Raw genomic sequence first — 1,153,433 nt, 5'->3', positions numbered from 1 at the left:
TCACAGAGAATAGGAAAGTATTTCCTAAGAAAGTAACAGCTGAGTTGAAGAAAAATAGCAGTTAACTAAATGGCAGGACACATATGCCTACATTTTGGTAACTCTATTTTACTACTTCCTTGGAGAAACACCATTTCGGGGATGGCCATCCATAGAAAAAGGGAGATTTTTCTTCTGTATGAGGAAGATCTTTGCTAAGTTTGTCCTTCCTTGTCTTTTTCATATCTTGTTTTCCCTCATTCAAACATTGGGATAGGTAATTTGCGTAAAGAATATGGAAATAAATGTGAAACTCTTAGGAAATGATTGTAATTTAAATCTGCAGGTAATAATATTAAACTTCGAAATGCTTTCCTCAGAAGATTTAGCTTCACATTGTGCTGCTAAACTCTTAACCATGCAGGAATATAGAACAACACACAAAAAGAGTCAAACCTTTGCAAGGAATAAATGAAAGCAATTTTCTCTGACAGGAGATTATAATTAACTAAATCTTCAGAAAAAAAATTCTTTAGAACTTTCTTAACTGGTTTTTGCATTAAATTTTTGAATCTGGTAAGTTAAGAATATAATTTCAATAAATTTTATGAGTTTCTGTAGCTATTTACATTTGCTCCTAAATGTTAGTTTCATGCAGTCTAAAGATAGTGCAGGTTTATAATTAGACCCAATAAATCTAACAAAGCGAATTTATTTTGTTGTTGTTAAATAATGCTCATGAATTTAGACTTGTCATTTGGGAGAACATTAGGAATAATTTGTATCAATAAAGGCTTTTCATTTAAAAAAAATTATCTATTTCTATGTATATCAGTCACCAGAGATTTGCTTTGCATTAACAGGTTTGAGATTATGACACTTTCCAAGCTCTTTATGAACTTGTATGTGTTTACAGTAACTCTTTTCAAATAAAAATACAAGTTTGAAAAGTCCTCGTAAGGTTACTTGGCTACTGTTTTAAACCTTATAACTCGATCTAAAATTTATAATGCGATCCATTTTAAATAATTTCTCCATTCATTCTCTTTTAAATCAGTAGTTTGTAGTGTAACACATTCCATTTTAGTCTGTGTAACCCACATTTCTCTAACTCTTACTCACCCATCAATACTAATGGGCTTATAGAAAGTCAGTGTCAACTGGAATTTTGTGTATCATTTAAATGGCCTTCAAAGTTTGTCTGGAACTTAGCTGTGGGCATCTCACTCATGTCGTCAATAAGTTAATCACTACTGAGTATAGGTATTTCTCAATGTGGCAGAAATCTGGAGACACAGGCACATCAAGTAAGGAGAAGATGCATCCTTTCTTTTTGGCATGTTGTGTCAAATATTAGCCAAGTTGTGCTGTTTATGTTCCCACAACTTACAGTTTTGAGTGAAATAGCTCTTTTAAATCAAACTCACCATTTTTCTACATTCTGTAGGAATTATTTGTCAAAAACGGGCTAGCATACAAACCATGCCTGAGTAAAAGATCTAGTCTTATGTTCAGAAACCCTTGTCACTCTGGTGAATTCTTTTTCTGGGTAGTTTGTCTCATTGATTTCCGATTTCCTTAAGAAAGAAACCTTTGATCTTGCCAGTAAACGAGATATTTGATTATGCAGGTAAACCTGAGATTACCTCATCAGTGTACCAGACATGTTTGAATTCCAGTTTGGGCTCAACCTGTGACTTTCACTAAATGCCTACTATATCTTGGCCACTGTATCAAACCCTGACAGTTCAGAAATATGTGATGTAGCTACTTTCCATAAGTAGCTCATAATCCAGCTGTAGATATAGTCATGCATATAATTTCAATACAATGTGAAAATCACTATAACGATACTGTGTGCTGTGTAGGCACAGAGTATAACTATTATATAACCATAATAATAAACAAAAAAGATAAAGCCAAACCCCACAGTTTTAGTGGTAAGGACAGATTTTAATCAGTAATACCTTTGTAATTGGGAAAAGCCCAGTATGAACTGAACCTTGTACAGAGGTAATGGAGAATTTTAAAGGAAAATTGGGGTAATAGGGAGGCTGGGTGAGTGAGGGCTCTAGTCAGAAAAGTGAAATCCACCTGTTTGCTAACTGTCCCTTATTGAAATTAGGCATCTCCTCTCTCACAGAGGCTGGAAGACAGAGACTCTCTTCAAATGTTGACTGGAACAAGTGGCAAATTATTTTGGCAGCCCTGAGTTCCCTTTGGGAGGCACATTTTCAGGGAGGATAGGGTCACCCTAAGGATGTGGGCTTGAGCTGTTAGAGACTATGCTAGTGTTTTATTCAAGTCTTTAGAGGCCAATGTTGAGGCCTTGTCAAAAAGAAGGACTCAAAGGACACTGACTAGAGCTTGGTCAAGGAGAGAATCTTTGTCAATAGAACTAATGACTAACTTTCCCATAATCCTCTAATTTGCATGTTTAATGGCTTTTTTTGCACTGTTTTGCCTAACATGTGATTTTCTTCATTGAGGAGTCCCATAAAGACTTAAATAATATTGAAGGACCAATTTCTTTCAATTTATTTAAAAGGAGATATAATTAAACTAAATTATGCAACAACAGTAAATATGGGCATGTACACAGATATACAGTATGTAGTGGATTGAATAGTGCCCTGCCCCCCAAAGCCATGCCTATCTAGAACCCCAAAATATGACTTTAATTGGAAATAGCATCTTTGCAGATGTATTAAATTGAGATGAAGTCATAGTCAATCAGGGTGGGCCTTAGATCCAAAATGATGATGTCTTTATAAGAAGAGGAAACACAGACATACAAGGAAGCATGATATGTGGTTATAATAGCAGAAATTGAAGTGATGTATCTACAAGTCAAGGAGGTATCCAAGAGCAAACACCAGGAGCTAAGAGGGGAAAGGAAAAGATGCCTTCCGAGAGCCCTCTGAGGAAGCATGACTCTGCACACATCTAGATTTCAAACTTCCAGCCTCCAGAAACATGACAGTACAAATGTCTCTTGCTTTAAGCCCCCAATTAATTGCACTTTGTTACAGCAGCCCTAGGAAGCCAACACATAGTATTATGTGTATATGAGACCAAGAATGCCAGGATGAGAAGGATAGGAACTTCTGTACAAACAATGCATTCTGTTTGGTGAGGATCAGCAGGAAATGGCTGGGACTGGGGTAAAGGAGGGGAATTCACATTGTATATTTTCAACACTTCTCTGTGATGGGATTATGTTGGTAGTTCATCCTTTCAGCCTTGTGTTTTCAGCAATTTGCAAATGCGTCATTTACAGAAAAAAAGTACCAATGATGAATATTGACAAAGTTTAAAGCTTCCTCAGAGGAAGGCTGAGGAAATTGGCATATGTATTAGCAGAGTAAATATCATCATACTAGGTTAGGGTGCCTTGGCTTACTTTGTTATACTTGGGAAGAACAGACTAGGATGTATCATGATTATATGAAACTGATGGGAAGCTTTAACTTCTTTATTTTATGTTTTGAAATCTTGTTAATGTGGGTTTTATATTAAAGTGAGTCCTCTTATATAGGCACAAATCTGACTATATATATAATAAGAGGAAAAATGCCAGCATTTACTATCATTTCTGTAACTTTTGTTTGGTATCTCACCTACTGTCAAAAAGAAATAAGAAAATAAATATAGGTTTCTTTAGTAAATCTTAGAGTAAATTTCCGATTAAGATATATTTCCATGAGAATTCCACTTTGATGAGTACCATATCAATTAAATATGAAATTAAGTACATATGCCAACAAAACCATTTCTAGAATAATTGGAAATTTATATGTTGTGAAGAAAACCTGTATGTTTGAGCAAATAAAGTACTTTCCTGGAAATCAGGAATCCTATGTTAGGAGTTGCCTGTTAGTAAAGTTTCTTAGTCTCAATATTTCCATTTGTAATTCAATAGCTTTTTCTCCAAATACTTTTTCAGTTACTTTGAAGATACATGAATAAACATCTGAAGCATTTAAGTTCCAGAGGAAAAAAAACATAAGCAATAATATGCTCCATTAAGGCAGGAATTATCCATTTTGTTTTATCCCTACCACCTTGAAAAATATTTTGCATGGAGTATAACTCAAATTTCTGTTGATAAAAGAACGGATGGATCAATAATGCATGATTTAACTTCCTCTAGAAATAATTATCTTTTTTTCAAGGGTGCTAGGGAAATTGTGTAAATTTACAGTGACCCAGATATTCAAACATAAATGAAATTCTGCATAATACCATTCAGGTAAGATCATGTTTTAAGAAAATGGAATTTTAAACTGATTTACCTATATATTGCATTTTACAAGTGTTTCTTATTTAACCCATTAATTTATCTTCATAGATAAAATGAAGACCAATTATTATAGTTTGCAAATCTCCAATTGTCCCCATTAATTATTAAAAGTATGCTATTCTTCAGAGGCATAATTACACTGACATAATCTTTCAGGGTTCAAACTTGTACAGTGAGTTACAATTTTTCAGCCATTTAACTTACAACTTCTCAGGCTTTTAACATGCCTATTTCACTGAAAATTACTCTCTCTTTATTCTATTTTATTGCTCTTAGAGTTTGACTGTATTTTACTACAAATCATTAAGAATTCTGACATATTCATGAGACCTATGGTGGTGGTTTAAATAGTATTTTATAGATTCATAGATTCATGTAAGTGCATGTGGAGAAAACTCATTTTTAACCATTTTTCCTCATGTGCATTTATTATAAAGGTGTATGTTTATAATGAAGTCTCATTGATCACTGGCTTTTAAAAGAAAGCAAATATGACATTTTCACATAATTCCAAATTTTATGAGGAGTTGCATACTTTTTTGTGTTAAGTCCAAGGTAAAATTAGAAAATAAATTTTATCTTTAACATAATTATAATGTGTAATACAAAAACTGCAGAGCTTAGAATTTCTGCCACTGCAATAATGACAAGTTCAAAGATAATTAGATAACTTACTTTCTAATGGTTTCTAGTTAGAGCTGCAGTGAGCTGTTCATGAGAGATTAAATATCAAATACAAATAAGATTCTAATCCTGAATTTTGAAGAAAAATAATCATTCAAGAAATACCTGCTATATTTATAGCAAATGGACACCTCAAATCAAAGACAACTGTATTTTTTTTTATTATTTCCCTTTTGATTGAGGGGAAAAGTATTGGTGTATTCACAATATCTAGTAAGAAAGTATTGGAACTGTCAACAGGAAGACTAGGAATCAGGAATGCTTCTTGTTGCTATTGTCAGTTAACATTTATTAAGGCCTAAGTGCCATAGAGAACACATAATTAGGCTTGGTTTCTGACCAGGATATTAACAATGTATGTTAAAGAAAAAATGTCTAGGCACTAAAACAATTTATTCTCCTCATCTTTGGTAACCTTAAGGCACTAAATTAGATTCCTTATGAGAAACAAATCTTGTTGAAAGGTTTTAAAGAGACCTGAGGGCTTGAGAATCAGACTTCATAGAATGATCTTAGTCTTCCCTGTCAAGAGTCATTAAAACTAAATTATTGCATTGTCTAGATTAATGTTGATTCTATTTTAATTACAAGGTATATATGTATATGTGTACAGTGCATGCATACATATATACCTTGTAATTTATATGTATATATATCTTGTAATAAAAAATATATATCCTGTAAAAAATATATATAATATGCTCTATAAAGTGTATATATTATATAGTATATATATATATAAAGTGTATATATATGTTTATATATGTGTGTGTGTATATGTGATGTGTACATATATATACTTAATGGTTAGTCTTCTTAAAAAGTTTAAGCAATTCCTTGGATATTTGTCAGTCAATATATCTGCCTTTGCATTCAAATGTTGATAAATAACTAATATTTATTAGCTATTGACTGTGGACCGCCTTATATTTCTCCAGTATAGCCAAATGCAATAGAAAGTAGGGTTAACAATGGAGTTGGCAATGGTTTAAAAAGAAAGGGCATTTTCTTGCCATAGGAAGAGTAGCTATTTGGACATAGGGCAAGACAATAACTCAAAAAGATATTTTTAAAAATAAAAACTATATATTTGTATATGTAATATTCCATACTTATGTGCTATGGTCTGAATGTTTGTGTCCTTCTGAAATTCATATGTGGAATACCCAAGGTGATGGTATTATGAGTTTGGGGCCTTTGAAAAGTGGTTAGGTCATAAGGGTAGAGTCTTCTTGAATGGGATTAATGCCTTATAAGAGTCCTGAGGGATCTTGTTCATCCTTCCACCATGTAAGGATACAGCTAGAAGGTAACATCTATGAAGAAGTGGGCCCTGCCGTGACTAGTTACCACTGATGTTTTGATTTTGGATTTCCCAGTCTCCAGAACTGTGAAAAATACATTTCTATGTTTTATAAGTTACCAGTCTAAGTTGTTGTAGCAGCTTGAATGGACTAAAACACTATCTAATTTTGAAACTACAAGATTATGAAGTCAAAATTAATTCACAGGGGATTCTAATGGCACGTTTGTTTTTAACCTACTATGACTGTCAAGGTGTGTGTGTGTGTGTGTCTGTGTGTGTGTGCACGTGTGTGTATATATATATTTTCTAAATATGTATATATAATTCTATACTAAATGTATTACAATATTATTAATATTAAGATATTAATATAGTATATATTTATATTATATAACTTTATGGGATAATATTGTATTATAAATATATATCTAACTCTTAATTTTTCCTGGCTTGAAATTTTACCTAATATATTTGACATTCTTTATCACAGATGATAATGTATTGATGCTAGATAACAGTTTTAATTACTTTTTACTTTAGAATTAGTAGCATAAATCTCAATAGTAATAGAGTAACAGAAATACTTTAAAGTCAATTAAGTGAAACAAGTTTTGGACACTTCAATAATAATAGTTTCCTGTCTGTAATTAGACTTCATTTGTTTTTTCTACTAAATCAAAATTCACCTAAAAATTCTTGAAAAGAATTGATATTTTTTATTAAGCTCAATTTGGACAAACTGGAACAACTATCTGTAATGGGAATGATTGAGTGGGATTTTAGATACAAATGCTAATAACATGATCTATACTTCATTTAAAATGAAGGTTGGAGTGGAAATGCATTTAGAAAACCCATACTAGGAAGACCCATCTGTTATTAGAGAAAGTAAAAAAAAAACATGAGTGAAACAGTTAAATAGCCAAGTTAGTACAATAAGGAGAATTCTTAAAATAATTAAACATGCTATAAAAAGAAATTTCCCTCCAAAAAGGGGAAAATATCTTTTTTGCAGTGTTTTTTTAAATATCAATATGGATTAGAGAGGAAAATATTAGATACAACTTGAGAATATGTTGAAGACCAGATTATCAATATGACACACAACTTCAGTCCAGAATTGCATGGATTGTCTTACTTTCTAGAAATTAAGAGAATTAATGCTCATTGAGAACTTACTATTTTCCCGATGTGTGCCATACAAATGACTTTGAGGTTACTATGGTGGTCATCTTTTTAAACATGCATTTGTAACTGGTACTAATGTCATATCTAAATAATTATCAGATCTCCTTTGCTTTAGACAGAAGACTGGGGGCTTCCTAGGGAAGGAAATGAAGGAACAGAATAAAAACATAAAAGGCACACTTAGAAAAATTTTGAGTTGAAATGTCACAGGTTAACTGGCTATAAATCTAGTTTCTCTGTCAGTGAGGAAGATTTCATTTAAATATCTAAGTATTATTTTTAGTAGGTTACTAAAAGATGAGGGATGCCTTGTGAACAGTGTTAATTTCTTAATACAGCATTATACATATTTTATTCATTGTTTTATCATTGTTGAAATTATGTAAATTTTTTATTTTTACCATATTGGAAGGTATTGAAATGTACAAGAATTTTGTACTAGGTACCATAATATTTCCCCACAATATGGATTCTCATAGATGGAGTTCCAGAAATAAGAACATTGTAAAATAAAGTCCACCTGTTTTATAAATGGAGAGCAAAGGGAGAAGACAGGGAAGAATAAAGGGTAAAGGAGATTTGGAAACAAAAGAAACAACCTGATACTTTAATCTACATGAGTCCATTTATAGATACTACATAAATCAAAGCAAATAGTGTACGTTTGGGGCTTCCTAATGGGATAAGCAGATTCTGGGTTATTATCAGAATATGGGTTTGGGGTTCCCTTTTATGAGTCTATTAGCTTAGTTTGCTCTTTATATTGTTAAAAGCAGAGTCAAAAAGGCAGTTGACTTTGTGATGCTTTGAACTTTTAGAAATGCCCTCATGTTAAAATTTTTGTTCTGATACATAATAATGTTACCATTGGTAAATTATTTTCTCTATATAAAATATGTTATTAATCTGTAAAATGGGGACAGACTACTTAATGCTTTTAAGAGACTTATGAAAGTGCCTATAAAGTGTTTAGCATAGTGCCCAGAGAAAACTAATTAAATATTATTTATTGTGATTAAGTCACATAACCAACTGTTCCATTCCGTATAATTTATATCTGTAATCAGACTTAATTTGTATAACAACAATTTTTACAGGCCTCTTCATTTTAGATATGCCAAGGTCTATGCTAGCTTTATGAGCAATTTAAATAGAATTTGCTTCTCTGTCCAAATAACAGATTTGATTTTTCCTCTTCTTTTTCAAATAATGCATTTAAATGAATGTTTATATTAGCATTAATAAGCTTAACTTGATATACTAGAGAAAAGAAGATTGACAACAAAAAGTATTTTCCTGCAATATTAATAGCAAATGACTAAAGATTTTCCAAACATATAACCTGTTAGGATTTTATTTTAACTCAAATAAGAAGTTATGTTACTTGTGCCTTCCTGTTTCTTCTTAAAATGAAGCATCAGGGAATTTTTATTACAGTTCAATTTTACCAGAGCCATAGAAAAATGACACTTTAGAGGTTGGGTTATGTAGAGCTGTGGGTCCATACATGCTTAATCAAAACAAATGACTGGGCAAGGTGACTCACCCACTGTACTCCTAGCACTTTGGGAGGCCAGTGTGGGAGGATTGCTTCAGTACAGAAGTTTGAGGCTACAGTGAGCCTGTTAGCTACGATTGTGCCACTGCACTCCAGCCTGGTGACAGAGTGAGAGCCTGTCTCTAAATGATTGATTAATTAGTTAAAAATAAACATTTATAAGTTTCTATTAGGCACGTTCCCCACAAAAGAAAATTTGGATTAATATATAATTTGCTAGTTAGTTCCCGCCAAACCATAGTATTGAAAACCATTCTTGAGAGAGAGGAAAAAAAAAGAAAAAACTTTTATGATTCATTTCAGCACACAGATCAATAAAGAGATATAATCTTTATATGAAAGCTGGTGGTTAGCCAGAAAACAAAGCAAACATTCTGGCTAGTTATTATGGAAACTGCTTGAAAATTGCAGATGCTCTAAATTTATTGCTTCTGCTGTTTCTATATCATTTTGCAGTTCACAGCTCAAGAGAAAACACTATTGCTTAATGACAGAGAGTTGCTTTTGGGTTGCATTTCCTTTTGTGAAGCAGAATTAGCATTTTAGAAAATATAAATTATGTTTGTCTCAAACTGGTAACTTTAAAAACATGGGGAAAATATACAACATCAATGTGTAAAGAAAAAATAGTGTGGGAAAAATAATGGGTTTGTAAACAGGTAAATCTTTACAACATAAGATGTCTATTTAAAGACAAAACAATGTATTTTTGTCTGTAAAGTACTTTAGTTTATAAACTGCCTCCATAACCTCTTCATCTAGATGTCTGTTTCCTCAGGTTATTGAAAGTGAAAGCCATCAATGTATTTTAAAAACAAACTCAATTTTATAAGGAACTCATTTCTGAGTACACATTTTAATGTTCACTTGACCTGTGTGATACATGTTTATTCTAACATTTTTAATAGAAATTTCATTAGCAATGTCATGTGTACTTTTCCTCAAAAACATTTCTCCTTTTTTATTTTACTCAATTTTGGAATGTCAATTTTCTCCAAGAGAAATGTAAGTCAATTTTTTATTGCACAGTTTTTTAAAAATTCAAATTATAATGAAAATTAGAATTATCTGCAAGACTACCACAATAGTTAGTGCTTTGTCACCATAATTTCAGAGAATATTAATAATCTACAGAAGAGGTTGGCAAACTCTTACTGTACAGGTCAGATAATAAATATTTTAGACTTTTTGTGCCATATGGTCTGTCTCAACTACTCAATTCTGCTGCAGTAGAGCAAAAACATTCAGAGATAATAGGTAATGGCAGGTATAGTTCTGTTCCAATGAACTTTTATCTTTAAAAACAAGCCATAATTTTGTTTAATCTGTAAAATAAAGTTCTTGTCCTAGCTATCAGAACCTGCATTATTAATATTCTTAGTATCTACTTCAAATAACCTTTCTATGTATGGGTAGTCACAAGTATATAAAACAGATAAATGCCATTTATTTTTGTTGCCCTTGCTTTAAGATGTGCCTGCTTGGATTGTCCTCCGATTTATGAGAGCACTGGGAGATTCATGGCCTACTGTAGCAAAATGAGACCCTCACTTTCCTCACTTTCATGTTCTTTTGCAGCTAAAACACTGGTATTTTACGTTAGGTATATCTGTAAATGAAATTGAATATAAAATTTGAAAGCTAAAGACTTAGGGTTCAAAAAGAATCCGTTCTGGCTGAGAATGGCAGCAAAGGCCACAGGTAGAACACTGAGTTTCCTGGTACCCAAGTTATTGAAGTACAACAGTTGCTTGCAGAGACCAGGACTGTCACAGTCAGCAGTATAATCTGAGCTATGCATTGTTAAGTGATGTAAGAATCAATATGTTGATCAGACTGGTTGTATGGCACATCTTTGCTAGTTTCCATCTACTTTCCAAATCTCACATTATAATTTTCCTTGAAAATATTACATTGGTTAGCTAAAAACAAGGGTGGTAAAACACTAACCAACAGAAATTTGTCTCTGGAATCTCAGGGCTTTCAAAATTATAATTGGTTAAATTATGACTTATTGTGACCTAAAATGAAATGACCACCCAAGACAAATCTTAGCAAAAACTTGTGGCTGGGCCACAGAACAAAATGAACATATGAATAACTCAGCATCTGTGTGGTGGGGTGGTTACTGGTAACTGCACTGTACAATCTGAAAGAAAGAATGAAAACTTGTAAGTTTCTAATTTCAAATGTTCATTCCATGGCGTATACTTTTTCTTATTATAATAGATATTCTCTTTTAAACAAAGCCAGAGCACCACCATAGTCAAAACAAAAACAAAGTTTGATTCTGTAAGATTACAAGTTACAATATTAGTCAAATTCGCAATGTCATCCAGTATCTTATATGAAATTTATGGCATTAATGGAGAATGGATGGGACCCTGTATTATTCTGTTTTCATGCTACTGATAAAGACATACCTGAGACTGAGCAATTTACAAAAGAAGGAGGTTTAATTGGACTTACAGTTCCACATGGCTGGGGAAGCCTCACAATCATGGTGGAAGGCAAGGAGGAGCAAGTCACGTCTTGTGGATGGCGGCAGGCAAAAAATGAGAGAGAGAGAGTTTGTGCAGGATAACACCTCTTTTTAAAGCCATCAGATCTTATGAGACTTATTCACTATTACGAGAACAGCATGAGAAAGACTTGCCCCATGATTCAATTACCTCCCACCAGGTACCTCCCACAACACATGGGAATTCAAGATGAGATTTGAAAGGGGACAAAGCCAAAGCATATCATTCCGCCCCGGTCCCTTCCAAATCTCATGTTCCTTTCACATTTCAAAATCAATCATGCCTTCCCAATAGTCTCCCAAAGTCTTACTTTATTTCAGCATTAATTCCACAGTCCACAGTCTAAAGTCTAATCCAAGTCAGGGCAAGTCCCTTCTGCCTATGAGCCTGTAAAATTAAAAGCAAGGTAGTTACTTTTTTGATACAATGGGGCTACAGGCATTAGATAAATACAGCCATTCCAAATGGGAGAAATTGGCCAAAACAAAGGGGCTACAGGTCCCATGCAAGTCCAAAATCAAATCTTAAAGCTCCAATATGATCTCCTTTGATTCCGTGTCTCACATCCAGGCCACGCTGAATTAAACTGAAATAGTTACTAGAACGAGCACCACATATTTAATCAGTAATAGATGAAATTAACTTGTCTTAAATTATATAGTTTTAGAAATTATAATGGTGTGAATATTGATTGATTCATATTATTATATTGATTTAATGTCTTCTATGAAATTCATAAAGCAATAACATTTTTATTATCTTTAAGTTAATAGAAACCCGTTTAATCTAGAAAAACAATTTGTAAGATATATTTATCTGGCTATGTTTGACATTAATGAATTACTGCTTTAGGCATTTTCTTTAAGAACTACTGGAAGTGCCCTTTTTCTAGTGTCAAAAAATATCAATGTGCTCATTTGAATGTTATTAAATGTGTTTTAAGTATATACTTGATTAATGGTTTCAAATAGTAAGAAATGATTTTATAATGAATAGTCTTGCAAGAAATACATCAACAATCAAGTTAAGAATTTCCAAATTTAATTTTTTACAAATTGTTTTTTAAACATTTCTTGTTTGATTCTCCTTTCGCATTAACTTGTACAAAGCTCTTTGCTAAACTTGTAAGGAGACCATCGGTTTGATAGGAGCAGCATTGCATCATGGGCAAAAACATTAAATCTGGAGGCACACTGTCTAGTATTAAACCCCAGCTCCAAACTTACTCAACTCTCTACTATGTCTATATTTAACTTCCTCATAGTATTGCTGTCATAAATAAATAATGCATTACATGTGCTTACAAAAATACTCAGTGCATATCAAAGAATATGTATGTACTAGCTAAATCTTAATTTTGATAAGAAAGATGTTTGAAATACAGATATGCTTGAGAAATAAAGGCATTAAAGTTTACCTTCAGAAATACTAAAGGCTTGACTGATACCAAAATACTTGAATGATTCTTGTGATATATAGAAAGATCTAGATTAGAGTCAGAATACCTAAATTCTAATAACCCTATTATTTATATGTTATATGATTTTAATAAATCATATCTCTTCTTTACTCTAAAACAAACACAAGCATGTTGAGCCTAAATCATAGGATTGAAAAAATTTAATGGAATAATTTAAACAAGTTGTTTTATAAATTCATACTCATTCACCCACAAAGTGAGAGACCAGAGTTCAGTTTCTGCAAGGAGATTCTGGAACCTAGGGCTGGATATGAGAGTGAGTGGGCCTACATTATGGTTAGCCTTAGGACAAAAAGTCCAATCAGATGTCAGGATAAGCTGAAGCCACATATACAGGACAGGCAGGTGGAGAAAAAGGACATGATTACAAAAGATGGGTCTGCAAAGGGTAGGCAAGGTGAAACATACAGGTTTCAATAAGTAGGAGAGCCTGAAAAAGAGAAGACTTTTAAAAGTCCATGAATAGAGAGAGAATGCTTAATGTACTAAAAGAGTCAGCCAGCACACTCTAAAGCACCCTCTAAGTGTAAGTCTTAGGCATTAAATAGTGTCTCCCACCCAAAGATGTCCAAGGTAGACATTAATTGTTCTGTTTAGAGTTTTAGATGAAGTACCTACTGTTCCTTCACATTGATTCCCTCCTACAAAAGACAATATTTAGCAGTAAAAAGAGGATAAAATACTTTTCTGATAGGAAGATTTCTTTAACCGTAAGTTGTGATTCCATGTTCTTTTTTGCCAACTCCTCCTTTAGGCACTTACGTGTAGTAGAAGCAGAAGCAGCATTTGACGCTGGGGTTTTCAGCTGATCCTGGGTGATTTTTTTCACAATAGTGGCACTATCAAAATCTTACGAGATTCATCATACTTTCAGTCGGTGGCTTTCTTCAGTTACCTATTACTGATACTGATGTTCTGTTTTTCTCATTTAGGCTAGGTTGCATTTACATTATTTTTTCTAGCAGGATCTGTCTTTCCACATCAGAGCTTGAGGGAGATATTTTCCAAATATAATACATGTATGTACACATATGTGTGCACACACACATACACACCCAGACAGTTCCTGACTTACAGTAGTTCAACTTAGTAATTTTTTGACCTTACAATGGTGACAAAGTGATATTCATTCAGTACAGTGGGCTTATGTTGAAATAAAGCTGTCCTATTGTAAGTAATCCAGGTACAATATTTTCAATTTAGGATGGGTTTATCGAGATGATAACTCTATCATAAATCGAGGAACTTCTGTATATATAACCCTTCTTTTCATGAAATTTCATGTTGACCCTCTTCTGTTGAGAGGTAAAAAGCACTATTTTTAGTTCTTACAATGAGTAGACTTTGTAACTACCTTGACCAATATATTGTGGTGAAAGTGATGGTATGTGATTTCTGAAGCTTCTATCTGCCTCTTTCTTGGACAAGTGTTTGTGGAGTCCTGAATTGGCATGTAGGAAATCCGGCTCTACTGAAACCACCATGCTGGAGAGACCACAGGAAGAGGCAAGCAGATATAGAGAGAGCTGGCTGAGGAAATTCAGGTGTTCTATCCTCCAGGTGTTCTCACATAGTCTCAGCATGTCTTCAGAGTATTCCAGCCCTATTCTCCCAGCCACCTTAGGTGATTCTGAGTACAGCAGAGATGAATGACTACATGCAAAATAAATGTTGTTTGAAGTCACTAAGTTATTGGCTTTATTATACAGCCCTAGTAACTGAGTTGGTGCTCTTTAGAGATTGATTGGTAGTATTGCAAGAAGTCCTGTATGTGTGGCAAAATAATACCAAATTTTTCACTCCAGTTTAACCATCTATTATGAATCATTGAGGTAAGAGACCTTACTACTAAAGATTCTTCAGCTTAAGTTCATATTTACATGTGGCAATATTTATTTATCTTACATCTGAACATCTGCTTTCTCCTTTTTATGAATATTGTATGGAGAAGTATCAAACATGTGTGTTTAAATTCTTCATTTATGTTTTTTACAAACTAGTAGAAATTTTCAAATTTATTAGAATGTGTTTAACAGTAGCACTAATATATAAAATACTTTTGTTTAAATCATTTGAACCTGAGCATGAGGAAAGTTTATCCAGCTGTTATAGAAAACATTAACATAACTAAAATAATAGCATGTATCTCATGAGATAATGCATTTGTTTTGATATGCATTTTTTTCTGGATTAGGTCAGATTGGAATTTATCAATTTTCTTTTTCCTACCTTAGTATATAGTCCAACTATATGGTTTAAAAAAATTGCAAACTAAAACCCGAAATTAATATAACATAATTCAGTCAGCAATATAAATGTCACTTTTATTAAACAGTAAGCTGTTCAAATTGAGCTCCAACTTACATGCTAAATAGGACATTTTATTTTATGGGTACTTCCATGGTTATATTAAAACTTATTTATGTAAATCTCTAAGATATATTTGTAGATTTTATTAGATAAAATAATACACTACCTTTTAAATGATAAAATATCAACTTTTTATGCTTTGAATAATTGGCCAAATTGAATGGAGAGCTCAAGTTAGATGATTTATGGAAATATAATTTTATACAGTTTCCTCCAGAGTTAATTTTCCTTTGGTCAGTTATGCATTACTAACTGAAACTTGGTGAAGCAACTTCAGATATACTGTACCTCAATATCTGGACATAGGTACATTTCTTTGGAGGAATAATCCAGCAAAACTTGAACAGGATCATACTGCAAACAACAGAGAAAGTCAATTCTTACCCTTATTTAAAGTATGATGAATCTGGAATATTGTGTTGGTTCTTAAAGTTTGACTACAAGAAAAATGTAAAGTAAAATTAAACAGAACTTATTTTATGATTAAAATTAAAAAAAGAATTTTCAAAGATATATTATTTGGTTACAATGTCAGAAAAAATTATATGTGCTATGGTTTGTTGATGCAATGGTAGAAACACTATAGTATAGTATTTCTTATACTCATAAAATATAGCTGTGTCTATTTATTATGTACCAATCTAATCTATCATCTGTCTCTATTATTTAATCATCTATGTATGTATGTATGTATGCATGCATCAATCTTTCTATATTTAACATTCAAAAGAGAAATAACAATAAATACACTTGTATAGAATGCTTTTCAATTTCTGCACTATCTCGATTTCTCATTAAACTAAAGTCAAAATTGATGAAGTATGTATTGTAAGTATTAAACAGAGAAGATTAAAATTCAAAGGAATTTAATGGCTTTGTCAAAGCTATACGTTGGCTGAATGCAAAATCTTGTATTGAACAAATGACTTCATTCATTACTCATTAATTAATTAAACACATACTGAGTATGATCCTGGAAGAAAAATTTGAAATATACATGGTCAAAATAGATTAGTATTTAGAATACATTAAGAAATTATTTAAATCAATAAGAAAAGTTTAAATAGCTCAAGAAAAATGGCATAAATAGGTATCTAAAAAAGGAGGTAATGGTATAGGCAAGAATATATGAAGAAATGTTTGTCCTTATTAGTGTTGAAAGAAATAAAATTGTAGCCACAGTGGAATAATATTGTATACCCATTTTAATGAACAAAAAATGTATCATGAATAACAAATCTGACAATAAGAAATGTTTGGGAAGATGCCAATCTACCTGGATTCATTCTTTGTGAGAGTGAAAATTACATATTCAATTTGAAAAATTTTCGTAGTACAGTTTAGCATAATCATAATCATGAACTTATACATGTCCAACTTTTTAGCAATTTAACTTCTAGGTGTATACTCAAAGGATATGATTTACATGTGTTCCATGAGATATGTGCATGATGTTCATAGCTCAGTATTCTTAAAAGCAAATTCTGGGAAAAAAATCAAGCATTCAAAAACAAGATAATGATTTAAAATAATTTTTAAAAGGCGTGCATTCACATAATTAAATAATACATCCTTCAAAATGAATTAAAATATATGAAATTTTTAGCAAATAAATACTCCTTCAGCAAATATAACACTCCTTTTGTGCATTTTATTTATTTATTTTTTTTAATTTATTTATTTTTATTATTATTATACTTTAAGTTTTAGGGTACATGTGCACAATGTGCAGGTTAGTTACATATGTATACATGTGCCATGCTGGTGTGCTGCACCCATTAACTCGTCATTTAGCATTAGGTATATCTCTTAATGTTATCTCTCCCCGCTCCCCCCACCCCACAACAGTCCCCAGAGTGTGATGTTCCCCTTCCTGTGTCCATATGTTCTCATTGTTCAATTCCCATCTATGAGTGAGAACATGCGGTGTTTGGTTTTTTGTCCCTTTTGATAGTTTACTGAGAATGATGATTTCCAATTTCATCCATGTCCCTACAAGGGGCATGAACTCATAATTTTTTATGGCTGCATAGTATTCCATAGTGTATATGTGCCACATTGTCTTAATCCAGTCTATCATTGTTGGACATTTGGGTTGGTTCCAAGTCTTTGCTATTGTGAATAGTGCCGCAATAAACATACATGTGCATGTGTCTTTATAGCAGCATGATTTATAGTCCTTTGGGTATATACCCAGTAATGGGATGGCTGGGTCAAATGGTATTTCTTGTTCTAGATCCCTGAGGAATCGCCACACTGAATTCCACAATGCTTGAACTAGTTTACAGTCCCACCAACAGTGTAAAAGTGTTCCTATTTCTCCACATCCTCTCCAGCACCTGTTGTTTCCTGACTTTTTAATGATCACCATTCTAACTGGTGTGAGATGGTATCTCATTGTGGTTTTTATTTGCATTTCTCTGATGGCCAGAGATGATGAGCATTTTTTCACGTGTCTGTTGGCTGCATAAATGTCTTCTTTTGAGAAGTGTCCATATCCTTCACTCACTTTTTGATGGGGTTGTTTGTTTTTTTCTTGTAAATTTGTTTGAGTTCATTGTAGATTCTGGATATTAGCCCTTTGTCAGATGAGTAGGTTGCAAAAATTTTCTCCCATTTTGTAGGTTGCCTGTTCACTCTGATGGTAATTTCTTTTGCTGTGCAGAAGCTCTTTAGTTTAATTAGATCCCATTTGTCAATTTTGGCTTTTGTTGTCATTGCTTTTGGTGTTTTAAACATGAAGTCCTTGCCCATGCCTATGTCCTGAATGGTAATGCCTATGTTTTCTTCTAGGGTTTTTATGGTTTTAGGTCTAACGTTTAAGTCTTTAATCCATCTTGAATTGATTTTTCTATAAGGTGTAAGGAAGGGATCCAGTTTCAGCTTTCTACATATGGCTAGCCAGTTTTCCCAGCACCATTTATTAAATAGGGAATCCTTTCCCCATTGCTTGTTTTTCTCAGGTTTGTCAAAAATCAGAGAGTTGTAGATATGCGGCGTTATTTCTGAGGGCTCTGTTCTGTTCCATTAATCTATATCTCTGTTTTGGTACCAGTACCATGCTGTTTTGGTTACTGTAGCCTTGTAGTATAGTTTGAAGTCAGGTAGCATGATGCCTCCAGCTTTGTTCTTTTGGCTTAGGATTGACTTGGCGATGTGGGCTCTTTTTTGGTTCCATATGAACTTTAAAGTAGTTTTTTCCAATCCAGCAGCACATCAAAAAGCTTATCCACCATGATCAAGTGGGCTTCATCCCTGGGATGCAAGGCTGGTTCAATATATGCAAATCAGTAAATGTAATCCAGCATATAAACAGAACCAAAGACAAAAACCACATGATTATCTCAATAGATGCAGAAAAGGCCTTTGACAAAATTCAACAACCCTTCATGCTAAAAACTCTCAATAAATTAGGTATTGATTGGTCGTATCTCAAAATAATAAGAGCTATCCATGACAAACTCACAGCCAATATCATACTGAATGGGCAAAAACTGGAAGCATTCCCTTTGAAAACTGGCACAAGACAGGGATGCCCTCTCTCACCACTCCTATTCAACATAGTGTTGTAAATTCTTGCCAGGGCAATCAGGGAGTAGAAGGAAATAAAGGGTATTCAATTAGGAAAAGAGGAAGTCAAGTTGTCCCTGTTTGCAGACGATATGATTGTATATCTAGAAAACCCCATTGTCTCAGCCCAAAATCTCCTTAAGCTGATAAGCAACTTCAGCAACGTCTCAGGATACAAAATCATTGTACAAAAATCACAAGCATTTTATACACCAATAACAGACAAACAGAGAGCCAAATCATGAGTGAACTGCCATTCACAATTGCTTCAAAGAGAATAAAATACTTAGAAATCCAACTTACAAAGGACGTGAAGGACCTCTTCAAGGAGAACTACAAACCACTGCTCAATGAAATAAAAGAGGATACAAACAAATGGAAGAACATTCCATGCTCATGGGCAGGAAGAATCAATATCGTGAAAATGGCCCTACTGCCCAAGGTAATTTATAGATTCAATGCCATCCCCATCAAGCTACCAATGACTTTCTTCACAGAATTGGAAACACTACCTTTTGTTCTTTTTAATACTTTGTTTTTTATTTTTATTAATTGATATGCAGACATAGTATCTGTTTACTGTATCCTGAAAAATGATCCAGACCTAACTGGAGGAAGTAGAACTTGTTATCCAAACCATAAAAATACAGCTACTAGAAACTGACACCCTTGTTATTCGTTCTAATTCTTTTAAGTCTATCTCAAAGAAATTTCATGTATTCTAAAGAAAATTAATGGCTTCATGTTGGAGGCCAAAAGATTGAGGGTCATGATGAACTGAGTATACCACTGGAGGTTATATAAGTAAGCAGCAAGCTGTTTCTCATAAATGTATAATGTTGGCAGACTTGTAACAGGGTTTCTCGTTTGTCTGGTCGGTTTTAGTTTTTTCTGCTCCAGCAGACCTGCCTCGTTCAAGTTCCTATAGGACTCTATCTGTCCCTATCTTTTCTTGTCTGTCTTCTCTGCAAGTTTCTGCTAGTCTTTGCTAGTCTATGTTGACTTGTAATGGGGTTTCTTGTTCGTCTTGTTGGTTTCAGTTTTTTCTGGGCTTTAGTTTTTTCTGTTCCAGCAGAGCTTCATCGTTCAAATTCCTATAGGACCCTATCTGTCCCTATCTTTCCCTGTCTGTCCCTATGGTCCCTGTTAGTTCCTGCAAGTTCCTGCAAGTCCCTGTCTTTCTCTACCTATCTCTATTTGTCTCTGTTTATCTCTATTTATTTATATTTATCCATACTTATCTCTATTTGTCCCTGCAGGCCTCTTCAGGTCCATTCACGTCTCGTCAGGTCTGTGTTTCTCCCTGATTGTCCCTGTTTGGGTGCCACTTGTGACAGACTGCCATGGTTACTACTTGAGACCGTCATTACAGCAGTTACTACTGTTATTGCTTGAGACTGTCATTATAGCAGTTACTACTATTACTGCTTGAGACCATCATTACAAGACTGAACAAACAGATGAACATAGAAATGAAAACTTAAGACAAAAAAACTGTTTTAAAGGAAGGGGGGAAGGGGAAGAAGAGAGCTCCCTACTTCTAGTGAGCAAAGGCAGCTGCCAAGCTTCCACAAGCCTCGGTATTTATTGGGTAACAAGAGCAGGGAGGAGGAGGTAATGATTGGTCAGCTGGTTAATTGATCACAGGTTCATATTATTACCAACAGGCTTCACATGCACCTAATCACAAGAAACATTGCACTTGGGGTGTGACTGCCCTCAGCATTCCCTCTGGGTGGCAGGTGCAGTTTGTCAGTCTGCCAACATTCTGCATTTATAAGAAACAGTTTGCTGCTTATTCATATAGCCTCCAGTGGTATGCTGAGTTGATCATGACCCTCAATCTTTTGGCCTCCGACAGCTTCACATATATCTATTTCCCAAGATAACAACTCTTAAGAATTTCTCCCAGTTTTTTTTCTCTTTTCATATATTAGATTTTTTTAGAAGTAACTTAGAGAAAATTCCAGTTATCATGTTATTTCACCTTTTTATAGTCCATTTCACACATTCTTATATAATCACAATGCCTTATAATTATTTACAAAGCTAATAGTAATGCTTTGGTATAAATGAACATTTAATATATTTTTAAATTTTTATACTTGTCTGAAAATGTATTTTATACTTTTATTTTTTCCAGTCAGCATCCAAATTCTGCAGATTATATTTGGCTGTAATGTTATTTAAGAGACCTTCAATCTAGAAAAACCTCCTTTGTTTTTATGCAAAAGTATAGGTGTAACAGAAGGAAAAAAGTATAAGATCATTTCAATAGAGGCAGAACAACTTATGCAAGATAATTCAACAAAACTTCATAATAAAAACTGTAAGCAAATGACAGAAGAAAATTTATCAAAGCGATAAGGTATCTACGAGAAATCTACTGCAACATCAGAACAAATGTAGGGTTTATAAACATGAACAACAAAATAATTTTTACTCTACTTTTATTTAATATAATTCTGAAGAACTTAGCCTGTATAATAAACAATAAATTTTAAAAAAGAAAGAAATAATAAAACTTTGATAAGAAGTAGTAAAACACTATATTTATATGTAGTAAACTGGGGGAAATCTTAGACTTTGAAAATTTAAATAAACCTACAGAGGATTATTAGAGAACTACTAAGTAAATTTAGCAAGCTATGGAATGAGAAAATAATGTCTGTCTGTTAGAAATAAATAATTGGAAAAAATTAATTTAAAATAATTTAAACTGACAACTACAAAACACTGCTGAGAAATTAAAATATATCTAAAGAAATGGAGAGAAGTACCATGTTTATGAATCAGATGTTTCAGTACTATTAAGACATCAATTATTTTCAACCAGAACTACAGGTTCAGCACAATCATAATCAAAATACTTGCAAATGACTCTCCTGGTAATGACAAAGTAACTGGCACCCAACTTGCCTACTGTTGAAAACAATTATAACACTGGACAAAATATATGAGGTAGCAATTTTCAGGCATCAAACTGCAAATATCAGAGGACTTTCACCTTGAAAGAAGGGAAATACACAAGGTGAGCCCAACATAGCCTCTCAATCATTCTTTCTTCCTAGTGAAACTGTCACGCAATAGGACAGAGAGTGAGAAGCAAGGGGGTGGAGATTCCAAAAAGTCTCTCGTCTTTAATTGATCTTATTGAAATAGCTGGACCTCTTTAATTGATCTTATTGAAAGCAGCAAATGTGATAATGTTGCTTTTGTGATCAGGGTAAAAAGAATGGCTTGACCCAGCTAGGTGACTTTCTCTGTAGCCCTCTTGACTTGCACATTTTGATGAAGCAATCTGCCATGTTGGAAAGACCCATAGGCCAAGGATGTGATGGCAGCAGCCCTCTGGCAACAACCAGCAAAAACTGAGACTCTTAGTTCAATAGCCTGAGAGGAAGTGAATCCTGCCAACAACTACATGAGCTTGGACATGAATTTTTCTACAGTTGAGACTTTGGATGTCCTCAGCCAAATGACATCTTGATTGCAGTCTATGAGAGACTCTGAATCAGAGGATTCTGCTAAGCTTTTCCTAGGTACCAAACCCACAGAAGCAATAAGAAAATAAATATGTATTGTTTGAAGTTTCATGGTAATTTATATGCAGCAATATATGACTGATACAGCACTCAAGGGCACATGGGATAATCACCAAGATATATCATATTCTGGGCCATAAAAGTAACCTTAAAAAATTAAAATAATAGAAATCACATAAAGTATGTTGTCAGAAGTTAATAGAATTAAACTAGCAATTAATAACAGAAAGATATATAATACATCCCCAAATATTTTGACATTAAACAGTATATAAATCAAAGAGGAAATAGTCAAGGAAACTAAAACATTTTGAACTAAATGAAAATTAATATTTAGTGAATGAAATTTGTGGGATGCAGCTAAAGTCATACTAAAAGAGCTGCCAGCTTGTGAAACCAAACCTGCGTTATACCAAATCCAGAGAAAGGTATTTCAAGAAAGAAAAGTCTACAAAGCAATATCCCTCACTAGCACAGATGTAAAAGATCTTTAATAAAGCATTTTCAATATTATATATCGAATCCAATTATATGTAAAAAGAAAAACATGTTTTGTCAAATTATAATTTTCCTACAGCATGCTAGGAATTGAAAACTACAAAATGTTTCTTGAATAATTTAAATAATACATAAATAAATAATATACTGTATTGAAAGACACTATAAAAATAGTGTCTTTTTTTTGAGATGGATTGTTCTGCAGATTCAATCCAGTACTGGTTACATTTCTTAAAAGTTTTTTTACTTTAAACTGGAATGAAATGGCTATTAAATGGAATTTTATATGAAAAGGCAAAGGCTTTGAATGGCCAGGGTAATTGAGATAAAAAAGTTTAAAGTTGGATGATTTACTTATACTACTGTAGTAGAAAAGTACTATAAAAACATGGTAATGAAAAATTTTTAGCATTGTTGTAAATTAGAAATACAGCTTAATAAAGTATACTAGAGTCTAGAATTTTGCTTTCCAATGTAGTACCCATCAGCCACTTGTGGTTATTTAAGTTTATATTCAAATTTACCATCATTAAATTCAATTAAAAATTCATTTTCTTATTTGCACTGGCCATATTTCAAGTACTCAATTGCCACATGTGGCTAGTAGCTACATTACTAAACAGCAAAGATACAGATGAAGTCCACTCTCAGAGAAAATTCTGCTGGACAGAGTTTATTTACTAATACATTGACACATGATTATTTAATTTTTGACAAAGTTAATAAAGAAATTCAATAGAGGAAATGAACATCTTTCTAACAAATAAATGGTGCTCAAACAACTGGATATCCATTTGGGGAAAAAATGAATCGACTCCTAACTCACACTGTGAAACAAAAAAATTGAGATAAATCCTAGCCATGAAAGTAAAAGCTAAACGTGTTAACCACCTACCACAAAACCACAAGAAATGAAAAAAAAAAAAAAACCACATGCAAAAACACCACACACACAAACACAAACATATATGTATATGTATTCCAGGTTCCAGATCTAAATAAATAAATACATATAAATATATATATATGTGTGTGTGTGTGTGTGTGTGTTCCAGGTTCCAAGATAAAAGTCCACTGTGTGTGTGTGTGTGTGTGTGTATATATATATATATATACACATATGCATAAATATATACGTGTATATATATATCACACATATATACACACATACTTTTATATATATATTTTGATCTGGTACCTGGTACACACACACATATATGAATGGAAATATATATATATATATATATATATATATATATATATGCATTCCTAAAATATATGGTGTTCCATGTTCTAAGATAAAAGTCCACTCTGTGTGTGTGGGTATATATATATACACACATGTATATACATACATATACATATATTTTTTATATACATATGTGTATATATACACACATATATACCTATGCTTTTATATATATGTTTAGATCTGGTACCTGGAATACATACATATATGTGTGTGTGTGTGTTTATATATATATATACATTGTATGTGCATATATATAATATTTATAATTATAGATATATATAGACAGATACCTCATATGATCTATAGATATTTACATTGATATTGATTTTTATATATATGATACATATTGAGGACTAATAAGTAAAGTTGAATGCATAAGCAAGTACTATCTATTTGGTGGTTGGAGAGTCTTGTTAGATAGACTTTCCTAAATTGATCATGTTCTTAGGAAATGAAATTTAAGGAGAGACTTTTATCAAGTCAGGGAATTGCCATGCCAAGATCATGAGGAAAGAGCATTTCAGGAACGGGAATACTAAGTACCAAGGGCATGAAACAGAAAGGAGCTTAATATTCTAAAATATGTATACACACACAGTGGACTTTTATCTTGGAACCTAAACTGTTTCATTGAACACATTTTTAGGTTTATATTTATCTAGGAACCTAAAAACTTGTGGAATTCAACAATTTTTTAAAAAACGCAATAAATATGGGCCACAGACCTGAAATGATCTTTCACAAGGGAGACAAATCACCAACATACACTTTAAAAAATGTTCAACTTCATTAGAATAATCAAGGATAATTTCAATATAAACACACATCATGAGAGGCCACTAGACATCCACTAGAACGGTTAATAGAAAAGCGACAACATTGAATGATATTATCACTTTAGGAAAAGGTTATCAATTTCTTATAAAATTGTATATACTGTGGGCCGGGCGCGGTGGCTCACGCCTGTAATCCCAGCACTTTGGGAAGCAGAGGCGGGTGGATCACGAGGTCAGGAGATCGAGATCATCCTGGCTAACACGGTGAAACCCCGTCTCTACTAAAAGTACAAAAAATTAGCTGGGAGTGGTGGCAGACGCCTGTAGTCCCAGCTACTCGGGAGGCTGAGGCAGGAGAATGTCGTGAACCCGGGAGGCGGAGCTTTCAGTGAGCGGAGATTAGGACACTGTAATCCAGCCTGGGCGACAGAGCGAGAATCTGTCTCAAAAAAAAAAAAAAATTGTATATACTGCGAATAAGCAGGTCTACTTGTATTTTTATGACTGCAATGAAACATTCCTCCACTAAATGACTTATGCAAAAATAATTGTAACAACTTTACTTTTAATACTAAATAGCTGGAAACAATCCTAAAGACTGTCAATGGAATAAACTGTACACAATTGCACGTTATATTCATTCAGTGGATTATTACTCAGCAATACAATGGAACTAGCTACTGATATACTTACATCATGAATGTACCTCATAGATACTATCCTGAGTGAAGAAAAGCAAACGTAAAAGAGTGTAGCCGTGTTTATGTATGTGAAGTTCTGGCACAGAAAAAATAATTTGTGGTAAGAAACAAATAAAAAATATAGTGGTTATCTTTGGGGAGGTTTTACTGATTAGCAGCACCAGGGCACTTTCTGAGTGCTATGAATACTCTTTATCTCAATAAGACTGTGGGCTACATGCATGTATGTATTTTTCAAATATCAGCAGAGTGTTTATTTAAGAATTATACCTTTTCTTTATGTTATTTTTACCTAAACAACGAAGATAAACAACTTTTAAATTCCAACTAGTTACAATTTTTAAACCTCTAATATAGGTTGGAAATTCTAAGAATACTTTCTTAGTATTCTAGGTCTGATAGTGGCACCTAGGTTTATAATTTTTTGAGAGAGGAGTTATAAACACAGAAAGAAGAGTAGAATATACCCCAAATTATTATATTGATATCTGCATGAACTCAAGATATTTAACATGGATGATAGAGAGCTGTTAGACACTAGAGATAGAGAGAGAGAAGTAGATAAAGACATTGGATGGGTGTTCCCATACTTTTAGGAAGAAGATTCTGTATAGGGGTTGTGGGTATATTACTAGAAGGCTTTCTCTTATGTTGTTACCTCAAAAGTTTAAAATATGGTTAATCTGAAATAGCAGCCTTCATAGTTTTGTAATCTGCCTTCTCTGGAATCCTTGCTGACAAATAATTGAAATTTTACCTGCACCGAATCTACCCTATTGAATTTGTTTATATGTCACATTTTTCTTTAAAGTGTCTCTGTCCTATTGAACGCTTAGTGGGTCCCTCATTTTATTTCTCCCTCCTCCTTCTTCCCATCTCCCTCTCCTTCTCTTTCTGCCTCTTCTCCCTCTCGAATTTCATTGTTAAACTCTGTACAGCTTACCGGAGATCCTCTTGGTGTGAGTATTGGTGGTTGATTTCTCTCACCCTGTGCTTTTAGGATCATCCAAACATTTCTTTATGTTCCCTCCACCACCTTTGCACACCCATTAATCTTGTATGGATCCTGATTTTTAATGTGTTTTGCCTCAAGCACTCTTAATCTAACACTCTCAGGATAACTTGCCACCTAGTTTTGTTGAAGATGTTCTTTGTGATTTTTTCTTTGGCTACTTACAGTCTGTCTGTTTTTATGAGGAGTTTTGGTGTATATTGAGAATTTTACCACAGTTATAAAATGGTACTGACTCTAAATAGGATATTCTAAATTTAAGAAAATTAACCATAACACAGAAATACTCAAAATAGATAGTTACCTCAGGTAAAGGAAAATGGGTAATTAAATGAGGAACACTGTACAAATAGATGTTATTGTCAAATTTTTGGTTTTTATGTTGGCATCTGATGAGTTTTTACTTTCCTAATACATTATTAAAAATAAGAAAATGCAATTATTAATCATTGATGAAACTGTGCTTTAAAAGAAGATTTGCAAATAAGCTTATTTTGTGTATGCAAAGTTGTAAAAAATAATCCTTAAAATGACAACAATTATATTTATTTTTGTAGAGATATTTTACGGTCATTATCCTATATGATTTAGGCTTTGGGAATAGAGTAGTGGATTTACAAATGTTTCTGTCTTTATGGAATTTAAATTTTACTGGGAAAGAGACAGATAAATAATTCAATAAGCATATATGTAATATATATCATACATGGTATATATATTTATCTATGTTTATCAGCATGTTATGGATATCATATATAGATATACATACATAGATACCATATATGATATATAGATATTTACATTGATTTTGATTTATATATATATGATACATATTGAGGACTAGTAAGTAAAGTTGAATGTATAAGCAAGTACGATATACTTGGTGTGGAGAGTCATGTTAGATAGACTTTCATAAATTGGTCATGTTCTTAGGAAATGAAATTTAAGGAGAGACTTTTATCAAGTCAGGGAATTGCCATGCCAAGATCATGAGGAAAGAGCATTTCAGGAACAGGAATACTAAGTAGTAAGGGCATGAAACAGAAAGGAGCCTTAATATTCTAAAATATTAAGGCACAGAAGGAAATGCAAACTGGAGAATGGCTGGAGAAAAAGTTAGCAGAAGTAGGCTGTTTCCACATCATGTAAAGCCCTGTAATCCATTTGGATTTTATCTTTAAAGTAAATATTTGAGTTTTATTCTGAAGTAGAAACAAATTGTTTAGCAGGATAGTGATAGGTCTGATTTTCATTTGGAAGATATCACACTGGTTATCTTTTAGACTTATAACTGTAGAGTTAGAAGCAGAGAAAATGATTTGGAAATTACTGTATTTATTAGGCATAGAATAACTGAACTGAAGGTGTTAACAGGAAAGGCAGTGATGAGTAGTTGTATTTGGTAAGTCTTTTTAAGATAGCACTCATAGATCTTGCTTACTGAATATGGTAATGGAAGAATAAATGAAGAAAACAATGACTTAAGCTTTAGGCTTGAGCAAATTGGCTAATAGAATTACCATTTACTGACTTAGAAAACATAGGAAAAGAACAGGTGAAAGGCAATGACAAAAATCACTAATTTAGTTCAGAACATGTTAAATTTGAACCATTTACTAATCAATCAACTAACCCCCATATCAGCTAGGTAGTTGAGTATTAGATTCTATCCTTAAGTGAGAAATCATTGATAGAGATGTTAATTTAAAAGACATTAGTGTACAGATGACATTTTAAGCCACCACTCACTTAGGGAGCAAGCGAAAAGAGAAAAGATCTGATAAATTAGTCCTGGGACATGCCAACATTTGGAAGCTAGAAAGAGGAAAATAAGGCAGGAATGGAGAAGAAGAGGGAATAGCAATGAAAAAGAGGGAAAATGGGGAGAATTTGCCGTCCTTCTAGCCAGGGTAATTAAAGTATTTCATGAAGGAGTAAGCAACTATTTCAAAATTTAGATTCTCTATGTATGACTTTCAATTTTAGTCTTAAAAAATAAATGTATTTACACATATTCTGCAGCTGTTCCCTTTCATTTATTTATGTTTGTTTTTGTGTTTGTGTCTTATTGTCAGTGGACAACAATTTTCTTCTTTGCTTTGGCTATCATTTAATGAAATGATTATACTAACACTTTAGTTGCACTTCGTGCTGTGGAATAGCTAGAAAAAATGGCTTGCTTTGGAATCAAGGATTAAAAAATTATTGTTTATTGTGCATGGCTGGATTCCACAAATGCATTTGAATGTGGCAACAGTAGAGAGAGAATCATATAAATACATCATCTGAAATAATGTCATCTAGGAAAAGGCATCTGTAGGAACTCAGCTTAGAGTAAATGGGCAGATTGGGAGGGGTGAACATAACATTTGAAATGGGCAATAATTCATCTGCACTTAGTCTTTCTGTGCAGAAAAAGCAATCTATGTTTTGATGTATTTTCAGATACGATGATAGCATGTAAACAAGGAGATCAACAAGACTCAGAGTTCTATTTCTGGAATGGTTATAAATTTTATATTTGACACATAAGAAAATATTGGAGATGAAGCTTGGAGTACTTGGAGAGGAGCTTGTCATCATTATCACAACAAATTTTTATCTATTAATATGAATTTATTAGGTGCTTATTCAATGCTTAATGTTGAGTGAATCATTAATGAAGCATACTTAACGTAATACAGCTACTTCTAGACATAAGTGAGAGACACCATATGTGTACTAGCAGAATTACTAAAGAAGTTACAGATTACAATTGTCAAATATATTTAAAATATTTTATTTGGTTATCTGGCATAAACTAGAAAATCTGCACACAGCTTAATCAGCTATATACTGAAAACTAGGAAGACAAAAGAGGCACTTCGTAGCAACTTTTAGATTCAATAATGATATTAACACATTCAAATACAGACCTAAGGACCAGTTTTGAAAGGTACATAGGATATTAAAACATTCAAGATATTTACTGACACATTACTGTTTTTTATTTTCAGGCTCAGCACATTGGAGGTTTTATTTCTTCTCTAGTAGATTATCAATACTAATGTCTCACACTTTATATTTTATCAGACTTTAACAGAGACAAATAAAACAGGTAAGGTTATTGCCTAAATAATACAGTCCGGCTTAATGTCATGTGCATGTTTGGTTTGTATAATTAGCCCTGTTTTCCTAAAATGAAATATTATTTTTCACTTTGTTTTTAACCACTTTACAAGTCATATTGTAAGATTTAGGGTACAGACCAATATGCTATGAAAAAGATTATCCAATATATAGTGATTGAAACAAGCTGGACTGGCATTTGCTTTTATTAGACAGGATAGGGTGTGCAAATTGGTTATATTCTGCAATTTCTTGTGCAGAGTTTCCAAAAGTGGTTTTTGCCTTGTCTTTTTCCAGTTTTCAAGGGGAGTGCTTCCAGCTTTTACTCATTCAGTATGACATTGGCTGTGGGTTTGTCATAGATGACATTCATTATTGTGAAGTATGTTTCTTAAATCCCTAGTTTATTAAGAGTTTTTTTTAAAAAACATGAAGAGATGTTAAATTTTATCAAAAGCCTTTTCTGCATTTATTGAGATAATCTTGTTTTTGTTTTTAGTTTTATGTTATTAATCACATTTATTGATTTGCATATGTTAAGACAACCTTGCATCACAGGGATAAAGTTTACTTAATTGTGGTGGATTAGGTTTTTGATCTGCTGCTGGATTTGATTTACTAGTATTTTGTTGAGGATTTTTGCATCTATATTCATTATGGATATTTTCCTGAAGTTTTCTTTTTTTGTTATGTCTCTGTCAGGTTTTGGTATCAGGATGATACTGGAAATATTCCATGCTCTTGGATAGGAATCCAAAAGCATGTTAAAATGGCCATACTGCCCAAAGCAATTTACAGATTTAATACTATTTCTATCAAACTACCAATGACGTTTTTCACAGAATTAGAAAAAAAATTATTTTAAAAATCAAGTGGAAAGAGCATGAATAGCCAACACAATCCTAAGCAAAAAGAAGAAAGCTGAAGGCGTCATGTTATCAAACTTCAAACTCTACTGTAAGCCTACAGTAACCAAAACAGCACGGTACTGGTACAAAAACTGACATGTAGACACATAGACCAATGGGACAAAATAGAGAGCCCAGAAATAATGTGACACACCTAGAATCATCTGATCTGGGACAAAGTCTACAAAAACAAACAATAAGGAAAGTGGTCCCTATTCAATAAATGGTGCTGGGATAACTGACTAGTCATATGCAGAAGGTTGAAACTGAATCCCTTCCTTACACCATATACAAAAATCAAGTTAGGATGGATTAAAGACTTAAATGCAAAACCTAAAACTATACAAATACTGGAAGATAACCTCCTAGGAAATAGCATTTTGGACATAGGGCCTGTCAAAGATTTCATGATGCAGATGCCAAAAGCTATTGCAATAAAAATAAAAATTGGCAAATAAGATCTAATTAAATTAGAGAGATCCTGCACAGGAAAAAGTAAAACTATCAACAGAGTAAACAAAGAACCTACAGAATGGGAGAAAATATTTGCAAACTATGCATCAGACAAAGGTCTAATACCCAGAATCTATAAGGAACTTAAATGGATCAATGAGCAAAAAAACAAACAACTCCATTAAAAAGTGGGCAAAGGACGTGAACGGACACTTTTCAAAAGAAGACATACATGCAGCCCACAAGTACATGGAAAAATTCTCAACATCTTTAATTATTAGAGGAATGCAAATCAAAACCATTATGGGATACCATCTCACACCAATCAGAAAGGTTGTTATCAGAAAGTTAAAAAACAACAGTTTGTCAATTTCTCAAAGAGCTAAAAGCAGAATTGTCATTCCACCCAGTAATCCCATTATTGATTATATACCCCAAAGAATGTAAATTTGTTCTACCGTAAAGACACATGCAAGTGTTTGCTCATAGTGGCACTATTCACAATAGCAAACACATGGAGTAAACCTAAATGTCCATCAGTGGTAGATTGGATAAAGAAAATTCGGTACTCATATACCATGGAATACTACACAGCTATAAAAAAGATTGAGATCATTGTCTTTTGCAGCAACATGGATGGAGCTGGGGGCCATTATCCTAAGTGAACTAACACAGAAATAGAAAACCAAATATTGCATGTTCTCACATATAATTGCAAAATAAATATTGAGTACATATGAATGCAAAGAAGGGAATAACAGACAATGGGGACTACTTGAAGGTGGAGGGTGGGAGGAGAGTGAGGACAAAAAGTACCTATTAGGTGCCATCCGTATTACCTGGGTGGTGAAATAATCTCTATACAAAATCCTGGTGACACACAATTTATCTATGTAACATACCTGCAAATGTACCCCTGAGGCTAAAATAAAGGTTAAAAAAAAGACTCAGAAATTAAAAGAATAAAAATTTCATACTCAAATTGTTCAACATTTCTACTTTCACAGTATCTTCTCATCTTAGCATCTTACACCCTATGTTTTCCCATTCCCTAGTAATTGTGAGAAAAAGAATGCTGAAAAAGAACTCAACCTCTTATCTATGTGTAAAAATATATAAAAATATATAATTTGTTAGCATGGCATGTGAAGCTAGCAAAAATCCATTTATCCATATTTCCCTCTGACAAAAAAGTTTTTATCTTATCTTTATAAATCACATCTTATGTGAACTGAATATATGAGAAACCTTTCCATTTGTGATTTCTTGGTATGATTCTTTGAGTCATGTTGTATTCCTCTGTGATCTATATTTAACATTATAGTTGATTAACTCAGCTGTGTATGGACGTAATAATAAATATACCCTAATATGAGTGTGCTAAATCCTAAATATCACAATATGTCACTCAATTTAGAATCTTATTTTAGTTAACGTTATCTCAATATTACCTTGCAGCTACTTTAATTTTTTTGTCTTTTCTTTTATTTTTTTTCTCCTTTAGAAACATTACACCTCCCAATAAAATCCTCTAAGAATATCTATGGTGTGTAACTGGCTTCTGCCCATTTCTAGAATCATGTCACATAAGTAATAGTAGCATGGAATTTGGTGAAATTAGAAAATTTAGAGAAGGATTTAAATAAATCAAAAAATATTTACTTAATAGTAATCTGAAAGTAAAAATTTGCTACTGTACTTGTCAAATCACTTAATGGCATTATATTATCTTCAATATGTACCCACACATTCTGTGTATATACATGACAGATAGTCATGATAAGTATTGCTATTATTAATAATCATATTATGTAATCTGATGAGTTTTTTGTTAGATATAGGTCTATCTGTGTCAATGGTCTCTATCTAGATTTTTTTTCACAACTAAAGTTTCCATCTGCTGTAGGAATTACCAGTCTTTTGATGTGATAGCCTTTGTCGGCTTATTAGATAATATGTAATCCTTTTTAAATTTAATTACTCATATTTACTATTTGTTTGCATAAGAGATGCATTAGCCCTTGATTGTTTTCAATTTTGTGGGATCCATATGTTAGACTACATCAAAAGGTGAGAAATGACAATATCACAATTAATTCTTTCTTAAGAGAGGATCTGTTCTCTTATAACATCCATTATACATGAGGATAACCTCTTAACCCTACAAACATCTTCTCCCACCTCTGCCCTTTGAATATTACAATTTATATGAAAGTTAATTTTAAATCAGAATATTGTATTAGTTTGCTAAGACAGCTATAGCTAAGTACCACAAACTGAATTGCTTAAACAACAGAAATTTATTGTCATACTTCTGGAGGCTAGAAGTCCACAACAAAGGTGTCAGCAGGTCCATGCTCCCTCTGAAGGTGCTAGGGAAAGATCTATTCCTTGGCTTCTGGTAGCATAATTCTAATTTTCACAGTGTTCTTCCTGAGTGTATGTCCATCTCTGTCTCAAATTTCTCCTTTCTATAAGGACATCAGTCATATTAGGTTAGGACTCACCCTATTAACTTTATCATAACATAATTAATTACACCTGCAATTAACCTATTTCCAAATAAGGTCACATTCTGAGATTTTGGAAATTATGACTTCAACATACGAGTTTTGGGGGATGCAATTCAACTTGTAACAAATACTACTTTGCTTCATTTATTAACATTTTATAACTAATTTCTAATACATAAGTTCTGATACAAATTTTCCAATGAGGTCCAGTCTAATCTTTGGATTCAGAATAGGTAATCAATTTATTGCTATGATTTGAGTGTTTGTCTCTTTCAAAATTCATGTTGAAATTTAATTGTAATTGTAATTATTAAATAGTAAGAGGTGATTAGGCCATTATAGTTCTACCATCAAAGATGGGATTAATGCCATTATAAAAGAGCAAGTTCAGACACCTCTTGCTCTCTTGCCCTCTTGCCTTCCTTCCGCCATATAATGTAACACAGTAAGGAGACCCTTACCAGAAGCCAGCACTTTGATACTGGACTTAACAGTCTCCAGAACTGTGAGCCAATACATATCTGTTCATTATAAATTACCAAGTCTGTGGTATTCTGTGATCGCATCACAAAACAAAGTTTTTTGTGTGTAGATAGAATTGCCCTTTTTTTGTGTGTAGATAGAAATGAGGTTTTTTTTTTTCTTAACTTTTAAGTTCAAGGGTACATGTGCAGGTTTGTTACACAGGTAAACGTGTCAACTTTTTCAGGTGTGAAAGCTTGCTTCTATCATTGACTGTGGTGGATATTTTTATTTTAAAATTAATACATTATAAAATGCAAATGATCTTGGGAAGAAAATAATGCTCTAAAATTTCTTTATCTCAGTGGGAATTAAAATCTTGTTGTATTAATGATGTTAAGAGTTTGAGAATATTTAAAATATTAGACTTGCAGACAGCAAAGATGGCACTGACAAAATGGTGTCACCAAGGGGAAATGGTCTGGACATGGAGAAATTCAGCATCCTAAAAACAAGTTTCTTTTTACAGTATTTTTGAGGTCAGAATCTATGTACAATTTCACTGCCTGAAAGATTTATCCTTATCTGTTTTTACTGTTTATATCTTCCTTAATCTTAAGTAAAGTTTAACTAACCCAAAGCTTCATATATTTTGTTGCTCCTATGGAGGACTTTTTAATAAATCAGCATTTCTGGTCATTTAATAGGAAGTTGATGTGGCTACTTGTCAGTACTCTGTCCTTTTCAACTCAAATCAGGACCTTGCTATCTCTTAAAACTGTTTAAACTGCAGTACTAGTTTATAGTAGATGCTACATTTTAAATTGCTTATACCTAAGTATAATAAAGTTTTTAATAATTCATTGATTGTTCAGCACCTAGTGAATCAATTCTGTTTGAAATATCTTTATTATATTGTGTTGTCATATTTATGCCACCATTTACAAATTAGGTATTCTATACTTGGTGGTTTTGTTATACCTTATGTGCCATTTTAGGATTTCTTTTTTATGTTTCACTCAAATTATGTAGTGGCACATACTTAATTTTGACGTTTTGCCCTATTTTTCTGCCTTTTCCCTATATTTTTGGGTCTAAAATATTTATTTAAATGCAACTAGTTTTATATGGCTAATTTAAAAACATGAGAAACATAAACTGAATTCCTAGTATTATTTAAAAATTATGATAAATTTAATAAAAATCCATGCATGCTGCTTTGGCTTTATTATAAGACTTACTGTGTTCTCACTTAAAATGGTATATGAAAGTCTCCAAAATTTTAGCACATTGCTGAGATTGCATTTTGGTTATAGAATGAGAGTCCCTATAAGGGGCTAGAATTGAGACTAAGAAAAAATCCATTGCTTTGTATAAAAAAGGAACAAATATATATATATATATATGTATGTTATATATATTTGTTCCTATTTATATATAAATGTATATACCATGAATTATACAATAAACATATATATACCATTAAAAAATTAATTGCTTTGTATAAAAAACCTATATATAATATATATATTATATATAATATATTAATATATATATGCACCATAAATTATATGATTAATAATAGCAATTTAGGAATAGAGGAAAGCATTTCAAAGGATAAAAATTCTAGAGTAATAGTTACCTGATGGGAAGATGAAGTAAAAGACAAACCAAATAGAAATTCTTTAATGTTGTAATTGGATGAAAACCTTTAAAAAATAGAAAGGTTTAATATCATGTTTTAAGTTGTAACCATGTTATTTTGAAAATTAACTCTTAGTTATTGCTTCCCTACCTTCAAGAAAGTCCACTATACTGACATATTTGAGTCAGTGGTACGCTGGAAGAAAGAAAACAGTGCAGCATTTAGTATGTTACAATATACAGGAAAATTAAAATACGTTCTGAGTGGGCATGGAAAACTCAGCAAATATGGGAATTCACAAATGCTGGCTATATATAAGATGAGAATTCAAGCCAAATCTCATTAAATCTTAAAGGGCAAAATGAATCAAGCAAGCTGGAGTATTTGGGAAGTATCCAAAAAGCTGACATCAAAGCTCTGTGATGTTTTCCATGGATGTTCAATTAATTGCATGTATGTCAAAATTGTCTATTATCCTGTATTTTCAGGTTACCAAAATGATTGCAAGCTTCTTTAAGTTGTCAAGAAAATAAAATAAATTATATGGATCTGAGACTATATTTTATGTGTTCCAGGCACTGAATTAAGGGATGTATATGTTTTCTCATATACTCATTACAACAATTATTATATAATTTTAATAATGAGAAAAGTGAGTTTTATATTGGAGTCTATAAAGGATATTAAATCAGAATTGGGGTAACTTGTAATGTGAACTCAGTTAATTGAGAGAATTCTGAATTCAGCAGATATTTAAAAATCAGCAGATATTTAAATTATGCATCACTTTACAATAGATTCACATTCTGAGAAATGCTTTTTGTCATTGTGTAAACATCATAGAATGTACTTACACAAACCTAGATGGTACAGCCTAATACCTATATAGGCTATATAAAATAGCCTATTGTTCCTAGTCTACAAACCTGCACAGCATGATATGCTGAATACTGTAGGCAATTGTAACACAAAGGTAAGTAATTGTGCATCTAAACCTATCTAAACATAGAAAAGGTGCATTATACATACAGTATTGTAATCTTATGGGACCACCATCTTATGTGTGGTTTGTTTTTTATTGCTGACTTCCTGAAATGTCATTATGAAGTGCATGACAGTACTTTTGTTCTTTGTTTGCCCATGCCAGGTGACCAGAAAACTAAATCCATTTTGCAAATGTAGGTCATTGCGTCAGCTTTTTTTTCCAAGTGTAATATGGAAAAGAGAAGCTAGTATAGGTATATAATGCACTGTATATTTACAAAATTAACATTCTAAATCAAGAAACAGAACAATACAAGAAACACAGAAGTCCCTCTCATGTTCCCTTTCCAGTCACAACCGCTCCAAATATAACCACTATCCTGATTTGTAATAGCCTGGATTACTGATACATAAATGGATTCATATAGCATGAATTATTTTCTACCTGTCTTCCTACCTTAAATATTACATTTTTTTACATTTAGCCACATTGTTGTGTGCTAAATTGTAGATTGTTCTTTTCTGTGTTATGGTATTCTGTTGTGTGAACATGCTTTAAGTAATTTATCCATTCGATGGTGAGTAGGCATTTACTATTTAGATAGTTTGCATTTGGTGCCAATTATAAATAGCACTTTTTTGAAAATTCATATCTCTGGGTGAACACATGTATGCGTTTCTGTTATATATACATTGAAAATGGTAATTGCTAGGTGACAGGATGTATTTATATTCAGCTATAGTCAATAATGTTACAGTTTTCTAAATGGTTTTGCCAATATTGCACTCCCAACTTACAAGAGTTCCAGCTGTTCTTCATCTACACCAACACTCAGCATTTTTTTTTCCATTTTAATCATTGGATTTGGTGTCCACATATATTCATATTTTCATTGACCTATCAGATGTCCCCTTTTCTGGAATATTTTGTTTTAGTCTTTTGCCTGTATTTCTACTAACTTTTCTTCTATCATTTGTTTTTAAAAGGAACTTATTTATGTATTATAGATAGTAAGCACTTTCATACTCATGTAATATATTTTATTTATATATAATGTATTATTGGATTTAATTTATTAACTTTTAAAAAGATCTTTGCATCTATGTCTGTGAGAGATAGTGTTTCTAGTTTAATTTCCTTGTAAGATCATTTGCTGGTTTTGAAATCAAGTTTATGCTTTCCTCATAAAATGAGAACATCTTTCTTTTATTTCTGTGCACTGTAAGGGTTTGTGTAAGATTGATGTTATTTCTCCCGTAGATATTTGGAGACATTCTCTGGTGAAACTGAGTCTGGAAATTTCTCTGTGGGAAGAATTTGAATAACCGTTTCAATTTATTTTATTTTATTTTATTTTTGAGACAGAGTTTTGCTCTTGTTCCCCAGGCTGGATTGCAATGGTGAGATCTCAGCTCACTGCAACCTCCGCTTCCCGGGTTCAAGCGATTCTCCAGCCTTAGCCTCCCGAGTAGCCGGGATTACGGGCATGCGCCACTACACACGACTAATTTTGTATTTTTAGTAGAGACAGGGTTTCTCCATGTTGGTCAGGCTGGTGTCCAACTCCCTACCTCAGGTGATCCTCCCGCCTTGGCCTCCCAAAGTGCTGGGATTACAGGCATGAGCCACAGTGCCCAGCCTTCAATTTCTTTAATACATGTACAACTAGTAAGAATTCTAATAATTCTAATACTATTTCTCTTGCATTTTTGGGGGAATTTGTCCAAGTCATCCTAATTGTCAAATGTATTGGTATAAAGTTATTTATTAATATCCTCTTATTATATTTTTGATGTCTGTAGAGTCTATAGTGAGATCTTTTTTTATTACTGTTATTGACAATTTGTATATTTTCTTATTTTATTTTGATAAATCTTGCTGGAGTATTTGATTTTTTTTCTATTTTTTTAAAATTATGACCCTTTCTCTTATTTTATTTATTTTTACTCTTTTATTATTCATTTTATCTGTCTACACTTATTAGGTTTAAAATTCTGTTCCCAGAATGAAGCTTCACATGAATAACATTTAGTCTTCCTTATTTTTTTAAACATGAAACTAAGGCTATAAATTTTTCTCTAAACATATCTATCTCTGCATCTCACAAGTTTTAGAATGTTGATTTTTATTTTTATTTACTTAAAAGTTTCTAATTTGGGGCTTATTTTTTCTCATTTATAAATTATTTAGAAATTCTTTAATTTCAAAATAAATGTGAATATGCTGAATTCAATTGTGCTATGAAACACTGTGAATAATTAATATAATTTAAAATTATTGAGGACTTTTTATTAATAATTGTTTATGGTATAGTATATTTTGGTAAATAGTCAATACATGATTAAAATAATATCAATTATGTCTTCAAAATACACATTGTTTTACGTTATTCAGTTATATAAATTGAGTTGCTAATTAAAATATATATTCATTATTGCCATTGTTCATTATAAATCTATATTCTAATTATGTTTTGTCTTATTACTGTACATGCTATTATGATAGGTATATTAAGATCTTATTATTATGGATGTTTAGATTTCTCTCTTTAATTTTGTCAATTATTGCTTTTTATACTTTGAAATAATGTTATTGGGTATATACATATTTAGACTTATAATGCCTTTCTTCTGAATGTTTTCCTTTTTATTAAGATATATACTGTTTCTGTACTCATCTTTCTTAAAGTACTTTACTACCTTCAGTTGTTTTCTTTCAGAAAGTACTCCTTTTCACATTTTCTTTTTCAAAGAGGCATCTATTTTGTTTATTAATTTTAATTTCTAGTTTTGTCTCTACTCTAAATTATCTTTTTACCATTTTACATCTTCTTTTTTCCTCAGTTCTATATTGTTTTTGCTACTTTCTCTAATTAGAATTCAATGTTTTTCTTTCATATATTTTATTATTTCCTAATTAAATTTGTATTACTTTGAAATGTTAATTTATAGTTTTCATCTGCTTGTGGGTAGGTTTTTCAGGAATTTTAAAATATTTTTAAAGGATATTATTCAGCTTCTTATGGTCTTTTGGCTTATAAATACTTTGGAGGAAACTTGGCAGTGATTCCTTCCCTGCTCATTCTATATGAAATTAATTTGTCTGAATTATTAGGAGAAAGAAGCAGGTCAGAATAGTATTTAGTCTTCATTAAAGTTGAAAGATATGGCTATCTATTCTCTGAGATGACCTCTTTTTCCCACCCCTACCTCTAACTATTTTCTCTCTCTTCCATTTCTATTTTATTTATCTGAAATTTAAAATCAGTATCTCTTAGTTTTTCTCAGTATATGGCTTTGTTCTGGACGACAGCTTCAGCTTTTAAATTTTGTTTCAGCCCATCATGGACGAAGAGGGCATGAGGCCTGTCATAACCCCTAGCACAGGGTGATCATACATACTTTGGGAAATCCTCTCTCGTTAAGTGTGGACGTTAACATTGGCTTGTTTTTAACCAATAAACTATGACCAAAAAAAATAGTGTGATGTCATCCCTATGATTGTTACATTGTTCAGAACTCCTTCCTGGTAACAGGCTTGCTCTAGAGACTTTCTGCCCTACCTGGTATAAAATGAGAGGCCCTCATTAGGGGCCCACATGACAAGGAACTTGGAGTGACCTCCATGAGACCACCAGCAAAAAGTTAGGGTATGCAGTTATACACTTGCAAAGAAATGGGTTCTGCAACAACCAGAGTAAGCAGAGAAACAATTCTTCCCCAGTAGAGCCTCCAGATGAGAATGCAGATTCGTTGACATCTTGATAGCTGTCTTCTGAGGCTTTAAGTAGAGGACTTCAGTAAGCCATATCCAGAATCCTGACATACAGAAAATGTGAGATAATACATATGTGTCATTTTAAGTCACTAAGTTTCTAGTAATTTGTTATACCGCAGTAGAAAACAAATACAAGCTTCTTCAGAACTTGCTTTGGAACCCTGTCAATTACCTGTGGATGTGCAAAAACCTGTGCAGTTTCAGCTATTATTCAATAACTGCCCTTTTGCACTCTCTAGTTGAGTGTCTAACTGTTTTTCATATTGTTTTGTTCTCAGCTCTGGCAGCATCTTTCTTCTTTCCCTGCTCATATAATGTATTCCCTCAAGCTGTAGGTAATTTTTCTCTACCTATTGTATTTTGGAGTTTATGTGGGTACAATTGCAGTTGGCTTTGTTTGTTAAGTTATGCATAGATTTTTTGGTTATATTTTCCTTTTGCTCTGTCTGTTCTTTTAAGGGATTGGATGAGATTTTAAAAACTATGTCACATTGTCATCTTCTAAGAATTTCTTTATCACATTGTTAAAATTTACTGAATCTTGCCAAATTGTTCTCCAGACTGGTGTATTCTTTAAATCCATGGAAAACAGTTCCAATTACTCAACATTCTTGGCAGTGGCAGAAATTGTCAGCTCTTAATATTTTAGTCAGTTTGCTAGATTTGAGATAGTGTCTAACTGTGGTTACATTTGCATTTCCTTGGTTACTGTCTTTATGATCCTTTCTTTCTTAAATTTCATAAATTACTTTTTCATATTCTTTGCTCTCTTTTTTGGGAGACCATTTTACCTTTTATTAATCCTAGTGATTATCTGTTTTGGATACCAGTTTTCTGTTGTTTGTACTCATTTCAAAATATCTTTGATAGTCTTTAGCTTCTATATAGACAATATTTTATGCAAAAAGTTATGATATAATTATATTTATTATTATTTTTTCTTTTTTTTCACTTGTCCTGTTTTCACCCTCTTTAAGACACCTCCTGAGGTCTTTACTGATATACTTTCTTCCAAAATTTTAAAAGTTTGCTTTTCAAATTTAGGTAATCAAATCTAACTAGAATTGATCCAGGTCCATGGAGCAGATATTTATTTTTTATTTCTTTGTAGATATAGTTTTATTCATAGATTGTATGCACGTTGTTTGATTCAGCTTCTGACCCAATAGAGTTTGCTATCACTATTAGTAATTTTGAGACAAATTAATATTTTATATGAAGAAAATTATAATTGGCTTCTTTAATTTTTTCCTATTCTTATATATTTGAGTTATTTTGTTTCTGTGAAATTACTGGCTTGACCATATAATGTTGAATATGCATAGTAAGAGTAAAAAATAATGTTGCCTTTTGAGTTTAAGGAGAGTGTTATAAATATTTCAAAATTAAGTGTAAATTATAATATATGTATGTTATCATATCAAATGTAATATAAAGAATGTTCCCATCCGTTCCTGGTTTCTTCTGATTTTTAAATAATAAATGATAATTTATTTTTTTATTAATTTTCTGCATTTTCAAGATAATCATTTGATTTTCTTTTTTACTTTATAATTTCATAAATTAGTCTGGTGAGTTTTAAAGTAGAAATTAGTTCTTCAGAAGTGAATTTGTTGTTCAAGATGTGCTGTCATCATTGACATAGGATGACATATTGTATATTCTTTCTAATGGACTTTGTCTTTTAGATCAATTGTAGTTTCAAAGCAAAACTGAAGAAAGCACAAAGAATCCCCATATACTTCCTACCACCCCATTGCCCATATGCACCCTTCACTTTCAACATTCCCCATCAGAGAGCTACATCTGTTTTAAGTGATTAATTTACATTGACACATTATCATTCATAGTCCATAGTTTGTATTAGGGTTTATTCTTGATGTTATACATTCTATGGGTTTTGATAAATGTATTATGACAGGTATGCATCTTTAATAGCAACATCCAGAATAGTTTCATTGCCCTAAAAGATCTCTGTGTTCTGCCTATTAGTCCCTTCCTCTCTTTTCCCACCTTGGCAACCACTGATCTTTTAATTGTTTCCATAGTTTTGCTTTTCCAGAATGTCCTATAGTTTGTATAATACAGTGGATGACCTATTTTTTATTTTTCTGTTTACTTGTTCACTGTCTGTGGTATGCTTGTGTACTGGAATGTTGACAATATCTTACTTTTACCTATTTGATCTTTCTCTAGGCTGTCCTACTTCACTCTCATTCTTATGTCTTGGATATTTAATAGTATACTTTTAATATATTTTTTAAATAGTGGACTTTAAAAATAGTGTGACCACAGATATGGTTTGCTTAAATATTATATTGTTTACCTATTGTTTTTGATCTTTATTAAAAGAAATGTTTTATGCAATCTTTTTAGATTTGCTTATTTAATTCAAAATATTGTTATGCCAATGGCCTTTGGATTCTTTTCTTTTTATTTAACTATTATAAACAGTGCTATTATGAACCAATTTATGTCTACCTCATTTGCAGATATGTAGGAATTTCTCCTGTTACATACTTAAGAATAGAATTGTTGGTGTAGGCGCTATGTGAGTAGTTTTGCAGGATAATTCCAAATTGTTTCCTAAAGAGGATATTTTAATTCATAGACATGTAACCTGTAATATATAACAGAGGACTTTAAACACAGCCTCACTAACATCTAGCGTGGTTCAAATTTATAATTTTGCCGTTAAAAATTATTCAATAATGTGTTTAAAGTACTTGTTTACTATGGCCTTTGTTTACAGTATCCACACTAACTAAAATATTTTTAAACTCAATGATTTCCTATCATTCTCTTTTCATTAAGGATTATGTCCTTCAATAAGAATTATATCAAGGATTCATATATAGGACCGGTCTCACACATGGTAACTTTAATGTTTTTATATTAAAATGTATATCAAAATTTTCTCCCTTGAGCCCAGTTTGATATTTCACATTGTTTATTAAACGAGTCCAGTGGGCAGCATGGAATGAATTATTTCACTAAAATTTTATAAATCATATTAATTGCTATCTTTACTAGATTTCCCAGCACTTTGTTTGTCCAAGAGCAATAATGAGGGGCCAGATTGATCACAATATTTTAATAACTTGTCCAAGAACATAAAATTAGTTTGTTGCAGAAAAATCTGATCTCACATATGGCTAATGTGAAGCTTCTTTGGCACTTGACAATGTAATCCTTCCCTTGACCTTTGAAGCATTCCCAAATGATGTAAATTTCTCACTAAGAACTTGTTTTCACTGTTTGACTCACCAAAAGGAGTCTTTGGCTTGCAGGGCTGTTTTGTTTAAATAGTAGAGCTACTCAATAAGTATTCAGTAATGGCCAATCACAGGAAGTCACTTGTTAAGTAGGAATTTATTTTGTCTTACATAATATAAAATTTAAGAAATGCTTTCAAAATGTTTCAGTAAAACATGAAAGTATATACACTCACTAAACATTTCAAACAATCTTACAGGAAAAAACAATAATGGAGACTAGATATTATGAAAGACACATATACCTGCTTTTTATTTTAAATATTTTTTTAATCACAGAAATGTTAGGTCTAGCCTGAAGAAAATTTTATTTTTGTTCCACACAAATCTGCATTTGCATATTGGTATGAGAGTTTAAGGAGGTTTATTCTCTCTGCTTTTCAGTAATGGATAAATAGTTCCTTAGAGACATTGTGAAATGTATTGTCTTATAAAAAGCACATTAATTTGCTGCCCAGTTTAATTTTTTTTCTCATAGCCCTAGGCTAACTTACTATGAATTGAGAATACTTGATTTTCTTAATACTAAGGGTCTGTTATAATAAGAATAATTATAGAACATGAAGTCTTGTTCATGTATCATTTATTTCAGAAATCACAGACATGTTTCAAAAGTACAATAAAATAATTTCATAGAACATTAAAGTGGAAACAAACTATAAAATTAATTTAACAGTTTTATAAATAACATGTTGTCTTTGTTCAATATGGGACTACATAACGGTTTAAAAATGTTAGTCAATATTCATTACACATCTTCATTTTTAAAAACTCTTCCTTTTATAACTTGAAAATACATGTAATAATATGATATGCCAAGATATTTTGTATCTGAATTTTCATTTTATGTAATCATGTCCTTTTTCTCATGCACATAATTGCAGGAATTTTTGTTTGTTTATATTTTGCTGAATGTATTTGTGGATATATTACTTTTTAAAGAAATATCTAGGGTATATGCAAAAAAAACCAGATTTGCATAATCAAATATTTCTAGGGAGTGCCTGGATAAAATCCAGGCATGGTTGAACAATGCAGTTCTTTATTGGCACATTGATAAAAATCTTTATTAAGCGATTTAAATCTTTATCAGGTAGTTAATATATAGTGAAACTTCAAAAATAGAATATAGGATGTAGCAATTTAATTTCCACAAATTATTTAATCATGTGACATTACATGGGATTTGGATTTTTTTGGAACACCTTTGAGAAATCATGTGCTGTTTATGACAGTTATTCTAAATAATAAGTAATTTTATGCTAAATTGCATTGTTATCCATGATGTCAAGGATTTTAAACCTGACTTTTTGTATTATAATCTAATCTGCTTTGTGTTATTCTCCACTGGAGATATATATATATATATATATACACACACACACACACACACACATACACATACACACACACACACACACACATATACACACACACATATACACACACACACGTATATATGTGTATATATACATATATACACATATATACACACATATATATACACACACATATATGAATATATGTGTATATACACACACACACATATATATAGAGAGAGAGAGAGAGAGAGAGTTTGGTTTTATAAAAATGTCGTGAATTTCCCATCCTTAAGTTACTTTATAAACTTTTGTGTATCCTGAAATAGGCTATATGGATTGTTGAATATGTGTAAGGTTAGTTGCATGCTATTCTGAGAGCAAAGATGTTTATGAAAAGGGGCTATGGTTCAATTAGTTATTTTTCTAGATTATACATTGACTAAATTTAATATTTGTGTTTTGGAAATAAATCTTTTTATCTTAGAATAATGTTAGACTTCCATAAAAATTACGAAGATAATACAGAGAATTATCACATACTCCACACTCAGTTTCCCCCTATTATTAATATTTGACATGTATATGCTACTTTTGTTACAATTATGGAACCAATATTAATACATTATGACTAATTTAAGTCCATTCTTCACTCAGATATTCTTAGCTTTTAGCTATTGTTCTTTATTTCTTTCAGGATTTCATCCAGGATATCACATCCCATTTGTTTGTCATGTCTCTTTAGACATCACTTGTCTGTGACAATTTCTGAAATTTCTTATGTTTTTTTTATGAACTTGAGAGTTTTGAGGAATACTGGTCAGGTATTTTATATTTTTCTCATGATGAGAGTGGGATTAAAGTACCATTTTCATCATCTCATGTATTAAGGGTACATACTATCAAAATGACCTATCAATGTTGATGTTGACCTTGATGATTTGGCTGAGGTAGTGCTTGCTAGATTTCTCTATTATAAAGTTACTCTTCTTAAACCCATTTTCTACTATAATATTTGAGTGGAGGTCACCATTGCACAGCTCATACTTAATGATTGGGAAATTATGCTCTTCTCCCTTGAGGGCAGAATAGCTGCATAAATTATTTGGAATTCTTCTGCATGGGAGATTTATCTCTTCACCTCTACTTATTTTAATTAATTAATATCAATACAAACTAATAATTATTTAACATTTTCAGTTATAATCAATATTATGTTATTCATTTGTTTCTCAAACTGTTGGCCATTCTGAGATCTTTCTGTTGACTCCTATGTCTCTTTGACTATCCTACATCATTGTGGATTTTCTTCCTCTTCCTCCAGGTTAGAATCGGCCATTTCTCCAAGGATTCTTGTTCCTTTTATTTTAGAATAAATCTAGAAAGCAAGATCAGAGTGCTAGGTATGCTTATTGCCACTGCGGCCTCTTTGCTTTGAGGCCCTTTTAGCTGACAGAGCAAGGAAATATATGTGTATACTAATGAATATATCTACACATATTCTTAAATATTTCTATATGTAATCATCTGTATCTATATTAACTAAGCATGATTTAATACAATATCTTCCACTCGAATCCATTACCACATGGAACATTCTAGCCTCCTGCCCTTCCTTTTCTATAAATTCCCACCATCCATCATCCGTTTACTTAATTGTTTAGTATAGATGCATATTAGTATCAGGATTGTTAACCCCATACACCATGGGAAAAACTCTTATAGTGATTATGTACAGCCTTTGTGGCTTTTTTGTTTGTTTTGCTTTTATACTTACAAATTCTACACACTTCTAAAGAAACTCAGGCTAGTACTTATTTCCCCTAACCACTTCAGAAAAGTTATTTCATTCACATATAAGTCAGATTGACATGTTACATTCTTCATTCCATGTTGGAATCCTCCAGTCTCCAAAGGGATTTTTTAAAATTTGTGTTCATTAATGTTCATTCTTTATGCTGTAAAGTTCTATGACTATAAGAAAATACATACTGTCACATAACCACCAGTATAATATCATATGGAATAGTTTCACCAACCTAAAAAAGCCTTTTGCACTTCACCTATTCAAATCTTTCTTCTTTACCATAAACTCCTGCCAACTACCGTCTTTGTACCATCTATATACACTTTTTCCAGTGTCATATAGTTGCAATCACATGGTAGTAGCCTTTCCAGACTTACTTATTTCACTTAGCAATATGCATTTAAGATTTTTCCATGCCTTTTTGCATGATCTTGATAGGTCATTTTTTTAACTCTGAATTGTAATCCATTGTTTGAATGTAGTACAGTTTGTTTATCTATCCACCTATTGACAAACATCTTTCCTGCTTCCAGTTTTTGGCCATCACAAAGCTGCTAGGAGCATTCATGTGCAGTTTAATGTAGACATACATTTCAAATCAGTGGGATAAATATGTACACGTTCTATTTCTGGTTGTGTGGTAAGACTATGTTTAACTTGATAATAAACTGCCAAACTGTCTCTCAATGTGATTGCACCATTTTGCATCCCAGCTGGCAATACATTTTCTGTTCTTCATTTTTGGATTTTAGCTATTCTAATAGTTGTGTAGTAGTATGTCATTGTTGTTGTGATGTACAATTTCTAAATGATAATGATGTTGAACAATTTTAAATGTCTATGTGCCATCTGTATATCTTCTTTGATTAAATGTTTGTTCATATATTTGCCCATTTAAAAACAACTGAGTTGTTGCTTTTCTTATTGGTGAGTTTTAAAAGTTTTTTTGTATAGTTTGTTAAATGCTCTTTTGCTTTTTTAAAAAAAAATTTAGATTCAGGGGGTATATGTGCAGGTTTGTTACATGGATATATTGTGAGATGCTGAGGTTTGGGCTCCAATGAAACCCATCACCCAGATGGTGAATATGGTACCCAATAGATAGTTTTTCAACACTTATTTTCCCTCTCCTTCCCTCCTTTTGGAGTCTCAGTGTCTATTATTCCCATCTTTATATGCAAGTCCTTTATCATATATGTGTTTTGCAAATATTTTCTCTCAGTCTATGGCTTGATTTTTTATTTGCTTGCCAGTGTATGTCACAGAGAATACATTTTAATTTTAATAAGATCCAGCCTATCATTTTTTTCTTTCATAAATTGTGCTTTTGGTATTATATCTAAAACTCATCACTAAACAGAAGACTACCTCATTTTTCCCCTATGCTTAGTTTAAAACTTTTACAGTTTTTTTTTAACCTGTAGGCCTATGATCAATATCTATTAATTTTGTGGAAGGTATAAAGTTATATAGGATTTTTTCTATGTATACATAATAAGATTCCAACATCATTTGTTGAAGAGACTATTCTTTCTGTATTGAATTACCTCTGTTTTTCTGTCAACAATGAGTTGACTCTATTTGTGTAGGTCTTTATTCTGCTTCATTGTGTATTCTTTTGCCAATGCCACTCTATCTTGATTAGTGTAGCTGTGTAGTAAGTTTTGAAACCAGATTGTATGAGAACTCCCAACTCTGTTCTCAGTATTGTGATGGCTAGTTTAGTTGTTATAATTCCAGATAAACTTAAGAGTCAGTTTCTTGGTACCTTCATAATAACTTGCTAGAATTTTGATTGGAATTTCATTGAACATGTCAATAAAATTGGAAAGAACTGACATCCTAAAAATATTGATTCTTCCAAACTTCATTCATGGAATATCTTTCCATTTATTTAGAGCTTTAAAAATTTATTTCATAAGAGTTTTATAGTTTTTCATATACAGACAATGTTCTTGTTTTAGATTTATACCTAAGTATTTCAAATTTTGGTACTATTATAAATGGTATTAATTTTCTTAAAGTTTCAAATTATAATTATTTATGACTGGTATATAGAAAGCAATTGAATTTTGTTTAAAAACTTTACATGCTTTCAGGTCCAGAAGTTTTGTTTTTTTTTCTGTTTTCAGTATATTCCTTGAAATGATCTACCTAGATAACATGCAATAAAACTTGACTGTTTTGTTTCTTCCTTCCCAATTTGTGTACTTTTTATTGACTTCTGTCTTCTGATTGCAGCAGCTAAGATACCCAGAACAATGGAAAGAGAGGGCTTCCCTGACCTGTTTTAGATCTTTAGGGGTGAGGGTTCAGTTTTCCACCATTTCTGTAGGAGTTCTTTATTTTTAGTAAGTTCCTTTTCTATTTCTAGTTTCTGAGAGTTTTTGTCATAATTGGTGTTGGGTTTTGGCAAATGCCTTTTCTGATTAAATTGACACGATTATATGATTTTTTTCTTTCTTTATAGCCTACTGATATTGTGAATTTTATTAATTAAATGTGGAATTTTGAACAAATCTTGCATACTTGGATAAATCTCACTTGGCTGTGTTGTATACAGCCTTGAACTCCTGAGCTCAAGAAATCCTGCTGCCTCAGCCTCCTGAGTTACTCGAACTACAGGCACAGGCCATCAGGCCCAGTTTCTAGCTTTCTTTTGATTAATTACTGTTAGTATAGTGTAGTTTTTTCATCCTTTTACGTTTTACCTATCTGAGTAGGTTATATGAATATAATTACTTATATAAAATATATACTATCATTATATATAAATAACACATAATATTTAAAGTACATATTCTATAATATATATTATATATTGTTATTTAAAGTGGTTTCTTGTAGACAATATAGAGTTGAGTCTTTAGCAGGTCTGACCATTCCTGCTTTTGTTTTTAAGGTTATTCTAATTATCACTTGGCATGTTCTAATTATTATAGTTATTGAATTACACTAGGTTGGGGAAGTGTAAGAATCAGTGTTCCTTCAGGAAAACAAAATTCACTCTATGTATTCTAGGTACTAAATATTTTAATGTAAGAAAGCTGCTGTTTTTTTGGTCCTTGGAAGGACAGAGGAAGCAATCAGCCACTCAAATCAGCTTGTAGCACCAAACTTAGTGTTTTACTATATCTCATAAAATGCTTCTGAAAGTCTGAAGAATCTCCAAAATGCTCATTGTTAACTCTCACAAAGGGCAGCAGCAGAGTAGATGTTTCTTAAGTCCTAGCCAGAAAGCTCTTGTGAATCTTAATCCTGCCCAAAAGTAAGCTTGCTACTGCCACTGGGGGAAAATATGGATCCTTTTTTCTTAATCTTTCAAATCTCTGGAGATTTCCTCTTCTTGGAAAACTCCAATTCAGATACATATTGGAAGGCAGGTTAAGGGAATTGCAGATTCTCACTCTCTTCTGTACTGTAATAGATAATGTATCCTGATAGTTTGAAGAAGTAGACGAGTGTCATGATATACAATATGCATATAGTTTAAAATAATTACTCTTGAGGTTTAAAATCTGATTTAGAAAACAAGAAATAATTACATTTAATAATTATAAAACATCAGCAAATGCAGATGTAGCATATTTCTAATATAATTTAAATCCCACAGTAGACTGTAAGATTTAAGGGTATAATGATTACGTTTTGTTCATTTTTGTATTCTCAAACCAAACATATATCTCTGGCACCTTTATTTATGTACTTATTAGATGTTTGATCAATGAGTCAATTTTGTAGTGAATAAGACTTCTCTATTGGTAATTTAAATTTAACACAATCTTCAAACAACTCTTTTAGGGTTGAAGAGATTTTTTATATTACAGTATTTGGACCAAGGATTTTAATACTCCCTAAGATCTCCTATGGACTTTACAAGATAAACTGGGCAGTTTGAAATCAAGTCTAAATGATCAACAGGTTGCCATCTACTCTCTCATATAACCTTGCTCTGATGTGTTCAGTTAACTAGAATTGGTGAATTTTTTCTTTGCTTTGTATGTTTTATTTGAGCTATTATTTTAATGAGCATTTCTAATTTTTGTATTTGGTTTTAGGTATTTTTTTCTTCTTATATGCTCTTCCCTTGTTCATTAATTTTGAGGATGTATTCAAAGCCTGAATGAAGAAATGAAATAGTGCTCTAGCTTTCTTATAATGTAAGATATTTGGAAATATAGCCTAAGTTAATGAGCACAAAGTGTTGGAATTATGTGAAATAGACTGGTACCAAATGAAATTGGTATAGGGAGGAGTGAGAGCCACCCTGAGCCTTGGAAAGGAAGTGAAGCATGATGGAAGTTGATGGAAGGTAATGGAGAAAAGAAGGGCATTAGCCAAACATTACCAAGGTGATTACCACACTCTGGTGAAAATCATTCAGTGGAAACACTTTTCCCCATCTATTTCAATTTTCCATGCGATTGGTCATCTGACAGCTGCAGTATAGCTTCCCAAGTTCCTTACTAGGAGGGTTTTCTGAATGATTTCAAAACCATGTTAGCAAGGGTCAAGAAACAAGAAATTAAAGTTGCTCTGTTACTAATCTGTAAAAATGATGTTGTAGCATGCATGATCTCTATTTATAACAAGTTTAGAACTGTCTTTCCTTATTTTGGGGTCTATGTTCAGCATAGGAATGATATTTGGAGTCCTCTGCCTAAATAGTTTTAGATAAAGTCCCACAATTTATGGTGAAAATAGAAATATTTACATGATATTCTAAGTTTTGTAAAAATCAGTCGGAGAAATTAGGAAAGCTACCTCCAACCAAGAACAACTGATGGATTATTTTGCATAAGTGGGGCTGACTTTACCTGTTACATAATACTTTTGATAAAGTATGAAGTTATAGAGGGAGTTTTGTACATCAATACCATAGACCATAACTGTCGCTTTGCACCTAGAATTGGCCACATGCAATAAATAATTACTTAGGCTATTAATATTTCTATTGATCACTGATAGATGGCTGGATCAAATGGTACTTTAAAGTAAGTTTTCAGACTAATATTGATAATTTGAATTTTTATGTTCTGTATTTGGCAAGATCACATGTATGTAAACTTTGCGTGTTCTATCTAATTTACAAACATCTCTTTATGTAGAAATAACCCTCCAAAAGGGATATGGAGTCAAACTATAAAGAAATTTTGAAAAAGATTCCAAAGTGAGTGTTAAATTTTAGTCACAGAAGTGATGAAAGGTTTTTAAATTATTATAGTTCTTCCATTTTTGTAGTCTCCAGACCTATATGGACTCCACAAAACAAAACCACTTTTTTTGAGACAGAAAAAAAATAGTAGTCCGCATTGTTTCTGGAGAAATTTAGTATTCCTAAATATTTGTGGGTAATTGAAGTTGTCTATTAATTCTTTAATATATTTCCATTGACAGCGTGATGCTGAGGTATTCCCTGTATCTTCTTTGAACAATGGGATGGAATGGCATACAGCAGAAATAATGCTCTTAGTTTCTGCCTTGGACCAGAAGCTCTCTCTTCCTGTTACTTGGAGCCCTGTGTCTCCCTGTGAGTAGCCCAACTACCTTCCTGCAGAGATATCATGAATCTTGGGGAGCACACAGAGAGGAAGACAGCCCCCAGGTAAGTCCAGCTTTTCTGTCATCATCAGCAGAGAGCTAGGCATGTGAGAGAAGTCATATTAGACTCTCCAGACCACACCACGCATTGAATGTCACCGAGTGACACTGGTCAATGCTACATGAAGCAGAAAAATCATTCCAGTGAGAATTTCCAGAATGCTTGGCCTGCAAAATTATGAGCTATAATAAAATGATTGTTGTTTTCAGTCATTAGGTTTTAGGGAAAGTTCCATGTACAACGGTGAGTAACTAAAAATGCTTCTTTTATTTTTTTCTGCAGAAGTTGCTGAGGAAATACACAAAGCCTAAATTAGTAATCTATTGCTGCATAACATATTACCCCTCAACTTAGCAACTTAAAAAAACAGTATTGTCTCATAGTGTCTATGGATTAGGGGTCCAGATGAGGCTTCCATGGGTCCCAGGACTGGGTCTTCTGAAGACTACAGTCTAGGTGTTGGCTGGGGCTGAAATCAGTTTAAGACTTGACTACTTGACTAGTGGTAGATAAATTTTAAATTTCCTTAACATGTTGTTCACCAGAAATAGTTACCTGCTGATTGCTGAACTGAGGGTCTCCGTTCCTCCTGAACTTGTGGCACAATGTTTTCCTCGATTTTTCACCAAATGGACATCTTCCAAATCAGGCAGCTCACATTGGCTTCATTGGAGCAGCAAGTGAGTGGGCAAGAAAGAGTTCAAGAAAGATGGTTCCAAATATATGCAAGTCTTAGTCACCTGTAACCTAATATCAGTAGTGTCATCCCATCACCTTTACTGTGTTCTAGTCATTAGAACCAAACTACTAGTCCCAGCCCACACTCAAGGGTATGGAATTACACAAGGGAAGGAATACCAGGACGTAAAGATCATTCATGACAATTTTAGCAGTCTGTCTGCTACAAATCCTTAGCTTTCCAGAAGTATACAAAAGAATTTTAGCCCCTCTTAGGTCATGGAGTTATCTATCAAGATTGAGTTACTCAAATAACCTGGTATATTCTATGATTTCTCATATTAAACATTCAATTCAATGTCAATAATCAATCAAGGATGTATTTTGTCTCTTTTAGTAAGATTTTCCTTCTTTGGGTTTAAAAAAATCTATTAAAGTTTTAATAGAGTTTCTTGCATGTGATAAATGTTTAATAACTGAATGCATGGAGAAAACAAAATTACACACTACTCAGACATATATTGGTAGACATTGGATATGTTTAGACTTAAGTGATACTTTTCATTTAAATTAAAATAACTGAAAGAATTTTTTGTATGCATTAACTCTGATAGATATGTATGCTCATTATCTTCAGCTGCCCTCTTCGTGATGATGTCCTGTCTCTATTAGCATGATTTGGTTAGCTGGCCCAAAGCCAGGCTACCTGTGTTCCAGGTTGACTATGCATTTAACTGGATTCATAAATTTGAAAGTTCTTTTTCTATGCTATGCCTCTGTTTTCTCATCCCACATCCATATCCTCAATTAAATACATCAACAAACCTCACTATTATTAACTCAAAATATATTCTTAATCCAACCATGCCCATTGTTTCCATCACTATTTCCATGTTCTAAACCACCATACATTTTGGTTTAGGTTTTGTCAAAGGCCTTCAGACACTTCGCTTGACCTCCACCCCTACCTTGAGCAGCAAATACGCCTTAGAATATTTGTCAGCTAATGTCATTTCTTTGCTTGGAAACTTCCAGTAACTTCTTTTCTCATTTAGAATCACATTCAAATTCTTTAACATGCCCAGCTGCATTCTAGAAAGTCTGGGCCTTTTGTTACTCCCACATCTAATTTCATTTTCTTCTTCCTTCACTCACTTTCCATCCATGTTGCTTTTTTGCTCTTCATTGATCACCCTGTGTATTTTTCCAGTTTGCAGCATTTAATTGTCAATTCCTCTGCCTAAAGTGTAGTGTGATCCACTCACTTCCTTTTAAAAATTTCTGTCCAAATATCAATTTATCAGGGGTTTGTATCCTTGGATTTCTCCATCTGCCCTCCTTATTTCACTTATTTTAAATGAATCTCTCACGATTGGTCATTTCATATATCTTGTTTATTTACTTATTATTTGTTTATTTTCACCCAAATACAGGCTCTATAAATAAGGAACAGTATCTGTTTTGTTTATTGCTTGTGAAATAAACATTTTATGAATGAATAAATTTATATATGTAAATATAAAACAATAAAGATGCATAAAAGAAGAGATATCTAATTTGGCAAAACCATATACCATTTGTTCTGACTAAAAGAGCAAAAGTGATTTTATATTAAAATATTGGAAGTAATCTGGATCAAACTCTTAGTAGCTAACATATAATCATCGTAGTACCCTTTTATCATTTTATTAATAATTCTTATTGACCATAGAGAATATTGGGATTTATAATATTCAGAGTGACACACATTTGGAATATAAATTTGTATAAATTATTCTAATACAATAGTTAGGAAAGCCATGCCCTAATACATAATAATATGTTAGGACATTTGTAAAAATGCCTATAATTCTTAAATTAAGATAATATATTATACAGATGATATGGCTTTTTGCAATCTATTAAAGCTCACATATTAAACGTAGCATTTAAATTGTGCACATTCTAAATGGATGTTTAACTCTTGTTGCTCTTTTTTCTTTTTAAACTGTGTTCATATGTATTAGACAAGCTAGCCTACATCATATTTTTCTAGTGATATGAAAAGTCTTTAATTTTCCTTAGTAGTTTGGAAAGAGACAATTAAAACCACAGGAATCAAGTATCTTACTCTCCAAGGATAGTAAAGGAGAACTATAATTTGACAAGTAAGGAAAGCTAGTTAAAGGACATCCCACAGGTTTGATTAAAACTTTGAAGATTAAATCTGTTCTCATGTCTGTATGAAACTGGCATTAAAAGAAGAGCTGCCCTTTCTAGGGTGAGATTATACAAAGAGTTCTATAATTTTAGATGCTATTCAAATACTGTCATTCAATAATACATCTCTGATTTTTTAAAAAAACACACTTGCACTGTGAGCATGTGGGAAAAAATATTATCTGTATAATATAATTAATAGCCAGTCCAAAGATCAGGGATCAGGATGCATGCTGATATTTCAATCCCAAATACTCTGTATCAAAGATGGACTGCTCAATATATCTTTCATGTAAGAAGTTTATGAGGTGACTTAATAACTTAGCTGATAGTGCAAGACCTTATTGTGTGAAATATCTGGCAATGTGTCATTTCAGATATATGACTATGGCCCTGCAACACAGTGTGGCTAGAGAATGAGATATGGTATTTACGTTCATCCTCTCACTAGTGCTTGTGCAAGTGAAAATAATTACTTCTGTTACATTTTGACCTTTTTCCTGGTTAGTATTTGACTTTCCAGTAAATGAAATGGTATATATCTTGGAAGAAACTATAATAACTGGTATCATAATGCCTTCTTAATCTCAAGTTACATGGCCTTTGGTGTTCAGCAAGTCAAATTAATGGAATTTATCTAAAGGATTCAACTCAGATACATCATAATCCATCTTCCAAAGCAATCAACTTAAGACACTATTATAATTATGCAACTATACCATCAAATTACTGAAAACTTACAGTTTGTGAAACCAACCAAAACTTTATGTAAGAAGGCCTCCTTCATTTTATAATTTTGCTATCCTTCTGCTAAAAAGACGATAACATTGACCTTCTAACAGTAGAACATACGTATTTCCCCCCTTGAGATAGTGATCAATTTGCACTGCTTAGTTGTAATCTTTGGAATGACAGAGCTGAACATTTTCTCGAAGATAATAAGTCCCAGGTCAGATAGCCTTTTTAAAAAATATTCACTTTGCCATTATCCGTAACCCAAGCTATCCTAACAATTAGCAGGTATTCTGTCAAACAATGATATATTTCACACTGCCCTGGGACAAAAATGTGCATATTTTGTTTTCATCTGAATACCAGTTCTGGCCAAAGTAATACTGGGTTGTGATTTTTATTTAATTAAAATAAGGATTATGGTAAACAAATTTGAAAAGGTGATAAGAAATGAATCGTTTGCAAATAGAGTTAGACTTGGGAGAACAGAATTATGGTCAACTTGAAATGCATGTTGTAAAATATGTGGCTAAATGTGTGAAGTATTTTACAGGACTGTATGTTTCCTTTTGTTTGAAGAATTAAAAAAAACGAATTATTAGCTTATAATGCAACATGATATAACTGTTTCCCTTATATTCACCTGTTGTAAGTTCCATTTTTCTATACTTAGGTGAAAGTTATTATACATAACAAATAAGTAGTAAAAATAAAATTATCAAGTGCCATTTATACCTGAAATAATCAAAAGAAAGGGAACAAAAATTAGACCATGATCATCTAGGAAAGAACTGTCAAAAATGAAGTTTGCATAGTCATTTGAGGCAAAAAATTTAATATGAACACAAATAAGCCAAAACCTATGAAAAGACAAAATTTGGGGGAAAACATTGGCTATTTGCATGCTGGCTTTCTTGTGTTATTGTGGTTTAGAGATATACACAGTGAAAACTAAGTGATTCAGCTAAAGTGATTCTAGCTCAAACACCTGCCAAAGGAAGTATTACAACTAGCACCACTGTGAAGCAAGGTGCCACATACAGATTTATAAAACTTAAGATGAGGTGACAATGCTAAGAAGTAATCTGTCATTTACAGTAGCACATAGAAATGAAAACCATGGGGTTCCATGGTAAGTGAAGAAAAGTATAGAAAATTAAACTGTGTGAAATTAAATGGCAAAACAGATTTCTGTATTTTTGATATTCCATTGGATAAGAGAGACTGTCTCCTTTTTACATTTATGTGCTCATTTCACATCAATTGCTCACATTAGAAGAGAAGAGCTTTTAGCATTATAGGAAAAATAGTCTCAGTTCTCAGCTTTAGGAGATCACATAAAATTGCCCTCCACAAAATAATCCGTTCAACATTCCCTTCTGTTTCTAAACCTTTCTTTTATTATGTTTTCTTTTTGCCCAAATGCCGTTCTTTAGAAGTATTATTTGTTAAGACATTTAGGTAATAAACTCATTTACTTACTTTTTTTGCTTAAAACATCTGTATTTCATTTCCATTCATGAATGTTTAGCCACATACGTCATTCTAGATTAACATTTATTTCAATTAAGCATTTTAAAGGTATTATTAGATAGTCTTTGGCATATTGCTAATGAGAAGTCTATATAGATCTAATTGTCATTGCTTTGTACTTAATCGGATTTTTTTCTTGCGCTGTTTTAAAAATTTGATTTTATGATTGGCATTTTGTAATTCCACCATGATTGTAGTATTCTCAACAATTACCCCAGGAATGCAATATTCGCTTTTAGTTTACTATTTTGCTCTGCAGTGGCAGATCCAGTGGTTTCTACTTAGATCATCCTACCACATAGCCCTTATTTTGTATGTCTCAGGACCAGTTATCCATTTAACCAGTTGCTGAGTAAGGCTACTTTCAACTTTGTATTCAGGAACTGGGAGAAAATCAAAGGGTATATTTGTAAATCATCCATATCCATTATAAAATAGATTCATCCCATGACTTTATCAATCACTTGGCCTTCATACATTTCCTCTGTGACTGTAGATCAAAATGGCAGTTGAGGTATCCAGGGATTATTGTAAATTTTTAGCTGTGACCAGGAATCCTGTTTTGTCTGGGATTTTTTCCCAGCACAGTTGTCACCTTAAATGCTACAGAATACTTTAGGAAAGTTGAGGAGAAATAAAGTACATACTTGTTTCAGTGCATCAAGATCCTTCCTAAAAGTGATTCAGCTTTTATATCATTCAAGAGACTCCACATGTATGAGCAAGCTTAAGTCTGGAATTTCAATGTGGGACATTGATTCTCTATTACGATGACTTACGTTAAAACTCTTCCACCAGATCTAGATTTTTTTTTTTTAGTATACAGATTGAGCAATATTTTACTAGATAGTCCACTGATAATACTGTCAATAGAACATATCATTGAATACCATAATTTGCCCTGTTCCCTATTATTTTATAGGGTGCTGTCACTTGTACTCTATGATTCCAGGATCCCATCACCCTCAAACCCTAAAACCCAGAAAATTCACTTCAATGCTGACATCTCCACCAAAATGTTTGGCTTTCATAATATAGCAATTTTTTGTATTTTCTACAAATGCTGGAGCTCTCTTTATTTCTATATATTTATATATAGAAATATATATATGCTTGATAAGGCTATCTTACAAGTCATCAAATTTACATTGTTGGGCTACAGTTGAGCCTGTCACATGTGGCAAATGCTCAGATTTCTACCCACCTAAGATTCAGTAAATTCTTTTATATTTTGGCCTTGTATCTTCATTTAATTTAAGCCATCATTATAAATTCAGCCTGATCAAGTGTTGTGCAATTTCCTCCCTGTTCTAACACTTTTAGAATCCATTCTCATACATAATCCCCAGGATTTATCACCCTGCTCCAATGTAACCTTCACAAGTCAAGTCTTTTCAGGGTATTCAAGAACAGAGAGGCAAACCACCACAAACAGAGGAGGAAAGATTACCTTTGTTAAGAGTTTAAGTGTTAAATAATTATTAGAATCTTCCCAACTACATTCAATCCAATTTTAAGGCTCCCACTTTCTTGGAAAATAAGAGATTCTAATTTTCAATAAGAGACCTGGGGATGCTTTGAATTCATGGGCTGTAATTCTGCAAACTCTAAGATCAAACTTAGGTCTAGTTTTCTGATCACTGATCCTGTGGTTGCAATAGATAAGAAATCTTACCTAGGCAGTAAAGAAATTGTCTAATCTCTGACTTATGAATTTCACATCTTGAGTCTGTCATTTTCTTTTCATAAGCTCCCTAGTGCAGTAAGACTGGGCTATCCCAACTGTATTTATAATCATTATTTTCTTCATAATACACTAATACAAAAACCAGTTTGTCTCTAAAAATGTTTCTCGGAAAGATGATGAGTCAAATAATTGGTTTTATAACTGAAGCTACCTGTCATGAATTACCAGCATCTCATTGTCTATTGGCAGCTTTTTTATGTTTTTAATTTTAACCAAATTAAATAAATAATCACAGATTTCTATCAAGAGTCACATTTCTTAACCAAACATTGTATCAGTTATCAATTATTTAAGAAAACAAATACTGGTGTAAATATTTTAAATACAAGGATATTGAGTACAGCAAATGAGGTTTTCATACATATTGGACGGGCTAGAATCTGCTCCTACCAATCTAAAATGCTGATTCATAGGAGGGTACCCAGAAGGTTTAGAAAAACTTCACTTTCATATCTTCATGTCCAAAGACACTTCTTTTAATTATATGACACTGTCCAGAACCCTGCTGGAGAGGAAGTATGAGAAATGTAGTTTTCAGGTTTTTTGATCCTTTATGCTGTTAAAAAGTACTTCAAATGAGTGAGAAGGTACTGAGTATTAGCAAACAACATGTAACAAAAGTCTGTAGGATAGAGATCCTGATAATAGCCCACAGGGCAGCCATTACATTCATGTTTTTACCATCTTGTTTTCTGGTCCCTCTTTGATTGATCTTTGACAATTATTTTTCTTGAAAATTATATATGGATACATGCATACAATCTCTCTCTCTATCACCCTCCCGGGAATCCCTCTATTTCCTCTCTCAATCTATTAATATATAGTTAAGCAATTTTAAGTAGTTACAGCTATAGGTTTTCTTTATTACCTTCGTCTGGAAACTTTGACCAAAAATATTTCATTTATTTTCATAGCAGTGGTTCCCCTCTGGGATCTTGACTCTGCTCTCTGAGTGATCCTTCCTTTTTCATGAAAAGTTTGCAGCTGAGCAGTTTTATTAAGCTGAAGCAAATATCCCAAACTGCAGATGCTGTAGTATTCATGGAATCATTACAAGAACAGATTAATAAGGGATTATGTGCATGTTATTGAGTCATTGATATGGAAAGTGATTTATTTTCTATTTTGATTAGAAGAGAGGATAAGGAGTTTGCATTCATGTAGAATAGACAACAATTTTAATTTACAGCTTGACCTCAGAGCTAATTTCCTATACTCCTGTGTAATATAGTCCAACGGTATGTGCATTGCCTAGACATACCACAGAACATCATGCTGGCTCATCAAATCAGTGGTATCATGCTGATCAGACAGAACATAATGGCAGTAAGAAGGCGCTAGGACACTGGAGACTTGGTAAACAAGTACAATTCAGGGGGTGCAAGATACCCCATGAAGATTCAGAAACATTTCCCATAATTGAAGTTTATTTTAGGGTTTCTATGGTGAGGGTATGGTAGGATATTTGTATCAAAGAAAGACAAATGTTATTCCCTATGCTAGTATGATTTTTGTGGTTATATTACCAACATGTTTCCCACCTGTGAATATACCGATTTGCCCCATATACTGGGGAAACAAAAAGCTGCTTGTTTTGACTGGGGTCTAGAGCACGAAAGTGTTTTGCAGCAGGTTCAGGCTGTTGTGAAAGCAGTTCTGCCACCTGAACCACATAATCTGACTGATTCTATTGTATTGGAGGTGTAAGGGCTAGAAAGGATGAAGTGTGGAGTTTATGGCAAGCCATCGTTTGAGAATCAGAATAAAAGCCCTTGTAATTTTAAAACGTGGCCACACCGTGTGTGGTGGAGAATTCTATACTTTTTGAGAAACAGGTCCTAATGTGATACTGAAATGAAATGTTTGACCACTAGGCACTAAGCAACCATAACTGTGTGTCTTAGTCTGTTTTGTATTGCTGTAAAATAATACCTGAAACCGTGTCATTTTTATAAAGAAAAAGGTTTATTTAGCTCACTCTTTTGCAGGCTGAGACATTGAAGAGCAGAGCCCTGGCTTCTGGTGAAGGCTTTAGTAGTGTGTCTTGACATTGTGGAGAAGGTCAAAGTGGGAGCAGACACATGCAAATGGGGGCCAAATATGAGGAGGAAACTTGCCTTATAACAACCTGCTCTCTTGGGATCTAGTCTATTCTCAGAGAACTAATCTAATCTGTGAGAGTGACAACTCCCTTACTACCCAGCCATTCATGAGGGATCTACCTCCATGACCCAAACACCTCCCACTAGTCCCCACCTCCCAAAGTCATGATATTGAGGATAAAGTTTCAACATAAGTTTTGATGGGGACCAACAAACCATATCCAAACCATAGCATGGTAGAATTGTTCATTAGGAGCATGGCTTCTTGGGAACTTCCAAATCATAAAGTCAGATGGACCCAGCAGTACTCCATGATCAGATGAAAATGGTAGATTTAGAATTTGGTCCAAGAGGACCAGAGGGCATGAATAAGCTACATGAGCAGGTAGCCCAGAACTCTGTATCACTTACTAAGGTCTGTGTCAACATCTCTGTTCCAGATCCACCTCTGACCCTACAGGAGTCCCATGTGATCAGAAGGAGGAAAATGAAAGAACTTGATTTGGGGATGTGTCAGCTCAATATATAAGTGCAATCCTTAAACTTGATAGTGATTGTATTACACACACATCTAGGGTTAACAGGAAAAGCACATAAGAAGAGAAAATCTTCCCAGTGGGTGGAGCTGATCACTTACTTCATGTGGAAGGAAATGTGATTTTAGGTTAGAATATTTACATTCATGAGCAGTTAAAAATGGGTTTTTAGTTAGAATCCTGAAGTGGGAAATTTGAAGCCTGGGGACAAGGATATCTGAGGTACTGTTGAAAATCTAGGCATATCACGTTAACACCAACTAGAAAGATTCAACTGCAGAAGTGGCACAGAAAAACAGGAGTAAACAAAATTACTTGTGCATTCGATGGTGGCACATGAATGGAGTAGGCTGCATTTGGGCGCAGTTGTTATGCATGGGTCCATCAGCTTTGACTTCTACTTATCAAAGTAGTTCTATCTTTTTCTTAACCTCTGTATGTCCAACCTGCCATTAATAGAGAACAATCTTGAAACATTCATATGACACTATCCCTTGAGGACAAATACTGCTTGTTAGCAAGTTGACTAATTGAGCTTCTTTAATCCTAAAATAGTGGTTTATCTTCACTGAGATATATGCTTATTCTGGGTATGGGTTTACATTTTCTTCCTGCAGAGCTTCAGCCAACACTGTTATCTAGGGACTTATGGCATATCTGATTCACAGCCATGTGATACTGCACAGCATAGCATCTGGCCAGAGGGCCTGCCTGGTAGCAAAGAAGTTATGGGTATGAGACCCACGCCCATAAAATCCCTTCATTATATCACACACTGCACTATTCAGAAGCATCCTACATCACAGGTCACTGGAAAAGCCTATGGAAAGAAAAGCTGAAGCATCACTTTAGAGCAAATACTGTGAATGAGTGAGCTGACTTTTTTTGGATATGGTGTATACATTTAATCAAACATGTCTTCCTAATAAGAAAAAAGCATAGGTCCAAAAACCAACCGTTAAAATCAAATATTACCACAATTACTGTCACTTTCAATGGTCTATTGGAGGAAATTTTGCTACCTGTCCCCACAACTACTGCCCCTCATAAGAGGCACATTATTGTCAAAACATACAGCCTGACATGAAACTAAAACTATGGCTGCTGCCAAGGCAGTTTGACCTCCTTGTGCCTAGGGACCAACGGACTAAAAGGAGAATTACCATCTTTGCAAGAGAAATTAAGTGTGAACAGCAGAAAGGCATGCAGAAATATGTATAAAACCCAGGTAATCTATGTGGGTGCCTTTTGGTGTAATCCCTTGATTAACTGTAACTGTGAAATACATGTGCTGCAACCCCAGGCTGAAAAGAGCTCAGTTGCCTCAGAAATGAAGATTTGCATCACATCACTAGGTGCTGAGGTGATAGCAAAGGGTGAGGGCTATTTTAAAAGGATAGTGAAAGAGAGAAAAAGAGTATCAATTGGATACTCACACTCAAAAATGATACCGACCATTGAGTATACTCAGGACTGAAGTCCACCTGTAGCAATGTGGGGGTGTACTTTTTTCCACTAACCTCTCACTTCTACTTTTTCCCGTAACAAGTGAGTCCCACAGAAACCATGGAGTAGCTGCTCCTTGAATCTGCATAAAGAGCCTGCATAAAGAAGTGGATTTGCGTGGGGTAAACAGTGGACTTTGGCAGTATTGTAGATACTCAGATCTCATCAAGAGTTCTTTCTATGGGGAGTAGAAATGAATAATAGCCCCCGCTAATTCCCTTTTGGTTCTACTACCAATTTCTAGCCAAGGAAATGTTTCCCTGAATTGCTCCCTATCAACGATTTAACTTGGTAGATTACCTAGGCCAGTCTGTTCTTTGCTAAAACAGATTCCCATGCGAAAATTTTGCATGAGGATTCCCCATCTCTCTGGAAAAAACTTTGAACTATACTTTTTTCCTGAGGTGCTTCCAATCTGAGTTATTTCTTTATCTCCTTTCACAGACTGAAAGGTCTACTTGACTACTCCTGTTTTGTTGTTGTTTGTTTTTGTTTTTGTTTTTTCCTTTTTATTATTTACAGTCACTTCCACCCTACCTTCCCCAAATCATGTCCTGTTTTGGCATCTTGTTCTGTCTTTGTTTCTGCTTCTTGTAAGATCCAAACAGATGCAAGAGAAGTGCATTCCAAACAGGAATTTAGCCATTCGCAAAAGCTTAATGTTGAGATAAAGTTAAGCTAACCGTTCATTCTAGTTCACTATAACTATTTTAAGCTTGACATGGAAACAAAAAAAAAGTTTACACTCAACATACATAGTAAGACTTTTGAGAAATGGAGATTGATATGGTTTGGCTGTGTCTGCACCCAAATCTCATCTTGAATTATAACTCCCACAATTCCCAGGTGTTGTGGGAGGGACCTAGTGGGAGGTAATTAAATCATGAGTGCGGATCTTTCTCATGCTGTTCTCATGACAGTGCATAAGTCTTACGAGATCTGATGGTTTTAAAAACAGGAGTTTCCTTGCACAAGCTGTCTCTCTTTGCCTGCCATCATCCACGTAAGATGTGACTTGCTCTTCCTTGCTTTCTGCCATGATTGTGAGGCCTCTCCAGCCATGGGGAAGTGTAAGTCCATTAAACCTCTTTCTCTTGTAAATTGCCCAGTCTTGGGCGTGTCTTTATCAGCAATGTGAAAAGGGACTAATACAATATATTCATACCAGTAGAGTGGGGCGTTGCTGAAAAGATACCTGAAAATGTGGAAGTGACTTTGGAACTGGGTAACAGGCAGAGATTGGAACAGTTTGGAGGGCTCAGAAGAAGATACAAAGATGTGGAAAAGTTTGGAACTTCTTAGAGACTTGTTGAATGGCTTTGCACAAAATGCTTATAGGGACATGGACAATAAAGTCCAGGCTGAGGTGGTCTGTGGTGGAAATGAGGAACTTGTTGGAGCAAAGGTGACTTTTGTGATGTTTTAGCAAAGAGACTAGAGGCATTTTGGCCCTGCCCTAGAGATTTGTGGAACTTCAAACTTGAGAGAGATTATTTAGGGTATCTGGCAGAAGAAAATCCTAAGGAGCAAAACATACAAGATGTGACTCAGGTGCTGCTAATGGCATTCAGTTGTGTAAGGGATGCAGAACATAAAAGTGAAAAATTTGCAGCTTGACAGTACAATAGAAAAAAAAATCCCATTTTCTGAGGAGAAATTCAACCCAGCTGCAGAAATTTGCATAAGTAGCAAGGAGCCTAATGTTAATCCCCAAAGGCATGGGGAAAATATCTCCAGGCCATGTCAGAGGTCTTCCCAGCAGCCACTCTCATTATCGGCCAGGAGGCCTAGGAGGAAAATATCGTTTCATGGGCCTGGTCCAGGCCCCCCAGCTGTGTGCACCCTAGTGACTTTGTGCCCTGCATCCCATCCTTTCCAGCTGTGGCTCAGGTCATGGCTTCAGAGGGTGCAAGCCCCAAGCCTTGGCAGCTTCCATGTGGTGTTGAGCCTGCAAGTGCACAGCAGTCATGTATTTGGGTTTGGAAACTTCCTCCTAGATTTCAAAGGATGTATGGAAATGCCTGGATGCCCAGGCAGATGTTTGCTGCAGGGGTGAGGCCCTCATGGAGAACCTCTGCTAGGGCAGTGTAAAATGGAAATGTGGGGTTGGAGCCCCCACACAGAGTCCCTACAGGGGCACTGCCTAGTGGAGCTGTGAGAAGAGGACTGCTGTCATCCAGACCCCAGAATGGTAGATTTATGGGCAGCTTGCACCATGCACCTGGAAAAGCTGAGAACACTCAACATCAGCCCATGAAAGAAGCTTAGAGGGAGGCTGTACCCTGCAAAGCCACAGGGGTGGAGCTGCCCAAGACGATGGGAACCCATCTTTTACATTAATGTGACCTGGATGTGAAACATGGAGTCAAAGGAGATCATTTTTGGGTTTTAAGATTTGACTGCCACACTGGATTTTGGACTTGCATGGGCCCTGTAACCTCTTTGTTTTGGCCAATCTCTCCCATTTGGAATGGCTGTATTTACCCAATACTTGTACCCTCATTGTATCTAGGAAGTAACTAGCTTGCTTATGATTTTACAGGCTTATAGGTGGAAGGGACTTGCCTTGTCTCAGATAAGACTTTGGACAGTGGACTTTTGAGTTAATACTGAAATGAGTTAAGACTTTGGGGGACTGTTGGGAAGGCATGATTAGTTTTGAAATGTGAGGACACGAGATTTGGGATGGGCCAGGGATGGAATGATGTGGTTTGGCTGTGTCCCCACCAAAATCTCATCTTGAATTGGAACTCCCACAATTCCCACATGTCATGGAAGGGACCCAGTGTGGGGTAATTGAATTGAATCTTGCTGTTCTCGTGATAGGGGATAAATCTCATGAGATCTGATAGTTTTATTAAAAGGAGTTTCCTTGCATAAGATCTTTCTCTTTGCTTTCCGTCATACACATAAGTTGTGACTTGCTCCTCCTTGCCTTCCACCATAATTTTGAGGCCTCCCCAGCTATGTGGAGCCTCTTTAAAGAGGTTTAATGGACTTAAATTGCCCAGTCTTGGGTATGTCTTTATAAGCAGCATGAAAACAAACTAATACAGAAATGCAAAGAGAATCAGTTGAAATCTGATTTAGAGTCAATATTTCATTATGCTACCAGACCAATAAAATCAATACAAGCATTACCTTTTCTTCTATATCATTGAGAGCTTTGCTTTTAGGTCATATTACATGTAATAGACATGTATTACATGTATTACATGTAATAGACATGTATTACATGTATTACATGTAATAGACAACTTGTCTCTTAAAAATAAGTGAGTAAAATATGATTTTGTTTTTACATTGGCAGTTTGGTTTTATCAAGTGTACATGTTGTTCAAGGAGTTAAAACAATTTCACATCATGATGGATGATATTGGAAGCAATTGTGTTTTATTTTTGCACTCTATCACAGCTCCCAATCACTACTCACTGAGAAATCTTCCTAGCGAGAAATGCCTATATTTTGAACTTTTAATATAGAATTCCATAATGTTTTTACTTTTATTATTACTCTTGAAAGTTCGGTCCTAATTTCTATTGCATAAATCAATAAATTATAAGAATTAATAGAGAAGCAAAAGTGGTCATGCCATTCTGCTTTCTATAATGTTCATCAGAAGGAAATTTACTTAATTTTGTGGTGCTTTTTTAAAAAAAGGAAATTTTCAATTATGGTCCTTTTTTCTATGGATGTCTCCAGGCTCTTCATTCCAAATGGATCATAGATTCAAGCAATAAAAACTAAAATTTTCCACTTGCAATGAAAGTTGTCTCCCCTTGATATGGTTTGGCTGTGTCCCCACCCAAATCTCATCTCATCCTCCATGGGAGGGACCCAGTGGGAGGTAATTGAATCATGGGAGCAGGTTTTTCCTGTGCTGTTCTCCTGACAGAGAATAAGTCTCATGAGATCTGATGGTTTTAAAAAGGCAGTTCCCTGGACATGCACTCGTGCCTGCCATTATCTAAGACATGCCTCTGCTCCTCTTTTGTTTTCTGCCATGATTGTGCGGTCTCCCCAGTCATGTGGAGCTGTGAGTCCATTAAACCTCTTTCCCTTTATAAATTACTCAGTCTTGAGCATTTCCTCATAGCAGTATGATAACAGAGTACTACATCCCTTTTACAAAATGATGTTTGTCACATGCACAAATGCAATAGAAATCAGTCTCCCTTTTGTAAAAAAATTATATTTATCTACCTCATGTCTGATATATGCTGTTAAGGTTTTGCACTATTTTTTTCTGAAAACTTTTTTTCCTTAATTTAGGATTTCTATAACATTGCACTTTTATTTATTTTCATATTGTCATTCATTCATTCTGTAAACATTTACTATTCATATAAGTTGCTCAAACTTACACATGATATTTATAATTCATGTGGTGATCTTTGTTGACTACTTCTTTATCAAATGTCATTAGTGCCTTTTGACTGCCTAAGCAAACCCTCCTTGCTTCGACATTTAGGCATCCAATAATATGAATATACTGTATGATTCTAGATTTATTTTCAGTCTTCCATGTTTACTCTGAGTTACCAACAATTTGTTATTGTTTTACAGAAACATATCGTGGAAGTCTTTTCTAAATTTAAAAAATTTATAATCTTAATTGTACAATTTGGAAAATATCCGGAATTAATCATGCTCATGTAACACCACTTTGTTAAAGAAATAATACATTGCAAATATTACAAGCACATTACTATGAAAGAAATGAGACACAAATACTTTATGCTATATTATATGTTCATTAACTGAAACAGCCAAAACTATTTTATAGAGATAGTAGTTATTTTTAGGAGGAGATGGTAGTGACTGGATATGTACACACACACACACACACACACACACACACATGCATGCACGCACAATTTCCTTGCTTGTTCATTTATTTATTGATTGATTTGTTTGCTTAGTTTTAGAAATGACTTTGACATATTTATTTTACATCCATGAAAGATAAGTATTAAGAAGGCAACTACCATGGTCACAAAGCAAATTACACTTACCATATTGATGTATATTTATAAGTCAAATATTAGAGTATCTAAAAATTACTTGAAGGACCTTGCCAAAATATAGATTCTTAGGCCTTGTCCTCAGAGTTACTGATTTATTAGGTCTTTTCTGAGGGACAGGAATCTACTTTTTTGTGTTTTGGTTCTTCTTTTATTTATTTGAATAATTTCAACGTTTATGTTAGATTCAGGGGGTACAGGTGCACTTTTGTTAGATGAGTATCTTGCATTATGCTTAGGTTTGGGGTATAATTGATCTCATCACTCAAGTACTGAGCATAGTATCCAATAGTTTGTTTTCCAAGCCTTTCTTCTTTTAACTCCCTTCTAGTAGTCCCCAGTGGCTTTTTTTCCCCCTCTTTATTTCCACGTGTACCCAATGGTTAGCTCCCACTTAAATAAGCAAGAACTTGTGGTATTTGGTTTTCTGTTCCTGCATTTGTTCACTTCAGATAATGACCCCCAGATACATCTATGTTTCTGCAGAGAACACGATATCATTCTTTTTTATGGTTCCATTTGTTTTTTTGGATAGTGATGTGATGAACATATGAGTGCATGTGTCTTTTGGGTAGAATAATTTATATTTTTGAATATATGTTCAGTAATGGGATTGCTGGGTCAAATGTTATTTCTGTTTTAAGCTCTTTGGGAAATCTCCAGATTGCTTTCCACAGTGGCTGAACTAATTTAAATTCCCACCAAGAGTGCATAAGTGTTCCCTTTTCTCTACGGCCTCGCCAGTATCTGTTGTTTTTAGACATTTTACTAATAGCTATTCCTACTGTTGTGAGATGTTATCTCATTGTGGTTTCGATTTGCATTTCTCTGATGATTAGTGATGACAAGCATTTTTTCATATATTTGTTGAACGATTGTATGTCTTCTTTTGAGAAATGTTTGTTCATCTCTTTTGCCCATTTTTAATGGGGTTATTTTTTTCTTGTTCAATTGTTTAAGGTCCTTATACATTCTGGATATTAGACCTTTGTCAGATGCATAGTTTATGAATATTTTCTCTCACTCTGTAAGTTTTTTCTTTACTCTATTTATAGTTTCCTTTGTCATACAGTAGCTCTTTAGTTTAATTAGGTCTTATATGTCAGTTATTATTTTTGTTTCTCTTGCTTTTGAGGACTTTAGTCAGAAATTCCTTTCCAAGGCTGATGTCCAGAATGGTGCTTCCTAGCTTTTCTTCTATTATTCTTGTATTTTCAGGTTTTACATTTAAGTCTTTAATCCATCTTGAGTTAATTTTTGTATATGGTGAAAGGGAGAGGTCCAGTTTCATTCTTCTGCATATAGCTAGCCAGCTATCCCGGAACCACTTATTGAATAGAGAGTCCTTTCTCCATTGCTTATTTTTGTGAACTTTGTTTAAGATCAGACATCTGTAGATGTGTGGCTTTATTTTTAGGTTTTCTATTTTGCTCCAATGGTCTATTTGTCCGTTTTTGTTTCAGTACCATGCTGTTTTGGTTACTACAGCCTGATAGTATAATTTTCAGTTAGGTAATATGATGGTTTTGTTCCTTCTGCTTAGAATTGCTTTGGCTATTTGAGCTCCTTTTTAGTTCCATATAAATTTCAGAATAGTTTTTTCCAGTTATGTGAAAAATGATATGGGTAGCTTGCTAGGAATAGCATTGAATCCATAGATTGCTTTGGGCAGTATGGCCATTTTAGTAATATTGATTATTTTAATCCATAAACATGAAATATCTTCCCATTTATTTGTGTCATCTGTGATTTCTTTCAGCAGTGTTTTATAGTTCTTCTTGTAGAGATTTTCAACTCCTTGGTTATATGTTTTCTTAGGTATTTTATTTTGGTCTGGCTATTGTAAATAGTATTGCATTTTTTATTTGGCTTCCAGCTTGAATATTATTGATAAATAGAAATGCTACTGATTTTTGTACATTGATTTTCTACCCTAAAACCTTACTACCATTGTTAATCAGTTCCAGGAGCCTTTTGGTGGAGTCTTGAGTTTTCCAGGTACAGAATCATATTGTCAAAAAAAGAGAAACAGTTCGACTTTTTTTTTCCTATTTGGATGTCTTTTATTTCTTTGTCTTGCCTGATTACACTGGCAAGAACTTCCATTACTGTGTTGCATAGTAGTAGTGAAAGTAGCCATCTTTCTCTTATTTCAGTTCTCAAGGAGAATGCTTGGAAGTTTTCCTTTACCATGCATGAATGTTGGATTTTTTATCCAAAGCTTTTTCTGCATCTATTGGGATGATCATATGGTTTTTGTTTCTAATTATATTCATGTAGTAAATCACATTTATTGATTTGCATATGTTGAACAAACCTTGCATCCCAGGAACGAAGTCTAGTTGATCATGATGAATTAACTTTTTGAGGTGCTGCTAGATTCAGTTTGCTAGCATTTTGTTGAGGATTTTTACATCTATGTTTATCAGAAATATTGGCTTGAAATTTTCTTTGTTGGTGGTCGTGGTGTGTTTTTGCCAGGTTTGGGTATCACAGTGATATGGGATTTGTAGAGTGAGTTAGGGAGGATTCTCTCCTCCTCAATTTTTTGGAATAGTTTCATTAGAATCAGTACCAGCTTTTCTTGGTACATCTGTGAAAATTTGGATGTGAATTCATTTGGTCCAGGGCTTATTTTTTGGTTGATAGATTTTTTTTTAATTTCTGATTCAATTTCAGAACTTGATATTGGTCTGTTCAAGGTTTAAATTTCTTCATTACTCAATTTTGGGACATTATGTTACCAGGAATCCCAGCATTTCCTCTACATTTTCTAATTTTTGTGCATAGAGTTGTTTATAATGATCCATAAGTATCTTTTTTTTGTATCTGTGGGATCAGTTATAATGCTACCTTTGCCATTTCTGATTTTGCTTCTTTCAACCTTCTCTCTTTTTTCTTTGTTAGTCTATCTAGTGGTCTATCCTATTTACTCAAATAACAAATTTTGGTTTTGTTGATCCTTTGTATGGATTTGGGGGTCTCAGTTTCATTCAGTTCTGCTTTGGTTTAGTTATTTCTTTTTTTTTCTGCCAACTTTGGGGTTAGTATGTTCTTGTTTTTTCTAGCTCCTGTAGATGTAATGTTAGGTACTGAAATTGAGATCATTCCAACTTTTTGAAGTAGGCATTTAGGGGTATAAACTTTCCTCTTAACACTGCTTTTCCTGCATCCCAGAGATTTTGGTATGTTGTGTCTCCATTTTCATTTATTTCAAGTATTGTTTTGATTTTTGGCTTAATTTCATTATTTGTCCTAAAGTCATCCAGGAGCAAGTTGTTTAATTTCCTTGTATTTTTATAGTTTTGAGAGATCTTCTTTGTAGAAATTTCTATTTTTATTCTAATTTGGTACAAGAGATAACTGGTATGATTTTGATTTTTTAAAATTTATTGAGACTTGTATGGCCAAGCATATGGTCAATCTGGAAGTATGTTTCATGTGCAGATGAGAAGAATGTATATTCTGTGGTAAATGGGTATAATATTCTGTAGATGTCTATCAGGTCCAATTGGTCAAGTGCCAAATTTAAGTCAAAAATTTCCTTCTTAATTTTCTACCTAGGCAATCTGTCTAACACTATCAGTGGAGTGTTGAAGTTCCCCCACGGTTATTGTGTGACTGCCTATGTCTTTTTACAGATTTAGAAGTATTTGTTTTATGAACTGGAGTGCTCCAATGTTACGTGCATATATATCTAGGATAGTTAAGTCTTGTTAAACTGAACCCTCTATCATTATGCTATACCCTCCTTTGTCCTTTTAACTGCTGTTGGCTCAAAGTCTGTTTTATCTGATGTTAGAATAATAACTCATGCTCTTCTTCATTTTCCATTTGCATGGTAGATTTTTCTCCAACCCTTTATTTTGAGCCTATGGGTTTCATTACATGTAAGATGGGTCTCTTGAAGAAGGCAGACAGGTGGGCCTTGTTTTTTTTTAAATCCAAGTTGCCACTCTGTGACTTTTAAATGGGTGTTTAGACTATTTACATTCAAGGTTAATATTGATATGTGAGGTTTTGATCTTATCATGAAGCTGTCAGCTGATTGTTTTATAGTTTATATTTAGTGGTTACTTTGTAGGGCCTGTGATCCATGATTTTAAGTGTGTTTCTGTTGCAGCAGGTATTGGTCTTTCATTTCCATGTTTAGAAATCTCTTAAGTGTCTCTTGTAAAGTTGGTCTAGTGGTAAAAATTTCTCTTAGCACTTGCTTGCCTGAAAAACTTTTATTTCTCCTTTGCTTATGTAGTTCATCTTGACAGGATATGAAATTTCTAGCTGGAAATTATTTTCTTTAAGAATGCTGAGAATAGGTCACTAATATCTCTTGTCTTATAAGCATTCTGCTGAGAAATCTGTTAGTCTGATGGGGTTCATTTTGTAGGTAATCTGATCTTTTTTTCTAGCTGCATTTAAGATTTTTTCTTTAGCATTGACCTTGGGAAGTCTGGTGACTATATGCTGTTGTGATGTTCATTTTGTGTAGTATCTTACAGGTGTTCTCTGTGTTTCTTCCATCTGGGTGTCTACCTCTTTATCAAGATTAGGAAAATTTTCTTGAATTATTTCCTCAAGTATGTTTTCCAGGTTGTTTACATTTTTTGTCTCTCTTAGAAATGCCAACATTTTGTAGATTTGGTCTCTTTATATAATCCTACAGTTCTTGAAAAATGTTCATTTTTTACAATTATTTTTTCTTTATTTTTGTCATACTTGGTTAATTTGAGATACTGTTCTTCAGGATCTAAAATTCTTTTTTTTCTGATTCGGCCAATCTATTGATAAAGTTTTTAATTGGGCTTTCAAATTCTTAACTGAGTTCTTCAATTCCTTTAGCTCTAATGATTTTTTTTAAATGTTTATCTCTTTCTTCTTTCCTGGATTGCTTTAGAAGTTTCTTTGTGTTGATTTTTAACCTTGCATGCATCTCATTGAGCTTCCATGACTCCATGCTTTAAATTCCTTTTCTGTCATTTCTGAGTGTCTATTTTGGTTAGGGACTATTGCTGGAGAGCTGGTGTTCTCCTTTGGTGGTGTCATTAAATTCAGATTTTTCATAATGCCAGAACTCTTGCACTTATTCTTTCTTATCTGGAGATACTGGTGCTTCTAATCATTGTTAAGTATCTTTATCCAGGTAGAATTTTTTCTTTTACTTTCTTTCTCTATAATATTATTGGATTTTCTTCTCATTTCCCTTTCTTTTTTTCCACCCTCTCTAGAGACTGTGTCTGCAAAAAATTATAGATAGGGTCTTTTGGCTTTGCTTTTATAGCCCTATGCACTGCTGAGGCTAGTTTTGTAATAAACTATTCAGTTTGACCTATAAGCCAGTAGATGGCACTTATATGTAAGAGCCAGCTATGGCCAACACAGCTGAGTAAATGCTTGATACCTATTTAGTGGGAAAAAAAACTCTTTGTTGCTTCTGCCAATGGGTTGATGCATGGAATACACAGTCATCTGAGCTCCTTTCTCAGCCCCAGGATGGTGAGGGGGCAACGTGTGTAGGGCCAGACCAGGAAGACTCACCTACAGTTTCCATGATGGCAGGCACAGGCATCAATGCCAATGGAGAACCCATTGAGTTGCCACCAGGTGCACAGAGGTGTGCCTAGGCATGGAACTGGGAATACTTCTCAGCCCCAAGTTCTGTGCATGGGGATAGTGGGGGTGGCAGGTGGCCTAAATTCCTAACCCAGAAGAGCAGGTGCTCCAGATGCCTGAAGACTTGCCTGGGCGTGAAGTGAGGAGGGTTCCCTACATCAGAACCACTGCACAGGAATGATGAAAGACTCAGGCTGCTGGACCATACAGACAGGTCCTCTGAATGCCTGCAGATCTGCCTGAATGTGAAATGGGGAGGGGCCCTTGCACATGGATCTTTGTACAGAAAGAGTGGGGCAACTCAAGCCTGCCAATGCAGGCAAGCAGGTGTTTTGAATAGCTAGAGATCTGCCTGAGCATGGAGGTGAGAGGTCTTTGTGGCACTGAATCTCTGCACAGAAAGAGTGACGCAATTCAGGTTGCTGATCCAGTTGAGGGGGTGTTCTGAATACCTGGACATTTGCCTGGGTGTGGAGTAGAGAGACATTGCAAAATGATCTATGTTCATGAATGTGTGATGGCTCAGGCTGTTGGTTCAGGCAAGTGGGTGTTCCAAATGCCTAGATGGAGCAAAGAGGGCCCCGCTGCACCACAGTCTCAGGGAGAAGTCTGGGGCACCCAGGAATGACACATGTAGACTGATTGCATGTTTCCAAGCAGACCCTGGCTGTAAGTCTCATTGTCCAGGATAAACTGCAGCTGTAGCAGCTCTCCTCCTGCCCCAGGCCTGCAATGGGGAAGAGCACAATTCCAGTGCCTACTGCTGAAGCGCTTTCCATAGTTCTGGCTGTGGAGGCCCCTACCCAACTTTAGAGCAAGCGCTCCATTCTCTGGCCCAAGAGTGAAATGCCTGCATGGGCACACAATTGGGTTGCCAAAGAATGGTAAACTTTGTATGCGCTCGGATTAAAAATGGTGTTCCACTTCTGGGAAAATGCCTGCAGATTTTCCTGATGTCTTTTCCTCACAGTATCTCAAATCTCTCCCTAAGTTAGCTCCAGGGCTTGGGAGAAACAAAGTGCCCTCCCTTGGACTTGTTGCCTGGACCCCCAGGGGAAAGATGAGTCACAGAAGGAAGATCTGCCACTCTCACATATTCAGGGCTCACTCACTATTATCAGCTGTATGCTGTCAGGGGAGCTATTTGCCTGTGTTCTTCTTCCCAAGATCTGAGATGTCCTCCATGATTCTGGTTGATTCTCATTTACCTTCTTGAATTAAAGCTCACAGAGTTAATCTTATGGACTATGTTGCTCTTTCCAAGTGGCTGAGGTATGCTAAAAGCATCTCGGGAAAAAAAAAAAAAAAAAAAAAGAAGCTTGTTGTATACTTTATATTTCAAGTCTATCTTCAAAGCTCTATTTTTTTTATTTTTTTAAATAAAAATTATATATATTTAAGACACATAACATGTATATACACACAGACATTGTGAAAAGGTTACCTAAATCAAGCTAATTAGCATATTCATGACCTCACAGTCTTATCTTTTTTATATGCGTGGTGAGAACACTAAAAATGTACGCTATTAGCAAATTTCAGGTGTACAATACAGTATTGTTAACTATAATCACCATGCTATATTAGATCACTATAACTTATTCTTTCTACATAATTGAAACTTTGCACCTTTAACCAACACCTCTCCTTTTCCTTGTGCCGGTAACCATCACTTTATTACCTGTTTCAATTAATTTGAGATTTTTAGATGGCACATATAAGCAAGACCATAGAGTATTCATCTTCCTGTGTCTGACTTATTTCATTTAGCATATTATCCTCTAGGTTCATCCATGTTGTCATAAATGGAAAGATTTCCTTTCTCTTTAAGGATGAATCATATCCTATTATATGTATATATCTATATCTATAACATTTGTTCATTTATATCTGCTGGGAATTTGTAGGTTTTCTTTGGAAAAATGTCTATTCAGGTCATTTGCCCGTTTTATATTCAGGTTATTTGTCGTGTTTTTGCTTTTAAGTTGTTGTAGAAGTTCCCCACATATTTTAGATATTAGCCTCTAATAAAATATATAATTTTCAAATATTGTATCCCCAATTTTTTGTGGCCTTTTTATTTTGTTGACTGTTTCTTTTGTATTGCATTAGCATTTTAGTTTAATATAGTCTCATTTTTTATTTTTGCTTCTACTAGTTTTATAGTTTCATGGCTTACATTTTAGTCTTTAATGTATTTTGAGTTGATTTTTGTGTATTCTATGGGAGTCCAATTATTTTTTCTTTTTTCTTTTTTTTTTTTTTGCAGGTGGATATCCATTTTTCCCAACCATCCAATTTGTTGGCATATAATTAGTTATTAAAGTCCCTAATGATCCTTTTTTATTTCTGAGATGTTCACTGTAATGTCTCCTTTTTCATTTTTAATTTTGTTTACTTGAGTGTTCTCTTTTTTTCTTAGTTTAGATAAGGGCTTATTTATTTTATTTTTTTAAAAACTACATAACTATTCATTTCTTTTATTTTTTTCTGTTCTCTGTTTGCTTTATTTTACCTCTAATTTTTATTATTTTCTTCCTACTGATAACTTTTTGCTTATTTGTACTGTATGTTGTTCCTTGAGGTTTAAAGTTGGGTTCCTTATTTGATTTTTTAATGCAGGCATTTATTACTATAAACCTTTGTCTTAATGCTGCTTTTCATGCACAAAATACATTTCATTGTGTTGTATCTTCATTTTGTTTTGCCTAAATATATTTTTAAAATTACCTTTTGATTTTACTCATTGATCCAATGATTACCCAAAAATGTGTGCTTCAGTTTTTATGAAAATTAATTTTCCAATTTTCTCACTGTTACTAATTGCTAGTTTCATTTCACTGTGTTCTGAAAAGGTACTTGGAATGATTTGTATCTTCTTCAGTTTGTCAAGACTTTTTTTGTAGTTAACATATAATCTGTTCAGGTGAATTGTCTGTGTGCTCTTGAAAAGAATGTGTAATCTGCTGTTGGTTGGAAAGTTATAAATATGTCTGTCAGTTCCTTTTGGTCTGTAACAGTGTTCAAGTCAGCTGTATGGATATTCCATTCATTATTGAAAGTGGAATATTGTAGTATCCTACTATTAATATAGTGCTATCAGTTCCTCTCTTTATATCTGCCAATGTTTGTTTATATATTTAGGTGCTTTGATACTGGGTGCATATATGCTTATAATTATTATATCTTCTAGTTAAATTGACTGTCTCATTGGATAATGAACTTCATCCCTAGAGATAGTTTTTTATTTAAATCCATTTTGTGGAATTATAATCACTTGTGCTTTCTTTGGCTACCTTTTACATAGAATAACTTTTTATTTCTTCACTTTCAGACTTTATGTATTCCTCACATACATCTTTATATAATACATTATATGCATCTTTTTATAATTTGTATCCATTAACAAACTATTATAGCTATAGTTGAGGAATTGAACAATGAGAACACATGGACACAGGAAGGGGAACATCACACACCGGGGACTGTTGTGGGGTGGGGGGAGGTGGGAGGGATAGCATTAGGAGATATACCTAATGCTAAATGACGAGTTAATGGGTGCAGCACACCAACATGGCACATGTATACATATGTAACAAACCTGCACGTTGTGCACATGTACCCTAAAACTTAAAATATAATAATAATAAAATAAATAGTTTTGTCTTTTAAGGTTTTACTAGAGTTATAATTGATTTACATATTGATTTATAACATTAGACTGTTTTGAAAGGTAGGTCCCATGTTGATAAACTTCTTCCACTTTTGTTTGTCTGAGAAAGTCTTTATCTCCCATTTATATTTGGAAAACAGGATTGCTGACATCATATTTTTGTTGGCAGTTTTCTTCTTTCAGGATATTGAATACATCATCTCATTCCATTCTAATGTGCAAGGTTTCTGCTGAAAACTTTGCTGATAGTTTTATGGATTCTTCTTGTATGTGACAAGTAGCATTTCCCTTGCTGTTTTCAAAATTCTTTCTTTGTCTTTACTTTTGACAATTTAATTATATTGTGTCTCTATGGATATCTTTTCTGCTGTTCTGGGATTCCTGGTTCTAGATTTCTGTTCTCTTCCCCCGCCTTAGAAAGTTTTGTGCTTTTATTTGCATAAATATGTTTACACTTTCTTCCTGTCTTTCCTTTCTTCAATTCTGATAATGCGTATTGTTGTGCTTGTTAGTATTCTATAAACCCCTTAAACTACTTTTGTTCCTTTTTAATTTCATTTTCTCCTCAGATTCGATGGTTTCCAGTGACCTGTGTTTGAATTCACAGATTCTTTTTCTTCTTGATCTAGTTCACTGCTGAAACCTTCTATTGAATTTTAGTTCAGTTATAATATTCTTTAGCTCTATGATTTATGTTTGGTGCTTTTTTATACCTTCTATTTTTTTCGTTGAAATTTTCAATTTGCTCTTGCATTTCTCTCTTGATCTTGATAGGTATCCTTATGACCATTATTTTTAATCCTATGCTGGGTGAATCACATATCTTTATTTCACTAGGGTCAGTTTCTGATAATTTATCTTATTATTTTATTTCTAATATATTTCCCTGCTTCTTCATTTCTCCTGAATGTCTGTTGCTTCCTGCACATTATGGAAGACAATAGCTTCTCCCAGTCTTGTCAGACCTGCCTCATGTGGGAGAAGGATCTCACCAATTTGTCCAGTCAGATAGTTTGAGATACTCCTCAAATATTTGTGATTGTTTAAACCCCTGCTTCTGTTTTTGCTGGTCCTGGATTAGAATGTACTATATCGTGCTGGTTCCTCAAAATAGGTAAGGTAGAATACATATCCTTTAGATGTTGCTGGAAAGGTAGGTTGTCAGATATTTATTCCAGGTCTTTCTATACTCATGTTGAAGCTGCGAGTGGATGTTTAACTTTCACACTCTCTGCACTAAGACTAAGAGAAAACCTGAGACAAATGCCTGCACTTTCATTCATACTGCACCCTGTGATCATGAAGAGACAGCTGCTGGAAGTAGGCTTGTTGTATATCTACCTCTTTGCTTTATTTGGTCTAGGGAGACTCAAGAATGCAAATATATATGTGTAGATATGTATATATGCCTCTGTGTGTGTGTGTGTGTGTCTCCATCCTATTGGTTATGTTCCTCTGGAGAAAGCTAACTAATATTGGGAGGTTTTGAATTAATATACCAAATTTCATAATCAAGTTTGTACTCAAAGCAAAAAAAAATTTAATATGAGACAGACACTAGAGAAATAACTGCTTAGGGAATGAGGGAACGTAGGTTTTATAGCATACCACTCTTCCTGTGAGAATTATATAAGAAAATTATTTAATCTATAAAATTTGGGAATCTGATTAGTATAAAACACATATAAGGCAGTAGATACATAGTTGGATATATGGTATCTTGTACATTGTTTCTAAATGTACGATGCATCAAAACCTTTTATCATATTTAGGAGACCACATCTGAACTCATGATTTTTATGTACATAAGTTTGATGATACCTGGTATAGTAAACTCTCGGTTTGATTTCAGTTAGTGGAAAAAACATTTTCAACAATAAGAATGTGTACAGTTACTCGCAGACTCTCACCTTCATGATTAATTTACAGAAATCATTCTAGTATGTGATGGCTACAAACAATGCTTTCTAAGGCACCTATTCAGAAGTATGTAGAGTACCTAAAACATCATTTAATCATTTGTGCAATTACTCTGGCATCAAGAAAGTGAAGCATTTATGCACACTCAAGTGTGGCTGGACGTAGTGACGTCATTCTAAAGTGTAGATAGAGTAGGCATAGGGAGAAAAGGCTAACTTTCCAGCAGAGAAACCTGACAAACACAACCTAGCCAACTGCTAACATCAGCAATGTTAAGTTATGTTCATATATATGCCCATATATGTGATGAAATTGGTACTTTATTTTTATGGTCTTCTCCACCCACTCTGTAAATTACAAAACAAAGCAAAATATAAACCCAGTCTAATAATGTAAAATTCATCAAAGATATACTGACTTATAGACATTTTATAAGACACCTGACCAGAAAGTCCCCTAGACTTTCAAGATCATTTACATAAAGAAATTCAGGGCTACTCTTACTGCTTAAGAATCCTGAGACTAAAAAAAGTAATATGATTCCTTTAATGGGATCTGGGCACAGAAGAAGAATATTAGATAAAAATTAAGAAATTTGAATACACTATAGACTTTTTAGTTAATAATAATGTATCAATATCAGTTCATCAATTATACCAAATGTACCATGCTAATATTAGATGTTAGTAATAGAGGAAATTGGATGTAAATATATAGGTATTCTTTCTGTTCTATCTTCAAAAATTTTCTGTAAATCTAAAACTTAGATTTTAAAATAAAATTGATTTTAAAAATACTTTACTAAGTTCATTAAATATATTTCCCTATAACTCTAGCATTAATAAAACTGTGATATAGCTAGATACAAAATAGAAAGAAGGTATTATGATTAATTATATTAATTTTAAATTGAGCCTATATAGGAAACTATAGAATGCAAAGACCCTGACATTCAACAGATTTTCCCACCAAATCAGAAAACATAGAAACACCAAGCCACATTAATAGCAATTAGGAAAGGCTGTGTTTATCAAGTATACAATCATAAAATTATTCAAACATATCCTAGGCACCAGCATTTATATAATAATTTGAAAATATTTATAGAAAAAGTTTTTATTTTATTGATTGCACTTTAAAACAGAATATAAATTAGTGGTAGAAAATAGGTTTAGTCTTTTGCAAAACCAAAAGAAAATTTATACAGCATATTTTAGTTTATTGTACCTTTTAAAATTCATAATAGCTATAATATCAGGAAAAAGTTTCAATATTTAGGCCTCGACTTTCTAAGATTTCACTGGGAAATTAAGCTTTATAATAATCTCTTAAGATTTTAAGGGAAAAATTTTAAAAAACAGATTAGAAAATAAAAATTATTAAAATATTTAGCTCTCATTTTTGTTCTTTGACCGTAACAGCAAATATATCCACATTCCAATTGAAAATCTCTAAGAAAAGAGATAAAGTTAACTTAGATCCATAAATTTCCTCTGCAATAAAGTACATTTTTGAGACATTTGAATATTTCTTTAGTTTCTTGGACATGTTTATTACTTTGAGTAAATATTAGGTTGTCATATCGAGCTGCATCCAACTTCAGTTTTGTTCTGACACTTCCGTTGCTAAGCTTAGCTAATAAGTCATGTCCTGTAGTATGTAGTCAACACATAGTCCAATGTTAATAAAAAGTGGAGGGAAAGGCCATCCACTCATGCCATTTTAATTACATCAGCTTTTTATTCAGTAACTGATTGTTAATATCTACCAACCCCCTAATTTTGAAAATATTCTCAAATGATGATTCTTACATATATAATCAACTCTCAGAAAGGTTTATGAAAATATTTTCTCATATGTTATTGAATATTTTGATTTACTTCATATTCTTTGTAATAACTTGTCAAGGCTGTCAGTATTATTTGTAAGAAAAAAACAAAAACCATGCAGTATCCTATATTATGTTCTAATAAAATATGACCATTAAAATTTTAAGTATAAATGATGGGTAATGCAATTTTCCAGGCATGCTAAGTAATTATTGTTATTAATCTGTTATATAAATACCCTTCATGCAATATTAACTGATTTTCAGCACAGCAAAAGTATAATATTTATGTACGTCAAGATTGCCTTGCTTATGCTGCAATAGCCTAACACCTTAAAATTTTAATGGCTAAGACAATTAAAAGTTCACTTCTTACCATATAAATTCCATCTTGTCTCAGCCCAGTGCTTTGCTCCACGTCATTCTGACTGTTAGCCTCATCCTTATAAGTCTTCGTTCTCTCAAATTTAAATATATATATATATATATATATATATATTTACCATCTCAAAGAGAAAGAAACAATAAAAGGCCTCACACTCATAATTTAAGGCTCCAGCCCAGAATGAGGCATATCACTTCTACCAAAAACAGAATGTCTAGTAACTATATGGCCCTGCCCAATTGCAAGGGAGAATATGCTGATGTCTGTAAGACCACTTCTAGTAGTCCCTAAGAGGACTCATAGAACTCAGCATATCGCTCTACTCATGACTAAGATTTTTTATAGTAAAAAGATACAAAGCAAAATTAAGAAAATAAAAAAATATACATGGGGTGAAATCAATAAGAAACCAGGTATAAGTTTCTAAGATTTTTTTGTTTGTTTGTTTTGTTTTGTTTTTGTTTTCCCCAGTGGAGTCACATAGACATGCTTAATTCCATTAGCAATTAGCTGTGTTGGAATACATGTCAAGCATTGTCTGCCAGCGAAACTTATTAGAGATTCAGTGCCCAAGAGATTTTACTGGGTGTTGACCATGTGGGTACCCTCTGCCTAGAAAATACCAAATTTCAGATTCACAGAAGAATAGCAGGTGTTCAGTCTAAATTATAAGCAGCCTAGACACAGCAAACTGCGATTACTGGTCAACTATTGACTAGGAAAACTCAGAGAGCCAAGTTCCAAGATGCCAGCCAAGGTCCAACCTTGCAAGCAGGTCGTTCTAAAGTTAATAATCACAGGACTGCTATGTTAACTCTTTCTTTTTTTTTTTTTTTTTTTTTTTTAGATGGAGTCTGGTTCTGTCACCCAGGCTGGAGTGCAGTGGCGCAATCTCGGCTCACTGCAAGCTCCGCCTCCTGGGTTCCCACCATTCTCCTGCCTCAGCCTCCCAAGTAGCTGGGACTACAGGCGCGTGCCACCACGCCCGGCTAATTTTTTGTCTTTTTAGTAGAGACGGGGTTTCACCGTGTTAGCCAGGATGGTCTCGATCTCCTGACCTCGTGATCTACCCGCCTCAGCCTCCCAAAGTCCTGGGTTTACAGGTGTGAGCCACCATGCCCGGCCTCCTTTATGATCAGGTAGTGAGAGTTTAATTTCCACTGTACCCAAAATAATGAGAGAGCAGAATTCAGATAAGCATTAAAAGTATCTTCTTCACCATTACTAATTGTAAATCTAAGGAAAGTTCAATTATGTCTATATGAATTTATAGTGCTGAGATTTCTCTGATAGTGTTTTAGCAATATGTAGTAGAATTTTAAAAACCTAAATCTTTGGCAGAAAAATTTTTATAGCCAAATATTTAGCTATATTTACCAAAAGTATAAGTCAAAAAGGAAATTAATGTTAATATTTTATGCTGAACTAGTAAATAAGTGGGAAGAAGGTAGAAAAAATTACAATTGTTAAAAATATCTATATCAATATTTGTACATAAAGATACATATACATATAATTACAAACATATATATGCTTGCATATACATAAAATATTTAAGGAAGGACACATAAGTGAACAAAATCTCATCTCATCCTGTGAAGAGAAGAAAGGCCTGAGGTAGGTAAAGAAAGAGAATTACTTGTTAATATATAAACTTGTTAAATTTTTATATATTACATGTTAATATATAAAGGGAAATACTTGTTAATATATAAATTTCATTCAAAATTAAATTTTTTGTCTTCCTATGTTACTTTAAAAAATAGTGTTTAGGAAGTTCATTTGGAAGGATAAATATGTGAATATATCTTATAGATTAAAAAATATATAGAAAGCTATTTAATACCAGGTGATATTGCCTTAAGAATAGATTGATTTAAAAAACTAGCAAACCAATGAACAAACCATGTTGAACACATAACTCATATGAGATCATATATTTAAATTGTGGTGTTCCATGAAGATATACCACAAGTTTACATGTTCTTAAATGTCAGAAGCCTATTTTCCCATCAATTTACCATTCTTTATATCCTGGGCCTAAAAATAGTACTGCATTGCCCCCAAATTTCCAACTCTTCCAAAGAGTCATCAATTATATATATGCATTACCCCTTTAAGGATTCATTGTGTTATACCCTAAATCAATATTAGAGAATGGCATGCACTTTTCTTCTCATTGTATTTTTTTCTCAAGTTTCCTTTTTTCCTAAGAAGAACCTTCTGCATGCATGTTGCCCTGCAGATAGACTATTAAAGACTTGTCTCCCCAATCACTTCATCAAATGTATGTGTACATGTGTAAATATCATAGGTGAAAATTATGGAACTAAAGTTTGTAATCTGTATTAAAAGAAAGATATCATGGTTCCACATATCAGATCAGCAGAGGTTTTTAAAAAATTAATGCAAGCTACAGTAAGAGATATACCCTAATACATAAATGGTGGATATAATATTAGTAAATATTTCTAGAGAATAGTTTGAGAAATCACTTCCAATGGCATAATAATAAGACATTGATTTTCAAATACAAGAACCCATTTTTTAAACTATCTAACAAAAACTAGAAGAATGGGTAAGTAAATCAAGGTATAACAATACATATGATGTATCTTTTGTGGCAATTAAAATAGTATTTCAGACTCAAATACTTCAGTAAAATGATCAAATAAGATGTTAATATTAAAAAATTGTTATACAGTCAGATCCCATTGCATTGCAAAAGGTAAGTATATGGATATTTGTGTGGTAACAAATATTGGAAAGAGACAGTTATCATGTGGGTAGTAATTTCCTCAAGGCATTGGGATTATGAGTGCATTGTTTTTCATATGCACCACTCTATATTTTAAAAACTATTTATAATGATGATATATTACTTTCAAAATTTAAAAAGAGAAAATAGATTATATTTTAAGAGATATAGAAAATCTAAATAAATTAAAAATAGAAGGATAATTATTATACCAGAAAATAGTAGCTTTTAAAACTGACAGGAATAAAGTACAATTATTCATCACTTAACAATGAGAATACCTTCTGAAAATCTCATAGCCAATTCTGTTGTTGTGCAAATATTAATATAAGAATGTACATGAATATACCTAGATAGTATACCCAACTACACACATAGACTATGTGGTGTAGCCTATTGCTCTCCAAGGCTTCAAATCTGTACAACATGTTATTGCATTGAATACTATAGGCAATTGTACCACAGTGGTAAATATTTGTGTATCTAAATCTATGTAAACATAGAAAAGATAATGGATTGTGTTGCGCTACAATGACTAAGTCAATCAATAGCTATGAAGTCACTGGCAATATTAAATTTTTAGCTTCACTATAATCCTGTGGGACCACTGTCTTATATGCAGTCCATTGTAGACTGAAAGGGCATTGCGCAGTACATGACTGCATAGTAATAAATTCCATGAGGATAATGACATTTAGGGAAAATATTTAAGAAAATGTTTGTTCCATTGATAGTTACAAGTATCTATTCATCACAGTGTCTGTAAGTGCATCTTTTATATAACATCCTTCCTCTACTTATCTACTGTTTATTCATTTAGTCTTATCTAGTGACCATCAAAATATAAAGAATAACATTATTTTACATTTACAATATAACACTAGAAGGCTTTAAAACAATTAAGGAGCTAAAAAATTCAAACAATACTTTTGCAGGAACTATATATGTTTGAGCACTTTGCCTGCCAACTTCTAATCCCATGCAAATTAAGGTTGTTGAATTTCACTAGCACATCTTCCTCCTTACAAAGACTGGAAATATTTAGAAACTCATTACTGAGCTAATCATTTATTGGATCCTACTTTATAATCATTGTAAGAGGATGGGATGCAAACATGAAACGTTTCCCTCATCTATTAGTTAATTATTGAGACCTTTTATTTGCCTTTAGGGTCAAATTCTTCCTTATAAAGGTTAAAGTCATCCCTAAATTTCAGCATTTATTAGTCAGTGATGGATAAAAAGTGACTACATTAAAGTAAATTAAATCCACCATGACTAATTTACCTTATTCTCAAATATCTTAATATACTTGGAAGCCCCCATCTTTTTTCTCCTCCTCCAACTATCAGGATGTATTAATTTAAAATATAATATATGTTTTAAAACATGTATTGATGTGAAGTAGAGAGACATGGAAAGGAAAGAGAATCACTGTCCTTTCTCAATGTTTATGAGAGGGCAAGTATCAGCTATAGCAATAAATTTAGAAAGGAACAAAAATAGGTTTTATTGCAGAAGATAGCAGGGATACTCAATTTGATGGAAAGCTTCATAATACAGTGTTTAGGCTCTTTCATTAAAAAGAGAAAATGATGATACTGAACCCTGAACTGGGATCTGACATCCTCATCATTGATTTACAGTAGCATCTGTGGAGGGAAAGGTCACCATGCTGAATAAGCTACTAATGTGGCTCAGAGAGAAGGTCATTTGTGCATATTGTAACTCTCATCATTTTAGGAGCAAAGAGAATTTGCAAACAAGACAAGACTTTGACTTTTGCAGATAAGTATTGTATTGCTAAAGAGTTCAAAGTGTTTGTTCTTGATACCTGGTAAATAAAGTGCCTTTTGCTCTGAAGTTTTCAAACAAGATTGCTATACCAGTGTTCAATCGATATTCAGGCAAAAATACTCATCTGGGGGCTGAGGCTAGATAACAGAATTTTAAAAGACTCCCTTCTTTAGACTTCTAGTAACAAAGACAAATGAAAGTAGAATGTGAGGACAAGGAAAAGCTTAAATGTTTGCTTCTAAACTTTTTCTCTTTGGCACAGAGAAACATAAACATTTTTCCGTTCATTTTTTTCATACAAGTACCTTTATTATATTTGTGATAGACTTCTGACTTCTTGGGAGAATCTCAATCTATAGTTCTTTGACCCCCCCCACTGCCCCACAACACACACACACACACACATGCACACAGACATCACATCAAATTAAAGTTAAAACTAAATTTTCTTCCCAAAATATAAGCAGTCACTTTCAGTAGCTTTTCTGTCTACAGATTTCAGCATAGAAATTAAAAGGTGTGGAAATCAAAGATAAGATAATAAAGAAAAAAAGAAAAATCTTTCCTGTGTTTGTCCTGATATGCCCTTCAAACTCATGGGATTATTAGTAAGACTTTATAACTTTTTTCTATTATTTTAACAGAAAGTTCTATTTATTTTTTCTCTTTTTTGTCTGACACAAATTTGATGGCTTCTTGTTGGCCATGGCCACCAATATCCACCTACTATTAACTAGGTCTTGTTTCTCTAATATAACAAAACATCTTTTTAGGTTATGTGGTAGGTGGTGACATCTCAACACAACATTGTTTATTTGTTTTATCATTAAGCACACTTGCAAATGTATTTGAAAGAAAAATTCCTGGAAGTCAAAGAGCTGATTGAACAGGTGTAGACATTTAAAATTTTGATAGATGTGGCTAAATGGCATTCCAAATTGTACTAATTACATTTACACTAACAAAAGACAGGATGTTTTTAATCTCCATTTAACAACTACATGTTACTTTGTAATATTCCATGTATTATTTTAATCTTTTAGATATTTTAACCAGTAATTGTTTTACTAGTTTGTTCAAATAGCATATAACATTCTATTTATTCTGCTCCTTCCTATACGGCTTATTAAAAGTTTTGTTTCTTTTCTTATGTGTTTATATTTTACTTTTTATATTTACTTATTTATTTTACTTTTAATCATTGACTATACAAAATTTATTTTTATAGAAATTGTTCTCATCACCATTGACTAAATGTTTTCTTCAAAATGTATTATGCCATGTTTATTATATACTAAATTTTCATGTGTATTGAGTTCATTTCTAAAATATGTATTCTGGTTTTAAGACATGTGTACTCATTCATCAGTCTCACACTTAAAGATTATGTTAATTCTAACAGAAGAGACCAAGCTGAGGAAAGAATATTAGAGTTCAAAGGCTGGTTCTTTGAATCAACTCAGTCAGATAAAAAATAATTATGAAATGAACAAAACTTCTGAAAATATAGGATTATGTAAAGACATCGCACTTACATTTAATTGGTATTCCTGAGAGGAGACAAAATAAACAACTTGGAAATTATATATCATGATATACTCCATAAAATTTTCCTAATCTCTCTAGAGGTTGACAAGCAAATTTAAGAAATGCAGAGAACCCTGTCTAGATATGCTACAAGATGATAATCACCAAGGCGCAGAGTCATCAGATTCACCAAGGCCAATGTAAAAGAAAAAAATATTAAATTCAGCTAGAGAGAACCATCAGACCACATTCAAAGGGACCCTGCTCAGGCTGGACCCTCTCAGCAGAAATATTACAAGCTGGGAGAGATTGGAGGCCTATTTTCAGCATAATTAAAAGAAATTCCAATCAACAATTTCACTTCCTTTCAAACTAAGTGTATTAGCCCATTCTCACACTGCTAATAAGGGCATATCTGAGACTGAGTAATTTATAAAGAAAAGAGGTTTAATTGACCTATAGTTCAGCATGGCTGGGAAGGCCTCAGGAAACTTACAATCATGGCAGCAGGGGAAGCAAACACATCATTCTTGACATGGTGGCAGGAAGAGAAGTGCCCGGCAAAGAGATAAAAGCCCCTTATAACCCTTATAAAACCATCAGATCTCATAGGAACACAGTATCATGAGAACAGCAGTGTGGGGGTAACCACCTCCATGATTCAGTAACCTCCCACTGGGTCCCTTACACAACACATGGGGATTGTGGGAACTACAATTTGAGATGAGATTTGGGTGGGGACAAACCACATCACTAAGCTTCATAAGTGAAGGAGAAATAAAATCCTGTTCAGATAAGCAAATGCTGATGGTATTTGTTACAACTAGACAAGCTTTACAAGAGGTTCTTAAGGGAGTAGTAAACATGGAAAAGAATGAATGACACCTGCTACCAGAGAAATAAAATAAAGCAGATACCCCACCAACCCTATAAAGAAACTGCATGATCAAGTATACAAAACAACCAGCTAAGAACACAATGACAGCATCAAATTTTCATATATCAATACTAACACTGAATATAAATATTCTAAACACATCATTAAAAGGCACAGAGTGGCAAGTTGGAAAAAAAAAATCAAACTGTCTACTGTCTTCAAGAAACCCATCTCATATGTAATGACACCCACAGGCTCAGAGTAAAGGGATGGAGAAAGGTCTAACACATAAGCAGAAAAATAAAAGGAATCAGTAACTGTTTTTCTTATATCAGATAAAAGACTTTAAACCAATGAAAATCAAGAACTACAAAGATGGGCACTACATTATAATAAAGGGTTCAATTCAACAAGAAAATTTAGCTATCCTAAATATATACACACCCATCATTGGAGCACCCATATTTATAAACAAGTCCTTGTTGACCTTCAAAACACACTTAGCCACACAACAATAGCGGGAGTTTTGTTTTTGTTTTTGTTTTTTTTTAGATTGAATCTTGCTCTTTTGCCCAGGCTGGAGTGCAATGGCATGATCTCGGCTCACTGCAACGTCCATCTCCTGGGTTCAAATGATTCTCCTGTCTCAGCCTCCTGTGTAGCTGGGATTACAGGCACCCAATAGCGGGAGATTTTAACCCCCCCACTGAAAGCATTAGATAGAACACTGACATAGAAAACTAACAAAGAAATTTTGCACATAAACTTGACACTTGACAAATTGGGTTTAATAGACATCTACAGCATATTCAATCTACAGACATCTACAGAATATACAATCTTCTCATCTGCACGTGGAACATAATCTAAGATGCATTATAGGCTCAATAATAAGGTAAGTCTCAATAAATTAAAAAAAAATTAGAAATACTACCCACCACACTCTTGGACAACAGTGCATTAAAAATAGAAATCAACATCAAGAAGATCTCTCAAAACTACACAGATATATGAAACTACATAGCTTGCTCCTGAATAATTCCTGGGTAAACAACAAAATTAAGGCAGACATCAAAAAATTATTTGAGCTGGGCATGGTGGCTCATGCCTTTAATCCCAGCACTTTAGGAGGATGCAATAGACTGATCACTTGAGTTCAGGAGATTGAGAGCAGCCTGGCCAATATGACAAAACCTCATATCTAGTAAAAATACAAAAATTAGCTGGGCATAGTAACCTGTGCCTATAGTCCCAACTACTCAGGAAACTGAGGCACGAGAATCACTTGAGCTTAGGAGGTGGAGGTTGCAGTAAGCGAGATCACAACAGTGCATTGCAGTCTGGATGACAGAGTGAGACTCTGTCTCAAAAAAAAAAAAAAAGAAATTAATGAAAATAGAGACATAACCTACCAAAACTTTTGAGATGCAGCAAAAGTAGTTTATAGTGCTAAACTCCTTCATAAAGAAGTTAGAATGATTTCAATTAGCAATATAATGTTACACTTAGAGAAAATGAAAAAAGAGATAGAAGAGCAAAATAGTTGTAAAGCTAGCAGAAATAAAAGAAATAACTAATATTAGAAAAAAATGAATGAAATTAAGGTGTAAAATATCTATACAAAAGATCAATCAACCAATAGTTATTTCAGATAATAAGGTTAATAAACCACTAGTTAGATTAAAAACAAAAAAGAGAAGATCCAAAAAATACAATCAGAAATGACAAAGATGACATTACAACTAAGCCCACAAAAATAGACAAGTTCCTCAGAGACTATTATGAACAACTTTATGCACACAAATTAGAAAAACTGGAGGAAATGGATAATTTCGGGAAATACACAGCTCCCAAGAATGAACCAGGAAGAAAATGAAAACTGGAACAAACAAACAACAGGGTCTGAAATTGAGTCAGTAATAAAAAGCCTACCAACCAAAAAAATGTCCTGGATCAGATGGATTCACAGTAGAATTCTACTAGACATACAAAAAAGAATTGGTACCAATTTTACTGAAACTATTCCAAAAACTTGAGGGGGAGGAAATCCTCCCAAACTCATTCTACAAAGCCACCATCAGCATAATACCAAAATCTGGCAGAGACACATCAACAAAACAGGCACTGGAGGTCAATATCCTTGATGAGCAAGACAGAATAATCCTCAAGAAAATGCTAGCAAACTGAAACCAGCAGCACATCAAAAAATTAATACACCACGATCTCATAGGCTTTATTCTTTGGAGGCAAACTTTGTTCAACATATGCAAATCAATCAATGTGATTCACCACATAAACAGAATTAAAAGCAAAGTACAAAATTATATCAATAAACACTGAAAAAGCTTTGGGTAAGATCCAACATCCCTTTATGATAAAAACCCTCAACAGAGAAGGCGTTGAAGCAACGTACTGAAAATAATAAAATCCATGTAAGAGAAATATACACCCAATATCACACTGATACCGCAAAAACAGCAAATATGCTGCTTAAGAACTGGAACAAGACAAGAATGCCCATTCACCACTCCTATTTAACATAGTACTGAAAGTCCTAGCTGGAGCAATAATGCAAGAGAAAAAAATATAAAGCATCCAAATAGGAGATGTCAAATTATGTCTCTTCACTGATGATATCATTCTATACCTAGAAAACCCTAAAGATTCTACCAAATGGCTCCTAGAACTGATAAATGACTTTAGTAAATTTTCAGGATTCAAAATCAATGTAAAAAAAATCAAAAGCATTTCTGTACATCAATGATGTCCAAGCTAAGAGTCAAATTAAGAGCACACTATCATTTACATTAGTCACAAAAAAAGAGGAATATCTAGGAATACAGCTAAGGAAGTGAAAGATCTCTGCCATGAAACCATAAAACACTGCTGAAATAAAGTGGAAGTGATACAAATAAATGGAAAAACATTCCAAGCCCATAGATTGGATCAACCAATATCATTAAAATGGCTATACTGCACAAAGTAATTTGCTGATCCAATGTTTTTCCTATCATTCTATCATGATAACCATAAAACACTGCTGAAATAAAGTAGAAGTGTTACAAATAAATGGAAAAACATTCCAAGTTCATAAATTAGATCAACCAATATCATTAAAATGGCTATGCTGCAGAAAGTAATTTGCTGATTCAATGTTTTCCTATCCAACTACCAATATTATTTTTTCACAGAACTAGAAAAACTTTTTAAATTCATATAGAATCAAAAAAGATCCTGAGTAGCCAAAGCAATCCTAAGCAAAGGAAGCAAAACCAAAAGAGCCATGTTTACCTGACTTCAAACTATATTGCAGGTCTGCAGTAAACAAAACAGCATGGTAGCATGGAACAGGTACAAAAACAGAAACATAGACCAGTGGTACAGAAGAGATAACCCAGAAATAAAGCCACACACGTATACCCATCTGATCTTTGACAAAGCTGACAAAAACAAGCAGTGGAGAAAGGATGATTTATTCAATAATTGCTGCTAGGAAAACTGGAATATGCAAAAGAATGAAACTAGACTCCTATGTTTCATCATATACAAAAATTAGCTCAAGATGCATTAAAGATTTAAATGTAAAACCTTACAGTATAAACATCCTGAAAGAAAATTTACAAAAGGACACTTCTTCATATTGGCTTTGGCAGTGAATTTTTGTCCAGGACTCCAAAAGCAATTGCAGCAGAAACAAAAATTGATAAGTAGGACTTCATTAAACTAGAAACTATCAACAGAATAAACAGACAATCTACCCAATGGGAGAAAATACTTGTAAACTATGTATCCAAAAAAGTTCTAATATCCAGCATCTATGAGAAACTTAAACATTTGAAAAGAAAACTTTACCCCATTAAAAAGTGGGCAAAGGGCATGAACAGACACTTCTCAAAAGAAGACATACAATCAGCTAACAAAGATATAAAAACATTCTCATTATCACTAATTATAAGAGAAATGCAAATCAAAACCAAATGAGATTCCATCTCATGCCAGTCAGAGTGTTTGTTATAAAAAAATTAAATAATAACAGATGCTGGTGATGCTGCAGAGAAAAGGGAATGCTTATACATTGTTGGGTTGGTGGAAATGTAAATCATTTCACCCACTGTGAAAACTAGTTTGGAGATTTCTCAAAGAACTTAAAACAGAGCTGCAATTCAACCCAGCAAATCATATTACTAGGTATGTACCCAAAGGAAATAAATTGTTATACCAAAAAGACACATGCACTTGTATGTTCATTTTAGTGATATTCACAATAGCAAAGACATGGAATCAACCTAGGTGCTCATCAATGCTGGGTTGAATAAAGAAAATGCAGTACATACACAACATGGAATACTATGAAGCTATAAAAAATGTTGAAATTATGTCCTTTGCAGCAACATAGATGCAGCTGGAGGCCATAATCCTAAGTGAATTAATACAGAAACAGAAAATCCAATACTACATGTTCTCACTTATAAGTGGGAACTCAACATTGAGTACACATGAACATTAAGATGATGATAATAGACAATGTGGACTACTAGAGTGGCAAGGGAGGTGGAAAAGCTGTCAGTCTATATATATACACACATATATGTGTATATATATACACATGTATACATATACACACATATATGTGTATATATATACACATGTATACATATACACACATATATGTGTATATATATACACATGTATACATATACACACATATATGTGTATATATATACACATGTATATATATACACATACATGTGTATATATACACATGTATACATATATACACATACATGTGTATATATATACACATGTATACATATATACACACGTATATATACACATGTATACATATATACACATACATGTGTATATATACACATGTATACATATATACACATGTGTATATATATACATGTATACATATATACACATGTATACATATATACACATGTATACATATATACATGTATACATATATACACATGTATACATATATACATATATGTATATATACACATGTATACATATATACATATATGTATATATACACATGTATACATATATACATATATGTATATATACACATGTGTACATATATACACATATATGTATATATACACATGTATACATATATACACATATATGTATATATACACATGTATACATATATACACATATATGTATATATACACACATGTATACATATACATGTGTGTATATATACACATATATACATGTATACCTGTGTATACACACATATATACACATATATACATGTATACCTGTGTATACATACATATATATACACAGGTATACACGTATATATATATATTCCCTGTATTTAAAATGAAAGCTTAAAAGAAAAATGTTGTGTTAGCTTCTTACAAACTTTTTAAAAATTGTGTATTGGTATTCATTGCTACCTAATTAACCTTAATTTTGAGAATTTTATCAACTATTTTACATGTTCATATTCATGTTAAAATTATCTGCCTTTATTAAAAATATCTATATATCATTTGGGAAACCTATATGTATAGATAAATATATTAGAATGCTTTATGCTTTAACTGTAATTGATTCAATGTGTAAGATAAAATATTATAAGTAAAAGAGGGTATTTGTTACCCCATATTACAAGATATCCAAAGACATGATGCTATTGGGGCATACTAAATTAGTAGCTCAAAGCTGAATTCTCTTCTTTCTGTGCTACCATTCTGGCTCTTTTGACTATTGACCTGAAGCTTCCCTCTAATAATGATGTGGCATATGCTGTTCTTGCATTAGTGTGCCTTTGACATTAATGATTAATTTATAGAGAAACTGAAACTTTATCTCTCAGAATTGGCCCTTACAATCTCATATACACACCTCTCCCATGTTAGTACCTGGGCCTTGAGGAGTTGTATAGTTTTAATTTCTGGTCCTGTGTATGTCCCAAGAATGCAGTTTAGTTTGATTGACATCTTCTACCAGGCCTGAAGATGAGGCTTTAATTGCTGTCAGTGTTTAAGATTTAGCAGGACTTGGTGTCCTTCTTAAACCCAAGAGTCAGAGCCCTGTAACTCAATGTCACAATTACTTTAAGAGCACATGCAGAAAGATAAGTGGATGTAATAACCTTAATTTAATTTTTTTTTAATCACAGTATTTTTCCTAAGCAAACCAAAACTTACTGATAATGGTATAGGAATTGCTTCAATAAAATATAAAATCGTTAGGCCAGTTACTAAAAGGCAAAAGTAAAGATGCTTTGCACTGCACAGAATATTATGTTTGAATAAAATGTTTCCTTTAAACATTTAAAAAAACATTGTTAGCATCAAGCCACAACAAAGGAACTCGAGGAAGAAAAATTTATTTGACCTGAAAATGAGTTGAAGGAGAGCATTACTATTTCACACCCTTTTAATAGGAGAGGGAAAATTGAAAATGGCCAGATGCAATAAAAGTTGAATTTTTGGTTTAAAAAATTAAAATTTTATAATTTATTAATAATAAATCAATCCCTTAAAAATTTCATCATTTTAACCAAATATTTAATGTATAAGTGTTTTCATTTTTTTACATCAAGCCCAATCTCTAGAAAGACCATTATAATTTCTCTTTAATAGACAACTTGATCATATAAAAGTTTTTTTTTTAATAAATCCTTTTATTGTGACTTAGACCATTTATGACATGCTTGGACTCTCTGGTTCATCCTGAACATCCGTCTTTCTTAAACAATCAGTCATTTTATTCTGGGACTAAATCTACCATACAAGATTATTTCTCGTATAAAATTAGTTATCTTTAAGCTTTCTTACCAAATAAAGAAACCTCTTTATTTTTATAACTTTCTTTACATCTCTCTTATTTCCTGGTTCCTTTTACCTTGTTTTATACATAACCTTTAGATAAGCTTTAAATTAGACAAATTATTCACCTTTTTAAAAAGGACACAGGGTTTTTAATAGAAAAGACGTTTTCCTACAAATACCTTCTTATTGGAAAAAAACTAATAATGAAATATTTATTATTTAATATAACAATAGATTCTAAATTCTGATTTAGAATTTATTATTATTAACATGTATTAATCCCATTACATTTACCTAATTATTTAACTGTTTATATAGATGATTTATGAAAACTGCAAGAGTCATTGATATGGTTTGGCTGTGTCCCTATCCAAATCTCATCTTGAATTCCCACTTGTTGTGGGAGGGACCAAGTGGAAGGTAATTGAAACATGTGGATGGGTCTTTTCCATGTGGTTCTCATGATAGTGAGTAAATCTCATGAGATCTGATGGTTATTACAAGGGGGAGTTTTCCTGCACAAGCTGTCTTATTGCCTGCTGCCATCCATGTAAGATGTGACTTGCTTCTCGTTGCCTTCTGCCATGATTGTGATGCTTCCCCATCCATGTGGAACTGTAAGAACAATTAAACCTCATTCTTTTGTAAAGTGCCCAGTTTTGGGTACGTCTTTATCAGCATTATGAAAACAGATTAATACAGTTACTTGTTACCAGTGGAGTGGAAGGCTGCTAAAAAGATACCTGAAAATGTGGAAGCTACTTTGTAACTGGGTAACAGGCAAAGGTTGGAACAATTTTGAAGGCTCAGAGGAACCCCTCAAATGTGGGAGAGTCTGGAACTCCCTAGAGATTTACTGAATGGCTTTGACCAAAATTCTGATAATGATATGGACAATGAAATCCAATCAGAAGTGGTCTCAGATGGAAATGAAGAACTTGTTGGGAACTGGAGTAAGGTGACTCTTGTCATGTTTCAATGAAGAGACTGGCGGCATTTTGTCCCTGCCCTAGAGATTTGTGGAATTTTGAACTTGAGAGAGATAATTTAGGGTGTCTGGCAGAAGAAATTTCTAAGCAGCAAAGCATTCAAGAGGTAACTTGGGCACTGTTAAAGGCATTCCGTTTTAAAAGGGAAACAGAGCATAAACGTTTGGAAAATGTACAGCCTGACAATATGACAGAAAAGAAAATCCAATTTTTCTGAGGAGAAATTCAAGCCAGCTGCCTAAATTTGCATAAGTAATGAGGAGCCAAATGTTAATCCCCAAGACAATGGGGAAAATGTCTCCAGGGCATGTCAGACGTCTTCATTGCAGCCCCCCTCATCACAGACCCAGAGGCCTAGAAGAAAAAAGTGGTTTCCTGGGCTGGGTGCAAGGTCCCTGTGCTATGTACAGTCTAGGGACTTGGAACCTGCATTCCAGCCACCACAGCCCTGGTTGAAAGAGGCCAATGTAGATTTTGGTCTGTAGCTTGAGAGAGTGCAAGCTTCAAGCCTTGGCAGCCTCCATGTGTTGTTGAGCCTACGAGTGCACAGAAGTCTAGAACTGTGGTTTGGGAGCCTCTGCCAAGATTTCAGATGTATGGAAATGACTGGATGCCCAGACAGAAGTTTGCTGCAGTGTTGGGGCACTAATGGAAAACCTCTGCTAGGGCATGCAGAAGGGAAATGTGGGGTGAAAGCCCCCACACAGAGTCCCTACTGGGGTATTGCCTAGTGGAGATATGAGAAGAGGGCCACTGGTCTCCAGACCCCAGAATGATAGATCCACCAACAGCTTGCACCCTGTTCCTGGAAAAGCCACAGACACAAAAACCAGCCTGTGAAAGCAGCTGGGAAAGAGGCTGTACCCTGCAAAGCCACAGGGGCAGAGCTGCCCAAGACCATGGGAACCCACCTTTTGCATCAGAATGACCTGCATGTCAGACAAGGAGTCCAAGGAGATTATTTTGAAGCTTTAAGATTTGACTGACCTGCTGGAATTCAGACTTGCATGGGGCCTGTAGCTCCTTTGTTTTGTCCAATTTCTCCCATTTGGAATGGCTGTATTTACCCAATGCCTGTACCCCCATTGTATCTAGGAAGTAACTAATTTTTGCTTTTGATTTTACAGGCTCATAGGCAGAAGGGACTAGCCTTGTCTCAGATGAGATTGGGACTGTGGAATTTTGAGTTAATGCTGAAATAAGTTAAGACTTTGGGTGACTGATGGGAAGGCATGATTGGTTTTGAAATGTGAGGACATGAGATTTGGGAGGGGCTAGGGGTGGAATGATATGGTTTGGCTGTGTCCTCATCCATACCTCATCTTAAATTCTCATGTGTTGTGGGAGCGACCCAGTGGAAGGTAATTGAATCATGGGGGGTGGACCTTTCTGTGCTGTTCTTGTGATAGTAAGTCTCATGAGATCTGATGGTTATTATAAGGGGGGGTGGTTCTGCACAGGCTCTCTCTTTGCCTGATGCCATCCATGTAAGACGTGACTTGCTCCTCCTTGCCTTCCACCATGATTGTGAGGCTTCCCCAGCCACATGGAACTGTAAGTCCAATTAAACCTCCTTCTTTTGTAAATTGCCCAGTCTTGGGTATGTCTTTATCAGCAGCATGAAAACAGACTAATACAGTTGTCCTTTAAAGTTATAGAACCATCGTGGCAAAATTATAACAGACAGTGAAAAAGATCTGACCTAAATGATTTCATCTCTCTTCTAACCTCCAAGCCATCCTTGTTCATTCCTGGGCATATTCTGAGCTAATTGGGAGGAACTTAGTTTATAGTTTACCTTTAAATCAAAGATGATAAGAGTCCCTTTCCAAAACAAATCTTATAGCCTGTGGACTAGACTATCTAAAGCCACAAGGTTGGAAGTTATGGTAACCTTATTAAATTCAAGATGTAGCATTTTTATTAAGCCAATATCAATGTCTTATTTATTAAAGATTACATAAGCAAAGATCATTCTGTTTCGGGATGGGTTTATGGTTTTGTAACCCCTATGCCACATTTTGATACCTTATAGTATTTGGCAGGGACAAGTATGAAATTGCTTGATTAATAAATGGAAACTAAAATGAATGCTGGCAGTTTTAAGACATTTCTAATATTAGTTAACCAATAATTTTAAAGCTAGCTTATTTATTAAAGATTTTACTTAATTTACATAAACTTGAAAGAGCATTTGATTAGTCTTTTCTTTCTTCCTGATGAAGTATTTGATTCAAGTACTTTTATTTTCTTAAGCCAATTAGTTGGAGCTCTTTTATATATTTTCAGTAGTGAAACATTCTGTACACAACACATAGATACACAGACATATTAGGTATGATGATAAAAATATATCTTATAGATTCATAAAAACCTTTTTTTCCTACCTTACACTTTCAAATTTTTGATAACCTGTTTTACTACCCTACGCAATTGTCAGCTAAATAGACTTAAATTTGCATATTAAAGGAAACAACTTAGGTGAAAATCAAATAGCAAAATTTACATCATAAGGTACAGAGAAAAAATGTCTAGTGTGCTAGAAAGGAATTAAAATGGATTTAATTGCCAATTAAACATTAAATTATAGAATTATAAAGGCCTTTTAAATACGCACACACACACACACACACACACAAAGATCCTATAGCTTTTATTTCAGAACTTTAACCATGAGATATATACAAATTCACTGGCTTGTAAAAAGAACCTGTTGGATCCAAACAGCGGATTTAAAGCAGGCAGAAAAGAACAATAGAGAAAAAGAAAACTTAGAAACGCTATAGTTTGCAGGTCGACCTTAGGGCTCTTTTTCCTTAATGTAAATGTGCATAAAGACCACATTACTTCCATTTTACATAAACTCTGGTGAGTAGAGGTGTCGTAAAATCTAACAGGTCCTTGAAAAGGTAATTCTCCTTGTTTTCTCCTTATACCAATATTACTTGTTTCCCACTTTTTTTCTTAAAAGGAGAAACTGAGCTGTTGCCTAGGGTTTTTATGTGGTGGATTGATGCGTGCTGCTTGTGAGCAAGACTCCACAGTGTGTCACCACTGTGTTGTATTATCTGTCCTCTTACGTGTCTCAGTTTCTCTCTTCAAAGGTCTATGACCTCTGAGAGGGCCCAAAACGCTGGGTGATCAGCCCTTCTATGCATTTCCGGGATGAGCCTTTTTTAAAAAATAATTTTTGTTGGAAATTTCCCTGTGGGGCCACTGCTCATTGTGGGGGATCAACCTTGCAGACACTCCCATGAGGCCCCCAGTCACTCAGGGGCACCTTTCAGCTGGGAGGAGCAAATGTCCTTTCTCTCTGGAGCTGAGAAAACTCAGTCTTTTACCTATGAAAACAACAGTTCATTCAGTTCCTCATGCAAATGTTCACAGACAACCCAAATTGAGATTAATTTTGAGAGAAAAAGCAATACTGAATACCCCTTAGAATGCATCTCTGAATTAGAATTAGGATCCTTAAACAACTTCTTAGGAGAGGAATACTAATAATAATAATAAAACAGCCAAGACTACTTCTTGTAAACTGTGCTCAGTCACCCCTACTTTGTAGCTCTTGTATGCCATTACACATGCCAAGGTCAAATCCTCTCACAGTACAAGGTAATCTCTGGTACCTCCACAGCCAAAAACGTCAGGTAATGCAAAACAGGAAAACAGAGCTTTAGACCTAAGAAGAATTTGCCTATGACTCTTGAAACTCCACAAGAAAACAGAACACCTCAAAAGGGGTGAATGACACCTTTGTGCCATTAAAATTATTTAATGGGGTTCAAGTCAATAGAAGCTTTCTATAGACTTGTTTCTCGTTGTCTTCTGCCATGATTGTGAGGTCCCCCAGCCACATGGAACTATAAGTCCATTAAATCTCTTTCTTTTGTAAATTGCCCAGTCTCGATTAGGTCTTTATCAGCAGTGTGAAAATGGACGAATACACCATCTTGGAATTAGTGAACAGCCCTCACCAGACAACAAATGTGCAATAGCCTTTATTTTGAAACTCTAAGCTTCCAAAACTATGAGAGAATACATTTATGTTCTTTATGAATTTCCCACCTTTTGATATGTTGTTATAGCAGCATAAAATGGAATAAGGGAACACTGCTTTATATATATATATGTATATATATATCCGTACACACACATATATATATATATATACTTTTCAAAGGAGCTGTCACCTCATTATTTCAGCAGATTCTATTATTAGTATACAAAAAATAGGACAGAAAAACAAGGGAACCAAGACAGAGGCAAATGAATGTTATCCAAGCACTCATTATGTGATGATGGTGTCACTGCCGCTAGAGGTAAAGGAAAAAAAAATGCACCTAAAAGGGAAAAAATATTTGAACATTACTTATTCAAAAACCTCATAACTACAATAAGGTATATAGATTATTTACAAAGGGCCTTTCAATAATATACTACTAATGATGATGAAAAATTAAAGAACAGTATTATAGAATACAGTCAACTGTATTCATTATAGATTTATAATCTCCAAAAATGCATTGCCCTAAGTTTATCTTCCCCTTTGGATGCATTAATCTTGAATTATGCCAATTTTAAAACATGTAATGGGCATTCTAACTTTATTTTATTACATGTTATTTTTGGAAAACTAAAATGCTGTGTTTAAAGATACAGATGTTAAAAATGCTGTTACCTGTAAATATTAATTCCAATCAAGGTTCTTAAGTCAAACCATAGTGAATATATTTTTAAACAAAAATTCTGATAATTAGAAACTTTTAAATTGAAAACAGCTTTTATGTTTTCTCAAGCATTGAACATTTCACTCCAAAAGTTAGCTGGGAAAGAGACAATATCAAATTACACAAAGATAACACTGCTTGGTTCAATACCTTCAGGTGTGAAAAATGAATGCTGACATCCCACCTCTAATTTGTGGTTATCACAAGGGTCTAGTTATAAGAACATTGTCCATACATTGTCTTAAATTTTTGAGACCCTAGGGACTCTTCAGAACTAGTATGCAAGCAGTAATTGGATTCGGGACTCCTTGTGCAATACTGTTTAGCGAGACATAAAGATTCTTCAGTCAAAATGTTGAAAAATGTCTGTTTCAAGTGAAAGTTAAGGTCATGTACAAAGGATTAAAATTTTCTGCAAAAGAAATAATTTTTCTTATACAAGGATTATGATTTCTAAGAATCCTATGGTAAAAAACAGGCTTGCAAGAATAATCATAAGGGACTACAAGGAAACAGAAAGTACTAAGAACAGAGACTATACTTTAAGACAATGTTAAGGGTTGGTTTATTTTTGTAAGCTTTCTTTGTTTTACTAGTGCCTTCTTTATAAAGAATATTACATTTACATATTAGAATTCTATCTTTTCGCAATTTCAACACTATAGTTTTATATAGTATGCCAAAATTAACTACAATAGGATATACATACACATATATACACATACTTGCATACAAAAATAGAAAGTTGCATAGCATATATATGTGGTACATATGCATAGAGATACCTAATATATACATAAAGTATATATTCATGTGTGTTCATGTGTGTACATATATATTATACACAATGCTCATATGTATTCAATAATTCTCAACAATTCCTTTACAAACTTTCATAAAGTCCTGACTTAAAAGGCTCTCAATGTTTATTTTTATATAGAATTAGCAGAAAGTAGTTTCCTTTACAGGATTCTACTTTAACCAACTTTGTTCTGCCTAGGTGGGTTAGATATTAACATTCATAGTCACTCATCTGCATGGATGCAATAATTTATCTCACTGGGGCATAAACCATCTTTAGTATCTACATTTTTTCAAGTTATCTGCAACCTTTCTAACAGTAACCTTAAAGTTTTTTTAGAATCTTATGATAGATTTTAATTATAACTTAGATTGATTGTGGCATAAACAATGGTCTGAGAAAGGTGAATGTATGGAATAAAAATGGACTCTAAAATAAATGGGAAAAATCTGACCTAATGGGGGTAGATGATCATCTGCAAGAATACCACACATTCATTTTCTGGTGGAAGTCTGAATTAATAAGCCTGTATTACAAATACTGTAAAATACATACTAATATAAATCTCTTGTAATTAGACCAAGGATGGGGGAGTGCAGATTCAGAATTATCACCCCTCAGACACTATGCAACCTTAGGCAAGCCCCTTGGAAACCTTGAGATTGAAGTCCACATCACAAACAAAATAGTTAAAACAGTTGATCTCTGTATAACTGGATATTTTAGTTGACCTGTTCTAAAAATGTTTAATTACATTGGTTATGAAGCCTAATATTTGTTTTTTAGCATTTAAATTTTATTAATCTACTTTCTTTCTAAACTTAGTAGTTATCTGGCTTACTATTTTGACAAATTGTTGATCTTCATGTCCTTTTAAACATGCTTGTAATTTTCTCACCCTATGTCATAAAATTCCTTAGTCTTAGAAATTTTATCTAATTTCATGGCTATTTTCAAAGACTTAAAGTATACATTAAGAAAGATTAAAGTTCTGAAACTTTTAAAGATTCCACAATTTGTGACATATGTATTTATCACCATCATCATTATACCAAATGTATGTGTGAAAAGTTATAGTTTGTGTATAGATATGTACATATACATATACATACATATATAGTATGCAGAAATTCTTCTTATGTATTAAGCATGCATTAACTTTTTTAGTCCTCATAACAAACTATTGTGGTAGATAATATTGATATTCATTTTTTAGAGATGAGAACACCAAAGTCCCAAAGGTTGAAATATTTGTTCAAGATGATGCAGCTGTCAAATGGCAGCTATTCATTTTGAGTCTTTATTAATTTGTGGAAACATCATTCTAAGAAGGAAAAGCATCATTATTATCACGAAATTGAAAGCAATGCCATTGACCCACTGTGTCACTACTGGTAAATCACAAGTCTGTCTAGATTTCAGTTTTCTAAGCTATAAAATGCAAAAAAAAACCGAAAAAGCATTAAATCATTGTAAATAATCCCTTAGCTCTTAGGTCAATGATTTTAGATTTTGTTTATTATTTTAAATCCTGGTTAGTAAAACCTACTTACAACAACTTGTACTAGTTATCTTTTCTCCTTATGTAAGCCTTTAAGGGGTAGTCAAATTAATAAATATGCATTTAGTGCTCTCAATTTACCATACATTTATATGCTCACATATCAGTTCATTTAATTTTTAACCTTCACTTACTTATTAAATATTCACTCTGATTCAGTGTCTTTGCTCTTCACTGTGGTGTATGGAGATGGCACTATCTACTAGGAAATCACAATATATGGAGGCGGCAACAGTAATGAAATAATCACAGCAGTAATTTCACAATTGTAAGTTGATAAATGCTATGAGAACAAAGTTTAGAGTGTTAGGAGAACACTTTAAAGCTGGGGGAATAATTATGGCTATGTATGTGCAGGAATATGTGTATAAGCTGTGCAGTGCTGGTTCTAAGGAAAATCACTATAATACTTAGATATACTATACAATAATATACATTTTATGTATAGAGGCAACGTCTCTCTCATTTAACCACTCCATTTTGATACCAAAGGATTAATATTCAAATGTTTAAAACCATCAGCAGTCAGGATGGGCTGGACTATGCTATGGTAGCAAATAACTCAATATCTTATTGATACATGAGACTAAATATTTATTATTTCTTTACATTAAATGTCCATCAAGGAGCAGGTTGGAATCTGCTTATTGTCACTCAAGAATGCAGGCTCATAAAGGCTCATTCTCAATGTGAGTATTCGTGGTCACCATGACAGATGGAATAAAATGTGTCAAATAATACATCAGATCTTAAAGCATTTACCTAATATAGCAGACACTACTTCCACCCATATTGCATTGATCGAATAAAGTCACTTCTTCAGAACTACCATTAAATTAGGAGAGAAAGTACAATCCTACCATGTAACCAGAAGGAGAATCTGAGTGCTTAATACCTGAGAAGTACCATAAAACACAGCTGATAGGGGAGTTTTGAATAGTGATAAAATAAACCTGAATGAGGGTGTGAATATCTCACTAGTGACATTAGCATGGGTTCTGTTATGAAAAGTGGTTGAATTTTGTTTATAAAAGAATAATACATTCCTATTTTTCTTTGGATATCTAAGTTCCATTATTTAAAATGCCTTTTTATCCACCTGATAAATATTTTATTCATTCTTAAGTCCCAAATCACACATCACTTTCTTTGAGAAGTCTTCCCTGACTCCCTTAAGTTGTAATAATCACTCACTCTCTGTGCAATATCTGTATGCTTTTCCTGCTTTGCATTTATCATGCTTAACTGTCGGTGTTTATTTATGTCTCTGACTCTCTTACTGAATGACAAGTTCTCCTAGTACAGAGACTATGCCTTATTCCTCTCTAAGTCCCCAGTATGTGCCATGGTGCATAGAACATAAAACATTTCCAATTTAAGCTAAATTATTTATTATATCTTGTGAGCAATGTTTTTAATAGCAAAACATAGGTAATTGTTTGATAAGAAAAATATATTAAAAGCTGGAAAAAGGTTGTGACTCAAAACAGGGAGAAACTTGTTCAGAAAATTGTTACAGATGTATTCCAAAGGATACTATTGCATCAGATGTATTAAATTTATAATCAGAACTACAATATTTTTTATTTTGGGGGAGGTTGTTTTAGAGGTAGGAGCAACTATCAAGATTAAAATGTAGATAGCTAATTTGTATTTTGTTGTATAAGATTTACTGATTGAAAGTATTCACCAGTGGTGTACTTCAAACCCTTTCAAATCCATCATGAGTAAAGCACAACCATTCGTCATTACTGCAACAACTCCACTGCTCCTAAGAAGAGTACAATTATATGTAATTTTTCTGCATAAAGGCTTTTCTAGGCTCACCTCTTAGATGAATTTTTCATTTCTCTTAATTACTGTTACCTCAAAATTGAAAAATATGACAGTTTAGCCAACCACTGATTGTAATATGTAAATTGGAGTTTTAACTTAATCAGTGTTATATATGCAGAACTGAGAAGAATAAGGATGAACTAACTTACCATAATTGCTCGGTTTCATAAACAATCTTACTGAATAGTAAGTTAATTCAATTTGACGTTCTTGGCCTGGAGGTTAAAGTGGAGGGGAAAAGTAAATTTGCCTGCTTGGAGTTAAGATGGTACATGGATAAATGTTAAACCACAAAGAAATGTGCAATTTATTTAGTTTTTATGTCACCTCCTTTTTTCACTGTAAATAATATGTAGCATGTTTTTCGCCCTATTTTAAAAGACTTCTATGTAAAATTAGAACTGGTGTTGGAAAACTTTATTTTTAAAACATTTCAAAGATGAGTAGGTCCATTTGGAGTGCAGTTATGATGATGTAATTTTGAAATAGATGGCTCTGAAAGAAAGTTGTCTTCTCTGGACTTAGTTACATGATATCCTCACTGAAATGAGTATTACTTTAGAATATTGTTCAGGAAATAGCAATGATCAAAATGCACTCAGGGTAAAACCTTTGAGTTCAAATCTTTCATTTTAGTGTCCTGATAGAAAGAATCAAATAATTCAGTTGGCTTATTTTGAAATGAGCTAATTGCTTTATAAAAGCTCACTTTCATTTTAAGAAAAACCCTTGAATGTTAGCAACACTAAAATAACTATGCCACTCCTGTCGAAGAGTCATGAGTGAAACTGTTAGTAAAAGAGGGGAGAACCTTAGCTATTAGTTTTCATGAAAAACAAAGTATTGGCCAGAAATTAAACTATAGTTTAATGCAGATAAAATTATTTTGTTCAGCCATGTCTGCTAGAAGAATAATAATGGATATAAAATAAAATAAAACTCATCTGCTTCCAATAGGCACCCTTTTATGTCCCTGAGGAAGGCAGATGCATCTGCACCTGTCAAATGCATTAACTTTATCACAAGCTGAGCTTTGGCCCAAACTCCATTTAGTTGCCTGAAATGGTGACTGTATGTGAATCACAGAGACTAATTTGGATCTCCAATCCCTGGCAGAAAATAAAATCAAGTTGAGTGGCTTCTTTGACCCATTTCCTGTAGGTCTTCACCCCATTTTGGACCTCTAGATCTTACAATTTTAAAGACAAAGGAAGATGAAGAAAGAAGCCTCCCCACAAGGAAAAAGAACATTTTTTATCCCTAGGGTTTGGGGCAGAAGATTTAGTAGTTAAAAAAAAGCGTTCAGAGATAAAATCTATTTATTAAAAATTACCAAATGGGTATAGATTTATTCATTTCTCTGCATGATATCAAACTTCCCTTGGATTAAGATAGGCTACCTGAGAATCAGGTTTTTGAATCACTCCTTTTCATCTAATTATTTTTTTAAAATGTTCTTTGATGTGAGTACCTTAATCTCTGTTGAGGGATATAACAATCTATTTTTATTCTTAACATGTGGTTAAAGTATTGCTCAGAATATATTCTTTATGGGGGCAAAAGCAAATAACACTTGTCTATTTATATCATTTGTGCTTTTCTAGAACATCAGATTTATATTCACCTCATGCACAGTGTGAATTTTGTCTTTGCTACAAAGTTTGGAGGCAAGTTTTTGGCCTCTACATAAAAAACTAGAATTTAAGGATATACTAACCTTATTCCCTAAATCTTTATATTTTTGTTTAAATTTTCTTGTATAATTTAATGTACTTTATGTTGCTGTAATGAATCTTTTAACATAATAGTACATTATTTCTGAACAAAAGATGTATTTGTGTGTATAAAATATTTTATGCAATTAAGAATCATATTTTCAATTTCATATTCTTAAACTAATATTTTAGTTTTTGTGACTGCATAGAAATTACTTTTGACTAAATCTTAGTAACTGTATAATTTATAAATTAACCCATTTCTTTTTGATTGACAGACAAGAACTTTGTTCCTACACAAACAATTTGGAAAGAAATATAAATGTGAGAAAGAAATAAAGTTTTATAAAAGAAACATTAAAAGGAAAATAAATTATAGAAAAAATATAAATGTAAGGTCATTTACTTAATAAAAATGGGAGACTATCTTTAGATAATATATGTCTTGTGCAGTCTATTTTCTTGTCTTGGAGAAATAGAGTGTAATTTTTCATTTCCCAAAACAATAAAATCAGACTTATTGAGGTATAAACTGGATAAAATAACAGTATTTAAAACTGTATTGCTCAATGACTTATGGCAAGTGTATGAAGTCATACAACCATCATAAAAATGAAAATACAAAACAATTCTATTGTCATAATAAAGTCCCCTCATGCCCTTTATTATCACTTCCCTCATCCCAGGCAATAGCCTATGGCCATGACTGATTTGATACTTGACCCTATAGTTAAATCTTTTTCATAATATCATATAAATAGAATAATATCGTACCTAGCTTTTTGTGTCTGATTTTTCTAACATAATAAAATGCTTTTGAAATTTAACCATGAGTTTGCAGGTAGCAATAATTCTTTCTCTTACAGAGTAGATTATTCTATTTTACTCATCCATATATTCCCATGTATCCATTCAAACTTAAAGTTGATATTATTCCTATATTTGAAATATTATTAATAATGTTACTATGCACATTCACAGTCTTGTCAGTACATGTTTTCCTGTCTCTTAACTGATAACTAGCAATTCAAGTAGTGGGTTATATAGCAAAAAGCATGTTTAATTACATAAGGAAATGAAAAACTGGTTTTCAAAGTAGCATTCACAACAGTTTCAGTTATATTACATTATCACCAATAGTTAGTACTATACATTTTAAACTTGAACCATTGTGTTAAGAATCTGGTAGTATCTCACTATGATTCTAATTTAGGTTACCGTATTGACTATGATTAGAGCATATCTTAATGTGATCATTTGCCGTATTTTTCTGGTGAATGTCTGTTCAAATCTTTTGCCCAGGCATATTAACCATGTATCTTGCCACATTGCTAAACTCACTTATTTAGTGCTAGTAGCTTTTCTTGTTGTTGGTAATTTGGTATGTTCTATGCAGATTTTCATCCTTTCTGCAAATAAAGAGAGTTTTGTTTCTTTTCAATCTGAAGAACCTTTATTTCCTTTATTGTCGTGTTGTATTGGCTAGGACAATGTTTAATGGAAGTAGTGGGAGCAAATATCCCTCTCTTGTTCCAAGTTGTAGGGCAAAGGCACTCACTTTTTCATAATGAATTAAGATTTTGCTACATAATTATTAATTATAATTTTTTGGTAGTGAACTGTTACTACTTTAAGTTCTCCTCTGTGTTGAGTTTGCTGAACACTTTTGTCCCTGAATCGATATTGTACTACATCAAAGGCTTTTGCTCCATGCGTTGTGATAATCATGATTTTTCCTCTTTAGTCCTAATACATACAGGAAATTAAATTAACTGATTTCAAATGTCTACATACTCTTGCATTCCTAAGACAACATGTTTGGCGATAATATACTATCCTTCCTATATTACTAGATTTGATTAATTAATATCTGGTTAAGCTTTTCTTTAGTTTATATTCACAAATAATATTGGTCGGTAGATTTATTTTACATTATGTCTGTGTCCATTTATGGTTTCAGGTATTGCTGGCTACATAAATCGCATAGGAAATGTTCCCTCATTGTGCATTTCTGAAAGAGTTAATACAGAAATAGTGTTAAATATTTAACAAAATTCATGAATGAAACTAATTGGACCTGGATTTTTCAGGGCTTTTAAAGTTTTGCTTCTGTTTTCTATCTTTTTAGGGGTTAAAGAGATTCAGTTAAACTTAATGTAATAGATATACAGCTCTTCACATTATCTGTTCCTCCTTGAGTGAGTTTTGATAAATTATAACTTTAAAGGAGTGTGGATAATGTAAATATTACTGACATAATAAAGTCATTATATTTCCTTTTAATACTCTTACTGTCTCCATGATCTGTAGCAATCTTCCTTCTTTTTTCCTGACATTAACTTGTTCTTTTCTTTTCTTTTTTTTACACTAATCTGTCTAGTATTTTACTGGTTATATTGATTTATTCAAAGAACCAATATATTATTTTATTGACTTCCTTAAATCATTTTTGTTTTCTGTGTCATTAATTTTGCCCCTTATGTTTATTATTTCCCTTGTCTCCATTGTGCTTAGTTTGCTGTTTTCTTTCTAGTTTTTTTCAGGTGGATGTTTGAGTCATTAATATGAAAATTATCTTATTTTTCTTACTTAAATATTTGATTTAATAAATTTATCTCTAAGCATTAGTTTAGCTGCATCCCACGAATTTTGATGTTTTCATTTTTGTTTAGTTCAAAATACATTTAAATATGTTTTTGCAATTCCTTTTTTGATTGGTGGATTATTTAGAAGTGTTTTTAACCGACAAATAGAGCCAATTATCATCATTCATGTTCATCATGTTTTCTAAAGTCACAGTGAACACTGAATTAGTGAATACAGAATCATTACTCCTAGAGGAAATATTTGGAGTGTATGGGGTGTGTGTGTGTCACATATCTCACCTAGATTATAATCTTATACACTAAAAACAATTCATCTTGCTTCTGTATTATTTTTTTAAAAGAGTCAGTCAGGTTGAATCAGGTGTGAAAGCTGGGATTCAAACCTTGTCCAAATGCCCCCAGAGACAGATCTAGCCTTTCTTCAAAGAGCCCAAACCAGAAGACAGAGTATTACCTTATTCAATCTCAGCTAGGAATGTGTGCATCCTAGCAGTGCATGCAAATTTTCAGAGCTCTATGTTAACAGATGCCCGGTCAAATGCTGGCAGTATTGATTTGAGATTTCCAAATAAATTTTAGCAAGAAGGCAAATTTGCAAATACGAAATCTGCAAATAGCGAGGATCAATTTTTGGAGAGTTTACTATTGTGTTTAATTTACTTCCAGGTATTTCAAGTTGTTTCCTTTTTTAATATGTATGTATGTATTTATTTATTTTTGTAAATAAACAAGTTCTTAAGTGGTGATTTCTAAGAGTCTGGTGCACCTGTCACCTGAGCAGTGTACACTGTACTTTTATCCCTCACCCTCCTCCCACCCTTTCCCCCAAGTCCCCAAAGCCCATTGTATCATTCTTATGCCTTTGAGTCCTCATAGCTTAGCTCCCACTTGTGTGTGAGAACATACAATGTTTGGTTTTCCATTCCTGACTTACATCACTTAACAGAATAATATTCTCCAATTCCATCCAGGTTGTGGCAAATGCGATTATTTTGCTCCTTTTTATGGCTGAGTAGTATTCCATGGTGTGTGTGTGTGTGTGTGTGTGTGTATATACATACATATATATATATTTTTTTATTTATCCACTTGATCGATGGGCATTTAGGCTGATTTCATATTTTTGCAGTTGGGAATTGTGCTGCTATAAACATGAATGTGCAGAGAAAATACCTTGTAATATTTCCATTTCTTTAAATGAATCAACATTTTTTGTGGTCTGGTACATTATACATCTTCATAAATATTCCCCATGCATTTGAAAAGAAAGTTCAATTTTATCTTGTTTATTGGAGTGTTCTATATCGATTAAGGAAGTAGTTTGATAGTGCGTATCTGTTTCTTTTATTATATGTAAAGTTTTCTGGACTGTAGGTGAGTTTTTTCATTTTCTGAGATAGTGGTGTTGAAATATCTGATTCAGTTCTACCAGCTTTTGCTTTATGTACTTAGACTGTCTTTAAGTCCATATAAAATTAGGATGGCTATATCTTCTTGCTTAATTGCTCTCTTTTCTTATTTAAGGTTCCTTTTTATCCCTGAGGTACTTACTTGCTCTAAATTCTAAAGTGTCTAATATTAATACAGCCACTCCAGTTTCCAGGTATTTTTATACTTGATCATACATACATTTTTTCCATGTATGTCTTATATATAAACATATATGACCAATAATGTATATATAATGTGTTAAATATATATTTAAATATGTGTATATATTTAAAATGTACAATTGGTGATTTTGACATATGTATGAACTCATAAAAACATCACTAAAATCAAGACAATAAGCATCTATCACTCCCAAGAGTTTTCCCACACTGCTATTTAATCTCCTCTTCCTCCTCTGCACATTCGTATTCTCCCATTCCAAGCAACAACTTATCTGCTTTCTCTCACTGTAGATTAGTTAGTATTTTCTAGAATGTTATATAAGTGGATTCATGCACAATATTATCTTTTCTAGCTCTCTTTCACTCTGCAATTATTTTACTATTTATCTATGTGGCTGTCTATATTTAGTGCTACATATCATTCCATTATATAGATATACTGTAATTTGCTTAATTGTTAATTTGTTTCATTATTAATGTTGAAGGTCATTAGGGTTGTTTCAAATTTAGAGCTATTACTAATAAAGCTGCTATGAATATTTATATGCATGTCATTTTGTAGACATACATTTTAGGTTTCTTAGTTAAATCTCAAGGATTGGAATGCCTGGAATCTTATTCCTATCCAGGGTTGAACCTACCCCTGCTATGCCTGTTCCTGGTGATAGACAGAAGGACAGAAAGGCTGACTGACAGATAGGTGTAGATATGGAAACAGCTACAGATATTATTTCCTACTCAAGCTCGTTTTCCTAGACATAAATTTTGGCTTTTGGAAACAAAATCTAGGAAGAGTCACAAGTAGTTTCTGCTTTGTATCATATCATCTAAATTCTAGAATTGAGGGAAGAAAAATGCTAATATACTATAATGCAATATGATATGATATAGATAAAAATGAATAATTAATTAATATCTCAAAATATTGCTCCCACTAGATGAAGATACATGAATTAAAACATTCTATTGGATGTCTTATAAGTTGATCTCAATTTTTATAATTAATGAACTTTCAAGAACATTTAAGAAAGTAAATGCATCAAAGTCACAAAAGACATATTTAGTGGAGGCTTTTTATTTCTACAAAACTAAATGTATTCTAATGTTCATAATCAGGTTTTAACATTCAGGGTTTTTGAATTTGAGTTGTATGCTATACATGTGTCTTGTATTAAATGTAAGCATTGAATATAATCAAAAATAATTGTAAAAACCACATCTTAGAACTTTATTCTTTCAGTTGCTTGAAAATTAATAGATTTAAATAAGCATATTTTAATATTGGGAGAAAGTTTGTTTTTGTGATGTTGTAAAAGACTAATCAGAACAGCAAAAGATTTTTGCATGAAAATTGTGTCAATGATTTTGACAGGTTCTTAACATGTTTCCTTAAATAAATTGTCAAGATAATTTTAAAGGCCAGATTTCTGCTCTTTAAAAGGAGCTTGGTTTCAGCTCTCATAAACCTGTGCAAACTGCACATTAATTATTTTTCTTGAACCATCACAAAAACTGAGGTTACAGTGCAATTAAATAACCTGAATTAGAAAATACCTTCAAGAAATAAGACCCTCTTTTTTGCTTATTTCTGGAGTAGATAAGAAATATGGTCATTGCTCAAAACCAAGAATGGACTAGATGAGTGTGGGAAGCCCTTAGGTGCTGTAGACATGAGGGCATCACAACTTTCTGCAGACTTTCCCTGTTTAAACCCAATGAGATCACAGAAAAAAGTCTGAATTGTCCAAGAAAGCTCACTCCTGGTGCTGGCTGGGAAAATGGAATGGCATTCACTCCTGAAACTACCTAGATCACACCTCCTCTATCTTCCATTCAGTATAAAATATTTAAGCAGCCAAGAGAAAGCGAAATAAAAATTGCCTCTTTAAGGCACCGTTGGAAAGCCATTGCAGATGATGGAAGGAAAGAAATTATAACAATTATAAATGATATATTTTAAAAATAGAAGGGAAGTAAACACTTCTCACCTCATCATATAAAGATGATATTGCTTTAATTTAAAAAAAGTAATTAAACTAAGGAAACTAGAGGTCAATATACCTTGTTAAAGTAGATGAAGAGCTCCTCAACAAAACATTAGCATATTATATTCAGCAATATATATAAGAGGTAATAGCTCACCACTAAGTTTGGTTCATCCTAGGAATGCACAAATTGCTTCAAAAATAAAACAAATAAACAAACAAAAAACAATGTAAATCACCGGATTAATATACTAAAGGAAAAATACAATATGATTTTCTCAATTGACAAAGAAAGAGCATTTGACAAAATTCAACATCAATTCATGATAAATATTCTTAGCAAATAATGAATAGAAGATTATCACTGTATTACTCCACTTTTGTACTGCTATACAGATAGTACCCAACACTGGTTAATTTATTAAACCTCTTTTGTTTAATAGAGGTTTAATCAACTGACAGTTTTGCCTGCCTGGAGAGGCCTCGGAAAACTTACAATCATGGCAGAAGGTGAAGGGGAAGCAAAGCACATGTTACATGGCAGCAGGAAAGAGAGAGACAGAGTAAGCAAGGGGGAAGTGCCACACTTTTAAATGATCAGATCTCTTGAGAATTTACTGTCACAAGAACAGCATAGTGGAAACTGTCTCCATAATCTAACCACCTCTCACCAGGTCCTTCCCTTGACACAGGAGATTAGAATTTGAGATGAGATTTAGGTGCGGACACAGAGCCAAACTATATTAATGATCCTTCCTTAATAAAGTGCCTTCTTGCTCTCTAAGTTCAGGAAGAGACCAAGAATGTCCACTCTCATTAGTGCTGATCAACATCACAGTGGAATTTCCAGCCAATGCAATAAAAGAAAAAAAAAATAAAATGCATATGAAATTTAAAGGAGAAAAATAAAAAATGAATCTATTTACCCGAGACTTGTTTTTCTATATAGAAAATCTCAAAGACTTGACAAAGAGTCAATGTGTTTAAATATGTTAAGCAAGAATACAAAGTCAATATTCAAGTCAATAGTATAGCCATGTTGCTATGCAGACATTAATAGTATATTTTAATGTCTAGCTTGTCTGGTATCTCCTATGGCTCCCCTTTTCAAGAGATTTTTAAAAGTTCTTTCTTAATTTTAACTTTCCATAGGAACTTCATTATTAATATTTGTTGTTTCAGATAAAAATGAATAATAGCTTGTTAACAATTGTATTTGGATTGCATCGTGTATAAAAGGACATTAGTAAGGCAAGAGACTTGTGTATTGAGATTGTGTTGATTTTGATATGTTCTTATAGTTCCTTAAATATAGTGTATTTAATTTTATTAGGATGGATATATACACATACAAACACATACACATACATACATGTGTGTGTCTGTGTATCAGAAAAGCAGACTAGCTAGGCATCTTTACACCTTCATGTTGTTGTGTAAGTTATCCAGGAACAAAAAATGGCTTTCCATTTGTTCAAATATACTTGCAATCCTTTCAGTAGTTTTCTTTTCTTTCCATAGAGATGTTGCATTAAAAAAAATCAAATCCCCAGCATTTTATATTTTTCTTACTCTTTTAAATTGTTTTTCTCTTCCATTACATCTTGTATCTATTAGATTGGTGCAAAATTAATTGCAGTTTCCCCATTAAAAGTAATTGCAAAAACCGCAGCTACTTTTGCACCCACCTATATTTGTGTATGTGGAAGAAGTAGAACTAGACAGAAGAAACTGCTAAACTGTTACACAGGCCTAAGGAGGCTTCAGCCTACTTGGTACGGAATGCTGCAGCAAGGATTACCTATGATATAACATCAGGGGAGTTTGTTCTCTGCAGCTGATACAGACCCTGAAGCTACTGCGTGCTGAAAGCTAGCTTACAAGTTCCTTCCCCAACGGTGGGGCACAAGTCTGTCTGTGGAAAGAAATTTGTGTAGTGCATCTGTCTGCCATGAGCTGGGAATCATTACTTGAAGCTCAGGGAGATGGCTAAGGGTCTGAGGAGGCGAGAGTTAATAAAGTGGCCTGAAGAATATTTAATGGATAAACATAGGAAAGAGATTTTGAAAAGGAGATTGAGAAGAAGACCAGAAGGTGGAGAAAGTTCTGGTATTATGTCAAAAATCTCACTTTTATAGGATAAGGATTGAAAAATATTGATTTTTATTAACAGATGATTTATCATGTAGGTTTTGACTGTGTGTTTTAATACAAAAATGAATGTTAGTTAGTGTGCAATGTGAGGTAGAGTGAGAAAAAATTCTCAAGGAAATTGGGCATATTAAAATATTAGAGAAATGATCTAGAATAAAAGAATAAATTAAAGATATAGGAAGAGGGGGACTAATAATAATAAATATTCAAACACCCCAGACCATATTTGAAATAATAATTATTTATTTATTTATTTATTTTTGAGATGGAGTCTCTCTCTGTCACCCAGGCTAGAGTGCAGTGGCGCAATTTCAGCTCACTGCAACCTCCGCCTCCCAGGTTCAAGTGATTCTCTTGCCTCAGCCTCCTGAGTAGCTGGAACTACAGGCGTGTGCCACTATGCTCAGCTAATTTTTGTATTCTTAGTAGTGATGGGGTTTCACCATACTGGCCAGGCTAGTCTCAAACTCCTGACCTTGTGATCTGCCCACCTCGGCATCCCAAAGTGCTGGATTACAGGCGTGAGCCACCATGCCCGGCCGGAATAATTATTTTTTTTAGAAGATTAGTGACATTTTATTCATTGTGACTGGATGGTAACAGAAAATGATTGGTGTGTTTGCAGTAAGTTCACGGTGTTTGTGACAGTAGCTTAATGGAGTATTTTGTGTGTTAAAAAGTCAGTCATTTAATGAAAGTGAGAAAGAAGGTAGAGAATAAGATTAAAGAACTTGGAGAAGGCTGACTCATCTAAAATAGTAAAGATTGAGAGAGAAAGTTAAGAAGAAAATTACCAAGATTTCTGGACTTCATTGAAAGCCCAATTAAGGTTGGAACAGTATATATATAGTAACATCAGTCAAGATCTGTGCTGCCGAATACATAGCCAGTAACCACATCTGGCTATTATATTAAAATTTAAATGAATTCTAATTAAATAACATTTACAACTTAGCTCTCTAGATGTAATAGTCATATTTCTAGTGCTCAGTAGTGGCTAGTGGATATTGTATTGGACAGGACAAATATAGAACATTTCCATCAATACAGAAAATCCTGTTGAGTTAAACAAGTGAGATCAAGGTCCTAAAGCATTCCTTCAAAGAACTGTAACAGGAGATGAAATGGCTTTACCAGTATGGTCCTAAAGACAAATCACAATCATTGCCATGGCTTCCCAGAGGTGGAAGTTATCTCTTCAAACCAAAGTGGACTAGTGAAGAGGAAAGGCCATAATAATAGTTTTTTGGGATCTTGAGGTATTTTGCTTATTGACTTTCTAGAGGGCCAAAGAATAATAACATCTGCTTATTATGAGATTTGATAAAGTTAGCCAGAACTATAGCAGAAAAATGCCTGAGAAAGCTTCACCAGAGAGTCCCTCTCCACCATGACAATGCTCCTGTTCATTCCTTTCATCAAACAAGGGAAATTTTGCAAGAGTTTTGGTAGGAAGTCATTAGGCATCCACCTTTAACTCTTGATTCAGCTATGTTTGACTTCTTTATGTTTCCTAATCAAAAAAAAAAAAAATCTCAAAAGGGCACCCATTTTCCTTCAGTTAATCATGTAAAAAAGACTGCATTGACATGGTTAAATTTTCAGGACCCTCAGTTATTTAGGGATGCACTAAATGGCTGGTATCACTTACAAAAGTGTTTTGAATGTGATGGAGCTTATGTTGAGAAATAAAGTTTATATTTTTAATTTCCATCCGTTTATTGAACTTTTTTCTCAAACTTCTTGAGGTCCACTCATATAACTGATCATTACAAGTCCTTAACACAATGCATGGAACACTTACCCTTGTTTTCATGTATCTGCAGACTGCAGGCCTAGGTAGTTCTTTCCTAACTGCCGTATATAATATGGCTTTCACACTTACTCTCTTTCCCAGCAACAATGATTACTGCCTTTACATTGGAACTATGTTACTTATTTTGATTTATTTTATATCTTGTGTCTTATATTATTAGCCCAAAAAACAGAGACCATGCCACTTCACTTTACTGCTATATCCTATATGCTTCACACAGAACTTGGCACATAGTAGAAACTCAACAAACATTTACTGAATAAATAATGTCAGGAAAATAATAGGCATTCAAGTAACTATACTTTTCACTTTTCTCCACAAGGCAGCATTTGTTCTATGATTAATACATGAATTAAGAATTATTTTTATTTATTTTCTTTGTGTTACAAGATTGCATTCATAGATTGTCTGACATCTTAAGCCTCTCCACCCACCACACACACACAGACACACATACACATATATGAAAGTAGTTTACTTGAAAAATTAGTCTTGTTTTAATATCATATTATAAAATATGTTTCATATTTTTAATTTTAGACTACTTAAAATTGAAAATTTAAATTATATTTAATTCATTATATATGTGTTTTTAAACATCTTATAAATGTGGTTAGGTTACATAGTGTATAATGTTTGGTTTACTTTTTAAATTTTCCTCTTTTGCTCATCTTTCTCCCTTGAACTTTTTGCTTTTTCTCAACTGATATTACTACTCTGACCACTCCTGTTTACTGGTGGAATGTGTTTTCATATCTATGCTTGTGTAATTATAATCAAACATATATGGGATCATACTATACTATTTTGAGTCATGGCTTTTTACTCAATAAGACCTTGCAGATTCAATTGACTGGTATCCCTCCAATGTATTTTTAATATCCATATGAGAGTACATGACATGAATGTACCATCATCTTTGCATTTTTAAAATTATGAACACGCACAGTATTTCTTTATGTTAGTCCAGCATCCAATGCTGCAATACAAATGCTGGAAGCATTCACTTACTTTGATTTCCATGGGACATATCCAGGAGAATGACTTAGGTTCACAAGGTATTTTTCCAAACAAATTACATCAATTCACATTTCTATTGACTATGACCTCTAAAGTCTTGCCATAAATAGATCTTATAGTTCTTTTGCTCTTTGTGTGATCGATATAAATTAACATGTTATTCTATTTTATTTTGAACATTTGGATTTATTTTGAAATTTGGATTTTCTAAACAAATCCAAATGTTCTTTTCATATCATTTAATCAGTTGTTCAACTATAAATATGGGTAAGTCTAAAAGTTTTCCATGAAAAATATTCATTTTCAAGTCACATTTCTTTAATTTTTTAAAGAATTACGCATGTTCTTTTGGTTACTGGGTACATCTCAAGAAAGGCTGTGATACTCAAATTTGTCATGTTCCTTAAGGAGCAGCCTGAGTCCACATTTGGCCTATGTGCCAGAAAAGCTGGTGGATTTCATGCTCTTTCAAACTTATTTTATTCTATATTTCTGAAGACAAAATTAAAGTTATTTTACATGAAAATTAAACTGCTCTATATTATTTTATGTTATAAAACACACTGTATTGTGTCTAAAAATTGAGTCTTTTGAACTTGAAAATGAATTAAGGCAAAATAGTACATTCCTTACCCCTTATATAAATAACATAAATCTTTCCAAGATTAATAGAAGTCAATATGGAAAAAAAAATCTCAAAAAAACAACATAAGTTTTCTACTGATTTTATTTCTACTACTCTTGACAGAAGTATATCTGTTCCAAAAATTGAACTTTTAATATTAGTGAATATACACATATGTTGTAGGGAAAAAAATTACATGAATGCTTGCTTTGCTTAGGAAAACACATGTTCTGGAAAGTCTTTTATTTTTATTTATTTATTTATTTTTATTATACTTTTAAGTTTTAGGGTACATGTGCACAACGTGCAGGTTAGTTACATATGTATACATGTGCCATGTTGGTGTGATGCACCCATTAACTCGTCATTTAACATTAGGTATATCTCCTAATGCTATCCCTCCCTCCTCCCCCCACTCCACAACAGATCCCGGAGTGTGCTGTTCCCCTTCTGGTGTCCACGAGTTCTTATTGTTAAATTCCCACAAATGAGTGAGAACATGCGGTGTTTGGTTTTTTGTCTTTGCAATAGTTTGCTGAGAATGATGGTTTCCATCTTCATCCATGTCCCTACAAAGGACATGAACTCATCCTTTTTTATGGCTGCAGAGTATTCCATGGTATATATGTGCCACATTTCTTAATCCAGTCTATCATTGTTGGACATTTGGCTTGGTTCCAAGTTTTTGCTATTGTAAAGAGTGCCACAATAAACGTGTGCATGTGCCTTTATAGCAGCATGATTTATAATCCTTTGGCTATATACCCAGTAATAGGATGGCTGGGTCCAATGGTATTTCTAGTTCTAGATCCTTGAGGAATCGCCACACTGACTTCCACAATGTTTAAAATAGTTTACAGTCCCACCAACAGTGTAAAAGTGCTCCTATTTTTCCATATCCTCTCCAGCACCTGTTCTTTCCTGACTTTTTAATGATAGCCATTCTAACTGGGGTGAGATGGTATCTCATTGTGGTTTTGATTTGCATTTCTCTGATGGCCAGTGATGATGAGCATTTTTACATGTGTCTTTTGGCTGCATAAATGTCTTCTTTTGAGAAGTGTCTGTTCATATCCTTTGCCCACTTCTTGATGGGGTTGTTTGTTTTTTTCTTGTAAATTTGTTTGAGTTCATTGTAGATTCTGGATATTAGCCCTTTGTCAGATGAGTAGATTGCAAAAATTTTCTTCCATTCTGTAGGTTGCCTGTTCACTCTGATGGTAGTTTCTTTTGCTGTGCAGAAGCTCTTTAGTTTAATTAGATCCCATTTGTCAATTTTGGCTTGTGTTGCCATTGCTTTTGGTGTTTTAGACATGAAGTCCTTACCCATGCCTATGTCCTGCATGGTATTGCCTAGGTTTTCTTCTACGGTTTTTATGGTTTTAGGTTTAACATTTAAGTCTTTAATCCATCTTGAATTAATTTTTGTATAAGGTGTAAGGAAGGGATCCAGTTTCAGCTTTCTACATATGGCTAGCCAGTTTTCCCAGCACCATTTATTAAATAGGGAATCCTTTCCCCATTGCTTGTTTTTGGTAGGTTTGTCAAAGATCAGATGGTTGTAGATGTGTGGTGTTATTTCTAAGGGCTCTGTTCTGTTCCATTGGTCTATATCTGTGTTTTGGTACCAGTACCATGCTGTTGTGGTTACTGTAGGCTTGTAGTTTGAAGTCAGGTAGCGTGATGCCTCCAGCTTTGTTCTTTTGGCTTTTTTTTTGGTTCCAGATGAACTTTAAAGTAGTTTTTTTCCAATTCTGTGAAGAGAGTCATTGGTAGCTTGATGGGGATGGCATTGAATCTATAAATTACCTTGGTCAGTATGGCCATTTTCATGATATTGATTCTTCCTACCCATAAGCATGGAGTGTTCTACCATTTGTTTGTATCCTCTTTTATTTCATTGAGCAGTGGTTTGTAGTTCTCTTGAAGAGGTCCTTCATGTCTCTTGTAAGTTGGATTCCTAGGTATTTTATTCTCTTTGAAGCAATTGTGAATGGGAGTTCACTCGTGATTTGGCTCTCTGTTGGTCTGTTATTGGTGTATAAGAATGCTTGTGATTTTTGTACATTGATTTTGTATCCTGAGACTTTGCTGAAGTTGCCTATCAGATTAAGGAGATTTTGGGCTGAGACGATGGAGTTTTCTAGATGTACAATCATGTCATCTGCAAACAGGGACAATTTGACTTCCTCTTTTCCCAATTGAATACCCTTTATTTCCTTCTCCTGCCTAATTGCCCTGGCCAGAACTTCCAACACTATGTTGAATAGGAGTGGTGAGAGAGGGCATCCCTGTCTTGTGCCAGTTTTCAAAGGGAATGCTTCCAGTTTTTGCCCATTCAGTATGATATTGACTGTGGGTTTGTCATAGATAGTTCTTATTATTTTGAGATACGTCCAATAAATACCTAATTTATTGAGAGTTCTTAGCGTGAAGGGTTGTTGAATTTTGTCAAAGGCCTTTTCTGCATCTATTGAGATAATCATGTGGTTATTGTCATTGGTTCTGTTTATATACTGGATTACGTTTATTGATTTGTGTATGTTGAACCAGCCTTGCATCCCAGGGATGAAGCCCACTTGATCATGGTGGATAAGCTTTTTGATGTGCTGCTGGATTCAGTTTGCCAATATTTTATTGAGGATTTTTGCATCGATGTTCATCAGGGATATTGGTCTAAAATTCTCTTTATTTGTTGTGTCTTTGCCAGGCTTTGGTATCAGGATGATGCTGGCCTCATAAAATGAGTTAGGGAAGATTCCCTCTTTTTCTATTGATTGGAACAGTTTCAGAAGGAATGGTACCAGCTCCTCCTTGTACCTCTGGTAGAATTCGGCTCTGAATCCATTTGATCCTCGACTTTTTTGGTTCATAAGCTATTAATTATTTCCTCAATTTCAGATCCTGTTATTGGTCTATTCAGAGATTCAACTTCTTCATGGTTTAGTCTTGGGAGGGTGTATGTGTTGAGGAATTTATCCATTTCTTCTAGATTTTCTAGTTTATTTTCATACAGGTGTTTATAGTATTCTCTGATGGTAGTTTGTATTTCTGTGGGATCGGTGGTGATATCCCCTTTATCATTTTTTTGTTGCGTCTATTCGATTCTTCTCTCTTTTCTTCTTTATTAGTCTTGCTAGAGGTCTATCAATTTTGTTGATCTTTTCAAAAAACCAACTCCTGGATTCATTGATTTTTTGAAGGGTTTTTTGTGGCTCTATCTCCTTCAGTTCTGCTCTGATCTTAGTTATTTTTTGCCTTCTGCTAGCTTTTGAATGTGTTTGCTCTTGCTTTTCTAGTTCTTTTAATTGTGATGTTAGGTTGTCAATTTTAGATCTTTCCTGCTTTCTCTTGTGGGCATTTAGTGCTATAAATTTCCCTCTACACACTGCTTTGAATGTGTCCCAGAGATTCTGGTATGTTGTGTCTTTGTTCTCGTTGGTTTCAAAGAACACCTTTATTTCTGCCTTCATTTCGTTATGTACCCAGTAGTCATTCAGAAGCAGGTTGTTCAGTTTCCATGTAGTTGAGCAGTTTTGAGTGAGTTTCTTAATCCTGAGTTCTAGTTTGATTGCACTGTGGTCTGAGAGGCAGTTTGTTATAATTTCTTTTCTTTGACATTTGCTGAGGAGTGCTTTACTTCCAACTATGTGTTCAATTTTGGAATAAGTGTGGTGTGGCGCTGAAAAGAATGTATATTCTGTTGGATTGGGGTGGAAAGTTCTGTAGATGTCTATTAGGTCCACTTGGTGCAGAGCTGAGTTCAATTCCTGGATATCCTGGTTAACTTTCTGTCTCGTTGATCTGTCTTATGTTGACAGTGGGGTATTAAAGTCTCCCATTATTATTGTGTGGGAGTCTAAGTCTCTTTGTAGGTCTCCAAGGAGTTGCTTTATGAGTCTGGGTGCTCCTGTATTGGGTGCATATATATTTAGGATAGTTAGCTCTTCTTGTTGAATTGATGCCTTTACCATTATGTAACGGCCTTCTTTGTCTCTTTTGATGTTTGTTGGTTTAAAGTCTGTTTTATCAGAGAGTAGGATTGAAACCCCTGCCTTTTTTTGTTTTCCATTTGCTTGATAGATCTTCCTCCACTCCTTTATTTTGAGCCTATGTGTGTCTCTGCACGTGAGATGGGTTTCCTGAATACAGCACACTGATGGATCTTGAATCTTTATCCAATTTGCCAGTCTGTGTCTTTTAATTGGAGCATTTAGCCCAGTTACATTTAAGGTTAATATTGTTAAGTGTGAATTTGATCCTGTCATTATGATGTTAGCTGGTTATTTTGCTCGTTAGTTGATGCAGTTTCTTCCTAGCCTCGATGGTCTTTATAATTTGGCATGTTTTTGCAGTCACTGGGACCAGTTGTTCCTTTCCATGTTTAGTGCTTCCTTCAGGAGCTCTTGTAGGGCAGGCCTGGTGGTGACAAAATCTCTCAGCGTTTGCTTGTGTGTAAAGGATTTTATTCCTCCTTCACTTACTTATGAAGCTTAGTTTGGCTGGATATGAAATTCTAGGTTGAAAATTCTTTTCTTTAAGAATGTTGAATATTGGCCCCCACTCTTTTCTGGCTTGCAGAGTTTCTGCCTAGAGGTCAGCTGTTAGTCCGATGGGCTTCTCTTTGTGGGTAACCCGACCTTTCTCTCTGGCTGCGCTTAACATTTTTTCCTTCATTTCAACTTTGGTGAATCTGACAATTATGTGTCTTGGAGTTGCTCTTCTCAACGAGTATTTTTGTGGCGTTCTCTGTATTTCCTGAATATGAATGTTGGCCTGCCTTGCTAGATTGGGGAAGTTCTCCTGGATAATATCCTGCAGAGTGTTTTCCAACTTGGTTCCATTCTACCCGTCACTTTCAGGTACACCAATCAGACATAGATTTGGTCTTTTCACATAGTCCCATATTTCTTGGAGGCTTTGTTCATTTCTTTTTATTCTTTTTTCTCTAAACTTCTCTTCTCGCTTCATTTCATTCATTTCATCTTCCATCACTGATACCCTTTCTTCCATTTGATCAAATCGGCTACTGAGGCTTGTGCATTCGTCACGTAGTTCTCGTGCCTTGGTTTTCAGCTCCATCATGTCCTTTAAGGACTTCTCTGCATTGGTTATTCTACTTAGCCATTTGTCTGGGTTTTTTTCTTTTTTTTTTTTTCAAGGTTTTTAACTTCTTTGCCATGTGTTCGAACTTCCTCCTTTAGCTCGGAGTACTTTGATCGTCTGAAGCCTTCTTCTCTCAACTCATCAAAGTCATTCTCCGTCCAGCTTTGTTCCATTGCTGGTGAGGAGCTGCATTCCTTTTGGGGAGGAGAGGTGCTCTGACTTTTAGAGTTTCCAGTTTTTCTGCTCTGGTTTTTCCCCATCTTTGTGGTTTTATCTACCTTTGGTCTTTGATGATGGTGACATACAGATGGGGTGTTGGTGTGGATGTCCTTTCTGTTTGTTAGTCTTCTTTCTAACAGTCAGGACCCTCAGCTGCAGGTCTGTTGGAGTTTGCTGGAGGTCCACTCCAGACCCTGTTTGCCTGGGTATCAGCAGCGGAGGCTGCAGAACAGCGGATATTGGTGAACAGCAAATGTTGCTGCCTGATTGTTCCTCTAGAAGTTTTGTCTCAGAGGAGTACCCGGCCGTGTGAGGTGTCAGTCTGCCCCTACTTGGGGGTGCCTCCCAGTTAGGCTACTCGGGGGTCAGGGACCCACTTGAGGAGGCAGTCTGTCTGTTCTCAGATCTCTAGCTGCGTGCTGGGGAACCACTACTCTCTTCAAGAGTGTCAGACAGGGACAATTAAGTCTGCAGAGGATTCTGCTCCCTTTTGTTTGCCTGTGCCCTGCCCCCATAGGTGGAGTCTACAGAGGCAGGCAGGTTTCCTTGAGCTGCATTGGGCTCCACCCAGTTTGAGCTTCCCAGCGGCTTTGTTTACCTCCTCAAGCCTTGGCAATGGCAGGCGCCCCACCCCCAGCCTCACTGCCACCTTGCAGTTTGATCTCAGACTGCTGTGCTAGCAATGAGCGAGGCTCCATGGCCATAGGACCCTCCGAGCCAGGCATGGGATATAATCTCCTGGTTTGCCCTTTGCTAAGACCATTGGAAAAGCACAGTATTAGGGTGGGAGTGACCCGATTTTCCAGGTGCCGTCTGTCACCCCTTTCTTTGACTAGGAAAGGGAATTCCCTGACCCCTTGCACTTCCTGGGTGAGGCAATGCCTCTCCCTGCTTCGGCTGGTGCTCAGTGCACTGCACCCACTGTCCTGCACCCACTTTCCAACACTCCCCAGTGAGATGAACCCGGTACCTCAGTTAGAAATGCAGAAATCACCCGTATTCTGCATTGCTCACACTGGGAGCTGTAGACTGGAGCTGTTCCTATTCGGCCATCTTGGCTCCACCCTGGAAAGTCTTTTAAACAAAAGTCTATCAGTATGTCTCATTTACAAATGCAAAATTGTGTAGTCATGTTGCTGTGTTTGAGTATTCATTTATTTCCTACATTAAATGCTTTTATCTTTTGACTAAATTTTCAGAAACTATAACTAGCACAAACAACAACTCTAAAATGTCATAGCCAAGAAGTATTCATTGTTTAATGAGTTCTTGCACTTTATCTTACTTTAAAATATAAGATACATACAAAATGTAAATGGTCTCATAATGCTCCTTCATATCACATCTTGTAAAACCAGTTTTTTAATTTATTGCACATTGGATGAAGAACAACTGGAAAACCTCTGCCTAATTTACAATGTCTTGTATAACTTATAAATTTTGCAAAACTTTCAGCCACTTTACTCATGTTGACCATAGCTATAGTTGAGTTTTTAATTGTATTTAGAAAATGACCCAATGTAATCACATAACATGTTTGAAAGTCTATGTTTTATCTACCTCTCTTCCCAGGGGTTGCTAATTGGTAGGCAAATTCACCAGAAGTTGTGATGAACCCACATCAGCCAGTAGGGCATTGCAAATAATTCCATGGTGATGGAAGTGGATACAATGTTAGAGATAAAAATAAGGGTGATAGAAAGACAAAGTTCAATTAGTTTTAGTTTGGACCTCTCTAAATTCAATTTCTCGCAACTATAATATGATGTGGTGCCTAAAGCTGTCATGAAGGCCACACAAAACTCTAGGATGTTTCCTGCAGCTTAAAGCTTTATGTTATGCATTATCTTTTGTGGCAGAATTTGCTAATCACTGTTTTTGAGTAATGAATGTGAGATAATTATGATAGCTTGAGAAGTGTAGTAAGTGTAACTACAGAAATTTTACAAACTTACGGTGTTTTCTTAAAAATAAAGACTGGTAAACCATTTTATTGCAAAGTGTGGTAAATTTGGTCCAATAACAATTTGTCCAGTTTTAAGGATGAAAGGAATAAGGTATGACCCATGGCCTCAGTAAAAAAAAAAAAAAGTGTGAAAAGGCCATAAAAAAGACAAACATGCACACGTATGTTTATTGTAGCACTATTCACAATAGCAAAGACTTGGAACCAACCCAAATATCCATCAATGATAGACTGGATTAAGAAAATGTGGCACATATATACCATGGAATACTATGCAGCCATAAAAAAGGATGAGTTCATGTCCTTTGTAGGGACATGGATGAAGCTGGAAACCATCATTCTCAGCAAACTATCGCAAGGACAAAAAACCAAACACTGCATGTTCTCATGCATAAGTGGGAATTGAACAATGAGAATACTTGGACACAGGAAGGGGAGCATCACACACTGGGGCCTGTCATGGGGTTGGGGAAGGCGAGAGGGATAGCATTAGGAGATATACCTAATGTACATGACGAGTTAATGGGTGCAGCACACCAACGTGGCACTTGTATACATATGTAACAAACCTGCACGTTGTGCACATGTACCCTAGAACTTAAAGTATAATAATAATTAAAAAAATAAAGTGGGTCTCCTGTAAACAACAACAACAAAAGACAAACCCGTCCAAAGCGAAGAAGTGATGTTAAAAAGCAATCAATGCAGCCTTTTTATTTCACAATGTGTAAAATGTAAATAAAAATGACAAAATGTAAAACCAGTACCTGTATTTCAAAATACACATTTAGCTATATTTTCTATAATTCTAAAAATCTACATTAATTTTTTTCTTCTTATTGTGTGTTCTTCTCCTTACTAAATACCTATACTGTGTTTCAGGCATGGGGTCTTACCTAAATAGTTATGGCAGTAGCCCAAATTCGGGCCATTTTTCCAGACTCCTCATCCTTCTCATTCATCTATTCTTTTCATAAATTACACTGCCTTAATTTTTATATTCCAAAAAAATTGTTGATGTGAGTAATCAGTAGTTCTCATTGTATGTCCATGAGTAAATGTACTACATATATAATCCTTCATTGAGACATCTCTTCAAAACTAAACCTTATCCAAAAGTCAGGATTCAGCGTCTATAATAGGAAATAATCCTTAAAATAGGTATACCATTCAAACCCTTTTCATGTCACATTTTGCTTTTCTGGCAAGTTTTAAACAAAGAAATTGGAAATATAATGATTTAGAGACTCAAGCTTTGCCACATATATTGGTGGATTGTGGGGCAATTTCTATGTTTATTTATCTGATTCACAGTTCTTATTCTAGATATCTAATATACAAACTCGTAATGATCACATACAACATATTTTCTGTGAGGGTGAATTATGAAAGACGTAAAATAATGCATTTTGGGTGCTAAAGTGCTGCATCAGACACCTTAATTTGCTGCAAATAAGACCAAATTAGAGTTTAAAATGAGAACATTGCTACCTGGTGCTTCTGGTAGCAATGCAGCATCCTAACAGCATGTAAGCCATCACAAGATTTAGAGCTCAACTCAATCAGTGGCAACAAAATTAGAAATAAATAGAGAAGGATCAATATAAAGTGTTGTCTGGAATAATGAAACAACCATGGGCTGGAAAAATCTATTTTATTTTTCTTCTCTTAGTTAGGTGATCAGGAAATATCTGACTTAGCCCAGCAGAAACTGTTTACTTTGTTTATAAAGAGAAGGAAGAATCATTGTAAAATACTATATATTATATGTAAATGTAAACAGAAACGTATGTAATATATATGTACCTATCTTTTTAAAATCAATTGACAGAACAATAGGACACTTAAGTAACACAGGTTTGTCATTAAAATTATATTCAAATTAATTAAAATTGGTAAACCAGTTTTAAATAAATTTACAATTTGACATGTTATTGCCTAAACTCATTATTTTTCCTTGAATGTATTCCTTCAGGTTTAGGAGGTCATGATATTATTTTTGCAAACCTACCTACATAAGGAACTTCTAATGCATTTTAGTGTCCATATATGTGATATATCATGGAAAGAGAACAGTAACAATCAAGATTGCTCATCGTACTCGGAAGTTTTGAGTACAAGATCTGACCTGTGAGCTGGGGAGCTTTGAGCTGCCTTATTAATGTGATCAGGATATGACAGTAATGTGACTTGTTAAAATCTTCGCTACAGCTTCATCCTGATGGTTCAGCATTGATGGTTAGTGGAAGAACCAGCATTTTTATGGTATTATTACAGGGCTGGAGTTTAATCCTTGTGGTTGCAACTATGTGGCGGAGCAATCCAATGACAGACTTTACCACTCTAGCCTTTGTGTTTGGTGAAGCATCAGTCTTTCCCTTTAATGACAGAGCTAGAGGTAGAGTCTTAGTATCCAAGCACTGCAACTGAGGAAGTTGAGTTTTCTAAACCTAACCTAAGCCAGTTTCTGTAACATTTTGAGAAAGAGAAAATACTTTTCATATATACATATATATTAAATGTATATATTATATATATGTATATATAATATATACATGTGTGTATATATATATATATGAAAGGTCATATTATGTATATATATTGTGTGTGTGTGTGTGTATATATATATATATATATATATATAAAACAGGTCACTTGGCAGATGATCAGTCTTAGGCTATTACCTCTTACACTTCAATATCTTTGTTTGAAAATGACTTATAATACATTTGAGTATTGAATGTTCAGTAAACTGTGAGCTTAATTGAAATTTTACCTATAAATTTGATCTATGGATAGAGAGACTTTTCTCTTGAAAATTTTTTTTTTCAAGCTTGGGGTTACAGTATATCTACCAAATCAAACATAACATTTAAATTCTATTGAGCACGGCCGGGCGCCATGGCTCACTCCTGTAATCCTAACACTTTGGGAGGCCGAGGCAGGTGGATCATGAGGTCAGGAGTTCAAGACCAGCCTGACCAATATGGTGAAACCCCGTCTCTACTACAAATACAAAAATTAGCTGGGAGTGGTGGCAGGTGCCTGTAACCTCAGCTACTCGGGAGGCTGAGGCCGGAGAATTTCTTGAACCTGGGCGGCAGAGGTTGCAGTGAGCCGAGATCACGCCACTGCACTCAAGCCTGGGTGACAGAGTGAGACTCTGTCTTAAAAATAAATAAGTAAATAAATAAATAAATAAATTCTATTGAGCACAAAAAAACTATTAAGTGGAAATTTAAACACACACACACACACACACACACCAGAAAAATCTTTACAACTAAAGGAAGGGTACCATCACCAATTAATATACATTTCCTTTAACAGATTTATAAAGCAAGAGGTTATCTGCTCACTGGAAGTGATCCTTTAGAAAAACATTAGTTGTTTTGGTGCTCCATTTTTTTTAAATTCACATAAATCTATAGTGACAACGTTTTTATTAATCATCCAATAAGTACATTGTTTGTACATGTAATATATAAATATGTACAACTATTACGTATCTATAAAAATTAAAATTAAGTGTAATGCACATCAACACACACCCACAGGAGCACAACCAAAATACTCCCAAAAGTCATTCTATAGGTTCAAAATATTTGAGTATAATATTATCATATGTATAGGGAGATATTTAGAATTATTTTTCAATTTTTAAAAATGTTTGATTTTGTACTCTTTATATATATAAGTGATAAGATAAAAGAAATAGAATTCACTTTCTTAATCTTTAGCACACTATACAGAAAATTTTATAATACTTCACCTGTTGTTTCACTGCATTCTTACTGAAATTATATTAAAAATGTAAAACCTCAGATATTTTCATTTAAATATTATTACATTCAGAGTGATTGTACTGGAATGTCAACGATTCTAATGCCAGTTTGGGTTGGCATTCATTTAAAGTACGTGGTTTTATAAAACTGTTGTCATAGAAAAAAATTAACATAAAACATTTTAATGCTACAGTCGCATTTATCAATAGTTCCAGTTTATGCATGCAAATTCAAATGAGCTTATATTTTCTTTAATCTACTAAAGCCAGATGTGTAATAAGTCATTTCAGAAAATAAACAATTTGCTACCTTTGTAGCTAGAAGTAATGTAATCAACAAGGTTGAATTAATGCTTTTTGTAGGCTGCTATGTCTATCATAAAAGAAGAATGCAGACATAATTACCACCTTAGACCTTTGTAAAGGTGAAGAAATGTTGCTGCTGTACCTCGAAGGTGGGTGATAATGAGAAACAGCTGATTCATTTTCTGTGCCTTTGAGGTGGTCACCTGAGATATCACCTCTTTCTCAGGTATTCAGAATTAGGTCACAGTCTGTTATCAGATTTCTTAAACACTATTTGCAGAAAATTCATTTCAAGAAATAAAACCTAACACTACTCAAAAATTATTGTATGGATATTCTGAAAACATGTAAAATGAAATTCAAAACTAGATTTTTTTCTTAGCCAAAATATTATACTTCAGTTGTATCTTTAAATCCTTACTTAGTTGGTTGGATTCTAGGTATTGGGAGAGGTCAAGCACTAACAAAATTAAAGTGAAGGGAAAAGGATAGTTTCTTGCTGGTATCTATATTTTTCTTTTTCTTTTTTTTTAATTATTGTTTTTGCCTCCTTCTTTTGTACAAGAAGGAATAGATGTGTGTTCTATCCTAATTGAAGATGTGAGGGTGAATTTAGCAACAGTAATGTGACTCAATTTTTTCCTTTTAAAGTACACATTTTTTCCACCATAGATTAATTCTGCCTGTTTTGAATCGTATATAAATAAAATCATACTGCATGTACAGACGTACTCAGTTTCTGTTTTCTTTCAGATATCTGTGATATTTATTCATTTTGTCACACTTAGCAGTAGCTCAATGTTTTTTGTTGCTGTGTAGTACCCTTTTGTGATTTATCGTAATTTATTTAATGTTTACTGCTGATAAATACTTGTTTTTTTTAAGAATTGACAAATGAGACCTAATAAAACTAAAAAGCTTTAGACAGCAAAATAAACTGTCAATGGAGTAAATACACAACCTACTGAATGGGAGAAAAATTTTTGAGAACATCTGACAAAGGACTAATATCCAAAACCTATCAGGAGCTTAAACAAATTAACACACACAGAAGAAACAAACAGCCCCATTAAAAAGTGGGCAAACGACACGAGCAAACCCTTTTAAAAAGAAGACATAGATGCGGCCAATAAGCATATGAAAAAATACTCAACATCACTAATCATCAGAGAAATGCAAACCAAAACAATAATGAGATATCATCTCACATGAGTCAGAATGGTTATTATTAAAAAGTCAAAAAGTTACAGATGCTGGACAGGTTGCAGAGAAAAGGGAACATTTATACACTGATGGTGGGAATGTAAATTAGTTCAGCCATTGTGGAAAAAAGTTTGGCAATTTCTCAAAGAACTTAAATAATTACTATTCAACCCAGCAATCCCATTATTGGATATATACTTAAAAGAATACAAGTCATTCTACCATAAAGACACATGCAAGTGTATGTTCATTGCCGCACTAGTCACAATAGCAAAGATATTGAATCAACCTAAAACTTATCAACTGTAGACTGGATAAAGAAAATGGGGTACATATGAAATACTATGAAGCCATAAAGCAACAAGGTAATGTTCTTTGCAGGAACATTAATGGAGCTGGAGGACATTATCCTTAGTGAACTAATGCAAGAACCAAAAACCAAATACTGCATCTTCTCACTTATAAGTGGGAGCTAAACATCGAGTATACATGGACACAAATAAGGGAATAACAGACTCTGGGGCTTCCTTGAGGTGGAGGATGGTAGGAGAGCTAGATAAAAAAACAAACAAACAACCTATTGGGTACTATTCTTATGACTTGAGTGAAAAATAATCTGTACACCAAACTGCTGTGACATGCAATTCATCTATATAACAAACGTGCATTTGTATCCCTGAACCTAAAATAAAAGTTAAAAATAAAATAAAATACTTATTTTTTTTCTAGTTTATGCAATTATAAATAAAGCTGCAATTTATGTTTGGGGGCAGGACTTGTGGTGGATATATTCATTCATTTCTCTTGGGTATATACCTTGAAATGAAGTTACTCTGTTTAGCTTTAGTAGATACCACCAGACAATCTTCCAAGACTTATTTTTCATCATGACTTATTCCAGGAATAAATTTTCTCTTATTCTATTTAAGTAAATGTCTTCAATTTCATTAATTATATCTTCTGTTGTTTCCGGAATGCTGATAATTTTAATGAATTCTTAATTATAGGTATTGTATTATTTTCAATTCTTTACAATTATTTTAATACTTTTTCTATAGATTGAATATCTCTATTGAAAATCTTCACATTTTGAAATTTTATCCTTTTCTCCTATTTTCTTGACTGTATTCTCAGAATTTTAAAGTAACTTTGGCAACTCTTATGGGAATCGTCTGTAGGTCTGTTTTCATAGTCTGTTTTTATTCCTTTTTGATCATCTGGTCATATTTTATTTCAAGTTTCTGAATTTTCAGTAGAACCCATATTATTGTGGATGAAAACATTTTAGAAGGGCTAGGTGATATGACTTTTTATATACGATTTATTTTTCTCTTGGCAGGTAGATAGAGTACCAGTGGATCTCTTTGATACTATATTGGGTTGGTTTTAGATTATCACTGGATGATGAAATCAAAATTGATGTCTAAAATTTTTTAAAAATTGAAACTATCTCTTACTATATTAAGGGAAAATTGTTTCTATTGGACATATGATTTCCAAGTAGAGCTGAGAACTCATCTTCCATAGGGACTTTGATGAGGACAGAATTCATGTATTGGTAGACTTTCAGAAGCATGAGTGAGCTGACATCAACCACACAGGTTGTTATTTGAAAATAGGCTGTTTATCAGTTATCAAGCATATAGATGCATATTTATTGGAGTCATGTGTATGATTAGCTGACTACCATAAATGAGAGATTTACATTGATTTATTGGCTTGTAAAAATGCGTTCACTGAGTTGCCGCTGATCAATGAAACTCAGATTTTGATGGCTATTTACAACCATGGCTACAGAATAATCAGTTTTTGCTTAAATTTGTGGGAAATATTTTCATTCTCAAGGGTTGGCTGGGTCTGGTTTATTTTAGTTTTGCTTTCACTTACATGGTATAGCTATAACTTCTGTGGTGTGCCTCTTACTTTTTAGAAATGATCCTGCGTTCTACAAATCTGTTTAAACTATGTCAAGCTCCAACATCTGTTTCCTCAAGCCACTAATACTACTGCTTTCAGCTTGTACTCTATTTCTATAAAAAATTAAGAAAAAAATCCTCAGAGGAAACATAAGATGAATATATAGCTTATCTTATACGCTTAATGTTTCTCAGTGATTGTCTATGCTCATATCCTTCCTCTATTGGTTATTCTCCAAAATTTCATATATATATAGTCTCACATTTACAGTTATTTGCAGCAAAAAAGTCAGTCCAAAATAAGCTAATCTATCTTTGCTGAAACTGAAAGTCTTAGAAAAGAAAATTAATTTTAAAAATTAACTCAAGGGAGTCAGAGCAAGATGGCAGAATAGAAGCCTACACCATTTGTCTCTCCTGCCGTGAGAACATCAAATTTTAATATCTATCTGCACACAGAAAAGCACCATCACAAGAACCAAAAATCAGGTGAGCAATCACTGTACCTGTTTTTAACTTTATATCACTGAAAAGGCATTGAAGAAAGTAGAAGAGTTAGTTCTGAATTGCCAATCCCACCCCTCCTCCATCTTCAGCTGTGCAACAAAGAGAGCCTGTGCACTTGAGGGAGGGAGAACACAGCATTTGGGGGACTTTACATTGAACTCAGTGCTGTTCTGTCATAGCAGAGAGGAGAGAAAAGCCATGCTGGGCCCAGGCAGTGCCCATACATGGAGGGAGCATTTGGACCAGCCCTAGAAAGGGGAATTGCCTATCCCAGAGGTTAGAATTTGAGTTTCTCAGCAAACCTTACTACCATGAGCCAAAGTGTTCTGTGGTCCTAGGTACACTTCAAAGATATTCTAGGACACAAGGACTGCAAGTCTTAGGCAAGTCCTAGTGTTTGGCTGGGCTTAGAGCCAGTGGACTTCGGCTTGTCACCTAGGGAGACACCTCCAGGACGGCTAAGGGAGAACTTGTGTCACCCCTCTTCAGGCAGATCAGCTCAAGAAATGAAAGTGACTCCTTCATTTTGCTTAAGGAGAGGAGATCAAAGAGTAAAGAGGACTTGCATCCTGAGTACCAGCTCAGTGACAATAGGATACGCCACCTGGCAGAGTTGTGAGGCCACCATTCCATGCCCTAGCCTCCAGATGACATTTCTAGGCACAGTCTGGGCCAAAAGGGAACCACTGCCTTGAAGGGAAAGACCTAGTCTTGGCAGGATTTGTCTCCTGCTGATTAAAGAGCCTTTAGGCACTCAATAACTAGCAGTGATACCCAGGTAGTACACTGTCGGCCTTAAGTGAGACTGAGATGTGCTGGTTTCAGGTGTGACCTAGCACATTCCCAGTTGTGTTAGCTGTGGAGAAAGACTCTTGTTTGAGAAAAGCAGACGGAAAAGTCAAGGGGACTTTGTCTTGCACCTTAGGTACCAACTCAGTCGCAGTGGGGCAGAGCAAATAATAGGCACTTGGAGTCCTCAAGTCCAGGCCTAGGTTCTTGGGCAGCATTTCTAGACCTACCCTGGGCTAGAAAGGAGCCTACTGCCATGAAGGGTGAGTCCCTGGCCTGCCAGCGTTTACCACAACCTGACTCAAGAGCCCTTGGGCTCTTGAGTGCATATTGGCGGTGGCCTAGAACAAACCCCCATGGGCTGGCAGTGGTGGTAAGCACAAGGAGAGGCTCCTTTGCCTGTGGAAAGGAGAGGGAGAAGTGGGAAGGACTTTGTATTGTGGTTTGAGTGCCAACTTAGCTGTGGTAGAATAGAACATCAGATAATTTTGTATAGTGTTGGACTGTAATCCCTGGCTCTCAGACAGTATCTCTGGATCCGCCTGGGGCCCATGGGAACTCACCACCCCAAAGGGAAGGATACGAACCTTACTGGCTTCACCAACTACTGATCTTAGAACCCTACAGCCTTGGGTGAATATAGGTGTTAGGCGGTAATGGTTACTGAGAGCCTTGTGTGAGACCCAGTGCAGTACAGGCTTCAGATCTGTCTCAGCAGAGTCCCGTGGCAGTGGCCAAAGGGGTGCTTGGATCACCACACTCCCAGTTCTAGATGACTCAGCGCAGAGAGAGAGACTCCATTCGTTTGGGAGAAAGTAAGGGAAAAGAACAAGAATCTCTACCTCATAATCCAGATAATTTTTCTAGATTTTATCCAAGACCACCAAGGTGGTACCTCTACAAGTCTGCAAAATCCACAACATTATTGGGCTTAGGGCCCAAGTTCCTTCAAATACTTGTAAAGCTTTCCCAATAAGTACAGGCACAAACAAGCCTAGACTGAGAAGGCTGTAATAAATACCCAACTCTTCAATGCCCAGACACAGTCACACATCTGCAAGTATCAGCACTATCCAGGAAAATATGACATCACCAAGTGAACTAAATAAGGCACCAAAGACCAATCCTGGAGAAACAGAGATATGTATCCTTTCAGAAAGAGAATTTAAAATAGTCATTTTGAGGAAACTCAAAGAAATTCAAGATAACACAGAATAGTAATTCAGAATTTTATCAGATAAATTTAACAAAGACATTGAAATAAAAAAGATCAAGCACAAAGTCTAGACATGAAAAATGCAACTGACATACTGAGTAATGCATCAGAATCTCTTAATAGCAGAATTTATCAAGCAGAAGTAAGAATTAGTGAACTTGAAGACAGGCTGTTTGAAAATACACTGTGAGAGGAGACAAAAAAAAAAAAGCACACATATGAGATCTAGAAAATAGCCTTAGTAGAGCAAATATAAGAGTTATTGGCCTTAAACAGGAAGTAGAGAAGGAGACGGGTAGAAAATTTATTCAAAGGGATAATATCAGATAATTTCCCAAACCTAGATAAAGATAGCAACATTCAAACACAAGAAGGTTATAAAACACTAAGCAGATTTAACCAAAAGAAGACTATCTCAAGGCATTTAGTAATAAAACTCCCAATGGTCAAGGACAAAGGATTCTAAAAGCAGCAAGAGAAGTGAAATGACAACATACGATGGAGCTCCTATACATCTAGCTGCAGACTTTTAAGTGGAAACCTTACAGGCCAGAAGTAGCATAATATATTTAAAGTACTAAAGGAAAAAAAAAAAGGCTCTTACCCTAGAATAGTATATCCACCAAAAATAACCTTCACACATGAAGTAAAAATAAAGACCTTCTCACACAAACAAAGGTTGAGGGACTTCATTGACACCAGACCTGTCCTACAAGACATACTAAAAGGAATTCTTCAATCTGAAAGAAAATGATATTAATTAATAAGCATGAGGAAATCATCTGAAGGTACAAAACTCATTGCTAATAGTAAGCACGAAGAAAAACAGGTTATTATAACATGTAATTGTGTTGTGTAAGCTACTCATATCTTAAGTAGAAAGACTAAATGATCAATAAAAAATAATAATTAGGACAACTTTTCAAGGCATAGACAGTACAATAAGACACAAAGAGAAACAACAATAAGTTAAAAAGCAGGGACAGAAAGTTAAATTGTAGAGATTTTATTAGTTTTCTTTTTGCCTGTTTATTAGTTTTTTGTTTATACTATCAGTGTCAAGTTGTCATCAGTATAAAATAATGGGTTATAAGACATTATTCTGAAATTGAAAAAATACAATAGATATACAAAAAATAAAAAGGAAGAAATTATTAATGGCAATAAATCATACCACCAGAGAAAATCACCTCCACTAAAAGGAAGACAGGAAAAAATGAAAGAAGGAAACAAGGAAGAGAAGACCACAAAACAACCAGAAAACAAATAACAAAGTGGCAGGAGTAAGTCCTACTTATTAATAATGCCACTGAATGTAAGTGGAGTAAACTAACCAATAAAAAGATAGAGAATAGCTGAATGGATGAAAAAACAAGACCCAATGATCCATTACTTACAAGAAACACTTCATCTGTAAGAGTCATGAAGGCTGAAATTAAAGGATTGGAAAAAGATATACCATTCAAATGGAAACAAAAAAAGAGCAGAAGTAGTTATACTTATATCAGACAAAAGATGTTTCAAGACAAAAAAAGTAAGAAGAAACAAAAATGGTCATTATATAATGATAAAGCAGTCAATTCAGCAAGAGGATATAATGATTGTAAATATATATATGTAGATGTATATGTATATATATATATATATAAAACACTGGGGCATATAAAGCAAATATTATTAGAGATAAAGAGAGAGACTCACCTCAATACCTCAATACAATAATAGCTGAAGAATTCAACACCTCATTGTCATCACTGGACAGATCTCCTAGGTAGAAAATCAATAAAGAAAAAATGGGCTTAATCTGCATTATAGAACAAATGTACCTAATAGATATGTATATAACATTTCATCTAATGGCTGCACAATATTTTTTCTCCTCAGGCCATAAATCATTCTTAAGGATATACCATATGTTAGTTTACAAAATAAGTCCTAAAACATTAAAAAAAAAACTAAAATATCAAGTACATTCTCTGACCACAGTGAAAGAAAACTAGAAATCAATAACAAAAGGAATTTTGGAAACTATATGAACACATAGAATTTAACTAATATGCTCCTGAATGACCAGTGAGACAATGAAAAAATTAAGAAGAAAGTTGAAAAATGACTTAAGTATTAATGAACACACTACATAACAAAACATATGGGATATAGTGAAAGCAGTACTAACTGGAAGTTTATAGCTATAAGTGCCTACATCAAAAGAAGAAAATGTTCAAACAAATGATCTAATGATGCATCTTAAAGAACTGAAAAAACAAGCGCAAACTCAACCCACTATTAGTAGAAGAAAATAAATAATGAAGATCGGAGCAAAATAAATGAAATGAAATGAAGAACACATACAAATAAAATAAAAAGGTGCTTTTTAGAAAAGATAAACAGAACTGAAAAAACTCTATGCAGACTAACAATGAAAAAAAAGAGAAGACTCAAGTAATTAAAATCAGAGATGAAAAAGGAGACCTTACAACTGATACTTCAGTTGTACAACTGATACTTCAGATATTAAAATGATCATTAGTGACTACTCTGAGCAATTATATGCCAATAAATTGGTAAATCCAGATGAAATAGATAAATTCCTATAAACATACAACCTACCAAGATTAAACCAATAAGAAATCCAAAACATGAACAGACCAATAAAGAGTAACGAGATTGAAGCTGTAATGAAAACTCTCCCATTAAACAATTATCTTGGGACCCAATGGTTTCACTGCTGAATTCTACCAAACATTTAAAGAAGAATTAGTATCAATCCTACTCAAACTATTCCAAAAATAGAAGTTCGCAATACTTCCAGTCTCATTCTATGAGGTTAGTATTAGCCTGATATTAAAACCAAAAACACGTCAACAAAAGAAAACTACAGACCAATATCTCTGACGAATATTGATATAAAAATTCTCAACAAAATACTAGCTAATGAAATTCAATAATACGTCAAAGAGATTATTCATCTTGGCCAAATGGGGTTCAAATAAATAACCCTGTGGTTTATCCTAGGGACACAAAGATGGTTCAACATATACAAATCAATCAATATGATACATCATACCATCAGAGTAAAGGACAAAAACCATATGACCATTTCAATTGGTGCTAAAAAACATTTGATAAAATTCAATATCCCTTTGTGTAAAAAGCCTTCAAAAAACTGGGTATCAAAGGAACATACCTCACCATAATAAAAAGACCCGCAGCTGGTATCATACTAAATGGGAAAATTCTGAAAGCCATTACCCTAGATCTGGAACACAATAAGGATGCCCACTTTCAACACTGTTATTCAACATAGTACTGGAAGTTCTAGCTACAGCAATCAGACAAAATAAATTTTTAAAAAAGTCATCCAAATTGAAAAGGGAGGAGTCAAATTATATGTTTGCAGATGATATGATCTTCTATTTGGAAAAACCTGAAAGACTCCACCAAAAAAAAAAAAAAAAAAAAACTATTAGAAGTGATAACAAATTCAGTGGCAGGATACAAAATCAACATACAAAAATCAGTTGTGTTTCTATGTACCAACAGCAAAAATTCTGAAAATGAAATTGAAAAAGTAATAACATTATGGGGGAGAACTACACATACTGGGTCCTGCTGGTGGGGGTGATGTGGGGAAGGAGGGCATCAGGAAGAATAGCTAATGGATGCAAGGCTTAATACCTAGGTGATGGGATGATCTGTACAGCTAACCACCATGGCACATGTTTACCTATGTAACAAATCTGCACATCCTGCACATGTATGTACCACTGAACTTAAAAATAAAAGTTGAAGATTAAAACAGTAATCTCATTTTCAATAATCATAAAAAAATAAGTACCTAGGAATCAACTTAACCAAAGAAGTGAAGGCTCTCTACAATAAAAATTATAAAACACTGATGAAATAAATTGAAGAAGATACAAAAAAATGAAAATATTCCATGTTCACGAGTTGGAAGAATCAATATTGTTAAAATGTCCATACTAACCAAGGCAGTCTACAGATTTAATGTAATTCCTATCAAAATACCAATGACATTCTTGACAGACATAGAAAAAAAAAATCCTAAAATTTATATGGAACCATAAAAGACCCAGAATAGCCAAACTTCTCCTAAGCAAAATGTACAAAACTGGAGGAATCACATTACCTTACTTCAAATTATGCTACAAAGGTATAATAACCAAAAACAGCAAGGTACTGGCATAAAAACAGACCCATAGACCAAGGGAACAGAATAGAGAACCCAGAAACAAATTCACACACCTATAGTGAGCTCATTTTCAACAAGGTGCCAAGAACATACACTGGGGAAAATACAGTCTCATCAACAAATGGTACTGGGAAAACTGAATAGCCATATGCAGAAGAATGAAACTAGACCCCTATCTCTGGCCATATAAAAAATAAAGTCAGAATGAATTAAAGGCTAAATCAAATTATGAAACTACCACAGGAAAATATTGGGGGAAACTCTCCAGAACATTGGACTGGGCAGAGATTTCTTCAGTAATATGCCACAAGCACAGGCAACCAAAGCAAAAATGGACAAATGGAATCAGAACAAGTCAAAAGTTTCTGCACAGTAAAGGAAACAGTAAACGAAGTGAAGAGACAACCCACAGAATGAGAGAAAATATTTGCAAACTACTCATTTGACAAAGAATTAATAACCAGAATATATAAGGAGCTCTAACAATTCTACAGGAAAGAAATATCATAATCTGATTAAAAATGGGCAAAAGATCTGAGCAGAGATTTCTCAAAAAGAAAGACATACAAGTGAAAAACAGGTATATGAAAGGTGCTCTATATCACTGACCATCAGAGAAATGCAAATCAAAACTACCATGAGATACCATGTCACCCCAGTTAAAATAGTTTATATGCAAACAACAGGCAATAACAAATGCTGGAGAGGATATGGAGAAAAGAGAAACTTCCTACATTGTTGATGTGAATGTAAATTAGTATGACCACTATGAAGAGCAGCTTGGAGGTTCTCGTAAAACTAAAAATAGAGCTACCACTGCTGAGTATATAGAAAGGAAATCAGTATATCAAAGAGTTATCTGCACTCCTGTGTTTATTGCAGCACTCTTCACAATAGTGAAGACTTATAAGTAACCAAGCTAAGTGTCCATCAACAGATGAATGGATAAAGCAAATGAGGTACATATAAACAATGGAGTACTATTCAGCTATAAAAAGACAAGATCATTTCATTTGTAACAACATGGATGGAACTGGAGGTTATTATGTTAAGTAAAATAAGCCAAGCACAAAACAACAAACGTCACATGTTCTCACTTATTTGTGGGATCTAAAAATCAAAACAATTGAACTCATGGAGATAGAGAGTAGAAGGAAAGTTAGCGGAGGCTGGGAAGGGTGAGGGTGGGGAGTGGGAGGAGCTGAGGACAGTTACTGGGCACAAAAAATAGAAAGAGTAAATAAGATTTAGTATTTGACAGCACTACATGGTGAATACAGTCAATAATCATTTAATTGTAGCATTTAAAATAACTAGAAGAGTATAATTGGATTGTTTGTAACACAAAGGATAAATGCTTAAGGAGACAGACATCCCATTTTCCATGATGTAATTATGTATTGCATGTCTGCATCAAAATATCTCATGTACTTCATGAATATATGCAACTACTGTGTACCCACAAAAATAAAAAATGAAACATTTAAGAAGATGTAGAATTGATTTATATTACAGGGCAGCATGCTTTCTCTAGAGTTAACTGAGTTTGACTATGATATACAGAAATAGCAGCTACATATGAGTTAACAAACCCTTTGAGATACAAAGCCTACAACCATAAATAAATGGTAATTGAACATAATTCAAATTCTCAGAGTAATAATTTATTGATTTATGTTAAATCAACATTGATTGATTGCACTAATTACCCCATTTAAGTGTTCCCACTGTATATGTCCTTTCTTTTATAACTTTGTAGTCTACTTTCACTCTGACTTTTTGTTAAACTGTATAACCTGCTTTGCACAATGAGACTGTAGCAATTTTAATACAAGCAAAATCTTGAAAATTATTTGCACATTTCACTCTCTCTTTTCAGAACCTTCCACTACCCTGAGAGCCAGACAGGATAAACTGGAGGAGGACAATAAATTACATGGTGGAGCATCCTAATTGCAGCTGTCTTAGGGTAACAGGCCTCCAGCTAACCCACTTGCTCATTTCAAACACGTAAGTCTAGGAGAGATAAGCTGAGCTTCATCCACTTCAGTAGACCAACCTGGCTAACACACAGACTCGTGAAAATAATAAACACCTGATATTTTAAGCCATTTTATATTAGGGTAAATTGTTACTCAGAAATAGCTAACTGATGCACAAAATAAAAATGTCTATAACATTTTCTGTAGAAGATATAGGAGTAAGTTTTTGTAAACATTAATGCTTATATACACTAAAAGAGCCTTTTCATAAAAGAGTCATTTTTCCTTCCCCAAAATTTTTTCTAGTTTTTGCATGACTTGCTCTTTCACCTTTCACTTCCTCTCGTCTCTGCTTAAGGGTCACCTAATCAAAGACTTTTCTGACCATTCTATATAAAGTTGCACCCCCTACTGCCCACTGTAGTCTTTATCTCCTTAACCTGCTCTATTTTTTTCGTTACCATTTAGTAATTTAACATCCCCTTTCAAACATATCCCACACACACACACACACACACACGCACGATTTCTTTCATTTTAAAAAAACTTCCCACACAGAACTAAACTGCATAATGCAAAGGTTAGGACTTTTTTTCCAGTGAAATTCAGTAGCTTCAAGGTATAGAAAAGCCTAAAATGTAATGTATTGAAATATATTGTTGAATTAATATTTATAGATGACATTTGTTTATGTGGTGGACATCTCATCTTAAAAACGAAAATGGTTAAAACCAAAGATAAAGTGAGACAATTAGAATTCCTTGAAATATGTCTAACAATCATAGTAACAAAACTAAATAGAAGGGCTGAATAGCAGAATTAATACATTAGAAATAATGAGCCTACAAACCTGAATTTTGTTCTTTTTTTTTTTACTAAAATGTAGTAAATGCAAGACAATGAGAGAAAAATAAGAAAGGAAGGTTAAAATAGAAGATATAAAGATTAGCTGCAACAAGAACAGAAGAAAAAATGTTACCAAAGAAACAATAAAAAATCTTTTTCCAGAGTTGAAAACAGATATAAGTAAATAAGATATCTAGAGTGTACCATCCAGGTAATAAACAGGATGAATATAAAGACCTAGGCATACGACTCTAAACATTTCAATGCCAACAGCAACAAATAATAATAAAAATGAACAAATGAATAAGCAAATACATATATACATGCATATATGGTAAGTGGAGAATCTATGAAAGTATGGGAATAAAGTTATCTATGGCCAACTCATGCACAATACTGACTTATAAAAAGCAATGATGAAATAATTACTTTTTCATTCATCAAGAAATTTAATGGACCAACCATAATTTTTTAATCACGGTCCCAGCTGCTTGAAATGCATTCATAAAGAAAACAGAAAAAATAACCGCCACCTGCCTTCTTATTAATTTTGAACCCTAAATGTCAATGACTAAATGAACATTCAAGTGTCAGGGTAAAATGAATATATTTTTAACATACAATGCTTATCAAATTTATTGTGAATTCTAGTCATCTGCAATATAAGAATGCTACATACCTAAAAAGCACTACATCGCAAACTCACTAATGAATATAAAAGTCTTAAATAAAATATTACCAAACCAAAGGCAATGACATCATTAAAAATACTTTAAAATAGGGTTCATCTCGGAATTCATTGGAATGCATTATATCCATTAATAAATCTAGTGCATTTACTACAAAATGTATTGATTTATATTGCTGCATAACAAATTATCTCAAGCTTAGCATCTTGAAACAATTTACTTCATTATCTCACAGTTTTACAGCTCAGAAGTTCAAGCATACCTTAACCGATTCTTCTGGCAGGGTCTTCCAAGGCAGCAATCAAGGTGTCTCATCTGAAGTCCTGGGTGCCCTCCCAAGATCACAGGGTTGTTGGCATTTTTCACTTCCTTTAGTTGTAGAATCGAGGTTCCCAGTTCCAAGAAGTTGTCTCTGTCCATTGAGAGTTCAAACCAGGCTGTTAGCTTCTTCATGGCCAGAACATTTCTACTCTTCTAGTCTCAGATTTCTGTCTGATCTCTAGACCCTCTTTTAAATGGCTAACCTGATTATGTCAAACTCATCCAGTACAATTTCTTTTTTCATTAACCTGAAAGTAAACTGACTAGGAACCTTAAATGCATCTTTGGTATCTCTTTATTTTTGCCATATTATGATACTTAATGTAATCATTGGAATAATATTATCTTCCCTTTGCTATATTCTAAAACGAAGTTACAGGTCATTCCTACACTCAAGGATATTAAACATGGATACAGGTCATTGGGGATTATCTTAGAATTACTTCTCTAATTTATAATAATAGACATACATTAATAAATCTATTATTATCTTCATTTAGCCACTAATTTATCCATTATTATGCATTAATATAGGTAGATAAAATTAGCATATGATTATATCTGTAGGTTCTTAAAAGGCATTTGACAAAATATTACCCCCAATTCTGTTAAAAAGACAGTCAATAATTTGGTATCAGTTAATGTATCCTTAGCATGTTAGAATTAATATATCTCAGCACTAAAGCCAGACACTAACTTAATGCATACATGCTAAGAGCTTTTCCACCTGATCAGAAACAAACGAACAAAAAAGGATTTATCTTATCTTCATTATTACTTAACATTATGTTGGGAGAAAATTCTTCATGGTATCTCTAAAGGTCTGTATTAATTTTTTTCCAGAATATATTCTCAAGTGTGTTTCTATGATAAACAGTTTGGAAGCAGGAATAATGTCACCCTACAGAGCAGAGGGTAGACTTGTTCACTGACCAGGATAATAAAGATAATATATACATCTTATCCTGGAATAAAGGTTGGACAGGATTGTTTGTTTTCTCCCTGTAAGGTTGGGAATGTCCCAAGTTGAGAGTTCGTCATTTGTGACACAAAGCATCGTGGCTGCTCCAAATCACCCATGCGGAACATTGTAGGCTGCTCCAAATCACCCGTGTGGAACTTGGAGAACAAGAACCAATAGAAATATGAAGCCCCTTCTGTCTGCTTTGGTGTAAATAATAAAATCCTTTGTATTTGACCCAGGAGTCTCATGTTGTCTATTAGCAAAGTTGGAACTGTGGCATTCTAATTTGTTAGTTGGCAAGTAGTTAAAATATCAGACCCTTTGTCATTTTAGCCACATCAATTTGAAAATACTAGCCACATCAATTAGGTGAGACAAAATCATTGAAATTGGAAAGAAAAACATAACATAAACTTTATTTAAATATAACCTGAATATACATCTAGGAATCTTCCCCAAAATCACTTTCACAATCCAAATAAGAAAGTGGCTGATTTCACAATCAACACACTAAAATAACATTCACTGATACAAACAGAAAACTAAAAAGTGAAGAAGCAATACTAAAAGAGAAGTTTTATCCTGCCATATGCAACGAGTTAACTTCCAAATTTATCTTTTTTTGGATTAATTATGTAAATGTACCAAGTAAAACAAACAAAAAAAGCTATTAAAAGAAGCTGTGAGTGAATTTCTAACTAGGGAGGAAGGAAACTTCTCTATCAGGACTACAAGTCCAACAAAAATAGGAAATATGTTAAGTTCAACTTTATGTTAAAAAATACTTGTTAAAAACAACCACAGGAAAAAATGACATTAAAATTTTATTTTCCAGAATCTCAAATCAAATGGAAAGATTATTTCAAGATTTTAATGAAATGATAACACTTGAACGAAGTTAAGCTCTTAAGGGAGTGTTTGCTTACAAATCAAAGCTTAGTGACCTCCCAGGTTCTCTAGTCTCAGTATTCAACAATTATATTCGTTTTCATAGGTACCTCTTGCTTTCACAATCTAATATTGAATTGTTTTATTTGTATTTATATTTTATTGATTAATAGTCTTTAAGTTCAGCATTCGCACAACTTTCATGTATTCATCTTTCAACATTTATTTCTTCTAATATTTTTTAAATATTCCATTAAGCTCATCCCCCTTTCACCCCAAGTATTTTGGAAATATTTCTACAATTTCATTTATCTCACCCCATATCAAGAAAATATGTGTTTTATAGACTCCATCTTTTTCTCTTACTTTGAAATTTTTCCCATGATCTTTTTGATGTTTTAAAAAGATAGTAATCCAGGAACATATATTGAGTCATTATAGACAAGAAGGTTAAGATCACAGCTCTTTAGGGCCAAGCTCTGTGACATGATCAAGATACATATCAGTACATCTGCTATTGGAGAAATTATTTTTTCTTTCATTCAACTAACGTGTTTATATACTTTATGTTCCAAATGTTAAACAAGGCTGTCAGTATCCCAAACATGTAATTTGGCCTTAGTGTATAAACTCTTCACCAGGAAGCAATGTGTATTGCTATTATAGAATGGCATCTTTAACTGCAAGTTCTACATCAGTCATGTGTTTTTATGATAAAGTTTCAAATCATAGAGGTACCAAGACAAACTCCTGCTGTGGTGTACTGTGTATTGCACCATACTGTGGGCAAGTAGAAGGCTATTTTCTGGTATATGTTTATTTACACACACACACACACACACACACACACACACACAGACTTTTTGGAGAAGAACCAAATATTTAATGGCATATGTACTTGTTTTGTTTTCTTTCTTTTATAGCAACTTTTAAAAGTCATGTCATACCTTAGAGATTTTTCTTGAATTTTATTTTTCTTCGACTTTAGTGAAATGTATCTTATGTGTTTATCTTCCTGAGACTTTAATCATCACATTTTTATTTTTCTGGTCCTCAAGTTGTTCTGTGAGATTCATTCATTATTTTTTTACTAGTTTACTATTTTAAAATGGCAGTACCATAGACGCTTGTCATGATTTTCACCTCGAATGTGGCAAAAGCATTGTCAGAATAATCATTTTGTGGTAAGGTAACATTTCAGTCTTCTTAATTTTATTTTCAAGATGAACACCTATTGATGTTCTCTCAGAGCAAGTCCTGAGAGAAGTGAGAGAGAGAAAAAAAAAATAGAAAGAAAGTGAGGTAGCTCAAAGTTGTTTATCACCCAATTTCTGAAGTGACATTTCATCACATTTGTGGTATTCTGTTTATTAGAAGCAAGCCGGCAGATCTGGTGTACACAGAAGTGAAGCGGGTTACACAAAGGTCTGGTTATCATTGGGATCCATTTTAGAATCTGTGCACAATATCTGTATTCAAATGCCGGCAATATAATTAAGAGAAATACAGCCTTAAATGAGATGTTCTATCACTTTTCAGCTTCCAAAGAAAAACTGTTTCCTCATCTGTTACACGAGATCATGATACTGCCCTTGAACACCACACCATGTAAGAATCATGGCAAGATATATACACACATGAATGCATGTTAAAAGCATCAGGTCCTATGTAAGGAGAAGTCAGCATTGTTGTTGTTATTAATTGGTAATATAAATAAAAATTAGTTTGATAGTTGTATTACTGAAATATTTGTGAGATTGGGTTTCATTAAGGATCCTGCAAAGCAACATTGCAGAAGCTAAAGATAAAACCTTATTTTTTGAAAAATATGTAGGGTTTAAAGTAAAATATTCAGTAAAGTAAGGGAAACAGTCATTCATTTATTTCACAAGTATTTTTGCAGTGCCTTTGTAGTGCCAATCAAACTAAATGTGGTTTGACAATAGATCCAAAGTGAGTAGTTTAATTTTCCTGTAGTATGAGAAATGAATTTGGGGGGAGTAAATGCCTCAAAAGAATATTAGAATTAGCTTATTGCAAGCCTAATGTTTTATGAAAGTGAAGAGAAGCAGGATTAAAAGTTTACCTAAATCTTACAGCAAGTGAGCTGCAGAGTCATCCCTAGAATCCTGATCCTCTATCTAGGCCAATTTTTTTTTTTTTTTTTTTTTTTTTTAGAAAGACTGATTTTCTTTCCGTTGCATATTTTATTATTTCTAACAAAAATGAATAATTGTAAAGAGCAATGGGATGAAATAGTGGGAATGAATATTTCATTCTAACACACAGACTAAGAGAGTTTATATTTTAAATTTTATTTTTAATATGGTTCTATCCTGTAAAAATATTTTGGAGATTTAAAAATAAATTATACCAACATTTTCCCTGTGTGATTAAAAATGAGAACACATGGACACAGGAAGGGGAACATTACATACCGGGGCCTGTTGTGGGGTAGGGAGAGTGGGGAGAGATAGCTTTAGGAGATATACCTAATGTTAAATGACGAGTTAATGGGTGCAGCACACCAACATGGCACATGTATACATATGTAACTAACCTGCACGTTGTGGACATGTACCCTAAAACTTGAAATATAATAAAAAAATTATTTTACTGAAAAGTGTTGAAAACATTTGACATTAAAATGAAGCACAATTTGTCTTACATATATTACAAGGGAAATATTACTGTCCTTTTCACTTGCACAAATTCCTATATGAGAGCCAGAAAAAAATACTTAATATTTATACTTACTATTTATAGACAGTTTTGGAACATACATGGGCAAGTCCATGACAAGAGGCATACATCAGTGTGGGTACTTGAAGACTGAGTTAAAATTGGTTCTCACTAAGGATCATGGCCTGCAGTTCCAACCATGTTACTGCAAAAGGCACTATTTCATTTTTTATGGCTGTGTACCCCCAAACACCAGTATCACAAAATGTTCTTAAGTAACAGACCTACATATGTACCCATTGTATCTACAATAATAGTTGAAATTTAAACTAAATATTTAATCACTGGTTCTCATCAGAGGCTTCTAGGTAGAAAATGTTGAACTCATAGAAGAAGAGAGTAGAATGGTTTCCAGGGACTTAAAGGATGAGAGGTTGGGAAGATGTTGGTCAAAATATATAAAATTTCAGTTAGATGGGATAAATAAATTCTAGACATTTATGGTACAACATATTGACTATAGTTGGTAATAATGTATTTGAATCTGAAAATTGCTAAGAGAGATTTTTGTTTTCTAATGACAAACAATAAGTACGTGAGGTAATGTGTATATTAATTAGCTTGATTATGTCATTTCACAGTGTAGGTACATTTCAAAACATCATGTTGTACACTGTATATTATATATGGTATACAACTATATATATTTGTTTGGTGAGCTTTGGTGTCAAGGCATGTACTGATGTGCCTTGACACCATACCTCACCAAATAAATCAGGACCTCTGGGATTGGGATCAAGGTACCAATATTTTTAAAGTTCTTTAGGTGGTTCTAACACTGAGCTAGAATTGAGAACCTCTGAGTTATCACAGAGATGCTGATGAGAATTCGAGTGTCGAATGCATACACAGCATTCACAGAAACTACCTAGTCCAAATACTTTCCACAGAAGGAGGACTTTTCAGTCTTTGGTATTCAAAGACATTTACAGTTACTTTTCTCTCACAGAGCTCTTCTCGGCTAACATTTCTGATGCTTGTAAAGAGTTGGAACCATCAAGTTATCAAATTAATCATGTGTCACCTGCTAACATGAAATAAGTGCTATGTTTCTAACAGCAAATGCTAAATTAATGTCATTTTAGTCACAAGGAGTTCAAAATCAATTTCAATGCTAATCAGTGGTTGAAAGAATAGATTAGCAGTGCAGTGAATGCCATTACCCTTTCAAGCATCTCTTTTATGTGATGCTCCCTGCTGAGGTGAATAAGGTTGTGAGGCTGTGATATCAAGAAGCAAGGGTATCAGTTAAAAAAAAAGAAATAAGAAGTAAAGTATAAAGATCCTGGAGAGGAAAAAGTTAAGTTAAAATCCTATTAAATTAATTTATTTTTGCCTACAATAAACTATCATTTCAGCAATAGAGTGAACGCATTGCTATTTCAAATAAAAATGACCTCTAAATCAAAAAATGGAAATAACTTGTATGATTTTTGAAGAATTTTGTGTTAAATCATTTTAATTTTAACATAAAATTCTTAAATTCAAAGCCTTTATTTTTATCTCTACTGTATAATGTTATTTTACACTGATATGGCTAAATCTTCTCCACTATATTATTAAAGTAACCCAATATTATAACATAATAATAATAATAATAATAGTAATAATAATATAGGAGAGAAGGCACCATCTTGATAATACTCCTAACAGAAAATATGATCTTATTACTCTGCTTCAGTGATAATATGTAAAGGACTCAAAGCACATTTTCTTTTGCTACATATCTCTTATTCATTTACAGTGTAGGTTTGAATAATATATTGTAATTATACTTTGTATATACAAAAATCTTCTCTATGGAAAGAAATTTAGATGAATATTAAGTGGATTTTCTGTTTAAGAAAATTATTTTAAACCTTGACTGAGAATGAACTTTTTTGCATGATATTTCTGTACTATAGAAAGGTTCAGCAAAAAAAAGGTTCAGAAAAAAAAGGGAAAATATATATAGATATATATTTTAGAAATTTTTTTAAAAAATATTTTATCTTCTCTTTGCATTTATAACATAATTCACTTCAACAATCACAGAATCCTTTTTTTCCAATGCCACAAACTCTGTTTGCTTAGAATGCTGGTATAAATCCATGAATTTTATGTAATGAACTTAAACATAGATTAGAAATTGAACTGATGAGCAAAACAATTTGTGTTTCTCAAGACTAAAAAATTATATTAAGTAGATTAGCTGTGTAGATCTGTACAGCTTATTACCACATGTATTATGATAAATGAAATATAGCATATTCTCTCATATCTATCAGCAGTACATTTTTACTTCTTCTAAACCAGAGTTTATGTGTTGCTAGTTTCATGCACATCCGTGTGAAGAGACCACCAAACAGGCTTTGTGTGAGCAATAAAGCTGTTCATTTCACCTGGGTGCAGGTGGGCTGAGTCCGAAAAGAGAGTCAGGGAAGGGAGATAAGGGTGGGGCTGTTTTATAGGATTTGGATAGGTAAAGGAAAATTACAGTCAAAGGGGGTTTGTTCTCTGGCGGGCAGGAGTGGGGGTTGCAAGGTGCTCAGTGGGGGTGCTTTTTGAGCCAGGATGAGCTAGAAAAAGGACTTTCACAAGGTAATGTCATCACTTAAGGCAAGGACCGGCCATTTACACTTCTTTTGTGGTGGAATGTCATCAGTTAAGGTGGGGCAGGGCATATTCACTTCTTTTGTGATTCTTCAGTTATTTCAGGCCATGTGGGCCTGTCACAGGGGATGCGATGGCTTGGCTTGGGCTCAGAGGCCTGACATTCCTGCCTTCTTATATTAATAAGAAAAATAAAACAAAATAGTGTTGAAGTGTTGGGGTGGCGAAAATTTTTGGGGGGTGGTATGGAGAGAGAATGGGCTATGTTTCTCAGGGCTGCTTCAAGCGGGATTAGGGGCGGTGTGGGAACCTAGAGTGGGAGAGATTAAGCTGAAGGGAGGTCTTGTGGTAAGGGGTGATATTGTGGGGATGTTAGAAGAAACATTTGTCATATAGACTGATTGGTGATGGCCTGGATACGGTTTTGGATGAATTGAGAAACTAAATGGAATAACAGAAGGAGAAAAACAGGTATAAAAGTTCTAGGAATTGGGATGACTCAGGACATCTGATTAGAGAGTGCCTAAGGAGATTCAGGATAGTCCTGCCAGCAGAGATTATTTATTTACTTCAAGAGTTAAGAGTGGAAGTTTGGGGATAGCACTAGGAGATATCAGCTGTGATGGCCTGGAAAAACAGTATAAACCGGCAGTGTAAACAAGAGCAGGGCATATATGAGTAGTTGAGAACGGTGAATAGGAGTATGACTAGACAGAAGATAGTAGGGATGATAAGTTTTTTGGGGGCACAGTCTAAGTTGGTCTGGTGTCTGGAATGAGACTGGGGCCTAATAAAAAGGAGCGTCTATACAGGAGCTTAAATGGGCTGTACCCTGTAGCATTCCGAGGACAGGCCTGAATTCTGAGAAGGGAAAGTGGTAAAATTATTGTCCAGTCCTTTTTAAGTTGGTGGCTGAGCTTGGTGAGGTGTGTTTTTAAAAGACCTTTAGTCCATTCTACTTTTCTTGAAGGCGGAGGACTGTAAGGGATATAAAGGTTTCACTGAATACTAAGAGCCTGAAAAACTGCTTGGCTGATTTGACTAATAAAGGCTCGTCTGTTATCAGACTGTATTGAGGTGGGAAGGCTAAACTGAGGAATTATGTCTGACAGAAGGGAAGGAAATGACTGGGGTGGCCTTCTCAGACCCTGTAGGAAAGGCCTCTACCTATCCAGTGAAAGTATCTACCTAGACTAAGAGGTATTTTAGTTATCTGACTCAGGGCATGTTGAGTAAAGCTAATTTGCCAGTCCTGGGTGGGGCAAATCCTTGAGCTTGATGTGTAGGGAAGGGAGGGGGCCTGAATAATCCCTGAGGAGTAGTAGAATAGCAGATGGAACACTGAGAAGTTATTTCCTTGAGGATAGATTTCCACGATGGAAAGGAAATGAGAGGTTCTAAGAGGCGGGCTAGTGGCTTGTACTGTAGCATAACCTGCCTTTGCTGGTGTGTGGCAATTCGGCCTGGTGGAACTATCATCAATAAATCAAGCGTGATGAGGGTGAGGAACAGGAAAGAAGGAAATCTGGGGAAATGAGGTGAATGTCAGGTGGATCAGAGAGATACAGTCATGGGGGTCAGGTGTGGTATCAGGAATAATGTGGAAGGCCGGATTGAAGTCTGGGCCAGGAACAACGGTAATTGTGGGAGACTCAACAAAGAGTGAGTATAGCTGAAGGAACCGGGAAGCAGAAAGTATATGCATCAGGTATGAGGAAGAAAATAGATTTTGGAAGTTATGAGAACTGTAGAGAGTGAGTTGAGCATAGTTGGTGATTTTGAGGGCCTCTAAAAGTATTAGGGCAGCAGAAGCGGCTGCATGGAGACATGATGGCCAGCCTAAAACAGTAAGGTCAAGTTGTTTGGAGAAAAAGGCTACAGGACGCGATCCTGGTCCTTATGTAAGAATTCTGACTGCACAGCCCTGCACTTCAGCTGTGTGTAATGAAAATGGTTGGGATGAGTCAGGGAGAGCTAGAGTGGGGGCAGTTTCTAAAGCTGTCTTCAAGGAATGGAAAGAGGAGTGGGGAAAGGATTTAGGATCTATGGGGTCAGCTAGGTTTCCTTTTGTGAGTTTATGTAATGGTTTTGTTAGGGTGGCAAAACCAGGTATCCAAAGGCGAAAGTATCCAACCATGCCCAGGAAGGAAAGGAGTTGTTTTGTAGAAGGGGTTGGGGTTTGAGAGACCAGTCGGACACGATTGGCAGGGACAGCACGTGTGTTTTTATGAGAATTATGCCGAGATAGGTAACAGATGAGGAAGAAATTTGGGCTTGATTGAAGTAATGGGGGCTGTCTGTGAAGCTTTGCGGCAGTACAGCCTAGGTAATTTGCTGAGCTTGATGGGTGTCAGGGTCAGTCCAAGTGAAAGCGAAGAGAGGCTGGGATTAAGGATGCAAAGGAATAGTAAAGAAAGCATGTTTGAGATCTAGAACAGAATAATGGGTTGTAGAGGCAGGTATTTAGGATAGGAGAGTATATGGGTTTGGTGCCACGGGGTGCATAGGCAAAACAATTTGGTTGATAAGGTGCAGATCCTGAAATAACTTGTAAGGCTTGTCTGGTTTTAGGACAGGTAAAATGGGGGAATTGTAAGGAGAGTTTATAGGCTTTAAAAGGCCATGCTCTAGCAGGCGAGTGATAACAGGCTTTAATCTTTTTAAAGCGTGCTGCGGGATGGGATATTGGCGTTGAGTGGGGTAAGGGTGATTAGGTCTTAATGAGATGGTAAGGGGTGCATGATCGGTCGCCAAGGAGGGAGTAGAGGTATCTTATACTTGTGGGTTAAGGTGGGGGGATACAAGAGGAAGACACAAAGGAGGCTTTGGATTGGGAAGAAGGGCGGTAATGAGATACAGCTGTAGTCCAGGAATAGTCAGGGAAGCAGATAATTTAGTGAAAGTGTCTCAGCCTAATAAGGGAACTGGGCAGGTGGGGATAACTAAAAAGGAGTGCTTAAAAGAGTATTGTCTAAGTTGGCACCAGAGTTGGGGATTTTAAGAGGTTTAGAGGCCTGGCCGTCAATACCCACAACAGTTATGGAGGCAAAGGAAACAGGCCCTTGAAAAGAAGGTAATGTGGAGTGGGTAGCCTCCGTATTGATTAAGAAGGGGACGGGCTTACCTTCCACTGTGAGAGTTACCCGAAGCTCGGCGTCCGTGATGGTCTAGAGGGCTTCCGAGGCCATCGGGCAGTGTCAGTCTTCAGCAGCTAAGCCAAGAAGATCTGGGAAGGAGTCAGTCAGAGAGCCTTGGGCCAGAGTTCCAGGGGCTCTGGGAGTGGCTGCCAGGTGAGTTGAACAGTCTGATTTTCAGTGGGGTCCCACACAGATGGGACGCGGCTTAGGAGGAATCCCGGGCTGCAGGCATTCCTTGGCCCACTGGCCAGATTTCTGGCACGTGTAGCAAGCTCCTGTGGGAGGAGGTTCTGGAGGAACGCCTGGTCGCTGCGGTTCAGGTGTTTGGAAGTTCTTGTGTGCTGGAGATGTGGCTGGGGTTTGTTTCACAGTGGAGGCAAGGAATTGCAACTTTTTTCTATTATTGTACACCTTGAAGGCGAGGTTAATTAAATCCTGTTGTGGGGTTTGAGGGCCGGAATTTAATTTTTGGAGTTTTATTTAATGTCGGGAGCAGATTGGGTAATAAAATGTATTTTGAGAATAAGACAGCCTTTTGACCTTTTAGGGTCTAAGGCTCTAAAGTGTCTCAGGGTTGCTGCCAAATGAGCCATGAACTGGGCTGGATTTTTATATTTGATGAAAAAGAGCCTAAACGCTATCTGATTTGGGATAAAGAAAAAGGAACATTAACCTTGACTATGCCTTTGGCTCCAGCCACCTTTTTAAGAGTAAATTGCTGGGCAGGAGGGGGAGGGCTAGTCACGGAACGAAACTGTAAGCCAGACCAGGTGTGAGGAGGGGAGGTGATAAAAAGATTATAGGGTGGAGGAGCAGAGGCTGAGGAAGAATTGGGACCTAGCTCGGCCTGGTGAGTAGCAGCCTGGGGAGGAAGGGAGAAGTCAGATGGGTATGTAGAAAAGGAAGATTAGAACGACTCAGCGATGCTTGGGATTGGTACTGAGGGGACAGGCAAGAGGGAAAGAAGGAAGATTTGGGACGAGTTGCACTGGGCACAGAGACTAGGAAGGGACTGATGTGTAAAAGAATGCCTGGATGTCAGGCACCGCAGACCGTTTGCCTATTTTACGACAAGAATTATTTAGATCTTGCAGGATGGAAAAATTCAAAGTGCCATTTTCTGGCTATTTGGAACTACTGTCGAGTTTGTATTGGGGTCAAGCGGCATTGCAGAAGAAAATAAGGCATTTAGGTTTTAGGTCAGGTGTGAGTTGAAGAGGTTTTAAGTTTTTGAGAACACAGACCGAGGGAGTAGAAGGAGGAATGGAGGGTGGAAGGTTGCCCATAGTGAAGGAAGCAAGCCTAGAGAAAAGAGAGAGTAGAGAAATGGAGGGAAGGGGTTCAGGGGTTCTTACCTTCCAGAAAAGTGGGAAAAGGGGTTGGGGCACAGAGATAAGAGGTCAGGGCATGGAAATAAGGGATGGGGCACAGAAATAAGAGGTCGGGGCGCAGAAATAAGGGATTGGGGCACAGAGATATAAGAGGTTGGGGTGCAGAAATAAGGGATTGGGGTGTAGAGATATGAGGTTGGGGCTCAGAAATAAGGGATTGGGGCGCAGAGATGTGAGGTTGGGGCGTGGAAATAAGGGATTGGGGGTTCTTGCCCCATAGAAAAGCGGGACTTGCCGCTAAGGGTGAAGGAGAGGGGTTGAGGGGTACTTGCCCCTCCCCTAGAAAAGCAGAGAAGGGGTAGAGACAAGGAGAGAAGGGGTTGGGGTACTTGCCCCTTCCCCAGAAAAGCGGGACTTGCCGCTAAGGGTGAGAGACCAAGGCAGGTGTCCCTGGGTGGTTTGACATCTTTGAAACGTGGTTGAATAATCAGAGAGGCATCCCTGAAATGACTAAACACCAAGGGAAGGCTGCCTTCCCAGTCTGTGACCGGTGCCAGAGTTTTGGGTCCATGGATAAAACGTGTCTCCTTTGTCTCTACCAGAAAATGAAAGGAATTGAAATTAAGAGAAGGGAGCGATTGAAGTGTGGCGCCAAGATTGAAAGGAGAAACAGGTTGAGGGATAGTGAGGGAGGTTGGAGAAGAGTAAAAAGAGGCCGCTTACCGGATTTGAAATTGGTGAGATGTTTCTTGGGCTGGTCGGTCTGAGGACCTGAGGTGGTAGGTGGATCTTTCTCACGGAGCAAAGAACAGGAGGACAGGGGATTGATCTCCCAAGGAAGGTCCCCCATCTGAGTCACGGCACCAAATTTCATGCACGTCTGTATGAAGAGACCACCAAACAGGCTTGGTGTGAGCAATAAAGCTGTTTATTTCACCTGGGTGCAGGTGGGCTGAGTCCAAAAAGAGAGTCAGCGAAGGGAGATAAGGGTGGAGCTGTTTTATAGGATTTGGGTAGGTAAAGGAAAATTACAGTCAAAGGGGGTTTGTTCTCTGGCGGGCAGGAGTGGGGGTTGCAAGGTGCTCAGTGGGGGTGCTTTTTGAGCCAGGATGAGCTAGGAAAAGGACTTTCACAAGGTAATGTCATCACTTAAGGCAAGGACCGGCCATTTACACTTCTTTTGTGGTGGAATGTCATCAGTTAAGGTGGGGCAGGGCATATTCACTTCTTTTGTGATTGTTCAGTTACTTCAGGCCATCTGGGCTTATACGTGCAAGTCACAGGGGATGCGATGGCTTGGCTTGGGCTCAGAGGCCTGACAGCTAGTATTGGGTTTTTGAGTAATTTCCTATAATGTGTACTCATTTTTGAACAATGCTTTCTTAATATGATCTTTATGTAAGAACAGAGCCAAACAAGGGTATAATAAAGAGGAATTCTCAGGCACCACCTTAATTCATTTCTAGTTATGAACACTGGGTCTCGTGATGGCACTGTTTTAGTTCTTGTAGCAGGGTTAGTTGTATTTCATGGTCTTCTTTTCTAAAATACATTCATTCTTATCATTTAATATTGACCAACTATCAGTTTGTCTTTTCCATCCTGATGCCTAAATTTATTTACTCTTTTCTATTCCCTTTTATTCTTGCTTGCAAAATGGCTAATGCTTTGCTTAGCTATAAGTTTCTTATAATGCCTTGTCAAACACAGCAAAGAGCAAAAATTACGTGCTACCAACAAGCTATTTTAACCTCCTGTTACCCACCAATCCTGGGTAAATTAGCTGTATCATATGTTTTCCAGTTCTTTGCTGGTGTATTGCACTAAATATTTTCCACTACAAAATTTGGATACTGTCTCATACCTTGATGATATATATATTTTCTCACTACCTACTGCTGAACCCCTAAAACAATTCTACAAATATTTGATTTTAGTTTTTGAGGCAGTACCCCAGTCATAAGTACTAATTTCTATTACAGAATGGACTAAATTATGCTGCTTTAAGATATTGACCCTTATTTTCTAATACCTCACCAATATTTATTCTCATTTGTATTTTTTCTAATTTTAGTTGAATATTTACAATTTTCTTTTTTATGGAGTTAATTTTTATGTCAAAGTTTTAACTGTTTTTCTTTATAATTTCTTACATAACTCTTCTGCTTATAAACCCCTTGCATTTTTATTTTGGATTAATATTCATCTATATGTTGCTCTAGTTATTAGGCTATTTTATTACTTATAAAATAATTATTGGAAACAATGACTAAAAAAACTCATCTTATTTTTTAAATTAATATAATTCATTTTTTAGAGAAGTTTTAAGTTTACAGAAAAAAATTAACAAAAAGTACAAGGGTTCCCAAATGCCCCCCTCTGATTTTCCTGATTATTAACGTCTTCCATTACTGTGGTACATTCATTATAATTGATCAAGCAATATTGATACATTATTAATAACAAAAATGTATAGTTTATTTTGTGGTTTGCACCTTGTTTTGTAGAGTTCTGTGGGTTTTCCCCAATACATAAAGTCCTTTATCTGTCATTACACTGTCATACAAATAGTTTCACTGCCCCCAAAATCCTGTGTTCTGCCTGTTCATTCCATTCTCTGCTCAAGATCCTGGCAACTACTCATGTTTTTACTGTCTCTTTAGTTTTGCCTTTTCCAGAATGTCATATAGTTGGAATTATATAGTATGTAGCCTTTTCAAATAGGGCTCTTTCACACAGCAGCATGCATTTAAAGTTTCCTTAATTCATTTCATGAATAGATTTCTTTCTTTCGCTAAATAACATTCTGTCCTATGGATGCCCCACAATTTGCTTCTAAGTTTTAGCAATTAGGAATAAAGCTGCTTTAAACATTTGGGTGCAATTTTTTTGTGTGGACACAAGTTTTCAACTCGTTTGAGAAAATACCAAAGAATGTGATTACTGGAACATATGGTAAGACTCTTTAGCTTCATAAGAAACTGCTAGACTGTCTTTAAAAGTAGCTGTACCATTTTGTATTTGCACAAGCAATGAATGAGAGTTCCTGTTGCTCCACAACCTGGACAGCAATTCGTGTTGTCAGCATTTTGGATTTTAGCCATTCTAATAGGTGTGTAGTGATATCTTATTGTGGTTTTAATTTGCAATTCATTTCCCTTATCATATACTGATTTGCCATTTATAGATCTTCTTTGGTAAAATGTCTGGCCCTGTATTTTGCCCATTTTTTAATTAAAATGTTTTCCTTACTGTTCAGTTTTAAGAGTTATTTGTATATTTGGATAAAAGTTCTTTATTAGATATGTGTTTTGCAAATATTTTCTCCCAGCCTGTGGCTTAACTTTGCATTCTCTAAACACTGTCATTAGGAGAGTGGAAGATTTTATTTTGATAATGTCCAAATTACCTGATCTTTTTCCTGTATAGTGTTTTGGTGTTATATATAAAATATCACCTCTAAACTCAAGGTTACCTAGATTTTCCCTATGTTATCATGTAGAAATTTTATAATTTTGCATTTTAAATTTAGGCATATGGTCCATTTTGAGATAATTTGATATGTGTAAGGTCTGTTTCTAGATTCCTTTTTTTAAATCATGTGCATGTCTAGTTGTTCCAGCATTATTTTTCCTTTCAGCATCTTTTTTCCATTGGATTGTCTCACTTTATTCATCAAAAATCATTTGACAATGTATGTGAGGGTTGATTTGGGGGCATTTTATTCTGTTCCACTGATTGATTGATTTATTCTTTCACCAATAACACCATGTCTTTATTATCATAGCCTCATATGAGTCTTAAAGTTTGGTAGTGTCAGTCCTCTGGCTGTCCTTTGCTGTTGTGTTGGCTCTTCTGAATCATTTCCCTTTAATATAAACTGTAGAATCACATTGTCAATATCCATAAAATAAATCCATAAAATAATTTGTTAAGATCTTGCTTGATATTGCATTGTATCTTTAGGCTAAGTTGGGAAAACCTGACATATTAACAAGATTGAGTCTTTCTGTTCACGAACTTGAAACATCTTCATTTATTTAAATCTTCTTTTATTTCTTTCATCAGAGTTGTGTAGTTTTCCTTATATAGATTGTATACATATTTTGTCAGATTTATACCGCAGCGTTTGCATTTTTGGTGCTAAATTTTAATGATATGTTTTTAATTTCAAAGTTCATTTTTTTCTTACTGATAAACAGGAAGGCAATTGACTTGTGTGTATTAACTTTGTATATTGAAATTTTGCCAAAATTACTTATTAGTTTCAGTAGGTTTTTTAAAATTCTTTGACAATTCTTACATAAATAATTATATCATATGTGAACAAAGATGTTTATCCCTCCTTTCTCATTGATATATCTTGTATTTTCTTTTCATGATTTTCTGCATTGTCTGGGACTTCCAGTAGGATGTTGAATAGTAGTAATGAGAGAGGACATTCATGCTTTGTTCTTATCTCAGTGTGAAAGCACTTAGTTTCTCACCATTAAGGATGATGTTAGCTGTAAATTTTTTGGTATACGTTTTCATGCCAAAGAATCTCCACTCTGCTCTTTGTGTTTCTTAAGAGTTTATCATAAATGGCTATTGGATTTTGTCAAATCCTTTTTCTACATCTATTAATACAATAGCATGGGATTGCATGTTTTTTTCCTTTAGCCTGTTGATGTGGTGAATTACATAAATGGATTTTTGAAAAACTTAACCAGTCTTGCATACTGACATAAATCTCAATTGTTCATAGTGCATAATTCATAATGCTTACATTTTGTTGAGGATATTTATGCCTATGTGTATGAGAAATTTTGGTCTGTAATACACATTTCTTCTAAGGTTTTTGTCTGGTTTTGATATTAGGGTAACATTGGCTTCATAGTATGAGTTAGGAGGTATTTCACTTGCTTCTATTTTCTGCAAGATATTGTGGAGAATCAGTATTATTTCTTGCCTAAAATTTACCAGTGAATCCATTAAGACCTGGCTTTTTCTGATTTGGTTATTAAACATTGGCTTAACTTCTCCTATTATCTGTTTATTTTTGTGTGAGTTTTGACAGATTGTGTCTTTCGAGGAATCGTCAATTTCATCTAACTGTGGTCATAGAGTGTTTCTTAATATTCCTTTATTATTCTTGAAATGTCCATGAAATCATAGTGGTGATGGCCCCACTTTCATTTCTGCTAAAAATTTGTATATTCTCTCTTTTTTAGGGGGGGTGGGGGTAGCCTGACTAAAGGATTATCAATTTTATTATTTTTTCAAAGAAACAGGTTTAATCTGTTTCTATTGGTTATCTGTTTTTAATTTAATTGATTTCTAGTCTAATTTATAAATTATTTTCTTCTGCTTACTTTGGATTTAATTTTATTTCTTTCTAGTTTTATAAGATAAAAACAAGTTTTTAATCTTTCTTATTTTCAAATAAATGCATTCAATGCTATAAAATTCCCTCTAAGTACTGTTTTTACTGTATCCCACAAATATTGACATTTTGATTTTATTTTCATTTAGTTCAAACTATTTTAACCATACATTATTTAGAAGTGCAATTTTTAGGCTGGGCACAGTGGATGGTGCATGTAATTGCAGAAGTTTGGGAGGTCAAGGAGAGAGGATTGCTTGGGGCCAGGAATTCAAGACCAGCCTGGGGAACATAGTGAGACATCATCTTTCCAAAAAATAATTTTAAAAAATTAGTTGTGCATGGTGACATATGCCTGTAGTCCTGGCTACTGGAGAGCCTGAAGCAGGAAGATTGCCTCAGCCAAGGAGTTCCAGGTTATACTGAGCTATAATTGTGCCTCTGCACTCCAGCCTGGGTGACAAAGCAAGACTCCTCTGTCTCTACAAAATTAAAAACAAAGGCCGGTGCGGTGGCTCACGCCTGTAATCCCAGCAATTCGGGAGGCCGAGATGGGCGGATCACGAGGTCAGGAGATTGAGGCCATCCTGGCTAACACGGTGAAACCCCGTCTCTACTAAAAATACAAAAAAAATTAGCCGGGAGTGATGGCGGGCACCTGTAATCCCAGCTACTCCAGAGGCTGAGGCAGGAGAATGGCATGAACCCGGGAGGCGGAGCTTGCGGTGAGCCGAGATCGCGCCACTGCACTACAGCCTGCGACTGAGCGAGACTCTGTCTCAAAAAAAAAAATAATAATAAATAAAAAATAATAATAATAATAATAATTTTAAAAATGCAATTTTATCTTATACATAATTTTGGGTTTTTTTTTTCCAATCTAGTTTAATTTTGTTGTGATATGAGGTTAAACTTTGTATGATTTTAATTTTTAAACATTTGTTAGGTGTGTTTTATGGCCTAAAATTTAAACTATCTTTGTGAATGACTCATGTGATCTTGAGAAGAAAGTGTATCTTGCTGTTGTTGGATGAAGTGGTCAACAAATGGTAATTAGATCCAATTGATGATAGTGTTCCTCATTTCATTTACATCCCTCCTGATTTACTGACTGCTGAATTAGGTTTGTGTGGAAATTTCCCACTGTAATAGTGGATTTCTGATAGTAATAGTGGACTGCTGATAGGTTTGTGTTGAAATTTCCCACTGTAATAATGGATTTCTGATAGTAATAGTGGACTGCTGATAGGTTTGTGTTGAAATTTCCCACTGTAATAGTGGATTTCTCCTTAAACTTACATAATGTTTACCTCACATATTTTGATGCCCTATTCTTAGGTACACATACATTAAGGATCATTATGTCTTCTTCTAGATTTGACTTCTTTATCAATATCTAATGCTCCTTTCCATCTCTGATCATTTCTTTTGCTGTAGGCTAGCTTTTGTCTGAAATGAATATAACTAATCCAGTTTTCCACTGGCCAATCTTAGCATACTATATCTTTCTTTACTTTCAATCTATGTGTCCTTGTATTTAAAGTATGTTTCTTCAGCCAGGCATGGTAGCTCAAACCTGTAATCCCAGCACTTTGGCAGGCCGAGGCAGGTGGATTGCTTGAGTCCAGGAGTTTGACAGCGGGCTGGGCAACGTGGTGAAACCTCATCTCTACAAAAAGTGCAAAAATTGGCCTGTGTGGTGGAGCTTGTTGCATCCTGTGGTTTTAGCTGAGGAAGATCGCTTAAGCCTGAGAGATCCAGGGTGCAGTGAGCAGTGATTGGGCCACTGCACTCCAGCCTGGGTGACACTGTGAGACCCAAATTGAGACCCTGTCAAAAGAAAATAAAAAGAGAAGGACTAGTTGGGTGTTGATTTTTTATTTTTAATTAAGAAATAATAACTACATATATTATGCAGTATAATGTGCTATTTTGATATATGTATACATTGCATAATGATTAAATCAAGCTAATGAACATATTTTGGTAACCATCATTCTACTCTACTTCTATGAGTTCAACTTTTTTAGATTCCACAAGTAAGTGAGATCATGAGGTATTTGTATTTTTGTGCTTGACTTATTTCACTTAGCATAATGTCCTCTAGGTTCATACACATCGTCACAAATCACAGAATTTCCTTCTTTTTTGAGAATAAATAGTATTTCACTGTGTATATATACATACCATTTTGTTATTTTTAAAAATGCATTATTATAGTCTTTGTCTTTTATCTGGAGTACCTAAACCATTCACAGTTTATAAGATTACTAACAGACATAGTTGGTTTATCATACCTTATTTTTAACTATTTCTGATCATTCACTTTTTTCTTTTTTTCTTCTTCCACTTTCTTTCTTTCTACAGGATTCTATTTATCCTCCTTTCTTAGCATATCAGTATACTTATTTTAAAAACAGACATTCAATGCTTGCCCTAGAGCATAAAGATGGATTACAACTAATAAATCTAGGTTCAAATAACACTATAATATTTCACTGGTAGCACAGTTACTTATAGATGTATTTCCAGTTCCTCTCTTGCATCTTTTATAAAATTGATATCTTTCATTTTATTTATGCATAAGCTATAATCCCCAAATACTTTGCTATTACCATGTTGAACTAACATAATTATGAAGAAGTGAGAAGTATATTGGGTATAAACATCCCTTTGGAAGTCTCTAAGTTTTGAGTAGCTTAACAACTTGTCTCAGCAAGCAAATTGATGACTATGTACTAACATGATGATATACTTTTAAATGGTCTTATTCATCTCACCATTCTATCCAGCAACATCAAACATCTACAACCCACCTTATTTCTTAATACTATGGAATGTATATTTATGATTTAAGTTTTTTTAAATGAAGTTTTTTCTCTTGGTTTACTAGTAAGAGCATTCAATGCATCCAAGTTTCCTTGCCTTACCTCAAAGTATTGCTTTGATTATTTCTTTCCAAGAAGAAATATAATCTTTAATAAAGTAGGAAAATATTTCCAATAAGCTTATTTATATAATTTATTTTAGTGATGTGTAATGAAGTGATGAATTTAAAATTAGTTATCACCTTTAAAATTCAGCACTGAATGCATAAAATGTACTTGCAGTGAAATTAAGTTAGGTGTGATTCTTAGGCATTTCTGAGTTTTTCTAATTTTTTAAAAAATCAGAACATGAACATATTTCTCAAGATAACTGAGAAAAGGAAATGCAGAATATGGTCACAAGTTAGGAGCTATTCATAGCAATGAAAACTCCTTACTCTACAAAATAATCACTTTTGTGTTCATTTTCATTTTTTGTAGAATCTGATAGTTTGTTGTTTTTTTTTAAGCTACATTTTGCAGACAAATCATTGGAAAAATGTCCTGTTTTATCTATAAACCTAAGAACTACAGAAGTAGACTGAAAATTGTCAGATAATTTTTTTTTTCAAAAACATGTATGGTTTTTATATTCTGATACAACTTGAAATGCAATGTAATCTTTCCCATAAAATATCCAGAAAATTTGAAGTTTTTGGTAACCGAAAAATGAATATGGAAGAAAACTTTAACAAATAAGTATTCTATTTTACTTTTTATCTATTTTCAGTAGGTTGAAAGTGCATTTCAAAATTATTCAACTCCTTCTCTTTGAAATTCTAGCTTACATTTGGTTTTGGGAGATGATATTTCTACTTTGATGCTAGGAAATATAAAAATATGTATCATTCAGATAAGTATCTCATAAATCATTTTGTGTAAATACTCCCAATGATAGCAATACATAGTATGAGTGAACTTAGCAAGTTTTAGTGCCTTTTTGTTTCAAGATTTTATAAAATTAAAATGGTAAATGAAATAATAATGTCAAAAATATTGTCTTACTGTAGAATGTTGTATGGAAAATTAAACAATAGCAACGAAGCAAGACCCAGCTACCCTGAGCCAAGGAAACAATGTCATCAGGATCAGTGATAGCAAATTAACTACAGAGTAGAATATATGCTTATAATAAAAAATAATTATTATTTTATTTCTGTAGTCCATGACACAGAATCAACTCATACAGTGAGATATCATTAAGTTTAAATTAATCTTTTGGATTCTTTAATAATGAAAATCTATTTTAGTGTGAAATCTCATAAAAATTAAACAATACATAGGCAAACTGTTTAACACAGTGTCTGTAACCGATATTGTTTAGTGATAATTTGTTAGAACGCTACCATTTTATGACAAATATTTTTTCTCTAATTTTTCTCCACAGTAAGAGACAAATATATTTTTAATTTACAAATATGATTTGTTCATTGAAGAAAAATCGAACCAATTTAGTAAAAAAGAAAAAAGTATTCCGCCAATGCAAGTCACTTTATAGTAATAATGAATATTTAACACCATTTTTAAATGCAGAAGAAGCTCTCACAATCTACTCTTTGAGAATCTAATTTTGGTCTTCTGAAATTAGAAAAGTATAAATGAACAGTGCATTTGTGGTTTATCAATTACATTACTCTGTTGTTTTTGGCAACTTTACCCAGTATTTGTCACAGCTCTCCTGCCTTAGAAATCCCAGAAAAAAATTTAATGCATATTTTATGCATATGGTTTTGATCTCTCTTTTTCTTTTCTTTTTTCCTTTTTTTTTTTTTTTTTTGGCATTTATGAAAAAAGAAATAACAGATTTTTCCTAAATATATCTAGTTTTCTTGCCTAGGCACACAGAAAAATTATATTTTCCAGCATCTATTCTTTCTTTTCATGCAGTTAGGTGGAGACGTCTGACAAATTTCTGCTTAATAAAATATGAGAAGAATGGATATATAGTACAATCAAATTTGTTTTGTAATATCTTCCTCACACCATCCTTCATTTCCCTTTTTTTCCACATGGGCTATAACCTCTTGGGCCACATAAGAAGGAGATCAGCTACAGAAGATTAAAAGATGGACTGGGTATGATTTTCTAATGGCAACCATATTGGATTGTGATATAAGCAACTGATCAACCTCCAGTGTTAAAATCTTATTTATTTCTTGATGCAGTAGCTAGCCTTATACACCCAAAACCTATAATCTTGTTTAATTTACATAAATTATATGCAGTGTAATAGAATGTAATTCATTGAAATTGAACTTTAATAATTTAATATTTTAAGAAAAGTTAAGTGAGAGTAAAAACATTTAGTTTTTGTTAATATATTTTATATAATACTATAACCCCCAAAAACACATTAGCTTACAATCAGTGTTGTCGGTACTTGTTGTACAGACATGTCATGCAGAAATTTTACTTTGACCACTCTCCTTAAGTATGATAACTCATAGGTAAACACATATTGAGTTTGCTTTTCTGCTTATATCTTATCTAACAGAGAAGTCATTTTGAGGATTATGTAAAATAAAGAGTAAATATAAAACATTCTCTTACATAATTTTAAATAATTTAATTAAAATATAAGATATAGCCTAGGAAACACTTTTGGTGCATTTTTAAAGTTTAACATGTTCAGTAATAAGTAATTATAATTATTTTATACACTTGAATGTTATCTTTAGCCTACAAAAGTACTATAGATGAGTCTACAGTATTATAGATTTAGCCTCCACAAAGGGATTTGGCCTACAAAATTGCTATACATGCTATAGATGAGTCTCATTACCAAATCAAGTATCATTTATTCTTAAAATATCATTTACAGAGACTAAATTTAAGAAATTTTAAAATTTGTTATATAGAAAATAATATGGGTCTTTGCTGTGAAAAATAATAAGATTGTGATATATTGTATGTGTAGAAATTAATCATATATAGGTGAGGAAAGCACTAGTCATTTCAGTAGGGTTTTTCTTTTCCAGAAGGTTTATAAATGTAATTTTTAGTCATCATGATTCTGTAATTGTAATTGTCATATATGGAATACAAGATATTTCCAATTTTATAATGTTACTTTGCTCACAAATAAAATACCAATATAGATGTAAATCTACTCCAGGCCATTATGGTATAAATGTTCACTAAAGGCAGTATAATCTACTCAGTCATATTTGTTGTGTCTAACATAAAATATTGCTTTATATATGTTATAAATTATAAATATCATACATTGAAATTTATTTGTAAAGACATCAAAAGTACTTGTCAGATATATTTCACAGGCAATTTTGTGGCAATCAGGGCAAATGGGATTGTATCTTAATTAGAAAGGGAAACAGATAGTGTGGTCTAATTTAAAAACAACGCTCCATAGGAAAAAAAAACTGGATCTTGCACCATGCAATTAGGCATATTTCCATCAGTAGAATGGTTCTAAAAATTGATCTCAGGCACTGGTAAAATGATCATTCTTGAACATAAGCATCAGCCAAGAAAATCTTCTGCTACAAGTAATACAGAGAATAAAAACTATATAACATCCTTATTTACCTTCCAAAAAATAGGTTTTTCTTACAATTCAGAGATTTGTAAAAAAAAATCTTTTGCTTTCACACTTTACTATGAACATGAAGCCTAATTATAATATTGTCTCTTTTTCTATTTGAATGTGTCAGTTTTTATATTATGACTTTCACACCTTTACAAGCTAAGATTAAATAGCCATGTCATCTTAGACCACCTGGCAACTAAACTGTGAAAATTAATTTCAATTTCACCTAAGCTCAGCCCCATGCTGTTTTTCTATTACTCCCATACCAGGATATCTGTGACTTTTGCCTACCAAATGGCTTATTTATTTTTATAGAAAATACTCTAAAGAATTGTGGTGACAAACTCTCTTTTACTTCAGTATAACTTTAATAAACATATTTTATGTTTGATGGAAGGGTATTATGAAATGATTTTTCTAGTTTCTCACTACTATTTAATGAAAAACCTATTAATTATAAATATTAAACTTAAAAGTGTTTAGGTTAGCTTGCAATATATGTAGTAATATTGTATAATAAATTTATAAATGCCTTTTGTAACTATTTAGTATTTTTAGAAAAAAAAGTGTTTCAAAATAAGTAAGACAAAAACTGACAAAACTCAAAGAAGAAATAGAAAATAAAAATCACATTTGGGGATTTAATAGCACTGTCTTTATTAATTAAAATAACAAAACCAGATTATGATATTACAAGTAAACTACACTCTAATATGAGTTTGTTCATATGTGTGTATATTTATATGTATCTATATATGTACATACTGCATGTATAAACTTTATAAAATACAATTAGGATTCACCAATGCATAAAAATGATAGCACATCATGACCAAGTAGACTTTATCCCATAAATTCAATAACAGTTTCACTTTGAAAATCAATTCACTCCATCATATTAACCAAATAAGTGAGAAAAAGTTATCATTTCTCTAAATGCAAATAAATCACCTAATAAAATCCAACATTATCTAGATAAAAGTTTTCTTCAAACTAGGACAAGAAAAGAATTCCCTTAACCACATAAAAAGGAGCTTAAATAAAACAAGCAAAGAATCTAGAGCTAATATTATGTTTAACAATAAATATAAAATGCTTTTCTCTGAAAATCAAGAACAAGGCAAGGGTAAACATCTAAACTTCTTCTCATTTCTACCTAATGTTATACTATGATCCTAGACAATGCAATGAGAGAGACAGATAGAGAAAGAGAGAATGCAGATTGAAACAAAGCAATAAACCTCCTTTATTTGATTTGAGGATATGATCAAGTATGCAGAAAATCCTAAGGAACCTACTAAATACGAGATTTGCTAAGCTCAAATCTAGTATAATCTTAGCAAATTCTAAGATGATAGGTCAGTATACAAAAACCAATTATATGTAATATAAGCAATGGGAAATATATTTTTAAATCTAAATATGAAATTTTATAAATACATTTTACTATATATGTGCAAGATCTGTGAAATGAAAAACCACAAAATATTGCTGTGAGAAAGTAACAAATACCAAAATAAACAAAGAGATATACCTTGTTATTGAATTGGAAGAGTTGATGTGGTTAACACATTCTTTCTCCTCAAGTCAATCTGTAGATTACCTTCAATGCCAATCAAAATCCCAGCAAACTTCTTTAGAAATAGACAAGATTATTCCAAAATGCATATGGAAATACTGAGAACATAGTATAGTCTACTTTCCCCTCAAGTCCATCTATAGATTACCTTCAATACTGATCAAAATCCCAGCAAACTTCTATAGAAATAGACAGGATTATTCCAAAATATATATGGAAATTCTAAGAACATAGTATAGTCAAAGCAATTTTGAAAACAAAGAACAAATTTAGAGAACTAACACTGTCTATTTAATTGGAATACTATAAAACTACAGTAATCAAGACAATGTGGTATTGGTATAAATATAGACATATGAATCAATGGAGCAGAAAAGAGAAATGGACGCACACTTACAGTCAGTTGATACCAAACAAATGTGTCTAAGTAATTTAATGAGATAGACTACTCTTTTTAACCAATTGTGCTGGAAAAGCAGCACATTCAGTTCTATAAAATAAACTCTATCTGGAGAGAGCCAGGATGGAGTTATGTTCTGTCCAAGCTAAGAGGATTATCTTCAGGGAGTACATAGTATTTGTGTGGAGTGGACTGCTGCAAAGTCAAACTCTGGAAAAAAATAATTGTTGGCTGAAGGAGCATCAAAATAAACATCGTCAGGGGAGTTTTAGCTGATGGGCCCAAAATCGATCTGTGAGAGCGACAGTAAGCTTTAAATATTTTCAAAATCCAGAATCTGCTAAGCTCTTTTAAGAGTAACCATCAAGTAGGAAATTTTCTATACCCTTCATCTTTCTTCTTTACTTTTGCTCTGATCCTGGAGGGGTTGGAAACAGCAGCTAATGAGTGGTAAATGAGGAGAGCAAGAAAGAATAAAGACTCCAGTGATTTCTTCTTCTTTAACCTGCACAAGGTAAGGGGAGATAAACAAAAAAGGCTTACTGTTTTGAGTAATATATTAGAATGCATATAAGAATATTTATAACTCAAGGAAGCACTTCTTGATTTAAGTAATTTAGAATTCTCTATTACTTATGATTCTGGAAAAGAAATTTATTCAAGAGCAGAGGAAACACCTACAGAATATTTTTAAAGAAAGAAGATAGAAGAAATATAAAGTCTCTGCTCTGAATACTTCCCAGGGTGCTTAGTGTTTGTAAACAACTCTTAGGGACAGAGATTAAAATTTTGATGGAAGTCAGGGATTCTGTGTCTGATCATAACATCATGATGGGATATAATGTGAAAGCAATAGGCTAGATGGTGATTCTAAACTCCATCAGATAGTTTCCCTGGAGAAATTTAAATAAAAGAGGCAAATAAGAAAACTCAGTGAAATGATGCTAAGAACACTGGAGAAATTTAAATAAAAGAGGAAAATAGGAAAACTCAGTGAAATGACACATAGATAAGACACATAGATAAGACACATAGAAAGACACATAGATAAGACAATGCAGAAATCAAAACGTGGTTGTGATTATTAGTAAGTTAATCTGTGCAGTAGAGAGCTGGAGAAGAGAGCTATTAATAGCATTCAACATATCTGACAATGTTTGGAGTGGCTCTGTGTCTAGATAAACAACAATACATTTCTGTAAAATGTTTAATATTTGAATTTCTTTTGGGGCATAGGAGTTGTCACTGTATTCTGAATAAGAAAGAACTGCAGTCACTGTCAGGATAACTAGGAGAATAATTTTGCGTTTCTGCACAAGGCTTTGTGCTTTTTAAAATATTAGCTTTTATCTCCAGAGATAATCTCCAGAGATAGCCCAGTTTTCTTACATTCTACAAACAGAATTTGACAACTGATAACAAATATATATAATAGATACATTTATATAATTTTTCTATCTCTTTTTCTCTCTCTCCACACACACAAAAACGTATGCACATATTCATAATGATACCTAAACCACACATATCTTTAACAATGCTGATGGCTGTACAGCATCAGCATTTCAATATATCATCATTAATAATTTACCTTTTGACACATTTATTTTTAAAATAAATTTTATTGTGAATATTTAAGGTACACACATGTTTTATTATATATGTGTATATATAAATGATATATATATAATCATATATATACACACACACATATATATATAAATGATTACTATAGTGAAACAAGTCAACACATCATCTCATATAGTTACTCATTCCACCCCTCCCCTGCACTGTGGTAAGGGCACCTATAATCTACTCATTATGCAGAAATCCTAAATACAATGCATTATTGTTAACTGTAGTCTTCATGGTGTAAATTACATTTTTAGACCTTTTCCTCTGCTACTTTGAATCATTTGACTTAAATCTCCCTAATTCTTTCTTCCCCACTGTGCTGGTGGTAACCACTGTTTTATTCTCTATCTCTGTTCATTTAATTTCCACTTTTTTAGATTCCATGTGTAAGTGAGATCTACAATATATTTCTTTCTGTGTCTGGCTTATGTTACTTAACAAAATGTCCTCCAGATTCATCCTTGTTGTGACAAATGAAAGATATCCTTATTTTTAAAAGCAGAATAATCCATTGTGTGTGTGTGTGTGTCTCTGTGTGTGTGTGTGTGTATGTGTCTGTATACACATATACTATATGAAATGATTTTTAAAACTGTGATATATATATACACACACACACACACACACACACACACACACCACAATTTTTTTAATTCATTCACCCATTAGCAAACAGGTTGTTTCTCTATCTTGGCTATTGTGAATAGTATGGCCATGAATATGAGGATACGAATATCTTTACAAAGTGGTAATTTCATTTCCTTTGGGCATATACCTAGAGGAGAGATTGCTGCATCATATGAGAAGTCTATTTTTAATTTATTTAGAAATCTGCATACTATTTTCCATAATGCCGACGCCACTCTACAGTCGCACTAACAGTATACAAAGTTTTCCTTTTCACCCTTGTCAACACTTGTTATCTCTTTTTCGCTTATTTTTAACGGACATTTATATCATGTATAATTTCTTTTTTGTTTGTTTGTTTAGAGACAGGGTCTTTCTCTCCATTGCTCAGGCTGGAGTGCAGTGGTGTGATCATAGCTCACTGAAGTCTAGAACTCCTGGGCTCAAGTTAACCTCCCTCCTCAGCTTCCTGAGTAGATAGAATTATGAGCACTCACCACTACATCCCAATAATTTTTTTAAAAGTTTTTGTAGAGATCGGGTCTCACTACGTTGCCCAGGCTGGTCTCAATCCTCTAACTTCAAACGATCCTCTTAGCTTGGCCTCATAAAGAGCAGGGATTACAGGTAAGAGCCATTGCACCTGACCAATGTGACAGTGAAACAGTGAAAGAATGAATGTAATTCACTCCATTTTGGGTTAAGGGGCCTTTACCCATTCCCACCTGTAGAGTAGGATAATTTTAGAACACTTGGATAAAAAGCAAAACCAGCAATCTTCCAGTTTTTGAAACTAACTCTGGGATTTAAAGGCAAGTGTGTAAACGACTAATTATGTTTTGTTAAAGATTTATAGGAGCACTGTGGCCTGACCAAAGACAAATAAATTCCCTATGTCCTAGGACCCTCACTGGCACTCAGATGTTTGAGGTCATGGGTCACTCTTGATTGCAACCTTTCTTCCTCCTGCCCTTAACAAAAAAGTGCCTGATACCGGGCGCGGTGGTTCACGCCTGTAATCCCAGCACTTTGGGGGGCCGAGGCTGGTGGATAACGAGGTCAGGAGATCGAGACCATCCCGGCTAACACGGTGAAACCCCATCTCTACTAAAAATACAAAAAATTAGCCGGGCGTGGTGGCCGGCGCCTGTAGTCCCAGCTACTCGGGAGGCTGAGGCAGGAGAATGGCGTGAACCCGGGAGGCGGAGCTTGCAGTGAGCCGAGATAGCACCACTGCACTCCAGCCTGGGCGACAGAGGGAGACTCTGTCTCAAAAAAATAAACTAAAAGCGCCTGATATTTGTACTAACTTTGTACTAACTTAATATGGTACTTTCACCATCTTCTTGGTTAGTTCTCTGAATAAACCTGCTTTTCTTCCCACTAGCTCTTGTCTTTTGAGTTTGGTTTTTGATTGGTGAGAAGCCAAATCTGGGTTTGGTTATCTTTGTAAACCAAAAAAAAAAAAATTCGAAGGGCCCCCAACCATCTGAATGGACTTTCTCCTCATTCAGGGCTGGTTCAGGCCATAACGGGAAGTGAGTGTCTAACATGTCTCAGTATACCTCTCCAGTGTTAAAATCAACATAGATAGACCTTTAAGTCTGATCAAGAAGCATTTACAGCTATTTTCTCTGAAGCCTGCTACCTGGAGGCTTCATCTGCATGATTAAACTTTGGTCTCTACAACCTCTTATCTCAATCCAGACATTTTCTTTCTATTGATCCCAGGTCTTTAAAATCAACCAATTGTCAACAAGAAATTTTTAAATCTACCTATAATCTGAAAGCATCCCCCTCACCCCCTTCCAAGTTGTCTCAATTTTCTGGACCAAACCAATGTATTTCTTAAATGTATTTGATTGAAGTCTTCTGTCTCCCTAAAATGAATGAAACCAACCTGCGCCCTCGACCACCTTGGGCACATATTCTCAGGACCTCCGGAGGGCTGTGTCACAGGCCATGATCACTTGTATTTGGCTCAGAATAAATCTCTTTAAATATTTTACAAGTTTGACTCTTTTCATTGACATAGTCATAGATACTTACATATAAATAATTGTACCGATCACTGTTTTCTTTTGAAATGATGCATATTTAGAAATTGTTTTACCCCAATAAAGGCTTTCATAGCAATGCTGGATCATTTTACCAACACTCTGGGAGATTCTTATTTTCTGGGGACGTGGTGTTTGTTGGGCCTCGCCTGGGTAAGCATTCTTTATCCTTTATTTTGTAAAATACATTTGATAAATACTCAGTAAAGTAATACTTTTATCAATGTTGCTCTCTAAACAATGAGTTTAGAATACTTTTAAAAATAAAAACTTTTAATAATGGTTTCTAGTTTATACTTTGATTTATGTTATTTGTTTTAAATTAAGCAAGTGTATGTCAGAAATTAAAATTTTGTTTATGCCTAGAAGCAATTCAATTAAACTAATTTTTGACCGTACTAAAAAATAATTTCTAAACAAAAGTTCCACACAAATTGTAAAGAGCCATGCTGAAGCATAAACTTTATCTTTAGAGATGACCAAGACAGCCTTTAATTTGACTGTTCCCCTTCAATTTGACTGTACTCAAGAATTTTTTTTTTTTTTTTTTTTTTTTTTTTTTGAGAAGGAGTCTCACTTTGTTGCCCAGGCTGGAGTGCAGTGGCTCAAATCAGCTCACTGCAACCTCCACCTCCTGGATTCAAGCAATTCTTCTGCCTCAGCCTCCCAAGTAGCTGGGACTATAGGCACGTGTCACCATACCCAGCTAATTTTTTTGTATTTTTAGTAGAGATGGGGTTTCGACATGTGAGCCATGATGGTCTTGATCTCTTGACTGGTGATCTGTCTGCCTTGGCCTCCCAAAGTGCTGGGATTATAGGCGTGAACCATGGAGCCTGGCCTGGACTCAAGAAGTCTTTTTTTTTTTTTATATGTACTTTAAGTTTTAGGGTACATGTGTACAATGTGCAGGTTTGTTACATATGTATACATGTGCCATGTAGGTGTGCTGCACCCATTAACTCGTCATTTAACATTAGGTACATCTCCTAATGCTATCTTTCCTGCCTCCCCCCACCCCACAACAGGCCCCGGTGTATGATGTTCCCACTCCTGTGTCCTGTGTTCTTATTGTTCAATTCCCACCTATGAGTGAGAACATGCGGTGTTTGGTTTTTTGATCTTGCGATAGTTTGCTGAGAATGATGGTTTCCAGCTTCATCCATGTGCCTACAAACTACGTGAACTCATCATTTTTTATGGCTGCTTAGTATTCCATGGTGTATATGTGCCACATTTTCTTAATCCAGTCTATCATTGTTGGACATTTGGGTTGATTCCAAGTCTTTGCTATTGTGAATAGTGCTGCAATAATCATACATGTGCATTTGTCTTTATAGCGGCATGATTTATAATCCTTTGGGTATATACCCAGTAATGGGATGGCTGGGTCAAATGGTATTTCTAGTTCTAGATCCCTGAGGAATCGCCACACTGACTTCCACAATGGTTGAACTAGTTTACAGTCCCACCAACAGTGTAAAAGTGTTCCTATTTCTCCATGTCTTCTCCAGCACCTCTCGTTTCCTGACTTTTTAATGATAGCCATTCTAACTGGTGTGAGATGATATCTCATTGTAGTTTTGATTTGCATTTTTCTGATGGCCAGTGATGATGAGCATTTTTTCATGTGTCTTTTGGCTGCATAAATGTCTTCTTTTGAGAAGTGTCTGTTCATATCCTTCGCCCACTTGTTGATGGGGTTGTTTCATTTTTTCTTGTAAATTTGTTTGAGTTCTTTGTAGATTCTGGATATTAGCCCTTTGTCAGATGAGTAGATTGCAAAAATTTTCTCCCATTCTGTAGGTTGCCTGTTCACTCTGATAGTAGTTTCTTTTGCTGTGCAGAAGCTCTTTAGTTTAATTAGATCCCATTTGTCAATGTTGGCTTTTGTTGCCATTGCTTTTGGTGTTTTAGACATGAAGTCCTTGCCCATGCCTATGTCCTGAATGGTAATGCCTATGTTTTCTTCTAGGGTTTTTATGGTTTTAGGTCTAACATGTAAGTATTTAATCCATCTTGAATTAATTTTTGTATAAGGTGTAAGGAAGGGATCCAGTTTCAGCTTTCTACATATGGCTAACCAGTTTTCCCAGCACCGTTTATTAAATAGGGAATCCTTTCCCCATTTCTTGTTTTTCTCAGGTTTGTCAAAGATCAGATAGTTGTACATATGTGGCATTATTTCTGAGGGCTCTGTTCTGTTCCATTGTTCTATATCTCTGTTTTGGTACCAGTACCATGCTGTTGTGGTTGCTGTAGGCTTGTAGTATAGTTTGAAGTCAGGTAGCATGATGCCTCCAGCTTTGTTCTTTTGGCTTAGGATTGACTTGGCAATGTGGGCTCTTTTTTGGTTCCATATGAACTTTAAAGTAGTTTTTTCCAATTCTGTGAAGAAAGTCATTGGTAGCTTGATGGGGATGGCATTGAATCTATAAATTACCTTGGGCAGTATGGCCATTTTCACGATATTGATTTTTCCTACCCATGAGCATGGAATGTTCTTCCATTTGTTTGTATCCTCTTTTATTTCATTGAGCAGTGCTTTGTAGTTCTCCTTGAAGAGGTCCTTCACATCCCTTGTAAGTTGGATTCCTAGGTATTTTATTCTCTTTGAAGCAATTGTGAATGGGAGTTCACTCATGATTTGGCTCTCTGTTTGTCTGTTATTGATGTATAAGAATGCTTGTGATTTTTGCACATTGATTTTGTATCCTGAGACTTTGCTGAATTTGCTTATCAGCTTAAGGAGATTTGGGGCTAAGACGATGGGGTTTTCTAAATATACAACCATGTCATCTGCAAACAGGGACAATTTGAATTCCTCTTTTCCTAATTGAATACCCTTTATTTCCTTCTCCTGCCTAATTGCCCTGGCCAGAACTTCCAACACGATGTTGAATAGGAGTGGTGAGAGAGGGCATCCCTGTCTTGTGCCAGTTTTCAAACGGAATGCTTCCAGTTTTTGCCCATTCAGTATGGTATTGGCTGTGGGTTTGTCATAATTAGCTCTTATTATTTTGAGATACATTCCATCGATATCTAGTTTATTGAGAGTTTTTAGCATGAAGAGCTGTTGAATATTGCCAACGGCCTTTTCTGCATCTATTGAGATATCATGTGGTTTTGTCTTTGGTTCTGTTTATATGATGGATTACGTTTATTGATTTTCATATGTTGAACCAGCCTTGCATCCCAGGGATGAAGCCCACTTGATCATGGTGGATAAGCTTTTCGATGTGCTGCTGGATTCGGTTTGCCAGTATTTCATTGAGGATTTTTGCATCTATGTTCATCAGGGATATTGGTCTAAAATTCTCTTTGTTTGTTGTGTCTCTGCCAGGCTTTGGTATCAGGATGATGCTAGCCTCATAAAATGAGTTAGGGAGGATTCCCTCTTTTTCTATTGATTGGAATAGTTTCAGAAGGAATGGTACCAGTTCCTCCTTGTACCTCTGGTAGAATTCGGCTGTGAATCCATCTGGTCCTGGACTTTTTTTGGTTGGTAAGCTATTGATTATTGCCTCAATTTCAGAGCCTGTTATTGATCTATTCAGAGATTCAACTTCTTCCTGGTTTAGTCTTGGGAGGGTGTATGTGTCAAGGAATTTATCCATTTCTTCTACGTTTTTCTAGTTTATTTTCGTAGAGGTGTTTATAGTATTTTCTGATGGTAGTTTGTATTTCTGTGGGATCAAAGGTGATAACCCCTTTGTCATTTTTTATTGCGTCTGTTTGATTCTTCTCTCTTTTCTTCTTTATCAGTCTTGCTAGCGGTCTATCAATTTTGTTGATCTTTTCAAAAAACCAGCTCCTGGATTCATTGATTTTTTGAAGGATTTTTTTTGTGTCTCTATCTCCTTCAGTTCTGCTCTGATCTTAGTTATTTCTTACCTTCTACTAGCTTTTGAATGTGTTTGCTCTTGCTTCTCTAGTTCTTTTAATTGTGGTGTTAGGGTGTCAATTTTAGATCTTTCCTGCTTTATCCTGTGAGAATTTATTGCTAGAAATTTTCCTATAAACACTGCTGTAACTGTGTCCCAGAGATTCTGGTATGTTGTGTCTTTGTTCTCGTTAGTTTCAAACAACATCTTTATTTCTGCCTTCATTTCGTTATGTACCCAGTAGTCATTCAGGAGCAGGTTGTTCAGTTTTCATGTAGTTGAGCGGTTTTGAGTGAGTTTCTTAATCCTGAGTTCTAGTTTGATTGCACTATGGTCTGAGAGACAGTTTGTTACAATTTCTGTTCTTTTACATTTGCTGAGGAGTGAACTCAGCTCTGCACCAAGCAGACCTAATAGACACATCTACAGAGCTCTCCACCCCAAATCAACAGAATATACATTCTTTTCAGCACCACACCACCGTTATTCCAAAATTGACCACATAGTTGGAATTAAAGCACCCAAGAAGTCTTATTCCTGACCATAGGTACCTTTCTTTTTCTCAGTGAATTTACATTAGAAAATGTGTAATTGTAAGTACTTCCCATGCCCCTTTGAGGTGTAAATTCTTATAAAAGCCTCTTACCCCTGTGATAACCCAAGAATGTCTTTCTTAAGGACCTGGGAATCACCTCAGAAATGTAATCATCAAGGAAGAAAGCACCCCTATCTCTCAGTTTCTGTGGGAAAGTAGGAGCTTAACTTCACCAGGTGCCTTGTAAAACTATATCCTGTCAGGAAGATAGTGGAAAGTTGACTTTTGTTTTGGGTAAAGTTAATTGGCAAATATAAATTACCTGTGAGTTCCCACCCCAACTCTTACAAACTCTGTTCCCTTTGTGTAGCTGGAGAATATAGCAAGTATTTGTTACTAAGCTTTATGAACAATAAGGGATTAACACAATGTATAAAAATTTCGTGTTAACAAAATTACATACAGTCACGTCATCTAAAATTGTAGTCCTTCTAAATAAGGTAGCTATGAATAGTAAAAATTAAAAGTGATTATATTTCATATAAAATATTATAATAGAAAATTTAAAAAATGTAAATTGTAGCTACAGTATAAAGTTATATGAATGATATTCTGTCTTTTAATAATTGTATAAATAATAATCTATAATTAATGTGCTGACATTGTTTTTGGTCTGAGAATATTTCAGTTCAAGCACTTTTTTAAGAAAATAGGCCATATTTATGTAAAGTTCTAGGTAACTTTTATATTTCAGAGTAACATTTTAAAAACAAATGTAAATAATTTACTCAGATTTTAACATATGTTTGATTCAAATAACTAAAAAGTAATTATAAAGAGACAAAATTTTATATTCCTGGATAATTTGAATTCAACTTTCTTTAGTTTTTAGGTAGAGAGGCTAAAACCTAGAAACTTTTGATTTTGTATTATTTGGAAAGCTATCCTTAAAAGTTGTGGAAATTTTCTGGGGGGGGAGGAATGCTATATGTATACATACAAACTGTGCAAAAAATAGTTGCACAAACAAGAAAGTAATACACAGCTTCACATACACAAATTATTCCTTTAATTTTTCTCTCCAGGGACTAAGAAATATAAAATATCTGCACATGGGTATTTTAATTATTTCCTTAATGTTTGTCTTATAAACATTATTAGCTTTTATTTTAGAAAAAGCTTTTATTTTAAATGAGACAAAAATGACTTTAAGAGAAAGCAGATTTGATACACCTTAAAATTGTCTATTCATAGAAAAACATTTAAAAAAATGAATCATAAACACATACACAAGTGCACACAGACACATGTACATATGCACATGATAATCCTGAGTAGTCATTTTTCCATTGACAATGGCCATTTTTCTATCTTTTAAAACCTTTTGTAGGAGGATATGGGAGATATAACTTTGAAGAGTTTAAATGTTGAGTTATTTAGCTGCATTAAGTGTTTAATTGTATTTCAAGATGTTAGCTAAACAGAAACCCCTTGAAAACATTTTATTTAACATAAATGTATGACTCCCATAGTGGAAATTTTATTAGGACATTTGAAAGAACATCCTTAAAAGACTTTAAAATTATCTTAATAAAGGTGATCCAGATATTTTAAGAAACTATTACAGTGTACTCCTATTCTATTAAAACAGTTTTAAATTATCCATCTTAGAATGTGTAGGTGAGGGTAACTGAGGAGGTTAATTTAATCCTTCTAGCTTCCTGGCTTCTATGAGATGAGGGGTTTTGTTTTCCTTTCAGTAATATTTGTAGGCAGAGTTTGTTTCTTAAACCCTATCCAGTTACATGGCCTTCCTGAAGACAGGACTCTGATGCTGTGTCAGTCTGGATTTCTGTATGGTATTTTTTTCTAGTCTTTCTTTAATAGTCTACCATCTTCATTCCCAGTTATTAGACCTTCTTAATTATAAATTCGTATTTCTTTAAGACATAAAAACCTGCTTTGATGTCTCTTGATTATCTGTAAGTATACTGACTGTATGCTGGGCTCTATCTTACGTATAAACTTTCTCCTGAAATTTGGTCATATATTGTGTATAAGTACCTGCCTCACGCTTATTAACAGACCTAATTACTAGCTGACCCATCCTAATGTTTACTAAGCTGTAAGCTTCTGTTCTGACAGTCTCACTCCTTGAATTTTACAAGCAACCCATAAGCAGACTATTGCCAAAGTGTGAAGAAATGTACCCAGTTGAGGGACCATGCAGTAGGGGGTGCTATGTCATAGAGAGAGAGGAAGACAGTGGAAAAACAGCTCCAATGCTAAAAAAGAGAATCTAAGAAATTCACCTGTTAATTAGCTCAATTTAGCCATTCTACAATGTATACATATTTCACAATAACATGTTGTACATACTAAATATATACAATTTTTATTTGTTGATTAAAAATTTACAAATAATTTAAAAAAAACATAATCTGTGCTTCTAGGAAAGTAGGACATGTTACCAAGAAATAGAGATTTGTATACCTCATAAAGCTGAGCAAAATACTATCACCATACTCCACTCATGAACAAATAAAAGTTCAATCTCTACCAAAATTAAACATCAAAGTAGGGCCCTCATCTAAATAGAACACTAGAGGAATTCTAGCAATTGTGTCTCAGAATTGAAAAAGCCAGGGAAACGTTAATAGTGGAATTTTGACTCAAAGATTTCCATCATGACTAGACATGGACTGATAGACAAGTGTCCTGAGGATTTTCCTAAATTCAAAGCCAGTGTTTGAATGACCTGAGTTTAATGACCTAGAAGGCTGAAGGTACTTAGGAATGTAGAGGAGCTGGGTTTGAGAAACATCCCAGCCATTCTCACCTTGCTCTGAAATTCCACAACTAATTTTGTTGGATATGTAGTTCCTAATTTTATGAAAGTGAATTATGATCTAAAAAATGTAGAGAAATTAATTTTTGATTTGCTTGGTACCAAATTATACCCCAAACTGGTAGTCCTAGAAGCACTTGCTTCAAGTGGCTAATTTTATTTGTTCATTCAGTCTGTGTGTACTAAGGATTTCTTTCTTATGTATGTGTGTATGTATGTATGTATGTATGTATGTATGTATTTATTTATTTATTGAGATGGAGTCTCAGTCATCCAGGCTGGAATGCAGTGGCACTATCTCAGCTCACTGCAACCTCTGCCTCCCAGGTTCAAGTGATTCTACTGCCTCAGCCTCCCGAGTAGCTGGGACTACAGGCATGAGCCACCATGTCCAGCTAATTTTTGTATTTTTAGTAGAGATGGGGATTCACCATGTTGGCCAGGCTGGTCTTGAACTCCTGACCTCAAGTGATCCACCTGCCTGTGCCTCCCAAAGTGCCAGGATTACAGGTGTGAGCCACCACACCCAGCTTGAACTAAGAATTTCTAAGTGTCCTTCTTTTATTTATCTTAATTGGAATTAAATACAAAGAGGACTAGGTGGTGAAGCAAAATGGAAGGAATTCTATAGCTTTCTGATAAAAGTAGATTCAATTTATTTTTAATTGATTTCTCTCTTTTAGTATGGATTCTTTGCCCAAAAGATCCAGATACTTAGGAAATATGACTTAAGAAGGCCTCAATCATATTCAAACTAGTATTTATTTCTGTAATGTTAAAATAAAATTAATATTTAACAAATACTTTTTTCTTCCTTCTTGTATTAGTTTATTTTTGCACTGCCATAAAGAAATACCAGAGACTGGGTAATTTATAAAGGAAAGAGGTTTAATTGACTCACAGTTCTGCATGGCTGGGGAGGCCTGAGGAAACATACAATCATGGTGGAAGGTGAAAGGGAAGCAGGCACTCTCTTTACAAGGCAGCAGGATAAAGAGTGTGAGTGAAGGGGGAAGAAGAGCCACTTATAAAACCATCAGATATCCTGAGAACTCACTCACTATACTGAGAACAGCATGGGGGAAACTGCCCCCATAATCCAATCACCTTCCTCCCTTGACACACAAGGTTTACAGGTCCCTCCCTTGACACGTAGGTATTGCAATTCGAGATGAGATTTGGGTGGGGACACAGAGCCAAGCTATATCATTCCACCACTAACCCCTCCAAAATCTCATGTGTTTTCACATTTCAAAACCAATCATGCCTTCCCAACAGTCCCACAAAGTCTTAACTCATTTCAGTGCTCACTCAAAAGTCCACAGTCCAAAGTCTCATCTGAGACAAGGTAAGTCCCTTCTACCTATAAACCTGTAAAATCAAAAGCAAGTTAGTTACTTCCCAAATACAATGTGGGTACAGGCATTGGGTAAATGCTCCCATTCCAAATAGGAGAAATTGGCCAAAGCAAAGGTGCTACAGGCCTCTTGCAATTCTGAAATCCAGTGGGGCAGTCATTAAATCTTAAAGCCCCCAAATCATCTTTAACTGCAGGTTTCATACCTGGGGCACACTGATGCAAGGGATGGGCTTTCACAGCCTTGGGCAGTACCTTCATGGGCTGGCACTGAGTGCCTGCAGCTTTACCAGGAACACAGAGCAAACTGGTGGTAGATGTAAAATTTTGGGGTCTGGAGGATGATGGCCCTCTTCTCACAGCTCCACTAGGCAGTGTCTCAGTGGGGGCTCTGTGTGGGGGCTGCAACCCCATATTTCCCTCCCACACTGCCTTAACAGAGGTTCTACATGACGGCTCTGCTCCTGCAGCAGACTTCTGCCTGAACATCCAGGCATTTCCACAAATCCTCTGAAATCTAGGCAGAGGTTTCCAAACCTCAATTTTTGACTTCTGTGCACCCACAGTCCCAACACTACATGGAAGTCACAAAGACTTGGGGCGTGTACCCTCTGAAGCAACAGCCTGAGCTGTACCTTGGCCTCTTTTAGCCATGGCTGGAGCTAGAGTTGCTGGGACACAGAGCACCAAGTCCTGAGGCTGCACACAGCAGTAGCCAGGCCCTGGGCCTGGCCCATGAAACCATTTTTCCCTTCTATACCTCCAGGCATGTGATGGGATGGGCTGTTGTGAAGGTCTCTGACATGCCCTGGAGATATTTTGCCCATTGTCTTGGTGATTAACTTTGGACTCCTCATTACATATGCAAATTTCTGCAGCTGGCTTGAATTTAGCCCCGGAAAATAGATTTTTTTCTACCACATGGTTAGGCTGCAAATTTTCCAAACTTTTATGCTTTGTCACCTCTTGAATGCTTTGCTGCTTAGAAATTTCTTCCACCAGACACCCTAAATCATCTCTCTCAGGTTCAAAATTCCACAGATCTCTAGGGCAGCAGCATAATTCTGCCAATCTCTTTGTTAAAGCATAGAAAGAGTGATCTTTGCTCCAATTCCCAATAAGTTTCTCATCTCCATGTGAGACCAACTCAGCCTGGACTTCGTTGTTTACATCACTATCAGCATTTTGATCAAAACCCTTTGACAAGCCTCTAGGAAGTTCCAAACTTTCCCAAATCTTCCTATCTTCTTCTGAACCTATCTCCACCTATTCCAGCCTCTGCCTGTTACCCAGTTCAAAAGTAGCTTCCACATTTTCAGGTTATCTTTATAGCTGTACCCTATTGTCCACAGTATCAATTTAGTGTATTAGTCCATTTTCACACTGTTATAAATACCTGAGTCTGGGTAATTTATAATGAAAAGAGATTTAATTGACTCACAGTTCCACATGGCTGGGGAGGCCTGAAGAAACTTACTGTCAGGGTGGAAGGTGAAGGGGATGTAGGCACCTTCTTCACATGGCGGCAGGAGAGACAGAGTCTGAGCAAAGGGGGAAGAGCCCCTTCTAAAAACCATCAGCTCTCATGAGAACTCACTCAGTGTCACGAGAACAGCAGGTGGGAAACTGTCCCCATGATCCAATCACCTCTTTCCCTCAACACGTCCAGATTACAAGTCCCTCCCTCGACATGTGGGGATTACAATTCAAGATGAGATTTGAGTGGGAACACAGAGCCAAACCGTATCACTTTTTTTCTTCCTTCCTCCCCTTTTTCTTTTTTTAAAAAAGAAAGGAAAAGGTAATATTTTTAAAGGAGAATGTATATAGACATTGGTCTTAGACTTAAAGCAAAATGTAGTTTCTGTTTAAATATAATCACATTCTTTTTAGCAAAAAACAAAACAAAAACTCTTTGCACTTTTTTTAAAAAGCTACTCATTGAACTTTTAGAACACTTTATTTATTTTTAATTCTTTTAACTAAATATGGTAAGACTGAGGATCATCTCCATTGATTTCCTTGACTTTCATGTTATTTTTTAAGTTAAATTTTATTAACTCTTTTATTCTTTTAAGAAATTTTCTATATGATACATTTTTTACAATGACAGAAACATCTGGAGGTAAATGAGAGAACTATCAGAGTTTTCTAAACAAACTAATGACTCTTTCAAGCCAGTGATCTGCCATGTAGAGTCCTAGGTAGTCATGTATCAGTGAGTGTCAGCTTGAACAAGAGGTCTATATAACCTGTCAATACATAGCTATAGAGTGCATCAATGTTATCTGAATGAAAGGTGCTATAATAAACTTTGTAGAATGGGGGGTGAAAATAGTATATAGTATGATATGTTAGTAAAAATACGATAATTTTATTTTCATTTAACTTGTAAATTTTTTCAGAAGTACCTTCATTTTAATAAAGAGTAAAGATAACCCAAACTACAATAACTTTGAAAGTTGATTTCTTAATTTGTTTAACTTTCAGATATAAGCATTACATAAAATAAAATTCACTCTTCTAACGATACAATTTGGTGCTGATAATTGTATTCAATCATGTAATTTCCACTGCAAACATGTTATAGACATGACATCATTCTAAAAGGTTCTCTTGCTTCCCTGTAAAATTCATGACCCACTGTTATGGGCCGAACTGCGCTCCTCAAAACACATATGTTGAATTCCTATCCCTGAGTACCTTCCAATGTGACTGTATTGGAGATGTGGTCTTTAAAGAGGTAATTAAGATGGACTGTGGCCACACAGGATAAATATAACACATGTTTTATATCTATTTTCAACTGGATAAACATTTAGGTAGTCTTCCATATTATGGCTAATATAAATAATGCCACTATTGACATGCACATGCCTATTCATGTGTGAATGTGCTTCACTTAGAAAAACACCTAGAAGTGAGATTACTAGGTTCTGTAAAAACTAATTTTTAATCTTATACAATACTGCCATATCAAGTTTTCAGAAGTTGGTGTCCATATTGTTTTGAATTTCTACAGCGATACCTGCATGATATTTACAGCTGAACTTTATTCTTGCAAACACTTAGTCATATCAGGAATTTTATCTTTATTGTATTGGATGTATTGTTATTTGTAACTGTAATTTTAATTTGAATATCATTAATGACTAGTGATATTGACCATCATTTCATGTGCTTATTTGCCAGCCTTGTAACTTTTAAAGTGCTTATTTAAATAATTTATCCATTTAAAATTAGATTTTGTACTTATTACTGATTTTTGAGATATCTTTATGTATTCTTAATATAAGTCAGTTATCAGATTGGTGTTTTTCAAATATTTTTCAGTCTCTAGCTTGCCCCTTCATTTTCTTCAAAGAGTAAAAGTTTTTAAACTTCATTAAAATCATTAATTTTTTTTATTTGGGGGATTATTCTTTTTTATATAGTGTTTGAAAACCTTTGCCTAACCCAAATTCACAATGATTTTCTTCTATATTTTCTTCTTTAAGTGTCGTGATTTTAATTCATGCACTTACGTCAATGTCTACTTTGAATTTCTTGTGACATAAAATATGTATTGAGATTCATTTTTCCAGGTATATGAAGTTGTTAATAGAAAGTTATTATCTAACTGAATTATCATGGCAGTTTGTCAAACCAATTAACCAGTGAAGTATGGGTCTATATGTGTACTCTCTATTGTGTTCCTTGAATCTATCTTCTTTCTAATATCAGTGTACCTTTAAAGTAAGACTTGAAATTAGGTGGTGTTAGTATTCCAAAATTGCTTTTCTTTTAAAAATTATTTTTCTTCTTCAGGATCCTTTGCCTTCGCCTATAGATTTTAAAGTCAGCTTCCCAATTTACTCCAAAAATCTTGCTGGAATTTTGATTTGGAGTGCATAGAGTCTACAGAACAATCTGATAAAATTGTGATCCTAATAATAGTGAGTGTTTCAGTTGATGAACGTGGTATATTCTTCTATTGATTTTGGATTTATTAAAAATGTCTTTCTGAGGTTTTGTAGTTTTTTTTCTTTTTTGAAATTTTAGGTTAAATTTATTTCTTAGTATTTTGTTTTATACTATTATATGTGGATTTATTGTTTGCTTGCCTGCTGGCTTATTTTTTTTGCTAATGTTCACTGTTGTTATGTATAAAATTAACTCTTGTATATTGACCTTGTAACTGCAAACTTTCTAAATTTACTTATCAGTTTCTACAGCCATCTTTAAATAAAACAAAATTCTTAATTTCTAATAATTATCACCATTACCTCTTTTCCTTATGTTATTACATTAGATCTCTAACAAAATGTTCAATAAAAATGGTGAGAGCAGGCACCTTTGCCTTTTTTTTAAGAGGAAAACATTGTCTTTCATCATTAAGTATAATATTAAGTTTTCCATAGATGTTCTTTAAGTCGTTGCAGAATTTTCACAAGACAGATTTGCTATTGTATGCTATTATATGCCTTTGAAAATTTTACTTTGAAAGTCATTTATACTACAGTGATTAGGATGGCATGGCGGATGCACAAGTGGAAATGGAAATCCAATTAAGAAACAAATAGAGTGGTCAAGATAAGAAAAGTATCTCCTGCTAGTCTAAAATAAATAGTTGGGGAGGTGAAGAGACAGGAATTGGTTTGAAGAATTTAAATAGGTAAAATCAATAAAATTTGGTGACTGAGAATATGAGAAAGTGGGAGAAATAATTATTAAGAGTATTTTTAATGTAACAATTTGAATGGTTGCACCAGCAACTGAGCATAATGCTGGAGGATGATTATGGTTTTGGAGTGAATGATGGATAGCATAATTATGGTTTTGTATATATGAAGTAGATATTCTTAGTGGAAATGTAAAATGCACTATTGGCTATATATTTCTGGAGCTCAGGTGAGAAACGGATACAATATTTTAAGAATTATTGACATAATAATTGATAAGTAAAGCTTTGATTCAAAAATACATAACATCATTTATTTTAGGCTTTAGAATTTATTTTAGCCTCTTTAGAATCTCTCTTTTAGTGTGATAATATTTAAAACTCTTTTTGATTCTTTTCATCCATTCTATATAGGACACAATTTTGAAATAATTTAAAGTTGTCCTTAGCATCACTGGGACACTTTTACTGAATTTACTGTTTTCTTTCTTGCCGTTTTAATCTTTTAAATTTTCTCACTTATTCCTTTGGTGCCTTTACACTTACAGTAATGTTCGGTTGGTAAACTTTTTCTGTAAAGGTCAGAGAATAAATATTTTAGACATTATAGGCCACAGACACTGGAGGATGATTATGGTTTTGGAGTGAATGATGGATAGCATAATTATGGTTTTGTATATATCTGTTATTTAATTTTTTGACAGTGTTTAAAAATATAACAATTATTCTTAGTTGATGTGCCAATACAAAAACAGGTTACAAACTGAAATTGGACTATGGGCCATCATTTGCCCATATCACAATATGTGAGGCTGCCCTCTTGGCAGCATGTTATGCTCTAATAGATTCTTGCCTACCCTTTACTCATTTCTATCAATCAGTACTGAGTACTATTCCCTTCTGACCATAAGTATTTCCTATTTGAGCATAGTTTACTGTCCTTTATCTGAATTTTATTTACTTTCTAAAATTGAACTTTAAAGATTTTCTTGACCCCACCCTTAAGATAAGTGAATTACTCCCTTCTCTATGCATCCACTTTACTTATTGCATATTCCTTTTATTAAATTTTTAAATGTCTATGGTAAGCTTTGCTTTTATTTTTATCACTCCTATTAAACATTGTCCCACTGAAGGCCAGATTAATATCATTTCTTCTAGATGCCTAAAATGAAATCGCAGGTTAACAGAAGTTACTTAATATGCATCTGTAGATATGTACTGAATTGAACTGAATCTCTGTATTTGAATCTATTTGCAACTATTGCTAATACACGGTGCTTATTAATGTCATTAAATTGTGCAAGACAGCGTAACATATACATAGCCTACTTGTGTAGCATGTCCACATTGCATGAAGCTTAATTTCTTATGTGCCATATAAAATTTAGCATTAGTTTTCTAGTCTAAGTAAATAGTGATACTTGCACTAGCAAAGTGCTAGTATTGGACCAGTCAAAGGGTGTTGTTATTACTATTATTAAGTCTTTTATCCAAAAGACATTTGCATTTTAACTAGAAATGTCAATGGCTTAGCTTAAATGAATTATTATATAAGGTGCAATAATTTGTCATTAGGTACAATGATTTTGTCAAAGTAATATTTTCCTTCCTTATCTAAAATTTGAATTATTCTGGTTTTCTTAGCTATAAAACAACACTTACTATTACATAGATTGTAAACAAGTGACAGCTAAGCTTATTGTCAAACTTTGTAAAGAATTTATAATGGTGCAACAACATTGTAAAAATAAAATAAAATATTGTTTGATCCAAAAATACAACAATAATTTAATTCAGGGAATTCTAAAATTTCTAAGAACTGTTCAGTCTCTTCTGGCCTACTGTACACACATAACTATTCCTTGGGGGAGTGGTGTTGGTGACAAATTATAGAAGAACTAATATTTTTAAGTTTAGATTAGATTTGGAAAAGCTACAGGATTCTAAAGTGTTTAGATGATGCAATTATTCCAGAAACAAACTTGATTCTCTCTAATAACATAGTTATTTTCATATGATGTTTCCACCATTGGAAATATTGTATCACCAAAAAATTTTGTTAGACCTATCCAAATAAATTATATTAGAGAAAAATTTAGTAGTTGTTTAATTTATCTCATAAAAATAACCATAAATAAGTATCAGCTTACTTACTAAGGATAAAATGCCCACAACCTATAATAACATTTAATGCATTATGAAATGTAACCTCATGAAAAAAAAAAAACACTGTAATTACATTTGGTAACATGCCACATCTTAATTAGGGCTAATTAAATTGCACTATTAGCAATTTTGGCTTATTTGCCTTATAAAAAAACAACAACTACGATTTAGAGGATAATTGCAGTATTTATAAGATAAAATTGTTTCTTCAACTTTTTTTCTTAATTCAGATGGATAATATTGTTACTCTAAATAAACTTATGGATTATGTTTAAATATAATGCAATGAACATAACAGAAGAATGTAAAGACCTTAAAGAGTATAAATATAAAATTTTATTTTAAACTAGTGATTATGATGTTGATCATTTTTTATATAGATTATTCTTAACACCTAAGAAGGTGGTCTTCTATGTTTAAACAGCCTTCCTTTTCTTGAGCTTCTGTTGGCCTCACTAATCTTATGAGAGCAATTCAGTTGTACCTGCTTTTATTCAGCCCTGGTAAGCTCTTTAAATCATGGATTTCTAATTTTTAGATATCTCAACCAAAATCCCTCAACTTAATCAAGCTCATGTCTATTGCTTAATTGCTTTATAATTTTTTGGCTTCTGATGTGGGAGGCCTTATTCTTTATGAGTTTTCAGATCCACTGCTTACACCTATCACTAGCATTTTATCACCTCTGAGTAGCATGACCCAGCCCTTGTTAAATTATGTATTTCTCTAAAACTGCACTAAATAGCCAGCCACCCAACCACCAGTACGACATAGGGTAAAAATTGCCGGCTAGCTCAGGATATCTAAATTTCACTTGTAGCTCTACCGCTGTATGACATTGGGTGGTGTAATTAAAAGCTCAAATCCTCAGTTTCTTCAACTTTAAACTGTAAGTGGTAATAATTATATTTAAATATTAATAAAATAATGTAATTAGCCCATGTTCTACCTATTTTTATTATTTGCTTTGATCTTTTACATTTTGGTTCTCAGTCAAGTTTGTGTATTTATTATCATCATTGTTGTCAATCTGTCCATTCTCTATGCAGAGACAGAGATCAATCACAAACTATCACAGTTATGTGACACCCCAAAATCCACCCTAGGTAAACATGTTATAGCAGGAGGAGAAAGTGTCTCTTTGACCTGAAAGGCAAGTCAGATATTAATGAAATGGCTTGCAAGTTATAAAGATATATTTGCCTCTTTGCTTTCTCAATATCTTTTCCCTTATGTCTCGGCAACTTAATCCTATGCAGCTCTAGTTCAGGTAAATGATCAGTTGTAGATAAGAGGATACAGGTAAACAAGGTCATAGCAAGAACAGAAATCGAGTACATTTGGTACACAGACCACTAGATATTGAAGCAGAACTTTTCCTCAGCAAAGCCACAATGAAACTAAGTGATTCTCTTTGTAGAGACGCTGAGCAAACCATTTTAATATGAGCTGTTTCTGGCCAAATAGTAGTCTGAACAACTCTGAGGTTTAATCACATAGCTAAGAACTTTGGAAATAGGGAACCAAACTTCAATTATGATCAATTTTTGTTTAACACAAATCAGATTCTAGATGTTTATTATTTTGCTGTGAGGCAGTAAAAACATTACATGATCCAAGCTCATATTTTAGTTTTTTAGCCTGTAATCACGTGTCCCTGGGTAGAAAATTTAATACTGACAAACATGGAGCTAAAATTTACAATCAATTTTTCAATACTGGTAAAATAAAATCTAATATTCCATGTCCTGAGATTTTATTTTATGGTCCTTATAAATTAGAGTGTTTTGGAAATACATTGGAGAAACTTGTGCTGTGAAAAGATAATCGTTTCAATTCATATCATCTTTTCACGATGTACTAAATAAAATTTCTAGCATTATAATATGATTTGTTATAATTTATTTTAGTCACTATTCTTTCACTCTATGCTTATAGAAAAATATTATTGAAACAATCGTAAACACTTTTTTTTTTTTTTTTTTGTAGCCCAGAGGTCCTTTATTTATTTTTAACACCTATTATGCCATGAATTCATAGGGAATAGGTTCCAGCAGCTCAGGCTCCTTCCCACTGGTTCTCACAAAGTGTGCTTCTCTGGGTGGAGCAGGCTGGCGCTTTAGTTGAACCCAGGTACCTTTCTCTTTGGCTTCTTTCTTTTTCTGATCATTTTCCTTCACGCGTTTCAGGAAGCTATCTCGGCTCTTAGAGTGCTTAATGTGCTCAATACGCACATTAATTCTCTTGGCAAGAATCTTGCCCTTAACTTGTTCGTTTACAACAATGCCAACAGCATGCTGGGTAACATTGTAGACTCTTCCAGTTTTGCCATGGTAACACTTGTGGGGCATTCCTTTGTGAACAGTACCCATTCCCTTGATGTCTACAATATCACCTTTCTTATAGATTCGCATATATGTGGCCAAAGGAACAACTCCATGTTTTCTAAAAGGCCTAGAGAACATATATCGGGTGCCTCTCCTCTTTCCCTTTGTGTTCGTCAATTTTGGCGAATTACTGGAAGATGGCGGTTCCGGCCGAAAAGGAATCGTAAACACTTTAAAGATACTAAAAGGATTCTTTTTAAAATCACTTTCTTTACAACCTATTAAAGTTCTTGGAAATGTATTTCTTCTGATATAAGAACTTGAACCACAATGCTGAAATAAGTCATGTGCATCTAATATTATTACTATACTAATTATATTTTTTCTATGATATTTCATCAGAAAATACAAATAAACTTATTATTAAAAACAAATAATTGGCAATATGTACAATAGAATTACTTTCTTAGTAAAATCTAGTTAGATTTTTTCCAATGGCATATATGTCTAAATTATCTTGATATAATTATATTTTAAAATTGTGGATTTTAGAGTATGTCATAATTTTAACAACTGAAATATACACAAAATATTTACTTCATGGGTGCGTTTATGTGTATGTACTTAGACGAACTGATTTAGAATGACACAGGTATATAAAAACATGAAAATATTTTGCCACTCATGTGTTTTAAGTAATGCAAATGTAGAAAATTATGGCCTTGTTTCCTAGTGTACCACAGATATTTTAGTGCAGCTTCACAATTTTAAAATAGCATGAAGTGATTAAAAAGGAAGTGGGAAGAGAAGCATAATTTTATTCTCAATTAATAGAAAACATGGCATTGTCTATTTTTATTCTCCTGGCTATTTATCCATTCCCTATGAAAGTGAATGGTCTGCCACACTCCTCGTCTGCTTTCTTGCTGAAAGTGCTTGCTTGTGCTGCCAAGCTCACTACACACTTTCTATTTGGCATGGAAGCACTATCTTTTTCAGCCATGCAAGTCTGTGTTCTGTGATAAAGTTCAGTTATGGGCAGGCTTGCTGACTCTACTCTGCTATAGAAAGAACTCTCTCTTGCTCCAATATTCATTTGAAAACTGCCTTTCCTGGTGCTTGACATTCTTCTAAAATTGTACTTGCCATCCTAATGGTTGTCACTTCAATATTTTAACTATTGTACTTGTTTAATATGAACTAGATATTTAATTCTAATTTAAGCAGCAAAGGAAGTTGCTGATTGCTGCAGTTTTGTAAGGGATAAATTACTATTATATACTTGATTTAACTGAGCATATATCATTTAAATGTAGAGATTTTTAGTCCCTAAGTTATTGTGGAGGTAGTCTGACTTGTAATGTGTTGATCCATTTGTTTCAAATTCTGTAAGACTGACAACAATTATTTCAGTCTATGTGATGGCATGGTACTCTACATCTGCAAATATTTTTAGCATGATAAATGAATGGATTAGTTATTCTATCAACCATTTATTTAATGTGTGACTAGGTATTTTGTAGGCACCTGGATACTCTCCTGCTTCAAACACCTAAAGAATAAAATATCAAAATAAAATTTTAATGTATATCTCAACTTCAAGTATCAGAAAATAGAGAACCAAAAATAAATAGCCACTTAGTAAATTATTGAGCAGCAGTTAATGAAAGAAAAAAGAACATTGTTAAATAAAACAATTTTGCAGAAGTCCCAGGTTAGGTATATCTTGAGGGGTAGATGGGATTAAGATTTCTATGTTGTTGCTCATGTATAGATGAAAAGAAGTGTCTTGACAAAGAGCCTGTATATTAAAAAAAATTGGAGAGAGGACTCTCCATATAGTCAGGTTTCTATAAAGGCTATAACCTGAAGAATAGAATTTTTAAAAACATGAACTGGAAATAAAATTTAATCACCAATAAAAGAAGATGAGAGTCTGTCAGGAAAAGTTTAGAAATTTGCCTGTGCTTTGACAAAACAAAAAAAGAGTCCAGTTATTACAATGTTCCACTGTCAAGCAGGTTTAGCTACTTCAATTACATAACATATTGAGTGTTTAAAATTGAAAACTGAAATATTAGCATAATGTTCCCTAGTGAGTGATCTACTGGGTGTCCAGTAAAGGTGAAATTAAAATGTAGTTGGATATATGCATTTTAATCCAACATTAAACAGTATTTTCAGAGATTAAATAAAAACATCATTAGAATTATGCTCACAATCCAAATTTAAAAGCCACGTGATTGCAACTTCAACCATTAAAGATTAATCTCAGGAAAAAAAAAAGAAAAAAGTATCTGACCCACAAAAACTTCAAATGATAAAAATTATGAAATAGAGAGTATAACATAAGCATGTTAAAAATTGTAAAGGGAAGCTCATGAAAATAATATTCATTTAGTTGCAGAAGAGTCAGTAAAGATGATATAAATTTCAAAGGATATAGGATATGCAATCTAGAATTCTGATTTTCAAAGGAAGTAGAATTTGAGGGCCCAATATTTGGAAGAGAAGAAGAGTTCAGAGAAATGACCAGGACAATTGGCCACTACGTATTTATCAAGTGATTAAGTTGACCAGGGCAGTAGCCTCAAAAAACCACAAAGGGAGTCTCTTAAAAGCAGAGGCAAGTTTTTACAATTTTCATGGAGCTGAAAAGATAAAACTTTAGTTCAGCATTTTCAAAGGGAATAAAAGACTAGAAAATACCTCAGTTTCAAATTGCAAAGCATAATGTGGATAATAATAAAATATTAAAAGCTTCATTCCTGAGGTGGAGAAAAGATGGTGGCACCAGCCAAAAACTATAATATTAAAAAGTATACTGAAATTTCAAGCTAATAGACTAAGGTAAGAAAAAAATAAAGATTGGAACAGAGAAAGTTAAGCTGTTACTGTAAGACTGTCTAATTAGGTTCTTAGACAATCATAGAGTCTACATTTATATTATTAAATTAAAAAGTGAATTTAAAGATAACAGAAAACAAGATAAAATACATTTTTTTCTTATATCACCAATAAACAAATTGAAGTAAAATTGAACACTATTTCTAACAATGCAATGTCTTTTAGAATGTATCTAATAAATGATGTGCAAGACCACTAATCAGAAATCCACAAAACATTATTGAGAAAAAAATGAAGCAGATTTACATCCCAACAGATGTGTGTGTGTCTAAAATGACAAATGAAAAGCTGATATAGGACTATGATAATTAATATAGTTGGTATTATGCAAGTATATGCAAGTAGACCAATGAAACAGAATAGGACAGTGGTTCCCAAACTTTATTGTAGATCATAATCATCTGAAAAAAGATTCAGTAGAAATAGGGGAGGAGTTCCCATTTACACTAAATTTTTGGGTAAAGCTGTTGCTACTGGTCTGGGTATAACACTTTGAGAAGAACTGAAAGGGAACAAGTCCAGAAACAAGCTCACGTTTATATATTTACTGGACTTATGGCAAAGGCGAAGTGCAAGAATATCCATTTAAATAAATTTTACTGGGCTAATGAAAATTTAATTGGAAAAAAATAATGACAACCTATTTGCAAAATGGCAAAGAAATATGCACAAAATTTCACAAGAAAGGATAACCAAATAGCTTTTATAAACATATGAAAAGTTTCTGATTTTAATTATCAGGAAAATGCAAATACAAAACATAACAAGATATCGTTACCTATTCAAAAAATTCAGGAGAATGATAAAATCTGTCAGTGGCAAGTATTGGTGAGATTGTGTATAAATCCATATCTAGTTACAAGACTGGAAAATTGAATAAGACTGAAGAAAAATAATGTCAAATATGAAGTTTGTAAAAGCATTCAGGTAGAAGAGAAGAATAATTTATAACATACTTCTTAATAGCAACAGTGATGACACAATGTAATTTAAAAGGCTGAGAAAAAATAATGGTCAACCTAAAATGTATTCCCATCTAAACTGTCATTCAGAATTAATCTACAGGAACAAGATGTAGAAATGATCTACAGGAACAAGACAGAAAACTTAAGAGACCAAAACCTGCAGCCTGAAAAGGTCCAGAAGAGTTTTAAAACCTGTAAGCTTTTGAATTGTTCATGAGTATGGGGAAAAGCCTTAGTTTGTTTTGGATTTTATGTTAAGCATTTGTTTAGAAATACTAAAGATAATGATTAATGGTATTATTATTTTAGTATTTATTAGTATTTTAGAATAAATAAGCAAAGAAGAGAGGGAAATCGTAATATCTAGAAATCTCAATCAAGTGAATACATGGGGAAAAAGAAAAACAAAGAAGGAGTCAATCCCTGCAGATCGAGACTCCAGACCCACCCCAGTGCCAGATGAATAAGGCCATTACATAATAATAAAAGGATAAATTCAACAGGCATATATAACAATAATTGATACACATACACTCAACATCAGTGCACCCAAATATATGAAGCAAATATTGACAAGATGTGAAGGGAGAAGTAGACAGCAATGCAATGATTGTCAGATTCTTCATACTGCACTTATCAATAAGAAAATAGCACACTCGAACTACGCTATACACGAAATGAATCTGACAGATACATACACAAAATTCTGCACAACAGCAGCTGCATTCTCACATGCTTCTCAAATGTACATGGAACATTCTCCAGAATAGATCACACGGTAGGTCACAAAACAAGTCTTAACAAATTTAAGATTAAAGTCATGTCAAGTATCATTTTTAACCACAATGGAATAAACCAGGAAAGAATAAATAGAGTGAACTTAAAAAAATTTAAATATATGGAATTTAAACTACATACTCTTGAACAATTATTGGGTCAAAGAAGAAATCCAAAGCAAAAATTTATGTGTATATAATTTATACACACACATATTTTTATATATATATATATATATATATATCGAGAGAGAGAGACAAAAATAAAAACAATATTAAAACAATTTCTAGGATACACCAAAAGCAGTATGAAGAGAGGAATCTATAGAATTTAATTACTTTTCTTCTGGTTGAGATTAATTTAATTACCACACATATATTAAGTACTTAATTTTTATTGTCACTTTTCTAGACAATTGACAATTTATTGAACAAAACAAGTGACAATCCCTGGACCTCAGTTCTGCTTGGGGAGTCAGATACTCACAAGTCACATCATAATCAGGTCATGTCCACAGAATGTGAGATGTGACGCCCTCATGTCCTCCTCTAGGTATGGTGGCATCCTCCCAGATTTTTGACTAGGACGACAGACTCAAGGACCACTACAACATTTAAATAGATGCAAAAAAAGGACATGACAAAATTCAATATTCCTTCATGACACTCAACAAATTAGGTAGAACAAATGCACCTCAACCCAACAAAGGCCCTCTATGACAAATGTACAGCCAATATCACGTTAAACCAGAAAAACGATGTAAGATTTTTCTCTAAGAGCTGGAACAAAACAAAGATGCCCAGCCCCATAACTCCCACTCAACACAGCACTGAATAGTCAAACCAGAGCAATTAAAGAACAAAATCAAAGGCATCTAGATTGGAAAGGAGGAAGTCAAACTGTCTTTGTTTGCAGATGATGTAATCTTGTATATAGAAAGCCCTAAAAACTCCAACAAAATACTGCTAGAACTAATAAATTCAGCAAACTTGCAAGATACGAAATCAACATACAAAAGTCACCAGCATTTGGATACATCACTAACAAGATATAATGCTATTAGTGTATAGAAATATTACCAGTTGTTGTGCATTTATTCCACATCCTGAAACCCACTGAAGTAGTTTATCAGTTCTAGGAGCCTTTAAGCAGAATTTCCAAGGTTCTCTAGGTATATATTCATATTATCAGCAAACAGGGACAACTTGACTTCTTCTTTTCCTATATGGATGACTTTTTTTTCTTCTACTTGTGTGATTTTCTGGCAAGGACCCCCAGGACTGCATTAGACAGGAGTGGTAAGCATCCTGCTGTAGTTCTGAAGGGGAATGCTTCTAGCTTTTGGCCATTGAGTATGATGCTGGCTGTAGGTTTGTCGTAGATGGCTTCGGTTATTTTGAAGTATGTTCCTTTGATGCTTAATTTGTTGAGAGTTTCCATCACAAAGGGACACTGGATTGTATGAAAAGCTTCCTCTGCATCTATTGAGATGATCATATGATTTTTGTTTTTAATTCTGTTTTTGTGTGTGTGTATGGTGAATTGCATTTATTGATTTGCGTATGTTGAACCAGCCCCGCATCCCTGGAATAAAGACTACTTGATCATGGTAAGTTAACTTTTTGATGTGCTGTGAGATTCGATTTGCTAGTATTTTGCTGAGAATTTTTTGTGTCTATGCTCATCACAGATATTGGCCTGTAGTTTTCTTTTTCTGTTGTGTCTTTGACAGATTTTGGTATCAGAGTGACACTGACTTTGTAGTATGAGTTAGGGAGGAATCCCTCCTCCTCAATTTTTTGAAGCCATTTCCATAAGATCGTTACCAACTCTTCTTTGTATGTCTGGTAGAATTCAGCCGTGAATCCATCTGTTTCAGGGCTCTTTTTGGTTGGTAGATAATTTTTATTACTGATTCAATTTTGGAAATTGATATTTGTCTATTTGAAGTTTCTATTTCTTCCTTTGACTGACTCTATTCAGTCTTTGGAGTTTGTGTGTTTCCAGAAATGTATCCGTTGTCTGTAGATTTTCTAGTTTATGTGCATAGAGGTATTCACTGTGGGATCAGCTGTAATGTCACCCTTGTCATTTCTGATTGCACTTGCTTGCATCCTCTCTCTTTTTTTCTTCATTAATCTAGCTAATGATGTGTCCATCTTGTTTACCCTTTCAAAGAACATTTGGTTTTGTTCATCCTTTGTATGGATTTTTGGGTCTCAACTTTGTTCAGTTTACTCTGATTTTAGTTATTTTTTTTTCCTCTAATATTTTGGGGTTAATTTGTTCTTGTTTTTCAACTTCCTCCAGGTGTGATGTTAGATTTTTAGGTTCAGATGTTTCTAATTTCTTAATGTAGGCATTTAGTGCTATAAACTTTCCACTTAACATTACGTTCACTGCATACCAGAGATTTAGGTATGTTGTGTCTCTGCTTTCATTTACTTCTAAATTTTTTTTTAATTCTTGCCTAATTTCATAGTTTACCCAAGGGTCATTCAAGAGTAAGTTGTTTTATTTCCATGCAATTGTGTGGTTTTGAGAGATACTCTTGATATTGATTTATATTATTATTATAAAGTGACCTGAGAGTATGACTGGTATGATTTTAAGTTTTTAAATTTATTGAGACTTGCTTTGTGGGCAAGCACGTGATCAATCTTTGAGTATGCTGTGTGTGTAAATGAGAAGAATGTATATTCTGTAGTTGATGGGTGGAGTTCTCTGTAGACGTCTAGTAGGTCCAATTGGTCAAGGGTCAAATTTAAGTACAGAATTTCTTTGTTAGTTTTCTGCCTTGATCTCTCTACAACTGTCAGTGGTATGTTGAAGTCCCTCATTATTATTGTGTGGCTAAGTCTTTTTGTGGGTTCAAAAGTATTTGTCTTATGGATCTGACTGCTCCAATGTGAAGTGCATATATATTTAGGATAGTTAAGTCATCTCGTTGGATTGAAGCCTTTATCATTATGTAACGGCCTTCTTTGTCCTTTGTTACTGTAATTGGTTAAAGCTGATATGAAAACAGCTGCTATGAAATATAAAAATAGCAACCCTGTTCTTTTTTGTTTTCCGTTTGTATAATCTTTCTCCAACTCTTTACCTTGAGTCTATGGGTATTACGGTTGAGATGGGTCTCAGCAGATGAATGTGTATTTTATTGTTATTTTTTGAGACAAAGTCTTGCTCTGTCGCCCAGGGTGGAGTGCTGTGGCATGATCTTGGCTGACTGCAATTTCCGCCTCCCGGGTTGAAGCGATTCTCCTGTCTCACCCTCCCCAGTAGCTGAGATTATAGGCCTGCGCCACCACACCCGGCTAATTTTTTGTATTTTTAGTAGAGACGGAGTTTCACCATGTTGGTCAGGCTGGTCTCAAATTCCTGACCTCAAATGATCTGCCCGCCCCAGCCTCTCAAAGGGCTGGGATTACAGGCCTGAGCCATCTCACCCTGCTGGTCTTGTTTTGTTTTTGTTTTTTGAGATGGAATCTCACTCTGTCACCCAGGCTGAAGTGCAGTGGCACAATTTCGGCTCATTGCAATCTCAGCCTCCCGGGTTCAAGCGATTCTCCTGCCTCAGCCTCCCAAGTAGCTGGGATTACAGGCATGTGCCACCACGCCTGGCTAATTTTTGTATTTTTAGCAGAGATGGGGTTTCATCATGTTGGCCAGGCTGCCCTGGAACTCCCTAACCTCAAGTGATCCACCCGCCTTGGCCTCCCAAAGTGCTGGGATTACAGGCGTGAGCCACTGTGCCTGGCCCGGTCTTTTTTTGTTTGTTTGTTTCCAACATGCCACTTGGTGCCTTTTAAGTGGGGCATTAGGGCCAGGAGTGGTGGTGCACACCTGTAATCCCAGCACTTTGGGAGGGCAAGGCAGGCGGACCATCTGAGATCGGGAATTTGAGACCAGTCTGGCCAACATGGTGAAACTCTACCTCTACTAAAAATACAAAAAATCGCCAGGTTTGATGGTGGGTGCCAGTAATCTCAGCTACTTGGGAGGCTGAGGCATGAGAATCCTTTGAACCCGGGAGGCAGAGGTTGCAGTGAGTTGAGATCATGCCACTGCACTCCAGCCTGGGCGACAGAGTGAGACTCTGTCTCAAAAAAGAAAAAAAGGTCGGGGGCGGGGTTTGGGGGGGCATGAGAAGGATTTACATTCAGAGTTAATTTTGATATCTGAGGTTTTGATGTGATTGTGAAGTTGTTAGCTGTTTGATCGCTTCTACTGTGTAGCTCCTTTCAAGGGTCTGTGGGTTATGTACCTAGGTGTAGTTTGGTGGTAACAGGTATCATTCTTTTGTTTCTGTGATTAGAACTTCCTTTATAAACTTTTGTAAAGCTGGCCTAGTGGTAATGAATTTCCTTAGCACTTGCTTATCTGAAAAATGTTTTATTTCTCCTTCATTTATAAAGCTTGGTTTGGCAAGTTATGAAATTCTTGGCTGTAGTCCCCTTTCTTTGAGAATGCTGAAAATCGGTCCCCAGTCTCTTCTGGCTTACAGGAGTTCTACTGAGATATCTGCTGTTAACTTGACAGGTTTCCTTTGTGTGCAATCTGGCCTTTTTCTCTAGCTGCCTTTAAGATTTTTTCTTTAGTGTTCGCCTTAGACATTCTGGTGACCACATACCTTGGTAGTGTTCATTTTGTATAGCATCTGGCAGGTGTTCTCGGGAGTTTTTGTTTTGAATGTCTACTTCTCTAGCAAGGTTAGGAAAACGTTCTTGGATTATTTCCTCAAATACATTTTTCAGGTTGTTCACTTTGTCTCCTTCTCTCTCAGAAATGTCAACAATTCATAGTTTTGGTTGCTTTACATAATCTTATATTTCTCAGAGACTTTGTTCATTTAAAAAATTTTTTCTTTATTTTTATCTGACTGGATTAGTTCAAAAGACTGGTCTTTAAGCTCTACAATTCTTTCTCCTGTTCAGTCTAGACTATGGATAAATCTTTCAGTTGTGTTTTAAAATTCCTTAAGTGAGGTTTTCAGTTCTAGTAGCTCTGATTCATTTCTTTTTAAGATGTTTACCTCTTCCTTTATTTCCTGGATTGCTTTAGAGGTTCTTTTGCATTGATTTTCAGCTTTGACTTGGATCTTGTTTGAATTTTCTGTAATCCATGCTTTGAATTATCCATCAGTCATCTCTTTGCCTCCATTTCAGCTAGAGACCTAGATTGCTAGAGACCTGGAGTGAGCCTTTGGTGGTATCATGACATTCAGATTTTTTATGATGGCAGAATTATTATGCTGGTTCTTTCTCATCTGGAGGTTGTTTTGGGTAGTGTCTTTTGTCTTGGCTTCTATAGTCCTATGCACTTTTGATGGAAGGTTTTGTATTAGGCTGTGCAGTTTGACCTACAGGCCAGTGGATGGCGTTTGCTGGTGAGAGCCCGCTGTCACACAAGCAGGTGGGTTTGGACCTGATCTCTGTTACTGTGAGGCACTGTCCTGTTGCTTCCCGTGATAGGTGATGGGCTAGTGGGATGTCTAGCTCCCTGAGCTTCCTTCCTACGGGAAGGGAGGGATACAGTTCGGCGGAGCTAGAGCCCCTGGATTACTCACAAATATCCTGATGGCAAGTGCAAGCACCAGCCCTAAAGAGGATGGCTGGGAGGAGCTCCTGGTGTAGGTTTTTATTAGGCCGGTGGTTGGTAAGGGACCTGCGCCGGCTCCCTGTCCTAGACAGCCAGGAATGTGATTTTTTTTATTTTTACCTATCACACCCTGTTCAATGGCTCATGACTCCTAGTTCAGAGGCAGACTATAGTCTATCTCCAGACCACAATGGGGTTGAGAGCCACAGGGAACATCTGTTTTGCTACTCTCCATGGGAGTGGTTTCAAGGCATAACCTCGTCCTACAACCTGACACAGATAGCTTTAATACTTGCCTGTTCGCTGATGTGGCAGTGCTACTGTCTCTTGTAAAAGGTTTCCACATTTGATCCCATGCTCATGTGTGTTGGTTGTGGTGGTATCAGTTGATTGGGTCAGCCCAACATCTGGCCCTAGAGGAAGTGGTCAAGTGCCAACAGAGTTGGAGTGGGGCAGGTTGTTCTCCAGTTCCCAAGTCCCTAAATGGCCCACTAGACAGCTTGCATAAATCCTGGCAGGGCTGCATTTCAGTCGAGCTAGTCCAGGTGCTGGCTTTCAGTGGGATGAACAGGCTGGTCCCCAGGACACTGGCCAGATTCTCAGGCAGGGGCAGACAGTACATTTAGGTGATGGGAACCTGAGGGAATGTCACAGATCTTTTGGGGTTGGGTTTTCAGAGGAGCTCTGAACCACAAGTGGAATGATTTGGTGGAGGCAGGATAGCTGTGCTGTGGGCCTTTTACTGGGAAAAGCAGGTCTCCTCAGCTGGGCAATGGAGATTGGCAGCTGTGGAGCATGTGACACACTCACACTTCCCTTCCATCTAAGCAATGTTGAGGTTAACTGTTGGGAGCATGCAGAGGTGCCAAGCATTGTTACCTCTAGGAGTTTTGCTCCAGAGGAACACAGAGGCACAACCAACCATAGTGGTCAGGCCAGGGTAAGACTGTTGCACCGGAAGCCCAAGCCAGTGAGCCTTACCTAACTAGAAGCAGCAGGGGCAGGGGGTTTCACAGTCTTCATCCTGTGTGATTCCCAGGGAAATACAGAACTATGCCTGCCCACAGAGTTCAGGCAGGGACTGGATTGCTGCACTGGAAACCCAAGTTGCCAAGCCTTGTCTGGCTAGGAGCAGTGGGAGAAAAAGGTCACATGGTCTATCATCCAGAAGGTTCTTCAGGGAACATAGAGCTGTGCCTTCCCACAGAACCCAGGTCGGGGCAGGTTCACTGCACTGGATGCCAGAGTTGAGCCTCACCTGGTGAAGAAGAGTGGGGTAGTCTGGTCACTCTTCTTCATCATGACTGCTTCCTCTATCAGGGCTACAACAGCCGCCATCAGTCTACTCAGGGATCCAGGGCCTGCAGGGCTCCATGTGTGCTTGAGTAATGCCTCTGCAAAAACTCCAGGCAGCTCTCTGGAGGTCGGGGGGAGTTATGGGTGTTCTCCCCTGCCCAGGATAGCAAAGGTCTGTGTGGAAAATATGAATTCTCTGGGGACTCTCAATCACTCACCTTTTCCCCATGTTAGGGAACATCACTTGGCTCCACATTAGTCCCAGAGAGGTGGTTTCCTGGCTTCATACCTCTCTGTTCTCTGTGCGTCCCTTACTTCCTTAGTGAATCCTGACATGGTCTTTTAGAAGATCCAGTTGAAGAGCTAGTATTTACTTGCCACTTTGTTTCCTCTCCATGAGAATGGTGCACACTAGCTGCTTTTAGTCAGCCATCTTGAACCTATCTTCTTGATTCTAGAATTTAATTACTACGTTAAAAATGAAGAAGAATGTTAAATTAACAACCTAATATAACAATATGAAGAACTTGAACAAAAGAACAAACTAAACCAAGTTAACAGGAGAAAGGAAATGAAAGAGCAGAAATAAATGAAATAAAGAATAGAAAAATCAATAATATGAAATATGGTTTTTTGAAAAAAATAAAATTGACAGACCATTCGCTAAGAGAAAATACTAAAATAAATAAAATCAGAAATAGAAGAGAAAACATTAAAACCACTGGCACACAAATTAAAACACACACACACACACACAAATAACTATTATGAACAGCTCAAGTATACAGCAAAAAACTGGACAACATAGAAAAAATTCATAAATAGAAATGTACAACTTACCAAGAATCAATCAAGGAGAAATAGCCTGAAAATTCCGGTAACAAATAAGAAGATTAAATAGTTATCAAGACATCTGTACAATGGAAACCATAAAACACTGATGAAATAAATTGAAAAATAAACAAGAAAGATATTCTATGTTCATGAATTGGAGAAATTAATATTTTCAAAATGTCCATATTACCCAAACTGATTTATAAATTTAATATAATTCATCAAAATACAAATCACTTCTTTACAGAAATAAAAACACAATCATAAAATTTGTTTGGAACTACAAAAGACCCAAAATAGCCAAAGTAATCCTAAGGGCAAAAAAGGGACATAGCTAGAGCACATTGCATGACTTCAAAATACACTACAAAGTTATAGTAACCAAACAAACATTGTACTGACATAAAAACAGACAAATAGACCAATGGAACAGAATAAAGAACCCAGAAATAAATCCATGCATTTTCAACCAAATCATTTTTAACAAAGGCACCGAGAATATACATTGAGAAAAACACAGTCTCATTAATAAATTGTCCTGGAAAAACAGAATATCTATGTGAAGAATAAAACTCTATTCCTACCTCTTACCATACAAATCAAATAAAGATGGATTAGGAACTGAAATACCTGAAACTATAAAACTACTAGAAGAAAATATCAAGAAAATGCTTCAGACCTTGGTCTAGGCCAAGATTTCCTGAGTAAGAAAGCAAGGCACCCAAAACAAAAATTAATAAATGGCATTGCAGCCAGGTGTGGTGGCTCACACCTGTAATCCCAGCATTTTGGGAAGCCGAGGTGGGTGGATCACCTGAGGTCAGGAGTTTGAGACCAGCCTGTCCAGCATGGTGAAACCCCATCTCTACTAAAAATACAAAATTAGCTGGGCATGGTGGTGCGTGCCTGTAATCCCAGCTACTCAGGAGACTGAGGCAGGAAAATGGCTTGAACCCAGGAGATAGAGGTTGCAGTGAGCCGAGATCGCACCATTGCACTCCAGTCTGGGTGACGAGAAACTCTGTCTCAATAAATAAATAAATAAATAAATAAATAACTAGGCCTGCATCAAGCTAAAAACTTCTATACAACAAAGGAAACAATCAACAGAGTGAAGAGACAACCCACAGGATGGGAGAAAATATTTGCAAACTATTGATCTGATAAGAGATTACTAACTAAAGTATGTAAGGATCTCAAACAACTCTACAGGAAAAATCTAATAATCTAATCTTAAAAGTGGGCAAAGTATTTGAACAGACATTTCTCAAAAGATATACAAATGGAAAACAGGCATATGAAAAGGTGCTAAACACCATTAATCATAGGAGAAATGCAAATTAAATCTACAATGAGATATCATCTTATCCCAGTTAAGATTGCTTTTAGACAGGTAATAACACATGCTGATGAGAATGTGGAGAAAAGGGAATCCTTGTACACTGTTGGTGGGAATGCAAGTTAGTACAACCACCATGGAGAAGAGTAGAATGGTTCCTCAAAAAACTAAAAATAGAACTACTACATGATCCAGCAATCCCTCTGCTAGGGATATACCAAGAAGAAGGTAAACCAGTATATCAAAGAAATATCTATGCTCCCATGTTTATTGTAGCACTATTCACAATAGCCAAGATTTGGAAGCAACCTGAGTGTCCATCAACAGATGAATGGATAAAGAAAATGTACATTATGTATCACAGTTTTTTGTATATTCAGCTATAAGAAAAAGAACCCCTCATTTGCAAAAACATATATGAAACTGGAGGACATTATAATAAGTGAAATAAGCCAGACACAGAAAGATAAAAATTGCATGTTCTCTCTAATATTTAGGAGCTTAAAAATTGGTCTCATGGAGATAGTGAATAGAATAGTGTTTACCAGAGGCTAGGAAGGGTAATGGGGCAGCAGAGGAGATATGAAAAGATTAGAAAATGGTTACAAAATTACAGGTAGGTAAGAGAAATAAATTCTTGTCTTCTATAACATTGTTAGATAACTATAATAAACAATAATTTCTTGACTTTTTTCAAATAGTTAAAAGAGAGAATTGTGAATATTACCAACACAAAGGAATGATTAAGTTTGATGTGATGGATATGCTGATTACTCAGATTTGATCATTACACATTGTATGCTTTTATCAAATTATCACAGGTATGTCATAAATGTGTACAGCTATTTTGTTTCCATAAAGATTAAAGATAACAAATGTGGAGAAAAGGAAACACTGTACATTGTAGGTCAAGGTACAAAATTTGAAAAATTGGTATAGCCACTGTGGAAAGCAGAATGGAGATTCCTCAGAAAACTAAAAATAGGCCTACCATGTGATCTAGACTCCTCACTTATTGGTATATATCCGCGCTCCTGTGTTCATTGCAGCATTATTCACAATAGCCAAGATCTGGAAGTATCCTAAATGTCAATTGTTTAATAAGTGGATAAAGAAAAGTTGGCATATATACACAATGAGGTACTATTCAGCCTTGAAAAGATGGAAATCCTGCCATTTGCCATCAACATGGATAAACCTGGAGAACATAATCCTAAGTGAAAAAGAAAAAAAAAACAGACACAAAAGGACTAATACTACATAAGTGCACTTATATGTTAAGTTTAAAATCATCACATTCATAGAAGCAGAGAGTAAAATGGTAGTTAACAGGGACTAAGGGAGGGCAAAACTGGAGGTATTAATCACAGTATAATGTTTTGACTATTAGCAATAAATAAGTTCTAGAGATCTACTGTACAGTATAGTGCTTATAGCTAATAATAATGTATACTTAAAAATTTGCTAAGAAGGCAGATCTTATCGTAAGTGTTCTTATCACAAAAATAATAACAGTGGCTATATGAAAGCAGAGGAAAAGTTTTGGAGGTGATAGATACGTTTATGGCATAGATTGTAGTGATGGTTTCACTAATGTATACTTATCTCCAAGCTCATCAAGTTGCTTACAATATTTATGTACTGCTTTTTGTGTGCCAAAAAAAAATCTAAAAAATTGTAAATAAAGTGCAATGGAAAAATAACACCATAATATATTTCACTGATGGAACCATCAAAAAAAAAGAAAAATAGAAGAGGAAAACAGCATAAAAATTAATATAAATGAAAAACCAAAAATAAGTTAGTAAAATAAATTTATCAGTAATTAATAAATGTAAACTAAATAAATGTAATAGTTAAAAGAGATGGTCTAAAAGTTCGCATTAATTATCAGAAGGATTTTGAGGCACAAGATTACCACGAGTAGAGAGGGCCACCAATTACTTTATAAAAAGTCTCTGGAGAAGTATGCTAATGCAAAAATTATACACATCCAATAACACAGACATGGCTTTATATCTTCAAATATTTTATCAAAAAGGCATAAAATTTAATTCTGTGTATCAAAATTTTTATAAAATTACTTAATAGTATTTTAGTAACAACATGTTTTTAAAAATGTTTATGGGCAACTATAATAACTGTGTTTTAAATTTGTACACAGATCATTAATTTATAAATATAGTATTATTTAAATCTTTAAAGTAAACTTTTTAAGTTGACTTTACTATTTTTATATGTAGTAGATAACAAATATTTCTAGCAAGCCCTTTGAATAATATAAATTAAATCAAATTGGAGAAAAAATCCTAAAATAAGCACTCTGCATATAATTTTAATTAATAAAATTTTTAAAAATTGTTTTTCCTACATTTACAAATTAAATATATTTATTTTTTAGGCATTTCAGAAGCGTAACAGAAAATTCACCACTAAAAAAATCTCTCAAAACTTTTAAAAGAATTTTTATAAATATAAACAAATTCATAAAATAAATTTATATAGTCTAATACTGGTAACAGAAAAATCATGTTAGATATTTTAGCTCAGAATAAAGTATCACATATGCCACATTCTTCTAAATGTAGTAAGAATTCTCAATAAAAAAGGATACTGATTATTCTAAACTTATAATGAAGTATTCGTGATCTATACCTGACTCCTCTTATTATGTCTTAACCTCATTACCTCAACTGACTTTCTAAGGGGGATGCTGGGGTAATTTGGTAGAAAATCAAAAACTATTGTGCTGTTTGCTGTAGTAGTTTGCTGTAATTATTGGTGTTTGTTTATCATTCATAAATTTGAAACCACTTTACAGGAACTTGTTTTATGTCCTAGGGTCTGCCCAGGTACTTAATGGACAGCAGAACTATTTTTTAAAACCACCTGATTTGGTAAGTAGAATTCCCCACTTGTACTTACTGCCTAATTGAATTCTTCTTCATTCCCATAATCTTATTTGGCTACAGTTCTAAAGATATTTTAATGTCTTCTCCTCTGGCTTGGCCACAATTCTAAAGATGTTTTCATGTCATCCATTGGATTTTAAAATTCTTCACATGTTTACATATATTTGTCTTCAATAGCTGTAACTGTAATGTCAGGCTGATGACATTTTAGAAATAATAAAGGAAGGATATTTATGAGTAGCATAAAAAATAACTGGTATTTGTTTAATTTTGCTCAATTATAGACTGCTTCTTTCCAACCCAGTGAAGTTGGCTTTCGGGTCCTTTTCTTATTAAATAATAGCAAGTTAAACATGTTATTCATATAGGAAACTACAAATGTCAGTGATTCTTTGATTCTTCAGGCAATATCCATGCCAAATTTCAATGGAGACCCTGAGTTACAGTATAGAATACTGGGAGGAATTTGGGTTTTACTGTTAGTCCTAGTACCAGATTGATTACTAATCTGGCTCTATCAATACCACCTGTGTGACTTGGAACTTGTTACTTAATTTTTAGATATCTGTTTCCAAATATTTATATCTGGAATAACTAAACATACCACACTGACTTGCCGTGAAAATAAAATTGCCTCACATCTCTGAAGTATATTTTAAAGTTCCTGACCCGTAGATAATTGTTATTGATTGTAGTTGCAATTAGTTAATCTATCAAAATAATCTTCATGGAAGGGTGGAGTGGTTCATGACTAATAGTAAATGAAGCTTCTAAAAGAGATTTTACTTTTAAGCTCACTAGCGAAAAAAAAATTTATATCTGCCATCTTTCATACAGATGTCAAGAACTATGAAGGGTCTGAGAGTTTACACTACATGGAAGCAAAAAAGATAACCTGCCACAAATTTATGGATATTGGGAAAAGAAACCAGATTCCTGCTTAAGAGACAAAAGGCAGCTTATTACTCGCAGCAACAGGAGTAGTCAACATTAGATCATTTGCACCAGTTTCCCAAGTCCTAATTCCTACAGGGTGATATGATAAAGTCCGAGTGACGACAGTACACACAATGAGTTGTGTTACAGGAGAAAACTCCAAGCTTAGGAAATCCCCAATCTTTCATAAGAAGGCTGCTAGCAAACCTGTCCAACAGTTGGACTAGAGAGTGACACTGTCATTAGTAACATACACAGCAAACCAATATGCTCTCTGCTCTAGAAAAAGGCATTCTAATTTCCAAGGTTGTTTATAAGCATCTTTGAAAGATATTTTATATATATAATATCTGTATTATATAAATTATCTGTAGTATATATAATATAACTATATATACCTAATTATATATATATATCTGTATTATAAAAGTATATATATCTGTATTATATATATAATATAACTATATATATATATAGTTTGAACCCAGGAGGCGGAGACTACAGTGAGCCGAGATTGTGCCATTGCATTCCAGCCTGAGTGAAACTCCGTCTCAGAAAAAAAAATGCCTAAATCCTCATAGATAAGTGTTGATTTATAACTATATATATAGTAATAACAGTATATATATATGTATATACATATATACACACTGTTACAGAAGATATAGAAATAGGCAAAAAATTTATAGGGAATTGTCTTCCAAAAGTAGAATAATGAAAACTTTGGCCCTTCTAATATAATGTATAATTGATTATTGGATTTGTGGTCATTTTAAAGGATTCAGGGTACTGAATTTCACCAAAATAACGTATTCATTAGTCATGGTAAAAAATACCACTTTCTGAGAATGTCTTAATAGTGTTTCAGAGAGAAGAGGGGAAAGTTGGAATATTTATGAGGTGTTGGAGGTGTAATTTAAAGCATGTATTTCAATGTGAGGGCTCAATGAGGATTAGTTAATGAAATAATAGTTTAGAATTTGTGGGCAGGGCAAGGCTAAGGTTTTGAGGAAAAGATTCTAAGTGAGTGCTATTTATTGAAAGTGCAGCAGGGTGATGTTCATCTAAAAGAGGCTTTCAGTAGTTCCTGAAAGAACAAATAATGTTATTTGCATCTTTTATCTTTCTGAGAAAGGGTTTTCTGGAGCAGCAAGGATAAGTTTAAGATTAGTGAAGTCATGCTAATATGGACTTTTAGCTGTGTGGGCATAAATTGTGTTGGTTCTCAAAACAAATGACCTTTAGCCAATGCCTTCCATTACTTGTACATGAAACTAAACTCGTGATGAGAATGGGAGGGGTGCACTCATTTTTAGTAGACTAGATTTACATCTTGAATACAAAGATGAGAAGAAGAGTAAAATATACCTAATGAGGAAATAAAAAATTGACCATACTTTGCAAGGAAATGACTTATTTAAGATAAAAATATATGTAGAGAAAAATAAACTGAAAAATGTTGAACACTCAGGAAATATTGTTTGCAGAACACTAGGAATGAATATAAAGATAACATCATCTTAATATGAAAATGGAATCTCTCTCTCTTGAGTTTAGGACAATGGGGAAAACAGTTCCTAACATAAAACCTGTTCTTCTAAGTATATATAGATGTTTATTCTTCTTTAAAAAAATACTCGATTAGATAGTATTTTGAAGGCGACTACCATAATTCACAATTTGCAGCCAGCTGAAAATTCATTTGTGTCTTCAGATATTATTTTTATTTCCTTCCCTATTTTCTTTCTGTATATATCTAATTTTTTCAAAATCAAAAGTTGCATAAGGCTGGGCGTGGTGGCTCACGACTGTAATCCCAGCACTTTGGGAGGCCGAGGCGGGTTGATCACCTGAGGCCAGGAGTTCGAGACCTGGCCAACATGGCAAAATTCTGTCTCTACTAAAAATACAAAAAATTAGCCAGGCATGACAGCAGGTGCCGGTAATCCCAGCTATTCTAGAGGCTGAAGCAGGAGAATTGTTTGAACCCGGTAGCGGAGGCTGCAGTGAGCCAAGATCATACCATTGCGTTCCAGCCTGGGCCACAAGAGCAAAACTCCGTCTCAAAAAAAAAAAAAAAAAAAAAAAAAAAGCCTAAATCCTCACAGACAAGTGTTAATTTATAAGCAAAAAGGGTCATCAAGATTAGGATGAAGTTCAAGAGAAGGAATAAGAGAGAAACCACTTGAGAAAACAAAAGTCTTATTTTCCAATAAGATTTCCCAAAGCCTGTCACTCTCAAAGGTTTATCTGGAAAATAAAACTTCTTATTGAAATACACACTCAGATTTATAAGCCACTTTGTTTCATATGACAAAATTAGATCTCTATAAACAATGAACTTCCATTTCCTAGGAATAATTATTCAAAATGATAAAAAAGTGGCAATAATATGTATAAATTTAAAATATTTAATTTTCATTTTCCTCAAATAGAATTGATGTCTGTTCATACTGTTTGTTGAGCTGCTTTTTTCTTGCATTCTTGTTTATATCTGTTTTTCCATTGAGTATTTTCACTGGGTGCATTACTAGGAAACTCATTATTATAACACATCATCCCTCCATCCTCCAAACTCACCCATATGCATAATGAAGATAATATTTAATATTCATCATTCAGATTCTTTTGTCCATCAAAATTGTTTCCAATTTGGATATGGTAAATAGTGCAACAATATCTAACGGTGAGGACAAATGAGATCAGAAAGAAAAATGGAATAACTCCTTCGTAAGGAGCTAAGATCCAGTGGAAAATTAAGATGCGACATTTTTAAGCAGTAGATTGAGAGCTAGTAACAACAGCAATTGAGGACCAATCACTTAGGTACTGTGATCACTGAATTGAATTGTCACAGAAAATTTGGGCCGATTTTGAAGTGGAAAACTGGACAGATCAATGTAAAAACCTTAAAAACTATTGTGTGACTTTCAAGATGAACACTTACTCTAGGTAGAAACACAGGTATTTTCTGTTTTTTCATGAAATATGTCTGACAAAAATGCAATTTAACTTCTAAGGGAAGGCACTACCAAGATTACACATTAAATGTTCCTCAGCCCAGGGTCCACCTGAAAGTACAACCTGAGTCAAAGCTCCTGTGAGGCTAGTCTATTTCAGAATATGATCTCACGTAAGAGGTGGAATCCGGGTCAAAGAGAGTGAAACAGGGAAGGAGAAAATGTCGATGTAAGAATGTATTATTAAGCTGGATGCCCTCTAAGCAGCTGAGTTGTTTCCACTTGGACCTCCAGAGGAGCCTTATACAGTGTACGGTTGTCCAAGACAAAACAAGAATATTTCTCAAACATCCATCTGTCCTCATTGGCCCAGGGTTGCCCTGTTGACATAAATTTCTTGTACTTCCAGGTTTCCAAAGAAGTCCAATTGGCTAACATTCTTTATATGGGTCTCAGAGAAACTCCAGGGCAGGAATCACACTATAAGATCCTCAACCTGAGGCAAGGTGCTATAAGATTACATTTATAAAAACAGGTTGAGGTTTGCATGGATTGGGTTACTGTGACCAGGGGATTTTTAAGTAGTTTGCAGGGTGTGCTCAAGACAAAGGGTAGTTAGCATGAATAATCATAATATATTGAATCTAGGTAGGGCTTAGATGTTGTCTGATAGACAATTTTAGGGGGAGATTTAATTATTTTAATGTTTCAAAAAAAGTGGCATACTAGTATATTTGATTCGAAAAACCAATTGCTTTTAAAGACCCTTATCCTTTACATAATAAAATTATGTTTAAGAATAATAATGAAATTTAATTTATAATGATAATGGCCAAAAAAGAAAAGCAGATAGGGAATTTTTTTTATAGAATTTGGTATAATTTTGCCAGTAAAATTCTATAAAATAAATATTACAGTATAAAAAGGAAAAAAAACAAAGGCAATAATTAAAACACAAATACAAATTTATATTTTGATAAAAGGTAAACATAAAAATCTTATACCTAAATTCTGGTTTATTGCAGTAATGAATGATAACAGTAAAATTTGGTTTTGAATCTTAGTGTCTATAAACTTGTCAAAATTTTGTAATTTTTTTTTTACATATTAGTGTTCAATAAATGGTATAGCCTAATTGTTCAATTTATCTTCATAAGTGATTGGTAAAAATATTTTTTAAAAATTTCTAATTTCAAATTTTTTTTTTTACTTAACTGACACAAGTTATCTTAAAGGAAAGTTCTTAAATATAATAATTACTTTGAGAGAGAGTCATAAAAATAAATCTTGCAATAAAAATCTCATTTTGTTTATTATTTTATTTCTTCAGACTTTATTCTAACAGATTTTCAATATTTCTATAGTCCAAAAATATCTTCAACAAAGAATTCATTATGCATTTCTATCACATTTGATAAAAATATGTTTGATGTTTTCTTCAAAGAAAAATTACTAAATGTTTATATACATTGATTTCATTTGATCTATTGATTTAGAATGGTTGTTCAGCTGTTAGTCAAATCAGTTGAGACATTCAAACATTGTCTATTTGATTTCTTCTGACAATGGAGCATCACCATACTTTATAATTTTTTAAATTTTTTCTTCTAAATTTTGTTCTTTCTATACAATTTTTTGCAAAATTAATAACTTTCTTCATTATTTCTTTTTCTAATATTCATTGGATTAATTTAAGGCTTGATGTTTCACTATAACTTTTTCAAGTCTTATTCTGGCTGTTTGCAAATGTTTTTCTGTTTTATTAATATTTGCATTTTAAATTTTACCTTAAAAAAAAAGGTACCACAGAAAAGCAACAAGCAACAGAGAACAACATCTGAGCTGCTCCTCCTGTATCCACATTTTCCTTTGGATGACCCAGTACTTCATAGTTTGGAATTAACGTCCAAAAATTGTCTGTCCTTTGCCTAGAGCCTCATAATGAGTATTCTATCTATTTAGATAGCCTTTATATGGCTGTGCTTATTTTAGTAGCATTTTCCACTGATGAGGTAAGACAGTAAAAAATGATTTTATAAAAAACAATTTTCACAGTACATTACATTGAGGAAATTCTTCTAAAAGAGGCTTATATGACTTTTAGCCTCAACACCATCAGTCGTGGTGGTGGTGTATCCTTGACTATCGTGCAGTATGATAAAAGTCTTAAGAATGCTGTCAAGAATTTTAAACTGTTTCACATTTATAATATTTATAACTATCTGTTTTCAACATTATGCCCCAAAAGACGAATGTAATTATTTGTATCAATCTCTTTTCAGAAAAAAATAGCATACTAATTTTTACAAAATATTTTTTCAAATTTTGGCTATTATTTGAAAGTAATATCCTCAATTTTAATATGATGTCCTTTATTTGTTGATAATAAAATGTTTTTGAGACCAGGGAAAGGAAGGTTTTGTTTGGTTGAAAGCATAATTAAGTCCAAAGTATGACGTAACCATCATTTTTTTCTTTTTACATACATATATACATAAAATGAAAAATAAAATGCTGATTTTTCAGTTTAAAAGAAGAAATGATTTTTAGTTCTGTTGCCAAAATCTTCTATTTTATGAGAGCTATCATTTAGATATTCAAGTTCAGGGATTTTGGTGTTTTTTTTTTTCTAGGTCTACAGTCATTTGTAAAGTTGAATATTCTAGCTTTTGTCTAATTATCTGCAAATAGATAAAATAAATAATTCTTTTTAAAAAATGTAAATTTCCCACATTTTCCACTGTATGATAAATATAAAACTGTAAAGTTGAAAAAAGTTGCCTTTTTTTTGCATTTTTCTTATTCTCACTCAACTGCATAACAATGTTCATTACAAAGTAGTTCACCCTTTTTAACTAGATTAATTTGCAATTACCTAGAACCCTTATTGATCAATTAGTCGCATTAAAAATATTATAATTTCACTTGTTATGTCTTCGTTTACCTCTTGCTCTTGGCAGTTGCAATCATCACTTTCTTCTATTATTATTATTATTATTACTATTAATATTTGTTCTTGATAACACTTATTTTCTCTTCAACATTATCAGAAATTAGAGAAAATAATTTATTGTCATCTTTTAATTGTATCATTTAAGTATCATCCTATTTTTTTTTTGTATGGATACTTTGAATGTGCAAGGTTGAACATCCTTCCAATTTTTATGAACTATAAACATTATTTCATTTGGAAAATATTACACCTTCCAAAATAAACTCAGGTAATAATTCAAATACTCTCATTTTTACTTCTTTTTCCCTTTGTTGGAGTGCAATGGATTGATTTCGCTCTTCACTTGAAATAATAGCATTTTAAATTGATGTGGATATCTCACTGAAAATTCTTTATAAAACCTAGAATAAGGCCAGGCGCGGTGGCTCACGCCTGTAATCCCAGCACTTTGGGAGGCCGAGGCGGGCGGATCACGAGGTCAGGAGATCGAGACCATCCTGGCTAACACGGTGAAACCCCGTCTCTACTAAAAATACAAAAAATTAGCCGGGCGTGGTAGCGGGCGCCTGTAGTCCCAGCTACTCGGGAGGCTGAGGCAGGAGAATGGCGTGAACCCGGGAGGCGGAGCTTGCAGTGAGCCGAGATCGCGCCACTGCACTCCAGCCTGGGCGACAGAGCGAGACTCCGTCTCAAAAAAAAACAAAAACAAAAACAAAAAAAAAACAAATAAAACCTAGAATAATTATGAACCAGATACTAATCCAGGCTTCTTCAAATACCTGCAGAAAGAAAACAACAAAAGCACAAGTATATAATCAATAGTTTTATGTTTAGAGAATATTGTGAACTTTGATTCTTTGATTATAATGTGATATTAAAATATGTTATTTAAATTATTTTTGTAAGTTAAAACATAAAGTGTTCAATTTGGGTAACTACAGTACTGAATTGCTCCACTGATGTGACATTTAATTTTATAATTTTTTTAACTTTTATTTTATGTTTGGGGATACATTATATAGGTAAATTCGTATTGTGGGGGTTTGTTGTACAGATTATTTCATCAGGCAGGTAATATGCCTAGCACCTATTGGTTATTTTTCCTGGTCCTCTTTCTCCTCTCACTCTCCACCATCTGGTAGGCCTCAGTGTCTGTTCCTCCCCTCTATGTGTCCATGTGTTACCATCATACAGCTTCCATTATAAGTGAGAACATGTGCTATTTGGTTTTCTGTTCCTGCATTAGTTTTCTAAGGTTAATGGCCTCCAGCTTCATCCATGTTTCTGTGAAGGACATGATCTTGTTCTTTGTTATGACTGCATAGTATTCCATGGTGTATATGCACCACATTTTCTTTATCCAGCCTATCATTGATGGACATTTGGGTTGACTCTATGTCTTTGCTACTGGGAATAGTGCTGCAATGAACACACATGTTTATGTGTCTTTATGAGAGAACAATATATATATAATATATTTGGATATATACCTATTAATAATTACTGGGTCGAATGGTAGTTTTGTTTTTAGGTCTTTGAGGAATCACACTGCTTTCCACAATGGCTGAACTAATTTACACTCCCACCAACAGTGTAGAAGTGTTCCTTTTCCTCTGTAACATCGCCAGCATTGTTATATTTTTACTTTTTAGTAATAGGCATTCTGGCTAGTGTGAGACGGTATCTAATTGTGGTTTTGATTTAAATCTCTCTGATGATGAGTGTGGTTGAGCTTTTTATTTTTCCATAAGCTTCCTGACGGCATGTATGTCTTATTTAGAAAAGTGTCTGTTCGTGTCCTTTTCCCACTGTTAAGTAGTGTTGTTTTTTTCCTTGTAAATTTGTTTAATTTCCTTATAGATACTGGATATTAGATCTTTTTCTGATGCATAATTTGCAAAGATTTTCTCCCATTCTGTAGGTTTTTACTCTGTAGATAATTTCTTTTGCTGTACAGAAACTCTTTAGTTTAATTAGATCCCATTCGTCAATTTTTGCTTTTGTTGCAATTGCTTTTAGTGTCTTTGTCATGAAATCTTTGCCCATTCTTATGTCCAGAATGGTATTGACTAGGTTATCTTACAGAATTTTCGTTTTATGGTTTTGCATTTTACATTTAAGTCTTTAACCCATCTCGAGTTGATTTTTATATATGATGTAAGAAAGTGCTCCAGTTTTTATCTTCTGCATTATGGCTAGCCAGTTTTCCCAGCCCTGTTAGAAATGACAAAGCAAATATTTTCCGTTTTTAAACAGGAAAAGCAATAAAATGAAATAAAAAATTTAATTTTAAATGTAAGTTCAAATCAATAATAGGTTAATTATTTAATTTTAACTTATCAAACAGGAACTGTACACTTCAGAGTTCACATATTATTTTACTGTATTAAGTTTTAAAATACAAGCACAATTTTCAATGGTCACATAGGATGACATAATTGAAATAATTTAACTTCCATTTTTTTCACCTATACAATTATACTATCATTGTTTATTTTGTATTTACCATTGAAAAAAACTAATATGTCCAACCATATTGGCTAAGACAAACATTGTACCTGAAGGGAATTCAAATGATTACAACCCATTACAAACTTATTTTAGAAAACAATGACTACAACTGAGTCTGCTTGTTTCAGGGGCCTACCATGTAACTGGGAATTCTCCGAATTAACTTCCACGTGGTGTACAATATCTAATAAGGGACACATATCAAGAAAATATAAATTGAATGTGTATATACATATTTTTAAAATTTAACTCTAAAAACAATTTTTTTGAACTTTACGATAGCTAAACTTTTCTTAGGTAAGAGTATTTTTATTACTGACTGTTTAAATTTTTTGGATCATGAGATAATAAAAATATAGAACTTTTACATAATTTTATTATTTTTATACTTTATCTCCTGCCTTTGCATGTCCTTATCATCTGCTCTCAGGCAGACTGTTACTTCTTCACATCCCATCATATGCTAAAATAGAGGCTTACAATGAATAAAATTTTCTTTAATAGTCAATTCTTTGGACAAACCCAGTACTCATTGATGTAATATCTCTCACTACAGGGAGCTTGTAAGACTGAATTTAGAGAAAATCAGGAAATTCAAGTATTGGGGTCAAAAAGTAATGGGAAATGAAAAGGAATGATGGTACCAGATAATACTCTCAATTTAACAATCAATTTAAGTAGACTAATTTAAGAAGCATGTTTAGGTGTTGTGCAATCAGCTGATATTTTCTAATAGTATCAGGAGAATGCAAAGAAAGATAACACATGGGAATTGTTTCTTGATTGTAGTAAAAATATTTAGAACAAATACCTGCCATTTTACTCTTAAAATGTCAAATCTATGAAAAGCCAATGCTTGAGAGATCACATGGCAAAAATACTGATCACAATTATAGCTTCAGGTAAGATTTCTTATTCTAGGAAGCAGGATGCAAGCTTCTTAATTCTAAGCAATTTCATGTTAAGTTGCAATAGCGGAGGAAATGGAGCAAGATGGCCAAGTAGAAATCTCCAGCAATTGTCCTCCTGCAGGAACATCAAATTGAATAACTATCCAAACAAGAAAGCACATTCATAACAACAACAACAAAAAAAACAGATGAGGAATCACAGTACCTTGTTTTAATATCATATCAAAGAAAGAGGCATTGAAGAGGGTAGATATGATATTCTTGAATTGCCAACACCACCCCTAACCCATTCCCCAGGAGTAGTCATGTGGCACAGAGAGGTAAATCTGTGTGCTTGGAGGAGGGAAAGCGCAGTGACTGTGGGACTTTGCATTGGAACTCAGTGCAGTCTTGTCACAGTGGAAAGCAACATGGGGCACAATTCAGCTGGCACCCACAGGGGGAACATTTAGATGAGCCCTAGCCAGAACAAAATTATCTATCCTAGCAGTCAGAATCTGCATTCTGACTAGCCCCAACACTGTGTGCTAAAGCACTTGGGAATTCTCTAGATTAAACTTGAAATAATTCATGTTTAACTGAATTATTAATTGAGGCTTCAAATAAATTTGACAGGCAGTCTAAGTCACAAGGACTTCAATTCCTGCTCAAGTCTTGGTGTTGTGCTGGGCTCAGAGCCAGTGGACTTCACATGCATGTAATGTAGTGAGACACCAGCCTGGGTGGCCAAGGGAGTGATTGCATTACCTTGCCACCAAAAGACATAGAGTTGCAGAATGGTTAAAAACAAAACAAGTTTCAATAATGTGTTGCTTACAAGAAACACACCTCACCTATAAATATACACATAGACTGAAAATAAAGGAATGAAAAAGATATTCCCTGCTCATTGAAACCAAGAAAGTGCCAGTGTAGCTATACTTATATCAGACAAAATAGATTTAAGAAAAAAAACTATAAAAGGAGATAAATAAGTTTATTATATAATGATAAAGCAATCAATTCAGCAAGAGGATGTAACAATTGTAAATATATTTGTGCCCAACTCTGGGGCACTCAGATGCATAGAGCAAATATTGTTGGAGCTAAAGAGAGAGACCCCAAGACAGTAATAGCTGGAGACTTCAATACCCTACCTTCAGCATTGGACAGATCATCCAGACAGAAAATTAACAAAGAAATATTCGACTTAATCTGCACTATAGGCCAAATGGATTTAACAGATATTTACAGAACATTTTATCCAATGGCTGCAGAATACCCATTATTCTCCTAAGCACATGAATTATTCTTAAGTATAGAACATATTGTTAGGCAACAAAACAAGTCTTAAAACATTCAAAAATACTTAAATAATGTCAAGTATGTTGTCTGACCACAAGTAATAAAACAAGAAATCAATAACAAGCTGAACTTTGGAAACTGTCTAAACACATGGAAATTAAACAACATGCTCCTGAATGACCAGTCTGTCAATGGGGATTAAGAAGGAAACTGAAAAAATTTTGGAAACAAATGACAATGCAAACACAACATGACAAAATCTATGAAATATAGTGAAAGCAGTACTAAGAGGAAAGTTTATAGCAATAAGTGCCTATATCAAAAAAGTAGCAAAACTGCAAATAAACAATCTAATGATACATCTTAAAGAACTAGAAAAGCAAGAGCAAATCAAACCCAAAATTAGTAGAAGAAAAGAAATAATATAGGATAAATAAATTAAAATGAAAAAAGTAATATATAATCTAGAAAAGCCTACAAACTCCATCAAAAAAAAACTATGTGAACTGATAAAAAAATTCAATAAAGTTGCAGGATACAAAATGAACATATATGCCATTTCTATATGGCAACAGTGAAAACTTTTCAAAAGAAATCAATGAAGTAATCCCATTTACACGTAAGTTGCCTGGGAATAAACTTAACCAAAGAAGTGAAAGATCTCTACAGTGAAAACTATAAAACATTGATGCAAATCATTTTACAGAACACACACAAAAGATGGAAAGGCAATCCATGTTCATGAGTTGGAAGAATCAATATTGTTAAAATGTTCATATTACCCAAAGCAATTTACAGATTCAATGTAACCCCCATAAAAATATCAGTGATATTCTTCACAAAAATAGAAAAAATAATCCTAAAATTTATATGGAACCACAAAAGATCCAGAATAGCCAAAGCCATCCTAAGCCAAAAGTACAAAACTGGAAGGATCACATAACATGACTTCAAATTATACTACAAAGATATAGTTGCCCAAACAGCATGGTAGTGGTAAACACACACATAAAATAAGGAAACAGAATATATAATGCAGAAAGAAAGCTATACATCTACAGCGAACTTATTTTTGACAAAGTTGTCAAGAATATATATTGGGGACAGGACAGTCTCTTCAATAAATGGTGTTGGACTAAATATTCTTATGCAGAAGAATGAAGCTAGACCCCTACCTCTTGCCATATACAAAAATCTAGTCAAAATTTATTAAATACTTAAATCTAAAACTTCACACTATGAAGCTACTAATGGAAAACATTGGAGTAGGTCTCCAGGATGCTGTTCTGGACAAAGATTTCTTGAGTTATATCCACAAAGTATAGGCATCCAAAGCAGAAAATGGACAATAGGATCACATTAAGTTAAAATGCTTATGCACAGCAAATGATACAATCAACACAACTAAGAGACAATCCACAGAATGAGAAAAATATTTGCAAACCATCAATCTCACAAGAGATTAATAATCAGAATATATAAGGATCTCAAACAAGTCTATAGGAAAAAATCTAATAAGCCCTTAAAAATGAGCAAAGGTCTAAATAGACATTTCTCAAAAGATAGACAAATTGCAAACAGGCATATGAAAAGGTGCTTAGCATCATTAATCATCAGAGAAATGCAAATTAATGCTATAATGAGATATCATCTTACCCCAGTTAAAATGGCCTTTATGCAAAAGACAGGTAATAACAAATTTTGGCAAGGATGTGGAGTAAAGGGAGCCCTTTTACACTGTTGCTGGGGATGTAAATTTGTGCAATCATTATGGAGCGGAGTATGGAGATTCTCAGAAAACTGAAAATAGAACTACCATATGATTCTGCAATCCCACTGTTAGGTATATACCAAGAAGAACGTAAACCAGTATATTGAAGAGATATACACATTCCCATGTTTATTGCAGCACTGCTTACAATAGGGAAGATTCGGAAACAACAGAATGTCCATGAACAGATGAATGGAAACATGGTAAATAAACACAATGGACTACTATTCATCCATAAAAAAGAGTAAGACCCTGTCATAAAAACATTAGATGAAACTGGAGGACATTATGTTAAGTTAAATAAGCCAAGCACAGAAAAACAAACTTCGCAAATTTTTACTCATTTATGGGAGCTAAAAACTAAAACAATTGAATTCATGGAGACAGAGGGTAGAATGATGGTTATCAGAGGCTGTGATGAATAGTGGATGGGGGATGTGAGGATGGTTAATGGATACAAAAATATATTTATATAAAATGAATAATGAATAAGACCTAGTATTTGATAGCATAATAAAAATTTGTTATACATTTAAAAATAACTAAAAGAGCATATCAGGAATGTTTATAACACAAGGAAATAAATGCTTGATGGGATAGATATCCCATTTACCCTGATGTGATAATTATGCATTGTATGACCATTTCAAAATACATCATGTGCCCCATAAACGTACACTCCCATAAAAATTAAAAAAGGCAATAGTAGTTGTACCTGTTTCGGCTAAATTTGAGTAGGCAGTTTTGTTTTTTTCTCTTGTAACTAACATACTTCAAATACACTGACCATGTAGAATATCTGATGAGTGTTCTAATATGATAGCCATTAATGTAGTTACTATTGTTATTAATAGCTTTCAGCAACCTATACTTTATGCCAAGACATTCAGTTGATTTTATCAGCTTAAACACTTTGGTGCCATATAGATTACTATCCATTTTTACTAACAATTTATTTCTATCTGTTTATCTCACTTTCCACCATGTTGCTGGGCTGGAAATAAGTATTTAATCAGATCTTTTTCTATTTCTCTTCTTCATATATCCAGTCTTCACTGAAATTCAGTGAGATACATGCTAAATATTTTTTTCCAAATTGAGTCAGAATATTTCAGATGGTTTTCACTCTTCCTTGATCTTAAGTAGCTCTTCTTGAAATTCTGTATCTTTCTCTCTTTTTGTTTTGAATTGTTGGCTCTGTTCTTAACTATTAAAATGTTTTAAAGCCTCCTTACAATCTATGTGTCACTGTCATAGAAAATAGAAGTTAAGCTACAAATTTAGGAGTTTGCCACCCTTATGAGAAACAAAGAAACACTTCAAAGGTCCATTGCTGGGAAAGGATTTACTAACCTGCCATGAGATTATAGCTTCTAAATAGATAATCTTCAGGAAACAGAAAAAATTTAAGAATAAAAGAATGCCTACTCATTCACAATTTTTGGCAATTATATTTTTTTAATAAGCCAAGGAATTTTTTTCCATTTACTATTTGAGTACTCTACTATTCCATTCATTTTAGGACACATATCTTAATCCTAAAAACACAGAACATATTAAATTGTCCATATAAGCTTCTTCAACCAAAATGTAAAACACTATGCTTTCAAATTGTATGAACTTGGAAGACTATTTAAATGTATTTAGTAGACTAGGTGTAACAGAGTAAAAGTCAGATTTTTGGATAAGCTCATAGCGAGGGTTTCTACCTTGCAGAGCTAACAGCACTTATTTTAATTTCATGCATGGACCATGCTTCTATTAACTTGCAGAGTTCAACATTTGTTGTCTTATTATTTCCGTAGGCCCTTTATCCTTACTTTTTATCGAGTACTAACTTATTTTAAAATGTATTAGATATTACTTCTTCCTGAAAATTTTCCAGAACCCTTAGATCATTACTTTCCCCCATTTTGTCGTTTTATTTCGCACCGTTCTTTTATCTAGTTATAAAAATGATTTTTAAATTGTCTATTTTATTTCTCAGAATTTGTAAGCTCTATGAAGCCTTAAGTCATCTTGCCTCCTTATTATCCTTTTTCCTCCTTGGCAAGAACAGCATCTGATAAATAATTGGTACAAATAATTGTTGAATAAATATTTAAACAAAAGAGTGAGAAAGGAGTTGTTTTAAAGAAAATCTTTTGACAAATTTAACAGTTTGAGCAAAATGAAAAAAAAAAAATCAGTAGCCCCCAGAATTAGAAGAGGTTCAGAGAGCTACACTCAGCACCATGAGCAGTATTTATAGACAGAATATGGAAATAAACTACAGAAATAGCTTGATTGTTTACAGCTAGGTTGTTCTCATTTGAACATGGTCTGATCAGTTGACAGAGGGCGATTGGGTGAAGCTCATCTGCTTTTGATTGGCTGAGACTAGGCTAGGTATTACAAAAATTAGACTCCATATTAGTTTTCCTTTATGTACTAGGTTACACTGCAGTTTGTTACATGGGAACTACAAGTACAGAGACAGCCTCAAACCAGTGGCCTCCTGCTAATTTCATTCAACAGAGTGAACATAATGAATGTGATGACAAGGTTAGCATCATGGAGTTCAGGTCCCAATCTGTTTTTACCACAGTACACTGCCTTAATTAATCATGTTCTCTGATTATGTAAATTAGAGTAAACTGAGAACAAAAAACAAACTATTTCTTTAAAATCCACTTAGGGGTTAATATGTGTGTTCATTTTTACTGACTTTAGTAATTCAGGTGCATAAAACTTGCTCCAGAACTGTAACTCATTTGTTCTCATTTACATCTCTAAAGGGCAAGAATTCTACTATCAATGAATAATGAATCACAACAGCTGGACTTTTATCACTGAGCAGATATATATAGTGCTATAAATAAATCAATATTTTTATTTGTGTGTGATGGCCAAAGTGTTTTTTTCTCTCTTAAATTAAGCCTTAATGAATTTTGTAGGCTATCTTGGAATTCAATGAAAAGTTCATCAGCAAACTACAAAGGTATTCCTCTGTGAGGTATTAAAATAGACAAAAAAAAAAAAAAAAAAAAAAAAAAACAGTAATGCTGGATGGCCTACTTTAAAGAAAGAAAAGCACATAGATTTTAGAATCTCAATTTGACTTTACTCTGTGATTATGCTTCCAGAAATTTTCTGAGGCAATAAATACAATAACTCATTGACTGAGATGGGGTAGGAAGAGAGTGAAGAAAGAAGGTGATAGAGGGCTGGTAGAGGAAGAGGAAATAGAGACACACCGTAGCATCCCTCCAAACAGACACTGAAGCATCTTCTCTTAAATCACCTTTTGGTCACACTTACGATGGCTAATAAGTGCTCTGTTTAAAACTCCAATTTCTCTCATAAAGAGAAAATTAATACATAATATAGCCCAAGAGAAAAAGGTCAGAAAAGTAGTTCTTATTTTTCCTCTCCTGAGTTCTTCCTTGCAAAACAAATATGTAAAAGTATTGCGCACTATTTGAAGATATTCATTTCAGATAGAAGCACTAAGAGAGTCAAATGATTTTTTTTCTCACTACCCTGTAGATGGAATTTATTTTGTAGTTGACATATGTAAGTTTATATTGATAGAACATCAAAATATAAGTCACATTGTAGTACTTGATATGACGCAGCTGTGTCCCCTTCCAAATCTCATCTTGAATTGTAATAATCCCTACATGTCAAAGGTGGGGCCAGATGGAGATAACCAAATCATGGGGGTGCTCTCCCCCATACTGTTCTCATGGTAGTGAATAAATCTCACAAGATCTGATGGTTTTATAAATGGGAGTTCCCCTGCACAATCTTGCTTGCCTGCCGCTATGTAAGACATGCTTTTGCTCCTCCTTGCCTTCTGCCATGATCGTGAGGCCTTCCCAGCCATGTGGAACTGTGAATCCATTAAACCTCTTTTTCTTTATAAATTAACCTGTCTTGGGTATTTTTTCATATAAGTGTGAAATTGGCTAATAGAGTACTCTTCTGTATCACTTGCATTTTTTTACAATTCATTTGATTAACATAGCTAAGTTACAGTCATTAAATTATCATCCATCTAATATGTTTTATTTTGCAGACAAAAATTAATGAAAACAGGATTAATACCTAACACATAATTGTTTTTAAGTGTTTTATGTAGAAATTAGAGAAAATGTTATTAAGGGTATTTATGCAGAAAACATGTTTTACACAAAATATCTAATATTAGGCTAGTGTCAAGCTTTCCATCTGAAACTATTTTAGCTGAAGGCAGTGGCTCAATTTCCACAGAAGTTTGTGGAAAAATTCTCGTTCCTCAGTACCTATATATTTATTTTCATTCTTGCTTGAAAAATAGAATGGACTCAGACTGGTAACACAGACAGAAATGATTGAATTCTAATTGAATACTGTATATTTTTAAGTCATTATAAGAACAATTTAAATTCATTTTAATGGTGATTAGATTTTTATTGAATAGTTCAATTTTTTTAAAGAAGAAAAACAGTGGAACTTGGTTTTAAGAATGAAGGCAGCCTAACTATATTAAAATTATTAATTCCTTTTAAAGGTTATGCTTCTAGATGTCAATCTATCAGCCGTCTGGTTTTCAAATTGATTTTAACGATTATTGGAACAAATCCAGTGAAATGAATTGAGTTTGTTTTGAAGACCTGAATACCTTCCCACTAGAATATAGGGGACTCAAGCTTCCAGGCTGACAAACTATTATGTGCCTTGTGTATCTTAGCCATCCTCATTAACATAGCAAGGACTACTTTCCTAAATGCGTGTGGAGAAAATGTTTAGCTGTCTATGGGGTCCTGTCTTAGGTGAAGGCAAAGCAAAGATCTTCCCGGTTGCTTTGGTTCCTTTATTCACATTGTTCTAAAGCATCATGAGCTTCTGTCAGGGACTAGTCGTGTGGTAGACTTTGCTACCCTCCTAGATAATCTTTTACAGGTAAAGGGAAATATTAAACTGAATTTATTTATTCTTTCCAAATATGTATGGATATATGTTCCCTACATCAAGCATATTAAAGTATAAATGAGTACTACCTTGCTCTTTTCTACTTGGGGAAACATATTAAAATACATAATTGCATTTAGTGTATGAAAATTTTAATATGAGTTATTCTATAAAGGATACAAGAGAGGGATGGAATTGAAAATAGCAAGGTGGTAAGTAAGGTGACACAGAATTAGCGACACTTGTTAATTATGTAGTCATATAAAGGTTTAAATTGATATAGAACAGAAAAAAAAAACAGAAAAGTATCTCTCCCCTTGCTGTTAGCTAACAACAACAACAAAAAACTGGGAAAAGTTCTGTAAGTTCTACACTTTTATTGGATTATATTTTTCATTCAAAAGAAACTAGTGTCCAAATAAACATGGCTTTGCATTTAAAATTCTTTAAGCCTGACTTCATCCATACGCTAATATGGGATTTTTATTACCATATGAGGAGATTCTTCTTTTATACTAATGAAGGCATATCATTTTTGCTAAAATCCTTATAAACCTAAGCCACAGTTTAACATACCAAAAAACAGTGTGTATCATATATGTGTTGGATCTGGACCAAAATAGCGTCAGAAGACCTTTGCAAATTTGACAAATTAAGTCTGTTGAGAGTTAAATTGCTATATGGTATATGAATGTCTGGAATATTGTAATTTTTACGTTTTACAACATAAAAATGCACCTCTGCACTATATCTTAGAGGGTTTGATAGGTGAATATTTTTTCTAATTAACACAGACACACACAAAAAATACAATATGCTTGAATACAGTTAAAATTATGTTGACCATTATGTTGGATTGTTTAGAGAGTTGTTAGAGTCACCAATTTGGATTTTTGTATTAGTTTAAACATCATCATTATTATCTAAAAGTCACTATCTTCCAATGTTTTGAAGTTATGTTAGATTATGCTTTCCTTCTCTGTCCCCTTTTGATTTAAATGTTTCATGACTTGACTTTATTATGTTACTAATTTTACATTATCTTCTGTGAAATTTTCTCACTTTTTAAAAATCATTAACTTAGGTTTCTGGGCCTGAAAAGAGCCATAGACATGACGAATTTGCACACTTGAAAGAGTCGGTGTGGCTGAGTGGAAAGAGCATGGGATTTATTATAGGGTCTCACGTTTGGTCCTACTTTCTTCATTTATTAGCTTTATGACTTTGGGCAAGTCACAGTGGATATTGACCCCCACAATATAATGGTGAAGAGAATGTGATAATCAAGAATATGGGAAGTCATAGAGGGTGTTAAAGTTCAAGGATATAAAAATGGAAAAGTGATTTTTCTATTAAATATTCACTACAGAGTTCAAAAGGCATTTTTCTTCTCATCTAGAAATAGGCAGGCAGTGAATAATTATGATTGATGAGAGTTACTTATATTGCCATAAGGATGGCCCACCTTAATTATAAGTCATTCTGAACTGCATAAAAACATTATTATTTTTTAGTTCTTAGTTTATACTATGTCTGAGCTCCTATTTCAAAAGCTGAATGCCATGAATGCAAATGCATAGAATGCATTGGTCAATATAGAAGATTCTAGAATCAGGCTGCCTGAGTTTGAATGCTGCATTAGCACCAACAAGCTTTGTAACCTTGGATGAAATACTGCATGCCTTGGATTATAATCAGTAAAAGGGGAATGATGATATGTTAGATAATATATGTAGAGTTTATGAATGTCTCATAGAGCAGCAGTTGATCCATTTTTGCCATAACTATTACCGTTGGTTTTGCTGCTGCTATTATCATTAAGAATATTGTTAAAGGACAAAAATGTAGACTTAAACATGACCTTCTTTGGAACTTTAGGAATAGTACTACGACTTAGTAATTAATAAATACCTTTACAATTAACGAAATCCTTCCAAGTTACAACTGCTTATCATGTTGAATTCTACAGAGTAGCTTATAGTTTGGTAGTATATGACTAAATGTGAAACATTTTCCAAGTTTCGAGTGGATAATGGAGAACAAAAAGATATTTAGAGTCTTGGCATTTTATTTGAAGAAATAATTAATTCAATATTCATTTAGCTATGTCCAGAATTTAAAATACGTTGATCATTCTTGGGTTTAATGAGAGCTCATTTGTCTGCAATATATTGAACTATATTATGAAGTGAAATGTCTTTAAATTTCTAATTAGATAATAGTACAGATAATTAGCCTTTATAAGCTGATATAAATATAGAATATGAATACTTGATTTTAATTCTTAAGTATTCAAATCAAATTTTAGTATATGCGTAATAGTCATTTACAAATAGACATAGCATTTTTTCCATTTAAATCTTATATCTCCCCTAGTTTATGTTGTGTCTGTCCCAGTTATGTTTTACATGAGACTGCTTTCTTAAAATGTGACTATTTAAATTAATATCTAAAGGAACATGTTTTGTATGCCATTTTTGTCATTGTATAAACTTTTATACCTCTATTTCATATACTAGTGAAGATGATATTAGCTAAAGGGAGTTGGTAATTTTAAGCCTGTGTATAAATTGAAGCTCGATTCTTTAAGTATATTTTGAGATGTGATGTCTTGGTTTAAAAATAAGGGAAAATAATACAATTTTTAAAGTAATAAAATATTTTTGATGCATTTTAATTTATACTAACTTTATAACACTAATATTAATAGCTTCATGTTTGTTAGTGAGAAGTTGCTGAGTTTCTACTGTGAACAAACTACTAAAGATTAAAGGATTAAATTTAATACTATCATTTAAATCTGAATCATGTGCACTGAGTTCAGTAGTGGCAAATAAATTTGTAACATAAACAGCTGGCAACTGAAGCCTAAAAAAGGAAAAGATGAAAATCTCTACTTGAACCCTGGATGAAGACACCTATAGGGGGTTGAGGAAAATTTATTAATTAAGAAACAGGACAAATGGAAGACAAGCAAGAAAGTGTTGGTCTAGAAAAAAAAAGTTTTACATAGAATTGGTTAATAGTGTCAAAGAATATTAAAAGACAAATTAGAATCAAGATAGGACTTTTGGATGTTGTCAGGTACTGGCAATGATGAGACATATTTACAATCATTAAGTACTGGACACATAAATTGGGCTGCAGAAGATATTAGTAGAAGATCTTGTATTGCTAACACAATAATACATGACAGAAATAACAGGGATAAGATGCTTCAGGAATAAATACTGTAAAGCTTTCTCAGTAGTAGAGGTTAGCTAAATCTACAGTAATTCAAATATTTGTTTTTCTTTTGTTGGCTTGCATGTACACATGGGTTAACTTTTAAATTCCTTTAAGATTTTTATGAATTTAAATGGCCTCATATAAAAGACCCAGATATCTACAGTGTCAGGAGGCATGCTAATTGTGTGGGATCACTTACCCTGAAATATGACTTTCTAGAACACTATACAAGTGAGCTGTGTAGCCATTATATGGTGTCTTTCAAAGGAGTAAAACAGATAACATGGTGACTGAATCATGCTAAAAACCTACAAATAGAAAATTTAATGAAAACTTTATTTTGATTCAGTTTGATGATTTGTCAGTGATATACATGACATTAATTTTTGTTATGTTTCTTTTAAATTAAAACTGTTCTCTCTTTCTCACGCCTGTAATCCCAGCACTTTGGGAGGCCAAGGCGGGCAGATCACGAGGTCAGGAGATGGAGACCATCCTGGCTAAGACGGTGAAACCCCGTCTCTACTAAAAATACAAAAACAAAATTAGCTGGGCGTGGTGGCGGGTGCCTGTAATCCCAGCTACTCAGGAGTCTGAGGCGGGAGAATGGCGTGAACCTGGGAGGCGGAGCTTGCAGTGAGCCCAGATCTCACCACCGCACTCCAACTCCTGGGCGATGGAGCGAGACTCCGTCTCAACAACAACAAACTGCCCTCTCTTTCTATCCCTGCCTGCCATTTGCTCTTCTAAGGGTTCTTTACTTGAAGAAATGTTATCTTTTGTCTAGTAGAATGCCCTATACTCTGGTTTAATGTTTTTCCTTGTGGTGTCAGCATATTCACCTATCTCCTGGACTTACTGCAAATTGCAAGTTAAATCTAACGTCTCTATTAGATTTTGACTTAACTTACCCTCAAGAGTACTGCACAGGAAATACCTTGTGCTTTATACTGTATCACATCAGGAGGCTACATAGCATCTCAATCATGGCCAAGTTAGGAGTCAACCGTGGGCTCAAGCGATGACATGATAATACCATTTAAAAGTTTTCCATCATCTTCATAGTCATTGATTTTTATAGGCTGGATAGATCACTTTATTTGAGATGGCAAAATGATTATTCTATTCTATTATTTTCTACATTTATTCACTTAAGTTGCTCTGTAAGGAATCAGCTAGGTTTATAAAATAAGAGAACCAAAGCAAACACTTAAATAGGTTTTCCTTTACTTACTAATTTTATAAGTGAGAATTTAGTGGCCTAGCTCTCATTAAAAGAAACCATTGAATTTTCACATTTTCTCCAGTTTGAAGATGGTTTGAAACACACATGATCCTCAACTTATGATATGGTTAAATGTTTTGATAAACCTTTCACAAGGCAAAAATGTCTGAAGTTGAAAATGCATTTAATAACCAATAAACTCATCATAAAGTTGAAAAATCAGAAGTTTGAAATTGTCTGTAAATGGATATATATGTGTATATGTCTGTAAATGGATATATATGTGTATATATATTTATGTAATATAAATACACATAAATATGTGTATGTATATCCACATCTATATCCATTTATATCATTATGTGTGTGTGTATATATATAGTTTGTAAATGGATATATATGTGTATGTGTATATGTATTTATACACATATATATCTCCTTACAGACAATATATACATATACATACATGTTTGTTATATACATATACATATATACATATATATTTCATATTATTGTATGGTAATACAGTAATAAAAAAATTATGGTCCAGGTGCAGTGTCTCACACCTGTAATCCCAGCACTTTGGGGGGCCGAGGCAGGTGGATCACGAGTTCAGGAGTTCAAGACCAGCCTGACCAACGTAGTGAAACCCCATCTCTACTAAAAATACAAAATAAATTATCTGGGCATGGTGGTGGGCACCTGTTGTCCCAGCTACTTGGGAGGCTGGGGCAGAAAAATTACTTGAACCTGGAGGCGGAGATTGCAGTGAGCCGAGATCGCGCCACTGCACCCCAGCCTGGGTGACACAGCGAGACTCTGTCTCAAAATGAATAAATATATATATATATATATATAGCAGTACATATTTCTAGTGTGTGTGTGCACACATGCGTGTGTGGTGTGTGTGTGTGTACACAGTTATTTTGACCTGGCAGTTTTAAGCTTTCAGGAACAAATAGATATGTGCAATATGTTCATTCCATTCTCTACCCATAATGGTTCCAAGCCAAAAATCTACAAATGAAATGATGTATTGGGTAGAATTCTGATATTTACAATAGATGAAGCAAGTGGTTCTGATTAAGTGGAATCTGTGTCCATGTGGCCTTTTGATACCCACAAAGAGCCCCAAGAATCAGAAGAGCAGAGTTTGACATTTTACTCCCATGGCATTATTAAGAGTTTGGAAATCAGGCAGTCTCAATTGTAGACCTGGGTTTCATTTTTCTTCTCCTTCTCTTCCTCTTTCTCTTTCTTCTTTGTCATCCTTGTCATCTTTTTTTACTTATTTTACTTCTGTCAGCAGTTAGTCCTGTGATCTGCAAACTTTTCAACTTCTTTTCTGGGGAGGAGTTTTATTTGTTTTTGCCTCAGATTCTTCATATACTATATGGGAATCTAGCTTGTTCATCTCTGAAGTTGATTCTATGCCTCAAATTTTGTGACTCAAAGCTTCCTGCAGGGTTTTTCTGTTCCAGATTTTTCTGTTTGCTCAAAAGCATAGGTCTCTCTGCCAGTGTTGATAAGTATAAGGAGGAGTATAATGAAGAATTACTTAATCATTATAAAGTTTCATAATGTGATACTAAATATATAACATGCTAAATTTACTTTTTTGTTATTGGGATGCATATGATGAAAGTGTGTTTTTTCCCTCTTATTAATTTTAGGAAAGAATGGAATAGACTGGTTGTAGAAATGGATGGAGCCTGGGGAGACAGTATTACAGTGGTCGCCCTTATCTGCAATTTTGCTTTCCATGATTTCAGTTATCTTTGGTCAACCATAGCCTGAAAATATTAAAGAAATACCAGAAATAAACAATTTCTAAGTTTTAAGTTGTACCTTGTTCTGAGTATTGTTATAATTATTCTATTTTAGTATTATTCATTGTCAATCTCACAGTGTGCTTAATTTATAAATTAAGCTTTTTTGTAGTTATGTATGGATAGGGAAAAACATAGTAATAATAAATACAGGGTTCAGTACTACTCGAGGTTTTAGGCATCCACTGGGAGGTCTTACAACGTATATCCTGTGGATAGGAGAAGACTACTGTATTCAGATAATTATAGTATGTTATGACTGGATCAATAAATTTGTAATGAATTTATTTTAAGTCTTAATTAATATTTCTCAGTTAACCTGAAATGTATTATTTTAGCTATATACTTGGTAAGTTGTATTTCAGGGATGTTTTTGGAGTTAGTGTGAGATTTTATAAGTTAAGAAAAATACTATGATATCATATATTTTGGGAGTAATAAATCATTCAGTATGATTTACAGCTGTAAGGGGGAATAAAAATGCATCATAAAAATACCTATATAATTAGGATGCATTTGATTTGTCTATAGAAATTGATAATTCCAATTCTATTTCAGAAAACAACTTGATATTCTTATAACTTTTTAATGTACTTTTTTTCCCATCACACAACAAATAGGTTCTTCACTGGTAAATAGGGTGGTTCATATAAAAGAAAACATTTTAAATTTTAATTTTCATATCACTGAGAAAAATATATTTTGAGGTAATGGAGAGACACAAAGACCCTCACAAATGATTATTCTGTGTGTACATGTAGATAAAAACTTAAAGTACAGACTATTTTTAAGCAACTCAAAGTACAGTAATACAGTAATATAAAAATCATAGCAGCACACATTTCTAGTATTGCAATAAGCTGTAATTTCATTGCTGTGGATGCCAAGATAAATTATATTGTTATTTAATTTGTAGAAATTCTCAAATCTGTAGAGGTAGTATGTTTATAGTACTATCTTATAATTTTAAATCCCTTATGTAAATATTGTAGTCTCATTTTCTCTTTAAAAATTTTAATCATCTGTGCACTTTTTCTGAAGCATAATAGAAATACATTTTTTCAAAGATGCAAAAAAGACATTTTACATACTTACATATACATACTGTGGAATATTTGCATATAAATATATATTAGCACCGCATATGAATTTATATATCAATATGTAATTTCACATAAAGTGATATATACTTAAATAATATCAAATAAGTACTTATAAATAAAATTAATATAAATGTAAACATTCATATAAATACCATCTTTACCTCTATAGTTAACTTCTAGCTATTGCTTGCCTATGAGCACATAGAATATTGCCACATATTAATATATAGGCATATAACATGCAATGTAAGATACAATTGCAATTGCAAAATGTTTGCCTCAAAATTCAAAATTTTATATAATTAGATTCATTTAGTTTACAAGAGCATCTGAATAAAAGCACTTTTAACACTAATAATTATCATGTAATCATATTACTATTAAAGTGAGATTTATATCCATAATTTTCCTTTAGACATGGAAAGATATTTTAACTTCAAGAGATATTAGAGTTTCAATTATATACAATTACTCATTGTATTTTTGAAACGTGTGATTATTCTCATTCATATATGTTGGTTATAGATATCTAGTAGAAAATCTCCTAACATTCACTTTTTCATTTTTTAGTGAAGTAGCCTGAAAGATGTAAGCTTGGCTGAGATTGCTCTATAAAAAATGAATAGATTTGGGGCTAGAAGTCTGACGTGGGCTGTAAAGAGATTACCAGAAATGGAAACAGGATAAATCAGATGGACCAACACATTATTTGAGGAAGCTGCTATGTGAACTCCCACAAAAAATATGTCACGCTGACTTTCTCTAAAGAAGTAAGCTGGGCTTTGTGGATGACAGTTGTGGTGGGTGGAGAGAGGAAACAATTTTCAAAATATTACATATTCTAGCAATAAAATTGTTCTGCAAGTGTTAAGGAATCCTTCTGGGTATGTTAATGTGACTTGACTATAAAAAAATTATTGAGCATAGGAGCACATGCAAACACACTCACATAGTCCTTCCTTTAGTGTTATTTCCTTAGAAAGATGCACGAATTAGAATTTCTGAAAACATATATTCTCTATATCTGCAGTGCCATATGAGAAAACTTTCAAAACGTTAAAAATAAAGCTATATCACTCTATCCTGGCTCCCATCTGTGTGGCTGTTTCTTCACATGTCAATAGCAGAATTGTGCTTACAATAAGCATGTACAGTATAGTAATAGGATTTGGGTGACTAAATTTACCATTTTGCTGTCATTGCCAATGCTTTTGGTTGTGAAAATTTATAAAATTGCTATGTAAGCCACCTTTAATAAGTGAATATTTTCGGTGGGTGCAACTTGTTTAAAGAAACTTTTAACATCATGTAGAAGCATATTCTGTTACTCTGTGAATCCTAATTTAAAGTGCCACACTTTTCACCTCTTCCTCCTTAATGTGCCTCTAAGCCTTTAGTAGCCCTACTAGCGAAAAGTACTCATTGCACTCGGTATATACAGACCAAGTGGAGAAGTTGTCAAATCTTCCTTGGCTCATAAAAGGGAGGTGGAATAATGTCACCAAAACTCAGAATTAAGCACAAAAACATTTTAAAAAATATGGACCTTCCCCTACCCACCAGCATATACACTTTTTATATTTTATAATGGTCTTAATAAGAGTTGCTCTAAAGGAGAAAGCTTTATAATTTATAAAGTGTGGCAGTACAGGGTATACTAGATGCACCTATCTTTTAAACATTAATGAAATGGGTCATAAAAATGTATATAAGTTACACACACAAGTAGTTTAGCAACAGAGATATACTTGGTAAAATGCATACATACACATCAAAAACCACATGATTATCTCAATAGATGCAGAAAAGGACTTTGACAAAATTCAATAACCCTTCATGTTAAAAACTCTCAATAAATTAGGTATTGATGGGACGTATCTCAAAATAATAAGAGCTATCTATGACAAACCCACAGCCAATATCATACTGAATGGGGAAAAACTGGAAGCATTCCCTTTGAAAACTGGCACAAGACAGGGATGCCCTCTCTCACCACTCCTATTCAACATAGTGTTGGAAGTTCTGGCCAGGGCAATTAGGCAGGAGAAGGAAATAAAGGGTATTCAATTAGGAAAAGAGGAAATCAAATTGTCCCTGTTTGCAGATGACATGATTGTATATCTAGAAAACCCCATTGTCTCAGCCCAAAATCTCCTTAAGCTGATAAGCAACTTCAGCAAAGTCTCAGGATACAAAATCAATGTACAAAAATCACAAGCATTCTTATACACCAATAACAGACAAACAGAGAGCCAAATCATGAGTGAACTCCCATTCACAATTGCTTCAAGGAGAATAAAATACTTAGGAATCCAACTTACAAGGGACATGAAGGACCTCTTCAAGGAGAACTACAAACCACTGCTCAATGAAATAAAAGAGGATACAAACAAATGGAAGAACATTCCAGGCTCATGGATAGGAAGAATCAATATCGTGAAAATGGCCATACTGCCCAAGGTAATTTATAGATTCAATGCCAGCCCCATTAAGCTACCAATGACTTTCTTCACAGAATTGGAAAAAACTACTTTAAAGTTCATATGGAACCAAAAAAGAGCCCGCATCGCCAAGTCAATCCTAAGCCAAAAGAACAAAGCTGGAGGCATCACGCTACCTGATTTCAAACTATACTACAAGGCTACAGTAACCAAAACAGCATGTTACTGGCACCGAAACAGAGATATAGATGAATGGAACAGAACAGAGCCCTCAGAAATAATGCTGCATATCTACAGCTATCTGATCTTTGACAAACCTGAGAAAAACAAGCAATGGGGAAAGGATTCCCTATCTAATAAATGATGCTGGGAAAACTGGCTAGCCATATGTAGAAAGCTGAAACTGGATCCCTTCCTTACACCTTATACAAAAATCAATTCAAGATGGATTAAAGACTTAAACGTTAGACCTAAAACCATAAAAACCCTAGAAGAAAACCTAGGCATTACCATTCAGGACATAGGCATGGACAAGGACTTCATGTCTAAAACACCAAAAGCAATGGCAACAAAAGCCAAAATTGACAAATGGGATCTAATTAAACTAAAGAGCTACTGCACAGCAAAAGAAACTACCATCAGAGTGAACAGGCAACCTACAAAATGGGAGAAAATTTTAGCAACCTACTCATCTGACAAAGGGCTAATATCCAGAATCTACAATGAACTCAAACAAATTTACAAGAAAAAAACAAACAACCCCATCAAAAAGTGGGCAAAGGATATGAACAGACACTTCTCAAAAGAAGACATTTATGCAGCCAAAAGACACATGAAAAAATGCTCATCATCACTGGCCATCAGAGAAATGCAAATCAAAACCACAATGAGATACCATCTCACACCAGTTAGAATGGCGATCATTAAAAAGTCAGGAAACAACAGGTGCTGGAGAGGATGTGGAGAAATAGGAACACTTTTACACTGTTGGTGGGACTGTAAACTAGTTCAAGCATTGTGGAAGTCAGTGTGGCCATTCCTCAGGGATCTAGAACTAGAAATACCATTTGACCCAGCCATCCCATTACTGAGTATATACCCAAAGGACTATAAATCATGCTGCTATAAAGACACATGCACACGTATGTTTATTGCGGCATTATTCACAATAGCAAAGACTTGGAACCAACCCAAATGTCCAACAATGATAGACTGGATTAAGAAAATGTGGCACATATACACCATGGAATACTATGCAGCCATAAAAAATGATGAGTTCATGTCCTTCGTAGTGACATGGATGAAATTGGAAATCATCATTCTCAGTAAACTATCGCAAGGACAAAAAACCAAACACCTCATGTTCTCACTCTTAGATGGGAATTGAACAATGAGAACACATGGACACAGGAAGGGGAACATCACACTCTGGGGACTGTTGTGGGGTGGGGGGAGGGGGGAGGGATAGCATTAGGAGATATACCTAATGCTAAATGACGAGTTAATGGGTGCAGCACACCAGCATGGCACGTGTATACATATGTAACTAACCTGCACATTGTGCACATGTACCCTAAAACTTAAAGTATAATAACAATAATAATAATGAAAAAAAGAAAATGTTAGCAATCAAGTTTCTTAACATGTAATAAGCATTCTGTGAGTACTTACTGCTTCTAAGTTACAATGACTATAGAAATGAAAGAAACAGACTTAGAGAAGTAGTGTAATATGTTGGCTAAAAATATAGACTTCAAAGTTTAACAGAGCTCGTTCAGTTCTTAACACTGTGGATTATCAGCATGAGATCTCAGCCAAGTTACTTAATTTATTTAAACCTCATTTTTCTCATGCATAATGATGATTATAAATTAATCTGACATTTTTTTAGGAAACAGAAAAGATATTTAAAGGACTTAGTACCTGGCTACCATAATGTTAGCACCCAATAATTTAATAAATGACTCAGTATTATTATATTTCCCTCAAGGAGCTTTCAGTTTCTTTTCTAACACATTCAGAGTGATTTTGAATTTTTGTATGTTGATTGGTTGGTAGGTAATAAAAATACCTTACACTAGTTGATGCTGTTTTTATAAACGTTAGTCAAAGAAATTAGAAATCAATGCAAGAATTTAAGTAAGGTTAAATATTAACACTTTTTGAGTTGATATCACATGATGACCTGAAACTGGAAAATAATTTTTCAGGGTTTGGGAATTGTATCAGGTACAGCTGAAAATTGGATAGGTCCACAAGTTCAAACAAAGGAGTCTAGTGGAAAAATAATCAATAGAAAAAAAAAAGAGAAATTTAAATTCTGTAGTATCTAATATTGGAATTTCCTAAATCAAAAGGGCATTTTATGTACTGTTTACATGTAAACAGTTGCAAAATAAGCAAACATACCCCAAATTATTTGTGTAAAATATCCATATATGTTTCTACTAAAAAATTCCAAAGCAATTTGAAGTATTTTACCACTAATCAACTATATGAGCCAAATTTTGTTCTCTTCATAGAGTGATATTTTGGTTCTTTAGTTTAATTATGTATTTAATAAACCAATCTCAAATTATTAAAATAAACTCAACAATTAAACAAACAAACAAAAAGATTGGTTTGACATGAGTATAGTGATTAAAATACAGGTTCCAATTAATGATGAAAAAGTAACATAGTCTCTGAGGAAGGTTCCTTTAAGAAACCTGGAGTATGGAAGATAAAAATAATTTTTGGTATTAATCTGATGTTTATGAGAACACAAAAACACTTAAAAATATTTACCCACTTAAAAAACAGAACATTTACCCACTTAGAAAACAGAATTTCTTTAGAATTCATTAAAAACATAGTCAGGGATGAATACTGAAGTCAAAGGCTGATTTCAATTGATCACATAATTATGTATGTGTATATGTACATGTCTACACATATGTATATGTATGTGTATTTGATAGTCCCTACACATATGTATATGTATGTGTATTTGATATTTGATACACATGTGAGGGGTGTGTGCATACCCAACTGCATAGACATATTTATAGTTACTATCGTTCATGCAAGTAATATACAATTCTGTATAACACAAGCTTTTAATAACTAAAATATATTACTTAGTAAAATTATAATTATTATCTAGAATATAACCTTAAAACTTAAGAAATTTCATAATCCTGTGAGCTGTGAAAAATTTTCACATAAAGTTATAATCTTATAAAACTAAACTTGATATGCTCAAATATATTTTATCAAAAAAACTTTTTAAAATATACGTGTTTAAATGACACATAGTAATTGTACATATTTATGGAGTACAGTGTGATATTTTGAGGCATATATAAATGTGTAATGAAAGAACTTTGTTAAAAAGCATTCCTAAACACTTGATTACAGAGTTGACTATGGGTAAACATTTCACTTCACTGTAATAAAGCACCTCATAATACATCTCTGAAGGAACATGCTGAGATTTAGCTTTACAAAGTATATATGAAAACTCCTCACAAAAAGGCTATAAGCACAATTCTAAGAATCATCCTTTAAAATATGTCCTAAACACTTGCCTGGAAAATTCGCTGATTGGTAAACAGTTCAATTCACTGTAATAAAGCAACTCACAATGCATCGCTGAAGTAACACACTCAGAATTAGCTTTATTCACATGTGTAAGTAAACCCCTTCAATGTGGCTACAGGCATGATAGTAAAAAACATAATTAGAAATCATGTTCCAGTCAGAGTTACTAGCATACCCATCATCTCCAACTCTTGTGTTGGGTAACATTGAAAAGCCACTCTTCTAATTGTTTGAAAAATTAAAATAAATTATTGCTTACTATAGTTACCCCACAGCGCTATAGAACACCAGAGCTCATTCCTCCTATCTAGCTGTAATATTGCATACATTAACCAACCTCTCCCTGTCCCCCTACCCTTCCTAGCCTCTAGTAATCACTATTCTGCTCTCTACTTCTATGAGATCAAATTTTTAGCCTCCACATATGAATGAGAACATATAATATGCATCTTTCTGTGCCTGATTTATTTCACTTAACATTATTTCCCCATGACAGCATTTCATTCTTTGTTAAGGCTAAATGATATTCCATTATGCATATACAGCAAGTTTGCTTTATCCATTTGTCTGATGATGGACACATTGGTTGATTCCCTACCTTGGCTATTGTGAATAGTGCTGTGATAAACATGGGAGGGCAGATATACCTCCAAAATACTAATTTCCTTACCTTTGGATACATACTTAGTAGTGGGATTGCTGGATTATATGGTAGTTTTATTTTTACCTTGAACAAATGTCTTTTTTATGAGCATCACAGTGTCAAATTTTGAACAAGGATTCCAGTGAAAATATATTTTAAAAAACTTAATACACTTTTAAAAATAAAGACATGATATTTCTCAATGTAAGTGAGCATTATGCTTAATTAATTGTTATTAAAACTTTTGGCCTTCAGAGATGTGATTTTTAAAAGTGGTATGAGGTGTGAGATGAAAAACCTCTAATATTCAGTGATAAGTGGTGTGCTAATTAAACTGCGTAATCAAGTAATGTCAAGGATTTAAAGATTATTATGCAGCTGCTTCAGGATGAGTGTGGAAAAATGCGTGAGGATTAGTTTATGTTTACTCCTTTTCAACTACATTCAAGGTAGAGGTGGCAGGCAAGAGTATAAGAAGAAATTGCTGCAGGCTAGCATTTCTCTCCACTTGGAAACTCTTTACATCTTAATCCAGTCTTCTCATTTTGTTCTGTTGGAATTCTCTTTTTCTTTAGTGCAAATCTATTATTCCACTAAATGCTGTCATTGGCAATTACTTCTTAGTTTCATTCTCCAAAAATATGGCTATTTCAAGGCACTAGGCCCCACATTCCACTTAAGCCTCGGGAGGCCACCAGCAGACTATTCGCACAAAATTCCTTTAATGTGTAGAACGCAATAAGACAAAAACAAAACAACAAAACAAACAAACAAACAAACAAAAAAAACAGAACAGAATTGCTTTTGATGTTATAGTGAATTTTCTTTTTTATTTGGGGGCTAGGCAAGGGGAATCCTTATTAACTAGTACATTATCTTTTTAAGTGTGAAACAAAATTGCTTGGTTATTTATATCTATAACGACTTCTGTTACATTCTGCCTTGCCATTCAAGAATGAAGTATCTTGCTCCAAAGTCTTTATGCGCATTCACAGAAAGGTGGACTATACAGTCAGTGTTGATACATTTTCATCCTCATGTTTCTTCCCCAGAATGACTCAATTCCATAAATACATCAAAAAGAAAAAACTGCTGTAATTAGAACAGGGCAATATTTGATGAGAGCATTTGTGTACACTGAATGGTAAGCTTTGCACGAACAGGCACCATTTCTGTCTTATTTCATCTTGCAATCTCTGCATAACCCAATACATGGAATATAGTTGTTGTCACTCAAAATATATTTTAATATTTGTCATATGACATATTATAATCTATTACATTAAATGGAAATTATTGACATAAGAAATTTATTTTAGTGATATCTTATTTCTTGAGCGCCTTTGGTGTGCCCTTCTTACAGTTGGTAATAAGGGTGATAACTGAAATTAGGATCTTAGAGAACTGTACGTTAGGATACTATGTACTTACCATGTACAGTGTATTATGCTGGTGTTGCTGTCTCATACTGTATGTGCTTTTGCCTCCTAAGGTTTGATTAGAAGTTAAGTGTGGAGAACATGCATATCTAGAAGTTCTATCTGTATTTTTAAAAATAATCATGATTTTTTTGCATCTGATGTAATTTGTTTAGCAGATATTTATAGTATATATGTAGGATTACATATATAAATGAAGATTTTAATAAGATCGGTATAAAAATGAAGGAAATTCCCCAAAATCACTTAACAGACTCATGTTCATCTTTGTCTATAGGCTATTATTTATCTTAATATGAAGAAATAAAACAGCAGAAATAAGAGTTTATCATTAAGAAATCATAAGTACAATGCATAGAAAAATCATCACATATAAGTTTTTGTATACATTTAAACCACATTCTAAAATTTGTCTGTTATCTCTTATTTTTCATTATCATTTAGCCTTTTATGATCCACTTGTTTATATTCCATCATGCTCTTCAAAATCTTAGTAGAGCGATCTTATTCTGATGTTGCATTCTAGCAACCATTCTAAAATTTGAAATGTGAAATTTAATGACTTGTAGTTTACAGAAAATAGAAAGGACTTTTGGTTTCAGCTCTAATATATACAAAGAGCTTAATAATTGTCACTCCTGTCTTTACAACAAAAATAACAATAACTAAAAAAACCCTGAAAATAAAGAAATTTTATTTGACCCATTGGATAACTGAGTTTCAGACAAAATTGCCATCCTGAAACCTGGAAGGAAGGGAATGCCGAGAATCACAGCCAAGATCTGCTTACCATAATTTGCCATCTGCTTCAATAACATTATGTAAACAATTTGGTAGTTCTAATACCATTTTTTTTCTGTGTGTTTGAGATTAATTAAACAACATACATATGCTGTACATTTCTACAAGGTAGCTTTTGAATAAGTTTTTTTCTATAGGAGATATTTGTTTACAATTCTGACACCACTGTACCTGTGTAACAGATTTAAATGATTATGTAAATGGATAGTTGATGGTGGGAGACGGATTTATTGTAATTGGAGCTGGAGTTTTCAGAGAAGCAGTGTTCTGCTTACATGAAGGAGTTAATATTTTCTGTTTTCTTGTTATGAGTGTTGCTACATTTATTTATTTATTTAATCATGTTATTTATCCCTGAGATCATATTACTAAATAGAATCTTTTGGAAAATTTCAACTAATTCATAGGGTTTCTGTCTTTGCCAGCAAATTTTAATTTTAAATAATTGGAGTAATAGTTAAAACTTCCCATAAACATATTAAAACATTTAGATTCATGACTTGGTAGTAGTGTGTTCACAGTCAAAACGCATAGTCCTGAAGGACTGATGGTGTGTAAAGCCTGACCAAAGAGGATAAACTATGTGTATGATAATCACCCTGTTTTTCTCCATATCTTTTGAAATTGATTTGGTGATCTGAGATTTGACATATTTCATTAAACCAGCTATGTGCTTTAAAGCGAATAATTTGCAAACTCCACAAAGTTTTCTGGTATCATTGGTGTATTTATTTGTGTAATTTAGAAATTAGCATTTCACATTTGGGTAATTTTGGATGACTTTCTAAAGGCCTTATATTGTTCATAGCCTGCTGAATTTTGAAAATATGATGAAGTTGAAGCATTTTAATAGTTTCTGTTTCCCTTGTGTGTTTTACATGTCTATTTTCAAGGAATTGAATGAGACTTTCCCTAATACACAAAGCATATTTACTTCACTGATGATGAAGAATAGGTTTGACCTTCCTTGCTCTTTAAGTAGGATATGTATGACCAGCTATCTTTATGAAGTAATTTAATTTTCTTATCAAATTTTCTGCTCCACAATTTATTTAATGACTACCAAATACCTGCTTTGCATTCTCACTTGAACTTTGTTTATAACTCTCTATGTCATCTCATATTTTGCCTTATATTCAATTTCTTTCACATTTGACTGATTTTATGTTTTCCACTGAATTTTTGAAACATAGGAATAGTTACTATTTTTCTTCATTATTTTATTACCTGGCATGACTAATACAGTGATTTAATGTAATTATTAAAATTTGTGTGTGGTGAATAAGATTATGAAGACATTAATATTCCCAGGTTTTTCTGAAGATAAATGCATAATACACTATGATTAAGTTACTACTAAATTAAAAATATTGGTTCTAAATCTTCTGGCACTGACTTTGGGCAAGACAGCAAATCAGGCAATTAAAAAAATAGGGGTTGATGTATATAATCTTCAAGTTTCTTTCACAAATTTGAATGTATATGATTTTCAAACATCCCCTCAAAGATGTATGTTCTGTATTCTACTGAAGCCTAAAGATATGCAAGAAAAAAAGGAAAATACTTTGAAATTGTTTACTACAAGCTCTCCACTCAATAATTTAGCAGTAGGGAAGAATATATTGTTTGCTTTTAAATTAATTTCAGTTTTTATTGATATGTAAGAGATGTACATATTTTGAGGGTATATGTGATAATTTAATACTTTCCTATAATTTGTAAAGATCAGATCAGCATAATTGGGATATTCATTATCTTAAATATTTGTCTTTTCTTTAAGCTAGAAACATTCAAGTTACTCTCTTCTAGCTTTATGAAACATACAATAAATAAATGATACTAAACTATAGTAACCCTACTGTTCTATTGAACACTGGGTCTTATTTTTTCTGTCAAACAGTAGAATATATTGTTTTTGTGATTATCATATTTGTCTTTCTCACGAGTATAAGATTCAGTATTACTAGTGGTATATAATTTAAAGGATTTGTTCCCACTCTGTGTCATGAACAAAAACCTTTGTATATTCCTAAGACTTCCTGCCCTCTGTATAATTATGGGAAATTATTTCAAGTGTGTCTTTTGGCCTTGATCATGATCTTGGTATCTTTTTATTGTATTTTATTATATATACGTATATTATATATAATATATAAAATTATAAAATATATGGCATGTATGTGTGTGTGTATAATTTTTTTAAAGTGGTGCTTCCATAGCCTGTTTTACCTGCAAAAGGAATATCTTTTTAGCGATGCAGTTCAAGTGATCTATTAAATTGTGTTTACCTACCTCATAAATGACTTAACATTAATTAGAAAATACATTTAAGTGGTTTAATAATTTTTAAAAATAATACATGCTGGGATAATATTTTATTGTTTATAAATACCACTTTCTTGAATCAAAGATGTCAGTTCTAATAGGATTAGCATTACATTTTCCCGAGTCATTTATAAGTACTCTATTTTCATGGAAATATCATTCATGAATAGATAACTGCTCTGGAGCTCTAATCTTTTGGGTTTGACTATTAAGGATAAATAAGAAGTTTATTTACTTTAGAAGAGCCTAACATAGTTTGCTAATCATATTGCACTTTTTAAATGTCAGGGTTCACATCTTTAAAGAAACAAGATCCTCACATACTTTTATGCCATAAGCTGCTTGTGAGGTTTCTATAGTTGGATCTATTAATGGGATCTTTTAAGTATTAATAATTCAGCTTGCTTGAATTTGTGTTTATGCTCTTTAGTCTATGCTATGATGTGTAACATGAAATACTGCTAATTTATAATATTATTATCAAAAATTATCTTGAGTGAAACTAATGAAAAACTTTCATATAACTATTTTTGCTTGGTATAATTACATAGACTTTACAAATAATAAAATTTATCTTTAGGAAATAACTAATTTTTTAATTTCTATATTGAAATTTGTAATATTAATAGGAATTCCGAGATTTATCATTGATTTTTTATTTTGTAATATATTCACAAATACTTTTCTCAATAATTTTTGAAACTGATCTTCTGTTGACAGCATCTTTTAAAAATATTTATTATGTGCTTTTTGAAATTTTAAATTATGATAAAATATGTGTAATATAAAATTTACTATCTTAACAGTTGTTAAGTGTACCCTTCAGTAGTGTCAAATACATTCACATTGTTATGCAACCAATCACCAGAACTCTTTTTTTTTCTTTTTTTTTTTTTTTTGAGACGGAATTTCGCTCTTGTTGCCCAGGCTGGAGTGCAATGGCGCGATCTCGGCTCACAGCAACCTCCACCTCCCAGATTCAAGCAATTCTCCTGCCTCAGCCTCCTGAGTAGCTGGGATTACAGGCATGTGCCACCACGCCCAGCTAATTTTTTTTTTTTTTTTTTTTTTTTTTTTTGCTGTTTTTAGTAGAGATGTGGTTTCTCCATGTTGGTCACGCTGGTCTCGAACTACCGACCTCAGGTGATCCGCCCTCCTAGGCTTCCCAAAGTGCTGGGATTACAGGCATGAGCCACCATGCCCGGCATTTTTTTTTTTTTTTTTTTGAGAGGAAGTCTCACTCTATTGCCTGGACTGGAGTGCAGTGGCACAGTCTCTGCTCACTGCAGCCTCCGCCACCTGGGTTCAAGAGATTCTCCTGCCTCAGCCTCCCGAGGAGTGGGACTTCAGGCACACACCAGCACACCCGGCTAATTTTTTTTTTTTTTTTTTTTTTTTTTTTTTTTTTTTTTTTTGAGTAGAGAGAGACAGGGCTTCACTATGTTGGTCAGTCTGGACTCGAGCTCCTGACCTCAAGTGATCCATCTGCCTTGGCCTCCCAAAGTGCTGGAATTACAGATGGGAGCCACTGAGCCCAGCCAGAACTCTTTTCATCTTGCAATACTGATTTTTTTTTCTCTCTCTCTCTCTTTCTATATATATACGAAATTCTTTGTGTTTATACATATGTTATATATGTACAAATGTGAACATATATATTTTGTATTTTTTGTGGTTACATAAAAGGTGTATCTATGAGGTACATATAAACACATATATACAGACAGGAATAGACAGAGAGATGAGAAGGAGGGATATATTCTTTTTATTTTATTATATATATTTTATTATACTTTAAGTTCTAGGGTACATGTGCAAAATGTGCAGGTTTGTTACATATGTATACATGTGCCATGTTGGTTTGCTGCACCCATTAACTCATCATTTACGTTAGGTATTTTTCCTAATGCTATCCTTCCCCCCTCCCCCCTCCCCCCACCCCACGACAGACCCCGGTGTGTGATGTTCCCTGCCCTGTGTCCAAGTGTTCTCATTGTTCAATTCCCACCTATGAGTGAGAACATGCGGTGTTTGGTTTTTCTATCCTTGTGCTAGTTTGCTCAGAATGATGGTTTCCAGCTTCATCTATGTCCCTACAAAGGACATGAACTCAAGGGAGGGATGTATTCCTAACAGTGTTGATGCTGGTGAAATTTATGCCTTTTATTCTTCTCTTTAACCTTTGTTTTCGGATTACTCTGTAATAATATATAATCCTTTTTGTTAAAAGAAACAATAAACTTATTTTCTGTGTTTAGACATCTGCATTCGTAACCCAAAGAACTCACTTTTTAAGGTCATTATTTTTAGATGAAAGGATAATAAAAAATAACAGCAGGTATCTCGTAAAAAAAAAAACACATTTTACAGAGCATTTACTATGTCATACAGAATAACAGCATGTATGTTCAGTGCTTTGATTTTAACAATAATTTGCCTTACACTTAAGAAAATACTTAGAATTTTTTACCTCTTCATTTTCTTTCATCAAAGATTAGTAATGATTTAATATTTACTTTTGGACATAATTTTTTATTTTAGTAAAATATACATAACATAAAAATTATCATTTTAATCATTTTAAGTGCACACTTCAGTGGTATTAAGTATGATTGCCCAATATTGTTGGACAATCATCACCACCATTCATCTTTAGAACTGTTTTTCAGCTTCCCAACTGAAACTTCATACCCATTAAACAATAACACATTGTTTCCTCTGTAAATCCATGGAAACCACCACTCTACTTTCTATATAAATAAGATTATCTTAGGTCCCTCATTTAAGCATCATTATGCCATATATGTCCTTTTTTTAATTATTATTATACTTTTAAGTTTTAGGGTACATGTGCACAATGTGCAGGTTAGTTACATATGTATACATGTGACTTGCTGGTGCGCTGCACCCACTAACTCGACATCTAGTATTAGGTATATCTCCCAATGCTATCCCTCCCCCCTCCCCCAATCCCCACAACAGTCCCCAGAGTGTGATGTTCCCCTTCATGTGTCCATGTGTTCTAATTATTCAATTCCCACCTATGAGTGAGAATATGCGGTGTTTGGTTTTTTGTTCTTGTGATAGTTTACTGAGAATGATGATTTCCAATCTCATCCTTGTCCCTACAAAGGACATGAACTCATCATTTTTTATGGCTGCATAGTATTCCATGGTGTATATGTGCCACATTTTCTTAATCCAGTCTATCATTGTTGGACATTTGCATTGGTTCCAAGTCTTTGCTATTGTGAATAATGCCGCAATAAACATACATGTACATGTGTCTTTATAGCAGCATGATTTATAGTCCTTTGGGCATATACCTAATAATGGGATGGCTGGGTCAAATGGTATTTCTAGTTCTAGATCCCTGAGGAATGGCCACACTGACTTCCACAATGCTTGAACTAGTTTACAGTCCCACCAACAGTGTAAAAGTGTTCCTATTTCTCCACATCCTCTCCAGCACCTGTTGTTTCCTGACTTTTTAATGATTGCCATTCTACCTTGTGTGAGACGATATCTCATTGTGGTTTTGATTTGCATTTCTCTGATGGCCAGTGATGGTGAGCATTTTTTCATGTGTTTTTTGGCTGCATAAATGTCTTCTTTTGAGAAGTGTCTGTTCATGTCCTTCACCCACGTTTTCATGGGGTTGTTTTTTTCTTTTTTTCTTGTAAATTTGTTTGAGTTCATTGTAGATTCTGGATATTAGCCCTTTGTCAGATGAGCAGGTTGCAAAAATTTTCTCCCATTTTGTAGGTTGCCTGTTCACTCTGATGGTAGTTTCTTTTGCTGTGCAGAAGCTCTTTAGTTTAATTAGATCCCATTTGTCAATTTTGGCTTTTGTTGCCATTGCTTTTGGTGTTTTAGACATGAAGTCCTTGCCCATGCCTATGTCCTGAATGGTAATGCCTAGGTTTTCTTCTAGAGTTTTTATGGTTTTAGGTCTAACGTTTAAGTCTTTAATCCATCTTGAATTGATTTTTGTATAAGGTATAAGGAAGGGATCCAGTTTCAGCTTTCTACATATGGCTAGCCAGTTTTCCCAGCACCATTTATTAAATAGGGAATCCTTTCCCCATTGCTTGTTTTTCTCAGGTTTGTCAAAGATCAGACAGTTGTAGATACGCGGCGTTATTTCTGAGGGCTCTGTTCTGTTCCATTGATCTATATCTCTGTTTTGGTACCAGTACCGTGCTGTTTTGGTTACTGTAGCCTTGTAGTATAGTTTGAAATCAGGTAGCGTGATGCCTCTGGCTTTGTTCTTTTGGCTTAGGATTGACTTGGCGATGCGGGCTCTTTTTTGGTTCCATATGAACTTTAAAGTAGTTTTTTCCAATTCTGTGAAGAAAGTCATTGGTAGCTTAATGGGGCTGGCATTGAATCTATAAATTACCTTGGGCAGTATGGCCATTTTCACGATATTGATTCTTCCTACCCATGAGCATGGAATGTTCTTCCATTTGTTTGTATCCTCTTTTATTTCCTTGAGCAGTGGTTTGTAGTTCTCCTTGAAGAGTTCCTTCACATCCCTTCTAAGGTGGATTCCTAGGTATTTTATTGTCTTTGAAGCAATTGTGAATGGGAGTTCACTCATGATTTAGCTCTCTGTTTGTCTGTTATTGGTGTATAAGAATGCTTGTGATTTTTGTACATTGATTTTGTATCCTGAGACTTTACTGAAGTTGCTTATCAGCTTAAGGAGATTTTGGGCTGAGATAATGGGGTTTTCTAGATATACAATCACGTCATCTGCAGACAGGGACAATTTGATTTCCTCTTTTCCTAATTGAATACCCTTTATTTCCTTCTCCTGCCTAATTGCCCTGGCCAGAACTTCCAACACTATGTTGAATAGGAGTGGTGAGAGAGGGCATCCCTGTCTTGTGCCAGTTTTCAAAGGGAATGCTTCCAGTTTTTGCCCATTCAGTATGGTATTGGCTGTGGGTTTGTCATAATTAGCTCTTATTATTTTGAGATACATTCCATCGATATCTAGTTTATTGAGAGTTTTTAGCATGAAGAGCTGTTGAATATTGCCAACGGCCTTTTCTGCATCTATTGAGATATCATGTGGTTTTGTCTTTGGTTCTGTTTATATGATGGATTACGTTTATTGATTTTCATATGTTGAACCAGTCTTGCATCCCAGGGATGAAGCCCACTTGATCATGGTGGATAAGCTTTTTGCTGTGCTGCTGGATTCGGTTTGCCAGTATTTTATTGAGGATTTTTTGCATCAATGTTCATCAAGGATATTGGTCTAAAATTCTCTTTGTTTGTTGTGTCTCTGCCCAGCTTTGGTATCAGGATGATGCTGGCCTCATAAAATGAGTTAGGGAGGATTCCCTCTTTTTCTATTGATTGGAATAGTTTCAGAAGGAGTGGTACCAGTTCCTCCTTGTACCTCTGGTAGAATTTGGCTGTGAATCCATCTGGTCCCGGACTCTTTTTGGTTGGTAAGCTATTGATTATTGCCACAATTTCAGCTCCTGTTATTGGTCTATTCAGAGATTCAACTTCTTCCTGGTTTAGTCTTGGGACAGTGTATGTGTCGAGGAATTTATCCATTTCTTCTAGATTTTCTAGTTTATTTTCTTAGAGGTGTTTGTAGTATTCTCTGATGGTAGTTTGTATTTCTGTGGGATTGGTGGTGATATCCCCTTTATCATTTTTTATTGTGTCTATTTGATTCTTCTCTCTTTTTTTCTTTATTAGTCTTGCTAATGGTGTATCAATTTTGTTGATCCTTTCAAAAAACCAGCTCCTGGATTCATTAATTTTTTGAAGGGTTTTTGTGTCTCTATTTCCTTCGGTTCTACTCTGATTTTAGTTATTTCTTGCCTTCTACTAGCTTTTGAATGTGTTTGCTCTTGCTTTTCTAGTTCTTTTAATTGTGATGTTAGGGTGTCAATTTTGGATCTTTCCTGCTTTCTCTTGTGGGCATTTAGTGCTATAAATTTCCCTCTACACACTGCTTTTAATGTGTCCCAGAGATTCTGGTATGTTTGTCTTTGTTCTCATTGGTTTCAAAGAACATCTTTATTTCTGCCTTCATTTCGTTATGTACCCAGTAGTCATTCAGGAGCAGGTTGTTCAGTTTCTATGTAGTTGAGCAGTTTTGAGTGAATTTCTTAATCCTGAGTTATAGTTTGATTGCACTGTGGTCTGACAGATAGTTTGTTATAATTTCTGTTCTTTTACATTTGCTGAGGAGAGCTTTACTTCCAAGTATGTGGTCAGTTTTGGAATAGGTGTGGTGTGGTGCTGAAAAAAATGTATATTCTGTTGATTTGGGGTGGAGAGTTCTGTAGCTGTCTATTAGGTCCACTTGGCATATTTATCTTTTTGTGACTGGCCTATTTCACTTAGCATAATGGTCTTCAAGGACAATCTGTGTTGTAGGAAGTGTCAGGAATTTCTTTCTTTTTTAATGTTGAATAACATTCCATTGCACATATATGCCACCATTTGTTATTTGATGGGCATTTGTGTTGCTTGCACCTTTTGGCTATTGTGAATAATCCAGCTATGAAAATGGGTGCACAAATATCTGTTTGATTCTCATTCTTTTGCATTTCTTTCCTTGGGGTATATACCCAAAAGTGGAATTTCTGAATAATATGTTGACTTTATTTTTAATATTTTGAGGAACCGCTATAACATTTTTTCATAGCATGTGTAATATTTAGCATTCCCAGCAACACTGCACAAGGATTCAAAACTCTCCACATTTTTGCCAACACTTGCTATGTTTTGCTAATCTGATTGTACTCATCCTAATACATATGCAGTAACATCTCAATGTGGTTTTGATTTTCATTTCCCCAATAATTAGTAATAGAGAGTATATTTTAATGTGCTTATTAGCCATTTGTGTATCTGTCTGAAGAAATATCCAAAGACCTTTGCCCATTTCTTAATCTGGTTGTTTTGTTTCTGGCGTTGAATTCATATATTGTGAATATTAACCTCTTATCAGAGACATGATGGCATATGTTTTCTCCTATTCTGAGTTGCCTTTTTTACTGTGTTGATTGTGTCTTTAGATGCAAAGAAGTTTTTAATTTTGATGTAATTCAATATATCTTTTTTTCTTGAATATAATTTTGGTGTCATATCCAAGAAATCATTGTCAAATCAAATTTCAGGAAAAGTGTTTCCTGTTTTCCTCTAAGAGTTTTATAGTTGTAGCTGTTACATTGCGGTCTTTGATGCATTTTGAGTTAACTTTTATATATGATATGATGTCCAACTTTGTTCTTTCAGATGCAAATATCCAGTACTCCCAATACCATTTTTGAAAAGACTGTCCTTTTTTGGTTGAAGTCTTGGTATTCTTGTTGAAAATCATTTGACCATATACAAATTACCCCTGACTTACAATATTCAGACTTACAATTTTGTGACTCTGTGAAGGTACAAAATCAATATGCATTCAAAAGAAACTGTACTTTGAGTTCCCAACTACTGGTTTTTCAATTTCAGTATAGTGTTCAATAAATTACATGAGATACTAAACACTTTATTATAAAATAGGCTTTGAGTTAGATAATTTTGTTTAACTGTACGCTAATGTAAGTGTCCCGAGCATTGGGGTTTTGATAAGTGTTCTGAGCATGTTATGGTAGGCTAAGCTGCAATGTTCAATAAGGTAGGTATATTAAATGCATTTTTGACTTACAGTATTTTCAACTTAACAATAGATTTATTGAGATGTAACCCCATCATAAGTTGAGGAGTATCAGTATGCAAGTGTTTTGGGGCGGGGGGCTCTCTATTCTATCCTATTGTTTTACATGTCAGTATTTATGCCAGTATCACACAATTTTGATTGCTGTAGAATTGTATTAATGTTTTAGATGAGGAAGTGTGACATCTCCAACTTTGAATTTGTTTTCCAAGATTGTTTCAGCTATTTGAGATCCCTTAAGAATCTGTATGGATTTTTTTTTATATTTCTGCAGAAAACACCAGTGGTATTTTGATAGCGGTGCATTGAATCTGTGGATTGCTTTGTTTAGTACTAACATCTTAACAACATTAAGTTTTGGAATCCATGTACGTGGGTTATCTTTCCATGTACTGTGTCTTTTTAAAATTATTTCGGTAATGTTTTATAGCTTTCAGCATACAAGTCTTTCAACTCCTTGATTAAGTATATTCTTATATTTAATGTAAGTCTATACTCCTCTTCATGCAATGCTTTCAGTTTACAAAGATGTTCTACATAAACTACCTTTATTAAAACTGTCGTAAATATTTCGTATCTTCTAGACTTACATCAGTTTTATTTATGAGCAGGATGCCATGTCAATGTTTGTCTTATTATTTCTTAATTTGGCAACGTTGCAATTCCTCCTCATGTAGTCAAGTCAGTCTCCCCAATAATTTTTAAAGACAATGTTATTAAAAATAAAGAAATGTATACATGATGAAGTGATTTTGTTACAAAGCAAGCCAAATTTTTGTACTGCTACAGCTACTATAAAATCACCCCGAGTAAATAATTTTCTAAAATTATATATAATGAATAAATAAGTAAATTTTATTTATTATTGCTATTTAAATTGAGTGATAAAATTAATTGTGTTACACTATTAAGACTTTCAATATTTTAGTTGAAACTGCAATTTGAAAAAGTATTTTACAAAAGAACTTGCAGAAATCTGTGAGTTTAGTAATAACAGAACATAAATATATTGTAATATATATATGTATATTATATGTAGACCTATACCACAACTACACAATGAAAATGAAATGCAATCCCTTTTTACAACTTAGGTCTTGCATGAAGTTAATTGAAGATAATATGAAATGGGAATGTACATTAATTGACAAAATTTTTGAAGTGTTTTTCTAAAAGTTAGTAAGATAATTTTATGATCTTTTGGGGAAAAAATAGTACATAGTTGGAGTAAAGAAAGAAGGAAGCAGAATGAAAACAACGTTCTATAAATTTATGGTAAAATTTAATAATGTGGCTTACTAGTTTTCTTATGAAGTATCAATTTAAAAAGTTATACAGTCAGATCTTGCAGATCATTTTAAGGATTTGGAACATTAATTTCCAGGTGATAATGAGTAAATAAACTGTTGTGAGCAAGAGCATGATTATGCATATTTTAGAGAGAGAACTGGCAGCTATGTTAGAATTGATGGAGAAAATGACTCAAAATAAAAAGATGAAATAAAAGATTCTGGCCATCATATAAGTAAGAGATGATGAAAGCTAGAAATAATGAGAGAAATAGTATAACTACTAGGCATCTGGCTTGGCTAACTAGGTATGTGGTGATGCTTTTTAACTGGAGCATGGCATAAAAATTGATCTTTCTAAAATTCTCTATTTAAGAGCTCTCAGTGATTTCCAATTCAAAGATAAAGCCCAATCTCATTAAGAAGGTATAAAAGACTCATTTTCTCCCCAGACTCTTCTCTTTCCATGTCCTTCATACCTCACTCTGCAACCAAGCCATACTGAGCTGCTTTCACTTATGCAAATGTAATACATATATTTCCCTTGGGATTTTGTTCCCACTGCCTAGAAATATTTCTCATCCTTTTAACTAAGGCTTACTTGGTCTATTTTAAAAAGTTACTTCCTACAAAAACAATTTTTTATGCTCCAAGAATAGTTTACCTATCACTCTAATGTAATTGCATGTGGTCCTGAATTCACCAATGGGTAATCATCATTGCAATAGAGTGTTAGTAAAATTGGTAGATTCTAGGTGGAGATAGACATCTGAGATATCACAAAAAAAAAAAAACAACTCATTACTGCTGTAGTTACTTATTATGTTAATTGAGGTACTCAATGCACATTAGTGCAATGCAGTTAGATATTCAATCAACTGTCAATTATTAAATAGACTTTTATCTTTTTACATTTTTGTTTTTAATATCATAGGCGCTGAACACCATGGACATTTTAGAAATAGCATTTGAGGCCAATAAATAGTTTTGCTTGCTTGCTTCCTTTCTTTCTTTAATGGTCTTTTAAAATATGCTGGATAATTTTAGTTTCCAACTGAAATACTGAAGCTGCTTCTTTCCAATCTCCTTGTGTTTATTCAGAAATAGCTACAGTGATGCTACTTCTCAAGAGGTAGAAGGGTTGGAGGCATCTTGCTGTGGCGTTTCGTTTTGTTTCTCCATTTTCTTTTCCTCTGTACCTCCTTGAGTGAAGTGGTCAGCTACAGTTATAGGGTGGGTAGAGAAAAAAGGGAAATTCTTGTTTACTTTTTTGTTGACTGTCAGGTGATTATATTGTTTTTGTTTCTCTCACAGTGTGGAAACCCCATTTTTGTCATGGAAGCAACAATTTGCTTAAATGTCAAATAGACATAGAGCATTACAGATCATCATGTTGAAAGCTATGGCAAGCATGAGATTGTTTTTATAGCCGGCAGGGATTTTTTAATGTACATATTCTCATGGACTATGATGCTTTTAAGTGTGCTTTTTGATTATGTGAAAATCGTTTTGTGTAACAAATACAAGTGAAGAAGTAGAATAAAACATTTTGATAAACTTTCAGTGTTTGTGTATTGCCAATACATCTATTACAGTGTATTTGTGTTATATCTCAAATCCAGAATATTATGAAAATGCTAAAAGAATTTTCTAACTTAGAGAAAAAACTATCATATCACAACATGTCACTGAAATGAAATCAACAGAACTCAAAATGGCTCATTTTTATTTAGAAGAGAAATGATTTATCAACCTTAGTTTTATTTGGAACATCATATTTTCTTGAAGAGGATATTCAAAGAGTTAATATTCACTTCTGTGGTCACATATTATGATTAGAAATTCCTCTTTTCTATTTCTATATAACTTCTGCTTTTTGACTGACATCTAAAAATGATAACTCTTCTCTGTGAATCTGCATTAAAATAAGTGATTGGTAATAAAAATGCAAGAATTCATATTGAGGTACTGCAACTTAAAATCTTCTGCATAATATAAAATACAATAAACTGTCTTTTGGACCCAAAGAGAAAATTTCCTATACATAGATGATTAATAAACTGAAAAAAAGAGATATGATTTAATTTGTAAAGAGAAAACTTCAAATACTTCTGTCAGATAGAACTGTATATAGCCTGATAGTGTGGATTCTAGACTAGTTTGAAAGAAAGCAATAGTGAAAATGAATTTCATGCCAGCAGACACTTTAAAAACTAGATTTAGTAGCAGTCACATTAGCTTAAATAATGGGAGAATTTTTCTTCATTGAAAATGCTCTCTGTCGCTTAAGAAGAACTTACTGAGGCAGCCTGCCATCTAGCTTTTTCACAGAAAAACAGGCTTGCAGACTGCAGATGAGAGAGTCTGGAGCAGAGACAATTTTAACTTAGCCATTCCTAATTTATCTCAAGCGTTTTCAATTCATCTTCACTGCTCTATGCACACAGGAACACCAGATTGCCATCCCTGGGGAACAGAATGCAACCCGGGATCTAGAGAGCTGTCACATTCCAAGAAATATTTAAATTGTGCTGATTTTCTTCTGGAGAACTGAGCCCAGGGAATGAAACTCTCCATCAAGTCATGGCTTTGCGGGCAATAGATCAGAGGATATTGCCAGTTTTCTAATGGATTATTGTTATCGGGCAGGTTTTCTCTGAAGGTACGTAGTTATTTTCTCAATTCATTACCCTCTCTTCTTTATCAGGTAATAATCTAATGAGCTAGGGATCCAAACCTGTAAAAAGAGAAAGATGTTAAGTAGTCTGTATGGACTGAAGAATTACACTTTATTGCTGCATGTTTATAGGTGAAATAATCTGCTCCCTTTACTAAAGATTAGTAGAATATAGTTTGAATTGCATTGTCAGCAAAAACAGAAAAAATCACAACAAAACCGTGCTGCAGGCTGCATTATCCTAAGTTCATATTAATTCTCCTGAGGATTTTCCTTTTGTAGCTGCAATATATAATGAAGAAAAATACGTACTTTGGAAACTCACTTACCCATATGTATTTTTGAATCTTTTAAAACAATCATAGTATTTTATTTATATTTTCCAAAATACAAACTTTGTCTCAAATGCTTGTATTTATTTTGGTATCATGGATGCGTATGATACATAAATATTTGAATGATGAAAGTATTTAATTTAAAGAAACTTCAGTAGAAGTCTTTTTGATAATATTATGTAGATATAATTGTTTGCCTTACAGATATCTATTTTTGAGTTGGAAAGGATTTTACTAAAGTTGATTGCTACAGTTTCAGTTAATTATGCTACAAAATTATTATTTAACTTTGTTCTGTTAGTGAAAACCTCAATGCCTTTCATAGAAGTACAAGAACTGTTTAGCAAAGCAAAATGCTAAAAACTGAAAAACTTCTGAATATCAACAGAACCGATAAAATGGGAGAAAGCCTTATTTGAAACTGAAATTTATCCCATTATACTTATGATATCTTAGAACAGCAAAGGTGACTTCCGTGTCTGTTTCTGAAAAGTTAAAGGTGTGTGTGTGTATGTTCTGTATCAGAGAGAGAATGGGAGTGTAGAATAGAAAAGAAGCATATAGTAATCACAGTGATCTTATAAACATGTAGTATTAGGGCTCTTGAGCTTTTTTTAATGTTTTATTATTGTGTGAATAGGCTCAATGAAATCTATCATATTGTTGCTGTTTTTCTGTGTTAAAAATGACTATAAAAATGGTTAGAATAGCAGGTATATTTGACCTGGAGCATGGTGTATATTTGACCTGGAGCATGGTGTACCTGCTGCTGTATGGACTGGAACACAGAGTTTGTGTTCCCTTCAGTGGGTTAATAACAGGCTCAAGAGAGGAAGTGGTGGCTGAGCTTCACAAGAGCACTTGTTAAGTGTATTCTAATTTCTTTGGAGCATTTGAAAGACTATTAGAATAAAGGAAAGAGGGAAGGATTGAGTCACCCAAATCATAACTTTAAGTGCATTTTCTCTTTTCCTCACAGGGATTGTAAAAGGCAAAAAAATGGAAAAGAGAAAAGAGTATAAAGTCCTCAAAGAGACTTTTAAGTACTTTTTTCATGAACTTTACAGGAATTGAGGAACAGGGCCTTAAATTAAAATTTCCCTACGGATTCCTGCATTTGGCAAGCTTTCTCTCCTTTGTGGAACCTTTTCCCTCCACTCACTTTAAAGCATAAAAAAAGTGAGATTGCTCCCAGTCTGGTTTCCCCCCCAATAACTCACAGCTCTAATTTAAACCTACAGAAGTGCACTCTCTGAAACTACATACACTCCTGAATGTCTTAGAGTTTTACAATTCGATGGCTTATGACTTTCAGAGGATACAGTGATTTAACATCCTCTCTCTCTCTTTTCTATTTTTAAAAATTACAACTGACTCTTCCGAAAATCTCAAACAATGTGCTAAAGGAGGCATAAGTAGGAAAAAAAGAAAGCATTTCAGGGAACATATTTCATGTTCCTCCAAAATCATACCAATGATGATACCAATGGATAATGAAATAGAGTCACTTTATGTTTGGGTATGGAGGAGCTAGAATAGAAGTTTAGCAATATATTCTTTAATTTGCCTTTTGAATGTTAGATGAATATAACATATATGAAAATCAGGAGGGGCAGCTCCAATTGTCAAAGTGCAATAAAAATTTTATGTATCTGACCTCTTATTAACATTCTCTACCACAATCATGTTAGTGTCTCTTGCCTCCCCATAGGATTCATTCACCTACCCAGCCATTGAAATCTGCTCAACTTCCAGGTTTAGTACTAAAACTTACTTTGCCTCATCTTATGGTGAGTTTATTACAAAATATATTACCATAATTTCATTTTATTAGTTGCCGTTAAATAACATTTATTGAGTGCCCATGATATGTTTGTTGCTTCCAAGCAACATGTAGGACAAAAAAAATGTAATGGTATTCTCTCCTAAATCAGCCAGTTTATTAATATTTCAGGACCTCTAATTGGTACACACAGAGGGAGGAAATGAAGCCTGACTCTTTAGTTGCTGCTTATGTGCATTATAGGTATGAAACATCCTATATTCAGTCAATGACTTGAATTTATTTTTACAGAGGATTCCAGACTGATCATCAAGTTGTTTTCAAATTCTCCTTTAACTATATTTCACATGTCATAGTGTTATAGTAGACAGAAAATAGGATTGGTGATAAGACAAACTAAGTTTAAATCTGTTAAGCTAGTTTGTTTAATTGATCTCTATACACCTCTGTCTCATTATATGTATAATGGCACTAGTGGTATCTACATTTTAGATTCTTGTGGGGAGTGGGATCACATGAATTAAATAACAAATACGTAGTTTGTGCACCGCATATGCTCAATAAATGGTACATATTTTTGCATATATTTTTTCACATATTTTCCCATAAGGATGTTCTAGTTGAAATTAATTTGACTCTTTAATGATGTTTGTGTATGTGTTTGTGTGTGTTTGTGTGTGTGTGTGGAGGGGGATTTTGGCTGTGTACATGTATATTATCACATGTCTATTTAGCAGTTTCAGTAATAAAAATAATGCATTGAGCATGTGAGTACTGTTTGCAATTAAAGAACCTGTGGATACTTACGCATAGATAAAATTGAAAAGTGACTAGTTTGGGAAATCACTTGGCATATTCTATACGGTTATCTAATAGCTAAATTATCAACCATAATTTGCCAGAGAAAGCAGAGAGAACTATTCCTCATTTCCCACTTTCACATTTTCCCAAAGGATATGGAAATAGAAGACAAGACAATAAATCCTCTTGCTCATTATACCGTGCCCTTTGCCCTTTTCATTTGCATTTTATTTTGCTACGTGGCTTATCTAGTGATATGGCCTTAACTTCTAACTGCACAGAGTAGTTCAAGCATACCAATCCATCCCTCAAGGAACAAAGCAAATATATGAAGACCTTTATTAAAATAAAAGACAGCTTCTGCTTTGAAAAAATGCTAAACATTTTTTAATGAGAGTAAAACTGTCAAATGTGAATGTTAAATTCAGCCAGATGTTGACCTTAACTGTGAATTTAAATCTTTACAAAAATAGTACCTATGCTAGAAACTGTTTTTATTGGGTCTCAAGACTACTGAAAAATTCTACATCTGAATTCCTCAGATGCATCTCATATTAAGTTAAAAATATACAGAAAAACTCCTTAAGATTCTGAGTTATATGGGGAAATAAATTCAACATAACACATGTCTGTCTTTACTTTTTGTATTGATATTTGGAAACACATTGATATTTGGAAAATTTTGGAAACAAAATTTTGTACGTTTCCAAATATTAACACAAAAAGTAAAGGCAGACATGTGTTATATTGAATTTATCTCTGTACAAAAGGGAGCCACCAACTAATTGTTTTGAAGGTGCTTTACAGGAAAGTATCTAGCATATTCTAGCTAGGTCAAAATGTGGACACAAAAGAAAGTACCTGCTGATGAACCATTTGAGTTTGTTTTTGTTTTCTTTAGAGTCAGTGTCTGTTGACAGTGCCAACCCAGTCTTAAACCTACAACCTGCCTACACACCAATGAGGAGATATGTTAGGCATCTGACTTCATTTATAAAAAGATTATTGAAGTTCTTGTATTATTTTTTGATATTTTGACCCAATGCTTAAGGAGATTAAAGCCTATGTTATAATTTCAGCTGTGTTTCCTAATCTGTAAAGGTGTGTGTGTGTGTGTGTGTGTGTGTGTGTGTGTGTGTGTGGTGGTTGGGGGAAGTAGACAGTAGGTAATCATCATATTCATTTGGTGATATGGATCAAATGACAAAATGTCACAAAATACTATTATATGGCCTTGTAAAGCAGTAAAAAATATTAATGGTTATTGTTGTTTCTGTCATAACATCACCACATCCAGGTCCACCCCAATGTTGAGTTTGCTGTTATTTACTTTGATTTTCAGACTTCCTTTGTGGTCACAGACTTGTGCTCACCTACTTTCTTCTTCTGTCCATGGCTAACTCCAGGCAAATATTTCCATAATATTAAACCCTGCCCCTTTGACCCAAAGTTAGAATTAAATGGTTTGGCTTGGCCACTAATTCCCTGAGGCATTTTTCCCTCAGCAAATTATCTATCTACCTATCTATAGATGGACCTATATCTATATCTATATATCTATCTATCTATCTCTATCTATAGATAGATCTGTAAGTATATAGACAGATAGAGATAGATATATTTAAATTTTAAGATTTGGAAGCAACCTAGGTATCCATCGTTGAATGAATGGATAAAGAAAATCTGGTATATATACACAATGAAATACTATTCAGCATTAAAAAAGAAAGAAATTTGGTCATTTATGACAATATGGATGAACCTGGAGGACATTATGCTAAGTAAAATAAGCCAAACAAATTGGTAATGGGAAAGCAAATCTCTAAATTGAGTGATTCTCTCAATTTATATATAATGTCAGACAAATAGTAAAGGAGGCACTAGGAAACTACTGGTTCCCTTGTCAGGTGTACCCTTCTCAGGCTTCCAGAACACAGGCTGCTAACTACTTTTTGTAAAAACAAACAAAACAAACAAACAAAAAAACAGACAGAAAATGTGGTTTGAATTGCGTCTCCCTAAATTTCATATATTGAAGACTTAACCTCCAGTATCTCAGAATGTGACTATATTTGTAGATTGGTTCATTAATGAGGGAATTAAATTGAAGTCATTAGAGTAGGCCCTCATCCAATAGGACTGGTATCCTAAGAAGAGGGAATTTGGACACAGACTTACACAGAGGAAAGACTGTGTGAAGACAGAGGGAGAAGACGGACATCTACAAGCCAAGAAGCGAGGCCTCAGAAGCATACAACCCTGCTGACACCTTGATTTCAGACTTGCAACCTTTCGATTGTAAGAAAATAAACTTCTGTTATTTAAGTCACCCAGTCTGTAGTACATTGTTATGGCCGTCCTAGCAAAGTAATACAATAAATGTTTTGACTTTGTAGGCCACATAAGATTCTGTTGCATATTATTCTGTGTTCTCTTTCTCCTCCCTCTCTTTCACTGTTAAAAATTTAAAAATTATTCTTAGGCCAAATTTGGCCAAGGAACATAATTTATCCTCTCCTAGGATATCCAAGGACTTTCAGAGCCTTTCAAAGTTTGATCAAATTTCCTACTTTGGTAAGGTGTTTCCTAAATTTTCTAAACTTCCGTTTTATGGCACAAGATAGTCTAATATACAAATGTCAGCAGTTATTTTTAGCCTAAAAAATGTAACTAGACCAATTTCTTCTACCAATGTACGTCCGACAATCTCAATTTGATGTAAATGTCTACCTCAATATTTTAAGTTCACTGTTAATGGACACTTAAAAGCTTCAGTGTTAAAACGATATATGAAAAAAAATCATAACATATTTTTATGTTGAATACATTCTGTGGAGTAAAGACTATTACTAAACATGTGTTTTCTCATGTCCATTCTACTAGCAACCTTCCAGAGTACTTGCTATTATAATCATTTTACTAATGTGGAAATCAAGAAAGATGAAGCAACTGTCCATGATTACGTAGCATAAGTAGATTACGTGGTTAGCTAAGGTTTGGGTCAGAATCTTTGTCCCACAATATCACATTTAATCACCATACTATAATGGCTCTCAAACCATGGCACGGTTTTATATTTACTATGAGAAAAGCTATAAAAATGTAGAAAAATATGTATCACATAGCACTGTAAGTGAAAAAGAGGAGAGATAATATAGTGCTTATTTTAATCTTATTTACATGTTTAGGTAAATCGCAGGTATGATGCTACTCTAGTTAATTATGTGATTTCTGTTTGTCTTTTCTCATAGAGTATGTGACTTATCTTTTTAGGACTTTTTTTCTTCAAAATATTTTGGTGAATGAGTATGGATAAATACGTCAGACTTATCATAGAAAATCTAAAGAACAAAATGGTATAATTTGAAAGTTACAAAAATTTTGTGTTTAATTTTGCAAGTAAATAAGTCCATGCTTAGTTTAATAATTCATATTATGTAGAGAAATAATGAATAAGCCAAACTGACAAACAGTTATAAATATTCTAATATACAGGGAGTAGATTTGAATGGTTTTGTGGCGGGACATGCTTGAGGGAAATCTTTGCCAGGTGGTAATTCTGCTTTGTTTCGAAGAAGCATATGATGTTGTGTAAATTCCTGGGTTTTCCTTTTTAAGTTCAGTGATGCATCTGATGTGCCTACAGTATTTTTTGTAGAACTGAGTTATATTTTATTGCCAAATTTGAATTTGGTAGAACATCCTTGAAAAGTAGGCCAGCACCCCCATGCAATGTTAAGTACAGTTGATCTACTTCATAAATTATTCTTCTATCACCTCATTTTCACAACAGAATCTTTGTGATATTGTCAGATTCCCATATACAATACAAGAAATATAATCATCATAAAGAGAAAGATTGTCAATCACCTGCCCAAGTCAAGCAATGTAAATAAACAGGCTTAATAATTCCAGGTTTTAATTATAATATCTATCATGCAAGTAAAATATATGCTTGTGCCTATGTAGAACCTTAATACAACATTGTTATTATTTAGAAAATTGTTTTAATAGGCCCTATTATCTTAGTCTTTAGTAGACTCCTGGACACAGGAGAACAATACCAAAGCAAAATTTCTTTAGCTATTTTTATTTGGACACCTGGATAACTACGTACATTACATTGCATTGAAATTATTTTTATTTAATATGTCTTTATATTTACTATCTCTAGAATGATTTTATGTTCATATGAGTAGGGATGTAAATGTGTACATGTGAGAGTGTTTATATATACATTGGTGTCATGTGTGTGTATTTTTTCCAAGCCTTACTTGCAGGAGATTGAAAAGCAGATTTTTAGTCTACAGGAAGAATATTGAGAAGCATCTTCTTATCCCATCACAAACAGACCCTGAAGTGTATAGGATTTGTAACATTAAACACCCCTGTGGTTCATCTTGTAGCTCTCTGACACCCTCCCTCTACATAGTATTGTTCCTCCCACAATGATTCGAGCTTTAGAAAATGATCTACCAGAGATTTTTCTTTCTTCTTTTCAATTATCATTGTGGGTTCAAGGTTGGGAATATTCAAGGAAAATGGATATCTTTATGAGAATAGGTAGAATTTACATGTAGAATTGAAGATTAACATGGCAAATTATTGAAAAAAGGTATACTCTTCATGGGTTGCCAATGGGGGTCGGCAGGGGGTGGGCTGGATCTTGAAAATCAAGTTGGAAAAGGAGAAATGCCCATAAAATAACTTTCTGAGCATTTGAGTTATTATATGTTCTCCTTTGACCTTGAGATCAGTTGTATTTAGCATTTGTTTCATGTCTTGTTTTTATTTTAAAACTCCTTCTAGTTATCTTTAAACCTTTAGTAAATGCCCACATAGGCCATGAGGTAGAGGTTCTTTGGAAATGTAGAGTGGGGCTACAATTGCACATAAAACCTTCACAGCTCCTCTTTAGGAGGAGGGTAACTAGAAAACAGAGGCCTGAGGTGTAGATATCCACGTCTACCTGTGACAAGTTTGTTTGTTTGTTTCATTAGGAGCCATCTTGTAATATAGAGGCAGAATGCAATAGAGCATGGTCTTAAATAGGCTAAGAGAAGCTGACTTTTGAAAAACATGAGTAATCTCTAGGTCCTACCATTATGTAGATTGGACCTATAGAGTTGACAGTTGCTTGGGAGATAGATACACACACAAACAATACTATACACACTCATCTCTTAAGAAACAATAATGATTTTTAAAGATAGTATTCACTAAATCTACATTAAAGGAAAAATCTTCACATATGTACACATAGATAGAGTCATGGATAGACAGACACTTAAACAGATAAATACATACTTAGAGACCGATACATACAGCCTTACAGGTACCGAAACAGAGACAGGCTGATAAACACATGTGGTGACAGAATAACAGATAGAAATTAAAAATGGGATAGGAATAGTCAGACCCCATGACAGGGGCAGGCAAACTGAAAGACAGTGTGAAACATACCACAGAGAGAGATGGATGGATAGACAGGTAGAAAAGCACAAACGGGCATACAGGGGCAGAAAGAGATGGATGGACTGACAAGAGGGACAGTGAGACTCAGGCTCAAGCTCAAACATGGGCAGGCAGTTCCACTCATTAATAGGCAACCCAACATAGATATAGACATGGACATATGTGTATATACTTGCATTGTTCTTACACAGGAATTTTACCCTATATGTTCATGAGATAAAATTCAGTAACAAACCATTTTCTTTTGTTTATTAAGGATACTTCTAAAATATATCCAGCAATGCATTTTTTATTATATAAATGTAAAAAAAACATCGATATGTATGTAAACATGCCTTGTAATTTCCCTTCATTTTATCTAGTACTGCTGTCTTTGGGTAAGAAAAACAAATAAAATAGTCAAGTTATTGTGAGGTTGCTGTTGAAATGTTACCTTAAGGTCTTTTCAAGCTCTGTAATGTAAGAGACAAGTCAGAAAAGAAAATGATCAATTTTCTTTCTCCAGTATAAGTAATGACAATTATAAAAGAAACAAAAGAACAAAACACTTATGCCTCCAAAACATTATTAATGTCAAAACCATTATTGCAGTTCTTAGTCTTTCTGCTATAGGTCACTGAAATCATTTCTAAGTTATGAATACACTTGATTTTTTTTGTTTGAAATAAGATGAGGAAAACAAAAAATATAGAATACTCCTAAGATTGTATGAAATTTTAAAGCTTGAATGAATATATATTGGACCTTAAATTTTGTAGAAAGTTTTAACTATTGCATTATATTTAGCTTTAGATTTACTTGAAATAGTTACTCAGTCTTCCAAATGTTTTACAGTTATAAGAATATTTATAGGATGACAAAGCCTAATGGTTGTTTAGGAGCTACTTTTAGAGGCTTGGAAGGATGTATGGACTATATAATTAAATGCATATGTTAAATAATATCATTAGAAAATATGTTGCAGGTAGTAACTACATGGTATTTGTAACTATCCTTTCTTTTCAATGATATGTGAGCATAATCAGCCAGTATAAAACAATTTCTCATATTATTTTAAATCTACTATTGTGTATTATATATGATACTTGAAATTAAGGAAAACTAAGAATTGGGATTTGTGTTTTGCTATGAAATTACTCTTGGGTGAGGCAACAAACAAAATTTTCCATTTTTTATTAATATCTGAAAAGTATAAATGTGTATATAATGCACCTTCCTTTAAATAGCTGTGTTGAGGTATAATTTATATACCATAGAATTCTTTAAGCATATAAGTCAACAACTTTTGGCAAATTTATATTGTGTACAACTATCACCGCAGTCCAGGTTTAGAATATTTTCATCATCCCAGAAAGAATCCACGTGTCCACTTATAGTCCTCTCATTTGTCACCCAAGGCAACCACTAGTCTCCTTTTTTTCTCTCTATCTTTGCTTTTTTGGACGTTTCACATAAATAGAATCATGCAATATGTAGTCTTCTGTGTCTTGCTTCTTTTGCTTAGCATAATGTTTTTAGGATCATCATACTGTAGCATCATTTCTTTGCCCAATAGCATCCCATTCTTTGTACATACCAAATTTTCTTCATCCATTAACTAGTTCATGTACATATGGTTTGTTTTGGGGGTTACTTTTTATGATTGTGCACTCTCAAAGAGTGAAGATGGTATTCATTTTCCTAGAATCTCTATTCACATTATGAATGTGTGTTTGAAAACCAACTAATGTTCAAATTAATTTACTCTGTCGATATTTATAAAAGTCATTTTTAAAAGCTAAGAATACAGCACACAAAACAAATTTTTAAAAGTTTGTTATGAAAGTATATTAAGGTTATGCATAATGTTATACTCTAGCCTGATAAGATTAGATTACTTATTTTAGATATAAATTACCTTACTTGTTTAACATATCTTGGAGTAAAAATATAAATGATAAACATATAATCTAGTTAAAATTATTTATTATTTTCCTTGTTTCCTGTTTTAAATGAAAAAGTTATTTTCTCTTAAAAATATGATGTTTTCTGATTGAATAAACTATTATAGACAAATAAAAATCTACAAATAATTAGCTTTACAATATTTTATTCATAACAGATTTTACATTTTAAATGCATTTGATTCTATTTCTAAAAATTTTCTACATTTAATTTTTCCTACTACCATTAATTACTAAGTGAAAGCTCAAGTTAGTTTTCTAAGTTTTTATCTTTAGAGATTCCTAATCTAATGAAAAAAATGGGTATGTATTTCCAAATCATGTAGACATCTGAGGCTAATTATAAGTTAGACTACTTATTGATAGGGTTTCTATCATGTTTTAAGTTACTGATTTCCCAGAAAGCATACGAACTTTTTTCAAGTTTATACTTCATGGTAATTTTTCCACTTATTTATTTACTTATGATTAATTAACATGGTATGATGCCTTTATACATATTTGACTTTTAAATTGTCAAGTTGTATATAAAGCAAAACTTATTTGGCTTTTAAATGGCTTTTTTTCTGCCACATTTTTTGTCTGTATCAGACAATCAAACATATGATTTACTACAACACTTTCTTTCTATTTGTTTAAGTACGATAAATGCATGTTTTTCCAAGGCACTTTTCTTTTGTTGAACTCTTAAGTATACATTTCTCTAAGTGTCATTGTTTGCTTTTATTTTTCTATATTTGCTCTATCTGGACAGTTTCATTCATTGTCACATTTTCGACTCCATCTAAATCTACAACTATACTCATGACTTTTTCCTTTTGATTCTGACCTGGTAGTTATTGTTCAATATCCAACAGATATTTTGTTTACAGAAAAATACTATTGAGAAAAACTCAGTAGGAAATATTCAGGAAAGTGTAAAGAAAAAATAGTGTCTACTTTTTTTGTTGAGAGAATACTAATATTTTTCCATTTTATAAGGTTTTTGACCATGTACATTTTTGCACCAGGAGCAAAAGGATTTTGCATTCTAATTAAATGCTCCATCTCCTATCTTTGTTCTCATGGATGCCATAAAATCAACATGGTCTCTCCCTGCTGCTAATATGGCCAGCCTTTACTTGGTTCAATTAAAATGATTTTAGATGGGGGATCTCATACTAAAGCAGTTTTACAATAAATAGAAATAAATACCTTGTGGCTGAAATGTTTTTCTTGTGATCCTCTAAGTGATATCATTCAATTTTTCTGTGTGCCTATTAATATATGAATTGATTTTTCTAAAGAAAATTAAGTACCATGTTATTTCTGTTATGTTAGAAGTATAAGGGATTAGTAGCAGAGATGTCTAGAAAGCTTCTTTAATTGGCTTTACAATCATTCTTTTTGAACAAAAAAATTTTTGTTTTTCTTTGTATTTTAGACAAATATACATAGACTAAAATTATAAAAGCACAAGTATAACATTATACTTGAGAATATTTGGTGGAACCTCCCCCCATTTCTTTTTTGTTTCAGTTTAACTAGATCGCTAATTCCTAGGAGGAGTAGAAGACTGTTATAATATATTGGCCTAAGGAGAATCATATGCACTCAAGTACATGAACTCTCTCATTCCCAGTCATGCCTACCCCCAACGAACCATGATTTCTGTTGGATTTTTAAAATTATAACTGTTACATTCTTATGGATAAAAAATTCAATGAACTGTTTTGGGTAAAAAGACATTTGCTCTCAGCTTTTGTTTTGCAAGGTGCATTTAAACAAAAATATTGTGATGGCATCATTGAAACACGGACATATCAATAATACTTTGGGTATTATTGATAATTTTTAAATTAACTTTAATAATGATTTAAATTACCATATTTGTAAAATGGGGTCAACACCTACACTAGACTTTTGAGAGTCCTCAATTGCAGCCAGTTTTTATAACCTAATCCTGCCCTGTCTCCTACCAGATCAGCATGAAATAAATGTGACCTCATGACCTAAACTAAGCCCTGGAATCTGGAGTAGCATCATGAAAACTCTAATCAGTTTTATTTGGATGCCTATAATGGGGAGTCACGTAACACAGGAAGTCGATAGCGATGAATGGCTTATGTGCAAATTAGGCAGGGCAAAGCAGTTTAAAGAGAGCAATAGAGTAGAGGGAAGTTCAAGAAAGAGGTTGATGAGGTATCCCATAATTATGGAGCTGTAAGGTAGATGCAGTAATAATGTGAGGAGCTTGTTGGGTCCTGGATACACTCACTTTCTGCTGGATTCCGGGAGACATCTAGTACTCTGGTGTCACCCCAATTGATCTGAAGTAGGCTCTTAGCACTATTGCCAATCACAGTAACTGTCCTTATACTACAGTCTCTTTTGGAGAAAATTATTTTATTCTCTTTCCTTTTTAAATCTCCAAGACCCCTTGTTTCCATGTGTTTCTTGTTTTAGTCAGAGGAGATAATTTTTATTTTACCTCCAAATATATAAATTTATGTTCACTTGCATCAGCCAAGGGGCACTGTAGTATCACACTGTTGTATGCTGGTAAAAAGCTTAGTTTCCAGAGCTAGTGATGATAAGTTTAAATCTAGCTCCATCATTTACTAGAACTATATATTTTATGTCTTTAAATATTCTGTCAATGACCTAGATAAGTAAAATTAAATATTCTTCATTAATGTGTTTCCATTTTTCCTTGTATTTCCTACAAATGTATCTGTGTATATCGAAGCTCTTATGTGATATATAGCCATTACTATTTTGTCTTCAATGTTATTGGTACCCATTAATGTTATAAAGATCTCTGATTTGTCTCAGTTAATAGTTTTGGCCTAAATATATACTTGTTTGTTATTGATACAGTGAACTCTGCTTCTTTATGTTTAAATTGTCTATATCTCTGCACATTAAAAAATTATATGAATCACTTTGCATCAGGTTTATCTCGTATATAGCAAAGATTTAGGATGGTTTTGTAATATCTGAAAAGTTTTCTTTTTTAAAATTATCTTATTGACTCACATTTATGGATTTGAGAAATGTTCATGAGCTCCATCTTTTTTGGATATTGGTAATTATTAGAAAAGTCAGTATTCCACATACTTCCTGATTTCTTACCCTCTTTCCTCAAACCTTGGTGTTTATATCATTTCTATATTTAGGCATTAAGTACATACCTTCTATTTCTTCACCCAAAACCTCACATTAGTTTGAATCTTACATCTACAGATAAATGTATAAATTCCTTCCTACTCTAGCGGTTTTTCTAGTCATTTTTGATTGACTCGTGTTGACCTTTTCTACTTAGATCAGAAACAGTTCATGAAAATATTTCTTGTGTATTCAAAACCTTTTATTGCTTTTATTCTTAAAAGATTATTTAACTCAATATAAATTCTTTGGGTCATAATTCCTTCCCTTGAGAACTTTGAAGGTATTTTTCCATTTTAATCTAGCAGTAAAGGCTCTACAAAAGAATTCCAAGATTGGCTTTTTCCCCTCTTGTTAATTTCAATATAAAAAACTTGTATTTTTTCTTTTCTTCTCTCTCTCTCTTTTTTTTTTTTTTGGCCTGGCTGTCTAAAGCATTTTCTGAATAAGAATTCATGTTTGATATCAAGTAAACTTACTGAGATACCTTCAGTGTTGACAGTTTGGGACCATTTTTTTTCCCCTGGGACATGACACCATCTTTTCAAGATGCAGATTCAAGCCTTTTTTTGGATTACGGTAGTTCCATCTCATCTGCAGGGAATACTTTCCAAGACCCCCAGTAGATGCTTAAACTGCAGATAGCACTAAGCCCTATATACATGCCTTTTCCATCTTAACTATCATGTACTGTAGCCATAACTTTTGCAGTTTAAGAAAACTAGTACAAATTTATTTTTTCCTTATTCACCATCTCCAAATAGAAGATTCATTCTTAACATAAATCTTAGCAACCTAAACATACAATTGATTTTTTTCTTATAAAGTAGATAACATTGACATTTTCCCTTTAAAAATCACTTTACAGCTTCCTTTTGGCATAGCCAAATTACCAGCATCGCTACTCTTGTGCTTTGGGACTATTTTTAAACCAAGTGAGATTTACTTGAACACATGCACTGTAATATGCCAGGGTCAATCTGATAAGATTTGACTGCCACTGAGATGATCTGAGACAGCCACTCAGGGACTAATGGGCAGGTAGGCATGGGTACCTTGAACTAAGGGATGATTTATGCTCTGGGTAGGATGGTGCAGGACAGTGGAAGATTTCATCATGCTACTCAGAACAGTAGGTAATTTAAAACTTACACCTTGTTTATTTCTGGAACTTTCTATGTAATATGTTCAAACCGTGGTTGCAACTGAAAACCTGCATAAGGGAGGATTACTATATAAACTTTTTAAACCTATTAGTTTTGTTTTATTATTTCTATTTTATTCCATGGGAATATACTTATACAAATGTTAGCTCTCCTTATCTATGTTTCACTTCTACTGTTTTCTGCATATCACTTATTAGCCTTTTTTAAAAAATGGATAAAATGTTTTCTTTCTTTCACCTGTATTTTATTTTCTGTGTTTCTTTTGACTATTTTTTGCTTCTCTTTTTTTATGTCTCATTTTCTCCTTAATCCCTTTTAACTCTCTTTAAAAATTGTCTTTTTTATTTTTTGCCCATTTTCTATCCTGGATATCTTTTTTTGATAGTTTTATGATTGTATTTTACTCTTTCCCTGAGCTTTGCCAGACAATGTGACAACTATCCTCATCGTTTTCTTATGTGTTCCTAGAGATGGTGAAATTCTGATTTGTGTTTATGCCCTGTAGACGTAATTATCTGTTAATTTTTTTTCCGTAAAGTTAGATTTTTCTGTAAAAATTAACAGATAATTACATGAAATTCATGGAAATTATTTGGCAAATCTTTTTAAATCTAAGTATGTGCCAGTTTCCTTTATTTTTTCAAAAAGCCAAGACCCAATTTCATTAATTTTTTTCTACCTTTTGCGTTTCTATTTTACTTATTTCTGTTTGAATCTTTGTTATTTTCTTCCTTATGCTAACTTTGGACTTTGTTCTTTTTTGTTCTTGTTCCTTGAAGTGTGCAATTTGATTATCTAGTTGATCTATTTCTTTTTTTTAATGCAGGTATTTATCTCAATAAACTTTCTTGTAATACTTAGTTGGTGCATCTCATTAGTTTTACTGTGTTGTGTTTTTGTTTTTCTTGAAGCATTTTTCTAATTTCTTTTTTCTCTTACCCAGTGGTTGTTACAGTGTGTTGTTCAATTACTACCTATTTGGGAATTTCCAGTTTTCTTTCTAAAATTCTATTGTGATCAGAAAAGACTTGGTATAATTTCAGTCTTAATAAATTATTAAGACTTATTTTCTAACCTAACATAATTTGTCATGAAAAAAATTCTATGTGCACTTGTGAAGAATGTGTGTTCTGCTGCTCTTAGGTAGAATATTTAGTATATATCTGTTAGGTCCAGTTAGTTGATAGTGTTGTTCAAGTCATCTACTGATTTTTTGTGTGGTTACTACCCATTCCTGAGTGTGCGGTATTGAATTATTCCACTCTTATTGCATGACTCTGTTTATTGATGTTTGCTGAACATACTTAGGTGCTATGATGGTGGGTGCACATATATTTATAATTGTTATATTTTCCGGGCAACTCTTTTATCGTTATACACTGTCCTTTTTTGTATTTTGCTTCTGTTTTTGACTTAAAGAAGTCTATTTTGTCTGATATAAGTATAGCTGTCCCTGCTTTCTTTTTGTTCCCATTTGCATGGAGTATCTTTTTTTCATCCACTTACCTTCAGCCTGCATGTGTCTAAAGAGAGATTTTTGTAGACAGCATTTAGATAGGTCTATTTTAAATATTCATTTGGTCACTCTGTATGTTTTGATTAGAGTTTAATTCATTTACATTCAAAATAACTTAGTAAGGGAAGATTTCCTACTGCCATTTTGTGATTTGTTTTGTTAGTCTTGCAGTCCTTTTGTTTCTTCCTTTTCCACTGTCTTCATGTGTGTTTTGTTGATTTGTTTTCAGTGATAAACTTTGATTCCTTCCTTTGTCTTTTTTGTAACTTCTATAGGTATATGTATTTTTTTCTTTAATGTGTGTGGTGACCTTGGGGTCTACGTCACATATGTTATAACATTATATTTTAAGCTGATAACAACTTAAATTCAATCACTATCACTTATAAAACTCTACACTTTAACACCCTCATAAACATTATATTATTGTTGTCATAATTTATACCTAGTTGTATTGTGTGTCTTTAAACATATTTCAGTTACCATTATTTTTAATACTTTTGTCTGTAACTTTTTTACTACAATTAAAATAATTTACCTACCACCGTTATAATAATATAGCTGTAGTGAGTAAGCAATGGCTAGATAAAGAATCACAAGCATGTGTCAGTTGTCTTTCTCATATTATCTCCAAACCAAAAAAGACAGTAATTTTAAACCTTTGTCAGGGTTTTATTGTAACTCTCCAAAAATTTTTGATTAGACACTACTAAACCTAAATGTCAAGTATCCAAACCGTGGCTGATATTTTTATTTTTTAACAACTGCAGCAAACAGACAGTTCTAACCTATAATGAAACCTCCCTGGTGCACTTGAAAAAGGCTTTAAGAAAGGATGATCAATGGGTACAAAAATACAATTAGATAGATGGAATAAGATATAGTGTTTGGTAGCACTATATGATAAGTATCATTAACAATAACTTATTGTATATTTCAAAATAACTAAAAGAGTGGAATTAAAATGTTCCTAACACAAAGAAATGATAACTGCTTCAGGTGATGGATATCCAATTACCCTGAGTTGATTATTACAAATTCTATGCTTGTATAATATCAAAATATTGCACATACTCCATAAGTATGCAAAATTATGCATCCATAAAAATTTAAAAAGATTAAACATTGCTTAACTTTGTCCTCAATATTTTGTCTATTTTTTTCATTCACTTATCAGTGCAACCTATATACATTTATAAAGTACCTGGACAGGAACTTTTATAGTTGCTGCAGCTACATCACTGTGTAGAATACATTGCAAGCTCTCTAAGGGTTGATATTCTGTTAGGACATTTCTTACCTTCTAAAATTTCTCTGCATGTATTACACACACACTCATTCTTTAATGACTAAGCTAAATAAAAGTAATTTTCTTGAATGCCTTGTTTACACAAATTTTTAACTTCAGTTATGCTTTGCCAAAGAGATTACACACCTTAAATAAAGGCTTCCAGCATGGGCTAAGAATTGCTTTCTGTTTCTTATATACTAATACACTCCAACATGATTGAGGATATTCCACCATTGTATACTTTCAATAGTTTTACCTATTGCCCTAAATAGGGTGGAACTACTTTTGACATGCTATTGATGCAAAATAGAGATACATGTAAGATAAGTATTTAAAAGTAGTAACCAAATAACTCCACTGTGACTTAATATTAGTTTTCAACATTATATATCTATTTCCTCAAATATATCCTTCACACTGAACTCAAAATCTAATCTTACTAAATTCAAGATATTGTATCTCTCTTTCATCTTCTTATAAACCAATCTGTAGTGGAACCTTTGAAAAATCTATGTATCACTTTATTATTAAATTCTTTAAAAAGTTAAAATTGAAATGACATATTAAAACTTTTATAAAATAGTTTCAAATAACTATTGATCATGATTATTAGGGCTATCCACATATACTGTGATTCTTCTTCTTACAGGCAAATTATTAGGTTGGAATTTACTACCACTTTAAGATAGAAAACAATGCTAGATTTGTTTTAGCCCATGAAATTAAACTAAGTCTCATAAGTCAATCGAAAGTTAAAGGAATTGATTGATGGTGTCAAATTCCAACTTTTCTTTCCTTGTTGTAGAAATGTTATTTGTGTAGAAATGAAGTCTTTGTCATACTGAGTCACTGAAAAACCATTATAAATGGGGTCTTCCCACCAACCCATAGTGGACATATACAACAAGTAAGAAATAACCTTTGAAATATTGATCCAAATTTTGTGTTCTATGTTATAAAAGTAGAAAATTGCCCATTATAATAAAGGTAGAAAAAATACATACATTTATATTTGTTGAATTACAGACATTTCTTTTTATGATTTATACTTAATCTTAAATCTTGTTAGATGGTGCTCAGATTAAAGGCATCTTTATTTTTTGTAATATTTGCTTTCCATATTGTAAACAAAAATAAAAAATAAAATATATTTCCTCAGAATTATCTGTAGCAAATTATCCCATTATAGCCTAATCTTCACAACAAAGGATCATGCTTAAATAATGTTTTTTGTTTGTTTACTTTTTGAAGAATTTCTTCTTCATGGACAGCTTTACTTATTTGTTAAATACTCATTCTTATTAAGCATTACCCTCCATATTTGGAACTAGACATTTTTGGTTTTTGTTAAATAACCTTTTAAAATCTAAGCCTTAATAGTGCAACTTTAATCATTATTATAATTATGATTTAGAGCAAACTGTTGAAGATATTCTAATTAACTCTAAGTTAGTCCTGCAAATTATTATATGAAAAAAGTTTTCTGTATTAAAATACATATAGGTATTGTTTACTACTGTACATTGTTTCAGAAATGTACTTATTATTTGGCAAAATAAAAGTTTTAAACATTTTCCAATAAAGAAATAACTTTTATGCTTTTTATCTTAACTTTTCCCAAATGTATTTGACCACAGTACATATTTTTCATACACCACTTATTGACTGCCTCTGAAACTACTATTTTGCATTGGATAATTTAGGAAAAATCTATTATTACAAGTTTCTAGAGAAAGAATAAATTATGTACAATTTGAAGTATAGTTTTTTTCTTTTTTGCATTTGAATCCTTAGAAGACTGAAAATCTATGCAGCTGGCAAGAATTTGATTAAATATAGCAACCTATACTACACCACAGTTTAGAGAAAAAGGAAGATTCATACCATATATGAACCACTTACTAGCTGTGAGGACTTAGACAAGTTATTTTAGCTTCAGTTTTTTATTTCTCATTTTAAGTAGTTGATGATGATGATACTTAAGAAACTGAGATATAATCATTGACTTCTTTCATGTAAATCTCTTATTTCAATGGCTGCCATGTGGAAAGTACTAAATAAAAATATGCAATTTCCTCATTTACTTAGAAAAGAGAAAATTACTGTTAAATCTTACATTTTTGTTTTTCATAGTGGTTATACCATTTTGCATTTGCACCAGGAATGTGTGAGATTATATTCCCATCTCTGACTTTAAGATTTTTAAGTTGTCACCCTTCTAGTGGGTATATAGCTGAGATTTCAATTTGCATGCTGGTAGTCAGCATTTATTCATATGCTTATTTACCATTCATATAATTATTTTAGTGAAGTGGCTGTTTAAATATCTTGTCCATTCGTTAAGAATGTTGTTTGACTTCATGTTATTCTTATTATTGAGTTCTAAGAATTCATTACTGAAGTTCTTTATCATATGTGTTTCTGTTCTAGCACTTGAGATGACAAAGGAAATCCAATTGTCCTTGCTCTTAAAAAAGTACTATTGTCGTTTTTTCTTTAGAAGCTTCAAAATGTTTTATTTGAGTTTATTTTTTTCCCTGTTGAATGTATACATGTGGATTTATTCCACACGGGAGCTGTTGTGCTTCTTGAACTTGAATAGACAAGAATTCTATCAATTCCAGAATCACCTTAATTACCTATTTAAAGTCAGCTCTCTCCACTTTGTCTAATTCTGTATTGTTAGACATCTCACTACAGTTTCCATGCCTCTAACAATTCACTCTGATTTTCTATTACCTTATCCCTCTCTGCTTCTTTATAATTATTGAGTAGTTCACTAATTATCTTTTAATCTGTGCAAAAGAATGGTTTCACCTGTTCACTGATTTTTAATGTCTTTTTAATTTCTTCATGTTATCCAAATTTGTTATATTTGTTCTGATTTGTTATTTTATAAATTTGCTTATTTTTAAGACATATTTTTTATGTTCTTGATGATTAATATTCTGGTATTGGTCTTGGAAATGCTAATTCTCTTATGTTTTGAATTCATGATGGAAATTTTGTCTTATGTTGCATAACTTAAAGAGTGTATCTTTATTGGCACATTTCTCCCCTGTGTAAATTTCATTCAGTTGCAGTTGTGGCAATATCTGGTCAAAGTAGTTTTACATTAATTTATTTAATAGACCTTTTGCTGTTAATATTCATTTCTCACCTTGTGCAAGTAGGGTACTAGGTTTATAGTTCTTCAGGTAAGTTATATTTATTTATTGTCTTGTTTGTTTTTTAAAATAAGAATTATGCCAGTGCCACTTCTGGGAGGAACCAGTTCAAATTCCTGCTTTAGGCAGTTTAAAAGGCCCATACTCTATCCTAGTGTACAGATTAAAATCAAAGCCAATGCATATTAAGACATATTTCCTCTCTCAAAATCTTTGCAAAGGGTACTACTGTGATTTTCAATTTTGGCTTTATTTCTGCCACAGTAATATTTCTATTAATTTTCTGAGATGACAAACTTTGCAGAAGAAGTCATTGTCAAGGATAAAAATGGACATTTCTAAATTATGGAAGGAGAAATTCACTGTGAATATAAAATGATTCTGAACTTTAATGCTTATAGCAACAAAGGTTCAAAATATTGACCAAACTAGTATGCCTATTTCTCAATAAATGCTAGATTAAACAGAAATAACAATTTTTAAAACCATAGAAAAAAATAAGTGAGACAACTTCATTTATAAGCTTGATTTGATGGACTTTTGTCTGTACCCAACAGATGTAGAAGAATACACGTGGAACATTCATCCAAATAGGAGGAAACAAAGCAAGTCTCCAAATTACTAAAGAAACAATATGAAACAAATATCAAGAAATAAATTACAATGTAAAAACAATACAAAAAGAAACAATTAAAACAATTTTTAATAATTTTTGGATTATGTTAACAATTTAAATATTCTATCAAAAGTGAAGTGAATGTAAACTTAAATTAAAAATATGTAGAACTGAATGACAACAAAAGTATTAAATTCAACAATTGTGTTGTATGAATAAAGTAGTGTATAAATTAAAATATATATTCTATATTTTATATCATGAAAAAAGAATGTTTGAAAATAAGAATGCTTGAAAATTAATGTAACATGTATAATTCAATGGTTTAATAATAGGAAGGCAACTGAATATACTGAAAGAAAGAAAAAAAGGGCATAAGAATAAGAATGTAAAAGAAAAATCAAGAAACCAAAAACGAAAGCAATATATTATACATCAAAATACTTGTAACAAAATAAGAAATAAAGTAATATCAAATTATTAGTGATATAGGATTATACAATAATAATAACAGTGAGAAACAATAAAAGAATTAAAAATAAAAATAAGCAAAATAAATAATAACCACTGATTAGTTCGATCAAGACAAAATGTTTGGTACAAAAATAAAAGTGAAAAATGATTGCTAACAACAGATATTGCAGGGACATATCCACTCAATACACAGACACACACATTAACACACAAAAATATTCACACTAATACAAAACCCACTGTTGTTCTAAAAAAATTTTTAGTGGCACATGTTAGCAAATTCTCACATAAAAGATAATTTTTATCTTATCTAATTTTTTTTAACCAGAATGTATTAAAAAATGACAAATTTCTAGAACACTTAATTTTACTGGTACGTAACCTTCATATCAAAGCTTGTTTAGGTCAGTGTGAGAAAGATTGAAGGTTAATGACATTTTCAAAGATTAAAAATTTTTTTAAAAAAATTTGAAACCTATACCAGCAATGTATACACAAAAGTACAATATTGTGATAAAATATATGTTTTCTCAGAAATTAAGGGATAGCTTACCGTCAACTAATTTAAACAAACTTGTAACGTATTTTTAAAAAGTTATAAGTAGATACACAAGGTTTATCTAGTCAATTTTGACACACAATTATAAAAAGAAAATAAAAACATAAAAATATATTCCTTGTAACCTACAAATATAGGAGATATGAAAGAGAAATTCATTTACCTGATAAGACTATCTAATGAAAACCTGCAAAAATATATCATGTTTCATCATACAATCTTAAAAGCAGGCCCTTTAAAATTAAGATCAACAAATTTTCTACTCAAAATCTTATTGGGGGACATGGTCAGGAAAATAAAGAATAAAGATCAGAGAAACAATAAAATTATTTGTTCTTTTTTTCTCACCCTTATTTTTTAAATAAGTTATTGGCATACAGGTGGTATTTGGTTACAAGAGTAAGTTCTTTAGTGGTGATTTGTGATATTTTGCTGCACCCATCGCCTGAGGAGTATACACTGCTCCATATTTGTAGTCTTTTTTCCCTTGCCCCCCCACCACTCTTCCCCCCAAGTCCATTGTATCATTCTTGCCTTTGTGTCCTCATAGCTTAGCTTTCACATATCAGTAAGAACATATGATGTTTGGTTTTCCATTCTTGAGTTACTTAACTTAGAGTAATAGTCTCCAGTCCCATCCAGGTCACTGCAAATGCTGTTAATTCATTCCTTTTTATGGCTGCATAGTATTCTATCATATAATATAAATTATATAATATTATATAATATCACAGTTTCCTTACCCACTTGTTGATTGAGTTGGTTCCACGATTTTGCTATTGTGAATTGTGTCACTATAAGCATGTGTGTACATGTATTTTTTTTTTGAATAATGACTTATTTCTTCTGGGTAGGTACCCAGTAGTGGGATTGTTGGATCAAATGGTAGTTCTACTTTTAGTTCTTTAAGGAATCGCCACACTGTTTTCCACAGTGGCTGTATTAGTTTACATTCCCACCAGCAGTGTAGAAGTGTTGCCTGTTTACCACATCCATGCCACTGTCTACGGTTGTTTTTTGATTATGGTCATTCTTACAGGAGGAAGGCAGTATTGCATTGTGGTTTTGATTTGCATTTCCCTGATCATTAGTGATGTTGAGCATTTTTTCATATGTTTGTTGGCAATTTGTATATCTTCTTTTGAGAATTGTCTATTTATGTCTTTAGCACACTTTTTGATGGGATTGCTTTTCTCTTACTGATTTGTTTGAGTTCGTTGTAGATTCTTGAGGAAGTCAAACTGTAACTATTTGCTGACAATATGATCGTTACCTTGAAAACCCTAAGGTCTCCTCCAGAAAGTTCCTAGAAATGTACATCTGACAAAAATTTTAAAGAGTCTAATTTTTTTCATTTTATAATTGATTTCTTAATTTACTCAGGATGCTATAACAAAATACCTTAGACTACGTACTTTATAAACAATAAAAGTTTATTTCTCACTGTTCTGTGAGCTGGAAAGTCCAAGATCAAGTTCAAAATAAGCAGCAGATTCAGTGTCTAGTGAGGGCTTATTTCCTGGTTCATAGAGGGCATATTTTCTCTGTTCTTCAAATGGTAGAATAGGTAAGGTGGCTCTCTGGGGCCTCTTTTATAAGGGCACTCATCCCATTCAAGAGGGCTTCTTCCTCATTACTTAATCACTTCCCAAAAGCTCGACCTTGGAATATCACCACATTGTGATTAGATTTCAACACATGAATTTCGGGGTAATACAAACATTCAGACCATAGAAACGATTTCAGAAAACATCTAAGTAATCTTCTTTGGAATTAATATAATTATTAGAGAATTGGAATTAATGTAATTGTAAGAGAATTGGAATTAATATAATTATAAGAGAATTGGAATTAATATAATTATAAGAGAATTGGAATTAATATAATTATAAGACAATTGGAATTAATATAACTATGAGAATTCAGTAACTTTATTTGCTGAAAGAACATGCCTTTCATATATATACGTATATGTATATATGTGTATATATATACGTATATGTGTATATATGTATATATATGTGTGTGTATATATACGTATATGTGTATATATACGTATATGTATATGTGTATATACACATATACGTATATGCCAAATAATTAGATAATAAAATCTTAAAAAATAAATAATTTGTAAAAGCCATGGGAGATAACAGTGCTTAGAAATATATCTATCAGCCTGAGGTCAGGAGTTTGTGACCAGCCTGGGCAACACGGTGAAACCCTGTCTCTACTAAAATACAAAAAAATTTGCCAGGCGTGGCAGTGTGCACCTGTAGTCCCAGCTAATTGGAAGGCTGAGGCAGGAGAATTGCTTGAACCTGGGTGGCGGAGGTTGCAGTGAGCCAATATCGCGCCACTGCACTCCAGCCTAGGCAACAGAGCGAGACTCTGTTCCCCATCCCCCCCCAAAAAAAGAAAGAAAAAGGAATATTTATATCAAAATTATGCAAAACATTTACAGAGAAAATTTTAAAATTCTATAGGAATAGAATGTTTAAATAAATGGAGAAATACATTTTATGGAAGAGAAGATTTGTAAAATTGGAAAATCTGCCCAAATTAACCTGTAAAGTAAATGTAATTTCATTCAAATACACAACATAGTTTTGGATGAAACTGAACAAGGTGATTTTATAAAAGTGTAAAGTGTTAAAACCTAAGGCAATTTTTCAGAAATATGTAGTGACTCACTGTATCAATTAAAAATGAATTATTATGGTTATAAAAAATATTGTCATATTATCAGGGTGATAAATAAATATATTACCATAAAATTATAGCCTAGAAACACATATACATTGCATATGCATTGAAACCTATATGAAAAAAATGTGTTTAAAAAGCATATGTTACATGGTACCAGGAAAATTCACTAGACTATGAGAAAATTTCAAAATTAAATCATTTCTTTAGAGTAAATTAAATCAGGTAGATTAAAGATCTTAATGTCTAAAGGTAAAAACGCACGTATTTTGACAGAAAATGTGTAATATCATGTGACATCAGTGTAGGGAAAGATTCTTGAACAAGACTTAAAATGTATAAATCATAAGGAAAAATAATGATAAAATTGATAGCTCTAAAATTACTATTTTCAAGATGTCCAAAAACAGCATCTTTTCCAGTCTGGATATGATATAGAACTGTTTCTTCTTGCTTCTCCCTGCTAAGCACAACTATAAACTCTATAAACTACTCAAGAGGCAAGCAAAAGACAATGCTGACAACTGGTTTGGAACCCTGGATTTGAGAACGTGGCATCAGCAGTATATGTCTTGCATATACCCACACAACGGAAGAAGCCTTGCAGGCATTTCTTGACCTGAAACCTAGTAAAAGTAGGCATCCTATCTAGGCTAATTTTTTCACCGTGTTGAAATGAATACCCTCTGATATCAGGTGAGTGCAATACCAATGGCAAATGAATGATCAGAAATTCTGGCATCAGTTAGTGACCAGAAGAAGTGCTCTCCATCCCATTTAGGCCTGATATTTCCTTACTCCACTGGGATAGTCCAGTAAAGGTTGGCAAAACCAACAAAAGAGACCCAGTCGCAAGAGTCGTTCTTAGTGGACCTGAGACTCTTCCCCTAAGCAAAGTGAAGACATACACTTCATATTCAACAACATAGGTAGGCTGATAGTTAAAGGATGGAAAAGGAAATGCTATTTAAAACATTAAAGATAAAAAAGAAGCATGTGTGACTTTATTAATATATAATATATATGGCCTAATAAAGTAGACATAAAATCCAAGGAAACTATTAGAGACAGAAAGAAGTTTAATAATGACAGAAGATCCATTTAACAAGATGACCTAACAATCCCAACTGTGTCCTCAGTAAACAAGAAAGCTTCAAAATTCATGAAGCAAAAATGTCTAGAACTGAAAAAAGTAAAAAACAAATCCACAAATATAATTGGAAACTGTATCTCCCACTTAATAACTGAGAGAATTACTAGATAGAAAATAACAAAGGATATAGAAAATCTGAACAGCACACTCAACCAGTAGGATCTAACTGACATTTATAGAACCCCTCACCAAACAATATCAGAATACACATGTTTCAACAATCAACAGAACATTAATTGAAATAGTCTGTATGCTAATTCATAAAATAAATCTCAATAAATTTAAAGTAAATGAAATCAGACTGAATGTGTCCCCTGCCAACAATGACATTGAAGCAGAAATCAATAATAGAATGACCACAGGAAAATCTCTAAACACATGAAAATTAAACACACAGTCTTAGTTTATGTCAAATATAAAATCTTTTAAAAAATGTAGACTAGAATGAAAATACATATGGAGCATACAAAAATGCAAGAGATGCAGCTAAAGCAAGCTGAGAGAAAAATGTATAGCATGAAGTGCTTACATTGCTGACAAGGACTAGTCTCAAATCAAAAATCAAAGTTTCCACATCAAGAAACTAGAAAATAGAAGAGCAAATTAAACTCAGAGCAAAAAGCAGGAAGGAAATATTCAGAGCAAAAATCAATAAAATTGAAAATTGGAAAATGATAGAGAACATTGATGAACACTGGTTCTTCAAATTAAATTAATAAACTGGTAAGACTAGCAAAAATAATAAAAGAAAACACAAATTGTCAATATGAGAAATGAAATTGGGGATATAATATAAATTTTACAGCCATTAATAATGGAATACTGGCTGGGCACGTTGGGTCTTGCCTGTAATCTCAGCACTTTGGGAGGCTGAGGCAGACAGATCACTTTAGGACGAGAGTTCAAGACCAGCCTGGCCAACATGATGAAACCCAGCCTCTACTAAAAATAGAAAAATTTGCTGGGTGTGGTGTTAGGTGCCTGTAATCCCAGCTACTCTGGAGGCTGAGGCAGGAAAATTACCTAACGTAGGAGGTGGAGATTGAAGTGAGCTGAGATCGTGCCACTACACTCCAGCCTGGGTGACAGAGTGAGACTCTGTCTCAAGAAAAAAAAAAAAAAAAATACTATGAATGCCTTGGTGAACATCAATTAGAAAAAAATGGAACTGTTCTTCAGAAAGCACAAATCACTGAAACTCAAACATGATGCCTTATAATCGATCATTTAAAAATGAAATTATTAATTTAAAAGCTCCCAGAAAAGAAATCACCAATCTAAAATTGTTTCACTAGAGAGTCACGACATTCAAAGAATTAGCAATTTTAGAAGAGGGAATATTCATTAATCATTTCACTAGGCTAGTATTACCGTAATACCAAAATTGACAAAGATAGTACAAAATCAAAGAAAACTATAGACATATATCTCTCACAATTTTGCATGCAAAAAACTTGATATATAAGGAATCTCAAAATATTAGAAGATCAACTACAATATATATGAAAATAATTATAGGCCATGATCAAGTGGGATTTATTTCTCGGTGCAAGGCTGGTTGAACACTCAAAAATCAATAATGTTATCGACCATATCCACTAATTAATGAAGAAAAATCTGTTGATCATATCCATTAACACAAGAGCATTTAACAAAATCCAATAACCATTCATGATAGAAGCTCTTAAAAAGTTAGAAATACAAGGGAATTACCTCAACTTGAAAAATAACATCACCCTAAGCTTATAGCTGATATAATTCTTTATGGTGAAAGACTGAATGCTCTCCTATATGAGATTGGAAATAAGGAAAGTATATCTGTTCACCCTACTCTTATTCAACATAGTATTGAAAATTCTATTCAGTGTAATAAGGCAAGATAGAGAAATACAGATTGAAAAATAAAAAAGACAAAACTCACCATTTGTAGACTACATGATTATTTCTTATTACATAAGAAATCACAAGTCAAATTCCCCAAATTCCTAAATGTTTTAAGACTCAGGATCAATTTTAAAAAACACATTTCAACATAAAAAAATGAAAATGCAGAAATTTAATGGAAACACAATACTACATGCAATTACTCCAAATAATTTGCAATACTGAGGTAAACACTTTAAAGACTCTGTATGGATTTTTACAATGAAAGTTACAAAATGCTGACGAAGAAAATCAAGTAGGCTTAAATTAATGAAGAGACAACTTTTGTTCATGAATTGGAAGAATCAATATAGTACGGATGCCATTTGTCTGCAGAATTATCTAAAGCTGTTTAATGCAATTTTAGTAAAGTTGCTAGAAAGAATTTTCATAGACATAGACAAGTTTATTCCATAATTTAAGTAGAAATATATGGGCTCTGCCAAAGATCTATAAAGAAAATAAAAAGATCAACACCAGACAAAGCAAAAATATTTGCCAAACTCATATCTGGCAAAGTCCTGTGTCTAGAATACACAAAAAGAAAAATCAAAATTCAACAGCCAAACAAGCCAAAAAATCTAATTATAAAATGGCCAAAGTTATGAAGAGGATATAAAAATGGCAAATAAGCACATGAAAAGCTATTCAACATTATTATGCAGCAGGAAAATATAAATCAAAACCACAATATCACTACAGCAGAATGGCTGAAATAAAATTTTTTTTTAAAAATTGGATACCAAATGCAGGTGAAGATGCAAAGAAACTGGGTCAATCATATATTGCTGGTGGGAAGGTAAAATGGTGGATATACTCTGGGAACCAATTTGTCAATTTCTTGTAAAAGTAAACATATAATTACTGTACAAACTAAACTATCATTTGAAAACTTATCTTCTCAAAAAAACTTGAACAAAAATATTCATGGTAGTTTTTATCATTAGAGCTCAAACTGGAAATAGCTCAGATATCCAACAGGTGAACAACTAAACTAACTGTGTATATACATAGCATGGAATACTACTCTGAATGGAAAAGAACAAACTCTATGCACATTCAATAACTCAGATGAATCTTGAAAGGATTATGCTAAATAAAAATCCACATTCATCCTATCCATGAACATGGGATGAATTTCCATTTCTTTGTGTCCTCTTTGATTTCGTTGAGCAGTGGTTTGTAGTTCTCTTTGAAGAGGTCCTTCATGTCCCATTTTAGCTGTATTCTTAGGTATTTTATTCTCTTTGTAGCAATTGCGAATGGCAGTTCATTCATGATTTGGCTCTCGGCTTGCTGGTTGTTGGTGTATTGGAATGCTTGTGACTTTTGCGCTTTGACTTTGTATCCTGAGACTTTGGTGAAGTTGCTTACCAGCTTAAGAAGCTTTTGGGCTGAGACGACAAGGTTTCCTAGACATAGGATCACAGTATCTGTATACAAAGACAATTTGACTTCCTCTCTTCCTATTTGAAAAGAGGAATTTTTATTTCTTTCTATTGCTTGATTGTGCTGGACAAAACTTCCAATGCTATGTTGCGTAGGAGGGGTGAGAGAGGGCATCCTTGTCTTGTGCTAGTTTTCAGGAGGAATGCTTCCAGTTTTTGCCTATTCAGTATGATATTGGCTGTGGGTTTGTCATAAATGGCTATTATATTGAGGTATGTTTCTTAAATACCTAGTTTATTGAGAGTTTTTAACATGAAGGAATGTTGAATTTTATTGAAGTCCTTTTCTGCATCTAATTAAATAACCATGTGTTTCTTGTCTTTAGTTCTGTTTATGTGATGAATTACATTTATTGATTTGTGTATGTTGAACCAGCCTTGCATCCTGGGGATGAAGCCAACTGGATTGTGGTGGACAAGCTTTTTGATGGGCTGCTAGATTTGGTTTTCCAGTATTTTATTGAGAATTTTTACACTAATGTTCATCAGGGATATTGGCCTGAAGTTTTCCTTTTTTGTTGTATATCTCTGCCAGATTTTGGTATCAAGATAATGCCGGCCTCATAGAATGAGTTAGGGAGGAGTCTCTCCTTTCAATTGCTTGGAATAGTTTCAGAAGGAAGGATGTCTGCTCCTCTTTGTATTTCTGGTAGAATTCAGCTGTAAATCCATCTGGTTCTGGTCTTTTATTTGGTTGGTAGGCTATTACTGCCTCAATTTCAAAACTTGTTATTGGTCTATTCAGGGCTTTAACTTATTCTTAGTTCAGCCTTGGGAGGGTGTATGTGTCCAGGAATTTATCCATTCATCAGAAAAGGTCTAATATCCAGAATCTACAAGGAAGTTAAACAAATTTATAAGAAAAAAAAACATTAAAAAGTGGGCAAAGACATTAACAGACATTTCTCAAAAGAAGACATTCATGTGGCCAGCAAACATATGGAAAAAAAGCTCAACATCACTGATCATTAGAGAAATGCAAATCAAAATCACAATGAGATACCATATCATGCCAGTCAGAAGGGCAATTATTAAAAAGTCAAGAAACAACAGATGCTGGGAAGGTTGCAGAGAAATAGGAAAATGGTTTAACACTGTTGGTGAGAATGTAAATTAGTTCAACCATTATGGATGACAGTGTGGGGATTCCCCAAAGATCTAGAACCAGAAATACCATTTGACCCAGCAATCCTATTAGTGGGTATATATGCCAAGGAATATAAATCATTATTTTACAAAGATACATGCACACGTACTTTCATTGCAGCACTATTCACAATAGCAAATACATGGAATCCATCCAAATGTCCATCAGTGATAGACTGGATAAAAAAAATGTGGTACATATACACTATGGAATACTATGCAGCCACAAAAAAGGAATACAATCATGTCCTTGCAGGAACATAGATGGAGCTGGAGCCATTATCCTCAGCAAACCAACGTAGGAACAGAAAACCAAACATCGCATGTTCTCACTTATAAGTGGGAGCTAAACAATGAGAACACATGGACACACACTGGGGCGCAGCACACACTGGGGCCTGTCTGAGGGTGGAGTGGGGGAACAGAGAGCATTAGGAAAAATAGCTAATGCATGTTGAGCTTAATACCTAGGCAATGTTTTGATAGGTGCAGCAAACCACCATGACACGTTTACCTATGTAACAGACCTGCACATCCTGCACATGTACACTAGGATTAAAATAAAAATAAAAACTAAATAATATCCACATTCAAAAGGTGAGCAACTATATTGTTTCATATATAAGACGTTTTCTTTTTTTGATAATTTATTTATTTATTTTTTATTTATATATATACTTTTTATTTCACCTTAAGTTCTAGGGTACCTGTGCACAATGTGAAGGTTTGTTATGTATGTATACATGTGCCATGTTGGTATGCTGCACCCATTAACTCGTCATTTACATTAGGTATATCTCTAGTGCTATCCCTCCCCTGCTCCCCCCACCCCACAACAGGCCCCAGTGTGTGATGTTCTCCTTCCTGTGTCCAAGTGTTCTCATTGTTCAATTCCCACCTATGAGTGAGAACATGCGGTGTTTGGTTTTTTTCCCTTGTGACAGTTTGCTGAGAATGATGGTTTCCAGCTCCGGAAAGGAAGACATTTTCAAATGACAAAATTTTAGAAATGAAAACAGGTTAGTGCATGCTAGTGGTTAGGGACAGGGACTGAAGTGGAGGTGATCAGTGGCAGAGAATTGTCAGGAAGAGATGGGCGTGGTAATAGAAAGGTGACAGGAGGGATCCTTTTGGTAATGGAACTGTTCAGTAAATCTTGAGTGTAGTGGTGTATATATGAACTTACACATGTGGTAAAGTTATATAGAACTACATAAACACACATATACTCTCTCTCTCACACACACACACACACACAGATGTAAGTAAAGCTGGATAAATCTGAGTAAGATCCATGAATTGTACAAACACCAATGTTAGTTGTTGTTTTATAATATAGTTGGCAAAATTTTATCATTGTGAGAAACTGGATAAAGTGTACCCAGGTCTTCTCTCTATTATTTCTTATAGTAGCATTTGAAACTACAATTTTATTGATAAAAATTCTAATAAAAGTGTGCATAATAAATGCAATAAAAATATATTTGCAACCCATATATTTGCAACAAAGCATTAGTATAGAGAATATATATATTCTATACATTGATAAATAAAAATAAAAAAATGAATAAAAAGTTTTTTTTTTTTTACAAAAATAATTTTAAGGACAACTAAAGAGGTAGAAACCAGGATTCTTAACTGATAAAGCAAAAGTTGTTCAAGACACTTCTCAAAAGAAAAGATACAAGTGGCCAATAAATTTATGAAAAAATGTTTAACATCACTAAATCATCAGAGAATGCAAATCAAAACCATAATGAGATACCATCTCATACCAGTCATAATGGCTATTATTAAAAAATAAAAATAAAAGATGCTGGCAAGACTGCAGGGAAAGGAATGCTTATACACTGCTGGTGGGAAGGTAAATTAGTTAAGCCACTGTGGAAATCAGTTCAGAGATTTCTTAAATAATTTAAACCAGAACTACCTCTTGATCCAGCAATCCCATTACTTGGTATCTATCCAAAAGAAAATAAATCATTCTACCAAAAACATATATGTACTGACATGTTCATTGAGGCAAAACACTATTCACAAAAGCAGAGACATGAAATCAACCTAGGTGCCTATCAATAGTTGATTAGATAAAGAAAATATAGCACATATACACCATGGAATTCTATGCAGCCATAAAAAGAAAAAAACTATGCCCTTTGCAGCAACATGAATGATGCTGGAGACCCTTTATCTTAAGCAAATTTACGCAGAAATAGAAAACCAAATACCACATGTTTCACTCATAAATGGGAGCTAAACACTGGGTACTCATAGACATAAAGGTGGCAAGAATACAAACTGGAGACTACTAGAGGTATTAAGGAGGGTAGGGAGCAGGGGTTGAATACCTATCATATACTATGCTCAGTACCTGGGTGATATGATCATTCATATTCCAAACCTAAGCATCACACACTATACCCAGGTAACAAATCTGCACACATAACTGCTGAATCTAAAATAAAAGTAAAAAACAACAAAAAAAGAAAGAAATAGTTGTTCAATCCCACTAGTAATCAAGACAATTAACATTAAACAAACAATATTATATCACAGTCGTTGAAAACTAGTATTCATAAACAATATTAATATGGATACACAAAGGACAAATATGCATTTCTGATAACAATATAATTGGCAACGCTTTGTAGAGAAATTTGGCAACTCCTATGAGTGTTGAAATGTGTATACCATAAATTCCAGTAATCTTACTTCTGCAAAAGTGAAGTTTATACATGTATCAGTTAAATGCTTAACCAAAATTTTAATCACATCCAAAACTTAGGACGTCAGCTCCTGCATTACTTACCAAAGTTCGTCAAGTATAGGTTTTCTAAAGAAGTAAACATTGTGAATTTATTCTCAAAATTTTTCTTTAAAAATGTGCCATAAGTTTGCCTTTCTATATAGGTAAAACAGCTGAACTGTTGAGAAATGTGCAAATTTCTTTGATGGCTTAGATAATTTAGGGATCTGTCACTTAACAATTTGACTTAGAAATTACTGTAAATAAATTTAGTTGAAATCAGCATTGTCTTGTCAATGAAAAATACTTATGAAGTGTTATACATATAACTGAAGAATATATGTGTGGATATGAGGTATTATATTTTGTTTGTCACTGACAAAGACTTATTTCAATTACAATATAGCACTTATAATGAGAAATAGCCAAATATAATAAAATGATGTAGCTAATTCATAAAAGAAAAATATATTTTTAAAATATAGAATAGCATTATTATTTTTGATGTATTATATATTCTGCTACCTTGCTAAGGACACAGAATGCTTGAAATAATTAGTGAATAAATTAATGAATGATCATTTTCAAACTGTAGGCCTAATACAGTACTATGTACAGAATTTTAAAAGCTTTAAAAACCATAACTAAAGCACCTCAAAAGGAACAGAATATTTAGTTATATTTTTGGACTTTGAGTATCTAACACAGTATGCATTCAATAATCACAGACTGAGTTAAATGAATCAAATAAAATCATACCTGAGTAGCAAATCTGCAGATATCCCATTTAACCCAGGTACTGACAAAAGGCTGGCAAATTTAAGGTTATTAAAATACTCACTCTTCACTAATCTTTCAACAATTCTAAATATATGGCACCTTGTGTGGTATAAAGCTAATTATAAGTTTACACAGGTGTCAATTATACTTTAGAGAATAACTATTGACCATGATCCAGTGCCAGTCCTGAATTTCACGATCACAAGTTCCTAAGAGTGGCTGACAGCATTTAGGAATGCAAAGAAATGAGGAAAACAATTGTAGTTAGTGGCTGGTAGAAAACAATGGGCCAGTTTGATATTTACATAAGGTTTAAAAAAATTCCCATGGCAAATCACTAAAATCTGCCACTCCATTAGGTGATAAAATAAAAATATTTCCCTTAACATTTTGTATTACCTATTTCTGAAAGAATTAGGGTTAGGTATGATGGACATTTCTGGCTTTTCTGGATAACTTGTAAGTATTAAGAAATTGATCCTGTGTGGGAATGGGAAAATAATTCCATTCAAAAGGTAATACATGTCAGATCACAACAAATGTAATACCTGGAAATTGAGAGGAAAAGAATGACTCATTCCAACTTTGTAAGCAGGAGTAACATGTCCAGGAGTTCTTAGTCATCAACTGCCCATCTGTACTCCCCTTCACCTTAGCCCTCATTATCATTCCAAGACATAATACTATCATCTGCCTTGTAACCAACAGAAAAAATCCCTACCTGCCTTCAACAAACTCAGAACTTTCTATTGATCTCCTATCCCCTGGATTCTTTTTCTATATGTCTACATATCTGCTTTTCTCACTCACATTCATTACTGTTCCTAAATTTTGAATCTCTTCCACTGAGTCCTTGGGGATTCAGTCCATACATTGGTAAAATCACACACATTCTCAACACGCTCTCAATATTCTCCTCCCTTTTTTATTACTTAAAAAATGTTCTCCCTTGAGGACACTGCTTTTCTTGAAGCTCTCTCAAGTTGGGGTTGTTTTCTTTCCTGCAAAATATGACGTTTAGACAAGGAGAGCTGTCTTCTGTTCTTTCCATTGCCTTTTCTAGACCCTTCTCTTCTTTCCTAAACAATGTCCTCCCTAATTTTAAATCAAATGCCTTTACACCACACACTTATGTTGCAACCATAAGTGCAGCCATAAAGTCAGTGAATGAGAAACAGAAAACATCAAGGCTGGAGGTCAAGGTTCTAGTTAAACAGACCTAAGAGGATTTTTGCTGAAGGCAGGCCAGAGTGATAAGATATCACCTGAAGGATGGTAGGTGATGAGGATTTTAATCAGATATTGTGGACAATTAGATATAGAACATGGGGATTCTGGCTAAAACTGACTTAGCAGGATTTCTTCCTAAAATTGGGTAAGGCAAATATAGATAAAGAAATCCAGAGGTTGGGGCCTAGTGGAGAAAATTACTCAGAAGAGCCTGACAAAATTTTGGTCATGGAGAAAGTCTTTGTCAGGCTCTTTTCAATACTCTGACCTCTCAGTTCTAATTTGTTTTCTCTTACAATGGCACTTTCCTCCAAGTATCTTGGACATTAATTTCTATGGTTAAACTTAGTTATTATTAATAATTGTAAATGCAATATCCATTTCAAATATCCTATTGTCTGACCAGTTCCTCTCCTCTGGTTTACTCCCTCTGATACCTAACTCCAACAATTCATCTGCATGAGCAGGACCTATATCCACTGATCCTGGTATTTCATTGTCTTTTCCTATATCTACCAGAGTTCAATATGAAAACAGAAACCATTCTGGATACTTAAAACAGATGGAATTTAATTCAAGTATTGATTATAAAGTGATGGAGAAGGCAAGCAGGTCACAAATCAATCCAGAGATTACCAACAGCTGGAGGCTATGACCAGATGGAGGCACAAAAGAAAGAGGCTGCCTTACTTTTGTGATTAAAGACATCAGGAGCCAGAATCACTCAGTGGAACCTGGTTTCATGAGGGAGTTTCTTTAATGAGAGTTGGAGCCATATATGTAAACTAGCACTGTCAAAAATGCTGCCAGAGGCTCAGGAAAAGGAGAAATACCCTGCTTTATTCCTTTATCAGTGACTGGTTGAACCAAGCCATAAGTCAGCTGAAATGGTAGTCTAAGGAACACATCTTCCAACGTTAATTGCCCTGAAGTAAATAGTAGGAAGGATGGAAAAGTCAATGGCTGCATCTGAGGGCAAATGGGCACTGAACCAAAGATTTTACATTTGTGTCACTCAGCACCCATTTTCATGTTTTGACTCATATTTAAACAACTCAATGCATCTGCCTAACATAAAACAGTTATATATAACACAAAGGAAGATGCTCTCACTCTCAAATTCAAGAGAGACACAAAATCCATTTGGTCACAGTGTCTACCTCGTGTCACTATCTACAGGCAATATATAGTCCTCTCCATTAGGTACAGATATGGTTCTTAATAGTCTGATGACCTGCAACATAAACTACAAAGATTAACACTACCCGCAATCCACAATAAAAATAGTAAGAGAAAAGGAAAGGAAAATAAATCATTAACAATCACGTAGCTACATTAGGGTCAAACATTGAAGGCCATAAGAAAAGTCACGTAGAACAAAATATGAGATATGATTTACTATTAAGTAGCTTCTAGTATTGTTCTCTCTTCTGACAAATTCCTTTCTTGAAATATAAAAGCTATTTGTGCATCATAAATAATGGTTTAAAAGAAAATTGACATAATGATAGCTTAAAGGAGAACAGCTGTGAGATAGAAAGTATTTGTAACTAAAACCTTTGCAGTATCCACATAGGAAATAATGCATGTCAGAGAATATTCTTCCTAAAACTGAGATTTTAAAGCACTATTTAAACCTGAAAATTTTTTTCTATTAATGTTCAAAGCAGTTTTCAACATGAAAACCTAGAGAAAATAGAAAACCAGAGAAATTATGCCTTACCTAATTAAGAAATATTTTGAGAGTTCAAAATGTCAATGTAGTTTATAACAAGCAGAAACCACTGGAAAAATATGTAAAGAGTAAGAGTCTTGGTGATTGTGCTGATGAGGGCAAAAGAAGGTAAGAAAATGTTGGGAGGAATAATTATCTCAAATAATTAGGTTAAATTTATGAAAATCAAATCCTTCTCTTCATATTGATTTTTGTATGCTGAATTTCACCTTAATATATAACAGACTTTGCTAATTTGTAACTGGTTCTTTTAACTGGTGGCCAGATGTTAGAAGGCAAATTAAATTATTTAAGCAAAGGTCCCTTCTATAAAGTGGCCCTAGTTTAGTAGCTTTTGCTCTTGAATGAAACTTATTTTTTAAGACATGGCAACTCTTACATCATTTGCTTCTTATAGAATAATAAAAGATGTTATATTTACCTTGATTTTTACAATATATTTTATTTTATTCATGTTGATATTTCTTCAAGACCTTACATAAACTTTTTCATGGCAACCAATTGAAGTGGATAACAGTTATTCCATGTTTTAAACAACAATAAACAGCTGGTATTCTAAACTCCCAGCATTCAAGCATTATTACAATGGCATACTTCATTCATTTTTCACATATATTGTTTGGAATTAGAAGCCTGTAGGTATTGAGCACCTGCAAAATTGTATACAAAGGCAAAGATTGATAAATAATATGGAATTACTGCCCCCAAAGGAATTTGGAGTATATTACAGAAGACTCTCTTATAATCAGATTGTTATAAAATAGAGAAGTGAATAAGAAAAAGAGATGCACATAATGAAGTTTGTGAATATCCAGGTTTATACAGTTGTGCATGTGCAGGGTGGGGACATGAAATGATTCCTGAGGTAATAACACTCGTCCAGATAGTAATCTAGAACATTAAGTCGAAAGTAGATTCATTAAAGAGGAAGATGGGAAGAACATTCCTGGCAGAGGAGACAAAACAAACTAAGAAAATGATGAACTACAAAGTGAATTATAAATAAAATTTTACAATACTAAACAAAATGTGTAAATTATGGTGAATGTAAGCAGTATATGCTGTTTGATCATAACGTGAACAAGGCTGGTTTCATGGGTGTGCAACCTGCGATGGCTTCACATGTGATGGAAAGGATCTGGTCAGTTAATCTCACACACAGGGGAAGTCAACAAAGGGTTGTATGTAGGGAAAATATATTATGTGATATACACCTTGACAGCAACTGGAAAGATGGTTATGGATAGTTATAGGTAAGATATGTAAGTAGGTGTACACAGGATATAAAGAACACAAGTTAATGACATGATTATAAACATAAAGATTAGGAAATCAACTCAGGAGTATATAAACAGAAATGTATATGAATTTAACAATCAATCCATGAATTGTAAGATTAAAGAAAGGCAGACTTTAACAGTGATTTCTAAGATGCTGGTATAGTGTCAGTAACTACAATAAAGAGTATCAGAAGAAGAGACGTTCAAATATCAAAGATTTCAGACTTGAACATATTATCAATAAAGTGCCTTATGCTATTTCAGGACAAGTTACAGGATTGATTTTCATTAGCTGAAATCAGGAGAACTGTTTAAATTACCCAAATAATTAGAAGATGGCTACATAAAGGATATAATGCTAAGGAAATGAAGATAAAACATAATTAAAGAGAAGCAGATAGAGCAGGAAGTAACAGCTGCCTGTGGTCTCCATGGTTGCAATGGGTCTGCAAACAGATAGTAAAAACATGGCAAATCCTGCTGGGGTATTTTTAATAGTTGAATTGAAAAAAAATATCTGTTACATTTGGCAATTATTGACTTTCATATGTTTATATATAGTCATGTGGTGGATATAGAAGCCAGCGGTATTGAAATGACAGTTCATTTGAATGTGAGGAAGTAGAAATAGCAATAAAAAGTAAAAAAACTTGAAAGAAAAATAGAAGAATAACATTGAATAATATCTCCAGAGATTGTAGGATCATGGCGATGGCTTTTATTGTTATTTATTTTTTTATAATGGGAAGGCGCTTGAAATTGCTTAGGACTTCTGGAGAGAAGCCAATAAACAAAAGGGATAAAAATTATAGAACAGAGGAGATAAAGGTACAGCAGAATTTATATGAATGATGGAGAAAGGAAAGCAGCAGTTTCAATGGCTGTAATTTTTCTCCAGCTGCTCTTAATTCCCCTTGTATTGGGAAGATGGAAATTAAATAATCATACACATTCTGGATGAGATATTCACCCAGTGTATTAGTCAAAAAGATAAGCCATCCATCCCTACCACCTGGAGGCAGAGAACCTTTTCATTTCCTTATCATGTTCTTTTTAAAAATTTTAAATATTTTTAATGGACAGATACAATTGTATGTATTGTACTAAGTATGACATGATGTTTTGAAGTATATTTACATTTTGGAATGACTAAATCTAAGTAATTAACATATGCATTTCCTCAAATAGTTATCATTTTTGTGGTGAGAACACTTACATCCATGATGTTTTGAAGTATATATATATTGTGGAATGACTAAATCTAGGTAATTAACATATGCATTTCCTCACATTGTTACCATTTTTGTGCTGACAACTGGTACACCCATTCTCTTAACATTTTTCAAGAATGCTATATATTGTTAACTATAGTCACCATGTTATACAATAGCTCTCTTGAATTTCTTCCTTCTATGTAACTGAAATTTTGTATCCTTTGACCAATGTCTTTCCAGCCCCTGGAAGTCATCAGTCTACTCTCTACTTCCATGAGACTTCACAAAGGAGTGAGGTTATGCTGTATATGTCTTTCCATTTCTGGCTTATTTCACTTAACATAATGTCCTCCAGGTTCATCCATGTTGTCAAAAATGACAAGACTTCCTTCTTTAGAATATGAACCTTGCTTTGGCAAACACTGCAAGGGCATGTTGTATGTTATTTCCCACTGTACATCTAGCACAAAGACTGACACTTAATAGGTGCTCAAGAAGCATTAGTAAAGAAATGGAAAAGGAAGGAGTAAAGAACATAACTGAAGCACAGTAGTAACACACAACCTGGCACATGCAGAAGTAATATAGTGTGGCTGGTGACATATCAAGTGTGAGACAGCAGACATGAAAAAAAAAACAAGTCACAGAAATTCTTAAAGGTTAGGTCAAGTTCAGGTGCTAGAAACTTTTCTCTATATCAGAATTATTGTATTTTTTATGCTTAGGTTCAGCTCAGCAAAGGATATTTAAGACAGCGTGTAAATTTTTTGAAGTTCATGTGAAAATATGTATTTCCATGCTCTTAAGAATCACCAGTCTTACGTTGCTCTCTTTCTAATTTTCCATATGGCAGCATATGATTTTGCTTTCAAACCTAATTCTGACACACTTTACAGGCATTCATAAAAAGATCTGCAGAAAGCAGTAGGATTCAAAATCTACTAATACATGAACAACTGTGCGATCCTGGAGTCAAAAATTTCAGAGCAAGTAGGCATCAAATTTTTCTAGACAAATAATTCCTGGAACAGGTTTGTGGGGAAGTAGATGGATAGAAGCAGGTTTATATCAAGCAATAATCGAAAATAATCAGAAACAGCTTAGATGTATCCATCTCTCTTCTTCTTCCTGTACCTCTCCCTCCATATTTCTCTCACTCTCTCTCTCTCTCTCTCTCCTTTCTCTGTCTCTCATGTCCTGTATTTCCAAATACATTGACTTCAATGCCGTTTTTAAGCTTGAGTACATATAAATAAATGAACAAAGCTGAATTTTAAAACCTGATGTCATTTGTGGAGGTTAAAGACAATGAAATGCTAAAGATGAAAGAAATTTTGCTACAATATGCCTAATATTGTAGATATCACTCAGGTATTTGGGAATGGCAATATGGGCAGAAATACTGGAAAGTCATTGAGAGCTACTGTCTTAAAATTTCACAAGTGTAACTACAGCAGTTTAACTAATCAATGGTACACAGGTTATTTTTCTCCACTCTTTCTTAATTATGACATGGGACAAAATTGTTATTTCTCCATTATTATTACACAAGAACCAGAACAATAAGATTGTAATTAGAATATAATAAATGCAGAGTTTCTAGTAGAAAATAATTTTGTCTTTAGTAATAAAGGAAAACACAGACTTAAAAATTAAATGGTTTATGTATTTTGAAAACAAATTAATATATTAAATGCTGTTAAACATGCAAATTGTTATAATAAATTAGTTTTTAAATTGAACATTATGCTTATATCATTTTAAATATATTTCTATAATTTATTGTAAAGTAATTATCAGATCAAATATGTTTTTGAAACAAGTATTCAAACAGAATGGGGTTCAGTGGTTCCATTTTTATAGAATACTGCTGATTTTCACAATGATATTGGCTTTTGTGTGGCTAAAACATAGCTACAACCACAACAATGAAACTTTATAAATCTGAGTCATATTTTATTATATCAATAAGTCATATTTTATTGCATCAAACAAAAAAATTGATTTCTGTTTGTACTCAGTTAATTTTGCTTTAACTTCTGAACAAATCACATTATGCTCTAGGAAAGCGAAAGAAGAGTACAAAGTTCCCTCAGAGAATACTTCCAAACATGTATTTAAGGAGGAATTTCTCAGATAATAATATTATTCCTCTTTGTGCTGCTTTATATTAAGAACATTTTTCTATCTTGATTTCTTTTCTTAACAGCAGTATTTTAAGGGGAGTAAAAATGATCAGTATCATAGTAATATATTCTAGATATTAACTAAATGCTAAACATTAATATTGAGTTGACTTCCTATTTTTAGAAAACAGATTGGAACTGAAGCATGAAATCTGTTGTGGAAATGAGTTAATCTCATCACTTTTACTTTTTCATAGAAAAGAAACATAAATAAAATAAAATATTTCTAAAAGTTAGTTTTATTAAAATTTCTGATGATATCCATGAATATATAAACTAATTTCTAGTTTATTTGAGCAAGATTATTAAACATATTTTAAAGCATCCATTTTTAATAAAATGTCAAAAAGAACAGTCACCCACAATATAAACATTTTAATAAAAAATGTTTTGATGTCTGAATATATTTTTATAAAATCTATTATAACTCTAAATATTAAATAAATCATTGGTGATGTAACTATATTAATTCATCATTGTATTATGCACCATAAAGTCATAATTTCTAGTTACTTATCTGTAAAAATGTATATGTACTCCTTTATATATGTTTGAATTTAGAGGGCTGTATTTGTATAAAAATATTAACCCAAACATTCATGCATCTCTTACTTGCTTTCCAAATTCTTGGCCTATTTATTTATTTGTTCACATTTTTTATTAGTAATGTGTGGAAGAGTTATTCAAATTTTTGCAACATTTACCAATATCAGTGTTTCAGTTTTTCAATTCAGCTTAATCTATAAAATATAATTGTCAACAACTAAGAGTTACAGATTGTGGCTGGTGGCAGGGGAATCTCTAATCATTTATTGTTCACAATTTAATGAGTAATGTTTGAACAATAAATAAGTAAATTTAATGAATACATTAATAATTAAGAGAGAATTCTTATATGCTATATAGAAACAAATATACTATTACATAGGAAACATTGCCAGGTACATATATGTGTAGTCAGAAATGTTTAACTGGAAACAAATGAGCGTGAGAGTATATGTATGTAATTGTAACTCTATTTTATTCATAGTTTTAAAATCATCTAGGTTTTATCTGGGACCATTCCTAGTTTTAGTAAAAATGTCCATTCATTTTAGTATCTTTTACTTAGAAAAAATAAATATAAACAAAGTGAAAATTAAATAAAAATATTTCTAAAACCCAGGATTATTAAAATACTAATGGCAACAATAAATATTTTATGTTTAGAAAGAGTAGAGAGGTCAGACCAAGTGAGCATTCACTTACAATTTACACTTGGTTACTGAAGATTTTGTTTGCTTTAATTACTCCATAAATCACTTCTTTTCTGAGTAATGATGCCCTCCTGTGAACAAAAGTTGCATCTTTAATAGCACGAAGCAAGAATAAACTAAAAAAAGAATCCCTGCATAATTATCTTAAAATATTGCTAATCAAATAAAAAAACACTATCCAATTGAATGTCAGATATAAATGATTAAAAATGTAAAGACAAAATGTGAGATGAGATAGTATTTTCTAGCAAATAAGCTATAGGGTATTGTAAGGCGTGAAGAAACTGCACTATTTGAGGAATAGAATAGTCTCAAAATGTACCTATTAATTAGATTTCTTGGGTAATTAAATTTTAGCCAAAAGGATGTTATTTCAACTAGTTTTGTTTTGTTTTGTTTTGTTTTTTCACTCTGTTGTCCAGGCTGGAGTGCAGTGGCACGATCTCAGCTCACTGCAACCTCTGCCCTCCAGGTTCAAGCGATTCTCCTGCCTCAGCCTTCCGGGTAGTTGGGATTACAGGCGTCTGCCACCACACCTGGCTAATTTTGTATTTTTAGTGGAAATGGGGTTTCACCATGTTGGTTGCGCTGGTCTTGAACTCATGACCTCAGGTGATCCACCCGCCTCGGCCTCCCAAAGTGCTGGGATTACAGGTGTGAGCCACTGCGCCCGGCCACAACCAGGTTTTAAAATGCACAAGCTTGCACTAGTTTGTATGAGTCCATATATTTACTCAATAGTTTATTTTTTTTAACTGGGGCCTTAGCATTCTCTCAATGACTTGAATTCCATATATTGATATTTTTGGGGTAATATGTGTTTATGTGGATATACTAGAAGTATATGTTAGCTGGATATACCAGGAGATTTTCTCTTTTCTGATAAAATCCATGATAGCAGTGCTTTCTTTACCTGGGTAAAGGCTAAGGTGTATTGGCTCATCTTTCTAGGCAAGTGTCACCTTTCCCTCAGCCTCAAATTTTGGCTCAAGGATACATTTTCTTCTATATTTAACATTTTAAACAAGTATTGGTTATTGAATATCTTAATTACTGAATGTCTGTAAATTTAATCTATCAATTCAAAACTATCTTTTAGGTAGTAAGTATGAATAGTTTATTTAGGAGTACAATAAATTTGACGTAATTTTTCTTTAAATTGACCTAATTTTTGACTGGACTTTTGATTTTACCTGACTGTAAGAAAATACTGCCTTAGTTGTTTGTAGTGCCTTCATTAGGTTTGAAAGCATTATGCTATTTTTCTGTCAACGTTGTACACCTGTAAGTACAAATTGTTATCAAATGTTAATAAAGAAAAAGTTAGGTGCACATGCACTGATTTCATTTGGGAATTTTGCCCCGTCTCCCCTCTGCTGCTGAGGACCCACAATGCCTGTGTCTCTCCTGCTTACAGGCTCACAATCACTGCGCTTTTCCCCAGCCATGAAGTTGGGTTCTTCTCTTGCTATTAGGCAAATTCCATCTGGATGTTTCTTTTCAGAGGTCTTTCTCTTTGCTTACAGTTTCCTCAGAGCACTCTGTAAAATTTCCTCAATGAGTTTACACTTCTGGAACTAATGCTGAGAAAGGGATGGTTCTAGGCAAATGCATTCTTTCCAGTCACAAACCCGTCCAGAAGCAAAGATGCAGAGTAATTGCTGTTAGAATGAGAGAAGAAAAAGGTCAAAAAATGTAGGGAGAATAAAATAGGATATGTGAAATTAGAATTTGTGTGTCAAAAATGAGCATACTACCACCTAAATATGCAAAGGAAATAAAGCTTTTTATTCTGTATAATTTATGTACTTTTTCTCTTAAGTCCCACAACCTGCCCTCCTGCCCTCACTCTTTATCCTGATGTGGGTTAAGAGGGAAAAAAAAAAAACAAAAAAAAAAAACAGTTTAAAGCAGCATGTTTCTTTGCGTTAAAAAATTTTTTTCTTCCGTGTAAATGCTCAAATACCAAACCTGTATGATATCTGGTCCTTTCCAAGATGGTGTTTGGATATATCATGGGAACCTTAAATACTTATGATATTCTAGTTGTTGTCGAGTAGCTCCTTTGTTTTTGAGCCTGCATTGGTGACTGGATACTTGTTCTTTCTGACTTTTCAGAGAGAATTTTTGCCACCTGTTTTTGGCATCTGTGGTCTTGGTCATGTTTCTCATGTATAAAACCCCAAAATACAAAGGTCTCTTGGTCTTAACCATCACCCTTGAACCTCTCAGCACCTACATGTCCCCTTACTAGAGCACACCGAAATTTCTGAATTCATTGTTATCTATGTTTAGAGTTGGGAGAGTCAGAAGAGCTTCTTCAGGCTTATTTTTCTGGCAACTTCCCAATAACCCAGTGATGCTGTTGCCTACACAATGGGAGAATTGGTTATACAGTGCTTTTTTTTCTAGAGCAGTATTTTTCAACATTGTCTGAACATTAAAAACACTGGGTATTTGTTTAAAAATAGGGATGCCCAGGCCCTAGATTCCATTTTTTTTATAACTGAACCTAGAGTTAAGATTAGGGTCAGAAAATTTGAACATTAACACTGACTCTCTGAACGCAGAGATTCAATTTTATTAGTCTATAATGGGGCCTTTGTACAGACAGTCTTGGGCTTGCCAATTTCTATTTCTCTGTGGCTTAGGTTTCTCAATACTGTATGAAACTTCTTTCTGTAGCTTAGCAATAATGGTTTCAGATATATACCTTCAAAACTATGGGATATTATCTGTGATTCAGTCAACCAGGATTGGTTTCAGATATGTGAATGGAAGCTAATAGAAAATAGATTCTCATATGTATTTTTTGCAAAGCCTGAGTTTTAAGATGATTTCTTTTCGGTATGCATTTAAGAAAGAAGCAAAACCCAAAATAAAACTTCTCATTGAAATTTAAATCTAGTTTTTTTTGAATTATTATTCCATGTAGCATTTGCCCTCCCTCTTCTCCTTAGGTTCAGAGCCTTATAGTAGGTCTTTGATTATCAGCAAACATGATTCATGGGAAAAATAAAAATTCATCAAAGTAATAGACTCCAAATGCAATTGTGGCTACCGTGTTTGTTTTCAAATATATCCAATAACAGTCATTTTATGCATTCATATATTCTAGTAGTTAGGACTTCCAGTTCTACCATCAAATAGGTAGTATTCTACCTTAGCCATTCACTAGTTTATTACCTCAGAGTAGCTACTTAATTCTTGTGCCTCAGTTTCTTTATCTTCTGGGGAAAAGCACTCTGCATTTTCTGTGATAGCATTCAAGTACTTTCAGTACATGCGGTTTGCAAGGGAATGGTCTCACTAACTGCTCAAAGAATGAATGACACCACATTATAATGGTTAGTTTGTACCCTTTAGGGCCAGATAATTTCTGATGGAACCCAAATTCTGCAACTTAACAGATGGTTGAACAAGGTCAAGTGAATTAACCTCTCTGTGTGTACGTTTTCTCATCAATATAATGTAGATAGTAATAGCATATTATGTGTTGCAGTTATTGTAAAGTTATAAGTTAATCTATTCAAAGTTTTTAGAATTATGGAAGTACTGCAAGTGTTCACTGCTCTCATTATGTTTATCATCTTTATTACTACTATGCACACAATTATATTGTTATAAATAGTGCAAATCCTTTAACACATGTCATCTCGATTATTACAGGAACGAGTACCATTCAATTCAGTCAAGGAGAATCAAGCCAAGACTTTACCATGTTCACAGATAAAACATTTATTTATCTTTCCTCTGTATCTAGAGTTAGTTAAGTGTTCAATTGGGCTGAAATAGCCATCCTGTGACTGTGAGGAGTTAGGTACTGACAATTCATGAAAGAAAGGGGATTCAAGGTAGGGACTTGAAACTGTAAATACTGTTTACATGTTTTAAGCCCATGCATTAAACTGCCCTTTAAGACAACCCTCTTCCAGGAAGTTTTGTTTATGTGAGCCTATAAATTTCCTATTTGCTGAAGCAAATATAGATCGGGTTTGCTGTTCTTGTGTGATTAAAGAGTCCTAAGAATTACACAGCCTGTTCATATAGTAGTCTAGTGAAGATTGAGTGAGATAATCTACACAGTGTTCAGCACAGAATTTGGCACTTAGTTCTAAATACATTTCAGCTATTATTAGTAGCAAAGTTATTGTTTAATGTTAGCAAGAAGTGTCGTGAATACCTAACATATAAGTCAGTTGACATTTTAAATCATTAAAATAAGTCCTTTGCTTGATATTGTTTGTATCCTGAGTCCTTCCTACTTTTACTTTGCTCTTAACCTTTTATACTTTTTTTTTTTTTTTTTTTTTTTTTTTTTTTTTTTTTTTTTTTGAGACGGAGTCTCGCTCTGTCGCCCAGGCTGGAGTGCAGTGGCGCGATCTCGGCTCACTGCAAGCTCCGCCTCCCGGGTTCACGCCATTCTCCTGCCTCAGCCTCCCGAGTAGCTGGGACTACAGGCGCCCGCTACCACGCCCGGCTAATTTTTTTGTATTTTTAGTAGAGACGGGGTTTCACCGTGTTAGCCAGGATGGTCTCGATCTCCTGACCTCGTGATCCGCCCGCCTCGGCCTCCCAAAGTGCTGGGATTACAGGCGTGAGCCACCGCGCCCGGCCACCTTTTATACTATTTCAGGAAAATTACTTCACTATGAATACACTTCTTGCCAGCTACACATTTTCAAGTAATTGAAAATATGTTCTTCATGCTCTCCAAAAATAATCTAATCCTTGATTTCTCAATGTAAATTGTTGATTTTATACATTGGCTACAAAAGTATGAGAAACTTATTCTTTCCAAGAATCCTTTCCAAGCACAGTTACTTTGTACATTGACAAGATTTCCTTCAAAAGATAGCACAGCATTTTCTACATAATGATGTTTTGAAATAACATCTATTCTGTAATAACATTTTCCACTGGACAGATCTTTTGAATTTTTATTCCATCTTTGAAAACTACATGTGAGAAATAGAATCTTGCTTTATTCTGACTCCTAACACCTATGTGAAAATGTCATAGAATGTAATCCTGTTGGTTTCTGAATAAAGTACTTTAGTTTTCAGCAACATAAATTGACTCTGGCCAAATTATGGAAAACAAAAGGAATTTTTTGACAGGATCCATGGCAACTCCTAGATTTAAAGGAAAAGAAAAACAATCAGTCCTTGTATAGGACAGGAATTAGAGAAGTTTGTAGAAATGAAAAGAAATCTGTTGATGTCATTGTAATTGGTGCTTCAGCTCCTTCCACTTTTTTCTCCTTGGGTCAATGATTAAGGTTCAAATTTCTGAGAGACAAGATCAACATGATTTGCAGTGTCAAGGGATAGTTCAAAGATAATTCAGGATGTTTTACCAAAAAAAAACCTAATAATGAATAAAATTAAAGCATATAATATATATGAATAATGAATATATGAATAATGAATAAAATTAAAGCATATATAAAGCATATAAAAGATGCAGGCTAACTAAAAACAGATACCCACTGTAATTCCTAATCTAAACCCCTTAATTTGATATCCTATGTATTACATATATATATACTATATAATACATATATATGTGTGTATATGTATATGTGGGTGATATATATATAGCACCCATAAATTTTAAAATATATATATAAATAAATACATACATGAAAATGAAAACTGAAAAGAAGAGAACAAATCTCCCTACCTCATGAATCTGATCATTTTGTCATGTCTCTTCTTCTGTTATCTATCCATGACCTATTCTCTAGACAAAGTTCAAAGCTTTTTAAAATCTAAACACAGTCCACACTTTCCTAACTGCAGTCTTTTACTCTCCCTTGGCCAAAGGTATTCCTCTCTCTTTACTAAGGCTACTCAGGAGACTGAGGTGGGAGGATGGCTTAAGCCTGGAGATGGAGGCTGCAGTGAGCTGTGATTATGCCATTGCACTCCAGCCTGGGCAATAGAGTGACATCCTGTCCTGAAAAACAATATACAAAGTACATCATTCTACTATAAGTTCTTTATAGAAATCTCCATACTCTTTCCCAAAGAGGTTGCACTAATTTGCCTTCTCACCAACAGTGTATGACCAATCCCTTTTCTCCACATCCTTGCCAATAGCTGTTGTTTTTTGACTTTTTAATAATAGTCATTCTGGCTGGTATGAGATGGTATCTCATTGTGGTTTTAATTTGCATATCCCTGATGACTAGTGATGTTGGACATTTTTTTTTCATTGAATCCAGCAATCTCACTACTGGATATCTACCCAAAGGAAAATGAATTATCATATAAAAAATATCCATGCTTGTATATTTATTGCAGCACTGTTCACAATAGAAAAATTATGGAATCGACTCAATCAACAGACTATTTATGCATACACATATACAAAATTGAATACTACTCAGTCATAAAAATAATGAAATCATGTCTTTTGAGGCAATGTGGATGGAACTTATGGTCATTATCTTAAGTGAGATAAGTCAGAAACAGAATGTCAAATACCACATATTCTCACTTATAAGTGAGAGCTAAACAATGTGTACACATGAACATAGAGAGTGAAGACTCAGACTAGTGGGAGGGTGTGAGGGGGGTAAGGGATGAGAAATTACATAATGTATGCAATGTGCATTATTTTGGTGATGCTTGCACTGAAAGCCCAAACTTTACCACTATGTAATATATCCATGTAACCAAACTTTACTTGTGCCCAATAAACCTATAAAAGTAAAAAATACAAAACACACATTGTTTGATGGGTCTGAAGCTTACAATTGAGGGGCATAATCAAAGGGTGAACTTATTGATTACCAAAGAAGATTTAATTCAGTTCAATACAATAAATATTTATTTTGAAAGTTGTGGAAAGTATCATAAACAAAATTAAACCATTGTTGGAGAAAATTTCCTGTTAAAATGTTTACTACCTAATTAAGGAGAGAATACAGAGAATAAGCTCAGCCGTATGTGAACAGGATTGACATAAGTAATACAGAAGATTATTCCTTTAAAACTTCAAAGATAGAGCAATTGAGCTCAGACAAGAAGAGATGTCTTCAAAAGGGCACCAGGCCAGGCCAAGATGTATTTTCAGCCATTGTAGTTTTCCTTGACACAGATATTTATCAAAGATAATAAATAGTATCCCAGAAAAAAAAAGTTTGAGCAGAAGTTTGGAGTTAAAAGCGAACCTAGGATATTCTGTGAAAAGTGAAACCCCTGACCAACTGAGACAGATTGTTAGAATCTCACCAACATATTTAATTTCTTGACATCTTTGCTTTGTTCTTGCTTTCTTCTGAAACAAAAAAAAAGAAAAAATATTTTACTGACATCATTGGTTAATATATACTTATCTTTCAAAGCTCAATTTCTACTATTTCTTTTGTTAGAAACCTACAGATTCAACCATTTGTTAGAAACCTACAGATTTCTAACAGATTTCTAGCAGATTTCTTTTGTTAGAAACCTACAGATACAACCAACATTATCTGTGTTCACAAAGCACTTTATGCATAAATGTTCATAGTATCTACCACATTGCATTTTTGTCAGCTGTTTATCTGTTAGACTTCACCTGCTGCTTTTTTTAGTTTTTAGAATTCAATAACAATGTTTTAGTTCTCTTTGTTCTCCTAACATGTAACATTTACCTGCCATATAGCAGGAGTGAAAGTTGAATGATCGTAAACATAGAATTGCTGTAACGGGGAATTATAGTGTTGTAGACAAAGCAGGGGAGCAAAGTTGTGTCACATTTGGGGAATTTTTGCTTAACGACCCAAGAAGAATGAACAAATGGAAATTTAAGTTGCATACTGGTTTTTTACTTGGAATGTTTCTTTGGACATTTTGTAATAAACTCTAAATCAACAGAGAAAATGGGAAAATTTTGGGTACCTAAAAAATTCTGAGCTTTTTTCCAAAGATTATTATGTTATATTATATTACATTATATTATACATATACACATATATACAGTATATATATAAAATAGTGTAACTCTATATCAATGTTATACAAAATTATATTCTTCTTCCTTTAATAGATAACTTTAACATCAAAACACTGAAATGATAATACCTTTTAGTTGACTTTATCATAGTGAAAGTGTATTTTATTGACTATTGTTATTTTTTGTTGAATATAAAATATTTTTACTAAAACATAAAAAAAGGTTTTAATTTGTTCCATATTCCAGAAAATTGTGCTTTGTGAGGTTTATCTAACCCAAATATAATTTTCATGACATTTGCACATTTCTGCATGGAATTTCACTTTTCCTTCAAGACAGGAATTTAATTTCTAAAAGTATTTAATTTTCAGGAAGAATTTACTAAATAGTTGTGCTTATACTTTAATTGTGTTAATATTTTTCGTGTTTTACTTTTTGAAATACTGAAACCAATTTGTTCAATTTAGAAGTTAAGAAAAAAATACAGAAAAATAAAGAATAGATATTTCGGTGTCAGAGCAAGGGAATATTGCTGTTCATTATCTTGGAATCAATATACTGAACTCAGTTTTCCAGCAAATAGAGGCAGAAATTTGTGATAGCTTAGTTTTCTCATATTTGAATGATAAATAGTGCATGAAATAGCTCCATAATTTAGCGACTGTATTTACAGAGTTATTCCAGGCAGCTAATGGTGCCTTTCATTTGATGAAACCATGTAAAGGAAGATAATACAAAGAAGAATTTTTTTAGCAGTTAACAAATGTCCACTCGTCCAAGTTTATATCATGCATTGATCAGAAGGTCCAAATCTGTCTAATCCCAAGAGCATGATTACTGGTTTCCCATATCAGTCCAAAACTCCGTACAATCATTTCCCTTTCTCTGTATTGCTTGAGTTAGTTTTTCAGAACCGCATTTGATGTTTTCCTTCCTCTAATAATCCTTACCCTTTAAGTAACAGGTATGAGCAAAGACATTGACCTTCAATGTCTTTTTCTTTTTCTAAGATTAAGATTAGCTAGGCTCTGTGTTATGTGATCAGTCCTTGCTTCCTGCAGGGCTACTCTTTGTTCCAGCTAATCTAGCCTCCTTTTTTTTTTTTCTTTTACCTACTGTGATATTCATTCATTAATTCATTTAATGAAAGTTTTTGCCTATGTTCTGCCTCTATTGTATCTCTTGTCATGATTTTAACTTCACTCATCTAAGAGAGGTAATTAGCGTTAATGAAATCACAAGGATGGAGCCCTAATCCTCTAATTACCTTTTTCACATATGTGATCAGTTTTTGTTTTTCTGGTTCGATTGTAAACTTTATGAAGTAATACATGACATTCCTTTTTTGCTTGCCAATTTTGTATTCTCTATGCTAAACCCAATACTCAATTCATAGGAAAAATTAAAAAATATGTTTACAAGAGTAATGAAGGAAGGAATGAATGTTTTGGTGGTCTGCATGCTAAGTTTACTGATTATGAGAGAAGGCTTTCTAATCTAGTCACAGAAATCATGCATCACTCCATATCTCTTTTTCCATCTCCTGTTGAAACTTCTCTAAAGACAGGCTTGTCAGTCTTTGGGTGGAAGAATCGTTGCAACAAATTCCCCTTCCTAATTACATACTAGGGGAACGATAGCATTATTTAATTGCAATGAATATACTGGATACTCAGTTAGGCACCATCAGGAATATTGTAGATGAATATGGTAATGGAGGTGGAGGTGGAGTCATGGCAGACCAAAAATTCAAGACCTTAATATACATGTACTTAACTCTGGTCACCTTATCAACACAATGCCCTCAAATTTAAGCTGTAGAATCAGCTCAATGAATGTTTTAGGGCATGTGAATTTTTCTTTCTGTATTATAAGGAAGATTGATAAAGTCTTCCACCCATAGTAAGCAGTCCTTGATGCCCAAAAGAAATAGTCGGCCAGTACTACTAATTTATTCCTTGCCAGTTTGAAGACTAAATTGATTTCCTTTATATTATATATCGTTTGAGATTGTAAGTGTACCAAAAATTTTTTTCACAGAAATGATTAGGGTATATGAAATTTGTTCCTATTATCATTTTTTAAAAAAGAAAATGATTGAGGCTTTTTAGTTGGTCCTCCAAAATACAAAACTTCAGGATCAAGGTAGAAAGTGCATTTAGTCACTTTGGAGATTTGCATTTAATTTCAATTTTTAAAAGTTCAAAACAACTACATCAGGCACTGTACATATAATGAAAAGAGAAAACAAATATGGATCTTATAATCTAGTGGGAGAGACAAACAATAACCAAAGAATTACACAAATAAAAATAAAATTGTAATTGTGGTCATTTTCTTGAAGGGAAGATGGATAAGAAGCTCTATGAGTTCATAATATTTTTCTGTCCTCCTGTTCTGATCTTCTTCTGGGTTGTGAGAGATAATTGAAATGATGCATGTGAAATAACTTTTTAATTACATCAAACTGTGTAAATATATGACATTCATACTAATAAGTATTTCCCTTTGTCAATCAAACTTTCTTTAATTATGTAACTCCTTCTGGGTTTAATTTTTCATTTAATTCTTATGGCCTTTCGGTCTTTATGCATTTAATTTGTATGTATTATGACTATGACATCAGAATCCTCAAACCAGTGTTCTCAGTTTTGTGGAAAAAGTGAAAATGATGATGGAATCACACACTTTTCTGGCTCTCTGAATTATGAATATATTATCATTTTTCTTAAAATTATAACTGATGTCTTTACAGGGTGTAATGAAGCTATGAGATAATTTAGGAGGAAATAACATAAAAACACAGTCCTTACTAGGTCTGTTATAAATTATATTAGTCTGCTGGAGCTGCTGTAGCAAAATACTACAGACCGGTTTGGATTAAACAACAGAAATGTATTTTCTCTCAGTTCTAGAAGTTGGAAGTCCCCAAGATTAAGATGCTGGCGGGGTTGGTTTCTGAAACCTCTTTCTGGCTTGTACATACGCAGATATCCAATTTCTGACTGTGTCTTCACGTAGCTTTTCCTCTGGGCAAGAGATCATTGGTATCTCTTTCTTTTTTTAAAGGACACCGGTTCTACTGGATCAAGTTCCCATTCTTATGATCTCATTAACCATAATTATCTCCTTAAAGGCCTTATGTCTGAAAACAGTCACATTGGGAGTTAGGCCATAACAAATAAACTTTGAGGGAATATGATTCAGTTCAAAATATAAATCTTGCATTATTTTAAAAAACTCATTTACACTACTAATAACAACATTCATGAGATATTTATATTAACCCTATTCCAAATAAATCCTAATTTTAAAATTGTCTATGACTAGGGCTGGGCGTGGTGGCTCACGCCTGTAATCCCAGCACTTTAGGAGGCCGAGGCGGGAGGATCACGAGGTCAGGAGATTGAGACCATCCTGGCTAACATGGTGAAAACCTGTCTCTATTAAAAATACAAAAAACATTTAGCCAGGCGTGGTGGCGGATGGCTGTAGTCCCAGCTACTCAGAAGGCTGAGGCTGGAGAATGGTGTGAACCCAGGAAGCGGAGCTTGCAGTGAGCTGAGATCACGCCACTGCACTCCAGCCTGGGCAACAGAACGAGACGCCATCTCAAAAAATAAATAAATAAATAAAAAATCTATGACTAAACTTTAATAAAAGTGTGGAGTTTTTTTCAAAATTAAGTTAGGTAAAATAGAAAAAACAATTCTGTTTTTAATTTTTGTATAAAAACACTTTAAGAGTGCTAGACACTAAGCAAACAATTCTATACAAACCTACACAACTTTAGGTTAAGGCATCCACAACTATGGAAATTATCCAGCTTTAAAAATAATTTTTGAATAATTTGTGTCAAATTCTAGATTTGTTATCTATAGGAAGTAAGAAATTTATGATGGAAAATGCTGAATATTGAGATTATTGTCTAAAATGGTATCACTGAATGGAATTTCTATGAGGACAGGGATGTTGTCATTTTTTTTTTCTGGCCACCGTAAGTGTCTAGAAAAGTGCCTTGTCCAAAATAAGTATTATAAAAATGTTTCTCAGTGAATAAATTTTAATATCATTTACTCAAATTAGCTTCATTTCTTATAGCACTTCACAATTCACCTGAATCTTAACTATAATACCATAATGTAGTTAAAAAGAGATGTGGTTTTAAGAATCTACACAGTTTTTGGTAGAATCTTCTATACTATCATTTTCTTTTGTTCTAAGTCAAGAGTGCTGAGTTCTCTCAATACTTATATCTACAATTTATACGAGTCAGAATGGCTATTACGAAAGTCAAAAAAAAAGTTGTTGATGAGGATGAGGAGAAAAAAGAATGATTACAGACTGTTAGTGGGAATGTAAATTATTATAACCTCTAGGGAAAAGAGTATGAAGAGTTCTCAAAGAACTAAAAATGGAACTACCATTTGATCCAGCAATCCCACTACTGGGAATCTAACCAGTGTAAAATCAATTATTATATATAAAAAACACCTTGTGCTTGTATGTTTATTGCAGCACTATTATATGGCATAGAGCTAAGTGTCTATTAACAGATGATAAGAAAAAGGAAATGTGACATACATACACACACACACACACACACAATACTCAGCCATAAAAAGGAATGAAATCGTGTCTTTTGCGGCAACATGAATGGAATTGGAGGCCATTACCTTAAGTGTAATAATTCAGAAACAGAAAGTCAAATAGTGCATATTCTCACTTATCAGTGGAAACTAAACAATGTATGGATATGTATGTAGAGTGTGGAATAACAGACATTGGAGACTCAGAAGGGTAGGAGAGTGAGGGGGAGTGAGGGATGAGAAAATATGTAATGGGTACAGTGTGCATTATTTGGGTGATGTTTACACTAAAAGCCCATGTATTAGTTCTTTCTCACACTGCTATAATGAACTATCTGAGACTGGGTAATTTATGGAGAAAAACCTTTTAACTGATTCATAGAACTGTAGGCTGTACACGAAGCATGGCTGAGAGGCTCAGGAAACTTAACAATCATGGCAGAAGGCAAAGGGAATCCATGCACATCTTACGATGGTGGAGCAGGAGAAAGAGAGCAAAGGGGAAGTGCTACTCACTTTTAAACAATCAGATATCATGAGAACTCACTCACTATCATGAGAACAGCAAGGGAGAAATCTGCCCCCATGATCCAATCACCTCCCACCCGCCCCTCCTCTAACACTGAAGATCACAATTCAACAGGAGATTTGCATGGGAATGCAAAGCCAAACCATCTCAGCCCAGACTTCACTGCTATGCAATATATAACAAACATGGGATTTATATTACTTATGTAATAAAACCACACTTGTACCGCTTAAATTTATACAAATAAAAAAATTTCTAATGTTGACCAAAGATCTAAGATTCATGGCTTTTGAGTTAGAGAATTTAAATTATATAATTAATGCAGCCTAAATTCAACTTCAAAGTTAAGGTTAAAGTCTTAAACAACAAAAATTAAAAAAAAACATGTGATTATAAACATTCTTTCAAGTTTTGAGGTTGAATATAAGTCTATAATTAAAAAATAAATGGGGAATTGGCAATTATATTATTTCATTTTATAGGAAAGCTGTATTGCATTAATTTTGGCCAACCTTCAAAAGTAGATATTACTATTTATTACAAGTGTATCTTTTTGTTTTTATAATATTATTATTTTTTATTTTTATTTTTGAGACAAAGGCTCACACTGTCACCCAGGCTGGAGTACAGTGGCGCAATCTCTGCTCACTGCAAGCTCCACCTTCTGGGTTCACGCCATTCTCCTGCCTCAGCCTCCTGAGTAGCTGGGACTACAGGCGCCCGCCACCACGCCCGGCTAACTTTTTGTATTTTTAGTAGAGATGGGGTTTCACCGCGTTAGCCAGGATGGTCTCCATCTCTTGACCTCGTGATCCGCCCGCCTTGGCCTCCCAAAGTGATGGGATTACAGGAGTAAGCCACCGCTCCCGGCCTTTTATTATTATTATTATTATTTTGAGACAAGTTCTTGCTCTGGTGCCCAGGCTGTAGTGCAGTGTCGCCATCATGGCTCACTGCAGCCTCAAACTTCTGGGCTCAGGCAACCCTCTCACCTCCACTTCCCCAGTATCTGTGACTACAGGCGTACACTACCATGCCTGGCTAATTTTTTTTTTCAATTATTTTTTGTAGAGATGGGGTCTCACTATGCTGCTCAGGCTGGTCTCAAACTCCTGGGCTCAAGTGATCCTCCCACGTTGGCCTCCCAAAATGCTTGGTTTACAGATGTAAGCCACTATGCCCTTCCTTGATGATTTCTATTGACAGATAATAAATAGTTTTCACAAAATTCTCGAGAAAAACCTGGGCCATACCTCAATTGTTTATAATTTTTTACTCTGCCTTTTAACAATTTATATTTTGTCTTTTATATGGGGTAATTAGAATGAGAATGATGTAAGGGAAGAGTCCTAAGTTCAGAATTGAACACATCTACATCTACATTGTAATTCCTGACAGCTAAGCTGCTTACCAGCTGTGCGTTTTCTGGCAATTTATATATCCTTTGTTTTCCCTTCAAGAAAAATAACAGTTTTTTTTTTTTAGTGAAATTGTATCTATAATATGTATATATTTATATTATATAATTTAAAATACCAGGCACAATAAAATGGCTCTCATTATATTCTTTTAGTAGAGATTTTGTTTGTTTTGTTTTGCAGTAGTTTTGTTTTGTTTTATATGGAACTGGTTATTTAAACATTTAAGTATTTGTCTTTGTATTATATTAAAAGCGATTTAGAATTTCTTGACAGGAAAACTAGAGTAACTAATGTAAGTCTCTGTAAGTAATAGAACTCACTGCATTCTATGCAGGGGAATTTGAAAAGTTTTGAAAACATAAAAATCAATGTTACATGTTGGTAGAAAAGCTACGTCCTAGAGATACTGTTCTTAATATTGGTATATGTGCAATTTCAAAACAGGGATGAGTCAAATCACATAAGGCTATGACTTTTTCCTTATTTGTCATTTGCAAGCTTAGCAGTGGTGAGGATGTTGGAGATAAATGTAAGAAACTAGGCCATCGTTGCTCATTTTGAATATAGTGGATGCCTCTTTCCTTATACGATTGTTAAATTAACCCTTTTCAGGTTGCCAGGTCTACTGTCTTAAATTATGTACAGATAGATTTTTGTAAGAAAGGAAAAAAATTCTCAAAGAAGTGTGTACTTGTGTGTCTTTTGTAGAATGCATCTAAACAAGTTGTCTAAAATTATACATCTTCTCTTTATTTACGCAGCTTATTCTCCCTTTTTTGTTATCTCAGTTTTCTTTCTCTCTCCCCGCTCCACACACTTGAATGAAGATTGAAAACTACAAATTCTTTTCAGTATTAGGACCTCTGAAGTTGATCCTGATGTTCTAAATACATTATCCTTATCTTTCGTCTTGCTTACGAGAGTATTATCCTCATTTTTATATGATAGAAAGCTGCTTTGAAAGGAAAAGGCCTTGATGCAGGCCAAGCAATTTGTAAGCTATGGAGGTGAGATATGAATCATAGTTCATCTATATCTCTGGACTGTATTTATCTCCTTACTTCTAGAGAAAAAGGAATAAGGAAAAAAATGTTAATTCAATGATTTTAAAATATATTTATTATCATTACAAAGACTAATTGAGCAGTATTATTCAAAATTCAAAGTTTTGAGTTCTATATAGGTAGTTTGCATATATATAGGAGATGGACATCCCTGTACAGCTACTTTTTCCTAAGTTTATCAATGTTTCTTTTAAGATTTAAGGTAATCCTTCTATTCCAAATATGCAGAAAGCATTTGAACACATACTTCAAAGAATTTCTGGAGACAGCCAGGAGTAGCCAATCAACTTAAATCCTTGTATGTCCTCCTGGGCTGAAATGCATGTTTCCTTCACTATATATTTCAGTTCTCCTGTTCCTCTATCTCAGCTCTCTAGTTTTCCAAAACTAACACCCTTGAATAAGAGAAACTCTGTGCCAAAGACTACTTGGTACATTTCCAACCACAAGATTCAGAGGGTCTGGCTGCCTCTAATTTAGTATTGCCAGCATACCCATCGGTGACTCAAGCCAAACAGAGACCATGCCAGGACACCTTTTAATTTGCCAAAGCAACTTGTGAAAGAGGTAAACCAGTCCAATTCTGATAAATTATCTGCAAACAAATTAGATATTCTTACAGCAAGGAAGTGTCAATACTGTAACCAAGCAGAGGTGACAGAATTCATAACATGTTTCAACAGAATATATCAGAAAAATTATTTTGTAACCATGGTAAATATATTAAATCATTCTTCCAGCATTTTGTTAAGCTTGTATTTGGATTTAATAGCCATTCCACAATGAATATATACTTCAAAACATCATGTTGTGAAATATAAATACCTAAAATTTTATCTGTTGATTTAAAAAATACATTAAAAAAATTTAAAAGAATGGGCTATATCACTAAATATAACACACTGTTGTGATTTGGCAATTTGCCATTGAATTTTATATATTAGTCTTGCCAAATTAGATAAGTTAAGCCTCTAAATTTATTTCACGAAGAAGTAGGTAAGTCCTAGATAGCTACTAGGTACAGTTTTAGTTGGCTATATTTTTAAATTAGTCAAATAGGTGATTTTTAAATATACTTTAATGTTGCATTGATAATAGCCAGTCAAAAAAATTGAATCATTTAATAATTTATGTTTGTAGGTGCATTTTAGCAATCATCCTTTAAAAATTCTGATATTTATATGTCTCATTTGATTTGAATGTATTCAAAGTGTGAGAAGGAAGTAATCTAACATGTACAAAACACTATACTAGATCGTTTCATACATTTTAGCCAATTATTACTCACAATAATTTTGCAAAACATTATGCATATTTTATAGATAGTAAAACTGAGGATTTTTAACATACAAGGTCATAAATCAGAAGGTAAGTATAATTCTATTTAGTACAGTAATTTGAATTCTTCACCAGCCCATCAAGACTTTGAGAAAGACATTGCTTTAAATGATCACTTAGAAAGTAGGGTATTCATCCTCTCAAAGGCTGTTTAGTTATATTTGAGTAAGTTTTATTTCCCCTGTTAAGTTATAAAAAAGTTGAAGGGTAACATGATATCTTAAATTTATTCTTCATATCAACTTACAATTAACCTCATACATGGAAACATTTATATAAATTTAAGCCAAAAAGAAAAAAAAACTGTTATAAGTGTTCTAATTCATCTTTAAGTTTTAGTAACATGAAATTAATATAATGTTTTATAAATACTCAAATGCAATGTATTCAAAACTATTTTTTATCATTCCCATTTCTGCTCTCTGAAACAGACTCTTTTTCAAAGTGTCCTACCATGGCAAGTATTTCCATTATCAATGGTCCCTGAGCTAAAACACATTTAATCTTATATTGGCTTGTTTTAGCCAATTCCCACATCTACTCAATCATCAAGCTCTATAGATTTTATTCTATTATTAGTCTCTCACTCTCACCACTTTAGTTCAGGTATTTATAAAATAAACAGAAATGTCATTGATTTTATATGCAAAGTTCTGAACTTTTAAGAGTCATAAGTTATTCATTCAGTCAAATTTTTATGTATTATTCTCGAATTGTTTTGCAAACAAATCTATTGTGCAATATAAAGGAAAAAAATAAAATCCTATGATTGATAATGACTCAAGTAATTACAAATATATTATATATATATATTTTGGGGTAAAAAAGAAAAAAACAATCAAAACTTTAAAAGTTTAGAAAAATAGAAATAAGTGAAGATTCAGAAATAGTAAATTATTTGGTCTAGCAAATGATAAGATTGTGCATTTGAGCACCATTATCTTTTTTCTTTCAAAGGTTACTATCCATGTGGTAAATAAATAGTAGTGCTTCTGTGAGACCTTTTTTTTAACCCCCTTCAAAAATGTTAAGTTCCCTTTCCTCCTACCTGTAGCACTTTCACATACCATTTTGATAGCATTTATAAAACTTTAGTTTATTTATTTGCTCATATGTCTGACATCTGCATGAGCCCTTCACCTCCTGGCAAGCCAGGACAATGCCTTTGTGCATCTGTGTTTGTACTGGATACTCAGCAAGCATAATTTTTAAATAATTAAATAAGTATATATGTATTTATTTATAAATATTTTAATTATATATTATATCATACATCATATATGCATTGCTTGTATAATACATAGCATTGTTATCTATGTTAAATATATATATGAATTTAAAAATAGATGGATGTGCTTATGTTCATCCACATGGCTTTATGTTAAGTTTTAGAGTTTTATACTATGTTCAGTAAGATGGTAAATACTTCGTAAACATGTCCAAGTTAAAGACACAGAGAAGTGACTCACCAGTTTGCTAATTCACAGGAGACTGAGAGATTGTGTCTGTGCCTGTGTGCAAAGCATTTTAAACAATCAGTTGCAATGTCTATTTCATGGCTCTTTTTACTAAATAGAAAAATCCATTTACTAAAGGCCTGTTGCTTTTTATTATGCAATGTATATGTTTTTAAAAGACAAGGCTTTGGTATGTTTACAAAAGTTAGCCACTAAACAATTATTTCTGCTTAATAATACTTGACCTACGGATAATCTATTACATTGATTCTTTTCTCTCAGATAGTTCTCTTTTAAATTTGCAAGAATTGGTTGCCTTTGTGTGTTACTTTATCATGTAATGAAGTACTCATGAGACCTCATTATAGAACCAACTCTATTTTCAATCATTAAATTAGTGCTCTTATTAAGATGAAGTATGAAACTGCTTGAATTGCTGCTTTCTTCAAAATGCTTTTTAAAATATTTAAAATCCTTTTGAATGGTAAATTAAAATCTTTTATAGTAATAAAGAATCATATTTACAGGTTAAGGAAAGCTAATTGGAATTAAATTGTTAAATGTGGTGAATTATTTTATATACAAACTGCACTGATGCAAACATGATTTCTTTTCTACAGGAGAAAAATATGAGAATAGAATAATTATATTCATTTGAGAATGCAGTCAAGCCAAACAGTGAGACAGATAACTTTTCAAAGAAATATATCGAATATACCCATATGAACTGATTTCCTTTCATCTATGTTTAGGTGCATGGCTAACAGAAAAGAAAGAAAGAAAGAGAGAGAGAGAGAGAGGAGAGAGAGAGAGAGAGAGAGACAGAAAGAAAGAAAGAAAGAAAGAAAGAAAGAAAGAGAGAGAGGAGAGAGAGAGAGACAGAAAGAAAGAAAGAAAGAAAGAGAGAGAGGAGAGAGAGACAGAAAGAAAGAAAGAAAGAAAGAAAGAAAGAAAGAAAGAAAGAAAGAAAGAGCAAGCCTTAGAAGTTACTTTTTAAGGCTAGCTGGGTGTGATGGCTCACACCTGTAATCCCAGCACTTTAGGAGCCCAGGTGGACAGATCACTCGAGGTCAGAAGTTCAAGACCAGCCTGGCCAACATAGTGAAATCCGATGTCTACTAAAAATACAAAAATTAGCAGAGCAGGATGGTGCACAGCTGTAGTCCCAGCTGCTTAGGAGGCTGAGACGAGAGGATTGCTTGAACCCAAAAGACAGAGGTCGCAGTAAGCCCAGGTCATGCCAGTGTATTCCAGGCTGGGTGACAAAGTGAGACTCCCACTCAAAAAAAAAAAAAAAAAAAAGAAGTTACTTTAAAAAAATGTGAACCTGTTAAACTGACATGTTTTAGTTAAATAGAATTAATGTAAAATAATCTATACTTAAGTATTTTACATAAACTTATACAATGTGGAAGCTTTATATAATATACATTATATGTAATTACAAAGAAGAGTTTAAAAAATCCTTTCCATGAAAGAGCTCAAAATTAAAAGTGTACAAATATATACACACACATGCACACACACGTACATATATCACTTGCCTTATAAATAGTTAAGAGATATGAATATAAATTATTAGATTTATTATACAGTAGAATTATATGCCTTGTGGTAGCTATAAATATCAGATTTTCTATTTCCTTCCTACTCAGCAGTAGGAAAATGGTAAGATAGGAAAATATTAATTCCTCAGTAGGAAAATATTAAGAAGTTTTTGGTTTGTTTGTTTGTGTTGGTTGCCTTCTATATTAGTTTGCTAGGGTTGCCATAACAAAGTATCCCAGACCAGTGGCTTTAAAAGTATAAATTTATTTTCTCACATTTTTGAGGGTTGTAAGTTCAAGATCAAGGTGTCAACAGGGTAGGTTCTTTCTGAGGGCCAAAAGGGGAGGCTTTTTCCCTGGCTTACAGGTGGCTATCTTCTCCCTGTGTTTTCATGTCCTCTTCCCTCTGTAGATGTTGGTATGTCTACATTTACTCTTCTAATAAGGACACCAGTCATAGTGGACTAGGTCCTACTTTAATGAGCTCATTTTAAGACATCAGTCATGTTGGATTAAGACCTACCCCAAGTAACTCATTTTAACTTAATTATATCTGTAAAGTGACCATCAAATATAGTCACATTCTGGGGTACTAGGGATTAAGCCTGCAATGTATGAATTGGAAGGGGGAAATAATTCAGCCCACAGCATGTCATGCTCTGCCCCCCACAAATGTATGCCTTTCTCACATGCAAAATACATTCACCCCATCCCAGCAGCCCCTAGTCTTAACTCATTCCAGAATCAACTCTAAGTCACAAATCTCATTTAAATGCCATTTGATCCACGTGTGGGTGAAACTCCAGGTATGATTCATCCTGAGGCAAAATTACTCTCCAGCTGTGAACTTGTGAAACCAGACAAGTTGTCTTCTTTGAAAATACAATGGTGGGATAGGAATTGGATATATGTTTCAATTTCAAAAGGAAGAAAACAGAAATAAAGAGGTTATGCATTCCAAGCAAGTCCAAAAGCTAGTAGGGAAAATTCTATCAGATTTTAAATCTTAAAAATTATCCTCTTTGACTGCTCTGGAGCCAAATCTTAAGTCCTCTGGGACCATCATGGTAGCAGTCCTATTCTTTGGGCCCCCTCAGGGTGGCAGCCTCATCTCCTCAGCCTTAGGTGGCAATGGCCTGTTCCTTTGAAACTTTAGAGGAAGCCTTGCCATTTAGAACCAAGGAGGAGACAAACCTACTCGCGGGCCTGTTGTAGTGGCAGAAATGCCAACTTCTGCACTGCCTGCAAGGTCATTCAATCTTTTTATTAAGGGATAATGCACATTCACAGCCAATTAATCTGCTTTTCCCTCCTGTAGAATTTTGTTCCATCCATTTATTTTGTTTCATCTTTATTTTCTTCAGTACAAGCTGGGTGTGTTTCAGCATGTATCGAATTCTCAAAAAACTTTTCTGGCCTACCATGCAATTCACAGACGTCCAAGCCATCAAACATGAGGACAGTCCAGGAGGATCCTTCACAGATCTTTCCTGGATAACCACATCTTCAATCCCAGCTTCTGGTGAGATGGTTGAATAGACCCATGAGCCATACATACAATCTCTTTAGCAAATGGTCATTCAGCCACAACCTTGATGTTTCCTCCAGAACAGGCTTTCTGATTTTTTGCAGTATGGATATGCTGAGGATTTTCCATATCTTCAGATACTGCTTCCTTTTTGTTTAGCAATTCTTTCTTCCATTTATCTCTCTCCTTTAGTATTTTGCCATAAGCAACAAGGAGAAGGAATACTATCAATACTTTTTATAAAAAATACAAATCTTATCAGCTAAATATCCAAATTTATAAAAGTTCTATTTTCCACAAAACACTAGAACACAATTTGGCTAAACTTTGCATTACTGTATAACAAAGGTCATTTTTCCTCCAGTTTCAGTAATGTTTCTCTTTTCCCTCTAATACCTTACCAAAGCATCTTTAACATTCTACCAATATTCATACACACACACATACACACACACACACACACACACACACACATATATATATGTACTTTTTTTTACATAAACAAGTTGGTCTCAAACTCCTGGCTTCAAGTAATCCTCCCACCTTGGCCTCCCAAAGTCTGGGATTACAGGCATCAACCACCATGCCCATCCTTACTTACATTCTGTACACAATGACATATATATTTTTTAAGAGGATAGAGACTTTTTCTACAGCTATCTTTTTTTTTCTGAGTCCTTACCAGAGATTCCTTCAATGACCATATTTCTACCATCAATCTTTCCAAGGAAATCTAGACTCTTTGTAACATACATTTTACAACTCTTCCAGCCTCTACATAAAACCCAATTCCAAAGCCACTTTCATATTTTTCAATGTGTGTTGTAGTAGCACCCCACTTCTCAGTACCAAAATCTATATTAGTTTGGCTAGGGTTGCTTTGACAAAGTGCCTCAGAATGAGTGGCTTAAACATCAGAAATTTGTGTACAATTCTGTAGGCTAGGAGTCTGAGATCATGGTGGTGACAGGGATGGTTTATTCAGAGGCCCATGAGGAAAGGATATGTTCCAGGCCTCTTTCCTTAGCTTGAACATGGCTGTCTTATCTCCATGTCTTCATATCATCTCTCTATAGATCTGTACCTGAATTACCTCTTCTTATAAGGACACCAGTCATATTGAATTAGGACTCACCCTAATGACCTCATTTTAACTTAATGATCTCTGTAAAGACCCTATCTCCAAATACAATTACATTCTGAGGTATTGACAGTTATGAACTCAACATATGAGTTTGGGGAAGGAGACACAATTCAACCCACACCACCTTCCTTCAAGCTCATGTCATATTTATAATAATATATCTTATAACTAAAGATTTCTAGAAAAACAACTTAAAATTTATACACTTAATTCCAAAATTATTATTTTTTCCCTTTTTCTAATTTGACACCTAAATTTCAAATAGGGAAGATTAAGATTATTAACTATATTCAAGAATAAAACTTTGGTCCTCATATTGAAAGAATTCATACATAAGTTGATGCTTATGGTGTTTAACATATATTCCTGAATCATCTGAAATTCATTACCATTTTCTATGATTACTACATTATCTATGCAAAAACACAGCCAACAATTATTTTTAAATTGTCTTTTAACTTCCTTCTGCAATTCTAGTTCTATGGATCATGTATAATTTTTAATATGTTTTGAGAGGCCTAAAATATATATAAAGCAGAAATCATGGGAAACCATTATATAATGTTTGTTGAAACATTTGATTATTTAACAAAATACAAACAACAGAATGGTATTGATTAGATATTATTTAGTAGTCACTACTCTCTAGTATTGTACTAATACTGGGAAATAAAAAGATTAATATAAATAATACATATATTTTCAAACAGTTTAAAGTCTGCATTCATATAAATTTGGTAGACCAGGTATATAAATACAGTTACTGCTCCATATCTACACTATTGTTGCCACCATAAATGGATATTTATATTAAAACTGCTTTTTCCACCTAATTGTTCATAGAATACTAACGTTCTATGAAAAAAATAGTCTCTGTTTCTGAATATAGGCTAAATCATCCTCATCAGATCATAAGAATTAACATCATATACTAATCTTTTGATTATAAAATTTTGAATGGAATAAAGCTAATAATGTCATTTTTTTTAATTTTATTATTATTATACTTTAAGTTTTAGGGTACATGTGCACAATATGCAGGTTAGTTACATATGTATACATGTGCCATGCTGGTGTGCTGCACCCATTAACTCGTCATTTAGCATTAGGTATATCTCCTAATGCTATCCCTCCCCCACTCCACACCACAACAGTCCCCAGAGTGTGATGTTCCCCTTCCTGTGTCCATGTGTTCTCACTGTTCAATTCCCACCTATGAGTGAGAACATGCGGTGTTTGGTTTTTTGTCCTTACGATAGTTTACTGAGAATGGTGATTTCCAATTTCATCCATGTCCCTACAAAGGACATGAACTCATCATTTTTTATGGCTGCATAGTATTCCATGGTGTATATGTGCCACATTTTCTTAATCCGGTCTATCATTGTTGGATATTTGGGTTGGTTCCAAGTCTTTGCTGTTGTGAATAGTGCTGCAATAAACATACATGTGCATATGTCTTTATAGCAGCATGATTTATAGTCCTTTGGGTATATACCCAATAACAGGATGGCTGGGTCAAATGGTATTTCTAGTTCTAGATCCCTGAGGAATCACCACACTGACTTCCACAATGGTTGAACTAGTATACAGTCCCACCAACAGTGTAAAAGTGTTCCTATTTCTCCACATCCTCTCCAGCACCTGTTGTTTCCAGACTTTTTAATGATTGCCATTCTAACTGGTGTGAGATGGTATCTCATTGTGGTTTTGATTTGCATTTCTCTGATGGCCAGTGATGGTGAGCATTTTTTCATGTGTTTTTTGCTGCATAAATGTCTTCCTTTGAGAACTGTCTGTTCATGTCCTTGGCCAATTTTTTATGGGGTTTTTTGTTTTTCTCTTGTAAATTTGTTTGAGTTCATTGTAGATTCTGGATAGTAGCCCTTTGTCAGATAAGTAGGTTGCAGAAATGTTCTCCCATTTTGTAGGTTGCCTGTTCACTGTGATGGTAGTTTCTTTTGCTGTGCAGAAGCTCTTTAGTTTAATTAGATCCCATTTGTCAATTTTGGCTTTTGTTGCCATTGCTTTTGTTGTTTTAGACATGAAGTCCTTGCCCATGCCTGTGTCCTGCATGGTAATGCCTAGGTTTTCTTCTAGGGTTTTTATGGTTTTAGGTCTAACATTTAAGTCTTTAATCCATCTTGAATTAATTTTTGTATAAGGTGTAAGGAAGGGATTCAGTTTCAGCTTTCTACATATGGCTAGCCAGTTTTCCCAGCACCATTTATTAAATAGGGAATCCTTTCCCCATTGCTTGTTTTTCTCAGTTTTGTCAAAGATCAGATAGTTGTAGATATGCGGCGTTATTTCTGAGGGCTCTGTTCTGTTCCATTGATCTATATCTCTGTTTTGGTACCAGTACCATGCTGTTTTGGTTACTGTAGCCTTGTAGTATAGTTTGAAGTCAGGTAGCATGATGCCTCCAGCTTTGTTCTTTTGGCTTAGGATTGACTTGGCGATGCCGGCTCTTTTTTGGTTCCATATGAACTTTAAAGTAGTTTTTTCCAATTCTGTGAAGAAAGTCATTGGTAGCTTGATGGGGATGGCATTGAATCTATAAATTACCTTGGGTAGTATGGCCATTTTCACGATATTGATTCTTCCTACCCATGAGCATGGAATGTTCTTCCATTTGTTTGTATCCTCTTTTATTTCATTGAGCAGTGGTTTGTTGTTCTCCTTGAAGAGGTCCTTCACATCCCTTGTAAGTTGGATTCCTAAGTATTTTATTCTCTGTGAAGCAATTGTGAATGGGAATTCACTCATGATTTAGCTCTCTGTTTGTCTGTTATTGGTGTATAAGAATGCTTGTGATTTTTGTACATTGATTTTGTATCCTGAGACTTTACTGAAGTTGCTTATCAGCTTAAGAAGTTTTTGGGCTGAGACAATGGGGTTTTCTAGATATACAATCATGTCATCTGCAAACAGGGATAATTTGACTTCCTCTTTTCCTAATTGAATACTCTTTATTTCCTTCTCCTGCCTAATTGCCCTAGCCAGAACTTCCAACACTATGTTGAATAGGAGTGGTGAGAGAGGTCATCCCTGTCTTGTGCCAGTTTTCAAAGGGAATGCTTCCAGTTTTTGCCCATTCAGTATGATATTGGCTGTGGGTTTGTCATAGATAGCTCTTATTATTTTGAGATACGTCCCATCAATACCTAATTTACTGAGAGTTTTTAGCATGAAGTGTTGTTGAATTTTGTCAAAGGCCTTATCTGCATCTATTGAGATAATCATGTGGTTTTTGTCTTTGGTTCTGTTTATATGCTGGATTCCATTTATTGATTTGCGTATATTGAACCAGCCTTGCATCCCAGGGATGAAGCCCACTTGATCATGGTGGATAAGCTTTTTGATGTGCTGCTGGATTCAGTTTGCCAGTATTTTATAGAGGATTTTTGCATCAGTGTTCATCAAGGATATTGGTCTAAAATTCTCTTTTTTGGTTGTGTCTCTGCCCAGCTTTGGTATCAGGATGATGCTGGCCTAATAAAATGAGTTAGGGAGGATTCCCTCTTTTGCTATTGATTGGAATAGTTTCAGAAGGAATGGTACCAGTTCCTCCTTGTACCTCTGGTAGAATTCGGCTGTGAATCCATCTGGTCCTGGACTCTTTTTGGTTGGTAAACTATTGATTATTGCCACAATTTCAGAGCCTGTTTTGGTCTATTCAGAGATTCAACTTCTTCCTGGTTTAGTCTTGGGAGGGTTTATGTGTCAAGGAATTTATCCATTTCTTCTAGATTTTCTAGTTTATTTGTGTAGAGGTGTTTGTAGTACTCTCTGATGGTAGTTTGTATTTCTGTGGGATCGGTGGTGATATCCCCTTTATCATTTTTTATTGTGTCTATTTGATTCTTCTTTTTTTCTTTATTAATCTTGCTAGCAGTCCATCAATTTTGTTGATCCTTTCAAAAAACCAGCTCCTGGATTCATTAATTTTTTGAAGGGTTTTTTGTGTCTTTATTTCCTTCAGTTCTACTCTGATTTTAGTTATTTCTTGCCTTCTGCTAGCTTTTGAATGTGTTTGCTCTTGCTTTTCTAGTTCTTTTAATTGTGATGTTAGGGTGTCAATTTTCGATCTTTCCTGCTTTCTCTTGTGGGCATTTAGTGCTATAAATTTCCCTCTACACACTGCTTTGAATGTGTCCCAGGGATTCTGGTATGTTGTGTCTTTGTTCTTGTTGGTTTCAAAGAACATCTTTATTTCTGCCTTCATTTTGTTATGTACCCAGTAGTCATTCAGGAGCAGGTTGTTCAGTTTCCATGTAGTTGAGCGGTTTTGAGTGAGTTTCTTAATCTTGAGTTCTAGTTTGATTGCACTGTGGTCTGAGAGATAGTTTGTTATAATTTCTGTTCTTTTACATTTGCTGAGGAGAACTTTACTTCCAAGTATGTGGTCAATTTGGAATAGGTGTGGTGTGGTGCTGAAAAAAATGTATATTCTGTTTATTTGGGGTGGAGAGTTCTGTAGATGTCTATTAGGTCTGCTTGGTGCAGAGCTGAGTTCAATTCCCGGGTATCCTTGTTAACTTTCTGTCTCGTTGATCTTTCTAATGTTGACAGTGGGGTGTTAAAGTCTCCCATTATTAATGTATGGGAGTCTAAGTCTCTTTGTAGGTCACTCAGGACTTGCTTTATGAATCTGGGTGCTCCTATATTGGGTGCATATATATTTAGGATAGTTAGCTCTTCTTATTGAATTGATCCCTTTACCATTATGTAATGGCCTTCTTTGTCTCTTTTGATCTTTGTTGGTTTAAAGTCTGTTTTATCAGAGACTAGGATTGCAACCCCTGCCTTTTTTTGTTTTCCGTTTGCTTGGTTGATCTTCCTCCATCCTTTTATTTTGAGCCTATGTGTGTCTCTGCATGTGAGATGGGTTTCCTGAATACAGCACACTGATGGTTTTTGACTCTTTATCCAATTTGCCAGTCTGTGTCTTTTAATTGGAGCATTTAGTCCATTTACATTTAAAGTTAATATTGTTATGTGTGAATTTGATCCTGTCATTATGATGTTAGCTGGTTATTTTACTCGTTAGTTGATGCAGTTTCTTCCTAGTCTTGATGGTCTTTACATTTTGGCATGATTTTGCAGCAGCTGTTACCCGTTGTTCCTTTCCATGTTTAGTGCTTCCTTCAGGAGCTCTTTTAGGGCAGGCCTGGTGCTGACAAAATCTTTCAGCATTTGCTTGTCTGTAAAGTATTTTATTTCTCCTTCACTTATGAAGCTTAGTTTGGGTGGATATGAAATTCTGGGTTGAATATTCTTTTCTTTAAGAATGTTGAATATTGGCCCCCACTCTCTTCTGGCTTGTAGAGTTTCTTCCAAGAGATCCGCTGTTAGTCTGATGGGCTTCTCTTTGTGGGTAACCCGACCTTTCTCTCTGGCTGCCCTTTACATTTTTTCCTTCATTTCAACTTTGGTGAATCTGACAATTATGTGTCTTGGAGTTGCTCTTCTCAAGGGGTATCTTTGTGGCATTCTCTATATTTCCTGATTCTGAATGTTGGCCTGCCTTGCTGGATTGGGGAATTTCTCCTGGATAATATCCTGCAGAGTGTTTTCCAACTTGGTTCCATTCTACCCGTCACTTTCAGGTACACAAATCAGACGTAGATTTGGTCTTTTCACATAGTCCCATATTTCTTGGAGGCTTTGTTCATTTCTTTTTATTCTTTTTTCTCTACACTTCCCTTCTCGCTTCATTTCATTCATTTGATCTTCCATCACTGATACCCTTTCTTCTAGTTGATCGCATTGGCTCCTGAGGCTTCTGCATTCTTCACGTAGTTCTTGAGCCTTGGCTTTCAGCTCCATCAGCTCCTTTAAGCACTTCTCTGTATTGGTTATTCTAGTTATACATTCGTCTAAATTTTTTTTAAAGTTTTTAACTTCTTTGCCTTTGGTTTGAATTTCCTCCTGTAGCTCACAGTAGTTTGATCATCTGAAGCCTTCTTTTCTCAACTTGTCAAAGTCATTCTCCATCCAGCTTTGTTCCGTTGCTGGTGAGGAACTGCGTTCCTTTGGAGTAGGAGAGGCGCTCTGCTTTTTAGAGTTTCCAGTTTTTCTGCTCTGTTTTTTCCCCATCTTTGTGGTTTTATCTACTTTTGGTCTTTGATGATGGTGATGTACAGATGGGTTTTTGGTGTGGATGTCCTTTCTGTTTGTTAGTTTTCCTTCTAACAGACAGGACCCTCAGCTTCAAGTCTGTTGGAGTACCCTGCCGTGTGAGGTGTCAGTCTGCCCCTGCTGGGGGGTGCCTCCCAGTTGGGCTGCTCGGGGGTCAGGGGTCAGGGACCCACTTGAGGAGGCAGTCTGCCCGTTCTCAGATCTCCAGCTGTGTGCTGGGAGAACCACTGCTCTCTTCAAAGCTGTCAGACAGGGACATTTAAGTCTGCAGAGGTTACTGCTGTCTTTTTGTTTGTCTGTGCCCTGCCCCCAGAGGTGGAGCCTACAGAGGCAGGCAGGCCTCCTTGAGCTGTGGTGGGCTCCACCCAGTTCGAGCTTCCCGGCTGCTTTGTTTACCTAATCAAGCCTGGGCAATGGCGGGCACCCCTCCCCCAGCTTCGCTGCCGCCTTGCAGTTTGATCTCAGACTGCTGTGCTAGCAATCAGCGAGACTCCGTGGGCGTAGGACCCTCCGAGCCATGTGCGGGATATAATCTCCTGGTGCACCGTTTTTTAAGCCTCTCGGAAAAGCGCAGTATTCGGGTGGGAGTGACCTGATTTTCCAGGTGCCATCTGTCACCCCTTTCTTTGACTAGGAAAGGGAACTCCCTGACCCCTTGCGCTTCTGGAGTGAGGCAATGCCTCACCCTGCTTCGGCTCATGCACGGTGCATGCACCCACTGCCCCGCACCCACTGTCTGGCACTCCCTAGTGAGGTGAACCCGGTACCTCAGATGGAAATGCAGAAATCACCCATCTTCTTCGTTGCTCATGCTGGGAGCTGTAGACCGGAGCTGTTCCTATTCGGCCATCTTGGCTGCCCTCTAATAATGTCATTCTTAACTGTATTCTAGGTATAGAGAGCTTAGGTAAATCCTAGGTGAAATGATCTATAAGTGTAATTTTAACTACCAATTATAGAACAAGTATTATGTGTCAGGAATTCTGCAGTTACACCATGTACAACACACACACATTTATGTGTGTGTTATTGAGTTCAGTTGTGTATGTTTGTCCGTATACCAATAAAAAATTAATCCAAAGATTACAAAATGCTCAAAATAATGTGCAATATTGTAATTGGTTTTATTGAAATTGTCTACAGAATCATTATGAATTATTTTTGTATAGTATTCAAAGCATAGATATGGACATTGGTGATACAAAGATGTATAAAATGATTTCTGCTTTCTAGTTGTTTATAAATTGAGTACATAATATAAATGAAGAAAACTAATTAAAATCCAGTGAAACACATTAATATGATATCAAATGAGCACTGTATTCCACAGTATACATAGGTTTAGGTACGGTTGCAGTAACATGAAAAAAAATACTGCATATGAATGCAGACCTGAAAGGAGTAAAGTGGGGGAAGTTTTACCCTACCTAGTTTTCAATATACCCTTGTAAAGGCAAAATGGATTAGGAATAGCAGAATAGATTCATAATTTTGTTTATAAGCCAGAGAGATAATTCACACTTTTGCCATTCCCCTTGTCACTTACATACAATTTGTTTTGAGTCACACTTAACATTTTTCTCTTGATAATTTCTCTTTATGATTTCAAGTAAAATAAAACAGGAACATGAACTTGTACTTCATTATGTTCTTTCTACACCAGTGACAAAGCCCTAAGATATGCTTATTGTGTTAGATTTTGTTCCTTCTCAAAATATCAGAAAATGCAATAAGGTACATTTTGTAACAAAATGTCTTGAAGAAGCATAAATCCCATGGAGAACAGAAACATGTGTCATAATGTGATATCTGATTTATATTGAACACCTGTAGACTAGAGTTTCTTGTATTTGCTTTTCATTTGAAAATGGCAGAATGGAGCATTGAGCATCATCAATATGGCTCTTTTATTTGTCTGTTTTGAACCTGCTACTGCTTTATGATGACATGTTTCTCTACTTTCAAAATGTGTTTATTATTTGTTAACAAGTGATAAGTAGAGCCTTTAAAATAGGACAAAATGTTTTGAAATGTCAAAAATATATTCAAAGGGCTTCTGCTTTTTCTTAAAACATGTAATGAAAATATTCAATGGGTTTTTCCTTGCTTACTTAACCAGGGGAAAATGCTGAGGGACACAGAATTAAGGTTATTTAAGATACCAGCATAATGATGCGAGAAATTGTCCCTTGTTGGTCTGAAAGTTTGAGTGGCTATGTGAGAGAGCCATATTACCTGGTCCTGAAGACAGCTTCTAACAATGAACAGTGGCTCTCTCACCCCACAGCCAGTAAGAAATGAGACCTCAGTTGCATAGTCTTAATTCTGTCAACTACATGAATGAGTTTGGAAAAGGACCCTAAGCCCCATATAAGAGTGTAGCCTTAGGGCCAGGCAGGGTGGCTCACTCCTGTAATCCCAGAGTTTTGGGAGGCTGAGGCTAGCAGATTGCTTGAGTTCAGGAGTATGAGACAAGCCTGGGAAACATAGTGAAACCCCATGTCTACAAAAAATACAAAAATTAGCAGGTGTGGTGGCTTATACCTGCAGTCCCAGCTACTAGGGAGGCTGAAGTGGGAGGAATGCTTAAGTCCAGGGGGTTAAGGCTGCAGTGAGCCATGATCATGCCACTGCACTCCAGCCTGGGCAACAAAGCAAGACCCTGTCTAAGAAAAAAAAAAAAAAGTGCAGCCTATCCCTCACCATTATTTCAGCCTGTTAAGACCCTGAGCAGAGGACTCAGCTAACCCGTTGTGGCAGGCTAAATAATGCCCCCCTGACAAAGATAACATGTCCTAATCCCGAGAAACTATGAATATTATTCTATATGCCACAGAGACTTTGCAGAGGTATTTTAAGAATTTTAGGAAGATATATTATTTTGAATTATTTTGTGGGGCACTAGATTCTATCACAAAGGTCCTTAAGAAAGAGAAGCAAAAAGTTCAAGAGAATAGCCATCAATATGAAGATGGAAGCAGAGGTTGGAGGGATGCACTCTAAAAATGGAGGAAGTAGCCACAAGCCAAGGAATACAGGTGGCCACTAGAAGTTACCACTAAAAAGTCAAGAAAATTAATTCTCCCATGAGAGCATCCAAAAGGAACCAGCCTTCTCCTGACCAGCTTGACTCCTGATATCTTTAACTCAATAAAACTGATTTTAGACTTCTGATCTCCAGAAATATAAGAGGATAGATTTGTGTTGTTTTAAGCAACTAAGTTTGTGGTTATTTGTTACAGTGGTAATAGGAAATTCATACATCCATACCTGGGCTCCAGATCTATGGAAACCACAAAATAATAAATTTGCCTTGTATTATTCCACTACTTTTGTGGCAATAGGAAAAAATACAATGTCTTTGTAAATAATTACACTTAACCCATAATAATATTTAGCCTCAAACTACCTCAGTACTCTCACAATGACCCAAATTAACCAATATTCAAGCCAAAGGCATCAAGTTACAGTCCTCCCAAAACCCTTAGCTTACTTCCCTGGTATTTGGAGTATTCATCAAAGAAAGGCTGGCCTTTTATTTCATTTTTTTTACTAAGTGCTATCATTCCATGGAGGCCAACCACAAAACCCAACTTTCCAAAACATTATGCCCAAATCAGCAATTTCTTAGTTTTATTGAGGTATAATTGAATTCTATAAAATATACATATTTCAAATGTACAATATATGTTTTGGCACATTTATACACCTGTGAAACTGAACAAAATTAAGATAGTGAACATATCCATCACCTCCAAAAGTTACCTTGTATCTTTGAGTTATCTCTTCCTACAAATCCTTGCCACAATGTGATCACTGATATGTTATCAGTATAAATGAGTTTGCATTTTCTAGTTTTATACAAGTGGAATTATACACCACATACACTTTTTATCTGGCTTCTTTCATTCCACATAATTACTTTGAGATTCATTTGTGTTGTTGTAGATGCAGTTCTCTCCCCTGAGCTGAGAGTACTCTCAGCAAAGTCTTTTTAACTAAGGGCATTTTTGGAACTTCAATTGAATTCCCCTTTTCTTTTCTATGCCCTGGACATTCTACCAAGGCAGTGAGCTGGAACATTGTGGAACTCACCATATTGTTTCTTATTTCTCTGGGATCACTATCCTTTCTTGCCCGGTGTCCCTAAAGCTGTTTCATTGCATATTGTGTACACATTTTTTGTTTGTTTGTTCTTTTCTTAGGTTGTTTCAGGCAATAAGATCATTTTTTACTCCATCTTGAATGAAGTGGAAGCCTCTAACAGTTCTGCATTCTCATTGAATTTGAATCACTCATTTTACATTTGGTGTTTGCTACTTGGAAAAGCTACTTATCCAAAAAAAAAAAACAAAAACAAAAACAAAAATCTGTGCCTAAGTCAGTGTCATGGAGCTTTCTTCTAGTTTTTTCTAGTGATTTGATAGTTTTAAGACTTACATTGAGGTCTTTAATCCATTCTGAGTTATTTTTTTGCATATGGTGAGAGATAAGGGTCTACTTTCATTCTTCTGCCTGTGTATATACAGTTTTCCCAGCACCGTTTTTTGAAGAGGCTGTCTTTTCCCCACTGTGAGTGCTTGGTACCTTTGTCAAAATTGATTGACTGTAGATGTGTGGGTTTATTTGTGGGCTTTATATTACTCCTAGTCTATGTATCTGTTTTTATTCCAGTACCATGCTGTTTTCATCATTATGACTTTGTAGTATGTTTTGAAGATAGGTGGTGTGGTAACATCAGTTTTGTTATTTTTGCTCAAAATTGTTTTGGCTATTTGGGGTCTTTTGTGCTTCCATTGAATTCCAGCAAACAAAAGTAAATATTCACATATGAGATTCCATAAAACTGAAACATTTTAAAAATCAAAGGAAATAATCAACAGAGAAAAGAGGCAACCTACACAATGAGAGAATATATTTATTTGCAAACTCTACATTTGATAAAATATTAACATTCAATATATAAGGAAGTTAAATAATTCAACAGCAACACACATACAAAAAAACCTGTTTCTTAATGAGCAAAATACCTGAATAGACATTTCTCTGAAGAAGAAACACACATGGCCAACAGGTATAGGAAAACATGCTCAACATCACTAATCATCAGGGGAATGCAAATCAAATTAAAATGAGATATAACCTTACTCCAGTAATAATAGCTCTATTCAAAAATAAAAGATAGCAAGTGTTAGTAAGGATGTGGAGAAAAGGGAACTTTATGTACTTCTTGTGGTAACCTCAATTAGTACACCTATTCTGAAAAACAGTAAGGAGGTTCCTCAGATAATTAAAAGTAGAACTACAGTGTGATCCAGCAATCATACAATTTGATATATATCCAAAGGAAATAAAATCAGTGTGTTGAAGAGATGGCTGCACTCCTGTCTTTGTTGCAGCACTATTCACAACAGCCAAATAGGAAACAACCTGGATGTTCCTCCACAAATGAGTGGATAAAAAACACCATGGTATATATACACAATGGAATACTATTCAGCCATAAAAATAATGAAATTATGACAGCTGCAGCATCATGAATGAAGCTGAGGGCCATTTATGTTAAATTAAATAAGCTAGGCACAGAAAGACAAATATCACATGATCTTACTCATATGTAGAATCTAAAAGTTGTTCTCATAGAAGTAGGCAAAATAACAGTGGTTACCAGAGGTAGGGAACGGAGCGGGGATGGAGGATGATGAGAGATTGTCAACAAGTGCAAAGCTACAGTTAGGTAGGAAGAATAGGCCATGATGTTCTACTGAATAGTAGGATGAGTAGAGTTAACAGTAATGCAGTATATATTTCAAAATAGGCAGAAGAGAGGTTTTTAATATTCTCATATAAATAAATGACAAACGTTCAAGTTGATGAATACTCTAATTGCCCCAATTCGATCATTACACAATGCATCCGTGTATCAAAACAGCATGTTTTACTCCATATTTGTGTTTGTGGAAGTTTGTGAGGTGTTCCTTAGAGATACCAATTTTGCATAACAAAATAACCACCATATATAAATTTTAATATAATTCAACTTTTTTGTTCATGACTCACTATATTCATTTGAATATGAATATACTTACATGCAGAAACCTATGAAGCCAGAGTGACTGTTTGAATTTTGATTTTGGCACTTATCTGAATAATATAAGAAATTTACTAAGTGTTTTGTGCCTTAGTTTTCTTATCTATAAAGGGAAGAGAAAGTTAATACATGTATTTTTCTCAAAAAGTTAGGCAAGGACTTAATGAGTTAATAAAAACATGCAGTAATAAGAATTATACCTAAGAATTGTGCTAAGTAAATACTAATTAATGTTAGTTTCTTTTTTTTTTTTTTTTTAAAGGATTCGGACATAAAAATATGTTCCCTAGCTTTATTTTCTAACATTTTGCAGCTTATCAAAATTCCTTTGATTCATCTTTATCCAAATATGTGCTTCTGTGATAACCTGCCAACTTGGTCTAGTAAAACCTTTAGTGGTATATGATTGCAAAGTTTTATAGCAATTTATTTTTTTGACACCAGTGTAAGGCCAAAGAAACTTTGGGTAATTGAAATGCAGTTTGTTGAGTTTCAGTAGAAGCTCGTGATGTAAGATCTCAATCAACAGCTGTCACCTATCATCAGAAAAATGTAAAGCGTCCCATGGATTGTGCTCAATATAATATGTTCTTTGGAAAATTTTGAAAAGAAGCTACTAGAGAAAGGCATTTTCTGACTTACTTTTTCAGCTCACCCTCGGGATACTATATGTGATATCCATTGGTTCCATGGTAACTGAATTTAAGAGGTTTTAAAAGTGAACAGATGTGACCCAGAGGGGACATAAGAATTTCAACTGTTAAAATTGAGGTGAGGCTATGGTTTTAGCTGAACTGGAAACTGAATTACTACTTATTGTTAGACAAAATGGTTATCTTTCGGTGCCTTGAGGTCAAAGTCAGTGGGAAGGCACAAATCTAGGGTTTGTACTGTATTGTTGGGAGCTGTCTCTACTGTGGTAGGCATACAGTCCCATTGTGACAACCCTTTACATTTTTAAGCATAAATATCTATTCTAAGAAGAACAAAAATCCACATATTGAAAATATTAAACTCTATGCAGGTATCACCTGGAACAAACATTTTCAAATCACTCTGGTAGCATGAAAAGACTAAGCTTTCCATGGGGATATCTCAGGGAGAAATGGATGAAGTGAATACAAATCCAGACCCCAGCATTTACACACACGCATCTCTGCTTTACAGTATTGTCTTTACTTCAGGTGAAAAAAACATAGGCTATTTAATGCAATGCACAAAGTAAGTTTTTGGCTATTTTTTAATATAGTAATTTATATAGAATTTTTTGTTTTATACTTTCAGTTCTGGGGTACATATGCAGAACGTGCAGTTTTGTTACCTAGGTATACACGTGGCATGATGGTTTGCTGCACCCATCAACCTGTCACCTACATTAGGTCTTTCTCCTAATATCATCCCTCCCCTAGCCCCCCAACCCCCAACAGGCCCCGGTGTGTGATGTTCCCCTCCCTGTGTCCATGTGTTCTTGTTGTTCTACTCCCACTTATGAGTGAGAACATGCAGTGTTTGGTTTTCTGTTCTTATGATAGTTTGCTGAGAATGATGGTTTCCAGCTTCATCCATGTCCCTGCAAAGGACCTGAACTCATCAGTTTTTTATGGCTGTAATTTATATAGAATTTTAAAGATATAGTATAATTATAACTTTTAAATAAACAGTAACAATTTTAATGTAATTTAATTTGATTTGAGAAAGGCTTATTATGATTATGTTACATTTGAAGCAAAGTAATGTTTTTTCCCATTGGAAACCTAGCTGCTGCTTAGATTTAGGAAGTTATCTTTCAGGGTTTTGAGGGCAAAGTCAGTAGACATGCCAGAACCAAGGACCTTATATTGCACCTGCCTTTATACTCTGTACTCCATACAGCTATATCATCATTTTATGGATTTGAAGATGTTTTTAGGGAATGTGGTGTGGCGAAATAAGAATAGTGCAACAACTTAGAAAGAAATAGTTCTTGTATCTGTTATTACAGTTGTGCTGGGGAAGTCATTTAACTTTTTTAGTTTTAGTTTCTTTCCCTCCTATGAAATATAGTGATATGCTATTCAGTTTATACTTGATAGAGTGGCCGTTAAAATCAAATGAGACAAAATATGCAAGACTATTTTAGGAAATGTAGAATTCCTAGGAAAATCAGTTATTAGTGTTATTTAGAGGGGAGCATATCCCTGTGGATTGAATTATGCCCCCAACTCAAAAAAAAAATCGTATGTTGCAGGCCTAATTCACCAGGTTATGATATTAGAAGATAGAGGCCTTTGGTTGGTAACCATGGTTAGATGAGGTTGTGTAGGCGGGACTCACACGATGGGATCAGTTCCTTTATAAGAAGAGATACCAGAGAGCTTTATCCTGCTCTCTCTCTGTATGAACTCACCAAGGAAAAACCTTGTGAACACACAGAAAAAAGGTGGCTATTCATAAGCTTCAACAAGAACACTTTGAAACAATGGCCAGCCTTGATCTTTCACTTCTGGGCTCTGGAACTGTGAGAAATAAATTTCTGTGTTTAAACTGCCCAGCCTATGGTATTTTGTTATGGCAACCCAAACTGACTAATACATGTATTTTCAGATAAGATGAAATAAAACATTTTAAATACTTTAAAAATTATATATATATTAAAATATTAATGATCATAATTATCTTAAAATAATCATGAAAATAGTTTACTAGACCTGGCGTTGTGACTCACATCTGTAACTCCAACACTTTGGGAGCCCAAAGCTGGCCAATTGCTTGAGTCCAGGAGTTTGTGACTAGACTGGGCAACATGATGAAACTCCATCTCTACAAAAACTACAAAAAACTAGCAGGGAGTGGTGGCACATGCCCTTAGTCCCAGCTACTCAGAGGCTGTGGCTGGAGAGTCACCTGAGCTGGGGAGGTTGAGGCTGTAGTGACCAGTGATGGCACTATTGCACTCCAGCCTGGGTAACCAGAGTGAGACCCTGAAAAGAAAAGAAAGGAAGGTAGGAAAGAAGGAAGGAAGGAAGGAGAGAGAGAAAGAAAGAGAGAGAGAGAAAGAGAGAGAGAGAAAGAAAAGAAAAAAGAAAGAAAGAAAGAAAAAAAGAAAAGAAAAGAAAAAATAATTCACTAAGTGTTAATTAAGATCTTATTATAGCACTGGCGTGAGAAAATTAGAGTGCCACAGTTCAGGAAATCAGGAAAGATATTCCTCTGCATAGTAAATCTATGAAATCAGTGCATATTATATTACTAATGTTATCAGTCAGAATTCTCCAGAAAACCATAATCAGTGTAATACAGATGTATAGAAATGTTGATGTAGATATAGACATATTACAATATTTATTGTAAGGAGGTGGCTCATATGGTTGTGGGGCTAACAACTCCAAAATTTGTGAGGCAAGCCATTCAGCAGAAAACTCATGCAGGAATGATGTTATAGATTTGAGGCAAAATTATTTGTCTAGAAAACCCATATTTACTCTTCAGGCTTTCAGTGATTGCATGAGGCCATCCACATTATTGAAAGTAATCTGCTCTGCTAAAACCATGTTAAAGTCAACTAATTGTAGGTTTTAGCCACATCTGCACAATGCCTTCACAGCAACATACAGATTAGTATTTTATTACATTATTGACTACTATAGCCTAACCCAGGTTGATATATATATATATAACTAGTCATCATTGTGTTGTGAAGAAATTATTTGAGAGACTCACCATGAATTAAAAACTAAAGTCTGATTGAATACGTTAACATAGGTAAAGGAAAAAAAATGACCATTATGTTTCAGACCATCATGGAAGCAAAGAAGGTGAGTAACAGAGGAAAATATTGACAAAACTCTTCTCAGCTCTGTCCAGGGCACAGAAAGTTTGATCAAAACATCACTAATTTTTAATTATCTGTGGAAGTCTGCCCTAAAACAGAGATGGATATATTGGGAATATATAGCCTAATTCCATTATACAGTCAATTTGTCTATCTTTTCTTGTTCTAACTTCTTACTCTACAATAAATATAGTTATTTGGTTTCCTAAATAGACTATTTTCAGGGAAAAATATCTCTTCTCAGGCTGCAATCCATGTGGCAGTTTTATTTTTCATGTCCCTTTACAAAATTGCCATTCTGATTGTGTGCATTCATCTTTTAAACAGCTTTATTGAGATATAATTGAGCTATAATATTGCTACACATATTTAAAGTCTACAATTTGATTAGTTTTGCCATATGTATACACCCATAAAACTAACATCACAATCAAGATAATGAATATGCATCTCACCCCATTTGTAATGCCCCTATGCAATCCTTTCCTCCCTTCACTCCTGCTTGCTAGCAACCACTTAGCTGCTGTTTGTCTAAAGATCAGTCTGCCTTTTGTAGAATTTTTATATGACATTATCAAGTACATTCTCTTTTGATCTGTCTTCTTTTATTCAATACAATTATTTTGAGATTTGTTTATGCTATTGCATATAACAAGGATCCATTATATTTTACTGAGGAGTCAAATTCCATTGCATGGAAATATCACAAATTATGTATTCTTTCATCTGCTAATGGATATTTTGGTTGTTTTGGTTCAGGGCTATTATAAGTAGAGCTACTACGAATGCTTACAAGTCTCTCTATATAAATATGCTTTCGTGCCCTCAGGTAAATATTTAGGAGTAGTACTTATTTGTTTACATTTTTTTAAAACTGTCAAATTATTCTCCAAAGTTGTGTGATTTTTACATCCACACCAACAGTATATGAGTGGTCCAGTTGCTTCACATTCTTTTCAACACTTAGTATGGTCAATCTTTTTAAATCTTAGGCAGTCTAAATTTATAGTACTTTCTCACTGTGGTTTAATTTGCATTTTCTTAATGACTGATGATATCAAGCATCTTTTCATCCACCTATTTTCTGCTCATATCTTTTTGTAAAGTGTTCAAACCATCTGCCTACCTTTTAAATTGAGGGTTTTTTAATATTGAAGTTTGAAAGTCCTTTATATGTATATATTTTACAAGTCCTTTTTCAGATATATGCTTTGAAATAGTCTCCCATTGCGTGACTGCCGAGACCATCTCGGGCTGGTGACCCTAACCCAGTGGTGCTAGAGGAATTAAAGACACACACACAGAAATACAGAGGTGTGAAGTGGGAAATCAGGGGTCTTACAGCCTTCAGAGCTGACAGCCCCAAACAGAGATTTACCCACATATTTATTAACAGCAAAGCAGTCATTAGCATTGTTTCTATAGATATTAAATTAACTAAAAGTATCCCTTAAGGGAAATGAAGGGATGAGCTGAATTAATTGTAGCAAGAACACACCCTTAAGACAGAGATCGCTCAGGCTTTTGTTTGTGGCTTAAGAATGCCTTTAAGCGGTTTTCCACCCTGGGCAGGCCAGGTGTTCCTTGCCCTCATTCCTGTAAACCCACAACCTTCCAGCTTGGGCGTTATGGCCATTATGGACATGTTACCTTGCTGGAGAGATTTTATTTATGGTCAGTTTTGGGGCCAGTTTATGGCCAGACTTTGGGGGGCTTGCTCCCAACAGTGACTTTTCAGTCTCTCAACATTGTTTTTTATAGGTCACGAATTTTAACATTAAAGAAGTCTAGTTTATAGATTTGGTCTTTGTAAATCATGCTTTTGGTAATGTATTTCTGAAATCTTTGTCTAACTCAAGGTTATAGAAGTTCTTTCCCATGTTTCCTCTAGAAGTTTTATTGTTTCAGGTTTGACATTTAGGTCTATGATCCATTTGAAATAAATTTTTGTGTATGGTGAGAAGTATGAAATGAAGTTTTACTTTTTGCATATGGATAGGCAATTGTTCCAGCAAGATATTTTAAAAAGGGTATATTTGTTCAATGAAGTGCCTTCATACCTTTGTCAAAAATCTGTTGTCTAGATATGCATGGGTCTACTTCTGGACTTTCTATTCTGTTATCTTTAATGGTCATTCTATCTTAACAATTTGGCTATCTTGAATGCTGAAAGAAATTAAGGAAAAGCTAAATAAATTGAGAGATATCCTATGTTCATGTGTTGGAAGATTAAATATTGTTAAGATATTGATATTCACTAAATGAATCTATAAATTCATTCATGTGTTCCAATCACAGTTCTCACAAAGGAATTTTATGGAAATTGACAAGCTAATTCTAGAACTATTATGAAAATCTAAAAGACCTAGAATAGCCAAGGCAGTTATTAGTGGCAACTTGCTTGCTTTGACTATTCTTGATAACACTAGACGATTAGTGTTATCTGATTTTAAGTCATTTTAAAACTGGAATAATCAAGAGAGTGTGGTATTTGTGTATGTATTCACTTTTTATGAAATTTTGTGTTTAAAATTCCTAATCTAATAAACTGTGGAACATTCATGAGACTAAATGTCACTAACTGAATGATTGAACACTAGACACAGGATTTAATTAACTCAACAATACAAGCTTTATCTCACAGAGACAAATTATAAGTCCAACAGGCCAGAAATATCTCTTTAGAGCACAAAATAACTTTTCTATATAAAATACATAGAAGCTTTTACTTGGCGAGCATTACAATTTAATTATCTCATTCAATCTGGTGATACATCATTATTATGTTTGATATGCTTTTATAAGTCTCTGTGTCTCATTGTGCTCCAAGACATATGAAAATAATATAAATAGCATTTATTCTTCATATCTTAAAACATGTTATTGAATATATGGTTTATATCAGTTAAATGCTGAATTAAGCCTGGTCCTAACAAAACTTTTGAGATTTTATAAGCCTAATTTTGCAATATACTCTTCTATTTCCTTATTATAATAGTATTATCACATTTTATAGCAATTTACATAACAAAAGCTGAAGGAGGATAGGCTTGTGTTGATATTTTGCCTTTCTTAAGGCTTTAATTTGCTTATTGACATGGTGTAATTTACTACAAATCATCAATAAATTAAGCAATGTGCTTTGAATTTTCTAAGAAACCACCATCTGTAATTTGTATTTCTATAAAGAAGTTCATGGAAAATAGCAGTTATGCTAAAGCTATTAATTAGAGTGGTAGAAATAAGAAACTCAGGATATAAATATAAGTCACTTTAAATTCAAAGCTAGTCTGTCTTGAGATGTCCATTACTTAGCTGAGTGCAGGGGCTGGATTCAGGGAGTGGGAAGGAAAAGCTAAAATTTCAATAGTTTTTACCTGTTCTTAATCTTCTTTGATTTTGTTCTAATTTTACATCTTCATAGGATATTGGATTTTTACATCTGCACACTTACCTGGTTAATATTCGTTAAAAGTACAGCAGTATTCTCACAAGTTGATAGACATAAGAAATCAAGAAAAAATGTAGAGTACAAGAAAATTTCTACGACCACATGGCTCTATATTTTTTTGGATTGCTTTAGTGTGTTGTAACTGAAACACTGCAGTAACCTAAGTTTCTAGAATGTTCCTCAGTGAATATTCTCTAGTAGATTGTCTACCCTGACATTTTGCATACCAGTGGATTTTGTTGGAACTATTTTTCAAACCAGTGATGAACCCATTCCCTCCATTGGTTCCTCTCCTGGCACTGGTGTTCTAAGTTCTTAATCTGTAAGATCTCCTTACTGTGTTCTCATCCCCTTGGTTTATGATGTGCAAGGCTCTTACAGTATGAGCTATTGAGGTAACTTACAACCCTCTCATAGCACTTTAAACAAACACAAGCTCTCGTAGATGCTGGCTGACCAGGCCATACTCCTTAAAGTTTACCCTTCAGGTGCATTTCTAACTGTTAAAGTCTAGCCTACATGTCTGGCCTGAAGTTTCTGAAAATTAATGCCTCCCAATTCTGCCCTATTAGCCTTCAACAATTGTTGACTAGAGTTGATAAAATAAAATATATACTACCTCTTTTATCCCTAGGTTAGGATGTCCTTGTTCTATATCGACTTGCAAAGCTCCCCAGAGAATTGAGGTCAAGTTACCTATATTAGTAACTAGCATAACAACACAACTTGCATCACCTCTTTTTCTCTTGTATTTCTTTCTTATTCCCTTAGTAGATTTTACTATAATATCTTCCCAAATATAATATTTTCATTTGAATTGTTATCTGGGATCTTTTTCTGGGCAAAACTGAAAGACTACCATGGACAAGTTTGTTTTGTTGTGTTTTTGTTTGTTTGTTTGTCTAGGCAAGCATCTCACACTCAAATGCCTTGGAGGTGAGTCAAAAAATAATGAAGGTAAAGCAGATCTCGTTTAAAATGATTGGGAATAGTGGGTAGAAAGTATAGCCCGTGACTAATGATATTCAAGTTCACTTTTAAGACACCATACAGTACAAACAAGAACATGTCTTCAGGCTGAATTCAGCCTCATCTATGTAGGGACTTTTCTGATAAGAGTAATTGGTAGTTTCAGCTTTTTCAGCTGAGCTATAACCTTCCTTGGACATATGTTCCTGCCTATGATACTCCACTTTAGTTCTTATGAAAGGATTGGCCACATTTGAATAAAGTTACCAGAGGCTTACTTAAACCAAATTATTTCTTCTCTCTCTTAATAGACTCTTCTCAAGAATCTTCCCATTTGTCTAAATTTTGACAAGATATACCTCATTTCAGTTCAGTCATATGGGAACTAGGGAGATAAAATCAACAATCCAACAAATACATTGATTCCTACTATGCTCAAACCATATGCGAGATATTCTTTCAGAGATTCAAGGTGACCAAAGTTGCTCCTACTGAATAAACCTTAATCCTCACCATTCAACCCAGGCAAATCTATATTCTCAGTGCCTATTAACATACATGTAACTTGGCTACTGACATCAGTTAGAATATGTGCCCTAGCTAAATGGGACTCTATTTACTGAAGAAAAGCCTTCCCTCAAAAAGGTAGAAGTCATTAAAATTTATGCAGTGATAGTCATAAGTTTTTATTTTCACACTGCACAATCTCCAAAATTGGCAGCATTCTTTGCCATCTGATGCAATGTTTTCCATCTACTTAGAATTAAGTTGTTTAACATAAAAGCCAGATTTGTCTTTAATTATTTAGTAGGGGGAGGAAAGTTGTAAAATTGACATTTTTAAAAATTAAGAGAAAATTTTAAAATCTGATACATTGTTTGGTTTTCTTTCTGTTACCTAATTTATAATTTTTTGAGGGCAATGAACTGTCTTTTAAAAGGAAAAATCATGTCAAAGTAAGATCAATTACATACTATTTCCTCATAAAATAATTGAATGAAGTTATAGGGTTAAATTAGACATCTTACAGACGCAAAAGTTTCTATGTATTTTATGCAAATTAATGCAATATAATACAATTAACAAGACACAAGACTGGTCATCTGTTGAAGTACTCAAGAGGTTGCATATTGTCTTAATTTATTTCTATATGATACTAAATATTGAATAAAATATTTAAAGTGCATCTATTGTTTAGAAGAATGGAAAGTTAGCAAATAAATATTTGACTACTGAGAAAAACCACGATTCAATTATGTCTGATTACTCTTAACATTACTTTAAACATGTTTGTTTGCAGCTATTTTTGCTGACTAGAAGATAATTGCTGAAATAAGTGTAGTTTAGGCAGGTTTACGATATGTAAACCAGATGGGGTGAGTACCAGAATGAGTGGGTAGACAAAAAGAAAACAATGTGTCAGCTACTTTTTAAATAAGCTTGGATGTAATTGGAAAAAAAAAAGGTTAAAAGAAAATATATTCCTTTCAGCTTAAATTTAAAATTAAGCACTCAACACTTTTAAATATTAATAACTATTGTGAACACCTACTAGCTTCTTTGGCTGAATTACCTACTAATATACTAAATTTTTTAAATTTTCTTTATTTCTTGATAATTTTGTTAAGATATGGCTTTGTAAATGTTTAAAAAAATCAAACTCTAGCAAGATAGTCAAATTCACATCTTATACAGTTAAAGTCTCTATGGATACTCAGTTATTGATTACCATCTCCCTCTGATATGTTTCTTTGCTTTACATGATATGACACACTCTGTATTTCTGACCCTGACTACTCATTCTCCTACTCTGATTTCCAAAATTCAGCATGGCCTCCAGTTTTGTTCTTGGGGCTCCCCCTCCTCTTCTTATACATGGCTCTTGACCTCATGTAGTATTTTTATCACGTATTTCCTAAATGTTAAAGTCAATTATCCTTGAATAGATTTGCATGTAAGGTACATGAGCCAAAATTCTTAGAGATTCAACTTTCATTGAGGAGTAGACTTGGAAATAAAATGTTTAATTTCTGGCTCTTCGCCAGGCTTCCAGTTTCTATAATCATAAATTCTTGATATTATTCAGAGGCCAGAGGCAGATTTTAAGGTAATTATACAATTAGAACTGTTTGTTACAGTTCTCATTGCCAATATTATATGAAAATGAGTTGATGACACTGTCCTAATGACTAGATTAGTGTGCCTTAGTAGTCAACTACTTAGTATGACTCTTTAGCCTATTAATAGGTCAAAGCTTAGCACCTTTTCTTTGAGCTACACATGGCTTGGTCAAAGGAATTTTGCACGTATTTACATCTCTCTAATCAGATATCCACTGATAAATTGATAAATAATAATGCAGTGAGTTAAACAGGGCTTGGTTCCTATTTGCTTATAAATTTAGTATTGATGCTAATCAAATTAGCTTTCTTGACATTAATTGTGATGGGTAACTTATGTGCTACAGAGCTAACTGTTAAAGACTTTAGCATCACACATTCATTGTGTGGATAGTTTCTCTTCTGCATTTGTCACAGTACTTTGGGTCATTCCTTCCTCATACGCGCAACTCAGGTCTATCGTCTTTCAAATTGCACGTATCAGCCAGTTATTACCAGCTTTTTTTAAAAAAAAAAAATTTCCTTCCAGCTACCACTGAACATAAAAGACTATTGGCAGTTTTTAATTTTACTTTAGACAGCGAAAGACATGTCTGCATGTTTAGAATGCCAAGTAGCTCTATAACTGTTGTCAATTATATTAACTAAGAGAAAATTATAGTGAAATTTGCTCTGAAAAAGAAAAAGATCATTGCCCTAAAACCTTTGTTAACACATAGCTGTCCAAATGCTATTGTATTTTTCATAATTTAGCTATGTTTCATCCAATTTAGGACAAAATTTTAGAGGACTTAGAGAAAATACAATTTTAAAGAGAAATAATTGTGAAATTATTCGTGAGTAGCTAGTTTAATATGAATTATAACAACCTCCACACAAGTACAGGCTGATTAAATAGTTGAATTGAGTAATTGTTTTGAAATACACGCCTAGTTGGACAGCCATTTAAATTCTCTAACAAGCTGCACAGTCCAGAAAGTTTGTAAGCCATTTAGGAAAATGCAACTTACGGCTCAACGGCATTTCTACTAACATTTAGAAAATTATAGTTTGAATTGAAAATGATTTTAAGTATAAATCAGTGTTTAAAGAGATTTTACATACATTAACTCATTTAATCCTCACTGAAATCCTGCAGGATAAGGAGCACTGGAGGATGCTCTGAGTTTATCAGAGATTTGTCCAAGATTACACAAATAGTATTGAAGTACAGATTCAAACTCAGTTCATCAGGTTCCAAGTTTAGTGCCACCCTCATCACTTCATTTATATTTAAGCACCTAGTATGAGTCATTACCTGGTAAGTACATCAGAGGATGGAAACCAAGAACACAATTCTGAATAAGACAATATTTTTGCTTTAAAATGGCTTTAAATGTAGCAAGCGAAACAAACAAGTAATTAGATCATACTATTTTGTTAAATTATCACATCCAGGGTAAGTATGAGGTGTCTCTATGGAAACTCAGAAGGAGACATTACCTATATTTGGAGGGGGCTCAGAAAAGATACCTAAGGTGATATTTGTTGATCTTCCTGTAATTAGTCAGGTCTATGGAGGTGAAGGACTGTTCCAGAAGAGAAGAGTGAGGAGCATGTAGAAGGATCAGAGGTAAGAGAAAATGATTATTGTAAGAGAAAATGATTATTGTTGTTTGTTAAGTGAACTGTGAATAATTCACTGTATTTGAAGTTTAGTATTTCAGTGAATAATAGTCCTAACTGAACAGGTTCTCCAGCCTTCTCAGGAACATTTGGCGGTCTCTGGAGATGTTTTTGTATGTCAGAATGACAGAGAAGTGGTATTACCAAGATTTAGTGAGTGTGAGGATTTCATTACAAGGGTAGTCCAGTACAGTGGGTAATTTTCCCACCCTTAAATTATACTTGTGGTCTCCTGAGCAACATAAATAACAGATCACCAAAAGCTTTGGAGGATAAATCAGTACATTTGAACTGTCCTCAGAGGCATTTAAAGGGTGTTAAGGCCCCTGGGCCCCTAAAGGTTTTTAAACAGAGGTTTAACACAACAAAATTTCTGCTTTAAAAGGATCCTTCTAGCTGCCTTGTGGAGAATGGGTTAGAAGAAATGAAAATAGACAGACAATACCACAAGTGCTTGCTCTGCCTTGAATAGGAAAGTCTAAGAGAGCAAGAGAAATTTAGCCAGCACTAAGAGAATTTCACTGCATTGACTACTCACTGGGAAATGTGGATGCCAGCTTTCTGTGAGCAGAGTGAATGAGAGGGGATGAAATGTTCTAGAAGAACAAACTCCAGTAATAGTCCTCACCGAGGCTGGAGCAAACACCACTTCAGAGAATGGTGATGTTCCCTTTTTTAGAGATAGACAGCTCTATAATTCTGCCTCATTAAAACAAATGCCTGAAATCTTTGTTTGGCTTAAGTTCCTGAAGCTGAATTTCTATTTCTACAGCTGAAAGAAATCTTTATTGATTCATATGGGGGTATTCAGTCATTCCATATCTTGATTCTGACACAAATTCATTACCAGAGACAGGGACTCTCAGTTTAAATTTTTGTAGTTTTATTAAAAAGAAGATACTTTAATGGAGCCAGATTTACTCATTCATTCATTCATGCACCATTAATCAAAACATGATTATTATGGGCATTGAGTTAAGCATTCAACAGATACAAATCATGCTAAAAATTTGGTTTTCTAGGCCAATGTTTCTGGCATTCATATATTTTCCCCTCTATTTCCAAGGGTTACTATTATCTTGCTGTTTAACTTCCTTTGAAACTTAACCACACTGTAAAAACCCATGCATGCTATATTGTAAAGTTGGACTCCAGAATAAGAAGTAGAAATGCAAAGTCAACATTATATTCAAGAAGTATGTGCATATCTTCTGAAATTGGTACTTCATTTATACCAAATGTGTCTTCAGTTCTTCAAAGTAAAAAATACTTTGATTACACAGAAATTTGTTCATTCTCCAGATGCGAACTCCTTCATTTACATGACCATTTTGAATCTAAATATGTATGCCTTTCTTGGTATCATTCAGTTATTCCAGACCTTCCATGTCATTTTAAAAGATGAAATGTCTTTCAGTAGATGGTGAAGAGCCCATTTTTTTTAAAAAAAAAACTTTATTTTGCACAGGTGTAACACAGGTGGTACACCCTTTCCTCTCTGCCCCATAGGGTGTAGCTCTAACTACCCTCTAGGGAAGAGAAGGTTGGGTGAACAGCCTTACTATTTCTCCAGCTCAGTAATTACCTGCAGGCACATTCTCTTCACTGTCCAGGAGTACTTAAGGAGATTGCAGGCTGATGCATGCAGAACGGATTTGCATCATGGTTCTTCCACAAGTCACTTCAGCCTCTTCCCCAGAACCAATACACATTTTAAGCTTATTATGTTTCAATTTTTTTTAGTTGTCGGGTTTGGATCCTTGTCATAAAATTGTTCATACTGTGGTGGAGGGCCCTCAGATGTGGTGCAGCTATTTTTTAAGTGACACACTTGAAGGAGAGCTTTTACCACACAGAATCTCAGAGTGTGTTCTACAAAGACACACCCACATCCATACTCATAGACTCCTAACTCTGGATTTGTTATGCTAAGAATGTCCTGGATTTCATAATAAAGCACCTTGAAATAGTGAATAATGAATAATGGAGAATCTAAATCACTTGTGTTTTTTTTTTTACCTCATTATGAGAAGTGCTGAGAGCTGGCATTTATCACCAGTGGTTGCTTCAATCCATTAAACCAATCCACGGAGAGGCAGAGTTCCACTGGAGTTTTAGATGAACCAAAATGTACTATGAACTTGGATGGAGTGAAGGAGGAGAGATTTTGCAAGATTCTTCTGTTTCTTTCTTGAAACACTGTACAAGTGTGCTACATACACTCTGTTTACCGTTCTAGGTTTCCCGTTTATTCTTCCCCACCCTGCTTTGGCACCAGAAAACAAACCTTTACTGTCTTTATCAATCATATTTTTTTTTCCTTAGCAACCTATTGAGTCTGGGTAATGGAAGCTATCCTCAGGAGAGAATATGGTAGAGTAGAAAGAAGTTGAGTTATTTAGTTCCGTGGTTGTCTCCCTAACTGGCCATAAATTAGCCCTTGCTGAGTTTCTCTACCAAATTTTACAGCTCTTGTGGAGCAGTACTCTCTTGTAGTTGCAGCTACAGCACCAGCTTCAGCCTGCTGTAAATTTCAGTACATGTTCCTTCCCACTGCCTCAAGCCAAGTAATATTAATATCTCCTGCTGTTGCTCAGCTCAGGGTGCTTCCATACGCCTTGTTGGTTTCTTTGAACTTGTCCTTATACTCTGAAACTGCCCTTGCATTAAAGTCTCCTAAATCACTACATTTTGAGTGTGCCACTTTTTCCTGCTGATACCAACGTTCATACTACTTAATACTTAATAACAATTTAATTGAGTAAGAAAAAAAGACAGCCACACTTAACTGTGAAAAATAAAAGTAAATTTAATTTTACAGCTGTCAAATTTCAAATGCCTGACTAGTATTTCAGGAGTCAGCTGTCTAAGTAGTAATCCTATAGAGATGGAAGACCAAAGAGGTATCTGGGATGGATATTGATTTGCAGTTTAATAAAATTTATGAACCTGGAAAAACCTGGGCTTCGTTTAACAATCTGTAAAATTAAGGAAATGTATTCATTATTTTCTCTGTGCTTTCATACCTGTGAGTCTTTATTTCGTACTATCCGGCTAATTAGCAAAACAGGAACTTTAGGGACCCAGAAATCTATCATAGCCAGAAAACTTATGTGAAAGCTGTAATGTCTTATTTTGTGCCAATACTTTCTAAACATTTACATCAAGTGTAAAATAATCTCTTCAAGAGAAAGCTGGTTTTCCCCTGGGATACATTATCTTTTAAAATATAAAAGGTATATGTACCATAAGTTATTAAATCACTGAAGTATGCATTGCAATTTTCAACAATATATAATTGAGAATATATTTTCTTTGTATATAATCTATCTCTAATGTTAAAAAAGTTTTAAAGTTACACAGTATGGCTATTTCCCTAGTTCTTTGTGAAGAAATGCTTATATTAACTCTGCAGTACTTATTGTGTCTGAATGGAAGCCAGAGAGTAACCTGAGACTGACCCCGAAATGACACTTCTAAACACACACACACACATACACACACACATACACACATACACACATGCATACACACATACACATACACACATGCAAAACACACATACACACATGCATACACACATACACACACATATATACATAAACACATTTTTCTTGGAATAATGAAAGTGTTACATATTTTGCTCTTTGAAATATTATGCAAATGTCTGTGCAGTGTAATAGCTTTAATTTGGGAATAACAAATCACCTGTGAACACTATTTAATCAAGATGGAAGATTTAAGATATGTTAGTATTCTTTTTTTATTATTGATTACATGCCAAGATGGTTCCTATCTTTTCATATTTATTTACAATTCTATTAAGAGGCTCTGAATATATACTAATTAACTATGCTAAGGAGTGTTTGCCATTTTTCTACCAGGATAATGCTGCATAACCTCCAGAAACTCAATGGCTCAATAATTATTCATTTAATCTCAGTAGTCTTCAAGTCCACTAATCTCATTTAGGCTAAACAGACTAAACCGGATCACAGGGTTTGGTTCATGTGTATTCATTCTGGGAATCTGACTACAGCGAAAATGGCAAACTGAGGCATGTCATACTCATGGAGCAAGGTGGAAGCAGAAACACATAAATGCAACATCTCTTAAGTCACTATTAAGCAGAAACACATAAATGCAACTTTTTATTAACTCTGAAGTTTCATCTGCCCCTTCTTTAATGGTTAAAGCAAGTTAAAGAGCCATGCTTAATATTAATCAATTAAGGAAGTATACTCTACAAATACTGAACATGCAGCAGGCACTTGAGAAAAAGGAAGAATTTTTACAAACAACAAAATATACCAAATAGGGAGTGCAAAGATAGATTTATTCTCAGTTGGTTTTAGTTAATCAGCAAATATTCACTATGCTTTTCTTCAGAAACTTGTATCGGGGAGTGTACAGTGTGAGGTAAATAATATATGAAATATGAATCTCTGATAACCCTAAACTCAGAAGGTGACCCAAGAAACCATAGAAATAAGAATAAATATATAAATTAACTGCAAAGAACCATAGACTAACTCCACCTTATTAATTTTCAATGTCTAAATAAACGAATAAGCCTTACAAGTTAAAGGTACATAATCAAATATGTGAAAATAATGTTGTTTAAATATAATACAGAAAACAATTTTGTAAACTGTTTTACTTGTTTACTTTTAAATATGTAGTCTAAAACTATGGAAGAGTTAAATAAATTCTACTGTTCATGATAGTTCTTTATTATATTTAGTATTCTAAAGGGAGATCCTATTCAAAAGTACCATCTCAGGATTAGAAGAGTCCTTAGATGACATGAAAATCTCAGGCAGTTGGGTAGGAATAAGAGGAAGATGAATCATTGTGCACAAGCAAAACTATTCTTGCATGAAATTTCTGAAATCTTTGGGGGTGCTTTCTATGAGTAGTGTCAGAGACTGATTCTGCGTAGTCATTTTGTATTCTGAGTTAAAAGTAAATTTTATTTTGCTTCTTGACAATCATATAAAACAATTTTCAAGCATTACACTTCAGATAACTAAAATGCCACCAAACAAAACACGTTGGTTTTCCAATTTTTAAATTAATATTTCTAAGCCACTTTTTTGTTTAGTTACTGTTATGCAAAAAGTGAGGAAATTACTACATTCAGTGTGTTATTTTAACAATAATATGCATTATAGTTTCAAGAGACAAAAGAGGATCATATAAAAATATTATACAGCAATTTCTATGTTTGATAACTTGGAACAACTGAAAATAAAACCAAATAATTTAAAATATAATCTAAAACCATTTTAAATGTCTTTATTTTAAATTGTTTTTATCCCATCCACCAATGATGGGCCCTTAGGTCTTTGCTATTGTCAACAGTACTGTGATGAACATACGAGTGCATGTGTCTTTTTGGTAAAACAATTTATTTTCTTTTGGGTATGGAGAACATAATCCTAAGTGAATAAACCAGGAACAGAAAACCAAGTACTGCATGTTCTCACTTACAAGCGGGAGCTAAACATTGAGTACACGTGAACATAGCGATGAGAACAATAGACAATGTGGACTACTAGATAAGGGAGGGAGAGAGGTGGGTGTGGGTTCAAAAACTACTGATTAGATACTATGCTCACTACCTGGGTGACGGAATTTGTATTCCAAACCTCAATATCACATCATATACCCATGTAACAAACCTGCAAATGTACTCTCTGTATATAAAAGTTGAAATTACTTTTTAAAAAGTGGATGCAATAATTTTTACTAAAGAACTGTGTGCATTCAAATAACAAATCCCTAGCATTTGTATCTAAATTACTTGTTTTGACTTAATGTCATTAAGAATAAGACCAGACCAATATTTATTTTACAAGAATTGCTCTATTGAAGGCCATGAGGACTTTGAGGCTTTTCTGAAATCCTGTGAATTCTGAGAAACCTATTATAGAAGTGTTATTAAAACATACATTGACATTCTACTGTACAAACAACTCTAAAAGATGTACTGTGCAGAAATGGTTTTATGCATAAAAACTACAAAATCAGAAGTGGCATTAAATTTCAAAAATATATTTGTATTTGTTCTAATTTAATATTCTAATTAAATGCACCCTCTATTATCTTTTTGGTTAATAAAAGCTTACATTTAGTCTTTCAATTTTATTTCAGTGTTATAAACACACTTCTACAAACTTCTTTTCTTCAATTTGGCTTTAAAATTTTCTACTGAGCAAAATCTACAAAAGAAAGCAAAAAGCATTATAAAAATATAATGAATCCTATCCTTATGACCATGATTATTTTTACAACTTTTGAACCATCACAAAAGTAGTATTTTTTCAAAGAAAAAAAGATTCTAAAACTCCACATTTCTCATAATAATCTGAAACAAAATTAATTCTTTTGTCTTCATAAAAAGAGAACATAGCTTTCAACATTGTCTGCAAAGAATTTGGAAAAGGATTGAAATAATGAAGGGTTCTTGCTAAAATGAAAATGAACATTTTGCTTCAAGTATCTTTGTAATTTCAAAAATAATGATTGTGAATCAGCAACAGTTATGGACTTGGGGATAAAAATGGAGTACTCAGCATCCTTGGAGAAGCTTTTTAGCTATGAATAGCTCATAAGGAATATTATATTATAAATAGACTCTCAATTTACAGAAACATATATATATATATAATATGCCTTAGGACTTATGTGTGTGTGTATATATATGTGTGTGTGTGTGTGTGCATACATAAATAAATATATATACACACACACACACACACACAAAAATAATTGTTCCTCAGTATCGAAGGGGGACTTGTTCCAGGACCACCAGGCAGATAACAAAATCCATAGATGCTCAAGTTCCTTATATAAAATAGTGTAGTATTTTCATATAACCTGTGCATATCCTCATTTATAGTATAAATAATCTCTAGATTACTTATAATATCTAATTCAATGTAAATGCTATGTAAATTGTTATTATTCTATATTGTTTAGAGAATAATGATAAGAAAAGTGTGTGCATGTTCAGTACAAATGCAACCATCCTTTTTTTTTTCCCCCAAATATTTTACATCTGCAGTTGCTGAACCTACGATTGTAGAACCCATGTATATGGAGGGCTAGCTGTATATACATATTCTTCCTAAGTGAGAATATATGCTTTATTTAGTTTGGATGTTATTAAAAGAGTAAATGACTAAAAATGATTTATATCTGAATATATAAATTTTAATTTAAGTTGAATAAAAATGTGTTTGAATTTGGAAATTTACTCTTTAATTATGAATAAAATATAGACTTGTAATTATAACAGCATATCCGTAGGACAGGTACTACAAACATTGAAAAATGTTTGCTTTGCACTTAAGTTTATATCATTTGTAGCTTATTTGTTTGCTTTCCAAAAAGCTTTTGTCTCAATTATAATATAGACTTTTTTTTTTTTTTTTTTTTTTTTTTTGCACAGGGAAACATAGCTGAATTAAAAATCTGCTTTACCCATCTTAAGGAGAGTAATAAGACAAAAATTAGAATGACAATAATAAATAAAAGTGGATACCCTAACGACAATCATTTGATGGCATTTATTCAATGCTTACTACACCAAAAATCTTCCTTTTGTCCCTTTCTGCTATAGCTATGAATAGATATTTAATAAAATTTTATGATAAAAGAGCTTTCTCCCAGTAATAGCATGGACACCATAAAAAAATATAAACGGGCTTTTGTGTTCAACCTCTTCAGTTTTAGAGATTCATAGGACCAGCTAATTTTGTGGCAAGGTTGGAAATTCAACCCCAAAGTCCTAATTAATAAGCCCAGTCTTGGACTTAATTTATTTTTACAATTGAAATGCATAGATATATATGTCATATTCTTAACATTTTCTATTAATAATCAGTCCTGAAATTGTATTGATACAGAGGCTGACTTCCAAAAGCAGTAATAAAATTGAACAATATGTAATGTACTCCTCGTATGAGTTGGATGAATGTAAACTGAATTTCATACTTGAAACTGACTATAAAATGGAATGAATGGCACGATTCATTTAACAAATATTAATTGAGTACCTGCTCTGTGTATCAGCTTTGTGGATCCATTATTGTACAAAGCAGTCAAAAATCCTCACCTGTATGAAGATATTTATTCTAGAAGGAAAACAAATTAACCAAGGAACTATATAAAGTATCCATATATTGAATAGTAGCAAGTGATAAAATTTTTTAAAAAGTTAAGGACATCTTAAGTCTAAGAATTAAAATAACAATTTTAATTGGGTTAGTTTGGCTGGAATACCTCACTAAAAACATTATTTAAAAAATTAAGATATGAAGGAAAACAAATATGTGTGAGGAGAGAATCCAGAAAAAGGGAACAACCAGATCAAAGACCTTCAGGTGGTGTGTGACCTTAATGCAGTTTTGAAATTATAAAGGCGGAGTAGGCAATGACTGAGTACAAATGTTGTGGTAGATGAAGTCCATGAGGAGAAGAAAGTCAGATTATAAGTAAGTTTACAGAACAAATAGAATGCCCTAGCATTCACTTTGAAAAGGAAAACAGTGATCAATTAAAGCCTTTTCAGTAGTGTGGTATTGTGATCTGTCCTAAGTTTAACCAGGGTCACTCTGGCTTCTTTTTAAAATAGACTAAAAAGTAAAAGAAAAAGCAGAGAAATAGGTAGAAGTTTATTCTAAAATTTAGGTAAGAGACTTGGACTAGTGTGCAAGCAAGAATTGCTGAGATATATTTTGAAAGAAATGCCAGTAGTATTTACTCAAGTTGTGTATGTGAGAGAAAAATAAAAGACCAAAGGAAGTCTGTTTTTTTTTTTAACTGAGCAACTGGAAGGAAAGAATTGTTATTGACTGTGTTGGTGAAGACAAAACAGGAAATTTTAGGGGTGGATGTGAAGGTCTCTGTTCTTGACTTATTAAATTTTATATAACTAGCTTATGTAGTTGTACAAGTAAGTTTGGAGTTCAGAAAGGATTAGGAGCTGGAGACATAAATTTGAAAGGCATCAGTACTGGCATGGAATTTGTCTTCGAAACTGGATGAAATCACTTAGGGGAATCAATATAGAGATACAGTTCAAAGATTGAATCTTGAGGTAGCTTAAAATTTAGAGGTTTTCTAGATGATTTAAGAAAAAAGTAGACTGAGGAAACGTAGTCAGCAAAATAGAAGGAAAACCAGGCCCGTGTGTTATTAGGAAAGAGGCCGAGTTAAAAAAAAAAAAAAAAAGTATTTTAGTTGGCTAGACTCATCAATGGTGCCAATTGCTTCTGATAGGCCAAAAAAGGTGAGTACTGAAAATTGACCATTGGATTTAGCACTGTAGAAACTAATTTTAACAACAAAATGAGCAGTTATGCTGGAGCTGTGGGGATAAAAATTTGATGATAGTTGGCCCAAAAGAAAATAGGTAGAAAAATATTTAAGGAATCAAGCGAAGCAGCCATTTCAATGAGTTTTACTTTATTGATAGAAGAGAAATGAGATAATAGCTGGAAAAGAAAGTGGGCCAAGATAATTTGTCTTTATAAAATTGGCAGGTTTTTTTTTTATAGAATTGCAAGTTAGCTTGATGTTGATGGATATGATCCAGTTGATGGGAAAATTTGATGGTTCATGAGAGAGATGGGAAAATTATTAGAGCAATGCCCACGAGAAGGAAAGAGATAAGGTTATGTACACAATAGAAGGACTGTATTTACTTAGGGTCCAGTCCATGCTAATAAAATACATTAGAATATTCAAGTATAAATGTGGGAAAATGGATGTGAAGAGACAGTTTTTGTAATTTGTCTTTTAAATGATTTTCTTTCTTCTGTGAAGTAGAAAAAGTGGTCACAGCAGACAGTGGATAATTTTGAGGCAAGAGGACATAGTACAGAAGACTTCTATATAGGTACAGTAAAAAAGTGAATGAATTAGGATGATACAATGTGAGTTAGTGCTCATGATCTTAAAGTAGAGTCAGTCCTGGGTGTTTGGTTTTCCCTCCAGGCTCGTTCACTGGTGGAGGTGCAGATGAATAGTATGTGGAGAACTGTTTTCAATCATTGTTGGGGTGATTTAGTTAATATACTATACAAATAAGATAGGAAACAATGTTGCATTTAAGGAAGTGATTTTATAGTGATTAGCAATAAAATTTAAGCCGGATAATAAGGGAAGTATGAATGTTGGGCGAGGAAGGAGACATAACGAAAAGTGGTAAGGTTTCAGTGGCTTCAAAAGATTCTTGGAGCTGGGTTCTAAGAGGGATTGAGCTGAAAAAATAGAAAATTATAAGACATATTTGAAATTGAGTTGTTAGGATAATAGTAATTGTTAGTAAGCCAACAGTGTGGCTTACTGTAAAGTCATGGATACAATCACAGAAGTTAGTTTTGGAGTTAAAACGGGGACCAAGATGATTGAGAAGAAGAATGGAGAAGCTAGGTCTTCAACTGTGAATTAATTACCACAGAAGTAGTTTTGGAGAGAATTACAATGAGTAAAGAACTAAGATTATCAAAGAACAAAGGAAGGGGACTTTTGATGACAGCAACAGAGAGAGGCTTTTTATAGAAAAGGTAAAGACAATTGTATGAATATCTCTTCAGGATGGTTAATACAAAAAGACACTTACCCACTTTGGGTAAAAACATATAAAGTATGCAGAAGAAAGGTTATCATTGGAAAATAGCCAGGTTTAAGTTAGAGCAAGTCAGTGTGACAGACATTCAAGGAAGAGATTAAGGATATAGTCGATTTTGCTAATAACTGAACTTAAGAGAAAAACATGTAGGTGGTGGGAGGATGAACAGTCAGTTTCAGAAGAGATGTTGGAGTAGGATGAGATTTCAAAGATTATATGATCTAATCTTTTGTATCTGAAGATACAAAATAACTTCTTCACAGTATAACTAATATTTAGTCTTTATTTGAGTATTTCCTGTGACTGCCTTCTTACAAGGTAGCCCATTCAAAGAAATGACACATTTTTCCATGTTCACAAATACTTCCATTGACCCCAAAATGAAATAGAAATCTATCCATCACAGATTCTTCACGATTATGATTCTCCCTTGCTTCCTTGTGCTGCTTCCAGGCAATTATGTCTGCTCAGCTTTAACCATCAGATTTGAACTGGCTGGCTTCCGTGTCTACCTCCCCCTTTCCTTTCTGATGTGGAGTGTTTACAAATTTTCCAGTTACTTCTTTCAAATCATTGATGATTTCATCAACTGAAATCATCACCTTAACAGCTACCATCATCACAAATGATTTCTACAAGGAGGGGCCCAACTCACTGACCCTCTCTCAGGATTAGTCATCTCCCTAATACTTTCACACTCTTTCTTCACACCCAGCATCTCTTCATTTTTGCATAATACTTACTATTACTGTGTTTAAAATATTCTTGACTCCCTTGTTCTAATCTCGCACTCATTAGGCAAGATGGAAACTCTGGACAAAATCCCTGAATAGCAAAGCATCCTAAGTAGATTGGATTCTCTACAGTTTATGTAGAGAACCAAACTCAAGTGGGCTTTCCACAAAACACACAAAAAATCATGTTTCTTCAGCAAGTTTACTCGGCCAAGTTCCGCAATTAAATAACATCTTATACACACTATTTAAATGTTTTCCTACTCCTTTCCTCCCTCTCTTAATCTCAGCATATTATTTCACTTCTTACCAGAACAAATACAGCAGATGGTAACTACATAATCTTTTTGCTACCATATGTAAGAACTGACCTGCTGCCTCTCTGTCCCATCAGTTCAGGCTACTGTATAATAGAATACTACATATTTGGTGACTTCAACAACAATCATTTATTTCTCACAATTCCAGTGGCTGGAACGTCCAAGATCAAGGCTCTGACAGATCTGGTTTGTGGTGAGGGCACTCCTCCTGATTTGTAGATGGTGGTCTTCTTTTGTATCCTCATGTGCTACAGGGCAGAGAGAGGAGAAGCAAGCTCTCTTGGGTCTCTTTCTATGGGGGTTATTAATCTTATTCTAGTGGGCACCACCTGAAGACATAATCACTTATCAAAGGCTCTACCTCCTACTGCCATTACATTGGGGCTTAGGATTTGTATATATGAATTTTGAGAGGAGGGCACAAATATTCAGCTCATACTATGCCCCTTTCCATTAGAATGAAGGACACGCTGCTCCGATTCAAGTTCAGCCCCTGCACATACATTCCCCTCTACTCCCACTGTTTTTAGCTGTTTTTGTTCCTGAGTCTTCAACATCTTAATTTCTGTCACAGTCTCCTTCTGATCAAACATGACCTCGTATCCCTAATCTTAAATAAAACATAGCATGCTTTGTCTTGACCTAATATCTCTTGTTAGCAATTATTTTTAATTTGTCTTTTTATTTCAATCTCCCTTCATAACTAGCTTTAACAATAGTTTTTATTTTCTCTTTTATAAAGGCAACTTAAACTTTCTCAACTTTCATTTAATTTTGCCACACTAGAGTTCTGATTCTATGTCACCAATTAGTAACTTGTTGCCAGATCCTACATATTCCCATCCTACCTTAGCTGTCAGCAGTATTTTACAGAATTGACCACGACATTTTTCTTGAGAGACTAGCCTCTTGATCTCCACGTGTAGTGGATACATATTTTGTAAAATTCAAGTGAACACAATATGTAATTCTCTTTATTTTAATTTCATTATTTTTTTCATAAACAGAATTGTCTTCTAATTACATTCCCATTTTGCTTAGAGGCAGAAAAACTTAACTGAATCAATTCCAAGTAAGTTCAGAGGTTTTAAAGGATTCTCAGGCATTTTGGGTTTTAATTCAGTTAAATCAAAATTGTCTCCCCCTCTTCTTCCTTGCTTTTTGGATTGGTTTAACTTCTGGAAAGTTCATACAGTACAATTATATTAGATGGTGAGGCATCTGGGAATCAGCCTTCCATTGTCCTATACTGACATCTATTGCGATGTACAATCATGTCTCACATACCCACCACATTGGCATCTGTTGAGGTTTCTGTATTTCCACCTGGTTTCTTGACATACATTTTACACTACTCTTTGTTATAATGTCTTCTTATCACAATCACAGACCCTTTCAACATCTGCTTGCTTTCTCTCAGCCAAACTTTGTGTTTGTTTTTTTGTTTGTTTGTTTTGCTCCTCTTGTTACTCGGGGATCATAGGATACTTGCTATGGCTGCCTTGTGCCTTCCCCTTCTTTAGCAACAAAAATACATCTTAACCCTTTTCATTGGGTTATTAGGGAATTCTAAAAGCATAATTCTTTACACTGTTCCAGAAATAATTAAGGGAAAATGTGGTATTTTTAGAATTCCAAACTGTTCTGTGGGTTCTGTCAAAATCTCATGTACTTCTCAATGATAGCAGAAAATACAATGAAAAGGGTCTCTTCTTAGATCCCATCAGTTTTTAAGTATTTCTCTCTAATGCATTTTCAACCTTTCTTTATACTGGATAGAGTAATTATCTTTTAGTTATAATGAGAGGGAAGACTGATTTAATTTTTCATTCTTCCAAATCTTCGTCTATTATGTCAGTAATATAGCTTTTATTAAAATGAAAAAGAGTTCACATCTCTGCTCTGTACTTTCACTTAATTACAGCTGGCTGGGCTGGGGGAAAAGGACCACATGTTAAAAATGAAGCAATTTGATGGCTGAATGGTTAATCTGCTCATCCTTTTTTTTTTTTTTTTTTTTTTTTTTTTTTGCTGGAGAAAACAAACAAAACATAAATGCTGAATATGTTAAAACAGGGGTCTCCAAACCCTGGGCCACAGATCAATACTGGTCCATGGCCTGTTAGGAAACAGGCCACACAACAGGACCTGAGTGGCCAGAGAGCAAGAGAAGCTTATCTGTATTTACAGCTGCTCCCCATCAATGCATTACCACCTGAGCTCCACCTCCTGTCAGATCTGTCTTGGCATTAGAGTCTCACAGGAGTCCGAACTCTAGTGAACTGCACATGCAAGGGATATAGGTTGCACACACCTTATGAGAATCTAATGCCTGATGATCTGTCACTGTCTTCCATCACCCCCAGATGGGACTATCTATTTGCAGGAAAAAAAGCTCAGGGCTCCCACTGATTCTACATTATGGTGAGTTACATAATTATTTCATTATGTATTACAATGTCATAATAATAGAAATAAAGTGTGCAATAAATGTAATGCACTTGAAACATCCTGAAACCGTATGCCCCCACCCCGGTCTGTGAAAAAATTGTTTTCCACGAAACCAGTCCCTAGTGCCAAAAAGATTGGTACTGTTGTATTAAAACATTCAAATGCATTGATGAACTAAATAGAAAGTAAAGAGTATCCAAGGCATAAGTAAATGAAAGGATAAAATGAAAGTGACAAGCAGAATGCTGATACTGGTTTCCACCTTGAAAGCCATTGCACATTCTAGTAAACTTGAGTTTTTGTCTTCATATATTTTCAAAGCACAAGGTATAGAGAGAAAATGTCCAGTGGTGGCTGAAAATAGAAAATCAAAAACATAATCCCTGCATAAACCTAGGCCCAGCAAATGGCCTAGCCCCTCCTTCAAGCGTAAAACAGGAATAAATGTCCACTCATTCAGGGTTTTATAAGGAGCTATACCTATCTTGACTTCTAGTGCTGAATGAAGGGGGAAAAAAGTAATGCTTCTAGCTAAAAAACAGCCTTTATGTTGGATTTCAGCCTGAATTTCCTCAAATTGTGTGATGTGAAAACCTTAATGCAATACTACAGTTTAAAGTGCATCTAGGTTGGTATAGCCCCCAATCCCTAGCAGAAACAATTGCATTTTTTTTCCCAGAAGAACTTGTCTTCAGTCACCACAAGCAATTATCACAAATAAAACTTTAGAAATATAAATTTATACTAAAGAAAAATCACAAAACACCTAAGGAAACAAAGTGCCACAAGCTGGAGCCTCCTAATATGGGAACAGAATAACATAACTAAAAAACAAATATACTTCATAGGTTACAACAATAAACGAAGGTACTTAAAAAAAATAAGAAAAGGGCAAAAGAATTTTAAAGAGACTAAGATGATTCAGCAAAAGACTCAAGAGAATGGCTTGATTTTGAAAAATTACTATTTTAGGTCAGTGTCCCTGGAAATAGACTCTTAAATATGGATTAACATACAAGAAATTTATTTGGGTATTATTCTCAGAGAAAACCACTGTGAAGGAAATAAGAGAAGCTGGATTGGGCAGAAGGCAAGGGAGATGCAATTGCAATAGAATCTTCAGTTGATAATATCATAAGCTCTGAAGTTAATCACTCCTAGAACTACTACTAAAAACCAGATATATTTTTAGTGTCTCTATTATACAGAACAGCTACCACCCCACAGACTGAATATAATAGTTCCAAGTGAAAAATGAGATAACAGGCTTAAAATTTCTTTAAGAACTCTAAAAGTTCTATACAAATGGGTTATTTTGACATCTACACAGGAATCAAAAGAACAGCCACTGGAATCAGATAATCTTACTTCACTGCTGCCTTTGACACTCACTAACTAGTTGACCAAAAGCAAATTACTGTCTCTCTGTGACCAGTTTTTTCATTTCTAGAGTGGCATTAATGATAGCTGCTTCATAGAAGTGCTGTGGAGGATTAAATAAAGTGAACACATCTGAAGAATAAGCACAACATCTATTATATAACAATAGTTTGTTAATAGCGGTTATAATAAAAATATTTTTTAAAAGGAAGAGGAGGATCATAATCCTTAATTTAGATTCTGCCTTAAATTGTCTTATGTTTACTTAGATATCCTCTTTAACCCACAGTCATGTGCAGAACCTAATTCCTACTCCAAAAACACAACAGTATTTTACTGGAAATTTGCCTTTAATGAAATATTCTGCAATAGCAGGAGATCCTTGACTCTTTTTCTGGCTCTTTGTATGAATTTATGGTAGAAAAAAAATTGCTCATCTGATCTTTTTATGTCAATATATCACATATTTGCACAGAGACACTATTTCTGGGGTATTTTAGAATACGTTCAAGCTGATTCCTTTTATCCTACAAGTACACTGACAAAACAACAGCTTATAGCATTGAGATTTGTATTGGCAGAAGCATTTGCTGTTAATCAAATACTCTGTAGCATATTTGTACATGTTTTTTCTTCTGTGCCTTGAAAAAGATGATATGACTTTATTCCTGTGTTTACTTTTTATTTCCTACCCTTAAAACAATTTGAGGTGCAGTTTCTTAATTTAATAAATTCCCTTTTCTCTGGCCCTTTCAAAACAGCAAAATTACTGCTAATTTTAATCTATCAAGTAGCAGTTGGCATAAATATTATATGGAATTCAATCTACAAGTTGATTTCTTTACAGTGATAAACAAATACTTTGTTTTATTTATGTTCGACCAGATTTATTTGGTTCTTCTTTAATGAAAATCTGGGGCTATTTGGCTCCTACGATAAGCTGTCAAGATGAAAAATCTATGCTGTAATGTCAATTTGAAATGCTTGTGGTTCAAAGGGTATTCACAGCACATGATTTATTTTTCCATCACCTAAGATTTAAAAAAGAAACTATGCCATGATTAATATCAAAAAAATGAGAAGTGATTTATTTTTACAAATTTGTCTTGAACAGTATAAAGCATGTTATTTCTGATGGTGCCTATTAGGAACAAGAGCAATTGAAGTCTGTATAAACATTTTAAATCTCCCATTAAAAAGTCAACAACTTAGAAAAAACTGGAACAGATACTCTACTCCCATCTAGGGGAATGATTTCTTAGATATTAGATGAAGTGTTGTACAACATTTTTTCAGGGCTTTTGTTATGAGAATAAGTGTCCATTCTTCAAATGCATATCATCCTTTTAACACATGATTGTTTCCACAGTTTTTTTTTGTTTTTATATTTAATATATATGCATATAAATTTGACAAAAATAAGTTAGTTGAAATAAAAATTAAACAATATTTAAATAGCTCCTAAGTTTCAAATGCCCTCTCAATTTTGGAAAATAACTTATAGCAGTTCTTAGCATCAACCTAGGAAAATCTTTAGAATTAATCTCCCAGTAATCTCACACTATTCTATTCAGAATCAAATCTTTTACACCTGCCTTCAGTGAAGGAAGTGTTTGGCTTTATTAGTTATAAAAGTTTATTTCCTTTTTTAAAAAATGTTTATTTTTTTTGAATTTTTGTGGATACATAGTAGGTGTATATATTTGTGGGTTACGTGAGATATTTTGATACAAGCAGGCAATGCATAATAATCACACCAGGGTAACTGGGGTATCCATCACCTCAAGCATTTATCCTTTGTGTTACAAACAATTCAATGATACTCTTCTACTTATTTTAAATGTACAATTAAATGATTTTTGACTATACTTACCCTGTTGTGCTAGCAAATATAATAGCATCTATCATTGAAATTTGCACAGAACATCAATTCTCCTTACCATCTTTTATGTGTCTTCTTGCAAAATCACTTTAGTCTTGTTATATTTTAACTATAAAACCTTATTTAATAATCAAGAGTTATAGTTAAGTGCAGAATTATTCTATTACTAGAAAGCTACATGTGAATTAATCATTCTTATTCTTTTATTACAAGTATATAATCATTAAATAAGTAGGTGTATTTGAATTGATATTGAAAGGCATCTAAGATATAATGCTAAGACAAAAAGTAAGTGAGAAAACAGTGTATTTTCATAATTATGTAGTGGTATCTATACATATATTTGTACACTAGACGATAATGTTAAAACACATTGGTATGTACGTAGAAAAAAGTGTGGCCTAATATGCAGCAAACTCAACAGTAGTGAGCGGGAGTATAATAAATATTCATTTCTTTTGAGACGGAGTCTCACTCTGTCACCCAGGCTGGAGGGCAGTGACGAGATCTCAGCTCACTGTAACCTCTGCCTCCCGGGTTCAAGCGATTCTCGTGCCTCGGTTTCCCGAGCAGCTGGGACTACAGGTGCTCGCCACTATGCCAGGCTAATTTTTGTATTTTCAGTAGAGACGAGGTTTCACCATCTTGGCCAGGCTGGTCTCCAACTGCTGACCTCTGGTAATTCACCAGCCTCAGACTCCCAAAGTGCTGGGATTACAGGCGTGAGCCACTGCAACCAGCCAAACATTCATTTTTTACATCTTTGTATCTTACATATCTTTGTGTTTTTCTTTAATAGCCAACATTTCTATAATAAGACATGGGAAGAAGACAGGCATGTAGACTCAAATATTAATAATGAATAACTCCACAAGGTAGAATTAAAACGACCTTAATTTTCTTACTTCTTGACTACATTTTAAAATCTATGTTCATAACAAGAGTTATTAATTTATGTAATACAAAGTAGAATCATTTTAGTGGACTGATATTAAAAAACTTTTCTCATTTATTGCATAAACACATCTCACTCCTCATAGACTTTTTCTATGGAAATATGATTTTATAAATATAGTTAACTTTTATCTGAATAAAACTTATTTATCAATAAAGAACATTAATTGCATGAGCATTGTTAAATCACCAAAGTAAATCTAGTCCATCACAACTAAGTTATTACTTGGCCTTCTCAAGAGCTTCTTCAGTTAAATTGCATGAGGATTGAGAATTAAGTGAGTTTTTTGTTTGTTTCTTTTTTTTGTTCTGGTGGTCATATCACTACTTTTGTGTAATGTTACAAGTAATGGCTGTGAATAACAACATAGATCTTTTCATATATAATATTATAGAAATACATTATGAACAATGATTTCCATGTATATAAAATAATGAAAATAATAAAAAGTTTTAAAAAGTATCTGTAAGCCCTTGTTTTAGATCACTTCTCCCTTTGTTTCAATAACATGCTTTAATAATCACTCTTTCTTAAGAACTATGTGAACATTTAGATTTTACTGTTTTAAAATTTTTGTATCATTAAGTATGCGTGCTTTATTTCCTAACTTTTTTACTATTAATATCTTTTTTTTTAAACTTCTGGCTTTCCTTTGCCTCTTCAATCCTCTCTAGCAATATATAAGATCTCTGATAGCTAATGGTAAATCTGAGAACATTTCCTGGATTCAAGCCAATCATAACATCTTTAAATAATGTTTATATATTGCAAGCTTGCCAGCTACTTACCAGGGCATAACAAAAGATAAATATATACTCCTCTACTACCACCACTAAAAGAAGCCAAGTCATCTGACTGCCAGTGACCTAATTTTTACATAGCTGTTTATAATTCTCATCATCATGTTATAGCAATATGATTTATTAATCCTTCTGGCATTTTTCTCCTTGACAGCTTCTCAGCTGCTGTTACATTCTACTTGGATGGGTAAGTACTATATACTATTTTAAAAGTGCACATCAAGTTTTATATGTTGAGCCTTTATTTGCTTTAAACACTTAGTGTCAACTAAGGTGGAATAATTTGGATTTAACAGTATAAATGATAAAAACTATTGTTAAGGGTTCAACATAGATGAGAATGAAGAAAACATGCATTTGAAGATGTGATTACAATAGAGCCTTTCAATATGTTTAACTTAGGGTGGGTTAAAATATAATTCACGTCTTAGTTTTTAAAGGCCATAGGATTTTACTTCAAATGGAAAATATACTTTTAAGTCCTCTGCAGACTCTTAGGTATGTTCAAATACTTGTGTATAGAATAAATATTTTTGCTATAATATCTAAAAATTTACACCTTTGTGGACAACATCTCTACGTTTTCAAATTAATTTTAAATTGTCAATAATTAGCTATAATCACCAATACAGGTGGTACTTATTTATCTTTATATGTAACTACCACACTTTATTTAATAACAATAAAATTCGACTTGATGTTGCATGCATATTAAACAAAAACAATAAGAACAGGACAAAATATTAGAAAGGAATATGCACATATTAACAAACATCCAATTAATAATTCACTACAGTTGTACTCTAAACAAGGTTGTGTTGCTAGAATGTATGGCAAAAACAGGAGAAACATTTAGATTGTATAGTTCCCTTTGTCCAGTAAAAAATCAACCATTTTTGCTTAATGTGAATAGACACATTTCTTCATGCCAGTGAATAAGAAGGAGTTTAGGCATATAAAATATATTAGGTAATATCGTATTGTCAACCACAGATTTACACAGCAATGTTATTCAAATGGACAATTTACATTTTTGGATCTCTATCGGACCTGTCACCTGCATATTGACGTTCCATCTCTATAAATTTATGCCTTAAGTTAGAGAAACATTTTTGTAGAAAATAAAGATAATGTGTATTCATGTGACTTCCTTGTGACCTGATTTTAATAAACTTTTTCTTAAATGTTAGGAGGAAGACATAGCTATATTTATGACATTATCTTGCTCAAATTTCCAATGTTTTAAACTGTCTTTTGTCAAATGATAGATGATGTTTCTGTTGTAATTATCTGAATTTTTGAGATGAGCATTTGAAGGAGCTCCAGTTTCAATTGGAAACGATCCATAATCTTTAGACACTGGACATTCTTTTGTGAAGGATTTGAAGTGTGATTATATATTTTCTCTAATATTCATAAGTATTCTATCATATTTATTCTGGAGGTAAAGCAGTTAATTCCTAAAAGTCTAGGAAAAATGCAACCATAATGCAACTTTCCACATTTGGAAAGGTTGTTTGAGAAGCCAGAATTCTTCAGCATCTTACTATAAAGTCGTAATTTGTGTCTACCATATTTTAATCACAAATGTGACAACAGCATGGTTGTATACAGAATAAAAAGGGGGCGCTGGGCCGGGCGCGGTGGCTCACGCCTGTAATCCTAGCCCTTTGAGAGTCCAAGGAGGGCAGATTTCCTGAGCTCAGGAGTTTGAGACCAGCCTGGACAACACGGTGAAATCCCATCTCTACTGAAATACAAAAGAAATTAGCCGGGCGAGGCAGCATGCGCCTGTAATCCCAGCTACTCGGGAGGCTGAGGCAGGAGAATTGCTTGAACTCAGGAGGCGGAGGTTGCAGTGAGCCGAGATCGCCCACTATACTCCCTGCCTGGGTGACAGAGAAGGACTCGGTCTCTACCAAAAAAAACAAAACAAAACAAAATAAAACAAAAATGGCAGGGGGCGCTGATGTTTTAGCCTCCGTGTTTATCCCATTTTTGTGGAGTCTTTAATGTGGTCTGGTCTGACTCAAAATCATTGTCACTTTCACCCAAGTTGTTTAAGGCTAAGGATGTGATATTCTTCACTGAGATTCAGAGAACTGGTACGTAACTAACAGAGAACCAATTAAGTAACAATTTTCACACAGCTCCCTGGTCATTAAAAAATAGGGAAAAGGAGGAAAATCTGGTGTACTCTAGCTTCTAAGGAAGTCAGTTCCTCAGTTTAAGTACTTTCTTTTACAGCATATAATAAAGCAAATAAAGTGCTAGGCAATTCCTTGATATTCAGATATTTTGACTTTCAAAACACTAGTTGTTAAGCTATTAATCACTGTGAGAGATCCTATTAAATTCAGGTGATGTTGATTATTTTAAATGGACAGATAAAGTTTTATGTATTGTGTAAAACATGATGTCTCAAAGAACTTATACATTGTGAAATGGTTGAATCTAGCTAGTTAAAAAAAATGCATTACCTCATATAGTTATCATTTTTGTGGTAAGAACACTTAACATCCGCTTTCAGCACAGAAGTACAGAGTAGAATGGTGGTTACTAGAGGCTGGCCTGCTTTGGGTGCAGTAATGTTGGGAAAATGTTAGTCAAAGGATGAAAAGTTAGAGTTGGATAGGAATAATAAGTTCAAGAGATAATGTTGATTTTTAAGCTTTCAGTATATTAACAAATAACTTATGTTGACATTATAACATGACATTTCACCAAAATCAAAGGCTGTCTTTCAAACATAGCACATCTTATTTTCATTTTGAATGTCACATGAATGAACTAATATGTCACTCCAGCTACTGCATGTATTATGTAGAAGCTCAGGTAGTTATTAATAGTTATTATTAGTGAAAAAATATCATAATCAACCTATACATAATGCTGCTGTTTAAATACCCCATATAATATGGTAGGCCAGAGGAGGTAGGGGTCCCAAAAGATGGCTCTGCAAGTAATAACAACAAATTTAAAGCATTGGATGACCCAGTTTTTGAAACACTTGCTATTGAGCAAAAATCAGTTTCAGAAAATTATTAGAGATGCCTATAATTTTATCAATGACCAATTGCATCATTAAAGCATTACAATTTGGGGAGACACAACAGTGCTGAGGAGGTCATTAAATAGGTGTATGCATCCTGAAGTCAAGAATTTAAAAGAATCGTTGGGTGTTGGAGTGCTCATTTGCCATAAACTATTTTGAACCATAATTAATAATGAAGTATTCATTTTAAATCATAAAGGCAACATTTCATACTTAAAAGATATATACATTATATATATGGTAAAATCTATGAAAATGTCTTTTTGTACAGGTTTGAAGTTTTTCAGTATGTTATAAAAGTTAAATTTATAATGCATGGGTATTGTATCGAACAAATACATGTTCAAATTAAGGAAAAACTTTGCTTTCCTATTTTAATTGTTATCTAAACAAGACTTACACATACACAATTTGTGAACACACAATTTCAGGAATCTTTTCAGAGAGAAACAATTTAATTACATGCTTTTTGCCTATTTACCAGTGAAATTTAAGGCAGTTGTTACATTTTATTTGTATTACAATCTCCAGAGAACTGAAAAATGTTACAATGGCACTTTAACATTTTAATTGAAATACTTTAAAAATTAAACTGTTAGAAAAAATGATAAGGAAAAGGAGACTGTCCTTCAGGGATTGACTTGTGTCCCCCCCAAACTCATGTATTTGTTCCCCAATGCCATAGAATGTCACCTTATTTGGAAATAATGCCTTTACAGAGGTATTCATGTTAAAATGAGGTCACTAGAGTGAGCCCTTGTTCGATATAATAGGTACTTATTAAAAGGGGAAATTCAGATATGCAGACTTACTCAGAGGGAACACAATGTGAAGAAACACAGCAAGAAGATGGCCAGCGACAGACAAAGAGCCCCCGAGGCTGCCAAAACCAGGAGACAGGCCTGAAACAGATCCTTTCCTGGAACCTTCAAAGGGCCATCTTGATTTCAAACTTCTGGCCTCCAGAATTGTGAGACAATAAATTTCTGATGTTCTTAGCCAATCAGTTTGTGGCACTATGTTTTGGCAGCCCTAGAAAACTAACACATTATCTTAACAAATGTTTCTTGTCTAAGATAGACATTTTATTTCCATAACATCCACAGTGGCTTAGGGAATTTATGTAGGAAGTCATACACTGTAATTATTTATTTATAAATTTCTGAGGAACAATGATGAAACTAGCAACATTAGTTGTTTGATATTCTTAAAATTCAGAGTAGTAAGAGAATGTTGTTAGTCAATTGATATAAACAATACTGAATAAATGTTGTGTGATGTGGCTATCATGTATAAAATAGTTGTACAGATTTGAACATGAATTCAATGCCAGTATTGCACATATGTCTCTGTATTCTTCTCAAGAAACACGAATAATTAATAGGATGACACCTGGGTTTAACACCAGCATATGGTGGACCTATATTTTCCATATGAATACCATATGCTCCCTACTAAAATATATCAGACAATTTTATGTATACCAACTAGTAAGGACCCAGTTTCCATCCCTTTATAACCTCCAAAGCCAGAATGAGGAATAGACATTTGACCTAGAGTTAATTTTTGAGGTGTGTAAATAAACCAAATTAGGTAACTGCTTTTGTTTTTATTTGCTACTCTGAGGGAACAGAGTAAAGCAATGCTGAGATATGAATAGAGATGTAGAATCTTTTAGTAACAACAGCCAATATATTCTGTTTTAACAAAAGCTCTGTTATTATTTTATGGTTGACTCTTGATAAATCCCTTAAAAACTATTGACTTGGTAGGATATGATACTTTGGGAACTCCAGGTCACTCTTTGAGGTGGTCTTGATAGTGTGCTATGTGTTCACAAAATGTATTAAGATATGGGAAAATAAAGCATTTCAATATATGTATTTTATAATGTGTGTGTGTGTTTACTTTTTCAGCAAGTTAGTTCATTACCAAGAAAAGGCCCCACAATAGAATTATAAATCTTCAATCTTTTGTTGGCATCTACAGGATGGGCCTCAACTTCAGACGTTTAACTGCTGTAAGGACACTGGCTCTGTTTTACTCTGTCCTTTAGGATCTTTGGGAAAAGATGCATGCTCAGAGTCTTCTCTGGCCTGTAGCAATGCTACAGTTCCCTCTTTCGGTTTGCTCCCTGCTTGCTTCCTGTCATGCACAGTTAACAGTGCCCTCCCTCCTGCTGTCATCCTCATTTCTCTAGTTCTTGAGCTCAGTGCTGGGAGAACAGAACCATTTCTAAAAGATGACTGCAAAGTGCTAAAGTGCTCACCCAGCCATAACATTCTTCTATTTACTGTCCTTGTTATTTATGTTGATATTTGCTTAATCTAGGATGTAAGAGCTTGACATATGGGGTGATTTAGCAACACCAGGGAAATAAATATTATCCACAGTTCTATCACTGAATGACATGAGATTAATAATATCTGGGCTAACCATTCTACCTACATCAAATGTCGCAATCACAGATTTGAATATTTTCCTTTAAAACATACAGTATTAGATTTCATTGAAGCATGGTGTGCTACATAAATAGACTTAAACAATCAGGGACCCAGCTTGGACCCTCTGGCAAACTGTGTGTGTTTTTTTGTTCAATCTTATGTTATATAAAGCCTTATGGTCACTTTAAGGCAAAAACAGTCCCAATTCTGCAAAATTTGAATAAACCACCCCATAGAATAATCAAATTCTGAACCTGATTTGAAGTGTCTTCCTCCTGCTCACTAAGGGACTGTAATGTAAGGCAGATAAATGATAGTTCAGTCTTCCCTAGCTCCCCAATCCATGCTAAACTTGCTAGCCAAAGATTCTTCTGAATCTACGGTCAAGGTAGGGGAGAGAAGAGAGGAAAGTGGATAAGAATATTTTAAAGGTGAATCCAAGCCTTCTGAGCCAGATGAATTGTTGTGGTCTACTTTTTTTTTTTCTTATGGTGCATTTCTATGGCTGTCTCAAATTTCTCAGATTCCCTCTCTCGGTGTAGGCAGGGCCTCTCTTAATTATGTTTCTTCTAATTAATCCTCAAATGTTGACGTAATGCTCCAAAGCCTTGACTAAAATCTTCATGTCCTGCAAGGTCATTCTTTTTGACAAGATTCTTTTTTAAATGATTACAGGCCAGTGTGCTTCCTGCTAGATCCACACATGGTGCATCACATTCTTGCACGTTTGACACATCATTGGGGCAAAACTGATTATTTCGCACTTGCCACCTTCTCTGTTTCCCCTTTAGTTTTTCAAGCATGAGTCAATAACCATTCTACATTGGCCCCATACCTATCAGCAAACACATATGAGATTCTTGATTGGTCAAAGTTTCTCTCACCAACTTGGGATTAATTTTACCCTCCATTTTTTGATGTGAGTATGTAAGTGGGAGTATGAGGAAGGGCAGAGTATACAACTTATTGCTCAGCTCTCTCCAAAGACATCTTCCTTAAATATTATGGTTTATTATTTCCCAACTCTCAACCACCATGTATCTTTGATGTGAGTGAGAGGATTCATTTTAATTATCTTCTTGAATTTCTAAAAACAATGCCTCTATTTTATAATGACTAAATCCAAATTTCATTTTTAACATGCTATTATATCAGTTGATAGTCTAGAATTGTGTTTCATATTTTAGAATTTTCTTCAACTAACTTATGAGTGCCTTAAGGTCGTAAATCATGTCCTGTATTTAATTTTTTTCTTATTGCTCCTGATCCAGGTAAGCCATCTTTAATAATTTTGGATGGATGATTGAGTCAGACTTTAAAAGGAGATATAGGGAGTAAGGAGCTATATCATGATGGGAAAAACTTGAATCATGAACAGATGACATAGATGTTAATATTAATAGGACCTAATTGGGGTAGTACTTTAAAATAAACATTACATATAGAACATTGCAGTAGTTTAAAATGTCACCAGTTCTTTGACTTTCCTTCCCGTTAGGAGGTCAAGTCTGTTTCCACCACCTTGAACCTGAGGGCTTTGTAGGACTGTCTCAATAAATACATTGCAGAATAATTGATATTGCATAACTTTGAGGCTAGATTATAAAAGGTCATGCAGCTTCTGTAGGTCTCTCTTGGAACACATGATTTGGGAGACTTTAGCTACCAAGAAATCCAGCAACCCCGAGGATGTCATGTAGAGAGATAACAAAGCAAGAAAGTTGGAAAAGTTTACATTTAATCTTAAGTCATATTTAGAGAAAATGGAAAGAAATCAGGATTTCTTTGTTCTTTTCCCCCACCTGTCCACCATCATAATATTTCTCAGTCCAAGGATCTCTCATTTGCAAAATATTTTTAAATTAAGACATGTTTTATAATGAAAGATCAAATTCAAGATAGCCCTCTGTTAAGGATCCCAAAAGACCTAAGGTTAAGTTTTGTAGACTCTCTCAAAGAGTCAAGAAGTCTTTTAATGATGCCAAGGTTGTTCCTCACAGATAATCTCTGTAAAATAACAGGAGATCTAATAACTTCAAAGACTTTCCCCACAACATCCTTGAGATCTGTGAGTGTGTATTTTTTCTAATAGAAAGAATTGCACATTAATTCATTGAAAACCCACATAGTTTTAAAGAAATTTTATCAGGTGGGAATGCAAGAACAGGGACAGTATAAATTTAAAAGGAAGTTGGATTTCAGGATTTCTGTGAGCAGAAAGCTAGCTGCGAACACTCAGCTGCAAACACCAATCACTTCTTATGTAAAAGGAAGGATGATTCAGACAACAAAATCAAGACCCAGAAGGCAGACCAAAGGGGTATGATAAATCATTCCTAGGCAATAAGACTGAGCTATCATCAAGAAACTGGCAACATGTACTCAGCTGGATTTCAGAATTGCTATGAATCAGTGACTCTGATTGCCTCCCATCTTACCTATTTTGAACGGAATTGTATCAGTTCTTCTATATGTGAGCGATCATTGTATGTTAGCTATATGGTGGGCAGATAACTTGTCTCTTTAGATCATAGATCTACGGGTTGAGAGAAACAGCACTGAAGGAGCTGTACTGAAACAACCACAGGCACAGAGCTTCTTACGTGCATGGATCTGATTTAGATAACAGGATACTAAAACCTCAAACCTGAGTGTGATATTGCAATATATGAGACATTTGAAAGTCTTGAGAGGGAGTGAGTGTATTTTGCATGTAGTGAAAGTATAAGTACTTGTGATACGAAGGTGGACTGTGCCCTCAAGTTCTTGACAATCTTCATTCATTTAAGAGGTAGGGGCTATGTTAACTTTCCTTGAACCTGGACAGGATATTGTGACTAACTTGAAGAACAGAATATGGTAGAAAAATACTGTGCAACTTTAGAGAAACATTTGTTCAGCTTGTGCCAGTCTTTTTGAGGACATTGTCTCTTTAAGAACGTAACCATCATGTAAAGAAACCCAGGTACCCTAAGGCCACCGTGTAGAGCAGTGGTCCCCAAACTTTTTGACACCAGGGACTAGTTTCATAGAAAAGAATTTTTCCATGGAGGGGGTGGGATGGTTTGGGGATGAAACTGACCCACCTCAGATAAACAGACATTAGTTAGACACTCATAAGGAGCACGCAACCTAGATTTCTTACCTGCACAGTTCACAATAGGGTTCTGGTTCTTGCTCCTATAAGAATCTAATGACCCCGCTGATCTGACAGGAGGTGAAGCTTAGGCGGTAATGGTCCCTTGCCTGCTGTTCACCTCCTGCTGTGCAGCCTGGTTCCTAGCAGACCACAGACTGGTAGTGGTCCATGGTCAGGGGATTGGGGACCCCTGATGTGGAGAGATCAGGTAAAGAAACCATATACAGAGAGGAGATGTCCATGCAGCCTCTACTGTTTCAACACTAGTTGTTTAATTCTTTCTAGCCGAGGCCCCGGCTATGCAAGTGATAGGCCTTTTAAGATAACCCCATCCTCAGACATTGTGTGACTGCTGGTGCATGAAAGACACAGGTGAGACAAACACTGACATGCTGAGCCCACTCAACTGCTGAGTTCATGAACAAAATAATTGATTGCTACTGTTTTAAGCTACTGTTTGGGGCTTTTATACCACAACAGGTAACCAACACAAGAACTATTGAAATACTGAGAACATTTGTTTGTTTGTTTAGAAAAAAACATAAACAATGGGTCAGTTACAGAGTTTCTTTTACCATCATGGTTTAGATCAGGGTTTCTCAACAATGGTGTTACGCATTTAAAGCCAGGCAATTTTGTTGTGGGGGGCTTGCCTATGCATTGTAGGCTGTTTAACAGCATCATTAGTTTGTATCAATAGAGAATACAACCTTCCCATCCCCCATTATGACCACCAAAAATGTCTACAGACACTGCCAGATGTCTTCTGGGGATGAAATTCCTCCTGATTAAAATAACTGGTTAACATAAATTTTCAGAAAGGTTAGTAAGGGAAAAAGAAACCTGGAAGAGAAGAGTATAAAACTTAGCCAAAAATTTATATCAAATTTCCTAATAATAAACTGTGAAGTAGAAACAGTACTGAAACAAGAACGTTCTAGAATTAGACACTGTTTGCAAAATCATCAAAATATTCATGCTACCCATACATATATAAGTATGTAAAATTAGGTTTCCATTAAGTTATGGATTTGTTGAGGCTCACCTTGAGTGTTTATTTCTTGCACTTTTTTCCTCTTATTTCATGTTTCAGCTGATTTTTATGTTATCCTCCATTGTTTGAATAAAAACATTACTTTATAAAGTAATGACTTTCCAAGAGATGAGTTTTTATTTTCTCTCAGAAAACCTCAAAACTTAGCATTTTAGGCTTTTGAAATACTTATCAGGAAAAAATCACTAATCAAGACTAACAAAATATGCTATGTATTTCTGACAGCATAATCTACTTCTTCAAATTTTGAAGATAATTGCAAGGCAACCTACAATTCAGAAAGGAAATAATATCAGAGCTGTTAGTCATGGAAAAGGAACAAAGGGATTAGGACTAAAGGTGAGGGAAAACTAAGTTTTAATACAAAATTCTTGCTTTCTCTTGTAGTATCAATGTTTTAAATTATTGACATGATATTTCTATTTTTTCAAATTTTATTGAATTTATATTCTTATATAAGCTGTTTAAGAATGAACTCTGTGTAGTTTGTTGTAATTTGTTATATTTGCTTCAAATTTGTCTTTCTGAGCTTTTTTTTTGTAATAATTATAATTACAAGTTTTCTTCTTGATGTCTGTTTTTTAAAAAAATTGTGCTCTAAGGCAGAGGAAGTCCTTTGGCCAAAAAGAGAGCACAACATTTGATTATTTTTTCCCATTCTGAGGTCAGTTTCAATTGCAGGTTGTCACAAACCATGAGAAACCATGATTGGGTTAAAGCAAATTCATTTTCATTATTAGAGCAAATCTATCACTACTACAGTGACAACAGCTTAGATTATAGTATATAGTGCTAGGAGGTAAGAAGAATCAACTGCATATTTCAAGGGCAGGGAATACCCGAACTCTCCCAAAACTAGCATACTTTTGTTTACAGTGGAAGTCTAGGTAAACTAGTGTCTTATCCTCGTCTCAACTTAACTTTCAAATATATGAAACATTATCTTTCACTTGGTAACTGGCATCTCCCTATTATAAGGCATGTATCTGTCATCAGTTGACAGCTACCACTTATCAGAGGAATAGGACATTTGTTGCACAGAGCATTCAAATAGATTAAAGCCATTTTTCTCCTTTCTACAAACTTTGTATAGTGCAATGACATATGAATCAATTGGTAAACTATTAATAACTTCTCAATGAGTTTACCCCCTTCATTTTTCAGAAGGGAAAGGAATTGAAGAGCTGAATAGATCCAGCATGCCAGTACATTTACCCTTTTACTGCTTTTCATTTTAATGTTACTATCTTTTTTGCAAGGGCAAGATACTAAATGAGATGATTTATATTTTTTCATGGTTGCTTTCAAAGATTAATGAACACCACCAAAAGGAATAAAAAAAGATAATATTAGGTAGGGCCAACATATGAAGCAGAGGCAATAGTTAATATACAAACTAAAATTGCACTGTTGTCCACCAAAATGGTTTATTTCTTAATTTTTATGTTTATTTGAATTAATTTGGCACAAGTTCAGTAGTTTTAATTAATAGTAAATTAATAGTTTGTCCTGTTTAATGTTTATATGTACCTCCTGTATGGGATGCCTGATGGTTTATAAACACCTTTGACAATTAGTGGGCAGTTTACTGTATCTTTTGGAAAACCAGTGGGACTATTTTTCACAATAGTAACAAACAAAATACAACATACCAACATATTATATAGTTATCTGCCTGAAACAACAGATCTTACATTATGAGTAGATTAACTAATCTCAGGTGGATAAATTGAAGCAAATAATAGCACAATTTCTAGTTTTGTTTGCTCTTTCCTTTTCAGAAACACAACAAAACTACTTGATTTGAAAGTACATTTTTGTAAAAGCCCAATATTTTCCCTTTTGAAATTTAGGTAACATGATTACTGAACTTTAACCATTCATACACAGAATAATAATATAAAACTGGTGCTGATCTAAGACATCAAATAAGTCTAGCTAAAGCATATTATAGTGACAGAGTAAAAGGAGTAGACTTCCTTAGCTATGTGTACAGTAAATATTGCTTAGGGCAAGAAAAGAGCACAAGAATAATGCTTAAGAGCCTAAGTGTAGAAATCTGTCAGCTTTGCGATTGAAGCTTGGGTCTGAAATTTTTTGGTTCTGTGATTATGCCTTGATGTTTGCACAAACCACAACATGGAGCAAGATTGACTCTAAAAGTTTAAACTTTTTACTCAAGTATAATATACATACAGAAAAACATACAGCTTGGTAGTTTGCACAAACACCAAACAATAATGTAATCAGCACCCAGATCAAGAAACAGAGCATAACCAAGAGCCAGAATCTTCCCTTATGCTCCTCACCCATCAGCTACTGCCACTCCCTCTCCAAGAATAGCTTCTACTTTAATTTCTAAGTGTACAAATTAGCATGCTTGCCTTTTTGTTTCTGTTTTCTTGGTATGGTAGTTTACTTTAAGAAAAAAATTATAAAGTATGTTTAAGTAATAGAAAAGACAGCTGTTATAACTGAAATTCAGATTCTTGAAACCTTGTTTAAAAGATTTTGTGTGGGGATAAACATGCCTGAATAAATTAGTTTTATTGTTATGTCATTACCCACTTTTAAAAGTAAAGGGCTATTTAGGAATTACATATAATTATACAAAGTTTGATTTAAACATAACGAGATAAGTTTCCATGTGACATGGTGAAATTATCACAACTTCTAATTATTTCTCAAATATGCTGTATGTTATGAAGTGAACTTAAGAAAAGTTTCTGTTCATTTATGGTTAAAGCCCTCTTTTTCTAACTCCTCATATAATAGCTATTATTGTTTTAATATCTTCTTAAATAATTTCTCTCTTATTCTCTTTACATCTTTCTTCTACCCTTTCTTCCTTCCTACTTTAATTCTTTCCTTCCTTCCTTCCTTCCTTCCTTTTTCCCTTCCACCTCTTTCCTCACTCCTTCTCTGTATTATTCCATTTTCACACTACTGATAAAGACATACTGGAGACTGGGTAATTTATAAAGAAAAAGAGGTTTAATGGACTCACAGTTCTACATGGCTGGGAAGGCCTCACAATCATGGTGGAAGGCGAAAGGTATGTCTTACATGGTGGCAGGCAAAGAGCAAATGAAGAGCCAAGTGAAAGGAGTTTCCCCTTATAAAATCATCAGATTTTGTGAGACCTATTCACTACCACAGGAACAGTATGGAGGAAACCACCCCCATGATTCAATTATCTCCCACTGGGTCCCTCCCACAACACTTGGGAATTACAGTAGCTACAATTCAAGATGAGATTTGGGTGGGGACACAGCCAAAGGATATCATTCTCCGCCTCCCTGCTTTGTATGTATTTACTGTAAATTAACCACATGTCAAATACTGAGGTAGACACTGAGAACATAACACAAGAACATTAGTATACTTGTCTTCAAAGTGCAACCTATATATGGAGGTAGAAGAGACTTAAGCCAACAAAAAAATGAAATGCTAACCTGCATTTTGGTAAAAATACTGAAGTATTTTCTCTCTGTCTTTATTTTGTCCCTTAATTTCCATAATTGGAATAGATGTCCTTTATCCATTCAATGGATGCCTATCAGATTTAACTTTCTAGAAAAATTTCAAGTTAAATTTTTGTTAACATGATAATAAAATTTAGTGCTGTTGCTTCCTATATGAAATTTCTGCAATGCTCGTGAGGACTCACATGATGCAATAAAACATACTATGTGCAAACCATTTTCTAATATGCTTCTAGCATACCTGTCTACATCACAGGCCAATATAATAAATGTTTAAAATATGAATTAATAACTAAAGGGGGCTCTGAATTACATAATAATGTAATACATAGTCCGTAGGTGCTGAGGCCTAAAGTCAAATCTTTTCTCCTTCACTTTCAAGCTATGGGACTTTGGAAAAGTTACTAAAATTATTCAAGCCTCAGATTCCTCATCCTTAAAATAGAGATATCAATGGTGCTGACTTCATAGGAGTTTTTAAGAAAATAAAATGAACTCATATATATAAAACTACTAATACATTGTAAAAGCTCAGAAAATAGTTTAGCTAATGTTTTTGCATTTCATAACTATTCATTTCCTAACTTTACTCGATATTTTCATGAAACTATCCTTTCTTGTAGCATATAGTCTTCAAAAAGTTAAAAATACATATCTTTACTATAGAGGTAGAAGCCCTTATAATTCCACAAATATTAATTTTATAATATTAATTTATAACAGATGCATTCATTATGATGTGAGAACCCAAAAAGATGAATGAATATTTTCAGAATAAGATGATACATCCTCAGAGGGTAGGGTCACCCTAATAGTTGTTGGTTGAATGTTCAACAGCTGTTCGAACATATTGTCATTTGGGAGAAAAAAGAACCAATTCATCAAAATCAACAGTACTCACAGAGGGAGTTGTACAGTCTCATAGCTACCTTTATATCAAATCTACTCTTTAAAAAACAACATGTAAACCAGCTGTTATACATAAGAAGACACAAGTTAACAGTAACACTGTTATTTTCAACATAAGTAGAATCCCTTAATGTAATTGTATAAATAGCATGGTGTGTATGTGTGTGTGTATGTGTGTGCAGCCTTATGTATTTGAGTGGAACAATTCCATAACGATTAAATAGAATCAAAACTGGGTCTACAGACACTTTCAGGATAAATAGTAGAAAATTACAGATGGACTAAAATGTCACAATGCTAAACTTTTAACAAAATGTCTATCCATGAAATGATTTTATCAATGCTTATTACTCGTCTTATAGGGGAAGGATGGCTTTTTGTTTTCTGGCTTAATGTTATAAATCGATAGGTATTGGGTGGTGGAAAAATATAGACTCTGTTAGAGAATGGAGCCAGAGGAGGCAAAATTGTCTACAATTGGCAGCTACCTTTTATGTGTGAACTCAGTGGAGCTTTTCCTTCCTGGTACCTGACTTGAGACTATAAGCACCCTGGCTACTCGATTCTCACCTTCCTCAAAATTAATTTTGTTTCTACTGTGGCTAGAAGATGAACATATTTTTAAAAACTCAAGTTAGTGATTCATGCTAAAGAAAACAAGCCAGTTTTCAAAAATAATAGTTTCGTCATGAGTCACTGTGACATCAGATGGCATAAAAGCTTTGTCAAGTGGATCTTACTCAAGAGATTCCAGCATCCCCTAAATGACTCATTGCTCTTGTGCTGATAAAACACAGCCCAGCATATTTATTTCCCCAGGTTTTTTGAGTTTCTCCTGTTGACTTATACAAACTGTCTGAAGATTTTCTTATTTTTTATGGTTAGTCGTTGATTATGTTATTCATGGATCGAGAACTGATAAACATCTTAATTTCGGAAAACACTTTCTTGCTCCCTATGCCATCCTTTTATTTTATTTTTTTGAGTTAGAATGTTGTATTTTATTGTTGCAGGGTAAAGAAGCATAAATTCTGTATGTATACATTCCAAAAATATTTCAACTTTTAAAAGTTGTGGATATCTTTTAAATATAAGTTTATAAGTTATTTATTCTCCAAATGTATCTTTTATTATAATATTAAACTGATTATCTTCTCATTTAATAAATACGTGAAATGGGAAACTGCCACAAATTTAGAATCTAAAGGGTTTATTGTATATGCAGGTAGTTATGTAACATAAGAAATCATCACCAGCACATGGCAATATATCAAAATTGAAATCCTCTCCATTTAAAATTGTAGTCTGCTCCCAGGGCAGGACAGATTTTGTGGGCATATGATCTGTGCAGTTAAACAGTCCCCACAGTTAAAAGGTCATCATGGTTTATGGCTCTGCTGTTGCTGTTTTGAAATTCTTAATAATTGTTAACAAGGGGTTTCACATTTTCATTTTGCACTGGGTCATTCAAATTGTGTGTCTGGCTCTGATACAAAACGACACAAATATGAGACATATTAAATCTTCATTTTTGTGTAATTTAATATATTAGCAATTTAATTTAAAAATATCAGCTTAATAACTAAATTTGTGAGATGAAAGTCTATCTTGTTTTCATATTTTTTCTTCCATTTATCCTTTATTCCAAATTAATAGAGATCTTATACTACTGAACTAAAAAAGTTTTACTACTTAAAAGAAAAAAAATATAAGAACCAAAAACCAATTTTTAATTAGTGTTAACAGTGTAGTGACCATCTATACACAAAATCTTAAGTACACATTTTTGATTATTTCCAAAACTATGCAGTAGATCTGTTTTGGTATACTGACTGAATCCTCTTTATTGGGCCAATGTGCCCATCTCCCCGTAAATATGAGTGTGGGTTCCTAATGTTCAAGCTTAGCCCTTCCCCAGCTCCTGGTACTGGCAGCTAAGATGGCATCTCAGGAGCGCCAGGTATAGACTTTACCTTAGATGAATCTTTACCCCCTTTTGGCTCTTTCTCTATTCCCATACTGTTTCTCTTCCTACATTGAGTCAATAAATTATTAGTATTATTTTATAACTAATTTATATTTTTATTTCAAATTTTTTCGGGGTACACATGAGTTTTGGACACATGGATGTTCTTTCGTGGTGATTTCTGAGATTTTGGTGTACCTGTCACCCGACCAGTGTACACTGTACTCTATATGTAGTCTTTTATCCCTCAATCCCCTCCCACCCTTCCGCATCTAAGTCCTCGAAGTCCATTATATCATTCTTATGCATTTGCATCCTTATAACTTTGCTCCCATTTGTAAGTGAGAACATATGATATTTGGTTTTCCATTCCTGAGTTACTTCAGTTAGAATAATGGTCTTGAGCTCCATCCAAGTTGCTGCAAAAGACATTATTTTATTCCTTTTTATGGCTAAGTAGTATTTCATGGTGTATATATACCACGTTTTCTTCATCCACTCGTTCGTTGATGGGCAATTAAGTTGGTTCCATATTTGCAATTGCGAATTGTGCTGCTATAAACATTTTTGTGCATGTGTCTTTTTCATATAATGACTTTTTTTCCTTTGGGTAGATACCCAGTAGTGGGATTGCTGGATCGAGTGATAGTTCTACTTTTAGTTCTTTAAGGAGTCTCCATACTGTTTTCCACAGTGGTTGTATTAGTTTACACATTCCCACCAGCAGTGTAAATTGTTCCCGTTTCACCACATCCAGATGAAAATTAAGTCCACAATGAGATGCCACCTTACTCTTGAAGAATGGCCATAATTAAAAAGTCAAAAGAGTCAATAAATTATTACACCCAAATCTCTTCTCAGGCTTGATTTCTAATTTAAGTCAAACATGCACTTAAGAAAATGTAAGTGTTATGGAAGCTGATGTAAGACAGCTCATATCCCTGGAAGTGGAACCAGAGACAATGATGAATAACTTTAAAGAAATTGCTTACTAGAAAGGTTGCACAATAGTATCATACTTCCCACCTCAGAGGTTCAAGAGTATTTACTACATCTTTATCAGCATTGACTGTGAATGTGCAAAAAAAGAAGAGGGGTGGCCATTTTGATAGTGAAAACAGACATCTTGCTTTCAGTGTAATTTACTATACTTCAATGACTAGTGAAGTTGGAAGGTTTCTAATATGTCTATTGACAATTCTTATGAGTTCTTCAGATTTTTATGGGGATAGAAGTAGAAATTAGTATTATTTATTCCATCATAAAAATAATGATCTCATAATCACCTTTATTTGAAGGACAATATTATGAAGGTTAGTGATTAATAACTCTTAATTGTCACTGAGAACAGAAAAAAGTGGCCTCAACTCGAAGAACAAAGACATTTTTGTGTGTATACAAGAATTTTATGCCATCCAAGAGTATTAGCACAAATAAATAAAGGCAATTTGTAAATTTTTTCCCTGCAAATCTAAAAAACAAGAAAACTATCTCTTCAGGGTGATTATAATTAGGTCTATGAGACTCTCAAGGTCTCAATCCCTTTAGTGATTCAGAATCTATAGTTAGAAATACTTATTTTAAAATGTTCTGGCAGAGAGGGAACGTTCCTGCTTTTAATCCCAGCACTTTGAGAGGCCAAGGTGGGAGGATCACTTGAGACCAGGAGTTTGAGACCAGCCTCAAATATAATATCTATAAAACATACATACATACATACATACATACATACATACATACATACATATGTAAAATAAAAGTTTTCTAAACATAATCACAAATCTTCTATATATGCTTATGGTAAAAAAAAAAGTTTCTTAGGTATATAAATTTCAAGATTTTTTTCTAATACTTCTGATTCTAAGTACAAAAGTGACCTGATTGTGATAATTTTATTACATAAATGCTAGAAATACAAAATAAATAATAAAGATTTGTATTAGTACATTTTCATACTGCTGATAAAGACATACCTGAGACTGGGCAATTTACAAAAGAAAGAGGTTTAATGGACTTACAGTTCCACGTGGCTGGGGAAGACTGACAATCATGGTGAAAGGTAAGGAGGAGCAAGTTACGTCTTACATGGATGGCAACAGGCAGGAGAGAACTTGTGCAGGGAATCTTCCCTTATAAAACCATCAGATCTCGTGAGACTTATTCACTATCACAGGAACAGAATGGGAAAGACCTGTCCCCATGATTCAATTATGTCCCACTGGGTCCCTCTCAAAACACGTGGTAATTCAAGATGAGATTTGGGTGGGGACACAGCCAATTCATATTATTCTGCCCCTGGCCCCTCCCAAATCTCATGTCCTCACATTTCAAAACTAATCATGCCTTCCCAACAGTTCCCCAAATCTTAACTCATTTCAGCATTAACTCAAAAGTCCACAGTCCAATGTCTCATCTGAGATAAGGCAAGTCCCTTCTGCCTATGAGCCAGTAAAATCAAAAGCAAGTTACTTACTTCATAGATAAAATGGGGATACAGGTGTGGGGAAACACAGCCATTCTAAATGGGAGATAATGGCCAAAACAAAGAGGTTACAGGCCCCATGAAAGTCCAAAATCTGGTGGGGCTATCAGATCTTTAGGCTCCAAAATGATCTCCTTTGACTCCTTGTCTCATATACAGCTCATGCTGATGCAAGAGCTTAGTTCCCATGGTCTTGGGCAGCTTCACCCCTGTGGTTACACAGGGTGCAGCCTCCCTCCTGGCTGCTTTCAAAGGCTAGCACTGAGTGTCTGTGGCTTTTCCGGGTGCACCATGCAAGCTGTCAGTGTATCTACCATTATGGGGTCTGAAGGACAGTGACTGTCTTCTCACAGCTACACTAGGCAGTGCCCCAGAGGGATTCTGTGTGGGAGCTCCAACCCCACATTTCCTTTCTGCACTGCCCTAGCAGGCATTCTCCATGAGGGCCCCGCCCTTGCAGCAAACTTCTATCTGGACCCCCAGGCATTTCCATACATCCTCTGAAATCTAAGCAGAGGTTCCCAAATCCCAATTCTTGACTTCTGTTCTCCTGCAGGCTCCACACCACTTGGAAGCTGCCAAGGCTTGAGGCTTGCACTCTCTGAAGCCGTGGTCCAAGCTGTACTTTTGCCTCTTTTAGTCATGGCTTGAACAACTGGGATGCAGGGCACCAAGTCCCTAGACTGCAAACAGCATGGGGACCCTGGGCCTGGCCCATGAAACCACTTTTCCCTCCTAGGCCTCTGGGCCTGTGATGGAAGCAGCTTCTGTGAAGACCTCTGAGATGTCCTGGAGATATGTCTCCCATGATCTTGGGGATTAGCATTCAGCTCCTTGTTACTTATGCAAATTTCTGCAGCTGGCTTGAATTTCTCCTCTAAAAATGGGATTTTCTTTTCTATCACATTGTCAGGCTGCAAATTTTCTGAACTTTTATGCTCTGCTTCCCTTATAAAACTGAAAGCATTTATCAGCACCCAAGTCACATCTTGAATGTTTTGCTGCATAAAAACTTCTCCTGCCAAGTCAGGCATGGAGGCTCATGCCTGTAATCCCAGCATTTTGGGAGGCTGAGGTATGTAGATTGCCTGAGCTCAGGAGTTTAAGACCAGCCTGGGCAACATAGTGAAATCCCATCTCTACTAAAATACAAAAAATTAGCATGGTACAGCAGCATGTGCCTGTAACCCCAGCTACTTGGGAGGCCGAGGCAGGAGAATCACTTGAATCTGGGAGGTGGAGGTTGCAGTGACCTGTGATTGTGCCACTGCACTTCAGCATGTGTGACAGAGCAATACTCCATCTCAATTAAAAAAAAAGAAAGAAAGAAAAATTCCTCCGCCAGATACCCTAAACCATCTCTCTCAAGTTCAAAGTTTCATAAATCTCCAGGACAGAGCCAAAATGCTGTCAGTGTCTTTTCTAAAACATAACTAGAATCACCTTTGCTCCAGTTCCCAACAAGTTCCTCTTTTCCGTCTGAGACCACCTCAGCCTATACTTTATTTTCCATATTGCTATCAGCATTTTGGGCAAAGCCATTCAACAATCTCTAGGAAGTTCCAAACTTTCCCACATTTTCCTGTCTTCTTCTGAGCCCTCCAAACTGTTTCAACCTCTGCCTGTTACCCAGTTCCAAAGTCACTACCACAATTTTGGGTATCTTTTTAGCAGTTCCCACTTTACTGGTACCAATTTACCATATTAGTCAGTTTTCACACTGCTGATAAAGACATACCCAAGACTGGGCAATTTACAAAGGAGAGAGGTTTAAAGGACTTACAGTTTTACATGACTGCAGAAGCCCCACCATCATGGCAGAAGGCAAGGAGGAGCAAGTCACATCTTACATGGATGGCAGCAGGCAAAGAGAGATAGCTTATGCAGGGAAACTTCCTCTTATAAAACCATGACATCTCATGAGACTTATTCACTATCACGAGAACAGCATGGGAAAGACCTGCCCCCATGATTCAATTACCTCCTACCAGGTCCCTCCCACAACATGTGGGAATTCAAGATGAGATTTGGGCAGGGACACAGCCAAATCATATCAAGAGTATTTCAGTCAAATGAAACACTTTAAAAGGATGACATGGTCTAGTGGTTTTTGTTTTTGTTTTTGTTTTTCCCTTGTGCCATTTGGGGATTCCAGGGCAATTCATAATTTAGGGAATAATAATGTCATTCCTTGAAATAACAGACTATATTGAGGACTCTGTCTTGCTTCTGTGGGGGCTAAAGAATGTACTAGAAATGGGAAATTAATATTTTATTATAAAAACTAGTATAAGGCTGGGTGTGGTGGCTCATGCCTGTAAACCTAGCCCTTTGAAAGGCTAAGGCAGGAGGATTTCTTGAGCCCTGGAGTTTGCAACCAGCCTGGGCAAAATAGAGAGACCCTATCCCTATTTAAAAAATAAAGAATAAAAACAATTTTTAAACCTAGCATGAAATAAATGAAAGTTATTTTCTTATTATTTGTTGAACATTCCAATTAAAATAGCCCTAAAAAATCCAATTCTAAGAATTGATATTCTTATGTTAAAATTTACAATCTTCATGCAAATTAATTCTCTCCCTCAAATTCCCTGTCTTGCAATAAAATCATATTTTAATTTATCCAGTAAGACAAAAAATGTAGGTTTCTCCTTCCATTACCTTCTTCTTAATCCTTCTGTATCTATCCTTGTCTAAGATCATCACAGCAAGCACATATTTGTTTTGTTTTTCATCATACAAAACCTCTTTCTAAGAGTATTCAGTCTTCCCATTTTGTGTATCAATGGAAAGTAAGGCCTACTTATGGACCTTGTTGTAGGATCATTACAACAAACACAGTGATGAATTGAATGACTCTTGCCTCTACTTATATCCATTTATTCTATTGTACTAATCTTCCTTTAAGAGAACTTCAATCACAGCATCACACATTGAAAAGGAATTCTAGATTGTGTTACATGACATCCTCTTTTCTCAGATAAGGATATAATAGCTCACATAAGTGGAACTACTGTCCCATGACTTCTGTAATACTTAGTATGATCTTAAAAGCTCCCGATCCCCATTAATTATTTGTTACACTACATTGTATCTCCTCTTATATTTTGTCAAGCTCTCTAAAGTTAACTTTGTACTTCATAAATATCAATGCTAAATTTTCTTTCCTAGAGTCTCCCAAATTTGTTTATATTTCATTTATTAAGCTTAATTCTAGATTATACTTTACACTGATCCTTATGGTTTTTATTTAGGCACATTTGCTTATACATTAATTATAAAAATTTTACATTTTTGCTTTTCATAATATTTTCTTTACCTGGGATCCATTTTTTTTCTTTACCTGGGATCCATCCTAAACTCCACCAGTTTTTCAGAGATCCAGTAAATTTTCAATTCTATTGTGAAACCTCCCCTAACATTTCACTTTCCCTTCAGGTTTGGCAATTCTTAGTAGTGTACATCATGAAGTTTAGCACTCAATTATGTGCTTTCCCTTGACTAACCCAGCCTCTTAGTAGCAAATATTATAACCAATTGTATTTCATTTAAGCATTTGAGGGAAATGGATAGGTGGACAAATTAGATAGATAGATAGATAGATAGATAGACAGATAGATAAATAATTAGGGAGTTTAGAAAACCTTGGAAGACCAAAGTGTCTGTTTTGAAGTCTATGCTGACAGGGACAATGTTTTAAAAACATTGAGGCTATTCTGAAAAGGCAATGCTTACTTGCCCTGAACAAATCCCAGAATCAAAACAAAGGTCTCACTTATTTGAATATGATAGGTGGGGCCCGGATAACATGCCTCCACCTTTTTCCAAGAAAAGGCTACAAAGATGAATTCTTTATAATTTGAAAAGGTGGGAGAAAAATATGGAAAGTTAACTAAAACAAGCTGCTGCTTAATGTTAATGAAGAACAAGATATGAAAAATATTTATGACAGTGACATGGTTGGCATTGCAGGTGTGTCTATCTTGTTATCACAAGAAGCATTTAAGTCTTAGTAGTAATATATCATGTGTTACACTCCTTCATACAGACTTGCTGGATTCAAAATTCTGCTCCATAGTGACTTGAGGCAAGAAAATTAATTTTACTACATGTTGCCAATCATGTTTACTGTCAACAAATGTTGGATAATAAATTTGCTTTATAAGGTGATTGTTATAACTGAAGGAAATAGCTGAAGTGCCCTGTGTAAATAATAGGTGCTTCAAGACCTTGACTTTTTGTCCTTCTTTCTCCCTCATATGTTATTCTATAGATATTTATTAATACAGTGATGAGCACATAAAGTTAACCGAGACATTTCCTCTACTTTCTGATCAATAGATTTATTAATAAAAATTATAAAATAACTTGAAAGTTAATTATAGTAAACATGTACATGTTTTTTTTTTCCATCATACAAAGACCTCTTTCCAATAGTATTTACTCATCTCATTTTGTATTTTGGTCAAAGGTAAGGTCTGTGTCACATAATAGAAGCCAGAGAGGACAGTTTCTATCATTCTCTATCCAAGCATAGCCAAAGGGCTGACCCATAGCTTAAATTAGGAGTAACTTTTTTCTTCCAAGGTGGTAAAACTTGATACCCAAGAATACAGATAATTTATTCATGGGATAATAACTTTTTCATACATTCTTTAAAAAGTAAATGAAATAATTCACGGAGAGTATTTAGAGTGTTGAATATAGTAAAATATAATTATAATTAGCTCTTATTATTTTGATTATTTCCTTGTCCTAATTATTACTATTACATATTTACTATAAAAGTCATACTGTCCTTGGTTACTTTAAGCAAATTGTGGTCTAAAACAATTGTGTCTATATGGAAAGAAAGTAACAATAAAAGTAGGACTGTTGCTTCTGGAGCTTCCTTGGTACCTGTTTGTTCTGTCTCCCATAAATCCTGAGAACTTATGATAGATTCCCAATATTTAAGCCCTTTTTATGAAGTTAGCCAGAGTTATAACCATTGCTTATATACCAAAAACTCTAAGTGATTAAAAATGTGAAATGAGTTTGTCTTTGAAATTTTAAGTAGAGGCATACATAGGAGATAATGTGGGTTAGGCTCCAGACAACAACAATAAAGTGAATATCACAATAAAGATAACCACACATTTTTTAATTTCCCTGTGTATATAAAAGTTATGTTTTCTACTACACTGTTGTCTGTTATGTGTGCAATAACGTTACACTTAAAAAATATATACCTACTTTAATTAAAAAATACTTTATTGCTAAAAATGCTACCAATCATTTGGGCCTTCAGTGAGTTGAATTTTTTTTGTTGGTGGAAGGTCTTGCCTCAATGTTGATGTCTGCTGACTGATCAGGGTGGTGGCTGCTGAAAGCTGGAGTGGCTATGGTAATTTCTTAAAATCAAAAAACAATGAAGTTTGCCACATCTATTTACTCTTCCTTTTACAAAAGATTTCTCTATAGCATGTGATGATGTTATATAGCATTTTACCCACAATAGAACTTTCAAAATTGGAACAAATCCTCTCTAATCCTGCCACAGCTTTATCAATTATGTTTATTCTAAATTTTTTGTTGTCAATTTGAAACTGTTCATAGCATCTTTACCAGCAGTTTGTTTCATCTCAAAAAAGCACTTTCTTTGTTCATCCGTAAGAAGCAATTCCTCATCTATTTACATGTGATCATGAGATTTCAACAATTCAGTCAAATCTTCTAGCTCTAGTTCCCTTGCCATTTTTACCACATCCACGATTACTTCCCCCACTGCTAACTTGAACGTCTCGAAATTGTCTATGAGGGTTGGAATCAACTTATTTCAAACTCCTATTCATACTTATATTTTGACCTCCATTCACAAATCATAAATGTTCTTAGTGCCATTTATAAAAATGAATTCTTTCTAGAAGGTTTTCAATATACTTTGCCTTGATCTATCAGTGGATTCTCTCTCTATGGAAGACATAGTCTTAAAATTATATTTCTTAAATAACAAGACTTGAAAGTCTTGATCCATGGGCTGCAGAGCGAATGTGTCAGCAGGCATGAAAATAACATTAATCTCTTTGTACATCACCATCAGAGCTCTTGGGTGACCAGGAACATTGTCAATGAGCAGTAATATTTTGAAAGGAATCTCTTTTTCTGAGCAGTAGGTCTCCATGGTGGACTTTAAATATTCAATAAACCACACTCTAAACAGGTGTGCTGTTATCCAGGTTTTGTTTTCCATTTATACAGCACATGCAGAGTATATTTAGCATTATTTTTAAGAGCTATAGGATTTCCAGAATGGTAAATGAGCAATGACTTAAACTTAAAATCGTTAGCTGCATTAGCCCTTAACAAGAGAGTCAGCCCAGCCTGTCCTTTGAAGCTTTAAATTCAGGCATTGACTTTTCCTTCATAGATATGACAGTCCTGGATGGCATCTTCTTTTAAGATAAGGCTATTTCTTCTACATTAAAAATCTGGGCCAGGCCTGATGGTGCACACCCATAATCCCAGCATTTTGGGAGGCCAAAGTGGGAGGACTGCTTGAGCGCAGAAATTCAAGACCAGCCTGGGCAACAACATAGTAAGACTACATCTCCGGAAAAAAAAAAAAAAAAAAAAAATAGCTGGGTGTGTGGGTGTGGTGGCATGCACTTGCAAGACTCAGCTAGCTACTTGAGTGACTGAGAGACTGAGGTGGGAGGATCTCTTAAGCCCAGGGGGTTGAGGCTGTATGAGCTGTGGTCATGCCACTGTACTCTTCCCTGTGCGAAACAGAAAGACCTTATTTGAGAGAAAAAAAATATGTTGTTTAGTGTAGCTATCTTCATCAATGATCTTAGATCTTCTGGATAACTTGCTGCACTTCTACATCAGAACTTGCTGATTCAACTTTCAATTTTATGTTATGGAGATGACTTTTTCTTAAACTTCATGAACCAACCTCTAACCCAGACCACTAAAACTTTCTCCATATCACCAATAAGGCTGTTTAATGTTCTTATTATTAATGCATTCATTGGAGTAGCCCTTTTCATTTCCTTCAAGAAGTTTTACCTTGCATTCACATATTGGCTATTTGTCGCAAGAGGCCTACCTTTCAGCCTGTTTTGGGTTTTGGTGTGTTTTCCTTACTAAGCTTACTCATGTCTAGCTTTGACTTAAAGTGAGAAATGTGAAAATCTTTCTTTTACTTCAACCCTTAGAGATCATTATAGGGTTGCTAATTGGCCTAATTTCAATATTGTTGTATGTCAAGTACTAGGGAAGCCCAAGAGAAAGAGAGATTGGGAAACAGCTGGTTGATGGAGCAGTGAGAACAAATATTAATAAAGTTTTACTTGTTCTCAAAGTTTACTGTCTTATATGGGTACGGCTCATGTCACCCTAAAACGATTACAATAATAACATCGAAGATCAAAGATCATTGATCAGAGATCACTATAACAGATATAATAATAACAAAAAAGTTGGAAATATTGTGAGAGTTACCAAAATGTGACAGAGACATAAAGTGAGCACATGCTGTTGGAAAAATGGCGTCATAGAATTGTTCAATGCAGGGTTGCAACAAACTCTTCAATTTGTAAAAAAATAAAAGTAACATCTACAAAATGCAGTGAAGTGAAGTGTGATAAAATTATGTATGACTGTAATACAAAGCCTTGGGTTTATTTAATCATTAGTTGAATGTATCAATTTTGTATTTTAAAGCATTTAATATTTCCATGATTCTCAAAATGGATAGCAGACATGAAAGAATACTATGGCAAGGCTAGGTTTCTATTTAGGATCTTGAAACAATAGAGTAGTCTTATATCCTGTTGTTAACTTTTTAATATATTTTTTCTTATTGCATTTATATTTCTTGGAAAACTTTACATTATATTTTGATAAAATTCACTTTCTCATTTGCCAGTTCTACAAGATTGAGGAAATTCTCTACTATCAATAAAGCTTAATTTTCTTACTGTGAAAAAGAAATATAATACTATTTTCTTCCTGGTGTATTTGTTTTTGGAACGAATCACATGAAGTATTATGTACAATGTACTAAGCAATATTGGTCTTTTAAATAAAAATATTTGCAAGAATCAATACTTAGAATAACAAAGAAGTCTTAGTTTTAATTATTGAGGCATTCCACAGGAAAGTTATGGTCATTTAGTCTCCAATTTAACCAAAACATTTCTTTTATTTCTGTTTCAGTAGATATAGATGTAACTCTATATGCACCCACTATAATACATACGTAACCTTTTCTTGACCTTACTGAAAAATAATACCATTAGAAGGGCACTTCATTTAAGTTATATCCACTATTTCCTTTGAGAGTTATTAGGTTAAGGCACAATCACAAGGCTGTAAAAAGCTTAACTTGCTTTACATGAAGTCTAACTGTATAAGTACCTTACACTTTAATGTATCAAGGGGCAGGTAGTAATATTTGTGAACAATTTCACTTCTGTATGTTTATGTCTGAGCTTACACACACACACACACACACACACACACACACACAGAGTCTCTCTCTCTAAAATTAACTCTGTTCTAGTCAATATATTAAGTGACTTCAAACCAATATGTATGGTTTGATGACTTAAACTGCCAGAAAAATTATGCATCAGTTTATGCTAAAGCCTAATCTATCTATCTATCTATCTATCTATCTATCTATCTATCTATCTATCTATCTATCTACATTATCTATCTATCTATCTATCTATCTACCTATCTATCATCTATCTATCTTATCTATCTATCTATCTATCTATCTATCTATCTATCTATCTATCTATTTATCTATATTTGACCCCTGAACAACATAGATTTGAACTGCATAGGCCCAATTATACACATCTTTTTTTCAATAATGATTACATCAAGCGCGCCTACCTCTCTTGCCTCCCATTCCACCTCCTCCACCTCTTTTGCCTCTGCCACCTGTGACACAGCAAGACCTCTTTTTTCTCCTCCTCTTCAGTCTACTCAATGTGAAGACAATGAGGATGAATACCTTTATGGTGATCCACTTCCACATGGTAAATAAATGTTCTACTTTTTATGATTTCCTTAATGACATTTTTTTCTCTACCTTATTTTGTTGTAAGAATATAGTATATAACATGATATAAAATATGAGTTAATCCATTTTCTATGATATCAGGCTTCCAGTCAACAGTAGGCTATTAATAATTAAGTTTATGGGGTATCAAAACTTACATGCAGTTTTTTTGACTGCACTGGGGTTAACAGCTCCTACCCCCATGTTGTTCAAGGGTCAATCTCATGGGCATGCACACACACACACACACACACACACAATCTAAACTTAACTCTGTTCTGGTCCTATATTAAGTGACTTCAAATTAATATATACACTCTGATGACCTAAATTGACAAAAGTTATGTATAGGTTTATCATCAAAATCTAATCTAAAATTATGTGAATAAATCAAAATACGTATATTTTTTCTTCTTGAAAGACATGGAACTAATTGTCTCTTGCACAGCAGAAAGAGTCTAAGTGCTTATATTGCTAAAGCATATTGATTTTCTGACTGTAGGATTCATCATAATTGGATAGTAAAATATCCTGTTTAATTTGTGTCAGTATTGTCAGAAATATGTAATTTAGAAGTATACATTAAGTGAATTTAAATAAGTCCCTTGGATTTATTTATTTATCTACCTCATTTGAATTAAAATGTCCTTCTGTATGGTAATAAGAAGATATAGAATTCCTATTTAATGATGAAGAATGATTAGAATTTTAACATTTCTTTTGCAATATAAATTAATCCTCTAGTTAGTAAAAAATGGAGAAGAATATGCCTTGTTGCTCTAAAGCACTTAACACAGAATGCTATCTTGCCCATTAGCTATGAGCTTACTGCCTCTTTTTCCTTGCATGTTTTTCTAATCAAGGACATACTTTCTCCCCTGAGGCACGTGGGAGTTTAGCAATTACTTGCAGCTCTAACACTAGGCAATTTCTTCTGGGACTGCAATCTGTTAGAGTTCAATTTTCTCAACCACAGACAAAATGATCAGAATGAATTCATTCCTTCAGAATGAAACCAAGTGAATAAACTAAATGTGATTGAAATGAACTTATGTGGCACTCATACATAAATCAACAGAATAACCCCCCACACAGCTCAGCTGTACCTACTTATGACATGAGTTTCATATTCCAGCAATTTTTTGACAGTTTTTTGTCCTAATCCTCCAAAAAGCATATTTAAAGTCCCAGTAAAGTTTAATATAAATGTACTAATTTTAATTTCATATAGATATTGCTGTCATGTAAAGAGATTGCATTACATTGCCTGCCCTCCAACATTAGAGATGTAAGACAGCTGCTGTGACAAGACTTTACTAATTCTGTGTGGTAACAAATGTTTTTGTATTTGCCAATCTGTTAAGTTCACACACATGCATACACACACACACATACACACACACACAAACACACATACACAAACAATTTTTTTAAAAAATTTGCACTTATTTAAAGATGAGAAAGGCTGAGTATTTTTTACTTGTATATTGGTCATTTATTTAGGATTTTTTGGTGAATCTATTAATACTCCTTTACAATATTTCAGTTGAGTTTTTTTTCATTTTCTTTGTTCTTTGTAGCAGCTTATCCTCATTTAAAGTATTGAGTCTCTTGTCATATGTTTTGTAAATATTTCCCAAGATTCAGTTACAACACAGACATACTACTCAAAAAAAAATGATATAACGAATACACAGGTTTATAAAACCATATTTTGTCGCATTATTGCCACATGCTGGGAACTATAATTCACACAAATATGGTGAACAGAGTACTGATTGGGTAAATGTAATACATCTATTTAAGAGAATATGAGGTTATTAAAAAGAATGAAGTAGATCTATTTGTGATATACAAGATACATTATAGGAGAAAGGCAATTCTGAAAAGTGATTTTAGGTGATAAGTAGACATTAAAGGCAGGAATGAGAGTTTCATGTTTTATTATATAACCTTCAGTATTTTTTAAAATTTATTATAATATACTTGCATTACCTTTGTCACTGTCATCATCATTGTCATCAGCATTATCAACATCATTATTGCAGTTGTCATTGTGGTCATCATTATTCAAGTACAGAATCATTCTTGTTTAGCTTTTAGTAACGAATTTATATTTAAATATAATTTATCATGTAACTTTTCTAGTTTTGGTTCTTCCAAAGAAAAAGATCTGAAATAGCAATAAGTTCTAAAGGGTAAGAGTGAGCGGGAGACCCTTTGGGTGATTACATTTTGTGTAACACCTTGGATAAATTTTATTCTGATTTTTCTAGGTGTGACTTTTTCTTTTGTCATGGAAATCTTTTATTTTCAAGAGTCTCAATCATATTGTACATATAAAATGAGAAATTTAGACTTAGAAAAATTTAGGTTACAACTGTATCCAGCTATCTACGATTCCCTAGCTGTTCCACTTTAATATCATCAATTAGTCAAGATTGCAGAAACACTCACCATATATGAATGGTAAAATGGCCAGATCACAAAGCAACTGCGTGAGTTTATGAGACTACAAACAGGGAGAAATATTGCATGTAATCTCTAGTTTGGCGAATATATTTAGGAAATTTTATGTATATATACCTATATTATACATAAGGTCATGATCTTTGGATTACCAATCACCTATGTAGAACTCATGAAGCTTATGAAAGGACTGACTGAATTGACAACCAAAGGAAATATTCCTTCTCAGATATAGGATTTACTACATTTATCTATGCATATTTCAATTCTATAAAGTAAGGGTTTATCAACTACACACCGTAAAATTTCAGGAAGTTAGATAATGAATCAGAGAGAGAAAGACAGAGGGAGAGCACTTGTTAGGAACAGGTTGTCTTCTAATATTTATTTGTCTGGTGATTTTCCATAGTTCAGAAATATAGCTTTCTTACTTATAGATTTGAAATCTGATTTTGTCTTCACACTAAAAGCAGATTTCTTTTTGTTTAGTGGGCTCATATTAAAAAAAAACTCATGAGAATGATGCTAATTAATCATAATGCCACATGACCAGTGTTATTTTGATCTAGACAGACACATAAGGGAAGCTAAATCAAAATCTGAAGCTTGTATGGATATCACAGCTTTGGAATATAGAAAGTAAATTTAAGATTAATGCAAAAACTAAAATAACCTGTTGCATTCCTTTCCTCCAAATGAGATGGTCATAAAAAATGGCACTGGCATTTGCAGAATTTGTTCAATGAATATTTTGCATCCACCTCCAAAAACGGATGGACTTGCCAACAGAATCATATTTCTCAAAGGCCTTTGCTTAAAGCATACTTAAGTGAAATAGTGCTTGAGATGACTGTTCTGACTTTTACTTATTTATTTATTGTAAAGAAATTGGTTAGCTATTCTCATCTTTTGACTAACCACTTTTTTTTAGTTTTTAATTTTTGTGGGTATGTGGTAGGTGTTCATGAGATATTTTGATACAGGCAAATGTGTAATAATTACACTACATAAAATGTAATAATTACACTACATAAAATGAGGTATCCATTACCTCAGGTATTTATTCTTTGTGCTACAAACAATCCAATTATACTTTTTTTTTTTTTTCTGAGTCTCACTCTGTTGCCAGGCTGGAAGGCTGGAATGCAGTGGTGTGATCTCGGCTCACTGCAACCTCTGCCTTCCAGGTTCAAGCAACTCACCTGCCTCAGCCTCCCCAGTAGTTGGGAATACAGGTGCGCACCACCATGCCCAGCTAATTTTTTTTTATTTTTAGTAGAGACGGGGTTTCACCATGTTGGCCAGGATGGTCTTGATCTCCTGACCTCATGATCTGCCCTCTTCAGCCTCCCAAAGTGCTGAGATTACAAGCATGAGCCACCACGCCCGGCCTATATTCTTTCAGCTATTTTAAAATGTACAATTAAATTCTTATTGATGATAGTCACCCTGTTGTGCTATCAAATACTAGATTTTATTCATTTTTTCTAGTTTTTTGTACCTATTAACTATACTCACCTTCACTCTCCCACTCCCTAACTACCCTTCCTAGCCTCTGGTAACTATCATTCTACTCTCTGTGTCGACGAGTTCGATTGTTTTGATTTTTAGATCCCACAAATAAGTGAGAACATGTGATGTTTGTCTTTCTGTGCCTGGCCTTTTCACTTAACATAATGATTCTCAGTTTTTTCATCCATGTTGTTGCAAATGACAGAATCTCATTCTTTCTTATGGATGAATAGTACTCCATTGCGTATATACACCACATTTTCTTTATTCATTCATACGTTGATGGACATTTAGGTTAGTTTGAAATTTTTGCTATTGTGAACAGTGCAACAACAAACACTGGAGTGCAGATATCTCTCCATATTCTGACTTCTCTTCTTTGGAGTATAAACTCAGCAGGGGGATTGCTGGATCATATGGCAGCTCTACTTTTAGTTTTTTGAGGAATCTCCAAACTCTTCTCTATAGTTGTTGTAATAATTTACCTTTTTACCAACAGTGTACAAGGGTTCCTTTTTATCTATTTCCTCTACAGCATTTTTTATTGCCTGTCTTTTGGACAAAAGCCATTTTAACCAGGATGAGATGATAACTTATTGTAGTTTTGGTTTGCATTTTGCTGATAATCAATGATGTTAAACACCTTTTCATATGTATGTTTGCCATTTGCATGTCTTCTTTTGAGAAATGTCTGTTCAAATCTTCTGCCCAGTTTTTAATCAGACTACTTGATTTTTTCCTATAGAGTTGCTTGAGCTGCTTATATATTCTGTTTATTAATCCTTTGTCAGATAGGTAGTTTGCAAATATTTCCCACCATTCTGTGAGTTGCCTCTTCACTTTGTTAATTGTTTCCTTTGCTGCTTAGAAGCCTTTTAATTTGATGTGATCCCATTTGTCCATTTTTGCTTCGATTGCCTGTGATTTGGAGGCATTACTCGGGAAATTTTTTGCCCAGACCAATGTTCCAGAGAGCTGCCCAGAGGTTTTCTTGTTGTAGTTTCAAAGTCTGAGGTCTTAGATTTCAGTCTTTAATCTTTAATCCATTTCTATTTGATTTTTGTACATGGTGAAAGACAGGAGTCTAGTTTCATTATTCTGCTTATATACAACAATTTCTAACCTTGATAATTCAAATCCTATTGGAATGGGAAGATTGTAGTCACTTCTAAAGTGACCCTGACATGGCATATTTTTATTATTTTCAAATAATTTTGAAAGATATATCTCATTTGAATTACATCAATCAAGGAAAAAATACATCAAATTATATAAATACTAGTAATGTCCTAATTCTGCAATTGTTACAAGAAAATTCAATTCCTGTACTCTAATAGCTCATTCTAAATATTTTTGCAGCTCTGGTTCTCTAATGTCAAGATAAACATAGTAATCACAAAATTATTTTAAAATTAAAACTTAATTTAAAAAGTTATATTAAGGGAAACAGATTTAATGATAACCTTCCACATTTTGTCACGTTTAGAATTTATTTTGGACATATAAAAAAGCCATTTATAGAAAGTACAATAGAAGAAAAACGACTAGCTTACAAAGGGTAATTGATGTAGAGGTGGTAACTAGGGCAGAGAAAAGAAGATCTGAAATATTTGAGTTAAGATTCACTAAGAAAGAGCTGGAAAGACACATCAGTTAGAGTTTTGGTCATGATAATGTATTTGGAAATTTATCATAATTTATTCCTAAATAGTACATGTGGCAGAATAATTTAGAAGCTACATGTTAAAAGTGTATTCCTCCTTATTTTGCTTTGGATTTATAATAGTAATAAAACATGTATTTTTAAAGTTCAAGTTTTATAAAAGAAGCTAATGGGTAATGAATGTCATTATTGGCGAAAGCTCTCAGACATTTAGACATCAGTATTTGTTGGCAAAAGAAAAACTAACTGACGGGTTTTCAAAACAGAATGAAGAAGACTTCTAGGCACTGTATGCCAGACATGAGGCATACAATTATATCTCCTAATGAGACATAAATAAAAATATTTTTTTATTGAAATAATCCAAAATTGAAAATTTCTCTCCATTACTTAGAATTTTTAGTTAAATGTGACTAGCTAGAGAATGACAGTAAAATAAAACTAATGATATTTCTTTAATCTTAGTCTTAGGCAGACTACTAATTGTTACATTTTCTTTGCTCCTAAAAATTACAACTATCATCTATTGTTTTTCAAGAATAACTCGTTTATTCTCTATCATATACCAAATGAAGTATTTGCACCAAAAAAGAATAACTTAGGAGCCCAAAGCTAATTAGCTAATACTTATCAGAGCTGAATATTAAATTTAAATAGGACTGATATCAAAAATATCAGAATTAACTAGATACTGACACATTTTTATCAATAATTACAATACACTTCATAGTTTGGCCTCCAATTTTCCACCCTCATTCGTTTAAAAATATTTGTGGAACACTAGTTTTTGTAAAATATATTATTAGAGAAAAAATGACCAAGAGAAGAATTCCTTGCCATTATTAAGTTACTGGTCAATGAATGAATTAATCAGTGTATACACGACATAATAATAAATCATAATTTTAAAATAAAACAGAGTGAAGTAGATACTCTGATGCACCTTCCAGGTCTGCCTTCAGAAACTGCTTCACCTGCTGAGGGTGCTATCTGAATATGGCCTTCAGCTATCAACCCCTTCAGATATTAACTCAGCTGAAGAGTGTCAACTCACCCTAAATTATCTCTCTCTTCCAAGGGTGGCTCATATCTAATGGCTGATGCAATCAGTAGTGTAGAGGTTTGGCTACCTTAGCCCAGTGAAGAACCACTCCGTCAGGCGACTCTAGTTACAGAAGGTCCATGGGATCATTCAAAACAGTTGTTGGGCCTGAATCACAACTTGATATTACCCTCTGCTTGATATTCTTCCATGCCATACATGTTGACCCCAAGCACATTCCGTAACAATTTGTGTGGTACACTCGTCTCAGGTAGACAACCAATCCAGCACTCTTCATGAAAAAGACTATCCTCTTCTCAGGGTCAAGTAGGGCTACCTTTTCATAAACCAAGGCTGTATATAGGTGGATCTGATTCTGTATACTCTATTCTACTTTTAAAAATCCTTACACCACTATTATTCTCTTTATTATTGTGGCTTAATAGTAAATCTTGGTATGTAGAAGGGTAATCTCATTTTATTCTTCTTCAGGATGGTCATATACCTCTGTGACTATTTTCATCTCCATAAGTATTAAATTTCCCCTCGAATTGAGCTTGGGTTTTATTAGCATTGTGTTGAATTTTAAACAAATTGGAGAGAAATAAACTCTTTACAAAATTGAGTCTTTGAGTTTACATTTTCCATTTATTTATGTGTTTAAATTTATCAATAATGATTGTTTTTTGAGTAGATACCTTACACATTTTGCATTAGATTTCTTTCTAAGTAGTTGGTGGTTTTGATAATTTCAATATAATTCTATGTGTGTAGATATGTGATAACATGTAATTATATTATGTATGTACTGTGATATTTTTTGTAATTATACTGTTTGCATCATAGGCTTAATGTATTTTTCACATTTAAAGACTTTCAAATAGTCTGTCTTTAAGTATTGCTTATGTCCCATTCTTTCCTCTTTTCTTGAAACTGCACTTGCAAGTATGTTTCACCTTGCTACCATGACCACATACCTTTAATAATCTTTTCTGCATTTCCATTTTTTAAAAAATTTCTCTTCATGCTTTTGTTGAAATCTTTTGATCTGACTCATCTTTTGGTATAACAATTTCCTCCTCAATTGTGACAATATGATACTCAACCAATTCACCAATATCTTAATTAAAGTAATTATATTTATCAGTTCTTAATTGTCACATAATTATCTGTGTATACTCGGAAGTAGAACTATCAATTGAAATTTGATTTTGTCTTTTAAATACTTTAATGCAGATATTTTAAAATATATATAATAACTCTATTAGCTAGATTTCCTATAAATATATTTCTATCATTTAGATTTCCTATAAATATGTTTATATTGTATATATTTTTATGTGGGTGTGTGTTTGGATACGTTGTATGTCTTATATATAATACTGAATGCCAGATATAAATATGTGAAAAGTGGAAGTAATTTAAAAATCTGTATAATGTTATATTTCCTAATAGATGATTTATTTTGCATCTGGGTGATGGCTAGTATATAGAATGTCTATCTTAATTCAATTTAGAATCCAGCTGGTTGGTAACTGGGCTTCAGTCTCAGTGTGAACTGGCTATTCCATTTGTAGGGTATAGCCCTTTGGATTCCAACTCAAAGCTTAAGATATTTACCAGGTTGTCTTTTTCTTCTCTCTATCTCATCAACAATTTTTGTGTCTTCAGCTTAGTGACATTGCTCAAGCTCTGTTCATACATCTCAAAATATCACCTGGTGCTTTTGGAATCCACAGCTCAAAGGGAAAAGAACTTTTATACTCTGAGATTATTTCTCTTGGAAATATTGCTTTTGGTTTCTCTCTTATACCAAATCTTGACTCTGCGAATTCTCACTGCTAGCTCCACTATGCTTTAAACATACATTATTTTATCAAATATTCTAGTTGTTCTCAAGATAATTGTTCCAAAACATACTAGTCGTTTATTGCCAGTAAATGGAACTAGTAAGACTTAAAGATGGATTGAATATAGACAGATCATAGGAGAAATATCAAGGAAGGCTCAAAAGTTTAGATGTTGAATAACTGAGTAAAACATCGTGCCATTTATTCCAGTAAAAATAGTAAACAAAGAGCAGGTGCAGAAGTTGATGAGATCAAGGTTTATGGTAAAGAATATCAAATTTGAAATATAATGTGGACAGAAATATACAAGTCTAAAACTTATGCAAACAGGTTAAAAATATGAATTTCAGAGTCATTAGTCTAAACTGTAATATAAAGCTATTGCACTACATAAGATGACGGACCATTAAAGGTAGAAAAGGAAAGTGATGAAAATATTGAGTCCTGAGAACATCAACATTAAAAGTTGAGATTGGTCTTTCCAGGGCAAGATGGCCAAATAGGAACAGCTCCGGTCTGCAGTTCCTAGTGAGACCAAAGCAGAAGGCGGGTGATTTCTGCATTTCCAACTAAGGTACCCAGCTCATCTCACTGGGACTTCTGCAGCCCACAGAGGGCAAGCAGAAGCAGGGTGGGATGTCGCCTCACTCGGGAAGTGCAAGGGGTCGGGGAACTCCCTCCCCTAGCCAAGGGAAGCCTTGAGGGACTGTGCCTTGAAGGACGTTGCTATCTGGCCCAGACACTATGCTTTTCCCATGGTTTTCGCCACCAGCAGACCAGGAGATTTTCTCGGGTGCCTACACCACCAGGGCCCTGGGTTTCAAGCACAAAACTGGCGGCTGTTTGGTCAGACATCCAGCTAGCTGCAGGAGTCTTTTTCGTACCCCAGTGGTGCCTGGATTGCCAGTGAGACAGAATCATTCACTGCCCTGGAGAGAGGACTGAAGCCAGGGAGCCAAGTGGTCTTGCTTAGTGGATCCCACTTCCATTGAACCAAGCAAGCTAAGATCTACTGGCTTGAAATTCCCGCTGCCAGCACAGCAGTCTGAAGTCGACCTGGGACTCTGGTGCTTGGTAGGGGGAGGGGCATCAGCCATTACTGAGGCTTGAGTAGGCGGTTTTCCCCTAATAGTGTAAACAAAGCCACTGGGAAGTTCGAATTGGGTGGAACCTACCACAGTGAGGCAAAGCTGCTGTAGCCAGACTGCCTCTCTAGAGTCCTCTTCTCTGGGCATGGCATCTCTGAAAGAAAGGCAGCAGCCTCAATCAGGGGCTTGTAGATAAAACTCCCATCCCCCTGGGACAGAGCACCTGGGGAGAGGGGTTGTTGTGGGCTAAGCTTCAGCAGACTTAAACATTCCTGCCTGCCAGCTCTGAAGAGAGAAGTGGATCTCCCAGCACAGTGGTTGAGCTCTGCTATGGGACAGACTGCCTGCTCAAGTGGGTCCCTGACCCCTGTGCCTCCTGACTGGGAGACACATCCCAGCCAGGGTCGACAGACACCTCCTACAGGAGAGCTCTGGCTGGCATCTGGCGGGTGCCCCTCTGGGACAAAGCTTTCAGAGGAAGAAGAAGGCAGCGATCTTTGCTGTTCTGCAGCCCCTGCTGGTGATACCCAGGCAAAAAGGGTCTGCAATGGATGTCCAGCAAACTCCAACAGACCTGCACAAGAGAAGTCTGACTGTTAGAAGGAAAACTAACAAACAGAAAGCAATAATATCAACATCAACAAAAAGGACGCCCATGCAAAAACCCCATCCAAAGATCATCATCCTCAAATATCAAAGGTAGATAAATACACATAGATGAGGAAAAAACAAGAATGCCCCTTCTCCAAAGAATCACAACTCTTCGCCAGCCAGGGAAAAAAACTGGATGGAGAATGAATTTGATAAATTGACAGAGTAGTCTTCAGAAGGTGGGTAATAACAAAATCCTCCAAGCTAAAGGAGCGTGTTCTAACCCAGGGCAAGGAAGCTAAGAACCTTGACAAAAGGTTACAGGAACTGCTAACTAGAATAACCAGTTTACAGAAGAATATAAATGACTTGACGGAGCTGAGAAACACAGCATGAGAACTTCGTGAAGTATACACAGGTATCAACAGATGAATCGATCAAGTGAAATAAAGGATATCAGAGATTGAAGATCAACTTAATGAAATAAGGTGTGAAGACAAGATTAGAGAGAAATGAAAAAGAATGACCAAAGCCTCCAAAAAGTATGGAACTATGTGAACAGACCAAACCTATGTTTGATTGGTGTACCTGAAAGTGACAAGGAGAATGGAACCAAGTTGGCAAACACACTTCAGGATATTATCCAGGAGAACTTCCCCAGCCTAGCAAGACAGGCCAACATTCAAATTCAGGAAATATAGAGAGCACCGCTAAGATACTCCTTGAGAAGAATAACCCCCAGACACATAATTGTCAGATTCACTAAGGTTGAACTGAAGGAAAAAATGTTAAGGGCAACCAGAGAGAAAGGTCAGGTTACCCATAAAGGGAAGCCCATTAGAATAACAGCAGATCTCTCTGTAGAAACCCTGCAAGCCAGAAGAGAGTGGGGGCCAAAATACAACATTCTTGAAGAAAAGAATTTTCAACCCAGAATTTCATATCCAGCCAAACTCAGCTTCAAACACAAAGGAGAAATAAAATCTTCACAGACAAGCAACTGCTGAGCGATTTTGTTGCCACCAGGCCTAGCTTACAGGATCTCCTGAAGGAAGCCCTAAATATGGAAAGGAAAAACTGGTACCAGCCACTGCAAAAATGTACCAAATTGTAAAGACCATCAACACTATGAAGAAGCTACATCAACTAATGTGCAAAATCACCAGCTGGCATCATAATGACAGGATCAAATTAACCCATAACAATATTGACCTTAAATGTAAATGAGCTAAATGCCCCAATTAAAAGACACAGACTGGCAAATTGGATAAAGAGACAAGACCCATCGGTGTGCTGTATTCAGGAGACCCATTTCATGTGGAAAGACACACATAAGCTCAAGATAAAGGGATGGAGGAATATTTACCAAGCAAATGGAAAGCAAAAAAAAAAAAAAAAAAAAGCGGGGGTTGCATTCCTAGTCTCTGATAAAATGGACTTTCAACCAACAAAGATAAAAAAAGACAAGAGCATTACATAGTGGTAAAGGGATCAATGCAAAAAGAAGAACTAACTATCCTAAATAAATATGCACCCAATACAGGAGCACCCAGATTCATAAACCAAGTTCTTAGAGACCTGCAAACAGACTTAAACTCCCACACAATAATAGTGGGAGACTTTAACATCCCAGTGTCAATATTAGACAGATCAACAATACAGAAAATTAACAAGGATCTTCAGGATTTGAACTCAGCACTGGACCAAACAGACCTAATAGAAATCTACAGAACACTCCACCCCAAATCAACAGAATATACATTCTTCTCCGCACCACATCACACCCATTCTAAAATTGACCACATAGTTCGAAGTAAAACACTTCTCAACAAATGCAAAAGAACAGAAATCATAACAGTCTCTCAGACCACAGTGCAATCAAATGAGAACTCAGTATTAAGAAACTCACTTAAAACTGCACAACTACATGGAAACTGAACAACCTGCTCCTGAATGACTACTGCGTAAATAACAAAATAAAGTCAGAAATAAATAAGTTGTTTGAAACCAATGAGAACAAAGACACAACATACCAGAATTTCTGGGAAACAGCTAAAGCAGTGTTAAGAGGGAAATTTATAGCACTAACTGCCCACATGAGAAAGTGGGAAAGATCTAAAATTGACACCCTAACATCACACTTAAAAGAACTAGAGAAGCAAGAGCAAAGAAATTCAAAAGCTAGCAGAAGACAAGAAATAACGAAGATCACAGCAGAACTGAAGGAGATAGAGACACGAAAAACCCTTCAAAAAATCAATGAATCCAGGAGCTGGTTTTTTGAAAAAGACTAACAAAGTAGGCGGACCACTAGCCGGACAAATAAAGAAGAAAAGAAAGAAGAATAGACAATAAAAAATGAAAAAGGGGATATCAACACTGATCCCACAGAAATACAAAAGACCATCAAAGAATACTGTAAACACCTCTACACAAATAAACTATAAAATCTAGAAGAAATGGATAAATTCCTGGACACATGCATCATCCAAAGACTAAACCAGGAAGAAGTCAAATCCCTCAATAGGGCAATAACAAGTTCTGACACTGAGGCAGTAATTAATAGCCTACCAACAACAACAACAACAACAACAAAAAGCCCAGGACCAGACAGATTCACAGCCAAATTCTACCAGAGGTACAAAGAGGAGCTGGTACCATCCTTCTGAAAATATTCTCAACAACAGAAAAAGAGGGACTCCTCCCTAACACATTGTATGAGGACAGTATCATCATGATGCCAAAACCTGGCAGAGACACAACAAAAAAAGAAAAATTCAGGCCAATATCTCCGATGAAGATCAATGTGAAAATTCTCAATAAAATATTGGCAAACTGAATCCAGCAGCACATCACAAAGCTTATCCACCATGATCAAGTTGACTTCATCCCTGGGATGCAAGGCTGGTTCAACATATGAAAATCAATAAACATAATCCATCACGTACACAGAACCAATGACAAAAAACACATGATTATCTCAATAGATGCAGAAAAGGCCTTTGATAAAATTCAACACCACTTCATGCTAAAAACACTCAATAAACTAGGTATTGATGGAGCATATCTCAAAACAATAAGAGCTATTTATGACAAACCCAGAGCAAATATCATAGTGAATGGGCAAAAACTGGAAGGAGTCCCTTTGAAAACTGGCACAAGATAAGGATGCCCTCTTCCTTACTCCTATTCAACATAGTATTGGAAGTTCTTCCCAGGCAATCAGGCAAGAGAAAGAAATAAAGGATATTCAAATAGGAAGAGAGGAAGTTAAACTGTCTCTGTTTGCATAAAACCCCATTGTCTCAGCCCCCAAACTCCTTAAGCTGATAAGCAACTTCAGCAAAGTCTCAGAATACAAAATCAATGTGCAAAAATCACAAGCATTCAGCCGGGTGCAGTGGCTCACCCCTGTAATCCCAGCACTTTGGGAGGCTGAGACGGGCAGATCATGAGGTCAGGAGATCGAGACCATCCTGACTAACACGGTGAAACCTGTTCTCTACTAAAAATACAAAAAAAAATTAAAATAAAATTAGCCAGGCATGGTGGCAGGTGCCTGTAGTCCCAGCTACTCAGGAGGCTGAGGCAGGAGAATGGCATGAACCTGGGAGGCAGAGCTTGCAGTGAGCTGAGAGTGTGCCACTGCACTCCAGCCTGGGCAACAGAGCAAGACTCTGTCTCCAAAAAAAAAAAAAAAAAAAAATCACAAGCATTCCTATACACCAATAATAGAAAAACAGAGAGCCAAATCATGAGTGAACTCCCATTCACAATTGCTACAAAGAGAATAAAATACCTAAGAATACAACTTACAAGCAGTGTGAAGAACCTTTTCAAGGAGAACTACAAACCACTGCTCAAAGAAATAAGAGAGGGCACAAACAAATGGAAAAACCTTTCATGCTCATGGAGAGAAAGAATCAATATTGTGAAAATGGCCATGCTGCCCAAAGTCATTTATAGATTCAATGTTATCCCCATCAAGCTACCATTGACTTTCTTCACAGAATTAGAAACAACTACCTTAAATTTCATATGGAACCAAAAAAGAGCCTGTGTAGCCAAGGCAATCCTAAGCAAAAAGAACAAATTTGGAGGCACTGCCTGACTTCAAACTATACTACAAGGCTACAGTTACCAAAATAGCATGACACTGGTACCAAAACAGATATATAGACCAATGGAACAGAACGGAGGCCTCAGAAATAACATCACACCTCTACAACCATCTGAACTTTGACAAACCTGATAAGAACAAGAAATGGGGAAAGGATTCCCTATTTAATAAATGGTGTTGGGAAAACTGGCTAGCCCTATGCAGAAATCTGAACCTGGACCCCTTCTTTACACCTCATGTAAAAATTAACTCAAGATGGATTAAAGACTTAAGCATAAGATCTAGAACCATAAAAACCACAGAAGAAAACCTAGGCAATACCATTCAGGACATAGATATGTGCAAAGACTTCAGGACTAAAACACCAAAAGCAATTGCAACAAAAGCCAAAATTGACAAATGGGATCTTATTAAACTAAAAAGCTTCTGCACAGCAAAATATACTATCCTCAGGGTGAACAGGCAACATACAGAATAGGAGAAAATTTTTGCAATCTATCCATCTGACAAAGAGCTCATATCCAGAATCTACAAGGAAATTAAACAAATTCACCAGAAAAAAACAAAAAACCCATCAAAAAGTTGGTGAATTATATGAACAGACACTTCTCAAAAGAAGCCATTTATGTGGCCAACAAACATATGAAAAAAAAAAGCTCATCATCATCGGTCATTAGAGAAATGAAAATCAGAACCACAATGAGATACCATCTCATGCCAGTTAGAATGGCTATCATTAAAAAGTCAGGAAACAACAGATCCTGGAGAGGATGTGGAGAAATATGAACGCTTTTACACTGTTGGTGGAAGTGTAAATTAGTTCAACCATTGTGGAAGACAGTGTGGCAATTACTCAAGGATCTGGAACCAGAAATACCATTTGACATAGCAATCCCATTACTGGGTATATACCCAAGGGATTATAAATCATTCTGTTATAAAGACACATACACACATATGTTTATTCCAGGACTATTTACCAGAGCAAAGACTTGAAACCAACCCAAATGCCCATCAATGATAGACGGGATAAAGAAAATGTGGCACATATATACCATGGAATACTATGCTGCCATAAAAATTAATGAGTTTATGTCTTTTGCAGGGACATGGATGAAGCTGGAAACCATCATTCTCAGCAAACTAACACAGGAACAGAAAACCAAACACCACATGTTTTCACTCATAAGTGGGGTTGAACAATGAGAACACATGGACACAGGGAGGGGAAAATCACACATCAGGGCCTGTTAAGGTGTGAGGAGCAAGGGAAGGTAATGCATGACCTCAAGTGATCTGCCCGCCTCGGCCTCCCAAAGTGCTGGGGTTACAGGCGTGAGCCACCCAGCCTGGCCCAGACAACATTTTTGAGTAATTTCCTGAAAAGGGTAATGAATAATTGGGTGTAGATAGAAAGAAATTAGGAAATTGTTTAAAAATAATTCCACTCAAAGGAAAAAGCAGATCATATGAGAAAGAAAGGGGAATCATTGCATGAGGTCATTCACAACTAGGGAGAGGATATCCAATACAGGGCACAAGAGCAGGTTGAAATTAGATAAGACAGCAGACAGCTCATCAGCTGCAACAAGAAGGAAGGCAGCATATGAGTGCAGATGCAGAGGTTACTGGTGCTGAGTTCTTGTGATCTGTTGAGGACACAAACGTTTATCATGAGAAGAAAAGGAAAATGATTTTAAGCTTTAGGAGAAAAAAACGTGGGGAGAAATTCTCAAGGGATTGGGAGAGTGAGTTAACTAAAGAAATATTATAGGAAGATTTTGTCAGGGCTGTGGGTTCACTCTATGTCTGTTTTTAACATAAGACAAATTAGCATAGTGGTGAGTCATGGTGAGGAATTTTTTGTTTTTTTTTTTTCATAGTAGTGAGTTTTTTTCCAGCCTCATTCATATCCAAACATAATTTAGTTTGGATTGAACAAGTATTTGTCAAATGGCAGGGCAATATTTTAGGTAAGATGGGAAGAAGTAGTTGAAAGGATAGACAATAAAATTTAAACTAAGCAAACCCAGAGATGAAGACATGAGGATGCTCATTAACTATGTAAAGTTCAGAAGTTTTGACTTATTTCTTGGAATCTGTTTTATGATTTAAAAAACATAAGTAAATAGATGATAGATAAAAAGATAGATTATATATAGGTAGGTAGATAGATAGATGATAGATAGTTAACTAAATTTCCTTTTATTGAATCTTTCTTTTGTGCCAAATAGAGTTCCGTTTCTTCATATTTTTAGTCATTTAATACTTTTAACCCCACCCTATGAGGTATTTTATGTCAATTTCATAGAGAAACTGAGGCACAGGGATATCATATGTTTATCCTAAGTCACAAAGCTAGCAGCGCCAGAGTCAGGCTTCAAATCCAAAGACATCCTGCTCAGGATCCTAGTTTATTGAACTTCGTATTGTTATTTCAATCCAGTGAAATATCTGTCACTTTATAAAGTTTCAGAAGAAAACTGGAGCAGTCTAAGTTGACATACCTACATAATAAAGGGAAATAGATAAAAACAATGTTTTAAATACAGGAGATGGTGATAGTGTTGTTCAGACAAGCACATCATTCTTTATATATCCTAAAATTGTAGTTAGAGAGAAGAGTGAATCCAAATCAAAGTTTTTAACTGGAGGTTACTTTGTTATAAAATATATTTACTAAATATTTGTCCTTGAAGGCCATGGGCTGTGGAATCATTTATTCTCTGTGGTGTCTGCAAGTGCATTTTGTACTAGTTCATTTAATAGCAAGCTCAGAAATTTCTTAATGAAATGAATGCATAGTATTGCAGGTTATAATGTGACAAGAAACTTTTTTTCCCTAGTTTGGGCTTCCACATTTAGTTGTCATGGTAGTTGTTGATGAAAATTAAAGGAGCTTAAATTACCAGTGTTTAATTATGATATGCATAGCTATAGCCAAATAATACCACCTACCAATGCAAAGGATCAAGACTACATTTAAATATAGATCTTATTAAATGGTTCAGAGAAGATAAAAACTACATATGGTTTATTAAGAAGAGTAAGAAACATGCCTTTCATTGGAATTATTGTGTAATTAGTAAACGGCTTAGCTTATTTCTTAAGCATGTTACCTCTTCACTCTGAACCTCAACCAAGAATTTTGTTAAGATTCAATAAAATATTGCATCTAATAAAATTAAATTTTATACTATTTAATAAATATTAACTCCTATCTACTGCCTGGTTTTACTGCTATTAAAATGTAAAATTAATAAGTAAACATGCCTACAAAACTTGCTCATAATGATTGTTTCAGAATTGTTAGAACTATATATGAAACTATCAAGATTTTTCATTCTGTTTCACACAACCATGCACCTGCATTCAGATTTAAATTAAAATGCAAAAATCTGTTCACAATCCACTGGAGATTATTTTGGGGTGCTCTAATGGCCATTTTGTGCATGCTGTCTTTCAAAGCTATATTGTCTCTATAGGTTAATTGTGCACTAAGAGAAGGTGAATTGGAATACCAGTGTTGGCAGAGAAAGCTGCCTGGGTTTCAAGTCATTTTTGTTCAGTAAATTTCTACTTTCCAGGTTCTAGAAATCTCTCTGAAAGCTCAGAAATTAGCTTTTACTTCCAATCTAATGGGGAATAGATATTTCATGTTTGAGCTTATGTTAACCTTGTAAAATTTTTCTATGTATATCAGAACTGCAATGTATTAATTTATAATAAAAATTATAATAAAAACAAACTGTAATATAACTCCAATACCAGTAGCTGTTAGGTGTATAGAAAACTACATGATAATTGCTAATTTCTTTGCTTGTATCATTAGGATATAGATTTCTTTAGAAGATTGAAAATTTCCTATTCTTTTTTTTTCTTTTTGCTCTAAGCAACTAGCATAGTACTCAATAACTATAAAACTGCTTGATGAATAAGTGAGTGAGTGGGTGGATGAAATTTATTGGCATTATCCTTAACCATCATTTATAATTAAAAGAAAATCTGATTAATTGAATTGTGAAGGAACAATGTAGGTAAGCTTTCAATACAAATATACTATGAAGAGGGAAAATCTCATAGTCCACCATGGTTGCAAATGTTATAGCCTATAAAGTAATTGTCATAAGAGACCAGCCTCCTTTAAATAAAGTTTTATAATTTATTATATATAGTGTGTATTTTTAAAAATCACCTCATCAGCAAATTAGTTAGTCCTAACATGGTTACTTCAGAGGCTATTTCTATTGAATTCACAATGAAATCTAAATTCTTAAATATATGATGCTAGAGGATTACATGGATAATAAATACAGCATCCATACATAGAGAGAATCACATATATCACAGAAATTACTAAGTAATATATATTTTATTTTCCATGAGTAATAGATCCTTTCTCATAATTTTTATTTAAGTAAGTATGCTAAGGAGGTTTTGAAATAAATTACCATCATCTTGGAAACAGAATGCACAATAGTCCCATGAGCATGATGTATCACATACCAGAAAAAAATGCTTGCAAATTTATAATAAATAAGATTGTTTTCTTTTTGTTTGTTCCTGATTATTGGATTCAAACAGCTCTAAATTCACAACTATAGAAAGAAGAAATGAGAAGAACCATAATATAGAAGCCTAAATTTATAAATTATATATAATGATTTTCCTATCACATTCAGTAATATCAATCTTATTCTGGCTCAAGTGCATGGTTATGGATTTACCTTCGGAGCACTGTAACAAGGAATGCAATTTCTTCCACATCGGAAAAATTAGATAGGTTAATTGCTATTTTATGTCTAAGCCTTTGTTTACTTAGAAGATAATTTATTTGAAGAATTTACTTTTTAAAAATGCAGTCATGTCTGTGAAACTATGCAACCCTACGGCCAGAATTTATGCTCTATGTATCTTTTAGACTACATTAAACAAAACAACTGCACATTAGTCCTGAAGCTTAGCTCTGTAGGAGGAAGTCCATCAGATCTGGGATTCCCCCAGACTCTAACAATTCAATACATGTGGGACCTGGGAAAAGTCATTTTTTTCTCTCTCTTAGCCCCATTCTCCTCATTTGTAAAGTGAGGATATATAAATCTGCCTAGATTATGATAATCTTATGAGATAACCTGTGAATGTAAAATAAAATAAATTGTAAAATTTTCAGTTAGTTTACATACTATAATTCAACCACCTAGATGTTACTAAAAGTATATTAGCAATCTTCAAATACAATGTGTCTGCATGCATTTAAAATTATGGGTTCATTCATCTCATAATATGAATAGATCATCTACTGTGTGTCAAATAATCTTTAACATAGTGGGGATTTGGCCAAATTCTCTGTTTATTGGAGACTATGTTTTAGGAGGCAAAATAAACATACACAAGGAAATTACACAACCAGAAAAGGGGATAGAAAGAGGTAGCAAGAGGGAAGACCTGTGTGATCAGTGACATTTTATCAAGGCCGTGAATGAGGTGAGGATACTCTAAGGCAAGGAAAGATTAATTGCCAAAGACCATCCTAGAGAATAGGTACTGACTTCTCTTTATATGGCAGATCCAAACTAGTCTTGGACCTTTCTGGCTACGATAACAAAATACTCTAAACTGGTAGCTTATAAACAGCAGAAATGTATTCCTTACAGTTGTGGAGGCTGAGAAGATCAAGATGAAGACTACAGCTAATTTGACATCTTTAGAAGTTCCACTTCTTGGTTTATATAACAGAAAAGTAGCTTTTTGCTGTGTCCTCACATGGTAGAAGGAGCTAGATAGCTCTCTGAGATCTCTTTTATAAGGACACTAATCACATTCCTGAAGGCTCTGCTCATGACTTAATCACCTCCAAATGGCCCCACCTCCTAATATTATCATCTTGGGGGACAGGATTTTAACATATACATTTTGGGGTGCACATTCAAACTATTGCAGTCCCTAAAGAAAGAACACTCTTGTCATATTTCAAGAACCATGAAAAGGCCACAAAATAGTACACTGTAGCTCATGGTTAAGAGTTTGCCTTTGATGCTAAGTGTGACAGAAAACCACTATAGGATTTTGAACAAGAAGACATGATCTATGATCTGGTCTGTATCTTAAAGAAGATCTTGATGGTTAGTGTGTTAAGAAAAGAATCTACAATGAACTCAAACAAATTTACAAGAAAAAAACAACCCCATCAAAAAGTGGGTGAAGGATATGAACAGACACTTCTCAAAAGAAGACATTTATGCAGCCAAAAAACACATGAAAAAATGCCCACCATCACTGGCTATCAGAAAAATGCAAATCAAAACCACAATGAGATACCATCTCACACCAGTTAGAATGGCGATCATTAAAAAGTCAGGAAACAACAGGTGCTGGAGAGGATGTGGAGAAATAGGAACACTTTTACACTGTTGGTGGGACTGTAAACTAGTTCAGCCATTGTGGAAGTCAGTGTGGTGATTCCTCAGGGATCTAGAACTAGAAATACCATTTGACCCAGCCATCCCATTACTGGGTATATACCCAAAGGACTATAAATCATGCTGCTATAAAGACACATGCACACGTATGTTTATTGCAGCACTATTCACAATAGCAAAGACTTGGAACCAACCCAAATATCCAACAATGATAGACTGGATTAAGAAAATGTGGCACATATACACCATGGAATACTATGCAGCCATAAAAAATGATGAGTTCACATCCTTTGCAGGGACATGGATGAAATTGGAAATCATCATTCTCAGTAAACTATCCCAAGAACAAAAAAACAAACACCACATATTCTCACTCATAGGTGGGAATTGAACAATGAGAACACATGGACACAGGAAGGGGAACATCATACTCTGGGGACTGTTGTGTGGTGGGGGGAGGGGGGAGGGATAGCTTTAGGAGATATACCTAATGCTAAATGACGAGTTAATGGGTGCAGCACACCAGCATGGCACATGTATACATATGTAACTAACCTGCACATTGTGCACATGTACCCTAAAACTTAAAGTATAATAATAATAAAATAAAAAAAAAGAGGAAACAGAGTGGTTTGGAAGTTCTTACAGTAGGTAGGTTATGAATAGTGCAACCAAAATAGGCGATGAAGGTAGAAATGATAAATCAAAAGGCCTACTGAGCCATCACATGTAGGGGTGGAATAAGTTAAGTTGAGGAATAAAGGATAAGTCTTAGGCTCATGTAGGATGGTGGCGCCATTGACTGAAATGGCTAAACTAAATGGAGGAACAGCTTGTTTATTGTTTTGCTTTGCTCCCCACTTTGGTGAGGGGTGAAAATTAGGGATTCAGCTCTGGATATTTGAGATTCTCATCAGAGATATCCAAATAGAGAAATGAAGTTGGTGGTTGTATCAGCAAATCTGGAAATCAGGGTGCGTTCAGAACTGGAAATATAAATTTGAGACTCATCAGCATACATTTGGTGTTTAAAACCATGGGACTGGATGTTATTTTCTAGGAAGCGAGTGTAAACGTAGAAGAAAAAGATCCAAGAGCTGAACACTAGAGAACGTCTATCTTTAGAGGTTAGGAAAAAGAAGACCAATAGTCTTTCGTTTAACAGTTTTAGTCATTTGCTTTCTGAAGTATGAAGAAAGGTGAATTGAAAATTAACGTGGCTAAATTAATAACTGCATTTGTATTGCACCATCCTATTTCGTATTTTTACATTTGACCAACATTTCCCTCAGCTATTTAGTCTCAAATGGATTTTATGTGAAACCCATTAACTCGTTTTACCATGGTATATTTATAGAAGATTGATTATTTAAGAATAATTAATTAAAGAATATTTATTTTTCTATTCCCTTTGAATACTGAGATCTGTATTAACCTTCAACATTCCTCAGTAAATTCTCTGTAAAGAAAAATATTGATGTTTTAAAAGTTTCTGTTTCCAAATGCTTACATTATCAATGATGTTTAAAATGATGATTCTGAATGCATGAAATTAAGAAGATGTAACCTCATTCCCTGATTGCTTAACTAAGCAGAAGAGTAAATCTAGCAAGCACATTTTTGAGTAGCCATTGTGTACATAGCTCTATAGCCATTGGTTGAAATGTTACCAAAGTGAAAGATGAAGTTAGTACTAACTCCTAATTTGGGAATTTGCAGTCTAATAGCCATCAGGAGATTGGTGAAAGAACATCAAATATGGTTGAAATTTCTGTAACTGAAGAGGGATGGGGTTAATTAATATGAAATAAGGTAACATTTTACTTAATTCAGGAAGGCCTTTATGATTTCCCACGTGGTTTCTCAAATAATAAATTAGGTAATTAAGTATTGGTTAAAAAACTTGCGACTAGGTGCATGTAGGGATTTTTTTTTCTAAAGAAGAAAAATACCTCCTCACATCTCAATACTCTGCAATCTGGCTTCTAACCTCCGCCACTTAAATGTGAACAGTCCTTTCACAGTTCTACAACACTGGACACTCCTGACTACACAGGTCCTTCAATAGGGGGATGTCTAGAAATATTTAAAAGACTGATGGCTGTTTTTCCATCTACCTTTTAAATATTTATGTTTCTGAGAGTTCTGTTCTTGAAACTCAATTTCTATCATCATTTTATGAATCATAGTTTTAAATATCTTATAAACTTATTTCACCATACTTATATGCTCTGCCTTGTTCTCTTCTGGCTCAGATCTTTCTTATGTAGGTATGGAGAATGTTCAGTTAACTGTCTCCTGGTTACCATAGCACTGACAAGTCAAAATGAAAGTTACTTTTTTAATTCTCCTAACTCCAGGCATTAGGGTTTGTGAATGACAAACTCATCTACACAGGTTACCTAAAAAGATAGCCAATTACTAATTACTCTTAATTATTGCAGTGACTTCTAAACTGACTGTTCATCTCCAAACAAGATATAGCATCAGTATTTCCTTAAAATCCACAAGTATATGTATTGCTAAAGGACAATTATGTTCTAATGTTTCTATCCTGAGTGTGGAATGTAGATTATGTGTATGTTTTTGTTTTGCTAATTCAGATTATTTAATTCCTACGTATTGCCTTTAGAGAAAAAATGTAAAATCCTTGGCCGGAAATAAAGGTTTCCCCCTGTGAATTCGCTCGAAGCTAATTATTTAAAATTAAGCTTTCCGTGCTTTCCACCATGTTCTCTACAGGGCACTCATATTGAACTGCATAATTGAAATTTCCCTAAATATCCTACATTGTTACATCTTTTTAACTTTGCATATATTTTCTCCTGAGTGGTATTCTTTCCTCTTTCACCTAGTGGAGTTTTCAGGACAAAATTCAATCCTCACTTCCTCTAGAAATCATATCACCTTCTCCCACAGGTTGGTTTGGTTGCCCCTATCTGTGCTGCTGTAACAATGAATTTACATATGTCTCTATCATATGGGTTACAACTGTCTGTTCAGTTGTTAATTTTTTCATATTTATCTATAAACTTCATTGAAATGAATGTTGTTTTTTTTTTTTGCTTTTTTATCTTTGTGATTAATGAGTAGAAAAATAAAGTTAGATAGAAGAACTAAGACCTAATTTGATAGACTGGTTAGGGTGACTATATTTTAAAATAGTCTACTGTATATTTCACATTAGCTAGATGCAAATAATTCAAATTTTCCCGTATAAACAAAAGACAAATATTTAAGATGATGGATATCTCCATTATCCTCATCTCATTATGATATATTATATGAATGTATAAAAATATTACATGCATCCCCAACATATGTACATCTATTTTGTATCAATGAAAATAAAAAGCAAAACACTTCAGGATCATTTAAAAAAAGATCAGTGGCAAAGCCCCATTTCAGACCAATTGTATCCTAGAATGGTGTGTGAGCACAGTGCTTCAAATATGCAGCCAGAGTTGAGAACCACTGGTCTGGTATAGCAACCTCATTTTACAGTTGAAAAAACAGACAATCTTTACATACAATCTTTAAAAGCCTTGGTCATCTGGTTCCCTGACCCTAAATGATTGAGAGGAATCAGAGCAGAGGCTGTTAGAGGCAAACGGGATGATCACAGACATGACAGCTGACAGCTTGACAGGCACTGCATCACCACAGGGTGTGAAAATGGATGTTCACGATGAAGGCTGGGAGTCATCAAGATAAGAGTCAATTCCCTGTAGTGGCCTCTTTTTACGAAGAGAGAGTAGTCTTCTAGAAGATTTCTATCAACATATGATTAAAATAAATGTTTCCATGGGACCAAAAATCAGTTTCCACTTTTGGAACAATCAGTAAGTGCATTCCCTTTTACTGGGGGTCATCTCTTGGGTACTAGGAAGAGAACTGGGCTAGCATTAAAAACCTGCATTCAAATTTTGACGATGACATGTATTTGCAGCACAATCTTGAAGACATGATATAATTTTTCTGAGTGTTGTAAGTTTTCTCACTTAAGGACAAAAAAACAAATGAAGTATATGTTATAGTGAAGGTAAAATGAGGTTAATTGTGTTTGGGGAAAATATTTATATATATCCCTGTCCTAAAAAGAATGCAAAGAGCCTGGACCAAATCATATGCAGAGTAAATACTTCAACTGATATGAATTAAATAAACAAGAGATTCAGTAATATTCAGTGTATATTTTATGTTCAAATAAAAGTGGTTACTATTTACTAGTCTTAATTACTTGTTATTACAATCTATAAAATAAACATGTGTGTACTACTTGCATTGGATGATTAGACCAGAATTATATTTAGCTTTAAAATTATTATTATTTTTATTTTTTTGAGACAGAATTGAGCTCTTGTTGCCCAGGCTAGAGTGCAATGGCATGATCTCGGCTCACTGCAACTCCGCCTCCCAGGTTCAAGCGTTTCTCCTGCCTCAGCCTCCCAAGTGGCTGGGATTACACGTGCCTGACACCATACTTGGATAGTTTCTTGTATTTTTAGTAAAGACGGGGTTTCACCATACTGGCCAGGCAGGTCTCGAACTCTCGACCTCTGGTGATTCTCCCATCTCGCCCTCCCAAAGTGCTGGGATTACAGGCGTGATATGATCCCTGAAAAAGTCTGTATTGATTTACTGAAAAACTATCTTATGGTGCACATGTAAATAGGAAGAAAATGCATAGTAAAAATTTGAAATGTATTTTATCTTTACCCAAGAATTTCTGGAAGAAAAAAATGTTATAAAAAGTTTTGAAAATCATAAGCCATGTGTAATTTGATAATATTAGAAAATATAATCTAGATCATTGAAAAAGTACATATTTTGGTCTCTAAGTGAAAAATTAAAAAGTTAATAGCTCATCAATTTTTGTATTTGAATATTTAGCATTTTATACATAATCTCTCTGGATATTTGACTGTAGTTTTGATTTTGTGGTTGTTTAATTGTCTCAAAATTTGGGTTTTTTATGATGCTAAACTTGTAAACGTTTATTTTATAATTTATTCTTTAAATGTAATAAAGTCAAGGAGATAGAATATATTACACTTTAGTGCAATGCCATCATTTATAATGTTCAATTAGAGGTACAGAGTGATTTAAATAAGATGAAGAGTAACCTTTCAATTGAATACCATTATTTTATTCCCTTCATAAAAAATGTTCATATAATTAAAGGTAGCTAATTGATAATGTTCTTTTTTCTCAGATCCATATACGTCAAACAGTCATTTAAGTATCTATTTAGTGTAAGACATAACTTTGCCTCTTGTTGTACTTGTGTATTTTGAAATAAGATGTATTTTATGTTTGAAATGAGGATTATAACTAGGAAATAAGTTATTGAACATATTGAATATATTGAAAGTTGATCAAGATGTGTTAAAGTTTATCTAAAGCAAGTTTATATTAATCACCTAACATGAGTAGCAAAATTACGCGATTAGTTATTATCATAATAACATATTATTATATTATGCATATATTAAAATGCATATTACTATGTATTTTCTTCTTATATCTTTAATTATGTGGTTGTGTATGTGGTTGTATGTGTGTGTGCATGTGTGTGTGTGTGCTTGCACATGTGTGTTATGCTTACTCAGGGAGTTGTGAGAATGAGGGAATGATATATGATACGGGTGCTTTCTCACAATGATAAACAAAACAACTCTAAAAGGCTTACTTTGTGTTAGTATATATTCTAAGTATTTAATTTACATAGCTTAACTCAAAGTTACCCTATGGAATATCTCCATTTTAAAGATGAATAAACTGAGGGTTTAGGTAACTTGCCCAAAATTATACAGTAATAAATAGCAAAACTCTGATTTGTCTCCAGACAGCGTTTTTCTATAGAACGGTTCCCGTAAGCCCTGTCAATAGTACCTTGAAAATGTGAACGTAATTTTTAAAATTAGATATCATAGTTATCACTTTGGCACTGAATCCTGAAATTCAAGTAACTATTATGAGATAAATTAGACATGTTGCTATATTTAGATATATATTACATCTATGTGTCTTTTAGATAAGAAAAGCTAATTATTTTAATATATCCCCCAAGAACCTAAGATTGCTTTATTTTTCTTTCTTTTTAAATCTAAATAATATATTTTTTTCAACTTTTAGATTCAGAGGGTACATATATAGGTTTGTTACCGGGTACATTGCATGATGCTGAAGTCTGGGGTAAAAATGACTCCATTACCCAGGTAGTGAGCATAGTATTTAACAGCTTTTCAACATTTTCCCTGCCTGCCAACCTCCCTATCTATTACTTTCTAGTTTCTATTGTTGCCATTTTTATGTCCCCGAGTACCCAATGTTTAGTTTACACTTATACATGAGAACAAGCAGTATTTGGTTTTAATTTATTGGTATATAGTCGCTCATAGTATCCACTAATGGTCCTTTGAATTTCTGTAGTATCAGATGTAATGTCTCCTTTTTCATCTCTGATTTTGTTTATTTGGATCCTCTCGTTTTTTCTTTGAATGGGTAAAGGTTTGTCAATTTCGTTTATCTTTTCAAAAAAACTCATTTCATTTTATTGGTGTTTTGCATTGTTTTCTTCACTTCAATTTCATTTATTTGTGCTCTGATCTTCAATTAATTCTTTTATTCTACTAATTTTGGGTTTGATTTTCTTATTCTTTAGGATGATGCATTGTTAGGGTTTTTATTAGAAGTTTTTCTTTCTTTTTGTTGCAGACACGTATAGCCCTAAATTTCCCTGTTAATACTGCTTTCTCTGTATCCTATTGATTTTGGTATGTGTGTTTCCATTATCATTTGTTTCAAAATGTTCTCAATTTTCTTCCTAATTCCTTCATTGTCCCACTGGTCATTCAAGAGCATCTAGTTTAATTTCCATATACTTGTATAGTTTTCAAAATTCCTTGTGATTTTAATTTCTAGTTTTGTTCCATTGTGGTCAGAGAAGTTTCTTGATATTATTTCAAGGTTCTGAATGTTTTAACACTTCTTTTACCACCTAACATGTGATCTATTCTGGAAAATGACCCACGTGCTCACTAGAAAAATGTGTATTCTGCAGCCATTGGATGAAATGTTCTCAAAATATTTATTATTTTTTATACAAGTTAATTTCCATTTTTTGGTTGATTTTCTGCCTACATCATCTGTCCAATACTGAAAGAGGGATGTTAAAGTCTCCTGCTTTTATTGTATTGAGATTTAGCTCTTTATCTCCAATAATATTTCTTTCATATATCTTGGTGCTCCATTTTTGAGTGCATATACCTTTACAATTGTCACATCCTCTCGCTGAGTTCTCCACTTAATAATTTTATAATGACCTCCTTTCTCTCTTCTTACAGTTTTTGTCATGAAAGGTGTTTTGTCTGATATAAATATAGCTACTCCTGCTCTTTTTGGTCTCCCTTAGTATAGACTACCTTTTTTCATCCCATTGTTTTCAGTCTATGTGTATCTTTATAGATCAAATGTGTTTCTTATAGGCAACAGATAATTGGGCGTCACTTTTCTTCTCTGTGTTATCTTGAAATTCTTGGTTGAAGTATCCTTTCATTAAGAATGCTGAAAATAGGCCCCCACTCTCTCCTGGCATGTAAGATTTCTGCGAGAAATTCATTATAAACTTCATGGGGTTCCCTTTGTATGTGACTTGACCTTTTTCTCTAGCTGCCTTTAACCCTTTTCCCATTTAGAAGAAAAAGTGCAGCTCGCTGCCAGCACTCATTTAATTTTATATAAACAGACTCTGAGGCTAAAGCAAATGTGACTGATTTTAAATGTGAAAATAGAGTATAAAAACTGTTCTTGGAGTTATTTCTAAACATAACTAACATCAGAATTGTCTGAATCATCAGAATCGCCTATTTCAGAAAACCCATTAAATAAATCTTTGTCCAAAAACTGTTCAAGAACGATGTTAACATCATGCATAGCAATGCTACATTTTCTAGCATTTGACATTTTCAGCAATTGAGAATTACTATATTTTGTAAATGGAAATACCACTACAAAAAAATAGAATGGTATAAATAGAATGAAGTCTTTTGTTTCTGAAGTTGACAAAAAAATAGAATGGTATAAATAGAATGAAGTCTTTTGTTTCATTCGTTGATAGAGTGATGCGAAAATAATAATAAAAGCGAGATATTTTGTTGCAAAGTTATCTAGGGGCAAATGCTGCAGCTGCAAGTGCCACTGGGAAGCACTCTGGAAAAATGGGAAAAGGGTTAAGATTTTTTCTTTAGCATTGGCCTTGGACAGTCTGGTGACCATATGCCTTGGTGATGCTCATTTTTTATAGTATCTTTCAGGTGTTCTCAGGATTTCTTTTATTTGGATACTTAAGTCTCTAGCAAGATTAGAGACATTTTCTTGAATTATTCCCTCAAGTAGTTTTCTAGGTTCTCTCTCATGAATGCGAACAACTTATAGGATTGGTGGCATATATAATCCCATATTTCTCAAAGATTTGTTCATTTTTTTAAATTCTTTTTTTCTTTATTTTGTCTGACTAGTTTGAGACACAGGTCTCAAGCTCTGAAATTCTTTCTTTTGCTTGGTTTAGTCTACTGATAAAACTTTCAATTTTATTTTGAAATTACTTAAATGAGTTTTTTTGTTTATTTGTTTGTTTGTTTGTTTTAAATTCCAGAAGTTCTGATTGATTTCTTCTTAGGATGTGTATCTCTTCCTTCATTTCCTGGATTGTTTTAAAACTTTCTTTGTGTTGATTTTCAAACTTGAGTTGGAATTCATTGAGCTTCCTTGAAATCCATTCATTGAATTTTTCATCTTTCATTTCTGATTTTCCATTTTGGTTATGGACCATTACTGGAGAGCTAGGGCCATCCTTTGGTGATGTCACTACACTCAGTTTTTTAATGATGACAATTCTTGTGTTGGTTCATTCTCATTTGGAAACACTAGAACTTCTAATTTTTGTATTTATTTTCTTTCAGGTGTTTTTTTTTTCTTTTTCTTTTTTCCCCAATAATTTTATTGATTTTCTTTTTTCTTTCCCTTTCCCTTGCCCTCTCCCCTCCTTAGGGGTTGTCACCCTAGATAATGCTGGGCAGGGCTTTCTGGCTTTGATTCCATGTCCTTATGCACATCTGATACCAAATTTTGTGTTAGGCAGTGTAGTTCAACCTACAAACCAGTAGATGAAACTTAGAGGTAAGAGCCAGCTGTGGCCAACATGGCTGGGCATATTCTTGATCTTTGTTTACTGTAAGCAGTTCTTTGCTGCCTAGGCAATGGGCTATTCTGTAGAGTGCAAAGTGGTCTTATCTCCCTGCTTGCCCACCCCTGTCCCTTAACCCAAGAAGCAGGTGCTGGGGCAAAGATAGGCAGGGCCAAACTGGCCAGGTCTGCCTACAGGTCCCCCAGTGGCAGACATGAGCACCAGCTCCAAGGAATAATCCAGTGGATGGCCACTAAGTGCCCAGAGGTGTGTTTAGTCATGGAGTTGGGAAAACTCCCTGACCCAATTCTCTGCATGGGGATGGGGGACAGCCTAAAACCCTAATCCAGGAGAATGGGTCCTCCAAATGCTTGGAGATCTGCCTGGACATGGAGCAGGGAGGGACCCTCTGCACCAACATTTCTGCACAGGAGAGGGGTGGCAACTCAGGCTGCTGAACGAGGCAAACAGGTGCTCTGAATGCCTGGAGATATGACTGGGCTTATGGCAGAGAGGGCCCCCTGCACCTGGATCTCTGCACAGGAAAGGTGGGGCTGTTCATTCTGCTGTTCCAGGTGAGCAAGTGCTTCAAATGCCTGAGAATCTTCCTAGGCACGCAGCAGAGAAGGCCTTGTTGCACTAAGATCTGGGTCCAGGAAGGGTGGGGCAACTCAAGTGGTTGAACCAGATAAATGGGTTTTCTGAATGCCTGGAGATCTACCTGGGCATAGAGCAGAAAGTGTCTTCCTGTACCACAATCTCTGCACAGGAAAGGTGGTGTGGCTCGGGTTGTTGGTCCGGGCAAGCAAGTGCTCCAAATACCTGGAGTTCTGCCTGTGTGTGAAGATCTGTGCCATGATCTATGTTAGAAAGGGTGAGGCAGCTCAGGCTGCTGGTCCAGAAGAGTAGGTGCTCCAAATGCCTGGATTTCTGTCTGGGGGTGGAGCAGAGAGGGCCCTGCTTAAACACAATCTAAGGGGAGCAGCCTTGAGCACCAAGCAATGGCACACACAGACTAGCTCTAATTCGCTAAGCTGGATCTGGCAGCAAGTCCACCACCCAGGAGAAACTGCAGCTGTAGCAGCTCTTCTCCTGCTCCAGGCTTGTGACGGGAGAGCACAATTCCACCATCTACTGCTGAGGCACCTTCCACAGTTCTGGCTGTGGAGGCCCCTATCCTGCTCCAGAGCAGGCACTCTAATCTCTGGCTTGAAACTAAAATGCCTGTGCAGCCACTCTTCCGGGTCACACAAAATAATGGCTGACAGTGTATGTGCACAGATTAAAAATGGTGTGCTGCTCTTGGTCCACGGTCTGGGAAAATGTCTGCAGCTGTTCCCAGTGTCTTTCCCTTATAATGTCTCCATCCCTCTCCCAAGTTACCTTCAGGGCTTGGGAGAAACCAAGAGCTCTTCCTCCTCGTGGATTGCCCAAATCCCAGGTGGAAAGGTGAATCACAGGGGGATGCTCTCTTCCTCTCTCATGTACTGGGACTTCACTAACTTTTATCTGCCAGACGCCATCACAGGGGCTGTTTGCCAGCATCTTCCTTCCTGAAATCTGGGGTGTCCATCATGATTCTGGTAGATTCCTGATTTCCTTCTTGAATTAAAGCTCACAGAGTTGATCTTTATGCGCTATCTTGCTATTTCCAAGTGGCTGAGGCATGTTAAAAGCCCCTAATATGCCATCTTGGGAACAAAATTAAGATAGCTTTATAATAGTATTTGGATCATGATACAAAGATATAGAAGTAATATTATGCACAATCTATCAATGTAATTTAAGCTCTTTTATTTGTCACTAAATTAAGCCATAGGCTATTGTGTCAAAAGAATTGAATTAGAATATAGCAAGTTGCTGATGCTATTTATTCTTAGAAATAAATTTCAGACCAGAAAATCCCTGTGCAAACAATCAACCTTGCTTCCACATATTTCTAGCATCAGAAAAGCAGTCTCACTTGTTACACATATTTTATATTTTAGACTATGGGTTACTAAACTACAATCCACAGGTCAAAGTCAACTCATATATTGTTTGTCCAACCTGCAAACTAAGAAAGACTTTTACACAGTTTTTAAATGTTGGAAATATAATCATAAGAAAATCATATTTTGGATCATGCAAAAATTCAAATTTTAGTATTCATAAATACATTTGTATTGGAATATAGCCATACTCATTTGTTTATATATGGTCTGTGGTTTCATTCCCATTGCAAGGAAAGATTTGAGTAGTATTAAGTCAGTGCGAAAGTAAATGCGGTTTTTGCCATTATGTTTAATAGTAACAGAGACTGAATGGCTTATGAAACTGATGCTATTTACACATTGAAATCTTTCCTTTGCTTAAGTCACAGTCTGATTTGCTTGCTTGTTCAGATAATAGGCGTACGAATTCTAGTGATTTGCAGGATTTTCCATCTAGGTCTGTATTTCTGACCATTTGTCCTACTGTCTTGAAATTAAAACTGAAAGGTTTACATGTTAGCCTGCATTTGTACTTGGCTAATGTGTGAATTCTGCCTAATCTAGCATGTGTCTGCTAGGTGACAAGCATGTTCCAAATCCTCTTCTCCTACTACAAGACTTTTCTGTGTCTTCACAGTGATTTCATTCTTAGCTAATCTACCTGATTTTATTCTCAGTCTTCACACTTCCTCCTCCTCTTAATATTTTACCTTATATTTTGCAACAAAATTTCTTCCATGAATATTTTATAGACTATATGTAAATGCCCTGATCTGTTTTGTACCATGAAAGTTTCATATAAGAAATAGGCAGCAGCAGTGGTATAGAGCAATTTATGCATGTCACATGGTCAAAGTGCTTGTAAAATACATACCTTGTATATCCCTTCCAACTAAGTAACCAATCATTCAGCACAAGTTTCTATTGATTCTGATGACAGCGTTGGGCTTCAGTACTATAAAAGTAAATTTGAATAAAGATGTTTTCATCTTTATGGTATGATCTGTTTACTACTTATTAGATTGATAAATGTTTACCAAATATCAGTTTCAGGGAAAAACTGCTGCTTCACTGCTTAAGGACATCTGATTTGAAGTATGTCAGAAAGATTGGTCGGTGTGCTAAACTCATAATACCTCAGGAAAAAAACTTGAAATCTTTTTCTCAAAGGTATTCTTAAAGCACAAAGCTATGTTGATGTTTCTAATTGGCAAAAACATTTGTGGGGAAACAAGGGAATTCTTTGTTATGATTCTTCTTGTTTTCATGAAATAATTTTTTTGTGACTCACATCAGAGCAGATGACATTTTGTGAAAAATAAAGATTAATAAAGTAATAATTCTCAGCAAATTTAGATCCTATTTTTCTGCATTTTTTTTTCAAAAGAGCAAGTGATGAAATGCCAGAAGATGTTAAGGAAAGAGTGTTGTGGACACATAGAATTTTTTTTTTAATGCAGTATGACACATCAACAATATTTTAAGGCTGAATGGAGGACTAGATTACATTAGAAGAGGAGTTACATGGTTGAGGATTAAACAAAGTTCATTCTTAGTTATGAGGCTTAAATGACAATGGTGATCTTAGAGCTATAGAAAAGTCTTAGGGTAATGGTGCCAGAGTGCAGGTCTTAAGTAGAATAGCTAAAAATTAGAGGTTTGTAACCAGCTACAAATCTAATGGTACCTTTGTGACATTGTCTGCAAAAATAGAGGACAATATGAAGAAGCACGCCTCATATTTTTTAAGTGCTTTAATCAAAATTGCATCAAGCTTGTTTTAAGAATTGCAGTTTTGATTACTACTTTTCCAGTTTCATTGGCCAAGTGAAAAAGGAAGGCAATTTTGAACAATATGCCTTTAAAAATGTAGTTATTTTCTTGAATTGAAATATTATGGAGGCTTAAAAAGCCCCACATATATAATGTTTTATTTTTCTGTTATTTTTGTGCTTCTTGAAACTATTTCAATAGTTTTCTTTTAAATAAAGATGCAAGCAAAAATAGGCTCAACTTTAGGCAGTATAATTAGTCATCTCCAATTTTGCCTGAGGAAAACGATCAGTTTCTTTAACATCACTCTTTTTGACACTCTTAAATCCTCTCCTCATTATGATTCCAAACAAGAAAAATCGAAATTGCATTAAATTGTATAATTTAAAAATGTTGTATATTTTGTATAAAAGTTGTATAACTTTTCCGGCTGGGAGCGGTGGCTCACGCCTGTAATCCCCGTGCTTTGGGAGGCCGACGTGGGTGGATCACGAGGTCAGGAGAACATCCTGGCTAACACGGTGAAACCCCATATCTACTAAAAATACAAAACAATTAGCTGGGCATGGTGGCGGGCACCTGTAGTCCCAGCTGCTGGGGAGGCTTAGGCAGGAGAATGCCCTGAACCCAGGAAGCGGAGCTTGCAGTGAGCCGAGATCACGCCACTGCACTCCAGCCTGGGTGACAGAGCAAGACTCCGTCTCAAAAAAAAAAAGAAAAAAAGTTGTATAACTTTTCCAACACAATCATGTGTCTATAATGGGTTTCAATTGTCTCACCATTTTCCCAGAATCGGTCAGAAGAAAATTGTAGAGAAGAAAAGGACTGCTTTTCAAACCCATTAATGTTTTCCACCTCACTTGGGGCTGGCCTTCCACTGAATACTGTATCCCCTATGTCGATTACACTACTTATGCTGTGGGTTGATCCTATTGTTAACTTCGCTGCTTGAGTGTTAACTGAAATATCATCTTCTTAAAGACAGTTTGTCTAATTTTAATAAAGTTAAAGTACAACATGGACCAGATAGAACAAGGCGGTGGGGGGAGGGGGCTAGATTATTGATTATTCTACTCTACGTGACTGAAGGCAACTTACATTGCTTCAATGATCATCAAGCATAAAATGAGGGATACTGATACATGAAATGATGTAATAACCTTATTCAGATATTATGACACAACTAATTAGATGACCTATGATAGTTGAATAATGTGTCTGATTCTATCCAAAAAAAGTTGGTTTATATTAATGTTGACATTTACAGTTAACTAAAATGTCAAAGCAGAAACCGGAATTGTTTTTTTCTATAGTAAATATATTTAATGGGATTCGTTAGAACACATAACTACAGATTTGTAGTAATTTGAATAATAAGATTTTTTAATCTTCTTTAGGTTAATAACTTGTCCAGCTAATAGACACCTTTTTTTTGTCTCTTTAACCTTTTCTTATTTCAGGCAGTAATCAACGTCTGGAAATCAAATTTTTATATGGAGCTGGAAAAAAAATCAATATAGCATTCTTAACTACAGATGGTCCCTAACTTACGATGCTTCTACACAAACTAAAATCATAAATCATTGATATAGTATATATTCACACATTTACAGAATTGTCTTTGCAATTTCACTTTGTTTTGCTCAAAATTTGATACAAATAAAATAATAAATTCTATTTTCTGACAAATCCCTTTTGCACAAATATTGAAATTTCAAATTAAGTCATTTTTTTGAGCTTTCAAATTTAAATGAAAAGAGACAGAAGGAATCCTGCAAAGGGAAAGAAGGAAAGGAAAAGAAAGGAGAGAGTAAGGAAGAAGAAAGGAAGGGGAGGACAGAGTGAGAGAGAAAGTAGTATAAAAGAGAAAGAAAAAATGAGAAAGGGAAATAAAGACATTGTCTCCGGATGTCACACCTGAGTAGCAGTGTAGAAGTAGTTCATTGAAGTACAAAAAAAAAAAAAAATTGACTGTGCAATGCCAGATAATAAACAGTGTTCAGAATCCCAGCAGTTTGTTGTTATTGTTTGTTTTTTATACTGACTGAATAAATGCATTTCCAAATGTTTGAATGCCAAGTCCCAATAGGTAATAAAATAGAACTGACTAATGACAGCTGTGAAAAACAAAGCCTGATTAAAAGAAATACAGAAACTCAAACAACTTACCCCTCCAAATAATTTGAACTTCACTGTTGGCAGAAATCCAAGAATTCTTTGCCCACAAGCATAGGAGCTTTGAAATAGCAAATTGAGTTGCATAGATTTCTCTATTTAACTCACCAAACAGCTTCACTCAAAAAAACTAAAAACCTTGTATTTCCCCATCAGAAGTAAGTAGAACTGAAATAATATCAAACATGGTGCATAGGGGAGGGGGCTATTAGGTAGTATTTTTTGAAACCTCACTTTCCCCTTTCTCCACCAGTGACCATCACATTTCTGTTCCTGAGTTTTCCATGGTTGTCATTATAGACAAGAATAGTTTACTAAAAGCCATAGTTAAGGGTCTAGATGGCAAAAATCAATAGGACACCTTTTTCAAGTAAAAATCAATAACACTTAAAACAACTTTTCTTACCTTGGAGGCAAATCCTATTGTGATAAATGACTAAGTTTCACACGTACTCTGGCACTGTCATGTTTGAGTTACCATCTCCCCTTCATTTCTTTCTTTCTTTTCTTTCTTTTACTTTTTCTTTTGGTTTCTTTCTTTATTTCCTCTTTTTTTTTTTTTTTTTTTTTTTTTGAGACAGAGTAGGTATCACTTTTTCACTCAGGCTAGTGTGCAGTGGCAAGCTCACGGCTCACTGCAGCCTGTAACTCCAGGGCTCAGGTAATCCTCCCACCTCACCCTCCCAAGTGTCTGGGACTACAGACATGCACTACTGTGTCCAACTAATTTTTCGTATTTTCTGTAGAGACAGAGTTTTGCCATGTTACCCAGGCTGGTCACTCCTGGGCTCAAGCAATCCACCTTCCACTTTCTTTCAAAGTGCTGAGATTACAACAGTAAGCCACAGTTCCTGGCCCTTATTTTTATGTGAATGGTCATCTAATCAATTAATTCTGACAAAACTAGCTACTGAATAAGAATTTACTAATGTCAAAGACACTTGGATTAATGGGTTAGTCAGCATGGAAATTACTTTAACTGCAATTAACAAATATGTATTTTATTAACTAATGACTTTCAGGTGATTTGAAGGGAAAGTAACTGAAATTTCTAGAAAGAGTAATAGTGTTCATTTTTTGACACGAATTAATGAAGTTAATTGGCTTACTTGTGGCCTTTCAAAACCTTACTAGTGATCAAATTAGTTTATGATTAAAGAGTAATGCTGATTTAGAGCAGTGCAAACTCAGTAGCTACAAGTATAACAACTCAAATGAGAGCTACCATCCACTCTGTCATACACTATGCCAGATGTTTTGTATCCATTTTTAATCTTCTGAATAGCCCTACAAGTTGCAGCCTGTTATCATTTACATATTAGAGGTTTGAGGATCTGAGACATGAAAAAAAATCACAATCAGTAAGGAATAGAACTGAGATTCAAACCTGCAACTTTGTAATTACAAAATTATTTGTTTCATTCTATATTACAAATGCTCCTAGGATTTATTAAGTAATGGCAGAAATATGAACCAAAGGTTGGTAACACACATAGGTCATTGCCTAAACTTCTGTGTCTATAATCTTCATAGGGAGATTATTCTTCAAGTTATTCTGAGATAAATAGATAATAAACACATATGAATTTTTCACCCCAAGCCATGCCAAGACTATGTGCTAAGATTTTAGATTTTAAATTCAAGTTTTAATTTTTTTCCTCCAAATATAATTTTGTGATTGTAGTCAGTATAAAACAATGACTTATGGGATACATGAGTTAATCTCCTGTTGCTCTGATTTTCTGAGCATGCTGATGTTTCTGAGAGCCTTGGGCTCATTAATGCCTAAGTATTAGTAGGTCACTGGGAGTAGGGGTCTTCATGTCTTTCTGACTCAAAATGAAGGCTAGAATTAAAAGTAGATTAGATGCCATTCTTCAGTGTAATTAGGGTAGGTTAGTCCAATGTGGTGGACTGCACATTAGAAACTAAATATACAGAAGAGTACATATCCCTGCCCTGCTTCTGTTTTTGGTTTATTTATTATTAAGATTTTTTTAGATGGAGTCTTCCTCTGTTGCCCTGGCTGGAGCACAGTGGCACAATCTCGGCTCACTACAACCTACACCTCCCAGGTTCAAGCAATTCTCATGCCTCAGCCTCCTGAGCAGCTGGAACTACAGGCACACACCACCACGCCCGGCTAATTTTTGCATTTTTAGTAGAGACAAGGTTTCAGTATGCTGGCTGGTCTCGAACCTGACCTCAAGTGATCCACCAACCTCAGCCTCTCAAAGTGCTGGGATTACAGACATGAGCATCATGCCCAGTCCCTTCTTATGTTTGATTGCTTCAGTTGTACCCAGACAACCTCCCATTCAAAGATACTTTATTAACTCACCTTGGACTACCTTCTACGTCCTTAGTATTTATTTCATCAACTAATGTTTTCTATTCTCATTAAAAAATTAATTTTATGTTTTACTAGCTTTAAAAAACATATAGTTTTATATTTTGTAGTTATTTGGTTATTAATTTGATAGGTTCATATTTATATTTTACCTTATGACATTAAGATGATTTTTTTACATTTTAAATATGTATCTTATTTATTGTAATATTTACTTTAAATCTCATTGCTTTAACTTTTATCTTGGATTATATATTTTTATTTGTTTACTCTTATAAAATTATTTGCTTTAATATTTCTTTTTTATTTTACTTTGAAAATTGTGATTTTTTTTAAAATCTAATCTTTTTTATACTGATTATTTGGCTTTTTCCTTTTCCTTTCTTTTTGTTTTCTTTACATTTTTTTCCTTTATAAATATCAACACAACTGTGACTACAGTGATGGTAATATAGAAAGAACCCAAGCTATCAAGGGGAGACTGTAGGTCTTCTTACCCATAAACTTTTTAACCACAGCTCTCTGACTTCCCCAGAGGGTGTACTAACTCATTTAAGAATGTTTACCCAAGAAACTTCACCCTTAGAGAGCCAGTTTATTCTACCCAGGGCTATGAATCACCATGCAGATGTCACTCTTGATTTATTGAGATGATGTTGCTTCCTGACAGCTTACATCATTCACTCATTGTATGAGAAATTGCTTTTAAAATTCATGGTCTACATATGGATAAGGCATGCATGTTATGGTTTGCTATAAATCAGAAAAAGATGGTATATAGAATGTCCCAACTAGGAACAAACCCTCCCTGTGCTACATAAGGGCTGACCCTGCTAAGAGTATAAATGGAATTAAACATCCTAACTGACAGAAGCCAAGGGAATAAAAGGGTACTGTTAAACATTAGTGTCTTCTAGGGTACCTGTCCTTAGCAGCCTTCACTTTTCACTTTTGCTAATATCATCCAGTTTCTATTATGTTACCTAGCAATTCTCTGCTAGCATCTATATGAAATATTTAATAATTATGTTGTAGAAAATTTAAAAATCTATATCCCAGGTTAGATCTCTTTCCTGAACTCCAGATCTTTATATTCAATTACCCAGAGGACACTTCCATATAGATATTTAATGCATATCTTTAATTTGATGTATTGAATTAAATGTTACTCACTAACTTCATTCCCTGAAAATCTCTTTGAATCTTTTTGTTTGTTTGTTTGTTTTTGTAGTATCAAAGAAGGAGATTGCTTTCTTTCTGAATTCCACATTCCAAGGCATCAATCATCCACAGTGCAATCTAGGGGTTCTTGACTTCTCCTTCTTCAATCACATACACAATCTGTTATCAAATCCCGTCAATCTACTTTGTTAATGGCTCTACATCTATCAAAAGTATTACACTCCCTTTTCACTTCTTTGGAATGATCATCAAGGTCTCTTGTCCGGTATGTCAGTTATCAACTTACTGCTTTTAGGCTCCAACTTCATAATGCATTGTCTGATCTGTTAAAGTAAATCTAAGATCTACAAGTTATTTTATTTTGTTAGCATGACTTTAAGCTGTGTAAATAGAGGGTGCTGGACAGACACTGGAAGAGGAAAGAGTTTTTGCTTCCTCGTTCTGACATGCTAATGTAGGTAGCTTTTTTTTTTTTAATCACCCTGCTCTTGCAGTTTATAGAGACCAACATTTAATTCCCCCAGCAAACCTTCTTGGATGGTTTTGTAGTAGAATGCCACAGTAAGACACTATTTAGTCAACATATTTCTGTTAAAGGACATATTTTCAGCAAGTTCCACAGGTGCAGAACCACAGTGACTTCTCTGCCAGGCAGGGAGTCAGAACCATAACCTCCAATGAGTTCTAAATGTCAGCCATGGATGGGGAAAAAGAGAGGAGCGAAGTCTCTTTTCTGATCTTCCTATCTCAACCCTAGTTCTTTTTGTTACTGTTTTGTACTTCTGGCTGCTTCTTACATTTGTTATTTAGTTTTCCTCTTACTATCCTACCCTTCATTACTCCAAACCTATTTAATATTTAATGTTTCTATATATTAAACTTGCCCTGTTCGAATTACTTATAGTTTCCCTGTCCTGATTGGATCAAGACTACACAAGTGCAGTAAGCTAGTCCTCCAATTTACTGTCGTTCCCATTTTGATTCATTTCTTTTCCCTCCAGCTAAAAAAATTAATTGAAGTTGATCTAATTCAGCAGCTTGTATCTCTTCTCTGGCATTTTGGGAGAATTTCCACCTTAGTTTGAGATGTTCTTCCTGCAACTTCCATCTGAATAATAATTACTAGAATAACTGAACTAGACACTGGGGATTCACAAATGAAAATATGGAGCTTAGATTCCCATGGATGAAGAAAGATAATAAATATATAAATATACATGTTAAGTGAAAAAAAAGTGCTATAAAAAATGAAACACATTAGAGGAAGCGTATCTGCTGTTTTATATAAGGTAATAATCCCTGAAAATAAGCTAGGTTATACTATAACAATCAAACCCCAAATCTCAGAAGTTTAAGACAATAAACATTTAATTATTGCTAATATTACACATTAATCATAGGTCAAACATGGCACTTTTCCATGTTGTCTTCCCTCTGGTGTTCAGGTTGACAGGACGGCTTTTATTCAGAATATTAGAAGGCATCCTGGCAGAGGGAAAATGTGAACTCGGCAACAATGTGAAGATGCTTAAGCCTTATGCATAGAAGAACACAAGTGCCTTTGCATCACATACTATTGGAAAACGCAAGTCACATGGCCAAACCTAAAGTCAACTGGACAAGAAAGTATAATTTTCCCAGAGGAGTGAATAATTGTGAACAACAATACAATTTAACACAAGTGGTAAAAAAAATACTTTTTGAAAAAATGACATTTGATCAGTGAAATCTGAAGCTCATAAAGTAGAAGAGAGAGTTTGTGAGGCTATTTCAGAGCAGATCATTCCATAATAGGCACCTAATGACTACTTTTATTCTTTTTGTTTTAAGTGAAAACACTTTACAGAGAAAATAATTCTTTTAATAGTAATCCTCTTGACAGTAATTACTGTGATATGTCAGGCCTCATATAGTAAGCATGTGAAGAAAATGAATCAGGCATATTTCCTAGTAATGGTTATTCTAGTAAATAATGATTCAAATAGACAAGAGGATAAGAATGTCCTTAAATGCTTGTCTCTCTTGAAACTTAATGGAAGTTTTGTGTTTTAAACAAAGTATCTTCAAAGATGTTTTTTGCTAAACACTTTGTCAGATCCATCTGATTTTGCCATTGAGAAATTCTTACTTAAACCTCTGCTATTCAATTGATTGCTTTATAAAACAATTGTTTTCTGAGCATGTAGAGACTGAATTTATGAATTGCTCCAAGTTATATTTGATTTAACACCTGATGCTAACAGTACATTTCGCATAAATGCCTTCATAAAAGTTAACTATATCTATCTGCATGCATATATCTCATATTTGACCTAATAGCGTTTAACTTTGGTTGCATTAATTGTTGTGATCATTAATTCACCTAAGTATGTTGCTTTCCAACTTTTAAAGGCAGAAATAATTCTTAATAAGCTTTCTTCATGATTATTAAAGTAGGCTATGTTCTTTATAGAATATTTAAAAAGTACTGAATAATTTATAAAATTCTGCAATCATAGTAATCTATAAGCCTGGGGAACCACTGTTTTTAGGTTATTGTGTGCTTTAATTTTCAAAGAACATCTTGAATATGGTGCCTTTTCAGTGAAAATATTTCACTGTATTTTAATTTGCTTTGCTGGTTTAAGCATTAGAATGCTTCTAAGATTTATGCTTTTCAGCCACATTTTTAATAAAATCATCCAGCATATTTACTAGTATAGTATTGCTCATAACATTCTCATATTTTTAATTGCTCCCATGCTAGTTATAATTGTTTTCATTCCAAGTATCTTTAACTTTTTTCTGTGTTGATTAGACTTGCCATAAATTTATGAATTCAGTATATTTTAATGAAATAAAACACTGTTACTTTTGAATGCTATAGTTTTCCGGTTTTCTTATCACCTAATTTCTGCTTTTACTTTTCTAATTTTCCTGTATTTCTTTTTTTCTATAATCTGAAGTTAAATTCTTGAGAGTGCTATCTAAGGCTCTTAAGGCCTTTTTTACTTCTTTCATTCCCTTCTTTACTTCCTCTTTTTAAATATATCCTACTGAAGAAAGAGCATTTCTCCCTATAGTCATGAGGACATTCTATAATGAAGGATTTCAGCATAAGAATTATGATACAAGAAAAAGCCCATTACTTTTTGCCCCACTTACATTGTTTTCACTCAAAGCTTTATATGTTTTTTCTTACAGATTCCTTTTAGACTTTTCCACTTACTGACTTGTATGCCAGATTTTGCTTTTATTTAATATTTGCTTGCCCTCTTTTCTGGTAATTTTTTGAAATTAGAATATAATGGAAGATATGGCAAGTGAATTCTAACTTTCTGCTTCTCACTTTTAGGATGCAAAAGTTGGTTGATGTGATTCTTCTTAGAAGTCAATTCACATATAAACAAAATGCACACATAGTTCTTTTACCCATGTAAGTGACATTTCTGGTATTATGGGCTTTCAAAATTGTTAGAATCAAAATGTTTGAACATATTTCAAGTAGCTAAATTTAAACAAAAATTTAAAAAAACATAATTTCAAATGTAATCCTAAACCTCTACTGAAGCTCTATTTATGAGGAAGTCAATTAATTAGAAATGTGTTAGTTAAATTTTCAGGTATCAGATTTCAAAAGCAAAGACACACTTGGCTGAGAGCATATTTATCTTAGTACCAAAAGATGTTTGTGTTCTATTACTCCACAAAAAAAAACACAAGGTTTCAGAATATTTCCAGCTCACGAAGCATTTTTCACACTCAGTGTACTCCTTAAGATGTTTTCTGCAACTGTTATATCAATTTTGGAGAGTAAATCAAGGAAATGGTAAATGCTGTGAAAAGTTCCAGCACACATGTTTGAAATATTCCAGTTCAGAAACCTGGTCCTCATATGGATTGTTTTAATACATTTTCTGAGTCAGCCAAGAATATTGATTCAGAAATAAAGCATAGGGGTTTGAGAAGTGGAGTCATACTTGTTAGCATATCATGTCTCCAGTATCTCTTCTTTGTTGACAAGCTGATTTACCATTTTTTTGATATTGATCATAAACCCTCTAAAATACACAAATTAGGTGTATACTTGTTTTTTTCAAAATGCTTTTATTGTTAAATATACTCATTTTCTTCATGTTGAAATACTCTTTCAACTTATTTCCAAAAGTATATATACATATATACATACACAAATAAATTTATCAGTAACATAATATGCTATGATTTACCACAGAAAGATCAATTATTACTTTTTACTATGGTACTAAATTTTTCTAACATATTTTTAGGCAGCTTAAATTTTAAAAAATAACATAATTTCAAATGTAGTCCTAAGCCTTTACTGAAGCTCTACTTATGAGAAAGTCAATTAATTTGATAATTAATTAATTTGATAGTCAATTAATTTGATAAACTTATCAGGCAAAGTAATGATTTGCCTGTCCCATCAGTATGGATTCTAGATAAACTTATCAGGCAAACTCAACCAACTCACACAACTTGTGAGCATCAGACCCAGAATTCAAATTCAACCCTCCTCGTGTGAGCTTTTCTGCCGTTCTCTGCTTCTAAAACTTTTTAATTCAAGTACCAGTAATAACAGGGGACACTTATTTTACTCCACTGTGTAATGATAAGTGACAGACAGGATTTGAAACGAAGAAGCATGGTTCTAGGATTTGTTCTAATAGCCAATCTTTTTAAATGCAGAGGGAGAATGTAAGCATACATAGTTTATTAAAAGCAGGTTATGTAATATTTTGTATTAGGATGAACTGAGCCATACATTCTTTTACTTCAGTGGCAGCATGCTTGAGGAATAATAGACAAAAAATACATTTGGCTGGACAAATAAAATTTTTTTTCATTGAATATGGCATTCAAGTTGTGGAAATAAAGCTAAATTGTGTTGCATAGTATTTGTGTAAAGGAAAGAATGATAAGAAAGCCCAGGACTGAGTGCTGGTGAAATACATTGATGAGGGAGAAAATTAGAAGGCAAAAAGAAATATCAAAATACTTGTAGTGTCCAGTGACTTTTCTGTATGCATGAAATGTACAGTGAAACACACATTATTCAACAAAGTTTTCAGAGTTGAATGGAGTTGAAGGGGAACAGGGAAAAGAAGCAATTAAGAACCGCATAGTATTTCTTGTTCTAGATCCTTGAGGAATTACCACACTGTCTTCCACAACAGGGCAGGGAACATCACACACCGGGGCCAATCGGGGGCTGGGGGACAGGGGGAGGGACAACATTAGAGAAATACTGAATGTAAATGACTAGCTGATGGGTGCAGCAAACCAACATGGCACATATATACCTATGCAACAAACCTGCACGCTGTGCACATGTACCCTAGAACTTAAAGTATAAAAAAAAAGAACTGCATAGTATTCAAGACACGTATAAGTCAAGAGCAAAAGATTCAAAAATGAACACAATCACATATTTATTACCTCACCTTAATGCAAATTTTTACTCATGTTCTATAATTTATATATTTTCATATATCAATAATGGTCCTTCCTTCCACAAAAAGTTCTAGTAATTGATGATCTTGAAAGATGCTTCCTGTTTATCCCCCGCATTTTCCTATCTTCACCGCAATACACAACAGCAATATGATGCAGTTTCTTTAATAAGCGTCCCAGAGAAAAATTCAAAGAGTTTTCATATATAACTTTAAGAGAAAAAAAAAAAAAAAGATACAGGGAAAAGAAGGCCTTGCCCTAAATCATATAACTATGACATTGTTTGTTGAGATTCTGGGACTTTTGATTCTAAGCCTATTTTCTTACAGCTAAACTAAAGAAAGATTCCATAAAGAGGCCAGGTTGAATGGATATTAAACACACTGACTTGAAGAGGTAATTCTGGTTGGATATTGTCCCGAAAATCCACATCGAAAATTTGATTTTTCTTTTAAACCTCTGATGTTTTGAAGTAAAACTTTTTCTTGGAATGAAAGAAGACGTGGTTGCTGATCGTGCATGTTTCCCTATATTAATGCCTTTTATATCATTCTATTTTTCTACCACTTTGATAAGAAAGCTGATTTCGATTGTTGTCAGGAAAGAAAAACCTCACAAACTTATTTTCTATTAATTTCTAACTTCTATATTAAGTTATTTCTAACTTTCTCACATTAGCTATAATTTGTAGACTTTACCCTCCTTGTCTGATGCAATCAGTGTAAATTAAACGGAGAATCAAAAGGTCAATACCTTTCTAATCCATGAAACACCTTTTCATTTTTACTTTCTCCAGTTTCTCCTAAGCCATAAGGCTTGTTCATCAGTGATTAAAATTGTGGAAGTGTAATGATTTTAAGAATATAGACTTTTTTGTTTAGTACTTTCTTACCTCATCACAATTTTTCTTAGAACGTTATGGCAAAAATGACAATGTATTCTACTTTGTGTAGCATTTGCTTGTTTTTATTTTTCCCTTCTGAAACCACATTTCTTATTCAATTTCTTATTAGCACTTGCAATATTTCTAATAAGTTAGTTCTAATAAGAAAAACTGTGTAATGAGAAAGATGTCCTTTAAAATTGATATTTAATTTAATCCACATTTAATTTTATTTAATACTACATATTTTGTTGTATTAAAATATATTTCTTCTTCCAAATAAGTTTTATGCATATATATATATATCCTGAATAGAATCTTTAAATGAGTGAAAACTCATTCCATTGATAATTGACAAAGTCTCTACCTCCATCAACCTATGATTTCTAAGTATTACTATTGTTATACAAGAAAGATACATACAAAATAAGTGAGAGGATTGTTCATTGGCAGAGATTCTAATTTCCCACCAATAGTTATGTCTTTTTTCCTTTTACTAATAAACCCTCCACATCCAAATTTTAGCAGGTCTGAAGGCTAAAGCTAAAAAAACTTCTTATACAGCTAGGTATGAGCATTCGGATAAAGCCCTACTATAGCACTATGAGCAGATGGGATGCATGCACCTTCATGATATTTCCATAAAATAAAGCTCTGTCATTAATTTCCCCTTTATTCCTTTCTACTGGTTGTGGAATGGACAGTTTTGTAACTACTACATTGGACAAACCGTAGAAAAAAAGCTTTTTGAGGCGAGTGGAAGTTATTGCCAACCTGAGTATCCAGATAAAGACATGAAATAGAGCTGGCCTGGACCACTTGTCTACTTGGAAAATTGTATGTGAGAGAAATAAACTTCTGTATTACTTAATCTGACTACACTGAAAACTCAATGATACAAATGAATATAATTATATTGCAAATGACAAAATTAAACATCATAATAGTTTATTGTATCTAAAATAATTCTACAGCATACTGCACAAACAAAATATCAATTAACTTCTCATTTAAAATTAAAACAAAATATTAGTTTAATAATGTTGAAAGTAAAATGCCCCTATAGCTTTAATTTCTCTAGAAAAGAATAATTCTGTTGTGAGTACTAAAAAAATGACAAATTTTAGTATGATTATCTTTGTTAATACAGAATCATAATCAAGGATGTTTTTATTATAAAATAATGCCCATTCAAATGAGTTTAAGTGAAATAGGAATAAAAAATATGAAGGAATTAATTGCAAGGAATATAATGTGGCCACATTAGAAATGTACATTTGCAGAGCACCTTCATTTATTTGCACGGCTGCAAGATTTTTCATCTCTCTATGCATTTAAATTTTCCTCTCTGAAGAGTGGCTACTTAGGCGTGGTATTTCATTTTTTTGTTTTTCACAATTTTCATTTGACCATTGTTTAAGCTGTCATTGTCAGCAACAATAGTGCCAAATATATGGACACTTGAAACTGTTGTTTATGCCTACCTAATTCAGTCTATCAGCATTCCAAACTCCTCAAAGAAACACAAAATTATTTGCCCAGCTAGAATCAGGTATTCATTCTCAGGCTTCCCAATCTCTTGCTTCGTGTAAACAGCTGTATTAGAGGTTGGGTGTGGATGTGTTAACAAGAAAGAGAGTAACTGAGATCTCCAGCAACAAATCAAACAGAAATTTAAAAATCGTTCATGAGCTAAATGCATTTATTATATATTTTGGATTTCCGTCATAGGGGATGTAGGCAATTACTTCTTTTTAGCTGGACTTTAGGTGTCCAAAGTGTAAAATATGTCTATGGGGAAAGGTAATACACACGTGGGTTTAGTTATTCTATCCATAATCATCATTGAGAATAAAAATTAGGTTTGTATTTCTCCTACATCCATTGTCATTATATTAATTATGATTATGATTATTTCAAGTTTGAAAGAGAATGTTCTGGAGGAGGACATAGTGGTTGCTATAAACATAAGCAATGCAAGTAAGTTGCAAGAAAACTACTTATTATGAAGTTATGACCATCTAAAAATATTTCAAAAGTAATCATGTATGTCTTCAAACAGAGACTGGTCTGGTTTGGTATCTGTAAAAAGCATATCTTCAGACGTTTTCACCCAGTCATTATGTCACAGTCTCAAATAGACACTATCTTGTAAATTTGACTTGATTTATTGTTTCTAATTAAAAATAATCCTTAACATATTTTCTGTAATTCTCACAGTTGTCTATGAATATAAATTATTAGCCTGTTTTAACATCCTGTTTCATAAGTAAGCATTCATCTACTCATAGATTACAGTGTTAGTCTAAATGAAATCCAGTGATTTCATTTATTTTAATCACCCATCCACCTTTTTTAAAAAAGTGATATTATTAGAAAATACAATTGTTGGAAGCTACGCTAGAAAGATTCATTTATGGGCTATTTTCAAAAGTTTACAATGTTAGGCATCTTGTGGGGAAGAAAAGTGATCATTTGGTCATAGCAGAATTTTATTTTTTAGTTATTGTATTTACTTGTAATTAATAAGCAAACTCATATTTAAGATGAATTCTAGATTGCCAATTAAAAAATAATACTCAAAATATTAATGGAGTTAGGTATTACACAGATCTTTAACACAATATAATTTTATGAGAACATTAATGACAAAACTTCTAATTTGAAACTTAAATTGTTGGATTTTAAAATTTATATCACTTGCTGCTCTGTGGCTACCTGACATATTTAGCTGTTTGTTCATGCCAGGCATATCAATGATTTTTTTTCAATAAATAGATTTATAATTACTTGGATTCAGGCTTCAATTACCCTAATATTTCATATGGTTAATATACCATGAAGAAGAATCTGTGCTTCTCTAATAGATCACAGTAGTATAAATGGATTAGAACTTTTGTAAAAGGTGGATAGCACACACAATATATTACCATTTAACGTATCTTATTACATATAATTAGAATGTTAAATGTCACCAACTACACTTTATAAATTATAGCTAATGCACCTCTCACCAAAGATTTGCTCACCTACTGAGCAGCCATCATATTTAAAGCCCTTTTTTAAGTGTTCTTATGCCCTCAAGGATAAGACAGGCTAAAGTAATGATACTTTTGGAACTGCACATAATCAGCTCCTATAAAAACATCTAGTCCTGATTCCAATTTTGTTAATTCATTGCAGCAGGACTGTACATTTCAATCACCAAAAGGTTCAGTGCTTTTCTGAAGCCCCTTAGCAACACACAGCAGTCCCTATGAAAGTATTTAGCAAATCCCTTTGTGATGCATGAGGGGTTTAAAGCAGTAATAAACCAATCCCTTTACATTGATAAATTCCTCTTAAGTCAATGAGGGCTTTGCAGGGACTGAAGTCTAAGGATTTTTCTTCTCCAGTTCAATCTCTACAAGAATCACAGATAATATATAGTAATACAGACATCTATTTTCAACTTCTAGACCCACTAGAGGGCAAGAGAATCATAAGTCAAATTAAAACCACAGTTTAAATCTGGGCTGCCCAATTTCAGTCCCTTGGAAAAGCTAGTGGCACTTTTCTGCAGCACTTGGTATTTAAATGTGTCACTGCTGTGTTCCTGTGCACCTAATGGAGCTCTCAATACACATTTCTGGCGCTGTAGACAGGGTTACATTGCAATATGCTAGCTTTACCTATAGAACTCCTTTTGTAATAATGGGGTTCCTCTTTGAGTCCATAACAGAGTTTCTAGCATAATATTCTACTGATGCAGAAGCACAACTATGTTTGAAGGCACATAAGAAATATACTTGGTAGAACTCTAAGCTTATTATGAGTATTAACCTGCTCTCTGATGTAACTCTTTGTTGTAGGATATGTGGAGATTTTCCTTATAATTTTTTTCTTTTTCCAAATATGAAGCTATGTATTAGTGACTAATATGCCCAATGTTGTCAGAGGATATATATTCTGAGAGGAGCAGCTATTGTAAAATATAGAATGCCATGAAAAAGTATATTAAAGTTTATAACTCCAAAAGCATGATTTAATTAAGAATTGTGATCTGCAACAGCTATTTAGCAAACCTTGACTTTTTTCAATTTTCCAGACTGATGGTGCATTGCAGGAGGGGAAGTCTAGCAAGGGTTGTCCTACTGACTTTGAAATTCTTTTTAACATTTTTAATATTTTCAAATGTTTTAAATGTTCTAATTTATAAAATAGTATAGGTATTTTAAATATATGACTCAAAATCTACTCGGCAGAAGTTTTGATGTTGCAAATTATCAATACCCTACAGATATATTATTAAGATCTTGATATTTTACAGGATTTTTGGTTCAAAGTTTTAAAAGAATACATAAAATAATGGCCTTTAGATTTAAATAAGACCATATCTTCAGTTAAATGGTCCATTTTCCTTCAATCTGGCTCTTGGCCAGGGATAAGCTTAAAAACACCCAACTTAGTTTTATATAAAAAGTACATGTTGTCAAGTGGGCTCACAACAGCATCGACCTGCTTTACTCTCTTCTTAGAATAATATTTGGTTTTTATATCTGCATAAAGAATGCATATCTGTGTCTCTGTATAATCCTTAATCTATTAAGATTTTAAATTATTTCTTATATTATAAATTAGAAATGATTGTCTAATACCTAAAGCTGATCGAGTTCAAAGTATTCCTTAAACACCTACTACATTAAAGATCCTGTGTTAATAACTAGAAATAAAAAGCTCAACAATATTTTGCCTCACTCATCAAGGAGCTTATAGCCTACTGAATGAAAATAACCTGTATATAGATCATTTCAATGAGTACAAAACTATTATAATAATGAAATTCCCTGAAGCTTATAGATTCAGGGTAAGGCATTCAGAGTGGTCTGAAGTACAGAGGTTTTTGGAAGAAGTAACACTTTTGTAGGTTCTCAAAAAATGCTTAGGTGTAAATATTAATATATGAGAGCAAACAGAAATCTGGAAAAAATCACCTATTGTTATTACTATAATCATTGAAACAAAATTACATGTGTTTAAATTCCTGAATAAATATAGCAGGGCTTACTAAATGAAGCCCCTAAATAAAATTGTTATAATGGATTAAAATAAACAAACAACAAAAATGCATTGAAATTAAGAACTCCAATTTCAGAGTATACATAGGAAAAAAATCTGTAGAGAGAACAATTTTAAAACACAAGAAATTAGTATTACTTGCAATTATATATGAATTTTGAGGAGTGACATTCATCACTACCAAAACTAGTCTAACAATTATATAAACGATTTACCTTGTACACATTGTAATATGATCATAATTAGATTAAAATGCTGTCTTAGCCAGTTCTAGCTGCTATGACAAAATACCATAAACTGGGTGACTTAAACGGCAAGCGCTTATTTATCACAGTTCAGGAGTCCGGGACGTTCAAGATCAAGGTGCCTATCTATTCAACTCCCTCAGTGAATTTCAATTTTTGGTGAGGGCTCTCTTCCTGGTTGGTAGATGTCTATCTTCTCATTATTTTCTCACATAGCCTTTCCTTGGTGTCTACACTGGGAATGCGATATACAGATCTTGTGACTCCTCCTCTTTTTCACAAGGGTATTAATTTCACCATGAAAGCCCCACCCTCATGACCTAATCTTACTCTAATAACCTCCCAAAGGCCCCATCATCAAATAATATTACATTGTAGACTAGGTTTCAACAGATGAATATGCTCACCATATTTTCTGACAACAAAACCACATCGAAATTATGTGAATTATAACATTAAAATATTAACATTGTCAAGTGAAGTTGATAGGAAATTAGAGTATTCAAATGAATACTCAACGACAGTGTTGGATTCAAAACAATATTTTTTTCTCCACAATAACTTATGGCCTTTATGTTTCTAGACTAAATTTACATCTTTTAATATAACACAAATAATTGAATAAATAACCCTAAACATAAACCTAGATTGAACCTTCTTGTGTTCAACAGAGCCTGAAATTTGGAAACAGTTAAATTTACCCTTTATTCATTGAATAAGGATTTATTTGGCAATCACATTGCTAGACCCTGAAGTCACAATAGTAAACAAGAAAAATATGTCCTTTGCCCTCATGGGTCTACTGGCAATGGACGAAAAACAATTGACTAAGTTTATTTAAACAAACAAACGTTAAAAGAAACAGGAACATATAACTTGAGGCCCTAAACCTGGTACAGGGAATTAGGAAGACTTCTGGGAGAAAATGACACTAAAATTCAGATACTCATGTAGTTTATCATAATGCTGATAAACGTTCATTAGGGAGTCAACTAACTTATCATATAGTGAATATCTGGTGTTCTTGACATGTAGAATTTAGTCGCCCTTCATTCCACAAAATACTTTTTATCATTCTGAGTAATTTTATATATCAGATGGGGGCAGTAAGCCAGCTAAGAATTGTAACATGTGATCTAGAGTAAAGACAATTAGTGTATTTGAGGACAATAAAACCCAAGAAGAATTTCCTAGGAATCATAAAAATACACCCATTTTAAGACAGGCAATGATTTAATTCAAAAGTAATATATAATGACAGAGTGCAGAACTGAGAAAAGAGAAAAATCAGGCTCTCTTCATCAGTATCATTTGAAACCTTGATCAATTTACATAAACACCTGAAACTGTGTCTCTAGATTTCAGACTTAGGTGAAGCAAAATATTTTCTAACTTCTTGAGCAAGTTTGGCTTAGGTTAGATTTATTTTGAATGCAAAAGAAAAACCCTAATTGATGATACATGCAATAATCAAAGTAATTGTATTTTTTTCTGCATAAAATCCACGCCAAATTGAATGACTCAAAACAAGAACAATATATAATTCCTCATGATTCTTTGAGTGGCTGTATATTTTCTCTCTGCTCTCATGTGGGATAACTCATGGGACTGCAGTCAGCTTGTAGGTCAACAGGGGACCAGTCTCTCTTGGAACAGGTGGGAAGCTTAGCTCAGTTGGGCTGGTGTTTCCATGTCTCTCATCTTCCATGAGGCTGTTTTGGCCTTCATTACGTGATAGTCCAACGTTGTCAACAGCCAGACTGGCCAAGCACTAATGAGCAACCACTTTGAAAGCCTCTGCTGTGTCACCTTGGCTAATGTCACTTTGGCCAAACCAATTTGCACGGTACAAACTAAATTTAGCCTGGCTTGATCATTCCACAATACATACATGTATCAAAACATAATATTCTACCCCATACATATATGCAATTATTATATGTCAGTTAAAATAAAATAAAACAACACATAAATAAATTTGAGACATAGAGATATAAATTCCTCTTGATTGCAGGAGTCATATTGTGAAGAGTGTACACACTGGGATGAGAGAAACATGTAAACATTTTGGCCATATACTAAAATGAGGCTTTAGACAGAAGTGAACTTGTAACAGAAGTGAACACAAGAAAATATTTACAGAGAGAAAAATAAAGTAGAAAATAAAATAGCCAGAGCCGCATAAAATGTGACATTTCCTAGACAGAATACATTGAAATAATATGATCAACTTAGATTTTCTTTTCTCTTAGAGAACTTGTAGTCTATACTCAGATTGAATTATAATAGTGTTTCTGGATTTTTGAAATCTCAAAGAAACTAAGTTTCACAATCATGTTCTCATAATACAAGCAGCCATACAACATTATACATCTTATTTTCACAACACTTTATTTTGTATCTAGAATACAGTATATGTTCAATGAATATTTATTGAATAAATTAGGTGAATTTTTATGCTTGGCAATATGAAAGAACTCGAAAACAATAATTTGTATAGAAGAAAAGCCACTTATCCTGGTCTTTAACCATAGCCATTTTACCACCTTTCTAACCAATGCTGCTTCGCTAATAGATTTTATATAAATGTTGCCCATCCTCACTTTTTTCCAAATTTGCTGTCATTTTGACAGACTTGATGGATTTTTTCTATTATTCCAATTATTTTACAGACAAATCTTAGAAATATGCTGCACTCGATGAAAAGAAATACTTCTTTCCTCCTTCAGTCTTGCTTCTAAATTTATCACTTGAGACTTTGAAAAAATATTTTTATTCATTTTGCTTTAAATAAAACTGATTGGAACAATACTGAATATATAGATTAATTAAAAGTATTCCTTTATTTTACAGGGGGTGGGAAACTTCAATAATTACAGAATAGTGCCAAGGAGCATGTTAAGCATAGGCATTACCTATATTGAGTAGAAAAATAATAACTAGAATCTCACTAAATAATGCTGTTTTTAATTTCCTGGTGTGGTTACATTCTACTTTTGAAAACAAGGGTAAAAGGCCACTGCTGTCAAGAAGAATGAAATGTAGAAAGTATCTGCCGTATAGATTTGGCATAGGATCATAAAATATTGAATTGTAAAATTTTAAAACAGATTTATGAGAGAAATGCTTCCACATAATTCCACTGCCCTGAATACCTTAAAAACTTGCTGAGATTTTAAACTTTGCAGATTTAAGAAAGTGTAGAGTATAGGGATAGAAATTATTGCCAAGATTGTACTTTATTGCTTGCTAAATATTGTTCCCTGTCTGAAAATGCCTTGACACAGGTGACTGATTTTTACTACCGAGCATTTCTTCTGTAATGGTCCCACGCTATACTGAGATGATTTAAATTTTATAATTCTGAAAACATTAATGAGAAAAAATGTATTTAATGTTGCTTATCATTTTGTATTAAAATTCATATATGTAATACATGAGTGATCTCAGTAGAATAAAAGTTTAATTTTTCAGAAGGAAATACTGAGTGTCCCTGCTAGCCTCTTCCATCCCAGGCCAATACCCAGAAATATGCACTGCTAAAGGTTGTGTTTCATTCATTTAGAACTTTTTCTTGGTATTTATAAATGCTATATTTTTATATCATATACATGTAATGCATTTTTCAGCTATGAACACAGACTATTTTAAATATAATGTATTTATAAATAATGTATAGATATGATTTTGTACAGAAGTATTCATATATATGAGATCACATATGTATATAAGTTGTTAACTTAAATTTTAGATAACATTTGCATGGAAGCACAACATACAAAAGAATGCAGAAATCACAATGGGTCTGCTCAGTGATTACGTAACTGTACCTAACTCAAAATATAGAACATTACCAGCATGTTAGAAGTTCCTATGTTCTCTTCTAGTAAATAAATGCTCTTGTCTTCCTAAACTTCATCAAAATCATGACTTTTTATACCATATATTAGGTTTGCATGTATTTTTAATTAAATTAATAACATGTCTGTTTACATTATATAGATAAAATTAAATTTTATTTTTATATGCTATTCATATATTTTCATTGTTGATGAAAATCTAATATAATCTATTCGTTGATCTATTCATCAGTCTACAATTGATGGACTTTGGGCTAAAACAGCAATGCAATGAAGCTTCTTGTATACATACAGGCATTTTGCATTTGGCTCGTTGATACTTCGGGTAGAATTGCTAGGTTACAGGGTATGTATATGTCTATTTTTAGTAGATAATGCCTAAGAGTTTTCTAATACAATAATACAAATTTGAACTTCCATCAGCAATATGGTGGATATACTAATACCTTACATTGTTGCCAACACTTGTTATTACTATTCTTAAAATTCTATTTATTCTGATTTGTTTGCAATAATACATAGTTTTCATCTTAACTTGCTAAGGATAAATGAGCATTTTCTAATGTGACTGACCATTTTAAAATATATCTGACATTTGAATATCCTCTTTGAGAATTCCTGTTCGAGTCTGTTTATCAATTTTAAGTAAGATTCTTAGTTTATTCTTATTGATTTAAGTGAGCTTTAGTGTATTGTGAATATAAACTTTTTGTCAGTTGTATCTTTTTCCAAACTTGAAATTATTTTCCATTCACACACAGTCTATGTTAATTAAAGCATTATAATTCTAATATAATCAAAGTGATTATAAAAAGCTTAAGAAATAGTAAATTTGTTGTTCTAAGTTAACTTTCTCTAGTCAAAATTCACAAATAAAACTATAAAAATGTAGAACCTGAATTATTTTTTACAGTTAACCTTAAACTCTACCTATAATGTATTAAACTCTACCTATAATGTATTATTCTTATTGAGATTAATTCACAAAACAACAAATTCACCTTTTAAAGTATACAATTTAGTGTATTTTACTATATTCATAAAAGTTTTACAATAATCACTCTATTCCTATTGAGATTAATTCACAAAACAACAAATTCACCTTTTAAAGTATACAATTTAGTGTATTATCACATATCATAAAGTTTTACAATAATCACTCTAATTCCAGAATATCTTCATTAACCCAAAAGAAACCAGATACCCATTAGCAGTCACATCTCATTTTCCCCACCAGCCCTCCTTGTAAACCTACTTTCTGTTTCTATGAATTTGTCTATTTTGGACACTTCGTAAAAATATAATCATAAAATGATTAGCCTTTCGTGTGTAGCTTCTTTCATTTAGTATAATGATTTCAAGATTCACCTATGTTGTAGCATGAGTCAGTATTTCATTCATTTTTATAGATCAATATTACTCCTTTGAGTGGGTATGTCACATTTTGTTTATTGTGTATCAATTAATGAATATTCAGTCTATTTCCACTTTGGGCTATTATGAACAATGTGGTTATGACTATTCATGAAAATGTTTTGTGTTTGCATATGTTTTCAATTATTTTGAGCATTGCTATGATTTGAATGTGTCCCCCAAAGTTCATATGTTGGAATCCTAATCCCCAGTGAAATAGTGTTGAGAAGTGGGACCTAACGGCAGGTGTATAGGTCATGGCGGCTCTGCCCTCACGAATAAATTAATGCTGTTATTGTGGGTTCATTATCACAACAGTGGGCTTGTTATAAAAGCGAGTTTGGCCATCTCTTTCTCCCTTGCTATTTCTCGAGCTCTCTTGCCCTTCTGCCTTCCACCGTGAGATGATTTTATTTTCTTTATAAATTACCTAGTATATAGTATTCTGCTATAACAGCACAGAACAGACTCCGAAAAGTATATGCCTAACAGTGGAATTGCTAGGTACTATGGTAACTCTAAGTTTAATTTTTTGAAGACTGTTAAGGCATTTTTCTAAGCAGTTACATCATTTTACATCCCCGAAATCATGTACGAAGGTTTCATTTTTGCCATATCCTCATCAAAACTTATCTTCTGTCTTTTTTATTATAGGTTTCCTAATGTATATGTGGTATCACATAGATATACATATAAAATATATATGTGTATATATATACATGTATATATGTGTATATATACATATAAAATATATATACATATAAAATGTTTTATGAAAAACAAAAATATTATATATTCCAAAACATGTTAATATAATGAGCAATGTAATCTAATTAGGAAAATGAAAGAAATAAAGACAAAACCTTACAGGTGAATGTCCAATGAGTTTGAATGGTTTCTCTAATGTCTAATTTTTAGTATCTGGCATAACCTAGTCTTGTGACTCCTTTACATGCTCCTGCCAGGACACCATTAATTCAAATTTAATTTGCAAACTCCTCTCAGTCTTTTGGCAAATGCTGGAGCTTGAAGCCCTTTACTTAGCAACGTTAATAATAGTATTCTATCATGTATAACATAACACAGGGTATTCTATTATGTTATACTTACCAAAAATATTTCAATATTGATGGATTATGAATTCTCCTAACTTGTTCATAACTTGTTCTAACCCTTTCCTGTAGAGTTTCTTTCCATGAAGTGTTGCCAATGGAAAAGAATGAAAAGCCATGTAGATTTATGCACACTTGGTCATTTAAACTGAGCAGGAACATATTAGCAGGATAAATGGCAAGAGAGAGAAACTTCCAAGATATTATTTAGCTAATAGGTTGAACAAATGTGTTTTTATACTTATCTCAAATTCTTGTCTATATAATCTCAGTCTTTGTTCACAGAATTAATTCCTTCTTATCTCCATATCAATTACTCCTCCAATTTGTAGGAACAATAATGCCACAACTACACACTCTCTTTCTATTTGTCATTCCTATTTCGTTCTTGCATTTTTAAGTAGCATGTAAAATAAGATATAGTCCTCCTGACTCAAACATGGTCCTATTGACAAAATATTTTACTAAATGAATACATAACACTTTATCAAAATTATTTCTTAGGGAAAACAGGTAATATATTTCCAAGCAAACATGAGCATTTATAGAACAATTGACATGTTTCTTTCTCCATACATTATTTCACTTAATGATATATCTTTAGTTAAATACTAATGTTCCTTCCCAATCAGGACTATATTTGAATTGTATATTATTCTCCTTTTTTGCGGAGGTTATGTTTTCCTTTGCTTTCATCAGATGTTCTCTCTTAATTTGCTGTTATCACAGCAATCCTATTTCAGCTAAACATAGTTGCCTATATATCTCTGCAGTAATTCTTCAGTCTGTTTGTTCAGTAAGCTGGAGAAAAGCAATCAAAATCGGCACCGTCACCTTCTCTCCACATTCATTCTTATCAGGGATCAGTACCTCTCCTTAGAATTCTTTTATTTTTATTTTTATTTTTTTTAATTTTATTATTATTATACTTTAAGTTTTAGGGTACATGTGCACAATGTGCAGATTAGTTACATAGGTATACATGTGCCATGCTGGTGTGCTGCACCCATTAACTCGTCATTTAGCATTAGGTATATCTCCTAAAGCTATCCCTCCCCTCTCCCCCCACCCCACAACAGTCCCCAGAGTGTGATGTTCCCCTTCCTGTGTCCATGTGTTGTCATTGTTCAATTCCCACCTATGAGTGAGAATATGCGGTGTTTGGTTTTTTGTTCTTGCGATAGTTTACTGAGAATGATGATTTCCAATTTCATCCATGTCCCTACAAAGGACATGAACTCATCATTTTTTATGGCTGCATAGTATTCCATGGTGTATATGTGCCACATTTTCTTAATCCAGTCTATCATTGTTGGACATTTGGGTTGGTTCCAAGTCTTTGCTATTGTGAATAGTGCCGCAATAAACATACATTTTTTTCAGCACCACACCACACCTATTCCAAAATTGACCACATAGTTGGAAGTAAAGCTCTCCTCAGCTTTAAAGAACAGAAATTATAACAAACTGTCTCTCAGACCACAGTGCAATCAAACTAGAACTCAGGATTAAGAAACTCACTCAAAACCGCTCAACTATATGGAAACTGAACAACCTGCTTCTGAATGACTACTGGGTACATAACGAAATGAAGGCAGAAATAAAGGTGTTCTTTGAAACCAACGAGAACAAAGACACAACATACCAGAATCTCTGGGACACATTCAAAGCAGTGTGTAGAGGGAAATTTATATAGCACTGAATGCCCACAAGAGAAAGCAGGAAAGATCCAAAATTGACACCCTAACATCACAATTACAAGAACTAGAAAAGCAAGAGCAAACACATTCAAAAGCTAGCAGAAGGCAAGAAATAACTAAAATCAGAGTAGAACTGAAGAAAATAGAGACAAAAAACCCTTCAAAAACTTAATGAATCCAGGAGCTGGTTTTTTGAAAGGATCAACTAAATTGATAGACCACTAGCAAGAATAATAAAGAAGAAAAGAGAGAAGAATCAAATAGATGCAATAAAAAATGATAAAGGGGATATCACCACCGATCCCACAGAATTCTAAAAACTTATGGACAGGTTGAAATAACTTTCCATTTGTATTAGGAGTTCTGCTTTTAAAAATTTGACATATTTCTATCTAAACTTTATTCAATCAAAATAACTCAAGTACTTATTACCATAGCAAACTATACTATTGTAGCATTTAACTTGAGAATAAATAGTGAATACAGTAGTGGTTATTCAAAACAGTCCTCCTAGAATGTAAAATACTTATATATGGTGGGTAAAGCTATCTTTTTAATTAATATGCTAACTTGTTTTTATTCTAAAATATTTCTTCTTAAATATATTTAGGGGGTGCAATGTGAGGTTTATGTTTATATTAATTTGTTAAAAGTCTTCTTTTTGAATAATTAGAAAATGAAACAAAATTGAGCATAAATAAGAATGGGTTAGTTTAAAATCAAATTTATTTGAAAAAATAAGTGTAACTATATATATATGAGGTTTCATAATTTAGAATTTTAGGAAATTTATATCTGATTGGGCCTGTCACTAGCTGATTAAGTAGCTAGCACAGGAAGCCAATCAGAGGAGGAAAGTAATCAAAGAAACCTTATAATCTTGATGTTGCTAAATTTTCTGTTTCAGATTTGGGAGGTTTGAGTTGTTGATTCCAATCAAAACTAAAGTTAAATCGTTGAAAATATCAACAGCTATTGGATATCTATTATACAGCATTTAAATGATTTTCTCCATTCCTATTGGGAGCTTTTATTTGATGCGTAAGATACATTATGAGCAACCATTATGCCAGATAATTGTAAAATGATAATTTTGCTCAACTTCAAACAATATAGGCATAAACTATTCTTGGCAATCAAAGAACTTAGATACTTGTTAATATTTTATTTTATAAAATCAAATAAATGTATTTTTTCATATGGTTCTGGCTGCCTCCATTTGTATTCTTCTAAATATTTGATAGGTTGACTTTGCATTTCCTCACTTTTTGGTTCACCTAAATTTACCTTGTAATTCAGGCAAAATATATATTTTTTATGTTCATTAGGAATGTCCCAGAAACCAATAATAGAAAATACTTGTACAAAGTTCTCTTATTGATAGACTACTTCAGATGACTGTTTGAGAATTTGTGATGAAATAGCATTAGTATTAAAATAAAGAATAGATTGCCTGATGTAAAATGTAAATCAACACACAGAGAGAAATAAGTCTACTTTGTTTTGAAATGTATCTTCATTATCAGATGGATTTTTACAAGAAACAAAAATATCACTGTGCCCAAGGTAAAGCAAAATAATTTTGGTAAATGGCATTGTGCAACAGAGAGCAGAGTGTCCCAAAAGGTGAAGAGGCTGGAATTTAAACTGAGTATAAAAAGGGCCAAAGTGATTATTGAGATTTTCAAATTGTTATTTTTCAAGATAATATTTATATCTGCAAAACCAATAGATAGAAATATTATTTTTTAAAATGACATTTTTTACATCATATTGCACTATAATGGAAAGATATTAGGGCTCTCAAGTTTACTATGAAGAACTTGAAATAGAAACCAATAATTGAATTCCATGTAATGAATGCTATTAGAAAAGTTTCACAGCAGTGCAGAAATAAAATGGATAATGGGTTCCAGGCCTGAGAAGAAAGCAGAGTTTCATAGTACACAGCTGTTTGAGGAAAAATTAATATGGTCAGAGTATTTATTTATAATAAAATATTGTTCATGCTCACCTTTGGCTTCTATAGTCAGATTTCTTGTATATTAGTCACTAGTCTTACAGAGCTGTTACCTGGCACAAGTAAATTAAACTTGGCAGTTCTTTTATCTGAAACATGGAGACCCAGATTTTACTTAACTCAGAGAATTGTGGCTATAGATTACAATAATACATAAAAAGCATAGAGAATAAAAGCAAGCTCTGGTTTCTTTTCTTATAAAGGTACTAATCCCATCATGAAGGTCCCATATTTATTACCTCATCTTATCCTAATTACATCCCCAAAGCCCAATTTCCAAATACTACCATATAGGTAGATAGAACTTCAAAATGTGAATTTGAATAGAGCACAGACATTCAGTCCATAACAGGGCCTCTAGATGTGCTGATTTATCACTTTGTGGTCAGCTGTCCAGGGTAATGTCTAAAAGCCTTTCTCAGGAAAGTGCCTGCTCAACAAAGCTCCTCAAAAGCAATTAAATTGAACTGGTATTTTCAGGAAGATATTAGGGGGCAAAGAATAAGTCTACTACATGTACTAAGAACACAGTTCTAGTTCCCTTAGAGATTTAATTTCTGCCATATTATATGCAGTAAGTCCAACATTTGATTTTTTTGTTAGATAAAAATTAACAGGTAAATTGTTTACGGATAAAATTAATACAATAATTTTTAAAGACAAAGAGGGCACAAAACAATTTAACAAGGAGGAAGTCTGCATACAGGGTCTAACTACATGCTGCTTGGCCATGTTCTCTGAAGTATTAAAATAATCATGCACAAATAGTATAAAATGTCTGAGTAATTTGGTTTCAGCAAAAATAGCTGTACATAAAAAGAATGCATTATCTAAAGCCTCATGATATAGTTAGAGGAAATATGAAAATTTGTACAGTCCTATCAGACTAAGATGTATGTAGATAACGTGGGTATGATCTGTCTTCTCCTGAAGAAGGAAGTGCTACTGATTGAAATATTTTGAAGAGGTTCTGAGTTAATATGATTTATGGGAAAAATGAGATTTAAAATGCATTGACTCGATAATCATAGGAAATGAAATCTCGGTGCCATTTTAACTGGCCTGAGGAGCTTTAAAAAGTTATACCTAGCATATTTGAAACGAAGTAGTGGGAAGTGAGAATATCCTCCTAAGTCAAAGAGAAGCACTGGAACAGTTTTTACTTCAGAAATAAAGTTAAGAACAAGAATTCCATAAAGTGGAGGAGAAGCTTTATAAATCTGGCCTGATTATAACCTTAACATATTTGGCTACTAGGCTAAAACTCAAACATTAAAAAAATCCTGGGTATTCACTCAGGGAGAGAATTTTGTTACATTAAATGAAATGGAATCAGAATTGTGTAGTCTGAAATCCTAGAATACCAAGCTAAAATTTTAAAAAGTTGTGAAAAAGATATGCTACTCAGAGTACCTGAATATATAAAATGAAAATGTAGCTTATAGCACAGCTTCCTAACTGCTTATTACCATGAACAAATATTTATGTTCAATATATAATCAGTAGGAATGCTCCAGATAGTAGAAGATTAGAGGCTATTGCCCATGGGAATCAAAAACTGTAATCAATGAATGCTACTTTGGAACTCATTTCTGTACAGAATTATCCTGTTATAATCAGTCAGTGGCTATGACTCCAGAAAAATTTGGAATATAAGCTCTAAAGGTGATGTATAATCCTCCTTCTACTTGCTACAGGGGACAAAAAACAGGATATGTCTGGGAAGGAAATACCCTTAATAACGACCAACACTTAATACGAACAAATTACTATGTTGAAATATGCTGATAAAGATGTAATTATGGAATTATTATAGGGTACAGCAAATAAGTGTGAAATAAATATTTTTATAATATTGACCGTGTAAATGATTTACTTTGATAATTTAAAAGGACAATCTCTAGTACTCTTTAAAATATATAAAACAACTGCCAAATTTACACAAGATTGACAATAAAGTCACAAATTAGCAATTCAGTCTACTTGCTAAAAGCAATATATTATTTTATAAAGGTTATTCAGTTGTTAAACAACATGAAAATTTCTCTCTGTGGAAAAGTATCATTTACTTACCTGAAAATATCTTTCCCAATCCAGTTAACCCCTTGGATATTTGAATTATTTGATGACAATAATATATGAAAAGCATAGAGAGAAAAAGCAAGCTCTGGTTTCTTTTCTTATAAAGGTACTAATCCCATCATGATGGCCCTGCCTTTATGACCTCATCTTATCCTAACTACATCCCCAAAGCCCAGTCTCCAAATACTAACATATAGGTAGATCGAACTTCAAAATGTGAATTTGAATAGAGCACAAACATCCTACAGTACTATTGACACAGTAGTAAGATATTTTGAGGGAACTTACTGGGGATATAATCATTACTGTGGAAGGTTTATAATTTTAAAAAAGCTAATGAGTTAATAAGGTGACTCTACAAAAACACAAGCCAAGAAGTGTATTTCAGTACAGTCACGTGTTGCTTAATAAAGGGGTTAGATTCTCAGAAATTTGTCCTTAGGCAGTGTCCTCATGCAAACATTATAGAGTACAATTACACAAAGCTAGCTGGTCTACTAGTACTAGCCTGCTACACACCAAGGCTATATGGTATAGCCTATTGCTCCTAGGCTACAAACCTGTGCAGCACGTTACTGTACTGAATACTGTAGGCAATTGTAACACAATGGCAAGTATTTTTGTATCTACACATATCTAAATATAGAAAAGGAACAGGGTATGGTGGCTCACTCCTGTAATCTCAGCACACTGGGAGGCCAATGCAGGAAGATCTCTTGAGCCCAGGAGTTCAAGACCAGCCTTGGAAAGAGTGGAATCTCATCTCTACTAAAAATTCCAAAAAAAAAAAAAAAATTACCTGAACATGGTTGCATGCTGAGTAGTCCTAGCTACTCAGGAGACCAAGGTGGGAGCATCCCTGGAGCCCAGGAGTTCAAGGTTGCAGTGAGCTATGATTGCACCACTGTGGAACTCCAGCCTGGGCAAAAGTGCAAGATCCTATCTTAACATACATTCATACACACACACACACACACACACACACACACAATGTATATAGAAAAGGTACAGTACAAATGTGGTATTATAATCTTATGGAACTACCATGGTATATCTGGTCCATTTTTTACTGAAACATAATTATGTGACACATGATTATATTGGATTTCAGGAGAGAATGAGACATAATTCTACTTATGAAACACTGAGGAGAAGCATTCGGGCACTCACCCACAATACACCTGGCCTACATTAATATCTGCTAATAATGGTGCTAGTACTGTTTCTATACTATGTAATCGATGTGTGACTGAGACCTTATTGCACTAACTGAACAGGCCAACATCAGCTGGAATTTATGCCCTCACTTGTTTGAGAGTGGTCACAGGTTTAATTAACTTTTCTTACCCCAGCAACCAAAGAATCTGACTGGTTCTTCACCTTCATGAGGTTATAAAATTGGCATTTGACTTTCTGACAATGCAAAAACCAGAGAATCACATCACTAACTTGGCAGTTTAGATGCATAAAGACAGAGCCTGTGATCAGTGGTGCAGAAAAAGAAAGAGAGAAAATACTATAAGGAAACTTGTAAGGTGACCTAACAGTGGAAGCAACTGAATTCATAAAGCAATAGGAGGCACAAAGATACTAGAAAATTTTTCTAAGTAAAAAGCTCAGTAAGAGGTAAGAGCTACAATTACTGAGGATGTGTTTATGCCAACAGGATTATAAATGTTTTACCTGGATTTCTTGATTTAATCTTTGTGTGTGGGACACACCCTGAGCTGACCACCAATGAGTCACATGTTTACATAATCTCCTTCTTTTCATGAAGGCTGAACCTATGACTTGCTGCTAGTCAAGAGAATATGGTAAAGAATATGGAAATCACTGTCGTGACTATTTTAGCTTATATAAGATTCCATTTTGCAGACAGGAATAAGACAGTCTCCAGCTGGTCCTGAAGAGGTAAGTTGTCTTATTAATAGAAGACCCGTGAGATGGCCTGACAAGGCTTCATGGCAGGGAATTATAGGATGTTTTTTGTAGCTGAGAGCAGCTCCAGGATGGTAGCCAGCAAGAAAATAGGAACACCAGTCACACAAAACAAGACACTGAATTCAGCTAACCATCACATGGAGCTTCAAAGAGAGCTCTGAGCTCCAAAAGGAATGCAGCCAAAACAATTGCCTTGTGAAACCCTGAGCAGATCTTGATAAACTGTGCTAGACTCTTGACTTACAGGAACTATAATAATTGTATCTTGTTTTAACCAGCTAAACTTGTGGCAATTTGTTACAAAACAATAGATAATCAACACACCTTAAAACAACTCCATAAATTCAGTGCTGTGATTCTAAATGTGGTAACTGAAGTATAGATGGATTAAATAACCTCATGAAGTTTACACAATTGGTAAATCTTTGAACTAGGATCTGAATCCAGGTAACACCTGGCAGATTAAAAGACAATGACTTTCTGCAGTCATGATTTCAAGTATAGAAAATTAGAAAATTCACTGTTAAATAATCAGAACTGCTTTTAGTCTACTAATCTGTATGTCCTCTAATTGACTGTGAATTATTTTCTAAATTTCAACAAACCTGTTGGGAAAGTTTTAATTTTTATATCCTCATATCTTCAGTATATACTTACAATAAGCTCCATTTAATTATATTAACCAGAGCATGTTTCTGTTTCCCCGTTGTTTTCTTCACATCAGAGTTAGAAACACCCATGGGAAGGTGTATTTATGTTTCACCTGTTGCCCATTGCTATAATAAAAAAAATCTCGAGCAAAATAAAGTAATTTACACAATTCATATACAAGTATGGAGGAGGCAACTTAATGATCTAAGAATCTCATTTCATCCCTGAGTTTCTCAGATGAACTCCTAGAATTATGGCTAAAAAACAAAATATGATTAAATCTTATCGTCTAGTTTACCCATTAGGTTTTACATAAAGCAAACATTTTACCGTAAGTGCAATAAGAATGGCAACAACTATTTCAGTTTTAGGGATCAAATTAAATATTTTAAATGCAACTGAACTGGCACATTTTTCTACAACTGCAAAGCTGAAATGTTAGGGATTTTGCCATAACTTATTGCATTTAATTATTTTTGAGATTACTGGCATTTTTTGCATCCTAATAGGTATAGTCAGATTAAATTGTATTATTTTCTTAGTAATGAGTATTGGAAAGGATGGTTGTCACAGTCTCTTACTATGGCCTGCAAAGTATGCCACCAAGTTTGAGATATAGAAGATGTTGGGGAAATAATATTTAAGCATTACTGTAAGTCTAAAAACAAAAGGCAGTTTCTCATGACAAATTCTTAAATGACCTTTGATACCTAAATGACAAAAATGATAGTAAATACAGCCTAATTACGTGTTTTATAATTAGGTAATATTAGAATATCTTTGTCACATACATCTAAAAATATTTTAAAACAATAATATAGATTAGAATGGAAATAAGTGCATATTTTATCTCTAATCTTCTATTATGTTCTCAGACTTCCTGCCTTAAAACTTGCAATAATCGGTTATTTTAAAAGGTATTTATTACTTCAATTATGGTCGTATGTGGCAGAATATAAAATGTGATATATAATATATACATTATCCCTTCAAATATATAATATATATTTTGTATATATGTATAAAATAAGAAAACACACTTATGCTATGCAATATAGTACCCATAATAAAACTTTTTATGTGTAAATATTGTACCTTTGACATTAAATCCCAGTAGTTATTTCTCCCACACAAATTTCCAATTTTTTTATTATACTTTAAATTCTAGTGTACATTTGCACAACATGCAGGTTTGTTACACATGTATACATGTGCCATGTTGGTTTGCTGCACCCATTAACTCATCATTTACATTAGGTATTTCTCCTAATGTTATCCCTCCCCCATCCCCCCACCCCACAACAGGCCCCAGTGTGTGATGTTCCACACCCTGTGTCCAACTGTTCTCATTGTTCAGTTCCCACCTATGAGCGAGAAACTGCAGTGTTTGATTTTCTGTCCTTGTGATAGTTTGCTCAGAATGATGGTTTCCAGCTTCATCCATGTCCCTACAAAGGGCATGAACTCATCCTTTTTTATGGCTGCATAGTATTCCATAGTGTATATATGTGCCCATTTTCTTAATCCAGTCTATCATTGATGGACATTTGGGCTGGTTCCAAGTCTTTGCTATTGTGAATAGTGCCACAACAAATATATGTGTGCATGAGTCTTTATAGTAGCATGATTTATAATACTTTGGGTATATACCCAGTAATGGGATGGCTGGTTCAAATGGTATTTCTAGTTCTCGATCCTTGAGGAATCGCCACACTGTCTTCCACAATGGTTGAACTAGTTTACAGTCCCCCCAACAGTGTAAAAGCATTCCTATTTCTCTACATCCTATCCAGCACCTGTTGTTTCCTGACTTTTTAATGATCGCCATTCTAACGGGTATGAGATGCTATCTCATTGTGATTTTGATTTCCATTTCTCTGATGACCAGTGATGATGAGCATTTTTTCATGTGTCTGCTGGCTGCATAAATGTCTTCTTTTGAGAAGTGTCTGTTCATATCCTTTGCCCACTTTTTGATGGGGTTGTTTGATTTTTTCTTATAAATTTGTTTAAGTTCTTTGTAGATTCTGGACACTAGCCCTTTGTCAGATGGGTAGATTGCAAAAATTTTCTCCCATTCTGTAGGTTGCCTGTTCACTCTGATGGTCGATTCTGCTGCTGTGCAGAAGCTCTTTAGTTTAATTAGATCCCATTTGTCAATTTTAGCTTTTGTTGACATTGCTTTTGGTGTTTTAGACATGAAGTCCTTGCCCATGCCTATGTCCTGAATGGTATTGCCTAAGTTTTCTTCTAGGGTTTTTATAGTTTTAGGTCTAACATTTAAGTCTTTAATCCATCTTAAATTAATTTTTGTATAAGGCGTAAGGAATGGATCCAGTTTCAGCTTTCTACATATGGCTAGCCAGTTTTCCCAGCACCATTTATTAAATAGGGAATCCTTTCCCCATTTCTTGTTTTTGTCAGGTTTGTCAAAGATCAGATGATTGTAGAAGTGTGGTGTTATTTCTGAGGGCTCTGTTCTGTTCCATTGGTCTATATGTCTGTTTTGGTACCAGTACCATTCTGGTTTGGTTACTGTAGCATTGTAGTATAGTTTGAAGTCAGGTAGCATGATGCCTCCAGCTTTGCTCTTTTGGCTTAGGATTGACTTGGCAATGCGGGCTCTTTTTTGGTTCCATATGAACTTCAAAGTAGTTTTTTCTAATTCTGTGAAGAAAGCCATTGGTAGCTTCATGGGGATGGCATTGAACCTAGAAATTACCTTGGGCTGTATGGCCATATTCACGATTTTGATTCTTCCTATCCATGAGCATGGAATGTTCTTCCATTTGTTTGTGTCCTCTTTTATTTCATTGAGCAGTGGTTTGTAGTTCTCCTTGAAGAGGTCCTTCACATCCTTTGTAAGTTGGATTCCTAGGTATTTTATTCTCTTTGTAGCAATTGTGAATGGGAGTTCATTCATGATTTGGCTCTCTGTTTGTCTGTTGTTGGTGTATAAGAATGCTTGTGATTTTTGCACATTGATTTTGTATCCTGAGACTTTGCTAAAGTTGCTTATCAGCTTAAGGAGATTTAGGGCTGAGACGATGGGGTTTTCTAAATATACCATCATGTCTTCTGCAAACAGGGACAATTTGACTTCCTCTTTTCCTAATTGAATACACTTTATTTCTTTCTCTTGCCTGATTGCCCTGGCCAGAACTTCCAACACTATGTTGAATAGGAATGGTGAAAGACGGCATCCCTGTCTTGTGCCAGTTTTCAAAGGGAATGCTTCCATTTTTTTGCCCATTCAGTATGATACTGGCTGTGGGCTTGTCATAAGCAGTTCTTATTATTTTGAGATACGTTCCATCAATACCTAGTTTATTGAGAGTTTTTAGCATGAAGTGTTGTTGAATTTTGTCAAAGGCCTCTTCTGCATCTATTGAGATAATCATGTAGTTTTTATCATTGGTTCTGTTTATGTGATAGTTTACTTTTATTGATTTGCATATGTTGAACCAGCCTTGCATCCCAGGGATGAAACAAACTTGATCTTGGTGGATAAGCTTTTTGATATGCTGCTGGATTCAGTTTGCGAGTATTTTATTGAGGATTTTCTCATCGATGTTCATCAGGAATATTGGTCTAAAATTCTCTTTTTTTGTGTGTCTCTGCCAGGCTTTGGTATCACAGTGATACTGGCCTCATCAAATGAGTTAGGGAGGATTCCCTCTTTTTCTGTTGATTGGAATAGTTTCAGAAGGAATGGTACCAGCTCCTCTTTTTACCTCTGGTAGAATCCGGCTGTGAATCTGTCTGATCCTGGACTTTTTTTGGTTGGTAGGCTACTAATTATTGCCTCAATTTCAGAGCCTGTTATTGGCCTATTCAGGGGGTCAACTTCTTCCTGGTTTAGTCTTGGGAGGGTGTATGTGTCGAGGAATTTATCCATTTCTTCTAGATTTTCTAGTCTATTTGCGTAGAGGTGTTTATAGTATTCTCTGATGGAAGTTTGTATTTCTGTGGGATTGGTGGTGATATCCCTTTTATCATTTTTTATTGTATCTATTTGATTCTTCTCTTTTCTTCTTTATTAGTTTTGCTAGTGGTCTATCAATTTTGTTGATCTTTTCAAAAAACCGGCTCCTGGATTCATTGATTTTTGAAGGGTTTTTTGTGCCTCTGTCTGCTTCAGTTCTGCTCTGATCTTAATTATTTCTTGCCTTCTACTAGCTTTTGAATGTGTTTGCTCTTGCTTCTCTAGTTCTTTTAATTGTGATGTTAGGGTGTCGATTTTAGATCTTTTCTGCTTTCTCTTGTGGGCATTTAGTGTTGTAAATTTCCCTCTACACACTGCTTTAAATGTGTCCCAGGGATTCTGGTATGTTGTGTCTTTGTTCTCATTGGTTTCAAAGAACATCTTTATTTCTGCCTTCATTTCGTTATGTACCCAGTAGTCCTTCAGGAGCAGGTTGTTCAGTTTCCATGTAGTTGTGCGGTTTTGAGTGAGTTCCTTAATCCTGAGTTGTAAGTTTATTGCACTGTGGTCTGAGAGACAGTTTGTTGTGATTTCTGTTCTTTTACATTTGCTGAGGAGAGCTTTACTTCCAACTATGTGGTCAATTTTGGAATAAGTGCAATGTGGTGCTGAGAAGAATGTATACTCTCTTGATTTGGGGTGGACAGTTCTGTAGATGTCTATTAGGTCTGCTTGTTGCAGACCTGAGTTCAAGTCCTGGATATCCTTGTTAACCTTCTGTCTCATTGCTCTGTCTAATATTTACAGTGGGGTGTTAAATTCTCCCTATACTATTTTGTGGGAGTCTAAGTCTCTTTGCAGGTCTCTAAGGACTGCTTTATGAATCTGGGTGCTCCTGTATTGGGCACATGTATATTTAAGAAAGTTAGCTCTTCTTGTTGAATTGATCCTTTACCGTTATGTAATGCCCTTCTTTGTCTCTTTTGACCTTTGTTTTTTTAATGTCTGTTTTATCAGAGACTAGGATTGCAACCCCTGGTTTTTTTTTCTTTCCATTTGCTTGGTAGATCTTCCTCCATCCCTTTATTTTGAGCCTATGTGTGTCTCTGCATGTGAAATGGGTCTCCTGAATACAGCGCACTAATAGCCCTGATGGGTCTTCACTCTTTATCCAGTTTGCCAGTCTGTGTCTTTTAATTGGGGGATTTAGTCCATTTACATTTAAGGTTAATATTGTTATGTGTGAATTTGTTCCTGTCATTTTGATGTTAGCTGGTTATTTTGCCCTTTAGTTGATGCAGTTTCTTCCTAGCATCAATGGTGTTTACAATTCGGCATGTTTTTGCAGTGGCTTGCACTGGTTTTTCCTTTCCGTGTTTAGTGCTTCCTTCAGTAGCTCTTGTAAGGCGGGCCTGGTGGTGACAAAACCTCTCAGCATTTGCTTGTCTGTAAAGGATTCTATTTCTCCTTCACTTATGAAGCTTAGTTTGGGTGTATATGAAATTCTGGGTTGAAAATTATTTTCTTTAGGAATGTTGAATATTGGCTCTCACTCTCTTCTGACCTGTAGAGTTTCTGCCGAGAGATCTGCTATTTGTCTGATGGGCTTCCCTTTGTGTGTAACCCGACCTTTCTCTCTGACTACCCTTAACATTTGTTTTCCTTCATTCCAACCTTGGTTAATCTGACAATTGTGTGTCTTGGGGTTGCTCTTCTCGAGGAGTATCTTTGTGGTGTTCTCTGTATTTCCTGAATTTGAATGTGGCCTGACTTGCTAGGTTAGGGAAGTTCTCCCGGATAATATCCTGAAGAGTGTTTTCCAGCTTAGTTCCATTCTCCCCGTCACTTTCAGGTACACCAATCAAATGTAGATTCGGTCTTTTCACATAGTCCCGTATTTCTTGGAGGCTTTGTTTGTTTCTTTTTACTCTTTTTTCCTCTAAACTTCTCTTCTAGCTTCATTTCATTCATTTGATCTTCAATCACTGATACCCTTTCTTCCACTTGATCGAATCAGCTACTGAAGCTTGTGCATGTGTCACATAGTTCTCCTGCCATGGTTTTCAGCTCCATCAGGTCATTTAACGTCTTCTCTACACTGTTTATTCTAGTTTGCCATACATCTAATCTTTTTTCAAGATTTTTAGCTTCCTTGTGATGGGTTTGAACATCCTCCTTTAGCTCAGGGAAGTTTGTTATTACTGACTTTCTGAAGCCTACTTCTGTCAACTCCTCAAAGTCATTCTCCATCCAGCTTTGTTCCATTGCTGGCAAGGAGCTGCAATCCTTTGGAGGAGAAGGCGCACTCTGGTTTTTAGAATTTTCAGCTTTTCTGCTCTTGTTTCTCCCCATCTTTGTGGTTTTATCTACGTTTGGTCTTTGATGATCATGACCTACAGATGGGGTTTTGGTGTGAATGTCCTTTTTGTTGATGTTAGTGGTATTTCTTTCTGTTTGATAGTTTTCCTCCTAACAGTCAGGTCCCTCAGCTGCAAGTCTGTTGGAGTTTGCTGGAGCTCCACTCCAGATGCTGTTTGCCTGGGTATCACCAGCAGAGGCTGCAGAACAGCAAATATTGCAGAACAGCAAATATTGCTGCCTGATCCTTCCTCTGGATGCTTCATCTCAGAGGGGCACCCAGCTGTATGAAGTGTCAGTCAGCCCCTACTTGGAGGTGTCTCCAAGTTAGGCTACACGGGGTCAGGGTACCACTTGAGGAGGCAGTCTATCCATTCTCAGAGCTCAAACACCATGCTGCGAGAACCACTGCTCTCTTCAGAGCTGTCAGAGAGGGATGTTTAAGTCTGCAGAAGTTTCTACTGCCTTTGTTCAGCTATGCCCTGCCCCCAGAGGTGGAGTCTACAGAGGCAGGTGAGCCTCGCTGAGCTGTGGTGGGCTCCACCGAGTTCGAGATTCCTGGTCACCTTGTTTGCCTACTCAAGCCTCAGCAATGGTGGATGCCCCTCCCCCAGCCAGGCTTGCTGCTTGGCAGTTCGATCTTGGACTGCTGAGCTAGCAAGTGAGCAAGGCTCTGTGGGCATGGGACCAGCTGAGCCAGGCATGGGATATAATCTCCTGCTGTCCCATTTGCTAAGACCATTGGAAAAGTGCAGTATTTAGGTGGCAGTGTCCCGATATTCCTGGTACAGCCTGTCATGGCTTCCCTTGGCTAGGAAAGGGAAATCCCCCAACCCCTTGCACTTCCCAGGTGAGGTGATGACCCACCCTGCTTTGGCTCACCCTCTGTGGGTTGCACCCACTGTCCAACCAGTCCTAATGAGTTGAACCAGGTACCTCAGTTGGAAATGCAGAAATCACCTGTCTTCTGTGTCAATCACACTGGGAGCTGCAGACCAGAGCTATTCCTATTCTGCCACCTTGGAACAGACCAATTTCCAATGTTTTAGGGAATAATTCTATTACCATTTATTTAGTAATGTGTCTCAAGTACTTTGCTAGTTATTTAGTATCCACAATCTTAATAATAACACTAGAAAATAATGGAAAGTTTCAAAAATTTGCCTAAATAAATACATTTTATAGCAAAAATTCATATTCTGGCTTGGATTACTTCAGATCCATTCTCTTTTATCTTAATCTGTACTGCCTTATAGAGTAACTTTCTCTTTAATAGTTTAAAAACAACCACAACTGCAACAGCATAAGTTGTTTAATAAAATCAGAACATATTAAGGTTGTCTGATTTGGAGAGAGTAAAAAGTACTTTGCTCAATTTTATTTCATCTGCTCGGTTATAATTATTTTATCCAGAAAAGTACTTTAAAATAAGATTCTACTGTTTGTTTTAAATTTCAGACAGTTCAAGGAGAGAATTAGGTCATTTGTTTTATATGCGCACATTGATTAGAGTCATCTCTTTTGTGTATGACTCTTGTGTACTTACTCAATTTTTATATTCCTAGCTAGAAAAAAATCTTCTTCAGAGCAGGAATTGTGTAAAAATTTTAATTCAAATCTTCTTCACAGCAAGAATTGTGTAAAAATTTTAATTCAAAACTTTATCTAGCATAGAGCCTGGCTTGCATTAATATAGCCACTTCCCCATTCTTTTAATTCTCATTTGCATCCTTTTCATCCTTTTGTTTTTAATTATTCATACTTTTAGGTTTAAAGTATGTTTCTTGAAGGCAGCATATAGGTGGGTCTTGGTTTTTTATTCTATCTAACATTCTCTGCCTCTTAATTGAGACATTTCGTCCATTTACATTTAATGTCATTATTGTATGGATATATTTACTATGTTTCTATTAATTTTATATGTTTCTGATTTCTTTTCTATTTTTATCCATTTTTAGATTGAGGATTATTTACATAATTCCATTTCCATTTTACTTTTCCTATTTCTCAGTAGATATAATTCATTGTTTTATTTCTAGTGTTTGTTTTAGGACTTATAAAATACATATTAACTTACTATAGTCAACTTAGAGTAATTCTTACTAGTCTTCTTACAGGACTCCCAATATATCTGTTAGTATGCTTTCCAGTGCCCCAGAGGTCTCTGAGGATGTGTTCATTCTCTTTATTCATTTTCTTATGTTCCTTTGATTTCATCTCAACTGACCTATCTTAGGGTTTGCTGATTCTTTCTTCTACCAGCTCATAGCTATTGTTGATCCCCTCTAGTGAATTTTTAGTTTCTTTTATGTTCCTTTTCAAATCCAACATTTTTACTTTATTGTTTTTAATAACTTCTATATCTCTATTGATATTTTCCAATGTGCACAATATTGTTCTCATATATTCCTATAATTCTTTATACTTAGTGTATTAGTCCATTGTCACACTGCAATAAAAATACTACTCAAGACTGGGTAATTTATAAGCAAAGGAGGTTTAATTGACTTACAGTTCTGCACGGCTAGGGATGCTTCAGGAAACCTGCAATCATGGTGGAAAGGAACCAGGCACCTTCTTCACAAGGTGGCAGGAGAGAGAGCAGAGAGAGCAAAGAGGGAAGAGCCCCTTTAAAAAGCCCCCTAAAAAGAGCCACTTATGAATAGCCCCTTAAAATCCCCTTACAAAGGGCCCCTTTTGAAGAGCCCTTTATAATTAGCTCTCATGAGAACTCACTCACTATCACGAGACCAGCATGGGGAAAAAACGCCCTCATGATCCAATCACCTCCCACCAGATCCCTCCCTGGACACGTGGGGATTATCGGGATTACAATTTGAGATGAGATTTGGGTGTGGAGACATGGAACCAAAATTTTTTATTTTATAAAAATAAAAAATATTTATAATAGCTGATTTACATTATTCTAAAAATTAACCCAACATTTGTCTTTCTTAATGGACAACTTTTATTGAGTGCTTTTTTTCCCATACATGGACCATACCTTTCTCTGTCTGTGCTTTTCTTATGATTGTTGTTGCTGCTGAAAACTGCACATTTAAAATAACATAATGTGGCACCTCTATGTGGGGAAACTAAAGATTCCTCCCTTCCCCTTCTTCCTCCACTGTCCAGGATTTATTTTGTTGCTATCTTTGCTTTTGCTGCTGCTGTTTGATTGTGTAGGGACTTTCATGGCCTAATTTCTTAAAGTCACTGTTTTATGTTGTCTGTGACCATTGACATTTCCACTTCATTAGGTTAGTGGTCAGCTAATGATTCAATAAAGATTCTCTTAAATGCTTTAAGCCAATAAGTCTCTCATTCTCTGTTAAGGGTCTCTGTATATTGGGGCAAGTTTTCAATACTTGGGCAGTTTACAATTCTGCCTTAACCATTACTTCCTGCTTGTGAAAAACCTCAGGATCAACCAGAATTGAGAGAATAGTGCTTCTCAGGTTATTTTTCTGGGTACACACAATGCTCCCTGTATGTGTAAACTTTAGATTCCCTTGTATATGTTGGGGTACTCAGAGTCCCCTGTGGACATCTCATTTTGTAAAATGTAGTTTTAAATTTGTGGCTAGGCCCTTGCCTCAGTTGGTATCACTGCCCCCAGATAACTGCCATTTTAAATAATTACCACTAATTATTTTCAACTTATATATGACATATGTCCAAACACCAACATATGTCTGGTGGTGTTTACCCAGAGTGAGCTCTGAGTGAAGTCATAAATGGGACATTTGTAGGGAGTTAACAGACAGGTCAAATAGTGAAAATTCTCTGGTGACAAGAATTTTAGTAGAACTTGAATGTTATTTGGATGCCTCCATTTTCTGCTAGGTTGCTTGTATTCAAAGCTACAATGATTGAAAGACTGCTGGTTTTCAAGGTTTCACATAGCTGGGGAGAAATGGATGGAGATGGGCTAAATTAAAACACCACAAAGCTCAATCTTCCTAAATATATTAATCTAATTTTGTTTGACAAATATTTCATACATTGTTCTCAGACTGGTGTTAACTTCTAGAGTTCTGAAATAGCTGGCTTTTAACAATTTTGCCAATGTTCTTTTTGCTTTTATGGACAAACAAATTTTCAGATGATCATAGTCTGTCATTGTGGAAGCATTTATGTCCATATGTATTTTTGAAAGATATTTTTGACTTGATATAGAATTCTAGATGACATTCCTAAAAAAATTAATACTAGTAGTTTTCTGTCAGTTCTTTAAAATATTGGTCCATTGTCTTTTCAACTTGCATTGTTTCCATCAAGAAGTCTGCTGTCATTTATATCTTTGTTCATTGATACATTTTTAAAAAACTGATAACTTTTAATGCTTACTGTAAATATAACCCGTTTTAAGTCAGATGGACCTGTTGTTAGTTACTATTCTTTATGTTACCTATGCTTGAGTTTGTTTTGGATCTTAGAAAATGTAGGAAATTTTAGTAATTTTCCTAAACAAAGACATTGCATAGCAGAAATAGAAACTCTGGCTTAGATGACTGCATATCCATATTCTTGGTCCTGATCTATAATGTTTATATTCATGTTTTTATTAATTTTGAACAGGTTTGGCTGTTTTCTCAAGTATATGTATTTTTCTGCTTTCCCCTTCTTCAGAGACTCTACACAATTATTAGGCCAATTGAAGCTGTTCCATGGAGTTCACTAATGCTCTGCTTCATAACTTTTGTTTCTATGAACCAGGTTCACTAATCTTTTGTTCTGAAGTGTCTAATTTGTTGTTAATCCTATCAAAAGTAGTTTTCACTTGAGACATTGTAGTTTTGGCTCTGGGAGTTTTGTTTTTTATAGCTTTCTTGTTTATGTTTAATTTTCTCACTCTTTTCTGTCAGTTTTTGATGAAGTGAAATATAATAATAATAGCTGGTTTAATATACTTGTCTACTAATTCTCTCATTCCTGTCATTTTTAGATTTGTTTCTATTAATTTTTCTTCTCGTTATAGTTGCATTTTATTGCTTTCTTGAATTTCTAGAAATATTTTATTGGGTGCAAGATATTGTAATTTTTTAAACTTGTTTATGCTACATGTTTTGTATTCTCATTAATATTCTTGAGCTTTGTCCTGGAATATTGTTAAATTATTTTAAACACTTTTATTATTGTGAGTCTTGCTTTTAAGGTTTGTTACATGGTGCTGGTACAGCTTTTAGTCATGGGCTAATTTTGTCACACTACTGAGGCATAATATTTGTTAGTGTTTTACCTGGTGCTCCCTCAATTACCATTTTTAAAATATTATTATTAATGGCAAATAAATTATTTCCAGACCTGTGTGAACTCTTAGGTTTTTTTCACTCTAAATATTTCACATGAGACTTTCTATGACCTAGTGTAGTTTCCTCAAATAGATGGGTTACTCTGAAATTAGTAGTGACTTGAGGAAATCCTCTGCTTGAATACAGAGCTCTCTATACAGGCTTATCATCACTAGTACTCTTTCCTGAAGACTTTTGCTGCCTATACTCCTTGGATTCCTGCATTTATCTCTTAACCTTAGTCCATGTCTTCGCCTTATTTCACTTTCCCTGAATGTTGGTGTGTATATACAGATACTTCCCCATTTACCAATAAAATTACATCACAATAAACCACTCATAAGTTGAAAATGTAAAATAAAAATGTATTCAATACACCTAAACTACCAAACATTGCAGCTAAGCCTAGCCTACCTTAAAAGCATACAGAACACTTACATTAGCCTACAGTTGAGTAAAATCACATGGCAACACAGTACACTTTAGAATCTGTAGAGTATTAGTTGTTTACCTTTATAATCACATGGCTGACTGTGAGCTGCATCCTGCCACCACTGCCAAACATTGCAAGAAAGTATCATACTGCATATCACCAGCCTGAGAAAAAAATCAAAATTCAAAATTTAAAATGTGATTTCTAAAATGCATATGGCTTTTCCATCACTGCAAAGTTGAAAAATTGTTAAGTCAACTTAGTTGCAGCTGGGCACAGTGGCTCATGCCTGGAATCCTCATATTTTTGGAGACTGAGGTAGGAGGATCACTTGAGCCCAGGAGTTCAAGAGCAGCCTGGGCAACATAGTGAGACCTGTCTGTACAAAACTATAAAAAATTAGCCAGGCATGGTGGTGTGCACCTGTAGTCCCAGCTACTCAGGAGGCTGAAGTGGGAGGATCACATGAGTCCAAGAAATCAAGGATGCAGTGAGCTTTGATAATGCCACTGCACTCCAGCCTGGGCAACAGAGTGAGACTCTATCTCAAAACCAACCAACCAGCCAACCGATCAAACAAACAAAAAAGCAAACATTATAATTCAGGAACCATCTATACTCTCAATATAGTAAGTTGTGGTCACTCATAGAGTTCACCTCTTTTATTTCCACTCTCTCAGGAATCAGTGTCCTGTGCAGCCTTTTGTTTCAATATGCAAAGACAATTATTTCAAGTATTTTGTCCAGAGGTCTATTTGTTTCAAGTAGGAGGATACATTCACCCTATGTTATAGCACTTTCTCCAGAAGCAAACATCTCTTCATTATGTTTATATCTATTTTTTAATTTAAAAAATTTGAATGTGTACTATTTTTTTATTTCACAAATAAATACCATTGAAAAATGATTGGGTGCTGTATAAAATTATAATTTTTAAATTTTTATTTTTGTAGATTTAGAGGGTATAGTGTAGTTTTGTTACATGGACATATTAGTTCATTCTCACGTTGATATAAAGGAATACCATACCTGAGACTGGGTAATTTATAAAGAAGCTATATTTAATATAGCTGCAGTCTGTACAGGCTCTTGCTTCTGGGGAAGCCTTAGGAAACTTACAATCACAGTAGAAGCCGAAGGGGAAGCAAGTATGTCTTACATGGTGGGAGCAGGAGGAAGAGAGAGAGAAAGGGGAGTTTCTGTACACTTTTAAACAATCAGATCTCATGAGAACTCATTCATTATCACAAGAATAATAAGGGAAAAGTCTGCCTCCATGATTCAATCACCTCCCACAAGACTCCTCCTTCAACACTGGGGATTAGAATTCAGCTTGAGATTCTGGTGGGAACACATAGCCAAATCATATCAATGGATGTACTATGTAGTGTTGAAGTATGGGCTTGTAGCGTTATCCATCATAAAACTAGTGAATATTGTACCCAATAGGTAATTTTTTAACCACCATCCCCCTCCCACCTTATAGAATCTCCAATGTCTCCTATTCCCTTTTCCATATCCATGTGTACACATTGTTTATTTCCATCTAATAAGTAAGAACATGCAGTATTTGGTAATCAGTTTCTAAATTATTTCTTATAAGATAATGGCCTTCAATTCCATTCATGTTGTTGCAAAAGACATAATTTTATTATTTTTATGGCTGAATAGTATTCCAGGATATGTGTGTGTGTGTGTGTGTGTGTGTGATATTTTATCTAATTCTCGACTGATGGACACTTAGGTTGATTCCATAACTTTGCATTGTAAATAGTGTTGCCATAAATATAATAGCACAGGTGTATTTTTAATACAATAATTTATTTTCCTATGAGTAATTACCCAGCAGTGGGATTTCCAGATCAGAGGGTAGTTCTATTTTTAGTATTTGAGAAATCTCCATACTGTTTTCCATAGAGGTTGTAGTAATTTACATTCTCACTAACAGTGTATAAGTGTTCCTTTTTCTTTGCATCCTCACCAACATCTGTTGATTTGTTAATAATAGTCATTCTGACTTGTGTATGATTAGTGATTAGTGATGTTGAGCATTTTATTCACGTTTCTTGGCAACTCATTTTAATTCATTTATTTCTTCAACAATTACATATCACTTTTCTAAATTTAGGTTTATTCTAAAGTAACTATCAGAGGATTTTTACAAGGTTTTTTCCCTTAATAAGTTTGCAAACTAGTGGAAAAACCAGACAAGTATATCAAGAAATATTTTTAGGTTATTCCTGCCAGGGGAAACAGAATAAGTATATGCTATAATGTTGATGTTTTATTTTCCCTTTCACTGGCTAGTAGTATTTTTTAACAGATGAAATATATTATACTAAGAGTATCTTTCAAAAGAATAAACTAAGCTGTATAAAAAAAGGCCAAAAAAGAAAAGAGCATATATGGGCACAGGAGACAGAGTGAGGCAGTATGAAAAATAACCTTATGTTACTGTTGTATAGAATATTTGAAGGACAGTATAAGAAAGCAAAGCTTCAGAAGAAAGGAAAATAATATTGAGAAGCATAATATCACTTTTTGGTGTTGAGGGTACATTTGTGAACAGTGAAGACCATGAAAAGAGGGAGAGAATCAGAATTATGTGGAGGTGCAAGTATTTTGTCAAGCTGGTGTAGTATGAGATATACCCACAGTAGGGAGACCAACTGACATGTAATGTAACTAAGATTTCTTGAAGATCTCATCCTGAGGTGCTATGAGAGAATGACATTATCAATAAAATAAAATATTAAGGAGTTGAAGAAAGTTTAAAAGGGAAAATTTAGTTTAGTTATATTGAAAACAAGACATATATATCTAGATATAGAGATATAGTTGTTCTGGTATATCCACGGAAGATTGGTTCCAAGACTCCTGTAGATACCAAAACCCATAAATGTTCAAGTTCCTTATATGAAATGATGTAGTATTTGCATACAACCTATGCATATCCTCTCATGTACTTTAAGTCATCTCTAGATTACTTATAATACCTAATACAACTCTATGTAAATAGTTGTTAGATGCATTATTTTTATTTGTATTATATTTTATTGTTACTTTTATTATTTTTCTAAATATTTTATTGATATATAATATTTGTACATATTTATGTGGTACGTGTGATATTTTGGTATATGCATAGAAAGTGTAATGATCAAGTCAGGGTATTTAGGTTATCTATCATTGCAAACATTTGTCATTTCTTTGTGTGGGGAACATTTCAAATCTCTTTTAGCTGTTTTCAAATATACAATATATTGTCAACTATTGTCACTCTACTGTGCTATTTAATATTAAAACTTATTCTATCTAACTGTATATTTGTGCCCATTAATCTACCTCTTTTTATCCCCCACCACAGACACACACCCTTCCCAGCCTCTGGTAACCACCATTCTACTCACTATTTCCATGAGATCAATTTTTTAACTCTCATGTATGAGTGAGAACATGATATATTTATCTTTCTGTTCCTGGCTTAATTCACTTAACATAAGCACCTCCAGTTCCATCTATGTTGCTCGAAATGACAGAATTTCATTCACTGTTATGATCAAATAGTATTCAGTTGTGTATGTATACACCACATTTTCTTTACCTTTTCATCTGTTGATGAACAGATTGTTCTATATTTTTGCTATTTTGAATGGTGTGGCAATAAACATGGAGGTGCAAGTATCCTTCTGATATACTGATTTACTTTCCTTTAGGTAAAATACCCAGTAGTGAGATTGTTCTATCTTGTGCTAGTTTTAATTTTTAATTTTTGGGGAAATCTCCATACTATTTTCCAGTATGTCTATACTAATTTTCATTCCCACTAACAGTGTATAAGAATTCTCTTTTCTTTTCATCTTTGCCACCATTAGTTATTTTTTGTCATTTGGATAATAGCAATTCTAACTTGGATAAGATGATATCTCATTGTGGTTTTGATTTGCATTTCCCTGAAGTTAGTGATATTGAATATTTTTAAATATACCTGTTGACCACTTGTATGTATTCCTTTGAGAAATGTCCATTCAGATCCTTTGCCCACTTTTTAATGGGATTATTTGGTTTTTTGCTATTATGTGAGTTCCTTACATATTCTGGGTATTAGTTCTTTGCCAAATGAATAGTTTGCAAGTATTTCCTTTCATTCACCACGTTTTCTCTTCACTTTGTCGATTGTTTCATTTGCTATGCAGAAATTTTTTGCTTTAATATAGTTCCATTTGTCTATTTGGGGTTTTGTTGCTTGTACTTTGAGTGTTAGCCATAAAATCTTTGCCTAGAGCAAAGTACTGGAGCATTTCCCCTAGGTCTTCTTCTAATATTTTATTGTTTTAGTTTTTTTTTTCAATTATTTTTTTGTGAGACGGAGTCTAGCTCTGTCTCCCAGGCTAGAGTGCAGCGGCGGGATCTCTGCTCACTGCAAGCTCCGCCTCCCGGGTTCATGCCATTCTCCTGCCTCAGCCTCCAGCATAGCTGGGACTACAGGCGTCTGCCACCACGCCTGGCTAATTTTTTGTATTTTTAGTAGAAACGGGGTTTCACCGTGTTAGCCAGGATGGTCTTAATCTCTTGATGTTTTAGGTCTTATTTTTAAGTGGTTTATCCATTTTGTGTTTTTTAGTGGTGAGACTCGAGATGTCCAATTTCATTCTTCTGCATATTAATGAACACTTTCAATTTGGAGTTGGTTGAATCTGTGGATGGTTGAATCTGTGGATGCAGATCGCAACGATAAAGCAAGTTACTCAAATACATAGCTACTATGAAGACAACGTTAGATTGTTAAAATTGCACAAATACTAAATCTATCTAAACAATTACGTGAAACTATTACAAAACTAATCAAGATTAGGTCAGTTTGTAGAGAAAAAATGACTACTAACTTGCTCTCAGTGTTTGCTTTGACCTCAGTTTAATTTTTAGCCAACTAACCAACCTGTTTCAGTCCATGAGGAGAGTGACTTAAGGGAATAGTAAATATTTTTAAAATACAGTCCATTGCTGTAGTTATGTAATCAATGTATTTTAATTGCTAAAATTATTTTTTTTGCTAGATACGATTTTCTCCAGTGTCATGCTCTTGTTAGTCAAACACAACAAATGACAGGTTTTTGAGAAGTAAGGTATGTGTAGGTGGCCTAAAAGTGAAAGTCTTCTGTCCCTCTACTACTCTTCTAAACATTTATTCCCCTGTCTAAATGGTTTGCAATATCAAAAGATTGATAGATATGTGGATACATATGTTTACTTTTCTCTCTCTGGGCTTTTGTTTGTCCAAAGGTTGTGACAAACATTTTGAGAGAAAACTGTTTTCATTGAACTTGGAGAAGAAAAAAAAAAAAAAAAGAAACCCTGTTAACTGATGAAAGTCAGTTTATACAAACAGCATACAGCATACAGAAATAAATGAGTAGCATGTACTGTGTAAAATCTTGATATTTTTGAAGAAGATTTATATTGTTTTCAGTATTTCAAGAAAATCAAAACTGACATGATACATTTTCTGCTCATGATATAGCAACTCTTACATGAACTACACTTGTGAAATATCCTCACAGATGTCAACGTTCACTATTGCCCTTTCTTCTTGCTCTTATTCTTACAAGGGTTTTAATTTAATGTTACTTACGGTTACCTATGTTTACTTATGCTTATTCTGCTATTGCTTTTAACAAAAGATTGATTTAAGGGTTGTTCTAGTAGATTATTAATTTGTCTAATCTAGAATTATTCTTTTTGCAAAGCACAGATATCTACTCAACAATCACAAGTATAAAGGGAAAGAAGCCATTGTTGCAAGTACAGCAGGGGTTTTATAACTACATGTAGAAATTGTAGGCTCGTAAGTTTCCAAAGCTGCTAGCAACAAATATGGATGCTATACTCTAAATGATATCAGATCATTACTTAAGTTCTCAATGAATACTGGTTGCAGAACAAAATAATCACCACTCAAGGCATTGTGTACATAGCTCTATTCTGGAAGCAAATAAAGTTTATGAGCTTGAATACTACAACTGACTAGAATTTTGTAGACATTCTACAACTTTCTTACTGGAGCCTTGCTTAAAAGATCAAGCTAAATTAAATACTTTATTGGTAATAAATGCTTCTCCAGTTTTGCAAGAGTCTCTCACAATAGTGGGTTTCATCATTCATTGATTCTCTTGCTGTGTGTGGTATCTGACCAGACTGAGCCTGATCTATTCTAGTTTTGACTAGAGTGTGTCCATAAATTTATGGAAAAAATGTTGAGATTAGATAAGTTTGGGAAAATACTAAAATGTCATCTCTCCAGGATTTCACAGGGTCATGGATTTGATGTGATTTGTTATTCTCATTTTTTCATGTTCCCAATTTGCAGAATATCTCATAGTATTAGTGTTCTTTGGAATGCATTTTGGTCAATGATGCTCCAGCTCTGTTTAAAAGAGTTAACCTTATTTCTCCCAAATTACGGAATTAGTTTATTATCCATTCCTCCCACATTCAAGCATATCAAACTATTTTTTTCTTAACAAAATATGAGGCTAGATTTCTTGGGAAACTTGGTAGAAAATGAGCAATTGAGTTTAATACCGGGCTTCCATTGTTAGTTACTCTTATCTCCTCAGAGATATTTGCTGTTTCAAGGTGTTAAGTTTTGGGACAATTTATTACACAACAATAAATCACTAATGTACCTGTCTTCTTAAGCACCCTCCAACCCCTTAAACTACAGTAAACTGCTTTAATATTTTTTCAGTCAAATATTTTCATAGCCTTTTAGTATAGAGTTCTGGGATATGTTGCTGCTTCAGAATCCCAGTCATTTTTTTGAGTGATATATCAATTAGAAGTGACTTGATTATCCTTTTCAGTATATTGCCCTAGTATATTGTTCACTGTAATGAGAGAAAGTAAACCCTTGTTTTTGCTCACTGGACTGTCAAAATAATGGATCTATCCTCAATTAACCATATATAATACCTATATTCTAGATACAACAATTTCAGTAATACTGCCAATTGTTTTTTCCTTTTTAGATACATTTTATATAAACAAGATGATATACTCTAATACACCTTATAAATCTAAGTAATAAAATAATACCCATAATCCCAATACCAAAAGAAATAGAATATTACTTCATAAGATTACAAGTTTCGATGGGTCTGACTTTTATGCAACTTAGGGGAAATTTTCTAAGGAAAAGTGTACACAATTTCCAAAATTAAATTAGATAGAAGGATCTTGAAGGAAATGATCCAAGTGAGGAACTTCATAAACTCCACGGTGAATCTACCTATGGACCTATGGACTGCATCAATACTATTTAATGAGCCTCAGGGTTTTTCTTTACAGTGGAAATTTTGTTTACCTTTTCCTAATTAACTTTATAATTTAAACATATATATATATTTTTGCAAATATATTGTTTAACTTCACTTGTTTTCAGGTAATCAGTGCTTAAAAATGGTATTTATACAGTTTTCTGTTATTTGCTTCCCCCCACCTAATATTATATTTATAAAATTGACATGTTACCACACAATTTTAAACTAAATGATATATAACTAAGAATGATTTTTAAATATTATCATTTGCAGAGATTACCTAAAGCATATATTATCCATAATCCCTTTAATTATTCTGGCTTTTATCCCACACTCACTGCATCGTCAGAGGACACAGTTTGAAAATGTCCTGCTTTCACCTCTCAAAGTGCTATGTTCTATTGAAACAAATGTCGTGCTGCACAGCCTTCGGTGATTCTGTACTCTTCTGAAACTCACATGATATTTATTTTAGGTATTCTCTGGAGGATGTAATCTGCTTGTTACAGAGCAGCCTATCATAATAATACACTGGATAGAACCAGAAGTTATTGCCTGACTTCTAATAATCTGGTCTACATTTTATATGATGGGCACACTAAATATTTTATCTAATTACTTTTCTTTATACTCCCCATTAAGAAGTCCAAAGTCCAATTTACATTCCATTTTTAGCAATTATAGAGGATGTTGTGGCATAAATTTTGTGTACTAAAATCAGCTTGATTCCCATTGATTGCTCTGCTCATGTATCTCTTTGTCCCTATCTCCTCATGTATCTTTTGATAGTGTGTTTTTATGTCTTTCAATTTATGTATAAACTATGTGTGAGAGCTAGAAAAGAAAAATAAATAAAATATGTTTTAAATGTATTTCCTGTTTTGTTCAACCCTTAGATTTGTCTTTGTTGTAATTTTGTAATCTTACTTTCTGTGTTCCATTTGACATTTATGAAAAGCTGTATGGTATATATTGAACCTAAAATATATAATTTTTATTATGTTGAAAATCATATAAAATATATTTTGGTTTATTCCTCTCTATTTAGGGTGCTTGCAGTTATAGTATTCCTAGGATCCTAAAATATTATTAGTTAAAATGTTGAGAAAGTTTTTAAGTACATACTTTAAAAAGTCAAATTTCAAGATTATGCTTTTTGACAGCTGTGAAATAACAATGTAATTGCATCATAACTGTGAAATATGACTTCCTCTTGCTTGTAGAAAGTGGATATTTTGCCAATTCTGAAATGTATACAACAGCCCCAGGGCATCCCATTCTTCCTGACTAATTAAGTCCCAATACTTACTTTGTCGGATTGATTGCCACTTTATCTAAAAGTTGAGATAAACAGATTAAATACATAAAATAAAAGCAGGTATTTTGAATAATACAAGTGTAATTTTTCTTGTAATTACATGTTGAGAGGACCTATATAGAGAAAATTCATATTAAGTAATTTTAAGCTAATAAGTCACTTTGCTATTTTTTTAAATTTTTCTTTATTGACAGTTGTGGTAGACAACAGAGATTTCATATAAATTGGTAGAATCATCGTCATATATTAATTTAATCATTTTCAGTTAGCCCCAAGTTGGTCTTTTAATTTAGATATATAATTGTAGAAGTTTAAATCATTAACTTACATATCATTTACAGGAAAATAGATTATGTAATTAATCCTTTTAGAGAAAAATGAATTTTAGATACAATCATTCAGTAACAAGTTTGGTCATGTTATCATCAAAAGAGTGTAAATGCCATTGATTCACATTTTCTAATTCTTCTGATGAACACTTCAGATTAGAAAGTAGAACATTAATTGCAGCAGTATATGAGAGCTTTTTACAATGATAACACAAGATCGTAATTTATGTAGGAATAATTTATTTTACAATGAAAGTTTTCTTTCTGAAAAACAGCTTAATTTGGTGCGGGGGCGGTATGTAACATCTACTTTTTTTTTTTTTTTTTTTTTTTTGAGACAGAGTCTCACTGTGTTGCCCAGGCTGGAGTGCAGTGGCATGATCTCCTCTCACTGCAGCCTTCGCTTCCCGGATCCAAGCGATTCTCTTGTCTCAGCCTCTTGAGAGCTGGTACTACAGATGCCCTCCATCACGCCTGGCTAATTTTTTTGTGTGTTTTTAGTAAAGACGGGGTTTCACCATATTGGCCAGGCTGGTCTCAAACTCCTGACTTCAGATGATCTGCTTGCCTTGGCCTCCCAAAGTGCTGGGATTACAGGCTTGAGCCACCACGCCTGGCGCACATCTACTTTTTAAATTGTCTTTTTCTTCTTTAAAAGATGAGTAAACCCTCATTCTTGACCTGAAAATCTATGTGATAAGATGAATGTATAACAGGCATCTATGGAAGATGAAGAACAGAGAAAGATGTACAGCTAGCTAATAGAAATGATAGTTAGGCCAAGACTTTAAGCATGCATATGATTTTAGTAGGTTGAGAAAATAAGTATATGGGGATCATTCACATATAGAAAATATTATAATAAAATAAATGCAAATCTCAAGTAGCATAATGCATTCAAGTATCATGCATGCAAGTTCTTTGTTATCATTAGAGTATAAAGTGTGAGGTGTGGAATAGTAGAAGATGAGGCTGGTTGGACAAATAGGTAGAGGTCCCAGGATGAAATGCTCAAAAATTTGAATTATATTCTGAGCCCAGAGGTTGATTAAACTTAGAGATCCTCCAAGTTGTGATAAACCTTCAAACAAATAGTGGCTTTTGCTTTTTCCTGATGTTTCCACATAAATTCAAATCTCAAATTAATTTCTTAAAATGTATTTAAAGTATTAAAACATTTATATGTATCAAACTATTATAATAAAATATAAAGTACTTAAAATATTACTAAACAGTTAACATGGTTGCTAACAAACAGTTGCATTCTAAATGGTAAAATCTACAGGTTGCCTGCTGTGACATAAATTTCACATTGAAAATAAACACCATAAATAAAGTATAACAATAAATAAATTTGTTATAAAAAGATTTAGAAAAATGCAATTAAAAACAAAGCAATTTTCTATATTGAACTATTACTATTTTACCAAGTATGATTAAATTGACATTGAAGAAAACTGAGATGCGAGGAGATAAGGAGTGCAAAAGCAGTACTACAAATTGCTGAAGGAGATGTGCAGAGGAGTTGTTCAGTGATGAAGGGTAATTTCAGGTAAACTATCCAGAGGAACTGCCATACAAACATGTATCTATCTGTCTATCTATCTATCTATCTATCTATCTGTCATCTATCTACCTACCTACCTACCTACCTACCTACCTACCTACCTATCTACCTACCTATCTATGGGACCTCTATCTGTTTGTCTGTCTGCCTGTCTATCTATCATACGTGTGTGTGTGTGTGTCCGCACGTCTTTGCGTATCTGCTGTAGAGATTCCAGAACAGCAGGCTTCAGGGAAGGTGCACAAAATTTTGGAATAACAATTATTTCAAAATGTTTCAATTTGTTTCAATTAACACCATTTCTATCCTTTAAAATTTTTGTATCGTTCTCTAAATTTGGCAGCCATGGAAATGTATCCATCAGATATCCCTTCATCAGCGAATACTTCCAAGGAGTCGTTAGCTGACAGCCTCCAAGTGCTATACATTCAGGATCTATGTTCACACCGAGACTATACACCTTCTGGTTGTCTCCAGCCTATGACTGAGCACAGCGAGAGAACTTACCAGAGTCAGCCATTTCTGACCCACATGTAATTCCTCTACTGGGGAATCTCTGCTCTGAATTTCCAAGGTTTTCTTATAGCCTGAGGCTCTGCATTCTTTCTTCTTTCTCCTCTCTTCATTCACTGATATCAGACCTGCATTGTGGTCTGAAGGTGGACCCCACGTACTACTTTCCCGTCTCTCATTTACTTTTACAGGTATTTTTCTCAAGGAAGGGGAACATCACACACCGGGGACTGCTGTGGGGTGGGGGAGGGGGAGGGGGGTGGGATAGCATTAGGAGATATACCTAATGCTAAATGACGAGTTAATGGGTGCAGAACACCAACATGGCACATGTAAACATATGTAACAAACCTGCACGTTGTGCACATGTATCCTAAAACTTGAAGTATAATAATAATAATAAACAAAAAGAAAGAAAATGAAAAAAAACAAAACAAAAAAACTGTTGCCCTTTTACCTCTTCCTTGGTGTCTGCTTCCAGGAGAATGATGCAATGAGATACATCAGGCAATATTAAAATGAGGGCTTTTCATCAGATGGCTGATACATGGGAGGATAATGTTTAGCTTTATATTTGCATGGCGCATACATTCCTTCAAAGTAGATGGCACCTGTGGTTTGACTACGCATCTCTTGTAGCTATCTCCATCTTCTTCAAGCCAGGGTTATATATCCTCCTGAGCAAGTATAGTAGTTAATTTATCAGCATGGGAGTTCAAGAACTCTTCAGCATTTTTAAATTAACCTCTTCAAAGTTAACATCCCTCTCAAGAACAATTTTCATGCTATCCTCGACCACCTTTACAAAACCTTTTAAATCAATCACAAATTGTGGCATTTGTTCTTTATTATATATCCCTTGATGTTGATGGAGAAAAAAAAATTGCCATGCATGGTCAGTGAATTCCAAAGCCTTTCTAAATGTCAAATAGTTCAAAAAATTTTTAGTAAAGCTTCTTGTTTGACAAACCTAGACCATGACCAGGTTTTGAATAAGTAATTGAGAATAATAAGTCTTGACAACTGTGAAGACTTATAATGTGATGAACTATAAAATCATGGTTCATGGATTGCAAAAGCAGTGTCAAAGTTGGAGGGAAGACAATCACCTGGATGTTAGGGGTATATTCTACATCCCTAGGGCTGTATTCTACATCCCTGTTTAAATGTTAAGGCATCAAAAATGTCTACGGCCTTGTTTGCAAGTTTTTTTTTTTTTTTCTGGTAGTGCCTCATTTAGCATAGGAGGTAAAACTGTACATATTTCTCAAAAAAAAAAAAATCTTACTTTTTAAGTAGGGTTTGAGGGCCTCCATGCAACTCGTAATTTCCTTTGGACATTCCTTTAAGTAAACAGAGTTTTCAGAAAAACAGATTAGTTTGGATTTTAACATAATATTTTTAGCCCAAGTACCAAGATCAGTAAAATTTTCCTGTTAACTTCATAACCAGACACTTTATTCTTCTGAGGAATAAACCCACAGGACAATATCTGTTTCTTAACCCTATCTGATCTACAATCAATTTTGTTTATCAGTAGTCTTTTTTTTTACTTTTTAAAAAATACTTAGGACAGAAAAGTAACAGTCTTCTCATGAAGAGTTAATGCAGCTTCCACGGTTATTTTGATGATATAAGCATAACAAATATTGATTCTGTTGAATTTCTAAGGCTTGCTTTGAAAGGCAACTTCATTGACAACTCCTTTCCCCCTGTCACGGTCTTCACGTTTAACTTTGCAAACACTGTCATGTCCTTATTCTGAGTCAATTTGGTAGATAATCTGAGTCTTTGATTATCCTGTCTCTCCATTTATTTTCCCAATAATTTTGCATGTTTTTTCTAACAAATAATGCTGTATTCTTGTCACATAGTGCATAGGAATGCTAATTTATAAATTTATTTATTTTACTATTTATAATTGCAATGTGTACCCTAATAATGCATTTTTAGCGTGCCTACAATTTCTTTGGCGTGCTCTTTTTTTGTCAAAATATCTTAGTTTTACTCTATTATTTTTTTATTCTCTATGCTTTCATCTCTACATTTTCTTCAAAAGATTTTCAACTGGTTGTTGACTCATACAACAGTATGCAAAAGCAGGAGGCAAATATAAAATACAGTGTGAAAAAGTATTTGAGACAAGACTAGAAAGATCAAGAAAGTCTAACACTATGTATAATATTGTGATGCCTTTCTTCTTTCTGTCAACATCATACATAGACATCTTATGCACATTTCAAGTGATTTCCATGTACAAAATCCATTTATAGTAGGAGATGTAGATCAAGTTGGTTCTTTTTTTTTTTTTTACATACTGGTTTATTTAAAATATTGCAGTACATTTTATGAAAATAAGTCAATTTTTTCCACATGAAATTCAGTCAAGGGTTTTGAGCAATATGTATGTATTATAAAGTAGTAGCACATTGAAATAGGTCATTATTAGAGACAGCATCTCACTCTGGCACCCAAGTTGCAGTATAGTCCCATGATCATGGCTCACCATAAACTCCTGGGCTCAAGCAATTCTTCCAAATCAGCCTCCTAAGAGGTGACTACAGATGTGCACCACCATCCCTTGTTATTTTTTTAATTTTTTTTGTAGTGACAGAGTCTTGCTATGTTGCCCAGGCTGGTCTTGAACTTCTGGCTTTAAGTGATCTCCCTTTCTAAGCCTCCCAAAGTGCTGGGATTATAGGTGTGAGTCACCATGCTGGCCGAATCTTTTCATTTTTCCTGTGATATAAGATATTTTGTGGAGAATTCTTTTATGCTTTATGTGATACATCTATTTTGAGCTCTTTCCATTATGGACTTTATCATATGGTATGATAATTAGGTTTATATATTTGTCTTTCTTATCAGATTACTAACTTCTTGAAGGCAGGAACTATGTACTAGTTTGTATTATATATTTCAGTTTTTGTCATAGTAAATTATGGTAACATATTAACCTCAAATTAATATTTATTAAAGTGAATATAGGGTGCACATTAAAATATTGATGTTTCTCGGCTTTTTGGAAGGCTGAGGGAGAAGGATTGCTTGAGCCCCGGGATTTGAGAAAAGACCTGGCAACATAGTGAATTCCTGTTTCAATCAATCAACTAATCAATCAATCAAATAATGATGGCATAAAGATATCCAACAGGTGACATGTGTTTCACCCCCAACCCTGCACCCCGCCAGGTGCCATGACTCTTAATTTATTTTACTAAGTTTTACAAATCAGGCAAACCTCATGGATTGAGAAGGAGCATTCAAAGAAAGTGCAAATGATAGATCATGTCAAATTATTTTTTAAAAATGGACTGAAGTGGATTTTTAAAGGCTAATCCTATCTACGATTTCACCTTTTTAAAATGTATTATTTGTGTAACAGAGAGTATAGATGATAACAGCATACATAGATGATATGCAGCATAACACAAGAGACCACTATTCACATTGTTTTCTGTGAATGTAAAATAAAATTCTGCAAATAAACAGCCCTGTGATGGAGAATAATGTCTCATGTTAGTAAAAATTTTGTTATTGACAAAACAAAAATGGATACAAACACCAAAGAGACATAAGACATAATTACTATACATTTTTTATACAGGAGTAACTTTAATTCTGTTATGTTGTATGTACATTGAAAGGAAATTTTAATGATGAAATCAGAAAATACAAGTACTAACATTGAGCACTATTTTTATACTTATTTTTACAATCACTGTCTAACTCATGGGTCAAATATTAGTATTAATAAGTTAATAATAAATGTAGTTTTAAAATATTAGGTTCTTCCATTTTTCAAAAATCAATATATACATTATGAGTGGTAGGAATTTTAATTTCAGTGTTTTTTACTTTCTAGAAGAGCTAAATAGCATGTGTTTCTAATGAAAAGGGAAAAAAGTATGAGAATTTCTCTTTTTCTCAAGTATTACTCTTTTAAAATATTCTTATGGAAAAATTTAGCATATTTTCAGTTATAGTTCATCATATACTTTCCAAGTTCATCATATACTTTCCAAAAAATAGAAGATAAATTTTATACACAGGAATAATGTTAAAATATTCAGTGTATTTACTGTTAAATCATTTTATGAATTATTGAACCATCTAAATACCAACAGGTAAATTTCAAATTAAGAAATATCCTAAATCTAATGTGTCACTCTGCCATTTAATGTAGAGATAATTTGAACAAAAACCAAACATCCAAGTGGTCTCCAAGAGAGTAGAGATTTAGGGACGAAATATTTGTTTTACCTGTAATAATGCAGCCTTTTTTTTTTATCCAGCAATCTTGGTAGTTGTTTGCTTTAATACATAACACTGAATTTGAATGAGGACAATGACTGTTAAAAATGCATCTTTTTGAGGTGGGCACTCAGAGGTAACATGCACAGCTGTGTTTTCTGAGTGAGTTAACAGGAACTAGGGCTATGAAATTCCCAATCAGGAGAGCAAGCTGCTTATTCTCTGCTCTAGCTCACAAAGGGAGTCACACAAGCTAAATGACATCCCAAATGTCTGGTACTTTATGTAGTTCATTGCTAATTACAGAGGAGTGATAGAAGAATATGGCAATCTGTATTTTTGTTATTTTACATATTTGCATGCCAGATGGCATTTAAGAGGATATGAAAGCAAAATAATTACTTAAGTTAAAAAAATTTATCCACGTCCACACCGCAATAACATTTTGGTAGTATAGAAATATATGAAATAGGTTACATAACCTTAGTCAGAGTTTATATTTCACTAGTTTCTACATTTAGTATATAGTTGCTGATACGGTTAAGCTTTGCATCCCCACCCAAATCTCATCACGAATTGTAATTCCCATAATCCCCATGCGTCAAAAAATAGACCAGGTGAAGGTAACTGAATCATGGGGGTGGTTTCCCCCATGCTGTTCTCATGATAGTGAGTTTTCACGAGATCTAATGGTTTTATAAGAGGCTCTTTCCCCTTCACTTAGCACTTCTCCTTCCTGCAGCCTTGTAAAGAAGGTGTCTTGCTTACCCTTCGCCTTCTGACATGATGGTAAGTTTTCTAAGGCCTCTCCCGCAATGCTGAACAGTGAGTCAATTAAACTTCTTTCCTTTACAAATTACCCAGTGTCAGGCAGTTCTTTATAACAGTATAACTGACTAATACAGTCACTTATGCCTGCTACATTTGCATTTTCTCTTAGCCTATAAACTGTGATCTCAGGGGATACTATCTGGCCAATGAAAGTGAAAAAAATAACTGCTTGAGGTTGACATTGATTCTCTATGTTAATACCAGTTCTTGCTGGGAATGGAATGCTACACAGTTTCACTCAAAATGGAAATCTTCCAAGTGGTCAGAGCTTCCAGAAGTACTCACCATTGCTCAGCTTTCCTGAATGGATAGCCTTAATGAAAGATCCATATCACTTTCAAAGTAATGATTGTTTAAAATAGTAAATGACTTAGATAATGAGGTTGTTCCAATGGAAAATTGAGAGTTAGTTATGGAAATGGACCTCTCAGAAAAATATGGAGACTAGAAATATTTTTGATTGATTACCAGAAAATTATCATTACTATTAGCACTACTATTATTACTATTCTGAACAGGCTGCCGAGTTGATCTACATATGCCAGTGGTCATGTTTACTCATCAAAAAATCTACTCAGTAAACGGGTGAAAGAACAATGATCATAATTCCAAAGATGAAGGAAATCCATGGAGCAGCATGAAACTCCCATCCCTGAAACTGACCAAGATATATATATCTAGCAAAAATAATTAGGAAGCAATTATACAAGAATTTACCCTTCTTGAAAAGTACCTTTATATCCCAAAGCATCTAGCACCATAAAACAAAATACTGCCATATTAAAAATTCAGTTATGTGGTCAGTTATAATGAGACCACACCCTGTGAGGATTGGCAGGCATTTTTCAGGATTCAAAATATTCTCTGAAGCACTGTTCCCTAATCATGACAAATAGATCAGAATTATGTAGTAACATTTCTCTGTATCCCACTTAATAGTCCATAAATATTCACTGCCTGTATTCTGTGGTCTTTGAAAGGAATTCCCAAAGGAGAATTCTTCTGCCCCAGTCAGCTAGAATAAAAGGTGAAGGCGAAGAAGTTGAGAAGAGACATGGTACATGCTCCCTAGAGCCTTATGACCTTCAAAGATGAGAACCGAAGCTTTTTTCTTGTTTGCTGCATGGAATAATTTTTTATTTTTAATTCTATCTTTAAGTATGTATTTTATGTGTTTCTTTTGTTCTTCAGTATATAATATAGACAAGGCATTAAATTTCCATTTGTTTCTAAAATATTTGAATATTGAGATGGAATTATAAAACAACTGTCAGTATTGAACACTCTAAAGAACACGGACTAAAATATCTGAAAGTGACTTCCAGTTTTTTCTTTTGTGAAAGAAGAATGAGTGTGTAGTTTATGTGGATCATGTTAGATAGGTACATTTGGATAGAGGGGAATAACTTTATGTGTATCTATATGTCTGTGCATGTGTGTGCATGCCTGAAAACAGCCATAAGGTAGAGTCTAAAATATGCCATTTTGGTTTAGTTTCTGGCATACAGAAATGTTCTGTTCCCTGGAAAGCCCTCAGTTAAAAAAAACTGAGCCCTTTTGGGGGTCTTACATCTGCAGCTCTAGCTGATTGATCCAGAGGTAAATCAAAGCTGGGTCATCAGATCATCCTTCCTGAGAATTTTAGCCTAGAATAGAGAGACCTAGAAAATAAAAATCACTAGCATTGAACTTTGGTAAAATCATTTCAAAAGAAGTTCTCCCAAGCCCAACTTCTGCAGTTTCTTTAGCTGCCATCATTTCCATTCTCCCAGGTGGAGCACATTTTCTTAGTTGTTCTTGGCATCCTGTCAACAACCAGGCTATCCGTTGATTAAAGCCTCTTTGTAATTTAGTTAGGCAGAATCCCCTTCCGTTCACAAATACAGCAATTCTTATTTACCTCAGCTTTATTGAGGTTTAATTGACAAAAAATTATATATGTTTATAATATTTGTAATGTATAATATCATGTTCTGATATCTGTGTACATTGTGAAATGTGACTATATCAGGTTAATTAAGATATCCAGCACCGGGCCGGGCGCGGTGGCTCACGCCTGTAATCCCAGCACTTTGGGAGGCCGAGGCGGGCGGATCACGAGGTCAGGAGATCGAGACCATCCTGGCTAACACGGTGAAACCCCGTCTCCACTAAAAATACAAAAAATTAGCCGGGCGTGGTAGCGGGCGCCTGTAGTCCCAGCTACTCGGGAGGCTGAGGCAGGAGAATGGCGTGAACCCGGGAGGCGGAGCTTGCAGTGAGCCGAGATCGCGCCACTGCACTCCAGCCTGGGCGACAGAGCGAGACTCCATCTCAAAAAAAAAAAAAAAAAAAAAGATATCCAGCACCTCAAATAGTTATCTTTTGTGTGTCCCAAAAGTACTTAAATATACTCTCTTCACAAATTTCAAATATAGAATATAGTATTATTCTATATTTACTATTATTATATACTATATAATTATATATACTATATAATTATATAGTATATATATAATTATATAGTATATAGTCTATAGACTATATATACTATATATAGTATAGTCTATAGACTATATAGTATATATTATATATAGTATATATAGTATATATACTATATATAGTATACTATCTATACTATATATAGTATAGATAGTATACTATATATACTATATATTATATATAGTATATATAGTATACTATATATAGTATATAGTATATATAGTATATATAGTATACTATATATAGTATATATTAGATATAGTATATATAGTATACTATATATAGTATATAGTATATATAGTATATATAGTATACTATATATAGTATATATTAGATATAGTATATATAGTATACTATATATAGTATATATAGTATATACTATTAATACTATATATAGTATATATAGTATATACTATTAATACTATATATACTACATATAGTATATATAGTATATATACTATTATAATATATTATATTATATTATACTATATAGTATTATTCTATATAGAATATAGTATAGTCATCATGCTATACATTATTCATCCTGCCCGATTAAAACTTTGTACCCTTTTGCCAACATCTCCCAGTTTCTCTCATATCCTGGAAACCACCATCCTACTGTCTGCTTCTGTGAATTTCACTGGTTTAGATTCCTCCAATAAGTGACATTGTGCCATATTTTGTTTTTCGTGCCTGGCTTCTTTCACGTAGCATAATGTGCTTCATATTCATCAGTGTTGTCTCAAATGACACAATTTCCTTCTTTTTAAGGTTAAATGATACATTTTACACACACACACACACACACACACACGCAGATGGGCAGGTGTTTGAGATACTGATTTCATCTGCTTTACATACCCAGTGGCGAGATTGTTGCATCATATGGTAATTCTACTTTTAAGTTTTTAAGGATCATTCATTCAGCAATCTTAATTAAATCAACTCATTACAGGTGGTAAAAATAATACCAAATAATTACATCTCGAACAAAAATTTGTAAGGGAGACCTCGAATCAGAGGTTCAGAAAACATTTAAAAAAGTAATTCCTGCAGAGTTTAAATAACTTTTAGGGTTGGAAATTGCTTTTCAGATTTGTAAATATAACATACTGGTATATCAGTATTAAAATAACATTACTGGTCTATTAACAATTTTCTTATGTTAGATTTCGGTTTCTCCAAGCCAGGTTTCTATTCACGGATGTAGAACAAGGAAATTTTGGAAGGATGACATTGTGCTCTTTGATATTATTTCCAGTGCTTAGAGCACACCTCAAAATGTGCAGCCCACATTCCTTGGGCATATACATGATCACTTTAGGAAGTTGGTTTTCATTCTTTAACAAGAAGTACCACCTTATTGTCACAGGATCCTTAGGGTGTGGCTTCGCCAGCCACAAACCTCTGTGGCCACTGGCGCCTCTGCTTGAGTTTTGTCCGTGCCTGCTGGGCTTGTTTCACCCACTTGGCCCGGCAGGCTGTGCTCGGCTCATGCTACCAGCCCGGATCCCACACCTGCCAAGGGTCAGCCAGGCGAGGAACAGCAAGGGAGAAAATGAACACGGGTCCGGCCACTGTGCACAGCCAGGCATGCTGGCTGCTGCCTTGGGGTGGGCAGCTCCAGGTGCCAGCACAGGCTCCGGCTTCATGCGAGGCTGCTACTGGACCACACGTACCGCGGCTTCCGCTGCAGGCGCCAGTTTCTGGACAAGGGGAACGCGGTGGCACCCCAAAGCTCGGAGACACCAGGAACCACAGAGCCCCAAAGAGAGTATTACAGCATGTTACAGCCCTGGGTCAGAGAGCCTGAAGGCATGGACTCCCAGAAAGGCTTCAGACCTTCTCTCCTTGTCGCCCACAGCAAGTGGATGAGGGTGGGGTGTGTGTGTTTAGCCTGTTTGTGTTACAGCTCTTTCAGTCCCTCTGCCCCGCTCCGGCCCCACCACTTCTTCCCGGTTGGATGGGGTGGCCGCTGGCAAAGGGTGGGAGGGTTAATAGTGGTACAGGCCTTTTAGCTCCAGCCCATAGCTCAGTGAGCCAGCAGGGAAATGTTACAGCTTCTTTCGCTCCCGCAGTCTGAGGGTCCTGAGTTCCTGTCCCGCTTCAGGAAAAATGAGATTACTCAGACAATTGGAGGGTGAGCAAGGTGGGGAAGAGCTTTATTAGGTGACCATACAGCTCTCAAAGGAGATGAGACCGGACACAAGAAACCGCTAGCCACAGGCAGTAGTCCCCAGGGGCTTGAATGCAGGGTTTTTATGGGGCTCAGGATGGAGGAAGTTCATGCTAATTGGTTCACGGGTAGGATGAAGTGAGTGCTGATTGGTTACGGGCGGCCATGGGAGGGCTTGAAAAAAGCACCATTCCATTGGCCAAAAGCTATCAAAAAAAATTCTCACTCCGGGTTGTGGTCTCCATCCGGAAATGGCCGTCTCGCCGCCAGGCCCGAAGGTCAGGACCTGCCAGGTACACACCCCTTCCCACCTAGGAACCTGTCTGCTCCCGCTGCCATCAACAGGCCGTTCATGGCGCCCAGGCTGACTGCTCCCAGGGGTGCCCGTAGGCCCGCACCGAGCCACCGTCAGCCCCCAGCCTCTCTTCATGCTCATCAGCACGCAACATTTCAGCCTCAGAAGCAGTTTCTGGAGGAGGCCAAGGCAGCGGGGAGCTGGCGTGTCAGCACTACCGCGAGTGTGCACACACCTGGCTGGGTCGCGACAGAGCCTGGGCTCGGCTATCAGGACATAGTCGCAACTTTGCTCCACTGCAGAGCAGGCACTGGGAGCAGGGAGGGGCCAGGGAGTGGGAACAGGAGCTTCTGAGCCTGTGGAGGCGGGGGCTTTCCCGGCCCTGAGAGTACAGGGATGCCGGAGTCCAGAGCCGTGGCTGGGCGGCTGCAGCGGGAACGCAAGCTCCTGTCCCACCAACTCAGTAGGGCACAGGGCTCCCCTGGGATCACCTGTTTCCAGCACCCACTGGCTCCGCAGAGTGCGCAGCCCTGGCCGAGCCTTCCTCACTGGAGCTGTGTCTTCACAGCGGCTGCTCCAACCGGGCCACTGCTGCCATCATTATGATGAAAATGCTTCTTTAGATGGGCGATACTTTGTACTGGCTAAGAGCCCAGTCTCCAGAGATAGGCTGCTGAAGATCACAGCCCAGTGCACACCTCACGAGATTTGTGACATCCTAATTAATTTCCCTGCTGACATTCTTCCACAACTCAAATATGTTCTCTTCCAAATGACCTTTTATACTGTAAATGAGATCATGAGATCACATCATGTCCTTGTTTAAAACCGTTAACGAGCCTCCATCTAATATAAAACAAAATCTAAGTTCTTATGAACAGCTACCGATGCACGTCCCACCTATACCCACAGGCTCAACCTGGGCCTTTCTTTCTTATTTCATTGTGCTCCAGTCACACTAATAGGCTTTCAGTTTTTCACAACTGACCAACTTATATCCCACCACAAAGCACCTGTCATAACTGTCCTTCTTTGTCTGAAATGCTTTCCCTGCTTGTCACTTTTACTCTTCATGGCTTCTAGAGAGTAAATATAACCTGTAGAAGGTGGCGTTCCATTAGAATTCTTTCTAGATTTAGAGTAAGTACCCCAAAAGTGTTTCTTTTCTTTTAGCACCCTGTTTGCTACTTTCATGGAACTTGTCACCTGTGAAATTGTTTAATTTGTTTCTGGTTTTTTTGTTTATTTTCAATATCCTTCCCTGGACTGCAAGCTCAAGAAGGAAACAAAACAAAACAAAACAAAAAAAACACTGTGTACTTCATGGAGGTACCTGAGTCCATAGAACATGGTCCAGGTTTGATAAATATTTTTGAATAAATAACTATAGTAGACAGTATGTAAAACTATACACTTTTTATTTCTCCCAAAAGTTACCTCCTTAATGCCTTTAATTATATATTTCTAAGAATGTTTCACAAAGTTTTGTGATATAAACACTATATTCTACTTCTGTGAATTTAGAAAGGAATTTAACATCCTTTTGCTCCATTTTTTTTTTCAGCTGTAAAATGGGATAATGTTCACCCCACCACCCTGCTGTGAGCTCAGATATGTGATACTTTAGAGTGTAAAGCACTATAACAATGTAAGTCTCCATTATTTGGCAATAAGTAGCAACCATACTTCTTTCTCACTTAGCACTATTAAATTGTTTTGCAGTCTAAATCAAATGAAGTACATTCATAATGCTTTAAAATGTTTTAAAATGTTGATCTTATTTGGGTTGTGTTATCTTGCATTTGTAGACAGGTATTTATTTCTGCCAATGGCTATTTTTTCATCAATAAGCTAGAAGTTAAATTGTAATATTTACAGATAACGTAATGAAAATGATAATAATGATTGGAATTTTTAATGCATCTAATCTGCCAGGAAAATGTGAATAAATATATATGTCTTACTTTTTTAATCTAATCAACCAGATTGTGCAGTATATATATTTATTATTCATATCTGACACATGAAGAAATAGGCTTACAGGATCTATGGGTTTTGTCTAAGCTTCTAAGGTTGATAAATATAATAATTGGATTTCAAGACTAGACATATAGACAGAAATGGAGAAATAACACTTCCCCATTCTACCTTTAGCAGTTTATATGCAGTGAAGAAGGAATGGTGTACTTATACTATTTTTGTATATTGTGTATTCCTCAAAGGAAACATCTCTGCTTTCTTCTCCATCCATAAATCCATTAGTTCTGTTAGCTTCAGTATTTATTTACTTATTTCAGTGTGTAAAGTCTTCCCTTGCTAAACAAAATGGTGTAGACAGAATGTCTATTATTTATTTTACTATGTGAATATATGTGAATATCAGCAAATAAAGCAAAAGAAGTAAGCAGAAGACTTTTGCCTCCAAGAAGTTTAAACCTTTTCCATTAGGTACTGTGAAGGCACTGAAGTGTTTTAGTATCGTGAATAATACAAGTAGATTTAAATTTTAGAAAAATTACTGTAATAATACCTTTTAGGGTAGTTTAGAGAGAGCTGAAGACAATGAATTTCCCTGATGAGCTTATATGATAATTGTTGAAACAGATGCGTAAATAATTATACTACATGTTTAGGTTTTGTGATGAAGGGAATTTTTGCTAACTTTTATCAACACAATTAGAAAGAAGAGTAGCTTTCCTCTGAAGTTTTAAAGACTAGCTTTTCCTAATCTTATAAGAAACCACAGCTCATAGTAAATTTATACCAAATATACTATTTGTTTCTATACTCTGCTTCTAAATAGGTGGAAGAAGTTTTATTATATACTTAAATGTGATGTATAAATACATATATCTCTATACACAAACATATATATATGAAGGTTTTAATGTTTTCTTTATTTTTCAATGAAATGAATAAGTATACTTTGAGTTTATTTTATGATCGTTTTATAATTATATACAAATTATACATTGTGAATCACTACTAAATGAGTTATAAAAGACTTCAAATAACTTGCATACAAATAAGTAAAAATCTTTAAAGAAAATAATTTTCTACGAACATGTATAAATTGGCAATTGTAACACAATGGTGTTTGTGTATCTAAACATATATAAACATAGAAAAGTAAAAGTATGGCATAAAGGATAAAAATGGTACACTTGTATAAGGCACTTACCATGAATGGAGCTTGCAGGACCTGAAGTTGCTCTAGGTGAGTCAGTGTTATAGGACCAACAAGTTCGAATGCCCACTGCACAGTAGCAGCCACATTACAATGAGATGGCAGGGTTTGCAGCAGAGGAAGAGTTTAGTTATCACAGGGTGCCAAGGGAGGAGGTGGGAGAAGTCCCTCAAATCCATCTCCCACAGGACTTTTTAAAGGGATTGTGGATGGAAGGGGGCTGAGAAATTGGGGTGATTGATTGGGAGGGGAATAGGGGATGAAATCATCAGGATATAGAGACTGTACTCTTTGGTAAGTCAGCTCCTGTGTGGTCCTTCAGATCAGCTGGCATCTGTGGGGATTGTTCAAACCAGCTGAGTCAGTAGTTTCATCAGTATGCAGGACCTGAAAGAACATCAGAAAGGAAAAACTTAACGTTATGTAATGTTCAAATTATTATCTATACAAAAGTTAAAGAGAACTATAATCTTTTAACAGGGTCTACATGATTCTGAGGCAATAGGGACAACACAACTGTGGGAAATCCAGTCAGACAACAACCTGACCTAATGATTAATGCTGCATGAGCTGCAAGCTTGGTTTATTTTCATTTCTCCCTCTTCCTTTTTCCCTGATTAATTTTATAAAGTTTACAGGCATGGTTTCTGTTCCCCCTGGGCTTTATCATATGTCAATCTGGAGGCAAGAGCTAATATGGTGGGAATTGGGTGAAGAACACTCTAGCTTTTTCTTGCTGGCAAGGACAAGAGTTAGGGTAAGAGTCAGAATTACAGGAATGAAACTGCCGGGCAGTAACCTACAAGTATTTACCAGTTCCTGGTCCAGGATTTCAGGCATGTAGCATGAATATATTAGGACTGCTGTCCACTGTATAGATTAGAATTCCTGTTGTCAGAATCATGAGCCCAAATTTTAAGAGTAGTTTTAAAATAAACTGAAAACTTTATGGTGTTTGTAAGATCTTATTGCCACAAAGAGTCTGTTCTGTCCATCTTATGATATCTGTTTTAACATTAATGATGCTCAGTTGTGTCTAGATCCTAAAAGAAGAAGTTTGTATAACTTTCCATGCTGTTATGGTCAGGAATTTAGTTTTAAGCTTTTTTAGGGTCTCTAAGCCACAAGGGGATCTGTTCAGTCAGTTCAGTAGAGGGTTTAGGATTTATCTTGAATTCACATTCCCCCTTTTTGGTCAAAATATGCCAAAAGTAGCATCAATGGCCAAGCTCTTATTTCATTCCATATTATTACCAGGTGGTGTGGCTATCTATCTCAGATATATTCTGTTCTTCAATGAGACCCATATAGCCAAGGGACTTATAGCCAAAAGACTTACAGCCAATTAAACATTCTAGGACAAAAGGGAATGGAGGTGGGAAGGCATTCATTATTCCTTAAAAACCTTTTGAGCAATATAAGAGCCACAAACCAAAATCCAAAAAGTAAGCTTACAAAACCGATTTATCTGTAAGTTCTATGTGTTGGGCCATCGGCTCTTAGGCATCTGTGAGCCCATCTTTTTTGGAGGATCTGAACTAATTCTATCCCTCAAACCTGGCCTTACAATTTCACGTGGCCATCTCTTTAACGGTAGTCCCCGGGCCTAAAGGGATTGAATAGTTTTAATTTCTGGCCCTGTGTTTCACAAAAGCAGTTTATTTTGATTGTCACCTTTTTCTGGGTCTGAAGATGAGGCTTTGGTTAACTTGAGTTTGATGTCAGATACTGGTGTCAACATTCATGATTGAGCAAGAGTTGGTACTTGTTTTATTTATTTATTTATTTATTTTAATCCATGATTTTATTTATCTCATAATTATAAAACATAAAAAAGTTAATAAATGTAACAAACCTGCACGTTGTGCACATGTACCCTAGAACTTAAAGTGTAATAATTAAAAAAAAAGAGTTGGTACTTGTTTTAGATGAGATATATGTATCCAGGAGTCAAAGCCCTGTAAATTAATAGTACAAGGATTAGTTAATAGCGTCTGATAAGGGACCCTTTCAAGGGGGGAGGGGGTGGGAAGAGTCGTTTAACTGATGCCTCTCCCAGTATATGTAACTGTTAGACTGGAGGTGGTGATATTGGAGTTCATGGTCTGACCAGAAGCTGTAAAAATATTTTATAACTTTGTGGTGACTAATTGTGTAGCTTTAATAAGGCCCACCAATAAGTCTAAGTCAGAAACTTAATTTAGGATTTGATTTTAAGGATGTTTGTCAAAAATGTTAAAAGGCTCAAAAAATTTGATCAAAGCAGAATCACAGTCTTTGTTAAAATACTTGTTATTCATTTAACCAGGAGTGATAATCAAAATATTTGATGGCCATACAGTAAGTTACAAGGATGTAAAATTCTTAATATGCAGTCTATCATAGACTAATGTTTGGTCAAAGAATGATGATATATACTTTAGAATGGGTTTATTTAATAGTTGATTTTTTTTTTTTTTTTTGAGACAGAGTTTCACTCTGTCACCCAGGCTGGAGTGCAGTGGTACAATCTCTGCTCACTGCAACCTCCGCCTCACGGATTCAAGTGATTCTCCTGCCTCAGCCTCCCGAGTAGCTGGGACTACAGGCATGTGCCACCACATCCTGCTAATTTTTGTATTTTTAGTAGAGATGGTGTTTCAGCATGTTGGCCAGGCTGGTCTCGAACTCCTGACCTCAGGTTATCCTCCCAAAGTGCTGGGATTACAGGCATGAGCCACCGAACCTGGCCAATAGATGATCCGTTTTAAAAGAACAGTTATTTAGGTTTTTAAGGATGAACCAAACCTTGCTACTTAAAGAGTAATCCACAGACCAGCAGCATCAGTGTCACATGGAGATTAGTAAAAATATAACAATCTTAGGCCCAGCATGACTCCCTAAATTAGAACCTATTTTAACAAGATCTTCAAGTTTGTTGTGCATACCTAATCTTTGAGAAGCACTGGAATAGAATGTACTAAATCATAAGGAAATAACCTTAATGATGACCCCATAATACGGGGCTCTGAGGACCGTGTGTGTAGAACAAAGTTAGATAGTAGAGTTAAATAAAATTTACAGGATGCCACAGATTTAGACTGGGCTTCTGCACTGGACCCAACAGACCAATATAAAGTTTAATCACAGTAGCTGAGCTTTAGGTAATTGCAGGAAGCTCTGTAACCAAATAACCAATTTTGCTCTAACCAATTTAGTTGTCTCTATGTCTCAGTTATGTTTTCTATAAATGCTGTCAGGTCACATAGTTAGCTGGAGTTCTCTGAACCTGATTTGGATCTGCGAGTGGTCTGCTTCATGAATCATTTTTATTTTGTTCCATTTTGCTTTTAATTGCTCAAATAAACCCCATTGAATTTAATTGGCGAAATAATTTCTCTCCTTGAACGGTAGCAAAATAATGGGAATGTACTGTTCTTCTCAGCAGTTTTTCTTAGAATTTACCTAATATAAAAACATAATGTATTTTGTAACAAGTGGATTTTAAAAGTCAAGAAAGGAGAATTCCACTTTTAGCATGATAGCCTGAGGAGCTCTAGGGATTCACTCCCAGCGAAACTGGTGAGTATTATAAAATAACCACCATTTCAAGTCAATGGCCCTGAGAACATACAGTAAATGAAGAAACACTTATTTTTTTAAATATACTAAAATTGATAAACAACTCCTCCCAGCTTAGTGAAATGAAAATTGCACTCCAGACTGATACAGACACTATATGGAGTTCCCTTTCCCTCAAGTTCCCAGTCAGAGAAGTATTCTTTCAGGAGGGTAAGATATCAGCAATTCTCACACTACTCCTAGCTACATATCGCTGAAGCTGAGTTCCTGGTGAGAACAGTTCAATAGTGGAAGCACCGTTGTTCTGCTCACTCCCTACTTAAGAGGCAGACGATCTACCTTGGACACAGTACTGCGGAGTATACTGGAACCCTAACCGCCATTGTCCTGGCTTTTGTGGCAGAGGTTCCATGCTAGGAGAAGCAAGCCGAGGAATCTTGGGGCTGCTGCCTTCGTTATCTATCAGATTTTCAGTTCCTAAAGTGGAGGTGTCACCATGAGAAAAGCACGACATTGTCTCTACTCCCAGCACCAGAGGTATGGTTCAGAGATTTTGCCTGGAGAAGCATGATGTAGAACAGAGACTCTAAATCCCTACCAACTACATTCAATGGAAATCTGTGGAGTACCTCACCCAACACTAGGGTAGACAAATATGCAGCCGAAAAAAATCTCAGTCTATTTAAAAGAATAGAAATAATAAAAAGTGCATTTTCCAATAATCATAGAATGAAATTAGAAATCAATACAGGAAACTTACAAGTATATGGAAGTTAAACATCATGCTAAGTAAGGAATGATTCAAAGAAGAAATCACCAGGGGAATTAGAAAATGTTTTGAAATGAATAAAAATGAAGTCACATCATACCAAAATTTATGGAATGAAGCTACAGCAGTGCTTAGAGGGAAATTTATAGCTGCAGATGCATATATTGAAAAAGAAGGATCTCAAATCCACAACCTAAACTTCAACCCTTGGCATTGGAAAAAAAGAGCAAATTAATCCTAAAGCTAGCAGAGAGTAGAAAATATTGAAAATTAGAGCAGAAATTAATGAAATAGACAATGGAAAAACAGTAGAGAAAATCAATGAAACCAAAAGCTGATTCTTTGAAACAATTAACAAAATCAACATTTAGCTACCTTGACCAAAAAAAAAAATACTTAAATTCCTAGAATCATAAATAAAAGAAGGGACATTGCTCTGAACTTCCTGAAATACATGAGATTATTTTACAAATAAATATTATGAACAATTGTATGTCAGTAAGTTATACAACTTTGGTGAAATGGACAACTTCCTATAAAAAATCAAGGAAACCAGAGAAACACAATCTGGAAAGAAAAAAAAAAGTACAAATGTTGAGAATTAAAGGAAGACAAGGCAAAAGATAGCTTCAAAGTGAAAAGTTTATAAACAGTGCCAATATTAAGTATGATATTATATAACTAAAAACCTCTTGATACTACTGATTACTTTGTGTTCACAAATGACTGCTATGCAACTTTTCAATCCAACAGTTGATATAGACAATAAAGGTAAATGTTGATATATCATTAAGGGTTTGGCTAGGAGAACAGAAGTCATTCAATGCATATTTAGGTGAAAATATTTAATATCAGGTAAAAAGAGACTACACAATAATTGGAAAATTTAGAGGAGCAAAAACCATGGAGAGATTAGTTAAACTTGGAGGGATCATAAGCAAAAGACCCCAGTCTAAAGAATAGAGGCCAGTGACTCACTAGAGTGGTTCACTAGCTGGGAATTTCACCTCTGCACATACACCTAGCTAAAGCTGCCTCTCCCTACAGATTTAATGGTATATCCCTTTCAGCTGCCTAAAATTGGGCATGTGCCTCACATTGACAAATCTGATTAGAAACCTATAGGAAGTGGATTCTGGATGATGTACAGAGACTTTGGAATTTGATGATAATTTTTAACAAGAAAAAATGTGAAACTTAACGTTTTTACCAATTATGCAGTTTGATAACACTTTTATATAAATTATATAAGTAAATTTTCACAGCCATTTTTGAAGAAAAAGATAATACTCATTCTAGTACTGAGTCTCAATGGGGCCAAATGACGTGTTCAAAATCACACAGTAAGTAGATAAACTAGAAAGAAATTCACGTCTTCTAATCAAAATATATGGATTATGTTCTATCACAGCTGCTTCCATCACACTAATGATATCTTCTATGTTGTATTTTCTACAAAGAGCAAAGTCCATACTTGATTTGGTTCAATCAACTTCTGATAAAATAAATATTAGACCTTTGGTTACAAAATGAAATTGTATTAATTTGCTTCCTAACTTAAGATTCCTTAAGAACTGAATTTCTGCCATGTCTTTTCCATGCTACTATAGATTGACGAATACAATTTCATTTTTAAAATATGTACACTTATTTAATGAAAGACTTAAATAACAAAGACTTCATAATTTTTTCCAGAAATGAGATACTATTAATTTGCTGACAACATTCTGTCTTTGCTGGTTTTTAACAATAGATCAGTAAACATCTGAACAGGTAAAAAGGTAATATAGTAATTTACCATTTGAGAAACTATAGATAAGTAAACAATTTGGATTACCAGAAAAAATGAGATGATTCTTTGAATTTCATTTGAATAATTAATGTTTTTATATAATTAAATTTGCAAAAGGTAATATATTAATAACCTGGGATGATTTAAATTCTGGAACATTTGTATATCTATTGCTTAAAATGTATTGAACTAAAGGTATAAATATTACAAGTTTATGTGTATTAGTTTAAATATATCATCTTCATAAAAACATACTTTTCAACATAATGAGTTCTTAAGTATTCTCTTTATTTTTGATATTTGTTTTGGGACCTTATTAATTTATTACGTTTTTCATCCCTTATCTTTTAGTTAGTATGTAAAAATCAATTAAAAAATAGCAATGCAGATTGCAAAATTTGTAATCATTCAAATACTAGGTGGAAAACTAAAATTTATTTTATTCAATATGGCAGAGGTATTATATTCAAAAAGATTTAATTTCATAATTGCCATAAATTGTAAAAGTGAATAAATAGTATCCTCTAAATAGTAACATTAAAATCTCCTCACTTATTCTATTAATATCATAGATCTGATGCCCTACTTAATTTCCAGGGACTGGATGTATGCTGATCAAGTCCTATTTGATCTTAAGGAGGCTATAGTAGATGGAAGTTACTATTTGGTAACTACTTTGTTATTAAGACTAACATTTTAGGTAAATGATTTTTAAATTGAATGACAAAACCCAACTCCTTTTAAAATGAGTTAATTCTAATAAAAATAATTTTTGAGTATGAAACCACCTCTCCATCCCTATTTTGAAAGGATTATGCACAGCTACTAATAAAACAGCTGACACCTCTGTCCATGTAATATTATATACTCCCAAGAAATAGATATAAAGTTAAAATATGCGCCATATTTTACTTGATTGGCCATAAACTCTCTGATGCATTTCCAAGTGCTGAAAATAGGCCTTCTTGATGCATTTCAGGAATAAATCCTTTGTATCTGATTAAAATGCAGATGAGCATCATAAACTATTGTAATTTGAAAGGACTGAACTCATGATGCAATCTGCCTCCATCTGCTTTCAGGTGTAAAGCAGGAGGGAGTTCTGCTGAAAGTACCACTGAATTCAATCTAGGTTAAAATTCAGGGAATTAAACATTCCAGTCTGATCTCTCAATTTTTTTTTGTTTCTGTATTTATGTCATTTTGTTGTATGCCTGTGTAAGCTTAGGCCATCTGCATAATCATATTGCTGTTAATTATGACAAAATATGTTTTTAATATATTTTTTGAAAATAGGGAGCCATATGTATATAAGAAAAAGCAGCTAAGATTACTGGCAGGGTTTTGAAAGAGCTTTGGAATTAAATTGACTGCCATAGGCTCATTTTGTCAATAAGTTGTTTGCCTTTTCTAACATTTTTCAGCAAATATAAGAGCAGTGAAATGAAGCCATATGTAGTGAGCAGGAACCAGTTAAATAGCAGACACTCAGCTGAAAGTTATTGCTTCAGGGTTGAAAGCAGAAAGACAGGGGCTTTGAAAGAGACACACTTAGGAATGAAAACTAAGTCTCATACCTAATAATTGTGTGGTTCAGGGAAATTCTTAAAATTTCTCTGAGCTTCAATTTCATCCTTGGTAAATGGTCATGATTAATGTTCATACACAGGGTTTATTAGAGAATCGTGGCTATAGAGCACCTAGGGAAGTGTCTGCATTTTACTGGTGTGAAATGCATGTATTCTGTTTTTACTGTTTTGTTTTGTTTTGTTTTGTTTTAATCCACACAGCTGTACTCCTCTCCCTTTGTTAAAGGGAAACAGAGAGAGGTGCATCCATCAGCATCCTACGAAGTGTTCCCTGGACTTAATTTTATGCTTCTAGAAGTTCTTTACAATAATGTTTACGTTTTGTATTTTGTATTGTTTTAATTTGAATAATGAAACGCAGAAGCATATTTTGAATCATTGGATAGCCATCTGATTTAGGCCTTGTGCTTTTGTTTGTGCTTGGGAACATTTTACTTCCAAGTAATATTGCTTTAAAACATGGAGCCTATTGAGATAATCATGTGGTTTTTGTCTTGGGTTCTGTTTATATGCTGGATTACATTTATTGATTTGTGTATATTGAACCAGCCTTGCATCCCAGGGATGAAGCCCACTTGATCATGGTGGATAAGCTTTTTGATGTGCTGCTGGATTCAGTTTGCCAGTATTTTATTGAGGATTTTTTGCATCAATGTTCATCAAGGATATTGGTCTAAAATTCTCTTTTTTGGTTGTGTCTCTGCCCGGCTTCAGTATCAGGATGATGCTGGCCTCATAAAATGAGTTAGGGAGGATTCCCTCTTTTTCTATTGATTGGAATAGTTTCAGAAGGAATGGTACCAGTTCCTCCTTGTACCTCTGGTAGAATTCGGCTGTGAATCCATCTGGTCCTGGACTCTTTTTGGTTGGTAAGCTATTGATTATTGCCACAATTTCAGCTCCTGTTATTGGTCTATTCAGAGATTCAACTTCTTCCTGTTTTAGTCTTGGGAGAGTGTATGTGTCAAGGAATTTATCCATTTCTTCTAGATTTTCTAGTTTATTTGCATAGAGGTGTTTGTAGTAATCTCTGATGGTAGTTTGTATTTCTGTGGGATTGGTGATGATATCCCCTTTATCATTTTTTATTGCATCTATTTGGTTTTTCTCTCTTTTTTTCTTTATTAGTCTTGCCAGCGGTCTATCAATTTTGTTGATCCTTTCAAAAAACCAGCTCCTGGATTCATTAATTTTTTCAAGGGTTTTTTATGTCTCTATTTCCTTCAGTTCTGCTCTGATTTTAGTTATTTCTTGCCTTCTGCTAGCTTTTGAATGTGTTTGCTCTTGCTTTTCTAGTTCTTTTAATTGTGATGTTAGGGTGTCAATTTTGGATCTTTCCTGCTTTCTCTTGTGGGCATTTAGTGCTATAAATTTCCCTCTACACACTGCTTTGAATGTGTCCCAGAGATTCTGGTATGTTGTGTCTTTGTTCTCATTGGTTTCAAAGAACATCTTTATTTCTGCCTTCATTTCATTATGTACCCAGTAGTCATTCAGGAGCAGGTTGTTCAGTTTCCATGTAGTTGAGCGGTTTTGAGTGAGTTTCTTAATCCTGAGTTCTAATTTGATTGCACTGTGGTCTGAGAGACAGTTTGTTATAATTTCTGTTATTTTACATTTGCTGAGGAGAGCTTTACTTCCAAGTATGTGGTCAATTTTGGAATAGGTGTAGTGCTGAAAAAAATGTATATTCTGTTTATTTGGGGTGGAGAGTTCTGTAGATGTCTATTAGGTCCACTTGGTGCAGAGCTGAGTTCAATTCCTGTGTATCCTTGTTAACTTTCTGTCTCGTTGATCTGTCTAATGTTGACAGTGGGGTGTTAAAGTCTCCCATTATTAACGTGTGGGAGTCTAAGTCTCTTTGTAGGTCACTCAGGACTTGCTTTATGAATCTGGGTGCTCCTGTATTGGGTGCATATATATTTAGGATAGTTAGCTCTTCTTGTTGAATTGATTCCTTTACCATAATGTAATGGCCTTCTTTGTCTTTTTTGATCTTTGTTGGTTTAAAGTCTGTTTTATCAGAGACTAGGATTGAAACCCCTGCCTTTTTTTGTTTTCCATTTGCTTGGTAGATCTTCCTCTCAATAGATGCAGAAAAGGCCTTTGACAAAATTCAACAACCTTCATGCTAAAAACTCTCAATAAATTAGGTATTGATGGGACGTATCTCAAAATAATAAGAGCTATCTATGACAGACACACAGCCAATATCATACTGAATGGGCAAAAACTGGAAGCATTCCCTTTGAAAACTGGCACAAGACAGGGATGCCCTCTCTCACCACTCCTATTCAACATAGTGTTGGAAGTTCTGGCCAGGGCAATCAGGAAGGAAAAGGAAATAAAGGGTATTCAATTAGGAAAAGAGGAAGTCAAATTGTCCCTGTTTGCAGATGACATGATTGTATATCTAGAAAACCCCATTGTCTCAGCCCAAAATCTTCTTAAGCTGATAAGCAACTTCAGCAAAGTCTCAGGATACAAAATCAATGTACAAAAATCACAAGCATTCTTATACACCAATAACAGACCAACAGAGAGCCAAATCATGAGTGAACTCCCATTCACAATTGCTTCAAAGAGAATAAAATACCTAGGAATCCACCTTACAAGGGACATAAAGGACCTCTTCAAGGAGAACTACAAACCACTGCTCAATGAAATAAAAGAGGATACAAACAAATGGAAGAACATTCCTTGTTCATGGGTAGGAAGAATCAATATCGTGAAAATGGCCATACTGCCCAAGGTAATTTATAGATTCAGTGCCATCCCCATCAGGCTACCAATGACTTTCTTCACAGAACTGGAAAAAACAACTTTAAAGTTCATATGGAACCAAAAATAGCCCGCATTGCCAAGTCAATCCTAAGCCAAAAGAACAAAGCTGGAGGCATCACACTACCTGACTTCAAACTATACTACAAGGCTACAGTAACCAAAACAGCATGGTACTGGTACTAAAACAGAGATATAGATCAATGGAACAGAACAGAGCCCTCAGAAATAACGCCACATATGTACAACTATCTGATCTTTGACAAACCTGAGAAAAACAAGCAATGGGGAAAGGATTCCATATTTAATAAATGGTGCTGGGAAAACTGGCTAGCCATATGTAGAAAGCTGAAACTGGATCCCTTTTTTACACCTTATACAAAAATCAATTCAAGATGGATTAAAGACTTAAATGTTAGACCTAAAACCATAAAAACCCTAAAAGAAAACCTAGGCAATACCATTCAGGACACAGGCATGGACAAGGACTTCATGACTAAAACACCAAAAGCAATGGCAACAAAAGCCAACATTGACAAATGAGATCTAATTAAACTAAAGAGCTTCTGCACAGCAAAAGAAACTACCCTGAGAGTGAACAGGCAACCCACAAAATGGGAGACAATTTTCGCAACCTACTCATCTGACAAAGGGCTAATATCCAGAATCTACAATGAACTCCAACAAATTTACAAGAAAAAAACAAACAACCCCGTCAAAAAGTGGGCGAAGGATATGAACAGACACTTCTCAAAAGAAGACATTTATGCAGCCAAAAAACACATGAAAAAATGCTCACCATCACTGACCATCAGAGAAATGCCAATCAAAACCACAATGAGATATCATCTCACACCAGTTAGAATGTCAATCATTAAAAAGTCAGGAAACAACAGGTGCTGGAGAGGATGTGGAGAAATAGGAACACTTTTACACTGTTGATGGTAGTGTAAACTAGTTCAACCATTGTGGAAGTCAGTGTGGCCATTCCTCAGGGATCTAGAACTAGAAATACCATTTGACCCAGCCATCCCATTACTGGGTATATACCCAAAGGACTATAAATCATGCTGCTATAAAGACACATGAACACGTATGTTTATTGCGGCACTATTCACAATAGCAAAGACTTGGAACCAATCCAAATGTCCAACAATGATAGACTGGATTAAGAAAATGTGGCACATATACACCATGGAATACTATGCAGCCATAAAAAATGATGAGTTCATGTCCTTTGCAGAGACATGGATGAAATTGGAAATCATCATTCTCAGTAAACTATCGCAAGAAGAAAAAAACAAACACCGCATTTTCTCACTTATAGGTGGGAATTGAACAATGAGAACACATGGACACAGGAAGGGGAACATCGCACTCTGGGGACTGTTGTGGGGTGGGGGGAGGGGGGAGGGATAGCTTTAGGAGATATACCTAATGCTAAATGACGAGTTAATGGGTGCAGCACACCAGCATGGCACATGTATACATATGTAACTAACCTGCACATTGTGCACATGTACCCTAAAACTTAAAGTATAATAATAATAATAATAAAAGAGAATTAAAAAAGTGCCTACCTTGTAGAGTTGTGAGAAATTCAAGAAGATGTATGTTGCATGAAAGGGCTTAATAAGTATTAGTCATAATCATCACCTTCAGTTAAAAGGTGATCAGCTCTTCCTCAAGCTGCAGCCTGTCATCTATTGGGTGAAAATTGTTTCAATAAAGTGGGGGAATGAAAAAAAAATAAAAAATTTTAAAAAAATTAAAAAAAATAAAACATGGAGCCTATTTGGGAAAGTATGGAGATAGTCTTCATGATGCCTTAAAGAAAAATGAAGACAAGTGATAATACAATATCCTGTAGACAGCAAAGGTTTCAGAAGCCAAAAAGGCTGAGAATTTCAAGTCATCACATGGTTCATTAAATTATTAATATGTCAGTCTCATAAGAAATTATAGCCATCAATAACATTTTCCCATTGCAAATAGCATTTTATCTTTAAGCCAAATTTTTCATATTTAATTAATGTAATATGTTTTTATAGTATCATTTTGTAAAATTTAAATTCATTCTGATCATTTTACATTTCACATTATTTAGGAGTCATAGACAAAAAAATAATGTCTAGTTCAATGCATTACACGTATTTAAACAATAATTAAACTGTTACATTAACTCTGAAAGGCTGTAGGAATTTTGGTTTGGAATCATTTTTCCAGTTCTACAAATAAGTGGAAATTTATTAATAATGAATTAATTTTGAAGTACTAAAAGCAGCTATTACTTGGAAAGAAAAGGGAGTCCCATTTTATGCTATGTACAAAACTATAAAACTATAATATTTAAGTATAACATAAAGGAATATAGGTACAGTACAAATTACATTAAATTAAAATTTTAGTTTTTAAAGAAGTGATAAGCAATTCAAATAACAAATAATAGACTGAGATAAAATATATGGTTGAACCATACTCTAATGTCATTTGTGTAGAACAAAAATTTTCACTAATTGACAAATACACATGGCTCAACCTGCTATATGAGATATTTAACAGATAAGAAGTTAATATTTCTGCTTTACATAAAAACTTATATATGTTAATAAAATGAAGAGAAAATGCAAATGACTATCAATGAAAATAGCTCCACTTCACAAGCCATCGTGGACATGATGATTGAAATAATGAGATCTATTTAAACAATCAAGTTGACAGAAATCTGAGATTGATGATATTCAGTGTTGCAATCATAACCTTTCCAATAAAATTGGACTTCACTCAAAACTTTGTGAAATTCGTTTAGCAGCATCTTTAAACATTAAAGTATATATACGCATTGAATGAGCAACTTATTTTCTAGGCCTTGATCCAATAGAAATTGAAGTTTAATCAATAGAAATACTGTGCTAAAAGGATTTTTATTATACTTTATTTGAAATACAAAAAAGGTAAAAGAAATATTAAATAAATTCTGGTAAGTCAATACTCTGGGATCAAATGTAAATATTTAGGTTGAGCAACATATATTGTCAAGTTAAAAGAGCAAATTACAGAATAATATATTCATATATTATTGTTTTCTTAGGAAAACTTGTAATTAACTTCACAGGAAGAATTCCTTAGAGACTGTGGCATCAATGAGGACATAATTTTAATGTTTGATAATATGACCAAATCCCATTAAAAATATTATATTATTTTATAAATTAATTTTGTTTGAGACGTCCTAAATTCTCTATGAACTCATCAATGTAGTGCTATCTTTTAAAAATCTATTTTTCTAATAGGCAAAACTTTATTTCTGTATCTCTCATTTGTGTTTCACAGTGTTTGAAATATACATAGCACTCAATGTATATGTGGATATTCACTGAATTATCAGTGAGTTTTAAACTCACTGATAAAACTCACTGATAAAAATTTTATAAAATATTTGACTTTTATATATCATCCTTGTTATTCCTTATCTATGAGCCAATTATCTTCTGATAATGTTTGACTTGTATTTTTAAATATGTCAAAATAATATACATTAAACATATCATAGTAACTTATTTTATTAGTAGTATAAGGTAAAGGAAGAGACAGTCTAAAATTTAGCTGCCAAATAATTTTTAAAAGATTTCCCAATATTCAAGATTGCAAAACGTTAAGAAAGATTCTTTTTCTAGGGATACAATAAATACTTTAAAATGTATTTCCCACACTGAAGGACAGTTTACAATTTTATGCAAATAATTTTAATTTAATTTTCGTTTTTGACATTTTAAACTATTAATGAAGGATTATTGAACTCATTATGTATAGAATATATTTTCACCAGAAGACTGCTTAAATAAGCTATAATGGCAGTGATAATATAGTTTATTTATATTTTCAAAACGGAATAAAGGAATACTTAAACTTTGTGGTACCATTTAAATACAGTATTAAACTTGGAAATGCAAGGCTTGAAAGCTAATGTTGGTATTTATTAGCAGATGTGTTGACCCTGATAAATAGAGTTCAGTTATTTGTTGGCAGATAATGCCGCTGAAATATAGAGAGGAAAAATAAAGCACTAAGTCTGAAGGGACTTTTGCCTTTAAAGTAGGTTACTGTTGCTAATGGTTTTCTTTATTACTTTTGTTATTTTGAGAAAAGTCATTGAATATTTCATTCACTTTCTTTTCAGTAGATGTTTTGATAGCCTAAGTGTCCCTTTGTAGGAAACTCATTTCCTCAAAAAACATTTTAAAGTAAATCTATGAGATTTGAAATCCCTAGGGGTGTTTTACTTTGTTTTCTGCTTTCTTAGTATTTCATGTGACATATGTAGTCCTGAAGGCGTAAAGCTATTTAACACACAAACTTTCTGAAAACTTCTTTCAGAGAAAATATTCTGATTTTAATTTTCTAAAATTTTATGTGAAAGAGGTCATTGCATCCTTAAAATAGTTTGTGTAAGCCAGAGGCAATATAATATAATTTTACTGTCCTTATTTTCTCTTTTATATTATTTCCCAGTTTTGTGCCATTTTCTTATCTGTGTTTATATGCTGGATAAAGTAGTGATGTTTTATTTATTTATGTAGTCTTTACTGTAAGAAAATTATATTCTTAAATACCTCATCTTGATTTGTTTGGTTAACCTGAAGGAGTTTGAATGTTGACAGGGTTAGATTCATTCCTTTATTGCCATTACTGGATACAGTCTGGGAGTCACTTGGTCGACATAAGCCCCAATGTCCTTGGGACTCTACTTCTCCATTTCTAATTTAAGCATAATTGAATCAGCCTATTCAATATCACCAGGATACTTGACCAGACTGTATATCAGATTCAGATATCACCATGATAAATTGTGGGATAAAATGCTAGAGAGAAATTTAATTCATTATATTTCTATGTGTTTATCATACCAATAACCTGAAAGTAAAATTAAAATATTCCAAATCCTACTAAACTATCAAATCAACTACAGTAACACTTCTGTTCCCTTCCAACTGTTACCCATTTGCATTCATGAATTTTACACATTTATTATCACAGTGTAGGCACAATTGGATTTCATTCAATTTCAAGCAAACAAATTGGCTCTAAACAGCTTTGTTCTTCTGACTGTGAGGTCTAAACATACTCCATGTAAGTTCTCATTGACTCAGCTTCACCTAAGCCTAAAATATTTTACTCTAATATTGAATTATTAAAAGGAGGTACTCATCATTTCACATTCAAAGTTATAACATTCTAAAAAAATTATAAACAGTCTCCTGAAGACTTTGTTGTTGTTATCAGCAGATGCAACAGTTGTCTCAACACAAACATCTGAAAAGATTGCATTGGTCTTTGTATATACATGATCATCTTGTACTATCATTAATAATAATGCTTTCTAGGAAGCTTCAGAAAAATAAATACTAATACATTTATACTCTTTTACAAGAATGCCTTAACTCATGTGCATTATGCCAACCCAAAAACTTGTAAATGAAGTCAAAAACTTGTACTTATCATAGATACTTACACCAAAATATCCCAGAAAATCTATAAGGCACAGACTGTATCTTTGCTTATTAATAAAAGAGGAAGCCAGCAGATGTCAACCTAAGTCAACTACTAATTAAAGATTAATCATAAAAGGTGAGCATAGTTTTATCTAGACAGCACAGCACATTCATTAATTGTTAAAAACTTGACTTAATTTGTGGGTATGTATTTTCACTATCAGAAGAACTGAGATTAGATAAGAGTGTTAGTGAACATGTGTGGCGTTTCCATGCAATCCAAGAAAATTTATCCCAGAAATATTGATCCATAACAGACATATTTAAGATAAAACTTCCAGAGAAGCAACCAATTAGAAAGAGTGATAATTATTCTATATTCTTGACTAAAGTGAAGATGTATTTCAAAATTTGTTAGTATGCTGTTTAAGCAGACTGGCCAAGACTACTCACTCACTTATGAAAAGATCATATTAGCACTAAGTGGAGAAGCAGTGCTGTGAATTAGGAGGCTCTGTTAGTACATCTTGTATGTTCGTTAACTCTCAGTTGCAGGAAACAGTACCATCCCTAGCAGCAAGCAATTAATACGGGAATGCAGATGCTTATGAATCACTTGAAGGTCTTTTGGCCTAATATTCAGAATCACTCCATGAAGAACTGGCTTGCCAGTGAGCTGTTGTCTTTTTTGGACTTTAATAAAATACCACTGTGGCTATGATCTAGGCACAAGTAAGACACCGCTATCAAAACTGTCTCTCAACAACCACTAAGGTAGTGGCTAGACATTAGTCTCTGTTATAGAAAATCTCAACATAACTGTACTTGTCTGCAGCAACAGCTAAAGCAAAGGAAGTATGCCCTTTCCTATGCTTATACCCTCTGAATCTCATATTAAGCATTACACTGGAAAAACCTAATTAATACTAAGAAAACTTGTGCAAGGGCGTCTTGAGAAATGTTTTTAGATACCCAACCTCTGAAAATGATGCAAATGATACTAAGTGCCAACCCACTGTGCCAGCACACTGGTATGCTTTTAACTCTTTTCAATATCTGAATTTATGTGTGCTTATTAGGTAGGCTAACCATACATTCTGGTTTACTTGTGACAGACCTGATGTACATCTGTTGTCCCAATATAATTATAAATATTACCCTTTTTTGCTCTTAAATGAGTTCTGGTTTGAAAGATAAATTACACTTTCACTTTACCTTCATGTATGTTTATCTTAACCTACAGCATATAGAGAAGAAAATGGAAGAAAGTGTTATTAACTGGTATATGTCTTCTTATTCAATACCCAAAATAAGGCTATGAAGAAATTATTAACATGTTACATTAAAAGATGCAAGGTTTGAAGAAAGTGCTAATTACACCCATCACATAGTAAATAAGTGAGCAAGGATGAATTTAAGTTTAAGCCTGTGTGACTACCAGACATAATTTTAGTTAATTATGTAGATTATAGCTATAATCAATTCTGTGCTGATAAATGTTTCTGTCAAATTTATTATGGACTCCAGGCATTTTTTCATGCATTATTATTTCATTCATTGGTATATTCCACAACCATTAATTGAGTACCTACTATGAACCAGACTATAATCTATACCTTAGGGGTAGATATAGTGTTAGACTAAAGAGAGAAAATTCTTATCCTTGTCAAGCTAGCAATCTAGAGAGAGGGAATATATTACAAATAAAAAGAAGAGAGACAAAATGTGTTAAATGATTTAAAAAGTGCCTAGAGAAAATATAGCATGTAGGTATGATAGGGAGAGGTGTAGGTGAGAGTTGCTATTTAAATTTGAGCAGTCACTGATTAATAGAAATTACACTGGAGATATTACAGAGGTCAAGTTATCATTAAGAGCACTTAGGCAGAAAAATAGAAAATGTAAACTATGGGTAGAAATAAGTTTTAATCCCAAACCTAGAGAAAGATTTCAATATCCAAGTACAAGAAGATTATAGACCACCAAGCAAATTTGGCCCATAGAAGACTACCTCAAGGCATTTAATAATCAAACTCCCAAATGTCAAGGATTAAGAAAGGATCCTAAAAGCAGCAAGAGAAAACAAATAACAGATAATGGGGCTTCAATACATTTGACAGCAGTCTTTTCAGTGGAAACCTTAGAGGCCAGGAAAGAATGACATGACACATTTAAAATGCTGAAGGAAAAATCTTTTAACCTGTAATTGTATACCTGGCAAAAATATTCTTCAAACATGAAAGAGAAATACTTCCCCAGACAAACAAACCTGCTAGATTTCATCAATACCAGACTTGTCCTACAAGAAATGCTAAAGGGAATACTCGATTAGAAAGAAAGGGACATTAATGAGCAGTAATGAGTCCTGAAGGTACAAGACTCACAGCTAATAGTAAGTACACAGAAAAACACACTATTATAACATTGTAACTATGGTGTGTAAACAACCCTTATCCTAAGTAAAAAGACTAAATGATAAGTCAGGAAAAATAATTACCACAACAACTTTTCAAGACGCACTCGGTACAATAAATAGAAACAATGAGAAGTTAAAAAGCATTTTTAACTTCTTAAAATTTAGGTGTAGAGTTTTTATTAGTTTTGTTTTTGCTTATTTATGCAAATAGTATTTATATCAGGTTAAAATGATGGCTTGTAAGATAGTATTTGCAAGCCTTATAGTAACCACAAACCAAGAAACATACAATGGATACACAAAAAATAAAAAGCAAAAACCTGAATTATATCACCAGAGAAAATCACTTTCATTAGAGGAAGACAGGAAGAAAAGAAAGGAGGAAGAGAAGACCACAAAACAATCAGAAAACCAATAACAAAATGACCAGAGTCCCTACTTATCAATAATAACATTGAATGTAAATAGACTCTCCGATCAATAAACATAGGCTATCTGAATAGTTATATAAACAATTGATCTGTAGCCTACAAGAAACACACTTCACCTATAAGGACACACATAGACTGAAAATAAAATATGAAAAAATGTATTCAATGCCAATGAAAACCAATAAAAAGCAGGAATCACTATACTTATATCAGAAAAAATAGATTTCAAAACAAAAACTATAATAAGAGACAAGGTCACTATATAACTAGAAAAGCAACAGCAAAGCAAAACCAAAAACATTAGAAGAAAAAAATAAAGATCAGAGCAGAGATAGATGAAATAAAAAATACAAAAGATCAATGAAACAAAAAGTTTTCTGAAAATTTAAACAAAATTGACAAACGTTTAGCCAGATTAAGAAAAAACAAGGGAAGGTCCAAATATTAAAATGAGAAATGAAAAAGGAAACATGACAACTGATACTGCAGAAATTCAAAGTATCATTAGTGGCTAATATCAGCAACTATATGCCAATAAATTGAAAAATCTAGAATAAATGTTACTAAATAACATACAACCTACTAAAATTGAATCAGGAAGAAATCTAAAACCTGAACAGGCCAATAACAAGTAACAAGGTCAAAGCTGTAATAAAAAGTTTCCCTGCAAAGAAAAGCCCAGGACCTGATGCCTTCACTTCTGAATTCTACCAAACATGTAAAGAACTACTACCAATCCTACTTAAACAATTCCCAAAAATAGAGAAGGAAATACTTCCAAATTCATTCTATGAGGCCAGTGTTACCCTGATACCAAAGCCAGAGAAAGACACATGATTGTTATGTAGCTACAGATAAATAATACAGAAGGTAGGTGAAGTCTATATTTCTGATGTCACCACATGTCCTTCTGAGAAAGGAAGAGGAGGGAGAGAGGGAGGCACAAGGGCCAGGGCCTGCGAGAGCAATTCTGCCTATGCATTAGCATTCACCCTCCTATTCGACTATCTTGGACCCAGACTCTCTTTTCCTCCCTTACCACACAGATAGGTCCTCCTCATCCTATTCTTGCCATTTGGAGGATATAATGAAACATACTGGCCACAGAAATAATAATCTTATAAACCGTTATAAGAGGTAATCAGGTTACAGGTTTCCTGGCTGAATTACAGCCAGGTAATCAGGTTTCCTGGCTGGCCCTCAAAAGGTACTCAATATGCCAAACATGGACATGTTTAGACAGCAAGAGAACTGTGACCATTGTATGAGCTGTCTTATGACCCTACCCATAATAAAATAATTTTAATGGAGTACTTAAAATCTGATATATTGGACTTAAACACTGAATAAAAAAACATATTTGAAGAGATAAGTTGGAGACTTGTATTAGTGGTTTTGAGAACTTAATAAAAATTAAAACACCCTCCCCAAAAAGAAATAAAATGACAGGTCAATATATCTGATTAATATTTATGCAAAAATCCTCAATAAAATAGTAGCAAACAAAATTCAACAAAATTCAAACATTAGAAAATTCAAAATTAGAAAGATCATTAATCATGACCAAGTGAGATTTATCTGTGGAATGCGAGGATGGCTGAACATATGCTAATAAAACATGAAACATTATATCAACAGAATAAAGGGTAAAAACTATATGACCATTTCAGTTGATGCTGAAGAATGTCCCTTTATGATAAAAATTCTCAGAAAGCTGGATATAGAAGAAAACATACCTTAACATAATAAAAGCCATATACGACAGACCCAAAACTAGTATTATACTGAAAGGGGAAAAACTGAAAGCTTTTCCTCTAAGTTCTGGAGCATGACAAGGATGTCCACTCTAACCACTGTTACTCAACATAGTACTGGAAGTCCTAGCTAGAACAATCAGACAAGATAAATATTTAAAGAACATCCAAATTGGAAAGACATAAGTTAAATTATTCTTATTTGCTGAGAATATGATCTTATATTTGGAAAAAACTAAAGACTACGCAAGAAAACTATTAGAACGGATAAATTCAGTAAAGTTGCAGGATACAAAATCATTGTACAAAAATCAGTAGCATTTCTATATGCCAACAGTGAAAATGTGAAAAAGAAATAAAAAGGAAATCCTGTTCACAATAGTCACACATAAAATTAAACAACTAGGAATTAACATAACAAAAGAAGATCTCTATAATGAAAACCATAAAACACTGATGAAATAAAGAGGACACCAAAAAATAGAAAAATATTCCATTTGCATAGATTGGAAGAATCAATGTCGTTACAATGTCCATAGTATCCAAAACAATCTACAGATTCAATGCAATCCCTATGAAAATACCAATGATATTCTTTATAGAAATAGAAAATAAGATCCTAAAATGAATATGGAAGTAAAGAAAACTCAGAATAGCCAAAGCTATTCTATGCAAAAAAGAACGAAACTGGAAGAATCACATTAACTTACTTCAAATTATACTACAGATCTATAGTAACCAAAACAGCATGGTACTGGCATAAAAACAGACACATAGACCAATGGAACAGAACAGAGAACTCAAACACAAATCCAGATACCTACAGTGAACTCATTTTTGACAAAGCTGGCAAGAACATACACTGGGGAAATGACAGTCTCTTCAATAAATGGTGCTGGAAAAACTTGATATCCATATGCAAAAGAATGAAACTAGACTTCTTTCTCTCACCATATACAAAAATTAAAGTGGATTAAAGGCTAAAATCTAAGACCTCAAACTATCTGACAACTGCATGAAAACACAGGGGGGAAGTCTCAGGACACTGGTCTGGGCAAAGATTTCTGGAGCAGTACCCCACAAGAAAACCAAAGCAAACATGAACAAATGGAATCACACCAGATTAAAAAGCTTTTGCACAGCAAAGGATATAATCAACAAAGTGAAGAGACAAACCACAAAATGGGAGAAAATATTTGCAAACTACCTCTCTGACAAGGGATTAATAATGATAATATATAAGAAGCTCAAACAACTTTAGAGGAAAAAAATCTAATAATCCAATCAAAAAACATACAAAAGATTTGAATAGACATTTCTCAAAAGGAAACATAAAAGTGGCAGACAGACATATAAAAAGATGCTTAGCATCAATGGTCATCAAAGAAATGCTAATCAAAGCTACAATGAGATATCATCTCATCCCAGTTAAAATGGCTTACATCTAAAAACAGGCAATAACAAATGATGCTAAGGATGTGGGTAAATGGGGACACTGTACGTTGTTGGTGGGAATGTAAATTAGTAAAATCACTATGGAGAACAGTTTAGAGGTTCCTCAATTAAATAAAAATTGAACAGTCAATAACAAATGACAAGGATTGGAGAAATGGGGACATTGTGCATTGTTGGTGGGAATGTAAATTAATACAATCGCTAGGGAGAATAGTTGAGAGGTTCCTCAATTAACTAAAAATTGAGCTACTATATTATCCAGCAATCCCACTGCTGGGTATATACTCAAAATAAAGGAAATCAGCATATCGATGAGATATCTGGACTCTTGTGTTTGTTGTAGCACTGTTTACAGTAGCTAAGATTTGGAAGCAACCTAAGTGTCCATCAACAGATGAATAAATCAGAAAAATATGATACATATACACAATGGAGTACTATTTAGCCATAAAAATGAGATCCAATCATTTGCAACAACATGGATAGAACTGGAGCTCATTATGTTGCAATAAGCCAGGCACGGAATGACAAATATCACGTGTTCTCATTTATTTGTGGGATCTAAAAATCAAAACAATTGAACTCATTAACATAGAAAGTAGAAGGATAGTTACCAGAGGCTGTGAAGGGTATTGGGGTTTGGGGATGGGAAGTAAGGATGTTTAATGGGTACCAAAAATTAAAAAGAATGAATAAGACTGACTGTTTGATACACAACAAGATGACTACAGTCATTAATAACTTAATTGTGTATTTTAAAATAACGTAAAGAATGCAATTGGATTGTAACTCAAAGGATAAATGCTTGAGGGGATGGCTTAAGAAAAATAATTTTGAAGAAGGGCAAGGAAGCTAATTCCGGTGACATGAGTGAATGAGGGCATAAATGAGAAGAGATGAGTCTAGAGAGATTATTTGTGTTTATGTTTATAGTGTGTACATGTGGTTTGTGTGTGAGTGTGTTCCTACAGGGAATGTAACATAGACCTGGAAAACCTAAGGTTTTGATTTTGAAGTGAAATAGAAAGTGATCTTACTGATTTAGCATACTGGTATATTTCAGCCAGTGATAGATGCAGATACTCACTGTATCAACTTGGTAAAAGAGCATTAATCAAATATGAACTTTAGGATAAAAATCAGGGGGTTAATATCATGCATATTATCTAATTAATTTAATGCTCAAATTCATCACCAATATAAATAGGATAATAAAAATATTATAGTAGGGATTCAAATAATTCATAAATATACTTGCCTGGCACACACTAAATTGCTCAGTCAATGAAGGCAGTTATTACTAGCTTAAATGAGGAATAATTTTTAATCAAGTAAGCAGCATACATTGCTAATTGCATTCACTTTGCTGTTTATGAACCAAATAACTAGATTATTAAATATTATACAATATTTAATCATGCATCCATATATGAACATCACTAATCTTAAACATTTTAACATGCTCAAGAGAAGAATCCAGCTGGTTCCAAATATAATGATGAAAACTAATATAATTATAAGTTTGAGAGGATTACTTAATTGTAAAATAAATTAGGAAATTGGTGCTAGGGTTAGAAAATGCATTCTAATATTCAGGTGAAGAAATAACTATTGAGTATCTGTGATGTCTGGGGCCCTATGTCAGGTGCTGACACTGCAAATATAAATATTTCATCTTAATATGGAAAGTGATGAACTTGAAGTTTTCACTGGACACTGTGAACAGAAAAATGTCATCCCTACTTGAATATGGAACTGAAGGCTCTTTGATAGAAGTTTTCTGAGGAGGTGGATCCCAACTTATATTCTCTCTCTCTTTTTCTCTCAATATCCTAATGCATAGATATCCATACCATAATTATGGCTGAGAAAAGACTGAAAGAAAATGGGGGCATTTAGAGGGGTAGGGGAATAGAAAATAGCTAATTTTCATACAGGTTTTTTTTTAGGAAATGAAAAAAAAGTATTTCTAAAACATGGTTTCTATTCCAAGATTATTCAACGTACCTTGTGTAAGAGTATATAAAGTCTGGTGTCAGTGTAGTTTCTTAAGAGTGTTATCTAAGACAAGTTTGTTGGTTTGAAGATATCTGTTCAAGTTACAGATTTAAGGAAATGTATCTTATGAAATGTGATTAACTTTAGAAGAATATGCAATCAATGAGTTCTGGAATTTGAAAATGATAGCTAATATTCTGAGAGACAAATTATGTCAAAGTCAAGCTATTAGAAAGTTATATAATAAATTCTAACAAGCCAATTTAAACATGCACTTGAGGAACTCTTTTCCAGAACACCTAAATTAAAACAGATATTGCTTCTACCATATTTAGTGAACACATACTAATTGCCAAGGAGCTCTTTACAGAATAGTAAAGAAAGTTCACATTATTGTTGCCCTCATGGAGCCATATTCTAGAATGGTAACGGTGGTGATGTTGGTGGTAGGGAAGTTCTACAAGTACAATAAAAATGGGTTACATGTCAGCATCAAAATTATGTCACTAAGTAAAATCAAACAGTAAGCATGTTTTGAATGTGTGGGAGTTTATAAAATGAAAAGATTAGTCAGTAAAATTGACTCAATTTCTTTCCCTTTTATAACACTGAACGGTAGGATCATTTACTTCTCTGTCTTAATTTTCTTATAGATACAATTAGAGGAATACACAGCTTTCAGATAACCCCTTTAGTTCAATTGCCTCTCGTATTTTCTAATTGTATTCTGTGTTTAAAAATGCATGTGTTATTATGATCACAAGTAAAACCTTAAATAATTATTTAAAAAATATTAAAATGGCTAACATTTCTTGTATACTTACCATGAGACAGGATTTATGTTGTTTTCTTTATACATTTCAACAATCTGACAAGTGAGATACTATTAGGTACTAAAAAGGAAACAGGTGTCGAAGTAACAGGTGAATGCCTTTGCTTTAATAGGGTTTGAAAGTACGCTGGAGGAAAAAAAAACAGACATGTTTTATCTACACAAAATTTAAAAAACTAACATCCTAGATTGGATGCAGTTACAAGTATCTATAATTTTGAAAAATCATGCTTTGATTGGTTAAATTAAGAAATACAAAAGCCCCTTGCCCTCAAGGTGTCCGCTATTCTTAGGAAAAAGGGGAAGGAAGGGAAGAAAAGAGAGAAGGGCAGAGTGAGACAGAGAGAGAGAGAGATGATTTGATAATTGACGTGTGCTTCAGGCTCCGTGAAAAAGAGGACAGAACACTGCCTGATTAAGGTTGGGAGAGCCAGTGTTGATGTAACAGAGTGGGCAGATTTTGAGCTGGTTTGTTTAATCATGTCTAATTGAGGCAAACCAGATAGAAAAAGATTATTATAGATTAAGAGGACTGTGCATAAAAATACAAAGGTCATATGCAACAGCAGGACACATTTAGAGAAGAGTAAGTAGTTCAGTATGTCTACACAGACATAGGATCCATGTGAGCTAGATGTGGGTGATGCAGATACAAAGATAGGCAGACATGATAGTAAAGAGTGTGTCCTTCAATAACATCCTTAAAAGATTTTTAGCAATGGAGTGATAAAATCAGGGTTATGTATATTAATAAAATTGTAAGGGAGTAAAGGAGAATTTGAGAGACATATTGGTTATAGAAACCACAGGATTGTATGACTGATTGAGTACAAAAGGAATAGGATGTGAGGGAAAGGAAGGGGATGAAGGTTATTCCCAGAATTTGTGGAAGTATTTTCTGAGCAGACACTGCCTGGTTGTGTTGATTTATATATTTTTATTTGTAAACTAAGAATGTTTATACTATTTTGAAATGTATTCCCATTTTTAGTTTAATATCACACACTTCCAGTGCACAAAGCTAATCTTAAAACAATTCTTCAAGTTAAGAAATTCTCTCCATTTTCATGTGCGCAATATGGCAAATTATCCATCCTTGTCCGATGCATATCTAAGTTCAAATGAGTAAAGATAAGATGTGGTTCAAATGCCATCATAAACTACCACAAATTATCGCTTTAAATTGTTGGAAGGGGCATAATTTTATTGATAAAAGTAAAAGAAATTCTAGACCTAAAATAAAACATGAAGTGAGTTATTTTAAATGGGATTTATAACCACACATTTAATGTGAACTGCCTTCTTAAAAGGGCTTCTGAAAATTCAGGTAGAAATCTAAGTGCCTAATCTACATTTCATGTCTTTGACCTTAAACTCATAGAAGAACATTTAGCATTCAGCAATGTGGGGATTGTCTTTGAGTTTTCCTATTCAGATAAAATTAAAACATTTTACAGTTAACTCTCCATTATCCATGCTAAGGTAGGATTAAAGCTTATAATCTATACAATGCATGTGTCCACATGTACATATATAAATACACACATATGCACGTGCACACACATACACACACACAGACACACAGGCATACTGTATTCATAAAGATTATACTCTTTATTTCCACTCTATTAAGGATTTTGTTAAAGACTGTATAAGCAATGTTACTGAAACAATTGCATTACTTTAAATTTCAGTTTTGCCACCTATACAAGGTTTTCTTTAATGCATATTTTAGTGTATGTGTATATATATATTTTTTTCATATATATATATACACACACATATGTATACATCTTTCTTCCTATATATAGTATACTGCTGACAAAAGAGCTTTCATGTTTCATATTCATCTTTGAAATTATCTTATGCCCAGTAGAGTAAATTAATTGTTTACACCAAAACTGGTTTCCTCAATATACCAGTGTAGAAAATATCACTACTATAAAATGTATTTCTACACTAAAAGTATTTTAGAAGAAATGTATTAAAAAATAATGAGCATTAAAACTCAAGGATAAATGGGTATTATTATTCAAATAAAGCTAAGAAAGAGTGATTAAAGTTAAAAGAGGCCAGGCACCAGTAGCGCACTCCTGTAATCCCAGCACTTTGGGAAGCCGAGGTGGGTGGATCACTTGAGGTCAGGAGTTCGAAACCAGCCTGGGCAATATGGGGAAACCCAATCTCTACTAAAAAATACAAAAGTTAGCTGGGTGTGATGGCATGTGCCTGTAATTCCAGGTACTTGGGAAGCTGAGGCATGAGAATCGCTTAAACCCAGGAGTTGGAGGATGCGGTGAGCCAAGGTCATGCCACTGCATTCCAGCCTGGATGACAGAGTGAGATTCTGTCTCTGAATAAATAAATAAATGTAAAAGAAAATATTAAGTAAATAACATGGGGGTAATAGATGGACACGGCTATAATTGAAGCAGTTGTATATGAATTAATATTTTGGGGCTTTTACCCTGTGAATCTGATGTCTTAGTCATAAAACCCCATTTGCCTAGACCATTGTCCTGAAGCATACATGTATATTCTTCTAATTCACCAACATAGGTGTATTTCCATTTGTTTTATTCCCCCGCCACTTTTTCACCTCCTTGATTAAAGTTATTCATTACATATTTTTGAGCCATTTTAAATGGACGCGCTTTTTTAGTTTAATTTTTCAGCTAGTTTTTAACTCATTTTGAGCTGATTTTTGTATAAGGTGAGGCGTCGGGGTCCATGTTCATTCTTAGGACATTTGAAATAGTACATTTGAACCAGTCTTATTAGACAAAAAAATTGAATCTAAAAGGATTTGAGACTCTCATACCTTTCTGAATGTCTAAAATACGTAAAATTTTTAAAATTTATTTTTAAATATTATATATTTGTGTTGTGCAGCATGATGTTTAAATATATGTATACATTGTCAAATGGCCTAAAGCTAATTACATATGCACTACTTCACTACTTGTGTTTTTTGTGGTGAGAACACATAAAATCTACTCTTTTAGCTATTTTCTATTGTACGATGTATTAACTATTGTCATCGTTAGTTACAATAGGTCTCTTGAATGTATTCATCCTGTTTCATTGAAATTTTATGACTTTTGATCAGCATTTCCCCAGCCTTTGCTTGCACCCTCAACTTCTAATAATCACCATCATACTCTCTGATACAATGAGTTCAACTTTTTTAGATTCTATATGTAAGTGAGATAATGTATTTATCTTCTTATGCTTCGTTTATTTTACTTAACAGAATGCCCTACAGGTTCATCCATATTGTCTTAGATAGTCTTAGGTAGTAGGATTTCTGTCTTTCTTAAAGCTGAATAGTATTCCATTGTGTATGTTTACACCACGTTTTTGTAATCCCTTCATCGATTGCCAGTCATGTAAGTTAATTTTCTATTTTGGATATTATAAATAGTGCTGCAATAAAAATAGAGCTTCACATATCTCTTTGATATACTGGTTTTCTTTTCTTTGGATAAATACCCAGAAGTAGAATTGCCCAATTTTTGGTACTTCTATTTTTAGTGTTTTAAGAAATATCAGTACTGTTTTTCCGTAATGGCTGTGATAATTAACATTCATAGCAACAGAGTCTAAGAGTTCCCTTTACATCTTCACCAACATTTAATTTGGGGTATTTTTGTCTTTTTGATAATAGCCATTCTAACTGGGGAGAGATGATATCATATCAAGGTTTTGATTTGCATTTCTCTGATGATAAGTGATGTCAAACTTTTTAAATATACCCGTTGACAATTTGTATTGAGAAACCTCTACGGATATCCTTTGCCAACTTTTTAATGGGGTTATTTGGTTTTCTGCTGTGGAGATGTTAAGTTCCCTGTAAAATTTGGATATTAGTTCTTTGTCAGAAGAATACTTTGCAAATATTTTCTCCCATTCAACCAATTGTTTCTTTAATCTGTTTAATGTTTTCTTTTGCTGTGCAAAGGTTTTCAGTATAATATAGTGTTATTTTTCTATTTGGAGGCTTTTACCCTATGAATCTGATGTCTTAGTCATAAAACCTTTGCCTAGACTATTCTCCTGAAGAATATATATATATTCTTCTAATTCACAAACAAAGGTGTCTTTCTATTTGTTTTATCCCCCCCCCATTTTTTCACCTCCTTGGTTAAATTTATTCATGTACATATTTTTGAGCTATTTTAAATGGAAGCGCCTTTTTAGTTTAATTTTTTTCAGCTAGTTTTTAATTCATTTTGAGCTGATTTTTGTATAAGCTGAGGAGTTGGGGTCTATGTTCATTCTTCCACATATGGATTTCCTGTTTTCCCAGCACAGTTTATTGAAAAGGGCATCTTTCTCCCAATGAATGTTCTTGGTGCCTTTGTCAAAAATCAGTTGTCTGTATATATGTAAATTTATTTCCAGGTTCTCTATGCTTTTTCATCGGTCTATGTTTCTGTTTTTATACCAATACCATGCTGTTTTGGTTACCATAGCTTTGTAGTATCTTCTGAAGTCAAGTAGTGTGATACTTTGAGCTTTGTTCTTTCTGTTCAGGATTGCTTTGGCTCTTTAGGGTCTGTATTAGGGTTCTCTAGAGGGAGAGAACTAACAGGATATACATATATATGAAGGGGGGTTTAAGGAATATTGACTCACATGATCACAAAGTGAAGTCCCACAATAGGCCATCTGCAAGCTGAGGAGAATCAGCATTGTCTTGCCTGGAAATTGCCTCTGGGTAGGTCACTTGCCCCAGACAAAGCAGGGTTAATCTCCTCAGACAAAGGTGTAAAGGCTGGTGGTAGCATGGGTAGGGGAGGGGATGTTGCCACTACTAGGAGTGAGGAGGCTTTTTCCTCTGGCAAAAAAAGCCTCCTCAGAATTTAGGAGCTCAGTGCCCCCAGCATCATCAGCATCCTCCCACCTGTCCCAATTCCAAGTGGCAGGGTCCCATTCTTTTCCAACCAGTGCCCTCACTTTAACAGTAGACACCTGGCAAGGCTGAGAGTGCACCTTTCCTTGCAGGACAGCCACTCACATAAGAGCTTGTGTCTGATTTTCTGCAATTTCAGCCCTTTGTCTACAGGAGATAAAATTCCCACTCAGAACAGTCTTAGAAGATTTGAGGCTCAGAGTGTGCTTCTGAAGCTGAGAGTTAGAAACCCTGAGAATTTCATTTTCTTTCATCACTTTGTCCAGTGAACTTAGAGCAGCCAACCAATGTCATTATATTCCTTGGTTCTCCACATATGGTGAAAGGTATATGTATAGAGTCACTAAACTCCTTGCCTCTCAAGAGCAGTGAATCAGGAGTATCAAATGTGTATTTATTTTGCATAACTCTCTAAACAGTTCATGCCCAGGACTATCAGTGTTCTCTATACTTTTAGAAGTAGAGTCCTTAGCATTTTGGAGTCTAGTAAGATAGAGCAGCCAACTCCAGAAATGCCAAAGCAACTAAAGAAATCCATATTTAAAAGTTGGTTTCTCTAGAAACACGCCTGGTACCAAAATCTGTATTAGTCAGGGTTTTCTAGAGGGACAGATCTAATAGGATAGATGTATATATGAAGGGGAATTTATTGAGGAGCATTGACTCACAGGATCACACAGGCCTATGTGAAGTCCCACAATAGGCCACCTACAATCTGAGTATCAAGCAAGCCAGCCTCAGTCCCAAAATCTCAAAATTAGAAATAGTAAGAGTGCAGCCTTCAACCTGGGTCTGAAGACCTGAGAGCCCCTGGAAAACCACTGGTATAAGTTCAAGAGTCCAAAAGGTGAATAACTTGGAGTCTGATGTTCAATGGCAGGAAACATCCAGCATGGGAGAAAGATGAAGGCTGGAAAACTCAGCATGTCTGCTCTTTCCACCTTCTTCTGCCTGCTTTATTCTAACTATGCTGGCAGCTGATTAGACTGAGGGTGGGTCTGCCTCTCTCAGTTCACTGACTCTATTTTAATCTCCTTTGGCAACAACCTCACAGACACACCCAGGAACAATACTTTGCATCCTTCAATTCAGTCAAGTTGACACTCAGTGTTAATGATCACAGGGTCTTTTGTGGTTCCATATGAGTTATAGGACAATTTTTTTAATTTCTGATAAAAATGTCATGAGTATTTTGACAGAAATCTCATTTACTCTGTTGATTGTTTTGTGTAATATGTTTTTTAACAATATATATTCTTCCAGTTCATGAGCATGAGGTATCTCTGATTTCTTTCACCTCCTTGGTTAAATTTATTCATAAGCATATTTTTGAACTACTTTAAATGAAAGTGCTTTTTTAGTTTCTTTTTCAGCTACTTTTCTTATTGGTGTATAGAAATGCTACTGATTTTTGTATGTTGGTTTTGTATCCTGAAACTTTACTGTATTCACTGATCAATTCTAATAGTTTGTGTTTTCTTTAGTAGAGTCGTTAGGTTTATCTTTATATAAGATTTTGTTTTCTGCAAAGAAGTACAATTTTACTTCCATTTTTCCAGTTTTGTTATCTTTTATTTCTTTCTCTGATCTAATTGCTCTGAATAGTACTTTCAGTAAGTAATATGTTTAATACAACTGGTGAAATTGGGATTTCTTTTCTTGTTCCAGTTATTATAAAAAATGTGTTCAGCTTTTCCCAGTTCAGTATAATATTAGCTGTGGGCTTGTCATATATGACTTTTTGGATGTAGAGGCATGCATCTTCTATGCTGAATTTGCCCAGAAACTTTATCATGAAAGAATATTGAGGTTTATCAAATGTTTTGTCTACATCTATTGAGATGGTCATATGGCTTTGTGGTTTTGTCCTTTATTAATGTGATATATTATGTTTGTTGATTTGTGTATGTTGAACCATCCTTGAATTCCTGGAACCAACCTCACTTGATCATGGTGTATTTTTTTTTGATGTGTTATTGGATTAAACTTGCTAGTATTTTGTTGAGGATTTTGGCATCTATGTTCATGAGGGTCATTGGCTTGTAATTTTCATTTTTATTGCTGTATCTTTGTCTAGTTTTGGTATCATGGTAATGCCAGCCTCATAGATGAGACAGAAAGAATTCTCTCATCTTCAATTTGTTGGCAAAGTCTGAAAAAAATTGATGTTATCTCTCCTTTATAAGCTTGGTACAATTTATCAAGCTATTTAGTACTATAATTTTGTTTTTTGAAGATGTTGTCAATGTTGTAATTTATTATTTATCTGTTCAATTTTTTTTTAATTCTCCCTGATTTAATCTTGGTAGGTTTCATGTGTCCAGCAACTTGTCCATTTTCTCTTTTGGTCTTCCCATTTGTTAGTTTGTAGCTGTTCATAACAGTTTCTGTTGACCCTTGGGATATCTGTGATTTAAAGTCTCTTTCTTTATTTCTGCTTTTATTTACTTGGGCCTTCTCCCTTATTTTCTTGGTTAGTCTAGCTAGAAGTTTCTTGGTTTCATTTATCTTAAAAACACACACACAACAACAACAACTATTTATTTCACTGATTCTTTGTATGCTTCTTTATTCTCTAATTTAGTTTAGCTCTGGTATTTTTTAAATCTTTCCTTCTAATAATTTTGGTTTTGTTTTGTTCTTGCTTTTCTTGTTTTTTGAGATACATCATTAGATTGTTTATTTAAAATTTATCCTTTTTGATGTAGGCATTTATTCTTATAAAAGTCCCTTTGAGCACTGCTTTTGCTATATGCCATAGGTTTTTGGTATGCTGTGTTTTCATTTTATATTTGTTTTGGTTTTGGTTTTTCATCTTAATTTCTTCATTGACCCATTGGTTGTTCAAGAGCATGTTGTTGAATTTCTATGTGTTTCTACAGTTTTTAAAGTTTTTCTTGTTATTGATTTCTAGTTTTATTCCATTGTGATCTGGGAAGATTATTTGATATGAGTTTGGTATCTTTATGTTTTTTTGTGGACTAATATGTGGTCTATCCTAGAGAATGTTCCATGTGCTAATAAGAATATGTCTTCTGCAGCTGTTGAATTAAATCTTCTCTAAACGTCTGTTAGATCCATTTGTTGTAAAATGCAGTTTAAAGCTGATGTTGCTGCATTAATATTTTGCATACCTAATCTGTTCAATGCTGAGAGAAGAGTGTTGAAGTTCTAAGTATTGTAGTATTAGAGTCTCTCTCTCCCTTTAGATCTAACAATATTTGTTTTGTATATCTGGGTGCTCCAGTATTATATTCTATTCCTGAATTGATTCCATTATTATTATATGATACTCTTTTTCTTTTTTTTCTACAGTTTTTGACTTAAAGTCTGTTCTGTCTGAACACAAATATAGGTATGCCTGCTCACATTTGGTTTCCAATTGCATAGACTGTCTGTAGTCTTTTATTTTTAGTGAAGTGAGTTTCTTATAGTTGACATGTAGTTGGCGCATTGTTTTTTATCCATTCTGTTTATATTTTTAAGTGAAAAATTGGATTTGTTTACAGTCTACATTATTACTGATAAATGAGAATTATTTATATTATTTTGTTAATTGTTTTCTCATTGTTTTGTGTAGCTTTTGTTACTTTCTAATTATCATCATGGTTTGATATTTTTCTGTAGTGGTAATGTTTGACTCCTTTCTATTTCTCATTTGTGTATCTGCTCTATGAGTGAGTTTTACACTTCCATGTGTTTTCATAATTGTAGATACTGTCATTTAACTTCCAGATATAGGACTCACTTATGCATTTCCTATAGGACTGGTTTAGTGATGATGACTTTTCTGTTTTTGTTTGTCTGGGAAAAACTTTATTTCTTCTTGATTTTTGAAGGATGGCTTTTCTTTGCTATGTAAAATATGCTTGGCTGACATTTAGTTTAGTTTTGTTTGTTTGTGTTTTGCTTGTTTATATGTGACTTCATGCTTTTCTCTTGCTGTTATTATAACTTTTTCTTTGTCCTTGACTTTTCTCCATTTGACTATAATGTGCTTTGGGGATTACTTTTTGTGTTAAATCTACTTGGGAATCTTTGAGCTTCATAAATGTAGATATCAATATCACTTGTAAGACTTGAAATGTTTTTAAACTATTATTCTGTTAAATGAACTTTCCATGTTTTTGCCTATCTCCTCTCTCTGAAACTCCCAGCCTCAAATATTTTATCACTTTATGATGTCATATATGTCATATAAGCAGGCTTCATCTTTCTTTTCTTTTGTCTGATGGTGTTATTAAAAAACTGTTTTCAAGTTCAGAATTTTTTTATGATTGATCTAGTTTATTGTTGTAGCTCTTCATTGTATTTTTAAATTTTCATTTAATAAATTCTTCATTTCCAGGATTTCTATTTGGTTGCTTTTTATTACATCTATATCTTTATTTAATTTTTTATTCAGCTTAGAATTTTTTTCTGATTTCTTTGTATGGTTTATCTGTGTTCTTTTGTAACTCACTGAGTTTCCTTAATGTGATTATTATTTTTCAGGTAATTCATATATTTCCTTTCCATTAGGATCTGTTACTGAAGCACTATTATGTTTCTTTGGAGTTGTCATGTTTCCTTGCTTTTTTATGTTCCTGTGTCCTTATGTTGATACCAATGGTGAAATAGTCACTGTTTCCCAATTTAATGGATTGGCCTTCTTAGAGAAACACTTTTTCATACAGATATATTTATAGTGTTTGTTGACTACAGTGTTTTGGCTTTGATTCTGAGCAGGCACTGTTATGTAGTCTCCATATAATTATTTGTTGGTAATCAGCATCAGTGGTGTCCATGACTTCCTCATGACTTAGGCTGTGGTTTTTAGTGAAGGATTGGTGAAGCTTTTCTAAGGATAGGAACATCAGGTGGGCCAGTCCTCAGGCACCATGGTGGTGGTATTCATTGGAGCATACTTATCCAGAGGGCCCAGATAATGTGCATGGGTATCAGCAGTTCTGGGAATAGCAGGCTTGTCCTCAGACCACTAGATGATATCTGCAGGCATCACTGGTGACTGGCAGGGTTGGCTGAACCCCAGGACCCCAAGCGACTTGTACAGGCACCAATGGTGGGTGAGGCAGGCCTTTCCCAAAAATATTTTATTATTGTGGTCAACAGAAATTCATGGATCAAAGTTATTATTTATTTATTTCTCCTGAGGATAACTCTGCTGCTTTTAGATACAAAATGTTTATAGCAAGATACTCTAACTTCCAAATTTTTAACATGAAATAATTTACTGAGAAATATCTAGAGAACAAAAATAGATAAATATCAAAAGTGTATACCTTATTTCTATAAAAACTATGAAGAAAATTGCCTAAAAATTAATGGAAATATTCTTACTGAATCTCTCAAAACTGATGTTTTTACACTTTTTCCTCCTTTCACTCTTCTTATATTTTCATGAGTCTTTCTTCAGTTTTCTCTTTATCTATCAACATAATAGCTTTCTTTTTAAAAAATAGTAGAATAAAATCAACTGAAAATTTGGAAATAATAAAGGTCTTATAATATTAATGTAACGTGCAACATTTGTAACTGAATAGTTGAGCTTTACTTATTTTTCTGCAGTATTCATTCATTAGGAAATGGCCAGGTAGTTCAGAAAACGCCATCTTCATTAAGAGTATAAATATTGTTTCTAGTACATGCAGTGACTTAAAAGAAAAACAATGGGTTTATTTAACATTTTAAAATTATGACAAACTAAAACCCTATACTTAATGCGTATTAAAGGAAAAAATATCAGCAATAATTACTGCATGCATTATGGCTTTTTAAAAATTCAGATATGTAAGCCTCATTTTGGGTATAGATAAAACAAAAACAGTAAAAATGCCATCTGGTAATGTCAGTGGAATCCTGGAAGAATATTTACACAAAAACCCTAAACATTGAAGATCTTTCCAGTCTTTAGGATGCTGTTCTTTGCTGCAGCTCTTTTGGTAGAGCAAAAATGTAAAAGATCAGGTAACAGGTAAAATCACCTGTTAACATATTTTAGTTAAGTATATGTGAAATAAGTTATAGCTCTCCATGTTGAAAAGTTTCTTGAAAGCAAGACTATAGTTTTTATAAATAAATGTTTAACTTAAAACAAATATTAAGTTTTATTCTTGCAGTTCTATATCATACTTTCTTTCCTTCATTAAAAAATACTATACATTACTTATATTTACCCCTCATCTTTAGGTATTTTTAAAGTCTAATTATTTAACAATGGTCACTCAAGTCTCGTTAAGTGATTAGCAGAGCAACATCCACATTTAAAAATGCAATAATAATTTCTTGAAGATCAAGTTTGTTGTCTTTATATGTAACAAAAAGAATTATAGACTTGAGAAAATATCAGTTCTACATATTACATGCATAGGCATCGTGTATATCTCTGCTGAAATATATCTTCCAATAGTTCAAATATCCCATTTATATTTATATTGTTGAAGTGATCGGACCCAACACCAGGTCATGGGGGTGATGAAGTCAGGGGGAATCAAAGGAATGAGAAAAGACAGTTTGAGAGAGAAAAGCAGGTCCAGGGGGCCATCATGAGTGTGGAGGCTGCAAAGGCCCTGAGCTCTGTAAGCCCAGACTATTTATTGGTGATCAAACAAAGAAACAGGTGGTGAGAATGTGGGGGTCGAAAGGGCGCGCTGCATTAAGCATATGATTTACAGCTGTGATGGTTTAGCATTTGCTCTGTTACTTGATTTACAGCTGTGATGGTTTAGCATTTGCTCTGTTACTTGAGATAATGGAGAGCAGGTTCTTTTAACTCAAGATACAATCGATCCTGGGAGAGCAAGGAGCAAGGATTCCATTCCAGAGCCACGAGCCCTGGATTCTATCCAAGCCGTGAGGGGTTTTATGCCCTGGGCTTAGATTATGGTGCGTCAGGGTAGTCTTCCACCCTTTAGCACAGAGTTTGGTGTTCCAAAGGCCACAAGGGGTTTTAGACCCTGGACCCCGGACATGTTCCAAGACTCTTTTACATTATGTCAGACATGAAAGCCCTGCCTCAGCTTCTCCCAATACTCAGCTTTTCCAAACATATATAAAATGTCCCATTTGTATTTAATTCTAATTGATTGAAACAATAATCTTTAAAATTAATACAGTATCATTTCGGGACAATTACTATGTTTTTTTGGACACTGTGGTATGCAGAAAAATGGTACACCAAATATGTCCCCACTCCAGTCTCCTGAACTGTGAATATGTTACTTTAAATACCAAAAGGTACTTTGCAGAGATCATAAAATTAAAGATCCTGAAATGGGGTTGTTTATCTAGTATTATCCATATAGGCCCAATTAAGTCACCAAGCCCCTTAAAAGGAAAAGGAGGCAGGAGTGTCAGATGAAAATATGGCTATCTAAGTACAGGTCAGAGAGAGAAAGAAAATAAATAAAAGATTTAAAGTTGTTATGCTGCTGGCTTTGAAGACAGAGGAGGGGGCCATAAGCTAAGGAATTCGGGTTACATCCAGAAGCAGGAAAAAGCAAAGAAATGGATTCTCCTCTAGAACTTCCAGAAGGAATACAGCCCTGCGGACACCTAGATTTCCAACATAGTAAGACTCATTTCAGACTCCTGATCTCCAAAATGTAAGATAACAAATTTGTGTTGTTTTAAACCAGAGTTTCTGGCAATTTGTTATAGCAGCAATAGAAAGCTAATATAGAAATGGTGAGTTTCAGTTGGAGGCCTAATAGAGATATCTGGCAGTAAGAAAGAGAAAATGAGTCTAATGATATGATTTGGTGGTTGCAATAACATAGTGATTGTTGAAACTACATGTATTGATGAGATCTTTCTTATGAATAATATGTAAGTTGAAGACAAAATAGGAGCACCTGGAAGTCCTGGAAGTATCCACAATTAACAGAAGAAGGATCTTGGGGAAACAGAAGAGGATCTTGTGAAAAGGGTACACAGACTAGTATGGTAGTGAAAAGCAGCAAAGCTGGGCAATATGGCAGACAAAAAATGAGTTAATTTCAAATAGAAGGAAGTAGCACATAATGACAAGTGTACCTAAAAGTAAATCAGGATTTGAAGATGGTTTATTTTATTTAATAATAGATCACTAGTGACCTCATTCAGAGAAATTTCAGTGGCATGTCAGGGATAGAGAGCATGCAGCAGTGGGTCAAGTGGTGAACTAAAGATCAGTGGTGAAGACCAAGTGTTTTTGACTTTTAAGAAATATGAGAAATGTAAATACTTAACAGAAAGGGACATGAGAGTGCCTGAACACGTGTGTGTGTGTGTGTATGTATGTGTATGTGTTTACGTGCTGTGTGTTTTTAATATAGGAGAACTTTGGGCATATTGAAGGTAAAGAGAGGTTGAAAACTATGAAAAAAAGGAAGAAACAAACATAAGGTCGCTGAGATATGAGTTTCATTAAATAGGAGGACTATTTCTATGATGAAATGGAAGGAAGAGATAAAGCATGGTTATAAATTGGAAGCATTTATAAATGGGTAGGAGACCAAGAAGTTCTGGAAATTTCTGACTTTCTCAATTAATTTGTAAACTCAGAGGCAGGTATTCATATATTTATGCTTAGATGAGTGAAGTAGTAAAGGATGGCACAACTGAAAGTCAAGCTTCCAATTACAGTTTCTAAAAATGGGCCTAATAGCAATGATTTAGCATTTGAGAGAGCTAGCTTTATGTCACTGTATTCTTAAAGTCTTTGTGCTATATGGGAAGAGAAAAAACGTGTAGTCATCTGTTCAAGCAAGCTATAGGTAAACTGGTGTCATCAGGAAGAAGCATGTTTTCAGGTAAAACAAATGATTGGAGGGTGCAAATTTAAAGATAAACGATTATAGAACAAGTTTCTAGGGCAGTATGAAGCTGATTCAATGGGAGTGATAACATAATATTGAGGAGGGTGGCAAGAAGTAGTTATGAACAAAACTGGATTTACTTAGTTATGGGCTTTAAAAGTCTAGGGTAAACTTATTGTGAAGCTTTATTGATTCAGGATAATTTTGTTTATTCAGTTTTCTTTTGCTTAGAATTTAGAGTAGGTGTGAGTTTAAATGTTTAAAGTTAAAAATGACTCTTATACCTTTACTAGTGAAATGACCACCCCTAAAAAGAAATGGCCCAAGGTCAGTATAGAATATTGAATCACACTTTCATTAAGCCAGCAACAATTAGAATTAATAGAATTTTCTGAACAGAATAAAGGTTATGCCAAGGTTTTGCTGACTGGACTGCAACTTTATTGCCATGTATTAGATATAAAATTGACCTTAAGTGATTTGCTTGATAATTATGTGCTGGTACACAAGCTCTGAAATTACTTTAAGAAATACTTACCTAGGTAGTATGATATCTAAAAAAAGCAAATGATTATTATTTCTGTATTCTTCATCACTAAGAAAAAATAATATGGCTAATATCAAACTAGAATGTGACTTGTACTTATATTAGGTTGGTGCAAAAGTAATTGTGGTTTTGCCATTACAAGTAATAGCAAATTTAAAAATAATGGCATTAAAAGTAATGGCAAAACCACAATTACATCAGCCTAATACATATTTTTGATGCAAGTCGTTAAAATTGAGAGATATAGTTATGCAATTTACTTCACAAGAGTTACTGAGCTACCCTCAGAAAATTAATAGCTTATTTCACAGACATTAATTTATAACTCTGTTTATATTTTTTCACATTCTCTACCTTCCTAATTTTATTTATTTTGTATGTATTGATTTTTTTGTATATTTTTAAATTGGCACATAATAATTGTACATATTTATGAAGTACATAGTGATATTTGATACATATAATGTATAGTGATCAGATCAAGGTAATTAGAATAACTATTCATCTCAAACATTTATTATTTCTTTGTGTTCAGAAAATTTAATATATTCCCTTTAGCTATTTGAAATTATATGATATATTATTGTTAACTGTAGTCAATCTACAATGGCATAGAACACTAGAACTTATTTTTTCTGTGTAGCTATAATTTTATATTCTTTGAAAAATCTCTCTATCTTCCTCTTCCCCTTGCCCTTCCTAACCTCTATTATCCTCTGTTCTCCTTTTTACTTCTAGGAAATCACCTTTTTTGCTTCCACAAATGAGTAAGAACATGCACTGATTAACTTTCAATTTCTCACTAACTTAACATAATGTCCTATGTTAAGTGATTAATAAAAATAATAGTGAATTATTTTTATAATTTTGTTGAATTTTCTGTCTATATTTTTCTGTGTCTCAGTGAGTGTTCTTCAGATTATTACAATAAATTCTTTTCCTTGAATTTTGTATTTTTCCTTATGATTGAGGTCTATTACTGGATAATTTTTTGTTGTTTTAGAAGTGTCTCTCTTTTTTTTTTTTTTTTTTTTGCTTTTTTTAATGTTTAATGTGTGCCTACACATCTGGTAAAACCGTTACCTCTTCCAACTTTATGGAGAGGGTTTTCTAGGGGAAGGCTTATTTGTATAGGTGGAGCTTGGTGTATCCATTAGGTGGGATGCACTGGCTTTGGTTCTAGTTGGACACAATAGTGTAATCTCTGTGTAGTTTCTTCAGGTGTAATCCATGCTAGTGACATTTGCAAGCATCTCAGTGGCCTAAGTTGAGAGAGTGTATGGCAGTGGTGGTGCAGCTTTGCCTGGTGTTGCCTTATTAGGCTGTTTCTCAGGTTGGGGGTACATGTGTCCACACAGTGGGTTTGCCATCATAAGGTCTGTTTCACTGGGGTTAGAGCCATAAGGCTGTTACTCTGGGTGGGGGCACAGCCACCTAGTTACGCAGCTGGCCTGCGTGCATGTCTGCTGGCAGTGAGCCACAGGGCTGTTTATCAGGCTTTGGATGTAGGCACAAGGCTACTTGGCCAATGTGGGGGTGTTTCAATCAGGAGCAGCCCATGGAACTGTTTCTGAGGCCTGGAACATGGGCACACAGCTGTTTGGCTGGCCTGGAGGAATGTCTGCCAGAGACGTCCCATGAGGCTGTTTCTACTAGTCTGGCCTGGAGATAAGTCAGCTGGGAACAGTCCACAGTGATGTTTCTAAGGCCCAGGACACATGTGCAAGGCTGCTTGGCTGCCTTGGCTATGTGCCTGCCCGGTCTGGCCCAAAAGATTATCTATCAGGCCTGGGATATGGTCATAAGTCTGCTTGGCCAGCCTCGGGGCTTGACCACCAGGGGAACCTTAAAGGGTTGTTTCTCAGGCTGATAACATTGGCATATAGCTGTTTGGCTGGCCTGGGGGCATGCTCACCAAAGGCAGTCCCTAGGGCTATTTTTCTAGCCTGGATACAGGCACAAAGCTGCTCAGTAGGCCTGGGTGTGTTCCCTTAAAGAGTGTCAATTGGTGCTCTGTCTTGGGCTTGAGATGTGGGCACGTGACTGATCAGCTGGCCTGGGGGCATGTCTGCCAGGGGTGACCCACAGGCACGGCTGTTTCCCCGGCCCTGATTATAGGCACCCACATTGGGCCCGGCAGAGAAATGTCCATGGAGAGTGGGGAAGCAATGTAGGGCTGTAGGGCTATTTGTCAGGCCCCAGGCGTAGGCATGTATTTATGCTGCCAGCCAGGGTGCATGTCAACTGCTTGGTAACTCAGAGACTTTTCCCACTAGGGAGGGGTGTACAGTGGTTTGGCTAGCTTATGGGCAGGTTTGCACTGAGTGAGAGTGCCAGACTGTTTCTCCAGCTGGGAGTGTTGGTCGTGGGTGTTAGTTTCCCTGCTCTGCAGGACCACAGTCATAGTGGATACTGGGCCAAGCTTAGCACAGTGATATTGTGGTGTTAAGCCACCTTTGTGGACTTGGTGGAATGAAAATGAAGCCCCAGTGCTGGAGAGGTGCAGTGCCTACTGGCCTCAAAGCAGGGCACACTCCAGAGGTGGCACTCATTTCCAGATGACACTGTGCTGAAGAAGTCTGGTCACAGTAGATGAAGGGTGGAGATTGTCCACCTTGTGCTTCTAATGCATGGCAATGCAGCTGTGTGAATTCCCAGCAGCTATTCAAAGTGGCCTCAGGGCTTTCAAGGACTGTGGGATTTCCCTATAGTACAGACTGTAAGTGTTTGGAGTGGCAGTGGGACTGGTGAGGTTCCTCTGTGTATTAGTCCGTTCTCACACTGCTGTAAAGAATACCTGAGACAGGGTGGTTTATAAAGGAAAGAAGTTTAATTGACTCACAGTTCCACATGGCTGGAAAAGCCCCAGGAAACTTACGATCATGGCAGAAGGTGAAGAAGAAACAAGTACCTATTTCTTCACGAGGCAGCAGGAAAGAGAGGGAAAGTGAAGGGGGAAAAGCCCCATATAAAACCATCAGATCTCATGAGAAGTCACTCACTATCATCAAAACAGCTTGGGGGAAACTGCTCCATGATCCAATCACCTTGCTCCCTGGACAGGTGGGGATTACAGGTTCCTCCCTCGACATGTGGGGATTACATTTCGAGATGAGATTTGGGTGGGGACACAGAACCAAATCCTATCAGTCTGCTTACCTTTCCCCACAACAGAAACTCACTCCCGACTCTGGGTCAATCTAAGTGGGGGAGAGTGTCTGCAGAGGCTGGGTGTCTCCATATGTCCTCCTATGCTTCCAATCACCATAGGTGCGTTTCCACTTTTCCATTGTTTTCAGCACTCACCCTCCAGTCAAATCTTAGCTGTGTATGGGTTGTCCTGGTTCATTTTGTGGTGGTGGTGAGCATCAAGCATCTCTTCTGAGGCATCTTGCTGACGTTACTCAGCTACCCACAAAATAATACTAGTTTAAACTTGTCATTCCTCATTTAACACTCTAAGTAGAAGCATTATTAAAATGTTTGGGGATGAGAAACAAAACAGTCTTTCCAATAGGAAATAAAGCATCATTAAACCTAAAATGAGAAAAGCCTAGTCTGTAAATTATCATCTTCAAATTAAAAAGAAAATCACATTATATTTCCAACTGTAAGTCAATAGGTGTAACGAGCAATTAAACTCCTCAGATGACTTAATAATTAAATGCCTTTGACAGAAATATAGTAATATGCATTAGTGAGCAACTTTATAGAATCCTTTCTGATGAAACATTGGCAGTCAGATGAACTTCATGTTCAAAAAGCACTAATATTTCTTGTATTTATTTATTTAAAAATTATATACAATATATTTTAAGTATGTATACAATTTTTTAAAAAGCTGCCAGAAATCTTACGATAGTACTCTTAATATTTTGGCATGTATCTTGGATACCTTTGTAAGATAATCACAATCAATGTTAAAATCATTAACAAAATAAAATAGTTCACTTTTTATAGAGTGCTACTATATACCTTATCTGGTTTTAAGGATTTTCCATATTGTAACTCAAAAAATCCCTGTGAAGTAGGCAGGCAGTATTACCCTGTGAAGTAGGCAGGAAGTATTGCTTTCACAGATGAAAGAATTAATAAAGCCAGTTAGCAGTAGAGCCAGGTTACAAAATAAATCTCCTTTGGAATTAGCTTCTTCCATCCTTTTTGAGAAGTTTCCTTCTTACATATTTAAAAATAATAAATAAAACACATTGATTATAGCATTCTATACACAGTTCTAAATTCTTCACATACAGTGAGTTATCTAATCTTCACAAAATATGTATGAGTAGTTTTTATTACATTTTACAGGTAAAGAGACTATGGCCCAGCTAGTAATCATGTACATTTCTCAAAAATCACACACTCAATAATGAAAAGAGCTGGGATTTGAAACAAACTCAGTGTGTCTGCAGACTCTGTGCTCTTAATCACTACTCTATTCTTTATCTTAGATTTTGCCTAAAATGTTCATCTGGCTGATGTCCCTTTGTTTTGTGTACTACACAGTAGACCATTAAGATAGTTCACAATTTATTCCATGTATCCAAGCCTGCGTAAATGGGAATTTGCTAAAGCAAATTGGGAATTGGGGATTAACTAAAGGGAATTGTGAGAAAGAGAAAGAACAACTTTTAAGAAGTATGTTAACTGTCATATTTTCACTTAAGGGAAATATATTAAATAAATTAACCTTGAGAGATTATTCTATTGTGGACATCTTAAGTTCTCAAATATTAAATGAGCACCTCATGTTTTCCCAGTATTAAAAAAAATCAAGAAAAATGCTCTCCCAGTGTGGATCATCTTTTAACACAAGGAAATATCTTCAGTTTCTTACTTTGACTTATTTTTACCATGCATATTCCTATTGATCCTGAGTATACAACTGCAATAAACAGAAGGTTATCCTGTTCTCCACCCTCCATGAATTTAGCTTCTAATGTGGGAGACAGACAACTATAAAATACACATACAGTCATGTATATGCATGTGCATATGTATGTATCATGATCTGAAGATCCTAAGAGCTACAGAATTACCGGAGGTGGGAAGACTTCTTCAGATAACCTAATGGGAATACATTTCTCACAAAGTTGACATTTGAACTGAGATCTGAAATACAAGAAAAAGCCAACCAAAGTGTTGAATAGGAGCTTTTAGGGCAGAAAAACATGCCTGCCCTGTAAAGTGCATTCATGTCTTCTGAAAACTTCCAGAAGTTTTGCATCTTCACAAATAGGGAATATGTCTGTCTCTTTTTGTGGTTGGTTTGCCTAATCAGACAAGACTTAGCAAAATTCATGATGTTTTGACCCAATGATTTAATTCCACCACTTTGTGTTCTGACTGCATCGTATATTCAGATCATTTAACTCTACTCTAAATTAGTTTTCTTTTTCTTCCAAGTAATAAACAAAATTTACCAAATATTTATTTAATTTTCTGAACAAATAACATCCAACAGATACAAGCTTAAATTGGACATTGTCATATGTGTTAACCAAAATTTCTCTTGGTATCTTTGAGTACATGCTATGAGCCAGGCATTTTTAGATGCACAGGTAAGATATCAATGAGATAAACAGTCAAAAATGCCTGCCTACATGAATATTATAATTTTTAAAAACATTTAGATGTGCTAAAAATGATTAGAAATATTGGACTTCATAAGAATAAAGGAAGATAAGAGGATAAAGAAAGAAGAGAAGGAGGAGCAAAAGGAAGAGCAGGAAGAGGAACGGGGGAGGAAAAGAAAACAAGGGGAGAAGAAGAGGATGAGGAAGCAGAGGAAGAAGAAGAAAAACAAGCTTCACTTTGGCAAAGGCCACAATTACTAAAACTTTGCATAAGCAAAAAAGAAAGTATTAATATGTCAAACTTTATTCTAAAATTTACAGAAAACATTAACCCTGGTGAAAATTCTTATAGCAAAATAAAAATAAAACATGGGAAAATAAAAGCAACTTCAATATATGGACATTAATCAATAATTTTTACTATCTGATTTACCCTGGAAAAAATTTTTTACATAATGTATCTGTGTTGCCATAATAATAAATAAATTCTTTTTATTTATTAAAATATATTTAAAATGTCCTCGAAGTCAAAATTTTAGAAATAACACCATGGGCTCAACCCACTCTGTTTTTCTCCTACATTTTTCTCTAGCATTTCTGTTTTTACCATGACGCTTTTAGGCGGCATCTAGACAGTGGTGTTTTTTGGGGGATGCCTTCTCAGTTATGACTATCCCCACACATTATTTTAGAAGGGTTTTATGACATTTCAGCTTCCCAATTCAGTATATTTTCAGATAAATGTATTTCTATTTGTGTCCATGTACTTACAGCTTAGAAAAAAATACAATTTTTAAAGTGTTTGAGTAAATACACTTTCACAGCAGGTAAAATTTAATTCTATAAACTATTCCACCAAAAGCATTTTTAAAATTTGCCTCTGCTTAACTTTGTGAACTTTAAGTCAAAGTTTAGTTTTACTTGAAGCCTATAAAGGAAGTCTTTTGTGAATTTAAAGATGTTTGGAGACATATGGTTTCATTTTATCCTTAGTAATCAGTAGAAAATTTTTTTCCTACCAAGTTTTTCACCTACCAAGTTTCAGAAGTGTCCATGCAGAGATGCAATAGAAAAACTGAGCTTCTTTTTCTTCCATATCCTATGTTGACGGCTATTTAGTATATAGAATAATATACAATTATTTAATCATTTTATAAATTTCAATTTTGAATGCAGTAATAAATAGGGATAGAACTTTATAATCCTAGAAAAAGTAAAGAGTTTTTGAAGGTCAATGATGAAAATTGTTTTCTGAATGTTTGATACTACAATATGAAAGAATAAAGCAAAATACATAAACAAGCTTAAGGCCTTTCAGTCTGTAATTCAGTTATACAGATTTATACACTTCCAGAATTATCTAGTTCAGATGTGATCAAAAGAGAACTATGACCATAATTCAAAAACGTCAATGTTTTGAGCATTGGGATCTATTTATTTTATTAATTTAATTGTAGGAAACATAGCAAATAACCTTTAAAATGTTTCTGGTAATTTTATATCATGATAAGAAAAAATGGAATCTTTTGAAAATGTTTTATAATAGCAGTTTAAAGCTTCAAGTAGTGTTGTTATTCACTGACACATTCATAAAAGAAATAGAACTTTGCTTCTATGACAGTATTCTTACTACCTTTATTTTTTGGTGTTGTGAGCCTGACTGGTTTTTTTGAGTTAATTTCAGTTTTTGGTTTTTTTTTTCTAGGCCAAAATACCATAATTCCCTTCTATCAAGCCGAGATTTAAAGTTCATTTGTCTTCTCTTTCCACTATTTATACTTTCAAATATTATTAAAATAAAGGCTTATTTTATTTTGTTGCTTGAGAGAAAAAAGCACACTGTTTCTAAAATCCTAAACAAACATTTAGAAACATATGGTAATTGAAAATCATAATCTGACACTATAGTAACAGTCTGTTTATACAAGAGGATTTTGTGATTTGAATATTACTTGTCATCTAATCTGGCAACAAGATGTAATATCAAATATGTGCTATATTTAGAAGAGACATAGCCTGTGGTTATGTAAAATTATTCAACCTATATTGAACTATAGACTGAGTTTGTTCTATTTGAAATAAATATTTTGTGACATAGTATCTACTTGAGGTTATCAAAATTACCATTTCATATTAAGCATTTTAGAAAAAAGTGTACTATATTATCTAATTTCTATTGCATCTATTTTAGAAAAATGGATTCATATTTGAAAACTTTTACAAGCAATCTTCATGTCAGTAAGTTGCATTACTCTCTCAGCAAGTGTGTAAGTCATCATTTATAAATTGATTTACATTTTAATATGCCAGAGGGTGGCTGTTGAAAGGAATACTGTAACATATTGACTTGTAAGTTGAATGATCATCACCTAATTTATCCCTTTAGATCCATAGCGAGAAATATTTATTAATGTTTCTGAGTTCAAGGCACACTTTGGACATAGAATTTTTGGAGGCTAACTTATAAAAAATAAAAGACTAAAAATGTTAAGTAAGTTAACAGTGAGTATAAAACAATCACTATTAAATTTAAAAAGAGTTGCATGGTGAACATAAAAGCAGACTCAGTTATCTTTTTTTCATTTCATATCTCTAATAATAATGTATCTATTGAGTATAACAGTTTAGTTCCCTGACTACATGCTACAATTCACTAATAAGGTACTATATTTCTAAGTTCCAGGAAATAAGCATTTGTATCTGCTTTTCTTTAATCCTATGCTATGCCTTTCTTTCTTATTTATAGCAAGCCATTCCCTGTTCCACAGTACAATGATTTGATTGGCCAAGCAGTGCTATATTTAATAGACAACATTCTAACTGTATGTATACTGTACTTAATTGTAGCAAAAACACATTGTGTACACTTGAGATAAAGCATGTTAATTGAGGATCAGTAACTAAAATGTTTGTATAGACCATGTGTTTTAATCAACAAATTCCTTTGAGGTTGGAGTGGCTTCTACTTCTTGATCACTATCCAACTAAAATTAACTTTCAGAAACATTAGATAATTATAGAAATAAACATCAAAATGTTACACACAAAGAAACTGAGGATACAAATAAATCCACCAAGAACATATATATTGCTTTGCAAATTAGTATTAAAATATAATTGAATTGATTAAACATATTTCTGAGCAATTTCCAAAAAATAATAATCAAACTTTTAGTCACCTTCCATGAAAATATTAGATGTCTTCTCAAATATGTATGCAGGAATATGATTTTATCTAAAGTATGTGCAATTTAGATTATTTGGAAAACACACAATTCAGATCTTGTTCTAAAAATTGCATTGTGGAAAGCTTCTCCTCTCTTTGAATCCAGGCTTGGCTATGTGACTTGTTTGGCCACTGAGACATTAGTTGATATGGAAGCAGAATCAACTAATGATCTGAAGTGTGAAACAGCTTCTGAAATGGGGCTCACTCTCTAGCTGAATGTAGTATCCTTATATCATCGTGTGAATAGCCTGAGCCCCCCTGATGAGGAGTCCATGTAGAAAATAACATGTGGCACTGTGGCTGAGAGTGGTCCAACTGCGTGGTATGTGAATAAGGACCTCCCAGACTGTCAGGCCCCAGTAAAGCCACCACCTGACCAGAGGAATCAGCTAAACCAGCATAGACTAAAAGAACCATTAGCCATCCACAGAATTGTAGAAAATAATAAAGATTCATTGTTTTAAGTCACTAGATTTTGGATTATCTTTTGCACAGCAAGAGTTGACTAATGTATTATTGGAATCAAATAGACTTAAGTATAATTCTTGGGTGAAATACTAGTAATGTTTCCCTACAGAAATACTGACATTATCTGAAAGTTTTCTATTCTGAAAAATAAAGAGGCAAAAAATTATGTTAGAATTTTTGTATATAAATTAATGCAATTGTGGAAAAAGTACTTAGTACTATACCTGGAACATAGTAGATATGTAATTCCAACACTTCTATTTAAAAAAAAACCTCAAAGATAGCTAAATACCATGTCTTAAAAAAGAGAAACAGAATAATCTAAGGAATTTTTTAAATTTTTATAATTTATATATTTTTACTGTCAGAGACTGTCCTTTCTGGGTGTTAATCTGGAATGTTTCAAGGTTTAAAAAAAGAAATGTGAAATTTGTTAGTGAATTTTCCAATAAGGTATATAAAATTAATAATATATGATTATTATACTATTAATGTAAATATAAAAATTGCCATATGATTAATAAGGTAGGAATATAAAACTAATAATGCTATGTAATTTCTTTATCATTTTATCCTTTTTGAACTCTTCTGTATATGTGTGTGAAAAATTTACTCATCAACTCTCTTAATCATATAAAACAGAACCCACTCAGTTTGGTTATTTCATTGACTAATCCTAAGTAAACAAAATAAAATTTCTTTAAACAGAAGTAAGGATTAGCAAAATAAAAGAAACATATGTCTAGTTAGACTTAGGAATATATAAATGAGAGGCTTTAATGATTAGAATTATGGAGAGAAATCCCCCAAAAAGACAAAAACTATATTTGAATATATAAAATCAAAAAATATTTGTAAGTTTAAAATGTTTTTAAGTTTAAAGGCAAAGCGCAAGTTGGGAAAATAGTTTTGATGCATTAGTAAATTTATTAATTGACCAAATATTTATTATGTGCTTGCCCTGTGCCAGTTACAATAATAGTTCAGAAGAATCCAGTGAAAACTGATACAGACATGACAGTTTATAGTGCAGCATTCATTCACTTTGTCATTAATCCATTAATTCCATGCTTATTTAGCATATTTATTAAGTTTCTACAGCATATCAGGTACTGATATAGTTGCTGGACATTCAGTGGCAAAAAAAGAAAAGGCATGGCCACTACTCTCAAGGTACTATCAGAGGAAAAGATACGTATTAAATAATAAAAACACACAAAAATGCCATGAAAGAAGTAGGAAAAATTAAATGGCCCACAACATAATGGTTGAGAGCTAAGGTAGGAGAAAAACAGCTCTCCCACAGTTCCTCAGATGGTGGTGTCTACACAGTAAGAGTGGATACTTCCTTTGGTTTGGTGTTTATTTTGGTTGAGTAACAGATTCTGTATTTCTGAACTAGGAATTGTTGGTGGAGCTGAGTAGAACCTCTTCCTACTTATTTCCTGAATGTGAAATGTTTTGTTTTTGCAAATAGGTGTGCATAGTCCACATGATGAATATCAGTCCAATTTCTTCTACATTCTAATTGTTCCTCAATCTTTAGCATGTCTTAGAATCACAAAGGGCTTGTTAAAATATCACTGAGCCCTATTTCCCCAGCGTTTCAGATTCAGCATGTCTAAGGTGGGATCCTACAAGTTTTCATGTGTAACATGCTTTCAGGTGTTACTGGTGCTTCTCACTCAGAGTCCACAGGTTGAGAACCACTGTTCTAGTTAGTGACAAGTCCTCTCAGACACTTATAAAGGCTCAAATGTCATGTTTTTGTTAAAGAATATTAATTTTGCTTTCCTTTATCAACATCATTGGGAACATTTTAATAAATACTTGGATGAACTACAAGGAAAGGGTACCTGACATAAGCCTAAACCAGAAGTGAGTACAGAAATAGCATTTATTTGGCATGCCTGTATTGATTTGCTTATACAAAGCTAAAGATGACATGAAGCTTAAGGTGGGAGTGAAAATCAGGTTGGAGATGAATCAATGTTGACATCCATGGCTGAAACATTTTTATAAATCATTAAAAATGAATAAAAGTGATTAAGTTCCTATCATTTGTAATAGCTTTAGACTAAGTAACATTTAACTTAAAATACAATTTCACTTCTAAAATTATCTACTTGTAAAACTTGGTTGAGTTTTTCATAATTCTTTAGTTATAAAATCTAGACTTGTCAAGCAATTGATTAATGCATTTTAATTTGCCATTTTCAGCTGCTTATTTTGTAAGTTTTAAATGTGGTAGTGTGTAAATTTGGACTGCTTTTGGTTAAATCAATAACAAGTCAATGCCATTTTGGGTGAAATCATTTTGAACTTTTAAATCAGTATTTTGAACTTTTGCATAATCTACCATCTCGTATTTACCAGTCATTGATAGATTTTCGACAGATCGTAGTCCACAAATTTTATGTTGCTCTGACTTCTGGTTGACTTTCATAAATTTAGTCTGATTTTATACAAAGTAATTTTGATATCTAAAACATATTTTCACTAGCTAAAGTGCATTTAATAATGTTGCAGTTGAAGACTTTGTTGGAAGCATTTCTTTTCTCAGACTATATTGGATTATGTCTCCCTATAGAGAACAACATGAAGGATAGGAAAGGTGTTGTATATTTATCTTACTTTACAAAACCTTACGTTTGGGCTCCTTTAACTTAGACCTTTAGTGTTACCATAGGTAACTTCAATGAACAATGTCTTCAAAATCAACTCTCTGAAACAACCTTGCTGTTTCAATCTGAAAATCTTGCTTTGAGTATGTATGGTAAGGATAGACCAAGTAAAAATATGACTGCTTAAATATTTGAGATACTTCACCCACCCTTGTGTACCTCTAGATGGATGTTTTGTTCATTGCCTATTGCTGCCTAATAAGTTGCCTCAAATTAAGTGGCTTAAAAGGAAAACGAACATTTATTATCTCAAAATCATTCAAAATTTAAAAATATGTATTCCCAAATTCAAACTGAGTGGTTTCAGCTTAGAATTTCTCTCTCTCTCTCTCTCTCTTTTTGGAGATGGAGTCTCACTCTGTCACTCAGGCTGGAGTGCAGTGGTGCAATCTTGGCTCACTGCAACCTCCGCCTCCCGGCTTCAAGAGGTTCTTCTGCCTCAGCCTCCTGAGTAGCTGGGACTACAGGCTCGTGCCACCACGCCCAGCTAATTTTTGTATTTTTAGTAGAGACAGGGTTTCACTATATTTGCCAGGCTGGTCTCAAACTCCTGACCTCGTGATCTGCATGTCTCGGCCTCACAAAGTGCTGGAATTACCGGCATGAGCCACCGTGCCCAGCCAAGCTTAGAATTTCTCATGAGGTTTCATCCAAGATGTTGACCCCGATACAGTCACATTGAGGCTTAACCTGGGCTGCTATACCTGCTTTCAACATGGCTCAAATTTAATTGCCTGAGAAATGATTGTTAGTTGTTTTTGGGAATCCTCAGTCTCTCAACATTTTGAGCTGTTTTTAGGGCTGCTGGCTTTCTCCAGAATAAGTCATCCAGCAGAAGCTATGGTGGAAGCCACCATGACTTTAAATACCTAGCTTCAGTAGTCACACTTAATCAAGATGGATTAAAGGCTTAAATGTTAGACCTAAAACCATAAAAACCCTAGAAGAAAACCTAGGCAATACCATTCAGGACATAGGCATGGGCAAGGACTTCATGACTAAAACACCAAAAGCATTGGCAACAAAAGCCAACATTGACAAATGGGATCTAATTAAACTAAAGAACTTCTGCACAGCAAAAGAAACTACCATCAGAATGAAAAGGCAACCTACAGAATGGGAGAAAATTTTTACAATCTACCAATCTGACAAAGGGCTAATACTGGAACTACAAAGAACTTAAACAAATTTACAAGAAAAAAATCAAACAACCTCATCAAAAAGTGGGCAAAGGATATGAACAGACACTTCTCAAAAGAAGACATTTATGCAGCCAACAGATACATGAAAAAATGCTCATCATAACTGGCCATCAGAGAAATGCAAATCAAAACCACAATGAGATACCATCTCACACCAGTTAGAATGGCTATCATTAAAAAGTCAGGAAACAGGTGCTGGAGAGGATGTGGAGAAATAGAAACACTTTTACACTGTTGGTGGGAGTGTAAACTAGTTCAACCATTGTGGAAGACAGTGTGGCGATTCCTCAAGGATCTAGAACTAGAAATACCATTTGACCCAGCCATCCCATTACTGGGTACATACCCAAAGGATTATAAATCATGCTGCTATAAAGACACATGCACACGTATGTTTATTGCGGCACTATTCACAATGGCAAAGACTTGGAACCAACCCAAATGTCCATCAATGATAGATTGGATTAAGAAATGTGGCACATGTACACCATGGAATACTATGTAGCCATAAAAAATGATGAGTTCATGTCCTTTGTAGGGACATGGATGAAGCTGGAAACCATCATTCTCAGCAAACTATTGCAAGGACAGAAAACCAAACACCGCATGTTCTCATTCATAGATGGGAATTGAACAATGAGAACACTTGGACACGGGAAGGGGAACGTCACACACTGGGGCCTGTAGTGGGGTCGGGGGAGGGGGAAGGGATAGCATTAGGAGATATACCTAATGTAAATGATGAGTTAATGGGTGCAGCACACCAACATGGCACATGTATACATATGTAACAAACCTGCATGTTGTGCACATGTACCCTAGAACTTAAAGTATAATAATAATTTTAAAAAAGTTTTTAGAATATATGAAAAATATAAATAAAAATGAAATAACCTATTAAATTATGCATACGCAGTAGTTATGAGAAACAAAACATTTATTTCCTTATATAAATGTATTCCACTTTGGGCCAGGCACAGTGGCTCATGCCTGTAATCCCAGTACTTTGGGAGACCGAGGCGGGCAGATCACGAGGTCAGAAGATCGAGACCATCCTGGCTAACACGGTGAAACCCCACCTCTACTAAAAATATAAAAAATTAGCCAGGCGTGGTGGTGGGCGCCTGTAGTCCCAGCTACTCCGGAGGCTGAGGCAGGAGAATGGCATGAACCTGGGAGGCGGAGCTTGCAGTGAGCCAAGATAGTGCCACTGTACTCCAGCCTGGGCGACAGAGCAAGACTCTGTCTCAAAAAAAAAAAAAAAAAAAAAAGAAGTATTCCACTTTGAGCACAGACACCATAACGTTAATATGAAATATTTTATCAGTAAAAGAATATGAGTTAAGCCCTAGATTTCAGCTTCTGGTGACCCCAGCTGATAACTCCTTACCTATTCCAAAACAGGTATGTTTAAACTCATCAGGCATTACTGAAAGATCCAATCCCTCCATGTAAACTCCATCATGAGATCCTCTGGACTGTAGTGCCTGGTGTCCAGCCATTGCAGTCCTCACAGACTCTCATGAAGCTATTCTTTCCTTGGATCCCTGCCAACTTGAGAATAATGTTTCTCAAAATGCTTATGTTTCTCCTGTTGAATATCTAATTCCTCTCTTCTTAACTCTGAAAAATCAATGCCATCCTGGCTGTCTATACAGTACTTTGGCCAGTTCCCTAATCATATCGCCTCATGTGCCTTCTCATCTCAGACTCTGATTTAAGACTTTTTAAAAATTAGGCTTTCAAATACAAATAAATTTTTTATATTTATTTATTTGTTTATTTATTTATTGAGATGGAGTCTTACTCTGTTGCCCAGGCTGGAGTGCAGTGGCATGATCTTGGCTCACTGCAACCTCCACCTCCCAGGTTCAAGTGATTCTCCTACCTCAGCCTCCCAAGTAGCTGGGATTACAGGCGCCCACCACCACGCCTGGCTAATTTTTGTATTTTTAATAGAGACGGGGTTTTGCCATGTTGGCCAGGCTGGTCTTGAACTCCTGAGCTGAGGTGATCCACCCACCTTGGCCTCCCAAAGTGTTGGGATTACAGGCATGAGCCACCACACCTGGCCCAAAAAAAATTATTTGTATCAACCAATGTTCACCTGTAAGTATGGATGTATATTCATGTACATAGCTCTAGAATCATCAATGTCAAGAATAAAATAGTATTTATTCCTTGTCCCCAAATTAGGGGCGTTCACTCAACAAATATTAATTAAAGTTCTACTGTGTGCCAGAAATTGTTCTGGACAGGAGAAATTTAAGGACAATCAAGTGAGAAATGACTCCTGACCGCACAGGGCATGCAAAACTGAAATTAAGCACCATTATTAGTATTTATTTCTTCACTTTTTTTTTCCTTTTTGGTTGAAAATATATATAATTTTATATGGTAATCTACTGAGTTACTATCAATACTGTGTATCATTTACTATTAAAGAGACATTTACTTTTATAACTAAGTTAACAAGTATGAAAAAGCCTTAACTGTTGATTTTTTTTTATTATACTTTAAGTTTTAGGATGCATGAGCACAACGTGCAGGTTTGTTACATATGTATACATGTGCCATGTTGGTGTGCTGCACCCATTAACTCATCATTTAATGTTAGGTGTATCTCCTAATGCTATCCCTCCCCTCTCCCCCCACCCCACAACAGGCCCTGATGTGTGATGTTCCCCTTCCTGTGTCCATGTGTTCTCATTGTTCAATTCCCACCTATGAGTGAGAACATGCGGTGTTTGGTTTTTTGTCCTTGCGATAGTTTGCTGAGAATGATGGTTTCCAGCTTCATCCATGTCCTCCCTACAAAGGATATGAACTCATCATTTTTTATGGCTGCATAGTATTCCATGGTGTATATGTGCCACATTTTCTTAATCCCATCTATCATTGTTGGACATTTGGGTTGGTTCCAAGTCTTTGCCATTGTGAATAGTGCCTCAATAAACATATATGTGCATGTGTCTTTATAGCAGCATGATTTATAATCCTTTGGGTATGTACCCAGTAATGGGATGGCTGGGTCAAATGGTATTTCTAGTTCTAGATCCCTGAGGAATCGCCACACTGACTTCCACAATAACTGTTGATTTTTAAATTTTAATTTTATTCTCAAGAAAGAACACATGGGTGGTATATTTTCTACAAATTTGTCTGTGTATGGCAGGTCTCTGCTGGATAGAAAATTATTGAATCACAATCTTTTCTGCTTAAAACTCTCTAGAAAGTGTCCTATTGTCCTCAACTAAATTTTTGTTTCTCTATTGATAACCATTTTTTACTACCTGAATGCTTAAAGAGGTTTTATTTTATTTATAATTTTCAGCATAAATTATTCATGACTTCTGGATTTTGTTTGATTATACAATGAATCCCCTTAATTGAAGACTCATTTTAAGTTTAGTAAAGTTGTATGTTATCATATCTCTTAAAATATGATTTTATTTCCTTTTTTCAAAATTTTTACTAAGAACCTACCTATTAGGAAATGACTATGCTTCCATCAAAGATCCATGTCTTAACAGGAATACATGACACTTTCACTTCCAAAGGTTAGATTGCAAATCTATGTCCCTTATGAACTGTGGAATTCATATTATGTAAATAATGATTATAGGTGACTGTTATAGTATCCAGATATGTGTTTTCTTTTTCCTTTGTCTAACAAAGTCTTTTTAGTGGAAGACAGTGATGAGGTTATAATAATGAAAAAATTAAAGGTTAGCTGGAGGTGTATGCTGCCATATCCCCAAGACTGTGTATTAACATTTATGGTTCTTTAAAGTAGTCATAGAACTTTTGCATTTTATATGCATTGTACTCATTATTATCTTTTAAATTTCTAATGTTTCATTATAGTTGTATGCAAATGAATTACATTTAATTAAGTAGATAATCGTATAGGTATTTCATCAACAAAATACTGACAAGATTAAGAAAACACATAATGAAAATATCTACAATAATTTTATGTATGTTTTGTTTACACATCTCTTTTGAATTCAAACTTTCATACAAATAAAGGCTTGAAGAGTATAATTACTAACAAAATTAACTGTTCTCCAGGATAGGGCAAAAACAAATGTGATAATCCCAAACTCTAAATTCACATAGGAACAATTTATGTAGGTATTTGCATTTCCAGATGCCTCATTAGTGATTTCATTGGAATGCTCCAGGAGGATTAATTGTTTAGATTTGTACAAGTTCTTTTTAAAAGTCCTGTTAAAGGAGGTTTCTCATTATATAATGTATAACTTACTAAAACTCCCTTTTTGGCAAGCTGATAAAAAAGTACCTTAGCTGTTATGCTGTCTAATTACAGGACTCAAACCTAACAATTGGAAGGGGAAGCTGAGTGAATCAGCTGTTAACTCTCTTTAAATGAGATTTATCTATACTTACAGACAGTGAACACAGGGTTTAAAAAACTTTAATACATAATGTATTGTTAAGATTATACTGAAAATCAGACATGACATTGCATTACTCTATCTGAAGAAATAATTTCATTTAAAAAATTGTAGACAAATATAATCTGTTTATCTTAATTGTTAAGAATTATAAAACAAAAATTATGATGTGTGAAAATTAATATTGGTAAAACGTGTAATGTTGCATGTTGCTTTAATTGAGTTAAATTAGGTCATCCATTTTATGCATGAAATACACGGGTCATTGGCAAATAATATTTGTTTAAATAAATATGTTAAAGATGCTTTTCAAGCAACATAATTACTATGATATCAATAATTAGACTGCAAATGCTTTCACTCTAAATTATGTATTCACAATATTTCATTTGTTGTTTGCTTTGTCTTCACAAATGAACTTCTAGTTAAAGGTGAGCTTATATTTAGAGTATTTTGCATAAAATTTTTTCCTAGATATTACCTCTGTATTTTTCTTTTGAAGGTAAGAAGAAAGGGAATCAGTTGGATTGGAACCATTATTTGAATAGGTGTTTTTCAGTCTAGGAGTCAGGGAGGCCTTGCTTTATTTATTTGCAAACATAAAGCAGCATACAAAACCCAGAGCTCCTACACTTCATAACAAAACAGGGGCAGAATAAACAGAAATGAAAAGTAAGTGAGAGTTATAATTACATCTATTATGAAGCAAAAACCATTGAATTGTAAATTTGTAAGATTGATTCTCTAGGGCAAAATGAATTTGAAGTCAAAAGACATAGTTACTATCCATGGTTATTTGTTCTGTAACTATGGGCAATTATTCAATTTCTCCTGGCCTATTTAAAGGAAATGACAAAAATCTACTTCATAAATATATGGTGAGAGTTAAATGAGGTAACATATTGTAAAATATTTAAAGATATTTATTCTGAGCTGACTGTGTGAACCATGAACACCAAGAAGTACTGAGAACATGTTCCTAAGGTGGTTGGTGTACAGTTTGATTTCATACATTTTTTGGGGACAGAAGTTACAGGCAGACATCAATCAATACATGTAAGGTATACATTAGTTCCGTTCAGAAAGGCAGGACAACTCAAAGCTTATAGGTTAGGGGTAGATTCAAAGACTTTTCTGATTGGCAAGTGATTTAAAGTGTTAAGTTATTATCTAAAGACCTGAAATCAGTAGAAAGAAGTGTGGGGTTAAAAGAAGAGGTTGTAAAAACCAAGGTTTTAATTATGCAGATGAAGCTTCCAGGTAGCAAGCTTCAGAGTTCTTATCAGACCTAAAAAGGTGGCAAACTCTCTTGGTGAATTGTCTCTGGATCAGGAATGGACCTGAAAGGGAAAGGGGATTCTCTACAGAATGTAGATTTTACCCACAAGTGACAGCTTTGTGAGGCCATTTCAATATATATCAATGAAATATATTTTGAAGTAAAATACCTCAACTTCCTTCAGGGCCTACTATCTGTCATGAGATACTATACAAGAATGAAATTGGAATTTGGTATCTTATTGCTACAATGAGTCTGCTTTGTCAGTCTTAAGATCTCTGTTTTAACATTTATGCTGGTCAGTTGTGCCTGAATTCCAAAGGAAGAACATATAATGAGAAATGTTGGGGGTGGGTGGTGGGGGTGCTTCCTATCATGACCTGAACTAGTTTCTCAGGTGTACTTTGGAATACCCTTGGCCTAAAGGGGGGTCCATCAGTCAATTGTGTGGCTTAGAATTTTATTTTTGTTTATATATATAGATATATAAAGTTATAATTATATAATTTAATTAATGTGTGTATATACAATAATGTGTGTATATAGTAGTATATAGTACATAGTGTGTATAAATAATTATAATTTAATTAATTATGTATATACATACAAACACACACACATATAAATGCCTATCTAGTACATTTTAGATGTTCAATATGACTGTTAAAAGGATCTGAGATACTGGAAAATTTCAGTGTCAGAGTAGAAGAGCTAAACTAGAATTCTTGGGAAAAAGGTAAGCAGGCCCAAAATGACCTTATGAGAAATAACTTTTGAACAATCCAAGTGACTCCTTCTCCACAGAATGGGCTATATTTTAAGCTACCAAGAGCTTCAGTAGAAAGTTGTTTGAAAAATGGGTGACAACCTTTCTGAGATTATAGAAAGGAAACTATTAGATGAACTATCAGACTGGAAGAGTAGCTCATCAAGGTTCCTCCATTTCTAGATTCGATGGTTTCTGAATGGTTTGTGGCTGACTACTTTGCAGTTAAACATGTATTCTACTATAAAAAATGTTGCTGTATCACTAAAAGTTGGGGTTCTGGAATCCAAATTAACTGTGTTTACATTCTGACATGGCCATTTTATGATTATATGAATCTGTAGAAATTATATAACCTATCTGAGGCTTAGTTTTCTTATCTGATACGTGGAAAATAACAATTTTTTCAAATGGTTAATGTGAAGATAAAATAGTGCATGTTAAAGACTTAGCAGAATGCCTAGAATATAATAAATCTTCTCTGTAATTGTCAGAGTTTTATTATTATTAATCTATCAGCTTGGTATAACTGAGAGGTCAAATCTAACTCTATCCAAATCTCTATGTGAGTAAACATGATAAAGCAAAGTGTAAAAATATCATGACTAAAAATGACAAAAGATTGAGCAATAAGTTACCTATCAAAAAATAAATACAAAAAATGGCATTCATATTAAAATGTAGTTGTCCCCAAATTGCCAGCCTTTAAGATGCAGTCTTATCAGAACCATATTTAATAGGTTGTTTCTAAATCCATACTATTGCCTGAATTTACAGCTAATTAAACTAAATTTAATACACGACGCAGTAACAGCTTGACAAATACAATTAGACTATTCAAAATTGTTCTTTGAATGCCTTTTTGCCTTTTAACTCACCAACATTGTCTTTGGCCTTTGACCTGCATTAATTTATGCTCCCAGAAAAATTACTGTGGTGTTCAAATTTTCTACACTGTTAAAATCCATTTCTATTCTATATTAAGAAAAACCTACTTTGTCTTTAGTTAAAAATTTCTTAGAGCACTTTATTCTGGAAGATTTACACTGTAGATAACTAAATTTATTTGAATTCATTTTTCTTAGATCTAACAATAATTTTGAGTTACCTATCAAAAGATAAACCTTATTAGGTATTTATAACTGAATAAGTGTTATATGTATGAATCCACAGATTGTCTAATAATAGTACAATCAATTATCACTACTAGTAATTACAGTTCTGTTCACTGAAATACAGCTTATAGCTTATTGTCCCACTTAACGTCATTTAAAGTATAGGAATTTCAGTCACTTAATTTAATGCCCCCAAAATTATCCTATTCCTAAGTTAAAGAATCTATAAAAATGACTATGATAACTTGACTGATATTCTTATTTTAAAATAGAAGTTTGAGTATTTAGAAAATTAGTGTAAATTTGCAATTTACCAATTAGATGATTCCACAGAGTTGACTAATCCATTAGCCAATTTGTAAAGCCAGTTGTTTAAGTTTCATTAATTAGCATGCCAATATACTAGGGATTTCATGTTTATTAAAAAAGTATTTTTTAATTTTAAAGTTAAAATTGTTACCAAAACCTATATAACAAACTCAAAATATTAACAGTTAAGTTCAAATATAATTAAAATAAAATATTAAATGATGAAAAGTAAATAGAGCATTTTGTTTGTAATGCTACCTAACAAAAAATCTGCAAACATGAAATAAAATAATAAAATAAAATAAATTGCATCTGGCTTGAGTCTACAAATCATGTGTTGTGGAGAGTGATTTCATAACTGAATGGATGTAAAGTCTGAAAAAAAGTGGCTTCAATATAATATTGTAAACTTGAGAAGTTTGAGAGTTAAATTTTAAATATGCAATTTGCTGTCTTCATTGTTTTGACTGCTAATGAAGGAAAGGGCAATCAGTAAACAAGTGAAGCCCTTTACCAAATATGGCTTTAGTGACCACAGGCAATACCTAGCATCAAACAGGGAAGCAAATTGGTAGTCATAGGAGACTGCTGTGCATTGATGTGATATTCATTGAGGCTAAAACCAATCAGCAACCAAGCCATTCTGTACCCCGTGAAGTCTATAAGTGGTTTCCAGGGGTAAGCTCTTTGAGTGCACATTTGAATAATCTAATTTGGATTTTCAAAAGTAGAGGAAATGATGGACAGATCACATGCTAACTGGCACTGTTCCATAAATTGCAACACAAAGACTGTCATATCTGAAATAGTTTATGATGCATTTTTTAAAAAGAATGTTGCATAAGCTATTTGATATAGTACAAAGATAAAATTTGTTGTCAATGCTCTACTATTTTATCTAAAAACAAGTTTACATCATCCATGAGTAGTTGGCCAATGCCCCTTTCTTTTTGAGAATAATAGAGGGGGCTGCTATCCTTACCCTCAATTAAGCATGTGTATTATTTTGAAAGACTGAAAATTTACAGATTCTCATGTATTATGCATTGAACTTGGCTATTTCTATCTATGTAAGATGTATGTATATAACATTTGCTGTACATAGTGTATATATGGTACGTAGTAGACATGGTCTTATTCCTAATGGAGTATATATTATTTCTTCAAATGGATTGGAAAAGAAGCTATATTGAAGCCTTTAGCGGGACAGTTTCTTCTTTCATTGGATTCCTAGGATGGCATTCTTGATTGAGAAATAGTGAACAAATTGTTTATGTTATATGGAATTGTTCAGGCTACTATATTGCTCTTTGAAACATGAGTACTTTGTTGAACTAATGTGTGTCTACATTAAGTACTGACATAAATATCAAACATGTAAATCTTCTGGAAAAGTAGGGACCTTAGAAAATTAAAGAGTACAACAAAAAAGGTATGATTTAGTTTGCTAAGTTACCTGCAAGACTTAGTGTTGCTTTTAAAAGCATACTATTTATTTTTAGGGAATATATTCATTTTATTTATTTCTAAGTACATAATATGTCTTTGCTTCATCTTTAAGGAAAGGAGGATGGTTAGCAGCATCTACTAGAAAAGAAGTGGGATAGAAATAAGATTCAGAGGCTATCTTCCTAGGGGATAGATGAAATATTTATTCAGTTTAGATGTTTGAAAGAAAATAAGCAAAAATCAAATATATAGAAGTCTGGAGAATTAGGTAAAAGTGAGAACTAGTTGCTAATGCCAAGGATTATAAGGGGTTTAGGTTTCAAGGCAGGACTCTAGTTATAAGGAACAAAGAAGATTGCATAACAACGACCAGTCCTAAGTAAAGAATAAATTTTAATAGACAGCTATATAAGTTATTACATTCAGTCGTCCATATCCACAGTTCTGCATCTGCATATTCACCCAATTAAAGATTGACAATATTTTTAAAACTAAATAAATTTTTAAAAGATACGAAAATGTGAAATAATATAAAATTTTAAATACATTACCACAACCATCTACATAGCATTTACATTTTATTTGGCATTTTAAGTAGTCTGGAGATAATTTAAGGTATGTGAGAGGATGTGTGTAGACAATATACAAATACTACGCCATTTTATATGAGACTTGAACATGTACAGATTTTTGGTATCCATGAAGGACTCCTGGAATGAATCCCTCATGGATACCAAGAGACTACCATATATATTCTAAGGAAAATTCCAGACATTGTGTACAAAATTAAAGAACTAAAAAATAATAATAATCTGTAGCCTTTACTTTGGGAGCTTCTGCTATGGAAACATAAAAAAAAGGAAATCAAAAACCAAAACAAATTACTAGACCTAGAAGGCAAGTTGGTGGAATGATTGCAGGCAATAAAATCAATGATGGGACTTATAACAGAGATATCATTTAAAATAAGTTTGGCAGTGCAGTTAATAAGAGATGATAAACGATTTGTTCATAGCTCCTTAAATCTTCCCTTAAAGAAAAAAAAAATTGCCTGCCATTGAAGCAAGTCTGAATGTCTGGGTTTGTGGTTTAAATAGACAAAGAACTAGTTGTCAAGAGTGTATTACATTTCCTACAGTGTCCACAGAGGGAAAAGAGAAGGTGGAATGCTCATACTGGTGCTTACTCACATTACTGTAATAATGGTATGGTCTTCAGGTGCAGTGAATTGCCTCATACCCAAAGATAAGAGTGATATTTAATCAAAATGTATACTTTATTCAATTACACATGAACTTTATGAGTGGAGATACTTCTCGCCAAGCACATGATCTAGAAATGAAAAAAGTTATTTTATAGGCCAAGAGCAAGTTTGGTATAGTTAATGCACTTGCCCCTTTGGATCATGGCCAAGGCTAGAATACCAAAGAAAGAAAAAGGAAAACCATTCCCATTTTTGTTGTTGTTGTTGTTACCCTAACACCTATCTGGTTGTCTGTGTCATACTGGAGAAGTGAGATTTAATGTATTTTACTTTGAATATTCTTTTAGTGGTTTTTTTTTTCAACTTTTATTTTAAGTTCAGGGGTACATGTGCAGGATGTGCAAGTTTGTTATATAGGTAAATGTGTGCCACGGTGGCTTTTTAGTGTTAATTAATGTTTTTTGCATCACTTTGATGTGATAGCTTCAATTATCAACTGTCAAAAGCTGATTATCAGCCAGAAGAAAGGAAAGAGTTAAATGAGGAGTGAAAGGAAAATAAATATATGAACAAAAGGGCTGAATCATACACTAAAGTCTTAAATCATTAAGAATATCTTACAAAAAGGTGAAGGACTTATGATTATATTTTTCTAAAACAGAAACACAAAATTTTCAAATTAACATTTGTATTTTGTTTAATTTTTGCATAAGTTCATATTGTTCATGAAATTAATTTTCTACCAGTCATCAGCAAAATATACAACAATTTAATATTAATAGGATGCATTATGATATATTTCTAACTTTCTATACTAAAGAAAAATTACATTTATATACAGTATATTTTTATTTGGCCTAAGTACATAGAAAGAAGAAAGATAATATTTAAATCTGTCTATTGAATATTTTTGTTTTCTAGAAAAGCAAATATAACTTATATGAGGATTTTAAAACACTTAAAGATATAAAATCCCTTGTCTCTGAGAAATAGAGTGAAACTGTGAGTACATTGAGTCCATCTCTGTTTTAAATTAATGGTTATTTTGTGGTCATGCAAGCTTGAGACCAACATAATTACTTCACTCACAACATCATAGCAATAATCTTCTTTACTTTTGATTATATAAAAATACATAAATTGATTATTTCATTTTAAAATGTTTTCAAATGTATTTATGCAGCATTATTCTCCTAGAAAGTTAATATTTTATAGAAAATGAAATAAAATTATATTATGTGAGGTCATGTTATCTTTAATCAGCTTTAATGAACTATAGTTCACACATGATAAAATATATACTTTTTATGATTTTTAACATTTATTTTTATTTTACCATCTTTACCACATTTAAGTGTACAGTTCAGTGGTGATAAATACATTTACATTTTTTTCTTCATCACCTGCCTCACTTTCAGCCTTGTAACCACCAATCTGCTCTATTTTTATGAAGTCCACTTTTTAGCTACCACATATGAGTGAGAACATGTGATATTTGTCTTTCTATATCAGTAGCATTTATAAATACAAATAGCAAACAATTTGAAAAAGAAATCAAGAAAGCAATCCCATTTATAATAGCTACAAACAATATAAAATAACTAGAAATTAATCCAACAAAAGAAGTGGAAGATATGTATAAGAAAAACTAGACAATGCTGATGAAAGAAATAAAAGAGGACACACCAAAAATGGAAAGACATTCCATGCTTATGGATTGGAAGAATTAATATTGTTAAAATGACAATAGTAATTGTCATTTCACAGATTCAATGCAAGCCCTATCAAATCACTGGTGACATTCTTCACAGAAATAGAAAAAAAAAATTCTAAAGTTTATATGAAACCACAAAATACCTCAAATAGACAAAGCAGGCCTGAGCAAAAAGAACGAAGCTGTAGGCATTACATTACCTGACTTCAAATATATGACAAAGATACAGTAATAAAAATGGTGTTGTACTTGCATAAAAACGGACATATAGGCCAATGGAGAAGAGATACAAATTCATGTATTTACAACCAAATCATTGCTGACAAGATGCCAAGAACATACAATAGAGAAAGAACAGTATTTTCAATAAATGTTGCTGGAGAAACTGGATAATTATATGCAAAGGAATGAAACTAGACCCTTATCTCTCATTATGTACAAAAATCAAATTAAAATTGATTAACATCTGGCAAGATGGCCAGGTGCCACTAGATCCAGCCAGGTGAAACAGCTGCCACCAAAGGACCCAGATGACTTGTGCACTCATAACAAATATTCAGAAGGAATGCACCAAGAGTGGACAGAGGGAAGACACAGAAGTTGGACTGAAGGAGGAGGAAGCTGGGAACCCTGCACAGGGCTACCACACACTGGAACTCGTTCCTGGCCCCCAACAACTCCAGGACAATGGGTGAGTTGAACTGGCAAGGAGGAACCCACTCTCGCCACAGGCCTCTAGAATTCCAGCAGGAGGAGACCCCTGCACCACCATGTGGACATTCGAGTTGGCAGGGAGAGCTGCTTAGAGAAGTTGTAGGGGCAGCAAGCAAGCTGATATGGAACACAAACGGTTTGGTGTGTGAACATCTGTAGCAGAGCATGCCCAGTGATGGCCCTCCCCCTAGGCTTAACTTGCTCTCTTAGGAGACTTTAGTCCTAGGGAAACTGTCAGACCTGAACTCTGCAGGGCATTCTTGCCCATAGGTGAGGTCAGTTAGCCTGAGTGGTCCTTGATCTGCACACCTCTCCTGGGGCCCCAGCCTTGCCACTCCTGCATGCAGGGCAGCCTTGGGTTCCCTGGGGGCCTCCATCATAGATTCTGAACTACTAGACCATTCCTGACCAGCAGAGAGCTCCAGCAGGGCAGCCCCCATGGCCACACACCAGCTGACCTGCTCTGTCCTCACACTGCAGCTTCCCAGGGGCCCATGGAAACCCTCCATATCACTTTGTGTGTGTGTGTTGCTTTTCTTGCTCCACCAGTGTGCGTGTGTACATGCACGCTGCCCTGCCACTGCTGCGGCAGGAGTGCAGTTTACTCCCCGCCAACCCTCCTCCCCCTACCAACCAATGGCAGTTGGAACCTTGGTGGGCACAGAGCCGGCCAACCCTGCTCCTGCCAGCACCCTGCCCTTGTACCAACACTGCCATGGGAGTGAAACTAGGCACAGAGAACAGCAGACCCTCCCCCACCCTGAGCAACCACCCTTACCCAACAGCACCCTGTCCCTGTGCCAACACCACCTGACTCCATGCACAGTTACCAGCAGGAACTCCCCTCCCTCTGCCAATCCAGCCACATTTATTGTATCCACCACTGTTTTGAATAACTGCATGGAGGCAGGCACCCCGGCACCTGCTGGCCCCCTGCCATAGCCAACAAGTGTACATGCTGCTGCATTGCCACTGCTGCTGGCACATGCGAATGAGGACAGATCCCACTGTCACTACAGTATGAAATCCTTTGGCTGACACTACCCATCAGAGCATAGTGGCCAGCAGTCTAGGAGACTCTCAGTCCCAAACCTTCCAACAGTGCAGTGGATTCCTAACCTCAATGATCCAGTGAACAAAGTCAGGGCCCAATACAAGTTCTCCAGAGTTAGAGCACACAGTTCAGGAGTTGGGAGCTGAGTGTTGGTCCCATAAAATCTTCCAGAAATAAAGCCAGTCAGCTGAATCCACCTTATACCACAATCAAATCCTTAATGTTGTCAAATACTATTAAAAAAGAAAAAAACATGCAAAGGTCAGCAACTTCAAAGATTGAAAGAACATAAGCCCTCGAAGATGAGAAAGAACCAATCCAAGAACCCTGACAACTCAGAAAGTCAGAATATATTTTTTCCTCCAAACAACCACACTACCTCTCCAGCAAGTGTTCTGAACTGGGCTGAGATAGCTTGTATTAGTCCATTTTTACAATGCTATAAAGAATGACCTGAGACTGGGTAATTTATAAAGGAAAGAGGTTTAATCAACTTCCAGTTCCCCATGACTGGGGAGGCCTCAGGAAACTTACAATCATGGTGGAAGGCAAAGGGGAAGCAACCACCTTCTTCACAGGCAGTAGGAGAGAGAGGATGGTGGGAGGGAAACTGCCAAACACTTAAACCATCAGATTTTGTGAGAACTCACTCAGTATAATGAGAACAGCATGGAGGAAACTGCCTCCATGATTCAGTTACTTCTCACCAGGTCCCTCCTCTGACATGTGGAGATTACAATTCAAGATGAGGTTTGGGTGGGTCCACAGAGCCAAACCATATATTATAGTCGAAATAACAGAAACAGAATTCAGAATATTGATATAATCGAATATCATTAAGATGTAAGAGTGTGTTGAAACCTACTCCAAGTAAGTTAAGAATCATAATAAAACAATGTAGAAGCTGACAGACAAAATAACCATTATAGAAAACCATGTAACTGATCTGATAGAGCTGAAAACACACTATAAGAGTTTCATAATGCAATTACAAGTATTAATAGCAAAATAGATGAAGCAAAGGAAAGAATCTCAGAGCCTGAATACTGGCTTTCTCAAATAAGACAGGCAAAAAAGAATAAAGAAAAAAATAAGGGAATACACAAAACTTCTGGGAAATGTGGAATTATATAAAGATACCAAATGTAAGACTCATTGGTGTCCCTGAAAAAGAAGGGGAGAGTATAAGCAATTTGGATAGCATACTTCAGGATATCATCCATGAGAAATTTCCCAATGAAACTAGAGAGACCAATATTCAAATTCAGAAAATCCAGAGAACCCCAGTAAGATACTCCATGAGAAGACTAACCCTAAGACACACAATCTTCAGATTCTCCAAGGTCAAAATGAAAGAAAAAGTGTTCAAGGCAGCTAGATAGAAAGGTCAGGCCACCTAGAAAGGGAAGCTCATCAGACTAACAGTAGCCAGAATAGATTGGGGGCCAATATTCAACATTTTTAGAGGAAAGCAATTCCAACCCAGAATTTCATATCTGGCCAAACTAAGCTTCAAGAGTGAAGGAAAAATAAGATCCTTTTCAGCCAAGTAAATGCTGAGGACATTTGTTAGCACCAGACCTGCCTTACTAGAGCTCCTGAAGGAAGCACATAAATATGAGAAAGAAAGAACATTATCAGCCACTACAAAAACAGGCTGAAGTACATAGATGTGTGACACAATAAAACAATCACATAAACAAGTCTGCAGAATCACCAGCCAACATCATGATGACAGGATCAAATTCACACATATCCATACCAACCTGGAATGTAAGTGAGCTAGCTATATGACCCAATTAAAAGGCACAGAATGGCAAGCTGGATAAAGAACCAAGATCTCTTTGTATGCTGTCTTCAAGAGACTCATCTCACATACAATAACACACATAGTCCCAAAATAAAGGGATGAAGAAAAATCTACCAAGCAAATGAAAACAGAAGAAAGCAGGGATTGCCACCCTAGTTTCAGACAAAAGTGACTTTAAAGCAGCAAATATGAAAAAAGACAAAAAGGGGCATTAAATAATGATAAAGGGTTAAATTCTACAAGAACACCTAACTATCCTAAATATATATGCATCCAACACAGTAGCACCTATATTCATAAAGCAAGCTCTTAGAGACCTTCAAAGAGACTTAAACTCCTGCACAATAATAGTGAGATGCTTTACAACCCCACTGACAGAATTAGATCATTGAGGCAAAAAATTAACAAAGATATTCAGAACCTGAACTGAGCACTGCATCACATGGACCTGATTGAAATATGTGGAACTCTCCCCACTCCCAAAACAGAATATACATTCTTCTCATTGCCACATGTAACATAATATAAAGTTCATCACGTGGTTGGAAGTAAAACCTTCAGCAAATGCAGAAGTACAGAAATCAGAACAGCCAATCTTTCAGATCACAGTGTGATCAAATTAGAAATCAAGACAGGCGGGCGGATCACGAGGTCAGGAGATCGAGACCATCCTGGCTAACACGGTGAAACCCCGTCTCTACTAAAAATACAAAAAATTAGCCTGGCGTGGTAGCGGGCGCCTGTAGTCCCAGCTACTCGGGAGGCTGAGGCAGGAGAATGGCGTGAACCCGGGAGGCGGAGCTTGCAGTGAGCCGAGATCGCGCCACTGCACTCCAGCCTGGGCGACAGAGCGAGACTCCGTCTCAAAAAAAAAAAAAAAAAAAAGAAAAAGAAATCAAGACTAATGAACTCACTCAAAACCATATGTTTACATGGAAATTGAATAACCTGCTCCTGAATGACTTTTGGGAACATAATGAAATTAAGGCAGAAATCAAGTTATTTGAAACTAATGAGAACAAAGATACAAGATACTAGAATCTCTGAGAAACAGCAAAGGCAGTATTAAGAGGGAAATTTATAGCACTGAATGCCAACATCAAAAAGTTAGAAAGATCTCAATTTAGCAACCTAACATCACACACAACACAAAGCACAACACACAACATCACACACAAAACTAGAAGACAATAAATACCAGAAATCAGAGCTGAACTGAAGGAGATTGAGACACAGAAAACCATTCAAAAGATCAACTAATCCAGGAATTGTTTTTTTAAATTAATGAAACAGATAGAATACCAGCTAGACTAATAAAGAAGAAAAGAGAGATCCAAATAAACACAATTAGAAATGAAAAAGAGAATATTACCAGTGACCTAACTGAAATACAACTAACCCTCAAACAATATTATGAATGCCTCTATGAACATAAACTTGAAAATCTAGAATAAATGATTAAATTCCTGGACACAGACATCCCCAGCCTCCTAAGACTGAGCCAGGAAGAAGTTGAATCTTGAACACACCGATAACGAGCTCCAAAATTGAATCAGTGAAAAATAGCCTACCAACCAACAAAAGTCCAGGACCAGATGGATTCACTACTGAATTTTACCAGATGTACATAGAGGAGCTGGTACCATTCCTGCTGAAACTATTCCAAAAAATTGAGGAGGAGAAATACTTCCTTAACACATTCCATAAGACCAGCATCTTCCTGATACCAAAACCTGGCCAAGATACAACAAAAAAAGAAAACTTCAGACTGACACCCTTGATGAATATTGATGCAAACATCCTCAGATTCTGGCAAACCTAATCCAGCAGCACATCAAAAATCTTATCTACCATGATCAAGTAGACTTTATCTCTGGGATGCAAAGTTGGTTCAACATATGCCAATCAATAAATGTGATTCATTACATAAACAGAACTAAAGACAAAATCACATGATTATCTCAATAGATGTGGAGAAGAATTTTAATAAATTTCAACACTCTTTATGTTAAAAACTCTCAACAAACTGGGTACTGAAGGAACATACCCCCAAATAATAAGAGCCATATATGATAAGCTCACAGCCAACATCATAATGAATGGACAAGAGCTGAAAGCATTCCTCTTGAAACCTGTCACAGGACAAAGATATCCTCTCTCACCACTCCATTCAACATAGTATTAGAAGTCCTGAGCAGAGTAATTAGGCAACAGAAAGAGATAAAGGGCATCCAAATTGGAAAAGAGGAAGTGAAACTACCCCGGTTTGCAGATGACATGATGCTTTGTCTAGAAAACCCTAGAGTCTCAGCCCCAAATCTCCTTCAGCTAATAAATAACTTTAACAAACTCTCAGGATACCAAATCAATGTACAAAATCACTAGCATTCCTACACTACAACAACAATCTAGCCAATAGCCAAATCAGGAAGGCAATCCTATTCACAATCACCACAAAAAGAATGAAATGACTAGGAATACAGCTAACCAGGGAGGTGAAATATCTCTACATGGAGAACTACAAAACACTGCCCAAAGGAAAAAAAGGAATGACAACCAAATGGGAAAACATTCCATGCTTATGAATAGGAAGAATCAATGTTGTTAAAATGGCCATACTGCCCAAAGCAATTTATAGATTAAATATTTATATATTAAATGTTATTCTTATTAAAGTACCAATGATGCTCTTCACAGACTAGAAAAAAAAATAAAAAATTCATATGGAACCAAAAAGACAAACAAACAAACAAATACCAAGCCTGAATAGCCAAGGCAATCCTAAGCAAAAAGAACAAGTGTGGAGGAATCACATTACCCAACTTCAAACTATACTACAGGGCTACAGTAAACAGAGCAGCATAGTACTGCTACAAAAACAGACATATAGACCAATGGAACAGAATAGAGAACTCAAAAATACGGCCACATACCTAGCACTATCTGATCCTTGACAAGGCTGACAAAAACAAGCAATGGGTAAAGGACACCCTATTCAATAAATGGTGCTAGAATAACTGGTTTGCAAAACGAGGAAGATTGAAAGTCGGCCCCTTTCTTACACCATATACAAAACTCAACTCAGGATGGATTAAAGACTTAAATGTAAAATCTAAAACTATAAAAACCCTTGAAGGCAACCTAGGCAATACCATTTTGGGCACAGGAACAAGCATGTATTTTATGACAAAGTTGCCAAAAACAATTGCAACAAAAGCAAAAATTGACAAATGGGATCTAATTTAACTAAAGAGCTTCTGCACAGCAAAAGAAACTATCTACAGAGTGAATACACAACCTACAGGATGGGAGAAAATATTGTCAAACTATATATCTGACAAGTGTCTAATATCCAGCATCTATAAGGAACTTAAACAAATTTCGATAAAAAACAATTTCTTTAAAAAGTGGACAGAGGACAAGAACAGACATATTTTAAAAGACATACATGAAGCAAACAAGCATGTGAAAAAGGTTCAATGTCAGTGATTATTCGAGAAATGCAAACTTAAATCACAATGAGATACCATCTCACACCAGTCAGAATGGCTATTAATAAACAGTGAAAAAAATAACAGGTGCTTGTGAGGTTCCAGAGAAAAAGGAATGCTTATACACTGTTGATGGGAATATAAATTAGTTCAACCATTGCGGAAGACAGTGGTTGGTAATTCCTCAAAGACCTAAAAACAGAACTACCATTCCACTTAGTAATCCAATTACTGAGTATATGCCCAAAGAAATATAAATTATTCTGTCATAAACATACATGCACACATATGTTCATTGCAGCACTATTCACAATTGCAATGATAAGGAGTCAACCTAAATGCCCATCAAAGGTAGACTGGAAAAAGAAAATGTGGTAGATATACATCATGAGATAGATACTATGCAGCCATAAAAAAGAATGAGATCGTGTCCTTTGCAAGAACATGGATGGAGCTGGAGGCCATCATCCTTAGCAAACAGATGCAAGAACAGAAATCTGAACACCACATATTCTCACTTATAAGTGGGAGCTAAATGATGAGAACATATGGGCACATAGAAGAGTATGAAGCACACTGGGACCTATTGGAGGGTGGATGACAGGAGGAGGGAGAGGATCAGGAAAAAATAACTAATGATTACTAACTAGGCTTAATACATGAGTGATGAAATAATCTGTACAACATACCCCCATGACACAAGTTTACCCATAAAACAAATCTGCACATGTACTCTGCACTTAAAATAAATGTTAAATTAAAAAGAAATACATTAAAGACTTAAACATAAGATCAAAAATGATAAAACTACTAGAAAAAAACATTGGGGGAAAATCCCAGGACATTGATCTGCACAAATATTTTTTGTGTAAGACCTCAAAAACACAGGCAACAAAAGCAAAATTAGACAATTGGGATTACATCAAGCTAAAAAATCTTATGCACAAAAAAGAAACAAAGTAAAGTAATAACCCACAGAATGGGAGAAAATATTTACAAACTATCTGTTGGATATGGGATTAATAACCAGAATATATAAAGCGCTCAAATAGCAAAAGAAAAAAATGCAGATAGTCTGATTTAAAAATAGGTAAAATATTTGAACATACATTTCTTAAAAGAAGATACACAAATGGCCAATAGGTAAGTTAAAAAATAATCAACATCACTAATCATCAAAGAATCACAAATCAAAACCAAAATGAGATATCATTACACCCCAGTTAAAATGGCTTGTATTTAAAAAGACAGGCAATCACAGATGCTGGGAAGGATGTAGAGAAAAGGGAACCCTCATACATGGTTGGTAGGAATGTAAATTAGTACAACCACTGTGGAGAACAGTATGGAGGTCCTCAAAAACTAAAGGTAGAACTGCCACATGACCCAGCAATCTCACTACTGGGTATATATCCAAAATAAATGAAATCAGTATTTCAAAGAGATATCTGCAGTCCCATATTTATTGCAGCACTATTCACAATAGCCAAAATATGGAATCAACCAAAGTTCTCATCAATGTATACACTGAAAAAGAAAATGTATTATGTATACACAATGGAATGTTATTCAATCATAGAAAAGAAAGAAATCCTGTCATTTGCAGCAACATAGAACTGGAGGTAATTATGTTAAGTGAAAATAAACATATTTTCAGTAAACATTTTGATAATGTCTGATGAATTTTATGCACTTGAGCAATTACCACAATCTAGTCATAAAAATTTCGATCTCACCAAAAATTTCCTTGTATTTCCTTTCAGACAATCTCCGCCTTCCATTCAGACTTAGGACTAGGCACTACTCACCTGGTGTTTTTCTGAATTAAATTTGTCTTTTCTAGAATGGCATATAAGGTAGAATAATGCAATCTGTATTCCTTTATGTTTGGTTTCTTTTCAGTGGCACACTATTTTATTGATTCATCCATTTTATGTGTGTCAATAGATTTTTTTTTTAATTTTTACTGCTGAGTAGGATTTCATTGAACAGATAAGCTACAATGAGTTGGGAATTTTCCTCCTGACAGATGTTTGACAGATGTTTGCTTCCAGATGTGACTTTACTGAATATGCCTGATAGAAGTAGTAGTGTGCAAGTCTTTTTGAGCAATTATACTTTCTTTTTTCATATGGAAAGGCCTAGGAATGGGTAGGATGAGCCATACTATAAGCATATGTTAAACTTTGTGAAAACTCCCAAACTGTTTGCCAGAGTGGCTGTATCATTTTGTATTTCTGTCAGCAATATTTAAGTATTCTGGTTTCTTTCTATCCTCTTCAATATTTGCTATTGAATTTTATGAGTTTAGCTATTATAATGGGTAGAGGTATCTCACTGATGTGCTAATTTGCATTTCATGTATGAGAAATAAGGTTGAACATATTTTCATGTGATTAGTGATGATTTATATAGCTTATTTTGCAAAGAGACTTTAAGTATTTTGCCTATTTCTTTACTTTGTCTTATTATTTACTTTCAAGTTATATATGTATATTTTGTACAAAGGTCAAATATACAGAATCCTAGGCTGTGACTTGATTTGCATTTTCTTAGTAGTTTCTTTTGGAGAACAAAAGCGGTTAAGTTTTATAAAGTCAAATCTATTCATTTTGTTGTTGTTGTTGTTCATGCAGTTGGTGATCTACCTAAGAAATCTTCAAGTATTCCAAGTGTAATGAACAGTCTGACTCATTATTTTAATGGTTTATTTGACAGTTTTTAGGATTCACTTCTCATCTTGCCCCGTATTTCTGCAGGTTGATAAGAAAGCTTGCATGTTTTCTTCTTTAACACGGGGAAAGTTCAAAGCAGACCTGAAAGGGACCCCTATCCTTTACCCCACTGTCTCACCACCATAAAAAAACACAAAGTCGGCCGGGCGCGGTGGCTCACGCCTGTAATCCCAGCACTTTGGGAGGTCGAGGCAGGCAGATCACGAGGTCAGGAGATCGAGACCATCTGGCTAATATGGTGAAACCCCGTTACTACTAAAAATACAAAAACAAAATTAGCCGGGCGTGGTGGCGGGCGCCTGTCGTCCCAGCTACTCGGGAGGCTGAGGCAGGAGAATGGCGTGAACCCGGGAGGCGGAACTTGCAGTGAGCCGAGATCACGCCACTGCACTCCAGCCTGGGCGACAGAGCAAGACTGCATCTCTAAATAAATAAATAAACAAACAAATAAATAAATAAATAAATAAAAAGTCACTTTGCTCTGCTCTCAAAACCTATTTTGGAACCATAGTGCTAAGTTTGTCCTGGTTTTCCCAGGAGCCTCATTATATGAGTAATAAACCTTTCATAGTCCAGGGATGTGTGTGGTATTATTAGACATTTGAACCAAATTTTAGGTGAAGGTCAGTTCTGATTCTTGAGTGGTTACAGCACCAAAGATAGTAATACTTTTTTTTGTATTTTTTTCTGAAAGTTTTAATAGTTCTAACTTTATGTTTGAATTGATGGTCCATTTTGTGTTCAGTATATGTGTGACATGAACTAAGTGTATACGTTCATTTTTATTGAGATATAATTCACATGTCATAAAACTCACTCTTTTAAAATGTACAATTCAATGGTCTTTAGTATATTCACAAAACTGTGTAGCCATTACCACTATCTAATTCCAGAACATTTTCATCAACATCAAAAACATTATATGGTAACTCTACCTTTAACATTTTGAGAACTACCAAGTTATTTTCCATAATTGCTGTACCATTTTAGACTCCTGCTTGCAATGTATGAGGGTTATAATTTATCCACATCCTTGCTAACACTTGTGCATCTTTTTTATTATAGTTATCCTCGTAGGTGTGAAATGGTATCTCATTGTGGTTCGATTTGTATCTCTCAAATGACTTATGATGCTGCTCTTTTGTCTTGTGCTTATTGACATTTGTGTATAATGTTTGTCTTTTGATTGTTAAGTTGAAATAGTTGTTTATATACGTCTTTGATTTTTAAGCTATTATAATGGGTAGACAGAGGTATCTCATTGTTGTGCTAATTTGCACTTCATATGTGAGAAATAAGGTTGAACATATTTTCATGTGATTTTTGATTAAATTGCAGCAGTTGTTTATATAAGTCTTTAAACAGATACAGGATTTGCAAACATTTTCTCCTATTTTGTGGCTTGTTGTTTTACTTCTTTGATGGAATTTTTCAAAGCAGAAAATTTTATAATTTTTATAAAGTACAGTTTGTCTATTTTTCCTTTTATTGTTTGTGCTTTTGGTCTCATATTAGAAAAAAATTGCTTAAATCAAGGTCAAGAAAATGGACTCATTTTTCTAAAAAAGTTTTAGAGTTTTAGCACTTACATTTTGGACTCTTATCTATTTTGAGTTTTTGTTTGTTTGCTTATTTGTTGTTTTGTTTTTGGATATGTTGTGAGTTAGAGGTTAAGCTTGGTATTTTGCACACGGATAACTAGTTGTTCCAGTACTATTTGTTGAAAAGACTATTCTTTTCTCCACTGAATTATCTTGGCATGCTTATCAAAAATTAATTATTATAAGTTCAAGGATTTATACTTGGAATCTCAATTATATTTCATAATTTTATGTCTATCCTAATGCAACCACCATGTCATCTTGATTGCTGTAGCTCTCAGTTTTTAAATCATGTAGTATGAATTTTTCTGTTACTTTTATTTTCAAGATTGTTTTGAATATTCTGGGTCCCTTGTGTTTCTATGTGAATTTTAGAATCTGCTTTTCAGTTTCTGGGGAAAAAAAATATTGGCTAGGATTTTGATAAGAATTGCTTTAAATGGGCCAGGCGCGATGGCTCACGCCTGTAATCCCAGCACTTTGGGAGGTCGAGGTGGGCGGATCACGAGGTCAGGAGCTCGAGACCATCCTGGCTAACACGGTGAAACCCCGTCTCTACTAAAAATACAAAAAAAATTAGCTGGGCGTGGTGGTGGGCATCTGTAGTCCCAGCTACTCGGGAGGCTGAGGCAGGAGAATGGTATGAACCCGGGAGGCGGAGCTTGCAGTGAGCTGAGATCGCGCCACTGCACTCCAGCCTGGGCGACAGACAGAGCGAGACTCTGTCTCAAAATAAATAAATAAATAAAAAGAATTGCTTTAAATGTTTATAACTATTTAGGAGTATTGCCACTTTTAAATCTTCTGATTCATGAAATAAAATGCTGTTTTCTTTATGTCTTCCTTAACTTTTTCAGTGATGTTTTGTAGCTTTCAGTGTACAGGTTTTGCGTAGTTATTTCTAAGTATTTTATTTTTGATTCTATTTATATTGATTGTTTTCTTGTTACTTTTCAATTTTTAAAATAGAAATTTTAAAAATTCCATTTTTAAGTTGTTCTTTGCTAGTGTATAAAAATATAATTAATTTCTGTAAGTTGATTTTGTATTGTGCAACCTTGCTGAATTTGTTTATAAGTTCTTATATGTTTTTTAAATTCTGTAGAATTTTTTTGTATACCAGATTGTGTCTTCTGGGAAGAGAAATAGTTTTGTTTCTTTCTTTTCGATTTTTCATTTCATTTTCTTGCAAGTGGCTCTGGCTAGAATTTCTAGTACAATGTTCAATAAATTGAGTGAGAAATGAATTATTTTGTCCTATTGCTAATCTTAAGAGGAAAGTTTTCAGTCTTTTATCATTAAGTATCATGCTAGCTGCCAGATGTTTGTAGATAGCCTTTATGAGAATGAAGATAATTCTGTGGGAGGCTGAATAATTGTCCCCAAATATCCACATCCTGATTCCCAGAACTTGTGAATATGCTTCATTTCATTTCATTTCTGCCCGAAGAACCTCCTTTGTATGTCTTTTAACACAAATTTGCTAATAATGTATTCTCTCTGTTCTCATTTAATGCATGTTTTAATTTCTCCTTCATATTTGCAAAATAATTTTGCTGAAAGTAGAATTTTTCGTTGATAATCTTTCAGCACCAAATGTCATCTCACTGCCTTCTGACTACTAGAGATTATGATGAGGTATTAGGTTTTAATTTTCTTAAATGTGATAGGCACAATAATGGATCTCCAACAATGTTCACATTCTAATCTCTGGAACCAATGATTACATTAAGTTACATGAGAAAGGACAGTTAAAGATACAGATAGAATTACGAATGCTCATCAGCTGACCTTGAAATGGAGAGATGATCCAGCATTATCAGAGTGTGTCCAATGTAGTCACAGGGTTCTTTTATCTGGAAGAGAAAGGCAGAAGATAGAGAGTCAGAGAGATTTAGCAGCGTGAGAAAAACTGAACCATATTTTGCTGGTTTTAGTAATGGAGGAATGAGGCACTGAGTGAAGCAATGCAGGGGGCCTCTAAAAACTGAAAAGGGAAAACATGCAGATTATCCCATAGAGCCTCAGGAAGGAATACAGGCCTACTGACACCTTGATTTTAGCCAATGAGACCAATTTTAGATCTCTGACCTTTAGACATATAATAAACTCGTGTCATTTTAAGCCACGTAGTTCGTGGCATTTTTTAAATTAAAGCAGTAGAAAAATGATACAGATCCCCCTCCAGCAAGGTTTGTTGTTGTTGTTGATTGTTTCCTTAGTGACTTTACTGAACTAATTCTGTTAACTCTGTATTTTTTGTCCTGTATGGCTACAGAAATTTCTGCTCAGTTAACTGAATTGTAAACTACTAAGTGGACAGAGATTTCTTAAAATGCTTTTATACAGTAATTCTCCAAATCTCTACTAAGCCGGTGTGTGTGTGTGTGTGTGTGTGTGTGTGTGTGTGTGTGTTGGTGCATGGCTTCATTCAACACTTAGGCAGCTGACAACTCTGCTTTCACTTTCTGCTTGCACTTCCTGCTTGTCAGATGATGACAGTTCTCTAGGGATTTGGCTTTTGAGGGCTTCAAATCCTTTATGCCCCCTTTCGTAACTGCTAGGCTGCTGATTTTCACAGCTACCTTGTTTGTGGAACTGTTGTTTTCTAAATCTAATGCACAGCTGAAGAGAGGGGATAAAGTCAAGTTAAAATGCCATATAACTCACTTTTCTTACAAAGATTCTGTTATTGTCTTCCTTAAGTAAATATTCGAAGACTTTGGCTCATTTACAGAGTTCTGAAAAAGTTGATTTTGGCCATTTTTGCTAGTGTTGTCATTGCTGTTATGAAGGTACAGATACTTGAAAGTCTCTACCATTCCCACTGATACCACCCTAGGTTCATTTTTTTCCCATACAGACATTCAGTTGTTCTGGCACAATATGTTCAAAAAACTATCCTTTCTTCATTTGCTTTCCTCAGTTCATTGATTGAAATGAATGGATTATATATGTATGGCTTTATGTTTGGACTCTGTTCTGCCAGCATCCATAAAACTACAGCAGGCTAACTTATTAGCGTGCAAGAAGAGAAGCTTTCAGACCAGTCAGGAAAAGTCTGAAATGGAGACCATCTGGAACCATTCAGACATGAAGAAATCATTTTAGGTACATCATCTGGTTGTCGTCCTTCGGATGAACCCTACCATTAACCTTATATTTAACATGAATTTGAGTCATGTGGTATTGAATGGATAGTAACTATTTGTTGCTACTTGCCGTATTTTCCTGTAAATATATTTAAAATCCAAGAACTTTTAAATGAATATCTCATGATTTTTAAGTATAATAGTTGCTATTTTACTTCTTGGTTTTGTAGTTAATCTTATTTCGTAACTATTAAAATGCAAAGTATTATAAGAATTATGGGGATACATACATACACATTGCAACTTTAATTGGCTTTCTCAAGTTAATATTCTGCTGAGAGAAATAAGAATAAATATAAATAACTAGTGTGTAGCATTATGTGGCAAATGTCACAGGTTTACCATCCCCAGTCAGCTACCTCAATTCTGTTTTTCTCTTATTATTTTTTATTAGAGTAGGAACATTTAATATGAGAGCTACCCTTTAAAAATAATTTTAAATATACAATACAGTATTATTAACTATAGGCATGAAATACAGCAAATCTTTAGAACTTATTATCTTGTATAACTGAAACTTTCTATCCATTGAACAGAAACTCCCTATAGTCCTCTCCCTCTTATCTTCTGGCAACCACCATTCTACACTCTGCTTCTGTGAGTTTGACTCCTTTAGATAACTCATATAAATGGGATCATGCAGTATTTATCCTGTGACTGGCTAATTTCACTTAACATAATGTCTTCCAGGTTCATCCATGTTTTGGCATATTACAGAATTTTCTTGTTTTATTAATAGCTGAATAATACTCCATTGTATGTATATCACATTTGCTTTGTCCGTTTATACATCAATGGACAATTAAAATTTTCCATACTTCGGCCATTATGAATGATACTCCAAGTATCATTCATAGATAGAATAGAAGTGCATAGAAGTGCAAACATCTAATCAAGATCCTGGTTTTAGTTATTTTGAATAAATATACAGAAGTAGGATGTTGGATCATATGGCAGTTATATTTTAAAATGTTTAAGGCACCGCCATACTCTTCTCCATAGCAGTTGCACCAATTTACTTTCCCAACAATAGTGTACAATGCTTTCAGTGTCTTCCTATTCTTACCCAAATCTGTTATTTAATAATGGTAGTCCTAACAGGTGTAAGGTGATATATCATTGTGAGTTTGATTTGGATTTCCCTGAGAATTAATGATGTTAAGTATCTTTTTATATACCTATTTGACATTTGTATGTCTTCTTTGGATAAATGTTTATGGGAGTCTTTTCCTCTTTCTTTAATAGTGTTCTTTTTTTTGTTTTGTCCTTTTTTTCTTGTTTGTTTCTGCGATTGCATTGTAGGTTTTTAAATATATTTTGAATATAAATCCTTTATCAGATATATGGATTGCAAATACTTTCTCCCAATTCATAAATTGCCTTTTCAATCTATTAATTGTTTCCTTTGCTGTGCAAAAGATTTTTAGTTTGATATAGCCCCACTGGTTTATTTTTACCTTTGTTGCCAATGTTGTTAGTGTTATATCCAAGAAACTATTGCTAAGACCAATGTCATGAAGCTTTCCACTTTTGTCTCTTTCTAGGATTTTGTTATTTTAGGCCTTTATTTACATCTAATCCATCTTGCATTGACTTTTGTGTGTGGTGAAAGAAACAATTCCAATTTTTTTTCCATGTGGATATCCAGTTTTCTCAGCACCATTTGTTGAAGAGACTATTACTTCCCCATTGTATATTCTTAGCCCCCTGATCAAAGATCAGTTGACTGTATATTTGTGGATTTATTTCTGGGATCTCTATTCTGTTCCATTGGTATAAATGTCTGTCTTTATATTAGTACAATGCTGTTTGAATTACTGTAGATTTAAAATATATCAGTTATATTTTTATATACAAACACTGGACAATCTGGAAGAAAATTAAGAAAACAGTTCGATTTATAATAGCATCAAAATAATAAAATACTTAGGAATAAATCAAACTAACGAGCTGAGAGACTTACGCACTGAAAACGGTGATACATTGATGAAAGAAATATTAAATGCGTCCCAGAGATTCTGGTATGTTGTGTCTTTGTTCTCGTTGGTTTCAAAGAACATCTTTATTTCTGCCTTCATTTCATTCTGTACCCAGTAGTCATTCAGGAACAGGTTGTTCAGTTTCCATGTAGTTGAGCGGTTTTGAGTGAGATTCTTAATCCTGAGTTCTAGTTTGATTGCCCTGTGGTCTGAGAGATAGTTTGTTATAATTTCTGTTCTTTTACATTTGCTGAGGAGAGCTTTACTTCCAACTATGTGGTCAATTTTGGAATAGATGTGGTGTGTTGCTGAAAAAAATGTGTATTCTGTCGACTTGGGGTGGAGAGTTCTGTAGATGTCTATTAGGTCCGCTTGGTGCAGAGCTGAGTTCAATTCCTGGGTATCCTTGTTGACTTTCTATCTCGTTGATCTGTCTAATGTTGACAGTGGGGTGTTAAAGTCTCCCATTATTAATGTGTGGAAGTCTAAGTCTCTTTGTAGGTCACTCAGGACTTGCTTTATGAATCTGGGTACTCCTGTATTGGGTGCATATATATTTAGGATAGTTAGCTTTTCTTGTTGAATTGATTCCTTTACCATTATGTAATGGCCTTCTTTCTCTCTTTTGATCTTTGTTGGTTTAAAGTCTGTTTTATCAGAGACTAGGATTGCAACCGCTGCCTTTTTTTGTTTTCCATTTGCTTGGTAGATCTTCCTCCATCCTTTTATTTTGAGCCTATGTGTGTCTCTGCATGTGAGATGGGTTTCCTGAATACAGCACCCTGATGGGTCTTGACTCTTTATCCAATTTGCCAGTCTGTGTCTTTTAATTGGAGCATTTAGTCTATTTACATTTAAAATTAATATGGTTATGTGTGAATTTGATCCTGTCATTATGATGTTAGCTGGTTATTTTGCTCGTTAGTTGATGCAGTTTCTTCCTAGTCTCGATGGTCTTTACATTTGCATTCAAAGCAATGTGTAGAGGGAAATTTATAGCACTAAATGCCCACAAGAGAAAGCAGGAAAGATCCAAAATTGACACCCTAACATCACAATTAAAAGAACTAGAAAAGCAAGAGCAAACACATTCAAAAGCTAGCAGAAGGCAAGAAATAACTAAAATCAGAGCAGAACTGAAGGAAATAGAGACACAAAAAACCTTCCAAAAATTAATGAATCCAGGAGCTGGTTTTTTGAAAGGATCAACAAAATTGATAGACCGCTAGCAAGACTAATAAAGAAAAAAAGAAGAATCAAATAGACACAATAAAAAATGATAAAGGGGATATCACCACCAATCCCACAGAAATACAAACTACCATCAGAGAATATTACAAACACCTCTACACAAATAAACTAGAAAATCTAGAAGAAATGGATAAATTCCTCGACACATACAGTCTCCAAAGACTAAACCAGGAAGAAGTTGAATCTCTGAATAGACCAATAACAGGCTCTGAAATTGTGGCAATAATCAATAGCTTACCAACCAAAAAGAGTCCAGGACCAGATGGATTCACAGCCAAATTCTACCAGAGGTACAAGGAGGAACTGGTACCATTCCTTCTGAAACTATTCCAATCAATAGAAAAAGAGAGAATCCTCCCTAACTCATTTTATGAGGCCAGCATCATCCTGATACCAAAGCCGGGCAGAGACACAACCAAAAAAGAGAATTTTAGACCAATATCCTTGATGAACATTGATGCAAAAATCCTCAATAAAATACTGGCAAACCGAATCCAGCAGCACATCAAAAAGCTTATCCACCATGATCAAGTGGGCTTCATCCCTGGGATGCAAGGCTGGTTCAATATACACAAATCAATAAATGTAATCCAGCATATAAACAGAACCAAAGACAAAAACCACATGATTATCTCAATAGATGCAGAAAAGGCCTTTGACAAAATTCAACAACCCTTCATGCTAAAAACTCTCAATGAATTAGGTATTGATGGGACGTATCTCAAAATAATAAGAGCTATCTATGGCAAACCCACAGCCAATATCATACTGAATGGGCAAAAACTGGAAGCATTCCCTTTGAAAACTGGCACAAGACAGGGATGTCCTCTCTCACCACTCCTATTCAACATAGTGTTGGAAGTTCTGGCCAGGGCAATTAGGCAGGAGAAGGAAATAAAGGGTATTCAATTAGGAAAAGAGGAAGTCAAATTGTCCCTGTTTGCAGATGACATGATTGTATATCTAGAAAACCCCATTGTCTCAGCTCAAAATCTCCTTAAGCTGATAAGCAACTTCAGTAAAGTCTCAGGATACAGAATCAATGTACAAAAATCACAAGCATTCTTATACACCAATAACAGACAAACAGAGAGCCAAATCATGAGTGAACTCCCATTCACAATTGCTTCAAAGAGAATAAAATACCTAGGAATCCAACTTACAAGGGTTGTGAAGGACCTCTTCAAAGAGAACTACAAACCACTGCTCAAGGAAATAAAAGAGGATACAAACAAATGGAAGAACATTTCATGCTCATGGGTAGGAAGAATCAATATCATGAAAATGGCCATACTGCCCAAGGTAATTTACAGATTCAATGCCATCCCCATCAAGCTACCAATGACTTTCTTCACAGAATTGGAAAAAACTACTTTAAAGTTCATATGGAACCAAAAAAGAGCCCACATCGCCAAGTCAATCCTAAGCCAAAAGAACAAAGCTGGAGGCATCACACTACCTGACTTCAAAGTATACTACAAGGTTACAGTAACCAAAACAGCATGGTACTGGTACGACAACAGAGATATAGATCAATGGAACAGAACAGAGCCCTCAGAAATAATGCCGCATATCTACAACTATCTGATCTTTGACAAACCTGAGAAAAACAAGCAATGGGGAAAGGATTCCCTATTTAATAAATGGTGCTGGGAAAACTGGCTAGCCATATGTAGAAAGCTGAAACTGGATCCCTTCCTTACACCTTATACAAAAATCAATTCAAGATGGATTAAAGACTTAAACGTTAGACCTAAAACCATAAAAACCCTAGAAGAAAACCTAGGCATTACCATTCAGGACATAGGCATGGACAAGGACTTCATGTCTAAAACACTAAAAGCAATGGCAACAAAAGCCAAAATTGACAAATGGGATCTAATTAAACTAAAGAGCTTCTGCACAGCAAAAGAAACTACCATCAGAGTGAACAGGCAACCTACAAAATGGGAGACAATTTTCGCAACCTACTCATCTGACAAAGGGCTAATATCCAGAATCTACAATGAACTCAAACAAATTTACAAGAAAAAAACAAACAACCCCACCAAAAAGTGGGCAAAGGACATGAACAGACACTTCTCAAAAGAAGACATTTATGCAGCCAAAAAACACATGAAAAAATGCTCACCATCACTGGCCATCAGAGAAATGCAAATCAAAACCACAATGAGATACCATCTTACACCAGTTAGAATGGCAATCATTAAAAAGTCAGGAAACAACAGGTGCTGGAGAGGATGTGGAGAAATAGGAACACTTTTACACTGTTGGTGGGACTGTAAACTAGTTCAAGCATTGTGGAAGTCAGTGTGGAGATTCCTCAGGGATCTAGAACTAGAAATGCCATTTGACCCAGCCATCCCATTACTGGGTGTATACCCAAAGGATTATAAATCATGCTGCTATAAAGACACATGCACACATATGTTTATTGCATCATTATTTACAATAGCAAAGACTTGGAACCAACCCAAATGTCCAACAATGATAGACTGGATTAAGAAAATGTGGCACATATACACCATGGAATACTATGCAGCCATAAAAAATGATGAATTCATGTCCTTTGTAGGGACATGGATGAAATTGGAAATCATCATTCTCAGTAAACTATCGCAAGAACAAAAAACCAAACACCGCATGTTCTCACTCATAGGTGGGAATTGAACATTGAGAACACATGGACACAAGAAGGGGAACATCACACTCTGGGGACTGTCGTGTGGTGGGGGGAGGGGGGAGGGATAGCACTGGGAGATATACCTAATGCTAGATGACGAGTTAGTGGGTGCAGCACACCAGCATGGCACATGTATACGTATGTAACTAACCTGCACATTGTGCACATGTACCCTAAAACTTAAAGTATAATAATAACAAATAAAAAAAATTAAAGACACACATAAATGGAAAGACATTTTAATATTGTTAAAATGTCCATACTAACAAAAACAATCTACAAATCCATTGTAATCTCTATGACAATGTCAATGACATTTTCTACAGAAATAGAAAAATTAATCCTAAAATTTGTGTGGAACCACAAAGAACCCTAAATAGCCAAAACAATCTTAAAAAAGAAAAATAAGGCTGAAGCATCACACTTCCTGATTTCCAAATATATTTTAAAACTAGAGTAATTAAAACTCAATTTTAGAGAAGTACTGTTTTAGCTGTTTTGCTCAACGATTCAGTAAACTATTGCCATAATAATATTGCATAAGAGGGAAACCCCAAAATTTATATGACTTTCAACAACATTTATATCTTGCTTACTCATTTGAAAGTGAGCTGATTTCTTGCTCACCAACGCTTTCTTCAGCTGGGCTTGGCTCCAAATGAGGGGTTAAATGCATTTTACTTCCTGTGTCTCTAATCTGCTTTGGACAAGTGGCAAGGAAAGCATATTCTTCACAGGGTTAATGACAAAAAACTAGAGAACAAACCAAAACACTCATGTTATTTAAAGCCTTAGGTCACCTCTTACTCATAAATATCCCACTGGGCAAAGCAAGTCAAATATTCAAACCTCAAGTCAAAGCACATGCCCATTTTCCTTCCATGAAGCCAAATAAAGGTTACATAACAAAGCTCAATATTAGTGGAATGGAAAACATACTCTTCCCATGCAGGTGCATGTATCTGTGTATTATGAGGCTAAGAAGTGGATATTAGATGAATAATAATAGACTATATCCACTTTTGGAAGTAAAATCTTTTCTGTATTTTCTAGATGAGGTTTACTGGGTCAGATAGTTTTCTTACAAAAACTCAGAGAGACATTTTTATCTCAGTATTTTCTAAAAGTTGTGTTAAAAATTAGTGCAAATATGTTGTTTGCCGTAATAACTTTAAAAATAGTACTTCTAACAGACATTGTATGTCGACCACCTGACATCAAAATAGCCTCATTTTTCTTTGTCTTCTAATTCTCAGTCTCCCAAGCATTCTTTTAAGATGGCCACATTACACAATCCTGATCAATAACATTTTGGTTAAAATCTCTAAGTAAAGCTTCCAGCTTGAAACAACTTTTAAAGGAAACTTATGAAGAAGATTTTAACCTTTTTCCTTAGCCTTACCCCTTCTTTCTGCCTTCATCTAACTTAAATGTCATACAGCCATCTTTGAACGCTAAAGTTGAAAGCTGCCTACCAAAGATGCTTGAAGCTAAAATAAAAGGACTGGATTTTGATGATATCATGGAACTACTAGACTAATTCTGCATTTCTTGATACACAAAAATCAGATATATCTATGTGGTTAAGCTGTTGGAAGTTGGGCTTTTTATTATTGTGGCCTAATGTATTTATATGTAATAAACCACAAATTAAAAACAGGGTTTTCATCATTAATATCTAACTATCTTCAATGAATAACAGTGTAAGGGATTTTGTAGAAACATCTACTTTCTCTTTCCTAAATAAATTTTGTGAAATGCTGTAAATTTTAAATCATTCAATGTCTACTGATTTTGGTCTGTGGGTCCCAGGACATTCTTTACTTCAATCAGATTCTGTTTCAGAAATTCCCAATCTCTGCCAATAATTTCTGGTTTTCTTTGATTTCCAAGTCTTTAAAAAATATATTTGTTTATGTATTTACAGACAAGGCAAAACAAAACTTTCATTTACCTATTGTTTTGAGTGGTTATCTTTCTGTTTGTATCAGCTGGGGATAGCACTTGACAGTAGACTCCTATAGACAGGAAGAGTGGTTCTATTTGGAGTAGGACTTGAACATGAATTTTCATTTAATCACATCATAGCAACTGTGACAGAGGCTGTGAGATTTCCCACAGAAACAGTTTTCTCATCTCTTTCTGACAAAACTCCTAACCTTTCACTGGATACATGATCCACTGGCTTAAAGATTGCATCTACCAGATTTCCTTAAAGTTTGATGTGGCAGTTTGACTAATTACTGGCTTGTGTCTAGGAGTAAATGATTTGTCAAACATCTTGGATGTGTCATTGATAGGACATGGTATGACCTGTTGTCTTTCCTTTTTCTGCCTTCTTCTGTTTAAAATCTAGATTTATTTAAAGGGCCCTATTTTGGGCCATTTGTTTCTCCCTAAGAATGATGAAAGACAAAGTTGTAAAGAGTCTGTAAAGGTGTTGGAGATATCTGACCAGGACTAAATTACATGTATGTAAATTTTAGTATGCTAGAGAAATACATTTCTATCTTGCATAATCCAAGGTTATCTCCAGTACATACAAATGAACCTAAGTCATAGTAAAGACAAAGACCTTTACTCATTTTCTTTAAAATTATTAAATGTGTTAAATAACTTCCTTAGCTACAAAACTTACAAGGTATGTTTAACCATTTCACATCTTCCATTATACTCTGCTGTTATAGATATTCCACATGGAAAAATAAACAGATGAGAAAGAATTTATTTAGGAAGAGGGAAGTGCTGAACTTTGAAAGATGACATTTGTGCTGACTCTGGTTTATGTATGTGTAGAATTTTAGGTGGGCCTGACTTCTGGCCTCACCTAAACTGGCATATCCTAATTACATTTGGAAATTGGATGTTAAATTCAACCTGATCTACGGAATTTTCTTGATCATGAGCTGGAGCCTTATTCATCATCTCCTGCATTGAGAAAGGAAATGGATATGGAAGACTAGTATCTGAATTCTATCTTATATAGTTTATTATGGCTTGTAACTGCTTGCATTAGGCCAGAAAGCAAATATCTAGCCAGGATTTTTTTTTCAAACAATTGAGAGTAGTCATGAAGCCATTAATGTCCTCTGAGAAAGGTTCAGAATTAGATTCTCTAGGAATTATACTTTAAATCCCATTTTTAACCAGGCGTTATCACTGGCAGATACTTGACCCATAGTGAGGAACCACAGTGATGCTAAGGAAACCACACATTGAAATGAGTGTGTGACACTTGCTAGGTCTTCTGTGCAATTATGTATGTATGACTAAGATATTGTATCCTTTAACTAATTAATAAAAAATAGATTGGCTGGGCGCCGGTGTCTCATGCCTGTAATCCCAGCACTTTGTGAAGCCGAGGTGGGCAGATCACTAGGTTAAGAGATCGAGACCATCGTGGCCAACATTGAGCACCAACATGAGCACCTGTAGTCTCAGCTACTCAGGAGGCTGAGGCAGGAGAATTGCTTGAACCCGGGAGGTGGAGGTTGCAGTGAGCTGAGATCATGCCACTGCACTCTAGCCTAGGCGACAGTGTGAGATGCTGTCTCAAAAAAAAAAAAAAAAAAGATTGTTTTCCTACATATATGTTGTTCTCCTATTAACTAACATACCTTACTGGAAAGAAGGGCAATGTATCCCAGTGATTAAGAGATTGGATTCTGAATTTAGATTGACTGGACTTTTATATTGGCTTGGAGTTTCATTTAAAGGTTTTGAGCAGAGGAACAATCTAATGTGAATTAGTTTTGTTTTTAAGTAAACATTTTATGAAGTGTATGTATACATGCAGTAGCTTGTTTATTTTTACTCTATAAAGTATTCTATCACATGTTAATACTCAAATGTATACATTCTACTGTAGATGGACATTTGGGATGATTCCAGTTTTTCATTACTATGGATAATTGCTTCTATGAATATTCTAGCAGATGTCTTTACACACACATATGTACCAATTTTTTTGGTTATATGCCCAGGTGTGGAATTTCTGAGTCATAGGATAGTGCATTTTCAGCTCTAGCAGATAATGACAGGGTTCAAATATACCAATAATATATGAAACTGAAAATTGTTCTACATCCTCAGTAGGTATTGCCAAGTTTTTAATTTTTGCCATTCTGAAGATTTGCAGTGGCATCTCTTCATGAAGGTAATGTCCATTAATTTGATGACTATTGAATTTGAGCACCTTTTTCTTAGGTTTGTTGGCCATTTGGTAGCCTACATTTTAAATGCCTTTTCACATTTTAAGTGCCTTTTGACACTTTTTTATATCATCAGCTGTCTTTATTTTTCTTATTTTGTAGGAAGGTTTTAAACGTAAGTTGTTTGTTGAATATATAAATTTCAAAAGTCTTTTCCAACTGTGGATTTTTATAATGAAATTTATTTTTTTAGGGAAGCTTTAAGTTTGTAGCAAAATTTAGCAGAAAATTGAGCAGAACTCATATTATATATATATGAGCAGAACTCATATTATATATATATATGAGCAGAACTCATATATATATATGAGCAGAACTCATATAATATATATATATGAGCAGAACTCATATTATATATATATATGAGCAGAACTCATATTATATATATATGAGCAGAACTCATATATATATATGTATGAGCAGAACTCGTGTATATATATATGAGCAGAACTCGTGTATATATATGAGCAGAACTCGTGTATATATATATGAGCAGAACTCGTGTATATATATATGAGCAGAACTCATATATATATGAGCAGAACTCATATATATATGAGCAGAACTCATATATATGAGCAGAACTCATATATATATATATGAGCAGAACTCATATATATATATGAGCAGAACTCATATATATATATATGAGCAGAACTCATATATATATATGAGCAGAACTCATATATATATATATGAGCAGAACTCATATATATATATGAGCAGAACTCATATATATATATATGAGCAGAACTCATATATATATATATGAGCAGAACTCATATATATATGAGCAGAACTCATATATATATATATGAGCAGAACTCATATATATATATGAGCAGAACTCATATATATATATATGAGCAGAACTCATATATATATATGAGCAGAACTCATATATATATATATGAGCAGAACTCATATATATATATATATGAGCAGAACTCATATATATATATATGAGCAGAACTCATATATATATATATATATATATAACTTCACCCTCCAAACACTGCTTTCCCCATGCCAACAACTAATAATATGTCATATGCTTGTTACAATGGATGAATCAATACTAATATGCTATTATTGACTAAAGTCCACAGTTAACTTTGCAGTTTGCTCTGTGTATTGTGCAGTTCAATGGATTTTGACAACTGTATAATGTTATGTATCTGCCATTATAGCAGCATACAGAATAGTTTCAGTGCCCTAAAGATCCCCTGGGTTCTACCTAATGATATTTTCTTCCTTCACCCTAACCCCCTGGCAACCACTGATCCCTTTTCCGTCTCCATAGTTTTGCCCTTTCCAAAATGTCACAGAGTTGGAATCATATAATATGTAGCATTTTAGGATTTGCTTCTCTCACTTATGAATAGGTATTTAAGGTTTTCCCAAGTCTTTTTGTGACTTGACTTATAGGGTTTAATTTTTCAATAATAATTCCTTCCCAATAACATTCCATATCCATCAAATGATACACAGACTGTTCATTCATTTACCTTTTGAAGGACATCTTGTTGAATTATGTTTCATTATTTTAATGGTGTCTATGATGAGTCCTAATTTTAAAGGTTTCCAATTTGTCAATCTTTTCTTATGTAATTATGTGTTTTTTCCTAATTATGACACTTTTACACTGTTGGTGGGAATGTAAATTAGTTCAGCCATTATGGAAGACAGTGTGGCAATTCCTCGAAGATTTAGAAATAGAAATATCATTTGACCCAGCAATTACTGGGTGTATACCCATGGAATATAAATCATTCTGTTATAACGATACATGCACATGTATGTTCATTGCAGCACTATTCACAATAGCAAAGACATGGAATCAACCCAAACCCCCATCAATGATACACTGGAAAAAGAAAATTTGGCATATATACACCATGGAATACTATGCAGCCATAAAAAGGAACAAGATCATGTCCTTTGCAGGGACATGGATGAACCTGAGAGCCATTATTCTCAGCAAACTAATGCAGGAACAGAAAACCAAGCACTGCGTGTTCTCACTTATAAGTGGGATCTGAACAGTGAGAACACATGGACATGACATAGGGAGGGGAAGAACACACACTGGGGCCTGTTGAGGGAGAGTGGGTGGGGGAAGAGCATTAGGAAAAAGAGCTAATGCATGCTGAGCTTAATACCTAGGTGATAGGTTGATAGGTACAGCAACCACCATGGTATGCGTTTAACTGTGTAACAAACCTGCACTTCTTGCACATGCACTTTAGAACTTAAAATAAAATAAAATAAATAACAATACATGTGCTAAGGGGGAAAAACAAATAAAAATAATTTTTAAAATTCCAATGTAATGAAGATAATTTCCTTTGTTATCTTCTAGAAACATTTCTCTTCTTCTCTTTTTAATATATTTTTTCCCATACTATCAACTCAGAATGTATTTTTGTGTATAGGGTAATGTAGAGTTCAGAATTTATTCTTTTTCAAATGTGGCTATACAATTAAACAAGTTTTATTATTAAGGAGACCATCTTCTTTCTGTGTGGAAGCTTGCTCATAAATCTGGAGAATGTATATGCCTGTTCCAGAACTCCCATCAAGGCAGTATGCAAGGAGTTAAATTTTATCAAAAGACTTCTTATGTATAGCAATTATACTATTATCTATTTCATTTTTCAATTTGATAAATTACTTAAGCTGCTTTTCACATGATAAACTAAGATTGCATTCAAGCAATAAATCAAATTCGATTGTGATATTTTTATATTTTCCTGAATTCAACTTGCAAATATTTATTTGAGATTTTTGTGTTTATATTAATGCAAAATTCTGACCTGTAATTTTGATTTCCTGTAATGCCTGTATCCAGTTATGAAACAAAGTTATATAAACATCATTGGATAAAGTAAGCAGTAAATCCTATTTTCTTTTGTCACAAAGAGTTTGCATAAATTGGTGGATTGTTTCTTCCTTACATGTTTGAGAAGGTTCTCTGTAAAGCAACCTAAACTTGAAGTTTACTTTGCAGAATGATTTGCATTTATATATTAATGTATTTAATAAATAAAGGATTATTTCTATCTTCTCTATTTTACTATGTCACTTATATTATATTTTGCCTTTCAAAAGAAATTTTTCATTTAATATAAAATTTAAATTATTGGCATAATTTTTAATAACGTTTAATCTATTCAGCCATAGGATATTTACTTATATACTGTCTTTATTCTGAATTTTGATAGTGTGTGCTCTCATGTTTGCTCTCTCCTCTCTCTCTTTCTCTTTGGGAACACCTTGTTGGATTTTATTATTTACATAAATAAATCTGATCTTAGTATTATTTACTTTATTCTACTTTTTTGGATCTAATTTGCTGTGTGTGTTCTAAGTTTTTAATATATAATATGTGTGTGTGTATAAATACACATATATGTATATATATATGAATATAGATATTCACCATATATACACACATACCTGTATATATACACATACATACATAGATATATGTGTAATGAATTCAGCAATTTTTTTTTCATTTCCGATGCATTGAAGGCTGTAACATTGCCTCTAAGCTTTGGATGCTCTCTGCATATTTTGATATGTTGAAAGAATGCATATGCTGCTGCTTTCTACTTTGTCTCTAGTCCCACCTTTCATAGAAATTGGTAACCCTTGATGGGCAAAAAGAAGAAAAAGCCCCACTTCCTTCCATGTGTTTGTCTTCTCTCCATGATCCTGGAAACTTCATTTTTGGCTGTATATACTCTCTGATACAATCAAACATTTTTGAAGAAGTATTTTTATTTCTCTTCTCTAGTTGTTCAAGAGTGTATGATATTTTAATCTAAACTACTGTGTCACAGTCAAATTCAGAAATTCTAATTTCTGACTGACAGATGACAATGAATTGTGATAACTAGAATGGAAAAATGAGAATTATTAGAAAGTGATTGTACCAGTCCAGGCAAAAATATTGAGGTACCATTAACTAGCAATTTAAGCAGAAAGGTGACAAATAGTTGGTTTGGGGATATCTTTTCATATAGGTCTGGCAGAATTTTTTAGGTGTTAAAAAAAAAAAAAGACGATTGAGAATGATTCCAATTGTTTTTGCCTTAAGCAAAAGAGAGGTTTTTTTTTTGTTTTGTTTTCTCACTTAGACCCAGTTTGAAACAGGTTCTCCCATCATAGAGGCAATATGGCTATAGCAGTTTTACCTTCAGTAACCTCTGTGTTGAAATATATATATAGGTGTATATGTGTGTGCAAGCATGTGTGTATTATATATAGAGTATGTATACATATTGCACATATAATCAGATATAAATAACCAAATATATATATACATACACACACACACATAAATATAGTTGACCCTTTAACATCCCCAACTTCTGTACAGTCCAAAATCCACCTGTAACTTTTAACCCCACCGTAACACAACTACTAATTGCCCACTGTCAATGAAGGCTTATTAATAACATAAACAGTTGATTAAAGCATTTTTATATGTTACATACTGTACTCTTAACACAAAGTCAAATAAAAAAGAAAACATTTCTAATACAATTATAAGGAAGAAAAAATACATTTACAGTACTTCCACTGTTTATTTACAAGATGGATTCTCTTTTGGAAATGGTGAGCAGCTGCAACTGCAGTCTTCAATCTATAGTGCATATCAAGCAATTCACCTTTTTTTTGTAATGTCTTGACTTCTCTCTTCTTGGAAGTACTTCCAGCATCACTAGTGATTTCTTATACGTTCCATGATGTTATTCGATGTTTACAGTTTTGCGCTAAGCACAATAAAAAATACACAAGAATCATGAGAGATCACTTTTTCCTGTAATTGCACTATTGTGCAATTTACTGAAGAGGTAAAGTGGTCATGTGGAGATAATTAGCATCACCAGGCATTTTAAGTGGATACCTGCTACACTTGAGCTCACCACAATAGCAATAGGAGCTGGCTATAATAAGTACAGTATGCTACAATTAATTTTATGCAGTTATTATTTATTACTGCATCTGTACACTTGATTACATTGCTCTTGATTGAAAATGGCAGCCAGGTATGGTCTGTAAATGTTTGTGTAAGTTTTGATAAATTTTACTTTTGTAATAGATATTGTGTATATTTGATGGTACTAAATGATAAAATAGACTAATCTTACATATATTTTATGTTTTCATGCATGCCTTACTTTTTCTGAATTTTTCTGATATTTGTAGGCTACACAGTTCACCTGTGGTTTTTTTAAACTGTTGCAAATCTTCACAAAATTTTCCAATGTGTTTATTGGAAAAAAATGTACATATAAGTGAATCTACATAGTTCAAACCTCTGTTGTTCAAGGATCAACTGTATATATCTGATTAGGTTGGCTGCATATACTTGAGACAATTGCCATAATCAGGGACTTTTTAAAATAAGTCTCAAATAGAATATACAAATCAGAAAAGGAGGGAAAAACAAATGCCCCAAAGAAAGTATTGGTGATATTGCACTCAGAAAGAGGAATATGTGCTTACGACCAAAATACAAACAAAAATCTACTACGGTAATGACACACAAAATGTTCATAAGCACGGGTTAGAATAAAGATTATTCAAAAAACAAAAAAGATTATATAATATAATATATAAATATTATATAATATATATTTATAATATATTATATATTATATATTTATAATATATTATATATTATAAATATATAATATATAATATATTATAAATATATAATATATAATATATTATAAATATATAATATATAATATATTATAAATATATAATATATAATATATGTGTGTGTATATATATATATATTTAGGAATTTCATGAGAAAATTAGCAATCTGGTAAAGGTGAAAAGGCCAGTTTTCTGAGATAAAGAATTTGCATAGAGCTATAGCAATTGAAGGTGAAAAATAAGCAAAATAAGCATCACCATGCTAATTGGAAATAATGGGGCACAATACAGTCAAACTTCATGAAAAGGTAATTTGTTAAAGGAACATGTACTTTCATGTTGGAAATATAACCTGAGTCCTATGTATCCTGGAAACGCCATAAAGTTATCTGGTATTATGAGAATGGGTCCAGCATACTCTGAGAGTGCCCTGACACTGTCATATATTTTATAGCTTCTAGCTTTACTGTCTAGAAATGAAGGCATTCAATATGGTTGGGAAAAGGGGGTCAAAATCCATTTCTGGTAAAGAGGAATTTGATTAGGTCTGAACACATTAGCACTAAATCAATTTATCAATGAGCACAATAAAAGTAACAATTTCCTTGTTTTTAACATTATTATTCAAGTACTATGCTGTAAAATATTGATAAAGGCAATTTCTATATTCAATTTCTTCTCCTTGTCAAAGCATCAAAAACGCTGCTTTAACTTTGAAATGACATGGCTCACAGGTATATACTCCAAAGAGCCTAATTTATCACTGGTTAATTCTTTGGATTATTTTCTTAGTGGCAACTTGGTTTTGTTAATGACATAAATCATGCAGAAAGGAATTAAGTAATTTAAAATCAATTACAAGGAAGTACACATTTTGAATTAAAAATAATTTTAATTAACTAAGTTCTTAGCAATTGTAGCCATCTGGATTTTATTGAAAATATTTGCATTTTTGTAATATCTAAAGTTGAAAAAGCTATGTATTATGTGTTTAAATTTTTAATGTCTTTTTACCTTTAATTTGAAACTGTAAATAGAGGTGATAAAGTTTAATTATATTTTCCTTCTTAGAATAAATCTACTGATATCTACTTTCAAATTCATATCTATTAGGGTTCAATATGGTTTTATGGGAGACCCATATGGTAGTAGGTACATTTTCTAGCATGAACTACAGTCATTATAAAAATACTCAGAGCAATTACATGACTCATACATTATTTAAAAGCATTTAGTGATGAACGTTTTATAAAAGGCTGAATGGTGAGCTCAATTACACTGAGCCAATTATAGAAGTGTTTTTCATAGTGTTTACCTTTTAATAGAACATTATGTATATATAAATATTTATTGTATGATCTTCCATGCAATCAGATTTGTTAACAATTTTTCCAATATATAGCTTCTCTTTCTTGAAAACAACACATTTTGAAAGAACAATCAAACACATTTATCTCATTTTTACAGATATTTTAAGCATTTCTGAAACATTATTAAATTTATTACCACATAATTTTAGGTATTGACATTCATGACTCTGTATAATGTACCTTCTCTAAAAAGATTGAGAAAGTGAATCTCAATATTTTCCTGTGAGAGCTTATTTTTTTCTTTGAGCTAACATGTCTGAAATCATTCTAATAATTATTACGCTCATTCACTTTGGAAATGGCTTCTGCAAGATAATTACTAGGGTACAACTATTAGTTAGAGTAAACAGCATAACAAATAGGCTTAAATATCTGAGGAGGAAACCAATCAAAATTCTTTTATTGCTCATGTGGTTGTCCGCAAGAGAGCCACTCAAAACCCAGGCTCTGTCCTGGGTTTTTGTCTTTATCACTCTATAGGTCCCATCATCAAATGCATCCACTAGAGGAGGGAACAATTATCTAGGTCCTGCTCCTGACAGCATAGAAAGACAATCACCGAGACAGTAAGTATTGCTAGGGCAGAAGTCACTGGGTGCTGTAGTGAAGGAGGTAGGAGTTAAGTCTCAAATCCATCTCCCTATCCCCAACCAACTATACTCATAGGTTTATATAGCGGGGCAGGAATGTAGCTACATGTAGGAAAACAGGAATTAGGGAAGGGTAAGGAAGAGGAATTGGTAAAAAGTAATTAGGGAGGGGTTAGAAAATCATGATGGGTGAGGGGTCTGGCGTCTTATTGTCTGGATGTAGTCATCTGGTGAGTTTTAGTTTCTTGTTTGAGGAAGAAACTATTATGAGTTACTGAGGAAGGAACTCATAATACAAAAGTAAGTTTCAAGTTTTAGGACATGGAGGGTCAATTTCTCTTTATTCAAACAACTGTAAGCATCAGTTCTATGGGAAAATTAGGCCGGTTTCACCAACCCCACAAGAACTTCCTGTAGGTATCTGCTACTCTTTCCGTCTGGGATCCGGATTAAAAACACTTACAGTACAATTGAATCAAGCAGATCTGCAGCTTGAAGTGGTGGTGCCTAGCTGAGCCCAGCCTGGACACACAGAACACCAGCCAGTCATCAAATACAGGCATAATGCAGATGTGAATGGCAGGGCCATCCTATGCACTATAGATGTGGAAAATAAATTATTATTTTCATTTGCCACTGAGCTGTTGTGGTCGTTTATTACATACAATTGCTGATAGGTATAATTCCTATATTTATATAAAAGCAAATATAACAGACAATGTCAAACTCTCTTTGTTCTTCCTTTAGGTCCTATTTCTTTCCTCCTTTTCCTCGAATAAGCATTCGTATGCAGATGACGGGGGCCTTCAAAAGTAATTTCCATAATTTTACTATGTACTGTTTAAATGTTGTGTGTGGTCTGCTGCCTATTTATCCTCTCAAGAGAATATTTCTGCATTCTATACCTATTGATATGCAAATACATAGTTTATAAAGATATTTGGGTATTTCTAATGTTTAGAGTGAGCAGTGGTTAAGAGTAACTTTAGTGTATATTCTTAGAAGTGGAATTGCTAGATCATAAGATGTGCATATTCTGCATATTCTTAGAAGTAGAATCACTAGATTTTTAGATGTGTTTATTTTCGGTTTTATTAGAAATACATTATATTCCCAACTTCATTCTTTCTCATTGTTGATTATCATCTGATGGTTATTCAAACATATCTTATTACTATTTCTGTTTAAATTTCCCTAGTTATCAGAAAGCTAAGAATACTTTATGTTTTACTTATAATTCAATCCCTTTTTCTTTGATGAACTAATGGCCTATTCTTATTATTTTCTCTATTTCTCTATTTGAGTTGTCTTTTTGTAAGTCAAATGTCAGAATGCTTTGTATTTTCTGAAACTAAAATTTTATGTTAAAATATTTTTCCCTATCTCTACATTTGTTTTTAATTTCTTCCTGTAGAAGATTTTAAAGCACGGTTTTTTTTTTTTTAAATGATTGCTATGGTTTGTGGGGTTTCTTGCATCATTTATAAAATGCTTTCTATCATGAAATCACATAACTAACTAAAATATATTTCTTTAATAGTCTAAGTTTTAAAATTATCACTATTTTATTATTTTGATTTATTGTTTGTATAATATGTTTAGTTTGATAAAAATAGGAGTTGTCTATATGTCAGAGAGAGAAAGACATGGGGCTAAAAAATAAAATTGAAACAAAATCTAAAAGTTTATTTTTTCTATACTAAGTATTTGAATTTTATCAAATACTTTTATCAAATAAAATTTGAACAATTTTAGAGGGCTAGGCAAGGTTTTTTTTTAATAACATGATATAAACAGTAACAATGAATAAAAAGTTGGATAAACTTCACTTCATCAAAATTACAACTTTTGATCTTTCAAAGACATATTCAAGAATGGAAAATTGCAAGCTTTCTGAAAGAATATATTGTAAAACTATACTCAGAAAAGGGGATGTGAATGACCATAAAGGGGCACAAAGGAACTTTTTAAGGTGAATGAAAGGTTTTACATCTTTATTGTTATGGTGATTACATGGCTATACAAAATTACCAAAATGTTTCAATTGTATACTTATAATAGGATATTTTATTGTATGTCACATGTAACTCAATAAAGTAGTACTTAAAAAAAGAGAGAGAAAAAAATCTCAACATTTTCAGAGACGTTGCAAGAATACACATTCTCAGCATATGCACAAACATCTGTAGCCTAAACATACGGTTTTCTATAAGCACAGGTGCTGCCATTGATGCAGGATAATTTCTTTTCTTTTCTTTTCTTTTATTATTATTATACTTTAAGTTTTAGGGTCATGTGCACAATGTGCAGATTAGTTACATATGTATACATGTGCCATGCTGGTGTGCTGCACCCATTAACTCGTCATGTAGCATTAGGTATATCTCCTAATGCTATCCCTCCCCCCTCCCCCCACCCCACGACAGTCCCCAGAGTGTGATGTTCCCCTTCCTGTGTCCATGTGTTCTCATTGTTCAATTCCCACCTATGAGTGAGAACATGCGGTGTTTGGTTTTTTGTCCTTGCGATAGTTTACTGAGAATGATGATTTCCAATTTCATCCATGTCCCAACAAGGGGCATGAACTCATCATTTTTTATGGCTGCATAGTATTCCATGGTGTATATGTGCCACATTTTCTTAATCCAGTCTATCATTGTTGGACATTTGGGTTGGTTCCAAGTCTTTGCTATTGTGAATAATGATGCAATAAACATACGTGTGCATGTGTCTTTATAGCAGCATGATTTATAGTCCTTTGGGTATATACCCAGTAGTGGGATGGCTGGGTCAAATGGTGTTTCTAGTTCTAGATCCCTGAGGAATCTCCACACTGACTTCCACAATGGTTGAACTAGTTTACAGTCCCACCAACAGTGTAAAAGTGTTCCTATTTCTCCACATCCTCTCCAGCACCTGTTGTTTCCTGACTTTTTAATGATTGCCATTCTAACTGGTGTGAGATGGTATCTCATTGTGGTTTTGATTTGCATTTCTCTGATGGCCAGTGATGGTGAGCATTTTTTCATGTGTTTTTTGGCTGCATAAATGTCTTCTTTTGAGAAGTGTCTGTTCATGTCCTTCGCCCACTTTTTGATGGGGTTGTTTGTTTTTATCTTGTAAATTTGTTTGAGTTCATTGTAGGTTCTGGATATTAGCCCTTTGTCAGATGAGTAGGTTGCAAAATTTTCTTCCATTCTGTAGGTTGCCTGTTCACTCTGATGGTAGTTTCTTTTGCTGTACAGAAGCTCCTTAATTTAATTAGATCCCATTTATCAATTTTCGGTTTTGTTGCCATTGCTTTTGGTGTTTTAGACATGAAGTCCTTGTCCATGCCTATGTCCTGAATGGTAATGCCTGAATGGTAATGGTTTTCTTCTAGGGTTTTTATGGTTTTAGGTCTAACGTTTAAGTCTTTAATCCATCTTGAATTAATTTTTGTATAAGATGTAAGGAAGGGATCCAGTTTCAGCTTTCTACATATGGCTAGCCAGTTTTCCCAGCACCATTTATTAAATAGGGAATCCTTTCCCCATTGCTTGTTTTTCTCAGGTTTGTCAAAGATCAGATAGTTGTAGATATGCGGTGTTATTTCTGAGGGCTCTGTTCTGTTCCATTGATCTATATCTCTGTTGTCGTACCAGTACCATGCTGTTTTGGTTACTGTAACCTTGTAGTATAGTTTGAAGTCAGGTAGTGTGATGCCTCCAGCTTTGTTCTTTTGGCTTAGGATTGACTTGGCGATGTGGGCTCGTTTTTGGTTCCATATGAACTTTAAAGTAGTTTTTTCCAATTCTGTGAAGAAAGTCATTGGTAGCTTGATGGGGATGATATTGAATCTATAACTTACCTTGGGCAGTATGGCCATTTTCACAATATTGATGCTTCCTACCCATGAGCATGGAATGTTCTTCCATTTGTTTGTATTGTCTTTTATTTCATTGAGCAGTGGTTTCTAGTTCTCCTTGAAGAGGTCCTTCACAACCCTTGTAAGTTGGATTCCTAGGTATTTTATTGTCTTTGAAGCAATTGTGAATGGGAGTTCACTCATGATTTGGCTCTCTGTTTGTCTGTTATTGGTGTATAAGAATGCTTGTGATTTTTGTACATTGATTTCGTATCCTGAGACTTTGCTGAAGTTGCTTATCATCTTGAGATTTTGGGCTGAGACAGTGGGGTTTTCTAGATATACAGTCATGTCGTCTGCAAACAGGGACAATTTGACTTCCTCTTTTCCTGATTGAATACCTTTTATTTCCTTCTCCTGCCTAATTGCCCTGGCCAGAACTTCCAACACTATGTTGAATAGGAGTGGTGAGAGAGGGCATCCCTGTCTTGTGCCAGTTTTCAAAGGGAATGCTTCCAGTTTTTGCCCATTCAGTATGATATTGGCTGTGGGTTTGTCATAGATAGCTCTTATTATTTTGAGATACGTCCCATCAATACCTAATTTATTGAGAGTTTTTAGCATGAAGGGTTGTTGAATTTTGTCAAAGGCCTGTTCTGCATCTATTGAGATAATCATGTGGTTTTTGTCTTTGGTTCTGTTTATATGCTGGATTACATTTATTGATTTGCATATATTGAACCAGCCTTGCATCCCAGGGATGAAGCCCACTTGATCATGGTGGATAAGCTTTTTGATGTGCTGCTGGATTCAGTTTGCCAGTATTTTATTGAGGATTTTTGCATCAATGTTCATCAAGGATATTGGTCTAAAATTCTCTTTTTTGGTTGTGTCTATGCCCAGCTTTGGTATCAAGATGATGCTGGCCTCATAAAATGAGTTAGGGAGGATTCCCTCTTTTTCTATTGATTGGAATAGTTTCAGAAGGAATGGTACCAGTTCCTCCTTTTACCTCTGGTAGAATTTGGCTGTGAATCCATCTGGTCTTGGACTCTTTTTGGTTGGTAAGCTATTGATTATTGCCACAATTTCAGAGCCTGTTATTGGTCTATTCAGAGATTCAACTTCTTCCTGGTTTAGAGAGTTCTGTAGATGTCTATTAGGTCCGCTTGGTGCAGAGCTGAGTTCAATTCCTGGGTATCCTTGTTAACTTTCTGTCTCGTCGATCTGTCTAATGTTGACAGTGGGGTGTTAAGGTCTCCCATTATTATTGCGTGGGAGTCTAAGTCTCTTTGTAGGTCACTCAGGACTTGCTTTATGAATCTGGGTGCTCCTGTATTGAGTGCATATATATTTAGGATAATTAGCTCTTCTTGTTGAATTGATCCCTTTACCATTATGTAATGGCCTTCTTTGTCTCTTTTGATCTTTGTTGGTTTAAAGTCTGTTTTATCAGAGACTAGGATTGCAACCCCTGCCCTTTTTTTGTTTTCCATTTGCTTGGTAGATCTTCCTCCATCCTTTTATTTTGAGCCTATGTGTGTCTCTGCTTTCCTGAATACAGCACACTGATGGGTTTTGACTCTTTATCCAGTTTGCCAGTCTGTGTCTTTTAATTGGAGCATTTAGTCCATTTACATTTAAAGTTAATATTGTTATGTGTGAATTTGATCCTGTCATTATGATGTTAGCTGGTTATTTTGCTCATTAATTGATGCAGTTTCTTCCTAGTCTCGATGGTCTTTACAATTTGGCATGATTTTGCAGCAGCTGGTACCGGTTGTTCCTTTCCATGTTTAGTGCTTCCTTCAGGAGCTCTTTTAGGGCAGGCCTGGTGGTGGCAAAATCTCTCAGCATTTGCTTGTCTATAAAGTATTTTATTTCTCCTTAACTTATGAAGCTTAGTTTGGCTGGATATGAAATTCTGGGTTGAAAATTCTTGTCTTTAAGAATGTTGAATATTGGCCCCCACTCTCTTCTGGCTTGTACAGTTTCTGCCGAGAGATCCGCTGTTAGTCTGACGGGCTTCCCTTTGTGGGTAACCCGACCTTTCTCTCTGGCTGCCCTTAACATTTTTTCCTTCATTTCAACTTTGGTGAATGTGACAATTATGTGTTTTGGAGTTGCTCTTCTCGAGGAGTATCTTTGTCGTGTTCTCTATATTTCCCGAATCTGAATGTTGGCCTGCCTTGCTAGATTGGGGAAGTTCTCCTGGATAATATCCTGCAGAGTGTTTTCCAACTTGGTTCCATTCTCCGCATCACTTTCAGGTACACCAATCAGACGTAGATTTGGTCTTTTCACATAGTCCCATATTTCTTGGATGCTTTGTTCGTTTCTTTTTATTCTTTTTTCTCTAAACTTCCCTTCTCACTTCATTTCATTCATTTCATCTTCCATCACTGATACCCTTTCTTCCAGTTGATCGCATCGGCTCCTGAGGCTTTGATGCAGGATAATTTCTTAACCCCTTTGCAGGACTTGTGACAAAGGTGCCTCATTTACTCAGCCCACATGGTTCAACCCCTCGGAGGAGGGAGTGTATGAGCAAACAAGTGTGGGAACTGGCCAGCAGCTTCAGTGCCAGCAGGAGTTAAACTTCATGCATGTCCCACAGTAGCATCCAGGTCAGGGTGCCTGTGATCCCAAGGCCCCAGAGGGTATGTTACAATGCTCTTTTAGGTCTGCTGTCCACAGACAGCAGTGTGTTATCAGCTCAATAGGCCCTTTGCCTTGTAGTTTGGGGCAGCTGCCCTCTGGCAGCAACAGGAATGGGCTAGTGTGACAGCCTTTTAGGGTACCCACACTTGGTGTGTCCCGAATTCTTGTCCAGTGCCCAGAGGTCTCTCAGAGGTCGCATGTCCAGAGGTCACACAGATTAACTGAAAGGTGATGAATGTAGAGAATTTTACTGGGTGATGAAAGCAGCTCTCAGTGGAGAGGGGAGCTGGAAAGGGGACAGGAAGTGTAAGTTGCTCTTGCCTGAATTGAAGCCACCTCTCTGCCTCTCTCTTCTGAAGTTAAGTTGCCTCAACCAGCCACTGTCTCTGAAGTTAAGTTGCTTCTCCCTGATATCCAGCTGCTTCTGTCCTCTGCTGGCTGAGTCTGGGGTCTTTATAGGCACAAGATAGGCACAGGGCAGGCTGTAGGTAGTTTTGGAAAAGGCAACATTCGACTGGCAAAAAGATGTTATTCAGAGAGTACCAGCTGGGTTAGAGTGGGCACACAGGGGTAGAAGCTCCCACTTTGGGCCACAGATTTCAAGTTTTTTGGCTTGAAGGTGGGGTTTCGCCAGGGTCCCACCTCTGTCTGCCCAGAATTTCTCTGCCTCCTATTGTTACCACTCTTTTTTAAATAACCACATTTTTTTTGTTGATGAAATAGAAATTTATTTTAAAGTATTATTAATTTTATTCTACCATTTATAGCAGCTAATAGAACTTCAATCATATGATATAATGTGCTCTGATATATCTTAATGTTAAGAAGGAATGTTATGCTTGAAAGTTCTTGGGTGCAATGTTGTGAAGAATAATCTCCAACTGAGAAATAATACGGTTCCTCATAGATTTTAGAATTGAGGTTCTTATTGGGAGAAAAATCAGAGAACTGAAGACCACTGAAACTCTTCAAGCCATTTATTGGAAGTGAAATATATAAAGGACAGAATAAATCTAATTTGCTTACTCACTGGATAGTTCAAGAGAGAAAACAAAATCTAGGACATTGTAGGTATCTGCCTTAGATAAATTAGTGAATGATGTTTTGTTTCATTTTGGGTTTTTTTTTTTTTTTTGAGACAGGGTCTCACCCTGTCACCCAGGCTGGAGTACGATGCCATGGTCACCACTCACTGCAGCCTCAATCTCCCTGGCTGAAGCGATACTCTTGCCTCAGCCTCCTGGAGTAGCTGGAACTATAGGCACGTGCTACTATGCCCAGCTAATTTTTCTATTTTTTTTTTTTTTTGTAGAAAACAAGGTTCCACTATGTTGCCCAGGCTGGTCTCAAACTCCTGGGCAACATACTGAGAATTCACTAAGTTGTAGGTCCACACTATCCTCTCACTTCAGCCTCCCAAAGGTGTTGAGATAACAAGCATGAGCCACTATGCCCAGCCAATATTTTGCATACTGTGTTTTTATTACTCTGAAGTTACCACTGATTTCAGGCAGCTAATGCTACCTTTCTTTTTTTTTTTTTTAAATTATACTTTAAGTTTTAGGGTACATGTGCACATTGTGCAGGTTAGTTACATATGTATACATGTGCCATGCTGGTGCGCTGCACCCACTAACTCGTCATCTAGCATTAGGTGTATCTCCCAATGCTATCCCTCCCCCCTCCCCCCTCCCCACCACAGTCCCCAGAGTATGATATTCCCCTTCCTGTGTCCATGTGATCTCATTGTTCAATTCCCACCTATGAGTGAGAATATGCGGTGTTTGGTTTTTTGTTCTTGCGATAGTTTACTGAGAATGATGGTTTCCAATTTCATCCATGTCCCTACAAAGGATATGAACTCATCCTTTTTTATGGCTGCATAGTATTCCATGGTGTATATGTGCCACATTTTCTTAATCCAGTCTATCATTGTTGGACATTTGGGTTGGTTCCAAGTCTTTGCTATTGTGAATAATGCCGCAATAAACATACGTGTGCATGTGTCTTTATAGCAGCATGATTTATAGTCATTTGGGTATATACCTTAATCTATATCTTGTGAGTTATGAATTAAAACGCTCTTATAGTTTCAATCCTGGTTTTATTCCTAAATGATTTCATTAGCTTACAAACAACATTCCACATTCAAAATTTATTTGTTTTTATTTTGATATAAACTTATGATGTTAAGAAAGTAAGGTTTATTTTGACACAATGTTTATTTATGTAAAAACAAACTTTTAACATTTATGTCAAGCTAGTAAAATTACAGAAATTTGACAACTAAAGTAAGTCTCATGGGAAACTTTCAGGAAAGAATAGTATTTAGAATAAAATTGGAAGCTTAATTTTCTTCATTGCTTTATTTGTGATTGTATTTGAAATTTCAAATGGCATAAAAGTCAAATTACCTTAAAATGACGTATTATGTAAATATATTTAAACTTAACCATTGGTAGTTAGAAATAGAAAATCTCCAGACATTTGTCAAACACATACTAACTTCTTCAGCTCTAAGAAAATCAAGAACCCCTAAAAGAGCACAATTATAAACATCAAAATTCGGAAATACTTGTTTTCTAAATTGGTAAGTTTATGACAACTAAAGTCAATAGCCACTCCAAAACTTATGAATAAGAAATAAAGACCACCTTCCAAGAGTTCAAACAATGCAGAGAATTAAGTCTGATCTTCAAAGTCACCTTTTGGAGCAAAACAATTTCCAGGGCTTAGTCCTAACTGGATAAATTCAAGGAAAGAATACATGTATCAATGTGGAAAGTTGGAAAACTAGCTCTAAGGCATTATATATCAGTATCTAAATGTACACTAGTTAGGAGTAGGAATGTTCTGGCTCTTGTATTAATAGATCTCTTTCACAGAGAATGATCCCCTTAAACACTGGTACCAAATGACTCCATTGCTATTCAAGAAATCATCATTTGCTTGTTTTACAGAGAGAGAAAGATGTGACCATGATAGCATAATTATTCTGATTCTTCTGTCACAGTTATTGTTATAAATTAAAACGATTGGAACTTCAGTTTATACACCAGTCTCTTGCAAGCATTCAATTGATATCAGTCTTTCCCCTGATTGGTATATCCATTTTAAGCACTCAGATAAAACTGCTTTGCTGAGCCTGAAAATTTGACGATTGATTAGTTTGCAGAATCCAGATCTCAAGGCAAAGACTCCCAATGTTTACTCACTGGGTTTAACTATCAACAAACTGACGTTAAAACACTCTGTCTTTTAAACTTAAAAAATAAGAATGTTTTGTGGGCACATGAGAAGAATATATAAACTGTGATTGTTGTGTGGAGTATTCTCTAGGTGTCTATTAGGTCCACTTTTGTGAGTGTTCAGCTTAAGTCCAGAATTTGTTTGTTAGTTGTTTGCCTCAATAATCTTTCTAATGCCATCAGTGAATTATTAAAGTCTCCCACTATTATTGTGTGGCTGTCTAAAACTTTTCATAGGTCAAGAAGAACTGATTTTATGAATCTGGGTACACCAATGCTGGGTGCATATATATTTAGGATAGTTAAGTCTTCTTATTAAATTGAACGTTTATCCCTTTTTTTTCCTTCTTGATTGTTGGTGGTCTCAAGTCTGTTTTCTCTCTTGTAAGAATAGTAATTCATGCTCTTTTCTTTTGTGTGTGTGTGTGTGTGTGTGTGTGTGCATGATAGATCTTTCTCTGTTCTTTTATGTTGAACCTGTACACGTCATTAGATGTGACATGGTGCTCTTGAAAAGAGCAGACAGTCGGGTCTTGTCTTTTCATAGAGCTTGCTACTCTATCCTCTTTAAGTGGGGCAATTAGACCATTTACATTCCAGGGTAGTATTGATATGTGAGATTTCAATCCTGTCATCATGTTGTTTGGCAGTTGTTTTGTAGACTTGATTACATAATTGCTTTATAGAAGAGCTATATGCTTATTTGTGTTTTTGTGGTAGTGGGTATTGTTCTTTTGCTTCCATGTTTAAGGACCTTTTATAAGGCTTGTCTAGTGATAATGGATTCCCTTAATGTTTGCTTGTCTGAGAAGGATGTTATTTCTCTTTCCTTTATGAGGCTTAGTTTGGTGGGATATAAAACTTATGGTTGGAATTTCTTCTCTTTAGAGATGCTAAAAATAGGCCCCGATGTCTTCTGGCTTGTAAAGTTTCTGCTGAGATTTTCACTGCTAGCCTGATGTGATTCTCTTTGTAAGTAACACAACCCTTCTCTCTAGCTTTTGTTAAGATTTATTTTCCTTCACTGATCTTGGTGAATATGATGATTATGTGTCTTGGAGGTTGTTGTCTTATATAGTACCTCACAGGGGCTCTCAGTATTTCTCAAATTTGCATGTCAACTTCTCTAGAAAGATTGGGGGCATTTTCATGGATTGTATCCTCCAATATATTTTCCAAGTTGCTTACCCTCTCCTTTCTCAAGAATGCCAAGGAGTAAAATGTTGTATTTCTTTACATAGTGCCATATTTCTTGAAGATTTTGTTCATTAAATTTCTTTTCTTTATTATTAATTTCTGAGTGAGTTGACTTGAAGAACTAATGTTCAATTTCTGACATTCCTAACTTTTGGTCTATTCTGCTATTTATGCTACAGGCTATATTATGAAATTCTTGTAGGGATTTTTTCAATTCCAGAAGTCTAGTTTGCTTCTTAGAATGGCTCTTTTTTCCCCAGCTCTTAGATCATTTTATGGGATTCCTTGGATTTCTCGGATTGGTTTTCAACTTGTTCCTGAACCTTGATAAGCTTACTTGTCATCCAGATTCTGAATTATCTGTCTGTCATTTCAGTCTGGTTAAGAAACATTGCTGGAGAACTAGCATACTCATTTGGAAGTAAGAGGACACTCTGACTTTTTGAATTGTGATCATTCTTATGCCGATTCTTTCTCATCAGAAGCTATTGTTCTTTGAGTTTAGTATAGTCTGTAAGCTTTGTTTTTGAGTCCTTTAGAAGGAAAAGGCTTTATACAGGATTTTTATTTGTGGCTAGATTCTTGCCCTGGGTGTCACAGGTAGTATATACTGGCAGAATATTTTTGATGTTGTAATTTGAACTGTAATCTAGTAGATGGTGCTTAAGAGTAATGGCCAGGAGGTAGCCTCTAAATCAGCTGTGTGGCTATATTGTATTTCATTGAATTCACAGTGGTGCTTTTTGGTGGGCTGGGGAAAGACCTGACCCCACTCACCAAGCCTGCTCTTGGGCCTTGGGGGAGCCTCCTCTGATCACTGGTGCCATGTCCACATTTCCTTTGGCAGGTGTTCTGGGCATTTGGGCTCTCTCAGGAAAGGCTGTCGGGCTGACTGACAGGTCTCACTCTTCTTGGACCAGCCCTGTGGTTGGAGCCACAGCCCACTCCCACGCCGGTCCACAAACCTACATTTCTCACCCCTCTCAGTGTTCTGAGTGTGGGGGATCCTCCCATGCTGCATGCTGCAGCCCTGAGGGATTGGGATAAACACTCAGCTACATCCTTTTGCCCCTCGAGATCAGACACTGGCTGTGTTGGGGGATCTGAACTACTCTCAGCCTACTGGGAAAGTACTCAGGTGAGACTGCAGGCAAAGCACCAGGTTGGACAGCAGAGGCTGTACTGTGCACATACTTCTGTGAGAGTAGGCAGGGAGGGGCCTTAAGCCAGGCTAGCAGGCAGGGGAACATGCAGAACAGATGTACCCAGTCCTGCAGGAAAGTTGGTTCTGCTCTCTCTTGGCCTGGTGGCCAGCTGGGGTTAGTTAAAGCTTTTCAGAGAAAGACAGAAAGCCTCTAGAGAAGGGTGCCTATGGTGGTGTTCCACTGCAGCTACCTCAGAACACAGAAGCTCCTCGGCTCTGCAGCATGGGTCTCTGTCTCTGTCTACTCTCTGGGCTGATTCTCCTGTCAGTTCAAATGTCTTTGGTGTCATGGCATCTCTTGTAGCTGGGATCCCAGAGATCTGCTGTGAGAGTGGTCCACCTCACCATCCCTTTACTCACACCTTCTCTAGAAGCTGATCTGGACTGGAAATTAGCCCTGGCATTCAGCAACCCTGCACAAGATTTCATGCTTTTTTGCTCTTTAGCCACAGTGTTTACCTTGCATCTCTAATAACTCTTGTTGTTTTCTCTCTAAATATTTGTTTAAAATATGTTGGTGTACTTGATATTTTGGTCTCTCTCTGTGCAAGTGGCACTTCCTGGCTGCATCTAGTAGGCCATCTTGTCTTAACATCAAGATCACTCTAATGACACCAGGGAGAATGGCTGGAAAGGCATGGATGAGTGAGTCAGAAATGAAGCCAAGTAGGAGACTTACAGGCTGTACTGAACTCTAAAGTTCTGCAAATAAATAAGTGCCATATGAATATGTTGGAGTGAACTGATTCAGAAAATAATAGAATCACTCTCCATATTGCAAATGAGCCCCTTTTGTCTAAAATATAAATATATTGTCAGTGCCTTTACACTCAAAACTTTCATTTTATGCACCTAACATACCTTTCTAAGTAAACTGTACTTCCAATAATTTGCACTCCACAAAACCTTTTGATTTTCCTTCAAGAAATGTGGACTTTTCTATTTAGAATAGAAACAATACACACTCATCTAATTATATGTTTATAAAATACTTCAAACTAAGAATTTGGGGGGGTAAAATGTTATTTATTAAATAATAGCCTCTATAAGGAGGAATTATATCTCTTGTTTTTGTTCCTGCTCATTCATAGAAAACAGTGCTGTAGACTGAATGTTTATGTCTCCCTAAAATTCATTTGTTGACACCTAATGTACAATGTGATGATATCTGGAACTGGGACTTTTTGGGTGGTGGCTAGTTTATGAGGGTACTACCCTCATGAACAGGACTGGTGTTTTCATAAAAGAAACCCAGATAGCTCCTTCACCCCTTCTGCCATGTGAGGACACAAGAAGAAGGATCTAACCATCCTCGATATTGAACTTCTCAGACGTCAAAACTGTGAGAAATAAATTTCTGTAGTTTACAATCACCCAGTCTATGGTATTTTGTTATAGCAGCCAGAAGTAACTAAGACAAACTAATGCCTTGAACTTTTTTTTTTTTTTAATTATACTTTAAGTTTTAGGGTACATGTGCACATTGTGCAGGTTAGTTACATACGTATACATGTGCCATGCTGGTGCGCTGCACCCACTAACTCGTCATCTAGCATTAGGTATATCTCCCAATGCTATCCCTCCCCCCTCCCCCCTCCCCACCACAGTCCCCAGAGTGTGATATTCCCCTTCCTGTGTCCATGTGATCTCATTGTTCAATTCCCACCTATGAGTGAGAATATGCGGTGTTTGGTTTTTTGTTCTTGTGATAGTTTACTGAGAATGATGGTTTCCAGTTTCATCCATGTCCCTACAAAGGACATGAATTCATCATTTTTTATGGCTGCATAGTATTCCATGGTGTATATGTGCCACATTTTCTTAATCCAGTCTATCATTGTTGGACATTTGGGTTGGTTCCAAGTCTTTGCTATTGTGAATAATGCCGCAATAAACATATGTGTGCAGGTGTCTTTATAGTAGCATGATTTATAGTCATTTGGGTATATACCCAGTAATGGGATGGCTGGGTCAAATGGTATTTCTAGCTCTAGATCCCTGAGGAATCGCCACACTGACTTCCACAATGGTTGAACTAGTTTACAGTCCCACCAACAGTGTAAAAGTGTTCCTATTTCTCCACATCCTCTCCAGCACCTGTTGTTTCCTGACTTTTTAATGATTGCCATTCTAACTGGTGTGAGATGATATCTCATAGTGGTTTTGATTTGCATTTCTCTGATGGCCAGTGATGATGAGCATTTTTTCATGTGTTTTTTGGCTGCATAAATGTCTTCTTTTGAGAAGTGTCTGTTCATGTCCTTCGCCCACTTTTTGATGGGGTTGTTTGTTTTTTCATTGTAAATTTGTTTGAGTTCATTGTAGATTCTGGATATTAGCCCTTTGTCAGATGAGTAGGTTGCGAAAATTTTCTCCCATGTTGTAGGTTGCCTGTTCACTCTGATGGTAGTTTCTTTTGCTGTGCAGAAGCTCTTTAGTTTTATTAGATCCCATTTGTCAATTTTGGCTTTTGTTGCCATTGGTTTTGGTGTTTTGGACATGAAGTCCTTGCCCACGCCTATGTCCTGAATGGTAATGCCTAGGTTTTCTTCTAGGGTTTTTATGGTTTTAGGTCTAACGTTTAAATCTTTAATCCATCTTGAATTGATTTTTGTATAAGGTGTAAGGAAGGGATCCAGTTTCAGCTTTCTACATATGGCTAGCCAGTTTTCCCAGCACCATTTATTAAATAGGGAATCCTTTCCCCATTGCTTTTTTTTCTCAGGTTTGTCAAAGATCAGATAGTTGTAGGTAACTGGCATTATTTCTGAGGGCTCTGTTCTGTTCCATTGATCTATATCTCTGTTTTGGTACCAGTACCATGCTGTTTTGGTTACTGTAGCCTTGTAGTATAGTTTGAAGTCAGGTAGTGTGATGCCTCCAGCTTTGTTCTTTTGGCTTAGGATTGACTTGGCGATGCGGGCTCTTTTTTGGTTCCATATGAACTTTAAAGTAGTTTTTTCCAATTCTGTGAAGAAAGTCATTGGTAGCTTGATGGGGATGGCATTGAATCTGTAAATTACCTTGGGCAGTATGGCCATTTTCACGATATTGATTCTTCCTACCCATGAGCATGGAATGTTCTTCCATTTGTTTGTATGCTCTTTTATTTCCTTGAGCAGTGGTTTGTAGTTCTCCTTGAAGAGGTCCTTCACATCCCTTGTAAGTTGGATTCTTAGGTATTTTATTCTCTTTGAAGCAATTGTGAATGGGAGTTCACTCATGATTTGGCTCTCTGTTTGTCTGTTGTTGGTGTATAGGAATGCTTGTGATTTTTGTGCATTGATTTTGTATCCTGAGACTTTGCTGAAGTTGCTTATCAGCTTAAGGAGATTTTGGGCTGAGACGATGGGGTTTTCTAGATAAACAATCATGTCGTCTGCAAACAGGGACAATTTGACTTCCTCTTTTCCTAATTGAATACCCTTTATTTCCTTCTCCTTCCTGATTGCCCTGGCCAGAACTTCCAACACTATGTTGAATAGGAGTGGTGAGAGAGGGCATCCCTGTCTTGTGCCAGTTTTTAAAGGGAATGCTTCCAGTTTTTGCCCATTCAGTATGATATTGGCTGTGGGTTTGTCATAGATAGCTCTTATTATTTTGAAATATGTCCCATCAATACCTGATTTATTGAGAGTTTTTAGCATGAAGCGTTGTTGAATTTTGTCAAAGGCTTTTTCTGCATCTATTGAGATAATCATGTGGTTTTTGTCTTTGGCTCTGTTTATATGCTGGATTACATTTATTGATTTGCGTATATTGAACCAGCCTTGCATCCCAGGGATGAAGCCCACTTGATCATGGTGGATAAGCTTTTTGATGTGCTGCTGGATTCAGTTTGCCAGTATTTTATTGAGGATTTTTGCATCAATGTTCATCAAGGATATTGGTCTAAAATTCTCTTTTTTGGTTGTGTCTCTGCCCGGCTTTGGTATCAGAATGATGCTGGCCTCATAAAATGAGTTAGGGAGGATTCCCTCTTTTTCTATTGATTGGAATAGTTTCAGAAGGAATGGTACCAGTTCCTCCTTGTACCTCTGGTAGAATTCGGCTGTGAATCCATCTGGTCCTGGACTCTTTTTTGTTGGTAAACTATTGATTATTGCCACAATTTCAGCTCCTGTTATTGGTCTATTCAGAGATTCAACTTCTTCCTGGTTTAGTCTTGGGAGAGTGTATGTGTCCAGGAATTTATCCATTTCTTCTAGATTTTCTAGTTTATTTGCGTAGAGGTGTTTGTAGTATTCTCTGATGGTAGTTTGTATTTCTGTGGGATCGGTGGTGATATCCCCTTTATCATTTTTTATTGTGTCTATTTGATTCTTCTCTCTTTTTTTCTTTATTAGTCTTGCTAGCGGTCTATCAATTTTGTTGATCCTTTCAAAAAACCAGCTCCTGGATTCATTAATTTTTTGAAGGGTTTTTTGTGTCTCTATTTCCTTCAGTTCTGCTCTGATTTTAGTTATTTCTTGCCTTCTGCTAGCTTTTGAATGTGTTTGCTCTTGCTTTTCTAGTTCTTTTAATTGTGATGTTAGGGTGTCAATTTTGGATCTTTCCTGCTTTCTCTTGTGGGCATTTAGTGCTATAAATTTCCCTCTACACACTGCTTTGAATGCGTCCCAGAGATTCTGGTATGTTGTGTCTTTGTTCTCGTTGGTTTCAAAGAACATCCTTATTTCTGCCTTCATTTCGTTATGTACCCAGTAGTCATTCAGGAGCAGGTTGTTCAGTTTCCATGTAGTTGAGCGTCTTTGAATGAGATTCTTAATCCTGAGTTCTAGTTTGATTGCACTGTGGTCTGAGAGACAGTTTGTTATAATTTCTGTTCTTTTACATTTGCTGAGGAGAGCTTTACTTCCAAGTATGTGGTCAATTTTGGAATAGGTGTGGTGTGGTGCTGAAAAAAATGTATATTCTGTTGATTTGGGGTGGAGAGTTCTGTAGATGTCTATTAGGTCCGCTTGGTGCAGAGCTGAGTTCAATTCCTGGGTATCCTTGTTGACTTTCTGTCTCGTTGATCTGTCTAATGTTGACAGTGGGGTGTTAAAGTCTCCCATTATTAATGTGTGGGAGTCTAAGTCTCTTTGTAGGTCACTCAGGACTTGCTTTATGAATCTGGGTGCTCCTGTATTGGGTGCATATATATTTAGGATAGTTAGCTCCTCTTGTTGAATTGATCCCTTTACCATTATGTAATGGCCTTCTTTGTCTCTTTTGATCTTTGTTGGTTTAAAGTCTGTTTTATCAGAGACTAGGATTGCAACCCCTGCCTTTTTTTGTTTTCCGTTTGCTTGGTAAATCTTCCTCCATCCTTTTATTTTGAGCCTATGAGTGTCTCTGCACGTGAGATGGGTTTCCTGAATACAGCACACTGATGGGTCTTGACTCTTTATCCAACTTGCCAGTCTGTGTCTTTTAATTGGAGAATTTAGTCCATTTACATTTAAAGTTAATATTGTTATGTGTGAATTTGATCCTGTCATTATGATATTAGCTGGTGATTTTGCTCGTTAGTTGATGCAGTTTCTTCCTAGTCTCGATGGTCTTTACAATTTGGCATGATTTTGCAGCGGCTGGTACTGGTTGTTCCTTTCCATGTTTAGCGCTTCCTTCAGGAGCTCTTTTAGGGCAGGCCTGGTGGTGAGAAAATCGGTCAGCATTTGCTTGTCTGTAAAGTATTTTATTTCTCCTTCACTTATGAAGCTTAGTTTGGCTGGATATGAAATTCTGGGTTGAAAATTCTTTTCTTTAAGAATGTTGAATATTGGCCCCCACTCTCTTCTGGCTTGTAGGGTTTCTGCCGAGAGATCCGCTGTTAGTCTGATGGGCTTCCCTTTGAGGGTAACCCGACCTTTCTCTCTGGCTGCCCTTAACATTTTTTCCTTCATTTCAACTTTGGTGAATCTGACAATTATGTGTCTTGGAGTTGCTCTTCTGGAGGAGTATCTTTGTGGCGTTCTCTGTATTTCCTGAATCTGAACATTGGCCTGCCTTGCTAGATTGGGGAAGTTCTCCTGGATAATATCCTGCAGAGTGTTTTCCAACTTGGTTCCATTCTCCGCATCACTTTCAGGTACACCAATCAGACGTAGATTTGGTCTTTTCACATAGTCCCATATTTCTTGGAGGCTTTGCTCATTTCTTTTTATTCTTTTTTCTCTAAACTTCCCTTCTCGCTTCATTTCATTCATTTCATCTTCCATTGCTGATACCCTTTCTTCCAGTTGATCGCATCGGCTCCTGAGGCTTCTGCATTCTTCACGTAGTTCTCGAGCCTTAGTTTTCAGCTCCATCAGCTCCTTTAAGCACTTCTCTGTATTGGTTATTCTAGTTATACATTCGTCTAAATTTTTTTCAAAGTTTTCAACTTCTTTGCCTTTGGTTTGAATATCCTCCCGTAGCTCAGAGTAATTTGATCGTCTGAAGCCTTCTTCTCTCAGCTCGTCAAAATCATTCTCCATCCAGCTTTGTTCCGTTGCTGGTGAGGAACTGCGTTCCTTTGGAGGAGGAGAGGCGCTCTGCGTTTTAGAGTTTCCAGTTTTTCTGTTCTGTTTTTTCCCCATCTTTGTGGTTTTATCTACTTTTGGTCTTTGATGATGGTGATGTACAGATGGGTTTTTGGTGTGGATGTCCTTTCTGTTTGTTAGTTTTCCTTCTAACAGACAGGACCCTCAGCTGCAGGTCTGTTGGAATACCCTGCCGTGTGAGGTGTCAGTGTGCCCCTGCTGGGGGGTGCCTCCCAGTTAGGCTGCTCGGGGGTCAGGGGTCAGGGACCCACTTGAGGAGGCAGTCTGCCTGTTCTCAGATCTCCAGCTGCGTGCTGGGAGAACCACTGCTCTCTTCAAAGCTGTCAGACAGGGACATTTAAGTCTGCAGAGGTTACTGCTGTCTTTTTGATTGTCTGTGCCCTGCCCCCAGAGGTGGAGCCTACAGAGGCAGGCACAGCTCCTTGAGCTGTGGTGGGCTCCACCCAGTTCGAGCTTCCCGGCTGCTTTGTTTACCTAAGCAAGCCTGGGCAATGGCGGGCGCCCCTCCCCCAGCCTCACTGCCGCCTTGCAGTTTGATCTCAGACTGCTGTGCTAGCAATCAGCGAGATTCCGTGGGCGTAGGACCCTCCGAGCCAGGTGTGGGATATAGTCTCGTGGTGCGCCGTTTTTTAAGCCGGTCTGAAAAGCGCAATATTCGGGTGGGAGTGACCCGATTTTCCAGGTGCGTCCGTCACCCCTTTCTTTGACTCGGAAAGGGAACTCCCTGACCCCTTGCGCTTCCCAGGTGAGGCAATGCCTCGCCCTGCTTCGGCTCGCGCACGGTGCGCGCACCCACTGACCTGCGCCCACTGTCTGGCACTCCCTAGTGAGATGAACCCGGTACCTCAGATGGAAATGCAGAAATCACCCGTCTTCTGCGTCGCTCACGCTGGGAGCTGTAGACCGGAGCTGTTCCTATTCGGCCATCTTGGCTCCTCCCATCAATGCCTTGAACTTTTATGTAAGAATCACGATATATTTGTAAATAAATACAAGAAAGAAATATTAGCATTAAACCAAGTTATTCTCCTTTGAAATTTATAAACAAGTAGAACTGGTCAAATAAAACAAATTACAAAATTTACATTTGCTCTGCTAAATAAATATGAAATTGTAAATTCTGTGACCTAAAGAAAATTATGCGTTGTATCATATATGACTATAATTTCATTGTACATCTTAATTAATCTCTGACAATCTTTGCAACTTCACCCAGGAAAATAGACTTTATACGTTAGAGAAAATTTGTTCTAACAAGCTGAAAACTTTTAAATACGAAAACACTTCTAAAAATTCTAAAAGATATTTGAAAACAGTATATTTGTAATACTTTCTCAAGAATAAATAAGGTTGGAATTCTGTTCAACAACATATACATTTAGAAGGTAGAAAATGTAAATTACTAAGATCATACTCATGTAAACTTCAATCCTTTTAATTTTTCATTTTTTAAAGAGATTATCCTTATCCCGAGTATATATATAATTAAAAATAAAAATGTGTCAACTTTTTCAAGTTGATTATTATAGAAAACATTATAACTATGTCAATCTGCTGAGAATTAAAGACAGAATTGATAGCAGTATTTGGATTCTCAAGAGTAACTTTACTAAAATGTGATATCTATAAATTTTGTTGCTCAAGCATATTTACACAGTTTTTTAATTTAGCTGATTAAAAATTGTGTAAAAATAGTGTAGTGTTGTTCTAATGTTTGTTTGCAGAAGTGGAAATACCCTTATCAAATTTGAAAATGGTCTAAGAATACTTTGGTGTGAAAATACAACTTATATCAATTTATTCTGTTCTTTGAAACAGAAGACTTGCTTTGTGTGTGTGTGTGTGTGTGTGTGTGTAGTGACATGTTTAGAAAATACAAATAAGAAAAAAGAGGACTTTTTTACAACCTAGAAATTGTCACTATCAGGGATATTTTAATATATGCTGCCCTAATAAATAATATATATGTTTTTAAAAATACATTATTATATTTAGAACATATTGTTAAATACAGGTGGTGGCTCATGCCTATAATTCCAACAGTTTGGAATTGCTGAGATGGGAGGATTGCTTGAGGCCAGAAATTCAAGACCAGCCTGTGAAACATAGCAAGACCCCATCTCTTTAAAAAAAAGTGAAAAATAAATAAAAATATATTATTTATACGTATCATATTGTTACCATTTTAGTTAAAAAGAAACTTTAAATATTTTTCAATATGATTTATTTTCTTTCAAATCATTTTGGATAGTTAACTAGAATTCTATTATGTGTGTGTGCGTGTCTGCATGTGTGTGTATAATGATAATCATATCCATATTGCTGGACATGTAGATGCTTCTAATTCTTTATGTATATGTATGTGTATGCAAACAATACTGCTATGAAGATTCTTGCCTCTAAATATTGTGTATCTCTTTGACATTTTAAAAAATATAAATTCTAGAAATGGAAATGCTACATCAGAGGGTAATACACATATTTATGTCTCTTAATCTGTGTTGTTAGACTGAACTCCAGAAGGTTGTGTCAATGCACACTGCTAACAAAAGCATATGAGAGCAATCATTTCCCTCACACTAAGTTTTGTAACTTTAAAAAAATCTTTGCCAATTCCATTTGTCCTTGGTGTTAAGTCTAGAAGACAATTATTTCAGGCTTCTTTATAACCCTCTAGACTGAGCTATAAAAGCTGTACATTTTTTACCAAGAAAATTTTAAAAAGAAAATGAAATACACATGTTTCCTATACAAAACATTAGAATTTATAGCATTATAAACCAATAGATGCTTATTAGGTTTAACTTTTATTAAGACATTTAGATATCCCTCATTGTCTCTTTGATGTTTGTTATGATCACTGCTGGGATTATAGGCATGTTTTATTTTGGAATGTTTTGTTTTACGTTGAAAGATTTTATTTCTCACATTCTAACATTTTCACAATAATATATGGGTAGTTTTACTTCAAAGTGACTGGGTATTTCAGAGTGTGGAAAATGTCCTGATGTGATTAAGGAAGAAGAGAACCTATATTCAAATTCAGGAAGAAGAAAAAAAAAGAAACAAAAACAATACAAAAGGTTGTTTTATTGTAGAGAAGGGAAGAGAGCATCAATAGGAATAAAAATCATTTAGCACCTATTTTGTGTTAATTGCGGCAAAGTTGGAGAAATAAAGAGTTACAGCAATATGTGTTTTTATAAAAACTATAAGTAGCATATAACTATCAAATTTGTATATACATATATACACACACATACGTACATATGTTTATACATCATTAACTACTTATACATACATATGTATATGTGTACATACCTATATATGTATACATACATATGTATATGTGTACATACCTATATATGTATACATACATATGTATATGTGTACATATCTATATATGTATACATACATATGTATTTGTGTACATATCTATGTATACATATGTATATGTGTACATATCTATATATGTATACATACATATGTATATGTGTACATATCTATATATGTATGCATACACACATGTTTATATGTTGGATATATATACTTATATGTACACATGTATGCATATGTATACATATACATAAACATTAAAAAATACCCTTTGAGTTGTCAGGCTGTGTTTCTCAAATATTACCAAATTGCCCTAAAAGCTAGACATATTTCCTCTCTTGTTTCATTTTGTTTCCAAAAGCAGCAAATGTTGATTCTTTATTACTCATACATGAAAGAACACTTACATGTTCTCTAATGGCAAGAGTGGTTTTTACAATGCAGTATTTCTTTAGTGTATTTTTTTCCAAAACTTTATAGAAAATAAAAAATAATATGACTGTGTCTTCTAAATAAATTTGTGTAAATTTGAATCATAATAGAAGCATAGATTTTAAATTTTATCATAAAACTATATGCTTACCTAATGAACAAGACATTTATTTAGGGTATTATGTATTCATGTAAAATTGACTAACAGTTAAATTAACTTAAGATCCTTTCTCTTTCCAAAGTTAATGATAAGTATTAAAAAGGCATTTTGTTTTTCAGTGTTTAGTCAGAGTAACCTCCAAAGTGTGATCAGTTTTCTATTCTAGTCTTTTTTGCAACTTTGATTTCTAGGATTTTTTCTTACTCCCAATTTCATTTTTGATGAGGCTTAATCCTACCAACAATTGCAGCTAGATGTAGGTAACTTTTAAAGTGAAAAGCCTCCACTCTTGCTCTATAATAAAGTCATTTCGCTTACAAAGAGTACCATAAATTGCTGGAGATTGCTGACAGTTGTTATAGACATTTTTTATAACTATAGTCATTCACTAATCTTTCTTTTTATCATTTAAATCAAATTTGGGAAGAGTTGTTACTGCCCAAGGTATTTCAAGTATAAAAAAATAGCTAAGGTAACATATCATGTGACCTTTTAGAAGATGACTGTTTCAATGTGAATCTATTTAGAGTTTGACCACCCTAACTCTTCTAAATAGCAATACACAGTTATTCACACACACACATGCATACATGCAGGCACCTACCAGCCCTACTCACTTTACCCAAGAGAGTATCATGACTATACTTTAAACCATAAGAAGATTTGAAAATTCTAGATAGTATTAAAAATGCTTTCCTTGCTCTACTATTTCTTTATAGTATTGATTAATTTCTTGCATACTTCAAAATTTATATATTCATTTTTATATTGGCAGGCTCTCCTCTTTGTAAACTTTTAAGAACAGAAATCTTTGTCTGTTTTCATACACTGTTGCATCTAAATGGATGAAACAGGTACTGACACAGAATAAGTTTGTTGAATGACAAATGTAAATTTTTCATAGTTTAGGAAGTCTATAGAATTTGATTTTTTAAGATATGAAGAAGTGTTCACTATTATGCTGTTGGTTTGCTTGCAATACCTTTGCTAATTAATTCAGACAAAATTCTACTGCTCAAACTAAGGGTATGAAGATGTGGTGTAAAAAAGTCACGTGTCCTTCAAATATGTGAGATTTCAAAACAAAAATTTTAATCTTAGGACTAGGTTAAAAAATAATTTATTCTGGAATAAGTCAGGGCTTTATTTTAAAAATAGATATTAAATAATTTAGACATTCTGGGTTTTATTCTTTTTCACATTACTTAATATTAATAGTTGGATAGATCTGAGAAGCTATTTCAATATCCTTTCCTCAGTTTCTTTAAAATGGGTATTAATAATAGCATAATATGGTTGTGAGGTTTGAATTACTTGAAAAATTCAAAACAAAGGTGGAATAAACTATGATCTTGAGGAAGATTTTCAAATCTTGCAAAAAGCTCCAGTGTTAATCAGGGAATTTGAATTGCCATGGGCAGTAAGTGGGGAACTGACTTAGATATTTAAAGAAAACAACAGAAAAACCTGAATTTTCAAATTTAGATGAACTACCAATATTTTTGTTGATATCATTGATACTTAAATCAATCACAATATCAGCAAATTTGCCAATTTGAGATGACATAGATCTAAGGATTTACTTAGTTCACTGCTCTTTTCCACTTCTTGGTTCTTCTCGCTCTGGCAGTTCACTGTGTTACCTGTTCCACAGATCCTGAATACATTACTGTTCATGCCTAAGGGCTTTAAAACAAACTGAAAAATAATACATACTATTGTGTCTAACTCAAAAAGGAAAATACTTTTCAGTCTCCACATGACATCTTTTACATCTTTCTTTCACCCTATTGTCATGAACATCACAACTACTTTTCTAATTCTTACTGACAAATCTACAAAATTCAGTTGCTAGACTGGCCTCTGACCTCTCTCCTGTATATGAGTATGCCATTTAGGCATCCACCTCAGTGCCTGTGATAAATTATGAACAACTTGAAGTTAGGGACTGTTTAATATTTAATTTTTAATCTACAGTGATCTTGTAGTGCCTTATAAAATCCACAGAAAATTAAATTATAAACAAAATTTCTCAGCTTGAAAATTCGGAAGTAAAGTAGAAAATATGAAATGCTCTTAAAAGAAAATGTGCAAATTTGTAATTCCCAGTTAGTTTGAAGACTGTTTTATACATTAATATGCTTTAAAGGACATGGATGAAGCTGGAAACCATCATTCTCAGCAAACTATCGCAAGGGCAAAAAACCAAACACCGCATGTTCTCACTCATAGGTGGGAATTGAACAATGATAACACTTGGATGCAGGAAGGGGAACATCACACACCGGGGCCTGTTGTGGGGTGTGGGGAGAGGGGAAGGATAGCATTAGGAGATATACCTAATGTAAATGACGAGTTAATGGGTGCAGCACACCAACATGGCACATGTATACATATGTAACAAACCTGCACGTTGTGCACATGTACCCTAGAACTCAAAGTATAATAAAAAATATATATATATAGAAAAAAAAGGACATACATTTTTATCTGCGTTTTTCTTTCAACTTTTATTTCAGCTTCAGCGGGTGCATGTGCACGTTTGTTACCTGGGTGTATCGCATGATGCTGAGGCTTGGGTACCAATGATCTTATCATCCAGTAGGTAGCTTTTCAACATTTGTTCCCCCTTTCTCTCTTCCTCCTCTAGTAGTCCCCAGTTTCTACTATGGTCCCCTTTATGCCCATGAGAACTCAATATTTAGCTCCCACTTATAAGTGAGAATATGTGGTATTTGGTTTTCTATTTGTGCATTAATTATGATCATGGCCTCTAATTTCATTCATGTCACTGCAAATAACAAGGTTTTTTTTAATGGCCGCATAGTATACCATGTTGTATATAGACCATATTTTCTTTTTTTTCAGCGTACAAAAGTCAATTGTACTTATAAATACAACCAATATATGATCTGAAAAGTTACGTATATTTTCACTTATAATAAGTACAAATATATGTATATTTATTTTTCATTTTGGATTCAGGGGTTAGATGTGCAGGGTTGTTGCATGAGTATATTGCATGATGCTGAGGTTTGTGATATGGATGGTTCCATCACCCAGATGGTCAGCATAGTACCCAATAGGTAGTTTTTCAGTCCATGCCCCGCTTCATCATTTCCCTGTGTAGTATCCCCCAGTATATACTGCTAACATCTTTATATTCATCAGTGCCCAAGGCTTAACTCCCACTTACATGTGAGAACATGCTATATTTCTTTCTTGTTCCTGCATTAATTTGCTTAGGACAGTGTCCTCCAGTTCCATCCATGTTGCTGCAAATGACATAATTTTTTTCCTTTTTATGGCTTTGTATTATTCCATGGCATATGTGTACCATATTTTCTTTATCCAATCCACCATTGATGGACACCTTGGTTGATTCCATGTCTTTATTATTGTGACTAGCTCTGCAATTAACATACAAATACATGTGTCTTTTTGATAATTTTTTTTTCCTTTGGGTATATAAACCCAGGAGTGGGATGGCTGGGTCAAATGGTAGTTCTGTTTTAAGTTCGTTGAGAAATCTCCAAACTGCCTTCCACAGGGGCTGAACTGATTTATATTCCCAACAACAGTATATAAGCTTTCCCTTTTATCCAGAGCCTCACCAGCATCTGTTATTTTTTATTTTCTAATAGTAACAGAAAATGGGATGGTATTTCATTGTGGTTTTGATTTGTGTTTCTCTGATGATTAGTGATGTGGAGCGTTATTTCATATGTTTCTTGGCCACTTGTATGTCTTCTTTTCAGAAGTGTCTTTTGAGAAGTGCCCATTTTTAATGGGGTTATTTGTATTTTGCTTGTTCAATTGTTTAAGCTCCTTATAGATTCTAGATATTAAACCTTTGTCAGATGCATAATTTGTGAATCTACCCTTGGTCTACATTTTTACATAATGTATAAAGAATATTGCATAATATTGTATTTTATATTGAAAATTTGATAAAATGTAGATTTTAGGTACTGTTAACACACAGACACACGTGCACACATGTACAATGAGACATTACTATGGAAGGTGATGGATGTGTGAATGTGTTTACCTATAGTAATCATTTCATTATCTACTTGCATATCAAAACATCATGTTGTACACCTTAAATATACATAATAAAAAACACACAAAGTAAAAAATAACACAAAAATTATCGGTAAATAGTGAGTGTACAATAATTCATGGCAATTATAATGATGATAATTAAATAGTTTAAAATTCATGACAGTTTATCATAATTACTTTGTATCAATTTGTATTTATAGCAGATATATTCAAAAGAAATGATTGTCATGAAAGTTGCTGTACCCAAAATATTGGCTATCACATTTTTAATTTCTGCTTTTCTATTAACATAAATTATTTATAGTGACATTGAACAATATACCCTTGAAAACATATTTTAAATGTTAATTATATCAAGAAAAGAGAGACCATAACTAAAGTGAAATATAATGCATGCTTTCTATACAACGTATAGATTCTGTGTCATAAAATCATGGCTTTTTTCATAAAATCTTTTCAAATTGATGACTAACAATTTATTATATTTGAAATTATGCAGTTATTCCAACTTGTGTAGTAAAAATCACATTAACACCTCAATTTTATAATGACTTTATGCATTTTTCTGCATGCATTGTAAACTTCAATCTTTTAAATAATATATAAATTTTTGTCAATTATTTTTCCAGTATTCTCTGCAATTATCTTTGTGACCATTTCACAACCAAATTCTATTTGGTAATTATTTATAGAATTTTATATCCTGAGTATTCTACTAAAAACTTTTTACTATATTTTATTTAATCACTAAAACAAATGTTTGAGTTAGTGATTAGTTTCCTTCCATTTTGCAGTTGAGAAACCTAAGTTTTAACAAGTTTGAGAAGTTTATCACAAGTTACATTGCAAATAAATAGGAGTATTGGGGAGCTGAAAAAGAGCATTCTGACTTTAGTCCTTAATTTTCAAGCTATACTATCTCTGTTATATGAGTTTACTATTTTTATAATGCATATTAACATATATTCAGTTAAGGGCTAAACTTCTAACTTTGTATTTTTATTTTAAATGTGTTTTTAGGACACTTGATCAGTTTACATGTGTTTTTATACATATACTTTTTGTGCATATATTTCAATTATTGACTGGTTGGAATTTAAAGAACCTATCTATTTATTTGCTTTGTACAATGCAGGAAGAAACTAATGCATTTAAAAGGTGTCCACATCTTGCAAAAATAAAAAGAGATAGGGTAAAAACATGCATAGCATTGAATTCGCCATTAATCTGACCATATCCCCATTTGACACGCTAGAAAACCTCTATTTACTGTTAAATGATGGGCTTTCTCATAAAAAAAAAGAAAACCTGAAAAGCCAGAGTATAAATCCTTGTCATTTATACAATTCATAAAATCAGTTTAACCTCCCCAGATGTAAGTGTGTGTATTTGTAATTTAGTTACTTAATTACTTCTAGTCAAGGGGGAGGTTTAAACATTTCTGTTCCTTTCTTTTATTATTATTATTATACTTTAAGTTTTAGGATACATGTGCACAATGTGCAGGTTTGTTACATATGTATACATGTGCCATGCTGGTGTGCTGCACCCATTAACTCATTTAGCATTAGGTATATCTCCTAATGCTATCCCTCCCCCCTCCCCCCACCCCATAGCAGGCCCGGTGTGTGATGTTCCCCTTCCTGTGTCCATGTGTTCTCATTGTTCAATTCTCACCTATGAGTGAGAACATGCGGTGTCTGGTTTTTTGTCCTTGCGATAATTTGCTGAGAATGATAGTTTCCAGCTTCATCCATGTCCCTACAAAGGACATGAACTCATCATTTTTGTGGCTGCATAGTATGCCATGGTGTATATATGCCACATTTTCTTAATCCAGTCTATCATTGTTGGACATTTGGGTTGGTTCCAAGTCTTTGCTATTGTGAATAGTGCCTGACTTTCTTTTGCTGAAAAAGGATCTCATTAGTATAGTCTACCCTGGGGATACTTTGGAAGAGGGTCAGAGGGGAGTATGGCATTATATAGCAGCAAAGAAACAAAAAACCTGTGACACAGTCTTGCTTTTCAATTTATCCATTGATAGAAACTTCTGCTTTCTGTTGCACAGTGAACCCTATCATGCAAATTCTCCATAGTCAGATTTTGTGAACCCTCATGTCTCAAGTATATTTGACCTAAAAAGGCCCGATTCTCTCCCACTTGCAATTACTTGTTAAAGATGGACTTTATTCATTAAAGCAAAAATGATTGACTATCACTCTATCTTAGGGAAGCAAATTTAGAAAGTCTTAATATACAGTTTAATAATAAATGATGCAGTAGGCAGAATTTCTTTTAATCTTTTAAAAATAACATTATTATGCAATATTGCCATTATTTGAATTCATCCTCCTAAGACTGCTTTATGCAGTTTCTCAAGGCTCTTGAAGGCAGTAAATGGCATATTCTTGGTCTTCTTATTCCAAATGGTGTCTCTTTTCTTATGACAGGTACAAGATCTTTTCTTAATTGTAACATTGTTTTCTCCATCAATCTCTGGGAATGAGTAAAGTTTTAGCTATTAGGAAATATGTATCAGTGATAAATGTTCTAATGGGAATATGCATGAAGAAAGAATCAACATCTGAAATCTTAAAGAGGTGCAAACTCTGATCACAGCAGTGGTTTGTCAGAGTTGGCATTACTTGCTGTCTGGATGTCATTTCAGATTTCTTGGTGATTGCTCTCCATTCCTTCTTTCACACACACAAAAAAGAAATCAGGCCCGGTGCAGTGGCTCATGCCTGTAAGCCCAGCACTTTGGGAGGCTGAGGCAGGCAGATCACTTGAGGTCAGGAGTTCATGACTAGCCTGGCCAACATGATGAAACCCTGCCTCTTCTAAAAACACAAAAAATTAGCCGGACGTGGAGGCGTATGCTTGTAATCCCAGGTATTTGGGAAGCTGAGGCAGGAGAATTGCTTCAACCTGGGAGGCGGAGGATGCAGTGAGCCGAGATTGCACCATTGCACTCCATCCTGGGTAACAGAGCGAGACTCCATCTCTAAATAAATAAATACGTAAATAAATAAATATCTAGCTTCTTCCTCCCTTCCTCTCTTTCTCATTTTATTTCTCTTCCATACTAACAATAAGACATTCTTCCTGTGAAAGATCTTTTTCCAATTATTTCATTTTCTTTCTTCTTTTAACTCGGCTGTAATTAAATATCTGTGACTCAAAATTTATACTTGTTGGTCACTTAATCATAATTTTATAAGACTACTAAGACTCAAAACTGCTTCTAATATAAAACTTGAAAATGCAAATATCTTAGTTTGTACTGGAAAGTATTTGTTACAACATCCCTCTCCTCCAGAATAAATCATATTACTAAGATAGAACACTTGGCACTTTTAAGCTAGAAGAAAAAAAATCTATAATAGTAAGATTTTAGTTATATAACACAACAATAATATATATAGATGGATGAAAATAAATTAGAACTTCATTCTTCTTAATGTAAGCCTTCTTTAATGAATATAGACTTTTAATTGAATTAAATATCATACTTAGCTAAAAATCAAACTACCAAAACCTCAGATGTTAGAGGAATAACTGTGAAGGTAAGGCAAAAAAGGATCTGGTCACCAATAAATATATTTGCTAAAGACAGGAAACCTCCTTAGGCACTTCTCTTTAGCAAATTTAATGAAAATTCTACATAAACAAAGTTAAGTCTTTTCATAGGCCTTATAATCTGTCTCATTTTCTAGGTAACCAGAATAGCAGCAATAATAATCTTCAAATGGCCTACAGTCGCTGGAGGCAGACACATAGGAAGGAGACAAAGTATAGAGGCAAAAGTTTCTGAGATTATCATTTTATTCCACTCCATCCTACAATTGGTGCCCTAATGGGAACATTTTTTAAAATTTGAGCATTAACTTAACTTTACAAAGAGGTAAAGTATGCACCATTGATAAATGTTCTAATATTTTAGGAAAATACTTTGCCATATGCAGTTAAAATACAAAAACTATCGGCAATTAAAAGAAATAACATGTACCAAAATGTTTATATGATAAAAACTGTATTAAAAATGTTTACTAATATTATCAATAGTATTTATAAATACCGTAATTGTTAGATTAGTGAATTCTATGATTTGGAAAAATCCACTTCCATGGTTCATAGCATTTTCAAGTAATACTATGTAACATATAATACTTTGAATGATAGTAAACAAAGGCAGTATTCTATTTGTTCATTGTAATTTACTGTGTACCCAATTCAGCTTCTCTCTTCTACATCATTTTAAGGGTTCACTCATCTGCACTGAATCTTCTACTCTGTGGCTTACTCCATTTTCTCTTAAGCCAAAATTTTCTCACATCACGGACTTAATTTTATGGGCTAGAACTTATGGGCTAGTACTTCAAATAGTATATTCTATATAGTGCATATTCTTACTTTGTCCCTCTACTTCTCATTTTCTCCTTTTTTTGTAAGTAGTATACTGTTTAATTTGTGGGCTTCCTATCTGTAACCTTTTTATATTTTTGTATTTTTTCCTAGGGATTACAATATATGTGCCTAAATTATCACACTTTCTTGAGTTAATAACTTAATATTTCAAGTAAGATGTAAAATACTTATAGTCCCATACATCATTTTACTATCCCCTAGTGGCTTCTATGTTATAGTTGTCATATATATTACATGCATGTACATTGAAAACTCCACCAGATAAGAATGTTTTCTTTCAAGAGTTATACATATTTTTTAAAAACTAAAAGTAGAAAAATTGTCTTTTATGTTTATCTAGATATTTACCATTTATGTTGTTCTTTCTTTATTCCTGAAGGTTCATATTTCCCCCTGGCATTAGTTATTTCCCTCTAGCCTAAAAAACTTCTTTTAACATTTCTTTTAGATATGTCAACAGTAAATATTTCTGGTTTACCTTCACCTGATAATTTTCTTATTTTGTCTTCATTTCTGAAATATATTTTTGCTAGATATAGAATTCTGGTTTTGTGGCTCTCCTTTAGTACTTTTGAGATGCTGTTCCATGGTCTTCTGGCTGTCATAAATGTCTGATAAGAAGTCCATGGTCATTTAAAGCATTGTTCCTCACCTAAGAAGTTAAGAATAATATAAAGGAAGTAAATACATAGATAGGGAGAGGAGCAGAGAAAGAGAAAATAACATATTTATGTTATTTCTCTATTAGCATATGGTTGAAAATGATGTAAAGTTTCAGTGCATTACGATTACAATAATAACTATGACAATACATGCCGTAAAACTAAAAGATACAAAGTTGCAGATATCCATAATATGATTTAAAATATGCCCTTTGCCTATTGCAATAAGTCTAAATAGTATTTATAGTTTCTACTTAGGACACCAAAGCAAAGTAAATAGAGACACTGTATCAGTTTAGAATAAGATTCAGTTCCTAAAATAAAAAAGCAAATAAGCTGCAAGAACACATTAGAGATTCATTTCTCTCTCATTTATAAAAAGTCTGCTGTGGGTTGAATGATAGGCTCACATTTGGTGTTGGGGGAAGGGAGTGGAGTGTGGGCTGTCTTATTTCTCTCTCATCCTTAGCATAGGATTCCTTCCTACTTCAGTTCTTCTTGTCACCCAAGATAGAGTCGAAGTTCAGTCCTCATATTTTCATTTCAGATAAGTAAAAAAAGGGAAGAGAGAGAACCAAAGGGTACTATTTCCATTTGACTTAGCTGTACATAAGTATCTTTCCTGGAAGACTTCTTTTCTTCACCTCTAGAAGTAAGCAAGACTGTAAATTATAGTTCTTTAAGTAGCAACATTACTTTTTGGAGAAAATAAAATTAGAGTTCTGCTTGTAAGCAAGCAGTATCTAAACCTTAACTTAGATAATTTAGATATTTTGCAATAGCCAAAATATTAAAAAACTCAAATTCCAACAACAGATAAATAAATAAATAAAATGTGGTATATACATACAGTGGAATACTATTTAGGCTTTTAAAAGGAAATCCTACCTTTTGCAACAACATGGATGACCATAAAGGATATTATGCTAAGTGAAATAAAAATACTGAGAAAAAACTAAACTAAACTAAACAAAAACACTCTTAGTTCCCACAGTTTCTATAGGAGGATTTGGTCTTCATGCAAATATGTGGTTTCATATTGATCATCATTTTGGTCATCTGCTGGTGCATAGCAAAGAATCCAAAAGATTCATGGCTGAAAACCATAACAGTTATCTCACAGTTTCTATGGGTTAAGAATCTAAGTACTAATTCCCTGGGTACCTGGGCTCTTACAAGGCCACAGTCATCTCAAGTCTCAATTGGAAAAAATTAGGTTGGTGCAAAAGTTAATTGTCATTTTTGCCATTACTTTCAGGGGGAAAAAAAAACGCAGTTACTTTGGTACCAATCTAACAGTCTCTTACCTGATTCACATGACTGTTAACAAGGTTCACTTCCTTGCTGGCTGTACTGAGGCCTCAGTTGCTGATGACCTGTGGGCCAGAAGACTTCTTCAGTTCCTTGCTGTGTGTGCCTATCCAGAGAGTACAACATGACAGCTTGATTTATGAGAGAAAGGAATCAGACAAGAGAGAGTGCTGGCAAAAGACACAAGGCTAGCAAGACAGAAGTCACAGTCTTTCATAACTCAATCATAGAAGTGATAACCTATCACTTTTGCCATATTCTATTCATTAAAAGCAATTCTCTAGGTACAGCTCACACTCAACAAGAAGCATTACACAACAGGGTAAATATCAGAAAGCAAGGATCATTGAAACCATCTAGAAATTGCCTACCACAGGATTAACTGATATAATATATTTAAAAATATACAGTAGTATGACTAAATACAGCAGGTGTGTATATTTCAACAAATATTTTTTGGTAAGTATCATGTATTTTAGGCCATAGGATACATCAAAGAACAAGCCCCATTAATCCTCTGCTTATGTGAGGGGAAAGGTAAGAGACAATGAATGACAAACAAAATAATTAAATTGGATAATATGTGAAGAGGTGATTTATGTTATGAAAACAAAGATAAGCAAAAAAGACTAGAGGGAATTGAAAGAATCCAAAGAGCAGATGGTAAGCTGGGGATAAGTTGTGGTGTTAAGAATGTAATTTACAACAGTGTTCATTGGGAATATAAGATTCAAGCAAAGACTTAAGGGACCTGAAGCAGTTAGTGAAATAGGTATCTAGAAGAAAAGTACACTAGGCAGAGAAAAAGATGGGGTAAAGGTAATAAAATGGGAATATGCTTGCTATGTCTGAAACAGCCAGAATCTCAGTGTGGTTAGAACCGAGGAAGGGGAAATGTTGTAGAAGAGAAAGTTGGAGAAATAACAAGGGTTATGTTCATGTAAGGCTTTATAGGCTATTTAAAAGCTTTAGACTTTTATTTTAGGTAAAGGGATAGGCAATAACAGCATTTTGAATAGGGGATTTATATAATCCAACTTATATTTAAGAAAAAACAAATCAGACTTCTGCATTTAGATATATTATGTGTGGATATGGGGTGGAGCAGAAAGATCAGTTGAAAAGCTATGGAAAAATCTCTGGGAAGATAAAATGACATAGCGGGCACTGTGCTAGCAATGAAGATATGAAGAACAGGCTGTGTTCTGGAAAACCTTTAAACTAGGATCAAAAAGATTTTATGGTAGCCTGGATGTGTAGTAAGGTGAAAAGAAAAGGAAAAAAAAATGATTTGAAAAGGTTTGGCCTGCAAGGTTATTGGACAGAAAAACTAGAAGGATGGAGTTATTGTCAACGAACATAGGGATGGTTGTGTTTGTAGTAGCCTTTATTTTTAGGTGGAAAGAATGAGGAGTTTTATTTTAGATATATTTAGTGGAAAAGCCAAGTAGACAGTAGGGCATATGAATTTTGAGTTAAAGAAATAATTTTTGGCTGTGGATATTCATTTGAGACATGCTACTGTATAGCTAGAAAATAGAAGTGTAAGTAGAGAATAGAAGAGGTAGAGGATAGAAGCATTGATTATTCCAACATTATTAATCATGTGGAAAAAGATAGCAGCTAATTCAAATTAAATAACCACTTAATTTTTTCATTTAATTCAAATTAATTTGATATTTGTCAATCTACCATGTAACTGGTTTTGGCTTGAGAGGCATGGTAGATTTAGATTTCTTGGAATCAACAGAAACCATTACCCTTTATCTCAAGAATCCTGGAAACATTATCTAAAGAGAGTAAAAAAGATAAACATTTCTTAATTGAAGAGAAAGCTGTTTTCAGAGAAAGCTCATTTAAACAGAGTAAAAAGGATAAACATTTCTCAATCAAAGCTGTTATCAATTCATTAAATTGTCCATCTGAAAATCTGCATTTATTTTTGCAATAAATATATATCTAAATTATATCTGTATTTACAATAATGTTTATAACACATAAAAAAGCAACTCCTGAATTAGTTCTAACCCTTTGTTATTTTGTGTATGTGTGTGTATATATAATTAGAATATAGTCTCTGGATGCTATTACAAAGGCCCAATTATAACATTGGTTATAAATGATAGAATTTTCTCTTTCATATTACAGTGCAAAGGTATTCTCAAATGCTAACGTGGACCTACTCCATGGTGTCTTGGTCTGTGCCTCTTTAACTTTGGCTTTTTATTTTTTGTTTAATTTGTTGTCGTTTTGCCATCCTCTAAGAAATATTTCTTTCTCTGGATCCAGAATGCTTTTCTGACTCTCACAAACATGTACATACTAATAATTTGCAGAGGAGAGAGAAAGAATGAAGTTCTTTTCTTTTAAGGACATGGCCAGGAAGTAGAACATGTTGCTTCTATTCACGTTTCCCTGGCCTTAAGCTAGTCTTTGGTCATATGGAGCTTCAAGGACTATAGGTAATATAGTCTATAGCTGCATCAATTATTTTAGAGAAAACTACTAGTCTTCTATATTATATGCCATCTTGAGATGCATTAACTATAGCAAAACCTCATTTTCTTTATATGAGAATAAAACAAAATAATCAATGTCATATTTTATGTAGCAGATTCACATAAATACCAGCAGATTAGTAAAAATTATACAACTTAGAAATTTATAGAAATTATGTGATTTTCCAAATATTAAGCATCATGTAGAAATAAAAGTAATTTTTAAGAAAATGTTTTAGATTAACAGCAAAATTGAAGGGAAAGTATGGAAATTTCCCATATATTCCCTGCCCCAATCATGCATAGACTCCTCAATTATCTGCATCCCCAGGCAGTGTTTCATTTGTTAAAACTGACAAGCCTACATTAATGCATCATAGTAACTCAAACTCCATAGTTTACATTAGAGTTCTGACTTTGTGTTGCATATTCTGGGTTTAGACAAATATTTGATGACATCTGTCAACCATTATAGTATTCTACTGAACAATTTCACTACCTTAAAACTCCTCTGTGTTCTGCCTATTCATCCCTCTCCCACACAACACTCTGGCAATCACCTGACTTTTTACTGTCACCATAGATTTTCCTTTATCAGAATGTCAAATGGTAGGACTCATACAGTAACTATGTAGCCTTTTCAGATTCACTCTCACTTAACAATATGCATTTAAGTTTCCTCCAAATCTTTTCATAACTTGATAGCTCATTTATTTTTAGTGCTGAACAATATTCCGTTGACTGGATGTACCACAGTATAGCTATCCATAAACCTACTGAAGGCCATCTTAGTTGTTTTCAAATTTTGGCAATTACCAATAAAACTGCTATAAAAATCCACATTTGGGTTTTTTTTTTTTTTTTTTTTGATGGAGTGTTGATCTCTTGCCCCCAGGCTGGAGTGCAATGGCGCTATCTCTGCTCACTGCAACCTCCACCTCCTGGGTTCAAGCGATTCTCCTGCCTCAGCTTCCCGAGTAGCTGGGGTTACAGACGCCTGCCACCACGCCTGGCTGATTTTTATATTTTTAGTAGAGACGGGATTTCATCATGCTGGACAGGCTGGTCTTGAACTTCTGACCTCAGGCAATCTGCCCACCTTGGCCTCCCAAAGAGCTGGGATTACAAGCATGAGCCACCACTCCCGGCCTACATTTAGTTTTTTGATGGGACGTATTTTCAACTCCTTAGGTATATATCAAGGAGCATGATTATTGGATTATATGGTAAGAGAATGTTTAGTTTTACCAAAAATTGCCAAACTCTCTTCCAAAATGCTGTACAATTTTGCATTCCCACCACCAATGAAAGAGAGCTCCCATTGCTCCACATCCTTGCCAGCATTTAGTGTTGTCAGTGTTGTGAATTTTTGACCATCTAATAGGCTTGCAGGGTATCTGATTGTTGTTTTAATTTTGCAGTTTCCAAAAGACGTATATTGTGGAGCATCTTTTCATATGCTCTTTGTCATCTGTGTATCCTTTTTGATGAGGTATGTGTTCAGGCCAAATACTATTTTTTTTTTTTACTGAGGTTTTTTGCTTTTTATTGTTGAGGTTTAAGACTTCATTGAATATTTTGGATAATGGCCTTTTATTATATATGGCTTTTGCAAATATTTTCTGTCAGTCTGTGGTTTGTCATTTCATTTTCTTGGCAGAATTATTTGCAGAGCAGGAGTTTTAATTTTAGTGAAGTCCAACATCTCTATTCTTTCTTTCATAGATTGTTCCCTTTGGTATTGTATCTAAAAAGTCATCACCATACCCAAGGTCATTTAAGTTTTTACCTATGTTATGTTCTAGGAGTTTTATAGTTTTGCACTTTATATTTAGGTCTGTTATCCATTTTTTATTAATTTTGTGAAGGGTATATGGCTTATGTCTCAAGTCTTTTTTTTGAATGTAATGTCCATTTGTTTTAGCATCATTTATTGAATAAAAATATTTTTCAGTGGAGAGAGAGTACAGGCCATTAAAACAGAAAGCCCAGAGTTAATCTATGACCTAATTGTTTACTAGCTACTTGACTTCTGATAAATTATCTAACTGATCTGAGCCTCGGATTCCTTACTTGCCATATAGGGCTAGTAGCACTTCTACTAATGTTCAGTATTTCTAGAACAACCCAACAAAATAGTGTGAATATCAAAGAATCTTATAGTATATCATATAAATATAATGCATTATTCACATATGAATAATGAACTCTTACATAGAAGTCATACACTTGTTTGTCAAAAATAAGTGAAATGATATTAGTATTCAATACATAATGTAATTTATCTTTCATAGTTAATATAGAAATATTAATATAATTTTTGTGAATATTAAGTCAGTGTTAACATTTTATAGACTAGACTCCCTTTGTAAAAGATCTAATTGAATAAACAAAATAAATGCTTATTTGTAAAGAAATGAATATATTTGCCTACATACAGTTATTGCACTCAAGTAAATTTTAAATGATTGTTTAGGATGTTATTTTCATAAATATATGCTCTAAGAACATCTGCAGAAATTTGAATGTACAGTCATCAAAGCATAACTTTAGTGCAGGTGAATTAGGTGTATGTGGAGAATATAGATGGTTATATGAAAGACTGATGTTACAATCAAATATAAGCAAGTGTGCACGTTTGAATGATCATGACTTCCATATCCAGTGATTTTGATATAAAATTATTTTAAGAACTGCGGATACAATTTTCTCTATTCCCACTGCTTAGTCCTTTTTACTTAAATACTGCAAAATGATTCTTTAATGTTTTAAGTAAACAGTTTGCCTCTAACTTTAGAGAGCTTCCTTAGATTAGCAAAAGACTCAGCAGCAGCCTGTATGACATTCTGTGTGGTTAAACTGCCCCATATTCTCCAAATTACCCAGTAAACTTTATTTGGAATCATCAGTGAGGCATCAAGGAAAAAAATAATGTAAAGCTACTCCTCACGACGTACTATCTTACAGTATGGCAGCACCTGTGAAGAAACTAGATTGGTTTATCAACCAAACTTAAAAAGCACTCAGAAAGAAAGCTGGCTATATTAAAAACACATTAACTCTGTGGTGCTGCTTTCTTAAGTAACAGCAACACCTCTGAAATAGCAAAAGGAGGTAAATATAACTAGTGAATCACAAGAAAGACTATAATGTATTCATTTAAATAAAGAATTTTTAGTATACATTTTAAATCTTAAGTTTTGCGTTCTTTTTCACCTATCACTATTTTAGACAATATCCCCAGTAGAAATGGATATAAGGAAAACATAGCAAAGTAAGAAAGTGTTTTATTAATATAAGAGGAAGATTATATTAGAGTTATCTCTACTGTATTCATTATGTGCTAATTATTGTGTTTGTTTTCTTGCTGCACATAATGGGTGTTAAGCAAGGAATTAAAACAAATAAAAATGAATGTTCTTAAAATGAAGAATTTTAAATAAAGATATTTCAGGTGAATCTAACCTAATTTGTATGTCAGGGAAGATATACCCTGAAAAAGTGATCTTTAAGTCAAGTTCTGATGCATGAATAGGAGTTTACAAAGAGAAAGGACACGAAAAGATATTAGGAATGATCCTTTGCAGTTGTCCTTGGCCAGGGCAATAACACATTAGAAAAGCCTAGAGGAATGGGAAATTTGAGATGCATATAAGAACTATAGAAAATTTAATAGAATTTGGGCCTTGCAAGAATTTGTTCAAAGATATGACTAAAATAGTCTTCTTGGGGCATGATTACATGCAAGATAAGATCCCAAGCAAAAGACTATAGCTGGTAGAGTAGTTCATTATGTGAAAAGGTCTTTTTATATTTTCAAATGATTGCTCAATGGTGATTTTTTAAAGAAATTCTTTAACTCTTCTGTTATTTGATGGAAAGGATATAGCAAATGTATGAGTTATAAATTAATTTATTCTCAGCTATCCATCCCTACACAAAAGGACAGGGTGTCCCGGCTGGGCTCCAGATGTAGGCTCCATTGACAATTTGTAATTGCCAGAATTGAAGGCTCAGATTCTGGGTGGTATGGAAATACCACAGACCCAGTCACTACAAATAGAGGTTGTGATGGTTAATATTGAGTGTCAACTTGATTGGATTGAAGGATGGAAAGTATTGTTCTTGGTTGTGTCCGTGAGAGTGTCACCAAAAAGGAGATTCACATTTGAGTCAATGGACTGGGAGAGACAGACCCACTGTCAACATGGGTGGACACCGTGTAAACAGCTTCCAGCGCAGCTGGAATAAAGCAGGCAGAAGATGGAAAGCGCATACATGCTGAGTCTTCCGGTCTCATCTTTCTCCTGTAATGGCTGCTTCTTGCACTCAAACATCAGACTCTAAGTTCTTCAGCTTTTGGATTCTTGGACTTACACTAGTGGCTTGCCAGGGGCTCTCGGGCCTTCAGCTATAGACTGAAGGCTGCACTGTTGGCTTCCCTACTTTTGAGGTTTTGGGACCCAGTCTGGTTTCCAAGCTCCTCAACTTGCAGACATCCTATTGTGGGACTTCACCTTGTGATTGTGTGAGTCAATACTCCTTAATAAACTCCCCTTTATATATACATCTATCCTATTAGTTCTGTCCTTCTAGAGAACCATGACTAATACAAAGGTGTTTCAAATGTTCCATGTGTTGTCAATGTTTTGTAATGTCTCCATCTCCTCCATCTGATGATATTCTTATGTTGAAGGCAGGAACTATGTCTTATTCATCTTTTTAAGCAGCTCAATATTAAGCACAGTGCCTGAAAATAATAAGTGCTCAGTAAATATTTGTTAAAGGAATTACTACATTCTTTAACTTTGAAAAACTCTTCTGGATACATCCTAACAGGAAATTTCCTAATGTGGAAAAAATTGTTGCTAAAGAAACATTATGTTTAATATATTCTAGAAAGTTACAAGCCCATTTTATAGTGAACTAAACTTCTGTTATATCAAGGAATGCATGCAATATCAGTTATTTTAATGCCCATATTAGTTTAAACTGAGCTTTTCACCATCTGTTCCAACTCTTAACCATGAATGCAAAAGAACACATTTCCCTATTACATTTGTAAAATGTAATATATAAATGATTTAAATACAGTTATACACTCATGAAGTAATGCTGCATGCAGCTGGTACAGGGCTCCCTTATGTTACAAAAAGAAATAAAGGAGAAAGCCTGCTAATCTCTGACATAAAGTTTCATGCTATATGACCTTATTCTAGGAACAGTGGACGGTCAAATATTCACCACAGCACAAAACTGACTTTCTCAGTATAAATTTCATTTATAAACTAAAATTCTGACCACCCCCATTTTGTTAAACTGTTAATGATTATATTTTAATTTTTTAAGAAATTTATTACATTCTGTAAAGTTCTCAAATAATGAACATTTTTGTCTCTATTAGAATTCTTAGTGCACTTTATGAGCCTTTATTAATACTGCTGTGGATTTTCTTTCTATTGAAATGTAGAAGCCCACCAAAAGAATTGTTCACTGAGACCAATTATAGTATGTATATAACTATTAGTAAGAAGATGTGTAAATTTTTTTAAAAATCTGCTTTATTTGGCTTCCCTACATTGGAATTTATTGCAAAAATAATTAAAAATATATAAAGTAGGTATTTTATGCTGTTTGTCAAATCTATACCTATTCCCATGATAAACACTTGAATGGCTTTGAGACCTATAGTTTTTCAGAGAGTTATAACATGAAAAGGCCATGAAGCATAATAAATATTTATATTTTAAGGAGTATAGGAAACAAGAATTGACATTTAAAAAATGACAAGACTTTAAAACTCTTGCATTGTGTTAAGGTAACATGTTTCCCTCACCTCCTGAATAAAATAAGACATAATTGCCATAGGAGTGTAATTTAAAAAGTGGGCTATTTCTGTCATAACCTTGTTTACTATTGACATTTAGTATTAATTTTTTAAATGGCATGGAAAATAAATTTAAATTTAACTGTCGTGAATTAGACTAGTGGCTCTCAAACTCTATTTATGACCAACATTTCTCAGGGAAGAAAAAAACTAACAGTATATTCTTACTCTTGAGTCAGCTATATATATATATATATATCATCTTTAAGATGCTATTATTTATTATTAAAGGTAAGGGAGACACACACAAAGACACACACATGCATACAAACACACACATGCTATCCTGCAATTTGACACAAATACTTTAAAACAATATGAAGTCTTTCAGAAAAAGGCCATACAAATTCAACCAGAAGAAATGCCATTTATTAATAATAAGTTTTAATGTGATATTCATAAAGTACTATCTTTTATTTATGTTTTACTTACAACAATTTGCCTAACTACTACATGTGGGTCTAGCTTCATTTTCCTAGGTTTCATAATCATAACCACAAAATGTTGAGATATTGAATTAGGCAGTATACTCTTAACATAGGAAGGAGTTTACCTAATCCTAACATAGCACAGAGTTTGCCTAATCATCTGCTGTGACTTCTCCCCAGGAGGATGAAGTATTTGGAGCCCAGGTGTATTTCACACAAACTCAGCTGTTTTACCCCTCACAAATTTTTTTGTACTTTTTGAGGTTTTCATTAGAGATGGGGTCTCAGTATGTTGCTCAGGCTGTATTCAAACTCATGGGCTCAAGCAATCCTCCCACCTCAGCCTTTTAAATGTCTGTGTGGGTGGGCACCATCACACCAACCCCTCAAAATGTTCTTAGGTTTGAAGAAGTTGCGTTACAAATCTACAAAGTTAGTACAGCATCAATACTTTACTAAAGATGTCTGAATACTATAAAATATAAGAAATAAAAATGTTAACATTGGAAGTCATTGAATAATAGGTTGTTATTCAAATTAAGAGTTAGTGTCAATTTAGTTCATATTCAGATGAAATTATTAATCCCTTTAAGCATCAACTTCCTTGCTGTCCTAGGGTGAGAGTAGAGCAAAGAGGACAAGAAGAAAGGGGTTTGTTTCTGTAGGTAAGATTGTGGATACTTCCCCTTAACTCAAGTTGCTCAGATCCAGGAACCCTGTAGCTTTCATGTGTGCGCATGTGGGGGGGGGGGGGGCGGGGCGGGTAAAGCTGTGGGTGAGTGGGGGCGGGGAAGGTTGGGGGGGCTCCTTTTCTCAGCGTATTACCAGGATCATAAATAATTTATAATTCTCATCTGAAACTTAGGGTTCTCTTCTAAGATAACAGGTTGTTGGAAGATTTCATTTCCTTATGACCGCATGAGTGAGGTTCTAATTTTCTTGCTAGCTATTGGTGAGTAACGATTCTCAGCTACTAGTGGCCACCTGCAGACCCTTCCTATGTGGCCCATAGGCAGTTTACAACATGGTTGTAAACTGCAAATGCCTGCTTTAGACCAGAGGGAGTCTCCCTGACACCCACCCAATATAGGCTCCCTCTTGGTTAAGTCCAAGTCAACTGATTTGAACCTTATCACGGGAGTGATATTGCCATTCTATTCACAGATTCTGCCCACACTCAAGATAAGAGAGTTATACAGTGTGTCACACCAGGAGCAGGAATTTTGGAGCCCATTTTAGAAACATGTTATGCTAATAAAGATAGCATAAAGCTATGTTTATTAATGTTTTTTACATTAAACTTTATCTCGTCTTTTGAAAACTTATATTTTGTATATGTATTATAATATACATGTTCTATTACTACAGTTATACCTACATGATTCATAAGCATATACACATAAGAGAATTGGCATAAATTCTCAAAATGCCTTTTCATTAGACTTCTTCTCTAGGAAGTGAGTGTAGTGATGAGCCTATGAAAATGATGAAAAATTACTTTTACAAAAGTAAAAAAATAAAGTCACCGGAACTGGCATCCAAAAACTTACCTCACCCTTTCTTGCATTACTGTCTCTAAAACTGGAGTCAAATGTGATTAACCTGGCATTGGTGTTCATAATCCTAAAAGTATAGTATACATTATAATAAATGTTCATATAAATATCTTTTGCAAAAACAGAAAAAAATGCCTTGCTGAAATTAGTAATTTTGTGAGATAATTATCATTTACTCATTTAAAAATAATTTACTCAATTTAAAAGCAAACTGTGATATTCATTCCATGTGCATAGGTTATAACTGCTTATGTTTCTTCTTCATTCTCTTAATACGGTCTTTCAGAATTGTGAGGAGTAAACTGAGTTCATGTGAAAACATGTAATATAGTGGCTAGCACACATAGTGCACCCAGCATATAATTGTTTTCCACATTCTTGTTCCATTCTTCCAAATGGAGAATTATGACTGTCCCTGTGAATAAATATTAAATGCAAATACAGCCCAAAGGAACATAGCTGAAGTAGATTCAGGATAATACCATACTGAGAACTGAGAAACCAGGTAGGAATCTGACATTACCAAAGAAAAGGCTGATTGCACTTTTGAGAACTTTAGAGAAGGTGTGGAAATCCTTATACAGACAACTTAGGCATCTGAGCCAGTGAAGGCTAGACAACTTGATGGAGATGTAGAACAACATAAAAATTTTTAAAAATCAGGCATGGCTTAGTTTTATTGTCTGTAATGATTTTAAGTATTTTTTTATTTTCTTCTAAAATAAATTTAAGGTAGCTGCTAAAATACTTTAGGTGCTAATGACATATTGTCACCTTTAAAGGTAATAGTTGATTCAGAAATTTATGAGTTATTTTGTATTATTTGCTGTTGGTAGTGATTTGTCTTTTAGTTTTACTTTTTGTTTTGTATTGACAAAAAAGTTTTAATTTATGATTCTCTGACTTGTAATCTTGAGTTCTTAAAAATTATCAAATTAAAAAATTGTCTTTAAAAGTATTTTATAAAAATAAAAATTCCCATTTATTTACATGGATTATTCCATACTGAAGCACATGAAGTTAGAGAGAGGTGAAAGAAAAAAAACTTGTGATTTTATTTATTATTATTTTGTTTTTCTTAACAAGGTTCTACTAAAGCAATATGTTTTGATTTTCCTAGAAATGCCATCATTTCTTTAGTGGGTAGGCATAGTAGCAACTGCTGACAGCTTCATTACAAGCCACAGCCTCTAGAGTCTAAAGTCTGTGACCAGAAGTCTCTCTTGCTCAATAAATTAACATGCTATTTTCTTTCCCTTTAAAACTAAGATGACATTTCAGCTAAACTATATTGAAAATAACTTCCCACATGAATATTCCCAGCATATATATTCTTTTTATCATGACCTGAAAGCAAAGAGACAACAGTAAACCAGAAATAACATTGTCTTTCCACCTAGATTATGGTATGGCTAAGCTGAATAAATCTATTCATAAATAAAATCAAGCATTTACACTGAGACAATTAAAAAGTCTATTATTTTTAAAATATTGTTTTAATCCTCATTTATATGTATTTTTCTACTAGGTAAATAGGATTGGGTATTAATTTGCATTCTGCCTCCCACTAATTCTGTATGTTATGTGCTTTGGAAAAGCAAGTAATGGAAGTTAAATAATGAAAAATAATATGCCTGAATGGAGTAAGAAAGCACTATAGCAGGTTAAGTAGTTGAATAGTTATTAAATTAATTCTATTAGAAGAAAAATGATGATATATTAAATTCAATGACACAAAGGAAAAAATAAATCTTGTCTGAATGTACAATATACTAGAAAAAGTATTTATATATTCAAGAACAGTGGATTCTCAACTGGATAACTGTCATAATCACTTAAGCTGCTTGAAATAGGGACGTCCTGGACCATCTGAAATTTCAGCTCAATTATTCAGGAAGAAGATCCAGGAGTCCGGCTTTTGAAAATGCTCCCTGGGGGTGTCTTTCAAAGCTAGTTGAGTGCATATCATTAGATTGATTTTGGAAAACATTATTCTACCAGGTAGTGGTGAAGTTTCTGATAGCCCTTCCTGACAGGATGTAAGATAGAGAGCTCATAATGCAAGATTTCTATAAGTTTTATGTCATGCATCTTTTAAAATGTACATTTTTAGCTGGGACAACCTAATTTTCTCAAGTTTCCTACCAGTATCTCCTGATTATATAGATAAAAGGGTTAAAGAGAAGTAGCTAAAGTAGACATATCCTGAGCCAAAATTTAAAAAATAGATTAAAATCTGTCTCTAGTTTATGATCTCTTACTTTATCAGATTATATTCTATAATGAAAAACCTCTTAAAATATCAGAACTCAATGCCAAAGGGAGATCTCTCCAACTCTAGATGCTAGATTTTGGTAAGTCCTCCTTTAGATAAACTGAATCATTTAGCTCCAGGGAGTAATATGATCATGTTTACAAGGATGGTTTTTGAAACACATAGATCTGAATGCCAGGCTGCCATTTACTATCCACATGACTGTAGTTTATTTAAGTTCTCTATTACTCATTTTAATAAAGATTATGCGATAACTAACGTTGATTATGTGGCTCTTCCGCCGCCCAAATTTTTTTAATCAGATTTTATCCTTATTTCTCTGTAACATCATGATGATGATGATGATGACGACGATGTTAAAAACAATAGATATTGCCTTGCTAACATTCTGGCAGCTTGGTTAATTTGGCTTCAGCATTTGTCTTCCAGCCTAGTGAAATATATCCTCAATAAATTAAATAAAACAAACGTTTATTTGTAATTACCTTAATGAGAAGAATGAGGAATAGGAAGGATATATTAAAACACTTTCTCATGCTAATCATAATTTTTAAGCATATTTTTCTTACATTAAATTCTCCTAGTGCTTAATAGTAGATGTATCATATTCTTTAATATTTAAGAAGATTTATCAGTTCAAGTAATACTCTATTTTTTTCTGAACATTAGAACAGTTTGTTATAAATCTTGTCTTGAAAATTTTCTTTTTTGACAGGGTACTGAATGAAAGAACCACACCAGACCTTGCGAATAATGGTAGGAACACACCTGGCTGTTTAGAAACTAGATATTAATAATCTAAACATTGAAAAATACCACTTATAAAATAATTTGCAAAGTTATCCCACATTTTTGCCTGCAAAATTAATATTTGACTTTACTTGCATATTTTCTAATTTAACATTATTGTTTCTGTAACTTTATTTGAACACATATTAAGAGAGTCCATTAAGATGTAAATGTGGGACTTCTGTGTTTTTGCTTATCACCAAGTTCTTTTCTTCAAGTTTTACTTGCAGAGAATTATTCTTAGAAAGGCTTCATTGGCTCTGTGAAGAAAGAGTTTCCTTTTTAAATTATTTTTAATTTCTGTATTTTCAGAAATAGTAAGAAGTTTAAAAAGCACCGCTTTTCTATAACATAAAATGAAAGAATTAAAACTTCCTGTTTTAACAAGGACATATATTTGGCAATAGAAACTGAACTAGGGTCAACCTCATCTAGAGGAGCAAAAACTTTCCTCAAATAGATGTTCCCCACATAAGGAGTGATTTAATTAATTTATTAGTATATACGCCCATTGCCTTTTGGAAAGACAGAGAATTGTGCTGAATACTTGGAACATACCTTTGAAGGAAATCCTGCATATATTGCTGAATTATTTGATACTGGAATAGAACAGAAACTAATTCCTTTTCATTCAAACACATTTACTAACGCCACTACCCACATTTTTTCCTAAACTCATAGAGGTTTTAAAATGATACAAGGGCATCCTAAATTAAATAATAAATAAAAGGATTCACAATCAATGCAAGCAGCTAACTTGAAAATGTTCTAAAATTAAGATAATAAAATGACTTAGTGATCAACTTAAAAGCAGCACCAGCCTCTCTGCATTATTAATTCATCTAGTAATGTGTAAGAAAAAATGTATTAGGAGAAAAGAGGGAATAGACAAAATAATGTTAAGAGAAAGAAACAACATAAAATTTGTTGGATTAAATATCTCAATTTTGGACCTTGAATTTACATAGATTTCATATGAATGTCTTCAAACTTCAGAAAGTTTATATTTTTCTGAATTTGTGATTTTGGAAAACCAAACTGCTATCACTGTTATTAAATTTTCCCCCATATCATTGAATTTGCTCTTTGCTTACTACTCCACTGCCCAAACCAGTAGGTATTCAATAAATATTTTATTAATTTCATTGCTGATATATAAAATCTATGTTTGAACTGATATGCAAATACAATCTTTCTGGCTTTTGTGTAGCAATATGTCTGTCTGTCTATCTACCTATCAATCTTCATGTTTTTATATAGTTACATATATGAGTCCAGGCACAGTGACTCATGCTTGTAATCTCAGCATTTTGGGAGGCTGAGGCAGGTGGATTTCTTGATCTCAGGAGTTCAAGACTAGCCTGGGAAACATGGCAAAACCCATCTCTACAAAAAATACAAAAATTAATCAGGTGTAGCAGTTTGCACCTGTAGTTCCAGCTACTTGAAAGGCTGAGGTGGGAAAATTGCTTGAACCCAGAAAGTCAAGGCTGCAGTGAATGGTGATCATGCCACTGCATTCCAGCCTGGACAACAGGGTGAGACCCTGTCTTAAAAAAAAAAAAAAAAAGGATGTAATAATTGCATATAAATTATGACATATCAATAGTTGTCTGATTTTCTCCTAAAGATTAGTAGCTCTGTGCTCTAATTGTAGGCATTTTACCAAAACTTAGTTTCTTTTCTGGAAAAAATTATAGGAAAATAACAAGTTTTTATTTTTTTCCTATTATAGTTTTCTGAGCCTTTTATTGGCTCTTTGAAAACATCATCATATAAGTCATGTAAGTAATGCCCTAATGTGTTGGGCCATGCCAGCTTCTTTTTGTGGCTCGTGGTAACTTGAGAAATAATAAAGTAGATAATAAGAATCTAATCCTGGTACATGGCAAGTGTGAGTATATTTGTGGGACAAATTTGATATGGAGAGTTGATACTCATAGCTTAAAAGCTGCATATACCCACAGTCCTTACAGTTATAGATAAAGTTCTTGCAAGAATCTAGTAAGCAAAAGTCCCCATAATTTCTGGGGAAATGTGTTTTCCCAGCATAAGAATAATTATCTTATTATTGCTGCCAAATTCCCATTCTTGCCTATATTGCATACATGATGCTGGAGGAGACTTGTCCCTCCTGTCAACAAGAGGCAAACATGAAGACCAGACAAAAGCCAAAGAGTGTAAATAGCGGAGCTGCAAGATTGAGAGAGTCAAGTTCTCAATGTCATCTTTGAGTCACCATGCTGGTCTAGCTTACTTGCTACTGGATATATTGCAGCATGAAAAAAATTACCCCCTTCCTACTTTTAAGTTTCTTTTACTCATAGCTGAATGAGTTCTCACCAAATTGCTTAAACTAGGTGAAGTTTTCCCTTATTAGTCCACAAGATTTACATAAATAGAATGTATCAGGAACAGAACAACTTAATAAACAATATTTATAGAAATATGGTTGTGTTTCTACTGAAAACTGTAACTCTCTTCTTGGTATTATGATTTCATATATTTTATATTTGAGTACCGTATACTTTCTGACATTGTAATGGTAGTTATTATTTATTAATGAACCAAACTAACAATCATAACCTCTATCCTTTATTAATCACAATGTACTCTGCAGTGCACTCTGTATAAGAAACCTCCTTAACTATGATTTAAATATACACTTTGAGTGGCATATTCATTCTCATTTAAAGAAAGAAAAACCAGGAGAGTTTAAATAACTTTCTCAGACTTTCATTTCTGTCTATAATATAGAAACAGATATAAGACTTATTCCCTCACGAAGAACAACAATAAGAGTTTTAAATGCAAAACTCATATGACTGAAGATTTCAATGCAATTAAGGATTGGAGGAACAAGATCAGAGAGAGAAAATATGCATTGTAGCAAGCCCGTCATTTACCTCCATTCTCTTCCATCCCCTTCTGTATGGTTTTTGCTAATCCATGGCTTGGACAGGAAGTCTGAATAGACAAATACAGACTACAGTTGACAATAAATCCACTGGACTAGGGAGACAAACACTGGAGTCAAAGTTACTAAGCAGTACCTTTACATGTATTAATCATAATTATTTAAAAGTCTGTGTTTGATCATTTCAATATCTACTAAGCCTCAGTGACTATGCTATTACTTAATTTTTCTCTTGGTTTTCAATAATTTGGCCCTATATTCAGGAAGCCAATATTCTAGAAGAAAAATAAAATGTAGAAAATTGAGCCCAGTATTTTATGTGTAATTTACTTTGAGGCATTTTTCACCCCCTAAAACACAAATGCATAGACTAAATAAATAGAAATCAAGAAGAAAATAGCTGCTACAAACCAAGCAGAGAACCTGTCAGTCACACAAGACAAGGAAGTCAAGAGTTGAAGTTCATGTACTAATAAGCAAGAATGGCCCTAGTTAAAGGGGAACATCACACACAGGGGCCTGTTGTGGGGTGGGGGAGGTGGGGATAGCATTAGGAGATATGCCTAATGTAAATGACGAGTTAATGGGTGCAGCACACCAACATGACACATGTATAGAGATGTAACAAACCTGCACGTTGTGCACATGTACCCTAGAACTCAAAGTATAATAAAAAAGTATATAAAAAAAGAAAAAAAAAAGAATGGCCCTAGTTAGTACTGCACACTTTCAGTGGGGATGCCAGAAGAGCTCTACCTTGTAGAAAAACAAACAAGAAACAGGTCAGCCTCAGCTGAATCAGGTGATTTGCCCACGAGTTTCTACTGGCCAGTAATTAAATAAAAATAATTGATTCTACTAGAAAATAGGGGTCGAATGATTGAAAACCAAGAGAAAAATTAAGTAATAGAATAGTCACTCAGGTTTACTAGATATTGAAATGAAATTCAGACTTTTAAACAATTATGATTAATACATGCTGAAAAATAGAATATTGGAAGTTTCAACAGAGAACTATAATTAAAATTGTGTGTGTTTAATGTGAAAACCCTAGCACTGAAATTTTTGATAACCATAATAAATAATTCAGTAAGTGGGTGTAGAAGAAGACTGGCTTTGAAGAAGAGAGCATTAATGTATAATCTTATTTTAAAAGAATGAATTAATCAAAGACTATCCATCTTGAAGAACAGAGACCATAAAATGGGACCTATATATACTCAGTGTTTTGGAAAGAGACAAAATAATAGGCAAACACAAAATCAAAGAGCCACTTGTGAATAATTTTTCAAATCTGACAAAAGACATAGTACCGAAAATTGAAGAAGCTACAAGAATCCCAAGTACAAAGAAAATCTAGCCATTTTATAGTAAACCTGTTGAAAATCAAAACAAAGGAAAAAAATCTACAAAAGGAGCTTAAAGGAAAGGCATAATGCTTTGTGTATTAGTTTGTTCTCACATTGCTATAAAGAAATACCTGAGACTGGCTACTTTATAAGAAAAGATGTTTAGTTGGCACATGATTCTGCAGGTGTACAGGAAACACAGTAGCCTCTCCTTCTGGGGAGGCCTCTGCCAGCTTTCAATCATGGAGGAAGGTGAAGCAGGAGCTTGTATATTACATGGCAAAAGCAGGAGTGAGAGAGCAAGAGGGGAGGTGCTACACACACTTTTATACAACCAGATCTCACAAGAACCCCCTCACTATCATGATGACAGTACCAAGAGGAATGGTGCTAAACCATTTGTGAGAAATCCACCCCATGATCTAATCACCTCCTACTAGGCCCCACCTCCAACATTGGCGATTACATTTCAATATGAGATTTGTGTGAGACATATATCCAACCACATCACCTTCAAAGGAACCAAATAAGACCGACATAGCTGACTCATAAATTACCAGATATATGACAAAAATAACAAAATAACACTTAATGTAGAAGAAAGATGATTTATACTATATCTATTGCAATATATCTACTCATATATATAAGTATGAATACATAAATGTATACATGTGCACGTATATGGATAAAAACATACATATGTGTTTACAAATGTGTATGTAAGCAAGCATAGGTATTATGTGTATAGTTACATATTTATATATTCATACATATAGATAAACAAATGTGTGTGTGTGTGTAAGAAGGAAAAAAGGAAGGAAAAATAGAAAAAGAAAGAAGCTCGATCACCAGGTTACATAATACAAGGTAATTAATTCCAAGCATCTTAAACCCAAATGTAAAAGGTAATACAATGAAAACTCCAGAAAATAACAAGATATAGTCGTTACTTTGATATAGTTAAATATATGTTAACAAAACTCAAGAAGCACTAAGTATAAAGGGAAAAATTGGAAAATTGAACTATGGTAAAAATAAGAACTTCTATTCACTCTTAGGAGATTAAAACTGTGAAACTCAAAACCACAGAATGAGAGAATATTTTGACAATTTGAATAATTGTCAGGGAATGTGTTAATCTGAGAAAAAATGATTTAGAATACATACATTTATACAGATTAGTAAGAAAAGACAACCTAATAAAAAACTAAGCACTTCACTAACAAATCTATCTAAATAGATAATCAACTTATGTAGAGGTGCTCAACCTCATTCATCATCAGTGAAATACAGATTAAAACCAATGAGTATGGGAAAAAACAAATCCTGTTGACAATGTTGTGGAGGACTAGAAATCTCATTTACTCTCAATGAATGTGGAAACTGACAGTGCCGCCGAGAAAAGTTGGCAATGTCTACTAAAGCTGAACATATGAATACTTCCCAGTATAAATAAGGCAAAAATGAGATACAATGTTCAAAGCAACACAATACTTTTTATTCAGGACAAAATCACATGACATATAATTGACTATTTTAAAGGGTGCAATTCAGTGATACCCAACACATTCTTAATGTTGTATAATCACCATTTCTATCTAGTTCAAAAGCATTTCATTACCACAAAAGAAAACTCTGCACCCATTAAACAGTCAAAGCAAAATAATTATTAATGAACAAAAATATCTCACATTTCCATCAAATTTGGAATGGGTAAATTAGATGTGGTCATAAAACCATTAGTGGTGGTCACGCAATGTGAGAGTGCATAAAATGAAAATGCTCAGATGGCTACTACATGGAACACTGGTACTAAATCTTATACATAGAATATTCTGCAAATGAAATTAGACATAAAACATAGTGTGCTATTACATCTATAAAAATTTCAAAAACAGACTTAGTTATTTTATGGTGACAGAAGTGAGAAGAGTCGTTACCACAGAGTGGTTGGGTACAGTGATAATTGGTAGGGCCCATAAGGCAGGCTTTTGCGATCTTTGAAATATTCTATAATTTGATTTGATAAATGGCTGTCTCAATGAATGTGTTAGCTTCGTGAAGATACATCAAACTATACAATTAAGAGTTGTGCACATTACCTTATGTGTTTTACCTCTCTAAAAATAAAAACAAAATTAGGTAAATCTGAAATCATAGAGGAGCATACCTTTAGTAAATTGCAGAGTTGGAATTTGAACCAAAGCATATCTAAATAAAACTTCTTTAAACACTATAATGTCATACTATTCCTTTTTCACAGTAATACCTGAAAGCTCACTATGCTTTCTTAAAAAACCCCAGTATATAAGAAAACAGGCATTGCCATAAATATTATAACTGAAAATTATTGATTGTATGTTCTCAATTATTATTTTACTTATTCAGCATTGTTACATACCACCTAAACGTTTTGTAGCCCCCAATGATAGAAATTAAGTTACATTTTGTCTTAGCCCAACTAACTTTCTCTTGCTACATCTACAGTATACCTCTGCTCTCTTTTCAGTGACAAGAGATCTTGTAAAAGTTATAGCTGAACATCTGTAGATTTAATAATTGCTTGAATCATGTACTCCTCAATGATAAAGATCTGAAGCCTAGCGATTTGAGTTGTAAAATAGAAGATTCCAATTCTTGGCTTTCCTTGACAATTTAAAATTATATTTAAGCAAGACTCAAAGCTTTAATGAAATGTATGTTTTAACATTCATTATATTAGACTCAGATTTCTTTGATTTGTCTGGGGAAGAAACATAAAGTTGAGTTAAACACACATAAAGTTGAGTTAAACACTATCTCCTTGCCAATTTCAAAGGCTACTTTGTCAATCTTAGAAGAAAACATTGATGTTAGCTTAGTTTTTTGCTAAGATTCATTTTAATAATTTATTTCTTCAAAAATAATTCATTGAGCACCTTCCATTCAGCAGGTTTAATTATAGGTACTAGAGATACAGCAAACAAACAAAAGTTCCTGCTCTCATAGCTTTACTTTCCAGTGAGGGATTCAGGTAGTAAGTAAAGAGTAAATGATATAATTTTTCATTTCAAAACAATGCAATGAAGCATGTTAAGATAGGGTAAGGAGAAGGCTATGCTTGGTTTAGGTTGGAGTTGCACTTTTAATGAGGGTGGTGAAAGTAAATTTTGCATTTAAGAATGTGACTATCTTAGGTAGGATTTCCAGGAAACTAACTCTGAAGCAAGAAATTAGGTACAAGTAAGTTGTGTGTGGTGATTCCCAAGAACCATGGCAAGAAACAGGCAAGTGCTGAGAAGGAAAGGATTCCAATAAAAAGTGTACAAATGATCAGGAAGCTGCCACAGGCAACCCAGGCTCCATCCTTCTATGGAATTCTGGGAGACTGTGTGAACCATGTCTCATATTTTATCATCCAAAGATTGAGGGAAATGGGAGGCACTTGGCTACTAATTCCCTTCTCTAATTAACTGAAGGCTGCTTTGGGGAACATTTTTTACCTTCTGGCCTGACCTGTATGCATGTCAATCATGCACCATTGGCCAATGAAAGCAACATCTCAGATGCATGCAGCAAAAGGTCTCAAACATGTAGATGAATCAGAATTGCTGAAGGAAAATGGGCAGGGCATGGGAAGCTCAGCCATAGTGACACTTGTAAAAGCCTGGAAGTGGTAAGAGGGAATGTTACACAGTATATGGAGGAGGAGTATACTTGGAGAGATCAGCAAGTACAAAACACCTAAGTAGGCAAACATTGCTTGTAAAAAATAGTTTCATTCTACCTACCTCAATATATATATTTGCATCTATAGCTATACTATTGTTCAACTTGTATTTGGTCTATATATTGGATGGCTGACATATCATTTTGGAATACTCATTCACCAATACAAATGTTAGAACAAATCTTATTGTACAGGAGAAGCTAAATAAATTCTTATTATTTATTTTACTCTCTAACTTATTTCACTCTCTATGTAGAGAGTAAAAAAAGTTAAAAAAAACTGGTACTCATGAAGTGTAAAGATTTTATTTAGTGGTAAATATCTCTAAACTAAGTTTATTGACACAATTGTTGTTACTTGGATAGCCAAGTTGTTTCCAGTCATTCTTTTTTACTCAGGCCAAAGTGCTCAGTTACAGTTACAAAAACAGAATGATACTTTGGGAGGCCAAGGCAGGTGGTTCACCTGAGGTCAGTAGTTCGAGACCAGCCTAACCAGCATGGAGAAACCCTGTCTGTACTAAAAATACAGAATTAGCTGGGAGTGGTGGCACATGCCTGTAATCCCAGTTACTTGGGAGGCTGAGGCAGGAGAATTGCTGGAACCTGGGAGGCAGAGGTTGCGGTGAGCCGAGATTGCACCATTGCACTCCAGCCTAGGCAACAAGAGTGAAATTCCATCTCAAAACAAACAAACAAACAAACAAAAGAATGCTGCTGCTCATTTAGCAAAAAGGTCACTCATTTAGGACACTGTTCCTGTTGAAGGGTCACTGTTCTACAATCCCTTAGCCTTCGTATTGTTCATCTTTTAATCAATGTTTAAATCAATCTATTCCAAACTTATCTTTTGATGTAAAACGCTAGTAATGCATGGCCCAGTAAAACTTCTTAGTAGTGCATGACATAGTAATGGTAAGCATCTAGAATATCAATTTTTATATATTTACATATAATGTTTACATTTGCATACAGGTAGGGTTAGTATTACCATCTCCCTCTCATAGGTGATTACACAGAGCCATGGCAATAGTATGCAGCTTGCCCAAATTTACATATATTCAAACTGTTTCATTGCAATTGTTAAATCCACACTCTTTCCACCATGGCTAATCACATCCATATATATATATGAGTTACATGATGTAATTTTAAGTCCTGATAGCAGTTTTCATCGTATATGAACAGTAGACAATATTAAGAAAGTGAGTAAAAAAGCAATAAGACAATATAAATGATAAAATACTACTTTTTGCCTTTTTTTTCTTTAAGACATTCATTTTGCAAATCACAAAAACAGCTGGTTGCTTTCTCTAAGTCAGAGCCTCAAGAAGTTTCATAAATAATGTGAAATGAATACACATAAATATCTGTGCTATAATGGTGTATTCCTTTGAGAAAAATAAGTGCATTATATACTTTACCAATGCCAATTGGAGCAGCTTTCCTGGGATGAGTAATTATTCAAATGACTTTTTTTTTTACTGGAACTTTTTAACCTTATGCACATGTTTTGTTTTCATTATCAGGAAAAAATGGGTCCTTGTCTTAGCAATAATTGTTCACAAAATATTTCAAGTTATATTTTCATAAAAAATAATATGTTCTAAAGAACACAAATCACAATAAATTTTATTCTATATTTTTGTGATATACTTTATGTGTAGCTATATGTGTGCGTATATATACACACACACACACACATATAAAGTTTTACTGAAGCATAACACATATCCAGAAATTGCAAATTCTTAAGTGAACAACCGAGTACATTTGCACAGTGAATGCATGTCTATGATTAATATAACTCTAACAGGAAATAAAATATTACCAATATTTGAAAGATTATTTTGTACCTCTTCCTAGTTATTAAACTCAGTCTACCCCAAAGATAATCAGTAGATTGACTACTTTTACCAAAATAAAATGTAACCATTTTTGCAGCCTATATAAATAAAATTATACAAGACATAATATTTGCTTATTACATCTTTTCTCAACATTAGGTTTGAGACTCACTCATATTGTCACGTATAGCAAAAGTTTGCTCATTCTCATTGATATATTTTATTCTATTATGTAAATATTTTAAAAGATATTCATCAGTTTTACTGCGGGTGGACATTTGGATAATTTCCAGTTTTTGTCTGTTGCAGAGAGCTGTTGAGCAATCGAATGTGTATCTTTTGATGCTATATGCATATACTTCTTGAATATGAAACTAGGAGTGGAATTCTTGGGTCATAAGATGAGTACATTTTCAGCTTTAGTATGTATTGCCAGTTTCTCAAACTGCTTTTGCTAATTTCCGGTTCTTTCAGTTGTATATGAATTTCACATTCCCTCAAATCTTGAAATCATTATTTTAATAAATTTTGCTAAATATGGTGAATGAATATTTTTGATGAGAAATAATATGGAATATTCTCTTACATGGTATTGGTCATTTGCGTATCTTATTTTGTGAAGATTTTGAACAAATATTTTTGCCTTTACATATTGGATTATTTTCTTTCTAATTTTTAGAAGTTTTATTTGTGAACTTATTATAAATGTCATATTTGCAGTATAATTGGCATAAATTAGGCTACACATATTTAAAGTGTGAGATTTGATAAGTGTAGACACGTGTATATACTACTGAAACCATCATGACAATCAAAATAATGAACACGTCTGTTACCCACAAAAATTTTGTGATCCTTTGCAATTCCTCACACCAATTCTTCCACCCCCACCTTTCTGGTTCCCAGGCAACAGCTGATCTGCTTTCTGTCACTATGGATAAGTTTGCATTTTTAGAATCTTATATAAATGAAGTCATATAGTATGTACTTTTTTGTTTAGCTTCTCTCAGTATAATTTAGAAATTCATCTGTATTGTTACATATGTCAATAAATCTTTCCTCTTGGGGAGTTAAGAGGTATAGAGTTTCAATTCTGAAAGATGAAAATGTTCTGGAGATTAGTTGTGCAACAAAGTGAATATACTTAATACTACAGAACCGTACCTCAGAAATAGTTACTATGGTAAACTTTATGTTATGCATTTTTGTTAGGATAAAACATTAAGATAAAAATTTAATACTTTGATTTTAACTCAAAGAATTTTAACTGAAAGAATTCCATGTTAAGATATGGAAGACTGGAGTAAGGTCAGATTTGCAACGATATGGTAGAGTCAATTGTTCTATTTTGCCGTGTTTGAGTTTTAAAATCCTTGTTAGAGAGCCAGGAATTGAGATCAGTATGCAGATGGAGAATCATATTTAAAGCACAGTGGAAAAAGGTCAGGTTGCAGATCTAAATTTGGTAGTCAACAGGAAAGATTATATGTAAAGCCATGGAACCGGAGAAGATTATCTGCAGGGAAAGTATAGGTTGAGAAGAAAAAGAGTTCCATGATCAGTCAAGAAATACTCCAAACATATTATTCAGAGGAAAAGAAGCTGGCAAATGAGCCTGGGATTGAAAGGCTTTGCATGGTATGAAAGAAATAAGAAGAATGTAGTACCACTAAAGACGAGAAGAGAATCATTCAAGAAGGAATCACATAATTGTTAGAACATCAGGTAAAATGAGGACTATTTTAGTGCCTTTGGTGATATGGATGTTCTATAAAAGAGAGTTGAGAAGATATTGTAAAACGAGAAAATAAATATTTTGAGATATTTTCCAATGTAGAAATATGGTTACTAGAGAGACAAATGAAGTAGTAGAGGGGTTTATTTTTGAAAGCATAAAAATATTAAAACAGTATTAAACACCGATGAGGATGAATTAATGCAGAGGGAGTAACTTATATGAATAAGAAGAATTAGCATGAGAAAGTTTGGTAAAACTTTGTTAAAAGAGTTTTGTAGACAGGCCGGGCATGGTGGCTCGTGCCTGTAATCCCAGCACTTTGGGAGGCCGAGGCGGGCGCATCACGAGGTCAGGAGATTGAGACCATCCTGGCTAACAAGGTGAAACGCTGTCTCTACTAAAAAATACAAAAAATTAGCCTGGCATGGTGGCGGGCGCCTGTAGTCCCAGCTACTCAGGAGGCTGAGGCAGGAGAATGGTGTGAACCCAAGAGGAAGAGCTTGCAGTGAGCCAAGATCGTGCCACTGCACTCCAGCCTGGGTGACACAGCGAGACTCCGTCTCAAACAAACAAACAAAAACAACAACAACAAAAAAACAGTTTGGTAGCTAGTTGGGATGGGTTGATATTTGGGCTCTCCTACACAGGGGCTATTGTTTTCTCAGTGAAGTTTAAGGCTATTCCATCAGTTGTAATTAAGATTTTTGCAGTAGTGAGTGTTCGTTTGTTATTCCTGGTCAGTAATTTAAAGTAGTAACAATTGTCAGGATTTTGAATTTTTCTCCAGGTCTATTCAGCATGCTTCTATGACAAAATGAGGGGTTTAAATTTCAGTTTACTCACTTTAATAGAAAACATCCACATTAATGGATAATTATGTTTGAAAAACCTGTGTAATAACATGAAACTATAATTACAGTATTGTGTCAACAGAAATATACATGTGTATATATGTGTGTGTGTATATATATACACACACACACACACATATATATAATGTCAGTGGAAATATAAATATACTTCCTACATATTGCAAGTTTGGTTCCAGACACCTGCAAAATGAATATTGCAGTAATGCAAGTCCCACAAAATTGTTGTTTCCCAGTGCATATTATAGTTATGTTTATGCTATACCATAATATATTAACCTTGGAATAGAATTATATCTAAAGAACAATGCACACAACTTAATTTAAAAATACCTTATCGCTAAAAACTTGAGTATTATCTGAGCCTCTAACAAGTTGTAATTCTCTCTGCTGGAGGAGGGTCTTACCTCAGTGTTGATGGCTGCTGACTGATCAAGGTGGTGGTTGCTGAAGATTGGGATGACCATGGCAATTTGTGAAAATAAGACAACAATTAAGTTGGTTACATTGACTGATTCCATTTTTTTTTTTTTTGAGACAGAGTTTTGCTCTTTGTTGACCAGTCAACACTGACCAGTTGTGCAGTGGCACGATCTCAGCTCACTACTGCAACCTCGGCCTCCCAGGTTCAAAAGATTCTCCTGTCTCAGCCTCCCAAGTAGCTGGGATTACAGGTGCCTGCCACCACACCTGACTAATTTTTGTATTTTTAGTAGAGATGGGGTTCCACCATGTTGTCCAGGCTGGTCTTGAACTCCTGATCTCAGGTGATCCACCTGCCTCAGCCTCCCAAAGTGCTGGGATTACAGGCGGAAGCCACCGCTCCTGGCCACTGATTCTTTATTTTACAAAAGACTTCTCTGTAGCATGTGCTACTGTTTGATAGCATTTTATCCACAGTAGAATGTCCTTCAAAATTGGAGTCATTCTTCTCAAACCCTGCTGCTGCTTTGTTATCTAAGTTTATGTAGTATTCTAAGTTATTTGTTGTCATTTCAACAATTTCATAGCATCTTCCCCAGGATAAGATCCCATCTATCTATCTATCTATCTATCTATCTATCTATCTATCTATATAAACACACCTTGCTTATGCATAAGAAGCAATTTCTCATCCATTCAAGTTTGATCATGAGATTGTAGCATTTCAGTCACATCTTCAGGCTCCACTTCTAATTTTACTTATTTTGCTATTTCCACCACATCTGCAATTACTTCCTTCTCTCAAGTCTTGACTCTCTCAAGATCATCAATGAGGATTTGTATAAAATTCTCCCAAACTTCTGTTAATCTTATATTTTGACCTCTTACTGTGACTCACAAGTGTTCTCAATGATATCTAGAATGGTAAAATCTTTCCACAAGGTTTTCAGTGTACTTTGTCTAGATTCATCAGAGAAATCAAAATATATATCTGCTACACCTTTGCAAAGTGTATTTTATAAATGATAAGACTTGAAAGTCAAAATTACTCCTTGATCCATGGAATGCAGAGTGGATGTTGTATTATTAAGCATAAAAACAACATTGATCTTCCGTGGAGATGGAAAACAACATCTCCATCAGAACTTTAGGTGACTAGGTGCCTTGCCAAAGAGCAGTAATATTTAGAAAAAAATCTTTTTTTCTAAGCAGTAGGTATGAACATTAGGCTTAAAATATTCAGTAAACCATCCTATATTTTTTGTAATAAAGATACAAACATTCTAATAATTTTTGCATCTTTTCTTCTATCAGTTAATTTATACTATAATGCATGGCCACTAATATTCTCCAAATAAACTTGTATTTTGGGCTCATTATTGTATTTCTACATTGAAAATTACATAAAGATGTTGAGGATTTTTTTTTATTCACCACTGTATTCTCAGAACTTAACAAAGAGCCTGTCACCTAGTAAATACTCAATATATAATTATTAAATTTTTAAAAATCATAAAAAATGTCTTTTAGAAGTTTATTTGCAAAGCATTGTGATCATCAAGGCTTTGTTGTTCAATTTATAGAGCACAAGCAAAATAGATTCAGAAGATTCTTAAGGGCCCTACTATTTTCAAAATAGTAAATGGATGTTGCCTTCGGGTCACCAGCTGTGTTAGATGCTACAAGAACATCAGCCTGTCCTTTGAAGCTTTGAAGCCAGGGATTGACTTTTCCTCTCTGGCTATGAAAATTCTAGATGGCATCTTCTTCTTCTTCTTTTTCTTCTGTGTTCTGTGCTTTTTGGATTTCACTCATGAGTGAAGCTTGTTTTTTTTTTTTATCCTGTCTTCTCTTTACCCATCTTGAAGGTTCAGTGAATTCAAGTTATGCTTTGCTTCTCTTTATCTTCAGCAGCCAAATTAGAAACTCCTAGAATAAACCCTCAGCTATTCAAAAGAGAGCAATTCTGGGTGCTTTCTCCTGAGGACAGCCAGCTTAGCAGCTTCATTTCTGGCTTTCCTGATCATTGGTCCAAGGCCCAAAGAAACTTTCTGTACCTGTAGATTCCAACTGTAAAGTTTCTCTGGGATTTCCTTTAAGAGGTTCTTATTTGAATCATTCCTCTTCTGTGTCTGTTATTGGTTGAGCTTTTCTCTGTATTACTTATATATCATTACAACCATGTCTGATTTCTATCTTCCATTTTTCCAAAAAATCTGTCTTCCACTTAAAAAAAAATGATATGTTGATAGTGGACCTTATTTTTTGTGGACCTTGTTTTTTTTTTTTTTTTCTTTTCTCTTCTGTCATTTCAGTGGTATTTAGAGAAGCCAGAGAGGTGAGGTGCACATGACGGCTCAGTCAACACCTTAAGCTTTCCAGATGTCTAGTGTTTTTTTCTATTGCTGATCTCACTTTTTATAAATTCTTTCAGGGAAATGATTTATTTGTATTTCTTCTGGTTTGTGTTGGAACTTGAAAAATTTTTATTTTGTTTTATTTCAGCTTTGCATTTTATGTCAATCATAATGAAATCATCAATATCTCATTTCTGTCTATCTGGGTATGTAAATGACACCATTTTTTGAGAAACTGCATTTATAGGCCTCCACAAGGTACTATTTGCATACGGCCAATTAGTAATGCAAAATTCACTTTAAAAATTTGACATAATTATTTGTATTTCATTTAATATATGTGTCACTATATTTCAATAACATAATTGTATTTGCCAGATGACTGAATATTTTCACTTTCCTTTTTCAGCATCCAGATCAATGGGAGATTTAATAAAATGTAATAGCAACTTTTCATGAGCACATGGTAGTCAACAAATATATATATTTTTTAAAAAATTCAATAGCTTTAGAGGTACAAGTAGTTTTTGGTTACATAAACAAATTGTATAGTGATGAAGTCTGAGAGTTTTGTGCACTTGTCACCTGAGTAGTGTACATTGTACCCAATATGTAGTTTCCTCCTCAAAGTCTCTCATGTCCATTACACCCTTCTGTATACCTTTGTATACCTATAGCTTAGCTCTCACTTATCAGTAGAAACATAAGATACTTGGTTTTCCCGAATTATTTCACCTAAAATAACAACTTCCGGCTCCATCCAAGTTGCTGCCAAAGACATTTTTTTCATTCTTTTTTATGGATGACAAGTATTCTATGGTGTATATGTATCACATTTTCTTTGTCCACTCATCAGTTGATGGGCACTTATGTTGGTTCCGCATCTTTGCAATTGTGAATTGTGCTGCAATAAACAAACACATGCAGGTGTCTTTTTATATAATTATTCATTTTCATTTGTGTAGATGCCCTGCAGTTGAATTGTTGGATTGAATGGTATTTTTAAAGAAATCTCCATACTGTTTTCCATAGAGGTAATACTAACTTACATTCCCACAAACAGTATATAAGTTTTCCCTTTTTACTACATTAACTCCAACATTTATTGTTTTTTCACTTTTTAATAATGGTCATTCTGACGAAGGTAAGGTGATTTCCCATTGTGGTTTTAATTTGCATTTCCTTGATGATTAATTATGTTGAGCACTTTTTCATATGTTTGTTAGCTATTTGTATATTCTTTTAAGAAATGTCTGCTTACATTATTTGCCTACTTTTTGATGTGATTTTTTCTTGCTGATTTGAGTTCCTTGCAGACACTACATATTAGTTATTTGTCAGATTCATAGTTTGCAAATAGTTTCTAACATTTTGTGGATTATCTTTTTTGTGGATCATATTTTGTGGGTTTACTTTGATGATTATTTATTTTGCTGTACAGAAGATTGTTAGTTTAATTAGATTCCATTTATTTATTTTTTGTTGCTTTTGCTTTTGGGGTCTTAATCATAAATTATTTGCCTAGGCCAATATCCAGAAGAGTTTTCCCTAGGTTTTCTTCTGGAATTTTTATGTTTTCAGATTTTAGATTTAGGTTTTTGATCCATCTTGAGTTGATTTTTGTATATAGTGAGACATAGAGATCTAGTTTCATTCTTCTACGTTTGGCTATCCAGTTTTCCCAGTACCATTTATTGAATGGAGAGTCCTTTCCCCAGTTTATGTTTTTGTATGCTTTGTTGAAAATCAGTTGGTTGACAGCCAATATCATACTGAATGGGCAAAAACTGGAAGCATTCCCTTTGAAAACTGGCACAAGACAGGGATGCCCTCTCTCACCACTCCTATTCAACATAGTGTTGGAAGATCTGGCCAGGGCAATCAGGCAGGAGAAAGAAATAAAGGATATTCAGTTAGGAAAAGAGGAAGTCAAATTGTCCCTGTTTGCAGACGACATGATTGTATATTTAGAAAACCCCATCGTCTTAGCCCAAAATCTCCTAGAGCTGATAAGCAACTTCAGCAAAGTCTCAGGATACAAAATCAATGTGCAAAAATCAAAAGCATTCTTATACACCAATAACAGACAAACAGAGAGCCAAATCATGAGTGAACTCCCATTCACAATTGCTTCAAAGAGAATAAAATACCTAGGAATCCAACTTACAAGGGACATGAAGGACCTCTTCAAGGAGAACTACAAACCACTGCTCAATGAAATGAAAGAGGATACAAACAAATGGAAGAACATTTCATGCTCATGGATAGGAAGAATCAATATTGTGAAAATGGTCATACTGCCCAAGGTAATTTGTAGATTCAATACCATCCCCATCAAGCTACCAATGACTTTCTTCATAGAATTGGAAAAAACTACTTTAAAGTTCATATGGAACCAAAAAAGGGCCCGCATTGCCAAGACAATCCTAAGCCAAAAGAACAAATCTGGAGGCATCACACTACCTGACTTCAAACTATACTACAAGGCTACAGTAACCAAAACAGCATGGTACTGGTACCAAAAGAGAGATATAGACCAAAGGAACAGAACAGAGCCCTCAGACATAATACCACACATCTGCAACCATCTGATCTTTGACAAACCTGAGAAAAACAAGCAATGGGGAAAGGATTCCCTATTTAATAAATGGTGCTGGGAAAACTGGCTAGCCGTATGTAGAAAGCTGAAACTGGATCCCTTCCTTACACCTTATACAAAAATTAATTCAAGATGGATTAAAGACTTAAATGTTAGACCTAAAACTATAAAAACCCAAGAAAAAAACTTAGGCAATACCATTCAGGACATAGGCATGGGCAAGGACTTCATGTCTAAAACACCAAAAGCAATGGCAACACAAGCCAAAATTGACAAATGGGATCTAATTAAACTAAAGAGCTTCTGCACAGCAAAAGAAACTACCATCAGAGTGAACAGACAACCTACAGAATGGGAGGAAAATGTTGCAATCTACCCATCTGACAAAGGGCTAATATCCAGAATCTACAAAGAACTCACAGAAATTTACAAGAAAAAATCAAACAATCCCATCAAAAAGTGGGCAAAGGATATGAACAGACACTTCTCAAAAGAAGACATTTATGCAGCCAACAGACACATGAAAAAATGCTCATCATCAGTGGCCATCAGAGAAATGCAAATCAAAACCACAATGAGATACCATCTTACACCAGTTAGAATGGCAATCATTAAAAAGTCAGGAAACAACAGGTGCTGGAGAGGATGTGGAGAAATAGGAACACTTTTACACTGTTGGTGGGACGTGAAGTAGTTCAACCATTGTGGAAGACAGCGTGGCAATTCCTCAAGGATCTAGAACTTGAGGATCCTTGACCCAGCCATCCCATTCCTGGGTATATACCCAAAGGATTATAAATCATGCTTCTATAAAAGCACATGCACACGTATGTTTATTGCAGCACTATTCACAATAGCGAAGACTTGGAACCAACCCAAATGTCCATTAATGATAGCCTAGATTAAGAAAATGTGGCACATATACACCATGGAATACTATGCAGCCATAAAAAAAGATGAGTTCATGTCCTTTGTAGGGACATGGATGAAACTGGAAACCATCATTCTCAGCAAACTGTTGCAAGAACAAAAAACCAAATACTGCATATTCTCACTCATAGGTGGGAATTGAACAATGAGAACACTTGGACACAGGAAGGGGAATATCACACACCGAGGCCTGTTGTGGGGTAGGGGGAGGGGGGAGGGAAAGCATTAGGAGGTGTACTCAATGTAAATGATGAGTTAATGGGTGCAGCACACCAACATGGCACATGTATACATATGTAACAAACCTGCATGTTGTGCACATGTACCCTAGAACTTAAGTATAATAATAATAATAATAATAATAATAATAATAATAAAAAGAAAATCAGTTGGTTGATTTGGCTTTATCTCTGAATTCTCTATTTTGTTGCATTGGTCTATGCATCTACTTTTATATTAGTACCATACTATTTTGGTTACTATATCCTTGTAGTGTAATTTGAAGTCAGGTAATGCCATGCCTCCAGATTTGTTCTTTTTGCTTAGAATTGTTTTTGCTATTTAGGCTCTTTCTTGGTTCCAAAGAAATTTTATAATTATTTTTTCTATTTAAGTGAAAAATGATGCTGATATTTTGGTAGAAATTGTATTGAATCTGTAGATTGCTTTGGGCAGTGTGGTCATTTTCATGATATTAATTATTCCAGTCCATGAGCATCGGATGTATTTCCATGTGTTTGGGTTGCCTATGATTTATTCCAGCAGTGTTTTGCAGTTCTAGGTGTAGAGTTCTTTTACCTCCTTGTTTAAGCATATTCCTAGATTTTTTTTAGTTATTGTAAAAGGAATTGAGTTGTTGATTTGTTTTCAGCTTGGTTGTTATTGGCATATAGAAGTGCAGCTGCTTTGTGTATATTGATATTGTGACCCAAGACTTTACTAAATTTATTTATCAACTCTAGGAGTCTTCTGAAGGACTCTTTAGGGTTTCCTAGGTATATGATCAAATCATCTGCAAACAGATAAGTTGACTTCCTATTTTCTGATTTGGATGTATTTATTTATTTCTTTTCCCTGATTGCTCTGGCTAGGACTTTCACTGCTATGTTGAATAGAAGTGATGAAAATGGGCATCCCTGTATTCTTCCAGTTCTTATAGGGAATGTTTTCTTCTTTTCCCCATTCAGTATGAGTTGGCTGTGGGTTTGTCATACATGGTTTTTATTATTTTGAGGTATGTTCCTTCTATGCCTAGGTTACTGAGAGTTTTTATCATAAAGGGATGCTGGGTTTTATTGAATGGCTTTTCTATGTCTATTGAGATTATCGTATGGTTTTCGTTTTTAATTCTGTTTTTGTGGTGAATCACATTTGTCAGTTTGTGTGTGTTGAATCATCCCTGTATCCCTGGAATGAAACCCACATAATCATAGTGAATTATCATTTTGATGTGCTGTCGAATTTGGTTTGCTAATATTTTGTTGAGGATTTTTGCATCTATGTTCATCAGGAATGTTGGTCTATAGTATTTTTGTTGTTGTTTTTATGTTATTCCCTGTCTTTGTTATTAGAATGATACTGGCTTCATAGAATGAGTTAGGAATATTCCCTCTTTCTCAATCATTTGAAATCGTTTCTGTAGGATAGGTATCAATTCCTCTTTGAATGGTAGAAATTGGCTGTGAAGCCATCTGACCCTGAACTTTTGTTTGCTGACAAATTTTTTGTCACTGATTCAATCACACTGCTTGTTATTGGTCTGTTCAGGATTTCTATTTCTTCCTGATTCAAGCTAAGAGGGTTGTATGTTTTCAGGAATTTATCCACTTCCTCTGGACTTTCTAGTTTGTATGTAGAGAGGTGTTTATAATGGTCTTGAAGGATCTTTTCTATTTCTGTGGTGTCAGTTGTATTGTCTCCATTTTAATTTCTAATTGAGTTTATTTGAACCTTCTCTCTTCTTGGTTAATCTGGCTAGTGGTCTATCAATTTTGTACATCTTTTCAAAGGAAAAACTTTTTGCTTCATTTACCTTTTGTATTGATTTTTGATTTCAAATTCACTTAGTTCTGCTCTGGTCTTTGTTGTTGTTTATCTTCTGCTGGCTTTGGGTTTGTTTTTTTCTTGTTTATCTAGTTTCTTGTGGTGTGATGTTAGGTTATCAATTTGTGATCTTTCAGACTTTTTGATGTAGGTATTTAGTGCTATAGACTTTCCTCTTAGCATTGCGTTTGCAGTATCACAGAGGTTTTGATAACTTGTGTCACTGTTATCATTCATTTTGAATAGTTTTTAGATTTTCATCTTGATTTTATTGTTAACCTAAGCATAGTTCAGAAGTAGGTTGTTTAATTTCCATGTATTTGTATAGTTTTGAGGATTCCTTTGGGAATTAATTTCTAATTTCATTCTGCTATGGTCTGAGAAGATACTTGATATTGTTTCAAGTTTTTAAAATTTATTGAGAATTGCTTTGTGGTTTGTTATGTGTTCTATCTTGGAGAATGATTTGTAGGCTGATGAGAATAATGTATATTTTGCAGTTATTGGGTAGAATGTGCTATAAATATCTGTTAGGTTCATTTGCTGTAGAGTGCAGTTTAAGTCCAGTGTTTCGTTGTTGACTTTCTGCCTCAATGATCTGTCTAATGCTGTCAGTGGAGTGTTGAAATCGCTTCTATCATTGTGTTGGTGTTTGCCTCTTTTCATAAGTTTAGTAGTAATAATTTTGTGAATCTGGGAGCTACAGTGCATATATATTTAAGCTTATAACATCTTTTTGTTGGATTATCCTTTTGTCATTATATAATGACCTTCTTCATCTTTTTATTTTTTTTACTTTTGTTGCTTTAAGTTCTGTTTCATCTGATATGAGAATAGCTACTCCTGCTTGCCCTCCGTTTCCATTTGTGTGGAATATATTTTTCTATCCCTTTAGCTTGAGTCTATAGGAATCCTTACATGGTTAGGTGTGTCTCTTGAAGACAGCACTATTTGGTTTGTGATTACTGTATCAATTCTGACAGTCTGTATCATTTAAGTGGAGCATTTATATAATTGACATTAAAAGTTACTATTGAGATGTGACATATTGTTCCAGTCATCATATTGATTGTTACATAGTTACTTTGTTTTCTTCATGTTTTATTGTTTTATAGGGATACCATCTTCTGTTAGAAGGCTGTTTCATCAACATCGAAAATTTGTTGTTTACTGTAGCCACTTTCATCAGTTGTCTTAGGCTGATCTTCTGGATAACTTGCTTCAGCTTCTGCATCATCCCTTGCTGTTTCACCTTGCACTTTTAAGTCATACAGAGGGCATCATTCCTTAAATATCATAAACGAACCTCTGCTGGCTTCAAACTTTTCTTCTTCAGCTTCCTCAACTCTCTCAGCTTTCATAGAATTAAAGATAATTAGGGCCTTGCTCTGGATTAGGCTTTATCTTAAGTGGATATTGTGGCTGGTTTGATATTTTATCCTGACCACTAAACCTGTCTCCATATCTGTAATACAGTTGTTTTGATTTCTTATCATTCATGTTTTCACTGGACTAGCACTTTTAAGAACTTTTCCTGTGCATTCACAACTTGCCTAACTGTTTGGCATAAGAAGCCTAGCTTTTAGCCTATCTTGGCTTTTGACATGCCTTCCTCACTAAAGTTAATCATTTCTACCATTTGACTTCAAGTGAAAGACCATGACTCTTCCTTTCACTTGAACACTTATAAGCCATGGTAGGGCTATCAATCAGCTAAATTTCAATATTTTTGTGTCTCAGGGAACAGGGAATCTCTAGTAGAAGAAGAAAGATGAGTAACAGCTGGTCAGTGCGGTAGTCTGAACACGCACAACATTTCACTGTCTTACGTGGTTGTGGTGTGTGGTGCCCCATAACAATTACAAGAGTAATATCAATGATCGTAGATGTAATGAAACAGATAAAATATATAATAATAATGGAAAAGCTTGATATATTGTGTGAATGACCAAAGTATGACAAAGAGACACAAAGTGTGCACTTTGTATTAGAAAAATGGTGCTGATAATTTATTCAATGCAGGGTTACCACAAATGTTCAATTTGTAAAACTGCAATATCTACAAAGTACAATAAAGCAAATTGCAATAAAACAATGTGTTCCTGTATTTGTAAAGAGACTGAAAATAACTAGAACAAATAAATACTATAAGTCATTTAACTAATATGATACGTTATGATAATTTTATTTTGCCTTCCTCATTTTCCTTTTAATATATTCATTTAGAGAGGGGGATGTCAACAATAACTTTTAGTGGAAAAACTGATTTACTCCTACAACCATATTATGTAATACTTGAACTGTTCCAAACCTTGTTATCTAATCAAGACCTTAATATGACTATTTGTATGTGTAGATATACATAGGTATATATAAATGCAAATTGTGTATTTGGAAAGGAAAATAACTAGTAAAAATGTCTACAATCTTCTTCTGAAATATAAGCATTAAGAATTTCAGAATCATTCTAAAATGATTAGCTCAATATTTTCAGCAATACTGTTTTTAATAATGATTAGAATTTTTTGTAATAAAGACATAAAAATTCTGATATCTTAGGGATATTTTTTGTCTATTACTGAATTTATAAATTAACTCACTGCCACTAAAATTTTCCAAACAAATTTGTATCTTGGGCTAATTATTTTCATTTCTACATCGAAAATTGCATAAAGTGGAGATATTTAGCTTATTCACTCCCATAACCTCAGAACTTAACAAAAAACCTGTCACTTAGCAAATATTCAATAGGTAATTCTTAAATTTTAAACATATATATAATTTTAACATCATATATAATTGTCTTTTTGAACTGTATTTGCAAATCATTTCCAAAATAATTAGGCATAGGAAAAGGTCTCAATGTATCACAGCTCCGAATATGTTACAATAATTCACTAAATGCCTATTCTCCAATTGAAATCACCAAGCTAAATCACACAAATCTCATTTAAAGAAAAATATTCGATATATTGTTTTAAAAGAAAACGTTGTTTGGATGTAGCTGAACATCAGAAGATCCTCTAGTTAAGAATTTCAAGTCCTTGTCCTTTGAGTCTTAGTTATATCATGATATAATTATAATAGAGAATAATAATGCTGTCTTCACTGTTCTAGTAAAATAATTAAACATGAAAATGTTAGTGGAAAATTTTATAAAGACAATTGTTACATAATAATAAGGGATAATAGTTGACTGATACAAACTATTAAAAAAAACAGTATGTAGGTCTTCTCCCCCCACACTCTGACTCCCTAAGTAACGTAATTAGAAGATTAATGAAATCTGTTGTCTTAAAAGACTAGCATATATCAGCCTATAATCCTCTGAATTATATTGTCATAAGTAGTCATTTTTTGAGATTTCTACAATCATAAATTGTTGCACAAAATTATTTTGTTGCACTTGCTTAATCTGTATACAGATGAAAAATAAGATACCCGATATAAAAATGCAAAAAGAAAAAATCTGTCTATCCAGTTAATTCATATTTTTCACAGTGGTACTGCTGGTAACGCTTAACCAGGCTTTAAACCCATGGGAAGCAAGACAAAGATTATATAATCATATAGTTGTAAGATCAATGTATTGCTTAGATCATTATAAAGAGTGACACAAGTTGAGACTATTTTTATTGAGACTTAATTTTTGATCTAGTGTTCATATTCATTTGATAACAAGAATATGCCACTTGTAGTTATAATGAGTTAATGCTTCCAGAAATATTGAATGTCTAAAAATTTTTAAAAAGCCAATGCTTTGTGACCTCTTCATTTCTCCCATAAAATTTAAGGATGTGATTGTGTCTGGGCCACTTTGAAGGTTTAGGCAAAGGAACAGTGGAATATTTAATGAAACTTAGAAATGCAGCAAAGCTGGTCTCAGACTCTGGGGTATGTTGTAAGCATTATTGGTGTGGGTTTTTTTTGCAAAGCAGAGATATAGAATGTTCATTTGAGTTTTATCAAATAGTAAATGAAAGAGACTTAATAATAGTGATATCTCATTGGTACATAAATACTGGCCTGACTATTGTTAAATTTAAAAATAAAGACATATAGGTGCTAAGTAAATTTACGTACCAGACAGTATCATCTTGATTTATAATTGTGTGTATTTTTTTTAATCTTAGACCACACTTTCAGACATGGTAATAGAACTGACACTCACGCATGCTTTCTTAAAGATATTAATCTCAGTATTGAACAGAGAAACCAAACAGCTTGTATTGAAAGTAGAAATGTAATTGGCTTGTTTGGAGAAAGTCTACTAGAATAACAGTCACTAGATTCAACATGCAAGTGCCATCATGATGAATGTTTACAGCACTTTTTTGAGAGCCAATTATACTGTTTTTTTGTGCAGGAACTGGAGATCAGCCAGATCACTTGTATGCACAAAGCTGCTGTGGGTCTGTCTTTCAAACAAGAGCTGCAGAAAACGCTATAGCAAGGTTGAAGCTTTATCCACTCTGGTAAGAGAAGCTTTCTTTTTCTTTGCTATAGTGAGAGTTTGATAAGAAATCCTTTTAAACCATAATGTGGTCAGGGAGAGGAGACTCTGTTATATGTTTATAAGTCAGAAAATGTTTTTTCTTTGAAATATTTTTTTCACTATGCTTTGTGCCTTTATGTTATAGCAAGAAAAAACTGAAACACTGAGTCATATTGCACATGTTAAATTTGTATTGGACATAGGGGAGTCTTAAACTACTCTTCTGTTGAGTGAAATGTGAAGTCATTTTATGTTTATACTGTAGATCTTCTGGACAGGACAAAGGGAAGAAAGATTGGTATTCTGATACCATGGCTGAGAGTGAATCTATGTGTTTAAGTTTTCCCCTGACCAATGGTGTTATTAATTCCCAGAAGCTCACCACCACCAAATTCGGCCTTTGGATTCACTTGCAGATATTTTTGACCACTCTATTCTCTTTTTATATTTAAAATTGGAAAAGCTGGGGATTATTCTGGATGAGTTTATTTGAATATGGTTTTCTCACTTTAGCTCTAAAGACTGTAACTGTGCACATATATACAAAGTACAAAATTCTGTTTTTCATGTAATTTCTTCAGCCTGTAATGTGCTTCAACATTTGTATGAGAATCTCTACCTATTATAAACTCTATCTGAATTCATATCAGTCTAAAATAACAATAAATATTGAGAGCATATACATGTGTATACATATACACATGTATATAAGTACATATGTGTAAGTATATATAAATATTTGACATGAGCAAAATTAATTTTAGATAATTACACATTTACATATTAAAGCAATGTAATCCCTATGGAAATTTATAGCTTTTAGTTTTCATTTATATGGCCCTTCCTTTTCATTTTCTTGGTAAACTTTAGTTCAGAAAACAATAACATAAATATCAAAAAGACTTTACAACCAAAGAGCTACATTTGAAGATAAATTATTTTTTAAATAAACTTGTATGATTCAGATTTTATTCTTTTTAAGTTGCTCAGTTACATCCATGATTTAATGTATATATCTATGAGATTTAAATACAATCATTTTCAGGAGTTTACACCAGAATAGCCTTCCAGGCTTCAAAGTTATAAGTAGCTTGCCATGTCTGTCTAATAAGTTGCCAATAAAAATTCATGCTTATCTGATAACTTCAATAGGTATTTATTGATTAGGTAAATTGCTAAAAGCTTCCAGGAGAGGAAATATGTAGCTTAAATAAATGAAACCTAACATCTGTATAGATTTAATGAGGATTTAACATATATGCTTAAAAATAATGAATTCATAGTGAAGGTCTGGCTAAGGACAAATAGCAGAGTCAGGAGGAGTCAGTAATGACAATGAATACAATGAGACTTAATTTTTCAGTTGTAAAAAATAATTCTATGCTTTAATGCACGAGCTTAAATAACTTTAGCAATGCCGTTTTCCCCTTCTTCTGCCCTCATTTAAATTATGCATGCATTCAATTCAACCCATTTGAAATATTTACCTGTGTACTTTGCACTGAAAGAAACACAGACAGCCTTGCCTCTGAAAGAGATTCTAGTTTAAAGGGGAGCTGAGGGAAAAAAAAGTCATTAACTATGTTACCATGAATCCGTGTAGTAAAAAAATATATATTTGCTTTAAATTTCTGTGGTTTCTGCACTCTTAAAGACTGTTGCAATAGGCACATGCAGCAAGCTACAACAACAAAAAAGTATCAATTCCCTCAGTTTATATCTTTCCAACTTTTAAGGGAATCTCAGACAGAAAGAAAATCCTTCTGTGTATATATGTATATATACACACACACACATACACGTGTGTGTGTGAATGTGTGTATGTATGCACACACATACATATATGTATATCATTTTATATATATAGTTATAAATATATGCGTGTTTTTTTTTCTTTTCATTGTTATCTTCACGTTTAGGAGCTACAATTGTTTTTTTTTTTTATTTATTTTTTTTATTTTTTAATTTTTTATTATACTTTAAGTTTTAGGGTACATGTGCACATTGTGCAGGTTAGTTACATATGTATACATGTGCCATGCTGGTGCGCTGCACCCACTAACTCGTCATCTAGCATTAGGTATATCTCCCAATGCTATCCCTCCCCCCTCCCCCCTCCCCACCACAGTCCCCAGAGTATGATATTCCCCTTCCTGTGTCCATGTGATCTCATTGTTCAATTCCCACCTATGAGTGAGAATATGCGGTGTTTGGTTTTTTGTTCTTGCGATAGTTTACTGAGAATGATGGTTTCCAATTTCATCCATGTCCCTACAAAGGATATGAACTCATCATTTTTTATGGCTGCATAGTATTCCATGGTGTATATGTGCCACATTTTCTTAATCCAGTCTATCATTGTTGGACATTTGGGTTGGTTCCAAGTCTTTGCTATTGTGAATAATGCCGCAATAAACATACGTGTGCATGTGTCTTTATAGCAGCATGATTTATAGTCATTTGGGTATATACCCAGTAATGGGATGGCTGGGTCAAATGGTATTTCTAGTTCTAGATCCCTGAGGAATCGCCACACTGACTTCCACAATGGTTGAACTAGTTTACAGTCCCACCAACAGTGTAAAAGTGTTCCTATTTCTCCACATCCTCTCCAGCACCTGTTGTTTCCTGACTTTTTAATGATTGCCATTCTAACTGGGGTGAGATGATATCTCATAGTGGTTTTGATTTGCATTTCTCTGATGGCCAGTGATGATGAGCATTTTTTCATGTGTTTTTTGGCTGCATAAATGTCTTCTTTTGAGAAGTGTCTGTTCATGTCCTTCGCCCACTTTTTGATGGGGTTGTTTGTTTTTTTCTTGTAAATTTGTTTGAGTTCTCTGTAGATTCTGGATATTAGCCCTTTGTCAGATGAGTAGGTTGCGAAAATTTTCTCCCATGTTGTAGGTTGCCTATTCCCTCTGATGGTAGTTTCTTTTGCTGTGCAGAAGCTCTTTAGTTTAATTAGATCCCATTTGTCAATTTTGGCTTTTGTTGCCATTGCTTTTGGTGTTTTGGACATGAAGTCCTTGCCCACGCCTATGTCCTGAATGGTAATGCCTAGGTTTTCTTCTAGGGTTTTTATGGTTTTAGGTGTAACGTTTAAATCTTTAATCCATCTTGAATTGATTTTTGTATAAGGTGTAAGGAAGGGATCCAGTTTCAGCTTTCTACATATGGCTAGCCAGTTTTCCCAGCACCATTTATTAAATAGGGAATCCTTTCCCCATTGCTTGTTTTTCTCAGGTTTGTCAACATACATACACATGCTTTAGTTTAGAAGACAGGAAAGAGAAGCAAATATAGCATCTCTGCCCCCCTGATGAGTTTGGCACAGCAGGATGTCCTACCATTTTCTACTTTCATGCCTTTGCTTTTGCTGTTCATCCTGAGAACACTGCATTTTTCTACTGTCTCTTGTCCAGGTTCTAACTGAACTGTGTGGCTCAGACTAGAGGCTGCTTTATATGAAGATATCTTCCTATCAAGCCTCATACCCACTCCAGGGAAAGTGATTTCTTTCATTTGGGAATTTTCTTATAACTTCAATTTTATGAAAAAAAAAAGTTGAACAGGAAATATTATAAAGTTTACAAACAGGATGCAAATTCATTGCTTTCTAATTATAAATACAATGAGACAGTTTTGTTACACTTTTCTCCCTTTAGACATATTTTGAGGAATCTGCTTTTTAGAGAGATATTTTTTAGAAAAATTTTTATTACTTTTCAAATTTTCTTTGCTTTATTCATTCTCTTTTTCTTATAGCTGATAAAATTGCATCCCATTTCACTGAGAAGATACAGATTATTCAATGGGTTCCCCTGTGTTCTCTTGCCTACAAATCTACAAAGCTTACCTCCCAATTTGCCCTCACACTGCACTTCTTTCCTTTATTTATAATGGGAAGATGTATCCCAACTTGCATGACCCCAACTTCCATCTCTTCTACTTGTGACTTCTCAGGTATACTCCTCTGCCTGATAAATATTTTTATTCCTAATATTTAGCTCTATTTTCTCCATGAAATTGTTCCCATTAAATATCTCTTTATATTTACTACACATCTCTACCAATATTTGGCTGGGACTACACATCCCTCTCTAAATACCATCCATGTATCTGCTACTTCACAGAAACATCTCAAAGGTTTTTTTGTGTTTGTTTGTTTGTTTTCCAGATACCATTTCCATATCTTTGCCTTCATTTTTCTCTAAATTTGCACAATCCTTGTGATTCTTCCAAATTTTCTGAGGTAGTTACATTATTTTCTTGTTGCTAAGTCCACTCAGTTTTCTTGTTTTCCCACCAGTATTTAAGAGGTAATGATTCAATTCTTTTTGAGATAGTATTCCCTTTACCTCCTTAACACTCTCCTAACTTTGTTTTGTTTCTTTTCTCTTCCTGTTTCTGTGGTAGCTTTTTCTTCTAGTGGAGTACACTTTTAAGAGTTCCTCAGGACACAATAGTGGACCTAATACTTCCTCTCTCTCTCTCTCTGTCTCGCTCTTTCCTCTTCTCTCCATAGTCTTTATTTCTATAATTACTTAAAATATCAGCAATCTGACAGCACCACCCTATAGCGTGTATCAATAGTTGGGTGCGTTCCTTGATTCTATATGGATACAGATGAAACTTTTGAGTGTACAATGGTGCGAAGGTGTTATGTATTCAATAGAAAGTGGCATGATACCCTCTTAAGGTGCAGGGAAGCAGCAGCAAGCTGCAGCTCCAGTCAGTCACTCAATCATGATGGGAAATAATTGATACTCTACAGTATACTGTGTTGCCAGATAATTTTGCCCAACTGTAAGCTAACACAAGCATTCTGAGAACATTTATGGTAGGTGAGGCTAAGCTATAATGTTCAGTTGGTTCAGTATGTTAAGTGCATTTTTGACATAATATTTAACTTATAATGGGTTTATTGGAAAATAACACCATTGTAAATGGAGGATCATCAGTATACTCGTCAAGGGAGATTTGGGTTCAAGCAATGAAAACACCCTCTCTCCTGGAAAATATTTGATTAGGTTTTACCATGTTTTTATTTTGATGTGTCCCTAGCACTCTAAGATGCTTTCCAGGAAGCCCACTCTGGCCTTACCTCACAGGGAACTCTAGGCAAAATGGTATGGCTAAACCACCCAGGTCCAAATAGAACCAAAGAAAGGAGGCAGAGACCACAGTGACAAGAGTGGATCTTGGTGGGACCACTGTGTTCCTGCTAGCTGTGGTGCCCAATTGCAGATACCAGTCAACCTCATTGCCAACCTGCAGTACAGAGCTAGGTGTCTTTGAAAGCATGGTGAAAAGTTTCACCTAGTTTGAGTCCCTATATGCTTTTAACTCACCCTGCCTCAGGGACCCACCCCAACAATTCTGCCTAGGCAAGGAGATGCCCATCTCCTCCCTTTTTGAAGAAATGAAGGGGCTAGACCAGCTTAACTTGGCAACTTAACAAGCAGCAGCTTTACTCAGCAAAGAAACACTCCCAGTGACTTTGCCCAGGCAAGGAACTTCCCACTTCTGTGAATTTTAAAGAAGCAAATGGGCTAAACCTACTTAACCTAGAAAATCAAGTAGTATCTTCACTCCACATATAAGCCCTCCCAAAGAGTCCCAAATCCTCTCAACATAGCCAAAAAACCACTTCATGGCTCCATATTGACAGGGAGAAAATCCTTAATTGCGTATTTCTAAGGACCATAGCCTCTGGATCCACCTGTCCAGAGTAATGACTCCACCTAACCTTGGAGCCCAGCCTCCAGCCCTGCCCAACTTCAGGTCACCAATAACATAATTGGCTGACCAGAGTACACATCTTGTGACTGACCTCAAAATCCATCACAGTACACACCCAGCAACTCCACTTTATAGCCAAACAAAGCCAGTGTTCCCACAGGCCATCAGAGCCCAAAGAGCAACCTCACCCAAACAAAGTCAATGGCCCACTAACTAGAGATGTCACAGAAAGCTCTGCCTCCCCAAGGATGTCCCCAGCTGGCTTTTCCAAAATCAGAGGCTAGATTAAATAATGCATGTGTATCCCTGCCAGAGAACACCTGTAAAGGCCAAGAGGGGACTATTCCCTCAAATGTGCAGACAACATAAGGACACAGGATTATGAAGAATCAAGGAATCATGACACCTCCAAAAGAAACTAATAAAGCTTCAATAATGAACCCTAAAGAAATGGAGATCTAGAAATCCGTAGCAGATAAATCAAAATAATACTAAAAAAGATGTTCCATGAAGTACCAGAAAATATGAATATAAAATGTAGTAAAATTTGAAAAACAATATACAAAATTGCAAGAAGTTAGACAAAGATATAGAAACAATAGGAAAGAACCAGACAGAAATCTTAGAGATGAAGAATACAATGACTGAAATGAAAAATTCCATAGAAAACTTCAACAGCAGAAGAAAAAACTAGCTACTTAAGTTGAAAGACAGAACATTTGAAATTATTGTCAGTGGAGCAGAAAGATAAAGGAATAAAGCTTACAGTAATTATGGGACACCATCAAGAGATTAAACTTTCACATAATAGGAGTTCCCGAAAGAGACAAATAATAATAAAGGCCAGAAAACGTATTTAAAGAAATAATGGTTAAAAACTTTTCTTGTCTGGGATAGATGCCAATAACCAGATACAGAAAGCATGAAGGTCTTCAATCAAATTCAACCCAAAGAGAAGCACAACAAGGCATATAATAACAAAACAATAAAAAATCAAGGACAAGAAAAAATTCTGAGGACAAGTGATAAGAAACACACCATATATGAAAGAGGGTGAATATTACTATCAGAGTATTTCTCAACAGAAAGTCTTCAAGCAAGAGAGAGTGGAATCATGTAGTCAAAGTTCTGAAAGAAAAAAACAAAAACAAAAAACGTGACAACCATAAAAACTTTACTCATCCAGATGGAAAATCAGTAAGGAAACATTGGACTTGAACAACACTTTAGATTTAATGGACCTAACAGAGATAAACAAAATATTTCATCCAACCACAACAGTGTATACATTCTTCTCAAGCACACAAACAAACATTATTCAGAATAGATCACATGCTAAGGTACAAAGCAAGTATCAGCAAATTTTAAAAAATATAAATTATATCAAGTATATTTTCTAAACACAATTGTTTGCAACAAAATTCATAACAGTAGCAATTTTAGAAAATTCACAAATATATGGAAATTAAGCAACATGATCCTGAACAACCAAAAAGGTCATTGAAGCAATCAAAATGAAAATGTTTTAAAAATCTTGAGACAAACACAAATGGAAACACAACACATCAAATCTATGTGATACAGCAAAAAGCGGTTCTAATAGCAAAGTTCTTGCAATAGGTACCTACAACAAAAAAAGAAGAAAAATATCTCAAATAAACCACGTAATATTACACCTTAAGGAACTATTAATAGAAAAAAAACAAACTAGGCCCAAAGTTAGCACATGGGAAAAAATAATAAATATCTAATTAGAAAAGAAAATGAAATAAAGACTAGAAAAACAACACAAAAGATAAAAAGTAACTCTTTTTTGAAAAGAAACAAAATTGTCAAACTTTAGCTAGAATAACTAAAAAAGAGAGAAAACTCAAATAAAATCAGAAGTGAAAAAGTAGACATTACAACAGATACCACAGAAATAAAAAGGATCATAAGAAAATACTATTGACAATTGTATGTCAAAAAATTGGATATTGTATAAGAAATGGATAAATTCCTAAACACATACAACCTACCAGGACTGAATCATTAGTAAATAGAACATCTGAACAAACTATTAACAAGGGAATATAATAAGTAAGAAAAAGTCTCCCAGCAAGAAAAGACCAGGACCTTATGCCCTAATAGCTGAATTCTATCAAAAATTTAAAGAAAACAGATACGAATCCTCAAACTCTCTCAAAAAGTCGAAGAGGAGAGGCCGGGAGTCGTAGCTCATGTCTGTGATCCCACCACTTTTGGAGGCCGAGGCACGCAATACAAAAATTAGCCTGGCACGGTGGCACATGCCTGTAGTGTCAGCTACTGAGCCCTGCTTTTCAGGGATTCTTTTCTATTATGCTCCTCAGTCCTGCTCTCTGTAGATACATGGTTAAGAATGAGTACACGAGGATCAGAGAGGCTTAGTTCAAACCCTACTTATATTACCTGCCAGTTATTAGGAACTTGAGCAATTAACCTAAACTGTACACTCTGCATTTCCTCATCTTTAGCATGGAGATAATAACACCTATTTTATATAATTAAATGAAATAATCTAAATAAATAATTCGATCTTAAAATGTATGTAACATCTGCATTGTTTATTCCTGTAACCTGATATTTTAATTTGAGACAATGATTTTATACTATATTAGCGGGTTTTTTTGTTGTTGTGGTTTTGTTGTTGTTGTTGTTGTTGCTGTTGTTTTTGAAATGGACTCTCGCTCTGTCTCCCTGGCTGGAGTGCAGGGACATGATCTCAGCTCACAGCAACCTCTGCCTCCCGGGTTCAAGCGATTCTCCTGCCTCAGCTTCCCGAGTAGCTGGAACTACAGGCACCTGCCACCAAGCTGAGCTAATTTTGTGTATTTTTAGTAGAGACGGGGTTTCACCGTGTTAGCCAGGATGGTCTTGATCCCCTGACCTCGTGATCCACCCTCCTCAGCCTCCCAGAGTGCTGGGATAACAGGCATGAGCCACCGTGTCCAGCCTATATTAGCTTTTAAATATTCCGTGTGAATGAAAATGTTCACCTTTTATGACATTTTAGAGAACATATGGCAATTATATACTTCATTTCCACAAGTATAAATGGAATGGAGTTTCTTTTTTGGGAAAACTAAGAATGTGACTACTAAGGATGTGAAAGCTTATCTTCCTGAATGGATAAGAGGGTGTGTGCACATGTGCATGTGTGTGCGAGAGTGTGTCTGTGTGTGTGTAAGGTGGATGGGAGAATGAAATAATTCTATAATTTAAACAAAATTATGCTTCATTAAGTACAGAACCATGATATTATTAACTTTTCCTTTTGAAAAGATAAAAAGTAAAAGAAAATATATATTATAATTATAATATGTATAATTATCTTAATTAAAATTGTTAGCACATTTTAAACTCTATTAATGTGGCATTATAATATTATGTATAATACTCTCTACCTCTCCAGTAATTGGATGGTCAAAGTCAGAGCAACAGTAATATGAAATACATGTCCATTTATGTGTAAATGTAGAATGGAAGCATCAAAGCTGCCTGCTAAAGGTAGAAGGCAGCCCCTCTTAGGGAAACACACACTTTTCCCTCCAAGAAGCTTATAGAACAAAGCTATAACAATAGTATCCCAAATCTGTGATGGCCTTTCTTTCCCCAATACCTCCTTCCCCAGTTAGCTGACATTAATAAGGCATGGACACTTGAATAGGACAATGGTGTAAGAGGGTCTGAGCAGGATACTTGGATGTGATTTCTCTCTCTCTCTCTCTCTTCTTCTTTTTCTTTTTTTGAGATGGATTCTCGCTCTGTTGCCCAGGCTGGAGTGCAGTGGCATGATCTCAGCTCACTGCAAGCTCTGCCTCCCGGGTTCACGCCATTCTCCTGCCTCAGCCTCCCGAGTGGCTGAGACTACAGCCGCCCGCCACCACGCCCGGCTAATTTTTTGTATTTTTAGTAGAGATGGGGTTTCACCGTGTTAGCCAGGATGGTCTCGATCTCCTGACCTCGTGATCCGCCCTCCTCGGCCTCCCAAAGTGCTGCGATTACAGGCGTGAGCCACCACTCCCGGCCCTTCTCTTTTTATCTTGAACTTGTAGTCATGTCTTTATATAGCACTGAATGGAGTATGCATTTGAGCAGAGGCTTTGGATCAGTCTACCTGGATTCCAGAAACATTTCTGCCACAGGTTAGCTGAATTAGCCTGAGCAAGTTGCCTCACATCCCTAAGCCTTTGTTTCCTTATTTGTATATGGTGAATGATACTTTATTATACATATGATTATTATTTTTCATATGTGAAAATAACTGAGAAGATAAATGTGTTTATTATAGTGTCTTGTGACTTACAAATGATCACTAATGATAATTATAATTTTACTCTTATAGTTCACTTTCTACTCTTCTCAATATCTAGTAATAATGCAGAAAACTCGTGAGCCAATCGGTAAACGAATGGCAGCGTAAGGTTTTCCATTTTCTTGAGCTAAAAATACACACCAGTACTCTAAGGACATTGCTGAAATAGATTTTACCCGAAGAGTCAATGACTGATGGACCACACATTCAGAGGAGACTTGTTAAGGGGCAGATGCCATAATATACTGCCTATTTGAATGACTGCAAAATAAGTTGTATACTTCTAATATAGTTATTAAGTGAAATATACTCAGATATTTAAATATGTTTATTGCATTAACATAGTTTGCTTCTATTATAAAAGGAGGAAAACTTTTTAATTTTTATTTTATTGAGATAAAATATATCATGAGTATAATCTGGACTGGAGTATATGATTATTAATATTGGCATAGGTTATAATTATTAATTTTATTAAAACAGTTTAAATATTAAAAGAAAATAAGTCATTTGCAAATTAGAGGAAATAATCAGAATGAGTCTTTAGTTATACAAATGTAAATGAATACCCATTCATTCATCTTGGAAATACCCAAGATATTGATAAAGTTATTTGCATGCAATACTTCAGTCTTCTTATTGAAAAGGGATCATCATGTAATTTCCTTTGCTGGCTGGTGCAAGATTTTGGCTGGTGCAAGATTTTGGAGTCAAAGGAATTAGAGAATGTCCTCAATACCATCTGCAACTTAACAGTGCTAGGATGCAAGTGGTCAAATACAGGTATGATATGTATAACAGTATAGTAATTTGTTTTTTCATTGCTATAAAGATACTACTGGAGACTGTGTAATTTATTAATAAAACAAGTTTAATTGACTCACAGTTCTGCATGGCTGCAGAGGCCTCAGGAAACTTACAATTATGGCAGAAAGTGAAGGAGTAGCAAGGTGCATCTTACATGTTGGCAGGAGAGACAGAGCAAGAGAGCAAGAGCGAGGAAGTGCTACACTTTTAAACCATCAGATCTCGTGAGAACTCACTCACTATCATGAGAACATCATGAGGTAAACACCCCCCATGATCCAATCACTTCCCACCAGGTCCCTCCCTCAACTCGTGGAGATTACCTACTAAACAGTTTTGAAAATATTGTCAGTGTATTTCTCATTCTTCTTAAATTATGATGAAAGACTGCATAGTATAATGTTCAGAGCAAGAAATCTGGAGCCACCACATTGCTGCCTAGGCTTGAACTCAGATTCTATCACTTAATGAGTATGGGAATTTGAATAAGGTACTTTATCTCACTGTCTAGACTTGGCTTTAAAATGTAGGGCCGGGCACAGTGACTCACGGCTGTTACCACAGCAGTTCGGGAGGCTGAGGTAGGTGGATCATGAGGTCAGAAGATCAAGACCATCCTGGCTAACACGGTGAAACCCCGTCTCTACTAAAAATACAAAAAATTAGCCAGGCGTTGGAGCACGCACCTGTAGTCCCAGCTACTCGGGAGGCTGAGGCAGAAGAATCGCTTGAACCCTGGAGGCAGAGGTTGCAGTGAGCCGGGGTCCTACCACTGCACTCCAGCCTGTGCGTCAGAGTGAGATTCTGTCTAAATATGTGTATATATATATATATATTTTTTTTATTAGTACCTCCTTTATTAGATTGTTATAAGAATTAATTGATTTAATCAATTTGTTCTTAGAATAGTGCTTGGCATATGAGATTAAGCTCTATATAAGTATTTATAATGCAGATGCTATTCATGCTGCCCAGCCATCCCCACTTAGGAATCAATGGATTTCATTGCTTCAGAAGCTGGGGAGGTATTATTTAGAACAGTCAGCCATTGCTCAGATCTGACTCTGAAATTAGTTTGGTGAGTGAATTGGTGGAATGGTACCCTTGAATCCTAACAGTTAAATATAATTTTTAAGAAGTATATAGCCAACATTTTTTCATATCAAAAGAAAGGTAAGAAATTTTATTTCAGGCTAAAAAATGAACACTGAATAAAACATAAGAGAGGTTCTCACCAAATGGAGGATGCATAGTGCACTTCCTGTGATGATTGGAAGAGTGGGGGACAAAAATCTAAAGAGAAAGCCTAAACCTTTTAACAGCTACAATCAGCACTATTAAGATTCTTCTTTTACAGGTGATGAAATGGAGGTTTAAAGATGTTAATAGGTGGCTGAAATGATTCTGGAACCTAGGTTCTTCTAATTTTAAACACAATGCTTCTAATTTTTATTTCCTTCTATCAAAGATTTTATTATATATGTTGGTTAATGAAGTTTAAACTGAAGAGAGATCTCTCTTTAATTTGCATTCTTACATCCTTACACAAATAACCAGGCCTTTCTTGTGTGTGATTTGCTAACCTATACTAACAACTTAGTTTTGCAGATATTTCCAAGTGGAAGATTGTATCTCTCAAAAGCATAGTCACACCTATTTTCCCTATGTCCTACCCCTTTGAGGCTCCTTTTTGAAATATTTAGCTTGTATGGGTATGGCTCTAAATAGATACATTTTTAAAACAAGATCTTCATTTTTACTTTCTCATTATTAGGCAAGACAGTGCCAATTCTAATGTGAGGAATCACGCTAATAGTTCATTACAGGCAAGACATTATGAATGGATAATAATGTAATGTAATGTTCAATACATTATGAATGGATATTTTACACATCAAGTTTTGGACTTTTCTGGTTTTCATTTTCCATTCTTTCTACTATGAGTCATTTCCAATATCGTTAAACTTAAAATTATATTAAAATATAATTCAATTATTACACTATATTCCCTATACACACACATACATTTATACATGTACATGTGGTATACATGCATACATTTGTACACAAACACTCAATAGAAGAAATTATATAGTGGATAGTCAAATTTTTAGTTGTTCTATCATAGAAAATTCCATTGCTGTTGGTAAAATTGAAAACACTATGGTTACCTTATGTTTTCTGAGACTTCTTAATTTTTTTATTTAAATGGAGTACTTACATGCTAACAGAATATTAAAACTCCAACTTCCATAATTTTATGTTAAATGACAATAATAATAATATTGCTTCATAGATGTCAAAGTATTTAATATTTAATAGTGTTTTATTTAATGCACCCTGTCTGTATGATGTGAAATATGTGAAATCCATAAAATTTTGATACAAATAGAAACTTTTTTAGTCTTAAAACATTCATTAACTAAGTAATATAATAAAATTAAGAATAATTTACATTCAAGCAAACAGTACAGGCAAAGAAAGAGTTGCAAAACAAATCTCAGAAAACAGCTGATTTTCTAATTCTACTTGCATCTCTTTTGTGTCTGTGCTCAAAAAGCCCATTTTATTCTGATGTTCGTGCAGATTACTTTCTGCCCATTCTACATCTTTCTTCCTCCACTATACAGCAAAATGAATAGGTGATGGCTCTCAGCACTTGACACTGGTGGGAAAGATTAGCAGGAATGTTGACTATGACATATCAGATATATTAAGCCCTTGCTGGAGGGATGCAGTGCAGAAAAAACTTGTTTGTCACAGTAACCCAGATACTGTATGTTTTTTTTCCAAAATAAAATACAACAATTTCAGAAGAATATATTGAAATGGAAACTAATTGCCGGTACAATTGAATTTTAAATTATTCCACAATATCTTTATTAAATTGTGTCACATTAGCCAGAATATTGACCCATGTTATGTTGTAAAAAGGAAATAGAAATTTTATGATTCTTTTTAAATTGAGAGTTAGCATAGGCATGAGAATTGATTTTAAAATGTCATTTCTTTGACACAGAAGTTGCATGTTGGCCATAAGATTTAGTCTACAGCACATTCTTATAACCAGAGATTTTGGTTTGCTTGTGTTTTTATAAGCTATAGCAAGCTTTAAGATGTCAAGGGTTGAAAAATGATATTTTTCCAAATGCATGACTGTTTCAGTGATACTGATGTTCTTTTAACTGATCTGTGAGTAAATTTTGAAAATAAATTGGTTTCTCGTCAGTTATATTTTTAATAATTAAGGCAACAATCCAGGACTTCTTATAGTTCCAAGGTTTTGAACAGCAGCTATATATCTGCTGACAGAATTTTGTACTTCAGTTAATCTTGTGTTTAAGCTAGGGTGAGAGAAGGAGTAAAGAAGGATAGGAATGGTTGAAGGGCAGATTTGAGTAAAAAGGTTTTGGGATGGTTGAATATTTCATATTAATGCTATCTCCATTTTTTTAGAGTTGTGGGTCCCCCTTGATTTTCATCATTCTGTCAATCTGTATCATTCTGTCTTATCTTTGGATAAAACTCCATTTCTAAGCCTCGATTCAAGGAAAACATATTTTGTAACAAACCACTAGTAAGTAACCTAGTTTCTCTGCCTAAACTGGTTTTGTCATACATTTAAGTAATTGAGAATAACTCTTCAGAATGACTTACAAATTAAGACTTACAATTTCTGCTTATGCTTCAAATTTATGTACTTTTTTATTTCCTTGATTATATACCAGATATACGCATGATATGTGGGACTTATATTTTTCTCTTTATATTTTACATTTGGTTTTTAATCCAAGGTTTTGTTTGTTTGAGATGGAGTCTCTCTCTTGTCGCCCAGGCTGGAGTGCAGTGGCGCGATCTCGGCTCACTGCAACTTCCGCCTCCTGGGTTTAAGCGATTCTCCTGCCTCAGCCTCCCTGAGTGACTTGGATAATAAGCGCCCGCCACCATGCCTGGCAAACTTTTGTATTTTTAGTAGAGACGGGGTTTCACCATGTTGGCAAGGCTAGTCTTGAACTCCTGACCTCAATTGATCCCCCTGCCTCGGCCTCCCAAAGTGCTGGGACTACAGGCGTGAGCCATGGTGCCAGGCCAATCCAAGGTCTTTTAACAAGCATAGGCTGCTTGGCAAATCATTAAATAGGGTTATTTGGGAAAAAATATATTTCTGGAAAAAGAGATTTTTGAGAACCAAAGGTATGAGCTTCAGTTCAATCAATCAATATGTAAAGAATAATGAATTTGATGAATGTACCATGGGCCTAACTTCTGGAAATCTAAATGTCACTTTACCAGCAAGGGGTAGAACAATTATCTGAACCACAGGTATAGCCTAAACACTTTTTTTGTGTAATTGATTATCTGATCATTAATGCTGTTACATAGAAATGCTCAATTTTACTTCTGCCATGTAGAGACATTCAAAAGTCAGCAAAAGTCAGGACAAAGAAGACCCAAGTTTAAAGGTGTATATTCTACTTTCCAGAGAAGATACTCAAATTCCTACTGACATTAAATTTTGTTTGGTTCACAATGTCTCACTATATTTTATTACTATAAAAGTAGTTTTGAAATGTGAACCAATTTGAAAGGATGTGCAGCATAACTTCTATGATTCAGATTTTACCAGAAAAAGTATATAGATACACATATATATGTATGTATATATACATATATAGTATATATGTGTGTATATATACACACATATGTATGTATATATACACATATACACGTATGTATATATATACACATATATATGTATATACATATGTGTGTATGTATACATACACACACACACATATATATGTGTGTATATATATATATGTCAGGTAAATATTTATTCCTGATTTTTTACGGCCAAACTGTTCAAGTAGCAGGCTATATGGAACTGGATATATTTCTAAATTAAAATTGTTTCAAACTATAATATTAGGAATCTTGGAATGCAAGTTGTTATACATCTCAAAGCAAAATGTGGTTCTTAAAGTATTATGAATTTTTCTACAGTTTATTTCTTATGGAGATGAACTGGTAGTATTTGCAATTCATCTCAGCAATGACTTCATATTATGAGCTGCTAAGAGGTGGCCCAGCCTATTTTATGGTACTGTAAATATTGCGAATTTAGAGAACCAATGAATAGTCTTGCTACCTATGCATTAGCTTAAACAGTAAACACTTGTAAAATGCAGTTTTAATTTTTTTTTAATTTTCTTTTTGAGACAGGATGTTGCTTTGTAGTCCAGACTGCTGTGTAGTGGCACAATCATAGTTCACTGCAGCTTTTAACTCCTGGGCTCAAGTGATCCTCCCACTCCCGCCTCGAGAGTAACTGGGACTGCAGGCACATGCCACCATGCTCCGCTAATTTTTAAAAATCGTTCTTAGAGACAAAAGTTTTCACCATGTTGCCAAGGGTGGTCTCAAACTCCTGGGGTCAAGCAATTCCCCCACCCCACCCTCCCAAAGTGCTGGGATTGTGAGTATAAGCCACCACACCAGGCCTGTAAAATGCATTTTTTTCCAAGTCTACATGAATAACTCAGAGTTTCAGAATCCTACTTAAAATGGTTAACTTTTAAAAAAAAATTATGGTCTTTATTGCAATTCCTAAACTATGGGAAAGACAGTCATATTTAAGCTAAGTTTAAGTAGTGTTTTTTCCTATCTCTGTTTTCCTCACCTTTGCTGCTGCACTTAACACATAACATACAAAGTAATTTCCACCCATGCTTTTTTCTATGCCCTGATACAACTCTCTTAATACATAGGGTCAATATTAGCCTTCCTTCTCCAGTACCATGAAACACACCCTTCACATTATCACAAACACGTTGAGTCCTTGAGTGTTTAGGTCTCATTTTTCTTTCATTACCATCCACTACAAGAAAACTTCATGAAGTGAAATGGCCTTGTCCATTCATCTCCACTTGAGTACCAAAATATTACTATCCATTGCTCTATTTTTACTTCTTTTTCACTCCCTTCAGAAGATTTGTGTAAGACTAAAATGTCATGCTTTTATTCTTCTGGTCCCCTTTCAGAATTCAGAATAGGCCTCTTAATTTATTCCTTGATCTAGGAAGCTGGAAAACTCACTGAGTTGCAAAACTGGTAATGTTAATTTGTATAATTTTCAAATTTAAATTATCTGTGTGATATATATTTATATATAATTTAAAATTTATATATGTATGGATATATGTACATATATATGTATGTATATCTCAAAGAGGCTGAAATAAAACTCAGTTTCTTTGTTCATTTTTAATATGACTGGTTCAAGTCCTTGGAATTAGGGTTTTGGATAAAGGACTTTGAGCAGAAATTTTTAACAGATCTGTAAGACTGAAGAAATTAATTGAGGTATAAGAAATCCTAAAATTTTATTAAATTCTACATTAATAACCTCATATTTCAGTAATAATTTTATAACAGATCATGAAATTTTAAAAGTTGGAGGGAGAAATAATGTTATATTTTTTCCCTCATGAATACATTTGATTGAAACACACTATATAGATGAAATTTTGGAAAAGGTTTTGCTTTGCTGTTCTGTAACGTCTTTTGCAATAACCATAATAACTCTTTAACCTAGAGAAAGGTCTGAAAGTTGTGAGTGAAACAAAAATATGAGCATTTTTTCTAGGAAATAATTTCAGCAGAATATTTGACCTCAACTTTCTACTGTTATTTTTACAGTGACCTAAGTGATTTCTTGGCAGAGTCCAATCAACTTTTTTCAATTTTCTTTCCTTCCCTAGCTAGTTATATTTGCAATTTATTTAATACTCTTTCTTCCTTCTACACACATGATGCTTTACTCTTTTTAAACTTTGTTTCTCCTTATCTGTACTCCTTGTAATCAGTTGCTGATGAGCTCAGTTCTTTGCAATATTCTCTAAATATGCATTTATACTTTCACTTATTCACTTTTTCAACAAAAATGAATACGTATTCATTACCTTTATTTATTTATGTATTTATTTATTTATTTATTGAGATGGAGTCTTGCTCTGTTGCCCAGGCTAGAGTGCAGTGGCACGATCTTGGCTCACTGCAAACTCTGCCTCCCGGTTCAAGAGATTCTCCTGCCCCAGCCTCCTGAGTAGCTGAGATTACAGGCATGCTCCACCATGCCTGTATTTTTGGTAGAGATGGAGTTTCACCATGTTAGCCAGGCTGGTCTCAAACTCCTGACCTCAAGGGATTTGCACATCTCGGCCTCCCAAAGTGTTGGGATTATAGGCGTGAGCCACTGTGTCCAGCCCCTATTACCTCTTATGTGTTAAAAACTCAGGCCATCCATCAACCACTCTAGCATAACCCAGACTTATGTTTATATGAATGATTCACAAATCATATGCTCTGATCATTCAATCTACCTACAGTTAGTCATGAGCAGCATTTGAAATGAGAAAATTAAGATTGTAGAATATTTTATCAATAGCCCTTCTAAATGGCTTTTATTTTTCAATAGCTAAAAATGTTTGTGCAAAGAATGTACATTCTTTGAATACATATTTACAAAATTTATTCAAATAATTTACTTATTAACCATAAAGGTTTTGGAATGTGATAGGACTCTAGTCTTGTCTCCACCATTTCTTAGTTGTATAATGTTGGGCAAGAAACTCAGTTTATAAGCAACAGTTTTTTCATTTGCAAATGAGCATAATAATTACAGCTACTTTGTAGTTTTGCTTGTTTTTTTGGCTTTTGATAATTAAATTAGATAGTCCATGTAAAGTACGTGATAAAATAAGCACTAATTAAATCCTAGGTCTTATCATTATCATCATTATCACCATTAATATTCTTATTAAAAGAAAGTATCTCTCTTCATCCATGAAATATACATAATGTATGGTGGAAATAAAATTTCATATTGCAAATACTGCCTATAAATATATCTCATTCAAATAATGTAAACATGCAAAAGTTTAAATATTAAGCCAACCATTTATGTCAAGCATTTATAAGTCAAAAATATATACAGGTACCCACATTCACAGTCAGGGTGAATGTTTAATTCTAATATATTTTGTTCAATTTACATAAATTCTAATTTAATTAAATTACTAATACTAAAGCAGATAAATAGGATTATTAGTTGTATATGCTTTGTTTGGGGTAGAAAATGCAAATAAACTTCCATCAATAGATTTTTCAACATTTAAGCAGATAACATGATTACTTACGTTTTTACTTTATTTTAACAAGGTATACTTTAGCCTGAAAGATTATTGAAAATTTAAGCTCTTTCAACACTGAAGAACACTGTGGTCATTCTATTGGTCATTGTGGTCATGTTATTTAATATAAAACATTAAATTTTTTTAAGATAGGAATGTGCAAACAATTGTTCAATCAACTTATCTATATTCTTATCATATATCTCATAAACCAACCAATTTTGAAAAAAAAATATTCAACTATTTAGTTGTCTCTGTATTCTAACAACCAGTTGACCGATGCAGACTGTTGGTGATAATTTTTATTGGATGTATTAGTTTCCTAGTGCTGTTGTAACAACATACCATAAATTAGATGGCTTAAAAAAATAGAAATGTATTGTCTCATGGTTCTGGAGGCAAAAAAAGTCTGAAATCAAAGTGGTGGCGGGCCATGTTTCTTTTGAAACCTGTAGGAAATAATCTTTCCTTGCCTTTTCTGACTTCTGGATTCATATTAATTTAAGGCCCAGTCCAATGATATCATCTTAACTTGATTATATCTGCAATGAAGACCCTAATGCGAAATGAAGTTACAGCCATAGATACCAAAGGTTAAGACGTCAACATATCTTCTGAGTGACATGATTCAACTCATAATATTGAGCATGTTGTATCTTGTTTAGTCCTTTTCCTAATTTTTCACAACTTCTTCCTGGCTACACTTCCTTATGTGCTCATCCAAAACCCATGAGATCTATATCAAGTGCCATTTACATGATACTCCTACTTCTTTGTTCCTGTTATTCTGCAGGGTCTAATCTAGTTACTCTCTTGCACCTTAACCTGGCCAAATGTGAGCATTTAGTCTAGAAACATTTTTGAAACTAATAAGATTGCTGCCAATATCCAGGTGTAGTGTCAATCCTCAACTGGGTAACCAGTGCCTCTGGTCAATATTTCTTAATGTCACAGCTATTCAGTCTTCTGTTTTGTATGACAGTCATTTAAAAATCTCCAGCATTCTCTCTAAAAGTCCTTTACCACTTTAATATAAGCCTGATTCATAATTAAATCAAATACTGATTTATAAAGAAAAATTTTTATCTCAGAATGTAAATTTTTCCATCCCACAGTTAATTTATCCTGAAAAGCTTATCACATTTTTTCCATCTCAGCCAGAAGACATGATCCTTCACTTGAATAAAAAATACTTCCAACAGGTTTGGCATATTGTCTACTCTTTCTTAGCTATCTTGACTTAGTTAACTAATATTTCTTCTTTTGATCCATTTTCAATCTCTGTCTCTATTAGATTTTTGGTCTATTATATACAAATGTGTACATATATCCCTCTATACACAAATGTTCGAAATGTATTTTATATAAGCCTATTTTCCCCTCTAAATAGCATTTCATGACATTCTCTTTCTAGGCTAACCATTCTTTTTAGAGTCATCCTCACCTGGTTATATTTCCTGAAATCTTTTTTGTGTAATTAGAGTTTTTCCTCCAGTAATCCATTGAAATTGCCATGTCAAAGATTGCTAATGATCAACATTTGCTACAGTTGAACACAAATTAAAATAGGTTTTGTATTTGTTGTATGGACATACCCATTATTCTGACATATTGTTAGTTTTCTTTTAACCTCTCCAAATGTTCTTTCTTAGAGTCCTATGAAGTCCTCTCTGAATTCTCCTTGATAGATTCCCTATTTCAAGGTTTTGTATCTTCATTGATCCTCTCCACAATCTTACCAGGATGATCTTTCTAAAATTCAAATACTGGGATATCATTCTCTGGCTTTAAAAATATTTAATTATTTATGATGAATCCATTGTGCATAGGAAAAAATAAATCCTCAAACTTAGATTGACTTCAAAGTCCTAACAATACACACCGCATCTACTACACTAAACTCTTGTTCCATCACTTTTTCATATATCCATGATACTCCTGTGTATTCATATGCCCACTGACTATCTCTTCTCTCAATTATTATCCCCTCCTCTTACAGGTACCACGTTGTGATTATCTTTGTATGTTAGTTATTAACATAGGGTCTAGCACACCATTATTATTAATAAATGTAGAATGCATGAGAGTTGAGGAAATAAAGTCTTATATCCATGTCATTCCAGGCCTTATTGCAATTTTACTACAATTAGAATACCTGGAATTGACTTAACTCTTCTCTGTAATTCAGGTTTGCTGATGTACAGAGGTAATTCTCTTTTGACAGACAATCAGAATAAACAAGTCCAGGAGAGACTTGAGGTCCCGGTGTCACCTTGCCTCTCATTCATTCCTTTCTACCCATATAATTTTCCCATAGATTATCTGCTGCTGCTAGAATAGGGGTGGAAAGTTTAAAAAGGAGAGGTTTGTCTAGTATCACCAGTTGAAACTCAAGATGCATCTTGCCGTAGATCATTGTTATAGATGCTTATTGCTGTAGTACAAATAGTGCTCAGTCACACATTGAGTTAAACTTGTTTTGCAGGGAGAAGGGACATTGGTCTATAAAATGAACTATCATTAATAACATGGAATGCAGCAGCATAAAATAGCTGCTACTTCTACTGATGAAATTAGGGAAATGTCAGTTCAAAAAAAGTGGCTTGAATTAATAAGCAGTTCTCCCCATTTGGTTCAAAATGAAACAGCCCTGTAACAAGTACACTTGTAGCAAAATATCTAATCTCCTTTTGAGCAGTCAGCCATTAAGGTACACTAGTTAGAAAAACAAGAAAAGACACAATGATTAAGATTATAGATCTTCAACATGAAGTGAATTTATTTTGGCTCAAAAAAGTAACTAATGATTGTTTTAAAACACCTACAGTTAGGAAATCATGTTGTAGATTTTAAAAATGAGATTTTTCTGACAACTCATATATTGTCTAAATCAATAAAAAGTAACCAATATGTGCCCTGCATTTTATAAAGGAGGCTCTTGGACTTGAAATTGTTCTTATGAGAATAGGATTAACTTGCTACATTTTGCTGATCACACATAATATTGTAAACACTATTTCCGTGAGGAGAATAATTTAAAAACAAAAATATATTTTTCTTTACACTGTATTGACTAATGCCTATGACTTTCTGGTTTGAGAACTTGTTTAACATTAATTAAAATCCATTCTTAGAATCTTTATGTTTCTGTATTTTTTTCTTCAGGTTTAATTTCCCACAATAGTCAATTTAGTTCAAGATTTTTATCCTTAATATGAATTTAGATGAATAAAAACTATCAAATGAATTTTAATTTTACCTTTTTCTATCTCTCTTCTCAACTCTTTATTCAAGTTGCTTTTCATGTACTTGCAGAAAAAAAAAAACTTGCTGTAAGCATTTTTCTGGAGCAATTTCTTCCTTGAAATGCTTCTTGTTCTAGGCAGTCAAAACTTGGTTTTAACTATATGTTATGTGCTGACAATTCTGGTTACTAAATAAATAGTTACTGAACAAAACAATTCTCTCTTCTCCTCCTGCTTCTCTTTCCCTATCCCTACTTCTGTTCTCCCTCCAACCCCTTATCATTACGCTAACATGTCCAAACTCCCACGGTTAAATCCAGCCCTGGTTTTAAGTATGCCAATACTTGGGAAGCTAAAGATGGCAAAATAAAACCGCACACACTTGCTGACCAGTTTTAAGTTCAACTCATAAGCAATAATTTAGGCAGACCCCCTAGTGTAACACTACCATTCTACTTTATTCACCCTGAAAAATTACTCTAACAAATCTTTGACTTTGTAACATCTCTGCTCTGCTCAAATTTCCAACACTTCCCATGTCTTCACATTCTCAGCTGCCTCTTCCTTTTCTATTTCAGCAACAAAATCTCTCAGAAGAAAACTTCCACACAGGTCCAATCTACCATTCATATATCTTGAGCAACAGATCTTGTCCCTTCTCACCTAATTTAGTAACATGAGTATCAATTTGTCATTGGCAAACTTATGATTCTAGCTCTGTATACTCTCCTGAGTTTCAAAGTCCCATATTCAGTTTATTAGGCATCTTACCTTAAGGCTCAACATCTTGTTTCATTCATTTTCCTCTGAACAAGCTTCTTTGCCTCCTATTAGCTATTCACTTAGATTTTTAGCTGAAACCCAGAAGAGTGAAGTCATCTATCACTCTTCTCTTTCTCGATAGTACTTCCCACATTAATTTTTCTTCTATCTGTGAAATGTCTACAGCTGGTCCATTTTCCCTCCATTCTTATTCTAAGTACTGTTTTTCAGTATACAAAAGTCAATTTTATTTTTATTTATCAGACTCACAATTTAACATAAAATTTTGTTTAATTGGAAAAAAGAGGTTAAAAATCACGGTTTACTTGCAATCACAAAACCCAAATACCTTGGAATATATATTAAAAAATACAGCCTTACATGGCCAGAGCAGGAGGAAGAGAGTGAAGGGGGAGGTACTACAAACTTTTAAACAACCAGATAACTCACTCTTATAACTTGTGATAACTCACTCACTATCGTGAGAACCTCAAGGAGGAAGTCCACCCTGATGATCCAATCACCTTCCACCAGGCCTCTTCTCTAACACTGAGGATTACAATTCAGACATGAGATTTGGGTAGGGACACAAATACAAACTGTATAATTTGGTCCATGGTCCCTCTCAAATCTCATGTTCTTCTCAAATTGCAAAATACAATTATCCCTTCTAAACAGTCCCCTAAAGTCTTAATTTCTTTCAGCATTAACTCAGAAGTCCGCAATCCAAAGTTGTACCTGAGACAAGGCAAGTCCCTTCCACCTATGATCTTGTAAAATCAAAATAATTTAGTTACTTCCAAGATACAATGTGGGTACAGGCATTGGTTAAATACTCCCATTCCAAAAAAGAAAAATCAGCCAAAACAAAGGGGCTACAGGCCCTGCGCAAATCCAAAACTCAATAGGGCAATTATTAAATCTCAAAGCTCCAAAATAATCTCCTTTGACTCCATGTCTAACATCCAGGTCACACTGAACCAAGAGTTGGGCTCCCAAAACTTTGGGCGTCTCTGCCTCTTTGGTTCTACATGGCTCAGCCCCTATGGCTGCTCTCAAGGGCTAACATTGAGTGCCTGCAGCTTTTCCAGGTGCATGGTGCAAGCTGCTGGTGGAAATACCATTCTGGTGTCTGAAGGATTGTGGCCCTCTTCTCACAGCTCCACTAGGAAGTGCCCCAGTGGGGAATCTGTGGGGGGCCTCCAACCCCACGTTTTCCCTCTGCACTGCCCTGGTAGAGGTTCTCCATGAGGGCTACAACCCTGCACAAGCTTCTGACTAGACATCCAGGTGTTTCCATACATGGATACATCTTCTGACATCTAGGTGGAGGCTCCTAAGCCTTAACTCTCGTCCTCTGTGCACCTGCAGGCTTAACACCATGTGGAAGCCACCAGGCCTTAGGGCTGGCACTCTTTGGAGCAGTGGCCTGAGAAATTTTGGGGCCTCTGTTAGCCATGGCTGGAGTTGGAGCAGCTGAGATGCAGGGAGCAGTGTCCCAAGGTTGTACAGAGTAGTGAGGCCCTGAGTCTGGCCTGAAAAACCATTCTTCAATCCTAGTCCTCCAGGCCTATGATGGGAGGGTCTGGTGTGAAGACCTCTGAGGCCCTTTACCCATTGCCTTGGCTACTAACATTTAGCTCCTCTTTACTTATATAGATTTCTGCAGCCAATTTTAATTCCTCTCCAGAAAATGGGGTTTTCTTTTCTACTACATGGCCAAGCTGCAATTTTTCCACACTTTTGTAGTCTGCTTCCCTTTTAAATATAATTTCTAGGTCCAATTCATTTCTTTGCTAAAAAATATAAGCATAGGCTACTAGAAGTAGCCAGGATATATCTTGAATGTTTTGTTGCTTAGAAATTTCTTACACCAGATAACCTAAATCATCTCTCTAAATTTCAAAGTTCCACAAACCCCTAGCTCAGAGGCACAATGCTGCCTAGCTCTTTGCAAAATCGTAGTAAGAGTTGTCTTTACTCCAGTTTTCAATAAGTTTCTCATTTTCAACTGAGACCACCTCAGAATGCTTCACTATCCATATCACTATCAGCATTTTGGTCACAATTATTTAATAAGCATCTAGGAATTTCCAAACTTTCCCTCATTTTCTTGTCTTCTTCTTAGTCCTCCAAACTGTTCCAACCTCTGTCCATTACCCAGTACCAAAGTTGCTTACATGTTTTAAGGTATCTTTATAACAAAACTTCACTCCCACTACCTTTTTTTGTATTAGTCCATTCTCACATTGCTATTTTTACACCAACATAATATAAAGAACTACTTGATACTAGGTAATTTATAAATAAAAGAAGTTTAATTAGCTAACAGTTCCACAGGCTACACAGAAAGCATGGCTGGGGAAGCCTCAGGAAACTTACAATTATGGCAGAAGGTAAAGTGGATGCTGACACATCTTACATGGCCAGAGCAGAGGAGGAGAGCAAAGTGGGAGGTGCTACACACTTTTAAACAACCAGGTGTTGTGGGAAGTCAGGGACCCCGAATGGAGGGACCAACTGGAGCCACAGCAGAGGAACATAAATTGCGAATATTTCATGGACATTTATCAGTTTCCAAAATTAATACTTTTATAATTTCTTACGCCTGTCTTTACTGCAATGTCTGAACATAAATTGTGAAGATTTCATGGACATTTATCAGTTCCCAAAATTAGTACCCTTATAATTTCTTATGCCTGTCTTTACTTTAATCTCTTAGTCCTGTTATCTTCGTAAGCTGAGAATGTACGTCACCTCAGGACCACTGTTTTACAAATTGATTGTAAAACATGTGTGTTTGAACAATATGAAATCAGTGCACCTTGAAAACGAACAGAATAACAGTGATTTTAGGGAACAAGGGAAGACAACCAAAGGTCTGACCGCCTGTGTGGTTGGGCAGAATAGAGCCATATTTTTTCATATTGCAGACAGCCTATAAATGGATGTGCAATTAGGAGAGATATTGCTTAATTCTTTTCCCAGCAAGGAATATTAATAATTAATACCCTGGGGAAGGAATGCATTCCTAGGGGGAAGTCTATAAATGGCTGCTCTGGGAGTGTCTGTCTTATGCGGTTGAGATAAGAACTGAATTACGCCCTGGTCTCCTGCAGTACCCTCAGGCTTATTAGGGTAGGGAAAAGATCCTGTCCTGGTAAATGTGAGGTCAGACCAGTTCTCTGCTCTCAAACCCTGTTTTCAGTTGTTTAAGATGTTTATCAAGACAATACGTGCACAGCCGAACATAGTCCCTCATCAGTAATTATAATTTTGCCCTTTGCCTTGTGATCTTTGCTTTGCTCTTTGCCTTGTGATCTTTATTGCCCTTTAAAGCATGTGATCTTTGTGACCTACTCCCTGTTCGTACACCCCCTCCGCTTTTAAACTCCTTAATAAAAACCTGCTGGTTTTGCGGCTCAGGCAGACATCACAGACCTACTGATATGAGATGTCACCCCTGGAGGCCCAGCTGTAAAATTCCTCTCTTTGTATTCTTTCTCTTTATTTCTCAGATCGGCCAACACTTAGGGAAAATCGAAATACCTACATTGAAATATTGAGGGCTGGTTCTCCCGATAACCAGGCCGTGTGATAACTCAATATCATAAGAATAGCAAAGGAGAAGTCCACCTCCATGATCCAATCACCTGTCACCAGGCCCCTCCTCCAACACTGGGGATTACAATTCAGACATGAGATTTGGGTGGGGGCACAATTCTAAACCATACCAGAAATAATTATCCTTGGCTACAAAGATCAATAATCAGGGTAATTCCATTTTGACATTGAACAGGTAGTTGCTGGGCTGAAGTCCTTGTAGAAGTAATTTTTCTGTAAGGTTGTGATGTCTTTTGTGCAAACTTTTTTTTTTTTGCAGTCCTTTGTAATAGTTTTTGTTAACAAGCATACAAAGATGAAAATGCTCACTTCATGGCCTTCTGTGTCTCCAATTGCCACAGGTTTTTGATTGTTTGTTTTTAATATTAGTGACTACATTTTGAATCTGAAAACTTTCACAGCTTCTATAAATGCCAATGCATTATCATTACTCTCTTGGCATTGAATTCTTTCAGTGCTTTAATTGTGGAATACTATTATTCTTCTTATTATTACTACTTTTAGCACCTATTACCATTCCTAAAACATATCATTTATTTGATAAAATTTGGTTGGCCCAATGAATAAACCTGTAGTTACTTTGTATTATTATTTTCATTAACTAATTTCTAGATATAAAGTAGCTAAATAGAATGAGCACTGTTGAATTTAGAGTTCTTCACAGAGAAGTGTAATAAAGTAGATTAATTTTCTTTCTCGAAATTTCTTGCTGCCTTAGATATTTAGTTTCCTTACTACACTACCCCAGCCCAACCAACACACACTCTGGGGGCATCATAAGAAAATAAATCAGAAAGAAAATGTCTAGAAAATTTTTCTGATCTTCACAAAAAGTCATTGAGTGACTGAACGTAGACAGACTTGAACCATTTCTAAAACTTAAATAATAGGTTATATACTATTTAGAAGACATTAAAAACGAACAAGGGAATAGCTGGACATACTATTCTGGAAAAATGGAGACAGAAGTTCTATCTCTCCTTTTTGATAACAATTAAATAATGAGATCAATCTATTCAAAGAGAAAAATAAATAGGTTAGCAAGCTTGTTTTTCTGAGTCACAAATGTTACAGAATTTTTAAATATGTCCCTTCTTACCAAAAATTATTATAAATCTTTCAATAGTATTTGTGTATGTGAATTTCAGAGACAGAGACTCTAGGTATGGGAAACCAGTTGGGGAAGCAAAAAATAAAATTTAAAAAATATAAAATAAAATTAGAAAAGTTAAAAAGTACCCAATATGCAAGAATATATATATATAGAGAGAGAGAGAGAGAGTTTACTATGTAATAACAATTTATTCCAGTTATATAAATGATAAGACATTTATTTTACATCATTCTAATTAATTTTTGCTTCACAAAATCTCCTCAAACACATATATAAATCTCTTAAGAACACTCAATTCATCTCAGAAAATAACTGATTTCAATCCTTAAATGTACTGTGAGTGATTGAAAATCTATGATGGGTCATATTTTTATTAAAGACTTACAAAATGAAGCATACTACAAAATAGAATTTTATTTCGATGTCACCCATGTGTGCATTCAAACACATTTTATGAAGACACTATTTTTTAAAACAAGAGATTTGGTCATTTCTGCAATTGTGTATGTGTGTGTGTGTGTGTGTCTTGATACCATCAAATTATAGGAAGAATGTTTAATCTATCCAAGGAAGTTGCCTGGCAGCAACATTAGAGTCAATTGCATTGCAGGGTGCAATATATACCCATGTTTAGATTGCTATTTATCTTCATTATAACTAAGTAATTTAAGTTGTCAACTTTCTTGTGACTATTGGATATCTGTTAACTATACATTTAATGCTTGACTAGACTGTGCTTCTAAAAAGAAAAAGCAGCTATAAATTCCTGTGTTGAGTTTAAACCTTATGGCTGACATAAGGCTACAATATGTCTTCATCTTCTTGAAAAAACGTTGTCTTTCTACCAAGTGTGTACTAAATGAACCTTACAGAGTAGCAAGGAGTATGATTTATTCACAAATTCATACAGAATAAACAGTTTTATGAAACTGAATCAAATTGCACCTGAGGGGATTGTTGAATCACACAGCAAACTGATTAAACTTAAAAAAAAGTAATATTCTACTCCAGTAACCTCCACTTTAAAATGACATTAATCCCACTGAACCACAATAGAGTATGCATTTCTAAGCAAATAAGAACTTCACCCAAACTTTCTTTTTTTCCCCATAAATAGTGAGGTCTGCATACCTAATATTCTCATAACATTGTTTTTAGAATAAGGATGATTAAATATAATATAATCATTTTCTCACTACACCCTTCAGTTACAGGTTAACAACGTGTATAATCTTCTATTGCATTCTCCATTATAATTTAATATATAATGTCAGAAGTTATAATACTGAGCAAAGTTGCTTGATTATATATTCTGTGAAAACAGTGTTGATAAGGATACTCAATTCTACTACATATTTTAAAGCACAATGTTGAAAAATGATAAATATTAACCATGGGTACAAAAACTTCTGCATTTTGGACCCTTGCAGATCTCACCCTATGTACTTTTTCACCTGGCTGTTCATCTATATTCTTTATAAAATCTTTTATATCATGCCAATAAATGTGTCCCTGAGTTCTGCGAGACATCATGGCAAATTAATTCAATCCATAGGGGAGATCATGGGAAGCCCAGTTTGTAACCACTCAGTCAGAAGTATAGGTGACAACCTACTACTTGCAACTGGCATCTAAAATGAGGACAATCGTATGGGACTGAGCCCACAACCTATAGATCTGACATATCTCCAGGTAGATAGCATTAGAATTGAATTGAACTGGAAGATACCCAGTTGGGGTCTGCTGGAGAATTACTTGACGTGTAAAATATCCTCACACATTTGGTCACAGAAGTATGCGTGTTGAGTGTGAGAAGAGATAAAAAAGTTTATCTCATCCTTTACAGAGTATAGTTGCTGAGTTATATAGCATTTGCACATTTAGTTTTTTTTTTAAAGAAACTGCCAAACTGATTTCCAGAGTGGTTGTAGCATTTTACATTACCAGCAACAATGTACGAATGGACAAGTTTTTCTGAATTCTCACCAACTTTTGCTATTGTCACTGTTTTTTTGTTTGTTTCTTTTAGCCATTCCACTAAATGGCTAAAAAACAAAATACATATAGATATGTAGTGATTTAATTTGCATTTTCCAAATTGCTAATGATGTTGAACAACTTTTCATGTGCTTACTTGCGATTTGCATATAAACTTTGGTGAAATGTCTCTTCCTATCTTTAGCTGTGTTTTATCAGATTGTCTTCCTTTGTTGAGTTTTGAGAATTCTTCATATATTTTAGATATTAGCTTTTTATTACATATACAGTTTACAAGTATTTTTCTCCACTTTGAAAGTTGTCTTTTCACCCTCTTAATAGGGAAATTCACAGGACAAAAGGTTTTAATTTGGCAGAAGTCCATTTTATCAATTTTTTATTTGTATCATACTTTTGTTGTCATCTAAGCACTTTTTGACTAGCTCTAGATGCTAAATATTTTTACTTATGCTTTATATTTTACATTTAATTCTATGATCCATTTAGGGTTAATTTTTGTTTACTAGGTGAAACTTAAGTCAAAGTTTTATATATATATAAAAATTACTGTATATATAATAATTATATATAATTGTATATAATATGTATTTGTATATATTTATATATTATATACATTTTTGTGTATATATATATATATAAATACATACATATTACCTATGTATGTCCAGTTGTTTCAGCACCATTTGTTGAAGGGCGGTCTTTCCCTCACTGAATTGCTTTGCAACTCTATTAAAAATCAACTGGATATATCTGTGTAAATTAATTTCTGGAGTCTCTATTCTGGTCCATCAAACTATTTTCTATCCCTACAGCAATAACACACACTTTGATTACTGCAGCTATATATTATATCTGTAAATCAGTTAGACTGATTCTACCTATTTGTTTATTCTTTTTCAAGATTGTTTTAGCTCATTTGGTTATTTGTCTCACTGTATGAATTTTCTATAAAAAACAATTCAGAAATTGTGATAAGAATTGCTTTACAACTGTATTTCAAGTTGAGAGAGTTGAAATCTTTACTACGTTTAGTCAATTGATCCATAAACCCAATGTGCTCCTTCATTTTTTAGATCTTCAGTTATTTCTTTTATCAGTGTTGTGTAGTTTTCAGCATACAAGTCTGGTGCAAGCCTTCTTATACGTACTCCTAAGTATTTTTTATGACTGTTTCTAAGTGGTATTTTATTTTTAGTTTTGGTGTCCACTAGTTCATTGCTGGCATATAAAAATATAATTGACTTCTGCTGTTTATTGACTGTTCTGGACTCACTTATTAGTTCTAGCAACATTTTTTAGATTCCTTGGGATTATTTTACGTAGATAAACATGCCATCTTCAAGTAGGAACAGTTTTATTTCTCCCTTAATTTCTTGCCTTATTGTACTGGCAAGAACGTCCATCACCATTTGGAATAGGAGTCCAAATGTTACTATTAACATTTAAAATACTTCAATTTTATTGATAAAAAGCATTCTGGGGAATCTTTCATAGTTTCTGAAAACTTCTTTTCTTGTTTCTTTTATGTGATTTCACCCGTTTAAAGATTGAGAGATGGAATATCTAGTTTTAAAGGAAAATTAAACCTACTGTCTTTCTACTAGGAAGATCCAAGGAAGTCAAATCACATATAATAAATTATTACTTTCCTATCTCATTTAGTTACACATTATATTTGTAACTGAATTAAATTTGATGTTCCCGTATGATACTAAGAGAAAGTATCTATTTTTACTTTCAAAGGCAGTCCATAAGTCTTTCATAGATGATCAATCATCTTTTATATTCATTAGGTAATCTTCCTAACAATAATTGTTTTTTACATCAGACTTTTCTTTTCTTTTTATTAAAATGTGGGTGTATTCGTTTTCTGTGTCTGCTGTTATAAATTACCACCAACTCAGTGTGTGAAACAATATAAATTCCTTCTATCACAGTACTGGAGGTCAGAAGTTTAAAATTAGTACCACTAGGTTATAAAGAGCTCTTATGCCTTTGAAATTCTAATTTCTGCCTCCATGGTCACATTGCTTACTCTTTTTCTGTGTGTGAAGTCTCCCTCTCCCTCCCTCTTATAATATACTTAGGGCTCTTAAAATAATCATCTTTAGAATTTTCTTGTATAATCCAGGATAATCTCCCCATCTCAAGATCCTTAGTCACATATGCAAAGACCCTTTTTCCTTATAAGACATATACAAGTAACATGTACCAGGTCTATGACTAGGATATGATATACTTGGAAGTCACTGTTCAGCCTGATACTGCAAACTTGCCTTTATTAATTTAGTGTCTTGTAATTTTTATTGTCATTTTGACATAATATTAAATGCTCTTGCACCAAGTCCGTTAAACTATGATTATGAATTTTTTTTGAGACAGGATCTCACTCTGTTGCCCAGGCTAGAGTGCAGTGGTGCAATCAAAGCTCACTGCAATCTCAAACTTCTGGGCTCAAGCAATCCTCCTGTGTCAGCCTCTCGAGTAGCTATGACTACTGGTGAACACCACCATGACCAGTGAAATGTTTTAATGTACAGTCTTCATTATTATTTCTAGTAATATTTGATTATCTCAATATCACATATACACAATCCAAGTTCTTCCAGTATATACAATTTTACAGAATTTCATTGCTTCAGTATTTTATTATCAAAAACTATCCTGCCTAACTTAATGTTTTTAATACATTTTATTTAAGATTCTGTCCTTGCCATATGCATGCTTTCAGATCAACCAATCATAAAAGTGTCCCCATTGGGAGTCAAACTATCTTCATTCTTCCAGGACAATAAAAAGTATTTCAGGAAAACAGTGGCAAAATATGGCTTGAGAGATTTTAGTCTTCCTCTGCTTCCTTCCAAAATGTATACCTAAAAAATGCATACATATTACATGTGTTGCTATTACTTCTCTTCTTAAAAGAGCAAAAATTTCAAAAACTTAAAATGATCCTAATTTCTAATAGAGGCATATAATTTAAATGTAAAAATTCAGAAAAAAACATCAGATGGGACCCTTACTTTCTAAAATGAATGAGATGTTCTGTCATATGGAATTATGTCTTCTTTGTGGTTGACATTTCTGTAATCCTAGTGAGTACACCACTTCTGCCCTAGCAAAAATTCTATTAGATTATTTGCTTTCTATAAGGAAACAGAAGCTGCTAACAGGGTATTTGCATATATTTTTCCTTAGTACAATGTGTTACAGGAATGGTTCCAGAGACTTCCATCAGCGTTACATGGTTACAGACCATTGTCTAAATATATTAAAGCATCATTCCCTGTAAGAAAACTTTCCCTAGGGCAGGTTATGGGAAATAATAATAATCAATGTCAATGGTGGAAGGTAAGCTTTACCATTTATGTAAGAAAGTGCTACTGATAACTCAGTAAAACATATTGCTGTTTTAAATAAAGATGCCATAACAGTAATGATATAGCAGAAATAAGATGGGCATTGAATCAAGAAATGTTGAATTCAAATTTGATAGTCATGGCCAATATAAAGTAAGGCAAGTTATTTAACATGTCAGAGCTTCAGCTTTGTCATAAAACATGTTAGTTAATATTACCTAAACCCAGAAGTTTAGTGTGAGACTATAAAATAAGATTATATGTGTAGTTCCTAGTTCAGAGTCAGCTAGGAGAAAATGCTCAATAAATAATAATTCCACTTTTTCTTACTTCAGTAAAGTTTGCAATTTAAAATCACATTAAAAGAAAGAAATTCCATCAGTAATGCTGCAATTGCTGAAAATACTTGAGGAAATAGTCTTTTAGCTTTGTCTTTATAACCAGATAAAATTAATTTTTAAAGTCAGTATATAAATCAAGTGCCTACTATATGTTAGAGTCTAGGTTAAATTGAAAAGTATTGGAAATATAGAAAAAATCATGGTAAATAACAGATATTGTTTATTGTCAAGAAGAACAAAGAAAAAGAATATCTCTGTCTACTGATATCTATCTATTATCTACCTATCTATCTTCCAAGAATACCAAATTGTATACAATGAAACCCCATAATTTTTCTACTACAAATATAAATAGTGTGTTTGAGAATATGGAGGAGGAACAATTTGTCCCCAACCTCTTATTTTTATTATTATTTTTTTTTTGAAATGGAGTCTCGCTCTTTTGCCCAGGCTGGATGGAGTGCAGTGGCACCATCTTGGCTCACTGCAACCTCCACCTCCTGGGTTCAAGTAATTATCCTGCCTCAACCTCCCGAGTAGCTGGGATTACAGGCACATGCCACCACGCCTTGCTAGTTTTTGTATTTTTAGTAGAGACGGAGTGGTCTTGAACTCCTGACCTCAAGGGATCCGCCTGCCTCGGCCTCCCAAAGTGCTGGAATTACAAGCGTGAGCCACTGTGCCCCGCCTATTTTTTCAACTGAAAAGAGTATTATTCTGCTTGCATTGTGTTTTAAATAGACGACACCAAATTAAAGTATACCCTTAAAGGGCAAAGATTTTCCCACAATAATAATATAATAATATGTTAATAATAATATAGAATATGGCATTAACTATCAATACAGGACATGCAGTTTTACAAAAATGATATTTTCAAGAAGTCAGCAGTCATAAACATGTTTGTAAGCCCTTGTACAAGTCTTAAATTATCAAATTGTTTCTTAGAACTCTTCCATGTCACTTTTCCAAGTGTAGGTTCATTTTTAGCCTTATTTTTGACTGTTAACTATTTTTCATGTTTCATGTACTTAAATAACAAAATGGTTTTTTTAGTTGCAAATATTTGAAACTAGTAAAACTAAGTGCAATAATATTTTATCTTCCAAAAACTTTATTTCTCTGGGAGATGTTGCTAATGTTATAATGTGCTGGAAGCTAGAAATACGTCACAAGATGTGAAGTGAAGACTTCTTTCTACTTTTGTCTCATCAATCAGAACCAAAAACTGAAAACTTCTCTTAGAACTTATAGGAAAAAAAGTGAATAAACATAAGCTGGTTTTAGGAATAGTTATCTTTTTTGTCTAATTTGACAAAATTTTGAAGAGATAAGTAAAATTTAAAATGAATTATTGCCATTTGCCTTACCTGACTTTCTTTCAAGCTATGTAACATGGTAACATTGAAAAATCCAGTGATTTTTGTTGTTGTTATTGTTAAAATTATATGTACTGTTGTTATTCTATGGCTTTTTACTCTGCCATTAACTTAATAGGGGCTTTATAAATATTTGTGAGCAGCCATAATAGAAATATATATACACACACACACACACACACATATACACACACACACACACACATATATATATGTTATCTACAACTTTAGTATGGAATAAATCTCATAAATATGGGACCTTTGAAAGTTTATATGAACTGAATTTTACACCCAAAAATAAAAAAAAATCCATGAGTTCAAAAATATTTAAGTTACCTATGTAAACACTATTATTAACCAAATTAATTTAAAATACTGAGATAAATTCAAAATTATTTTTTAAAAACAGCCATTTCTTTATAAATAGGGGTATTCAATTTTTCTTTAGTAAAGTCTCTCCTTTTAATTTATTCAAGAAGGAAAATGGAAACACTAAAATTTTCTGTAAGATCATTCTACATAGGCTCCAAGACACATATGCTAGATACTCACTTAACCACTCTTTAGATGTAGATAAATACCTGAATCCTAGAAAAGCTAAATTACTCACAAGTCATGCAGCAGTATGCAGTTTAAGAAAAATCCTACTTTGACTGTTTTTGTCATTATGACTACCTCTATATTAGCCTGCTGACCATAAAAGGCTCCATCACTAACTTTACAAAATTCCCTGCAACATCTGAAAACATCTTCATATTAATTGAAATATTCATTAATGAGAATATACAGAAAATACAAAAAAGTGTAATTTAAACATGATGTTACTTTCTCATGTTTACATTCAAGTTTATATGAAAGCTCAGTTCAAAGATGGCACCAGGAACAAATGCTTCTCTGTTTTTCCTTTTCTATTCATGGAGGCTTGTGTGATTTGCTTAGTCTAAAATGGCTTACCATCTAATCTGCATTCCAACCAATAAGCAGGAAGAATAGGAGAAGAAAATCGTCTACCTCTTTCTTTAAAGAGAATGGTCCAAAAGTTACCTACATCAAAATTAGTCAAAGCTTTGTTATGTTTTTACCTGTGAATAAGGGAAGTTGGGTAATACAGTCTTTATTTAGTAAAAATCCTAATACTAAGAAATAAAAAGAAAAGTAATTACTGGGGACAACTGGAAGGCTATTCATGCCACATTGTAATAGTGTGAATAATACCCACAGAGGAAAAAAGACAAATTGTTTCCCCTCTGTTCTCACACCACAGCCATAAATATAGAAGACTTCTGTGACCAAAAGGGTTGGGGAGTTTCGCCCTCACCTACCAAGCATGCAGTCAATTCTGCAGCAGATACCAGCTGGGTGTCTTCCAGTTCATTCTGACACTATCTACCTGGAGTTAGCCTCAGTTCCCACAGATTGGGGACTCAGTCACACAACACTGTCTCCCCTGAACTTCCAATGCCAATCACAAACCCCATTGCTTTACCTGTGCTTTTGAACTACCAGCTATAAATCAGGGATCCCACAACCCTATTCTTGGGTTTGATTAATCTGCTAGTATGGTACACAGAACACAAAGAAACACTTACTTTTACCTGTTAATTATAAAGCATATTTTAAAGGACACAAATAATCAGCCAGGTGAAGTTATATATAGGGCAAGGTCTGGAAGAGTTCTGAGTGTGTAGAAACTTTTGTTGCTGTGGAGTTGGGGTGCAACACTCTCCCTGCATGTGGATGAGTTCCTGTTCACCTTCCTGTAAGCTCCCAGTAGTTCAGCTGTCCAGAAGCTCACCTTACTTTCTCCTCTTGAGCCTTTCATGGAGACTTCATTGGATAGACATGATTGAAGCAAGGACAACCGTGTAGAAATGTAACTGGACAGGCCCGGGCACGGTGGCTCACACCTGTAATCTTAGCACTTTGGGAGGCCGAGGCGGGAAGATCACGAGGTCAGGAGATGGAGACCATCCTGGCTAACACGGTGAAACCCCGTTTCTACTAAAAATACAAAAAAATAGCCGGGTGTGGTGGCGGGCGCCTGTAGTCCCAGCTACTCGGGAGGCTGAGGCAGGAGAATGGCATGAACCCGGGAGGCGGAGGTTGCTGTGAGCCGAGATTGCGCCACTCACTCCAGCCTGGGTGATAGAGCAAGACTGTCTCAAAAAAAAGAAAAAAAATATGTAATTGGACAAAGGATGGGCTCAGTGGCTCACGCCTGTAATCCCGGCACTTTGGGAGGCCAAGGCAGGCAGACCACGAGGTCAAGAGATCGAGACTATCCTGGCCAACATGGTGAAACCCTGTCTCTACTAAAAATACAAAAAATTAGCCGGGCATGGTGGTGGGTGCCTGTAGTCCCAGCTACTCGGGAGGCTGAGGCAGGAGAATCGCTTGAATCCAGGAAGTGGAGGTTGCAGTGAGTCAGGATGGCGCCACTGCACTTCAGCCTGGCAACAGAGTGAGACTCCGTCTCAAAAAATAAATAAATAAATAAAAACAAATGTAATTGGACAAAAAGCCTGTCATCTAATACCTGGCCTGGACAGCGGAAATCCCAGACCTGCCTGTTCAGATTCTTCTTGACCTCCCTGTGAGACATTCCTTCCCTCTGGTATGGGGCAGGACTCCTAAAATGGAAGTCTCTGACCTACAATCAAACAAAGTAGGTGAGATAATTTTTTTATGTCCAACTCCAAGACAGAAAGGTGATGGAAGATTAGAATATATTTTTAGTTTCTAAGGCCTGCCTTGGGAAGAAAAAGGAGCAAGTAAAAGACGGGCAGGAGAAGATCAGAGAGAGAGATTCTGTTTCCTGAGGCCTGCTTATGAGACCTAAAGCACCCAAACATCATCATAACAAAAGACTATTAAAAGGGCTATGGAACTTATGAGTCAGGAACCATGGACAAGAATATATATACCATATTTATATATATGGTATACATGTATACCATATATGTATACATGTATGTTAATATACTATGATAGTATATGATCAAGTTCTTATCTCTGTAATTTGTAAATGTTACCTTAGATGAAGGAACAGTCTTTGCAGATTAAATTGCAACAGACTTTTGTGATTAAATTAAGCATGTTGAGATGGACAGATTATCTTGGATTATCCAGGTCGGTTCTATATGCAGTGTGACCATGGAGGCAGAGATTGAAGTGATGTGGCTACATATCAAGGAATAGCAACAGCGAGAGGAAGCTGGAAGAAGCATGGAATCGATTCTTCCCTAAAGCCTCTGCTAAAACATTCATTCTGGCTTGGTGATACTGACTTTAAAGTTCTGGCTTCCAGCACTGTCAGAAAATAAATTTATACGGTTTTAAACACCAAGTTCACAGTCATTTGTTATAGTGGCATCAGGAAACTAATACACACCGAATACTGTTTGTTGTTGTTCCCAACTAAATAATGCTAACTGTTTCTCGGAATACAAACTTCCAAATATTCTGATGCTAAAAACTTATAAATTATTACACAATTAAAAAAATTAAGAAATGGCATCTCTGTCACTCAGGCTGCAGTGCAGTGGTGTGATCATAGCTCACTGCAGCTTCAAACTCCTGGGCTCATGCCATCCTCTCACTTCAGCCTCCCAGATAGCTGGGACTACGGGCACGCTCCACCATACCCAGCTAATTTTTAAATTTTTCTTGTGGAGATGGCTTTCTCTTATTTTGCCCAGGCTAGTCTCAAATACCTGGCCTCAAGCACTTCTCCCACCTTGGCCTCCCAAAGTGCTGGGATTACAGGTGTGAGCCAAAATGCCTGGCCTGATTATTATATAATTCTAATAAAAACCAAAATATATTATTTTAAAAATATTTAATGAGGAGCTAATATACACAAAGCAGGGATAAACAGCTAATAAAGTAGAAGTAGGGCGAATAAACATAAGATATCTACACTAGATATAGGGATCTGCTTGACTTGATTCATAGGCTGCTTTTTAAGGTTTTAGTCAATAATCCAACACCCAAAGGAAAAAAAAAATCTAAGAAAGGTGTGGATATGAGGCAAAAGCCTACCTAGAGAAACCAGTAAAGATCAAGTTGGTTTAAAACGGGGTTTTGGAGGCAAAAAAATCAAGTTGATTCAAAAGAGGGTTTGGGAGGTTTTGAAGGCATTGAGTTATCTGTCTAAATGAGCATGATGATGTTTGCTTGGCTGAGCCATTCTTTTACTTCATACATATATATTAATATGTACAAAGTACTAAATACTATGAGGGTTGCTTGGAATATAAGGAAAAAAACTCATTTTCTGCTCTCCATAAAATTCTTTTGCTGAAATGTGAATATTTTCAATAGAATATGGCAAGTGCTATAAAGGCAAATGTTCCAAATACTAATGGGCATAATAATCAATATAATAATAAAATGCAGGCCTCCATCTTTGAGAATTCATATTTCCTGTATCTGAATGAGGTCATGAAATGTGTAGGTTTTGGTAGTTTGGGTACAAGTGATCTTCAAATCGTAGATTGAAAAAAGCTTCTGTAGAAAAGCTAGAAAAGCTAGAAAAGCTTTTCTGTAGAAAAGCGAGGAACATTTGTATTAAGAAAAAAGAAGAAGGAAGACTAGCAGAAATGATACAAAATAGGTAGGCAAAGATATTGTTGGAAAATCCCCTGGATACAGTGTCTGAAAGTATTTTTATTATAACAGTTATGGCTACCATAATAGCTACAGATGTGCTTTTTTCATGAATGAGTCAATAGTCAATTACTTCTAATTTTATTTACTCTAAAGTGATAATTATATAAAAGTAAAATACATAATGGCATTGTATCTTTGTCACTCCCTGCCCCATATCTTACCTGCCACTTCCTGCTTTTCTGCATCCTATCTCACTCCTTCTCCCCCAACTTTGTGTTTTTGTTTCATTTTGTTTGTTTAGAAAATATACTTGAAACATGAATAAAATTTTCCATTATAATTATAAGTAGCCAAATGATGGATGGGCATCCAGATAATTGCCAAGAGCATTAATTTCCTGCTGCGGGTCAAATGCAGCAGTGTCTTTTTGCCTAGAGATGTGTGAGCATAGTAATCTTTTAAGATGTGTAGAGCTCGATAATCTCCATGCCTTTGTGCAAAAAAAATTCCTTGATTCTAAGCATGTATTTATTATAAACAAATATATATTTTTAAGGTTCTCACATTGGGCAATGAGAATCACCTGGAATGCTTTTAAAAAGTATTGAGAGACATACTTCACTCCAGAATAAATAAACTCACAATAACTTAGAATTTTTGAACTGGAGCCTGGGTATCAATATTTTAAAATATGCTCCAAGTGAGGCTAATGCATCTAGGTTTGAGGTCCGTCAGTTGAACATAAAAGTTTAAACTTCTTAATTTTACTTTTAGATTTTTTACAGAATCCAAAGTATTGTTGTTGAATGATAGTTATTACCTGGAGAAAAAATTCTATAGTAAAAGAGAAAAAAACACAACTCATTGATATTTACTGCACATTTAAATCGTGGACATAAGATCAGGATAAAGGAAATTATACTAAATAAAAATATCCAGCTTAGAAAATGTAAAATTATGGTTATATTTCCACATATTATTATTCTGCAGCATGTATTGTTAACTCCTGGTACTAATTGAATTATTTTTGTGAAACTCTGAGGCATATGTTAGCCCATCCTACATCCATACAATGTATCACTGCCAACAAGCACACACAAAAAAATAGATGAAGTTGTATTGAGAAGACACTCACTTTAAAGCTGTGTTATAGATTTCAAGGGAAAGAAAATCAAGGACTTATTACAGTATTATAGCTACTGTGCACTGAATTGTAAATTCAAAAGGCCACTGCACTTTTAAAATACAAAAGCTCAGTACCACACATCAAAAACTTACATTGGTTGAATGTGCATAACAAAGAACAGATTTTTACTGGAGGAGTTTTTCTTGAATACAACTTTGAAATGTGTAATCCAAGCTTTAATAACTCACATCATTTTTCTCTTACTTGTTGGATGATACACAGTTCTGAGGCGCTTAGTGTATTTTCCATTTTCTGTGCTTTTTTAAAAGCATAATTTAAAAATGTCCTGGATGTATATTGGTTTAGCTATTACAGTCTTTTTTCCCTGTGAATGCTCTAATATGGTAAGATAAGTAAACCATGAATAATATTATAGTAATAAAAATATTCTTTCAAAATAAGCCAGAACCTCTGTATAATGCAAAGGATGATCTCTTCCAGCTCTAAAATTCAGTAACATTGTCTAATATATGCAAAAGAAACTGATTAGATCTGAGATCTCAAATTTTTGTTACCTGAATTAGCTAGATCGCCTGCTTCCTTAAAGTCATTTATTATGTTCCATCTTTTTAACCTTACATTACTTTACTAAATTATGTAATGTCCCTACTTATCATTCAAGACCATATTTTTTTATGCTTTTTTTTTAAAGCTCTTAGACATATAGTTTCTTAACAAGAAGATATGAACAAAAGTGAGAAAGGGGACTCATAAATGTACTTCTGAAATATTATTTAAATAGTGATACAAGTTACATGTAATATTCCTCAAAAAAACATAATTAAGCCGGGTGTGGTGTCTCACACCTGTATTCCCAGCACTTTGGGAGGCTGAGGTGGGTGGATCACCTGAGGTCAGGAGTTCAGGACCAGCCTGGCCAACATGGTGAGAGTCCATCTCTACTAAAACTACAAAAATTAGCTGGGCATGGTGGTGTGTGATCCTGTAATCCCAGTTACTCAGGAGGCTGAGGCAGGAGAATTGCTTTAACCCGAGAGGCGGAGGTTGCAGTGAGCTGAGATCATACCACTGCAACAGACAGAGACTCTGTCTCAAAAAAAAAAAGTACATATATATATATATAAAGTATATATATATAAAATATATAAATATTTTATACACATATATAAATATATATAAATATATAAATATATGTATAAAATAAATATATAAATATTTAAAAAATATTATATATAAAGTATATATATAAAAAAGTATATATATATATATAATTAAACCAAATTTCTAATAATATTTCAGAGCAATGATAATATTCAGTGGACTAATATCAATGGAGCATACAGCCTCTTTAGAACAAGCATTAACTTTAGAATGACTTAATAATAGCCTGAAAATATTCACATAACTTATTTTCAACAACCAATTTTACCCAAGGTATCTATTTCATCCATTAGTATGTCTTGAAAAGCAAATAACGGATAGTCTGATGGACAGCGTTTAGCCCATATGGCTATATGTTGTTTATTAATTGAGAATTAAGAAGGCATGCATTCCCCAAGTTGATTCAGTAATCCTTCCCTCTTCTCTGCCATCCTTTTGGTTACCTTATTATGCTAGTGTCTTCATTGTCTCATGGTGGCTGCTCAGCATCTGCTATTATTATTCTGGGAGAAGAGGGCACAAACCGTATGAAGTGTTTAGGAGCAAAGGTGATTGTTCTTTATACTAGGAAGAAAAAATCGTTGGAGTCTATCACAGACTTCATTTTATGTGTCATTGGCCTGAACTGGTTAACATTCCCATCCCTCCACTAAATCCTGACAAAGTGAGGGATACGATTGGCATGATGAGTGAAGCCAGTGTTTCCAACTAGCAGCATTGACATTTTGGATGATGCTGATTTCTATAGTGCAGGACTGTCTCATAATTCCTAGGCATTAAATGCCTATGGCTAATCACCATGAAAGACATCATTCTCCATACATCATGGAGGGGAGCAGCACTGCCACCCATTGAGAATCAGTGATTACTATACCCTCCAAGGCTGGATATTTTGCCAAGAGAATAAATTCAATTTTTACTTATCAGGGAACAGATGGGATTTGCCTTGGGTAGGTGAATAGCAGAGTCTGCCACATCTCTAAAAACAATTGAGTTATCAATTTTTGTTATGTTTCTTATATATTCACTCTTTAAAAGATAATATAGAAGAAAGTGCTTTAATCTCAATCAGTTTTCTAAATGTGTTTTATTGGAAAAAAAAATTTTGTCTCTCCAAACTTCAGTTTTCTTATATCTAAAATAATGATATTGGATTGTATGATCCCTTGTATTCCTTCCAAGCTAGAAATAAAAAAGCTTCAGGTGTATAAATCATTTTTTACATCTTTTTTTTACATCATGTGGATTAGACATGCTGTAATTAAGAAAGTGATACAAATCAAATGCTGTAGGAAAAGTTTTTCTGTGTGTATTTCTGTACTTTTTCACCAAAGCATATTGGGCAAAGAGATCTCTGAAGAGTAAATAATAACATTCATTTATTCATGTATATCAAATACATTTAGAAAACTCTACATAATTGTAATTATAAGAAATCCAAAGTTAAATAAGTATTTTTAGAGTAATTTTTCAAAAACCTGGAAAGATAATATTATTTTCCCTGGAAAAATAATTGACCTTCTAAGCTTTGTTTTAGTTTACATGTTTGTATGTATGTACACTTTAACATCTTTTAAAGATGCAAATTGTTTTCTTAGTTTATTATAGGTTAAAATACTTCACAATAACAGTGGAACTGTAAACATTTCAATAATTTATGTATCATATTCTGTTAATATTTGGATCAATAATCTTATGATTGTTTATAGTGTACAAATTGATGATGAATTTCTTCCAACCATTATCATAGGCAAAAGAAATTTTATCAACAGGTAACTAATTCATTCAAACATGTATTTACACATCTATGCAATTATGTATTTATCAGTCAAATATTTATTGAATATGCAATGCATACGTCAGATTGTGAAGAATTTGATTTCCCAACACCCACTGTTTTGCAGAGTTAATTCCTGTACACCCTTAAAAACTCAGGTAAAATATCACTTACTCTAAAAGCCATCCCTCACCACTTTGTCTTGATTAAATATCCTTCTTTTTGGTTTTATTGCACCCCGTGCTGCTTAGGCTTTTGGAGCACTTATTACTCATTGACAGTACCTAATTCTTCTGGTTTTTTGTTGTTGTTGTTGTTGTTATTTTTGACAGAGTCTCATTCCTGTAGCCCAGGCTGGAGTGCAGTGGTGCAATATCAGCTCACTGCAACCTCCACCTCCTGGGTTCCAGTGATTCTTTTGCCTCAGCCTCCCAAGTAGCTAGGATTACAGGTGCATGCCACCACACCCAGCTATCTTTTGTATTTTTAGTAGAGATGGAGTTTAACCATGTTGGCCAGGCTGGTCTTGAACTCCTGACCTCAGGTGATCCGCCTGCCTTGATCTCCCAAAGTGCTGGGATTACAGGACTGAGCCACTGCATCTGGCCGACATTACCTAATTCTTGCTCTTCTTCTAGAAGACCATAACTTTTATCTTGGTATCTCTAGTACCAAACACTGCAACTGTTACATTGTAAAGTTTACCCAGTAATCATAACAATTAAATTACCATTTAGATACATAAAATCATCACCACAATCCTATAAGGCAGGGTATTATTATCCTCATCTCATCAGTAAGAAAACTAGAATTTTAAAAAGATAAATAAATGACTCATTATTATTCTGCTAAAATGTAACAGAACTTAGAGTGGAACTCAAATTAACTTTGCTTCCCAGCCAGCCGACTTATAAATGCCAACTTTTTTTTTTCTTTTTTTGAGACGGATTCTCACTCTGTCCCCAGGCCGGAGTGCAGTGTCGCGATCTCAGCTCACTGCAAGCTCCGCCTCCCGGGTTCACACCATTCTCCTGCCTCAGCCTCCCGAGTAGCTGGGACTACAGGCGCCCGCCACCACGCCCAGCTAATTTTTTTTGTATTTTTAGTAGAGACGGGGTTTCACCATGTTAGTCAGGATGGTCTCGATCTCCTGACCTGGTGATCCGCCCGCCTCGGCCTCCCAAAGTAGTGGGATTACAGGCGTGAGCCACCGCACCTGGCCTAAATGCCAACTTTTTGATTGAATAAAGTTACCAAGTTGCTCAGTAAATATTACAACTGGACCTTATCCGCAAAGTTCAAGCACACACACCTCCATTTTATCTAGAAATCAATGGCATTTCTTCTTCTCTAATTAGACTGGTATATTTAAATGTATATTTGTTTATTATTACATGTGAATTCACTGCCCTTTCACATTCTGATTAACCCCATACTGTTAAAACAGCAACAAACCTTTGGCACAACTGTCCTGTGTTTTGAGCTCAGTACCAATCAGATAAGTAGAAAATCCTTTACTCTAAAAATCAAAGTGCTTACATGTACTCTCTCATACGCTGAAATTTCTGTGAATTCATGTATGTTTTTAGACTGTAGTTATTTCACACTCTTTAACTGCCTTTCCTATCATCCAAAAGCTTCTTAAATAAAAATTTGAAAACTCAAGACTACCTTTGCTGACAGTTGCAAAATTGCAAGAGATTTTACGGAGAAAACAGATTTTGAACGCCTCCTCCCACAAAATGAGAAAGAAAAAAAAATTAAGTGACTCAGTAGCCCCATATTCTGTAACCCTTTAAGTCCTTTCTAGAAATCAGATATGTTTATTCATAGGAAATATTTCCATGAGATTAATGCATGAGTAGGATACGGGTTGTAGAATTAGAAGAATTGAGGTCAACTCTTGGTCCACCTTGTAAATTTCTCTATTTTGTGGCCTAATATTAATCTTGAGCCTCAGTTTCTTATATGAAGTTCTAGTTCTTTGTTCTATTACTAATTATTGTTCCTGGTAACTAAAATTTGAAAGGTGTAGAATGGGGTTCATTTTTTTAAAATCAAATTATAAATATGATAAAGAAAAGGTTGCGACTACTGGTCACCAGATTTTTTTCAAAAGTCTTTATTTGTTTGTGATTCTAATTTTGGGACGAAACTGGCATTCTGAATGTTTGCTCTTTCTCCAGCAATGTGATTCATATGTCTGAATAGTATGATTTTAAGTTTCTTCTCAAATGTATTGTCTTTTGCAATGTGAATTGATAAGTACACAGGATTATATTATTTTCTTTTAAATGTTGAATGAATTTTAAATATCATATAAAGTATTTCTGCTGTGACTTATTTATTTTCCATAAATATTTTCCCAGACTAGATTTCAGTTACTAAGTCTCTATCCAACAGTAATATACAAAATATTAGACTGGAAACATATGAATTTAATATGATAATAAATAAAATTTGTTTCTTAACTATGGTACATAACAAAATAAGAGAGTTTCTTAAGAATAGTACTCCAGAAACTCATATGTGTATTTATGATTTATACAACAATAGTGTTGTATTACAAACCACCTCAAAGTCTGTGGCTTACAACAAAATTCACAGGGCTGTGAGTCAACAGTGTCTCTTCTGAGCTCTTTTGGAATCAGCTTAGTGTTTCCCCTATAAGCTGTGGGTCAGCCGGGCTTGTTTCTGGAATCCTCAGTTGAATCAAGGTCAGCTGAATCATGAGTTTCACTCTGGAAACTGGCTGAATGTAATGTTGTTAAAAAGTGCATGCTCTCTAAGAAAGGATCCCAGGAACACATAACCAAAATCAAATTATACAAATACATTTAAGATTTCTATACTTTTATGTTCTATCATACAGACAAAACAAATATCATAACCACATGCAAAGGCATTGTTATGGTGAAATATGCTGTACCCCCGAGAGAGAAAAGAAATCCTTAACATTCATGAAACAATAATTCAATTTATCACATAGAATAATTTTGAAATAATATAAAATTTTGACATCCACATTTGGAAAAGAACCTTCAGCATTAGATATAACATACTGTAAAACATAATAATTTGATACTTACACCCAGTAGTTTCAGTGAGATTCACCTTATAATTTACAAGTTCTGGTTATACACTTTTAGGGTAAATTAGTTCAGTTATTGTGGAAGACAGTTTGGCAATTCCTCAAAGACCTGAAGACAGAAATACCATTCGACCCAACAATCCCATTATGGGTACATACCCAAAGGAATATGAATCATTTTATCATAAAGACTCATGCACACATATGTTCACTGAGCACAATTCACAATAGCAAAAGCATGGAATCAACCTAAATACCCCATCAATGTTAGAATGAATAAAGAAAATGTGGTACATATAGACCATGGAATACTATGCAGCCATAAAAAAGAATGACATCATGTCCTTTCCAGGGACATGAATGGAGCTAGAGGCCATTTTCCTTTGCAAACAACAGAGGAACAGAAAACCAAATACTGCATGTTCTCACTTATAAGTGTGAGGTAAATGATGACAACACATGGACACATAGAGGAAAACAACACACAATGGGGCCTTGCAGAGGGTGCAGAATGGGAGGACGGAGAAGATATGGAAAAATAACTAGCGGGTACTAGGCTTAATACCTGGGTGATGAAATAATCTGTACAACAAACCCCTGTGACAAGTTTACCTATCTAACAAATCTGCACTTGCACCAGTGAACTTAAAAGTTAAAAAATAAAATAAAATTTACAAGTTCTTTACATATACTAGAAGAAAAAAACTATGCTCAAGAATGAAACTGGCCAGGAGTGGTGGATCAGGCCTGCAATCTCAGCACTTTGGGAGGCCGAGGCAAGCGGATCACCTGAGGTCAGGAGTTCAAGACCAGCCTGGCCAACATGGTGAAACCATGTCTCTACTAAAAATACAAAAAAATTAGCCAGGCATGGTGGCTGGTGCCTGTAATCCCAGCTACTCAGGAGGCTGAGGCAGAAGAATAGCTTGAACCCAGGAGTCAGAGGTTGCAGTGAGCCAAGATCATACCACTGCACTCCAGCCTGGGCAACAAGAGTAAGACTCTGTCTGAAAAAAAAAAAACAAAAAAACGCTGAAGTGTTTATTGATCAAGTGTCATTGATAGGCAGTTTGGTTCAGTGGGAATATCTCTTAGTTTACTTAGTTTAGAGGCAGTTCTTATTTAGTTTTATTTATCTCCTGTGATAAATTTAATTGGCCTATGTGTAAATTAAGTTGCATGATTCAATATCCAAGAAATGCTTTACAAGTTATATTATTGGTTCAAAATATTTCTTCATTGTTATCAATGCTTCTTTACATATGAAAAGAAGTTCTAATGAGCTAACTTCTCACTCCAACCTTAAAAAAATTGTACAAAATAAAATATTGTTCTCATCTTGGAAATTATAATGCATTTCCTTTCCTAGAAGACTGATAAAGTTAAAAATTATGCAGTTGGTACTTGTTTATCACTTTTATATTTTCTCTCCAAAATATGTATATTTGAAATCCAACTAAATACAAACTCCTAAATAACACTGCGAAAAGCTTCTAATTTTCTTCACATCTTCCTGATAGAATGAGAACTCTATTCTATTAATAATATATTATCATTATAGTCTTCTTACTGCATTTATAAAATGGCTTTGCAGGAATCAGTTAAGATAGATGGCTTGAATATTTATATTATTAAAAGAGAAAGAAATTTCAGCAGCCATGTCTGAATTACAAGCATCTATTCTGTCTTGTGCATAAGTGTCTGAGCATTAATATCTTGAAACTACACACTTACTGAATTTCATAATACTAGCTCATGTTCCTGCTTCATAAAACAATAGAGGATTTTGTCATAGTGCCTTTCAGATATACACATTCATCAGATTATGATTAGCTAAGGTCAAGCTTGCAGCTACAAATAACATCCACAGTATTTGATAAATAATGCAATAAAATATCATTAACTGCTCAATGTAATGGATGATCTACTTTTTTCCCCTTCTGCTGCTCAGCTATAATCTTTAGGGCTACAGAAATCATACTACAGCTTCAGTAATAATGGGCTTGTTATTGAATCCATTAACTTAATATTTTCCCATTTTATTGCACATTCTAGATAAAATAACCGATTGACAACATTTATAAATAATGCCATTGAACATTGTTTAAATACACTTTTACTATGCTTCCTCCCTCAGCAGTTCTTCATGTTTAGCTTATGAATTTATTATAAGTAAATATTGCAAACATATAAATAATCCAAACATATATATTTCCATAATATTTTGTACAGAAAAATGAATGCTTTGTAAAAATTCTGTTTTCAATTCTAGATTGATAATAATAACACTGATATTACACATCTGTGAAATACACACATATAAACATATATGTATATATTTATATAGCAATAATAGAAAACAGAGGATCAATATTGATGTTATTTACAATATCAAATATTATACATGAATCTAGAAGTTAGAAGTGGCATAATCATTGTCTCTGAGAGATTAGGACTAGTAAGTAAGTATGCAGTAAAATTTTCATTGCTGTGGGCTCAGGATCACTGGGAAATTCATGAAGACATAAAGGAATTAATTCAGACAACTATGTACACTTTGTATTTGGAGGAGTCTGTTAGAAGAAAGACTTATTACAGTATCTGAAATGTTGACATTAGATATGTAATATTCATAAAATTATGACAATATTTAAGCCAATTTATAGAAAATGAGGAATACATATGGCAAATTCCAACTATGCAACTTGCTTCAAATTTTATTCAATTGGTAGCTTAGACTTCTGAGAGAAAATTTATTTAAAGTGATATGTGTTATTAGTCAGCTATGCAAACACAATAGCTAAATTGAACTTTGCATGAATATATTTGTGCCATGTAGTTAACAAGTCAAATAGAAGAAGAGACAATTTCTATCAAGACATTGTATATATAAAAATGAAATTCAACTTTCAGTAATATTCCACTAAAGTCCACTGAGATCCTTTAATTATTATCAACCTTATTCCATAATATTTTTTTCTATTGAAAGTAGTAGTCCAAAATATTAACTTGTTTGAATGTAAACAATTTCTTATCATTTTACTTTCGATCACAATGTGAAACAAGCATTGAAATAGGCAGAAATAATGTAATTGAAATGAAGGCAAATAAGCTATGTATACAATTCTGTTTTCCAACGTGCCACTGGGGTAATCTTTCAAAATAAGATATGTTTCAACTGTGATTGTGAAGTCCTAAACATTAACGGTCCGAGACTTCTCCATATAAGACAAGGGAAGCTTATTCATCAGTGAGCACTTCCTGTCTATGAGGTACCAGTGATTGGGAACATAGAAATCAGAGGCAGGCCCCATTTTTTTAGGTATTCATTGTCTAGTGGGAGGAGGTAAGCAAACACACTACTCTTCTCTGTGAAGACTGGTGATGTAGGCATCTGTTTTGTTTGGCACTGTATCATCTGCATTCCCTGGAACTATCACAGTGCCTTGAACATAGTTGAATCTCAAAAATAATTACCTGGCTCACACCTGTAATCCCAGCACTTTGGGAGGCCGAGGCGGGTGGATCACGAAGTCAGGAGATCAAGACCATCCTGGCTAACACAGTGAAACCCCGTCTCTACTAAAAATACAAAAAATTAGCCAGACGTGGTGGTGGGCACCTGTAGTCCCAGCTAGTCAGGAGGATGAGGCAGGAGAATGGCGTGAATCCGGGAGGCGGAGGTTGCAGTGAGCCGAGATCTTGCCACTGCACTCCAGCCTGGGTGACAGAGCGAGACTCCGTCTCAAAAAAAGTAAATAAATAAAAAATAAAAAATAATTACTGATGAATAAGAATAATGGTAACATTTGTATAAGATTGAGAGGGAGCACAGAAGACACACATCTTAGTCACAGCTGGAAGACAGAAAGGGTACCGTGAGGAGGTATTATCTGAATTTAATTTGAGCAGTGTGGAGGAAACTGAAATGAATGAAAAGAACCAGTGAGACAGGTGTTGGTAGACAACACAGCATACTGGCAGGAAGAGCAACAGTTGAACAGGCTCAAATTCATCAATCCCATGGTGCATTTTAAGTAATTTTCTGTGGCTGAAGTGTAGTGCACTTTGAGGTAAGTAGCAAGAGATGAGGCTGACAAGACAGGCTTGGACCACAAAAGGTCATACATGCTATGCATAGGCCATTCGATTTTATCTTACAGACAGCTGAGGAGGCATTGAAAGACATTAAGCAACAAAATTTCAGGCTAATATTTTCTTTTCTTTCTCTGACATCTAGTTGGAGGGGAGGAGTTGCACTCCTTATGGCATGACATGAACAGAGCCTGATATAAATGACATTTAATAATAAAAGAGTATATACATAGATTTGAAAGCTACAATTTAAGAGCTAAGAGGAATAGGATTTATCCTCATGGAAAATATTCTAGTATGAAAAAGGCCCAGATGAAATGATATGCATATATTATTCTTATTATTATAAATTATTTTATCTTATTCTTGTTTTAATTGGTTTGTGAGAGCATGTCAGTTGCCAATTAAAAAATTATGTAACTCAGTCAGATTTATTGTTTCAGCAAGTGTTTATTGAGCACCTACTGTGTAAGGAATACTGTCATGCTGGGGAATACTGTAGGAAACTACACTGAGTTCAATCATTTTTTTTTAGTTGAATTTTAAATGGTAACATTAACTTTCAAAATATTCTTTTTAGTAGGGGAAAAACTGCTATTTGAATGAATCTAGGCAAAGATGGGGGTTAGGAGAAATTAAGTAGGTCAGAAATCAGTAGAAATTAACCATCTGAAAGAGAACAGCTGCCTAAGTAAAATGGTTAACAGCTCAAGTATCCATAGTGGCAAAGGAGCAGAGGAGTAGCTGGTGACGAACAGCAAGAAAGAGGCCATCTGAAGAGGGAGTAGAAGATACGAACTTACACAGAGTGTGAGACTCTGTCCTGCCCAGATTACTGGACGTTAAACAGAAAGCTAGTTCTATATCATTCAGTTAACGTGGCTAACACCTTGATGTTTCTGATACGAAAGGAAATGAGAAAACATAAATATTTTGTTATTTTTTAACAAACATTGAATAAAGGAAAACAAATAAAGGTTATTCTCCCAACGGAAGAATGAATATTTTCACAATTTAGATGTTTTTCTTGCTGTATCAAATACTAATGCATTTGGGCAAGATATTTTATCTTCTTTAAGTCTCACATTACGTTAATAATGATAAGCCCTGCCTTACTGGGGCTGGGATCATAATCCCAAAGTCACAATCCTGAACACCATTATCCCAAATATTGAAATCCTGAACAATCAATGTCCCTAAAGATGAAAATCTCTAAAGTCTATATTTCCACTGTCAAAAATCCCTAATGTCTAAAATCCTGCAAATTACAATCACAGGATAGTTGTCTCATCTTAGGCAGAAATATTACCTTGTTATCGTCTTCATATGGAAATTAAGTATGGCTTTAGGAGATGCATGTGAGTACTGTATTAGTCAGTTTTCACACTGCTGATAAAAACATACCTGAGACTGGGCAATTTACAAAAGAAATAGATTAAATGGACTTACAGTTCCACGTGGCTGGGAAGACCTCACAATAATGGCAGAAGGTAAAAGACATGTCTCACATGGCAGCAGATAAGAGAAGAGAGCTTGTGAGGGAGACTTCTGTTTTTAAAAACATCAGATCTCATGAGACTTATTCACTCTCATTAGAACAGCATGGGAAAGACCTGCCCCATGATTTAACTACCTCCCACCAGATCCCTCCCACAACACATGGGAATTCAAGATAAGATCTGAGTGGGGCACAGCCAAACAATATCATTCTGCCCCTGGCCCCTCTCAAATCTCATGTCCTCACATTTCAAAACCAGTCGTGCCTTCCCAACAATCCCCCAAAAGTCTTAACTCATTTCAGCATTAACTTAAAAGTCTACAGTCCAAAGTTTCATCTGAGACAAGGCAAGTCAATTCTGCCTATCAGCCTGTAAAATCAAAACCAAGTTAGTTACTTTCCAGATACAATGAGGATACAGGCATTGGGTAAATACAGTTGTTCCAAATGGGAGAAATTGGCCAAAATAAAGGGGCTACAGGCCTCATGCAAACCAAAATTCAAGGGCAGTCAAATATTTCTTTCTGTTTTTGTTTTTTTTTGTTTTTTTTTTTGAGACGAAGTGTCGCTCTGTCGCCAGTCTGGAGTGCAGCGGCGTGATCTTGGCTCACTGCAACCTCCATCCCCAGGTTCAAGCGATTCTCCTGCCTCAGCCTCCCAAGTAGCTAGGACTACAGGTGCATGCCACCACGCCCAGATAATTTTTGTATTTTTAGTAGAGATGGGGTTTCACCATGTTGGCCAGGATGGTCTCGATCTCTTGACCTCAGGTGATCTGCCCACCTTGGCCTCCCAAAGTGCTGGGATTACAGGCGTGAGCCACTGTGCCTGGCCAAGGGCAGTAAAATCTTCAAGCTCCAAAATGATCTCCTTTGACTTCATGCCTCATGTCCAGGTCACGCTGATGCAGGGGATGGGCTCCCACTGCCTTGGGCAGCTCTACCTCTGTGGCTTTGCGGAGTATAACCCCTCTCCTGGCTGCTTCATGAGCTGGCATTGAATGTCTGTAGCTTTTCAAGAAACCCAATGCAGGCTGTCAGTGGATCTACCATTCTGAGGTCTAAAGGATGGTGGTCCTCTTCTCACAGCTCCAGGAGGTGGTGCCCCAGTAGGCACTCTGTGTGGGGGTTCTGACCCCACATTTCTCTTTTGCACTGCCCTAGCAGAGATTCTCCATGAGGGCTTTGCCCCTGCAGCAAACTTCTGCCTGGCCATTCAGGCATTTCCATAAATCTGAAATCAAGCCAAAGGCTCCTAAACCCCAATTCATGACTTCTGTACACTCACAGCTCAAAATCCCATGGAAACTTCTAAGGCTTGGGGCTTATACCTTCTGAAGCCATGGCCCAAGCTCTATGTCTGCCCCTTTCAGCCCTGGCTGGAGCAGCTAGGATGCAGGGCACCAAGTCCCTAGACTGCACACAGCACGGGGACCCTGGGCCCGGCCCATGAAACCATATTTTTCCTCCTAAACCCCTGGGCCTGTGAAGGGAGGGGCTGCCATTGAAGTCTCTGACATGCCCTGGAGACATTTTCCCATTGTCTTTATGATTAACATCCTCGTTACTTATGCAAATTTCTGCAGTCAGCTTGAATTTTTCCTCAGAAAATCTGATTTTCTTTTCTATTGCATTGTCAGGCTGCAAATTTTTTGAACTTTTATGCTCTGCTTCCCTTTTAAAACTGAATGCATTTAACAGCACCCAAGTCACCTCTTGAATGCTTTTCTGCTTAGAAATTTCTTCTGCCAGATACCCTAAATCATCTTTCTCTAGTTCAACATTCCACAAATCTCTAGTGCAGGGGCACAATGCCACCAGTCTCTTTGCTAAAATATAACAGGAATCACCTTTGCTGTAGTTCCCAACAAGTTCCTCATCTCCATCTGAGACCACTTCAGCCTGGATTTCATTGTCTATATCTTTATGAGCATTTTGGTCAATGCCATTCAACAAGTCTCTCAGGAGTTCCAAATGTTCCCACATTTTCTTGTATTCTTCTGAGCCCTCCAAACTGTTCCAACCTCTGCCTATTACCCAGTTCCAAAGTCGTTTCCACATTTTCGGGATAAAGACATACCCAAGATTGGGCAATTTACAAAAGAAGGAGATTTAATGGAGTTACAGTTCCACATGGCTGGGGAGGCCTCACAACCATGGCAGAAGGTGAAAGGCATGTCTCACATGGTGGTAGACAAGAGAAAATGGCTTGTGCAGGGAGACTCCCATTTTTAAACCTATCAGATCTCATGAGACTTATTCACTATTACGAGAACAGCACAGGAAAGACCTGCCCCCGTGACTCAATTACCTCCCACCAGGTCCCTCCCACAACACATGGGAATTCAAGATGAGATTTGGGTGGGGACACAGCCAAAACATATCAGATGCCTAATTGATAAGGAATGGATTTATGAACAATTTTATGTGTCAGTTTGATTGGATTAAGGAATACCTAAAAACTTGGTAAAGCATTTTTGTGTGTGTGTCTGTGAAGATATTTCCAGAGACTAGTGTGTGAGTCTGAAGGTATTAGGTGGGAAAGATCTGCCCTCACTGTTGGCAGGCACAGTCTCTACAGAAGGTGAATTGGTCTGTTTCTGAGAGTTGAGATAGATTTTTCCTCTGCTTCCTTGGACTTCAGAACCCCAGGCTCACAGGACTTCGGACTCCAGGACTTGCACCAGAGACCCCCCCAGGTCGTAAGGCTTTCAGACTCAAACTGAAAGTTACACCATCAGCTTCTCAGATTCTAAATGTGAAAACATTGGAACTTTCACAATAAATGAAGATATGTCTTTTTTCTCTAAATCTGAATTTGTGATCTTGAGATCCCAGCTCTTTTGGTGACTGCATATACTGCAGTAACCCCTTTTGGTTTTTTTAATCTATCCTGTCAAAAATCTCAAGTTGACAGCCACGTGACAAATGAACACCATTATAAAGCTGGGTGCACATGATTCCAACTATAGTGGTATGCTTTTTTATATTTCACTTTTTGAGCTTTCTCTTAATGAATACTGTTCACCTGCTCATAACTGTTGTACCTGTTAAACTGTCAGTTTCTATGTCTGGGTGTTTATGCTTGCAAAAACATGTATGCTATTCTTACCTATTTTATTGTATAAATTGGCCTATGAAGTGTTTTCTCATATTTTCATATGTTTCTCAAAGAAATTCCCTTTCAAAAGAGGAAATACATGTCTTTTAAGAACATTTAAAATTATTTTTTCCTGAATTATATTTTCAAGATTTTAGACGTTAGGCATTTTGATCTTTTGGGATTTCAATATTTGGGATTATGGGCTTGGGATTGTTAGCCAATCTCCTCGTTAAAGCATCTTCAAAAACTGCATATTTTTGAATAAAATGTAGGTTTTATGGATTATGTCTCTCTGGATTGTGATTGGCTTCCTCCTTATTGTGTTCTCATGAAGACTAAATGAAATGATACACACAAAGGGCTTAGTAGGTATGTTGTGTAATGTTTAAGTTTGATCTAATCATGATTTTTCACGTATTCATTCTTTTAGGCATGGAAGAGACAACACTGATTATGACAGAAACAATCTATGTCCTTGTCTAGTTTACTTTCTACCAAACGAAGTCATCATAATCATTAATTTATTCCAGCATTAATTTTTTTTTATTTCTGGCATACAAGCAATGTTATAATGTATGGCATGGTCACAGTCAATATTTAACACCACGAAGTGGCAAATTCAGTTTTTTCTGTTAAGGATTATTAAGAGAGTAAGTCTATTTAACCAAAAGAAAGAGAAGCTGGATAAAACAGCCTTTCAGAAATTTGGTGAAATTTTTTCAATTTTTTAATGTTATTTTTAATGTCAGTGTGAAGCCTTTTGTAGTGGCTCTGATTCTTAGCATTTCTTTTCACTCTGTAGAAAGAATGTGTATTGTGATGTAGATCAAGTATTATTAAGCAGAACTAATTTAAACGTATTCAGTGTTACAGCACATTAGTCAATGTTATCATAAAAAAATGACTCATGTAAGAAATAATTGTACTAGTCCTACTCATTTCTAGTCTTTGGCCCAGAAAATAATACCTAGGATATCACCACACTTAAAATTCATAGAGTGAAAGGTTAGAATAATGCTTGGCTTTATTAGCCTCTCCTATACAACACCCACTTATGAATCCCCACAAATTTTTCTATGCTGTGAATCACTTATTTGATTATGAGTTTACTTTGAGATGTTAGATGAATACCTTTAACAAGAACACTTATTCTAACTCAGGATAAAACAAAATTTTGGATTGAAGAATGACAAAATAGGAAAAAGATAAAAGAGCAGATATAAAATTATTGAAATTTGTAATAGAAACGAGCAAGCCTTAGATTATAATGACTGAAAGTACAATTTTAATTAATTGTTATCTATATTAAACTTTTTCTTAAAAAAGTATTGTTTTATATAGAATGTAATTAGAATACTAAGAGTAAACAGTTTTTTTCCTTTGCTCATTCACTGGTCAAATATTTATCTAATGCTGTGTGCCATGTACCGTTCTAAGCAGTAGATATATAATCATGAATCAGTCAGACACATTCCCTGCTCCCAAATAACCTTTGCCAGAAAGAGGTGGCAACAGTGTTTAGTGCAAATAATATAAACTTTACTGCATGATGCTATTTTCAGAGACAAACCTGTTCAACTATCAAGGCAGAAGTTGGAATAAATATTCATAGGCTCTATTATATAAAATGCCTAATTTCAATTTTTAGCCAATATATTCAGCAGCAGCAAAACGATGATTAAAATAATAAAGAAGCATTTTGGTCCACATGGGAGAGAGGACAACTATGACTATATTTTAGTCAAGTAATGGTGATAGCTTGTATTTATGCAACACTCTCAACTAGGCATTGTTCTAAACATTTTACATGTATTTATTCATGTAACTTTTCCACAAATTTATAAGGTAAATATGAGTATTAGCAATATTTTAAAAATAAATCAGCTGAGAACCTTAAGGTTATACTACTTGCCTAAGATATTGTTTAATTGTATTTTTAATGGACAAATAATTATTGTATATATTTATGGAATACAATATGATGTTTAGATATACATTTTTGGCAAAAGATAGAGTTCAGATTCAAATCAAGCAGGTTGATTCTAAGAGCTCCAATATTGGTTCTAAATCTATACAGCCACCAGGCAAAAGATAGCAGAACTCCTTCTGGCCTCACTGTAACTTTTGTAAACTTCTCTAGTCTGGATCCTTAGATACTTCCTGGGACTTCATTTTAAGACTGTTACCTTGCAACTTCGTCAGCCAACATGACTTCAAGTTCCAAGTAATTGAAGATTATTTCTAGATTAGTATCGTGAGATTGATTTACTCATCTTCTTGCTAATCTTATACTTCACATTTTCTTCTAGGGAAAACCCTGTAAATAAATCATATTGAATTTGGATCTCTATAATTCAAACTTTCTGTAGGTCATTATTTCTGTGTCTTCCTCATTAACATTAAGAGAACTGCTTATCCCCAGTCCTTTAAGCTCATGATTCTTGGATAAAATAATGTTAAAATGAAGTCATCGTGTTTGCTCTTTTTTTCTTTCCTCCACCAAATCTAAAACTCACGGATATGAATTTACAAACTTTAAGTCATATTGCTTATATTGTTCCACCTTATTATACAAGTCAAATGTCTAGAGATTCTTATGAATTAGCTAAGGAAAAACCAAAAATCACATCCTTATTTTTTGACTCCAAATTCAAGTCCCATGTAAATACCAACACACTGTGGTCATTCATATAACCAGATAACAGTAATAATTAATACTCCTTTAGTAGTTCCTCAAAAAAAATTAAAAATAGAATTGCCATATAGTCCAACAATTTCACTCTGGGTATATACCCCAAATCATTGAAAATGGGATCTTGAAGAGCTATTTGTACACCCATTTTCATAGCAACATTATTCACAATAGCTGAAAGGTGGAAGCAAGCAAAATATCTATTAACAGATGAGTGGATAAATGTGGTATATACACACAGTGGAATATCATTCAACTTTAAAAAGGAAGGAAATTCTGACACATAATACCACATGGTTGAATATTGATGAGATTATGCAATGTGAAATAAACCAGTCACAAAGGGGCAAATATTATATGATTCAACTTATATAAAGTATCTATATTAATCAAGTTCATAGAGACAGCAAGTAGAATGGTGGTTGCCAGGGACTTGGGGCCAGGGAAGGGGAGAATAGAGAGTTACTGTTCCATGAGTATAGGATTTCAGTTTGGAAAGCTGAGAAAAGTTCTCAAGATGGGTAGTGATGATGCTTGCACAACAATGTGAGTGTAGTCATATCACTGAATTGCATACTTAAAAACTGTTAAGATGGCAAATTTTATGTTTTTATATTGTACAACATTAAAAATATGTAGAAAAGGAAAATATTAAATCATTATTGATCTTTGGTGAAAAAATCAAAGGGATGAAAAAGTCTAAGTATATTCTTAAGTGTGTCACTGTTAAAATTAAAACATCGTTAAGAGCGCAAGTCATTATTTAATAGTTCATTGTTGGGATTAAAGCATTGAACACAACATATATGCTGCTATTCTGTGTAATAGTAAATGCTCTGACAAATATGTTGGTTTTGAGTTAAAGACTACTTGCTATCACTGTTGATTACCATTTCATTTTAAAATAATAGGAAAAAAGCAGTAAGATTTTTGTGGTTAATAATGTAAATGCCAGCCGGGTGCAGTGGCTCACGCCTGTAATCCCAGCACTTTGGGATGCTGAGGTGGGCGGATAACCTGAGGTCGGGAGTTCGAGACCAGCCTGACCAAGATAGAGAAATCCTATCTCTACTAAAAATACAAAATTAGCCAGGCGTGGTGGCGAATGCCTGTAATCGCAGCTACTCAGAGTCTGAGGCAGGAGAATCGCTTAAACCTAGGAGGTGGAGGTTGCAGTGAGCGGAGATCGTGCCATTGCACTCTAGCCTGGGCAACAAGAGCGAAACTCCATGTCAAAAAAAAAAAAAAAAAAAACAAATGCCTAACCACAGGAAATAATATTTTTGTTTCTTTTAACAAAAATAATTATATAATGAAATGTAGAAAAATATGAAAATGAAGGTTGAAGAGAAGAATAAAGTACATTAATTCCACTAGTGTCAACAACTTAAAGATGTATCTCTCCTTTCAATCTCAATCTCAACAGCTCTCTTTCTCTTTTTCTCCTCTCTCTGTCTCTCTCTCTCTCTGTCTGTCTCTCTCTCTCTCTCTCTCTGTCTCTCTCTCTCTTTCTCGCTCTTTGATGTAGGTACGTACATGGGGAGGGGAGTGTCATCACTTTACCCCTTAAGTCCTGCTTATTTATATTTTTCCTATTGAGTTAATGATGATTTTTGTTAAATACTTATGTTTTCTTATGGTTCTAAATTTATGTTTATTCCTCCTATTTTTGTCTTGTCATGTGACCTAATTTTTGTTTGTATTTACCATAAATAATAAAGCCTCTCCCATTTAGTCATTCACCAAATATTCATTGGGATTCTAATATATTGTTCTAGGCACAGGAAAATATAGCAATATACAGAAATGTCTTTACATTCTGACTAAAAAATTGTATTTCATATATATATGTATATACACAATAATCTTTTTGTTTCATTTTTCAAATTTATTTATTTTTGGTTTTTTGAGACAGGGTCTCACTCTGTCACCCAGGCTGGAGTGCGGTGGTTGGATCTCAGCTCACTTACTGCAACCTTTGCCTCCAGGCTTTGAGCCTGCTGGGTAGCTGCTGGTACTACAGGCATGCACCACAACACCTGGCTCTTTTTTTTTTTTTTTTTTTTTGACATGTGGTATCTCCATGTCTCTCAGGCTGGCTTGAACTCCTGGACTCAAGCCATCTGCCCTCCTTGGCCTCCCAGACTGCTGGGATTACAGGCATGAGCCACCCTACAGCCTCATTTTTTCAATATAACTATCCATTTGCAAATTTGAGTGTAATGTAGACATATAATTATTTCCAAAACAATTATATAGTGCTCTCCAAACAATTTGCCTTAACGTTCAATCTATTTGCAATGATTTAAATGCAAACATTATAATAGATGGTTATGATCATTGACTTTCCATATTTTCCATTAATCTATATTTATCTCTCCCACTTTAAAATATTATGCGTTGTATAGTCTCTCCATTTTTAAGTAGCATTGCTAGAGAGGTATATTTATTATTTTACTAGTGAAACACATTCCAAAGATTTTGATATTCATTGTTCTCATTGTTAGTGTTCTCATTGTTAATGACAATCTTGAGTTTCCTTTTGCTTCAGGGCTTATGTATTTATTGTTGTAAACTTCTTATTTTATGATTTAGTTTAACTTCTAAAAATTAATATTTGAAAGTAGAAAAATAAATAACTATATACAGGTATACAAATAATCTGGTTCTGTAAAGTACCTAAAATGGTGTATCCTAGTTTGGAAGAATTTGTCAAATATTTATTTATGCTTATACAAATTCCTCTTTTTCCTTCTCTAAAAATTCCAAAACTTTAAGAAACAGATTGATTAGGTTAACTATAAAGAAAAAAAAATAAACCTTGGACGATTAATACCAATTACAATAAACCTAATATTAGTAGACAGCATGTCTAGCCATACCTTATTTTCTTTTCACATTTTTATATTTTTGAGTTGATCTGAAAATGATTTTCCCTACAGTTCAGTAACAACACAACAGAGAATTTTTTGCATAGAATCTCCATGTAATTTCTCCATTCTTTCTCTACTATTATTTCCAGTGGTAAATACAAAACCTTGAGTGAACTATTCTTTTGTATTTCCTATTTCTATATCTCTTTCAAGATGCAAAACTGCTTGAAAAAGGGGGCTTAGAAATACTGGTTTTTTTTCTCTTAAATAGGCCAATACTCACTGTTTTTTAAAATTTTATTCATGAGAAATCATAATTGAGTGACAAAGAGTAACACTTAAACGAATTTACTTTAGCTGCAGGGGGAATATTCTGACAGTAGGGAGTGCTAAACATAAGCAAGTGTTGACAAAAGAAGTGGATTACCATTCCTAGCATTAAAAAATATGATCATTTCCTCCTCAGTTATCATGTCCTGGAGATTATTTGTTCATAAGATCTAGTGTATATTTCTGAAAGACTGAAATAGAAATGTTACTACACCAGCAAAGCAGGCCTTACTGGTTCTTGCCTAAACTACTAAATTAGTTTTGTCTTTAGTAGACTTAATAATTGATGTTTCCAGTAATTGTAGTAAGCCTTCAATAAATATTCTGTTAAGCAGAAACTCCTCCACAAAATCTGAAGGAATTCTTCATTTTCTTCTTGAAGGCCAAGTGCATGGTGAAGCATAACCTGTGGATCCAGAAATGCCTTATTTCTGATCTCAGCTTGGCAAATTGCTTAACTGAACCTAATTTTCTCATTTTAAAAAATGGAATAAATTGTAAACATCTTGTAAGATGCCTATAAGGAATATAATGCTTACACTGCCAAATTTAATATATTGATTGCCATAGTAAGTATTTAATAAATTGTAACTCTTGTTGGTATAGCCGTGAAAACTCATCAAAGAATATAATAGTTTCTTCAGTGATTGCAAAGTCTCTGTTGTCTTTGTAGCATAGCACTGTGCCTGACACCGATTAGATGTACAAAAAATAAAAGTCACTTGAGTACTAGATATTTTGCATTGGGTGCAGTCACAAAGTTATTTTTTCTAACTATCACTTTCAACATACTTTTTCAGAAATCAACTTCCTTCAGTGTTTCAGTATCATTTGTTGAAATCCTTTGCTTGAAACTTAAATAATCTGTAATCCTGCTTCAATATATTGTTCATTCTCAGCTCACACTGATGATACTTGCACTACAGCTAAACACATCTCTCATTTTTTTCATGTCTGTTTTTGCTCATGACTTTTCTACCATTTTCCACAGAGAAGCCATTAGATAGGCTAAATAACCTACAAACATCTCGATTCTCTAGACTTTGAGATAGGTTCTGCAGGTAGGGCTCAGGACTTCCTGTGTCATAAGGACCTAACACAATGCTTGAAACTTAGTACACATTCAAAGTATATTTGGTAAATGTAAGAATGAAAGTTACAGCTGTATACAGCAGTGGTTGTTAATGTGAGCATTTCACTGAATAAATTAAGAGCAAGATGTTAAAAGAAGATGAATGGACTGTGGGGCAGAAGGAAGCAGAATGAGAAAACAACAATTTTGGTGGTGTTGTTCAATGGATATTGCCCACTAAACAACCTTAGTTCAAGCCTTTTGCCTGTTGACCCCTTCACTGTGTTTCGCAGCTATTCATATCTGCTCTGCTATGGTTTGTTAATGCAGTAGTAACAAAGAACTATGCTACATCAAAAAAAAACTATTTTCTTTTGTGATGGCAGTTCCCATTTCCCTATAATCAATATTTAGGCTGGAAAAATATATACAGAATTATTAAACATTTCTTCTTTAATCTGCTCTGGGATACTGTTTATCTACTTATCTGATGTTTAAACAAATGATTTTTGCTGTAAGTATTTGGGGAAAAATAAAGACAAGAAAAATACAATATGAGGTACATATTGTAAGGATGATATAAATTCTGTCTGGACAGTTTCACTTTGCTATACTCTCATTGTCTACAGTACTGTGCAATCATGATAAATGTTTACAATAGGGTCAGTCCCAAGACTGATCTCTGAATGATGAAAGATGGATCAGTTTTGTTAAACAAAGTTTAAAGGGTTGAGCATATTTAGTTTTGAAATGTTACAGTAAAAATAAAATAGCATTTGTAATCAAACAGATTCTGGATCTGTTTCCTCTTAAATCTTAACCCTATCAGTTACCAAGATGAGGAACGCAGTTAATATCTCTTAGCTTCAGACTTCTCACTTGTGAGAGTATAGTAAGGTTTTGTTTATAGTGCTCCTATAAAAATTAAATGAGTTAATATATCAAAATACTATTAATATCTGAAGTTATATAAATAATTATTGCCTTCTTTTGCCTTTTGTTATAATTTTATAATTGATTATTCATATATGTAATTATTTATAATTAATTTTATTTATTATATTCAATTCAATTACTTCCAAAATGGAATTTGAGGTGGTTTAACAATATAATTATACTTTTATTTAAACTATATACTTGTTGAGCATCTACAATGTGTCAATTGATAGTTTGGGTGTGACAAATCTAGTGACAAAAGTGTTTAGACAAAATACTAAACACAGAGCAAATGAAAAAGCTATACTAAGAAATTGTAGCTGATGCAAGCTATTGCAATTGAATATAAAATTGTATTAAATACATGGCAAGTTGCAGTTTACCAGATATATTTAACTAAATGCAACATTACATTGTCTAGTTCCTTTGTTTTTAGATTGCCACTACCATAAGGAATTACTGGTTCTGAATATATAATACTTCACATAGACTTGGGCAGTATATCCATAAAAGCTTTTAAAGCAGAAGTACTTTTTATTATTTCAGAAGATGAACTGCATAATTCATCATTTCCCTAGTAATATCCTAACAAATAACTGCCATTGTTTTTCCTTTGTACCTTGTATAAAATATGTAACAATAGAATTATGTGATTTTAAAGTATTAGTTTTGTTCTAGATTAATTGCTTTTTTCCTTTTTATTAAGAAATGGGAGACATATTATAGAATTAAGATACTCCAGGGTGTGTTTTATTGATCCACTAATACATGATTCGGGTGGTTAAAGTACTTAGCCTTTAGGTTTGCAGCTCATAATATACCCTAGGCATGAATAAATGGAATAATAAAATGTGCCCTGGAGTGTCTCGATGTCATATTAAAAATAATAAAACACATGAACTGCTATATTCTGAATTCAAATAAATGGTTAGCTATGCAAACATCCAATACTCTGATTTGAATTAAACTGACACTTTTAAAAGCCTAATAATATGATTACTATACATAAAATTTTATTTGATATAGTATATGTTTTGAAATTTATTTTCTAAAATTCATCTAATGGACTTGAAAAAAAAATCTTCATTAACTTTGAAGTACCCAAAGGCAAATGTTGAATACTTAAATGTAGAAGTATCCTCCAGGAAAATTCTTCACATTTTTTATTTCCAGGAAAGTGTTTATTTCATGACTTACTATATTACCTAACTTCCAGGTCTTTTTCTCAACTCTGAGTTGATTTATTTTTATTTAATTTACTTTAAAATGTATTTCATACTTTCAATATAATAAGAACTGACCCAGGAATTTGGCCAAGTATTGAGGAATCAAAGATAAATAAAATGCATTTCCCAACTTCAGATGTTCACAGTCTAGAAGTGAAACACAGTCTAGAAATTATAAAAGTAATTTCATTCAAAGAGAAAAGTGCTCTAAGTCAGGGTCCTAGCTACTTCTGCCTATGGGATAGGGAGGGAGGCTTTATAAACAGGAACACATTTTTTAAAAATTTAAAGGAAAAGACAGCATGAAAACACATGAGGCCAGTCACTGTTACCTAGTGAGGGGTGTTCTACCACTGGCTTAGGGTTTTGAGATTCTCCCTGAAGGCAGTGGAAAATTGCTGAACACTTTCATTGGTGTTTCATTTTTTTATCAAGGGAATCATAAGAGCAAATTTATCTTTTGGAAAGATCCCTTTAGCAGCAGTATGGAAGATTGATTGTCCTAGGGTGAAGTAATTACAAAAGTTTAAGTGAGAGATGGTGAGGAACTAAAGAGTGGGAAGGAAATGAAGAGCAGAATTTGAGAGAAATGACTGAGTTAAAGCTTTCTCCCTTCACAATGCACACCAATAGACAGAAAGTCTTGGTGACTAATAAGATATAGGATGCTGGGAATGAAAGGCAAGAAGGAAAGGAAGAGGAATTTTCGAATATTTAGTCCTCTTTAGCTGGAGCAATAACTAATACTAACCCAAGGCATGTGAGCACCTTTTACAATTTTATTAATCTTGTAAGACTCAGTATGAATTTTATTTCCTGAAAGAAATATTTTCTCGATCAACTTATCTAAACTTGCAGCCTCTCTGCTCCTATACATATAGCAACCTATGCATAATGGTATAAAATCATCTTGATATGGTATTGAAAGGGCCACCCCTCACCCCTCTGCCATCCCACTAAAGGAGCAAATTTTTAAGGGCTGTGATGCAGTCTTATTTATGTGTGTATTTCTAGTGCTTAGCTTAGTATTTCAATGCTTGTCATAGGACATAGTCAATACTATTGAAATTACTTTCGGGAAATTATGCATACATATTGAACTTTTGGGGATTAAATAGGGGAAGAAAAAAAGGCAAATAGGAAAACAAGTTACTCAGGAGCAGTAGAGCTACTTTATTGTGTGATAAGAAACATTCATAGCATTTTGCCTTCATTATTCAGTTTTGCTTTCATAACAATCTTTTAAATCGGTAAATCTATTCAGGCTATTTCCTTTGTTAGCACCTATCTATACGTTTCTACTGTTTTCTAAAGGATATTCAACTTCCTTAGTAGAATAAAAAAGATATTTAAGCTCTGGTAACTTCTTATATCTGAAAGCTCATTCAGTCTCATCACCAGGCAAGTTTTTCCATACCAGTGCTATATCAACATGCTTGTATTTTTCTCATACATCATATATACTCACTTCTTGATATTTTGCACACGCTGTTTTCTCATGCTGAAGACATCTATTTATCTTTCCAGTTTCAGTGGAAGTATCACTTCCTGGTGGGAGACTTCCCTTTCACTCCTTGTCTGAATAAAATACTCTATTTTTCCATTTCATAATGTATATTTACTCTAACATTTAGTACACTATATTATGAGTCCTTCACTTTTAACTATGAGCTGCACCTCATTTCTAGTGAGGTAAATGTTACAAAGTTGGTACTAAGGCTCAATAATCGCTTTTGAATAAGCAGAAAATTTTCTTGTTGATTTCCCAATTCACCTCCTTTCAGATAAAATAGTTATTTATATATGGTATATGCCTCTTTTATTTTCTAAATGCAAAATAGGAAAAACAAAATAATAATGAACTAAAAATATGTAAGTTAGGACTAAAAAAATAGAAAAGGAAGAAGCTATTAAGTAAAATCCAGAATACCTAATCACAATCTAGTCAGCTGGAATCAGAGAAAATAGTACTAAATCTGCATTTACAAAATGAATTAAACAGCATAAAATGCTATACATATAAATTGTATATTGAAGATTTAAAAGAGGTGGCACTTGAAATTCAAAGGCAGATATTTTTGCCTTTTTAAATCAACAAGAAAAAAGCAATGCATTATGTAATTCTATTTTGTAGTTTGTCAATGTTGTTGAAAAAGGATAATAACAATAACCATAAAAATGATTAATGGCTGCACAATTAAAAAAATAAATTCTGACCTCAATAGCATAGTGTATGTGGAGAAAGTAAAAGTGCAGAATTACTGCATGTGATTGAAGTTGTTAATAGCTGAGAAGACTGTTATAACTATAAGAAATTTTATACAAGCCCCATGTTAACCACACTAGAAAAACCTATATCAGATACAAAAATGACATAAAGGAAGAAAAATGAAAGAATATCACTACAGAAAATTATCAAAACACAAAAGAAGACAGCAAAAGAAAAAGAGAGGAAAAAATTACAAAAAGACACAAAAACAACAAAATGGCAATAGTAAGTTCTTACAGTTCCATAATTACCATAAATGTAAATAAACTAACAAATTAAAGATATGATATTTTAAAAGATCCCACTATATGCTGTCTATAAGAGACTCACATTAGATTTAAGTAAATATATAGGCTGAAAAGGAAAGGATGGAAAAGGATATTCCATGCAATGAAAAATTAAATGAGAGAAGGCATGGCTAAACTTATATCAGACAAAGTAGACATTAAGTAAAAAATGTTGGTGAAAGATATTACATAATAATAAAAATGGCAATTCAAAAGAAATGTATAATATTCTAAATATGCATGCATCCAACATCAAAGTATCTCAATAGATAAAGCAAATATTGACGTCTGAAATAATAAATAGACAATACAATACTAGTAGGAAACTTCAATACCCCACTTACAATAATAGACGTATCAGGCAGAAAATCAATAAGGAAACAGCAGACTTGAACAGCACTGTAGAAGAAATGAGCATATATAGAAATTCCACCCAATAGCAGCAGAATCTATTTTCTTTTCAAGAGCACATGGAATATTCTTTAGGATAGATCACATGCTAAGTCACAAAATAACTTTTAATAAATTTAAGAATATTGAAATCATTCCAAGTACATTTCCTGACCACAGTGGAATGAAACTAGAAATCAAGAAGAAGAGAAAGAATTTTTTAATATACAAATTCACACAAATAACATACCTTTGAACAATCATTGGCTCAAAAAATAAATCATAATGGAAACTGGAAAATGTCTAGAAACAAACAAAAAAATGCAACACACTGAATCTTATGAGATGTAGCAAAAGCAGTGCTAAGATGGAAGTTTATAGTGATAATCACCTACATTAAAAAAAGACAAAAGACCTCAAATAAACAAACTAAAATTATAGCACAAAGAAACACAAAAATAAAAAAATCAAGCCTAAAGGTGACGGAAGTGAGAAAATAACAAAGATCAAAGCAGAAATGAAATAGAGAAAAGAAAATCAATAGAAAAAAATTACTGAAACTGAGTTAGTATGCTGAAAGATAAAATCAACAAACACTTAACATGACTAAAATTTCTCATTTAAATTACACTTCCTAGCTGGACAGGCATTTCTTTCTGTGAATAGCAATTAATAGTAAGCCTAGTTTTTGTTTTCCTTTTCATTGTTGATATGCATATTATCACATATTTTAGATATCATATTCTTGACAATTTCAGATATTTTAAGTATTTTCCTAATTTGCCCCATATTAACTTTGTCTTCTAAGACAAAGAACACAACTAAGAAAACAAAACTTTATTTTTATTTTAGCAAATTTCCGTAGTTTTAATGTTATAATTTGAGTTAATAATTATCATTTAAAAAGATACTGTAAGAATTAAAGAAAGGGGAAAGAAATGTGAAAGGTGGCTCGACAGTCAAGGATAGGTTTATTTTAGAGAAAACAAACCTGAGAGGGGCTTCTGGCCATGTTAGGTCGGAGCCCACTCTCTTAGAGACTAAGAGTTTAAGAGTTGTTTTTTTGTTGTTGTTGTTTGTTTGTTTGTTTGTTTGAGACGGAGTCTCGCTCTGTTGCCTAGGCTGGAGTGCAGTGGCGCAATCTTGGCTTCACTGCAAGCTCTGCCTCCAGGATTCACGCCATTCTCCTGCCTCAGCCTCCTGATGAGCTGGGACTACAGGCACCTGCCACCACGCCCAGCTAATTTTTTGTATTTTTAGTAGAGGCGAGGTTTCACCGTGTTAGTCAGGATGGTCTCCATCTCCTGACCTTGTGATCCACCCACCTCAGCCTCTCAAAGTGCTGGGATTACCGGTGTGAGCCACCATGCCTGGTCCAGACTAAGAGTTTTTAAGGATTCAGGGTTGAAGCATTTAGCGGAGGCTTGGACTGCTTCTGTTTCTGTTTGTTGTGCTTATCTGGGAGGGAGAGTTGTGTGTTCCCAAACATCTTCCTGCAGCTGCTGGCATACTCCCCAACACTGGATTCTGCTTTTAGCTTTCCTATCTTAGCGGACCTGAAGGGTAAGGAATGTGCTATTGAGGCCCACTGTTTTCTGGGGCCCATTTTATGAGGGTGAAGTTTGGCAGTTACCCAAGAAACTTTACCCCCACTTCCTTTTGTGCTCAAGCTATCTTATCTGTGTTTTACTATCTGCCCTTTCTGCTTGTAGTTAGGACAGAAGTGATTTCCTTGAAATGCATGAGGCTAGAAAGGGAGCTGGAACTTAAAGTGGTGGTGTTTGTCTGAGATGACAGTGCTCCTGCTCTGTCAGTTACTCTATAACCAAGGTTATAAAAATATACTTTCACTTTATTTTTTGAAGTAGTTTTGTGGTGTTACTTTTAACATTTTCAAATATGATGCCAGCTGTAGGACTTTTGTAGATGCTATTTATCATATTAAAGTGGTTCATATATATTCCTAAATTGCTGAGAAGTTAATTTTTATAAATACATTTTTAATTGTTTCAAATACTTTATCTGCATCTATTATTAAGATAATGTGTTGTTTCTCCTTCAGTCTGCTAATAGGAAAGTTTCATTAAATTATTTTCAAATAGTGAATTATCTTTGCATTACTGGATTATTGCTGGATCTAATGTGCTAATTTATAAACAAAAATTTCAACTTTATTATACATTAAAGGCTACATGTGCAGATTTGTTAGGTGTGTATATTATGTGACGCTCAGGTTTGGAGTATAAATGATTTCATCATCCGGGTAGTGAGCATAGTATGCAATAAGTACTTTTTCAATCCTTGCCCCCTTCCACTCTCCTCCTCCTAGTAGTCCCCAGTGTCTGTTGTTGCCATCTTTATGTCCATGAGTACCCAATGTTTAGCTCCCACTTACAACTGAGAACATAGGTTTTTGGTTTCCTGTTCTTGCATTTATTTGTTTAGGATAGTGACCTACAGAACCATTTCCTTCAACATAGTACCAAAAGTCCTAGCCAAAGCAATCAGGCAAAAGAAAGAAATAAAAGGCATACAAATAGGAAAAGATGAAGTCAAAATTTCTCTCTTTAATGATGATATGATTCTATACATAGAAACCTTAAAAACTCTGCTCCTGGAACTGATAAGCTAATTGAGTAAAGTTTCAGGATGCAAAATCAATGTACAAAATCAGTAACATTTCTATACACCAGTAACATTCTAGCTGACAGCCAAATCAAGAACACAATCCCATTTACGATAGCCACACACACACAAAACGAAATACCTGGGAATTCATCTAATCAAGGATGTGAAACTGCTCTACAAGGACAAGTACAAAACACTGCTGAAAGAAATCATAGATGAAAAAAATAAATGGAAAAACATTTCATGCTCATGGTTTGGAAGAATCAATATTGTTAAAATGGCCATACTTCCCAAAGCAATTTACAGATTCAATGTTATCCCTATCAAAATACCAATGGCATTTTCCACATAACTAGAAAAACCTATTCTAAAATTTATTTGGAACTGAAACAGTGCTGAAATAGCCAAAGCAATCCTAAGCAAAAACAGCAAAGCCCAAGGTATCACATTACCAGTGACAGTAACCAAAACAGTGTGGTACTGGTGCAAAAACAGAAACAAGACCAATAGAACAGAATAGAGGACCCAGAAATAAAACCACACACCTACAACCATTTGATCTTCAGAGAGAAAAAAAAAAAAAAACAGTGGGGAAATATTGCGGGAAGTCAGGAACCCCGAATGGAGGGACCAGCTGAAGCCAAGGCAGAAGAACGTGGATTGTGAAGATTTCATGGACATTTATTAGTTCCCCAAATTAATACTTTTATAATTTCTTATGCCTGTCTTTACTGCAATCTCTGAACATAAATTGTGAAGATTTCATGGACACTTATCACTTCCCCAATCAATAGCCTTGTGATTTCCTATGCCTGTCTTTAATCTCTTAATCCCCTCATCCTCATAAGCTGAGGAGGATGTATGTTGCCTCAGGCCCCTGTGATGATTGCATTAACTGCACAAATTGTTTGTAGAGCATGTGTGTTTGAACAATATGAAATCTGGGCACCTTGAAAAAAGAACAGGATAACAGCAATGTTCAGGGAACAAGAGAGATAACATTAAACTCTGACCGCCGGTGAGCCAGGCAGAACAGAGCCATATTTCTCTTCTTTCAAAAGCAAATGGGAAAAATATTGCTGAATTCTTTTTCTCAGCAAGGAACATCCCTGAGAAAGAGAATGCATCCCTGAGGGTAGACCTCTGAAATGGCCACTTCAGGGGGCGGTCGTCTTTTATGGTCGAAGCTGTAGGGATGAAATAAGCCCCAGTCTCCCGTAGTGCTCCCAGGCATATTAGGATGAGGAAATTCCCACCTAATAAATTTTGGTCAGGCCAGTTGTCTGCTCTCAAACCCTGTCTCCTGATAAGATGTTATCAATGACAATGCGTGCCTGAAACTTCATTACCAATTTTAATTTCGCCCCAGTCCTGTGGTCCTGTGATCTCACCCTGCCTCCATTTGCCTTTGTGATATTCTATCACCTTGTGAAGCACATGATCTCTGTGACCCACACCCTATTCATACACCCCCTCCACTTTTGAAATCACTAATAAAAACTTGCTGGTTTTATGGCTCAGGGGGCATCACGGAACCTGCCAACATGTGATGTCACCCCCGGACACCCAGCTTTAAAATTTCTCTCTTTTGTACTCTGTCCCTTTATTTCTCAGACCAGCCAACACTTAGGGAAAATAGAAAAGAACCTACGTGAAATATCGGGGGTGAATTTTGCCCGATATCTGGCTGAATTTCCCCCGATAGGGGGAGGATTCCCTATTCAATAAATGGTGCTGGGATAATTGGCTAGCCATATGCAGAAGAATGAAAATGGATCCCTGTATCTCACCATATACAAAAGTTAACTCAACATTGATTAAATATTTAAATGTAAGACCTCAAACTCTAAAAATCCTGGAAGAAAACTTAGGAAATAACATTCTTGGTGTTGGTATTGACAAATAAATTATGCTTAGTCCCCAGAAGCAATTGCAACAACATGTTATATTTTGTTGAAAATATTTGTATCTATGTTCATGAGGGATATTGTTCTGTGCTTTTTATTTGTTGTAGTGGCTTTGTCTGATTTTGGTATTCAAGCAGTGATGGCCTCAGGGAATAAATTGACAAATGTTTCTTCTTTTTTTTAATTTTCTGGAAGAGATTCTGTAGGATTACTGTAATTTCCTCCACAAATTATTCTTAGAATTACAGGACCAACAAAATTACCTGGGCCTGTAATTTTCTTGGAGGATACTTAACTACCAACTCAATTGGTTTTACAGATAGAGGGCCACTGAAGAGATCTATTTTGTATGTGTGTGTATGTGTCTCTGTGTGTGTGTGTGTGTGAGAGAGAGAGAGAGAGAGAGAGTGAGAAAGAGATTTGGTAATTTTTTTCTTAATAAATTGGTTTATTCACTCTAAGTTGTTGAACTTATAGGCATAAATTGTCCCTAATATTTCTTCTTATCCTCTTATATTTTATTATATATTGAATAGCTATGGGCTTTGTAATAATATCCCTCTTTCCTACTGATGTTGGTAATTTTTGTTCACTATTTCTCTCTTTCTGGCTTTCCCTCTGTTCCTTTCTTTGGTTGATCTGGAAAAAGGTTTTTCAATATTATCAAATTATCAAACTTTTCAAAGAAGTAGCTTTTGGTTCCATTAATTTTATTATTTTCTACCTTCAAATTTCATTGTTTTAAAGCCTAATCTTTATTATCACATTTTTTTCTCTTTGTGTTGTTTTTCATTTCTTCTTAGTTTCTAGTTTATTAATGTGAAAGCTTAAGTTATTGATTTGAGAATTTTTTTCTTTTCTAATGTAAGCATTCAATGCTATAAATTTTCCCCCCAACTCTGAATTAGCTGCATCCTACACATTTTATGTTGCATTTTTATATTAATCAAGTTTAAAATAGATGCTAATTTGTCTTGAAACTTCTTTTTGACTTATAAATTATTTTCAAGTATGTTGTTTAATTTCCAAATACTTTGTGATCTTTATAGACAATTTTCTATTATTGATTACAATTCTTCTAAATTTAAGTCTGTTATGTTAACATAGATAAGACCTATCTTGACAAATGTTCTACATACATTTTAAAATAATATGTATTCTGCAACTGTTGGGTATAATTTTAAGTTGTTTAATAATATTGATAATATGTTATATACCCTTGCTTATTTTCTGTGTACTTGTTTTATTAATTAAGATAAATAGGTATAGTTTTGAATTTGTTTATTTCTCTTTGCAGTTATATTAGGTTTTTCTTCAAGAATTTTAAGTTCTGTTGTTAGATCCATGCAAATTTGGTATTACTATTACTTCTTAATGAATTGACCCTTTGGTCTTTATATTGTTTGCCTTTGTCATTGGTAATTTTCCTTATGCTGAAATCCACTTTAGCTAATATTACTATATACACCCTCATATGCTTTTTTTTTTTTTTTTTTTTGAGATGGAGTCTCGCTCTGTCACCCAGGCGGGAGTGCAGCAGCGTGATCTCGGCTCACTGCAAACTCCACATCCCGGGTTCACGCCACTCTCCTGCCTCAGCCTCCCAAGTAGCTGGGACTACAGGTGCCCACCACCATGCCCGGCTAATTTTTTTTTTTTGTATTTTTAGTAGAGACAGGGTTTCACTGTGTTAGCGAGGATGGTCTCGATCTGACCTCGCACCCTCACATTCTTTTAATTGCTGTTACCAGTTTGACTTCTTTGTACAATTATATTTAAAGTACTTTTCTTACAAAATATATGACTGGATCTTTTTATTATTCTTGTTTTAATCCAATCTGACAATATCCGACTTTTGAATTGGTGTGCCTATTTTTTTTATTATACCTTAAGTTCTAGGGTACATGTGCACAATGTGCAGGTTTGTTACATCTACATATATGTGCCATGTTGGTGTGCTGCACCCATTAACTCATCATTTACATTAGGTATTTCTCCTAATGCTATCCCTCCCTCCTCCCCTCACCCCATGGCAGGCCCCAATGGGCGATGTTCCCCACCCTGTGTCCAAGTGTTCTCATTGTTCAATTCACACCTATGAGTGAGAACATGCAGTGTTTGGTTTTCCGTCCTTGCGATAGTTTGCTGAGAATGATGGTTTCCAGCTTCATCCATGTCCCTACAAAGGACAGAAACTCATCCGTTTTTATGGCTGCATAGTATTCCATGGTGTATATGTGCACATTTTCTTAATCCAGTTTATCATTGATGGACATTTGGGTTGGTTCCAAGTCTTTGCTATTGTGAATAGTGCCGCAATAAATATACGTGTGCATGTGTCTTTATAGCAGCATGGTTTATAATCCTTTGGGTATATACCCAGTAATGGGATGGCTGGATCAAATGGTATTTCCAGTTCTAGATCCTTGAGGAATCGCCACACTGACTTCCACAATGGTTGAACTAGTTTACAGTCCCACCAACAGTGTAAAAGCATTCCTGTTTCTCCACATTTTCTCCAGCACCTGTTGTTTCCTGACTTTTTAATGAGTGCCATTCTAACTGGTGTGAGATGGTATCTCATTGTGATTTTGATTTGCATTTCTCTGATGGCCAGTGATGATGAGCATTTTTTCATGTGTCTGTTGGCTGCATAAATGTCTTCTTCTGAGAAGTGTCTGTTAATATCCTTCGCCCACTTTTTGATGGGGTTGTATGATTTTTTCTTGTAAATTTGTTTAAGTTCTTTGTAGATTCTAGATTTAGCCCTTTGTCAGATGGGTAGATTGTAAAAATTTTCTCCCATTCTGTAGGTTGCCTGTTCACTCTGATGGTAGTTTCTTTTGCTGTGCAGAAGCTGTTTAGTTTAATTAGATCCCATTTGTCAATTTTGGCTTTTGTTGCCATTGCTTTTGGTGTTTTAGTCATGAAGTCCTTGCCCATGCCTGTGTCCTGAATGGTATTGCCTAAGTTTTTTTCTAGGGTTTTTATGGTTTTAGGTCTAACATTTAAGTCTTTAATCCATCTTGAATTAATTTTTGTATAAGGTGTAAGGAAGGGATCCAGTTTCAGCTTTCTACATATGGCTAGCCAGTTTTCCCAGCACCATTTATTAAATAGGGAATCCTTTCCCCATTTCTTGTTTTTGTCAGGTTTGTCAAATAACAGATGGTTGTAGATGTGTGGTATTATTTCTGATGGCTTTGTTCTGTTCCATTGGTCTATATCTCTGTTTTGGTACCAGTATCATGCTCTTTTGGTTGCTATAGCCTTGTAGTATAGTTTGAAGTCAGGTAGCATGATGCCTCCAGCTTTGTTCTTTTGGCTTAGGATTGTCCTTGCAATGCAGGCTCTATTTTGGTTCCATATGAATTTTAAAGTAGTTTTTCCAATTCTGTGAAGAAAGTCATCAGTAGCTTGATGGAGATGGCATTGAATCTATCAATTACCTTGGGCAGTATGACCATTTTCACGATATTGATTCTTCCTATCCATGAGCATGGAACGTTCGTCCATTTGTTTGTATCCTCTTTTATTTCGTTGAGCAGTGGTTTGTTGTTCTCCTTGAAGAGGTCCTTCACATCCCTTCTAAGGTGGATTCCTAGGTATTTTATTCTCTTTCAAGCAATTGTGAATGAGAGTTTACTCATGAGTTGGCTCTCTGTTTGTCTGTTATTGGTGTATAGGAATGTTTGTGATTTTTGCACATTGATTTTGTATCCTGACACTTTGCTGAAGTTGCTTATCAGCTTAAGGAGATTTGGGGCTGAGACCATGGGGTTTTCTAAATATACAATCATGTCATCTGCAAACAGGCACAATTTGACTTCCTCTTTTCCTAATTGAATACCCTTTATTTCTTTCTCCTGCCTGACTGTCCTGGCCAGATCTTCCAACACTATGTTGAATAGGAGTGGTGAGAGAGGGCATCCCTGTCTTGTGCCAGTTTTCAAAGGGAATGCTTCCAGTTTTTGCCCATTCAGTATGATATTGGCTGTGGGTTTGTCATAAATAGCTCTTATTGTTTTGAGATACGCCCCATGAATACTTAGTTTATTGAGAGTTTTTAGCATGAAGTGCTGTTGAACTTTGTCAAAGGCCTTTTCTGCATCTATTGAGATAATCATGTTGTTTTTGTCTTTGGTTCTGTTTTTATGATGGATTACATTTATTGATTTGTGTATGTTGAACCAGCCTTGCATCCCAGGGATGAAGCTGACTTGATCATGGTGGATAAGCTTTTTGATGTGCTGCTGGATTTGGTTTGCCCGTATTTTATTGAGGATTTTTGCATCAATGTTCATCAGGGATATTGGTCTAAAATTCTCTTTTTTGTTGTTGTTGTGTCTCTGCCCAGCTTTGGTATCAGGATGATGCTGGCCTCATAAAAAGAGTTAGGGAGGATTCCCTCTTTATCTATTAATTGGAATAGTTTCAGAAGGAATGCTACCAGCTCCTCTTTGTACCTCTGGTAGAATTTGGCTGTGAATCCATCTGGCCCTGGACTTTTTTTGGTTGGTAGGTGATTAATTATGGCCTCAATTTCAGAGCCTGTTATTGGTCTATTCAGAGATTCAACTTCTTCCTGGTTTAGTCTTGGGAGGGTGTATGTGTCCAGGAATTTTCCATTTCTTCTATATTTTCTAGTTTATTTGCATAGACGTGTTTATAGTATTCTCTGATGGTAGTTTGTATTTCTGTGGGATTGTTGGTGATATCCCCTTTATCATTTTTTATTGCATCTATTTGATTCTTCTCTCTTTTCTTCTTTATTAGTCTTGCTAGCAGTCTATCAATTTTGTTGATCTTTTCAAAAAACCAGCTCCTGGATTCATTGATTTTTTGAAGGGTTTTTTTTTTATGTCTCTATCTCCTTCAGTTCTTCTCTAATCTTAGTTATTTCTTGCCTTCTGCTAGCTTTTGAATGTGTTTGCTCTTGCTTCTCTAGTTCTTTTAATTGTGATGTTAGGGTGTCAATTTTAGATCTTTCCTCTTTCTCTTGTGGGCATTTAGTGCTATAAATTTCCCTCTACACACGGCTTTAAATGTGTCCCAGAGATTCTGGTATGTTGTGTCTTTGTTCTCATTGGTTTCAAAGAACATGTTTATATCTGCCTTCATTTCGTTAGGTACCCAGTAGTCCTTCAGGAGCAGGTTGTTCAGTTTCCATGTAGTTGAGCAGTTTTGAGTGAGTTTCTTGATCCTGAGTTCTAGTTCAATTGCACTGTGGTCTGAAAGACAGTTTGTTGTGATTTCTGTTCTTTTACATTTACTGAGGAGTGTTTTCCTTCCAACTGTGTGGTCAATTTTGCAATAAGTGTAATGTGCTGCTGAGAAGAATGTATATTCTATTGATTTGGGGTGGAGAGTTCTGTAGATGTCTATTAGGTCTACCTGGTGCAGAGCTGAGTTCAATTCCTGGATATCCTTGTTAATTTTCTGTCTTGTTGATCTGTCTAATGTTGACAGTGGGGTGTTAAAGTCTCCTATTATTATTGTGTGGGAGTCCAAGTCTCTTTGTAGGTCTCTAAGGACTTGCTTTATGAATCTGGGTGCTCCTGTATTGGGTGCATATACATTTAGGATAGTTAGCTCTTCTTGTTGAATTGATCCCTTTACCATTATGTAATGGCCTTCTTTGTCTCTTTTGATCCTTGTTGGTTTAAAGTCTGTTTCATCAGAGACTAGGATTGCAACCCTGCTTTTTTTTGTTTTCCATTTCCTTGGTAGATCTTCCTCCATCCCTTTATTTTGAGCCTATGTGTGTCTCTGCACATGAGATGGGCCTCCTGAGTACAGCACACTGATGGATCTTGACTCTTTATCCAGTTTGCCAGTCTGTGACTTTTAAATGGAGCATTTAGCCCATTTACATTTAAGGTTAATATTGTTATGTGTGAATTTGATCCTGTCATTATGATGTTAGCCAGTTATTTTGCTCGTTAGTTGATGCAGTTTCTTCCTAGCCTCGATTGTCTTTACAATTTGGCATGTTTTTGCAGTGGCTGGTAGTGGGTGTTCCTTTCCATGTTTAGTGCTTCCTTCAGGAGCTCTTGGAAGGCAGGCCTGGTGGTGACAAAATCTCAATATTTACTTGTCTGTAAAGTATTTTATTTCTCCTTCACTAAGCCAAACGAAGCTTAGTTTGGCTGGATATGAAATTCTGGGTTGAAAATTATTTTCTTTAAGAATGTTGTATATTGGCCCCCACTCTCTTCTGGCTTGGAGAGTTTCTGCTGAGAGATCAGCTGTTAATCTGATGGGCTTCCCTTTGTCAGTAACCTGACCTTTCTCTCTGGCTGCCCTTAACATTTTTTCCTTCATTTCAATTTTGGTGAATCTGACAATTATGTGTTTTGGGGCTGTTCTTCTCGAGGAGTATCTCTGTGGTGTTCTCTGTATTTCCTGAATTTGAATGTTGGCCTGCCTTGCTAGGTTGGGGAAGTTCTCCTGGATAATATCCTGAAGAATATTTTCCAACTTGGTTCCATTCTCCCCATCACTTTCAGTACACCAATCAGACATAGATTTGGTCTTCTCACATAGTCCCATGTTTCTTGCAGGCTTTGTTCGATTCTTTTACTCTTTTTTCTTTAAACTTCTCTTCTTGCTTCATTTCATTCATTTGATCTTCAATCACTGATACCCTTTCTTCCACTTGATCAAATAGGCTACTGAAGCTTGTACCTGTGTCACATAGTTCTCGTGCCATGGTTTTCAGCTCCATCAGGTCATTTAAGTTCTTCTCTACACTGTTCCTTCTAGTTAGCCATTCATCTAATCTTTTTTCAAGGTTTTTAGCTTCTTTGTGATGGATTTGAACATCCGCCTTTAGCTCGGAGAAGTTTGTTATTACTGATGGTCTGAAGCCTTCTTCTCTCAACTTGTCAAAGTCATTCTCTATCCAGCTTTGTTCCATTGCTGACGAGAAGCAGCATTCCATTGGAGGAGAAGAGGTGCTCTGATTTTTAGAATTTTCCACTTTTCTGCTCTAGTTTCTCCCCGTTTTGTGGTGTTATCTACCTTTGGTCTTTGATGATGGTGACGTACAGATGGGGTTTTGGTGTGGATGTCCTTTCTGTTTGTTAGTTTTCCTTCTAATAGTCAGGACCCTCAGCTGCAGTTCTGTTGGAGTTTGCTGGAGGTCCACTCCAGATCCTGTTTGCCTGGGTAGCACCAGCGGAGGCTGCAGAACAGCAAATATTGCAGGACAGCAAATATTGCTGCCCGTTCCTTCCTCTGGAAGCTTTTTCAAAGAGGGGCACCCAGCCATATGAGGTGTCAGTCGGCCCCTACTGGGAGGTGCCTCCCAGTTAGGCTACTTGGGGGTCAGGAACACACTTGAGGAGGCAGTCTATCCATTCTCAGATCTCAAACTCTGTGGTGGGAGAACCACTACTCTGTTCAGAGCTGTCAGACAGGGAGGTTTAAGTCTGCAGAAGTTTCTGCTGCCTTTTGTTCAGCCATGCCCTGCCCCCAGAGGTGGATTCTACAGAGGCAGGCAGGCCTCCTTGAGCTTCAGTGGGCTCCACCCAGTTCGAGCTTCCTGGCCACTTTGTTTATCTACTCAATCCTCAGCAATGGCCAACCCCTCTCCCCCAGCCTCACTGCCACCTTGCAGTTGGATCTCAGACTGCAGTGCTAGCAGTGAGCGAGTCTCCATGGGTGTAAGACCCTCTGAGCCAGACGTGGGATATAATCTCCTGGTGTGCCATTTGCTAAGACCCTTGGAAAAGCCCAGTATTAGGGTGGGGAGTGACCCGATTTTCCAGGTACCATCTGTCACGGCTTCCCTTGGCTAGGAAAGGGAATTCCCAGACGCCTTGTGCTTCCCATGTGAAGTGATGCCCTGCCCTGCTTTGTCTCATGCTCCGTGGGCTGCACCCAGTGTCCAACAAGTCCCAGTGAGATGAACCTGGTACCTCAGTTGGAAATGCAAAAATCACCCATCTTCTGCATTGCTCACACTGAGAGCTGTAGACTGGAGTTCTTCCTATTTGGCCATCTTGGAACCTGATCCAAATTAGTGTGTGTATTAACATTTAATGTAATTATTGATACGGTTAGATTAAATTTACTGTTTTATGATTGGATTTTTGTTTTTTCCCTCTCTTTTTGTTGCCGTTGGTAGTGTTGTCAGTTTTGGTGTTGGTGTTACTGTATTGATACTTTTAAGCCTTTTCTTGGATTCTTTCAAAATATATTAATCCATTTAATTTTTTTTGACTTTCATCTACATACCTTATTATATTTGGTTGGGGTTGCTCTAGGAATTACAATATATAAATATAACTTTTCACTCTGTATGTAGAGTTAATATTTTATTACTTCAAATATAATCTAGATATCTTACCACCATCTGGGTTTCTTTATTTATGCAACCCCCTCTTTGTGGAGTGGCTATCATATGTATTTCATCTACATACTTTGAAAACTGCCCAAATAATTTTATAACTTTTATAACAGCAAAGTTATAAAATTAAATTTAAGGAACGTACAGAGGCAAAATACAGCCTATTTTAATTATTCAGTTGTCATTACTGTTGTTTTTATTTTGTCATCCCTAATGTTCTGGATTTTTCAGTTAATATTTATCTAGTGTCAAAAATTTTTTTACTATTTATTTAAAAGCAGGTGTAATGACAAAAATATTCTGCTGATTTTTTTCTTTAAAAATGTTTTTATTCCACCTTTATTCTTAAAGGATATTTTCATTATGTGTATCTGTCTTCAATTTTTTTTGTTTTCTTTCAACACTTTCAACATGTTGTCCTGTCTTTTAGTCTTATGCAATATGTTACTTTTCTCCACTTGCCTAAAAGGTTTTACATTTATCTTTGTTTTTCTTCAGTTTGATTATGGTGCATCTGAACATGGTTTTATTTGAGTTTATCCTATTTGGTGTTTTCTGGAATTATAAAAATCTGTAAATTTGTGTTCTTCACCACATCTAGAAAGTATTTAGCCATTATTTCTTCAAATATTATTTTTTGACTAACTTTTTTCTAACCTTCTGAGACTCCAATTGAGAGGTGAAGCCAGCTGGACTTCCTGGGTCGAGTGGGGACTTGGAGAACATTTCTGTCTTAGAAGAGGATTGTAAAATGTGCCAATCAGCACTCTGTAGGTAGGACTGTAAAATGCACCAATCAGTGGTCTGCAGCTAGCTAGAGGTTTGTAAAATATGCCAATCAATGCTCTGTAAAAATGCACCAATCAGTGCTCTGTGGCTAGCTAGAGGTTTGTAAAATGCACCAATCAGTGCTCTGTAAAAACACACCAATCAGCACTCTGTAGCTAGCTAGACGTTTGTAAAATGGACCAATCAGCACTCTGTAAGATGGACCAATCAGTAGGACAAGGGCGAGAACAAATAAGGGAATAAAAGCTGGCCGCCCCCAGCCAGCAGTGGCAACCCCCTTGGGTTCTCGTCCATGCTGTGGAAACTCTGTTCTTTTGCTCTTCACAGCAAACCTTGCTGCTGCTCACTCTTTGGGTCTTTGCCATCTTTAAGAGCTGTAACACTCACCGTGAAGGTCTGCAGCTCCATTCTTGAAGTCAGTGAGACCACAAACCCACCAGAAGGAACCAACTCCGGACACATAATGATACCTTGCAGCCTTGAGCCACAAGTTTGTTGCATACTTTTTAGAGATTCAAACTTACATTAAAGTTCAAACTACTCTCTGTTGTCCAAATTGAATAATTTCTATTAATATACCTTCAAGTTCACTAATTCTTTCCTTTGTCATTTCATTTCCAGTGAATTTTTTATTTATAGCATTTTAGTTTTTAGATTTAAAATTTTCTGTGGTTTATTCTTATAACTTCTATTTCTTTTTTGAGAACTTCTATCCTTCCATTCATTTCAAGGGCTTTTGCCTTCATCGAGACGCATTTATAATATCTGCTTTAAAGTCTACTAATAATTCTAACATAGGTTATTTTAAGGTCATTGTTTCTTAATTGGCTTTCTCTTTGAGAGTAGTTGAGCTATGCCTAGTTCTTCTATATATAGATTGATAGATAATTGTAATTTAGAGTTTTAAAATATTACAGTATAATACTATCGGTCCTGTTAAAATCTTCTGGAGATTTTTTTGTTTGTTTTGTTGCACTTACTTGTTTGTCTGTATTAGCAGGCAAATAGATGAGGTTCCGACTGAATGATATGACCCAACTTCTATTCACTATAATTTCAATTTCAGTATAGTAAAAAAATCCTTGGTAGTGATATTTTGGTCTGCCCAGCATGTCCACCAACCAGGTGCTAATTTGTCACCTGGAAATTCACATTCATCATATCAAAGTTTTTTCGAACTTTTCATGTGTTGATTCAGTTCCACACATACATAGGTTGGGATGAACCGTATACTCCTTGTACAGATTTTCTCCAGCTTTTCTCCAGTCCCATCCTCTTCTTGATTACCTTGTACTCTCTAAATACCGGAGGCCTTGATTTGGTACTCTAGCTATGAGGCCAGAGTATTTGCCTCATTACACTCGTGCACATCTACAATTCTGTTCAACTTGGGGCAAAGCAGTAAGAGAAGAGAAAGAGAGAGAGAGAGAGAGGCAGAGAGAGGGAAAGGGATTGCTTCCTCACTTTAGATAACAAAAGCATCTTTTCCACTTTCTATAATGAGAGAGAAGGATTATTTTCTGAGTATTTTAATTATCGGCAAGTCCACTGATGCCACCATCATTGCTACCAGTTGCACTGTCTCCACCATGGAAATGCAGCTTCATGACCAGTGCTTGAGTGGGACAGACCTTGGAGAGTAAAAAGAGAAAGTCAAGACATGAAAATTTCCTCTCATTCTTTCTGTCCTATAGTGGTCACAGTTCCTAGAGTCTGCACCACAATGAGATAAATTTCCTTGGAGCTTTTGGTGACTGTGTCTGCTGCACATTTACTGGATTCAGGCCAGAAGAGATGGGAGAATAAAGTGCAGAGAGAACTCACCCCATGGGATTCTTCTTTGAGTTTTAATTTCTCTCCTCAGCAAACTTGTTATTATTTATTTTTCAGAGTCTCTAGATGTTTGTGTATTATACCCAGGGTTTTAATTTTATTCAGCGGAAGAGAGTGTGACATAATTACTCTATCTTAGCCAATTCTGCAATTCCTATCATACATTTTAAAAAGTCCTACTATCTGTTGTTTTGAGGCTTTACTGTAGAGGAGATAAGCATTGAAAAGTGGAGGACCATTTAAGAGGCAATTATATTAATCCAGGTGAGAGATAATGATAGCTCAATGGAAACAGTGAGAAGTGGTTAGATTCTGGATCTCTTTCTTTTTTTTATAATTTATTTTATTTATTTATTTATTTTTTATTTTATTATTATTATACTTTAAGTTTTAGGGTACATGTGCACAATGTGCAGGTTTGTTACATATGTATACATGTGCCATGTTGGTGTGCTGCACCCATTAACTCGTCATTTAACATTAGGTATATCTCCTAATGCTACCCCTCCCCCCTTCCCCCACCCAACAACAGACCCCAGAGTGTGATGTTCCCCTTCCTGTGTCCATGTGTTCTCATTGTTCAATTCCCACTTATGAGTGAGAACATCTGTTTCTAAAGTAAATCATTAAGATTTATTAACAAATTAATATTGTGTGTGATAGGAAGCTTTACAAAATATGAGAAACTTCACTTTTTGATCTGATGTATTTTAGCAGACCAAAAAATGCAACTAAGAAACAACTGAAAGGAAAGGTATTTTTGAATGAGGAAGAAGTATAATGTATCTATGTAATGGAACCCTATGTGGTCATAAAAGGGAATAAGGAAGGACAATTTGTACTGATATGGAAAGATTTCCAAGATACATTGTTAATTGAAAATAAATCAATCTATAGTAAATTACATATAGTATGCTATCATTGTGAAAAGGAGGAAAATAATATACATAGGTGTTCGTATACATAGGAAAAGTGCTAGCAGATGATGATGGGAAGGAGAATTATTTTACTGTGCTTTATTGTAACAATTTTGATCCATGTATATTACATACTAAATAATTGAACTAATTTTTTTCAAGGATGTCAAAGTTTTATAGTCTCAAAATTTAATCAGTAAGTATTTATCAATAACTTGCCATGTTTAAGCCACTGTTTTAGACTTTAAAGCATGTCAAGTTGAATAAGACATTATTAACATTACCAGGAAACTCTTTTCATTGTTTTTGTTATAACAGACTGCACTAGACAGTACAAGTAAAATCTTATTTAACTTCATATGCATTAGCAGTGATTTCAAATAAGTATCGATTAATAAGTGCCAATAAGCTCTTTATTCAAGTGTTGTTACTTAGTAAATTCACTTCTTATTTACCTGCAATTTTTCTATATTTTTCCCATAATTTTTGCACATTTATTATAAGAAGAGGAAGACAAAATCACAAGAAACTTACAGCAATCCAACTATCCCAATGTAACTCTTTCATACATTAAACTGTGTTAAGCCTCTTTCATTTATCAACCATATAATGAATAGTTTCAGTTTTAACTGTGATGGCCTTGACAGAATTTTTCTGCATTATATCAAATGCGTTTTCCATGTAACTATAGTCATTAGGATCTTAATTTTAAGGACTGATTAAGATGGTATGCAATAATTTACCATTTCCCCAGTCAGATATTTAGATTGTTTAACAATTTGCCATTAAAATTAAGGTTAAACTGAACATGTCAATGTACAAAGCAGCATTCTTCATTTGATTTTATTCCTCAGGGTTAATTACCAGAAATGAAATTATTGAAAGAAAAAATATTTATAGTTTCTGATAATTTTTCATCAACTGCTTTTCAAAATTATCTTACTGGCAATAATTATGTTAGGATAATAGGATTATGTGTGATTTAATTAATTTTGATTTCCATTTATTTTGTTATAATTTATAAATGTATTTGACAATCTCTCCCTTATTTAGTTCTACTTTAGGCAAGTTTCATTGTTCTTGATTATTCCTGTTCATTATCTCTGCATCTGCAGAAATATTTGACAAAATATATGTATATCTCTACTACCATCTCTACTTATTTTTGTAACAGAAATTGGTGAGTGACAAGAGTACAGGTATTGTTATATATCATTATTAAACAAAATGTCTTATAATACAGTCTCACAAGAAGGAAATGTGTGAGGCAAATTTGGCCTAGGTTTGGAACTAAACAATTTCTAGTACATCTCTAGAGAAACCTTCATTTTTCCAGGCCAGAGATCTGCTTAGAAATGAAAGTATTGTACTTGAAGTACATCTTATTTACTGCTGTACACTAGAGAAGGATTTAGAAATCATATCATATATTCACATATTTAATATCAATCAATATATTTAATATTCATTATCATATATTTGAACTGGGTTTATATATATAGATATATATATGGTGGGAAAAAAAGAAAATTAAAAAAACAACATGTCTATAAAGGTAAATAAAAAACTACCAAAGTAAATAAAATACAGTTGCTCTAGAAAGAGAGATTGTGTCAATTTGTATTACCACCAGAAATGCATAATTATGTGAGTTCCATCACAATCTTATGAGAATTGTATATCAAACATTTCAGTCTATTGTAAAATATATTAAAAATTGTTAATTGTTGCTATTACAAATATTTGAAGAGATTTTTGAAATGCAAATTGATTTCTGAATATGTAAACCACGGTTTACAATGTGTTGCTTGTGTATATATTCTTATAGGTAGCAATCTTACATTTTTGGCACAAGCCTAATCATCGTATGTTCTTTTTTCTTTTATGCATAAGTGAATTCCATTTGATATCATTATCTTAAATAACATCTAGACTATAGTTGCAACAGAATCGGGCATTGGTCAGTAGTTTCCGTTTTCTTGCTTTGTCACTAGGCTTACACTTGCTCTGTAAAATAAATTTGAAGGTATTCATCATTCATTTAGTTATTTGTTAAGCATTTATTGCACACCTGCCTTGTACCATGGACCTGCTACACAGTTAGAATACAACAGTGAATAAAACAGAAGTTGTGACCAAATCTAATAGCAAAAGAAACCCATTAAGGTGAGTTCAACATTCAGCCCACTTCATTTTTCCTTGGGACGTTTGCTATACCAGGCAGCAAGAGAGGGTGACCAGATAAGGGCTGCAGAGATTTCAGCAATGGTATAGAGCTTGAGAAATATGTTAAAGTCTAGGGTTCCTGAATTATCCAAGATACAAGGGCAATAATCTCTAGGAAAAGAAAGGATAAGAGAAGCAAGCCCTAAACTTTGAGTTTCCCCTTCAAAGAATTTGCCAAATTCTTGAACTACATAGCACAGGAGGTCAAGAAATCACATAGGTAAAGTTTTTGGTTGTATCATCTTACTTCCTAAAACATTTATATAACTTTGGAATATATTATATTTATATTGGAATAAATTATATTTACATTTTAGTTTAGAAAGAATTTATGGAATAAATTATATTTGGAATAAATTATATTTACATTTTAGATTAGAAAGAATGTATTGATAAATTTAACAATTCCAGATAATATTGACTGGCAACAGATAATTCATAACAAATGAAATTTGTCACAGTAGATATGTAGCAAGTCCATAGTAAAGATGTACTGAAAGTTGGAGTTAAAACAAAACAAAACTGAGTAATGTATGAAATCTGCTTCTTACTGGCTATGTGATCCAGAGTAAATTAACTTGAAGTTTTTGTAGCTGGTAATTTTCAGTGGCCAAGTGTACTTTCTAAATGCACTGATAAAGTGTAGAATGAGCAGAGTTCCTAGCTGGTTGAAGCACTAGTTCGTTCCTAGATGGTACAAAGAAAAGAAAAACAGAGGGTTTACAAGAGGCTCTGCAGAATGTGGCTAGAAAGCAGATCAGAGGATTTGACATTGCTACAGTGAGGAAGATATTTTGAGCTCAGGAACCTACAAGGAAGAGGACTCTGTAAACAGTGCAGGATCATAGTTGGGAATACCAATACAACATTTACTAGCAGTGGAAATGAGCCAGATGTATAGTGAGCCATCTGGCCTTATATTACCCAGCCTTAAATTACCTCCACCCCTTATGGGATTAAAATGATCTGCCCTGGTTCACTGACCACAAAAGGGTAGGAAGTAGCTTCTCTGAGCAAGATAAATTCATAGTGTTGTTCTAATTTCCCACACCAATCATCTGGCATTATGAGTGAAAATATATCCCAGTTCTTTGTAAGTTAATTTACAATAAGATTTCAAGGACATGGTTACCACATATCTGTAAAATATAGTGGAAATAAACCCAAGCAATAAGAACTTTAGTTTCAAGAAAATTAAATTGAGCTGTTTATTGCTATTGAGCTCAAACAGAATAATTCTAACAAAATGCTTCATTTTAGTCAGTAGGTGTGGTTCATCTTTTTAAACTGAGTGATATTATAATAAAAGTGATAAAATAGAAAATTCCACAAAGTTGATAATAATTGTTTAAAATAAAATCTATTAATAGAGCAATTTTAATTTCCCAGATTGAGGAAAATGGTCACAAGATTTTTAAAAGTTTCCAAGTACCAAAAAGAATGATAAAAGGCTCATATAAATACACATCATTGTAATATACCAAACATCACAAATGATTGAAAGAGTCAGAAGTTTTCACAGAGGAAAAACATATTTAAAAAAAATTCAACAACTAAAAACCCACGTACTATTGAATGAGATTCATACAGAAAGCTACATGAGTAAAATGCTCAAAAGATGGTGATGCAAGGCCTTCAAAATTCTGAAATTCTATCCCCAGACAAGCTATCATTCAAGTGCCAGGGCCACATAAATGTAGTTTTAGGTAGCAATAATGTATGCAATTTATTTTGAAATACATCCTTTTGTGAGGAAATTACTTAAGCATATAATTCGGCAAAATCCAAGGAAGAGAAATGCATAGCAACAAGAAATGATGAAACATTCTGAAGATTTATGTGGAAAAAAAAAATCCCAACTAGGTAACAGGCCTAGAAAACAGCTAGTTGAATTTAAGTTAAAATATCAGTGGATTCTAAGAATATCTTAAAAAGAAAAATGAATTCTATTTTTTAAAATGAAGAAAAAGATTAAGGAGTGAATATTAGTAATATAATAATAAAAGTATTTGAGTCCTCTATGAACAAGCAAGGCAACTTTTAGAAGTAGCACATTTATTGCTGAAGTGTCAGGTAAAGTAAAATGTGGAATGATTTCGAACAATAAGTGTAAATAAAAATCATTTAATTCATCTAGATGTTAGGAATATTTTATTGGCCCAAGGTTTGTCACAGTGGACTAAATTTGAAGAAGTATAATTTACACACATCATTCTAAACAACAGTTACACAATGTTTGTGTGTGTATCTTTCAAATAATGGAAATGTTTATTAATTTGGTTATGCACACTTAGAATAAGCCTAAAGAAAAAGTTAGGAAGGCACATTGTTACAGAATAAAATATGATTTTATCAACTTGATGTGAATTAAAATTAAAAGGACAGAACATGAAAGTTCAAAGGAAAAAAGGAGAAGTAAAGTTAAAATAAAATAACAATTTTACTTTAATGCTTTTGTAATAAAAGTGTCAGGAATTGTTGGCTAGGAAACATGGGGACTATGCTTATGGTCCGATTTTTCCTGACTCTTTGTAAAATGGCCTATCCCAATGAATGAACCATAATTTAAATGTTATCCATGCTGCTTTTCTACCAGAACCAGAAGTAAATATGTGTCTATACGAGGTGACAAGTACTTAAATATGAAAATGTCTTATAATTTTATTGGGAGCTAAGGTAGCATTGGCAGGTAAAGTTCCTAGGGATATGAGTAATTGACAATGTATACTCTTGGAACTGAGACAAACGGGATTTGTTCCAAAGGTGCACAGAGACTGGCTCTCCTAATTAAGCATAGAACTGAAAGGTATCAGTATTTTTTTATACTTAATATTTCTCTATAAGTCACGAATTCAGTGATCAAATACTCATATTTTGTAATTAGTCTTAATGTGGGCATGTTTTTAAAATATGCCATTTTTTTTATACTTAATATTTCTCTGTAAGTCATGAATTCAGTGATGAAATACTACATATTTTATAATTAGACTTAATGTGGCCGTGTTTTTAAAATATGCCATGTGTAGTAGTCAGGGTTCTCTAGAGGGACAGAACTAATAGCATATATGTATATATGAAAGGGAGTTTGTTATGGAGAATTGACTCAGACGATAACAGGTAAAGTCCCACGATAGGCCGTCTGCAATTTAAGGAGCAAAGAGGCCAGTGGTGGATCAGTCCAAGTCCCAACACTTCAAAACTAGGGAAGCCGACAGTGCAGTCTTCAGTCTGTGCCCAAAGGCCCGAGAGCCCCTGGCAAACCACTGGTGTAAGTCCAAGGGTCCAAAAGCCAGAGAAATTGGAGTCTAATGTTCAAGGGCAGGAAGCATCCAGTATGGCAGTATGATGAAGGCCGGAAGACACAGCAAGTCTGCTTATTCCACCTTTTTCCACGTACATTTTCTAGCCCTACTGGCAGCCGGTTGGATGGTGTCCACCCAGATTGAGGATCGGTCTGCCTATCTCTGTCCACTGACTCAAATGTTAATCTCTTTTGGCAACACCCTCACAGACACACCTAGGAACAATACTTCGCATCCTTCAATCCAATCATGTTGACACTCAATATTAACCATCACACCAGGCATAACACAAAAGTTGCAGTTATCCTCCAATGTGAGAATTGAAAGCATTTTAAGTGGCATATTTTTTATTAATTGTAATAACGTATTTCAACAGGTGAATAGTTAAACAAATTGTGGTTTGTTAACTTCAAAGAACAGACTATGGGCCAGGCACTGTGGCTTACACCTGTAATCCCAGCACTTTGGGAGGCCGAGGTGGGCAGATCACTTGAGGTCAGGAGTTCGAGACCAGCCTGGCCAACATAGTGAAACCCCATCTCTACTAAAAATACAAAAATTAGTCGGGCATGGTGGTGCACATCTGTAGTTCCAGCTACTTGGGAGACTGATGCAGAAAAACCACTTGACCCTGAGAGGCAGAGGTTGCAGTGAGCTGAGATTGTGCCAATGCATTCCAGCCTGGGCGAAGAAGTGAGACTCTGTCAAAAAAAAAAAAACAAAAACAAAAACAAAAAAATTACCTAGTATTATAGCGCATATTTGTATAGCAAATGATAGGTGGCCTTCTTCTGATGCTGCATATTATAATGCAAACCAGGATTTAAAATAGTGGGCACAATTTATATAAATAGAATTTAAATTTGGTTGAAATTTGGAAATAAAATTAACCACTAAAATCCCTTTTTGCTATTTCTGTAAGAAATATTATTCTTAGAAAATCGTCACTGGCCATCAGAGAAATGCAAATCAAAACCACAATGAGATACCATCTCACACCAGTTAGAATGGCGATCATTAAAAAGTCAGGAAACAACAGGTGCTGGAGAGGATGTGGAGAAATAGGAACACTTTTACACTGTTGGTGGGACTGTAAACTAGTTCAACCATTGTGGAAGTCGGTGTGGCGATTCCTCAGGGATCTAGAACTAGAAATACCATTTGACCCAGCCATCCCATTACTGGGTATATACCCAAAGGATTATAAATCATGCTGTTATAAAGACACATGGACACGTATGTTTATTGCAGCACTATTCACAATAGCAAAGACTTGGAACCAACCCAAATGTCCAACAATGTGCACATATACACCATGGAATACTATGCAGCCATAAAAAATGATGAGTTCGTGTCCTTTGTAGGGACATGGATGAAACTGGAAACCATCATTCTCAGCAAACTATTGCAAGGACAAAAAACCAAACACTGCATGTTCTCACTCATAGGTGGGAATTGAACAAAGAGAACACATGGACACAGGAAGGGGAACATCACACATCAGGGACTGTTGTGGGGTGGGGGAAGGGGGGAGGGATAGCATTAGGAGATATACCTAATGCTAAATGACGAGTTAATGGGTACAGCACACCAACATGGCACATGTATACATATGTAACAAACCTGCACGTTGTGCACATGTACCCTATAACTTAAAGTATAATAATAATAAAAATAAAATAAAATAAAAATAAATAAATAAATAAGAGAGTGAGCATAAAAAATAAGCAAACAAGTAATGTGAGTGCAGCTTGATTCCTCTTTAGAAACTTAAGGTCAGTCACAGCTTTATGTATGATGTTCTTAACATTTTCCTGAAACTGAAGTATATTACATTATCTTGGGTATCATTTGTGTGACATATTTGTCTGTTCAAAATATTTTGTGTTAAAATTTTAAAATAAAAAAGGAACACATTAAAACATCATGCATAAATAGTGGAATATTTCTTCAGTGATTTTATCTTAATTCTCCTTAGGAGTGTTTATAGAAAATACAAAGCTAACAGCAATGTATTTACCTGTACATAGTTGTTCAAATTGTCACAAACTAAATGGAAGCAAGCCTTATGTTTGATGGATTAAATATGTCAATATGTCACATGTATTAATGCAATGGGCAACAGCTTCCTCTAGAGAAATCTTGTGCTTCCTCTCAATGTGCCCCTCTTGCCGCTACACACACACACACACACACACACACACACACACACACCGAGAAGAGATAGAACTATATTGCTGTCTATTTAACACTTAAAGAAAATGACATTTTTCTTAAATAAGTCTTTTAAATCTTACAAATCTTTAAACACTTTGTATAGTCTCTATTCAATGTGTGTAAGGTACAATCAATTGGAATCTGTTTAATATTTCTGACACACTAAGAAGAAACAGTAGAGAGAGATCATTTAATTTCATATAATTGTATTAACAATGTTTGACAAAATTTTAAAAGTGTTATTTTTCAGAAGTCAGTTCATGTTTCTTTTGGCCCAGGAATGCTTTTCTTTCTTGAAACAGCAAAACTGTCAAGGAATAAAAAGAGTAGTCTATTTAGTTCTTCAGCGCCTTACCTAATCAATTAAAAGCAAAGTCCCTTGTGATAGAATAGTCCCTAAAGTTAAAAGTAAGCACAAATATAAAAATGATTTCATTTCAAATTGTAATTCATTCTTGAATCCTTAGAATGTTTTTCTTTTAAATGTATTGAGTCCATCCATACCTTTCTTAAGTGTTTGCATCCTTGAATTTTTCAACCCCATTTATTCAATGTTTCTGAAGAAATTCCCTTGGGAATTCAAATATCAGCCTATCTTTCTGCATTGGGGGAGGGTATACATTTTGAGAATCTGCAATTCTTACTTTATTCTGGCAATTTATTCTGTTTTTTGCTTAGAACTAGTGACAGAAAAGTTAAACAAAGAGGTAGAATGAAGAAATGGCAGCACTGCTAAACTCCCAATTCAGGTTATCTTTGTGTGGATTCATTGTTTGGTGTGAAAGAATGGCCAAACAGCAGGTGTGCACTCATATGTAAGCACACAGACCTATAAAAAAAACACATTCAAAAATGAAAAGAAAAAAAAAAAGCTTTCCTGCTGCTATGGCTTAACTTCAATAGTTTTTTACATAAAGAATTAACTGAATGAGGCTTCATAAGATTTGAGAAGAGGGTAGTTGGGGAAGATCGACAGATAAGATGTTGATGTCTCGTCTGATTTTTGATGAAGATATATTTGAAAGTGTACACAGTGTAATACATAGTGTTGTATCTTCATGTATGTATCTGGAATCCAGGTGAGGTTTGTCTTTCAGTTTTACACAATGCATTTCTCAATTTTTTAATGTTTTGAACCATAAATCCATTTCTAATACGGAGCTTCCCTTGTTTAGAATTTTTGGGCAATAGGCTTAAAGGAAAATATACAATAAAATATATGTTTTTCCAATACATATTTCCAATAGGTTTTGTTAAAAAAAAAAACAGTTTTAGGATGCAATATGCTCAAATAACTAAAAATGGACACATTCCATAAGGGAGGAGAAAAATGCTTTATATTTCTCCTATCTATCTTACTAACAGATCAGTATATTGTTTGAGGTGACGATACATTTATCAAAACATCTACATTTCAATTTCCTTTTTGAAAGGTGTTTTCAATAACATGTAAAGCTGAAGTTATTGGGTCAGTGTCAAGAACAGCTCTTTTTATTGGACATGCTCAACCAGTATATGTATGTTTCTTTTGCCCTCATCTCTTCCTGTCTTCTGCTTTCTGGAGCCTATATAGTTTACCTGGAACTGAAGTAGCAGTGTTGTAATTTAAAGGTAGAAGCCATTAAGAGTGGCAAAGCAGAAAGAATCCTGAGTCGTTAGTGACCACAAACTTCCAAAACAGCCCTGAGCTTTCTATCTCAATCTCATTTGAGTCGTTTTATTACTCTTTAGTTTTTTTGAATTACTTATGTTTCTACCCTGTCTAGTAAAGACAGTCATGATGATGAGGAAAACAACATGTAATACATTCTGTTTGCAGCGATCTTTCTTTGGTAATTATAATCAATCGATTGCATTGGGTGTTTCCTATGAATCATTCGCTGAAAAGGCATGGCTAACTGCCAAGTTACACTCATCAAATATTTATTGAGGCTGACATTGCATTAGATACTGGAAATATATGACAATATAAAAAAACAACCGTGGCTGGGAGCAGTGGCTCACGCCTGTAATCCCAGCACTTTGGGAGGCCGAGGTGGGCGGATCACGAGGTCAGGAGATCGAGATCATCCTGGCTAACATGGTGAAACCCCGTCTCTACTAAAAATACAAAAAAATTAGCCAGGTGTGGTGATGAGCCATGGAGCGTATGTGGGACCTGTGAGAGACAGACTGACTCCTCTCCTTGAATTGGCTGCAGCTTGATGGAGGTGTGGATGAGGCACTTAGGGTCTTTGCTCCTTCGTTAGCCCAAGGATGGCAAGGGCAGTTCCACTGCATAGGCAGTGGCAGAGAGGCTTTGAATTGCTCTTTCCAGGGAGTTGCTGAGTTGGTACTGTCTCGATAGCTCCTTCAGGGGTGGCTGGAGTACCAGACCTGGAGGACCTGCCTGGTGAGGAGACATGGAAACAGGCACCTACGTTATACTCTGTCTACTTTTCCATAGGGCTACTATGCTATGCTTGGGGCTTGCTCCATTCCCTAGTCACCTCAGATTTTCCAGAACCTGGAGGCATCACCAGTGAAGGTTGCAAAACAGCAAAGATGGTAGCCTGTCCCTCCCTCTGGGAGCTTTGTTTCAGGGAGGTATGGACCTGTTGCCAGCCTATAAGCATGTATAAGAAATGGCTGGAGACCCCAGTTGAGAGGTCCCCCCCAGAGAGAAGGAACGAGATAGGAACCCACTTAAAAAAAGCAGTCTGGCCATATTTTGGTAAATCAGCTCTGCTGCGCTGGGGGTCCACTTCAGCCCTCTGTCACCTCAGACACTCCAATGCTCAAAGGCTCTAATGGTTAAGTCACCCAAACAGCAAAGATGGCGACCTACCTTCTCCTCTAGGAGTGCCGTCCTAGGGCAATTCAGATGTCTGATGGCTGGAGAGCTCAGGTGGGTGTGGCTGAAGGCCTTGACTGGGAGGTCCTGCCCAGGATTGAGTGCCTGCTTAAAGCAGCAGTCAGGCCACATTTTGGTAGAGCAGCTGTGCTGTACTGGGGGATCCCATCTGCCCTGGGTTGGCTCAGGCTCTCCAAAGCCTGAAGGCTGGAATGGCGAAGGCGTCTGAACAGCAAAGATGGGAGCCTGACCCTCCTTCTGGGAGATCCTTCTTAGGGGAGTGCAGTGCTGCTACTGGTAGCTGATTGTAATTTTAAGCCAGTGGGTCTAATCTTGTGAGGTGCTCTGGAAATGCAGCCTATGGGCTTTTGCTGCTCAGCCCCCTGGATTCAGCCTCTTGCCTGGGGTTATGTACAGGAGTCTAACCTTCTACTTTGCTAGAGCAGCAGCTACTTTTGCCAGAAAGTCGAAGTATCTAAGGCTCCATGGTTTCCATGCACACCTGAGCAGCTGCTCTGCTGAGACTCCATGTAGCTCTGTCTGACAGACTGAAGATTGAAGGCCCTAGTGGAGTGGGTTCACAAGGAGATCTTTTGACCCTAGGGTAGCAAATATCTGTGGGAGAAGCATAGTTTCCTGGGGTGGCTCATTCATTTATGGCTTCCCTGGGCTGGGGAGGATCCCCTGACTCCATGTTGCTGCCAGGTGGGCCATTGTCTTGTCTTGCTTTGCTTCATTCTCTGTGGGTCAAGTTGTTTCTGTGATTAATGTCAATGTGAGTACATGGGTGTTTCAATTGAAGGTGTTGTATTTACTTGCCCCTTTTGTTCCTCTCCGTGAGAGCCACAAGCACTAGCTGCTTATAGTCAGCCATCTTGGCCACTTTTATATTTTTTTATAAGCCCTTTTAAATATTTACTTTTATAAGCCCTTTTAAATATTTTGGAAACTTCTTGTTAAAGAACTTAAAATCAACCAGGTTAAACTTGGGCCTTAAGTTGAGAGAGTAACCTCAAAAGTTTACTTGTGAAGACTTCTTCTGAACTCCTTTATGTCTCTCCAGTGTACACACACTATCATGTTCACTCTATGAGGAACCCAGGATTCTTCTATTTGGTTATTCCACTGTGTAGGTCTTCTAGTTCCAAGCCACAGTATCTTTATAACCTGTATTATTTCCAAAGAGTCATCAATAATGATATCCTTTTATGTTGGATTCTTAAAATTTGTGTCTTCTGTCTTCTCTGTTTGCCAGTTTAACCAAAATTTATCAAAGCTTTTATCTGAAAAGTGAGTCAACTTTTGCTTTAATTGATTTTTCTACAATTTTATCTATCTTTTACTATTTTATTGTTCTTCTATAGAATCTTTATGGTTTCCTTCTTTTTTTCTTGCTTGGAAATTAGATCAGCCTTTCTTTGTTAGTTTCTTAATGTGGCTGCTTTGGTTATTTTAAATCATTCTTTTTGTCGAATATAGGCTTTCAAGCTAAACATTTTTTACACACTGCTTTATTTTCATTCATCTGATGCAAAATGTCTTCTAATTTCCCTGGTTATTTTATTTTTCTCTTGGTATTTAATCAAGCCTTGACTTCCCTTTTACTTGATTATTTCTGAGTGTCAGACATTGTGGATAAAAATTATAGAAGTAATTTGAAGATATAAATTATGTTATGTTCTTTAACATGATTTACTTAATATCTGACTGAGATAAAGAATAAAAGCACATGAAGCAAAATGAACTCTTCTGTTATTTATAAAAGCTAATCTGGAGATTGTAACTTATATTAGTGGACAAGAACTTCAGAATTAAGCCAAATTTATCTACTCACTTATTAATATATTCAATGTTCAAATGGGGACAAGCATCTTTACAGGAAGTAGAGCAGAGGAGAAGTTGCAATATCTAGATAAAGGCTTTGTCCCCAGAAGATTTTAAAAAATAAAACCAAAGTGCTGCTCTATGTACTGTAGCCTAGAAGAAACATAAGAAAGAGCTACCAATCTAAGATTTGGAAAAGATTAAACAGAGAAAGGAAAAAGGCCAAAGTTTGGCGTACTTGAGGAAAAGAAAAACTATTGTGGCAAGAGTGTCTTGGACACTAAAATTTGCTCTGTGTGTCTTTGTGTGTGTGTGTGCATGTGTAGGTGTGTGTGTATATACTATAAGATAGAATATTAATCAGAGAGGCTAAGATAAATAGTTTGAATTGTAAATTTTCATATAAATAATGTAAGTGTATGGAAGTTTCTCAGAATGTTGCTGATCTCAGATCTGTCTGTGGTAAGAAAACATTTTTATATATGTTTAATACAAAGACATTTAGAAGATTGAGTGATCAAATTTGATTGGAATAATCAAGGAAAAACATGTATCTTTATAAATTTTCATTTGAAGTAGACCTTTTAAGGAGGCAAATATTCTTTTCATTCTTTAAAATCTATCTGAAATATCATTTCCTAATTGAAGCTACTCTGATATCATCGTCTTTGTGCTTTCTACCTTGCTGACATAGTTTATTCTACTATTGCCCACAGCTGATTCTTTACTATCTTCTTAGATAATAGTAGCCCTATATGAGCATTGCCTGCTCTTAAAACTACTCTATTTCTGGCACTTTTTGCATAGGGGTTAAATGCACAGACTCTGGAGGCAGACTCTCTGGTTTGGATTCATGTCCCTTCATTTGCTATGTAACTTGGACAGATTGTTTAACCTCTTTGTGCTCCAATTTTTTCATCTGTACAATAGGGATAACAATAATAACAATAATACCAAGTTCATAGGGTTGTTTTCAGCATTAAATGACATAATGCATGTTATCAGCATAAAGCAGCATCTGACAGATAAATGTGCTCAAATAAATATTAGCTCTTTCTCTCTTTCTCTCTGTTTTTTTTTTTTTGAGATGAAGTCTCACTCTGTCACCCAGCCTGGAGTGCAGTGGCACTATCTCAGCTCACTGCAACTTCTGCCACCTGGGTTCAAGCGGTTCTTATGCCTCAGCCTCCTGAGTAGCTGGGACTACAGGTGTGTGCCACCATGCCTGGCTAATTTTTGTATTTTTGTAGAGATGGGGTTTCACGATGTTGGCCAGGCTGGTCTCAAACTCCTAACCTCAAGCGATCCAGCTACCTCGACCTCCCAAAGTGGTGGGATTAAAGGCGTCAGCCACTGAAACTGCCTTTGCAAAATTATGACTGAGAAAGTGAAGGGGATCTAACCTAACCGACTCCATCTTTCTACTAACCTCCAAGCTGTCCTTGTTCATTCCTGGGCATAGGCTGAACTAACTTTGGGAGGAATTTAGTTTATAGTTTATCATTTAAAACAAAGACAATAACAGCTCTTTCCCAAAACAAACCTCCTTCTTACCGGGGAACTCAACTGCCTTTGTAGGACTAAGAAATTAGCCACAAGATTAGAAATTATGGTTTAGGAGTCACACAGCTAGAAGATTCTGACCCTCCCTAAACTGCTCCCAAGAGCAGTGCTTGAGATATTTGGCAGACCCTGCACTTGATGTATCAGCTGGAACCACCCAGATTGATAAACTGGCTCATCTGATCTTGTAGCCCCCACCCAGGAACTGACTCAGCGGGAAGAGACAGCTTTGACTCCCTATGACTTCATCCCTGACCAATCAGCATTCCCAGTTTGCTGGCTTACCCTTACCCACTAAGTTGTCCTTAAAAATTCTGCTCCCCGAATGTTCGGGGAGACTGATTTGAGTAATAATAAAACTTTAGTATCCCACACAGTGGGCTCTGCATGAATTATTCTTTCTTTATTGCAATTCCCCTATCTTGGTAAATCAGCTCTGTCTAGGCTGCAGGCAAGGTGAACCCATTGGGCGGTTATAACATTGCACCTGAAAGCTCTTTCTCTTATGATTGCTGCTATATTATATTTTGAAGATGTCATCCACTCGATTGATTGGCTTGATTAAACAATTCTCTTATAAAACATATGAAGTGATTCCTACAAAGACTTCTACAACATAGTTCATCATCCAAACACGGATAATTTTATAAGTAGAAGGCTCTGCTATTAATAATTACATTCAGATAACAGTTAAAAAGCAGAAGTATGTTTATCCTATTATTAGGCCATCCTATTATAAACCCATCATTTCAGTAAATGTCGACTTTTAGTTAATGTATCTGCAAATATTTACTCAAACAAAGTTTTAGCTTCTACTATCTGTTCTCACACCACTATTGTATCTTGCCTGAATTATAGCATTCACTTCCCAACTTTTTTTTTTTTTTTTTTTTTTGAGACAAGATTTCATTCCTGTCGTCCAGACTGGAGTGCAATGGCGCTATCTCAGCTCACTGCCATCTCCACTGCCTCCTGCGCTCAAGTGATTCTCCTGCCTTAGCCTCTCAAGTAGCTGGGACTATCACAACTGGCTAATTTTTACATTTTTTAAGTGGCAGGGTTTCGCCATGTTGCCCAGGATGGTCTTGAACTCCTAGGCTCAAGCGATCCACCTTCCTTGGACTCTCAAAGTGCTAGGATTACAGACATGAGCCACCATGCCCAGACACTTCCCAACTTTAAAAACATCAGAATATTATTTCAAAAATGTAAATTAGATAATATATTTCCATTTTAAAAACACTCCAGCAATTTCTGTTTTCTTCAAACACTTCGTAACTCCCAGGACCTAGTATATAGTATATGTGTACTTCACTATCAGTATCATAGATTGGTTTCTATCATCATCACCACATCATCATCATCATCGATCATTTTCTGTGTACCAAGACTTACGTTAATATTTTAGGTACAATTCCCTTTAATCCACATAAAACTTCATGTACTATCCTTATGAATGAAATGAAGAAGCTGAAGTTTAGAGAGGTTAGACAACTTGCCTAATATTATACAACTTATGAGAGATAGAGTCAAATTTCAAAACCTGTTAGTCTGACACCAAAGCCCTTGGCAGTGAATATTAAGTTATATTGTCTTGCTCATTAATCTATTGATTAAAATAAAACTGAACTCGCATACAAATATTGAAAAATAAGTGCCTTTCCTTTCTCTTATTTTGTTTTAGCCTCATTTCCTGACACCCCTCCCATTTCACTGAATACACTGTAGCCATTCTGATTTTTCTTGTCTTCATACTGCAATGTTCATCTTCTTTCTAGGTTTTCACATGTGCTGATGTCCTCCTGGAGTGTTTTCCCTACTGAAAATTGCCTGGATAATACCATGAAGTGACTGGCTTTGATGATATTTCCTCTATTATGCTTTTTATTCTCTGTTCCTCTTTTATCAGGCACCTCCCTTCTGTTTTCCCAGACACAGCATTATCACTGTCCTTTAAATATCAAATTATTTGTATCAGTCTTGTGCTAGATAGTAGGTATTATCAAGGCATACCTTGCACAGCACTGAATTAGCAGAGTGCCTGCTGGCACATAATAGACACCTGAGAATGTGAAAGAAAAATTGCACTTAGAGTTAAACAGGCAAGGAAGATTTATAAGATTAGTAGTGTATTCAGCATTTATTACAAAGAAGGAGAGATATTGAACTGAACTCTACTGAAACACAAGGTGGTAGGATTGTTCGCAAATTAGGTGAACTAGTGGAAAGTATAATTGTCTCTCTGTATCTGCAGGTTCCTCATCCATGGGATTCAACCAACTGTGAATAAAAAATACTTGGAAAACAAAAAAAGTAACAATACAACAATAAAAATAATACAAATAAAAATACAGGATAGCAACTATTTACATAACACTTACATTGTATTAAGTAATCTATGCCAGGGAGGTGGCAAAGTACAGGCATTGGAAAGTGGTTGACGCAAGGGTTGGTAAGAAGAATTTATCAACATCAGTATAGGTTTAAAAAAGGAAGGTTTTGTTAGAAAGAACACTGCAGAAGAGTGCAGTGGGACGCTTCAGCAAGAGAGGACTGAGCATGCCATGGTGGATTTTTCTTTAGAGGTATATATGGACCTTAAAGCAGGAGATTAAGAGTATTTTGGACCATATTAGCCATGTAGGTCATGATAAATGATTACATTTGTAGACATTTTGGTGCCTTAATGTCAGTAAGGGTTGCACAATGAGTTTTGATAGTCATGCATTCCAGAGATGTATAGAAATTCTAGTTACTATATGTTTTTTGCAAAGAAACCTGGAACAAGATGTGGGCTTTAAATAATAGTATAATTACTTCTGAATTCCACAGATAAAGAGTTTTGCCTCTGGATGGTCACCAGGTAATTTTGGCTCTCCTCAATCTAGAGATGATTTTTAAGGGACTTGAGCATCTACAAATTTTGGTATCTGTGAGGTTCCTGGAACCAACCCCAAGAAACCATTCTACCAGAGGATATTAGTGAGGGGATTTGCCAGTGTTATCAGGCCATCTGTGTTTGCTAATATTGCTCATCTAAGTTAGGCTTATACTCTCCCATAGAGACTGGGAGATAAGGCCATTATTTTTCTTTATGTTTACATTTCAAAGAGATGTATCTCTGGATCCTAGAGAAAGACTTTACTGGGTTGTAAAACTAGCAAGGTGCAGAGAGAAGATTTACATCTCAAAGGGGTAGAAAAATAATAAAATAACAAGTGTTCTGAAATAAATGTTCTAAGTAAAAAGAGGTTAGGGGCCTAGAGTCAGAAAGAAGCCTATATATAGTTCAGTCAAGCAGAGGGAATGTTAAGGGCTTCCTGATCTACATTTATATTTGTTGAGTTAATGGATAGTTAACTAGAAAATTCAAAAATATTCCATAATACAGTATAAAAATCTTGACATGTAATAATGGAAAAACTATTATGACTATGCATTTATATAATTTAAATAAACTGGGGAATAATACATAGCAGTTAAAATTTTAAATATTCAAATGAATTTTTTCTGAATACATTTTTACATTTTCCTAACTCATAAAAAATAAAATAACATTATTATAATATGGAGGTTCACAGGTAGAGTTTAATGTTTTAATTGAACATCTTAGTTCTGCATTTGCTAAAACTTCTAAGAAATTACTGATGACTTTGAAGTACATTGCAAATCAAGTAACACTATAACATAGTAGCTAAATAGACCAGAAATAATAATTTTTATTTCCTACTAACTGAAGTTCTTTCATATTTTGAATGGTGTTTAATGTGGTTTAAATTATTGTGGCTATAAAGGAAATACATCCAATCTAATTAAACCTGTGTAATTTCAAAGAAGGTAAATTTAGCAGCTATATTTATATCCCCCAAAGTGTCATTGGATATGGTATTGGTAATATTTTCAAAACATTTTGCTTTTATTTCTTAAACATTTAGGGTACTGTGAATCACCTCATATATAGGACAACAGATAATTTAGCTAAATTGATCATATTGTTCATTCTCTAAGTTACATGGCTTATTTCTTTTTCTTTCCAGCATCATCCATGTCTCTCCCAATTCCAGATGCCCAGCCATTTTGCATGTTTATGGAGCTTAATCCCAGACTTGAATTTCATTAACTGACCATAGCCTTAGTTAAGTTTCTACAGCAATGAGTTCATTGGGCTGAAATTTTGCAAAGATATTGGGGGAGAGAGAGGGGTAAACATCATCTACATTTGAAAAGACCACATTTACAAATCAGGACTCTTTAATGCAATTTTTTTTCCCCTTGACTAACTGGGAGTTTATTTGCATGCATTCTAAGTGACAGTGGAATGAGAAACTAAGATTTTTGTCATTTTAATTTAACACAGACTCACCCAGAAAGCACAGCCCTGATTCTGCGTGAGAAAGGCTATCTCTACAGAAACTAAAACGTGAGTCCTGTTGATTTGTGTTACTGAATTTTACTACGCTATATAACTGTCCTGGTAATATGATACGGCATTTGTTAAGATATATAATGAGATAGTCTTGATTAAGTGCAATTTCTGCATTCTTATAAGGAATACAGAAAGTGAGAATTGATATGTTTGTTTTACTGTTTAGTTTAAAAGAATAATAGATACTTAACTCTGAAGAAGATAATGTATGTGCTATTAACTGATATTCAGTTTAAGGCATATGGTTTTACATGGTTTTGATATTCCAATGTATTTATGGTTGATAAAGTGTGTAAATAAGATCCCTCACAAATAAACATTTTCCATGCCTTTTTTTAACATAATTTAAAAATCTCTGTGACTAATATGCCTAAATACTTAGGACATATATTTATTATCTCAGTTTTTCTCTTGGATTTTCTAAACAGAATAAGCTATCAGTTAATGATGAAGCTTGGTTCACTTTTCTTATTTGCTCTGTCATCAGTCTGTCTTTTGGCTACTCGCTAATGGTGGCCATCTCTGCTCACTGTTTGGCCTGTGATGAGTTGTCTTTGATAGCCTGCTGTTTTGTTCTTGAACCCTGCCATGGCTACAACTCTGGGATAGCAGAACTGTCAAAAATGAAGTAAAAGAGCAAGAGGCACAGAGCCTGTGAAAGTTAGAGAGGACGTAAGGCCTGATAATTGAGAGAGAGGGGTAAATGATGAATTTTCAACTGGAAGATAGTTTTCACTTTATACCATTTGCTGTCACATTACCTGAAATAATAAGGGGAATTTTTTTCCCCAATAATGGCCAATGGGGGCTGTTTGCTTTGTGAGAATCTGCTAAGGAAACATGCCATGTGGCTTTATCTTTGAAAGTGAGGGTGAGACAAGTTTGCCTGGCTGCAGATAAGTGACTTAGAAGGAATCCTATTCAGATGTACCTGTCATTAATTTATCAAGAGGTTTTGTGATTCATACATACTACTCTGTGTGCGATAGAGCATTAAATTGGTTTCCTCTGGGAGCAGGTCATATTCAGGGGTCGTCAGACTCATGCTATTGGATGATGTATGCTTGTTTCATATAGCCTTTTTCTGCTGGTAACTTGAACATATGTTAGATGATCCCTTGAAACATTTCAACAGCAAAAGGATTCACAAAAACTTGACTATCACTTAATATGCAAGTGTTTGTAACAAAAAAAATGTTAATCAACCTGTCCTCTTTTAGCACAGTCATTTATTCTGATAATTAAGTAGTTATAGATATGTTTCAATTTAATGGCCTAGCTCTTGATGGATGCACTTTCATAGCTCCTTTATTTATTTAAACAAAAGGATATTTACTTAAGCTCATTAATTTACACTGAAAAAATGCAGAGCTGCTTTGAAGCAAGTCTCACACACACACACACAAAAAAAAACCTTTAAAAAGTAAAGATTTTTCCCAATTACGATATGGCTTTTTACTGTGGAAATTTTACTTGATTACTTCATATATTTTGAAAGACAATGGCATGTGTTGTAAAATGAGATAGATATTGGTTTGAATTCGAGAGGAATATAAAAGGAAAATATGCTTATTTTTGTGTGCTTAGATTGTCTTGAGTGACTTGAGAGATTTGGGGCTTTTTTTTTTTGTTTTTTTTTTTGAGAGATACTTGGCAAATACCAAAAAAAGAAGAAAAAAATCCTTTCTTCATTTTATTATTTTCATGATGGAGTGTGTAAAACTAAAACCTAATATCTTTCCTTGAGTTTTAAGTGTGCTTCTTTCTGTACAAAATTAAGCCAATAAATGGCAAAGTGGCAGTTAAATGAAAGCAATCAGTAAAATCTTTCTAAAGAATTTTTAGCATGCTGTGACAAAAGTCTTTACTGTGGGTAAATGAGCAACATAAACTGATTTTTTTTCTATTTTTATAATTTAAAATTGTTCATTATATTCTGTATTGCAATCCAAAACAAATGAGATAATTTCATGAAGTAGCAAAGAAAGACTCTTCCAAGTGGATACAAATGATGCCTTTACGCTGCATTTACATGGTATACTCTTTTAATTTTGTCCCAGTTGTGTAAATGTGGAATACTCAACATAAACCAGAATTTTCTTGTTGATGAATTAAGGCATAATTAGGGCATTACTGTAGGGAACCTATTAGACCTTTTGTGCATAATTCACCATAATTAAATGAGATATTCTTCACATCTCCCAATCCTTAAATTAAGACTGTGACCTTAAAACCTTGTAAGGCCTTCTAATAAACAGGAGTGTGAAATCAATATTTTTAATAAAATTATTTTAGAACTTCAAAATCACCTGGTAAACATCTCTCTGAAGGAAAAAAAAGGCAAAGAAAGAAAACTAGTTCATGAAATTTGAAAAAAGAATACTATTATACCATCTGCAAAGTACATATACTTAGGCATATTTCTGCCTTATTCTTTCCATCCTAAAATTTTGTTTTCTATACGGCATAAAAATATCCCTAAACTTTAATTTTTTTATGTCTTTATAAATACCATTATAAATATACAACCTATTAGGTTGTATTTGTTAGAGACATTTACAAGATTTCACAAACATTTGCTGCTCAGATTATAGTGGTAGTTTTAAATAGTTCTATCTTTCGTAAATTTTCCTCTGCTCCATATGTTACATTAGGTAGTCAGGCAGACATGAGCAAGGCAGGAGAGGCCCCTCCCTACCAACCACCAGGAATGCCAGGAGACGATCAGGTTATGATCAGGCAGTTGTTAAACTGTCTCTCTAAAAGAATTATTGGTTGCAGCCCATGCCAGGGAAAAGCAGTCTCCTAATAGATAGAAACACCAGAAACTGGTGATCAGCAGTTTCCTAATAAGATCTCAGAAGTTGAGTAAGTGTGCTCAAGAATGCACACTAAGAGGCAGAATGGTAGAGTTTAACTGGTATATGACCTTCCTCTAGGAATACTCAACTGGGAAGGGAAAAATGCCTCAAGTCACTAAGGGGCAAAATGGTAGAGTTTAAACATTCGACTTGTAAGGGAAAAATGCCACAGTTGTACATGCGTATAACTTCAGTAAACACACTGCTCATGCAACCCCTCCCAAGTGCTGGCAGGCCACTGTGCACGCAGACAGCCCACCCCAAGGGAAGAATCAAGGGAGAAGGGATGCAACCGCTTGGAAGCATGCCAATGTACAAAATGCCAAGTCAAAGCTCAAGCTTCACACTTGAATCTCTCAAGTTGCCTGCTTGGCCCTCTTCCAAGTATACTTTACTTCCTTTCATTCATGCCCTTCCTTCTCTATAACTTTTAATGAACTTTCACCCCTGCTCTAAAACCTGCCTTGGCCTCTCACTCTGCCTTTTGCCCCAGGTCGAATTCTTTCTTCTAAGAAGACCAGAGTTGAGGTTGCTGCAGACCCACATGGATTCACCACTGCTAACATATATATACATGTATAGGGATAATAATTGCTATATGATAGCTCCCTATTTCTCAGACTCTGCTGAAGTAGTTTGAAGATCTCTTTGGAAAGACCTTTTGTAACATTTCAATCTAGCCATTATCTCTCATAGACTTCTTTTACTTCATGACACTTGCCATAATAAGTATAATTGTTTATTGTTTATTTGTGTATCTCTCCCACAAAACTTAAACACTATATACAGTGCCTAGCATAGTGCCTGGAATATAATAAGTAATCAAAACATTTTGTTGACTGAATGAAATCAGATAATGAAAACCAGATAATTCTATAAATAAGACTATCACACAGATCCAAAAGTTATGTAATCACTGGTTTATTTAACAAAATATTTACAGATAGACTTTGTAAATAAATAGAGAATTCAGTAAGCATCACACCTCAGTAGACAACAAAAGCTACTAAAAACTTATTAGATATTAAATGCCATATGTATGCCAATATATTTTTCTCATTGATCTCAAGATTTCTGGCTGGCACTCCTTGACAGATTAACAAGAGAAAAGTATAACAAATTTATTTATTCAAAGTTTTACATGACACAGGAGCCTTCAGCAATAAAGGCCCAGAGAAATGGTGAAAAATGTATTTTTATCCATGGGGTAGAATGAAGAATGGACAGTTATGTAAAAGAATAATTTGATAAAAATGATACGTACTAATGGCAATAAACTGGGGAGTAACTTGGCAAGGCCTGTTTGTTCAGATTCTTTTTGGCCTCTTTGTGTAACATTCCTACCCTATAGATATGAGTAAGTGCATATCACATTAGGGTCCTCAAAAGAGGGGACAGGAGAAGGTCAGAGAGATCTTTCTGCTTCTATGGTTTTCTTAATTTCCTTCAGCTTAAAATACTCAGTCTACAATAAGTCTATATTTGTAGGTAGCATTTCCTGTGTCCTATGACATGGAATACATAACTAGTATTGTCTAGAATAAATTATGAAATTTTCTGTGGATATCTTTTGAAATAGTTTAAAGAAACACACAAACACCTATGATTATTAAAAGCATCCATTCATTTATTTTACAAGCATTTGTTGAGGGTTAACTATGTATGAAACTGTGCAGAGATCTGCAGGAGATTTACCATTGTAAATTTTTAACTCTAACACCATGGAAATGATACACAGTAGGGAAATTTAATATACACTTTAAAATACAGTAGAGCTTTAACTATAAAGTGTAAGTTGAAAATGTCAATATTCATTAAGAAGTATTAAGTATTACTTAATATGAAAGTATATTATAAAGTTTATAGTATTAAGAAGAATGAGACTTCATTTTCAGCTGAGGGAAGCAGCAAAAGTACATTGCAGATGTTGATTTGAACCTAGGCTTTGAAGAAAACTGAGGGATTCTTGGCATAGGAAATGGAATCAGGAAAGGTATGAAGAAGGTGTTTAGTAAGAATTAGTTGCTTATTTTGGCAGGCATGTCAGCTAAATGTAAGAGGATAGAAAATATTATGTTTGACAGCTGCTATGGATAAAAGTTACATATTAAAGTAGATCAGGACAAGATTTGTGAAAGATTAATACTAGTTTAAGGAGTTGGGATTCTGCTGATATGTAACTATGTCCACTGAACCAGTCCTTATCTTAGAAGCACAGAAAGTAAATCCCAAAGTGCTGGGATTACAGGCGTGAGCCACCACGCCCGGCCAAATTTTTCTATTATTTTTGTTGCATTAGAGCAAGTTTTGGAACAAGGTTATGTAACTCTAACAAGTGTGTTTATTTTCAAGATTATTTTTACCATTCTACATCTTGTTCTATTTTATTTATTTATTTATTTATTTATTTATTTATTTATTTATTTATTGAAATGGAGTCTTGCTCTGTTGCCCAGGCTGGAGTGCAATGGCATGGTCTCGGCTCACTGCAACCTCTGCCCCCTGGGTTCAAGTGATTCTCCTGCCTTAGCCTCCCAAGTAGCTGGGATTACAGGCACCCACCACCACACCACCTGATTTTTGTATTTTTAGTAGAGATGAAGTTTTACCATGTTGGCCAGGCTAGTCTTGAACTCCTGACCTCATGATATGCCCACCTTGGCTTCCCAAAGTGCTGAGATTACAGGTGTGAGCCACCACACCTGGCCCTTTCTATTTTATTTTAAAGTCAGCTTATGAGTTGTTTTAACTTCTTGTAACATTTTGGTTAAAAATGCATTAAAGCTAACAAATCAAAGATAATTAAGATCTAAAGAAACATTGAGTCTTCTCGTTTGTGAAGATGATATTTGTCTTTATATTTAATTTGTCTTATATTATTTCTCGTTGAAGCAATTTATAGTCTTCATAATATGAATCTCACAAATTTTGTTACAATTATTCCCACTTGATGTTTCTTGGTGCTATTATAAATGGTAATATTTTAATATTTTTATTTTCTATTGTTGCTGTATAGAAATACAATTAATTTTTATACTGACCTTGAATCCTATGACTTTGCTAAATTTACTTACAAATTCAAGTATTCTATTACTGTTATTGTCGATTCCATAGATTTTCTATAGGCGTACTAGTGTTATCTGATAATCAAGACTTCCATTCCAACATTTGCATTTTTATTTCTTTCTTACCCTATTTCACTGGCTGGGACTTCTATTACAATGTTGAATCACAGTGGTAATAATTGATTTGCTTCTTGTATTCTCAAAGTTTAGAAACATGTTCAGTGTTTTCTCTCATAAATATGTCAGTGTAGGTTTTTCACATATACCATTAATTAATGGTATATTAATGGTACTAATGGTACATTATTGGTATTGGTACATATAATGGTACATTAAACATTTATAAAGCTAAATTTAATGTAAAGGTGGCACATTGAACACTTACATCTACTTTCCATCCTTGAGCTCCAATAAAATGACACTAAAGAGTGTTTTGTTTTCATTTCAAGACACAAACTTTGAAAATGGGAGGTTGGAGGTCTAGAACAATGCAACAACATTTTGCTAGCTGGGAATTTTCTGGACTAGAGGTAAATAATAAACGTTTGAAAAAAAATAAACCTTAAGCTGTCAGTGGGGAAAGATAAATAATATCATTGATCCCATGCTATGGAATTCCTCAAAGTCTCAGGAACTTGCAGCAAAGATACCTTTTGTGCAAATTATGAAAGATGGAGTAGAGTGGAGAAAACAAAGAAACAGATTGATTGAAAACCAAGAACTCCTGTCAGTTCTCTGCATATTCAATTATTTTTGTAGGTGGAATTTCCTTCTTGGTAACAATATCATTGTGTATCTTTAAATATATTAAGTCAGAGTTTTCGTCAATTTTGAAATTTTATTTTCTTTTTACCTCAATTTTCTCCAATTTTTTCCACTTAAACAAATTTGATTTATATAATTTCAATTCCACTACAGTAGATGTGATGTTCTTGGTTTGCATTAACAAGCAAACTCATAAACCACAAGTTTTCAAAGAACACCAGGTTTACACAGCTTTAAGAAAGAGTACAAACCAAGCAAAAGTTAGCAGGGTGGTGACTAGGCTGAAGCAAGTGAGGCACTCACTTTGAGTGAAAGTTTGAGTATGCATCAATCAACTCAGCAATCTAAATAAATAATATTTTAATATAATACAATGAAAATAAAAAAATTAAAAAACCCAAAATTAACAAAATAAATTTTAAAACAAAGACAAGATCAATATTACTGATTTTTCCTTTTGCCTCAGCTTCAATATGGCTTGTCACAGGACTATAATATAGTGCTGGGAGATAAATGAGGGCAGTTCCTGGGAAACAAAGTAAAAAGACAGATAAATGAAAAATAGGATAATAAGATAATGGTAAATGCATATTTTATAGTTTGTTTTGCATTAGTCCTTACATGTCTATTATCTTGAGTACATACATAACTAATTATAAAGATATAGTTTAGTCATTGTAGGGAAAAGTTTTAGAAAGGGTGGATGAGCCATCTGACAAGTGTCCTGCTATTTGAAGCAGTAATATAAAAGGCTTCCTGACATCAAAATACAAATTGCCAATTGTCTGAATCATCCTTCTTAACTAGCTTATTGTCTTATTTTTGTTATTATTGTTTAAAGAGTGAAGTAAGGCTCCTTTAAAGTGACTTTTTTTAGTTAAAATATTTTGCCTTTAATTATTTATTAACTGCTTTCATTTCTGATTGTTCACACTGTTTTATTTTGTATGAAATAGAAAATGGTACGATACACACTGACAAATGTAAAGGCTCAAGTGGGTTTTCTTGATTTTATAAGTGATTAGATATATTTGTTTTACAAACACAAAATTTCCCTTTTGTGACATAAAATATGATCCACATGTATTTAGAACCTAAACTAGTTATTTACTCTTCAACAATTTCATCTACCTTTTCTGGAATAAAAATATTACCATTTTATTAAAAAGCGTAGTAGATTTAAGTCTTATAATGCTTTATTTCTCTTTGTAATTCATTTTTTTCTTTTTTCACCTTTACTGAGGTATAATAGATAAATAAAATTGTATAAATTAATCGTGTACACTGTGATGTTTTAATATAGGTATACATTGTGAAATGAACAACACAATCAAGCTAATTAACATATAAATCACCTTACATAATTACCGTGTGTGTGTGTGTGTGTGTGACGAGAATACTGCAGATCTACCCTCTTAGCAAATTTTAAGTATACACTACATTATTAACTGTAGTCACCAAGCTGTACATTAGATCTCATATTTTTTTTCTTCAGCTGAGTGACAGGGTAAAAAATAAATATTTGTTGGCTGCTTAATATAAAAATATATTTATTTTATCTCACATAATCCTCCAATAATATTATGTAAAATAAAATATTATTCTTATTCTAAATAATAGGCAAGCTCAGATCAGTAATATAATTTGCTCACAGTTACATAGTTAGCAGAGTCAAGATGGTCTTAACTTCAAAGCCCAAGCAATATTAACCTTGCCATTTTGACATGAAGAATATAATAAAATAAATAGAATAAAAATGACTGTATAGGGAACCCTGTGTCAAGCATTATTATTATTTTTTTTCTTTTTGGAGACAGGGTCTCAGTCTGTTGCCCAGGCAAGAGTGCAGTGGTATGATCACTGCTCATTGCAGCCTCGACCTCCTGGGCTCAGGTGACCCTCCCGCTTCAGCCTCCTGGGTAGCTGAGAATACAGGCTGCACCAGCAGACCAGGCTAATTTTTGTGTTTTTTGTAGAGATAGAGCTTTGACATATTGCCCAGGCTGGTCTTGAACTCCTGGGCTCAAGCAATCCACCTGCCTTGACCTCCCAAAATGCAGGGATTACAGGTGTGAGCCACTGTGCCCAGCCTCAAGCACTATTTTAATTGTTTTAATGCTACATCTCTTTTACCCACCTTACAGATAATAAGCTATAGAGATCTTTGGATTTGCTCATGCACAGAACAAAGTAGTCAAGTCAGGATTGAACTGTAATCCTTTTTGATTGCAAAATTAGAAATGTGCCAATATTATATTGTACACTTATTTGTGAATTGGGGTAAGGTTTTGTTTTGTTTTTCACTCTACATAGTGTAGCTCTACTAAGTTCTAAATAAATTCCTAATTTTTTGATATGCTGCTGGAATATACAATGATTAATGAGAACTTAATGTGGAAAAATCTGGAAAAATATCAATACATGTTTACATGGAGGACAAAACTTTTCATAATCCTCAGTATTGGTAGTTACTGTGAATTAAATTATATTAAGAGACAATCCAATCTAAAAAAATAAATATCTGTACTTGAATGTATACTTACTGCAAATAACATGCATAGAATTGATCTAGTAGCTTCAAATTGTTGTTCATCCCTGTGTGAAGCGTAAGTGAAGAATGCAACATTTATATTAAAACAATTGACTGCTTCTGAACATCTACAATAGGTCAAAAAATTGACATTTATTTTATACCAAGTAACAGAATAGCTGAAATAATTTTTAAATGCTCATCTGAAACTAAACATGCCATTTTAACACTGCAAGGCTCAATAATAATCATTAGGAAGTGGTTATTTGGGAAAAACAAACAATTGTCATTAGATTTCTAAGACTGTTATCCAAGTACTTCCATTAAGCCACATCTCTTGAGAGTCATACAAACCAAATAAACATTCCAACATAAATCTGGGGCAGAGAGCAAATGTTTCTGGAAAAGAAATATTGATTGTTTTTCTAATTTGCTTTGCACAAGCAGAAAAAAAAAACAACTCTCGTTTCTCTATGGATTCGTTGTCAAAGCGTATATATTCTCATTGCTTTACCTGCTAATACAAAATTAGAATATTCTAAATGGTACAATTACTGTTATTTATATATTTTCCCTTTCGAATTTACACTTAATAAAGTGACACATATGAAATATGCTCTAATTACTCCTGGATTTAACTCACATGTTTAGCAATATAATCTACTACTAAATTAAATTAAAAGCAATAATAAATATATCAAAATCAAACAAAATAAAATAAAATTAATGTAGAATATATTTAATTAATAAGTAACCAAAATGCACAAAAAGAATTAAAAGAATGTAAGAATATGGAAATTATGTATACAAAATATGAAATAAAATCAAGCTCATTTGTGGTCACTAATACAACATAATACATATTTGCTTTTAATGAGGATGTATTAAACAGTGCTATCTACCACTCTTTTACCACCCATGAGAATCTGCCTAAATTTGTAAGATAGATAACTAAAAGAAAGGGGCAATACATAACCATAGAATAAGAAATTGCTATTTGTTTTTAACTGTGGAGATTTTACTAGTGAAGATAAATGAGTTTGTGACAGTATACTTAATTTACATTGCTGAATTTAATTAAAAATAAAGAAATTATGCTTCCGGTAATCAATGTAAAGAAAAAATAAAACTAATTGAGGTTTCATTTTTACTTCCAGTTTTCTTTTGATTCGTAATAGCTTATATAAGAATACATAGTCCATATTAAAATACAATATTTTGTCATCTGATTTCACCATTTTATAAACTTGAATAATTCATGGGAATAGAAGAATATTGCCTCATTTAGGCTAGTGGCAAAGATTTAGTAGCTTTAGGTAGTTCTTGATTTAAATATCAAATTGCGATGATAGGAATTGTCGGAAGCATCAACAATTTTATCGGAAAATGTTTCAATGAGAAGGCATGAAGCATGAAGCTATAAAGTTATTTTAAAATAATTTTGATTAGTAAATATACAAAAATAAGATATATTGTGTATTTCGTCTATTTATATATATGTATGTATTTACTACGGTAGTTATATTGTTTTGCTGCTGTGAATTTCTGTTAAGTGATTATTTGAAACAGAACACCTATGAGATTTGGATATTACATTTTCCTTAAATTAAATTAACTGTATTATTATCTTTTTACATACTTAGTGTTTTTCTTTGCCTTCTGCATATTGAAAAATATCTTATTTTATGATCCTAAATAACTATTGTGGTTTTTTTCATATTACCATCCCTTTAATATTATTTTAGGAAATAAAGATGAAATATATTAAAACTTTACCATATTAACCACTGATACAAAAAGCAAGTTGAATATTAAAATATGGATGATTATAATAATTTACTCTGAATTCATGTAACTTTAGAGAGATACATGTGATATTAACTAAACACTTAATTTTTATAGAAAACTTGAATAATATATGTATTTATTTAGGGTTGCAATGAGAAATATAAAAATTATAAATTGTTTTTCCAGCAGGAGTATATCACTAAACAGCATTGTATAGTTAACATTAAAAAAAAAAAAAAAACTTCCAAGAGAATATTTCTGTGGGCTTTGTGAGATCTTTCAAATTCCTGTAAACTTATATTATCTGTCAAACCTCATGTGTTGCAGAGTTTTACAATAGGATTTTAAGTGCTGATTGCAAGCCAATAAAAATGAGCAATGCTTGTGATGAGTTTATAAACATCTTAATAATTATTTGAATAATGAATAAAATATAAAATTAACTCTTCCGCATTTCCTGCAATAAACTTGACAATGTATACAGAACCTGAAGCAAGTATTACTATAAATTTAAAACTGATATTTTCACAATCCAAATCTAAAGTACCTTGTCTCATGCTAGTATAATTTTGCAATCTAAAAATATATGCTCTATGACTCATATATGAACACGTTATGGGACTTGTAAAAATGCTAGAAGGTAATATTTAGGGAAAATATTCTGTGTTTGCAAGTCAAAGCAACTAAATTGCCCTTCCCGTTGACCATTTTCAATGAATTATAACAAAGTAAGAGCAATGACAGCTCTACCAGCAGATGCCTTAAATAAATAAAAATAAAAATTAAAAAAATTAAGAAACCTCTAAATTCATTTTTTTCTAAACAATAAATATAATACTGAATTGGCTTCGTCCTCTTAGAAAAATAAGGAAAGAAACAAAAGAAAGAAACTTATAATCTGTTAAGATTATATGTCTAAAAAGGTAATAGCAACCAAAGTTAGTTCAATAGCTAAACCAATGGTTTAGAATGAACCATTTAAGCAGTTCTCTGATTTTTTTTTTTTTACTTTTAAGTTCTAGGGTACATGTGCACAATGTGCAGGTTTGTTACATATGTATACATGTGCCATGTTGGTGGGCTGCACCCCTCAACTCGTCATTTACATTAGGTATATCTCCTAATGCTATCCCTCCCCCCTCCCCCCACCCCACGACAGGCCCCAGTGTGTGATGTTCCCCACCCTGTGTCCATCTGTTCTTATTGTTCAATTCCCACCTATGAGTGAAAACATGCGGTGTTTGGTTTTCTGTCCTTGTGATAGTTTGCTCAGAATGATGGTTTCCATCTTCATCCATGTCCCTGTAAAGGACATGAACTCATCCTTTTTTATGGCTGCATAGTATTCCATGGTGTATATGTGCCATATTTTCTTAATCCAGTCTATCATTGATGGACATTTGGGTTGGTTCCAAGTCTTTGCTATTGTGAATAGTGCCACAATAAACATACGTGTGCATGTGTCTTTATAGCAGTATGATTTGTAATCCTTTGGGTATATACCCAGTAATGGGATGCCTGGGTCAAATGGTATTTCTAGTTCTAGATCCCTGAGGAATCTCCACACTGTCTTCCACAGTGGTTGAACTAGTTTACAGTCCCACCAACAGTGTAAAAGTGTTCCTATTGCTCCACATCTTCTCCAGCACCTGTTGTTTCCTGACTTGTTAATGATCGCCATTCTAACTGGTGTGAGATGGTATCTCACAGGTCTCTGATTTTTAAAAAAGTATAACTTGAGGACATTTTTAAAAAAGAACATAGTGGCATTTGAATAAATATATTTTCTGGCGGCCATTTTCAGCATTTTAAAAGCATTCGGCTAGTATTGTTTTCAATGGTGTGTCTTAGTTTACTCATTAGCTCTTAAAATTAAAACAATAAATAAATCCCAAACTATCAAAATACTCCCTGAAGCTCAGTAGAAATCAACTGAAAAGTTTCATTTGGTCTGGAAAATAAAAGAAGTTTCTGATATCTTCATCCAAGTGTAAATGATCTATTTTATGTCATAACATAAATTAAATCAAAATAAAGAGATAGAAATACAAGGATATGAATGCTACATTTTAGAAGACATGTTAAATCAAAATATTTGCTAATGTAACTGAAGTGGTCTTTTATCTTAAGAATTCTCACATCATGTCTTTTTTCTCTTAATTGTCAAATTTTTAAAATAATTTTTCACACATAGATTTTAGAGAATGTTGGGTAATAAAATTGAAAGTTTGAAAGATTGATACTTTAAGACCCTTAATTTTAAAAAGGTATAGTGACTTTAAAAATGTATAAAAATGGTTTTAAGATTTATCTAGTTTTTTTCTATTAAAAGATTTCCATACATCTTTAGAATATGAAATTAGAAGTTTTTTAGGGTACATTTTTTATTTTTTCCTATCTTAATTGTTTAGGAGCAAGAATGGGATTAAATAGTGCAAATTATATAGTTGGTAGATTTTGATCCATTAAGAAAAATGATGTGGTAACGATTAGAGCTGGATAAAAATGTAAGTTGCTACTTTATGATGTCATTTAGTTTTTCATTTTCAGAAAGAAAAGGCTTTGTCACCACTCAAGGCTATTAGTAAGGGATTCATGCCTAGGGCTTAATGACAGATAAATCATAACCCAATTGTAAAACCGTATGGGTTTTTTTGAGAGTCTGTAGAAAATCATGATTTTTGGAATTATACAGATCATAATATAAATCCCAGCCCTGCCACTGATCAGCAGTGAGATTTAACCTGTTGAAGCCTAATTTTCTACCTGTAAATTTGGGATAAAAGTGATTTTCCATAGTACATCTATGACCATGAAATGAGATACTGTTTGAAAAGCATTTGGCACAGTTTTTGGTACATGGCAAATTCTCAATAAATTTCAGTTCTTACTGTTATTATTATTACTATGACTATTTTTACCATGAAAAATATTAAGTCTTAATAAACTAATAGTATGAAAAGAAAATGCCACTCTTTGGTAATCTAGACCACCTTTATGCAGAACATCTTTTTATGTAGTTTAACTCAAGGAGCTGGAAGAAAGATAACACCTTCCCTACTGGAAATTACAATCAAAACATTAAATTATTTATTCATTCCTTTGGGTTACTGGCTGTTGCAAACCTTTGTAAAAGATGAATTAAGCCATTATCAGATATCAATATTTTTTTTCTCAGACAGGATTATCAGGTTAGTTTCCTTTACCAAGCTGAGAGTAAAAAAAGAAATACAAGAGAAGTGGATTTAGAGGAAGATGTGGTGAGGGAGATCTTGTAGTGTCAGGAAGTATGGGCTGGGTCAGAGGCTCCCAGGGCAGAACTGCAGATATCAGTCTGTCCTTCCTTGAAGTTTACAGAATTCCAAAAGAAAAACAATAAGAACCACGGAACTGGTTCTCTGTAAAACTAAATTCACTCAGTACATCGTGAATTTATTTTCTTACTAATTCATGAGAATTAAAATTTCATTTCTTCTTTTCAAATTATGGACTTTAAAAAAATTTTATCATTTATTGAATCCTAAAATATGGGCACTTTGGGAGAGGTAATAATTCAGCCCCTTTCAACTTTCAGATACTTGATGTGAAAAGGGGGAAATGCAAGATGCTAATATAATATTTCCTAGGTAACTTGACAAGAAACATTTCATTTCTCACAAAGCCAGCATTCATATATTCACTCACTTAAAAAAATATAACCAACATTTTAAGTGTTAGGAATTCAGCAGAAATAGAGACAACATCCTAGTGTCATTCCACTTGCTTTTTAATGGAAGAAGAGAGAAAAGCAAACAAGTATTACCATTCTTGACATAAATAAATGCTAAGTGATATAAAATTGGGATATGAGTGATTGGGTAGACCATTTTATTCAGGAGTTAATAAATGCCCCAATAAATATAGTAAGGTATTTAAACTTAGATCTGAATTACATGAAGGAATTATTCACTGCTTCTTTGATGGACTACGTGGAAATGGGATGGGTTGCTGGGGTGACATGAGAGAGTTTTCTTATCCATGTATGTGGGGTATCAGTACATCTAAAGAAGCAGTCTGCGATCACATCATGAAGAGCCTTATATTTCGTGCTAAATATGTTAAATCTTTAGAATTTTATCCTAAAAGTAATGGGAAGAGATTATGAAATTATGCATGATTTGGTGTATAGAGGACATAGGAAGTCATCTAGGAGTCCCTTGTAATAAGTTCTTCCTTCATAGATATGATTATGGGCTTCAGTAGGAGTAGAAAGGAGTAGGTAGTTATCTGTGGTCTGTCGGAAAATGTGTTCTCACAGGAAACATTTTCCCTGAGTCTTGTAGAAGGGCAGTTAGGTGTTTGTCACATCTTAAGAAATAGAGCTTGGGTGATAGATGTTGAAATCCCAGGCAAAATGAGAAGAGTGGGAAAAAGCATAGATTTTAAAAACATGTCTTGATCACTAACACTTAATGACTGAGGTATAAGACCATAGAGGTAAAAGTCAGAGATAAAACTGGAAGTCTCACCTCTTGAGAGTGATAAAGAACAGCAGCCTAAAAACCATTAATAACAAACCTGGGATGATCCTAAATAATTAAACAGTGAAAGTTTGTGCCACTTAAAGATGCGCCGTTGGGATGGTTGGGTGAATACTGAGAAGGGATATATTTTACTTTACATATAATATGATAAATATAATACTATATAATATAATTAAAAACATCATACAACATAGTATAATATAGTCAGGACTTTTTTGTTCATGACTTAGATCTGGAAGCCAACTATACAGTAAGTTTAAGGTACAAAAAATATTCACCCTACAAAAAAAGACATAATATTTTAAGGAAAAGCCATATACTTTATTTATGTGGTCTAAAATTGGGCTCAGTATGAAGAAGGCTGTTCCAACAATTGTGAAGAGTGAAGTGGGATGGCAGGTGCCAGCACCAACACTTCCAGAGAACTGGCTTGCATTTTGGACATTGCCAGACATCAGGGAGCAGTGATTTATCACCCAGCTCTGTGATGGCTGCTCCTTCAGGCGTAGACAGTACTGCTTAGTATTAATGTTTCAATAATGTGAGGCATGTTGGAAAGAAATTTCAGGCTCAAAAGAAATAGTAACATTCATCTAGTTCTTTCAGGTGTGAATTCAAACCGAATATGAAAAATGACAAAAAAATTCATAAAATAGATTATATATTTTATATTACCCAAAGAAAATTAAACCAAATAAATCTCTCCTCACAGAACCAATTTCTACTTTATAATTTGTTTATGTACTTCCAGCTTCTTTTTCCTTTGATTTCTCTGAGAGGTTTTCATCAAAATTATCTTCAATGAAAATTTAATATAAGGCCTTATTTTGCCTTGAGTTAAGTTAAATTTGTTGCTTTATTTCTAAAAGCTGAATTCTTTTAACATAAGATAAACATGGAGAAGGAAAAGGATAACTGTGAGATTTCTTATTGCAAAAATTCAGTTAAAATATCATAATTAAAAAATAACTTGAGTTTGCCATCTAGTAGCAGTTCTTTGAAAATCCTTCCGCTAAAGGCATGTTAGACCATAGAACCTCGAATGTAATGTCTCTTATATACATGAAACCTTCCTGAAATATCTTATTAATTCACTTCTTTACAAGATGGTTCATTCCAGTGTTATTCATTAGAAAACCATCTATATTTTTAGCCAAAGTTGCCTCATACTCCACACTCAAACTTCTCAGACTAAATATCCTAACTTCTCAAAAGAGTAGAGGTTTGCTTTGTTATCTACATAAAATATGCCCAAAGTCAAAACTACCATCCCAGTCACACATCCTTCCTATTCTCAATCTCATACTCAAAATAACACATTACTTCTTTAAACCTGTGTATTTTTATATTTTTTTCTGACACATTTAAATGTCTCAACAATGTGTTAATATTGTTGAGTCTAATTTATTTATGTTTTTAGAGAATACCTGCCTTTCTGTTACCAGAAATGTATACACATCCCAGAAATGTATATCCCTATTTTTAATACAAACCTGCATGTCTTATTTCTTCAACTAATGATATTATTTTTTGACTTTCCTCTTTAAAATTATATCTCCTATCTTCCTTCACCTCTCTCTTCCCTTCTAACACACAGCCTCTGCCATCTGTAGTAATGTTTTTGCTCTTTTTTGTTAATAATATTCAGGTATTCTTCTGAAACTATACTGTCTTCCATCTTTTGTGAATAGATTGACTATAAAAGTTGAAAGTATAAAATATTAGCCTTATGTAAATTTGTTCAAATAGAGCCAATTACTATTATATTTTTCTTCTTGTGTACTTCTGTTTTTTCTAGGGTTTCCTTCCTTCCTTCCTTCCTTCCTTCCTTCTTTTGTCCCTTCTTTTTTCTGTCCTTTCTTCTTTCCTTGATTCCTTTTTGATTTTGCTTTAAACATTGCACTAATTTTTAAATATTTCAGTTAAAACTTTTTGCTTCATTTCATTACTTTTTTGGCTTAGGGCTTATCACTTTTTTATAATATAATTTCAATGTTTATTTTAGAATGAGTGGTACGTAGGCAAGCTTGTTACATGGGTATATTGTGTGATGTTGAGGTTTATGGTATGATTGATTCCATCACCCAGCTAGTGAGCATAGTCCCCAAGAGTTAGTTTTCCCACCCTTCCCCTATTTCTTCATCCCTCCCCACCGATAGTCCCCAGTGTCTATTGTTGCCATCTTTGATTCCATTGGTACTCAATATTTATCTTTCACTTATAACTTGTTTTTTTTTTGTTTTGTACCTGCATTAATTATCTGAGGATAATGGCCTTCAGATGCATCTATGTTGCTGCAAAGAACATGATCTCATTCTTTCCTATGGCTGCCTAGTATCCCATGGTGTATGTGTACCACATTTTCTTTATTCAGTTCACTGTTGATGGGCACCTAGGTTGATTCCATGCCTTGCTATTGTGAAGAGTGCTGTGATGAACATATGAGTGCATGTTTCCTTTTAGTAAAACAATTTATTTTCTTTTGGATATATAGCCAGTAATTGGATTGCTGTGCTGAATGGTAGTTCTGTTTTATGATCTTTGAGAAATCATTAAACTGCTTTCCATAGTGACTAAATTATACCAACAGTGTATAAGCATTCCCTTTTCTCTGCAGCCTCACCAGCATTGCTGTTTCTTTGACATTTTAGTAAAGCCATTCTGACTGGTGAGATGGTGTCTCTCATTGTGGTATTGTTTTGCATTTCTGTGATGATTAGTGATGTGGATCGTTTTTCCATATTTTTTTTGCTGCTTGTATTTATTCTTCTGAAAAATTTCCATTCATGTCTTTTGGCCACTTTTTAATGGAATTATTTGCTTTCTGCTTGTTGAATTGTTTAACTTACTCATAGATCTGGATATTAGACCTTTGTTGGATGCATAGTTTATAAATATTTCCCTCATTCTTTACATTATCTGTGTACTCTGTTAATAGTTTCTTTTGCTGTGCAGAGTCTCTTTAGTTTAATGAGGTACCACTTGTCAATCTTGTCCATTTTTGTTTTTGCTACATTGCTTTTGAGGATTTTATCATAAATTATTTCCCAAGGCTGATGTCCAAAATGTTGTTTCCTAGGTTTTCTTGTAGGATTCTTTATTTTTCTTTTTTCTTTTTACTTTGAAACGGAGTCTCGCCCTGTCGTCAAGGCTGGAGTGCAGGGGCGCGATCTCGGCTCACTGCAAGCTCTGCCTCCCGGGTTCACGCCATTCTCCTGCCTCAGCCTCCAGAGCTGCTGGGACTACAGGCGCCCGCCACCACGCCCGGCTAATTTTTTAAAATATTTTTAGTAGAGACGGGGTTTCAGCGTGTTAGCCAGGATGATCTCGATCTCCTTACCTCGTGATCCACCCGCCTCGGCCTCCCAAAGTGCTGGCATTACAGGCGTGAGCCACCGCGCCCGGCCTTCTTCTAGGATTCTGATACTCTGAGGTCTTAACATTTAAATATTTATTCCATCTTGAGTTATTTTTTGTATGTGGAGAGAGGTATGTGTCCAGTTTCATTCTTTTGCACATGGCTAGCCAGCTATCCAAGTACCATTTATTTAATCAGGAGTGCTTTCCCCTTTATTATTATTTTTTTAACTTTGTCAAAGACCAGATTATTGCAGGTGTGTGGCTTTATTTCTGGTTCTCCATTGTGTTTCGTTGGTCTATGTGTCTATTTTTGCAACAGTATCATGCTGTTTTTGATACTGTGGCATTATAGTATAGTTTGAAGTAGTATAATGTGAGTCCTCTAGCTTGGTTCTGTTTTTTATTTTTATCTTTTTTTAAGGTTTTCTTGGCTATTCAGGCTTGTTTTTTTTCAGTTCTATATGAATTTTAGAATAACTTTTTCTAATTCTGTAAAAAATGACATTGACAGTTTGATGGGTATAGTGTTGTATCTGTAGATTCCTTTGGGCAGTATGGCCATTTTAACAATACTGATTCTTCCAATTTATGAGCATGGAATATTTTTCCATTTGTTTAAGTAACCTGTGATTTCTTTCAGCAGTGTTTTGTAGTACTCCATGTAGAGATCTTTCACCTACTTAGATAATTGTATTCTTACGTATTTTAATGTTAGGGGTTATTGTAAATTGGATTGTGTTCTTGGTTTGGCTTTCAACTTGAATGTTGTTGGTGAAATGCTATTGGCAGAATCTGCTACTGGTTTTTGCCTGAAATGCTGCTGATTATTGGCAGAAATGCCACTGATTTTTGTACATTGACTTTGTATCCTAAAACTTTACTGAAGTCCTTTGTCATTTCTAAAAGTCTTTTGATAGGGTCTTTAGTGTTTCCTAGGTATAGAATCATATTGTCAGCAAAGAGAGATAGTTTGACTTCTTTTCCTATTTGGATGACTTTTACTTTTTTCTCTTGCCTGATTGCCTGGGCTAGGACGTCCAGTGGTATGTTGAATAGGAGTGTTCAGAGTGAGCATACTTGTCTTATTCCAGTTCACCATGTTGGCTAGGATGGTCTCGATCTCTTGACCTCATGATCTGCCCGCCTGGGCCTCCCAAAATGCTGGGATTACAGGTGTGAGCCACCGTGCCCAGCCTATCTCTTATCTTCTCTCTCCTCCATCTCTCTATTTTTAGCAAATCAATTCTGTGATGATAAAGCATCCTACAAACTTCATTACATTGTGCTAAGCTTTTAAGTAACCTCTATAAGAAGATGGAGAGTGAATGGGGCCAAAAGATGAAAAACGATATTTGAGAAAGCTGACAGGGAGCTTATTGTGCTCCTGAAATAATAAATATAGGAAACACTTATCCATTTCCATTGATACAGAACAAAACGACACAAATGTAAATTAGAGCAAATATATTTCAGTTTAATTCATTGAAGCAGAAGTAATTCATTTAGTTACTTCAATGGGAATTAATTCCAACTACTACTTAGGTCCCTATAGTTTCAGCAATGATTTAAAATTGTTTCACATTTGTACATCTCATTTCATGATGCTAATTCTCTTTCTATAGACATTGTAGATCATTGGGAAAATGTTTTTAGATATTCATAAGCTTTCGGTATTTAATACTAATATTTGTCGCCAGCCAAACAAATATTTCTAATTATCTTGGTAATTAGACCTTATTTTATCATATTAGCTCCTTTGCTAAGATGTAATTTAGTTAACCTAGTCACAGAAAAACAACTGTTTTCTATTGATTGCATATTTGCTTCTTTGTTTTTATGAGTTCGTGAGAGAGTAATTAAAATTTTTCTCCTGGCTTTTCTCACTTGTAGGAATGTGTTTTTTTCTGCTTTTAGTTAACTGCCTTATAGGTCTTTGCTGATTTCCATTAATCAATAGCTAGCTATGCATTTAATGGGTGCATAGACTTCACTGATCAACTGACTTCGACACTATTTTTTAGTAATCAGCATATGAGTTACTTACGGCTAAATATGCTGATTTCATGATTTTGAAAAGAGGATAATAAAATTTTAATACAAGTTAAATTTGTGTCTGCAAAAATTGTTTCTCCATATCTCTTACCTGCATTGTGAGTTTTCATTTTAAGACTGAATAAATTAGTTGCATCATCTGTGAGTACCCTCAATGATTTCACACAGATTACTTAAAAGTACCCTGATGAAAATTATGGCTTATTTGGAATTTAATTTTATTGTGTTTTAAACTGCTGTTTAAAACAATACCGTTTAAAAAAATACTGTCTTTTTGTATAATAAATGTGAAAATATCCAAATTCATGTTTTTGCTAACTGTTGATTATCATAGACATTAGCCACCACTGTAACACTATTAAAACATGCAGAGTGGGCTAATATAGAGCTCCATTTTATGCACACTAAAATTTCACATATCAAAAAACCGGAGGAAATTTTTGTTATCTAAGAAAAAAAGCCTTTTGATATATTAAAGACCTTGAATATTATGCTTGGGGCTCAGTTCTTCCAAAAGCCATAAATTAAGCTTGCTACTGCAGGGCACTCAGCCCACTCATCTCTTCCCCACAATGACAGTTGATGGGCCAATGCAGACTCAGTAGCCATAGCCTTATAAATGCTGTATGATGACTTCTAATCATTTCAGCTAAAATGAAAGGTTTGTTTTTCTCTGACACAAAAAGGAGTTAAACCTGTGTGCATTAAAATACTAAAAATTTAAAATATTATTTACATTATATATATATAGGTTTTCATAAGAATGTACTTGTATTATATGCTAGGCATTATGCTACATATTTGTTTCATCTTACACCATTCAACCTGAACAACACTGCAAGAACATTCATTATTAAAACCGTTTTATAAGAGCGAAGCTGGCTAAGGAAGGTTGAGTAACTTGCCCAAGGTCATCACTTAGCAAGTGGCAGAATAAGAATTTGAATGTGATCTGTCTGAGTACATCACAGCTCTGCCTTATATGTGTGAGAAAACTAAAGTGAGCAAGCAGGTGTGTTAACAACAAAGAGTGATAGCTATTATGCTGGCATTTTCTCTTCACACTTTCCAGATTTGGGGTAGATTGTAATGCGGCTTCTAAATAGAATTGCCTCCTGTTTCTTTTAACTACATTTTAAAGCACCTTCAGGTTTTGCTGGACCATTTATTTTGATGTTGCGTGTTTTAGGCAAAGAAGAGGTTTGTAAAGTGCAAGGGAAAGAGTAGGTAAGCAGTAATAAAATACCCTGAGAAGCAGGGCCAGCTATGTTATTTTGAGAATCCAGTATAAAATGAAAATGCGGGACACATTGTGCAAAAAGCGAAACAACAAAACAAAACAAAACCCACCTTTTTTTTTCTTCTGTGGTCTTTCTTGAATTACTATGGTGTTTTTTATTTTCTATTTAATATTGTGACCCCTCAATCATGGGGCCTCATAGGTGCCTTGGGCAATGCCCCATGACTTGGTCCCTGTAATGTATATGCATACCCTAACTCTCCTAACACCTGTGTCCAGGCCCTTGCTGGAGTGGAGAGTGCCAGTGGTATCTGTACAGGAGTGGGGCATTGCCAACCAAGAACCCAAGATGGGGAAGTGGGGAGACGGTGGAGGTCAGAAGGAGGCAGGACAACCTGTGGACAAAGACTCTAAGCCCCAGCTCCTGATCCATGTCCCATCAAACCTTCTAAAACACACAGAAGCATAAAATTAGTAATAATTTAAAGACAACATTCACAGAGTTTTATTAAACCCTAAACACGGGGCTTCTTTCTGAGTGCAGAACCCTTTGCAATTCCAGTGATGCCATACCCATGAAGCCAGCTCTGTGTGTAGGACCTATTCCTTGGAATAGACTTGATCTTAGAAAATAGATGACAACAAATAAGCCAGAATTGAGCACTGTGTGGCTCTTATTAAAAAAATTAGACCAAAGCAAAAATCCTAAAACCCTTTTAAAAATCAAATACTGTTATGCACTGCATTATGTTTCAGTCAGTGACAGACTGCATATGCAACGGTGACCCCGTAAGATTATACTTTATTTTTACTGTACCTTTTCTATGTCAGATGCATTTAGGTACACAAATACTTAACACTGTTATAATTGCCTATAGAGTTAGTACGGTAAAATGCCATACAGGTTTGTAGCCAAGCATCAATAGGCTATCCCATATAGCCTAGGTGTGTAGTAGGCTACACCATTTAGGTTTGTGTAGGTACACTATAGGATGTTTGCACAGTGACGAAGCCACCTAAGGACACATTTCTCAGAACACACCACTATTGTTACGTGATGCATGACTGTAACTGATGGAGAGCTTTGTGCTAGTCTCACATATAGAAAAGTCATCTGGAGAAGAGCAGAGTAAGCAGCAGGACCCATCGGGCCTTGAGAATAGCTAGAGGTAAAGTTAGGATATCATTTTATTCCCTTCTGCTTAATTTGTTTGTTTTTTTGTTTGTTTGTTTTTTGAGACAAAGTCTCATTGTGTCGCACAGGCTGGAGTGCGGTGGTGCGATCTCGGCTCACTGCAACCTCCACCTCCCTGGTTCAAGCAATTCCCCTGCCTCAGCCTCCCGAGTAGCTGGGATTACAGGTGCATGCCACCATACCTGGCTAATTTTTTTGTATTTTTAGCCGAGACAGGGTTTCACCATGTTAGCCAGGCTGGTTTCGAACTCCTGACCTCAAGCAATCTGCCCGCCTTAGCCCCTGAAAGTGCTGGGATTATAGCCATGAGCCACTGTGCCCGGCCTGCTTAACTCTTTAATAGTAAGCATGCAGTCTGGTAGCCACAGGCCACAATCCCCAACCTGTAGGAATGGAGTCAGTAAGGGCTATGAGAGTATTCACATTAACTTAAACTTTTTTTAAACGAGTTGTCAGTATTTCAGATTTCTCTTAAAATTTGGATTTCAGCTTCTAATTAAAAAATACTATCAATACTGGACAAAGCTGAATGGTGCCTACCACCGGCCCTCTTCCAGGGCCAGTATGAATGCTGGTTTGCCATACCATTCTTTGTTGTTTTCCAGAGACTGAGAACACTACCTTTAATCATTTCACTTTTACTATTGTTTATTTCAAAAAGAAATGTTTATTCCCCTATCAAATGCAAGGAAAGAAAGCTGATTTAAAAACAAAATAAAAAGAAATGAAACACTGGCCACATTCTTCTTACAATCAGCCCAATTTACTCATTCACATTACCTGTCTGACCTCAGGCAAAAAAAAAAATTGAGTTTGAGACCCTAGCTTAACACTTTGACTCCTCTCTCATCTTGCCCTTAGCTCACTGGTTTCTCTACTTCATACTGTCCCTTTTATTCTTCCTGTTCTTTTTCTATTATTTATTTTTTTAATAGGGTCTTCTAGTACTCTATTAATAAAGTCTTCTTTTTGTTGCTTTATCGTATCTTTCTTTCCTTCTTCTCCTTCTCCTACCAATACAGATTATACACTTCCCTATTTTATAAATTATTTTTAGTGCACACTGTGCAAGAGAGATAAATTATTTTTAAAATTTTGGACTCTTGAGATAAAATCTGTTGGAGTCTGGACAATATATTCATGAATAAGGAGGTCATCAGAGAAATAAGATAAGCAACACAGCCATTTATTAATATGCTTTCCCCTAGGTTTTATTGTTTCAGAGGAAGTTTATAATATTGCCACCAACAATTTAGAAAAATCTATATTTTGCTTTTACTAACCTGTTGCAGTGGTTTGCATGTATCCCCCAAAATTCATGTTTGGACACTTAATTCTCAATGCAATAGTGTAGACAGATGAAACCTTTAGAAAATGATTAAGTCATGAGGGCAGAGCCCTCATGAATTTAGGCTGTTACCTTGGAGTGGTTAGTTATTCCCGGAGTGGCTTCCTGATTAAAGGATGAGTTTGCCCCCACCGTCCTCACCTTCTTTCCCTCCACTATGTTATGATGCAGCAAGAAGGCCCAAGCCAGATGCCTGCACTTTGATAGTGGACTGCACAGTCTCCAGACTATGAAAAATAAACTTATTTTCTTTACAGTACGTTACCCAGTCTATGGTATTCTTTCATAGCAACACAAAATGGACTAGGGCACTTGTATTTGGCAACTAAGTTTTTTGGTGGTGGTAAGCTGAATACACTTGCTTGAGTCCAGGTTTTTGCTCAATTATGCATTTATCAGAAGATCCACAACATTTAGGGCTTTATAAAGAAAGGCCAAAATACTTATTTGATTTTGTTCTGAATCAGCAAGCAAGTTAAAGACCAGAAGACTGGGATAGTGGTAATCATCTGAATACCATGTTAGCAACTGATAAAATGAGAATTTTTTGATAGAATCAGACCTTATCATTATTATGGAAGCAGAATGAGTATTAATAAAGATGAGATTTTACTTTTCTTTTTATTAAGTTAAATATTAACACTAAATAGTCTCTTCAAAAAATATAGCTCTCTGGTTACAGATAATCAGTTCAAACTTTCACTGGTGACTTCAGACAAGTCCCTTCTCCCAAAATCTTCTGTTTTAAAAAATCTATAAAACAGAGATCACAATCTGACATCAAAAATTTTTGTAAACATCAAGTGAAATAATGTATATAAAATACTTAACACAGTGTCTCAACCGTAGTGGGTTCATACTAAATATTACTACAGGAAAAAATATGATTATCTACTGGGGACTTCTGTATTTGGTTGAAGCAAGAAAGAATGGCTTTCTTTGTATTAACTTTCCTTCTCAGTTTTTGTGTATTTTGCCATTTTAAAAAATCTATTTACTGAAATTATTACCATCACTATTAGGCTGTAACATGACCAAGCAACCAATCAAGCTTTTCGTGAAACAACAAACAATCAAATAAATGCCTAAATCCCTATTTTTTTTTCCTTTGCAGAATAAAACATCCTTTTATTTTTCTTTCCCTCAGATCTCTTTTGAGTGAAAGAGAATTTGGATTTGTTATTGGTAATAAGCCTTAAGAGATTTGTGTAAATTCAAACCTTTCGGAAATCTATATTTGTAAAGAAACTGATATAAAAACTCTCAGCACAGCAGGAATAGTGTTGCTGTTTTATTTGTATTTTTCTCTCTAATAGGCGCTTGAAACAAAATAGGTGTTTGGAAATTCTTTTCTAAAGGAACAAAATATTCAATAAATGCATCAACTTTTTTAAGTAAGATATTTCATTAGGAAAGATGTTCAAAAGTCCTGTATATACATTATACATGTCTGTGTGTGCAAATGTATGTACATAAACATAATTGATGTTTTCAAATACGTCTTTAGATATCAAACATTGTACATCTAAATAATACAACATAACACAAAAATATACAAATAATACAAATATAAAAATTGTACAAAAATAATACAAAAAAATTGTACCCAAACGGTCGGGCGCGGTGGCTCACGCCTGTAATCCCAGCACTTTGGGAGGCCGAGACGGGCGGATCACGAGGTCAGGAAATCGAGACCATCCTGGCTAACACGGTGAAACCCTGTCTCTACTAAAAATACAGACAATTTAGCCGGACGTAGTGGCGGGCGCCTGTAGTCCCAGCAGCTCTGGAGGCTGAGGCAGGAGAATGGCGTGAACCCGGGAGGTGGAGCTTGCAGCCAGCCAAGATCGCGCCACTGCACTCCAGCCTGGGCGACAGAGCTAGACAACGTCTCAAAAAAAAATAAATAAATAAAAGAAAAGAAAGAAATTGTACTCAAACAAGCCCCTGAAAAATACTGCCTTTAAAATATTTCAAAACAAAATAAATGTGAGCAAGATCTCTAATTTTCTACAGAAAACTGTGACCTTCCTCTATTTAATATAAAATTGTTGCTGAAAAGCAGTTGCCCAGGCATAGACAGCATTTCTCCACCCCATTTGCATCTGAGTAGACCCTTTTGATTAGTTCCAGCTCATGGCTAGATAGTCATAATTCTTATTATCACTTTAAATGGAATGCATCTCTCCATCCTTTTCTTCCACAAACATTTATTTAAAATCCACTATATAAAATATGTATTAAGTAAGATTAAAATAAGATTATAAACAATGTAGCAATGTAGAAATAATTTATTTTATGTAATTCATGCCAATGCTGCTAGTTAATAAGTATACATTTGCCACAACACTATAAAGATAATTTCTCATAATTATTATGAGACAAATCTAATACAGTCATTATAATAAATACAGACATTTAGTAGAACCTTTTAATAACCAAACTATCTTAACTGACAGTTACCTGTTTTGAATTCAAAGAGTATCTCTATTTTAAAGAATTATCATGAATGGCTCTGGATCAATATGATTGAAGAATTCTGGACATAGAAGTGACATTTTTCATTGAATCTACTAGAAAAATCATTCTAAAAATGATTTCTGCATATGTGTGTGTAAGTTTTTCTTATTAAAATTTTTCAACATTTTGTTATGAAAATTTTCAAACATACTGAAAAATAGAATTTCATAATACCCTTATACTCACTAATATTACAATGTACCTAATTTATATTTTGCTACATTGTACTATACTTTCTTTATCACGTATCCCTTTATCTGTCTATAGTTCAATCATCTTATTATTTTCTACATTTCAAAAAATATTTGTAGAATCACTGCACTGTTCCCCTACATACCTTAGCATGTATATATGTAAAGTTCATTATTTGTTTACAATTCACTTTACAATTAAACTTCCACAGAATAAAATGCACAAATCCTAGGCATATTATTACATTAATTTTGACAATTGCATATGCCTGTTCAATCCAACACCTGTCAAGGTACAAAACATGCTTTATCATCACAAAGGAAAAACCTTCATACCTTCATACTTTTTTTACTGTCAAACACTTCACCACCCAACCCCAGAGGTAATCAGTATTTTTATTAATTTTGTCTCTTTTAGAAATTCCTATCAATGAAAGTATACTACATGTATTCTTTTGTGTAAGACTTCCTTCATTTAGCATGGTTTATATGAGACTAATCCATGTTATTGTGTATATCAATAATTACTTCATTTTTATTGCTAAACATTTTTTTATTATATACACATTGTTTATCCATTCTGATGATGACAATTTAGGAAGATTTCAGTTTTTGCCTATTTTGCTTAAATCTGCTATTAACTTTCTTGATAAGTGTGTGTAGACCTATGTTTCTGTTTCTCTTGAGTAATTTCCTAGGAGTGGAACTGTAGGGTCATAAGAGGTGAATCTTGAGGTTTATAGGACACTGCCAGATCTTTTTCTCAAAGTGATTATAATCTCTAACTGTATTCTTTTATCAAGTTCTAATTTGGAAATTAGACTTTCTTACCTAATCAATATGAATTCAACCTTTCTTGCAATATGTATCTTTCCATCTTCCTCGGTAGAGGAGAGATATACATTAAAGATGTAATACATTAAAGATGTAATGTACATCTGAAAGTAAAACAATTTCTTTTAAAGATGGGTAAAGGCTGAATGTGAGCAACTTTATATAAAAGTAAGTAAGTGCAGTCACCCCTCCATATCCACTGGTATCGCATCCCTGGATTCAACAAATCACAGATTGAAAATATTAAAAAACAACAACAATAAAAGATAACAATACAACAATAAAAATTACAAATGTAATAATACAGCATAGAAACTATTTACATATAATTTATATTGTATTAGGTATTCTAAATAATCTAGTGATGAACGTAAGTATAGAGGAGGATATGCATAGATTATATGCAAGTACTGCACCACTTAACATAAAAGACTTGAACATTTGCAGATTTTGGTGTTCATGGGGAGTCTTTGAACCAATATCACATGGATACCAACGAATGACTATATATATTATTTTAAGAGGTATTTAATTTAAAATTGTTACATAGAACATTGAAAAAATTTGTTAAAAATAATATAGGCTTTATTCCCATAATCAAAACATAACAGCATTTCTTTCTTTCTTTTTTTTCTTTGAGACGGAGTTTTGCTCTTGTTGCCCAGGCTGGAGTGCAGTAGTGCAATCTCAGCTCACCACAATCTCTGCCTCCTCGGTTCAAGGGATTCTTCTCCTTCAGCCTCCCTTGTAGCTGGGATTACAGGCATGTGCCACCATGCCCGGCTAATTTTGTATTTTTAGTAGAGATGGGGTTTCTCCATGTTGGTCAGGCTGGTCTTGAACTCCCAACCTCAGGTGATCCGCCTGCTTCGGCCTCCCAAAGTGCTGGAATTCCAGGCATGAGCCACTGCACCAGGCCTAACAGCGTTTCTTAACTTACTATTCAAGTGAAGTGTTGGACATCATTATATTCAGTTTTAAACCAAACCTAATTTAAATCAGAATTAAAACTACATTTATTTTTGATAAAGACCAGGTATCTGTCAATTTCCTAATGGCTGCCATAACAAGTATCATACACTAGGTGATTTAAAATAACAGAAAGTTATTGTCTCACAGTTCTGAAGGCTAGAAGTCTGAAATCAAGGTGATGGCAGGACCATGCTCTTGAAACCTGTAGAGGAGAACTCTTCCTTCCTTCTTCCCAGCTACTGGTGGTTTGCTGCCATTTGGTAATATCATTTGACTTGCATCTTCAGCATTCTAATCTCTGGCTCTATTGCCATATGGCGTTCTCCTCTCATGTGTCTGCATCTCTTCTCTTTTTATAAGGACATCTGTCATATTGGATTAAGGTTCACCCTAATGACCTCATCTTAACCTTATTAAAATCTACAAAGAACTTATTTTCAGGTAAGGTCATCTTCACAGGTACATAGGGTTAAAATTTAAACAGTTTTTTGGAAGATAACAATTAAACTCATAGAATAGGATGCATGACATTTGGTATATTTCCCATTTTGAATATGTAAGAAACAATGGCATGATTAAAAGTTTGGTCATTTCTTCTTAAATATATTAGGATATTTGATGATGCAGATAAGTTTTGATAGTTGGAATAAGTATAAATTTTTGATTTTGCTATTTTTTCTTATTCTCTTAATCTAATAGCTTTAGAAATTATCAGATAGAAAGTAGAGTATGTAAATGATTGTTTCCTTCAAGCTCTTTCACAAAAATGCCAAAAGTAACAACAACTTGTTTCACAAAATCAGCAGAACATTACTGATTGAAAAAATCAGCTCAAAGAGTGAACTTACACAAGTTTGCAACAAAAAAAGCTTATCTGCCAGCAAAAATCATTTTGGAAAGCTGAAAACAATTTTTATTTTTTGACACTGATATAATACAGCCTCAAATATTTTGATTATTAATTATAGTTCTAGAAAAGTCACTTTCTCATTTCAAACTAATGGAAATTTAACATCAAGAAGGAATAAAAACTGCTAACAGTACTGAAATTCTATAAGGAAATATAACTTATTTGTCTTGTGTATTTGTGAGACATTTACCTATTATCAACTCAAGCTTTACTTGGAATGCCTACTTTCTATTCCAGTAAATAAATATGACACAGATATATGTAGAGGTTGAGAGAGAGAAAGGAGAGGGAGAGAGAAAGAGACACACAGACGAATACAGAGAGAGGGATGGAGAGAGAAAGACATTGGCTTTCACAATGTAACAAAGTAAAAATTACCACATTCTTAGATATTTAATCCATTGAAAACTAATATGTTCTAGCAAAAGTGAAATGAAATTAGTGTATTAATCATAAGTAATATAATTTTAAGGGATTAATTTTTATGTTCCTGTATACAGAAGATAATAATATAATAGCCTTCATTACTATATGCAGAAACTGAGAGCCAGAATTATTTAAGGTTACATAGATTGATGAGGCCAGAGAAAAGAATTTGATTTTTTTTTAAACTCTGGATTGCAGTAGTTTTACTCTTTTTTTTTTAAGTGTCTTCCTTTAATCATTCTCCAAGTTATACCTATAAAATTTAAGTTTAAAATCCCAGCTGTATAAGATCTGACTCAAGGTAGGAAGAGATATTAATAGAATTTTCGAATGGAACTCTACTATAAGATTCTGATTTCATCTATTCCTATAGGGACAATGCAGCTAATGGTCTCCTTTAAAGATTTAATAGTTTATAAATATATCCAAGTAATGCTGTTAGATTCTATGTTTTGTATTTTAATTTGAAAATTCAGAGAGGCTGACATGGTTTCAGAGCTCTGGAGAAAGGAATACAGACATAATCAATTAATAATAACATCTTAGATTAATTCACCTTAAAAGAATTGGTATATCAGTTTATATCAAATTCTAAGTTCTCCTGTCTTCATTTTTATTATAGCAATAAACTAAAATTAGCTCCACAAAGGATGGAGGTTAAAATGTTGAGTTACAGTGAGAATACTGTAAAAATAGGAGAAAAATAGAGAAGTAAAATTAATATCAGAAAACGAAGGGAGAAAAATAGTTGAAGTTCTATTCTGAGCTGGTGGAAGAACCTCGTGTCTTCACAAATTGTGCGGGAAGAGTTAGACCCTGAATTCCTTTCCACAAGGTAAAACTTGTCATTGCTTCTTGGAATCTTGATCCCTTAGCTTTCATCCCTCACACCACCATTCCTCAATTCAAATTCATCTAACAGAAGTATGTCAACTGTTGAAATCATTGGTCGACTGGCAGTCTCAGATTCTGTAATCTTCCTAAGGTAGAAAATGAATCCGGTGAGATCAGTAAGTAAATAGCAACAACAAATAAATAAAAGAGGCTGCTGTCCTGGTGCGGTGGCTCACACCTGTAATCCCAGCACTTTGGGAGGCCAAGGCAGGTGGATCACATGAGATCAGGAATTTGAGACCAGCCTGGGCAACATGGTGAAACCCTGTCTCTACTAAAAATACAGAAATTAGTGGGCACGGTGGCGTATGCCTGTAATCTTACCTACTTGGGAGGCTGAGGCAGGAGAATCACTTTAGCCCGGGAGGTGGAGGTTGCAGTGGGCCCACATTGCACCACTGCACTCCAGCGTGGGCAACAGAATGAGACTCTGTCTTGAAAACCAAACCAAACCAAACCCAACCAACCAACCAACCAACCAAACAAACAAACAAAAACCCTGCAACTGCCTATTCTGTCTCCTTGTCAATTTCCTACAAATTATGGATTCTTGTACAATAGAGGCAATCAAATTCTCCTAAGGTATATTTATAATTTGCTGATTTTTTAAAAATTTCAACTGTTTTTATTTAATTAGATGTTTCAAGGCTTAGATTTATTTGAAGTATGCTAAAGAATCTTTAATATATTTCTATTGCCGTAAAGTTTGAATTCTTGTGTGCTTACACATTGGAGCAAAACACTGATTCTGGAAAAGAATAATTCTCATGACTGAATTTAAACCTACTTTGGCTAAGATTTTTAAAAAGTTTATTTAAAAATAGATTTATTCTAGAGTTTCATAAGTAATTAAAATAGATTAATGAAATATTGCAGCAATGCAGAACATACATAAATTTCTCTTTAGGAAGTCACAGGAGTTGATGTTGACTTTTCGCCTATAGGCAGATATTCTTGTGAATCCTGCATGTTATCAATTCTAAGATTCCATTAATATAAGATATATCATAAACCTTGATTGTACATTTTGTCTGCAAAATTGCATCAGTGCACATAGCAATTTAGGATGAATCTTGATTTGAGAAGTATTAAAATGAGAAAAATATTTTAATATGTGAAGAAATATGGCATGATATGTTAGAGTATGTTTCATTGTTTTCTTATTTATTACAGTAGACACAGTTTATAACAGAATTGTACAGTCATCCTGACATATATCACACATCCATATACAGAGGTTAGATGAAAATAGAGGATAATTTGTCTTTCAAAACAAAACAACAACAACAAAATCAACTAGAAGATACATCCACTCAAATACTGTGTCATCGATTTGGTGAGAAGAACACAAACGTAAAAGCAGAAATATTTCTATACCAAGGAGCATATCATTCATTAAGTACAATGTATTTTAGAGTACTACTGATTTGTAGCTCATGATAATCATAGTATGATGAATTGGAATTGACTTTCTATGCTGTGTAAAATAGAAACCATTTTCCAAGCAAATTGGTAATGTAAACAAGGAAATTATTTATTATACTCAAGAGTGAAGTTTAGCAAACTTTTAAAGGCTTGAAAATATCACTGATAAAAAATAAATGAGCTCATGATAAATGATTCTTATCTATGAAAGTAATTACAAGACTCTTTCAGTTACAAAGACCAGCTTAACATTATCTCTTTCCTCTAGCAACCCTTTGAGATGGTCTATATGTCACACCTCTCACTGTTAGTGAGCCCCTGGGTGTGAATGAGTTAAAGAGGACCAACACATTGCACTATCACTTGATAAATTGTAAAGAGTTGAAAAGTAGAATTAAAAAGAGTTAATGTCAATTACTGCTTACTCTTCTGCTCCCACGAGATTGAATTTGAGTCTCTCTTCTATGACCCTATAGCACATAGTAAATAGCTAATTTAGAGCAAGTTCCCCACTGTTTTGAATTGATTTACTTGTTCTTAGATATCCCTCCTTAGACTGAAACAAATGACTTATAAATACTCCTAATCGAGGATCATATCTAACATAACTTTTTATGTCTCAGTAGCTCCCATTTGACTTGATTTGCTATTCTTTGCAGTACAACTTTATTTTATACTCAGTCTATGAAATGCAAGTGAAACAGATTTCATAAAAATTTAGAGTAGGGGGATGAGGAGGGGGGATCTTTTGCTACATGGCAGGTTATATATATTTTTTAAAAGCTACAATGCAAGCTAATACTTTTTAACAACAAAATGTTTACTAGTTGATTATATATGTAACTTGAAGCTGCTTAGTAGTGCTATTACTTTTTGGTTAAAACAATCACTTCACATTTGTTCTTGTCATGAAAGAACCACCCTTCTCTGTTTTTTGTTTTTTATTTTTCTGTCTTTCCCATTCCATTTAAAAATATGTACTCTATGTATACCTAGACAGGTTTTGATCAATTTCAGAATTACTGATTTGAATGGCCATGTACAATTTTATTATTTTACTTTAAGTGATGATGGAGTTTCCTAAGTCTGTTTCATTTTTTAAATTTCGTGACAATATCTGGATGGTCAGAAGCTGACAACCAGTTTTTGCTACAATTTACTTTTTAATCAAAGAAAGTATGTATGTATTCCATGATAGGTATTTTTGATGACCTGCATCGCAGTGTGAAACTCCTGTCAATTTCCAACTAACAACAAAGAAAAAGAATAGAAAAAAATTGGATGCACAGAGAATAAAATGCCATTTCACACTGGGTGCTTTGTAAATGTAAGCCAACTCACACAAATCCTTTAGGCATCAGTAGAGATGAAGCTGAGCCAGAAAAGAAGAAAACATGTCCAAATAGAGAAAGTTTGCTCAGCAAATTGAAATTCAGGTCTGAAATTGATAAGTTTGAGTTAAATCTACTGCAAAGGGCATATACTCATTCTTTTCTTAAAATGCAAAGTTTATTAAATATTGATTTTTGTTGCAGATTCTTTGCCTATTTCCAGTCTCCTCTTCCACTTGATTTTCTGACACAGTACTTATTACTTAGGTAAATGGGAATAAAAACAGAATGCTAAATATTTAAACAATTTTATCTCAGTTTGCACACAGAAGTAAAATGTACCCCTTTATGTAATTATAGCTCAATATAGAAGATATAATTTGGCATATTGTCCCAAAGCAAATACCTTTTATATTGTTGTGTAATATGTTGAAAAAAAAAACAGTTCAGTTGTAAATTAGAAAGCTTTTACATTAAATATTATATAATTTCATTATTTGAGCTGTATCAAGTTCATGAATGTAAAAGTGTTTTGTATTAAAAATTCCTAACAAACCCAAAAGAGAAAGCTGAGTTAATATATTAAAAATTGTTTGTCTCTATTGACCCAAACTAAAGGACAAACAAGCTCTCATTTCTAAATTCTCATTGACATATTTATTTACCAATATATAAAAGAGACATTTTCAGGTAGAAATTTATTGAAAAGAGGCCAGGCACAGTGGCTCACGCCTGTAATCCCAGCACTCTGGGAGGCCGAGGCGGGCGGATCACGAGGTCAGTAGATGGAGACCATCCTGGCTAACACGGTAAAACCCCGTCTCTACTAAAAATACTAAAAAAATAGCCGGGCGTGGTGGCATGCGCTTGTAGTCCCAGCTACACAGGAGGCTGAAGCAGGAGAATGAACTGAACCCCAGGAGGCAGAGCTTGCAGTGAGCCGAGATCGCGCCACAGCACTCCAGCCTGGGCGACAGAGCGAGATTCGTCTCAAAAAATAAATAAATAAATAAATTTACTGAAAAGATCAGAGTATTCTATAAATTTTCTGATTCTTTAACTATACTCCAGCAAAGAAAAGCAAAGAGCATATTTATTCCCAACCCTTACAGGGAGTTGTAACATATATATGTTTTAAATAGTACTATGTGTTATGATTATAAAAAGGATATGCACTCATTGGTGATAATTTCCAGATTACATAAAAGTATAGAAAATATAAATAAATTTAAATTCAATTTTTTTCTCTTAATAACCACTTATTGAGTGATTGGTATAGATATACTAACTGTTGGACTAACTGTTGAATATTTAGAGGTAAAATACAATATTCTCATTTCTTGCTTACAGTCTACTAGTTGACTTCCAGAATAAATAGATTACCATGATTACTGTTTTATTTCAACACAACAGGTTTCTCAGTATGTTTTTTCCAACTTAATATAAGAATTTTAAAAATTCATTAAAATTTCTCCAAAACAATTTTTCACAGCTTTATCTGAAAGACCATCATTAATTATTTAAGCTTTGCCATATTTTTGAGGTTTTAGGTTTCTTCCAGTGTTTATTATAATAAATAATGTTATGAGAAACTTGTTTATGCTTGTTTTGATGCTTCCTTTATGACAGAATTCTAGAAATAGAATTCCTAGGTCATAAATTATGAACATATAAAAGTTGCTGATGTATAACATTAAATCGGTTTTCAGAAAGATTGCAGCAGATTTATCTGACTTCCAATGCTATATGCAAGTTGCCATCTTATGACAAACCTGTAAGAAATAAATATTATCCCATTTTATAATATTTGATGATTTAAACATGAAAAATAATACATTTTTATTGTATTTTTGTTCTTCATGACTAAGTTAAATATTTTATGTTTATTAACCATTTAGATTTTTACTGCTGTGAATTGCATAATTTTGTACTTCATTGAATAGAAATCATTATTTTGATACAGTTAAACCCATTGACTTTTTTTTAACTTTTGCTTTTTACCCTTTAGGGCTTTTATTAAGTTTTTCTCCAAAGCATGACCTATTGCCCTACACCCTCTTCTGCTCACCGTCTTCTACTAGTTGTGTGCATGTATTTATGCATGTATGTATTTATATAACAACCTATCAATTACATCCACATATCTTTATATATATGTTTTCACATAGTAAATCATTTTTTCTGCCATCACTGACTTTAAAATCCATTATTTCTGCACTGATTTTTGATGTCATGTTTATCAAACATCAAGCTCTCATATTTAAATGACCTCTCCTTTCTGTTTTATTTATGTATGTTGGTAACATGTTTGTATTAATGTGGCTTTATAGTGTGTCTGAATAGATAGGATGAACGATCCTCCCTTTTTTTCTTTTGTTAAAATTGCATTAGGTTTTCATAAACCACCTGTGTATGAGTTGATAGTAGTCAAAGGTGCAACAAACCCAAATCTTATCAGCACCAACTCTGTCTTTTAGGATCAGACCCTCCTCCTGGTTTCTTAGAGTTTTTCAATGGAAATCTCTTTAGTCTCTCACACATTCATAGCATTATCAATCCACAAGGGATTCGGAAAGTCTACACTCAGATTTTGTTTCTTAATCATTCTGCAACTAACTTGCTTTTACAGTTTTCTCCCTTAATGTGCACAGACTCAAATGTAGTTTAAATAAAATAATATGTAGGGTAAAATTCTATATAAAATGTATTTTTTCTTTTAGTAACATTTTGTATAAATATATAAGTATATACACATACACATTTGCATATCACATGCAAAATCATACTATTACCGTGCTTCAAAGATTGAGCTACATAAAATCTTGCCTCCCACTGTTGTACAAAAATAAACTCTCCAGGACATAATTATTATGATTCTTAAATATTCACAAGCTAATGTTATTCTTAAATATTCAGAGCTTTTTGTAGGATTCGAAAGCCTAAGTCACCTTGTCAATGGTGAAAATAAAGTATTACTTAAACTTCCATGTTTATCTTTTCTATTTCCTTCATTGGGGTCACATCTTCTGTAAAGTTCTTTTACTGTATATTTAAATTTTCTTTACTTCACTAGGGAAATATTTTCTTTTCCAGGGAAAATTAGATATCTACAACTTAAACTTGTCTTTATCTGCCTTTTTTACAAGAAAATATTTTAACCTTTGGCTGTTACTGAGAGGTGACAGCGTGCTGGCAGTCCTCACAGACCTCGCTCGCTCTCAGCGCCTCCTCTGCCTGGGCTCCCACTTTGGCAGCACTTGAGGAGCCCTTTGGCCCGCCACTGCACTGTGGGAGCCCCTTTCTGGGCTGGCCAAGACCAGAGCCGGCTCCCTCAGCTTGCAGGGAGGTGTGGAGGGAGAAGCGCGAGCAGGAACTGGGGCTGCGCGCAGCGCTTGCCGGCCAGCTGGAGTTCTGGGTGGGCGTGGGCTTGGCGGGCCCCGCACTCGGAGCCGCCTGCCGGCCCTGCGGGGCCCAGGCAGTGAGGGGCTTAGCACCCGGGCCAGCGGCTGCGGAGGGTGTACTGGGACCCCCAGCAGTGCCAGCCCACCGGTGCTGCGCTCGATTTCTCGCTGGGCCTTAGCTGCCTTCCCACGGGGCAGGCCTCGGGACCTGCAGCCCACCATGCCTGAGCCTTCCCCCGCCTCTGTGAGTTCCTGTGCAACCGGAGCCTCCCTGACGAATGCCGCCCCCTGCTCCACGGCGCCCAGTCCCATCGACCGCCCAAGGGCTGAGGAGCGCGAGCGCATGGCACGGGACTGGCAGGCAGCTCCACCTGCAGCCCTGGTGCGGGATCCACTAGGTGAAGCCAGCTGGGCTCCTGAGTCTGGTGGGGACGTGGAGAGTTTTTATGTCTAGCTCAGGGATTGTAAATACACCAATCAGCACCCTGTGTTTAGCTCAAGGTTTGTGAGTGCACCGATCGACACTCTGTATCTAGCTGCTCTGGTGGGGATGTGGAGAACCTTTATGTCTAGCTCAGGGATTGTAAATACACCAATTGGCACTCTGTATCTAGCTCAAGGTTTGTAAATACACCAATCAGCACCCTGTGTTTAGCTCAAGGTTTGTGAGTGCACCAATCGACACTCTGTATCTAGCTGCTCTGGTGGGGCCTTGGAGAACCTTTATGTCTAGCTCAGGGATTGTAAACACACCAGTCAGCACCCTGTGTTTAGCTCAAGGTTTGTGAGTGCACCGATTGACACTCTGTATCTAGCTGCTCTGGTGGGGCCTTGGAGAGTCTTTATGTCTAGCTCAGGGATTGTAAATACACCAATCGGCACTCTGTATCTAGCTCAAGGTTTGTGAATGCACCAATCAGCACCCTGTGTTTAGCTCAAGGTTTGTGAATGCACCAATCGACACTCTGTATCTAGCTGCTCTCGTGGGGTCTTGGAGAACCTGTATGTCGAAACTCTGTATCTAACTAATCTGATGGGGACGTGGAGAACCTTTGTATCTAGCTCAGGGATTGTAAATGCACCAATCAGCACCCGGACAAAACAGGCCACTCGGCTCTACCAATCAGCAGGATGTGGGTGGGGCCAGATAAGAGAATAAAAGCAGGCTGAGAGAGCCAGCATTGGCAACCTGCTGGGGTCCCCTTCCACACTGTGGAAGCATTGTTGTTTCGCTCTTTGCAATAAATCTTGCTACTGCTCACTCTTTGGGTCCACAATGCTTTTATGAGCTGTAACACTCACTGCGAAAATCTGCAGCTTCACTCCTGAGCCCAGCAAGACCACGAGCCCACCAGGAGGAATGAACAACTCCAGACGCGCTGCCTTAAGAGCTGTAACACTCACCGCGAAGGTCTGCAGCTTCACTCCTGAGCCAGCGAGACCACGAACCCACCAGAAGGAAGAAACTCCGAACATATCTGAACATCAAAGGGACAGACTCCAGACGCGCCACCTTAAGAGCTGTAACACTCACCGCGAGGGTCTGCGGCTTCTTTCTGGAAGTCAGTGAGACCAACAAACCACCAATTCCAGACACATTACTTTTATCAAATAGTGCAAAATGAAAGTTATCACAAATAATTTTATAGCTTTGGAAATTGAATTTTAAGAGAATACTAAGGCTAGAACAAAATGTCCATGTTTAATAATGAAATATGTATACTATTTAAATAAATTGTTTATGGCTATTTTTCAGGGAACTAAAATATATTGAGATTAAAAGCCTGAATAAAATAATAAGTAGTTAAGGGATTATAAGCAAAGGCATTATTATTATAGGACCATTTTGTGCTTTAAAGAACCATTCTCCCTGTAATTGTGATGACTTGATTGGAAGTCAGAAAGATGAACTGAGAAATTTTGAAATTATTGAAGAAGATTTTTGTGACAAATATTGTTAAAGTGGGAATTAGAAGGGGCAGAAGTGAACAAAGACTTTACGGGGCGCCCTTGATAAAAAGCTTTCATTGTAATAGAGAAGGAAGGGAAAATGGTGGGAGCAAATGTAGGTGAATTTGCAATCTTGGAAGTAGTGAGTTGAGGGAGTTCTGATAAATAAATACTATTATTGCAAAATAGGAACCAAATAGTCTGCTGATACTGGGACAAGAAATAAGAGTCACAGGTTTGAGACAACTGGGAAACTAAAAGTATTTAACTTTTTTCCCCCCCAACAAATGCTGACTACAAACCAGAGATAAAAACTTTACTGAATATTTCGCATTACTTGTTTTACAATTTTGTACAGTTGCAGAAAGGAGAAAACCAGATTGTCTGGGAGAAAGTACAGTTGAATAAAATGAAGTACTTTGTTCTCTTTTTGTTTTGATTTTCGGAACAGTCAAGCCCTGCGTGTATTTGCATGCAGAGGAGAACAAGCGCAATCGAAGAGGCATGTGGTGCTAGACAGGAAGATAATAAATTTGGAAGCAAAGTTCTGGAATAAGAAGAGTGATAAAAGCAAGGATTTAGATTTTTTAAAAAAAGGAGTTTTAGTGAGTGTGAATAACACCTTTTCCCCCATGATAGACGAAAGCTAGGAAGATACAGATAAAGACATGAAAGAATTTAATTAGAGACAATTCAGGAGAGGGATGGGAAAGGAGGCCCCCAAACATGTCCACTGCTGTAGTGAGTCCACTAGCCACGAGTTAGCTAAGTAAAATAGCTTCTAAAGAAGTCTTAAGTTGCAGTTGAACTGCATAGGTTTTTTTTTTAATATTGTTTTTTAATTTCTAAAGTGCTATGAGCCAGGCACCATTCTATGTCCTGTAATAATTGTCATGACCTTTGTGTGCACTGGTGGAGTTAACACTGCATCGTGGGAGATTTTCTTGCTAGGAGTTAGAGCAAAAGAATCAAAGAAGAAAAGTGAGACAATAGTGATTTATGGATTAATTCATAAAGGAAAGAGGTTTAGTTGACTCACAGTTCTGCATTGCTGGGGAGGCTTCAAGAAACCTTTAATCGTGGCAGGAGGCAAAGGACAAGCAGATGCCTTCTTCACAGGTCAGGAGGATGGAGTGAGTGAATGCAGGAGGAACTTCCAAACACTTATAAAACCATCAGATCTTGTGAGAACTCACTCACTATCATGAGAACAGCATGATCTAATTACCTCCACCTGGGTGCTCCCTTGACACGTGGGGATTACAATTCAAGATGAGATTTGGATAGGTACACAGAGCCAAACCATATCACACACTAAGCTACAAACATATCATAATGACTCAATTGTTACAAGTCATAAAGGAGACAATGCATGTTACTCAAATTTAAGAAACAAGAACAAAGCAAGAAATAAGAAATGGCTCAGAATTCAGATTTCTTCAATAGGTAGAGTACACATTTTTCAGTTGCCAAAAAAATTAAAATCCTGAGTTCGTATTGTTGAATTTTGCCTTCCTATTATTTTTTAAAAAACAGAAAGAAATATCTAAAAAGTAGTGATAAAGGTGAGAGACAAAATGCTTTCTTGGAAAGACCAGCTCATTATCTTACAATAATTCAGCAATATTTGGTAGAAAAAGGGCTTAGGAGACTCACTATTGACTCTTTATCACAAAAAGACTATTAAACTAACAATATCTATTTTTTTCAACATTTAACCCCATGTACACACTGCCTCCATGCACACACTGAACAACCCATTCAAATCAGCAAGAAATAGTCACATTTATTACTAGCACAATTTTCAATTTCTACTTCAAATTTAAAAATTGAACTTTTAAATAATCAGCGCTAAACAGCATATCTGTTATAGAAATCTTATTCACCAGGGGTCGTACTAACGTTTAGAACATTTTAGAATATTCTCTTTGTCTTGAATTGTTTATTGATATCTCTAACCTGCAACCAACTAATTTTCTCATTTTTTCAATTATGTCAAATTACATATGAACTAGTTTTCATTAATTTTTTAGCAATTAGCACAAGCCCTTTAATCCCATTAGTAAATTGCCTGTTATAATTTAGAAGTCCCAAAGTTGCAGGTTTAAAAAAAAAAAAACAGTCATTTCTTTTACCTTTCTGTTTCCCCACTAATAATAAATAACTCACAACAGCGATTTTATTTTCTTCTGTCAGGAGACTTCTACCAACATGATTAAAATGACACTCCAAGCTGTAGCTGTTATCAATTATACCAATTAAGGTCAAATAGAATGGAACAGCGGTTTTCGTGGAACACAATATGGGTGATGTAAACTGTTATTAATTTAAAGACATCATATTACCTATGACAGCTCTTCAGAAGTTATCATTAATTATTTCTAGACAGTCATCTATACCTACATTTATGAATTAACTTGTTTTGTGTTCCTTGAATTTGGGGAAAAATGGGCCCTGCTGAAAATCAGTGTTTTCCAAATGGAATAGCTCTCCTGATCTCCTCACTAAAAAAAAAAGTAGTAGGGTTTTTCTTCTTATTCTTTAAATAATAGACTGAAAAATTATGAATTTTGATGTCTTTGCACAGAAATAGCAAAAGCTTAAACCTCTTTCTAGTAAAAGGAGTAGTTATATCTATATATCTAAAATATGATATTTTTAAAAAAATATTTTAATAGTTCATTATAAAATTATAATTTTTCATTTTATTTTTGCTAAAATGTATTTATATTATTCAGAGTTATTAACACTAATTGCTGTACCACCACCACCACCAAACATCCAGAAATCTCAGTGGCTTAATAAACTTCATCTGTTGCTAATTCCTTCCTGAGTGGTTTGCCTCCAAGCAGTAACAACAGGCTCCTACAATCCGCAAATGTCTCTGTCTTTATCTTAAGGAGGTGAATGTGGAGAATCAAGCATAAAATTGTGTGGACACAAGTTAGTCATATGATCCCAAGCTAATTGAAATGGGGCCTGAAATCATAGCTTTAGCTGTGAGTCCAAAAGGAGGTAGATATGCTTTGATAAAAATAGAGCAGTGTCTTTGTTATAGTCTACCCTTTGGCCACCCAGTATTTCATTAGTGCTATTTTTCATATCTTCCACTTACCCCCAAATCCTATTCAAACACAGTATTCATTTTATTTCTGGAATCTTTGGCTAATTGCAGTTATTAGGTTGGTGCAAAAGTAATTGTGGTTTTGCCATCACTTTTGCACCAACCTGATACCTATGTTAGGTCTATATGTAGTAGCATATTCATGCTTCTGTAATCTGCATGTTAAAAATCCATTTATTCTGCCCCTGGATCCTTCATATATACATAATGACAGATAGATATACACTAATATCAATAACGACCCGCATTTGGAAAACACGAGAATAGAAGGCACACAGAAGTCATTGATCCATGGCATTTATGGAATCCAGCTAAGAACATATTGTGAGGACCCACTTCCTGGTGAAAAAAAGAAAGCTTCTCAATTAGACCTGATCTTCCCTGGGAGTAACTATCTTGTTAAGAAAACCAAATTTAGTGAATGCTATTTCTTCTCATCCTCCATGCTTTATCTAAATTACACATTAAAAATATCTATTTCTTGGCTGTCCAGCTTACAGAACCCATCTCATGTTCATGCTCCTGTCCAAGAGTTCTTTCTAGGATTGCAGAGTCAAATACTTTTTAACCCAGACTTGTGGCTATTTGGCAATATAAATCTTTTAAGAACTTGGCAAACTATTTGCTTCCAGTCAGTTTCAGGTACAAGTAACTCAAACCACCAGACATTATTCTCAACTATGTTTCATTTCTTTGCTATCTTGCTGTCATGCCTCTTTGTATCTCAACTTAAAGTCAGATAAGCTTGTGACCATCAAGCTTGAGTGGGCAGAACATGTGCTTTATCTGATCTTTGGCACAAATATGATACACTGTTCAGCTGACCCAATTTCTCTGGGTCTTGGTTGTTCAAAGGATTTTAAATTTCAACTCTTACCTTTTACGAGATTCCTTATTCCCTTTCACTTCACTTTAAATCTGCTAATTATTTTCTGAGCTCATCTCTTTCTTGTAATACTGTGCTAAAACTGTCAATAATAGTAACATACCACAAGAATGTATTTTTCAAACACTTTTAGACCTATAAACTGAGTCAGCTTTGGTCTGCCTTCCAAGTTACCATGGGTTATGGTTTCTTGTGGTTATTGTTTACTTTAACTTATTCCTCTTTTTTTTTTCCTTAACTTTCAGCTTCAGAGGATATATATACAGGTTTGTTACATGGGTAAATTGCATGTCATTGGGGTTTGATGCACAAATGATTTTGTCAGGTTATGGTTTAAAATGTGTTTTCATTGTAATCACCAAGGGACCAACCTACTTTATCTATTCTCTTGCAATCTGTCACCCCCTACTAAGTTAATATGTGTTTCAATTTTGTTATGTCAATATCTCACTTTAAGGATCCAGTTTTTGTATTAGTCTGTATAATCAATGCTGACTACTGCAAATCTCAAACCCTCCATGATATTTGTCATGCAAATTTGAATTGGGATATTACTGATTGTGCTGCTGCTCTCCTGCGTAGCTTTTATCTAAAAAGTGAGTTAGAGGCCAGGTGCGGTGGCTCATACCTGTAATCCCAGCACTTTGGTAGGCTGAGGCAGCCAGATCACCTGAGGCCAGGAGTTCAAGACCAGCCTGGCCAAACCCGTCTCTACTAAAAATACAAAAATTAGCTGGGCGCAGTGGCGAATGCCTGTAATCCCAGCTACTTGGGCGGCTGAGGCAAGAGAATCACTTGAACCTGGGAGGCAGAGGTTGCCGTGAGCAGAGATCGCACCTCTGCACTCCAGCATGGGTGACAGAGCAAGACTCCGTCTCAAAAAAAAAAAAAGTGATTTAGATATTCAGAATCCTTCTAGCTAGTAACTCCACTGTCTTTTCAGTATGACCTATGATGTCTCTTTTTAAGGAAAAAAGAAAGCGTGGATGCTAACCTACAGAGTGGTTATGGGTGGGCCTGTAAGTCCACATTTTATTAACTTTCTATATGTTTTCAAAGCAAATGCAAAGGAGACTATGATCTATGAGTTAACTATGAATTTGGGAAAACAATTGCCTCAACAGTAAAAACCTAAAATTTTTAAAAATAGTAAAGCAAAATAACACTTTAGCAAAGTCTCAGGATACAAAGCCAGTGTACAAAAATTAGTAGCATTTGTACACACCAACAACATCCAAGCTGAGATCCCAGTCAAGAATGCAATCCCACTCACAATAGCCACAAAAGGAATAAAATACCTAGGAATACAGCTGGCCAGGGAGGTGAATGATCTCTACAAGGACAATTACCAAACACTGCTGAAAGACATCAGAAGTGACACAAACAAATGGAAACACATTCCATGTTCATGGATGGAAATAATTAATGTTGTTAAATGGTCATACAGCCCAAAGCAATTTACAGATTCATTACTATTCCTATCAAACTACCAATGACATTCTTCAGATAACTTGAAAAAAAAAATTACAACTCATATGGAACTAAAAAAGAGCCCAAAGGGTGAAGGTAATCTTAAGCAAAAAGAACACAGCCCGAGGCATCCAATTACCCAACTTCAAACTATACTACAAGGCAACAGTAACCAAAACAGCTTGGTATTGGTACAAAAACAAACACGTAGACTAGTGGAACAGAATAGAGAGCCCAGAAATAATGCCATGCACCTACAATCATCTAATCTTCAACAAAGTTGACAAAAACAGGAAATGGAGAGAAGACTTACTGTTCAATAAATGGTGCTGGGATAACTTGCTAGCTCTAGGCAGAAGATTGAAACTGGATCCTTTCCTTACACCATATACAAAAATCAAGATGGATTAATGATTTCAATACAAAACCCAAAACTATAAAAACCCTGGGAGACAACCTAGGCAATACCATTCTGAACATAGGCCCTGACAAAGATTTCATGACAAAGACATCAGAAGCAATTGTGACAAAGACAAAAATTAAAAAATGAGACCTAATTAAACTAAAGAGCTTCTACAAAGCAAAAGAGATTATCAACAAAGTTCACAGACAACCTACAGAATGGGAGAAAACTTTTACAAACTGTGCATCCAACAAAGGTCTAATATCTAGAATCTCTAAGGAGCTTAAACAAATTTACAAGGGAAAAACAACCCCATTAAAAAGAGGGCAAAGAACATGAACAGACACTTTCCAAAAAAAGACTTACATGTGGTCAACAAACATACTAAAAATGCTCCACATGATTAATCATTAAAGAAATGGAAATGTTTGACAAACCTGACAAAAACAAGCAATAGGGAAAGGATTCCCTATTTAATAAATGGTGTTGGGAAAATTGGCTAGCCATATGCAGAAAACTGAAACTGGACCTCTTCCTTACACTGTATACAAAAATTAACTCAAGATGGATTAAAACTTAAATGTAAGACCTAAAACCATATAAAACCCTAGAAAAAAACCTAGGCAATACCATTCAGGACATAGGCATGGGCAAAGACTTCATGACTAAAACACCAAAAGTAATGGCAACAAAAGCCAAAATTGACAAATGGGATCTAATTAAAATAAAGAGATTCTGCACAGCAAAAGAAACTATCATCAGAGTGAACAGGCAACCTACAGAATGGGAGAAAATTTTTGCAATCTATTTATCTGACAAAAGGCTAATATCCAGAATCTACAAGGAACTTAAACAAATTTACAAGAAAAAAACAACCCCATTAAAAAGTGGGCGAAGGATATGAACAGACACTTCTCAAAAGAAGACATTTATGCAGCCAAAAAGCATAAGAAAAAAAGCTCATCATCACTGGTTATTAGAGAAATGCGAATCAAAACCACAATGAGATACCATCTCATGCCAGTTAGAATAGTGATCATTAAAAAGTCAGGAAACAACAGATGATGGAGAGGATGTGGAGAAATAGGAACACTTTTACACTGTTGGTGGGAGTGTAAATTAGTTCAACCATTGTGGAAGACAGTGTGGCAATTCCTCAAGGATCTAGAACCAGAAATACCATTTGACTCAGCAATCCCATTACTGGGTATATACCCAAAGGATTATAAATCATTCTGCTAGAAGGACACATGCATACGTATGATTACTGCAGCATTGCTCACGATAGCAAAGATTTAGAACCAACCCAAATGCCCATCAATATTACAATGGATAAAGAAAATGTGGCACATTTTTGGCTCTATGCAGCCATAAAAAAGGATGAGTTCATGTCCTTTGCAGGGACGTGGATGATGCTGGAAACCATCATTTTCAGCAAACTAACACAGGAACAGAAAACCAAACACTGCATGTTCTCACTGATAAGTAGGAGTGGAACAATAAGAACACATGGACACAGGGAGGGAAACATCACACACCGGGGCCTGTGGTGGGGTGGAGGGGCTAACGGAGGGATAAAATACCTAATGTAGTTGATAGGTTGATGGTTGCAGCAAACCACCATGGCACGTTTATACCCATGTAACAAACCTGCACGTTCTGCACATGTATCCCAGAACTTAAAGTATAATTAAAAAGAAAAAAATATATAAAGATAAAAAAAGAAATGGAAATCAAAACCATAATGAGATACCAACTCACACCAGTCAGAATGACTATTATTAAACGGTAAAAAAAAATAACAGATTCTGGAGAGATTGGGGGGAAAGGTGAATAATTATACACTTCCCTGGTGTGTGTAGGGTGGGAATGTAAATTAGTTCGCCACTTTGGGAAAGAGGTTGGTGATTTCTCAAAGATCTCAAAGAGGAACTACCATTTGACCCAGCAGTCTCATTATTGAATACCCAAAGGAATATAACTCACTCTACCATGAAGCCACATGCATGCATATGTTCATCACAGCACTATTCACAATAGCAAAGATATGGAATCACCCTTAAATGTTCACCAATGGTAGACTGGATAAAGCAAATATATTACTTATACATCATGGAATACTATGCACCCACAGAAAAGAATGAGATCCTGTCCTTTGCAGAAACATGGATGGAGCTGGAGGCCATCATCCTAAGAGAACTTACAGGGGTACAGAAAAACAAATACCACATGTTCTCACTTATAAGTTGGAGCTAAGCACTGAGTACATATGGACACACAGTAGAAAACCACAGACACCAGGGCCTACAAGGGGGTGGGGGTGGGAGGGGAATGAGAATAGAAAAATGGCCTATTATGTACTATGCTTATTACCTGGATGACAAAAGAATCTGTACACCAAACCCCTGCAGCACACAATTTACCAATATAGCACACCTGCACATGTTCCCCTGCACCTAAAATAAAATTTAAAAAGAAAAATTTACTTTTCACTTAGAAACTATAAACTGTCATGAATATTCAATTTTAAAGGTTTCATGCCTAATGAATATTCATTTACTGCCACGTTTTTAAAACGTACATGCTTATTAGTGTGAGGAATATTGGCTGGTTAGTTGTATTATTGTCTGTATAGCAATTTCTCTTTCTCAAACAAGTATAAGTACTACCAATTTTGAAACACATTTTGATGGAAAGCTTAATGTAGACATAGTGCATGGCCACTTACTGCTAAAGATGGAATTTTAATTAGGGCCTCTCTAATGTTCTTTTTACTGCTAACATTTTATCACATGTGACACACTCAAATTTAAGCCAAAGTCATGCTAGGCTAGCATTTTAATATGTATAAAACGTCACATCCTGTCTCCAACTCACTAAATATAATAATCAAGGCTAGTTTCCTGGTGATATTTTAAAGGACAAGAAAAGGATACAAGAATTAAAAGTTGCCTTTTAAGACAATTTTGTCCTGATTTCTACACAGTATGTTTATTATAGAAAAAAGAAAAATAAAGAGAAACAATAAACGTTTGCAAAGACTTTATCACCCTTAAAATAAATAATTATTTCTGGTTTGTTGTATTTCTTTTGTGAATGTGTGGGTATGTCTTATAATCAATGTGATTTTATAAATGTGGAGTTCTGTTTCTCATGTTTGGTAAGCATTTTTATGTCATTAAAGAATATGTGAACACATGATTGAAATATATGCATAATATTTCATTATAATATTTTATTACATACATAAGAGTTATTTATTTAATAAATCCTCTGTTAGATCTTTAGGCAATTTGCGATTTTTATGGACATGAGCATAACTGTAAAAAGTATCTTACACAGATCTTTACATACATCTCTAAAGACATCAGGGTATATTTATATTTTTGAGACTTTTGAGCACATAGAGTAGTCTAAAATTATGTTTTTCAGAATCAGTGTATCAATTCACACTTCTATCAATAATATGCAAATGTGTTGCTCCCTCATTTCTATTTCAGTAATTATCATTTTCTAACTTTTGTCAAAATTTGATAGTTGGAAAGCTCCCAGAATCATTATTTGATGTCCTATATTGTTAAATATTCTTGTATGCTATTTGCATTTTGTGTGCATGTTGTGTGTTGTATAAATGAATTTTCTGTATTAAATATATATTGATTTTTATTACAAGCAAAGCACAATGCTACACACTGGAGACACGGTGGTGAACACAATAGTCAACATCCCTGCTCTTGTGAAGCTTAACATTCTACAAGATAAAAGGAACATTGAATATGGTACTTTAAGCTCTCTTAACAGGCCCTTACATAATTGACTCTCATTTAATCAACACCCTTCATTCCTACAGCAAAATATAGTGTCTAATATCTATAGGAAGCCCAATAATTGTGACTGGAAGGCTAGTACCTGGAGATGATGTACATTTCTACTCCCTCCACTTGTTTTATCAATTAAGATTTAAATGTGTTTGATCTCAAATTTGTTTGCCCAACATGTTCCTGTTATGGTATTTTTGAATTTTAGTGAATATTATTTACAGTAAAAAATATGAGCACAAATGAAATATGAATTTGTTTCTATGAAATTTTGTCTAATGTTTAGACAACCAAAGTTTAGTTGCTAAAATTAATACTATTACATAAGGATGAAAATTACTGAAAAAATAATTGACTGTGCGGATGACATATGCTCTCAGGATTGTCTGAATTACATTTTTCTTCCATCTAAAATTAACAGAAATTGGAGATTACGGTATATTCGTGATGGTTGTTTGCACATGGGAGAAGGCTGCATGGAACTCTAATCAGCAGACTATTGCCACAAGAAGAAGTTTTAAATATAAACTAGGAAAAAGTGTACACTTACATGGTTTATGTCAAAACAAATCTTTAATACAGACATATGATTTTTCATGGTTTCCTATTTGATTCCACTGTTTCTTTTCAATTATTAGAAGTATTTGATAATAAGACAGCTTCTACTATAATTAAGTCATAATAAACATAAGGGATAAGGGTGGAATTATAAAATATTTTCACCAGGGATATATGATTTGTTTTTGGGTATTTTTTTGGGAGATTTTTTCAGACTAGTTTAAACTTCAGCATAATCGTCTAATAAATAATTATATCCTGGGCTAGATCTTAGAAATAGGTGAAATCACTACTTCTAGAGGAGGTGTCTCCAGAGAAGCTTTGCGAGGACCACGTTGTTACTTTTTATCTTCTCAAAGTAAAGAGATAGAGGAAAAAAATGTGCATTTAATATATATTTATATATATATAAACATTCGTCTCAGAAGACTAAAGGACACCTTTATTTTTACCTACTATTAAGTCTGTTTGTGTATTCAATATTTTAAAATTGTTTTTAAATGAGACAACCTGTTATAGAATCATTGATTTATATTTCCCAACCCTGGATAGTGTATTTGCATGTTATGCTTTATTCACAAAAACAGTGTGGAGGTCTTTTAGCCAGTGCATTTAGCTTAGATGATACAAATATATATTTTTTTGAATACTTTTAAGTCTTAGAAAACTTTATGCTTATCTTTTATTCAGCTATATAAAGTCCTGTGCAACATGTAATGTTTGTAGTAGATTTAATAGATGCAGCAGAGGATCAAATTGTAAACATTTTGAGGCAGCAATGCCTTAGCACAAAGTGTTGAACATGCTTTGAATTCCATATAGCGATATACTGTATCTCTACAGAACTGTCAGGGTGAAGAAAAGCAGTGTTCCAACAGCTATAAACATGTCACATACAGACATTTATTTAGACAAATAGAGATGTAGCCAGGTGTCATTTTAAAGCTCAACTATTTATGCTCTTGGCAGATAGTTGAAAACAGAATACACTTATATCTCAGAGCTTTGAAAATCTAAAAACAATCAACAAACAGTATATTACCCATGGTCGCTGTATCAGAATTAGCCTAAGCATGTGAAATGCTAAGTTATTATATTTTGATTTCATATTTAATCATATTAATAAAAACTAGAATAGTTAAGAAGAAACCAAACTTGTTCCATTGTGGAGATTGTTTAAATTTTTTTCTTCTCTTATGTCCTGTCTTAGATTAAAAGTTCTAAATATGTACAGTATTTAAGAGAGAGAAGAAGAATTTCTAAAGAGTGCAAATTATTTATATATAATATAACTTGATATAACATAAATATATAATTTCCACTTATGTCCATGGCAGGCTAGCTCTACCACTATAAAACACTATAAGAACAGACAAAATAGGTGAAGCAACAGTGTTTAGAATCTGAATAAAAAACAGAATAGGGATGTGAGAAGTACAAGAGGTGAACCTCACAGTTACATCACTTTTCTATTTGGAAGAATTTTTTTTTTTATTGTGGTAGAAGACAGAATGGTAGAACCCAAGAAAAGCATAGTGCTCTCATTGTTCTGAGGAGGCAGAAATGAGAGTTCAACAATGGTGAAATGGCTGTAATTGCCAATGGAAGGTATGAAGACAAAAGGCTCCAGGACTTTGCATGATGTTGCTTTGGTGTCTTTTACCAGGCACTGAGTTGCACATGCCCAAGATGATATATTGAAAGTTTTTGCCTAGAAAAAATACTGAGTAGCTTTGATCTAAAGTTTCATAGTGCTAGAAGACACACTGGGTATAATATAACAAAATGCTTTGCTAAACACCCGAATCATTTAATCAAGAGTCCAGAAAAGATATGCAATATAGAAAAGCTTTTGTAGTTGGGCTGCAATAGTCCTAGAATAAACTTTACTCTAGAATCACACTAAAAACGAAAACAAAGCAAAACAAAACAAAAAGCTGAAAAACAGGACTGGAAATAATCAAGGTTATATATCAGTAGATTAAGTATTGCCAGAACAAATTTAATACTTTAAAGGAGCACAGTTAATTAGATACTGAACAATATAATATCCACAATATGTAATAAATATTTACTAGATATATGGAGAAGCAAGAAAAAAGTATCATCATTAGAAACAAATACCTATGACTGGTATATCAGGATTAGCTGTTTCAATATTTTATTTTGTTATTATAAATGAGTATTTAGAGAAAAATATAAACACAATAAATTAACAAAAAGAAACCTCAGTAGAAAAATGGTAACTATTACAAAAAAGAACTAAATGAAAATTCTAGAACTGAAAACTCCAATATTCAAAACCAAAAAGAAGGCATTGGATTAGGTTTAACAACAGATAGAATATTGTATAAGAAATTATTGGTCAGATTGAAGATAGAAAAATGTAAATCATTGAAAGTAATCTGTAGAGAAAAAGAGTGTTAAATAAAATAAGCGTGCCACAGGGACCTGTGGAAAATATTAAGCAGTCTAATTTTTGTGTCACTGGGATTCCAGGTGGAAAGAGAAATTGTATGAGGCTGATAACTACTTCATGGCAAAACATCTTTTTGCAATTTGAAAGAAAACACTAGTCTGGTGATGAAAGAATCACATCAAATACTGAGCAAAGTAAAATTTAAAAAGCCCCCATGTACATAACGTAGTCAAAATGCTATAATTGAAATATAAAGAAAATTTTAAAGCAGGCAGAAGGGAAAACATTCTACTTACATAGGGAAGAATATTGACTGTGGTCTCATACTTTAAATAAAAGCAACAATAAAATGAAGTCACTAAAGGCTAAAGAAAGGGAAAATATAATTGTTGAAATATAATTTACACTCCAGAAATAAGTGTCCTTCAAATAGTGTTCACAAAAAAAAGGCAAAATAAAAGTATTTTCTCATGAACAAAAGCTCAGAAAACCTACCACAAACAGTACTGCATGATAAGAATGCAGAATCAGGTTTGCTGGGTTAAAATACAATAATACATTATAAAAGTTGGAGTTTATACAAAAAAAAATCCGGCATAATGGGTTATGCCTGTATCCCAGCAATTAAGAAGGCTGAGACAGGAGGATGACTTCAGGCCAGGAGTTCGAGACCAGCTTGGGCAACATAGTGTGACTTCTGCCTCTAAAAAAATAGAAAAATTAAAAATTAAATATAAAAGTCTTCCAATAATTATTTATAAAACTTCTCCAAAATATAATTAATAAAAATGATGATACATTTTGAAGATACATATACAGAGATACAGATATATCTCTATTTCTATCTACATCCGTATCTATGTATATAGGGAAACAAAATGGATATATATTTTATATTGAGAGGGATGGAGAGAGGAAGGAAAGGGGGAGGAAATGGGGGATAGGAAGGGGAAAATAGAGAAAACATATGTGTGACAACAATTGCACAGAGGCTTAGCAAGGAAAATGAAAGTATACCAATGTAAGTTTCTTAAATTTTTAACAAAAATGATTTCAAGAGAGTCTGTTCTGATAAACAGAAGATGTATACCGTAAGTCATAAAAACTACCAAAAGAAGGGAGGGGCACAGTGAAAAAGAGCCAATAAACAACAGAAAAGGAAATAACAAAAATGTATGCAACCAAAAAGAAGATAGGATAATAGAAAACAAACAAACACAAAACTTACAAGACAAGCAAAAAATAAATAGCAAGATGACGGACATAACCATGTCAATAATAATATTACTGGTAAATGGATTAAGCACTCTAATTAAAAGACAAAGATTGCCATAATCATTAAACAAAGAGGGAACCAACTATATTCTCTGTACAAGAGCACATACTAAACATAAAAGACTACAAAGGTTAAAAGTAATAAGATAAAATATGTACTTTGTAAATGTAAACAATAAGAAAGCTGAAGTGATGATAATAAAGTCAGCAAAAGTGAAATTCATAGTAAAACAAAACAAAGTTATTTTTGAAAATCATTTCACAATGATAAAGGGTTATTTCATTTAAAAAAAAAAGGATAGAAATTCAAAATGTGTAAACTAGTAAGAGAGGTTCCAAACACAAATAGCAATAATGGACACAATAAGACATAAATAGACAAATCTATATAATGAAATTTAAAAGCAATAAAGCATGAAAAAGCATTCTAAATTTTTGAAACATTTCTGAAAAGATATGCATTAATCTGTTATTGAAGCTTTATATCTGAAATGGTAGGCCATGGATCTTGAGTCAAAAGGACAGTTTACATTTACTTTATATGGTTTTATATTTTTCAAATAGTTACCTTTTAATAATATAAATTTAGTTAAAATAAAAATAACTGCTTCACCTAAAAAATAGATTTGTAATGACAGGATATAATAATTATAAATATATATGCACCCAACACTGGAGAACGTAGATATATGAAGCAAATATTATTAGAGCTAAAGAGAGAGATAGACTCCAATATAATAACACCTGTAGACTTTAACACCTCACTTTCAGCATTGGACAAATCTTTCAGGCAGAAAATCAACAAAAAAATTGAACTTAATCTGCACTATAGACCAATTGACTGAATAAATATTGACCGAATAAATATTTACAGAATATTTCATTCAAGGGCTGCAGAATACCCATTCTTCTCCTAAGCACATAGATCATTCTCAATGTTAGACCATATGTTACATCACAAAGTAAGTCTTAAAACATTCAAGAACATTGAAATCATATAAATCATCTTCTCTGATCATAATGAAATAAAACTAGAAATCAATAACGAGGAATTTTGGAAACTATACAAACATATGGAAATTAAACAGTATGCTCCTGAATGGGCCCACAAAGAAACTAAGAAAATTGAAAAATTTCTTGAAACAAATGATAATGGGAACACAACTTACCAAAATCTATGGGATATAGCAAAAGCAGTACTAAGAGGGAAGCTTAAAGCTATAAGCACCTACATTTTAAAAAGTAGCAAATCTTCAAATAAACAACCCAACAATTCTTATTAAAGAATAAGAAATCAAGAGCAAATGGAACCCAAAATTAGTAGAAGAAAAAAAAAAAGATCAGAGCAGAAATAAATAAAATTAAAATGAAGAAAACAATAAAAAAGATCAACAAAACAAAATGTTGCTTCTTTTCGAAAAGGTAAGCAAAGTTGATAGACTAAGAAAAAGAGAGAGGAGACCCAAATAAATAAAATCAAAAATGAAAAGGAGACTTACAACTGACACCACAGAAAATTAAAGAATCATTTGTGGCTACTATGAGGAACAGTATGCCTATCAGTTGCAAAACCTAATATAAATCAATACATTTCTAGATACATACAACCTACCAAGATTGAACTATGAAGAAATCCAAAACCGGAACAGACCAGTAACAAGTAATGAGATCAATGCCATGATAAAAATCTCCCAGCAAAGAAAAGGCCAGGGCCCAATGGCTTAACTGCTGAATTCTACCAAACATTTGAAGAAGACCTAATATCAATCCTATTCAAACTATTCCAAAAAATAGAGAAGGAGTGAATACGTCCAAACTCATTCTACAAGGCCAGTATTATCCTAATACCAAAATCAGACAAAGACACATTAAAAAAATAGAAAAGAAAAGAAATAAAACTACAGGCCAATGTCCATGATAAACATTGAGGCAAAAACAGAATACTAGCAAACCAAATTCAACAACACATTAAAAAAATCATTCCTTATGACCACATGAGATTTATCACAGGGATATAAGGATGGTTCAGCATACATAAATCAATCAATGTGAGACATCATATCAACCGACTGAAGGACAAAACCTATATGATAATTTCAACTGTTGCTAAAAAACATTTGATAAAATTCAACATTACTTCATGATAAAAACTCTACAAAAACTGGGTATAGAAGGAATATAGCTTAACACAACAAAAGCCATATATGACAGAGTTGCAGCTAGTATCATAAATGGGGAAAAACAGAAAGCATGCCAAGGATGCCCACTTTCACCACAGTTATTCAACATAGTACTGGAAATCCTAGCTAGAGCAATCAGAAAAAAGAAAGAAAAAAATTGCATCAAATTGGAAAGGAAGAAGTCAAATTACATTTGTTTGCAGATGATATGCTCTTATATCTTGGAAAACCTAAGGACTCCACCAAGAAACTACTAGAACTGATAAACAAATTCAGTAAAGTAGCAAGATACAAAATCAACACACAAAAATCAGTAGCATTTCTGTATGCCAACAGTGAAAAATCTGAAAAAGAAATAAACAAAGATGGGCATGGTGGCTCACGCCTGTAATCCCAGCACTTTGGGAGGCCGAGGTGGGTGGATCACCTGAGGTCAGGAGTTCAAGACCAGCCTGCCCAGCATGGTGAAATCCCGCCTCTACTAAAAATACAAAAATTAGCTGAGTGTGGTGGCAGACACCTGTAATCCCAGCTATTTGAGGGGCCGAGGCAGGAGAATCACTTGAATCCAGGAGGCGCAGGTTACAGTGAGCCGAGACCATGTCATGAACTGCAGCCTGGGCAACAAGATCAAAACTCCATCTTAAAAAAAAAAAAAAGGAAGTCAACAAACTAATCCCATTTCAATAGCTACAGATAAAATTAAATATCTAGGAATTAACCAAAGAAGTGAAAAAAATCTCTGCAATAAAAACTGTATTATATTGATAAAATAAATTGAAGAGGACACCAAAAGTGGAAATATATTTCATGTTCCCTGGATTGTAAGAATATTGTTAAAATGTCCATACTACTCAAAGCAATCTATAGATTTAATGCAATCTCTATTAAAATGCCAATGACATGCTTAAATGAAATAGATAAATAATCCTAAAATTTACATGGAACCCCAAAAAACCCAAGAATAGCCAAAGCTATCCTACACAACAAAATCAAAATTGGAGGAATCATATTACCTGACTTCAAATTATACTAAATAACTATAGTAACCAAAACAGCATGGTCCTAACATAAAAACAGACACATAGACCAATGGAACAGAACAGAGAACCCAGAAAGAAATCCATGAATCTACAGTGAACTCATTTTCAACAAAGGTGCCAAGAACACAATTGGGTAAAGGACAGTCTCTTAAATAAATGGTGTTGGGGAAACTGGATATCCATATGCAGAAGAATGAAACTACCCCACTCTATTCTGTCATACACAAAATTCAAATCAAAATTGATTAAAGACTTAAATCTAAAACCTCAAACTACGAAAAGGCTAAAAAGGAAACAATGGAGAAAGTCTCCAGGACAGTGGACTGGGCAAAGATTTCTTGAGTAATGCCCCACAAGCACAGGCAATCAAAACAAAAATGGGCAAATGGGGATCACGTCAAGTTAAACAGCTTTTTGCACAGTAAACAAAATAATCAGCAAAGTGAGGAGACAGCCCAATGAATGGGAGAAAATATTTGCAAAGTATTCATCTGACAATGGATTAATAACCAGAATATATAAGAAAAATAATAATTAAAAATGGGCAAAAGATCTGAATAAACATTTCTCAAGAGGAGACATACAAATAGCAAACAGGTATATAAAAATGTGCTCAACATTGAGAAAGGTAAATGAAAACTACAATGAGATATCATCTTGCTCCAGTTAAAACGGCTTTTATCCAAAGCACAGGCAACCAGAAATGCTAAAGAGGATATAGAGAAAGGGAACTCTCATACGCTGTTGATAGGAATGTAAATTAGTACAACCACTAGGGAGAACAGTTCGGAGGTTCTTCAAAAAACTAAAAATAGAGCTACCATATGATCCAGCAATGCTACTGCTGGGTATGCACCCAAAAGAAAGGAAATCAGTATATTTAAGAGATGTACACTCCCATATTTATTGCAGCACTATTTATAATAGCCAAGATTTGGAGGGAAGCTAAGTGTCCATCAACAGACAAATGGATAAAGAACATGTAGTATGTATACACAATGGAGTACCATTTAGCCATATGAAAGAATGAGATTCTGTCATTTGCAACGGCATGGATGGAACTGGAGGTCATTATGTTAAGTGAAATAAGCCAGAAACAGAAAGACAAACTTTACATGTTCTCACTCATTTGTAGGAGGTAAAAATTAAAATGATTGAACTAATGGAGATAGAAAGTAGAAGGATGGTTTCCAGAAGTTGAGAAAGGCAGTGCAGGTGTTGAAGTGGGGGATTGAGTATGGTTAATGAGTACAAAAAATAAAAAAATAAACAGAAAAAATGAATACCTTCTACTATTTGATACCACAACAGGGAGATCATAGTCAATAACCATCTAATTGTATATTTTAAAATATGAAAGAGTATAATTGGATTGTTTGTAACATAAAGGGTAAATTACTTGAGGTGATGGATATCCCATTTACCTTGCAGTGATTATTACACATTGTATGCCTACATCAAAATATCTCATGTACCTCGTTAAATATAGACACCATATACCTACAAAATTAAAAATTGAAAAATAGATTTCTCATCTTGTAAAGTACTACATATTTTTCAATAATAATAGCTAAATTTAAGTAATTATGTTAGTATATTAATTTCCTATACTTGTAAAAAAATCACTACAAACTTAATGGTTTAAAACTACACAAATTTATTTTGTTTTCTTTTTTTTTTTTTTGACGGAGTCTCGCTCTGTTGCCCAGGCTGGAGTGCAGGGGCGCAATCTCGGCTCACTACAAGCTCCGCCTCCCGGGTTCACGCCATTCTCCAGCCTCAGCCTGTAGCTGGGACTACAAGCGCCCAACACCACGCCCGGCTAATTTTTTTTTTTTTTTTTTTTTTTTTTTGATTTTTAGTAGAGACGGGGTTTCACTGTGTTAGCCAAAATGGTCTCGATTTCCTGACCTCGTGATCCGCCGCCTCGGCCTCCCAAAGTGCTGGGATTACAGGCGTGAGCCACCGCGCCCAGCCAATTTATTTTCTTACAGTTTTGGAGGTTAGAAATCTAAAACAGGTCAGCACTGCTATGTTCCTTCTAGAGATTCTAGGGGAGAATGCTTGTCTTTCTCAGCTTCTTGAGGCTGCCTGAATTATTTGGCAAATGGCCTTGCATCACTCCACTCTCCGCTTTAATCCTCAAATCTCCTTCTCTGACTCTGGCTTTCCTTTATCCCTCTTATCAACACGTTTGTCACTACATTGGATCAATTTGTATACTCTCTCCATCTCAAGAGCTTTGACTTAATCATATTTGCAACTTTCCTTTTGCCAAGTAAGGTAACATATTCCCAGGTTCTGGGGATTAAGACATGGACATCTTCGGGGGTCATTATCCGACTACAACAGCTGGGCATTGTGCTGATTGCTTAACATTCATTCTTTCATTTACCTTCATAAAATCCTTATGATACGGCTCTATTCAACAGAGGACACAAGTTTAGAAGGATAAATGAGACTGCATGAGATCACAAGGTGATTAAGTTGAGAGACAGAAATGGAACCTTTATCTGAATGACTCCAGTGCTCTTACTCTTAACCATTATGTTATCTACTCTCTTTAATGTTATCAGATTGGTTTGTGATAGTATTATCCAGCTGACAATTTGTGAAATTTCATATTAGTTGTCGTTTAATTTTCAAGTGACATTTCATACTTGTTCTGAATGGTATATATTGTGTCAATTAAATCAAGATGAATGAACTGTTGACTGTAGGTTAGCTTTGTTTTCCTTGAACAACCTTATCTACTTTTTGAAACAACTTCAGTTTCCCAAAACCCGAGTGGCAATGCTAAAATGTCTGTGGGCCCCTTACCATATGTTCGACTACCCTTCAGCCAATCTTTGCAGTCTGATGACATGAAGCTTTTCTGCAAGAAGAGCTTTTGTTATTCTGTCAATGTCCACTTTTCTCACACTCTTCCTTTCACAGAATGGTGTTAACTCTTAGGCAAAAATTGACTTTCAAGCCTGCTTCTGTATTTTGCCCTGGCAAGTCTGGAGGCAAACAACTGACCCCAGTATTATGTTTCACCTTAATGTAATAGAATGACTCCAGCCAATCTGGGTATATAATGTGGACAGAGGATGGCTAAATATTCTTCTATTAAATACTACTTTTGCTTTTCATATAGCCCATGAAAACTTAATTATGGAACATTCCATCTGTAAATCTTCCCAGGAGTTCTTGGTTATTGTCTAGCAGCCATTTTTTAACATTATTATCTGGTGCAAAAACTCGGTAGCCAAATTTACTTTCAAGGGTTTGTTCTATAAATTGATGAAGATTGCCTCTATTGCTTTACATTATGTTGACTTGTATTCATATTAAAAAATATAATCTCTAGCACAATGCCAGTTTTATCAATGGGAAACATATATAACTATATACTATACTATATATATAGTTAAATAATTATTTAGATGATATCCACTTTTTAAAGACTAGAGTGTCTTTGAGTGTGATATCGATTGGATATATGTCCCCACCCAAATCTCATGTCAAATTTTAATCTTGAATGTTGGAAGTGGAACCTGGTAGGAAGTAATTGGATCTTGGGGGTGATTCTCATTAATAGTTTAGCACCATCCGGTTGGTGCTGTTCTCCTGATAATGAGTGACTTGTCATGAGATCTGGTTGTTTAAAAGTGTGTAGCACCTCTTCACTCACTCTCTTTGTTGCTCCTTCTCCTGCTATGTAAGACAAGTGCTCCCTCTTAGGGGAGCTTACAAATTATCTGCCGTGATTGTAATTTTCCTGAGGCATCCCCAGGAGCTGAGCAGATGCCAGCATTACGCTCTTTGTACCACCTGTGGAACTGTCAACCAGTTAAGCCTCTTTTCTTTATAAATTACATGGTATTTTTTTATAGCAATGCCAGAACGGTCTAATACAAGGTGCAAGTACCATTAAAGTTTTTGAGCTTCAGAGCTGCATAAAGTTTCTGTTGGATTAAAACTATTTGTGGTTTCATGATACGTTGAATTATTGGGGTTTCATTACTAGGCCCTCTTATCACTTATATATTCACTCTGTTATCGTATGCAATGTATACACTGGCAAATCTCTTAAGTTTTGTAGATTACTGGGGTCTCACTACAAGACCCTCATTTTATTTATATAATGACCCTATGTTATGGTATATAATCTGTACACTGATGAATTTCCACATTGTGACTCCAGGTCTCATCTCTTATCTCTCAGTTTCATAGTTGTACAGTCCAATTTTCACTTAAAATTAAAGATTATGTATGTTGCATGCAGATTTAAAATTAAACATGCTTCCTGTATATATTTGTTTGTATTGGTTTTTATCATAATAAATAGTAACATTCAATCATTTTGCCATAAACTTGGGAAACAATATTTATATATTTCTCCTCTAAATATATTTAACAAATATGTCTATATTTTTCTTATGTTCCATTAGTCTAAGAGCCTTGTCTTTCAATTTATTTAATTGTTATAAAGTACTAAAGAAATAAATATTGTTACTAATCTCATTTTATAAATGAGAAGTCTAAGATACAGGAAAATCAAGTAACTTGCCCAAGATCACACAGCTGGTAAATAATGAAGTCAGAATTGTAATCCAGTAATTTAACCTCAAAAATTTGTTTCTTTAATCAACATCCATGCTACATCCAGGAAATTGATCTTGTCAACTCTTGTTTTTCAAATATTTCTCCATCCTGCTTGCTAACATGCTATCTACACCACTAATATCTCCAGTTTAAAGGACTCCAAAAAGTCTCCTATTTTTTTTCTGTTCTAAGAAAACAGGAAATAATTAATGGACACTTCATTAATATTAAAAAAGAGCTATGTTGCTGTTTATGATGTAGAGGGTCATTGTCAGGCAAACCTAACATCAGGTCCTTTGTCCGCCATCTGTACAATGAATGCAAATATTTAATTAATTTAATTTATTTATTTATTTGAGACAGGGTCTCACTTTGTCACCCAGGCTGGAGTGTGTTGGCATGATCACTGCTTACTGTAGCTTCGACCTCCCAGGCTCAATGTGACCCTCCCAGTGCACCCTCCTGAGTAGCTGGGATCACAGGTGCATGCCACCACACCTGGCTAATTTTTGTATTTGTTTGTAGAGTTGGGGATTCACCATGTTACCCAGGCTGGTTTCCAACTCCTGAGCTCAAGCAATCTGCCCACCTCAGCCTCCCAAAGTACTGGAATTATAGGCATGAGCTGCACCTGGAAGAGATTTATTTTAGATATCATTATTGCATTAGTTTTTAGTTGAGGATTGTTTAGAAAAAAAAACTCTCTCTTAGGTATCCTAGGTGAAGGAACATCTGTTTAAAATAATACAAATCTTAACAATATTGTATCATGGTTTCTTTAAAAAAAATAAACAATTCTACTTCTAGTAATATAGCCAAAGAATTGAACGCATAGGCTCAAATACATATCTGTGTACCAACGTTCATAACAGCACCATTCGCACTAGCCAAAACATGGAAACAATCCAAATGTCCATCTAAGGATAAATAGACAATATGTGGTCTATATAGACAATGAAGTATTATTCAGTCTTACGAATAAATAATTTTTTTATTTACACAAATTTATGGGATATATGGGAAATTGTGTTACAGGTATATAATGCATAGCAATCAAGTCAGTGTATTTAGGATATTCATAACATGAGCCCCAGTATATTTTTGTTAAGTATATTTACCCTACTCTACTATAAATATTGAATTTATTCCTTCTATCTTGCTGTATGTTTATACCCTTTAACCAGTTCTCTTCATCCTCTTCCCTTCCCTGACTCACCTTTCCCAGTTTCTGTAGTTTCATTGTCTATCTCTATGTGATCAAATATTTTTAATCTCACATATAAGTGAGAACATGTGATATTTGCCAATTTGTGCCGGATTCATTTCACTTAAGATAATGACCTCCCAGTTCTATCCTTGTTGCTGCAAATGACAGGATTCCATTCTTTTCTAATGACTGAATAATAGTCCATGGTGTATATATACCAAATATTCTCTACTCCATCATCTATTGATGAAAACTAATTGGTTCCACATATTTGCTATTGTGGATAGTGCTGCAATAAACATGCAAGTGCAGGCTTCCCTTGGACATATTCATTCTTTTTTGTTCAGACCGATACCCAAGTAATGAGATTACTGGATCAAATGGTAATACTATTTTCAGTTTTTTGGAAAATCTCTATACTGTTTTAATAGTTTGCACCCCCACCAACAATATGTAAGTGTTCCCTTTTTTCCACATCTTCATCAACATCTGTTGTCTTTTTAATAATAATCATTTTGACAGGTATAAGATGGTAGCTTATTGTGCTTTTAACTTAATCAGTAATGATTAGTGATATTGACTGATCATTTTTTATACACCTGTGGCCATTTGTGTCTTCTTTTGAGAAATATCTATTCATGTCCTTTGCTCGCTGTTGTATGGGATTATTTGTAATTAGTCTTTTCCTATTCAGTTGTTTGAGTTCCTTTTATATTCTTGACATTAGGCCCCTGTTGGGTGGATAGTTTGCAAATATTTTCTCTCATTCAACAGGTTTTCTCCTCACTGTGTTGTTTCCTCTGCTGTGCAGAAGCTGTTTAGTTTAATATAGCCCCACTTGTCTGTTTTTGTTTTTGTTGCTTGTGCTTTTGAGGTCTTCATAAATGTTTTGCCTAGACAAATGTCCAAAATATTTTTTCCTAGGTTTTCTTTTAGTGTTTTTTGTATTTTCTTGTCTTATATTTAAATCTTTAATTTGTTGTAAGTTAATTATTGCATGTGTGGAAGATAGAGTTCCAGTTTTATTTGTCTGCATTTGGCTCTCCAATTTTTCCAGCACCATTTATTGAAGAGGGTTCTCTTTCCTCAATGTAAGCTCTTGTCATCTTTGTCGAAGATCAGTTAGTTATAAATACATGACATTTTCTGCTTTTTAAATTGTTTCATTGTTCCATGTGTGTATTTTTACCAATACCATGTTGTTTACTATAGCCTTGTAATGTATTTTGAAGTCAGGTAGTGTGATGTGATGCCTTCAGCTTTGTCCTTTCAGCTCAGGATTGCTTGCACTATTTGCACTTTTCTTTTTCGGTTACATATAAATTTTTAAATTGTTTTTGCTAATTTTGTGAAGAATGATGTTGATATTTTGATGCGGATTGCATTGAATCTAGAAGTAAGTGAAATTCTAACACATGCTGCAACATGGGTGAAACCTGAAAAAAATATGGTAAGTAAAATAAGCCAGACAAAAAAGAACAAACATTGTATGATTTTAATTATATGAAATTCCTAGAGTAGTCAAATTCATAGAGACAGAAAATAGAATTGTGGTTGCTAGGGGCTGGAAGGAGAAAGGTATGGGGAGTTCTTTTTTAATGGTACAGAGTTCCACTATGTGCTGGGCTCAGTGGCTCACACCTGTAATCCCAGCACTTTGGGAGGCCGAGACGGGCGGATCACCTGAGGTCAGGAGTTCGAGACCAGCCTGGCCAACATTTTTTAGTAGAGATGAAACCCTGTCTCTCCTAAAAAAGTGCCAAAAATTAGCTGGGCATGGCGGTGTGCACCTGTAATCCCAGCTACTTGGGAGGCTGAGGCCGGAGAATCTCTTGAACCCAGGAGGCAGATGTTGCAGTGAGCCGCGATCATGCCACTGCACTCCAGCCTGGAGGACAGAGTGAGACTGTGTCTCAAAAGAAAAACAAAACAAAACAAAACATAACAAAACAAAACAAAAACAGAGATCCACTACGGGAGGTGAAAAGTGCTAGAGAAGGATGATGGTGATGGTTGTACAACAGCGTGAATATACTTTATGATACTGACCTGTACAACTAAAATGGTTTAAAATAATAAACTTTATGTTATATATATTTTATCACAATAAAAACTACAATTCATATGGATACACAAGAAGAATCAAGTAACATTTTCAAGGAGATTGGGAACCAGGGTACCATCAAAAATATCAACAAAATAACTATATTGACTTTTTATGCATTCTTTCCTCCATTAATATAGTCTAAATCTCATAATATCTTCATTTCAATATTCAAGTGCTCACCTATATGCCAAGTCTTCATGAAGTTAGGGTCATTAAGCACAAAGAAGATATTGCCATTTTTGAGGCAGTTTCTCTAAGAAGAAAAATGAGGAGAAAGTGAAAAATACTGGAGATCTCTTCTACACCTGGCAACCAGGAAAAAAAAAAAAAACAAAAAAACCTGAATTGGAGAGTTTATAATTCAGTTAACACTGTAAAACTGTCTTTGTCCTAAGTGCCACAGGACTGGAATATACTAACAATCACATTTTATGACTGTAGTTAAGTTGGAATTTTCTTGACTACTGTCAAGAAATGTTAATAGAATTAAGGATCAGGACTACACTTATATAAATGACCAAAAGAAAAAAAAATAAACTTTACTTAAATATTTCTTGGAAATAAGTAGAAACGAGCCCAAATCTCAGTATTATAATAAAGACAAATATGTAGATGAGGTAAGACCTATCTAAAGATATTCTAAGTGACATGATGATATAAAACACTTAAGCAGGTTATTTCCAAATAGATATAATTATAACAACTTTGTGCTCTACAATTTTTTGAAGAACTCATAAATATCTGCTGAAGGCCTATGAGGAGCTCACAACAATTAAATAAAATGTCATGAGGTTAGTGAAAACTCCACATAGTGTGAGATTTAAAAGAAAAGAATATATATATATGTAAGTATGAAAGAATATATACAAAAGGCAAATGAGATGTGTATGTGTGTGAGGGTGGGTTGATGGTGTTTGAAAGGGGTACTGTAATATCTCCTCTACTTGTTTTTCAGGCAAAAAAAAACCACCCTTTTTTATTTTAAATGTATATGCATAATTACTAAGAAGAAAATAATGTGCCACTTTACTTTCAGAATAATAATATTTCTTGGTAAAAACTGAAATAAACAATAAAAATGAATTTATTGTTGGCAGAGCCAAAAAATACATGTGTATGTATGTGTGTGTGTGTATGTGTATATATATATGTGTATATATATGTATATATGTATACATATGTATATATGTATATATATAGGTAGTTAATATCCTTTTGTTTGAGCAGTAAGCCAATTAAATAAGTACAACAAAATATTTTATTAAGGTTGTATCTTCTCTTTACTAATGTTTTTAATGGACCCTTCAAAAATCTATGAGTCCGTAAAAGTATGGTAGATAGTAGGTTTAAAAGGGAAAAAATAAAGGTTTCAATATACATTTACTGAAGTGAAGAAGATGAAGAAAAAAAAATCCTTTATATATCATGTATTTTTCAATGTTTTTAAATCTATATGAGCAAAATTTTGACATAGTAAGTAACTCTTTTGTGATGGGCCAGTTGAATATATTAATACAATGAAGTGTGTAACAAAGAGATGGAGACCTGACAGCCAGAGTCCAAAGTCTGGCTTTCAATTAAGGATGTCTTTAGCTAAAAGACTTTGGGCTAGTTGACTAAAAATTTCATTTTTCACATCTGTAAAATTTGTAGGCTGAATGAGATGGTGAGATCAATAATTTCTAAGGCCATCAGTAGCTGTACAACTCCATAAGTCTGTAAGACTGATGAAAGCATTCTCCTTATGGCTTAAAAGAATTTATAATTCAAGGTTGACATACACAGCTATCTTTCTAAGCATCTTCTCTAATGAGATCCCTTGATACTTCAAATCTAACTTCACCCCAGGAATCTGGGGATGTCACTATGAGTTTCAATATATTCTAATGCCACCAAAACCTATTTCTGTCCTACTGCCACTATGTTAGTCATATTTTGGTAAGAAAAATTACCTTAGAGTTACTCAGGAATTGCACTGCTTGTTTGCAATTGATACGTCTACATAATTCTATGAATTCCATATTATAAGTGAAAATCTGGTTCTAAGATCTTAACAATACTTCTTCCCAAATCAAGAGAAGTCTAAATTTTTACTTTAAAAATATGTTCATCTTTGCTCTGCATTTATTCAATGGTGTTCCAGTCTAGGCCTACTTACTAGCTTGTACTGACTTCAGATATTTTTATAACTTTCCATTGTCTTTATGGTTTATTTATTCCCCCCTTTATTGAATTACTACAGTCTAGTGCATATAAAAATATTTGAAAGGACAGCTGTGAATTAAAAAGACAGCTCTGAACTATATAGATTTAATAAATCTAAAATTTTATTTAAAATTTATAAATTCTTTGTTTCTTTCTGTCTGTTTTTGCATCTTGGTAGAATTTTGAAGTGGTGCCACTTGATTCCTTTCTCCTCTTACTTTGTGTAATTGCTTTACTAGTGATCTGTATAATTTCAGGTGTCTTCATGACAGTGAACATCTACCTTTCACTTCCAAGTTTAAGATATCTTTGAGTGTTGCTTGTAGGTCCCATCTAGTGGTGATGAATTCCCTCAGCATGGAAATGCAGCCTACCAAAATCTGTGAGATACAGCAAAGCAGTGCTAAGAGAGAACTTTATAGCTTCAATATCTGCATTAAAAAAGTAGAAAGATTACAAATTAACAATCTAATAATACACTTGAAGGGACTAGAAAAGCAAAAACAAACCAAAACTGCAGAAGAAAAGAAATAACAAAGTCAGAGCCGATCTAAATGAAAAAAGACCAAAAAAAAATTACAAAAGATAAAACAAAACTAGATTATTTGAGTAGACAAACAAAACTGATAAACTAACCAATAAGAGACAGGAGACAATAAAAGTAGAATCAAAAGTGAAAAAGGAGATATGAAATATAAAAGATCATTAGAGAATATTATGAATAACTATATACTCACAAACTAAAAAGGCTAAAGGAAATAGATAAATTCCTGGAAACATGCATCTTCCTAAGATTGAACCAAGAAAAAATTTAAAAACCTGAGCAGGCCAATAAAGAGCAGCAAGATTGAGTCAGTAATAAAAAAAAAAAATCTTTCAACAAAGAAAATCCCAGTGCCAGATGGATTTACAGCCAAATTCTACCAAAGGTATGAAGAACTAATAGCAATCCTTCTGAAACTGTTCAAAAAATTGAGGAAGAGGGATTTTTTTCTAACTCATTCTAGGAGGCCATTATCACCTTGATACCAAAACCAGACAAGGACACAATCACAACAACAAAACTCCAGAACAATATCCCTTATAATCATAGACACAAAATTTTCAACCAAATACTAGCAAAGCAAATACAACAGCATATCAAAAAGATAATACACCACAATAAATTCGGTTTTACACCAGGGATGCAAAGATGAATAAACATATGCTGACCAGTAAATATGATACAGTATATAAACAGAATGAAGGACAAAAACCCTATGATCATCTCAATAGATGCAAATAAAACACTTGATAAAATTCAACATATTTTCATGATAAAACCCTCATTTAACTAGGCATTGAAGGAACATGCCTCAAAATAATAAATGTCATATATGACAAACCCATAGCCAATATCATACTGAATTAGGAAAAGTTGAAAGCACTTCCCCTAAGAACTGGAGCAAGACAAGAATGCCCACTTGCACCACACCTATTCAACATAGTACTAGAAGTCCTAGCCAGAGCAACAAGACAAGAGAAAGAAATAAAAGGTATACAAACTCGAAAAGAGCAAGTCAAGTTATCTTTGCTTATTTAAGATATAATCTTACAGGTGGAAAAACCTAAAAATTCTAGAAAAAGCTCTTAAATTTGATAAATGAATTCAGTAAACTCGAAGGATACAAAAAAGCATACAAAAATCAGTAGTGTTTCTATGGACCAGCAACAATTTAGCTGAGAACCAAATCAAGAAGGTAATCTCATTTACAATAGCTACAAAAATAAATATAAATACCTAAGAATATATTTAACCAAGGAAGTAAAAGATCTTTGGTGAAACACTGATGAAAGAAATTGTAGATGACACAAATAAAAAATATCCCAAGCTCATGGACTGGAAACACAAATATCATTAAAATGACCATACTTTCATTGAATCTGCGGATTCATTGAAATCTATATCAAAATACCAATGTCATTTTTCACAGAATTAGATAAAGCAAACCTAAAATGTATATGAAACCAAAAAGACCCTGAATGGCCAAAGTGATCCAAAGCAAAAGGAAAAAACCTGGAGGTATCACATTGCCTGACTTCAAATTTTATTACAAGGCTTAGAACAACGTGGTACTGGTATAAAAAACAGGCACGTAAATCAATGGAACAGAATAGAGAACCCGGAAATAAAGTCACATACTTATAGCCAACTGGTATTTGACAAAGTAAACAAGAATACACATTGGGGAAAGGACACCCTTTTCAATAAACAGTGGTGGGAAGATTGAATGGCCACATGAAGAAAAATGAAACTGTCACAGGATCCTTGGGGTGTTGTTTCGCCAGCTGGGAACCTCTGTGGCTGGTGACGCTTTTGCCTGAGTTTTGCTCGGGCCTGCTGGGCTCGTTCTGCCTATTTTGGCCTGGCAGGCTGCGCTTGGCTCGCGCTACTGGCCTGGATGTCACACCTGACATGGGTGAGCCAGGCGTGGAGCAGTGAGGGATGTATGAGGGAGCGAGGTGGGGTCTGGCCACTGCGCACAGCCAGGCATGCCGGCTGGGGGTCGGGGGGTGGGGCAGCTCCAGGTGCCCGCACGGGTGCCGGCTCCCTGTGAGGCTGCGGCTAGACCAGGCTTACTGCAAGCAGCTTCCATGGCTGGCACCAGGGAACGCAGTAGCGCCCAGAAGATTGGAGATGCCAGGAACCGCAGAGCCCCAGAGAGGGTGTCACAGCCCATGCTCGTCAGTGCCCAAAATCCAGAGGGGGCTGAGGCGGCAGGGGCCTGATGTGTCAGCACTGCCCCAAGAGTGGGCACAGCCGACTGGGTTTGTGACAGCACCTGGGCTTGGCCTCAACTTTGCTCTGAGATCGGAGAGGGCGCCGGGAGAGGCCCGGCAGTGAGAGCAGGCACTTCTGAGCCTGCTGGGGCAAGGGGCTGCTTCCCGGGCCCGGAGAGTGCAGAGATGCTTGGGTCCGTAGCCATGGCTTGGGCGGCTGTAGCTGCACCCCAGGAGGCGGGGACCCTGCCTGTCCCTGGCCCCCAAGAGCACAGAAATGCCCGGGTCCGCACACACAGCTGGGTGGCTGCAGCTTCACCTGGGAAGCAGGAGGCTCCTGCCCAGCTAACTCGGAAGGGGGCGGGACTTCCACCTGTTCCTTGCTTCTCTTGGCTCTGTGGAGTGCGCAGCCCTCGCCCCGCCTCCCCCGCTGCAGCCCGCGTCTTCGCAGTGGCAGCTCCAGACAGGCCTCTCCTGCAATCAAAACGGGGCCCTCAAACAACAAAAACAAACAAACACGGCTCCTATCCCCTATCTCTCACCATATACAAAAATAAATTAAAAATATATCAAAGACATAAACATAAGACTTGAAGCTATAAAAATACTAGAAGGAAACCTAGGAAAAACTCATTTGGATATTGGTCTAGGCAAATAATTTATGACTAAGACCTCAAAAGTACACGCAACAAAAATAGACAAACTGAACTTAAACTAAAAAGCTTCTGCACAGCAAAAGAAACAATCAACAGAGAGAGCTGACAACCTGTTGAACGGGAGAAAATATTTGCAGACTATGCATTTGGCAGGGGACTAATATCCAGGATGTAGAAAGAACTCAAATAACCCACCAACAACAACCCCCCACCCCAAAACAAGTAATCCAATTAAAAAGTGGGCAAAATACATTAATAGACACTTCTCAAAAGAAGACATACAAATGACCAATAGGTATATGAAAAAATGCTCAACATCACTAAGCATCTGAAAAATGCAAATTAAAAGCACAATGAGATATAATATGCCAGTCAAAATGGCTATTAGAAAGACAAAAAATACCAGATTTTAGTGAGAATTCAGAGAAAAGGGAACTCTCATATACTGTTGGTGGGAATGTAAATTAGTACAAGCTTTATGGACAACAGTATGGAGATTTCTTGAAGAACTAAAAGTATAACTACAATTTCATACAGCAGTCACACTACTGGGTATCTCCCCAAAAGAAAAAAGATCAATGAATCAAAAAGATATCTGCACTGATAGGCTCATTGCAGCACTATTTGTAGTAGCAAAGACATTGAATCAACTTAAGTGTCATCAATAGATGATTGGATAAAGAAAATTTGGCATATATACACAATGGAGTACTATTCAGCCATAAAAAGTATGAAATTATGACATTTGCAGCAACATGGACAAAACTGGAGGACATTATCTGAAATGAAATATGTCAGACACAGAAAGACAAATATTGTGTATTCTCACTCATAAGTGGACATACAAATGTAGAAACATGGACATAGAGAGTATAATGATAGATAATAGTGACTCAGAAGGGTGACAGGATGAGATAGAGTGGGTGAAGAGAAATTACTGAATGGGTATAATGTAAAGTATTTGGGTGATAGATACCCTAAAAGCCTTGAATTGACCTCTTTGTGATGGATGCATGTAACAAAACTGCACTTGTATCCCGTAAATTTACACAAATAAAAATTTAGAATATTTGTTTGGCTCTTCCAGTCTAGACCCATATCACTGATCTTTGGTTTCATCTACCAATTTATGGGGTTACAACCCCATAATTACATTTGAAAAAGAAATGTAAGTTACATTTGGAAAAGAAAGCTTTCACCTTTATATAGTAGGGTAAAAATCACTCTTTTAATAGAAAATATATAAAATAAAACCTTTTAAACAAATGACAAAGTTTTTACAGTCAACATTACTATATCTAGGAATAAAGTTGAAAAATATTCCATATGGAAATCCAGTTGGTCAAAAATTTTGGAAGTACAAATAATAAGTAAAATATTTTAGTAAGTGCTAGAAAACATATTAAAATGGCTTATCTTTTCTCTAATTCTGACTGCAGGTAGAAATTACCTTTAAAAGGGTTATCAAATACAAGTGATGTTTAAAATTAGAAAATTAAAAATAAATTCCAATTTCATGCCAAAGTTTTTAATATGCATATTTTGTGTAGTATACTAGAATATCTATATATGAATTTACTCTAAAAATGAATCATATGCCTAAGAGAGTAAGCAAAAGCAGACAGAATGTCTGCTTTCAATAACCTAGCGGAAGATACAAACATCTTAAAAGTCACAGAAGTAAATCTATTGCAATGATAAATGCAACAAAAGAGAGCTATCAGGATATAAGGTCACTTAAAGAGATTTGATTTAATAAGCTAGGCAAGAATGACTTCTTTGAAAAGGGATAGCTGATCTGGAATGAGTAGAGACACCTAGATAAAAAGAAAGATGGCATGCATAGAAAAGTATTTAGAATAGAAAGCATATGCAAAGAGCCTGTGGCTGAAAGATACAATATGACTATGAGTGATTGATAGATTCAAATGGCTTGACATGTGAGAATAAGGAGTAATATGAAAGGAAGAATGGGTAGAAAGCATTCCAGGTAGAAACAACTGTCTGGATATATGAACATGCTCTGTAACAAAATAAATTATGGAAGAAATGGGACTGAAACTTGTCATTTGCGATGGAGAAGAGAGAAACACAACAGTGAGATGAGAAGGCTAGTGGAAGGTAAGGCTAGAGAGATTGTGGTCAGATCATACAGGACATTGTAAACTATATTAAATTTATGCCTAGTGTTCTAATATTGGAACGCTAAGCATGTGGGAGTTATTGATATCCTACTGCTCAATGTCATAGCCAAGATCTGATTGCAAAAATTCAAAAAATTGCAACCTGAGGCATAAATGGGTTAAAGGGGTTGCCTTTCTCCTTATAAGAACAAGAACTTCTGAAGGATTTTAAACAAGGCATGAATGTGGTGGGGGAGGGATGTTAAGAGTTTCCTTCATTTACATTCTGTAATGTGATTCTTACTTCCCTTCACTGTGATTCTTACTTCCTTACAAGGCAGAGTGAAACCCCAAGGTACAACACACTTCTGGTATGCTCTCAATTAATCATGAACTCTATTACACCTAATCAATTCAAGATGATTCAGAAGGTACTTGAGTGCCTTGATATGCCTCTTGGTCTTGGTTGTGCATATTGAAAATCAATAGAGTACTATAGATACACGGGTGGCAAAATATTGGTCTGAATCAGTCATGACATTATTATATATCTTAAAAGTTACTTTTCTCAGGAAATTGCTTCTAATAGCTTGCTGATTTTTTTTACTAATTCAAGTGAGGAACAGAAATATTTGACATTTCAGCCTTCTAGGTAAACTTTCGTTTATGTTAACTGACCAGTAAGAAAATTGGTCTGGTATATTTTATTTAAGGTTTCAAGCTCTCCCTTGACTAAGGATTCCTTGAAACTGAAGTATGAGTCATATTCATGTTTGCATCATAGCAATTAATTCAATGTCTGGCATTATATAAGGTCTTCAATTTTTGTCTATTGAATGAATAGAAGTGAAGTTGATGCAATTTGGGTTTTTAAATATGTTCTGCTGCAGAGGTTCACCAATTCTTAAAATGTCAAATCAATTCAATACATGTTTAATGAGCTACTACTCTGCACAAGGTAGTGCTAGACAAGTATTTATAACTGCCACAAAAATGTTTTAAGATGCTGCTTCTCTCAGACACAGTTTTACTTTATCATGTGCTCCATTGTTCCTCATGGTTCTGTTTAATACTTATGAGTAGCTATATATGATGTTTAATGAACAAAACCTTCATTTGAGTAGCTATATATGCTGTTTAATGAACAAACCTTTCTCTTCAATGGAAAAAAAAGGTATATAGCTTTGTTTCTGTTTCAAAGATATTTTTATTATATAAAAATATAATGTGATATGGGAAAAATTTGTCCCTTGAGCAATTACCAATTAGCAAGTACTAAAGAATGATCTAAATAATTTATATAATATATTTCTCTTTTTAATAACTTTAAAAAGCCTTTGAGAAAGATCACAAGTTAGACAACATTGTTCAGGGAAGGTAAATAACTTGCTCCTTGTCATGGTGCATAAAATATACAGTCAATAATTGAACAGAAGAATCTCTGACTTACACTCTATGCTCTGATCCAGTTCTAATAGTGGAGCGATTCTAGAGAAAGTAAGTGCAGATAATAACTAACTCTGCTTCATTTCCTATGGAAACACACCTTACTATGAAAATAATTTGATTTGGAGGTTTCTTTCTATTAGGAAATTGGCACATTGTAAATTATTCAATGTTAACTTTGATAAATTTAAAAATAAAAGGTAGTAGGCTTCTGGCTATTTCTGGCTATCAGTGTATGGCTGTGCCTGCATCATATTCTAATTTTAAAAGGCCCTAAGTAACCACATAGCTATTAAACAGGGTACATTGAGAAACTAGTTTAGAATTAAGACAGTACTTTAAGGGACAGATGTGCTTACTTTCAGTGGGAGCAAGGGGTTGAAACAATGAAAGGTGGGTGGGAGCCAGCTGTGGACAACAAGCGGTTTTACAAGGGCATGTTTCTCTTTTGTCTTTGTGTTTTTAATTCTCTTACCACCTAATTCTCTGCAAACATATTAATAAGGATTTGATATACATTTTTATTTGGTACTCCAACTTGTCCTTCCATTTTTTGAGCAGATTTAATTTTAATATACCCTAATGCAATAAAGCCTATTTATCTGTTAATTATGTATCTATGTAGTAAAATAATGCTAATGAATAGTAAAATGCCTACATTAAAATTGGTTAGCTTCCTCTCACCACATTCAACAAATTTTTTTCTTGAATTACAGGTGTTACAATTGTAACAATGTTGTTCAAAAAAAGGAAAAAATAAGTTTTTATAGTAGATAATCTGGGCTTTATTCAGAACCTTCAACAAAATAAGACTTTTCATATCTAGTGTTGTATGCTTTATGACATCGGGCTATTATGTTACTAGTCAGGGTGCTGAGTTATGAAAACTATTGAAATGATCTTATTATATTGAAGCTGCTTTACCTAAATTCACTCATTTGTAATTCAGAAATCCAATAATAAATTTGAGTTTTAGAACAGTCATGATACTAGAGGCAAATCTGTTTCTCTAAGTTGCTAAGTGAATTACCCTGAATTGCATAACTGATTTGTATGGAAATAGATGTATATATAATATAAATTACAGCTAATATATCTTGACCATTTACTACATGCTAGGTGCCTTGTACATTGCAAGTCATAGAATTTCTATATTTTGGTGAAGAAGAGAGCAGAACTATGCACTCACCTAAATGTTAAGTAATTTCTCAGCAAATGGAGGATCAAGGTTTAACCTCAAGCATTCTATGTGTACCTGTTGAAGATATGAAAAGCATATGAAACCATGCATTTAATTCCTCAGTTATCTTTTAAAATCCTGAATGTTGTATTTTTGCCCTTGTGCTCTCCTACCCTTTCGATATAGTAATAAAACTATATACCTTCATCCTCCATTTGTTGACATGCAAGTGGTGATGGTCTGACTCCTGAACATTTTTATGACTCGTTTTTGTTTTGTTTTGTTTTGTTTTGTTTTGTTTTGTTTTTTCACATTAGACTTGCAGGACCTTCTCTTTATCCCTAGTAATTTAAAATTCTTTAACAATGTCCCTTAATCTCAGTCTTTTTCTTTCATTCTGCTAGGGCCTCCATAGGTTTCATCAATGTAGAAATATGTGTCCTTCCAGGGGACATCGGTTGCAGAGGAGGAGGCATGACTGGGGCTGCCCACTCTGTGGAGCCTAAACAGGTGGGAGCCCTGCCCCCTACTGTGTTGGCCGGGTGGGAGCCCCACGCTCCCAGGCCCAGCCCTAGCTCCGAATCGGGACATCCCTGTGCTCTTGGGGCCTGGGAAGCCCCCCTGTCTCCGCAGGGTGGGAAGTGCTTGTTTCTGCTTTTCCTCGCTCCTGGCGACTGCTCCCATTTCGGAGCAAAGTTGAGACGGATCCCCAGTGGTGCTGCAACCCAACTGGGTGTGCGCATGCTCGGCAAGGCGCTTACATGCCAGTCCCCTGCTGCCTTGGCCCCCTCCGGACATTGTGCAGCAAGGAGCTTAGGGAGAGATGCCAGTGGATGCCGAAGGTGGCTCCGCGTGGGCCTATTTGCAACCCTCCACACAAACAACCTGGGTGCTCTAGATGGCATGTTGATTGCGGCTGGAAGCAGACAGGCTCCTGGGATGAAAGGGGTGGTTCCCCAGAGAAACCCCACCTTCAAGCTAGGGACAGCCAGAAGCCTGGGGGCAGGATGCCCATTCCAAGGGGAGTCGTGGCCCAGAGTGAGAACTTGTGCTTTTTCTGGGCCCACCCATGGCTGCCCATGAACCAATCAGCATGCACTTCTTCCTTTCTGAGTTCATAAAAACCCCAGACTTAGTCAGACTCAGACAGATGTGGAGACTACCAGCTACAGGAAGGAGGTACCCACTTCAGGTCTTCTCAACTCGTTGGGCTGATCTGCCCGCAGAAAGGAGGTACCCATTATGGTTCTCCTGAGAGCTGTTCTATCGTTCAATGAAACTCCTCTCTGCCTTGCTCACTCTCCAGTTGTCCTTGTATCTCATTCTTCCTGGACACATGGCAAGAACTCGGGACCCACCAAATGGTGGGACTGAAAGAGCTGTGACACCAACAGTGCTGAAATACACCCTCCCACTCACCACATTGCGGGCGACGAGAAGGAGAGAAGAGCTGCGGCCCTTCTGGGAGTCCAGACCTGGGGGCTCTCTGAGTCAGGCCTGTGACACCCTCTTGTGGCTCTGTGGTTCCTTGCATCTCCAGGCTTCTGGGCACCACCGTGTTCCCCGCATCCAGATGTGAGTGCCTGTAGCAGAAGCTCCACGCAGTAAATACCTCTGGTCCAGCCACAGCCTTGCATGGAACTGGCACATGTGCCGGTGTGTGGAGCTGCTCACCCTGCCGGAGCAGCTGATGTGCCTGGCTATATGCAGTGGCCAGACCCCACATAACTTGCCCATACACCCCTTGCCACTCTGCACCTGGCTTGCCCTTGGCAGGTGCGAGATTCAGGCTGTTAGTGTGAGCTGAGTGCAGCCTGCCAAGCCGAGTGGGCAGAATGAATCCAGCAGGCACAGGCAATACTCAGGGAGAAAGCACCGCCAGGCACAGAGGTTTCTGGCTGGTGAAGCAATACCCCAAGGATCTTGTGACAGACGGCCCTGGAATCTCAAGAGGGAATTTTTTTTTTTTTTTTTTTTTTTTGGCCAATATCATGATTTTAGTTTTAAGGTCTGTAAGCATATCTTGTATGAAATGAAACATTAGGTAGTTTTTATACAGAGCAATACTAAACAGAGGATGAGATAGGTTTTAAATAGAGTAATTTAAAATCAGTGAAAGACACCTCTATATTAGGGACAGTATTTAGGAAGGAGTAAGTTTTTTGAGCATGTGAAGAATTTAGCAGGCCTCGTGAAGTGGGTAGTTCCTTTCACAAAGAGGATGAACTCTAAGCCCCCTTCCACTCTCTACATCAGAAAATCCCAAGAGCCACAGTTGGCTCATTCTGAGATCTGGAATTTGGGAAATATTTGGGAGCCTGGCCAGGCACCTGAAAGTTATACAGTACCTATAGGTCAGACTGTGTATTCCAGTAAGGTCTATAGTTTAAAAAAGTTTTATGTATGTATGACCATTTGTTTATTACCAGCATTTTATTAATTGATTTTGAATGCAGGAGTGATGAAGAGATAGGAATACCTTCCTTCTAGCCTACAAGCAGATTTGACCTTCTATTAGTTGCATTGCAAAACAGATATACAAGGAGCAGCTAGCCTCTGGCAGAAGAAAGCAATTTCTTATTATCTCCTGCATTTTTACAGTGTCCACTTAGTGATTTTGTTTTCTTCCCGATCTAACCTGGAAAGAGCTAGTGTATTTTCCAGGTCTACAGTTTCAAACATGGAGTGACAGAGATGAAAGATAAATATGCCAGTGATTTCACAGAGCCTTCAGTCGTAACTACTTGTTATTTGTCTTGGCAATTCATAAGGTTCCCACAGCCATTAGAGTAATCATTTACCTTTGCTGAATTCATGGATTAAGGTGAATAATGTGTTCCTGGACAACAGTCAATCAAGATCTGGTCTAAGATCATTAATTTATGTTGCCTGGCTACAGTGTTCAGAAAGGGTGGCTGTAATTTAACCACTTAAAAAATGGCTAAAGGAGCACCCAGGCATTTTCTATTTTGGTGACCTATGGTTGTAGGAGTACACTGTTACTGAATTGTTGCAGGTAAAGTGTAGTGGAAGATGCATTACCTAATATCAGCTAATAGCAAAATTAGCAAAAAGTTACACAAAATCAAAAAGAGGGTTATTTAACAAAGTCTGACAAAATAACAAATTTACAGAAAGTTATTGTAGCCCTATATTGCTGAAAACAAGGAAGTCCTGAAAAAAAGGCTGAAATAATGTAAGATTTAAATGAACAGTTGAATTACAACTTCTGTTGACAGATCCTCATGAAACAAAAATAAAATAATCAATTTTAAAATAAATATATTACAGTATCCTCAAATGTAAGGAGAAATAAACTTACTCTGCCTGTTACATGTATAGCAGTAGACATTAAAAACAACTCTTAGAATTCGTTAGGATTTCTATAACTGGTTTCTGATTAATTGTGGATTACTTAAAACCTTTTTATAAGATTTATTTAATTATATCTACAGATAAATAGATACATGTACTTCATTATAAAGAGTATAACAAGGACAGTGTTCTCATTGACATCTTCAGAAATGTATTATATTTTATTACAGATGATGCTTAATGACTGATTCTGGAAATATCAGTGCTGGTATATATTTGAGCAAGTACAATTGAAATGTGAAGCTAATGCAGATTGCAGACACAAAGCTTGGTTTATGAATAGAATTCTATGGAATCATAGAGTTCTTAAGAAAAATTAATCTGTTATTCCTGCCATAGAGTTGGTTTTCACAGGGTCCATCCCTACCCAAATACAGATACTGGGACCTTTTCATTCCACATAACCACCATTCATTTAGGTACCATCCTCTGTGTCAGTGGGTTTTTATGCATCCTAGGTCTTGGAAAAGAAGAGTATAGAACATTTACGGTGAGTCTCAATAATGTTTTGCGTCAAGAAAAGCCATTACTTGTGCTAGATTGTGTGCAGGAGGAGTCTTCACTCACATGTGGACTGATGAACTGTAAATGTAGATATCCTGGCTTTCACAGGACTCCCTAGTACTAGAACCTAATGTTACTGGGCAGTCTGCATGTTGAATCAGCACCTGTTCATATAGTTTCCCTCCTACTAGTCAAGTTATTTTTCTCTGTCCCTACTGACTTCCTGCAAGATTAGACTCCATCTAATGTTTTTGCTCAAACTTACCATGCCACTGACACCCATCTCTTTACCCAAGTGAGATAGAGTAATCTGGATTTTTCTCTATTCACCTTCCAACCTATTATTTTACATAAAAACTGCGCTTTACTTTTTTTACAGTTTTCATTTCAGATTTTTTAGAACACATTTACTTATTTTAGTGAAATCTGGTATTGCACATCAAAACATGTGGCTCACTTACCCGAGGGTTTGGAGAGTGATTTTTAAACCTGGCCACAGAGAAAATCATGTGGAGAGTAACACAGAAAAGTCTCACCTACATCCCATTCTCAAAGATTTTGTTTCAAGTAGTTTGATAGGGCCCTGTATTTTGACATTTCAAGTTGAGATTCAAATAAGCGGACATGGTTGAAAAATACTGGCTTATAGTACTTAAGAGCTCTTTTGAAAATCTTAACATTGACCTATCTTGTAGATTTGTTGCAAACTAAATAAAACAAAACAAATTAAATAACCAATGAAAAATGTTGAGCACAGTGCCTAGCACCAAGTCAGCAAACAACTAGTGATGATGATGATGATGATGATGATGATGATAATGTTTTTTCTTTTCCTTTACAATGATAATAATACTATTTCTCCTTATGGTAATGTGTATTTGAAGGATTTGAAGACTCTTCTACTACAAAGGTGTAGTAAGGTGAAATAACGCACAATCATTAGTATTTCAATTGGTTTTTCACTGTCTTTCATGTGTAAGCATTCATATGTCTGAAGCAATGTTTTGAGCACAGCAGATTTTATATGAATAACCCCCGTTATTGGTATAACACAAAGTGGTTGTGTTCATATGCTCCTCATCAAGATCTGAATTCAATTCTAAGTTTCTATGAGACGAATGTTGCTCCAAACTTGTCAAGATAGAGTCAGTCATTCTTGATTTGATCTAATTTGAGTTACATGAGACAGAAGGCAAGAAAATTGAGGTGAATGAAAAAAAATGCCAAGCGGAGTTGTAAGATTTTATATTAGGAATGAAGCAAAATATATTTATAAGAAAGCAAGTAAAGTGTCCTTAGTTAAGGAGCAATATGAATACACAAGGTACCCTTGTTCAGAGAACACGGTAAAAAACAAATCCTTCTATTCATTGATCTTTAGGTTTGTTACAAAGGTTAACCATGACATTCAAAGGAAACCTAGTCAAATAAGCTTAAGTTTATGTTAAATTGGGGTATCTTTAATAAGTCAATGCTTTCACTTTGCATTTAAAAACAAGAGGCTGAATCACTAAAATAGCAATAGCTTCTTACCATCATGTCTAAGAATTTGTATTTCTTTAACATAGAAGCAGGAAGAATTTTCTTCATCCTTACTAAATCATTTTCTCTTTCTCCAGAGTAAAATTTACTGATGCATAAACATAGTTAAATATCTTGGGGCTATCCATTCTCAGGAAAGAAAGGTGATATGGCCTAATAATTCTAAGTATTTTCAAAATTTTTATCTGCACAGAAAACAAATAAAGGTAGTATACTGAAGCTGCCACACAATACATTTAAGGTAGACATAGAGAAAAAAAATGACAGTGCAGATGAGTAAGTATAGAAAAGGAATTCAAGTGAGGTCAATAAATAGATATTCTTATGAGGTTTAGTTATATCTAGAATTTACTAGATGGAAAATACAATTCCTAGATCTCTCTTATTGTAACAATGAGTTATCATTGCTACGTAGGCGCAGTTATTTTGAAGACTAACTTTGCAGTTTTTAAAAGCAACATAAGACGTTGTAGAAACAAAATTAAAACAATTTATTATAAATAGACTAACCTCTGAAATAAATTTGGGATGGAACATCGGAATTTGTGCTAGTAAAAATTCAATGTTTTAAAGCTCTGCCTTTTTCAATAATTGCTGCAGGAACTTTTTAAAGTTCCTGCTTTTCAATAGGTTTTAATAGCTATCTATCTTTCATGGCTTATTCTTCTAAAACTGAAAAGTTACCTAACTGTGATCATTCATATACAAAAGTTATCTATATACTTTACATATTATATTTTGTTAAATGAAAAGGGATAAACTAGTGTATTAGGTGTTGGTGCCCATATAAATAGAGCTGCCACCTTGTGGATAACTAGGTAGTGGGCCACTCAATGTTGCAAGATGTAGTAAAAAAAATCCTATATATACCCAACTGCTCAAGAGGAGATAATAATGTTCACAACAGTTTCAAACTTCTTTAAATTCTTAAGTTCTGCCTATCAAATTATCACCTGTAGGACATGTTTATTCTTTCTGAAGTTAGTAATAAACTAAACCTTATTAATATGTGGGTTGGGAAACATTGGAGAATGGTTTATCCAGTTTAATTAGCCTCTAGTGCTGATTTGTTTTGATAATACAAATAATTAGTTTAACCACAAAATTGATGTAACAGAAATAATTGTCAGGCAATTAAATATTGCAATGATTTCAGCTCCTGGGAAATATATAGTATGTAAGTACCACAATAAAATTGAGAGGTACTTGGCTTAAACTACAAAACATCTTCAACTTGACTTGTCAGAATAATTTTATTGATTCCATTTTCTTCATATTAGAAAACATTTACTAGGCCGGGCGCGGTGGCTCACTCCTGTAATCTCAGCACTTTGGGAGGCTGAGGTGGGCGGATCATGAGGTCAGGAGATCCAGACCATCCTGGCTAACACGGTGAATCCCCATCTCCACTAACAATACAAAAAATTAGCTGGACGTGGTGGCGGGTGGTCCTAGCTACTCAGGAGGCTGAGGAAGGAGAATGGCGTGAACCCGGGAGGCAGAGCTTGCAGTGAGCCGAGATTGTACCACTGCACTCCAGCCTGGGCGACAGAGTGAGACTCCATCTCAAAAAAAAAAACAAAAGAAAGAATGCAAACATTTACTAATATACATTTACTGAGAATGAAGCTTAAATTGATGTCTATAGAGTGTTTTGCCCCCTCATATTAAACTTTTACACACTATTAAAGTTAAAATATTTTATATTCTCTGAACTCATAAATGCTAGCTGGCCATTTTAGTTGGAGGAATGTAATAAATAATGAGACAACGTTGGTAAATTCATTCTCAAATGCAGTGTTTGTTATTATTCCTTTATGAAATTGAGCTATATGCAGCATTTTACTTTTCCACGTGTGTATATTAAATAGAATATTCAAGAAATGACACCATCCTTTTATTTTTCTTGTAGTTTCTTAAAGTTTTAACATTTTTACATTTAGAATTTTTTTTTTACATTTTGTAATCAGGTTGTATTTCTTAATAATATTATTTTAGTATAGTAGAAAACAGTTACATGTCTTATTATCAATGTTCACATCACATACACACTATCTTATTTTTGACCTTAACCCAGATACATGTGCAAACTGATGTTCAAGTATCATCAGACTTTTTTCCAAAGGACATTCTGAAAATAAATTACTGAAAGGTCTTGAAGTTTAGTATCTCTACTTTTCCAAAAGAAATACCACTAAATAATCACAAAAAAATTTTATAAATTCCACTAATTATTACTTTCTAATGATTTCTCCCCACTGTAAGAGAATATATGTATATATATTTTCTTCTGTCCTTATGTATAAAATATACTTTGGAGTAATAAAACTGATATTCATATATGAACTATTATATCCTGTATTTATCTGAACGTTCCTGAGTGTATAGATGTAATTATTTAAAACTAAAATATAAATTCTGTCCTAATAAATAAATACAAAATTTGAAGTTGACTTAACGTATGCGATAAAGATTCACTCATTATTCTAGTCCAACATTAGTATGAAGTATTTCTAGTACATTATCTTTTTTCCTATCAATTTTCCTAGGAATTAAAGTATAAGCCAATAATTTTGTTAATTTTTAAACAATTCAAATTTTAAATATGAAATTATTTTCATATGTAATAAGTGTATGTCCTTAAAATACTAAGTAATTCATTAGAGACTCCATCTTGTATAATATTTAAGCATTGAAATCTATATTCTTAAAAAATCTCACTGACATATTTTAATAACAAAACCCAGCTTTCTTTACTAGGTACCTTATTCACTTGTAAACAAATTTTGTGTAGGATGTGGGTTATTGATACAAAATGCCTATACATTGATACCTGTGGAAATTGACAAATAAATAAATGAACAAACAAACAAAAATGCCTGCAGAGCCCTAGGAGTATTTAAGTTTCCCAATCTTTATATTGCTGTATTTCTCTAGGCACATTATATGTGGCATTCTGTCACCCAAACAAATGCAAAACAAATGAGAGGTTATGATTTCTGTGCACTAAAATCACCAGAAAATACATTTGTCTTTAAAAATTAACTGAATGTAGATAGATAGATAGATAGATAGATAGATAGATAGATAGATAGATAGATAGATTATATCCTGTTGCATGTAGAAAACATGCTGAAATTATTCTGGGAGGGTTAAAACTCCAAAACAAACAAACAAACAAAAATTGAGTGAGTCAGTGTTATAAATCAAGTTAATTTGCAACATTATTTTTGAGTTGAAATATTAAGGGTTTAACATATTTATATCATTATTTTGAGGGCACCAAAGTAACTCTAAATTTTAAATCTTCCATGTGTCTTTAAAATTAACGCATTTGATTGTTTTCATAACAACGATAATATTAATTATATCTTATATTTATGTAATACTTTTTATTTTATATAACAAGCTTCTATGCATTGTCTCATCTGATCCCCATATCTTTATTATTATTATTTTGCTGTATGTAGCATTACCACTCTCAGTCTATACATAAAAGATGCTAAGTTACCAGAGTTTTTACAGATAGTAAGTGGTGGAGCAAGAACTGGAGGATGAATCATTTCAACCCTAGTCTAGAACTCTTGCTCCCATGTCACATGCTAACTCGCTTCTCAGAGTAATCAAATAAACTGACTATCATAAAAGTCAGAACTTGGGAGGAAATGTGAACATATGAAAGTGTATTTTCATATATTATCAACTTTTTGAACTCTTATTGAGGCCATTGAGTAAAAATAATTTTCTGTCACTGTAAATGCAGAGGGAATGTAACAAGTATTTGCCCTGAATCCATTATTCAGAAATAAATGAAATAGCATAAAGTCATGCAAGTGCACTGTTGGTGACTTTCCTTTCCCTAAAGTTGGGGTGGTTGAAGTGAATTTCCTTGCTCTTTCTCCAGGTGCTTGTACTGTTCGCATGCTGAGCTGCACAGCTTTCAAAGGGCTTGCCCTGGGATATAGCTGGGCTAGATTTAGAAGGAACTGGTCATTGAATAGCTCTGGTAATTCTTGCATCTCACAGTTATGCGGTTGACAGCTCCTTTCAGTAGGGAAAGCTTGGGTATATTTCAAGGTGATTGTAGTTTTGTCCCTCTGGCAGCAAGCTGCTGCAACCAGCTTAGCCCATTATCCTCCTCTCCCACTGGATTTAAGCCTGGGGAGAAATCTGGGGCTTTTGTCAAGATAGAAGGTAAGAGATGGATAATTATTCCCTGTGTGTGCTCAAAAAGAACAGCACTATATCATAGAGTAGCTTTCAATTACTGAAATGGGATTGTCTGAAGTTCCAGTGGCTTATAAATTACTCTTTGTAAAAACCAATATTTAACATTATTATGTTAGTGATGTGCTTTTAATATCTCTTTCATGTAATATCATGTAATAAACTTTAAGGTTTATTACATGAAACTTTGCAAACAGTGTTTAACACTCAGAGAATAAAATGCATTTCCATTTTTGTGGTTTTATTAGAAGATTTAAAAACAAATGGCTGCTCTGAAAAAATTGATTAAAAACTTCACTGTACAATTGACTACATTATAATTTTTCTCAATTTGAGTTTCTTAAATCTCAGGGGCTAGTACTGTAAAATCAATGCAAAGTAATTACAAAATTTAAAATTCCAGATGTTATGATTACATACATCTTGTCCTTTAATATCCATTCTGTCAAATACCTTTTATAAACACTGCTACTTAACAAAACACATTTGGAAAATAAAATTTCCACTAATTCTGATTAATTAATTAGGTAAATCAGTCTTAGCATATTTAGAGGGCAGTATTTTCAGTTTGTGATCCCCCAGGAGCTCAACATTACTTTCACTCTCCTTTTAAAGGCAGAAATTGTAGTCAGAAATGTGCATTTCAATTTGTAGCTGACAGTTTAGGGTTAAGATATGATTCCAGGTAACAGAAGCCAATGAGAGTACACCCAGTTGATGTTTGTGACATCATCTTCCAGTCGGAGTACATAGAACAGCTGAGGTAGCGTTCAGTTTCAGCACAGTGCCATTATGATGGATGTTTACATCTCTTCATTGAGAGCCAATTATCTCGCTTTTGTGTGAGGCCCAAGGATCACTCATGCTTCCAGACTGCACAGAGCACTGTTGGATCTAGCTGAACGAATTGTTTTCTCTGTCTCTGGTAAGGGCTTCTTCTGTTTTACCTTCTCTTTTAAAATAAAGGTAGATGTGTCTTACAGAGAAAATATTATAAGGGTCAAAAAGGATTACTATCTGGTAAGCTTTTATTCAGGAATGTTTATCATTATTTAAAGGACTATGGAGTTAGCAAAATGAATTAAAGAAAGAGCTTGCTAACGTGTACCTGACAAACTAATTTGCAGCAGAAAATGAAAGGCAGGTAAATCCGGCTTTGCTTTAGAAAAAGGAAAGTACTGCTATTATAAGACCACAATTTTGAATGTGTTTTTAAAACTGTATATGTGTATGTATATCATTCTGCATCATTTCTCTATATTTTTCTATTAGTATTAAAGAATAGTGGTAGAAATGGTCAACCAAGTAGTGTTGCTGTAGACTTAAAATGAGTCAAAGTTTCTAATTGTTAAATGGCAGTTCTTTGGGACAGTTTTCCAAAGTTGCGTTTATACAGGGAAAACAAAATTTACCAAGTGAGCAAAGGCTCTGGCTTCTGAAATAAAGTTGTAGGACTTTACATTCATATTTACCATTTAAATATATGGAAATAATAATAACGAAAAATTTTAAGAATGGATGTAAGAGTTTCTTTGTGGAATTAAGAGATATTAAAATCACTTATTGCATTTTTGTTATGCTTTTTGGTGCATAATAAAATACTGTCTTTCACATAGCCAAAATATTTAAATCCTAAAAATATATCTTTATATTATTTAATCATTTGTCAGTAGTAACATTTATGCCTGAGGATCTTGTTATATTGTAGCAAAACAAATATATTTAGAGCTGTTGAACTGCTATGGATAGATGATTGAATGTGACAGAGAACCTGAAAAGTCACTACACTAAAAGCTTTCAATTGACTGAGAATGTTCACATGCTAACAAATGAAGAATTCAAAAATATTTGTGTCCCCTCAAATGTTGTCTGTTATTATGGTATAAAGTAGCATACTGTTGTTATTTTAAAGTTGGATGCAGTTATTTATGAAATAAAGCCACAGAAAAGTGTAATTAGTAGTTATTTTGTTTAACATGCTCTTTTATTTTAATAGCATCTCCATTCCTCCTAGGGTTATAAAAGTTTTGAATAATGGCTTGTTCATCAAGTGTTGATGTGCTTATGCTTTTTAGATTTATTTTTACTGTGCCTTTAACATAGAATATTTCTGCCTTTGCAAACTAGTAATTTTGATAATTAAAACTCAGGATTTGGAGATTCTCGAGTTGAGCTTTAAGACAGCAGGGGTTTTTCAGCTATGTCACACACTGTGTCTTCTGCTAGCCCAGTCCTGTTTGGCAGCTCTAGACATTACTGTTGTTCGAATTGTCTCCTTTAGTCCATTCAGGTCTGAACAAAACTAAGTTTATAGACAGTGTCAGATGTGTATTAATTAAATCTAAACAAGTGAGCTTAATGTCTCAGCCACAACAATATGTAATCAACAAAACCTCAAAAAGCTTCCAATATACATCTAGAGTTAATTTTTTGCTGAGAAAAATTTAAGTTGGTATATTCTGTGAATTTCAAAATTTAAAGTGAAATCTAAAAGTTTTGGATAATATGAGCTTGAAAGCATGAGTCACTGCTTTGAAATGAATTTTTTTTCTTTCCCTAAGTACTCTATAGTGAAGTTGAAAAACCCAGTGGTACTGACTGTGTCATTTTCACAGGTGATTAAACTTAACTAAGGCAAAAGCATTTGTCTCCTAATAATTAATTCTTTAAAAATCTATATCATTCTGTCAACAATGAAGAAAATCTTATTCAGCTAATTAATGATCTAGATATTTAAATTGCATTTTTTTCTGTGTATGATTCCTTCTTTCAGTATTAGCCTTGCTAGTCACAAATGCACTACATTGATGGTGACTGCAGTGTTAAATTGCTTATCTCCTTCTTTTCCTTTGGACAACTTTATACAACACAAGTACACGAGATATGAGCTACCTAGCTAATGGACTTCATTCATTTCACAAAAAGTTTTTTATTATTATTTTTAATTTAAGACAGGACATCAATGATATCATAGCAATTTCCTATGCCACAAAGTCCCTAGGAAGGCTTCTCAGTACAGGGTGACATAAATAAATGATGTGTGATGTTACATGTACTGCCCTATTCTCTGCCTCCTTTTAAATACATATGTTCTTTGTCTGACTTATGTAACCAGTATTAAGAAGAGATGGAAAAAAATAGCCATGAAAAGATACTTATTAACTCTTCTGAAGTTCTCTGCATACTCCATATGCTGGGGGTGATATATTTTTTCTTTTGAAAATGACTCCTCAAATTATGTTTTTACCTATTGCAAAATAATACTCTTTTGTATATTTTAATACTTTCCTAGAATTTAGTTTATTGTAAGCCCCTTTATTAGTTTCATGTAATGATTGAATGCACAATACTGCTTGGTTTTTTAGTTTCTCAGTTCAAGCACTTGAATGATCATGAATTCTATGCTTGTCTTGACAGTGGGAAATTCTGGGCATTCCAGGCCAACTTTTTACTTAAGCCAAAAAATATAGTAACTATGATGTCATCTTGGACAGCTTGGACTTATTGTGTGAATGTCTGGATATTTAGGTGTATATTTTAGGTACATAAATGTAATGTTTTTATGTATTTTAAAGTTTAAAAGATCTTTTTATCAACATTGTGTATATATATAATTAATTCTTAACAATTGATATGTGATAAAGTAATTGATATTATGCAACTAAGGAAACAGAGACTAGTAATTCGTAACTTGTTGCCAAAGATCACCCAGTCAGTAAGTCAGTAAATGGAGGAGCTAGGACTCAGAAACAGGTTTACAAATTTCAGTGCCCCAAATCAATCAATTTCTCTTTCTTTCTTTCTTTCTCTTTCTCTCTCCCTCCCTCCCTTAATACAGCCGGTTATCTGATCAGTCACTTCTCTTGAGTATCTACTTCGTGCCAGGCACTCTTCTAGGTACTTGGCATTTATAACTGAACAATGTAAAAAAATTCTTGTTGTTGCACATATTATTTTTTTCTACCTGAAAAGCTCTCATCTTTAATTTACTATAAATGTAGAATGTATTTTAAGGTGTGGCTAATTAAAACCAAAAACTTTATGGGAAATAGGAAACATAAGTTAAAGGATACATTCATTTGCATTTCTTGTGTTTCTGTGTGTCTCTAAGTTCTCAGGTATGTTTTAATCTAAAATAGAGTTTTACATTATATTTGGGTTTTGTGAAAAGTCTATCAATTATTTTATAACTCATACTTGATTCTGAATGTGGTCACTGAAATATTATAAGAATAAAATAGCTTGTGGTAGATATCAAAAACAGTATCAATCATTTTTGGACAAAGTTATCTTGTATTTATAATGTATGTTCAAGCAAGCTAGCTTTATTTTTATTGTCTATTTTACAATCAATTATTTGCTGGTAATAGTATGCCGAGTTTACAGTTGTTTGACTTTGGACAAGGTTCTTTATAGTATAAGTAAAATAATAAAAAATGAAGAATTTTTTATTTTAATTAAAAACAATATCTCCCAAATGATAGTAGTTTGTGTTTGAACAAGCAAACTAGAGACAATTTACTTTTTAAGGCCAATTTTTTCACTGTCTTGGTAGATACTAATGCTAGTTCCTAGGACAATGGCACTAAAAAGTGATATTTATTCCCTATTCAACTTATTTACAGATACTCAGTGATTTAAAAGAAATAAAAAGCCTAAAATACAACCTCCTCAGAGAAAACCAATCCATACGTAGAACCTATCAGTTGAAGATAAATTATTTTTAGATAGTATCATTTAATTAGCCACTGAAGAATCTGTCTAGTGACATACATATAAATTGTACAACAAAAGTTAACTGAACACACTTGATTTGGCTCAAAATATTTTACTGTTGTCCTATTGCATAATAATAAAACAATAGCCCTGAACTTAGTCCCTTTAGTAATGCCCATTTGAAGTATGCAGAATAGGACAGTAAAATTAGAATTCAGTAATTGAAAGTACGAATGTGATTTTTTATCTGTTTTCTCTCTCTGCCTCTGAAGCTATGACAAATGAATGTGCCCTTTTCAGGGGTTAATAAATTATGAAGACTTTTCCACTTCTTTCAGAGTTAGAGACAGAGAAGCTTGTTCACATTCGAACTGCATAAAATGAAAAAATAATCTAGAGCTATTAAGCAGTAGATGTTTAATAGCACTAAAGGCATTGGGCCTTGGGTTTAGCTATTTTTAACAACTTATATCCATGAATTAATTTTAATAGTGTTTTTGATGAGAAAATATAAACGGACAACAATACTTTTTAATGCTAAATTCTGCTAAAAGCAGAGAATTTGTTGTTCAGTGTTTGATACTGGTCTCAGTGGCATGGAACTGAGCATATCATAAAGGTTGTCTAGGTAAATTTTCACAAGTAAGTGGCTCTCTACCTGTGTGCCATGGCACACCATAAAACTCTCAAGGGTATCTCCTAACATTTGGGTCAATGTGGAAAATGCATTTTGCCTAAAACTGAGTATACATATTGGTGCTGCAGTCAGTCAGATAAAATATGGAGCTGAGTGAAACCAGTAATATGGGGAAGAAAATGACACAATTTGCTGTGATGAGAGGCAAGGTGTAAAGTTAAGTTCCAGCAACTTTTCTCCATTCGAAGTACAGAAGAGGCTATGATCATGCTAGAAAACACTTTTTCTCAGCAGAGCAAGAAAAGAGCAGATGCTTTTAAAGACACTTTCTTTTTTGTTTGCGTACACTTGTTGCATGTAAGAATATGCAATAAGTGCGTGCAAATTGTATTCAGGTAGTCTGGGACCAGGTGTGGCTAATTAAAACCAAAAAGTTTATGGGAAATAGGAAACATAAGTTAAAGGATACATTCATTTGCATTTCTTGTGCTTCTGTGTGTCTCTAAGTTCTCAGGTATGTTTTAATCTAAAATAGATTTTTATGTTACATTTGGGTTTTAAATGTTGACTTTTAATATTTTTAAAAGTCTGGGACCAGACTACCGGAATACAATTTGTTGTTCCACCCTTTTCAGTCTTCATGCCTTCATAAAAAAAAAAAAAAAAAAAAAAAAAAAAAAAACAGGAAATAAAAGTACCTACCTCGTAAGTTTGTTGTGAAAATTTCATGAACTAATCTTATAAGCATGGAGAACAGTGCCTTGCATATAGTAAATGTTCAATTACTATTGCCTCTCTTTAGTATTTTCATTGTTTTCATTGTTACTGACTTGCTTAGTATTATGTGGCTGTGTCTTTTAATTCATTCAGGAGTTTCATTAAAAATTGCTATTCACTAACATGAAAACTCTGGTATAGTACAAACACAATTTTGGGAACCAATCATACTAATTACTTTTGAAACTAGATGCTGATTGTAGATTTTGTTGGTAAACACGGGTTAATCATTTACTGCATATAAAACTTCTGATGTTTTAATTTTAACTATTGTAAGATAAAAAATGAATTAAATAACTTTTAGGAACTTTTCTCAAATCTAAAATGATATAATATGGGATATCATATACATACAAATCTAAGTACGTAATAAAATAGAAAGTCTTATAGCTTTACCTTTTATCTTTTACTCTGTTTTACTTTGCTACTTTTTATTCTATGATTTTTCATAAGTCAATGAGAGTTTCAAACCTGGAGTTATGAAAGTTTTATTTGTCTGATATATGTAGAGACCAACAGTCTCTGCTTTTCAACAGTCCATTGTCTCATATTGGTGATGAAGTGGTGATAGAATTGAGTTAAAGTTTTTCAGTTCTTCTTTACTCATGACATTCTGTATTCTTAACATAGTCATTAGAGGCAAAGTATGTTTTTATTTTAAAAATATATATCTCTCTCTCTCTCAGTGTGTGTGTGTGTGTGTAGGTTGCTTGTTTGTTTTGTTTTAATGAAGCATCTAACATGTACTTAATACTACCTCAAGAGAGATACAAATAGAAAAGGATAAAAAATGTAATGTTTAAATTAGGTTATTCTTCCCCACTGTTTATAATCTTGTAGAATCAAGGCATTAATGAATGTGTAAAACATTTTCTAAAAATCTATTCTTTCCACTAAGGTATTTTCCCTTCACTTTTAAGTGCTCTGACTCATTCTACAAATTATTTAAAGCTCAGCCACTCAATTACTGAGCACTTATGGCATGCCAGCAGTGAACAGAGCACCACCACTGCTCTCCAGGGGTTCATGGTCTAGTGACCAACACAAAGTTGGAAATAAATAATTATAATCCATTGTGATAAGTTTTACATTAGAGATATGCACAGAGTGCTCAGGGGACACCCACAAGGAGTGATTTATTCTATGTGTAAAAATCTGGAAAATCTTTAAAAATAAGCTGTCACTTAGCTGAGTTTTGGAAAATTAGAGACTTTTTCAGGTACAGGTGGGCAAAGGATATTTCAGATAGAGGGACCTCATTAAGAACAAAGTCAAAATGAGAAGAGAAAGCACAGTGTGTTCAGTTAGGTCAAGTTGCTTATCATAAGCAAAGGCAGGAGTGAGGGAGAGCTAAAAATTTGCACCAAGATATCAGAACAGATTCTAATTGTAAATAACCAGTAAGGACAACTGTCATAACTGCATAACTTTAATCCTTGGCTGGATGTTTAAATTAGGTTATTCAAATTTTAAATACTCTAGAAGGGCTGTGATGAGATGGATCACTGTGGTTTTGAGAAAATGAGGAATGCTTCCTAAAAGAGGTAAGAAGCAGGATTATTTGGGACTATTTAAAGCAGTCTGACACATCAAAGGAACAGGAATGGTCAAGACATTCCACTTCATTAGTTTCCGCTAACTTTACTAGGTATATCAATCTATTAAGTTATTTTAAATAATGGATAATGTTGGATGGGGTGATTAATTACTCAAGAATATAAAGGTGGGTCACACGTGACATAATTGAGAGGAATACCAGAGTTTGGGAAAGAGTTTCTGAAGTCAGTATTTATTCACTATTTATGAACTTGAGCAAACATGAACTAGGGATAGGAAGTGTATGATGTTGAATGACAAAATGCTTTACTGTTGGGCTGGGGTCAGTGGGAAAATCCAGGGAAAGGAACTCCCCTTCTTATAGAATAACTCAATTCATTGCACTTATTTTTTAAATTATCTGAACAACATTACATAAAAGTTATATATTAAATAATTATTTTAAAAGAAAACAATAAGCATTGTGTCATTCTTTTCTTGGTGTAAAATTTTCTCAAGTGGCATGTGATTTACAGTGAACACAAATAAATAATGGGGGAAGATGGAAAGAGGTGCTCAGCATGGGAACAGAGCATAACACTAGCTAGTTTCACAGCTGTCTCTTAGGCTGTCTCCCAGAAACTTATTCTAAGTTTATTCACTTATCTCATCATGGTGAGATTCCGATATATTTAGATGGTATCCAAAGAGAATTAGGCTTTATGTATGACTGCTCCCATCTACAATGTTATAGGCATTCTGATAGGTGGCGAAGTTACATAAGGATGGTGGTGGTGGTGTATCAAGAAAATGTGTGTCATAGCAGAGCACAACAGGCAATAGGACAGAAAAGGCATGACAGAAGAGGCAAGACAATTGCCTATCTACTTGGAAGGGAACCGCTTCCCACTTGCCTGTATCTTTAATATTAACTCTCAGAGCAATCTTGCATAAGAGCATGCAAGTGGTAACTTTGGCATGAGAAAGAGAACATGGTTCTGAGGGTAGAAAATAGGATAAACTGAGGGGCATTAGGGAGGTGGAGATATAGAAAGGTAAATATTTGGGGGAAAGAACAAAAAAAAATCCACAGACAGGGTTGTAGTCACAAATCATAGAGGGTATTTTACTCTCTTGAGGTCAAAGATTCTCCCTAATTCTTTTCTGAATACCTATGGCCTGGAAAAGTGCTCTGCAGAAGTTTGCTGAATGAATGTCTGGCTGCCTGAGAGAAGGAAGGAAGGAAGGAAGGAAGGAAGGAAGGAAGGCAGGCAGGCAGGCAGGCAGGCAGGAAGGAAGGAAGGAAGGAAGGAAGGAAGGAAGGAAGGGACAGAAACTAGGTTCTTTCTTTGTGTACTTTAGACATGCTATGCTTGAGATGTCCACTAAAGAGCAAATAAGACATGTAGGTATTGGTTATCAAGAAGCCTTAGGAAATTCCTCTATTTAAAAGTGGTGAAGAGGAGGAAGAACAAACAAAGGAGACTCAGAATCAAAGAGCCTTTGAATAAGGAGGATAACTACATCTAGACTATTAAAACTTCAGATCAGGAAGGAAAAGATGGTGCTGAGGGTAGAAAATCCTCTGAAACCTCTATGCAGGAAATACAAATCTGAACATGACACTCCTTTCCCCTCTCTTCCCCATAATCTTCCTTCCATTCCCTTGTGACCTAAAACTCTTCAGTGGCCTTCCATTACTTACAGGATAATAACAAAACTAGTATGCTTCATAAGGCCCAGCATGATGGTCTGTGTGTTCCAGCAACATTTACTTTCTTTTCATCTCTCTTACAATTTCTTCTTCAGTTCCACCACTGAGCCTTAGTTTATGCCTGTCTGGCTAGCAGGTTCCTCTGAACCTTTTCCACATGTTTACTTCAAATTTATTATTCAGTTCTCAGTTAAAGAAGCACAGCCTTAAGGAATTCCTCCTTGACCTTCCTGATTAGGCCAGATATCCCTATTACAGGTTCTTAACACAGTATTTAACACTTTCAAAAGTTTCCATTGTAGGCTTTCTTGGTTGATTAAATTGTTAATGCCAGTCTTCCCACGAGACTGTAATTTTTATGAAAGTAATGGCCAGAGTCTACTCTGAATCAGCACTGAACCTCCAGTGTCTGGAGTAAGGAAATCAGCTAGATATATATGGTCAAGTGAATAAATGGTGTGAGTAAAGAGAAGATTGCAAAAAGTGTATTTACACCTGGGAACAACAAAGTACTGAGATGCTACTGAATGTTAATCATAGAAATAAAATTTGAGTGGACTTTCTTAGAGCATAAATAAAATGCATGCCCATATCTGCAGCCTCCTTCCCACTAATATGTGTGTAACCCTATAACTAATTATATAAGTATTTAAGTAAGAGAACAGATTGTGCACTTTGAGTTATGCACAGAATAATAAAAAATATTGTATCCTAATGGTCATTTCTAACACACAGATAGTTGAAGGATATGAAGAGATACAGACTCATCATAGAAACTGAGTGTGTATGTGAGTGTGTTTGTACAAAACTTGTACCAGGGTATAACTGATGCTACTAAAACTAGAAAGAATGTAATTGAGAATGTGATGTCCCATCATATGAAAGGGTGCAGAAAGTCTCAAAATATAGAACAAAGAAAATTGCACTTTAAATTGCAGGGAAGGTCACTGGTGGCCTTAAAGAAAGTAGTTTGAGATATTAGATAGCAAGGAGTCCAGCAGGAAATTGATACTTAGGAGTTGAAGTCATGTTCAAGCAATTTACAACAGAAAAGGAATAAAGACTTGCTGGTCAGAACTGTCAAATAATAACTCTTTCAGGAATGGAAAAAGTTGATTTGGTGGGCAGATATATGAATTATTAAGTAACATTTACCTTTGTAAACTGGCCTTCATAACTTGTACAAAACGTATTTATAATAAATAAAGTGTTTATAGAACATATAGCTACATTTAAAAATTTCAAGCACAGTTAGAACAAAAGATAGCAGTATATCCCAAAATATAGAAAATTGTGGGAGTCATTTACTCAGCAGTTAATTTATTCTTTTAAAATGACTCTTTCAGTAGCCATTTATAAGCATGTTTATAGATGGTAAACTGTTCATGAGTGTGTAGGCAAATAAACAAAGAAACCTTCTGGAATGAAGACCTAGACTCTCTAGAAGGTTGCAGGATACTCTAAGAAGCAATGGTTGACGGGCGCCTGTAGTCCCAGCTACTCCGGAGGCTGAGGCAGGAGAATGGCGTGAACCCAGGAGGCGGAGCTTGCAGTGAGCGGAGATCAAGCCACTGCGCTCCAGCCTTGGCAACTGAGCGAGACTCTGTGTCAAAAAAAAAAAAAAAAAAAAAAAAAAAAAAAAAGAAAAGCAATGGTACACTAGGAGATATTCATGGCCTGCTAAATAGAAGAGCTCTTAAACTCTAAGACATTGGAGAAATTAACTGAAACCAAAAGAGAGAAAGGTATATTTTAGACACAGCTTAAAAATCGGTTGGATTGGAAAATACTACTACACTCTAATATATAAATATGAATGTACAATTAATGTGTATGTATATACAAATTATTTTAATTTAAATATGTAAAACTGTATAATGGTGTAAACTTTTGTTTTAAAATTTGGCTACACATTGAGCTATTTATTCTGGTAGCTCTATGATGATTATAGATTTATTCTCAAGAAATTTTTGATTTACTTAGAAAAAAATCACTTTAATTTGTTCTTGTTGTAGAAGAGGGCAAGATATTTTTGAATAATCTAAAGAGGAGAAAAATTATATTCTACCTCTTTCCAAAATAGTTTGAAAAACAAAGTAACAGGATTTGAGTACTAACCCTAGGAGCTAACATGGAAGGAGGACTGGGATGCACCATGGTTTCAGAGAAATTGAGATCAAAAGGGGGTTTTGAAACTGGAACAGTTGGCCACAATACTATGCCTAGGAAACATCACAGCCACCTCTATGTGACAAAGATACTCACTCAGAAATCTCTTGTATTCGGGCTAAACTGAAGATGACTAGACCCTAGAAACCAGACAGAAGCACAGAGACCCAAAAACAATTTGAGGATGCCCATGGGGCCAAAATATAAAGAAGTTCAAAAAAGGAGGCAGAACATGGTGTCTGATGTCTGATAGGAGGAATCTAGGCAAGAAGACTGAACTCAGAGACAAGATTGTAGTTTCCAGGAAGCCTAGAAGGGCAGAACCTTAATCTAGAAACCTGGCATGCTAACCTGGGACCCAGTAACTGGAGGAGACCTAATTGCTCCTCTCTGTTTTTGGCAAGAGAACTCGAGGGCTGGACGGAGTGTCTGAGATCAGGGAGTTGTAGAACCTTGGTGGATTTCTACCCATAGGATGAGTTGGTGTTTCTATTAGTGAAGGGTAGATGGCTGATCTCACCATTTGGTGTATTTTTTTTAGTTTAGAGTGGGCCATTACAGTGTGGGCTTAGGAGTCAGTTGGCTAGGCATTAATTCCTGGCTTCCCACTTAACCAGTGTTGTGACTATGAGCAGAGAATTTAACTTCTCTGTGCCCCAGTTGCCTCATCAGTGGGATGAAGTGAGGATCAAATGAGATAATGCATACCACCCACTTAATACTGCACTGACACAGTACATGCTGGATAAATGCTGTCCCTTATAATTATTATTACTCACCCATAAACCCTATGCTTCAGTTCTGCTGCTCCTGAAACTCACCTCTGGGCATTGGCACATGTTCTTTCTGTTTGAAGAACTCTGCTATGTCAATTCCTTTTCATCGTTAGTGGTGGTGTTTGGGGTTTCTTCCTAGAACCTCTTTGATGAGTGAGGTGTCCCTCTTTTGTGCTCATAGAGCATTTTCACTTTCCCTGTAATGTATTTAAATTGACCATTGCCTTCTCTGTGTCCCCCATTAGCCTGTAGGCTCTATGTGTTTTGGGATTTTATAAGTTGTATCCATTGCTGTATCAGCAGTGCTAGCGCAGAGTAGAAGCTCATTAAATGCTGATTAAATGAATGTATGATGAGAGACCCCAGACTTAGATCCCTTTAGGGAGCCATAATCTGAAAGGATTTCTCTATTAGAGTTTAATTTGGGGAGCTCTATTAGAACTTAGTGGTAGAGCCAGAACTAGAAGGTCTGAGGTGAGAGATAAAGCTGCTTTTAGAAGGAGGCAATGAAACCCACCCCTTCACTAATCCCTGTCTGTCTCCTGCCCCAATGGTGTTGGTAAAACAACTTACATCCTGAGAGTTTCTGACACAGCCCCCGAGCTGCTGTGGCAGTCACCATCTTTCCCAATCTAATTGGTAAAAACATGCCTGGAGGGTAGTCAGCAAATGACCGCCCAGCATCATTAAACAGTGCAAAGCATTCTAGAAAGTACAGGATGTGTGCTGCTTATGTGCGTGTAGGCGTAGGCATGACCTAGGCAAGATGCTGCTGTTCTTAGTATTTATAAGCATTTCTCTTGCATTTCTTTCATCTTAATTCACTTTTTTAGCTTAGTGAGAAAAATGACAAACACCACCAGCAGCAGCATAGCCTTAGAAGTCACAGGGGCAGGCTGAATATGGCCAGTCTTTTCTCCTCCTGGACTCTTCTCACTGCATGAAAAATGTATTTGTTTTATATTGCTGTGTAACAAGTTACCAGAAATTTAGATGCTTAAAGCAATAGACATTTATTATCTTGCAGTTTCATTGTGCCAGTGATATGGACACAGCTTGGATAGGTCTTTTATTCATGGGTCTCAGGAGGCTGCAATAGAGGTGTCTACTAACCTTTTTTTCTCTCTGGAGTTCAGGGTTCGTTTTCAGACCCAGGTAGTTTTTGGCAGAATTCTGTTTCTTGCAGCTGTAGGATGGAAGTCCCTGTTTTCCTGATGGCCATCAGTAGGATACCACCCTCAGAATCTATAGGCCGCCTTAGTTCCTTGCCAGGAGGCTCTTTCATGGGCTTTTCATAAAAGTGAAGCTTACTTCTTCAAAGCCAGCAGGAGAATCTCTTGTTTAAGTCTGCTAAAATGGAATCTTACATAGTCTAATAAAATCATGGAAGCGACCCATCACCTTTGCCTTATTCTATTGGCTGTAAGTCACAGGTTCTGCCCACACTCAAGGGGAGGGAATAAGACAAGAATGTGAATCATTGAGGGTCACCTCAGGGTGTGTCTACCACAGGGAACAATCACAGAACATTCTCAGAGACCTCTAAGTGACTGTCAGCTGCCACTGCCAAATCATTTGTTAGATATATTCTATTAATTTCCCTAAGTTTGCAAGTAGCAGAGCTCACCCAACAAGAATAATTTTGATTGAGAAAAATTTGTCAGTAACCAAGAGAAATTGATTATTGGAGCCAGATGAGATGGCCAGATGCCTACCCTGTGAGCTCAAAAAGAAACTGTACCCTCATGTACTCATTTTGAGTTTGGAGACCTGGAGAAATGGCTGCAGTGTTTGCCACTAATTAGACAATTTGGAAAGAGTACATGTTGGGTTAGAAACCCCTATTTTCAACCCATTATTGAAGAAGAGGAAAGTCAAGAGTCACATTGCAGATTTTATCACTTGGGGCCACCTTAATGTTAATCTGCTTAAAAAAGCAAAATATCTAAAAGGTGTCTTGTTCCTGGGCTCTGTTAGTAGCTAGAGTCAGTTCCCTTAACTTGCATCGCTGAAAGTTCTGAAGAGCCGTTAGAGCCCATAGGGAGCTGGGAGGTGTGTGTTGTATGTGTACATGTGTGTGTATATATATGTGGTGGGGAGTGGGGGATTAGTGCCTTATGCATGCCATTGTATAAAGGTAAGGTTGGATGGGACAGCTAGGTTTTCAGCCACCCCCTTCCTCCATTTTTCCCTCTCTTTTATTCTTTCTATTTGCCTTTAAAGACCCTATTTTTTCTACTCTAAAGTACTTCCCCGGACAATCAAATAAAATCATAAAATTGGTAAAGGCTCTTGAAACTTTAGTCCAAAGTCAATGTGTCCTGATAAACAGAAAGTACAGGATTTAAAAAGGAGTCATTACATGTGAAATATTCAATAGAAGAAATAGCAAAAAAGATACTTGTTTAAGGGTCCATGCCTATTCACATGGACAAAGTATCAAAATAAAGGAATCTGAGAGGTCATTTAAATAAATGAAATGATGCAGATTCAAGGGAAAGATAGATTGAACCTGAGGCAGTATCTATGTTTACCAAATCCAGCTTCGTGGCGAGCGAGCTGAAGGGGAATGTTTTACACACCTTTGCATTGCAGGATCCTGCAAATGGAGAGTTTTTGTAACGCGTTCTCTGGAGTTAGATTGAATGGGTGCAGCTCTATAATCAATGTCTGCCTGTTAACTGCATAAAAGGGAACTTGTTCTACTTGAGGTTGACGCCCTAGGCAGAATTTAAATCTCACTCCAAAGCCCTTAAATATTTTCCTAGAACCTCAGCCATGTGAAGGTCCCCAGCAAAGGGAGGCAACTGGGCAGTGTGATTGTATAGTGAAAAGATGGAGGTTGCCAGTAGAGTGTGGATAACTTCTGAGACACTGGGAGGCCACCAAAGGTAAATACAGTGGTATTTTCTCAATTTCCTCCCCTCCCCTAGTCTCAGATGATTTGAGAGTTGGATTGGCAAAGCAAGCTCAGGCAAGGCTCAGGAAGAGTGGCTTATTGGGCCAAGTCAGACAGGTAGTGAGTATGAAGCTAAATGCTTGTCAGCATTGTCAGACCAGGCCTTTTGACACGTGGTTAACCACCTGAAGTGAAGTTTGGAAGAAGTTACATCGCATTTTAGGAGGCACTTTATAAAGTGCTTTCCCACGTAAAGCAGTCAAACAGGTCTAGTATCTGAGGCCAGCCTGCAATCAACTGCTGCTAATACACTCTCTACTGATCTAAGCGATCTTTTTCCTCTTAGGCGAGACCACTCTGCTCCTTCTAGACTTTCAAGAATGGTGTCATGACCCAATCTACAAAAATGTCAGAACCCAAACAATTTGGAGCAGTAATGAATTACAAGCTATCAAACAAAATAATGAGGTATCAAATTATAAGCTATGAAACAAAATAAAATTTATGAGCCCATAATAATAATAAAGAGTTAGTAATTAGGGGAAAAGAGATGATCCTTTTTTACATTAGAATTCAGACAGCCAGTTGGAAATGTTAGAGGGAGAGATACTTGGAAAATTGTCGTTTTGCTTCCGTAGTAGTAAAGATGGGATGAGAAAAGAATCACCAAAGGATGCTAAATCCAGGGACTAATTTTATTGTGGGGCATGATATATGTATAGTCATAAAGTGACTTTCCAAGGACTTCCTATTAGTTTCAAGGAAGAACAAAAATAATCATTACTGTGGAAAACCGGAAAATAGTTAGTTGCATTTTTTAACTTAACATTATCAGTGAGGGACAGATGGATATTATGTACCCCCAGATTTGTTTCCCAGATAACAAAATCACCTGTGTATTATTTTTTTGCCTGGAATGCATAATTTAAAACTAATCATGAACATCAGACAAACTGAAGGTGAGGAATATTCTGTGAGAGTGGGGAGACTGTATTCTTCAAAATTATCCATGACATTAAAGACAAAGAAAGGCTCTGATATAATTCAGGTTAAAGAAAGCTCAAAAGAAATAACTAAATGCAACACCTAATTCTAGACTTGGTCCCATACTGAAGGGGTGAAAAGGCAAACATTTCAACAGGCAACGTTGATATGCAGCCATGTATTATTTAAAATTATCATATCAATATTAAATATGTTGATAATTTTAATGTGGTAATATAAGATGAAAGAGTTATTCTAGGCAATAAAAATACAAATATTTAGGAGTAAAAGACCATGATGTATGCAACTTCCCTCAAATGATTTTGGAAAGAGAGTCAGGGGAGGGGCTGGAGGGACAAATAAAAGGATTAAACAAATGATTAAACAATAACATAAAATATTCATAAGAGCAGAATCTGAATTTTGTTTAAAAGTAGGTGAATGTTCCTCATTTTGTTTATTTTTGCTACTTTGTGGTAAATTTAAAATTATTTCCAAATGAAGAGTTTTTTTTAAAATTTACCCAATAAATATTGTTGTTAAAAACCCACAAATGTAGAACAGTATATTCATTTTGCTCCCAGTTGTTCAAAAATAAATAGAAACACAAAGACACACATGTTCATTAATTTACATTAAATTATATAGAAAGATAGATTGGATATAAACAAGTGATAGACATTTGCCTCTGGGTCAGGGCATATATATCTAGATAGGAGAGATACCTGCTTTTCACTGTGTAACTCTTTTGCGATGTTTGAATAAAAACAAAATACACACACATATATGATATATATCATATATATGTGTGTGTATGTGTGTCTGTGTGCTTTTGAAATGAAAAAGCACATTCGATTTAATTCAATTTCAAATATATTTATTAATTGCTTTCTGCACATTAGAATAGGCATTAGAGATATAATTTTAAAATTATATTTTATATCTCCCTTCTTCCAGGAGCACATGTTCCACTGAGAAGAGAGGGATAAGATCTTTTAATCAATAAAGAAAAGTAAAAGCATTAAAAATGCCATTATTAGAGTAAAGTAAAAGAAAAAGAATTATAAAACCTTTGTTGTATGTCTGGATCTCCCACTGACTTAATTGTTATAGCTTACCTAAAATCCTTTATACTTTATTTTTCAAACTTTATAAAAGGATGAATAACATTTCTCTTCCTACTTTCCACATAAGAATGCTCTAAGGATTAATGGGATTGTTTTATGAAGATTTTTGAACTTCACTTGGAAAAGATATCTGAAAGGATATGAAATGAATACATATTAATTTTAATTGATATTAATTTTAATTGTAAAGCATGCTTCTTTGAAACACATTTATGCGTCAGCTGAAGTAGACAGAGAGAGAGAGAGACGGCTGTGGCTTCTTAAATTAATTTAAGGTTTTCTTAAATTTAATTTAAGCCTTAAATTAAATTTCTGTGTAATTTGGCATTTTACAGCAAAAGTAGTCATGTTCCTTCCTCCACGAGCTTTCCTAAATAAAAATTTTCATGTTATCAAAGCCAGATTCATTGAGACATCCAAAAGTGATGACTTTGGGACACAATTACTTGCAGTTACTCCACTGAGATTGAATCAAAGTGTGTCATGGTCTCTGACAACCTTTTTGGAATATACCTAGTTTTAATAATGCAGTTGCTATGACACATTTCCTAAAAGTAAAAGACAAGAACACTCGCCGAATACCACTATAAAAAAAAAAGTTAAAATATTTTTTGCAGAACGGATCTTAAGGGTCACCCTTTAATATCATAAAAGGAAAAAATTCCAAGTTTGATGTTAAAACATGAGTCTTAGATTTTCATATGGTACCAAATATTACTGTTTTTATAGAATACTTTTTAATGTGATTCTGATAGACAGCCAAAAAACCCATGAGGTCTACTAGAAATGAACACTTTAGGCTTTTAATATTAATACTATGAGTTTGCATAATACTTTATCTTTCTTCAAAGGCTTTCACATTCATTGTCTCATTTGAGAGCCTTAGCTGCTTATTCAATGGCCTTTTCATTAAATCACATCACCTCTCCAGTAACTTTTTCATTCTCTTGTGACTGAAAAAGTACATCTTAATTATAACCATAAATAATTCTATATTTTATTATTGTGCTGGATGAAATATTGATTATTGAGTAAAAAGGCTCAACAATTTGAAGATGGCATACAATACAAATTTAGATCTACTATGAAGCTATATCTGTGCTGTCCAAGTTTTCCAGTACATTAGAGCTTCCCCTTCAGCTAACAGCTTTGTAACTGCTAACCCTGAAACCATGTAAGCTGAATTCAAATAAACCTTATGACTGATAATGCATGTGCCTACATTTGTACTGTAATGATTTTTTTATGATTTTGTAAACTTGATGATTGTATTAGAAAACATCAGATAGCGTAAGAAAATTATGAAAATGATTAAAATAAAATATGGTAACACGCAAGACAAGTAAATTATTTTTATCATGGATTATTCTTTGCAAAGAGCTCAAAGCATCTTCCACGTGTTCAGTCTTTTGTATTACTTGACTATGCAATGTACTGACAGAAGATGAGCTTTGTCTACTCTAACATGCAGGATTTACATACCCCTTAATAGTGACTCCATTGGAGAACAAAAGCCACTAATGCATTTTTTTGACTTCCTAATTTTATTTTAGGTTCACACAGCTTATCAAAAAGTAAAGGGAAATGACTAAACAAACTCACTCATTATACTTATTGATGGCTATGTATTGACTTCACAGTATGTGGTAACTAAAGTCTATCCCAATTTTTCAAAAATAATGCCATGTATTTCAAATGACTCTACAACCCCAGTGTGGATATTTTATGCTTATTTGTGCAAGAGGCCAGACCACAGATTATGAACGAAGAAAATTTGGGTAGACTTTAGTTATTATTTTCCTTCAAGATCGCAAGATAAAATTATCTATGAATTAACTGTTACAGTTAATTACACTGTGTCACTTTTTCATGTTTTCTTGTTGGTCTCTTGTTTTCTATCGTCCCTAATGTCGTATCCGTGATTCACATTTTCAGAAAACTTTATTGCAAGTAGACTGTGAGCTTCAAAGAACTTACAGCAACACAAATTTATCTCCTAATATTCATCTGTATGACATTATCTCTCTGCTTAATTTCCATAGAGATATGAATAAAGGAAAGAAATTGAACCTATAGAAGCAATGGTTTTGGTCTGCTCTTTGAGCCTGATTAAATAAAAGATTTTAATAGACAATTTAAAAAAGTTTTATGAATAAGATCTTGCTTATAATTTTATTATGGCTGTATTGTATGTCTAATATTGTAACTAATAATTTTTATTTTATTATAGCTAATATTCAAGTGATGTTTAAAGCATGCTCAGCACTGTGTTGAACACTTACACATTTTCCCCTTTAATTGCCCAACAATCCTAAATTGCAAACTATCACAATTTTATTGATAAGAAAACCTAGGATTATTTAGGAAAGTCACACTGCTAGTGAATAATAGAGCTAGGAAACAACTTATAAGTAGGTTATCTATATCCAGAACTTTTATTCACACTGTTTTATTAAGTAGATTGCCATTTTGTTCATTTGTATGCGTGTGTTTGTGTGTATGTGTGGTGTGTGTGTGTTTTCTATATCCTTATTATGTTTATATTAAACTGTATATCCACATTCTTGCTTCTCTCTCTCTCCCCCACCTTTCCTCACTAAATATATGTAATTAGAGATGGAATACACATATATATATATTAACATATATTTATATATCATATATTAAAGGCTGAGCTAACGGGACATACGATACATTTTTCTTGTTCAAGATATAGTCTTTACCAGGTATACGAATTTGGCTAATGTTTTTTGAAATCATCTTTAGGACCTGTTTACCAAGATAATCACATTAGATAACTCTGCTTTTTAGTCTCATGGCTGCAGAATATTTTGCTCATATTAAATTATTTCTGTTACCTCTAGAATCAACTTTTGTGTTTTTTCTAGTTGAACTTGAGATGGTCCTTTAATTATTTAGTAACTATATCTGCTTGCAATTATACTATTTTAACTGACCATGTAAGAACTACCTGTTCACTGTTTCCATCCATGATATTCACATATAGGCTTAATAAAGAAGCATTCTATGTGTTGGCATTGGATTCAGACCCTAAATAGTGGCAACTTTTTGGCACTTGGTTTTGTATTAGCAATGATGTTTAACTTCTTGTCATCCATTTATACTTCTCCCTTTATTAATTTAGGACAATAGTTATAAGCCCATCTTCCTTGCTAGAAATAAAACTGAGACCTAATTTTTGCTTATAATGTATAGGCAGAAACCTGCTGGGATAAGGGTGGAAATGATGATAATTCTTTTTCCTAAAATAAAGACACAGAAATGCAATATCTTTTGCGGAGCTGCTACAAATATCTTACCGACTATAAGTAGCCAGAGAACCAAGATAATTAGTATGGGAGGGCTGAGTGCTGAAAAGAATCCAGGCCTCTGATAGTTTTGTAGAGACGCTACATCAACCAACTCTGAAAACACTCTACCTTTAAATTGTTACATTAGACTGTACCTTTCCTTATTTTCTTGTACTTTCATTGAAAACATATGTACTTTCAGTGACACATGAACCATGTATTTCTGTGATGTCAGTAGGATATCTGTGCTCACATTTTAAATGGCCATAAATTAGACCTTTCAGTCTGCTGCAAAGAAAAAAATACAGATTTTTGTATACAGCTGTGACATAATGCTATGTTAATCCAAGAGTATATCTTAAAATATGCTGACCTTCTGTTATGTAGACTTGCTTCTTAGGTTTTTGGAGTAGTTGGTAGTAGTGGTTTTGAAATCACACCATAGATATTTATTTAACACCAACTTTATTCCAGTCACTATGCTAAACTCTAAGGACAATAACAATAAGTAAGACTCAGTACTGGCCTTCCAGAATCACGCTTTAATGAAGGAAGCAAGTATCTACTCAGGAGCTAGGTACTATGAGATTCACAGGAAAGGTGCTTAAACTAGTCTTCAGTGTGTGGAGAAAATACTCCAAGAAGAGTACTTTCTGAGATTAGATCTAAAACAATGAACAGAATTAGCCAAGTACAATGATATGGCATTTCAGACAGCATATACAAACACTCAGAGATAGAGAGAACAATTTATATTCCATATCAACCTGAAAAAAGTCAGTATGACAATAGCATTGAGTTAAGTGACAGAGGCTGAAACAAGGGGGTGGAGGGAAGGAGAGGAACTATTACAAAATAAATCTTGTAATGCCTTAGTATGTAGTTTATGTTGTAATCTGTTTGAAGGAGGAAGTCACTGGAGAGTTTTAGCTTTATTAGAAGAGTGACATGAATACATTTATATTTTATAAAAAATCCCTTTTGATTATTGATGGACTGAAGCTAGACAATCTTAAAACAGATATATCAGTGAAGTGTATGTTAAAAATCATTGAGGAAAGAGAAGATGTGACCTAAACAGAGGTGACAGCTTGGGGAAGAAGAAGAGTAGATGAATCTGAGCAAGTGGAGTCAAAAGAATATTCATTATGCTGCCGAATCTATAGACCCGGAGTTCATGGGAAAAAGCTGCACTGAGAGCCATACAAATATAAATAAACCTATGAAGATGTATGAACTAACCCAGCAATGGAATAAGAGAGGTTTTGTTTGTTTTATAAGTAAAAGAAAAAAATAAAAGGCTAAGCACAGGTCTTTTAAAAATATCAACATTTAAGAAGAGACAGAATGAAGCAAGACAGCCCAAGTAAGGAGACAAAACACTAAAAGAGACGTAATAAGAATATAAACATTTATTTCAGGAAGATGGAAGGAGGCAGTGGTGTCAGATGAAGTACCAGTTCATGTGTGGGAAAAAAAACAAAAACAAAAACTGAGAAATGTTGATTGGTTTTAGCAAAAAGGAGGTCATTGGTGACCTTGGGAATAGCAGTTGCAGTGGGGTAGTGTGAGAAGAATACAAATTAGAAAGGTTTTAGGAATGAATTAGAGTAAATTAGGGGAGACAAAACTCAAGCAACTAATGTGAAGGGAAAAAAGAGAGGTTATTAAGTAGAGAGGACAACCAGTGTCGGCCAAGAGCTTTGCACTGATGTATGAGTTGTCAAGATTTCTGACTACGTACCCAAGAACTGTCAGTGCAAACCAGGACTTATGCTTGCATACACTGTTTACCAGACACAGATTGGTACCTATTTTGCATTTAGAATGATACTCAAACCACAGCAGCATGCTGACTCAGCACAGAGATTCATACTTGATGGAGAGTTTCTCTCAAGTGTGCATACAAAGTGCAATGTTAGGCATACAGTCATTCTTCAGTAAACATCCACATGACATAAAGGACTGAGTATATTAATCTTCAGTTACCTATCATTTTATAAAAATCAATTCAAATCCTTTGTTTTCTTTACTTGTAATTTTTTCCCCAAATGCTGGCTCTACATTAGTCTAAGATAATGTTATATCACTATTTCAAATAATTCAATTTAAATACCTTATTATCAGATGTTCTCTGGAATTCATCTTTAGGGAAACACGTACATGTTTTTTACAAAAAACTAAACCAGATGGCTTTTTCAATCTGAACTGTGTGTACTAAATAAGAAATGTTCATCCTGGCCCATTTTCATGCCTTTTTATTGTTATTACTATTGCTACTATGATAGCATACATTATTTGAAAAACATAAAATAAATTAATATCAAATATCACTTGAGAATAAAATATCCAGTTCTATATAAGAACATTTAATTAATCCATTACATAATACGTATTATAAACTTGTATATAGTAGAAAATAAATCACAAACTTTTCAAGTCATAATAGAATAAAACAAACAGAGCTGAGCTGTCTTTAACTGATTTTGATAAGAAGAAATGCTGTAAAATGAATGTATACATATACTTACTGCAATTTTATTTCACAAGGAAACATAGAGGATAATTCAGCTCAAAAAATAGTTATTTTCATGAGTTTTTCTTTAAATTATGAAATTTTTTAAATGCTCATATCATACCTATTTAGAAAGGGAATTCCTAATCAAATTCAAAAGAAAAAAAACTATAAGTGAAATTGTGTTCCTCTGCTTTGCTATTAACAAGCATGCTTAATTCACCCCACTTTGTAGTTGTAGCAGAAAGAAATTGTCCTGGAATTCACCAACAAAATATCAAGTCCAACCTGCTACAACCGTGAAACCTAGTAACTCAGAGGAATCAAAGTTTCTACTCCTTGAAACCCAGCAAGGCTGTCACCTATCAAAGGCTGCACCTTTGGAGTCCTTGTAATAAAGATCTGAAGAATAATGTAATGTGTCATTAGCATCAAAGTGTCTGCTAGCCTATAATATTGGTTTTGATTTAAATGTGTTAAGTACTGGCCCCTTGGCTTGCTTCCAAATTCCTAGTTGCTTACTGAGTAAGCACCAAAACTTCATCATATGAATTTACCTCTTTGAAAACAGACTTGCATATAAGCTGCTTATGAAGAAAACTGTTTCCTGCAAAATACCACTTTCCTTTCTAAAACCCATTTAATTCACATTGCACCACAAGGGCAGTAGTCATGCAAAATTCGTAACACTACATATGATACAACAGAATAAATCTAAGTTAAAAAATCTAAAACAGAATAACCTAGAGACTGCCTCAGCGATTACCTGCCTCATTGAATCTTTTCACCACTGCTGGCAGATTACAGCTGTTGATTCTACAAATTATTAAAATTTTACCTATAATGTTATAGGAAATGCCATTTACTGACTGCTGTATGGGATCAGGGAGTGTTTTTCTCTCCACGTAACATCAAAGAGCATTTCACAGACTCCAGATATAGGTGTTCTGTGTTAGCAAGTGGTGACATTCCCAGTCAAATCCTCACCTTCAAACTTGTGAAATTTATTTTCTCCTCTTATCCAGCTGCCAATTATTTGTTTTTCTCCTTGACACACACATTAACATGTACACACATACTCATTGATTCAATACCAGAGTGGCTGAGGGCAACTCTTTATTTGGCATTCCTTGTTGATGCATTAATAAACAAATAGGCAATGTGTAGGTGGGACACTTGTATTCGGCTCCCTTCTCAATCTGTTCATGTTTTATTTCATTCAACCACAGCATAACCCTCCGAGTTAGGTTCATTTTCCCCATATTTATCTGAAAAATTACTGAAGGTGAGAGAGAATAAATAGTCTAAGGACAGAGAGTGAATGACCAAGTTAGGGTTTAAACCAAAACACACTGGCATCAGATCTTGCGTTCTCAAGTACTCTGTTACACTGTTTTTCCTTCCAAATCTGACCACATTTGAAGTAGTTGGTAATATATTTTATGTCAATGTATTTGAGAAAAAAAATTTCTTGAACTCTTTTGTGAATGTTATCTTAGCCAATCACCAAAATAAGAATAGATAACAAGCTAATATTTATTTGTTAAATAAGTGTTGGATTTTTAACTTTAAAATTTTTCCATACACATAAATAATCAAAATGGGACCATCTTGCTGAAACTGGAAATCTTTAGTAAGTTACTTAACCCCCCAACCCGCCCCCCTCCTTTTTTTTTTCTTTTTTGGAAGAGAGTCTCACTCTGTCGCCCAGGCTGGAGTACGGTGGCGCTACCTCAGCTCACTCGGCCTCCCGGGTTCAAGTGATTTTCTTGCCTCAGCCTTCTGAGTAGCTGGGATTCCAGGCGCTTGCCACCATGCCCAGATAATTTTTTTTGTATCTTTAGTAGAAATGGGGTTTTGCCATTTTGGCCAGGCTGATCTCAAACTCCTGACCTCAAGTGATCACCCCGCCTCGGCCTCCCAAAGTGCTGGAATTACAAGCATGAGCCACACTTCACCCCTTTAAGCTTTGATTTTATAATGTCTAATGACATTTGTCTTTGTTAGAAGGCTGTTACTTGGTATTAAATAATATAATTATGAGCATATTCATTGTCAACAATAAATTTCTATACAAATGCATTATACTATTATTATATTACCAAAATGAATGTTAGAATTCTATACTCTATATTAACTGGGTACATCTAAGATAATTTTAAATGAAAGAGGAATAAATACCCTGTATATCACTTATATGTTCAGAGGAATTCAAATACATAGGTTCTGAGGTTCCTCAGTTCTACTTAGTAACATAAAGACATTATTTATTAACATTTAGATTGTGATGATTGTTGTACATACTTGATTTCCAGAATTAGATTATTTGATTAATTAAACCCTCTGCCTTACAATAAGCCAATCCTTTGTTTATGTTACATGGGTAGTTAGATAGGCAGATGATTAGAAAGTCAGAAGGTAACCCACTGGTTAGGTACACAAATATAATAAGTAGGAGTTTTGCTCTACCCCAAGTCTATTGAGAATTCATAAAAAGAATCAAAATATTTTTAATGGATCTTGCCTAAGGATAAGTTATCTCTTTTAGCTTAAAAATTGCTTTGCTCCAGAAAAGTTCTCTTTTCAAATATGTGCAAAGTATCATCTCTGCCACTTCTTAAGAAAATAATTTGCTAAAGGGAATGTTTTAGAAAGTTTCTATTAGTCAGAAAAATCTGATTTATAATCTCCACAGATTTCTAACACATTATATCTGATTACCAGACCATCGATGATATTAAAACTCGAGGCATAAATTTTTTGTCAGGGTTTTATTTCAATTTGACTCGGCTTTTCTACCACCTCAACTATAGTAGACATCCATTACTGCTGATGATTGTGTTGACCCCGAGAAAATGCAGTGAGGGAGGGGATGAACTGTTCATAATATAATGGAAATTACTTTTCCCGTTTGGCACATAAATTAGGAAAAAAGTAAAAAAAAAAAAAGGGAGTGTTTGAAGTAGTCATCTGTTAAAGGTCAAATTTCCAGAGTCATCCTTGCTACAAATCTGGGGAAACACATTATTCAAAATGTTTTGTTTTACCCTGCAAATGGCAGAGGTGAAATTCCTTTTGTGTTGCTCAGAGATTTTCTCTTTGGAGTTTTTCCTTTCCCATATAAACACATGAAAGTGCAATTTATTTCTGTGTTTTGTGTTCCTTTTCCTGATCAGACTGGCAAACGATATGTTGGCATCATCAGCTTCTCCTTTGTGACAAATTCTGATTTTCTACTTCATAATTAGATCAACTTACACTGGACACATTTTGTTTCCTCCGGAAGATGACTAGTTGAACTGAAATTTGTTTACACAAACACTGTAATTTAAGTGCTAATAATGCCTTTGAGTTAAAGGATGGATGTAATTGAAAAGGTCAAAACCTATTTGACTTCCTTTAAATGTTTGATAGCTTGTTCACTTATATTTATGTTATCTGAAATGCCAAGACATTTGCCCTTTTCATATAGAGTGTAGGGCTGTTCATTAATATTTTTTCTGGCATCCATTCATTCTAAAACATTAAACAGTGCCCAGAATAACTATGTGTTTCTAATAGTTAGTGAGAGGTAGTTCCTATCTTCAAAAAACACACATTCTGATAGAGGAAAACAACTACTTAGTAACAAGTAATAATCACCATTTTTAGTGCTTTTTTATTCATTCAGCACACATTTGTAAAGTACCTATTATATACTAGACACTATCATAGGATGTAGACACATACATAAAGCCAACTGAATCCTTGCCTTTTGTGTACCTTGCATTCTACTGGGGAGCAATCGCAGTATTTCAGATTCTGATTAGTTAGATTGACATTGTCTCTTTCCATGGGAATTTGCAAGGTCAGCAGAATTTGAGGGTGGTGGAAGAACAGAAGCATTTTCTCCTCCCTGCAATAAAGACATTATTTCATGTTGCTCATACTGAAAGGACATCTACATATCCATATTGTGTTTTTTAACACTGTGCTTTGCTGAAAGTTATATATAAGCTTATATAAGTAAAATAATGTTTCCTACCATATAATCCAAGTTCTTCTTCATCACATTCACCATGAAGCTTTTCCTAACTGTCCCTGACAGAAGTTTATTCCATTTTAAGATGCTCATCTTGTTTTTCACATGTATATAATTATGTACTTCCTTATACCATTACTAGATTGTAAGCTACTTATGGCCAAGAAACTATGTTGTAATCATTACTCTATTATGTATAGAACTTAACACAGGGCATGGCTTATACTGAATGAATATTAAGTTGAAATATAACCAATGTAAACTAAGAATTAGAACAACAATATACACATGCACACACAATATTCTTCATTCTTTGTCTCCAATTTCCAATTTGAATTTTAGCATAATTTTGGATCACATGCCTTTGTCCACATAAATATCTTATACTTTCTATATTCTCCCAATATAGTAGACACACAACTACAGTTTCTGATTTCTGTAACTGAACATTTTTTCATGAGAACAAAGAAAAAACATTGGATTGAAATATGCTATTTATTGTATTAATAATATATTTAAGCATTATTCTTGCAACTCAATGTTTTAAGATATTAAGCATTTCTAAATTTACTTAGATTGCTGTATTTTTGTGAATGCAATTACCTATATCATTGAGAGAGAACAGCTATAGTAAAATTAATTATTAATTATTTTAACTTTGTTATTTATTTGCCTTCTAATTTATTTGAACTTCCTTATGATCATTAATATTCAGATTGATCATTAATTTATACCTTATAATAGTTATAGTATCTGAAGCCAAATCTTAGAAAAAGCATGAAACTAATTATTTTCTCTTTCCAAATCTGCACACATTTCATGATCCCTCCAGACATAAGAAGCCACAAGTTCACATTTTCTTGACAATGGCTTTGATAATCCCAGATAACATTTACCAGCTAGTAGATATTTGTTCCCTGAAGAGTTAGTCAGTTGACAGGCTGTATTTGTTTAGTTTCACTTTGCTGATCTTAACAAGAATTAATTCTCCTAGCTGTAGTGAATATCTAAGTACTGTAATGACATACATCTAACTGTTCCTTGCTGACTAAATGTTTTTTCTTTTAGTTTTAAATTAGAGTCTTACATACATAAAGAGAAAACAGGATTTATCAGCATAAGAAATTTTTTTTTTCACAAATGCAAATCCTTATTTCTCTTACATAGAAAATACTGGGGGACTAATACAGTGTTCATTCTATTAGAGTGCAGAAAAATTCTATAAATGTGAGAATTCTCTTGATTCCTGCTTCTCCCCAAAAGAGGTTCCCCTGATTCATTGAAAGCTGCAGAAACTCTCTTTGTGTTTGAAGGGTGTTTTCTTATTTCAAACCAAATATATTTATTCCACTGGCTTAGATAAATATTGCTACAAAAATATTTATTGTGTGCATTTTAGATTTATTTATCAAATATATAGATATAAGGCATATTGAATTAAAATTATCTATAGATAAAATAGAGGTGCACTCAGGTAAAATTTTAGACTGCTAATCTTCCCTGAGGAATACTGATTCCCTTTGGTTTTATCCTCTCTTTCTATTAGATATTAATTTTTACTCTCTCTCTCTTTTATTTTCTTTTTTTGGTCTACAGAAAAGCCAATAGATAGAAGTGATGAATGTGGACATGTAGTTTCCAAGTAAAACTGTAGCCATGTGGCTCAGAGCAGCAACAATGTCTTATGTATCCTTTGTACCCCTGACATCTGATATGGTACTTGATGCATAATGTAGTTCAATAAATATTGAAGTGAATAAGCTATACAAGGAGGTCATAAGCAAGATATAATGAAACAATATGCTATTATACTTGAAAAAAGAGGTACATGAGGAATATTAAAAAGCCATGATTCAGAAACTCGGAACAGGAAACTCTAGCCTGATATTAAAATGGGGAAAGAATCTGGTTTATATTTCTAGCTGTACTAGTACATCATTTAATTCCATTAGGAAATACTGGTGTCAAAATATTTATTATATTCTTCTCTTCTGCCATCATAGACACAAAATGATGTTTCTACATCAGGATAGAGAATCCTTGGTATCAGATACTTCTATTTTTGCACTGTATCCTCTCAAATACATTTATGGAAATATTAAAATTTTGGAATTACATTCAAATGTGGACTCATGACAAATACTAATGATGTAATGTTAAGTAAAGGCAATTAGGGCAATATATTATGAGAATAACTATATTTAGCAAGAACCTAAATATGAAAATGTATTTTATACGTGTGCTGAAGATGTTAAATGAAGATATCTCTAACAGGGTGGCTTTTGAAAGAAGTGATATCCAAACACCCAGGTAAGAATATTTTAGGCACAGAGAACAAATGCTTTGAAGTGCTGAACTGAAGGAGGCCATTGGATATGTAGTGAAACCAATACAGAGAGAAATAGTAAGTCAGATGAGAGATGATGGTGGCTTAACTGGGACCTTAGCAACAGAGCTAATGGAAAGTGCTTGAATTCTACATGTAGTATGTAGACAGTGATTCTAATTTAGGACTCGATGCTGGGCCACTGCATTATTTGGAAGTTTTAAAAATGAGGAAAAGTAAAAAAAGTAGACTAAAACTAGCATTTATTGAGAAAGAAGAAAAAAAAATGACATCTTTGATGCCAAGTAAAGAAAACAGAAAGCATGTAGTGATGAAATGTGTCAAAAGCTGAGGAGATGATTTAGATAAAGTCTGGAAAAAATTTTTAAAGACCCCTGGATATGTCAGCCTGGATGCAAGTAATGGCTTTGACAGGAAAATTTGCAATGAAGTTTAAAGTTCACTGAAAGGAGTTTAAAGAGTGGATAAAGACAAAGTGAAGTGATAAATATAAACTACAAGTTAGAGGAGTGTGCATGTGTTACTATAAAGAGGAGCACAGAAAGAGAGCACTAGTAGGAGTGGGTTGCAGGGTCCAAAGAAGTTCTTTTTCGAGAAACATTATATAATACTATATTCTGATATGGACATTATAGTAGAGAGGAGAGAATTTAAAAACTTTTGACAATGCTGAAAAGAAAGGAGGAGTCCAACTGTAAAAGAGGTGTCTGGGAGTGTGTATAAGCAGATGAAATCAGATCATAAAGTAGGAGAATTGGTTTTAGGAACATGATTCCTCTACTTCATGACAAAATATATAGCTGACTATGAATGTAGGTTAGTAGATTTCGTCATTTGGGTTGCGGTGAGGGCAGTAATCTGAAAGTCCTTATCTAATTTATCCTATTTTCTCAGTAAAACAAAGAACAAAAGTATCAGATAAGACAGAGAGTAGAGAGAGGAAATGTTGGAAGTTTAAGAAGATGAAGATATAAGTTTTACCAGTGGGGGGTTATTTCTAGGTGTTAAGAAGGAAGGGAAATGAGAAATGAGTTGACACAGATTTTCTTACCAGTAAATACAGATTCCCAGGTACTCAATTTCATACACTGTATTCCAGCCATATTGATTTTTTCATACTTTTTAAATATACCTCACATTTTAAGACTTTGCAAATTCTATGGTTCTGATAGGGGAGCTATGTAACTTTTAATCATTCTTCCTACCTCAATTTAAATTCCAAGAAGGCTTCCCTGTGCAAACCCCAAAATCACCACTGTCCTATCACTTATTATATTATAGTGCATATACTTCTTTTCTTTATATCAGCAACTGCACATGATTTTTTTTCATATTGATATGACATGTCCAGTAGCTATGGGTAAAATATTGCATATTATAAAATTATATAGATCTGTTATTACATGCAAGCGCCTTGTTTTTTGCTTCCTCCCAGTGAAGAGATACAATTGACTTCTTCTTTTCCAATTTGGATGCTTTTTATTTCTTTGTCTTGCCTGATTGCTTTGGCTAGGACTTCCACTACTATGTTTAATACAAGTGCTGAAAATAGCATCCTTGTCTTGTTCTAATTTTCAGAGGAAATGCTTTCAACTTTTCCCCATTCAATATGATGTTAGCTGTGGGTGTGTCATATTTGACCTTTATTATTTAGAGGTATGTTCCTTCAATGCCTAGTTTGTTGAGGAGTTTTATCATAAAAAGATATTAAATTTTATCAAATGATTTTTCTGCATCTACTGAGATAATTATATAATTTTTGTCCTTCAATCTATTGATGTGCTGTATCACATCGATTGATTTTCATGTTGAACCACCCTTGTATCTGTGTAATAGATCACACTTTATCATGGTGCATTGTCTTTTTCATGTGCTGATGGATTTGGTGTGGTAATGTTTTGTGGAGGAGTTTTGCATCTATGTTCATCAGGGATATCATCCTGCAGTTTTCTTTTTGTGTTATGTCCTTGTCTGATGGTTAGTATTGGGGTGATGTTGGCCTCATAGAATGAGTAGGGAAGAATTCCTTCTCTTTCAATTTTTTGAAATAGTTTCAGGAAGATTGATATTAGTTTCTCTTTGTTTGACTCGTCTAATTTCACTGTGAATTCATCCAGTCCTGGGCTTTTCTTTGTTTGGAGACTTTTTTATTACTGATTAAATTTCCATGCTTGTTGTGAATCTGTTCAGGTTTTCCATCACTTCGTGATTCAATCTTGAAAGTTGTATGTTTTTAATAATTTACCCATTTTCTCTAGGTTTTCCAGTTTGTTAGCATATAACAGTTGTTCCTAATACTCTCTGATGATCTTTTATCAGTTATAAAATCTCTTTTTGTCAGTTATAAAATCTTTTTTCATTTCTTGTTTTATTTTCGTTTGGATCTTCCTTTCTTGGTTAGTCTAGCTAGTAATTTATCAATTTTATCTTTTTGAAGAAACAACTTTTCATTTTATTGATCTTTTGTATTATTTTTTAATTCTCTATTTTGGTTTCTTTATGCTCTGATCTTTACTATTTCCTTCCTTCTGCTAGTTTTGAGCTTACTTTGTTCCTGCTTTGCGAGTTCCTTAATGTACAAAGTTAGATTGTTATTTGATATATTTCTACATTTTTGATGTAGGAATATATTGCTATACACTTTCCTCTTAACACTGCCTTTGCTGTATCCCACAGGTTTTGGTATGTATCATCAGTTTCAAGCATTTTTAAATTTTCTGCTTAATTTCTTTATTAACCCAGTGATTGTTCAAGAGCATGATGCTTAGTTTCCACATATTTGTATACTTTCCAAAGTATTTCCTGTTGTTGATTTCAGTTTTACTCCACTGTGGTCTGAGAAGGTATTTGACTTAATTTTGATTTCTTTAAGTTTATTTAGACTTGTTTTATGGTGTAACATATGGTTTACTCTGAATAATGCTACATGTGCTGATTAATGACTGTATATTCTGCAGTTTTGGGATAGAATGTTTTCTAAATGTCAATTACATCCATTTGGTCTAGAGCCTAGTTTAAATCCCTTTTTTTTCATTGATTTTCCTGCCTAGATGATCTATCTAAAGCAGGCAGTGGGGTGTTGAAGTCCCCTACTGTTATTTTATGGAGTCTATCTTTTATTTAGATCTAGTAATATTTGCTTTATAAATCTGGGTACTCCAGTGTATTTAGAATTGATATATCCCTTTGACTGATTGATCTCTTTATCATTATATATAGTGACCTTCTTTGTCTTTTTTTCAGTTATCGACTTATAATTTGTTGGGATGCCAGATGGGCAGTCTTCAGACCCCCCTGGTGGCAGAGGTGGGATGAGCGTACCTGTCTTGGGATCCGTAGTGTTAGTGGGTGGCTTTGTTGGCCATAGTGTTAGTAGGTACACACGGGCCAATTCTTGGACCTCCAGTTGTCTTGCTTAAATGCTGGTAGTAGTGGCAGTTGTTGGCCAGGTTTTGGGCAGATTCTCAGCACCCTGGGCATCTGGTGTGATGTGGTCAATGGCTGTGGTAGTGGTGGAGCAACCCACTGGAACACAAGTGGTAGTGCTAGTGATAGTAGTGACTGCAACAGGGTGGGTAGGCCAAGGCCCCATTTCACTGGTGCTGTGTGCAGATCAGTGCAAGCTATGGTAGTCTGGGCAAGTTGGGTTTGCCGGACCTCAGACCTTAGAAGGAGTGTTAGAAGGAGTGTTCAGGCACCAACAGGGCTAGAATGGGCTGGACAACTTCTAGGCCCCTGGATGGTGAAAACATCATTACAAAGTGAACAGGACTAGGCCACAGTCTTGTCCTCGGGCCCCCAGTAGTGAATTCAGGGACTGGCTATCTTAGGCAGGGGCAGGGTGGTTCTCAGGCTGCTGGGTGAGTAATCAGGTGTGGGTACACCACGGGCCTGCCTCTAGGGAGGGTAAGGCACTCACAATGGAAGCAGGCTAGCGAGGTAGCTGTGGGTCATGTGGTTTGTTGGTGCCTTGGTATCACAGTAGCCTGCAGTAGCTGCGGTAGAATTTGCTCTTGAAGTGTGTGAAAGTGCCTGGCCTCCCCTACCCTTTTTTGTCCTTGGGTAGCAGTGGCAGCATCTGCACTAGCCCCAGGGCAGGACATAGACTTTTGGAAACTGGGCTCAGAATGGAGCTGCCTGTGGACTTGCCACTGGGGAGGATGGCAATCCTTTCAGCTGGAGCAGCACAGGCAGGTAGCTGTGGGAATAGCGGTTTGGTCATGTCTTGGTTCCTCAACAACCCTCGGCAGCAATGCTGGGATTTTTTCATGGAAGTTCCCAGTTTCTCCTCTATCTTTTTGGCCCAGCCACAGCAGCACTGGCTTCCTTTGGGGACTTGGATCTCAGAATAGTAGCAAGGTGCACCTGCTCAGGGTTCGGATGCCTGTGGGACTCCATATGTGTTCCCTCTCTCGAACAATGCCTCTGTGCAATCTCTAGGCAGCTCCCTCTGTTAGCCTTGAAGCCCACAGAAGTCGAGGAGTTCTCCCATAGTTAGGGTTGTAAAATGGTATAGCAGGAGTGTGGAGTTGTGGGTGTCTTTCTTTTGCCATTACCTCACATCCGGAAGCTTCTTCCAGCTCCCAGACAATCCCTGCCAATCGACTTGCTTCTCTTCTCTCTCTTGCTTATTTAATCTTGACATTAACCTTCTCTACAAAGAAGAGTACAAGTTAAAATAGCCAGATCAAAAGTAAAATCTCTCTGTGATATGTATAGATTTTAGAAAGAAACAACTAGGAGGTTAAAAAGGAATAATATTATAATAGAGTTTCAAAATCTTAAAAGTTCATTTTGAATTTGATCATTTCTAAAGAGATTAAAATTAAGAATAGTTCATCTTTGAGCTAGCTGAGATTCGTTTTTTATGGTGTTCCATAATTAACTCAAACATGTTATTCAAACTTTGACTTCCTTACAAATATAAAGGTATAATTTAGGTGGATAGAAAGACTTTTCAGTAAAACAATATGCCAATAAGAGACTTTTTTTCTTATTTCGTTCAATGTCAGGAAAATATAATAGAAAAAATCTGTCACTTTTGATGGAGTGCAGAGTATAATTAAATTTAGTCTTTCTTGAGACCTTTGTTTGAATTTGATTTTCAGTTAACTAAAGCTCATTGTTTAGTTCAAAAGCTTGTAAATTTGGTTTCCTATCTGCACAAAGAGACACATTAAAGCACCATACCAGATTTTTAAATGCACTTTCAATTCTTTGTGATCTGTATTGTAGCTTTCCTTTATTTAGAGCTGATTCTGATTTAAAAGAAAAATGTGCATTTTGACCTCATATTTTTCTTTCTCAGAGAGAGAGCAAGAGCTAATATTTTCAGTTTTTATACTGTGGATTATGTCTGTATGATACGTACTAGAACAGAGTTTCTTTGAAAATGTCTATTTCTGATTTTACATTGTTTATCACAACACCACTACAGTCAACAATTATTTAAGATCCTGAATAATTCTCTAATGAACATAGTTTATCACAAATACTGTTCTTATATGTGTGTATGTTTGTATATGTGCATGTATATAGTGTTGTTAAAGAAAACAAAGCCTTAGACAAATTAAATTTAGCAGAGTTTATTTGAACAAAGAACAAGACATGAATCCTGCAGCCCTTAGAACCAGAAGAGATTCAGACAGCTTCACATGGCAATGTGGGCAGGTAGTATTTGTAGATAGAAAAAGGAAGTGACATACAGAAACAGCTTGAGTGGTTGCAGCTAGGTATTTGTTTTATATGGACATGGTCTGATCAGTGACAGCCTGTAACTGGCTGAAGCTTGGCTGCTATGATTGGCTGAGACTCAGCTACTTGTTACAAGAATATACCCTTAAGTCAGGTTGCTGCTTGTTTATATATACTAACTTAGATTGCAGGTCACTATGTACAGAGGCAGCTTTAGGACATAACTAATTTAACAATTCCCTTCTTTTGGTCAGCCTCTCAGTTTTGAGAGATTGACCAAATCCTTGGGCATGATGCTACTCTCAATCACTATAATGAGCTTGTTTAGTCCTCAGTATGGAATTCACAATTGATGACATAAAGAATGATTCTTTATATTATCTCCTGTTTTTGTGTCATTTAACCAGAGTGAGGCCACTTGATGTACAAGAGGTAGCCACATACAAGTATTTAAGACTCTTAAGAGGATATGGCACACCAGGAAAACTATTACGATAGTTATCAGGGGGATAAAATACCAAGAGACTGAAATATACTCCTTAACAGAAGCCCCCACGAGTAAACAGAATTCAATTTAACAACAAAGAGCCAGAAGAGGAAGCTACTTGTTTTAACCAAGTAGCTTCTCTGTTGATTCCGTTCAACTGAGTTTCTCCTATACCAGATTTATTTATCCAAGTCTAGCACGAGGTGTTAACTAGCACACACATTCCCCCGGTTCAGTCAACAGGTAGTCCAAAGCAATCCTGTTACCTAAAACAATTTTAGCAAGAGAATTTAAATAGGTTTGTTGGGCATCTGTAGCCTTTGTAGTAGAGTCAGCTATAGTAGCTAATATTTGAGACAGATTTCTAATCATAACTTCATTTACATTATGCTAAGCCAGGGAAGAAGCATCCTACAAACAGAGTTATTTATTACCTGCTGGCAAATTCCTCTTTATTCTATACTGCATGTTAAGAGGTGTAGACCAATGTTCAGTTTCCAATTGGTTATGGAGTGATAATGGTACTGTCAGAATATTTAGTCCACAGTAGCCCCTTATTTTCCACTTATTGAGACATGGAGTTGCCCACACATAGGGTTGGTTGTTAAATCCTACATAGATAAAAACATATACTAGAGAGGCAAAACAGATGGTAGGATGCTTTATGCATTAGAAATCACAGTAGGGAAGCACTAGTGATATTTGTCTAAGGCTCTATTATTGAATCATTGCATGGTTGAAGGCCACTTACAATTAAGGGATTAGGGTGGTAAATTTGTTTACAAACCACTGAATTATCTTTCTTATTAAATTTCTGGAATAATTTAACTGTAAAACTCTCATTATAAGTTTTGCCTGCTGTTAGTAACATGCCATATCTAACATTCAGTTAAGTTCTCTCCAAAAGCTATTGATCATGAAATCTTAATTGTCATATTATCTTGCCATGTATACGTGAAAACACACAGGAGAAAAAGGAAAGGGGACAATGATTTCATGGTGGAGGAGATAATTCCTGTTCCATGATCTTGGGAAAGCTGCCCACATCTAGGATTTCATCTTCTTCTGAGGAGAAACATCCTTGGTTAATTATACCTTGAGGTCCCCAATGAGTGTACAGTCCCAAGGTTCTGGAGTTAAGGTTCTCTTCAGTTAGGTTCTCTTCAGTTAAGACAATGTGAAGCCAATCCTTGAGGCTCTGATGTATAGGTGGTAAGAACTTGCTACAGTCCCTTTTAATTAAATTATAGGGCAGTCTTTCTCTGGTGCTAATTCCAAAAACCCAATCTCTGGGTTCTCGATCATGAAAGGTCTGATTGTCATCAGTTGGCAGGGCATGAAGGGCTTATTTTATCTTGCAAAAACATACGTCAGCATATTGGATTAAAGTCTCAAAATATTGAGCCACGTCAGAGTTCATAAGAGCATAAGTCACATGAAGTTCTTATGATTAGGGGGATAGGCCTTCCAGTAACTATTTCATAAGTGGTCAATTTATGTTTTCCAGCAGGAGTGAATCTGACTTCCATTAATTGGTAATATCTTTGACCAAAGAAATCTAATTGATTCAGTTTGCTTCACCAAATGCCATTGTGTTTGTAATACTTTAACTGACTGTTTTACAACTTGTCCAGTGAAATGATGACCTCTATCACTGGATATTTTTCCAGGAATGCCCTATAAGGAGATACTAATAAGCTTTTAGCTACTATTTATAATATTGGCCTTCCTGCAAGAGAAATCTTCCATACAAACAGAAAACATGCATTGAAGGTGGCAACTGAATGAAATGTTTCTGTAAGTGTTCAAATGATCCAACAGGTGCAAGAAATGTACCATGTGACGTTTTTATTGTCTTCTCAGGATTATGGGTTTAACAAATCAGACATAGGTTATGAACAATTTTAGCAATTTTAGAACAGTCACCTCATCATTTTTTCATAACATATTATTTTATCTCTTTTATGATGCATCATATAATGCAGAGCTTTGAAGAATAGAATCTTTAAATATTCAGGAAGGATTAGGCAGCCATTAAGGTTCTCCATGAGTCCACACTCAACACTGAATTTGCATACTTTTTCTTTTTTCTTTTTTTCTTTTTTTGAGATGGAGTCTCACTCTGTCACCAGGCTGGAGTGCAGTGGTGCAATCTCGGCTCACTGCAACCTCCACCTCCTGGGTTCAAGTGATTCTCCTGCCTCAGCCTCCGGAGTAGCTGGGACTACAGGTGCCTGCCACCACACCCAGCTAATTTTTTTATTTTTTAGTAGAGACGGGGTTTCACCATCTTAACCAGGATGGTCTCGATCTCTTGACTTTGTGATCCATTTGCCTTGGCCTCCCAAAATGCTGAGATTACAAGCGTAAGCCACCACGCCTGGCCTGAATTTGCATACTTTTAAATACCAGTTTTGTTTCTCTAATTCAAGTGTATAGCACTGTTTATTAAATAGTTTAACATAGATCATTTTGACTTGGATCAGTCTTATAGAGTTCATTTCAATTGTACATCTTAACAATTTCAGCCTAGTCTGCCTTAGAATGAAAACCTGCCACAGCAGTTTCATAGTAATCAAATAATTCTTGTTCTGCTTGAAATTGGGTTAGCCTGAAAACATTCAGTTGTTTTATTAGAGTTCTGGGAATTCTTACTCAGTTAAATGGTATGATAAGATTTCTATGAATATCATACAATTTCTCAAACACATAATAATAACATTCCATACAAATAGAACTCAAAAAAGGTTTAGCATTACTTATTATTTCACAGTGTTTTTCTTATAATTTAATATATCAAATAAGCTCAATTAGTTTAATACTCATCTTTATCTAAGGAGAGAGAGCCTTTTGAGGTGTCTCAAGGACCCATTTGGAAAATCTCAAAGTTAATTTGACAACAATAAAAAATATTTTAGAATTTGATTTTGGGAAGTTTGTCAAAAATATCAAGGGTTCATCAAAATAGTATTACAGGTCACTGTGAAAAAATAGTAAATCATTTAACCAGAGTGATAAAGACTTCAAAGGAAATACAGAAAGTTACATGGTAGTGGAAAAACCGTAGCTCTTCTATTAGGATTTAACTTTCTTGAGTGATACAGAAACTAATAATACAAAATAGAAAGTTATCTCGGTAAAATGCAAAATCTTTTTTTTTCCAATTACCTAAAAGGTAAAGAAAACCTTTTACAATTTCCTGTAAAAAGCTGACTAATGCTCCAAAAAAAAGTTCTCGTTTTAGCAGAGAGGTCACATTCTAGTTTTGACTGTATAATTTTGATATTAATACTAAATTTTAGAAAAAATTTATAGATAATCTGCTTATAATCTTAGCCAACTTGATTACATTTTAAATTCCTTTCACAAGATTAGATTCTTCTCCCACCAAACTTCTACAACATTCTTATATCACTTCAATTATTTTATCTGTATTATTTTTTATTTTGAAACAATAGTCATTCTTCTTTGGGACTAAAAATACTTTCTTTTTCGTTAACTAAAACAAAATCTCTTCATACTTGATAGCTTTTTCTCACCAAAAGCACATTTTACCTTCCTTACATATTTGCATATAGAGTTGTTTTCTCATTATTTTTTAAAAATTAAGCAACATCTATGAATTAAACTTCTTAACTCTAGTAACCTTCATTTCCAGTGAACACTGGGAAGCAAGCAATTGTAAACTGTCACAGAGCAATATGTAGACTGGCAAATTTATGAATCATGATGTCTAGAAGCATGTGCTTTCTCATAGTACAATTTATCAATGTGGCACAAAACATGTTTACAAACAGTCACAGACATCTTTAGCCTCTCTTTGTGATAAGAAACTGTAGAGGGGACACTTTGGGAGATCAAGGCGGGTGGATCATTTGAGGTCAGGAGTTCAAGACCAGCCTGGCCAACATGGTGAAACCCCGTCTGTACTAACAATACAAAAATTAGCCGGGCAGTAGTGGCATGTGCCTGTAATCCCAACTACTCAGGAGGCTGAGGCAGGAGACTCGCTTGAGCCTGGGAGGCTGAAGTTGCAGTGAGCTGAGATTGTGCCACTGCACTCCAGTCTAGGTGACAGAGTGAGACCCTGTCTCAAAAATAAATAAATAAATAAATAAATAAGAAACTGTAGAGGGGAAACATTTTGATCACTGTCCTTTGGTTCCTTTGCTAGGCTTGAGAATTAAATTACTTGTAAAGATTTTTCTCAGCCATAATTTTCAATTTTTGGTGATAAGAATGTTAAAACCTTGTGCTATAGGGAGGAAATCTTTCACATAGGAATTTTATCTTATAGTTATTTAACTTACTTATATTTAGCTATTGAGCTTGGATTGCTTATAAAGATGAGACAAAGCAGCTAGTCATCATCTTAAGTTATTTTTCTTCCTGAAAAAAAATTTGTAATACAAAGATAACATGAGCTTATTTCACCAGTAAACCGAGATAGGAAAGTTGTATGTCTGCAATATATTTAATGCTGACAACATTGAAGATATGCCGGATTTAATCAACACAAAATATTTTTTTACCAAGGATTAGCCAAGTCATGTAAACTTGAAAAGTATTTGGGTTAGTTTTTCCAACAGAATACCTGATTTATATAAGCACTTATTTTTAAGATGATTAGATAGAGCTCTTTTACATTTTAATTTGGCAATATTATAAAAAGATAGAAAAATATTACACACATTCATCATACATAGTGACATACATAAATATATAAACATAAATAGCTCTTATCATTTTAATTAAAAAATGTTAGTTATGTGCCAAGGACAATACTACATAACCCACTAATTTCTTAAAAAAATCTAGATCCAAATTGTTTTACTGGCCAATGGAACAAGAGTTTCTGCCCAGATGGCTACATCGTTTGAATAATATTTGTCAAAAAACTTAAGATTTTCTTCATTTGCCTTCTGTAGGGAAGCTTTTGATGTGGTAATCTTTTATTCTTTAATCTTTTAGATGGCTCTGTGTAACAATTAAATAATGCATCCTATTACTTTCTTGGTGTTTCTGATTCTATCTTTTCTAAGGCACCTCACCTCACAAGCCAACACATTTAAGTTAAAACTTCCCCGCATTAGTTACCATAATTCTGTGTTTTCATTAGTAAGGTTAACCCATTTCTCCAAAAATATACTAATTCTGGGCTCATAATTTTTGTACATAAAGTTAGCCAGTATCCCAGAAAATGGAGTCCTAGTCTCCTGGAGCCTCAGACTCCTTGGATTTAAAAATCTCATGTTTATTAAGGTATCTGAGACCTCTTTCTGGATTCGATCCAGTTATTTATGGGATCCAATTCAATCCTAGATCCCAGTTCAGTAAAAATTGCTCAAATAAATTTGAAGAACAAAAAGCAAATCTGTGGAGCTCAAATCTGAGGGAGAACTCACCCTTGACCCCAGTTACTGCAAGATAACAAGGAGCATAATGGGCCTGACAGGTACCTTTGCTTGATCTCTCGGTGCTTCTGGGAGTCACTAGTGGACTACTTTGGATCCCACTTTTGACACAAAACTGTTAAAAGAAAACACTAGACAAATTAAATTTAGCAGAGTTTATCTGAGGAAAGAACAAGTCATGAGTTGCTAAAAACGTCAGAACTAGAAGGAGTTCAGAGAGCTCCCCACAGCAACGTGAACAGGCAGTGTTTGCAGACAGAAAAAAAGGAAGAAATATGCAGAAACAGCTTGATTGGTTACAGCTCGTCATTGGCTTTATTTGAACATGGTATGGTCAGTTGGCAGCCTGCCATTGGCTAAAACTTGGCTATTATCATTGGCTGAAATTCTGCTACTTATTAAAAGAGTATACTCTTAATTTAGATTGCAGTTCCTTTACATACTAAATTAAGTTGCAGTTTGCTATGTGTGGGGGCAGCTTTAAGCCAAATAAAATTTAACACTTTAAACCAACATGAAAATTGCAAAGATACCCCATTTGTTATTAAAGGTTCTTGCTTTGGATTATGGATGCAGCCATGGAAATGTGCAAGAAATTAATTTTTTTAAACCCTAGAAATTAAGTCTCACAAACTTACATATACAAAATGTACAACCTATGGAAAAAGAGATGATGAGGTGGCTCCATATGTCTATGGATTGGTTTTAATTTAAAATATATTTATACTCTAGCTTGCTCCAGAAAGCATTGTAAGAGGGTCTTGTTAATTACAGCATTCTTATGGAAATAATCACTACTCCATAACTCAAAATCTAGTGTGGGGTTTTTCCAGGATTGAGAAATAGAGATAAGTCAAGAAGACCCTATGAAGGTCATAGAAAAATAGAATCTCAAAATAGAATAAGTTGGAAAATTGAATCTACAAGAAACTGATATGATGCAATATAACTTTAGTATCAGATCATTGGTACCAAATGAAAGTTACTTACATTTATCATTCAACGAATGTCCATTGCGTATGTTTGTTATGTTTCAAGTATTGCTGTGGACACTGAGAATAAAGAGGTGAATAAGACTTATATGGACTAAATATTTTTGTCTTCTAAAATTTATATGTGGAAGTCTTAATCCTCAATGTGATGGTATTTGTAGGTGTGCTCTTTAGGAAGTTATCAGGCAATGATGGTGAAGTTAGTAAGAATGAAATTAGTGTGCTCACAGGAAGAGGCAGAATAGAAAGGATCTCTCTTTCTACCATGTGAGGACACAGCAAGAGGCTGGCCACCTGCAAACCAGGAGGAGGGATCTCACCAAGCAAATAAGCTAGCACCTTGATCTTTTCAGCATCCAGAACTGTGAGAAATTAACATTTATTGTTATGCCACCCTGTCTATGGCATTTTGTTATAGTAGCCCACATGGAATCAGACAAAGACAGACAAAATCTCTATTCTCATAAAACCTTCAAGAGGTATTTATAGTCTATAGGTAAAAATCAGATAATGACAAATATTCTGAAGAAAATGAAATTGGGTAATAGATAGAGACTGATTAGCATAGGTGACCTAATTGTCACTAGGGGAAGGTATCTCTGATGCTTTGATCTGAGCAGAGAATGACCCACATAGTCCAGAAGAAAAGGGGTCTATGCAGAGGATACAAGACGTACAAAGACACAGAAATGAGGGCAAGCCTGGAGAAGTACAGAAACACAGAGAAATTCAATTTACAGCATTTGGATTGCAGAGTGTAATTGGAAGTGTAGTCCCAGCTAATATCACAGAATTGGACTCAAGAAAAGATGATATAGAGCCTGGGAGTCCATAGATGAGTGGTATACTTTAAAGAATGCAATGATAACTTAAAGAGTGATGCAACAAGACCTGTTGTATGTTTACAAAGATCACTCAGACCCCCATGTGGGGAATAAGTCTTATGGGCATACAATAGATGCAGGAAGCAGTTTAAAGTAAAGGTGTGATGGGATTTGATTTCAGGCAGTCACATAAAGATACAGAAAATTGAAACTTGCTCTAGAAATTTTATTTCTCTGTGTCCACATAACCATACACTCATTTCAAACTGCTACTATGGGTCTATCCCCTTTTAACTTCGGTTTTGACAGGCAAACATCTTTGTTAGCATATGCTATGCAGTCCAATATGTGTATAGAATATGTAAATATTCTTGAATATAAGTTTTAAATAAAAATGGCTAGCATGCTGATGCATTTTCAGATTGATATACTGTTTTTTTAAAATAATTGGTGTTAAAGAACCATTAAACATAAACAATTATGATTGTGGTTATTATTTTTAAATGAGAATAAAATAATAGCTATTACATATATTAGTGAAAAAATATGATATTATGCATGATTTTTATTCACCATGAGGTTTAAAACTATTTTATTCAATGCCTAAAGAGGTATTTATTTCCTTGACTTACCATATGGTACCACCATGACTTTGTCCCTGTGCAATCATTTTGCTCCGTATCTGTGAACCGATCAATCTATTACAGTGATTCTCAGTAGGGGTGGCCTGGAATAGAAAGAGCAGCAGTTCTTGGGAAACAGCATTAGGTCTCAGATTCACTTTTGGAAACAACTTGACAAGTGCATGTTTCTATCCCAAATTGATCTGTCAATTTAGATCACTGATGGCAAAAGCCAGAAAAGCAAAGTTATCAGGAAATCTCAAGTAAATTAGAACCATATCCTCCAGCCATAAATTCTCTTATCCCTCAGCAGACAAAGCTAATGTTCCAGGAGTGTAGCTATTGAGTTGGTAAAGGAAACGTCACATCCTGAATTCCACTGGGAAATTTGGCAAGCTGAATCTACAAAACACACAATTTAGAGCTTACTTTTAAAGACACTGTTCATGGAAGTAACTTTGGCTGCCATTTATAAAAACAATAATCTCACTAACAGTTAATGAGTGTTCTTTATACCTTTGTTTTTCTTTTAGGGTAACTATTTAAAGCTTTCATATAACTGACTCCAATAAGAATGGATATTGAAATATCAATTACTTGATGATAATATAACCCAATAAACAAAAACAATTATTAAAATTTCTGCTGCCTCCATTTTTAAAAACATTTGGGTTCTGGCATACTTTTGTGACATTCCTATATTTTCCTCCTCTTCATGGAAAACTACTATACTTATTTTAAATGATAATGTATTTTAAAGATATATATTCTCTACATCTAAAACCTGTGATAAAAATATTTTATAAGAAGTTCAGTGTAATACCCTCTGCCTTTGGGTGGAGTAGATTAGAATGTTAGTAGGGTTGCTTCATAGGTAATTTGGCGGGATGCTATTTGGTTAGAGAAAAACCTATACTGATTTGAAAAGAATGGATTAGTGGATATGCAAACGAGATGGGTATTCTTTCCTTTGTCTTTCTTATCTCCACACCAGCCATAAAGTAATGATGATTCTAGGGCTATACTCTTTGAATTTAGAAAGTCAGTTAGCGTCTGTCTTTGATAGAAACGTTAGGAGGTAGCATAAGATATTTTTCTTTTCTGAGAAGATCAAATCTCTAAAAAGGCACCTGGAATATCAACTCCTAAGCTGTCCAGCAGCTCCAAAATTAAAGGACTAAACATGGTGCAAAAGATAATATCTGAAATGATTCTATCTTGGTAGACAAAGAAAATGGCAGAGATCACATTAGCAGGGCTTACTTTCTAACAGCTGCAAAGAGAGAACAAAGTCACGTAAGAAAAAAAAAAAAAAAAAACAATAACCAACAACAAAAAAACAACTCCGGTATGGATCAGCTTCTCTGGAGGAAGGGTACTAATAGCAAGGGAAATGGTTAGAACTTGAAAAGCATTGGCAGAGACAACCAACTTAAGACAGTGTTGAGATTGGAAATAGCTGTAATCTATGTAAGCTTTTATTTTGTTTATTGGTTGTGTTTGTTTGTTTGTTTGTTTTGAGACGGAGTCTCCCTCTGTCACCCAGGCCGCAGCACAGTGGCGCAATCTCAGCTCACTGCAAGCTCCGCCTCTCGGTTTCAAGCCATTCTCCCGCCTCAGCCTCCCGAGTAGCTGGGACTACAGGCGACCGCCACCACGCCCAGCTAATTTTTTTTTTTTTTTTTTTTTTTGTATTTGTAGTAGAGACAGGGTTTCACTGTGTTAGCCAGGATGGTCTTGATATCTTGACCTCATGATCCGCCCGTCTCGGCCTCCCAAAGTGCTAGGATTACAGGTGTGAGCCACCTCGCCCGGCTGTAAGCTTTGGTTTTAACAGGCAAAAGCCCTTGTTAGGATATGCCATGCAGTCCAATATGCATATATTCCAATATGTGCATATTGGAATATATGCATATTGGACTGCATGGTATATCCTAACAAGGGCTTTTGCTCGTCAAAATCAAAGTTAAAAGGGAAAGACCCACAGAAGCAGTTTGAAGATATTTTTCCTTGAAAGGCAAATGGAAGCAAAGAGGTATACTACCATGTGTTACTTTCAGTTTCTGCATGTTCTGAGTTAGATGTCTATCCTCTATGTTTGATTGGCACTGTGCTAATATACTTATCACTTTCTACCATAGTTGTTGGTTTACCTCCCTCTCCAATCAGATTAGAAACAAACTGATAGCAAGGTGAAGTCTATTATTTCTTTATCCCCAGTGCCTAGCAAAGATCTGAAATCTGTTATCAACTATCTGTCAAATAAATGAGCCAGGTTTAACACTATTATCCTGAGAGAGACAAAGTAATCAACTAAACATCCTAAACCAAAATAATATGTGTCACTCTTGAGTAAAACCTGAGGTAATATGGAAGTTCATGGAGTTGATATTAATTCCAATTAAATGCAAAAAAGTTTGGCACTTTAATTAGCTACAGATCAATGAAGCCTTAAAGATAAATGTAAGTGATGATTGTGTATGAGGTATTTTTAAATATTGAAACTCTTTCATAAGTGCTTCTAGATAACTTTACTGATTTCTAATTGGAAGCCATTGACCTAGAACTCAAGAAATCATTGAGGACCAAAGTCTGGAGTGTTTCTGACTCTGGACTAAAGCTGAGCTTATGAGTGAATGTCAGATGATGCCAATCACAGGATATAAAAACTGTCAACAATGAAAAACAAGGCAAGGGCTTACATCTCATATCACAGTTTTTTATAGTGAAATAATGTGTTATGCCCACTTTTGTTTACTGCATTTCTAGACATTATTGTCTGAAACAAAAATTTGCTGAACATTGCACCTGCAAGCCAGTGACTGCCCCAAGGTGAATCCACTTATTTTAAATGGCTTTATTTATAATTAAGGTAGTGATTAACACCACAACTTGATTATGGAATATCCATTGAAAAAAACTACTATATGTATCTTAAGCGTATTTATCTGTGTGTAAAAAGACCACGATTCAAAAAGCATGTTCTGAAATTGATAGGTCATGGTGATCAATTGGCCAGGTAGATAAATTGGAGAGCAAAAGTGGTTTCAAGAAACAGGTAAATGAAACAGTTCAGCCTAAATTTGCAGCCCTTATCTTTGAGAGAATAATAGAAACATAATCTGTATAATTATTAAGAGGCAAAAATGAAAGGCAATTGAGTGAGGGAATTATAATTTCTATTTTTAAAGCATAGAAATGGTATTCCAAAGCTTTTACCTAAGGGGTTGTTTTTGTTTACAGAATAATAATTAAAACTCTTTCTATCTTCTTTTTGGATAATTGTAGAATAGAGAACTGAGAACTCTAGGAAGCATATGGTACAGTGAAGAAGAAAAAAATTACCTTCTTTTCATTTGTGCCAAGCTAGATCTTTGATGCTCTTGCTTCATCCACTTCCTCTTTAATGACTAGGCCTGCCTTTGAATCTTCTGTCCCCTGATGAATAGAAAATACAGAATCCTTTATTAAAATCATGTTGAGAAATGTAGATTGATCTGCTTGTTTAGTCTGATTAAATATGAAGATGAAAAGAATTTCATGTGTCCCAAAAGCTGATGCTAAGAATATTAAGAATTTTGGAAATTGCTAAACATATTGTAGCTTGGACAACATGATTGACAATATAAGAATCATATTGAAAGATAACTGTGTCAAAAGTTGTGACTTTTTATATTCATATTTTCCTTAATAGAAAATAATTCCTTAGACTAACAAATACTGATAAGATTATGGCTTTGAAGGTATTACTTATGAGAACTCAAAAAATAGAATTATCTTTATTTTATTTTAAAGATTTTTTTTTCAGAAGGGTAGTATCCAACCTCAACACAATGTAATTGTTTAATTATATAATTCTTGCAAATACCATTAAGTGCTATCTACATTCAGAGAAAAATAATGGAAAAGCTCTTAATATTGTATAATATTGGTGGATATGAAATGTGAGTTCTTCTAAAAATTATATGCAAAGAATATCATCCATTTTTGTTAAGCAATATTTTTTCAATTGTAGACAGGATCTAAGGAAAATCTATTAATGCAGGGTTCTTATGCATACTGATACTAATGTTATCATTGGAGAAATGTGTCATATTTGAATGCCATATTTAGATCAAAAAAGTCCATACAAATGAAAAATTGAGAATCATTTTTGAAACTAAGACATAAAGTTATTAGAGAAGTAAGTAGCGAATGTATAGGTCCTTTTTGAGTTTATTTTGTACTTACATGGCTTCTTATTAGTTACTTAAGTAAATCTAAATTGAGAGTAATCAATCTATTATTTAAGAACATTATATACACTGTTAGAATTTGGAATTTGGGGATTATGTTAAATCCAGATATTTACTCTTCAAAATGCTACTCTCCTCAGAGTTTGGAGGATTGTAATTATATCAAAGCAAAAATTGGACTGTGCAAAGTTAAACAGGGAAAAAATAAAAAAAATTTAAAAACTCTACTGCAATAGAGAAAAGAGATCAGAAAGCAGTCTCAACCCAGCCCTGCTGAGTTTTTCCAAAGGAGATCTCCCAGGTTCTTGGTAAAGACATTCCTGATTTGTACACCTGGCAAGAAGCTTTTTAAAAAAATTACATCTTAAAGGGACAAAGAAAGGATTTACACGTTTTGTTGTTGTTGTTGTTGTTGAGACAGTTTCATTCTGTCACCCAGGCTAGGGTGCAGTGGTGCCATCTCAGCTCACTGCAACCTCCATCATGTGGGTTCAAGCGATTCTCCTGCCTCAGCTGCCTGAGTAGCTGGGATTACAGGCGCATGCCACCATACCCTGATAACTGTTTTGTATTATAGTAAAGATGGGGTTTTGCCATGTTGCCCAGGCTGGTCTTGAACTCCTGACCTCAAGTGATCTGCCCGCCTCGGCCTCCCAAAGTGCTGGGATCACAGGCATAAGCCACTGCGCCCAGCTTGAATTTACAGGTTTTCTAAAGTAAAGGCTCTAAGAGAGGAAAGAGACCTCTGTGATTAGGCCATCTGGATTCTATAAGGGTTGGGATGAGAGGGAGGTCAGAGACCTGGAGGCAGGAAGAAGTTTATCTAAAGTTTAGTCAAGCTTAGGAAAACATTAAGGCTGTCTTGATCAATTATGAGATTTGTAAAAAATCCAAAATGGACTTCATCATTGATCTGATCTTAGGTAGTTTACTATTTTTGAAAGTATCAATTAAGACCATAATACTTTATTAACTTGAATAATATGATTCTTACTATTTTTATATCCCATATAGATATTATTTTAAAATATTTTCTAGTGATTTGGATGAATTGCAAATGTTCATTAATTCTTCATTTTCAGGAAAACAAGGATCAAAGTTCTTAGCATTGCTTTTTTAAAAAATTAGACATAATCTATTTTTGCCACCTTGAATCCTACGTATTACCTACATAAGTTATTGCAGGACTGGGAGAATTAAATTATTTGCTGTATTTATAGTACTCATAATTGAATATAGTATATGCTATATAAGTGTCAGCAAATCTTTTTTTTATTCTTGTTCATGCTGTTTTTTTCCTTTCTCCTTCTTCATTAGAGTGTTATTGTATTTTTGTACCTGACAAACTTGTATTCATTCTTCAAAATGCATAGTGTAGAACACATGGACACAGGGAGGAGAACATCACACACAAGGCCTGTCGGGGGGTCGAGGGAAAGGGGAGGGAGAGCATTAGGACAAATACCTAATGCATGCAGGGCTTAAAACCTAAATGACGGGTTGATAGGTGCAACGAACCACCATGGCACATGTATACCTATGTAACAAGCCTGCACGTTCAGCACATGTAACCCAGGACTTGAAGTAAAATTTAAAAAAAAGAAAAAAGAAAAAGCAGAGTGTAAGGAAATAGTCTTTGGCATTTGATGCATGCGAAATGTCACTGTAAAGGTAATTAATCTATATGAGCCTCTCTTTCTTCACTTCTAAAATGAAGATAATAGTAACTATTTCATTAAGTTGCAAAGATTAAGCGAGCTAAAAAAATAAAAAGGAAAAAAAAGGGTCCAACATAGGTTCTGTTTAATGGTTTCTTCTTTCCCTCTTTTTTTCTATAACTGTAAAGATTTTTTAGATTTTACATTACTATTTAACCCTCCTACTAAATACCCCAAATTCAATTTGTAATTCTCTTTACATTCAGCACCATGGAAAAGTACCTGGCATATGGCAGTTATTTGGCAAATGTTTATTAAAAAGGAAGAAAAAGAAACTGAGGTGAAATGATCGTCTTGTTTATTCTTCAGTTTGTGCTTTGACCATATATTTTAGGAGTGTGCTGCCAGAGGCTGAGTATGCATATGGGATATGCCGATATGAAACTGAAAATATGGTCTTCAACTGTGAATACCTCATACCTTTCACATAATATATCTTCAATAAAGGTTTCTGAAAGGGATGGGGTAAAGGAGAAAGAGGGACGAAGGAATTGTGGGAAGAAGAGTGTGTGAGAGAGAGGGTGAGAGAGCAAGAGTGGAGAAATAAAAGGAAAAGAGCAAAAAAGCTCAAAGAGGATTGAAAGAAATAAGAGTGACAGACAGGAAAGTGAAAGGAATACAGGGAAACAAAAAAAAATCAGTAGGTTTCCACTGAAATACCATCTATCCTATTATACTCTACATTCTGCAAAGACTTCTGCCCCCAAAACCTAATGCCTGCTACCACCTTCTCAGCCCAGCCTGTCTTAGCTTACTTATAGTTGTCATTAATTACATGTGTATAGATATTTCTGACAAACTTTGGTTCAAAAATGTCTCAAGGTATTTTAAAGTGTTTTATAATCCAAGCACAATTTTATGAATCTCTTAACCATACTGTGCTTTTCCACTTCCTTTTACATTCTCTGTCCTTATTATTTCAAAAAGGATAACAGGTATTGAAAATATAAGTGGTTCATAAAAACTGTTGTAATTATAATGGTTGATGCCAGTGTATTGAGTCTACTGGAATTTACATTAATTAATTCAGATCCCATCTCTCAATACTGCCACATTGGGGATTAAGTTTCAACATGAGTTTCACAGGGGTCAAACATTCATTCCATAGCACATTGGCTTCCTGTTTATGTTTGAGATGAAATATACCTTCTGTACTACCCCCACAGACCTGCCCACATAATCTAAATGGAAGAAAGCCATAATTGCTTAATTTTTTTTTTGGTGGAAGCATGCTGAATAGAACACATGTAAGAAAATGGACTAACTTTAAAAATATTGATACACAAATGTCAGAAACTGCAATAACTAAAAACATGAAGTTCACAAAGTACCATTGTAGGGAGTTTCAAATTAATTTAGGTCAAAGTTAATAATTCCCTGATTGTTATGGAAATCTGAATTAAAATTCTGGAAATATAGAGTCAAGAAAGAAAATGTACTTAATATGCCATATTTATTATAAATTAGGTAAAGTACACATTTATCAATCCGCATTAAAGGCTTCTAGTAGTTGAAGGGTTTAAGAACCAGTTTTATAGGAAATTTCAAACATTAGAAATATTTAAGTTATATATGCTAATAGCTATATTATTTAAAAATCTGTTAGCATTATGAATATCTAATTTCTGGTTAGAATAAAAATATTGCTTTTATAGGATTAAAATACATGTAGATACTAAACTAATGTTGAAAATTATATATGTTTTACAACTGATTATAAGAAACATTATTTGTTACTCTTCAAACTCCATATTCAAATATTTCACTTTAATAAAGCAATTTTTCAAGGGGGAATTTTAAATGTGACAAAATCACTGAAAAAATAAATAATTTAAAACTATAATTTTCAAGAATCAAACTTAGAAAAAGGTATAATTTTTCAATGCATATATGAATATGAATATTGGTTAAATTTAAAATAGTTTAATCATACTTCATTTCTACTATCTCAAGATTTCATAATGTTACATTTCTGTTTCATTAAAAATGTTTCATGAGTTATAAAACTGCTGAGTTTTCTAACTTTCTGCTCTGAGCATTAATATTTTTGCTCCAGTAAATATCTAGAATCCAAATTTTTACATTTTTATTTTTACATACATGTAGAATAGAGTTACTGTACTGATAATATGTACAAGGATCAACATTTTTCTCTGTGCCATTATGCAATTTTTTCAATTATTTTATATTGTATGTGATTCTTAACATATAACTTACTTTACAAATATAACAACTATTTTTAAAAAGTCTGTGCTCTGAATTATTGTTTTCTTTGAAAAACTGTATCTGTATGTTTTTGGGTTTTCAATAATGTTTTTACTTCAAAGTTTTCACATATGGCATTTATTTATTTTGTTGACACTTTACATATGTTGACATATCTTGCAATTCCAAAGCAAATGGTAGAAACATTTACACATCTTTCCTGTAGGGACCCACCATCATCCTGGGTCTTAAATGTTTATACAAATAAAATCATAAGGAAAATGATCAGCCTAAGGTTAAAATAACTCAGAATATAGAAAATAAGATACTTTGAACAGAAAATAGCAGAAATTACAGCTAAAATAGTATACAGGAAACTCCTATATATTTGAAAGTTGTATGCTGTTTCCAATGGTTTTGATGCTACTCTAGTCATTGAAATATATTTGCTTAATTTTATAATATGTCTATCAATGCTTTTCCACCTCTTACATGATCTAAGATCTTTGAACATTTTAACATCATTTATCTCTATAAGCTTCTTTGCAGCAGTTATTTTTATATTAATTCTACTTTGCTTTTATTCTTTCTCTTGAACTCTTGAACTCCAAAATATACGAGAATTATTTTATATCATCAATATTTATTTAAATTCACTCACATACTATAACCTTTTGTTGTTCTTTTCCATTTTTTTCTTATATCTCAACAATTTCATCAAGAAAAATTTTTCTTGTGATCAAATATCCCATCTTCAAAGTTTTTTAGAATGAGAGGTCTGCTTGTGGAAGAATTTCTCAATTTTTGGTTACCTGAACACTTTTTATCTGACTCTGTTTCTTGTAATATATTTTTGTGAAGAAGTTTGCTACCATCTGTTGGCCCTTTGAAGTAAATTTACCTTTATCTTTCTGCTTCTAATTTCTTTGTCATTGTTTACTCTAGAAGTTAGCTATAAGGCATATATATATATATATATATATATATATATATATATATATATATTTCTTTTTTTTTTTTTTGAGACGAAGTTTCGCTCTTGTTGCCCAGGCTGGAGTGCAATGGCACGATCTCCGCTCACTGCAACCTCTGCCTCCCGGGTTCAAGTGATTCTCGTGCCTCAGCCTCCTGAGTAGCTGGGATTACAGGCCTGCACCACCACGCCCGGCTAATTTTGTATTTGTAGTAGAGACGGGGTTTCACCACGTTGGTCAGTCTGGTCTCAAACTCCTGACCTCAGGTGATCCGCCCGCCTCAGCCTCCCAAAGTGCTGGGATTACAAGCGTGAGCCACCACGCCCGGCTATGTATATTTCTTGAAATATCCTTGAAAGAAGGAAAATACATACAGACGAGCTCCACATTCAATCTGGCATTTTGTCTGGTAACATATTGTCTGGTGCACATTGATATGGAAAAAAAATTAGTTTGGAGCTACCAAAACACCTAGAATTTGATCAGAGAGAGAGAAGATACATAATTCTGCAAAAGAAGGATTCCAAAATTCTTCCTGGAAATGTTTGAGAGTACTTACCTAATAACTGAGCTTCATATGTTCATGCTGAGCACTTTGCTTGTTACCTTGTAGACAATAGCTCCTGTTCAGCTCAGATCCGACTGGAAAATATAAGAGGTCATACAGTACTGGAGCCATTAGAGTTCTAGCCTACCCTTGGAAATTTATGTAAGAACCCAGAAAGTTTTATAGGGATAAGGACACCACCTTTGAATCAGAATATAACCCTTGAATTAAGAAGATAACAAAAATAAAGACATCCTAACTAAAGCTAAACAAAATACAGAAGATCTGTTAGGGTTTTATTATCAGAACAAATCAGTACCATATAAAGAAAGAAATTATCTCTCCTTTTAAGATAACATTGACCATGTGCAGAATTTCAAAAAATGCACCAGCTATGTAAACACACACACACACACACACACACACACACACACACACACACACACAGAGGAAAATGTGACATATACTTAGCAGCAAAAGCAGTCAGTAAAAATGGATTACCAGATGAGATCGATTTTGAGTTAACAAAAAGGATTTAATACAGTTGTTAAAATATATTTAAGGAAAGTAAATAAAAATTTGGACATATGAAAGAATAATTTTGAAATTGCAAAAGAATGAAATCTATAAAAAGAAAATGGAAATACTAGAAAAGTACAATAAATGAAAGAAAATTCACTGAATGGGTTAAACAGCTTATTAGACAGTAAAGAAAAAAGAATAAGTGAAATCAATGACAGATCAATAGACATGATCTAAAGTGAAACTTCCAAAATAATAAAATAATTAAATGAAGATCTAGTAATATATAGGAAAATATCAAGTAATATAGCAATGAGTGTGGTTCTAGGAGAAGAGAGAAAAATATTAAAAGTAACAATGGCTTAAAACTTGTCAAACTGGTGAAAAATATCAACCTATACATCTAGAAATTCAGTGAAACACACAAAGATAAAAATATTTTAAAGAAAATATTTGCAAATTGCGTCCAATAATAAGTATAAATTATAATCCATTACTATGTGGAACGTTATCTATTGAATGCAGGATTGGTTTAACTTTTGAAGAGCAATTAATCCAAAATGAGACTCTAATAAAAGAGAAATATTATGAGTACATCATTAAACAATCTTTAATATCTAGTCATGTTAATAGCTCAGAGTAAAATGAGAATAAATGAAAATTTCCTCTATCTGAAGAAGTATTTTTCTGAAAAACCTAGAACTAACATCATATGTAATGGCAGAATATTGATGCTTTCTTACTAAGATTTGAACTAAGGCAAGAATGTGAGTTCTCATTGCTTTATTTAACATTATATTAGAGGTCTTGCCAGTGCTATCCAGCAAAATCGTGACTGAAAAGAAACTAAGCCTCTCTTTACTCATACATGAAATGATTGTATTCATGAAAAATCCTGAGAAATATATTTTATAAATGTAATAAATAATTTTTTTCAAATTCACTGGATACATGGTCAATATATAAAAGAACAATTGTATGTAACAGCAACAAACAAGTGAAAATTTTAATTGAAGCACAATACCATTTGCCGTGGCATAAAAACAATAAAATCATAGCAATGAATTTAGTGGACAACATGCAATATATCTGCACTAAACATTAAAACCATTTCTGGGAGAAATGGTAAAGAAGGTCTATGGCAAGACAAATAGTTTTCATGGATTGGAAGATTATATATTGTTAGAATGTTTGTTATCCAATTATTCTATAGATTCAAAGAAACCCCAATAAAAAATCCCAACAACCAATTTGTTACAAATGGACTAACCAATTATTCTGGAAATTCAAAGGACCTAGAATAGTCAAAACAACACTAAAAGCACCCATAAATTTGGAGGACATACATTGCCTGATTTCTTATAATAAGAATTATATATTTATGTATTTAATATATAACTACATAAAATATAAATTTTAAATTTAATATAAAAGTATGATAAAACATAAATATTTTATATTATGTAAATATAAAATGGTTTATATATGTAAATATAATTTTAAAATATAAAAATAAAATAATATTATAAGGCTTATAATTTAGCTTCATTAATCAAGATGGTCTTATTGACATAATAATAAACAAGTAGAGCAATGGATCAGAGTAGGAAGTCTACACTTAGTAGTCTATAGTAGATGCACAGTCTAAGTGGCTTTCAACAAAGTTGCTGTGATCGTTTAATGGCATAATCTCACATCATATAAAAAATATTTTCGCATGGGTCATGCATACATGCAGAGTGCTTAAAATAATAGTTTCTAGAAGAAAAAATAGGGGAAATAACTTCACACCCTTGATAGCATAAGCCACAGCCTAAAAGAAAAGTATTTGCTAAAAATCTGTATTAGTCTACTAGGGCTTTCATAATAAAATATCACAGGGTGGGTATTTCAAACAACAGAAATTTATTTTCTTGTAGTTCTGGAGGTTAGAAGTCAAACATCAAAGTGCCACCACAATTGGTTTCTGGTTAAGCCTCTCTTCCTGGCTTGTAGACGGCTGCCTTCTCACCATGTCCTCACATGGCCTCTCCTCTGTGCCTGTTCAGAAAGAGAAAGAAATCTCTGGTGTGTCTTCTTCTTATGAGGAAACAAGTTTTATTAGATTAAGACTTTCATGACCTGATTTAACGTTTATTACGTCCTTATACACCTTTCTAAATACAGTCACATTGGGGATTTTAGGTCTCAACATATAGATATTGGGGGACACAGTTCAGCCTGTAACACCATCTCTCTGACAAATTGTATACAAAATACATAAAAAAGTCAAACCTGGTGAAAAATGAGCAAAATCTACACAAATGTCCCGTAAGAACATAAAAAGGTGCTTATTTGATCAGTCATCAAGGAAACAAATATTGAAACTACAATGAGCTATGACTATGGCCTTTTATCTACTAGAAGGCCTAAAATTGAAACAACTGATGACAACTAAAGTTGTGGAGGAAGTGCAGCAACATAAACTCTTAATATACTGGTAGTGTATAAGATTTTCAACCATTTTGGAAAAGTATCTGGTAGTTTCCTACAAAGCACCATAATGCAGCTAGGTATTTACTAAAGAGTGAAAATACATGTTTACAAAACTACTTGTACAAGGATATTTAGAAAGCTTTATAGGTAAGAGTCAAAGACTAGAAACTACCAAGTGTTCATTAATAGAATAATTGATTTAAAAATTATAGTATATTCATAAAATGCAATGCAATAATACATTCAGTAATAAAATCAACAATGATCGAGACTCTATCTCAAAAAAAAACAAAAGCCAGACCAAAAAAAAAAAACAAAAAACAAATACATACTATTTGTGCCATTGTGATGAAGTTACAGAACAAGCTAGATTTATTTATGGGAATAGAAATATAAATATAGAGGGCTTGAGTAGAGAAGAGCTTGACAGGAAGGGGTCATGAGGAAATTCTCTGGGGATGGAAATGTTCTATATTCTGATTTGGTTATTACTTGTACTGTGCATTCATGTGTCAAAACTCATCTTAATATACACTTAAGAGCTTTGCATTTCATTATACATAAATATTAACATTAATTTATAAACATTGTATAAAATATTCATTGGCAAGTTTTAGAAGATGATTTATGTATTTGAGTTTTTAGCTCTTTGATATGGCATTAGTGATACACATTTTCCAAAAATAACAATGTTACATTTATTTAGAGATTAATATTTACATTATGTACTTCACTAAGCATTTTACATTCATTGTATTAATAATTATGACAATATATATGCTTGTTCTATAGTATATGATTTCATAGACCAGAATGCCACCTTCAATTAGGAAGAAATTTTAAAAATATTTTGTTAATTTACACTATATCTCCAATATCTACAACAGACCCAGGGCATGAAATACACATAAAAAACACACACATTAAATATTAATATATGCTTATTATTATATTATGAATGAGGAAATAAAATATAACTTGGAATTTTATAAAACTTAAAAAAATACAACGGACTGAGCACTGAAATCAGAATATGCAGCTTATTTAGAACAAAATTCTACCTTTTTCCCCTAAACTGTCCCTTAACTTTGTCATCTCTCCTGCTAATCCTGCATTACCCTGGATCCTTCCTTTTTGTCTCTGCCTCCACTCACTGCTGCCTCTGCCATAAGCCTTCATACTCCAGCTGCTACGCACTGCTGCTTCTATCCCTGAGGATTCCACAAGCATCCTTATTCTTCTGTGGTTCCTATTGGCATATCAAAAGTTATAGCCATATGAAGAAAAATCTAGGGATGCAGCAGCAGCAGCAGCAGTAGCAGTAGCAGCAACAGTCTATCAAGATGTTTTAATCTGGAATAAATTTCAGAATAGATCAATTCAGCATGATCATTAAGGTAACCATTATGAGTAACTCTATTAAATCCTTTAATAGTGTGTTATTTTCACATAGATGGCATTTGTTCTTTGAAAGTCCCAGTGATGTTAAAATGAACAAATTCTGGCACAGATTTGAGCATTTGCTCCACACAGCTATCTGAGTCTAGCGTGAGCCATATGTGATGCCCAAGCTTGCAAAAATGCAACAGTTTTAGTGACATACTCTTTAGTAGACCCTTGGTGCCTTGGGAAGAGGAATTTTCAACTGGTAAATGAAGATGTATTGGCATTTTGAGCATTACAGGGAAAAAAAGAGATGGAATTAAAGTTAACAGAGACATGCTCTCAAAACACAACTGTCAGAAAAGCATCATTCTATAGTGAACCGTCATTCCTAGTTAAAGTGTAAATTTTACCCACAAGAGTGTCACAATTTATAAAAATAAAAGTTTATGAACAACTACTCAAACTGACTTAAAAATACCCCAGTAAAATGAGAAGATCTGATGGAATAGGAAGCAATTTCTATGCATGTGAACAATGAAAATGCGAGAAAAACATATCATAAAGTTTATTAAAATAATTTTTATTATGAATTCATCTAAAAGAAGCAATGTTTTATAACTGTAGAGGTTACTAAAAAATGCAAATGTAATGTCAGAAAGTCAAACATATTAGATTAGTCAAAAAAATTAGATTGTGGAAAAAATATTCTTTTTGGGTTTTGCAATAGTGCTAATATCCCAGGGGAAAAACAAATGACTGAATGGCCTTCAGACTCTACTGATAAAATGAAATGATTTTGGTTTTAGGACTTTGTAATGGGTTATGTATATGTACATCTACTTAGACTGTGTATTCAAGTTAAATACTCCTGGTTGTTTTTGTATGTTTCATAGTGACAACATTTTTGAGACTACATATTAAAATATATTACTAAACTTTATTCCATTAGCCAGTGTTCTGAATATGCATGATTTAAAATGAAGTATTCCAAAAATTCTGATCTTACTTTAATGAAACTTAGGGAGCCATGCTCTGAGATTTACAATTCCCATTTCCTGAGTTGTTTATTGTAACAATATTTTCATTGACATATTTTTTTAATTTCTGGTCAAGTATAAATTAGTGTAAATCTCTCTTAAGCTATAAATTATGCTTACTATTTACCAGATATTACAATTACCCCTACAGAGATATTCTTGCTGAAGTTAGACTATACATTTGAATTGATAGAGGCAGGTGTCTTGCCTGTGTAAGAATAATTCTACTAAGAATGCATCTTTTACTTTTTTGAGTTAAAAAGATGATGATGTTTCCAGTTAAAAATGTGCTATCATCTATCTATATATCTACGTATCTATCTGTCTGTCTATCTTAGTTTGAGCTGCTATAACAACGTTTCATAGAGTAAGGTGGCTTATAAAAAACAGAAATTTATTTTCTCACAGTTCTGGAGCCTGGAAGTCTGGGATAACGGTGCCAACATGGTCAGGTTTTGATGAGTGCTCTCTGCGGACTGCCATTTTCTTGTACCTTCACATGGCAGAAAGAGGGCAAGAGAACTATGAGTTCCTTTTATAAGGGTGCTAAGTTCAATCATGAGGGCTCCACCCTGTGACCTAATTGCCTCCCAAAGATCCCATCTAATATGTCAGACTGAAGGTTAGAATTTTTGTGTGTGTTTATGTGCATAAATGTATATGTATATGTGTATATGTATATATGTATACACACATACATACATACAGATAAATAAGAAGATCTTTAGAGAAAATGTCTCATCTTAGAGAATACTTATATTATCCTAAACAGAATATTGGTAGATACATGAACAAAGGTGCTTCTGGTGAGGTCTCAAGGTGAGAAATATGTTATTGGAAATTGGAGGAAAGGCAGTCTTGCCATAAAGTGGCAAAGAACTTCACTGAATTGTGTTCTAGTCTCTTGTGGAAGGTAAAATATGAGTGATGTCCTTGGATATTTGGCAGAAGAGATGTATAAGCACAGAGATGTTGAGGGTGAGGCTGGATTTTTCCTTATTGCTTAGAGTAAAATGTGAGAGAAGATATACAAATTGAAGAAATTTTTAAGCAAGATGGAACCAGGATTTGAAGTTTTGGAAAATTATCAGACTAACTATACTGCAAAAAGTGGAAAGCGTGTTCTAGAGAGACAAAGTGTGTGGCTGGAAATTTGCTCCTTAAAGAGATTACCTATGGATTTAATCAGCCATCTCTGCTGAGGACAGGAACGGAGATGGAATTACATCAGCAGAAGCACTGACAGCTGGAATAAACAAAACAGAGAGAATTGGATGTAATAAAGGAAGGCTGTCAGACTTCTGGGACTCTGCAGAACAAGACAATAGAATTAACTGGCTTCAAACATGCATTATCCTTCAACAAATAGGAAGAACAGCCCTGAAAGTGATTCAGAGAGCAGCACGGTTGCTACTCCCATCACATACCCAACAAGGCAAAGGTGTTTTCTCTTTGGTCTCAGAGGAAGAGGGCCACCTCCTGGGTTTCAGCAGGGCAGAATGCCACTGCCCAGTACCTCAGGGGCAGGGCTGCCCAGGCCACAGGGATGGGGCTTCTGTGCAGAGTAGGGGAGGTGACGCTATTACCCCAGTGGACCCAAAAGGCAGCGCATCAGACCAAAGAGGATTATGCGTGAGCCTTAATATCTAAGGAAATTTGCCTTGTTAGGCAAACAGGGCTGGTGTCCTTTTAAGTTGGTAAAGAGACAAGAGCTCTCTCTTACAGAGAATGATCATGTGAGGATACAGCAATAAGGTGCTTTCTACAAACCAAGGAGAGAGAGAGAGGCCTCACCAGAAACCAACCTTGCTGGCACCTTAATCTTGGACTTCCAAACTCCAGAGCTGTGAGAAACTAAATTTCTGTTGTTTAAGCTACACAGTCTGTGATGTTTTGTTATAGCAGCTTCAGGCAGACTAACACACATACATAAATATGCAGACTGATAAATGTGTATGTTTATATATTTCTATATACATGTCTATATAGATATATTTACATATAATATGACAATAATATGGGAAACAGGCAGACTGGGGAAAAGATTTGCATCTAGGTAGAGTAAATACATAGTTCAAAAATGAATGCAGATTCAGATATATTTTTCTACTATATATAATTGTTTACTCTCATATATTTTGTGAGTCACCTTATGATTCAGTTAATCTGATAATCTCCTGGACCTCAAAAAATTAATTTTACTACACCATTTGAAATTTCTGTAACCTGAGAGATACATATATGATATGCATTATAATTCTCTAATATATTATCAACTCTGAGAATATTAGGTATGATCTATAGGAAGATAAATACCTATATCTGTGTGTGATAGAATCGGTGCTGTCTTTTCAGGGGATAGAACAAATAAATCTTTATATTTTAGTCTTTTCATTTTCAAGCATGTGTTATCATATTTTACGATAATTATTATGCAAAGAATTGAACGCTTGTATCCAAAGACTTTAATCAAGAAAGAGTTTATTTCGTATTTTATAGAGTGATTCAATGTCTCCTTTAAAAAATACCTTGTTTACTTACTGATAGCCTAATAAAATCACTATAATCCAATAAGAAAGACTGGCCTATAGAAGACAAAACAGATCACGAAGAACAATTATAAAAACTTTAAAAATGGCTTTAATTATTATAAAATATTGAAGAACTACTTCAGCAACCAGCCCTTGAGGAACCAAGAACTTGCAGAGAAGAATTATACCAAGCAGTGCCCAAATTTCTGTGCCACCTTTCCCTTGCTTATTTGTGTAAAGGGTCCAGGTACTGAGAAGTCAATCAGAGCATTGCGCAGTATCTTGGGATAAGAAAAGTGAAAATAAGGATTGCAGCCAGAACTTGAGGCACCAAGATCCCAGAAAGCAAGAGGTGTGCTGAGAGGGGAGCCTAACACTTGGCACTTTTCTACACATTTGCTGATATTTTAATTTTAGCCAAAATGCTAAGAAGCTGAATGGAGGTTTGCCAGTTTCATGGGTAGCAGAGACAAACATTTAGTTCAAGACCAGCCAAAGAAGATGGGCTTCGGTAAACACTTCAGGCTTTCAGCTGGCATTAGAGCAAACCCAAATAAGCCCATTTGCAAAGGCAGAAATCCAACTTTGAATCAATCTTATCACAGGCTGATAAAAATTGATTTGCTCCAGCTGGGCGCAGTGGTTCATGCCTGTAATCCCAGCACTTTGGGAGGCTGAGGCGGATGGATCATCTGAGGTCAGGTGTTCAAGACCATCACGGCCAACATGGTGAAACCCCATGTCTACTAAAAATACAAAAAAAAAAAAAAATTAGTTGGGCATGGTGCCAGGCACCTGTAATCCCAGCTACTAGGGAGGCTGAGACAGGAGAATCGCTTAAACCTGGGAGGTGGAGGTAGCACTGAGCCAAGATTGCACCATTGCACTCCAGCCTGGGTGACATTGCACTCCAGCCTGGGTGACAAGAGCGAAACTCTGTCTCAAAAAAAAAAAAAAAAATGATTTGCTCCTACTCTCCTGCCTCTTAAAAACAAAAGAGAATCCCTTATGGCTGAAAATATCTACATTAAAAAATCTCAGATTACCTTTCTAAGTTTTCATACACTGTATTCAACATTTTCTCAAAAACTAGCAGATTTAAAAGGATGCAGGGCTATGTCACTGAAACCCAGTGATAAAAAAAAACAACGGTTATTGGACTTTTTAGATGTTTTTAAATAACTATGATTAATGTATGCAACAAGGTATACGATACTGTCAGCAGACTTCTTGCATTGATAGTATGAATCACATGGTAATTCTAGAAATAACATTAAGAACATAGAGTAAGAGTTAGTGAATAGGAAGATGAGTCATCAGAAAATAGAGTAGATAACAGAAAAAAAGCATTGAAAATACATTACAAAGCATACAAGATTTATTAGACATGATCAAAAGGTTTAGCATCTCTTCTAAATACCCCCAAATAAAAGGAAAGAGAGAAATAAGAGAAAGTGAGGTTAGGTAAGATGATATGATGTGAGGTAAGAGAAGAATGAAACAAAAGCGTTAAGTGAAAACAGTGGCTAGAAATTTTCCGAAAATAATGAGACAAGAAAGCTCAAAGTTAAAAGGAACGATGTACCTAAAGCAGAATATATACAAATGAAACCTCAATTTACTGAAAGTCAAATACATAGGGAATATTTTGATTTAAACAAAAGGCACATTATCTGTGAAAGAGCAACAATGTCATCTATAGCTGACTTTATAACATAAGCAATGGAAACTAGAAGATAATATGATGCTGTTACTAGAGAGCTAAAAAAATAAAACTGCCAAACTAGAATGCTGTACCTAAAAGAAAACATCCTCCAAATAAAAAGAAAAATTTAAATCAAAAAAATTGAGAGAATTTGTTGTCAGCAGCTTCAAGTAAAGTGAGTTTTTTTCCTGCAAAGGAAAATAATTGCAACTGAAAACACAGAAATACAGGGAGGAATAAAAACCAATGATACTGGTAGATAAATATAAAATTAAAATGCATGACAATATAACACTGAAGCTAGGAACTTAGGAAAAATAAAAATAAATAAATAGTGGGGCAAGTGGGGAGAGAAGTTCTATGGTCTTTATGTTGTTTAAAGTGAAAAATGTACTAATTTGTATAAATATATTAAAACAAGGAAGCATGCTGTAATTTTTAGGCTAAAAGTAAAGGCAAAATATTGTAAAAATAAGCTAATAAAGTGTAAAATAAAAAAGGATTTCATTGGCTCTAAGAAAGATAATCAAAGGAAGGAAAGAAATAGAAACAATGAAAAAATAAAGTGTTAAATTTAAAGTCAAATGTATCTGATTTTATTAAATCTGAATATATTAAGCACTCCATATAAAAGTTGAAGTTTAAAATAATAGAAAAAAACCTGATTTATGCTGCTTACAGGAGATACAATTGAAAATAAATATATACAAAAGTAAGAAATGAAACAGTAATAGAAGATAAGCTCCACAACACCAAGAAAGATTTGATAGAGCAATAATATCAGATGATGACACATTTCATAATGCTACAATAACTTATCCAAGGGAAAGATTAGAATGCTAAGTTTGAACATACCAACATATCTATAAAATACCTAAAGAAAATTTGATATAACTAAAAATGAAAATAGACAAACTTACCATCATAATGGGAGATTTTAACACATATCATTTACTTGTTGATAGAAAAACGACAAAAAACCATAAGGATGTAGAAGATACCTCAATATCAACAACAACAAAAATCACCCAAAATATTAAGCAATAAACACATTCCTCAAATTTCTCTGTATGAGTTAGAAAAAATCATGTGGTTCTTTTGGAATATAGTGCAACTCTTCATGGGCCACACTTTGCACTTCACCTTTTTGGGTCATCTAGGATTTGAGTCTAATTAGAGGTCTACAAGCAAGGTGGGTGATGGGGGTGGATTCTGAGTAGAATTAGTAAAGTCTTGCAAGGCATCTCAAAGTTCATTTAATTTCCTCAGGGAAGGCAGCTGTAATGTCCTCAAACAGGTGTGGAAGGGCTGTTGCCAAAGATGACTGCAGAATTTTGGAATTCAGTGTCCTCAGCTTCATCAAAATTGCTCATATGTCCCACTCTAATTTTGAGGATTCCATTTCTTCCTAATCAGTGCCCTAATGTTAAAGCAGACACCCTTTGATTTTGGACATTATATACTTTTTTCTATTATACTTTAGGTTCTAGGGTACATGTGCACAACGTGCAGGTTTGTTACATATATATACTTGTGCCATGTTGGTGTGCTGCACCCATTAACTTGTCATTTACATAAGGTATATCTCCTAATGCTATCCTTCCCCCAACCACCCCACAACAGGCCGTGGTGTGTGATGTTCCCCTTCCTGTGTCCAAGTATTCTCTTGTTCAGTTCCCACCTATGAGTGAGAACATGCGGTGTTTGGTTTTTTGTCCCTGCGATAGTTTGCTGAGAATGATGGTTTCCAGCTTCATCCATGTCCCTACAAAAGACATGAACTCACCCTTTTTTATGGCTGCATAGTATTGGATGGTGTATATGTGCCATATTTTCTTAATCCAATCTATCACTGATGGACATTTGGGTTGGTTCCAAGTCATTGCTATTGTGAAAGTTTCTATATCTATCCTGAAAACACCACACACACACACACACACACACACACACACACACACCCCTTTATCTCCTGTAGCAAACTTAACCCATAAGTAGTCTTATCCTATAAGTAGCTGAATTTTGCTACAGGAGATAAGGGTGTGTGTGTGTGTGTGTGTGTGTGTGTGTGTGTGTTTTGTTTTTTGTTTTTCAGGATAGATATAGAAACTTTCAGATCATATATGTTGTACTTGAGCTGGGAATTTGAAACCATGAGCTCATCCTTTTCTGTACCCACTTTGTCCAGAACAATTAGGAGCAATCAGCTAATCTTATTTTACTTGTTAGTTTGACAGAATGTCCTAAAATATCAAATACATGATCGTCCAGAATCTTTCCTCTTGTATTTGATTAGGAGATATTTTCAATGTATTTTGAATATTTCCATTGCATTCAATGGAGACATTTCGCACAGTTTTCTTGCCACGTCACACCACAAAACATCAGTGCTCTCTTTACTACTAGAAATAGAGCCACTGGTACCTTTATATCTAGCCAGATTAGAGCACCAATTCTAGAAAATCCCAGAATCAATTCAGAAAATTTATTTTGAAGAATCTGTTCTTCTAGAACCATTCCCAGCACCAAAATTTGTATCACTCAGCATTCTTTAGAGAAACAGACCCTATAGGGGTGTGTGTGTGTGTGTGTGTGTGTGTGTGTGTGTGTGTGTGTGTGTGTGCAGAGAGAGAGAGTGATTTTAAGAAATTGGCTCCTGATTGTAGGGCCTGGAAAGTTCAACATTTGTGAGGCGGGCCAGCAGGCTGGAAACTCAGCTAAGAGTTGACATTTAGCACAGACTGGCAGTCTGGAAACCAGGAAATGATTTCTAAGTTACAGTCTTGAGGCAGAGTTCCTTCTTCTCTGGAAAACCTCGGTTTTTGCTTTTAAAACATTTGACTGACTAGATGAGACAAATTAAGGATTATCTCTTTGCTTTAAATCAACTTAAAATAAATGTTAAGGTAGAGTTGTTTAAAGTAGATATTAGTCCTATCTACAAAATATCTTCACATCTAGTGTGTGACCAAAAAAAGACACATTATTTGTCTTAATCTAGCCAAATTGATGTGTAATATTCATCATCACAGAGTATTTACTTAGAAGTAAAATTGTGAGCTCAAAAAATGACCATATATTCAAATAGGTGTCACATGTGCTATTGCAAATTCAAGCCAAAATTCTCATAGAAACACTATATTTGCCATGAGGAAAGCAATTTTGAGGGCAGCAATGGTCAGCAAAGACTAATAACAACTCCAGAGATGGTTAAAGGAATGATGTATGATCTGATGAAATTATACCATTCATAAATGTGAAAATTTGTTCATTAATGGTTATTATTGTTACTTGAATATTGCAATTAACAGGAGAAACACACTTTAATTATGCCAATTTGATTATCAAAGAAAACCTGGAAAAGTTGAATTATCCTCTTTACTTTTGATCATAATTATTGAATGACATAATCTTTCTAATTGATTTTTTAAACTGTAATAGCAAATAAAGACTTAGAAAAATGTGAAAAGTGCATTGCCTTTCAGTAATCCCTGGTGTAATAAAAAAGGTGCTATCAACCCTATAATATTGTTAGGACTTTTCCATTTCCTTAATGTTTTCTTATTTTGGCATTTATTCCCCAAATTTATTGAGAGCTAAGTGGAAATTCCCACTGATAAGCTGCAATTTAGACATGAAAAGAAAAGGTGTCACCAAATGTCCTTCACAACCAAAATTCCAATCAAATGAAATCTTATTAAAATGAAATATTTAGCCTTCATTTTGAGATATATTAGGCATTTAAAGTACTAGTTAATTGCATAAATATGAACAAGGGGGTGCTGAGATCCTTTTGAGAATTATCACATTATACCATCAAAAGGAACATGATTTGCTGCCTGAATGTATTTTCTATCTGAAACCACAAATAATGGCTTTGGACGGAATACAAAAGGACTTAGAGAGTGAACTACAAGACTACCCATGTTTTTCCACAACTTCAGTACTCTCTTTGGTTTTTGGTTTTTGTTTTGCTTTCAAAGAAAATAATTGGATTTGTCATTTAAAATGTGGGGTTTATAAGTTTGCATATGAAGATGTTTTCAAAGGTAAAGAGCTTTTAAGAAATAAAAGATTTCCCAGTTTTCAGGTGCTCTTAGACTGTTTCCCTTATTTGCTAATAGGAAATCAGTAGCTTTAATTTCAACTTTTACTAAGAAGCACTACAATAGAAAAATTTTTTAAAAATACAATGTTCTTCAGTGTCATTCAATTTCCTGATTTTCCTAGTGCTCCTTGTTTTTGCTGTCACAATGCTAATTTCGTTTTGTATTTTTTTCAGCTTATTGTGATTTTTTTAACAAGTTGAGGCTGCTACTGTACTATGAAGGGCTATAGGTTAGACATAAATATATTACATCTTGAGAATCCAGTTACCTTAATAAATAATTTATATTAAAATGTTTTAGGTGACATTTCACCAGCAACAAAATGTAAAAATAATTTTATGAGAAATTTAAGGTGTTTTGGGCAGAATTCTCCTCTAAAATGGGTTGAGACATTGAAAAGTGATGCAGGAAGTCTAGTGTTCTCTTTGGAGTGTTAGTTTTCAAAAGGAAAAGACAGTAAAAATCAACACTATTTCTAGAAATAAAGCAATATTTTATGAGTCTTAACCATAAAGGGAAAAAATTAAAATAATCGCTTGACTTAACTTTACAGAGAAAGTCATCAATTTCTAAAATACACTCCTCTATCTCCACATAAAACATAGCAAAACCTGTCTAGTTACCCTAACCACTCTTATTTTAAAGCATATGCTTTATGATTGACTTAAAGGCATTATTTATAAACTTATTTATATTATTTATTTAAAATGTAGCATTTACTAAATTTATATCAATAACTTATCATAGGTTATTCAATATTCATTAAGTAATTTTATTATCATGGATTTTTAGTGACTTTTTTCCCTTCCAATAAACTCAGATAAATCGAAAGTTCACAGTGTCCCTTGCTCTTTATCAGCAGTTAGGGAGTTAACAAAATCACACTAGTTAATGAATTTTCCTTAAGGTCATAAATATAAAGTAAAATGCACAAATCAATTGTTCAAACTTCCAAAATATCACATCTAATACAACTTGTATAGAGTTATATGGAGGCTACATAATTTCTTATTTCTTTTGAACTTTAAAGTTCTAGGGATATTCCTCTAACGCATATGTTTCTGTATTCTAAATCTATTTCCAGCTTGTCTAGAGTGGGAATAGTGCCTAAGAATCTAAAGACCAAACTGGGACCACAGAGAGGGAAAGAACATGTCCCTCCTGTCATATTTCTCTCATATTGCATGTCATATTGTATGTCAGTTTTCTCTCATATTGCATGTATGTCCCATATGTTACACTCTGCTGCCCACAGGCAAGGAAGAAATAATGTTTATACTCCTGAGGGAATTTTAAATGCTGTTTCAAAGAATTTCTTTTGTATCCTGCCACCAAACTATCACAACATATGCAGTTCCAGTTCTATTTTTCCCACTAGAAAACCATCACTATGCTGGAGTGGATAATATAAACTCTATTCCCTTAAAATCACTAGAATTCTTAATCATTTCTCATCATCATTCTGGCTTGTTGTTTTATACTCCTATTTGAAAAATACTTTTCTAGTATAACTTGAGCAGAAAAATCATAGCAGAAAAGAAAAAGTCAATCTCTACTAAAAGGAATTTACTTTAAGACAGGCAAAGGCCCATCAGGTTCTTATCTCAGCAGGACACATATCTCATCCTCAGTCTCAGTACACTTTGGATGTGAATGCTTTGGTCACCTCATCTAGGAACCATCAGATAAAATGGCCTTTTGGTGGCCATTTGATTTGTCGAGAGAATTTCCTCCTAATTCAAGAATATCTTTGAAAATCTTGAGATAACTAATTATTGATTTGTATGAAATATTTTTAGTGAAGCGCACCTTAGATAAACAACCAATCTTTAATACGTTCAAGCCTAGAGCCCTGAAAAATGACATTTTTTTTTTTTGCAGTTGGAAGGCAGGAAGACACAATGCCTAACAGCCAAGTAGTAGCATTGTGTCTGATTAGAACATTTTTTTCTGCTTATTTGCCCGTTATAGGCCCTTTTTTAGTAACAATGAACTAGTCACTATAGAAAGGAAAGATTTATTATTATGTGACATTCTAGAAAAGGCAAATCTAAAAGGAAAGATTTATTATTATATGACATTCTAGAAAAGGCAAATCTAAAAACTATTATACCAATAGTTGCCACATTCTTGGAGTAATGTAGGAAAAAAGTAATGCAAAGGGTAATGAAGACCCTGTTTCGGACAATGGAAATATTTCTCATTTTTATTTTGGTGGTGGTTACATTATTGTATAAGTTCATTAAGATTCAGCAAATTGTACACTTTAAAAGGACTGAATTTCATGTTATATATTACCTAAATAAACAAAAAGGGAAGATTTGCAAAACTTCAAACTTATAATAATGGAGGGCTCCAGCTGTGTGGAATTAAAATAGAGAAATATTAGACTAGATTGGGTGCATTCAGGGTGGTAGGGCTATAGTAGAGATTTGATCTTTATGATTTGTGATACCTATCACCTAATAAAATGGTTGATAGAATGTCAGGAATCACATCCTGTGTTTTAAAAATTTAGTGTAAAAGCCTCGTATAGAGCATGAAAAAAAATGTGCAGAATGTGTGCATGCCTATACACTTTGAATTATCTCCTTAGATGTGTCTGGATTTTGGTTTGCCTTCTTAGCCCATTGTGCTCACTCCAGTAATACAATATATAGATTATTCATGGCTGCCAAGCTGGCCTGCTAACACTATAGATTTAAGCAGGTTTGCTGAGCTTCCCTTTTGTCTTCTTATTCACATGAAGACCTACTATACTCCTGTTCATTAATTTGAGGGAAGAACAACAGCAGGCTGTTTCTTATTCTTCCCTTCAGTTAGATGTAACTGGTCTTACGAACACAGGAAAGGCCTATTGCAGACTCTACTCATGATAAACTTGAAACTACAGATTGTGCAGTCAAGTTGTTGACCCAAAGAATGTGGAATATGGTTTTAGGCAAGACCTAGGCATGTATGCTTCTCCTGTGCAACTAGGGGTCGTGGTTGAGCATTGAACCTCCCATGATTAAAGATGAGTGCTCCTCACTCAAATGTTTTTAGATTTTAGAGCTCAAGGGGAATAATTTGTCTGTTAGGGGTAATGAGCAATTTGTTTTACAGCTTGGTAAATTGGTGTGCTTGATTCTTCAATTAGTATGTAAAGTTTTGTATTTGCAGCATTTACTTTTAATGTTTAGCCCATAGGTTTCTGAATCTGAAAGGGTCACAACAATTCTCTGAAAGCCACGGACACCATGTGAATGATTTAAACTCGGTGAATGACCTCAGCATGTCAGTTATTAATTGATATGAACACATTTGCCTTTTGGGGATGTGGCTTTGGGATTGGTGCTAGCTTGAACTTGGGTTCATTGTTTATAATACCTGCATTTGTGCTTTAAAAAAGGATCTAGAAATTTCACATATGGTGACATGTCAAATACGTCACAGTAGGTATGGTATTGGTACCCTATGGTTGGAAGGCACTAGTGTCAGGCTGATTAGTCTGTCCAACAGGTACCTCTTCTTTGAGACCTTTCTGTATCCTTCTCTCTGCTATAAGCCTGAGTCCTTTGGCCATAGCTAAATGATTTCATTCTTTTCAAATCATCTAGGTTGAGCCAATCAGGCTCTGTCTTACTAATTTTATATGTTGAAAATAGATATCAAGACTGAGTGATTATCTGCTAAGTCTCCTTAATGCCATTTTTTTTTCTGGGGTGGGGAGGGGAAATTGTATATTGTATTTAAAATACCACCTGTTAAATTTTCCTGAGCGACTCTCATCTCTTTGCCTAAGAAATGTGTTTGCTGATTTGGTCCTGCATTTTGTAAAATACTCGTGTTCTTACAATAAAAGTTGTTTGATGGAGAAAGATAAAATAAAATAGAGAAATATTAGAGAGAATCTTTAAGATAATTTAATTATGTAAATTAAGTTGGCATATGGATTCAAATTTTTCAATCTGCAGTTAATTGCTGATTTCAAGTCAAAGTAAAGATGTCACATATATGTTTAGGTGATATTTAGTCATCAGTGACTATCCACAATTAGAATGGGGCAGAATTAGATCATGTTTGAAACTATGCTCTTTTTTGTTTGTTATCATTGTTTGTTTTTAAAGAACATATGCTTATGTGTATATCTACAGAGAACCTGAAAGACTATGCTCCCAAGACTTGCTAAATGCTGATTACTCACAAAAGTCTCATTCAGAATAATGAGAGAATTTTAAAATACAAGTACTAAACTGTTCTCAATAAACTTTGGGAATTGCCTACAATGTATCAGACATATTTTGTGTATACCGTATATATTATCCCTATTTTTAAAAATTATGAAAAGGTTAAATTACTTACCAAAATGAAGATAGTAAATATAAGAAGTAAAGCTGTACTACCTACACAGAGTAAAGACAAGCAAGTAAGGAAATAACAATGAATACAGTCACACAAAAGGAGGAAAGGAATGTCAAAAGACAAAATTATAACAAATTTTGTTTAAAAATCTAATTGGCTTTTATTTGTTATTCCAGAGTCGGGCAATACCACATTCTATAAATTAGAATGAGTGTTCCAATGAGCTGAGCAGGGGAAGCTGGCTTTATGGGCAGAAAAGGGCTGAAGAGACAGAAACAGGAAACGAAAAGTAGATTGGTAATTTCAAAGTGACTTTCCTTACAGCGTTAAGACAGAGTGGGAACTATTTCTGTTATGTTGACATAGGCTGACGGGAATATCCAGATTTTTTTCTGAAAACTGGCCCATTTTAAAGTTCAGCTTGATTATATATACTTAGCACAAATTACTGCATTCTGTTTGGTCTGGTCTTCAGGAGCCTAGTGCAGGAGGCTGGTCCAAAACAATGTCCTCCCATAGTTTTTTTTTTTTTTTTTTTTTTTTAACAGGAGAAAAAGAAATAAGGCAGTAACAGTGTAGGAAAGAAGAAAACAAAAGTAAAAGAAACCAACAAAGAGAGAAAGGAAAGGAGAATGGAAGGAAGAGAAAAAAAAAGAAAATGTGATAATTTATTCAACAAACTAAGTAATGTATATCCAGTTGACTTCAAAACTAATAACCCTTTCCACCCCTCTCTGTAGCCTCACAGCAAGAGGTGACCCAAGAATGATACACAGAAATTATTAAAATTTCAAGAAAAGAAGACAAAGGAGTATAAAAGCTGTAAAAGTTAATTGTTACATGTAAAAATTCTTAGTATAATGTCCTGGCACATAGTAAATAAAAGTAAAAGCTTTTTTTTTCTTTAAACGGAGTCTCACTTAGTCACCCAGGCTGGAGTGCAGTGCGCAATCTCAGCTCACTGCAACTTCTGCCTCCCAGGTTCAAGTGATTCTCCTGCCTCAGCCTCCCTAGTACCTGGAATTATAGGCAGCCGCCACCATGCCCAGCTAATTTTTGTATTTTTAGTAGAGACCAAAAACTTGTTTTAATTGATTAGTAATTATAGTAAGAAAAAGAAATGGAATATCATTTTCTAAGTGTCAAAAAAATCAATGCTACAACAAAATACCTAATAAAAATTGATTAGTGATTAGTGAATGGTGAAAAGAGGAGAATTCACATTTGTGTGTCTGAAAGTGTGATCTGTATATGAATATACACATGGAATACACACAGACCACCAAATCGTTGTTCTCTTCAATATTTTTAAATGGCTTGATGGAATGATTTGATAACTGATATATGTGGAATTTTGTCCCCCCAAATAATATGTTGAAGCCCAAACTCTCAATGTAATTTTATTAGAAGACAAAGCTCTTAGCAGATAATTAGGTTTGAATGAGGTCATAGAGGGGATCTTAAGTTGATAGAATTTAGGGCTTTATAAGAAGAACGAGAGAGAGAGATTTATCTCTCTTTTTGCATGCATACAGCATGGTAAGGTCAAGCCAGTATGTATGTCAGAAGTCCACTGTCTACAGGCCAGGAAAAGAGACTTCACCAGGAACCAAATTGGCCAGTCCCTTGATTTTGGAATTCCCAGCCTCTAGAACTGGGGGAAGTAAATTTCTGTTGTTTACACCACTCAATTTATGATGTTCTTGTTATGGTAGCCTGAGCTGATTAAAACAATGGCAAATTGATCAAACTAATTGCTATTTCTATTAAGTTCTGTATCTGTATCAGACAGTTTGCTGGATACTGGAAATAAACTATGTATTTTAATTATCATAAAAATGTATGAGATTGGTATTATTTTTATCCTTTTCTCGGATTAAGAAACTGAAGCATAGGAGAGATTAAATAACTAGCTCAAGTTACAGGGCTAATATGTAGCAGAGCCAGTCCTCAGTTCTTGCATTTTGAGATCTGTATTTTTTTCTAAATAGTTTCTTCTGAAGATGGAAACAGATGCTGAATACATTGAAAGATACAGATCCTTTCCAGAACAAACAAAATATCAAAAACAAACACAATAATATGAAAAATATAGGAGAGAAATGCAAAGTGTATAAAGAAAATATATGTGAAAACATAAAGCATGAGTTCCACAGAATGAAAATCAGGAATCTACTTTTACCAAGTAGATTCCTGGCAAAACTGAACATGATGAAGAAAAATGGTAACAGTGCCTAAGAGTACAGTTTTTTTATAGTACTGTGTAATCAGAATACACCCCAGAGATAACCCTAGCACAAATCTAAACTACTCCATTTGAAAAGCTGTTCCATTCTAATGTATAGATATATAGTGCTGGGTCTGGAAGTTGCAGAGATAATTTTCTAGGAGATCTATGTATCCCTAACTCAGATAAAATCAGTAACTGTCTACATGATGGTGAGGATTTAGATAATCCTGTAGCTCTCACTGGTATATATCATGACCATACTAACTTCCTTCTTCATATTTTATAAAAATGCACTGTTTGATATACTCTATTGCTGTTTATGGCTGCTTTATGTCAATCTAAGCTATCATTGACTTTTGTCAACAGAGTGGTCATGCAGAAAGAAAGGAAGAACAAAATGGAGGAAATAAATAAAGGAGAAAACTAAATAGGAAGAGAGAATAGGAAGAAAATGAATAAAGAGAGAGAAGAAAGAAGAAAGGAAGGGAGGAAGAGAGAGGAAAGCAAGTAGGAAGGGAGAGGGAAGAAGACAAATGGATAGGGATATAACAGGCAAGACAGAATGGGAAAGGTGGGATTTACCATTAGCACATGTGAACAAGCTTCAGGGAATTTTAGTTAAAAACAAATGTAAACTTATTACCATGAATCTAATAAGAATTCAGTTGCATTTGTTGAAATACAGAGTTCAAATTAAGAAAGTTGTTAATCACAATATATTTAATTTTGTGCATAACCTGCTTTATTTGAAAACAGCCCTGACACAAGGTAGATTATGATGATGAGAGTCAAAAGCGAGAAGAGAAAAAATGAGAATGATTAGCCCAGTGAAACAGAGATAGAAGAGAAAAATGAAAGCTATCTTCAAATATTTAAGGAATATAAAATGTTGATATTCACAGTAATCATTTTATTCAATGTCCAAGAGGATGGGGAAGACAAATTTCAACTTAGAAAATTAGATATTAGAAAATCAACTTAGAAAATCAATATTAGAAAAGTATTTTAATATATAATTATTATGCAAAATGTAGTACAATGCAGTAGATAGAGTGTTATTAGCATTTAAAAAATATTCTAACAGTGGTTGATTAAACTATAGGGAAATGATCTAACTCAATTATGAGAATATAACTGATATAAAATGATATTAAAGTATTATTGGAAAGTTCAGAAGGGTTTAAAAATATGTATTTTAACAGAAAAATAATCCATAACACATCAATAAAAATCAATTGAAAAATTGAATGCTGAAAAGGAAAGAGACCTATTGCTTTTATTTGCTGAAACGAAAAACATGAGCAAAATTTTAAACATTTGGTTTGGTTGAAAAATTTTATTCCACAATCGATTTCTTTGTCTGTAAAATTTAGATGACTCTGATATTCATCCTAAAAGTGATGTTTTTCATAATGGAAGTTCATGATAGATAGATGTAGAATTGCTTACATAAGTTATTAAAATTTGCATTGTATAGGTTCATATACTTAGGGTCCTTGAGCATTCATCATTTCAAAGATTCCCTAGAAAAGTTGTTTGTAATATTGATTACTATAATGAATAGTTTTATATACTATATAGTTTAATATGCTAATTGACTGCTTATCTGTTGAATTTTTTCCAAGTACTTCCACTTCTTACCCCAAAGTATACCATAATTCTATGTCTCCTTCAGATTTTATATTGACATCAGTATCAACTCTGGGCTAAATGTTAAGTTACCATCAAAATATACTTTAATCTAGAAACAGGTTGTATTAGTTTTTTTTCATGCTGCTAAAAAAGACATAACCAAAACTGAGAACAAAAAGAAGTTTAATTGGACTTATAGTTCCACATGGCTGGGGAGGCCTCAGAATCATGGCAGGAGGCAAAAGGCAATTCTTACATGGCCGCGGCAAGAGAAAAGTGAGGAAGAAGAAAACGCGGAAACACCTAATTAACTGATACGATCTCCTGAGACTTATTTACTGTCATGAGAATAGCATGGGGAAAACTGGCACCCATGATTCAATTACCTCCCCCTGGGTCCCTCTTGCAACACATGGGAATTCTGAGAGAAAAAATTCAAGTTGAGACTTGGGTGGGGACACAGCCAAACCATATCATTCCATCCCAACCCCTCCAAATCTCATGTCCTCACATTTGAAAATCAATCATGCCTTCTCAACAGTCCCCCAAAGGTTTAACTCATTTCAACATTAACCCAAAAGTCCACAGTCCAAAGTTTCATCTGAGACAAGGCAAGTCCCTTCTGCCTATGAGCCTGAATATCAGAAGCAAGCTAGTTATTTCCTAGATACAATGGGGGTACAGGTATTGAGTACATATAGCCATTCCAAATAGGAGAAATTGGCCAAAGCAAAGGGGTAAGAGGGCTCATGCTAGTCTGAAATCCAGCAGGGCAGTCAAATCTTAGAGCTCCAAAATGATCTCCTTTGACTCCAGGTCTCACATCCAGGTCATGCTGATGCAAGAGGTGGGTTCCCATAGTCTTGGGCAGCTCTGCCCCTGTGTCTTTACAAGGTACAGCCTCCCTCCTGGCTGCGTTCATGGGCTGGCATTGAGTGTCTGAGGCTTTTCCATGTGCACGGTGCAAGCTGTCTGCGTATCTACCACTCTAGGGTCTGAAGGATAGTGGCATCTTCTTCTTACAGCTTCATTAGGCAGTGCCCCAGAAAGGACTCTATTTGGGGATCCGACCCCGTATTTCCCTTCTGCACTGCCCTAGAAGAGGTTCTCCATGAGGGCCCCACCACTGCAGCAAACTTTTGCCTGGGCATCCAAGCATTTCCATACATCTTCTGAAATCTAGGCAGAGGTTCTCAAACCTCAATTCTTGACTTCTGTGTACCCACAGGCTCAACATCATGTGAAAGCTGCCAAGGCTTGGGGCTTCCACCCTCTAAACCCAGAGCCCAAGCTCTGCATTGGCCCCTTTCAGCCATGGCTGGAGTGGCAGGAACACAGGGCACCAAGTCCCAAGGGTACACACAGCACAGGGAGCCTGGCCTGGCCCACAGAACTGTTTTTTCCTCCTGGGCCTCTGGGCCTGTGATGGGAGCGGCTGCCGTGAAGGTCGCTGACATGACCTGGAGACATTTTCCCCATGCTGTTGGGGATTAACATTAGTCTCTTTGCTACTTATGCAAATTTCTGCAGCCAGCTTGAATTTCTCCTCAAAAAATGGATTTTTCTTTTCTACTGCATTGCCAGGCTGCAAATTTTCTGAAATTTTATGCTCTGTTTCCCTTTTAAAATGGAATGCTTTTAACAGAACCCAAGTCACTTTTGAAGGCTTTGCTCCTTAGAAATTTCATCTGCCAGATACCCTAAATCATCCCTGTCAAGTTCAAAGTTCCACAAATCTCTAGGGCAGGGGCAAAATGCTGCCAGTCTCTTTGCTAAAACATAACAAGAGTCACTTAACAAGAGTCACCTCTGCTCCAGTTCCCAACAAGTTCCTCATCTACATCTGAGGCCATCTCAGCCTAGAATTGTTCATATCACTATTTTTGTCAAAGCCATTCAACAAGTCTCTAGGAAGTTCCAAACTTTCCCACATTGTCCTGTCTTCTTCTGACCCCTCCAAACTGTTCCAACCTCTGCCTATTACCCAGTTCCAAAGTTGCTTCCACATTTTCAGTTATCTTTTCAGCAACATCCCACTACTGGTACCAACTTACTGTATTAGTTTGTTTTCACACTGCTGATAAAGACATACCCAAAACTGGGAACCAAAAGAAGTTTAATTGGACTTACAGTTCCACATGGCTGGGGAGGCCTCAGAATCACAGTGGGAGGTGAAAGGCACTTCTTACATGGCAGTGGCATGAGAAAAATGAGGAAGAAGCAAAAGCAGAAACCCCTGATAAACCCATCAGATCTCATGAGATGTATTCAGTATCACTAGAATAGCACAAGAAAGACCAGCCACCATGATTTAATTACCTCCTCCTAGGTCCCTCCCACAACATGTGGGAATTTTGGAAGATACAATTCAAGTTGAGATTTGGCTGGAGACACAGCCAAACCATATTCAGGTATAATCTGAAAATGTGAATAGTATCGTATTGAAAAAAGCAAATAGCAGGCAAATAGGTTGAATCTAAAGATTCAGGAGAAAATCAGAAAGCAGAATCTTATAAAGGTGAAATCATAAAGATCACAGCAGAGTTGAGGGGCATTGGTCAAGAAGATAGGGATCTATGAGTCAAATAAGCTAGGCATTATTGAGAAACATACTGGCCAAAAAATTAAAAAGCTGAGGACATGACTGGTAATGAAATGACAAGCTAATTTTTATATTAATATGAGTATCTTAAGATTAATTTAATGGTTTCATAACAAGAGTTTTAAATGCGTTTCTCCCTGCACCCAAATCTAAAGGCAAGCAGTCATTAGCTTAACTAATCACCACAATGGGATCAGCAGGAATCTCTGATTAAGGGAGAACAGTTTGGGAGGAAGATTTCTGCAGACTTACTTAACTACAAATAAAACCAGTAACAATAAAAATGTGATGAATAAACAAAATGTGGTAGGGCAAGAAATGTCATTTTAATCTTCTGAGAATAGTAAAAGCAGGGAGGAGAAAAAAGTCAACATTCTGCTTACAATTAAATTCTCAGCATAAATGTGAACATCCATGCCCTCAGTCAAGGAACACAGAGATTACAAATGCTGCACCCAGCCAATATGCTCTATGCAAATTATCAACTTAGACTTCTATCAATGTATTTACTATAATTTCATTGTATTTTCATATTCTCACATAATCATAAAAAATGTGAAATTATTTTTCAATAATAAGTAAAATCAGCCAGGCGCAGCAGCTCATGCCTGTAATCCCAGCACTTTGGGAGGCCAAGGCGGGCAGATCACAAGGTCAGGAGATCAAGACCATCCTGGCTAACATGGTGAAACCCTGTCTCTACCAAAAATACAAAAAATTAGCCCGACATGGTGGTGGGCACCTGTAGTCCCAGCTACTTGGGAGGCTGAGGCACGAGAATGGTGTGAACCCAGGAGGCGGAGCTTGCAGTGAGCCGATATCGCGCCACTGCACTCCAGCCTGGGTGACAGAGTGAGACTCTGTCTCAAAAAAAAGTAAAATCAACTTCTACATTATTAGTAGTAAATGAATATATATTTGAATGCCTATCCCTAATAGGCTAGAATTTTTATTTAATTTTAAATTATAAATCCCGTCTTGTGGGCTAATCACAATATAAGTATCTGTCCTTATAATCATGAAATGTAAAGCTAAGATTCATATGCAATGATTAGTAGAAAGGGATATAATCGAAAATATATTTATTAGACACTGTAATCACAGGATTTGTTTTTGCAAATCCCTTTTCAGCATAGTAATTATTTTATGAGTAATACTTTACTTTTTCTCCATAAATCCTTTTAGCATATGTATTATATTAAATATAGGGTGTTGGTGACATAGAGAATAAATCACTCATTTTATGATTTCTAGATGTATAAAAAGTTTATGCCCACCTCTATTTCTTAGATATTGGGTGAAATCTAATAATTATTAAGATATTTCTGTTCTACTTTGTAAGCTTACTTGAAAAAATTTCTGTGAATGTTTTGAGTTCATTTTCAAAATTTTTTGTTTATGTACACGTTGAAAATTGTTCTTGTTATTCTATGTTTTCTACATCACTTATGGTTAAAGATAGTGAAAACACATCATACGTCTTTAGAAATATCATAGATTAGTATGAGAATATCCTAGGGAAGGTAATCCCATCATAATATCTATTTTCATACTGAGTATCATCATTACTTTCTCAATTAGACTGCCCAATTGCTTTTCATTTCACTTGCATCCTCTGCTCTGTTGCTGAGAATTTCCCAGTAGCTGTAATCTTCTGCTAAGACCTACACTTAGCATAAATGTTTCTTGAGAGAGTTGCAGATCAATTTCATTTATTAGTAAGCTGGTATTCTGACACAAATTTTACCAACCAAAGCACATAGGGAGAAGAACAGATAGTGAAATGGCAATGGGTCAGATATACTGACCTGCTTCTTCACTGTTTACTGTTATCTCTTTGAGTTTGGGGAAATTACATAACTTTAAACGGTGCTTGCTACATAGTAAGCTTTTGATACATATTCCTTAATTTAGTAAATTAATGAACTGTCACTTAATACATAAGAAATATGATCTCTTCTTACCACTTCAGTACATACTAGATAAGAAAAATAAAACAGCAAATATAATTTGGCCTCACCCTAAAAAAGGATTATATAGAACACACTATATAATATCATCAATATTTTAATGTCATTGTTAAAATTCACAACATATAAGAAATTATTCTTATTTATAAAAAATCAGAATATCCTTAAACTATTAAAGGAGAAAACACACAAGCATGCCATTAATGTAATGGATATATTTTTATTTATTATTTTTAATATTCCTTCCAGTGATTGACATGTACATATTTTACTTTATGATAATTATCTATAGAGTCAAATTGCCAGATACGTTTCTGAATATATAGGGATATATAAGATGAGGAGCTCACAAAAATTGTATGCAAAACAGAAAAAATAGCTAATTACATTTTGGTAAGTATTGGGACATATGTATGCACAGGGACTCCCTTACATATGTGAAGGTTACACAAAATAAGAGTTTGGGAAGGTGTACAAGACTATGTTTGTGCTGAATCCTGAATTGGATTATCAGTAACCCAGGTAAACAAGGTTGCAAAGCAATGGAGTAGTGAAATAAAGGATGTTCCAGAAAGAACATAGGATCCTCTATGGAAATGTACAAGAGCTCACACTATTTAGGCCTATGTGAAATGTGAATAAGTTTGAGAAAGTGATGAGGGATTAGGTTTGAGAAACAAGCTAGAGAAGTCATGGAGAATGTGTTAGGTTAGATTAAAGCAGTGATTCTCAAAGTTTGGTTCCAGGATCAGCTATATTGGCATCACTAGGAAACGTGCTAGAATTGCACCTTGCCGGGGTTCACCCAAAACTACTGCATAAGAGACTCTGGAAAATAATCCCAGAAAATTATTTGTTTTTCTTTGTTTGTTTTGAGACGGAGTCTCCCTCTGTCACCAGGCTGGAGTGCAGTGGTGCGATATCTGCTCACTGCAAGCTCTGCCTCCCGGGTTCACGCCATTCTCCTTTCTCAGCCTCCCGAGTAGCTGGAACTACTGGCGTCCGCCACCACGCCCGGCTAATTTTTTTTTTTTTTTTTTTTTTTTTTTTGTATTTTTAGTAGAGACGGGGTTTCACCATGTTAGCCAGGATGGTCTCGATCTCCTAACCTCGTGATCCGCCCGCCTCGGCCTCCCAAAGTGCTGGGGATTACAGGCATGAACCACCGCACCCGGCCAAAATTATTTAGGTGATCCTGATACCTATTAAAGTTTGAGAACTACCACACTAAAATGTTTGGTATATGTTTGACATTACAAAGCCACGTACTTACAAATCTGAGAGAGAATCCTGAATATGTAAACTCTAGAATAATCCTTTGGCAGATTCACCAGAAGAAGACATAAATAAAAACAAAAGAATGGATTTAATAATATTTCATTGGTCCATGTGAGAACTGATGAGGTTCTGAAATAATGTACTAAATACATTTAGATAGAGGATTGAGTGGATTTAAGAGAAATTTAGGATGTAAAAGCAATGTTTGAACAGGCAGACAGAAGGATAAGGTAAAGGAAGGAATTTTAATTGATTTCTAGTGTTCTAACCTTGCAAACTAAGTAGACCAGTCATATTATTAAGGCAATTATTTAATATATATACTCTCAAGTACTATTTGCATATATCATCAATTTACATATTCTTTTTTACAAAGACTTCAAAAACTTGATTATATCATAAATTTCTATACATTCTTTGATTTAAGGCAAATGTATCTACAATAATTTAGGTGACAATTGAGTTTCTCATTTATAGAAATTTATGCTATACATGGCAATTCTATTTATAAGCAGATATATTGAAATCATTTCTGTGGACATTCTCATATAGAAATTTATGCTATACATGGCCATTCTATTTATCAGCAGATATATCTTGAAATCATTTTTGGTGACCAATGAAAGTGATTATTAATTTTTATATTCATTAATTCCAAATACCAAGCAGGCTAAATGCTAAATTAACATTCTTTCAAAGTCACTGAACTAATGTAAGTTCTAAGCTTACCTAAGAAAATATAAATACGAGTGAGTACCAAATAATGCATTTTCTTCTTTATCTTTTGTTTCTAAAATAACAAATTTATTTTTACCTCTCAAACTTTTAAAATCAGTGATACCACTTTAATCCTAAGATGAAGTTTTATAAAGCTTGTTTTAATATCACTTCATTAAGAATGTTTTGATGTTGGAATTACTGATGTTTTGACAATGAGTGGAGCTACATACTAAAGCCAGAAAAATAGAAGAGAGCAATAAATGGTAGAACCTTAAATAATGCTTGGATTTCAACAATAGGAAGAGGGGCACACGTCAATGATAACACATGTATTAGTGATGTTCACCAAGTGCTGAAAATGCCATATGCATTATCACATTTAACCTTTCAGTAAGCCATTAATTAGGGGGCAATATTTATTATCTAAATTTTGCACATAACACAACAAAATTAAGGCTTCCATCACTTGCGCAATTCACACAACCGGCAAGATGAAAACAACTGGAGTTTGTATACAAATGTTTCTGCTTCTGAGTCCTTAACAACCATTTGTTATTGTCTTGCAAAAAAAATAGGAAAAAGAAGTGACTAGGGAAGTACATACGGACTAAGGTAAATTCCGTGCAATAATAAAATCAAGGAAAATAGAAATATCAAAAATGAAGATGCATTTAATTCAGTTTTTTATTCTGTATGTGTGTGTGTGTGTGTGTATGTGTCTTTTTTGGTAAGAATAACCTACTTTTAATTTCACTGTAAAAAGCACAGATCATGGCATTTGGGGCATTTACTAAATACTGTGCTACTGGCTATTTTCCTTTCTGTATGTGAATGTGACAACATTGCATTAGCTGGACACAGAATGACAGTATTAGGTGTTAAAGACAACACAGTGATATCACAGGACAAGCAAGCTTGGACATAAAAAAGAGAGAAAGAAGGAAAAACCCAATACAATTCTAGAGATCATAAAACTATGTAGCTCTCAAAAATGAAATGTAAAGTCATGAATGTGAAAAAGACACATATAAGAAATATAAATGAAATCCCCATCCCTTTTTTTCAGTCCAAAACTATATTTACAAAAAATTTATCCCAGCATAACACATCCCACACATACATTTATGTAAAATTTTGTTAAAGTATATATTTCCCTATCAAATGAATAACAAAGTGTTCCACTGTTTGAAAACAACACTGGGGAAAGTCAAATAAAATATTGGATTACTATTTTTGATCAAAAGTATATTTTTGGAAATGCAAATAAATGTGATATGTTTATAATTGTGGAAAATATTGTGGCTCATTGCGACCAATTCCTGCTGATCTCTTGCATATCATTTTTAAAATAAACAATATTTTGAATAAAAATAAAGTAGTTAATTGAAATATCCTTAAATAGTTGTTCTATTATGGGCATTCCTGCTTGAGGTATGATGATAATTACAACATTCAAATCAGCATTTCTAAAAATATATATCTCTTCATGTAGTAACTGGCAAGAGAGTCATTGTTTTAGCAATCTGCAGAATATATAAATGTTCAATTATAATAAATATAGTTGCCCAATATGAAAATTGCTGATACAGAGTTAAATTAAGTGTTCTTAGTAATGAAAATCACTTTTAGGTGAGGGATAACAGGAAGCTCTTCTAAGAAATATATGAATCCCAGTTAGGTTATTCTGTCTCTTGCCAAGTGATTTAGCACTGTGATCACAATTTAGCCCAGCCTGAACTGGAAGTCTCTTGCAGAACGTTAATGCTTGCATTAATGTAGATTTTGCTAGCTAACATTTATCCCTGTGACAGTTTCATATTCAAAATTGTATATGCATGGCCCTGTATGCATATAATTTTATGATTGTATTTTAAAATGTAATGACTCTATAATTTTATACCTGGAAAAGTCATCAATGGCTCTAATAACTTTAATAAAGTTAATCATTAATATTCATTATTAAAAGGATTTATAGAATACACTGACTCAGAATACTTGGGTTTGGGACTCTGTCAGCAACATTAGAAGTGATCTCATTTTTGTTTTACCATCACTAATCTAAAAAAATTAAGTGCTAATCATTAAAAAACATAATATCTTTAAAGTGGTCTCTTTGCTCTGAGTTGAAACTCTAATTTATACTCTTAGCAAACTTATAGGATGTACAGACAACTGAATAAACACCATAATTCAAAAGTTAAATGAGTGATAAATTATATGTGGCATATTTTAGCTCTAAGTGTTCTGGCTGAGTATAGATTCAGTATATGTAATTTATTTGTGAAAATAGTTTATTTCTGTATTATGTCTGTATCCCCCATTAAAATAAAAGAAAAAAATGAGTTTTACCTGTTTTAAAAGCTGTTCTATCCCCAGTGACTAACAGAAGACCTGGTATACCGTATTTACACAATATTTGTTAAAATGAAATAAAAATATAGAAATTTTATTGGACAATTATATCGGGTTAACACTGAACAAGTGTTTTCAGTATATTAGTTTGACTATTATCCAATTATGTAGATGAAGAAATTTAGCTTGGTGAAAATAATATTTCCCAGATAAAACAAGTGGCTGAACCTATGTTAATTTTTTTGGTTTCTGAGTAAAATAATAATTATTATGTCCGTGATAATAGTAGCTGAGATATATATTACTAAGTGCCAGATCCTGTTCTCAGATGTGTACTCATATTACTTCATTCAATTCATATAACAATCTCCTGAGATACATAGAATATTACTCTAATTGTACCAGAGGAGATATTGAGGAAAGGTTCAAAAGAAATGTTATGGTAAGTAACCTCCTCATACTCACCACAGGCAGAGAGCTGAAGAGCTGGATTATAAAGCCAGTCTCGCTCAAGGGTTTTTAGCCACTCAACTTTACAGCTTTTCAAGATGTTCATTTCTGTTTATGAATAAGGTGATTGCTTTGTGGGTCTCTAAATTGTTACTGATTGTGGATAAAATAAATTCTAAGGGTGAGACTATCTGGAAATGTGGATTCATTCATCCAAAAAACATTTATGAAGTTTCAGAAGTATGATGTGACTGGGGTTGCAAATCACAAAGGTTGCTGGAATTCATGAGCCAAAGGGAAATTTCTATAATGTAATTATGACTTGGTAATGTGTATTTGAAGCCACACCGTAAAGTAAAATGAACATCAGTCTATAAGGAAAATGTCTGGATTTTAAACCCCGCTGCAATATCAATAGCCATTGAACATCATTAGTTTATCTGAACCTCAGTTTCTTGATCTATTAAATGGAAATTATAAACTCCTGTTATGCTTGTTTTAATGAGCCATTAGAATGGTCAATTCACTTACTATTTGTGAAGGGGTTGTGTACACCAAAGTGCTATGCAAATTTTCAGTAATATCTTAGCTATTTATCTGCATGTTGTATCCCCATGTAAGATAGTAAACATCTTTCTATTTATTTTTTTTTTTTTGAGATGGAATTTCACTCTTGTTGCCCAGGCTGGAGTGCAATGGCACGATCTCAGCTCACCGCAACCTCTGCCTCCTGGGTTCAAGCGATTCTCCTGCCTCAGCCTCCCAAGTAGCTGGGATTACTGGCCAGTGCCACCACACCCAGCTTATTTTGTATTTTTAGTATAGACAGGGTTTCTCTATGTTGGTCAGGCTAGTCTCGAACTCCTGACCTCATGATCCACCCATCTCGGCCTCCCAAAGTGCTGGGATTACAGGGATGAGCCACCGCGCCCAGCCATAAGATAGTAAACATCTTAAGCACAGTTCATCATGGATATTGAAAAGTCTCAGAGTATCCAGCAAGATGCTTCATACTTAGAATGTACCTCAGAGAACAGAATGTCTGGGTATTCAAGTTCAGATATCTTATGATTAAAATATATAACCATTATCCTTTTTCTTTCTTCTCTTTCTTTTCTTTCTTTCTTTCTTTCTCACTCTGTCGCCCAGCCTGGGCTCAAGCAATCCTCCGACCTCAGCCTCTCTAGTAGCTCGGACTCCAGGCGCACACTAACATGCCCAGCAATTTTTTCCATTTTTTGTAGAGATGGGGTTTTGCCTTGTTGCCCAGGCTGGTCTCAACCTCCTGAGCACAAGCAATCCACCTGCCTCGGCCTCCCAAAGTGCTGGGATGACAGGTGTGAGCCACCGTGCCTGACCTATATAAACATTATTAAACATAGGAATAATTATTCATTAGGTCTGTTATCTTTGGAAAATTAATTTATTTAACTTTGCATTGCTCATGTCAAAAATAATATTAGTGACTACTTCATTAGCCTTTTACATGACATGAAACAATGTTTGCCAACCAGTTAGCACATGGTACTAATGCATAATATTATACATAGATAATTTAAACAGTAAATAGTCGCTAAAAGAATTAACTTATTAACAATGTGTTAATGACATCAAAACATAGGATTTCCAAGGAAATCTGCCCTTTAACATAGAACAGGAAGTCTGACAGAAGACTCTCTGAAAGTATCAAGTTTCAAATGACATGATCCTAGGAGGTGAGAGGAACATTTTTGAGCTTTTATGAAAAACACTTAGAATTTCCTAAGTCCAGCTGTTTTCATGAGGATTCTCATAGCATGACAAATTACCCTTTTTTTGCTCAAGACTGTCCCAGTCTCAGCATTAAAAGTGGGTCACGAATGTTCAAAAACTCTGTTCATATAAGAAACCTTTAGCCCAACAACTAATCATACTGTCTCTTCTGCTTTCTGCCACACATCTGAGAGTAAAAAGTTCCCAATCAATTCTTCCTTTCTAAATCATATACTGGTTGTTGGAAGAACTAAATTTACATGGGAATGCCTCTGGCCTGGTAATAAATTGCACATGCTTTTTTGTTTGTTTGTTTTGCTGTCTACATTTCCTTTGCTAACCTTTGATATGGGAAATATTTGTAAAATGAGGATACCATTAAATATGCAACTCCTTTTTGATATACTTTTCATTCCATAAACTTTTTTAAACATTCTGGTTTCTCCATATCTTTTCTCTTTCTGGGCTTTGGTAGTTTTTGAGGGTGAAATATACTCCAGTTTTCCCCTCAAAGGTAAAAGGAAACTCTATCAGAAGAGGTTGATCTGAATTATTGATGTGTATTTTATCTCTATGTGTTCTGTGCCTCTCCACCTGATTTTTTCAGTCACCTGTGAAGCATCTGCTATATGCTTGGCTCTCTGTTAGGTTGTAGGGAGTAGAGAGATGAATTAATAATGAAACTACATCAATGGAGTACCCAAAGGTAAACAAAATATAGAATAAATTGTTGGATATGTATCTGCTTGTGCAAGAAAAATAAAACAAAATGATTAAATGGAGATGAAGTTTGAACTTGAGTTGCAAAATGAGTAACTGTCCTTCAATTAAAAGAGATTTGAAGAGTATAAATGATTATTTCTATGAGAGATAACTAGATGGTGGCTATAGGACATTCTGATGGTTCAGACAAATGCAAGTGACTTAGGACAGATATAGCATACGAGAAGAAGAAAGGTAAGACTCAACAAGAAATTGAGCTAGAAGTCTGGCAAGGGCAAACTTATGAAGACCCAAGACATGAAGAAACCCTTGCATGGTTTTTTGCCTTCATCTTTACTGTGCTTGTCTCCTCATTCTTTCATGGTGTCAAGACTTAATAGTTCAAGAGTGGAAACCACAGAAGAAAGTGATGCATTCTCTTTGCTAACATCACTATTTATTAATGAGTAAGATACTCAGATAATAAGAGATTGAGAAAACTTCTGGTGCCTGAATTTATCAAGAGACTTTGACATGTTTTGGAGGCAGTTTTCCCCCACATTTTTTTACAATCTTATCTCCAACATGAAACTCGTTTTAAAAAGTACACAAAGCAATACAAACGAACAATCAAGAACATAGTTATTGATGCTACTTAGATTTCATAAGATTGTACTCAGCCAAGAAGGAAAAGAAACTGTAATGGTACAGGACCTAGACTACAGCAAAAGAAAAGACTCTTTTCTTTTCTGAAGCAAGTGTAAAAATATTACTTCAGACACTGCAGGTCAGGTCATCTGTATTTATTAAATTCTCACATGGTTTCATCCACTCTTTTTGTCTAGGCAGCAGGAACAGTGGAAAACACATAATCACAGTACAACAAAATTAACACCTTTACAACATGATAATCTAATCTACAGATTTTATTAATTTCTCCATTTGTCTCAATAACATCCTTTACTGAACAGGAAAATTCAGAATTATGCATTGCAGTCAGTTATCCTATTTTAATTTCTTTCAGTCTCACATAATTCCTGAATCTGGTTTTTTGTTTGTTTGTTTTTTGTTTTCTATCTTTGGCACTGACATTTTTGAAGAATTCATAGCAGCTTTATACAATATCCCTCAATATGAATTTGGGTAATTTTACGTCATAATAATTTTCTAATTATAGTAACTGGGAAAAAATGCTGAATAAGTGATGCTGTACATCATATTGGAAGGCACATGTCTTGATTTGTTTCATTACTGGTAATAATTTCTCAAGAAGTAATTCAATAATTTAACATGATAACTTTGTAGTTGGTAGTTTAAGTGTCCCAGTTAAGGAGACTAAACTAGGGTTAATTTGACTTGTGCTATATGTGCACAGGAAAGGGACAATTTATACAGATTTGTACTTGAACAAAAGGGATTTATAACTATAAAACAGTGCTATTTTGAATATTTCTTGAATAAATTCTAAATTTATCACAAATGATATTTGATAAAGAGAACACTGACTTTTGAATATTTAAATCCAATTAGTTTTATCGTTAAAAGGCATTAGTCGTTCTACATTCTTATGAAAATTTTTATCATAACACCTAACATACTTGAGCTAGATTGTGAGCTCACTGGCAGAAGACAGCATACCTTATTCACCAATTGCCTCAAGAGGTAGCTCATAGATTTTTCGAAATAAATGTTTTAGTAGAACTTAGTTACGCTTTTAAGAAGATAGTCTTAAATTGAAAATGTTCACTGTTGTGGTTTGAATGGGTCCTCCAAAGTTCATGTGTTGAAATTTAACCTTCAATGCGTCAGTGTTGATAGGAGGGACCTTTAAGAGGTGATTGGGTCATGAGGACTCTGCCTTTATGAATCGATTAATATTGTTATATCAGGAATGGGCTCCAGAGAGTGGACTTGTTATAAAAGTGAGTTTGCCCCTCTCTTTCTCTCTTGTATGTAACTGTGCTTGCTCTCTTTTCTTTATACCTTCTGCTATGGGATGGTCCTCACCATCTTGGACTTCTCAGCCTCAAGAACTGTGAGCCAAATAAATTCATTATAAATTGTCCAGTTTGTGGTATTCTGTTATAGCAGCACAAAACAGACTAAGATATTCGCTGATTCAGATTAAGCTTTCTCTATTTAGTTTAAACTAATGAGGTTTCATTGTGTTGCCTAATTCAGTAAACAATTATTAACCACCATCTACATCAGTGCTTCGCAAAACATTTGTAATAAATACTGTGAACTGAAAAAGAAGAAATAATTTCTGACCTCAAAAAATGTACAATTTTGTATGACTATAACTATCATGATTATTGAGTTATTGTCTCATTTGTAAACATTTCTTAGTGGAAATGTGTTTTTCAACACCAAACTTGCCATAGAGTAATTATTGAGTAAATGAGCTTTGTTGATAGAATAAGAAACCTAGTTTTAGGTCTTGTATTTGTGTCTTTCTAGAAGTGTCACTTTAAGCACTTCACATAAACTCAATAGTCTTCATTTCTTCATAAGCAGGGTTGTTGAGAGAACTAAATATATGAGATAATTTACCAAAATGTAAGGTATATAATTTTAATTCAAAGTCAGCAAATGAAGTTAAATATATTATTTCATAATTATGCATACTTGCCAAATATAAGTTTAATATTTCAAGTTGGCTGTCTTTTACTTTATCGTGTTAATATGAATATTGGTCATCATTTTCATGAGTTATTATTTTTACATGTTTGAGTTATTTTGCTTTATTTAATTTTTTATGTACGTTATATAATGTGCTGCAGTGATACTTACAGAAGGATAGGAAGGTAAGGATTGTTTAGATTTTCATGTATTGTTACACCATATATATTAAGAAATGTCTAACCATAGTTATTTAATAGACTTTTTTTTTTTGAGACCTTCTCAGTGTCTCCCAGGCTAGAGTGTGGTGACATGATCCCATTTCACTGCAACCTCTGACTCCTGGTTTCAAATGATTCTCATGCCTCAGCCTCCCGAGTAGCTGAGATTACAAGCCTGCGCCACCACAGCCGACTAATTTTTTTAATTTTAGTAGAGATGGGGTTTTGCCATACTGGCCAGGCTGGTCTCAAATTCCTGGCATCAAGCAATCTGCCCGCCTTGGCCTCCCAAGGTGCTGAGATTAAAGGTGTGAGCCACCGCACCCGGCTTAGTAGTCAAATTTTATTCTAGTACATAGTTGTTGTTGTTGTTTGTTTGTTTGTTTGTTTGTTTTTCCCTTTCAGAAGTAAAATTCAACCTTGGAAATACTACATCATGTTTGGAATCAGTAATAGTTTAGAAATTAAGATGCATTTTATTATCTTAATAATTTTGTAAATGGTTTTCAACCTGTCAAAATATTTTAAATCCATTACAGTTGACCATACTTCTATATATGTGGTCTACTTATTCCTCAATTTTCAATACATGTAGATAATTTTAGCTATGACTTAAAGATAATAAAAGTAACAAGTTGCAGACAGCAAAGTAGCATACAGATTCTTAAAGCACATTTATTTTCTTGCATGCATAGTACACTTTCAAAATTAAGAGTGTGATTTAGACACTGCTTAACTTTTAAATTTGGTGATTTTTACATATGCAATAATCTACAAGCATTTAGCTGTTTCAAATCCTGACACTGATGAAGCCAGGATCAGCTCTACTATGTCCACTAAATTTCTTTCTGTATCACTATTTTATGCACTTAGAAAAACAAATGAAGCTACCTATTTTATTAATTAAATAATAAATATGAGTTGTCTACCATTACATTTTCTAATTATAGTGTTTTTCATGTTAAAATAAGTTTCAGAAATAGAATATTATATAAAAATATCAAATATCTCTCATTTATATCATAGTTTTAAATTGATTTCAGTTAAAATTCTGTTGGCAATTTTAGTAGCACTTGACAATAAAATTCTCAAAGTGATTTAAATAATAGACCAGCCTATGAAAGCAAAAGGTAATTTGAGAATAATGAAGAAAGAATTGTCCTACCACATACTTGAATATATTGTGAAGATTCACCTAAACAGTTTCCTTTGTGAACATATGAACAAATGGAAATACTTTGGAAGAAACAAAATGTTTAGCTCATAGACAGACTTTGATATTCATAAGAATATACTGTAGGATAATGTGTTAACAAAATACATGTAAAATAATAAACTGTTCTAAAATTATGCTTAGATTACATGTGATATTAAAAAAGAGAACCCATAATTTATGTGTCTGTGGAATGTTTAATTTTTAAGAGTATATTAACTACATATATTTGTGATGTTGTCAACAAATGCATTATTTATATCTACATTAATTATTTTATATATGTATTTAGTTGTCTTAATGAATTAGCCCATAATCAATCTAATTATCCTAGCTTAAAACCTAGTTGTTATCATTGAAATCCCCTTTTTTTCTAACTTCCAATAGTCAATATATGACTAAGGTTTATTCTAAACATCCTTTAAATCTGCTTCCTTGTTCCTATCTACCAAATTATCATATTCAAAATTCAATATCATTTTAAACCTGAATGGACTACTCATTTTAACAACCATATGTCCCAGATATTCAATATTCCCTTCCTACATTTTAGCCTAAATGAATTTTTTAGTTCAATGTCAACATTTTATTAAAATCCTTCAATTACTAGCAGAAATTGAGGGATTTTAATAAATCCTCACCACCAGTGGTCTTTTCACGACCAATCTCATTAAAATGGCCTAAATCGCCCTGCTAATTGGGCTCCTGCCTTCCTCTCTAGCTACATAACTTGTCTCACCCTCACACTCTGCAACAGTAGCATTTTTTTCAAATCCCCAAGGGTACCGTGCTCTGTGGCCCATCAAACAATTGCACATGCTCCTTCTTCTGCCCATAATTATTTCTGCCCTAATGTTTTATTCAGAACTGAACTCAAAGTCACTTATTCAGAGAAACCATCCCTAACATGTGCTCATAAAACATCATGCACTTTTCCATAGAAAAATTACCAGTTAGAATAGTTTGACTATTTAGTGACTAGTTGATTAATGTCTATCTCTCCCATTAGACTTTAAATCTTATGTACGTGTTATTGCTCAACTTTGCACCCCCATTGCTTGGCAGAGTGCACAGCATAGACTCAGTATGCAGTAAACAGTTATTGATTAAATATGTATGATTAAACAGTAAAATACATGCGTTTCAGTTTTGCAAAGTATTTCATTTTCAATTTTAAAGATATTGGACATCACCTAATTCACATCAATTTGCTGGCAACTTACCTTTACCAAAATCATCAAGGAAACACAGAGCCTGTAGATTAAACTTCAGATCTTTCAGCCTGGTAGACATAAGTCTCTTAAAACACAGCTACCTTTTAAAAGCTGTCCTTTAAAACTTATTTCACACTTTAACTCTCTATAAACCTTCTGCTTTTGTCAATTTGATTTACTCTCTCTCAAAGGCATCTGACATTCTTATATTTCACTCACCATGTCTATAAAACCCTTCTTCCCTCTTTGCTTATTTAATTCTATCATTTAAAACCAACTCAGGTATGCTAACTGCCCTCTACTACACATATGTAAATATATGAAACTACAAATTTGCTATCTACTATCTTGCATACTTTCATATCTTTATGTGCATGTATGTCTTTTACAATTAGATTTTAAAGTATCATATGAGAAAGGGTTATGATGAATTAAGTTTCCTAATAAGGATTTGCAAAATATAAATTGATAGATGAAAATTATGGAATTGTGAAACATAACCTTGGTACAAATGAGGGTTCAGTGGTTCATGTGATGTCTTATTCCATGTAGTTCAAAAATGTTTCACATTATCCAGTTAGAATTTCATAAAGTTTTATTTTTTATTAAGCATTCTTATGTAGAGAACGATCTGTTTAAAGCAGTAATTTTATTTAAAAGACTGATCTAGTGATAACATGGATTTATTCAATACTTCAACAAAAAAAGTCTGTTATGTTCTAGGCAAAGGATCATTGTTAATGATATAAAAGTTTGTGAAATGGAGAAGGTCTGGTTTTCTAAGAAATTTTGATTATTGTCCAGGCACAGTGGCTCACTCCTATCATCCCAGCAGTTTTGGAGGCTGAGGTGGGAACATTGCTTCAGGACAGTCGTTCAAGACCTGCCTGTGTAACACAGCAAGACCTGTCTCTACAAAAAGTTTTTAAAGTACCCTAAAACTTGAAGTATAATAAAAAATAAAAATAAAAATAAAAATAAAAAAAGAAAAAAAAAATTGGCCTAACATGGTGGTGTGCACCTGTGGTCCTAGCTACTCGAGAGGCAGAAGGATTGCTTGAACCCAGGAATTGGAGCCTGCAGTAGGTTTGATCACTGCACTCCAGTCTTGGTGGCAGAGTGAGACCCTGTCTCAAAAAGAAAAAAAAGTCGGGGGGAGGATGGTTTCTAATTGTTATTCTATAATGTCAATATCATGAGAAAAGTGTGTGCAGAAGCTTTCTGGTAAAGGCAGAATTTAGGTACTGACTGTAGCGATTTTACTCACAGAAGGCTCTGCAGAGTACTGGAATCAGATTTTCATGAGATTTGAAATGCAGATTTCTAGGGCCCATCCCAGACTTACTGATATCAGAGGCTCTATGTGGGTATAACAGACATGCATTAATTTAATATAGCTCTACAACTTTTATCCTAAGAACTAAGCATATAGTATTTGGAAATAAGGTTTGGTTTCTACATTTGTGGAAAATCTGAGTAGAATGTCCCACAAAGTATTGGTGATAGGAGAAACTTCCAATTATTTTTAGATGTAGACAAAACCATTAAAACTAACAAGTTATTTAGCTTCTATGCAAATTTAATTTATTTTAATGAATATTTGCTTTCCTAGTTAACAACATTTGCTAATGATATATTTGCTGTCAATAGCTGTTTGTTGACCTGACATATTAAAGGCTTTATAATCTATTATTATTATTATAATCTTTACTTCAACCTTCATTTTAGATACAGGGAGTACATGTATAGATTTGTTACATGGGAATGTTGTATGATGCTGAGGTTTGGATTATGAATCCCATCATCCAAATAATGAGCATAGTACCCAATAGGTAGTTTTTTAAACTCACTCCCCCTCCGCCCTCTAGTTGTCACTACTCTCTATTATTCCAATATTTATGTCCATGTGTATCCAATGTTTAGCTCCCACTCGTAAGTGAGGATATGTGGTATTTGGATTTCTCTTCGTTCATTAATTTGCTTAAGATTGTGGCCTCCAGCGGCATCCATGATTTCGTTCTGTATTATGGCTGCATAGTGTTCCGTGGTGTACACATACCACATTTTCTTTATCCAATCTATTATTGATGGGTACCTGGGTTGATTTTATGTCTTTGCTATTTTGAATAGTACAGCAATAAGCATGTGAGTGCATGTGTCTTTTTGGTAGAATGATTTATTTCCCATTGAGTATACACCCAGTAATAGGATTGCTCAGTTAAAAGGTAGCTCTGTTTTAAGTTATTTGTGAAATCTCCAGACTGCTTTCCAGTGGCAGGACCAATTTGCATTACTATAAACAGTGTGTAAGTATTCCCTTTACTCTGCAGCCTCACCAGCATCTCTTGTTTTTTACTTCTTAATAATAGCTGTTCTGACTGGTGTGAGATGGTATCTCATTGTAGTTTTGATTTACATTTTTCTGATGATAGTGATGCTGAGCATTTTTTCATGTGTTTGTTGGCAGTTTGTATGTCTTCTTTTGCAAAATGTCTGTTCATGTCCTTTGCCCATTTTTTAATGAGGTTATTCTTTGCTTGTTGATTTAAGTCCCCTATAGATTCTGAGTATTAGGCCTCTGTCGAATGCCTAGTTTGCAAATATCTTCTCCCATTCGGTAAGTTGTCTGTTTGCTCTGTTGATAGTTTATTTTGCTATGCAGAAGCTCTTTAGCTTAATTAGGTCCCACTTGTCTATTTGTTTTTATTGCAATTGATTTTGTGAACTTAGCCAAAAATTATTTACCAAGGCCAGTGTCAAGAAGAGTATGTCTTTTGTTGTCTTCCAGGATTTTTATAGTTTCAGGTTTTAACATTTAAATCGTTAATCCATTTTGAGTTAATTTTTGTATATGGTGAAAGGTAGGGTCCAGCTTCAATCTTCTGCATATGGCTAGCCAGTTATCCCAGCACCATTTATTGAATAGAGATTCCTTTTCTTATTGCCTTTTTTTTGTCAGCCTTGTCGAAGAATTGTTGTAGGTGTGTGGCTTTCTTTCTGAGTTTTTAAAATTCTGATCTGTTGGTCTATGTGTCTGTGTTTGGTAGCAGTACCAATCTGTTAGGATTGCTGTGGCTTTATAGTACAGTTTGAAGTCAAGTACTGTGATAGCTGAAGTTTTGTTCTTTTTCTTAGGATTGCTTTGGCTATTTGGGCTCTTTTTTGGTGACATGTGAATTTTGGAATCATTTTTTCTAATTCTGTGAATAATCATGTTGGTAGTTTGAAAGAAAGAGCATTGTATCTGTCAATTGCTTTGGGCAGCATGGCCATTTTTACAATAATGATTCTTCCAATCCATGAGCATGGAATGTTTTCCCATTTATTTGTCTTGACTCTGCCATCTGTTGTATTCAAGAGACTCATCTCACATGTAATGACACCCACAGGCTAAAAGTTAGAGTAGATTAAGATCTACATGCATACAGAAAACACACAAAAAAGCAGGAGTTGGTAATGTTATATTAGATGAATCAGACTTCAAACCAGTAAAAATTAAGAAGGACAATGAAGAACATTGCTTGATGATAAAGGGTACAATTCAGTAAGAAGCCTTAAGTATCCTAAATATATATGCATCCAACATTGGAGCACCCAGATTTATAAAACAACTTCTTCTTGGCCTATAAAGACTTAGAAAACCACACAATAATTGTAGGAGACTTTAACACTCCACTGACAGTGTTAAATAGATCATTGAGACAGAAAACTAACAAGGAAACTCTAGACTTCAACTTGACACTTGACCAATTAGACCTAAGAAACATCTACAAAACACACCACCCAATGACCACAGAATACTCATTCTTCTCATCTGCACACAGAACATATTCTAAGATTGATCACATGCTCTCTCATAAAGCAAGCATCAATACATTCAAAGCAAATTGAAATCATACCAAGTACACTCTTAGACCACGGTGCAATGAAAATAGAAATCAATACCTATTGATTTCTTAATACTACACAATATTCCCAATACTACACAAATCTCCCAATACTACACAAATACATGGAAATAAACAGCTTGCTCCTAAATAACTGCTGAGCAAACATTGAAATTAAGGCAGAAATAAAAAAGTATTTGAAATATATGAAAACAGGGGAAAAAACTCACCAAAATCTCTTGGATGCAGCAAAAGCAGTGTTAAGAGGAAAGTTTGTAGTCCTAACTGCCTTTGTCAAGATACAAAGATCTCAAATTAGCAATGTAACTTTGTACCTAGAGGAACTAGAAAAAAAGAGCAAATAAACTCCAAAGCTAGCAGAAGAAAATAAATAACTACAATTAGAAAAGAACTTAATGAAATTGAGATGTAAAAATCTATAAAAAGATCAACGTAACCAAGAATTGGTTTTTCAAATAAATAAATAAGATTGATATGCCTCCTAGCTATATGAACAAAGAGAAAGAAAGAGAAGACCCAAGTAAAGCCCGATCAGAAATGACAAAGGTGATATAATAACTGACCCCACAAATACATCCTCAGAACCCAAATATACTCAGAGATGACTGTGGACAACTATGCACATAAATTAGAATATCTAGAGGAAATGGGTAAATTCCTGGAAGCACACAATCTCCCAAGATTGAATAAGGAAGAGATTGAAACCCTGAATAGACCAGTATCAACTTCTGAAACTGAATCAGTAATAAAGAACCTGCTAACCATAACGAAAGCCCTGGTTCAGGTGAATTTACAGCCAAATTCTACCAGATGTATAAAAAGAAAAAATATATACCAATTCTACTAAAATCATTCCAAAAAGTTGAGGAGGAGGGGCTCCTCTCTAATCCTTTCTATGAAGGCAGCATCAGCCTGATACTAAAATCTGGCAGAGACACAATGAAAAAAGAAAGCTACCGACTAAAATCCCTCATGAACATAGACACAAAAATCCTCAAAAACAAAAAGTAGCAAATTGAATCCAGCAGCACATCAAAATGTTAATACAGCATGATCAACTGGACTTTATTCCTGAGATGTGAGGCGGGTTCAACATAGGCAAATCAATAAATGTGATTCACTGCATAAAAAAACAAACAATATAATCATCTCAATACTCGGAAAATGATGTGATAAAATCCAGCATCCCATCATGATAAAAACTCTCTAGAAACTAGGCATCAAAGGAACATACCTCAGAATGATAACAGCTATGCATGACACACCCACGGACTACATCATACTGGATGAGTAAAAGCTCAAACCATTTCCCTTGAGAACTGGAAAAAGACAAGGATGCCTACTCTCACCACTTCTATTCTACATAGTACTGGAAGTCCTAGCCAGAGCAGTCAGGCAAGAAAAATAAATAAAATCCACCAAAATAGGAAAATAAGTCAAACTATCTCTCTTTGCTGAGGATATGATCCTATACCTAGAAAATCCTATATTCTGCCTAAAGACTCCTAGAATTGATAAACAATTTTAGTTAAGCTTTAGAATACAAAATAGGGGTACAAAATTCAGTAACATTTCCACACACTAACACCATCTAGGCTGAGAGTGAAATCAAGAAAAGAATCCCACTTACAATAGCCACAAAGCAGATCAGATATCTAGGAATATAGCTAACCAAGGAGGTATAATCTAATTATAACTTGTGAATAATTACAGTAAACTTTAGATATTTAATTTTCTCTAATGGTATAACTTACATATGACCTTCATTGTTTTTATAAAATTCCCTAATTTGAATTTTTCACATTATATGCAATAGTTTACAGTTCACTTAAATGGGAATAAAGCATTATAGACCTTCAGCATCTGGTTCTGTGTTGTTGATTCTTTTAAAATAAAGACATGAAATAAGAAGAAATAAAGTTACAGTTTTTAAATTTTTGCTTATTTATTGTATTGAACATTTACATATTCCATACCTTTAACAATTATATTTCAATATTTTATGCCTAGTTTAGAGCAGCCAAATTCCAACCTTGATTTGCTTTATTTTAATAATGCATAATGGTTAAAAAATAATTAGTAAACATCTCTAAAAGGTAAAAAATGGTCAAAATTTGAATTTTATTCTGTAATAAATGTTATATTTTTAGAGTTCTAGTAAGATTTAGGCTATGGATTTATGATATGTAAGACATAGACTACATTAATGTATTTGTATGAGAGTCTCCCTATGTGCTCTGGAAACTCACAGATGAGTATCATTATGATCCTTGCCTGCCCTCAAAGGGTTGTGATTTATTAGAAGGAGATATATATATGTAAAGTAATGATCCAACATCTAGCTAAATGTATCGTTTTCAATATAATTGGTATTATATTTTAAAACTTTCATTTGGGCAATATGATTTATTATTTTCAATCACTTTCAATCATTGCTGCTTCTAGAATAAAGTATATTTTTCAGTTGTTTAATATTCTTTATTACTGAATTGTATAAGTCATAGAGGGGTGATATGGTTGGCTCTGTGTCCTCACCCAAATCTCATCTGGAATTATTATCCCCACATGTCGGAGGAGGAGCCTGATGGGAAGTTATAGGATTATGGGGGCCGTTTCCCCCATGCTGTTCTCATGATAGTAAGTTCTCAGGATATCCGGTTGTTTAAAAGTGTGGCACGTCCTTCTTCACCCACTCTCTCTCTCCTGCCACCATGTAAGATGTGTCTTTCTTCTTCACCTTCCTCCATGATTGTAAGTTTCCTGAGGCCTCCCAAACCATGTGGAATTGTACATCAATTAAATCTCTTTTCTTTTTTTTTCTTTTCTTTATAAATAACCCAATCTCAGGTAGTTGTTAATAACAGTGTAAAAACTGCCTAATAACAGGGGATTTATTATTTTTCTATGCTCTTTAAAATGATTTTTATCTACCTGCATAACAAGAACATGCATATTAAAGATGTGGTGAATAATAGGGTAATAATGACACATTTAATTTGCATTACATAATATGTTCTTTAAGCATTGCCTTTAATCTCATTTTGAATTATTTCACTTAAAGAAGTAATACTTTAAAATTATTATGTTTTAAATTCCATATGGATGTAATTGATTATACTTTTACATTCAGGATCGACCGATGGTCATTATGCATTTACTTATAATTACAAAATGGAAAGTCCTAAGTTAAAAAGAGGAAAATGTAATCATCTACTTAGCTCATGAATGCACTTTCCGTTAAAAAAAATTTATAAATGTATATATTAAAAATATTGCAATATGTGTAAACTGTTTTTTTCATATTTTGCCTAAAGCAAAATGCCTTATATCATGATAGTATTTGCATTTCTGACATGATCTATACTTACCAATTTTGAAGTGGCTCTTTAGGGTGAGATTATACAGGTTAAGAAATATTTCTGCAGTATCCAGGGCCTAAATTATAGCAATCACACACACCAGGAGGGGGATGGGAATAAAGAGAAGGGAAATTGCCTAAATTGCCCATTAGCTTTATTTAAAAAAAAATTAAGCTATTTTCTTCTGGAGAATTATCTTGCCCTTGTGGAAAAAATAAATTTTTGAGTTAAACTGACCAGGGCTTCATTTGCTTTCTAACATTTTTTAGATGCAAAGCCCTGAGAGAGCTACTCAAGTTTTCTGAGCCATAATTTACTCAGTAGAAAAATGAAAAATGAACATATCAAAACCTTATAGAGTTTTTCTAAACAAATAGTGAAACGATATTTATGTTCCTTATACTCTGGAACCAAAACTATTCTCACATGTTTTTCTGTACTTTTAAAAAATGTAATCTTAGCTGGACGCGGTGGCTCACACCTGTATTCCCAGCACTTTGGGAGGCCAAGGTGGGCAGCTCACCTGAGATCGGGAGTTTGAGACCCTCCTGACCAACACAGAGGAACCCCATCTCTACTAAAAATACAAAATTAGCCAGGCGTGGTGGTGCATGCCTTAATACCAGCTACTCGGGAGGCTGAGGCAGGAGAATCGCTTGAACCTGGGACATGGAGTTTGCGGTGAGCCGAGATTGTGCCATTGCACTCCAGCCTGGACAACAAGAGCAGAACTCCGCCTCAAAGAAAAATAAAATGTAATCTCATCAGTTTCATAGCTATCATCCACATGTCAGTGACTCTCAGATTAATATGTTAACCTTCATATCTATTTAATTATAATTTTCAAAAAGATAAACACAATAATCTCTGGCAGATATGAAATGAACACATGCCAAAGATTCTGTTTAACTCATTAATTAATAGCAAGATATTGAAACTGACCCAAAGAGCATATGAGAAAATAACTATATATATGTGTGTGTTTATATATGTGTACATGTATGCATGTATTAATATAATATGCAATTTAATAAAGAAATTTTAAGATTTCCAGGTTGGAGACAAAACTCGTTAATATTTTACAGGGCAATATGCTGTAACTTTTTTTATTTCACTAGACTAAAATTATATTCATATTTACACAATAGCAACAGCAAATGTGTAAGTTAGCCTCCATCCCTACAGAGTTGGAAAATGGCCTAGTTAATAGAAAGTCAAGGCCAGCACTGGATTAAAAGAACACCAAGTGTCTCTTTTCCCCATTTCCAACTTTAGAATATTTTTTCTTACCTTTCTTTCATCATATTTTGTGTGTATATATACATACACACATAAGTTTAGAGACATACACAAATACAAAATTATATAGAATATATAAATAATTGTTTTCACCTATTTGATATTTCCAGTTGGCAATCTAGCAGTGTCATCTGTTGTAACATTTCTGAAACACACAAATGCACTCCACCTGCTCCTTCATACCTTTGCATATCAGTAAATAATGCCACCATCTCTCCATGTACTGAAGCCCCAAATCTAAGATCATCTTTGATCTTTTAATTATTTCTTTTCCTTTAAGCCCACAGACTACCATAATCATGTCCTGTTTAGAGCACCTAAACCACATTACGAATGTATCTATTTTGTATTTTTTCTATTACTATGCCTTCTATTCCATGGTGGATCATCTCTCACTCATATTACTGCTGCACCATAGCTTCCAAACTTCATTTCTTCCCATCCATTTTCCACACACATGTCTAAACCATCTAATGGCTATTCATTATACTTTGATACAAAATTATTTCCCTTGCCTACAAAGTTCTATGAACTGGCTCTGAACTAACTTGCCAAGTTCATCTTATATGATTTCTGCTACATATTCACTGTACTTCAGCCACATTGATATTTTTGGTTTCTAAATTCTCCTAGCTCTTCCCCACCTGAAAAATAGTTAATTCCCTCTTCCCATAATTCTCACATCCAGGATCATCTTCTATTTGTACCTTTGTTTAAATATCACCTCTTAATAGAGGCCATCCCTGACCACTTAAATTATCACTCTCTCATTACTCTCTATCATGCCATCCCACTTTATTTTCTTCAGAACACACACATTTATAGCTTCCTTTTTAATTTGTTGGTCTTATTTCCACCGTAATATGAGCTCCATGGACATAGCTGTCTTATCTGTCTGATTCGGCACAGTCTCCTCAGTATCCGGAACAGGATCAGGCACGTGGGAAGCTCTCAACACATAATTGTAGATAAAATGAAAGATTGATACAGATGAAGTACTAGATATTGCTAAGCTCTGCATAAAAGTAAGGTTCTTGGTGCAGAAAATGGTTGGTGTGCCAAAAACAAAATTCACTTATTTATATATTTTTTGATCTAGATGTGGCTAAAATTGCAATTAAAGTATAATGTGAGAACCAATAGGTCCATTTCAGTTGGGCAGATTCACTGTGCACAGGTTACCAACTGATCTCAGCCTGGTGAGAGAGAACATCCACACACAAAAGAAGTTAAAAGAAGCAAGTTTATTTTTTACAGATAGGCAGTGAGGGACAACAGAAGCATAGGATTCACCAAGGCTCAAAAAAGCTGACCACAGTGAATGGTATTTTGCCCGCACTTGCCTGACTTACACCGGAGCTGAGGGACCCTGAAAGGCAGCCCACTCCCAATTATATACCTAAGGGACAATGCCTCACCGTCAGAGGCTACAGCATTAACGAACATCTCATTTCCAGGGTAGACTGAAACAAAGCCCGGGCTGTTCTGGCCAATTCCCCCTTACCTCAGGATGTTGAATTCCCAGCCTATTTCATACTTATTCTTGAGAACTATAAGCAAGAAATGGTGGGGGGAGAACTGGGTCAGTCCAAGGCCACCCAGAGAACTGCCTTCCACTTTCTCAAATACAATTCATGATAATGAACTTTGGAATGTACTCAAAAAGTACTCAATACCAAGCAAGTTCTACTTTGTGACGGTAAATGTGTTTTGTCCCAATATGAATCCCTATAACTTTCCTTTTCTCTTTTCAGCGTCTTTTGATTGATAATGTTCTACATCCCTGAAATGTTTTTATCTATAACATCATAATCTATTTTTTGGTATAAAGTTAATTTTCAGAGAAAGAAAAAAATGCTCACAATAAGAATGGAGCATGGGGAGTGTATTAGTCTATTTTCACACTGCTGTAAAGAAATATCCAAACTGGGAAATTTACAAAGGAATGAGGTTTAATTGACTCACAGTTCCACATGGCTGAGGAGGCCTCAGGAAACTTACAATCATGGCAGAAGGCAAAGGGAGAAGCAAGCACTTTCTTCACAAGGCAGCAGGAAAGAGAAGTGAGAGCACAGGAAAAAGTGTTATTTATAAAACCATCAGATCTCATGAGAATTCACTCATTATCACAAGAACAGCATGGGGGAAACCTCCCTACAATCCAGTCACTTCCCTCCCTTGACACATGCAGGTTACAGATCCCTACCTGGATGCATGGTGATTACAATGAGAGATAAGATTTGGGTGGGGACACACAGCCAAACCATATCATGGACCCATTTGATTCTTTAACAATATTTTAGAGGTAACTGTTTTCGTAACTTATAACTGAACACATGAGATGGACTGTAAATTGAGTCTTCAAAGGATTCAATGCTATGTCTATTTTGGGGTTTTTAGGGTTATACTTTCATGATTTACCTCAAACAATTTATTAAATATTTTACTTTGTTGTGTATTTCTATTGTGTGCTGATATATTCATTTGAGGGTAGGTTTTTTCTCCTTAATGGCCTAAATGTAAGTGCAGTCAAGAGATTTCCTCCAGGAGTAGGAGAATTAGAGGCCATGTACTTGTTGGGTTTACAGCTGTTTGAATTGAGAGAGGGCAACTCACTGCTTTATTCTTGTTTTTAGTGTGAGAGAGGCTGTGACCCTTTGGTACTCTCCACCACATCTACAGTCATTCAGGAACAAAGAATATTTGTTTCATAATCAGCGGTGCAGATTGGGATCTGTGAAGTGGAAAATGTAACAGTTTGTACTATCAGGATGAGGGTGTAATATTATTGGTAGGAGTGAAAAGTGATCTGAACTGGAGTGGAAGCATTATTAAAGCACAGATAGACCCACGGATGACTGAAAGGAAAAAAAGAGCAAGAGAGGATACTTTGGAAGTCATTTCTATATTCTGACCCTTTTTTGTTTATTAAAGGAAAGACTTGGACTTTATCTTTGGGTTTGTGTGTTTCACAGAAATGCATATGTGTTAACAAGGACATTACTTGGCTAGAACTACATACTTTCATATTTCCTAATAGAACAGTACCTGGTATGTAATGGCCACTTGCTAAATCACTAAATACTTGTTGAATGCATGTCGTGTGAATAAAAGATAGATTTCTCTATGAATAGAGTAGCCCTGTGTGATATACGATGGGAAAAGAGAAATCCATGTGAGGACATGGAAACAGTGTGGGTGCTGTGGCTTGAATGTGCTCCCCAAAATTGAAATGTTGAAACTGAATCACTAGTACAATAGTATTAAGATGTGAGATCTTTAGAAGGTGATTAAGTCATGAGGGCAGAATCCTCAGGGATGGAATTATGGCCCTTATAGAAAGGCTAGAGGGAGTGCCTTTGCTTTCCTCCACTGTTCTGCTATGTGAGACACAGCATTTGCCCCTCTAGTGGACACACAACAAGGCACCATCTTGGAAGCAGAGGTCAGGTTCTCACCAGACACTGAACCTGCCAGCGCCTTGATCTTGGACTTCTAGCCTCCAGAATTGTGAGAAGTAAATTTCTGGTTTTATAAACTATTCAGTCTCAGATGTTTTGTTATAGCAGCACAAACAGACTAAGACAATAAGCTTACTTACCATGATAGGGTAAAGTCTGAGGAAAAATTACAGGGATTTGGAAGGAGCCCCATCTGTCAAGTGACACAGCGGGGACGGAGGTGTTAGAGTGAGAGTGGCAGCTCAGGAAGGCACTCTCAGGGAGTTCCAGCAACAAGTCGTTGTACCAACAGGATTGCTGAACTTGATAGATGTAAGCATGGTGTCAGGTGTGGGACCAGGAAGACAGACTGGATCACGTAAGTTAGTATACCAGGCTGGGACATCTGGCCCACAGCCTTAAATTGCCATACAGGAATTTGAAGAAAACAAGGTTATAGAATAGCCTTAGTGATAGGAACAACGTAAGGCTCCGCCTTAGGAGCCAGGGCATTAAAGCATAAACCAGGGCATAAGCCATGACTATGAGCCATGCTCAATTTTGAAAGAGCCACCTGGATTACTGAAATTGTTCATTTAGTCAGAAAAGTAATTAAAACATGATATTTTTAAAGATTACAATTAGGTAACAAGATTTTATTTAAATAAAACATATGGATGTGTTCATTCACTTATTCTCTAATCTTTACACATAGTGTCCATTTTTTTTTTTTCTTTTTGAGAGAGTCTCGCTCTGTTGCCCAGGCTGGAGTGCAATGGTGCAAGCTCTGCCTCCGGGTTCACGCCGTTCTCCTGCCTCAGCCTCCCAAGTAGCTGGGACTACAGGTGCCTGCCAACATGTCCGGCTAATTTTTTTGTATTTTTAGTAGAGACGGGGTTTCACCGTGTTAGCCAGGATGGTCTCGATCTCCTGACGTCGTGATCCACCCACCTCGGCCTACCAAAGTGCTGGGATTACAGGCGTGAGCCACCGCGCCCGGCCAGTGTCAACATTTTTTTTTTCCACTGTGTGTTCTGGGGCACTGATTTCACTTCCATTTTGTAATTTCAGGCAGAAAAAGGTTAACTCAGCAGTCTTGGTTGCTCACAAACTGCACATTCCAAAGAAGGGTCTGTCTTTGGTATTGGCTTTTGGCTGAATCTTAGGAAATAATCTCTGAGAACTTGAAATATACTACCTGATAAGAATATTTTTATATACCTGGGGTCTTGGGACATGCTTTACCAGTTTGAGCAGTAAAGGTTATGCTAAGAATGTGATTTATGGTGAATGCCTGTTTTTGCTCTGAGGGAGGGGAGACTCTGAGTAGCTGAGTTCAATTGCACTGGCATTGCATGCTTGCATTACTGACCCCCAATAAAAACCCTGGATGCCAAAGCTTGAATGAGCGTCTCTGGTTAGCAGCACTTATCATGCATTGTTACACATTATTGCTGAAAGGATTACATACATCACCATGAGACTCCACTGGGAGAGGACCCCTGGGGTGACTTCTGTTGGTTTCTCGTGGACTTCCTTCCTTGCACCTTGCACCTTTTCCCTTTGTTGCTTTTAATCTGTATTTTCTCTGTGATAAACCATAAACATAGGAGATTTCTGAATCCTGTGAGTTTTTCAAGCAAATTATTGAGCTTGAAGTTATCTTGAAGACTTCCAACACAATTTCCTGTATAAACCACCACATACTGCACCATCCACTATTTCCAGGTTTTGTTTCTTTGAAGAAGGAACACTTAATAGAACTTGGAATCTGACTGCAGATTCTTTCCAAATTTTATAATTTTTGAATTAAAGGAAAAGTTCAGCTTGCAAAAAACATGTATGCAAACTAACACAAGTGATTTTTGGTGGGCATAAAAGTACTAAAGGGAGTGGAAGTGCAGGGACACTTATTGAGTAATAACTAAAACTTATTGAACGTGTATTATTTGCCAGGCAGTATTGTATGCCCTTATATGTTTCAACCCATTTAATACTCAATTATGTCATTTAGATCAGGAGTCCCTAACCCCTGGTCCACGGACTGGTACCCTGGCCTGTTAGGAATGAGGCCACACAGCCAGAGGTGAGTGGAGGGTGAATGAGCTTTACTGTCTGTTCATGTCTTGTAAGATCAGCGGGGGCGTTAGATTCTCACAGGAGCAAGAACACTATTGTGAACTGCTCATGAGAGGGATTTAGGTTGTGTACTTCTTATGAGAATCTAACTAATGCCTGATTATCTGAGGTGGACCATCTTCCACCCATCCACCACCCAGTTCATGGAAAAATTGTCTCCCATGAAACCGGTCCTTTGTGCCAAAAAGTTGGGGACCACTGACATAGATGTCTGCACAAATACAGTGAAATGAATATCTAATAGTAAACTAGGATAATTCAAGAAAGAAATTTGAGTGTTTAATTTACCATTTTATCTACTTTTCCTAAAATACTCTCTTTAATTTATGAATGCCTTAAATTTTCTCTTTATTGAGAACCATGGTAGTTCTTCATAATGTTGTCTTTGAAGATAAATTTTCATACTGATATTTCAAATAACTGTAAGTCATGTTTTGGATGACTATAATATGAGACCCCCGTTGAAGAATTATGTTCTAAGATATCAACCCACAAGGAGTATCTACTTTAGATAATTTCCTTACAGCTTTCTTTGTCAGTTAAGATTTGTAGTGAAAATTTAGATTTTATGCTTTTTACTCTTTCATAGGTATGGAATGCTAAATGTTACTAGGCACTGTATAAAATGTGAGAGAAGAGGGCAATATCCTGCCCTGAGATGCTTGCAATTTGTCTTAAGTGAACACTGTAAAAATGAACTCACCTCAAAAAGAAGTAACACAAGAAAACTTACTTTGGAATTAAACTTTTAAATGTAAACTTTGGTTACATAAGTTAAAATGAAATACGTAATTTTTCTATTTTGACTAATCTTGAAATGACATAGCCATGTCACATTTATCTCCTTTAATATTATAATTTTAAAATGAGGATTTAGAGGGAATAGCTTTTTTTGCTGATGGAAACCCAATTAAATATATGAATACCACTCATTTTAACATTAAATACAGGCATGTTGTTATTGTGGAGTATGAAAAAAATTTTAAAGTAAACATTTTTATGAAAAAATTTTAAAAATAAACAGTTTCTGTATTAATGTAAAAGCCTTAAAATATTTCTCACATTGTATTTAGCATCAATAATTCATTTTTCAATTTTTAACCTATAAGAAATTTTACATTCAACACCAGAAATAAGAACTTAAAATGTCATGTTTTGTAGACCCTCCCACTGATATATCATGTCAGGGCTAAACTTTTATTTTCTTTTCAATAATTGTTCATAAAATGAATAGGGGGGCACAGCAGTGCTTGAGGAGAGATATAACAATCAAACATTAATTTTATTCAGATGAGATGATTTGTATGCAAGCTGATCAGGCTACAAGCTTATCTCATTACAAGCTCAAGGCTCTTAGAGTTTCATCATTCCTCAGATGCCATTAAGTTTAATAATATGACTGCCCGTATTGTGTATTAAAAATGTGTGTCTATTCTGCAATTCCATATAATGGTAAAGTGTTTATGAATATTTATTACTTTGTCTTTAGTGCTGTCTACTTTAGACTAAATAGCAAAGTTAATTGCCTATACTGCTCTAATTGCATTGTTTAGAGAATGTTTTCTCCTCTTTCTGTTCAGTTGCAAAGATATTGGTGGGATGCAGATTTTTTGAAGTGCAATAATTGGCATGAGAAAATTTGCACAGACATAGAATTGCACACCAAATTAAAACACAGTAGGTACATTTGGTCTCTGGCAAGGTCAATTAGCTCTATACCCTTCTCTCTGAGAATGCAAGTGGCCAATCAGGGTAATTTTAACAGATGCAGAGGCACAGTTTTGCATATGCAATTTGTTTCAAGAAATTATGATAAGCACACAATGTTTTTTAACTGTTATTTTAAGTTCAGGGGTACAAGTGCAGGCTTGTTACACAGGTAAACCTGCATCATGGAGGCTTGTTGTACAGATTGTTTCATCACCCAGGTATTTCATTATGGTACTAGGCTTAATGATTCCTGGTTCTCTCCTTCCACTCTCCAAGGAGCACAAATTTTAAGTGACAGCAAAAAGAGTGTTTGCAAGAAGTCTTTTAAAAATGCACCATTTAATTAGACATTCACTTTATTATTCTTTTCAAAATTAGTAGTTCTTTATGAAATGCTTCAATATGGATGTTGTAGTTTTTGTTAACATTATTTTGTTTTGGTTCTTCAAATTTTTCTCTCTTCTTTGTTTTACTCTCAATGGAACCCAGTAAATATTTTGTTCTGAAATCAAGAGGCTTTAAATTTAGCCTTAGATTTGTCTCTCAAATATTGTCTTAGAGAGACCACTTTATATTTCTGTATGTGCTTCTATGCTGTCCAAATAATGGATCCCTTACCTATATATCATAATTTACAGTGTCTTCTCTATAAGTTACTAATATTAGTGTAAGCATAAGTAATTATACTACTGATTTATTCCCTTAAATAGAAAAACTTTCACTCAATATGATTTCCATTTTTTCCTCCTCTCTAGTAATCCATCAGACTATAGCAATTTGTCCAACTTTAAAGGAGAGCCAACTTTTCTTCTGTAAATATCTCCAATGCTCCACTCAAATTAGGATTATACTTCACCCAGACATGTTATTTAGGAGGAAAAACTATCCTAAGTAATATTTTAAAATGTACTGTTAAAACATTTAATAGGCCAGGCACGGTGGCTCACGCCTGTAATCCCAGCACTTTGGGAGGCCGAGGCGGGTGGATCACGAGGTCAGGAGATCCAGACCATCCTGGCTAACACGGTGAAACCCTGTCTCTACTAAAAGTACAAAAAATTAGCTGGGCGTGGTGGCAGGTGCCTGTAGTCCCAGGTACTTGGGAGGCTGAGGCAGGAGAATGACGTGAACCCGGGAGGTGGAGCTTGCAGCGAGCTGAGATCGCGGCACTGCACTCCAGCCTGGGCGACAGAGCGAGACTCTGTCTCAAAAAAAAAAAAAAATTTAATAAATTTCTGCTATCTTATTTCTTCTCTATACCCTCACCTCATCTAGTCTTAGAAAACTCAACCCACCTTTCTAAGATATATATGGGTCCAACACATGCATGCCCTTCTAGTTGAAAACAAATAAATAAAAATCATAAACACACACACCAGACACACACACACATTTCATAATGTAGGTGTTCCACATCTTTTTCTAGACATTCTAAAGACAAGAAAGAATCCATTCAATGTTGTTTAGATGGTCTGATAATTTAGTCTGTTTGTTGAGTGTTTTGCAGTAGAAATACTTCCAAACTTTACAGAGTTGGTGAAGTTTAATATATGTAGGACATTGCCAGGTGTGGAAAATGCAAGGATACAGGTAAATGGACATGAAAGTACATGTTATAATCTGGGGGGAAAAAAGGAGAGAATTAGAATGTATAAAGCAAGTACCAAATAAGGTTGATTGTTGTCCAATTGTAAAGGGTTTGAATCTCAATGATGGTAACCTTTACATTTTGCTGATTACTATTGAGAAGACACCAAATTTTTAATTAATAAATAAAATAATATTATAAAATTCATGGGAAGAGAAGCTTTCAAGAAATAGGAAAATCTCAAAAATATCCAGTGCTGCAGTGTCCAGAATGAAGACCTTGAAGAGGCCATTAGATCGGATAACTTCCCAGTTCTTAGAGAGATTTAAATAGAATAAGAGAACATGGAAAAGAAACCAGTAGATAACATTCTATTAAAAATCCTTTTAAAATTAACTTCCAATTCTCAGTCCAGGGGAGTGAATGGAAGATGAAAAAGCAGGAGGACTAATGTAAAAAAGAAAAGAAGAAAACTGTATCTCATCTTCCTCAGAGAATGGTATGTGTATCTCCTAACTAATTGAATAAACAAATATGTGTGTTGAAGTGAAAACACGATGGGACATGTGGATTCCCTCAAGAATGCAAAAATGTTAATTTTACCTGGATCTTAGCACAGAATAACCTGCCAGCCATAATTAGAATATACGTGTAAGAAAATAAGTGGATTTTACCACTACTCCCTGGTAGGATAACTCTTAGACCTTGGTTTCAGGTCTTCGGATCATAGAAAACGAAGTAAGAAAATGTTTATTTTGCTATGTAAATATTGCTATGCTGTTGTAAATGTTGCTTTGCTGTTAAAATATGATAATATTATTCTATGTTTCTGATCAAAAGGAGTGTCTGCAACATATTTTTAGTGTTCCCCAAAAATGTCTTAGACTTTTTTCATTCATAGTTATAATATAATATTTGATCTGCTAAATTTTTTGTATAAATACTTTTCATGTTGCATCTAGTAGTAAAAACCTGTTATGCAGACTGTGGCTGTAGCTGTGTTCCCCTAGGGTCTAATATTGGAAAAGATTTCTTTGTTATAGTGAAGGATACTTGGAGAAACTCTATTTTTGCCTGAGCAAAATCTTTCTGTTCTTTCTTTTTATAATCCTAAAATAATTTTCATTCTTTTTTACATCAGTATTTTCAGAAGTGATCAAATTAAATAGGTAAAGTAAATAAATGACTACCAAATTAGCACAAATCCCACCTCACTAACTTTTCTGTGATTATTAGATAAGCCCAAATATAAACATATTTAATTTCCTGACATGAGAATCCATAACAAAACACAGTATCTACAGAAGGCACCTTCGGAACACCTGATTATCTCAGGCACATGGATGTTTTCACAACATTAAAATATAATTAGGTGTAGCTTTGGCCAAATTCAGGAGAAAGGTTTGAGAATCTGCTACTTGGTAATTAACGTCTAATTGTTGGTAATTATGTTGCTTAGTTTTGTGCACAACCCAATTTATTTTTTTGCACAAGGGCCCATACCAATTATACTCTGGCCACAACTGTTAAGGCTATCAACAAATTAAGTACTGATTGCCAGAACTGCATGAAAATGGTCTCCTACCAATTTGCATAAAGGAGGCTCCTAAGCCAAAAAAAAAAAAGAAAGTCTGTGTTAATGTTGGATCTCCCATTTCATTTCTAATTATCTACTAATGGTTAGTCAGGCCAGAATTTATCTCAGAAGCTAGAGGTGGATAGTGATACAAGTTTTAGAGATCTATTTCTTATTATGCTTAAAATATTTAGACACCATTTAAAAGTTGTATACCCTGACAGAAAAGTTGGCAAGGTTTTGCATTTAAATAGCTTTTTATTTCTGCAGTTGCTTTTGATTTACTTTAGTGCAGCAGAGTTGAGTCTTTAATATTTGTTTTGTTTTGTTTTGTTTTGTTTTCCTGCAAAATAGCCACTTGGTGCAAGCTGAAGCAAAATGTGAAATGAAGAGCATGCATTGAAAATGTTTACTCCCTTATTGATAAAATATTTCTTCTCATAAAAGACCCCCTAAAAATTGAAAATAATTTAAAATCTCCAAGGACTGATTTTATAGTATAACTTATGAGTATTTTTTAACATTCTTCTTGCAGTGACTACTTAAATAACTTTGAACATAAAAATTAAAACATAAAGTCTCTTGTAAAACCTTACTATAATGATAATTATGCTACTTTAGCCTATAATGTACAATAAAGATATGTACTGAAAATATGTTACACATTCCAGTTGTGATGTATAATACTGAGATCCTGATAAAATGAATCTGCAGAGTGAAAGTATTTGGGGTTATAATTCATGGAAACAATAGCTTTTAGTGTTCTGCACTATATTAAAAGAATGACAATGTTGTGATGAAATGTAATGTATAATCCCCTTGGTCACACATACCAATTCTTTTCTGACCTGAAGAATAATGTGTCTCTATTTTAATAATAGTGTCATGATTCTTAGTATCCTATATTAAGTAGAGATAAGACCTGTACTCGAGGGTATAACTAGCAATGTAGTTTCAATTAGGAGAATCTATCAGCGTTTTCACTGCATATAGCTTTCCTGGTAAAAAGAAATATTTTACTTACTAAAATAAAGAATATTTATTAACATGGCCTACAGTGACTGCATATTAAAGCTGAAATAAAAAATATTAATTTTAAGGCTTGATATGGGACCAGGATATATAAACGAACTATATCTAGGCTTATGTAAAAAATGTAAAGTACATGAAAGGTCTTTTCTGTCCTCTCTGTTTAAATTTGTCCGAGTGGTCTCTCCTGGATGCCCAGCCACCTAGTGGCTCCCTCTTCAGCAAACCACGTACTTGTGCGCATCATCCCTATGACTGGAATTTATTTAACACATATTATGTGCTAGGCACTGTGCTAGGGGCTGACATCACAAAGGATAAATCAACATTATTCCCATCTTGGAAAAGAATGCCATAAAAGTGAGGCACCTAAATCACTTACTAGCCTATGTTCTTTTTATTTCTCTACCCTCCACATGTTAGTTTCTATTGCCTTCATGTGCTGGGTTCAACAATATCTACAACCTGCTAAAATAGTATGTTTAGTATTCAGGGTTTCTGATTAAAAACACTTTTTACTTCTTTCTTTTCTTCTTACTTCTAATTTCTGCCACTCAGGTTTTCAAGTATCTGTGTTTTATCGGAATATCCTGCATTGGTTTTTCGGTTCTTCTCTTTAACATACTAAGGCTGATTAAGTAAGCCAAAATAAAAATCTCATAACAGCAAAGAACCTTAAGTACCTGAAGTCTTGTTTTTCAGGTGAGAAAGGGTAAAGTTTTCCCAAAAATACCCTAAGTGTAAATTTTTCCTTTATTTCCAATGAGTTACTCTTTCTTTCTCCCATAACAAGCTATCTACACCTCTATTACATTGTCATAGACTGTTGTTTATGAGTTTCCCTCTTTTTCTGCATGACAATCTCCTCTAAAGCAGAAAGCCAGACATACTTCTGGGTAGCAATAAATTAAATGTAAATTGGTTTTGTCCAGGGAAAATTTCACCCTTAAGCCATGCTGTGAAAGCAGGTGTGTGCTTTTTATGATAGATCTGTATCTCATTGGAGATGATTCTGAAACTAAGACAACTTATGAGTTGCTGTGTCATCTGGCTTCACTATGTAGAAATTTGGAGGATCCCAGGTAAATATTGGGCCCCCTCAGGCATGGGATTCACTGCTATATAAAAATACCATAAACTGGGTGGCTTAACCAACACATATTTCTTTCTTACAGTTCTGGAGGCTGAAAGGCCATGATTAAGGTGCCAACAAATTTAGTTTCTGGTAAGGGTTCTGTTTCTGGCTCATAGACAATCGCTGTTTGGCAGTGTTCTTACATAGCTTTCATTTGTGGGATTTTGAAGACAATAAGTGGGTTCTCTGGAGCCTGTTCTTATAAGGGGACATTAATCCTTTTGAATGAGGTCCCCACATTTCTGACCTCATTTAACTTAATTACCTCCTTATAAGATCTATCGCCAAATACAGTTGCATTGGTGGTTAGAGCTTCAACATACGAATTTTGAGAGGGACACAACTGAATCCACAGTAATATATTTTGGTTATAAACAAGAAAAGCCCAACTGAAGCCTCGACAACCCCCAACCCTCCACAAAAAAAACAAACAAAAAAAAGAATGGACCACAATGCCTCTCTCCATCCCTACCTAGGTAGTTACTGTAACCACCAATATCTAAATATGTAATATAAATATATGAACAATCCCCTACTATATATTCAGCTATTCAGCTGTAAAGGATTAGATTTTGCACAGAACTACAGCTATGAAAATGAGAGAAAGCAGGATTGGTATATACTGAGACATTTCCTAGTAGCTGATTGCTGAGATTACAGATATTAGATTCTGATGTAAAATACCTCATTTGATCATAGCTAAGTTTGACAGGAAAATGAGCAACCCAGAGATCAGAGTTCTTACCTCACTTTAATTACATGAAAATAAACATGGGTACACTGACCTCTTGACAAGGGAGAAAATGGAATTGACAGCTCTTGAGAACCTAGGCAGGAAGCTCCATCTTTAACCTGCACATGTGTGCTATGTTGGCTTGATTTTCATCTCTCTGTGTGTGGCCTCACTTTCTCTCTTCACATCCACATGACCACCTTCCTGTTTACATCACCTAAATTCTGGGCATAAACCATAGATCAAATTAGCTAAACCTGAATTTCAATGCTCAGTTTTCAAGAGAGAACCAGACTTGCTTAACTGAAGTCAGAGGTTTGTCCTTAGTAGGACTGACTAAAGCCAGGGGAGTCAGTAATAAAGTTGATGAGGCTTCCTTAGAATCACTGTTTCCTCATATTAGTGTTGTTTGGATCCTAACATAAGACCACTCCCCTGTAAGAAAAGGACACTAACTCTCCTAATAAAGGTAGAAAATGCTGACATCAAGCTTACACTGGCATGAAGTGAAAGGCTTCCTTTTGTCGGGTCTCTTCTTGGCCTGTAAGGTTAGAGATATTTCCAGTCGCTGAAGCCACCAGGAATAGTCTTAGAGGGTATGAATTGCACTTGAATTGTATAATCTACATGAGTTAAATTATATGCTTTTAGTTATGATATACTCACTGCCTCTGAAACTTAAAAAGCTTTTTTTTCTTTATGACTAAAAAGCTAAACTTGAACATTAGGTATAGCTGGTAATTGGTTAATAGCATTTTATATTTCAGCTCTGAAAAATAGGGGTCATTCCAAGAAAAGATTACAAAACCCTTTCTGTACAGCTAATAGAAAGTGTTCAGTTTAAAGCTGGCCCATACAATAGTAAGGTAAATTGTCATTCATAGCTGATGACAGCCATGATCCTTACTGTTTTATGCCTAGACACATGAAAAGATTTATGTGATAAAAGGCTTATAATCAGTTTAAAATCAAGCAGTTCTTCACTCAAATTTTCCAGTGTTTAACTTTGTATTTCATTTTCATCTAAGTTATTTTGAAAAAATGAATTTGAGCAGCTATTTATTTATATTTCAACTCAAATTGAATTCACTTTATTTTATTGATAATTCCTTGAGTAACTTGTCTCTGTTAAACTTGTGTCCTTCTAAGAATTGTATCCTTTGTAAAAATTTATCTACTCTGTGTGTTAACTTTTTCTGTCTACAAATAACCACCAAATCTCAGAGGCATTCAAAAAGAAGTATTTATCTCTGAATTTGTCGATCAGATGGTATTTGGCTTATCCACACTTGTCTATGTGACACTTATTTTTCAGAGACCAGCAAGTTAGCTCAACCATGTTCCTCTCTCATGGTGCCAGTGGAAGGAAATAAGGCACACCTAAAAGAATGAGCACATTTCACCTTTCTGATTTCACGACACTCTGCACGTTTCATTGGTCACAGAAGATCATGGCATCAATGGCACGGAAAAGCATACCACTCACTTGGAAGTTGGGGGTATTCAAAGTAAAAAAATAACATAACTATGGGTTGAATAAAAATGTATCTCTTCTAGAATGAAAATTAATATAAACTATACTGTGTATGTATTGAGGAGATTAGTCATTCTCATTCAGCATGTATAATGAACATTGACTATTTGTCAAGTACATTCTAGTTGCTCTAAATAAATTTGTGAACAACACAGAACAAGAAATTATGATTGAACCTATTGAACGTGAAGGTTAGTAGGGGGCACATATTATTTTATTTTATTTTATTTTTATTATACTTTAAGTTCTCTGGTACATGTGCAGAAAATGCAGGTTACATAGGTATACATGTACCATGGTGGTTTGCTGCACCCATCAACCCGTCATCTACATTAGGTATTTCTGCTAATGCTATCCCTCCTCTAACCCCCCACCCCCCGACAGGCCCCGGTGTGTGATGTTTTCCTCCCTGTATCCACGTGTTCCCATTGTTCAATTCTCACTTATAGGAGATAATGTGGTGAGAACATGCGGTGTTTGGTTTTCTGTTCCTTTGTTGGTTTGCTGAGAATGATGGTTTCCAGCTTCATTCATGTCCCTGCAAAGGACACAGGGGCACATTTTAAACCACAATTGTTTCTTCATTATTTTTGAGATAAATGTTATATTTAGAAAGTGTATAATTACAGCAATATGAGGGGAGTTAATCAATTCTGAAGAGTCCAGAAAAGCTTCCTTGCTGTAATGACATTTAATATATGACTAAAGGAGAAAAGTTAATCAGAGGAACAGGTAGAATTAAAGAGTTCCAGGAAGAAGTTTATCATATGAAGGCCTTGGGGCAGAAAAAAGAAATTTAAGCCAGTATAGACATAGAAGACAAGAAGAATGATATAAAATACTAAATGAGGGAGCGGTCAGGGCAAAAAGAATCCTTCAACAATGTTAAACTTTTAGAATATATTTTAGGATCATTGAGAAACCATTAAAGGCTTTTAGGCAAGGTTTGGGTGACTTAATCAGATTTGTATTTGTAAAAGGTCATAGTAACTGCTGGATGAGGAATGGATGACTCTTAATGCAAATGCAGAGCAGCTAAAATTCTCATGCACTGCAGGTAGGATTATGAATATAAAGTTGGTACAAATGCTGTGGAAAATTATTTGGCATTGTCTAGTAAAGCTTAAGTCATATCCTCAAAGAACCGTTTTTTTTCTATTCTTATTTAAAGAAACTCTTACATTTGTATATCAGAAAGCATATATATACATTTTCATTGAAATGCCTTTTTATAATTGTAAATTAATTAATGATTCATGTTAGTTATTAAGTTAATCTTTAGAAATCGCAAAGCTCCCAAATAGCCATCAACATTGGAATGGGTAAATAAGTTATATTTTACTTATATAATGAAATATTATACATCCGTGAAAATTTTAAAAAAAGATTCATATAACATATATGAAGATAAGGAACATAATTTTGAGTGAAAAAAGTTGTCATAGAAGAATATATACAGTATTATTTTATAGTTAAGTCTTTTAAACATATAGGAAAAATAAACAATATATTTTAGGGATACAGACATAAATGATAAAATTTTAAGGAAATCAAGGGAATGACTGATGAAACTAAAAGTCACAAAAATGGTCATGCCTGACTGAGGAAAGAGAGAAGCACCCAGGGGGTTTCTGAAGCTGCTGGATAAATTAGTCATTTGGCATGTTAGTCTTATCTTTTATAGCCTTTAATGATTTTTATAATTTCTAAATACTTAATAAAACACTGTAAAACACATAGAAGGATAAGATTAGATGCAAAGAAAATATTTTGAAAATTATCAGAAAAATTCAGTAGAAATATAGTTAATTACTCTAGGGTGAGGCAAACAAGATGGAGGGAAGTCATGAGGACCCAGGAAGATGATGTTGCGAGAGACTCTGAAGGACACAGCATTTTCCATTGTGGCCTTTCACACGTGATCTTCCAGCTGTTCCTCCCCACATCCTCTTGCACAGGATATTATTGTCTAACTGTTCCTCTCCACCCCTCTTGATACAAGGCAGGCTGTCTGTGGCTGCTAATTTATAAGGAAAGTTCCTCTCTTCCTGACACTAGTCCAAAACAACTTTCTACCTTCCTCCTCCAAGTCTGAATGCCCGCTTAAGCCAGCAGTTCTCTTGTTAATTTTCCTCCATAGTGTGAGTACCTAATATAGAGATGATTTGTATTTTATATATATATGGATATATATGGAAATATATATATGGATATATATGGATATATATGGAAATATATATGATATATATGGAAATATATATGATATATATATGGAAATATATATATGATATATATGGAAATATATATATGATATATATATGGAAATATATATGGATATATATGGAAATATATATATATGTTATATACAATGTTTGTTGAGCTAGATCATTGAGATACATTGACTTTGAGTTGCCTGATATCCAAGTGGGAATCCTGAGGAGGCAGTTAGGTATATTGTCTAACCCTGAGAAGAAAAGTCTAGGGTAGTGAAAAAAAAAAAGTGATTATAACATTAGTCATAGGTATGGGCAAAATTGCCTAAGGAGGGGGTATAGAGTGCAATGAGAAATGAGTCTGAGTTTGAGTGCTGAGGAACTCAGGAATTTGTATGTTGGATGAAGAAGGAAAAGCTGGTAGCGGAAAGCAAGGAAAAGGAGCCAAGCAGGATAAAGGAAACAGGATAGAGTGGAGTATTTAATCATGTCTTCAGAAGCAGGCCTTTCAGAACGTGATTCACATTCTGGTGATTTATTAGAAAAGTATTTCTGGAGAAACTGGTAAGGGAGTAGGGAAGAGGAAGAAACCATGTAAGTGTGTGATTATTGGGAAAATCCCAACTGTAGCCTGCTTCCTTAGGCAAGACCTGAGGGTAAAATGCTCCTCAGAATTTTTCCCAACTCCATGCAAATGAGCTGAACTTTTATACTCTCATAGGGTATTTGCCGAAGTCAGCTCCATGTGGTTATTGGCTCCCACGTACTGTCTGTTCTCTGCAAAAGGGTCACAGTTGCCTGTATGCAGTCCTTAAAATTTAACTGCAAATGCAGGAAGTTAGAAGCAAGTTTCATAGGAGGGGAGTATAGGTATGCAGATATGATAAAAGTAATCGGAAGGAATCTGGCCATAGCACCTACAAATGTCTGCAAAATATGGCATCACAGAATCCAAAGAGAGTTCCTAGACATGGTCGATTTTGTTAAATACTTTTCTTGAGAGTATAAGGTGAGTAAAGAACTGATAAGAATTTATTAGATTTAATCAAAGGGCTTGTTTAAACTTAGGACTGATTATATAAGAAGTAATGTTTTATAAGGAGCTTGGACTTTAGGCAATAACAGTCACTGAATGGTTTTAAGAAGGAGCCTGACAAAGTCATATATACAATTATCTCAGTAAGGTCAGTAGAAGGACAGATGAGGATATTTAATTGAAGCCTAGGAAAATATATGGGAAGCTGTTGCAAAAGTGCAAGTAATCAATGATAAAGGATGAGGGTAGTCAGAATGAACAGAAGTAGCTTTTTTATTTATGAAATATTTAAGATGCAAAATAAATTGAGTCTTATGTTTCCATGAGGAAAAAGTAGTCAAGAATGGCTGTAGGTTTCTATATGTGGTTACAGAGTTAAGAAAGGAATATGAATGGGATGCTGAAAATAATTCATTTCGACTTGGAAAGAATGTATATAAGGTGACTCTGGGACATTCTGGTATCCTGACAGACACTAAACAGTTGAAGTCTGAAGTCTGTAATGGAGCTCAGGACACCAGATAGGATTTCGCATATAATAATCTTATCATATTTTTATAGTCAAAGATATGAGTGAGCCCGGCGCGCAGCTCATGCCTGTAATCCCAGCACTTTGGGAGGCCGATGTGGACGGATCACAAGGTTAGGAGTTCGAGACCAGCCTGGCCAACATGGTGAAACCTCGTCTCTACTAAAAATACAAAAATTAGCCAGGCGTGGTAGTGTGTGCCTGTAATTCCAGCTACTTGGGAGGCTGAGGCAGGAAATCACTTGAACCTGGGAGGCAGATGTTGCAGTGAGCTGAGATCACGCTATTGCATGCCGGACTGGATGACAAGAGCAAAACTCCATCTCAAAAAAAAAAACAAAAACAAAAAAACAAAGATATGAGTGGATAAGAGAATGTAGGAAATGTTTGCAGGGTAGGAAAAGAAATAACTGATGGGATCTTGAGTAATATAACACTTAAAGAATAACGAAACCCTATCAGATGTTAATTGACCAACTCTCACATTGCATAACGTGTTCATGATGTAACTACTTGTCTAATCTTATTGTCATCTCTATTCAAAGGACACACTTATAGATGCCCTTCCTAACCACTCTATCTAAAATATTTGTCCTCCATGTCACCACCCCCACCTCCATTATTCTCCATCTCCATGCTTTCTTTTTTCTTCATAGCACATGCAACTAGCTGGCATTTTATTATATATTCATGGGTATATTTATCTTGTATATTTCCAGTAGAATTTAAGCTACATAAAGGCAGAGTTTTATTTTGTTTCATTTTGTTTTTCCCACCAAATAGAGCCCCTGTTTTTAGAACACTTCTTAGAACATAAAAGACTCAATAATTCTTAATTGAATTAATGGATGACTGATCTATCTAACAGACTAATAGAGTGATTATTTTATGGATATATTTATTGATGTTTTAAACAATAATGTTTGCAAAATCAAATTCCCTTTATGTATTACTAATCTATGAGAAAATGAAGCAAAACTAATTCTCCAATAATAATATAAATTCTTGAGTTGTTCTGAAGAAACCAAAACTACAGTTTTAGTCCAAATGAACAAAATTATTTTCTTCTCTTATCTTTCCATGTTTAAACTGTATCCCTAAGCCAAGCGAGTCACAATGAATTAATCAGTAGTTAACTTGTATCCAGATTTCACATGCATCTTAATTTAGCAATAATGTGTTTGGAATTAGAGGTTATTGATCACCTTAATCTGAAAAACATATTTTATCCTGCAGTTGATAAGTTGTTACACTTCTATACGACATTAAGATGCTGCTAAATCAAAGATGATGCTGACATTCTCTAAGGGACAGATTCTAATCAGTGTCACAGGAAAGCATGTAGTTTAGGACACTATGTAAATGGTCACTATAATTTTGTGTTTGTTGCGGAAAAAGAAAATAAATAGGCCTGAGAGATATCCAGAAGGCAGGTATAGTTCATAACTATCCTTTTATCTTCCCAGCGTTTATCTTGTCTGCCCCCCTTACTTTTTTAAGTAATACAACCTCAATATTTGCTTGCGTAATTACACCATCCAGCCTTTGCCTGAAACCTTACAAATAAGATCATGCACATACTCTCCCCTGATAGTCATATGGCTGTCTCTCTTTGGAATTTGAAATTTGAACGAAAAACGTTTAAAACAAAAATGTTGGGAGGTGATTTTTACTAATGGCATTACCCTCATGAGACTGTCCATTAGTTCCTCCTACCATACTTCTAGAAACGTCTTTGATCCTGTCCTCCTTGATCTTCAGACTTTCCTAGGATTTCAAAAGCTACTCTATATCCTTCTAATAAACTCATGTTTTATATAAACCCTGAGTTGGTTTTCATTGCTTACAGTCAAAGAACACCAACAAATCCAGATGCTCTATTTATGATTCTTTTAACTACCCACAAATTGAGCAATATATATGTGATATGGTATGATAAAAGAAATAAAACAGGTATAGTTCAATGGCATTTCATAAGACGCTATTACTTTCTGGATTTGGGGGTTGTGTATGTTCCTGAAAAATATTCATTTAAACAAAGGTATCCTATAGATTTGTTCCTGGTGATTTGAAATACCATGAATAATACCTCATATGTAAGAAAAGTTTCTTTTTCTAAGTTCAGCTGAAATATCTCATTGTAGGCAAGCCTGTTATTAAATCTTCACATTTGACAAACGACTTTCTCTTAGCCATTCTGTCCCTCTCCACTGTTCATCATCCCAGCCTTAGAGATCAGCACTCTTCTTTGAATGCATTAGTCACTCATGAATAATGACATAAAAGCTTAGCAATGCTCCAGAAAGAGAGGCTTTTATTATGCTTTTCTAACAACCATTAATATCTATAACACTCAGCAGTTTTCTAATTTTCTTTTATAAAAGGACAAGCTGTAACTACATGACAAAACGGCATGGGGTTCAGGACTATTACTGGTTTCATTAGTGAGGGTGACAAAGGAAAAAAATAGAAAAATGGGTTATGCTGCTATCAGGCACAAGAAACCCATGATTAAATTAAAAATTGGTGGATGAAGGGTGGTCCTTAAATTTATAAACCCTACTTACAACAAAAACCACACCATATCAAAAAAATATTTCTTTTTCCAAACAAACCTTTTTATAATGGGGTTGGGGTGGGAGATTCTGCAAGAACCAAGAACTTGAAATCTATATTAGCTAAAATTTTGAAGTGAATATAGATAGTAAGAAATTTACATAGTCCTATAATATTCTTGACAAAGTTATGTCCAAGCAAAAATGAGGACTAAAAATTACTGGTTAATCAAATAAAATATTACATTTTGGAACTTGTGGATCCTGTTTGTGAATTATTTAGACAAGACTATTAGAAAACATTATTTGAGTCTAACTAAGTGGCTATCATAACTGAAAACAAAAATGGTCATGATTTATTAGTAACATAGAATTGTAAAACACATAACTAGAATTAATGTGATTCATTATATGCTGTTTTTCTTCTTGAATTCAAGAAAAATAAAAAATGCAAACGTAGCATTTGAACTTTTTAGTATTTTTAGTTATTGTTATAGTGACATAAAATTAGGAATAAAATCTTCTACGTTTGAAATAAAACCTAAATTTAGCAACTAAATTGTATATTTCTAAGTTCTCCATGGAATGAGATGATTACTTTGTTTTTGTTTCATCTTGTTTTTCCCTAATTGAATATGTGTCATCCAAAAGGTCTATTGCAAAGTCATGAATACATTCTTACAGATATTTTTACCAAAATTTTAACACTTTTACTTAACTGAATGCTTATTAAAGAAGATTTATTAAGCATCAAACTGTTTTTCATTGTAAATTGCAGCTCCTTGGATCTTTACATATAAGGATTTTGAATCCACTTATTAGAAAAGAAGTTACCACAGGTAATAACCTGCATTATAATAAGTGTAGGAAGTTAGTGTAATAAATACTGACTTAATTCTGTTATTAATCCAGTGAAGTAACCCTGATTGTATTTAGAGCTTTTAAGGAATCTTCATAAAAGATAAGCTGTCCATCTTTTATTGTACATTTTAAATTAGAGAAAATTATCAAACTGATCTTAAATTTGCAGTGCTTTATCAAAAAACTCATTTACTCTAAAATGCTTCCAAAAGCTTATAAGGCAAGACAAGTAACAAAGTCGTCATTTACAAATAAGGATACTGACATTTAAGAAGTGAAGTGCTTTTGATGGGTGGCAGGCTACTGCAATGCTTAAGTATTTGTTTCCCACTCTCTACGCTCTAAACCTTCCCAGATACAATTAAAGAGCAATCTAATCAAATATAAATGAGCAAATTATTCAACATGTGCTTTCTAAGTACATATTATCTGCTTATTTTTCTAATAATTTTTCTAATAGGTAGTAATTGGAAAAGAAAGTATACTTCTCTTGAACAAAATTATGCAAATATAGGTGTGAAACAAAGCAATAACAAAGGTACTTCTTCTAGACATAGGAAAATACTTAAGTCTCAAATACTCAGCAGATGTTTCTCCCAAGGAGAGTAATATAAAGAAGAAGTCACTTTGTTTCTGAACTGAGAAAATATATAGACTCGGTAAAGAAACTGAATCCATCAATATGATGAAAAAATGAATGGTGCCATGTTTAGAAGTAAATTTGTACTTTGATTTAATTTGACTTATCAATTTGGGATCCTTTTGAGAAATAACAACATTTAACCCTACTGTCAGTTTTTCTTTTTTCTTTTCTTTTTTTTTTTTTTTTTTGAGACGGAGTCTCGCTCTGTCGCCCAGGCTGGAGTGCAGTGGCGCGATCTCTGCTCACAGCAAGCTCCGCCTCCAGGGTTCACGCCATTCTCCTGCCTCAGCCTCCCGAGTAGCTGGGACTACAGGCATCCGCCACCACGCCCAGCTAATTTTTGTATGTTTAGTAGAGACGGGGTTTCATCGTGTTAGCCAGGATAGTCTCGATCTCCTGACCTCATGATCTGCCCTCCTTGGCATCCCAAAGTGCTGGGATTACAGGCGTGAGCCACCGCGCCCGGCCGTCAGTTTTTCACTTGTGTTTTAATTACAAGAAAGTTTCTACAAATAGTGTTATTGTTTTATAATTTCATAAGATTGTGGAAGAAGTGATGAAAGGAAGAAAGTTATTCTAAGTCATAAGCTCAATAGAAAAATTCAGGCAAAAAAAGAATCATCTAAACACTGTTGAATTTTAGAATCAATTTATATTGAAAAAGGAAAGTTCATATTCTCCTTGGTATGTAACTGCTCATTCCATTCTGTTATAAGTCACATACTATATTTGCTTCCAAATAAAGAAAATATTTCAAATGTTTCAGACAGAAAATCAGAAAGTATTTATTGAGTACTCATTGAATACATTCATGTTAATTTCAAGACAAAGAGATTTTTGTTTTTAATTTCAGCATGAGAATAAATATGTACAAACTTCCCCAGACTGGTAGAACCTTAAAAAGCTTGGTGTTGAAAGCTGTCCAGAGAGAGACTAAATTCTTATCATCAAAAAAAATTATGGAATTTTTCATTTTAATCACTTGTGTCATTTATAATTTTACTGCCTTTAGTGTTATCTATTCTCATTTTAAAAATGTACTAGTCAGTTTGATTCTTACAATTGAATTAAATGGGCCACACAATAGTTTATATTTGAGGAAGACTATTAATTATGGCTGCTATAATAATGTAGCCAAGATTTTAGTTATATAATATACAGCCTAAGCAGCTTATTTTTACAAATTAAATAGAAGATTTTCTTAACGGTTGTATTGTGCAGGCTGAAAAAAAAACCAGTTTTTATAAATCACCTCCTTACTTTGATACTGCTATCTTGATTATCAGTAAATTATCATAAAAGAATTAAGGGTCTCGTAAGATAAACATCAAAGTCTGACTAATGACATAAAGCCAATAAAAATTCATTAAAATATTTTAGCACATTTTTCTCGAGACAATGAAAAATAATCTCTATTGAAATAAAAAATTTATACAAAATAAAAGAATAAATGCCAAATTCAGCATAACTTTTAATTACTGCAAAATACCCCATTGTAGATCATGTGTATCAGCTATTATTCAGAACCTTGTACTTCAAGAAATATGTAATGGACCTAGAGAATGTCCAAATATGAGTATATGAAATTTTGAGAGCAATAGAAAACTCACCCTATGAAGAATATCTTAAAACAAGGACAGAAAGATAAGGGTCATTTGCCTGGATCAGAAATGAATTAGTATTTATTGATCCCAGAATATTATATATACTATCAGCTTCTAGATCCATGTATTCTATATACATTATTGTACTATTTTTCAATAGACTAAGAGATAGATATTATTATCACATTTTATGGAGGAATTAACTGAGGTTCAGAGAGAATAAATTACTTGTCCAAAGCCGTATGGCTAGTAATTGGCATGATCTGTCTGTTTCAAATGCTGTGCTTTTTAACGTTAAGGTCTGGAAAACTTGAGAGATGTTTTCACTATAGTTCTATCACTGATGAACTAACATAAAGTATGAATTAGTTATTATATAATAACAGTTTTAATAGTTTCAGCAAAGGTAGTAAACATAGTAGAAATAGTACTAGCAATAATAATGATAATAGAGATATGATGGTGATGGTGGTGAGAGTAAAAATAATTATAATGGTTAGGTAGTATTGTGCATCAGCATATATTCAAATTAAATACAATATGGTTTTAGCTCAGTGGTAAGTTTAATTCAGGTGAGGAATATTTTGACCAGTTTACTGAAAATTTATAAATTTAAAGTAAATATTGAATCCAGATACCAACATAAATTTTTAAGATTATGTAATGGATGTATTATTATAAGCTCATACCTATTTCGGAAAAAAAATCATTGAAAACATTACTTCTACTGGAGTCTAAATTAATATGTTAATCTTATATTTACTCTTTGTACATATGAATTTGTATCAGCTTTCTCAATAAAGAAGAAAAGCAACACTAGAGAATTTTCTTATTCAGATATCATGTTCAAGTCAGCCATTTGTATTGAATTGGGAAAGCATTACCTTGTATAATCTACTTTTTATAAAATACAGATATTATTTTTCTTAGATATAGTTACCCTAAAAAATCACAATTCCAAAACATATGTTGCTTATCCTTCTAAAATTGTATTGTAAGCCATTTTATTACATTTGGCATGGAAATAATCATTCTCACATTTCTTATATTTGATATTCAATATGGATTTATGTGGGGTATTTTCTTTATTTTTGTGATAACAATCTGTAATGTTTATTAGTCAGTACTAACCAACATTGTCAAAGAAATGAATCTTTTATAAGACTAAATTTAAGTGTTTACATTTTTGATGAAAATTATTTGTTTAAAAACCCACAGGCTCATGTGTCAGCTATCCTTTGGGCTGTAAAAATAAAACAAAATCATTTATCTGCTTTTCAGGGAATATAATTCCATCAGTATAGGCAATCATAGATACTTGTTTAAAAACTTTAACTTAAATCCTACATAACCAACTTTCATCACTCCTCAGAGTTAATGCCCTCTATCTCTTAGTAAAATTATCCCAATTCCAGAGTGTCTCAGGCATTTTTCACACAGTGCATGTGCTTTATGTTGTAGGGGTAGACTGATGTGCTAAAGTTGGAACAGGAATTAAAAGAAATTAAAGATTTTGTAAGCAAAAACTCAGTTGTATGTAAGCAAACCCAATTCCCCGTGAGGAAGAAAAAAAGGCTGGAGTCCTTTAAAATTAACTCCCTGTTTTTCTCTCTGTGGCTAGTGAGCCTTATTTCTCCCTTTCCCAGGCATTGTGAAGACTCTGTTTCTCTAGCTGTGCAGCTGCAAGGTCACTAGACAGATAATCTCAAGTTGTAAAACATGTTGTTCCTTGAAAAGTAAGAAATAATGTAATGCATGTCTTAATTGAATAACTGTCTTTGTTTCTCACTTCTGTAATATGCTTCCCCCTGCACAGATCTCCCCCCACCCCACGAAATGCTTAAAAGGTAGCTTGACTCTTTGTTCGGGGCTCAGTCCTTTGGATGTTAATCCGACTGGGTCAGTGCACCTAAATAATTAAATAATTCCTCCTCAACCCCTCAGTCTCTCTGATTCCTTAATTATTCTGCACCAAAGTCAGTCAGCATATCCCATTCACCTCTTGCTCAGAGGTGAATGTAGGCACATAGACCAATGGAACATAATAGAGAACCTAGAAGTAAACCCAAATACTTACAGCCAACTGATCTTCGACAAAGCAAACAAAAAGCCAAAGTAGGGAAAGGACACCCTTTTCAAAAATGGTGTTGAGTAATTGGCTAGCCACATGTAGGAGAATGAAACTGGTTCCTCATCTCTCACCTTATACAAAAATCAACTCAAGATGGATTAAGGGCCTAAACCTAAGACCTGAATCTATAAAAATTCTAAAAATATAACATTGAAAAAAACCCATAATACTTTATTAAATGCAGCAGAACTACTAAACTCTGGCTCATATTTTGAAGAAAATATTGTGTTATTTTGGTCTTCTGTAGCTTATTGAGCTGCATTTTCCTTCTTTATCACTTATTCTTTGAACACAGATCCATGTATTTTGATATATATAGTCATGCCTATTAGTCTGTTTTCTCACTGGTGATAAAGACATACCTGAGACTGGGAAGAAAAAGAGGTTTAATGGGACTTACAGTTCCACATGGCTGGGGAGACCTCAGAATCATGGCAGGAGGTGAAAGGCACTTCTTGCTTGGTGGCAGCCAGAGAAAATGAGGAAGATGCAAAAGCAGAAACCCCTGATGAACCCATCAGATCTCGTGAGATTTATTCACTACCATGAGAACAGTATGGGGAAAACTGCCCCCATGATTCAAATTATTTTCCACCAGGTCCCTCCCACAACACATAGGAATTATGGGAGTACAATTCAAGGTGAGGTTTGGGTGGGGACACAGAGCCAAGCCATATTATCATGTGTTGCATAATATTTCAGTCAACAAAGGACGGCATGTATGAAAGTGATCCCATAAGATTATAATGGAACTCAGAAATTCCTGTCGCCTAATGAAGTCTTAGCTGTCAGAACGACAAGGATTCCTCATGTGTTGGCTATGATAATGGTGGAAACAAATATATTGCACTGCCTGTCATTTGAAAATATAGCACATAGAATTATGTACAGTGCAGAATACTTGATAATGCTAAAGAACGATTGTCTTACTGGTTTATGTATTTACTATACTATACTTTTAAGCATTATTTTAGAGTGTACTACTTATTTTTTTAAAAAGCTAACTGTGAAACAGTCTCTGGAATATCCTTCAGAAGGTATTAGAAAAGAAAAGAAGGAATTGTTCCCATAGGAGATGACAGCTCCACTTGTGTTACTGCCCCAAAGACCTTCCAGGGGACAAGATGTGGAGCTGGAAAACACTGCGTAGATGATCCTGACCCTGTTTCATACTAGGCTAATCTGTGTGTCTTTGTCTTAGATTTTAACAAAATGTTTACAGAGGAAAAACGTTAAAAAATTAAAAATATAAAAAAGCTTATAGAATAAGAATATAAAGAAAATATTTTTGTAAAGCTGCATAATGTGGTTGTGTTTTCAGCTAAGTGTCATTATAAAAGAGCCAAAAAATTAAAAACAATTAAAATGTTTATAAGGTAAGTTGAAGTAATTATCTATTATTGAAGAAAGAATATTATTTTTTATAAATATAGCATAGCCTAAGTGTATAGCACTTATGAAGTCTGCAGTAGTGGACAGTAATATCCTAGGCCTTCACATTTACTCACTAGTCACTCAGAGCAACTTCCAGTCCTACTAAGTTAATTTATGATAAGTGCCCAAACAGCTGAGCCATTTTTAATTTTTTATATCATACTTTTATTGTACCTCTTCTGTGTTTAGGTATGTTTGAATACACAAATACTTACCACTGTGTTAAAACTGTCTACACTATTTAGTACAGTAACATACTGTACAGGTTTGTAGCCTAGGAGCAATAGGCTATACCATATAGCCTAGGTATGTAGTGGGCTATACCAGGGGTCCCTAACCCCTGTGCCGCTGATCTGTACCCGTCAGTGGCCTGTTTGGAACTGGGTCACACAGCAGGTGGTGAGCCGCCAGCTAGTAAGCATTACTGCTCCACCTCCTGTCAGACCAGCTGCAGCATTAGATTCTCACAGGAGTGTGAACCCTATTGTGAACTGCACATGTGAGGGATCTAGGTTGTGTGTTCCATGTAAGAATCTACTTAATGCCTGATAATCTGAGGTGGAACAGTTTCATCCTGAAACCATCCCCGCTCTATACCGCACCACTGCCCACCCCTATCCGTCCATTGAAAAATTGTCTTCCCCAAAACCGGTCCCAGGTGCCAAAAAGTTTGGGGACCCCTGGGCTATACATCTAGATTCACGTTAGTACACTCCATGGCATTCACACAATGACAAAATTGCCTAACAATGCATTTTCTCAGAACATATTCCTGTTGTTAAGCTGCACATGACTGTGTATATCTGCTATTATTTTTAACTGGTCTGCATATCATAGTTTTGAGTTTATCTTTAAATGAATTATTTAAGATAGTGATTTTTGATATACATTTATCAGTATTTGAAGTTTTTGTTTGTTAAAACTTGTATTATCCAGTTTTATCACAATGTCAGAAACTGAGATATCTTATTTCTATATTTGACTTGGTGCAATAGTTTTTGGAAAATATGTTTATTCTTGGTGTGTTCCATGCCAAATTTAGTACAACGGTTAAACTGGCTTTTTTAATTGTGTAATTAAGATAGTCTGTATTCTTTGTTGATGTCTTAAGGACTAATAAGTTAAGCACTGGAGTCTTCCACTATACTTATACTTTTGTTAAATTCTCTTTTTATTTTTAATATTATTTGCTGTGCTCTAATGGCTTATAATTCGTTTTATATACATATATATTATTTATTAGTAATATGAGACACTATTTTTAAAGTCATCTTTATTCAATATTAAATATTAATACTACAGTTACATATAGCATTTTAAGTAGGCTTTGTTTGAAGTTAATTTTTAAACATTTTTATTCTGCTTTGTCTTTAATAAATGACATATAGTTAATTTTGTTTTGCAATCAAATCTGGAAATCCTTGTCTTTTCATAGGTAATTTTAACTGATTCCTGTATACTAATGACTAGTAGATTCAATCTTGTGTATTATATAATATTTTCTGATTTTTAACTTGATTTTCTCATTTTTTTCTTTTATTTTTATGTGGAAGACATTTTCTTTTAGTGAATAAATGAAAAAAAATTCTGATTTCCAATAGAAATTTTCAGACTCATATAAAACGTCTTTTTTAGTTTATGCAGATGTCACTCATTGCTTCCTTTTGGGGTTATTATCATTTTAAAATTTGATATTACTTTTTCTGTCTCCATTAAACCTTTCACATTTCAAGATTTTAGTTTATCACATACAACTTGCTCTAGATTTCTTGGTATTTTGTCCTCTAATTATATTTTCAAAAAAATTAGACATTTTCTAAAATGCCCTCCTGTTTATTGTAATAATTCTATTTCATTGAAAGGAAACTATTCTTTTTCTATAACGTAGTCTCTTCGTTTTCATATGTCTAGTAATTTTACTGTTTGCCATTCTTATTTGTTGTTTATCTTCATCTTTGTTTATTGGGTCATCTGATGTCTTGAGATGATCTGTAACATTATATGAGTCAAGAAGGGAAAAAATGGGAATGGTTATTTTACTTGGCTGAACCACATCAGTTCAGAGATGCAGTAATATAAAAATGAATGAGACCCAAAGGCACCATAAACAGTGAGCATTTACTTTTTGCTATACCTTTTTTCCCTGTGTGGGATGTAGCAGCCTGGAACTACTATAAGTAAAATGCTAGTTCTCTTTGATAGGTACAGTATATATGTCTAGTGTACATGGAATAATCCCTGCTTGATATGATCTCCAATAGCTGATGTGTGTTCCACAGGTGTTGGTGAGATTCAGATTTATAACCAAACACATTGCTTCCACAACTCTTCTCTATACACACACTGGAACACTGTCAGATCCCGCCTTCATCCTTCCAAATAAGGTAGTTATTGAGGTTTAGTCAGAATCTGGCCAACTTTCCTGATAAGAGCAGTTGTCAGATACAAACAGGTGAGTTACAGGCTGTGTGAGCTCTTTCTTCATTCTGGTCACATTTCCACTCACTTTTGTAGCATCCTATATTCCTTCAAGTATGTAGAATGTGGATACCCTCTTTTCCTGGTTTTTAGAACTGATACAAATATTATCAACGACAAGAGACTGGGGACAGACCCAGAAATATGCCCTCACCTCTACAGGGAAATTTATTTCAGCATTATGTCTTCTCCATGCTTGGTAAAATTATAGCACTAAAAGGAATGCACCAGATTTACTGTATGACCCTGTCTCTGTGCCAGGTAGAAACTATAAGTCTCCCAAAACTACATCCTAGTACCTGAAGCAACCTCTTCCACCTCTCTGAATAGCCTATCTGGTATAAGACCACAGAGACCTCTGAATGCTGCTATTTTCTAAGACTGATGATTATAGTCATTTTCAGCCCAAATTTTATGAGCCACATCTGCTCCACTGATCATTAGCACTTGCTCTACAAATTAGGATGTTTTGTGAGCTTTACCAGGATGGGACTTACCAAACCAACCAACAAACAAAACCTCATACTTTACACTTTTCCCAATATTTCCACTTCTATCAAAGATTCCTTAAAATTCTTAGAATGTGAAATGTATCTTTCACTAACTTACAGTATTGTTATATCTTTCCATTATTCTGTGTTTTCTTGTTCTGTTCTGCACTCAGCGTAACACTTGGCATGTTTTTAAGTAATCTATCCTACTAGTAAATTATCATTAATATTTTTACAGCTTATTATAACTTTAGTTTTAAGTATACATGATAGGCAAGTGAGTTTGGAGAATGCAAATCTGTTTTTGAGAGAAGCAGATGCTAATGACACAGGTAGTGTAGTAAGATTGCATGTAATTCAGAGGTTGTATTTTTAAATTAACTCATAATTTTGAAGTGTATACAGTCCGTGTTATCTTTGAAAAATTCTTAAATCACTCTCATATCTCCAGGAACTGTAAAAAGGTTCACCATCTATTTCTTTTGGCTTATTTTACTTTGGTTTTGTCCTATCGGTGGAGTCGTAGAATCATTTGGGGAATGATTAAAAATGAAATTTAAGGATAACAATGGGACTATTTTTTTCCTACATCTCATTTCATAGTTGAATTAAATAAGTAAAATGCACATACAAGGGACTTTCTAGTAATTTCATAATAGAAACTAAAGCCTATCCTTCGTCCGTATTTTATAAAATAACCTGATTGAGGCATTTCAAAAAATTCTTAAATGCATCAAATATATAACAAGATAATGAGTTGCTGGAATAATTGAATGAAAACTGAACCAAGGATGCCACGTCTAGGACTCAAATCGTTTTTACTATAAAGACACTTACAGACAAAGAAAAACTTCACACTGGAATTTCAAAGAAATATGAACATCCAATTAGATAATTCATGAAATGTCGTAAAACAGTAGCTAGTACATACCAAGCACTCAGTAATAAATATTAGATATTCTTGTCATTATTATTAATTCTAACAATCCTCCAGTATAGCAAATATAGTTGAAGATTTGGTATTACATGTGTAAGATAAAAAAGGCTGAAGTCATAGATTCTCTGTGCTCAAACTACATTCAGATGATTATGAATATATCTGAAGCCCAAAAACTAAGGATAATATTTTTTTCCATAGTTGAGCCTACCATCATGCATCTGATACAATCTCCCATGAAAAACACTCTTAATAACAGTAATCATATACTTTTTGTTTCAAATCACTCCCAGCACTTACACTGTCAAATCTCTCAGGACACTGCAATCATCTCTGACTAAACTTTGACAGTTATTTATGGATTCTACAACTTTTCTTTTTCAGCTGCTATTTTTATGAGCTGGCTAAAGGAGAAATACCATTCACAAAGAAATCTTGAGTGGCCACTGGAAAGTAATTTCTGGGAGGGTCGGCACTTTGCATTCAGCACATACAGCAGAGCCTAGCACAGAGTAGAAGTTCATTAAATATTTGTAGAATGAATGACTTAATCATGACTAATATTGGCTTGTCTAGATACAACCAAAAGCAGTGATATCCTACTGGCCATCTTTCCCCAATATATATTTTAATGCAGCTATCAATGCGTTATGCCTCTCCCTTTCTTTTTATAATTAATTACTTAGAAATAGGTAAAAATAAAAATTTATCTGTGTTGACACAATTTGTATCACCTTTGATGATGTATTAAGAATACTATCATTTTGTGCATACTTATATATATACACACACACGAACATATACACATACACGCACATTAAAAGAACTTTCAAGTATTTTCATATGTTTCTGCTTATTGTTTTGTTGATCCCTCTTTTATGCACTTTATAGCATCTCCTAGCAGATTAATTGGAAGCTTAATAGAACCATTTCCATCTGACTAGATCATCTTGCAGTGTTTATATATATGTAGTATAATGTTTACTTTCATCGTTTGTATAATTAATGTAGATGAAATGCTTGCACACCACTTTAGAGATGTTATAGATTAATTACTTATTTAGTTATAACTTAGATAAGATGAAAAGTGTCATATAAATTTTAAGCACTACAATTATAACTTTTTGCATAGCTGTAATTATACTAAAAGTGTATAAGGAAAATATGATGTTGCCACATAAAAATACTTTAGACTATAGAAGACAGTAATAATAACAGTGGCACAAATGTATTAGATTTTACATGTTAGGTTGTTGAAAGAAAGTAAAACCGAAAAAGAGCACATTTTTATAGTGCCTGAATGGTGGAATATGTATTTTTACTAATAAAAAGGCATACATTTTTAAAATGAGTACTTTTAATTATTTGTGTCATAACTTATATACAATGAAGTTTCTAAGTTATTACAAATATATTGACTTTTCAGAAACATGGTATTGATTTTCTAATGGTTAACAATGACATAGTATGTCAACAGTTTATAATTATAGCAGCTCGAGTTTGATGACTATAGTTATTTTTCAAATTTTTAGTTATTTCTGAGCAATTTCAATAAAACTAGACAACAAATAATTAAAAGAGAATATACTTGTGTTAATGTTTCATGTTCATTATTCATTTTCTTTTGAGCTGTTATGATCACAATTGTGAAATGTTGTTAAAATTAATCATTTGTATAACCCTTGGGGGAAAATCTATTCCAAAGCTATGGAAGCCTTCATTAATTAAATGGGAACAATTGGTTACATGTATGCAGGGGGTTAAAAAGTGATCTGCTTTTGGCATGTTTTTGCAGTGGCTAGTACCAGTTGTTCCTTTCCATGTTTAGTGCTTCCTTCAGGAGCTTTTATAAGGCAGGCCCTGGTGGTGACAAAATCTCTCAGCATTTGCTTGTCTGTAAAGGATTTTATTTCTCCTTCACTTATGAAGCTTAGTTTGGCTGGATATGAAATTCTGGGTTGAAAATTCTATTCTTTAAGAATGTTGAATATTGGCCCCCACTCTCTTCTGGCTTGTGGAGTTTCTGCCGAGAGATCCGCTGTTAGTCTGATGGATTTCGTTTTGTGGGTAACCTGACCTTTATCTCTGGCTGCCCTTAACATTTTTTCCTTCATTTCAACTTTGGTGAATCTGACAATTATGTGCCTTGGAGTTGCTTGTCTCGAGGAGTATCTTTGTGGTGTTCTCTGTATTTCCTGAATTTGAATGTTGGCCTGCCTTGCTAGGTTGGGGAAGTTCTCCTGAATAATATCCTGAAGAGTGTTTTCCAACTTGGTTCCATTCTCCCCATCACTTTCAGGTACACCAATCAGACGTAGATTTGGTCTTTTCACATAGTCCCATATTTCTTGGAGGCTTTATTCATTTCTTTTTACTCTTTTTTCTCTAAACTTTTCTTCTCACTTCATTTCATTCATTTGATCTTCAATCACTGATACTCTTTCTTCCATTTGATTGAATCAGCTACTGAAGCTTGTGCATGCGTCACGTAGTTCTCTTGCCATGGTTTTCAGGTCCATCAAGTCATTTAAGGTCTTCTCTACACTGGTTATTCTAGTTAGCCATTCATCTAATCTACTTTTCAAGGTTTTTAGCTTCTTTGCAATGGGTTCAAACATCCTCCTTTAGCTCGGAGAAGTTTGTTATTACTGATCGTCTAAAGCCTTCTCTCAACTCATCAAAGTCATTCTCTGTCCAGCTTTGTTCCATTGCTGGTGAGGAGCTGCGTTCCTTTGGAGGAGAAGAGGCGCTCTGATTTTTAGAATTTTCAGCTTTTCTGCTTTGGTTTCTCCCCATCTTTGTGGTTTTATCTACCTTTGGTCTTTGATGATGGTGATGTATGGATGGGATTTTGGTGTGGATGTCCTTTCTGTTTGTTAGTTTTCCTTCTAACAGTCAGGATCCTCAGCTGCAAGTCTGTTGGAGTTTGCTGGAGGTCCACTCCAGACCCTGTTTCCCAGGGTATCACCAGCAGAGGCTGCAGAACAGCAAATATTGCAGAACGGCAAATGTTGCTGCCTGATTCTTCCTCTGGAAGCTTCGTCTCAGAGGGGCACCTGGCTGTATGAGGTGTCAGTCAGCCCCTACTGGGAGGTGTCTCCCAGTTAGACTACTCAGGGGTCAGGGACCCACTTGAGGAGGCAGTCTGTCCGTTCTGAGATCTCAAGCTGCGTGCTGGGAGAACCACTACTCTCTTCAAAGCTGTCAGACAGGGAAGTTTAAGTCTGCAGAAGTTTCTGCTGCCTTTTGTTCAGCTATGCCCTGCCCCCAGAGGTGGAGTCTACAGAGGCAGGAAAAATCTGCCCATTGTGCACATGTACCCTAGAACTTAAAGTATAATTAAAAAATAAAATAAAATAAATAAAAATAATAAATTTTAAAAAGTGATCTGCTTTATATTAATATATATTTTTTTCTGTTGTTACAAACATATGGCCTATGTTTCTTACCTATTTTTTTCTGTAAAGGTAACATATTTAATCATAAGACTGAGGCCCAGGAAAGATGAGCTTGTATAAATTGTTAGCATTGTAAAACATAGCAAAACAATGTTCAAATCTTTTTTGAATAAGATTTGAATAATGTGAGCAATTTAATTCATGATATACCACCAAATAAAGGAAATATTACTATAGTGACATTATTCAAATGGCATTTCCTTTTGACACACTCCTGGAACCCAGTTTTATTCACTTTAATATATTATTAAAAAGAAAAGCCAGATGCAGTGGGGCATGCCTGTAGTCCTAGCTACATGGAAGGCTGAGGTGGGAGGATTGCTTAAACTTAGGAGTTTGAGTTCAGCCGTGGCAATATAGCAAGACTCCTATTTCTATTAAAAAAAAAAAAAAAAAAGAATGGTGGGAGGGGGCCGGGCATAGTGGCTCACCGCTGTAATTCCAGCACTTTGGGAGGCCGAGGCTGGTGGATCACCTGACGTCAGGAGTTTGAGACCAGCCTGGACAACATGGTGAAACCCTGTCTCTACTAAAAATACAAAAAATTAGCCGGGCATCGTGGTGGACGCCTGTAATCCCAGCTACTCTGGAGGCTGAAGCAGAAGAATCACTGAAACCCAGGAGGTGGAGGTTGCAGATCGCGCCACTGCACTGCAACAGAGCAAGACTCTGTTTCAAGAAAAAAAGAAAAAAAAGGAAGAAAAATACTTAATGAAAACGGGAGTTTGTCACTCCTCTCAGAATATGGGGTTTAGAGTAACTGCTGTCTATGAAATTTAGTAATAGATGTTAGTAAATAAAATATACCTATAATCTTATCTTCTTAGGAATTTTGCTCTGGAAGTGGGTCTTTTCCTCTGGATACTTAGGCCACATCTCCAACTGTTCAACTGTTATATAAATATATACTGATATAAAAATTAAAATAAGAAGATAATTTTAGGCTCATTTTATTAAAAATGATTACTTAATTTTTATTTAATACTTTAAATCTTGTTTTATCTCAAGTTTTGTCATATCACTTAAAACTATGTAACATTATTTCATTGTGTAAATTAGGCTCTCTTGAGTTCTACTGTTAATGTGATTTTTTAATGTGATAATCACCACATTTTTCACAGTCAACTCTTAGAATATGATGCATCCAATTTTGTTACTGAAAATGACTCATCTATTGAAATTATACATCCATTTTAGACTAATAAATTATCATTTTGAATCTACATAAAATATTAGGAAAAGCATGAAAATACTCTTTCCAGATGCGTATAACATAATTATATTGCTTTCTGGTCATCTACTGTTTTGTTAATTTTATCAATATAAAAGCAATGCATTTTATTTGCTATAATTCCATTTTTATTACCTGCAATAGCTCATAGTGATCTCTATTTATTTTTAAAGTCAGTATAAACCATCCTTTTAAAAAATCTAATATAGAAACATATCTAATTTAATGTCACAAGCCCTTGGTTTATAAACATATCATTTTTCACTAATAAAAAATGGCTCAGTTTTGGCATTCAGCATTGGCAATGGCTTGACGAGAAGAAACCCCTGGTATTGGCCATCCTCTCTCTCATATGTCTCTGTTCCCGTGGCTAATCTTTTCATGGCCCCATTGCAACAGTACTGCATAGTCAAGGATAAGGATTGGCTGACATTCACAGAATGTTTCATGTTGTCCACATCATTACTAAGCAGCTCTTCTGAAATAGTTGCTCTTCAATGGGCACTAACATAAAATACAAAGATCCATGTGCTCTATCCCTACCAAAATGCCTCCCTCCCAGAATTTTTTGTCATCTATAACATTTGGATCTTGTTCCTTGCCGGACCCTGAACAATAGGACAAGTCATTGCAAACTTCCTGGAAGTCTTGAGTACCCATTCTTCAGGCTATTTCTCCTTCAAAGGCTCATAAAAGAGTTGCATTTTTTTCCTTTGCCCAGTGTCCAGCTACACTAGGAAATGGCATTCGATCCCCTTGGGAAATAATCAGAAACTGTTATTCATGTATCCTGGTAATAATTCTGCAACATTTTCTTCTAGTTATTTGAAGGTAGTTAGTCAAACTTACTTTGATCTATAACTTGGGTGAAAAATTGCAGTTTTCTGTTTTGGTGACTTGTCTGCCTTTTTTCTAGTTTGTGATTTTTTTCTAGTTATGCAAGTCAAAATCAATTTAGGCAGCTATTCGTCTCTCTTACCACTAGGAACATCATGACCCATTAGTCATCACCACAGATTCCTGTATTTCAAGGCAGTTTGACTGCCATTTTGGCCATGAAGTTCATTATGGTGATTAAGTCTACTTTATCTCTGATGGATGAATTAGTACTACTTGACCATGAACATTCTGGAGTTCCACTGGCCCTAATGATAGTAAGAAAATGTCAGCTTCTCCTACTCTTAACCCCAGTTTCTAGAAATCAGCCACTCTCTCCTTCTCAATGATGCCAATAGCCTCATTACCAGTGCAGTTCTTAATGTTTTGGTGAAAGGAGTTTTATTTATGCCCTTGAGAAATTTGGTAGAGTGATGATGGTTCTTCATTCACATAATAAATTCATTCTAACATTCCTATATCTCTGCATTTTCTGACTCTATCCTTAACATTTTGTCAAGGTAGTTTATGCATCTCCTCCAATTTGCCATAGTCTATCATCAGGTATAAGCTTCAAAGAAACATTCCAGTGGTGGATTAAGACCAGCTCCAGATGTCCTTATGGCATAAGAAATGGAAAAGTGCTTTTTCAAATAATACATTTTCACTTGTCCTGTCTTATATTCTCCTTCCTGCTCAAAATCCCTGATACACTCTCACATATATTTTCCTAGTTCACTTCAGTGTGTATTAGCAAGGTCATGCAATTTTTTCAGTATGAAGGTGGTTTTCTTCTTTAGCCCATGCTATTATTTTGTTCTCAAGATAACTTATGCCCTGGGTTATTGTTCTGAAGGAAATGAGGAGAAGTGAGGTACACCTTTGAGTAGAACAAACATTCCCTTGTGAAATTAACTGAACCTATGCAGTTGCATAGTGCAACTTTTTTTAAGCAATGATTAAAGTATAATAAGATATTATCAAATATAGCATCTCAGAACCCTCAATAAATAATTTACCATTAATATTATTCCAACAAATAAACTTTCTCTCCTCACACTGATAGAAAATACAAATTTACCTAACAATGTTTTAATGGAAAAATTTTCCTGTTATATACAAATTAAAATTTTGATCTTCTGCTGTTCAATTGCATTGATATTTATCCATTGAAAATGGTCCCTAAAGTATTGATGTCAATAGCTTATAATAGGGAAATCATCCTGTATGTTATTGTGAGTATTACCTCTGGAGAGATTTCTTTCAACCATACATATTAACAATGAATACAATTGGATTTCATCCCATCCACCATCTTGCTCAACTTGACTGACAGATACTTATTTTCCCATGAGGTAATTCACTCCAATACTGGACAATTTGAGTTAAAAATTTTTTCCTAAACTGTGATTAGATCTACTTGTAAATGAGTTCCATACCAGTCCTTATTAAATTTTCTACAGTAATCTAGGGTATTTCTTCTGTTTTCCAATTTAAGAACTGAGGCAAAGTGAATAATTACTCTTAATTCTTCCATTAGCTTTCTATTTGACATCTAATCTAACATATGTCTTGTTGGTTTTACCTTAAAAAAAGTCTCTAATCTGGCCACTTCTCACCAAATTTACAGCTGCTTGGTCCGAGCCAGTATCTTTGCATCTTTTTCTATCTGGATTACTTACTGCAGCAACTTCTGACTGATAATACTTTCGCCTATACTTTATTGTTCATAGAGAAGTCAGAGTGCTCGTTAATGCGTAAGTCAGATTATGCCCGACTTCTACCCCTATGCTTGCTTCCCATCGAGAAGAAAGTGAAATGCTGGCTCTTTCCTCTAAGGCCCAATGTGATCTGGGCCCTGACCATCAATTCAATTGCATTATCTGTCATTTTTCCTGCTATAGTCGGGCCAGAGCAGCCTTTATGCTATTCTTTGACATATCAAGCATATGCGTTTCTCGGGGATGTTCTTACTTTCTGGAATATTATTGCGAATTCTTCATGTGGCTACTGTTATGGGCTGAATTGTGTCACCCCAAAATTCATACGTTGAAATCCTAAACCTCGGTTCTCAGAATGTGAGTGCTTTTGGAGATAGAAAGTTTAAAGAAGCAATTAAGTTAAAATGAGATCATGGTGGACCTTAATCAATTCAGGATGTTGGCTGCCTTGTTCATTAAATCCTATCACAAGGTAGATAGATGTTCAATAAATAAGTGTTAGAAGACCAGTGCTCTGTCTTCCTACCATATCACTTACTTGTCTTCTTCCCCAGAACAGACATCTTGAATTTCTTCCATCTTCCTTCTAATGTATTCTTTTCAGAACTCTTGACATCTCATTTATATTCCCCTTTGAAATAAGAAACTTACAATGAATTATTCTAAGATGACTTTGTCACTGAGAAGATTGGGACCATTATTTATAGTGACCTAGATTAATTAACACTACTTAGAGTTGTATTTACCTTAAAACAACAGTTAATGTTCTCTATAATCAATTGAAACCTTAACATCTTATTTTCATACAAATGAAAATACTATTCTTCTAGTCTATTCTATTAATATTGTTTTATAAAATATCTGAATATAAGGTATTGTGTCGTTTAAATTAATATTGTATCATTAAATTATCCTTAGTTCTACCCCAAATCTTAAGTATATGACCTAATTGATTAACAAGTCTTCTTGAATTTTTCCTCCAACTTTTTCCACTCCTGAATCAGTTTGTTCTTAATCTCAGTGAACCTTTTTTATCCATAAAATATCATTATCTCCACATTGTCTTACTCAGCTTTGTCTCCTGTCTTTATTTTTTTAATATATTCATTAACAACCTTATCTTTATCTTAAAAGAATGAGATATGTGCTAAATGTATGTACCACTCTTCCTTTGTCGACTGGCACCCAAAGAAATGGTACCGAAATGCCAGCTATTACCCACATCTTTGAGATTACTACCAAAAATATCCATGAGGTCTTCTGACTGTATCATTTTCTCCATAAAATAGGGGTGTCACTAAACAGTAAAACGGATGAATTCTGTTAGGTTGTCTGCTATTTCCAGGAGTGGGTTCAAAGATGATTTATAATGCCTGGTTACCCCCAACTACCTCCATAAATCTTAGTAGCTTTCTTGTCACCGAACGTCACATTATTTCCTTAGGGTAGGTAATAGATTTTAACATCTTTAAAACCATAATAAAAAAAAGGAAAGATGAAGGCCGGGGGGCGGTTGGAAGAGAAATGAGATAGTAGACCTTTAGAGTCGAGACATGGTTTGTCAAATCTCAGCTATCTAATATCAATTATTTTGCCTTGGGCACCTCAGAGAACAACTCTGAAACTATTTCTGCATTTCTTATATGGCACTAGTAAAATAAATTAGCATGGGTTGCTATAAAAATTGCAGACGGTATACATTGAAACATTTAACATACTGTCTGAAAAAAATTATAAATGCCTAATTAATGATGATTTTTATTGCTTTTCATTTTGAAAAAAAATCAAGAGAGCCCATATGAAACAGATTGTATCATGGCCTTGTTCATTGTAACTACAATTTTTTATTTTATTTATTTTTAATAAATGTCATGTTGCATGTCATGCTCGCAAACCTCTGTTGAAGAGTTAACACAGATTGTTTGCCATGCTCTGGAGAACATAGTCCCTCTACTCAGATCACAATAATAAGAATTCATACCCATACACTACCTATTGACTTGTGAGGTACACCAGATTTAACAGGTGTCCATTTTGATTACTGACAAAACCATTTAAGGAATACCAAAAGAAGAAGCCAGCGCAGAACGTGAGGCCAGAGAAGGGATGACACACCAGGATATTAATAAAAATAAACAAAAATCAATCATCAGGGAATTGAAACTGTAAGAGGAGATGTGTGATTAGGCAGAGTTCCTCACCTAGAAAAAATACTTAGAGAAGTTGGTTGATAATCAGGTGCAAAAGGTAGACACAGAAGCAGATATAGAGAACTCACAATCTTATCAACCCACTAAAAGGTTTTAGAGGCAACAGCATGCTTTGGACTGCTAAGATTTCTGTTGTATTTTAAAAGGTGAATGAGTGATTTTTCCTTTCCTCATGAGACTTACTATAGGTCTTTTGAGACTTTTCCTGTCTCTCTTACTTTCCTGGAAATGTTTCTGTTTTGTTTCGTTATTTTCAATCCATTAACTGAACTAACCTGCATGCATCTCAGTTTCTTGCAGTGTAAAATCTTAATTAAAATGAGACAATTAGAAATCAACTAGTGCAGGAATCTTAATTCACTAATGAGCAGTTGATTTTACCCTTGTTCACCCAAGTTTCTTGAATACAGACAAGGATACATCTAGTTTTTCTACTAGTTCACTTCTCTTTCTGTTCTAAATTCTCACAATACTCCAAATCTCCAAATTTTAGTAAAAACTGCATAGCTTTCCTGGCTTTAATGCTCTACTTCTCCTTTTCCTTTTCATGTTTGCATTCTTTTTTATGCTTTAATTTTTTTATTCTGTAATATTTCTTCTGTCTTACCTAAAGAGTTTCCATCCTTGAATATAATGTTTTTAGCATCCACACAAAAAATCCCCCAAAATCAACTTTAACCAAAAGAAGGACTTGCTCTTGATTATTTATGCCTAATAATCAGCTCAGGCAGAAAAGCAAACGTTGCACCACAGTTAGATTTTGTGACAATATTATCTCTACATCAATATTGCTTAAGTCACTCTTGGTAATTCTTAAAGATTTGTTCTTGACATTTTTTTCAAAAAAATGATATGGATTTATATCCTCATGTTTCTGAATCAAAATTAGAGTTTAAAAATAAAATAAGGAACAAGTTTATTTTGCTTAGTACGACCTGAACACTTAGGCAAACAATTTTGTTACTGCTAATGAAGGTTATATTTTTCCCTTATTTTGGCAATTTCCATTAATTCCACCTGAGGCCAGGATCTCACTGTTTCATGCCAAGATTATTATGGTGGTCTCTTTATTTATTTATTTTTTGTTTCCAGCTTCAGTTATATTTTCTCTTACACTCCTAGATGAATGATAGGAAAACACTTAGTAATCACTACCTCACTAGAATTTCACTGGCTTCCTATTTTCCCCCAAACACCCTTGCAATTCAAGCCTCTACCTTTCTTTTTGTTTCCTATAATACGGTGCTCCCCAATATAAGCTTTGTTTTGAAAGACTTATCACTCCATTGTCACTCACCAATGCCATCTTCCTTCCTTTACTCACTCTGTTTCCTCCTAGCTATTTCAGAGGACACATCTAGTTCATTAATTATTTCATGGCTACTATAACCCACAATCGTCTCCCTAATTGTCAAACTTTTATTGTATTTATCCTTTTTATTACCCAGTTAATACTTCGTTGGTCATTATTTTATGCACATTCATTTGCTAAAAATAAATAGCATATAGTAGAAACTATTTTTCTTATTTCTATTGTTCTCAGTGGTTAGCACAATAAGAGGCATATAATAGATGCTTTAATATATAACTTCTGGCTAATCAGTATCAAGCTTCCCTGAAAATGTGAATAAGGAAGGGGGCAATGCTGTCTGCCACTGTTGGTATTTCCCAAGATACTCATGGCATTTTCCAACTGTCTCTGTAGAGAAAGATGAGCTCTACAAGGATATTAAGTACGTCTCATTGCATTTAATGTAACAACAAAAAAAAGGGGGGGTGGGGAAGTAAACCAGTAGAAGTGAGGAAGAGAGGCGAGATTACATAGCACCATTTAGGGGATATTGAAATGTCATCCACCCTCTAAAGGTGATAGAGATTTTATCTACAGAGAGCTAAATGTTGCCGTAAACCTGTATCTCACTTCAATAACTATTATTCCTGATTATAAGATTTTTCAAGTATGAATAATGCATAGATGATGTGCACTTCAGTCTTCATTTTTTCTACTGTATTTAGCTTATACTTACTTGCTCCCACAGGTATTGAGATTCTGAATTCTACTTATATACATATGTATACTTGCACAGTATACACATGTGCATACATATTTGGCATTTTATGCCAACAGAATTTTCCAGTAGTTATATTTTTCAAATAATTGCATTACTAAAATGACTGGTGATACACATTCAGCCCCAGGTGGCTGTCTTACCATTGAAGTGATTACAGAAAGATCGAAAAGATATTTTGCATTCCATTTGTGGTTGTCTTTTATTGAACTTGGCTAATGTAACATGCTTCTGTGATTTTAGGTTTTTAAAGTAAGTGCAGTCCCCTTGAAAGTGTTTGAACGTAAGCGTGGGTGAAAAGGATGTAGCCACTCTAGTTAAGCTTTCAAAAAGTGTTTTTAGGAAAGGTTTGAAATTAAGGCTTAGGTTATAGACTTCCTTTAACATGCACAAATAATTCTCACTAATCAAGGGAATCAAGCACATATCTACAGTGCAGGAAAAGTAATCTTTAGTACTTTTGTTTAAAATATTTTTAAAAATCTCTTTCTCTAAAATAATTAAATAGAGGATTGCTAGGCATATTTGTCATCTCTCTGGAAAACTGAGAAATGAAATCTGAATTTATATATCTTCAAATGTAATGAGCCAAATTCTTGTTCCATAGTCTTGTATTATGTATACATGTATAACACTGATATCATTTTGCAAATACAACAGGATAGTGAGATATGATGTTATTTGCATAGCCACAAATAGCAACATTTCTTATTTGATTATGAAATCCTGACAAATGCTTGATAGACACTACACAAATTCCCATCCTCATTTTCTTATGCCATTAACTTTTAGGTTAGTTTACTGATGCATTTATATTTTTATACCTGTGTAATAAAATTTCTTGTGCGATGTGACAACACCATTGCTTTAAATATATAGAGAAAATTGGTCTCCCTAAAATGCCAGAAACTTTCTATGGTTTAAAAACTATAAAAGTTACTTTAACATTTTATTAAATTCATAAAATAAATTAGTATTTGTTAAAGCAAAGTGTTCTACTGCTTATATTTTAAAATGAAATAAAAATAATTCATTTCATATATATGAAAAATAAGTATCTTTAGCATCTTTAAATTTTTAAGAGAATACAATGTAACAAAAAAATAGTCTCACTGCAGTCTGCATAGCTCAAATTCACAGTAGTATATATAACGGCATAATAGTTATACATTTTCATAGTTATCGTCATATAAATTAATATTAGTATGTATAACTGTACAATAGTACCACAGTAATGTAACTGTAATTCTTATCCTCAACTGAGTATTATAAATCCTATAAACAAAGCTTTGATCTCAAAGTTCCTTTAGACTTTTCAAATCTTTCATGCTTATACTTTACATTAAAAACACAAATACATACTTTTTAGAGAAACGTTTTATTACAACTGAAGAAATCGACTATGAGGCTTAGGAATTATTTTTTAGAAACCATTATTTGTTAGAATTTCTCATAATGTTTAATGTCCTAAAAATGACATTAAAGAACATTAAAATTACTTAATATGCATTTAGAAAACCAGATTTTTTCATTCAAATATAAATGTAATTGAAGAGTTGATGTGGCATCATATATAATAATTTAGTTTTCTCTTATAAAAAGAAATTACCCCAAATTCTGCCTTTGCCTTTAGAGTCATTGCTAATTTCACTTCAACCCCTTGACTATGTGTATATATATAGAGAGAGACTATATACAGAGAGAGAGACTATATATATATATAAACTATATATATATTCATTTATTGTTTTACAGAGGTAGAATCATAATGCATATACTTGCTTAAGATACTTCCATTGCCACTATTATTTAGATACTAATCTCCTAACATGTTACGTAAAAGATCTTGCTTGATCTAGCTCTACCTGGGGTAACAGCAGTCCTCCCTGACTGTCTATTATAGAGTCATTTAGGCATTCTTCTGACCCTCAAAATTCCTGAAGTTATAACTTTTACAGGGCCTTTGCCCATGACTTTTCTTCTACTTGGAACACTTTCCATACTTCTTCATCTGAATAACTCCTATTCATTCTCCAGGCACCTTTCCCACGAAGTTTTTTTCATCCTAAGCTCATTTAGATTCTCCTGTTATATCCACTCCAGAGGTCCTGTCTCTTTCCTCAGTACCACTCAGTTCTCTTGTAATGGATTAACTCAGTGTGGTCACTTTTTTTACATATGCATCCACCACAAGTGTAAAAGCTCCATAAAGTTAGGGATTTCATACATTTTGCCTACCACTTTTTTAAAAAAAATGTGTGACTAGCCACATGGTAGACATAATAAATATTTGTCAAAATAATGAATCAATATAATTTGCATTCTCCTTTTTTCTACCTAGGATTATACCATAAATATTTTTCCATGCTTGTAAACAGTTATCATCCCTTTAAATGAATGAATCAGAATAATAGTGATAATTATGATAATAATAATACTGATATAACATCATTTACAAAGCTAATCTATATAATTAGATATTCAAAACATTAATTTTGAATTAAACATTAATCTCTGACCTTATAGATAGCATTGATAAGAATATCTTCATGTAGATTTCTGTTTTCTTCTGTTTAATTAACTCTTTAAGAAAACTCAGAAACAATAGCTAGTATAAGAATATGACTTCTTTGTATTGCCACAAGTAACTTTCTGAAAAGACTATATTAATTTACAATACCACGCTATATGTCAGTTTCTCTGGAAACTCTCCACAAAAAGAGGAGACCTATTAATTTGTTTGTTGTTGTTGTTATTACAAATTGTCTTAGAAGACACAAATAGAACAATTTTGGTGCCAGTGTCTAATTAATTACAAATTTTTTGAAGGATATTTGATAGAAAGAGTATTTGACAAATTTATGACTGCTGCTGATCTTTAGATGATCAATAGTGCTGATTTAAATCCCATGTTGTAGATTTACTGACCATACAGGATCTCTGCTTCCCTTCAGGAGTCAGATAATTGTATACTGTCATCTGTGTGATTCTTCTTAACTTAAAAAAAATAATAATTTATAAATTGAGAAAGGAGATTTTATTTCTTGTGAAGGTTTACAGCCTACAGGTGGCCAAACTGTAGGCTGGGAAGTGTGTCTCCCGTAAAGACCGAAGACATACACTTTGAAGGAGCAGGAGTTGGGGTAGAAGCTTACGCTGAACAGGTTGGCTAAACATACATATTCAACAGGTTATAAGAGGAGCTGTAAATATTCATGATGGTGGTCCTGAGGCATGCATTTTGAATGAAACATCCATGCCTCATACATCCATGTTAACCTTGGAGTGGAGACTTAACATTTAAATATACTACAATTAGGCCCTATATGTCAAAAGGACTTTTCAGGACACAAAGTCACCCAAGTGTCAGCCTCTGTAAACCCGGCCAGAACCAATCCATGGTGGGTATTCTTCCTATCTGGAGAGAGTTACCAAAATCAGTTTCTTGTCTGTAATTATGGCTGGCAGAACAGAGGGTCAGTTAGTCAGCCTTTGTAAGCTGAGTGAGTTGTAATCATTTTAATACTGTTTATCTTGAGGCCAGTGTTGTTTAGCTTCTAGAAAAAAAAAAAAAAAGAAAAGCCTTGAGGAGTTAGAATATAGTTTATTCTTTAAATGTAGGAGTGTGTGACTTAACCTTTGCCTGGCATGGCCTCACACCCTGTTTATAATTTGGTATCTTATTGCTACAAAGAGTATCTTCTGTCAGTCTTATAATCTCTATTTTAACATTAATGAGGGCCAGTCATTGTGTCTAAATGCCAAAGGAAGAGGGTATTAGGGGGCTTGTCTGACCTCCCATCTCATTATTGCTGAGAATTCAGTTTTAAGGCTTTTCTGGGGTCCCCTTGGCCACAAGGGAGTTTGTTCAGTGAATAGGAAGGCTTAGATTTTATTTTTAGTTTATTTTTCCAATTCTGCAGCTGAGATGTGTAAGCTACTCTAGAGGGTTAAGCTTTTCAACTTTTCCATACAGGGAAAAAAACATCATCAGCTGGTTAATCCCCCCTCTGCTTTATTCAACTTCATGTTGGTTTGCCCTAGAATAAATGTATTTAATATAATCCAATCAGAATAGCATTTCCACAGTAACATTTGTGAGAATTCCAAAATCCAAAGACACTTAAGACATTTTAAAAATATATAAAATTTTTAGTCATTTAAAATAAGCACTTTCAATAGATTTATTGGAAATTTCCTAGTATGCAATTTTCATCAATGACTTCATTAAGAAAATCTGTCATCAGCTTCAGTTGGTTCTGCCAGTAACCAGAAAAGGTAATCCATTTACTAAGAACAATTTTACATAAATTCAGAAAATATAGCATATTAGTAACAACTACCAAGCCAAAAATACATGAGATGTTGTACAACATTTTGTTCTCTAATTAACGGAGGGACTAGTTACAAAGCCTAAGAAAAAACTTTTTATATTGACATCTTTTGTTTCAACTGTGCTGAAAATATGAATACTGAAAAACAGAGCATATACGTTTTATATTTTATTCTGTTATATTTTGTTTGCTCAAAATAATATAACTGATTTACCCTTATTCTGTAGTTTTAAGTGTATGTCAGGATTACATATGGATTATCATCTTGTTCCTTAAAAATTAAACACACGCACACACACACACAATGATTTTCAGGATTCTACTTCAAAAAAGAGAACTGGCTTTGACTTCATAAACTGTTATTACTCAGCCTTTGACCCCAGTTACCAAAGCATTTGATTTTAAAATATATTTGAAACAAGAATTTTTTAAGTACAAGGCTCATACAATTAAAACTTCTAATTTGAAATTACCTGAAGATGCGAGCTAGATTATCCAGCCCTGTCAAATTCTCAATTTCAAGATACACATTTACTGAAGTAAAATCTGTAAGTATAAAAGCTTTTTTTAAACTTTTTTATTTTACTAAAGAAAAACACTTATGTTTCAGATCCACAAAAGTGAATCTTGAGGGCTTAGTAGACCTAACAAAAGAGTGCTCTTCATTCATGGTGACTCAGGCCACTGTCTGGAGAAGCCAAGGACTCCACTTCACAAAAACTCTGCAGAATATTGATTCTCCTTGCTTTTTCTCTAAGGAAAATGTGGATTTGGAAAATATGGAAAACTGATTATTCTCAATCTACTTCAAATACAAAATCAAACGTGGTCCTACTTAGCAGAAGATGTATTATTTTTCATGACCAATGGAAGAAATTGAATTTAGTAGACATTGAAATGACAGTAAATTTTTCTAAGTCAACACCTCACATATGGAAAGAAACAAACACATAACTAAAGGATTAGGGCAAAAATTACATCACTCAGAGGGAAAAAAAAAAAGACCATATACACCTTCAAAGCAAGAGAACAAGAGAATACTCTAAGAGAAAAGGCAGGTGCCATGGCTCACGCCTATAATCCCAACAGTTTAGGAGGCTGAGGCGAGAGGATTGCTTGAGCCCAGGAGTTCAAGAACAGCCTGGATAAGATGGGGAAACCCTGTCTTTACCAAATAAATGTAAAAAAATTAGCCAGGCATCCTGGCGGGAATGTGCAGTCTCAGCGACTAGAGAGGCTGTTGTAAGAGGACTGCTTGAGCCTGAGAAATGGAGTTTGCAGTGAGCCGGGATTGTGCCACTGCACTCCAGCCGGGGCAACAGACACTGTGTCTCAGAAACAGCTAAACTAAACTAAACTAGACTAAACTAAACTGAACTAAACTAAACTAAACTAAAGAGTGCTGCTTTAAATGAAAAAAAGAGAAGAGAAATATATCAAACACCAAATCAGATGGCAAATCAGTCAAAAAAAGATAAAAACTAACTTATTAGCATCATCCAGAGTTCAGGAATTCTGAGAAAAAGAAAAATAATGCCTGAAAGTAAAACAATTGGGGAAGCACTGTTAGTACATATTCCATGCATAAAGGAATTTGTGAGAAGTTTGGAATTCAAACTAGAAAGAATATAGCACTAAAATATTTTTCTGAAGATGATGTTGAAGATTACAGCTATAATTTACCATTTAGGTTCAGATTTTAAAAGTATTTTGCTGTCTTTCACTCCGCAAACCCACTGCAGTTTACTCAATATGTGTAAAATAAGTGATAGAAGATATTTGTAAAGTAAGTGCACAAAATAAATATTGCGTTTAACTGTTTGGGGCAGAACCCTTATGTTGATAGAATATTCCACCATATTTTACTTTCTTTGCCAACCATTATCCTAATGGAGTAGAAATATATTACTTTATATGGCAAATAATCTATAAAAATTTACTCACTGAATTGAATCGTAAAGGAATAGTAATTAACATGGAAGATAAAAGCATGAGTTGTGTGTGGCTAATAATTTTTCCTTAATTTGTACTTGCATTAATAAAAAGTACAGTATGGAATTCGTTTTCTGATATGTAGTTTGCTGGTATTTCTCAAAGTTCTGTTCTTCCCTCTCCTTTATAGGAAACGTGAGATAGATGCTGCACAATATGTGTAACTCAATCAATATAGGTTATTTGAGATAAAAATTTTACTGCTATTGATTTATTGTTTTTGATAACATGTACATGCTAATGAGGCCTGTGTGAGAAATTAGAAAATCATACATATAATTCTTTTCCTATAAGATGATATACTTAATGTGGTTTTGGAAGATTATGTGGTTTTTGGTTTTGTTGTTCATGATGTTTTGTTTTTAAGACATTCTCTGATATTCAATCAGACTCCCCTGCCCTTCACCCCAGAGTTTATAAAGCCAAATCTTATTGGAGGAAGAAAATAGATTCCCTAAATTTCAAAACGATCACTCCTCAGATATTTAAACAATGTATTCTTAAGTCCAAGATGAAATCGTTGCAAAAAATGTGGATGATGTAATTTTACCATTTGCCTTGATATGATTGATTTAGAATATCACATTTTACCTGCCTTTACATATAAATTTTTCATGAAAAAGGAATGTAAATTTAAATAAGATGTAACGGCCTTTGTAATTAAGTCCATCTGTGTTCTAAATTTAGTACCACGGATAGTTAAGGTGAGGATACATGAGACAAAACTCAGTGTCTAACTCTGAACCCTGTTAAAAGTATTGGAGTCTATTTAGTATGCATCAACCCAGGAACACGGTCTGTTAAAAAAAAAATCAGGTTTGCCATGTAATTTTGAATTTAATATGTTACCTAAGTGTTCTGATAACTAACGTGTATAAAATTAGAAGATGATACATAATCGGCATTAATGGAAAGGTTATTTTCAATTCGGAAAACATACTTCACTTATATATGAACTATTCAACAAATACTATGGCTTATTTTGATTTTCTGTAAAATTGCAATTTCAATTGCTAAGGGTAAATATGAATATCTAATATTGAGAGTATTGTGAAACTGAACCCTGAAGATATTAAGACTGAAAACAAAAGTTATCTTTTTCTTCCAGCTTGTTATATCTTACCTCTTTTAGCCCATCTCCTGCTCCCCAGAAATCAACTTACTCAAGAGTTTTAGAAAAATAATATTAAATATTATGAGACAATTTTTTTGTTGTTATTTGTTTGTTTTTTCTTGAGACAGTGTCTTGTTCTGTCACCTACGCTAGAGTGCAATGGCACTATCTCGGCTCACTGTAACCTCTGTCTCCTAGGCTCGATTGACTGTCGCACCTCCATCTCCTGAGTAGCTGGGACTACAGGCGTGAGTCACCATGCCCGCCTAACTTTTTGTATTTTTCTTTGTTTTTTTTTAAGTAGAGACGGAGTTTTGCATGTTGCCCAGGCTTGTCTATATCTCCTGGGCTCAAGCAATCCGCCCACCTCAGCCTCCCAAAGTGCTGAGATTACAGGCTTTAGAGACAATGTTTTCAAAATGTGATCTATCCCAATTTCCAACTTTGGATTAGTGTCTCCTGTTTTGTCCAATAAAGCTGATAAAAAATAAAGTGCCCAGACAGAGGAAATTCAGACCTCTGGACTTGGGATCCCCTTAAATGTCTATGTTTACTTTTTGAGGTCTTTTAAAAGACCTTCCAATAATTTGTCAAAGCCAGAATTCACACTGAAGAAAAACTAATTTAGACAAATAATTTGTTCATCAAATTTGTATTAAATACCTACTATATGGCTGGCATAACTAACTTCTAGAGATGCAACAATAAATGAAAGATGAATAATGTAAGAATCTTATACTAGAGGATCTCAAATTTAAGCAGGTCGCCTAATCGACTATGGCTGCATGAGCGAGGGAAGAATACTATTATTGGTATAGCTTGGGTCAGATGTCCTCTCCCTTCCCCATCTTGAGATGATGGCAGCTTGAGTTCAAACCACAGGACACAAGGGTATATTAGTTTAGACAGACAAAAGAAAAAAACAAAAAGGATGTGTATCAATCAGCTTCCTGTGGCTACCATAACAAATTGGTACAAACAAGGTGGCTTAAGATCAGAAGTCCAAAATCAAGACATCAGCAAGGTGGCACTCCCTACAGAGGCTCTGAAGAATAATCTGTTCTTTACCTCTTCCAGCTTCTGGTAGTTGGCATTTCTTGACTTGTTGCACCCTAGTCTCTGGCTCTGTAGTCACATTGTCTGTTCCTTTTCTGTGTGTGTTCTATTCTGTGTGTTTGTCTCAAAGCTTGCTTAGCCTCCCTCTTAGAAAGAAATCCATGAGTATACTTAGGGCCACTGGATAATTCCCTTGTCTCAATCTGCTTTATTGTATTTCATTATACATTTTCTGCCACATAAAATATTATTCACTCTTTTGCCTTATAAGGTAACATTCCTAGTTTCCAGGGTTTGGAACACAGCTTTTTGTGATCACCAGTTAGCTCCCACTGGGATTTAACTCCCTAGCTGACCTATATTATCTAAGTCAGTCAGGGTACCAGCTGTATCTCCAATCAGAATATGGAGCCAATGCAGGCGATATCCACTGCTTCAAAATGCCAAAAATACTTGAAATGCAGCTCTTCTTCTTAAAATAAAAATATGTAATATTAGGAACGTATTTCATTTCTTTTTATAAATACTTTATTATATTTGCCCTTTTTGCCAATATAAGCAATTGCAAAATATCTGATACATTTGTGCTAACTTTCCTGTTTCTCTATTGCATGTTGCAAAAAAAAATAAGAATTATTAAATTTAAAGGGCTATTCTAAAAAAATTAAGACTATAAAAACTGGTAAATGTTAAAATGGTAAACATTAGATGTATGAGAATTGTAATGCAGTCTTCAACATAAAAAATACTATTTTGTAAAGATTGATTAGTGTTGGGTAAGACTACTAAGAATAATTATATTAGAATGATATCTTTCACCCCTTTCTCCTTTATGCAGATCTTACATTTGATTTTTGGGTTAGCTGATACTGTCCGGGAGATTTCTCTTTTCAGCTATTAAACCATTTGTCAAATTAATGGATTAGAGAACTAAAAATACTTCACTTCTAAACTACTTTGATGGCCTAATATGAACTTATTAGCTTAGTGCCATATTCCACCTACTTCCAATAGGTGTTACTTTTGAGTTGCTTTGAAAATTTCTCATAAAGGTAAATACACTTTCTGTGCTTTTTGTTTGTTTTGTTTTCACTAGATTAATGATATGGCTTTACATAACATATATTACTGCAGTTAAAGTAATTTTTCTTAAGTAAAAAGAAATACTTAAGATCACTAGAACAGCTAATGCTACATTTTTTGGAAACCTTTGGCTCTTTAATTTATCTTCAGCTTTAAAGAAGTTTGATTTGTCATTACAAAAAAAAGTGTTCATTCCATTTCTACATCAATATGCAGGTATTTGTTGATATCCTATATTTTAGTTATTCAAGTTTACATCAGCATTTGGTTCCTCTCCCACTAACTGTTTATATTTTAATGAAGTGCAATGGTTAAATCTTTCAAATAAGATATAAAAGACATTAAATATTTATAATTTATTTTGTTTCTCTTCTCTGTCATTTGTGATTAATTAGGCCAGTTGTCAGCCTATATTTTGGATAAGAAACATTATTCTTTCCAAAGAGAAGTTTTCATCAGAAAAAGGATTGGGAAAAATATTGTTTGTTATCTGAAATTCAGTAGGAGGTTTTCAACTTGGGAATTTAAGACTTTGATCCTGTTAATTTTAGTTCACAAAGACAAAAATTCATAATGCATAGCCTTTAAATCTGTATGCGTACACATTCTCATTAAATTCAAAGTCAGTTGGTGGAGTAGCAGGGGTGCATTAATTTTCTGAGTATTTAGACTAAATCATATCTCTGCTACACTTCTCTCAAACCAGCACCACCCTAAAGTAAATGCAGCTTTTACTGTACTACCATTTTGGTTAACTACATAGATGATTGTAAAGTACCCACTGTGATTTAATCTGACAGGAGCAGTCAGGTTGATATTATGTGTCTCTAAGGAGGGCTATGCATAATTAGCAATCTCTATGTTTAGAAAGATGTCTTTAAAAGATAATTTTACACTGAGAATTATGGATTTTTTTAATCTCTTGAATTATTTTATCTTTACTTTACTATCTCAACTCCATCATCTAAGAAGATCCCCAGTCATCCTTGATATATTTCAAGCAGCAGTTAAAATTTTTTCATTTAATACTTATTCTTTGTGAAGGCCAATGGTCTTGCCCTCTTTTGAACTCCACTAATAGACACCCTCTGTGTAAATAAAAGTGTCACAGTAAATTATGAATGTTCACATGAGTTCTTTCATTGATGTTCCAAAGTATTACTTAAGCCCTTGTTCATTAACTTTTCAGTCTTATCCCTTATCTTACTGAACAAAACCTAAGTATCTTGAAGGCAGCAACCATGTCTTACAGAGTAAAAATGAATGCTGTAGATCCTTAGTAAATATTTATTTTCAATGAATCTCTGAAAAAAATAGTGTCTCCTTAGCAAAGAATGAAAAAGAATATGAAATCTATTTCTACATTACAGTTGAGAAGTGAATAGAAAAAAATAGGAAAAATACACTTGCCTGTTGTTAGTTATCACTTTATCAATGTGAATGGCTTAATTTTTATGCAGTAGTTTAGATTTGATGCATAAATTATGAAGACAATCTTGCAATTATGTATGCCACATGTATCTAGAAGTATATAGTCTGTCTTTTTCCTCCCTTTTCTCTAATAACATTCAATTATTGTGCTAGCCCCAGTTATGAATATTTATCAGTAAAGAAACAGGTGGAAAAAAATCCAAAATTTTACTTGACCATGTTTGTCTGGAAGTGACAGTATTGTTCCTCACATTAACTAGAACTGGACCCTAGAGATAGAAAATAAGTATAGTTACATAAGAATTTTAAATGTATGCACATTTAAAATTACCAATTATGAATATATACACTCTACACAATGAATAGTGGAGAATAATGAAAGTAGCAAACCATCGTATATGCCAAAGTAATTTCCATAATATTATATTTTTTAAATTAACAAATGTTATAGCTGATCTCTACATGGAATGGTGGTGGGCATTGGGGGCAGGGAAAAGGGGAAAATATTGCTTTTTTGGAGTTAGCCTGTAAAAAATCATTAACCTTGAATGTTGATGTAAAATCTATTTTAAAATTTTATGTTTAATAATTTAATGGTAACTTTAAGAAGAGCAGGAATTAGTTGTAGAAATCCTAAATTATTCAAATAAAATAAGTTACTACTTCAAAATCCTTGGTCAGTCAAACAAAATGAAAAAGAAAGCAAAAACAGGAAAGAGTGAATAAGTAATATAAAACAGGTTGTCATTGCTGAGTCCAATGCATTGTAACAGTAATAAACCTGAATATGAATTAATTCTCTGAATAAGAAAATTTACATTAGGATAAAAAATTTCTGGCATACACTATTTTCTGGAGACATGCATGAAATAAAGTGAAATACAGACTAAGCATAAAGATAATAAAATAGAAATGCTCTTCAAATTTAATAGAATAAAAGATTCAAAAAACTAAGGTAGTAAAAAATTTTTGTGCACTTATAATGTAGTTTCATAATGTAGAGAGCAGACACTAATATAGATGAAATGAGAAAATGGTAAATGATAATTCATGTTTAATAGAAAAACTTACATTTCCCCTAAATCAGATTAAGAACACATCTAAAAAATTAACTAACAGAAAGTTTTAATTTTTAAAATAAATCATAAAATATTCATGAAAATTGGCCATGTTTCATGCCACAAAAAATGCAACATATCCTGAAGAAACTACACTTTTCAGATTTTGTGGCGAAAACACAACTAAAAATTAGAATGTGACTCTATGAACAAAATAACCAACAAATATACACACTATAAAAATTCAAAAGGAAATTTCCTTTTAACTGATTTCTTACTTTAAGAAAAGAAAAAAGTCAAGACAATAGCTTCTTTAGAAATTAATAACCATATGTCTGTTGGCTGCATAAATGTCTTCTTTTGAGAAGTTTCTGTTTATATCCTTTGCTCACTTTCTGATGGAGTTGTTTGTTCCTTTCTTGTAAATTTGTTTAAGTTCTTTGTAGAATTTGCACATTCTGCACATGTATCCCAGAACTTAAAGTATAATAAATAAAAAAGAAAAAGAAAAAGAAAGAAAGCTTCTTTTGCCCCCACAAAAGAAAGAAATTAATAACCAAAAAGTTTTGAATAAAAATAACCATGGAATCCAGCCAAACCATGAAATAGTGAGGAACAATTCTCAGAAGAAAAGATGAAAGTTCTATACGAAAAAAGAAAATGTCGATCTTCACTGACAGACAACAAATCTTAAAATGGTGAGCAATCACTTTCCGGTGGAATTTGGAAAGTTGTATAAATTTTTCTAAGCTCAAACCATAAAAATATAACACACCACATGTAATGAATAAAGGAGTTATTGAGACAGATATATAAAACATTTTAAAAATAATTAGAGAATTCTGATATAAACTCATATAAATTATAAATGAATTATAATACAATTTATTTTAAAAAGGTAGAATTTCTATAAATGCCTAACTATTCTCTCCTAACTATTCTAAGTAGTTTTAAGTGAGAAGAAAGGTTATCTGTAACTGAATGGAATATTTTACAATTTGAGTTTTCTTAGGTTGGCATGACATTGTCTATGAAAAAGATAAATAATTATTATAGAAAATTGCTATTCACTTGGGAAAAATAAAATTAGCTTAGTATATAAATACAGCTCTCACAAACATTATGTGCAATAATTTTAAGTTATTCAGAAGAATACATGCAATATGTAAGTTTAGAAGCACCAAAATATTTTATGTATGTGCACACATACACACATGCATAGTAAATTCCATTTATATTTTTAAAAGATCTATGTTAGTTATGGAGAAATTAGTGATCAAGGACAGGAGGTCAAGAAGGACTGACTACTTAATATGTCACCTAAAACTGTAGCAGAAATAGCAGGATTGCAAAAAGCATCTAATATATAGTCTCTACCTTCTAGCCATTCACACACTGTGGAAACAAGGGGAACCAAAATGAAACAATGCACAAAAAGAAGCCAATATATGATGGTGCCAGCATATGTCTCATTGGCACTCAGTCACACATGCCATAATGGTTCCAACTTAATGTAAATTTACAGGTAGTTGCATCAAAACTTTTCTCATAGTATGTGGCCAAATCATTTCAGACAGATTCATAACTGATAGCAAAAAGAAACAAAATAACAAATTACCAAGAAACAAAATAACAAATTACCTTGAAAATACATATTCCAGTATTAAAGGATAAAAAAGGAAAAATTGCTGAGAGGCCACATAGCAGGAGGATGAAGGACAATAAACTGTAATCATTTTAACTTTTTCATAGGAACATTGTCATCTTTTAGTAACACTGTAAATTATAATTTATGTATTACATATAATATGACTTGAGTACAGGAAATGCTTCTCTTAGGAAATGTTTTTCTAAACATAGAGCCATTTGAAAAGTGTAGAGAAAGACTCTATTAACTGATACTAAATGTAATTCAGGCAGGTGTTCCTTCCTTCAGGATAAGTGTCAAATGACAGGTTGCTACCCTCTATTTTACCAAAATTCTCATTAGCATTATCTTGGAAATGAGACATTAGCTGGTTGAAAAGCTAAAATGTTTTTTCAGGGGAAGATGCAGTAGTAGCATATATAACACAAGCATTTCAAGGTAGAGAATATTTCTTACTTAATAGGTACGTGGGGCTTTCCATTGTTGTAGAAATTAGTTTGAATAAAATTTCTCATAAAATTACTTGTAATAATGGAAATAATAGGCTAATTATAAATGAATTAAAAGTACTTAAACACACCTATGTAGTTTCTTTCCTCAATACATACTAAATAACTCTGATAAGCAAATGCTGAAATATAATGAAATTTCTAAATCCATGGCAAGTATCAAAGATACATACTCTCTGGTCTTATGGTAATTTCCAGTATATTTCTATGGAAATCTTCCAAAAACTTTGCAAATGGAGTATTTTTATGTCATAACTATTTATATTAAGCAAACTAAAAATGTGATATTGAAAAGAGTAATGTCCAGAAGAAATGTTGATACCAGTAATTAATCAACATGTTATTTTAGTATCCAGGATTATAGCAAGGATGCCAATTTCATTGTTATTCTAAAGTCAATGTGGTGCCTTTCTGGCAAACAAGTGATCAATTCAAGCCAAATTATTTTCTACAAAAGTTAACATATGTTATTTTTCTCCTTACAACTTTCCTCTTATCAATGGTTCTTGCAATACAACACTTAAATTAAATATTCACAATAAGCTACAACACTCTTTATAGCAACAGACTGTTGAATCAGGACTTATTTAGTGACAAAACAATTTAAAATGATGAAATTTTGAGACCAAGATTGTATGCAAACATGCCAGCTGGAGATAATATATTATAATATACTTGAACTTGAAAGAAAGCTCACAGTTTGGTTTTATAAGGGCTGGTAGATGAATGTATGCTTCATGGACATACAGTTCTGAAGAAATATGAACCTACAACATATGTATAGTATATAAATTGGAAAAGTAGCAAAAGAAATGAACTAAGTCCGAGATATTACAAAAAGACAAAGAGGCTGAGAAGACAGGGAAATCAGCATTGCAAACAGATGATTGCAGGTACTGAGACAACCACAAATATATTATATGGGATTTAGGTGGAAGAATCCCCTCTACAGATAAACTAGGGTAATAGAACTTTACAAGGATTTTAGTCATATTCTTATGACATTATTATAAAGAAAAGAGAATAAGGAACAGAATAGCATCCCAACAGCAGGAAAAATAAAACCCTCTACTTTTCAAGTAACTAAATGTAAAAAGTGATAGAGGATATAAAAGAACAACGTAAATCAGAATTAGAAAAACTCAATGACAAATTGATCACAAAAAAAGATTCGAAGAAAAAAAAGTAATCCAAAAAAATTATTTTAGAAAAATATTTCACAAGTGAAGGTAAAACTTGAAGAAACACAAGAGTGACTTAAAACAACAGACAACCAATTAAGATAATTAGAAGATGGAATGGGGATTTTTTTAATATGAAAGAAAGAAAAAAAAGGAAGGGAAGGGGAGGGGAGGGGAGGGGAGGAGTTAATTCAAGAAGTAAAAAATATAGAAGATAGGCAAGTAATAGAAGAATACCAAAGTAAAGGAGCAAAACAAATATAAATAAATGTTTTAAAATCTGAAATAAGAAACTACATATTGATAGGTCATGCCATGTATGTGACCTATAATGGCCAGAAATAACACCAGTTCTAGTAAGACTACTAAACTTAAGAGAATTTTTAAAAAGGCATTAAGGCAAAAATGATGAAACTACTTATAAGGAAAACAGAGACTGCTACTAAATCTTTGACAGCAAACATTTCTTTTTGCCAGAAACAATGGAGTAATATATTTTAGATAACAAGGGATATAAAATATAAGCCAAGAATTTTGTAACTAGCCAAAGTTGATTCAAGTATATAGGTGACAGACAAACTGCTATAAACATGGAGAATTTCAGAAATATTGTTCTAATGAGCTCTACCCTTTAGGCAACCAAAGGATTAGAGAAATATCAATGTAAGCAGTGTTGATAATAATTAAATATGTATTTGCCTATATTTTAAGACTAAGTAATAGTCAATATAAAATGGAATGATTGTATATTCTGACACGATGAACACAAATATCAAAAATCACAGGAGATGAATATAAGTAAAGTAGAATAAGCTTAATGTTTGATTTACAGGAATTGAATAGGAGTAGGACATTACTTCAAATTAGATGATATGGAGAGGGAGAGAAGTAGTAAAAAGAAGTTGCCAATGAGTTCCAATATTCCTTACAAGAAGGAAAAAAAAAAAAAGAAAATAGTCCTCTCTACTCAAAAAGAAAAGGAAAGCTAAAAGCATGCATAAAGCATGAGTAGATAGGTAGCCCCTAGAATAAAATGCAATCATGCCTAAATAATGCATTAAAAACTCATTTAAGCATTTTAAAGTAGTTGCTAATAAAAGGAAATATGTTCAAAGAATAAAGATTCCAAAACCAGGTAAATATTGTCCATAATTGTAAAAAGCAATTAGAAAGCATCCTTTCAAATAAAAAATAAGATAACAAAATGTACTTAAATATGCATTCAGAACCATACCAGACAAAAATATTTTAATTAATTTTAAAAATATTAATTGGACTGTATTCATCTCTGGGAGTATATATACTTTAAAGTAGGGCATTTTTCCTCATTCTTTCAAGATAACTCCTGAATCTCCAAGCATCGTTCATGTGAAGAGCATGCGCTAGTCATCAAGTCTATTTATAAAGTTTTTCCCAAAGGTGCAACCAACAACTTCAACTTACATCTCATTAGTCAAAACTTAAACATACGTCATTTATATCAGTATGTAAATCTAGAAAATGTATTGTTCTTAAATCTGAGTACAATGCCACTACCTCCTCAACTTGGATTTCTGAAACTAAGGAAGAAGGGGAGAATGGATATTGGGAACATAGCTAACATTCTCTGCCACCACAGCTTTTGCTGAGTGAATGCTGTGACAGTGAGCAGCTATCTTGGCCTCTACTCTTGTCTCTTTCTAAAGGAAGAATTGGCTCTGTAATCCGTTAATCTATAACTTAATGTACAAGGAAAGTTAGAAGGATTCAGAGACAGTGTGCGAATTGAGTCTTTTTAAGATGAATAAATCCACATCATTCCTCACAGGGGCAAAGGGCATAAGATGATACCGAGCAAAAAAACAGCAATCACAAATTTCAAGGCCTCATACTCAGGAGAAATAAAAGAAAGAAAGAAGACAGATACTTATAAAAACTAGTTTTAATGAAAACATATCTTTGTAAAATTCATCTGAGCAGCAGGCTTCGTGTAATCCTATTTTTAATAATAAAAGAGATTTAAAAAGATTAGGATATCTGCCAGTACATTAGGTGAATAGCTTAATTCTGGGATATACTTTTGTCTTTTAAAATAGTATATAAAATATTTAGCAGTGTATAAGGCATATGTATACATATTCACATCTATCAATGTTATTATAACATATACATGGCATTTACAAAGATACAACAGAGTTTTTGTCAAGTTTACTTTCAATTGGGGATAATTTATGCACGACAACTTCCTTTCCACCCATTTGAGAATATTTAAAAATAATTTATTTACTGATCTTTTCTGTCAATTTTTTGGAACAAAAATCATGGCATGCCAAGATTACACTTCCATTTTTGGCCAATATCTTCAAGATCCTCTTTTTCAGTGTAATTTTACAACCTTATTTTCTCTCCCTTAGTTTTGTACATATAACATTGCTCAATTCTTCTGTCCTTCCATGATTCACACAATATTTCATTGAACTCTCACTTGCATCAACACATTACCTGTTTTCCCCTTTTTCATTTCCCTCATTGAACATATTTTACACAATCTCTAAAGCTGACAAGATCCTATTCACCTTGCAATTTGAAATAAATACGTTGAATACGTGTGAAACTTCAGTGTCTATGAGTAAGACATAAAAGTAAACTAATAATTACAAGAATATGCAAGAAATGTAAAATTTATAGCATATTGAAGAAGCACAGAAATAGTAGCAACTAAGTTTGCCCAAGGAATTTAAGACTACATTTAAGGAGGTGACCTATTTGTAGAATGAGAAAACATGAAACGTTTCCCAGGTAAATAAGAGTAATTTAAAAGGGCCTTGTAGTTGTTGTTGTTGTTGTTGTTGTTTTTAGACAGAGTCTCACTCTGCCTTGCCCAGGCTAGAGTGCAGTGGTGCGATCATAGCTCACTGCAGCCTCCGCCTCCCAGGTTCAAGCGATTCTCCTGTCTCAACCTCCCGAGTAGCTGGGACTACAGGCGAGTACCACCACACCCAGCTAATTTTGTATTTTTGGTAGAGACAGGGTTTCACCATGTTGGCCAGGCTGATCTCTAACTCCTGAGCTCAGGTGATCCACCTGCCTCGGCCTCCCAAAGTGCTGGGATTACAGGCATGAGCCACTGCACCTGGCTTTAAAAGGGCCTTTTAAGGGCTATGAATAACTTACATAAGCATTTAGGAATGCTTACTGAAAGCATACTGTCAAAGTATTAGATAGAATCCTGGGTTAAGAGAGAAAGTTGCTTATGCAGAATCAAGAAAGTAAAATAATTTTTAAAAATATGAGAACTTTAGCTGTATGATGTCAGAGTGGAAAGAGTCAGTAGAAAGGAACATAGTGATAAAATTCAAAAGAAGATTTAGTAATAAGGGAAGTAATGTTTTGAAGGGGAACAGATGAAAGCTCAGGGTCAGCTTTGAAAGAAGGACATATTCATTTCTTTCTGACATTATATGGTAGATAGATAAAAGTATGAATAGAGACAAAGTTTCAATGAGGTTAAGAGGGTGATTGGCACATGGACACAGGGAGGAGAATATCACACACAGGGGTCTGTCAAGGGGTGGGGAGCTAGGGGAAGGATAGCATTAGGAGAAATCCCTAATGTAGATGACCGGTTGATGGGAGAAGCAAACCACCATGGCACATGTATACCTATGTAACAAACCTGCACGTTCTGCACATGTACCTTAGAACTTAAAGTATAATAATAAAAAAAAGAGGGTGATTGGAGGGATGGCTTTAAATGATGAGTTAAAGGAACCGTCATATGCCTCCTAGATACTGTGCTCTTGTCATAACTCTTTAGAGGCCTATGCCCTGCAGGCACTTAAGTGTCAGTTAAATTAAATATAATGATAAAGAGACGATGGGTCTAGATGCTTGAGAATAATGGTTAAGGTTAAAGTTAAGATCCAGCGTCCTCTTGGAACTCAGAAATAAATGAAAAACAGAGTTAATGGAGAACTTAGTTGAAATTTTAGCACTAAATCTAAGTACTAAATTTCCCTGGGGCACACATATTTTGCATATTCATATTTCCAATGTTAATAATATAATATTTTAGCGTCTTTTTTTAGTGTTTTAGATCACTAATTATAACTGTGTTCTTGTGAAATAAATGACTTAAACCCTCTGGGCCTCAGATAAACAACAGGATAATAGTAATTTAAAACAATAGGATAATATAGTAATTTATATAAATAAATAGGATAAATAGAACAACAGGATAATAGTAATTTATCTCCACCTTTCTTCCAGCTCCTTCCAAGATATATAAATATTATTACTTAATCAAACATGTTGAGAATGAAGTATGCTATAAGGCCATGATTTCTTCTGCATGTCAACTGGCAATTTTAAAAATTTTGCTTGTAGCTAACCATCACTAATTTCTGTTTGAGCATGAGGTAGCTGTGTGATTATTTGAGAGAATTCTGATCTGCAATGAAAAAAAAAAGGTCACTTGACATTTTTGTAGGTATTTTTATCCTGTCATATATCAGAGAAGACTGAAGGGCCAAAGGTTACTTCAGGGTGACAAAAGAAAAACTATACTTAGTTATTGTTGCAGAGAATGGAGTTAAAAAAGAAAAGGAAAGGCAATTTCTGGTTCTTCCTGTGATACTAGAAAGCATGCATTAGTGCCTTTGGGATTCTCTCAAGGGAACTGTTATTAGATGAAGGGAAGGGTAGCTTTCCTCTCATAATGTCTTTGTGTCTCTGGTGAATGCCAGAGGCAGGAACTTGCAGGTTATGTGAAGCTTCTGTTAATACAGAGATGTTATGATATACTTCAAGGGCTCTCCATCGAGTTAAGAGATATACAGAAACATACCTTTGTGTCAAGGAGCATCATTTTTATTTTCTTCTGAAATTCTATATTTAAGTCACTTTTCAATAGAATAGCATAAAATAAAAGAGTTATTATAAAGCTATGACTTTCAATCCCTCAGCATTTCTCTGAGTTTGCTATTTATTATTTGCCTGAGACTTTTAGCCATTTCAGAACAAAAATCTAATATTCTCTAGATGCTGACATTGGTATTTAAATTCCTCCTGCTTGAGTAGCCACTTCATGCTCTGCTTTTTATCCTCCTGATTAGCCACTTTATGCTCTGCTTTCTTTTGTATTTGGCTAGTGATATCAAAGTGCATTAATGCTTCATAAAAAACAAAAAATATCCTAAGTATTCTCATGGTAATGTTAATATCTGAGGCCAGTGGGGGGAAAATGGTTAACAGCCCATCACAATATTCATGTTATGAAATGTTGACAATTATACATTGAGGTTTTGTGTTTCTGCCTCATTTACTCAAATCTTAGGAAGTTGTTATTATTCAAGGATACTGCTTTTATTCTTTCCTTCCTAATAAATTCATTTTTTAAAGAAATGTCCAAGGCAACATTTTTTTTATTTTAAAATATTTCTACTGAAGCTCCAAGAATTAGAATATTTCTTGTGTGGTCAGTTCAATGTATTTCAGATTCTTTCCTTTCAGTTTTTAACATTTTTATTGTTTTCTCATTTCACTTGGTACATTATGTGACATTTTACAGGAAAAGGGAAGATAAAACTACATGTTTAATTTTTTATATAAATCATTACAAGTAAATAAATTGAGTTTTGTTTTCTTCTAAATTATTCTTCTTAAATGGTAAATTAAACAATTGGTTTTGGCTGTCAGGATTTTTAAAAATATACTTTAGAAAGAATCTAGGAAGGTAGCCCAAGCATGTGCTCATTATTCCTTATCCTTCTACCTTTCTAAACAAACAAAAAAAAGTATAAAAAAAGTATAGTTAAACTGTGAATTAACTAATGAATCTGGAGAATAAGTCCAAGCTCATTGTGGCTTTGGGTTTTCAAGAAAGAGTGTGAGTAAAGTGTCATTGTTGTGAGGTATATATGGTCACAAAAGAATTGCTAGCCTTGAACTAAACCTGTCACTCTGGAAAAAATACATAGACTGGTATTAGAATTCTCATTGCAGTATTAGAATCTAGAAAAAAGTAAAGAATATTTACAGAAACATGAGAGAAAAGTACTGCAACATTAATATTTATACTCAGCCAATATATCATACATATTTAAGGGCTAAAAGTAGGTACAACATAACGTAAAATTATTCAGAAAGTATATCACTCCTGAGTTTTCTGGGTGATAATTACTAGAAGACCTGCTCCACCCAAATGAAAATTAAATAAGATGAAATATCTCAAGGTAGAATACACTGAGTATGAGAAATAGTGTTTATGATAAATATACATTTATAAAGTTTTTAAATGAATATATGCATAAACTTTATGAATATGGCATGAAAAATATGTTTAGTACCATCATATATGTTAGTACTAAATATCTGTTAACATAATATTTGACAAACAGATAATTCCTTAGAAGCTATCAGCAAACATTCTATGAAATGGCTAAAATCTAAAGTGCCCCTGAATGAAATTAAGAACAAGACAATAACACTTACAATTCTATATTATAATTGTATATTCAAAATTTTGGTTAATCCCAAATAGAAGAGAATACTGCGTTTGTGAGCAGTAATATTTGTAGAGATAAATAGAACTTTAGAAAACCCGATCAATCGCCAATATTTTCCCAGGAAAGAAAAAATAAATAATATGTTTATAGTGCGTTTTAAAATATGGGAACAAATACATGTTATCAAAGAAATGAAATCAACTACATCACCTATGAAAAAGAGTGGGTAAATAATATAGTATTCAAAGACAAAGACTCAGTTTTGACTAAACAAATACAAACTGTAAAATCTGCCAAGGAGAAACACACCTAAAGCAAAATGGCAAAATGTGACTTGAAAATAAATGATAGGCAAAAAAATGGTTATTAATTTTCAATTTGATATAATGTCATTTAAGGACAAAAGCGTAAATGGTAAAAAGATGAATAATTTTAATAATAGGGCAACCCATCAAGATAATCAGCAGGACAAGACATAAACAAAACAAAACAGTTTAGAAATAAACAGAGAAATTGCTAAATCAATAAACATAATAGAAAATTTTAAGATGTTTTCCTGAGCATTGACAATTCAACCAGTGGGATAGAGGAGGAGAAAGACATGAACAATTTTAATAGAAAAACTCAACAAGCTCAATCTATAACTGCGTGTACATGTTATTATACTATGTTTATAGAACAGACACAAAATCTGAATATATAATAGCCCACAAATAAAACTTTAATACATTTTCAATGTATTAACACATAGAGGATACATCTTTTTATAAAAATACAATAAAATAAGAAACACTTTTCAAAATATTCTTCAACAATTACTTAAACAAGTTATAAACAAAAGAGGAAAAGGAAGCGTTTACATGTATTTCACATAATTCTAATAGCGTTATACTTATATTAGGCTTTCTGTTTGATAACTTTGCATTGAACTTAAAATATACCATTTATAATTTTGCTGAGGTTTGTCTTTCACCTGAAGATGCCTAAACTGTGATTCATCTGTGTTAGTATTAAATCTCTTTTACTATAATATTTGACATAAAGAAGAGTATTCATCAGAAACCATCAGCAAACATGAAACATATGAAATGGCTTAAATCTAAAGTGCACCTCGATGAAATAAGAACAAGACAATAATACTTACAATTGCTATAATACAGACTATAAGTTGAAGATTTTAAGCCATAAAAGAAAAAGACAGCAAAATAAGTTCTACTTTTAGGTCCTTGAGGAATCACCACACTGCTTTCCACAACGGTTGAACTCATTTGCACTCCCACCAGTAGTGTATAAGTGTTCCCTTTTCTCTGCAACATCTCCAGCATCTGTTATTTTTGGCCCTTTTAATGGTAGCCCTATTAACATAGTTGGCCCTTTTAATATGAGATGGTATCCCATTGCCGTTTTGATTTTCATTTCTCTAATGATTAGGGATGTTGAGCATTTTCCCATATGCTTGTTGGCTCTGTGTATGTCTTCTCTTGAAAAGTGTCTGTTTGTGTCCTTTGCCCACTTTTTAACGGAGTTTCTTGTTTTCTGCTTTTAAATTTGTTTAAGTTCCTTATAGATTCCAGATATTAGACTTTTGCTAGATACATCGTTCGCAAATATAATATTTTCCACTATTCTGGAGGTTGTCTGGTTAATCTGTTGATAGTTTCTTTTGCTGTGCAGAAGAAGCTCTTTAGTTAGGTCCCACTTGTCAATTTTTGTTTTTGTTGCAATTGCTTTTGGCATCTTTGTTATAAAATCTTTGCCAGGGCTTGTGTCCAGAGTGGTATTTCCTAGGTTATTGTCCAGAATTTTTATAGTTTTAGGTTTTACATTTAAGTCTTTAATTCATCTTGAGTTGATTTCTGTATATGCTATAAGGAAGGGCTCCGGTTTCAGTCTTCTACATGTGGCTAGCCAGTTATCCCAGCACCATTTATTGAAGCACCTTTCCCCACTGCTTGTTTTTGTCAACTTTGTTGAAGTACAGATGTTTGTAGGTATTCGGCATTATTTCTGGGTTCTGTTCTGTTCTGTTCTTCTATGTGTCTGTTTTTGTACCAGTCCCATGTTTTAATTACTGTACGCTCGTAATACAGTTTGAGGTTGGGTAATGTGATGCTTCCAACTTTGTTCTTTTTGCTTAGGGTTGCTTTGGCTATTCAAGCTCTTTTTTGGTTCCATATGAATTTTTAAATAGTTTTTTTTTTCTATTTTTGTGAAGAGTATCATTGTTAGTTTGATAGGAATAGCAATAAATCTGTAAATTGCTTTGGGCAGTATTATTGATTCTTCCTGTCCACAAGCATGGAATGTTTTCCCATTTGTCTGTGTAATCTCTGATTTCTTTGAGCAGTGTTTCATAACTTTCATTGTAGAGATCTTTCATCTCCCTGTTTAGCTGTATTCCTAGGTATTTTACTATTTTTGTGCGTACTGTGAACTCTGTTGTGTTCCCCATAGTCTCAGCCTAAAAGCTCCTAGATCTGATAAACAACTTCAGCAAAGTTTCAGGATACAAAATCAATGTACAAAAATCAGAAGCATTTCTGTACACCAACAATGTCCAAACTGAGAGCCAAGTCAAAATAAGTGATAAATTCTAATGAAGAAGAGACCAATTTATCATTACTTTAGACTATATGGTGGAATTGTAAAATAAGTTAAATACTAGAAATAGTATAAGCATTAGAATGTATTGAACATATGATAAAGAAATCAAAGAATATTTTACAGAAGCAACAAAATAACTGAAATGAGAAAAAAATTAAAAGATACAAAAAGATACAATTTTAACAGAAATATAAAATAACTGGAAAATTAAGTTATAGTCACTATGAAAAACAGTATTGAGGTTCTTCAAAACACTGAAGATAGAACTACCCAGGAATCCCATTGCTGGGTATATATCCAATAGAAAGGAAATCCGTGTATGGAAGAGATGTCTTCACTCTCATGTTTACTGCAGCACTAGCCACAATAGCCAAGATATGGAATCCACCTAAGTGTCCATCAGTGGTTCAATGGATAAAGAAAATGTGGCATATATACACAATAAAATATTATTCAGCCATAAGAAACAATAAAGTCCTGTCATTAACAACGACATGGATGAAACTGGAGGACCTTATGTAAAGTGAATCAAACCAGGCATAGGAAAACAAGTATCTCATGTTCTTACTCATATGTGGGAGCTAAAAGAAAAACTGAACTCAGGGAAATAGAGAGCAGAATGATGGTTACCAGAAACTTGGAAATGTAATGGGAGAGGAGGGTAAAGAGGGTATGACAAATGAATACAAAAATACATCTAGATAGAAATAATATCTAGTGTACAGTAGCACATTAAAGTGACTATAGTTAAAAATATTTTATCATATATTTCACAAAACTAAAAGAGTGGAATTAGAATGTTCCTAACACAAAGAAATGATAAATACTTGAGGTAATGGATACCCCAGTTACACTAATTGGATTATTATATATTGCTTATATCAAAATGTCACATATACCCCATAAATATGTACAACTATTACATATCCATAACTTTTTTATTACTATACTTTAAGTCCTGGGATACATGTGCAGATGTGCAGGTTTGTTACCTAGGTATACATGTGCCATAGGGGTTTGCTGCATCCCTCAACCCATCATCTACATTAGGTATTTCTCCTAATGCTATTCCTCCCCTTGCTCCCCACCCCCAAAAGGCCCTGGTGTGTGATGTTCCTCTCCCTGTGCCCTTATGTTCTCACTGTTCAACTCCCTTATGATTGAGAATACGCGGTGTTTGGTTTTCTGTTCCTGTGTTAGTTTGCTGAGAATGATGGTTTCCAGCTTCATCCATGTCCTTGCAAAAGACATGAACTCATTCTTTTTTATGGCTACATAGTATTCCGTGGTGTATATGTGCCACATTTTCTTTATGCATTCTAACATTGATGGGCATTTGGGTTGGGTCCAAGTCTTTGCTATTGTGAATAGTGCTGCAATAAACATACTTGTACATGCATCTTTATAGTACAATGATTTATAATATTTTGGGTATATGCCCAGTAATGGAATTGCTGGGTCAAATGGTATTTCTAGTTCTATATCCTTGAGGAATTGCCACACTGTCTTCCATAATGGTTGAACTGATTTACACTCCCACCAACAGTGTAAAAGCATTCCTATTCCTCCATGTCCTCTCCAGCATCTGTTGTTTCCTGACTTTTTAATGATCATCATTCTAACTGTCATGAAATGGTATCTCATTGTGGTTTTGCTTTGCATTTCTCTAATGACCAGTGATTACCAGCTTTTTCTTATATATGTGTTGGCTGCATAAATGTATTCTTTTGAAAAGTGTCTGTTCATATTCTTTGCCCACCTTTTGATGTGGTTGTTTGTTTTTTTCTTGTAAATTTGTTTAAGTTCCTTGTAGATTCTGGATATTACCCCTTTGTGAAATGGATACATTGAAACAATTTTCTCCCATTCTGTAGGTTGCCTGTTCACTCTGATGATAGCATGGTACTGGTACCAAAACAGATATATAGGAACAGAAAAGAGGCCTCAGAAATAACACAACACATCTACAATCATCTGATCTTTGACAAACTTGACAAAAACAACAATGGGGAAAGGATTCCCTATTTAATAAATGGTGTTGGGAAAACTGGCTTGCCATATGCAGAAAACTGAAACTGGACCCCTTCCTTAGACCTTATACAAAAATTAACTTAAGATGGATTAAAGATTTAAATGTAAAACCTAAAACCATAAAAACCCTAAAAGAAAATCTAGGCAATACTATTCAGGACATAGGCATGGGTAAGGACTTCATGACTAAAATCACCAAAAGCAATTGCAACAAAAGCCAAACTTGACAAATGGGATCTAATTAAACTAAAGAGCTTCTGCACAGTAAAAGAAACTGTCCATCACTTTTTAAGAAAGAACAAAACAGAAAACATTTAAAAATAAATAAAAAATAAACTATATGAGAGAATGTATAGATATTTTGAAATAGAAATTGTGAGAGTGCATGGCTTTTCAGATATTAAAAAGTATTACACACACATCCTTATAACTTAGAACAAAACCCAAAATCTTAACCAACGTCTATCAGACCCAGTATCACGTAGTTCCTCACTACCTCTCTTACTATTTTCCTTACTGTGACCTATTCTACTCAGGTTACACTGGCCTTACAACCATCCTTCAAACACCCAAAGATTACTTCTGTTTCAGAAATATATACTAACTTTTCATTCCAAACAAAATCCAGCCACCCCAAATAGTCTCATAGGACTTCCTTACTTCATTCAGTCATCTGCTCAAACTTCATTTGCTCAGGCTTCTTTTCCTTTTGCTTTTTTTTTTAATAAGAAAATGGTTTTATTCTTAATTTTTAGTTCCCATACAGTATACAAATACACTTTTACTCTGATAATACAGCTTTGCAACTAGCAAAGCAGTTGCGCTAACACCCATAAATATAGGTGGGGAGACAATTAACATCCACTAATGTTTCTCTATGTAACTATTCTTTTAATATCTTTTTTAAAAAAACAGTTGCAAATAGACCACATAATATACATGGCAAAAAGGCAATTAAGTGAATCTCTTGAAACACTAAATGTGTAATACACAGAATATTATCAACATTTACATGATTCACATCAAAGTGATGACATCCTAAAATGTATTCCTTTTAAAGAATAGATTTATCAATAAAATATTACATCTCTTTTAATACTCTGGTACAATACTTCATATACTGCAGGAAAATTAATTTCACACTTCATTTCCTAACCACCTCCTCAAAAATAAATGCCTTGTTTTTTACCCTACCAGGTTCTAAACCCTTGCCCAAAATTATTTTTCTATGTAATGCTCACCACTACCTGACATTATAGTTATTGCTTTATTTTTATCCTATTAGTCTCCAAAAATGAAATGTTAGCTTTTTGAGAGCAGGGACTTCTTCTATCCTCAGTTCCTAGGACAATATTTTACAAATAGTTGATGCTCAGAAATAGTTGTTGAATGAAAAATCACCTCAGTACTAAACTTCCATGCTTAAGCCATGTGCTTGGGAGCTTTCCCTCACATTCTTCTTTTTTGGGGTCCGTGGGAGAGCTACACCTCTGTTCAACATGAGTAGAATTTTTACTGACTGTGGTAAACATCTCTTCTCTCAATTATTCTTGGAAGACATAGATCCTGGACAGGTGTTGAATATTCCTTCTCTTTTTGCAACTTGCCAACCTTAGATTCTAGAGATTCATATTGCTCATAAGCTACCAGAGAAATAAGTCTTCTGAACATGAATGAAAGCTAATAATCAGATAATGAGACAGCCATGTAGCTGAGCAGAAAGACTTGGCAAGGAACATTGTGGTGATAAGCCAGGATATGTTGATTTAGGATGTAGCTCAGATATAATTCACTCTGTGTGAGTCCATTCAGTTCTAACCATCAATGATTATTGTTATCTAGTACAGCCCATCCTCAATCGTGTCTCTGTGATTTTATTTGTACTCACAAGCTGGTGAGGATTTCCTGATTATTGTAACTAGAGTGCAGATACTTGTGAGGAAATGACAGGAAGTGAGGAAAGGACAGTAGAGAGGGGCAGACAGATCATACAGAACCCTGCGGACAGTACTATAAAACTGAATCTTATCCTGAAGGAAATAGTAAGCCATCAAACACTTTTAAGCCAAATAGTGGCATGATAATTTTATATTTTGAAACAATCTGGTAGCAGTACTGAGAATCAATGAGAGAAGGTTGAGTCCAGGGGCAGAGAGATCAGCTAGGTAAAGGCCTTAATTATTTCAGATGAGAAAGTATGAATGTCTAGAGTAAGTCAATGCCCCTATGAATGAAGAGGAGATGATATATTTAAAATTTGTAAAAGAGTTAAAATTGGCCTTAGGTTGTCAATTATTTAAATGGCAATGGAGCAAAAAGGGAGGCTTATGACTAAATGAAGCTTCTGACTAGATGACAGGTAGGTAATGACACCATTAAAGGACACATAAGGAAGAGAGTGCTTGGGAAGGATAATTTTAGTTCATTTGTGGGTAGATTGAGACTGAGTTGTCTTTGAAACAAACAATTGTAGGTTGTATGTGATTATAGATATATGAACATATGATATACTCTGAAAATAATTTTCTTGTCATTTTCCATTGGCACTGATAATTTAAATAAAAGGTATTCTTCTTGACAAAGGGTAAAATGCAAAAAATACCTAAAAGTATAAATCAATAAAACATGTTAGAATTATTTTACTATTGAAAAATCCAAATTAACTTTGGATTTGTAAAAACCCTTCCATTATTTTCCCATAACACTAATTTTTATAATGAATAAACCCTGATAGAAATGTATTTTATGGAGAGAAAAGTTGTAAATAGATATCATATCATATGTAATAGTTTCATACTTATATTAGACTTTCTGTTGGATCATTTTGTGCTGAAACTTACAATATGCCATTTACTACTCACAACTGCGCTGTGTTTATTTTCTCTTTTCCCTGAAGATGGCTAAATTGTGGTTGATCTGTGTTGCACTAAATCTCTTTTAAATAAATCTCACATTTGACAAAAAAGATATGCTCCAGATTGTCTCTGAAGAAATACAGTAATACAAATGAATTGTCGCCTACCAATTCCTTTTTCGGTATAAACCTTTACCTTATTTCCAATTAGTCCAAGGAATCACTCTCTGGGGAAAGAAAGACACAGCAATGCTAAAAAGAATCGTAAGATTTTTGAGGTGAAATTGCTTAGAGATGGTTTAATCCAAAGCCTTCATTTTGCAGCTGAGGAAAGTGAGGCCAACCTAAGGTCACCTAAGGTCATCTAGACTGTTCAATGGCATTGCCAGACTTAGAAATACTGTCTTCTGGTTCTCAGGCTAGTGGTTTTTTATTATACTGTGCTGTTGTCCATTTTGTGACATTTCTGAAAGGGGGTTCTTCTGAATTGCTTATGCATGATTCACAGTGTTTCCAACAGAAATACTTTCCCTGCAGAAAAATGCCTGCCAAGGATTCTGCTACTAAGAGCTCCCACTGGGCAAGGGGTCCCTAGACAGTATGCTGCACAAACTGTAATGAGCTACATAATGTCTCCATTCTCTAGTGACATGGAGGCTTTATAATGTAGACATTTTTAATGAAGATTTTAAGCAAGCATTTCAGTTGTCTACTCTTTGCAACACATCCCATGAGACAGGACCCACAGCCTGTCACATTCGGCAATGTTATATCTTAGGACAACGGGGGGATATTTCCAGATAGTTGGCCTTATTTGTTTAGAGCACATTTTTTTCCTTTTTTCTTCTATATATCAGCATGTTCTTTTTGGTCCTTTCTGTAGCTGAGCAACTGAACAAGGCCTCAATGTGCAAGCTTCATGCACAGCAACAGGGCAAATTGTCACTAAGTTGTCACCCCCCAGACTTCATTCAATTCTTGTAATGAATATTCTCCATTCTATGTTCCAAAAGCTATTTTAGGCATTGTTTCCTAGTGTTATCAGTTGTGCTAGATGAACACTAGCTCTTGAATATTCCAGAGTGGATTCATGGTGAATTTGTAAATTTCTGTGAACAACAAAAAAAACTATCAAAACAAATGTAATACTATAATAAACAGCATCTATAGGAGATTAAAATGAGGTCCCTAATTTCTGTACAATGTTCATTTGTCTCTGGTTTGGATCACAGACTCCCAAATTAGAGTCACTTTGACTATGCTGACTTCTGTCATCCCAAAAAGTCACCATAGCAACAAATCAATGACAATAAAAGTCAATTCATTATTGTTCCTTACCATCTATAGTGTGCCAGGATGCATCTTGGGAGCAAAATTCACTATTCAGGAACTGTTCAAGTGTCTTTTTTTTATATTTCACTACTATTGTTTTCTTATCCACAATAACCATGTTTGTTTCCTTAGACATGGAATGCTAAAACTATGTTAAAATGCATACTTCCTCTGGTTATTTCCCCTTGGATCACAGAGAAACAAATGGTAACCTATTTACATCAACTAAATGCCATTCTATTTATACCTTTTTTCTTTAAGTTGAATGCTGAGTAAACATATCCATTATTTATAGACTTGATTTAATGTATAATTTCTTTTGAAAATGTATTTTCATGCTGAACACATAAGCTTATTCTAAAAATTAAATACTTTAATTTTGTTACCCAAAAATATTTTCTGGTAATGGAAAACCATAATTGTGTTTTTAATTATGCTCACGCTGGGAAGATAACTTCATGGGGTAACATATTGATTTGAATATATCCTTCCTTCAGTTAATAAGTCCCTCTTTTTTTTCTTTCATGCCTATTAATTTTGAGTAGAATACATAACTCCAAACATCAGCCATTGTTACAGCACTAGAAATGAAACTCTGGTTGCAATGTGTTGATACCAATTGAATTCATGGTACCGGTGTGTGTGGGTGAGCGTGCATGTGTGTGTGTGCACAAGCGTGTGTGCGCTCTGACATGTTTTTATAACCAGATTGAAGCACAGTTGGGAGGATACTTTATGTTCTTTCTGTTGTTGCTATTATAGCACTTCACATATTTTCAGGTATTTCTTAAATGCTCTATTTGATAATTTCCAGTGTGAAAATATATGTTGCCTATTTTGTGTAGTAATCAAGATAGAATAGAAAAGCTAAAAATATAAAGAAGACATTTAAAAAAGTGTGTGATAAAAGCTGGAGTTAGTTACTAGGGGTTAAAATAATACAAATAAATTACACAGAATAGTGAGTACAACTGCTTGCCCAGACACAGGAAATATATTGGATTTGGTAAAACAAAGCAATCTCTATAACTAAAGCCAGAATGTTTATTAATAGATACAACAGGAGACAAAATGCAGAGGGGAGGAGAAGGAAAAATAGGCAGAAACAAAAGCGAAAATGAGATAAACAGGTGGCATGGCAGCATAGCACTGGCACTATGGGTCATGCTTGGTGAGGGAATCTTAGCTATGGCCCTCTAGCATAACAGAACACAGCAGGGAGAACTTCAGAGCCTGTCTAGGCAGGAGTAGAATAGGGGATCAAGTAGAAAGAAAAAAAGAAAAATGGAAAGAAGGTGACTGAGAAAGAGAGAGAGAGAGGCCTAGCTAAATGAGTTAATCATTTCAATGAGCACGACCTGGAATGACAGTGAGTTAAGAGCTGTAAATTTGCTCCCAGTAGTCTCCATTTCACTTTAATCTTAATGTTTGAATATTTTTAGTGTTTAAAGATTCAGAAATATGTTTGTATTTGTATATATAAATATATTTTATATATGTTATTTTTACACACTTATACAAATAATCCATTTACCCATACACATTATTGTTAAACTTATATACATAAATCATTAATATTATGGAGTTTTTGAGTAAATAGGAATGTTTTCAGGGTAATTTTCCAGGGAAATTCCTGTTTTTCTTGCTGAATATAGAACTCACACTCATTCCAACCCGCATCCTCTCATCAGACAAGACCATACTATATAGTGATACTTAATGCTGACCAATGGCTGTCCTTAGATATTTTAAGGAGACTTCCAAATGTGCCATTCTGGACTCACAGTTTGACCTTGCTCTTTTGATCTCATAGTCCAGAATTTGAGGCTGCTTCCTAAACCTTCAGCAAGTCCACCAGGGTTTCCTCACTTTGCTTTGAGGTTGGCTATATCTAGGTACAACTCTTAAATGAATTAAAAGGAGAAAAAGTCTCTTGGGCCCTTTACAACTCTAAGAGATACTAAGGTTGTTTTCTGTGCTTTTTTATTCCATTGAGTAAACCCTTCTATTCTGATTTATTAAAAACCCATATTAACTAAGTACTACATCTATGCCAGGATTTGACTACATACCCAACATACAAATGCTACTCCTTTCAACCAGGGCATTCCACCTGCTGCCACCACTACACCAACATTAATTTTCGTTTCTCAAATAATCAGTGCCTTTTCATCTTACACCATATTTTTATTACTAAGCCTCTTCTACTTTGTGTGGTCTTCCTTCTAAGCTCTGTTCTCATCTAGGTCTAATTTTAAAAAGGAATTCAACTAAGATATGAATACAATGAGTTTAACTGTTTGCTTGTATTACAAAATAACTTCTATACATAAAAGTAGTAATAAACTAAGAAGGTGCATGTCAGATGTCAAAATATTTGTATCCCATGAGAGTGCTCCTCAATGGGTGACCTCAGCAGAGGAGAATTTTAATAATCTAGTGGATAGAATCACCCATTCTGTGGACAGCAATCAGCCTCTTTGCCCAGCCACCCCTGTCATCGCCCGATGGGCCATGAACAAAGTGGCCATGGTGGCAGGGATAGAGGTTATGCATGGGCCCAGCAACATGGACTTCCAGTCACCAAGGCTGACCTGGCTACATCCACTGCTGAGTGCCCAATTTGCCAGCAGCAGCAACCAACACTGAGCCTTCGATATAGCACCATTCCTTGGAGTGATAAGCCAACTACCTGGTGGCAGGTTAATTATATTGGACCTCTTCCATCATGGAAAGGGCAGCGGTGTGTCCTCATTGGAATAAACACTTATTCTAGATATAGGTTTGCCTATCCTGCATGCAGTGCTTCTGCCAAGACTACCATCCGTGGACTCACAGAATGCCTTATCCACCATCATGGTATTCCACACAGCATTCCCTCTGATCAAGGCACTCACTAAAGAAGTGCAGCAGTGGGCTCATGCTCATGGAATTCACTGGTCTTACCATGTTCCCCTTCATCCTGAAGCAGCTTGATTGACAGAATGGTGGAATGGCCTTTTGAAGTCACAATTACAATGCCAGCTAGGTGACAATACTTAGCAGGGCTGGGGAAAAGTTCTCTAGAAGGCTGATACTCTGAATCAGCATCCAATATATAATACTGTTTCTCCCATAGCCATGATTTATGGGTCCAGGAATCAAGGGGTGGAAGTGTAAGTGGCACCACTCACCATCACCCCCAGTGATCCACCAGCAAAATTTTTGCTTCCTGTTCCCGCAACATTACGTTTTGCTGGCCTAGAGGTCTTAGTTCCAGAGGGAGGAACGCTGCCATCAGGAGAACAATGATTCCATTAAACTGGAAGTTAAGATTACCACCTGGACATTTTGGGCTCCTTCTGCATTTAAGTCAACAGGCTAAGATGAGAGATACAGTGTTGGCTGGGGTGATTGACCTCTGCTATCAGGAGAAATCAGTCTACTACTCCATAACAGAGGTAAGGAAGAGTGTGCATGGAGTACAGGAGATCCATTAGGGAATCTCATATTATTACCATGCCCTGTGATTAAGGTCAATGGGAAACTACAACAGCCCAATCCAGGCAGGACTACAAATGGCTTGGACCCTTCAGATATGAAGGTTTGGGTCACTCCATCAGGAAAAAACCATGACCTGCTGAGGTGCTTGCTGAAGGCAAAGCGTATTCAGAATGGGTAGTAGAAGAAAGTAGTCATCAATACCAGCTATGACCATGTGACCAGCTGCAGAAATGAGGAGCAACTCCAGAAACGAGGACTGTAATTGTCATGAGTATTTCCTACTCCTTTTGTTAAAAACATCTTTGTGCATGTATATGCTTGTACTAAGAAAATATATTCGTTTTATTTCCTTTCTTTTTTATCATGTAATGTAAGATTTATTGACTTCACATCAGCATTTAAGTATTGTTGACTTCCTGTAATAGTGTTTGGGTTGGGAAATGGTGCATTTCTGGTTGCATGAAGGGTAGTTGTATTATGTCAGATATTATTATGAACTTATTATTTTCTTTATTTGAAGATTATGTATAATCTCAGGAGATGTGTATGGGTTCAAGTTGACAAGTGGTGGACTTGTGATGGTTAATACTGAGTGTCAACTTGATTGGACAGAAGGATACAAAGTTCTAATCCTGTGTTTGTCTATGAGAGTGTTGCCAAAAGAAATTAACATTTGAGTCAGTGGGTTGTGAAAGGCAGACCCACCCTTAATCTAGGTGGGCACAATCTAATCAGCTGCCAGCAGGGCTAGAATGTAAGAAGGCAGAAAAAAGTGAAAAGAGAGACTGGCCTAGCCTCCCAGCCTACATCTTTCTCCTGTGCTGGATGCTTCCTGCCTTAGAACATTGGACTCCATGTTCTTCAGTTTTGGAACTTGGACTGGCTCTCCTTGCTCCTCAGCCTGCAGATGGCTTATTGTGTGATGATATGGTTTGGCTATGTCTCCACCCAAATCTCAACTTGAATTGTATCTCCCAGAATTCCCACGTGTTGTGGTTGTGACCCAGAGGGAGGTAATTGAATCATGGGGGCCGGTCTTTTCCATGTTATTCTCATGATGGTGAATAAGACTCACGAGATCTGATGGGTTTATCAGGGGTTTCTGCTTTTGCCTCTTCCTCATTTTTCTCTTGCCACCGCCCTGTAAGAAGTGGCTTTTGCCTCCTGCCATGATTATGAGGCCTCCCTAGTCATGTGGAACTGTAAGTCCAACTAAACCTCTTTTTCTTCCCAGTTTCTGGTATGTCTTTATCAGCAGCATGAAACAAATTAATACAGAAATTGGTACCACCAAGAGTGGGGCATTGCTGAAAACATACCTGAAACTGTGGAAGTGACTTTGGTACTGGGTAACAGACAGAACTTGGAACAGTTTGGAGAGCTCAGAAGAAAAAAGGAAAATGTGGAAAAGTTTGAAACTTCCTAGAAACTTGTTGAATGACTTTGCCCAAAATGCTGATTGCAATAGGAACAATAAGATCCAGACTGAGGTGGTCTCAGGTGGAGATGAGGAACTTGTTGGGAACTGAAGCAAAGGTGACTCTTCTTATGTTTTAGCAAAGAGACTGGTGTCATTTTGCCCCGTCCTAGAGACTTGCAGAACTTTGAACTTCAGAGAGATGATTTAGGGTATCTGGCAAAATAAATTTCTAAGCAGCAAAGCATTCAAGTGGTGACTTGGGTGCTGTTAAAGGCATTCAGTTTTAAAAGGGAAACAGAGCACAAAAGTTCACAAACTTTGTGGCCTGACTATATGGTAGAAAAGAAAAATTCACTTTTGGTGGAGAAATTCAGCTGACTGCAGAAATTTGCATAAGTAGCAAGGAGCTCAATGTTAAAAACCAAGACCATGGGGAAAATGTCTCCAGAGCATGTCAGAGGTCTTCACAGCAGTCCCTCCCACCACAGGCCCAGAGGCCCAGGAGGAAAAGAAGGTTTTGTGGGCAGGGCCCTGTGACCCAGTTGCTCCAGCTGTGGCTGAAAGGGGGCAACGCAGAGCTTCAGAGGATGCAAGCCCCAAGCCTGCACGTGGTGCTGAGCCTGCAGATGCATAGAAGTCAAGAATTGCGGTTTGGGAATCTCCGCCTAGATTTTGGAAGACATGGAAACACCTGGATTCCCAGGCAAAAGTTTGCTGCAGGGGTGGGGCCCTCATGGAGAATCTCTGCTAGGGCATTGCAGAAGGGAAGTGTGGGATCAGAGCCCCCACACAGAGTCCCTATTGAGGCACAGCCTGGTGGAGCTGTGAGAAGAGGGCCACTGTCTTCCAGACCCCAGAATGGTAGATCCACTGAGAACTTGATCCATGTGCCTGGAAAAGCAGCAGACATTCAATGCCAGCCTGGGAAAGCAGCTAGGAGGGAGGCTGTACCCTGCAAAGACACAGGAGCAGAGCTGACCAAGACCATGGGAACCCATCTGTTGTATCAGCATGACCTAGATGTGAGACCTGGAGTCAAGAGAGATCATTTTGGGACTTTAAAATTTGACTGCACCACTGGATTTCAGACTTGCATGGTCCTGTAACCCCTTTGCGTTGGCCAATTTCTCCCATTTTGAATGGCTGTATTTACCCAATACTGTACCCCCATTGTATCTAGGAGTTAACAAGCTCGCTTTTGATATTACAGGCTCATAGGTGGAAGCAACTTGCCTTATCTCAGATAAGACTTTGGACTGTGGACTTTTGGGTTAATGCTGAAATGAGTTAAGATTGGGGGACTGTTGGGAAAGCATGATTGGTATTGAAATGTGAGGACATGAGATTTGGGAGGGGCCAGGGGCACAACGATATGGTTTGGCTGTGTCCCCACCCAAATCTCATTTTGAATTGTAGCTTCCATAATTCCCCCATGTTGTGGGAGGGATCTGGTAGGAGATAATTGAATCATGGGGGCAGTTTTCCTCATACTGTTTTCATGGTAGTGAATAAGTCTCATGAGATCTGATGCTTTTATAAGGGAAAACCGCTTTTCCTTGGCCTTCAATTCTCTCTTCTTTGAGACCATGTAGGACTTGACTTTCACCTTGTGTAATGATTGTGAGGCTTCCCCAGCCACGTGGAACTGTGAGTGCATTAAACCTCTTTTTCTTTATAAATTACCCAGTCTTGGGTGTGTCTTTATCAACAGCATGAAAACAAGCTAATACAGGTCCATATGAAAGAATTAAGAAAAACCACCAGTGATTCCATTTTTGAGGGCTCTAAAGCACTGTAAGAGACACAGAAGAGATTTACATAGAGTGTCATTATACTTGCACTCACTTCTATAAAAATATGGATTATTCTACAAAATGCAAACTCCAAATGCTTATTAAGATATACTATTCAGTAATGGAGATTGTATTAGTCAGGGTTCTCTAGAGGGATAGAAGTAATGGAATATCTATCTATATGTTTATTAAGTATTAACTCACACGATTACAGGGTCCCATGTATTAGTTCGTTTTCACACTGCTGATAAAGACATACCCGAAACTGAGAACTAAAAGAGATTTAATTGGACTTACAGTTCCATATGGCTGGGGAGGCCTCAGAATCATGGTGGGAAGTGAAAGGCACTTCTTACATGGTGGTGGCAAGAGAAAAATGTGGAAGACGTGAAAGTGGAAACCCCTGATAAACCCATCAGATCTTGTGAGACTTATTCACTATCAGGAGCATAGCATGAGAAAAACTGGCCCCCAAGATTCAATTACCTCCCTCGATCCCTCCCATGACACATGAAAATTCTGGGAGGTACAATTCAAACTGAGATTTGGGTGAGGACATAGCCCCTGGCCCCTCCAAATCTCATGTCCTCACATTTCAAAACCAATTGTGCCTTCCCAACAGTCCCCCAAAGTCTTACCTCATTTCAGCATTAGCCCAAAAGTCCACAGTCTGTAGTCTTATCTGAGACAAGGCAATTGCCTTCCACCTATGAGCCTGTAATATCAAAAGCAAGCTAGTTACTTCCTAGGTACAATGGGGGGTATGGGTATTGGGTAAATACAGCTGTTCCAAATGGGAGAAATTGGCCAAAACAAAGAACTTACAGGGCCCATGCAAGTCCAAAATCCAGTGGAGTAGTCAGATTTTTAAAGAGTCACCTTAACTCCAGTTCCCAAATTTCTGATCTCCATCTGAGACTACCTCAACCTGAACTTTATTGTCCATATCACTATCAGCATTTTGTTCAAAGCTGCCATTCAACAAGTCTCCAGGAAGTTCCAAACTTTCCCACATTTTCCTGTCTTCTTCTGGGCTCTCCAAACTGTTCCAACTTCTACCTGTTACCCAGTTCCAAAGTTGCTTCCACATTTTCAGGTATCTTTAGAACAGCACCCCAATCTATGGTACCAATTTACTGTATTAGTCCGTTCTCATGCTACTGATAAAGGCATACCCAAGACAGGGTAATTTATAAAGAAAAAGATATTTAATGGACTCACAGTTCCACATGGCTGGGAAGCCCTCACAATCGTGGCAGAAGGTGAAAGGCATGTCTTACATGGCGGCAGACAAGAGAGAATTGAGAACCAAGTGAAAGGGGTTTCCCCTATTAAAACCATCATATCTCATGAGACTTATTCACTACCACAACAACAGTATGAGGAAAACCACCCCCATGATTCAATTGTCTCCCACCAGGTCCCTCTCATAACATGTGGGAATTACGGGAGCTAAAATTCAAGATGAGATTTGTGTGAGGGCACAGCCAAAGCATATCACTTGTTTTGGAGTATGCATTGCATAAAGGAATAGAAATGTAACTCCTAGTCCTCTCGTGTGTTTCAAAATCACAATACTGTTAATGATGTCAGATATCAGGTAAAGATTAATGAATCTCAAAAATTTTTCTTCTCCAAACAAGAAAACAACCTAAGTAAGGATCTAAGAAACTAGATAATTTTCATAAATCTATTATCACACAATATAAAAGGGGTGTAAAAATACTGGTATAGTTACTTTTCAATTATATTCTGTTGCATATTTCTTTTGTTCAATCTGGAAATTTCTCTCCCTCACAACTTTCTTCATTCCATCCTCCTCCACTCTGTTTCGCTCTCCATCTACTTGCTTACTCATCTAATCAATCCATCTATATATCTATCCAAAGATCCTTTCATCTATCCTTTGCTTCGTTGTTTAAAATATATGAGGTGAACAAAAAGGGGGAAAAATGCATCTGTTTGACTTGTCTGTGTCTTTCTATCTAGAAAGAGCCTTACAGATATAAATATACATACAGATATATGTTGTATACTTGTAAATACACTTGGCTTTTTATTTTTTCATTAATTACTTGTAATTTTTTCTTCTCTTCTTTCATGTGGATGACAATAAAAAAGCATGGTTTGACCTGGAATTTTAAAGTGTTTTGGGGAAAAAAAACAGCTAACAAAAAAAAATTTAGGAAATTCTAAAAAAGCTCTTACTTTGCTTTCTTCAGAAAGACTTTTCTATATAATTAGTTTAGTGACAGTCCTCTATTTGAGAGTAGGGAAAAATGTGTTTTACTAGCTCTGTAACCTCAGGCACATCACTTAACCCTTTTTTCCTCCGTTCTATCATCTGTAAAAGAGGAATAATCATGGCAACTATCTCAAATGGCTGTTGTGAGGACAGAATGTGTTAATATTTATAAAGAGATTTGAATAGTGGTTGGAACACACACACACACACATACACACACACACACACACACACACACACAAAACCCTATGCATTAACTGCTACTTATAGTCTGAACATCTTCACAGAAATGAAAGCTAATGAGAGCAAGAGATTGGCTTTTATGTTTGTTGCCATTTCCTAGTACTAAGAATTGGTGCCCAAAACATTGAAGGTGTTCAATAATTATTCTTTTGAAGAGGCAGAATAATACCCTAGTTAAGAACACTGATCATGAAGACAGATTTCCTGTACTGAAATTCTGGATCTAACACGTTTTACTGTTCAACTTGTGCAAGTTAGTTAATTATGTGCTTTATTTCTCGAATATGTAAAATGGGATAATAAAAATTCCTAACTCATACAATTGTTGAGATGATTAGATGATTTAAAATATGTAAAGCTATGATGCATAGTAAGTAGTATTGCTACCATATTACCTGATGTTAAAAGAAATCATTCACATAGTGTTATGTTACATGTGAATAGAATGTGCTCCTGGAGTTGCACAAATTAGCAGCCTTCATAAGAGCAACAAAGTTAACCATAAAAGTATGTTCTTATGAAGAGCAACATAGCTACCTGTTAATAGCCAGATGTAAAGTTATCAAATATTTTATAGCCTAAACAATACTGTTATAAGCCAACTACAAAGCACATTTCATAAATTATTTATATTATTGTATTATTCTTCAAAAAACAATTGGGTCTGTCCGAACAAAATCTTTCTGCCTCGTCTGATCCTCTGGATTTGGTTTCTAGTACCTATCAGATTTATTTTTTCCTTCAAGCAGGATGACCGTTTTTAACTTTGGCTTTCATTTTAGATCTATATTTTTTCCCTGTCTGCATTTTCCCATGATACCTTGGTACTTTCCCAACTTCTCCAAAAATTGAATAGCTTCTGGCTGTGGTATTTTCACAGCGAATTTAATAAGATTGAGTGCAGTGTCCTACTCTTTTTGTGCTTTACTATGTCATATTGTCCATTGCCTACCTCTGTATTTAAAAGTAATATTACTTAGGAGTTTTAACTTGAGACTATCTGTCTTATTTCATAAGCTTTGAATTTCTGCTTTAGCTGCAATTTAGAATAAGGAACAATCTTCTACATAATAATGTAGATTTCATCCCCATTTAAAAGCATTACATACTCTTCCATAGGCAAATTAGGAACGTGCTGTTTTTGGCAAAATAATGATTTTTCTTCTTGCTTGGTCAAATGTTTTTTTAAAAATCAATAATTAACTACATTGTTAGAACTCAACTACAAAATTAGAATTGTGAATCTGATTGCTCATGGACCTGTTGGAAAGGTTACTACTCTGTCCTGGTAAGTATATTCCTGTATTATGGGATATACTTCATTCAAATACAATTTGAATATCCTTCTAGAAATATCTTTAGAGATAGATAGAACTTTGAAATCCCAGCTCATTAAAAATAATAGAGCCACAACCCATAAAAACTGCTGCCACCTGTACAAATTTCAGATCACCAAGGGAATTTTTCCTATAGATCATCAACTTATATTAAAGTTGCAACTTGAGAAAAAAAATTTGCTGCTGAATATCTTGGTTGAATGTACACAAAAAAGTGGATTAGTAGTGTACTAGCTTTTACCTCCCTGTTGATTCATTCTTTCAACAAATATTTTTATAAGTATTTACCAGGTGACTAGCAAACAATCAGAGGAAAAAAAAGATTACTGTTTTTATAAACTTGGCAATCAAATGTGAGAAGACAGAAAATAAGTAAGTAAATCATATGGCATATTAAAAGATGATAAATGCTATAGAGAAGAAAAATATTGATCAAGTTCAGGTATATTAGAATGCCTGTTTGGAGGGAGAAATTTGCAGTTTAATAGTTAGAATAGACTTTGTTAAGTTTATTATATTTGACTTAAGGAGGATAAGTGTTAGAACCATGGGAATATTTAGGAGAAGGGATTTCCAGATTTCCAAAAAAAAAAAAAAAAATCCAATGCAAAGTTCCTACATCGGGACCTCATAATTCACAGGACACCAAGGAAGACAATGTGGCTGCTGCTGATGGAAGAGATGAGTTCAAGGAAGGCACCAGGTCAAGAAGGGCCTTTTATACCATTGTAATTGGCAACTGTTTAGCAATAAATGAGAATATATTATTTAATTTTGTGTAGAAAAACTTGATTATCTGACTTCCATTTTAATAAAGTCATTCTAGTTGCTCTATTTAGAATATATTGGGGGTGGGGAGGGGAAAAAAAAAACATTGCCCGAGTAAAAGAATGGAGATGAGTTAAAAACACACTAGCTAAAACCAGGTAAGAAATCATAGTCACTGAGACCAAGATGCTAGTAGTAACTTTAGTGAGCCATTGTTATGGATATATTTTGAATATGGGGCCAGCACAGTTACCTAATATATTGGGCATGGATTTAAAGATGGAGTTAAGAATGACTGTAATTGGCCTGGGGAACTGGAAGGATAGACATCAACTGAGAATAAGAATATTGTGTAGATTCATTTTCTTACCCAATCTGCCATGGTTCACACTGTTCACTTCCACCTTAGTGTCATACATAGAATATTAAGATTGGAGACTTTTCCACTATAGATATCAGTTTCAAATAAATAGCCCATGTAAAATCTAAAACTCACACATATATTTTAATTTACTGTTAGCTTGGAGTGTTGTTATTAACCCAGTCACTTATGGAAGGATCACCAGTGCTACTGAATACAACATTTGAGGAGTAAATCTACATTATCTCAGATTTGACTTGAATTACTGTATTTGTTGGTGGGGCTGTCCTCATTTAAGATAAACAGAAGAGTTTTGTGGGGAAGTACTTATTAAAATAATACTTAACAATAAGCAAGGTACACTATGATGTTATATTATTTTTAACTCAGAAAACTGAAGGTACAAAATGACATGACCAAATTCCAGAAAAAAATGACACCTTCCCAGAATAAAGGACTCACATGACTGTTTTCATCCCTGAGGGCACCGCAGCAGCAGGAGACAATCTGCTTTAGACAGAAATGAGGACGAACCAGTCCAATTTTTAACAAACTATTAATGACCACATATAGGTTGGAGTGGTGAATTCGAATTTTAAGGAGTCTCCCACATAAAGCAATACTATATTATCAACCAACTCTTACAGAGGGACTTCACAGAGTGCAAGGCCACACCCTTTCAAAGATTGCAACAAAGAGAAGAGAAAGCCCACCCCAAGGTTTACTGGGCTTTCATAGACTGTACTGCTACAGGTAAAAGGGGACAGGGCAGCAAAGTAGAGAGAGATCTTCAGAGGCATAAAAAGCTGGAATAGTAAAGAGAATGCTTCATAACTCCCAAAGTCCAGAGAGCCAGCTCGACTATAGATTAGATTGGCACAAGCCTTCACACAAGCAAACAGAGGAAAGAATAGGCATTTCCTGGAAGTGTCTGTGTGTGTATAAATATATATATAATATAAATATGCTATGCTTATATTTATAACATATAAATATACTATGCTTATATTTATAACATATAAATATACTTATATATTTATATTCATATTTATCTATATATTTATGTTCCTAAAAAAGAAAACAGAAGCAGTTATGACTTACATCAACTCTGAAAAATAAGAATGCATCCTTGGAATCAGAAAATACAAACCCTGAAAGTGAAGTACAAGAGCTTCATTAGTAACATAATGAATGAATTATAACAATAAATGAAAAACAAACTAATATCAATGATGATGACAAAACTTGCTACTTTTCCTAATAGAGGGAAAGGATAGTTTAGAGATAGTTGCAAAGCAGATTAAGACATGAAGAGTAGAACATCTGCCAAAAAGGCAAGCCAAAGTTTAAAAGAACAACAAAAACAAACAAATAATTATTTGTTCCTTAAAAATCTGCTTTGGTGCCCTTGATAACAAAATGTGTGATATATGTTTGATAGCACAGGTTGGTCAGAGAAACTTTAGTAAGGTATGAGAAAAGAACATACACAGCATTTCCAAATTAACTGAAGTGGATGTCAAATTTGAAATTTTGGAGAGGTATCTGTGCAGCATTTAGCAGAGGCTTAAAAGGACCTGAGGATCTTCCAGATTTTTTGGTGAGGAGCAAGTCCATCTGACAGGGCTCACGGATCCAGGATCTACATGCTGTGATGACGAGATAACACCTCAATTTCTGCTCCAACTCTTGCTCTGCATGAGCAAGAAAATTTACTCCTGCTTTGGCATCTGATCATCAACAGAGACCAGCAGGATTCATAATCTACTACATGCCTTATGTTGATGAAAAAGATGGTCTAATGTCATCGAAAATGAAATATAATGAAATAAATACTAAAGAAACATTTGGCAATTTGCACTTTCACTGTCTCTTTTTTTTATACTTTAAGTTCTGGGGTACATGTGCAGAAAGTGCAGGTTTGTTACATAGGTATACAAGTGCCATGGTGGTTTGCTGCACCCATCAACCCGTCATCTACATTAGGTATTTCTCCTAACGCTATTCCTCCGCTATGCCCCCACCCCCCAACAGGCCCCGGTGTGTGATGTTCCCCTCCCTATGTCCATGTGTTCTCATCGTTCAGCTCCTACTTATGAGTGAGAACATGTGGTGTTTGGTTTTCTGTTCTTGTGTTAGTTTGCTGAGAAGTATGGTTTCCAGCTTCATCCATGTCCCTGCAAAGAAAATGAACTCATCCTTTTTATGGCTACATAGTATTCCATAGTGTATATGTGACACATTTTCTTTATCCAGTCTATCACTGATGGGCATTTGGGTTGGTTCCAAGTCTTTGCTATTGTGAAAAGTGCCACAATAAACATTTGTGTGAGTGTATCTTTATAGTAGAATGATTTATAACACTTTGGGTATACACCCAGTAATAAGGTTGCTAGGTCAAATGGTATTTCTGGTTATAGATCCTTGAGGAATCGGCACACTGTCTTCTACAATGGCTGAACTAATTTACACTCCCACAAATAATGTAAAAGCATTCCTATTTCTCCATATCCTCTCCAGCATCTATTGTTTTCTGACTTTTTAATGATCACCATTCTAACTGGCATGAGATGGTATTTCACTGTGGTTTTGATTTGCATTTTTCTAATGACCAGTGATGATGAGCTTTTTTTCCTGTATTTTTAGGCTGCATAAATGTCTTCTTTTGAGAGGTGTCTGTTCATATCCTTCACCTACTTTTTGATGTGGTGGGTTTTTTTCTTGTAAATTTGTTGAAGTTCTTTGTAGATTCTGGATATTAGCCCTTTGTCAGATGGATAGATTGCAACAATTCTCTCCCATTCTTTAGGTTGCCTGTTCACTCTGATAAAAGTTTCTTTTGCTGTGCAGAAACTCTTTAGTTTAATTAGATCCCGTTTGTCAATTTTGACTTTTGTTGCCATTTCTTTTGGTGTTTTAGTCATGAAGTCTTTGCCCTGCCTATGTCCTGAATGGTATTGCCTAGGTTTTCTTCTAGGGTTTTTATGGTTTTAGGTCATACATATAAGTATTTAATCCATCTTGAGGTAATTTTTGTATAAGGTGTAAGGAAGGGATCCAGTTTCAGTTTTCTGCATTTGACTAGCCAGTTTTCCCAACACCATTTATTAAATAGGGAATCTTTTCCCCATTGCCTTTTTTTTTCAGGTTTGTCAAAGGTAAGATGGTTGCAGATGTGTGGTGTTATTTCTAAGGCCTCTGTTCTGTTCCTTTGGTCTATATATCTGTTTTGGTAGCAGTACAATGCTGTTTTGGTTACTGTAGACTTGTAGTATAGTTTGAAGTCAGGTAGCATGATGCATCCAGCTTTGTTCTTTTTGCTTACGATTGTCTTGGCTATGTGGGCTCTTTTTTGGTTCCATATGAAATTTAAAGTAGTTTTGTCTGATTCTGTGAAGAAAATCAGTGGTACCTTGATGGGGATAGCATTGAATCTATAAATTAATTTGGGCAGTATGGCCATTTTCACGATATTGATTCTTCCTCTCCCTGAGCAAGGAATGTTTTTTCATTTGTTTGTGTCATCTCTTATTTCCTTGAGCAGTGGTTTGTAGTTCTCCTTGAAGAGGTCTTTCACATCCCTTGTAAGTTGGATTCGTAGGTATTTTATTCTCTTTGTAGCAATTGTGAATGGGAGTTCACTCATGATTTGGCTCTTTGTTTGTTATTGATATATAGGAATGCTTGTAATTTTTGCACATTGACTTTGTATCCTGAGACATTGCTGAAGTTGCTTATCAGCTTAAGGAGATTTTGGGCTGAGACTATGGGGTTTTCTAAACATACAATCATGTCATCTGCAAACAGAGGCAATTTGACCTCCTCTTTTCCTAATTGAATACCTTTATTTCTTTCTCTTGCCTGATTGCCCTGACAAGAACTTCCAATACTATGTTGAATAGGAGTGCTGAGAGAGGGCACCCTTGTCTTCTCCCGTTTTTCAAAGAGAATGCTTCCAGTTTTTGCCCATTCAGTATAATATTGACTGCCAGTTTGTCATAAATAGCTCCTATTATTTTGAGATACGTTCCATCAATACCTAGTTTATTGAGAGTTTTTAGCATGAAGGGGTGTTGAATGTTGTCAAAGCCCTTTCCTGCATCTATTGAGATAATCATATGGTTTTTGTCATTGGTTCTGTTTATGTGATGGATTATGATTATTGATTTGTATATGTTGAACCAGCCTTGCATCCCAGGTATGAAGCCAACTTCATGGTGGTGGATAAGCTTTGATGTGCTACTGGATTCAGTTTGCCAATATTTTATTGAGGATTTTTTCATGTATGTTCATCAGGGATATTGGCCTGAAATTTTCTTTATTTGTTGTGTCTCTGCCATGTTTTTGTATTAGGATGCTGCTGGCCTCATAAAATGAGTTAGGGAGGAGTCCCTCTTTATGTATTGTTTGGAACAGTTTCAGAAGGAATGATACCAGCTCTTCTTTGTACCTCTGGTAGAATGCGGCTGTGAATCTGTCTGGTCGTGGGCTTTTTTTGATTGGTAGGCTATTAATTACTGCCCCAATTTCAGAACTTGTTATTGGTCTATTCGGGGATTCAACTACTTCCTGGTATAGACTTGGGAGGGTGTATGTGTCCAGGAATTTATCCATTTCTTCTAGATTTTCTAATTTATTTGTGTAGAGGTGTTTATAGTATTCTCTGATGGTGGTTTGTATTCCTGTGGGGTCAGTGGTGATATCCCTTTAATCATTTTTTTATTGCATCTATTTGATTCTTCTCTCTTTTCTTCTTTATTAATCTGGTTAGTGGTCTATTTTGTTGATCTTTTCAAAAAACCAGCTCCTGGATTTATTGATTTTTTGAAGAGATTTTTTGTCCCTATCTCCTTCAGTTCTGCTCTGATCTCAGTTATTTTTTGCCTTCTGCTAGGTTTTGAATTTGTTTGCTCTTGCTTCTCTAGTTCTTTTTAATTTTGATGTTAGGGTGTCAATTTTAGATCTCTCCTGCTTTCTCTTGTGGCAGTTACTGCTATAAATTTCCCTCTATATGCTGTTTTAAATGTGTCTCAGAGATTCTGGTATGTTGTGTCTTTGTTATCATTGGTTTCAAAGAACATCTTTATTTCTGTCTTCATTTCATTATTTACCCAGTAGTCATTGAGGAGCAGGTTGTTCAATTTCCATGTAGTTGTGCAGTTTTGCGTGAGTTTCTTATTTTATTTTATTTCTTTTTTTTTGAGACGTAGTCTCGCTCTGTTGCCCAGGCTGGAGTGCAGTGGTGTGATCTTGGCTCACTGCAAGTTCCACCTCCCAGGTTCATGCCATTCTCCTGCCTCAGCCTCCCGAGTAGCTGGGACTACAGGTTGAGTGAGTTTCTTAAACCTGAGTTCTAATTTGATTGCACTGTGGTCTGAGAGACTGTTTGTTATGATTTCCATTCTTTTGCATTTGCTGAGGAATGTTTTACATCCAAATATGTGGTCAATTTTAGGATAAGTGTGATGAGGTGCAGAGAAGAATGTATATTCTGTTGATTTGGGGTCCAGAGTTCTGTAGATGTATATTAGCACTGCTTGGTCCAGAGCTGAGTTCAAGTCCTGAATATCCTTGTTAATTTTCTGTATTGTTGATCTGTCTAATATTGATGGTGGGGTGTTAAAGTATCCCACTATTATTGTGTGGGAGTCTAAGTCTCTTTGTAGGTCTCTAAGAACTTGCTTTATGAATCTGGGTGCTCCTGCACGGGTGCATATATATTTAGAATAGTTAGCTCTTCTTGTTGCATTGATAACTTTACCATTATGTAATGCCCTTCTTTGTCTCTTTTGATCTTTGTTGGTTTAAAGTCTGTTTCATCAGAGACAAGGATTGCAACCGCTGCTCTTTTTTGCTTTCCATTTACTTAGTAAATATTCCTCCACCCCTTTATTTTGAGCCTATGTGTGTCTTTGCATGTGAGATGGGTCTCCTGAATACAGCACACCGATGGATCTTCTGAATACAGCACACCAATGGATCTTGACTCTTTATCCAGTTTGTCAGTCTCTGTCTTTTAATTGGGGTATTTAGCCCATTTACATTTAAAATTAATATTGTTATGTGTGAATTTGATCCTGTCATTATAATGCTAGCTGGTTATTTTCCCCATTAGTTGGTGCAGTTTCTTCATAGTCTCAATGACCTTTACAATTTGGTATGTTTTTGCAGTGGCTGGTACTGCTTGTTCTTTTCCATGTTTCGTGCTTCCTTCAGGAGCTCTTGTAAGGCAGGCCTGGTGGTGACAAAATCTCTCAGCATTTGCTTGTCTGTGAAGGATTTTATTTCTCCTCCACTTATGAAACTTAGTTTGGGTGGATATGAAATTCTGGGTTGAAAATTCTTTTCTTTAAGAATGCTGAATACTGGCCCCACTGTCTTCTGGCTTGTAGGATCTCTGTAGAGAGATCCGCTGTTAGTCTGATGGGCTTCCCTTTGTGGGTAACCCGACCTTTCTCTCTGGCTGCCCTTAACATTTTTTCCTTCATTTCAACCTTGGTGAATTTGACAATTATGTGTCTTGGGGTTGCTCTTCTTGAAGAGTATCTTTGTGGTGTTCTATCTATTTTCTGGATTTTGAGTGTTGGCCTATCTTGCTAGATTGGGGAAGTTCTCCTGGATAATATTCTGAAGAGTGTTTTCCAACTTGGTTCCATTCTCCCTGTCACTTTCAGGTATACCAATCAAATGTAGATTTGGTCTTTTCACCTAGTCCCATATTTCTTCGAGGATTTGTTTGTTCTTTTTCATTCTTTTTTCTCCAAACTTGTCTTCTCACTTTATTTTATTGAGTTGATCTTCAATCTCTGATATCCTTTCTTCTGCTTGATCAATTCGGCTATTGATACTTGTGTATGCTTCATGAAGTTCTCGTGCTGTGTTTTCACTCCATCAGGTCATTTATGTTCTCTAAACTGGTTATTCTAGTTAGCAATTCATCTAACCTTTTTTCAAGGTTCTTAGCTTCCTTGCATTGGGTTAGAACATGCTCCTTTAGCTTGCAGGAGTTTGTTATTACCCATCTTCTGAAGCCTACTTCTGTCAATTCGTCAAACTCCTTCTCTGTCCAGTTTTGTTCCCTTGCTGGTGAGGAGCTGTGATCCTTTGGAGGAGAAAAGGCATTCTGGTTTCTGGAATTTTCAGCCTTTTTGCACTGGTTTCTCCTCATCTTCATAGATTGATCTACCTTTGATCTTTGATGTTGGTGATCTTCAGATGGGGTCTCTGAGTGGATGTCCTTTTATTTGATCTTGATGCTATCCCTTTCTGTTTGTTAGATTTCCTTATAACAGTCAGGACCCTCTGCTGCAGGTCTGCTGGAGTTTGCTGGAGGTCCATTCCAGACCGTGTTTGCCTGGGTATCACCAGCAGTGGCTGCAGAATAGCAAAGATTGCTGCCTGTTACTTTCTCTGGAAGCTTCCTCACAGAGGGGCACCTGCCAGATGCCAGCCAGAGCTCTACTATATGAGGTGTCTGTTGGCCCCTACTGGGTGGTGTCTCCCAGTCAGGATACGTGGGGGTCAGGGACCCACTCGACGAGGCCATCTGTTCCTTAGCAGAGCTGGAGTGCTGTGCTGGGAGATCCACTGCTCTCTTCAGAGCTGTCAGGGAGGGAAGTTTAAGTCTGCTGAAGCTGTGCCCACAGCCGCCCCTTCCCCAAGGTGCTCTGTCCCAGGGAGGTGGGGGTTTTATCTATAGGTCCCTGACTGAGGCTGCTGCCTTTTTTTCAGAGATGCCCTGCCCAGAGAGGAAAAATCTAGAGAGGCAGTCTGAACACAGTGGACTTGCTGAGCTGTGGTGGACTCTACCCAGTTCAAACTTCCTGATGACTTTGTTTACACTGTGAGGGTAACTGTGAGGCCTACTCAAGCCTCAGTAATGGCGGACGCCCCTTCCCTCACCAAGCTCGAGCATCCCAGGTCGACCTCAGACCGCTGTGCTGGCAGCGAGAATTTCAAGCCAGTGGATCTTAGCTTGCTGGGCTCCATGGGGGTGAGACCTGCTAAGCCAGTCCACTTGGCTCCCTAACTTCAGCCCCCTTTCCAAGGGAGTGAACAATTCTTTCTAGCTTGCGTTGCAGGCACCACTGGGGCATGGAAAAAAAAAAAAAAAAAAAAACTCCTGCAGTTAGCTTGGTGTCTGTCCAAACTGCCACTGAGTTTTGTGCTTGAAACCCAGGGCCCTGGTGGCATAGGCACCAAGGGAATCTCCTGGTCCGCAGGTTGTGAAAGTCATGGGAAAAGCACAGTATCTGGGCTGGAGTGCACCGTTCCTCAAGGCACAGTCCCTTACGGCTTCCCTTGGGTAGGAGAGAGAATTCCCCAACCCCTTGCACTTCCCGGTTGAGGGGATGCCCCACCCTGCTTCAGCTTGCCCTCCTTGGGCTGCGCCCACTGTCCAACCAGCCCAATAAGATGAACCAGGTACCTCAGTTGGAAATGCAGAAATAACCCGCCTTCTGAGTCGATCTTGCTGGGAGCTGCAGACCAAAGCTGTTCCCATTCAGCCACCACAGATAGTGTCTGTCTCTTTTCTTGAAAGTGAAGCACCTGACCAAGGCTTTCTTCCTCTACTCTGTCACCAAGTTGAAAGCCCATATTGGGGATGAAAAAACTGGGTGAAATGATGGGTGCAGGATTTCCTTCCTCCCTACATGTTCCCCCAAGAAGCATATGAAATTTCCCCTATTAGTTTCCAGAATGGAATTTTCCTGGCCAGCTCAGTCCCCCAGGAGCACCAAGAAATGTCTGCCCACCACGGGGTTTTCTTATGATTTTTCTTCAAACCAAGGATTTCACTCCTTACAACTAATTCCTGAAAAAAGAAATGAGTCTACTTTTGGGCTGAATTCTACAGATAAATTTTCCTCTGAAGATACAGAATCTAAGCAATAAATGTTTCTATTTATTTTCTTCAGTCATTTTGTGCTATCTCTCTTAGATTTTAACAGCTGCAAATTGAAAGATTATACACATTTGCTCAATGCGAGGGTTCATAAAATTTTAATTCCTAAGATATAATTTTATAATTAAATATTATTGATTAATTAGGATTGTATGAATTAATTATTTCTACTTTATTAGACCCCTTAGGTTGTATTTTATTGCAAGTATTGTATCATGATACAACTAAATAGCCAGCCATAAACATAAGCTATAACAGGCATTTTGCATAATTAAACAACTAGATATATTTTAAACTGTGGAAGCCATTCTTTTCCTAACTCTTTATAAAACAATTGTAAAAGTTGCTTGAACTTTTCCTAAATACTTTTATTGTTTACATAAACAAACAAAAAATACTTGGAGGCCTCAGAAAATTCTATAATTGAAAAACAGTTCTTTATCCTTTCAATGAAGTGACAATTTAGAAGAGGTCAGTCTACCTAGGGGCCTACCTTTGTGTGTCAGAAAGCTTAGTAGAGTCCTTGACCTATAAATAGATCTGTCGTACCCCAAGTTCTTCACTTTTTTTGGAAAAACTGAAGTTCTAGTCCTCATTTCATATTATACCTAACTAAATTATTCCTAGTAGATAGCCATGTTTGCGTGTTTCCCTCTCTCCCTCCAAGAAATAACAAAAGAAAAGTCTTGAAAGAAAATGCTTTCTGTCTTTTCTTAATCTTTCTGCCTTATTCCCGTTCTCATTCTGTATAAGATCTTTGTCTCTTATTCCTCTGGTTAGTTTCAGTGTGCTGACTTGTATTTTAAGGTAGACAGTGTGGGGTTGAAAACTTATCTTACACAGTGTTAGAGTCTTGTGTTAGGGGCTGCTGCTCTGGTGTTCTTGATACAGAGAAAGGGGCAAGTGAAAGGAGCAACAACCAAAGGGACAGGACCCTTCTCACTTTAGCTCCTTGTAATCAGCTACATTGAAGTTTCCCACTGTGGTTGTGCTAAAAGATCTGCCTACTACAACCTATGTAGCCTCTGTCAACTATACAAGCCACTTCAGATTGAGGCTTTTAATATCCTTAGTCTGCTCTGATAGCAGGGATGTATCTTCCAAAAGGGAGAAAAGGGGTAGCCTGGGCTACCTGTAGCTCACAGAGAACACAGAAGACAGGTCAGTTTCCAACCAGCAGAGAGGAAACCAGAAACACTGGTCTGAGCCCAGCTCCTGCAGAGAACTATGGTTTCTTCTGAGAGGAGAAGAAAACAACGAGGGATAATCAAATATTAAAACAAAGAGATGAAAAAATGATGAAGAAAGGGCTAGTGTGAACATTAAGAAGACATGTTAAGGCTGGGTGCGGTGGCTCATGCCTGTAATCCCAGCACTTTGGGAGGCAGAGGCAGGCGGATCACTTGAGGTCAGGAATTCAAGACTGGCCAACATGGAGAAACCCCATCTCTACTAAAAATACAAAAATTAGTCAAGTGTGGTAGCAGGCACCTGTAATCACAGCTACTCAGTCAGCCAAGGCACACAAGAATTGCCTGAACCTGGGAGGTGGAGGTTGCAGTAAGCTGAAATCATGCCACTGAAGACCAGCCTGGGAGACAAAGTGAGACTCTGTTTCGAAAAACAAAACAAAACAAAACAAATAAAAAGCAAAAAACATGTTAGATCTTTCAGGGATATGGAATGTTGTGGCATATGAATTGAATAAGATGTTGGTGTAAAATGTTATATTCTTTAAATCTACTTATATTCCTAAAAAAATGTGCATATCTTTGTAAATGTTTGTATACATGTAAGACCATTGATTAGTAAGATTGGAATTGGGGAGAATTTCAAATGTCTTGAAAAAAACAAGATATTTTTACATCTAAAAGATAAATAAAATAATAAATTAGATGTTCAAGCATGTGTTGTTGTAGTTGAATTAACTCTTACTTTTTTACTAAAATCATAGAAACACAATGTCAACAAAAGAGAGAAAGACATTTTTCTACACTATATACCATGAATTAATTTCATTTCAAACCTAGAAGACATATATATGTTGCCTTGGATAAGTTACCAAATGTTTTAGGATTTCATTTCTCAAAAAAAAAAAAAAGTTAATATCACAAATTGTTATACTTGCTTCATAAGACTATTGTATGAGTCGATGACAATAATATGCTTAAAGCATTTCCCAATTTTAAAGAACTGTACATTGTAAGGCATAATTAACTGTAAGCTTTTTTGAATATTATATAAACTACTAGGGAAACATTTTTTACTATTAGCATAATATTGAGTTCATTTTTCTTGCTGAAAGAAGTCATGAGAGGAATTTGAACATCTTATTTGGCAGACTGTAAAATATTTTTTAGATTTTTTGAGATTTATACCACTTACACAAACTACTCAAAGAAATGACCAGAAAGAAAACTGTCATCTTTCTGGTGGGGCTTTTTAATTTGATTGCATTATCTCTTTCTAGCAGATTTATTATAGCATTTATATGCATGAGTGTAATAAAATAATATTACGGTTTTCTGGCCAATTTAGGTCATGAAATCCCATTAACAATTGAAATATGTAGATACAAAAAATATTCACTGTGTTAATTAAATGTACATTTTATTTACTCTCTCTTTTCTCTTATAAAAATCTAAGCAAAAGTTCATTTAATCATTAAGCAAAGAAGTGTGGTGATGTAGGTTAAAATCTAGATTTAAAAAGCCTTTACATTTAAGTAAATCTATAATGATATGTTATTTGAGACATCCAGAAACAACTGCCAAATCAAAATTAGTTTCTTAAATAGCAGTGTATAGAAGTCAAAGTTCTGTCTGCTATAGAAATTTTGTTGAATTAAAGTATTTCCCTTAAAAGCTCCAATTAGTGGGAAAATCTTATATGAATTTATTATACTAGTCATTTAGCAAACAATTATTGAAGATCTACTGTATTCCAAACACAAAAATGGCATGCTATGATTTCTGCCCTTGAGGTTACAGCGTTGGGTAGATACTGGCATTCACACAAAGATTGCAGTAAGATGGACTTAGTCCTCTAATTGAAGTCCCAAGAAGAGAGAGAGATGAATATTGCTATAGGGGTCACAGCCATTCCTGCAGAGGTGACAGTTAATCAAAGTATTGTCTAGGAAAATGGAATATATGTTCAAAGTCACTGAAGCATGAAAGCTCACATGAAATGTGTTTGGAAAATAGCAGGTAGTTCAGTGTAGTTGCAGGATAGAATTATTGGTGGGAGTAAAATATATGGCTAAGAAATGTATTTATTCAAACAATGAGAAACCAATAAAGGGATCAGAAAAAAGAGGGATCTGACCAGAATTTCCTTTTGGCAGCAGAGTTTCATTCACTTACATAATTGGATAGAAATGTACTGAAAAGACCAAAACGGTAGATACTATAACAGCCCAGGAATTTGAGGATGCAGTGAGCCATGATTGTGCCACTGCGCTGCAGCCTGAATCACAGAGCTAGACCCTGTCTCTAAAAAAGAAAATAATAATAATTAGTAAAAGAGTTTACATAATTTTAGAAATACATTATTATGGAATCTGCAAATTTCAAAAATTTTGAGGTCTAAAGGATATAAAATAAAATTTTTTAAATAAAATTAATATAAGTTCAACTAGTTTGATATTAGCTTTAAAGAAAATTACTTTGATTTTAAAATCAAGGAAATACAGAAATATTTTCTCCAATATTAGTATGTTTATTTTCCTACTTAACTTTAAATTTTTATATTATCACTTTAAATAGATCATTCATTCATTAAAAAGTTAGGAAACAACAGATGCTGGAGAGGATGTGGAGAAATAGGAATGCTTTTACACTGTTGGGAGTGTAAATTAGTTCAACCATTGTGGAAGACAGTGTGGCGATTCCTCAAGGATCTAGAACTAGAAATACCATTTGATCCAGCGATCCTATTACTGGGTATATACCCAAAGGATTATAAATAATGCTACTATAAAGACACATGCACACGTATGTTTATTGCAGCACTATTCACAATGGCAAAGACCTGGAACCAACCCAAATGTCCATCAATGATAGACTGGATTAAGAAAATGTGGCACATATACACCAAGGAATACTATGCAGCCATAAAAAAGGATGAGTTCATGTGCTTTGCAGGGACATACATACAGCTGGAAACCATCATTCTGAGCAAACTACCACAAGAACAGAAAACCAAACACTGCATATTCTCACTCATAGGTGGGAATTGAACAATGAGAACACTTGGACACAGGGTGGGGAATATCACACACTGGGGCCTGTAAGGGGGTGGAGGAATGGAGGAGGGATAGCATTAGGAGAAATGCCTAACGTACATGACAAGTTAATGGGTGCAGCAAACCAACATGGCACATGTATACATATGTAACAAACCTGCACGTTGTGCACGTGTACCCTAGAATGTAAAGTATAATTAAAAAATAAAAATAAATAGATCACTCATTTCACATACTGCATGCTTTTTAAGCTCAAATAATAGTTTTCTCAAACTGACATAAAGTTTAGCTCATAATAGAGCTAACAAGTTAATGGCAAAGTAAAGGCTTTAGTGAGTACAGAACTCATTAAAATTATCCAGAAGAATGCCTGGAATAATTTTTTTTAACTTGTTGAAACTAGTGGTATAGTCAAGCCATTGAAGAGTAACAACTAGCAAGTATTTTACTTAGCTAGAGAGTGTCAATGAATGGCTACTTTTCTCTGAGAATGAATATATGCTCCACTTGTGATTGCATAGCCTGGAAGCTGATGCCAAGGAGTCAGGCAAATGAACTGGATAACAGGGGAATGAAAAAAGAGCTGAGGCTGAAAGAGAGAATGAAGACGTGAAAAGATACTTGAATCATAAGTAAAGATCAAATGAAAACAAGATACTATTCTCCCTTTACCCTCACCCATTTTAGGATGGTAAAGATTTAAAAAGTTTGAAGCACCCAGCTGCCAGTTGAGTGTCAGAAAAAAAAAAAAACCCTTATATGTTTGTGGTAATATTATATTAACATGAGTATCCGGTGTTGATCCTTTCCATACATGGAAATCACATGCTTTTCTATGACAAAGAGTAAATAGACAAATCAATTAAAGATCAGGGATTAGATAATTCTTATAGACAGGGATAGTGTTCTTTTGTCAGTCATTCTAAGCTCCATCATCCTCAACATCACTTATATGATTTATGGTTTAGAGACTTTTGATATTAATGTATTTACTCATGTGGTTCTCCTTATCAGGAATGTCCTTTTATTTCTTTTGTCTAATGTACAATTTCAGCTCCTATATTCTCTAGTCACTTAATATTTCACATTTGGCATTTTTTTTAGACATATATCTTATTCCCTCAACTAGACGGTTAACTCCCTGAAGCCTAGAAATTAATCTTAGGCATTTTAGTATCACTCAATTTCTAACACAGTGCTTTATGTAAATTTATGATTAGTAGCTGTAGTTTGAATAAATCATCACTCTTACCCCAAGCCTTGTTGAGGCTTATGATGTTAGAACATGTTGGAAGCTACTGATAAAAATGAAAAATATGCAAATCTTTCAACAAAAACTTACTAAATATTTACTGCTTGTCAACAGTGTGCAAGACTCTGGGGATACAATTTTGCACAAAATAGGGTCTTATGTTCTAAAAGATCAGAAAGATGTTAAATAATCACAGTCCTTAATATTTCATTAAAAATTGAAATAAGTTTGCTGAAGAAAAGGGAAACCGTTTCAAGGAGTTTTAAATTTTAGATTTTTTAGTGAAGGAAAATTCTCCTTTAAAACCGAGATGTTTTTTCTGATTATGCACTAAATACATTACTACAGAAATTATTTTCATCCAAATGAGAGACCCACACTTCACTCTTGGTGGACCTATGAACTAGATAAACCTAACAGACAGAAACCCACTGTGTTTCTGGCTTTTGTTGTCATTGTTTTATTTTGTTTTTTTAAGCTAATTTATTCATTATTTTTAATTGATAAATAAATGATGGATATATTTATCTTGTACAACATGATGTTTTAAAATATATATACATTGTGGAATGGCTAAATTGAGCTAATTAACATATGCATTACTTCAAATGCTTATCATTTTTCAGTCTTAGCAATTTTCAAGTATACAATATGCTGTTATTAACTATAGTCACTGAACTGTTGTACAATAGATCTCTTGAACTTATTTCACCTATCTAATTGAAATTGTATAACCTTCAAAGAACATCTTTCTATCTCCACACCTCCATTCCAGCCCCTGGTAACCACTATTCTACTGTCCTTTACTTTTATGAGTTCAGCTTTTTAATAATAACTCCCACATACTAGTGAAAACATGTGATATCTGTCTCTTTGTGCTTGGTTTAATTCACTTAGCACAGTATCCTCCGGGTTCATCCATGATGTGGCAAATTACAGGATTCCCTTGTTTTTAAGACTGAATAGTTTTTCTTTATCCATTTATCCATTGCTGGACACTTGGGTTGACTCCATATCTTGGCTATTATGAAGAGTGCTGCAATAAACATAGGAGTGCAGGTATCTCTTTGACATACTGATTTCATTTCATTTGATTATATATCCAGTAGTGGGATGGCTAGATCATAAGGTAGTTCTTTTTTTTAATTTTTGAGAAACTATCATACTGTTTTCCATAGTGGCTGTACTAATTTACATCCCCACCATCAGTGTACACGGGGTTCCCTTTTTCTCCATATCCTCCCTAACACTTATTTTTCATCTTTTTTTTATAATGGCCATTCTAACAGGGATCAGGTGATAACTCATCATGAATTTTACTTGCATTTTCTGGTAATGAGTGAGGCTGAGCATTTTTTATGTATATACCTGTTGGTCATTTTATGTCTTCTTCTGAGAAATGTTTATTCCTGTCCTTGGCCCATTTTTAATTGGACCATTTGTTTTCTTGCTAATAGTTTGTTTGAGTTCCTTATACATTTGGAATACTAACTTAGGAGATACATGGTTACAATTTTTTCTGCCATTTTGCAGGCTGTCTTTTTGTTTTATCCATTGTTTCTCTTGCTGTTTAGAGCTTTCTAATTTGATATAATCCCATTTGTCTATTTTTTGCTTTGGTTTTCTATGCTTTTGGGGTCTTAATCTCCCCCAGAAAGTCATTTTCCAGACCAATATTATAGAGATTGTGCCCTGTGTTTATGTCTTGGAAAGGGGGTCTTAGAACACTTTCTCTGTTTGCTCTTCTGTGTTTGAATACTGCCCAGGGGATACTAAGCTCCAGTGTCATAGATGAGCCTACACAAAATTCTTAGTTCAGCTAAGGCAAGTCATGCCCAACCAAGGGACAGAACATCCTACCTTTTAAGTTAGAAGTGTCCAAAAATTATTAATTTGTCTCTTAGTCATCTCATCTACACACACACACACACAAAGTCAAATACTCAGCTAATGGTTTTCCAATGTTCCAGTCACCAAAGCTTCTTGTATATATTTATGTTAAAAAAAAAAAGTCACTGTGGCTAATCACCTCATTTAAAAGTCAGATTGAACACGTGGGCATTCACATGTGTAGGCTGAGGTATATTGGCAAGGAATTGACACTCATACTTCCCCAAAGATCTTTCGCTTTGCTTGGCTGACTCTGCAACTCCAATAAAGTGCAGCCAGACTCCAGTAAAAGAAATAAAGTGAACACTTTGCCTCCTAGTACCTTTGCTGCCGTTTGCATTTCACCACTCAGCTTATAGAGATGAAATCTATTACTCAGCAGGCACCGCTTGCACAAATGAAAGATATATTTTTCTTCCAGATGGGACAGATCAGCAAGATTCATAAAATACTAATGATGAAAGCTCTGGGAATTATATATATCCCTGACCATAGGTTTCTCTTGACAGTGAAGAATTGTCAGTTTAACCCATTTTTTTTTTCTGTAAGATTCCCTTCAAGAATTATATAAAGGGAAAATAATACATGATTTAAGATTCAGATGACCATAGATTTGAGGGAAAGATTATCTTTCTGTCTTTCATTTTCTTTCATGTTTTGTGTTCCCAATCTGCAATACATTTTGCTGAGTGGTGTAGTGTGGTCAATTTGATTCTTGAAGCTGTTCATGTGCTCATGAAGGAAACTGCTTTTATGAGAATAATACAGGAAGTATGCATTTCTTATTATTTAATTGAACATACAATTTAGCAATACCTGACATTTATATGATTGAAATAATTTGTTTATCTCAAAATTAGAAATTTATTGAATGTGTATTCAAAATATATATTAATGTAGAATTTCACTTTCACTTGTTAGGTTTTGTTATCTTGAAAACTTTTCTATAACCATTACAAATCAACAATAATTTTTAGGTTACTATCTCTGTAGAAAGCTTGGTCACTTACCTTTCTTTTTTTTAAGGAAAAAATTTTGGGCCCTCTTTTTGAGGCAGCAAATCAATTACCATTAATCTGAAATTTTTTAAACATGTATTTTCATTTTACACAGAAACAAAGTTTACATTTATAAAATCTAAAAATGATAGAAATGTATAATTATCTTATTATGGCAACCTGATTCATTGTATTATATTACATATGTTTAGGAACATATATTTAAGTATCTATGAGATATTTGAATATTAGAAATTTCTTGAAAATAATAAAATACTTCTATTAGCCAATTTATAGAAAATTCTACATGAAACATATCTCCAATTGTTTTAAAAACTCTTTGAAATATTTTATGCTAGCACAATTATTTGCAACTTGACTCAAAATATTTTTCATCATGCTATAGAGCAATAGTACAAAAAACTAACCATTTTAACAATAATGCTTCAGAAGGGAGGAGACAGTCACACAAAAATGGATCCAAAATCAACTAAATTATATCTATTATAATTCTAATACTAATTAGATATATAGTACTAATACTATATATCTAATACAATTCTATTATTCACATTGAAGATACCACCTAATTTTTTAAATATTAATAATTAGAAAACTAAAATATTCTTTTTCATTCATACTCTTTTTCTACCTAAATAGAACACATAATTATTTTGATTTGATAACAAAATATTTACAAAAATAATATATAATTTAATTTAACCAGATGAAATTATCTTTGCTTAATTACTTTTTATTTAATTGAATATCTGGCTTAATATATATATCTCTTCTCAGGTACATGATATTTTTCATCAGTGTCTATGAGAAATTATCAGCCAAATATAAACTTCATAAATCACTAATGGGATTCTAAAGTCCTGTGCCTACAGTGTGTTAAAGTTTCTAGTTGATGATAGCCATACAAAGATGAATAAGCAATTCCATTTTGTTCATCAGTCTTTCACAAAATTCATGAACTAGTTGTAAAAAATCAGATCCTGTTAAAATGTATCCTGAATTATATTTAAAGGTACATCACTAGTAAGTAGAGTCAAAAGACCAATTACAAGAGTTCTGGTCGTGAACATTGTTATAATATTTTCAAAACCAATGCTGTTTTTCCTGGTTGCCTGATCATCTGATGATCACCTCTAATGTTTAGATTCTCTTCATCGATGTTTCAAATGTATAATATTGAAAACATAAACTCCATAAACCAAACACCTTGCTGTGACCAAATACACAATGCTTGCATGGGATTCAACCGATTGTTGCTACAGCCTTCTGAATAACAAATTTCTTGGGATCTATAGTTGGGTCTCTTTAAGTTCTGCTTTTCTTTTGCTCCATGCCAATGAATGAAATCTGGTTTTAGGTCCTAGCCTCTGTGTTCTGTGATATGACTAACTGGCTGTGAAGATAACTTCATGTTAAAAAATGAGTTTATGTGACATGAGAATCCCAAAATACCTACTACTGTTTCAAAATGACAGTCTCCAATTGCAACTATTCTTGCTGTCTGTGGAAGCTACGGAAGAAGACAAAGAGGAAAAATGTGGAAATTCCAATGGAGGTGTTGTTGACCACAGAAGCTGACCACGGCACACTTAAGTAGAGAGAGAAATGCTGATGGAGATATCAGGAGAGCTGGAGGAATCTGTGCCTCAAGAGTATATAAATGTTCACAGTTGACTCTTGTCTGAAAGAATAATGTTTACATAACACCAAACTTTGAAAAACAGCATAATTGGTTCTACTTAGAGTTACTTAAATAGCCCAAAGTAGCACTGAGTTTTTAAAAATATAAATATATGTTTATGTATAGTGGGAAAAGACAATACAAAATGAGAATATATTTATTTTCTCAAACTACCTTTGCTTAAAGAAAATACACATAATTTTAAACGCATGTTATCTTTAGAGAATTTTATTCGCTTATTTATTGTTTTATACCTTCACAGTTTTCTTCTGAATACCCTTGTTAACACAGTCTGGCAGACATTCAATAGCAAACTGTGTTCCAGGCAATGAATTTATACTGTTGTAACAGGAACAATCTCTTGAATGTTGTAACCTTTTATATGTGATGGAAAAATCAATAACATGGATAAATGTGTAACAGACTAGCCTGTGCACCTTTTTGGTGAAGTGAAGTTCAGTGATACGGACTGAAGTACTTTCTTAAGGAAAATAACTTTATGCTTAAGTGGAATGTTATAAAATATATTTATTTACTAACAGACGTCAATAGTAATATTAAAAGAGACTTATATGTGTGTATCTCTATATTATGTTATATATAATTCAAATATTTAATTTGATACTTTAAATGAAAAATTTAACTTAATACAAAGGTATGTCTATTCTGTGACATGCATACACAGATAAATTATGTTAAAATATTTGGTCTATATTTTTCTGTCAATTTAGAAAGATTTTATAAATATGATCCTAATGCAGTTAGATGGAAAATGGCAAGTTATTACAGAGAATACTTTTTATTTTACTTTTATCAGCAAGAAACCAGTGGGTTGTATTAGTAATATTAGACTTTCTTTTTTCCAGGGTATCAACGGTTTCTGTACAGCACAGATTATGACAGCGTCTTTCTTAAGGTGAGATTCTATGTCATTCATGGTAGTATTCTAAGGTACTACACTTTTTTAATGTATTATCAAAAATATTTAATAAGTAAAATTGTCCTGGAGTAGCTACACATGCCTAAATTGAAAATATTTTCTCATCAGTTTTATGTTATTTCTTCAATAGTGTTGTTTTCATGATAAACTCTTAACAACATTTCTTGAACATTTCTGAGTACAAGCCATGTAACGTGATACTTTGATTAAAACTTCAAATGTGTTAACCATATAAGAAAATCAAGTTAGAGAACAACAGCAAAACATTCTAATACAACTAATACAATTAAGGCATCTCTCAGAGAGTGCACACACTTGTGCAGGTACACACACACACACACAGGCACACAGAGAGGATGGTAATTAATATTGGTAACTTTCTCCTAAAATACAAGAACATTAGAATCTTACAATTCTCATAAGCCCTCCAGATTGTTGTGTTAATGAGTAGTTTTGCTCTATCTTCTTTATTATTCCAAGAGTTAGCAATTTTTATTATTGTATTATAAGTTAATTATATGAGATTTACTCACACATTTACTACTTTTTCCCATTTCTTATCAGACTTTACACCTTGTCTATCTGCTAAAAGTATATACTTTATCATTTCCTTTAGTAAAGAATTGTCAAGTTTTCTTTGTCTGAAAGTATTTTTATTTTACTCTTACTCTTGAAAAATAATTTCCCCCATTGTGAATCTAGATTGTCAGTAATTTTGCTTGCACCACTGAATAGTTTATTATATTGCTTCCTGGATTCCATTTATTAATGAAAACTCAATTGTTTTCATTGTAACAACTCAGACAGTTGTTACACCTGTCTGGGTAATTTGCATTTCTTCTTGCTGCTTTTAAAGTCTTCTCTTAATCTTTAGTGATCTAAAACTGGTTGTAATATGACTGGATATATTATGTATCCCACTCTAGATTTGTTAGCCTTCTTGAAACTGTCAATAGATGTTTCCAGCAATTCTGGAACTCCTCAGTCAGCATCTCCTTTAATGTAATATCTTCCATTTATTTATTTTCCATATCTCTTCCTTTTTTCACATCATTTCATTATTTATTACTTTGAATCTATATCCAGTTCACTGATTTTATCTGCATAGCTGATATATTTTCATTTAATCTTTTTTAATATTCTAATTTTTATTCGTATTTTTTCAAATATGACTTTAGGTTCATGATGTACATGTGCAGGTCTGTTACATGGGTGAACTGTGTGTCACTGTCGTTTGGTATATGAATGATCACATTCACTCAGGTAGCAAGCATAGTACCCGATTTAGTAGTTTTTCAACCCTCACTCCCTCCCTCCCACACTCTCTGCTCTAGTAGTCCCTGGTGTCTGTTGCTGATATCTTTATGTCCATGTGTACTCAGTGTTTAGCCCCCACTTATAACTGAAAACACGGAGTATTTGGTTTTCTGTTCCTTTGTTAATTCACTTAGGATAATGGCCTCCAGCAGCATCCATGTTGCTGCAAAGGACGTGATTTTGTTCTTCTTTATGGTGACAGAGTATTCCATTTGTGTTAAGAAATTCTGTTTGAGTCTTTTAAAAATTCAGTCATCTTTTTTTTTCTTGTTCTTATGTTCAATCCAAGTTTCTATTTTATTTGTGATTCTATTTACACTCTGTGTTGTTCATGATCAATTTCATTCATGGACTATTATTTTCCGTGTGTGTTTTTGCTGTTGTTTTAACTATGATTGCACACACATAAAATGTTATTTATGAAAATTCTTTGAGGCGAGACTTGAAGTTCTACTCTTAAATTTTTTGCTCCTGCCAATCACTAAGGGGCAATATCAACCCAAGACCAATTTTATACTAACTGCTTTGCTTTTGGTTTTTGAGCAAACAAATAGCATGAATTCATTCAGATCTCAGATCTTTAATAAGGATAAGTTCTTAGTTTTGGTTTTATTTTCTCCAGGCAGCACTCAGGAATGAATATTTCTTTTTAGACCCTTTTTCGCCATGAGGTTTGTTTCTTATTTTATGAGGGAGAGCATTTTCTATTATACTTTCCACTATGGGTGGGCCACAAGGTTTATCTCCTGCATTCTGTTCATCATGAAGCAGTCAAAATGTAATCTCAAACATTCTAAGGTTTGGTAGGAATTTTCACACAGGAAGCTGGCTTTGGTGATTACTTCACCTCCTAGGGTTTCTGTTTTTATTATTATCATAGTATTTGTAGAATTTTTTCTTTCATGCAAAATGAAAGATTCTTATAATGTACATACACATGTGTGTGTATGTAATTTTATTTTAATTGTTTTTCATCAGTAACTTTACTCTGGTTAGATAGATCCAATATGCAGTCTTGAAGCAGAAAAGTAAATGTTTTTGATTTCTAAAGATGCTAATACTTGATTCTTTACATTTTGCGGACAGTCACAAAGAAAAAATTATAGTGATTTATCTTTATAAACAACTGCTATGCCTAGAATAAAGAAATGTTGCAGAAAAAAAGTGCAGCAGTTCTTAAACATTTTGCTTTCAGAATATCAGTTTCTTGAGAATCATTAAGGACTCCAAAGGGCTTTGTTTTGGCGATTTTCATCTATTAATATTTGCTGTATTGTAAACTAAAATATAAATTTTAAAATATTTATTTCCTCTACCACTAAGAATAAACCGATTACCTGTAACAGAGATAGTATATTTTTATGAAAAATAACTGCATTTTTTAAACAAAACAAAAATTAATGAGAAGTTTAGCAGTGCTTTGTATTTTCGCTAATCTCTTTCGTGTATGATTCAAAAGAAAACTCAATAGAAGACTGCTGGAGTGTCGTACCTGCTACTGTATCCACTCTATTTTGATATCAAACATCATGTAGCCTTTGAAAACCTTCACTGTGTATTGTGACAGAATGAGAATTAAGACAAATAATATCTTAGTATCATTGTGGAAATAGGTTTGATCTTGCAGTTGTTCTCGAAAGTTGCTTGGGATCCCCAGGAGACCCCAGTTCACACTTTGAAAACTACTGACTTAATAGCTTACAACAGTTTGCCCCATGAGTCTATAGGTTGCGTGGGTAATTCCACTGAACATGGTAATTCAATCTGGGCTGGACTTGACTCATCTTACGCAGCTTACTAATGTGTTTCTAGTCAGCTATTGGGTTGTCTAAAGGCTGGCTGCTCTAGAATGATCTTGGCTAAAATGATTAGGACCTCACTTCATGTAAACTCTGTACCTCTACCAAAAATGCCTTGGTCTGTTCCCATGGCAGTCAGGGAAGGGTTTCACAAGGGAGAGTTGAAGTATAAAATGACTCTTGAGTCCTAGGCTTAAAATTGTAGGCTGTCAGTTCTACTGCATTCTTTTGGTGCAAACATATTAAAAAGTCAGCTTGAACTCATGAGTGGGGAACAGATTTCACTTCTTGATGGGAGAGGTTACAAAGTCATACCAGAAATGGGGTACATACACAACATGAACCATACAAGACATTGTATCAGTCAGTCTTCCACAACATCTTATGTTCTCAACATGGAAACAAGGTAAAGTTTTCTTTCCTCATCTTCAAATGATTTAACTCCATTGTGAATACTACAGAAATCTGTAGGGACATGTTAAGAAGTAATACTGCTGTCACCTAAAATTCATTAGTTTTGGCTCTACACTGCAAATGCTCAGGTAAAACCATAACCTTGGGTATAACCAGACCTTGAGAGACAGGATCACACTAATAAAATACATGATAAATTGATACTGATGACAATATTAACATTACTAATTTTTTAATTCACAATAAAAAATGTAAATATTACTTGAGATGGAATTTTGTGTGGAAATCAGCAAAATCCCTCACATAGTCAAGTAACACCAAGCATGTTATGAATATGCTGTCATTAATTCACTTTTACGGAGACAAGAAATAAACAAAATACATATTTGAGCACATTTCCTCCTTACACATAGACAAATATAGAAATCAGATTGTTGTTCTCTGATTATCAAAATAGTAGGAGATCAGATAAGTAAAAATTTAATAACATCAAGCTAAGAAAGCTGTATTTAGTGATAAAAATTTGGGGGTTTTGTTTTTGTGTTTTCTTTTTCTAACAGAATGGAAAATGCTTAAAGTATTTCTTTCCACCTCAAAGATAATCACACCATTAAGAGGAGAAATACCAAAATTGTATAGCTTGGCTCCCTTTCCTCTGGATCAGATGTTACATGTTCCTCAAATGTCTAGAGTCATGCAAGTAATGCATATGAGTGACATAGTTCAGCAGTAAAATGTGAAGTACTTGTGGAGAGAGAGGAGTGTAGGCAACTAGGATAAGCCTTCCCGATATAAATAGTATTAGCTTTTACTTAGGTCCAGCCAATCGCTGCAATGTAGGAATGAAGATCCATTATTACTCTATATTTTGATTTTAAAAACAAAAGAAGGTTGTCTCAGTAAGATGCCTGACCAGACACACCCAGGATGAATATCTGCCACCAAGTGACTGAGACATAGGGAAAACTGGTGCACTATGAGCAGATCTTCAGAGGGAAGGCATTGAGGGTGGACAGAAGGAGGACACAGACCCTGGGCCGAAGGAGGAGGAGGCTGGGAACCCTGAACGGGACTACCATGCACCACAACTTATTCCTGGCCCCCAACAACTCTTGGGGAAGGGGTGGATTGAACAGGTGAGGAGCAACCTGCCCTCACCATGAACCTCTGGAATCCTGGCAACCTGAGATACCACAACACCCATGGACACTTGAGCTAGCAGGGAAAGCTGTGTAGAGAGTTGATAGGAGCAGGACTCTATCCTGTGCTGAATTCACGGGGTATGGTGTGGGAACGTCTGCAGTAAAACATAGCTAGGTCTGCTCCAGGGCCCCAACCTGGCAGAGCCCACTTGCAGTGCAAGTGATGGATAGACAACCAAGGTGCTTCCCAGGGGCCCACATCATAGCTCCTTCAACAGCTGACTGTGCCTGACCATCAGAGAGCTCCAGCAGATCGGCTGCTGCTAACACGTACCAGCTCACCTGCCCCTTCCCCTGACCACAGCCTCCCCCATGCTGCTTTGCCAGCACTCACTTGCCCACTGTCACTCACCCCACTGTCCTTCCAGCGTGCACACATGCGAGTGGACCTTGCCTCCCCTCCTCTGCCAGAATATGTGTGTGCATGCATCCCCTCACACTACTGCCCACAGAGCAAACATGTGCACAGAAGCTGGCAGCCACAAACCCACCAGCATCCCAGCCCGACCAATGAACATGTAACCCACCATGCTGCCACTGCTGCTGGCATGTGCAAACAAACATGAATTCTTCTATCACCACTCAGACAAAGCACTTTGGCTGGCACCATCCATGGGATTGTTATGGACTGCAGTCTGGAAACAGCTCAGCCCCTCCAGAACCACAGATTCCTAACCTTGAGGGTCCTGAGAACAAAGCTGGGAGCCTGGGATCATTCCCTCAAAGTTAGAGCACACAGCTCAAGAATGCTGAACTGAGCCTTAGACCCCTAAAATCTTCCAGAAAGAAATCCAGTCAACTGAAACCACCTTAGACCACAATCAAACCCTTAAGGTCAACAAAGAAGATAAAAGCAACAAAACCCATTCAAAGGATAGCAACTTCTAAGATTGAAGGAACATCAGCCTGCACAGATGAGAAAAAACCAGAGCAAGAACTCTGGTAACTCAAAAAACTAAAGTGTCCTCTCACCTCAAAATGACCAACACTGGTTCCCCAGCAATGGTTCTTAACAAGGCTGAAATGGCTGAAATGACAGAAGTAGAATTCAGATCATGGACAGGAAAGAAGATTCAGGAGAAAGTCAAAACCCAATTCAAGTATCCTAAGTGATGCAAAAATGTAAAGAGACCAAATTTATTGACTCATTGACATCCCTGAAAGAGAGGGGGAGAAAGCAAACAACTTGAAAACCATATTGGAGGATGTGATGGTTAATATCGAGTGTCAACTTGATTTGATTGAAAGATGTAAAGTATTGTTCCTGTGTGTGTCTGTGAGGGTGATGCCAAAGGAGATTAATATTTGAGTCAGTGGACAAGGAAAGGCAGACCCATTCTCAATCTGGGTGGGCACAGTCTAATCAGCTGCCAGTGTGGCTAAAATAAAAGCAGGTAGAAGAATGTGGAAGGACTAGACTGGCTGAGTCTTCTGACCTCCTTTTACCTCTGCTGGATGCTTCCTGCCCTTGAACACTGGACTCCAAGTTCTTCAGCTTTTAGACTCTTGGGCCTACACCAGTGGGTTGCCAGGGGCTATCAGGCCTTCTGTCACAGACTGAAGGCTGCACTGTTAGTTTTCCTACTTTTGAGGTTTTGGACTTGGACTGACTTGCTCCTCAGCTTGCAGACGACCTATTGTGGGACTTCACCTTGTGACTGTGTAAGTCAAAACTCCTTAATAAACTCCCTTTTATATATACATCTATCATATTAGTCCTGTCTCTCTAGGAACCCTAATACAGATGATATCACCCATGAAAATTTCCCCAACTTCACTAGAGAGGACACAATATTCAAATTCAGAAAATGCAGAGAACCCTTGTGAGATACTACATAAGATGACCATCCCCAAGACTCATAGTCATCAGATTCTCTAAGATCGAAATGAAAGAAAAAAAGGTTAAATGCAGCTGGAGAGAAGGTCACTTGCAATGTGAACACCATCAGGCTACCAGCAGACTTTTTAACAGAAACCCTATAAGCCAGAAAATATTGGGGGCCTATATTCAGCATTCTTTTTTTTTTTTTTTTTTTTTTTGAGACAGAGTCTTGCTCTGTTGCCCAGGCTGGAGTGCAGTGGCATGATCTTGGCTCACTGCAAGCTCTGCCTTCTGGATTCACACCATTCTCCTGCCTCAGCCTCCTGAGTAGCTGGGACTACAGGTGCCTGCCACCACGCCCAGCTAATTTTTTGTATTTTTTTTAATAGAGATGGGGTTTCACCGTGTTAGCCAGGATGGTCTCAATCTCCTGACCCTGTGATCTGCCCACCTCGAACTCCCATTCAGCATTCTTAATGAAATTCCAACAAAGAATTTTGTATCTAGCCAAACTAATCTTCATAAGCAAAGGACATGTAAGATTCTTTTCAGACAAGCAAATGCTATGGGAATTCCTTGCATCAGACCTGTTGTACAAGAGGTCCTGAAGGTAGTGCCAAATATGGATAGGAAAGACTGCAACCAGATACAACAAAAACGCATTTAACTGCAGAAACCATTGACACTATAAAGCAACTGCACAAACAAGTTTGTATAAAAACGAGCTAACAACACAATGACAGGATCAAATCCACACATATCAATATTAACCTTGAATGTAACCAGGCTAAAGGCCTGAATTAAAAGGCACAAAGTGGCAGGTTGGATAAAGAAGCAAGACCCAATGATATGCTGTCTTCAAGAAACTCATCTCACATACAATGTCATCCATAGGCTTAAAGTTAATGGATGGAGAAAAATCTGCCAAGGAAATGGAAAACAAAAAAGCAGGCATTGCTATTTTAATTCCAGACAAAACAGACTTTAAACCAACAAAGTTCAAAAAAGACAAAGAAGCGTATTACATAATGGTAGAGGAATCAATTCAACAGAAGACCTAATTATCCTGAATATATATACACCCAACACAGGCACACTCAGATTCATAAAGCAAGTGCTTTGAGACCTATGAAGAGAGTGAGATAGCCACACAATAACAGGAGGAGGGTTCAACACCCCACAGAGCACATTAGGGAGATCATCGGAGCAGAAAACTAACAAAGATATTCAGGACCTGAACTCAACCAAATGGACCTAATAGACACCTACAGAACTCTCCACCCAAAAACAACAGAATATACGTTCTTTTCACGTGCACACGGGTATACTCTGAAATTGACTGCATAATTGTCCATAAAACAATTCTCGGGCTGCACTTCTCGGCTGGGCTGGTCTCCAGCTCTTAACCGCGAGTGATCCGCCAGCCTCGGCCTCCCGAGGTGCCGGGATTGCAGACGGAGTCTCGTTAACTCAGTGCTCAATGGCGGCCAGGCTGGAGTGCAGTGGCGTGATCTCGGCTCGCTACAACCACCTCCCAGCCGCCTGCCTTGGCCTCCCTAAGTGCCGAGATTGCAGCCTCTGCCTGGCAGCCACCCCGTCTGGGAAGTGAGGAGCGTCTCCGCCTGACCGCCCATCGTCTGGGATGTGAGGAGCCCCTCTGCCTGGCTGCCCAGTCTGGAAAGTGAGGAGCGTCTCTGCCCAGCCGCCATCCCATCTAGGAAGTGAGGAGCGCCTCTTCCCGGCCGCCATCACATCTGGGAAGTGAGGAGCGTCTCTGCCCGGCTGCCCATCGTCTGAGATGTGGGGAGCACCTCTGCCCTGCCGCCCCGTCCGGGATGTGAGGAGTGTCTCTGCCCGGCCGCCCTGTCTGAGAAGTGAGGAGACCCTCTGCCTGGCAACCGCCCCGTCTGAGAAGTGAGGAGCCCCTCCGCCCGGCAGCCACCCCGTCTGAGAAGTGAGGAGCGTCCTCCCTCCTCGTCTGGGAGGGAGGTGGGGGGGTCAGCCCCCCGCCCGGCCAGCCGCCCCGTCTGGGAGGGAGGTGGGGGGATCAGCCCCCCGCCTGGCCAGCCGCCCCGTCCGGGAGGGAGGTGGGGGGATCAGCCCCCTGCCCGGCCAGCCGCCCTGTCCAGGAGGTGGGGGGGGCGCCTCTGCCCGGCCGCCCCTACTGGGAAGTGAGGAGCCCCTCTGCCCGGCCAGCCGCTCTGTCTGGGAGGGAGGTGGGGGGGTCAGCCCCCGGCCCGGCCAGCCGCCCCGTCCGGGAGGGAGGTGGGGGGGTTAGCCCCCCGCCTGGCCAGCTGCCCCATCCGGGAGGTGAGGGGCGCCTCTGCCCGGCCGCCCCTTCTGGGAAGTGAGGAGCCCCTCCGCCCGGCCAGCCGCCCCGTCCGGGAGGGAGGTGGGGGGTCAGACCCCCGCCCGGCCAGCCGCCCCATCTGGGAGGGAGGTGGGGGGGTCAGCCCCCCGCCCGGCCAGCCGCCCCGTCTGGGAGGGAGGTGGGGGGTCAGCCCCCCGCCCGGCCAGCCGCTCCGTCCGGGAGGGAGGTGGGGGGGTCAGCCCCCCACCCGGCCAGCCGCCCCGTCCGGGAGGGAGGTGGGGGGGTCAGCCCCCCGCCCGGCCAGCCGCCCCGTCCGGGAGGGAGGTGGGGGGGTCAGCCCCCCGCCCGGCCAGCCGCCCCTTCCGGGAGGGAGGTGGGGGGGTCAGCCCCCCGCCCGGCCAGCCGCCCCGTCCGGGAGGGAGGTGGGGGGGTCAGCCCCCCGCCCGGCCAGCCGCCCCGTCCGGGAGGGAGGTGGGGGGGTCAGCCCCCCGCCCGGCCAGCCGCCCCGTCCGGGAGGGAGGTGGGGGGTCAGCCCCCCGCCCGGCCAGCCGCCCCGTCCGGGAGGGAGGTGGGGGGGTCAGACCCCCGCCCGGCCAGCCACCCCGTCCGGGAGGGAGGTGGGGGGATCAGCCCCCCGCCCGGCCAGCCGCCCTGTCCGGGAGGTGAGGGGCGCCTCTGCCCGGCCGCCCCTACCGGGAAGTGAGGAGCCCCTCTGCCCAGCCAGCCGCCCCCTCCGGGAGGGAGGTGGGGGGGTCAGCCCCCCGCCGGGCCAGCCGCCCCGTCGGGGAAGTGAGGGGCGCCTCTGCCCGGCCGCCCCTACTGGGAAGTGAGGAGCCCCTCTGCCCAGCCAGCCGCCCTGTCCGGGAGGGAGGTGGGGGGTCAGCCCCCCGCCCGGCCAGCCGCCCCGTCCGGGAGGGAGGTGGGGGGGGTCAGACCCCCGCCCGGCCAGCCGCCCCGTCCGGGAGGTGAGGGGCGCTTCTGCCCGGCCGCCCCTACTGGGAAGTGAGGAGCTCCTCTGCCCGGCCACCACCCCATCTGGGAGGTGTACTCAACAGCTCATTGAGAACGGGCCATGAAGACAATGGCGGTTTTGTGGAATAGAAAGGGGGGAAAGGTGGGGAAAAGATTGAGAAATCGGATGGTTGCTGTGTCTGTGTAGAAAGAGGTAGACATGGGAGACTTTTCATTTTGTTCTGTACTAAGAAAAATTCTACTGCCTTGGGATCCTGTTGATCTGTGACCTTACCCCCAACCCTGTGCTCTCTGAAACATGTGCTGTATCCACTCAGGGTTGAATGGATTAAGGGCGGTGCAAGATGTGCTTTGTTAAACAGATGCTTGAAGGCAGCATGTTCGTTAAGAGTCATCACCACTCCTTAATCTCAAGTACCCAGGGACACAAACACTGCAGAAGGCCGCAGGGTCCTCTGCCTAGGAAAACCAGAGAACTTTGTTCACTTGTTTATCTGCTGACCTTCCCTCCACTATTGTCCTGTGACCCTGCCAAATCCCCCTGTGCGAGAAACACCCAAGAATGATCAATAAAAAAGAAAAAAAAAAAAAAAAAAACAATTCTCAGGAAAATCTAAAAAAGCAAAATCACACTAACCACAGAATCAGACCACAGCACTATAAGAATTTCAGTCAATACTAAGAAGATAACTCAAAACCATGTAATTACATGGAAATTAAACAACCTAATCCTGAATGACTTGTGAGTAAACAATGAGATTAAGGCAGAAATCAATAAATTCTTTGAAACTTATGAGAACAAAGATACAACATACCAGAATCTCTGGGACAAAGCAAAAGTAATGTTAAGAGGGAAACTTATGGTGCTAAACAGTCACATCAAAAGTTAGAAAGATTTAAAATTAATAACATAACATCAGACCTAGGGGAACTGCAGAAACAATAGCAAAGTATCTCAACTTCAAAGCTAGCAGAAGACAAAAAATAACCAAAATCAGAACTGAAGGAACTGGGGACACACAAACCATAAAAAAAAATCAACAAAATTAGGAATTTGTTTTTTGAGAGAATAAATAAGTTGGACAGACAAGTAGCAACACTAATAAAAAAGAAAGACTATCCAAATAAACACAATCAGAAATGGTAAATGGGACATTACCACTGAGCTAACAGGAAAAAAAAAAAATGGGCAAGATGGCTGAATAAGAAAAGCTCCGGTCTGCAGCAACCAGCCAGATTAATGCAGAAGGCGGGTGATGTCAGCATTTCCAACTAAGGTACCCGATTCATCTCATTGAGACTGGTTGGACAGTGGATGCAGCCCAAGGAGGGTGAGTTGAAGCAGGGTGGGGCGTCGCCTCACCTGGGAAGCACAAGGGCTCGGGGAACTCCCTCTCCTAGCCAAGGGAAGCCATTAGGACTGTACCATGCACTCCGGCCCAGATACTGTGCTTTCCCATGGTTTTCGCAACCCACAAACCAGGAGATTCACTCCAGTGCCCACACCACCAGGATCCTCGGATTCCAGCACAAAACTCAGCAGCAGTTTGGGCGGACACTGAGCTAGCTGCAGGAGTTTTTTTGTTTGTTTGTTTGTTTGTTTGTTTGTTTTTTCTCCATACCCCAGTGGTGCCCAGAATGCCAGTGAGACAGAATCATTCACTGCCCTGGAAAGGGGGCTGAAGCCAGGGAGCCAAGTGGTCTGGCTTGGGACTGAACTCTACCTGGGACACTCAAGCTTGGTGAGGAGAGGGGCTTCCGCCATTGCTGAGGCTTAAGTAGGCAGTTTTACACTCACAGTGCAAACAGAGCCATGGGGAAGTTCGAACTGGGCAGAGCCCACCGCAGCTCAGCAAGGCCACTGCAGCCAGACTGCCTCTCCAGATTCCCTCCTCTCTGGGCAGGGCATCTCTGAAAAAAAGGCAGCAGCCCCAGTCAGGGACTTACAGATAAAAGCCCCACCTCCCTGGGACAGAGCACCTGGGAGAAGAGGTGGTTGGGTGCACAGCTTCAGCAGACTTAAACTTCCCTGCCTGGCAGCTCTGAAGAGAGCAGCAGATCTCCCAGCACAGTGTTTGAGCTCTGATAAGGGATACACTGCCACCTCAAGTGGGTCCCTGACCCCTGTGAATCCTGACTGGGAGACTCTTCCCAGTAGGGGCTGACAGACACCTCATACAGGAGAGCTCTGTAATGGGCTGGCATCTGGCAGGTGCCCCTCTGGGACAAAGCTTCTAGAGGAAGGAACAGGCAGCAATCTTGGTTGTTCTGCAGCATCTGCTGGTGGTACCCAGGCAAACAGGGTCTGCAGTGGACTTCCAGCAAACTCCAGCAGATCTGCAGCAGAAGGATGTGACTGTGAGAAGGAAAACTAACAAACAGAAAGGAATAGTATCAACATCAACAAAAAGGACATCCACTCAGAGAACCCAAATGAAAGTCACTGACTTCAAAGATCAAAGGTAGATAAATCCACAAAGAAAGCGAAAAACCAATGCAAAAAGGCTGACAATTCCAAAAACCAGAACCTCTCTTTTCCTTCAAAGGATCACAACTCCCTGCTAGCAAGGGAACAAAATTGGATGGAGAATGAGTTTGACAAATTAACAGAAGTAGGCTTCAGAAGGTGAGTAATAACAAACTCCTCTGAGCTAAAGGAGCGTGTTCTAACCAACTGCAAGGAAGCTAAGAGCCTTGAAAAAAGGTTAGATGAATTGTTAACTAGAATAACCAGTTTAGGGAAAAACATAAAAGACCTGATGGAGCTGAAAAAACACAGCACGAGAACTTCATGAAGCATACAAAAGTATCAATAGCCGAATCCATCAAGTGGAAGAAAGGATATCAGAGATTGAAGGTCAACTCAATGAAATAAAGTGAGAAGACTAGATTAGAGAAAAAAGAGTAAAAAGAAACAAACAAAGCCTCCAAGAAATATGGGACTATGTGAAAAGACCAAATCTACATTTGATAGGTGTACCTGAAAGTGATGAGGAGAATGGAACCAAGTTGGAAAACACTCTTCAGGATATTATCCAGGAGAACTTCCCCAACCTAGTAAGGCAGGCCAAAATTCAAATTCAGGAAACAGAGAGAACATCACAAAGATACTCCTCGAAAAGAGCAACCCCAAGACACATAATCATCAGATTCACCAAGGTTGAAATGAAGGAAAAAAATATTAAGGGCAGCCAGAGAGAAAGGTTGGGTTACCCACAAAGGGAAGCCCATCAGACTAACAGTGAAACCCTACAAGACAGAAGAGAGTGGGGCCAATATTCAACATTCTTAAAGAAAAGAATGTTCAACACAGAATTTTATATCCTCCCAAACTAAGCTTCATAAGCAAAGGAGAAAAAAAAACCTTTTGCAGACAAGCAAATCCTGAGAGATTTTCTCACCAACAGGCCTGCCTTACAAGAGCTCCTGAAGGAAGCATTAAATATGGAAAGGATCAACTGGTACCAGCCACTGCAAAAACATGCCAAATTTTAAAGACCATCAACACTATGAAGAAACTGCATCAACTAACGGGCAAAATACCCAGCTAGCATTATAAAGGCAGGATCAAAGTCACATAACAATATTAACCTTAAATGTAAATGGGCTAAATGCCACAATTAAAAGATAAAGCCTTGCAAATTGGATAGAGTCAAGACCCATCGGTGTGCTGTATTCAGGAGACCTATCTCACATGCAAAGACACATATAAGCTCAAAATAAAGGGATGGAGGAATATTTACCAAGCAAATGGAAAGCAAAAAAATAAATAAATAAATAAATACATAAATAAAGCAAGGGTTGAAACAATAAAGATCAAAAGAGACAAAGAAGGGCATTACATAATGGTAAAGGGATCAATGCAACAGGAAGAGCTAACTATCCTAAATATATATGCACCCAATACAGGAGCACACAGATTCATGAAACAAGTTCTTAGAGACCTACAAAGAGACTTAGTGTTGGGAAAAAGCTAAATGTTGGGAAAAAAGCTGAGGCAGGGCTTGCATGTCTGACATAATGTCCAGGGCTCAGGGCATAAACCGCTCGTGGCATCTGGAATGAGTCTAGACTTGCTGGCTCCTTGCTTCTAGCTTAAACTAGAAGAATATGCTCCCCATTATCTCAACTAGCAGAATATGTCCCATATGCTTCAAAGGAAATGCTAAACCATCACACCTGTAGATCATGCACTTGCCCTTTTGACCCCCACATTCTCACCAACTATTTCTATATATATATATATATAGAATAATATACACAATATTATATATATTATATATATATTATATATATAATATATATATATTCCTAACTCAGATTCTATACACATCATTCTCAAATATGACATTGCAGTCAAAGCCTTATAAATATAACCAATGTTTCCAATTGTGTTCTGTTACAAGAACAGATTCTTATTAAATTCATGTAAATAACTATATTGCCAGGAAAATAAGAATACTCAATAGTTTACAAATTCTGGAAGGATCAGGGAGAAAATATTATATTTACAAAAGTGTAATCTACTGATTTTTACAAGTGTAAATGTTACTGAGTAAGCAATGGCTTCTCTGCCCAATGTGGCACAAGTCTTTGAGAAAATAAAGGTTTTATCATGAGTTTATTGGCAAGGAGACACAAGGCAGTGATCAAATCTGTCTCTTCAGGCTGGTGACTGGGGCAGGTTTTATAGGCAGAGGGTAACGAGGTGTGATCTGATTTGATCTTACAATGAGATGATGCCATGAGGCATGATCCGACTGGATTGTGCCATGGGGTGATGCCAGGACTTGATCTAATTGAATTATGTCATGAGATGTCCCCTTATTAATTCAGTCCCTGTTTCTTGGTCCTAGGATTTAGTTTCTGCCTACAGTTACACATGTGGTTCATCTGAGCATAAGCAGTTTACATAAATTGCAACCCAGAACCCATGGCAACTGAAAAATAACTCACCATTTTATTATTCAAAGTTGAACCAGATTGGGCTGGTTCTGTGGTTCCATAAATAAGAGAAAAAGGAAGGGAGTGCTTATATACAGAAAATAGAACATTTAAGAACCAACAAACTGTCAAACAAAACCATAATCACTCTTCTTCACTTCATTATTGTCCATCAGAACAAATAATTCTTGTTCTCCTTGCTCTTGGATTAGAAATTTCATGAACCCATTGGCTTCTGTACTCTAGTTCTGAAAATCCTTAATTCAGTACTATGGTCTCTAAATTAATCAACACCATCATGAAGCATTATGGCTTGTAGCTGATTGCAAATATTTTCAGAGAAGAATCAGAATATGTGTGAATGACAAAAAATTTAAAATGGAAATTAACATATAATGAGAGTTCAACATAAAAATGATGCAAATGACAAGATAATTTGGCTATTTTTGAGGCATACAATAATAATTAGAGCCACCACTGATGACATTAAACTAAGAGATACTGTGGACAGCAGGGATATTGATAAATTTCTAGGAAATCTATATAATTTCTAAAATACCTAATAATGTTTGCCCATACAAAAATATAATCTAGGGAAAGTTAAAGTATCTTTTCTTATTTGAAAGTGTCTTTTCATGCAATGCAATGTATCAATTAAATAAACCAAATTATTTTTAGTATTTCTCTTTACAAGGTGAAAGAACAAATTTTTTGACATTTTTTAGGGTCCCTTTGAGAAATTTCAAGATCAGTTCAAAAACAAGATTTCACTTAAGATATGTTTTGAAAAGGCAACACTGTAAAACATGTAAAATACTTTAGTGCTTTTAAATTGCAAGCTCTCAGTTCTCTTAAATAATCAAGGCCAATGGTAAAGGTTAACATAAACATAGAAAACTGTCTTGATAAGACACAAAATCTTGGCTTCCTAGGAAGATTACTTAAAAGGTAAAACGAACAAAAAGGCCTTTTACTGTAATCCAAGAAAACTGGCATTTTCCACAGAAAAAAAAAATCTAGTTTTGCATTAATAAAGCATTGAGCTTTCTCCCTCTTCTTCTCCTTCTCCTTCTTCTTCTTCTTCTTCTTCTTCTTCTTGTTCACAAAACTTCACAACTTCACAAAACTTCATAATGACCTAGATATTTAGTGAATATTTATTACTTAATACAGCTTAGAAAAACATTAAAACTTCAAGTTAACAAAAATAATTTGGAAACCGTTTTCCGCAACTATATTGCAACACCAGGCAAAGCTAGCCATAATCTCAATTTACTTTCCTGTTAACTGTTTTTACAGTTAACATCATCATGTTAGGCAAGCATCACAAAAGCAAAAACCAAAGAAGTTAAACACACAGGTTTTTGGTTTTATGGCTGTCTTGAGAAATATGAAGTAATGGGCATCAAACAACTCTTCTTTACTGCATCTTTACTTGTACACTTATTCTAAAGTCGAACTGACAATTTTTTTAATCCTAAGCATCTAGAAGACATATTACCTGATTCAACTAGTAAGCCCAAGTAGAATAAAAATGTGTATTCATATTATACTGAATGTTGATATACCAGAAAATGTAGCTGTTTTTACGAAACAAACAATATGAAGCTAGTATTAATTGCCAAATATACGTCCATTTCATGTGAATTTGAAAAGCATTTGAATTAGTTTCTGAGAGTTTTAGAAATATTTACCTTATATAAGCACACATTTATCACTGAAAATTGGAATAGAATTTAAGAAATTTTAGGCCAGGTGTGGTGGCTCACACCTGTAATCCTGACACTTTGGGAGACAAAGGTAGGAGGATTGCTTGAGCCCAGGAGTTCTAGACCAGCCTGGGCAACATGGTGAGACCCCATCTCTAAACAAAAATTGAAAATTAGCTGGGCATGATTGCGGACACCTGTAGTCCCAGCTACGTGGGATACTGAGGCAAGAGTATCCCTTGAACTCAGGAATCCAAGGCTGCAGTGAGCTGTGATTGCACCACTGCACTCCAGCCTGAGTGACAGCGTGAGAATCTGTCTCTAAAACACAAAAAGAAAGTACTAAGTAATTTGATAATACCATCCACAGATAGAGAAATCTCATATATATTATGATATATAATCATATATATTACACATACATATATGTAATATATATTCTATATATATAGAATGGGATATATGTATATTCTGTATATACATAGAATGGGATATATGTATATTCTATACCTATATGTATAAAATATAAGAATATACATTGCATATATATCTATATATAAATGTAATGTATACATATATTATAAGAGATCTTAAAGGTTTTATTCTAAAACGTTAGCCAGGAGTTAGACAACACAGTAATACTCTCTTATTTCCTCTACTTTATAGTTTTATTCATTGTGTTTCTGACAGATGGAACAAGTTAAGGTTACCTTCTCAATATGAGGACTAAAGCTTTTAGCCAATATTTGTGGAGAAGACACATTTAAGATTTTCTTTTGCCCATACATGCAATGTTATGGAGGCTGTGACCACATTTTAGGCAAGAAACTGAAAGAACATCAAGCACCTATCTGGATGTCTCCAAAGCCTCATCTGGATAAAATATCCAATCTATTTTTCAATCAGCCTTTTTTTTTTTTCCTTTTTCAACCTCAGACAATTGCTTTTGGGGTCCTAGAGTCCCTTGAAAGTTATGATGGAAATAGGAGGCCTAAAGTTCAGGTGACTGAAGGGCTGAAGCAGGAAGGAAAAACGTCTGGGAGGACAGGTAGACAGAGGAAAGAGGTCTGAAGAGGCACATATCAAAAGATTCAAGAAAGCTGAAGGGAAGATTGAAGGTAGTAAAAGGATGAAGGAGGAGCAGAAACAATGGGAAGGAAGAGATCTCAGAGGACTCACTTCGGGAAAATCTTCAGTTTCCCAAAGAGATCCTGAAGTCTCAAATTATCCTGAACAAAACCATGACCACAAGAAAGGAAGTGGAGTATACGATCAGTGAGAGTTTAAGAAGGGGGTTTCCGTTGACTAAAAAGTTACCGTGGGAGAAATAGGATCAAATAGAACAGAGTTGCCTCACAAAGAACCAAGGAAAATATTTCAGCTCAGGGATTCAAGAAGTAAATTCCCACTCAAAGACAGAAACAGGAAGTAAGATTTACAATTCAGCCAGTACCTTCCTAACAAAGAAGCATGTGACTATACCAACTTCTTACAAAAAGAAACAGGACTAACTCAGCCTCTGTATAGTGTACTCAGACTCTCTCAGCCCTCACTGTGCTTCAACAGACTTATCATTTGGAGCACTGGCTCAGGAGTCGAAATCACCAATGGCTCATCCATCAATCAACCAGAAGTGAAGACGAAAGCTTCAAAGGTAGGTGCTTGGGATTCTGGGTCAGAAGACTGGGAATCCAATAATGAATTTGATCCTATACAAGTCCTAGCAGCAAAAACTGTTAAAGAAAAAATTATAACACTGGTTAAAGATGGCAATTTAGACTTTATTCAAGGGATTTCAAGGGTCTACTGCCATGGGGTATTGAAGTAGGGGAAAGAGATTGTTCTCAATGCTGAATACAACAAAGACAAGTTGGAATTTATAGCCAAGGAAAAGAATGCAAGTTAGTGGATTGAAAATCATTAAGAGGGTAGATAATTTTTTGCTAAACTGACTTGAAAGGATTCTTACTGATGGCAGGTCAGGGTGATCATATATTACCTGGGAGATAGTGGTAGGTGAGAAATTTGATCAGATATTGAGGGATCAGATATGGAGGATGGGGGATTCTGGCTAAACTGATTTGACAGGATAAGGAAATTGTCCTCCCTTCAACAAAATTATGAGCCATTGAAATTCCCAAGTGTATAGTGTCTTGATGGTGCAAACACAGGAAGAATCTAAACTAGTGATAAGCGTGAGCCTGTTAGAAATATACTAGAAATATGAAACCACAGCTTACAAGAAGAAGGATATGTTGCAGGTTCTGGCATGATGGTTGGGGAGCAGTTGATGAGGCATTGTAGATTTGGTAGACATATATTTTCAAAATTGGAAAAATTAGAAAGAAAATCTGGGTTAACTATGTTTAGATGCTTAATATTATTTCTAATAAAGTTGTTTTTCAACATACTCATTTTTACTTCTACTATTCATAAAATTACTTAAAATGTTATCAAATAAAATTTAATAAAAATGCTTTATTAGATCTGGACAATATAAATTATTTACTTCTCTTCTATTTTCTGGAGTAGCTTGTGTAGAGGAGGTATACTTTTTCCTTAAAATATTTGGTAGAATTCACTAGTGAAGACATATGGACCTGGAGTGTTTTGACAGGGATGTTTTAACTGCTTATTCAATTTTATTAATAGATAAATAATTATTCTGTGTTGCAAGGAATTTCTCCATTTTGTTTAACTTGTCAAACTTATTAGCATATCTTTTCAAAATATACCATTATCCTGTAGAATCTTTAGTGATATGACATGTGTCTCATTCATGATATTAATAATGTCTTTTTTCTTGATCAGTATGGCTAGAGGAATATATATTTTATTGATCTTTTTGAACGACCAGCATTTGTTTCTATTTTTTCTTATTCATTGATTTTTACTTTTACTTTTGTCATTTTTATTTTGTTTACTTTTTGCCTAATTTGCTCTTTTTGTAGCTTACTCTGGGGTTAGTTTACCCTTTTTTCTAATTTCTTTTAAAATTATTTGTATTTATAATTGACAGAATTTTACATATTTGTGTGGTACAGCGTGATATTTCAATGCATGTGTATACATTGTACAATGATCACATTAAAGTAATTAGCATATCTGTCACTTTAAAGTTTTTTTGGTGATAACATTCCAAATCTTCTCTTCAGGATATCTTGAAATATACACTGCTTTGTTATTAGCTGTAGTAACCCTAATGTGTAATAGACTGCAAGAACTTATTCTTCCTGTCTAATTGTAACTGTACCTCTTACCAACCCAGCTTCCATCTCCCCTCCCAGCCTCTGGTAATCACTATTCTACTCTCTGCTTTCATGAGTTCAACTTTTTTAGATTTCACAAATAAGTTAGATCATGCAGTCTTTGTTTTCCTGTGCCTGGCTTACTTCACTTAACATATGCATTCTGGGTTCATCTGTTTTGCTGCAAATGACAGGATTTCATTCTATTTTATGGCTAAATAGTATTCCATTCTATTTTATGGCTAAATAGTATTCATTCTATTTTATGGCTGAATAGTATATATATATATATATATATACACACACACACATACACACACATTTTCTTTATCTATTCATCTGCATATGGCACTTCTGTGGATTCCTTATCTTGGCTATTGTGAATAGTGCTGCAATACACAGGGGAGTACAGATACTTCTCTAACATATTTATTTGTCTTCCTTTGGATATATATCCAGTAATGGAGACACATTGTGAACATTTGTATATAATTTTGATTTCTTTAAATGTATTGAGACTTGTCATCCCCAAATCAGGTCTGTTTTAGAAAATCTTCTATGTGCATTTGAAAAGAATGTGTATTCTGCTTGATATGGTTTGGCTGTGTCCCCACCCAAATCTCATCTTGAACTGCAACTCCCACAATTGCCATGTGTCATGGGAGGCAGCCAGTGAAAGGCAATGGAATCATGGTGGCAGGTCTTTCTCATGCTGTTCTCATGATAGTGAATAAGTCTCATGAGATCTGATGGTTTTATAAAGAGGAGTTCCTCTGCACAAGCTCTCTTTGCCTGTTGCCATCCATGTAAGACATGACTTGTTCTTTCTTGCCTTCCACCATGTTTGTGAGGCCTCCCCAGCCATGTGGAACTGTAAGTCCATTAAACCTCTTTCTTTTGTAAATTGCCCAGTCTCAGGTTTGTCTTTATCAGCACTGTGAAAATGGACTAATACAGTAAATTGGTACCAGTAGAGTGGAGCGCTGCTGAAAAGATACCCAAAAATGTGGAAACAACTTTGGAAATGGGTAACAGGCAGGAGTTGGAACAGTTTGGGGGGCTCAGAAGAAGATAGAAAAACATGGAAAATTTTGGAACTTCCTAGAGACTTGTTGAATGGCTTTGCCTGAAATGCTGATAGGGATGTGGATGATGAAATCCACATTGAGATGGTCTCAGATGGAGAAGAAGAACTTGTTGGGAACTGGAGCAAAAGTGACTCTTGTCATGTTTTAGGAAAGAGACTGGCAGCATTTTGTCCCTGACTTAGAGATTTATGGAACTTTGAACTTGAGAAAGATGATTTAGTGTATCTAGTGGAAGAAATTTCTAAGCAGCAAGGCATTCAAGAGGTGACTTGTGTGCTGTTAAAGGCATTCAGTTTTATAAGGGAAGCAAAGCATAAAAGTTCAGAAAATTTGCAGCTTGACAATGCGATAGAAAAGAAAATCCCATTTTCTGAAGAGAAATGCAAGCCAGCTGCAGAAATTTGCATAAGTAATGAGGAGCCGAATGTAATCACCAAGACAATAGGGAAAATGTCTCCAGGTCAAGTCAGAGGTCTTCATGGCAGCCCCTTCCATCACAGGCCTGGAGGCCCAGGAGGAAAAAATGGTTCCATAGGTGAGACCCAGATTCCCAGTGCTGTGTGCAGCCTAGGGACTAGGTGCCCTGAATCCCAGCCACTCTAGCCATGGCTGAAAGGGACCAACATAGAGCTTGGGCCATGGCTTCAGAGGGTGCAAGCCCCAAGCCTTGGCAGCTTCCATGTGGTATTGAGCCTGAGAGTACATGGAAGTGAAGAGTCAGGGTTTGGGAACCTCTGCATAGATTTCAGAGGATGTATGGAAACACCTGGATATCCAGACAGAAGTTTGCTGCAGGGGCAGGGCCCTCATAGAGAACCTCTGCTAGGGCAGTGCAGAAGGGAAATGTGGGGTCAGAGCCCCCACACTGAGTCCCTACTGGAGCACCATGTAGTGGTGCTGTGAGAAGAGGACCACCATCCTCCAGACCCCAGAATGGTAGATCCACTGACAGCTTGCACTGTGCACCTGGAAAAGCCACAAACACTTTATGCTAACCCATGAAGGCAGCCAGAAGGGAGGTTGTACCTTGCAAAGCCATTGGGGCAGAGCTGTCCAAGACCATGGGAACCAACCTTTTGCATCAGCATGACCTGGATGTGAGACCTTGAGTCAAAGGAGATAATTTTGGAGCCTTAAGATTTGACTGCCTTGCTGGATTTTGGACTTGCATGGGGCCTGTACCCCTTTGTTTTGGCCAATTTCTTCCATTTGGAATGGCTGTATTTACCCAATACCTGTACCTCCATTGTATCTAGGCAGTAACTAGCTTGCTTTGATTTTTACAGTCTCATAGGCTGAAGGTACTTGCCTTGTCTCAGATGAGACTTTGGACTGTGGACTTTTGAGTTAATGCTGAAATGAGTTTAGACTTTGAGGGACTGTTGGGAAGGCGAGATTGTTTTGGAATGTGAGGACATGAGATTTGGGAGGTGGAATGATATGGTTTGGCTGGTTCCCCACCCAAATCTCATCTTGAATTGTAACTCCCACAATTCCCACATGTCAAGGGAGGGACCAAGGGGAAGGTAATTGAATCATGGAGGCAGGTCTTTCTTGTGCTGTTCTCACGATAGTAAATAAGTCTCACAATATCTGATGGTTTTATAAAGAGGAGTTCCCCTGCAAAATCTCTCTCTTTGCCTGCTGCCATCCATGTAAGATGTGACTTGCTTCTTCTTGCCTTCCACCATGATTGTGAGGCCTCCTCAGCCATGTGGAACTGTAAGTCCATTAAACCTCTTTCTGTTGTAAATTGCCCTGTCTTGGGTATATCTTTATCAGCAGCATGAAAACAGATTTATACACTGCTATTGTTGGGTGGAGTGTTTCATAAATCCCAAGTAGATTAATTTATTTGATAGTGTTTTAAATATTTTTGACATTTACTGGTTTTGTATTTGCATGTTCAGTCAATTATTGAGGGAGGAATATTTAAATAGAGGACTTCAATATTCATATATTGAAAATGAATGTATTTATTTATTCTCTTTCTTTCCTTTCTTCCTCCTTTATTTATTCCGTTTTTTCTCCTTTCCCTTATGTCAGTTTTGTTTCAGGTATTTTGAAATTCTTATTTATTGCATGTACATTTATGCTTCCTTTGAAAAATTGATACTTTCATTAATTACTAAATGTTTGCTTTGTATTATATTAATATATCCAGTCCAGCTTTCCTTTGATTAATGTTTATCTCTATCTTTTCTTTTATTATTAACTCATTTTTTGTCTTTATCATTAAAATGAGTTTCCTGTAGATAGCTATATCAGTTATCTATTGTTGCCGAAGAAAACACTCTGAAATTTAATGCCTTACAACATTTATGATCTCATTTTTCCTGTGACTCAGAATTTAGACAGCAGTTTGGCTGGATGTTTTTCCCTCTCTCTGTGCTTAATTTGTATTATTTCTACTGTTGTATCTTTTCTCCTGCTATTCTTTATCTACTAGCCAGTGTATTTGCATTTCGCACATAATATTTTTCATCCCTAGAAATTGTTTTTGTTTTTATTTAAATATTTCATTTCTCTCCTTAAAATTATCATTGTTCTTCTATTTTGAGCCTATGGGACATATTTATGATAGCCTTTTTAATATCCTTTTTCTTTTAATTCTATCATCTCAGTTATGTCTTGATTTTTTTCTCTCTGATTAGTTTCAGCCTAGTTATAGACCATATTGTCCATGATTTAAATGGTAATTTTTGCTGGATCCTGGATATTGTGATTTTTATGTTCTTAAGTTCTAGACATTGTCCTGTATGTTTAAAGAGTGCTGTACTTTGTACTAGTATGGAGTTAAGTTATGCAAAATAATTTGATGCTGTTGATGCTTGTTGTTAAGCTTTCATTAGGACAGGCCTAGAGAGTATTGACCCAAATACTAAGGTAATATGCTTCTGAGTATTCTTTTTGTTGTTGTTTGTTTTGAGACAGGGTGTTATTCTGTTGCCTAGGCTGGAGTGCAGTGGCACAATTACAGTTCACTGCATGCAGGCTTGATCTCCCAGGCTTGAGTAATGCTCCTGCCTCAGTCTCCCAAGTAGCTGGGACTACAGATGTATACCAACACACCAGGCTAGTTTTCTTATATTTTGTAAAGATGGGGTCTCACTATGTTGCCCAGGGTGGTCTCAATGTCCTGGGCTCAAGCTCTCCTCCTGCCTCAGCCTTCCAAAGTTTTGAGATTACAGGCGTGAAGTACCGCAGCTGGCCTCTGAGTATTCTTTTTAATGTCCAGTTTTTTAATGTCCAGTCCAAGTTTGCTGGCTGATGGATGCACAAACTTGGCTTATGGACACACAAACTATCTCCAACACTGTATAAGCTTCAGGAACTGTTTGGCCTACTACTTTTTTATGGTTCTTTCTCTAGTCTTATGAAGTTTCATGACACACATGACATACCAGTATCAACTCAAAGATTTGAAGAGTCCTCTGCAGAATTCTGAGTCTCTCTTCTGTCACTTGTTCTCTTAAATATTCTGCCACTCAAATTCTAGGTACCTTTATCGCCCCCAAATTATTATTTCTGTCTCCTAATTGGCAAGATCTCTACGTTCTGTTTGGATTCACTGTCCCTGTACTGCCTTTTGGAAACCGCCTCTTGAGAGCAAGCAGGAAAAATCACAGGGCTTACCTATTTGGTTTCTTCACTTGGGGATATTGCCCTGTGCTGCCTGTTGTCCAATATTAGAAAAAAAGTCATCAACTGTGGATAAAACATAGTGTCTTCTAGAAATGCTGGGTAAAAATGTTAATACTTTCAATTACCAATTTCTAGTGACTGAAGATGGTAAAGTTTTCACCTTCAGTAGTAGCAAATGAGGTTTCTTACTTTTTCTTTCTTTTCCATTTATAATTACCATTTCATCATTAATTTATATTTATTCAGTATTTTACTATCAATCATAGCCCATTAATTTTGATCTTCAGTTTTCCCAAAATTCCTTAATGGAAGCCTTTTCAAGCCATTTTCTATGTCCTTTAGATATGTCTCCACTAATCTTGAGAGCTTTCTTGCTTCATGTCACAATAAAAATATGGACTAATCCCAGAGTCTGTTCTCCCTACTTGAAATCAGCTATTTTGTTTTCCTTTTCATAGTAATTTTGTCAGTCTGGTTTTGGGTGTCCGACTGTTTTTTTGTGTTTTATTTTATTTATTTATTTATTTTTTGGTGGCTGGGGGGGGAATTTTTTTAAAAACTTTCCTAAACCAAGGTGTAGAAAATAATTCTATGTTTGAGGTGGGGGAGGAGTGTGAATGGCTTTATTAGCTTCTTTAATTTTTAATGGCCTGCAGTCTAGCATAGTTTGTTTAATAAATTACATTTATTTTGTTCTGTCTTTCGATCTTTTGTTTGTTCTGGTTTGGGCTTCTCAGCCTATTCTGCTGACTGTGGATGTAAATGTTCTCAATTAAATGAAAATTAAAGTTTGTGCTAATTGTCTGTATCATAGTTACTCTGGGAGTATACACCATGGAAACTTTATTTGTATTCTGTATTGTGAATGGATTTGAGAGGATTACAATTTTAAGAATTTGGATATTAGAATTTAGAAGACCGTCATTATTCTCTAAGGATTTCTGTATTTCTTTGTCAACTCTTGGGAATTATATCCTGGGGTTGTGTTGTTGTTTTATTCTACTTCAAATTATTGTAGACAGAACTAATGGTAGCAGTGGCCCATCAAGAGTGGCTGCTGCCAAGATGCCAGCTGCAGCAGGGAGGCTGGCCTGGGCCTCCCATGCCACTGCTCAGGCAGGAGCCTCGCCCTCCCTAGGAGCCACTGCAGCTGCCCTCCCACGTGCAGAATCCAGACTTCTCTGCAGTCTGCACCCTTGGGGACCCTGGAAGGACCCCATGCCACCATCTACACAGGCTCAGGGGTGCCTGCGTAGGCACTGGCCTCCACTACCTGGCCTCCTCCTGCTATCTAGACAGTCCCTCCTACCACATTTGTGGCAGTCAACAAATGCATCTTGGGGACTCTGGGGTCTGCGGGTCCACAAGTTGGCTACTGGAAGCCTCTGCCTTTTTCCTGTATCTCCCCTCTCTTTTCTGGATTTCCTCATGGTTCCCACTGCAAAATACTGAGGTGACCACTCCCAGGAGGCCCTCCAAAGTACCATCTGGTCCCACAGCCCATTTTTGCAGCCCCCTCCTGACATCAGGGGCCACCTGTGTGATTAACTCATCCCCCTAGGACCAGCTGTCCCTTAACCAAATCAGGAGATGGAGAATCACACTTCACCAAGGCCCCTCCAGCCCCACTGATGAAGGCAGTGTGACTCCCATCCAATCCCTGGTCTACCATGGATAGCTCAGTGCAGTTGAGAGGCTGGACCCAATCCCTTGTAAGCCTTGCAGTATGCAAACCTGAAAGTGTTTCCTCCTCCCTTCTCTCATTTTATCATTAGGGGCTCATTTTGTCCTCCAGTGGTGCTGCCATTCTTCCAACTGGTCCTCCAATGGTACTGTCATTCTTCCAACTCCTCCCCATCCCTGGCCCTATATAAGATATAAAGCTCATTTCCAAAATTCTCTGCCACTTGCAGGATTCCCTGCTTTTCAGTGGTGGTCAGGATTTGACTCAAAAGTAACATGACATCCTTCCAGGAGAGCTCAATTACTTAGGTTAAGTTCTAGAAAGCCTCTATATACCTGTCAGGACCATTTAAAAACTTGCCAAGACCCCCTTTAATTTGAAAAGGGGACCTGGACCTTAATGGGGCCATATTCACCAGGCATCTGTTATTGGAGCAGTTGAGACTGGGACCTGCCTAAAACGAAGACTTTTAGGCTGGGGCAAGCTTAAGAGAGAACCTGCATAGGGAAGAGCAAAGGGGGTTGATTCCCCTGCTGGAGGCACCTCTGGGGTTTGCTTCCCTATTTCCCTGGGACCGTCTCTTGCAGCCTCTCCTGAGATGGCCATCTAGGAGGGCTTAATCAATCCTACAGTCTCAGCAAAGGTCCAAATTGCCCTGCAAGGCAAAGAAGGCCAGCACATGGGACCTTGGACCATTTGCCCTCACATTCACAGAAAAGCTTTCTTCCTGAGGCCATGTTTCTGTTCTGTGCTTCAAAGTGCTTGACACTAAGTTGGCAACAAAGGAAATGACAAAAACATGTTTGCCACAAATTTATGTACAGATACCAACACACACTTTGCTTTGTCTTAACTTTCCATTTTATGCTTTTGATGACTGAGCCAATTCCACATTCTTCCCAGTAATATCTCTAGTTTGCAACAACATCTTTAACATTTAACATTGTATATAAAGAAGAGATGGGAACCTTGACAGCCACAAAAGAGAGAAAGAAAGAATGATAGGAAAGACTGGAGGTCCAAGTGCCAACACCCTAATGGGCAGTCAGGGACTGGAGTTAGTCCAGGGGCCTTTGGATAACACCAAGGTGTAGCCTTGGCCAGATACCCTTAGTTGCCCCAAGATTTCCTTTCAGTCCTATGTGACAGCTAGATATGCATGAAAGGACACTGGATTGAAACAAAGCCAACATTCTCAACACCCAGTAGAGGTGATAGAGGATTGACAGTGTCATCCCCAGAAAGTCTGTTCTCCATGTCTTAAGTCCTGGTAGCTGTGCTAGTCGCTTTTAACTGACTGACAAATGTCCAGTATTTTTCTTTCATTTTGACTGTTGTGGAAGTTAGAGACTCCAAAGAAAGACAGTAAGAGCAGATCCACTTTTACTTACCTTTCCGCAGACCCTGGATGAGCCCCCAAAATGTTACAGGATCTTTGGGGTGTTGCTTTTCTGGCCAGAAACGTATGTTGCTAGTGGCACCTTTGTCTGCCCTTTGAAAAGGTAGGGCCACTTCTGAAGATGTCTCGCTGGTCACCACCCCTGCCATATTGTCATCAGGATGGTGAAAACTTCCAAGGACCTGCTCTGATGAAATCTCACCTGGAAACTCTGCTGCTAGAACTGTGAAGTAAACTTTTTCCTTTTTGTGGAGAATGGGATCTCACTATATTGCCCAGGCAGGTCTCAAACTCCTGGGCTCAAGCTATCTTCTTACCTCTGCCCCTCTAAGAGCTGGGATTTGAGGCATCAGCCACCATGCCCAGACACTGAGTTTCCCCAAGGCACAGCATCTCAGATTCATGCCTGTAATGTCAGCCCTGGGCAGTGCTGTCATGCCAGCTGCTTGTCATCTCAGCACCCTTCAGGCTTTAAGCACCCACGAGTGCGGGAAGGATAACCAAGGAGGGGGCTGAGGGTGTCTTGTCACTGGCCTGCAGGTGCCCGTCAGTGCAAGCAGCCTGGACACTATGGACAGTAGTGGGAGGCAGACAGACTTCTGGGGGGAAGGGGGTGGGTCCCCAGTGAAGCCCCACCTTCAGGCTGGTGAAGGCCTGAAGCCTGGGGGCCAGGCTGCCAGTCCTGCAGACCAGACTGGGAACTTGTGGTGCCTTTTCTGGGCCCGCCCATGGCTGTCCATGGATCAGTTGGCATGCGCTTCCTCCTCTCTGAGGCCCATAAAAGCCCCGTGTTCAGCCAGAGCAGAGGAGAGGATGGAGAGATGATGGAGTGGCCACCTGCAGAGAGGAGCTACCCTGTCTGCTGAGAAGAGGATGGATCAACCAGCAGCAGAGAGGAGCTAACCTCTCTGCTAAGTGCTGAACACTTGACAGGTTGACCTGTCTACAGAGAGGACCTACCCACTGTGGGTCTTGTCTGAGTGGTTCTAACACTGAATAAAGCTCCTCTTCATCTTGCTCACCCTCCACTTGTCTGAATACCTCATCCTTCCTCGATGCAGGACAAGGACTCTGGCAAGATGCCACCAGTCACAGAGGTTTCTGATCAGAAAAGCAACACTCTGAAGATCCCATAACAGAACTACAGTATTGCCTCCAAAGCATTATTTTTACCACTTCTCATACTATTTGAAATGTCATATATCACCCAAATCCTCAGGATATACATTTATGTGCATCTATGTGTGCATATTTATACACATATTTACAATTTCTACAAATTTATAAGAAAAATAACCCTTAAGAAAAATATGATCAAAGAAAATGGACAGTAATATGTATAGCATTTTCATAATTCTTTTTTAAAAATTATTTTTAGACTTATAATTATTAAGTCATATATTAAGTCTTATATATTAAGACTTTCTTCCAATTCCTAATATTTTTACTATAATTTATAAGGACCCACAAATTCTCCCTTGCATTAATTCATTGAAGAGATAAGATTTGCCAGCTATGTTCTAGGCATAGTTCTAAGATTATAGGGGACAGACATTTTTCACTTTCTAAAGTCTCCCTTACACATAAATACTTCATCATAAAGATAAACCCAAGGAGATCCATTACACAACTCTAAGTGGCTCTGTTTTCAGGTTATCAATGTGTTGATTTTACACAAAATGTGATTTTTCTAGTTTGTTAAGTGCTTCAGATATGTTTATACTTTTTTATAAAATAGTGAATAATGTAAAGGAATCTTTGGTTGGAAAATATCACAAAATAGAAGAGTAAAAATTTTTTAAAATTAGGTTTTCACGAATCTTTCTGACTCTCATTTTGCCTTTGTGTAGTACATGAATTATTTCAAACAGCTAAACTACTAAGTAGTAGATATCAAGGAAATGTTAATATAATACTATAGGATTCACCCTGATTTAACAAGAATAATTGGAAAAATAAGCAAAGCAATTGTAACCCAGAAGTTTTCAAACATATGTTTGGATTTACCCCACAGCCTTAACTTCTTTATCACTTTTCTTTACTCCACCCAGATTCCCAGTTAAATGTTTTCAGTTGACACCTACTCTGAGATTAATATTAGGCCCATAATTCTGCTTTTTCTCATTTTCGTTATACTACAATATGAGAGGTAAATGTTACCTTAAAGTTATACCTCACTGATGACAGTGGACTTGACTGTTTTTCTATTGTGCTTTTGTACTGTTTCTCATCAGAGGCCTGTTTTTTTTACATTATTATGACCAAAGTTCATCTTTTTTCATCAGTAACTATGAGACTTGCTTTTTATTTTTATTTACTCTACATTAATATAAACCACTGCATTGATCTTATGTTAACATATTAATTAATGATCTGTGCCAACCTTATGTTTGAAATTGGGAACAGAATTTTAATTCAAACATTTGAAAGATGAAATTTTACAAGGACCTGACTTTTATATATGCGATAAAGAAATATTTGCATCCAAAACCAACTGCTAGTAATTCTGTGCCTCTTTTCCACAGAAGAGAATGTTTAAATTTCATCAAATGAAACATATTTTTGAAATACTTGATAAAATGAGATGCCTGAGAAAACGTTCTACAGTGTCATTCTTGGGAGTTCTTGTCATTTTTCTCCTTTTTATGAACTTGTACATTGAAGATAGCTATGTTCTGGTAAGTTTGGGAGGTTGATTGTCTTTTCTTCAAAATAAGGCATAAGTCAAACAAGAATTAGTCCCATTGTAGCCTAACTTCACTCTCAAGCTATTGGAGAAGACTTAGTTTGAGCAAAATTATAACATGTATATTGTCTATTTTTTGTTTAATCATACATCAACATTACACTTGTTTTGAATTATGTTCCAATATTTTTAATGGTGTATATTTTGTGCTCCAAATATGTACATATAATTACAAATAAGTTAGCTATCATCACTATGCAGAATAAATATTATGTGGAGCCATTAAGATTTTGGGTTTTCCATTTGAAATGTATAGAATAAACAAAATCTGCTTAGAAAGTATAACTCCTTGCTTCCTCTACTTTTCTATATTATCACTTAAAATTTCAAAATTCCATTGTCTAATTAACAATGCTTTTTAATTGTGCTCTTTGTATAAGTAATATTTTATTACAATGTGTAACACTTTATTTGAATTTTGAATAGACCTAGATGGCCACTCTGTTTTATATTTATACCCACTGAAAAGATCTCAAGAGATAAAGATATTGATGTGTAAATCATTCAGTAGTTAAAATGAGATACCAAATATTGGTAGGTGATTACATATAAATAGGTTTTTTTAGGGAAAATATGACAATATGCAAAAGCGCTTATTCTGACTAATTATGAAAAATTAATGTTACTTTCAATTTTTTTCTTATTGTTATCATCACATCATTTCATGTCTGATGAGATTAATATGGACATTACTGCTATTCACTTTTTCTATCTTAATGGAGCCTAAAATATCTGTCATAATTTGTATGTTATTATTAATATTTCTAGATTTCAGAAAATCAAAACCTGATTACAGTTTATATATTTCAGAAATCAAAACCTTTACAACTAACAGGAACTAAAAAGTGATTTTCACATGCAAAAATGCTAAAAGTTTAAATTAGTGTCTTAACAAGAGACAGAGTATTTCCAAAAAAAATGCTTTAGATTATTTATTATTATTTTCCAGATACTATGCTATATCCTATAAGTCAACCATATGATTTTAGTTGGTACAGATATTCCTAAGAAGTCCTCTGTAAAACATCTTGCATCCTTTATCTCTGTTCTTTGATGCTGAAATTGTACCAGAATCCTAGATTTTCACTCTGCCTAGGCTTTTTGTCTTCAAATAGTGATTCTGATGTTGTGGACCCTTAATGTTTCTCTCCACAGTCTATGCACAATGGCTGAAATCAACAAAGATTAAACAGGATTTGAGTAGGCATGATTTAGGCAAACTTAGCAAATAGGAGAAACATACCGATGTTATGCATTTTTGAATATTTTTAAAACCTATTAGTTATATGAGATATAATAAGGACAACAGAACAAGGCCCATGTGTTCTTGCTATTTTTTTCTTAAGATAATGAAAGATCGTAAGTTAACTAGAGATTCTCTTGATTAATGATTCAATTTTATAATAAAAATTTATCTCTTGATTTTGTGTCTACTGGTAGAAGTAAATAAAATCTTGTAAATCAAACACATGTTATTGGTTGGAGGCTTGCTATGTTCAATTACTTGCTGAATTTATAAGACAGTTTCCAGTGCAATTTTAATCTTTCACTTTTAACAAACCCAAAGGACCATTGAATGTGCAAAACGCCCTTATGTCTTTTGAAATAGAACCTGTTTAAATTCACTGTAAAATGAGTAAGAAGTAGTAGAGTATATGTCAATTAGAAAATAAAATGCTATTTTCCTGTTTTGCAAATGTTTACAGTGCTATCTAAACATTGGTCCTAGTCATCAAATGTAGATAATATGATTTAATGAAGTAGCTCTTCTACTAAAGCTACTTTCTCAATGAGATTTCTCTGATTATATTAGGAATATGTCTACTCAAATTTGCAAATCAGTCCAGGTGCAGAAAACAGATTGCTTCTTAGCTTTTAAAAATTATTAGTTTAAAATACTTACAAAAGTTGGAAAAAAATGAGTTAAAGCAATTGCTAAATTCCAACACTCATCCCTTGTTCTAAGTTTGATGATAGCATTTTTATTATTTAACAATTTACTATTTACTGACTGATGTTTTTTAACCAAATCGCATTTTAGCTGAATTTTGCTTCAAGGCTATAAGTTGAAACTTTTTCAATGATTAATATTAAATTGCATTACAATTATTCTTCTAAAAATGAATAGTATCCATGGGAAACTGGCCCCCTCCAAGAATATAATGCAATTTCTTTTTAACACATCTCCCTTTTGATCTTTTTACCTGTGTTTATTTCTTTTTTAATAAAATTATCTGAACTCATTTTTCTTCTTTCTTCCCGATTATCACAATGTATGCAATTTGCTACGCACAGATATTAGTAGATCTTTCTTTTTTGTCTTCCTTTTTTAAAAACTGGGAAATAGTACTTCTAACTTAGAGATATCAGGTGAATAGTTAGAAGTAGTAAGGTCTCTGGAGTTAGTTAACAGATTCTATTCTCGTCTTTTTGTTAGAAAATCCATTTGTGGCCTGAAACCCTAGGCATATTAGCAGTTTAGCATATTTGCTTATGTATTAGAGATATATGTGCCTTTAAGTGAAAAAGGAAGCTGCACTTAGTGTAAGAGACAAACACCGTTACAAGGCAAACTAAGTAGAAGAGACACTGCATGCCCAATCAACTTAGCTTCTTGGCTTTGAGCATCTTCAAAGTAGCCACAAGAGTATATATTTAGTCTGCAGCTAGTTCATTGAATTGCATTCCCATCCAGAAAATGATTGTCATAAAGCTTTGTCTTATTACTGAGAAATATACTACAGCATAGTAGCTACAGAAAGAAGGTATCCAGGGAGAGCCTGGCTGTTCAGGTAGATGACTCTGGAAAGCAGCCAACAAGGCTGACTCAGGTGAAAGTTGCATTATTTATTTATGCTGAAAAGTATAAAAAAGCTTGTTCTTGAGAATTTAATAAAGTGATTTCATGTAAGTTCCATTTCTTTTTATATTCTGTTATGTCCTTAAATCAGGATGAATGTACTCCATCTTATAACAAAAAATTTCTAGATTTTATGTGTTAAGGATAGAATTTTTAAAGAGGTATTCAATATCCTGCACTTACCTTAGAATGTAACATCACCTAAGAATAGAATGGTAAAATGAATTTAGTGCTGTAATTACTGTACTTTTTACAGAAATTTCTTCCAGGCATTATTAATTATGTACATCACTACATTACTATTAAAATAATTGATACTAAACTGAGTCACTAGTTACATTTTGGCAGTTCTAAATTTATTTTAAACTTTAATGATGTTTTATAGGTATGCAGGTAAACACCAATGAAAATATTTATGTATAAAGAACTTAAAATCATCAGAATTCAGTGGATAGCCAATTAGTATATTTCTAAGTAATTTAGCATCTAAGGTTTAATCTCAAGTACTTTGAAAGTTTGTGGCTTTTACACATGGCATTGTGTAAAAGCCACACAAAACCACACTTTTACACATTGTGAACCTTATAAAGGACTAAAGTATTTCTTGGTCCAAATTATCAAAGGCAGTATAAAATAGAGAAATACACTATTAAAGACCAAATTTGGATTTATAAACATACTTGGATATACAGAAAAGATATTCAGAATGAATCTTGATTTAGTAAGGACCATATTGGAAGCCTCTAGTTAAGGTCCCTACTTTCAGTTTTTATTCTAAGAATAGTCACGTCTGGCCATAGATTAGAAAATTTGAGTTAGTCATCTTTTTCATTGGCACTTGAGATTGATGCGAAGTAGAAGTATTGAATGTTTCAGTTGTAAAACTTGTATCTGAGCTTTGTCTAATTTTTTAGAACAAGGCTTTAATTAACCTTTTAATGACCACAGCAAAATAATAGCAGGACCAGAGTTATTTAATCCATTTACTTTCTCTACAGTCTTAATAGCTAGCACATGCCTAGCTTGACTTTCTATACTGAATAAAATAAATCCACATAAGGCCAGGTGTGCTGGCTCACACCTATAATCCCAGCACTTTGGGAGGCCAAGGTGAGTGGATCACTTGAGGTCAGGAGTTTAAGACGAGCCTGGCCAACATGGCGGAAACTCATCTCTACTAAAAAATACTAAAATTAGCTGGGCATGGTGGCGTGTGCCTGCAATCCCAGCTACTCGGGAGGCTGAGGCAGGAGAATGGCTTGAACCTAGGAGGCGGAGGTTATAGTGAGCAGAGATCATGCCACTGCACTCCAGCCTGGGCAACAGAGCCAGACTCCACCTCAAAGAAAAAAAATTAAATAAATAAAACCACATAGTAGAGTGCACATTTTGAGAAAAAAAAAGAGAGAGAGAGAGAAATATTTCTTTCTAATTAGGTTGTTCTCAAATGTATTCTACCAATTCTAGTAAATCACATATGAGTCAAACAAATAGTCATTTTCCTAATAGTGTATAACCAGTAAAGGCTTGATCAAATGATGATAAGATAATCAAAATTTACCATTTAGCTTATATCAAAGAAGGGCAATTAGTGGGTAAAGGATATATTTTAATCTGAATATGAATATGTTTTCTTGAATATAAACCTTCCTGAAGATTTAATGACATGCAAAATCCAACACCAAATAAATAAAAGGGATCTAAAATATAAAAGGATTGGGCATTACATCCAATAGAATCACACACACACACACACACATACACACACAAACTTAACTATCATAAGAAATATTAGTCCTAGATATCTACACATTACCTTAATTTGGTGCAAATGTATCCTATTTGAGGTTACTTTAGGACATATGAAAAAAATTACTGCCATATCACCCATAACTGGCCCTTCTCAACAGCTAGATAGTAGCCACATAAGTGACTTATTTAATTAAGTATCCAAAATCCAAATATTGTGCCCACTACTGCATCTTCCTAATCATTCCTAAAGTTTCACAATCATGGAGACACTGTGTGATCTTTTATTTGAGACTGCTTGAGGAAGAGTAAATCAGGCAATATGGTGGGAACTAGCCTTAGATTAAACTATAAAATAGATTACTGTCAATTTTGAGATCCTTAAATGATTGTCAAAAATTTGAAAAGTAGCATAAAGGCAGTGGGAGTTTTCATGTAGAAATTCTTTTTTTAAGAGATTATCATTATTAATGTGTCCTATAGAAAAACAAATGTAATTGTGGTATACATAGCAAAATAGGCGAGCGAGCTACTGGAGCAGAACCTCCAGGTAAAAAATGAGGTGAGTGATGATGAGCTACAGCTTATGATGTCAGTAGTTGAGATTTATATAACCCTGCATACTATATATTGTAGTCGTACATTTATTGTGTAAAAAAGAAACTTTATTTAATCCATGACCATCTATTATTTATATATTTTCCTTGCCTCTTTCTTGGTATTTAGGAAGGAGACAAACAACTTATAAGGGAAACATCCACACATCAACTGAATTCAGAACGCTATGTTCATACTTTCAAGGATTTATCTAATTTCTCAGGAGCCATAAATGTCACCTATCGCTACCTAGCTGCCACACCTTTACAAAGAAAGCGTAAGTATCCTTAAACATTTAAATAAAAAGAATACATAAAATATTTTGCATTAAAATAATGATAATTTGTTTCACATGTATAGTAAAAAGGCTTAAGGGCTTTACTAATATAATAAATTATTTGGGCAAAACTTCAATGTTTTTTCACAAATTGCCAACTACTATACTCACTGACCCAGTACGCTTAATAACAAAAAAATTAAATAAAATGCCTAATCGTAATGTGAGTCTCTTGAGATTTTGTTGTAGGATGGTATAGAGTGACTAGAAAAAAATCAATTTACTTTAAAATTTAGAAGTTAACTTTTAAAAATTCCTATGTTCATATTGCTACATTTTCTAACCTCTTAACAGTTTGGTTTTATGACTTGCCGCAACTTTTTAATTAATGAAACTCAGTGTTTTAGTTTCCTAGGTCTGCCATAACGAATTACCACAAAGTGACTGGCTTTTTAAAAAAAAGCAATTTATTCTCTCGTGGTTCTGGAAGCCAGAGGTTGAAATCAAGGTGCTGGCAGGTCCCCACTCCCTCTGAAAGTTCTAAGGGAGAATCCTTGCCTCTTTCAGCTTCTGGTGACTTTGCTTCTGGTACTCTTTGACTTTGGAGCATCACTCCAATTCCTGCCTCCATCATCAATGGCCTTCTTCTCTTTGTCTTTCTGTGTCTTTTCCTCTTTTTATAAGGACACAAGTTATTGAATTTATGGTCCACATCTAAATCCAGAATTATTACAGCTCAAGATCCTTAACTAATTATATCTGCAAAGATCAAATTTACTAATAAAATTACATTCTGAGGTTCCAAGTAGACATGAATTTTTGGAGGAAACTATTCAACACACTACAGTCAGTTAAAAAAAATATATTTGGAGCCAAGAAGTAACATACTATATTTCTAAGACACCATAGCTTACAAAAAGTACCATTATCTAATTAGCATACCACTAAGAAAGTATAAGCATTACCAATCTTAATTATAACGCTATTGATTTTAGTATGCAGCCTGATTTTTAAATGTTTCAATGTGTAAAATATAAATCTTAGGCTGGGTTTGGTGGCTCATGCCTGTAACCCAGCACTTTGGGAGGCCAAGGCAAGTGTATCACTTGAGGCCAGGTGTTCAAGACAAGCCTGGCCAACATGGTGAAACCCCTTCTCTACTAAAAGTACAAAAATTAACCAGGCATGGTCGTGTACACCTGTAATTCCAGCTACTCAGCAGGCTGAGGAGGCCAAGGCACGAGAATCGCCTGAACCTGGGAGGTGGAGGCTGCAGTGAGCTGAGTTCGCGCCACTGCATTCCAGCCTGGGCAACAGAGGAAGACTCCATTTCAAAAAAACAAAAACAAAAGCAAAAAAACCATGAATCTTAGAATAAAATACAGTGCTATCATGATCTTAGTAAATTATGTGAAGATCACAAAAATTGACCTCTCTTTTAAGACTTGTTTATGTGAGTGTATTTGTTATCACTAGGTTGAGGAAATTATTAAATTAATTTAGATTTCTTTATATCTCATTTCCTTTCATTCTACCATTTGAAATGTCTACTGTTCTTAGGCTTCTTTCTAATTGTCTAAGACTGCCATTCATTTTTCATCTCTGTTACACCACCTTTGCTGGAACATTACTGATTCCCTTTTCCCATGCTAAATTTACTAATGTTTATTGGCACACATGCCAACTGCTTTCTACCAGAGGCAATGTAACACAGAGGATAAAAGAGTGAGACAGTTTGAATCCTGTTGCAGCGTCACCTACTAAGTGTACCACCTTGCATGAGTCACCTCATCTCACCGTGACTTAGTGTCCCTATCTGTAAAGCAGAATGATGGTAATAGCAAACCTATCCCAAAAGACCGTTTTGAACATTTAAGATGCATATTACAGATAAAATGCCCAAACTCCTGCCTCTTATGTAGACAGCATTCCATAAGCATTGGCTATTATTAATGAAGTTTGGTGGCTTCAAGTTTAATGGTACTAGATAACATATTGTGTTTCAAAAGAAGTCTGAGTTGTAAGCCAAGGTATTTAAACGAAATGTGTAAATCACAACCTCTCTGACAAACTGTTTTTGGAATGGGGCTTTTTTCAATATCATACAAACCGCATTATACAGGTGCTATATTAAAACGATGATCTTGTATATAGATTTCCCCATTTTCTAAATAGTGGCTTAGAAATGTTATTCAATTCTGATTAATATCAGAATGAGCTTTAAAAAGTGAAAATATTTCAGTAGAAAGACCTCTAACCCTTCTCAGAGGTGAGCTGTCTTTTCTCAGGGTTTTATTTTATTCTCTAAACATATCTAATTCCTAATTTTAGATTATAAATGTCTGAATAAAAAGTTATTCAGGCAAAATTACTATAAAGTGTGTTTCAAAATTTTTTAAAGTGGTGCTTATGTCTTGGAACAATGTAGCATTAAAGTTTTTTGAATGTGTCTTATAATATTGTTTGCTTTCTAATTAATATACTAGGTACATTTCAAGATAAAATTGTGAAGTCCAATTATGAATTCTAGTACAACATAATGACAGCAAAAAAAAGAAAACTGAAAATATGTGATGTGTTCTATAAAAGATGATTGAAAGACTTACTTACCCTTATTTTTCTTTTGTATCATTTGAAACTAGTTTGTCAGCCTTAACTGTGAATGCCCTTCTCTTTTTGCAAAAGAGAAAAAGCATTTTTTTTACTTTATCTTTAAAAAGTAACTTGTATGTTATCTAAATACCTGTCTACCTTCTCTAATGGGCGTATATGAGAATATTAAGCTGCAGAACACTTTAAACCATGTTTTTAGAATTTCATCAGTAAATGTTCACAGCAATAGGGCTCATACATTACTGTGATTAAGATGCTATTTATTTTTCATAGAAAATATAAATTATGTATTAAGCACTTACAGCCTTTATATATTTAGCTTATTACTTTAATCATAAAATGTTCTGTGCATAGTCATTTACTAGATTTACTTAATATGTAGTAAGTAGCAAGTCTAAGGAATAAATATCTTCTCTCTTTTTCTTTTTCCGTATTTCTAGTTCACATTTGTATTGCTTCTGAATTCTTTTTTGCAGGGTATCTTACAATTGGACTTTCTTCAGTAAAGCGAAAAAAAGGAAACTATTTACTTGAGACAATTAAGTCAATTTTTGAGCAATCCAGCTATGAAGAGCTGAAGGAAATTTCAGTGGTGGTTCACCTAGCAGACTTTAATTCTTCCTGGCGTGATGCCATGGTCCAGGATATTACACAGAAATTTGCGCACCATATTATTGCAGGAAGATTAATGGTTATACATGCTCCAGAGGAGTATTACCCAATCCTAGATGGCCTTAAAAGAAATTACAATGATCCAGAAGATAGAGTCAAATTTCGTTCCAAGCAAAATGTAGATTATGCTTTTCTGCTTAATTTTTGTGCCAATACTTCAGACTATTATGTAATGCTTGAAGATGATGTTCGATGTTCAAAAAATTTCTTAACTGCCATCAAGAAAGTCATTGCATCCCTAGAAGGAACTTACTGGGTAACTCTTGAATTCTCTAAGCTTGGCTACATTGGTAAACTCTATCATTCTCATGATCTCCCACGTTTAGCCCATTTTTTATTAATGTTTTATCAAGAAATGCCTTGTGATTGGCTATTGACTCATTTCCGTGGTCTGTTGGCTCAGAAAAATGTGATCCGTTTTAAACCATCTCTCTTTCAGCACATGGGCTATTATTCATCATACAAAGGGACGGAGAATAAGCTGAAGGATGATGATTTTGAAGAGGAGTCATTTGACATTCCTGATAACCCCCCTGCAAGTCTGTACACCAACATGAATGTGTTTGAAAATTATGAAGCAAGCAAGGCTTACAGTAGTGTTGACGAGTACTTTTGGGGGAAACCACCTTCAACAGGAGATGTTTTTGTGATTGTATTTGAAAATCCAATTATAATAAAAAAAATTAAAGTAAATACTGGAACAGAAGATCGGCAAAATGATATTTTGCATCATGGAGCCCTAGATGTTGGGGAAAACGTTATGCCTAGCAAACAAAGGAGACAATGTTCTACTTACTTAAGACTAGGAGAATTCAAAAATGGAAACTTTGAAATGTCAGGTGTAAATCAAAAAATTCCATTTGATATACATTGTATGAGGATATATGTCACCAAAACACAAAAGGAATGGCTAATTATTAGGAGTATTAGCATTTGGACTTCTTAGCCAATTAAATCAGTATGTTCAGTTTCTGAAGCAGGTCTTCCTGCTTCCTCTTTTGCTACCTTTGTCTTTTGGAGGGAAAGCAATGGATGGGATATGTTAAAAGAAACATTAATTACATTGGCAGTTTTCATTTATACATTGTTGACATAATTTTACTCTTAATACACACTTGTATTTATTTTAACGTCTGAAGTTGAATATCAGTCTATAGCTAATGCTACTTTCATTTATATTTTTAAATGTTCGTAGTTTTAAAATTTCAACTGATTGTCAAAAGGGTAATATGAAAGATTTTAAATGAAAAAAATTAGTTTGTTGGATGATGATTTTTGAAAAATAGTCACCAACTGTATATACTTCCTCAAGAATTGATAATTCATTATATCATCAGATAGCTTTTATTAAGCAGCTGTGGGAATATACAGTTGGGTGGAATGATAATCTGGTTTATTTTTTCTGTAAACTTAAGTTTCCATTGACTTCTGTACATCTACAATGAATACCTCCTCATAGAAGTGGTGTCTTTACATAATTTTTTGTGTAGGTGACACTATGGAAAAAGAAAAAAAAGACTTAAAAATATCTCTCCCCTGATTATTTATATGAAAGGGGACATTGTTCATTGTTTAAAAACATTTAATTGAGCACCTGTTGTTGATAAATTTTCTGGGGGAAGCAGTCTTTTTCAAGTTTCCCTTTTGAAAAAAAAAAGAATAGTTAAGCTCAATATTTTCAGGTTACATTGAGTACCCACATTTAATAGAATAAATTAGGGAAGGCCTATAGTAGTTAGCTCATTCGTACAGACATTTTCAGTATATGCAGAAAATTTTTGGAAATTGATTTTATACATTTTGTATTAAAATCCATGTGATTGAAATTATTGTGATTTATCATATACTTTTTTGGAATTTAAATGGGTATATTATAAAGGAGAAAAGTAAGAACCATAGAAATTAGTTGACTTTTCTAGAATCAAAGATCTATTTCCTAGCAAGGCCAGAATGAGAGATCTGATATTCTGATAACCAGACAATGCTCTTTTTCTCATATGATTTCTCCTGACAGATTTATGCTTTCTGTGTTCTATTTGCTACATGACTGTCAGATAATAAGTTATACCATCTGGAAATAGGTGGTACAATTCTTACATAAATAATATTATCCTAAATAATGTCCTAAATGATGCTTTTTTGGTATAAGCACCCAAATAGTAAGCAAACTTGACTGAACTTTTCCTAATAGGGATTGGAGAGGGTGTCTTTACAATGTGTCCGTTAAAGTAATTCAGGACACCTTAGTGTGTCCCAAAGACATTGGTTTTCAGAATGTCCTGAGCTTGTCTCTTCCTTTTTGTTTTTTAATGAACAGCAAAAACTAAGGGATTTATTATAAAGGGAAATGGAAGGTGCTTCATATATGTTTAAGAAACTCAAGTATGTGTTCATATAGATGACTGTGTGTGTGTGTGTGTGTGTGTGTGTGTGTGTGTGTGTGAAGGCTAGACTTTTGCTAGTAAGACAGAATGAGGAAATCTTCCTGCTCTTCCTTTTCATACTGAAACACAATCCTTAAGATTTACTGGTATGCTGTGGTCCAAACAACACTAGGATATTTTTATTTTATTCGTTCTCTGCAAATAAATGAGAAACTCAGATAAAAAATGGAAACTTTTTACTTCATTTATAAACAGCTGTTGTGTATTTTCTTTGTATTCAGCTACTAAAGTGTTAGAAGAAAAACGAACCTTTCATAAGAGGCTAAATATTAATATTTTGTGAGGCACCTAAATCTTACAGTCATAGGAAAATATGAACACTGCCACTAAATTATTATCTTTACCTTGATTTAGAGGATACTTGCCAGACACCTAAAAATGTTCTATTTTCTTTATTTTTCTTTTATTAACCGGCTAGTTGATAGTATTGTGTGTATATCTCAGAAGTTACAAATGGCATTATTTTCTTCACTGTCAATGATAAAAGGTACACAATTGTATGCCAAAGACATGTAATATCAAGAGCTAGACAGACTCCCTGAAATGAGTTGTAACCCCTTACGTATTCTTCTGGGAATGGCTTTCTAAAGATCAGCTATTGGTGTCTATCAATGTCTTAAAAATGTTTCAAGAAACATTGCTGAGGGTAGCAGTGAAGTTGGATGTTTGCTAGGAAATTATGAAAACAAATGTGACTCAGAGAGGTCATTTCACATTTTATCTTTATATCCTCTCTTTACTAAACCTGTTTGGATAAGTTGGTCAATCATCCAAGGATCCTCTATGTTTTCTTTACAGTTGACACTGGGTCAATTTTCTAAGGAAAACACCTTGACAAATAAAGCATCTTCATTAGAGGTCAAGAGGAAAAATAACTATTCTCTTTCAAAAGAAAATCTGAACAATTTTTTTAGCATGGCCCAATGTTCTATTTCCTATATTTAGAAACTTTGAATAAGGGTCTAGTAATCTTGTCTCAGAGGCATAGAAACAAAAGTACAGTTATTAGGTTTAACTACACTCAAACTATTTGCTATTTTTAAACATTTTTGCTGTAAGTTTATATATATATACATATATATAATACATATATATATAATTTTCTTTGTTAAAAATAACAATTGAAAAAGACTGGCATGAGACATGAATGGTTGAGTCATTTAATTGCCATACAAATAAAATGCTGACAGGTTTCAAGCAAAAAATATAGTATGCACCTTAAATAATGCCTCAGAATTGTATAATTTAAGCTGACTAAAAACCTTACTTACTTTTAAAATTCTCCTTAGGGGAGCCTTTTCAGCAGTTATGGACATCAAAGAAAAAAATATCTTGTAAAAGCACAATGAAATTTAGAAAATACACATTTTAGTGGCAATCACAAATGTGGATATAAAAGATACATAAAACATGTTAATGCAAGAACTTTTTCATATTCATTGAAAACTGTAACTTTGTGCTATTTATAAAGTAGATATTTTCCAGGTATGAAAATATAATTTGGAAACCAACCTGTCATTTAGATCTATTTCTTTCATACAGCTACACTATGAGTTGTGAACATTCCATTTCTTACTAGGCCAGTATTCTCTGGGAATTTTTATAATGCTATCATAGAAAAACTGTTCTGTATAATAATTATATATAAATGAAAGAAACATTTGCAAATTATAATATATGATGTGGTATGGAAAGTACCTACATTTTTAGATGCTCAAATATTGGCATATTTCATGTCAATATTTGCCAATTTGTCAACAAGTTTATGGCAAAGAACATGATACCAGGATTAACATTGAAAACACTACATCCAGTGCCATCTAACAATTGAAGGAAACAGTGTGTAATTCTCTTCTTTTTCCTTGACAATACATCCATCAACACAGTAATGGCATCATATTACTGAGTAATAGAGCTCACGCTTAAACTTTATAATATTTATTATGGGATCTACTGATAAAATGATTTACCGTTTTGTACAAATTCAACTGATTTTGGGGGTTTTCTTGTAAGATTTAATATTAATTTTAGGATAATTTTATCCTGTTTCTTTTGATTCATGATCCCAAACTTTCTAGATCTTGCTTCTGTCATTCCACGTCTTATTATGCCTCCTCACCTTTGTGTTTCAACAAATTTTATATGCATGCCTTTTGTCTTCATGGGAGACAAAACAGAAGGTTCATACAGACTTGATTTTAACACCCAGTTCTGCATTACCAGCCTCCCAATATGAGGAAATTTACTTAACCTTCTTGAAACTCAGTTTCTACATCTGTGAATAGGAATAATTTTACCTCATATGTTTTTAAAGGTAGCAATTTTACCTTGTAGCTCCTTGTAGAGCTGGAATTGAGATAACATAAACTAGGCACACAATAAATATTTGTTTCCTTTTTATCCATGTCACGTATATGTAACAGGATATGACCCTGGAAAACATTACCAGAGGCCTTCATCGTAATCAATAACAATTATAAAATTTACTGCCCTTTAAAAATGTTATTCAGCCTACCTTTTCATATTTTGTCCAGAGAATATCATGTGGAATTATATAGACACTTTCCTAAAATCAATATATATTCCTGTCATTCTAATTTATTACTCTAGAAACCTTATCAAAAATATCAAAATTGCCCCTGGTGCTCTCATCACAAATAATAATATTCATTTCTGTTTTAAGAAACCTTGATCCATTTACATTGAAAAACAAAGAAACATAAAGTCATTTCCTAGTTTCTAAGATGTTGTTTAGAATCTACCTTAAGCTCAGAAATGCAGTCTTCAGAATCTTTTTACTTTTTTTTTTTTAATGTCAGGGTCCGGTTCTCTGGCATCTTTTCTATCATTGGCAAAAGTTATCAATGCACTGACCTATAAATTACCTTGGCAGTGATGTTTGAAATAGGTATCTTATCTGCTAGTCTACTTTGAGTTTCATTGTTGAGTTTTCCATTACTTTGAATTTCTTTGTTCAGATTGGGGTTATTCTTTTTAGGAAGAAAAAGGCCATAACAAAATTCAATGTGATTAGTTATTGCCATTTATTTTTTGTTTGCTTTTAAACTTTTTTTTTATTTATCCCAAACAGAGGATATATCTTTTATTACTTTTTGGCATGCTTTGAAATGATTTCATTATTGCATATGTGCATGTGTGTATCTACATATGGTTAATCTCTCAATCTGTGTGTATGTATATATACATATGTGTATGTACATATGTGTATATATGTATACATACTTGAATATTATGTGAATGTGTGTATATTTGTGTATATATATACGTATATACATGTATGTATTTGTATATGTGTTGTGTAAGTGTGTCTGTGTGTATGAGAGAAAGACAGAAGGATATGCACCATTTGCATTATTTTTTAGCCTTTACACCTCCACTTATTCTTGGATTTTCCTGACACACTGTCCTCCTGGTTGTGTTCCTCTTCTGAACTTGCTTTTGCTTTCATGTTCTCACTCACATCTTTTATACATGACATCCTTTGAAAATCACAGCACATTAGAGATCTTTGTGCATCCTTTTAGATACTTTAAATTTATTAAAAGTGTACTAGAGGAGGCCATCTCTCTCAAAACAGAATTTTTCTTTTAGAGTTTCAGGTTTATAGTTTTTATTTGAATTCTTTAACATTAAAAGATCAAACTACGAGTTGCATAGCATTCTCTTTCTAAGCTATAAAAATATTAAGATAACAAGGTTGCACTTTCCCAAAGTTCTAGTCCCTTCCACCTCATTAATCTGTTCATCACATTTACTCCAAGTCCAGGGTAGAATTTGCTTCAATAATCCCAATATTTTCTGAGATGTTTAATATCCTATTTTTAACATTGAAATTGAAATGTATGTTTGAGACCATTTGCCAGATAACTGGATCTGAATATCTTTTCTGAAAAACATGGATTTGAGACCAAAGCAGTTTTTGATTTGACTGTTGTTTCAGCTTTCATTTCACTCTGTCTAGATGCTCTCTTGGAAGATTCACCAAAAAGTTAAATTGATTATGTGAGAAAGTGATAGGTAAATTGTATATGACCATAGAAGTACAATTAAATTAAGAATATGGCATGATCAAATTTTCACCTTATATTGGATTAAAAAGTACCCTAAGTAGCCATCTCCTTAAAGTAGGTGAGCCAAAGACATAATAATAAAATATTCAATATTTTTCTATAAAATACAAATTTCCATGAGGCACACATACATTAAATTTAATATAAAGAGAATCATTACTTTATTTAAGAGTTGTTTAAAGGTGCACAACAACAGTGAGTTACCAATATTCAGAACCTTAGTCTATAATTTCAATGTACTGTAGGTTACTACAGCTTTAACCACAATAGCTGGCATAACCTAAATCATTCTGCCCAAATACAGGTAATTATAGTTTTGATGTATAAAAATTACCAAAATAAATGCATATATAAAGCAATAGAGGCTGAGAGTGTTCATAATTGAAAGCTAACTATTGCAAAAATATTTTAAATATTTAATTTATAGTGCACTCAAAGTTCTGGAAGAGACGTAGGGATTTGTCTCTTCCAACCTTTCCCTCACTTTACCGTTTATTATGAAGGTACCGAAAGTATGGCACAGAGATATGTGGCAGTTCCACATAATCAACAAAGCTCTAACTCTATTAGAAACTAGACATTTAAAAAGTACTTTTTTTGTAACTTCATCTGAGTCAGGTTTCTCATTGAATAATAATCTGTCAGTTTTGTCTATAGTTTGTTCCAATTGGAAAATGTTTAAGGTAGTACATGCCTCTTTTCTCCATAAAATACCCCACATTTGTTTAACTATTTGACATAGTCCTATTTTTTCCATCTTTAATAATTGATAAAATTTTCCCTACTTTTAAACATATGTATGTATTTTCTGCCACACTTAAACTTTGTTATTCCACGTTGTTACTTACTTCATCAATGAGTGAAAGTATAGTTCCAAAAAGTTAGAATAATTATCTCAGATCCTTTATCATAATTGTCCAATTATCTCAGATCCTTTATCATAATTGTCTATCCTTTAATGGAATCCGGTTTTCAATACAAGTAACACTTGCATTCTTACAACTGTGCATTTTTGGTCACTAAAGGACCATGTGACGATATCAGTAGTTGTCAGGAGTTATTCACTACCCTTAGAAAATAAACTCGGTAATGTAAACTATATCCCACACTTTAACAATTAATACTGTTGAATGACATTGAAGGATTGTATCTTTTTTTAATAAAGAAGCAATATATTAAAAATAATTAAACCTCCTAAAGTCTTTTTTTTGTTTTAGAAATCAGTCTCAATTTTCAAAAGGGCATTTGATATCTGCTAATAAAATGAACAAATAGTTTTTCTTTAAATGAAAATATCTATAAGCTTAGCTGTGTGTAGAAGTACATAATAAATGTTTTCCATATTGAATAAAAATTAAAATCCTATTAATGCAGTTGTAACTTCTCTTCTTAACATTTCTTAAGCTCTAAAACAAACATAATTAGACACATTTTCTGTTGCATGTGGCATCTTTACCTACCATAATTTGGTAATCAGTCATGATCAAAATCACTTACAAGAACCAACTATTTTTGGAAAAACATTTAGAAAATTTGTCACAAATTGTCAAGATTTTCAAGACATATATATGAATTGTCTGTAATGTAATGGTTGGGGATATTTTCGTTAAATCCATAAACCAATGTATGTATTCTGCCCTCTAACTTTCTGCTGAGTTACTGTAGTCAATGGTAAATATAGTCAAAGTAGAAAAGACACATTCACCCCGAATATTCCCAACAACCTATCTGTCATTCAATTCTGACTATAATTGAAAGTACTCCTTTCAATTATTGTGGTAAGGAGGCCTTTCTGAGCATCCAGATGTGTAAAAATAACAACAGGGGAAATGTTACAAACATGAGGTAAAAGGATGCAGAGGAAAAGTTGTACTTCATGATTTTGCCTCAAGCAAGTTCTTCTTTCCTGTCAGCATTGCAAATTACCATAGCTCGACTTGCTTGCATTCAAGCAAATCAAAACTTGACTCCCTGAGAGGGTCAAAAGACAATTTTGGTACGTATCTAGTGTTTTTACTTACTTGAACAAACAGGTCAAGTTTATTCTTAATGAAGTTAAAATTTCAAATTAAACCTGAAGCTCTAGTGTTTTCCATTTTACTAAGTGGATAAACACTTTTCTGCCATGGGATGAACTACAATGAGATGTTTGAATTGATTTGGGCAATTGATTTGGGCAATGATGAGTCATGTGTTTGCTATAAAAGTGATACAAAATATAAGTGTCCTTCAAGTTAAAGCAATCTAAACCGATCATCTTTGAAAAGTTAACAACATATTTTGTAATATTTGTTTCCTAGCAAATTTTTCAGTTGTCCAAACCAAGGTAATGTAGATAAAGCTACATATTTTCACTCAGTGTACCACCAAATAAGTGGGTGCCCAATAGTGTTGATCTGATGCACTATTAGTTACCATAAAAATTATTTTCTTTTATAAGAAGAAAGTGAAATTTGTTTAATTATTTTGATATCTATTTTATCCTTATGAATATATATATCAATGTTAATTTTTTATGAATAATTAAATTTATTATAAATGCACTAATTTTTCAACATTCTTCTGATTTTCATCAGTAAATTGAATAACCATTGTTGCAATGAAATTTACATATTGCTCTCATAATATGAAATTTTACAAGGTATAATTTCACTTAACACAAACAATAGTCCTCATACCACTTTTTCATTTTAACTTTAATCTCATTATTTATGTGATTAAGTTTGCAATTTTAGCCACTCATGTGTTAGGAGCAATAGAGATTGACATTATGTAGGTAGGAAAATACATTTTTAGTAACTTAAGAAACAAGTTGTACATACTATATCAACATTTCACATTAGTGAATTTATTATCTTGCTGTATAAACTTTAATAAAAACATTAATTATTTTTATTTAAATTATTTAAGGTTCCTCTATTTGACTTCAAAGCAAAATAATATCTGAATTGTACAAGCACTGTGAATTTGTAATAGTCTAATCACAGTCTAATCACTAAATTCAATTAGTACTTTACTAAATTTCTTACAGTATGCTCAGGACAAATAATTTATTGAAATGAGTATACTCAGCATGGCAGTTATTTTCATGCAAACTTAAAAATTACAAGACATGTTTAGAAGAATTATAGCTGGATAACACTAGACATTCACAAGTTTTAAGTTAGCATAAGGGGATTTATAAGTAATGTGCCTACGTTCATAATCAATTTAACAGTTTTCACTAACTTGACCCAATAATTTAGGGTGTATTTCCAGACCACAAGATAAAACTAAATTTTGTCCATTTTTACCAGATGATTCAAAATTTACCATTTGATTCATTTCTTAATAAAACTGCCTGTCAATCTACTAGAATAAATAAGAATATAAATAATTCAATATTATTTATATAAACAAAATCAATGGAAAATGACAATTTTATCTAATTTAATCAATGTGTGTGACTTAGCAAAGATATTCCGTTCCATTTGACAATTAATCTTTATGAATTAATATTTCCTTAGGAATTATGTAGCTAAATTATATTAAGAATCCATATTTATTGAAGGGTAAAGGCCACAGAGTGAGACTAAATTATCTATGTCCAGAGAAAAGGCATCTAGGGCAATAAGGAAAGGAAACAAATATAACAAATAACTTCTAATTTACAGATCACTTAATGTAAGCTCAGCCAAGAACAATGCTTACTACATAAATATGTTCCAAGCAACTATGAGACACTGTGTGAAGGTTTCATGTTCATTTCACTGTCTATTTAATAGATTAAACAACCATATAAGGTAAGAGGTATTAAAAAAGCTAAAGAGCGTATGAAAAATAGGGTTTTACTAACTTGTCCAAGGTCACATAACTAATAAATGAAAGAGAGAGCATTGGATTTCAGGTTTGTGTAATTCAAAATCTATGCCCCTTATCACTATTATACATTGCCTCCTAACTACAATAATAATTTATTGAAAACCCATTTGTCTAAGATGGGATTTTCTGGATGATATGACTATATTAAAATAACATTAAATAGTTGAAAAATGAATTTAAATAATTAGTTTCTTCATGTAAAACATTTTTTTCTCATTTTTTAAACTTGAACATCTAAAACACTTGCTTCTGTAATTTCACTGAAACACAACCTAATTTCTCTTATTCCAAAAAGAAAATAAAAACTCATGGGCTCTGGGTATACTAAAAGCCTCCAAAAATTATAACTTTGTATTAATCATATAATAGTCTTTCATAACACCAGCCCCAAACATACCAAACTGGTAGTTAGACAGTATGTATGCAACATTTTTTGTGTGATTAACTATGTTTCTAAATTTCAGCTATTATTTCGGATGTTGGAAAACATCAGTAAACCCCAAAGTTGTGTTTATTGGCCTATAGCTTACATGTACTGAGTGTTTAATATGTATTTGGTACTCTCCTAATCGGTACTTCCATTACCTATTAAAGTAATGATTATAACAAGTCATCATGCAAAAGAATCATCTTTACAATATATTGAAAATGTGTGTTTCAGACTACTGAATTCTTCCCTGTAAATCTAGGATAGATCTAGGAATTGGCACTTTCAATGTATTTTAGTTAACACTGATGCAGATTGTCCATTCACTCCTTTTAGAAACACTACATTACATCCTTACAAGTCTATGAAGTATTAAAACAGAAATGACTATTATTATTGCTACTTCAGTGATGAAGAATCTCAAAGTTTGAGTTAAGTGATGCATCAAAACTCTGACCTTGTTAGTGAAATATTAAGCCCAGTTCATCTCAACATTATTAACCTCTGCTCACACTTGTCTAAATTACTAGTTTTTAAGTCTGGCTGTTCATTAACATCTCTGGGGAAGAATTTCACCCATTCCTGAGCTCCATGCTCAGAGTTATCATAACTGTTCTGGAGTTTCCAGGCATCAGCATACTTTTAAAATTCTTCCTAAGTGATCCTAATGTGCAGACAGATTTGACAACCACGGAGCAACTAAGACTGTACCACAGTAAAATTCCAAAACTTCCCATTTATCCAGTTTGAAAGATTATAGATTAGAAAACATGATGACAAGCGTAGATTATTCTGTGTTGCTTCCTGCCCTTTAGGTATTTCAATACTATTATTGTTGTACTGAAAAATAAAAGTTCCAGTCAATTTTTATGGTTTTGCTGGGTTTATAGAGAACACTCTGCATGCCTTCCTATTGAATCTGGGACTCTCGTTTTTGGAGAACTACGTAAGTGATCTGTTTTCCTGAGACTGGACATATGCACCTTATTAATTAGAGACTATAAATCCACTTTTTAACACATAAAATCTAATGATGACATCTTTGTAGATATTGAAATTCAAGAATATAAACAGCATTGCCTTCAACCCACTGCTGTTTGTAAACTGAGCTGCCTTCCTGTTTCCATAAAATTAACTAAACATATTCAAGAAAGAAGGAGAAAAACTATCAGTTTTCCACAGTGGACTTTTTTTCATAATTCCTTCAAATGTCAGCATGTATGCCTTGTCTCATTTAGTCATAGCCCATATGATCCAAATCTCCAATTTATTTGTTTTTCTTTTTCCAAGAACTGGGTACTTTAAAAATTTGTCAAATTTTTAAATTTCAGATAGCTGAAACAGAACAAGTCATATTGACTTGCTCTAAGTGTTTAAAAGGTTTGAGGTTATTGATATAGGCCTCAATATATTTCCACAAATAATGTATTTACATAGAGATCTAAAAAGTGTACGAAACTTGAGATAGCTATTTGAGTCAAGAAAAACAAGGACTGTGAATAGTGTAAATTATGTAAATATACACAGATAATTCACACACACATATTCACACATAGTTCCAAGGATTCCCCTATATCAATTCCAACTCAAAATTTCTCAGTCATTTCTGGCTAAAGAGAAACATGTCCATTTAATTAAAATCACTTTTTTAAAATCTGATCATCTATTGTTTATGAGATCAATGAATACATTATTTTAATGCTCTGTCTTATTTAAAATATTTTTCTACGTAGTGTTGCTAGCTAAAATGAGGCTTTTTAAAATAAATGGATACACCTCAAAATAATAATTTGAGATCAGTTTCATCTTGGACTCATATGATTTTCAGATTTTATCTGCATAAAATTAGATTTTCTAGAAAACTAATTTGTATTACTTATTTTCTCTATAAACCTTGCTGAAAATGAAAACTAATAAGCTTGAATTTATGGGTTTTATGTATTTTAAAACGTAATGTATAGAGATTTCTTATAATTATTTGACAGCTTCAAGATAACCAGTTTTTTCTTTAAACATTCCACTGATTAATACAAAAAGTAACATTTTTTTCATGAGATGAAATGAAACTTGTTCTTAGGCAAACATCACTTAATTAAAGCAATTTATAGTGAATACACTCAATTAACTGATTATGAACCTGCAACACCAAAAGATTTACCAGATTTGTTCACAATTTTACTGCTAGCTGATATCAAATAAGAAAAAGACAAATCAATATTATATCTTCAGGAACTAATAACTTTTTTCATCCTGCAAGTTTGTGAATTCAAAAAAACTGTATTTTCAAATAACTAAGATTTTTTTATTATTATACTTTAAGTTTTAGGGTACATGTGCACAACTTGCAGGTTTGTTACATATGTATACATGTGCCATGTTGGTGTGCTGCACCCATTAACTCGTCATTTAACATTAGGTATATCTCCTAATGCTATCCCTCCCCCCTCCCCCGACCCCACAACAGGCCCAGAGTGTGATGTTCCCCTTCCTGTGTCTATGTGTTCTCAATGTTCAGTTCCCACCTATGAGAATATGCAGTGTTTGGTTTTTTTGTCCTTGCAATAGTTTGCTGAGAATGATGGTTTCCAGCTTCATCCATGTCCCTACAAAGGACATGAACTCATCATTTTTTATGGCTGCATAGTATTCCATGGTGTATATGTGCCACATTTTCTTAATCCAGTCTATCATTGTTGGACATTTGGGTTGGTTCCAAGTCTTTGCTATTGTGAATAGTGCCGCAATAAACATACGTGTGCATGTGTCTTTATAGAAGCATGATTTATAATCCTTTGGGTATATACCCAGTAATGGGATGGCTGGGTCAAATGGTATTTCTAAAAGAACTAAGAATTTTTAAAAAGATTTTGGTTATGTAATTAGAGTGCACAATAGAATAAAACAGCCAGGTTTTATATTTTCACTGGCAAATGATAAAGAGACAACTTTGATTAAATACTCATAATTTTTATAAAACCTCCAAAGTTTCAAAGTAGGCAGATGATGGGTAATAATTAAATAGAGTGACAGTGTTATATGCCAGGTTAAAAAAAAAAAAAAGACATGCGGCTTCATCCACAAGCTTAGCAAAATATGAGAAAGTAAGAAACTGTGGCCAAATCAGATAAAGGTAAATGAGAATAAGTTGTAGAAACTGACCTTCAAGTTAATAATTAAATCAGATGGTATCATTTTCCTCCATCTTGTTATTATTGTTTAGATTTATAATAGTACAAAAATAAATGTTTTATGAATTATTTTGGATGCAATTACAGTGAATAACCATAATATAAAATGTCTCATAATAGGAAAATAATGCCTGACACTTTTAATTACTTAACATACCTTTTTATACATTTTTTAATGTCATTTATTTGGCAGCTATTTAAGGAGTGCCCTCTGTATCCTGGGCCATCTCTTTCTATCCAGAGTCCTACAAATCACCTTGTATCATTATTAGGATATAGTATAAAAATTTGTCCACTTTTAAATGGAGAAATAATACAGATAAGTGAAAAAATGATGTAATAATTTGAGTTCTGTACATGACTCAGAGACTTGGACAGAATTGACAATTGTTAAGTTTTTAAGTTAAACCAAAGCTGAAATTTCTAATCATTTAGAAGCTAGGAAAAGTTCTGTTTCAAATTCAATTGATCACTTCATGAACAGTTTGTTCATAATTACTTCTTCTCTGCCTTTCAGCGTAGTCTTGTTCAATTGTTCAGAGTGTCCTTTTTTTTTTTTTTTTTTTTTTTTGAGACAGAGTCTCGCTCTTTTGCCCAGGCTGGAGTGCAGTGGCACTATCTCCGCTCACTGCAAGTTCTGCCTCCTGGGTTCACGCCATTCTCCTGCCTCAGCCTCCCGAGTAGCTGGGACTACAGGCGCCCGCCACCACGCCCGGCTAATTTTTTGTATTTTTAGTAGAGACGGGGTTTCACCTTGTTAGCCAGGATGCTCTTGATCTCCTGACCTCGTGATCCGCCCGCCTCGGCCTCACAAAGTGCTGGGATTACATGCGTGAGCCACCGCGCCGGGCCCAGAGTGTCCTTATTCCCAAGTTCGTGATTTTCATAATAGTAAGAGATCAAAAAACAAATCTTACAAGCAATAAATTTTATAAATAGTCTTCTCTTAAGATGCAGCACACCAACATGGCACATGTATACATATGTAACAAACCTGCACGTTATGCACATGTACCCTAAAACTTAAAGTATAATAAAAATAAACAAATAAATAAATATTCAACACCTCACTCTAATTGGAAAGAAAATGTGCCTACAGAAGTTAAAGCACATTCTATGAGTTTTAATCTTAGGTGCCAAGAAGGATCCATGACCTCCACATTTGACAGAGAATAGAAAGACTCCACGGTTTTCATCATAATCCAAGGGAGGTCAGTAATAGTCTATTTGCATTTCTCGAGGGCTCTCTGGGGCCTCACTATCTTACATAAAAGTGAGTTTAATCATAGGACTTTCAGACATTAGCCCACAGATGGGACATATATTTTGGGATGGAGAACTTTTAATAAATCACATTACCTAGGTGGCCTCTCATTCTACTTCTCCATATGGCAGACTCTGTAGGAAAAAAAAAAAAATGCTTCCTATAATGTTTCTTCTTTACCACAGAACTGTCAGAAGAAACAGCCGAGAAAAACTTAAAACTAAGCTACAATATTTGGCAAAAATAATTGTAGTTTTCAGAGGAGAAGCAATTTTTCTGGCGTATATGTAGGATAAGAGTATCTTACCTTCCTTAAATAATGTTATCTTTACCAGTAAACATGATGTATTTGCCTTAACCTAGTCAATTTCTTTTACCTGAATTCCCTTAGGTTTAAAATCATAATTTTTCAAGATAAGGTTCTAGTCTTAGGAATGTTGCTTAAGATCCTGAAATAGAATGATACTATTATTTCATCCTGGTATTAAAATCTCTAAAATTTTCTACAAAACTAACATTCTATGTGTTCTGTGGCCAATGTGATAATAAATCCTTACGTAACCACAGAGAAAAATATCCTATACATTTGTATTACACTTTTGCAAAATAAAGAAAATATTTTGGAATTAAACTAATTTCAAAATCCAAGAATTTCTATGAAAGAATTTTTTAGCAGTAACCACAGATGAAAAGAATATCATTTTGTATCTCTTCATAGTGTCTTTATAACATAATCTAATCATTGGTGTTTTATAATCTTTCATAATTTTTCATATATTTGATAAATCCTGATGTTGGGTTTATTTCTATTGAAACACCAGTAATTGTTTTATGTCACTTTGACTTTTTTCTATAGTTTTGTTTTCTGCTTGTTTGATTTATCTAAATTATCATCATAGTTGTAATCTGAGAACTAGGCAAACATAGGTACTTTTGACTATCACTTTGGGGTGATACTATTTACCCAATATGATTTTTTCCCATTTTACTCTTGAAGTATCCTGTTGCTTACTCTTTTGTGTATGCATACATTTGAAACATATGACCTCCCAAGCATTCTTCTTTCTCTTATTTTACTTATTGTGTTGGCTTTACTGTTTATGTATGATTTAACATAAATAATTATTTTGTTTTCTCTCTCCCATCACCCACCCCATTTACACGTTACAACAAGACTTCATCAGCCCTGGGATCATGATTTGAATTATATTATCTGTGCCATTAAACAACCTTGAGCCTCAATAATATCTGTTCAGATTTTTTCAATGGCTATTGTTCATTGATAATTACATTCTGGGGACATGCCAGAATGAAATCTCATGGTTTCTCAGCCACAAAGATTTGTTAAGAATCAAATTCAAAGGTATTTGACTTGGTATTTATGATTCGTGGCAAACCCAAGCATAATCTTCAGCAGATCTTTAAGCTTCCTGAGCTTATAAGCAAACTCTGTGTGTGTCTGTGTGTATGTGTGTGTGTTCCTATGTGGGTAAATTTTTCTTGATAGCATCTCTGTGCTTTCATCATTATCAAAAAGTTTCAGGACCCCAAAATGGTTAAGAAACACTGACTATGTGCTAGTTACATTTCAAGAATATATTTCTACGTAAAAATGTTGTATTTATTCTAAAGGCAAAAGCCATGGAACAATGTGTACTTTTAAAATATTTATGAGGAATTAAAAATTCAATTATTATAATGTTTCCATTTTAAAATTTTAGGATGTGATTTTGTAATAGCCTCCAAAAAACATTTAAAGCACCCAAATAATTAAACTAGTAAAAGTTCCTTATAAACCAGAAAGCAAAACAATTTTCCAAATGGGCAATAAAAATATTACTTTTGCATGTAAATAGTTGTTTAAGTGAATTTATTGTTTATATTAATTAAATTCTTTTGGACAATTTGCCACTTAAAAAGATCAGTGTTTGAACTCTATGAAATACTTGTTTATGTAATTTTTTTTGCAAGTAGGTAAGAAAAGTATATTTCATTATCAAATAGCTACCCTGCAATACTAACATAAACAGCTATTTACCCATTTAGACTTAACTATTCAGTCAATTACACAACAGTCTTACCATGTTATTTAATGAGTGGAACAAAAATAAAGGTCTTTATAACATAAAATATTTCATTTATATAATGAAATAAAATATCTTGGGATTAATAAAAATAATGATTTTTTTCATCCTATGTAAAATGTAGTTGATAGCACTGATATATTAATAATATTATGGGTGAAGTTTACAGTTCATTACAAGTTGAATGTACTTAAACAATCTACATCCTTCACTCCTTCATTCAATCATTTAATTCAGCCATTCCTTATTTGACAAATGTGATTTGTATAATACATTTAGTAATAACCATACATATCATGTTGAATTGTTGTGAGGATAAAAAAGTAAACAATGTTCAATTATTGTTAATATTTTATTTTCTAATTAATTATATTATTTTACTTCATTGGATGTTGTAAATTGCTCTGGTTTAGCCTTTAGACATTTGAATCAAAATGGTCAAATTAGTCTCTAAATTCAGACATTGACTTTGTTCTGCAGATCTCAAAACGAAAGATATGTTGGGATATTTAGACCAGAATGCATGTGAAAATGCTACATGAATGAATGTATTTGACACTGATCTTGAGATGACAATCTACAGTCCTACAATAATTATTCTAACTCCATGTTCTCTTTCGTGCACACTAGCTAGAGCACATCTCACCCACTGACATTGGAATCTATCCTTTCGTAGGTTATTTTTAACGTCTTAGGATGACTTTTATAAATTGAAGATTTAAGAGTTTCTAAGGGGACTGTAGGCATATTCTACTGTTGTGTTTACCACATGTCCTGTTCAGATACACAAAAGAAATGAATAAAACTGGACACAGCACACAGTCTCACTGCTTTGATGGGCAATGATTTTTGACAATGGGTAATTAACTCTTACATCATTAAGTTCCATCATCACAGAATAACCTTAGAATCCTAATAAAATCCCACGGCTTCAAATTGTATTTAATAGCTGCCAATCCAAGCCTCCTGACTATGCTAATCTATTATTTAGAATAAATGAAAAGTGTGTATCAATTTGCCTATTATAATACAAAGTGGGAACTCTCATGCCAACAAGGTTAGGCCAAAAAAATTCAAATAAATTGGAGATGTGTTTTGATACATTTTCTTCCGTTGCTCTTATTGTATCTGACATAGAAATTTCCTTAGGGTGAAGTTTATATAGTGACAAGCATATACAATATTCTTGAGGTATTAGGCCACAGTCAGAAAAAGAGAATATAGGAGGAATTATGTGGTAGAGGATGATAAAAGATTAGAAGTTGAAACTATACCGTATATAATTTTATATATATACATAATTATCTTGATTATAACCTAAATTGTAAAATCTCAATATTATTAGTACCAGCCCAGACACATTCCCTTTGTTTCTTAAATTTTTACTCTCCAAAAATGGGAATCACAGAAACAGAAGATGCTTAAATGTTCATGTTAGGCATTTTTTTCTGAGCTCATAAAAGATTATTTGATCATTTAATGTGTTTTTCTCTCCAATAAGACTGTAAAAAGTTCAGTGTTTCGAGGCTGCTAAACAATGCCCATAGAGTTGACAGTCTCAAGAATGATTGGAAAATGATGGAGTTGGATGCTATAGGTCATACTTTATAAATCTGACTGAAGGAGAATTAGAATACTAATGAGAGTCAACAACAATTTTCTTACCTGCTCCCAATTTGTAATTCTTGCCCTGGTGGCACATATATTACAAGGAGAATATTGTTTTCAAATTTATAGTCAGAAAGTCATTTAGGTGACTATGACTTTGTTTTTTAAATAGTAAGTTGACTGTCTTGTTTAAAAATGCATAGTGCCCTGGAAAGTTATGTGAATACAATGATTTATTTTAAGTAAAGGGTAGTTTTATAAAATAAAGGGCCAAACATCATATAAATAAATACTTACAGGCTCAGTATCAATCAAATCAGTGGTAAGAGTGAATTTTTTCAATGTATGACTTTCATATCAAATTTTTTTTGGTGATTCAGCTTAATAGGAGTTTATGGTATGGGCCCATTCACGTTATAGCCAAATAAACAAAAATTATCTAGAGTTGTTCATGCCATCATTTCCTTCAGCACAGTCTTCAAAGTAGTTTTCTCATTACCCACTTTGAAAGATATTTCCAAGGAGAGGATAATGCAACCCATTCTATATGTGAATAATGGGTGGGACACAGGCCAATAATCATGATCCAAATTAGTTTGAAAATCAAAGGAGTAAGGGGAGAAAAAAAGAATGAAGGATTAATTGATTTGCTGAGAGCATGTCACATGCTAATTGTTGTTTTACATTTTTCATCTGTCTCTCATGTGATTCAGACCACAAATCTGTATTAAGTATTGTTATCCTTATTCTACCAATGACGACACAGTAGTGAAGTCATAATTCAGACTTGAAATTCTGTCTTCTCTCAATTTTCATCCCAAAATTAGATATCCTCGATGCCAGTTCGGATTCTCTTATTCAATGAGAAAATCACTTCCTTTTCGGCCCTTGTCATCTTTGTCTGTATAACAAGGGGATAAGACAAAGACGTTTGATGAAAATTTCTTCAAGTTGTATCATGTTTTTATTCTTAGTGGGTAGTCCTTTGTAAGTCTGCATACGGCTGGCTGGTGACACAATGTGGGCACCATAGACCGAAAAATAAAATTACTGAAAAGGTGAAGTATACTTTCCAAAAATTAGACTCTAATCAATGTAGTCAGTGCAACAATTTTCTTTAATACCGAATTGCATTTTATATAGCTATTTGCACAGATCTTCACAATAAAACCGTAAGAAAAGGAGAATAGGATATTATCTTTACAGTTCTACAGAGGAGTAAAAAACTGACCTGGATCTAAATAAGTTTAGAGGTGGATTTTAATCCTTTAATAAGCAAAAGACATATAATAAAATTGATAAATGACAATATCAATACTTTATCTAAAAGTAATTTCATAAAGAAACAAAGCCAAAATTGATTCAGTTAACATAAAAAAGAGTTAACCCAGAAGAAAACAATGAATATTGATCTCGATTTCAGCAAGCAGAAAATTTTAAAAAAAAAAGGAGAAAACAGTGAGAAATTGTTAAGGTGAGTGAAAGATGAGCGGAGGTTGCTCTAAGAAACTATAACACAACTTATTTATTCAAGTGGCTGTGTCAGATTTAAAGATGTGATTTCAATAACTTTTTTGAATAGAGTGTTGTACCTTTGTCTAAAGTAGTAAAATTCATTTGAATTAAAGCTGAATATGGGTTTTCCTCCTCAAATCCAATTCAATTCCAAGGTTTGAAATTGCAGGGGCTCCTGAGAAGAAATGGCAAAAACAAAAAAGAGAGAGAGAGAGAAAGGGGAAGAGAAAAGGAAAAAAGAAAAATCTATAACTTGAAGCTTTGCTTTACAGGGGTAAAGCAAAGACTTACCAAACTTTAGATTTTATACCCCCTCTTTTTTCAGCATATCCAAATAAATTTACATGATCTTATGAGTGTAAATCTTCTAGTCTTCATGAGATTTTTCCAGCTTTTCTGCCTTTTAGATTGACATTTCTAGTTGCTTAAGGTTTCTTCTTCAAAGCAATGGGTATAAAACATGTGATAATTATTAAACAGTTATGGAAAATACCATCTTTATTCCACCACTTTATCAGGTAGAACTTGAAGGTAAAATAAAGTTTGGATGCTGAGTCTACATGTATCGTATTGAATTGTATTGTATTGTATTGTATTGTATTGTATTGTATTGTATTGTACTGTATTGTATAGTGGTTACCAGAGATTTAATAACATAACAGAAGTAACTGAATCGCCTCCTCTGCTCTATGCACTTGTACTTTTTTTATTTCAAAAATGCCAGGAAGATAAGTGTATGCAAAAATATAAAGTTTGTAAAATTTTATACAACTTAATCTATTTGATCATTAGTTAAGTAAGCTTAACTAAATTAAAAATGTATTTTATTGCCACTTTTTTTAACTCTCTAAAGAATACATTTATGTTTTTGAAGGAGCTTTAATTTAGTAACAGTTAATCTTTTTATTAATTTTAGTAAAAATAATCATACCCTTTTAATAATAAAAATTAACCTTTAAGTCTTTAAAATTGCTAGTTGTAAGTGAATTTGTCAAAGATTAATTCATAGTTGCCAACACTTACTGAACAGGTAGATAAAATTAACTTTGTTTATTTAACAGTCAAATAACTTGGTGCTTTCTAGTTAGTTTAAAAATATCAATAATTGTTTCCTCACATGTATTTATGTCCTTCCTTCACAGCATATAGTCAACCATAGAGACTCAATGTAAAGTATTATGATAATTCATATGTCTGAGAAAATAAGAAGATTGATTCATTGAAAAGTTAAATGAATTTGAGATACAGGTATTTCTGACTGCCTAGAGTTACACTGTATGAAATACTTTAAAAACTGGCCAGGCGTGGTGGCTCATGCCTGTAATCCCAGTACTTTGAGAGGCCAAGAACTCCTGAAATCAGGAGCTCAAGACCAGACTGACCAACAAGGTGAAACTCCACCTCTACTAAAAATACAAAACATTATCTGAGTGTGGTAGAGCACGCCTGTGGTCCTAGCTACTCAGGAGGCCGAGGCAGGATAATCACTTGAATCTGGGAGTCGGAGGTTTTGGTAAGCAGAGATTATGCCACTGCACTCCAGCCTGGACAACAGAGCAAGACTCTGTCTCAAAACAAAAACAAGCAAACAAACACACACACACACACACAAAAACACTTAAAAAAACTGTAAATAATTCAGTCTTGTATTTGGAAGAATGGTGACTTGTAAATTTTGCTGTACATTAATGACAAGTCTCTCACTCAAATAAAGATAACCTAAGTAAAATAATTTATGTCAGGTGAAAACATTCCAAATTTTCTTGGAGAAAAAGCAACAAAAGCCAATAAATAAAGGTGGTTCCCATTACCTATTTAATTATTTAATATCTTAAACTATTATTAAATGCATGCACCACCTGCACTACCCTGACCGATTAACCCCTTAGCTGAAGGAGTTCAGTTTGTATTTTTACCATATGATCTGTCTAGATTCACTCTTTTCAGGATTGATAGAATTTTTTTCTTTTTTTCTTCTTTTTTTTTTTTTTTTTGCTTTCTTATTCAACTCTACAGTAAAAGAAAATCTGTGGTTTTATTTGACATAACAGAGCTATCTTCAGCCATAGCTAGAAGGAGGATAGTAGGATAAAGGTCAATTTTTGTCTTCCTTCACAGCTAACAGATATATGTAGCATACTTAAAAATAACTCTCAAAGTCTGTTGCTCAACCTCCCAAACCATTAATTTCCTTCTAGCCACTGCTAGAGTTCATGCATGTCATAAAAGGAAGGCTAGAGGGACAATTTCTGTATGCATATCTCTGGCCCATGCCCTTCAATGAGACCCAAATATAATTAACTTCTGGGATTTTTGCAATAAATAATATGAGATGACCTCATTATAGAATGAGGGGCAAGATCCTTGGCCTTGGTCTTTCACAAATAATATGACTTTATTTACAGATGAAAAAAATAAAATAAAAATTAAACATAAACTTTCCTCAACTTCCTGCTTCTAGCCCAGGTAGCATGTTATTACTATTTCTTTTATGAACAGCTGAGTTCTGACTAACAGTCTTTAAGAGGAGCTGCTATGAGGAAATATAGATAATAACAAAATAATAACATATTTCTAAAGCTTTGCCAGCAGCAAATGGCTCGCATCTACATACTCTCATTTTATGTGTCCAACCAATGGTTCCACATAGCCATGAAATCAGCTGTTACAATAGGAAGACCACCACTGAACAGTTTTGTAACTCATTTCAGAATTGACTTTGGTATGTGCTTATTGGTGTATTTCTGTGCTTGTTTGTGTCAATTCAACAAAGCTTCCCAAGCAAGGTTACTTCAAACATTACTTGGGCCACGGTAAAAGAAAAATAAAATTCTGTTGATTCAGAGTCACCTTCAATCTCATGTCATAAATTATGTTTCTCTAGTCTTTGATATTGTTTCACATGTGCATGATTAGATTGGTTGAGGATAGACTTTGGGCTCATGATTTACTGGCTAATTATGTGGTTTTCCCACTGTAGCTTGGGTTAAATCTTACAAGACAGGCTGAAAACTGAAATTGTTATGACATTTTTGTTTTCTCTACACCATACCAAGTAATGCTGTTTGATTGAATCAAATATTTTCTAAAGACTAAATGTAATCCAAAAAATGATCTGTAAATGTTCCCAACAGGTGTCCCAAAACCATATTTTAGTAAGTTTTTCAATTGGTCCAACAGTTCTATAAATTTTACCTTGGGGTAACTAAAATGGAAACATAATGAATATATTATCTCTATTGTCTAAGGACAAACAAAACACCGAAGTTATTGAGAATCAGATTCCCATGTTAGCATAAATGAGTCACCTAGTTTTTTCAACAAAACCAAGTAATAAATAAATCAACACTTTCAGTTTTCTGCCAGTGTCACAGATGGCAGCCAATTGGTTTGATTAAAAATCTGATGCTTGCATGTTTGCATAGTAAAAGACAGGGTTTTCAGGAAAAAATCATTATACTTCTCACTGTGTTCCACACAATGTTGAAGGTTATGTCCAAATTTGAAAAACAAATCCAATTAATTAAAACTAGCTACCATACAAATATATCTTTTGTTATTGAAAGAGTGATTTCAGTTGTGATTTTTCATAATCTAGTTTTGTAAAAATCAGACTTCCTGTAAACCAATTGAAAACCTCTACATTTTACTATATGTATTCATGGACTTAATTTCATCAAAAATACCAATATTCTCTGTGCCCTAACAAGTGTAATTGCACTAACCTTGTAGTTGATATTTACTGATTGAAATGTATATACACAAAAATTATGTAAAACTGATTATCTAGAGGTTTCTTCATTAGCTAGCACAAATAGTTATTGTAAACCTTTGTCCTGTATTTTTCTAAAGTCTGCAACATGGTGAACCAGTATGCTTGATGGCTTTAATACCTGTGTCTGCAATTTATTATTCATTTGAAGCAACAAATTCAGAATTGTTTGAAATTATGAAGGCTAAACAGCATAAATACATTGTGGTTTCTTTTATAAATATTTGCTTTCATCTTCTGAATCTTGTACTTGTCTCCAAAAGAAAAAAAAAAGATGTTATTTGTCTTAAGCTAACTATGAAGGTCATAAATGAGAGAATTTTATGATTCACTTGAAATGGGGGAAAATATTTATTCTATTCTTTCATTTTAAATCACATGGTCATAGAAATAAAAATTTCTATATGAGTGATAAATAGATGAAAAAGCACAAAACCAGAAATAATTAATATGCTGAATTAAATATTATACTAAATAAAAAGTAAAAATTGAGTCAGAAAAATAAAATCACTGAACTTTCAAAAATTAGAAGAGATTTTGTGAGGATGATTTAATTATAGATACCTGGATTAGTTCCACCATCTAGTGGTTGAATTTTACACTTCCCAATATGAATGCCCCAAAGAATTTTTTTCCCACTGAGTTTTACTTTGAATATACTTTGAAGTTCTGAATGTTTTATAAAAGTGTATGAAAAATTCTAATTATATGACCAAATATTTACTTTAGAAAGGAAAAGCACAAATATATTAATTACAATAGCATTATATAAATCAAAATTTTAATTTTGTTTCATTCTCGTTACCATTTTGCTTTATGAGAGTATTAGAAAAGAAAAAAAAAATTAAAAAAGAATGTGTGGCCAGGCACAGTGGTTCATGCCTATAATCCCAGAATTTTGGGAGACCGAGGCAGGTGGATCACCTGAGGTCGGGAGTTCGAGACCAGCCTGACCAACATGGAGACACCCCGTCTCTACTAATAATACAAAATTAACCGGGCACGGTAGCACATGCCTGTATTCCCAGCTACTCAGGAGGCTAAGGCAGGTGAACCACCTGAATGCAGGAGGCTGAGGTTGCAGTAAGCCGAGATCGAGCCACTGAATTCCAGTCTGGGCAACAAGAGGGAAACTCCGTCTAAAAAAAAAAAAAAGAAAAAAAGTCACACAAAACAGTAGTCAATATTTAAAAATTTAAATAAACACGTGAATGGAGTTTGCTATCAACAATACTGTTTATCAAACTCCTTAAAGGTAACTATGCCTAATGAAGAGTAAGTTGATTAAGCTGCATAGTAACTTTTCTCATGATTCATCAACCAGACATTTGTGAAGCTGTGGATGTTTTTGTTGGAATTGAAATAACCCTGCACTGACGTAGGGGCAGACAAAATTGAATCTGAATTTTCAGTATTATTTTAAATTTTAAATTGATGGTTAAATTGAACCACTATTTTAAGAAATTTCCAACTTGAAATTTCGATTATTCATTCTTATATGAAGTGTTAACAGAAAAATCATCTTAACTTCTTTGCAATCTCAAATTTTATTCCATTTTCTTTCTTGGCATGTTCCCCAAAAGATGACCCAATGACTCTAATCCTACCTAACTTAAATGTTAGGAATACCTGTTCCTCTTCCTCCCATATTTTCTTCAGGAGTCTGACTTGTTAAATAAAGCCAGAGGAATCTCTGTCCACAAAACAAAACCAATCGGAAAAATTAGGAAAATATTGAGGGACCACTGCACTGCTGAGGCCACCATAAGACTGCATTTGCTTCACTGAATTAGCAAACTGAATAAAAGCCACCTGGCTCTCAGAGGGAAAAACAAAGGAAAGATAGAACACAGGCATACACACACACACACACACACACACACACACTTAAAGTTGCATGCCCGAGCAATAACATCTCTCCTCAATTACCCTCAGATTTTATGTTGTCTTCTTGCTCTTCCATACCACAAGTGATGTTTATGTAACAAGAACAAAACAAGTAAACAAAAAAAACACACATAAAAATGTAAAAGAGTAACTATCCAAAGTTCTGATGAATGTATGATACTCAAATATATATATATCTCATTAGTCATGACCTAAATGTGCTACTTGAAACTGAAAATACTAGCTTTAGTATTCCAGGGTAAAATTTTCTACTCTCAATAATATTACCGAGCTGAGAGTGATTACTAATGGTTGATCAGTCAATAAATGAGCCACCTATTAACAAAGCCAAAAATACGTTTGGATTGGTAAAAATTGCACTACTGCAAAAAAAAAAAAGCTATGAACTGTTTAGCTTCTTTCAATACAGTAACAGATAATATTTAACATAAGTTCCAAGAACTAACCTGTATATAAGGCCAAAATGAGATTCAGGAAATTGTCAATATGGGCCATTGCTAGGGTCACCATACATCCTGGTGTTCCCAGATTAGTTGTGAATATTTCAATTTGTGATACATCCCAGCCTTTCTTTCTTCCTCTATATGTCCTAATGTTTATAAATAAGGATATATGATACTGTGATGCCCTTACTAGTAATGAAAGAAACTATTAATCAAAATGAAACCTTTATGTTCACTCCAAATTTTAGAAAGAAAACACAAATATGTTGCTAATAGTAATATTTTTTCTAAAAAATTCAACATTTATTATATGATTTTTGGTCAGTAGCCATCCAATTAAAATTTGGCAATTTACCATTCTCATCAATGTTTGAGTATTCACATATGGATGTAAAGATTTTACTTTCTAAAACAAGGTTTAACACAAAAATAGACTTTGATCATTAAAATGCCTTATTTCTTGATTATTTTCTTAAGAAAGGAGGCAATTCAAAGTTTAAGAAACTATTTCTTATTAACATATCCAACAGAGTTTGTGTTATTATGCAACTGCACAATAACTTGGAAAAGTCATATAAAAAAGAATTTTTTTCTTTTTTTTTTTTTAGAAATAGGAATTTCATGGGGTTAGCTCAATTATGAAGCCTTAAAATAGAATAACCATTGTGATGATTGATTTTATGTTAACTTGACTGGATTAAGGGATATCCAGATAGCTGGTAAAACATTATTTCTGGGTGTCCCCATGATGCTGTTTGCAGAAGAGATTAGCATTTGAATCAGTAGACTGAGTAAAGAACATCACCCTCGCCAATGTGGTTGGGCATCATTCAACCTGTTGAGACCCTAGTTGGAACAAAAAGGCAAAGGGGAAATTTGTTTTTTTCTTAAGGGGAACATCTGTTTTCTCTTGCCCTCAGACATCAGAACTCCTGGTTTTTGAGCCTCTGGGCTCCAAGACTCACAAAGATCCCCCAACCTCCACCTCTGCTCCTGTTCTCAGGCCTATGGACTCGGGCTGAGTAACACTACCAACTTTTCTTGCTCTCCAGCTTGTAGATGGCATACTGTGGGGCTTCTTGACCTCCATAATCATGTGAGCCAATTTCCATAATAAATCTTCTCTTATTAATCTATATATGATATACAAGTTCTGTTGATTCACTTTCTCTAGAGAACCCTAACACAACCATTTCCTAATCATTCTAAGTGTGACTTTCCTGTGTTTTCAGCTTGTGAACACACAGAAAGCACTGAGCATCACTAGAGAATCAGTAAATTGAAATACCAGATAGACTAATTGAGGTTCTTGATTGTAGCTCCACTGTTTTATGCCTAAGGAGTTAATCCTCCTTTCAGTCTTAAAATATGGTTTATAGGATCCTGGACTTAAAATAACAACATATGTTATTTTCTTATCTCTTGTAGTAAATTTATGTATCTGATCTTATACAGGCTTTCTGATAGCAACACCTACTTTTACCTCCAGATGGCAATATAATGCAAATAATAAGCCAGGCAAACATGAAGGTACTAATTTCACTCAATGAATTATTATCTTTCTAGCTTTCTTTTCCCACAAATATATATTTTAAATGTTTGTGTTTGATTTACACGTTTTATTCATATTTATTATCCTCCCATCAAGCCTTTGGGGTTTTTATGTTAGGTTATATAAAAAACTAGAAAAACTCTTCCAGCTAGAAGTAATTCTCTTCTAGCTCGTTTGTCACAACAGGAATCAACTATTTGTAATTTTTAATTTCAATAATGGATATTATAATCCTAAGAGTAGGAGAAATGTGTCTGTTTTAGAATTATCGTAAAATTTATTTACTGCACCATTTTCTAGAATAAGAATATTTATTTTTCATTAAGTTACCAAGTACAGTCTATTTTTCAACATAATTAAAAGACAATAGTTTATCCTTTTCTTAAAATCTACTAAATATAATCTCATTCTTGCTAATTACAAAGGCATGTGTTATGATACAAGTGTTGTGGAATGGGTAGGTTTGTACCTCAGAATGGACAATGACTCTCCTTGTAGGAAATTGAAAAGACAGGTCTCCAGAGTTACTGCAGCTCCTCATTCCATAACCATCACCACCTCCACCCCTGCCCCATACAATAAGGTTTGTGTGACCTTCTTGGTTCTCCTACACATTCCTCAAATCTATCTATGTTTATTTACTTTTCTGTTCAAACATTTCTAAGAGTTAATTTTAACCTTATTTCAATGGTTTAAGAATGTTTAAGAAATTGGAGAGGACTCCTATTCAAGATAGTACTGGAAGTCCTAGCCAGAACAATCAGGCAAGAGAAAGAAATAAAAGGTATCCAAATAGGAAGAGAAGTTAAATTATCTCTTTGCTGATGTTGTGATGCTATACCTAGAAAACCCTAAAGACTCCATCAAAAGGCTCCTAGAAACTGACAATTTCAATAAATTTTCAGAATACAAAATAAACATTAAAAAAACAGGTGCATTTCTATACATCAATCACATTCAAGCTGAGAGCGAAATCAATAACACAATCCCAATCCCATTTACAATAGTCACCACCAGAAAACAAACAAACAAACAAAAACCTTAGGAATACATCTCACCAAGGAGATGAAAGAACTCTACAAGGAGAACTACAAAACACTAGTGAAAGAAATCATCGATGAAACAAACAAATGGGAAAACATTCCAAGCTCAGGTATTGAAGGAGTCAATATTGTTAAAATGTCCATATTGACCAAAGCAATCTACAGATTCATGCTGTTCCTTCAAACTATCAATGTCAGTTTTTAGAAACTGGAAAACACTATTCTAAATTCATATGGAAAGAAAAAGGAGCCCAAATAGCCAAAGCAATCTAAGCAAAAAGAATAAATCCGGAAGCATCCCATTACCTTATATCAAACTATACTATGAGTCTACAGTAACCATAACGGCATAGCAGTGGTACAAAAATAGGCACATAGACCAAAGGAACAGAAGAAAGAATCCAGAAATAAAGCCACACTCCTGCAACCATCTGATATTCAAAAAAGTTGACAAAAATAAGCAATGGGGAAAGTGCTCCCTATTCAATAAATGGCATCAGAATTACTTGGCTATCGACATGCATGAGAATGAAATTGGACTTCTACCTATCAATCATCATATACAAAAATTAACTCAAAAATTTACTCAATTTAAAAGTAAGACCTCAACCTATAAAAATCCTAGAAGAAAACCTAGAAAATACCCATCTGTGTATAACATTACCTGATTTACATTATTCAGGTAATTAATATAAAGAACAAAAGACGAGTTACTATATTCAGTACTTACTTTTTCATTATGTTTTTAGGTTGATAGACACTTATACTGAAGTAGCTATTTGCTTCACTAAATACTTAAAACAATGTTAAATTAAACTCTGCATTAAGAGGTTTGGAAATAGCCTTCTTTATGCTGGAATTAATCGGTATATACCTTGTGGAAGTAAGGTATAAATGGAAATATTCTAGCTACTACTCTTGATCACTCAAATGAAACTATTTATATACAGTTATCAATTTTAAAAATATTAGAAAATGCTTCCATTTAGAATTGTAGAAATCTATTAAATAATGTTGCACTCAATTGAAAAATGAGAAGAATCTGGATAATGTACACAAATCATAACTTTTTGTGAATCCATCAGAGAGAAGAGAACAGAGAGCAACCAGGAAAATGGAGTTCCAAAAGGAAATATAGACACATTAACCTTCTGTAGGACATGGGAGAAAGAGATGACCACTACATGCCCATGAAAGAAAAAAATCAGCTAAAAATTAAACAAATTATTAAAGGCCAAGTTTGCATGAAAATGTCGATTTTCAATAGCTGAGATTCCCAGACATAAGGGGAGTTTGCAACTAGGTGCTCACTAGAAAGTTGAAGGTAATACAAAAGAACAGGAAAAGCTTCTTTTAGTGTTGCAAATGTGCAAATAGCATTTGTCTGCTGTGGGGATTCAGGAAAAGGAAACCTGCCCACTTCAATGGATACTTCCTTCTTATGCAAAAATCCTAAGCCCTGGAGGAAGGCAACTAATTCTTTTGCCACCAGATAATATGCAAAGAGCCACTGCTTCTACGGAAGAGCAGAAACAAAATTGCCTCTCCGGTAGGGAAAAGCCTCTGGCTCTCAAGACATTGCAAAAAACCCAGTGAAACTGAAGAGCTGAAGATAAATACATATTTTCATTGGCTGAAAGGCCAAGAAACTCTCTTGGGTAAAGAATCATACAACAATAACAAACTGTGATCTACTACCACTGAGGCAGGAATAGGAGACTCCCCTGCCCAAAATCAACCAGAAATAATACAAGGTACTGTTTGGCTTCCCCGGAGAGGAAGGGCAGCAGTGCTGGAGCTAGATCTTGGCAAAAACGAACAAACAACAACAACAAAATACTATCTCTGCTACTGCAACAAGCTTAGCAGCCCCTAACAAGCAACAGCAGTTTAATGCTGGGAGAAGGGCAAGGGCATAAAGTATGTAAAGAAATAAAGAAGTTCAGCTGGACGCAGTGGCTCACGCCTGTAATCCCAGCACTTTGGGGGGCCAAGACAGGCATATTATTTGAGGTCAGGAGTTCAAGACAAGCCCGGCCATCATGGTGAAACCCTGTCTCTACTAAAAATACAAAAATTAGCCAGGCGGTACTGGAGTGTGCCTGTGATCCCAGTTACTCCAGAGGCTGAGGCAAGAGAATCATTTGATCCTGGGTGGCGGAGGTTGCAGTGAGCCGAGATCGAGCCACTGCACTCCAGTCTGGGTGACAGAGTGAGACCCGGTCTCCAAAGAAAAAAAAAAAAAAGTTTAGAAGTTCTGAGATTTTACTATCAAGCAAGCTAGTTAAGCATGCCACAGTTTTATGGATGCTAACAGAAGATATGAGACTCCTAGGTTAGAGCCAAAGAACTTTATTACTCCCAGAACAACAAGCAGTTATTTGTTTCATTTTAATGATTGCCCTTGCCCTTGCTCTCCCTCCGCTCCAAGTCTCATGAAGAATACATGGAGCAACCTGGTCAATCCTACACATGCAGTGGGTTTGTCTCACAGATGAGGAATGTTGAGCTTAGGAAACTTCAATCTTTAAAAATGGGCTGCATAAAAGGGAAACTTTATTATACTAAACAGTAAGTAAATCTGTCCTTGGAGGACATCCAGTCCTCCAAGGCTGTTTGCTATACAAATATCCAAGAAAACGCAGTTGGAAAAAAAAGTCTGCCAGTGCCTCTACTCACAAGATATGCAGAAGTGCCAGAGACCGATGTAGTGCAGAGGCTGATATAGGCATGAAGATACTATTGATAACTGAAGTAAAGTAGGGACACTGAGAAAACACTCGCAGCACTACAAACCCTACACTAAATTCAAAGTAATACAGTTCACTGCTGGAGAAACTTGAAGTCAGTGGTACACTGAGGATAACAATAACAACAATCAAATCATAACCAAGTTTTATTACTAATTAATTCAATTAATATACCAATGATCTGACAGAAGAACAGATGCATTCATTTCTATTTTTTTCCCATATTCATGTAATCTGAATAAGTGCTATGATACAGCCCACTAGCTAAATAAGCAAGATCAATATGGTGAATCGGCATGCACCTGTTTTTCCTACAAAGCATGATAAATGACCTAAAGGTAATCTTGATTACTATTATTGTAGGAGTTATTAAGAAATTATTTTAGGCAGATAGAGAGGAAAAGAGGTTCTTGGGAAGTTTTCATTTTTTAAAGCACCTCCAGTAAAGTTTCTTGTAAAGCCCCAGCTCTTAGAGTCGGGCCAGCAACTTTTAATATGCAAATACCAGGCGTTAGAAACTGGGTCCACCCAACATCGCAATTCCCATGGCTTTCTTGCCTTTGCCCTACACGTTCCTGGCAACGTGGCTGTTGCCATGTATCCCCCAGGTATCCCCACGTGTGGAGAACATCATGGCGCCCCGCATTTGCGTATTAAAAGACTGTGGTGGGTGGGCCAGCTTTTTCACTGGCTACGTGAATGACATGCCTAGTCAAACCAATCTCCTGAGCCATATTCAAATCAGACCCCACCTCCTCCAGCCACTGCATATATACCTGGCTGGTATCCATGGCAGGTGGGCTTCTACCTCTCAGCTTTGGAATCCTCCTCCCTCTCTGTACTAGGGAGGTTCTTCTTTTTGTCTTCCCCCTTCTTTCTTGCCTATTAAACTCCCTGCTCCTTAAAACTGCTCCACGTGTGTCCATGTTGTTTTTTCTAATTCGCCTGGAGATGAAGAACCTGGTGTTTCTCCCCCTCATCAGAGTTGTATCAATATTATTTTAGGGAAAAAAAATGGAAGCTATGTATATAGGTAAAACTGACATTCACATCTGGTATAGTACATACATTTTTTTAAATCTCATGGAATATGTAGGGTTCTTAAAAACTGTTTTATGAAACACTTTCAAATTACAAAGAACCTATATTTGCAGAAAAATCTTTACATTGGTTTCTTTTTGGAATAGCTATGCCTTCAAATTCAAAGTGAGTTAGGCATACACAACATAGCGGGGAAATTACCTATTAGAAAAGTAAATGCTATTGTGTCCGGAATTGGTTCCTTCCGGAGGGTTCCTGATCTCCCTGACTTCAAGAATGAAGCCACTGACCCTCATGGTGAGTGTTACAGCTCTTAAAGTTGGCGCATCTGGAGTTGTTTGTTTCTCCCGGTGGGTTCGTGGTCTCACTGACTTTGAGAGTGAAGCTGCAGACTTCCCAGTGAGTGTTACAGCTCTTAAAGGTAATAAGGACCCAAAGAGTGAGCAGCAGCAAGATTTATTATGAAGAGCAAAAGAACAAAGCTCCCACAACAGGGAAGGGGACCCCAGCTGTTGCCGCTGGTGGCCAGCTTTTATTCCCTTATTCGGCCCTGCCCACATCCTGCTGATTGGTCCATTTTGCAGAGCACTGATTGGTCCATTTTACAGAGTGCTGATTGGTCCGTTTTTACAGAGTGCTGATTGGTTCATTTTACAGAGTACTGATTGGTGTGTTTATAATCCTATAGCTAGACAGAAAAGTTCTCCAAGTCCCCACTGGACCCAGAAGCTCAGCTGGCTTCACTTCTCACTATTACGCTTTTTTTTAAATTTTTTATACAATTACATATAAGCATGAGTCTGTATCTTATTGTTAAAGCAAACTAAACGTGGCCTGAGAAGGACTCCATACTTCTATATTTGAGTCCTTGTGTAACCTAGCTTAATAGACAAAATTGAAAACCTAACTTCTTAGCATGCACCTGTAACAATAGCTGAGTGTTGGCCAATCACAGCTGCCATACTTCAACCACTCATAGACTGGTGAATTTTCAAACTGCATTTGAATGAGGCAACCACAGAATTGTAACCAATCTCACTGTTTCTGTACATCACTTCCGATTCCTGTACGTCACTTTACCTTTTTTGTCTATAAATTTGTTTTGCCCATGAGGCGTCTCTGAAGTCTCTGTTCTGTGAATCCGCTGTGATTCTGGGGGCTGCCTGATTCACAAATCACTCATTGCTCAATTAAACTCCTTTAACTTTAATTTCGCTGAAGTTGTTTTTTTTTTTTATGACTATATAAAGTGTCCTTTAATGGTGTAACACTTACGCTGATGGTGTTAGGTCAGAATAAGTGTTACACCTTTAATGAACACGTTCTGAATGATAAATCCTGACTATGGTAGGTGTCTCTTCCATTATATTTGCAAATTAACAGATAAAGCAGCCTATTCAAATACAAAGAAATGTTTACTTCTGACCTTTAACAATTGAATTCAATTTTGTGTACCTCTACTAAGTTGAAAAATAAAAGGATTAGATTTTTTAAAATGGGGCCAATTTTTTAAATCAATTAAAAACTATTTTTAATCTGCATTCATAAGAAAAATATTTCTTAGCTAAGGTTTAAGTTAAATTCTCACCTCAATAATTAATGCGTATTATTTGAGAAATATTTCTTAAAATATTTTAATAAGATGCTTCAAAGTCATCTTAAATAACAATATATTTAAAACAATTTTCATAATGAAAAATTACTGACTTATATAATTTAATGAAATGGTGAAATGGTTCTTTTTTTTTTTTTTTTTTTTTTTTTTTTTGAGACAGAGTCTCGCTCTGTCACCAGGCTGGAGTGCAGTGGTACGATCTCGGCTCACTGCAACCTCTGACTCCCTGATTCAAGCGATTCTCCTGCCTCAGCATCTGGAGTGGCTGGGATTTCAGGCACGCACCACCACACCTGGCTAATTTTTGTATTTTTGGTAGAACCTGGGTTTCACCATGTTTGCCAAGATGATCTCGACCTCCTGACCTCGTGATCTGCCTGCCTCGGCCTCCCAAAGTGCTGGGATTACAGACTTGAGCCACCAGACTCAGCCAATGAAATGGTTCTTATATAAACCTCTCTCTCAATTATCTTTGCTAAGGTAGTTTTGTTTTATAATTTTTAAATATTTTACATAAATTATTTCCTCATCCTGAATGCCACTAAAAGTGTAATATTTATTTTATTATTATTATTATTATTTTGAGATGGAGTCTTGCTCTGTAACCCAGGCTGGAGTGCAGTGGGGTGATCTCAGCTCACTGCAACCGCCACCTCCTGGGTTCAAGCCATTCTCCTGCCTCAGCCTCCTGAGTAGCTGGGACTACAGGTATGCACCACCATGCCCAGCTAATTTTTTGTATTTTTAGTAGAGAAGAGGTTTTGCCATTTTGGCCAGGCTAGTCTGGAATTCCTGGCCTAAAGTGATCTGCCCGCCTCAGCCTCCCAAAGTGCCGGGATTACAGGCGTGAGCCACAGTGCCCAGCCTAATGGTGCCATATTTTAATAACAAAAGGAAGAAATCACTTTCTCTGTCTTTTTCTCTTCCTGTCAGAAATCATGTTTAACATTCATATAAATCATTTAAGCATTACTTCAGACTTCCACCTGCAATAGCACTTCATGTTGCAGGATTATGCATAGCTAAACCCACTGTCACAAAATAACCTGGAGTTACTGAGCGTGTATAAAACCCATATGAGGCTGCAATTCTAGGCATACTAGCAAACTTAATGAATTTGCTTATATATTGATGACATGTGCCTCTTTGAGGAAAAGAAACTGAAGCCACTGAAAAAGAGAAGTAACATTACATAACAATGTAAAAAGACACTGAATGCCTTACCAATTTATCCTCAACTTCAAAGTACCCTCTAAAATATTATAAAGGCTATACAAAGTCCATTAAATTAACTTTTCATTCAGAAAATAGTTTTCATAAAGTTTTGTTATTTCCTGAGACATACACAACAAATAGTAACTATAGAAGGAAAGTAGGCAGGGAGATTCTGGCTGCTCAGATAGATATCTTTAGAAGAAGAATAATCACATTCTTTATCCTGAAAATTTTTTTAAAAACTTAGATTTTAGAATTTTATAAAATGTTTTGATTTTGTCCAGGGCTGAGGTTTCATTTTACTTTCCTTAGAAGCTAAATAAGTTAGTTAATTATGGCTTCATGGATGCTAGCAGAAAATACGAGACTCCTGGTTTAGAGTCCTGTGCCTTATTACTCAAGGCATAAAAATTAACATAAATGTCAGTTTGTGTGCATCAGTTTCCCTGGTCTCCAAATCCCATGGAGATTGTATGAAGGGACCCCAAGAGATGCTATGCATGTAGTCGATTAGTGCAGCAGCGGAAAAATGCTAAGTTTGGGGGATCCACTACTTTTACAGAAAGCAATACAAAAGCTTACTTTTTGTTCCAGAGACATGACTTTATTTTTCCAAATTGCTCACTACAAATGCAAGCCTGAGAAATTGTCCAGGTAAAGAGTGGTCAGGGCCTTTCATTCTTGGTTTATGCAGCAAGACATCTACAAGTACAGGAAACTCACGGAAGAGTGTGCTGCTTAATTTCCAAATATCCAGGGGTTTTCCAGGTAATTTTAATAATCCAGGCAGAAATTGTTATTTGAAGTTCTAGTTTAACTACCTGTGGTCAGAACTAATCATCAAGGGATTTCAGTTCTATAAAATTTATTAAGACTCTTAGGGCCCAGAACATAGTCTATCTTGGGAAACATTTCATGCACACTTGAAAATAAGAGTGTATTCTGCCAATTTCACATTTAAAGCTCTGTAAATACCCATTAGGTCCAGTTGGTTGATAGTGTTGTTCAAGCATTCTATATCTTTACTTATTTTCTCTTTTCTTTTTTTTTTTTTTGAGATAGAGTTTCACTCTTGTTGCCCAGGCTGGAGTGCAATGGCGCGATCCCGGTTCACTGCAACCTCCACCTCCTGGGTTCGAGCGATTCTCGAAAGGCATCTGCCACCACGCCTAGCTACTTTTGTATTTTTAGTAGAGACGACGTTTTTCCATGTTAGTCAGGCTGGTCTCGAACTCCTGACCTCAGGTGATCCACCCGCCTTGGTCTGCCAAAGTGCTGGGATTACAGGCGTGAGCCACCACGCCTGGCTATCTTTACTTATTTTCTAACTATTCTATCAAATCTTGTGATAGAAAGGTTGAAACCACCAACTATAGTTGGAACATTGTCTCTTTATTTCTGTAAGTTTTCACTTGATGTATTTTGGAGCTCTGTAATTAGAAATAAACACATTTATTATTATTTATTTTTGATAAATTGACACATTTATTATGACTAAACATTGCCCTGAATCTTTGGAATATTTCTTGTTCTAATGTCTTCTGTCTGATATTAATAAAATTATTGCAACTTCCTTATGAATTATCTTTGTATAATATATATATTCCATCTTTTAAAATTGTAACTCAATCTGTATATTTATTATACATCTGAAATGGATTCGACAGCAGGTGTTACTTTTCTTATCCAGTCTGACCTTCTTTCTTTTTTAATTGGCATGTTTAACTAGTTAAGGTAATATTTAATTTCATTAGGTTTTAGTCATTCATCTTGGCATGTATTTTTTTTATTTACCTCGCCTGTTCTTTGCTTTTTTTCTTTTTCTCTCTCTTTTTTTTTTTAATCTTTCCTGACTTCCTTTTTTTTCTTGGAATGTGTATTCTTAAAATTATTTATTTACCTCTATTGGATTATTAGCTATATGTATTTACTTAATTTTGTATTGCATGACCTGGAATTTATAAAATGCATCTTTTATTTATGAGGGTATACTTTCAAAAAATAAGAGTTTATGGATTTTTTTATTTTTTTTGATGGAGTTTTTGCTCTTGTTGCCCAGGCTGGACTGCAATGGCGCAATCTCAGCTCACTACAACTTCTGCCTCCCAGGTTCAAGCGATTTTCCTGCCTCAGCCTCCTGAGTAGCTGGGATTACAGGTACACACCAACACGCCTGGCTAATTTTTTGTATTTTCGGTAGAGACAGGGTTTCACCACGTTGGCCAAGCTGGTCTCGAACTTCTGACCTCAAGTGATCCACCCGCCTAGGCCTCCCAAAGTTCTGGGATTACAGGCTTCAGCCACCGCACCCGGCCTATGCATAATATTAAAACGTCATTCAATGGCATACTTCCGTCTCCTTATTTCATTATTTTTGCTATTGTTGCACATTTTACATCTATATACATAATAAACACCAAAATTAATTATTCTCATTTTTGTTTTAAGTAGCTGTAGTGAGTTGGACAGTGTTCCTCCGAAAATATTTACCCCAATTCTAATCTCTGCATCTGTAAATGTGACTTTATTTGGAAATAGGGTTTATTGAAGATATAATTATGGTAATAACCTTGGGATGAAGTCATCCTGGATTTAGGGTTAGCCCTAAATTCAATGATTGATATTCTTATAAGAGAAAAGAGAGGAAGAATTGAAACAAACCCTTCTAAAATTCCACATAAAGACCAAGACAGAGATTGAAGGATGGCCACAAGCAAAGAAATGCAAGGATTGCCAGCACCCACCAGAAGCTACAGGAAAGACATGAAATAAATTCTCCCTCAGAGGCTCTAGAAAAAGGACCCTGCCAACATTTTTATTTGGACCTCTGGCCCTCAAAAGTATAAAATAATACATTTCTGTTATTTAAGCCATGCAGTTATGACAGTCCCAAGATACTAACACCATATCTTCTCCTAAAGACATGCTACCTTCTAAAGATATGTTTTAAATAAAAAATAAGTATTTAATATTAAACCACAGATGTACCATATCTAGCACTCTTCATTCTTTTGGGTAGATCTAAATTTCCATCTATTACTTTCCTTTAGCACACGGTGCTTTCTATAACATTATTGTAGGGCAGATCTAATGGCAACAATTTGATTCAACTCTTCCTCCTGTAAAAATGTCTTCATTTTGCCTTCATTTTCCATAGATCTTTTTTTTGGGTTGTCAGATATTTTTCTCTTTTACCATGTTAAAGTAACCATGTTGTTCCACTGTCTTCTGGTTTGCTGTTTCTTAAGGTATCAGTGATGACTCTTACCTTGTTTTCCATTCTACGTGTATCTTTTTCCATCATCTCCTTATGTAATTTTCCATTTCTATTGAGTTTTCAGGAATCTGTTTGAGATATGCCTTGATGTGGTTTGTTTATTTTGTGCATCTTGCTTAAGGTTTGTTGAATTTCTTGTGTCTTTGGGCATTTTAACTTCTATTGCTACATTACAAATTACCTCAAACTTGATGGCTTCAAATAGCAATTTTATTTGGCTTACGATTTTGAGAGTTCAGAAATTCAAGAAGGTCAGCTATTTCTGCTTGAGTTATCTCATATGGTTGCAATGAACTGATTATTTTTGTTGCAGACATGTACAGTCATATGCTGCATAACTACATTTTCAGTCAGTGACAGATAATATGCAAAATGGTGGTCCCATGAGACTATAATGAAGCTGAAAAATCTCTATGGCCTAGTGATGTTGTAGCCATTGTAGTAGCTGTTGTAACATTGTAGTGCAGCACATTATCTTTTCTATGTCTAAATACCCAAATACCATTTTGTAACAATTGCCTATAGTATTTCATACAGTAACATGCTCTACTGGCTTGTAGCCTAAACACAATAGGCTATACCATTATAGTCTAGGTGTGTAGCAGGTTATACAACCTAGATTTGTGTAAATACACTCTAGGATGTTCACAAAATGAAAAAATTTCCTAATGACATTGTATTAGTCAGAGTTCTCCAGAGGGACAGAACCAATAGGATACATATACATATATAAAGGAGCATTTATTAATTATGAACTCATAGGATCACAAGGTCCCACAATAGGCCATCTGCAAGCTGAGGAGCAAGGGGAGCCAGTCCGAGTCCCCAAAACTAAAGAAATTGGTGTCCAGTATGGAAGAAAGATGTAGGCTGGGAGGCTAAGACAGTCTAGTTTTTTCATATTTTTACTTCTGTATATTCTAGCCTTGCTGGCAGCTGATTAGATGGTGCCCACACAGATTAAGGGTGAGTCTGCCTTTCCCAGCCCATTGACTCAAATGTTAATCTCCTTTGGAAACACCCTCACAGAAACACCCAGAATCAATACTTTGTATCATTAAATTTAATCTTGACACTCAGTATTAACTATCACAAGTTTACCCTTTGTCAACTTGAACCCATACACATCTCCTGAGATCATAAGTAATCTTCAAATAAAGACAATAGCAAGGTCATATTTATGCCTAACATAATACACCTATCCTTTCTACAACCAGAAATGCACCAATCCCCAATCCAAATACTATTACATAAAGTTAACAATACTTAAATGCTGATATGAAGTCAATGAATCTTATGTCACATGATAAAAAAGAAATAAAATGAAGATATTTCCTTAGTACAAGTGTATACATGCAAAAACATGTTTTTAACAAAAGAAAGAAGAAATACTCATGACAATTACACTCTTAATTTCTGTAGCAGGTCATGTGGTTATAGCTAGTATTGATGAGTACCTTCTTCTGCTACCCATGAATGGTGCCACTTCCACTTCCAACCCTTAATTCCTGGACCCATGAATCCTGGCTATGGGAGAAACAGCACTATATATTGGTCACTGATTCAGAGCATACATAGCCCTCTGAAGAACTTTGTCCCAGCCCTGCAAAGTATTGTCACCTAGTTGGCATTGTAATTGTAACTTCAGAAGGCCATTCCACCGTTCTGTCAACCCAGCTGCTTCAGGATGATGGGGAATATGGTAGGACCAGTTAATTCCATGAGCACGAGCCCACTCCCACACTTCTTTAACTGTAAAGTGAGTGTCTTGGTCAGAGACAATGCTGTGTGGAATACTATGACAGTGGATAAGGCATTCTGTGAGTTTAAAGATGGCAGTCTTGGCAGAAGCATGGCATGCGGGATAGGCAAATCCATATCTGGAGTAAGTGTCTATTCCAGTGAGGACAAACCTCTGCCCTTTCTATGATGGAAGAGGTCCAATATAATCAACCTGCCACCAGATAGCTGGCTGATCATCCCAAGGAATGGTGCCATATGGAGGGCTCAGTGTTGGTCTTTGCTGCTGGAAAATTGGGCACTCAGCAGTGGCCATAGCCAGGTCAGCTTTGGTGAGTGGAAGTCCATGTCGCTGAGGCCATGTGTAACCCCCATTCCTGCCACCATGGCCACTTTGTTCATGGACCCATTGGGCTATGACAGGGGTTGCTGGGGAGAAAGGCTGAGTGGTGTCCACAGAATGGGTCATACTATCTGCTTGATTATTAAAATACTCCTCTGCTGAGGTCACATGTTGGTGAGCACTCACATGAGATACAATTATCTTCACAGTTTTTGACCACTCAGAGAGATCCATCCACATACTTCTTCCCTAAGTTTCTTTGTTGCCAATTTTGCAATCATGCTTTTTCCAAGTCCCTGCCCATTCAGCCAAATAATTGGCTACAGCCCATGAATTAATATATAATTGCATATCTAGCCCTTTCTCCTTCCACGCAAAGTGCACAACCAGGTGCATTACTCAAAGTTCTGTCCACTGGGAAGATTTCCCTTCACTGCTGTCCTTCAGAGATGTCCTAGAAAGGGGCTGCAGTGCTGCAGCTATCCACTTTCGGGTGATGCCTGCATATTGTACAGAATCATCTGTGAACCAGGCCCTAGTCTTCTCTTCCTCTGTCAACTGATCATAGGGAACTCCCCATGGGGCCATTGGTGCAGGCTGGGGGACAGAAGGCAGGGTGGCAGGAGTAGAGGCCATGGGCATTTGGGCCACTTCCTCATGTAACTTACTTGTGCCTTCAGAACCTGCCTGAGCCCCATTACATTGATGAAGAAATGCTGCTGTGCATGAACCAATTTGTGGCTAGATGGTTAGAAATCACACAGTTCATTATAGGCAGTTTGGTTCACATTGTGACTTGATGACCCATAGTCAAAGGTTCAGTTTCCACCAAAGCCCAGTAACAGACCAAGAGCTGTCTCTCAAAAGGAGAGTAGTTATCTGAAGAAGATGGCAGGGCCTTGCTCTAAAATCCTAGAGGCCTCTGCTGTGATTTGCCTATGGGGGACAGCCAAAGGCTCCAAACAGCATCCTTATCTGCCACTGACACCCCAAGCACCATTGGATCTGCTAGGTCTTATGACCCAAGTGGAAGAGCAGCTTGCACAGCAGCCTGGACCTGTTGCAGAGCCTTCTCCTGCTCTGGACCCCACTCAAAACTGGCAGCCTTTCAGGTTACTCAATAAACGAGCTACAGTAACATACCCAAATGGAGAATGTGTTGCCTCCAAAATCCAAATAGGCCCACTAGGCATTGTGCCTCTTTCTATGTTGAAGGAGCAGCCAAACACAGCAACTTATGCTTCACCTTAGAAGGAATATATTAACAGACCCCACACCACTGGACCCCTAGAAGTTTTACTGAGGTAGAAGTTCCCTGCATTTTAGTCAGATTTATTTCTCACCCTCTGGCATGCAAATGTTTCATCAATGTGTCCAGTGTGTTTTCTACTTGTTGCTCACTGGATCCAATCAGCATAATGTCATCAATGTAATGGACATTATATTGATGTGTATTATATTTTGTGGAAATGAAAAGCGATAAAGTTCTCTCCAAATAAGATTATGACACAAAGCCAGAAAGCTGATATATCCCTGAGGTAGGATAGTAAAGGTATATTGCTGGCCTTGCTAGCTGAAGGCAAATTGCTCTGGTAGGCCTCATGGACAGGAATGGAGAAAAAGGCATTCGCCAAGTCAATGGCTGCATACCAGGCACCAGGAGATGTGTTAATTTGCCCAAGCAATAAAACCACATCTGCTACAGCAGCTGCAATTGTAATCACCACTTGGTTAAGCTTACTATACTCCATTGCCATTCTCCAAGATCCATCTGTGTTCTGCACAGGCCAAATGGGAGAGTTGGATGGGATAAGGTGGGAATCACCACCCCTGCGTTTTCCCACAATTTCAGCTCTTTCTCTACAGGAGATAAGACTCTCACTCAGGGCTATCTTAGCAGACTTGAGGCTCAGCATCTGCTCCGGGAGCTGGGAATTAGAATCCCTGAGTTCATCATTTTCTTTCATCACTTTGTCCACTAAGCTTAGGAGCTACCAACCAGCTTCACTATGTTCCTTGGCTCTCCACTTATGGTCAATGGTATCATGAATAGGGTCACTAAGCTCCTTGCCTCTCACGAGCAGTGAATCAGGAGTGTTAAATGCATTATTTGTGCATAACTCTCTAAACAGTTCACACCAAAGACTATCAGCATTCTCCATACTATTAGAAGTAGAGTCCTTAGCATTTTTGGGTCTAATCATATTAAGCAGCCAACTCCAGAAACCCCAAAACCAACAAAAGAACCCATCCCTTAATATTCTGTTCTCCTAAAATCACTCCTGATACCAAAACCTGTATTAGGGTCCTCTAGTGGGACAGAACTAATAGGATAGATACATATAAATAAGGGGGAGTTTTTAAAGTATTAACTCACATGATCACAAGGTCCCTCAATAGGCTGCCTGCAAGCTGAGGAGCAACAAGAGCCAGTCCGAGTTCCAAATCTGAAGAACCTGCAGTCCAATGTTCAAGGGCAGGAAACATCCAGAATGGGAGAAGGATGTAGTTTGGGAGACTAGATCAGTCTAGTCTTTTCACGTTTTTCTGCTTCCTTAACATTCTAGCTGTGTTGGGAGCTGATTAGCTTGTGCCCACCCAGATTAAGGGTGGGTCTGCCTTTCCCAGCGCACTGACTCAAATGTTAATTTCCTTTGGCAACACCTTCATAGTCATACCCAGGTTCAGTACTTTGCATCCTTCAATCCAATCAAGTTGACACTCAGTTTTAACCATCACAGACTTATGTCTCAGAATATATCTTTCTTTAAGTGACACATGACCATACAGCCCCAACTAGGTTGGATGTCTAAATTTGCTCACTCACAAAGCCAACAATGGGAATTTGTGGCCAGCTGGGAGCCAGCTGGGTTGTTTACCAGAGCATGTACATAAGGCCTCTATGGCATGGTGGAAGTAGGATATATTAGGATTTTTACATAAACTTTGCTTCTCCTGGAGCAAGCATCACAAAAGAATTAGGCAAAACTTCATCATTTATCCTAGACATCACAGAATTTCACTTGCCCTATACTGTTTGTTTAAAGAGTTAAGTCCAACATATTTAAGGAGAAAAGATATGTACCCCAACACTTTAAAGAAAAAGTGTCAAAGAATTTTAGATACATATTTAAAGCTACCATGGTGGCATTAATAGTTTAATCAAATTTGAAAAGTATTATCTATTATAACTTCAAATATTTTTGCCTCTCCCCCGGGACTCCAATTATACGTAGGCAACAGTGCTTTTACTTTTCTCCAATGGTCACAGAGGTTATCTTCATTTATTTATTTTTTTTCATCCTGCACTTTCAGTTGAACAGGTTCTCTTGCTATTTATTCAGGTAACCACAATTTTCTCCTTCAGTGTCTAATCTGCTCTTATACGATCCACATACTATCCTGTGAATTTTTTAATTCAGCTATTTTCTGTTCTAGAAGCTGCATTTTCTCAGTGTCCTTTTCCAAGAACACTGAAAAACAAGAAACTATATATAAAATAAAATAGTTTTCCATATTTACATTGCATCCAAGAAAATTGTTACACTAAATTATTCATTATAAAATATCTTCTGTAAATACTGTACAATTTTTTGTGTGTTATGTTGACAGTGTTAAAACATCTTTTTATTTTCCGATTATAATACTTATCATTTCTTTTCCTTATTTTATTGAACTAGGCAGAACCTTCTATATAGCTCTTAATATAAGGGGAGATAGTGAATCTCTGCATCTTATCCATAATTTTAGAGAGAAGATTTTCAGTTGTTCAACATAAATATATAATATATTTTATGTAGCATTTTGGGAGTAGTTTTTCTGTTTTTTTTTTTTTTATGAGATGGAGTCTCACTCTGTTGCCCAGGCTGGAGTGCAGTGGCACTATCTCATCTCAATGCAACTTCCGCCTCCCAGGTTCAAGTGATTCTCCTGCCTCAGCCTCCCAAGTAGCTAGGATTACAGGCATCTTCCATCATGCCTGGCTAATTTTTGTATTTTTAGAGAGACGGGGTTTCACCATGTTGGCCAAGCTGGTCTCGATCTCCTGACCTCAAGTGATCTGCCTGCCTTGGCCTCCCAAAGTGCTGGGATTACAGGCGTGAGGTACCATGCCTGGCTGGGGGTAGATTTTTTTATTACAGTATCTGTAATTTGAAGTTTGCTAATTGCTATGGGCTGAATTGTATCTCCCCAAATTCAAAATGTTGAAGCACTAATTTTTGAAGATATAGTGTCTGAGGGATAATTAGGTTTAGATGAGGTAATGAGGACAAGGCTCTCATGATGGACTTAGTGTTTTTGTAAGAACAGGAAGAGATACTAGTGCTTTCTCTCTGTCTCTCAACTTGAGGACATCAGGAAGGCAGCTGTCTGCAAGTTTGAAGAATATTCCTCGCCAGAAATCAAATCAGTGAGCCCCTTGATCTTGGACTGCCCTGTCTCCAGAACTGTGAGAAATAAATGTCTGTTGTGTAAGCCACTCAGTCTATGGTATTTTGTTATATCAGCCTAAGCAGACTAATACACTAAGTGTTTTTTACATGAATTGCTTGAATTTTATTAAGTTCTTTTTCTGTACCTATGGATATGAATATTAATATTTTACTGATATTTGATACAGAAGCAACAAGCAACTAGGAAATTAAACTATAAAATGCCACCTTAATAACATAAAAAACACCAGATGACTAGAAATTTGACATGTACAATGAAAGCCACAAAATATTGCTACGAAACGTTAAGTCCCAAATAAATAAAGAAGTATACCACATTTCTGTATTGGAAGATTCAATATTTTTAATACCAGTTCTACCAAAATAATGAATGAATAAGATGTCTATTAAAATTTCAGCAAGCTTTTTTGAGGAAATTGACATGATTTTAATATATATTTGGAAATGCAAATAAACTATAATGGCCAAAACAATTTTTAAAGGAATAATTTCAGATAATATTTATTTGCTGGTTTCAATATGGCACAAGGTAGACATACATACCAATAAAACAGAATAGAGAGTTCAGAAACAGATACATTACTTTTAATGGCAAAAACCGCAATTACTTTTGCACCAACCTAATATTTTTAGAAAATGATGCTGTAACTATGTACATGCAGAAAAAAAAATCTTGACCATTATCTTATGCCATACCAAAAATTTATTTGATAGAGACCTCCCCCCGCCACCCCACACACACACTCTCACAAATGCTAGAACCATAAGACTCCTATATGATAAACTTAGAATAATTTTCACAACCTGGGAGTTATATACACATCTTATTTTTAAAAATAAGATGTATATACAAACATACATACATAACACTAACAATAAAAGATAAAAAAATGAATTGTACTACATTGCAATCTTTAAAAAATTTTCAACGAAAACACCATTAAATAAATAGGCAAGTTATAGACTGGTAGACATATTAATAATTAATATACAGTACTCCTTCCTTATCTGTGGTTTAGTTTTTTGTGGTTTCAGTTACCTGCAGCAAACCATGGTCCAAAAATATTAAATGGAATATTCTAGAAAAAAATTCTTAAGTTTTAAAGTGCACATCATTCTGAGTAGCATGATGAAATCTTGTGCTATTCCACTCAATCCCACCCAGAATGTGAATTATCCCTTTTTTCAGCATAGCAACACTGTACATAGTACTCTTAGTCACTTAGTTGACATCTCTGTTATCAGATCATGGTATAACAGTGCTTGTATTCAAATATCTCTTATTTTACTTAATAATGGCCCCAAAGAGCAAGAGTGGTGATGCTGACATATCGTTATAATTGTTCCATTTTATTATTAGTTGTTATTGTTAATCTCTTACTGTGCCTAAATTATAAACTGATCTTTATCACAAGTATGAATGTATAGTAAATATATATATATGGTTCAGTACTATCTATGGTTTCAGGCATGCAGTGGCAGTCTTGGAACATATCTCCCTCAGATTGAAGGGGACTACTGTATCTGACAAAGAACTAATGGCTTTGTTACAGTTTCTCATTCCTGTCTTTTTAGAGATCTGAAAAGAAAAAGGTAGGTTGTTTCTAAATATTATAAAGGGTTTATTTTAGTGGAAAGAGTATGGGTTTTGTATTATATAGCTTGCAGTTGAATCCTATTTCTTCCATTACCTAAGTAAGTTAAATTTGGGCACAGTGTTTAATCTCTCTGCAACTCAAACTTATCAGCTTTTAATATAAAATAAGGATGATAATATTTTCTTCATGTGATTTTTTTCATGAAGCATAAAATTAAATGATGTAGGTTAATAAATAAAGCTACTATTCATTTAGGGCTTGCTACATGCAAGGCATTATTTTAAGCTATTTCTATTCTAATTTAATTATTGCAAATAATTATCTTGACTTTCAGTTAATGTTGGTTTCACAAAATCACATAACAATAAAGACTTGCAATGAAGCTGAAAGTTCATTCTTTGGTACCAAGGGTACCAAGAATCACAGAGAGAGAGAGTGTTTATATAAAATTAAAACATTTTATACCAACGCCTAGAATGGCCTCGTGTTTCTTTAGGCTCATGATTATGTTAATAAAACTGCCCACTGGCAAATGAAAAGAAAAGAAAAAAGTATCCTTTTCAAATTAGTAAGCACACGTTACTAATATCCACAATGGAAAACTAGCAGTTTCCACTGTCAACTCCACAAATATTAAACAACAATAGAAAAATATTATGAACAACCTTTGTAAAAGAATTTAATAATTTAGAGAAATTGAACCAATTCCTGGAAAATTACCAATGACTATAATTTACCTTAGATGAAGTAGATAACTTGAATAGTCTTAGAACTACTGAAGATATTTAAATAATAGTGTAAAACCTGGAAAAAAAAAAAAAAGAGAAATAGCCAGGTTCCATTGGTTTCACTGGCAAGTTTTTCCAAACATGTAAAGAAGAAATACTGATAAAATATGATACCCATTTATTCCAAAAAATCTTATCAAGCTAGTTTTAGAAGTCAACTCTCAAAACTTGATTAAGAGAATCTACAAAAAACATAAAGGTAACATTATAATTCATAGTGAAAACTGAAAGCTTTTCTCCTAAGATCAAGAGTAATACAAATACTTTTCTTATCACTTCCATTCACCCTTTCCTGGAGGTTCTAGCTGGTGGAATAAAGCAAGAAAACAAAATAAAAGTCATATAGTTTGGTCAGCCAGAACTAAAAATTCTCCTATTCACAGCTGACATAATTATTTATGCAAAATATTCAAGAATTATTTTAAAATCAACAAAATAAACTTCCTAGAATTAATAAGTGAGTTTATGCAGATCTTACAATACAAGACAAACACATTAAATCAATTGTGTTTGTGTATATTAGCAAGGTACAAAAGGACACACAATTTTTTTAAAATAAATCATTTAAAATCACCCCAAAAGCAAAATACTCAAATGTAAATCAAAAAAAAAAAAGAAAGAAAGAAATTCTGTAGAATTTACCATTGACAGCTGATTCCAAAATTTATGTGGAAACACAAAGGAACTACAATAGCTCAATTAATCTTGAAAAATAATAATAAAGTTGGAGACATCACATTACCTGGCTTTTCTAGTTACTACCTAAAGAAAGAACAGTTGAAAGAAAATTAATTTTTAAATACAGCCCTACTTTCGTTAAGTTTAAAAAGGTAGATATTGTGTGTAGCTTTAAAACATTTTAATGATCCCTATTTTAATAGTTTACCTTTTGTTAAAAAATAAAATATTAAGTCGGCTACCTGCATTAGATTTTTTAAAAAGTAAATAAAGCCTACACTTGCCTAATTCTTACAAAAATTTCTCATAATTTTCATTATAATAAAATATTTTTGAAAATTATTTAATAAGTTTTCTACTTACATTAATATGATGATACGACTAAAATTATCATGAGATAATATTTTGTTGGACGTAAAATAGGTATTAAATCAATACCTAAAGCCCTCACCCCTTGAAAAAGTAACAAAACTGTGAGGGCCAGGACGTTTGTATTTGTGAAGATTCAAAGATAATTTTGACTGCAGAGTCTGAGGGAGATTTCTGATTCCCAAGCCAGTAGTCTTTTCCTTGTATTCTGATGTATCCTACAGACATGAATGGTTTCTGTTCATTTTCGCTGCATTGGTCTCAGGTAATAACAAAAGTTTCAGGAAGCAGAAGTATAAATCTTCAGTGAGTCACGGTATTGAGTATTGTATTAATTTTTAAGTGCTCTAAATGATGCACTTGTGACATACATAAATTAGATAAGAAGCAATTCTAACTAAATTAATTTTGAGGATCTAAAGTTATCTCAACAGTAATAATTCCCAGAATATATTTCAGGAAACTTAGTAAATCATGAAGACTATGGTTTTATATTGTCTTAATTTTGTCACATCTGTCCTGATTGTTGATTGAGAAAGTTGAAGGTGTTTGCTCCATTAATGAACCAACTTAAATGTATATTTTGATACATATAAATATGCACATAATATTTGTTGATGGAGACCAACCCCAAAATGTAGTGTTGCAAAGTTCTAGTCTGCTTTTCTCCCTCATATTCTTAACATTGTCTTTTATACACTGATTTTTCGCAATCCCAAACAGATTTTAGGATATTAATATTCAAGTCACACAAAACAAACCACTATTTATTGGATGTCAATCATGAGAAATCAGTCAAACATCTTGACATTTAATTTTATAGCAAATATGTGAATACCACCTTGAAACCACTTGTTTTGTTGTTAGACAGAGGGGTTTTGTCAAGAGATTAAATATTAAAACTGAGATGTTTTGTCAAGAGATTAAATATTAATATTTGACATATGTAGGTATCTGAGTTACTACTGACTGTTGTCCTTCATTTTTATGTGGAAAATATTTCCCATTATATCTGGACGTTTGGATTCTTAGGCCTTCTACAAATTATCTTTTGCTTAATCTCCTACATCTTAATTATTTTCATTATTTAGTGCTCTACATATGTAGATGAAATTATACACATTTACTGTTTAGTGTTATCAATAAATTTTCATATATCTGGCCACCCAAATATTAATTCTTTTTATAATGTAGACTTCCTTATATGACCCATGATTTTCTGGGGTTTTTTTTGTATGCTTCCAGAAACCACTACTGTATCTAGGAAATTCTGGATAATTGCCTCAAAATGACTATCACATGAAAATATGTATTCTTAATGTATCAACAGAAGTTAAATAATTACAATACATCTTTAATTTCCATATAAAATATAGCTCATACATTTTATTCTTTCATCAAAATGAAATTCATTTTAAAAAATGAATTAACAACGAAAGTACATAAGTGTGTTTTCATAGTTTTAAAAATTGATGTTCTTAACACAACAAACTTAAATCTCTGATGATTAAGGCTTTTTAATCTGATACTCAGCTTTTCATAGTTGGAAATTTACAAAAATACTACTTATGTTTAACATTATTCCTTTAAAAATTGGTCTTTTCAGCCATTATAAATATACTTAAAAAGTATAAAATATAGTAGAGCATGCATTTTTGGTTATAATGATTGGGTTAGATATACATTTAAAAATTGGTAATAAAAACATTTTGAAGTTCATTATCGGTAATCTTTGAAGTATAAATTTGTCAAAAATTAAAAATATATCTGCATGAATGATACAGTGACATATATTTGCTATAAAGCCACTGTGTTTGTGAAATCCTCAGAGCTACATAACTATATCATTCACAAGTATAAAGAACAATAATGAAACTGGATAGGTCAGATAGACATTTAAAAGTCATAATATGTAGAGAAGGGAATACACATAGTTATATAGAGCTTCAGGTACCATTCTATACTGCATATTTTCTAACTTGTTAATGTCTATCTAGATATAGTACAAGAACTATAAACGTTGCTCCTGGTATCATCTTGTAAAATTAAAACATTTTATATCAATGCCTGGAAATGTCCTCGTGTTTCTTTAGACTCATGATTATGTTAATAAAACTGCCCACTAGCAAATTAAAAAAAAAAGAAAAGAAAAAAGCATGATTTTCAAAAGTCCATGGGACATTTACCTTAGTAAGGCAATAAGGTAAGTCTTAACAGATTTCAAAGCATTGAAATAATTCAGAATTTGTTGTCTGACTACAGCAGAGGTAACTTAGAAACAAAAAACCACAAAACATACATATATGCATACATACATGCTACCTACATATTTATGTATGTTATTTTAAGCGTTCATTGGCAAAATCCAACAGGAAGTCATTCGTCAAAGGGAATATGGAAGATGCGATTCTGGAGAATGGATGGGAAGCTGTGGAACTCTAGGCAATAAGCAGCATAGCAACATTCCACCTCATCACTGCTTAAATCTCCTGAGAGAATTTATCATTGTTTTATATGAGATTAGAGAATTAAGCCCCTTTACTATACATTCATTCTGAAAATGTAGATAATTGAATTCAAAATACTTTAGATTTGAATAATTGTCACTATTTCCATTATATTCTCTCTAGAAAACCTTTTTGCAATTTTAAACAAAAGACATATTTATTACATGAGGAAATGATATACAAATTATACATCCATATTAAATTATGTTCATATCAATAAAAGAGCATGTTCAAATATTCATGTCTCATTCCAGGAATGAAAAACTAATAAATTTGCTCTAGTTACCATTGCTTTAAATAACAAAATCCCTATTGTAATAATAAGAGGCTCAGAATTTTCCTATTAAATAATTTCAATGAAACACTCTATCATTACATATTAAAACTGCAAATTATTAAACTATAATTACTATAGTTTAGTAGTGAACTATGATAGTGAATAAATTTCATAATTTTCCCTTGTAATTTCCACATAGACAGTTAGTTTTTGCTTCAGTGACTAACCTAACAAACAACCATTCTGATTAACCACTTGAACAGAAACAGTTTTAAATCATGAAAACTAAAGCAAAATGAAGAGAAGCAAGAAATCTTAATAGGAACCACATAATATATCTAAACTCAATTGAGAAGTGACAAAGATATATTTAATATACTGTACATTCAAAGAACTGAAAGAAATTTAAGGAGCTCATTTCTTCCTTTCACTCTCTTACTGTCTCATCTCATAACATAAGTAAAACATTAATTATCTACACAGCAATGGTGATGACCTAAGTTTTAAAGTTCTATTGTATAATCTATGGTTTAATCGCATTCATTAAATGACTTTTGTTGAGACATTGAATAATTATACAGCAGCTTTTATATGCAAATACTTGAAATTCTTATTTCTAAAACACAATATGTGTTTTTCTTTCCAAATCAATGGTAGACTGAATAAAGAATATGTGGTATATGTACACCATAGAATACTATACAGCTATAAAAAAGAAGATCATGTCCTTTGCAGGGGTATGGATGGAGATGGAGGTCATTATTCCTAGTAAACTAATGCAGGAACAGAAAACCAGATACCGCATGTTCTCACTTATAAATGGGAGCTAAATGATGAGAACACACAGACACAAGGGGAGGAACAGCAGACACTGGGGCCTACCTGAATGGGGAGGGTGGGAGGAGAAAGAGGAGCAGAAAAAATAACTATTGGTTACTGGGCTTAGTACTTGACTGACAAAGTAATTTGTACAACAAACCCTCATGACATGAGTTGACCTACATCACAAACCTGCATGTGTACCCCGATCCTAAAATAAAAGTTAAAAAAATAGTAACAACAAATATTTTATTTGGCTCACAATTCTGATGGCTGGCAAGTTTAAGATTGGGCATCTGTACCTGGGGAGAGCCTCAGGCTGCTTCCTCTTGTGGTAGAAGGTAAAGGGGACTCAGCATGTGCAGTTCACAGGGTAAGAATGGAAGCAAGAGAAAAGGGAAGGTGCCATGTTCTTTTTAAAAACCAGCTTCAGTGGTACCAATAAAGTGAGAGCTCACTCACCCCTGAAGGAGGAAATTAATCTATTCCTGAAGGATCCATTCCCATGACCAACACACCTGCCATTAAGCCCCACCTCCAACACTGGGGACCAAATTTCAACATGAAGTTTGGAGAGGACAAACATCCAAACCATAGCAATATCCAAAAGCTGAAATTATGGATTAATTTTCCATTTATTATCATGTAAAACCCCTAAAGTGATGAATAATTTAGATCTACCTTCAACACATATTCCAAATTTCCTTTTTCCCCTTGACCAAATCTTCTGTTAGACTATGTAAAATAAGTGGGCTGATGGGGTAACCCCAACTTTCATCTCTGAGGGAGATTAGTATCTGGTCACCATTTTTTAACAGTTTGTGATTTCAGAACTTGTACTGGGCAAGTATATCAAGAAATTCCCCAGGGCATCCATTAAGTAGCAGCAGACTTACTGCCTCATAAAATTCAGGGTCATTTATTTCTGGCAGTGTTGTAACTTTGCCTGCTGTTGTACAGGTGCAAGGAACTTAAAGTGAAAAGCATCATTCAGACTTTTAAATTTAGTAGGACTCTTACTGTGTTACACGTTGAAAGCATTCTTCTCTCTGGAAATAGGACTTCTCAAATGAAAGATACCTAAACAGGAAGGAATAAATTCCCCAAATTAGAAATGGGTAACTTGGAGTGATCATGAGAGAGAACACCAACCCTTGGTCCTGAACCAATGTGTGCTTATTGAGGACACAGTACCACATAATGGCCCTGAGTGGTGACATATGCAAGTCAGGACTAGTTGCTTGTGAAGCTCATTTGTGCTCTCTAGACCTTTTTGAGCCTGATCCCAAATGTGTCACGTCCATTTTTCCATGTTTATGATAGTTTATTGCTGCTTATGTCTTCTGACTTGGTAAATCTTCAATTGGTTAGCTTACAAGGGGCAGTTATGGCCATATGGTCAGTTAACTCATGGTTAGATGCCTGTCTCTGCCAAGACTCAGTAACATGCAGGGCTCTGTTATTTGGATGATACACATTTCCCTTCTGTATTTAGCATGGCCTTTCTCCAGAAACCTAGGGGTCTAGGATGTAATTTTTTAATGGCACTTATCAGATGTTTCAGATGGTAGCTTTACAACAAATACTTCTAGTAAGTACCATGACATATTCTTAATTGTAAGGCCCAAATAGCAGGACTGCTTATACAACGTTTTGGACTGCTACAGAGCCCTTTTATTGTTCTGGGTCTAATATAAATCTGTTAGTTTTCCACATCACTCAGTAAATAGATCAAAGCCATATGTTAACTCTAAAGCCAAACAAACCTACTAATTACGTGTCTGTCTTAGAAGTAGTATAGTGTTGAAGTATCAATAATTCATCTTTCAATTTGGAAAAGAGGTACCAGAATGTCCCAAACTACTGAATCCTCATAATTTTACCAAAGTGTCGACTCCTGAATCTTTTGAAATTTTGTCTCCCATCCTCTGGAGTGCATGTGTTACCAAGATTCCCAGAGGATTTGTGACTTCATGCTCATAAGGTCCAATAAATTTAATATTCAAGAAAACGTATAGATAACCAATGTTCCATTAGACTATATCGTGACAGAGATTAGGTGAATTAACAAAGCCCAAAGGCAAGACCATGAATGTATATGTTGTCCATTCCAAGTAAATGTAAGCTGCTGGTTTTCTATCCTAAAGGATATTGAAAATAACATATTTTTCAAATTAAAAGCCATGTAACATTTACCAGAGGCAATGTTGACATGCTCTAGTAAATATACCACAACCAGCCTTGCAGTTGTAACCTCTCGGTTGAACCTGTGATAGTCCACTCTCATCTGCTACAGTGCACTCAATCTTTAAAGGGACCAAACTGGTAAATTAAATAGGATGATGATGGAAACCACTACTCTTGCATTCTCTATGACTTTGAGGGTAGTACTAATCTGTATCATTCCTGTTGGGATGCAATGTTGTTTTGATTTGCTCTCTTGGCTTTGTAGCAGGACGAGCCGCAGACAAAACCCCTCACACACTGAGTTGAAGGAAGAGCTTTATTCGGCCGGGAGCATCGGCAAGACTCACGGCTCAAAAACTGAGCTTCCCAAGGGAGCAATTCCTGTTCCTCTTAAGGACTTACAACTCTAAGGGGGTCTGCAGGAGAGGGTTGTGATCAATTGAGCAAGCAGGGGGTGCATGACTGGGGGCTACATGCACCGGTAATTAGAACGGAACAGAACAGGACAGGGATTTTCACAGTGCTTTTCCATACAATGTCTGTAATCAACAGATAACATAACCAATTAGGTCAGGGGTCGGATCTTTAACTACCAGGCCCAGGGTGTGGCGCTGGGCTGTCTGCCTGTGGATTTCATTTCCGCCTTTTAGTTTTTACTTAATTGGGCATAAGACAATATGAGGGGTGGTCTCCTCCCTCAGTTTGAGGTTATGCATTCATGTTTCCATAATTATTTCTTCTCCTAGATCTTTGCTCTATGGAGGAAATATAGCTCTTGTACACTTTTGGTTTCATGCTCCAATGTTTCTAGCTATTTTCAGTAGGGAGTAAGCAAAATAACCTAATTTACCTCCCAGTTGAGCTACAAACTTCTCAATACTGTTAAAAGACCAAATCAAATCAGAAAATATATTTCAAAAAATTTTGAATGCCTTTGAATCATGTCCCAACATAGTTGAAATTCAGTTTATTTACTTACGTCAATAATTTTCAAAACTCTTTCTTTATTCTAAAATATAAACACATTGCAGATCTTACATAAAATGTTAATCTTCACATGCGACACCAAAGAGAGGGCTCCAGCATAAGGTTTAGTTACTCATCTGCAATTTTTTTAGATATAATGGAGAAATCTACTTGTATAGCTCTCAGTGTCACAGATTGTGGCTCATTAGCATGACTGTAATTCCATTAATCTTTCTTTCATAATTTAAATGCTTTGCCCAATTTTTTAAAAAATACAATCCCTCTGAACTGCAAATCAGTTGATTTCTTCCCTTTTTTATTCGGGATATTGCATCTAATTTTTTTTTTTTTTAATGAATTTGACTTTGTAAAAAACAAATTGTAATTAATCAGCAGCTAGGGAAAAATACTTGTAATTGTATTTTCACAAAGATTTACGTGTAGCAAAGATGGTAACACTCAGTATGACCTTTAAAAATGCCATTCTGCTGACATTCTTGTCAAAATTTGCTCTTTGGAAATTTACATGTATGAAAATGTGATAAGTAGTGCTCTAGCAGCATCACAGAGATCTATTGTAAGCCACGGTTCTGTATTATTTTAAAGCTCTGAAAATATCAAAGAAA

The 1,153,433-nt window shown here is 34.6% G+C and overlaps 2 protein-coding genes and 1 long non-coding RNA gene across 7 annotated transcripts; 1 reads left to right on the top strand and 2 right to left on the bottom strand.

Moving 5' to 3' along the window:
- Positions 1 to 136,014: 136,014 nt before the first annotated feature.
- LOC106635389 (uncharacterized) lies at positions 136,015 to 157,229 on the bottom strand. The gene is made up of 3 exons (XR_008620447.2): positions 156,724 to 157,229; positions 144,288 to 144,437; positions 136,015 to 138,062 (listed from the first exon to the last, which is right to left on the bottom strand). It is a non-coding gene; the product is annotated as an uncharacterized LOC106635389 (long non-coding RNA).
- Positions 157,230 to 191,489: 34,260 nt separating this feature from the next.
- Positions 191,490 to 194,179, bottom strand: LOC100993998 (large ribosomal subunit protein eL21-like). The gene has a single exon (XM_055095199.2). The coding sequence runs from the start codon at positions 192,254 to 192,256 to the stop codon at positions 191,552 to 191,554; it is 705 nt and encodes a 234-aa protein (XP_054951174.1). The 5' UTR covers positions 192,257 to 194,179; the 3' UTR covers positions 191,490 to 191,551.
- Positions 194,180 to 256,727: 62,548 nt separating this feature from the next.
- MGAT4C (MGAT4 family member C) lies at positions 256,728 to 1,117,384 on the top strand. Of its 5 annotated transcripts, XM_063593178.1 has the most exons (11): positions 256,728 to 257,015; positions 346,800 to 346,865; positions 366,237 to 366,269; positions 593,384 to 593,448; positions 664,303 to 664,411; positions 766,640 to 766,702; positions 1,057,842 to 1,057,891; positions 1,075,972 to 1,076,059; positions 1,087,995 to 1,088,147; positions 1,093,551 to 1,093,698; positions 1,096,788 to 1,117,384. In XM_063593178.1, the coding sequence occupies exons 7-11, from the start codon at positions 1,057,872 to 1,057,874 to the stop codon at positions 1,097,927 to 1,097,929; spliced, it is 1,551 nt and encodes a 516-aa protein (XP_063449248.1). In that variant the 5' UTR covers positions 256,728 to 257,015; positions 346,800 to 346,865; positions 366,237 to 366,269; positions 593,384 to 593,448; positions 664,303 to 664,411; positions 766,640 to 766,702; positions 1,057,842 to 1,057,871; the 3' UTR covers positions 1,097,930 to 1,117,384. The 5 variants fall into 5 exon arrangements, with proteins under 5 accessions (XP_063449248.1, XP_054951937.1, XP_034792197.1 ...); XM_055095962.2 differs by lacking the exons at positions 346,800 to 346,865; positions 593,384 to 593,448; positions 1,075,972 to 1,076,059; XM_034936306.3 differs by lacking the exons at positions 256,728 to 257,015; positions 346,800 to 346,865; positions 366,237 to 366,269; ... (1 more) ...; positions 664,303 to 664,411; positions 766,640 to 766,702 and adding an exon at positions 852,056 to 852,312.
- The last annotated feature ends 36,049 nt before the right edge of the window (positions 1,117,385 to 1,153,433 follow it).

This window comes from Pan paniscus, chromosome 10, assembly GCF_029289425.2.
Source record: "Pan paniscus chromosome 10, NHGRI_mPanPan1-v2.0_pri, whole genome shotgun sequence".
Taxonomy (NCBI): domain Eukaryota; kingdom Metazoa; phylum Chordata; class Mammalia; order Primates; family Hominidae; genus Pan; species Pan paniscus.
Note: the sequence above shows the minus strand (reverse complement) of the source record. Positions and strands in the feature narration are given on the sequence as shown.

What these genes read in the sequence shown, in the direction of transcription:
- LOC100993998 (XM_055095199.2), bottom strand. Translation starts at nt 192,256, where the DNA reads ATGAAATATCATAGAAAAAATATAATTAGTATAGTAATAATATTAGAT.
- MGAT4C (XM_063593178.1), top strand. Translation starts at nt 1,057,872, where the DNA reads ATGACAGCGTCTTTCTTAAG. An exon ending in TGAAGACGAAAGCTTCAAAG is followed by an intron (nt 1,076,060 to 1,087,994) that starts GTAGGTGCTTGG and finishes TCTTTTCCACAG; the next exon opens with AAGAGAATGTTTAAATTTCA. An exon ending in TTGAAGATAGCTATGTTCTG is followed by an intron (nt 1,088,148 to 1,093,550) that starts GTAAGTTTGGGA and finishes CTTGGTATTTAG; the next exon opens with GAAGGAGACAAACAACTTAT.